The sequence below is a fragment of the Eptesicus fuscus genome, chromosome 3, assembly GCF_027574615.1.
Source record: "Eptesicus fuscus isolate TK198812 chromosome 3, DD_ASM_mEF_20220401, whole genome shotgun sequence".
NCBI classification, from domain to species: domain Eukaryota; kingdom Metazoa; phylum Chordata; class Mammalia; order Chiroptera; family Vespertilionidae; genus Eptesicus; species Eptesicus fuscus.
In genome coordinates this window covers 99555770-100709202 of record NC_072475.1, presented here as the reverse complement: position 1 = coordinate 100709202, position 1153433 = coordinate 99555770, and the positions used below count along the sequence as shown (strand labels likewise).

The 1153433-nt window shown below is 38.1% G+C and overlaps 2 protein-coding genes and 2 pseudogenes across 2 annotated transcripts; 3 read left to right on the top strand and 1 right to left on the bottom strand.

Moving 5' to 3' along the window:
- Nucleotides 1–356335: 356335 nt before the first annotated feature.
- LOC103295815 (40S ribosomal protein S17-like) lies at nt 356336–356743 on the bottom strand. Its single transcript, XM_054712334.1, has one exon. It carries the CDS (start codon nt 356741–356743, stop codon nt 356336–356338), a length of 408 nt encoding a protein of 135 aa, XP_054568309.1.
- A 45812-nt stretch (nt 356744–402555) lies between these two features.
- ROBO2 (roundabout guidance receptor 2) lies at nt 402556–1146785 on the top strand. Its single transcript, XM_054710136.1, has 32 exons — nt 402556–402965; nt 476342–476668; nt 903147–903304; nt 907542–907662; nt 919600–919738; nt 943340–943467; nt 947955–947966; nt 969790–969914; nt 975123–975294; nt 981502–981707; nt 986797–986878; nt 987305–987467; nt 989088–989254; nt 993113–993234; nt 1001085–1001316; nt 1003823–1003947; nt 1008800–1008971; nt 1023169–1023351; nt 1030998–1031040; nt 1032479–1032606; nt 1039947–1040228; nt 1040650–1040775; nt 1046396–1046552; nt 1062946–1063206; nt 1067840–1068045; nt 1083478–1083660; nt 1085876–1086049; nt 1092328–1092600; nt 1094680–1094880; nt 1110819–1111112; nt 1146181–1146366; nt 1146475–1146785. Exons 1-32 carry the CDS (start codon nt 402905–402907, stop codon nt 1146783–1146785), a joined length of 5520 nt encoding a protein of 1839 aa, XP_054566111.1. The 5' UTR covers nt 402556–402904.
- Nucleotides 612910–614088, top strand: LOC103295813 (60S ribosomal protein L30-like; annotated as a pseudogene).
- Nucleotides 1146786–1147377: 592 nt separating the features above from the next.
- On the top strand, nt 1147378–1148217 carry LOC129147579 (syncytin-2-like; annotated as a pseudogene).
- Nucleotides 1148218–1153433: the final 5216 nt, after the last annotated feature.

The window sequence follows — 1153433 nt, the reverse complement described above, 5'->3', positions numbered from 1 at the left end:
TTACACTTCAGATTTTAGACACACATTATTGATTTCTAATGATTTGATTACATAGCCCTATTTTTAGTTTTACTTTGTGAATTTTGTGTTTTCCCCTGTCCTTTAACAACTTTTTTAAATTGAAGTTTTGGGATCCATTTGGCAAAACATTTTGGTAAATGAAACTAGTCCTTTATTATATAAAAAAAAAAAAAATCACTCAGGTTTTTCTTAGAAATAGAAGGTTCATTCTAAGTTTAAATTTGTAACTCGAGCCTAAATAGTTCCTTTATAAAATCCTTGGACAAGGTAAATGAATACTAATATATAGTAATACTAAGTAATGAAGTATTATTTTATTTAAGTAGTTTAGATAGATATAACTTGTAATTTAACATTTGTCTTTCCTGGATTACAAGTTTTAGCAGGCAATATCCATCCTTTTGTAGTCTTGTTTACCTTTGAGTGCAAGGTAGACAAATGGCCTTGAGAGAGTAAGCTAAAGGTTAATGAGAAACTGGGGCTACAAAGAACATCCTCCGCCTCCCAAAGAAAGTCTGGGTTTTCATTTCCTTATCTCTGGAAGCCTGTGATAATAGTCTAAATTGGGGGGAAAGGACCATTCCTTTGATGTTTACTCTAGTAAGGAGATATAGTCATAACCTATTTGACATAGAAGTTTCCTATTAGTTTTTTGGTTGAATCAGTCAGTTTTGAAGAGAAAAGAAACTCACAAAGAGCGAGGTTCTTATAGGGACTTTACAACCCACTAATACTTAAGTGTATTTTTCTAATAAAATAATATTTGACTGTATCATTTAAAAAGCTCAATGTTTGGTGTGAATCTTCAAATCTCTAGTCTATTCTTTCAATAAATAAAGTAATCTTGCTTACCAGATACATTTCATCAGATAATATTTTACTTACAAAGAATCCAGTAAAATACAGTAAAACTAAAGTTCCATAGACCAATGATTCTAACATTTTCCTGGTCAGAGATCCTGCTGAGTCTCTTACATAAGCCACATTGCCTCTCCTTCAAAAAAAGCAGGAATACTAAAATTTGCTTACGATTTCATGGTCTTCATAAATTCCATAACATCTATAAAGAGATTTGTAAAACCCTATTTGTTCTAGAAATCATACTGATATCAAAATACTAATTGTTTGACAAGGAAATAAATTTCCAAACCAAAAACTATTTTACAATAAACATTGTAATATAAAAGCTACAGTTTTGCAATACCCCCAAGGTATTATTAGGAATAAGATAAACTCCCCTCAAATGATTATCTGAGAGAACAGTACAATTAACTAGTATGAAATTGAAAATGTATAATTTGGAGTAGTAGATTTTTAAGTTAGTTTGCACTCAACTTTGTGCTTTTCTCTGGGTGGCCTTAAGAATCCATGCCTTGTTATTATAGTCCTTTTCCTCAACTTTAAGTCACACTGGTTAGCCTAAAAGCATTCTAGCTATTCAGGTTAATCTGAAAAAACTTAAAAATTTTTATTTCAATTTTAATTTCTAGCTCTTTGTAGATTTAACCAAAGTAACTAAAGAGTAAGGAGTTTTTAAGTCTTATAATTGCTAATACATTTCTAAAGAAAATTATAGTTCTTAAAATATAAGCATATTTGAGGTAAGTGTATAAAATAGAATTACTTTTCCTGAGGATAGAGAGAGATCTTTAACTTTATAATACAAAATGTTAACCATAGCTATTGCAGGAATAGGATAGATCCTCCTACTAGACTCATTTCTATCTCACCCATTAGACCATTGGTTCCCTGAGGGCAGGAAAATGTCTGCATTACTCCCACTTCATTTCAAGATTCCTGATATATACTAGCTGCACTGTAAATATGACTTAAATCCATGCATCTTGATTTTAACTCTCTTCTTTTTACACATCCTTTGACTTCTAAAATTTTAATACACCTCTTATTTATTTACTATACACATTCATAATATAGTTTAAAATTTGAATACATATTTACCTAGGCATCATAGTACAAAGGATGAAACCACAGACTCTGAAGCCAGACCAACTAGGGTCAAATTCCTACTAGTCTTATGATATTGGGCAAATATTTTAACCTCTCTCTTCCTCCATTTAATCATATGTAAAATGTTCATGATTTTATGTGAGGAATAAATGAGTTAATACACATAGAGAGCTTAGAAAAATATCTTATACACAGTTTATATTACACAAGTCTGCATCATTATTATGCCTTGGCAGCCTCAGCATCAGTAAAAATATAACTATTCCTTAAGCTTTACAAGATAACAGTTAAGTATCAAAAGCAAAGGTGTACAAATTAACAAAATGGACATTTAAAAAATTCAAGAAACAAACAAACTAAGGATAATATTCCTAATGGTCTCAATAACCTCTAAGGGTATTAATATCCTACCTAATAAAAGAGTAATAGGCAAATTGACCATCACTCCAACACACAAGATGGCTGTCCCCATGTGGACACAAGATGGCTTCCACAAGATGACCAGCAGGGGAGGGACCAGGCCTGCAAGGGAGGGCAGTTGGGGGTGACCAGGTCTGCAGAAGAGGGCAGTTAGGGGTGACCAGGCTGGCAGGGGAGGGCAGTTAGGGGTGACCAGGCCTGCAGGGGAGGGCAGTTAGGGGCAATCGGGCCGGCAGGGGAGCAGTTAGGCGTCGATCAGGCTGTCAGGGTAGTGGTTAGGGGGTGATCAGGCAGGCAGGCAGAAGTGGTTAGGGGCATTCAGGAAGGCAGGCAGGCGAGCAGTTGGGAGCCAGCAGTCCTGGATTGTGAGAGGGATGTCCGACTGCCCGTTTAGGCCCGATCCAGATAGGATCGGGCCTAAACGGGCAGTCGGACATCCCTCGAGGGGTCCCAGATTGGAGAGGGTGCAGTCTGGGCTGAGGGACACACACCCCCTTGCACAAATTTTGTGCACCGGGCCTCTAGTTTAACATAATATAACAATAATATGTTCACAATAAGACTGGTTCATTAAGAACCAGTGTTGAGTTTGATTCCTTGTGGTCAACTTTAAAAGGCAAGAAATTAAAAGAGAAGACAATTTTGGCAACATTCTAGTGATTTTATTTTCAAATTAGTAATTTTAAAAAGTTTTAGTTTTCTAAAAAAAAAAAAAAAAAAGAAAAATTCATGAAATGCCAAAAATGTCAAATCAATGCCAGATAAGAAAGAGCCTCATTGTTCTTCACCAGTATTAAGAGCAAAGGAGAGCCATGTGTCCTTTAAAATGGAATATTCTCAATTTCCTTAAACACTAGTTTTAAAAGGGGAACTTATGCCGAAACCAGTTTGGCTCAGTGGATAGAGCGTCGGCCTGCAGACTCAAGGGTCCCAGGTTCGATTCCGGTCAAGGGCATGTACCTTGCTTGTGGGCACATCCCCAGTAGGGGGTGTGCAGGAGGCAGCTGATCGATGTTTCTCTCTCATCGATGTTTCTAACTCTCTATCCCTCTCTCTTCCTCTCTGTAAAAAATCAATAAAATATATTAAAAATAAGTAAATAAATAAATAAATAAAAGGGGAACTTATACTATGGGCTTTTACATATTTTGGACTTATGCTACCTTCTATGAAACCATTTATTTATATCTCTACTAAATAGATGAAATGTTCAAAGTTAAGATTATAGTTCTTTTCTCCTTTTTAGCTTTTAAACACTTCATGAAGAAGGTTATAGGAGAACTATATCAATGACTGAAAATTGAATAGCCCTGCCAAAAAAGTATAAATCATATAAAGGAAACACCTTGCATAACATTTTATCGTGCATCCACATTTTCATATTCATTATGTTGACTTGGCAATCAAGGGTCTGCCACAGTACCCATTAAAGAAAAGGCAAGGCATGCTTCAGGAAATGGTAAAAAAGTTCATTGTAACAGAATAATTGGAGATAATTAATTTCAAATGCAATTATGGCTGAGACCATCTATATATATAAAACCTTAATATGCAAATAGACTGAATGGCGGAACGGCGGAACAACCAAACAACCGAACAACTGGTCACTATGATGTGCACTGACCAGAGGGGGCACGCATGGAACATGGCGGGTGTAGGCAGCAGGTGGCAGAGTGCAGAACATGGTGGGCATTGGCCGTGCAGGATGGTGGAGCAGGTGAGCGGGGGTGCCAGAACAAGGTGGGGCGTTGGTCGTTTTGATCAGGGCAAGCCTCTGGTGGTTACTGAAAATTCTTTGCTCCTGTGCGCCGTGGTCCCATCTGGTGCTCGCACCCACTGCTGGTGCCTGACGCCAGCCCTGATTGCCCCTGAGGGCTTCTCTACCTCCCCCTGCTCCTGAGGGGCAATCAGGGCAATAGCCGCTGCTCATACCTACTGATGGCACTGGCCCTGCTCTCACCTGCTGCTGGTGTAGGCCCCAATTGCTCTGCACCATCAGTGAGTGCTAGCGGGGCAGGCACCATCAGCACAGGGGAGAGTGGCGGTGGGAACGGGGTTGCCAGCAGGCAAGGGACCAGGGGCCATGACAGGAGGGACCAGGAGGGGGTGCAGAGGATGGACCGAGACCCGCCCCTATGCCCACGGCAGCCTAGTGGTCCACAGTTCCTTTCAAGGTGCAAGAATTTGTACACTGGGCTCCTAGTCCTATATAATAAAAGAGAAACATGTAAATTGACTGTACTTCCGCTACGCTCACCAGCCAATCAGGAGGTGTATGCAAATTAACCTCATCGCCTCTGATAGCAGGGAGGAGGCAGTTCCCAGTACAGCCTGCTTGGCCATTGCCACGGTGACCCAGGATCAGGCAAGCCCGGCTCACAGGCAGCTCCCAGAAAGGCCAAGCAGGCCATCACAGCAGAGATCCAGAAGCAGGCAAGTGCAGCCCACAGGCAGCACCCAATATGGCCTGCTTGGCAGTAGCCATGGTGTGGAGCAGGCAGGCCCCGCAGAGAGCAGAGAACCACAGGGAGTGGGCCTAAGCCGTCAGTAGGACATCCTCTGAGGGCTCCTGGATCGGAGAGGGTGCAGGTCAGGCTGAGGGCACCCCCCTGTGCATGAATTTTGTGCACCGGGTCTCTGGTCCTATATAATAAAAGTTCAGCAACCTAAAGGCAGAATGATCGGTCGACCAGTCGCTATGACATGCACTGACCACCAGGGGGCAGATGTGCAAGTTGGAGGTGTCCCCTGGTGGTCAGTGCACTTCCACAGTGGGAGTGCTGATTGGCTGACCAGGATGAGTGGTGCTCCAACAGTGGGAGCAGCCACTCAGACAGCAGGTCCACAGCCACTCAGCTGACCGGGATGAGCAGCACTCCCACAGCGGGCCAATTCCCGCAGGCCACGCCCCCCACCAGTGCAGAATCCTCTGCATTGGGTCTCTAGTCCTATATCATAAAAGCCTAATATGCTAAGTGTCCAATCATCTGGTTGTCCGTTCAACCAATCAAAGCATAATGTGCTAATGACATGCTGAGGCCACTCAACCACTCACTATGACGTGCACTGACCACCAGGGGGCAGACGCACCAAATGGTAGGTTAGCTTGCTGCTGGGGTTCGTTTGGTCAATTGGGACTGAGCGAGATGGGCCAGACATGCCCTGGAGCCCTCATGCGGTCCCTCCCCGGCTGGCCAACCTCCGGCGTCCCTCCCTGGCCCTGATAGTGCACTGGTGGGGTCCCTTGGCCTGGCCTGTGTCCTCTCACAATCCAGGACCCCTCAGGGGATGATCAGAGAGCTGTTTCGGCCCAATCCCACAGGCCAGGCCGAGGGACCCACGCACCAGGACTGTAGTTCTTAGATAAGATTTTGTTAAGTCACACAAGTCATGCAAAGGAGTTCAGAACTGAATCAGGTGATGGTAAAGAATTAAAAGACTAGGCAAGGAAGCATGGTGTTGTATTTATTATTTAAAAAGAAAGGTTCTGGGCTATTTTCTCTCAAGGGAAATCAAGTCAAATATTGAAAATATTTAATAACATTAAAATTTGAAATAACTAATCATTATTTTACAAGGGAAAACAGGAAGATGAGAAAGGCAATAGTCTTTATTATAGACGAAAAGGTGAGCTTTAACTGGTGTGTGTGTCTATCTGTATCTATGTTTGTGTCCCCATGTGCACACATGTGTGTAAAAGAAGCCAAGAATCAGGCAGTCCTAATGCTTTGAAGTTATTTCTTAAATAAAGTAATTATGTAAATAAACCTAAGCCATTAGTTTCCTACTAATGACCTATTTTACTTCTGGTAAACATCTTTTCAATTATTTTTTAATAACTTCACATGCTTTTCATATAATTTGAAATTGTCACTAGTTTTGTATTCTCTCTTCAATATCTAATCTCTTTCTCTTTATTCCCCATCCCCTTTTAAAAATGTGATGCAAAAAAATAAATCAATCTATTGACTACTACTTTTGTTTAAATTAATATTTATTTTTATTTCAGAGAGGAAGGGAGAGGGAGAGAAAGATAGAAACATCAATGATGAGAGAGAATCATTGATTGGCTGCCTCCTGCATGCCCCCAGGAGGGATCAAGCCCACAACCTGGTCATGTGCCCTCACTGGGAATCGAACCTCAACCTCTTGGTCATAGGTCAAAGCTCAAACACTGAGCCACGACAGACGGGCTTTTGACTAACTTTTGGTCTATTATACACACACACTAGAGGCCCAGTGCACGAAATTCGTGCACAGAGGGGGGTTGTTCCTAGGTCCACCCTGTACCCTCTCCAATCTGGGACCCCTCTCACAATCCAGGACTGCTCGCTTGTGACATCCCTCTCACAATCCAGGACTGCTGGCTCCCAACTGCTTGCCTGCCTGCCTTCCTGATTGCCCCTAACCGCTTCTGCCTGCCAGCCTGATCACCCCCTAACCACTCTGCTGCCAGCCTGTTTGCCCCCAACTTCCCTCCTCTGCCGGCCTGGTCACCCCTAACTGCCCTCTTCTGCAGGGTTGATCATCTCCAACTGCCCTCCCTTGCAGGCTTGGTCCCTCTCAACTGCCCTCCCTTTCAGGCCAGGTGCCTCCCAACTGCCCTCTCCTGCTGGCCATCTTGTGGTGGCCATCTTGTGTCCACATGGGGGCAGGATCTTTGACCACATGGGGGCAGCTAGATTGTGTGTTGGAGTGATGGTCAATCTGCATAGTACTTTTTTATTAGATATGATAGAGGCCTGGTACAGGGGTGGGGGCCAGCTGGTTTGCCCTGAAGGGTGTCTCTGATCAGGGTGGGGTTCCCTTGGGGTGTGGGGCGGCCTGAGCAAGGGGCCTGTGGTGGTTTGCAGGCCGGCCACGCCCCTTGGCAACCCAAGCAGAGGCCCTGGTATCTGGAATTTATTTTCCTTCTACAATTGAAACTTTGTAGCCTGGAGTGGAGCCAAGCCTGGGGCTCCCTCTGAGGCCGGTAGGCATTTGTGTTGGGGTTATAATTGAAACTTTGTTGCCTTAAGTGGGTGGGCCCGGCCAGGGTGTGTGGAAAGCTTTGCTTCTCCTGTTGCCGGCGGCAATCCTGGCCTGCTCTCTCAAGCTCCATTCTGCCGCCATTTGTTTGAATTTGTTTACCTTCTATAATTGAAACTTTGTAGCTTGAGTGGAGGCTTAGGCCTGCAACTGCTGGCAGAAAGCTTGACTTCCTCTGTTACCTAGGAAACCTTGCTCTCTGTGGCTGTAGCCATCTTGGTTTGGGTTAATTTGCATACTCGCTCTGATTGGATGATGGGCGTGGCTTGTGGGCATGTCAGAGGTATGGTCAATTTGCATATTTGTCTATTATTAGATAGGATGATCACATAAACATTAAGAAGTGATAAAATATAATTTGTCTTGGTTTTAATATAATCCAAGGATAGATCTTTTCATAATCAAATCAAATAATTATAAAATAATATGTAATTTTAAATGTTTGTTTTCTAATTACATATTGTTGAAAGTATTGCATATGTCTCCTTTGCCCATTGACCTCTCCCAACCTGCTCCCACTCCCCAGCAGAGGCCCTCACCCCTCTATTGTCTGTGTCCATTGGTTATGCTTAAATGTTTGTGTTTCTTCCTAAAGGAGAATTAAAATTATTTGCAATTACTGTACTCCTACTAGCTGTTAAACTTTGCATTGCTAGCCTCTGGCATCTTCTTGAAAAATTCAATTATGTCATAATATATAACATATTCATTCCATACATTTATTCATTAATTTTTAGATTTACTTAACAAACACTTTTTGATCACTGCTCTATAATTGGCACTGTGCTAACCAAGCTAATTATGATTTCTGCTTACAAGGAACTTAAAATTTATTTGGGGAAACTGACAGTTAAACTAACAATTGCAATGCAATGTACTAAGCACCAAATAATGAAAATGTAGCTCACATTCATCCAACCTGTGTCTGCACATAAATTTCTCCCCCTCTCATATTCCCTAAGAGAAAATGTATGAAACATTATTTAACTTACCAGAAGGCTTTAAGAAACAGATAAGGGACAATTATACAGATATCATACAGAAAGCTTCCCAGTTGTTCTGTCTAGGCATCGCTCCTTTTCTCTAAATGCTCTCTTTGGGAGCAGGTATTAAATTTCTCTTATCTTTTTTGTGTAGCCAGTCTCCCCCTCTCTGTGTGTGTAGTCAGTCCTCTGTGTGCCACATTCCTTTTTCAATTTCTAAACTTTCTCTACTTTTTATCATGTTTTTCAACATGTAAAATAACCTTCCTTTGGAAGTGTAGTTTATTTTCCATTTTACCACCTGTCTCTTGATATTAACCTGGTTAGTAAAATCTAATATCAACCAGGTAGGTGACATAGTAAGTGCCATACGAATACATTATGGCATCTACCTGGAACTGGAAGAAGACCAAACAGATAAATAGGAGTTATCCAGAACATTTTCTAAGCAAAAATAGCCCCCTGTAAAAACAACAGAGAAAGAGACCATGTCTCCATATGAACATAAAGTGGTGAGTAGGTGCTCCATCATAGAGTACTTATTGAGCCATATTAAGAAGTTTGCCCTTAACATGTTTGCATTTTAATATTTATTTGTGTTATTATTTAATCAATGCTTCTATTCCCCTCTAGATGGAAAGAGCTATGCACTAGAGCCTGTGAATGGTTTGTTCAATATTGTATCCCTAGTGTTTAATCAGTATGTAGAACCTAAAATTAATTTTAAAAAATATTATTTTGGTAATGAATGAATTTATAGTATATTTAAGCCCTAGATATAGTTGTGAAAACAGTAGTCTTATGCAGTATTGAGACTTCCCTGATAGATATGAGAGTGAGACAAGGAAGTTAAGTGCACATGAGAAAATAGATGAAATAATTTATGAGGTAACTTACATTAGAAAGGGATCAAGGATTGATGAAGGCTGAAAGGGAAAAATAAAAGGCAAAGGAACTAAAGATATCACTGGTTTTTGAGAAGAGATGGGCAGTAGAGCTAGAGGAAGAGACTTTTATGAGAGGATGGATGGATGTAAAAACAATGATTCAAATGTGAAACAGTTCTTGATGATGTTGATAAAACCCAGAATCTGGACCTAAGAGGGGATGGCTAACAGGAAGTGAACATCTTGGGATATGATGAGATCAATGAACAGGGAGAACACCATGACTTCAGGTCGACAGCATAATCTGGGGTGGAGACAGCTGTGAATAATGCATCAAAGAGGTGCTGACCAACTTCCAAATCCGGATTCTGATGGTAAGCAGCCACCAGTAGAGAAGACCATACATGTAATATCTTTCAGGGAGCTACTTGCAAGTTGAGAAAATGATGGAGGAGTTTAGAGAAGTAGCTGAGTTGCAGGAAAGTTTGATACGCCTTGTCCCAGAAGATACAATTAAAAAGTAGGGTGAGAAGGAAAAATTAGTAATTGGGAGAAGAAGAACAGAGATAGAGAATAAGAGTGAAAAAGAGACTAGGTGATTTTAACCTTGACCAAAAATAATGGGGTTGAGAAACATGGAGTTAGCCATTGGATAACCAGGGAAGAAAGGGAAGCACTTTAGATCTCAGAATGTTTGCTAGCCTGTAATTGCCAATTCCAAGCAGATTTCTAGGTTTCTACTCAAAGGGACTCTGGTTCCTCTGAAAGGAATCCAATTTGGGTGGATCAGTTGAACTCTACACTTGAAACCCTAGCACACAAGTCCCCCAGTGCTGGTCACAAGCCTGGTGTGTGTACACTGAGGAGTGACAAAGGCACTGACTGTCTCGGGCAAAAACAGGACATAAGCCAACTCAGCTTCTGAAGAATCATGTTTCCATTCATCATGAGTATTTGCCAGTTCTCCCATGTGGGACTGTGGTTTGACACAACAATTTTTACAATTACAGACTTCTGAGCTGGTCGATTCACTAATTTTTACTTATAAATACATGGACCAGGCAACTTAGACATCTAAGTGAGCTTGATAGGGCTCCTCCTATAGTCAAGATATTTGGGAATCCATGTTTTCAAGAGGAAGCATGCTAAACCAAGGCTTCAGATGTTGAGAAAAAACAAGTGGAATTTTCATCCCCTCTTAGGTCCAGATTCTGGGTTTTATCAACATGAATTTGTGCACCTTGAAAGGAACTGTGGGCCACGAGGCTGTGGTGGCACAGGAGTGGGTCTTGGCCCATCCTCCGTGCTCCCACCTGACCCCTCCCCCTGTGGCCCCAGTCCAGCCGCCGCTGCTCCCATGCTCTGACAGGGCTGGCCCCGCTTGCACCCGTTGATGGCGCGGAGTGATTGGGGCCAGCACCAGTAGCAGGTGTGAGCGGGTCTGGCCCCATCAGTGAGTGGGTACAAACGGCTCCTGTTGCCCCGATCGCCCCTCAGGAGCAGGGGGAGGTGGAGAAGCCCTCAGGGTTGATCGGGGCCAGCATCTGTCACTCGCACCCGCTGACAGCACTGAGGCATCAGGACCAGCGCTGGGTGCCAGCAGCGGGTGCAGGCGGCAGCTCCAGCACTGGCTGCGGGTGCGAGCGGAGCCTTCACCAGCAGTGGGTGCGAGCAGTGGGATGGGGCCGTGGCACACGGGAGCAAAGAATTTTCAGTAACCACCAGAGGCTCGCCTTGATGACACTGACCAGCACCCCACCTTGGTCTGGCGCCCCCGCTCACCTGCTCCACCATCCTACCGTGGCCCATGCCCACCATGTTCCGCACTCTGCTGCTTGCTGCCAATGCCTGCCATGTTCCATGCACATCCCTTAGTGGTCAGTGCATGTCATAGCGACCGGTTGTTTGGTTGTTCGGTTGTTCTGCAGTTCCGTCTATTTGCCTATTAGGGTTTAATATATATATCCTCTTTAATGGAGGAGAATTATGGAGGGCTCTCAACTTGCCAACATTTTCCATATGCCAATGTAATTTGTCTGAATATAAAAATTTCCAAAATATTTATCTGAAGAGAAAGGCTTACTGCCTGGACAGTAGCTTGCCCCTATGTCTCATTTATACAGATCATGCATTGCTGTCTCCTCACTTTGCTTGCACAACACTGAGTGTTACTATGATAAATTTAATGGGCGTTTTTCTTTTTTCTAAATTAGTGGCAGAGAAAAAAAAAGCTGCTAAAAGTTCTTTCCACAAGAATGCCTCCAAGAAAAGGATGAGTTATAGTTATTCTTGCCAAGAGATGTCTTCTGTTGTACTCTATTACTTTCTAGGATCCAATCACTTGAAATTGTGCCAAGCTAATTAGCTAGTTCAGTGACTGTTATATTAAGAGCCATATAAGCTAAAAGAGGTCATACTCTTAGTACTCAAATGCATCTTTATGACTTTTCTCACCAATCATAAAGCGTGTACAAAGTCTCTCAGCAACTAAACCCAATATATTATCTTTATGTAGACAACTCACAGTGTTTTTTAAAGAATTTTTGTAATTTGTTTACTAATAACTGAGGAACATTGTAAGTAAAGTATTCCAACCCTGTAAAGAAAAACACATTTGTTAGCTATTTCATTTTCAAATTTTCTTCTATAAACTCAGCAAATACAAGTGAGCTTCTAATCTATGCAAGGCATACAACGTTCCAGGGAATAACCCTTTATGAAGCAGTGCAATTTATGATTTCCTCCTTTCTTATTATGAGCATTGCCAGGTTGGCCTTTTGCAATTAACATGTGACTTCTTTAGTTTTAGCAATACTTATTTTTTAAATGTAGGTGAGTCTAATGTATCAAGACCCTAAGCCCTGAATTTTTGTTTTCACACAAGTTATAAACCCCAAACCTCCACAGTGATGAGTTATCCATTCATCTCTTTGGAGACCCCAGTATTCTGGAATCAGTGGGGAGATAGTATATAGAGAAGGTAAGTGATGCTAAGACCCAGAGACCTAAGGTTTTTTTTTGTTTTTTTTTTGTTTGTTTGTTTGTTTGTTTTTATGCTTATCTGGCATCTCTGCCAGGGAACTAGATTAAAGGGTTGTTTGTTTGTTTGCTCATTTATTTTTTAGTAGGCCATTTTTTGTTGTTGTTAATCCTAACAGAGGATCTTTCATTCGTTGATTTTTAGAGAGACTGGAAGGAAGGGGGGGAGACAGAGAGAAACATTGATGTGAGAGAGACACATCCATTCTGTAAGCTGATGCCCTAACCAGTGAGCAACTGGCTAGGGTTAGTAGGCCATTTTTTAAATTAATTGTACTTACTTTTAAAATTATCAGGATCATTTCTTCTTATTTAGAAAAAAAATATGAACTTTTTGAAAATTGTTTTACTATAGTATCTGCTGATAAGGAAGATGCATAATGAAAAAGGGCTACTATAAATAATAATGCTTTTAAATTAGTTTGTATTCTGTTGTATTTTACAACTGCTAATTGTCTTGAGTGTATACTAATGGTAGACATTTGTGTAGTATTTGCTATGTACCAAGTACTATTTCAAATTTTTAGCTTAAACTCATTTAGTTTTCATAAAAATTCTGGGGGAGTTTCTACTCATTTCCTCATTTAATATCCTAGGGAATTGAGTCTCAGAGAAGTTTATATAACTTGGGCAAGTCACATGGCTAGGCAGTGGAATTTGAACTCAGTTAGTCTGGGTTTAGTCCATGTGCCTATCCACTATGCTACAGCCTCTCTATGTGAGACATAGATTTCCATATGGTAGTGTACGTTGCTTTGCTGATCTATTGAAAGAATTGTAACTTCATTCTTTCTACATACTTAAAACTCCCTACTTCCTAGGTGGTCCACACTCCAGTTTGGGAACCATCTACCTAATAAAAGAGTAACATGCTAATTGACCGTACCTTTGCGATGCCCACCAGCCAATCAGGGGTGAGTATGCAAATTAACCCAACAAAGATAGCGGGTTAATTTGCATACACAGGCACCGAGCAGCCAGAGGCAGGGTGGGACACAGGCGTTCTGCACCACCCCAGCCCTTCCAGTCCTCTGGGCAGCTTGGGAAGGCGGAAAGGTGGCTCTGGCCAGAGCGAAGGTGGTGCCAGCAGCCAGGGAAAGAAAGGCCAATTCTTGCATGAATCTTCGTGCATCAGGCCTCTAGTAGTTACATAATTCACTAACAGCTAAATTGTAGTTTTTCCCTTATGATATCTTATCAAATTGCTTTCCTCTAGTTTCTCAGATTTTTAATTCTGAGCTTTAATTCTGACTTTGCCCTATGACCTAGGTATTAAAGGGTTGGATGGAGAAATATTAACCAATGTAGCCTTCCTGAAATTGTAGTGAAGACATTTTTTTTTTCTAGACATGCTGTATTATATAGATTTTTAACTACTAATCAATGAAGAGGCAATATCTGTTTATTCCTGGCTCTCCCTTTGTTCATCCTAGTTAGTTCTAGACATTTTCTGTCAAACTAAACACAGTTTTAATTGGATCCCTATCTTTAATGAACCATTAGAAATCATTAACACCTGCCCTGACTGGGTCAGTGCACTGAGCCACCTTCTTGGAATTCTCAGATAAAGTGACAATTTATATCCTGTTTGTCTTGGTTGAACTTGTTGCCCTTTATCTCGGCTCGGATACAAAGTGACAGAATAAAATGCCTTCTTGTTTGTGTGTCTCAAATCTAAAGTCAGAGTTAGGATAGGGATCTTCCAATTTAAGTCAACATTACCTGTTGCAATTTACACCTATTGATATGTTAACAGCTGATTCAAAATCATTGCTTGCCAATTTCCACTTGAGGACATGTTTTCTATTGTCACAAGGGAGAAATCATGATTCTTAATTGCCTTTCCTCTGTTACATGTTCTTCCACAGGGCTGCTACTCCTGTTACATTTATAAATGTTAAATAATTTTACTGTTTGTTTGCTTCTAGGTATCTTGTTCCTCTTTATCTTTACTTTGATAAAGTAAAAGTAGCAGAAAAAGTAGATTGATAGTATTGATAGTAAAAAAATAAACTACCAATTGTATAAATTTTTACTAATTTGTAGAACAGTAATGCTTGATTGGGATATTGTCATTAGGACTGGGATAAAGTCTCTTTGATATGATAATTCCAAGAATATAAATGAAATTATATTATTAAAGTGCCTCATGTACACATTTTCATATAGACTAAGTTATAGCTAGACTGTCATGGCATTTATGAAGGGCTGAGTGTTTACTAAGCAGAATAAATACACTTACCCATATGAATGCCCCGGACAGATTGTATTATTAGCATTGTCATAACCAGACCTGTCAAATGTGTTCAAATGCATAAGAAAGCAATTGAAGAACAGTAAAGCATTGTTTTATTTTTATCTGAAATATGTGAGTTCTTAAACTGTTTTTCGTTTAATCATATATTTTCTGATTCTCATTCACTTAATTAAATACTCAGATGTGAGCTATTTGTCCAAATAGAGGGTTAAATGATGAATAAGACATGGCTACAACTCTCAAAAACCTTACATTATAGTGGAGAACAAAAACATGAAACAATTAAATTTATTAGATTAAACTATATGAAATTGATGATATTCAAATCATTTTACTTAATGGTATTTTCTATGATTCCATTTGGTATTATGAACCAGAAAGAGATGACCATTGCAATGGAAATAAAAGCCACCTACAAAGAGCGAAGAGGAAAGAAACAATTTAAAGGACTGAATAAGTCTCCGTGGCGAGGGTGGAATTTGAATGGTGTCTTCAAAAATTTGAAGATCTAGAGTGCCTGTAGAAGCTCTGCTATCTTATTCCTCTGTTGGGCAGGGAGTCAGTTCTGTGGATAGGCGGGTGAGAATGGAGGCAGGCAGCTCCGAGGACTGCAGTTGTGGGCTATGGTCAGAAAAATAAAATCAACATTGACCATTGACTAATGTCTTATTGACAAGTTCCCTGGCAGAGTGTTAATGACTTACTGTGAAGTGATACTGTTCAGACAGATGACAAAAGTCAGAGCAAGGAGAGTGACAGTGGCATGTTGGTAAATGTTTAATAACTAGCTCTCTGAAAGTGGGGGGAGCGTGGTTTGTAGCTTTTGCCAATTTCCAAGGCCAATTTCAAGCTACCAACCTTGTCGATGTAAGAAACGTCCAAATCTGTAAAGAATTTTTATGAGTTTCCTTGAGCCCAAACTGATGATGACAGTTGCCAGGAAGAAAGATCTCAAATGCTCTGAAGAATGACAGTTTTGCAGCTTATGATTTTTATGCATTTGAAATTAAGAGTGAAGTAAGCGAGGTTACATGGAAGTGGGAGAAAGCAAGGCGGTATTGGATTACAGGCTAGCTAACAAGACGGTGTGCTCTCTTGAGGGTGGTTATGTTTATTTAAAAGGTGGGCTTGCTTAAGACAAAGATAAAACTTTTACTGAAAAAGTTATATGCCTGAGGTGCGACTACCCACCAGTAGGAATCTATGATCAGATTAGTCTGAGAGGTAACTTTCCATGAAACCCCTTTCCTGTGCACAGCCTGACTGCACCGTGGTGTAACTGCCGGGAGCCAAGCCGGTGTGAGCTGGCTCCTGCACACCTGTAGCGGCAGGTATTTTTCCTCGAAATAAAGTGACTGTTATGAAGCCCGGTTGAGAGTGGTATGTTCAAGTCCGCTGCCATCATTAAATCTGCCCTAGAAGGCCTGGCAGATTTACAATGTTTCCTAGGTCTATCTGGTATACTTGTGTGGAGACCACTCCAGAATTATTTTTAACCATGCTAGAAAACCATTTATTTTTCTCTTCATATGCTACAGAATTTATACCTCTTCCCTTCACCTCCCCTCCCCATAAAGGAAAAAATAAAAGAAACCACTACTCTTTTTTGATTATTAATGGATGCATTTTAAAAAATATTTTATATTTTATACTCATACTAAAAATAAAATGTATTCTAGATTTCATAACTGTTTTGATGTCCAGTGCTTGCTCTATTCTAGAAAGTAATTATTAACTTTTCTCAAAGTATAGAGTTTTTATTATTTTAGTGACAGTTAAAGGAATAAAATCCCTACGGATATCAGTCTAGCTCTTACATGACACAAATGACACCTACAGAAATTTAAATACAAATAAATCATAACAAATTTGCTAAGCACTCACTTTCTAGGTTGTCAATTTGAGCCACTCAGAAAAAAAAGAATAAAGACTGTAACAGTTGCTATTATCAGATGCCAGCTTCATCTCCGCTACCTTATTGAGGTCTTTTCAAACCCTTAGCAGGGGCGGCCATTGTGCTTCCTTTATGGAGCCACTAATTAGATCTGCTGTTTACCCAGGGATTCTTGAATAAACCAGCTTTCCAGGACAAGCTTTCTTCATCTGAGAAAAGTGCTTTATTCTTCAGTTATCGCTTACTAGGAGGTTAGTTTATGAGAAGGGAAGTTCCCTGAACTTATACTAGACTTCTCCCAGCCTTCACCACACCCAGAGGTTCTTCTCTTTTATTTGGACGTCTTGATAAACAGATTCCTTTGGTCCTTGTGAAGCCAGACTTGTGTGCGTATACAAAAGATCGCATAAGATATTAAATCTCCTCCTAACCCCTGACTTTTCTTTATTTAGATCAATGCCTGACCATAGCAGTGTAATCCCCATAGATGTAGTTTTCTTTTTTATCCCATCTGCTCCATCTGCAAATCCTATTTAATAAAGAGTGAATATGCAAATTGACCATCAAGCCATAACAAAATGGCTGCGCTCACAGAGGAGGCAGGAATTCCATAACAAAAATGGCTGTGCCCACAGTGGAGGCCAAGTTTCCGTAACGAGCCTTAATGAGCAATCAGCAGGGATCTGAGGCTACTTGGCCAGGGCAGGGGATGAGGCTGTGCACCCCCCCCCCACGGGTCTTGACGGGGCCCTGCCCGGCCCAGGCCAGGGGAACCTCAGGCCGCACACCTTGCCCCAGTGCCAGGCCAGGCAACCTGAGGCCACACCCCCCTACCTGGCAGAGCTTGATGGGGGTGAGGCTGGCTGAGTGTCGATCTAGCCCAATGGTGGTGGGGCCAGCTGGGTCTGGGTCTCACGTGATTTCGAGGTGCACACGGTTGGGCAGGGACTTGACTCTGGTTCCTTTGGCGCGCCCCAGACTCTGACAGGAGGAAGATTTTCATATACATTTTTACTAATTTTCTTTCCCATCTCTGACACTTCTATTATAGAGAAAGGGCAAATGGCAATATTAAAATATTTCTTCTAATTAATTCCCTTTTAATGTGCATGAATTTTGTGCACTGGGTCACTAGTGTTCAAATATGCTTCCAGGTTTCGTTTAAAACACACAGCCATTAACACAACACACACCATTTTCTATACCTGAACCACTGGCGCCTTTTAATGGCAGGACTTTGCAAGGCGGTGCTGATCACTTCCTAACGCAGGTACTCACTTTCCATAACTGTGTAGCTAGTTCCCACCTTTCTCTCTCTGTTTCTTTTTCCTTTGCTCTGTATGTAATTCTGTGCTTGATGATGTGCTGAGCTCGGCCTTGGGTTTCTCCACACCAAAGCCAAGGCTACAGGATGGACAACACTATGGATATTGCTGCTCTAGGGACTCAGGGCAGGTTGCTCCAACATATGCCAGTTTGGCATATTGATTATTTTGAATTAAAGTTCCTTAGAAAAAGAGTTGGTGCAAGAATACTCTGACCCTCCTTTGTTCTCCACCCCCAAAGCAGGAAATAAATCTCCCATGTAAAGATATCCTCCTTATGCCACCAGGAGCGAAGGCACCCTTATCCTCAGATATGGGAATGCAAGGCAAGAAAGCTGTACAAACAAACTTTGTTACTTCTTTATTAATTTGCTACCCAAAGCAAAAACCCCCTTGTTTTTTCAAATATTCACAAACAGTTGTTCCTTTGTCCAAAAGATACATAAACAGCTTGCTTTGTTCAGTTCTGGGATCCCATACTGATGGGGCCTCCAATTGTATGAAATTAAATTTGTTTGTTTTTCTCCTGTTAACCTGCCTCATGTCTAATTATTGGAGTAGCCAAGAGAATTTAGAAGGGTAGAGAATGTTTTCCCTCCCAGACATGGCTAAACTAATGCCCCCTCTAGAGGCACAGAGCTTGGTTAATGTATCTTCTGACCTCAGAGTGTGTCATATTCTGGAAGAATACGAAGAGGAAGAAAACCAAAGGGGAAATGACCTCAGGCACTACTTGATTTTAAAGCTGGATGCTCTGGAAATGCTTTCAAAGAAGAAATGATTTTCCTTCCCAACACTGTCATTCTATTTGGCTACCAAAATTTCCTTTCCTTCCTATTTTTTTTAAATCATTTTACTTTTGTCTTTTACACATCCTTTCATGTTGCTTATCTTCTTTAATATTTTTTCCTGGCTTAGTTTACACTTTGGACTCTATTTGACAGTGTTGTAGCTTTATAATCTCATTTCAAATTATTCAAATGAAGAAAGTTGGCTTATTAGACATTTGTTGTTTAACTCACCTCTTTCTCCTTTCTCCCTTCATTTTGAATCTTTGACCACAGATATCCTTTCTTTTGTTAAAACTTCAAGCGAAATGCCAGCTGAAAAATTGTCCAAATATTTACAAATATAGGTGTATTTGTTGGGAAAGAAAAATTTTAGCTGAGTACCATCTTTGTGTGTGTGTATATGTGTGTGTATGTGTATGTGTTTTGCTTTGTTTTTCTTAATCCCCAAGGGCAGACTGGGCTTCAGCAGCTTTGATGAGCTATTTTGACAGTGTGAAGACATGCAGTGTAGCATCCACTAAGATACTTGTCTCTTCCTAGAAGCCATATTGGAAACGGCTTCCTTTGAGGGCATCTTGACCATATTCTTGAATGAAATCTTGTTTTAGGATAATGTGATGTAATAAAGTCTCAGATCTATGTATAGCTCCTATAATACTTGCAAAGAAAAAAAAATCTCCTCTTAAGGAGGGATTAAAAATAACTGTCTTCTTGAAGGCCAATTATATCTCTATAGAAACAGACTCACAATTTTAGAATGTGCCATATCTGTAATATTATCCTTTTATAATCATTAATTCACTCAATAAATATCACTGTGCTGGACATTTACATTTGAAAGAATACTGAGTCATGATTCCTCTCAATTATTATACACAGGAAATTATTGCACAGTGTAATAAGGGCTGTGTTATAAATTGCTAAGGGAACCCATAAGAAAGAAACCTAGAGGCCAGATGGCAAATAATAGGATCCAATTGAAGGAAAATTATATTTATGTCTTGCATACCTGCATGGAATGAAAAATGCCTGTTTTTTGCAAAAGAAATGCCTTTGAAAGGGATAAACCATATTAATATGCTGATGCTTGCAAATATCTTTAGGTTTCATATATTTGTTGAATGGGTAAATGCAACCTATTATTTTAATTGTTTCATTTAGTTTAAGAGCATAATCAAAAGTAATTTTGTCCTCTACCTCATCCTAAGAATGCAACAAGCATTTATTTTGATTATACTTTGGTATGTTAGTGGCTTTTCAGAGATGAGTATGTAAAATGTTACAGTCAGATTTGTGTTTTGACTCTGGGTAAAAGGAGTCAAAGGCAATCTAATTTGATTATTAGCATTGTGGGTCAGGTGATTGGATGCCACTTGTTCAGAAGAGAGAAATTAAGTTGATTTGACAGCCCTCCAATTTTGCTTTTACTGTTATTGATTCATTGAATCCTGGCTTTCTATTCAATGCTTGCTCTTGAAAAAGGCTATGATGGGCACATGTAGTCTAATCACATTTTATTGTCCATTTTCTGCAGGTAATGATAAATTTCTCTACCCAGATCAATTTTGGTCCAATTTACTCTAATAGAATACAACCTAAAGAAGATCTTAGATTAAAAGCAGTTTCTTCTATAAGGTATATTAAAAGGACAAAATTAACTAGAAGTATTTTGCTTTATAATTTTGGTTTAGATTTTATTTGAGGTACACTACCAAAAAAGCCAGTGTGTGAGAGTTGAGGAAAAATCATTTTCATGATTAATTATAGAAGTTGTTCAGAGAACCATATGTATTTGGAAATGGAAGAGATTTTAGATGCTATTAAAGTTTGTCTTTTCATTCTTCAGACAAAAAGAGGCTCAAAGTCACATACACCAGAGTATGAAATTCAAGTTGTTCTAAGCCAATTTCTATATATTTTGTCAATTTATCATATAGTGCCCCTCCTCCTTAAAATTGCACTAGCAAACAAATGGTGTATTTTCTCCAGAATATGACCACATATCATAACATTTTAATGGAATTTATAGGTAGTATTTCAACATTTATATTTTGTCATGTCTTTCTCCTTTCAATTAACAAATTAGAAACATAATTGTTTGCCAATATGCCCAGTGAATTATTTTTAAATTAATATTGTGCATGTTCCCAGAAACCAATTATGTTTGTAGGATTTGGAGACTGTGATGAACTGAACTCAGATTGATGTATGCAATTAAGAACTTTCAGGAGACTTTTTCAGTATTGAAGAGTTAATGCTGGGAAATGAGTTTAATTTAATGTGCATAACTTCAGTGCTGTGAAAACATAGCAGGAAAAATAAACTGAGGGTCATGTACAAGGAAAAACACTTATTCTGAGATGTTATTTATTTTGTTGATTTGTGTGTGTGGGAGAGAAAGAGAGCAGAATTGGAAATGGAGTGTTGGGGAGAGGGGGAAAGAGATCAGCTGAAGGACTTGTATGCATGCATATAAGCACAACCAATGGACACAAGACACAGCGGGGCGGGATGAGGGCATGCGACAGGGGGCAGGGGAGACTGGGGGAAGGTCAATGGGGGAAAAAAGGAGATATATGTACTACTATGTGTAATACTTTAAACAATAAAATAAAATTTAAAAAATTCTGAATAGAGGTATCATGTAATGATAGATGTTGAATCAAAGTTTGCCAAATAATAGAATACATGTTAATTTTTTAAAAAAGAATAAAGATATGGATCCATTCCAAAACTAGTTAGGTGGAAAAGAGTCAAGGGAAGGAAGGAGGAGAGAAAGAAAGAGGAAGGAAAAATAAGACATGTAGGTAAGGAAATGAGAAAAGTCAGACTCCAAGACATGCTCAAGTGCAGAAGATGAAATGAAGCTTCAGATACCAGGCTTCCAGTCATTTGAATCCTGTGCTTTAGAATGTTACTGTTACTGAGATGATAATTAGCTTATTTAATCCTTTAGAGCCTATCTCTTGCTATTTTACTTTTAACCCTCACTATGCCTCTAAAATGGATAATGTCTATGACAGAGCACAGAGAAGTTAAAAGTCATATGAAAATCAACCAAAGGATTAACTGTAGTAAGAGGTTCTCCTCAACTCTTTCTACCTCCCAAATAACATATAATGCAGTATTTGTGTTGAAAATTCTTACAGCATTTAGTCAGTAAAATGTACGGAAACTAACACAGGCAATCTTTACCTTGAAAGATCATACCAGACTGTAAAATGGCCATGCAAGCTGAAATTGTGTAAAAATCTTAATGAGAAAAATTATGATTGTCTCATGACCCTTAAAAGTTTTAGTCAAAACATTAAAAATTCTCTTACTGTCTGTCATAAATGAACAGGGAAATTAAAATTATAGTAAAACTAATATTCATTTAGCACATCTTGTAATTTAAAACATCAGAAACACTGAGAATTAAAGTGCTTTATTACTTTATAAAAAATGATCGGGTAGTTTAAACAGTTCTTGCCTTTTTCTTGTTACACAAGTTATGCTACAGAGCTGGCATCTTTATATGCCTTTGTAAATTGTCATATTCTTTCCAAGTTCGGATCAGCTTCCAACAATTTATTCTTTGTGCTTTCAATGTAATGAAATATCTGTGAGAGTTCCTTTAATGGGAAGTATTTTGCCAGCATCACTTCCTCTGGGACATCTTCATCACTTTCTTCACAACCACTCTCCTCATTATGTCAGCAAGTTTGCCTTCACTAAAATACCTCTGGCTGCATGTATAGAGTCTCTGGAAGAGAGGCGGTGTCAACATTTGCACAAACAGCTATTGCTTCTCAAACTCGATTTATGTTCAATTTGAATTTCACTTCCAGCATCGTCACTTTCCAACTTTTTACTGAACTTTGACTTTAAAATTTTACTATTGTGGTAAAAACACTTAACATGAGATCTATTATCTTAACATATTTTAGTGTATAATAATACATTATTGTAAACTGTTGTACAAATCTCTAGAGCTTATTCATCTCACATAACTGAAACTTCATACTCATTGCACAACAATCCCCCATTTCCCCTCTCCTCAAACCGTGGCAACCACCATTCTATTCTTTGTTTCTATGAATTTAATTATTTTAGGTCCCTCACATGAGTAGAATCATATAGCATTTGTCTTTCTGTGACTGGCTTATTACACTTAGCCATAATGTCCTTAAGATTTATAGATGTTGCAAATGGCAGAATTTCTTTCATTTCTAAAGATTTAATAGTATTCCATGTTATGTATATGCCATATTTTCTTTATCCATTCATCTGTCAATGAACATTTAGGTTTTTCCACCTTTTGACTATTGTGAATAATGTTCCAATGAACATGGGAATGCTAATGTCTGATACTAGCATTCCCATTGAAATGCTGATTTCAACTTTTTTGAATATGTACCAGGAGGTGAGATTGTTGTATCATTATTTTTAACTTTTTAAGGAACCTCCATATTATTTTCCATAATGGTTGCACCATTTTGTATTCCCACCAATAGTGTAAATAGATTCTAATCTCTTCATCCTTGTCAACATTTGTTGTCTTTTGTTTTCTTGATAATAGCAGTACTGACTGGTATGAGGCATTTTTTTTGTTGATCAAAATCCTCTATCAATAATTTATTGGAAAGGAACTATTCAGGCTCTAGTTACAAGTTTCAACTTAATATAAGCCTTCTATTTTTAGGATAAACTTAAATGACATTCTTATAATAAAGAACTAGATTTATAAAAGACTCTTGGATTTATTAGTGGGAGATCAGGAGTCAACACAACTACAAGCTTGCTGTCTGTGTATGATCTGAATAACAGATGCACAGTGACCAATCAGACAGACTTGGAAGAAATGACCTAAATCATCATTAATTACTAGAGGCCTGGTGCATGAAATTTGTGCACGGGTGGGGTCCCGAGGCCTGGCTGGCGGTCAGGGCCCATCAGGGCCAGGCCGACTGGTGTCAGGCCAATCAGGGCCCGAAGGCCCTGGCAGAGTAGGGAGAGGAGGCAATGGTCACCGGGCAGGACGCAGAAGGAATGGACGCCAGACGCTGGACACCAGATCCTACCACTGCCATCATTGGCTTCCCACCACTGCATGGTTTCCTGTCTCCCCCTTCCTTCTTCCCTTGCCACTGGGCCACCAACATGGTGGGCAGGCAGTGGGCCGATCAGGCAGACTGGGGCCTGCTGGCTGGGGGGAGACATGGGACATGGGAGGTTGGCCACCAGTCCCAAGGAGGGAGCTGGCCCTCAGCCCCCCTGGGAAAGGGGCTGTGTCTGCTGCCACCCACCCCTGGTTTCCCATCCCAGCCCGGGGCCTAGCCTTGATCAGGTGATCGGGGCCTGCTGGCCAGAGAGAAGGACCATGGGAGGTTGGCTGGCCAGGGGAGGTTGGCTGTGGGAGCACACTGACCACCAGGGGGCAGCTCTTGCGTTGGTGGTCAGTGCATGTCATAGTGACCAGTTGTTACGGTCATTAAGGTCGCTTAGGATTTTATATATATATATATATATATATATATATATATATATATATATATATAGATGATGTACATCTTTTTTTCATGTAATGACTTATGGGCTGAAGAGCTAGCAGTGAAGTTTGCATTTTATGAATTTACTCATGACTAATATACCATGGTAACTGAGATGTTGACCATTTTGTTGTGAGACTGGAGTTATTTAACTAAGCCATGATAACTCAAATCTATGCATTCCAGAACTATGCACATCAAAGACTACTCATACATGAAATACCACTTTAAATATAGAATTCTAGTAAAACTTTTCATCTTTCCATTAAATTAGAGACTCAAAATAGGATTATTAAATAGCTATGACTTGAGCTACTGTGAGAAGATTGACTAAAGTATGGTAACATTTTTTTGTTGATAATGTCAATTAAGAAATTATATAACAAGAGAACAATAAATCTACAGATTAGATCATTAATGAAAGTCTTCTATCAATCATGAAATGTCATAGCTTGAAAGGACCTTTGAAATAACCTCATCTCATTTAACAGCTGAGTAATTCTCTTTCTTGTAGGTTCTAAATATTGTCCATGGTCATAAGCTAGTTAGATGTATAACTGAAATACATCCTTTTACATCTTCATTTAATTATTTTACATTATGTTTAAATATAAACATGCTTATATTTACTGCTAAATATAATCTCAAGTCAAAAAAGTCTCAAATAGTTAACATAAGTTAATACATTTTTTAAAATATGTTATAATTATGTATACATGAACAGAAAGCTAGACCTATGAAATCAAGGTCTCTTAAAATCTTTAATGGGGTTTTACTTATGTACCATAGAAATTCTACCTAAAAATATTATTTTGTTGAATAACATGAACAATTTAACTTGCACAAAGAAAGGTCATATGAGGACATAGTGAGAAGGCAGTTGACTACAAGCCAGGAAGAGTACCTTCACCAAGAACCTAATCTGTTGGCATCTTGATCTTGTACTTCCTGACTTCCAGAACTGGGAGAAATAAATGCCTGTTGTTTGTTGCCTACCTTTAGTAAGACTTCATATTTAATGTGCTAAACTTTTCTTTGGGTTATTTAATTTTTTCTGATATTCTTTCTTATGAAGTGCACCATGCAAGAGTCTGCTATCAGTTTCCTTGGTGTCAGTGTAAGTCCCTTTTATTCAAATACCTTTTGGTTCTAAGAGAGACAAACCTACTTAGACTAGCCCAAATAATGGTTGGATATGGGAGAGTTGGTTATTGTAAGTATAACAGAGGTATAATGGAATTCAAGAAGAAACTAGGGGCAACAACTTGAAGAAACTTCACTTTAGCAAGGTTTCTAGCATTCTTTTTCTTTGGAATAAAGTAGATCAACTTACTCACAACATGCAGACTCTCAAACAGAGACTGATGTATTAGGTTCATTAGTTATAAGAGAAGGAACCACATGTCACTCTGCATTCCTTTCCTTTCTCTCCACACTCAGATCCTAGAGGAAAGGTACCTTCCCCACATGGAGCTCTACCTGATTGTGTGTACTCTTGGAACCAGAACAGTGGATGAAATGACATGACGTCTTGGAGAATCATTGTAGGTAACCAGTTATACTGGGCCCACACATTTAGTCTTGAGGGAAGATGCCAAAATGAAAGTCATATTTAAATAAGCATCTCTATGCCCAGCCTGCGTGGCTCAGTGGTTGAGCATCAACCTCTGAACCAGTTCAATTCCCTGTCAGGGAACATGCCTGGATTTGGGGTTGCGAGCTTGATCCCCAGTGTGGGGCATGCAGGAAGTAGAAAATCAATGATTCTCTCTCATCAGTGATGTTTCTATCTCTTTCTCCCCATCCTTTCCTTTCTCTAAAATCAATAAAAATATATTTTTAAAATATAGACATCTTTAGAAAAATCTTATGACTCCAATCAGTCCCACATCATCTTCTCATCTTATCATAAAGCTTTCAATAGTGACACTTTTTCTTTTTATAAAAAAAAAAGAAAAAAAAAAAGATTGATGGTTCCCTTTTCAGTTCACTTAATTAATCCTGTAACCTAGGGGGTCTGTCAACTTTTTCTACCTAAAGGTAGAGAGTAAATATTTCAGACTTTGCCTGATATATGATCTTTATGGCAATTGCTCAACTTTTCCTGTGTAGCAAAAAAGCAGCCAATAGATAATATGTAACTGAATAGGCATGGCTATGTTCAAATAAAACTTTAGTTACAAAAAAAGGCACTAGACTGGATTTGGGCCATAGACATAATAGTAGTTTGCCAACCTCAGATCTAATGAATTACCTCTATGTATGTTTCTCTTTTAGTTTCGTTATAAATCCTCTATAATTGTTCATTTGAAAATGAGATATCCCAAATGCCTGAGTAATACAATTGCTAATTAACTTTTCATGAACTCTACCTAGTTCATGCTTATATTTACTGCTAAAAAGATTCCAAAAGGACAAAAATAGTACACACTGAAGAATATGCAGAGGATATACGGTCTTAAATTCACTTTATTCTGTGTCAGAGAAGGGACGTGAGTGGTATAAAATGATGCAGTAATGTCAAAAAAGATGAGGCAAAAATAGATCATTGGATTTAGCAATTAGGGGGTTATTGGTGACCTTCAAGAAAGTGATTTCAATGGAATCATTGAGGCAAAAACTGAAATGCAAAGTACTTAGGCCTGATAATAATAAGCTATTGAAGAATTTCTTATATGAAACATAGGTTAATTTAAAATGCACTCAAACAAAATATTATCTTCACTTAAACACATTTACAGAATAATTTTCAGCCAGTTTAAGTAACTATATTACTAAAATGGCTTTGCCTGCAGCATTTCTTTTCTGTGTGCATACATTTATTGATTAAATTCCCTGTACCACACTTGAATTTAAAGCTGTGACCTGTGATCTCAAATTGACTTCCTGACAATAATGATTAGGCTATTGGGTCAGCAGCACAAATTTACTGATAATCTTTCTGTAGTAAAGTCAATGACTTTCTCCCAAAGAGAGAATCCAGTTATTTAAAAGAAGGGGTGGGGGTAGGCTTTCATTGACATACTTTCTAAATCCACTTCATTTTTTAGTCACAGATATAAACATGTTAACTTTTTGTAATAATCCATAAAGTAATAATAATATTCATATTTATTACTTTGTCATGATGGTTGCATTTTATTTCAAGTATAAAAAAACTACCTCCAGACAGAATTAAAAAGTTTACTCTGATTTCTACTCTGCACAAAAACAAAATGGAATTTTTTAACTTAAATAGTGGAATATAAACAAGTGTAAAGAAATAAATATTTCTCGTGTTTTTACATGGTTTATAATTCCTTTGTTGCAGTGGAATATTTGATATTATTGAAGTTGGTTTAATCTTTCTACTTCAGTCACCCAAAATTCAAAAGTGTCACCCTATTTTGACACTTTTGAGGGGATGGGAATTGTTATTTCTCTGCCTCTTGCTGCTCATCCTGACTCTTCTCCAGCTCCCTAACCTCCATTTTAGCTCAATGTTGTAGAATGTCACATGGTTGATGGATTCCTTTTTTCCAAGTTTTACAAAGACATTGAACATAAATTCAATATAAGTTTTAGTTATAAATTTATTATAAATTTAATATAAAATTTGGCTTTCTATGGGAAAAAAATGATAGGCTATGAAGCTATATGATGACAATTTTATCTTTATTTGGAAACATTGTAGTATATTCCCAAGGAATTAAATTATACCTAAATATTTGTATCATTTTATTATTCAGTTATTTATGATTTCCAATGAAATAAGATACATACAAGTAACTTGTGACTCAAAAATAAGTAGATGACAGTTTCTATTATCTTGTAACTAACATTTACATGGTAACATATATTTAAAAAAATATATTGATAGCCGTAGCCAGTTTGGCTCAGTGTCAGCGTGCCAACTGAAGGGTCTCTGGTTTGATTCCAGTCAAGGGCTTGTATCTCAGTTTCAGGCTCCATCCCCCATACACACAGGAGGTAACCAATCAATGTGTCTCTCTCACATAGATGTTCCTCTCTCTATCTCTTTTCTTCCCTTCCACTCTAAAAATCAATGAAAAAAATATCCTCAGGTGAGGATTAACCAAAATATATCTATATTAATAAAAGCCTAGGTGGCATCGTGCCCTCATGTGATGCCCTCATGTTATCACAAGATGGCCACCACAAGATTGCTGCCCTCACGTTTTCACAAGATGGCCATCACAAGATGGCCGGCAGAGGAGGGTAGTTGGGGGCAATCAGGCTGGCAGGGGAGCAGTTAGGGGGCAATAAGGCTGGCAGGCAGAAGCAGTTAGGGACAATCAGGTAGGCTGGCAGGCGAACAGTTAGGAGCCAGCGGTCCCGGATTATGAGAGGGATATCCGACTGCCAGTTTAGGGATCGGGCCAAAATCGGCAGTCTGATATCCCCTGAGCGGTCTCAGATTGGAGAGGGTGAAGGCTGGGTTGAGGGACACCACCCCTGCATGAATTTTGTGCACCAGGCCTCTAGTATAAATATATTGATAAACCGATGTGTTAAGTTCATTATTAGAAGTATGCATAAGTGCTTATGAGAGAACTGAGTAGAATGCCTTAATTTGCTCAATTTGATACATTTCTAATATTTATAGCCTATCTAATAAAAGGGTAATATGCAAATTAACCATCACTCTGTCACAAAGATGGCACCCATAGCCACAAGATTTCGGTGCCCAGTCCTCTCAGCCCCACCGGAGTCCACCAGTCCTGGGATGTGACCGCTGAGAGCAGGCAGCATGAATGGACTGACAGAATGCTTGCTTCATCACCATAGCAACAAGGCAAGCATTCTGTGCCTGGCCGTGGATGGGCCTCTGGGCCACAGAGAGCCTCTGGGCAGCTGGCACGGAGCAGCCAGGCCCTGCAGAGAGCTACTGGTGCACAGATTCATGTGCAGGGCTACTAGTTTATCTATATTATCCTCAAAGTAAACATGCAGTTTCTAGTTTAAAATAGCAAATTTCCACCCTGGCTTATGTGGCTCAGTTGGTTGGAGCATTGACCACTGTACACCAAAAGGTTGCAGGTTAGATTCCCAGTCAAGGCACATACCAGGACATGTACAGGAGTCTCTCTCTCTCTTTCTCTCTCTCTCCCCTTCCTCTCGCTAAAATCAATTACATATATATATATACTTAAAAAACAGACTATTTCCCTAAACTCACCCCCCGCCATCTACAAAGAGATGAGAGCCTGTTGGTTATGCCTGTTTTATATGCCACAGGAGAGAAACTCTATAATTATGAATCTTAAGGTTTAGTATATGGGTCCTGCTATACAGCTGCCACCATCCTCTCTTTCAAGAGGGTGAGAAAGCTTACATGGCAAATGCTTCATTATTTGGAAATGTAATGTAAACTTGAATTTGAAATACTGTATAAGTGGATTGCTCTCAGATTTCATTTCTTCTTAAAATAGAAGCCTATATATAGCTCTGGGAAGGTAAATCTCTATCTATCTCTGAAGATTGCTATCTATCCATCCATCCTTTTACATTTAAGACATGTCCTTTAACCCAGTTTCCAGTTTTCTTTGCCTAGACTGGACTAAGCCTAGAGAAACGTGAGGGTATTTTCCCTACAGTTTCACACAGTTGAGGAAATAAATTCCTGAAGACATGACCTTACAGCCTGGACTGTTAGATCTATGTGGTTCACTACACAACAGGGGAAAGCCATTCCTCGCAGAAGAAACAGAAACGTAGCAATGGGGAGGGAAGATCAAACATGATGGAATCTACATTCAGTGTTTGACAGGGGTTATTTCTGGGAAATGGAATGTTAAGAGGAATTGAGAGTTTAGGAATATCTTTCTAATTTTACTCTATTTTAATACATTTATATATTATTTGCATAATAAATATAAAGTAAAAACAGAACAGCAGACTGTCAGCCAGAAATCATGTCATTTTCATCAGGTGTTAGCTAAAGATGTAGCAGAACGGAAAGCCAATCACAGATCATGGGAATTTGTATGCATACCAGGCAATTTTGACTTTATTTTATAGGTACAGAAATTTCCTGAAAGTTTACAAGGAGGAAAGTGGTGGGATTGTATACAAGTTTTAGAAAAATCACTCTGACAAAACAAATATAAGTGGGTGAAAATGAGGGGATTGGAAATAAGAGGGAAAAGTGGAGGTTTGATGTTCAACCAAAGGATTTAAATGACAGCAGAGGGGTAGAAGAAAGGCAAGCATCTAAGTGATATTGGCTATATCAAAGCAGCAAGCCTTAGGGAGCGATAGGATGTGTGAATTACAGGGACAGTGGCAATCAGGGTGACTCCTGGCTTTCTCATTTGAGCAGTTGGGTAAATGATGGTGCCATTAACTCAAAAGGAAAATATGGACATTTTGTTTTGAATTTTGAGCAGGTGAAGACAATGAATCTACATTTATACCTAAATTTCAGATTTCTATGAAAGAGCTTGATAGAAATATCTATTAGCACTTTGATAAGATGGGTATGAAAGAGTCATTGAAAATTAGACATGCATTCACCTAGGGATAATCTAGAAGGGGAGGAAATTAAAATGCCTAAGCACACAACTAGATGCCATATAAAACTTAAGATCTGGAATTTGTGACTATTGGCATTGGTTCAGCAGTTCAACAATGTCAGGTTCTACATCTCTATGATTTTCTAGATTATTCCCTCATAGTTGCCACTTCATGCTCATAAAATGGCAGTTGGAGCTCCAGCTATCACACCTGCTTTCACAGCAGGCAGAAAGGGCAGGGAGGTTTACCAGTCCCAACTGTTCCTTTCTATCAGGAAAGGAAACGCTTCTTCAGAATTCCCAGCTTTCCCCTTGTGTCTCCTGGACAGAACCTGGGCAAACAAGATTTTAACTGGCCAGATTACTGTTCCAACAAAATAAGGATTAGAACTGCATAAAGAGGGAGTGAAGGGGTGTTCCATAGTAACCTCAGTGTCGGACATTTAGTAGGACGGTGAGTCCAGCAATACTATGCTTGTAGTGTTCATTACATCAATTCTAAATTTTCCAGAGACAGAATAATTAATTTTCAGATTAATTATTTTTTAAATAAAGTATACTGGTGAAGATAAATTCATTATTAATTAGTAAAAACATCTCCATACCTACCCAAAAGGACCAACTACTTGAAATGACATAGTAACAAGCAGAGGCCACACTGTCTACTGTAATGTGAGGATGCCTGTCACCAAGCCAATGAGAGGACAGCCAGACCAGAAATATCACTTCCTTCTGAAACAGCACTTCTGAGGACACGGATTAGGAAAGCCAAAAGAGAGGGCTTTAGCTATGGATTTCAGCACAATTCTACAGGCAGGATTATGATGGTAAAGAAAATTGTAAGGTGGTAACATAAATTGAAGCAAATAGATAAGGGTCTGCTTAATCAGATTAAATCAGGATAGTTCTAAGGTTTTGAACTGTGAATTTTTAAAGTAAAAAAAATTAAGACTTCAGAAAAATATAGAAAACTATACTTTAGAAAAATCTACAGAAAACTGCATAATTAGTATATTAGAAAACAGGGTGATCTCCTTAAAGGAATGAAGTCATTTAATAATCACAAGTTTGCTTTTGTTTTATATCATGAAAAACAATGATCTTGTTTAGAAATTTGCAATATGTGCCCAAATTAGAAAGGAAACTTTGCCTCTACACTGTTTATGCCTTTTCCTTTTAGCAACTACATCAAGTTTTAAATATAGTAAGTGGTGCTTCTGCTTATGTTCATTGGGAGGAAATAGATGAGGTCTTTGCTGTAAGAGGTAATTGTTCAAAGGGTAAGGAAAAGTAGACTTAATCACAGTTCAGACATGGAATGATGGTTCTATGCCTAAAAGTAGCATTATGAAAAAACTAGAGGCCCAGTGCACGAAATTCATGCATGGGTGTGTGTGTGTGGGGGAGGGTTCCCTCAGCCCAGCCTGCACCATCTCCAATCCAGGACCCCTCAGGGGATGTCCAACTGCCAGTTTAGGCCCGATCCCTCTCACAATTCTGGACCACTGGCTCCTAACTACTCACCTGCCTGCCTGCCTGATCACCCCTAAACACCTCTGCCTGCTGGCCTTATCGCCCCCAACTGCCCACTCCTGCTGGCCTGGTTGCCCCCAATTGACCCCCCTGCTGGCCTGGTCGCCCACGCAGCTTGCTGCTACATCATTTGGTTGCCCCTCACTAACCCCTCTGCCAGCCTGGTCACCCCACGCAGCCTGTTTGGTCGTCCATTCAGTTGCGACAGTCGCTAGGCTTTTATATAGATAGATGGTTCAAACCCATTGAAAAACTAGCGACTTTGGTACTGGCTAGAACTGAAGAGGAAAGTTTTAAAAAATTTCATTTTGAGAGATGAAATTCTGAGAATATGTGCCCAAGAAAGCCAACCAAGTCATACATTAGTGTCCAGTGAATGGCATGTATCCAGCCAGTGTTCTCCTTTCACAAAGCAGAAATCTTTTTTTTTTTTTCATTTTTTAATTAAGGTATCATATGTGTACATATCTTACCATTGCCCCCCCCCTCCATCCCACTCCCATACATGCCCTCACCCCCCAGTGTTTTGCGTCCATTGGTTATGCTTATATGCATTCATACAATTCCTTTGGTTGATCTCTACATAGCAGAAATCTTAATGGCCAATCGCAGGGTAGTGCAGTACTGTCAGTTGTTGGAAACCGATATCTCAGAGTTTAGACAGTAGTTTCTGCTATAGCCACACAGTGCAGTTTTCCAAAGTTAACACTGGACTGCAGTAGAATATACATATACATTCAAATAATACCCAATTCTTTTGACAATGGCACTGACTTTGAGAACTCTTTAATAAATATTTTTCTTGCAATGGGCCAGCATCTGAGCTGAAATACGGATATTTATGGTTATGCCAAAGAATCTGTTAGCTCTTTTTTCCAGACTATGGTATAGTCTTTGTAGTGTCCACAAAGTGTGTGTTAGGCAAAAAAAAAAAAAAAAGAGAGAGATTTAACTCCTCATCTTGTAGACCTTATTTTGCAATAGGTGACACCCAAGCTTTTAAACACTATTTCTTTCTTCTGTTACCAGCCCTGGAACAGTTTAAGCTTTTGATCTGTTTATTTAGTAATTATTTTCTTTATTGTTGAAAGTATTACAGATGTCCCCTTTATTTGTTTGTTTTTTTCCCATTGACCCCTCCATCCTGCACCCACCCCCTCCCAGGCCTTCACCACTCTATTGCCTGTGTCCATATATGCATATAAGTTCCCAGTTAATTGGTTAATTACTCCCCACCCACCCACTCCCATCTTCCTTTTGAAATTCCTCAGTCTGTTTCTATGCTTCTATGTTTCTGGAACTGTATTGTTCATCAGTTTATTTTGTTCATTAGATTCCACAAATTAGTGAGATCATGTGATACTTATCTTTCTCTGACTGGCTTATTTTGCTTAGCATAATGCTCTCTAGGTCCATCCATGCTGTTGCAAATGATGAGTTCTTTCTTTTTTACAACTGCATAATATTCCATTGTGTAAATGTACTACCACTTTTTAATCCACTCATGATGCATGGGATGCTGGGAAATGTAGTCCCATCTGGGCAGCCACCTCCCTATGATAACCCACACTGTGGAAGGCGGGGAGTGAGTGTCTGGCCCAGGTATCTAACTCTACCCCAGCCCCAATGTGAGCCCTGGGTTTAGTGCAGTCACTGTTTCAGGTGCTGTCTCTTGCATTCACTCAGCCTGGGTATCACACTGATGCGTGTACCTGCTCTCATGCCAGATGCCTTGAGGGCCTCTCAAAGATGCAGACTTTGCCTTTGCAAAGGTTTTGTCTTCTGTGAACTCCTTGCAGAGATTTTGAGTCCTCCTTGCTGTGTGGGCCCTCCCCCCCACCCCTACTACTTGCTCAGAAGCAACTGGATTGGAAGAACTAGTGGCACTTGGCTATTTCCAAATCCTAGCTATTGTAAATTGTGCCGCTATGAACATAGGGGTGTATATATTCTTTCTGATTGGTGTTTCAGATTTCTTAGGATATATTAATAGAAGTAGGATCACTGGGTCAAATGGGAGTTCCATTTTTAATTTTTTTAGGAACCTCCATACTGTTTTCCACTGTGGCTGCACCAGTCTGCATTCCCACCAGCAGTGCACTAAGGTTCCCTTTCCTACATATCCTCACCAACACTTGTCATTTGTTGACTTGTTGATGATAGCCATTCTGACAGGTGTGAGGTGATAACTCATTATCATTTTAAATTTGCATCTCTTTGATGATTAGTGACATTGAGCATTTTTTTTTCATATATCTCTTGACCAATTTGGAGAAATGTCTATTCAGGTCTGCCCATTTGTTAATTGGATTGCTTGTCTTCTTTCGTTGAGTTGTATGAGTACTTTATATACTTTAGCTATTAAACCTTTATCAAATGTATCATTGGCAAATATGTTCTCCCATCCAGTGGGTTCCCTTTTCATTTTAATGGTGGTTTCTTTTGCTGTGCAGAAGCTTTTTATTTCGATGCAGTCCCATTTGTTTATTTTCTCCTTAGTTTCCTTTGTCCTAAGAGATGTATGGGTAAATATACTGCTATGAGAGATGTCTGACACTTTGCTGCCTATGGCTTCTTCTAAGATTTTTATGGTTTCACGCCTTACATTTAAGTCTTTTATCCATTTTGAGTTTATACTTGTGTATGATGTAAGTTGCTTGTCTAGTTTCATTTTTTGCATGTATCTGTCCAATTTTCCCAACACCATTCATTGAAGAGACTGTTTTGACTCCATTGTATGCTCTTGCCTCCTTTGTCTAATATCAATTGAGCATAATGGCTTGAGTTGATTTCTGGGTTCTCTGTTCTGTTCCATTGATCTATATGCCTGTTGTTGTGCCAGTGCCACACTGTTTTCAGTACAGTGGTTTTGTAGTATAACTTGATATCTGGTATTATAATCTGCCGATTTTGTTCTTCTTTCTCATGATTTAAATGATATGATAAAATGTTCTTTTTATTTGTACAAGAATTAATGATATAATGTATTTTTCAAAAGTATGATTAAACACAGAGAAAGAAAAGGTCCTTTCCCTCCATGTCTAATAAGTGACTAGAGACTCAGACCCAGATTATTAAGTTTTTTCATAGGATCTAATTTGAATCTCTGACAACTTTGCTGAAATTCTAGGTCAGGTAGATAATGCTATACTTTTGTTGAAAACAATACCACTACCACCACCACAAACAACAAAAATCTTGTATGCCTATAATAAAAATGCACATTTAGGAGAGAACCAAGATGGTGGCATAGGTAAATGCAGGTACTCAGCGCCTCCTACAACCACATCAAAATTACAACTAAAACAGAAGAACAATCATTCAGAACTACCTGAAAATTAGCTGAATGTAAGTCCTACAACTCCAGGAGTAAAGAAGAAAGTACACTGAGACTGGTAGGAGGGTCAAAGGCCTGGAAAGCACTGGTCAGACAAACACAAGTGGTATTTTTTTTTTTAAATGGGGAGGGATATCTTGGCTGTGGAGGCCTCCTATGAGGCCCATGAGGAGCAAGGTGTCCCAGTCCCACACCAGACCTCCAGTCCAGGGTTCCAGAGCTGGGAAGAGAACTTTGGGTTGTAAAAACCAGTGGGGATTGTGGTTGAGTGACACAGAGACTGCTGGAGTCCCACACAGTTCCTCTTAAAGGGCCAGCACACACACTTACATGGTCCTGCTTTCTCTAAGCTCCAGCACTGGGATAACAGTTTGGGGGAGTCAGGGACATGTGGGGAGGTACTGGATTGTCTGGCAATGGGGCCGAAACATCGGGGCAGCTTTCTCTAAGGTGGGGGTGCTCACAAGGGTCATTGTTCCTGTGCTGGGACCTTCCCCATCTCAGAGCTGACTGGTAGCCATATCTGAGTTTCCATCATCCTGGAGCACACTGTTCACTCAGTGCTAGTGATTCCCTGAGACCCTGCCACATCCAACTTATAGCCCCACCTAAACTAATTGAAGCAGCTTTTCCATATGAATGTCCTGTCCTGGCTCAGGCTTCAGGCTCTCCTAAAAATCTCTCAAACAAGCATCAGCTGGCATCAATGCACCCCATACCTATCAATGAAAGGCTTAAGACCCAGCATCAGTACCAGCCTGCCTTGCTCCACAACTTGGCCTTGCCTGGGCACTTCCAAAACCAATACAAGTAGCAGTCATCTGCTGATTATTCTGTATCTCCTGCTGGGTGGCCCCAGGCAGTGGCTGACTTGCACCTCCTGGGAGGTCCCAGAGCCAGTATACCTGGTGAACAGCTTTAGGCAATACCAGATTACAGCTCTATACATCCATGAGCAACACACTCAAGGGTCAGACTTAGTGAGCACCAAAGCCCCACTGAAGCAAGTCCTGCTCCATAAGGGTGTCTCCTGCACAGCAGCTCTTCCACCATAGTCACAGCTTGACCTCAGAGCCAATTGACCTGGAGGTCAACTCCTCCCAGTGATGTCAACAGCTTTGACTGGCTCAACTATAGCCAGACTGTATACACAGCCCACACAGGGGCACACCTAGAGTGCCCAGGTCAGGTGACTGGGGAGGCTGAGCCACTGGACCCTACAGAACAACTACTACCCAAGGCCACTCTACAAATTCCAGGAGACATAGCAGTACTACCTAATACATAGAAACAAACACTGGGAAGCCACTAACATTTGGAGACAAAGAAACATGTCACAAATGAAAGAACAAAAGAAATCTCCAGAAAAAAAAAAATGAAATGGAAACAAGCAAACTACTGGATACAGAGTTCAAAACAATGGTTATAAGGTTGCTCAAGGATATTAATGAGAGCTTCAAGGGACTCAATGAGAGCTCCAATGGACTTAGTGAAACTATCAAGGATCTTAGTTAACATTTCACAAACATAAAAAAGGACCAGTCAGAAATTAAGCATACACTAAACTGAAATAAATAATAATTTACAGGGATTTAACAGTAGAATAGAGGATTCCAAGAATCAAATGAATGAGTTGAAATATGAGGACACAAAAAACATCCAATCAGAAGAGCAAAAAGAAAAAAGAATCCAAAATATGACAAGAGTGTAAGGAACCTTTGGGACAACTTCGACTGTACCAACATTCACATTATAGGGGTGCCAGGAGAAGAGAAAGAGCAAGATATTAAAAACCTATTTGAAGTACTATTGTCAGAAAACTTCCCGTACCTGGTGAAAGAAATAAACTTACAAGTCCGGGAAGCCCAGAGAGTCCCAAAACAAGTGGAACCCAAAGAGGCTCACACTCAGGCATATCATAATTAAAATGACAAGGGTTAAAGACAAAGAGAGAATCTTAAAAGCAGAAAGAGAAAAGCACTTAGTTACCTACAAAGGAGCACCCATACAACTGTCAGCGATTTCTCAACAGAAACATTTGCAGTCCAGAAGAAAGTGGCAAGAAATATTCAAAGGGATGAATAGCAAGGACTTACAACCAAGCTATCCAGCAAAGCTATCATTTCAAATTGAGATTCACAGACAAGAACAAGCTAAAGGATTTCATCACCACCAAACCAGTATTACATGAAATGTTGGAGGGTATTCTTTAAGAAGAGGAAGAGGAAAAAGAAGAAGAAAAGATAAAAAATGTGAATGTGAACAATAAAATGGCAATAAATACATATCTATCAACAACTGAGTTTAAAAAGCAAATAAAAGAACAAGGAATCTAAATGAACAAAATAAACTGGTGAATAAAATAGAATCAGAGACATGGAAACATGAACCTAACTGGCAAATCTCAGAGGGAAGGGAAGTGGGGACAGGAAGAGATTAACCAAAGATCTGATATGTATATATGCATTTCCTATGGACTCAGACAATAGGGTGGTGAAGGCTTGAGGTGGGGTGGGAACTGGGTGGAGGGGGACAATCGGGCTGGGGGGGAGGGAGGCAGATATCTGTAATACTCTCAACAATAAAGATTTTTTTAAAAAAAATGCATATTCAATAAAGATTGACTCAATGGTCAACTTCAGAATTGTAGGGCATGTGAAAATGGAAGTTTTAAAGGCTGGCTTCTTTCAAGTGCAGCATGGGCAATGTAGCATTTGACAGCTCTCATGTTTCCTATGGTTCTCATTGCATCACTTACATTTAACTGAATAAGAACCAGAATCTTGCCCCGTGGTCTATAATGTGAGGATGATACATGTGCGTCATGTGGAAAATATCTGATTCTGCACTGTGTCTAGTAATAAGCTACTAAAGTTTAGAGCCATCAAAACCAAAGAAACCAAAATCTATAATTTTTGGCATTCGTGGGAATTGTTCTAAGAACATTTAGCCATTCTACTCTAATTTTCCTTCTTTATGGTCCTTAACAAAAGGGGAATATACACAGAGGGCTTCAATACATAGCTCCCTTTTATTCTCTGTTATTGAGGAATATAAGCCAGATCTATGGCTGACCTCATATATCAATCTTATTCAACCTACAACAAAGCAGACATAGATATACACAATTCATTTTTGTCAGATTCTGTCTTTTAAAGAGATTTAAGGTTGGCTTTAAAGTAATTTATGTGGACTTTTGGTTAGAAACTTTAAGAGGTTTATCACAATCATGTTCTTACAGAGGGCTAGTCTGTAAACAATAATTCTAATGACAGAATTTGTCATATTCAAATTATGTATTTTTTGGAATTACATTATTCTGGTTTTATCACAGTTTTACACACGAGATATGACAATAAACAAATGCAGTTGTTTATTTTATTGACATCTGTGTATTGTCAAAGTAGACACATTGATGGTGAATTCATTTAGCCAGTTCTGTCTTAGAGCCTGCTTTAATGTCTGTTTCTTGGAAATTGTTATTAAAGCTAGTTTATTGACTACAGGAAATCTGGCACTTGAACTTTACCCCCCAAAAGAGAAATACAAATTATAGCTCAGTTTACTTGTTTGTTTGTTTACTTATTTATAAATATTTTTAAATAGATATGTTTCCAGGCATGATTGATTTGACTAATTAAAAAGAAAATAAAATTGGATATATTCTATAGTGAGCTTATTCAACAAAGTAAAAGATGCTTTGGATTCTAAAGAAAATTGCAGTTTAAATGAGTTTAGATTAAAGTTATATATGTCAAAGAACAAATAAATACAACCTAGTGTGCCAAAACAGGAAACAAAATTAACAAATGATTACATTATCCCTTCAAACAATAAATTGGTTGTTTACCTAAAAGATTTAGCCTTGCCTACAGGCCTCTAGTGACTATTATAAAAGTGAAAGAGTTTAGCTATCATGTGGAATATGTTTCCATGTCTGACTTCCATGACTGAGCTCAGATATTATGTGTGCCTAAATTTGCCTGTAGGGGATCTTTGAATTGCTTAATGGGATGGCCAATGGCAAGCTCTGCCCCACATTGACTGACCATAGCAAATCCTCTGAGTAACTAACATCCTCCAGTAGTAACTTATGTCTATTCTCATTAAAATGTACCAACATCACATTGTACTTTATTTCAAGGCTATTATACATTAAAATCACTGCCACATTTAGAATTTTGTCCATCCATTTTATATATGCATTTTCACTTTTTTAAATGGTATTATGCTCAGTGAAATAAGCTAGTCAGAGAAAGACAAGTACCATATGATTTCACTTATATGTGTAATCTAATGAACCAAATAAAAAGTGGAAACAGACTCATGAGGACAGATTGACAGCTGTCAGAGGAGAGGATATTGGGGGATGGGTGAAAAGAATGAAGGAATTAAGCAAGGGGAAAAAAAGAAAGACTCATGAACATAGATAATAGCATGGTGATTACCAGAGTGAAAGGTGGGTGGGGGAAGATACAAGAGGATAAAGAGGGGATAAATGGTGATGGAAAGAGACTTGTCTTGGGGTGGTGAACACACAATATAAGATACAGATGATGTGCTGTAGAATTGTATACCTAAAACCTATATAATTTTATTAGCCAATATCACTCTAATAAATTCAATAAAAAATAAATGTGGGTTTAAAGCCATTCATCTTTGTTGATGTAAAGGTAATGTGTAAAGTAAGGGTTATAGCCACAGAACAGACTAATAAGCATGATAATGTTATATATTTATTTGGTTTTCATTTATAACCCTATAAATCTTCTACAAAGACCCTCTCCACAATTTATTCAGGTGGCCTAAATCCTGCACTGCCAACTAACAAGAGTGAATAGTGGCACATGACTATTGCATATTTGCATTATGGAGCATCAGATGAATTTGGTGCATTGAATAGGTTATTAAATTGATAAAAAGGTATGATCACATTTAATTGATAAAAAAGTATGATCTTTGATAGTCTTCTAGTAGAGGAATCAAAAGCAAAACCTTCTTCTGATATAAAGAGCTTTCCTAGCTATGTATGTTTTACTTGGTGACAACAGTCTGGTAAAGTAACACAGGATTATAAAACCACTCTTAATGTCCCAAGTAATTTTGAAATAGAAACTTTTTAGAAAATAAAATATTTGGTAGCTCCTATACTATTTTTTGACCACCAAGACTTAAATTTTAACTGAAGTAAGAATAAAATCCATTCGTTAGAATGGTTGTAATGGCCTATTAGTTTTACTAGAATTATATAATCTGCCCAAAAGAAATGGTAGTTCACCATTCCCTAAAGAAGTGAGCCTGGCCCATGCAGCTCAGTGGATTGAGCATCATCCCATGGACCAATGTCCCCAGTTCAATTCCCATTCAGGGTACATGCCTGGGTTGTGGGCTCAATCCCCAAAAGGGGGCATGCAGGATGCAGCTGATTGATGTTTCTCTCTCATTGATGTTTCTATCTCTCTCCCTCTCCCTTCCTCTCTCTGAAATCAATTAAAAAAAAGTGAGTGAATGAATGTTTGTAAGTATCTATGACAGACAGGATTATCTCTATAACCATCTAATATAATAAAAGCCTAATATGCTAAGTGTCTGACCGTCCATTCAACCATTCGACCAATAGCTATGATGTGCACTGACCATGAGGGGACAGACGCTCCAACTGGTAGGTTAGCTTGCTGCTGGGGTCCGGTGGATCAGGACTGGGTGAGACAGGCCGGACCCACCCTGGAGTCCTCCCTTGGTTCCGATCAATCGTGCACCAGTGGAGTCCCTAGGCCTGGCTAATAGTCTAGGACAGTGGTTGGCAAACTCATTAGTCAACAGAGCCAAATATCAACAGTACAACGATTGAAATTTCTTTTGAGAGCCAAATTTTTTAAACTTAAACTTCTTCTAACACCACTTCTTCAAAATAGACTCGCCCAGGCAGTGGTATTTTTGTGGAAGAGCCACACTCAAGGGGCCGAAGAGCCACGTGTGGCTCGTGAGCCGCAGTTTGCCGACCACGGGTCTAGGATTACTACCTTCCTACCTAATGAATGTTACACTTTTATTAGGTTATACTTAAATTTTGGTGGTCCAGATAACCATAGCTTAATGGAATTATATTCTTTTTACCAATGTTATTTTAATTCTCAAAATAACTGTAGTCACCCTTCCCTAGTTGAAAGGTAGACAGTGTTTTTTTGGACTTTTTATCTTGGAAAAATTTTATAAGGGAAAAGCTACCATGAATAGGCTTAAAAATCTTAATAATTTAACCATAAAGTTCATTAAATTAATACAGCCTCTATGATTACAATAGTTTCAGGGCATTAGAGATGTAAGGCTGAAGAGCTTTCATCATTTCAAGAAGTGTGACAAGAATATTTCCTGATTGCTCCAATTTGTGAGGAATTCTGTTTCATGGATGGAGTTATTGAGCCTTTACATGTACTGTTAGAGAACTGTGGATTGAAGATGACTTCCATACAAAAGTCACATAATAAGAGCTTTATTCATCTGACAACTCAAAACCACAGCTTGGAACATTTTAGTCACTTTTATTAATAAATATTTTATTGACTGTTTCCATGAACATAAGTGTTCTTTTAAATGACACAAAATACAATATTCAACTCAATACAGACATTCAATAAAGCATGAACAGATTTTCCAGCTTTTGCGTCTTTTTGCTTCATAACACTATCTGTCATTTCTTTAATTATACTTTTTAATCACTGTGCACCCTCTACATGCAAAACACAGGAAATTTTAGTGTGGTCATACTTTTTTTAATTTTAGAGATGTAACATTAAAGTTACATTTTATTTTTATATAGGTTACAGATATTTTGCTTAGCTTATATTATGTGTACTTACAATAAAACTGTGTACTTGAAACTTAATAGAAAATTCTAACTTATTGTTAACATAGATAACTGACAAAAGAAATAATTTATTTGAACATATAGACTTGGCTATTTTTTCAATTGCCCAGACATGATAATGATATTTCTATTGCTTCAGAAGACAATTTTAAAATATTTGTTAAGTGGAGTGTTTTATATACATTTTAATTTTAACTAACTTATTTTTTCAAATTTAACTGACTTTATTGTAATTGTCATTATTGCCTTCTAAAAAATACTGATTTTAGAGAGAGGAAAGGAAAGGGAGTGAGAAATAGAAACAACAATGATGAGTGAAAAGCATAGATCAGCTGCCTCCTGCCTACTGGGGATTTTCTTAACATGAAAGTTGATTATTCATTTCCTTTTGTTCACTATGTCAAAAAATATGATGTTTTGTGTCAAAAATATTTAAAAATAATATATATATATATATATTATATATATATATACATATATATATATATACATATATATATACACACACATATGTGTGTGTGTGTGTGTGTGTGTGTGTGTAGATGTATATAGTGAAACCCAGAATTTTCAAAACTCTGGCATAAATCATAAAACAGTTTGAGTCCCTCAACATGAATCAAGGTGCTTATTTATAACTAGGGGCCTGGTGCACAAAATTCGTGCACTGGGGGTCGGGGGTCCCTCAGCCCAACCTGCCCCCTCTTACATACTGGAAACCCTCAGGGGATGTCCTACTGATGGCTTAGGCCCGCGCCCCACATGGAGCGTACCTAAGCCGCAGTCTGGCCTCCCTTTGTGGGAAGCAACCGGACTGGTCAGGGGAAGGCACCAGCCCTATCACCCCACTGCTGCAGCCACTGTCAGTCACCACAGCCACCAAGGTGTTTTCATCAACACGGACTCCAGTCCCTTCACCAAGAAAAAGTGACAACTTTCTTTAGGCATTTTCAAGATGTGTCTTTCATAGGATATGGATTTCTTTTATTTTTTATCCTCACCTGAGGGTATGTTTCCATTGACTTTTAGAGAATGTGCAAGAGAAAGGGAAAACAGAGAGAAACACTTTGATTGGCTGCCTCCTGCATGAGCCCTGATCTGGGCCCCGGCCAGGGAGAATCCTGCAACCTATGTACATGCCTTTGATCAGAATCAAACCCAGACCCTGCTGTCTGCAGGCTGAGGCATTATCCACTGAGTCAAACCAGCTAGGGCAGGATATGACATTTCTTAGCCTTCCAGCAGCGGACCTTCATTTTTTTCTCCAGAAGTGTGGTGGAAAAACCCTAGATCACCTTTTTGGATTCTTATTACCCAAGATACTAAGAATATTACCAGTGGCATACAGGAAGCTTAGCCAATGTGCAGTCAGAAAAGGTGTTTCCTCTATAGTTCACACCAATGGAGGGCTGGGCCCTGCCCAGGCCTAAAGCCTCTGGCGGAAGCTTTAGGCCTGGGCAGGCCTCTCCAGCTCCCTCTGATCACCGGCTCAGCCCCTGCCCAGGCCTGCCCAGACCGAAAGCCTGTTGGGCAGGAGCGGACCCCCAGCTCCCTACAATCAATCACAGGGTGTCCGCTCCTGCCCAGGCCGAAAGCAGACCCCCAGCTCCCTGCCCAGGTGATCAATCGCAGGGAGTCTGCTGGTGTACCAGGCCAAAGAAACCCCCAGCTCCCTGCAATGGATGGCAGGGGGTCCGCTCGGGCACCAGAGGCTTTTGGCCTGGAGCCAGAGCGGACACCCAGCTCCACACTTTCGATGGCAGGAGGCTTTTGGCCTGGAGCCGGAATGGACACCCAGCTCCATCCAATCTGAGCGAGAAGCTGGGTGTCTGCCACGCCCACCATCCATTGAAAGCGGGGAGTTGGGTGTCCGCTCTGGATCCAGGCCAAAAGCCTCTGGCGGAGGTTTTCGGTCTGGTGCCAGAGCGGACCCCAGCTCCCTGCAATCTGTCGCAGGGGGTCAGCTCAGGGTGCCTATGTATGCAAATTAACCACCATATTGGTCGGGTTTATTTGCATACTCACTCTGATTGGTTGGTGAGCGTGGCTTGGCTGGTAGGCGTGGCTTGGGCATAGCAAAGGTGCGGTCAATTTGCATATCACTGTTTTATTAGGCAGGATTAAACAGGACAGCTCACATCTTCAATTTAGTACAAATTATCATCTTTCAAAAAATAATCAGCCCAGACTTTCAACTTGATATATGATATAAAAAAAATCTCTAATATTTCATCAGAAAAGTTAAAGTAACATTTTTATAAAGTTTCCCAACTTTTACATAAAACATTATTCTTCACTTTTAAGAATTCATATTTTATACATAACCTAGGCTTCTGTGATAAAAGAAATAAACACATTTCAATTTTCTTTATTCTACTATTTCTCATTAAGTATCAAGTACCATATTTCTGATGAGTCTTTTGACTGTTAAATTTTATTGTCTTCATAATATAATGCAAGGAACTATCATTATGATATATTTCTCCCCAGAAATGGTTTTCAGTTTATTAAGTTGATATCACAATTCTCTGAATCTAATTACTTCCTGAATTATTTACTTGTTTATTTCATCTTCTTTTGGCCAACTTTGGTCTGTGGTGCTGCTTTTCATCTTTCATCTTCAAAGCCCCATTCTTGCATCATATGGGACTGTCTAAATTTAGTTGCTGATAGAAACTTCAAATGCAAAACTTTAGTTTAAAAAAATTCCAGCTGAAGTTTATCGTTTCTGAAAATGTACAGCTGTTTTCTACCACATTTATTCTTTCTATCCTCAGGATCATAAGACTGAATGCTAGAAGCAGGCTGTTTTGATTTCAATCATGCTAACAATTCAGGAAAATCAGACTTTGATCTTTGGGAAGAAGATTTGGGACACCCAGCGTACTACAATTGGTTTTGGAGGTTTATTTTATAAGGAACTTGCATTTGTGTTCCAGAATGTGTTTTATATTCATTTCCAAGGGAAAGAGAAGGGGAAAGATGTCATTCCACTGTCAGCCATGAAGAAATGAAGTAATTGGAAAAGTAAAATTTAAGTGACAGGTGTGCAACTTGAATGGAGTAGATCTTGTTACAGGTAGTGCTTCTGGAAATGTTCATAGAAATTCAAGACAGGAAAGAGTCAGCCAATTTAAAGTAAGAGAGCAGAAGGGATGAGATAGGAGGAAATATTGTTGGAAACCTTTATATAGGATTGACCACAGGTTATCGTGGAGGGAGAACTTAGAAAGCTTTCAATTTTTAAAAGTTTTATTGAGAAACAGTTAACGTACCATTTGGTAAGCCAGTTTATAGTGTGCAATTCAATGGTTTTGATCAACCAATTTTAGAATATCACCCCTCTCCCCTCAAGACACCTTGTATCCACTAGCATTTGCTACTCACTTCCTTTGCTACAGCCTCAGAGTAGTGCCTGGCCCCTGGCAACTGCTAATCCACTCTCTGCCTTTATAGATTTTCCTTCTGGACATTTCCTAAAAATAGAATCATAAAATATGTGGAATTTGGTGAATGGCTTCTTTCTCTTAGCATATTTTTAAGATTTATCCATATCACAGCATATAAATCAGTATTTTATTCCTTTTTTTTACTGAATAGTATTCCATTGTAGAAATATACCACATTTTGGTTATCTATTCATTAGTTAATAGACATTTGTATTGCTTTTATCTTTTGCATAATATTAGTAATGCTGCCATAAGTATTAGACAGAATGCTTTTAAAATTTGAACTAAATATTTTGCTCATATATATTATTCCTATTGTTTTTTATGACTGAAATATGGAAAACTATAGACATATTTTACTAGAGAAGTACACCACATCAATTATATCTCAATAAAACAAAAACATACATAAGTTTAAAATTTTTATTACTTCTGATTATATACACTAAATTTGGAACATTATTAGCTTTGAAGGTAGAAGTTTATAAACATAGGTGTGTGAAAATATATTATTTTTTGTATTAAAATTTTTGCTATTTGATTAAAAAACAAATAATGTTTTATTACCAGAAATATTTCTTTAAGAGTATGTATTATAAAAATGTGCATTTATATAATACTGTTTTTAGTGAAATATACTATTAAAATAAGTTTTGATACACCAATTTAGTGCCACATTTGAAAGTAAAAAAAAAATATATATATTATTTTTTAAAATATTTAGTGAGGTTTTTTTATGTTCAAAAAGTGAGAGATAAACTATGAATAACACTATGTTTGGGGGATGGATCCATATACATAAGTGACAGGATTATTCCTTTATTTTATTTGAACCTTGACTCTTTCTTGAAGACAAAATTTCTTTGAAAAGACCCTTGTGTAGAGGCAACACATTTTCTTGTTCTTGTTTCACCAGGGATGGAGTTTCCTTCTCCTTGCCCCATTGTAATGCTAGCCTACTCCACCTTTGTCCCCATGGAAAACCATTTTGTCCTTTTTGTCAATGTCACCGAATACTTTTTAGCCCTATTGCTATTTATTTTATTGTTTACTGACTTTTTATCACTCCCCTCCCTTGAGGACTACTTGACATACTTTTTACTCTCTCATCCAAAATCTTGTTTTTTTCATGCTACTATCAACAATCTTTATGTTAAGTTATAATTCTAACCATTTAATGGTCATTTTTCAGTGTTATATGCCTGCACCTGCATCCAAATGCTCTTGGTTAGAGAGAAAATTTAAGGGTTCCACATCAGACCTATAGGATAGAAATTGTCAAAAGTAGAATCAGGGAATCTGCATTTTTCACAAGCTCTCCAGAAAATGCTTAGACACATTAGAGTTCAAGAATGACTACCCACTGCCTTTCTTATTCTATTCAACAATAATATTCAGCACCCATACTCTCTAATCATCCATTACCATGTAGACACTATTATCAATTATTCTACCTATAAAGAATAAATCTCTTTATTATTTTAAAAATAAACTTTGATCTCTTCATTCATATTAACTCTATTATGAACATTTTTCTCAAATGTTTCAGCATTCTCCTGACTTCATCCAACTGAACTCCCATTACCCCAGACTTTAACAGCTTTAACCAACACTCCTGACCTTCTCTTTACTAGTGCGTGTTTTCTTCAGTGACATATGCTCAACAAACTCTGGTAGCTTATTATTCCAACTACTTGTCATCTTGATTCCTACATCCAGCCACCCAAGGATGCCTGGGAAACATTTCTTAAATTTATTGTATTATTGTCACCACCGTATTTGCTACTGTCTTTCTCCTCTGTTCAGAACACTGTGCAGCAACTACTTCGGTCTCTGCTCTATTCTCCCCAACAGCTACTTTAGGAATTTAGAATGCCAAGAATTCAGTTTTACCAGCATTATCTTCTCTCAGCAAATGACTCTGCTTGCTATCTCATACCTGCAGACTCCGATTTTATAACCATTTAAAATTAATGTCGGGCCCAGCCAGCGTAACTCAATGTTTGAGCATCGACCCACGAACCAGGAGGTCACGGTTCAATTCCAAATCAGGGCACATGCCTTGGTTGCTGGCTTGATCCTCTGTAGGGGGCATGCAGGAGGCAGACGATCAATGATTCTCTCTCATCATTGATATTTCTCCCTTTCCCTTCCTCTCTCTGAAGTCAATAAAGGCATATAAAAATAACCTCTGAAATTAATATCTGTAGTAGGCTAAATAATGGCCTCAAAGATTATTAGATTCTAATCTCTGGAACCTGGATCTTGAGATGGGAGGATTATCTTGAATTATCCCGGTTGGTCCTAAATGTCCTGACAGTAGTGGGGTAGAGGAAGATTTGATAGACCCAGAAGAGAAGGCAATGTGACCATGGAGGCAGAAATTGGAATGATTTAGTTGCAAGTCAAGGAATATCAGCAGGCTTTTCCCTGAAGCCTCTGTGGGGAGGGTAACCTTACTGAAACCTGGTGTCAGCCCAATGTTCCTCATTTCAAACTTCTAGCTTCCAGAATTGTGAGAGAATGAATTTCTGTGTTGTTTTTAACCACCAACTTGGTGGTAATTTATTAAAGCACCCACAGAAAGCTAATAATGCAATACAATGCTCCCCAAGGCCTTTCTTTTAAAATATATTTTCCTCCCTTGTTCAAGTAACTAATACAAACTTTTCACTTTTTAAAAATGTGCATACTCAGTGTCTGTCATCAAGTTCTGCTGATTCTATTTAATATATATCTTTTTGAAATCATTTTTCTTCTATGAACCCACTGCCATTATCTTTGCTAAGTCATAAATGGTGTTTGATCTGGCCTTCTAGAATAGCCTCTGTTGCAAACTGTCCTAAGTTTTTGTTATTTCAGGAATTGTCACGCTCTTTGGTAAATATTGGTGACTTCTTGGGGCTAGGGGGTAAGAAGTGGCTCTTATTCTTGTCTCTAAATGCTCTCCCTGGTCTGCTACAACAAAAGCAGGTACCAGACCAAAATCTGCTCTGCACAGTTATTAGTAAACAAGAACAAAATCCATATGTGGTCCTGAAAACTCAGCAAGCTCCTCTTCTCCCTCCTGAGGCACTTTTGTGAGAACCACCCCCTTCAGCAATGCAGTGATACTGTGGCTTCAGGAGCAGTCAATGTCCTATCAAACAATGGGGTTCTTCCTCCAGGGAGTGGGAGAGCAAGCCTCAACAGGGTTCTAGACCTGGAGCACTGCTCTGAAGGTAGCAGGTTCTTGGACTTGGTTTCTCAAACAGTATTCAGAGGAGCAAAGGGCCGGTGGAATCTTGCTAGCCAACCATGTATCTGGAATATTACACATTCTCACTCCCTCCAATGGAGATATTCTCAGTCCCCCAAGTTAATATCTCAATCCTTTGTGCTAGTCAGTTAAACTTCTGCTGAAGATTAGGTGATATATGAAGTATATCTGCAGTGTGTGTTCCAGATTGGGTTCCTACAAATACTAATGAACCATCCTTAGTGTGCCAATGAAAGTTAATATCAGACACAAATACATCAATGTGATCTCCCTGAATTAATTAAAATAAATTACCTCACAGAAAATTTAAATACTTGCTTCTCTTTCCTTTTTATTCTTCTCTACACTGTTTCCAGGCTGATCTTTTAATCAAGACACCTGTAACTCATTGTCTTGGTCTCTTCTGGCCTCCAGGGAAGGTTTTAATCTCTTTTACAGTCCAGACTGTTTTCACTCAGCATACCATTCGTATTTCTTAAATATTTAATTAGTAGTAATTCTCAAAATTAAAAAAATACAGATTGTAATCTTTCTAGATATCATATTATCTCTTTGCTCTCTCTAACTTGCTTACTGCAATGCTTTTCCTCATTCTTCAGATTTGTTAAAAAGATAAATCCTTTGTGAAGCTACCGTATTATTCTGTGGCCCTTAGGTTCCCCTCTCACCTATCTTCTCTTTTTTGAATTTATAGACTTATGTTATGACTTTGTTAAATTAACATTTGTTAAGTGGATAGCAGGGTACTAGACGGTGAGCCCGTTCTACAACAGACAACCAGAGAAATTGAAGTAGGGAAGTTTATTACTCACAATTCATAGGTCCTGAAAGAGGTACAGGATACAGCTCCCAGAGGCCACTTGGGGAGGTCAAGACAGTGCAGGCAGAGAGAAAGGCAAGACCCGGGGCACATGCTTTTATCAGGGTCTGTGGATGGAGCACTTTTCAGTTCCCAGACTAAGGCAGGAGTGGTCAATTCAAACCTCAAGAGAAGGTTTTCTGTTAGCCCCATGTGGAATCTCACCTAAGGGGTACATAAGGCATACAGGTGCTGGGAAGCAGGAAGAACTATTGATCACAAAGGTTGTTGGAGAATCTTGACAGGAACTTACATTTGCCTATGACTCTGTGCTGTTATCTAGGGCATGTGCTTGCATAAGGGCCTAGTGTTGGTTTGAGGTCCCTGCAAGCCTTTTGATTTTTTTTTTTAAATGGATGCTGCATTACCAATACCATGGAGTAGCTTAGCTAAACTCATGATGCATTATCTTTTTGCTGACACTGAATTTTAGATAATTTTATGATTATTCCCACCAAGTTTGTAAACTTCCAAGAGTTGTTTCCATGCCTGTTTCATATGCAAGAGAGTCATTCCTATCACAGGAAATAATTGGCTCTCCATAAATATCTGACTAAGAGTGAATGAATGAATGAATGAATGAATGAAATCCAAAGCCAAAGACAATTCTTTATTAATTCAGAGGCAAAGGATGTCTCTTGCAGCTGCTTTTTGTTTTTAAGTAAAGGTGCTCAGATGTGGCTTATTATAAAATGAACTAGAGCAGTGATCGGCAAACTGCGGCTCGCAAGCCACATGTGGCTCTTTGGCCTCTTGAGTGTTCTAACGCCACTTCTTCAAAATAGATTCACCCAGGCCAAAAACCAACTTCTGCACATGGGCCACAAAGTTTCAATCGCACTGTACATGCGCGCCCGCATGTGGTATTTTGTGGAAGAGCCACACTCAAGGGGCCAAAGAGCCGCATGTGGCTAGCAAGCCGTGGTTTCCCAACCACTGAACTAGAGGCCCGGTGCACAAAATTCATGCATGGTGTGTGTATGTGTGTGTGTGTGTGTGTCTCTCAGCCCAGCCTGCACCCTCCCCAATCTGGGACCCCTTGAGGGATGTCCCTCTCACAATCCATGACTGCTGGCTCCCAACTGCTCGCCTGCCTGCCTGATTGCCCCTAACCGCTTCTGCCTGCCAGCCTGATCACCCCCTAACCACTCCCCTGCTGGCCTGATTGCCCTTAACTGCCCTCCCCTGCAGGCCTGGTCAGCCCCCAACGGCCCTCCCCTGCTGGCCCGGGCACCCCCAACTGCCCTTCCCTGCTGGCCTGGTGGCCGCTAACTGTCCTCCCCTGCAGGCCTGGTCAGCCCCAACTGCCCTCCCCTGCTGGCCTGGTCACCCCTAACAGCCCTCCCCTGCAGGCCTGTTCACCCCTAACTGCCCTCCCCTGCAGGCCTGGTCACCACCAACTGCTCTCCCCTGCAGGCCTGGTCACCCCCAACTTTCCTCCCCTGCAGGCCCAGTCGCCCCCAACAGCCCTCCCCTGCTGGCCCGGGTGCCCCTAACTGCCCTCCCCTGCCGGTCTGGTTGTCCCCAACTGCCCTCCACTGCAGATATGATCCCCCTCAACTGCCCTCCTCTGCCATCCTGGTCACCCCTAACTGCCCTCCCCTGCCGGCCATCTTGTGGTGGCCATCTTTGACCACATGGCAGTGGCCATCTTGTGTGTTGGAGTGATGGTCAATTTGCATATTATCTCTTTATTATATAGGATTATTTATGACTGGCATGTCTAACTTGAACAAATATATCTCAATGGTTGAGTCATTTCATTCTTTGAGCATGTCTTTGGTATATGTAATTTTAAAAGTAAAATAATGTCAGAATTAGTTATTTTTTTATGTTGTATATACCACATATTCATAGTCTGAAAGAATGTAAAATGCCAGTATTTTTAATGTATAAAAAGCAAATGCACTGTATATTTCTCTATCCATGATATTTTAGATGCTAGACTCTATGAATAAAGTTATTGAAATTGGAAGAACTAGCGTCAGGTCTGGGTAGTTTTAGACTATGATGTAATACTTAAAAGACATTAAGAAAATATAAGGGACACAAAAAGGGGGGCGGGGGAACAAACGTAAGACAAAAGCATCAAAATGGAAATATTGCCCCGGCTTGCTCTGCTCAGTGGTTAGAATGTCAGCCTGCAGACCACAAGGTCATGGATTTGATTCCCAGTCAAAGGCATGTACCTGTGTTACAGGTTCTTCCTCTGTTCCATTCGGGGTGCATGTGGGAGGCAAGCAACCAATGTGTCTCTCCCATATCAATGTTTGTCTCTCTCTCTCTCTCTCTCTTCCCTTCCTTTCCACTCTCTCTAAAAATCAATGGAAAAATATCCTTGGGTGAGGATTAACACACACAAAAAAAGGAAGTATAGAGTACTGATTTCTGACCTGCTACTCTGAATTACTATTTTCATCTTTATTTGGCTGATTTATTCTAATCAGTGTACTTACATTTATTTTTCAACCATTCAACAAGTTTTTATTGTTCCCTACTATTTATTGGACTATAATGAGCTAAAAATAAAAATTGAAAGACACATGGTGACTGCTGGAAACAGGCACTAATAGAAAGCTGCCTAATTGTAGGCATGGCTCTTATGACTCAGGATATATTAAAAATTAATCAGTTTTGTGTAAATAATTTTTCTTTTTTTTCTAATAGAATAGTAAGTGTCTGTATCTTCTATTACTGTGCCAAAAATGAGTGTTCCCAGTATTGATACATTTCATGTTTAGGAAATCAAACAAGACTTGATTTATGATTAATTTAAAAATTAAAATAAGTGTATTAAATTTCCTGAACATTGATTTATATTCTTTCCTAAAGTTAATTCTTATTATACTGAATGCAATTGCAAATTGTGTCTTGTCAAATCTTGCTTATTTATTTGTTTTTAAACATTACCAAATCAAAAAATTGAGGTCTTCTTTTGCTGTCAGTGTATCTTTTCTTTTAACATATTTTTATTTATTTTAGAGAGGGAGGGGGGATAGAAACATCAATGATGAGAGAGAATCATTGATCAGTTGCCTCCTGCATGCCCTACACTGGGGATCGAGCCCCAGAATGTGCCCAGACCAGGAATGGAACCATGACCTCCTGGTTCGCAGGCTTTCAGTGTATATTTTATTTAGTTCTGTCATCTCTATAAAGCACCCTTTTCACTGAAAACCACGATGCTAGAAGTGCATATATTTCCATTATTTCCCCCTAGAGGCCAGTAATTTTGGAAGAACAGTTAATGGCTTTACGGTAAACCTTTGTCTAGAAGTTCATCTCTGACACCTACAATTCTTTCATATTCTCTCTAAATTGTAAATGGAAAGATGAAATGGTAACTCGACAGTATGATATGCTTATGCAGAATTCATTATTTACTTATAAAACTGAACCAAAAGGCATTTGTTAAAAACATTTTCCCTTTCATTTAAAAAATAATAATTTTGGTTTACAGAGTAGCATTGTTAAAAGTATTATATTCAATACAAAATAATATTTTTTTCCTCCTCCTTTATTTTTGTTCCTCTTTTCTCTCTCTTCTCCCTTTCTTTTTCTTTTTGGTACTTAGACATTTTAAAAAAAAATCATTATTTGTTAATGTTGCCTCTTCTAAGGATTCAGTGATGTTTTCTGACTTGCTCATCAGTATTGACCTTCTTTTACTAAAATTATAGCATTCCCTATCAGAGATTTGCAAATTACTTTGTCCATTATCCAGAAGGATTTTCAGTTCCTAATAAACAAATTGAACTCTGTAAGCGGATTCTGATTATAATATCAGGGTATCTATCTCTTTCACCACAAATAAGCGAAACAATTATCAACATTTTCTGATTATTTTCAAACATAGCCAAATTCTAGGATATAATAATAAAAATTATCTTAGAAATTGACTCTGAAAGCAATATGAGAGTACTCTTTCCTCTTTGTGACACCTCATTGATATAATATTTATAGTTTATTAAAACAAAATCATCCTGAAAATCTATGCCAGTGGAGGTATAATACAGCCATAGTTGTATGACTATGGTAAGCTTAAGCCACAAAATAAAGCAATGGAAAGAACAAGTATGTTTGGTGTATTTTTAGGCTTATTTTCTGTGTTAATGCTCATGTTTACACATTCTAAATGGGCTAATATTTTTCTGAGTACATAAGTATTTCTAAAACATTTCCATTATAATCTTGAGATGTTTATTACCTGGTATCTGACTTATTTTCATAGTCTGGTTTTAGAAAACAAATATTTGAAAAGATCAAAGTTTGTTTTCAATAAAGATAAGAAGGGTTAAATGTGAAAAAATAAAAATATGAATAAAATATTATGTTGGTTAAAATATTCATTAATATGACTTAATGAAGTCATCTGCATTTTCTTAGATTGTTTTTCTATTTTAATGAGAATTAAGGTAGCCCTGAGGAAAACAATGTTGTGTTAGTTTCCTAAGCAGGGATAAGTGGGCAGGAGGAGGGAATGGAATGGGAGGTGGAATACATATGGAAGGAGAGTAAGGAAATAAGAGAAGACGCTGCAAAGGGAGTGATCTCAGCAAGTAGACAGCAATCCACACCTGCCCTGGAGGCCATAGGATCCTCAACATTGAGCTACAGTTGTCATGTTACTAGGCTTGCACATGACACCACTTTCTGATATTCATATAAATTTATCTAATTCTTTGTGAACAACTCTTAGGAGAGAAGAATGAGTGATGTTTTATGAGTTCATGGAGATTCTGTATCAAAAAGGAGCAACCAAAGGACTTGTATGCATGCATATAAGCATAACCAATGGACACAGACACTAGGGGGGGTGAGAACATGAGCAAGGGGGTGGGGGCAATGGGGGGGATAAGGACACATATGTAATACCTTAATCAATAAAGAAAACAATGGTTTAAAAAAGGAGCAGATGGGATTAGGTAAAGACTTAATAGAAAATGTAACATATGGCTGATGTTTGAAGTTTGAGTACAATTCATTAACTTACTTGACATGTATTATTGAGCATCTACTATCTACCCATATTGCAACAGAAATGAAGAAATTCAACAATTTCATCATAGCAAGGCATGATTGTTAGTTTTTCAGTGTCCTATCTATTAGAGTTTATATCACTCAGAAATTATAATGTTGTTTTAAATAACATAATGAAATTATGTGCTGTCAGTGAAAACTAGGAATAAAGAATGATTTGTTGTGGCTGGCCAGTATTGCTCAGTAATTAGAGCATCAGCCCACACTCCAAAGGGCCTTAGGTTTGATTCCTGATCAAGGGCACATACCTGGGTTGCAGGTTTGACCCCTGGCCCCATTTGCAGGTGGGAGGCCACCAATTGATGTGTCTCACATGGATGTTTCTCTCTCTCTCTCTTCCTCCCCCTTCCTTACTCTCTTCTACTCTCTCTAAAAATCAATGGAAAAAATATCCTCAAATGAGGACTAAAAAACAAACAAACAAAAAATCATTTGAAGATCTTCACTTGTAGCTTTTATTTGAACTTGAAAGATATAATTTGTGTAGTGAATCTATAAAAAATTTTTATAAAGTATAAGGCAAAATCATTACTATTTACTATTATTCTCAGTAAGAATTTAAAATTTACTGTTTAAATAAAATGCCTTTCTATGTTGTTGACAGTAAATGGTAATCTAAAATATGTGAAGCAGAAAGGAATAGTAATACTTCATTGTTACAACATACCACATCCTGCTTTTATGGGCATTCCCAGATGTGCATATGTGAACTCTTTCTAAGGAGTTGGCTCTGAATGGTTATTGAAAATTACAGATAATGAAGCTAATACAGATTTAAAATTTTGATGTATGAGTTGAAAATTTTTACATAATTATTGTCATATTTTATATATTAGTAACTTCTTTCTCTTTGAAATATACAGGGGGGGAAAGAAGGTTTACAGATGTAATGCAAATAAATAATAGAGTAATTAATAAATAATAATAAAAGAATAAACTCTATTTCTTGTACTCACAACTATAAACCTACCTTTGTCCTAACCTGTAATTAATTCACTTCTTTGAGATAAAATTTACATATGAGAAGTTTTATCTATATTGGTATTATTTTGTAGTAAGAAGGAAATTAACATCATTTTTATCATTTAGAACAGTGTGTATCAATGTTGACTTTGTCATTATTCAGTGATTTCTTTTTCTGCTTATTCCTATTGTGACTTCTATGATAGATATTTCTCAATATTCAAAAGACTGGTTTTCTCAATTTCATTTGGAAGTGTTTTGTTTTGTTTTTGAGACTTATAACCCATGTCCTCATAGGAAACAAAAATCAATTCAAAATGTTGAATGATGGTTGAGATTCTTGATGAGCTCAAAAAGGCTTATTTAACTAAAGTGCTATAATACCTACAATGTTCATAAATATTAATAACAGACCAGAACCCAAGTTCCCCTGAGCTCTGGTGGGGAGAGGGATGCTGTGGGGGGTGTGGGGGGTGTACATATAAGAAAATAAAAGAGAGAAAACTCATGGACATGGGCAATAGTGTGGTGATTGTGGGTGGGGGGATGGATGCAGGTGGAAGAGGGCATTGAGGGGATAAATGGTAATGGCAAAAAATTAGAGCTACATTGGAAATTGTCACAGATAAGTCACAAGAAGGATCCAAGTTTGTGAAAGGATTTGGTGGAATTGGATGTATATTGAGGTATCTAGTAGATTTCTAAGGAATGGAATACCAAGGAGAAGATAATGAATTTTTTACCTTGATGACCAGGAGGCAGTCAACAAGGCTTCAGCAAAATGTGTCTCACCCTCCAGAATCCAATCCAAGGAGCATACCCATGGTGGGATTTTAACAGATCCCTGCCTGACATGTAGGCATCAAATGGGTATGTTTCAGCAAGATCACATTCTGAAAGAAGACAAGGGTAGGTTGTGGATGCAATAACAGTTCAACTTTATTGACTTTGTGTTCACTACTTCATCCCTGATCTCTGCCCATTAGTCATTGTCCCTTGATGAATAGGAGACAAAATTGTCCCTAATGAGAACAACTGAGCTAAGTGAAGAGAGAAAAGTGACCTTTAAATATAGTAAAATACAGATCATTAATGGCTTTGTTAAACTCAGTTTGAATTGGAATGCTGACAATGAATACTAGAATGATGTAGGTGAGTAAATGAAAGGGGAAGGAATGCAGATGACTCTCTAGAGAAGGATTGTCTGTGAAGGAGAAGAAATAAGTGGTGAAAAGCTAGATTTGGACATGGCATCAAATGGGTATTTTTCAGCAAGATCACGTTGTGAAAAAAGACATGGGTAGGCTGTAGATGTAATAACAGTTGAACTTTATTATCTTCGTGTTCACTGCTTAAAAAATAGATAGAATCCAGAAGTTCTTTCTCAAACTCTCTGATATTGATCTTGAAATAATACCTTAAATAAAGCATGCTCCAAAGTCTTATTGCTAGAACAATACACTTTATGTAAAACTGAATAAAATTCCCATTTTAAAAATTTTTCCTACCAAAATTATTTTTATTAGTAAGGCCCTTGTAGCACATAAGGAAAATACAATGTAAGTCTTCCATTTCAAAATTAAAAAACAAACAAAAAGCATTGTTGTGGATCTTTTTGCCTATCCAAAACTGCATTTCAAACAATACCAATAGGAAAACAACAATAAGGAAAATTATTGTTGAGGAACAACTTTATAATTAAATCAATACAGTCTCTGACTTGAAGTCAGTTTGCTGGGAGTTTTATGTGGCTTTATTGATTTGAATCATAAAAGATGCAAAAGAAGATACATTGGTGCAAATTCAATGACATAAAAGGGAGAAAAAGTACTCAATGAGAAAAATCTCAAATTATATCTCAGAGTGTTGATGAGTGCAAGAATTTGGGAACAAAGTAAATTCTTTCCTTTTCTATCTTATATGGAAAAAAATTTGTCGTCTATCTGTTATGTGTCCTTACCCTCTCTTCTGACATAGATATTCTCTGATAGATATAACTCACACCCCAGAGACTTCAATAAAATTGAGGAAATGTTCACTTTGACCTTTGTTTTAAGAGCTTGACCAATACTTTGAATTCGCTTACCCTGATTTAATCTTTAGTTGCTTTATTTCCTGACCTGGAAGAGTGAAACTTATTTAGATTTATAAAGAGCTTTGACTTTCATGACTAATAGCTGTTAATTGCTATGACAGTGACATTTTGTATCTTACCTATATTTCTAGGTTACCTTTTATAGGAAAATCTTTGAGAACTAAATTATCAGGGCTTTTAAAAAATCTAAAATATACTGCTTTCTAAAAATACCAACTTATTGTAACATTATGTTTAATGTCAATCACATGAGATTCCAAGACTTTTATAAATTTTTTGAATTACATTTTACTTTAATAATTCTGAATTTTTTAAAAAGGTAACTTGGTAATTGTATAGACAAAAAGTATGATTCTGTTTTGGATGTTTGTAGAATCTATATTTTATCCATATTCTTGCCTTATCTTATCCTAGTCATTCTGAGGATATAATAACCCTTTGAACTCTCAAACAGTTGAAAAACCAATGGCTTCCTTCTAATATTTTATAAATGCTCGGGTATTTGTTATAATCATTTCTAGCTGGTTCTATTTAGCCAGTTCTTCTCTGTAGGACATTCCTAATCTCATGACTTTGGTTTGGATTCAGTCTATAAGCTAAAACAATTAAGGAAATATCTGAAATGCACTTTGGTACAATACCTTTTTTATTGTTTCCAAATGTATTTAATAGCTCAAATCCAGAGAGAAATTTTCAATTTTAAAGTTATTAAGAGAAGCTAAAATAAATTAAACATGTTTAACTGAATGATTAAGTCATAATTAATGAAAAGCAGCTAATGGGACTTCCAAATGTTTTAATTGTACATGCTCAGTTTTAAAATATTTATGTCCCTAATAAACTCTATACATTTTTGACCATGAGGAAAAATTCCCTTGCCAGAAATTGTGTCTGATATTGACTACAATAGAACTGATTAGGTATTATATTTTTATTTACTTATAAGAGTATAAACCTTTCTCTAGTTTTAAAATTTTCGTTCAGAGCATGACTGCTTAGGCATCAAGATTAAATAACAACTTCATAAGAAAAAATGATTTGTAGAGGAAGAAGTTTGTAATTTAAGAATTACAGGTTAGAATTACATGTTTCTTAGAGTGATGTGCTACTTAATGAAGGGGGTACATTCTGAGAAATGTGTCATTAGGCTATTTTATTGTTATCTGAACATCATAGAGCATACTGACATAAACCTGGTGGTATACCTACTACACACCTAGGCGATATGGTACAGCAAGTTCATATATGTGGACTGTCCTTTGTCAAAATATCATTGTGCAACTCATGATTGTATTTTCTTTTTAGTAATGTTCGAATTTTATTTTTCAGGGTGCTGCAAGGTTGTTGAGAGAATGCAAATGACATTCTTTTTATGACTCCGTATAACATTGTAAGACTTATATAAGACTTATAGACATAGTTATTTATAAGTGGTGGATTATGTATCAGTATTTTATGCCCCCATTCATAAAAGATGTAGTTCGTTTTTGAAATAAAATATTTATTTTATTGTTATTCTTGTATCAGGTACCAAATGGTAACTGAATAAATAATTTCATTACATGTGGAGATTTAAATGACTCTATGACAGTTGATACAGGCCTATCTATCTAGAGTTGCCAAGTGATCAAATTCTTCAGGCCAAAATATATCAAATTCTTCAGGCCAATGGAAAATGAGGTAATGAATAGAGAAAATTTTGATAATTTAAACACGTTAACTTTTAATGTGATCTTCAATTAAACTTAAACTCAAAGAAGTATGTTAATAAAATAATTTGTTGTCCTATTTTTTCTTGAAGAAGTATTTTTATTTAGCTTGAATTAAATTTGTGCTATGAAAATGATGCACATATTAATTCTGGCCTACCCAAAGGGTGCTATTTTCCCCCTGAATATTAAACTTTATTCATGATTTATTTTGTACTTTTAGCTTTCCTCGCCAGAAGAAAAAGGATTCAGATCAATGTCCTTTTCTAATTCTCTGAATGTTCTATAAAATGGTCCCTTGCCTTTCAAATTACATTAGAAATGAAAAGTACAGTTGAGTTTGAAAAGATTTATCTTTCCTTAAGTATATTTGAGGATTAATTGTTGTACTACTCATCTTATTCAGCTTCTAACAAGTTAAAACTGCACTGTGTTTTGAGGGGAAATAGGTATTTACCATTACAATCTTCCTCTCAATAACTCTATCCATCTGTATGAACATAGTTTTTGCTATATAAATGTACAGATTGATTTCTCACTACCTAGATATAGATAGATATAAAATAAATCACTGAAAATCCAATTTATCATCCATGTGTCTCTATTTCTTCAGGTTTTCAGTGATTAATTTGAATCCCAGGTTCTTTGATTTCAACATTCAGCATGCATTCAGTACTCCATCTCTTCAGCTAATGTATAAGAGCTATTAAAGACACATTGTCTAAAATATAATGCAAATACTTAAAAAAATACATGTTGTCATAAAATTCTAGGTAAGATTCTTATTCTAGATCATCCTAGAATGATGTTGTTTTAGATCATTCCATATTTTCCTCCATGGGGGAAGGGGAAGAAACCCTGTGTGTGCATGTGTGTGTGTGTGTTTATCTTCTGAGCAGTTAAAAATATAATATGGCAATAAATATCAAAGTGCTCCTATTTCCATTTACTATGTTTCCTAGCTCCACTCCTGATCATAACTTTGGTGCTGAAGCAACTAAAACAAGTGTATCACTTTACAACTCCAAGGACATTCTTTTATTTTATTTATTTATTTACTTTTCTTCTGGCAATTTTTAAAATAATTCTTTATTATTGAAAGTATTACCTCTGTCCCCTTTTTCCCCCCATTAACTCCCTCCAGCCCACCCCTGCCCCAGGCCTTCACCACCCTATTGTCTGAGTCCCAGGGTTATGCATGTATGCACACAAGGTCTTTGGTTGATTACCTCCCACCCACCCACCCACCCACCCTCCAAGATTCCACACTCTTCCATGCTTCTATGTCTCTGGATCCACTCTGTTCATCAGTTTATTTTTTAGTTAGATTCCACATATGAGTGAGATCACATGATACTTGTCTTTCTCTGACTGACTTATTTCACTTAACATGATACTCTCCAGGTCCCTTCATGCTCTCTCAAAGGATAAGAGATTCTTTTGTACAGCTGCATAGTATTCCACAGTATAAATGTACCACAGCTTTTTTATCTATTCTTCTACTAATGGGCTCTTGGGTTTTTTCTAGATCTTAGCTATTGTAAATTGTGTGCTGCTATGAACATAGGGGTGCATAGATTCTTTCTGATTGATGTTTTGGGTTTCTTAGGATGTATTACAACTCCAAGGACATCTATAAAATAAAAGTATAATATGCTAATTAGACTGGACAGTCGAACGACCTTCCAGACGTCATTCTGAATATCCTTCCAGATGAAGCGTGGTGGCGGGGGCCAAGGCAGAGGTGGTTAGAGGCAATCAGTCAAGCAGGCAAGTGGTTAAGGGTGATTAGGCAGGCAGGCAGAGTGGTTAGGGGAGATCAGTCAGGCAGGTAGAGTGGTTAGGGGCAATCAGGCAGGCAGGCGAGTGGTTAGGGGTGATCAAGCAGGCAGACGAGTGTTTAGGAGCGATCAGGTAGGCAGGCAGAGGGGTTAGGGGCAATCAGGCAGGCAGGCAGAGTGGTTAGGGGTGATCAGGCAAGCAGGCAGGCAAGCGGTTAGGAGCTAGTAGTCCCGGATTGCAATAGGGATGTCCAACACCTGCTCATTTATTTAAGCAATGAAATTATTTGCAGAATTGTGTAAGGAATAATTTTATATTGTAGTATTAGTGACACTGAGAAAACTTATGAGAATTTTCTTGAAGGTTTATTTTTCTTAAATATGGCATTGTTTGAGCATGTATTTTTTTCTTACTGATATCTATATCTACTTTTCATAGCATTTTAAAGTATTTTTTTAATTGTAACATACTAAGACACAGTTATAGCAAAAGAAAATGGAATTTGTGTTAATATTATGACTTAGAGAAAACTACTTTTACATCTTTTCATGAATAGGTGAATTTGAATAGTTATTAATTACATACAAAATTTAAATTTTGTTAAAAATTTAAAATAAAAAGGATCATAGATTTTATTTCTTTAAATGTTGCCCTTTATAATTAATCTCTGCTATTATAATTTTACTATCAAGGAGACTTTCTAAAACATAATTAAAACTTAGCAACTTTTAAGTATTACAGAAAATATAATTTCAGTCCTAGACAATAGCTTGTATAAATAGCATATCAATGTTCATTTTAAAAATATGTGTATGCAATTGGAATACTCAAATACCTTTATATGTAGCTTAAATAAATTAAACATATATTTTCCCCTTTGAAAGTAGTTTGCAGGTTTTAATTTAACCAAGGTGTCAATTCAATTTAATTGATTTTTGGATGGGAGAATGAAAAACATTCTATAGATTTAGGGGGTTGTTTAGGAAACTCCATTCCATTTGAAAACAGGAGAGAATTAATGATCACAACAAGATGTCCTAAGCTCTGTTTACATAGGCTGCTAAGAGGTCATCATACAGCATCTTGACTGATATTTAACCACATTTAAAATTTTTGAAATCTGGGATACCCTTCTTTTTATATAAATTTAATTTGGACATATATTTACTCCAAAATTTATTAATAAAACTAGTAGCCCTGCGCACGAATCCATACGCGAGTAGCTTGCTGCCACTTGCCTCAGCTGGCCACCCGCCCACCGCCACTGGTAGCTCTCCACTGCCCATAGCTCACTGCCCTGCCCTCCTATAGCTCTCCACCACTTGTAGATTGGTCCTGACATTATGGCATAACAGATAATTAGCATATTCCTCTCTTATTATATAGGATAAGAGAAGTTCCTAAAATTAAAAATCAAGATATTGAGTTTTTATCTCTTCCTCACTCCAGTGGCTTTATTGCCAAGTAATATGTATTAAAAATTATTTGTATAAAAATAAAGAATCCAAAATAGTAGATAAAAATATAAGTGATGATTAAGATTGATGTTGATCAAGTTATTTCTAAGCATAAAACTAAACCTAAGAATCACAAAGGGAAATATTACTTAATTTACCTTCTGCATAAAAAAATAAAAAATATTTTTAACAAGATTGTGTATTTATTTTTAACATATAACATGCTTATCATATAAAACATTTTAAAGTCAATAAAAATATGGTTACAACATTAAAAGTAAGAGCAACATGCATTCCAGTCAAGATGGTACATAAACATCGTACTTGCATCCTCCCTCACCACATCAAAATTACAACTAAACTACAAAAGAACCATTCAGAACCGCCTGAAGTGTAGATGAATAGAAGTCCTACAACTAAGACTACAAAGAAGAAGCCACATCAAGACTTATAGAAGGGGCAAAGACACCGAATGGGGTGGTTCTACACTCACATGTGTCAGATGAAAATCAGGAGCGGTATCTCAGCTGTGAATACCCCCCTGAGGAGCCAGTAGTCCCACCCACACAGGCTCTCCCATCCAGTATTCCAGTGCCTGCAAGAGAAGTCCTCATAACTTGTGGCTGTGGAAACAGAAGGAATTGTGGCTGGGTGAGATAAAGGGCTTCTGCAGTCCCAGCCATTCCTCTTAAAGGGCCAATGCATGGACTGACTCAGATTCACTGGCTCTGAGCTCCAGTGCTGTGACAGCAGATGTAAAGACACCAAGGACATATGGGGAGGAAATAAATTGTTTGGCATAAGGACAAGGGCTGGAGGGACAGTTTTATCCCAGAGAGAAGTGTTGGTAGAGGCAATTGTTCCTTTGTTGAGCTATCCCTCAACAAAGCCAGCAGGGAGGTGCCATATCTGAGTCTCCACCAACCTGGCTCATACAGTTCATCTCACTCAGAGATCCCCACTCACCCAACTTGTGAGCCCACCCAAGCTGTTTCCAGTGGCTTTCCCATACAAATGACCTCTCTTGGCTCATGCTAAAGACTTTCCTAAAATCCCTCTAACAAGCAACATCTGCATAGCCCATTGCTCTTGCTAAGTGGCCACAGGCCTGATACTAGGGGCAGCCAGCATTGGCTTAAAGCTTGGCCTCTTCTTGGTACCTCTAAGCCTAGCACAAGTAGCAGCCATCTGCAGATCACTCTATAGCTTATGTCATGTAGCCCCAGGCAGGTGGCTGGCCTTGTACCTCCTGGGAGCCCGTGCACTCAGTGGACAACTTCAGATCATGTTGGATTACAACCCAAACACCTCCACTCAGGGGGAAGACTGTGGGCACCAAAGCCCAATCAAAATTAGTCCTGCTCTGTGGTGGTAACACCTGCACAATACCTCCTCATCTGTAATTGCAGCCAGTTGTGATAGTCCATTGACTTGGGAGTCAATTCTTTCCATTGATATGCCAACACAGCCTACACAGGGAACACACCAGGAGCTCCAAGCTTGGGTGACCAGGTAAGTCTGGGCCACTGGGCCCTACAGGATACCTACTATATAAGGACACTCTACTACATCCAGGAGATATAGCAGCTCTACCTAATACATAGAAACAAGCAAGGGGAAGCAGCCAAAATGAGAAGACCAAGAAACACATCCCAAATGAAACAACAGGAGGGATCTCCAGAAAAAGACCTAAATGAAATGGAGGAAAACAAACGACCAGATACAGAGTTCAAAACAATGGTTATACGGATGCCAAAGGAACTTAGTGAGAACTTCAACAGGATAAAAGAGGACATGGAAACCGATTTAAAAAAAATCAGAAATGAAGGATTCACTAACTTAATAGAAGAATAAATTAAAGGAAATCAACAGTACAGTAGATGAAGTACATAATAAAATCAGTGATTTGGAATGTAAGGAAGCAAAAAAACAACACTCAATCAGGACAGCAATTTTTTTTTTAAAGTAAAATACAAATGAGTATAGTGTAAGGAGCCTCCTGAATAGTTTCAAGTGTACCAACATTCACATCATGGGGGTGCTGGAAGGAGTAGAGAGAGAGAGCAAGAAATTGAAAACATAATTGAAAAATAATGACAGAATATTTCCTAACCTGGTTAAGGAAATAGACACAAAAGTCTATGAAGCTCAGAGAGTCCCAAACAAGATAAACTCAAAAAGACCAACACCAAGACACATCATAATTAAAATGTCAAAAGGTAAAGACAAAGACAGTATCTTAAAAGCAACAAAATAAAAGCAATTAGTTACATATAAGATAGTTCCCCCATAACACTGTCAGCTGATTTCTCACCAGAAACTTTGCAGGCAAGAAGGAATTGGCATAAAATATTCAAAGTTATAAACAATAAGGACCTACAACCAAGATTATTCTCCCGCAAAGCTATCATTTAGAATTCAAAGATAAACAGCTTCCCAGATAAGAGACAGCTAAAGGAGTTAATCACCACTAAACCAGCATTATAAGAATATGAAATGCATTCAAGAAGCAGAAGCAGAAGGAGGAGGAAGAAGAGGGGGAGGAGAAGGAGGAGGAGGAGGAGGAGGAGGAGGAGGAGGAGGAGAAGGAGAAGAAGAAGAAGAAGAAGAAGAAGAAGAAGAAGAAGAAGAAGAAGAAGAAGAAGAAGAAGAAGAAGAAGAGATAAAAATACTACTAATAAAATGGTATTAAAGACACATCTATCAACAATTACTCTAAATGCAAATGAATTAAATCCTCCAATCAAAAGGCAGCAGTGATTTAATGGATAATAAAACAAGACCCTTACATTTGCTGACTACAAGAGACTCACACATATTGAAAGACACAATCAGAGTGAAAGCAAAGAGATGGAAATGATATTTCATAAAAATGGAAACAAAACAAAACAAAAACACTAGCAATAATTATACCAGACAAAATAGACTTAAAAAAAAAAAGGCTATAACAAGATACAAAGAAGGTCCCAGAAACTCTACTTTGGGTATTTATCTGAAGAAACCAAAACACTAAATCATAAAGACTTTTGTATCCATAAATTTATTGCAGCATTATTTACAATAGCCAAGATATGGAAACAACCTAAGTGTCCATCAGTAGATGAATAGATAAAAAGAATGGTGCATATGTAAGATGGAATATAAAAAAGAATGAAACCTTTTCATCTGCAACAACATGGTGAACCTAGAGAATATTGTGCTGAGTGAAATAAATCAAAGAAAGATAAATGTCATATAATTTCATTAATATGTGGAATCTAAAAAACATATTACATAAGCAGAACAGAAATAGACTAACAGAGAACATTTTGACAGTTTCTAGATGAGAAAGAAGTTTGGAGTATGGGTAAAAGAAGTAAAGGGATTATAAGTACAAATTGGTAGTTACAAAATAGTCATGGGAGTATAAAGTACAGAATAGGGAATCCTATATAATAGGTAATATGTAAATTAACTGCCCACTGTCACAAGATGGCTGTGCCCACAGTGGAGGCAGGGTTCCCATAATGAATCATCAGCAGGGACCTGAGGCTTTGTGGAGCCCAGCCGGGGTGGGGGACCTGAGGCTGTGCCCCCCGACCAGCAGGGTTTGACTGGGGACCTTAGGCCATGCACTCTGCCAGGCGGGGCTTGATGGGGTACCTCAAGGTGCACCCTCCGCCCCGACCTGGGTCAGGGAACCTCAAGCCACATGCCCTGCCTGGCAGGGCATGACGGGGAACTTTAGGCAAAGCCCCCTTCCCAGCGGGGCTTGACAGGGGTGGGGCCGGCCAGGTCTGGATCTCGCCCAATGGGGGTGGGGCCAGCCAGTTCTGGGTCTTGCACAATTTCAAGGCACACGTGGGTGGGCAGGGACTTGCCTCTGGGTCTGCGGCCAGCCCCAGACTCTGACAAGAGGAAGATTTTCATATATATTTTACTGATTTTCTTTCATCTCTGACACTTCTATCATAGAGAAAGGACAAATAGCAATATTAAAATATTTCCTCTAATTAGTTCCCTTTTAATGTGCACAAACATTGTGCACTGGGCCACTAGAATAGTTAATAATATTGTAATAACTATATATGGTGTCAGATGGGCACTAGATTTTTTTAAATTAATCTTTATTGTTGATATTATTACAGATGTCCCTCTTTTTTCCCCCCATAGCTCCCCTCCACCGAGTTCCCACCCCACCCCAGGCCCTCACCACCCTATTGTCTATGTCCATAGTTAATGCATACGTGCATATAAGATCTTTGTCTGATCTCTTTCCACACCCCCTTATCCCCTTCCTTCTGAGAAATGTCAGTCTGTTGCATTTCCATGTCCCTGAACCAGTTTATTCTGTTCATCAGATTTCTTATTCATTTGATTTTTTTATTCATTAGATTCAATTGTTGATAGCTATGTATTTGTTGCCACTTTGTTGTTCATATTTTTTTATCTTTACCTTTTTCTTCTTCTTCCTCTTCTTAAAGAATACCCTTCAGCATTTCATATAATATTGGTTTGGTGGTCATGAACTTTAGCTTTTTCTTGTCTGTGAATCTCTTTATCTGACCTTCAATTCTAAATGATAGCTTTGCTGAGTAGAGTAATCTTGGTTGTAGGTTCTTACTACTCATCACTTTGAATATTTCTTGCCACTCCCGTCTGGCCTGCATAGTTTCTATTGAGAAATCAGCTGACAATCATATGGGTGCTCCCTTGTAGGTAACTAACTGTTTTTCTCTTGCTGATTTCAAGATTCTTTCTTTGTCTTGTGCCCTTGGCATTTTAATTATGATGTGTCTTGGTGTGGTCTCTTTGGGTTCCTCTTGTTTGGCATTCTCTGTGCTTCCTGGACTTGTAAGTCTATTTCTTTCACCAGGTAGGGGAAGTTTTCTGTCATTGTTTCTTCAAATAGGTTTTCAATATCTTGCTCTCTCTCTTCTTCTGGCACCCCCATAATTCGGATGATGCTATGCTTGAAGTTGTCCCAGAGGCTCCTTACACTATCTTCATATTTTTGGATTCTTTCTTCTTTTTCTCTTTGCTCTTCTGGTTGGGTGTTTTTGCTTCCTCATATTTCAAATCATTGATTTGATTCTCAGGATCCTCTAGTCTACTGTTGAAACCCTGTATATTATTCTTTATTTCAGTCAGTGTATGCTTAATTTCTGACTGGTCCTTTTCCATTTTTTTTTTTTTTTTGGCATTCTCACTAGGATCCTTGAAGGTCTCACTAAGCTTCTTGGAGATTTCTAAAAGATTCTTGAGTAACCTTATAACTGTGGTTTTGAACTCTACATCCAGTAGTTTGCTTTCTTCCATTTCTTTCATTTGTGTCATGTTTATTTATCTTCACATTTTGGCTGCTTTCCTGTGCTTGTTTCTATGTACTGGGTAGCTACTAAGTCTTCTTGAGTTGGTAATGTGGCCTGTGTAGTAGGAGTCCTATAGGACCCAGTTGCTTAACCTCCTCAGTCACCTGAGCTGGGCACTCTTGGTGAACCACTTTGTGGGCTGTGTACACAGCCTTGTTGTAGTTGAGCCTTGATTGCTGTTGGTGTCACTGGGAGGAATTGACCTCTAGGCCAATTAGCTACCGTGGGAGAGCTGCTGTCTAGGAGACACTATTATGAAGCAGGACTTGCTTCAGTGGGGCTTTGGTGCTCACTGAGTCTGCCCCTTGAGTGTGTCACTTATGGATATGTAGAGTTGTAATCTGGTATGGTCTGACACTGACCACTGGGTACACTGGCTCTTGGGTCTCCAGGGAGGTGCAAAGTCAGCCACTGCCTGGGGCCATAGAGCAGGAGCTACAGAGAGATCCGCAGATTCTTCCTCTTTGTATGGGGTTTGGAAGTGTCCAGATGAGGCCCAGCTGTGAAGCAAGGCAGGCTGGTGCTGGTGCCAATCTTGGGCCTTTTATTGATAGGTTTGGGGCTCCCTGACCCAGCTGCAGCTTGTTTGACAGGTTTTTAACCTGAGAAAGGACAGGGCTTTTATATGCAAAAGCTGTTGCACACAACTTGGGTGGGGTTGTAAATTGGGTTGGTCAGGGTCTCAGGGAATCACCAGGGCAGAGCAAACAGAAATGGCTGTCAGTCAGCTCTGCACCAGGGAGATTCCAGCACAGGAACAATGGGGGAACCTCTGTCTGGAAGACAGCTGCCCCGAGTTCCTGCCCCAATTCCATACAGTTCAGTTTCTCCCCATATGCCTGGGTCCTCCAGAGCCTCATCCTTCACTGGAGCTCAGAGGAAGCAGAAGCTGCCCAGGACTTGCCAAAGGCGCAGGCAAGCCTCAGATGGTGGCTGCCCAGCCACCCAGGGCTGTCTGAGGCTCAGGTAACCAGGGCCGGCCGAGGCTTGCGCTGCCAGCAGTGGCAGCAGCAGAGGTGTGATGAAGCATCGCCTTCCCCTGATCACCGGGTCACCTCCCGCCCCTGAGGGCTCCTGGACTGTGAGAGGGGGCAGGCCAGGCTGAGTGCCCCCCATTCCAGTGCATGAATTTTCATGCACCAGGCCTCTAGTATCTTTATAAAAAGAAAAAAAGATAGTGAAACTACTCTATGATATTATAATGGTGGATAGATGTCCTCACAGATTGTTCCAAACATATAAATGTGCAATATAAAGTGTGAACCCTAATGCAAACTATGGATTATTGTGATTATGATATGTCAATGTAGGTTCATCAATTGTAACAAATGTACCACTCTGGCAGGGGGTGTTGATAATGGGGAAGACTATGCATGTGTGTGGGTAAATGATTTAATGGGTAGTCTCTTTACACTGTGAAACTATTTCTGCTCTTAAAAATAATCTATTGAAGAAGAAAAAAGAAATGAAATGTTTCTTTTCTTTTCCAATTTTATGCATACAGCTACAATAAAATTGTACATTAGAAACTACCCAACTCAAAGTTTAAATAGGTGAGATTCAATATTATTATTCTTAAACTTCAATTTGCAACTTACTAATGTGCCGTGAAATAAGTTTATTTTAAAACAAAATTGGATAGACTAAGAGAGAATAAATAGAAGATATCAGAACATATCTTTTGCTGTCCCTGCCCTCAGTTGTTCATAGCATAGTGGATGAGATAAACATACGTTCACAAATTCTGACTTGAGTAGGATTTATCCATAAGGGAAGTAGATGATGGATGTTTCAGGCAGAAGGCCCAGCATGAGCAAGGAGATGGAAATAAATTAAAAGAATATATATATCATTATGTGTACAAGTATTGATGTCCGTCTGTAGGCCAAGCTACGTGCCATGGAAAGATGATTGGACTTATCCTGTAGACAAAGGTGGAGCATCAAAAAAAAAGGAGATATATGTACTACTATGTGTAATACTTTAAACAATAAAATAAAATTAAAAATAAATAAATAAATAAATAAAGTTAAATTTTACAAGAGCTAATATTGAGGCTGTGGGTGACTGGCAGTCACCGGATAGTGGCTTGGCCCTGGGGATGTGGCCACGACAGTTAGTGGTGATACATGTTTTCCCTGGATCGATCTTGGATGTCCTAAGGTGCCTAAGGATGAGGAGCTGTTAGGTAAAGACTGCAATTAAAGGACACTTAGTAGCCGCTTTAGAGACTTAGAATCATTTTATGCAAAGTGTGTTCCCCAGAGAGATGTTCTGCAACATCTTGCTAGGTTTGATGTGAAAACAGGGTTCCGTGTCACTAAGAAAACCTGATGAAACCTGGATTAAAGGAAGTTAAACATGTTTCTCTACTAAACAATATAACAAGGAGTTTAATATACTGATTTGTATTCTGAATCTTTAAGATAACATAGTGTGCAGACTTTTTTAAAACTTCTAAGGCATAAGGGACTTTGTGATTATTTGTTTTTCAGCAATATCCTATAGGACTAAGATTCACAGAGCAAAACGTTTAGAAGGCAAAGACAATGAAAGTTTGAAAATCCAGTGTTGGTAATTAATGAATTCATAATGGCATTAAATTAAACAAGTACACCAATGTTATGGTTTGATTATTAATTCAAAAGAGTTATGCAAAACATCTGTGATTTTTAAGAGGTAGATTTAACCTGTATACACACACAAATCATTTTATATTTTTATTAAATGCACAGCCAAGGACTTACATAAGCAGAGAACTACAGTGCTGGAGTTAGTTCAACCTATTTGGGAGAACAAATCAAGGGAGGAGAGAAAAAATAAAAAGCACAGAATTATTTCAGTCTCTTATAATTCATTTTGTTATTATTTTCCCTTTACCTCTAAGAAAAAGTGGTGGTGAGAGCAAGAAGGAATATAATTCTTAAATTATTTAAATCAATGTTTGTTTATGTCCTGTTTCATTTATAAAGCCATAATTGGAAGCTTATATGCTACTGGAGGCCCGATGCACAAAATTTGTGCAAGGGGCTCGGCCCCCCGCCGTCTCCACGGCTGCCTCGGCCCACACCGCCACGGCGGCCACCTCGGTCCTCGCAGCCCTGGCTTCATCTCGAAGGATGTCTGGAAGAACATCCAGTCTAATTAGCATATTACACTTTTATTATTATAGATTTTATTATTTTTAATATGCCTCTATTTGCCATTTAAAAAATAATGATCTAATAATGTATGATTCAGTAAAGTTTTACTTTTTTGTTGTTAATCCTCACTGGAGAATATTTTTTCCATTGATTTTTTAGAGTGACTAGAAGGTTGGGAGGGAGAGGGAGAGAGAGAGAGATGTGAGGGAGACACATCCACATGGATTGGTTGTGTCCCGCACGCTCCCCAAACAGGCCTCAGATGGAACCTGCAACTCAGATATGTGCCCTTTTCTGTGCACAGGTTGACATTGTAACCACTGAGCAACACTGGCTAGGGCCCATACTTTTTTTTTCCTTTTAAATATGTTTTTTACTGATTTCAGAGAGAAGAAGGGAGAGGGAGAGAGAGATAGAAACATCAATGAAAGAGAAACATCAATCAGCTGCCTCCTGCACTCCTACTGGGGATCGAGCCTATAACCCTGGCATGTACTCTGACTGGGAACTGAACCTGGTGCAAGGGATGACGCTCAACCAGCTGGGCAGTAACATTGTACTTTTAATTCAAACTACAAATCTATACCTACCATAATGCTTCCTTAGTATTCCTCTGATAAATAATGAGTTTTGAGGGGGGGGGGGGGACTGATTTGAGCTAAATTTCTGTCAATTGAGTGGTTATTTTTTTAAATGATTACTTCAAAGAAAAGGAACTTTGAAATTTAGATAGAACTTCATATGTGACTGTGGCAAACACTTTAGGTAACAAGCTGAAAAGGTGTGAAAGGAGATAGCATGCATTATTGAAAAAGAAAGAACTCTCTGGTATATTCTGCTTTATTATTTCAACATTTTTCATTAAAATTTACCTTGTCTCAATTATATGACAGTAACCAGCAGGGGCTGCTCTTAGCATTACAGGCAAACTAAATTTCTCTGTAGTGGAATTATTTTCAGTCCTCATTCTGAAGATAACTGAAACTCATTTAGCTTGATGAACATTTTTCAGTAAGAACTATTGGAGTTTTTCCTCCAGTGGAAAAAAAAAAATGGTGTTGTTTGTGTGTTTTTTGGGGGGGAGGATTGCCTTTATCTTTAAGCTTCAATATATAAGGCCTATATAAATGAATAAAAATAGTATCACTTCTTACAAACCTGTTGTGTAAAAACTTTTATTGGTATAGGTAAAAATAAAAGTAAGACAAATTAAGGACTATATGTACTAAAGATAAACAGTTCATCTTTTACAAGGCTAGCCAGAAAGAGAAAGAAAATGTTCTTTCATTAATAGCTGTGATCTCAAACAGAAGATGGCTTTTCTTAAGGCAGTTCACAATAATACACAAAACAAAGTTCTCTCTCTAGGTCATTGGAGAAATTAGAATATAAGATGGGTTCCCTCAAAAGGCTTTCGAGAGTGTCCTTGGAAAGATATGGAAATGACCTGCAAGGAATCGGTGTTATTTGTCAAAGTGTAACTGCACCGAATGCATTAGAATTGCTATATTCACGCTGGGGGGAAATGTAACCCCTTTACAATTCCTAAAGTGTACTGTGATTTCTCTAGTCTTGCTGTTCTTTTTTGTTTTATTTATGGTCTAGCTCTTCTGGAGAAGCTCCAAATAGTTGAATAAATCATCTGTCTTAAGATGCTTAAGTATCATAACTAGAAAGCCTGATGACTTGTGATAATGCTGCTTTTTAAAATTAATTTCAATTAAGAAACACACTGCTGATCAGATATTATGACTTTCCAAGTGCCCACATCATATTTTTGGATGAGACCTCCCTTATAATAACACACTCATTGACACCTCAAGGTTATTGCTAATAAGATGTTTGAAATAGTCCAAATTGAAACTCAGCACTAATTAGGAAGTTTGGTACTTTTTCATTACACAAATGCATTTGGGTATTAGTTTGTGGCTATACTGTGTAAGAGATGAGGCAAGTGGGGGAGGAATTGAAAAGGAAGTTCAGGAATTTTGAAATCTAATGAAGAAACACTTAAGCATGGATGTATCCAGAGTGGATTCTATACAATGTATCACCTTTAAATGAAAAAAACAAAAACAAAAACAAATGCTATTCAAGTATTTTACATTACAAAGAATGTATCTCTAGTGTCTCTGTACATTGTATACTTTTTCTATACCCTTGTCAAATTCACACATGAAGTAATTAAATAAATTTTATGATTAGTTAAGTTAATTTTATGTTTCTTGGAAATAAATATTCAGATTATTAATGAAATTAGTTTATCAATAAAATCAATTTTAAGAATTATCAAAATCTATTTATTTTGATTCCTATTGTTTATTCATTTGTCTACTGAATATTTGTTAAACCGTTTTCACAGGACAGGAGCTTTCTAGGTGCTAGAAGTGGTCATTCAAATAAAACTCATTCTTCACCTTTGAGGAGTTTATTAGTCCTTGTGTTAATCTGGAACCATAAGTAATGTAACAGATGTACGCATCAAGAGTTATGAGGGTCTAGCCAAGAAACAACTACCTTAGAGTAAGAATAAGTAACATGGGGACTTGTAGAGCTATGTCACAAGTTCATTTTCAAACTTTATACTGAGAAAAGGCATGCATGAAGATTTGTGCTAACAATATTAGATTAAGAGACAAAGATACTTCAAGTATCGATAAAATGGTATTAGAAAACTAGCTAGACTTCAAGACACAGTCCTACTTCTGCTTGTTTTTGCTCAAATTCCACTCTCATTTTATCTTCCCTAGGTCCAAAGATTTGCTTTCTCATGAACATAGATGGATGAGTTTTTTAATGCTCTTTCTAAGAGAGATGATTGCTTTCTAAGCCATCGAGAAATTCCACTCAGCAGGGGTGATGAGGCAAGAAGACAGCATAGAAATTGAGTTACCATTATCTCTAGGCTGTCACCAGCTTTTTTCCTAGTAAGGCTTTAGAAACAAAATTGTCTCCAAAAGACACAATTTGTAAAGGAAGAATAATAAGTTGCTCCTGAGAGAGAACCAGCATTATAGAAGCAAACAGAATTAGAGAAGAATAGTCTCTCTTAAATCTTCTTTCTCTTTGCCCATTTAGCCTCCTGCCCCACTTACTTTTCCCTATCTCCTTGTCATGTTCACTAGACTCATCTGACACTATTACCCAAGCTGGGCCCAATGGCAGATTAAGCTATTTCTGTCAAACTTACTTGTCTTCTACTTCTTCTCTGTTTGCCTCTTGTAAGTTTTCTAGAGGGCATTGTGTTCCCAACATTTTACATACTGCCTGGCTCAGATTAATTGGTTAATAGATGATTGTTAAAATAATAAATAGATACTTTAATATTTTTTTAAAAGCAGATTAGAAAAGGAGACTTCAATATAACTTGATACAAAAGCACATAAACAGCTTCTTAAAGCATCTGTCATGAAGGCACCTACATTGATGTTGATAAAGAAAATTGCATAAATAATATTATTTCAATGAGAAAAATAATATGTAATTCTATAGCACTCTAAACATTGAATACCTCTGTTCCAAAGTTATTATAAGGAATCTCTTCTAATTAATAAAGATACAGGCAGGTGACCTTCAGGACTAGATAAGTAAGGACTAGATACCCCCCACACCACTTTCCCCCCGAGAATTGTCAGCCCACTCCCTTTCTATGCCCCTGATTCTATTATATTCACCAGTTTATTCTGTTCATCAGATTTTTTATTCACTTGATTTTTAGACTCACTTGTTGATAGATATGTATTTGTTGTTCATAATTTTTATCTTGACCTTTTTCTTCTTCTTTCTCTTCTTAAAGAATACCTTTCAGCATTTCATATAATACTGGTTTGGTGGTGATGAACTCCTTTAGATATTATAATCCTATCTAATAAATCCTGAAACAGGAATTTTCCTCAGGGTTAAGGATGCTGACTAGTCAGGTGAGGGTTCTGGCTCCATTTAGCTTCATGGACATGGCATGAGGCATACAGAAGTATTCTTCAGGTTTTATCCTTGACCACCATATCAACTCTCTTCAGGCAAGTGCCTTTGCAATCTCTAGTGTTTTGAGAGATCAAGGAATACCCTTGATCTTATAGAAATTTTCTAAATAGCTGAAACTTTACAACCTAGTTCTTGAGGATTGCAAAAGCCCATTACCTTCTCATTAGTTCCAACCTCTCTGTTGGAAAAATGAAATGTCCATGGTCAAAGCTGATATACAGACATTTGATTGACATAAGCTTAAAAACAATATACCATCATGTCTGCTGGCAACAGATGTCTAGTTTTAATTATTAAGAAATGAAGATAACACATTAAGAAATTAAAGTGATAAAGGCTTTGATGATATGAATGCATGTTCTTTGTTTCTATAGGGATATACAGTGTGTGTGTGTGTGTGTGTGTGTGTGTGTGTGTGTGTGTATACATGCACACACACACACACACCACCACACAGGACTTCTGCTCCCGCCTTTTGTTATGTGTACTAAGGACAAAGCACACATATTGTTTTAAAATGCATGTAAACTGGGTGTCAAAACAGCTCAGTATCTCATGAGCTATCTTTTGTGTAAGGCAACTATTGATTATCAGGGGTGGGGAAACTTTTTCTGCCAAGGGCCATTAGATATTTATAACATAATTCGCCAGCCATACAAAATTATCAATTTAAAAATTACACTGCTATATTTGGTCAAACATTTAATTAACTCACCCTTAATGCCTTGGCAGGGCCAAACCAAATGATTTCTTGGTCCTTATATGGTCCATGGGCCGGACGTACCCCAGCCCCCTGGATTAAATAGATCACAGCTTGAAATGATATTTACTTTTTCAAATCTCAATCATGTTAGAGCTAGAAGCAATATTAAATGATGAGTCAAATTTTCTCATGCTGTCGATAAAAAAAAAGCAGAGAGGCTAAGTGGTTTGTAACAGTCAAAGCTAGTAAATAGAGAAGTTAAAATTAGGAGTTATGTTCTAATACTTAGTTCTGTGTTGGTTTTTTTTCTAATGATGCTTTTTCCCCTTCAGTCTATACTAAACATTATCCAGTCCCTAAAGTCTAATCAAGAGTATAGCTCTTATGTTTGTTGACATGATTTGATTAAATGTTAGAATTTAACAATGAAGGACCCAAATCTTTTTTTGACAGCAATTTTAGTGCATTTTTCCTTATACCACTACTTCTCTTTAATAATGACTTACTGTTGTGAAGTGGAATTTTTGATGCATGCTATTAAAATTTAAGCATGCTAGACATAAGCATACATTAATGCATATTTGAGTTTGACAATTCAATAGGTGATAAAAGTGATAGATGCAATAGTGGGTTAGGGTTATCTTTAAAACTTTAAAGTGTGTCAGCGTGCTTAGCACATAGTTGGAGCTCTGCAAAAGCCCATTACATAAATATATTCATTAAATGGATGCAGAAACATAAGAAGCAATCATGTATTTTTTCCCTTTAATAAATCGGAAATTGTTCAGATTATTACAATTGTTCCTCTTTTTTCCCCCATAGTTCCCCTCCACCCGGTTCCCACCCCACCCTCTGCCCTTAAGACCCCCACATGTCCAGTCCCTTCCCGCACCCCCCACACCACTTTTCCCCTGAGAATTGTCAGCCCACTCCCTTTCTATGCCCCTGATTCTATTATATTCACCAGTTTATTCTCTTCATCAGATTTTTTATTCACTTGATTTTTAGATTCACTTGTTGATAGATAGGTATTTGTTGTTCATAATTTTATCTTTACCTTTTTCTTCTTCTTTCTCTTCTTAAAGAATACCTTTCAGCATTTCATATAATACTGGTTTGGTGGTGATGAACTCCTTTAGCTTTTTCTTATCTGTGAAGCTCTTTATCTGGCCTTCAATTCTGAATGATAACTTTGCTGGGTAGAGTAATCTTGGGTGTAGGTTCTTACTATTCATCACTTTGAGTATTTCTTGCCACTCCCATCTGGCCTGCATAGTTTCTGTTGAGAGATCAGCTGACAATCGTATGGGTGCTCCCTTGTAGGTAACAACTGTTTTTCTCTTGCTGCTTTTAATATTCTCTCTTTGTCTTTTGCTCTTGGCATTTTAATTATGATGTGTCTTGGTGTGGTCCTCTTTGGATTCCTTTTGTTTAGGGTTCTCTGAGCTTCCTGGACTTGTAAGTCTATTTCTTTTACCAGGTGGGGGAAGTTTTCTGTCATTATTTCTTCAAATAGGTTTTCAGTATCTTGTTCTCTTTCTTCTTCTGGCACCTCCATAATTAGGATGTTGGTATGCTTGTGTTATGCCCAGAGTTTGGGGTCCCCAATAATCAACCACAGGGAGCCTTTTCTCCGATGCAAAAGCAAAGAGTCTTTATTCAAACCTGGGTTTGGCTCCCAGCCTCTTTCTGGCGCAGCAGCGAGACGAGAGAGTGAACTCCGGGGGAATGATGGGTTATAAATGGTTGGTCATTTGGGTGGACTTAGGGAAGTGATGTGGATTACAGAGATCTCCTTATTAGGTCAGGGTTTTTCAGCAGGGTCTTACAGCGCAAAGGTCAGGAAGTGACCAGTACATTCTGAGGCTGGAGCCATCCCCCATTGTTTCCTGACTGGTCAACAGTGATGACCTGTGGTTATGCCTTATTAGGACCTAAGCTGCGTCTTTGGAGCTTCATTGGTCCACTCAGGCAGTGGTTGGGGAAGTTAGGACATTCCTGACGCTCCTGTGGCCACTCCCAGCAGGGGAGGAGGGGGGATCAGACTGACTAGCTCCGCAAGATGGAGGATAGCCAGTTCTGCTTTGTCCTTTCACTTGAAGTTGTCCCAGAGGCTCCTTACACTATCTTCATGTTTTTGGATTCTTTTTTTCTTTTTGCTTTTCCGGTTGGGTGTTTTTTGTTTCTTTGTATTTGAAATCTTTGACTTGATTCTTGTGATCCTCTAGTCTGCTGTTGGATCTCTGTATATTATTTTTTATTTCAGTCAGTGTATGCTTAATTTATAGTTGGTCCTTTTTCATATCTTTGAGGGTCTTGCTAAATTTATTGACCTTTTCTAGAAAATTCTTGAAAAACCTTGTAACTGTGGTTTTGAACTCTATATCCAGTAGTTTGCTTTCCTCCATTTCTTTCATTTGTGACCTGTTTCTTTGTCTCTGCATTTTGGCTGCTTCCCTGAGTTGATAGAGTGGCTTTGTGTGCTAGGTGTCTTATGGGGCCCAGTGACTCAGCCTCCCCAATAACCTGAGGTGGACACTCTTAGTGCATCCCTTTGTGGGCTGTGTGCACAATCTTGTTGTAGTTAAGTCTTGACTGTTGTTGATATCACTGGGAGGAATTGACCTCCAGGCCAACTGGCTGTGAGGATCAGCTGTGTCTACGATGGGAGAACTTCTGTGCTGGAGACACCCTTATGAGACAAGACTTGTTTCAATGGGGCTTTGGTGCTCACTGAGTCTGCCCCCTGAGTGTGTCCCTTATGGATCTGAGGAGTTGTAATCTGGATGGTCCCACTCTGACCCCTGGGTACACTGGCTCTTGGATCTCCAAGGAGGTGCTAATCTAGCCTCTGCCTGAGGCCACCCAGCAGGAGCTACGGAGAGATCTGCAGATTCCTCTTCTTTGTTTGGGTTTTGAAGGTGCCCAGATGAGGCCCAGCTGTGAAGCAATGCAAGCTGCTGTGGGGCCTTGGGCCTTCTTTTGGATGTTCTGGGTCTCACTGACTCAGCTGCAGTTTGTTAGGTAAGTTTAGAATTCAAAGGACCAGGGCATTTATATGCAAAAGCCTCTGTGCACAGCTTGGATGGGGTGGAGTCTCAGGGTGGAGCAAACTACAATAGCTTCATGGGGCAGGATCTCAGGGCAGAGCAAACAGCAATGGCTTCCCATCAGCCCTGACCTAAGAGGCCCCTGGGTCTCAGTGTCCTGCAGTAATCGCTGCAAGCACCTCTGAGAGAAAGCCACCCTTGAGTTTTGCCCACTGCCAGATAGTCCAGTTTCTCCCCGAATGAGTCTGGGTTCCCAGAGTCTCGCCCCAAACTGGAGTTCAGAGCAATCAGGAGCTTTTGTCTCCCTCCCGATTGAGAAAGCCAGCCGCATACTCAGTTGCCAGCCCTCTCTGTGTGTGCACCTCTGTACCTCTGCCTTCCGCAGCTCCTCTGAGTCTCAGTGTGCTTTTCTCTTTCCTTCTAGTTATAGAATTTCCACTCAGCCAGCCTTCCTGTGGTTCTGGATGATGTCCGTTTCGTCTTTTAGTTGTAGTTTTTAAATTGTTGTGTGAGGCAGCAGTTCAGGTGTTTACCTATGCCACCATCTTAGTTTCTCAGAAGCAATCATGTATTATACCAAATCATAAGTAGTAAAGGATGTTTCTAAAGTGTCTACCTCCTGCAACCAAGGATTTCTATGGGATGCTTTTGTGTTTGGGCTTGTATATATGAGACATAGCATGGGGTACTGGAACATGATCTGAGAGTTTGGAAACTTGGGTCCAGTCTACCTTTATTGTAAATACCCAGAAAGTTTGCCTCTCTTTCTGGGGACATAACTTCATAAACAGTCAAATAAAGACTTTAGAATCAATGTTGTGAAAAGAGACTTGTTATTATCTTTATATTAATTAACTATAGTGTTGCTATTCTTTTGTATGAGTTTGCTATAGGGTTGCCATAATAAAGTACCATACCTTAGTTTCAGCACTGCCACCTTCAAGCTGTGTGATTTTTTTTTTCTTTTTCAGAGACAGAGGGGAATGGGGAGAGAAAGGGAGAGAGGAAGGGAGGGAGAGAGAGAGAGAGGTAAAGAGAGAGAGAGAGAGAGGGAGAGAGAGAGACAATGATTTCTTGTTCCACTTATTTACACATTTATTGGTTGATTCTTGTATGTGCCCTAACTATGGATGGAACTCACAACCTTGGTGTATAAGGAAGACACTCTATCCAACTGAACTACCCAGCCAGGGCAAGCTGTGTGATTTGAAAAAGCCACTTCCCCTGATGGATATCAAAATATCTTTTATAAAATGACCAAGTTGAACCAGATTTTAAAAAATCCATTCCAACTCTGACATGTGGAAGGAAGGAAATAAGTGAATACAGGTTCCAAGGAAGCATTAGATGAAGCAAGAGTAGAGAAGACCAAAGGAATAAAGAATGAAGCTAACTGTGGTATTCATAATGAGATACCAATGATTGGATACAATATCATGATATATATAAAGAGCTAGGTGGCGTCACGACCGAACGGGCGACCGGTCACCATGAAGTGCATGGAGCACCTCTCAGTCCCCCCTCTCTCCCAGCCCCCGAGCTGCTCACCATGAGTGGGGGCTGGCAGCGGGGTGGGACTGGGGACTGTTGAGCGGTGGTGGTGGGCTGCTTCGCGGGGTGGTCATGAGCTTAGCGGAGCAGTCACTCAGGAGGCAGTGAGTTTTGCCAAGCAGTCACAGGTTGGGGGAGTTTCACGGAGCATCCAGGAGCAAGCTTCGTGGGGTGACAGCAAGCTTTGCAGAGCAGTCGAGGGGCAGGGGGAGCTTCACGGAGCAGTTGAGGGGCCGCGAGCATCGCAGAGCATTCTGGGGTGGGGAGCTTCACGTAGCGTCACAGAGCGGCAAAGGCCATGCAATGGAGGCCAGGCTAGGCCTAGGGACCCTAACTGTGCATGATTTCATGCATGCTGGGCCTCTAGTGATTCTAATAATAAAATAGTATTGAAAACTGTAAGTTTCAGGTGAATCTTTTAAAAACTTTATTACTTTTATAAGTATACTAAAATAGACTGTTTCCAAATTACTGAAAATATTATCCTCTCTCTTTCCCCTTGTAAAATAGTTCCCTATTACCTGCAGGCAAACTTAGCCTCTGAATTGTTTTTTTTTTTAAATAAGCACACCATGACTAAAAATAAATATCTGGCTTTACAAAAATGTGGTTTTTAAAGGAAAGTACAACAAAATGGCAAGAATACTTCTATAGCCAACTTCATGCTTTGCCTGCTTCAGGAAAAGGCTGGTAGGAAACAGGTGTCACTAATCACAATGCAATCTGCCATCTCCAGTTGGAGGGGGAGAGAACCTCAACCAGCTGCTTTCTCCTCTGATTAAAAATTCCTTCACATTAAACTCCTAACCTTTTGTACTTCTGCTCACATACATTTTGTACCTTTTCTGGGGGGTGGGGATTGGGCTTGTGGAAATGAATGGATTAACAGCATCTTACCTCTGAGTCAGTAAGTTAATTACAGAGTGTGTATATAAAATGGAATAATGAATTATTTAGCTGATAACAAACATGATATAAAATTCCATTTATTGGATAGTCAACTCAATTTTATTAGTTTTAGAGTTATGTAAATTATTTTAACACAATGCAAAAATATTTAGTATTTGAAAATTTATTTTTCATATGGTATGTTTGTTGTTCTACAGCCATATTTTTGTACTTTATGGAATGTTTTAAATATCTGATTGAAGAACAGTGTAGTCTGATTAAGAAGGAAAGACATATACGGTGGAATAAATCCTGCATTTTGCCTTCCATTTCTTTTCTAATCTGGGACAGTCTGTAACCAGTTTAGGAGGGTTTTTGTTTTCAAAATTAATTTATTATGTAAGATCATTCTAACAAGGGAATAATTTGTTAAACACAAATAGCATTGGAAAAAATATTTCTAATCCTCATTTTGCATACCTCTTGCAGATGAAAAATTCTATAAGGAATAGTACACTATTACTTCATTTAAGCCTTAGAGAATAAGCACAAAGTAAGAGTTTAGGTTAGTCTCAGCTCTGTTTCTCTCATTCACCATTCAACTTTATGTGCTCAGGATGATCATACATTCCAATTTACCAGGACAGTCTCAGTCTCAACATGCAGTCCCTCCATCTTCCTGGTGATTATCCCCTTTCACTCGCAAAAATGTACTGTTTTGGAAAATGTTATATGGTCCCTTTACCAACATACATATGCCATATGACCATTCCACAAACTGGTTGCCCTTGCTAACCTTAAAATGAGAAAATTTTCTAACATTTCTTTCAAATGTATATATTATATACTATCTTTTCTTAATGAACTAGACTTTGTTATTTATTTGTATAACTATTTTGTAATAGTGTGTTATTATTTCTCCTTACCTAATGGAGTATTTTTATGTGGTTTTCAGAAATGCAAAGCTGTGATCTTCTAAAAAAGCAAATGCTATGGTGTTGAAGTTGTGAGTTTTATAATGCAGTAAACAGTCAGCAGGGCATGGTAGGAAGAATACAGAATATAACCTGCTGAGTTGTGACCCTGGGCAAATGTAACTTCTTTAAGCCTCCATTTCCATTTTTATAATTTGAAGATAATAACATTTTTGAATGACATTTGTAAAAATTGAGGTGTTATATATAAAGTGACCAGGACAGGGCCTGGTGTATCACCAGTATAAAAAATATGGTAGCAGGTAGCAATTATAATTATTATTTTTATAGAATAAGGTTATTGGACACTTATAGGCATTAATGGAGTAAAATAGCTGCTTTGCATCTCCATAGAAAATTCTATAAACCAAGTAGAACTTTATAATGTGGTAGACTCTGTTTTTTTAAATAAACTTTTTATTATTGACTAGAGGCCCGGTGCACAAAATTCATGCACGGAGGGGGGTTCTTCAGCCTGGCCTGCACCCTCTCCAATATGGGACCCCTCGGGGGTATCGGACTTCGCTCTCACAATCTGGGACTACTGGCTCCTAACCATTTCCCTGCCTGCCTACCTGATTGCCCCTAACCTCTCTGCCTGCCTGCCTGATTGCCGGCCTGATCACCCCTAACTGCCTCTGCCTGCCTGCCTGATCACCCCTAACTGTCCTCCCCTGCCAGCCTAATTTCATCCCTAACTGCTCTCCCCTGCCAGCCTGATTGCCCCTAACTGCCTCTGCCTTGGCCCCCACCACCAAGGCTTTGTCTGGAAAGAAGTCAGAAGTCTGGGAGATGGCCGGTTGACCTGGTCTAATTAGCATATTACTCTTTCATTAGTATAGATAGATTATATAGGATAGAATTGCTTAAATGGGGGGAAAGCCTTTTCAGCAGGAGGACATGCTCTTGGCAGACAAAAACACAAAATCCCTATATCTAGACTGATAGCCAGCCATATGCACTATACTACCAAACTGGTCATTAAAAAATTGAATCACTTTCTTACACCTTACACCAAACAGCTGTTGCCCTTAAAACCCCTCCTCAGCCCCCACCTTAGGTTCTGCCTTTGCAGTTCACCCAGAGTAGGTTCTGATTGGTCGGTTTCATTGCCAGTCAGCATCAAAAGCTCCACCTCCTAAACAGCCATTGGCTCCCCACACTTCACCTAGATTTGGTTCTGATTGGTTGGTTTCTATGCCATTTAGCATCTCTGAGCCTATCTCTGGGCCTGATCATAGAGGTAGGGCTGATCAGCAGCCACCCCAGGCTGCTGGTGAGTGAGCTGAACTGCTGACCTCTGTGAGAGAGAGAGAGAGAGGCTTGGCTGCTGGTGAGGCCGAGAGAGGGAAGCAAGGTTTGATCACCCTGCTTCTGTCTCCGGGCCTCGCCAGCAGCCGCTGCCGCTGCTGATCAGCCCCTCCTCTCTCTCTCTCTGAGAAGTCAGCAGTTCAGCGCACTCGCCTGCTGCGTGCAGCCTGGCATTCAGTCGAGCCTCTGGTCATTGTGGATGTTATGAACCTGGCTCTTTATATATATAGATGGTATTACAGATATCTTCCCTTCTCCACCCCTACTTTTACCCCATCATCCCAGGCCCTACCCACCTGCCCATGTCTTCACTATCCTATTGCTTGTGTCTATGGGCTATGCATATAACTATATAAGTTCTTTGATTTATCTCTTCTCATCCCCCAACCTCACATTGATGTATGTCAGTCTGTTCCATGCCTCCATGCATCCGGTCTTATTTTGTAGGTCAAATCATTCTGCTCATTGGATTCCACAAATAAGTAAGATTATGTTATATTTGTCTTTTTTCAGGTTGGCTTTTTAACTTAGCATAATATTTTCCAGGTCCATCCATGATGTCCCAAAGGTTAAGAGATCCTTCTTTTTTACAGCTGCATAGTATTCTATTATGTAAATGTCCCACAGGTTTTTTTACCCATTTATTTCCTGATGGGCACTTGGGTTGTCTCCAAATCTTAGTTATTCTAAATAATACTGCTATGAATATAGGGGTGTGTAGGTTCTTTCTGATTGGAGTATTGGGGTTTTTAGGATATATTCCCAGAAGTGGGATCACTGGGTCAAAAGGAAGTTCTATTTTTAAGTTTTTGAGGAAACTCCACACTGTTTTCCATAGTGACTACACCAATCTGCATTCCCAGTGAATTAGTGTTCCCTTTTCCCACATACACCTCAGCATTTGTTGTTTGTTGATTTTTTGATGATAGGCATTCTGACAAGTGTGAGGTGATATCCCATTGTGGTTTTAATTTGCATTTATCTGATGATAAGTGACTTTGAGCATTTTTTCATAAGTCTCTTGGCCATTTGTATGTCCTTTTTGGAGAAATCTCTATTCAGGTCTTCTGCCCATTGTTTGTCTTCCTTTTGTTGAGTTGTATGAGCACTTTATATATTTTGGAAATTAACCCCTTATCAGATGCACTCCTATTCAGTGGACTCTCTTTTCATTTTGTTGATGGTTTCTTTGGCTATGCAGAAGCTTTTTATTTTGAAGTAGTCCCACTTGTTTATTTTCTCCTTAGTTCCTTTGCTCTCCTGGATGTATTTATAAACAGATTGCTACATGAGATGTCTGAGATTTTACTGTTTATGTTCTTCTCTAAGACTTTTATGGTTTCATGCCTTACATTTAAGTTTTTTATCCATCTTGAGTTTATTCTTGTGTATGGTGTAAGTTGGTGGTCTAGTTTCAGCTGTTTGCATGTCTATCCACTTCTCCCAACACAATTTGTTGAAGAGACTGTCTTGACTCCATTGTATATTCTTGCCTCCTTTGTCAAATATTAATTAACTTTAATGGTCTGGGTCAATTTATGGGGTCTCTGTTCTGATCCACTGGTCTATATGCCTGTTCTTGTGCCAGTATCAGGCTGTTTTGGTTACAATGTCTTTGTAGTATAGTTTGATATCCAATATTGTGATCCCTCCTACTTCATTCTTCTTTCTGAAGATTGCTGCAGCTATTTGGGGTCTTTTATAGTTCCATATAAATTTTAGGATTATTTGTTCTTGCTCTGTGAAATATGCCTTTGGTGTTTTAATAGGGATTGCGTTGAATCTATAGATTGCTTTGAGTAGTATAGACATTTTAATATGTTAATTCTTTCAATCCATGAACATGGTATACTTTTCCATTTGTTTGCATCTTCCTCTATTTCTTTCTTTAACTTCCTATAGTTTTCCAAGTATAGGTCTTTTTCCTCCTTGGTTAAATTTATTCCTATGTATCTTATTTTTGTTGTTGTTGCAATGGTGAATGGGATTGCTTTTATAGTTTCTCTTTCTGAGAATTCATTATTGGTGTACAAAAATGCCAATTGGTGGATGTTGATTTTGTATCCTGCTACCTTGCAGAATTCATTTATTAAGTCTAGTAGTTTCTTGGTAGAGTCTTTAGGGTTTTCTATGTACAATATCACATCATCTGCGAATTGTTTTTTATGTACAATATCATGTTATGGAATACATATATTTTTACATCCCTTCACTCTCAGTCTTTGTGTATCTTTTGTTCTCAGGTGGGTCTCTTGTAGACAGACAATTTTACTTCCTGCTTTCCAATTTGAATGCCTTTTATCTCTTGTTTTGTCTGATTGCTGAGGCTAGGTCTTCCAGTGCTATGTTGAATAAGAGTGGTGAAAGTGAGCATCCTTGTCTTTTTCCTGTGCTTGAGGGAATTGCTTTTAGTTTTTGCCCATTGAGTACTATGTTGGATGTAGGGTTCTTATTTAGGGCCTTTATTATGCTGAGGTATGATCCTTCTATTCCCACTTTACTGAATGTTTTTATTAAAATAGGTGCTGCATTTTGTTGAATGTTTTTTCTACATCTATTGACATGATGATGTGGTTTTTATCTTTCAACCAGAGGCTCGATGCACAAAATTCATGCAAGGGGCTCAGCCCTCGCAGCCCCGGTTTTGTCCAGAAGGATGTCTGGAAGTTGTTCAACTGTCTGGTCTAATTAGCATATTATGCTTTTATTATTATAGATTTGTTTATGTTATATACCACATTTATAGATTGGCAAATTGTACCAGCATTGCATTCCTGAAATAAATCCCACTTGATTTTGGTGTATGATCTATTTAATATATTGCTGGATCCAATTTGCTAATACTTTGTTGGGGATTTTTGCATCTGTATTTATCAGGGATATTGGCCTGTACTTTTCTTTCTGTGTAGTGCCTTTATCTGGTTTTAGAATTAGAATCAGACTGGTTTTGTAAAAAGAGCTTGGAAGTGTTCCTTCATCTTGAATTTTTTGGAATAATTTGAGGAGGTTAGTTGTTAGATCTTCTTGAATATTTGGTAAAATTCTCCTGTAAATCCATCTGGTCCAGGACTTTTGTTTGCTGGAAGTTTTATAATTACTGATTACATTTCATTAGTTGTTATCAGCCTACCGGGTTTTCTGATTCTTCCTGATTGAGTTTCTAGGAATTTGTCCATTTTGCCCAAGTTGTCCAGTTTGTTGGTTTATAGTTGTTCGTAGTATCCTATATAATAAAAGCCTAATATGCTAATAGTCCAGTCAGCCATTCAACCAATCAAAGGGTAATATGCTAATGATATGCTAAGGCTGCTCAACTGCTTGCCACCAGGGGGCAGACAGTCAACCAGTCAACAAGTTGCTATGATGTGCACTGACCATTAGGGGGCAGATGCTCTGACTGGTAGGTTAGCTTACTGCGGGGTCTGGCTGATTGGGACTGAGAGAGATGGACTGGACACATCCTGGAGCCCTCTGTTGTCCCTCCCAGGCTGGCCAACCTCCTGTGTCCCTCCCCAGCCCCGATCATGCACCAGGCCTCTAGGTTGCTTATAATCTTTTGTATTTCTGTGGTGCCCTTTGTTATATTGTCTCTTTCATTTCTGATTTTATTTCTTTGGCTCCTCTCTCTTTCCTTCTTGGTGAGTCTGGCTAGGGGTTCATCAATCTTTTTTACCTTTTCAAAGAACCAGCTCTTAGATTTATTGATCTTTTGTACTGTTTTTTTAGTCTCTATATCATTTATTTCTGCTCTGATCTTTATTATTTCCTTCTTTGGGCTTTTTTTTTTTTTTTTTTTTTTTTTGCTGTTGTCTTTCTAATTCATTTACTTGCAGGGTTGGATATTTTATTAGTCCCTTTTCTTTTTTCTTATGTAGAACTGTAGTGCTATGAACTTCCCTTTCAGGACTGCTTTTCACCATGTCCCATAGGTTTTGAGTGTTTGTGTGTTCATTTTCATTTGTTTCCAAGACTTTTTGTTTCTTGCTTGATCTCATTGGTAACCCATTCATTGTTTAATAACATGCTACTTAGCCTCATGAATTTGAGTGTTTTTGAATTTTTTTATTGTGATTGATTTCAAACTTCATGCCATTGTGATCCAAGAAGCTGGTTGGTATTGTATCAGTCTTCCTGAATTTGTATAGATATGTTTTGTGCCATAACATGTGTTTACCTTGAGAATGTTCCAGGTGCACTTGAAAAGAATGTATATTCTCTTGCTTTGTGCTGAAATGTTCTGTAAATATCCTAGTTAGTTCCATCTGATCTAGTGTGTCATTTCAGACCTCTGTTTCCTTGCTAATTTTTTTATCTGGGGGATCTTTCAGTTATGTTAGTGGGATGTTAAATTCCTCCACTATGACTGTATTGTATGTATGTGGGTTCTCTTATATTAGGTGCATATATATTTACAGGGTTGTATTTTCTTGTGGAATCATTCCCTTTAGTATTATGAAGTGGCCTTCTTTGTCTCTTGTTATGGCCTTTGTTTTGAAGTCTATTTTCTCTGACTTGAGTATTGCTACCCCAGCTTTATTTTCCTTTCCATGTGCATGGAATACATATATTTTTACATCCCTTCACTCTCAGTCTTTGTGTGTCTTTTGTTCTCAGGTGGGTCTCTTGTAGACAGCATATATGTGGGTCATCTTTTCTTATCCATTCAGTCACCCTAGGTCTTTTGACTGGAGCATTTAATATATTTACATTTAAGGTTATTATTGATAAGTATTTATTTATTGACATTTTTATTTATTTATTTATTTTTATTCCTATGATCCTCTCTCCTTTTCTTCTTCTTAGAGCAGTTCCTTTAACATTTCTTGCATTGCTGGTGGTAATGTACTCCTTTAACCCTTTTTGTCTGGAAAGCTTTTTATTTCAACTTCAATTTTAAATGATAGCTTCGCTGGATACAGCAGTCTTGGATTTAGGCCCTTCCTTTTTATTTCTTTGAGCACTTCATGCCACTCCCTTCTGACCTGAAGTGTTTGTATTGATAAGTCAGCTGACATTCTAATAGGAACTCCTTTGTAGGTAATTTTCTGTCTCTCTCTTGTTGCCTTTAATATTCTTTCTTTGTCTTTAATATTTGCCATTTTAATTATGATTTGTCTAGGTGTGGATATTCTTGAGTTCATCTTGATTGGGACCTTCTTTGCCTCCTGAACTTGTGTTACATTTTCCTTCACCAGGTTTCTGTCATTATTTCTTTAAATAGGTTCTCTGTTCCTTGCTCATCCTCTGCCCCTTCTGGTATTCCTGTAATGTGGATGTTATTATGTTTCATGTTGTCCCAGAGCTCTCTTCCTGCTTTTTAATTTTTTTCTCATTTGCTACTCTAATTGGGTATTTCTTTCTACCTTGTCTTCAAAATCACTGATTCAATTTGCTGCTTCATCCATTCTACTTTTAATATCTTTCAGTATGTTCTTGATGTCAGATATATTGTTCTTAATTTCTGTCTGGTTCTTGTTTATGACCCTTTTCATGCTGTTGTAATTTGCACTAAGTTCCTTAAACATCTTTATAACCATTGCTTTGAACTCTATGTCTGATAAGTTGCTTGCCTCCATTTCATTTAGTTCTTTTTCTGGAGATTCCTTCTTTTCTCTCATTTGGGGGTTGCTTCTTTGTCTCCCCCTTTTAGCTGTCTCTTGTATTTACTTCTATGTATTAGATAGAGCTGCTATTCCTCCCAGTCTTTGGAAATGGCCTTATGTAGAAAGTGTCTTGAAGGGTCCAGTGGTGCAGTCTCTTTGTTCACCTGAGCTGTATGCTCTAGGAATACCCCTTGTGTGCATTATTTAGGTGCTCCAGTTGTAATTGGGACTTGATTGCTGATGTCTTATTTGTGGAAAGGATCTCCCCTCCAACTTGCTGCCAGTGAGGTTGGGGATTGCTGGATTTTGCTCTGATGTTGTTGAATCTGGTCCCTTGGTGTATCTATCCTATTTCTCCTTAAAGCTGCTCTATTGCAAGTGAATGTGAGTCACTGTTCCTTTCTGGCCCTGGGTAACCTAATTGAGGTCCAAGAAGTTGAAACCCCTAGTAGTCCTGTGGTCAGGGACTCCTTAGCCCAGAGGCTGGGTCTGCCTTGAGTCTCATACCTTGATTGTCTCTGTTCTGAGTCATACTCCCTTCCCCCACAGAGCTGGTCCCACAGGTGTCAGCTGCAGGCACTTGGGTTCAGTGAGGGCACATGCACAGTCCCCCTGGCACTCCACTCACTGCACAGTCCCTGAACCTGCTGCAGGGTCGCACATGAGGTCCCTCTGGTGTGCAACTCCTTGTCAGTACCTAGAGCTTGCTGTGGGGTTGCATGCAGAGTTCCACTTGCTTGCGACTCACTGAGGGTCTGGAGTGGTATCCAAGGCTAGTTTGGATGGTGGTGAGGCTGTGCTCCTAGCCCCTGCCTATCCCCCCTCCAAGATGGCGCTGGTTTCAGAGCCAGAGCTGCACCCGCCTGGAATGTGCCTGTGGCAGTAATAGGGCTCTTTGTCCAGGAGAGCCTGCTCTACCAGCCCCCGAGACTCCTGAGAGATCTCACTGTCCCTCCCTCACTCACACACATGCCGTACATGTCCACACACTCTCCTCTCCCTCCCTCACTCACACTCTCTCCTTCACTGCTGTCCTGCCAGCTTCCATATTCCCTTTATGGTTGACTTTATTTTATTCCAGGGATTAAGTATCTAGTTCAGATGATAAACAAATATGGATTGTTAAGCCTTTAGGCAATTAGAACTAATGATAGAACAAAAAACCTAAATTATCTTTTAATATGATGTTATGTATGTGTTTTTGCTTATGTGGTAAATTTGAACACACTCAGAATGAACAATAGTATATAGGAAGAATGAGACTATGAATTACATAAAAACAATCTTTGATTTGTCAAATAACAAATTTCTGTCCTCAAGAATAGAAAAATACAAGTCCCAATAGCTTAATAAAAATTGTTCATTTAATGAAATATATAATCAAATATACCTTTCTATAAGTCAAACATTTATACAATTAAGTAAAGCAATCATATGTTCTTTAATTACTTTTGTTCTTTCTCTATAATGAGAATTCCAGCTTTTATATGCTCCTTTAATAGGAGCAAGCTGTTTTGAGAGGCAAGTTATGTTGAAAATATGTTCCAGATTTACATGGATGGTCAGTAACAACTTCAAACAACCACCTTTTGGTCAAATCACACAATGAACACTGTGATCCAAATTTGGAATTATAACTGAGGTTCACCACTGTGGAACATTTTCTCAATTTTTAGTCAGAAAGTGTGACTTCAAATCCTGGTCTCACCTGTAATTTTGAAAGTTGCTACCACTTCAACATTCTTAGTACCCTGTTTTTATGCATCTACTGTTAAAGCACACACTTCTACAAGAAGGTTGTATGGGACTTAAGTAGCTAAATGCTCTGCATTAAAGAGAGTCATCTATGGCATCAGGTTATTTTCATTTCTGTTTCAACAACAAAGTGTGGTGAGTCTCCAACCAATGTCCCTCAAAGATTTTCAATTGCATTTTTCATAATGCCTATTTAAGTCCTTAAAGTTACAAGGCAGGGTAATTTGGTAAGTTAATTAAACTGAATAAATTAACTATCCAAAGTTAGTTAGCATGTATATAGCAGTTAACTTTACTAGCCATTCTTAAACAAAGGCAGTCACATGCAAAAATTATGCCCCTTCGAGGACAATTGAAGATGCTATATTTTATGAATGAGTATTCTGAGCATCAATCATGCACTAAAAGGTTTTGCCACCTGTTGAATTTAAGTTATTACAAAGAAGACAAGTTGAAAGCATTTGTCTAATGATACCAACTACATATTCTACCTACTTCACAGTGATGTTGAGAGACTCAAAGTGGAATAATGTGTGCAAAATTATTTCATGTGATAAAGTGATATATGTAAAGCTTACTTACTCAATTAATATGGATATCTAATGTCTACCATGTGCCAGCCACTGCCTCAGGCATTTAATAGCACACTATGGTTATTTCTAACTGTCTATTACTTATTTCAATTCTCCATATATATATATATATATATATATATATATTTATTTATTTATATATACTGAGTGGCCAGATTATTATGATCTCTGAACGCATAATAATCTGGCCACTCAGTGTATATCCTCCTACCTAATAATAGACAAATATGCAAATTGACCATACCTCTGCTACACCCAAGCCACGCCCACCAGCCCAAGCCATGCCCACTAGCCAATCAGGGCGAGTATGCAAATAAACCGAACCAAGATGGCTACAGCCACTGAGAGCAAGGTTTCCCAGGCAACAGAGGGAAACAAGCTTTCCGCCTGCCCTTGACAGGCCTAAGCCTCCACTCAAGCTACGAAGTTTCAATTATAGAAGGTAAACAAATTCAAACAGAATGGCAGCAGCCATGGAGCTGGAGAGACCAGGCCAGGGTTGCCTGCGGTAACGGAGAAAGCAAAGCTTTCTGCACACCCTGGCCAGGCTCAGGCCTCTGCCTAAGGCTACAAAGTTTCAATTATAGAAGGTGAATTAACTCAAACAGAAATGGCTGATGGTGGAGCATGCAGGAGGCTGGGCTCCGCTCCAGGCTACAAAGTTTCAATTGTAGAAGGTAAAAAAATCCCAGATACCATGGCCTCCATTTGAGTCGCCAGAGGGCGTGGCTGGCCTGAAAACCACCACAGGCCCCTCGCTCAGGCCACCCCATGCCCCAAGGGAACCCCCACCCTTATCTGGGACAACCTTCAGGGCAAACCAGCTGGCCCCCACCCATGCAACCAGGCCTCTATCCTATCTAATAAAAGAGTAATATGCAGATTGACCACCACTCCAACACACAATATGTCTGCCCCCATGAGGTCAAAGATCCTGCCCCCATGTGGACACAAGATGGCCACCACAAGATGGCCATCAGGGGAGGGCAGTTGGAGGCAATCAACCCTGCAGGGGAGGGCAGTTAGGGGTGACCGGGCTGGCAGAGGAGGGAAGTTGAGGGCAAACAGGCTGGCAGGGGAGCAATTAGGCACCAATCAAGCTGGCAGTGGAGTGGTTAGGGGGTGATCAGGCTGGCAGGCAGAAGCGGTTAGGGGCAATTAGGAAGGCAGGCAGGCAAGCAGTTGGGAGCCAGCAGTCCTGGATTGTGAGAGGGATGCCCATTTAGGCCCGATCCCAGTGGGATCGGGCCTAAATGGGCAGTCGGACATCCCTCGAGGGGTCCCATATTGGAGAGGGTACAGGCTGGGCTGAGGGACAACCCCCCTCCGTGCACAAATTTCGTGCACCGGGACCCTCTCTCTCTCTCTCTCTCTCTCTCTCTCTCTCTCTATATATATATATATATATATATATATATATATGAATAACATATGAATTTCTGCCCCTTCCTAATTACTTGTTTAAACCCCCACACACACTGGGTTTTGAATTTTTCTCTTTTTGTTTTCATTTCTTTATGTGTTTTTCTTTTCCTCTAGTTCCTCATTCATGTTCTTTAAACAAACTCATGAAAACAAATGCAAAGGCCTGTACTACAGCTTTCAAGAATATCCTAAACCTACAGTGTCTTGTACCCATGATCTGTCCTTCCCAGATTTTAATGTTCATAGGATTCACCTAGGAATCTGGTTAGAAGGTGGGTTGTGATTTGGTGGACCTGATATTTAGCAGTTCTTACAGTTTCCCAACTGATGCCCATGCCAGTGCTCTGCAGATACTTCAGGGAGCAAGGCTCCATTGTATTGATCCCCACTTGGTCCTATTAAATTACTTTCCTGCATACCATTTATTTTCAAGAGACATTCTTCTTATAAATAATTAAATCTTTGCGCTGTAAATAGCATCCCATATATGTATCCTAACTTTAACACACTTCATGTGCAGAAAATGTTAACCACAAAGATCTTTGTTTTACTCGTATACCTGATCTAGTAAACTCTCATTCACTTTAATTAGCCAGATCGCATGCAGTAAAATCACAGGAGCCGACTGATGTGAGCCCCATGTGTTTCGTCCCTTGAGAATTAAAATGGAAAATCTATTCTTCCTGTTGCTGCTCTATCTTGATTACTGTGTGTAAATGCAAATACTGGATGATTTGAACATAACCCAACCCATGCCATGGCAAAGTTTAATTAAGTCAACATCTGATTTTAATCCAGCTTCATTTATGTTTCATATAGTCTTTGAATTAAGTATCCCTGGTTTGTTTAAATCTGCTTCCTCTCTGCTTCAAATTGTATTGTAACATTATGTAGTTTGACTACTTAGAAATATTTTAATTAAACTGTTTCCTGTATTCTAAAGTATAACACAGAAATCCTGTAATACCAACTTCTGCTTTTCAATTGTTTGAGTTACATCATTAAGATAAAATGACACATATATATATATAAATATATTTTTATTTCTTTCAGAGAGGAAGGGAAAGGGAAAGAGAGATAGAATCATCAATGATGAGAATCATTAATTGGCTGCCTCCTGCACCCACCCTTGGGGATTGAACCTGCAACCTAGACACGTGCCCTGACTGGGAATTGAGCTGTGACCTCCTGGTTCATAGGTCAATGCTCAACCACTGAGCCATGCTGGCTGGGCATGACCATATAAGTTTTAATATAGAAACTCCTAACCATAGTAGAAGAGACTTCAATTTCTGACTCGTACTTAATTTTCCAGACTCATTTTTATTGCCACATTTATATCTTACACCATATCCTTATCAAATTTAACTCAAACTTTTTGTTCATGTCTTTTTGCCTTCTCAAATGTATGTGTGTTTGGAATGTCATGTCAGGGAGAGATCTGGCCACTTTTCTGGTCAGATTCCCTCCAGATGCCTCTCTGACCTCAATCCTCGGCAGCCATTTCTTCAACCTCCTGTTTCATCACCCCTTGCACAGGGGACTCTGCGATTACATCTGTCATAGCAACTTAACATTATTTTTAATTTCATGTGGACTTCTCTGCCTTTCATGCTTGAGGGCCACTTTTTTCTTTAGTAGTTGCATTTCCAGTTGTGGTTTTCACAAACAGTAGTCGGTGAGATATTGTTGATTTTTTATTGAATGGTATATAACTAAATTTTAAATATTGAATATGTAACACTTTTTTTGTTTCTAAGTCCATTATAGTATCAGCAGGAGAACTATATTTCTGGCTATCCAGAGGGACAGGGCAAATTATAACTTTTCATAAAATTTTTCAGTAGGAGTAAAACAATATAACCAGATACTTCATTCTCTACCTACAGCATGGGGTGTTTTTTAAATGGTTGCGAAGTCTTTGACACTCTAGCCATTGAGATGTGGGGTTTATGTTGCCTCCCTTTGAATCTGGGATAGATTGTGAATGCTTTGACCAATAATGTATGGTGGCAATGTTACTGGATGCTTCTAAGACTAGTTCATACAAAGCCATATAGCTTCCATCTGGTTCAATTGACACACTCATTCCAGGGGAAACTATACACTATGTCAAAAATGTTACTACCCTGAGACCTTCATGTTGGAGATGCCACATGTAGATGTTCCAGTCAAGAGCCCCAGGTGAGCTCCTAGCCAGGAGCCAGCATCACCTGCTGGCCAGATTTGTGGGCTATCTCAGATGTCCAGTTCAGGCAAAATTTCAGATGACTGCAGCATCTGACGCCCAGCTGACATCTGGTTACAATTGCATAAGAGATTCCACATGAAAACTACCCAACTAAGCTCTTTTCCAATTCCTGAGCCACAAAATAGAAAAATAAAATTGTTTTAAGTCAGTCAGTTTGGGTAATTTGTCACACCGCAATAGTAACTGGAACCAATTAGAGTCACGACCAGGACTCTGGTCTCAACTCTATGTGTACATTTCCAGGAGAGTCATTCTTCCTTTTAGGTCCAATTAATCTCTTGGTAGCTATCAGTTGCAATAACTTTTATCTGCATTGTCATGTTTCAAAAATCACGGATAGAAGGACTATCATTATTATCTCTACAACTGTGGCCTGAAGTCTTAGGGGTAGGCTTTTGCCACATAAAAACTTGAATCCAAGCTTTACTCCAATTTCTGTGTAAGCCAACAGAAACTCTGAGCTACACATTTGCATAGACCCCTACCTCTGATCCACTCTAGTAACAATTGAGAATTACCGATTTGATAGTTGGTCTCCAGCATCTGATCTAACTCGATGTTTCCAAGATTCTATAATCTAATAATAAACTCTATTTTAACCTATGAACTCAGAGGAGAAGGTAACAATGTTAGCATGGAGGCTAGCAGCCTTTAACATGGAGTGTTGCTGTAAAGTATGGGGAAGAAAATAGAAAGAAAACTTCAGTAATAACTTTACTTGATATAAAGATAAGCAATGATTCAAATGGGAGCACCATTAAAAAGGTGAGCAAGGCAAAGCTCTAGCATTTTCCCTGTTGTTATTTTCATAATGGAAAATATGACACACATACCTCTGCTTGGGGTAATGTGTTTTCCAAAACTCCCAAATCATCTTGATTTTGCTGATATCCTCAATGGATATTTTCCTTAAAAACAAAGTGGAGGTGGAGGTGCAGTTATTTCTAAACAGGGAAAGCTCTCAATGGAATAAATGAATAATGGAACAATAGCTAATGATTTACCATAAATCACTGTTAATATTTGTCATTGCTCTCTGGTGGGTAATTGAATACTCTGAGGGCATACCCAGGACTAGGGAACTATAGACATTGTGTGTTGACTCTAATGTAAATTTGCTGAATGACTAGGTGAGCAACTGAGTCCACATAGCTTGAGAAATGGAAGGATTTCTACAAAGTGAGAATATTCACATTTCATATTGTTTATAAAATTTATAAGATTAATGAATCAATAAAAAAAGATGAGTTACCCATTTGATAAATATAGAAAAATAAATTGCATTAATGAAACCTCAAAACAAAAGTGCTTTAAGAAGCCAAAAATACTTGGCATCATTAGACATTTGCTGTCAGCTTATCTTCTTTGTATTAAATCTTATCAATCAACAAGCATGACAAAAACCTTTTAGCAAGTGATTAAAGTTCAGGATATTCATGCATTAAAGGTATTTTCAATTATCTCCTAAGAATGAATGACTTTACACTTTATTGCCTTTGTTAGTTTTTGAAAACCGGAAATATGTAACTTCTAGATACTTATTGAAGTTTATAGATTAGTGAGGCAAGCCAGTCAGAATGCATAAAATAATTAGTAAGAACTTAATTTACTTAATCAAACATCTTGTTGTTTCAAAAATAATTTAAAGTAGGCATCATGAACACTGTAATTTAAAATATGAGTAACAGATTCACAGGATATTAAACATTATATTTAAAGATATACAAATGGAAATAAAATTTTGCTTTAAGTGACACAAAAAATAAACATATCCTATATCTGTCTTCTGTGTACCACTTTAGACCATTTTAGTCCAGATAAACCTCTGTAAAGAAAAATATATACAAAGTTGACTTAAAAAATACTTTTCAAGGTAAAATGCTGTAGGTTTTCTTTAAGTTAAACTTCTTGTTCTTCCAAATTGAAGCAATGCATCATATTGGCATGCATGTATGATGTGTATAGAAAAGCACATCACATTATATTTTAGCTTTCACTTTGATATGTACATATGTACAATTATATATACAGAATGCAACTGAAGTATTTAAATTATCAAATATTGAATTTTAATTCCAATCACTATTTTGTGCTTATTAACTTTTGATGAATGTGGAACCTATTTTTTTTAGATTTTCACTGAAGATAGGGAAATGATGATATTTTGGGAGTAGAAAATAAATATCTATTTTAATTAGTACACTAATACAACATAAATTTTATCCCAAAAGAAACTAATATAATAGGCACTAATAACTTCTTATAACAACCTAAAAAGTGTGCTATAAAATATCAGTATGTTATACAATAAAATAGGAAATAACATATTAATCAACCAGATTTGAAAAATGCTGATAAAATGTTAGTTACATGTGTATTTATTTTTAATTAGAGACCTTCTCAAAAGTTTAATATGCTAATTTTCATTTGACTCCCTCAGAGCACCCCAAACTTACTTTGCCACTGGCAACTTCTTATAACAACCCAAAAAGTGGACAGTGCACACTTTTTCAGAGACCTTGGTGAGGTCAGAGTTCTGCAGAACACAATTTGAAATAATTTTCCCTGTGCAGTATTTTTGATGCAAACGTTCTCATTCTCCCATTCTGTCATTGACATTTGAATCCTGCTGTCTTTTTTCCATTTTTTTTTGTTGCTTTCAGTTTCTAGAATTTCACTTTCTTGTTTTACTTTCTTGATTTAAATTAAGTTGAAGATGAATTTTGAATATTTCCTTTGTTCTAGAAGTATCCTATATAATAAAGAGGTAATATGCAAATTAACCCTCACGCCCTCCCAAGATGGCTGCCTGCAACCAGGCCAGCAAGGGGGTTAGTGAGGGAAGACCAAACAACTGAACAAGCAGGCTGCGTGGGGCGACCAGGCCAGCGGGGGGCCGTGAGAGGCGACCAGGCCAGTGTGTGTGGGGGAGTTGGGGGGCGACCAGGCCAGCAGGAAGGGGCAGTTAGGGGCGACCAGGCTGGCAGGGAGGGGGCAGTTGGGGGCGACCTGGCCAGCAGTGGGGGGCAGTTAGGGGCAACCAGGCAGGCAGGCAGGTGAGAGATTAGGAGCCAGCGGTCCAGGATTGTGAGAGGGGTGTCCGACTGCCGGACATCCCCCGAGGGGTTCTGGCTTGGAGAGGGTGCAGGCTGGGCTGAGGGGATCCCCCCTTCCCCCGGTGCATGAATTTCATGCACCGGGCCTCTAGTTTATTAGATAAAAAGTAATCTGGAATTTAAGCATATATGTTTGTAAATGATAGAGGAACATATTACAAAACTATAGACAACATAGTTTATAGTAAAAATCACTTTCTATTTGAGATGAAAGTTTTCTAAATAAATGCCTTGCCAAGATTTAACATAATAAAAATTTAGTTGAAATTAATAATTGTATTAAATTATAACTAACAGAATCATACTTTATAAATTTTAGGAAGTTATTTTAAATATAATAATATTATTTTCCTTTTTAAAAAAGCATCTGTCAAACGATTCATTTCAGTGTTTAACAACACAGACACAGTCATTTTTTCATGGCTAAACAATTCATGTCTTGATCAGATGAAATTTTCTGTATGAACCCTTTATGTTCTTATTAAATAAAAATACAATTTGCTAATTTAAATCTTTATCCTATTACTTATTTTGAAATTCTGTGGATTAAGTGAAAATATATCAGCAAAGACATATTGAGATTAAAAGCACATCATAGTTTCCTCCTGACCCCCCAATATATGACTTTCTACCATGGCCATATGGACTGCTACATGACAACACTCAACAACCATAAAAGTTTTGTTGACAGACATAATTGTACATCTGACTTTGGTACATGTTATGATCAACATATAGATAGATTTGGTTACACTTGGTGAAATGCAAGTAAAAACCCAATGTATAAAGAACATCACTTCTTAGCATTTAATATATATTCAGATCATTTAAAAATCTTGTTAAATTCGGATCCTGATTCAGTAGGTCTGGACTAGGGCATCGTATCTGCAATTCTAACTAACTCCAAGATGATGATGACAATTATGATGATGACAATGATACCATGTACTTCATGGACCACTCTTTGGGTAGTGAGAACATATAGGTCTGTTGATTGATCTAATTGGTCAGCTGTACAACTTAGGCTCTATCAATAAACAACATTGGCCTATTCTGTAAATATGATATAGATTTTTATCTTTAAATCATAACTCAAAAAAAGGCCAAAAATACAGTGTAAGACAAAAAAAATAAAAACAATGGTTATTTCTTGTTAGTCAGCAATTTGTTATTGCTAAGCTTGAAATCTACTTTTAATATTTTCTTTTTATTTTTTAGAATGTAGCCTTCACAATGAGCTCTCTATCTGTAATTCCTTTGTTGTTGCTTACCATATAGCTCAGACTCTGCTAAAATTCACCACTTACATAAATGAGTCTCCCCTAATGTCCATTGCAGACACGTGTTTGTTTTGTTTTTTAAGTGATCTGGCTTTAAAAAACATCTACTTGGAAATTTATGTTTTTTTATGAAGTTTATTGAGTGATATTGGTCAGTAAGATTACAAAGGTTTCAAGTACCCATTTCTATGATACATGATGTGTATATTGCATTGTGTGCCCACCACCCAAGGTCAAGTCATCTTACATCACCATGTATTTGATCCCCTTTACCTTTTCCTACTCTCCACTCCTTTCCCTCTGGTAACCACCATACTGTTGTCTGTGTCTATGAGTTTTTGTTTATCTTATTCATTCATTTGTTGTTTTCAGTTTTATATCCCACATCTGAGTAAAATCATATGGTTCTTAACTTTTTCTGTCCGACTTCTTTTGCAGAGCATTATATTCTCAATGTCCATCCATGTTGTTGCAAATGGCAGTATTTCATGTTTTCTTAAGGCCAAGTAGTATTCCATTGTGTATGTGTACCACATCTTTATCCACCCATCTATCAAAGGGCACTTTGGTTGTGTCCATGTCTTGGCCACTGTCAATAATGCTGCAATGAATACAGGGGTGTATATATATTTGCAAATAAATGTCTTCACATTTTTCAGGTAGATACCCAGAAAACGGGTTTCTGGGTCATAAGGAAACATTATTCTTAATTTTTTGAGTAACCTCCATACTGTTTTCCATAGTGGCTGTACCATTTTACATTCCCTCCAACAGTAAATGAGGGTTCCTTTTTCTCTATAACCTCTCCAACACTTGTTATTACTTGTCTTGTTGATAATAGCCATTCTAACAGGTGGGAGGTGGTATCTCATTGTAGTTTGGATTTGCATTTCCATAATAGCCAGTGAAGTTGAGCATCTTTTCATATATTGGTTGGCCATTTGTATGTCTTCATAGAAGTGTCTGTTCAGGCCCTCTGCCCATTTTTTAATTAAATTGTTGTTGTTGAGTTGTATGAATTCTTTATATATTTTTTATATTAACCCATGGTCAAAGCTGTTGTTTTCAAATTTCTTCTCCCATTTGGTTGGGTGCCTTTTTGTTTTGTTGCCAGTTTCTTTGGATTTTCAGAAGCTTTTTATTTTGATATCACCTCAATCATTTATTTTTGCCTTTACTTCCCTTGCCTTTGGGGTCGAATTCATAAAATTTTCCCATTTTGCATTATTTTTTATATGAAGATAAAATATAGTCTAGTTTTATTCTTTTGCATGTGGCTTTCCCATTTTCCCAGCACCATTTATTGAAGAGTCCTTCTTTTCTCCATTGCATACTTTTGACTTCTTTGCTAAAAATTGTTTGTGCATATAGATGTTGGTTTGTTTCTAGGGTCACAATACTGTTCTATTGGTCTTTGTGTCTGTTTTACTACCAATACCATGCTGTTTTGATTATCATAGATTTGTAGTATAATTTGAAGTCAGGGAGTGTGATACCTCCAGCTTCATTCTTGTTTCTCAGCATTGCTTTGGCTATTCAGGATCTTTTGTGGTTTGATACAAATCTGATAATTTTTTTTGTTCTATTTCTTTAAAAAATGTCATTGATGATACCTCTGGATTTATTCTTTTTCCTCAGGATTGTTTTGGCGATTCAGGGACTTTTGTGCTATTTCTATTAAAAATGTCATTGGGATTTTGATGGGGATTGCATTAAATCTGTATATTGCTTTAGGTAATATTGCCATTTTAACTATGTTGATTCTTCCAATCCATGAACACGCAATATCTTTTCATTTCATTGTGTCCTTTTCAATCTCTTTGAAAAGTGCTTTGTAATTTCCGGTATTTAGGTTCTCCCCATCCTTTGTTAAGTTTATTACTAGGAATTTTATTGTTTTTGTTGCAATTGCAAAAGGAATTGTTCTTTTCATTTCTTTTTTTTTTTGAAATGTATTTGTTAGTATATAGGAATGCAGTGGATTTTTGTAAATTGATTTTGTATCCTGCAATTTTGCTGTATTTTTCATTTTTAATGGTTTTATTTGTTTGTCTCTTCCATGGTTTAGGTTAGTGTCTCAATAGCTATATTTTTCTCTCCATTTCTTCCATCTCTCTTAAATGACAATTTTCCATTTTTTGACACTGGAAGTTTCCAAGGAAGAATTATTGCCATTTACAAAATTATTTTTTACTTAGTATCAACTCTCTATTTTATTGACAAATAATTTAAATAAATAATATTATCTGATATTATTATTCAAGTATAGCAGTTTATTTTTTAGAAATGACAATCACGCAACGATTTACTTCATTCCTTTACCATGAATATTATTCTGAAAAATAACTAAATCAGGCATAATTTTGGAATAAAATACTCACAGATTCTATTAATTCACAGGGTTTTACACAATAGATGTAAAATGTAAATGGTTTGGGGCTTCTAAATGATGAATTTATAAATCCACTTGTCTAATTTTGTGCTCATATTTTCTCTCTCCCTCCTTATATTTTTATAATTTCTCACTCAAAATATTCTATTTAATGTACAGATAGAAAAGATAGACTCTCATTATGGTGTTACCCTTTTTTCCTAGATGATGATAGTTAATCAATTACGATTTATGAAAAAGAAACACCTGGCACACTTCCATAAACAAATAGATTTCCTGTGGTTCTAAGAAGAGCTGAGGGTATTTCTAAGGGTCGGGGCCTCTGAGAGTAAAGCTCTCTACACAGTGTGACTTCCCCACGTGCCTGTGTCTCATAATTATGCACCCTTACACCCAGCATACATGCATTTACTTATTTATTTAGCAAGCACATGTTGCAAAGGCTACAGGGGAACAAAGAATGTAAGAGAGATAAGGATTAACTTTAAAACACATGGGTATTTTATTCCTAATAGCCATAAGTTTAAATCAAACAAAATAAAAATAGAAGTTATATAAGTTAGAACTTTGCAGCTCAATGCCTCCAATTGCTGTGATTTTGTCTTACAAGTTAATGGCAACATTTGGTGTTGGATACTAGGCACCAATGAAAGCAGCTGCTCTGCTACTTCCTTCAGCGGTTCTTCCAGACCTACTTGTTGCCCTTGACCACATGTCTGTTCCATAAATGCAGATTTTTAAAATAAAAGGTAGAGTTCAAGAGGGTTGCTACCCCGTTCTTTAAGACTGTGTTTTGTATAGTAGCTACTACTCACATGTCCAATTGAGATGTGCTCTTAGCATAAAGATTAGAATGCAAAAAAGATTGGAAAATATGTGATTGATAATTTTTAGATTGATATGTTGAAATGATAATATTTTGGATATATTAGTTTAAGTAAGATATACTGTTAAAATTTATTTTATCTGTTCCTTTTTGCTTTTTCATATGACTACCAGAAAAATTTAAATGACTGACATTGTGTGACTCACGCTATATTTCTTTAGCATAGCACTGCTATAAAGTGTGTTTTTTCTATTTCTTTTATTCTGTAATGCACAATATTGTTTTATCCTTTTAATATCTTCATTCCCAATGAATATGTCCTAAAATAACTCCTCAATATGGAGCATCATAAAACCTTAAGATACTGGTCATTTGCCCAAAACTATATATTTAAGTTAAATTTTAAGTTATCATCTACTTTTTAAGAAATCTATTTAAGTATGACAAAATGTTCAAATTTAGAGAAGTGATTTCTTTTCATTCTTGATCTTAAACAGTAATCAACAAAATTGAACAAAATAAATATATAATTTTTCTAATATTTTAAAAGTTTGAATATAAGTTTAAAATTGAGGAGAAAAATACCATAAAAATAAAATACATTAAAGATGGGGAAATTGCTATTTTTAAAGCTTAAGACATTTTCCTGTTTATTATTATTATTATTATTATTTTATTAATTATTTTTTTTTTTTGGATAAGCAAGGCAAATTTAGTCCTGTGCAGAAGAGTGCATGCCAGCTGGAAATCATGGGCAAAGCACACTAAAATGAGAAGTCCGTTTGGGTTTTATTTACTGACGTGGGTTGCCCTGCCCCTCACTCTAAACTCTGACTTGATTGGTCAAGGCTCAGAGTTCGGGTTCCCATTATTGCTCAATTGACTAATTCAGGGGGAGGGGAGGGGTAAGACAGAGCCTAATATGACAGCTCCTTGAGAGTCTGAAGGTCAGATAAAAAATGGCGGTACCAAGGATGGCAGGGAGCTCCTTTCTTTGACAGAAAAGATCTTTGGCTCACTCTCAATTCCTCCCTTCTTTTTTTTTTTTTTATTTGACTCTTTTCTTCAAATTCGGCTAGCAGTCTTTGACTTTCGTGTTCTGCAGTGTCTAGGAGAAGGAGATTATTCTGCTGATATGTTACTGGGGTTTGTTTGGTTAATGCAGTCTCGGTTAACCTTTGGATAAGGCCTCTCATACTTGGAATAATGCAACATTCTTTATATATAAGTATTTTCTTGTTTCTGATATAAAATGCTTAATATAACACTAATACATACTTTGGAAAAAAATTTTCCTGGTTTTAAAATTACAGTATGGAAATGTTGAAGATATTACAATCATTACAGATTGCCACCAGCATATGAATACATGCCCCAATCCTCATAGTAGAGCAAAGGGCTTTTCCAATGTATTTAGTAACAACAGAAATCAGCATCAGGCAGCCTGTTCCCAGCTCTCTCTGAGCGTGTTGAGTGTTGGAGACAGCAAATGTGCCTCAGATAATATGGCCTTTTTTTAAAATAAGGAAGTCGTATTTAGTGATTTCAAATTATATTTTAAGAGTTCTTTGTATTTAACTTAAAATATTGTTCTCTGGAATCCATGATAGTCTTATTTAATGAGGTATGTACTTTGAGAAGGGCAGGATTCTTTCTCAAGATTATTTTTTTTATTAATCACTAAACAATCATGAACAGTAAGAAAACGACGTATTTATATACATTTATACTCACATGTGAGTGCACACATGTATATATTTAAAAAACCTATTAGGTAAAATTTTCTGTGATTAGTGTAGTCCCCCCACCCCTGACATTACAACTTGTAGTTTTTAAAGTTATATTTGGAGATCCATGTTAAGGAAATAGAATTTGATTTTTCTTTTTTTTAATATATTTGTATTGATTTCAGAGAGGAAGGGAGAGAGAGAAAGAAGCATCAATGATGAGAAAGAATCATTGATCAGCTGCCTCCTGCATGCCCCCTACTGGGGATTGAGCCCGAAACCTGGGTGTGTGACCTTTACTGGAATCGAACCAGGGACCCTTCAGTTCGCAGGCCAATGCTCTATCCACTGAACCAAACTGGCTAAGGCTGATTTTTCTATGTACTCTTATTTTTGTCAATATTTATCCTAAGTTTACCTTGTTATTAGTAGACTTATTGAGCAGAGAAGTAAAGTGAGCACAGAGTGGTCAGTGCATTGCAGTTTACTACGTTTTAAGGGGCACTATAATCATCATGTCATGGTGATTCACCAGAGTGAACTATTACTGAATCATGTGAATGCTCTGTACCAGTTCCATAGAATTTAATTGGTTTCCATTTTCATTAGTGGGAATCTATGTCCTTAACAGTCAACGATTTATACCTATATCAACAACTGACAAAAAAGAAATTTGAATTAATATAGTACTGGGATGAGGTTGAAATTTCTCTGTGTGCACAGTTTCATACTAGTTTTCTTAAAATCTTTGTGATAGGAAGAAATTCTGAAGGACTGTGATGATGACAGCCTGCAATTCTGGTAACAATAATAATAATAAATACTATAAACATCACAAGTTAAGGCAAAAAGAGATTTCAAAAAAAAAACCAGAAATGTGAGAAACCACAAATATCCTTGATAAATGTGCATTGTTTTCATGTAATGAGCAATGGAATCTGATTAATGAAATGTCATGGTCAAACTGCTTTAATCAATAATAAAATGCAACATTATTCACATCATGATTATATCTGTCTTGAGGTTCTCTTTTAGTTTGAGGGAAGCTTTTATTCTTTTCTTAGAATTTGTACATCTGGTTAGATTATTAAACTATTAATTATATTTGAATGTTTTAAAAATAACATAATTTTATGAAGAATCTTATTTTTTAAAAACTTCATACATTAGATCAAACAATCATATTCAAAAGATACATTTTATTATTTCTTCACATACATTAGCTTTTATCTGGACAGAATGTCAAGATTTCTGTATGTCTGACTTTTCTGCATTGATCTGTACTGGTTTTTTTTCATTAACATATGCCATTCTTGAGTCATTATTTGGTTTTTATCATCTGTGAAGTCTTAGAATTTGAGAATTTTTTCAAGATTAATGGTTATTTAAATCTTGTAGCACAGTGAACTTTCATCTATGAACTAAATATTGCCATGTACACATATGTTTATCTATATCTATTTGTAAAGTCTCTCTCTATAGAGAGGGCCATATTCTCATGTGTATATCATGTTTAGCCTTAGTTTAGATATTTGTAGAATGAGATAACATTTAGACTCTTTGGTTAAAAAGAGATATTTTAAGAATAATCAAAAAGGAATGGTGGGTATAACACTGTTTTTCCAAAACAACCCTGATGAGGACACAAAGATACTATATTTATTTTGTCTTAAAACAAGTCAAAGATGAGAAGCATAGTGATATAAGTTATGAATTACCAATTAAGGCAGTGAAGCTGTGAAATTTGTTCCATTGGATATTTTTATGGAATATACTAGAGGTCTGTTGCACTAATTCGTGCATGAGTGGGGTCCCTTGGCATGACCTGTGGAGATTGGGCCTAAACTGGCAGTCCAACACTACCTGCCACTCCCACTCATCCTGGCCCTGCCGCGCCTGCTGCAGGCTTGCACCCAGTCAGTTCTGATCAGGAGAGGCTTGTGCTGCCACAGCAGTGCTCCCCAGCCATGAGCCCTGCATCTGGCACCTGTCCCAAGGGGGATTGAGAGGTGCCAGGATGTGATTGGCCCTCTGTGTGGGTGGTGGGATGCCCTTGCCGGCCTGGGATCCAGATCCATCCTGCTGATGTTCATGCTGGTTGTCAGGAGCCACCTGGCAGCCACTTTTATATCATTTCTTCCTTGTAGAGCTTCTAGGGAGGGAAAGCGGCCGAGGTGCCCAAGGCCAACTTCCAGAGGCCAGCGGCACTGTTGGGATTGTGCCGGCAGCGCTGGTCCGTCAGTGCCTGGCCCGTTCTCCAGAGATTGGAGCTGCAGGACTACTGAGGGAGGGAGTGGCTGCCGCTGGGCTGGTGGGCCACTGGGACAGGTCAGTCAGCTGAGCAGTGCTCCTGCTGTGGGAGCTCACTGACCACCATGGGGCAGCTCCTGCACTGAGCATCTTCCTGTGGGTGGTCAGTGCACGTCATAGCGAGCGGTCATTTGGTCGTTCAGTCGTTCATTCACTTAGGCTTTTATATATATAGACTAGAGGCCCAGTGCAGAAAATTCATGCACGCGGGGCGGGGGGGGGGGGGGGTCCCTCAGCCCAGCCTGTGCCCTCTCACAGTCCAGGAGCCCTCTGGGGATGTCCGACTGTCAGCTTAGGCCCATTCCCCAGGGAGTGGGCCTAAGCTGACAGTCATTCTTAGCGCTACCGGGAAAGGCTCCCAGCACTGCCGCTACACTCGCCAGCCATGAGCCTGGTTCTGGCTGAGCAGGGGTGTGGGGGAGCACCGCTCAACCAGAAGCCGGCTCACTGCTCCTTAGCGCTGTGCCCACCCCCGCCCACTGGTGTGTGTGGCGGGGAGATTGGGGGTCGGGCCGGCAGGAGGAGGAGCTGTGGGAGGTTGAGGCACCGCAGTGGCACCCAGTCCTGCGTCTGCAAAGGAGCCGGGACCAGGACCGGGCCCGCACCACCGCCTCTCCTGCCACCTCTGTGGAAGGGGGTGGGGTGCCAGGATCGCCACAGCTGGCCTGTTGGCATAGGCTCACTGGCCTCACCCCCACCCACTGGTCGTTCTGGAAGGTCATTCTGCCATCTGCTCTAATTAGCATATTAGCTCTTTATTATATAGGATGGACAAATATTTTTTCTAGGCTTGTACAAATGTATTCCTTTCTAGAGAAAAATTATCTATGTACTTGTTCTTTCAGTGGGACTTCTGAATAAGTGAGACTTAAATAATTGCAGAAGTGTAAATATGTCCAGATGCTAAAACATAAGTATAATACATATTATTATATCTTCTTTGAAATGAATAAGCCTTCATCTAGTGGATATGTTAGGTAGCTCATGTTGTGATTCTGAAATTCATGAGTCAACTTTGTATTTCAAAGGTATTTGTGAACAATTAATTAAAAATTGTAAGTTAACTCTAATGCTCTAAATTGCAAGATCTGATTCCCTAGTCCTGCCATAACAGCTAAATTATTGTTTTCTGCTTTTTAACTGCAAACAAGATTTTGGAATCCTAGAAATCAGTGTTGGAGAGAGTCCATCAGATAACCTTGCTTATTGGTTTAAAAGAGACATTACTCTTTAGAGAAATTATTTCATATCTTTATTTAATTCATGGTATATCTTGGCTTAAATCTTCTATCTGCTGCTAAATCACATTTTTAAAAGATAAGATTAACATAAACCATGATTTTTATTAACTCCTTTAAATTGGTACATATAGCCCCTCTAACAGTCAGGCTGTAAAACTGCCAGACACCTTTAGTTAGTAGAAATAAGGGAAAGGAGAAGGAAGATTGAGACCAGAAATGGATAGAAAGTAGGTTTTATTTCCAGTTATGAAGTATGGGTATAATTATTTTGATTTGAAGAACTCATGTTCTTGATAGTATTTTCAGCAGCTGCTTGAATTTCATACTTTTTACATTAAATGAGAAATCAAAAGATATTGGGATTATAACAATATTTTTCTATGAGAGGTAGTAATTATGAAAATGAATATTTTATTAATAGTTAAAAAATATAGTAAAGTAATTAAAAGATATTATAATGTAAAGTTGGCATGAAGACTCAATGCAAATAATCATGTAATTCATCCAAAGGAATTTTGTGATATATTGGATTCACTTTGGTCTTGTTGCTCTATCAAGATCAAATTATGGAACAAATGGAATTGGCATAAAACTATCTGGAAGAAAACTACAAAAGGATCCAAAGTGTTCAAAAACAATCTTATCTAAAGTGAAAAAACACACAAAACACCTTAAATCTTATTATGCTTGTTACACTAGGAAAACATTTCCTCATTTCTGCATATAGCTATGTATATAATTCTATTTGTTACTACTACTTAATTACATATATGAAAATAGAATAGGTTTTATTATTTTATCCAAGTTTATTACTGTTTGCATGTGGAAGGTATATATAAGTATTTGTTCATAAATACTGCAAGAAAACATTTATTTTTAAACTCTTCAAGAAAATGTCCTTAATTTATAGAACATGATACATAAATTACAAATAAACATGCAGCTTTGAGTTTTGAAGAAGATATTATACCAGTATATTAAATTTATTTTATAAAAGAGTTAAGTAATTGACAAAATATGGTGGACAGATAAAAACTTGAATAAAATTTTTAAAATTAATATTTATGTATTTCAGTTCTTTGATTTTATTGGAAACTTATACTTAGCAATGAATAGTTGATTTTTACCACAGTTGCACAGAAAATACTAAATATAGAACTTATTAATATTGTAGGTTTTCTCTTTAGAATAAATTGAGTTTAATTCCATCCATAGTATTAACACCTTTTCAGAAAGAGGTATTGATGAAAATATTGATCTTTTGAAAAAGTCCATTTCATGGAGTACATTGATGCTACTTAATTATTCCGTCATATTAACTAAGCCTTCAAATACATTTTTATAGCTTAAGAATCTAAACCTTAGAGAAATGTAAAATTAGAATGGGATTTTGGTTATGATTATGGTGCATTAAATAGAAAAATACATTTATCTCCTAAATACCCAGAAAATTGAGGTATAGGATGTATTATCTATAATAATAAAAGCATAATATGCTAATTAGACCGGACAGACAAAAGACCTTCAAATGTCTTTCCGGACAAAGCTGCCGTGGTGGAAGATGAGGTAGAGGTGGTTAGGGGCCATCAGGCAGGCAGGCAGAGTGGTTAGGGGTGATCATGCAGGCAGGCAGGTGAGCAGTTAGGAGCCAGCGGTCCCAGATTGCGAGAGGGATGTCCGACTGCCAGTGTCGGCCTGATCCTGCAGGAATTATGCATGTATAATAGGAGCATGGCAGTCGGACATCCCCTGAGGGGTCCCAGATTGCGAGAGGGTGCAGGCAAGGCTGAGGGACCCCCTCTCCCCTCCCCCCAGTGCATGAATTTCGTGCACCAGGCCTCTAGTCTATTTATAATTTGAAGCAAGTCTTATAATGCAGCTCTTCTCTACACTCTCAATGCACAGTATCACTGTCTGTTCTGAACTTTTGCCCTCAGTCTCTGTATAACTTATATAATTCAACTTAATATTTAGTGCAAACTCTTTGTATACAATCTTTTCTCTCTATCCAGAAGAATTTTCTCAACCTTAATAGAACATATTTTTCAAGATTCTGAGCTAAGCTATGGCTCATGTCCTTTAAAAAAAAGTATGCACATTTACACACATGTGCAAAATTTTGGACTCTCTCCAATTATCAATTATATGAATAAACTAATAATTGAAACCATAATAATTTCATACTAGTGTTAGCCCCAATTACTAATATAAGATCTTACTCAATAGTAGGTTTTAATATAATGCTTAATGATTATGAACTATTAATTAATAAAAAATAAACCTGTGGCATAAAACATACATGTGAAGCCTTTGCATCAATGTTTTTTATTTGAAATTTTCTTATGTAAGAACTAACATTTAGTTATTATAAATTATAATTCTGATTATATTATATAAATAAGCATTGTTTTTGATCATCAGGCCAAGTAAAAGGAAGACTGGTACTGGTCACACATACAAAAAAATTAAAGTATACAAAGGAAACAGTTTTGGTTGCTTCACCCCCTCTGGGAGCCGATGAAGATATGCCATTTAACATTTTCATGGCTCATTCCCCATGTGAATAAATGATCTATTTATCATCACATAGTGGTAATGCTTTATAGGAGGTGGGTATACAATAAGTAACATTTATTGGCCCAAAGAAGGGCTGTGAAATGGCATGATAAAGTATTAGTACATGGCATATTTAAAGGAGCATATAGCAGAGGCAGAAATCTCAAGGAGGATAATAATATTAAATTTGGCTATACTGTTCCTTCCAACATTTTCAAAGACTGTAGTGAAACTTTGATTTTCAATGGCAGATTATACAATTATCATAAAATTACAACACATAGGGCAGACTCCTAATTGCTTTTTCCCAATGGATTTAAGTATTCTGTTGGTGTATTACAAGGTAACTGTTTTGCACTTAACTCATGTCCTGAATATCCTGTTAAAAATGAGTAACTTAGTCAGTGCTGGAGAGCCACATTAGCATCCCCTTAGTTCCGCAATATAATCCTTAATTTGAAATGAAGTTTGGTTGTTTTAACTACAAAACATAAAGGAGCCTGCACTACATCAAGACCTTTAATGGGAACTAATGGAATTTTTGGCATAAAATAGTAGAATTAATTAGATCCAGCAACACACACTGTTTAAATGTTAGCCTGCCATTTTACACTAATTTTACTAGTAAGTCATGCATACTTAACAAAAGACATTGGGTTGATTGAACAAAGGAGTTGAACACTTTTTTCACATTCACTGTGTAAGTTATTATCCACTGTGAAAAGATTATTGACTTTTTTAAAGGAGATATTATGGAGAGAAATGATTGCTACCAGGATGACTGGTAGAATTATGTATAAGTAATAACTCTAATTTCTCATCTGCTGAATAAATGGCTTTAATTTTAAAATACTAGTTAGTGCATATGAGATTTCTGCTGAATTGAGCAGAATTATCAAAGCTCGTTTTGAAATATAATGGACACTGAAAGTGAAGCATAAAACAAAACCTTTCTTGGTTTAAACCTCTACCCTGTTTAATAGTTATATATCCTAGATTGTTAGTCATGTCTCTTGTATTTCTTCTTAAAAGTTTATCTGGGGGAAAAAAACACCTACAAGTATGAGACTTATCCTGGATTAATACAGATAGGGTGTAGAAAATGCCCATGCCTCTGGTTCTTATATAAAGGTCAATCATACCTACTGATAGTAGATGACAGTTTAGTTGGTCAGGAGGAAAAGATCGATTGTATCCATATAAATGGAAGTTAAGAGTCTTGAAGACTTGTGTTTTCCCTCTGGTATTTTCCTCTTTATTGAGATTTTCTGTACTACTGTGCCTCAACCTTGCCTGATCATTGTAAATACCTGAAAAACTTGTTATAAAATAGAGACTTCCAGGTTCCTCTGATGGACTTTCGATCCAAGCAAATTTGGGATCCACCATTCTACTGTGTCTGTTTTTCCCTCCATGTACCTGCCTCCATTGCACTTAGTAACTTCGGTAACTGGTTCTGGCCAAGGGACTGAGAAGAGGTGATCTGAGTTCTGTCAGGATGACACAATTGAGAAATATACTGATGTTGTATTATAGAATTGTACACTTGAAACATATATGATTTTATTCACCAATGTCACCTCTATAAATTTAATTACACATTTTTTAAGTGGTGAGGCTCTGCCATCCCTTGCTTTCCCTGTGAAAACCATGGAGGCCATATGCTTCTGATGCGTATCTATAAGGTGTAGGGGGCTGAGGGAGGAAGGGAGGGAAGTCACTTCACATAAATGTAGTTGTCAATGCTGTTCGCCAAGTGCTTCCTATTCTTCTTCATCCTGAGCACTCGGTTTATACAAAAGATGATTTCTACTTCTAGTAGCCATGAGACTAGTTCTAGTGTCTACGCCATGTGCAGAGGTTATATGTTTTAGTTCTGGATGACAGCATTTAGTTCTAAATGTGAGACTCTTTTTGCTCCTTTGTTAGATGACAGGTATCTGTTAGCTTGGATCTCTGAGTAATTTAAAGAGAAGACATGATGCATGTATAATAGGAGCAGAAATAAACATTGTTTTAAAAGTCTGAGAGTAGAATGATTTATTATGGAAGTATAATTTATCCTATATTGGCTGATACAGTAATGATAATTATTATTATAATTATTAAGCTGTTGAAATTTGGCCATATTTTTAGTTTTGTCTACTATTCTTTTTTTAAAATATATTTATTGATTTTTTTACAGAGAGGAAGAGACAGGGATAGAGAGTTAGAAAACATCGATGAGAGAGAAACGTCGATCAGCTGCCTCTTGCACACCCCCTACTGGGGATGTGCCCACAACCAAGATACATGCCCTTGACCGGAATCGAACCTGGGACCCTTGAGTCTGCAGACCGACGCTCTATCCACCGAGCCAAACTGGTTTCGGCAACTATTCTTAATTATCCAAATTATTATAGAGTTCTCTCTTTGTATAGTTCTGCTATGCACAATTTTTAGTTACCATAAATAACATCAGTCTCAATATCACTGTTCAAATTTTGTCACCATTAACTGAATAATTGCATAAATTACAAACTTTGCTTCTAGCTCTTCAGTGTACAAATCACTCTCACTATATCAATAACAGATGCACATCATGATCAGTGACCAAGTAATTTCTTCCAAAGCCTGTAAGTGAGTAGTCACCATATGCCTGTTATTCGTTAAGTGAGAACAGCAATAACAATGCGTGCATTTGTGTTGACATTTTTGTTGTTTGTTTGAAGACCTTTTTTTTTGTCTTAAGTTACATATGTCTCTTTTTCCCCAATTGACCCCTCCACTAACCATTCCCACCCCAGCAAGCCCCCACCACCTCAGTGTCTGTGTCCATTGGTTATGCTAATATGCATGCATACAAGTCCTTTGGTTGCTCTCTAACAACCCCCACCTCCCCTGCCATTTGTCTCTGGATCAATTTTTGTTCATCAAATTATGTTGGTCATTATATCCCAGATATGAGTGCGATCATGTGATATTTATCTTTCTCCAACTGGCTTATTTCACTTAGCATAATGCTCTCCAGTTCCATCCATGCTGTGGCAAATGGTAAAAGTTCCTTCTTTTTTATAGCGGCATAGTATTCTATTGGGTATATGTACCACAGTTTTTTAATCCACTCATCTGCTGATGGGCACTTAGGCTGTTTTCAAATCTTAGCTATTGTAAATTGTGCTGCTATGAACATAGGAGTGCATATATCCTTTCTGATTGGTGTTTCTGGTTTCTTGGGATATATTCCTAGAAGTGGGATTACTGGGTCAAATGGGAGTTCCATTTTTAACTTTCTGAGGAAACTCCATACTGTCTTCCACAGTGGCTGCACCAGTCTGCATTCCCACCAGCAGTTCAGGAGAGTTCCTTTTTCTCCAAATCCTCGCCAGCACTTGTCATTTGATTTGATGATAGCCATTCTGACAGGTGTGAGATGGTACCTCATTGTTGTTTTGATTTGCATCTCTCAGATAATTATTGACTTTGAGCATGTTTTCATATTTTTCTAGGCCTTCTGCATGTCCTCTTTCGAAAAGTGTCTACTTAGGTCCTTTGCCCATTTTTTAAAAATATATTTTATTGATTTTTTACAGAGAGGAAGGGAGAGGGATAGAATTAGAAACATCGATCAGCTGCTTCCTGCACACCCCCTACTGAGGATGTGCCCAGCAACCAAGGTACATGCCCTTGACCAGAATCAAACCTGGGACCTTTCAGTCCACAGGCCAACGCTCTATTCACTGAGCCAAACCGGTTAGGGCCCTTTGCCCATTTTTTTTTTTACTGGATTGTTTATCTTCCTTTTGTTAAGTTGTATGAGTTCTCTGTAAATTTTGGAGATTAAACCCTTATCTAAATAGTATTGGCAAATATGTTCTCCCATGCAGTGGGCTTTCTTGTTGTTTTGTTGATGGCTTCTTTTGCTGTGCAGAAGCTTTTTATTTTGATGTAGTCCCATTTGTTTATTTTCTCCTTAGTCTCCATTACTCTAGGAGCTGTGTGGGTTAAGATATTGCTACAACATATGTCTGGTATGTTGGTGCCTATGGAGTCTTGTAGTATTTTTATGGTTTCCATGTTACATTTAAATACTTTAGCCATTTTGAGTTTGTTTTTGTGGGTGGTGTAAGTTGGTGATGTAGTTTCATTTTTTTTTTTTTGCATGTATCTGACCAAATTTCCCAGCACCATTTATTGAAGAGACTGTCTTGACTCTATTGTATGCTCTTGCCTCCTTTGTCAAATATTAATTGAGCATAATGGCTTGGGTCGATTTCTGGGTTCTCTGTTCTGTTCCATTGATTTATATGTCTGTTTTTGTGCCAGTACCAGGCAGTTTTGAGAACAGTAGCTTTGTAATATAGCTTTATATCTGGTATTGTGATTCCTCCTACTTTGTTCTTTCTCAGGATTGCTGTGGCTATTCGGGGTCTTTTTTTTATTCCAAATGAATTTTTGGAGATTTTGTTCTAGATCTTTGAAATATGCCATTGGTATTTTAATGGGGATTGCATTGAATCTGTAGATTGCTTTGGGAAGTATGGACATTTTAATGATGTTGATTCTACCAATCCATGAACATGGTATTTTCTTCCATTTGTTTATGTCTTCCTCTAACTTTTTTTTCAATGCCCTGTAGTTTTCTGAATACATGTCTTTTACCTCCTTAGTTAAATTTATTCCTAGGTATCCTAATTTTTTTTTTTTTTTTTTGGTGCAATGGTAAATTGGATTTTTTTTTTTTTTTGTAGTTTCTCTTTCTGTGACTTCATTATTGGTGTATAAAAAGGACATAGATTTCTGGGTGTTAATTTTGTATCCTGCTACATTGCCAAATTCATTTATTAGGTCTAGTAGTTTTTTTGATGGAGTCCTTGGGGTTTTCTATGTACATTATCATGTCATCTGCGAATAAGGACAGTTTTACTTCTTCTTTTTCAATTTGGATGCCTTTTATTTCTTCTTCTTGTCTGATTGCTATGGCTAGCACTTCTAGTACTATATCAAACAGGTGAGGTGAAAGTGGGCATCCCTTTCTTGTTCTCGTTCTTAGGGGAAATGAGTTTTGTTTTTGCCCATTGAGTATGATGTTGGCTGTAGGTTTGTCATATAAGGGTTTTATTATGTTGAGGTGTGATCCCTCTATTCCCACTTTGCTGAGAGTTTTATCAAGAAAAGGTGTTGTGTCCTGCCCGGTTTGGCTCAGTGGATAGAGCATCGGCTTGTGGACTGAAAGGTCCTGGGTTCGATTCCGGTCAAGGACACATGCCCTGGTTGTGGGCTCAATCCCCGGTGCAGGAGGCAGCCAATCAATGATTCTCTTTCATCATTGATGTTTCTATCTCTCTCTCCCCTTCCTCTCTGAAATCAATAAAAACATTTAAAAAAAATAAGAAAGGGTGTTGGATTTTGTCAAATGCTTTTTCTGCATCGATTGATATGATTATGTGATTTTTGTCTCAATTTGTTTATGTGATGTGTCACATTTATTGATTTGCAGATATTGTACCATCCTTGCATCCCTGGAATAAATCCCACTTGGTCATGGTGTATGATCTTTCTAATGTAATGCTGGATCTGATTTGCTAAAATTTTTTTGAGGATTTTAGCATCTATGTTCATCAAGGATATTGACCTGTAATTCTCTTTTTCTGTGGTTCTTTATCTGGTTTTGGAATTAGGGTAATGCTGGCTTCATAGAAAGAGCTTGGAAGTGTGCCTTCCTTTTGAATTTTTTGGAATAGTCTGAGGAGGATAAGTTTTAGTTCTTTTTTGAATGCTTGCTAGAACTCCCCTGTAAGCCATCTGGACCAGGGCTTTTGTTCGCTGGAAGATTTTTGATCACTACTTCAATTTCTTCAGTGGTTATTGGCCTATTAAGGTTTTTATATTCTCCCTGATTGAATTTTGGGAGCTTGTATTTTTCTAAAAATATGTCCATTTCATCTAGGTTGTCCATTTTGTTGGAATAGAGTTGTTCATTGTATTTTTTCATAATCATTTGTATTTCTGTGGGATCGGTTGTTACTTCACTTCTTTCATTTCTGATTTTGTTTATTTGGGTCCTCTTTCTTTGTTTCTTGGTGAGCCTGACTAGAGGTTCATCAATCTTGCTTATCCTTTCAAAGAACCAGCTTTTGGTTTTGTTTATCTTTTGTATTTTTTCTTTTGGTCTCTATGTCATTTATTTCTCCTCTGATTTTTATTATTTCTTTCCTTTGGCTTACACTGAACTTTACCTGTTGCTCTCTTTCTAACTCTTTGAGTTGTAGGGTTAAATAATGTATTATCATTTTTTCTTGTTTTTTGAGATAGGCCTGTAGAGCTATGAACTTCTCTCTCAAGACTGCTTTCACTGTGTCCCATTCATTTTGGATTGTTTTGTTTTCATTGTCATTTGTTGCCATGATGCTTTTTTATTTCTTCTTTGGTATCTTTGGTAACCCAATCATTGTTTAATAGCATGCTATTTATCCTTCAGGTGTTTGATATTTTTTCATTGTTTTATTGTAGTTGATTTCTAATTTTATGCCATTGTGATCTGAGAAAATGCTGGATATGATTTCTATCTTCTTGAATTTGAAGAGACTTTGCCTGTGTCCCAATATGTGGTCTATCTTTGAAAATGCCCCATGTGCACTTCAGAAGAATGTATATTCTGTGGCTTTGGGGTGAAATGTTCTGAAGATGTTAATTCATGACATCTGATCTAGTGAGTCATTTAGGATTGATGTTTCTTTGCTAATTTTTTGTTTAGAGGATTTGTCCAGTGGTGTCAGTGGGGTATTAAAGTCCCCTACTAAGTCTGTATTGCTGTCCATCTCTCCCTTGATATCTTCCAGAAGTTTTTTTGTGTATTTGGGTGCTCTTGTATTGGTTGCATATATGTTTACCAGAGTTATATCTTCTTTTTGAATTGTTCCCTTTAGTATTATGAAGTGGCCTTCCTTATCTCTTGTTATGGCCTTCACTTTGAGGTCTAATTTGTCAGATATAAGTATTGCTACCCCAGGTTTTTTTTTTTTTTCATTTGCCTAAAAAATATTTTTCCATCTCTTCACCATCAGTCTGTGTGAGTCCTTTGTTCTGAGGTGGGTCTCTTGTAGACAGAAGATATATGGGTCATGTTTTCTTATCCATTCAGCTACTCTATGTCTTTTGATTGGGGAATTTAATCCATTTATATTTAAAGTTATTATTGACTAGAGGCCTGGTGCAAGAAATTCGTGTATTGGGGGGGGGGGGGTGTCCCTCAGCCCAGCCTGTACCCTCTCCAATCTGGGATCCCTCTCACAATCCAGGACTTCTGGCTCCCAACTGTTCACTTGCCTGCCTTCCTGATTGCCCCTAACCGCTTGTGCCTGCCAGACTGATCACCCCATAACCACTCCCCTGCCAGCCTGTTTGCCCCCAACTTCCCTCCTCTGCTGGCCTGGTCACCCCTAACTGCCCTGCCCTGCAGGTTTGGTCACCCCCAACTGCCCTCCCTTGCAGACCTGGTCCCTCCCAACTGCCCTCCCCTGCTGGCCATCTTGTGGTGGCCATCTTGTTTCCACATGGGGGCAGGATCTTTGACCACATGGGGACAGCCTTCTTGTGTGTTGGAGTGATGGTCAATCTGCATATTACTCTTCTATTAGATAGGATAGAGGCCTGGTGCATGGGTGGGGGCCAGCTGGTTTGCCCTGAAGGGTGTCCCAGATCAGGGTGGAGGTTCCCTTGGGGCCTGGGGCGGCCTGGGCGAGGGGCCTGTGGTGGTTTGCAGACCAGACACGACCCCGGTGACCCAAGCGGAGGCCCTTGGTATCTGGGATTTATTTATCTTCTACAATTGAAACTTTGCAGCCTTGAGCAGAGCCAAGCCTTCTGCTCACTCCATGATGGCAACCATTTCTGTTGAGATTTATTTATCTTCTATCATTGAAACTTTGTAGCCTGGAGTGGAGGCCTAGGCCGGCCAGGGCTGCAGAAGCTTGGCTTCCTCCATCTCCGGGGGCAACCCTAGCCTCCTGCTCTCTCCAGCTCCATGGCTGCTGCCATTTTTGTTGGGATTTATTTATCTTCTATCATTGAAACTTTGTAGCCTTAAGCGGAAGCCTGGGCCATCCAGGGTGTGCGGAAAGCTTGGCTTCCTCCATCACCAGGGAAACCCAAGCCTCCCTCCTGCTCTCTGTGTCCGCAGCCATCTTGGTTGGGTTAATCTGCATACTCTCTCCTGATTGGCTTGTGGGCGTGGCTTTGTGGGCGTGGCTTTTGGGTGTAGCAGAGTGGTGGTTAATTTGCATATTTCTATTTTATTAGATAGGATAGGTACTTGTTTGTCACTATTTTTATTCTTTACCCCTGTGTTCCTTCTTCCCTTCCTATTTTTTCTTTTTATAGCAGACCCTTTAGAATTTCTTGCATTGCTGTTTTGGTGGTAATAAACTTCCTTAGTCTTTTTTTTTTTTCTGTGAAGCTCCTGATTTCACCCTCAACTTTAATTGATAGCCTTGCTGTGTACAGTATTCTTGGATTCAGACCCTTTTTTGGCATGACTTTGTATATTTCATTCCATTTCCTTCTGGCCTGATGTGTTTCTGTTGAGAAATCAGTTAATAGTCTGATAGGAGATCCCTTTTAGGTAACTTTCTGTGTCTCTCTGGCAGCCTTTAAGATTCTTGCTTTGTCGTTGGTGTTTGCCAGTATAAGTATAATGTGTCTTTATGTTGGTCTTTTTGGGTTCATCTGTTTGGGACTCTGTGAGCTGCTTGGACTTGTGTGAGTTTTTTCTTCCCAATATCAGGGAAGTTTTCTGTCATTATTTCTTCAAACAGGTTTTCTATTACTTGCTCAATTTCCTCTTTTTCTGGTACCCCTATTATGCAGATATTGTTTTGTCTCATGTTGTCCCAAAATTTCCCTTAGGTTCTCTTCCTGTTTTTTAAGTTTTTTTTTGTTGTTGTTTTTCCCAGTTGCTGCTCTGCTTGAGTATTTTTTTCTACTTTGTCTTCTAGCTCACAGATGTGGTCTTCCACTTCTTCTAGTCTACTGTTGATGGTTTCTATTGTGTTCTTTATTGTAGCGATGTAATTCTTTATTTCTTCTTGGTTCTTCTTCATTTCCTCTTGATTCTTTCACATATTGTTGAATTTGTCTTCCCTCCTTTTCAGCATCCTTATGACCATTGCTCTGGATTCTTTCTCTGACAAATTTCTTGCCTCCATTTCATTTACTTCATTTTCTGGTGATTCCTCCTTTTCTTTCATATGGGGGCTGTTTATTTGTCTCCCCATATCCACTCCTTTCAGGTGTCTGATTATGTAGCTCTCTCTCTCCTGCATTGACTTGAAGGCACAAAATAAAACACAACAAAACACAACACACAGGGCACCAAATACTAATGTATTCACGATACCAATAACCCCAAATAAAGGTGACCACCAGAGAAAAGAGAATTAGGGGAGAGAAAAGAGTAAAAAAATGATATTGAGAAAAGGAAAAATGTAAGAGAGAAGAGAAAGAGAAGAAAAAAGACAGGGGAAAATATATGTATATTGGGAGAAAACTCCAAAAAACCAACAACTAATCCCAAAAAATGCAAACAACAAACACCCAAACAACAAATACCCAGATGAATCTGAAGAGGCAGAGTTTATTTCTAGAAGGTAAGGTCAAGGAATTGAATGAATGGGGAAATGGCCATGATTCAGTATAAAGGAGGTAGAAAGAGAATGAGTGTATAAGAAGAAAAGTAAAAAACAAAATACAAAATGAAGGGAAATATATATATATATATATAAATAAATATATATATATGTGTGTATATATATATATATATATATATATATATATACCCTTTCTTTATTCTATCTATTTATGTATTTATCTATTTTTGGAAAAGGATAATAGAGAGTAGATAAACCTGAGTTGGTGATTGAAACTAATTAAGCTATTAGTAGAAGAAGAGAACAAGCAAGGAGAAGAAAAATAGAAGCAAAAAAAAATCACAATAAAACAAACTAACAAGCAACAACAAGACAGAAAGAAGGAAAAAGAAAAAAAGAAAGAAAGAAAATTTGGCTAGTGAAGAAAGAGAAGAGAGAAGTATGCATGGACTTGGAGCAGGGGAGAGAAAATTAGATATATGAGTAAGATCAATTTTTAACAGGGAGTCAAAAGAAAAGATAGAGATAAACTAAAGGAGAAAAGGGTAAGAAACAGGATGAAAAAGGGGAAAAATGAGGAAGAGAGTGTTGGCATAAAGGAAAAATTAAGATAGAGTAAAATAATGCTAAAATAAAAATAGAATGTAGAACACTAATCCAAAACTAAAATAAAGAAAAAATAAAATAAAACTTTAAAAAAGGTAAATAGTAATATCACAAAAATATAAATATAATAATAAAAAAGGAAAATAAAATGAGAAAAAAGAAAATAATTTAGTTTCTTAAGTAAAAGATAAAAAATAAAAAAGTGAAGTTAATGAAGGTCGTTCACTCCAGCAGGGCTTCAATGACCCATGAGGGTTGTTTTACGACCCCTCTCTACTGTTCTGCCTGGCATGTCTGTTTCCTGTCAGGTAGTCAGCACAGTGTTGAAGTTCCCTGCGATCTACCACTCCTCTGTGTTATAAGCCACAACCTTGTTTTCAAACAGGTGAGATCTCTCTGTCAGATATAAGTATTGCTACCCAGCTTTTTTTTTCATTTTCATTTGCCTGAAAAATATTTTTCCATCCCTTTACCATCAGTCTGTGTGAGTCCTTTGTTCTTTTTACACAAGAGTCAGTTTCTGACACAACCCCTGGGTGGCAGTGTTTCTGGATTAGTTTCTGGGACCAAATGGCCCTCAACCCAGTGTTTAGACTCTTCTTTCCCTGCTGCACTTAATACTGGGTTGGAGGGATGGACTGACCCAGAGCTGGTTTCCTGCTCATCTTGCCTTATTCTGATCCCCAGTTTCCACAAAAACAACTTTCCCCTTCAGTCTCAGTGACTGTTTTTAATTGGAAGATCCTATGTACTGGGCTTAGCAAGCAAGGAAATAAAAAAGACAAAGAAACCACACTGACTCGTGTCTTTCTACTCCTCCACCACCCTCCTCGCCCCATCCGCCCCCCTCAACACACACACACACACCAGCACTGCAAGGCTGGTATAGAACTTCAGGCTGCCTTTATGGGCTTAGATATAGAGTTCCCCTCTGCCAGCAGTCCTATGAATCCCCGTCCACATTCAAGGGCTACACTGATCCCAAGGGCCACGGATTTGGTGGGGCGCAGTATCCCTCTGAGACTCTAGTCCCCACTGCACGCATTTCTCCCTCCAGCCTGGATTCCAGATCTCACCTCTGTCCATGAGATCTCTGACCTTTCCATCCATGGATTGCCTCACCAGCTGTGTTTAATTCGCCAATTCCAGGTTGGTATTATTCGATTCAGCTGTTCCTTTTATCTGCTCTGTGAGAAGGTGCAGGACCGTACCATGTATTCATCTGCCACCTTGTCTCCCCCTGGACAAACTTTTTAAGTGCCTGTGGCCGGGGAAGCTGGAGTCTTGGTGTTCGTGGGTTCACAGCTGAGGCAGCTGATCCCTGGGCATTGTGGTTGTAGGGTTCCGGGAGGTATCCAAGGTCTCCCTGGTTGAAAGTAAGGCTGGGCTTCTGATCACAGCCGCTCCCCTTCAAGATGACACAGTCTCTGCGGCAGAGCCTGCCAGTCTGGGAGAAATTTCAGCAGTAGTAGGGGAGCCAGGTCCACCAGTCCCCAACAGTCCTGTGGAATATAATTATCCCTCACTCACAAATACAAACACTCCTCGCACGTCCACACACTCTCCGTTCGCTCTCTCACTCACACTATCTTGCAGCCTGCTGTTCCATTGGTCACCATCTTTAAAGCTATATTGACTTTTAGCTCCTAGTGACAACCTGTGGCATTTTTAATAGATCATTAAAAGAGGTAATTGACCAACAAGATTAAAGTGCAGTAGAAAAATGAAAAGTGATAACACTAGGAGTGAAACGAATTAAATGTAAGTGGACTTACATAAAAATAGCTCACTCTGGAAACAGTGACACTGTTGCTATTGAAGGGATTCCAGATATGCAGCTAGAACAACTTCAAAAGTGAAATTATCAACATAAATTAGGAAAATGGCTGTGACAAAAAGGATGAAGATATCCCAGAGGAGGTTCTCTGACAAAGTACTTGACTTTAAAGGAATTCACAGAGATATTTTATGATTTTGAAAGTGTAAAGGTTAAACTGTTAGAAGCTGATGGAAACTTAGAAAGGAGTATGACAATTCACCAAGGTATAGCAAAGTTGCTCACTCCATATCAAGTTATGTGATGAGAATAAGGCATCCACTGGTTAAACTACTTTGATAAGTGTTTTGTTATTATTATTTTTTTTACAAAGAGATAGTACACTTAAATTTTCAGTGTTTCTAATATTTTAAATAAAAAGTTATTGTTACTATTTTTATTTTTCTCTAATGTATAGCTGAGAGTAAGAGAGTTTTTAATGTTTGGACCAAAATTTTAAAGTCACAGAAATAGAATGTATCCCATTGGTATTAAAATTGCTTTGCATGGATTCAACTTGCATGGCCATTTTTTAAAATTCTTTATTATTGAAAATATTACATATGTCTTCTTTTTCCCTCATTGACCTCTCCCTGCCCACTTCCACCCCCAGCAAGGTCCTCATCCCCCTACTGTCTGTGTTCATTTGTCATGCTTATATGACTGCATACAAGTTCTTATGTTGATCTGGTATCCTCCCTTCCCACCCTCTCCTTCCCTTCCTCTGAGGTTTGATGGTCTGTTCAATGCTTCTGTGTCTCTGGATCTATTTTTGTTCATCAGTTCATGTTGTTCATTATATTCCACAAATGAGTGAGATCATGTGATACCTATCTTTCTCAGACAAGCTTATTTCACTTAGCATAATGTTCTCTAGGTCCATCCATGCTGTTGCAAATGGTAAGAGTTCTTTCTTTTTCACAGCAGAGTAGTATTCCATTGTGTAGATGTACCACAGTTTTTTAATCCATTCATCAGCTGATGAGCATTTAGGTTGTTTCCAAATCTTAGCTATGGTGAATTGTGCCGCTATGAACATAGGGGTGCATATATCCCTTCTGATTGGTGTTTCTGATTTCCTTAGATATATTCCTAGAAGTGGGATTACAGGGTCAAATGGGAGTTCCATTTTTAATTTTTTGAGGAAACTCCATACTGTTCTCCACAGTGGCTGCACCAGTCTGCATTCCCACCAGCAGTGCAAGAGGGTTCCTTTTTCTCTGCATCCTCACCAGCCCTTGTCATTTGTTGATTTATTGATGATAGCCATTCTGACAGGTGTGAGATGGTACCTCATTTTTGTTTTGATTTTCATCTCTTGGATAATTAGTGACTTTGAGCATGTTTTCATATGTCTCTTGGCCTTCTGTATCTCCTCTTTGGAAAAGAGCCTCACTGTTAATGAATCATAATGTAAATATCTGTATTTTCGTAATGTAAAAATCTGTATTTTCGTAATGTAAATATCTGTATTTTCGTAATGTAAATATCTGTAATGAACCTCACTGTTAATGAATCGTAATGTAAATATCTGTGTTTTCGATGGTCTTAGGCTCTACAGCAGCGGTTCTCAACCTGTGGGTCTCGACCCACAGGTTGAGAACCGCTAGCAGGGTCGCCTAAGACCATCCGAAAACACAGATATTTACATTACGATTCATTAACAGTAGCAAAATTACAGTTATGAAGTAGCAACAAAAATAATTTTATGGTTGGGGGTCACCACAACATGAGGAACTGTATTAAAGGGTCGTGGCATTAGAAAGGTTGAGAACCACTGATGTACGTTTTCACCCCATAATCTTCTCTGTGCTTTTGTTTCTCTGCCTCTTTTCACCTACTGAATCCTCTTTACCTTCATATAGCTGAGGTCTCATCCTTCTGGATGATCCTCTTTCAACCCCTTCTCTTTTACAGCCTCACATATAATTTTTTATTTGCATATTCATTAGTTGACTAAAGCCTGTCTTGGCCACTCTGTTGTAAGTTTCTTTATGGCAAACTTCATGTCCTATGTTCAAAGTAGTCATTCACTAAATATCTGTTGATTTTAAAGGGTAAATTAATGTAAGGGCAAGGTTGCCGTCTCTCCAAAATGTATTTTTTTAATCCTAAGTAACTAATAATTCTAAGAGTTATATACTTTTGGCTTGGAAAGAAACCTTATGAGTCATGCTGTCTAAATGTCCATGTTATATAGGAATTACTTATACCCAGTTAATGGCCATTATTCTTTTGGTAAGGATAGTGGAATATATGTTACTAATCAAGATTTTTCCTTTTATCTCTTTGAATGGCTGGATTTAGGCAATAAAGAGAAAGGGCAATTTGGGGTGTGAATATAGAAATGTTAGTAAATAGGAGAGTTGGATTAAAAATGCAGAGAACCCACACAGAAAAGGCAAGCTATTAGTCTTTGTTGTTTCTCCTAATTCTTTAGAACTGCACTTGAAACTTCATACATTATTTTTTTAGTATTTATCCTGCTAGGTGTTTTTCCCAATATACTTTTGCAGCAAAGGGGATTTAGAGAGTTTAACTAATTAGCTCAAGGGTATAGGGCTAGTAGGTGCTTTATAAAGGATTTGGACCCAGGTCTCTGTGCCTTTCCTATCATTCCAGGCTGAGTCCTTTCCTATCATTCCAGGGAGCCCAGTGTTAGTAAAGTTTCTTTATTAGCACATATTCTTTTTTTTATCCTTTTTATTCTGGCTGATTTTAGTTTCAATCCCTTGTAAAGTTCCAGCTCTTGCTTTTGTCTTCTATTACTTGTTTAGTCTTATGAGGAAATTAAACTGAGCTTAAAGTTTGGCATGGCGTTGTGTAATAAGTAGGCTATATTTTCATTGTGTATATGCTAGGAATTCTCAGGATCTGAAAACCAATCAACTAGAGGTTTCACTGACTCAGACGGTCTTGTTAAGCTGTTAGGAAAGCTTAGCCCAAGTTCACCTGTGAACATGTCCTCCTAAAGCACAGTGTTATGCTAATAGCATCTATCTGTTTAATGCTACATGCCTGGTGTTCTTCTCATAGTTGATATGAAAATGGAGAGTTTGATAGTACTTTTTAAAAAGAAAAATGAATACGAATAAAATTAAATGAACATCAAGTCAATACTTATTTCATACTGCATATCACTAAAAATTGAAGTAAACTAGACATGGAGCCAAATGTTAGAAAGAGAAGGAAGAATTATGTGTTGGTAGTCTATCAGCACATGACATTACACATACTCTTAAAACTAGACTCCTCCCTCTGCCACCATCAGAAACATACTAGAGTGCCTACTAACCCAGCCCTACTTGCCTAGTGATTAAGAGTAGAGAAGAATATTTCATCAAAACATTCCCCTCCACACATACACAAAAATTCCTGTACTTTAGATACTGTCCAGAGATCAATAAAATTTGTAACCTTTTCTTAGCAATAATAATACCATTAGGTCCTGCTTAATAAGATGGTTGCAATGCTTAATGGAAATTATATATATAAAGAACTGGGCACAGTCTAGAACTACAGAAGTGCTTAGTGAACATTATTATTATTTAAGCTCAATTTAATTTCCTCTTGTGACTAAAAGAGTAATAAAAGATAAAAGCAAGAGCTGGGAGCTTTAAAAGGGATTGAAACTAAAGTCAGCCAAGAATAAAGAGGATAAAGAAAATAATATGTGATAATGAAGAAACATTATTTATTAAGATGATGTTGTTTTCTTTCTCTTGGGTCTTTCCTCACATTTACACTACTCGTCTACCTCACTGTTTCTAGATGTCTCCTGTTAATATGAACAATTGGTTTTAATGGAAACAGGCCGCCAAGATGGCTGCAAAGTGGATTTCTCAAGATGATGAAACTTAAGTGCTTGAGTGTCAAGACATGTAGTCAACTGGGCAGAATCTTTTGGTGAGGCACAATTATACTTTTGCTTCTAAGTGACCACCTATAGACCAGTGCTACATATCGATGAAAGTTATATGAGGAGGCGTGATGCCTTATGTTAAAAAAAATTGTTGGTCTTAACATACATATTAATATGGATATATTACAAGTAGCTTCATAAATAATACTTGAATTTTGTTCCAAGTTTCTACTTCCGTAAGAGTCAGGTTTAGAGAAGGTATGGAGAATTCTTTAACAAGATTTTTGTGAATCTTCATGCAGAAAATCCTCCACTGTGGTCCTAGAGGGAGGCAGCACCCCTAGGGATTTGTAACCTGGCAACTGGCCTTTGGGTTTGGTGTAAATCCTCACAAGTTTCAGATAATCCCAGATCTCTTCCAAAAGGTCACCAAAATTCCAGTGGTGATGGGCCGGTGATTTGTAAAAAGTGAATCCTAATCAAGTTCCTGATGTAACATTTACCTTTTTAAACGCGCGTGTGTGTGTGTGTGTGTGTGTGTGTGTGTGTGTGTATCAGAACTGTGAAATCCATATATCTTATAGGTAGACCTTAACTCTGTCCATTTATTTTTTTCATAATTTTCCAGGAAACAAAGCTTTCAATATTTTAGTCTCCTGTATTCTCATATCTAATGTACATTTTTCCAGTTTATCTCTCTGATCAATGTATACATAATGACTGAGTTATATTCTACTCTTATTTGACATAAGACAATACTAAATTGTCTTAACGTATTTTTGTTTTTTATATTTTATTGATTTTTTACAGAGAAGAAGAGAGAGAGAGAGAGAGAGAGAGAGAGTCAGAAACATCGATGAGAGAGAAACATAGATCAGCTACCTCCTGCACACCTCCCACTGGGGATGTGCCCGCAACCAAGGTACAAGCCCTTGACCGGAATCAAACCTGGGACCTTTCAGTCCGCAGACCGATGCTCTATCCACTGAGCTAAACCGGTTAGGGCTGTCTTAAAGTTTTAAATGATGCCTTTGTCCAGGAATAAGTTTGGCATGGTGTTGTATAATAAGTAGGCTATATTTTCATTGTTTATATGATGGGAATTCTCAGGATCTGAAAACCAATCAACTAGAGGCTTCACTGAACTCAGACCCTCTTGTTAAGCTGTTAGGAAAGCGTTCACCTGTGAATATATCCTCCTAAAGCACAGTGTAATGCTAACAGCACCTATCTGTTAAATCTTACATGCCTGGTGTTCTGTAAAGGACTATGTTGTAATTATTTAGGCTTTGTGGACCATGGGGATCTCTTCACAATTACTCAACTCTACCATTATTGCATAAAATCAACCACAGTCAACATGTAAATAAACAAATATAGGAGGGTGCTAATAAAGTCTTACTTATGGACACTAAAATTTGAGTTTTGCATAATTTTCACATGTCACAAAACAGCAGCTTTTGTTTGGATTTTCCAGTAATTTTAAAGGTAAAAAACATTATTATCTTGTGGGTGATATGAAAACAGATGGCTGACTGAAATTGGCCTATGGGCCATAGTTGGCCAAACCCACCATAATATTCTTAGTTCTTTTCAACAGAGGGTAAGGTTTAAATTTGTTTTATGAACGACAAAAACCTCATAGAAAGAGATACCACACAATCCCCAAATTATATAAGGCATATGATGTCCAAAATATAATTAGAAATTTCCCTTTTGATGTTGAAAAATACTCTAAATGAATTTTATATATATTCAAAAGAGTAAAGGGGATGCCCTGGCTGGGTGGCTCAGTTGGTTGGCGCATTGTCCCGTACACAAAAAGGTTGCAGACTTGATTGCCATTCAGGGCATATACTGGTAGCTAGGTTCTGGGTTCGATCCTGGAATGGGGCTTATAAGGGAAGCAATCAATTGATGTTTCTCTCTCACACTGATGTATCTCTCTCTCTCTCTCTCTCTCTCTCTCTCTCTCTCTCTCTCTCCCATCTCTCTCTAAAATCAATAAAAACATATCCTTGGATGAGGATTAAAAAATAAGGTTAATGGGATACACATTTACTCTCTTTCAGAAGCAATTAAGCTGGTGACTCACCTACTAGTCAATGGTAATTATGCCATATATTTAGCTAATATGTGATATAAATATATTTTAAAAGTCCAAAAATGTCCCAAAACACTAGTGATCAATGTTAGATAATAAGAATAATTAACATATATTTTGTTGTTTATATTGTTAGCAAAATATTTTCACAAATGACATCTCATTTGTTTTTTATAAAAACAGTAATGGCCTGGTGCATGAAATTTGTGCACATTAAAGGGGAATTAATTAGAGGAAATATTTTAATATTGCTATTTGCCCTTTCTCTATAATAGGAGTGTCAGAGATGAAAGAAAATTAGTAAAATGTATATGAAAATCTTCCTCCTGTCAGAGTCTGGGGTATGCCTTGAAATTGCACGAGACCCAGACCCGGCCGGCCCCACCCCTGTCAAGCCCCGCCGGGCAGGGGGCGCAGCCTCAGGTCCCCCGTCAAGCCCTGCTGGGTGGGGGTGTGCAGCCTCAGATCCCCCGTCAAGCCCTGCTGGGCAGGGGGTGCACCCTCAGGTCCCTCGGCCCGGCACCAGGGTGGGGGGTGCACCTTGAGGTCCCCCATCAAGCCCCGCCGGGTGGGGGGGTGCAGCCTGAGGTCAACTGTCAAGCCCCGCCAGGCGGGGGGGCACAGCCTGAGGTCCCCTGGCCTGGGCCAGGGCAGGGGGCATGCCTTGAGGTCCCCCATCAAGCCCCACCAGGCAGGGTGCATGGCCTGATGTCCCCAGTCAAGCCCCACTGGGCAGGGGCCACAGCCTCAGGTCCCTGCTGATCGCTCGTTATGGGAACCCTGCCTCTGCTGTGGGCACAACCATCTTGTGTTATGGGAACCCCACTTCCGCTGTGGGTGCAGCCATCTTGTGATGGCATGATGGTTAATTTGCATAATACCTCTTTATTATATAGGATATCATCATATTAGTATGGCATATATATGTATGTATATAGGCAAAAGTAGATTTACATTTGTGAGTACATGAAACACAGAGTTAATGACCCTATTGTAATAATCATAACCTGTATATCTTTTTCCATACAAACAATTATAAACCTACTTTTGCCAACCCCTGTGTGTGTGTGTGTGTGTATATTGTAACTATGATCCTATATATATTATAACTATGCACCCAGAGAGTCATTCTGAATTGCAATAAAAAAGGTAAAAAATAAATCTAATGTTAACAACCTAGAACAAACTTGAGAAATGGATTATCAGGCTGCTGTTTTAAATCTGTCCAAATAGAGGAAAGGATTAAAGGAACAGTATTTACTTTTATCTCACCAAACCTCTTCCCTCCTTATTTCCAGAAGATTCCAATTATATTATTAATAAAACAGAAGGGAAGGGATAAAAAAAAAAGAAAGTTTTGGTGAAAGTGGAGCTCATGTCCATAGAGTGCCTAGATTATACCAAGAAAATAATAATAATAACAAAAATAGATGGGACAAAATATTTGAGAAAAAACAGATCATTTTCAGGATCTACTTCCACTTGACATCGCACATTCCCTTATAAATTCCACCCCTCCCTGTTTCAACCTGAGGTGGTGTAGAGTGCAACCTGAGGCTGCCCTGCTTAGCTCTTACTATAACTAGTGTATGGTTTCAAATGCTTTTTATCTCTCTTAACAAACCAATTATAACTATGTACCAGGTGGGGGAAACTGAGGCTCAGAGACATTAACTTGTCTAATTAATGTATCTAATAAAGATTCAGTGACAGGACTTGGACTAAAAAAAAACCTTTACTGCCACCTAATGCAGATATCACCAATTTAGTATTAATTTTATGATAAGAAATTAAACTATGGATTTACTTTATAGAAGTTTGACATGAGAGTTAGTTCTTTATATTATATCCATTTTATGTATAATTTTATAATAACTATAGAAATGATATAGCTCATCTATACAGTGAAATATTTTTATCTTAACTTTTTAAGAAGAAAAAACATCTATTATTGAGAACACAGAAAGGTCCACTAATATTTCAATAGTAGGACCTTTGATATAGCACAGTTCAGTATGTGTTTTTCATCTAGCAAGCTTGGGGACCTAAGAGAAACCTTAGCAGTGATAATCAAAAGAACATGAGATTTGAACACTGATCCTATTATAGAAAATGATTAGTACAGGTGGACCTTTCTCCAAGTTCAGTGACTGTTGGTAATCCTTAAATAATCAGGCAGCTGCTAGAGAGCAAGAAAATGTCAAGTCAAGCACCTGGGTGTTAAACATTTATACATGCTTGTTGGCCACTTTTCATCTATCTGCCCAACATGCCAAATGTCAGTGGCTTCACATAGGTTAGCAGAAAAGCGCCTCATTAGAGCAAGGCTAAAGATTGCTTAGTGTCAAAAGACACAAAGAATCTTGTACCCTTAGATGCAAGGTGGTTATTTCCCTGTGCACAGAGCTTACTGTTATTTTTGAGTAGCCCAGGTCCTCTATTGTATCTATCTTACTGTTATTTTGAGTAGCCCAGGTCCTCTATTGAATCTATGTATATAGATAGATAGATAGATAGATAGATAGATAGATAGATGATAGATAGATAGATAGATAGATAGATAGATAGATAGATAGATAGATAGATAGATAAATTACTCTTTTTTAAAAAAGCATTATAATGGCTCCCCCACCCCAAGCAAAACATTAAAAATGCTGTTTAATGGGCTAAGATGCCATTATATGAAGGAGCAGCCTGCAGAGGCAACATCGAATTACCCTTGGAGTGCTCTGAGGAGTTAATGACTGGTGCCCACACAGTGTACACAGGGGTAATCAGGACAAGAGAGGGCAGCATCCTGGCTCCCAAGACGTTGTGCAGGCAGAAGCATGCTGTCTGATTGCCGTCCCTAACCTCTGTTCAGTTCTGTCCCCTTGCTATTGTACTGCTGTTGCAGTAATTAGTTTGCCATGGGCTTGGGGACAATGGGCTCATGAACAAAATCATTTTCCTTCTTTTAAAGAAGCTGCCCAAGTTCATAGCTGTGGTGAGTACCTTACTGGAATCAATGTAGAGATTATAAGTGAAAAAGGACAAAGAGCATAACACAAAATGGAACGAGTTTTCTATCCAATTTAGAGAACAGCAAATTTGATTTAAGAAATAGAATGTCAAGGAAAAGGACTGCCATGTATAATCAAGAGCTCACAAGAAAATAGCAAGACCATAAGGAATCTTTTGATTTTACATAGTTCCCCATGCTGTACAACTCTCCTAGCTACATAAATTGAAAAGGTAATTTCGAACACAGTGTTCTAATTGTAAATAGATCCTTCTTTGGCCACATACAAACTATTGATAATTCTCTATCTTATATGATTATAATAAAGTTCAAACTGGAATTGAATTTCGATATACATGTTCAGCCAGAATCCAGGATTGGCTTCAAACTGCTGAATCAAAATATCACTAATTGTGAAGATAGCTCGGTCAGAGAGGAAGGTGGCTCCTAAAGTAGTTTCCCCTAAGCCTCCTCAGTATCCTGGGGCTATTCTTAGTAACCTGGATTTCCAAGGAGGTGGGAAATTATAGCTAATCCTGAGCCTTTAGGAGAATTACAGGAATATGCCACCAAGACAAAGGAATTGAGGAGGATGCTGCAAGGTACATTTTTAGAGTCTTAATGGTGTGCAGTGCAGTTCCAAACACTACTACTGCCATGGCATTGCCTACTAGTGTTTCTAATTGAACTACATTTATTCCTAGCATTTGAATAACATGTCTCCCAAAGCAGTCATAAAATCAATTTCCAATAAATTCCTCCTCACTTTTTCCTACTATGAATCCTTTCTCCCTTACTACACTTGGGATTACAAATTTTGATGGCATCATCTTTGACCACAACATGAGTTAAGAGCATTGGGCCTTGGTAAACTGACTCGTATATTTTGTTTATTTAGAAAGGGCTTTCACTAGTATTTCTATTCTGGTTATCTAATAACTTTTGGTAAGGTAATCATTCTTTTGAAGACACAATTTGTAAAATAGAAATAACAACTACCTCACAGGGTTATTTGTAAGCTTTTTTTTTTTTCAATACAAATATATTGTAGAAAATACTTATTCTGATTATACAGTATTTTAATTGTCTTACAAATATACTTACCAAATCTATTATTCTTAATATCTGGCCTCCAGCATATTGAGGCTCCTGGGGGTAGATTTAAGACATCACCTTTAGAAAGTTTCTCGTGACAAAAAAAAAAAAAATGTTCTTTGGGGTGATGAGTGCTGATGGTAAAGCAAATACGCTTAATAGTAATGTGGACACTATTTATCTTATCTTAGCAGAATAAATATTTAGCCATATGCCACATGGGTGAAGGACAAGGACAAATGATATCTGAGGCTAGTAGAGAAACAAAACGTGGGAGTCTGTGATATGCAGAAAATTATCTGGATAGCTGTTTGCTTTATCATCTGTAGAAAATAAACTTGAAGATCATGAATAAATACTCAAATTTGGACAGAACAGAAACAAGGACATAGAGTATTCTACTAAGATGATTTTGATAAAACCTTGAAAAATAGAACTAACAATAATCAATATTAGTGATAATTGTATAATTGTCCCCTGTTTGATAAAAGAGAGCAGTAATAATTAGGTTAGTCACTTTTCTGCTTTTTTTCAAGGAATTCAGTTTAGCTTTCATCCGATAAACCTGACCACACTTTCTGAAACAAAGGAGATTCCTCCAGATAGCAAAATATCCCTTCTTCCCTTTCTTTCTACCTAATCAAAAAAGATAAGGATGCAAAGAAGGAAGAAAAGGAGGAGAAAGGGAGGGAGGGTGAGAGTGAAGGGAAAAACACACAAAACAAAACAAAAAAAAAACCCTTATCTTTCTCTACTTTTCATAAATTATTATAACATTTTTGCTTAGTATTCTAGGTTTACTTAATTGTTAAAATTTTGTGTGTTTCCAAATAAATTATGTATTTGGTCAGGATCATATATTGTATTGTTTTAATAGGCTTCACTCCTATCTGGACACCTAAAACAAATTTCATAAGCACTTGTACAGCCTGCAGGAAAAGTTAGAGTGACTAGAGGGATTATGGTAAGCAGAGAAAGTGGAGTCGCTTTCAGCTACGTCATTTGAGTATGATCCTTGATATTCGTAAATGACAATAATTTAAGAGAGCTAAAATATGAAGCTGTAAGAAAGTTATGTATATACTTGAAGTGGCAGATCTTTCTGTTCAAAGTCATACAGGTGGGCAAGCAGAGGGGTGACCTAACATTTATGGGAAGCATTCTAGGAAATGTCCTTGTCATTTTATTCATTCAACAAATATTTACTGAGCTCCTATGTTGTGTGAATACAGACATGAACAAAAGCGGTGGTCACAATCTCTTAAGGAGGCAGCACAATAAACAATGTGAGAGTGATGAGGATTAAGAGCTGTTCTGGCTAATGAGAAGGGGTCAACAGGAGGTGAGTCTGTGTGGCATTAGATGGGGTGCTGAAGGTAAGCTTCTCTGAGGGGACAATTTGAGTTTAGATGTAAATCTCCTAAATCTCAGATGAGAGTCAGTTATGTGAAGAGCTGAAGGAGAAAAGCAATCTTGGCAGAAGGAAGTGCAAATGCAAAGCTTTTTAGGCAGAAATGAACCTCTGTTTATGGTACAGAAAGACACGGTGGTTTATAGTGGTCTGTTATCTAACAATGATAGGGGCACAGTCTGAGAAATGATGTCACAAACATCTAAACAGGATCCTTATATTAGTAGTAGTAATAGTGATATTTATTGAGGACTTTGTGCCTCAAAGTCAAACTTTTGAATAGATTATGCTGAAAAACAACTATAGTATGAAGTTAAAGTTCTGGTTTTGAGGGCAGACAACACTTGGATTTGAATCATAGTTCTACCAATAATTAGCTTTGCAATTACTATTTAAATCTATTTAAATTCCTTTATATCTCTCTTCAACTTTTCTTCTCTTTCTTTAAAATTATAGTGCCTATCTCCTCTGTTTGTTCTGAGAATTAACTAACATACTAATAGATAACATTTACTAAGTAAATGCTATGAGCCAGTGCTTTAACATGTTTCTTTAACCCTGACAGGATTAAACCTCATTAGTACAACATCAGGGCATATGCTCATTTTAATAAGCACACTATAAAACATTTGTATGAATTCTTTATATGTATTCACTAGTAAAGTGCAATAGAGGAAACATTATAACAGTATAAGACTTGATTCACTCCAATAAAGATCAATGATGATAAATATTGCATTATAATTATTGTTTTTCTTGAGATAATTCCAAAATATTATGAGCATTTGAGAGTTGGAAATGTGGTTTATTAATATCAAAACTCCATATCAGTGATTTTTAATTGTTTTATCTCATGATAGAACTAAACTAATGGCTAAAATTCTGCAGCACATCAAAAAATATATTTTTGCCAATCTGACAAAAAAAATTGGAAGAATTTTGATTCATTCACATCTGAAAGCTATTGTGGTGTTGGCTGCTGTCATTTTTTTTATTTGACAATTTAAGGAAAAAGAGGTCAATGCCCCTGACTAAATAGTCAGGTAGTACATGTTTTAAAATTTTTTTCAGCACACCAGTGTACCACAGCATACTGGTTGAAAATTGCTGCTCCATATCATAATGTCTGACACATGGTAGGGTTATAATAAATTATTGTTGAATGAGTAAATAAACTTTAGAGTTTCCTTATTTTAAGCTGACATATCATAATTTCTCCTCTTGACTTTGTCAGTATAAACACCTTCCCTTTGCTCTTTCATTTTAGCTGTTTCTGCTCCACTGAACATTTTTTTCCCAACTACTGTACATGTTCCACTGAATACTTCCACAGCTGGGGATATCTTCTTTTGTCTTTAAAGCTTTTGGTCTTACTCCTTCCCTTGAGTGCTTTCTTTATATCATTGTAAATGTATCCTGCCACCAGGATATCTTGAAAAGAGAGCTAAGCATTTTTTATTTGGACCAATGCCTTTACTTTGATTTATCTTTGTTTATATATACACTGAGTGGCCAGATTATTATGACCACCTGACGTTTGTAGGCAAATTATCCGTACACTGCATCGTATGGGATATGGAAGCCGAAGGCCTGTTCAAACAGCTTTTCTGTCTGCAGTTACCAAAATAAAACATCTCCAATTTGCACAGGAACACAAGGATTGGACAGTCGAGCATTGGAAAAAAGTCATGTGGTCCGATGAATCACACTTCCAGTTGCATCATGCAGATGGCAGAGTGAGAATTTTGTGGAAACAGCATGAAAGCATGCACCCCACATGCATGAGTACAACCCTTCAAGATGGTGGGGGCAGTGTTATGGTTTGGGGCATGTTTTCCTGGCATGATTTGGGCCCTTTAATTCATGTGGAACAATGTCTGAATAGCACAACATACCTAAGTATCATTGCTGATTACGTTCATCCTATCATGTTGATGGCGTATCTCAATGGAGATGGCTTCTTCCAACAAGACAATGCGCCATGCCACGGTGCTCGTATTGTGCAGGAGTGGTTTCAAGAACATGAGGGAGACTTTACCTTGCTTAGGTGGCCCCCACAATCACCAGATCTCAATCCAATTGAGCATTTGTGGGACGAAGTTAAAAGAGCCATCAGGCAGCTGGTTCCACAACCATTAGATCTCACAGAACTGGACAGTGCTATTCATCAGGCATGGTGTCAGATTTCTCGCATCACCTTTCAACATCTCGTGGAGTCAATGTCAAGAAGAATTGCTGCAGTATTGAAGGCAAAAGGTGACCCAATGAAGTACTGATGGGGTGGTCACAATAATCTGGTCACTCAGTGTGTGTGTGTATATATATATATACCCAATGAAGTACTGATGGGGTGGTCACAATAATCTGGTCACTCCGTGTGTGTGTATACATATATATATATATATATATATATATATATATATATATATACACACATACATACACACACACACACACACATTGTATTTTTATTGTATTATATATATCCTATATAATAAAAGGCTAATATGCAAATCAACCAAACAGCAGAATGACCGGTCGATCGCTATGATGCACACTGACCGCTCAATGCAGGAGTTGCCCCCTGATGGTCAGTGTGCCCCCACAGGGGGAGCGCTGCTCAGTCGGCTCATGGCTGGCAAGTGCAGCAACAGTGGTTGGAGCTCTCCTGCCTCCGCTGCAGGCAAGGGGTAAGAGCGAGGGGTCCTGGACAGTGAGAGCCCCAGACTATGAGAGGGATGTCTGACTGCTGGTGGGGATCAGGCCTAAGTCGGCAGACTGACATCCCTTGAGGGGTCCCAGACTGCAAGAGGGCGAGAGGGCGCAAGCTGTGCTGAGGGACCCCCCCCCCCCCAGGGCATGTATGTTATGCACCAGGCCTCTAGTATATATATATCCTATCTAATAAAAGAGTAATGTGCAAATTGACCATACCTCTGCCACACCCACAAGCCACATCCACCAGCCAATCAGGAGCAAATATGCAAATAAACCCAACCAAGATGGCTGTGGCCACAAAGAGCAGGAGGGAGGCTTGGGTTTCCCTGGCAATGGAGGAAGTCAAGCTTTCCACCTGCCCTTGCTGGCCTAGGCCTCCACTCAAGGCTACAAAGTTTCAACGATAGAAGATAAATAAATCCAAACAGAAATGGTGGCAGCCACGGAGCTAGAAAGAGAAGGAGGCTAGGGTTGCCCCAGGTGATGGAGGAAGCCAAGCTTCTTAAGCCCTGGCCTGCCTTGGCCTCTGCTCCAGGCTACAAAGTTTCAATTATAGAAGATACATAAATCCCAACAGAAATGGCTGCCTCCATGGAGCAAGCAGGAGGCTTGGCTCCACTCCAGGCTACAAAGTTTCAATTGTAGAAGATAAATAAATCCCAGATACCAGGGCCTCCATTTGGGTCACCAGGGAGCGTGGCCAGCCTGCAAACCACCACAGGCCCCTCGCCCAAGCCACCCCATGCCCCAAGGGAACCTCCACCCTGATCTGGGACACCCTTCAGGGCAAACCAGCTGGCCCCCACCCATGCACCAGGCCTCTATCCTATCTAATAAAAGAGTAATATGCAGATTGACCATCACTCCAACATACAAGATGGCTGCCCCCATGTGATCAAAGATCCTGCCCCCATGTGGACACAAGATGGCCACCACAAGGTGGCCAGCAGGGGAGGGCAGTTGGAAGGGACCAGGCGTGCAAGGGAAAACAGTTAGGGGCGATCAAGCCTGCAGGGGAGGGCAGTTAGGGGTGACCAGTTCGGCAGAGGAGGGAAGTTGGGGGTGACAGGGCCTGCAGGGAAGGGCAGTTGGGGGTGGACCCAGTCCTGCAGTGGAGAGCAGTTGGTGGGGACCAGGCCTGCAGGGGAGGGCAGTTAGGGGTGACCAGGCCTTCAGGGGACAGCAGTTAGGGGCAAACAGGCTGGCAGGGGAGCAGTTAGGCATCAATCAGGCTGGCAGGGGAGTGGTTAGGGGGTGATCAGGCTGGCAGGCAGAAGCAGTTAGGGGCAATCAGGAAGGCAGGAAGGCGAGCAGTTGGGAGCCAGCAGTCCTGGATTGTGAGAAGGATGTCTGACTGTCTGTTTAGGCCCTAACCTGGTAGTCGGACATCCCTCGAGGGGTCCCAGATTGGAGAGGGTGCAGGCTGGGCTGAGGGACACCCACCCCTCCATGCACGAATTTTGTGCACCAGGCCTCTATAAATATATATATATATACATATACATACAGATATTGATATAGTTCAAAACTTTTGAGATATTAATTTTTGCTGTTATTGTAGCATGGATCAGGACAGCAGTAATATTTAAAGCTCTATTATTACTCACTCATAAAGCTTCTTAATTCTACTGGCCTACTTTCATATTTCTGTATATTTCTGTTTGTGTGTGTGTGAAGTGTATTTCAAACTGTTGGCTTTTATATCTAAATAAGCATCCTTCACATCTTACAGACTGAAACTAAATATTTGGCCTGTGTGTCATTTGCTGTTCTCTGCAATACTCTCTTTGTTTCCTAAGTCACAGTGAAAGTCTGCCCTAACATACACACGCGCTGAAATGCTGTAAGAAGGAAAAATCATTTTTCTACTTCATATTTCTTTAGAGGTGGTGAGTGTTACACATGCAAAAATCTAATATTTTCTGAATTTACTTCTTGGTCAAACATCTTCAAACTTTCATCTTGTATATCTCCAAACATGGTCATTGGTGTCCTAAATTAAAGTGCCCTCTATATTTGTTTCCATTTACAGACCAAAGAAAGAGCCCCAGTCCCTCCCTTGATGTGAAATCAATTTCCTTCTTTGTATTGAGCCTTGTTTCTCTTGTACTAAGATTACATCTAGTCTTCTTCCTCTAGCTGTCTGTGTTCTTAATGCATTACATGGTTCTGCTTGAAGGTCTGCTTTCTCCGTATCTAGGTGGTTTTAATTAGTCTTTTGAAGTTTCTTTTGAAATCCATTTTCTGTTTTCCTTTTGAATATTTACTGTCTACAATTTCCCTTATCTCAGTCTCTATGTTAAATTATTTTCTACATTATTATTTTTCCTGGAATTTTAATTCCAGTTATCAGGATATTGGTCTGCTTATTTTCTCGTGTGTGTATGTGTACATACACTCATGTGTATAGGTACACACATGCAAAAATATATAATTTAAAAAATTTTGTCACATTTCTCTTGAACACCAAATGAAACAGAAATGAGTCCTGATTCTTATACTAGGACTCAAGATATCTAGATGAGTAAACAAATGTTTTCCAAACAATGAAGTAAATTTAGTGACATAGAGGTCTATATAAGAAGTATATTTTTAAATTATTTTTTTATTGTTAAATTTATTGAAATGACATCTATAATATTAAAAGCATAATATGTTAATTAGACCAGACATCCTTCCGGACAACCTTCCAGATGAAGCTGGGGCTGTGAGGGAAGCCCGGGTTCCAGGTGCCAGAGGGAAGCTGGTGCCAGCAGCCGGGGGAAGGAAGGCCTACTCTTGCATGAATTTCATGCATTGGGCCTCTAGTTGGTTAATAAAATTATATATGTTTCAAGTATACAATTTTATAATACATCATCTGTATATTGAATTATTCATTCAATGCCCAAAGTCAAATCTCCTTCCATCATCATATAGGAGTTCATCTATCTTTACAAATAAATGTTTTCTCATTTTTCAGTTAATTACACAAAAGAGGGGTTGCTGGGTCACATGGCAACTCTATTCTTAATTTTTTGAGAAACTTCCATAGAGTTTTCCATGGAAAGGACCTTAACAGACATTTGTCCCAAGAAGATACACACACACACACACACACACACCCACACACACACACACACACACAAAGAAGACATACAAATAGCCAACAGATATATGAAACGATGTTCAACTTTACTAGCTCTAAGGGAAATGCAAGTCAAAACCACAATGAGATACCTCCTCACACTGGTTAGAATGGTGATTATCAATCATACAAGTAACAATAAGTGCTGAAAACATTGTGGAGAAAAAGGAACCCTCATTCATTGCTGATGGAAATGTAAACGAAGTATATTTTAGCAGTCTTTCTAGTCAACTTTTTAAAAGATGTTTCCTTGGATTTTGCTTTAAAAGTTGAATAAGAGTTTACCAGAAACCATGAATGAAAGTCAAACATTTCAGAAATCACAACTTCAAAAGTAGCTGAATTTTTTGAAAGAAAGTACCTCAGGTTTTCAGAGATGCCACCCAAATTAATTGGCACATTCAACATTTAAAATTACAAAGTAGGTAAAAATCGACATGTAAAAAATGAGTAGATTTTCTGACAGCATTTAGTAGGAAAGAACTTTAGTCTACATCTAATGAACAAAATGAATTGACCAACAAAATAGGACTCGAAGCATGGAGGCATGGAATAGGCTGACATACCTCAATATGGGGTTGGGGGGAGGAGAAGAGATAAACCAAAGAACTTACATACTTATATGCATAGCCCATAGACACCGGCAATAAGGTAGTGAAGACCTGGAACAGTGGGAGGGGCCGAGCGCAGGGGGTTTAAGGTGTCGGGGGGAGGGGGGATGGGAGATATCTGTAATACTATCAACAATAAACAATGTATAAAAAAATAGAAAACAGAAAGTTGTGGTTAAGTTACCACATCTTGTACTCAAATGATAACTTTTGTTTGGCGCTTACCTCTCTAAGTTCATTATATATAAACATTTGTCCAATCTACTAAGTTATTATATCTTTTATATATTTATATATAATTTATATAACATATAATTATATAATTACCTACTTCACATTATAAATTTGTGATTTGTACATAATATGAGAAAACATATCACTATCTCTCTTATCTCAGTGTCTCACTTTGGACTCAAATTGTGAGCTGCTCTCTGACACATAATTGAATAGTTACTGACTTGTAATTTATGGATGAGTTTTCAGATGGATTCATTAGAAATTAGAATCAATATATTTAAACTACAGCTCTGTAAAATAAAAATTGGGGAAGAAGGTTTTTAAGCTCCTAGTTACAAAGTAATTTCAAGGATTTATTTTAATTATTGCAGTTTTAAATGTTAGTCTTGTCAATGATGTATTTGAAATAGCTGTATCTGCTGTCATTCAGATTTATTTTAGAATGATACATACAAGTTCTTTGAAAATGGTTATTTATTAAGTTATTTTTATTAGGATGTCAGGAATGGAATTCTTTATATCAAACTGAGCTAGCAAAGTTTTGCTTGTAATTGAGGTCTTGCAGTTGAGGTCTTAAAACAAATTAGTTCTCGGGTTCAGTATTTTTTATTTCCTACTGTGTTCATTTCTGAAAATAATCTATATAAACATCCTTTTTTAATGTCTATTTTTCATCTCTTCATTTATTGACAGACCATGATGTGGCAGACTCCCTACAGATATGTTCATTGATAAGAACACCTACTATTGGGTTTTATTAGCCACCTACTTTGAAACTTATTAACTAATTAAAAATTGAAAATCCCCTTATCATCTTTTAGGTTCTAACTATTAGCTCCTGGGAGGCAGAGTTAGTTCTCTCTGTGTTTATGCTCTTTCAATGAGTATCACAATGAGGAATGTTAACCCATTGCACTCCATAAGCCTTTGTAGACCCAAGCAGCGGACCTTCCCCACATGCCACGTGTGTCTATTTAAAAAAAAAAAATGTTTTCCCTAAGTGGCAGCCCTGACCAACTTTAAAATATTTTTTTGTGAGAATTTTCAGCTGGAAATATTCAAGAACACCCGAACTGTGAGCAATATATTTATTTTTATAATATTCATTGCAAATTGATTTTTTAAATTAAACTCAAAATATCGTGGCATGTGGGGATGGTTTCCATTTTGGATGCATGGCAGTTAACTGGTTAATAACAAACAAGTAGTGTGCCTTAAGTCCTAGTGAAAAGAAGTGTGCATGATATTTTTTAAAATCTCTGATTAGGTTTAGAATAATATAAGTGTAAAAATTATGTGCATCCTGAAAAGATGTTGCCCCTTTAAGATAATCCAATATGTAAGACATATCCAAATAATTGGGCACATAAGTTATGATGAGGTTCTGATCAGTAAAAAACACTTTTATTTCAACACATTCACTTACAAAAATTTAAGACAATTAATACCTAAATTATATTATTATTATTTTTCAGATGACTTTCCATTACCTTATGAAAAAAAAAAAAAGAAAAGAAATCTATATGGTTAAGTTATCAAAGTAAAAATGTTGCCCTGACCGGTTTGGCTTAGTGGATAGAGCATCGGCCTGCGGACTCAAGGGTCCCAAGTTCAATTCCGGTCAAGGGCATGTACCTTGGTTGCGGGCACATCCCTAGTGGGGGGTGTGCAGGAGGCAGCTGATTGGATGTTTCTCTCTCATCAATGTTTCTGGCTCTCTCTCCCTCTCCCTTCCTCTCTGTAAAATATCAATAAAATATATTTTTTTAAAAAGTAAAAATGTTAAAATTTCCTTATAGACAATCAATAAAATGCAGCATTATATTTAAAACATAATCCGAGTCATCAAAAATATAATTTATTTGAATGGAAATTTGCAGGATATGCTGAATGAATGACACTACTTATAATACCAAAGCACAATGACCAGCTTTTATCTTCTTTTCAGTCAAAATGTTTTTGTTACACTATTATGATGTGCTAGCCTCATTCTGGGAATGCCCTGTAATAAAAACAGAATCCAGCCCTCCTTCCAGTTGAGGAAATACTGTGTACAACCATAACTAAAACTGTAATAGGCTCTCATATGAGATTTGATATGGCTTTATAATCTCAATCCTAATATATAAAAACCCTGGGTCCGTCACATCCACAATGACCAGAGGCTCTACCAACCAGAAGTCAGTTCTGCAGTCAGCGCTGGGTTGCCATGGTGAACCAGCACTGACTGCTGCGGCTGCAGGTGAGGTGACCCAGCACTGACTGCTGAGGGGCCTGCGAATCAGGCCCAGAGAGAGTCCTGAAGAGAGAAGCAGGGTCTGATTGGTAGCCTCTGTAGCAGTTGTTGATCAACACTTGCCTCTCTCTTTCGCTCCAGGCCTGGCCAGCAGCTCTGCTTTCATTTCTCTCCAGGCCTCCCCTGGGGCTGCTGATCAGCCCGTCTTTCTGATCAAGCACAGAGAGGCTGACTGACATAGAAACTGACCAATCAGAACCAAACCTGGGTGAAGTGTGAGGAGCCAATGGCTGCCTAGGAGGCGGAGCTTTTGACACTGACTAGCATAGAAACCGACCAATCAGAACTAAATTGGCCAGCAGTGGAGGGAAGTTGGGGGTGAGATCAGCCTGCAGGGGAGGGCAGTTAGGGGTAATCAGGCAGGCAGAGGCAGTTAGGGGTGATTAGGCCAGCAGGGGAAGGCAGTTGGGGGGACCAGGCCTGCAGGGGAGGATAGTTGGGGTGGGGGCAACCAGACCGGTAGAGGAGGGCAGTTGGGGGCCATCAGGTCAGCAGGGAAGGGCAGTTGGGGGAGATCAGGCCAGCAGAGCAGCAGTTAGGTATTAATCAGGCTGGCAGGGGAGCAGTTAGGGGGTGATCAGGCTGGCAGGCAGAAGCAGTTAGGGGCAATCAGGCAGGCAGGCAGACAAATGGTTAGGAGCCAGCATCCCGATTGTGAGAGGGATGTCCGACAGCCGGTTTAGGGATGTCCGACAGATGGATGTCCGACAGCCTGTGGGATCGGGCCTAAACTGGGAGTCAGACATCCCCCAAGGGGTCCCAAATTGGAGAGGGTGCAGGCTGGGCTGAGGGACAACCCCCCCCCCCCCACAGTGCACAAATTTCATGCACTGGGCCTCTAGTACTAAATAAGTGATAATGACAATGTGTTGCTAGTTTATTCAGCAAGTATGTTTGAGCACCCCCACTATGCCAAGCACTAAATTAGGTGCCTGGGTCACACCAGTGAACCCCTGTCATTCATACACTTATAAGGAGAAGACAGGTAAGAGGTAAGTATATAAAATATATAGTGCATTTGATGGTGAGGTGTATTACTAACATAGTGAAAAAAGATCACTGAGTTTTAAACTTATTCTAAGAATTATCAGAATTATAAAGAATGGGAAGAATCATTCTAATAATAATGATTAAGAATGTCTATCGGGTACAATGAGAGGTAGCTTGAATATGCACATTAGAATTGTATATGCAGAAGACAGTAAATAGATGATTATGATGAGAGACATTGTATTTGAAAGGAATGAGTAATGAGTCTGGGTATAGATGTTAGAACTAAAGTAGCCAGGTATGGTCATGTTGCCTAAGATTAGTGATGAGTGCTGCGGGCAGATTAATAAGGAAGTGATGGTACAGGAAAGCAGCTGTGTTTGGAACAAGGGGAATAATCTCAGTCACATTTACCAGGTGGATCCTGGTTCTCCCAATTATCACCTTGTGAGAGTAGACACTAATCCCTCCAAAGTACAATTTGTTTACAGAAAGTAAAATATGTGTTCAGTGAAGTAAGACATAAATGGAATGCTTTATTAGTTTCCCATGGTGCTTAATAAATGGTCACATACTTAGCAACTTAAATCATCTATTTATTATTTCAAACATCATTTGTGACCCTTTTTTTAATGATTCCACTTTTACTTATTCTTTCTACCTTTTAAAAACTTGAGGAAGTGGGTTCTTTTCACATCAAAATATATCCTTTTTGGAGCAAGGTAATGAGACAGAGAAGAATTAAGGAAATTTGGGAAAAAACTAATTAAGGATAGGAAAGAAATAGGCGAATTTAAAAAAAAAAGGCCAGTGAAAAGTTAGGTTAAGTATTAATATTAGAAAGGAAGTAATAAAAATCTAGATCATGGAGGATTCATTTAAATAGGAAGGAAGGGATGCACTTCAGGGATATTATTATACAAGAATCAAAATAAAGTGTGAACTGTCAAAACATTTGACTGGCAGGATTTAAAGTTCAAAATATCAGAAGATTTTTAAGATGACTACAAGAGTCTGGACAAATAAAAGAATGAGGATATAAGTAATAGAAATGGAAAATTCATGAAGAGTAGAAAGGGCAGAAAAAAGATAACTATTTAATTTTAGTCATTAAATAATGTCATATTGGAGAGTAGAGGAATTACAAAGTTCTATTCTAATGTCCTTGTTTAGATATAAGGAAGGTATTCAATGACAAAGCAAAGGACACACAATCAATTAGGGCACACTCAGGATCCAAATCCAACTTTTTTGATTATTTGTAGTTTAGCTTGGCTTCTGCTAACCTAATAAATATGACGGATTTTAAGATAATGAAAATCCTTTTGAAAATAATTTATGTGTACTTATTGTCATGAAACACTATTGAAACCAAAATGTGGGGTATTGAGTCTGAGTTCATAGTCTCCTGGAATCAAAGATTGAAGTTGTAAACAAAAATGGTAAATGAAGGCAGTTTTTTGAGAAAAATAGTTTATAGACATAGTACATGATAAACATAGAGATAACACAAACACAGGTGATATTTGGAAAGATAAGTGCATTAAGGGAAAGATTTCAATGTTACTGAATGGAGAAAAAGCATCCTACCCAATAAAAGAGTAATATGCAAATTGACCGTACCTTCACTACACCCATAAGCCATGCCCACCAGCCAATCAGAGCGAGTATGCAAATAAACCCAACCAAGATGGCTACAGCCACAGAGAGCAAGGTTTCCCAGGCAACAGAGGAAAGCAAGCTTTCCTCCTGGCCTTGCCGGCCTAAGCCTCCACTCAAGCTACAAAGTTTCAATTATAGAAGGTAAACAAATCCAAACAGAAATGGCAGCAGCCATGGAGCTGGAGAGCGCAGGCCAGGGTTGCCCCCGGCAATGGAGGAAGCCAAGGTTTCCACCTGCCCTGGCCAGCCTAGGCCTCCACTCCAGGCTACAAAGTTTCAATTATAGAAGGTGAATTAACCCAAACAGAAATGGCTGCCGGCCACGGAGTGAGCAGGGGGCTTGGCTCTGCTCCAGGCTACAAAATTTCAATTGTAGAAGGTAAATAAATTCCGGATACCAAGCCCTCCATTTGGGTCGCTAGGGGGCATGGCTGGCCTGCAAACCATCACAGGCCCCTTGCTCAGGCTGCCCCATGCCCCAAGGGAACCCCCATTCTGACCCAGGACACCCTTCAGGGCAAACCAGCTGGCCCCCACCCCTGCACAAGGCCTCTATCCTATCCATTAAAGAGTAATATGCAGATTGACCATCACTCCAACACACAATATGGCTGCCCCCATGTGGTCAAAGATCCTGCCCCCATGTGGACACAAGATGGCCACCACAAGATGGCCAGCAGGGGAGGGCAGTTGGGAGGCACCAGGCCTGCAAGGGAGGGCAGTTGAGAGGGACCAGGCCTGCAAGGGAGGGCAGTTGGAAGCAATCAAGCCTGCAGGGGAGGGCAGTTAGGGGTGGCAGAGGAGGGAAGTTGGGGGCAAACAGGCTGGCAGGGGAGCAGTTAGGCATCAATCAGGCTGGCAGCGGAGTGGTTAGGGGGTGATCAGTCTGGCAGGCAGAAGCAGTTAGGGGCAATCAGGAAGGCAGGCAGGCGAGCAGTTGGGAGCCAGCAGTCCTGGATTGTGAGAGGGATGTCTGACTGCCTGTTTAGGCCTGATCCCGGTGGAGACATCCCTCAAGGGGTCCCAGATTGGAGAGGGTGCAGGCTGGGCTAAGGGACACCACCCCTCCATGCACGAATTTCTTGCACCGGGCCTCTAGTTTATTAGATAATATCTCCTAGAGAATAGTAAAGACAGAAAGATAACCAATTTAAGATGTATCTTAGTCACCGTCTAACCACTATACTGTACAATTGAAACTAAAACAAAATAATATTGAATGTATACTGAAATTTAAAAATACAATTTTAAAAATGAAGCTTAGGCGGCATTCATATTTTGAGGTAGAGGAAGAAGAATGAATACCATAACAGACAAAATTTAATGTGATTGAAGATTATTGGATATTATCATTTATGTGAGAATTTATTATGCAGATTTTAGGGACAGTGTTTTATGCAGTTTTCCCCAAGAATGGTGAAAAATTCATTTGAGGATAAAAATAATCTAATTTGTCTTTTAAAATTTCACTTTCTAAGTGTACTAAGAGACTAGCATTCTGAAATTAAGGGAGGTATTAAGAAATAAATCATTACTATTTGGAGAAGACAGAGAAATTCCTTCTAATACTAAACTATTTAATAACAGTTTGTGAAAAACAGATAATTTGGTTGTTTATTAATAAGATGCAAGTTACTTCCCTAATGAACCATTTTAATCAGTGATCTATCAGTTAATCAGTGTTAATCAGCATTTCATTACTAAATAAGGATTTCATGATGAGGTGGACAAACTCATAGTGTTGCATGACTAATAAGTAGACATCAATTATTTTCATTATCTTAAAGTCTGTAATATTCAAAGTATGGAAAAACACTGCCTTTAGGTTAGCAGATTCTAGTGGCTTCATGAGAAGAATTAAGGATTTGTGAGCAGATATTTCTGAGGTGTACATAGTCATTGGAAAATGTGAAGCTGTCCCAAGTAAAAGAACATGGGAAAAAATGGCGATACTGCTTATTTTAGGTGAAAAAGAAAGAACAGTATCAGCATTTTTGCCTTTTGTATTCTTTCATGCTCCATTTTCTTATCAATAAAATAATATTATTGTGTATGTAAGATCTTAAAACGTTTTCTTCAGAATGTTGAGATAAAATCAAAGAGCTCTTGTAATAAAATCCTTCAGCCCTTCTCCATTTCCCGGAGCATGTCAGCAACATGGGATTTGTTTTTGAGCCTAATGTTCATCATGTTGTAAATGTTTGTTAGGTTACATCTTACCTAAATTCCTTCTGACCTTCCTGCCCACACCTACCAGTTTGGTGAATTGTCATCCTATGGATACTTTCAATTCCAGTCCGTGGGCTCCTCAGACCTGGAAAACCAGATATTAATCCTTGTCATATCAAGGTGGAATCAAGAGACAGGTAGTCCTTTAATTTAAAGACTTCTATATATCTATTCTCCAGACTACTCATCTGGCTTTTTGTGTAGTTACTTGTGTTTTACTTTTTTGCTCAGGAATCCTGACACAATTCCAGGTAGTATTCAGAGCATTCCTAAACTATCTAATTTATTTTATGTTAAGTGATTTACAAGATTATTTCTTATGCTGAAACAAACAGATATATTACAAACTAATTTTTAAAAATCATATTAATCTAAAGCTAAAATATCTACACTAATAAAAGAGAACCATGCAAATTGACCATCCCTCCGCTACGCCCACCAGCCAATCAGGAGTGAGTATGCAAATTAACCCAACAAAGATGGTGGCGGCCACGGAGCTGGAGAGAGCAGGAGGCTTAGGTTACCCCTGGCGATGGAGGAAGCCAAGCTTTCTCCCTGGCCTCCACTCAAGGAATGGCTGGAGGCCTGGGTCACTGGGGCAACCCAGGCTTCTAGCCCACCCTGGTCTCCACTCAAGGAGTGGCAAAAAAAAAAAAAAAAAAAGGAGGCCTGGGAGCCCTGGCCTCTGCTCAAGGAGTAGCTGGGGGCCTGGGTTGCTGGGAGCATGGCCAGCCTGAAAATGGCCCTCAGCCCCTTACTCAGGCTGGCCACACCCCCATGGGGTGAGGGTCCCCACTGGGGGCTTGGCCAGCCTGCAAATAGCCATCAGCCCCTCACCCAGGCTGGCCAGGCATCCCAGTGGGGACCCCCACCCTGAAGGTGGTATAACCAGCTTGAAAACAGCCCTCAGCCCCTCACCCAGGCTGGCCAGGCACCCCAGTGGGGACCCCCCACCCTGAAGGGGGTATGGCCAGCTTGAAAACAGCCCTCATCCCCTCACCCAGGCTGGCCACAGCCCCCCAGCAGGGACCCTCACCCCATGGGGGCGTGGCCGGCCTGCAAACCACCACAGGCCCATTGCCCAGGCCTCCCACACCCCAAGGGAACCCCCACCCTGATCTGGGACACCCTTCAGGGCAAATCAGCTGGCCCCCACCAGTGCACCAGGCCTCTATCTATACTAATAGAAGGGTAATATGCTAAATAGACTGGGAGACCTTCCAGACGTTCTTCTGGACAAAGCTATGGTGGCGGGGCTGAGGTAGATGCAGTTAGAGGCCAAGAGGGGAGGGCAGTTGTGGGTGGTCAGGCCGGTGGGGGGGGGCAGTTGGGGGTGAGCAGACCAGCAGGGGGGCCAGGTGGGGGTGAACAGGCCATCAGTGGGGGTGATCAGGACAGCGGGGGGACAGTTTGGAATGAGCAGGCCAGCAGGGGGGCAGTTGGGGGCAAGCAGGCCAGTGGGGAAGGAAAGTGGGGGCGAGCAGGCCAGCAGGGGGTGAAGGTGGGGGCCAGCACACTGGCACAAGGGCAGTTGGAGGTGATCAGGCTGGCAGGGGGGCATTTTAGGGTGAGCAGGCTGGTGGTGGGGGGCAGTTGGGGGCCAGCATGCAGAGTGGTTAGGGACAATCAGGCAGGCAGGCAGGTGAGTGGTTAGGAGTCAGCAGTCCCGGATTGCGAGAGGGATGTCCAACTGCCAGTTTAGGCCCGATCCCTATAAACCGGCAGTAGGACATCCTTCAAGGGGTCCCAGATTGGAGAGGGTTCAGGCCGGGCTGAGGGACACACTCCCCTTGCATGAATTTTGTGCACTGGGCCACTAGTCTTCAAATAAATAATATGCTTCCAGTAGGTCATTTCATGCCCCCAAATCATGAGTAGTTGAGCATTTCAGTCCTTAGTTAATAGACAGATTTCTAAATCTGAAAAAGAATTTGGGGGAATTAGAGTAAAGGAGAAGGCTTTGCCTAAATTTATAAAAAGAAAACTTGAAATAAAAAAATAGCAAAAAGGAACTAATAATATTTAACCTTTTTCTACTTTTACATGTTAACAAATTGTTTATAATGAAATAATTTTTTCCTCTCTCTCAGAAAATTTCAATTGCCCATACAAACAAAGTACTAGTTCTAAAATGATGATATTTATAATTAAAATAAACAGTAGAACTTTCTAAAATATATTTATGTAATAGTAATAATACCCAGTCAATATTTTTTAAGCATAAGAAATCTAACTATAAAACATGTATAACAAAATTATTAAGGGAAGAAAGCATCCCACAATATTACTAGTGGCATGATAATGATCAGGAATTCAATTAAATATTATCTTTTGCCCACAGTGAAAGGGTCCTACTATCAAAATATACTTTTTCTAATACCATATATTACACAAATCAAAAAGACACTTTCTTAGAAGACTCTTCAAAGAGGAAAATAAATAAATATATCTCATTGTTTTTACTGGCACTCTTACTGGGTGAATTTTAGAACTTGGAGGAATATTAAAACAATTTCTATCAGGAAATTTGAATTAGCATAACAAAGAGACTCTTTTAAGCATAGTCATAGCTCATTAAGAAAATTGTGCCTGCAGCTCCTCTTTCCAAGTATGTATATATATGCAAGACTAAAATAATTACATTTTAAGATATTTCTCATGTTTAAATAACATTACTTTTTTGTAACTTTAACTTTGACTTATCTTTAGCCAAAAAAACCCTGAAATTAAAGTACTACAAAAATATACTAACCTTTAGATAATATAAACCTGAGACATATTTCTTTGTTTGTATTGGGTTCCTTAAATTGAAATGTTGATAATTTTTATGTCATTGATTTCTTCATCTATTTTTGTCAAAACATTTTTTTAAACTTTATTTAAAAATAATTTTGTTTACAAACAAGAATAATTTCCTCTACTATTAAAATATATTATCTTCTTGCTTTAAGAAAACTTAAAAATTTTGGATAATGACAAATGATGCCTTATTTTATAATTCATTTGTACTTGTTAAGTGATATTGTGAGGTTACCATTTACAAACTTGTGAGATTAAGATAAGAAAAAGCATGTAAATATTCTAAATAATTCCTATTAAATGCTACAATAATAGTGTTCATTGTTTGTTGTGGCCAATCTGGTAACCCTCAAAAAAAATTCACCATTATACATATAAATGTATTTCTTAGACTCTATTTTTGGCATTTTCTATACTGAAAATAATTGAAGATGAAAATTAGGGAATGTGTTCTCTTCAAGGAAAATCTGATTGTACTGATTTAAGAACAATAAAATGTAACATGAACATATTTAAAGAAAAAAGAGAAGTAGAAAATTATAATTTATTAATCTTCCCAATAAATCAATTTCAAATGACCATATGATAGCAATGTGAGCAAAGTATAAGAAATTCATTTGCAAAATATATACAAATGTTTGGTAAACAAAAATAATATTCAATCTAATTGGTAATCAGAAAATAAACATAGTAGTAAAATAATATTATATTTTTCCAAAATATATTGGCAAATTTAAATAATGTATCAACCTAGTTAGTACATTCAAAAATGAGCATTTTCATGCAATGCTGATAAGAGTATAAACTCATTTAAATACAAAGGATTGATTCAACTCTGGGCAACATATATGCTAATACAAAGACTAAATGATTATGATGATAACATTATGAATTCTGTTTGTGTCCAGAGATAAGTGTAGAGTAAGTGTGGTAGAAGTGGAATATTTAAATGAAACTAGGAGTTTGAAGGCTCTATTCCTTCTTCCTCTTACTTCTTTCTTATCTCCACCCCAGCCAAAAAAACCCAAAACAAAACAAAAAAAAACACTGTGTAAGGTCTGATGCCAAAGAGTCAGCAGCTGTCATTGTGAAGAGTAAATCTAGTACATGTCAATTTCATTGTATTGGAAATATCCATTACTGTGATGAGTGAAAATCAACCTCTTTGATGATTAGTAAGCCACTAAACTTAGATTGGGCAAAATAAAGATATTCTTTTAGTTAAATTAGCTAAAGCAATAGAATACATAAAAAGATAAATTATTTTCCCATTAATTAATTAAATATGTATTGTGCAAAATATGCATTCATCATGTCTTCATATATTTTAGAATAAAGTTCCCAATGAAAGGTCGGTCTGCAAATCATGTGCCGTAGGCACCTTTTTCTGTAAGTTCACTTTCTGCAGTTTCAGTTACCCATGGTCAACTGCAGTCTGAAAATATTAAATTCCACCTCATTTCCTCTCAACACACAGGCATGGTATCATCTCACATCATCACATGAAGATGTGTGAGTAGAGTACAAGATTTTTTGACAGAGAGAGACCATATTCACATAAATGTGTTTAATATATTTTCTTGTAAATTATATTTTAATATATTAAATTATATATTAAAATGTATCATAGTTATGCATGTGTAGGAAAAAACACAGTAGATATAGGTTTGATACTATCCATGCTTTCAGGCATCCACTGAGATCTTAGAATGTATTCCCCCACGGATACTATCATTTGAGAAGTAAAGAAGATGCTTTGCATATTTCGCCTGGTAGCTATCCTCACAGAGGACTTACTTAACATTGTTCAAACATGGATTACAGGTAGAAGTGACATGGAAAATTTTCTAGAAAAAAGTATAAGAACTTTGTAATAGTGAAGTTTACTATTTTCTGAACCAGACCACTAAGCAAAAATGATAAACAAAATCCTCATTTGCTGAGAGTCTGCTAGTACTGAGGGATTCAGAGAGGAGGACACACAATACCTGCACTTGAATTTATTGCCCTGCTTTTTCTTCACTTATGATTTTCACACATGAGTTGTAGGAAAATTAGGAAGAGAAAAATGGGCCGCTTATTAAATTCCATTCACTTGATAGAGTAATAAAGCTACCGATCCTATTGCCTAACAATAATGTTTATGCTGAAGAACTTTTGTGCTAAAAAAATTTTGTCGAATTTTTTGTAAAGGATCAGACAAGAATTGCTTTTTAATATCCAATGTATTAAAAGTCAGTCAACAAAGAACCAGTTAGCAAATATTCCCTCTTCTCTAGGAGATAACGTGAAAGTCATCAACACTTATCTCTGTGGAATTTATATAAGTTATGGTGGAGATTTGTTGAGCTCATTAAGTAGACCTATTTTAAACTTAAATTTGCACAAATATTTAAATGTTTGCATTCTTTCCCTAGTCAATAGCAATAGACAGTGACCAATGAAATTGAAAAAAGTGTTAATGAAGTCAATAATTAAAAATCAACTATTAAAAAAAATTAGAGCCTTGGACAGTGTGGCTCAGTTGGTTAAACATCATTCCATGCACTGAAAGGTTTCTGGTTCCATTCCAGGGCACATGCCCTGGTTGCCAGCTCCATCCCCTGTAGGGGGCGTGCAGAGGCAGATGATTGATATTCTGCTCTCACATGGATGTTTCTCTCTCTCTCTCCTTCTCCTTCCCTCTTTCTCTAAAAATCAATTTTAAAAATCTTTTAAAAAATTAGAGGTGATTCATGATAGTCCAAATAATAAACATTGTGTTTTCAACCATTCTCTGTAAATTTCTAAAATTGTAATCCTCTTCTTTTTCTTCCTTTTTTTTTTTTTCCTAATTTAAGCAGAATCATTTTGTAAGGGCTAAAGAAAATGGCCTATTTTCTGGGTAGTTAAATTACATGTCAAACATTTCAGAGTTTAGAAAACAGCTAATGAGGATTTAATATTTAAATGTCAAATATATGCATACCATTTTCTTCCTCTTCCTGACTCTGAAACCTTTGGTAACAACTATAATGACCTATTTAGGCTTCAGCCCTTTGTTCCCTTTCCTCACTCGTATTTAGTAACTACTTTCTCCTCAAGGTTGCACTTTTCTTGAGGAAAGTAAATTTTCAAAGCGGTGTTCAGATTTTAATTCAATCCTGCTTATATGACAGAAAAGACACATTATGGGAATGAGTTGGCCAGCTTATAGCTTTTCCAATTTACTTCCAGCCCTACAAAATACTCAAGTATATTTTCTGTGTTAGGGAGAGTTTCTTCTCCAAAACTCTCTGACTGACTGCTTATGGATAACAGCGGAGAAGATTGTAACTTGCCTGAAGATTGTAACAGCGGAGAAGATTGTGTTAATCTCTTTGCTACTCAAACAGGGAGTTGGAAGGGAAATGGAAAAGATGCAAGCGGATGCTGAGTAATTAAAAACAAAGTCCCTAATGCAATGTGACGGCATTGATATTTGAAGACCAAAGGTGGACTGGGAATTTTGTTATCAGTTGCACTCTAAACAGAATGTAATATGTTTACAAAAACACATTCTTTCCAATTCTAGTTTATATTCAAAGTGAATTTACATGAGAAATGTTAGTGACTGTAATTGCTTTGCTATTGTTTGTAAGTGCAATGTTAGTCTAATGTATGAAATAGTTATGACATTAACAATACTCTTGAAATGATCTTTGTCATGCCCAAATACATGTGCTTTATTCTAATGTCAACTTTCAGACTGTTAGAAACAATGCAGAGTGACTGTCAACACTTGGAATCTCTAAGCACATAAACAAAGAATAGGTCGAAGATTCAAATGGCTGCCCCATGGCCCATGATTAAGCTGAGGAAAATAATTAGTGGCGTTGTAGATTGTATTTTACAAAGTTAAATATGTTTGTGTTTCTCAAGGCCTCATTGGAGTTGTGATATTCTTTATGCTAAAACGAATTGAGCACTGTGGCTTCAAACCAGAGGAAGAAAGGCATTAAGAAGTGATACAGAAAGCTGGTCCAGTATTGACTCAAACTGTTCATCTTAGATTTTCTCCCTGGAAGCCCAAGATAATATGTAACTGCCTTTACTGATCTTGCTTACTCATTCATTATTTAACAACTATTTTTGCGTGTCTCCTATGGGCAAGGCACTGGAGATTTAAGGTGAAATTAGATAAACACAGCTCTATAAATAAACAAGTAACAGTGATCATACAAAGCAGAAGTGGAGAGTGCTATGAGTGTATAACAAGGCACTTAACTTAGGGGGATCAGGGAGAACTTCTCTGTTCAAATGATATTTAACTTGAGATCTGAAGAATGAGTAAGAGTGAGTGAACACAAGTGGGGGTTGGGGGTAGGTAATTAAACTGTGAATGATTCCCTTTTCTCCTCCCCTTGTCTCCTGGAATCCCCTCTTGTAGGCAAATATTGTCTTTCTGATCCCTTGGTGAGTTGAATCTTCTGTTAAGCTACTGGACTTTTCCTGGAAGTTGTACTCCCCTACAGGGTGTCAGACTCCCTGGAAAACTTCTTCCTTGTCCCAAACCCCTGAAACATCATTTTAAAAAAAGTGTAACTTGAAGAAGAAAATGGAGAGCATTGTAATGATCTCTAGGAAACCACCAAGGAAGAAAACATAGTCTTTTGTTGAGAGCCATTTATGTTGGTATTTGTGGGATTCTTTTTTTTTTTTCCTTCCTTTTTTGTTTTGTTAATCCTCACCTGAGGATATTTTTCCATTGATTTTTTTTAGAGAGAGTGGAAGGAAGGGGAAGAGACACAGACAGAAAAACATTGATATGAGAGAGACACATCAGTTAGTTGCCTCCTGCAAATGCCCAGAGGCCTGCAACCAAGGTACATGGCTTTAACTGGAATTGAACATGGCTTTAGTCCATAGGCCAACATTCTAACCACTGAGCAAACTGGCCAGAGCTGTGGGATTCTTTCTGATCTTCTAGGCTAGTAGATCAAATTCTGTCCTAGAGGAAATAGTAATATAGATTATTTAACTGATCATTAATTTTATGAATAAGCATCTAGTATAGCAAATTGTTATAATTCAATATGCTTGTTTTCTTGCAATTTAAAATATATTTGCAGCAAAAACAAATGCTTTGCTATTATATTTATACTACAGCTTCAACTGGGACCTGTGTCATGTGAGCCTACTTTGGAAGAATAAGGATAAATACTGGCTTTGGTTCAATAGAAGTTTTTAAACAAGTCAACCTCTATTCTGTCTGTTTGATCACTCTGTTTTTCTGCATGTTCTAATAAGATATATAACTCACCTTCACTCAAGCAAAATGCTCCGCCCAGTAAATCATGAGTAACAGCCTGACATGAACTCAATCCTGGTTCAATTTTGCACTGCTAATATGTCAGCTATTATGGAGGGCCTATTGATCTATTGGTTTCATGTACACATTATTTTGATCCACAATGATTTTAAGCATCAGAATTTCAAGTTCAATTACATTCCAACTAAATCAACACCTCTAGCATTCTCAGTCACTCACTCTTTTTTCATTGCCACAAATGTGGGCATGCATGTTCTTTATCATAAGAAAGGACTTTACTTATAAAACTTTCCTTGGCATACATTAGTTTCAACAGAAAATAATGTCTACATCTGAATCAATATAAAATATAATGTCCTTTTACATCCATAAATGTCCATATAGAGAAGTGGAAATCTGCTCTTTTCTCTTATAGTTTGAATTAAGTAATTAAAATATAACACAATCTTATATTCTTATGATTATAGTTAATATATGGCCATTATGATAAGGCCATAATAAATAGGAAGGATAGTATTGTTACATATTCAATTTGCCTTTAAAAATCTAAAAGTGGGAAATTTAGCCATGACCAAATGATAGTACTCGATTGACCTGAACTAGTTTATATCAGAAAATTCCAATGAGTAGTAGCATAATTCACAGCATTAATGTACTTTGAAAGTAGGGTTCATTGAATTGATAAAAGTATGAGAGTCTGAAAATATGCAGTTATTGTTTACAATGTGTAGCATAGTGTGGATTTTTGTGTTTCTGTTCCTGTATGAATCATTACCATCAACTAGATCTGCTGAAAATTATGCAATAAACATTCCTACTATCTAACAATGTTTTTCTAAATTAACACTATAATAAATATGTCGATAGAGATATGTAAAGAGTAAATTATTTACAAGAAGAAACATCTGGAAACAGATGAAAATGTTAAGAAATTAAACTCATAGAAATCAATCTGAAATCACTTGTTTATTAGAAGGTGTAATCATATTAACATAGTCTTCTATAATTTTTCAATTCAGGAAATAGCCTTCTGTGTATTATCAAAACAACCCAAGTAACAAACACTACTATATAGTTAAGTGTAATATGCTGTCTAAGTATTGGTATTATTTTGTTTTTTTCTTACATGTGGGGCAGAAATTACACCAGAATAAAAGTGTTTCTTTTCAATGATTTAGTTTTAAAAAAATGCCTTTTATCATTTCATTGAGTCTATGGACTTTATATTTCCTTTACATAGCTCAGCAATGCAAATATTGGGTTTGTAGATAACAATTCAATTAGCATTTCAAAGAGGTCCAATTAATTCCCACTCAGACAGCAGCTGTTATTTCAGCCTACAAAGTAAAACTCAATTCCATAGTACAAAATAATTTAAAAATCTTACCAATAATTTTGTTCATAGAAAAATCACACTCATTCTTTTTAACTTGGTAGTTTTTGAATTAAAATGCTTAATTTTAAAAATATATTTTTTTTATCATATTTAAAAGGTTGCCATAAGGGATTTTGGAGCTAACATTTGTGAAGGACTTGGAACCATGCCTGGTGTATAACAAATACTCTATAAACATAATAAGAGGCAGTAAAATACCCAAATTCAATGAATCATCATTGTGTATAATATTATTGCTTTCATCATTCTGCAGTCAGTGCAGGAAGTTGGTTTCATGACAAGGGGTAAGGATAGTAGGAGTATTCTTCTCTGCTGCCCTGATATTGGGAGGTGAACAGGGAATTTTAAAACAGTAGTAAAACTGACTAAATATAAACAGGCAATTCTAAACAATGTCAGAGTGATGAAATACTCCCCTCTGTAGGGGTCAACCACTTCCATAGCCTTATCCCCTTTGGTATGCAGCTACAGATAATAACAATACAGAAGCAAATATTTTTTTTTAATTATTAAATAGTAAAACTCTGATTTTAAGTTTCCAATTTAGACAACACATGCACTTATTCAATGTTTGGTGACATTTATCAGAAACATTATTTCCTAAACATGTTTAAAGACTTTATGGCTAGTATCACAAAGGTATTCATCAATAAATTAGAATTAATAATGCAGCATTAATTGGATAACCACTGGGTGTTCTTTTTCAAAATAACCCTTCTAATTATTTATTTTATATGTCTTTCTCATAGACTGTACAATCCACATGTTCCGCTCTATTTAATAAAATTTTGATGAGTACTTAGTATTTCTTGGCAGTATTTTTTTGCCCTATACATTTCTAAACTAATTTAATCTTTATACCTACTACTCTCCCCAATTTACAGAAAATATATTTTTAATGGATGATCATATTTACTGATGAAATATAACAAATAATATAATAGAAAAATTGAACAATATCAATGCAAAGGTAAAAATTGTGGTAGAATATGGGTTAAAGTAAAAAAGAAACGAGTATTGACAACCAAGATGGCAGCATACGTAAACACCTGTACTTGCTGCCTCTCACAACCACATCAAAACTACAACTAAAAGACAGAACAAATATCATCCAGAACCATGGGAAAGCTAGCTGAGTGGAAGTTCTACAACTAGAAGGAAAGAAAAAAGCGCATTGACACTGGTAGGAGGTGCAGAGACGTGCATGAAACGGGGTGGCAACTGGGTGCGCTGTTGTTTCTTTCAATCAGGAGGGAGATACAAGCTCCCGATTGCTCTGAGCTCCAGTTCTGGGCAAGACTCTGGGGACCCAGACTCATACGGGGAGAAACTGGACTGTCTGATATCGGCCGAAACGTGAGGGCGGATTTCTTTCAGAGGTGCTTGCAACGATCACTGTTCCTGCATGGGGCCGCAGGACACAGAGACCCAGGGACCTCTCCAGTGCAGGGCTGACTAGCAGCCACTGCTATTTGCTCTGCCCTGGTGATTCCCTGAGATCCCACCCAACCCAATTTACAACCCCACCCAAGCTGTGAGCAGCGGCTTTTGCATATGAATGCCCTGTCCTTTTGCAGCCTAAAACCTAACAAAATGCATCTGGATGAGAGAGCTCCAAAGCTTCCAAAAGAAGGCCCAAGGCCCGGCAGCAGCAGTCTGCCTTTCTTCACAGCTGGGCCTCATCTGGGCACTTCCAAACCCCAAACTAAAAGGAGGAATCTGCAGATCTCTCTGTAGCTCGGGCTGGGTGACCTCAGGCAGTGGCTGGCTTTGCACCTCCTTGGAGATCCAGAGCCAGTGTACCCAGTGTGTGAGACCATACCAGATTACAACTCTTCACATCCATAAGCGACACACTCAAGAGGCAGACTCAGTGAGCACCAAAGCCCCACTGAAGCAAGTCCTGTCCCATAAGGGTGTCTCCAGCACAACAGTTCTTCCATTGTAGACACAGCTGGTCCTCACAGCCAATTGGCCTGGAGGTCAATTCCTCCCAGTGATACTAACAGCAATCAAGACTTAACTACAACAAGACTGTGCACACAGCCCACAAAAGAGTGTACCAAGATTGTCCACCTCAGGTAACTGGGGAGGCTGAGCCACTGGGCCCTATAGGACACCTAGCACACAAGGCCACTCTATCAACACAGGGAAGCAGCCAAAATGAGAAGACAAAGAAACATGTCACAAATGAATGAAATGGAGGAAAGCAAACTACTATATATAGAGTTCAAAACCACAGTTATAAGGTTTTTAAAGAATCTTCTAGAAACTTCCAAGAAATTTAGTGAGACCCTCAAGGATATGAAAAAGGACCAATCAGAAATTAAGCATACACTGACTGAAATAAAGAATAATATACAGAGATCCAACAGCACACTAGAGGATCCCAAGAATCAAGTCAAAGATTTGAAATACGAAGAAGCAAAACTCAACCGGAAAAACAAAAAGAAATAAGAATCCAAAAACATGAAGATAGTGTAAGGAGCCTCTGGGAAAACTTGAAGCGTACCAACATCTGAATTATGGGGGTGGCCAGAAGAAGAGAGAGAGAAAGATATTGAAAACCTATTTGAAGAAATAATGACAGAAAACTGTCCCTACCAGGTGAAAGAAATAGACTTACAAGTCCAGGAAGCACAGAGAATGCCAAACAAGAGAAATCCAAAGAGGACCACACCAAGACACATCATAATTATAATGCCAAGGACAAAAGACAAAGAGAGAAAATTAAAAGCAGCAATAAAAAAAAACAGTTAGTTACCTACAAGGGAGTACCCATATGATTGTCAGCTGATTTCTCAACAGAAACTATGCAGGCCAGAAGGGAGTGGCAAGAAATAGTCAAAGTGATGAATAGCAAGGACCTACAACCAAGATTATTCTACCCAGCAAAGCTATCATTTGGAATTGAAGGTCAGACAAAGAGTTTCACAGATAAGAAAAAGCTAAAGGAGTTCATGACCACCAAACCAATATTATATGAAATGTTGAAGGGTATTTTTTAAGAAGAGGAAGAAGAAGAAAAAGGTAAAGATAAAAATTATGAACAACAAAGTAACAACAAATACATATCTATCAACAAGTGAATCTAAAATTCAAGTGAATAAAAAACCTGATGAACTGAATAAACTGGTGAATATAATAGAATCAGGGGCATAGAAAGGGAGTGGACTGACAATTCTCGGAGGGAGGGGGTGTGGGGGTCTGCGGGAAGAGATTGGACAAAAATCTTACACCTATGGACGAGGAAAATGGGGGGGGGAGGGTAAGGGCATAGGATGGGATGGGAACCAGGTGGAGGGGAGCTATGGGGGGAAAAAAGAGGAACAACTGTAATAATCTGAACAATAAAGATTTATTTTTTAAAAAAAGAAATGAGTAGGGGTTGAAAGGTCAAAGAAGGAACCTATGCAAATATTCATAGGCCCTTACTGATTAAGAAGATAGTTAATTTTCTTTATAACTTCAGGTCTTTTATTTTTCTATTTCTTTGTACTTTCTTTATTTTTCCACTAAGTAACAGTGATATTATTTCTTAGAACAAATAGAGGTAAATTAAGTCTCTGCACTGATTCTATAAAACTATGGAGAATGGTGTTTAAATGGGAACTTACAAACTGCAAGACCCTGGACAACATATCTACCTCTTCTGTGCCTATCTCAACTTTATCTATTGACTGGGGGGGTTGTGGGGACTCGGGGGTAAAATAAGCAAGTTTCAGGCTCATCCTTTATGTTTCTTGACCCACATAATAAATGCATTTCTTCACTGAAACCTGTTTCCTGTTAGTTGAGAATAGAAGTTAGAACAGTAAGCTTTTCACTATTTCCTTTTTTTAGGCCATTCACTTGGACTTTGTAAAGGTTACAAAGTTCCTCTGTTTTAAAATAATTTACAATTTACATGATGAGATTAAAATTAAATACAAAAAAGATTCTATTATAAAACAAATGCATATTTTAATTGTTCTAGACAGTGGGGGAATTGATACCTGGCCTTGTGAGTTGTTTAGAAAATAATTATAGTCATAGTTTGAAAAAGTAGAGGTTACTTCAAATTAGACTGGTCTCAAAGAGGTATAAATGAGATGAGATAGTTCTCAAAGTATGGGAGGTATTAGAAATGAAAGTAATAGAAAGTGTATAAATACTCCAGGCTTATAGAATGGCAGAAAAGACCAAAACCATGTTCTAGCGTTAGGAACTAATTTTATTTTGGTCTGAATAGTCATTTTGATATGAAATTAAGGGCATAATACTTTAATATATATTAACAAGACTAAATAATAACATCTAGTTTGAAGAGAATCATAAGGAGGGAAATAGTGATCTTTCATGATTGCCAGTTATATTAGTTAGGGTAAAACTAAGCTGCTATAACAAAGACACCTCAAATTATAGTGGCTTAAAAACTGAAAGTTTGCTTATTCCTGTAGAGGTGAGTGGTCCAGGTTTCTGGGGCACCTTTGCTCCTTTCATCATTTAGGAACCAGGTTTCTTCTAAGTTGTTCTCCACCACCCTGTAGGACACAGTTATCATCTGAATGGTCAGAGCTGAATCACTGCACATCTGGGTTCTAATCAGAAAGGAGGAAAAGAATGTAGTGGAGACATTCATGATCTCTCATGTTCCAGAGAAGCATATGGCATGTGTCACTTCAACTCATACTCTGTTGGTGGGAATGTGGTCATATGATCATACACAATTGAAAAGCAGCAGGTAAATATAGTGCAGCTTAGCAGTCACATGCCTGGCTATAATTCTATGTTAAAGTTAATAACAGGATATTATATAATAGCAGGATATTACCTACTAAGGAGTAAAGAGAACTACAAAGAATTCAGAAATCACAAATATAGAGAGCAGTTACTAATTCTAGAATTGAGATAGAGTATGCAAGGAAGACACAAACTTGGAAGATCCCCACTACCTACCTCCTATTTTGTCACCCAATGGTGAGGTTGGGGAGAGTACTGCAGTGACCACTGGATGGTACTGTGTGTTGAGGTGAGACATGGGTAGCTAGCATGAAACCATCTGTTGGACTCCTGCTGAAACTCACGGGGAAGGTGCCTGCCCAGGAGCTCACAAAACTCACTAGGCAGCTTCCCTCCGGGGCACTGGTGAAACTTGCTGGAATGTGAGTACCATGGAGGTCCTCCACAATAGCGGTAGTTGTGCCCTAGAAGAAAGAATTATCAATTGTTCCACAAAAAAGTAAAGCACCTGTTCCTCCTAGGAGGTTGCCAATACCCTCTACTAAAAAGATATAACCTCCTGCCAGCTGGCAAAGGAGATATATTTATACTAGAGGCCCAATGCACAAAGATTCGTGCAAGAATAGGCCTTCCTTCCCCTGACTGCTGGCACCGCCTTTGCTCCGGCTGAAGCCGCCTTTTTGCACCAGCCCGGAGCCCCCTTTCCTCCTTCCCACACTGCCCAGAGGCCCAGAGTAGCTGAGGTGGTGCAGAACACCTGCATCGTCGCCATGGTGATGACACAAGCATCCTGCCCCGCCCCCAGCCACTGGGCACCTGCATATGCAAATTAACCCACCATCTTTGTTGGGTTAATTTGCATACTCACTCCTGATTGGCTGGTGGGTGTCGCAAAGGTATGGTCAATTTTCATCTTACTCTTTTATTAGTGTAGATGATCCAGCTCCAGTATCATGAAACAGGGCAGAGAAATGTGGGTTTCAAGTGAAGGGCAAAACCAATTGATGACTGGCACAGCAGGCACGTCATGGGATTGTTGCATCATGTGCTTGTTTTCTTAGCCCAATGAGGTGCCTCATTTTAAAAGGAGATGAAAGTGTCAGTTTTTCCTCTCAATATAAACAACACCCTCTCCTAATAATGTTGTTTTTAATTCATGGATAATCTTCATTTTTATCTGTGTTTTAAAGTCCCTCAACAAGTTTCTCACCCCTACCATGAAGGAAAACTTTGTCAATTGACTAAACATTAATGGAAGTCAATCTTTGTACAGTCTTAGTGAAAAGAAAAAGTTCATTTTTTTTCTATGTTCATACAAGACAGTGTCTGTTTCATAGGACTGTTTGTGACCATCTCTTCAATGACCCTGTCATTATCAATGCGAGTAGTGAGAAAAGAAAACCAAAGCTGCAGATGTGCATCTAGAGCCATCTGGCTCCTTGGGAAGGTAATTTAGTTACCTAAAAATAATCACCTGGGCAGGGACTCCCCCTTCCTAACTGTAACATATTCCTAAAACTGTTAACATTCATTCCATTGGATACAAAACAGCATTTCTCCTGTGCATGCTGTTCTTTTGTTGATATTCATATGTGGTATCTGAGGAAAAGAAGCAACTCTCACAGATCCTAGGAAGCAGGAAAAATCTGCTGATGAGATTTTTTTTTAAACAAAAATGTGCTTTTAGGCACAATCAGCGAGTTTGTGTTTTTTCTTGTAAGTAGCTGTAGGAGTGCCACATTTTGAAGTAGCAATTTAGAATTTGATTCCAAACTAATTCTTTATACACAGAGTTCTGAAAGTTAAATTTCCAATAGGCTATGATCATCTTTGAAAATTTCAGGCTGTGCGTAAGTCTTGTCAGCACTGGAAATTTGAATTCTTCAAGCATGGCATTACAATTGCCATGTAGATCCAATAATGAAAGGCACATCCTATATGTCACCCTTTGTTGTTTTGTTGAATGAAAAGAAAGACAGTTTAAGATTGTGGGTGCAGGTCTGTCCACTGCTTAAGTGATATGATTGGAGTAGCTATACCATCTGGCATTTCCCTCTGGCCATGAGAAGATGAGTTAACTCATTATTATAACATTTATGCTATGAAAAGCTGATGGGAAGTGCTCAGGTAATGCTGAGGCACATCACCTGAGTGGCCTTCAACTAATGGTGGCTTGAGTAGCAGGGCCCCAGGGTTATATAAGCATGCTTCATAGGGCTAGAGGGATGTAAGACCACCCATGGGTAAGGTTCGATTGTTGTATAGGCTCATTCTTGAATCCCCTAAGAATGAAGATGTATGACCCATTAAATACCTAGCACATTGCCTGTATTCCAAAGTATAAGCTGGCTCTGTTAGTAAAATTGGTTTAAAAAAGATACTATTGATTTTATTCTAGTTTCCATAATTTTACCTGACATACTCCTACCCTAAATTATGAACATGATGTTCTTTTACATTTTTAACTTGTCAAAATGTTTTCAAATAGCCTAGAAGTAAGAGCAAACTGGAGAAACAGCTGTCCCTTGTTATTCTGTTTCCTGAATACAAATAGTCTTAAATTGCTGTAATGGAAAGGTTGGAAGGAATTCAAACACTGCTTGTTTAAATACACTTGGCCTGATGTTTGTGTGTTGAAACCTTTGGAGAGGGCAGCATTAGAAAATGCTACACATTAACTTGTCCCACATGACAATATACGGTCATGGCTTCTCATTTGTTTGTTAGGTAGAATTGCTTTGGTATCATTAAAAAAAAAAGTGACAGTAAATCACATGAGATTTGAACTAAGATATCTGAACAGAAACATTAACTGCTTAGGCATTGAGTGTGGTTTTTATTTTAACATCTCTTAAGAAAATAAAACCCTTTGGGACTTACATAGTTAACAGAGTTCCAGAGTGTATTTCAGATTTTTATAATATGTCAGAAAAGGAATGAATGAGTATATCTCATCTTTTCTCCTTCCTTCTGGCTTCTGATCACTGCCATTTGAGAAGTTAATTTACATGTAAAGGCCAAAAGAAGTGATTCGTTTCTTATATACAACTTTATACCACAGCTTTTTTGACTATGTGGAATCTGGAAAGTTGATTAATGACTCTTTCTTCTACATTTAAAGAAACAGTAGCACAGAATTTTTAAGAAACTTGACCAGGGCCACATGTAATGTTACAGTCATGAATAAATTCTTGGTCAGATTGCTAGGCCAGTAGTTTCATCATAAAACCATTTTCACGACTCAATTAAAGGAGACTGCCTAGTTAGGGTACTCCTCTACAGAGTAAGAGTAATGTACTTCCTCTACAGAGTAAGTCCTGCAGTGACTTCCTTCAAGTTCATTATTGCACTATTGTATAACGTTGCAGATTATTTTCCTGTTGGCCTCATGGACAAACTTGCTACCTAGAGCATAATGTTGGAGCTTAAGAAAAAACTTATGCTCAGCCTTTTGACTAACTCACATATTACTTAAAGATGATATAGTGGAAATACCAATCAAGCAGAAGAGAAGTAAATGGCTGAGGACCATTAAGAAATTAGACTTATTTATTGGAGAAAATAATATTAAACTGTGAGTTAAGGGTCTTAAAGAGTTTTGGACAGGAGGTAAGAATCAGCTATTGAATACTCCCACATAGATCTAGACTAGGAAGTAAATTAAAATTATGTCATTAGACATGGTCACAGCTTATATTTAAAGCAACACCCTGCATGCAATATTGAGAGATCTGAGTTCATGTCTTGGCTTTGTTTGGAGCCTTTTGACAAATTGATGAACTTTTCTGTGAATCTCAGTTTCTACTTTACTGTGTGTCTATGAAGATTAAATAAAATGATTATGTAAAGTCCCTATCTTCCAAAAGGCTGGCACGTGGTAGATGCTCAATAAATGATTGCTAATTTTGTTTTATTTCATTTATATAATATAATTTATAGTATATAATTATAACCTAAAATAAATTAATACTGAGTTAATATAATATTTTAATTAATTTAATAATTTTAATTCATATTATTCTCCCAACGAGACACTATACAGGGTGGGGTAAAGATAAGTTTACAGTTGTTCCCATGGAAAATAGTAATTAATGGTATTAGAATAAGTGGAAGCTATACTGACATGCTCCCTAGACCAAATTGGAATTATAACTAAAATACAGAAAAACCATCCTGAAAAATCAACTAACACTAGTTGGAGAGAAACCTAAAACCAAGGAAGGAAAGTGGAGACTTCACAGAGACTGGTAGTAAGTGCAGAGGCATGAAAGGGCTGACCAGGTTCCCACACACAGCAGCTAAAGTTCCACAAGGATACCTCAGGTGTGGGGGCTTGTCACTGAGCACTCTGGGGTCTAAACCCCAAACTGGGCTCCTCAGCCCAGAGCACCAGAACTGAAAAAGGTACCCACATAAGACCTAGCTGTGAAAAGCAGGAGGGTGGCTGTCTGCCAGCCAGAGATGGCTAGAAATGCAGGTACCCTCTTAAAGGGCCAATGCACAAAATTGGCAGAGGGAGGCCAGAGTGGACTGGTCTGTGTGATGAGAGTCCAGTATTGGGGGCTCTGAGTGTGCAGCCACCCTGGTTTCCTGTGGTGAGTCATTCCCTCACACTGTGAAGGACATCTTTCTCCTATGGACCTTTGCTGTCCAGGCAGTTTTTGCCCGTGGGTAAGGCAGCTGCCCCACTGTATTGAAAAACCTCTTATCCCAACCTGTGGAGTTTCTGAGGCCCATTAAGAAACTGAGATCCCTGACTGGTTTAGCTCAGTGGATAGAGTGTCGGCCTGTGGACTGAAGGGTCCCAGGTTCAATTCCGGTCAAGGGCATGTACCTTGGTTGCAGGCACATCCCCAGTGGGTGGTGTACAGGAGGCAGTTGATCAATGTTTCTCTCTCATCGATGTTTCTAACTCTCTATCCCTCTCCCTTCCTCTCTGTCAAAAATCAATAAAATATATATTAAAAATTTAAAAAAAAAGAAACTGAGAATATCAATCAGCCTGCACCCAGAAGCAACTGTCCCACCTTGTTGGAAAACCTCTCCCCTCATCCTGTGGTAAATCACCTAAGGCTAATCAAGATTGAATACAATAAGACTGCAGGTATAGGTGAGTGTCTGGAGGCTTTGAGTCTTTGTCTGCTATAATTCAGGGCCTGGGGCTAGAAAAAGGAGACCTTGATGCACATCTTGGTCCTTTCCAAAGACACCGGCCTCAACAGAGGGAGCCACAAGCTGTGGATTGCTGATAGCTCCAAACAGGGTAGTTGGGGTCAGTCACAAACAGCATCTGACATTGTCCTACATTAGAGATTGGGAGTCATAGCAGATCTACCTAACATAAACACAAACACAAGCAAAAATACAAACACAAACAGGCAGTCAAAATTGGGAGACAAAAAAGAAAAACAAACAAACAAAAATACACACACACACACACAAAAAAACAAAAAAAAAAAAAAACAAGCCCCAAATGAAAGAACAAGAGAATTCTCCAGATAAAGAGATAAATAAAATTGAGATAAGAAATTTTTCTGATATAGAGTTCAGAATAATGGCAAAGAAGCTCAACAGCATGAGAAATGATATACTAACTCTGAAGAATGACATAGCAATAATAAAGAACACAGTGGAAGGAATACACAGCAGATTAGGGGAAGCTGAGAATCAGATCAGTGAATTAGAAGACAGGGTAGAAAAATAACTTAATCAGAAAAAAAAAAACCACAATTAAAAAACAGGACAGCTTAAGGGACTGCTGGCACAACATGAAGCATAACAATAGTCACATCATAGGAGTACCAGAAGGTGAACAAAGGAAGTTAGGAGTAGAGAATATGTTTGGAGAAATAATGACAGAAAACTTCCCTAATCTGATGAAGGAAGAAGTCACAGAAGTTCAGGAGGCACAGAGAATCCTAAGCAAGGTGAACGCAAACAGGGCCATACCCAGACACATCATAATTAAAATGCCAAAAATTAAAGCCAAAGGGAGAATCTTAAAGCAGCAAGAGAAAAGCAACCTGTTACCTACAAAGGAGCTCCCATAAGGCTGTCATCTTACTTCTCATCAGAAACTCTACATACCAGAAGGGAATGGCATGAAGTACTCAAGGTAATGAAAAGCAGGGATCTGAACCAACATTACTATATATTCAGCAAGATTGTCATTCAAAATAGATGGTGAAATGAAGAGCTTCCTAGACAAAAAAGCTAAAGGAGTTTACTACCACCAAACCATCACTGCAAGAACTGCTAAAGGGACTGCTGTAATGAGAAGAAATATATAGAAAGAGAAACATAGTCAGACAGAATTAAAATGGCAATAAATAAGTACCTATCAATAATAACCTTAAATGTAAATGGATTAAAATGCTCCAATCAAAAGACACAGGGTTGCTGAATGAATACAAAAATAAGACCCAATTATATGCTATCTACAAGAGACCTACCTCAGAACAAAATACTCAAGATAAAAGTGAAGGGATGGGGAAAAAAAATCTCCGACTAAATGAAAAAAAAAAAAAAAAAAAGCTGGGGTAGCAATACTCTTATCTGACAAAATATACTTCAAAATGAAGGCAATTATAAGAGACAATAAAGGTCACTATATAATGCTAAAAGGATCAATCCAACAAGAGGATATAACCCTGGTAAACATATATGTACCCAATATAGCAGCACCTACATAAATAAAATAACTTCTAGAGAACTTTAAGTAGAGAATTGACAGCAATACAGTCATAGTAGGAGATTTTAACACCTTGTTGACTTCAATGGATAGATCTTCCAGATAAAATGTTAACAATGAAAGAGTGAATCTAAATGATACACTGGATCAAATGGATTTATTTGACATTTATAGAACATTTCACCCCAAACCTGCAGAATATACATTCTTCTCATGTTCACATGAGTAATTCGCAAAGATAGACCATATGTTAGGATACAAAAGTCTCCACAAGATCAAGAAGATTGAAATTATATCTAGCATCTTCTCAGATCATAATGGAATGAAATTAGAAATCGACAACAGTAAAAAAACCAAAAAACATTCAAAAACATGGAAGCTAAAAAAAGGTTATTAAACAATGAATGGATTGCCAATAAGATCAATAAAGAAGTAAAAAAGTTCCTGGAAACAAATAAAAATGAACACACAACAACCCCAAATCTCTGGGACACAGCAAAAGCAATCTGAGAGGTAAGTTCATAGCACTGCAGGCATACGTAAAAAAAATAAGAAAAATTTATAATAAATTCTTTAACCCTACAACTTAAAGAATTAGGAAGAGAACAGCAAGAAAATCCCAGAGTAAGTAGAAGGAAGGAAATAATAAAGATTAGAGCAGCAATAAGTGACATAGAGATAAAAAGAAATACAAACATCAATGAAACCTAGAGCTGGTACTTTGAAAAAATAAATAAGATTGATGAACCCTTAGCCAGACTCATCAAGAAACAAAGAGGGAGGACCCCAATAAATAAAATCTGAAATGAAAGGAGAGAAGTAACAACTGACATCATAGATATAAAAAGAACTGTAAGAAAATATTATGAGCAACTATATGCCATCAAGCTGGACAATGTGGATGAAATGAACAAATTCCTAGAAAAATAAAATTTCCCAAAACGGAATCAGGAAGAATTAGAAAACCTGAATAAGCCAATAACAATTGATGAAATTGAAGCAGAAAAAAACAAACAAAAAACAACAAACAACAACAACAAAAAAACTCCCAGCAAACAAAAGCCTTAGTCCAGACAGCTTCACAGGGAAGACTTACCAAACATTCAAAGAATGAACACTTATACTTCTCAAACTATTACAAAAAATCTAAGAGGAAGAAACACCTCCAAGCTCTTTTTATGAGGCCAGCATTATCCTAATTCCAAAACCAGATAAAGACACTACAAAGAAAGAGAATTACAGGCCAATGACCCTAACAAACATATAGGCTAAAATCCTCAATAAAATGTTAGCAAATTGGATCCAGCAATATATTAAAAAGATCATACACTGTGATCAAGTGGGATTTATTCCAGAGATGAAAGTCTGGTGCAATATTCACAAATCAAATGTGATACATCACATTAACAAATTGGAAGACAAAAATCACATAATTTCACCAATAGATGCAGAAAGAGCATTTGACAAAACCAAACACCCATTATTATTATTATTATTATTACTATTATTTTAATTAATTTATGTATTGTTTAAGGTATTACAAATAGTAGTACATATGTCTCCTTTTCTTTTCCCCATTGACCTCCCCCCAGCCTCTCCTACCCCCGGCACTTGCCCTCCCCCCCCACCCCCTCCCCCCCGCAGTGTCTTGTATCTATTGGTTGTGCTTATATGCATTCATATAAGTCATTCGGTTGATCTATTACCCCTCCTCCACCCTCCCCTACCTTCCCCCTATAGTTTGACAGTCTGTTCAATGCTTCTTTGCCTCTATTTTTGTTCAACAGTTTGTAATGTTCTTTATTACCCATAAATGAGTGAGATCATGTGGTATTTATCTTTCACTGACTGGCTTATTTCACTTAGCATAATGCTCTCCAGTTCCATCCATGCTGTTGCAAATGGTAAGAATTCCTTCTTTTTTATAGCAGCATAGTATTCCATTGTGTAGATGTACCACAGTTTTCTAATCCATTTATCTGCTGATGGGTGTTTAAGCTGTTTCCAAATCTTAGCTATTGTAAATTCTGCTGCTATGAACATAGGGGTGCATATATCCTTTCTGATTGTTGTTTATGTTTTCTTGGGATATAAAACTCTCAGCAAAGTGGGGATAGAGGGATCATACCTCAACATAATAAAGGACATATATGACAAACCTACAGTGAACATAATACTCAATGGGAAAAACTAAAATCATTTTGCCTAAGAACAGGAACAAGACCGAGATGTCCACTTTCACCACTCTTATTCAACATCATAATGGATCAGACAAGAAGAAGAAATAAAAGGCATCGAAATTGTGAAGAAGGAAGTAAAACTCTCACTATTCACAGATGACATGATATTGTACATAGAAAACCCTAAAGATTCCACCAAAAATTACTAGATTTAATAAATGAATTTGACGATGTAGCAGGATACAAAATTAACACCCAGAAATAAATGGCATTTTTATACACCAATAATGCATTTCAGAAAGATAAACTAAACAAGCAACCCCATTTACCATTGCAACAGAAAAATTTAAGATACCTAGGAATAAACTTAACCAAGGAGATAAAAGTGTTGTACTCAGAAAACTACAGGATGTTAACAAAGAGATAGAGGAATATATAAATAAGTGGAAGAATATACTGTGTTCATGGATTGGTAGAATTAATATTATTAAAATGTCCATACTACCCAAAGCATCTATAGACTCAATGCAATTCCTATTAAAATACAATGGCATATTTCACAGATCTAGAACAAATACTCCAAAATTTTACATGGAACCAGAAAAGGATCCCAAATAACTACAGCAATCTGGAGAAAGAACAAATTTGGAGGGATCACAATACCAGACATCAAGTTATACTACAAAGCCACTGTAACCAAAACAGCCAGGTATTGGCACAAGAACAGACATATATATCAGTGGAACAGAACAGAGAACCCAGAAATTGATCCAAGTATTTATGCTCAATTAATTAATATTTGACAAAGGAGGCAAGAACATAAAATGGATTAAAAATAGTCTCTTCAATAAGTTGAGAAGTAGGAGAAGTCAATAGTTTTCATTTAAGCCTTGATTGTTGTTCTATAAATATCTATATTATAAAAGGCCTATGTCTGTCATGCCCTAATGCAGAACAACCAAACAACCAGTCACCAGGAGGTGCTGGAGCAACTCTCGGTCCCTCCCCCTGGCCAGGGAGCTGCTTGTGGCAGCATGACGGGGCATGCGGCTCACATGGCGCAAAAGGACTTGCAGGGCTCATGTGAGGCTGGCGGGGCTCACACAGGGCTGGAGGGGCTCATGCAGGACTGGTGGCTCGCACAGTGAGAGGTGGGGCCTGCGGCTCATGCAGGACAGTTCTGGGGTCCCACAGCTCGCACAGGGCGGGTCTGGGTCTTGTGTGATTTCGCATGCTGGGCCTCTAGTTTATAATGAAGATCTCAACTATGCTTTGACATGGGACTATACCAGAAGTGAACTCACAAGGAATTTTATGTGTTCCACAACTGCACATAAACACTTCCAAACACTCACTTTCTGTCCTCTTTCCTCATTCCTCATCCAGTTTTTTCCTTCTCCCTGTGTTCCCTTCTCCTCCCTGCTTTCCTTCCTTTTAGCCCTTTTAGGGGTGAATTCTTTCTTTTAACTGCTCATTATTTTTAAACTGTGTGTTAATTTGGTAGTTTGCTTGTGTTTTAAAATTCTAAAAACTATTAGGATGGAGAAACAATAGATTTTTTAAAATAGCTTTATTTTTAAACTTGTTTGTTTCTATGTTGTTTTCATTTTTATTTACTTCACACACTTTGGAATTTCCCTTAGAGTGTCCAAACACTTTAGATTTCCCCTTTGATTTAATTTGACTCATTAGTTGCTTAGAAGTGTATTATTTAAGTTCCAATCTTTTATTGATTTCAAATTTAATTCCATTTTGGTCAGAAAAAAAAAGGTGCAACTCTTGAATCATTTCCAGTTTATTTATATACTAGAGGCCCAGTACATGATTAAATCATGCACGTGTAGGGTCCCCTAGGCCTAACCTGCCATCCAGGCCATATCCACTGCCCCGCAAAGCCTAGCACGCTCCGCGGACACTGCTGGCAGCCTGCTCCCCACTTTTGATGGCAGGGGGTCCGCTGGTGCTGGAGCGGACACACAGCTCCCCGCTTTCGATCTCGGGGGAGCTGGCTGTCTGTCCGCCACACCAGAGGCTTTTGAAAGGCCTGGTGCCTGAGCGAACAGACAGCTACCTACCCCGCTTTCGCTCCCCGCTTTTGATGGTCCACAGCAGGATGTGGGCTCGCTGCCCCAGAGGCCCTTTCTGTGCTGCAGCACAGCCATGGCGCAGACGCTGAGCTCGCAGCGTTGCTGACGACATGAACTCAGCGTCCCGTCGGTCCAATCAGCCACCCAGGCCACCCCGAGTCCTGCCCCCTGCGCCTCCCGCTGGCCCAATCGTGGGCGTAGCAGAGTGATGGTAATTTACATATTACCCTTTTATTATGTAGAATGCTTTATAAACCCGAGAATGATCTTTCTCAATAAATATTTCTTCTACACTTTCATGAATATTCATTCTGCTGTGGGTTAAATGTTCTACACTTATCAATTAGATCAACTTGGTTGATGGTGTTATTCAAATCATGTATCCTTAGAAATTTTTTGTCCACATTATCAATTGTTAAGAGCAGAATGTTGACATATCCTATCTAATAAAAGAGTAATATGCAAGTTAACATCACTCTGCTACACCCACAAGCCACACTCACTAGCCAATCAGGAGCGAGTATGCAAATTAACCCCAACCAAGATGGCTGCAGCCACTGAGAGCAGGAGGGAGGCTTGGGTTTCCCTGGCAATGGAGGAAGCCAAGCTTTACACACACCCTGGCCAGCCCAGGCCTCCGCTTAAGGATACAAAGTTTCAATTATAGAAGATAAATAAATCCCAACAGAAATGGCTGCCATCACGGAGGGAGCAGAAGGCTTGGCTCTGCTCCAGGCTACAAAGTTTCAATTGTAAAAGATAAATAAACCCCAGATACCAGGGCCTCCACTTGGGTTGCCAGGGGGCGTGCCCAGCCTGCAAACCACCACAGGCCCCTTGCCCAGGCTGCCTCACGCCCCAAGGGAACCCCCACCCTGATCCAGGACACCCTTCAAGGCAAACCAGCTAGCCCCCACCCATGCACCTGGCCTCTATCCTATCTAATAAAAGAACAAAATGCAGATTGACCATCACTCCAACACACAAGATGGCTGCCCCCATGTGGTCAAAGATCTGGCCCCCATGTGGACACAAGATGGCCACCACAATATGGCCAGCAGGGGAGGGCAGTTGGGAGGGACCAGGACTGCAAGGGAGGGAAGTTGGGGGTGATCAAGCCTGTAGGGGAGGGCAGTTAGAGTTGACCAGGCCAGCAGAAGAGGGACGTTGGGGGCAAACAGGCTGGCAGGGGAGCAGTTAGACATCAATCAGGCTGGCAGGGGAGTGGTTAGGGGATGATCAGGCTGGCAGGCAGAAGCAGTTAGGGGCAATCAGGAAGGCAGGCAGGTGAGCAGTTGGGAGCCAGCAGTCCTGAATTGTGAGAGGGATGTCTGACTGCCCATTTAGGCCCAATCCTACCGGGATCGGGCCTGAACGGGCAGTAAGATATCCCTCGAGGGGTCCCAGATTGGAGAGGGTGCAGGCTGGGCTGAGGCACACCCCCCTCCCCGTGCACGAATTTCATGCACCGGGCCTCTAGTCTGACTATAATTGGGAATTTGTTTATTATATTATACTAGGGGCCCAGTGCACGAATTCATGCACCTTGAGAGAAACTATGGGCAGGGAAGCTGTGGTGGGCACAGGGGTGGGTCTCATCCCATCCTCAGCCCATCCTCCACACCCCACCCCACCCCTCCCACTCTGGACCCTGGTCCCCATCTGCTGGCAGCCCCACTCCTGCTGCTGCTGCTCCAACATGCTGAGGGCACTGGCCACATTCACACCTGCTGACAGCACAGAGAGATTGGGGCTGGTGCCAGCAGCAGGTGCAAGTGGGGCCAGCACCGGCAGCAGGTGCAAGCGCTGGGCTGGACCGTGGCACGCAGGAGCAAATAATTTTGAAAAACCACCAGAGGCTTGCCCTGATGACAGAGACCGGTGCCCCACCTTGGTCTGGCGCCCCCGCACACCTGCTCTACTGTCCCGCCGTGGGCAATGCCCACCATGTTCTGTGCTCTGCCACCTGCTGCCGATGCTCTCCATGTTCCACATGTGCCCACATGTGTCAGCGCACATCATAGCGGCTGGTTGTTTGGTTGTTTCGCCGTTTGATCTATTCGCATATTAAAGTTATATATATATACAGTAGATGATATATAGATGATATTAATATGTTTTATTATGTAACAAAATGTTTTTTCCCATATCATGATGTTACCAAGTTAATGTTACCAGCTACATGTAATGTATTTGGAGAGAGTATTTTTATTACGATGTTGTCCTGTAGTTTGCCATGTTGTAGTTTTCTATGCAAGCAACTTTATAAAACCAAGAAACAGTGAGTAGAAGCTGAATTTTATTTTACCCCAAATATTGCAGTTAATACATAGTCCAAACACTTTTGATTTATAGAATATTTAAGGCATTACATAATGGATATATTAAAAATCATTCACTAATATAATAAGTGATTTAAAATTAATTATTAAGAATTCATAAGAAAATGCTTCAGTAAGAATCAACTGCCTTTATAGGTATTTGATTCATATAAACAAAAGTATTTATATTAACCCTTTGCACTCACTTGCTTTTTCTCGATTCCTTTATTCTAATGCTAACCGTGTCGAGTCACACTCGACATCTGAGTGCAAAAGGTTAAAGGAGATGAGATCTTAAAGAATGCCTCTTAAACACCAGAATTAAATTTAAACTGGATTCTTACCATATTATATAATTACTAGAGGCCCAGTGCACGAATTTGTGCATGGGTGGGGCCCCTCGGCCTGGCCAGCGATCAGTGCCAACCAGGACTGTCTCGCCCAGTCCTGATTAGGGCCGATCGAGGCCAGCCTGGAGGGGGGGTGGAGGGGAGGGACCACGGGAGGTTGGCTGTGGGAGTGCACTGACCATCTGGGGGCAGCTCTTGCGTTGAGCATCTACCCCTGGTTGTCAGTGTACGTCATAACTACCGGCCTGTCATCTGGTTGTAATGGTCACTTAAGCTTTTATATATATAAATTTCTTAACTTTTTTCCATGTCTTAAAAGTCCCAAACTTGCAGAAAATTTGCAATCATACAGTTAGCTCCCATACAACTTTCACCTGGATTTTCAAATTAACATTTTATTGTACTTACTTTAGCATCTTGTATTTAATATTTATTAATTTTGTTATTATTCATTGACTCATTTGATAGCATATTGCAGACAGCATATTGCAGACAGCATATCACCTTACTCTAAGCATTTTAATATTTATCTCCTAACATCATGTGTAATATGTTTCATAGCCACAGTGTAGTTATCAAATTCAGGATATTTAACTATTTTGCCATTCTAATATACAGCCCATACAAAGTTTATCCAATTGACATAATTAATCTTATGGCATTTTTCCATATTGTCTTCTTAACGTTCTTTAATTTAGAGCATTCACCAGACTATATATGCAGTGTTCTTAAAGCGAGAGAGGCAATGCTATTTTATGTGTGAAATGTTTCATTATACTACAAAATATTCAATAAATTTCTTAGGTCAAATTTGGCATAAAAATGCCACATACTTTCTTGAATATAAAAACATCTAGCATTTAAGTAGTTACTCTGTTTTGAGAAGGAAGAGTTCCAGTGAGAGAGTTTTAAAGCATTTGACAATGGTCCTGCCCTTGTGTCTGATGATTAGTCAATCCTTTAAACTCCTGATAAAAATCACATAGTAAAGATGATCACATAAACTAAGTTGTTTTATAATTACTGATTGTATCTTTAAATCTTTGTATATTTTTAATTTTATTTTCATTTTTTTAATTTTTAAATTATAGTTGACATACAATATTATATTAGTTTCAGGTGTACAATGCTATGATTAGACATTTATATAAATTATGAAGTGAATACCCTGACAAATCTATCTGACACAATATATAGTTATTATAATACTAGGGGCCCGATGCACGGAATTCATGCAAGAGGCTCAGCCCTCGCAGCCGCAGCAGCTTGCCTTGGGCCTTGGAGCCATGGCTTCATTTAGAAGGTCATCTGGAAGGATGTCCAGAAGGATGTCTGGAAGGTCGTTCGGCTGTCCAGTCTAATTAGCATATTACACTTTTATTATTATAGATTATTGACTATATTCTCTATTTTATACTTTACATCCCTATGACTATTCTGTAACTACAAATTTGTACTTCTAAATCACTTCACCTTTTCACCCATCACCATTGCCCAACCTCTTTCCCATCTGGCTATTGTAAATAATGCTACAATAAATATATGAATGTATTTGTCTTTTCAATTTAGTGTTTTGGATTTCTTCAGATAAATACCCAGTGAAATTGCTGGGTTCTTCTTTATCTTGTTGTAGTTTTTAAAGTCTATTTTGTTTGGTATAAATATTACTACTCTAGGTTTTCTGTTTTGTTTTGTTTCCATTTTCATGAAATGTCTTTTCCCATTGCTTTGCTTTCTACTATTTGTCTTTTGATCTGAAGTGAGTCTCTTGTAGAAAGCATATGTAAGGGTCGTATTTTGTTTTTCATTCAATCACCATATGTCTTTTGAATGGAGCGTTTGATCAATTTGCATTTAAATTAATTATTGATAGATAGATATTTATTGCCATTTTATTATTCATATTTTTTATCTTAATTTTTTCCTTCTTTTTAGAGAAAACCCTTTAACATTTCTTGTAATATTGGTTTAGTGGTAATGAACTCCTTTAGATTTTTCTATTCTGGGAAGCTCTTTATATGTTCTTTAATTATAAATATATATATTTTCTTTTTAAATTGATTTTTAGAGAGATAAGATGTAAGAGAGAGAGAGAGAGAAACATCGATGAGAGAGAAACATCAATTGCCTGCCACCTGCATAGCCCTCCTAAAGATTGAGCCTGCAATCCAGGCATGTGCCCTGACTGGGAATCGAACCAGTGACTTCTTGGTGTATGGGTCAATCCTCAACCACTATGCCACACTGGTTGGTCATGTCCTTTAAATCTAAATAATAGTTTTGTTGGGTGGAGTAGCCTTGGTTGTAGGTCCTTGCTTTTCATCATTTTGAATATTTTTGTGCCGATCACTCTGATTTGCAACATTTCTGTTTAGAAATTAGCTGACAGTCTATGGGAGCTTCCTTGTAGAATTAGTTTAATATATCTTGCTATTTTTAAGATTTTCTCTGTCTTTATCCATTGGCATTTTAATTCTGATGTATTTTGGTGTGGGCCTCTCTGGGTTCATCTTGTTTGGGACTCTCTGTGCTTCTTGGACTTATATGTCTATTTCCTTCACCACGTTAGGGAAGTTTTCTGTCATTATTTTTTCAAATAGGTTTTCAATTTCTTGTTCTCTCTCTCTCTCTTCTTTTTTCAGCACCCCCATGATGTGAATGTTGGTAACATTTAAAGTTGTCCCAGAGGTTCCTTACACTATCCTTCTTTTGGTATTCTTTTTCTTTTTACTGTTCTGATTGGGTGTTTTCTGTTTTTTTATATTCCAAATATAAAAATTGTATTGGATTCTCTATCTCATCTACTCTACTAATTGTTTCCTGTAATTCATTTTTTATTTCAGTTACTGTAGTCTTCATTTCTGACTGGTTCTTTTTTATGGTTTTCATTTCCTTTTCTATGCTCTTGAAGTTCTCACTAAGTACCTTGAACATCTTTATAACCATTTTTTTTTAATTCTATATCTGGTAAATGGCTTATCTCCATTTCATTTAGTCCTTTCTTTTATTTGGGACATCTTTTTTTTTTTTTTTTTCCTGCTCGTTTTTGTTGCTTCTCTCTGTGTTTATATATATTTGGTAGAGCTGCTACACCTCTTGGACTTAGTAGAGTGTCCTTATGTAGTGGGTGTCCTTTAGGGCCCAGTGTTACAGCCTTCTTAGACACATAAGCTGGGTGTTCCAGGAGTACCCCATTTGTGGACTTTGTGCACTGTTGTCTTGTACTTGAGCCTTGATTGCTGATGGCACATCACTCAGAGGGATTGAACCCTAGTCTGATTGACTGCGAGGACCTGCTGTGACTACAGTAGAGGAGCTGCTGTGCAGTATCTGATGCCAAGAATCTCACTAACTTCAGTGGGGCTTTGGTGCCTACCAAGATTTTCCCTTGAGTATATAGTTATTGAAGGTGGCTAGGTTATAATCAGACATGGTCTAAAAGTATCCACCAACTCTGGGGGGTGAGGGCATGTATGGGTGTGGGGTGGGGGGGTAATGGTAAGATATGTACACATATAATACCTCAATAAAAAAATGTCAAAAAAATAAAAAATAAAAGTATCCACCAGCTGCACTGGCTCTGGAGCCTTTTTGGAAATGCAAGGTCAGCCACCATCTATGCCAGTGGTTCTCAACCTTTCTAATGCCGTGACCCTTTAATACAGTTCCTCATGTTGTGGTGACCCCCAACCATAAAATTATTTTCGTTGCTACTTCATAACTGTAATTCTGCTACTGTTAATGAATCATAATGTAAATATCTGTGTTTTTGGATGGTCTTAGGCTCTACAGCAGGGGCTCTCAACCTGTGGGTCACAACCCACAGGCTGAGAACCACTAGCAGGGTCACCTAAGACCATCGAAAAACACAGATATTTACATTATGATTCATTAACAGTAGCAAAATTACAGTTATGAAGTAGCAACGAAAATAATTTTATGGTTGGGGGTCACCACAACATGAGGAACTGTATTAAAGGGTCACGGCATTAGAAAGGTTGAGAACCATTTATCTATGCCCTAGTTGGGGCCACCTGGCATGAGCTTCAGAGTGATCTGCAGATGTCTGCTACTTGTGCAGGGCTTGGATGTGCCCAGGAGAGGCCAAACTGCAAACTGAGGCTATCTGCCACTAGTGCCATGCCTGGGGCCACTTAGCAAGATGTACAGGGTATACAGAAACCAAATGCTACTTATAAGAGAGATTTTAGACAAGTCCAAAGCATGAGCCAAAGAGGACCTTTATTTGGGAAAGCCACTGGAAACATCTTGGGTTGACCTGAAAGTAGGGTGGGGTGGGATCTCAGGGAATCATCAGGGCAGGGCTAGCAGTGTTAGCTGGGTTGATTGAGACTTAGATATGCCACCTACCAGCAGGCTATGTGGGGAGGGGGGGCGGGGAGGCTCATGAAAGAAACAATGGCCTCTGCCAGCATTTCTGTCTTGGAGAAAACTGCCCCTCAAGCCATCATCCTGAAGCCACATAATTATGTTCCTCTCCTTATGTTCTTGGTACCTTTGGAGCTGCTACCCCAATGCTGGAGCTCTGAGCAAGTAAGTCCAAGTAAGTGGGTGTGTGGGGCCATTAAGAGGAATGCCTGGGACTCCAGAAGACCTCTGTCTTACTCAGCCCCAATCTCCTATGGTTTTTTACAGCCACAAGTTATAGTTCTCTTTCCAGTACCAGAAACTGGGCTGGGATTTTTTATGTGGGGCCTGACTCTTGCCCCCTAAGATATTTCTCCCAATTTTTAACTTCCATATGTGGGTGGAGACCACCTCATTCAAGATCTCTGCCCCTCCTACCAGTCTCAATGTAACTACTTCTTTATATCCTTAGTTATAGACTTCTCTTCTGCTAGATTTCAGGCACTCTGAATGATGGTTGTTCTATAATTTCGCCATTGTAGGAGGATTCGAGTAGTACATTTACCTACCATTTTGATTGGAACTACCCTATGTATATTTTTAAAAGGTTTTCTTTGCTGATCTGTATCTAGAAATTGTTCAGTGTTAGCATTTTGAATGCAGAATTCTTTTTCACTCTTACTCTGCCCCTTATCAGCTGGGAAATGCTGAATAGGGTCTTTAATCTTATTACATTCAGTTTCCTCATTTTGAAAATATGGTGGCTAAAAATGGTACCTCCCAATAGTATCTTTGTGAAAATTTGCTTCATATTTGGTTCATATAAAACACATGTTATCTACTGGCATTTGTTATGTACTCAATAGCCATTAGCTATTATTAGTGTATTTATTTATTATTATTGTTGTTGTTGTTTTTAATCCTCTCCTGAGGATATTTTTCCATTGATCTTTTAGAGGAGTGGAAAACAGAGGGAAAGACAGAGAGAAACATTGATGTGGGAGAAACACATTGATTGGTTGTCTCCTGCACATGCTCTGACCCTGGCCTGGGTCAGGGAGGTCCCTGCAACCAAGGTACCTGCCCTTGACAAGAATCAAACACAGGACCCTTTGGTCTGCAGGCCAACGTTCCATCCACTGCTCCAAACTGTCTAGGGCTAGCTATTATTAGCTTATTAAACTACCAAACAAAAGTCATTTCTTAAGTGTTTGAACACTATGCTTTATGTGACTAGGAGCCACCATGTACACAATCCATATTTTCCTTCATGTAAAACACTTTACAAAAACAAATGACATCATTAGTACACATGTATTGCAGAGCATAGGAAAGTAGTCACTCAAACCATTACTTTCAAAAACAGAAAAAAGAGCCCCAGCTGATGTAGCTCAGTTGGTTGGAGTGTTGTCCCATGCACCAGAGGGTAGTGGGTTTGATTCTGGTTGGGGCACATGTCCAGGTTACAGGTTCAGTTCCTGGTCTGGGCCCATGTGAGAGGCAGCTGATTGATGTTTCTTACATCGATGTTTCTCTATATATAAAGTCAGTCAATAATAATAAAAATAAAAAAAAAACAGAAAAAGGAAAAAGAACACAGCAAAAATTCTAAAAAAGCAAAGAGGAATTAAATTATAAATTAAACAATATAATTATTTCATGAGACAATATGCTTAGCCTACAAATTCAGTGAGATAAGCTTTTGACCTGTCCATGATAGTTTAAAGTCAAGTTGGTAATATAAGGTACACAAGAAAATATAAATAAGAATTTATAAGTAACAATTCAGTCAATAGTGCTCAGGAACCTTATTGAATATTAGCACTGCACAGTAATAATTGTGATAAAATTTTAACCAAGGAGATGCCATTATGGATTTAAACAACAGCTCTGTAGAGAACTTGGGCAATTGATTTGAAGTTTGAAAATAGGTAAGAGTCAAATAAGAGGGACAGGGAGGAAGTTAGGAAGGAATAGGTACTACGTATTCTGTTGAAGGGAATGAAAGTAGATAAACCCCCACACACAAACATACACACAAGCATCTATATATATAAAAGCCCAGCGACCATATGGCGGAATAACCAGTCGACCAGTCATGATGATGTGCACTGACCACCAGGGGGCAGACGCTCAATGCAGGAGCTGCCCCCTGGTGGTCAGTGCGCTCCCACAGTTGGAGCACCACTCAGCTGACCAGGATGAGCAGCTGCTCCTGCAGCAGGAGCAGCCGCTAGCAGGCCCAGGGTGAGGCCGAGTCTCTGCACCTATAAAATACCTGAGACAATCCAGACCCTGGCCTGACCCCACCAGCTGATGCAGCCCTCTATGGTGTGTTCTAGAAAGAGTGCAGGGAGCTGGCATAGGTGGATGGCAAGAGGGAGCATAACTGTGGACCCCCTGGGGAGGCTGTCCTGATGACTGATGATCCTGGAGCACAGCTGCCCTGAACATCCCCAATGGTGTCACCGACCTGGCATCACACATCAAGGACATTCACTGAGTGTATTTGGGGTGCAAAGCTCTCTGCCAGGTTCCTCCAGGACACAGAACATGCCTTTACCCAAGACATTACCCAGAAATATCAGCTCAGACTAATTTCCTCATTCAGCAGCCGCTCAGAGGGTGGGTCCACAGCTGCTCAGCTGACTGGGATGAGTGGCTGCTCCAGCAGTGGGAGCAGCTGCTTGTATGATCGGGATGAGTGGTGCTCCCACAGTGAGCCGATCCCCACAGGCCATGCTCCCCACTTCACGAGTCCATGCACTGGGCCTCTAGTATATGAATACATCATTTAGGTAAAAGTAACTGACAATGTGGAGAGTAGAATTCATCCAGATTCTAAGGGATTGATACTTCATTCTATCTACTAACCACGCAGTTTGAAGAAGGAAAGTGTCATCATGCACAGTTTCTGAGCTGTATGATCCTGAATTCTTTAATTAAAGCCATACTAAAATAAGCAACAGAAAATATTGTGATTATAGTCAGAGTTAAATGTTCCAAGCAAACTTAGGAGACAAGGGAAGCCCAAGATAAAAGAGGGGTAGAAATTATAGGGGAGTACTCATAATGGATAAGTTCTTTGGGCCCCTCCTTTTGTTGTGGGCCTCTATAATTAAGAAAGCAGATTCTAACTATTTCTTCTAACTTTATCACACTTCCTCAAGATTCTAAGTCTCTGAAGGGAATGGGCTAAATATAATCCACATGTCTACTTCCTGGCTACAGGTGAGTGGTGAGTAATAAGCTCTAAACCTTTCTGGTACAGTAGTAAAAAGAAGACACCTAAATTTCAATAGTATTGTGACTGCACACAGCGAGGAAAAGAAAAGTCTCCAAACAGAAATAGGAGCTGAGGAGGGGTAAAGTAATGTACACTATGTGGCCAAAATAAATAATAATAATGTCTACAATATAACACAAACAACATTTTAGAGAACTGAAATCGTGTAGTAGTGTGCAAGAGCCATTGGATCAGAGGAAAACCAGATAGAAACAATTACAAACCTGATCTAGCCCAGATGTGTGGTGATAGCATTCTGGACTCATGTGGACACATGTGGACACAGCTGACTGACAGAGCTTCTGATTTTAATACACAGAGTTCTAACACTCCATTGTGCACCTGAACAGAATTCCCCGGCATTTTTAAATGTCCTTAAAATGTGGCCTTTGTCATTCATATAAGCTAAAATGACAAATGCAAAACGGGAAGCAAGATGGAAGACATGGAGCACAAAGTTGTAGAAACACAGTGCACTAATCTGGCCAGTGTTTCTGTACTTTGTTTGGGTGAGGGCTGGTAAATTGTTTTTCTTCATTTTGAGAGATAGACATTAACAATTCTGCCATCCCTGTCTTCTCCCTATACTTTACATGCAATAAATCCAATTTAATCAGCCTTAAAATTGCTAATGAAAGATAAATGGTAGCTTTATGAAAGACACCACTATTAGTAACATATACCAAAAAAGGCCACTGGTATTTTTATATGTCACCTAATTCAGTGCATATGAGAAAAGGAAGAATTTATTAGACATTTGTAAATACTCAAGAAGGAAGGACATATTTCATACACAAATCTAAAAATATTTCCTTGAGGAGAATTAAAAGTAAAATTTAATACAAATGTTTGTCTGGCAGCTATAGCTGAAACAGAAGTTGTCTATTTGCTGCAGCTGATGCCTATCAGACTCCAAGGCACAGTATGTACCAGCTGAAGTCTGTCAACAGGGTTACCAGCATAAGGGCAATGTGATAGTCAAAACAGGATGAAACCACAGTCTAAACAAGATGACATGAGCATTTGTGCAATTAACAGCATCAGCAAAAGGAAAGTCATGTTTGGAATATTCTGCCAGGAATCCAAAAAAGGCAGAATGCTTATTTTGCCATAATAATGTTATGTTGTATCTGACTAAATGGAACCAATGGCATGATGGGAAATACCTCATAGACCGTTGCTAGAGGACAGAACAGAAACTGATGCCAATGCCAAAAGAGTGAAAACCTTACTCTGGCTATTGCTATTGCAGGCAGAGCCCACCTCAGACCTATAATCTATTCCACTACTGGTCTGTGACTGCATGCAGAGACTATCAACTGCTAACTTTGTGCGAGTCATCTGTCTGGCTTTTCAATATGCATTATTTGTTTTAATTTTTAAATCAAGTATGTATGGTCTACACTATTTTATTTTATTTTATTTTATTTTATTTTTTTGTTAATACTCATCTGAGGATATTTTTCCATTTATTTTTAGAGAGAGTGGAAGGGAGGGGGAGAGACAGAGAGAGAGAAACATCAGTGTAAGAGAGACACATGGTTAGGTTGCCTTCCGCATGGGCCTGACTGGGGCTGGGATGGAGCCTGCCACTGAGGTATGTGCCCTTCACTGGAATCAAACTCAAGACCCTTCAATCTGCGTGCTGATGCTCTATCCACTAAGCCACACTGGTTAGGGCTGGTCTACATTATTCATCCTACTTCACCGATGACAAAACCACAAGAAACAGTTTTAAATATCAGTATAGTGGAATGTCAACAACTGTGAGGTTAAATAAATCTATGTTGAAATACCTGCTGCTCTGCACTTCATATACTTGGGACTGTGGGAAAACACTTCATTTTTCTGGACTTGGTTATTCTTAAATACAATATAAATTTTGGAAATGTAGGAGGATATAATAAGATTACTGATTTCACACAATACTTGACATAAAGTACAAGGTATTCGATCAATGGTGGAATTAATATTATTGTTATTAAGGTTAACATGGTAGCCCTGACAAGTTTGGCTCAGTGGATAGAGCGTCGGCCTGCAGACTGAAGGGTCCCAGGTTCGATTCTGGTCAAGGGCATGTACCTTGGTTGCGGGCACATCCCTAGTGGGAGGTGTGCAGGAGGCAGCTGATTGATGTTTCTCTCTCATCGATGTTTCTGACTCTCTGTCCCTCTCCCTTCCTCTCTGTAAAAAAATCAATAAAATATATATATTTTTTTAAAAAAGGTTAACATGGTAAAAGGTGCTTTGTAAATATTTTCTCATTTCTGTAATTTGCACAGAAACTCAGATTATTAAAAGAAATAATAATTTAAGCTAGTAATTGTAGGTTGGTAACCACAGGCAGAAAGCGCTAAGGATCTTCCGTGCATCACCCCATTCCTTTGTCCCAGCTCCCCATCAGTGAGTTATTATCCCCATGTAACTCCTCAAAGCACAGAGGCTCAGAGAGGTTTTGATTGCACAGGTCATACTTTTGCTTCAGAACTTCTAATTCTTCAATTCAATGTCTATTGTACCAGTTCATCCTTTCATAGGTTTAAAAATATCAGAAATAAACAGCAATAGTTTACCACTAATCCAATTAGCCAGAATGTGAATCCTTCTTTATGACATTTCCATTGGAGCCATATAGAAGTATCTTCTAATTAGTTATATTTATTTTTAAATGTCATCAACCACAACCTTTGCTTAAAATTTTGGCTTTAGTGATGATTTGTTAACAATTATATTTTTTAAAATATAAAGTATTTAATAAAATCAGATGCTATTTAAAATCTGAATTCAGAAGAAGCTTTGAGAGGTTCCATATGACTCAGAATACCAGAACCTCTATAGTGCACTATGTTGTTGATGAATATTTATGAATATGAATGAAAAAGTTAAAGCATTAGCACCTCTTGACAAGAATACAGGGATGCTGGCTACTTCTTGAGGACACAGTAATAATTCCCTCCACGTTATATCTGTATTCTTTTTTTTTTTTAAATATATTTTATTGATTTTTTACAGAGAGGAAGAGAGAGGGATAGAGAGCCAGAAACATCGATGAGAGAGAAACATCGATCGGCTGCCTCTTGCACACCCCCTACTGGGGATGTGCCCGCAACCAAGGTACATGCCCTTGACCGGAATCGAACCCGGGACCCTTAAGTCCGGAGGCCGACACTCTATCCACTGAGCCAAACCGGTTTCGGCTCTGTATTCTTATTGAGCTATTCAGATTTGCAATATTTTTACGGGGAAATTTTGTGATAGTTTAAAGGTTTAGTGAACTATTCCTCCTCTATAGATTCCAGACATCATAGGTGGCTTATTTCAAATGTAGACTCTGGGGTCCCATCCAGACCTGCTGAATTTAAATCTGCAGTTTTACAAGGTCTCCAGGTGATGTGTGTACATCAATGTTATAGCAGTACTGTTCTAGAAACCACAAGTAATAAATAGCTATGATTTTGCTGGCCATCCCTGTCCTTTGCAGTGAGAATTGGAGAAAATTTAGGTTTCCTTTATCTTATTACAAGACAAGTTGGATTGTAGGAGAAAAAATAAAAATAAAAGATATCCCTTCAGATTCAGGAAATAATGTGGAATTATTGAATTGTATCATCCTTAAATATTGCGCTTTTAAAGTTAATGTGTTTAGTGCATTTTAGTGACTTAGTGATATTAATCTCTTTAGAAGCATTCTGGTTCCTGGTTGCAAGAGGACTTTAACATTGTTTCACCAACACATATTATTTGAAAAAATAGTCTGTTTATTTGGAGTTAAAATGCTCTCATGCAACATTGTTTTCAATTGAATAACTATAAATCAGTTTTAATGCAACTGTTATGAGTGATAGTATAATCTATTGGGAATGTAAGGGTTTACATTTTCCTGAACACATTTCACATTGTGAAGTAATAGTGATAAAAATTCCTTTGATTCAGTGAGAGTTTCAACACCACTAATGCAAAGTAAGCCACTTAATCAGGACAAACCGTTTCTCATCTCAAGCTTGTGGCTTGCAGACCATGGAGCAGTAGTAAGTGAAACCATGAATAGTTTGTAAAGAAAGATGCATATCTTATCAAATTATCTAATTTAACATTACCTACTTAAGACCTTGACTTTTTCTCAATGATTTTTCTCTGAGCCTCATGTTTACCCTGACCCATTAAAACTTATTTCCATAGGATTGTATTCAAAATAGAATTTTAGGGTACCATTTGCATATCCTATCTAATAAAAGAGATATATGCAAATTTACCATACCTCCACTACACCCACAAGCCACACACACCAGCCAATCAGGAGTGAGTATGCAAATTAACCCAACCAAGATGGCTGTGGCCACAGACAGAGCAGGAGGCTTGGGTTTCCCTGGCAATGGAAGAAGCCAAGCTTTCCGCCTGCCCTGGCCTGCCTTGGCCTCTGCTTAAGACTACAAAGTTTCAATTATAGAAGATAAATAAATTCCAACAAAAGTGGTGGCAGCCACGGAGCTAGAGAGAGCGGGAGGCTTGAGTTGCCCCTGGCGATGGAGGAAGCCAAGTTCCCACAGCCCTGGCCTGCCTTGGCCTCCACTTAAGGCTACAATGTTTCAATTATAGAAGATATATAGCCCTAACTGGTTTGGCTCAGTGGATAGAATGTTGGCCTGCGGACTCAAGGGTCCCAGGTTTGACTCTGGTCAAGGGCATGTACCTTGGTTGCGGGCACATACCCAGTAGGGAGTGTGCAGGAGGCAGCTGATCGATGTTTCTAGCTCTCTATCCCTCTCCCTTCCTCTCTGTAAAAAATCAATAAAATATATATAAAAAAAAAAAAGAAGATAAATAAATCCCAACAAAAATGGCTGAGGCCACGGAGCAAGTAGGAGGCTTGGCTCAAGGCTACAAAGTTTCAATTATAGAAGATAAATAAACCCCAGATACCAGGGCCTCCACTTGGGTCACCGGGGGGCGTGGCCAGCCTGCAAACCACCACAGGCCTCTCACCCAGGCTGCCCCATGCCCCAAGGGAACCCCCACCCTGATCCGGGATATCCTTCAGGGCAAACCAGCTGGCCCCCACCCGTGCACCAGGCATCTATCCTATCTAATAAAATAGTAATATGCAAATTGACCATCACTCCAAGACACAAGATGGCTGCCCCCATGTGTTCAAAGATGGCTGCCCCCATGTGGACACAAGATGGCCACCACAAGATGGCCAACAGGGGAGGGCAGTTGGGAGGGACCAGGTCTGCAAAGGAGGGAGGTTGTGGGCGATCAGGCCAGCAGGGGAGGGCAGTTGGGAAGGACCAGGCCTGCAAGGGAGGGCAGTTGGGGGCGATCAAGCCTGCAGGGGAGGGCAGTTCGGGGTGACCAGATTGGCAGAAGAAGGAAGTTAGGGGCAACTGGGCCTGCAGGGGAGAGCAGTTGGGAGGGGGAACCAGGCCTGCAGGGGAGGGCAGTTAGGGGTGACCAGGCCTGCAGGGGAGGGCTGTTAGGGGCAAACAGGCTGGCCGGGGAGTGGTTAGGGGGTGATCAGGCTGGCAGGCAGAAGCGGTTAGGGGCAATCAGGAAGGCAGGTAGGCGAGCAGTTGGGAGCCAGCTGTCCTGGATTGTGAGAGGGATGTCCGACTGCCTATTTAGGCCCGAAGTAGGATTGGTCCTAAACGGGCAGTCGGACATCCCTCGAGGGGTCCCAGATTGGAGAGGTTGCAGGCTGGGCTGAGGGACACACACCCCCGTGCACGAATTTCGTGCACCAGGCCTCTAGTACTTAATAATTCCAACGTTATCTGTGTTTCTGAAAAGCAGAAAGCAGAAGATGCCATCAATAAGATTCTATGCTCCTTGCTCAGCATTCAATCTAGAGGTTTGCCTTTCTGCCTAAGACTAAAGGAGAATTAAAAACCCAAGTCTCTGCACCCTAGCAAAATAAAGATTTATTTATGGCATTAGAAAAATCAAGAATAGTGACTTCAAGTTAGTAAAAACAGTGCCTTTGGAATAGCAAATTTAAAGTGATAAGGAAAAAAAGACCAACTACTAAACCAGGAAGTCCCTCTGAACTGTCTTTTATACAATATCCCAGCTGTTTTTAGGGTGGGCGTTATAAGAACATTCTCATATGGATGACAATGCAGTCATCTTTCTTTTTTCAAACTTTCAAAACCAATGATTCCATAGCCTGCCAGCACCTAATAACCTTAGTTTGAAATAAGAGTTAAATCTCTAATGCTATAGGTAACAAAATATAACTTTGGATTAATTAAAAATTTAAAAATACTTCTTTCTCATGTGTGTTCTAAAAATATTAATATTATTACTTTTGGGTTATTTTTTTAAATTAAAATGCAATTGAACATCTTCTAATAGAGTATAATATCTATGTTCTTAAAAATGTCAAACTCTCCCAAAATTCTATAAAATCTGAATAAACTATGTGTAATTTGAGAAATTATTGCTTTTTATAAAAACTATTTTTAACAATTAACATTAGTGTAGTGATTTAAAATTCACTATGTATTTTTATAGAAATTATACCATTTTTAAATTTTAATTGAACAAGATACTGATAACATCACCTTACAGTGAGATTCAGAGATTTGGCATGGATTAGCCCAAGGGCAAAAAATTAGTAAGTGTGAAACTGGGATCAACTTTGGTCTTCAGTTCCCAGTCCTTTGTCCATAGCACCATACTGTTACTACCTCAATCAGGTAAGTACAATTGTTTCCTTTAAACCTTTCAGCACATTGTGTACCCAGGTTTGGCTTTTTAATCACTTTCTTTAAGGTGTTTTGAACTTTCTTTAACCATGTTTATGCATAGACAGCTTTTCCTCACTTTTATATTCCTTAATTTTTTTTTAATCAGTACAATAACCTTTATTTGTTCCTTTTGAATTTTATCACAATTAATTCTGAAAACTTGTGGAATGTCCTAAGGTTATTTTCTATCCTCATTATTTTCCTCTGCAGTGCTTAGAGATGTCACTCTCCACAACTTATCTGCAAAATTAATGATCATGTTCACGATTCAATCATCAAAGTCACTGATTAAAATGCTCAGCAATAGGTCTGAAACCAATCACTGCAGAACATTACTTATGTCACCTGAACTTGGCAATGGCCCATTGAATACAACTCATTGACTATAATCCTATAGCTCAGTGCTGTGCTCTAATGGTGGTTGAAACAAGACAATATATCCCGATTTATTGATGACTTTTGGCATGAGGTACAGATCTAAAACCTTTGTGAAATAAAATTGTATTGGATCTATTGCTTTCCTCCAATTGAACACATTTGTCATTCTATCATAGATGCAATAAATCTTAAAGGACATAGCATATACACCTTATTGGGAATTTGGGAATTAACAAAATAGCTATTCTACAGAATATTCTTTTTGCACATTGTTAGTCCTTGAAACAAATATTTTACATTGATTTTTCATAGTTTATTGCAATAAATATCATATTCTGCCCAGATGTCACTATGCAGACATTGTTACCAATTGTACTAGCTGAATTGTGTTTATAATGTGCATAAGGTAAGCACCTTAACATACTTAGAAATCTAAAAACCTGAAAGATGAACAGATTTTCTGTGTTTCCTGTGTATCACTTTTGTATCTCTAAATAACAGTTTGAAGAGTCAATTCTTTAATTTACTATTAATACTGATACCTTGTTATTCTCAATACTCAATACTTGCAGTATCCTGTGTACCGATGTTTGGGCCAGGAGTGGTTTTGGAAAAACTTTTCTCTTTATATGTACACTTATTCACCGGTTCTTCTGAGATCATATAAGCAGAAATGTCCTACATGCTTAAACTCACTAAACTATTCCTGGTTCCTTTTTTTTAACATTTTAATTCAAAAGTTCAAAATGAGTTTTCTATATTTTCACTTGTCAATACACTAGCTGAGAAAGAGAATCAATCTATATCCTCTCTCAGTGATCACTGAAGTGGGCTTCTGGACCAATACTAGCCTGTTTTTATAAATCAGTTCAGATGTTGGCTGACCTTGTGATTCACATCTTTCCTGGAACTTAATTAGATAATTGAACAATAGTCAACTTATTGACCCTCAGTGACCCCTCAAGCTGGAAATGTCAATATTAATTCTTCTTTACAGAAGCAAATTCAGGGTTAATTTAGAGCTATTAGTCTGCTGTGTTAAATATGCCAAATGCACACTTGGTTGTGCCTCCTTGGTTGATTTGCTAATGTACAAGGTTTGTTTGTTTGTATTTTTGTTTTCTCATATATTATCTGTTGATAAGAAGAGTTCACATAACACACAGGGCTCCTTTTACATTTTCCAAAGTAAAAAAATAACATTTAAATACATTGGTAAAATTTTTCTAGAAGTAATTACATAAAGAATAATAATATCTAATCTCTCTTGAATCTCAGTCAACATTCTTAAAATAGATTGAAATAATAGTTATCATAGTTTGAAGAGCACAATATTGACCCTGGGGTTTGCCAGACCAGTTATCAGAACAAATCAATCAGGGCAGGCTCGAATCAGTTTACTTTGCCACTAGGTACAGTCTTCATTTTGCTCATTCTAAAACTGCATGTTATCAATAACCTAAAATTATCAAGCTCAGTGAGATGTACAGGAGACTAATCGATAAATCAGAGTGACTGACTATTAATTATAATGAGAGAGAACTGGTAAGGAGACCACAAACTTGTGTTTGGAGATCAACACATTTCTATGTACAAAAGTAATAATGAAAAAAATTTTTTTTCTAAGGAATCTACATATATGAGCAAAGACAAGGAAGCCAGGTATTTAGATAATCTGAAAAGTCATCCTCAGATAAAAGAGCTATAGACACTGTCTGGCCTTTGCCATTCTGTCTAGCAACTTCAGTGGTTTGTTCAAAGCTGGATATTATCTTTTTTTCAGAATATTCTTCTTAGATCTGATGACTTCTTCATTAAGAAAAATTGACATAATTATATGTGCAGGGGTACTAAGTGCCCTGTCCACGTGGGCCAAAGATTTCTTTGATTCATAGTAAGATGGTGGTATAAGAACACAATTTTTTCTTTCCTAGAAATAATTGAACTTTACTCTGAGATTTAATTTTTTAAAACTTTTAAAATATTAAATATTCTTTCAGTCATAAAATTAAGATCAAAAGATATGGCAAGGAATTTTTAATAATTTCATTAACAAATAATTGAAAGACTTTCAATAGTCCCAGAATTAAAGAAAAACATTTTAATTGCAATAAAAATCTCAGTCTAGAGACTACCACCAGTCTACACTGTTGTTTTCCCACTAGAGGCCCGATGCACGAAAATCATGCAAGAGTAGGCCCTCGCAGCGCCCCGGCTGCCTCGTGGCTCTGCAGCCTTGCCCCCCACCCCCCGCCTGCTCACTGGTCCTTCTGGAAGGTCGTTCCACAATCTGGTCTAATCAGCATATTAGCTCTTTATTATATAGGACTAGAGGCCCAGTGCACAAAATTCGTACACGGGGGGGGGGTGTTCCCTCAGCCCAGCCTGCACCCTCTCCAATCTGGGACCCCTCGAGGGATGTCCGAATGCTCATTTGGTGGGATCGGGCCTAAACGGGCAGTCGGACATCCCTCTCACAATCCAGGACTGCTGGCTCCCAACTGCTCGCCTGCCTGCCTGCCTGATTGCCCCTAACCGCTTCTGCCACCCAGCCTGATCACCCCCTAACCACGCCCCTGCCAGCCTGATCGATGCCTAACTGTTCCTCTGCTGAACCATTTGCCCCTAACTGTCCTCCCCTGAAGGCCTGGTCACCCCTAACTGCTCTCTCCTGCTGGCCTGGTCACCCCCAACTGCCCTTCCCTGGTTCCCACCAACTGCCCTCCCCTGCTGGCCTGGTTCCCCCAAACTGCTCTCCCCTGAAGACCTGGTCCCCTCCAACTGCCCTCCCCTGCAGGCCTGGTCTCCCACAACTGCCCTCCTCTGCCAGCCCAGTCAGCCCTAACTGCCCTCCCCTGCGGGCCTGATTGCCCACAACTGCCTCCCCTGATGGCCATCTTGTGTCCACATGGGGGCAGCCATCTTTGACCACATGGGGGTGGCCATCTTGTGTGTTGGAGTGATGGTCAATTTGCATATTACTCTTTTATTAGATAGGATGCTATAGAGCCATTCATTGTTTAAAACAGGTCCTCATCTCTTTTATTTTTTAAATATATTTTTATTAATTTCATAGAGGAAGGAAGAGGGGAAGAGAATAGAAACATCAATGATGAGAGGGAATCATTGATCAGCTCCTCCTTGCATGCTCCACACCGAGGATCAAGCCTGCAACTCAGGCATGTGCCCTAACCGGGAATCGAACTGTGACCTCCTGGTTCATAGGTTGATGCTCAACCACTGAGCCACGCTGGCTGGGTAAAAAGAGGGCCTCATCTCTTGATCCATGCTTTTTGTTCAAGAAGCAGTTTGGTCACCTAATTCTGACATATTGTACAGGTGAAGTGCTTCAACAAATGCATCTTATGTTGAATTAAATTAGTTATGTATTCTGGGATGCCTCATACTCTTTGCTATGTGGAGGCACACTGGTAAATGATGCTGCTAAATGTTTAAGAACAGGATGGAAGGAGGGACCACTGATTTATAATTTTTATGATTTCTGTGTGTAAATAATTTCACCATGATGAATTTCCCGCTACCAAGGTGAAGTATGTTCACTGAACATGGAATTGAGAAGAGAGCACACCATCCAGTGAGCAAGCTGAGCTGCTACAGGCTTCAGCAAACCAGTGTCCCAGGGGACCTCACTGTTGCAGCATTGTTAGAAGCATGTCAACATTCTCCATTATGTAACAAGGATTGATATTGTACTTAAAATAATGAAAGGGATCCAATGTAAACAATTAAAGAAAAATTATAAAAAGTTATTAATGTAACATTGAACCACATTTTTGTCCAATTTTCAAGCCATTTCCTAAATGACTATGCCTAAGGCAGTAGAATTTGGACAAAGATATTTACTGTTTTATTATTTTCTGGTTAGGAAAATTAAACTGCAATGTAGACATTAGATATGCTCTGCAGACATTAATCCCTTGCAGGGAAATAATTTAGGAACCTGTTCTAATGTCAAAGAAACGACTTGTCTTATGCATCATGTCTGATATACCTGTTGGGTGCTCAGTGTGCATCGTGGGTGGTAATAGTGAGTCTTGGCATCTCTTATTTGAAGAAAGAAATTTAGGAGGAGAAGTAGTTTATTTTCCTTTCCAGATATATGTGTTTTCCTAAAATCTGATTTTTTTCGTGGCCACATCTTTGTAAGCTACAGAACACCACTAGCTAACATTTTTAACTCTCTTTCTATTTATAGATATGAAAAAAAGTTAAAGTGAGAAAGGTCACTCAAAATCAACTAGTAGATAGTGTGTAAGAGGAACCAAAATCCTTATGCTGCCATACCCAACTTTCAAAAGCCAAAGTGATTTCAATATAAAAGATCTCCCAAATTAGAAATAATAACAATGCATTAAATAATAAATGCTCATTTGAAAATATCAATTTATGTTATCTCTTTCAAAAGAAAACACACAAGAACCTATTTACGCTTCCTTGTATTATGATTTTATGGTAATAAATAGTACATGCAGCAGAGTATTATGGTGCGGAATAATGAGCTAATGTATGGAAATTATTTAGAAGCTGGTAGTTGACCCTCTAGTATTTACTGTTAAATGCAGTACGTGCATAAAAAACAAACAAACAAAAATAGTAGGGGTAATATATCAAAATATTATGTTGTTTTTGTTCTTTTATGTTGACAAGATTAAGTTATGCAATAATTTGGAAGCTGTTTATTCTGTGCTGTGCTAGCTCCTAAGATACAAAGATAAGTATAGTTAGTCCTCCATATCATGGGTTTTGCATCTGCAGTTTGAACCAATTGCAGAATAAAAATATTTTAAAAATGTAAAAAAGTTACATTGTTACTGATGTGTACTGTGCACATAGACCTACAACATTGCTCCTGTACTGAATGTCTTCAAACTTTTTCTCTTGTCCTTATTCTCTAAATAATACACTATGACAACTATTTACATAGCATTTGCATTGTGCATTATAAGTAATCTAGAGATGATTTAAAGTATATGGGAGGATGTGCATAGGTTATATGCAAATACTATGTCTTTTTAAAATATATATTTTTATTGATTTCAGAGAGGAAGGGAGAGGGAGAGATAGAAACATCAAATGAGAATCATTGATCAGCTTCCTCCTGCATGCCCCCACTCAGGACTGAGCCCTGACTGGAATATAAAGGTGACCTCTGGGTTCATAGGTCAATGTTCAACAACTGAGTCATGCCAGCAGGGCAATACTACCTCATCCTATCTAATAAAAGAGTAATATGCAAATTGACCATACCTCCGACACACCCACAAGCCACACCCACAAGCCATGCCCACCACCCAATCAGAGCGAGCATGCAAATTAACCCAAACCAAGATGGCTACAGCCACAGAGAGCAAGGTTTCCTAGGTAACAGAGGAAGCCAAGCTTTCTGCCAGCCATTGCAGGCCTAAGCCTCCACTCAAGCTACAAAGTTTCAATTATAGAAGGTAAACAAATTCAAACAAATGGCGGCAGGATGGAGCTTGAGAGAGCAGGCCAGGGTTGCTGCCGGCAACAGGGAAAGCAAAGCTTTCTGCACACCCTGGCCGGGCCCACCCGCTTAAGGCAACAAAGTTTCAATTATAAACCCAACACAAATGGCTTTGGGCCTCGGAGGGAGCCCCAGGCTTGGCTCTGCTCCAGGCTACAAAGTTTCAATTGTAGAAGGAAAATAAATTCCAGATACCAGGGCCTCCACTTGGGTTGCCAGGGTGCATGGCCAGCCTGCAAACCACCACAGGCCCCTCGCTCAGGCCGCCCCACGCCCCAAGGGTACCCCACCCTGATCAGGGACACCCTTCAGGGCAAACCAGCTGGCCCCCACCCCTGTACCAGGACTCTATCCTATCTAATAAAAGAGTAATATGCAGATTGATCATCACTGCAACACACAATATAGCTGCCCCCATGTGGTCAAAGATCCTGCCCCCATGTGGACACAGGATAGCCATCACAAGATGGCCAGCAGGAGAGGGCAGTTGGGAGGCACCTGGCCTGCAAGGGAGGGCAGTTGAGAGGGACCAAGCCTGCAAGGGAGGGCAGTTGGAGGTGATCAACCCTGCAGGAGAGGGCAGTTAGGGGTGACCAGGCTGGCAGAGGAGGGAAGTTGGGGGCAAACAGGCTGGCAGCAGAGTAGTTAGGGGGTGATCAGGTTGGCAGGCAGAAGCGGTTAGGGGCAATCAGGAAGGTAGGCAGGCAAGCAGTTGGGAGCCAGCAATCCTGGATTGTGAGAGGCAGGCAGAAGCGGTTAGGGGAAATCAGGAAGGCAGGCAGGCAAGCAGTTAGGAGCCAGCAGTCCTGGATTGTGAGAGGGATGTCTGACTGCCCATTTAGGCCCGATCCCACCTAAACGGGCAGTCGGACATCCCTTGAGGGGTCCCATATTGGAGAGGGTACAGGCTGGGCTGAGGGACAATCCCCCTCCGTGCACGAATTTCATGCACCGGGCCTCTAGTCCTATCTAATAAAAGAGTAATATGCAAATTGACCATCATTCTAACACACAAGATGGCCGCCCCCATGTGGTCAAAGATGGCAGCTCCCATGTGGACACAAGATGGCCACCACAAGATAGCCAGCAGGGGAGGACAGTTGGGGGGGGACCCAGGCCTGCAGGAGAGGGCAGTTAGGGGGGGACCAGGCCAGCAGGGGAGGGCAGTTAGGGGTGACCAGGCTGGCAAGGGAGGGCAGTTAGGGGCAACCAGGTCTACAGAAGAGGGCAGTTAGGGGTGACCAGGCCAGCAGGGGAGGGCAGTTGGGAGGGAGAAGGCCTGCAGGGGAGGCCAGTTGGGGGGGACCAGGCCAGCAAGAGAGGGCAGTTAGGGGTGACCGGGCCAGCAGGGGAGGGCAGTTGGGGGCAACCAGTCAGGTAGTGGAGGGCAGTTAGGGGTGACCAGGCTGGCAAGGGAGGGCAGTTAGGGGTGACCGGGCCAGCAGGGGAAGGATGGTATCTTCACTGACAAGGTCAACCTATACCTTAACTGAGACTATCTGTCTTTTTGCATCTATAATAACACTAGAGGCCCAGTGCACAAAATTCGTGCATGGGGGGGACCTCAGCCCAGCCTGCACCCTCTCCAATCTGGGACACCTTGGGAGATGTCTGACTGGCAGTCGGACATCCCTCTCACAATCCTGGACCGCTGGCTCCTAATTGGTCACCTGCCTGCCTTACTGGTCACCCCCAATTGCCCCACCTGCCAGCCTGGATGCCCCTAACTGCCTTCCCCTGCCGACCTGGTCACCCCCAACTGCCCCCTCCCTGCTGGCCTAGTCACCACCCACTGGCCTATTCGCCCCTCACTGCCCCCCCTGCCAGTCTAATCGCTCCAACTGCCCCCCCCTCCTGGCCTGGTCACCCCAAACTGCACCCCCCACTGGCCTGGTCACTCCTAACTGCCCCCCCCCCCCGCTGACCTAGTCGCCTCTTACTGCCCCCCTGCTGGCCTGGTCACCCCCAACTACCCCCTCTGCTGGCCTGGTTGCCCCTAACTGCCCCCCCTGCTGGCCTGGTCGCCCCCTACTGCCCCTCCCTGCTGGCCTGGTCACCCCACGCAGCCTGCTTGTTCAGTCATTATACCCTTGAAATGTCTGGGTAACTTGTAACTTCCCTTTTTCTGAACCCCTTGGGGCACAACCTAATGTGCCTGGGCACCAGGACAAATACCACAAATTCCTTCATTGTTATCATGTTAATTATTCCTGCACCCACCTAAGTATGTGTCTATCATTTTACTTTTTATCCAGTCCCAGAGGTTTCCCCACTTTGCTTTCTCCTGCCTCTCTGGTCTATCACCAATGAATTTCATGTAACCCACCTACATCTCTTCCTTTGATTACAATGTATAAATATAGATGTAACCCGCCATTCTCCGGAGCATTATCTCAATTCGTTGAGGTCCTGCTTCCTGGCAATTGACAGTTTGGCTAAAATAAACCCACAAAAATTCTTTACAGGTTTGAATGTTTTTATGTTAACAAATTTTTAATCTCCCATTCAGCACAATTTATTAAACATCTGCTCTGCATACAGTACTATAGATTTACATTGTCTAATAGGCAGCCAGTAGCCACATGATACTAACTTTAAAGTTGAATTAATTAAACTTAAATGAAAGTAAAAAATCAATTGTTTAGTGCCTCTAGCAATATTTCAAGTTCTCAACAATAGCCATATGTGTCTAGTGGCTACAATACTGGATGGTACAATTATAAAATATTCCTATCATTGCATAAAGTTATATTGAATAGAGCTGCTCTGATTGGTAAAAAATTAAATTAGACAACTATCCTTCAAAAAATAATATCTAAAAAAAATTACTAAAGTATCAATACAAGTAAGTGATTGGATATAATTATATCAAGTCAATATTTTCAACCACATACTTTAAAGTAGTTAGATATATGTTCTTAGGGAAGAATTTAGGGTAGATAGAGAATCTGAAGTTTAGAAGAGTAGATTGTTATCCTATCTAACAACAAGGAATATTCAAATTGACCATCACGCTGTAACAAGATGGCTGCACCCACAGCAGAGGCTGAGTTCCTATAACGAGCCTTAACAAGCAATCAGCAGGGACCTGAGGCTGCACCTCCCACCTGGTAGGGCTTGACAGTGGACCTCATGCCATGCCCCCTGCCCCAGCACCAGGCTGGGGGACCTCAGGTCATGCCCCTGACCCCAGCACCGGTCTGGGTGACCTAAGGCTACTCCACCCCTGCCTGGCGGGGCTTGACGGGGGACCTCAGGCCATGCCCCCTGGCCCAGGCCAAGGGACCTCAAGGCACGCCCTCCAGCCCAGGCCAGGTGACCTCAGGCCATGCTCCCCACCCCAGTGCTGAGCTGGGAGACCTAAGGCTGCGCCCCCCCCCCCACACCTGGCAGGGCTTGATGGGGGACCTCAGGCTGCACCTCCCGCCCGGGGGCAGGGGACCTGAGGCTGCGCCCCCTGCCCCAGTACCAGGCCAGGGGACCTGAGGCTGTGTCCCCCGCTCTGGCACTGAGCCAGGGGACCTGAGGGTGCACTGGGGGACCTGAGGCTGTGCTCCCCACCTGGCAGGGCTTGATTGGGGTGCGGCCGGCCAGGTCTGGATCTAGCCCAGTGGGGGTGGGGCTGGTTGGGTCTGGGTCTTGCATGATTTCTAGGCACATGCGGATGGGCGGGGACTTGACTCTGGGTCCCACGATGCGCCCCAGACTCTGACAGGAGGAAGATTTTCATATACATTTTACTAATTTTCTTTCATCTCTGCCACTTCTATTATAGACAAAGGGCAAATAGCAATATTAAAATATTTCCTCTAATTAATTCCCTTTTAATGTGCACAAATTTCATGCACCGGGCCACTAGTAGTATTATAAGCTTTGAATAGAAACAGGTCAGGGAAGTTCAGAGTATTTATTAGACTTAAATTAACAGAAAGAAAGAGAAAAACTATATACATAGAATCAAGTTACAGAACAGACAAATAACTAACTTTAAAATATATCCTTACAAACACTATATTTAAAGCTCTTTATATATAGTGGTTATAAAATTATATAGATGTGAATTTCAGAAACAATCAAAAGTTTGACATATTAATTTTTCTACTTGATGCAAACTATCCTATAGAATAAAAGCCTAATATGCTAATTTCCAGTCATCCAGTCAGCCATTCAACCAATCAAAGTGTAATATGCTAATGATATGCTAAGGCCACTCAATCACTCGCTATGATATGCGCTGACCACCAGGGGGCAGATGCTCTGACCGGTAGGTGAGCTTGCTGCTGGGGTCTGGCTGATTGGGACTGAGGGAGAGAGATGGGTGGTCCCTCCCCGGCTGCCAACCTCCTGCATCCCGCAGGCCAGGCCAAGGGACCCCACTGGTGCACGAATTCGTGCACCTGACCTCTAGTTTAGAATAATAAAGTAAATCAATTTTTAAAATGCTTATCTTTGTATTAAGCTCTATATTGTTTGTCATCCATACATTCCTTATTTTCATCAACCATACCTATCAGTAACTAATAAATACCTAATAAATAAATTCAAGGCTAATCATCATTTTGAAATCTTAATTTAAAAAAAAAATAGTGCTTTAAATCATTTCTTTAATGTCCAATGCAGTTTAATAATGTTTACATGGGTTACTTCCCTTGGTTAGAATTCAAGATGCCCACCAGTTCTATGACCTGAGCAAAATAAGTGAATCCCTCTTCACCTCAATTTCCTCATCTGTAAATGAGTTAATAATAGTATCTATATCGTGAGATGGCTGTACTAAATGAACTTAATAATCTAAAAATACTTAGAAGAGTGCTTGGCACATATTAAATTCTCTATAAGGGTTTGCAAATAGCATTGTTGTTCTTATTGTTTTCAGATACTCATTAGGGCATCTGAGATCCACTAAAAATAAAATGAGAGATAACATATCCTGCAATGTAATTAGATGAGCCAGCAAAACTATTACTGATAATGAGTGAACACATCTCTTTGTCTCCCCAAATAGGACATATTAAAAGTGCTTTGCTTTACTTATTAGCTAACTTTTTCTCTGTAGAAAAACTAAAAACACATTTTAGTAAATGCTTTGATATTCTAAATAGATGTTATAGAATATTCTTCCCCATCCCACCCTATGAATATGAATTTGACAGCTTCATCTTTCTGCATTTATTAATTAAAGGTAAAGTGTATTTGTCACCCAGATATTAAGTAAAGCCCTGAATCTGAGACTCTGAGCCACTTAAACCTAAATCCTGTTCTCTTAATAGGAGAGGTCCTCCTACTTTGTCCAACAAGGATCTCTGTATGTTCTAGCTGTGTGGTAATTATGTTGATTTGCTTTTGACTGTTGTTGAGATCATGATGTCATCTCAAGAGTAATGGATGCTTGAGAGTTGTTGAATATTTAATTTGTCAGAAGAGGTCAAGGAAAACTTGTTATGCTACTTTTCAAGGATTTTAAGATAGATAAGATGAGAAGTTCAAACAAAGCCATAAAAATAACTGCTGGAAAACTCCAAATACACAACCCTAATCTGAAAGAACAGTGATATTGCTCTGCTATAAGAACATAAAAATGAGGTAGTTAAATATATTTCATTATTTTGTAGTAATTACAAAATTTACATTAGCAAATACATATTCTGTGTATTTTGCCTATGTACTTAGCAGTTTGTGTTGTATCTACTATTATTTTAAAATAGTGTTATGATTATTATAAATAAAACACTAAAAGAAAATCTATATACCTATCCATAAATGCATTGTTAGGTGTTTCCTGGGAAATATATACTCAAACAACTTAGAGTAATTATTAGGGAATTGTGTGCATTCAAAGAGGTAGTATATTGGTGACTACTTTTTTAGGCAATATATTTTTTATTTTTGAATTGATGCCTGTATTAAAATTTATATCTTAAATAGCCTCAGATCTCATCATAACCTTGAAACAGCATGAATTAATTTATTTTTAAACACATAACCCCCTATTATTACTCATTAACTCTTGGAACATAATATATTTTGTTTTACTTTTTTCCCTCCTTAGGCTAATATTTTGTAATATTTTCCATGATGTTGAAAATGTTGCAAAGATTAAACAAATGACTGAAAAAGAGTTGATAAGATGTCCACATGGGACTCTAAATGCATTGCTTTTCTTTTTTTGTTTTTTTGTTAATTTAAATACTTTATTGTTTAAAGTATTACATATGTCTCCCTTTTCCCCCATTGACCTCTCCCGGCCGCTCCCACCCCCCAGCTCATGCCCTCACCCACCTACTGTCTGTGTCCATTGATTATATGTATGCATACAAGTCTTTTGGTTGATCTCTAAACCAACCCCACCCCCCCCCCACCACACACACACACACACACACACACACACACACACACACACCCTCCCCTGCCTTCCCTCTGAGGTATGACGGTCTGTTCAATGCTTCTATGTCTCTGGATCTATTTTTGTTCATCAGTTTATGTTGTTCATTATATTCCACAAATGAGTGAGATCATGTGATAATTATCTTTCTCTGACTGGCTTATATCTTGCATTTTTTTTTCAAGAGTTACTTGGGCTTATATTAAAATCATAAACTTCAATCTAACATATGTATTTATGTTTAAAGTCTTGTTAAAAGTGATTATTAGAGTATTTCTTTCTGAATTATTTGAGAATGAGAATACACAGTATTTAATTTATACAGTTATGTAATTATTCAAATAAGGGATTGCTGTCCCAAGATTCATGGAGCATTAGGGATCCATGGAGAGCCTGGGAGTGAATGCAAAATATAAGTCCCCTGGCTTTGTGGGTGTGTGCACATGTGCTACTTCGTGAGGAGAGGGCCTATCACACAAGTCAAATTTAAAAAGTATAGCATTGGCCACAAAATTTTAAGATATGCATAAAGTGAAGCCAACTGGCTAAAAATCTAAATAATCAAAGGCCATTGAAAGAAAATTCCCTGACTGAGCTTAGTGCATAACAAGCTAACTTTCAGGATATGGTCATTTATTCTATATCTGCATTAACTCATACTTTTCATAATATAACATACATTTGGAAATGAATTATTTGCAATTAAAATTTTATTTAAATTTATTTACTTGATATATTCACATGATAAATGTCTTTTTTTTATTTGTTGACGCTATTACAGATGTCCCCCATTGTTCCCTCTTTGCCCCCTCTACGTGACTCCACCCCCACCTTCACCACAATGTTGTCTGTGTCCATTTATTAAATAAAGTACATATATGTTCTTTGGCTAATCTTTTCTAGTACCCACCACTCCCTCCCCTCTGAGATCTGTCAGTCTGTTCCATGTATCCATGCCTCTGCTCCTATTATGTCTGTCAGTTTAAATGTCTTTTTAAAATGCAAACAAAATTTAGAACTAAAAGGGTGGTACTCCCATCCAGTCACTGTGAAGGCAGTCACTGATTTGAGTGTCTGAGTGTCCTTTTCTCTTTCTCTCTCTCTCATTAAAATTATAACACATTATACACAGAAATCTGTGCCTTGCTTTTTAAATTTAGAAATATGCTTTAAATCTCAGTCCACATCAGTACATAGAGAACTAACCTCTGCCTTTTAAGGTCTGCAAGTAATCCACTGCAGGTGTGGAACATGGTTTATTTAACCTGTGCAGTATTAACAATCATTTAGATTGCTTTCAACCATTTCTGCTGCAAGGTATGATGCAAAGAATACATTTGACCTTGGTAAACTTTTATAGATTCAATTCCTTGAAGTGGCATTGCTGCTTTAAATGGTGCATACATATTTAATTTTCATATGTTAAAAGAATTATCCTCCATAGCAAATTATCCTCTTTAGATGACACTAACTTACACTTCCTATGAGTATAATAATGCAAACTTTTGGAACTCAGCACCATCTACCATTTACTTTGGTTTTGTCAAGCAAACCCAGTGGTTTATGTTACATGCAGCTGAAACTTCTAGTGAACTTCTTGGTGTAGTTGAAGAACTGAGGGCTTCCTGTTTCAGGTCTCTGCAAGTCCCTTCAAATACCTCATACTTTAGAAAATGCAGTGGTTGCTGTGCCAAATAGTTCGTTGAAATCTTATGATTGTTGGGTACAATGCAATCTAATTCTTCTTAGCCTAATAGTTCTATTACTATTTTAATCAATTAATTACTAAAAATGGCCATTGATGGCCCTGGCCGGTTTGGCTCAGTGGTTAGACTGTCAGCCCATGGACTGAAGGGTTGCAAGTTCATTCCTGGTCCAGGGCATATACCTTGGTTGCAGGCTTGATTCCCCAGCCCCAGAGTGTGGTGCTTGCAAAAGGCAAGCAATTGATGTGTCTCTTTCACATTGATTTCTCTCTCTCTCTCTCTCTCTCTCTCTCTCTCTCTCTCTCTCTCTCTCTCCCCCCCCTCCGCCCTCCTCTCCACTCTCTCAAAAAAACAAATATGTATGTACTTAAACTATAAACTAGAAGGGGAAAATCTCTATACCTATTTTTAAAATTTTTATCAAAGATAATAGCCATTTGGCGTTTTAAAGTTAAGCTAAAAATAGCTGCAATGAATAAGAACCAAATTGTGTAGAAAAGAATCAAATATTTTTATGGCTTCAGTGTGTTCTTCCTTTGCCTATAAATGAAAGTGCCAAACTAATCCAGGAAATGTTGTGTTTTTGCAGAATTACAACCCTGGTCCTACTCAGGTAGCACTAATAATGCTCATGAAAACTGTATTCCACAAATTAACCGAAATTCACACTTGGTTAAATAAGTAATCTAACATGCCTAAGCAAACATTTTACACGGCTTCTCATTATCAAACCTTCCAAACAAATCCATTGAAGTAGTTTGTTATCACCCATATAAATGATGATCCACTTAAATGATAGTCCCTGGTAAACTACAAGAGAGGGGCTGCCTGCGGACACTGAGCTCATAGACCTTTGCAATCGGCACATATAAATCAAATGTTTTCACAATATCAAAGAAATAGGTCTCTTTTGATAAGAATGCATAATTGCAAGATCAGCATCCATCTGTGTATATATTTTTTTCTTTTAGCTTATGTTAATAGCTTTATTTGGCAACTTAATGTTTTCCTTTTTCCCCCTAACAGCAGGTGAAAGAATTCATAAATCTGCCACGAACAGTTGCCAATGAATATTCATATCTAGGATGTCTGATTGCAGCAGTTTGACATTTTTATTTTATTTCCATCAAGAAAAAGAAATGCTTTGTTTTTTAATACATAATGCATTCCAATCGGTTCCTGCACATTATACCACTGGTTAAGTCGTTGTAATTGTCAATATCAAACAACTAACTTATAAAATAAGACTATAAAATATGATCCAGAAAAGTGACTAAAAATTAATCTCACAAACTCATCTGTGTTTTTATTTATAATTTATTTTTAAAAATTGTCCACACTGAACGCCTTCATTTTCTAATCCAGAATGTGTGTTCCATGGTGGTGCTGATATCCCCTACTGGATGAGCTGACCAGGTCTCTGTTGACATAGGAGCCCTATAAGCTAATAACATAAGCTTAATGGTATATGTTTCCTAAAAAATCATTGTTATGTGAATAAGAAAACATAATTGGTTCAACCAGAGACAATACAGGTTTGATACAATTTTAGCAGGTATTTGTGGTTATCTGCCAAAATCAAAACATTCACAGCAGCAAGATGACTTTTTTAATTAGTTGAAATGTGCCTTTAGAATTCAGTGATGGCGAACCTATGACACGTGTTTCAGCACTGAAAGGTCCCAGGTTCAATTCTGAGGCGGCCACATGCCAAGGATGAAACATTTGCTACTCCTGAGGATGAAACATTTGCGAAATAATGTTTTTTCCTCAAAGTGACACACTACCCGAGTTATGCTCAGTTTTTTGGCGAAGTTTGACACACCAAGCTCAAAAGGTTGCCCATCACTGCTTTAGATAGTTCTGTCTTTAGGTTGATTTTTTACCCCAATCCTTCTTAGTTAAGGTTACCCAAGAACTACCTGAAAAGCTTGCTAAAATATAGGTTCCTAAGCCATATCCCTAGTGATTCTTATTCAGTATATTTGGGGTGTTGCCTAATAATTTTTATTTTTTAAATATATTTTTATTAATTTCAGCGAGGAAGGGAGAGGGAGAGAGAGATAGAAACATCAATGATGAGAGAGAATCATTGATCAGCTGCCTCGTTCATGCCCCTTACTGTGGATCGAGCCCACAACTTGGGTATGTGCCCTTGACTGGAATCGAACCATATAAATGATAATGGTTCGATTCCAGTGAAGTGTTGATGCTCTGTAGTCTGATACTCTATCCACTGAGCAAAACCAGCGAGGGTAATAATTTTTATTTTTAACAACTTTTTAGGCAGTTCTGACACTCCTCTACCACACTATTTTTAAATATTTTATAGTGCTCACTACCTATTGGTCATCCATAAAATATGCATAAATCTTCCAGATGAAAACGGTGCGGTAAATCATTAAGAAGCCTGTACTGGCAGACAGATTGCAGGAATTATATGGGATGGAGGGGTCAGAACAACATACACATTCAATAAGCCAACAGAGCAAGTGTTTTGTCCAACCATAGTTCTGCATAGTTGACATATGGTATATATTATATGCAAGGAGTTGAAAACTAAGCAAGAATTTATGTGTTTTAATCCTCTTATGAAGTAGAATCTGCATTCCCCAGCTCTACTTTTCTATTGAAAAACTAAGCATAATGTAACATTAAATTAATGCATAACTATTCTTAATTATCTAGAAATAAAATACAAGTGGAAAGTATATAACAGAGTAGAAGAGAAAACCATGGAAATTAGAAGGCATTTACCTAGTCTGCTATTGAACTCAAAGGATTTATTTTCACTTGCATTTTATGAAATGCTGATCTCTGTGTTTTGTAAAGAGGGCACATATTTTATGGAATTTTTTTTATTTTAGTACATCTTCACTACCAAAAACAATTTTGTTGGCCCTTTGGATCAGTTCTGAAAGTGAACAAAAATTTTAATTTTTTTGTGTGGTGGTTTTTAAAAGCAGTAATTATTTTCCCAAGGCTTTGTGAAAGACCCCAACTTCCTAACATGTTTTCTCTACTTCATTATCATTCCCTTCAAGACATTTTCAACTTTGCTGCCAGGCCTCTTTCTAAAACACAAATATGATCGTGCAACTCATTATCTTAATTAAAATCTTTTGACAGCTTCCCCTAGCTTTCAGCATAAAATCAACATTCCTCAGCCTTGTTCACAAAACCCCTCATAATCTGACCCAGCCTACCTCTTTAGTTCTATATTTAACCTTTCACTCTAGCCATAAAAAATAACTTACAAATTATTTAAAACCCCATGTGTTCTTAATCTAATGATCTGTGTGCCTAAAACGTCTTCATCCCTTATCTCTCCCACTTAATTCCTATTCAACTTTTTGAATAATTATTTTTATTTTTCAATTACAGTTGATGTACAGTATTGTATTAGTTTCAGGTGTACAGCCTTCTATTTGTCTTTTAAAACTCAATTCATTCTTCCACTCCTTTTGGAAATTTTCATTTGTGGCTCCGTTCTCTAAATTCCTGTTGTCAAGATCCCCATTATGCGCCTCATATACTTCTAGCACGGCACTAGCTGCACTGTTCATCTGCTTCACCGTAGGTCTTAGCTCCTGGAGAAAGGACTGTGCCATTCATATTAATGTTTATCATGGTGCTTACATATAACAGCAGTTCAATAAATGGGTTTTTAATCATGAGTAATAAGAAGTAAGATTTGATATGTAAGGCCAAATTATAGAGGGCCTTCTAAGAACTATTACAGTGCTTTGAATGGGAAATTGGCACAGTACAAACAATGATTTAGAAAAATGAAGAGAGTGTATTTAAGCTGTTTCAATAGTACAGATGTGGAATGAGAAAGATCCACATATGTGTTGTTAGGATTGATGAAGTAGTGAGATATGTTGAATGCAGGGCTTAATAATACCAAGATTTCTGTCTTGGAAGATAAATCATGATGGCAGTGTTATTGGAAATACAGTAATGAGAAGGAAAGCCATGCAATCTCATAGAAGATGATGGAATTTTTAGAAATATCATGTTTAGCTAGAGGTCAATAAAAAGTAAGGAAAATCCATAAGCAATGACAAATAAGAATCATTGATGTAAATGAGGAGGCCCACATTTTGAATATGGGTATCAGTTTGAAAACATTGGTGGGTTGACTCCATGAGCCCTAAGCATCTATCTACTGTGTCAGATGGAGAGCAAAAGGAGAAGTCAGAGGGTGAAGGACTGTGTTAGAGAATCCAGAGAAAAGAGATGTTGACCAAAAGGTATATGACTTTCAAAAGAGGAAGTCCAATATTACCAAGATAGACTATCCAAAACTTATAGTTTTGTGTGCAACACATTTTTAATCATGTATGTTAGAAATTTTAAGTACATGCAAGTGTGAAATTTCATTGTGAATAGCTCTCATGGTTGTTCTTAGATGCAGGGGTTCTGAATGATTTTTCTACTGTACTGCTGGGGGTTACCCCACATATCCTAGTCCAGGTAGAGTATGTGAAGCATCACCCTCTGATGCTTCTTGCCTCTCTAGAACACTTTTCTCCCCCCTATCTCAACCTATTCTGCTTGCTTGATATCTCTTCATTTTCCATCTCCATTGTGTCTGCCTTCCTGCCCTCGCATATTATTTTACTTGTCTCCAGAGTGCTCCACCATGGGGGTCCTTGAGGATGTGTGAGACCACATGGGGAAATAAAAAAAAAATCCCATAACTGAACTGAAACTTCCTCAGCCACAACCTCCAGCAATATCTTTTCCCCACCCTGCCAATGGTGGCCACACATCGTCTTGATATTCTGCTGAGTAGCACATGACACATAACTTTACAGCAGAGACATGATCCCCTAGACCACTTCCTCTGTTCACAGTGCTGCCTAGAAGTTTAACATTAAGTGTGACTCATCAGAAAACTAAGGAAACCAGATGTGACATCTGTGGTAAGTCTACCTCTCACTACCCCTGAGATATGTGAACATGATTGATATTCATCATTTCATAGTGCTATTTTTATTTTGTTACAAATGATATTTCATGGTTCCCAAAGGAATCGCTTGCCTTTGTGTAGTGACATATATTATAAAGTGATTTCATATAAATTATTTACTCCAATCAGTAAAGAAGTCTTTGAGCTAAGGACAATCATCCTCATTTTAAAAAGGAAGTTATCAAGTTTCAATGTTGGCATAATTTGCTTGAAGTGACACCCATAAGTGTGGCAGAGTTGACCTGTGGAGTGGCTGGTGCTATTCCCACTACACAGCCTGATGGCTTTCTCCAATAATGACAAATTCATGGATCATATTCTTTCCTCAAAAGCTTTTATTTTATTTTTTAAAAAAGAATATGGTTCCAGTTGTTCCATTTTAGATATCAGAAAATTAAGCTGTCATAATTCTAAAGAAGACGAATTATTTCAGTGAATTTGGGGCAGAACTAATTCTAGAGAAAGGAGCCGGGCTTCATGGTAATTATCCCATACTGTTTTTATGGTGGATGTTGTCTGCTGGGTCTTTTTTTGGTTTTGTTTCTTTTATTTAGTCTCGGAAGATACTTAAGAATGAATTACTTTCAGGTTTTCTTTATTTTGCACTAACTCCTATACAACACGAGGAAATTCACATTCATCTCCTCAATACTAATTGTGTTGCATAGCCCATTCATGTCATTGTCAGCCACCCTTTCTTGAAACTTGGCCTATTAGTTTTCCATCTTTCTCCTGCGTTTTTAAGCAATCTGCTGACCTCTTCACTACATGTGATAAACTTTATGTCAGTCTCTATGATCTAACAACAAACTGAGAACTCCTTTGTCCCTAGTTTCTCCTCACATTCTCTCACTTTTAGTTCACAAATGAATGATATGCCCTCTCTCTACTTCCTTATATCCATCCTTCACTTTTTAAAACTGCACTTTGTGTGTGTGTGTGTATGTGTGTGTGTGTGTGTGTGTAAGGAAGGCATGGCTTTTCTCTTTAGCCCATCCATATCAAACTTTGACCCACATTCCACAAAGGGGGCTCTCAGCAATGTCATTGGTAATCTCTAAAATGTCAAATCTAGACACCTCTACTTGGCCCTCTTCTTCTAACTTCTCTGCAATTAGTAATAGCCAACAACTTCATCATTTTTAAATCCTCACATTTTCTATGCCATTACAACATTCTGAGTTTCTTCATAACCTTTTCAACTTCACTATCTATTTTGAGGAAAAAGGGAGGCGTAGTGAAGAGCAAGGACACGGAGCAGGCGACTGGGCACCACCACTAAGGGAGTAATATTGGGCAACTTACTTAACTTCTTTGTGCCTGTGTCCTTTAAAATGGGAATAATAATAATAGTATCTATCTTATGAATTAGGTACTACCTTATAGGGCTGTTTTAAGGATTAAAAATGTTAATACTTTCATGCACTTATGGCAATGCATGGCATATAGTAATTGCTTAGTAAATTATTCTGTCACTACTATTATTGCTACTGTCACCACCACCGCCAACAACACCATGACTTTTTTTCCTCTTGCTCCTCCTCTCTTCCTGCACCCACAGCTTAGATATTGATGCTCCCTACAGTCCTTTTCTCAGCTCTCTTATCTTCTCTGAGGGCTATCCTTGGGCCATCATATCTATTATCAAGTCTTCACATATGCACATATACTTTTATGCCTCTAAAATCTCTATATCCAAGTGCTCCAGTCTAGCAAACATAACCGCCTACTGGACTATATCTTTTTGTTGTCACTCTAGTATGTTAAAGTCAAAATATCTAAACGTTAGTGTCTAGTGATAGTATTTTTCCTTAAAACTTTATTTAAAATTTTCTTTTTATTAAGGTCGGTAATCATCCAAACCAGGAATCTCAACTTGATTTTTCCCTTGGTTCCACTTCTAATTGCTGTATTGTTAGATAGAGATTTTACTGTGAGTAGCAGAGACCTCAAGTAGAAATGTCTCAAATGTGATAATTTATTTTGTTTTATTTACATTCTCTGAGACTCGGTTCTTGTAATGCACTGCTCTTCATCCAGAAAATGGAGACTTTAAGAAAGCAGATGGAGGTTCAGCAATCACACCTGTACTCTGGCAGCAATTAAAAGGAAAAAAAATTATATTTTTTAAAAGAACATCCTTCATGTTGTAGGTAGGAATTGTTTCCTAAAGTTGTTACACCTGTACTCTGGCAGCAATTAAAAGGGGAAAAAATTATATTTTTTAAAGGAACATCCTTCATGTTGTAGGTAGGAGTTGATTCCTAAAGTGTTTACCTCCCATTACCCAGGAGTTAGTCACATGGTACATGTAACTGCAAACAAGGCCGGGAAATGGCATCTTTATTCTTGATGGGCGGGCTCTATCTAAAAATCAATATACACCAGTATAACAAAGAAAATAAAAAATTATATTTTTAAAATTGTAGTTTTGTTGAAGTATAATGGACATAAAAATTATATATTTTAAGTGTACATTATGTGGATTGATATATGTATACTAGAGGCCCGGTGCACGAATTCATGCACAGGTGGGGTCCCTTGGGGTGACCTGTGGGGATTGGGCCCCAGCTTGTGCCCCCAGGCTCACAGCCCCAGCTCGCACCCCAGCCTTGCAGCCCCGCAGCCCCTCCTGGCACCCCACTGTGGCCTGGCACCGCCCCCTCACTTGCTCCACCATCCCGCCTGTGGGGTGATCAATCAGGGCCAGGTCCCCTGCCTGTTTCCCTCAGTTCCTGGGAGCCGGGTGGCAACCTTGCCCCCTGCTGCCACCACTGGCCACTGTCTATGGGGCAATCGGTGGGGCAATTGGGCCCCCACTCACACCCACCTTGGCCTGGCACTGCCCACTCACCTGCTCCACCATCCCACCATGGTCCCACTCTCATTGGGGCCCATCAGGGCTGGCAGCGTCTCCACTGCTTCCTGCTGCCGGCACCGCGTCACCAACGTCCGCCATCTTCCGCACCACCCCCTGGTGGTCAGCACACATCATAACAAGTGGTTGAACTCCTGGTCGAACTCCCAGTCGAACAATTTGCATATTAGGATTTTATTATATAGGATATTGTGAAAGGATTCCCCTCACTTAGCTAATTAATAAATTTATCACCTCAACTATTCATCTTTTCTGTGATTTAATGAGTGGTCTCTAATAACTGTTATCTTATAAGTATCTTATAACTTTAAAAATTTCTCATATTTTTTCTCTTCTCCATTGCTATTATCTAGTTTAATGTCATCATTCCAAAAATATAAATGCTATGAAACTTGGTCTCTATGTTGCCAATGAAGTCAACTTTCTAGAACATACATATTATTAGCCCAAAATTATTTCTTAACTGTTTCATATTATAACATCTAACTTTTTTTTGTTAGAAAAATGTATAAGTTATATTATGTAATGTTGATTAACCTAATTACATAAACTTTGCTCCAAACATTGTTTGTACCTTATCATTCAGACACATCAAATTATTTGCAATCTCTTGCTTTTCATTTATTTCTCTTTGTGGGTGTGTACATGCTGTTTCTTTTGTGTGAAACATTCCTCTTTACTTTCAGTCTTGTGAATGTCAATGTGTCCTTCAAGATCCAGTTCTGACATTACTCTTCCTACAAAGTTTGTTTTTCTTAAATTAGGATGAGTTTCCCACTTGTACTTTCACACTGCGATAGAACACTGTTAATTATATGCATCATACATTCTAGTATACAACTTATTCTCTTGTATTGTAAGAAGAATCCTATAAAAAAATGGTAATATGCAAATCGACCAAACAGAAGAATGACTGGTCCTTGAGCATCTGCCCCCTGGTGGTCAGTGCACTCCCACAGGGAGAGTACTGCTTAGGCAGAAGCCCAGAAGCCAGGCTCATGGCTGGCAATCTCAGCGGCTGTGGTGGGAGTTTCTCCCGCCTCCATGGCAGCACTAAGGATGTTCCACTGTTGGCTTAGGCCCGCTCTCCACAGGGAGCGGGCCTAAGCCATCAGTTGGACATCCCTCTAAGGCTCCTGGACTGTGAGAGGGCTCAGGCTGGGCTGAGGGACACCCCCCCTCCCCCGCAAGTGAACAAATTTCATGCACTGGGCCTCTAGTTTATATAATCTCTCTTTCCTTTTAGACTGTGAATACTATGGAATATTGTTAGGCTTATCTGTTTATTTTCAGTATAGATACAAAATTGTAGATAGTCAAGTATTGTTTAATTGTTAAATATATGAAATTAAATATATTAGTATGTATAATAATTATAAAAATGCATGTTAGGACTGAAAGGATAGTAACTACCCATATCTATCAATGACTCAAGTGATAAAAATGGAGAGTGACATCAGAGGAGTTGTGCCATAAGGGTGTTTCTTTTCCTCTGCCCTTGACATTTCAACAAATTAACCATCTAGACTTCAAGAAAGAAGTCACCATTATAGTGAGGGCAAAGCAAACCCATCCCCAAACAGAGTGGTTGTACTGCCTTATGGAAGCCACAGAGGTTCAATACTGGGGAGGTCCCAGAGGAAAAAAATATTGCGAGTCAGCACCATCTACTGGAATATAGTAGAAAGACCTCTTCAGAAATAAATGTGAAACCAGGAGGACAGCAAATACCATGAAGAACCACAGTAACGAAGATGACCAGAAAGAAAATGAAAAATCCCCAGAAAGTAGGCTGGAACACATGGAAATATGTGATATAGTGACAGAGATTTCAAGATTACAGTTCTGAAAATGCTCAATGAGATGCAAGAAAATACTGACAGGCAATTCAGTGCACTCAGAAAACAAATCAATGAACAAAGTGAGTATTTCTCCAAGGAATTAAAACTCTAAAAAATAATCAATCAGAAATTCTGGAAATGAAGCATGCAATTAAGGAGAATAAGAGTAAACTGTTGAGCATAGAAAACAGAACCAACCAATTAAAAGGAAGAACTAGTGATATCGAATATCAGAATCAATAAATGACACAGAGGGAAGAAGAGAGAGACTTGAGAATAAAGAAGAATGAAAGAACTCTACAAGACCTATCTGACTCCATCAGAAAAAAACAATATTAGAATTATAGACATTGTGGAAGAGGAAGAGAGGGAGAATGGAAAGGAGAGTGTATTAAAACAAATAGTGGATGAGAATTTCCCATATCTATGGAAAGCACTAGATCCTCAAACCCAAAAAGCAAACAGAACATCTAGTTACCTCAATCCAAAGAAGTCCTCTCCAAGTCACTTGGTATTGAAGCTGTCAAAAATTAATGACAAAGAAAAATTTCTTAAAGTAGCCAGGAAAAAGAAGGAAGTGACCTACAAAGTAAAACCCATCAGAATTTCATTCAAATTCTCAGCAAAAACAACAAGCCAGAAGAGAGTGGAACCAAATATTCAATTGTCTGAAAGAGAGAAATTACCAGCCACGAATAATATATCCAGCAAAATTATCCTTTAAATATGAAGGAGAAATAAAGACATTTCCAGACATACAAAGCTGAAGGGTTTTATCACCTGAAAACCTCCATTGTAGGAAATACTCAAGGGATTTATTCTACTTGAAACAAAGAACACAGAAACATCGAATAGACTGTCAAACATCAGAGGGAAGGTAGGGTAGGGTGGAGGAGAGGGGGGAAGAGATCAATGAACTCATATGTGTATATGCATAACCCATAAATACAGACAATAGGGTAGTGAAGGCTTGGGTGGAGGGAAGAAGGTAATGGGGGGAAAAAAGGAGGCATATGTAATACTTTCAACAATAAATATTTATTTTTAAAAAAGAACATAAGGTCACAACACTACAAATATGACCACCAAAAAATTTACAGCATAAGCAGGGATAATTTGTGACAACAAAAACATACAAGGGGAGGGGGGAAAGGTCTGAACTGGCAAAGGAAGATGAAGATGAACTCAAAAGGAAAAAAGCATACAGCATAAATGCAACTTCATTTTTTATAAACCTAATGGTAACCAATAACAAAAATCCCCAAACAAGAATATATAGATTTTAAAAAGAGAAAACAGAGAAAAAATATGGAATACCACCAAACAAAAACAACAGATATAAACATAGAGGAAAAGAATCAATGGAGGTAGAGAGCTACCAGAAACAAAAGATAAAATGGCTATAGGAAATCCTAATCCATATATATAAAAAGCCAGGGGCCGTGATGAACAAAACAACCAAACGACCGGTCACCATGAGGAGGTATTGACTGGTGAGTGGGCTGAACTGCTGACCTCTCAGTCCCTCCCCCCAGCTCCTGCAGGCAGCAGCAGCTTGCTCCTGCCTCCCACGGGTGCAGGTGCCAGCAGCTCCCACCTGACTCTAGCAAACCGCAGTCACCCACTGTAGCCAGCGAACCAGCCCGATCAGGGGGTGGAGCTGGCCAACCTCGCAGCCCCTCCCTCCTGCCGGCCTGCCCCTGATTGAACTCTCCCATCCCAATCAAGTGCGGGCTGCACAGAGCCTGGACCCTTCCTGGCAGCCCCGAGTCCCTGAGATTGAAAATTCTGATGGCCCTGCCCAGAGAGTAGAGGCGCCTGATGGGCAGGGACTGGGACCACAGGCCTCCAGGGAGCACCGCAGAGTTGGCAAGGAGAGGAGATGAAGCCAGCACATCAGCCCAGAATCCAGCCCTTCCCCCCAGAGGCAGCTGGCCCTCAACCCAGAACCCCAGCCGGAATAGGAAGAGCCCGAGGGAGGCTTCAGGAAGCTCACAGAGCTGTGCTTTGAGAATGAGGGACTTCATGAGGCCCTGACTGAGACCACGCTGTGGCTGGTGCAGCTCAAGGTGGAGCTGGAGGGCATTATGCAGAGGCAGGAGCGCTTTGCAGAGAGGCGGGCCCTCCTGGAGCTGGAGAGATTTGAGTGCAGGGCCCTGGAGTGCAAGGCCACTGTGCTGGAAGAGGAGCTGAAAGGGGTGGGGCTGACAACCAGTGCCTCAAGGACGAGAACGTGGTCCTGATCCGCCTCATCAGCGAACTGTCCAAGTGACCCCAGAGGACTTGCCCCTGCACCCGCATTTATACATTCTGCCACACGCACCCCTTCCCCTGTGTGAACATGAGTGACAGGGCTGCTGGGGAGTCTCTGAGAAGCCATAACCTCCCCTCGGGACCTCCAGGCTTGGAGGGGAGGACAGAGCCCCCCCAGGAGTGAAGGGGGCCATCTGAGGCCAGGATGGAGATAGGAGGCTGAGCCAGATAGGGGGGACCAGGGCTGCAGGAAGGACCAGGAAGGAACCGAGGACCAGTAGCCAGGACCACTTACTCTGAGTCAGTTATTTAGGTTCAAGCACAGTCTAGGGTAGTTTAAGAGTGAGGATCTAATCTCCAAAACCATACTTAGATTTGTTACACTGACCTTACCATGTTATTCCAGACTAGAGGGCTGGTGCACAAAATTCATGCACGGGTAGAGTCCCTAGGCCTGGATGGCAATCAGGGCCAATCTGTGAGGTGACTGGTGGGGTGCTCAGGGGCCCCCACTTGCAATGGCCTTGGCCGGGTGCCAGCCCCGCCCCCTGCTGCCACCGCTGGTTGCCTCCCTCTGCAGGGCAACCGGCAGGGAGATCGGGGGCCCCGCTCATACCTGCCTTGGCTGGCCTGGAGCCACCCGCTCGACAGCCCCACCCCACACTGCTGCCACCTGTTGCCTCCCTCTGTGGGGCGACCAGCAGGGTGATTGGGGGTCCCGCTCATACCCGCCTTGGCTGACCTGGTGTGGCCTGCTTGCCAGCCCCACCCCTTGCCACCACTGCCGCCGCTGGTTGGGGCCTGTGGTCTGGGGGCAGCTCCTGCGTTGAGCGTCTGCCCTCTGGTGGTTAGTGTATGTCATAGCAACCGGTCATTCAGCCATTTGGTTGATTTGCATATTAGGAATTTACGTAGATTACCAAATAGGAGTACCAATACTTTTGTTACTAATATTGATTGGACTTGGCCCATTAGAGGGAAAGAAAATTTTGTTTAATTACAGGGATTAAATGGAAAATTTTAAAGCTATAAGAAATATCCTGCTATACCCACAAACTTATTTCAAATGGGGCTGATCTAATTCATTCCTTGTAGAAATGCTATATTACATTTTGAATTAAGAAGCATTTTTTTCTTGTAGGTAGAGTTTTCGGATTAATTATAGCTACCTTGTATTTACTAGTTACTTCAGCATGATTATATTAATTTAAACATAAAAATTGGCTACTTATGCAGGATTTGAAGCATGAAATATCTTCTCAATAGGCTTCTTATTTTAAGCCTTACCAGACAAATTATGGTGTGATTGCTTTTATTTGATCTTTCCCTATCTTGAGGATGCATGTTTCACTCCATTTAATTTGATCAAAGGAAGTGAAATCCATGAGTTTTCCAAAGAACTTCCAGATTCAAAGTGGTAAAGAATATTTTGCATAATTTTACTACTCCGTATGGAAAAGTAATTTAAACTTTTTTTAAGGAAGAAACAAAATGGATGCACATATTGCTTAGCTTTGCTATAAAGTTATATAACTTCATATTTTGAACACTAGTTTATTTTTACTACGTGTAATAGTGTTATTATTATAAAACATACTTGTCAAACTTTAATGACATGATAAAAAGTTGGTTTTATTAATTTATATTAAAATAAAATTAAGCTATTTAGGAGCTAATAATAATAAATTTAGCACTATCCAGAACTCCAAGTTGAAGAAATATTGGTGAATCTGTTAATCATTTTAAGTATCTCACCTCTGTTTCTTCTTTGCATTTAATTCTCAAATTGTTTTTAAGTGTTTAAAACCTCAAACAAGCATTTGTGCTATAAATCTTTTCTGCTATAAATCTGGCAGTTATTTTATTTTATTTGGTATTTTATTTTTGGCAAGTAAAAAAACAAATGAAAAATGAAATAATTGTTTACACTTAATCAGGTTGAATAAGAGAAAAGTAGGATAATTTTCATAATCCACACTAGCGATAAGTAGATGCACCTGCACATCTCAACAGCTCCTTCCCAGGACCCTGGGGTCTTCTCAAGGGTGTGATCTTACTCATTTAATGAACCATATGTTAATTGTTGAGCCATTTCTAGTGACTTACCAGGTTGATGTCACTAAGTGACTGGGAATATAATAGACTGTCTCATAGCTAGATAGTGGGCACATTTTAAATGAAATTGGTGACTACACTTATTTTTAAGCAAGGAAAGGGGAAGGGCATTGGTGCAATTCAACAGACATTTATTAAGTGTTCACAAATTGGAGAGGATTAACACTAGCCTAGATTATTGTTATTTTGTAAGACAGGAAGAAATGGAATATAACGGACTATCAGCTTGACCTTTGTTCTCCAGGGAAGTCTAACTCAGTGAAAAACTTGTAATTGGACTGTCATAAGGCTTCCATTTCTTATTTCAGTAAGGGAATGTAGGTTAATCGGCCATTTACCCACTATATGCACGAGTCTTACTCTAGTGCTCTGAAGCATACATGCTCAGAGATCATCTTCCATAGGAAACAATTTTCTAAGAAATTCATGTACAGTAGGATATAGTGCATTATTTTTGCTTTCTTTGTTTTAATTTCAGCTTGGATTTAAGAAAAACTTAGCCTGTAGAAATGTGAACTTTAAAAGGCCACACTGTTCCTGAAGCTGTTGTGGGGGCACTTTTATTTAATGCTGCTCCCAGGATAGAAAAGCATCAGGGATAAACTTGAGCATCCGTTTTCTTTATAATAGAAAATGTTGGCATCAGTTTCCAATGGAATGTATTAGTAGCTTCATTCTTTACTGCAACTGCTTCAAATAGGAAGGGATTTCTAAAAATAACGAAAATATTTATTTAGGGGAAAACATTTGCTGATTCTGTCCTCAAAAATGCTTGGGATTGGGGATTTAACTCATTACATGAGAAAAGTAAAAGTAAAAGTGCTTCCAAACAGAGGGAACATTGTGTTCTCCATGGAGTTTTAGACACGAAGCTGCCAGCAATACTTGAAGCACATGATCAGAGTATCAGATATGTATTTCATGCAAGGGACTCTGCTGCACGCACTCTGCCCTCCCAGGCACCACCCAAAGGTGTATGTTTCTCATCGTACCAGAGGCATGACTGTATCATCCCCTTCTCTCACCATACAAACTATCGTTCTTCATTGTAAATCAGATGCTATGCATTCAACCCCATTTTAGGAGTGTCCTATGCAAATATAGTATACATTGTTATAGGCCGTAGTGTAAATGTAGATTCAATCAATTTTCACATAAAAAATAAATACATATTTCTACTTTGTAAGTTATGATTGTTTTTACTCAATATGCATTCTTTTTTTAAAAATATATTTTATTGACTTTTTTTTACAGAGAGGAAGGGAGAGGGATAGAGAGTTAGAAACATCGATAAGAGAGAAACATCGTTCAGCTGCCTCCTGCACACCCCCTCACTGGGGATGTGCCCACAACCAAGATACATGCCCTTGACCGGAATCGAACCTGGGACCCTTCAGTCCACAGGCTGATGCTCTATCCACTGAGCCAAACCAGTTAGGGTGCAACATGATTTTTTAAATGTTTTTATTTATTTTTAAAGAAAGAGGAAGGGAGAGGGAGAGAGAGATAGAAACATCTATTAAAGAAAGATAAGCATTGATAGGATACCTCCTGCATGCACACCCCTCACCCCCGCCCACACACACACACTGGGGATCAATCCTTAGTTCAGCATGTGCCCTGACTGGGGATTGAACCTATGAGCTATTGGTGCATGGGCCGATGCTCAACCAACTGAGCCACACCGGCTGGGCTCAATATGCTTCCTTTTTTGGCAACCTCTCTACTATCTGATCTTTGTTTCCCCTAAACATCTGTGGTTCTTCTTGGGTTTCATACCACAAATCTATAATATGTCAACCCAAGGACTATGCTCTTCTAAATAATTTTTCTTATCCTCTTATCTTCCACTTTGTTCATTATATCGCATGTTTGTTTTGATTCACTGCTTCTTAGTGAACAAGACAAATTGCATTGTTTCTGATAGCATCTTATCAAACTCTATCCAGGTAGTTATTAGATGGTACTCCAAGTTGCCTCTGTTGTTAAAGTCACTAAGTAAATTGAATATAAAAACCTCAGCTAAAATCTCAATAAGAAATCACTGGAACCAGATTATGTTTTATAACAAAAATAGATAAACAATGATGACAATACAGAAATAAAGAAAAAGTATCCAAATACTATATAAATGTCATATTATGCTTATGAAACATTTATAATCACCCTTTGCTTTTGCAGCATAAAGTAGTAGGGACTAAAAAATCATTTGTTAGATGAAGAGCATGTATGTGCTAATGTATATTTTCTCTCTTAGTTCTATCACAAAGTAAATTTAGGAATAATCACCTCTATCAGTAATATTTTGACTATGTGAAAACTTTAATTTCTAACCAGAATATCTTAGTTCAGCATAGATAGATAGATATGCCCTCAAAAAGAAGTAACAGAAAAGAGATAGTAACACTTAATAAGCACTTATTCTGTACGAGGGGTTTTCTTGGCTCAGTTCGTTGCATTCCTTAACTTAGTGCTTAATCCTCTCTAAGCCTTAAGAAATATAAATCACTATGCTGTTTTTATAGATGAAGAAACTGAGGCATAAAGAGCTCACATTCCTAGCTGAAAGTGACATTAGTGATAGAATTCGGAATGAAAACCACATACTTAACCACTGGGTACACTGAATCTCCATTAATGGGGATGTACATTAATGTAGATTAATAGCATTTGCATTGCTAGTAATTTAAACAACATTTTTGTAGCAAATGAATGTTTATAGCATTTGGGGAATATTTTGTGTGATTAGTAGATATTGACCATTTTTAATATCATGAATTTTATCATTGAAACTGAGAATATCAGAGTTAGAAGAATCATGAAAAATAATATATTCCACTGCCTTCATGTGTATTGAAAAATTAGGGCTGTTTCATAGCCAAATTTGCCTCTTGCTAGGGCTATTTATATCTTCTGACTATATGCTGGGAGCAAAAAAGTGCAATGAAATTACCTGGGATTGGTTTTAGTTTAGTTGGGTCTAATTTAGATGTGTTCTTTAACAAGTTTTATTCTATTCCTCCCACTCAGTCTTCATGCCCAGTGCCAAATAATTGAGTCACATTAATGATTTCCTCATAATTCATTAAACTCTCAAAGGCATTAAAACACACACACACACACACACACACACACACACACACACACACACACACCTTCAAATATCACACAACCTACCGAATCTCTGAGGACCTCTTGGATTAGAGCAAACCTGGAAGGAATTCAGACCTACTTAGGTTAGGATGTTAGTCTCATGATCACAGGCGGAAGCACTGGGATGCCCAACATCCCAGGGAACATGGGTTTCTACTAGAATTTGCAAATTGCTGCAGCATCAACAGGCATTTGGCTTGTTATAATGTTTTAAGTGACAGGTGACTTTGGCCTTCTAGTACCAAAAGATCAGGTGTAAAAATGTTCCTAAAATGTACCAATAAGCTGTTATCTACAAAAAAAATCCTACTTGTTTAAGTTTTTTAGAGACATTTAGAGAGACATATGTGTTTAAAAACATTATCAAGTACACATTCATTAGTGTATGTAGCAACAAAAATATTTTGTTTAGGGTTTTACTAAAGAATGTGACAGGTACTAATAAATATAATTATGAAAAAAGAAGATATTAATTTTTAATGCACTCAAAATGGTAATTTTAATGATGCTTTGATTGAAATTCTTTGTAACTGAACAAATGCATGGAGCTTGTGCTGGCTAAGCAGTGAGCAGTATTTGAAATAGATTATGTCACTAAACTGAAGGCAAAGGCAAACACAACTTTCCCATCCTAGCTTATACAGAAACTTGTGTCTGATGTATAAAAGATGATAGAAGACAATAAATAAAACTTCATTTGCATACCCAGCAAGACATAGTAGAGAAACAAAGACTAAACATAGTCCTTAAATACCATAATAATGCTTATGAAAAAATCTAAAATATGCATCAATTTTGCATCATAGAATAACAGGAATTCCAAAATTATTCAGAAGAATAATATGTATTCTGATAATATCTATTTCTTCTCTTTTATGCATCACTGACTAATATTAAGAATAATTTTCTATATCAGCAATATTACAACTGTGTGAAAACAGCAATAATAGTTGTGAGGCCTTGGGGAATTACTGACCTCTTTGGATATACCCCCCAAAAGGAAGATTTTGAATCTTACAATCACTCACAAACCTGGATTTCATCAGAATCAAATAGGGGCATTTTTTAAAATTATAAATGGACACCACACCTCTAGAGTGATGTAATAGACATGATGTAGTCCTCAGAGATCTCTACTTTTTTTTTTTTTTTTAATCCTCACCAAGGATATTTTTCCATTGACTTTCAGAGAGAGTGGAAGAGATAGGGAAAGACGGAAAGAAATATTGATGTGAGAGAAATACATCGATTGGTTGCCTCCTGCACTCAGCCCCGGGGAGGAACCTGCAATCGAGGTACATGCCCTTGACCGGAATCAAACCCAGGACCCTTCCACTGAGCCAAACTGGCGAGGGTGAGATCTCTACTTACGTAAGTTACCCAAATGATTCTCCTACAGCCAATCAAGAGACTCTTATTTAGAACCATGTGTTCAGATGATCTTCCAGTTTTTGGGAAGCCCAAGTTTAATAAAGTGTGTGAGCTTATCTTTAAAGGTGAGCTTACCAGGTTTCAAATCCAGGGGAGTTCTCTGCACTAGACCACAGTTTCTCACTAGACTGAACTACTGGAGAACACATCTCAGTCATCCACGTCACCCAGGGTCTAGGACAGTGTCTGGCATTCAGTAAATATTAATCTAATAAATATATCAATGGATCAATATAACTCCTTATATTAGGTAAAGTGTTCTCTCCATATCCCCAAATTAAAGGAAATGCATAAGTAAAATGCTTTAAGTAGCAGAAAATGACTCCTGCCTAGCTTATAAAGTGTCAGTTATCTAAAGGATAAGGCAAATTAACATACATACATGAGATCTTAAGTGTCCATATACTGAGTCAAAACCTTTAGCTTAGTTATATAACCCAGTTTTCCTTCTGCTACTTCTTGCCACATCCTCCCATCATCTGCCTTTTAAATTGCTGTTTCTTTTTTTCCTATTTTCGAGACATAATATAAAAAAAATACATTTATTTGCCATTTTAATATTGAAATATTAAAGGAACTCTTCTCATTGTTCCCTCACTTACCAAACAAAGAAATAAAATTGGACTATGAAATGTATTTAGTTATTTATAGTTTTCATTTTATTAAGTACAGGAATTGTGAAGTTAACTAAGGGAAAGTTTCTAGAGTAGAACAGAATATATAGACATCTCTAAATAACAAATTGACATCCTCAAACTATGTAGCCTTGTATCCATGAAGACAAGCAGCAATTATGAAGGCATTAAGCCCATTCAACAGTTTGGGTTTGAAATGATATGTGACTTTGTGATTCTATTTTAGGTGATGACATGCTCTTCTCAGGAGCTGGGAATGTTTTCTCTAACATCTTTGGTTCTCACCCACTATTTAAAAAATCTCTAAATAACTATATACTTTAGTTTTGTTTTGAATTCTTCTGTACTTTGTGGAGTTTTATCTTATTTCAGGATTTCATATTTAAAAAAATATTTATTTAGCTACGAAGATACATTTTTCATGGAAATGGACAAAATTGGGAGCTGAGCAACATATCCATGGTTATAACCTACTAGAGGCCCGGTGCACGAAATTCGTGCACGGGGGTCCCTCAGCCCAACCTGCACCCTCTACAATCCAGGAGCTCTCAGGGGATGTCCTACTGATGGCTTAGGCCCACTCCCCATGGTTCTCTGCTCTCTGCAGGGCCTGGGGGTTTCCCTGCAGCCATGGAGATGAAGCCCCCATGCTGTGCTGTCTGCTCTCTGCCTGCTGCTGCCATGCGCCATGCAAAGGAAGCCCCAATGCCCTGCAGTGTGCTCTGTATGCCAGGCCTGGGGGCTTCCCAGACAGGGACACACTAAGGAAGTCCCCAAGCCCTGCTGTCTGGGCTCTGTCTGCAGGGCCTGGGGATGTTCCCACCACCACTGCCCACTAAGGAAGCCCCCAAACCCTGCTGTCTGGGCTCTGTCTGCGGGGCCTGGGGGTGTTCCCGCTGCCTCTGCTCTAAGGAAGCCGCCATGCCCAGCTTTCCGGGCTCTGTTTGCAGGGCCTGGGGCTTCCCCACTGTCGTGCTGAGGAAGCCGCCATGCCCTGCTCTCCGGGCTCTGTTTGTTGGTCGGACAAGCCAGACACTCCAGCAGCGGGGCTGAGGTGACTGGGCACCACCATCTTATGGCTATGGGGGCCGCCGTTTTTATCGTGGATGTATGGTTAATTTGTATATTACTCTATTATTAGATAGGATTATCAGCAAATCGGAAAGAGACCTGCTCTTGGTTACATCACAACTAAGCTGATATTGAGTGGAGTTAGCATTGAAGGGAAGTGACTGCAGATGGCTATAGGGGTGTAAACCTGGCAGAAGTAATGGCAGGGCTGCAACTCAGCAGTCAGTCTTCATAATTTCTTTTCTAAATTTTCTTTCATCCTTTTTTAAATGAAAGCTCTAAACTTGGAAAATTGTTACAATGGCAGATTTGTCATAAATGTCACTGAAATATCAATTGAGGTACCAACAGAGAATAACATCTTTTGATATTCTTGTATTGTGCAAAGATCTTAGCTCTTAAATTTTAGGAACAAAATCCAAAAATGATATTTATAAATTAAGCAATAAAGTCTATGCAACTAAAGTGTTCCTGTGATGTTTTTCTGATTTATCTTGCAGACCAAAAGCTAATGTGTGCTTAGTGGAAACACAGAAAATATGATTCAAATAGGATGTTTGTATAACTCAAAAATTTAATTACAAAATCAATTCAGACTTGTTTTAGAAAACTAAAAATACAGACAAAACTGAAAACAGTGAAACTAAAAATTATTCAAAACCCTAACAACTCAGAAAAAAAATTGGTTCTTTGCAGTTATATCTATGAATTAAAACCTTTTTTATTTTCATTTTGGTCTTTAGAAATTAAGGAATTCCACATATTAGAAAGAGATATGTAAACTAACTCAAGACCAATACTTTTTAAATTCTTATAATATTTTCAAATTATTTATTGAATTCCAAGAAGATAATTCAATAGCCAAACTCTTTCTGTGTTTATAAAAACTTGACATCAATAAGACAACAATCTGTGTAAGCTTTAGTGAGAAATAAGTCCTATGACATTGGAAAACATTTTCCATATGTTTCCTACAAGTTTAAAATTAGAACGAAGGTCCTTTCCGGGTAGCTTGGTTGGAGCATCATTCCGATAAGCCACGGTTTCAGGTTGGATCTCCATTCAGTGCACATACAAGCAACAACCAATGAATGCATAAATAAGTAGAACAACAAATTGATCTCTCTCTCTCTCTCTCTCTCTCTCTCTCTCTCTCTCTTCTCTCTCTCTCTAAAATCAATAAAAAGTAAAAGTAAAAAAAATTAATTAGAACCAAGTGCATCTTTAATACCAAGTTTGGTTATATTAACAATATCCATATTTGTACATTTAAGGCAGCAGTTTTCAACCTTTTCCATCTCATGGCATACCTAAGCCTATTACTAAAATTCTTGGGCACACCAAAAAATAAATTATATTTTTTCCATCTGACAGTAATAGGTATACTTTTGATTAGTTCACATCAGACAGCTATTGTGTTAACTGTTGTCATTTTTTTAAATTTTATTTGACAATCTAAGGGTCAGTACCCCTAACTAAATAATCAGGTATTGCATGTTTCAAAAATTCTTGTAGCACACCACTAAACTCATTGATCTAAGGTTGGGAATATATTTCTGCTTTTATAAAATAAATAAATTTACTATTAAGTCTTTCTGTATGATTTCTTCTGTTACCTTCCTTTGCATCTATCAAGTATTTTATGTATTTACTAGAGGCCCGGTGCACGGATTTGTGGACATTGAAAGTAAATTAATTAGAAGGTGGCCAGTGGGCAGGACTGGGCAAGATGGGGCTGGACATACCTTGAGCCAATCTCCTACGGTCCCAGTCTCTCCCTGGTCAGCAGCACCTGGAGCGGCGCCCGGGCTTGAAGAGTGTCTGCAGAGTGAGTGGGATCCCTCTGGCAAGTGGGGTCCCTCAGCTTGGCCTGCAGGGATCGGGCCTAAACCGACAGTCTGACATCCCCTGAGGGTTCCCGGAGTGTGAGAGGGCACTCTGCAAAGTTGCTGTCACTCAGCAGGTCCTGCGTTGAGCATCTGCCCCCTAGTGGTCAGTGTGCGGTTGGTCGCTTAGGCTTCTATATATATATACTAGAGGCCCGGTGCACAAAATTTGTGCACAGGGGTTGTGGGGGGTGTCCCTCAGCCCAGTCTTGGCCTGCAAAGACGCCAGCATCCCTCACCCCGGCCTCTAGCCAGAGGTTCCTTCCCTCCTTCTGCACAGCCTCTGGGAAGATGTTTGTCCTGGGGCCTCCTCAGGGCCCTGGCCCACGGGTACTCGGAGCCTTGGGCTTTTAGGTCTGGCTTCCTCACCTGGCATGGTGAGCATCAGCTGCCATGGGAGCCTTGCCTCAGGAGTTGCCCCCTTGGACCATACTACTTGCAAGTGTGGGGGGGGGGGGCGGCCTCGGCGGCAGTGATTTGATGTCTGTAGCATGCCCGCTGACACCCCCCCCTCACCCCCACCACGGCACCACACTGGTCCCATCTGGACTGCTGGCAGGGGCTTCCAGTCTGCGACTGGGGCTGCTGGGCTGCGACTGGGGGCTGCAGGTGGAGGACCCTGGCACCCTTAGGGCTCTGTCTGCATCAGGAACTGGAAAGATCCATTTTTCTGGTTCCTCCCCTGCCGGGTGGACGTTGGGCTCGCAGCTCCACAGGCTTCTTCCCTCCCGCTGCAAGGCAGGCCGGGGAGCGGACTCTGGGCACACAGATGCTGGGCTCGCAGCCCCAGAGACCTCTTCCTTCCCGCCGCACGCCCCCACAGGCCCCTTCACTCACGCTGCACCGCACGGCAGGCCGGGGTGTGGACTCTGGGCTCGCGGCCCCATAGGACCCTTCCCTCCCTCTGCACAGCCATGGCTCGGACGCTCCCAGTCCTCTGGCCAGAGACCCCTCCCCTCCCTCCGCAGCCAAGGAGCAGATGCTGGGCTCCCGTTGCCGGGGCGATGTCGCCAGGGTCTGCTATGGGCGCCGCCATTTTGTCGTGGAGTGATGGCTAATTTACATATTACTATTTTATTATATAGGATATAGATGTAGGCCAGAGTCATCAATGTGGCTGGGTTACAAAATAATTCATTATATCCAAATGAGCAATAGCAGTATGAAAGTTCTAAATATTAGATGATAACAATTTCAAGAATGTAATGTGTCAGCAGTGTTCTGCTATGTCCATTCAAAGAATGAACATAAATTTTGATGTGTTTTACAAGATAAACTAGTCTTGTATTTTTAACTCTTACTTGACTAAAAAATACCCAGAAACTTTTTATTCTTCAGAAAAATAATGCTAAACTGAGATTACTTTTATTGCACATTAAACATTACAAAGGTTAATAAATGTCACATTACCATGAATCAGTCAATATTTAAGCCTCTTCTAAGGCAAAGTTCATGTGTTCTATGTTAAGGGAAAAAAAACAAAACTTCATACATACTTTCATTATTTCAGAACTGGAATAAGGGTGTATTGAATGGCTTGTGATCATAGAAATTATTTTATTTTTCATGTAGTGTCTGAAGTTAATACTGACTCCTGAGGACATTCAGCATTTTAGAAACAGCAAATCTTCTATAATCAGGAAAAACAATTTTGTTACCAATTTATTTTATAAAATGTTCTTTGAATTAGGGGATAACTTGAACAATTTGCTTTCTGAAAACTTGTGGCTCTTTCTCACTTCCGTAGACTGCCTTGTGCTGAAACAACAGTGGCAGCAGCAGACACTGAAAACACACTTTGTTCTGAAAGCTTTCCCACAGCATTTCTCATCTGGCCAAGAGCTGCCATTGCAAGAAGAGTTTATCTTTCTACTCCTTCTTTCCAATTGCTAGAGGCAGACACGGTGTTCTGAAGTTTACTACCCAGAAACAAGGCTTAGATCTCCTCCTAATTTGATTATTGACCCTGGTGGCCTTGAAATAGAGAATGGCACTAGTTAAGATAAATAGAATGGAGAAAGAACCAAACAGAAGCCTGACCGAAGTAAGCTAAAGAATGTCAATTTCCCCGAGACCCCAAATTAGAGAGGAGAGCAGGTTAGCGGTCCAGCCAAGGTTGATTGACTGAGGAGATAAGTCACCCTGGGAATTTGAGAAAAGGAATTTAAGTGCCATTAGGTTAAACAAAGACTTTAAGTTAAACATTTTATGTAAAAGTTGGTTGTTTGTTTTCAGACCAATAAAAAAAAAAGTGTCTTTGACTTCCAAGAGACATTAACTCTGTTTTTGTCAGCTCATGCATACTTTAACCCATTATGAATCTTCAAAAGCCCAACTGAAAACAAGTCATTTCACCTTCAAGCTGCCATCAAGTTTCTTGACTCATTTCCCCATTTAATTATTATTCATTTAGTTAATTTAATGAATTAATTATTCCCATTTGATTTATCGTTCTTGTCCAGAAATCTGCTCAAGAAATTCGTAAGGTGCTCCTTATTTATTCTCAAACAGTTTGAGGTTGGGTTGGTATGATTTTGTTTTCAATTATATTTTTTAGGCCAGCAGGGTCCTATGATATGATTCTCAAGCCAATGGAGAGGCCATGGTGCCTCCACTTCCACCGCAGCCCATCACAGAAGTTCATATCAAAGGCTCACGGTGGGGAGAAAATGATGGTTATTTGAAAAGCCATCATTAATGAGCTTATTTTATCCATAATTCAAGCAACTGGAATTAAAGTTCATTAAAATCTACATAGAAGATGAATGGGAAAATCCTTGAAAGGGGCGTGGAATTAGTAAAGGAAATCTGACAAGATGATGTTGTTTAATTCCTTCACATTGATTCGAGAAGAGGCATGTGGTCCAGACAGGTGAAGAGACTTCCTAAAATAATCCAGTTCGTCAGTGACAGAGCTAAGATAAGAGCACAGATAACATAGCCCAGTGGAAATCCTTGATGGAGATGCTGCATATGTAAGAGAATTTAATCTCTCTGTGATTTGTTTAATGATTTAACATGAGAATCTTTTCCTTACTATGTGTAGTGTGATAGGTTCCTATTGCTGCTATAACAAATTATTAAAATGTTGGTGGTTTAAAACAAAAGACATTTAGCATATTGCCATTACGGAGTTCTGAAGTCCAAAATGGGTTTTAAAGTGCTAAAATCAAGTTATCAGCAAAGCTGCATTCCTTCTAGAAACTCTTAGCAGATGGTCCATTACTTGCTTTTCTTTCAGTGTCTAGACGTTGCCCACATTTTTTACTTATGGCCATCTCACTCTAAACTCTGCAAAAAATAAATGCCCAGGTGTTCAATGGAATAAGACCCTGATCATAATAATTTCATGTAAGAAGTAAAATTCATGAAACTCTTGCTAATTCACTGCAATTAGAAGTTGCTAACACTTTCTTTCAGAACACTATATATGGCAGCCAAAGTACAAATAATTGCTGTTTGTATCCTAAAATGTAAATAAATGGATTTGTACCAGACACTATCATTTTTAAAATATTCAAATTTAGAAAACAAATCCAAATTCTATGAAGATATTCTATATTTTCCATAAAATTAAAAAACACTGAATATTTTTATGTTTTCCAAGAATATCAATTTTAGACATAAACATGTAATGTAACTTAGAATACTTTACCAGTTGAAAGTTAGAACTTCTAACTTTTTAAAATTTAAATTATTTATTGTTGAAAGTATTACATATGTCTCTTTTTTCCTCCATTTGAACTCTCCTCAGTTGCTCCCGCCCCCCCCCAGCACATGCCCTCGCCCCCTAGTGTCTGTGTCCATTGATTATGCTTACATGCATGCATATAAGTCCTTTGGTTAATCACTTAACACCCCCCCCCCACCACCACCACCACCAATCCCACCCTCTCCTGTCTTTCCTCTGAGGTTTGACAGTCTGTTCGATGCTTCTCTGTCTCTGGATCTACTTACGTTCATCAGTTTTTCTTGTTCATTATATTCCACAAATGAGTGAGATCATGTGATATTTATCTTTCTCTGACTGGCTTATTTTGCTTAGCATAATGCTTTACAAGTCCATCCATGCTGTTGCAAATGGAAAGAGTTCTTTTTTTTTTTTTTTTACAGTAGCGTAGTATTCCATTGTGTAGATGTACCACAGTTTTTTGATCCACTCATCTGCTGATGGGCACTTAGGCTGTTTCCAAATCTTAGTTATTGTAAATTGTGCTGCTATGAGCACAGGGGTGCATATATCCTTTCTGATTGGTGTTTCTGATTTCTTGGGATATATTCCTAGAAGTGGGATTACTGGGTCAAATGGGAATTCCATTTTTAATTTTTTTGAGGAAACTCCATACTGTTCTCCACAGTGGCTGCACCAGTCTGCATTCCCACCAGCAGTGCATGTGGGTTCCTTTTTCTCCACATCCTCACCAGCACTTGTCATTTGTTGATGTTAGTCATTCTGACCAGTGTGAGATGATACCTCCTTGTTATTTTGATTAGCATCTCCCAGATGATTAGTGGCTTTGAGCATTTTTTCATATGCCTCTTGGCTTTTTGTATATCCACTTTTGAAAAATGTCTATTTAAGTCCTTTGCCCATTTTTTGATTGATTGTTTATCTTCTTTTTGTTAAATTATAAGAGTTACCTATACATTTTGGAGATTAAACCCTTATTGGATGTCACATTGACAAATATGTTCTCCCATGCAGTGGGTTCTCTTGTTCTTTTGTTGGTGGTTTCCTTTGCTGTGCAGAAGCTTTTTAGTTTCATGTAGTCACATTTGCTTATTTTCTCCTTAGTTTCCATTGTCCTAGCAGATGTATCAGTAAAGATATTGCTGCGACATGTCTGCTATGTTGGTGCCATGGAGTCTTGTAGGATTTTTATGGTTTTCCATGTTACATTTTAGTCCTTTATCCATTTTGAGTTTGTTTTTGTGTGTGGTGTAAGTTGGTGATCTAGTTTTATTTTTTTGCATGTGTCTGACCAAATTTCCCAGCACCATTTTATTGAAGAGACTATCTTAACTCCATTGTATGCTCTTGCCTCCTTTGTCAAATATTAATTGAGCATAATGGCTTGGATCAATTTCTGGGTTCTCTGTTCTGTTCCATTAATTTATATGTCTGTTTTTTTCTGTCCCAGTACCAGGCAGTTTTGAGAACAGTGGCTTTGTAATATAGCTTGATATCTGGTATTGTGATCCCTCCAACTTTCTTCTTCTTTCTCAGGATTGTTGCAGCTATTTAGATCTTTTTTTATTCCATGTGAATTTTTGGAGAGTTTGTTCTTGGTTGGTGAAATATGCCACTGATATTTTAATGGGGATTGCATTGAATCTATAGATTGCTTTGGTTAGTATGGACATTATCCCTGAACACGGTATATTCTTCCATTTGTTTATGTCTTCCTCTATCACTTTTTTCAATGTCCTATAGTTTTCTGAGTTCAGGTTTTTACTTCCTTAGTTAAGTTTATTCCTCAGCATCTTAATTTTTTTCATGCAATGGTAAATGGGATTGTTTTTCAGTTTCTCTTTCTGAGTGTTCATTATTGGTGTACAAAAATGCCATAGATTTCTGTGTGTTCATTTTGTATTGTGCTTCGTTGCCAAATGCATTTATTAAATCTAGTAATTTTTGAAGGAGTCTTTAGGGTTTTCTATGTACAATATCATGTCATCTGAGAATAAAGACAGTTTTACTTCTTCTTTTCCAATTTGGATGCCTTTTATTTCTTCTTCTTGTCTAATCGCAGTGGCTAATACTTCCAGTAGTATGTCAAATAGAAGTGGTGAGCATGGGCATCCCTGTCTTGTTCCAGTTCTTAGGGGAAATGGTTTTAGTTTTTGCCCATTGAGTATGATGTTGGCTGTAAATTTTTTATATAAGGCTTTTATTATGTTGAGGTATGATCCCTCTATTCCCACTTTGCTGAGAGTTTCTATCAAGAAAGGTGTTGGATTTTGTCAAATGCATTTTCTGCATCAATTGATATGATTATGTGATTTTTGTCTCTCAATTTGTTTATGTGATCTATCAAGTTTATTGATTTGTGGATATTGTACCAGCCTTGCATCCCCAAAATAAATCCCACGTGGTCATGGTGTATGATCTTTCTAATGTAATGCTGGATCTGATTTACTAGAATTTTGTTGATAATTTTAGCATCTAAGTTCATCAGGGATATTGTCTGTAATTCTTGTTCTTTGCAGTGTCTTTATCTGGTTTTGGGATTAGGGTAATGCAGAATTCAAGAAAGAGATTGGAAGGGTGCCTTCCTCTTGAGTTTTTTGGAATAGTTTGAGGAGGGTAGGTTTTAGTTCTTCTTCTTTTTATTATTTTTCATTTCTATTTGCATGAAAAATTTTTGTCCATTCCTTCACTTTCAGTCTGTGTGAGCCCTTTGTTCTGAGGAGGGTCTCCGGTAGACAGCTTATATATGGGCCATGTTTTCTTATCCCTTCAGTTAACCTATGTCTTTTGATTGGAGCATTTAATCCATTTTGTTTCAGGTTATTATGGATAGGTACTTGTTTGTTGCCATTTTTATTCTTTATGCCTGTGTTCCTTGTTCCCTTTCTATTTCTTCTTTTACACTAGTCTCTTTAGCATTTCTTGCATTGCTGGCTTAGTCGTAATAAACTCCCTTAGCCTTTTTTTTTTTTTTTTTTTTTTTTGTGTCTGTAAAGCTCCTGATTTCACCTTCAAGTTTGAATGAAAACCTTGCTGGATAGAGTATTCTTGGATTCAGTCTCTTGCTTTGAGTCACTTCATATATTTTATTCCATTCCTTTCTGGCCTAATGTGTTTCTGATGGGAAATCAGTTGGGAGATCCCTTGTAGATAACTTTCTATCTCGCTCTGGCAGCCTTTAAGATTCTTACTTATCATTGATGTCTGCCAATTTAGTTACAATGTGTGTTGCTGTTGGTCTTTTTGGGTTTATCTTATTTGGGACTTTGTGTGCTTCATGGACTTGTATCACTTTTTTCTTTCCCAAATCAAGAAATTTTTCTCTTGTTATTTCTTCAAACAGGTTTTCTGTTCCTTGATCTGTTTCCTCTCCTTCTGTCACCCCTATTTTGCAGATGTTGTTTCATTTTGTGTTGTCCTAAAATTCCCTTACACTCTCCTTCTGCTTTTTCAGTTTTGTTTTTTCCTGTTTATTTTTCTACTTTATCTCTCTGATTCGATTTCAGCTTCTTCTAGTCTACTGTGGAAACCTTCCATTGTGTTCTTTATTGCACTTATGTCATTATGTCATTCTTCATTTCCTCTTGATTCTTACACATGTTGGTGAATTTCTTTTTCAGCCTCTGACAGATTGCTTTCTTCCATTTCATTTATTTCCTTTTCTGGTGATTCCTCCTTTTCTTTCATATGGGGGTTGTTTCTTTGTCTTACCATTTGGTGTTCCTCTGTGATTGTTTCTATGTATTAGGACAAACTATTATGCCATCCAGATTTATTGAATTTGTCTTATGTAATAGATGTAGAGGCTGAACTTAAATATAGAAAATAAGGTTAAGGTTAAGGAATTTTATGAATAGGGGAAGGACCACAGTTTAGTGTAGAGGATGTAGAAAGAGAATGAATGAATAAGGAGGGGAAAAAATTTAAAAAGTTATTATTTATTTATTTATTTATTTACTTACTTACTAAAAGAGAATAGAGGAGAGATCAGATAGGCTTGAATTTAGGAAGTGAAATTAATTTAAAAATTAGGAGAAGAAAAGAGCAAGAGAGGAGGGGCAAAAAAAATACTGACTAGTGAAGAAAGAGAAAAGAGAATGGAATGGAGTGAGAGCAGAGAAGAGGAAATTAGATATATGAATAAGTCAACAGAGTCTACAATAATAATAACACATCAATATGGCAGATAAAGAAGATCAATTTTTAACAAGGGGTAAAAAGAAAGAAAGAAAAAAAACTAAAGCTGGGACAGAAGAAAAAGAAAAGGATGAAAAGGGAGAAGTGAGGAAGAAAAAGGTAGAAATAAGAAGAAAATAAGGTAAAATAATAATAAAAAATAGAATAAAGAAAAAATAATACTAATTTTTTTAATAAGTAAAAATTAATAAAAAAAAATGAAGTATTGTTCACTTTAGCCGAGTTTTAATGCCGCATGGGGACTGGTTTCCGACCCCTCTCTTCTGTTCTGTCTGCTAATTCTGGGCTTCCTGAAGGTAGTTAGGTGCTGACCACAGTCAGAACTGTCTTCGGCCGTTCGCACCAAAGTGATCCACTGCTCCTCTGATGGTGTCTGTCTCTATGGGCCTTGGCTGCAAGCAGGCAGGACCAATCAACCTGCTTTGCCTTTCTGCTAGCTGTCAATCTTAATCATTCAAGTGTCTGTTTCCCACAGGACTTTAAGTGGGGGTGGTGCTGTTTTGCTTTCAGGGGATCAGATGGATATTCTTTCCCTGACCCAGAGACACTCATCTGTGAGTGGCCCAAAATATAAGTCTGGCCTTGGTCAGGGATCCTTGTATGGAGACCAGTGGCTTTGGCTGGCAACCTGGAGTTTTTAACCAGTCTGGGTCCCAGATTAGTGGGGCAGACCAGCCCCTCTTCCAACCCAGCCACTGAGGGCTCTTTGGGGCTATTCAGAGCCTTTGTTCCCTTTGCACAGCTCAAAATGGAGGCAGGATGTGGCAGGCTGTATTACCTGCCTTGAGGCTACTGGGAGGGGCTGGCTCTTCCCGAGAGAAATAGCTGCTTGGGTTTAGGAATGTCCCAATGTCAGATTCCCGGTCACATCTCCCTGCCTTGCTTCCCTCCAGAGCCTCTCTTCAGGCTCCACAAATCTGTGCCTCTACCTACACAAATCTGTGCCACAGCCTCAGGTGATTGCAATTGAAAGGTCCTATGAACTGAGTTTAGTGAATAAAAGCAAAGACAAAACAACCACGAAACTGCAGGTTTCTCTTCCACTAGCACGTGCTGCTGGGTCACTTTTCAGGCTGTCTTTCTGGATGCAGCCTTTCACACCATGGTCTTCAATGTAGACTCCCCAGCTGCCAGCAGCCCTGTGACTTCTCCCTAAGTGACGTGGCTTTGGTGCAGGGCAGCTTCCTCCTCACACTCTTGGCCCAGTGGTTGTGTGTCCCTCTTCAGCCCAGATCCCCTCTCCCACTGTTCTCCGCGTCCTCTGCCCTTCCTGGTTGTGAATTGTCTCCTCAGCTGTGTCTAATTTGTTAATTCTGGGTGGATGTTCTCTGACTTAGTTGTTTTTCCAGTCTGCCCAGGAGTAGGTGCATGACACATCTGTCTATTCAGCCACTGCTTTTCGTTTTCTGAAAGTTAGAACTTCTAATAGCAGCAGCACTGAACAGGAAATGTGATAATAAACTTTCTCTGTACAAACTAGCTTCATGTTAGGTTAAAGGTTTCTTTAGAAATACTTTGGTTCTGGTCAAAGGATGGTATTCTGAATCATATGCAAAGAATAGACACCTGAACTCATTTTTCTTTCAGTATAATATGCGGTCAGGCCAGAAATCAAGCCTAATTAATTTTATATCCTGTGCTTTAAGGCCATGTAGTTCTGGAACACTAACCAGTCAAGCGCGAAAGAAAACCATGTTCAGTACTGTGAGGTGGGGAAAAGGGGAGATGGTGGAGAAGGCTGACAAATAGAAACCTCGTATAGTTAATACACAACTCTGTAGAGCATGTTTACTTATGATTTTCTTAATAACATTTTGTTTTCTATATCTTGCTGTATGATAAGAATATAATATATACTGCATATAACATAAACATATGCCAATCAACTGTCATGTTATTGGTAAGGCTTCTGGTCTACAGCAGGGTATTAACAGTTAAGTATGAAGTAAGTTATGAGGCAGGTTTATTTCTTGTTTTGTTTTTAACCACTTTTTTCTGCTTTGTATTTTCAAAAGTTCTATGACACAGTAGACATTCTATAAATATCATCTGCCTTAGTCAGCTCCAGCTGCCATAACAAAATACCATAACTTGCTTGGTTTAAACAACAGAATTTATTTCATAATGGTTCTGGAGGCTCAAGTCTGAGATCAGAGTGTTAGCATGATGATCTTCTGGTGAGATCTCTCTTCCTGACCTTTCTCTCTCTCTCTCTCTCTCTCTCTCTCTCTCTCTCTCTCTCTCTCTCCCCCTCTTCTTAAAAGGACAAGAGGCTCTTTATCTAGTGGTAGTTCAATCATACTCTTGGTATTTTCTTCACAACCTGCTTTCTCATTTTGTTGACAGAAAACATTACCGAAAACATAAACAGTCAATTAACACATTTATATATGTTATCTAAATATATAAAATCCTAATATGCAAATAGCCCGTACAGCAGAACAACCAAACAACCTGTTGCTATGACGTGCGCTGACCACCAGGGGGCACGCCCGAAACATGGCGGGCATCGGCAGCAGGCAGCAGAGCTCAGAACATGGTGGGCACCAGCCGCGGCGGGATGGTGGAGCACGTGAGCAGGGGTGCCAGACCAAGGCAGGTTGTTGTCCTCTGGTGAGCCTCTGGTGGTTCCTGAAAATTCTTTGCTCCCATGTGCTGTGGCCCCGCCGGCACTTGCACCTGTTGCTGGCGCCAGCCCCACTCACACCCACTGCTGGCACCAGAGCTGCTGCTCACATCTCAGGGCTTCTCCACCTCCCCCTGCTCCTGAGGGGCAATTGGGGCCAGGAGCCGCCTCTCGCACCAGCTGCCAGTGATGGCTCCGCTCGCACCTGCTGATGGTGTTGGCCCCAAGTGCTGTGTGCCGTCAGCGGGTGTGAGTGGGGCTGGCGCCATCAGCACATGGGAGTGGCAGTGGTGGGAGCGGCGGTGGTGGGAGCGGGCTACTGGCAGACAGGGGACCGGGGGCCATGGTGGGAGGGACCGGGTGGGGGCGTGGAGGATGGGACAAGACCTGCCCCTGTGCCCACCACAGCCTTGCGGCCCACAGTTCCTTTCAAGGTACATGAATTCATGCACTGGGCCCCTAGTATGTATTATATTTTATTTTTACAGTAAGGTAAGTTATAGAAAATAAAATGTTATTAAGAAACACATAAGGAAGAGAAATACATTTATAATATTTATTGAAAAAAATCCATGTGTAAGTGGACTGGCATAGTTCAATCCTGTGTTATTCAAGGGTCAACTCTATTCATTTTTAAACCAACTCTATTTGGTGGCTTCTGCATTGCTTCTAAAACTTTAATGTGCATTTGGATCACCTGGGATCTTGTTCAAGTAAAACTTCTGATTCAGCAGATCCAGGGTGGAAGTTTAAGAATCCGCATTTTAACAAGCATATAGGTAAGGTCCAAAGGCATCACTTTGAGTATCAAAGTGCTAGAAAACAACAGTGGGGAAATCTGAACAAACCTAGTAAGCATAACATCTTTCATAGAAAAAGTAAGAAGGGGAAAATATTAAAATTTAAAGGCCAATAAAAAGACATAGTAATAGCCTTAGCCAGTCTGGCTCAGTGGATAGAGTGTTGGCCCGTAGACTGAAAAGTCCTGGGTTTGATTCCCAGTCAAGGGCACATGCCTGGGTTGCAGGCTCAATCCCTAGTAGGGGGCATGCAGGAGGCATCCAATCAATGAGCCTCTCTCATCACTGATGTTTCTATCTCTCTCTCCTTCTCCCTTCCTCTCTGAGATCAATAAAATTATATTAAAACAAAGACATACCAATGAAATAAACACAAAAAGAATGTATCATTATAGGCTCTAAGGTTATTTCAACTCTAGAAGACCATGGCTAACAAATAAGATCAATAAGCTGGAGCTAGGGTAACGGAACAAACCTAATAAGAGCTATATCTGAAGTGAAATATTCTGAAGCATTAATTTAATAATGATAATAGCAATAAAACCAATATTTTATTGCACCTTTTTTTTTGTCTTGGATTGTAATTATCAAAAAATATGAACCATTGTATTCTAACTGTTCAACATATGTCCTTATGAACAAGGTATACTATTAAAAAGATGAAAGCAAAAATAAATTGGAAATAGGATATAATATCGTTCATATTTGATCAAGTCAATTTTTATGTAGAATATAAATGCATTGGGATTCTGATGCAAATTATTCATTATAAGACAAAGAAAAATAATAGAAGTAGTTCTCAAAGTAATGATTTAGAGCTCAAATTTTACATGTTTACCAAGGGCCTTTATGACTATAAATAATTCATGAATCTGTAATGTTTGAGGTTCCCCCCCACCTCCCCCAGAAATGTCTTTTAATGATTAGGTCACATGGCCGGAGCAGTCCTTTAATGTCTCTCTTTTTACTGGTTTATCATTTTTCCATTTTGCTTAGGAATACATTAGGCTTTGCTACATACCCTCAAAACATTTACTTTTGCAATCAGCTTGGAACAGAAAATGAGCAGTGGGACCTAATTGAATATTATGTATTTAAGATGTCTAAAATGGATATAATTTTGAAATGAGAAATTCATATACATATACACAATAAAGATTAAAAGATGATCAGCACAAAATAGCATGCCAGCTGAACATATTTCAGTGTGTAGCCAAAAGGACTCATTGACTATAAAAAATAACGCTGTCCTGAAATGATGGCAAGGTTTCTACATGAAAACCAAAACAGTTTCACTATTTAATAATCAGAACATTTTCACTTATAAATAGTTCATCAGGCATGCTAACATGGTGTTTTATTAGGAAAAGGGGTTTGGGGGCCTTCTTTTTTAAAAGTCTAGAAATTTAGACATAAATGCAATGTTGGTGATCTTTGTTTTACCTAGAAAATCATTACTTCTGGTTCCTATACAGCTTCAAATTGTTTGATACTACTTGGGAAATAGAGAAAAGCATCCTTTCTGATTATACTGAATGAAAACATTTAGGAGTACAGTTAATGTTTTAAAATATGCTACAGAACAAACTAAATATAGGCATATTAATGTATTCTTAAGAGTTTGGACTCAGTGACACTTCATTAACACAGACTTTTAAAAATAGGACTTTTGAAACAATCATTTTAGCTTATTGCTCAGCCTTTCCTCTCCTGGGAGTTTTCCTCTATTAATTGCTTCTGTGCTCAGATGCTTCTAATTATTAACCTGCAGGTGTCTCTAATCACTGTGTCTTCCAGCAGAGTTTTGTGGGAGGGCCATTAGGTGTGATGCTTAATTGCAACACACTGTACCTAGTTTTGTGTATGTTTGATCTTTCAGTTGGCTTCCCAGACCTCGGGAATTAGTCATTGGCAATCACTTTCTACAATTAACCACCATTTCTGTATCTTTCTCTATTGTTAAATTGGATCAGAGTGTACAGAATTACACATGCCCTAAGCCTTAAAGCTAGATATCAGTTCTAATGATGTTTAGCTTCTAGAATATTCAAAGCAAAGAATGTAGATTTATTCCTTTATTTTAAAATCTGAAACCTGAAGTATGTATAAAAATATATAAAGTCACTGAATCTTAAATGTGCAGGGTCCTAAGAAATACTTGAGTTATTGAATTTTAAAATGAGAGAAGCATGGTTGCCATAGACTTCAGCATAAGACTTTATTTCTGAGTCTCATATGCTACATTGCACTGTTTGACCAATTCATTTCCGACACCATTTTCAAAAGTTTCAGTTATATGTCAAGTTGGAATAATGCAAATAGTGTCCATATTAGGACATAGTCCTGCTACAAAATTATTCTAGAACTACAAACTATGTATCTTCTATTTCACATCAGAATACATTACATGTTGAATAAAAATGAACATGCAAATAAAGATGATCAGAGGTCAATGGTTTCCTTCTACGTAGAGTACATATTTGGATCTCTGAATATGTCTTTTGACCCAGACATGCCATCTAAGTGGGGCACTGTGATTATGGCCCTGACTATAGCAGAAAGCATGGGGCAGGGCCTGATGTGTGATCAATCATAGCTCTGCCTAATGTTTCCATGTTCACCCTCATAATAACTGTTTGGTTGGACTTGTCAGGATCACCAGGGACTTTTTTGCAGGGTAGGTTGGTTTTCTTTGTGGGTTTGTGTTTTGTTTATTTTTTTTACATTTTTGATTTGTTGGTTGTAGGTTTGAGTTTTGTTGCTTTTACTGTTGGAATTGTGATTTCAGCAGTACAAATTCCTATAGAGGTGAAGGCAGTATGCTATCAGTCTGTTATAGTCACATTCAAAATTAGAAATATTTAATATGTTACATGCTTCATTCACTAGCTTGGATCTCACCTCTGGATATAAAGTGAATCTTCAGCATATTTGAAAATACAACATCATCACTTCTCTCTATAAATAATTTAATTTTCCCTCTGCCCATTTTTTCCCTCTGAAATCTGTAATAATTTTAGAGCATCAAAATAGATTTTAAAAACACTTCGTGTTTTTTTTCATGAAAATAGCATTAGTATTTTTGGCACTTTCAGCATCTGTTACCTGTAGCATGCTAAGCAAAAAGTACCTTCACATAACAAAAAATAAAATTAGCAAAAACACACAGTTCTGATATAAATAAATAAAATAGAATATGAGTATATTATTTTCAAAATCTATCAAGCTCTTTCTTGGAAAAGAAGGTAATTATATTTATTCATTTATAGTTATTTATTGTATTTGTTTATTGTTCACTTTTTCTGCCCATGTATGAAATTGTAGGAAACTTATTCTTGTGCTTATATTATACTGGAAACTCAAGGTATTTATAGAAACTCTAAGCTGCTCTGTCTGTAATGAAGAATTTTGAGGATTAATAACTCTTAAACATGATCCTTGAAATGGTGTTGGGTTCATAGTCTTAATTAGTTTCCATTATCAATTTGTTTTGTCCCTGTGAGGAACACTCCTATCTGTAAAAGGACATTAACCCGGCGTTCTGCTCACAGGAAGGAGAATGGCCTTCTCTGCTTACATGATCCCAAACAAAAATATTATCATCATCCATTAGATTACTTATTTCATAAAGCATTTATCAGCCATATTAGAACTAGTTAAATGGAAACTTAATTGCTTTTCCTGAAATAATTGCCTAGAACCATGAAAGATTACCACACATATAATTTGCTCCATAATACATGTAAGTATAAATGGCTGAATTAAAATCTTCATTAAAATTTCTTATATATTTTTCTTTTACTCTAGTTCCATAGGCTACCACATCAAATTTATTACTTCATGAGCTCACAAGAGGAAAAGCATGTAAGAAATCTTAAAATATTATTGAAACATATTCCTATTCACTTAACACTACTATCATGTTCACAGTTTGTGACTTATATAAATGATCCTAAACTCTGCAGTCATTAGCAAAGCCATCTAATATGCTGGGAAAACAATCTACAGACCTGTTATCTCAGTTCTTTAGTCTAATCTTCCTGAATAATGAGGCGACTTCAGTATATTAATAGTGTCATTTTCTGGTTTTTATCCTCAACAGAGGCATATGATGGAAATCATTTATCTCAAACCAATTAAGCATCACACTGTGGAAGACAGTAAATGGAAGAAGTCTTGTAGTATGATTTATTTCATGCCATATGATCTAAGGTTGCTAACTATCCATTTTATCTGGTATACAATACAAGATTGCCTAATTAAGTTCTGATGTCCAAGGAGAAGCTGTTATTAAGCCAATGTTTTCCCAAGATTGTTAAAAATAGTTAGTGTAGAATTTGTGCTGGAACTTGCTGTTCAACAATGTTCTCTTTCAAATTTCATTAAAAATTTTTCATAAGAGAATCCTTAATTTAATTATTCAAGTTGAATCTCTATTGTGGCTACAGAACAAGGCAATGAGAAAAATTCAATTCTTGAACTAGACACTGGCTGACTTTAAATGACCCATTATGTATTATCTTTGTTATCTATAGCACATCCATAATAATTAATAAACATTTATCAAGCTTCTGTGTGAGCACACTAGGGGGTTTAATTATGTCTTCTTGCTTAGTATGAGTATAAACAATATTATGAATCATTTAAGTGGCACATCTTCACTGTGTTTTCATGACAGACAAAAATCTTCTTATTAGAAATGAAGTTTAAATTCAGAATAATTCTGTTTTATAATATAACAATTACAAATATGAAATAAGCACAAATAATACCATTGCCAGTTAATGGAGTTTAATCTTATATAATATATTTTGAGAGAATTGTAACAATTGATAAGATTTCATGTAGAAACATGCATAATTTAAAAATTGTTTGTCATTATTTCTTTAAACATTTATTGAGGACTATTATCCACTAAATTGTGCTGCACATTGGCTATGAAGATGAGAGAGACCCTGTTCCCATGGAGCTCCCTCCCTAGTGTTGGAACCATAGAGAAACATGGCAGAGGAGCCTTTCGAGGACGGCCAGTTTGTCAAATCAGGTCTCACCACGCAGGGCTCCCCTACCACCATGACCACCGTTTAAGGTCTACAAACAAACATTTTTCAGTAACTGAAAGGTCAAATCAAGGAAACAGACTTTTACTTAGCAAATTACAAAATAACTGTTTCATTTATTTATTGTTTATTTCATGCCATTGTTCCTCATACCATCCTATTAGATTATATTTTAACCTCTATTTTTAATTATAATGCTTGTGTCTCTCTAAAGGGACAAAGCATTATATCCAAATGGGAGACAGCTTTAGGGAATGCCTCATTGTCACATCTCCCCAAACTGAAATGACAAATATGAAAAACTGCCTGCCAATAGCATAAAGAGGGTGAAGTCAAAGGGCACAGGAGAGATGGTTCATCTTTTTAGAAGGTCAGTCAAGCTGAGCCACATATCTAACTTAACTCTATTAAATAAAAAAAAAAATTGCAAGTAAGCAAGAAAGTTAAGAGAAAAACTGACAAAATAAATGGGCAAATTATTTTTAAGGCTTTCTTAAGTTTGGAACCACATAGGAAATGCTGACAAGCCAAGAGCTAGACTATTTTATATGGGTTTGTATAAACAAACTATGTATATGTAAAATTATTTCTAGTTTATGATATAAATTATTTTCATAGGTGATTTTGACTGTCCTCAATGTTAGCCCTACAAAGGGACTCAATAACCTAAACTTGAGTAAGAGCCAACTATACAATACCATCTTTAAAGAAAAGGTGACTTTTGAATTGAGCCTTGAGGACACATAAAATCTTGTTGAATGGAAAAGGCAAAAGGACACTTCAGATTAATGGAATGCAAGTTATCTAACAAATATAAAAAAGAGTTCCTTAGAGAGTCTAAGATTTCAAGTAAAGAGTAAGCTGTACAAAAATAAAGTTTGTATTAAAATCATCACAATTCATTAATATTAGAGTTATTAAGTAAGTCAGAACAGTATTCCTACTCAAACTATCCCAGGATATGTATTATCTAAAATAGATCATTACTCGCACATTCACTATCCATATTTACCCCATTGCAAAAATAGAACTAAAATTACAGGCCATTTGTAAACCTCCCCTGAGTGTGAAAGTCAGAGAAGACAGAAGGAAGTGGATGGTACTTGTGAACTATGTCAGATGCCTCCTAGTGACATCTAGGAACCTCTTACAATTCAGGATTCTGGCTCCCAACTGCTCGCCTGCCTGCCTTCCTGATTGCCCCTAATTGCTTCTGCCTGCCAGCCTGATCACCCCCTAACCACTCCCCTGCCAATCTGATTGATGCCTAACTGCTCCCCTGCCGGCCTGGTCACCCCTAACTGCCCTCTCCTGCTGGCCTGGTCCCCCCCAACTGCCCTCCCCTGCAGGCCTGGTTGCCCCCAACTGCCCTTCCTTGCAGGCCCAGTCATCCCTAACTTCCTTCCTCTGCCAGCCTGGTCACCCCTAACTGCCCTCCCCTGCAGGCTTGATCTCCCACAACTGCCCTCCTTTGTAGGCCTGTTCGCCCCCAACTGCTTTCCCCTGCAGCCTGGGTCCCCCACAACTGTCCTTCCCTGCAAGCCCAGTCACCCCCAAATTTGCTCCCCTGCAGGCCTGGTCACCCCCAACTGCCCTCCCCTGTAGGCTTGGTCGGGCCCAACTTCCCTCCTCTGCTGGCCTGGTCACTCCCAACTACCCTCCCCTGCTGGCCTGATCACCCACAACTGCCCTCCCTTGCAGGCCTGGTCCCTCCCAACTGCCCTCTCTTGCTGCCCATTTTGTGGCAGCCATCTTGTGTCCACGTGGGGGCAGCCATCTTTGACCACATGGGAGCAGCCATCTTGTGTGTTGGAGTGACAGTCAACTTGCATATTATTAGATAGGATTATTTAAATTGGATTCTCATACCCATTTTCTGATTATCTGTATTATGCACTTTAGGAAATTATTAACTCTGGTTCTACTGATGTGCCTAACCACAAAAGTTAACTCAGTGATCAGCAAACTCATTAGTCAACAGAGCCAAATATCAACAGTACAATGATTGAAATTTCTTTTGAGAGCTGAAAACCGACTTCTGCGCATGGGCCACGAAGTTTCAATCACACTGTACGTGTGTGCCCGCACATGGTATTTTGTGGAAGAGCCACACTCAAGGGGCCAAAGAGCCGCATGTGGCTCGCGAGCCGCAGTTTGCTGACCACTGAGTTAACTCAATTCATTTTGTATCAATTAACAATGCTATTTTAACTTAAACATAAGTAAAGACGCCAAATATTTCAAATCCTTAATGTTAGATGAAGATAAATCTTTAGTTAAAAATATTTAGAGGTAGTTATATATTAATACTCCCCACACTCAGGGTTTGTTCTAACCCTTAGGTAATAAATGTTACCCTTCAAACCATTCCCTAGTTGCATTTTATGCAGATAGTAATCAGAGGGGGTTTATGACAAGACTCTCAGCCTGTAATTATACACCTCAAATAGACTCCTGAGGTTTGACAAATAAATGTGTATCGTAGAAAACATGAACTTGAGTCCCAAATAATGTGATGACTGGAGATTATCGGTGCTGCAATCCAGGTTTCACTGAACTAGAGAATCTCAGAAAAGACTTTAGAGAGAAAAAAAAAATTAACAGTTTTAGTAGTAAAACATTTTTTAATGAAGCAACAGTAGGAATCTCAATGTAATGACCTTGACTGCTTTGATTAAAGTGTGAAGATAGATGGAGAAGGCAACGGGTACAGACCATCACACTCCCTTCCAACCCCCTGTGCCCCTGTGCTGCCTTCCACAGCCCCCTGCACCTTATGGTTCAGTTAAAGATGCTTTAAAAAGTTCTAACCTATTATAAATTTATTTTTAACTTTATCTTTTTTATTACCTAAAGTGTGGAATAAGTAGACATGGAAATTTGATGTCCCTGTTTAAAAGTAAAAAAAAACAACAACATAAAACAAACAAACACAGAGAAAACAATGAATCAGTTGACTTCCTTAATATGACATGGACAATTTTAAAAGCTCATTTAGGCCATTGTAAGGGTTTTGCTTTCACTCTGCATGTAATAGGAATTGAAGGATTCTGAGCCAAATATTGTTTTCTGATTTAATTTTTAACAGGATCACTTTGTTAAGCAATAGACTAACGCGAGCCAAGGGGAGCAATAGGGAGAACAGTTATAAAGATATTGTACTACTCTGTGAAATATAAAAATGCTTGTGGAATTCTGAAAAATTACTTTGCACCAGATGTTGCACTAAGAAATTTATTTGTCATATCTCACTCTATTCTAACAATAGTACAATACAGATAGATATTATTATCATTATTTTGTTAAGAATTGAGACTGTGTATCAGGAGAGTAAAATTAATAAACCTGCCTGGTAGAGTGTACAGTCAGGACTTGGACATAGTTCATATGTTTCCAGAGTCCACATGACTCGCCACTCTACTTCATTACCCAAAATCAAGTGAAAGCCACTACCAGACAAAGTCTGAAAGTGGGAATATCCAGGATGTTCTGCCCCAACCTCAAGTACCTCTACTTAAGGACTTGCCCTTCCTCTGTTTAGACGAGCCTCTCCCAAGATTGTGATTGAGAGCTTAAAAATTCTTAGGTTGGTTTCTAGGTATTTCATATATTTTTTTGTTCCTAGGATAAATTAAATATTTTCTCTAATATTTTATTTCATTGATCATTTTATAATACTACTGTTTCTATGTAGATCTTATAACTCTGCCACTTGCTGCCGCTCCAACCAGTTTTAATAAAATAATACTTGTATTTAATTATTTTTCTTACCTAAGCAGGAATTATCATTAAATAATTCCTTTATTTTATTTTATTTTATTTTTATCACTAGCTACTCTTATTTATCCTTCTTGCCTATTGCACTATGTCAGGGATAATAACATCTTTATCTCATTGCTCACCTTAGTGGTAATGTTTCTAATACTTCACCATGATGTCTGTTTAAGGTTTCTGGGAGATGCTTTTTATCAAATCAAAACAACACTTTATTCTCCAAGCTTGCTAAACAATTTAAAAACTCTGGAATGTTTTTTGAATGTTACCAAATGCATGTTCAATGTCAGTCAAAGTCTCATAGTTTATTAATTCACTTTTTATTCAATATGATTGCTGACATTTATATAATTCCTAATATTTAGCCACCTCTGTGTCTCTGTGTGTATGTGTGTGTGTGTGTGTGTATATATATATATATATATATTCATATTTTGGAGTGTATTTGCCTGTGTTGTTTACAATTTTATACTTATAATTCACATGAATTTTCTTCATAATATTGAATAATAGTTTTCATTTACACTATTATTCTCCAGTTTGGGTATTAAAAATATACTACTTTATAGGATAAGTAACAGAGATTTCTATATTTTTCTACACTCTGGATAGGTTTGAATAACTTTAGGAATTGTTAGTTTTGATTTTTATTAAAAATCAATATAAAACCATTAAAACTTGATGACGTTTAGGAGTGGATATCTGACTACTTTTCCAGTGTTTTCTGTGGATTTCTTGGTTCTCCCACCTCTTTTTTGGTTGATATGGATATTGAAATGCAAGAATTTTGACAGGGTGGTGTTGGAGGAAAAGAGAGTTTGGGGACAAGTTCCAGTTGATAATATTACAAGACAAAAAAGAGAATGACAGAAAAGTCCTAGAATGACCAAAACAAGAACTATTGGTAGATAGTTGGGTTGAATGGCATAAGCTTCATAAAACTGAAAACAAAATATGGGGGAGAGAGAAGAAATAATAATCTAGATCTCAATGAGGAGGAAGGAAGACATCTAAACCTCCTGAGCTCAAGAAAGAAGGTTATAGGAGAAGAAAATTTTTCCACTTAGCAAGAGATCAGCAGAAGCAATATTTTCACCATAAGAAAAAAAAAAAAAGCATTTTAGTTCCCTAATAGTCAGAGAAGAAGATGATAGCCCTGGAGGATTTTGGTGATGGGGTGGCATGAGTTCCAGAGACTGCAGTAGAAAGATGTGGGGGTCAGGAGAGGAGAAAGATTAGGTGAATTTAGGGAGTGTGCATATAAAGATGTAAGTCTTTGTGTTGACAGATGGCCTGGCAGTTGAGTTTCTGGTGGGGATTGATGTAATATAGAAATATAGAACATTGATGACATTGACCTGATGAAATTTTAGGAATACTGTGACAGTACAACTATGAATATTGGCATTTTTTCAAGAGATGGGAAGGTGGGAAATGTATTGCAGGACCAGGCGGCATTCTGTTGCAGCTTTTGGTTCAGTTCCCCAGTCCCTGTGTGGAGACCTCACAAGAAAGGAGTATCACAAAAATCTGTACTCCTAAGCAACTTCATCAAGAGCACTAAGGATGCTTTAAATCTCTGTGATTATGATATACACCAGCACAGTACATCTAGAGCACTGTAGCATTCTGGTTTCCTGGGCTCTGACTCCAGCTATTTTTATCTTTCATCTCTTCTGCCCACAGTCATTTAAGGTAATCTCAAATCAAGCATTCCACTCTTTTTTTAAAAATATATTTTATTGATTTTTTTACAGAGAGGAAGAGAGAGGGATAGAGAGTTAGAAACATCGATGAGAGAGAAACATCAATCAGCTGCCTCCTGCACACCTCCTACTGGGGATGTGCCCACAACCAAGGTACATGCCCTTGACCGGAATCGAACCTGGGACCCTTCAGTTCGCAGGCCGACACTCTATCCACTGAGCCAAACCGGTCTCGGCAAGCATTCCACTCTTACCGTCATTTCCTCTCTGTCCTTTTCATCTGATCCAGTGACCAGATGCCATCAATTCCAATCCTTTCAGATTTCTAATTCAGACTCATTGTCTGACACTCTCACACTACCTGTAATTCTCTCCTTATTTGACTGAAATTTCCTGGTCTAACATAATAATCACTCCCTCAAATACATCCTGCCCCAGTTTGTCACATTTCATTTCATCTGTTCTACTCATGTGGCCAAAATGCAGCTCTTGTTAAATTCTTCACTTGCATATTGAAGAGAAACACACAACCAAACTGGCTTTATTCATTTTAAATTGCGCAATGCCCTCCAATGGAGCCAGGAACTCCTTCATTTTTTTAGTCAATTCATTTCTCTCTTCCCAAGATGGATATTTCACACTTTTACACTCTTCTTGGATCCATAAGATCCTCTCCACTCTGTTTCTAAGCATATTATTTTGCTTCTTTTTTTTAAATTTATTTATTGATTAAGGTATCACATATTTGTCCCCATCCCCCCATTCCCATCCCACCCCCCTCCCCACACATGCCCCCACCCCCCTTTTGTCCTTGACAGCCGGTTAGGCTCATATGCCTGCACACAAGTCCTTTGGTTGATCTCCCCCTTTACCCCCACCCTTCCCTACCCTCCCCCCGAGGCCCGACAGTCTGATCTATGCCTCCTTGTTTGGAAATTTCTATATGATCCAACAGAGCTTTCACCTGTACTTCTCCCTTTACGTGTATTTTGTAATCAACCTCCTACCTCAAAAGATAAATAACTATTCTGGTTTCTGCCTAAGGCCAACTCTTTGATTCAAATACTGAATTCTATCCCATCCCCAGGTATATCTGACATTTTCTTAATTAATTAAAATTAAAATTTTAGTGGTCTTTTTGAAAATAATAATAAACACTATTCTTTGAGTTATTTTTGCAATATTATTATCATCCCTTCACCCTTGACAAGTTACTTGCATGCAGGAAATAATTTCTATATCATTTGAGAGGCGCAGGATAGTCAAGGTTAACCTTAGGGATGGGAAAGAAGAAATCCTTCAAAATTATAATATCTAATTGAACATACTGATTGTTTTCTCCTGAGCTAGTTCAACTAGTTCATTTTTATTTTTATAAAGCAAAAATTAAATATTTATTTCAGTATATAAAGCCTACAAGTTGACAGAAAGTTCTAACTAATATAGAAGTTTAATTTTTTTATAGTGAGAATAAATACAGAATTAACTAGAGCAGTGCTATTTCTTTTAGAGATCTTAGTCTATATTTAATTTTTTAGGTAGTAGTGCCCATTATCTCTAGGAGGAAAAAAAATCCCTTTTTCTTGTTTTACTAAATCTATTACTATTATTTGCATAACAACTTGTTAATTCAATGCATTTTAGATTCCACGAGGCTTTTGTATACAAATGTACTTAGTGAATGTTTTGATATTTCAAAATTTTATTTCTGTAGGTCAAAAGTATGATAACTGAATTACCTATCCTATCAATATTGCTATGGATCAGGCTGTTGACTTCTAAAATTGGTAAATGCCTATTTCTAATTCCTATGATTTTGTATATTTTACTATCTTGAATTGGTATGTCAAAATATGTAAGAATTCCATTGCTTTGATATATTTTTATAGGTAAAATATCTTCAGTTATTATATATATATTTCATTAAAGAATGATATAAAAACAGATTGATGAAAAAAATGAATGAAAAACAGATCTGCCTGCCATTAGCAGTGTTGTCTTATGAAAGAAATCGCTGAGAACAAAATATCTTATGACATGCTGAAGTAGTCATAGTAAATTATCATGGTTCTCACTGAAATCATTCTAGGCTTCTGAATTACTTCCTAACTAAAATGAGCTTCTAGTCAATTTAATCTTGCTCAGACACATGAAAACGTATTTTCTCTGTACATCAGAGTCTGAGTTCCTGGAGAACACATGACTGTGTAACTCTAGTCATTTTATTTTTCTCTGAATAATTTTCCCAGTTTGACTTAGTTAAACTATATTAACTAGGAGAAACACCCCTCCTTTCTTTTGTTTGTTTTTGTTTTTTAGTTCAACTGAAACAAATGGAATTGTATTTATAGGGAAGAACTAGGATAGTTTTCTTTTAGATAACTTAGCTTGGATTTTGCCCTTTAGAACTATATGAAAAATTATTCTGTTAATTCCTCCATAGACAGCATGTTAGTAAAAATTAAAACTCTAAAAGCAAAATATAGAATTTTGGCTTTGAGTTGCAGTGTTTCTGCCATGGAAAATATTTTTATTGTTTCTCCTTCTGCTCTTTTCTTCTACTTCCTACTCTTTATCAGATTTATCTTTCTTCTCTTTTCTATATTCTCTTCTTGAAGTATCTTGGTGAGCAATTAAACTTTTTAATGTTTTTATTCTAACACTATCTGGTTCTAAAAAGTAAACATAAAAAATAAATTTACCAAATAATTATCTCAAGTCAAATAAATATGTGCTATTGGTAGTATGCAAAGAATCCATTTGATATTTTCTGTACTCGAAATGTATTGTACCCAAATCATTATAATTTTTCAAGTAATTTAAAATGTGTAATAGTTCAAACAGAGGCCAGAGCATCACAGGTTTGGTGCCATAAACATATATTTCCATTTCACTTTCAATTATAAAATTAAATTATCATATATTCTTTATTTATTAATATTTGTAACAATATATTTATTAAAATGCTATATAATTTTTTAGTGATTATTGGGTAAAATCTATCTAATTGAGACCAATTCCATGTTCTTATAATTTTTTTTTTAAATAGCTTTGAGAATAGTAGGAAACTCCTCTTTGAATTCATAAGTAGGTGAGCTGAGTTCTTGGGAGTCTGTAAGAGTAAGCTCAGAATAGCTAACTAAATAACTTCAAAATATGGATGCTTACATCTTAGAGCAACTAAAGAAAATGTTTCATGTGTCTGTTTAAGAAGTTTAATTTACTCGAACTTGGTTATTTTATGGTTATTTTATTTTCTAATTTGGAATAAGACTTTTTTAAGTGATTTCATTTTGGTATCTCAATTTCTCCCAACATTTCCTTGGTATTGCTTCACTTTGGCCAAACTTCACTTCTTGTTTACTTCACCTTTTGCACTTGGGAAGGAGGGGAATGTTTCCATTTGCTTTTTGGGCAGCTTGGCATGCCTTCCAATCCGTCCTGACCCTGGGTGAGGGGGTCTTCCGCACTGCTTGGCATCCTGTGCCTGCCCTGCCCCCGGGCACAGTGCTTTAAATGCGGTGTCACTGCCAATTTGGTGTATTTAGATAGTGAACTGCCTCCTCTATCTCTAGTAGACAGAAAGCCCCATTCCTAACCTTTTCCTTCATACAAACTTCTTATTCCTACAGTTAACATTACGTATACTATCAATACCTGAGGGTGAGACATAAAATTTCTGTTTAGAGAATGAGGTTATGTCCTGTAGTCTTAAGTCAAATTTTAAATATAAAGAATTAAACTACTGTATCTGCCTGCAAAACTGAATAAATGATCTTTTCAGTCAAAATAGTAAAAGCAAGCACAAACTTTGAGTTTTTTATTCTACTACTTGATTTTAGAATTTTAGAACTTTTTGTTTATTGAAATGTTGAAGGTATATTCATCAACTGAATTTCACATTGCATGTAAAAATATACAAATACTCACAAGACAAAAAATAATAAAAAGAGACACCTTTATATTTAAATAAATGCTGTAAGTGAATAGATTTGATATAGATAATGATGCTCCTTCATGTATTTAAATTTTTTCTTTATATTGAATTTATTGGGGTGACACTGGTTAACCAGCATTATACAAGTTTCTGGTGCACAATTCTACAACACATCATCTGTACACTGTATTGTGTGTTCACTAACCCAAGTCAAGTTTCCTTCCATCACCATTTATCCCCCCATACCTTTCTTCAACTCCATTCACCCTCCTGCCCCCCAGCAATCACTACACTGTTTTCAGTGTCCATGAGCTTTTTCTCTTTTGTTTAATCCCTTCATCCCCCTCCTCACCCATCCCCTAACAGATCAGCCTGCTCTCTATTAATTTGTCACTATTTTGCTTGTTAGTTCATTGTGTTCATTAGATTCCACATATAAGTGAGATCATATGATACTTACCTTTCTCTGACTGGCTTATTTCACTTAGCATATTATACAGGTTCATCCATGCTGTTGTAAAGGGTATGATTTCCTTCTTTTTTACAGCCACATAGTATTCCACTGTGTAAATGTACCAGGGCTTTTTTATCCACTTATCTACTGATGGACACTTGGGCTGCTTCCAAATCTTGGCTATTACAGATAACACCACTATGAACATAGGGGTGCATAGAGTCTTTTGAATTAGCGTTTTGGGTTTCTTCGGACAAGTTTCCAGAAGTGGAATTGCCAGGTTCATGTATTTAAATTTAAATACTTTTATTTTTAATTCTTAAATCTTAGAATACCTCCTATTTAATTGATAAAATTAGTAATTAGAATTTTATCAAGTCTATGGATTAAAATTATAATGTTGAAATTATGGTTTTATATAACTTGATATAGTTTTTTTTTATTCTGATAATATTGTTGATTGGGAATTTTTCATATCTCCATTAGACCATCTTAACTGTTAAGATTTAAATTTTTCTGGGGCTTGAGCCCAGTGATTTTAATGACAAATAACTTGGAACTTTTAGGAGAAATTTGAAGCTTTGGGGGAATTTATGGGTACTTTTAAAATATGATTTCTTAAGCTTTAAAATTTGGAATATACAGAAATCAAATTTTTACCTCTCTTGATGTAAATTCCTGTATCATTGATAATTGAAGCAAGGGATGCTAAATTACACTTAGGATTTAGTTCACAGTGTAGAAAGCTGTCACTACTGTGTGTGATAAGTAAGTATTCTACCCCTACAATCCTTTCAGATCTTTTAGTTATAGATGGATCTAAAAATATGATGGGCTATGTGTCCGAAATATGAATACCTAGTTTGCATATGGTACATAAACAATATGCAAAGCTGTTTTTACTTCCATTTCACATTTATGATGGATCTATCAGTAGTTGGAATAGGATTAAAATTTAGATACACATTAAAAATGCTAATTATATTCTTGTCTAACTGCGTAACATCAGAAAACAGCTGCCTTTGCAAAAAGTGCTGTCTTTAACTTACATTAAAGGGAGTTTCAGCAGTTTTGTAGAACTTTGGAACATCTAGCACATTTTTTTGATGAGTTGTTTGAGGCTTGGAAATTCTATACATGAAATTGTCTAAGACACAGGAGACTCATCTTCTTTAAAAAAGCAAAACAGAGGGTATGGTACTGACATCAATACCAAGCACATAGAAAAATCACGCCCCGCTACAAGTGCAGATGTCCATCTAAAGTGCAGACACAGTAAACCAACGTACATGACTTAAGTCTAAACAGCTAAGTGCCAGGAAAATAAAAATACCAGTTAGAGCCAGAGAACCTGAAGATCAAATCAACCTTGTGCACAGATGTCCTAGTTTCCTGGTTACACTGACAGGCCTTCAAGAACAAAGTAGTCACTCATCTGTCTTTTTAATTTTTAAGAGTTGAATTTGAAAAACTGAGTTAAAATATTGTTGAGCAAATTAATGAATAACATAAAACCTTTCACTTCAATTGATGTCCAATAGAGATATTCACTATTGACACCATGTTGTCATATTTTATCTACAGTTAATTAAACAATGATGATAAACAACAAAAACTGCTCATAACTGACTCACTATAACATTTTTCAGTATAGTTTTTATACCTTTGTAGTTATTTTATTTTGGTTCCTTTTCTGAGAATGTTGTCACATCAGCACGCTCCTGATGGAGATGACTACTTCATCATGAAGGGGTCTGAGTAGAATTGGGTGCATTGTCTCCCTAAAAGGACATGAAGGCTCATTTGTCTCTCCCATGGAATGACAGCAGCAGGTATCACATATTGCTGGGTATTTTGATATACTTTATTATTTAATTTAAATTATTTTATCTCATGGAGAAAACATGGGATAAAACACCTATAAAATAAATATATGTTATGAAAATTACATGTATGTCTTATTTATATAAAGGGTGTGTTTTAAAAGCATTATTTTATCATTTGAGCTGTTTTTATAGTTTTAGTCGAACTTTAACACCATTAAATCACATAAGTCATCCCAAATAATAAGACAAATGAACAATGCCAACAGGTCTAATTCAATAAATTAATATAAAAACAAATACTAAATTATAATTTTAAAACACCTATACTTAAGAATATACATAGAATTTATAGGTAAGGAACATAGTGAAAAATTTAATACACATAAAGTCTAATTCATTATATAAATGTCAATTGCTATGTTCTGAAAAATAATTGTGAAATAATAATGATTTACATGCTAAGACCCTATATTTAATGATTTTATGATTTTTACTAATGAACATTAACAATTTTACATTTAAGTTTAGAAATATATATATACATATATATATGTGTGTGTATATATATATATATATATATATATATATATATATATGAATCAATAGATACCCCCCACAAAATTTAGCTCTAGGGGGAATTTTAGTTAGTCTTAATCAATTTAGTTATTCTCTTACATTTGTTTGAGCACAGCATGTTTTATTCCCGCTGTACATATGGTGGTGTGAAGAACCATTAATTTAAATTTCTCTGTATATTTAGGGTTACCTAAGTTCTATAGTACTATAACTATTTCTTAGAAATATATACTCTACTATATACAGTTTAGAAAGGTGGAGAGTTTTTCTAGCTGGCATTGATTCTATTACAATGATGGAGGGGTGGGGCAGATTCCATGCTAGGAGCAGGGACATTTAAGAACAGGGCCCTCTCTTTCATGAGAGAGAAGAATGGATTAAATGGCAACCCTCCGATGTGGAAGAAGGGGAAGTGGACGCCCATATAATGTGTTTCCAAAATCACTGATGCCAAATTCAAGATGGGTGCCACCATTCCTCTGATTTACTCAAAAGGAAAATCTCTTTTCTATAGCTAATCTAATGTAGCACTATAAATGAAACCAGATTATTTTCAGGGCAGGAGTGGAGAATTTTTGATAAAGCTCTTGATCCATCATTTATAAGTCTGTACACATTTTTTTCTCAATTGTTATCTGTTAAAAAAAATTAGGAGGCATGAAGAAAGCAACACCTAATCTAATTATTATGTAAAAAAACATGCAAGCTCATATATGTGGAGACGATTGTTGAGTAAATGAAGACAAACTCAAAGTATAATAACAAAGCCAATGTAAAATAAATTTGAATTTAAATACCTCCTGCTTAGGATCTGGAAATTAAATTATTTGTTAGACTTAGGCCTATTTCACAAGCGTTTGATGATGCCCTAAATTATGCTTTTTAAATTATTCAATTTCTTTGATAACATTTTTTTTTCCCATAGGAAAAATGATCATTTAAATCACGAGTGTATGACCTTGACATCTACATAGATTTATTTGAATGGGCAGGTACTGTGTTTCATCTATTAATCAAACTTTTACTGTACACCTCTTGAGTGTGAGGCAGTTTTCAAGGTGAACTACTTGGAAAAGCCGCCACCCTCGTCAAGCTTGCATTCTCTTCCTTTCTCTAGGGTGTGGTTAATTTCACATCTTTTCATTTTATAGTCATACATAATTATTTAGAATTGGATAAATGTTAATTATTATAATTATTACTAAATTTTATGCAATAATACATATTATAAGGGAAGATTTATTCCTCTGGAGCTATATTAATAGCAGATTGCATCAATCTCTAAATGGAAATCTTCCCAAAGTCTGTCTGATTTTCAGTTGATTAGTTGGAGGAGGTTCTTCTGTCATTTTTCACTAGAAGGTATATCACTTCAGATGGTGTCATAATGTGACAATGTGCATCATAAGGAAGTTGGGCCAAATCATTAAAATTATTATCGATGTAAATAAATCCTGGATTGTCATAATTTCCTCAAGACTCTCAAAGGTTTTTTTTTTGTGTGTGTGTGTGTGTGTGTGTGTGTGTGTGTTTGTTTTTTTATAGCCCTTGACAAGAGTTAGAGAAATAATTAACATTGGTAATTTTAAAATTCCCATAGAGAAAGTGACCTGAGGCTAGGGCTGGAATTTGGGACCAATACTGCTGGCCCATATGTAAAAACAAAACAGCCCATGACAAGAGATGCTGCTGCTGATTATTAGGAAATAAACATTCCTGTGGTTCATTTGAAAGCAAATCTGTGGTAGTCAGCATAGGACACATGTGACTCCATCTGAGGCCTGGAAATTTCCAGTTTCTGTGTGCACGGAGAAATGACCACATGGCGATCAGATGGTGGTGCCGAGCTGTTTCCCTTCCATCTGGTGTTTTACAGAAGCTACGCTCACATGTACTCTTAAAGGAAAATAGAATGAAGATAAATACATTTGCAGTTTTGTGTTGCTTAGTCTGAATACTTTATGCCACATTATTGCTTAAGAATAAATTAATATTGAATAAAACAGAATCCAAACATAAGTAAGATACACTCAAGGCAAACTTCTCACTGTAGGAGCTCCTGAGCTCATTTGACTTGCCAGGAGCAACAAGCTAAGGATACCATGCCTAAGTATGAGCATTAACATGCATTTTGCCCTTTTCACCCTGTATTAAATTGCAGTGCCCCCAGTATTCTTTACCACTTTCCCTAATTTATTTTTATCTGTAAAATGTATCCCTAGATAACATATTATATGTTTAACTTTTTTATTTTTGCTTATATTCTTCTCTCTGGCACTGGAATATAAGCTTCACAAGGGCAAAACTTTGAAATGTTTTCTTCCATTTTAAATCCTTGTCTTATAGTAAACACTCAACATTTAACTGATGAAGTAATAAGAAATTAACTATCTATATTTAAATATAATACAGGGATATGATACAATGTACAATGCAAAAAATATTTATTCCAGATATATTCTACATAAAGAAGACACTTTCAAGGACTAAAAGAGGGTTGTTAATTACCCCTTTTTTAAATCCAAGTGCTTGAGACATATGATTGTTTTCTTTTAATTCACTTTTTAAATACAATTTGACTCCTTAATAAAATGTTCAGATATATAACTTACATATATGCATACATTTGACCACATGTAAGTTTCTAGTACAGATTATTTTTTTTTCCTTTTTTCCTATTTCATTTGGTTCAACCTTAAATTTTTTCTTCCTCTTCCCACCTAAGGACACCATAAAATTTATCTTTTCTATAGAGAAGAATCATGTACTTTTTGTTATATTTTAAGCTTTTTAAAGGGTTAGCTTCTAAATGACCTTGCTGAAAAAAACTTTATTTCATTCTTAAAGATATATGCATAGTTATGCTAGGGTAAAGATATGATCCAGCCCTCGCCGGTTTGGCTAATTGGATAGAACATCAGCCTGAGGACTGAAGGGTCCCAGGTTTAATTCTGGTCAAAGGCACATGCCTGGGTTGTAGGCTCCATCCCCAGTTGGGGGCATGCAAGAAGCAGCCAATCAATGAGTCTCTCTCATCATTGATGTTTCTATCTCTCTGAAATCAATACAAATATATTTTTTAAAAAGATATGATCTAATAATGGAATTACAGAAATTTCTCATCACATAGAGACTGCAGCAAAATGTGTGGGCTATGAAAAAAACTATTCTCCAAATTTGTTTTAATGCATTTTCTCATACTAATATTGCTAAATATAGGTATTAGATTTCTAGGTAAGCTGGCAAAATCTATTAACCAAGGTATAATTGAGATATTTTCTCATCTAATAATGTTTAATACTAAAAATCTAGCTAAAGGGATGATTCTATAAAATATTTTTCCCCCCACAGTTATGGTTGGTACCTATCTCTTTAGTCATGGAACCTGACAATTCCAAGCTTTTCTCACTGCCTCCACCTGCTGGCAAAAGAGGTTGCAATTCTCCATCCCTGCTTAGCTCATAGAGTCTAGGATTTAAGAACTGGCTCCTATAACCCATTTAGGCTAAGGATGCATCTTAGTTTGGTCCTGAATATTTGATCTGCCTGATCATTTATCTGCATTTTCCCATAAGCATGAGCCTTCAAGGGCAGAAAAAATCGTATCTTTTGTTTCATCAGAACATACTGTTGCTCAGTGTGTTTGTGACTGAATTTTCTATGGCCTTTCTGCTGCCACCAGCTGTTATTTCTGCCTCTTGTTTTCCCTGCCCATGACTAGATGGTAGAGGTGCCCTAATAGCTCTTTATTTTTTTCTCCCAAGTAAATAGTTTTTTTAAGAGTATTGAAATATATCCTCTCTAAGTAATGAAAAAATATTTCTTTAGAAAACATACAAGCTACCTCCAAAGATTTTTTATTCTTTTTTTTTTTTTTAGAGAGAGAAAAATGAAATATCAGAGTTTTACTTAATTTCAGCCTATCCTGGACAATAATTTACGAGCATTTGGGTACGATAACTGGAGTGGAAATGTATTGAAGAAATCAATGTTGCAGCCAGTACTGTGTAGAAGACAATAGAGCAGGAAGCCATGATTTTCTGCTTCGTTCTTTAGTTGCTCCTACATACCGGAAAAAGAAGGCATTATAGTTGGGATAAAGAGGGTAATGAGAAGAGAGAGGGCAAGGCAGCTATGTATTGGGGCACATGAAAGAGAGGGCACAGGAAAATGCCAGTTAAGACTGTATGCTCTCTCATCTCTATGGATATCTCTCAGTTCGACTGCAAGTGTATTAAATGATTAATTTTAGATTTTTAAGCCTATTTGGTTAAGATTCTGTTAGACTTCAGAGTAATTTTGATTTTATTAAAAATGTTAGTATTTAAGTTAATTCCATGCCTTTCCTACATGAAAACAATAGTTTCCTTCAATAAAATAAATATTTTAGATTGTTACTGTATAATAAGGTTACATTTCTGATGTTTTTTACTTCTTTTATCTTTTGTCCTTCCTCTCTCTTTTTCAGTTTCATTTTGTAGCCAATAACAGATAAATTTAACCAAGTTAATGAGTGTAAGAGATGTAGTTTTCCACCATAGATAGACAATATAGACAAAATTAAAATTTTGACTTCTCAAAGATTCATTTAATACTTTAATAATATTATTGAATGGCTACTATGTTCTGAGGAGTCTATTAGATACTGAAGCTAGAGTAAGGAGCAGAAATTTGCATAATTACCACCATAATGGAGCAGTCTAATGGAGGACAAAATCATTAATTAAATTGTTAAATGATCCTCACAGATACTGGTAGATAGCCTTCACATTTCTTAAAAATATTTTTTTATTGGTTTCAGAGAGGAAGGAAGAAGGAGAGAGAGATAGAAACATCAGTGATGAGAGACAGTCATTGATTGGCTGCCTCCTGCATGTCCTACATTGGGAATCGGGCCTATAACCTGGGCATGTGCCCTGACCTGGAATCAAACTGTGACCTCCTGGTTCATAGGCTGATGCTCAATCACTGAGCCATACCCAGTGGGGCTGGCCTTTGCATTTTAACACTGTTTTTCAAATAATTTAAAAGTCATAGATAAGTTGTCATCCCTAAATTTTTTAAAATATGTCCCTAATATTTTCTTTTGTAACATTAATTTGTTTCTTTTGGATAATGTTTTATGGGTAAAAATTAGCATTGAAATTTTAATATGTAGCTACAACTTGGCAACCCAAACATTCTGGTACTATTCCAAGTTTAATTCTTGACTAAAATGATAAAATGTAGTTCACCTCCAAAGCAGCATTCTTAGCATAGACCCAGATATATCAGTCATTGATGTGACAGCATCTTATAGGAAAAGAACTAGATGATCAGTTTGACTAAATGTCAGAGTAGAGTGATTACCAAAACCACAGACCTGCCAAGTTTGTCAACTTATACTCAAGTGGTGCATTAAGCAATTTACTTAGATTATGTTTTTATGTGTAGCTTCGACTCAAGAAGCACAGAGAAATCGATACTAGAGGTAAAAGATTAATTTTGGAAAAAGAATTAGATAAATTACAAATATATGTGAAAGGTATAATTAAACTTTCTCAGGACTTTTAGTTATTCTACTCTTCCTGTTTCATATATACTTGTTTCTGAGGAACCTGTTTACAAGGAAAGTTGAAGGGAGTTATACTTTCCAGCAGAGGAGTCAATGTTCAAATAAAGGATTTGGTAAATAAAATCAAGATAACTGATTTATCTCTTCCCCTGGATAAAGTGAAATTATATCTTATTAATTTTCAAAACTGTATTACTTTTATTCTTTAAATTATTAAAGTCTTATTAATATTTATTTTTTCTAGTTTAATTAAAACAATTTTTGAACTTATAACTTTTGAGTATTGACTGACTATAGCCCTATCTAAGCAGATAGAAAGGATTCCAACAAGATTTTTATTTGTTGAAATATACACACTCACACACACAGTAACAATGATATGCTGGGACAACGGAAATGAGGATATAAAGATCAATGGAATGTGAACTCAACTAAATTTGGTCTCATTGTAATGCCCTTACCTATTTAGTTATTCCCTATACCTTTTTTTAAATTGACATTTTTAAATTAACATCTTTTGAAACCCTTTTAATACTTGGGTCTCCTAGTTCAAAATTATAGTCTCATAAATCTAGATTATTAAATTCAAAATTTAAGGCAAATTTTACCTTACATAAAATGTTCATTTAGTCTTTGAAAGAGACAAGATGTAAAGATTTAAGGAGAAAATAAAATGTATTTTTACATTGTCTTCTTATTGTCATACAATTTACCTGGAAGCTTTGGACTTGAAATCGGGGGGCAGAGGGGATTCCTAGATTATTCTCTCAAGAGCTGTGTACACTTAAGCAAGTTACTTAATTTCTCCAAGCTCTCTTTTCTTCCTACTATTTTTGTGAAGACCTAAAATCATTATGGAATCAAGTTATTGAACACCAGTACAAAACTAATACCTGACTATTAATATTAATAGTATAATATATGTAAGAATAGGTCAAAGTGGTTATAAATTTTCATCATCGCATGTACTCACTGGTCACATTAGAAAAGCATTTTTTCAATGCCCTCTTCAAGGTGTTTTGATAATCTGGATGGAACAATGTTCTAAAGGTTTGTAGCACTTATTAACTCATTAGCTGCTATAAAAATCATTAAACGTAAAGAAACTGACACAATCTGAACAACCTGTGGATGAGTCTGTTGAACATTAATAAACATGAGTCTATTAAATTATTTTTTCTCTATATACTTATGAAATGATAGAAAACAGAAAAACTTTGGTTTGAATCAAGGCTAACAAAAAGGGAGCTTTTAGAAATCATACACATTGTTATAATAAATGAATATACATATCAGAGCATTTATAATTAAAAAATGTTTTCATAGCATTTCCTCTAAAGAAGGGACAAGTATCATGTACTTATTTCAAAAAGAGGTCCTTGGAGTACAAGTTTGCTGTTGATGTTTATTGCTTCCTAGTCCTTTAAGTAGTATACTTAAATTTGCTTCACAAAATTGTTCCCTAAATGATCCCAAGAAAAATGCATGGTTTTAATAATGTGTGTGTGTTGGCAGGCATTTGGAAAGGACCTATGAAATACCACCTGCACTCCTAAGATAAACAAGTAAGAGAAATTAGTTTAGCAACTAAGCTGGAACTTACTTTAAGAAATGAGAAAGTGTAGTGCTTGCTGGTAATTTTATTTTCTGGATCAAAAACACAGTTGTGACAGACAACAAGGACCTTTCTGAGTAAATGGAAATTAATGTCAACAAGTAGTATGCTATCTATTTCTAACACAAGACATGGAAACTTCTCTTTTTATCTGTAATAATGTGTTTGCATCTTTGTGAAATTCTTTACCACTTTGTATTTGCAAGGAGAAATGAAACCCCTTTCCTGAATATATATTTTACTCCCTTTAGATCATAGGGAAAATATGGCAGTGAATTTCAAATTTGGATCAAAAACACACCAAAAAAGTTAGAGTTGAATCTATTTAAAGAATAACAAATTGGTGAGAAGTGTCTCAAGCAAACCTAACTATGATTAAGTGATGAAAACACAAGGTGAATCAGCCAGGTGAGGAAAACTGTTATTTTATATAAGGGTTACCTTTTTACACTTTGTAAAATAAAGCTTTACAATGACTTGTACCCAATTATGCAACGCAATGGAGTCACCAGTGTCTGTCACTATAGATGTGCTTTTTGCTAAAAATGGTGGTTCTCCCAGATCCTCAAATTATGTGCTATTACATTTTCCAAATTTGAAAACTTTTAAATTTTTTTCGTGAACATTTAAATAGAAAATATTTTAACCGGGTACATATACAATGTATATGTTAGAATGTTGTATAAGTTTTTCATAAAGGCAATAAAGAACTAAACACTCTTCTAATTAATATTTAAGAAGATTTCCCAAGCACAGATAAAATGTCATGCACATTTTCTGATTATTATACCACTAGCCAATTCTGAATGCACAGAGAATAAGACAGTGAACACTAGACATAAGATTCAAGTTTCTTGTGCTGATTGAGTTATGAGCTCTGTACCTTGACCAGATTACTTCTCTGTATTTGTTTTCTTCTCTGTGATGAGAAATAATAGAATTAGATGATCCCCCAAATTCCTTAAATTATTAAAGAACTCCTATCCCAAAATCATAACTGAGAGGCTTTTAGTTCTGCTGATACAATAAGGCTTATATTTATTTATTTATTTATTTATTTTTACATTATTTTTTACAGAGGAAGAGAGAGGGATAGAGAGTTAGAAACTGATGAGAGAGAAACATCGATCAGCTGCCTCTTGCACACCCCCTCTGGGGATGTGCTAACCAAGGTACATGCCCTTGACCGGAATCGAACCTGGGACCTTAGTCCGCAGGCTGACGCTCCATCCACTGAGCCAAACCGGTTTTGGCACAAGAAAAAATATAGAGAGATAAGAAAACGATGTTAATTTTCTTTCAAAAGTAATGATCCTCTTTCTTGTAATTTTAAAAAATAATAAAAATCACTGGAAAAAAACAACATAAGTTGCCCAAGAATATCTGTCAAGACACATAAGTTGTTTAGAAGACTAAAATGTAATTTGATAGATAAAATAATTAACAAACCTGTCTACTTTATCAGCACAAGAAAACAGTAGTCAATTAACTCCCTAGATGTTATTGTAATTCTCAATCAGTAACAGCCACTTGCTCTATTTTCCAATTAATGATTCTCCAATTAATGACCCAAATAAAACTTCAAAAATAAGTAGAAGTGAAACTATATTAAAAACAGCCTCGTAATTATTTTATTAGAGGATACGTTATAGATAAAACTCCTGTTTGACTGAACTAAAGTTAATTAGGCAGTTTGTATTCAACCTTAGGTAATAAAGCCTTTCAAACTAGAAGTGTAGTTTTTCGGTTTTTGTTCTGAATTGGGAGGAGAAGGCTATTATGATGAATTACTTTCACTCTTTACTCTGAGATTTCTCAGTGAAAGAGAGAAATACAATGATATAGTCCAGAATCCAGTCAGCTAAGGTTACATTCTTTGTACAGAGGGAGTTTTAAAAAAATAGGTCCTATATGTCCACGGATACACAGATAACTTCTGAGTAACTCAAATATAAACAGGAAAGAAATTTGATAGAAAACCTTGGTGGTGGTCCAGAGCAGGTCTAATTACTGCTGCTTCTTGCGCAGAATTTTGAATTAATAGGGTAGGAGTGCAAAGGCAAAGTGAAGCACGTGAGCCTTTCAACTTTATAATCTGAAACCTTGACCCTCTTTCAAAATGGGCCTCTCCTCATGAAACTGCCTGAGTTGATGTATGAATGAGTATTTTATGTGGTGGGAGAGGTCTTAAAGAGATATTGCTCTGATCATTTTACCTGTGTTGAAGAGCATCATTATGTACACAGCCAGGCTCCCCCTACTCATGGAAAGCATGCAGAGTTCTAAGGGCATAGCTTTCAATCACTCACAGGTGCTAATTTAAGTGAAAAATTATTTGTGTCTGTTTAGCATCAGTTAAATACATGTATCTACCTACATTCTGTATATTGTATATATTTTATGTATGCAGACTTCTTAAAACATTATTTCTAGGTATTTTCAGTGCTATAATACAGCTAAGAAATCTATTATTAAACATTTTAAGAGAATTTTTATTACAGAGATAGTTAAACTCTCTAATAAGATTTTTTAAACTATTCAACCTGGTGAATAAACAAGTCAATGCACTGTATACATTTGAAAGATTTATTTTATTCTGCTCAGAAATACTATGGCGATTATTTCAAATCAGCGATTCGTTTCTTGGGCCATTACAACCTCTGGCTAGTGAATAGTTCCCCTTGAGATTAGTAAGTATAAAACAAATTGAAATTCAATTGGGTTCCTCATGTAATTTTATGGATTAAAATAACTTTAAAAAAGTCATAACTTTTATCAAAGCATTTTATGTTGGGAGTTGGTAACAATTACACTTAAATAGTACATATCAGCCAGCATAACACAGATTCCCTTGCTAAGAGCCTCCTGAATTTACCATCAAGAGTAAAATCTTTCCATGTTGACTAACCTTTTAGAATTAAAATGCAAAGATAGGACATAATCTCAGAACTTTCCTGCTTACATATACATAAGAGAAAGTAGCAGAGAAAGAGGAAAACTTTGCCTCTGTTTAATATATTAACATTTATTAGTACTTTATCTTATTATTAATATTGTGAGTAACTGTTACTTATGTGTACTATGAGTAAATGCTCACTTTTTTGAAGAACCACAAAGAGAAATAATTTTTAAATCTTGGTGCTAAGAAAATCTGTGACACTTCTCAATTGTTAATATAGGGTGCCCCCTCAAAAATGTATCCACACACTTCAAATAATTATAAAGGCAGTGCCTATTAAAATACATTTCATTTTCAAAATTGAGCTATCAGCTGTTAAAATATGTATACATTTTTTGGGGCCACCCTGTATGTTTGGTACTCAATTTTTGGTTAATATTGTATCTTTCTCTTTCAGAGTTGCTAGGTTAAGGGCCTTAATTGGGGCAAAGTTATACAATGGTGCAGTGCATTTTGGTATACATTTCAGTATATACTAGTAAACTGATATTACATTGACACCATCAAGTTCAAGAAAAATAATATTGCATGTAGTTTAGTAAGCTTTCTCAATTTGGTTATAGAACAAGGTAAAAGGTGCATGTGTTGGAAAAAAAGAAAGCAAAGAGTAAGAATTCCAACACATGAAAAACAGGAGAGTTGTGTTCTGAGAAAAGAGGAAGGCAGGAGCATTCTCACGGAGAAGAAAGTGCTCTTGTATCCACTGGGTCTTTTCACTGCCAAACTGAGATACTTATAAGTGGAAAATAAGAAAACTATTCCCTCTAAACTTCAATATCACTTTTCAGAAAAACCTTCCCTTCCTCTTTTAAAAGATCTATCCGTAATTCTGTTGTTGTGGCACTTTATTCTTTCATAATATTCGCCGCAGCTTGCAACTTCATTTTTGTTTATTTCTTGTTGGTCTCTCTCACCCACTGGACAGTAGGGTCTGAGACAGCAGGGATGATGCTTGCTTTACTCACCACTTTATTCCCGGTGCTCAGCCATGTCTAGTAAGTAATTAGACATATATGTGTTAAATACATGAATTCTGTGTCTTCTGTGTACTGAGAAACCCACCATGAAAACATAAGGACAGAATATGAAATCATTCTAGCTGTAGTACCGTTATGGGCAAGGGCATTAAGAATGAAGAGAAGGCCCAGCCGGTGTGACTTAATTGGTTCGATTCCTGGTCAGGGTACATGTCATTGTTTCTGCTGAATCCCCAGTAGGGGGTGTGCAGGAAGCAGCCAACCAATATTTCTATCCCTTGCCCTCTCCCTTCCTCTCTCTCTGAAATCAATTAAGAAAAAGAAAACATATAAAAAATAAAATAAAAAGAAGGACTCTGGAGGCAGCTCTGTGACTTCCTTGTCCTTTCCTGCTTACAGTAAAGGTACTACTGTCTTAGTCACTGTGGGATGTTTTAGTAAAATACAATAGACTGAGTGGTTTAAACAACAGACATTTATTTCTCACAGTTTTGGAGGATGGAAAGTCTAAGATCAAGATGCCAGTTAGTTTGTGTCTGGAAAGGGTTCTCTTTCCAGCTTGCAGACAGCTATTGTCTCATATCCTCACGTGGCAGAGAACAAAGACAGAGAACAAACTCTCTCATGTCTTCATATCAGGGCACTAATCCCATTCATGAGAGTCCCACCCTCATGTCCTAGTTACTGCCCAATACCTCCTAATACCATCACATCAAAGGTTAGAATTTTAACATATGAGTTTTAAGGGGACACAAACATTTAGTGCATACCAGGTATGGGAAAGGTTGTAAAATATAACGGTGGCTGGTAGTTCTTTTGAATAAAGACTGGGTTGCTTTAATAGAGCCATCTTTTACTTGACCTTTTCATATGAATTACACAGATACTTTCACCTGAATGAGGCATGTGTTTGCAGCAATCTTTACTTTGGTGATCAAAATCTGATCAAAGCAAGTAAAATTATTAAAAAATGGAAATAAAAGAGACTTTACAGACAGATCCATTTTTGTACATTAAATACAATTTCGTAAGATTGATTACATTACCAAATATATGTGTCTAGTAGTAGTAGTAGCCAGAATGAGTTTTTAATAGACATTTGAAATTAAATAAAAATAGCAAATTATCTAACATCATAACATTTCTTTCTAATGATGATTCAAAAGGAAAGTAAAGGAGAATAAATCCAAAGGAATTATGTGTTTTAATATAGGTGTGTGAGAGCAAGAGGTCTTGACTCTCACTGTTATTTTGAGCTACTATCTATGTAAATTATTTTCAATTAATAGGGGTTTATAATAAAATCCTAATACATTTGAGAAATAGATTCTAGATTGTTTTTATTAACTTTGTAGTTAATTGTCAGGTCATCCTTTTCCAAAAACAACATATTGGCTAGGAAAGCAGATATGAGTGATCTCAAAGAGGGACCTTTACATTTTAGTGGCTGGTAAAGACAGACATTCGTAATGATAGCTGACAAAGCAAGGCTGGGGTCCATGGACAATATGGTACCCATACCGAGAGGAAAAAGCTCTGCAGCTTTGCATCAGTGCTGTAATGTTTCTGCTTCATTTTTATGTCCTCCCGATGGTAATCAAGAGTGCCATTAAAGCAAAGAATGAAGTCTGGTAGTCTGTTGCTTATTATACATAGGATCATTGCTATTTGTTTTTTCCATAATGGTGATTTCTTTGCTGTCAAGAATTATAGACTTTTCCAAGGAAATTCTTACCTTGATAGGATTCAAAAATTGCAGTACCTTCAGGCAACACTTAACATGGATATAAAAAAAATGAGGTTCTTACTGACAAGAAAAATGATTGATAAGTGTCTGCTGAGAAAACCACGAAAACATTAGGAAACACAAGAAAACTATTCAGTGGAATCAGCTATATGTAAATGATATCAAAATTTGCATATTTCCTTTTCCTGCTTCATACATTAAGAGGCCCCAGGTGGTGCTGAAAGAGGAGTGCAGTTTGCTTTAGGATTCTGTAACAATTTATTTTGCTCATTCACCAGCTGTGTCAAATATGGCGAATGATGATGACTCATTAGGACCTTCTCAATGAGAGAGGAAAAAGAGTTATTTTTAAAATCTGCTCAGGACAGTCATGTAAGTGGATAATATCTGGTGATCTAGGAAACCATGACTTAGATCTTAAACCTAGGGTTCTACTCTTTAAAAACAAAGAAAAGAAATTCGCCCAGCCAGCATGGCTCAGTAGTTCAGTGTCCACCTATGAACCAGGAGGGCAGGGCACATGCCTCCATTGGGGGCTGATCTCCAGTGGGGGATGTACAGGAGGAAGCTGATCAATGATTCTCTCTCATCATTGATGTTTCTATCTCTCTCTCCCTCTCCCTTCCTCTCTGAAATATATATATATCGCAATATAGAAATAGCATAATAAGAAAACAGCACTATATTATCCTTTCTAAATATTAAGTTGAATACAAATGAAACCATCATACTTACCTGTTTATTTTAATTAAGAACACCGGGCATAAAAGAGTAATCAGGAAAGATTACATAATTTGTAGAACATGATGCAAAATGAGAATATGGAGAACCTTGTCCAAAAATCAGGAAAAAAAGTATAGTTAAAGGTACAAAGATATGAATCAATTTTTAAAAATGTTTTATCACTTATAAAACATGAAGGGGTAATATGAGTAAACTTATAAATTTCAAAAAAATGATACTTTGATGTCATAATTTTATATGATACAGTGCCCTTTGTTAATATATCTTGATTCATCATGATTTTTGGCTAATTTTTCTATGAATTTATTTGTCATCAACATTTATACTTTTAACAATCCCATTTTCAATCAATATTATTGAAAGTGATGTCAGCTACTCTAGGCAAATGTTTGATATCAATTTTTGATAATATTCATTTTAAAACTATCATTCTTAAGATACAATTGTTAAGAATATTTTATAGACTGACAGTATTGGGATAAGTTTCTGATACCTTATTTCAAAGTGAAAGTTTTAGTACATATGGAACTGTTGATTTTTATGGATAATTTTTTCTAAAAAGATTTATCTCTTTATACATCAAATTCACATTCGTTGGAATTAAATTTTATTTGTAAATTTATATAACGCAGTTGTTTTCAAACTACTCTTTTTCATATATAATGCATTTTTAGGTTTCCTCTGACATCTCCTGTACAAGAAACCAAAAATGGACTCATGATTTGTGTGTAATTCAAAGCACTTATTTATACAGCTTATCCCTATAGCTCAGATTGCAAGAAAAACAAATTAATTATCCTCTCCTTGATAAGTGTTCATTCAAAATTCATATTGACAATACTGTCATTCTTTGTAATTCTTAAACTTTTACATTTAATCTATAGTTTTAAGTCTTGGCTATCCCCCTTGCATTGTTGCAGCAGTTTTCAGAACCAGAGATTCTAAAGTCTCTGAAGAATTCTAAATCCTGTAACTCCAAGGCAGACTTCAGTGAAGTGTCACATGTGTACTTCTATTTTGTATTAATTTACTGGCAAAGTTTACTTTCAAATAATAAGATGAATAAAAAATAACTTCCCACTTACCTGTTTTTTTCTAATCAAGAAAATTGAACATACAGACTTTGATTAGAGAAGGCTATGTTATTCATTAAGAACAAAACAAAACTGTGTTAAAAAATCAGGATAAAATAGTGCAGAAATCCAAAACCCAGTAAATCCAGGGAACTCTTGCCAAGGAATCCATCATTTGGTTTTCAGTTATTTCATTTTCCGCCCCCTGTGATTTAAGAATACTTTTTCTTCTTGAGAAGACATAAAACAGCTTAGCCAAAACTCTCAATATTGTAATAGAAAATACAGATCTACAGAATTTATCCATCTTGCATTGTAAAAAAGCAAATTTATAGTCATTGAGCAACAATTTCCAATTCCCTTCGGGCTATACCCCCTGACAATCACCATTCTATTCACTGTTTCTATGAGTTCTACTATTATATTCTTTAAATTGAATTTATTGATCTCACTTATATGTGGAATCTAATGAACAACATAAGCTAACAAACAAAATACAAACAGAGGTATGGATACATGGAGTTCTTAGATACTTCATACACGTGGAATCTTGCCGTGTTGATTGCACTGTAAGTGGATTATCTCACTTAACATAATGTCCTCTAGGTTCATCCATGTTATCTCAAATGGCAGAATTTTTTCTTTTTTTTTAACCTTTATTCAATTACATATTTTTACTGATTTTAGGGAGAGAGGAAATGAGAGGGAGATGTAAGAGAGAAACATTGATCAGCAGCCTCCCATATGGGTCCTGACCAGGGATCAAACCTGCAACCTACGTATGTGCCCTATCTGGGAATCAAACCCGCAATCTTTTTGGTGTACAGGACAAGGTTCCAACTGAGCCACACCAGCCAGTGCAGAATTTCCTTCTTTTTTGATGCTGAATAATATTCCATTGTATGTATACACCACATTTTTTTTATCCAACAATCTGATGATGGACATTTGGGTTGTTTCCACATCTTTTCTGTGTAATAGTACCTATTGTACCTGTAGTTAACAATACAGTAATATGCACTTTAAAATATATTAAAATAATAGATCTCATTTAAGTGTCCTTAAAACACACGCACACACACACACACACACACACACACACACGGATACCAAAGGACACAAGGATATTTTGGGACATAAAGGTATAGGAATGTTTAGTACCTTGATTATAATTATGGTATCATCAATGTATTCATATGTCCAAACTTATCAAGATATATATCAATATATATTAAATATATGTAAATTTTATTATCAATTATACCTCAATAAAGCTGAAAATAAGAAAAAATGCTAACATTTATTAGAAAGAGACATTTAGAGATATCAAAATTCACTTCTTTTAGCTTATTTATAAAACATTCTCAAATGGAGAGAGTTTAGAAACAATATTATTAATAAGTATGCTACCATCAACTATATCATATTTCATCTAGGAAGAAATTTGGGGTTAATTATTCTATAATTTGTGGTCTATAGAAACAACTAAGTTTTTATTGTATACAGAAATGGAGTTTAAAAGTTCACCTGTTCTGGTCTCAGTTTGAACTTTTATTGTTTTTTTTTTATTTTATAAACCAGAAAAATCTTAAGTTCATATATTTATAGTAATCTAAAAATTTGTTCATTTGGTGCTGTGGCTACTGAGCCAAGCTAATAATTTTGAAACTTAAATCAGTGTCCAAAGTGCTTTGTCAATTAAAACTCTATCTTACTTACAAACATTGTATGTTACAGTAACATGCTCTTTGACATTAATGTGAATTCTGTTTTTAAAGATTATATATTGCATATGTTCAAAATCAGTATGAATTAATTAAACTACTTGGGTTCAAATCTTTTGAAAAGAAGACCCAATACTCATTAAGCTTTGATTTAAAAAATAGACAAATTTTCATAAAATGAATTTTAAATAAAAATGCAATAGATGATTGACAAAATCCAAAACCCTTTCTTAATAAAAACCTTCAGCAGATTGGGAATAGAGGGATCATACCTCTACATAACTAAAAGTCTTATATGACAAACCTACAACCAACATCATACTCAATGGGCAAAAACTAAAACCATTTCACCTAAGAACAGAAAATAAAACAGGGATGCTCACTTTCACCAATCCTATTCAACATAGTACTGGAAGTGCTAGCCATAGCAATTAAACAAGAAGAAGAAATAAAAGGTATCCAAATTGGAAAAGGAGACATAAAACTGTCCTTATTTGCAGATGACATGATACTGTACATAGAAAAGCCTAAAGACTTCATCAAAAAATTATTAGACTTCATAAGTGAATTTGGCAATGTAGCAGGATACAAATTTAATGCCAAGAAATCTATGGCATTTTTATACACCAATAGTGAACTTACAGAAAGATATTTTTTTAAAAATCCTATTTTCCATTGCACCAAAAAAATTAAGATACCTAGGAATAAGGCTGAAATGCCGGGCCTTATGGGCAAGAGAGTGGGTTCCCTCTGCCCCTCCTGTCCTGGGCAGAAAGCAGGGAGGAGGTGCTATGCCCGGTGTCCTGACACCCACTGGCCAAACCCACAGACACAGTCCGTCAACCCCAAAGGGTCTGGCAGATGGGCACAAGAGGAAAAAGACATTCTGCAGGTCTTCCAAGGGGCTGCCAAACCAGGCAGTCTTAGACAGCGGAGCCCCACGCACAAAGCGGACACTTCTCGGCAGCTGGTGCGGACGCGGAGACCACGCCATTTTGAGAAACAGAGCTGCTTGAGACTAGGATCCTGGCTTCAGACACAAACCAGGACCCTGCAGCCACTGAGGACAGAGAACTGCTATCACAGCTTCAGACCAACAAACAACAAGAACCCAGACTTCCCGGCAGCAGATTTCCATGAGTCAAAGAGCCTATCCCCCTCCCCGCAGGCTCGCAGATAGCGCCATAGTAACTGATAGACCCGCCCCTCGCCCAAGCTGCAGGGCGCACACACAGGGACTCGCTCCCCTTCAGGGAATTTGGCGTGCAGGACAGAAGCAGCTCCCCTTTGGGGAATCTGAGAGTGCACACAGAGGGCTCCCCTTCGGGGAATTTGGCGCGTGGAACGCAGTTCCCCTTCGGGGAATCTGAGAGTGTGCAAAGCCCTAGCCAGTTTGGCTCAGTAGGAAGATAAACAACCCAATCAAAAAATGGGCAATGGACCTAAATAGAAACTTTTCAAAAGAGGACATAGAGAAGGCCAAGAGTAAGGTGACCAGATTTTACATTGGTAAAGCGGGACACCATTGACTGGGGGGGGGGGGGTCTTTTTTTTTTTTAAATATATTTTATTGATTTTTACAGAGAGGAAGAAGAGGGATAGAGAGTTAGAAACATTGATGAGAGAGAAACATCGACCAGCTGCCTCTTGCACACCCACTACTGGGGATGTGTCCGCAACCAAGGTACATGCCCTTGACCGGAATTGAACCTGGGACTCTTGAGTCCTCAGGCCGATGCTCTATCCACTGAACCAAACTGATTTCGGCCTTGGGGGGGGGGGGGGGTTCTTGATTAAAAATTTGGTTTATATTGTAATCACTTTTGTTTTTTTTTAATAAAAGGAAATTCACTTCTTAGAGCATCGTTGAATTTGCATCCTCTTTTCTCACTCATTATGTTAAAAATCTAAAAAAAATAATTAAAAATTATATTATAAATTATTATATACATATGGCTTAAAAACACAGTAAGTAGGTACATAATTACATGAACATATTTTATTGTTAGTTTATACATTAAATTAATTTGATTGTTATAAAGTAACTATATTTTAAAAATTACTTTAATCCTATATTTCTTTCTAAATAATAACAATACTAACGTGTTATTTTTCCTCTGAATTTGCCGTAACGTAAGTCATAAGTGTCACTTTCAAGGCCGGTGCTAGACTTTTTGCTGCCACTATAAAATGTAAATAATACGAGTACTGTCTGCTAAATTCAAGAAAATTTATGTATTTATGAAATAAATAAATTAGTTACTTACCTAAATTATCTGAATAGCTGATTTGTAATGACATCACTTGTTTAACTAGCTTACTAGCACACAGTACGATGTGTATCATCTGAGAGACAGTTACAAATTGTTTTCGTTGTTGCCAATCCCCAAAAAATGCCATTGTTCATTAAGTCCAAAGAATGGTGGTCGAATTCTAACAACTGATCAACAATGCCAACTTTGATAAGCAGTTCTCGATAATCAGTTCTCAACAATTATTTGTTATTATTAAAGTTTAACATTATAAAATTAACAAAAATAATGTAAAACTCATATCCTGGCTAAATAGCCACATGGCCGCCGAAAACCGTATATTCCCTTCCCGTTCTCCCACTGTTCCCTAGCTTGTCGTGCATTCTTTCCAAAAATCGGGGCTTTTTCAAAACGCTGCAGGATGCGGGACAAATTGTTAAAAATCGGGACTGTCCCGCCAAAAGCGAGACATCTGGTCACCTTAGCCAAGAGACATATGAAAACATGCTCAAAGTCACTAATCATCTGAGAGATGCAAATCAAAATGACAATAAGGTACCATCTCACACCTGTCAGAATGGCTATCATCAACAAATCAACAAATGACAAGTGCTGGCGAGGATGTGGAGAAAAAGAAACCCTCATGCACTGCTGGTGGGAATGCAGACTGGTGCAGCCACTGTGGAAGACAGTATGGAGTTTCCTCAAAAAATTAAAAATGGAACTCCCATTTGACCCAGTAATCCTACTTCTAGGAATGTATACCAAGAATCAGAAAGGATATATGCACCCCTATGTTCATAGCAGCACAATTTACAATTGTTAAGATTTGGAAACAGCCTAAGTGCCCATCAGCAGATGAGTGGATTAAAAAACTGTGGTACATCTACACAATGGAATACTATGCTGCTATAAAAGGAAGGAACTCTTACCATTTGCAACAGCATGGATGGACCTGGAGAGCATTATACTAAGCAAAATAAGTCAGTCAGAGAAAGATAAATATCACATGATCTCACTCATTTGTGGAATATAATGAACAACATAAACCAATGAACAAAAACAGATTCAGAGACAGAGAAGCATCGATCAGACCATCAAACCTCAAAAGGAGGGTGGGGGTATGGGGGAGAGATCAACCAAAGGATTTGTATGCCTGCATATAAGCCTAATCCAGTGGTTGGCAAACTGCGGCTCGTGAGCCACATGCGGCTCTTTGGCCCCTTGAGTGTGGCTCTTCCACAAAATACCACGTGTGGGTGTGCACATACAGTGTGATTGAAACTTCGTGGCCCATGGGCAGAAGTCAGTTTTCAGCTCTCAAAAGAAATTTCAATCGTTGTACTGTTGATATTTGGCTCTGTTGACTAATGAGTTTGCCGACCACTGGCCTAATCAATGGACACAGACACCATGGGGATGAGGGCATGAATGGGTGGTGGTGGGGCAATGAGGGGATAAGGACACATATGTAATACCTTAATAAATAAAGAAAAATTTAATTAATTAATTAACTTAAATGCAGTAGATGAAATGAAAGCTAACACACAGCAATGGTTTTAATAAAGGCTCATTAAAAACTGTAATTCTTGGCAAGCATGACCTTTACTACGTTAAACTGTAAAATCTACATGTTCAGAGGGCAAACAGTATTCTCTTTGTTGAGATAGAGAAAGGGGAAAAAGCTATTTTAAGCTACACTAATAAATTTTTAGTGAGTCTTCTCAGGTATCTTGCCAAAACATTTAGACAGGTTTAGGGGAACGCTTGGCTGCAAATGGATCCATAATAAATGGATTGATGTCATCACTTGAATATACGTTTCTATGGTTGGTGATTTAAGATATATTACAGTTAGATATGTATTTGACCTGTCAAGAATTTTTCTTGTGAATTTAGTTAAAATACAAAAAGTAAATAAAGATTACTGTAAGTGATAAATAGCCATAATAAGAATACCCAATTTTGCTATGTACAACCTCAAATATTTATAGTGATAATTTTTAATGTTTTTTAAATTAATTTCAGAGAGAGAAAGGGAGAGGGAGAGAGAGACAAAACATCAATGATGAGAGAGAATCATTGATCAGCTGCCTCCTACACCCTCTAATGGGGATGGAGCCCACAATCCGGGCATGTGCCCTGACAGAGAATTGAACCATGACTTCCTGATTCATAATTCGATGGTCAACCACTGAGCCACAGCAGCTGGGTTTGTAGTGATAATTTTTTAAAGCATTGACTGATGTTTGTGTATCAAGCACCATTTTCGGCACTTGAAATACTCCAGTGAACAAAGTAGACCATAAATCAATCCTGAGATAGTCATATTGCTGCTGTAATTCTAAAATAAATGAGAGTTATAATAGAACTAGAGGCCCGATGCACGAAAATCGTGCAAGGGGCTTGGCCCTTGCAGCTGTGGTTTCGTCTGAACGGTCATCCGGAAGGTTGTTTGGCTATCAGGTCTAATTAGCATATTATGCTTTTATTATTATAGATTATTATAATCATATCTCACTTTGGGGGATCATGTGAGTTTGGGTAAATATCCAGTTGTTTTTGTTTTAAATTGTGTTGATATTTGAGCATACATACTAGATGAATCAGATAATCTTGTGGTTTCCTATAAAACAGACTAAAATAAAGATCAAAATACTTTTCTATGAACAAATAAAAATATAAATAGGACAGAGTCACAACAAATTATTTACTACAAAAAGTGTGCTATGAAGTTATTTTGATGAAACTAGGAAATATAAAGCTGAAAGAGACACTCTTGCATTTAGGTAGTTGAAAACCCATTCTTCTATTAACCAAAAGCCTAAAAAAGACAAGGAGGATGATGATAATTGTAGCTTTAGGCACTATCTTGGCATAAATAGTAAAGCTCAAGCCTGGTTCAAAGTATTCAACAGAAACAACTTCCCACCTTTGTTCTTGAAGCATGAGAATAGTGAGGAGAAGGCATTTTTTGAGATGAGAGATGCCATGTTTCAGGGCATTGGGCCAGGAAGGCCTTCCTTCAAATGAAAAGTACAAATGTATGTTGTCCTTTGAAGCTTGCTGGATCCGAATGTTTCCTCTTGTCAGCATCACACAGACTTTGAGAGTTAGAAGCTAGAGCTTAGTCCTCATTACTTCTCTCATCACCAGATTTCAATGGACAGGCTTTTGGACAGTAGTCTTCCAGGGACCCATGACTCAACATAGAGCTTTTGGTTCCACTGCAGCCATGTTGGGTCAACATTGCACATTGAGATGTTATTATTTTATTTAGTCACTGAAACGAGGCTTTCCAGGTTTCCTGACAGAATGCAAAACTAACATGTCTTCAGTCTTCTCATAATCAGGAACTCATTTTTGTCTTCTTGATGAAAAAAGCTTTGTTTGGTAATGGTGGGGATGTTTACATGTATTTCTGTTTCTGGCTGTTGCCTGGTTGCTTCTGGCTCACAGGGCAGATTCTATGTGCTCCATTCCTTCTGGTGCCCCAGGATTTATAACTTCATCCAAGTATAACATGGCAGAGACAAAGCTTAACTCACTCAGAGCTATCAAAAATATGAATGACTGCTGGAAGCTCAGAGAGAGCTGCTCCCTGCCATTTAGTTTCTGAATGCCATTATTGTTTTTTTCTGAAAATAGTGGATAATTTTACCTCATAAAATTCTACATTGGAAAGTCAATCTTTCTGTTTTAAATTTTATATGATTTACTCTAAAGGATATACATGTATGCAAACAGACATGTATTGTAACTACAAGTATAGTATAGTTATAATGGCATATGAGTGTGTATATATATATATGCATATGTATATATAGGATATACACATACATATACATATATATGCATATATATACATATGTGTGTATATATATGTAAATATATATATATATGATTATTAGCAATAATATAGTCCATATTTCATCAAATGGGCTCCATTCAAGCTCAGTGAACAGAAGGAAATGGCCATACAGAGAAGAGTAAAATGCTAATGGATTTTGCCCCTTTTTGGTTTTCAATCACAGTTCTTCTGGCTCATTGGCCGAACTCATTGGCCAGGAATGAGAAAAAAAGAGCAGTAACTACTGGAAATCATTCTGTTCTGCAAAGTATTATTGGTACATCAGAAAGATTAATTGCAGAAACACTATGTCCTGTCTACTACTGTGCTGACAGCCTGAAACTGAGCAGTCATGCTACTGAATCACACTGCAAGGGTTTCTGGCAGCCTGACCCTTCCTCCTGTGCTGCTCCCACATTCAGAGCTGAGAGATGAATGAGAAAATACAACAGTATGAAGAACTGAAAAATGTGAACATGAGTTTGTGCAACCTGGAAGGGGACCGTTTCTTCTTAATGCATTCTCCAGAAACCAAAACTGAGAGAAACTAGAAACTATACACACACACACACACACACACACACACACACACACATATATAATATATATACACACACAGACATATGTACATATATATATGTGTGTGTATGTGTGTGTGTGTGTGTGTGTGTATATATATATATATATATATATATATATATATATGTAATATGAAAATTAGTTGGGATGCCATAACAGTCATGACTGGCTCAGGAGAAGGTTGCTCATGCAGATGGGTGGGAGGGGACTGCATGCGCGGTGAGGCAAGCTACGGGTGGCACAGGCCCGGAGCAGACACACACACAAGGCCTGCCCCAGCCACCGTGGTGCAGCTGGGGCAGGCCCGGAATGAACACACCACAGTGCGCAAGCAGTCCTGCCTCTGCACGTGAGCTGCAGAGGAAACACCTTTTCTGACAGCTCATTGGCTAAGCTCCCGGGATGCCACTCACAGTATTCTTGGTAACTTGGGTAATAGAATCCAAGAAGGTGATCTAGGGTTTTTCCACCTCACTCCTGGAGGAAAAAATGAAGGTCCGCTGCTGGAGGGGCTAAGAAATGTCATATCCTGCCCTAGCCAGTTTGGCTGAGTGGAGAGAGCCTCAGCCTGCCGAACGCAGGGTCCGGGTTTGATTCTGATCAAGAGCATGTACCTAGGTTGCAGGCTCCTCCCTGGCTGGGGCACAGGCCAGGGCTCATGCAGGAGGCAACCAATCAAATTGTCCCTCTCACATTGATGTTTCTCTCTGTCTTTCCCTCTCTCTTCCACACTCTCTAAAAATCAATGGAAAAATATCCTCAGGTGAGGATAAAAAAAAAGAAAGAAATGTCATATCCTATGAAAGAGACATCTTGAAAATGCCTAAAGAAAGTTGTCATTTTTTTCGTGATGAAGGGACTGTAGTCCGTGTTGATGAAAACACCTTGGCAGCTGCGGCAGCTGGCAGTGGCAGCAGCAGTGGGGTGATGGAGGTGGTGCCTTCCCCTGATCAGCCCAGTCAATTCCCACAGCAGGCAGGCCAGACTGCGGCTCAGGCCCGCTCCCCATGGCAAGGGGTCCTAAGCCTCAGTTGGACATCCCCTGAGGGCTCCCAGACTGTGAGAGGGGGCAGGCTGGGTGAGGGACCCCCCTCCGTGCACGAATTTTTGTGCACTGGGCCTCTAGTAGGTTATAATTGCATTTGACTTTGGATAACCATTTGTTGATCTATTTTAGGTTCAATCTTCTTTTTCCATTTCTAAATGGACAAAACATTTAAGAAATTGTACAAAGGTATGAAGACTTCCAAGTTATAATTTCACCTAAATAAGATTTTATATAATCTACTAGAGCAGTGGTCGGCAAACTCATTAGTCAACAGAGCCAAATATCAACAGTACAACGATTGAAATTTCTTTTGAGAGCCAAAAACTGACTTCTGCACATGGGCCATGAAGTTTCAATCAATCGCACTGTATGTTTCAATCACACAGATATTTTGTGGAAGAGCCACACTCAAGGAGCAAAAGAGCCGCATGTGGCTTGTGAGTCGCAGTTTGCCAACCACTGTATTAGAGGCCTGGTGCACAAAAATGTGTGCACTCTGGGGGGGCGGGGGGGTGGCCTTCAGCCCTCTTGCAGTCCGGAACCCCTCAGAGGATGTCCTTCTACCAGCTTAGGCCCACTCCTAAGGGGATCAGGCCTAAGCTGGCAGTCAGACATTCCTCTGGCAGCCTGGGAACCCTTGGGGGATGTCCAACTGACAGCCCCAGGGAGCGGGCCTAAGCTGTCAGTCAGACATCCCCAGCACTGCCAAGGAGGCAGGAGAGGCTCCCACCACCACTGCTGAGCTAACAGCCATCAGCCCACTTGTGGCTGAGCAGAGCTCCCCTTGTGGGAGTGCACTGACCACTAGGGGGCAGCTCCTGTGTTGAGCATCTGCCCCCTGGCGGTCAGTGTGTGTCATAGCAACTGGTCATTCCTGGTCGTTCCACTGTTAGGGTCAATTTGCATATTACCCTTTTATTATATAGGATTATTATATAGGGTGATGGATTTATATTTATTTTGTTTCATAACATTCTTTGTATTACTATATATTTCTTTATATATCTACATTATCACTTTTACAAACTAAAAGCTAACTAAGGCAGAATCCACATTAGATTTATATATCCCATAATGCACATACACCTGTGCTTTGCACAAACTCAGTACATAAGATTGAGGCATCATTGTAGTACTTACATTCAAGAACTTTCGCTTTTAGAAGGCCATAAATTGGAATACCTTTGACAGTTGATTCCCATCTGACACTTAGACTCTCAGAGCTTAATATCTTCATCTGCAAATTATGGATGGTAAGTCAAACTCAGAATTATTAAAATTATGAAGTGAGTTTACATGTGTGAAATGCAAAATATAGTAATACACACACATACACACAATTCTAGTTCACTTCTGGTCCAAGCATCAGTTAATACTTGTTGTTTAGATAAATAAATGAAAGACTATAAAGACCCTACAGATTCTGATTTGTCTTTTAGCTGCTTTTTATATTTGCCTAATAATAGTTATTCATGAATATTGAAACTTTGGAAGATATTGTTCCAAATTTTACATTTGAATATATGAAACATTAAAAATATTTTTAAAATCAGTTTCACTAAAACACCAGTATTTAAATGTCTTCCATATCAAAATGTTAACCATACTAAAATATTAAAATTAGCTCACATGTATTTTTTGAAAGGATTCTTAAACAACATAGTAGACGTCTCTTTAATGGACTAAAAGGCATAGAATCACATGTGCTATTAAATGCATAATTTATGGGAGGGAACACAGATGGTGAGGGAGGGGCCTGCTGGGAGTACTACTTGAGCTAGAGCAAATCCAGCCTCAGAATATTGAATCACCTCAGAAAGAGAACTAGCTGAAATGACAAAGATCTCATGACTGAGACATGTATCACCAAGTCATAGTGAATTCATTCATTCATCAAAAAGAAAATTTGAGTAAGTGACAGTTATGTTTCATATGTAAAGGCAGATCAGAAAAAAAAAAAAAGAGTATAATCCTCTGGACAAAGTAAAGATCAATTTGTCCTTCATAGGTGGGGTCAGTAGAATGATAACATGGACTGGTCTGTCTTAAATGGCTATACATTCCTCTTCTATAATGATTACCTTAAAAACTGCCATGCTGCCAACTGGTTGCAAGACAGTGTCTTTTGATTTCTATTTTAACTAAATCTAGTTACTGAAGTTCCACTTTTAAGAATTTCACATTTTTCCAATTTGATTCAAATTGCTTTCCTCTCTCTAGAGATTCAAAGTTGCTGTCTCATAGAAGTGTGATGATGTCTAAATGATATGAAATTCACAATCAATTGTGGCTGCATTTCTTGGACTCCAGTTTTGAATTCCCTTTGATTGTATTAACATTTTAGCTTCTTGTTGGGGATGAAGATATTTAAGCAAAGGGGTTAATACAAAGGGTGATGGAATTTCAATGGTGTGTGAAGAATCAGAGGAAACTGATGCTAGGCGCTAATTATGGAAATGTCTCCTCAGGATCCTTCACTGGACAGAAGCCACTAGACCAGTGATGGCGAACCTATGACACGCGTGTCAGCACTGACACGTGTAGCCATTTCTGATGACATGCGGCCGCATGCCGAGGATGACACATTTGCTGCTCCTGAGGATGAAACATTTGCAACTAGAGTCTTGGAGTTAGTTTTTTCCTCAAAGTGACACACTACCCGAGTTATGCTCATTTTTTTGGCGAAGTTTGACACACCAAGTTCAAAAGGTTGCCCATCACTGCACTAGACTCTTCTATAAATTTCTTTGGGTTTCCATGGAGAATGTTTATCTTTGTGTTAATTTTTCTTTAGAAATGTCATCAAAATAATGCATTTTAAATATCTTAAAAGTATTTGTCACTAGCAGCTTCACTATGTATTTTATAGAGCTCAGTATTTCTTTCTCATATCCATAAGTAAATCCCTTCACTGGAGTGACTGTATATCTAACAGTCTTAATGAGAGAGAATTAGAGTAGTTTCTTGAAGAAACAAGGTTAAAACCTGTACTTCAAAATACTGGAAGTTTGATTAGTTTGAAATTGTCAACAGTATGAACTGAGCTAAATCTAGAAGGGAATTAAATAACTAACTCATCAATAAAAACTACCACAAATAATCAATTGTTGACAGTGTAATTCAAAGAAATGCTGTTGTAATCTATTAGCTAATTCATTTTTATTTAAACACCAAAGGAGATGAATCATTTTCAAACTTTTAAAATCCAGCTGAAAATAATTAAAAATTATTATTCTATCCTAAATAATTTGCTGTAGTAAAATTTGTTGGCCTCTTCTTAGACTGAATCTTTGCAGAACTTAAATTACTGAGAATGCAGCAGCATTTTGGGGGGCATTTCTGGGCTCTGGGTTGTTATTTCTTTTTATTTTTCTTATTCTTCTCCCATGGTATAGAACAACACTTAAGAGATGACTAAATAATTATAATTGGACTTAAATAGACAGAACTCATATCTTCACAGAACTGCATATTAAATACATCTCCATAATGTTTGTTAGAAAACTGTCCTCTCCCAAACAACAACAATAAAAATATACTTGGCCTAGATTTTTCCCAATAAGTTCTTCCAAATTTCTAAGCAACTTTTAATGTAATTTCCATAAAATACAAAGTATGCTGAATTACATATAGTTATCTTCCAGTTTTCCATTATTACCAACAACACAGCAATGGACATATCCTATATAATAAAAGCCTAATATGCTAAGTGTCCAGTCATCTGGTTGTCTGTTCAACCAAAGTGTAGTATGCTAATGATATGCTAAGGCTGCTCAACTGCTTGCTATGACGTGCACTGACCACCAGGGGGCAGACAGTAGACTGCTTGACCAGTTGCTATGACGTGCACTGACCACCAGGGGGCAGATGCTCCAACAAGTAGGTTAGCTTGTTGCTGGGGTCCGGCCAATCGGGACTCAGCAAGATGGGCCGGACACACCCTGGAGCCCTTCTGTAGTCCCTCCCAGCTGGCCAACCTCCTGTGTCCCTCCCTGGCCTCGATTATGCACTGGTGGGTCCCTTGGTGTGGCCTGCACCCTCTCACAATCCAGGAACCCTCAGGGTACGTTGGAAAGCCGCTTTTGGCCAGATCCTGCAGGCCAGGCTGAGGGACTTCACTGGTGCATGAATTCGTGCACCAGGCCTCTAGTTTATATATAAATCATTAACAACTCTGGTATTTTTCTATTACTAGATTCCTAGAAGTGAGATGATTAGGATAATGACTAAATAATATTTAATGTTCTTGCTACATATTATTAAGTTATTGTACAGAAGGGAAATACCATCCTATCGAATAAAAGAGTAATATGCAAATTGACCATACCTCCACTACACCCACAAGCCACACCCACCAGCCAATCAGGAGCGAATATGCAAATAAACCCAACCAAGATGGCTGTGGCCACAGAGAGCAAGAGGGAGGCTTGGGTTTCCCTGGCAATGGAGGAAGCCAAGCTTTCCGCCTGCCCTTGCCAGCCTAGGCCTCCACTCAAGGCTACAAAGTTTCAATGATAGAAGATAAATAAATCCAAACAGAAATGGCGGCAGCCACGGAGCTGGAAAGAGAAGGAGGCTAGGGTTGCACCCGGTGATAAAGGGAGCCAAGCTTCTGAAGCCCTGGCCTGCCTTGGCCTCTGCTCCAGGCTACAAAGTTTCAATTATAGAAGATACATAAATCCTAACAGAAATGGCTGCCGCCACAGAGCAAGCAGGAGGCTTGGCTCTACTCCAGGCTACAAAGTTTCAATTGTACAAGATAAACAAATCCCAGATACCAGGGCCTCCACTTGGGTCGCTGGGGGGCGTGGCTGGCCTGCAAACCACCACAGGCCCCTGGCCCAGGCCACCCCATGCCCCAAGGGAACCCCCACCCTGATCTGGGACACCCTTCAGGGCAAACCAGCTGGCCCCCACCCATGCACCAGGCCTCTATCCTATCAAATAAAAGAGTAATATGCAGATGGACCATCACTCCAATACACAAGATGGCCTCCCCCATGTGGTCAAAGATTCTGCCTCCATGTGGACACAAGATGGCCACCACAAGATGGCCAGCAGGAGAGGGCAGTTGGGAGGGACCAGGCCTGCAAGGGAGGGCAGTTGGGGGTTACCAGGCTGGCAGGGGAGGGAAGTTGGGGGTGACCAGGCCTGCAGGGAAGGGCAGTTGGGGGGGACCCAGGCCTAGAGTGGAGAGCAGTTGGGGGGGACCAGGCCTGTAGGGGACAGCAGTTAGGGGCAAACAGGCTGGCAGGGGAGCAGTTAGGCATCAATCAGGCTGGCAGAGGAGTGGTTAAGAGGTGATCAGGCTGGCAGGCAGAAGCAGTTAGGGGCAATCAGGAAGGCAGGCAGGCGAGCAGTTGGGAGCCAGCAGTCCTGGGTTGTGAGAGGGATGTCTGACTGCCCATTTAGGCCCAATTCTACCGGTATCAGGCCTAAATGGGCAGTTGGACATCCCTCGAGGTGTCCCAGATTGGAGAGTGTTCAGGTTGGGCTGAGGGACAAGCCCCCTCTGTGCACGAATTTCATGCACCGGGCCTCTAGTTCTATATAATGAAAGGCTAATATGCAAATAGACTGAACAGTGGAATGACCAGTCGCTATGACGTGCACTGACCACCAGGGGGCCGATGCTCAACATATGAGCTGCTCCCTGGTTGTCAGTGAGCTCTCACTGGGGGAGCACCCCTCAGCCAGAAGCCGGGATCATGGCCAGTGAGCACAGCAGTGGTCGCGGGAGCCTCTCTTGCCTCCCCAGCAGCGCTAAGGATCCCTCGGGGTATGTCCACCTGCCAACTTAGGCCTGCTCCCAAGTGCAAAAGGGTGCAGGCCAGCTGAGGGACTGCCCCGAGTGCACAAATTTCATGCACTGGGCCTCTATCTATACTAATAAAAGCATAATATGCTAATTAGACTGGATGACCTTCCAGACAAAGCCAGGGCTGCAAGGGAAGCCAGGGTACCTGGTGCCAGAGGGAAGCCGGTGCCGGCAGCCAGGGAAGGAAGGCCTACTCTTGCATGAATTTCATGTATCGAGCCTCTAGTTTTATATATGTTATGTGTAGGAATACTTTTTCATCTAAATCTCTTCAACTTTTTCAATATAAAGGGTATAACTTGTTTTTTAAAATATACATTTTTTTCAAAAATATAGAAAAATAATAAAGCCAAAAATGAAAAAGTTGCTGTGATCATCTTTGCGTTATGGAATTGCATAAACTTTATTTTTCTATTTTTGAATCTTTGAAGGGAACAAACTCATTATGTACTTCATCCTCTCCCTCTGTAACCACTTCATTTCCCCCTATCAGCACCCACAACTATTCTCCTGTTTCCAAAATTGCTTCTTCCTCCTTCAAAACAACAGTCAAGATAACCCCTCAAAAATGAACCCACAATGTGAAGCACTGTTCAGAACATACCAGTGGCTTCAGATCTCACATAGAGTCGAAGCTGAAATGCTTATAGTGGTCTCCATGTTTCTGACTCTACCTCTTACTGTTCTTTTTCTCACTCACTATACATGGGCCTGTTTGCTGTTCTTTAAACATGTCAGACACACTGCCATCTCAGAGAATATTTATGTCTGGACTACGCTTCACCCCTCCTTGTGCATGGTTCTCTCTCTCAATAACCTCAAACCTCTTCTCAAATGTTGATTGTGAAGTTTTAGCTGACCACCATATCCCAATGTACAACTACTGTCTCCCCAGACACGTCCTACCCACCCTCCTTGCTAATTATTTCTTATCACTGTCTGACACCAGATATTTTGCTTAGTTATCAAGATATTATCTTACTTTTTTCCACTAAAATGTAAGCTCTGTGAGTGTTGAGATTTTTGGTGTTTTTTTTTTTTTTACTGTTGTATCCCTGGTCTTGACAACAGGGCCTGGCAAAAAAAGTAGGAGCTTAATGAATGAATGAATAAAAGCAGGGGCAAGGGCAAAAAAGGGAGGGAAGCCTTTTATTAGTATCTTGCAAAGCTCACAAATTTCTACTTTTGAACCTGTGTATGATCCTTTCTTTTATTTAAGGTTAAAATGATGTTTACAATTTAAACTCACTGATGTATTCATGGGTTAAAGGTTTAAAAGAACTTTAAGCCAATTAAGGAAAAAACTTTGAGATTATTGAAATAAGCAGAACTAAATCAATTTGTATTTTATATTGAGAAATACATTGTCATTTTAGTTTTTACTTTATTTTACTTTAGAAAGTAAAATAGTGAAAGCTATTGCATTTCATTTAATTTCCATTCAACATAAGTTTACTGCAGGTCAAGAAAACATACAACTTTTGATTCTTTTATTAACTAATATAATTTACTTAAATATTTCTATTGCATTTAAAAATGTTATACTACCATGTCTTTGAATGATTTATAAAACAAACACACACATAAGAGCTTTTAGCATTGAGCTTATTATATTGTCAGTGTCATCAGCAATATTTTCAAATATATTTTATTGCTTAGTACTGTATTTACAAGGATGTTAAACACATATTTTAAGCTATGTATAAATGCCAAGATCTCCATTGAGAATCATCATGCAAAAGCTTTAAAGTGGTTTATATTGGTTGTAACAACTCTCAACACAAAGTTGTTTTTCAACTTTTCCCAGGACTTCTAAACATAGAACACAAATAAAAACTTTATTGCGTGTAAAAAAATATGAAGTCAGGTAGCACTCTTGCTTTGGAATTAGTATTCTACTAGAAGACATGAAAAGTAATATTAAATTTTTATAAGAAAAGACAAAAAACTGAAAAAGATGTCATACATTCATTTAATATGTTTAATAGCTCAGTATCTTCATATTAATTTAAAATAAACATTTAGTCTATGCCATAAAAATTGCAAGGGTTAAATAGAAATAACATCCTATAACCACAAAGAGGAAATGATCCTATCTCCTATGTTTTTATGCACATGTTTAGAAACACAAACACATGCCCTGAAAAGAAATGTCAATCACAAGTTCATGTTGCAACTGTAATCCCCACTGCATCATGGAATACCTCCATTCTTCACTCTTCATATGCTATAGCTATTTTTTTCCTCTTCACTTGCACTACAAAGAATCTTCTGGCAAAAAAACCTCCAGCAATTTATTTCTGATTATGGCCAAAAAGTGCACCACAAAAATATCAATTTCAAAGAAAACAGACCTTCATTGTAATATTTCATATTTGTTTAAGAAGACTACCTAAGCAAAAATTGCTAAACTGTCAAGAAAGTCAGTACTTATATGTCATAGCGTGAAGAGGACATGGAAAAATTCATCTTTCACATTTCACTTTCAATGTAAAATTGTAACCTAGGCATATCCCTGAAAGCAATTTTCTAGGTTCTCTAAGCTTTGAATCTTATCTACTCTCTGATGTTCGCAGGAAGTGGGCACAGGGGTAAAGGTAATGAATTCACCTCCCTGAAAAATCTGTTACCCTTAGTATTCAAGGCTGAATTGAGGGATCCTAGACAAACAAATTTTGTGTTTCTGATTACACTCATTTTGATAGGATGGAGATATTCTTTTTAAAGCTCTGCAACTGAAACTAGATTTGAGGAAGTGACTAGGAAATGAAACAAAATAATATTCATAAAAATGAAAAATGCTAAATAGTCAAAATGTCATAGTATTAACATAATCACCAAGTGTGTTATAATCCTTCAATTCTCTTTAATTTTTCTATATTTTATATACTATATAGCCCTCAAAAGTATGAACATAAAGTGGGAAATATTTAGTTCTACTTAACTCACTGTGTGTGTTTTTTTATTTACTACCACAGCAAACCTACTACTTATCCTGTCATCCCAAGTAATGAGTTGTGTTCCTTAAATGAACTAGTTCCAATGACTTCAGCACATTGTTAGGATTTAATTGTTTGTCTTTTTGGAAAGCAATGCTCTATGAAAAATTTCAGTAACTTCATAGAGTTATCTATATAATTTGCTGGTGTCAATTGCTTTAATGATGAATATTAGATTCTAAATATTAATGAAACATCTCTGTTCAAAATAAAAATATGAGCAATGCTGAAATTGATTGATAGTCATTTGTGATCATGGTTTGCTTTGGATTAAATTTCAGAAGTCAGCTTGTAGCAATGATTTCACACTTGGCTAAAAAGACTTTCCCCTCTAAGTTTGGATTGTTGAACTCATGCATTATGTATTATCTTTAATGACCCACATAGCTAAGGGATGGCACTTTAAATTGATGAGGGTTGTATATTCATATGTAGAACAAATTAGGTTAGTAACAAATGAAGAATAGATGTGCAGTTGAGCTGGCATGAACTGTTACAATTACAGTGATTATTATAACCACAGTCTAATACCTTCCAGACATTAGCTATCATTATATTGTCTCTATCATAAAGAAATAATCCTATCTCTCCTAAAATTATATTACAGGAATATTATTTATATAAAATACTTTGATGCCACCAGTATTTCATGTCAATCCACTACTTTCAGGAGTTTAATATTCAGTAGCATAAAATTTGCTTTAAGGCATATTAAGGATGACAATTTATCCATTTAAAAGCTTTTACTGTCTTATGATCTAGAAACTTTGTTTTGAGAAAGATTCTTGAACATAATAATTTCATTTTAGTCAACATAAATTACTACCTCACCACCATGTTTTCATATACTTAGCAATTGACTCATATTTGACAAAAATGTCAGATTTCTACTGCACATGTGCCAGATTTGTGGAGCATAATTTTACATATTAAAGTAAATGTTATGAGAAAAGTTACACAAGAAATTAAAAACACCCCCAAAAAATCCCTAATCTGCCATCATAAAAATTTACTAAAGTCATATCAAAATATATACTTCAAAAGATTTTAACTTTAAAAAAAAATCATAGGTACAATCATAGTCTATTGTATTCAGTTCTTGACTTTGATTTATAAGTATATTTTATTTTTCTTGCTTAGTTTATTATTCTGATTAGAAAATAATGCATGCTTCATTTAGATAATTTAAAAATAAAGAAAAGCTGGGGAAATAAAATAATAACCTCTAATTCCATCAAACAAAACCACCTTTACATATTTGATATCATAATAAATATATGATCGTGTATTTTTAGCCTTTATTTCAAACTCAATGTGTGTATGCAAAATGAGTTTGTAATATTCAGTGTTGCTGCTGTAACAGTATTTATTCTGGCTTCAATTCTTCAATATTATGCATAAGGCTCTATGGCCATCTTTGTACATACTTTGTTGTCCTAACCTCTACCCATGCATACACATTTGGGAATATTCAGTTAACACCATTTCTTGGTTTATTTGAAAAACTATATTCAAACTAGCTCAAGTAAAAGTCAGGGTGAAACTGGATGCTCTTGGTCAATAGGTGGATAAAGAAAGTATCTTGGAACCTATAAGTGTTAAGCACTAACAGATCTCATACAATGGGCACCTGAAAACTAGTCAGCTATCGAGGCAGCTTTTTTACCTTGAGGCAACACACTATTTTCTTCACTGTATTTCTTTACTCTTTTATGGATCTGCTTCCCTACTTAACTGACTCTGCTTCTTTTCTTAGGTTATGAACCTAAATGGACTACCCGCTTTCACTAGGCTCCTCTCAGCTGATTCCTCATGTTTGAACTTTCACAGCTCTAGAAACTGGTAGACGGTCAGCTCATATGAATGAGACCGTATGTACCACAGGTGGCTCACCAACTAATCCTCCATTCTTTCTGAGGACTGTTGGCCACAAGGAAATCAATCAATAGCCATCCCTGTGCACACACAGACACATCAACAACAACAAACAAGCTTGTATGTTTTTTTCTGAATAGAAAGCAATGTACAGAACTGTTTAAGTCAGAGGAGAAGTGGCTAAGGCAGAACATTGAGAGATGGGATCTGTGATTGATTTGGTATAATCAGTTAAAGGTGCATGATTCTGTTTTATATATTTTATGATAACAAGTACGTAGAAGAAGAGAAAAAATTGCCCTATACTTAGCACTAATTAGGTTTTCAAAATATGTTTATTTTCCACTAACTTTTCTTGAGGTTGTAGAGATTTCTTGATAAATCTTCATGGTAACATATGTGAAAACAGATATGTTTATTCTGTGATTTGGTGGAATGAATTTTCAAAATTCTAGTTTTTCCAATTTGGTAAAACTTAGAATGAGTAAAAACATCTAATAAATAAAGAATCAATACCCGTGATGAGCCATATGATTTCTTTCTTGTAATATTTTTTCTCCAAAATATGAACACTTGGGAACATATGGCAGAGTGTTCAATACCCGCATTTTCTCATCATTATGCATAATAAGCCACACCTCAACTAGTTCTGTAGTTGACTGAATCTTTTATAGGGACTAATTTTAACACTGTAAGTTTCTAGACCAATTTGTGTATCAGCATTTTATTTTTATTTCATTTATTTTTTTTTTTTTGCTTTCATAAATTTAATTTATTTTTTAATATCAAATGACAGTATACAAGTGAGTCTATTTCTGGGCTCCCCACTCCCTAGTTCCATTAGGGTATTTGTCAGTCTTTATGCCAATAACACATTGTCTGTATACTCTAGCTTTATAATAATTCTGAAAGTCAAATAGCCAAAGTCTTTCAACTTTGTTTGTTTTCAAAATTCTTAGATTTTCTAGGTTTTTTACCATTCTATATAAATTATAGAATATACTTGTCAATTTCTACATAAAAATCTGGTAGTATTATGATAGGGATTGTGTCAACTCTAAATATCAGTTTGGGGAAAATTCACATCTAAACAATATTGGACCTTTTAATCCATGAATATCAGTCATTTCTCCATTCATTTATTTTTATTATTTACTAGAGGCCCAGTGCACAAAATTCTTGCATGGGGGGGGCAGGTCCCTCAGCCCAGCCTGCACCCTCTCCAATCCAGAACCCCTCAGGGGATGTCCGACTGCCTCTCACAATCCGGGACCACTGGCTTCTAACCATTCTCCTGCCTGCCTGCCTGCCTGATTGCCCCTAACTGCTCCCTTACCAGCCTGATCACCCCTAACCACCTCTGCCTGGCCCCACACCCGGGACCCAGGATTCCCTCCTCCAGCCAGTTGCTGGCACCCAGGAACCAGGCTTTCCTCCTTCTGGCTGGCCGCAGTTACCCAGAACCCGGGCCAGCTTCGCCCGGGCCAGCTTCAGCTACAGGGTACTACAGGGCAGGTGGCTTGTCCCTCTCTCAGGTGACAGGCCCAGGCGCAGCTGCTGGTGCCTGGGACTGCAGGGCATGCGGCTTGTCCCTCTCCTGGGCCGCAGCCTGGCTGGTCCCCATTCCTCTCTCACGAGCTCATTTGTTCCTGGCTGGTCCCCATTCCTCTCTCCCCAGTGTTGAGTGTCTGAGGCGTTAAGGCATGATGGTATGAGGGCGTGATGACCATTTGCATATTAGCTCTTTATTCTATAGATTTTTTTCAGCATTTTATTTAGGGGCAGAGTGACAGATGAGGAATTCTGAAACTGCCAGATATAACTGCAGATTTAAAAAGGCTCTTTATTTAGCAAAATGGATGGTTGAATGGCTTTTACCAAGTTAATAAGTGTTATTCTCAAACATTTTCTCAATCCAGGGCCAACAATAATTTGGTCAAGTTAGGGCAGCTATTAACATTATCTATAAAACGAAACTTAATTTATCTGTTTGTTTCATGAATGTGTTATAATAAATCTTGTTTTTCTTTGATGGTATTCAGTATAGTAGAATGACCCTTTCTTTGTCATTCATACTGACTCTAATTATCCTCAGATTACTACAATAGCCATCAATCTACAGAGTTCTTGCTACTCAGATTTGAAAGGAGATTGAATACCCTTAGTAACATTTGAACAAAATAGGCATCAATCTTAGGTATAGCAGATCTCACTAACTAGGTTCTTATTTCCCTTTTCACTCTCTTCCCGGTGACCCCACCATTCCAATGGCTTTAACTCCATTTATAGGCTGATGATTCCTAAATTCGAAGATTTCTTCCAAATCCCTTTTCTGAGTTTCAGATTTTTATATACAACCACCTGCTTGGCCCTTAATTGCCCCCCAAAATATTTCCTATCCTTAATTTTTTTTTTTTTTTTTTTACTTTTTAGGAAATGATTCCTCAGCCATGCTTTTCCTGAAGTCTAAATTTTAGGAGTCACTCCAGTATGTCCCTCAGCCCCATCACTAAATGCTGTCAATTTAATTCTCCAAACGGTCTGAACTGAGTGCAATCTTCTTGATCTATTTTACTGCCATCTTTTTCAAGACAAAATTTCAGTATAATTTGGGTCCTTGCTTTCACTTTTACCTTTCTTTACTACTTTTTCTTCACAACTTGTGAAGGGAGAATTTTAAAATAATTAAGTCATTCTATGTCATTTAAAATTTTTATGTTACTAGTTTATAGTAAATGTTTAAAATGTACCCTATTATAATATTAACAAGAGGCCCGGAGCACGAAATACATGCACGGGTGGTGTGTCCCTCAGCCCAGCCTACACCCTCTCCAATCTGGGACCCCTCGAGGGATGTCTGACTGCCCGTTTAGGCCCAATCCTACCGGGACTGCTGGCTCCCAACTGCTCACCTGCCTGCCTTCCTGATTGCCCCTAACCGCTTCTGCCTGCCAGCCTGATCACCCCCTAACCACTCCCCTGCCAGCCTGATTGATGCCTAACTGCTCCCCTGCCAGCCTGATTGCCCCTAACTGCCCTCCCCTGCCAGCCTGGTCACCCCTAACTACCCTCCTCTGCTGGCCTGGTCTCCCCCAACTGCCCTCCCCTGCAGGCCTGGTCCCCCCCAACTTACCTCCTCTGCTGACCTGGTCACCCCTAACTGCCTTCCCCTGCCAGCCCCATCACCCCTAACTGCTCTCCCCTGCTGGTCTGGTCCCCCCCAGCTGCCCTCCCCTGCAGGCCTGGTCACCCCTAACTGTCCTATCCTGAAGGCCTGGTCCCCCCAACTGCCTTCCCCTGCAGGCCTGGGCCCCCCCCCAACTGCCCTGCAGGCTTGATTGCCTCCAACTGCCCTCCCTTGCAGGCCTGGTCCCTCCCAACTGCCCTCCCCTTGCTGGCCATCTTGTGGTGGCCATCTTGTGTCCACATGAGGGCAGCCATCTTGTGTGTTGGAGTGACAGTTAATTTGCATATTACTCTTTTATTAGAGAGGATTCTTCATCTAGACTCACAAGGTTCTTTATAATCTGACCTTTACCTTCCTATCCAGGGCAATATTATGCCAGGATCTCCCTGACTCTCCAAGCTTCAACTACACAGCCATTTTTTAAAGCCTGGATTAATCCGAGTTCTTGTAAAACTGAGTTCTCACACATGCTGCGCTCTCCACTTGGGAGATTGCTCTTTTACCTGGTTAATTCTTGAATTGTGCTATAATCTGTAGTTATATAAATAATAATCTCTTAGATCCAGTAAACTTCCCCTTCATAGAACTTAACCCTTTGTGATTATCTCTCTTCCTCATGTGTCTATAGTTTTTGAGAGGGCATTGCTATAGCACTGGAGTTGATCTCTGCTGTACTATTGGAGCTTAATGTGATGTTTGATCCATAATAATTGGCTAACAACCTTCTTTTGATTGACCAAGAAAATTTAAAAATACATGGTACTTTAAAAATAGAGAATAATATCTCTTCCACTTTAGGAAAGGGACTATCTCTCTTTGAATATAATCTGTAGATTATTAATAAGTTTTAAATGAATGATATTATTACTAAAAGTTATCTGAAAGAAAACATATTTCTTTGACTTATTTATAATAAATGTTGTGGTTCAATTTTCTAGAAAGATCCTGCTACCTACTTTATTTCTGAAAGTTATACTAAATCATTGTGGTATGAAAGAAACACATGCATATGAAGAATTATTTAAATTATAATATAGGAAATTTATAATTATTTAGAAATCAAAGATTTAAATGATTTAGTAGTTCCTACTTTAAACTTTTTCCTGTTGGAACTCATTGATTTGTTTTCCTTCTCATCTTTCAACCCAGCAGCTCTAAGTTTGACACTTTTATCACCCCAGTGGAATGCCTGGTTTTCATTTGCAAAGCACACCTCATTTTTACAAGTGAAACGTTTCACTTTTACAAGTGAAACATCATGGCCTAAGAAGCACAAGCAAATCTAACAACCAGCTCTGCTTTATTGCTCTGCTCTCTGTTAACACAGACTGAAATTTCTCATAAGATAAGATTGTGTTACAGAAGCAAAATGCTTTCCGATTTAGAAACGGAAGGCTGTCCACTGAACTTGCTTCTGTATCTTTTCATGGGAAGCGCCATGGTTTTAGAGTGTCCACCTCACTTATCTCCATGCTGATGATAGCTCTTGTGAAGTGCAGAGGCTCATGTGTGCCTCAGTATTTTTCTACACTCAGTTTTATTGGCTATACAAACCCATTTCCCTGGCTCCAGGGGACAGACAAAATAGAAACACATCAATTGGCTCAGAAAAATCACGGGCCCCTGGGAGACCAGAAGTCTAGTTTTAGTTCTAATTACAACTCCAATGGCCTCTTTGACACTGAGCAGTTCTGTTAATTCTCCATTTCAGTCTCTAATCTATAAAATACGGAATTGATTGGATGCACTCTAAGAAGTCTTTAACTCTCACTTTCTGTTACTCTATTTTTCCGTTTCTTAACTGAAAACACAATAACTTTATTAAAATACTAACCTTTATTTTCTTAACTTACGTTGAACACCAAACTGTGGCAAAGTCATACTCCTCTTCATTTAAACTCCTAAGATGCATACTTTTATTATCTTATACAGGGCGTCCCCCAAAAATGTATATGCACCTCAACAGCTGATAGCTCAATTTTGAAAATTAAATGTAGATTAATAAAAGTGCTTTTATAATTATTCAAAGGGTGTGTATATGTTTTGGGGGAACACCCTATATATTTTTGTGACATTATTTTCTTTTTATCTATCAAAAATATTTTGTGGAGACTTAGACTTTAAGGCAATGCTCCTCTTTCAATGTCTACCTAACCTCAGATGAGTATTTCAGCTGCGTGTGTAGAAGTAGAGGATATATTTTAATATAGTAACAAAATGTGCTTTCAAATTTATGTTATCATTTCTTCAGTAGATTGGCTTTGAGTTTTTTCTTTCTCAGGAATCCATATCATGGCCTACTGGAAGGGCTACCTCAGAGGACTGGCATTTGTGTTTGGGAAATTCCCTTCCATGTCCTCTGACCTCTTTTATCTGGAGCTTCACATACCACTCATTGCTCTTTGTTAGTAGCTGTGTCTGCAGACCTGGGAAGAACCCTTAATTATTGCTAATGTTGTCATTCAACTATTATGGTTTTTCTCCTCTTTCCTTAGTGATGCCAAACTTCCCATAGGATGGAATTTTGAGTTAGATCGTTAAGGAGGTCAGAAAAATGTATAGCACATTTCTGTAAAACATATTGGAGGATACCGTTTAAAGTTACTGCTTCTTTATAGTTGAACTCAATTATTAAACTAAAAGCAATGACCATATTTTATAACTCGGTTTTACACAATGAATTTTGATAATTAAAATACATATTTACAGCTAAAATACAGTTATCACAATCATTAAAAAGAGACAGAACACTTTTTGTTACACTGTTTTTTTCTACTGGTTCCTTAAAATGTTGGAAAAGTTTTCTAACATTTAGGGTACTTTTTCTTTCGCTTATCTTTACAGAATATATTGTCCTATTGTGTGCTGAATGTCATTAGTTTATGTCTATGCTGTGTCATTTGATCCTCAAAGGAAAACAGGGGATGGAGAGTGTAGTTCCCACTTTAGAAAAAAAGAGAAAACTGAAGCCATGATAACACAGCTAATAAAATGGGAGACAATAATTCAAACTGGGCTTAGTTGTCTAACTCAAAGTTGTTTATTTTTTGTTTTAAAATAGTAGTTTGACTAATTGAAGAAAAACTTTGGTAAATTTATAGGAAGTCAAAAGTATTTTTAAACTCTTAGTTTTAAAGTTTCAAATACATACAATTAGAATGAACACAGCAGTTAAAGAACTTTCCCAATAAAAAGCTCTGTTTATGTTAAACTCCCATTTGTCTCATTATAAATACTTACTTCTACAGTCAGTGAGTCATTGAAAACATAATACTTTTCTAGGCACTTTGTGTACATACTGCAGATTACTATTTTGCTTTATTGAGCAATTATATTTTATAGATGGTAAAAAGATAAATGCTAGAATTACCCTGAATAAATCACCACAAATTTTAAAAGTCAAAATTAACAAAGTTAATTGCAGGTTAATTACAGTCCAAACAAAATTAAATAAATTGTATTTTCTTGATCAACAAAAAGAAATATTTGTTATTTTCAAATAATAAACTTTTCTCAAACAATAGTGTGGGAGCCCAGGTCTTAAGAAATCATAAATTTCTTACATATTACATTAATTAATTAATATTGATTATTAATTTTTCTTAATGTTATCACTATCTACATCAAAATGAAGAAAAACTAAAGATTAAGCTTTTCATCTTTCTGATGCTCCTTATAAAATTAATGCTGTTACAAATGATTGGATTTATTAGGCTGTGAATATATGCTAGGGTACTTTGAGCTCCTTGGTTCTGTGAATTTTTACTTTTCATCAAATTTGGGGGGAAAATTGCTAATTTTTCCTTTAAATATGTATTTTGCCCCACCGAAACATATCTTCTTTTTTTTTGAGAGACAATTATATGCAAAACATCTATGGAAGTTCCTCCATAGCTAAAATGGTCTGTTAATCATTCTTTGGCCTTTTCCCCTTTTGTGCTTCATTTTGAAGATTTTTTTATTGTTATGTCTTCAAAAGCATTAATCATTTTTTTCTAAAATGTCATATTGACTATTATTCCCATATCACACATTTTATTTTCACCTCTACAAGTTCAATTTGATCTATTTATTTTATATCTTTTATATTTATACTTACTGTATTCAGTCTTTCCTCAGCCTTTGGACATGCGGAATCCTATATAATAAAAGGGTAATATGCAAATTGACCCTAACGACAGAACAACCGGGAACGACTGGGAATGAACAGTCACTATGATGCGCATTGACCACCAGGGGGCAGACGCTCAATGAAGGAGCTGCTCCCTGGTGGTCAGTGCGCTCCCACAAGCCAGAAGCCAGGCTCACAGCTGGCGAGTGCAGAGGCGGTGGCAGGAGCCTCTCCTGCCTCCGCAGCAACGCTAAGGAGCAGTGAGCTGAGCAGTGAGGAGCGAGCAGGCAGGCAGTAAGGAGCGAAGGATCCCAGATTGCAAGAAGGATGTCTGACTGCTGGGAAGATCGGGCCTAAGCCAGCAGTCAGACATCCCCCAAGGGATTCTGGACTGCAAGAGGGTGCAGGCTGGGCTGAGGGACCCCCCCCCCAAGTGCATGAATTCTGTGCACTGGGCCTCTAGTAGTTATTATAACTGCTTTAATATCATTATCGACTAAGTATAACATTAATGTAATTTCTGGGTTGATGTTAGTGATTGATGTTTTTGTTTGTTTTATACATTATGAGTCCTATCCTCTTTCTTCTTTGCATGCCTGATAATTTTTTTATTGGATGTCAGATATTGATAATTTTACCTTTAAGTTGCTAGGTATTTTTATATTCCTATAAATATTCTTTTTTTCCCCCAATGATATATGGGGAAGGGCGTCCTGTGTGATCTAGCCCCTATTACTCCTCTGACCACATCTCCTCCTGCTACTTTTTTTTTTTTAGTAAGAAGAGTGGCATTTCATGCTTTTAATCTTTATTGTTGAAAATATTACACATATCCTCTATTCTCTTAATCTGTTCTGAGATGTGGCTAAGTCACTTGATCCTATCTAGTCTTGGTTTTAATCTTTGTTAGACAGGACCAGAACAGTGTTTAGTCTAGGGCTAATTATTTCCCTAGTGAAGCAAAACCCTCTGAGTACTCTACCAACTATCTTTTTATTTATAAGGTTTTCTATTCAGGCTGGCGGGATCAAAAACTATTTCTAACCCTTTGTGATTCTCAAGGACTTTTTCCTCTAAATTTTTTGAAGATTCTTTATCTAATGGTGGGAATTTGCTCATATACATACACTGATTACTACTTAACTGAGTGCTTGAAGAGGACCCACTCCAGATCTCCCAAATTCTCCGTGCAGCTCTTTTTCTCTGCAACCTTTTCCTGTGAACATTAGCCCCAAGCCTCCCCAAGCTCCCAGTCCATCTCATCTTAGAAGACTACTGGGTTCTAACTGGATTCCTCTACCTGTACCTGCCTGCAAATTCTCTCCAGTTGTAAACTGGGACAAATATAGAGATCAATTTATTTTTTCCCCACTACTCAGGAATTAATGTTTTTATTTGCCTGATGTTAAATGTCTTGAAAATAATTGTTTCATATATTTAGTATGATGTTTTAGTTGTTTCAGATGGAAAAGATATATACAGTTTCTATTATTCCACCTTACTATGAAGTAGAATTTGAAAGCTATTATTCTCATCATTCAAAAATCACTGCATGATAAAATTTTCTTATCTTTTATATTGATATATTTAACCCCTTTATCATAAATCAAGAAAAAAATATATTATAATCATTGACTCAGATAGTATTATTCAGAAGAAATATTATATTGTACATAACTTATCCATTTAGTAGCTAAATGCTTTTGATGAGAAAACATATAAACAGCCATCCAACCTATGCATTATACCTGTAGAGACCAGAAAATTATTTTCTAAGAGGAAGTCCATTCTCTTTTAGAATAATAGGCTTGATAGAACAAAATTTTTTCTTTACATTTTTGTGAAATCTGTACTTCATTGTTCCTTGATCTACTCCTACTGGGATTTAAAATTAAATATAAGTGGTCTAGTACGTGACAACATTTAAAGTTATTTATAGTATATTTCATTTTCTCAAAGTTGTGTCTTTTCTTGGATAACAGTTTCAAGTTCCTTAAATCAATTGCATATGATGTAGCTTTTTGCTCTGTCATCATTCTCATCTGTAAACAATACTTTTTACTTCAAGTCATGTCATTATGTTGTTTCACTAGGGTTTTTAACCTCCTAAGATAAGAAAATATTATATTGTTTCATAGTCAATGTTGGTTTTTATTTTCCTACATGTTTTTTAATATCCGCAATCATCATTACTGCATCTCATAGGATATTTTTCTTTTGTTTTTGACAGACAATCATTAGAATTTCTTTTCTTCAAAGTTTATGGATGGTCAACTCTCAGTGTTAAATTATCTAATAGATTTTTTTATTTGTCATTCTCGAATGATTGTTTAACAAAACATTTTAGTGGACACTTAATTTTATTCATGTTGAAAAGTGAATAAACAGTTTAATTTTCATTCTTGATAGAAAACCTATTTTTTCTCTCTGCCTACAAAGCTGTTCTGCAATTTGACTTTGTTGTTTGTAGGTTTAGATTTGTTTTTACTTTTCCTTCTTATGATTTGTTTTGTTTTGTAAATCTAAAGGTTTATTATTTTCTTGAACTCTGGAATTTCTCTAATATATTTTTCTTCTTCATTAGTTTTTTTCTGAAATTATAATAAAGTATATATTAAACCTTTTCCCTATTTTTGTCTTAACTATTCATACTTTATAATCTTCATCTTTCAGTGCTACATTCTGATCCTTTAAATCATCTAAATCATGAACTATCTTTTCCGTTTTTATTTTTCTATCATTTGAGCTCTCCATTGACAATTTTATGATTATAACTTAAATTTTTATTTCCCCATATTTACTTTTGACTTTATTGAGAACAATTTTTTATTTTCCTTTTTTTAATCTTTATTGTTGAGATTATTAGAGATATTCCTCTTCCCCCCCCCCCATAGCTCCCCTCCACCCAGTTCTCCTCCCACCCCAGGCCCTCACCACCCCACTGCCTGCATCCATCGATACTGCATACCTGCATATAAGATTTTTGTCTAATCTCTTCCCACACCCCCCAAACCCCTTTTCCTCTGAGAATCATCAGTCTGTTCCATTTCCATGCCCCTGATTCTATTCCATTCACCAGTTTATTCTGTTCATCAGAGTTTTTACTAATTTGATTTTTAGATTCACTTGTTGATAGATATGTATTTGTTGTCACTTTGTTGTTCATAATATTTTTTATATATATTTTATTGATTTTTTCAGAGAGGAAGGGAGAGGGACAGAGAGTTAGAAACATCGATGAGAGAGAAACATCGATCAGCTGCCTCCTGCACACCCCCTACTGGGGATGTGCCTGCAACCAAGGTACGTGCCCTTGACCGGAATTGAACCCGGGACCCTTCAGTCCTCAGGCCAATGCTCTATCCACTGAGCCAAACCGATTTTGGCTGTTGTTCATAATATTTTATCTTTACCTTTTTCTTCTTCTTCCTCTTCTTAAAGAATACCCTTCAGCATTTCATATAATACTGGTTTGGTGGTGAGGAACTCCTTTAGCTTTTTCTTGTCTGTGAAGCTCTTTATCTGACCTTCAATTCTAAATGATAGCTTTGCTGGGTAGAGTCTTCTTGGTTGTAGGTTCTTGCTATTCATCACTTTGAATATTTCTTGCCACTCTCTTCTTCGGGCCTGCATAGTTTCTGTTGAGAAATCAGCTGACAATCTTATGGGTACTCACTTGTAGGTAACTAACTGTTTTTCTCTTGCTGCTTTCAAGATTCTCTCTTTGTCTTTTGCCTTTGGCATTTTAATTATGATGTGTCTTGGTGTGGTCCTCTTTGGATTCCTTTTGTTTGGGGTTCTCTGTGCTTCCTGGACTTATAAGTCTATTTCTTTCACCAGGTAGGGGAAGTTTTCTGTCATTATTTCTTCAAATAGGTTTTCAATATCTTGCTCTTTCTCTTCTGAGAAAATAATTTGGATGTTGGTATGCTTAAAGTTGTCCCAGAGGCTCCCTACACTATCTTCATATTTTTGGATTATTTTTCTTTTAGCTTTTCTGATTGCGTGTTTTTTGCTTCCTTCTATTTCAAATCATTGACTTGAATCTTGGGATCCTCTAGTCTACTGTTGAATCTCTGTATATTATTCTTTATTTCAGACAGTGTATGCTTAATTTCTGACTGGTCCTTTTCCATTTTTTTGGCATTCTCACTAAGATCCTTGAAGGTCTCACTAAGTTCCTCAGAGATTTCTAGAAGATTCTTGAGTAACCTTATAACTGTGGTTTTGAACTCTATATTCAGTAGTTTGCTTTCTTCCATTTCTTTCATTTGTGACATGTTTCTTTGTCTCTGCATTTTGGCTGCTTCTCTGTGTTTGTTTCTATGTATTGGGTAGCTGCTAAGTCTCCTTGAGTTGATAGAGTGGTCTTATGTAGTAGGTGTGCTATAGGGCCCAGTGGCTCAGCCTCCCCAATCACCTGAGGTGGACACTCTTGGTGCACCCCTTTGTGGGCTGTGTGCACAGTTTTGTTGTAGTTGAGCCTTGATTGCTGTTGGTATCACTGGGAATTGACCTCCAGGCCAATTGGCTGTGATGACCAGCTGTGTCTACACTGGAAGATCTGTTGCGCAGGAGACACCTTTATTGGGCAGGATTTGCTTCAGTGGGGCTTTGGTGCTCACTGAGTCTTCCCCTTGAGTGTGTCACTTATGGATGTGAAGAGTTGTAATCTGGTATGGTCTCACACTGACCACTAGGTATATTGGCTCTTGGATTTCCAAGGAGGTGCAAAATCAGCCACTGCCAGGGGCCACCCAGCAGGAGCTACAGAGAGATCTGAAGATTCCTCTTCTTTGTATCAAGTTTGGAAGTGTCCAGACGAGACCCAACTGTGAAGCAAGGCAGGCTGGTGCTGGTGCAGGCCTTGGGCCTTTTATTGATAGCTTTGGGGCTCCCTGACCCAGCTGCAGCTTGTTTGATAAGTTTTTAGTCTGAGAAAGGACAGGCCATTCATATGCAAAAGCTGTTGCACACAGCTTGGGTGGGGTTGTAAATTGGGTGGGGCAGGGTCTCAGGGAATCTCTAGGGCAGGGCGAAGAGAAATGTCTGCCAATGACTGCTGCGAGCACCTCTGTCTGGAATAAAGCCACCCCCGTGTTCCTGCCCCAATGTCAGACAGTCCAGTTTCTCCCCGTATCTGTGTGGGTCCCTGTAAATTCAGTTAGAGGTGCCAGCCTTTTAAGATGAGCAGCTGGGTCTCTAGCAGCCTGTGAGTCACCCAGCCCCAATCTGCACTGGTTTTCACAGTCCGTAGTTCTCACTGCCTCTAGGGACTTCTTTCCTCAGCTCTGGAACCCTGGGCTGGGGGTCTGGTGTGGGACTGGGACTCCTTGCTCCTCCAGGCGGCCTACAAAGAGGCGCTCTCCCTCCCAATTAAAATAGTGGCACACCCAGGTGCCATTCCAGCCCATTCCACGCCTCCACACCGCTTACCAGTCTCAGTATGCTTTCTTCTTTACCTCTTTAGTTGTACTTCCACTCAGCCAGCTTTACTGCAGTTCTGGATGATAGTTGTTCTGTATTTCAGTTGTAATTTTGATGTGGTTGTGGGAGGCAGCAAGTACAGGTGTGTACCTATGACACCATCTTGGTTCCTCTTCCCAGAGCAATTTTTTCTTGTTTCATTTTTTAAAAACCTTTCTGTACTCCCCTAAATACAGGTATCTCTTGCTTTCTGAAAGTTTGTGTTCTGCCACTTCACTTTTATAAAATATTTACATCAGTTTGATAACAGTTGTTTTTTTGTTTGTTTGTTTTTTAAACCAATAATTCTGTTCAGATTTCTTTCAGTTAATGAAAACAGTACTAGTGTAGGTCTTTCATAAAAGTGAAGAAATGCTAACTTTCAGAAAATGGGATACTCTTCACTTTATGCCATTTTGACTTATGAAAGTTCTCATAAGAATGCTCTACTCTCAGATAGTGGGGGAAACCGTTCTTATAAATAAACATAATTTATGGTCCTATCAGATAATTTCAAAACCTAAAGTCCTTGAGGAGCCAATCCTGCTTTTGTTGTAGCTGCTTGTACTCATATTGGTTTTTGTCTCCTCCTGCGTTTTGCAATATTGGATAAACCATGTTGTGTTTTATCAGAATCCTGAAGGTTCCACATTGCTGATGAGTTGTTCCAGAGAATTCAATTTGTTTTTCATCTACCCCCACATTATCCCCAACTCAGTGTTAATAGTGAGGAGCACTTTGAGTTAATTTATTGATTTGAAATTTTCTGGATGAAGCAGAAAGAATATATTTAAATTCCAAACTAAAGGAAAGGTAGAAATACAATTATGAATCATCAGAAAGCCTTTTTTTTTTTTTTTTCCCCCAATCCAGAGGTTAGGTGGAGTCTGGCAGGCTTCCCATCTGTTTCTAATTGTTAGTAGATGGATATTGCTTCTGAGTACATTTACTTTTTCACTGAGTGTATAGTCCTTCAAGGACCCTGAATTTAATGGAACCAGCTTGTTTATCTTGTGGGGCCCAGTATATTGCCTCTTGTCCTCAAGATGGTCCTTAAAACATGACACTTTAGGGTGCTGAGATTGTTAAACATTCACAGGGCAGCTGTAGTTCTCGTGAAGAGATTCTTAATCAGCTTTTTTGCTGCTACTTTGTTTGATTATTGAGGATTCCCTTTACTATCTTACAAGTATTTTAAAATCATGATTATATTATTTTAGCAAATATTTCCAAGGTTTGTAATGAGAAAGTCTTTCAGGTTTACTATTCCAAATACTGCCTTATCTTTCACTAGAGGCCCAGTGCATGGATTCGTGCACTGGTGGGGTCCTTCAGCCTGGCACCTCTATGAAACAGGATTCACAATCTGAGATCACAATCAGGGGTCACAATCCAGGACCCCTCAGGGGATGTTGGAGAGACAGTTTCAGCCCGATTTCCACAGGCCAGGCCAAGGGACCCCACCAGTGCACAAATCCGTGTACCAGGCCTCTAGCATGCATATAAGATCTTTGGTTAATCTCTTCCCACCCTCCTCACTTTCCTCTGAGATTCATCAATCTGTTCCATGTGTCCATACATGTGTAGTGAGTGTCTGCCCCCTGGTGGTCAGTGCATATCATAGCTAAAGGTCGAATGGTCGGACACTTAGCATATTAGCCTTTTATATATAGTATAGATAATTTCTCCCAAGTCATTTGGAAACATGCTTACTGTGACAAAGGTAAACACAACTATACTGCATTTAATTGAGAACTCTGTGCTAATTAACCATAATTACAAAGCTTAATTATGGCCACTGTATTATTTGAATATACATTAGTTCCATATTTCTTTATCTTGTACCCAAGTAAAAGCAAATAGGCCACCAATGTTTAGATGTACTGCATATAAAGTCAGGATTCTTTCCCTTTAATGATGGAATCTCAAATCAAACCTTCTTAAGCCAGAAATCAGACTTAATTGGGTAATACTTGACAAGTCCAATAGTTAAACTAGCTAATTTACCATGAGCTAATAATATCACCAAGATCTTCTTCATGTTTCAAATCTATTCTTCTAATATTGATTTTGTTCTTCCCTGAGAAGTGGTAGAATATCAAATAGCTTACTCTTACCAATTTGGCAAGCCCAGCAGAAGTAGATCTTCTCTTTTCTAATAGTTCCACCCAAAATCTCATGTATCACCCCTATTTGTTTGTATATAAAATGTCAATTCTTGTATCAAGAGTACAGGGTTAGCTCCATTAAAGAACATGAATTAGAAGAGGAGGCAGGCCAGATTCCCAAAGGAAGCGTAGACTCTAATACTACCATAGGGAAGTCTCTGCGAGAAAAATCGCCAGATTACAATGCATTGTGTTCTCTCATTTTTGCTCTAGCTGTCTAAACACATTGAAAGAAAGAGAAGAGATTATTCTAAAATCACTTCTTCTTAGTTTATCATATTGGGACATAGTAAGTATTGCTTTTCTCAGTAAGTTAATTAACCATCTTAGTGTGATTACCAAAACCTATTATCTCCCACTTTATAAAATCAGAGTGACACATATATTTTTAGTATCCCTCTTTTTGTCATGAATTCTCCCAAATCTCCCAAATTGGTTTGATGATCATCTTTTCAGTGACCTGGAATGCAATTCACAGAGGCTAGTTTTCCTTGGTTTTCTTCTTTCTCTAATAGAATCAAAATCGCCTTTATGTTGCTTAGTATTGTGTAAGTCTCAATTCCCATGTGAGTAACATATTTGCACATGAACCCTCATTTTCTAGGGCAGTGATTCTCATTCTGAAGACATATGTGATGAAACAAATTTTATTATTATTTTTCCAACCCTCGTGGATTTTGTAAAACACATCAAAAGTGAATTATTAGAAAAATGATTACATGCTAGGAGATCACAGCCTGAACTGTGCCATGAAGGTATCTAAACGGTTACTTATAATACTTATACTCATCTGATGGCAGTAGCTCATGGACTGCACTTTGAGCAGCAACAATCAGGGTATACAACTGACCATGCTCAACTTATAACAAACCTCAATATAAATTTTATTTCTTTTCATTGTTACTTTCTTAAGATTATAAATTGAAACATAGATTCATTTACTACAACATACTTATCATTAAGGTAATGAAAGTCAAGCACTTATCAGCTTTTAGAGGCACCTGTAAAGTTTAAACCACCATCAATACTACACTTGGCCTTAGTTCTCTAGTGTGACCTTAATCTGAATCCCATTAACTATCCTCTCTCCATTTTAAGGACTAAGGTTTATTTCTACCACTTGTATTCTCTTTATGATGAATTTTCACTTTCCTTTTTGCAAACTAACACTCTGGTTATATCATCTTCCATCCTAACAGATCCTTATTTCTTTCATAGCGGTACAAACTTCAATTATCCTAGTCTAGTTTTTTGATTTATTCAATACAATCTCATGATACATTTAAAATTAGATTGACTTTTCTGTTTAAGTTTGCATGTATATAAAAATAGAAGCCAAAATACTGTTTTTAATTTTTTTCTTGACATTTTAAAGTGAAATATTTTTTTATTTCCATATCATTATTCTTGCCATTCCATATAAAACAGAATGTTCTGTTTAATGGTTTTCTTTTCTTTGTACTTCCTTAATTAAAACTTTTCTTTGTAAACCCTGATAACCTGTTTAAAAACATGTTCTTCTATCTCTACATAAGATTTGAGCCATTCCTAGCCATATATAAACCATAATTTTAAAAAATCTCCATTCTCACACTTTTGCATAGTTAACTTCTATAACTTCAGATTTTTTTTCTCATTCCAAAGGCCCAAACAGTACATATCAACCACCATTGATACCATGAAACTCTTGACCTCTCTAATTGTCGTATCAAGTTTTCAGTGGCAGTCTTTCCCCAATTTTGTTCTGCAAGACATAAAATGCCTTCTTTAGTACACACGGCCCATGATTACATAACTTTGGTAAATTGAATCTAGCAGTTTATTTTGGCAAGTAATGTATCCTTCTGAATCAGCATAAGTCAATAGCATGTGAGATTAATGACTTTAAGTTGGCCTTCCGTCAGATACATAGTCGATATATTCTGTGTGAACATAGCCTATATTCTGATTGACTATGTGTACTAATATTTTTTAAGTGACTGGTACTGTAGTTGATTGTCAACACACATAAATAATTTCTTCATCAGGGCATGGCAAAGCAATTCTATTATAGGCTACTTTTATATCTAAACTGAAAAACATTTTTATAGAGTCATACAATTATCACATACAGCATAATTTCATCCTCAATATAATATACTAGGGGCCCAGTGCACAAATCCGTGCACCTTGAAAGGAACTGTGGGCCATGAGGCTGCGATAGGCACAGGGGCGGGTGTTGGCCATCCTCCATGCCTCCGCCCGGCCTCTCCCACCACGGCTCCCGGTCCCTGTCTACTGGCAGCCCTGCTCCCACACGCTGATGACGCCAGTCCCACTTTCACCTGCTGATGGCACAGAGTGATTGGGGCCGGCAACAGCAGTGGGTGCGAGCAGTGGTTTCTGCCCAATCGCCCCTCAGGAGCAGGGGGAGGTGGAGAAGCCCTCAGGGGCGATCAGGGCCAGCAGCCACTGCTCACGCCCGCTGATGGTGCTGAGCAATTGGGACCAGCGCTGAGCACCAGCAGTGGGTGCAAGCAGTGGCTCTGGCACTGGCATTGGGTGTGAGCAGGGCCGTCACCGGCAGCAGGTGCAAGTGCCGGTCAGGACCATGGTGCGTGGGAGCAAAGAATTTTCAGTAACGACCAGAGGCTCACCCTGATGACAGCCACCAGTGCCCTGCCTTGGTCTGGCGCCCCCGTTCACCTGCTCCACCATCCGGCTGCGGCCGACACCTGCCATGTTCTGCACACACACCCTGGTGGTCAGCGTACATCATAGCGACCAGTTGGTTGTTCTGGTTGTTCCACCATTCGGTCTATTTGCATTTTAGCCTTTTATTATACAGGATTAGTATACATCTGTAGGTGTTTATGTATACACTGAGTGGCCAGATTATTATGATCTCTGAATGCATAATAATCTGGCCACTCAGTGTGTGTGTGTGTGTGTGTGTGTGTGTGTGTGTGTGTGTGTGTGTGTGTATTAGAGGCCTGGTGCATGAATTCGTGTATGGGTGGGGTCTGGCCAGCCTGGTTAGGGAGAGGGGACATGGGTGGTTGGCCAGCCTGCCTGCTGGTCGAACTCCTGGTCGAGGGGACAATTTGCATATTAGCCTTTTATTATATAGGATATACACTGAGTGGCTAGATTATCATGTGTTCAGAGATCATAATAATCTGGCCACTCAGTGTATATTTACATACAAAATATTCAATCATTATATTTGTAATAATAAATAACACAATTTAAATCTTATCTTTTGCTAAAGCATGGATTGACCTGAGAATATTACATGAAGTGAAATAAGCCAGTCAGAGAAAGTACCATATAACTTCATTTATATGTGGAATTTAATTAACAAAATAAATTAACAAGCAAAATAGAATCAGACTCATAGATACAGAGAACAGACTGACAGACATCAGAGGAGAAAGGGGTTAAGAACTGGGTGAAAAAGGTGAAGAGATTAAGCAAAGGAAAAAAACTCATAGACACAGACAATATGGTGATTACAAGAAGAAAATGAGGGTGAGGAGAGAAGAGAGTAAAGGAAGAATAAATGGTAATGGAAGAAGACTTGACTTTGGGTGTTCAAAACACAACACAATATACAGATAATGTATTATAGTATTGTATACCACAAACCTATATAATTTTATTAACCAATATCACCCCAATAGATTCAATTAAAAAATAATCCATTAAAAATAAGCTATATTTGCTTCTATCCAGGCATGTTCAGCAAGAAGAATTTTCATCAAATTACATTTTCAGATTCTATTTTAATTTGTACAGATGTTATTTAAAAATTTTTTTTTGACTAAAATGTGCACACATTACACAAACTTCTGCAAAATGGTAGTTAGTAATGCTATCCTTTTAATGTAATCCAAAACCAGGGACTTTTGACAATATTCACCACAAAATCTGTAGAAAATTTTTCCATCTGTAACCATTCTTACAAAAAATTAGGGCAAAATACTAATGCTAAAATTTTAATAATTTCTAGTTAGGATAGAAAAATAAATACAAATCTTAGCCTTTTAAAAGAACCAATTTAAATTAACTTTTCTTCACCCCTGAAAAAATACATCTATATTTGAATATATATATATATATATATATATATATATATATATATATATATATATATATATCAGGCTAATATGCAAAGTGTTCCCTCTGGAGTTCAACTGGGAGACTGGGAGTTTGATTGCTCACTATGACATGCACTAACCACCAGGGGGTGGTGCAGAATGAAGGGAGGCCCCGCTAGGAAGGCTCTGTTTGGCCCTGATCGCTGGCCAGGCCTAGGGACCCTACCCATGCATGAATTTCGTGCACCAGACCTCAAGTCCTATATAATAAAACCCTAATATGCAAATCAACCTCATGGTGGAATAACTGCTCATTATGATGCACACTGACCACCAGGGGGCAGACACTCAATGCAGGAGCTTCCCCCTGGTGGTCAGTGCGCTCCCACAGGGGGAGCGATGCTCAGCCAGAATCCAACGCATGGCTGGAGAGCACAGCAGTAGTGACAAGAGCCTCTCCTACCTCTGCAGCAACATTAAGGACCTCTCAGGGGATATCCGCCAAGGGGTCCCAGACTATGAGAGGGCGCAGGCCAGGCTGAGGGACGCCCCTCCCCCCAGTGCATGAATGTCGTGCGCTGGGCCTCTAGTCTTACTATAATAGACAAGTTTGTAGAAGATGATGCTGCAAACTTCAGCTGCCTGCCGCTTGTGAAGGCCACCTATCTTGAGAGTCAAAAACCTTTTGGGAATTGAGCATTTTAGTTTGAGAACAAATAGATGATGGCTGTTACCAACTTGATGTAATCTAAATAATTACACTAAGCCAGACATATGTGCAACAGCTGAATCAAGGGCTGCATGCTTAGTGATGGCAAGAATAGAACAGAATGTGCAAACGCTATGGTAGCTTACCCAGGCAGCTTCAAGGTGCAAACAGGACTTGAGGACATTTAACTCAATTTTATCCTGAATGACAAGGATCAGACCTAAAAAGCTGAAAATCTATTCTATATACTCAAGGATACCAATGTCCTGCTGGTATTGATCTAATTCAACATTCTTTCGATTCAGCAAACACTCTGCCCTGATAGAATGTTGAATTTCACTTTGGAGATTAACTTTTACAACTAAATGGTCCTTTCAACCTATATTTCTGGTTGAGCACATACAGGATATACCAAGCATCATTTTTGAATTATGTTCCGTAGGGGATCTGGTTAACTGTGAGGAAACTGTCCTACATGTGTGCATGTGTACCTGCACTGGAGTGTGTGAACACTTGGGTGCGCACACACACCTCCCTTCCTCACACCTGAATCTCAGTAGGTCAGCATAAAAGACTGTACGCTCCTTTCTTGATATGTGAGAGCATGTATGTATATTACCATTTCAGATTTAGAGGCTGGCAGCTTCTGTTCCACTAAAGTAAGTCTGTACTCAAGCGTTCCTTTGCTGCAGGGAATTTTTAAATGCCTATAGCTGCGGTCTTAACCTTGACTGTCTTTTATGCTCAAATATCTATTCAGTTCTATATGCTGAGCGACTTACAATGAAGGGAGGGGGAATTCAGTAACTTGACATTTTCAGGTCCCAACTGGTTGGTTTGTTTACTCAACAGAGTAAATATGTAGGCACCAGAATTAAATTGGAAAGTGTTTCTCAAATGTAAAACCACCTAACTTTCAATTTATAAATCATAAACCCAGAGGCCTTGGCATAGGGAAATTTATCTACAATTGTGCCCCATAGAGAAAGATGCATTGAAATGCCCCAATAGGTTTATATCAGCCATTAGCTTGTTTGAAAAACTTCCACCATTATTTTAGGACAGTGCTATTGAAATCGCACTTAATAAGACATAACTTACGTACACTTATTAATCATTTAATACAGTCTTTCAATGCAAGCAGTCCTCCAAATGTATTTTCTCACTCTACTTCAGTCTAGTTAGCTGTTACACCTGAAGGGCCTATTTTTCTCTCATCACATGTAACACCGTATCTGTCTCTACACACTTAGGAGGAGCAGATTAGCTCAAAAACTATGACCACAATCAGACGGCAGACTCCTAAAAGCAGAGTCTCAGCACAAAAGCAGGGTGAAAATAAACAAAGTTTGGTGTTTCTGCTTCTAATTAAGTAGTATGGGTAAGCTAACTAAAGAATATTACCCAGAAAAATAAAATTTCCAGAGGTTTACTGTCATTAATCACATTATGCAAATGATCTTTAAAATCTGTACATACAGTGATATTACATTATCATGATGGACAAAATTACAAACCTAACTTTTGCATCAAAGTCAGAAAGTTATCACAATTTCTATGGACATATTAAAAATTATATATATACTAGTGGCCCATCACGTGATATCACGCGCAGTAGGCCGCCCGCCACTTCTACGGGAGCCGCGCTGCTTCCACGGGATCCGTGTGGCTTCTGCAGGATCTGTGTGCCTTACGTGGGATCCGTGTGGCTTCCATGGGATCCGTGTGGCTTCCACGGGATCCGTGTGGCTTCCGTGGGATTTGTGTGGCTTCCGCGGGATCCGTGTGGCTTCCACGGGATCCGTGTGGCTTCTGCGGGAGGCGGAAGCGAGCATGGGTGCCGGGAGGGAGCTGCGCTGTTTCCGTGGGGGGCAGGCCTGCTGTCTTGTCTCTGTGCCTGCACTCAGCCAGCTGCCCTGTCCCCCAGAGGCCCTCCATGGCCAGGGCATCGCCGCAGCGACGAAGCAAGTGTCCCACCCCGTCCGCTCCGCACTGGCTTCCCAGAGGCCCTCCATCTCCATGGCGACAAAGCAAGCCTTCCACCAAGCCGCTAACACTGCCTGCTCTCAGCAGCAGCCCCCCCAGGACTGGGCACTGCCATCTTGTGGCTATGGGCGCCGCCACCTTTGTGACAGAGTGATGGTTCATTTGCATATTGCCCTTTTATTAGCTAGGATAAAACAAAATTTATTATTTTAATTTTTTTAAGTGTATGATTCAATGGCATTAATAACATTCACAATGTTATGCAACCATCATCACTCTCTGTTTCCAAACATTTTTCTTACCCCAAGCAGAAACTGTGACTCGACACGGTTAGCATGTTAGCATCGGTAGCAGGAATTGAGAAAAAGCAAGCGAGTGAAAAGGGTTAAACAATAATTCCCTATATTCCAACCCCAGAACCATTGAAATAAAATGTCCAGGGGAACATGAAAAAAATTTACATTTTTACCAACATAACAAAAGGATTTATGATTAGGCAAGTTTAGGAAATGGGAGGGGGGCAGATTGTGAAGTGTTGTTCTAAGCTAATCTCAACAACTAACATTTATATGATTCCAAGGTCACAAATTTAAAAAACATGATTCCAACTGATAACCTATTGTGCCCTAAAAATAGAATCTAAACATTTGTTTCAAATTCCATATTTAAGAATATGTATGTTTAATATCTGAATTTAAATATAACATTGGCTTACAATATATCAATATTTTTGTGAAAAAAAACTATTGAAATGTTTTAGTCTGTTACTGGGGTTTTTTGTTTCCAGTAGTAAGAAAAAATCTCTACTAGATAAATGGTAGGAGAATCTATTTGTATTATGAATTTTATTTGCTAATTATTATTTTATAATTTTATTTATTATTTCCATTTTGCTTCCAATTTTCTCATGTTCAGAAAACCCAGTTTAAGTCCTTGTATAAACTTTTCTTATCACTCCTGTCAACATAAGAAACATTCAAACCTGTGAGGAATTTTTGTGAGTTTATTTTAGCCCAAACTGTGGACAATTGCTGGGAAGGAAACTCTCAACATATTGAGATAATGCTCTTGAGAATGGCAGTTTTTCACCTTATTTTATATGTTAAATCAAAAGAGGAGACATAATTGGGCTACACGAAAACCTTTTGTGATGGATAAGGGAGGCAGGAGAAAGCAAATGGGGGAAACCTCTGGGATTGGATAAAAACTAAAATGATAGACACAAGCTTCTTTTAGGTGGGTGCAGGATCATTAACAGTCAACAATGAACTCAATGACAATGAGGGGATGTGTGGTCTCCCCAGAGCAGCTGCCTGTGCTTTGAGGGGTGCAGAAAAAGGAAAGTTACTTTGACATTCCAACAATATGTGTTTTTTTGTTTTGTTTTCTTTTCTTTTGATTTTTTACAGAGAGGAAGAGAGAGGGATAGAGAGTTAGAAACATCGATGAGAGAGAAACATTGATCAGCTGCCTCCTGCACACCCCCTACTGGGGATGTGCCCGCAACCAAGGTACATGCCCTTGACCAGAATCGAACCTGGGACCCTTGATTCCGCAGGCCGACGCTCTATCCACTGAGCCAAACCGGCTTCGGCAATAATATGTTATCCTAAATGCAAAAAGACAATAGATAGGCTCAGCTAAGGTAACAATGGACCTTTGTCAGGAAAGACACCAGCCTAGGACATGACTACTCACCATAAACTACTTTTGGTTAAAAATGTTTTAATTTCAGACCATCCTTTGTGGTTACTTTAGGTCTCTGAGTTTGCAAGACCGGTATGCAGGCCTTCCCTGAGCTTGTCACGTCAGCATGTGGCCCCTTTCATCATACTCCATTCTCAAAAATGTGCTTTGCCACTGCTTCATCAACATTATGTTTCCAATATTAAAAGTAATTAAATATTAAAATACATCTAAGGTATTTTACTGGACTTGGAATGTTTCTGTGATATTTGGATAAAAGTTATCTTTTTTTTTTCCAGCTAATTCACAAAGAATCAAAAATAGCTTTAATATATACAGGTATCTACTGCCTCTGATAAAATTAACCATTTTTGGTTAAAAAAAAAAAAAAGTAAAATTTAGCTCTGGATGAACTTGAATTGAACCTGAGTACATTATCTCAGGAACACAGATTAGAAAGAAATAGTGGGGCCCTCGATGGCATGGCTCTGTGCTTTGCGCATCAGCCTGCACACTGAAGGGTCACAGATTCCATTCCCTGTCAAGGGCACATACCTGGTGTGTAGGTTTGATCCCCTACCCCAGTGGGGTGTGTGCAGGAGGCAACCAAGTCATGTGTCTCTCTCACATCGATGTCTCTCTCTCTCTCTCTCTCTCTCTCTCTCTCTCTCTCTCTCTCTCTCTCTCTCTCTCTCTCTTCCTCTCACTTTCTAAAAATCAATGGAAAAAAATATCCTCAGGTGAGGATTAACTAAGAAACAAGAAAGAAAAGAAAAAGAAAAACTAGCAGGGCTTTTCCACAGTGAAGTCCTCTGTGGGGCATCGAAACCCAAGGAGCTCCCTCAGCTTTTCATGTCTCCTCCCTCTCTCTTTTTCACCTTCTTCCTGAGAGCTTTCCTTCAAAAGTGGACTTGTGGGTGGAATGTTTCCCTTTGGAATATGAACACACAAAAGAATATATATTAGTTTCTTCACTGCAGCAAATTAAACACTCTAGACTAAGAGTTTTGTCCCAGCACTGCCATCATTGTATACTCCTCAGCTCTTAAGAGTCTCTGATGAATAAATGAAGGTGGCCTGAGGTTTTAAATCACCATCTGATTTCTAAGTGTTTACCTCCCAACGCACAGTAAAACAAGTAATCTCTGCTGGGAACATAGTTTATGATTTTTTTTTTCTATCTGCACTTCCTCTGTCAGTTCAAGTGTAGGCATCAAGTTGAACTGAGTATACACATTGGAAACACAGTCCGGCTCTGCTGTAGCAATTCAGTCTGGAGTGTTGTGTTATCAAGCTTCCCACCCTCCGTTTGTAGATTAACTTTGCTTGTGGAACCTCAATTGTCTCAGAATTTTAAGAAGGGCATATTTTACTACAGATTTCTGAAGGTGCATTTTATCACAGCCCTAACATGGACCCTGGAGCAATTGCCAAACTATAGCTTATGCATTTATAATGATTTTTAAAGCTATGTGTTGAATTTAGTGCCAGTTTGCATTACAATCGAGTGGTCAGGATTTATCCATATAATCAGTTGATGCAGCTAAATATAAAGCCAATACAAGATGCTAAAACAACACCCGCTTTGTGCCTGGTGTATTCACATATGTTTTCCGGAAGTGGTTGTGGGTAAGATGTTTACCTTTTCGCTACCGTTTCAATTATTGACATAATTGATATTCTCCTTTTCTTCAATACAATTCCCTCCCCACCTTTTCTAGGTCAGACATACATTATTTCCATAGCAACATTCCCATCTAATAGAAAGATACATCTTCTGAATGGCTAGCAATACAACATTTACTGTTAAAACATAACATTTTTCATGCTGGAAACATCTGATTTCACAACCAACCAAAATGTACAAAAAATGTCCGGGGCTCTTTAACAGTCACCCAAGGCTGAGTTTTCTTGCTTTATTAAAATTCATTTACAAACAACTCTTATTAACCAGCTATGTGGCATAATAAAACTAAGCTTTATTTCAACATCAAAAAAAAAGTTTGATTTACAAGTAAAGTTGCTTATAAAGACTCAAATTGCCCTTTGTGGAAAAGAGTTTACGATAGATTTGGGCTATATTACCAACCTATTACTAGTGCACTAATACCTCTATTTACTGGCTGATTATGTCCTCCGGCAAAATTCGGAACTGTCTACTACTCTGGTGCAAACTAATCAGTTTTCAAAATTAGTTATTGATTTCAGACCCATTGTGGAGGACCAATTTACTGGCTGGTTCATTGAGTAGTGAAGTGACACTGTTTGTCTGAGTAAGAGAAAAGTCAGAGCACATACAGTGTTCAAAGACAGTGCTCAAAGGTGGTTTTCTATAGCAGGGAATTGACAAATACTTCAAGGATGTTAAATTTCTCTCATTAAAGATGAATGGCACAGGTGCCTCCTTGCCAGTGAATGTATGCTTCTCGTGTGTACATTTGTTAGTCACATCCCGAACTTAAGTAAGGAATTGGTGGTAAGTCATTTAAAAAATTCCTAAGGAAAATATTTCCTTCTGTTACTTCAAACTTAATTTTTTTTATTTTAATTTATGTGAAAGTGACTAAAAGGAATGATTATTTTATAAGTGATTCTTTGCTGATAGCTTATGAAGGAAAATGCTAGAAAAAGAAAGCCAGAAACAATGAGTTTGAAATACATCAGTGCATAAATTCCACTTCATAATGAATCAATTCCTTTTGTTTTGCTGACTATTTTTCACATTTCTTTTAGAAATAATGTCTTAATGATTTGCTTTCTATACTTCATTTCAATAAATATTTCAGAAACTCAAGATTTTACATAGTTTTCTGACTATCTCAGAGAAACAAAATTATGAATTATATCACGTGGCTGGTTAAGTAGATTAAATTACATATAAACTTGTTCTTGAGTGTTCTTACGAATTTGATCTTCCTGAGGATAGGTTAATCTTAGCAGTTAAGATGCAAAATTTATACACAAAACCTCAAATAAGAATGGCTTATTTTTAGCTATAATTATTTTTTAAAATACATTCCATGAGGGCAATATAAGAATGGACACCCACACAGTAACATAGCTCAAAACTGAGAAGTAACTTAGAAGTGGTTACAACAGAAATATATTTATATTTCTTATTAGCACGGATTGTTAATAATTTTCTAATTACTTAGAATTCCAGCAATATGCTGATTTTTTTATTCTCCTTATCTCTTTAATTATATATGTGTATTTTTATATATAGCTAATAAATTTAAAATCTAAATTTCAATAACTGTTTTAATTTAAAATTTTCACATTATGTATCATTTTTTTAAGTCTCTAGTTTCAAGAGTTAATATTATTTTAAGTGAGACAAATAAAAAAAATTGTTTAAATATATACTGAAGGTGAAACCTCACACCTAATGGAAGTAGACCTTAAATAGAGTTCCTGTAAATTAAGAAGGCATGAGCAGTTCTTTGAGGTGTAAAAGTGACACAAATTCTTTTGGTTTATACATTGTCACTGAATCCCATAATTTAAGCAATTCACTTATAGTACTTTCATTATAATTACCTCTAATACCTAAAAATCAACAAAATGTAAAGTTAAAAATGTTTTAAATAGTGTAGAACTATTTACATTGTAAAAATATAAAATAATGTAATCTTGAAAGCAAGAGAAGAAAACTAAGAAAACAAATTGTTGTAAACTTTTTCAGCTCTTCATATTATTAAAATCTAATACCTTCTACATGATGAAAGGTGTATCACATTGTCAATCAACCAGTAGTTTGTTAAAAGAAACAAACCCTACTGAATCAGAATTTCCATGGATAATTCTAAACATTTATATTTTATAAGCTAATGTGCCACAGAGAAAAACCATTCATTTAGATTTTCTGAGAACCTCAAATAAATCCAAATATAGCTAACAAGATACACATAACATTTTTTTTTTTTTTAGGAATGCTTCACAGCAACTTTTTGGTCTGTGGATAGTAGATATCACTATCTAAAAACCTGTCAGCTATCAACTTACAAATTAACAAAGCAAGCTCATATGTTTTCCTTCACATTAATCTAGGAGGATGAAGGGAAGAAGAAGAAAAAAAATTAAAATGTTAATCTCTTATATTGAGGATTATTCTCAATAATGATCATAAAATATAAAAGAAAATTATTATGAAGCAGGGTTATTCAGAGTAGTTGTCTTAATTTACATATTTCATCTTCAAAATATTTGGTTTAGTCAATTTTATACTTTCTGCTACCATTTTAAAGAGTTCATATAAATTCTTTATATATTTTGGAAATTAATCCCTTACTAGATGTATCATTGGCAAATATGTTCTCCCATTCAGTGTGTTCCCTTTTCATTTTGTTAATGGTTGTTTTTTTGTGTTTTTTTTTTTTTGCTCTCAAAAGTTCTTTAGTTAGATATCTGGTATTGTGATTTCTTCCAATTTTGTTCTTCTTTCTCAAGATTGCTGAGGCTATTTGAGGTCTTTTTTGGTTCCAAATAATTTTTTGGGGATATTTGTTCTAATTTGTGATATATGCCTTTGTTAGTTTAATAGGAATTTCATTGAATCTATAGACTGCTTAGGATTATATGGACATTTTAATGTTAATTCTTCCAATCCATGAACATGGCATATGCTTCCACTTACTTGTATCTTCCTCAATTTCTTTCTTCAGTATCTTATAATTTTCCAAGTACAGGTCTTTTACCTCCTGGGTAAAATTTATTCCTAGGTACTTGATTTGTTTGTTTGTTTTTTTGTTGTTTGTTTTTTTTTTTTTTTGGGGGGGGGGGTTGCAGCAATAATAAATGGAATTATTTTCCTAATTGGATTTCTCTTTCTGATAGTTCATTATTAGTGTATAAGAATGCAACCAATTTCTGAATATTAATTTTGTATACTGCTACTTTGCTGAATTCATTTATTAGACTTAGTAGTTTTTTAGTGGAGTCTTTAGGGATTTATACATACAATATCATGTTATCTGTGAATGACAGTTTTACTTTCGCCTTTCCAGTTTGGATGCCTTTTATGTTTTCTTCTTTTCTAATTGCTATGACTAGGACTTCCAGTACTATGTTGAATAATAGTGGTGAAAGCAGACATCCTGTCTTGTTCCTGATTATAGGAGAAACACTTTTAGATTTTGCCCATTGAGTATGATGTTGGCTGTAGGTGTGTCAGATATGGCCTTTATTATGTTGAGATATGATCAACATAATAATATTCCCACTTTGCTGAGAGTTTTTTTTTTATATATATCATAAATGGGTGCTGAATTTTACCAGATTTTTCTGCATCTATTGATATGATCATTTGATTTTTACCCTTCATTTTGTTTATGTGATGTGTTACTTACAATAGCCAAGCTTTGGAAACAGCCCAAGTGCCCATCAGTAGATAAGTGATAAACAAACAACAACAACAACAAAAAAAACCTGTGGTACATTTACACAATGGAATACAGAATACTACTCTGCCATAACAAAGGGAATAGTAACTATTGGAACAGTATGAATGGATCTGGAGATTATTATGCCAAGTGAAATAAGGCAGTTATAGAAAAACAAATAACATATGTTCTCACTTATATATAGAATCTAATGAACAAAATAAACTGATGAACAAAATAGAAACAAAGGGGCATAGATACATGAAACAGACTGATAGCTGTCAGAGGGGAAGGCAATTGGAGTACTGGATGAAAGAAGGTGAAGGGATTAAGAAATAAAACATATATATATATATTTTAGAGGCCTGATGCATGAAATTCGTGCACGGGGCGGGGGGGGGGGTGTCCATCAGCCCAGCCTGAACCCTCTCCAATCTGGGACCCCTTGAGGTATGTCTGACTGCTGGTTTAGACCCAATCCCGCCTGTGGGATCGGGCCTAAACCAGCAGTCGGATATCCCTCTCACAATCCAGGACTGCTGGCTCCCAACCACTCACCTTCCTGACAGCCTGATCACCCCCTAACCACTCCACTGCCAGCCTGGTCACCCCCAACTGCCCTCTCCTGCTGGCCTGGTCGCCCCCAACTTCCCTAACCGGCAGACATCTTGTGGTGGCCATATTTGACTAAATGAGGGCAGCCATCTTATGCAAGGGCATGAGGGTCAATTTGCATATTACCTCTTTACTAGATAGGATATATTCACACACACACACACACACACACACACACACACACACACACATATATATATATTTTTTTTTTTTTTCCACATAGAGACAAATGTGGCGATAGCCAGAGGGAAAGGGTATAGGGATTAGATGGAGGTGCGCAAAGTGATGGGGGGGAATTGGGACAGAAAGACATTTTGCTTGGTGTAATAGGCGCACAATGCAGTGTACAAACGATGTTTTGTTGAGTTGTAAACTTGACCCTGTATTCCAATAAATTTAATCTATACTAATAATAGAGAAATATGCAAATTATCTGTTATAGTGTCACCTCATGACCAGATCAGCAGGCTGTGTCCTCGCCCTCTGCTCAAGCAGCTGCAAGGCCCAGGGTAGGATAGGATACGATAGGAGGGGATAAGAAAGGAGAGGGAGAGGAAGGCAGGCCTGCATGCAGACAGGCCGAGAGGAGAAACAGAAATACAGAGACAGAACAAGAAAAAGATGCAGGAATGGAAAAAGGAAGGAAATGCGGGACTGCACGCGGGAGGGGGTGGTGACCGTGGGGGGGTGGAGGGGGAGAGGAGCAAGTGCACCTGGCGAGGGCGGAAGCCCCGCCCAAACCCGGAGGAGGGCGGTGGCCCCCAGCACAGGCCGTTGGCCAGGAGGTGCCCACGGGTCCGGGACAGAGTGGTGGATGGTCCGAGGCCTTCTGGGGGGAGGCGCTCCTGCTTTGTGGCAGCAGCAGCAACCAGGCCACATGGGCCTCGGCCACTGTCGCTGGGCCGGGCAACCCCGGCAGGGAATGGGAGCAGGACGGTGGTGGGGAGGCCGGGGAAGGGGGGCGGTGAACACCTGGCCAGGACTGAGCCCTGGGCTGGGGGTTAACTCCTCCCCCCAATGGAAGCTTTAAGAAGGGAGGGAAGGAGGGAAGAACTTCATAAAGGAGTCAGTAGAGAGCAGAGTTAAAGAAGGAAAGAGGATGTGTGAGTGAACTGTAGGAGCTATAATGAAAATCAAGTATAGTTGTGTACTGGGGACAGATTTTAAAAGTAGGAGTCAGAAAAGAAAAATGATAAATGATGGTGAATAATTAGGCAGGTAGATAGATATTAAAACAGTGGAAGTAAGTAGAGAAGAATGTATTTGAAAGGTAGGATGAGAGAGAAAGAGGGAGGGAAGAAAAGTTTTAAAGGGGAGACAGTAGAGCTTAAAAGAAGAATGGGAAGAAGGAAGAAATGGGGGAGGGAGCAAAGCAGGTCCGAGGGAAGAAGTGAAGAAAAAAATTAAGGTGGGAAGGAAGAAAAAGGGGAGGGAGGGAAAGGGGAAAGATAAAGGAAAGAAGAAATATGGGGAGGGAGGGAGGGAGGGAGGGTAGGAGAAAGACGGGAAGAAAGATGATGGAACAAAAGTAGGAAATAAGGAGGAAAGAAAAGTTTATAAATGATGAGTCAGTAGGAAAAAGTGTTACATAAAGGAGAGAGAAAAATTGTGTGAGAGGGAAAAGCCAATAAGGAAGTCAAATACAATTGTGTGTGAAGGGGATAAGATTAAAAAAGAAAGTTAATAGGGGCGACCAGGCTGGCAGGGGAGGGCAGTTAAAGGGATCAGGCAGGCAGGCAGAGTGGTTAGGGCAGGCAGGCAGGTGAGCAGTTAGGAACCAGAGGTCCCAGATTGTGATCAGGCCTAAACTGGTAGTTGGACATACCCTGAGGGCTCCCAGATTAGAGAGGGTGCAGGTCTGTCTGAGGGACCCCCCTGCCCGTGAATGAATTTCATGCACCGGGCCTCTAGTAAAAATAAATAAGTAAATAATTCATATGTAAAATAAATGCAGAAATAGTTCTATATAAAAATTTCAGAAAGAACACAGAACCAAAATTGTGCACATGATGAAAAATACCTTTACCACAAATGAAACTTAGCATTGATGAAACTCCAAGTGATTCTAATAAAGAAAAGTTCTTTAAAATATGTAAGCCTCTTCTGTGGACCAGTTGCTATTAAATATTTCACAGAAAATTTGACAAATTTGCTCATTGGACTTTTCATCTCTGCTCATATAAAAACTACTTAAATTTTTATAGACAATAAACAATAGATAATATAATAATAGACAGCAAGAAAATTGTCCAAATAACTTTTTTCTGTTCATCTTTGTTTTCCTTTGTTTTTCCAAGTAGTCCTTAGAGCAAAAGTCTATGAAGCAAAAATACCTGAATTATCAAAGTGCCACAAAAAGCTACAGAGATATATGAAGATTTAAAACTAGAAACTTAAAGTTTTAAGCATAAAATCTATGAAGACCAGTCAAATATACAAAAAGTCACACTGGTTTAAGATTCTTTATTCTCTCCTTGCCTCCAGGACCAACTGAACTCAAGTCTAATTATAGTACAGAGACAAAGGATGATATACTTCACTCAGAGCAAAAAAAAAGAAAAGAAAAGAAAAAGAACAAAAATATGGTTTAGAGTTCAACTTTAAGGGTGAATATCAGATTAAGGAAGTTTTCAATAAAATAAAAAGTTAAACAGTGAACTATGACATTGTGAATATTATTAATGTTCTTTGGAAATGTTGAAAAAATGGATAGCACTGAAGTTGGCATTGGTTTTAATTTACATTTAGGTTTAAATGATTGATCAAATTATTTGATGACCTTTTGAATTTCATCCAGCTCTTAATATACTCCAAATATATCATCTTCATTGCCCTAGTTGTCAGCTAAGTAAAATAATATGGTTTGACTAGATGACTGATATAGGTACTATCATATTCTGTTATTCCCTTTGCAATGATAGTAATTTTTTTTCTATACTGTATAATGGCACTTTTTCTAATATCTCAAGTTTTTGGGGTGTTTATGTTGTTGGTATTTCTGGTGCTCTAAGGAACTGGGTATCACCTAAAATAATGGGCTTAAAGTACTTTAGACTTACTGTGGGTGATTTGTAGTTATTATAACAACTAGAAACTAATAGTGGCTTACCTCTTTAATGACTGGAAAATATTTCCATGGGCCACTTTGTAATTAATAATTATTAACCCTTTGCACTCGCTTGTTTTTTTCGATTCCTTTATTCTACTGCTAACCGTGTCGAGTCACACTTGACATCCGAGTGCAAAGGGTTAAGATATTAGAGGCCCGGTGCATGAAATTCGTGCACTGGGGTGTGTGTCCCTCAGCCCAGCCTGCACACTCTCCAACCTGGGACCCCTCAAGGGATGTCTGACTGCCCGTTTAGGCCCAATCCCAGTAGAATCAGGCCTAAATGGGCAGTCGGACATCCTTCTCACAATCCAGGACTGCTGGCTCCCAACTGCTCACCTGCCTGCCTTCCTGATTGCTCCTAACTGCTTCTGCCTGCCAGCCTGATCACCCCCTAACCATTCCCCTGCCAGCCTGATTGCTGCCTAACTGCTCCCCTGCCGGACTTATTGTCCTTAACTGCCCTCCCCTGCTGGCCTGGTCACCCCTAACTGCCTTCCCCTGCAGGCCTGGTCAGCCCTAACTGCCCTCCCCTGCAGGCCTGGGTCCCCCCAACTGCTCTCCCCTGCAAGCCTGGGTCCCCCCAACTGCCCTTCCCTGCAGGCCTGGTTGCCCCCAACTTCCCTCCTCTGCTGGCCTGGTCACCCCTAACTGCCCTCCCCTGCAGGCTTATCACCCCCAACTGCCCTCCCTTGCAGGCCTGGTCCCTCCCAACTGCCCTCCCCTGTTGGCCATCTTGTGGCCATCTTGTGTCCACATGGGGGCATCCATCTTTGACCACATGGTGGCAGCCATCTTGTGTGTTGGAGTGATGGTCAATTTGCATATTACTCTTTTATTAGATAGGATCATCTCTACATTTATTTGATTAAGCTCCTTTCTTTTGGTATTTTCAAAAGTGCTTCTACTGTTCTGCATAGCATAAGTGGTGCAGGAGGAAGGGGATACAAGAGAAAGAAGTAGACATAAGCACTGAGTCAGCAAAAGGCTTGAGCCAACAGTGTGCTTTAATGAGAGTGGTGAAACGGGAATGCAAAGGAGGGTCTCCTGCTTATCAACCTGAAGCTACCACTCATCTTCTGTGTTATAGTTGAGGTCTCCCTCAGACTTACTTCCAAGAGAATCCAGACAGCCTGGGTATCATTGCCATGGACAAAGGTAACCCGTGCTCTGGCAAGATGACCTCTGGAATTGAAATAAGACTGTGGGTATCTAAGGCTATATCTGGGAGGGTAGTGGCCTCAGCATTCCCTGTTCTCCTTGCCTTTTTGTTTGCTTTGTTTTCATATTCACCTGCAAATGTTCCCACTACCAGTCCTCAGTCATTGCAAAGCTACATTGCAGAATTAGTTTCCCAACAAGGGGAAGTTGTGCATTCTTAGACTTGTGTGGGGAGAAAGATTAGAACAATATGTCTCAAAATTCAAATTCTTTCTTTGACAATTAATAGTTGTATAAGCTTAGGCAATAAGTTAAATTCTCTTTTATGTCTACAAAAATGAAATATGAAATGTCTTACTTCATTGGGTTGTTGTACATTTACAGAATGAAATACTATGCAGCTATAAAAAAGAAGAATCTATTTCCCTTTGAAATAGCATGGAGGGACCTGGAAGTGAAAATGCTAAATGAAATAAACCATTCAGAGAAAGACAAATATCACATGATCTCACTTATATGTGGAATCTAATAAAAATAATAAACTGATGAATAAAATAGAGCCAGAAGCATGGAAATATGGAAAAGACTGACGAATCTCAGAGGGAAAGGAGGAGAGGAGGCAGCAAGAGATTTAACAAATAATTTATATGCATATATGCATATATTCATTACCTATGGAAACAAACAATAGGGTGGTGAACACTTGGGTCGAGGCAAGGGGAAAAAAGGGGGGGAACATCTGTAGTTCTCTCAACATTAAGAATTAAATAAATAATTATGACTCTATCATCAAAGAAAATGAATTAAAAATGTCTGTAAATAAACTTCCACAATGTCAAACAATATTGGTTATATTTACCATGGGTGCATAAAAAGGAGGTTTAAGTGGTAGAGGAAAATATTCATCTACACGTCACTAATTTGTTTGAGACACCTTGGTAATGAGACTGCATTAAGTGCAGGCCATGGCAACATCAATCAACATTCACTTATATAGCAAGCACAGAGAATATGTAACATTAAATCTATTATTGATTAAGTGTTCATCACAACCCAGACCTTTTGCTGGGCACTTCGTAAAACACAACCCCTCTAATCCTCACAGTAGAATAGTAAGGTACCTACTATTGTACTCATCTTACAGACAGAGATACTGATGAATGTAAAGGTAAAGGGACATATCAGAATTACACATACACACATATTATATTACCTAGAAAAACATTGAATTTAGATTTATTTTATAATAACTTTTTCCACTTCTGAAGATTGCTTATTTCCACTTTAGATACTGACAAGGGTAGATGAGTCTCAAGGGTCTTACATTGTTGGTGGTGCTAGAAATGTGGCCAAGATTCTTCCATGTCTTGACTTTGGAAGTTTACATATTGTTTTGTTTTTGTTGTTGTTTGCTTGTTTATATTTATGTTTTTCTGATATTTGAAGTGAATTCAAAGGTGCCTGACAGAATTTCTCATTGCACTCAAACATTATGTGTTATTTTAAATTATTTCTAGTAATTTTTAAATATTTCTAAAACTCATTCAACAATTATTAAGAGAGAACTTACTAATGGCAAATTAGGTTAAGGTAAATTTCTCCAAAACATATATAAGGCATAGTGTTTTTCAGATTGGCCTTGTAGATGTGTCTTATATTTATGAATTCTAACATCATTATATGTAACTATGCCATCTATAATATTGTAATTAAAGCAGAATGTATATTAATAACATATATTATTAACATACAGAGTGGGGAAAAAGTAGGTTTTAACTTCTTAGTATGAAAAATAATACAATAATTAATAAATAACAATATTATAATAAACTGTGTTTCACGTACTCACCAACTGTAAACCTAATTTTGCCCCAACCTGTATATAACATATTAACATGTTACAGAACTCTCAAAATGATCTAATCTATATCTCCTTTCAGGAAATTTATTTGAATATAATATGCATAAAAACAACAGTTAAATTATTATTTCTCATTTTATAAGTCATATATATGTTTATGTGAAATTAAAATAAAATATCTGATGTTCTAGTTAACAGTCAATGATCCAGGCAATGGTTCAAAGATATTATTTTTTCTAGAAATGTTTGATAAGTTGTTCTACTAGCTTCCAGTGGAGAATCAATTTTGAATATTTCAATTTTTAAAATTGAGGATGGGATACTATTGTAATCAAGTTTTCATCAGGTTTATATTGTGTGCCTTGAAACCATATAAATATTATAATTTCAGCACTTCTTGATGGATACTATCAGCTTAATGTGTGACATTCTCTGGTAGTAGGTAGGTTATCCTTTTTACAGCAAGGTTTATATTTTAGAATGCTGTTTTGGTAATTTACATTTTTCAAGAGTTTATATTTCCAATTTAATCATTTTTAAAAGTTAATTTATTGACAGCTGCATAACTGTGTGATCAGTCTCTGTTTGATTCTGCCCAGCATGAAAAGCTTTTCATTAATTTATGTTTTTATCTAGGTAATGTGTGTCTTGATACTATAGCATTTGGAGATTTATACATTTATTAAACAAAGACAAGAAGCAAGTTAAGGACATTTCCTTCACTATAAGGTGAAGCTATCAACTGGTTAAATGAGATTTGAAAATAAGTGGAAATAGCAGAATTCAATAAGGCGGGTAGGAAATTTGACCTTACCTATTGCAGATTTTTAGAATCAATACAAAAACATGTAAATATAGAAAAAATGTTAAAGTATTCCTTCTGGAAAACAATGATGCTTTGAAATTTAAAGATTAACTGAAATACCAGTCCTCTTTGGTGTAACTACAGCTTCTCTCATTATACTAAACCAGAAATTGAACTAGACTGCAAGGCACAGAGAGAGGGTCTTTGCGAGACCGATCTTTTTGCAGGAGACTCTCTAAGCTCCAACAAATTGTTTCAATAGCTTAATTTTATTAGTTTAGAAAATGTGATGTTCTCTGTCTCTCAGTACCAAAAAGAAAAAAAAAACACAGCTTATTTGCTGAATCATATATCAGAGAAAATATTTGTTAAAAGTAATTCTTTTGAAGAATATATTCAGCTTCAATTGTATATCCTCAACTGGCCACATGCTGGTTTTCTCTCTGATTTCTACCCTTTTAGCTTGCCCTTTGTCTTCTTCCTAGTTATAAAGAGAGCATTGCTTGCTGCCTCACATAATAACTTACATGCTTTATAATAAATTATTGGAAACCTTGGAGATATAACAAAGAGGACTGTTTTTTCTTAAACTGTCATAGGACCAATCATATCAGAAAGATGTGTGTGTGTGTGTGTGTGTGTGTGTGTGTGTGTATGTTTGCTAATTGTAGAATTTTTTGAAACAAGACATTTTTTCTTTGAAAATTATTATATCATTAATTTTTAAGAACATAATTATAGCAAGTATTATAAGAGTACCTTGCAAATCTCTCCAAAGGGACAAGATAAAGCCAAGATAGTTCAAAAGTTCAGATTCAAAGCTTCAAAGAGTAAGCCTGGAAGAAAGGAAATTCCTCTGGGAACACTATCATTTTCTTACATTCCCACCAGTGCTTTGCTGGTTTGTTCTGAAGAACCATTTTCTACAGACCCCTCATTACAATTTCTGCTGCGACTAGCCACAGTAGCTTAAATCATGGTGTTAAAAGACAAGGTATTTATCCATGTTGTCATTTTGCTTCTCTGTGGCCAGGGGATTAATCACTTTCTCAAGGGGCCAACTCTACCATTTCCTTTACTTTCGGGAAGGGAGATTTTAAGAAAATGCCACTGTATGACCACAACTTATTCTTTAAAAAGAATGTAATATATCCTTTAAAGAAAGAAAATTACCCAGAGATAATTTTAGCCAGAATTCAGTTATTTAATTCATATTTGAGAGGTGACCTCACTTCAGAGCCAAATCAGGACTAGCAGTACCCTTCTAAACATGATGAAACACTAATGTCTTCATACAAGTGAGCCTTGTGGCCTGGCTGGGTGACAAGCATTTGGTTGGCTTCTATTTTCACCAGCTTAAATCTATAAGAGGCTTTTCAGGAAACAAAATTGGTTAGGATGCATGAGGACTGATGCTTGGCTCAGGCAAGAAATCAGTGTAGTGAACTCAATATTAGTATTTCAAATGTCTGCATTAGAATGCTTAATTAAACCAATAACATTGCACTAAAATATAGAAATACCAAATAAATATTTAGGATCAGATAATTTCTAAAGAAGAAATTTATCACATATTAACACCTTACACATAAGTTACTTTAGATTAATTTATTTTTATTGAGTCTCGCTAACCACATAATATCACATATATTACCTCATTATTTTTCAGAGCAAACTTATAAAATATATTGAGTTATTTTTATGTTATGGACAAGAAAAACTGAGTCAAAATAGAATTAAAAAATGTTGGTTGTTATTATATATTTAATGAATTTATTACCCAGAATTAAGTTCTTATCTGTCTTATTCTCAATCCATATTTTTCTCATTACACTATGAAGTTTGTGTCTTTGACATCTATATATAAATTAATGTATATTGATTTATTTGTATATACTTACCAACAGTAATAAATCACTCATGAAAAATTGCACTGAGAAATATTGTTTTATGCCTTTAAAAAAGGGAAAAGACCCTTTATATTCTAAATGAATCTATTATTTATTGTCCACAATTTTTTCTTGATATCTTTACCTCTCAAACTATAATTGACATGGATGAGTTGCTTCCATTAATATGAAAATCATTGTAACAGGGTTAAAAATCCTTATATAAAAGAAAAAATAATCCAAATATTCCAGAATGTTGTTTTTTTTTATATTGTTATTGTTATTGATTACAGAGAGGAAGGGAGAGGAAGAGAGAGGTAAAAACATCAATGATGAGAAAGACACATTGATTAACTCCCTCCTGCACACCCACTACTAAGGATCCAGCCCACAACCTGAGCATGTACCCTGACCAGGAATCGAACTGTGACATCCTAGTTCATAGGTCAATGCTCAACCCCTGAGCCACACTGGCTGGGCAGAATGTTTGGATCTAAATATATTGAATCTAAAAACAGCAGTTTAGATCCCCACCACAGACACCATTCCAGACTGGTCAGCGAGACAAAATCCAGTGGGACTCCAAGCACCTGCAGATGACACCTGTGGGACCAGCTCTGTGGGGGAAGAAAGTACATCTCAGAACGGAGTCAACCAAGATGAGAGACTCAAGGCAGACCCAGCTTCTGGGCTAAGGAGTCCCTGGCCACTGAACAATTGGCACAATGACATTGAGGTGGAGCCTCACTGGCAGCAAGTCAGAGGAAAGATCCCTCCCACAAATAGGACATCAACAATCAATTATAATGGAGAGCCCAAATCATGCACACAGAGGGCATTCCTAGAGCATCTAGCTCAGATGGACAAAGAGACCACACCACTGGACCCTTCAAGACACTCTCTAAATAAGGTCAACCCACAAATACTGGCAAGCATAGCAGTTCTATTTAATACAGAGAAGCAAATACAAGGAGTCAGCTAAAATGAGGAGACAAAGAAACAACACCTAAATGAGGGAAAAGAAGGAATCTCCAGGAAAAAGAACTAAATGAAATGGAGGTAAGCAACCTATCAGACATAGAGTTCAAAGCAATGGTTATAAAGATGTTTAAGGAAATTAGTGCAGATTACAACAAGGGAAATAGAGGCCATTAACAAGAACCAGACAGAAACGAAGAAAGGTATATCTGACATGAAGAACACACTGGAAGGGATTAAAAGTCGATTGGATGAAGGAGAGGACCAAATCAGCGATTTGGAAGACCAGGTAGAAATAAATACCCATTTAGAGCAGCAAATGGAAAAAAAATATTAAAAAATAGGAAGATATCTTAAGGGAGCTCTGGAACAACATAAAATGTAACAACATCCACATTACAGAATTACCAGAAGGGGCAGAGGATGAGCAAGAAACAGAGAACCTATTTAAAGAAATAATGACCGAAAACTTCCTAAACTAGGTGAAGGAAAATGTCACACAAGTTCAGGAGGCACAGAGAGTCTCAATCAAGACAAACCCACAGAGACCCAAACCTAGACACATAATTAAAATGACAAACATTAAAGACAAAGAAAGAATCTTAAAAGCAACAAAACAGAGAAAGAAAATTACATACAAAAGAGTTACCATTAGAATATCAACTGACTTCTCAAGAGAAACACTTCAGGCCAGAAGGGTGTGGTATGAAGTACTTAAAGTAATGAAAAGCAAGGACCTAAGTCCAAGACTACTGTATCCAGTGAGGCTATCATTTAAAACTGAAGTGAAAGAAAAAAATTTTCCAGGTAAGAAAAAGTTAAAGGAATACATTACCACCAAATCAGGAAAGCAAGAAATGTTAAAGGGACTGCTTTAAGAAGAAGAAAAGGACAGAGAGAAGATCATAGCCATAAAGGAAATAAAAATAGCAATAAATAAATACCTATAAATAATAACCTTAAATGTAAATGGCTTAAATGCTGCAGTCAAAAGACACAGAGTGACTGAATGAATAAAAAGACATGACCTATATATATGCTGTCTACAAGAGAACCACCTCAGAACATAAGATACACAGAGACTGAGAGTGAAGGGATGGAAAAATATAGTGTATACAAATGGAAATTTTTTAAAAAGCTGGAGTAGCAATACTCATATCAGACAAAATAAACTTCAAAACAAAGGTGATAACAAGAGACAAAGAAAAGGCCACTTCCTAATACTAAAGGGAATGATTCAACAGGAAAATATACGCATCCAATATAGGGGCACCCAAGTACATTAAAAAGTCTGGATGGACTTTAAGGGAGATATTGACAGTAATATAGTCGTAGTGTAGGACTTTAACATCCAACTGACATAACTGGATAGATCTTCCAGGCAAAAAATTAACAAGGAAACAGAGGCCTTAAATGACACACTAGGTAAGATGAATCTAATTGATATTTACAGAATATTTCACCCCAATGCAACAGAATATACATTCTTCTCAAGTGCACATGGAACATTATCAAAGATAGACCACATGTAAGGGCACAAAGCAAGTCAATACAAATTCAAGAAGATTGTTGAAATACCAAGCATCTTCTCGGATCACAGTGGCATGAAGTTAGAAATTAACTACAATAAAAAAAACTTAAAAACACTCAAATACATGGAAGCTAAATAGCATGTTATTAGACAATTATTGGGTTACCATTGAGATCAAGCAAGAAATTAAAAACTTTCTGGAAACAAATTAAAATGAACACACAACCACCCAAAACCTAGAGGACACAGCAAAAGCAGTCCTGATAGTAAAGTTCATAGCATTATAATTCTACTACAAGAAATAAGAAAAAGGACTAATAAAATATCTAAGGAAGTAAATGATAAAGATCAGAGAGGAAATGAATGACATAGAATCTAAAAAAGAAGTACAAAAGATCAATAAATCCAAGAGCTGGTTCTTTGAAAAGATAAAAAAAGATTGATTAACCTCTAGCCAGACTCATCAAGAAACAAAAAGAGAGGACTCAAATCAGTAAAATCAGAAATGAAAGATGTGATGTACCAATGGACACCACAGAAATACAAAGGATTGTAAGCAAATACTATGAACAACTATATGTCAACAAACTAGACAACCTGGGTGAAATGTCCAAATTCCTAGAAACATATAATCTTCCAAAACTCAATCAGGAAGAATCAGAAAACCTGAGTAGGCCAATAACAGTAGATGAAATTGAAGCAGTAATTTAAAAACTTCCAGCAAACACAAGTCCTAGACCAGATGGATTTACAGGTGAATTTTATGAAACATTCAGAGAACTAACACTTAACTTCCTCAAACTATTCCAAAAAAATGCAAGAGGGAACATTTCCAAGCTCTTTTTATGAGGCTAGCATTATCCTAATTGCAAAGCCAGATAAAGACACTACAAAAAAAGAAAATTATAGGCCAATATTCCTAATGAAAACATACACTAAAATCAACAACAAAATATTATCAAATCGGATCCAGCAATATATTAAAAAGATCATATATCATGATCAGATGGGATTTATTCCATGGATGCAGGCTGGTACAATATACATAAATCAATAAATGTGATACATCACATAAACAAATTGAAAAATAAAAACCAAATGATCATATCAACAGATGAGGAAAAGCAATTAACAAAATTCAGCACCTTTTTTGGATAAAAACTCTCAGTAAAGTGGGAATAGAGACATCATACTTCAACATAAGCATATTGTGATTGGAAATGAACCATATTTCACTACCTGCCATTCAAAAAGAATCTTTATCTGGTGATTTTCTTTATGTAAATTGGTTGTTGAAAAATACATTTTTAAAGTCTATTCATTAACCTGGAAAGTACTCTGGTTTCTAGGAATTTCTGATTTCCAAGTGGTTTTGAATATATATAGAAGTGTTAATTGTATTTCGTTAATAGTAAGGATCATGACTGAGGCTCTTTCTATGTACATATTCATGAACATATGTTCATATATGCACATATCTTATGTACATAAATGTAAGTGATGCTTCTTACATTAAGAATGACTAATAGCAAAATAGCATACTCAACTACTAACACATCAGATAAAAAAAAACTTGCTATTCATGGTTTGTTTGTTTTTTTTCTTATCCTTAAAGTTTTATTAATAGTTCTTTAGTTGTGTAATTGGTTGTGTTTATATTTCACAAGTTACAGAACAAATGTTCAGCTAACCTATCCTTCGCCTGTTGACCTGAGAGGTCTCTGGGAACAGAGTTTATTTCCCTCCTTTTACAAGAAGGCAAGCTGAAACCCAAGTTCCACTTTGTCAATGCCTAAATTTGTATTTCTTCAAGCCAGAGCTTTCTTCCTCCCTTTATTCTTCCATTCATACCTAAACTCTACCTATTCCCAGTGACAAAATCTTAGACCAAGTACTACCAATTCAATTGGCAACATGCTTTAGTAGTCCACTGAAAATTATATCCTAAGCTATTTCCTGCCTGGGGGGGATTATTTACACAATTTTTGCCTATATCTCACCACAAAGGATGAAAATAAGCATTAAAAAATCCTTTGGAAAAAAATCATTGCAGAATTCAAATCAGTACATGTAACATTACATTAAGAAGAACACCACAAAAAGAATATTTATAACTAGAGGCCCGGTGCACGAAAATTCGTGCACTCAGGGGTGGGGGTCCCTCAGCCCGGCCTGCACACTCTCACAATCCAGGACCCCTCGGGTAGGGTCCCTAGGCCTGGCCTGAGATCAGGGCCTATAGGGGCTTTCCTTCCCCCAGCTGCAGGCAACTGGCCCCACCCCCGCTGCTGCCACTGCTTGCCATCTGTGCAGCACTTGCCACCAGTGGCCTCCTTCTGCAGGCAACAGGCTGGGATGGATGTGATGGCTTGGCTGGCCTGGGCCTCCCTCTTTCTTTGCTGGGGGACGTTGACAGCCCTGAAGGGGCCATCTGCCTACCTGATTGCCCCTAACCGTTGGTCTACCTACCTGATCACACCTAACTACTCTCCCTGCCTGCTTGATTGTCCTAACCGCTCACTTGCTTGGGGGCGGGGCTAGCCTGCGAGGGGCCGTGGTGGTCTGGTCTCTGGTTGTTTCCGTCATGACACCTCTGGCCTTTTATTATATAGGATATATTAATAGTATTATTCAATGTAATGATTGACATACAGCCTATAACTACAACTTCAGTAAAGAAAAAAAAAGTCATATCTTATTTTCATATGCATTGGGCACCATATTTGAACATGCCCAATAATTAATACCTTGTCTATTTAACTACAGCTATAAAAGACATGACATGACATTTTCTAAATATTAGATTTCACAAAATTTAATGTAATAATAAACATTTACTGAGTTCTAACTATGATGAGATCTTTTGCTAGGAACACAAGAAAACACATAAAAGATGAATTTGACATTGCCCCACCCCTACACACCCCAGAGGGCTCCCAGTTTAGCTCAAGATTTAATATACAATATTATCTGGTAACTAGAGGCCTGGTGCATGAAATTTGTGCACAGGGGAGGGGGGTGTATCCCTCAGCTCAGCCTGCACCCTCTCCAATCTGGGACCCCTCAAGGGCGTCCGACTGCCCATTGGACAGTCGGACATTCCTCTCACAATCCAGGACTACTGGCTCCCAATCACTGCTTGCCTGCCTGCCTGCCTGATTGCCCCTAACCAGTTCTGCCTGCCAGCCTGATTAGCCCCTAACCACTCCATTGCCAGCCTGATCGACGCTTAATTGCTCCCCTGCCTGCCTGGTTGCCCCCAACTGCCCTCCCCTGCTGGTCTGGTCACTTCTAACTTCCCTCCCTTGCCAGCCTGGTTGCCCCCAACTGCCATCCCCTGCAGGGCTGGTCACCCCCAACTGCCCTCCCCTGCCAGCCCGGTCACCCCTAACAGCCCTCCCCTGCCAGCCATCTTGTGGTGACCATCTTGTGTCCACGTGGGGGCAGTCATCTTTGACCACATGGGGGCAGCCATCTAGTGTGCTGGAGAGATGGCCAATTTGCATATTATGTCTTTATTAGATAGGATGAGGCATTCACTGCATTTGTTAAGCTGCAGCTCAGAGTAGATTGGGGGAAAGGGTATGGCAAAACCAAGAGAAAGCACATGCCAAAACAATAAATTTGGGATGAGTAGTGGTAGTACAAGAAGTTTTAAGGCTCTCTCGAGCAGATAACAAATAAAATTCCATAATACTTTTATTTTTAAATGTTGATGATTCTGTTAATACGTATCATAATTTCCCTTTCTAGAAAAGTCTTTCTTGCATGGATTATCCTTTTCATAATCATATAGCAAAAAAAGTTTAAACAATTAGTAGCAATATTGAAAAAACAAAAACTATAATAAACTGCCCCTTTTTGGATACATTAATACTGGTTGCAAAGATTTTGAAATTATTTTGAAGCCTTTCAAGATTGTTTTTATTATTGTTTTGTTTTGTTTTTTGTATTCTATTATTTGGGGAAGGAGGAATATTTGGTGCACAGCTGACCAGAAACAATTATAATATTCTCACCAATTAACTAATTTGAACTTCACAAAACAGGTATTATATTTAACCTGGGATTGCAGATTAGAGAGTTAACTTGCCCTTAGTTAAGTGGAGGAGCCCGAAGGATTATAACACAGGTGATCTGGTGACTGAGCTCATGTTTCTTAAAAGCTTTGTTGTTTATTTAATTTCCTGACAAGTCCTCTGTAATGTTTCAGGGACCTCCTTGACATTGCATTTGCTTTTTATGACTTTCATTGTACATTTCATTTTCTATATACCTACAAATCTGTTGCTTGAAATACGCCTTTTTTATTTAGTTTTTGGAAATATCTATTCTTAGAAATGTTTTTGGCCTCTCTCCCCCAGCTATTGGTAACACTTCAAGAGCTTTGTGGGATGGTAATGGTTTACTAAAGTTGGCTACATTAACACCATCCAGAACACAAAAGTAGTGCATAGACTAAGGCAGCTAACATATGTCTTCATCTTCCCACATTTCAAAACAGTCTGTCCTCATTCTGTATGAGGATTTTTTTTGTTTGTTTAAATATATTTTATTAATTTTTTACGGAGAGGAAGCGAGAGGGATAGAGAGCTAGAAACATTGATGAGAGAGAAACATCAATCAGCTGCCTCCTGCACACCCCCTACTGGGGATGTGCCTGCAACTGAGGTACATGCCCTTAACCTGAATCAAACCTGAGACCCTTCACTGAGCCAAACCGGTTAGGGCTGTATGAGGATTTTTTAATGTATGGGGATGACTGGTGTAACCATTGTTACTTCATCTCTTTTTATCATCTAGTCTCACTTTGACGTTTCATATAACAGTGACAATGATGTCAAAGTTGTTCTATTTTCCCCAAGCTTTCTTTCCTCATTTACTTTTGCTGGAAACCATTACTCTTTGTCTTAAAAAATATCTTCTGATTTATATTATTTTTAAATTATGCCCTTTAACCACAGTCATTTTATCACTCTGATTATAAAATTATCAATAATTTGTGAAATTGACATATGTAGGGTGTTCCCCAAAAATGTATACACAACTTTAAATAATTGCAAAGGCAATGCTTATTAAAATACATATTGTTTTCAAAATTGAGCTATAAGCTGTTAAAGTGTGTATACATTTTTTTGGACATTCTTTATTTTAAATCAATTTTCTTAATATTTAAAATAGAAAATTAATGTTTCCAAACTGTACCTCCAATACTGTCTTTATAGGCATGCTTTAAATTATATACATATATTGATTATGCAAGTTAAGGCATGATTTAACTATGAAATAGATGTAACTACAATTCAAATATGTTAGATTAATGATTACGTAAAACACATTCCTAAAGTGGGCAGGTAGGAAATGGGCATATAAGTGTCTTGTCTGCCACTGAATTTAAATTTTGAAAAGAAACTAAACCCACTGTTAGGGTCAAAGTATGTTATTTTTTCATAGTATTTTGATGAGAACCTCATAGAGAATACAAACTGGCAATATGTCATCAATATCTAAACTGAAGGCTCACCTCATAAAACCTGAAAGAAAGGAGTAGAAATTTGAAAATGCAATTAGTCAACGTGACAGCATGCAGAACAGACATTTTCCAGGCAGATGAAATGCGGAACTATATTGAACTGGAGGACTATCTACATGTTATTTTAGAGATTATATTCCAATATCCCATACTGTGAGGTCATTATTACTTTACAATAATAAAAAGTATTCTTCATCAGACTGAATATCATTTTCACATAGCACACAGATGTCCATTCCTATTAACATAAGATTTGTTAGTTTGTTTTAATCATGTGATGGTGAGTGGGGAACTTTCTCTAAATCATATAAAAATGACAGTATTTTATATTTAATAATTAGATTGTATTTTTAGAATCTCACTGAAAATGTCATTTTAGAATGGCTAGTAAGTGAGTCTATGTGACATGAATGGTGGCATTTTATAACAGTAACCTTGTCTACACAACTGAACACCTCCACCTGCCTGCCACGGGCCCAGACAGGACACATGATGGCTCTCTATTGATTGTCATTGAGTCACATGTACTTGCAAGCTGATTAAATGAGTGATTTGTCTGAGAATATGGTGGGATGTTTAGTAAAGTTAATACATGAAAACAAGCATAAACATTTTTATTTTGTTTTATAAATCTCATTGCTAAGAGGAATTTCATATCAGGCAATGCAAAATACGTGAACGTCATACTGAACCTGAGTGAATGTGATTAGTGACTTTGCCTTATGGTATTGCTGAAAACCAAATCTAACAAGTAATTACATCAGAATATAAATTCAATGTTCACTTTAATAATATATGACTCTTTTTTGCTACTGAACATCTGCTTCTGAAAAACACAATTTCTTTTCCAGACTTTGCTGTACATTTGGATGGCTTTGTTTGCTGTTCATGCTAGAAATGACATCTCTATGCAAATATTTTTATGCAAACTTGAAACTGAAGCCAAATATCAGAGGGGGAGTGAGCAATGAGTGGATTAATAAGGGGTAAACTCTCCTAGCTAGAAGCCCTGTGTAGCTCAACAATTTTGGCAGTTCACTATGTATATACTGTTTCCCCACCAGTGTCAAGTTCACTATTCATTATGAATTGCATTATAACCAACATTTTAAATAAAATCTTTACAGAGAAGGTGATTCAATAAGGAGTACAAGTCAACTTTGGTTATGATTTCTGAAAATTCCAATTGATCTTGTGGGAAGTTGATGGTAAATGTTTTTTATAACATCTAAAAAGGTTACTCAATAAATTGTAGAGAATTTGGGTATTTTTATATGTAAATTTAAATAAGAAAATTATTTTATGCGAGGCTATACTAAACCTGATGCTAATGCACAGAAAAGTTTGTAATGGATTAAGCAGTATTCTTTGGGAGTATTTAAAAATGAAAATAGTGCTCACTGGGAGCAAGCTTTGATTTACTTGAGAAGTCAAAACAACATATTCTTTTAATTCATTATCAAACTTCTAATGAGAGGAAAGCTATAATGTGACTAGATTTCTGCTAAACACTTGATACTTTCTGCTTTGCTGAAAACTATAGTCAAATTGATTCATATCTAATGTGTCTGTTTTGATGTAAAGTATTTCACAGTCATGAAGAACTAGGATCAAATTTAGCACATGTTTAACAATAGTACTTTGTAAAGATAGGAAAATACTCTGTAAATTTCACATAATAATAATAGAGCTACATCAAAGAATAAATATACATGCAATAATGAATATGTTTATCATAAATCAGTTTATATTTACAAGTTTTCCTAAGAGATTCTTTGGTGATATTCTAAAATATATGAAGTTTTGTGCACCCATTCAGAACTCACATTCCAAACCTCAGCATTATTCCATTTAATTATGAACTATATATGGCCCAGAAACTGTTCTTGGTGATATGTATGGCAATTTTTTAAGCTTTGTTAAAAATAAATGACTCTAGTAAAGTAATTGAAAATCCTAACCTAAATAAAACAGGTAATCTAGCTCAAGATAGTGAGAATACATACATGTTTAAGACTCTGATCAGGTTTTTATTTTACATTATAAGCCTATTTTTGTTGAATAAGCCATAACTGCAATATATGAAAGATTACTTTATGCATTTGTCTTATGGTCAGTATCAGAATAAAAATACTCATCTTATGCAATACACAGCACTCTTTTCTACAATTTCCTGTCAAAATACATATTGACATCTTTTTATTTTATTTTAAAGAAAGAATATCAAGAGTTCTCTTAATAACCTGAGATCTATAGGAGTGTATTTGAGTATCTTTCAACAATGAATAAATGCTATGAAATCTTATAAATTGCCCAATTTAGTTCTCTGTTGCCAGGTGGAAACTATATTGCTCACAAAATAAAAATGAATAACCAGAGAAATCAATACTTCTTGGACTTAAATGAAAGAGAGGATATTTTCAAGGTTCTTTAAAAAATGAGTTGTTTATGCCTCAGAAAAATAAAATAGGTAACCAGATGCCTGACTAGTTTTGAGAAGAGAAACTGCTGCCATATAATTAACAGTGGGATTAAAGTATGTTATCACCCTGCTGAGGTTCCACACACAAACATACCAAATGCGCGCTCCTGCTTTTTAAAGGAAGTTGTTCAAGCAAAGACTTGGGAGGGTATTTCAGAGTTCTGAGGGCTCTGTTTAGTTTCTGCTTTGTTTTCATTTTTTTAAGTATGCTGGAAAAGGGAACAACTTCCTCCAATTGCTTTTCTTAGAGATGCAAACACACACACATTTTAAAATCTTCATTTCCCCGTGTATTTTGTATTATCTTCCTGGTGTTCTCTTTTATTCAGGGAAAGCTCACTGCATGACGATTTGAGGAGTTTCTTGTAAACAAGGCTTTTCATAAGGTCAAGGACTGAACAAGAATCAATTATAGTCGTGGACAAATAAAGAACTCCCTGCTCTGAACGCTGACCCAGAGACCCAGTGGAAATTTTTTGCTGCTGAATTGTTCCCTGAGGTCATAAAGGAAGTAAGTTTTGCAATATTTAGGGATGATGCCAGAAGGACACACATCTGGCCTCATACTCCAAGAAATAACTTACTTTGATTCATGAGAAGGTGGTGAAGTTCAAGAAATATGATACATAAAACTCAGCAAGAGGAGAGATGTTTTCCATTGTTAGCTCATGCCTACCTTTTGGCTTTCAAAGTTGTTTTATATGAAGTACACATATCTTGCTTCAAGGGCTTTCCTTGAGCATTGGTGGCTAAATCACATTGTGCCTACGTAGGTATAAATAGCACTGCCTCTCTCCTTAGTCTATGGAAGCCATGCTGGCTTTCTAAATCTATCAAAACAGTCTAAACGTTGTCACTTAGAAAGCATCAGCTACTGTATAACATTAAGGGTATGCTAGAAACAAGGTAGCTGGAAGATGAACTTTCGTTCCTCTGCTTTCATGCTGGAAGATTCTAAGTAGAATGGCAAAGATCACGTTAATGTGATAGCATAAGTAGCAAAAACAAAAACATTGTTTCTTATGGGTGGAAAATAAAATGCCTGTCTACCAAGATTTCAAACAGTTTCAACTAGCCATTTTTGGAAGTAGATTGAACATTGTCATTAAAGTGTTTTTCATTTGGCACAACTTTGAGATATAATTTACATTCCACAAAATTCTCCCATTTAAAATGTACAGTGCAATGTGTTTGTGTGTTTTTGTTTTTTTTTTAGTATATCCACAGAGTTGTGCAAAAATCACCCCAATCAATTTTAGACCATTTTCATCACACTCAAAAGAAAGCCCCTCCAATTCCCATTCCCAATCCACTCTTCCTCCCCCAGGCCTAGGCAACCACTAACGTACTTTCTAAATATATATAGAATTGCCTACTCTCAGGCATTTTCTATAAAAGGGTGTCTTCCTTTGTACTGTATTCTCTCACTTAGCTTCATTTCTCCAGAGTCATCCATGCTGTAGTACATATCAGTGTTTCATTCCTTGTTACTAACTGGTAACATCCCATTGCATATATAATTTGTCTGTTTGCCGATTGGTGAACATTTGGGTTGTTTCCCCATTTTTTTGTTATTATAAATTATGATGTTATGAACATTTATGTATAAAGTGTAAATGTTATTGGTGGGGAGTTCTCCTCATCCCCACCATTTGCCAGGGGACGTGGGCTTCTTAGCCACAAGAAAAAGATTTTTCTGAGGTTTGCATGGGAGAAAGAGGTATTGCAGAAAGCTTTATTTCTGTGAAATCAAACACCTGAGTTTCCAAGGCCCTATTTCCCTTTGTCCAACCAAGGAGAAAGTCCAGCTATTCCTTGAGCACGGCTAGGATTAAAGTTATTACCCAGAGTTCCCACTGCATGTCTGCACACCCCAGTCAAGCCTCAGGCTAGATTACTTTGTGGTCCCAGCTTTAGTCCACCAGCCCATTGTGTGTGGGGTCCACATGGCTATGGAGGGAACACGGGAGAATGCAAGAAAGCCACAAGAGCCAACAGAACCACGAGCACCAAGAGAGTGAGCCCCTTTTTGGGGGGGAATCATGTATTCCCAAATTTTTGTGGGCTTTCATTGACCCCACCCCCTCTCGTCAATGACCTCTGTTCCCAGGTTTGACTGGCAGCAAGAGTCCTACGTTATCCTGAATCCCTGCACATGCTCCCATCTTCCCCTTTGTCCAGTCCTTCCCCCCAGTGATTTGCAGGAAATGGATGGGTGGTTTCCTGGGGAGTTTTTGACATTTTGAAGCCACCTAGATGGCCGCGCTTATAATGTCTGGCCTCTCATTCACTCCTTTTCCTCTAATTAATAACTAGCTAATTACAAAGGGAAAGAATTGCTGGGTAAAACGGTAACTCTGTGTTTAATCTTTTTTCTAAGACCCAATATAATAGGAGATCAAACCGTTTAAACATAGAGAATTTAGGAGAGATTGGAAAAAATACCAAAGAAGCAAAGTCAGGTCCATGACCCATGCTAAACCTACAGTCCTCCAAGGACCCAACCACAAAGATATCTATGTTTTGTCAGACTCATGTGTGGCTTGGCTCCAGGGAAGATAGAATCCTTTACCGTAATCCAAAGAGGGTTTGGACCCTTTTACGTTAAGTTAAACATTCTGCTAAAATAAGTTTAAAAAATGCATGGAAATGTTGTGGGAAATGCAGTACCTAAATACAACAATGATATTCATAAAATATAAAAAGAAAAAGAAAATTGACTTACATAGAACAGATTATATTTGGCTCCGGGTAATACAGGAAGGATACAAAAAGAAAATTGAGGGAGTGAAGTAATAGAATAGTAGAATGAAGGGAAAAAAAAAATAAAATAAAAATTAGAAAAACTATTTTACAGTACTATTATTTAATACAAAATTTATTTAACAAAATTACATATATGCCCTAGTTGCTTTGGCTCGGTGGATAGAGCATCAACCTGCAGACTGAAGAGTCCCAGGTTCGATTCATTCAGGTCAAGGGCACATGCCTGGGTTTCAGGCTCGATCCCCAGTAGGGGGCATGCAAGAGGTAGCCGATCAATGATTCTCTCTCATCATTGATCTTTCTAGCTCTCTCTCCCTTCCTCTCTGAAATCAATAAAAATATATTTTTGTAAAATTACATATATTCTCTCATTTTTAATTTTTCAATTTCACACAAAAAAATGTTATGTTGAAAACAGTTTATTGCAATAAAAACTAATTTATAATTTATTTCCAACTAAAATAATGCATTAAGAATTATTAATGTAGAATTGATACAAGTTAAATAATTGTTAATCAATATAGAATTATGTGAGTAGTCTTAGTTTATGTTGAAACTTACCTTTCTCCTGCCCTGATTTTATTTATCTCTTGTTCAAGTTCAGTCTCTGTCAAAGGACCTAGTACACTGAATTACTGGGCTCAGCATTTTCAATGTAAGACTTTTAACTAGTATTTGTAATTCATCTGAATTTTATTAAACATTAGAAATAATCTAAAATTGATATGCATTATACTGAATGACTTTAAAATAGCTGTTTTAAGAAAAACTTGGCTAGGAAAAATTGTAAAAAGAAGATAATCTACATTTGCTTAGAAATTATAGCAGTTCATTTCTCTGTAAGGAGACATAATCAATTTGATAATTATTGCTAATAATAGCTAATATCCTTCAGAATTTTTTCCACTCAACTTTAGCTCAACAGGTGGGCTATAACTCAAGCAACCGTAAAGGAAGAGAGTGGAACTTTTGGCTGTGTGTAGTTTTAACAGTAACATACATGCCAGGATTTCCTGAGGATTAATGACCCACTGGAGGAGCCTGTGGTCCTGGGGCCATTAACTCCATGTGGCCATTAATGCTGCTGAAATATCTTACAATAAGGACATTTGTAACAATTACTTCCATTCTTTTAATACAATTCTTGGTGAGGGCGTTTTAATCTTTTCATTTTTTGAAGATGCTCTTTTATTACCACCCTGAAAAAAATGTCAGTGACTTTGTGATAGGCGTTTAAACAGATTCAAACTGTGCTATTTTATGCGTTGTGTATATATTGGCGTTGTTGTGTATATACAAAGGCAAAGCTGTGTTGTATCTTCATTAATCTAATGGTTCCCTACAATTTAAAGCCAATACACATATTTAAAAAGTTTGTTGTATAGTGCGCATTGGCTAGTGATGAAATTTATAAAAATCCAAGCTGCAAAATGTAGAGAGTATCTTCAGGGTGTTTCCTATAGATTAAACTTCTGAGGAGTTGCCACTGCTTTAAAGATGGGTTACTGCTTTCAAGATGCCGGTCAAATTCAAGGTGAAGTTCTGGTACCTTGCTTTATTTGGGTTCTATAAACCATGATTTCTACCAAAAATACAATTTTAGTTTTTTTAATAGCAGAAAACAGAGTGTTAATCTCCTATAACTCATTGCCATAATGCCCATGAAAATACTAATGTTCTATAAATTAAATGCCTTAATTCTCAGAGATATAGAATAAATAATTTTAATTATTACAAAAAATGAACATATCAGAAATTTTTTAAAGGGAGATTCTATCTAAATAACACTGTAAAATGACATGGACGTGTATGAAAATATTAATCAACACCACTAGAAAAGATAATATTAAAGGTTATATACTTGCAGTTGGTTATGCTATTTGTATAATAGTACGGAATTCAGTATGTTATTAGCAATTTTTATATTAAACATTTGTAGAGAAGTAACCTACTGTTGGAAGCCGCCCATTGTCTTCACTAGCAGAGAGGTGTGGACAAGGAACCCGGAAGGCTGGTCAACCTGGAAGGCTCTGGCAAGGGTCAGAGCCAAGCACCCACTGTCTAGTTGAGACAAAGGGAGCTGAAGCAGCTTCCACCTTTTAGTCTTATGTAAATCCTTGCTGATGGGCTGTCATTGGAATTGCCTGCCTAAGGGCCATGGGTGTACCCCAAAACCTGAATAAAAGGGACCACAAGGCCGGAGCAAAGCGGAGTCCTTCCTCTTGAGCTGGGCTCCTGCCTGGCCCCCAGTTCCCAAATTCATATTTTCTTGTCTCTTTCATTTGTGTGCGGCCTCCTCCAGAACCCGAACCCTGAACCTGAACCCTGAACCACGTGGGACGTGAGGGGGACACTCACAACTGGCAGCCCATCGTGGGGTACTCACAACCTACATATTTAACTGATATATATTATTGAAACCAAGAGATAAAATAGTAAGAAAACCCCTAGCTGGTATAAGATGAAACAAGCAATTGAAAAGACCATGTTAAATTAAGGCAAATTAAATCTTACACTACTTAAAATGAACATGATGTTATAAAAACTGATGTCACATCTTATTGACAATACAAGTGCCAAAAGCATGCATGTTATTTTAGAGCTAACCTAATTGGGGATGTGTTTGAAGTACAGTAATAGAAGCAGGCGCTAATCTCTGTCATGATACGCTAGGTCACCACTACTTGAAATTCCATTGGGTAATATTAATTGAAGCAGAGATCCGAGTCACTAATAAATGAGGCAAATTTAGTCAATTACTAATTTCATGCTTTTATGATTAGGGATTTAGCTAGATAATATCTGAAATTTAATACACTGCCCTCTAGAGATTTTGACCATTTACAAAGAGCATGTTTTCACAGACTTATTTGCACTCTTCATTTGAAGTTCCATATTTCCATGAAGGGGCAGGGAGAGTCTAGGTCACAATGTTATTTTCTTTCTCAATGCTATAGTCTATGTGTGACTTCCCTTTGATGGAAATCTTCATCAGGGTTTATAGCTGAATTCCTGCCTTCTAGTAGTATTAACTTGGCTCTATTTCTCTTTTGGGAAAAGTCATAAAAGACAAAACAAAACCTATGTATTAATAAATTTTACAGTAATGCTGAAAAGGCTTTATGCCATCAATAATTTATGCACTTTTAAAAAATTAGTTTGGTCTTCCACGTTCTTATAAAGCCAGTTATATTTTAAGTTCAAATCAGTAATTCTAAATTCCTTTCTTCTACATCTCACCCCAAAATGGTGTACTAATTCTCATATATTTTTGTATCACTGCTGATTACCAGTTTAATTTGTCATAAATAGGTATCTGGGAATAGTTTAAGGTTCCCTCAAATATGCATCCTATTTAGAATTATTTTTTTGCATGGTAAACATCAAATGAATTAAAAGTGTACTTATTAATATCTAAAAGATTTAACCCTGCCACCTATAGATAATACAGAAACAAAGCAGTATCATAATATCTATGAAAATTATTTGTCAGCATATATGCTTTTATTTTTCAAAAGTATACATCTCTTACTTTAAGAATGCATGTATATAGGCTATGCTTTATTTGGTTGAATGGAAATTATAAGACAAACTAAAATTCATGCAACTTATTTACTGATATGATCATTACAGATGCTCATTTCACTTCCTATTAGAAAAACAGAGTTTTGAATTAATCATATGAAGTATTCATTTGTACCGAATCTGAAGGTAGGACTGTAAGCCTGTTTTTCCCATTTGCAACAAGGACCAAATAAAAATATAGTTTAAATCAAGTCTTTCCATCTGTGGTTACCCTGATTAGAAAGAGGTCAGTAGCAGAATGGATGGTTGCCAAAAATCCTCTTTGCCCAAGTCCCCACCCCCAAAGTGAAGTAGTAAATTGAGAATTGAGTCAATTATGTGAATAAGTCCTGCTAAAAAGCACTTCCACAGAACTCTATCAATAATTTACCTAAGTTGTGGTGTGGGAGTTTGGTCCGTGATCAAGGTCAGAAACCTAGAAGAGGAGAGACTATTTTTATTTTCCATTTCCTTCCTCCCTCCCTCCCACCCTCCCTCCCTCCCTCCCTCCCTCCCTCCCTCCCTCCCTCCCTTCCTCCTTCCCTCCCTTCCTCCCTTCCTTCCTTCCTTCCTTCCTTCCTTCCTTCCTTCCTTCCTTCCTTCCTTCCTTCCTTCCTTCCTTCTACCTTTTCCTTTTTCTTCCTTCTTTCCACCCTCCCTCCCTTCTTCCTTCCATCCTGCCTTCCTTCCTTCCTGCCTTCCTGACTCCTGCCCTCCTCCTTTTTTTTTTTTTTTTTATTAAGTTACCGTATTTTCTGGCATATAAAACGACTGGGCATATAAGATGATCCCCATCTTTTCCAGTTAAAATATAGAGTTTGGGATATACCGGCCCTATAAGATGACACCCGGCATATAAGACGACCCCTGACTTTTGAGAAGATTTTCCTGGGTTAAAAAGTCGTCTTATATGCCCGAAAATACGGTATCTTAATAAGTCTTCATTTTCCACTTCACTCTGCTGGTATAGCCCTTACTTCTAATACCCTGTTATTCTCAGTGGAGTAATTTTCTATGTTGCTATAAAACTGAGACTTGCATGCCTCAGATTCTTTGTTCTGATAACAAAGCCCAAAACAACTTCCCTTCTGAACTGCAATTTGTGCTCTGTGATCAAGAAGTGAATAATATTAGCAAAACTGAGCCTCATGCTACATTTTAATACACTTATTCTAGAAAAGAAGTGGTTACTCCCCATCTTGCCCTGATGCTACACATCTAGAGACTCACTGTAATAAGAAGCTTCAAATGTTCCCACTCTGCAATTTAGAAAATTTAAGAACATAAAATATGATGCCATAATTCAGGATTTGTAGAAGGGATGGCAGTCCCATCGCTTCCTATTTATTATATCCCTACTGTCCTTATTAATATGATAAATAAGCATTTGCTAAATATCAACACTTTTCCATTCTTCACTGACCAAAAAAAAGGATAGTCCGCCCTGGCCAGTTTGGCTCAGTGGAAAGAGCGTAGGCCTATGGACTGAAAGGTCCCAGGTTCGATTCCAGTCAAGGGCACATGTCCAGGTTGTGGGCTTGATCCCCAATAGAGGGCGTGCACGAGGCAGCCAATCAATGATTCTCTCTCTCTCCCTCTCTCTTCCTCTCTGAAATCAATAAAAATATGTCCTTTTTAAAAAAAATAGTTTAATAATAAAAAGAAAGTTATTTAATGCGAAATTGCTGAAATATTAGGAACATCAGTTCACAGAGTGAAAATAGTTGGTAATATTCATTGAACACATTATAATTGACATAGTTTAAGTGTTTTACATGAAATATTGTATCCATTTTATGGATCAGGAAACTGAGGCACAAAAAGTTATGTAAATTAATCAATGAAACCGAATAAATATTTTTTCTGCATTTATTTATTTATTTATTGTCTAAAGTTTACATATGTCTCCTTTTCCCCCAATTGATTCCCACCCCAGCCATTCCCACCCCGTGCAAGTCCCCACTGTCCCAGTGTCTGTGTCCATTGGTTATGCTAATATGCATGCATATAAGTCCTTTGGTTGCTCTCTCACCTGCCCCTCCTCCCCCCCCCCCCCACCCCAACCATTTGTCTCTGGGTCTATTTTTGTTCATCGGTTTATGTTGTTCATTATATCCCACATATGAGAGAGATCATGTGACATTTATCTTTCTCTGACTGACTTATTTTGCTTAGCATAATGCTCTCCAGGTCCATCCATGCTGTTGCAAATGGTAGGAGTTCCTTTCTTATTACAGCAGTATAGTATTCCATTGTGTAGATGTACCACTGTTTTTCAATCCACTCATCTGTTGATGGGCACTTAGGCTGTTTCCAAATCTTAGCTATTATAAATTGTGCTGCTATGAACATAGGGGTGCATATATCCTTTCTGATTGGTGTTTCTAGTTTCTTGGGATATATTCCTAGGAGTGGGACCACTGGGTCAAATGGGAGTTCCATTTTTAGTTTTTTGAGGAAACTCCATACTGTTCTCCACAGTGGCTGCACCAGTCTGCATTCCCACCAGCAGTGCACGAGGGTTCCTTTTTCTCCACATCCTCATCAGCACTTGTCCTTTGTTGATGATAGACATTCTGACAGGTGTGAGATGGTACCTCATTGTTGTTTTCATTTGCATCTCTCAGATGATTAATGACTTTGAGCATGTTTTCATATGTCTCTGGGCCTTCTGTATGTCCTCTTTCAAAAACTGTCTATTTAGGTCCTTTGCCCATTTTTTGATTGGATCGTTTATCTTCCTTTTTTTAAGTTGTATGAGTTCTCTGTAAATTTTGGAGATTAAACGCTTATTGGAAATAACATTAGCAAATATGTTCTCCCATGCAGTGGGCTTTCTTGTTGCTTTATTGATGGTTTCTTTTGCTGTGCAGAAGCTTTTTATTTTGATGTAGTCCTATCTGTTTATTTGCTCCTTAGTGTCCATTTCCCTAGGAGCTATATCTGTAAAGATATTGCTATGACATATGTCTGCAATTTTGCTGCCTATGGAGTCTTGTAGGATTTTTATGGTTTCCCACCTTACATTTAAGTCCTTTAGCCATTTTGAGTTTACTTTTGAGTATGGTGTAAGTTGGTGATCTAGTTTCATTTTTTTGCATACATCTGACCAAATTTCCCAGCAGCATTTATTGAAGAGACTGTCTTGACTCCATTGTATGCTCTTGCCTCCTTTGTCAAATATTAATTGAGCATAATGGCTTAAGTCAATTTCTGGGTTCTCTGTTCTGTTCCATTGGTCAATATGTCTGTTCTTGTGCCAGTACCAGGCAGTTTTGAGAACCGTGGCTTGGTAATATTCAAATAGCTTTTGAATCTATAAAGACTGATTCCACTTTTCACCACTCTGCTATGATCTAGTGAATATGATACATTATGATAAGACAAAAAATACCATTTTTATTTCCCATTAGCAAGTTAATAAGTAGTTTGGGAGTCATTTAGTTTTAAAGTTGATCCATATTTTAGGCAACATTTAGAAGGTTTGTTATTAATGTCATTTTTTAGGATAATATTTGAAAATAAAGATAATCACTACATTGAGTGTTATGCTATTTTAATTTTCAATTTAATTTTTAAATTATTCTTTGTTGGGAGAATGTTTCCTTCTAAGTGCTCTGATTTTTCACCTTGCTACAATCCCCATATATAAGGCAGCTACCATAACAGCCATAATGACATAACAACCTGTTGCTATGACTCCCACTGTGGCCAGAGAACTGGCCTGATCAGGGAGTGGAGCTATTGGCCAACCTCTGGGCCCCTCCACCCTGCCAGCCTGCCGCTGATAATCAAGAAGGAAGGTAGAGGAGGGTGGGGGTAAGGGGAAGAGATCAACCAAAGGACTTGTATGCAACCAATGGACACAGACAACAGGGGGTGAAGGCATGAGTGGGGGTGGGTGGGGGGGTAATGGGGGAATAAGAACACATATGTAACACCTTAATCAAAAAGAATTTAAAAAAAAAAGAGTGGGGCCCGCCAGCCAAATCCCCCCTCCCAGCCCCCCAGCCAGCTGCACCCCTATCAGCCTGACCCACCACGATAGACCTGCAGCCCCTCCCCTTGGCCAGCCCATGCCTGATCGCATCTCCCCACCCCTATAGGGGGCAGGACTGGCCAGCCAATGTCTTGCAGCCCCTCCCCCCACCCAGCCACACCCCTGATGGGCCCTCACCACCCTAATGGGCCTGCAGCCCCTCCCCCCAACTGACCCCACCCCTGATCAGCCCCCCCACCCCAATAGGGAGCTGGGCTGGCAGGCCAATCTTCTGCAGCCCCTCCCCCCACCTGGCCCCACCCCAGATCAGCCCCCCCTCAATCAGGGGCAGGGCCGGCCGGCCAACCACCCATGGCCCCACCCCCAGGCTGCTGGCCCCTGACTGGCACCCCCACCCACCCCATTCGGGGGTTGTGCCAGCCTGCCCACCACCCACATCCCCTCCCCATGGCCGCCTCACCCCCAATTGGCCCCCCAACCCCAATCGGGGGTGGGACCTGCCAGACAATTACCCATGGCCCCTTCCCCTAGCTGGCCTGGCTCTGATCAGGGGCCCAACGGACCAGCCAACCTCCCGCCATCTCCTCTTCCCAACAAGCCCAGTCCCTGATTGGGGCTGGGCTGACTGGACCCCACCTGTGCACAAATTCGTGCACTGGGCCTCTAGTATTTCAATAAGACTCAGCACTTGGTACTAGAACACTGATACAAGACTGTGGAGAGAAATCTGGCAGGATATTTGAGACAAAGCATTACAAGGAGTTATAATGCAGATGAAAAAAGTTTCTTAACATGGTGCATGAGTATTTGTTTACAAATGCCCATAGGCATGTGGGCCTGCATGAACAAAAAAGGACATGCTTGTGTTTCTTTCACACCTAAAAGACTTACTATTCATCTTTCTTCATCCTGAATCATATTATTAGTATTAAGCTTACAGATTTAAATTAATGAATGGTTTAAATTTATATTTTTAAATGTTTTCAGATCTAATAAATATAAGAATGGAAGGCTATTTTATCCTTCCCAACCCCAGTAACTTATTTTATGAGACTAATTGAAAAATACTTTTATGTTAACTTCCCTCACTCTCCCTGCTTATTTAAAAAAGTAAATAAAATGTAAAATGGTAATAAGGAAGTTTAGGCTAACTATTATCAACTGCATGTAGTTTATCTTGATTCATTTTATTCTTTATCTTTCTTAAAAGTATTGTTCTGAAAGTCTTGCCAGAGGCTTTCTTTCTTCAACTTAACCAGGTAGCTTTTCTGCCCATATGTGGTCACAAGAATATGCCACACATGCAAAATTATTAATAATAGAAAAATGAAACATGTAAAGTAACAAAGGTATTTGATATCCAAGTTTTCCATGACTGTAACAAACAGGAAATCAACATAGTAAAGTTAATAAATGCTTGCTCTACCCAATGTTGGCAATTTTTTAAAAACCCTGCAATTCAGCATATTACTCAATGCTATTAACATCCTACCTAATAATAGACAAATATGCAAATTGACCATACCTTCGCTATGCTCATGATTGGCCAGGAGGCGCGGGGGGGGCAGGACTCGGGGTGGCCGAGGTAGCTGATTGGGCGGGCGGAACGCTGAGCTGCGTCGCCAGCAGTGGCACGAGCTCAGCGTCTGCGCCATGGCTGTGCTGCGGCACAGAAAGGGCCTCTGGGGCAGCGAGCTGACATCCCGCCGCGCAGACCATCAAAAGCGGGGGAGCTGGGTGCCTGTCCGCTCAGGCACCAGGCCTTTCAGAAGCCTCCGGCGCCTGGTGCACCAGCGGACAGGCACCCAGCTCCCCATGATCAAAAGCGAAAGCGTGTAGGGGACCCTACACGTGCATGATTCAATCATGCACTGGGCCTCTAGTTACCAAATAATAGCCATTGAAACTTAAGGTTATTTTTTTCCTATGGGAGATGATGGCTAATGGAATGTAGCTCATATTTTAAAAACCACTGTCAGCTAAAATCTCTGTGTTTGTTCAAGGGTGCTGTATAAAACTTGGTTCCACAATGTTGTTTCCTTGTTTTATCATGAAATTTGTTGAATTTTGAGAATTTTGACGAGAAAATAAATTGGCAATGCAAGAAAAAGAATTTTCTTTAACCATAGAAAATATAGATAAAGCCCTAATGTTAGATTAACATACAATGCTTTTAGTATATTAATATACAGAGCATAAATATCCTGACATTTATTGATTTGCAATAAGAATCCAAGTGAATAGATCATTAGTGGGAGTAGAAAGGCTTTAACTATCAGAGAAAATAGAGTATGGCAGAGTTCAAAAAGCTCTGAATTTGTGTTTTTCATTCCAGTAAGGCTATTGACCCCGGCTTAGAGACATATATCCTCAAAAGCAGGGTTATTTGAAAAGCTTTTAATCAGATATTCACTCTGCTTTACATAGGGAAAACTATATAAATTTAAAGGGGTTGCCCCTTATAAATTTCAATGGCCAAAAAGAACTTCCAGTCCTTCAAAACTGAGGCTTGCTTTTAGTATGAGTGTGAAATTTATGCCATGCAGAACATGGAACTTCTTGTTTTTCTTGTTTTAAGAAAAAATATTTACTATCCTACAGTGTAAGCAAAAAACATTTTTAGAAATAGATTTACCCTCCCACAAAATTATTCATTCTATGCTAAAAGTCAGTCCGATAAGGACTTATAAGACAGAGAAGGCATGGGACCAGTGGAAATAATGGCTTTTCACTTCTAAGATAACGGTCTTCATATACTCTTGCATGCCATGTCAACCATTCTAAAAAAGTGGCCTATATCCCCAAGTTAGTAAATGTATATTCAATTTAACATTAGTAAAAAAAAAAAATGTAAACAAATTTAAAACTCTGTTCCCCTACATTTTTCATTAACAAATAATAAATTCTAAATTTAACTTCAGTATTTCAGATTTAACTTTAGTAAAAATCATTTGTAAACAATGATTTGTAAACAACGAAAGCTTTGCTTCCTTAAATGACAGCTACATGTCACCATTGCTGAGACACATCAGTGAAGAAGACAATAGAACTCTGGTAAAAATAGCAACTCGCATTGAAAATCATACATTCTGAGACACTTGGTGAGAGAAAGCAATATGCTTGTACCAATTTTTTTTTTATGAGAAACATATTCATGAGAAAATAATTTTTTGAGAGAGAATTATATGAAATTTTGGCATTTTATATATCACATTTTTCCTTAAAATACGGAAAATATTTTTTTATACACAGCCAGATATGTCTGTCACTGAACCCCGCTGTCCCCTGCCAGGAGTAATATCTGAGCCACAAAATATGATATAGGCTATGTATGGGTTTTTAAAGAGAAAAAAAAATACTGTCATTACCATTCAAACAAACAAGAATTAAAAGATTATTTTGGCTACAAAAGCAAAGTTTTGAGAAAAATCAAAGCATTTCTTGATTTCAAAATGTCTGACTTTCAGTCAACATCCTGTTAATCAATTTCTGTTCTACCCATCTTCTAAGAAGAGATACCAATATAATTTCACTGAGAAATATTATTTTTTCAAAATAAGTTCAGGTAAAATGAATAATAACAACGTGGTGCTCTTAGCAACTGTCTTGAAAAATAAAGAAGTAAAGAATTTGTGAAATAAAATGATAGCTCAGAGGAAACAATACCCCAAGTCATTCAAAATAAACGTTTATTATTCTAGCTAACTGCTCCAAAATGTCTTTTCTCACATCATCTTTATTTTTACCTTACTTTGAAATAGTGCTTAAAATTATTTCAACTAAAGTTCAGTTTGGTTAATGATCTCCTTTAAAAAGACAAATGGAAATATCTCTCTTGAACCTTGTTAAAAAGCCTTCAGTTATTCCTACCTCAGTGTGAATTGCTTTAATTAGCATGTTTCCTTCTAATTGCTCTATTTAAACATGAAGAGGAAAGAAGGTAAGTTATATCTCATACTTTAATACACAGGGCTCCTGAGACTTCTTGGGACCCTAAGGAAGGAGAAATTTTTAAAAATTAAAAAGCAGAAAAGCAAGCCCAAAGACCATCATTACCTTGGAAAACCCTATTATAAAAAAAGAGAGAGAAAGTCTTGTTCTTGCTATATTGTGTGCCCTGCAACTCTGTGAACTTGGAATTTAGACTTGTTCCATTAGTAGTATAATTTAGCTATGTAATGATCAAATAGGAATTTGTGTTCCACACCAGCAATCTAATTATTTCTAATGTTGTTTCTATGGTAAAGCACATATCAATTTCCCAAATACAAACTTTAAACTTTTGAAGTCATTGTGTAAGTGGGAAACTTTGCATATTAGGCTTTTATATATATAGATAGAAAAGGAGCAAAGGGAAGGCCAGACCTAATAGGCATGCCCTTTGGGCAGCTTCACCAGTATAATTTCACACTTCCCCATACCCTACAGATTATTGGGGGAAGGGACTGGACAAAAGGGAGTTGGGCACATAAGCAGTGAAGCTGGAGTGGCATAGGGGAAATGCCTGTTAGTCAAACCCAGGAACAGAGATCATTGGCCAGAGCAGGCAGGGTCAAAGCAAGCCTGCAAAGTATTGGGAATAGACAATCCCCCAATCCAAGGATCTAGTTCTCTGGGTGCTCTGGGTTCTTCTGGTTCTCTTGTACTCACCCATGTTCCCTCCATAGCCATGTGACCCTGCAAACCCTACACGTAATGGACTGATGCATTACAGCTGGGAACATAAATTTACCTAGCCTGATGCTGTATTAAACTGTGCAATCGCCAAAACCGGTTTGGCTCAGTGGATGGAGCGTCGGCCTGCGGACTGAAAGGTCCCAGGGTTCGATTCCGGTCAAGGGCATGTACCTTGGTTGCGGGAACATCCCCAGTGTGGGGTGTGCAGGAGGCAGCTGATCAGATGTTTCTCTCTCATCGATGTTTCTAACTCTCTGTCCCTCTCCCTTCCTCTCTGTGAAAAATCAATAAAATATATTTTAAAAAATAAAATAAAATAAACTGTGCAATCATGGAATGGAAGCTCTGGACACTGGCTTTGATTCTAGCCCTACTGAAGCCACAGCTACACTTCTTCCTTAGTGGAACAAAAGGAAATGAGACCTTGGAAACTCGGGGATTTAATTCCATGCAAATGTAAATCACTTGTTCTTTCATGTGAGCCTCAGAAAATTATTTTTCTTGTGATATCTCAAGAAGACCACCCCCAAGAGCAACAAGTGGACCCGATAACATTTTTGATTAAAAAATAGTGCTTATTGAATAATGTAATATGTGAGTTCAGTTTGGGGAAAAACTTGTGCTCTTTAGTATTTTTATCAATGACTTGTCCTTTAATTGAGAGCATGCTCACTCCAGATATCACCAAATCAAAAGGGTTTCCTAGAGAATTCAAACTGCTCTTCAAAGATCAAAGAACTGTTTCATGAAAACAATGTAATTATAATGGGACAAGTGAAAGGTATTCTGATAGTGTGAATAAAAACAGAATCAAGAATAACATGAGAGCCTGACTGGAGTGTCTCAATGGTTGAGCATCAACCTTTGAACCAGGTAATGATTCTATTCCCCTTCAGGGCAAATGCCCAGATTATGGGCTTGATCTCCAGTAGGGGGAGTATAGGAGACAGCCGATTAATGATTCTTTCTCATCATTGATGTTTTTATCTCTCTCTCCTTCTCCCTTTCTCTATGAAATAAATAAAAATATATTTAAAAAGCAAACAAAACGAATGACATGAAAGAGATTATATGAGTTGAGCCTTTGATGCATCAGTTCTGTATTACTACCATTGGTAGGCGTATCAATTAGGTTTTTGTCTCATAGCTATTTTTGTTTATTTGTTTACTAGAGGCCCAGTGCACAACATTCGTGCACTGGAGGTGTGTCCCTCAGCCCAGCCTGCATCCTCTCCAATCTGGGACCCCTCAAGGGATGTCCTACCTGGATCAGGCCTAAACGGGCAGTCGGACATCCCTCTCACAATCCAGGACTGCTGGCTCCCAACTGCTTACCTGCTTGCCTTCCTGATTGCCCCTAACCACTTCTGCCTGCCAGCCTGATCACCTCCTAACCACTCCCCTGAGAGCCTGATTGATGCCTAACTGCTCCCCTGCCAGCCTGATTGCCCCTAACTGCTCTCCCCTGCAGGCCTGGTCCCCAGCAGCTGCCCTCTCCTGCCGGCCTGGTCACCCCTAACTGCCCTCCCCTGCAGGCTTGATTGCCCCCAACTGCCCTCCCTTGCAGGCCTGGTCCCTCCCAACTGTCCTCCCCTGCTGGCCATCATGTTGCAGCCATCTTGTGCCCACATGGGGGCAGCCATCTTTGACCACATGGGAGCAACCATCTTGTGTTGGAGTGATGGTCAATTTGCATATTTATCTTTTATTAGATAGGATAGAGGCCTGGTGCACGGGTGGGGGCCAGCTGGTTTGCCCTGAAGGGTGTCCCAGCTCAGGGTGGGGGTTCCCTTGGGGCATGGGGTGGCCTGGGCGAGGGGCCTGTGGTGGTTTGCAGGCCAGCCACGCCCCCCAGTGACTCAAGCAGAGGTCCTGGTATCTGTGGTTTATTTATCTTCTATAATTGAAACTTTGTAGCCTTGAGCGGAGCCAAGCCTCCTGCTCACTCCATGGCTGCAGCCATTTTTGTTGGAATTTATTTATCTTCTATAATTGAAACTTTGTAGCCTTGAGTGTAGGCCTGGGCCAGCCAGGGCGGCAGAGAAGCTTGGCTTCCTCCATTGCCTGGGAAACCCAAGCCTCCTGCTTGCTGCAGCTCCATGGCTGCAGCCATCTTGGTTGGGTTAAGTTGCATACTCGCTCCTGATAGGTGGTTTGTGGGTGTAGCGGAGGTATGGTCAATTTGCATATTGTGCTTTTATTAGATAGGTTTTGTCTATAGTTTATTGATAATATTTCAGCACAACAAAAGATTCAAATGGCTCCACGAGGTGTTTTGAAATTCATCCCAAATGTAGGCTGAGTGACATGCAGATTGGATAGACTGCCAAAGTCCAAGAGCTTCAGCATTTCCTTAGTGTCAGGATCAACTTTAATGATCTCTGGATCCAGGGCTGAGACCTCAGGGACATAGTTATCTCTCCTCTCCCTCTTCTCTTCCTGCAACTTGATGGAGTTGCCTCTCACGGGGCCTCTCTGAATCCGCTTCATCAGATGTGTGACATAGCTCGTGATCTTGTTTCTGAGCTTCTTGCTGGGGATAATGGCAATCTCCTCGCACACACGCTTGTTGGTATGGAAGTCGTTGCCCAGGCGCCTGTCGTACTTCTTGATGATGATCCGGGCCTCCTTCTTCGTGGTCTTGGTGCCCATGCGGCCCATGTCATAACTATTGAAAATAAAACTTAGTGGCTCAAAACAATCGCCATTTTATTTTATATACAGCAATTTAAGATTAGCTCAATTGGGTGGTTTTTCTGAACTAGGTAGGGCTTTCTCATCCACTGTAGGCAGCTGCATTGTCAGCTGGGAAATTGCTTAAAATGACTCCAGCTGGAGGGCTTATGTCTGCCCCAATGTGGTTTCTCATCATCCAGGGTGTTAGACAGGAATTATTCATATTTTGGTTCAGGGTTCCAAGAGGAAGCACAAGAATGTAAAACCTCTTGAGTCCAGGGCTCAGAATGGCTTCAATATTACTTCCATTGCATTCTATTGGTCAAAGCAAGTCATACAAGACCTGCTCAAACTCAAGGCCAGAGCACCTCCATCTCTTTATAGGAGATTCCACAAAATAAATGTGGTCAGTTTTACAATCTGGCAGAGAAAACTTAATCTATACTAGCCTAGATATCATGAAGTGTTGAGAGTTGCTTATTTTAAATGGAGGAGAAAAAAGAAATTGAGGGTACTGTTCAAGAAATCTGTACTGCAAATATAAAGACAAATTTTCCATTCTTGCATGCTATTAACAATGCTTAGCATACACAAAATATTGTTTAGAGTCTGGATAGAAACTTTCACATATATATTATGTGCACTTGAGCAAGAAAATGTATATGTGATCCCCACAATAATCAGTAAGACAAATATCTCTCAAAACTTATAGAATGAAAATTGAAGCTCATAATACACTGTGCATAGTGATTATTTTAAATATATTTTAGGGGAAAAGTTATACAGATAATTGAATACAATTGAATACAAAAACATTTCACATCTTGTTATTCTCAACTGAGTGTATAACTAGCGTACACTAGTTTTCATGCATAGGTGAGTTGGTGTTTAATGAAGCCAGCCTGCTGGCAGTTCTCTGGGAGGGTTGAGTTGAGTTCCCTACTCACACACACTGTACGATTTGCCAAGTATATTGAGAATGTAAGCCTCATTGTAGGAAGCATTTTTATTTGCCCAAGAAAACAGGTTTTAAAATATCTTCATAAACTTATCTACGTATTGAAGCAGTTGCAGCAAGTTTTCAACTTATAAATATTTAATTAGTTCAAATTAATGTTTACATTAAAGATCAATGAAACAATATTAAAATTCATACTGACCTTTCTCCAAATTAGCCCAAATCCACAAGGTTTTCTGAATGTTGCTTATATAGTAAATTTTCAATTGCCTATTGATGAAAAGAAGAAAAGTTTTTAATGCAAAATGGGCAACAATCTCAAACACCTGTTCTTTGTTATGATATGTACTGTTTCTTCACTCAGATTCAGGATTAACACTGTTGCCTACAGCCTAGGGGGCTCTCAATATGACCATGTGTGAGTATCAGAGTACACTCACGGTTATCAAAAGAAAGGCAATTACCCTCTTTAGATAATTGGGAGTACCTAGAAGACCCTTTCACCAGTTAACAGTGCCCTTTGACTAAACGCAAAAAAATGTCCACTGTGTCCACTGTTAATTACATATATTTTGCAACCTATGTCCTTACAATTCAACAAAGCCAAATGCTTTTGTTGAGTAACTCCTTGTTAAAATAACATTACACAATCTAAAACTGTCATTCTTGTTTTATCCCCTGGAGACATCATCTTCTAGTTAATGGTTTTCCTTCTAGTAATTATTACAGGAATTCTAAACAGAAAAGACCCCCATTTACCAAGAAATGTGTACCAAGACTGATAACATACATGAGAGGCCCCTAGAATTTGTGTAAAAGATGTCTTTTAAGAGTTGTGTGCTTTCTGCCAGTGTTCAGGCTCCTAGTGCAGGATTTAATTCACAGCCATGACCTTCGGTATTTAAGTATGTGCTTTCCCAATTCAGAATCAAACCATTTGTCTTCCTGTTCTCTGTTTCATATTTTGTGTTCTTTATGAATCAATAAATTTGAAGATACAGATAAATTTCAGTGATTTTTTTATTTTTCATTGTAGTAAACACAATGTAACTAATACACAATAGATGTTCAACATATACTTCCTGGTAATTTCTGACTATCTATTCCCTGTAACTCCCAACATTTCCAGACTTCTCTCATTACTCCTTTATATTATACTTCTTCCTGGGACAAGATGGCCTAATTAATATCCACTGAGAGAGAAAAAATGAGTCAATATTTGATTTTGGCTAACAATACTGCCCCAGACCTTTAAGAAACTTCCCATTAGAAATAGACCACTGAGGAAGAATTACAGGAACTATGGTCAGATGTGAATGAAATCTCTGAACATCAGTGACTCACTTCATTGATACTAGGCATGACGTGATACCAACATGTTCCCGAAGTCTTTGGGTCCTATAAGAATTATTAAAACAGCACATGTTAAATACCAAAAACCTATCATATACACACCCTACCTCTAGAATTCACTCAAGCTCTCAATCTGAACACCTATTTCTCTATTTCTCTACTTATTCAAGATTCTGATTCTCTTGTTAGGTTCCACCTAAGCTATAACTTTGTTGCTCATTTCAGGCCAGAGTGATCATTTCTTCTCCTGAACCCTTTCTATATTTATGTTTGCAAACACTCTTTAGGAATATATTTATGGAAGGCTGCTATTTTTCCCTCTGCCTATATCTTCAAATATCTCAAAACTTCCTGAGGTGTTTGGGAAGGGGGAGAAGGAATGGGATGAGCTCAATCAATTTTAAGAGCAGTTAAAATAGTCTGTATAATACTATCATGGAGAATTCGTGTCATTATACATTTGTCAAAACCATAGAATGTACAACACTAAGAGTAAACCCCAATATAAACTCTGAACTTTGGGTGACTGATAGAAAAGAAAAAATCATCAAGGACAGGAAACATATCTTTTATCTTTGAAGTACACAATTCCTGAAACAAATTTTTTTCTAAATTGCAGATAACTGATAAACATTTGTTAATGATAATACTAATCTATTGGAGGAAGTATCTTGAATGAGAGGAAGTAAAATGGGGGGAGGGAACTGCATATACAAAGTGATGTTATAAATTAATAAAATATTATCATTTACATCTAAAATGCTTTTTAGTTTAAAAGTATATTTGAAGATACCATCTGATTTGTTATATACATTTATAAAATATGAATAATGAATTGTTTTTCATACAGAGACACTCTCCAAAACCTGACATGCCATGCTAGAAATGTTAATCTATCCAATTTAGAACCATATATTGAAAAGAAAGGACAAGGTTTGACAAGTGTACTCAACAGACATGTTCTGGTGCCTGCTAAATTTCTGGAAATGAGCACAAAGTCTAAAACAGAGAATGCTGGCTTCACCTAAGAACAAAGAAGCAACAGTGCAGCCCCATTTCTTTTTCCTCCTAAAATTATGTTCCATAAATGAAATATGATCCTACTTTGAGCAAAATTAGGGCAAAAAGAGAGCTATAACTTTAGAACAGACTCATTTTCAAGCAGAAATCCAAATTGGAAAGTCAACTAATGCCAGTAGTAACAGAGTTTTGGCTACAAAACAACCAGTTTACATACTTATTAACAGTTCATAAAATGTATGGTATTGTTCTGGTTCTTGTCACCGGCGAACATATGCTCTCAATTTGAAACAGACTGAAGCACCATTCCATAAATTTTAAAATAGTTGTGAGCATCACAATGGAAATATCTCAAACATTATAAATAAAGTTCTTAATCTAAAAGCAGTAGATCCTTTCAGACATGATCAGTGATTGATAACACTTCAGGTACATGCAGAGGGTGTTTTGAGAGGGGATTTTGAATGGGGATATTTGAGGTCTCCTAAATGATGAAAATTGTAACTTCTCAATTTCATAAGTACATGATAAACCCTAGCCTGTTTCAAATTTCCAATTCTTCTAGACCAGAGTTCTGAATTGGCTACTGGTGCCCAGATTCTTTATGCATGGGCAAAGTTGTCCTCAGAATTTCAAACAATGATATCACTTATGAACATCTTTCTAATCCTGAATGAGCTAACAGTTTTATTACTATGAAGTTACTCCTGTTTTTTTTTTCTCCAAAAACACTTGTAGTTAATGCACGTGTGTGACTATCATCCTACTTGTAACATGAGCTACTGAATGTTAGAGATCCTGTCTTTTTTGTGTGCTTTCTCTCCACCTGCTATCTCCACAATACACCAAAACTAATCAGTATTCGTAAATGATCAAAAGTATATCAAATCTATTATATCATTGGAGAGACTATTGGAAATATATTTGTGGATATGTGTATATGAATCTTCTACTACTAATTATCATGCATGAATTTATCTTTTAAAATGAGCTTTACCTTTTATCCACACTAACATTATGATTTTTACATTTCTTAGTGTTCAAAGTAATGCTTTATTTTATTTATGCTTAGATTATCACTTTCAAGCTCTTGAAATGACTTTCATATCCCATATTATGGGATTGATGACAAATTAATTATAACTTTATTAATGCAATTAGTATTACATAATTTATACATCAAATAAAATGTGTGCTTTTTCTCTGAACATTTTATCCTAATGCTTATATATTTCCAAGATGTAAATCTTAAGGAGCTTGACTTTATTTAAAGGCATGAATTATATTGATAATGTATTATTTTACATCAAAATGTCATATTCTGGCATTGTCTATTTTATAATTATGGATAATTATTTTTTAATTTTTTTATTGATTAAGGTATTACATGTGTCCATATTCCCCCATTACTCCCCCCACTCCCATACATGCCCTCACCCCCCAGTGTCTTGCGTCCATTGGTTGTGCTTATATGCATGCATACAAGTCCTTCGGTTGATCTCTTACCTCCCTCCCCGCTCCCTAGCCTTCCCGCTATAATTTGACAGTCTGTTCGATGCTTCTCTGCCTCTGTATTTATCTTTTTGTTCATCAGGTTATAATGGTCTTTATTTTCCATAAATGAGTGAGATCATGTGGTATTTCTCTTTCACTGACTTGCCTTATTTCGCTTAGCATAATGCTCCCAAACTGGAGAGCATTATGGGTAATTATTTAAGATTCTAAAAGTGATGCTTTATTAACCCTTTGCACTCGCTTGCTTTTTTCTCGATTCCTTTATTCTACTCGGGATTTAATTTTTCAAATACCCCAGATTTTACAAAGCGCGGCAGTAGAATAAAAAACTGGAGTTTCTTTTCACACAAACTTATTTATTTGGATTTTTTTAAATTTCAAATTATTGATACATTAAAAGAGTATAAAAAGAGCTGCTACCGATGCTAACCGTGTCGAGTCACACTCGACATCCGAGTGCAAAAGGTTTAAGGCAGCTCAAAAATTTTCAAATGTCCAAATAATACTAGAATAATAAGAAAGTCATGATTTTACTTATAACCTAGTGTTGAAAGGGGGCATCTCTAATTACTAAGAACACTTAACACACAAATATAAGAACGCTTTCAGCTTTGAAGTTTCTAGTCTTATTAAACACTAACAAAGGATTTCAACTTGGATTTCAGCCCTTAATGTTATTTTTTGTCTTAGTCTCTGAATCCAACCCATAGATAATTATTAATTTAATTGTGGTTTATGTTACCTTTTAATGTTTTTCTTTTTGATCTGACACACCCATGAAAGCCAGAGAAATATTACAATTATGTTTACTTAGTAGATGTCCAGGATATATATTAAATAAAGATGGAAATACCTCCTCAAACATTCATGTATAATGGCAAGATCAAAGCGCTCTGCAGGTTGACCATACATCCAGAAATACATTACAATTAAGTGGAGGAACAGAAACATCCCCTAAGAATCTTTATTGTGTAACCACAAGGGGAAATAAAAGAAAGAAGTAAGCTATCTTTTGAGTTTGTTAACTGTGTCATTCTCTACTTTTCATAGAGTTTGTCTCATGTTTTTCTCTATGGACCTGTGAATATGATAGGTGCTTAGTAAGTGTTCTTTGTTGTGCAGCACTTGTATAATTTCTTAACAAGCAATAACCTCTATGACACAATAATCAGCACATCACTTTTATAGATTCAGAAGGACATGAATCCCATGATAACTATTGTCTCTATAGCTGGAGAAATGGGAGAGCAAGAGATATCCACATACAGGAGTAACCCAGGGGGACAATGTAACAATACATTTCTTTCAGGGGAACACTTTAATGATGTTACCTAACTCATAGTGCTGTGAGGATAAGTGCAACAGTACTGGTTAATTATTAAAGTACATTGTACATAATAAATGCTCACAAAAAGAAAACATCATCACCATCGTTTTTGTTCCTTTTCAAGCCACTTCTCTACCCAGCTTGACTAACTGCAGAACAGGCTTCCTAGAGATGGAGATCCTTTCATCAGATCATGGGGCTTCTTCCTGAGAAAGGTGTAAAATGCATCTTTTCTCTCTCAGCATGGAATTGATCTAGCTGGCTGGTTCAGTAGCTTCTCTTTATGAACTTGGCAGCCTCGGACTATACAGCCAAACTTAAAAAAGGTGTTTTTACATAGAAATTCATGTTTACTTATTTAATTGAGTTTAGTGGATAAAACAGTTTTTTTAAAAAGCTTTGAAAATTATAATTTAAATTCTTTTTTTAAAATAAATTTTTATTGATTTCAGAGAGGAAGGGAGAGGGAGAGAGATAGAAACATCAGTGATGAGAGAGGATAATTGATCGGCTGCCTCCTGCACGCCCCCTACTGGGGATGGAGCCCACAACAGAGGCATGTGCCCTTGACCAGAATCGAACCTGGGACCATTTAGTCTGCAGGTCGATGCTCTATCCACTTCAGGATTTAATGGCTATTGACATTAATACAATTTTCATAGTTTTTTATTTTACTTTTTAAAATATATTTTTTATTGATTTCATAGAGGGAGAGAGAGAGAGAACATCAATGATGAGAGAGAATCATCGATTGGCTGCCTTCTGTGCACCCCCTAATGGGGATCAGAGCCCACTACCTGGGCATGTGCCCTGACATGGAATTGAACCATGACCTCCTGCTTCATGGGAGCCACTGAGCCACACTGGCCAGGACAATCTCCATAGCTTTTTAGATTGGCTTCTCAAATACAGAAACAAAGCTCTGCAAATGGTGTGAATAAAGATACAGAGAAAATCTATAGGCAATGATGGTTTCAGCGTTTAGATCTTTGTTTCTGCTGGCAACTAAGTGAGTAATAGTTCAGGATTGAAAGCAGAGAAGAGACTGTAATTGAGCTACACCTACTCCCACATTTTACTCCCTCTGAAAATAGGAACCATGTTAAGTCAATCACTTGCCTGAAGCTATACAATATCCGTGGTATTTCTAACTTATCCAGGGAAGCAGTCTAAACCAAATGTCTACATTCATTTGAAAGCTGCTAATCATCAAAGTTGTCCTTAATGCTTTGGAGAGCAGACTGATTATTGAGAGAACAGAGTCAGAAGAAAGCCCCATTTATAGACTTTGCCTTCAGTAAAATGTTTTGACACGTATTTGTTTCTTCAGATATTTTGCAGATGATTATCTGTAGTAATATCATGGTGATGGTATCACCTTTTATTTTTATGAAGTTAGACTCTATATACCTTAACAGCTTTACCAGCATTCTCCCCATGCAATCCAAATCTTGTACATTTCAGAGTCAACAGTCGCCTAAAACACCATGCCTTTTGCATAGGCTTTGCACGTTGTTGACTGCAACTTCCTTCTCACTGCCCAGATCTTGCAAACCTCTCTCCATTAAACGCCACCAACATTGGAAAGTGTTTCCTAACTCCCTTGGCTAGTTGTTCTTCTTTGCTGCCTGGGCACTGCCTTTCAAATATCTGATAACATAGTTTGCTTCCAACTTCCCTGGGAGCTTCTTAAGGCCAGAGCTCACATCTCCTTTACATTTTTAGTGACAGCAGGAAGCATAGTTTCTGGATCAGATTTAATGCACCCCACTATCCTGTTAACTGATAGGAGTTTATTCTTTATTTGCCATATAATTTCTTATATTTGTCTTTCAACATATTTTAGAAGTAAAATTGACTTATGCTATAAAGGCAGGTATAATTCAGCACTGATGAACTAATTTCATTTGTGGTTCAAGTGGACTTAACATTTAATAATGTTGATGAGCTAGGTGGAAAGGAAAGGTGCTTTGTTGAAGGAATTAGTGCACGTATGTATCCACTGTGAGGATTAAGAAAAATGTATTTAATAGAGTAAAGGAAACAAGCATGATGTAAATGAGAGCAGAAGACTGAAAGGAGACTAGACTAGCAACTATTGAATTGGAAGATGGATGATGATTCTGTCATGATAATGGTTTATTTATGGTTTTTGTACGTGACTCAGAGGAAAATTGACCAAGAATGTGAATTGGTTTTCTGTAACTGTCCTACTCTAATTTTAAAAAAGATTATTCCATAAAAAATGATGGACTCATTTCTCTTCTAAGTGGATCCTTGTTTACAGCAGAACTTGAATATTGCAAATATATTGTTTCTTTGTCTTTCAAAAAATTGATTGGTTTTCTGAATTTTTATTTTTAATGAGTTGTTTATTAGACTACATGCTTTTAAAGAACTAATTTAGTGATAATCTACTATATATTATGTAAGAAAATCTGGATAGTTTTACTTGGGCTGTAAATATACTTGCTTGCAAACTTTTCTCCGATTCCTTTGACCAGGGGTCCTCAAACTTTTTAAACAGGGGGCCAGTTCACTGTCCCTCAGACAGTTGGAGGGCCAGACTATAGTTTAAAAAAAGAACTATGAACAAATTCCTATGCACACTGCACATATCTTATTTTGAAGTAAAAAAACAAAACGGCAAAAACACCCGCATGTGGCCTGCGGGCTGTAGTTTGAGGACGCCTGCCTTTGACTGTCAGTTAATCCTTACCTCATAAAGGGTGAGGATAGTCACTTCTGTAGTAAGCCAGACATGGACAGGTGGTGAATGGTTATTACCAACGATCAACCAAGAATATTTCTAGGCAAGAAGTTATAGTAATTAATAAAAAAGACAAAATATCTGTTCACAATCTTTAAGGATATAAATCATAAGAATGCCTATTCTGGAAAGTAAGGACAACAGAAGATTTTAAATAACACAAACTGAAGAAAGTTGCACATGGCTTCAGAAAAGCACTAGCTGCAGCTCAGACACCATATCCTGTCATGATTTTATTGGTCAGTATAGACAGTTGGGTCCACATCAGCCTACTAGGAAAAACATCATCAAAACTCCCAGACAGCTACCCCCTGCAAACAAAGGTGAACTAGAAAGACTACATAATCAGTCACAATGGGCCTGTCCCTAAAATACAGGAGGCAGTTCCTCTTAGTTGAAAAGGAGGAGTGAGTTGGAGGGGAGACTGATGGAAGAATTAAGATACGAATATAAATGAGTTTGTCAAGATATTTTCTCTTTTTGATGAAAACCACTTGCCATGAGGTGATGTATGGTTCATAGGAAAACACACTTAAGAAGAGTCCAGACATCCCAAGGCTGGAACATGGTTAGTGGTGATCAGCACCTGTCCTGACTATTAGGTTGGTTATGGATTCGTGATACTTTTAGGTTTCAAACATTATCCAACCAGGACTCTGTACAAAATTAATACAAATATAAAAATCAAAAATAAATACATGTGATATATATTTATTGGCAAATGTTGGTGATGAAAATTTAATAATAGAATGTGTGCGTTGGTGGTGGGAGTGGTCCAGAAAGCTGTATAGTTTAACAATTTCCCTGAAAAGTTCTGATATGCATCAAAATTTGAGGAAAATTAAAGGAAAGATAAAAGAAGTAGGAGGAATGCTACGGCAAAGTAAGACTTTTTAAGTTATTTTAGAAAAATACCTGTGAAAGTGAAAAAGGAAATCAGGAAGTAGCCATGCAGTGTGATGAGGGGAACAAGAGAATAAATGATTTAGGTTCAAATAATCTGAGATTTACATCGACTGACAGTAATTAAGTACAAGTCTCTTGATTTCTGTTAGTTTCCTTTTTGTAAAATGTATGTAACAAGAGCTATTTGATAAAATTCATAAAAGTGTTCCAAGGAAGAATGTCTAAGATTGTACCTTATAAATGATAAAGCACTCTTAAAATATTTATAATCATTGCTTTACAGTGAGAGGAAAAAATGAAATTTAGACAAATGACTTTGGAGATCTAAATCCTAGGCATAAGAGAATGAAATCTGTAAAGGAAGAATAAAGAAGTTTCAACTAAGATCATAAAACTGAAAAAAGATGGCGGCTGGCAGGACGGAGGTGAGGAAGAGGATGTGAGTGAGTGAGGGGATGAAAGGAGAGTGTGTGGATGTGTGTGTGTGTGTGAGTGAGTGAGGGACAGTTAAATCCGGCAGGAGCAGCAGGGGCTGGCAGACCACTGCGGGCACCCCCTGGACTGCAGGACTCAGGCACAGAGCCCATGCCATCTTGAAGGGGAGAGCGGCCTCTTCTAGGAACTCATCAGCACCACCACCCAGACAGGCCTTGGACACTGCCCGTGACCCTGCAGCCACTCCAGCCAAAATCCTACTGCCCCACCCACAGACCCACAGACCCTGGGACCTCCACCTCCAAAGGTGCACGCTCGGGCAGCAGTAAGTGTGACATCCCCTCCCCAGCGGCAGACCTCCGGACACCACGTTCGCGCATTTCCAGTGCACAGACTTCCAGGGCACACCACTCCATAGGCAGCTTTTGGGAGCTGCTGTGAGCCCCTGCTGGGTGTGACTCTGTACAGACAAGGGCACACTGCCCCACAGTAGAAATTCTGAATACCCTCTTCCTGAATAACTGCCCACAGACAACCCAGCTGCACAACTTCAGTGCCAGGGCCCCTCAGAGTGCGTCAGAGCTCTGCGCCGATGGAAAGGCACTGCCAGAGTCGCACATTTCCAAGGAGCAGGCCCCCTGAGCCCATCTATCCACAGGACACTCTGAGGAACCACTGTGAGCCCAGGCTGGGTGCGATCTTGGACAAATAGGGACACACTCCCCTGGCAGTAGAAATTCTGAATTCATTCATCCTGGACACCTGCCCACAGATGTCTCAATTACGCAGCTTCAGTGCCAGGGCCCTTCAGAGTGCTTCAGTGTGCCTCCGCACTGGCAAACGCACCTTGGGTGCCCCTGTGAGCTGCCGCTGGGAGCACGCACCTAGCCAACCACAGGTGCAGCAGCAAAAAAAAAACTGAGTCTTCCCACCCAACAGCTGTAGAACTCTGGACACTATAGACACACGCTTTCCCAGTGTGAGGCCGCCTAAGCCCACCTCTCCAGAGGCAGCCCTCGGGTGCCAATGTGAGCCCCTGCTGGGCACACACTTATACAAACAGGGGTGCACTGCTGGGCTGTAGAAACACTGAACTCCCTCTTCTGGGATACCTGCCCACAGACACCACAATCCCATGACTTCAGCGCCAGGGCCCTTCAGAGTTTGTCAGTACACCCTGCTGGCAAATGCACTATGGGTTCCCCTGTGAGCCGCCACTGGGGGCGCATGTATCCAACCACGGAGGCAGCAGCAAAAGCTGAGTCTGCCCACCCCACAGCTACAGAACTCTGGACACCACAGTCATGTCTTTACAGAGTGCAGGCCCCCTGAGCTCCACCACCCCAACAGATGGTTCCTGGGTGTCACTGTGAATCCCCGCTGGGCATGCGTGATTTCAACCAAGGGCACAAGACAGCAAAAATTGGGACACCGCCCCCCTCATGGCTACTGACTTCTAGACACAGCAGTTGCGCCTTTTCAGCTCGCAGGCCTACATCAAAAGAACCCAAATAGCTCAAGTAGGGAGCTATGCTAGAATACCAACAACAGGAGATCTGAGAGATCACACCTATAACTTGCTTTGAAAAAGGTTTTGAAATGTTTTCATGACATTCTATATAAATCTACTACATTTTTAAGTAGTTGCATAGTGTTCCATATCATGGATATATCTTAAGTTACCCATCTCTGTAACTCTGGATTGTTAAGTTTGATCCAATTTTCTATATTGGAACAAATCCTGCAGCACATTTGTATGTACATCTTTACACATATCTGTGGGATACATTTAGGTAGCATATTCCTAGAGGGAAATCATTGAGTCTAAGTACATAAACTATTTTTACAATGTTAGTCAGTACTAAAACTACTCTCCAAAAGGATTTTACAAATTTACATTAGAATATTAATGTTTACCAGCTAAGAATTATGTAAAACATCATTATTTTTAATAGATTTTTATTGATTTCAGGGAGGAAGGGAGAGGGAAAGAGAGATAGAAACATCAATGGTTAGAGAGAATCATTGATAGGGCACCTCTTGCACACCCCCCACTGGGGATCTAGCCTGCAACCTGGGCATGTGCCCTAACTGGGAATCGAATCATGACCTTCTGGTTCATAGGTCAATGCTCAACCACTGAGCCATGACATCATTATTGCAAATGGATTTCAACATTGGGTGATTTATTCAATCTGATATATATTATTGTCATAATACATGGTTTATGCTAAGATTATCTATTTTTACATTTTTGTATATCATACAAAAATTTATTTCCCATCAAGAAATTTCAGAAACTATCGGAAAACTTAAGGCCAAGTTCCTGGTACTTCAACACACTATTAAAATTATAGCATAATTTTGTTTTAAGAAGATCCCCCAGAAAAAAAGAATAGTAGGAAAGTTTAGTTTCTTGAATTTATAATCGAAAACAAGTATAGTTTTTTCACAATCATTGTTACAAAAAATTCAACTGATACTGGCTATTGTAAATAACACTGTAATAGCGTCGACAATAAAATTAAGAAAAAATTACCTATGGACACAGACAATAGAGTGGTGAAGGGCTGGGATAGGGTGAGAACTGGATTGAGAGGATCAATGGGAGAAAAAGGAGGACATCTAACATATATTTATGTTAATTATAAATAAAGATTTAAAAATAAATAAATAAAAAGAAAAATTCAATTGAGACCACTAATAGGGGAAAGAGAGAGTAGTATCTTTTTATTATTTTCTTAATTACTTTATTGATTAAGGTATCACATATTAGTCATCAACCCCCCCCCCATTCCCTCCCCAAACCCCCCCCACACGCATGCCCCCATCCCCCTGTTGTCCGTGATCACTGGTTAGGCTCATATACAAGCACACAAGTCCTTTGGTTGATCTATCTCCCTTGTCCCCACCCTCCCCTACCTTCCCTCTGAGGTCTGACAGTCTGATCAATGCTGTTCTTGTTCTTCAGTCTATGTTGTTCATCTTTTCCCCTAGATGAGTGAGCTCATGTGATACTAGGAATACACTTATAGGAACCGAAAATGAGACAAACAATAATAGTTATGCTGAGAGGCAAATGAATCAGTCTGTAGTGAGTTTCTTTCTGGGCCAACAGTTCTTTTGAGTCCCGGTTTCTATGTCCAACAGTTGTTAATGTGTTCATAACAGCAATGATACTTCAGTTCTGGATGGTGGACAAACGGCGGTATTGCAGGTCCGACCCTCTCTGGTTTGGTCCTAGGGCAATCTGCAGTGACGCACATCTGCTGACTGCTAGTATGGCAAGGCATCGTCAGCGTCTTCCATCTCTGGACTGTTCTCTCCCTGACTTCATGGCTGGAGCACTCCTGTCAATTCCCCTCTATCGCAGGAATCCACATGTCTCGGAGCTGTTCTCTGAAAATATACAAACACACTCTCGACCAAAAGTTAATAAAGGAACATTTTCTATGAATTTGACTTGCGATCCTTTTTCATTTTTTTGCCCAAATGATTTTCCTTTGGCTTGTTTTGACACCATGTATGTTTTACCTGGGTGACTTGCTGTTAGCATTAAAAATGAAAGTTAATTTTCTAAAGTAAAAATTTTCTAGATGTAATTTATTTGCAGGATATTTTTCCTTACATGATATTCTTCTACTATCCCCCCTTTTTTGGTTTAAATATTGGGAGGCTTTTGGAAATTTTATGCTGTAATCTTGATAGCTTTTAAATTTTACTTTTTTGCACTAAAATGTGATTGCTTTAGGTTCATTATATGTTATGCAATTTTACCATGAGATGAACTACCAATAAAAATTTTAGTTAACAATTTAGGAACAGCTTTTGAGAGTAGTATCTTTTTATTTGAGAACAAGTGTTTGTTTATAGGAAGTGATTCTCTACGTGAAATAAATCATCTGTGTATGATTATTCTCGTTGTGTGTGTGTGTGTGTGTGTGTGTGTGTGTGTGTGTGTGTGACAGATGTATATTCCTAAGGTATTATAGATAAAGATGGTAAAATCTACAGTTTGTGACCAATTAGATAGGTAAGGTGAGGGAAAAATATATGTGAATGTTAACTTCAACTTTTTTCCTTTGTAATTGAAAGAACAGTGATACTATTGATTGAGACACATTTTATAAAGGAGAAATAATATATTTTATTGAGACTTTCCAGTGATGGCGAACCTATGACACGTGTGTCAGCACTGACACGCATAGCCATTTCTGATGACACGCAGCCGCTGAGGCGGCTGCATTCCGAGGATGAAACATTTGCTGCTCCTGAGGATGAAACATTTGCGAAATAATGTTTTTTCCTCAAAGTGACACACTACCTGAGTTATGCTCAGTTTTTTGGCGAAGTTTGACACACCAAGCTCAAAAGGTTGCCCATCACTGCTTTAGACACTTTGCATCTGAGAAGATGATGCATCATATATGTAGATAATACAGAGGGTGTATACAAACAGTCGTAGCAGTTATTACCAAATATCAGTCAAGACCATTTCTAGAAACTGAAGTTATAGTAATTAATAAAACAGAAGAAATCTCTTTCCATGATCTCTAGGCGTATAAACCACTGGAAAGCCAATTCTGAAAAGTAATCACAACAGAACAGCCTATAAAACATAAACCATATAAAGTTATTCATGGTTTCAAAAAAACACTTGTTACTTTTAATTTTCAGGTCTGTCACATCTAGGCTCTAGATACAGAACTAGAAAACATCAGTCCAGATATGAATATTAGGGACTTATTTCAGACTTGCATGAAATCAGCTGAAGGAAAATAGAATAGAAACTAAGCAGACAGTTTAAAGGAGCTGATTGGGGAAGCTCCACAAAGTTTGAAGGTTTGGGTGGTGTGATTTTTTTTTTCCTTTGGGGGGGTCTTGCTTTCTTCATTACTTTTTCCCTGGCATCAGAAAATATGTATGACACAAGACAGAAATGCAATAAAGATCTGCTGAGTCGGTGTATAAACTATTGTTAAGCCTTTGAAAAGAAATGATAAATGCATTATAACAAAATCAGCAATAGGGTCACTTAAGCATACTGGTTGTGCGATCAATTTCTTCATCGGTCCAATGAAGATAAATTGACGCATTTCAAAAAAGGAAGATTAAACAAGATAATCTATTTAAAAGACTTAGCCCAGTAATGTTTTATAATAAGCACAATAACGGTAGCTTTTTATAGTATCATTAATGTTAAACTGTGGACGAAGAATTCAGAGTTTGTGAATACTTGTCCTCCCTCTACAATAATTTACCACTGAGAAAATTCATTGAGGGTTTCAATTGCTTTACTCTTTCAGTAAATCACATTAATCAGACTAACTTATTTAAAAGTCAGGATAAAATTTTAACAATAAATCAAACCAAATTTTCAAACAATTTAGAAAAAGAAAAAAACTCTGATCCAATGTTGTTTATATTCTTCATAATTGCATCAGCCAAAGGAACCTAGGAGGGTAAAGGACCATTTTTTGCCCTTTACTCTCTCTATAACTTGATCCTTAAACAACATGGGGATTAGGGGCATTGACACCCCCCAACCAGTCAAAAAGTCATATGTAACTTTGACTCCCTCAAAACTTGACTATTAATAGCCTACTGTTGACTGGAAGCCTTACAAGTAACTTAAGTGGTCAATTAACACATTGGTATGCTATATAGACTATATCCTGTATTCTTACAATAAAGTCAGCTAGAGAGAAAAATCATAAGGAACAGAAAATACATTTTCAAAATTTATTTTAAAAAAATCAATGCATAACTGGACCTGTGTAATTCAAACCCCTCTTGTTCAAGGGACAACTGTGTGACTGTGTCTGTAGGTGTGTGTATATGAATGACTATGTGAAGAAAATATGAATACATGAATACATAAAATGTTTATTACATAATATATATTTGTGTTAATTAAAATAGAAATAAATTTGTGTTAAAATATAAATAAATAAAATAAATTTGATACTTCAGGGACATGCACAGTTTATCCTGCAGTTTTACAAACCTCTGGGCTACTACTTCATATCCTAAAATTACTCATGGTCCATTTTGAGATTTATGACTTCAAAGCAAAGAGACACCAAATAATGGAAATTTGTAAGTTTGTGTTTTGAGATCTTACCTCTTTTATTGGCTTTCTGTTTCAAAGTTTCATAATTACAAAAGTTGATTGACTATCAGAATTACCCAATTGACTTTAAAATACAGGTTTTCAGGACATGGTCCAGAAGTACCAAGTTCAAATTGCTTACAGAGAAATGGATTTCTCCATCACTAGTGTGAGTGGGGTTCTTATGATAGAATATGAATTTTCTAAGACTCGCATGGAAGAGTGAATGGTTTTTACTGGTGTGGAATTATATTCCTCAGGTTGCAAGGTCCCGTTGTCCTTAACCCAGTCCTGGAAAATATGTAGCTGGGGCTCGAGGAGAGCCAAAGTAGGGCCAGTGTCCAGAGCTTCCGTTCCATGGTGGAGCTCAGTCCAATGTACCATAATTAAATCCACCAGCCCACTGTGTGTGTTCCACATGACCATGAGACACACGGGTGAATGCAGCGGAGCATGCCCCTGCAACAGGAGTCCCAGGAGTGGAGGCAAGCAGGAGAGGCAAGAGAGAGAACTCCCTTTGTTCAGGAATTTAATATTCAATCTTCCCAAGTTTGCAATGGCCATGCCTATTCTGGCCACTGACTTGTTCCTAGGTATGACTGGCAGATAAGCACCTTCTCATGTCACCCAACCTTACTGGGCATGCATCTATATTTATTCCTTTCCAGTTAAATAATAACCAGTTTTATTATAACGGTATTAAAATGTCTAGGAGTTGGCCTGGTAATCTTTATTGCAATCAACTTGGGTTCTCCTGATAATCAGCTATTCAGGATTACTTTCTGAGGAGCCTTCCTAAATACTTCAGTTCTGTATTCCTTTGCACGAGCAGCTTCCTATTAATTCCACTTTTGCATTTGCAGATTTCAGTTACTAATTCCATTTTACTGCTTGATTTCAGTTTCTTTAATAGAACAACTTTTTTTTTAGAGAGAAAGTGTTTCTATTTTGATCTCAGATGTTAAAATAAGAATTAGAAAATATCCTTGACTGAAGATATATTCATTTAAGAAATTTAAGTTTATAGAAAAATCCTTTTAACTTTAAGCATTAGCCCATATTAGTGTTTTAATACAATTTGCAATCACTAGACATCATATCACTAATCTAATAAGGATTAATATATTTTAAAAGGAAAGTAGAAAAATAATGATAAAATAAATTCAATTATAGATGAGCCTTAATTTATATGATAAATGTGTTTCTGAAAGATTATCTGTTGAGATAATTTCTATTAATCAGTTGCATTTTCTCATTGACATGGGCTGATCATTGCAAAAGCATGATTCTCTCTAGTGTCAAGAAAATGTAGTCTTGATGCTAAAAAAGAAAACAAGCATAACTCGGATGTAAAAATATATTTTTAAAATCATATATTTAAAGGTATATTACAAATGTTGGTACAATAATAATACTTAAGCATGTCAAGAAGTAGTGTACCTCTATTCCCATGTTGCTTCTTTCCTGTTGGGTTAATGTAGTATCTCTGTATCTCTAGAAATGATGGCCTTCTTAAATACTCTAAACTTAAAACAAATTTTAATTGGCACTGATGTCTCAATTATTTTCTTGTACTAAGAAATGTAAGACTATGAAGATTAAGGAGATGTAGTAGGAAAAGTGTTTATAAAAGCTGATTTTTAAAAATGCATTTCCAGTAACCTAGAACATGTTGTAATATCAGTTACCCAGATTTAGTATTTTGATAAGTATTAGTTTCTCAATGGTTACTTTTTTTTAAGTGAGGTCTGCCCAAATAATTCAAGATCTGAGTTGTGGAAATCTCATTTTCTTTAGTTTTGAGCCTGAATTTTACAGTGCATAAACATTTGGTCTCACAGACTCTAAACTTATAATGCATTCAAGCTATTTAATGGCTGCAAAAATCACCTTGTATCTGATTCAACATTCTTCACACAAACACTTAATGGATTGCTTTTTCATTTGACATTCCTCTCTCCCAAGAAACTTAGGTAATTTGTTCACTGGAAGAGTTTGTAAAACTCTGTTTAAGAATAGCAAACAGTGGAATCCAGTCCTTCCCCAGCTAGAGCTGTGCATGAACAGGGAGCTGAGGAGACACAAGGTGAACTGCATTAAGTGTGTGACTCCAATGGGGCTGCAACCCTGTGATACAGATCACAGCAGTTTTCACACTTCCTAAAATGTGAAATCCCTGAGAACCGTGAAGTTGGGTTAAAATTCCTCATCATCAGTCTCCTACATCTCTATTTAAACTGTGAAGTTGCCTGTTCAATTAAAATGTGAGGTGCTGTATCAGAAAAAACACACAACTGGTTTTATTAAGGGAGTGAACAATCAGGGACAGCTGGAGACTGAGGGTGGTCAAAGACCACCTAAGTTTACTCTATTGTCACAGAGAAGCAAAGAAGTTGTGGGCTGATGGGCCATTGGAGGGAGAGAGAGAGAGAGAGAGAGAGAGAGAGAGAGAGAGAGAGAGAGAAGCCTAAATGAATGAGCACAGCCTCATTCAATATATTTATTCCTGCTTTCTTAGACATTGGCTGAATAATGAATCTTTTACTCTATTATCTTTTCTATATTAAATTTGTCATGTTTATATTATCAAAATCATAATTTACAGTCATAAATTTATAATGATTCTAATGAACTTATTGTTAAAGATAGATAATTTACTTTCTGAATTGTATCCTTTCTACATATTAAGTTTAGCCTTTAAAAAGTACCTTAAAAAGAAAGTATTCATTTAAGAGAAGAAGGAAACATGTTTCTAGCCAGTATATCAGGAGAAATCTTGTCATTTCTCTCCCTTGTAACTCATCATAAAAGCTCTAAGGAAATAGTGTTTAAAATCACTTAACCAAAAAGGCCAAAATCAACTTAACAAGAGTTAGCTAATGTTTTACTAAAGTGAACTCTCTTTTCTTTAAACATGATTAATGTCATTTAGGATTTGTTATTAGTGGTGTCATTTCTAAAAAGTGTGACCAATTTGTAATGAAAGAACTTTTGTGTACACATATGGGATTTATGGGCATCACAGAAATTTAACATGATATTAGTGATTACATCTTTTCCTTGCCTTTTATATTTTAAGAGAACACTCCATTTTTACTCTGTCTCCTTGGAATGTCTCCTGAAAGGTCACTGAAGGATAAAAAATACTTAACTTATAAGCAGCCATGATTTAAAAAAAAACAACAACACAAAAACTCTATGCAAATTATATTCTAGGATGACATTTAAGAATGTTAATAGTGCGTAAAATCATAAAAATCAATAAATTTTAGAGTTAGAAGGGGCTAAACAATATAGACCAGTAATTTTCAAACCACTTTTAACAGTTTGTTTCTGATAAGAACCTCAATATATACAAATGTTTAACATATACCTTCTATGACTGAGGGGACCTGGTATGTAAGCTGGTTTTCTCCAGCATCACAGTCCCCACCCTCAGCCCAAACACACAATTGAAAACCAGACCTGTTAACTTACATGGTCTCTTACTTTAGCATAGAAGCATATTCATACATTTGAAATGTAACTTGATCCAATCTGGTATTAATACTATTATTTATTTATTCACTTATTTATTTATTTATTTTGCTTCTCACTATCCACATACTAATATGTTCTTTTCACCTACAGAGTTGCACTTTATATCAATTTGCTTTGCCAGATCATGGTGCTACTGTGAATAAGATCCACACATAAATATATGTCTGTTCTTAAAAAAAAATGTTTTATTGTTGGTTGTGGCTAAAACACTTTCTTTTTAAAAATTTTTTTAAATTGATTTCAGAGAGGAAGGGAGAAAGAGAGAGAGAGATAGAAACATCAATGATGAGAGAGAATCATTGATGAGCTACTTCCTGCACACCACCCACTGGGGACTGAGCCCACAACCTGGACATGTGCCCTGGACCAGAATCAAACCTGGGATGCTTTAGTCTGCAGGCCAACACTCTATCCAGCTAGGGCACACTTTATTTTTATATGCATAGAAGATTCCCAGCTACCAAAAACTGTATCATGTTTATGTTTGTAAGTCCAATTCCTGTGAATAGTCATGTTAATACCAATAGTCATGGAACTGAGATAGTACCTTCAGATACATTAGATTGAATCATTTGAAATAGGCAGTATTTAAAGTTTTTAATCTGCAGAAACATGTTCCTGTGACTTAACCTAATACCACTTAATAGCTTTGTAATGCAATCATTATCTCCTTTCTCTTGAGGTAAGGAAAATGGGTTTATAGAGAAGAGTTTGCCCAAGGTCACACTGCTAGTATTATAAAGTGGGGATTTGGCTAAACACATCTGTCTAAGTCTCATGACTTTTCTCTTGTACCAAGCTGCCTTATATGTTCAGATCATTTGATTGTATAGGGAGCAAGTTTATTAGAAGTAGAACATACTTCCAAGAATGCCTGAGAGTAGGAAACATTAATCTCAGAATATATTTGTGTATGAACTAAGCTAATCTTCATATATTAAAAAGAAATTACTAAAATTATGATCATATATCAGTGGTATAAAATATCTGAGACTTTTAGGCTACCTCTTAAGCCATTATCAGCTGTGAATCTTGCTTATATATAATAATTTTATCCCATGTTATCAAACCAGGAGATCTTTACTTTGTCTAGAATTTTGAACTAAAATAAAAACATATTAGAATAAACACAACGAAAGAGGACAATTAAAATGTGAGAATGTTTCCTTGGAAATTGTATCTAATTTCAGAAACTGTTAGGTGGAAAAATATCAGACTTCGTATCAATGTCCAATCATCTTTTCAATTAAAAGAAAAAGAGTTTAAAGCAAAACAAACACAACAGAAAACTTTCTAATATAAAAGGAAGATGAAATAAATAGATGGAGACATAATACTGATTTATGAAGAGATTATTTGACCCCATCAGCAATAACATCAAATGGCTCTCAGGACCCAAGAAATTTTTAAATAATCATTCCATGGTATTAGTTCAATTAAAGTATACAATAGCTGTTTAAGCTGAAACAAAATGATAAAATTTTGACATTTTATTACATTTGGTTCTATCCTTAAAAAAAAAAAAAAGACTTTTAGGCATCATATGTAAATCATTTTTACATTTTTCAAAAAAAGGCAAAATAAAAAATAAGATATAAGAAAGAAACATAAATCCATGAAGATTCTCATAGCACTTATTATACAATTTGCATGCTTTTATTTATTTAATTAATTTTGTGCAGATATGTATCTGAGATGCAGACAAATTTGGATTTAAACCTCAACTCTACCACTTCTAACTGATAGATTTGGTGATAGAGATTAATGTTAATGGGGACGTGGTATAGAGAATTTAAAGGACCTTCATCAAGTTCATGTATGTAAAATGTTTATCACAGCAAATGTAAAGCACAATCATTAATTCTGGTCATTATGATTTTCAATATATCGTTAGAATTATTTAAAAGGACCTTGCTGTTTTCAAACAGTAAAAAGAGGAATAATTATAAATAAATAAAAATTAAATAGGTTTTGAAAAATCAAATTTAGAAGTTTACCTCACTCTATATTAAAATAGAAAACACATCTTGATTTTTCTAGCTAAATGTAAAAATAAAACCAGAAAAAAAAAATGCAGTACACCTGAGAACTGAATAATGTAACCCATATCTGGATGGGGAAATTTTTCTATATTTAAAAGCAGTTAAATACACAGTCCTATTCATGGCTTGTGAGAGTGTAAGTGTTTTCTGTTTTCTCAGAAATATTTTTGCAGTGCATACTAAAAACCTTAAAAATGTCCATGCCCTTTGAGTCAGTAAGTCAGTCCATTTAAGCAAACACTTAAATTCTAATGAAGAAATAACAAATGTGGGCAAGGCTTATAGAAAAATGTGATCAAGTTAGTGTTGTTCCTAAAAGAAGACAAAGAATAATCCTGAAAAAAGCCTAAATAGCCTAACTGTCCAATAATAAAGTAATATTAAATAAATGTGGTATTCCATACTATATAATATCATAAGCCATAGAAAATAGTGTTTATAAGTTTAATGACATGGGAAAGTTTTATTTTTCAACATTAAGTGGAAAAAAAGCAGCTTATAGAATCATAAATATTAAACTTTCAACTATAAAGAATATGCAGAGAACAATGCAAATACATGAAAATATTAAGTGTTTTTGTTTCTTGAATGATTAGATTATGAATCGTATGAATATTTTTCTTTATACTTCTCAGTATTTAAATATTTTCTATAATTAACAGTAGGAAAAGCTACTTACCAAAGATAACTTTTAAATTAATATTTTTAATTGTGGCAAAGTATACCATAAAATAAAATTAAATCATTGTAGCATAACATAAAATTTACCACTTTAAGCATTTTAAAAGATATAGCCCAGTGTATTTAGTACATTCACATTGTTGTGCAACCATCATCACCATTCATCTCCAGAACTTTTTCATATCCAAACAGAAACTCTGCACCCATTCTCTCCTCCCTTCTCTCCCTGGCAACCACCATCCTACTTATTGTCTTTATGAATTTGCTACTGTAGGAACCTGATAGAGTGGAATTATACCATGTTTGTCCTTTTATGACTATCTGGAGAATTAATATTTTTGTAAATCCTTTTTTGTTTTGTTTTGTTTTCCTCTCCAGAATGTCATAGAAGTAAACCAAATGGTGGATAAGGGAATAAAATCATAAAAGGTCAAACAGGCTCTAAAAGATTTAAAAATGTAGTAATATACAATAATTTTAATAACTATTTGTATGTCAAAGGTTTTAGTATTTTTAGAGTTCAAGGAATTCAGACACTGTTGAAAGGATACAGCCTCTTATAGTGACAAGCATGAAAAGGAACCTAATTACCCTCTTATCAACAAAGAATGATTTTAAAACACTTCTTTCAAACATAAAACTAGACAGAAACAATAAAAATCTGCCTATACTAGTGAAACTCTCATGACAAAAAGCGCCTTCTCATTTTAATGAGTCTCTTTGTCTAAGATATCTACAGCCAAAACCATTTTTAGAAATATTCTGATTGTACTTAAATTACAAAATATATATAAAATGATTCAATACAAGAATCGTATCTATGTTTGAAAATTGAGTATCTATAGTATGTTTATAGTTACAGTTAGCCACTTAATTCTGCTGTTTGAAATATAAAAATGTGATATTTAATATGACATTCTCTTCAACTCTAATAATTCAAATTCTCTGTCATGTACATTTATTACAAATACTAGAAGCCCAATGCATGAAATTCGCGCAAGAGTAGGCCTTTCTTCCCCCAGCTGCTGGCACCGGCTTCCCTCTGGCACCGGGGATTCAGGCTTCCCTCTGGCCATCCGCTGGCATCCGGGATCTGGGCTGGCTTCCTTCTGGCCCAGGGTTCGTCAGAAAGGATGTCCGGAATGATGTCTGGAAGGACATCCGGTTAATTGGCATATTACCATTTTATTATTATAGATACCACATAGAAGGTCAGTTTTACATAGAGGGAACATGCAGCTGACATGGATTCATGTGGTTGTCATAAGTTCTCAACATTGACCCAAAGTATTGCTTTATAGTTTGGCTTAGTGTGTCCGTACCCAGTTAAACTTTTGACTTTGAGCTAGGCAGAAAATTGTGTCAACTCTTCAGCATAGATTGAATTCTTATCTCAGAAATCCTTAAGAGCGGATCAGATGAAAGACTCAGAAGGGTAAGTTTGAGTGTCAGGGACATCAGCTAGAAAGACCTTAAGCCCTCTATGTTTATTGTGTGTTTTTTTTTAAATAAATCTTTATTGTTCAGATTATTACAGTTGTTCCTCTTTTTTCCCCCCATTGCTCCCCTCCACCCAGTTCCCACCCCACCCCATGCCCTTACCGCTCCCCACACAGTCCTCATCCATAGGTGTATGATTTTTGTCCAGTCTCTTCCCGCACCCCCCACACCCTTTCCCCCCACCGAGGATTGTCAGTCCACTCCCTTTCTATGCCCCTGACTCTATTATATTCACCAGTTTATTCTGTTCATCAGATTTTTTATTCACTTGATTTTTAGATTCACTTGTTGATAGATATGTATTTGTTGTTCATAATTTTTATCTTTACCTTTTTCTTCTTCTTCCTCTTCTTAAAGAATTATTTTCAGCATTTCATATAATACTGGTTTGGTGGTGATGAACTCCTTTAGCTTTTTCTTATCTGTGAAGCTCTTTATCTGACCTTCAATTCTAAATGATAGCTTTGCTGGATAGAGTAATCTTGGCTGTAGGTTCTTGCTATTCATCACTTTGAATATTTCTTGCCACTCCCTTCTGGCCTGCATAGTTTCTGTTGAGAAATCAGCTGACAATCATATGGGTACGCCCTTATAGGTAACTAACTGTTTTTCTCTTGCTGTTTTTAATATTCTCTCTTTGTCTTTTGCTTTTGGCATTTTAATTATGATGTGTCTTGGTGTGGTCCTCTTTGGATTCCTTTTGTTTGGGGTTCTCTGCGCTTCCTGGACTTGTAAGTCTATTTCTTCCACCAGGTGGGGGAAGTTTTCTGTCATTATTTCTTCAAATAGGTTTTCAATATCTTGCTCTCTCTCTTCTTCTGGCACCCCCATAATTTAGATGTTGGTATGCTTGAAGTTGTCCCAGAGGCTCCTTACACTATCTTCATATTTTTGGATTCTTTTTTCTTTTTTCTTTTCCAGTTGGGTGTTTTTTGCTTCTTTGTATTTCAAATCTTTGACTTGATTCTTGTGATCCTCTAGTCCAGTGGTCGGCAAACTCATTACCAACAGAGCCAAATATCAACAGTACAACGATTGAAATTTCTTTTGAGAGCTAAATTTTTTAAACTTAAACTTCTTCTAACGCCACTTCTTCAAAATAGACTCTCCCAGGCCATGGTATTTTGTGGAAGAGCCACACTCAAGGGGCCAAAGAGCCGCATGTGGCTCACGAGCCGCAGTTTGCCGACCACGGCTCTAGTCTGCTGTTGGATCTCTGTATATTATTTTTTATTTCAGTCAGTGTATGCTTAATTTTTAGTTGGTCCTTTTTCATATCCTCGAGGGTCTTACTAAATTTATCAGCCTTTTCTAGAAAATTCTTGAAAAACCTTATCACCGTGGTTTTGAACTCTATATCCTCCATTTCTTTCATTTGTGACATGTTTCTTTGTCTCCGCATTTTGGCTGCTTCCCTGTGTTGATAGAGTGGCTTTGTGTGCTAGGTGTCCTTTAGGGCCCAGTGGCTCAGTCTCCCCAGTTACCTGAGGTGGACACTCTTGGTACACCCCTTTGTGGGCTGTGTGCACAGTCTTGTTGTAGTTAAGCCTTGGTTGTTGTTGGTATCACTGGGAGGAATTGACCTCCAGGCCAACTGGCTGTGAGGATCAGCTGTGTCTACGATGGGAGAACTTCTGTACTGGAGACACTCTTATGAGGCAAGACTTGCTTCAGTGGGGCTTTGGTGCTCACTGAGTCTGCCCCCTGAGTGTGTCCCTAATCTGAAGAGTTGTATCTGAATGGTCCCACTCTGACCACTGGGTACACTAGCTCTTGGATCTCCAAGGAGGTGCTAATTTAGCCTCTGCCTGGGGCCACCCAGCAGGAGCTACGGAGAGATCTGAAGATTCCTCTTCTTTGTTTGGGTTTTGAAGGTGCCCAGATGAGGCCCAGCTGTGAAGCAATGCAAGCTGCTGTGGGGCCTTGGGCCTTCTTTTGGATGTTCTGGGTCCCTCTGACTCAGCTGCAGTTTGTTAGGTAATTTTAGATTTCAAAGGACCAGGCTATTCATATGCAAATCCTCTGCACACAGCTTGGGTGGGGCAGGGTCTCAGGGTGGAGCAAACTGCAATGGCTTCCTGTCAGCCCTGCTCTAAGAGGCCCCAGGGTCTCAGTGTCCTGCAGTAATCGCTGCAAGCACCTCTTAGAGAAAGCTGCCCTAGATATCTGCCCAATGCCAGACACTCCAGTTTCTCCCCGTATGAGTCTGGGTCCCCAGAGTCTTGCCCAGAACTGGAGTTCAGAGCAGTCAGGAGCTTGTGTCTCCCTCCCGATTGAGAAAGACAACTGCATCCTCAGTTACCAGCCCTTTCTGTGCGCATGCCTCCATACCTCTGCACTTTACTCTTGCAGCTCCTCTGGGTCTCAGTGTGCTTTTCTCTTTCCTTCTAGTTGTAGAATTTCCACTCAGCCAGCCTTCCTGTGGTAGTTTTGAAGTGGTTGTGCGAGGCAGCAAGTTCAGGTGTTTACCTATGCCGCCATTTTGGTTTCTCCTGTTTATTGTTTTGAATATTAGTTTCAATGCAGAAACTGGTCTAGCATTGAGTGCAACAATGCAAAGTGTCACAATGAAATAGGTACCTTGATGGAGCAGGACAGGAACCAGCAAAATAGAAGGAGATAAAGGATTTGTCAGTGCATTCCATTAACATAAATGTATATAGTACTATGACTCACAGTATAGAGAAACTGATATACTTAGAGTAAAAGCTCAAGTTGGATTTGTAGACTCTAACTATACTGAGGGATGGAAATGAAACTGAAATATGGGTGTTTGAGTGTGAGTTTGTTGTCTTGCAAAATTGAAGAATGTCTTGCGGACAAAAATAGTGAAACCAAAGTTTATTGAGAGCATCCATGCCAATTAAAGTAGAGTCCCACATGGCCACAAGCTACGTGGGCCCAGGAATGTGCTCCCCTGCCACAGGGTCAGGAACCTTGCATGCCAGGAAGAAGGGGAAGTGTGAGGAAGTAGCTACTTTTTAACTTAGGGGGTGGTGAGAGCCTTGCTAGCTCCTAATTGGTCTTTTCAAAGAATTCTGCCTTAATAACATCCTTGGAATTGGTTATATACACCTCACTGCCTTGTGATTGGTTATCTGCAAGCTGCCTGTCTTAGCAACATTCATAAATTTTATCTTTATTTTTTAATATATTTTTATTGATTTCAGAGAGGAAGGGAGAGGGAGAGATGAAAACATCAATGATGAGAGAGAATCATTGATGGGCTGCCTCCTGAATGCCTCCTACTGGGGATTGAGCCCACAACCCTGGCATGTGCCCTGACTAGAATCAAACCTGGGACCCTTTAGTCTGCAGGCTGATGCTCTATCCACTGAGCCAAACCAGCTAGGGCAACATTCATACATTCTAAAGCTCATGCCTCTCAGGTGCGCCCTTCCTTCCCCACCTAGTTGGGGTGTCTTAGTAAGTAGGCCTAGTTGGGTTCCTGGTTTTACTTCCTCCTTCCACCCCTTCTCCTGCTCCCCCCTCCCCATCTTGGTCCCAGTCCCTGTCTACCTAACTTCATTCTGTCTCCTCTTTAACTCTGAACTCCTTACTTAGAAAAATAACTAACAGTTGTGGAGACTCTGTTCCTACCAGTTGTTATGAATCACATTTTAAATAAGAATGAAATGAAAAAAAAGAAAAAGTAAGAAATTTGAAATTTACTTTTATAACATGAATCTTAGTACCACCATTTTGGAACATTTTCATATAACTAACTATTGCTCAAAAAATTCACATCTTTCTTTTGGACTGGTGACTTAACACCATGCTGGGAGAGGGGAAGACATGATTCGGAATAGAATACCTTAAAGTGAAGACATTGAAACATTAGTAAAGTGACCACTGGTTTGACCTTTTCTTGTTTTGTTTTTTTCCTCTTGGACTTTTTTGAAAAGACAGAATATTAATTTAGTGTGCTTTCTTTAAAAGGCAGGAGACAGGGTGGCTAGATTGTCTCTTGAGAATGTTTGACTGTCATGTTGAAAAGAAGTGGCCATAAACCTCTTCACAAAACATTTTACTCTAATGAAAAAAATTCTTTCAATTTTTGTTATTAGATGTATTAGGTTAATTAATGTCATTTTTATTCCAACTCTTAGTTATTATTTTGGGCTAGTCTTACTAATGACTGCTTAAATCTTCCATCAGCTCATAAGACTGCTCCAAAATTGTGCTTTTTTTATTTAAAGTTCTGTTATGATGTTGCACCTTAAAAACAAAATATAATCAAATGTGTCCCAAATAACATCAATAATTAAATTTGTAAAAGTTTTCCAGTTCACTTGGGGTAACAAATTCAAATATAGATTTATTTCTAAGGTCAAAACCAAATTAATGTCCTGCAGGGACTTGGAAATTTAGTTAACATGATAACTAACAAAAGTTTCTGAAAGAATAGACAAATTGCTCCCAACTGAACATAAAAGGGGATGACATAAGGTTAGACAAAAGATTCATGATTTAAGTGAATTTCTTTTGAAATGCAAACAACCTCAAGAATCTTTACAGCTGTCTTAGAGGAAATCTCCTGGGTGGTATCATTTGTGCTAAGGGGTCTTAGAATGGGTTAGTGGTGTGCTAATGGCAAGCACTGTGCTCTAAGCCTTTAGGGATTAGAACCTAGGAATCCCCAGAGCATTTACTGAAGATGCCCTCATACATCTCTGCATCCCTCATTGAGAAGCATTTTCTTTGTTGTTGCTTTTAGCTTGATGTTTCATGAAGTTTTATTTTTTAAGAGGCATCTGATAAGTAAATAGCCTCAACAGTATCTACATGCAGACACAATCCTGCTTTTAGCACCTCAGTGTTTCAATTTATTTATTTAAAAAATTGGCTTCATCATGATTGCCACAACCACTGTCAACTCAACAGTGAAAATAAATGTTCATCATAAAGAGATAACTCTAGCGACAGAAGTATATGTGCTCATACTTGGATTTAAGTCTCTGTTCCTTGTTTTAATCATGAGATTCTCATGTAGTTTTCTTCAGTCATACTGACATATAATACAACTCTGTGGAATCCCTTAATATCCAGGGATAAATTCCAACCTTTATGATATCCAAATCTGTGTCATTATAAGCGGTGTTATATCAGGGATGCTAGAATCCTATTTTATTTTAATAGAATGTGGTGATATTAGAAGAAGGTAGGTACATTATTCACTTGCAATGGAACAGATTAACCAGCTACCAGGAATGACCACAACCTTTCAGTCTACACTTGGCCCTGAATAAAATTGGTAAGACATGCCAGTGAATGACCAGCAAAATAAACACCACATTATATCACATCTTTCAAAGGAACTTTATTTCACAGAATCTCAAACGTAAAGTAATGATTCTTTATCTGCAAAGGGCTCAGGCCTGATTATTGATGCAAGAGCTAAAATCCTTGGGCATGACTTGGACATAAGCGAAGTGCATAATAGAATGTCTGTTCTTAGAGGGACTAGTATTTAGAAGTCACTCGTCCAGCTCTTTCACTTTACCGGTGAAGGAACTAAAATCCAGAGAGGCAATGTGTATTTAGGAGGCAGATGTTTTTCCTGTGGTAGCCAGGCATGTAACAGCACTCAATAAAAGGTTGTTGAGTGAATTGAACAAATGAATCACAGTGCTTGCCATATGCACACCCCAATCTTTATTCCAACCACTGAAGTTTTTTTTTGCCTAAGAGACCTCTCCAGAAATAAGTGCAGGTGTTTTGACAGACAATATATTCCGGTGTTTGTCTGGCACAAAAGCTACTGTTATAAAGCATCTTTTTAGGGAGGAGGCTAATGGCCTTGTAACTAAGAGAATACAGTCCTACTGCTACTTACCAAACATTCAGATACAAAACTAAATCACATCAGCAGTGAAAAGTCATGGAGCTCAAACATCAATCCTAATTTAAAAGCATTTCTGGAGACAAGGCAAAATAGAATTCTATTCTCCGGTTTAGACAATACCATTTCAAGGAAAATTAATATAGAAGTCTGACAAACAATAATGTTAACAATCCCCTTATATGTCTTTCTGATGACAATAGTGATGACAGCATCTTATTACAAAAGGAAATTTCAGTCTGAGGGAACAGGTCGGAAGAATCTCCCTGAAGCCCCCAGTGCAGTTAGGCCAATTGTCAGGCTGATGGTCTGAACACTTAGAAAGTGACATCTCCAGTGGGACTGACACTGTGTATGTGAGAGAGGCCGATACTGAATTGTTGAATGAACTATTGCTTCCAACGTTCAGACAAAAATGCACAGACATTACCAATTTGATATTCAAGAGGGCATATAGTGCAGCAAAATAAATTGGACAATAAATGTAAAACAGAATTCTGAGTAGGAAATGGTACATGGCACTCATTAAGTTGCTTTTACTCTTAATATCATATGATAGGAACTGTTAAAAAATTCTTTGCCACATTTATATCAATAAGGTAATTTACTTAACTACAACAGTTAGTGGAGCCCTTCAAGAATTGAGCACCATGGAGGGCCAATTTCAGAATTCTGGTAAGGGTATTAGTCAAGTACTACTCTCTGACCCACTTAGCATATTTAATTAAGTGGGGGAGGGAGGAAATAACAGCCAAACTGGCTCTAAAGTCTGTGGTGTGAACAAATGAGGCCACATCTCAGTTTTCTTACAAGACAAAAGTGAAATGGGTAGAAAGAAACCAGAAAGAATACTTGATAAGAGCTACAAAGAGAAATGAGAAGCCCAAAGCATATGGGACCCCCTCTCTTTCTCTAGCTTTTGTTTCCGTGAAACGGAACTGATCTAACTTCTCTGTACTTCCCCACTCCCCTGCTTCCTGTCCTCCCACCTCTGTTTTCCTTTTCTTCCCTTTCATTTCCTCACTCCTTTTCATGTCTGAGGCAAAACAGACAAAACTGCTTCTGAAAGCTTCTAGTTCATTAATTGCCAATGATTTTTCTCAAGTTAAAATGTCCCACACACCCTCTCCACAGCCAGAAAACAATGATTAACATTTAAATTAGTGAACAGAGTTTTGGGGAAATAAAATGGATTCTGATGTCAATGGGGTCTCAGCACTCATTTTTGTCCTCTTTTGCTGAAGTAACTTTACTTCTTAGAACCTCAATGTTTTGTCATTCATAATAGATATTTCTTCTTCTCTAATCTGTTTTAAGTCTTCTAAAAGCTGTATTCCACTATCTGACACCCTGCTCTACTTTTTCCCCTGGTTCTGTACATCTGAGGCTTCTCACTGTCTTCCAACTTTGGCTCCATGCTACTATGCACAGGGCTGAATGTTTGCGAATGTGATCCGCCCTTTCAAAATGTTCTAACATCTGACTGCTATGCTTTCTTGCTTTGGTGAGCATAAGACAACGCATCATTTCTTTCTTCTTTCCAGCGCCTCCCTTTCACACCAAGGTTTTGGTGCAGCACAAAGCACTGAGTTCTGTGGGAAGTAAGGCACCTCTGATTACCATAGCTATTTACTGTAAGAATGTGGTTCAAGTTGCTGGCCTTGATTTCCTGTATGTTTCTCTGTATAAATATAGCTTCGAATACATTTAGATCATTGTTATAGATGTTGCTTTTGATTGGAAGTAATAGGCTGATGGGATTATGCATCTTTTAACTTGATGTAAGAGGCCCAACATTGTGTGTGTGCATGCATACATGTGTTTGTGTGTGTTACTATTTGTTAATGATTATGATTAGGACTAATGTATATGTGAACAAGTTGTCAAGGTAGGTCAAATGTTCAGTAATTTGGGGAGCTTCTAAGTTTAGAGTGTATTTTGTTTTTTAGATTTTTAATTGAATGAAGAAAACTTACGTGGAAAATGGGCTTATAAATAGGATAGAAATTGAGATTTGGCTAATTCTATTTTTTATTTTTAAAATAGGAAAACTGTTGTAAAGATGAGTGTTAAGCCTTCTTGATCTCTAAGGCTACATTAAATAAATCAACAGAGAAAAACGACTTAAGACCTCTATTTACTGCCATCAGCAATTGTGTAAATCTGGTTCTGTGATAACCCTTACTAGATTTTGCAAGAGGCATTCTGTAAAAAACATCAAAAAACCCCAGAAGTGAATATTTAATATTTATTAATATTTAATATAGCATAGTATTATTTAGTATTTCTTCTAATATTTTTATTTTAAATTTTATTTATTTATTTTATTTTTATTTATTTATTTATTTATTTTAAATTTCTTTATTGATTAAGGTGTCACATATTTGTCCTCATCCCCCCATTCCCATCCCCCACCCCTCCCCACGGATGCCCCCACACCCCTGTTGTCCTTAACCATTGTTTAGGCTCATATGTATGCACACAAGTCCCTTGGTTGATCTCTCCCCCCGACCCCCACCCTCTCCTACCCTCCCTCTGAGGCCTGACATGAGCGAGATCATGTGTCACTAGAAATACACTTATAAGAACCGGATGTGAGACGAGCAATAATAGTTATGCTGACAGGCAAATGAATCAGTCTGTAGTAAGTTTCTTTCTGGACCAACAGTTCTTTTGAGATCCAATTTCAATGTCTACCAGTTCCTTATGGGTACATGTCGGCACTGACTTTTCAGCTCTGGATGGTGGACAAATGGTGGTAATGCAGGTCCGACTCCCTCTGATTTGGTCTTGCCCGGATGCAGGGGCGTGGCTTCACCCGGACCTGGGACCCAGCATCACCCAGGCCCCGGGGCGCGTGGCCTCACCCGGACCCAGGTGTGTGCGGCCTCACCCAGTCCAGGGATCCAGCCTTATCCGGACCCAGGGGGGTGTGGCCTCACCCGGACCCAGGGGTGCGTGGCCTCTCCCGGACCCAGGGGCGTGGCCTCACCCAGACCCGGGACCCAGCCTCACCCGGATCCAGGGGTGCACGGCCTCACCCGGACCCGGGATCCAGCTTCACCCGGATCCAGGGGCGCAAGGCCTCACCCGGACCCGGGACCCAGCCTCACCCGGATCCAGGGGCGCACAGCCTCACCCGGACCCAGGATCCAGCTTCACCCAGACCCAGGGGCGCGTGGCCTCACCCGGACTCAGGGGCGCGTGGCCTCTCCCGGACCCGGGACTTATTTTAAAAAATTTGATTTTAGAGAGAGGAAGGGGGAGAGAGAAACATTGGTTGCCTCCCACACATGCCTTGATGGGTATCAAACCCAAAACCTGGATATATGCCCTGACCTGGAATCAAACACACCACCTTTTGGTGTTTAGGACCATGCTCCAACCAACTGAGACACACCAGCCAGGTCTCTAGTATTTTCATGGTATAGAGTTACTTTTATATATTTATATGATTCTAATTATGTAAAAAAATTTTAAACGTGCTAATCCTAATATATAAAAACCCTGGGTCGTAAAGACCAGTAACCACCAAGGCTCGACCAACCGGAAGTCAGTCCTGCAGTCAGCGCTGGGTTGCCGTGGCAACCCAGCTGACTGCTTCCCCTGCAGGCGTGGTGCTCCAGCACTGCCTGCTGAGGGGGCTGTGAATCAGGGCCAGAGAGAGGCCTGAAGAGAGAAGCAGAGACTGATCCATTGCCTCTGTGGAAGCTTTTGATCAGCACTTGCCTCTCTCTTTCTCTCCTAGTCTGGCCAGCAGCTGGCCTCCATTTCTCGCCAGGCCTCCACTGGGGCTGTTGATCAGCCCTGCCTTTCTGATCAGGCCCCGTTGATAAGCCCAGAGACACTGACTGGCATAAAAACCGACCAATCGCAACCAAATGTGGGTGCTGTGAAGAACCAATGGCTGCCTAGGAGGCGGAGCTTCTGACGCTGACTGGCATAGACACTGACCAATCAGAACCAAATGTGGGTGCTATGAAGAACCAATGGCTGCCTAGGAGGTGGAGTATTTGATGCTGACTGGCATAGAAACTTAGCAATCAGAACCAAATCTGGGTGCTCTAGGGAGCCAATGGCTACGTAGAAGGTAGAGCTTTTCATGCCGACTGGCATAGAAACTGACCAATCAAAATCTGGGTGCTGTGGGGAGCCAATGGCTGCGTAGGAGGTGGAGCTTTTGACATTTACTGGCATTGAAACTGACCAATCAGAACCAAATTGGCCAGCAGAGGAGGGAAGTTGGGGGCAAGATCAGGCCTGCAGGGGAGGGCAGTTGGGGGTAACCAGGCCGGTAGAGGAGGGCAGTTAGGGGTGATCAGGCAGGCAGGCAGAGGCAGTTAGGAGCAACCAGGCCAGCAGGGGAAGGCAGCTAGGGGTGATCAGGCAGGCATGCAGCTGAGCAGTTAGGACCCAGCAGTCCCAGATTGTGAGGACTGCAGGGATCGGGCCTAAACCGGCAGTCAGACATCCCCCAAGGGGTCCTCAATTGGAGAGGCTGCAGGCTGGGCTGAGGGAACCCCACTTTCGTGCATGAATTTTGTGCACCTGGCCTGTAGTATGTACATAGTTAAATTTTAATAAGAAACCAGTGGCAGTAGCAATAACAAGTAACAGAAGGTGTTATCTAAATTCTAAAATTGTCTAGGTGAAATTACTATAAATTTTAAAAGACTGATTTATATAAGATAAGGTGTCTATTATTAATTTAAAGTGACCTCATATCTTTGAGCTATACAATCCTATATAATAAAAGCCTAATATACAAATTGTCCCCTCAACTGGGAGTTCTGCTGGAAGTTTGACTGCTTGACCAGTCGCAATGATGTGTACTGACCACCAGGGGGCAGATGCTTCAACTGATAGGTTATCTTGCTCTTACAATCCTATCTAATAATAGACAAATATGCAAATTGACCACACCTTCGCTACACCCAAGCCACGCCCACCAGCCAAGCCACGCCCACCAACCAATCAGGACGAGTATGCAAATTACCCCAACAAAGATGGCGGCAAATTTGCATATCACGACAGCGTCGAAAGAAGCCAAGAGCTGCAGAAGGGAGTAAAGCTTCGAAGAAGCAAGCAAGCCGGCAGGGGGGAGGAGAAGGGAGGAGCGAAGGCAGGGCCGGGGGCGAAGGGAAAAGCAGGCGGGCTGGAGGAGAAGGTGGGGCGGGTGACAAGGGAGGTACGGAGGCGGGGTAGAGTGCAGCAGTAAATCCTATTGCAGGATTTTTCCTGCAACGGGAACACTAGTCTATATATATAAAAGCCTAATAAGCTAAGAGTCCAACCAAGCAGTGGACTGACTGGTTGCTATGATGTGTACTGACCACCAGGGGGCAGATGCTCTGACAGGTAGGTTAGCTTGCTGCTGGGTTCTGGCCGATCAGGACTGGGAGAGATGGGGTCGGACATGCCCTGAATCCCTCCTGCAGTCCCTCCCTGGCCACTGGCCCCGAACAGTCCCGATCAGGTACTGGGCGAGATGGCCCTGATAGGCCCCGATCGCTGGCCAGACGAAGGGACCCCACCCATGCATGAATTTTGTGCTCTGGGCCTCTAGTTAGATTATAATAAATGATCTTAATACCATTCCATTCTGAAATTTTAAAATACTACATCTTTTAAAGTAAACTTTTTAAATTTAAATTTTTCCTCTTTTTTTGTTTTCTTTGTATTTAGATATGCTTGTGTCTATTTGTGTGTGTGCACATGTATAATAAACTTTTTATTTAAATGGATTTAAAATGTGTATTACCATTTTTTTCCAAGGCTTTTACTAGTTTATCATTCATTTACTTGGCTTTCAATAAATAAAAAAGTTATTAGCCCTAACTGGTTTAGCTCAGTGGATAGAGCGTCGGCCTGCGGACTCAAGGGTCCCAGGTTCGATTCCAGTCAAGGGCATGTACCTTGGTTGCGGGCACATCCCCAGTAGGGGGTGTGCAGGAGGCAGCTGATCAATGTTTCTTTCTCATCGATGTTTCTAACTCTCTATCCTTCTCCCTTCCTCTCTGTAAAAAATCAATAAAATATGTATTTTTAAAAAGTTATTAGTTATTTTCCCTTTTTATTTAAAACAGGTAATGACTGTATTAATTTTCTAGGGCTGCCATGACAAACTACCACAAACTTAGTGGCTTAAACAGCAGGAATATATTCCCTCACCATGCTAGAGGCTGGAAGGTCAAGGTGTTGACAGGGCTGTGCTCCTCCAGAAAGCTCTCGGGAAGAACTCTTTCAGGGTCTGGTGGCCCCAGGTATTCCTTGGATTTTGCAGCAGGACTCCACAATCTCTACTATTGTCTTCACATAGCTGTCTTTTCCCTTTGGCTTCAGTGTCTGTGTCCACACTTCACTCTTCTTACAAGGACAGTAGTCATTAGATTAGGGCCCAACCTAATCCAGTATGAACTCACTTTAACTTAATTACATTTGCAAAACCCTAATTCCAAATCAGGTCACATTCTGAGGTTCTTGGTAGACATGATTTTGAGGGAAACTACTCGCCCATTATAGGAACATATAATAATCAGATTTTCTATTCAGCCTAAAATAACCCATATTGCCATGATACATTTGAGTAATTCCTTCCAAAAGAAAAGAATTTTACAGGAAGTGAACATGTAGGATAGTAAATATGGCTGGTCAACAATATTTCCAGCTTTCTCCCATGCATGAAGGGGTATCGGGGTGGGCTTGTGTCTTGTTTTGGTAATTAAATATAAGAAATAGTATAATTTGTTTCCAGCCAAAGGATGTTGCAGCCATATTCCACTTTTTCATTTGTTCAGAAAATGAGTGCACCATCAATGTTAGTTGATGATGTAGAGCAGAGTGCCCAGGAGACTCACAGTATAATAAGAATAACCATTTTTGCTCGATATTTTGGACTTGTTTGTATTTGTAGAATATGCATCCTCAATTGGATATTGGGGGCAAAAAGAAATTTTAATATTTGTGGTATTAAAATTACATGGGGAGGTGATTAGGACAAAAATGTCCAAAAATGTTCCTAAGGGAGTAATTAAAATAAAAATGCTGCAGTAGAATAACCTAGCCTATCCTGGGTGATAGCATAAGCTTTGCTGACACAGGATATGAATCTCAGCTTCAGTTATGACACTTTCCAAGTTTTGTCATCAATTTGAGTTTTTATGGACTACCCTGAATTATGGGGCTAAAAATAATACCTCCCTCATATGCTTCTGGTAATTAAATAGACCATTAATGTAAAAGTTTTATTGCAATGCTTTCCACATAATAATTGTTTTTAAAAGTTAGGTATTATTGTAATATTAATCATGATTTAATGTCCTGTGAAGAAATAACATTTCCATTCAATCCTTAGGCAATATTCAAAGTAACTGATTATATTTGTCAGGATGGGCTAAGTACTAAAACAAAGAATACTAAGACTTCTATAATTTAACACATTACGAGTTATTTGTTGTTCAACTCATATTCTAAAGCATTTGAGAGAGAGTGAGATAATCTGCTCTACACGCTCATCCTGGGACTCATTTATTCCATCTAGCGACTTGGTGCTTTCTACACGAGTTGGCGTTCTAATGAATGACAGAACAGTCAGAGCGCTGGGATGACATGGGAGGCATCCTAGAGACCAACCTAAGTGCCTGCATTTCATTGACCAGATTCCAAGATAGTCTATTGTAATACTACAAGGGGGGCTAGGAAGTTTTGCCAAACTCTTTGTGGAAGAAAAAAAAAAAAGACTCTAGGTTAACATATAGCTTGTCACTGTCATCATGGTGGAGACTCACTAGTACACTGCAATGACCCAAGTGTTGGAAACCAATTAAAATGCACAGTGTGTCAAGTTCTTTAAATGCATCATCCAAAAAACCCTTCTGAGTAGGCATTGTTACCTTTGCTTTATGGTGGTTAAGACAGTTGTTTTGATCACACTGTAAGTAGCAGAACCAAGATTAGAATCCAGATCTACTTGAGGCAGAGCTCTAGCTCTTCGCTAATATGCTCTAGGATTTCCCCATTTAGTCTAATATGCTCTAGGATTTCCCATTTAGTCACTCATTTATTTTCCCTTCTTTGGGCAGAGATAATGAAATGGAAATGCTACCTCCCAGTTAGATTGGAGAAGACCAAAAATTTCCTGATGCCAAGTGAACGGTTTACTTAAGAATGTCAGATAGTTCCTAGAAATCTTTAAAATAAGTTTTCATCTTTTTTATATATAATTTAAACATGATTTAGACTGAAGGCTGAAAAATAGGTCTCCTATAGCTTTGAGTTATAATGTCTTTTTAATGTGTGTGTTTGGTGAGGAGAAGGGAGAAACAAAATAATAGGTAAGTAATTACCTGGATTTAAGCCAGCTGTAGAGACAAAATTAAATAACACGCACACACACACACACACACACACACACACACACCCCAAAAAACACACGAAACAAAACCCTCAGTGCTCATCATGCTACATAATTTTAATTGACCGTGTTTATAGCAATCAGTACTTCAAACAATCATGTTTGCCAAACTGCTGATGAGTAGTCTTAGGAAAAAGAGAAATTAAAAGATAGAGATTTGGTGAAACTTTTTTCTCATTGCTAAAAACCATAATTTAATTTAGCTCCTCAATATATCGTATATTAGATACTATGTAAATGTATTTACATTTCATATTCCTACTGAATATAAGGAACTAGTCATTAAAATAAAGAAAGTATATTAAACATAAAAACAAGCAATGAATGCAATACAGAGTCTGTACAATTTGTATCATATTGTCAAAAACTGCACTAGCATTTTTCAGTCTTAACCATTTGGTGGTCTCTTTATTTTTTACATTACTACTAGTATTTAATGAAAAGGCCAAAATTACCCAGAGAACAAAGATGACTTATTCCTATTTTCCTTTTTGTTGAGTAAAATATTATTCAGCAGAAACTGCTTAATATTCAGATATCACCCAAATGAAATATTTTGATATGAAATATTTTATATGTTATATTATCCCTTCATTTGCAGTTTGTCTATGAACTTGGACTATAATGATTTCTTCCATATATTTAATTTTATCACTTAAGGTAGAAAATGTGTATTTACATTTCTCATTTTTTTAAAAAAAATCATATTACTTAGATGTCCTGCTGGTATGAACAACTAAAAAATTAGTATTTGTTATACAAAGAACTTCAAGTACTCCACAGGCAGTCCAAAGTAATTTTATCAGGCAGAAATAAGATCATTTGGATATTGGAAAAGAATAAGAATCTGTGCCCAAACACATTAGTTCTTCTGTATAATAGAACCATAGGCAGTTCAATCAGATTACATGTGTCCTTGGATTAATTCCATAATATTACTGTAAGGAGGCATAAGCAAGTTTTTTTTAATGTGAAGAATCCATTTTTAAATATATCTAAAATGAGTCAGTGAGCAGATAAACTTCAAAATCTGGGACCTATTGATATAATGAGCCTTTTCCTGAAACTTGACAATTCCCATTTTTAAGAACAACAAAAGTTCTGTTTTGGATTTTAAATAATAAATCTTCCTATTAGGATTATAGCTATCTGTTGCTAAAATTCAATTATACAAAGCCCAGATTGGAGCAGATGGACTTGGAATAGTTTGGAAAAGAATCAAAAAGATTTTCTTGGGTTTATGAAATGTGTTGTAAAAATAGCAAGAAGCATATTATTTAACATCATTGAAATTAGGCTATATACTAAAATAAGAACACGAGAGCTTTAAATAGAGATGACAAAATAATGAGCAGAAAAAGACCACTGGCACATGTGAAGCCTAGCCTGTTATGGTTCAAGGCCACATGGATAGAGTTGCACTTGTAGAATATCTGTGTTTTTGTGAGGTTGACAACTTTGCTTATTTTTAAAAACACTTTCCCAATCTGGATGAGAGATTATCTTCCCTACCAAAGGGCTACTTTTTAACTCTGCCAGAGGTTGAGGTTTCTTTCATAAACAAGATGGACGGAGGGGGGAATGGACTTTCTCAGAATGAGGAGTACTGATGAAGAGAACAATCTCGTCAATGAATTCTGAGCTATCTTTATGTGTTTTTTAAAAATTTCAAGGTTTGCCCTAGCTGATTTGGCTCAGTGGATAGAGCGTTGGCCTGCAAACTCAAAGGTCTCAGGTTCGATTCCGGTCAAGGGCACATGCCCGGGTTGTGGGCTCGATCCCCAGTAGGGGACTTGCAAGTAGGAACCGATCCATGATTCTCTCTCATCATGGGTGTTTCTATCTCCCTCTCCCTCTTTCTTCCTCTCTGAAATCAATAAAAACATACAAAAAATAATTTCAAGTTTTAATGTATACACACTTGAAAAAATTATGCCTAGATATTATGACTTATTATACTTTGTTATTTATTCAAAAGCTGTGTTAACTTTGAAAGTATCACTGAACTTCTCAATCAAGTTAGAAAATGATTTTCCAAACTAATTTTAAGAAAAAAGAAATCCTTTGACCACAAGTGATGGAATTTGGCAGAAAATATTTTTTGTGAAAGATTGCTACATTTTAGTCAACTTAAATCTCACATCTCTAAAACTAAAGTATTTTAATAACTCCATGTAATGTACAAAAATTACTAATCATAGATAGGTACATTTATAGGCATACTTACTACACAGAGAAAAGTATTAAATGAATACTTGGAAATGAGTTGATTGAAAGCAGATATTTAGAACATATTTCAAAAGAACAATATGCAGTTTATCTTGGCTCACTCAAATAATTTTTGGAACAAGGTGGAGTGTAATTAAAAAATTAAAAAAAAAACGCCTAAGAGGGAATGAGTCATCCTGCTCTGATCTGAATTTTTAACGCTTCACTTATTTTTATTGTCCTGTGTCCTTTTGTAGATAATGACCCATACATTTCATCTAAATATGGTGCTATTATGGTGTTTCTATATAGTACAGTAAGGCTGTCTTACTGGAAAATTCAAACTGAACAGATAATAAGTGGTCATTTGGGGGCTTTAAAAGATTCTTCAATTTTGAAGAAAAAAACTGATCACATATTTCAGTATATTCTGTTTTTTCAGGAGTTCTCTTAAATTGATCAATCAAAGCGATTCATTAAAGTGTTACAGTACTTCTACAATGTGGAAGATAGCCTGACATTCAGGAACATGGATTATGTAGTCAGATTTGGATTCAAAGGAAGATTGCACATTTTATTAACTTAGGTTAGATAGCTAACCTCCAGTTTTCTCATCTGTACAAGAGGGATGTTATCAATCACATAAGGCTCTTACAGGAATCAAATGATATAATGAACTTTTTAAAAACCAAAACAACCCCTGAAATATAGTAAGTGATAGTAGATATTAAATTATCATGGACCAAACCTTTGATTTGCCTATATATAACAACTTCAGTTAAGAGAGCATGTTAGAAAGAACAAAAATGGTGGACGGGGTTGCTTGATTTATACTTTATCCTTGGGGAATCTGGTATGGAAAAGAAATACCCAATATTGTGAAGATTATCTTCAGATGGTATTTTTTTGGTTCTCTACAAATGCCAACTCAGAAGTGTTATGATAAAGAAGGCCATTTGACCACCTTCCCCAAATTAGGGTTAATTACACACATTATCTTACACATCTCTTACACACATTATCTTCAGATGAATTAAAATATATATTTATGTGGTATTCACATTTTGAGCACATAATACCATTCCAAGTTTTACATAAAGAAGCTTAGATTTCCATGTACATTTCCCTATTTGGTGACTTGTTTAAAGAAGAAAACATAATTTATAGTATGAAAAATAATGAAGCCAACTGCCCATTTAGTTTTCTCTTTCTTAAACCATGTGATTAGGCCATGGTGGGGCTTCACTTTTCTAAGCCATTTCTGGCTTTTTGTCTTAATGAAAACCTAAAAAAAGATGTTTAAGCTAAAGCACTGCTAAAATTGAATTTTGAACTTCTATTAGAATGTTCAGATTTTAAGGATTCTTTTAAAAAGAAGAACTTAAGAGTGAGAAATTCATTTCTTCCATAAACAATGCTCCAAAAAATTTGTTCAATTTAGTTAAAAAATACATATTTCTCTATACGGATCTTATGAAATCTCCAAGAAATAGTTTCCCTTTGACTTAATGTCCATAGTACATTTCTGTTGACTCTTACTAGTACAGTACTGTTATTGTTGCTGACTTAGAGTTTGGTTAGAATCTTAAACTATCACTTGTTATGAGATTCTTATAAAATCATCAGTTTTCCTTGAACTGATATGACATTTCATATCAAATGAGACACTTACCAATTATTTTTTGTTTATTTGTTTGTTTTGTTAATCCTCACCCAATGATATTCTTCCCATTACTTTTTTACAGAGAGTGGAAAGGAGGGAGGGAGAGGGAGGAAGAGAGAAACATCCATGTGAGAGAGACACATGAATTGGAGGCCTTCAGTATGTACCCCAGCTGGGCTGGGAATGGAACCTGCAACCCAGGTACATGCCCTTGACTGGGAATCGAACCTGAGACCCTCCAGGTTGTGGTCCGATGCTCTAACCACTTAGAAATACCATCTAGGGCCAAAGTATTATTTTTAAACATCATTTATAAACTTATTTTCAAGAAAAGCAGAGAACATAAACTCCAAATTATATTTGCTATAGATATCCTGTGTAATAAAAACCTAATATGCAAATCGACCGAACAGCAGAAGGATTGATGGAACGACCAGTCGCTATGACACGCACTGACCACCAGGGGGCAGACACTGAATGCAGGAGCTGCCCCCAGCCTGCAGGCCCCAGATCAGCCAAGGCAGGTGCCAGCGGGAGGTGGGGCGGGGGGAGGGGGGGAGGCCGATTGCCCTGCCGGTTGCCCCACAGATCGGCCCTGATCACCAGCAAGGCCAAGGACCCTACCCGTGCGCACCGGGCCTCTAGTTGTTCCATAATGTAGGTGACACATGGGGAAACGGTGGCACCAGACTGAAATCAGTGGTGTCCTTTGTTACTTTTAGTAGGTAAAGTAGGAAACTGATGATGCTTGGTCCCAAATACCACGTAAATAATATAACCAAAAAGATGTCTCTTTAAAGAAACTTTTTTGGGGGGTCACTTGTCATTACTCTACATAAGAACAGCTGTAGTACATGAGACAGCATTTTCCTGCCCTGGGGCAACTTTTGGTAGGTCACTCTCCTCCAACCTAGTGCCCTACTTCCCACACATAACCCTTTCCGTCTCCAAGTGACTTTATAGTCTATGATTTGTTAATTTCTGCATTATTTTATTAGGAAGACTATTTTCAGAATATTTTTAATGCACACCTCTAAGGAAATTTGACAGATAGAGACTTGGGTGTGGTGGTACATTATTTAAAGGAATAAGGTAGACTTTGTTATCCCTGGACCTAATCAGAATGTTTAAAATGAACGTTTTAACGAATTACCAGTTATTTTCCAGTATTACAGATAGATAAGAAAAATTTTAATCCAATGAATTTGGGGTTTTTTTGAGACCAAGGTATTACCTTAAACTTGGTCCTTTGAAGGGAAAATGAAGCATATGAACTTCTGTTGTTTTTTCATAGTGACAAAACAATACATTCAGGAATATTGCTGTGGAAATCCAAGTGATTTAACTTCATTCAGCACACTAATGCACTATTGTTTTTTTCCATAACTAAATAATCAAAAGTGTGCTGAGATTACTCTTAATGCTTCACAAGAAGAATGGCTTGTCTGATTCTTTTGCAGGATGTTTCATTACCATAATTTTCAAGCATGCTGAGGTGCCGTAAGAACTCTCCTAACTGCTCCAAGGTAGCTGGCCATTTTTTTTTATTTTATTTCTTTTTCAGTACACAATATCAGGTGCACAATAGGCAAGGGAGAGCTAAACTAAGTGGCAACACCGAAATGTACCCACCAAACAAAAGGTTCTTCCTCCAAGACCTCAAAGGGCCTCATCAAAGAGAGAGCGTCTTTCCCAGTATTTTCCAGTAGGGGGAACTAAAGATTCACCTTCCAGCATTCAGCTCAGCTCCGGGAATGGCAGGAGTTCCTACCACCCGTCTCCTAATCGCCAGAACGGCTTCCAACAACTGCCGGGAGCCTGTGATCGCACGTGGGCCGGCCGCCCCGGCCACCCCGGCGGCCCGCGGACTCCGGCATTCCTCTGACCCAACGTGTCTTTCCTTAACCATCCCGGTCCCCACCGGCGGACACCGGGCGGGTGGGTGGGGGGAGGGCTGCCTTAATTTTCAGGGTTTTGTCATCTTTGGGCTGGAATACGGTCTTTTGGAGCTTCTCTTAGCTCGGCCGGGTTTTCAGCTCTCCCCATCCTTCCTTTCCGGATTCTTCTTTCAGGAGGTACCCTCCTCACTCTGGAGGGTAAGAGGTTGGGGTACCCCCCCCTCCCCCAACCGCCAAGCTGATCCCTGCTCCCATCTTAAGCGTCTTCGGTGCAACTCCCTTGCACCCCACCTTTCAGGGGTCAGAAGGCCCCCGATAATAGAAGAGGAGATGCCATCCTTCCTCCTGTGCCCCCCCCCAGGTCCCCCCGGGGTTCCTGGAGGGGCCGGAGGTCTTGGCTAACACAGGCCGCCGCGGCCAGAGTTGCTGTGCACCACCCTCCCTTCCTCCTGTACCTCCTTAACGACAGGGGAAGAGCCCACACACCACCTGGCCGCCCCAAAAGGTGGTTACGTTTTGTTTCCTTGCATCCTCTCCCTGTCGTTTCCCCGTTTTGCTAGAAGGTGGAGTGTACTTGGGTGATGTGAACCGGTGCCGAGGCAGGGCCTGGGTCCCGGAGGAGGGCATGTTTCCAGGGCGCGCGTGCCTCTCCGGCAGGAGGAGGGATGGGTCCTTAGGAAGGGCTCCCCTGGACTCGCCCACCGAGAAAACCACCTGCCCATTCCCCGGGGCGCGCCGAGGGGCCCCCCATCCCTCCCGCGGCGGGAAGGAGGCGACAGGGAGGCCCAGCGGAGGGGAAGGAGTGGGCCGGGGTCTGCGGCCCCGAATTTGCTAATTTCCGCCCCCCCAGGGCTCCGGGCTCTCGCGCCGGCCTCCAGCTCGGCACAGCCCAGCCGGCTGGCGCCCCTGCCCCGGCCCCGGAGGGTGGCGGAGTGCGGAGGTGGAGGGCTCACCGCCCCCGCCCCCCGCCCCCTCCCGGGCGGACTCCTAGCAGCTTCCCTTCCTTCCTTCCCTCCCCTCCCGCCTCCTCGCCTCCCCTCCGCTAAGGCTTTCCTCCGCCCGCAGCTGCAGGAGGAGGCGGACGCTCCGCTGCGGCGGCGGCAGGAGCGGGGCGCCGGCCGCGGGACCGGGCGGGCGGCTGGACCGCGCTCCCTCCCTCCGGGCCCGCTCCCGGCTCCCGGGCTCCCCGGCCGCGCTGCGCGCTCCCCCGCCGCCGCCCGGCTGCCCAGCCGCTCCGAGGCGGCACCGCGGGGGCGGCCGCAGCCGCAGCCTCAGCCCGGCCCCTCCCTTCTCCCCTCCCTCCCTCCCTCCCTCCCGGCAGCCCCACCACGTCGGAGTTCACCTTCTCCGCGGAGCCGTCTAGATTTCCCCGGCTTCTCCGGGAACCAGAGGTGGAGGGCGGCCACGCCGAGCCGCCCGCCCGCGGAGCGCGGCGTTGACACCTCCCGGGCGCGGAAGTTCGGGGGAAACTCTGCACTGGGAGCTGCTGCCCGGACCCCGGGGAGGAACCCAGGGGGCAGGCCAGGGGTTTTCCGGCGGCGCGCGGGCAAGTTTGTGGAACACTTTCTAGGAATTGGGTCTTTTTCCTCTCCCTGCCTCCCCCCGACTCCCGAAGAAAGAACTTGGTTTTGGATTGCCCTGGAGCCCGGAGCGCGAGGGGCAGACACACTCCAATAAGCCCTCCCTCCGCCCGGGCGGCGCTCGTGGGGGGTCAGGCGGCCGGAGTGGAAACAGCCGCCTGGGGTGCACCCTCCGCTCATCTTGATGAAGCGAAAGGCGCCCCGCCAGGACCTCTCCGCCCAGCCCTTCTCACCTGGCGATGTGCTCTCCTGGACTTCGATTAGCACCTAGGAGAGTCTGAACTTTGGACCTACCTCTTCTTTTGATACTTATTTTTGTACTTTTGCTCTCTGGGATTGGTTTCTTAAAAAAAAACAATCTGGATCCTTTTTAATGTGTCAAAATGAGTCGGCTGATGTTTACACAACTACTGCTTTGTGGATTTTTATACGTTCCCGTTGATGGTAAGTTAAAAATACTTTTATCCTCCCCCACCAAAAAACACACACATTTCTTCCTGAGGGGGGTGTGGGCTCTAAATAAAATGACATTGTATGTGTAAGTCCCTTTTGGCCAGGTGTGGGGTCTTTTTTTTGGGGGGGGGGGGGTCAGGGATTTTAAGTCTTTTGTTTCTAAACAGCTGCAAGTGGAACACATTAGTAGTCGCCTACTGTTGTTTTTTTTTTTAATTCATTGAGGAGTTGGACAATAAATGATGGGATCTTAGTTTTGTTAGAAGAGAATTATTAAAGGAAACCTCTTGAAAGAGTCTGATACTGTGGGACTGCTCTGTTGGGTGTTTGTTCTTGTATCTGAACTTTGACTGAGACACTCAAGTGAAGAAAATTAGTGATGGATGTTGCACTGAAGGTTCATTGAGTTAGGAATGTGGGACCAGGTCTCTCAGGGAAAAGTGTGTATCGCCTTCATGCTGGCCAGTGCCCTCCTCGTGTGAAATCAGAATGAAGAATTTGGATCATAGTGAGAACACTGTCAAAAGGGGCCTGGACCAGACTCCAAGCAGGGGAAACAGAAGCTCCGGGCCTGCTGGGGGCAGCGCTGTCCCCTGTGGCAGACACAATGGGGATCGGAAACAGGTGCCGGCTGTGTCTCCCTCTAGGTTGAGTCAGTGTGTCAGGCAGCCAGCATTCTGCCTCTGATTCTCCTGTCTTTTGTTCAGATTTGGTTTCCTGGTATATTTTCTTTGGATGTCAGTTTCTTGTGAGAGAATTGCAAAATCCTTTTTTTTTTTTTTTGGAGCCGTTTTGAATGACAAGTGGAAGTAATCGTTAATATGTTTTATTGTTTGTTCAAAGAAGGAAATCCAGAGGACATTTGGTAGTAACCTTCTAGGGACTTTAATTTTTTACATCACTGGAAAGAATTGGTCTAAGGAGAAGACTGGAGCTTGCCACCTCCCCCTCCCGAAAATGGGGATTGTAGTACTTTAGTTTTTTTAAATACTGTACTTGTAAAGATTTGGAGGTGTATTGGTCCAAATATTTGAGCCATCAGAGTTGCTTGTTGCTACATAAACTTTGCTCCAGCATATGCATTGTGGACACATTCATTATTTGGGACACTGCCTGCTTTTTGCCCGCCTGTAGGAGCTAACTTTGTTCTTGGCAGCTGCGATGCACAGAACCCGATATATTGGACTCAGAAAGGAAGCTTTTCTATAAACATGAGGCAATACAGATGAATTTGCCTACTGTCAAGTGGCTGTTTTCAATCCTGGACTACATAAGTACCTTTGCCGCCCAGCGATAGAAGGCAAGGCATTCATGTGGGCACACTGCCTCTCTCTTCCCCGTCCTAAGTGGTAGATGTTTAGGAATTAATCACTGTGAATTATAGTGTGGCAATATCTATAGTCACATCTAATAATTCACTATGCATTTTCTTTAATACATTTCCCTCTACAATACATTTACATCTCCATTACAAAAAGTTTTACATATTTTTTTTCCCAAATGTGTTTGAGTATTAGGATGAGAAGACTTGGATATAAGTTTTTGGGTAATGTGTTCTCATAAGACATGAATTTACATTTTTCAATACCAGAAATACATGTAAAAGCTATATATGAGACTACAGAATTATTGCCAAGTTTTGTTGTTATTGTTGTTTTTTTATTTTTATTTTTTGAATCAGTGTGTAGCTAGGAGGAATACAATTAAATTGCTCAGTGGAAGTGACAGAGGGAATCAGAAGAGCTTGGTGTTACAGAATGTAATTAATGTACCAGAGTGTTTGGAGATATATGAAACAAATGCAATTAACCAGCTTGCTGGAACAGCAGTAGGAAGACATCATTTCTCTCCTGTCCTCCCTCCCTCCTAGCCTGCCTCCCTCACTTCTTCCCCTCTCTCCCTTCTTTCCTTCTCCCCCATCCCCACCTTCCTCCTTCCCTAGGGACACACGTAGGACTTTTGTTCTGATATAATTTTATAGGATAAGGGCGGGGGGATTTGTGTCTGGGTCACCATCATGCAGCCAAATGTAGAAAAGAAAAAAAAAGCCTAGGGTTGAGAAATTGAAAAGGCAACATTATTTTTTTTTTCTGTGTTAAACTAATTTTTGTATTTAGTATCTAATATGTCAAAAGCAAATAAAACTGTGGACACTTAGTGAGTTCCTATGTAAATCATACTGTTGACATTGGATTGCCTTTGGTTTACTCCAGAATGATGACAGCCTCTCCATGGGGACTGTTGAAAATTTGGGATGTAGACAACACTGCCCTCTAGGCTATTTCAACGCCGGGACTGAGTGTTCACATGTATAATGAGGGAGTTGGCTGGTAGGCTCTTGAAGCTCTCTTACTCTTCCAGGATTCCAGGATTTCTATCTACTTATTATCCTTCTTATAAGTGTGTGCTCATTCTCCCCATGAATTTCAAATTTAGAGAGGCTTGTACCATTTCAAAGATATACTGACTATCCTTGTGCTAGACACAAAAATTAATTTTATTCAGTGACAAATGATACATAGATTTGCATTGAAATTTGCTTGGTGGGTTATTTATATGTGCATTTTTATGGCATATGAAGAATGTTAGCATTTTTCCTTCTCATAGAAGGTACATGCTAATATTTATGATTGTTCAGTATTGTGTGTCTGTAGGAATCCACAGAAAATAAATGTTAAGTTAGTTGATAACTATAGGCAAACTTTTCTATTTGGGATGTCAATGCAGATTTTCTCTTTTGATAGAGATTAATCAAATGCAGATTTTTCTTTTCTATTAATAGGAAATTATGTAATGAACTTAGCCTTTGTTCTCCAGATTTTCTTTATTTTTAAATAAGGATATGGTTTCACAGTCATTTACAGGGAACTAATATAAACCATCACAAGACTTTTAATTACATCTATATCCCATACGTTCTGTCAGTTCAATAATTTTATGATACTTTAATACTTGTAAAAGGATACTTTTAAAATGAGAATAGTTTTCTTATCTAAGCCTTAACTATTTTTTTTTCCAGTGTTGTTTCCTTTAATGAACCCCATCTCCCTGAAGGATGATGCGGGTAGCTAGGTGGTAGCAAGAGGTGTTCACTTGAAGATTCTACCCTGATTGAAGGCTTTGCCCATATGCAGCCTTAACTATTCTTAAATGGAAATGACACACATGGTATTTGGGGAGATAAAGATAATGTGTGTGCACAGTGCAGATATATAATCTCATACAGTTTTATACATTTTGCTAAAGTGCTTCTTTTAGTAATAGGCTCATTATTGTAGCCATATGTAGTCCATTTCAGAACTTAAATTGCATATAAGTAACCTGAAATTTGTTCTTGGGACTATGCAGTAATATGAGGTTTGAATTGGCTTTGTTTGAATAACCTTTGAGTCTAGGCAACATGTGGACCATAAACCAAAAGGATTTCTTAGAACATCAAAAAAGACTATCTTAAAGGGGGGAAAAAGTCACGGTTATACGAAAAGAACAATTCTGGCCATCTCATCCCTGAGCAGCCTGCATAAAATAGCATTTTGATAATGAAAATATGGATATGCAAGCACATTGAATACATTTGGATGCATATATAATAATGAAGGGAGCTCATGTATGTGGGATGAGTGTCCAGTAAAATCTGCTTCAGTAGTTCCTGCATTCTGTAAGAGATAAATTTACTTCCTATTTGCAATTTGGTTTTGAAGAGTATTAGGAAGAAAATTTTCCTTTTACTTATTTCTTCTCCTACTCATCCTCTTCTCCTCCTCCTTCTTTTTTGAACCTGATATAAGGAATTAAAGAAGTATTTGAAGAGTAAAAAAAATAAGTGAGGCTGTTTCTTGAATAATCATTTAGAACATCTGCATTTAAAGGAGATATGTTAATAATGTTTTACTTTTGGGTATATCCAGTTGGGTCCCCAACTTTATCATTTTTCTTTTCTAATACTATGTAGCTTTATGGAAACTTATTTTGTATAGATCCTATCTTTTTTTTTTTTCAGTTTAGACAGACAGAAGTCTACAAATCGGAGTTCAAGCAGACAATGGAAACTTATAGAGTATCATTTTATAGATTAATTTTTAAAGAAAATATTGTTATGTTTTTTATAGTATCTCCAGGTATGGACCTATCAACCTAAATCAAATACATTAATATTGATTTTTTTCTTCTTTTTAATTATTGACTAAAACATAAAGCCTTTTAGGGGAAATTCCCATATATTTTTTAAAATGTGTCAACAGTGTGATATATTGTAATAGAGATCTAATATAGCATTTAAAGTGTGTTAGTCTCAAAATAAATAAAGTGTAGCAATCTCACCCAAAATATATATCTGTAACTCAAAACAGTATTACTCCTAGAGGGAGGCGTAATCTAGGCCTCAAACCTTAGTGTTTTCTTCTGCATTTGCATCTAATACTTAAGACCATTCATCTCATTGCTGATACTTCTTAACATTGCCCAGTCACTGTGTGGAAGACTGTAAGTTCCATGAGTTTATAGTGTGGCTCTTATACCATTGTAGTTCCAGGGCCTGGCACAGTGCTGGACATGTCTAGCTGACTGTTTGACATCTTTCCATGACAGCTAATAATATATCAAACTGAAGCCTGCGATAGAATCTGCTCCTTTTCCTTGTCATCTCCAGCTCAGTAAATGGCATCACTAGTCACAGAGTTTTTCATGATCCCAAACTAGGATTCATTCTTGGCTGGTACTCACAGCCCATATCCAAATTGTTAGTGAACTCTGTTGACTGTAAACAAACTCAGCCAGATATTTCTTCAGCAAAATGGGTTTATTTGAGAGCAGCAAGAAATTTCAATCTGGTACATGCAACCACGGTGAGGCATGTGAAAGTTTGCTAAAACAAAGAAGGGGGAAATCTTTTATAGAGGGGAAGAAGAAGTTAGAAAGGCCTATTACAAACAGTTTCCCTTGCTGTGCCTCATGATGGAGGTAGGGTGGGAGAGCTTCCCATCCTGTCCTCCCTACTTCACTTTAAATGAGGTTTCTGTTAATTAATTTTCACAACCTTTTGAAATATATCCTGGTACCAACAATTTTATTTGTGTGTTTGTGATTTTCAAATATATAGCAACATTGAAAGAGTTGTACAATGAACACTAAGATATCCCCACTTGCCCAGCTGGTGTGGCTTAGTAGTTGAGTGTCACGGTTTGATTCCAGTCAGGGATCATGCCTGGGTTGCAGGCTTGATCCTCTGTGTGGTGTGTGCGAGAGGCAGCCAAACAATGATTTTCTCTCATCATTGATGTTTCTATCTCTCTCTCCATCTCTCTTCCTCTCTGATATCAATAAAAATATATTGTACATATATTTTTAGTAAAAAAGATATCCCCACCTAGATTCTACCATTATTTCACTTTACTTGATTACCGTATATTTATCCATTTATCCATCTGCTCTTTTATTGTTTTGGTGCATTTTAATTCATCTTATTGTTTTGATGCATTTTCAAATAATTAGGTACCAAATGTTTCTTGCTAACACAACCACTACAATCCTGGACAAAACCTGGACTATTACATTAGCCTGATAAATTATCATTTGTTTAATTCCTGCTTGTCCTATCCCTGCACCTTACCCCATCCCAGTTTCTTCTCTACACAGTAGCCAGAAGGACCTTGTAAAAGCATGTGAGATCATGGCAGCTCCTTGCTCTCAACCTTCTAAGGGCTTCCATGCAGAACCCTTCACAGCAGTTTACAAGGCAGTTCAAGTCCAAGCCCCTCTCTACCTACCTAACCTCATCTCTTCACACTCCCTACCTAGAGCCCAGATTTAGAGCATTGTTTTTGATGTTCTGTTTTTGACTCGGGGCTTTTGTATTTGTTCTTTTATCTACTTGAAATGCACTTCCCCAGATCTCTGCATGGGTATGTTCTTTAATTGATTTAATAAGTCCCTATCCAAAATCGTCTCTTCAGAAATATGGGCCATCCTGTCTAAAATTGCTCCCCTTACAACACTGTTGGCCTGCCCCTATTACCTGTCTTAATTTTTTATAGCACTTGTCACTTCCTAGAAGTGTTAGAGTACTTGTGTGTATGTGTTTTTGTGTATTGTGTGTGCATCACCAACTGTGAAGGGATTGACATCTTATCCTACTTGCAAGCTAAGAAGTTAGACTGCCACAACTTGATGAGTGCAGGCAGGAGACATGAGATTCCTAGGTGAGAGATGATGGACTTCATTAGTCATGCCACAGCAAGCAGCATGACTTTATGTCTGTATCGATTTACCTTGACCCTGAAGTCCATTGGGGGCAATATACTGGGTCCCAAGTAGACATAGTGGGTTAGCCTCACAGCTGAGGAACCATGAGTGTGGGAACCCAGATATTTTATAATGGGAAATGAAGAAACTTGCCCAATCTTTACCCTGGAGGAAAACATTATCTTGACTGTATTGGACAGTAAAAAGTCTGCCTTCTGCTCTCAAAGGAGACTACCTCTGTTACCCAGGACTGCTTGCTATATACATATCTTTGAAAAGGTAGTTTGGAATGAAAGACTAGTGAGTGCCTCTGCCAGCAAATCATGCAGAAACATGAGCATCCCATGGAGAATTTCACTCAGATATAGACAGAGATGTTTGTTGACTGTCTGACTCTAACACTGAGCTTCTATAGCAGGGACTTAGCTTTGTTTGTCATGTTTACCAATGTCCCAACAGTGCCTGGAGCACACGGTGACACATAATAGATATTCAAATATTTGTTAAGTGTATGAAGACGTGCTTATGGAGTACTTTTGAGATGTTTGTTTTCATGCCCTACCCCAACACAGGAAACACTGTTCATTTGAACTAGGTTAATTTATATTTTGGGGTGTGTGCATATATAGGTAGGCAGGCAGAAAGACAGACAAATAGAGAGGGTTATCAAACATGCATATTTTGACACAAAGGACATCATGATTTCTGGTGATTTAATATTCTGCCTTTCACCTGTCAGGAGGTATAGAATTGACCATTTACTTTAATATGCCTCTCTTATTCTAACCAAGAATATTTTCTATAATTGTGGTTTTCATGGTCACTCTCTCCCAATACCCACAAACACTGCTGTGCTGTGTTTTTTATCACACTGTTGTGTGGGGTGTATATTCAGGCAGGGTTCTCCTTCAGATGATGCTGATGTGCCATAACAGGACCATTGCACTAAGGAATGTTGACTTATATGATGATATCTAGTCCAGAAACGGATACTTTTTCTACATTTAGGACAGCTTTCCCTTTCAGCTTTAGCAACAGGTAGAAATGATTATTCTGGTACCAAGATAGAATTAATCTAAAATTAACCTCCAAATGTATGGATCTCTAATAATTGACAATTATTAGAGGAGGATTGAAAGTGGTAACGTTGCAGACCCTACCTGCTGTTACAAACAGCGTGGCCAGGGCCCTGTTTACTATCACTGACAATAAACTGTTATAAACTCAGGAATTTGGCAGGTAGGACCATCTTTATAGACCTTTTGATTTTAAGAAAATAGCTTAAAGGAATCAACTGAAATATATATCTATATTTTTAAAAACATTGAGATAAAGGTCAACATATACATTCTCTAAATTTTGCTACTGAAATATTTTCTCCCAATTACTTTATTGAGATATAATTCACACACCATACAATTTGCCCACGTAAAATTTACAAAGAAGCTTTTTTCGTTGTTGTTGTTAATCCTCTCCAGAGGATATTTTTCCATTGATGTGCAGAGAATGGAAGGGAGGCTGAGAGACAAAGAGAGAAACACCATCGATTGGTTGCCTCTGGCACTGTCCCAACCAGGGCTGGGGATCAAATCTTCAACCAAGGTACGTGCCCTTGACCGGAATTGAACCTGGGACCCTTCAGTCCTCTAGCCAATGCTCCATCCACTGAGCCAAACCTGTGAGGGTACAAAGCAGTGGTTTAATTCATGGAGTTGTGCAGCCATCACTAGAATCTAATTTTAGAACTTTTTAATATAAAAATAAATATATAAAAACCCTGTATCATGTTCCTTATCTACTACCCCTTCCCAGCCCTAAGAAACCACTAGTCTATTTTCTCTATAGATTTGTTTATTCTGGACATTCTATATAATAAAGCCCTAATATGTAAATCGACTGAACAGCGGAATGACCGGCAGAACAACTGGATGTGCACTGACCACCAGGGGGCAGACGCTCAATTTGGAAGCTGCCTCCTGGTGGTCAGTGTGCTCCCACAGGGGGAGCACCGCTCAGCCAGAAGCCGGGCTCATGGCTGGAGAGCGCAGCAGTGGTGGCAGGCGGTAAGAAGGGAAGGGTCCCGGACTGGGAGAGGGCACAGGCTGGGCTGAGGGATGCCACCCTCCAGTTCATGAATTTCATGTACCGGGCCTCTAGTTTCATATAAAGAGAATCATACAATTTTTGGTCTTTTTGACTAGTTTCTTTCCCTTAGTCCAGTGGTTCTCAACCTTTCTAATGCCACGAACCTTTAATACAGTTCCTTATGTTGTGGTGACCCCAACCATAAAATTATTTTCGTTTCTACTTCATAACTGTAATTTTGCTACTGTTAATGAATTGTAATGTAAATATCTGTGGTTTCCGATGGTCTTAGGCTCTACAGCAGTGGTTCTCAACCTGTGGGTCTGACCTACAGATTAAGAACTGCTAGCAGGGTCGCTTAAGACCATAGGAAAACACAGATATTTACATTACAATTCATTGACAGTAGCAAAATTACAGTTATGAAGTAGCAACGAAAATAATTTTATGGTTGGGGGTCACCACAACATGAGGAACTGTATTAAAGGTTCGCGGCATTAGAAAGGTTGAGAACCACTTAGTCTAATGTTTTTAAGGGTCATTTATATTCTACCATATATCAGTGCTTCATTCCTTTTCATTGCTGAATAGTATTCCATATCACTTATCCCTTGAATTATCAGTTTATGGGTAGTTAGGTTGTTCTTACTTTTGGCTATTATAAGTTTTTCTGCTATGAAGATTCATGTATTGATTTTTGTGTGCACATATGTTTTTATTTCTCTTGAGTGGAATTGCTAGGTCATATGGTAACAGTATGTTTAACCTTCTGTGGAACTGCAAAACTGTGATACAAAGCAGATGAATCATTTTATATTCTCACTGACCAGGTATGTGGTAAATTTATTCTTTTAGTTCAACTTGAAAAGAAAACATTGAATAACCTTTATGAGTTCGATATGATGTTTTGTAGAGAAGCCATTTTATATAATAATTATATGCCTTAAATTTCTAATAGTCTTTTTTTTAAAATATATTTTATTGATTTTCCACAGAGAGAAAGGGAGAGGGATAGAGAGCCAGAAACATCGATGAGAGAGAAACATCGACCAGCTGCCTCCTGCACACCCCCCACCGGGGATGTGCCCGCAACCAATGTACATGCCCTTGACCGGAATCAAACCCGGGACCCTTCAGTCCGCAGACCGACGCTCTATCCACTGAGCCAAACCGGTTTCGGCAATTTCTAATAGTCTTAATTTCTAATCCCTTCAGTGATTATCTACTATGTCTTCTTAATTGCCCTGTGATGTTTTACAAATGAAATTAACCCAAATTGAACTTGTTACTTGTAGCAGAGACCTCAATAATACTATATATTAATTGTAGAATACAAAGCTAGAAGTTTTACAATTATTGTGATACAACTCTCTCATTGGTTGGACACATGGAAAACTGAAGCTTAGAGAATTTTTGTCCTTTGTCACAGATAACCATTGCTACTTAGTTGCGGAGCTAAAATGAGAGTCCTGGGCTGTTTTATCTCTGCTCCATGTTTCTCTTGAGACACTGTTTCCAGCTTCTCAGACCTGGAACTTTTTTCTGAACATGTCACCAAGAAAGTTAACTTGGGATACTTTGATTCAACACATGGGTATTGAGCACCTACTTATAAATGACACCAAACATGCTGAGGACTCTGTAAGGAGCACAATGACCTGTTAAATAGTCCCCACCCTCGAGGAGATCAGTCTTTAGTAGAGAAGATAACAGATGTTCAATTCACTAACATAGAAGTAGTATCTGGTAAGTGGAGGTTGAAGGCACACACACATAGTCTGCAGACTCAGAGAAGGAATTGATGTATTTTCAGCTGGCGCAAACTGGGAAGGGTTAATTCTGAATGGGTCATTTAACCTGGGCCTTCAAAGATGAATGGAGTTTTATTAGCCAGCGAGAGTGAAAATTCCCTTTCTAGTAAAAGGAATAACAGGATAAATGGCATGGAGATGATAGGTATGCTAGGGGAAAGGCAAGAAGGCTAGTTTAACAGTAAAAGAGTTTGTTCATAGGGGAAGAAGTGTGAGATGATTATTGAAAGGCAGTCAGTCAATGAACATTGCTGAGTAAGTTTGAGCAAATAATTTAATGTTTCCATGCCTCACTGTCCTTATCTGTAAAATGGGCATGATAACATTGTCTATCTCATACAGTTGCTACAAGGGATAAATGAATCCTACCTAATAATAGACAGATATGCAAATTGACCATACCTCTGCTACACCCAAGCCACGCCCACCAGCCAATCAGGGCGAGTATGCAAATAAACAGAACCAAGATGGCTACAGCCACCGAGAGCAAGGTTTCCCAGGCAACAGAGGGAAACAAGCTTTCCGCCTGCCCTTGACAGGCCTAAGCCTCCACTCAAGCTACAAAGTTTCAATTATAGAAGGTAAACAAATTCAAACAGAATGGCAGCAGCCACGGAGCTGGAGAGACCAGGCCAGGGTTGCCCGTGGTAACGGAGAAAGCAAAGCTTTCCGCACACCCTGGCTGGGCTCAGGCCTCTGCCTAAGGCTACAAAGTTTCAATTATAGAAGGTGAATTAACTCAAACAGAAATGGCTGCTGATGGAGCATGCAGGAGGCTTGGCTCCGCTCCAGGCTACAAAGTTTCAATTGTAGAAGGTAAATAAATTCCAGATACCAGTTCCTCTGCTTTTGTCGCCAGGGGGCGTGGCTGGCCTGCAAACCACCACAGGCCCCTTGCTCAGGCTGCCCCATGCCCCAAGGGAACCCCCACCCTTATCTGGGACACCCTTCAGGGCAAACCAGCTGGCCCCCACTCCTGCACCAGGCCTCTATCCTATCTAATAAAAGAGTAATATGCAGATTGACCACCACTCCAACACACAATATGTCTGCCCCCATGTGGTCAAAGATCCTGCCCCCATGTGGACACAAGATGGCCACCACAAGATGGCCAGCAGGGGAGGGCAGTTGGGAGGCACCGGGCCTGCAAGGGAGGGAAGTTGGAGGCGATCAACCCTGCAGGGGAGGGCAGTTAGGGGTGACTGGGCTAGCAGAGGAGGGAAGTTGGGGCGAACAGGCTGGCAGGGGAGCAATTTGGCATCAATCAGGCTGGCAGCGGAGTGGTTAGGGGGTGATCAGGCTGGCAGGCAGAAGTGGTTAGGGGCAATCAGGAAGGCAGGCAGGCAAGCAGTTGGGAGCCAGCAGTCCTGGATTGTGAGAGGGATAATCAACTGCCCATTTAGGGCAGTTGGACATCCCTCCAGGGGTCCTAGATTGGAGAGGGTACAGGCTGGGCTGAGGGACACCCCCCTCTCCATGCACGAATTTTGTGCACCGGGCCTCTAGTATACAAATAAAAATATATGTATATGTGTATTACACATATATAGAAGTATATGCTTATATGTAATATAATGTTCTATATGTAAATTATATATAAAACACTCTGAATAGTACCAGGTACTTAATAAGCACAACTTAAATATTATTTGTCTCTATATTATTAGTAGTAATTTTACTATTATTTCCTTCTGAGTATAGAAGTAAAGTTTAGAGGGCTTTGGAAATCAGGTTACTTATGTATTACATGATAATCTAAAATAATAAAACAGTAATATGCAAATTGACCGCACCTTCGCTACGCCCAAACCACGCCCACCAGCCAAAGCCATGCCCACCAGCCAATCAGGGTGAGTATGCAAATCACCCAACAAAGATGGCAGGTTAATTTGCATATGCTGAGGGAGGGAGGAGTGAAGACTGAAGACAACTTAGAAGGAAGAGGGAGGAAAAGTGGAAAGCAAGGTGGCTGCCAGAGGGAAAGCCCAGGTGGGGTGGGGTGGGGTGGGGCGGAGCAGGGCGGGGTGGGCGGCAGCGGCCTGCGAGTGCAGGCACAGCGGCCGCAACGGCGGCGGCGGCAGCAGCGTATGCGGCGGCAGTGGCCGCTTGCAGGATTTTTCCTGCAAATGGGCTACTAGTTTAATTATAATTTTCATATAATCTTTCAAGCATGAGACTTCAGGTGATTGATTAAGAACTTTTGCCTCGCCCTAGCTGGTTTTGTTCAGTCGATAGAGTGTCGGCCTGTGGACTGAAGGGTACTAGGTTTGATTCCAGTCAGGGGCACATGCCCAGGTTTCGAGCTCGATCCCCAGTAGCAGGTGTGCAGGAGGCAGCCAATCAATGATTCTCTCTCATCATTGATGTTTCTATCTCTCTCTCCCTCTTCCTTCCTCTCTGAAATCAATAGAAATATATTTTTAAAAAAGTACTTTTGCCTCTTAAGGGGACTCATCTGTGGCCACACCTATGCAATTGTGACAAACGTTCTATGACATGTATGTTTCCATTGCATCATATGCTGATTACAGAACAAATGGGAGTCCCAAGTGAGTGGTATTATGAGTTAAAAGAGTAAACAAGAGAGTCATACTACAAATAGCAATTTATCAACAAATAAAACAGGCTTGTTAAGCTGCATTCTGGTTCATGTTGACTGATTTACATTTTATCAAGAATATAATTTATTTGGTGCTCTTGATATAAAGTGCCATGAAGATAAATCTTGTATAAGACAAACTTAATGGGCTTTAAGTAAATATTCCTAATTTTCTAAAAACTGTATAGACTCCACTCACATTTTTTTTCTAGATAGTCCACTTAACTTTCTTTCATTCAGTATAGACATTGAGTTTAATAATTTTTACAATTACCCTTTAATAATATTTGCATGAGTGGTTGTGTATATCAGAAAAGATAACCCAAATACAACAATATCACTGCTACTGTAGAAGGAATACCCATTAGGTGGTCAGAAGCTCTAGACTCCAATTTTAGCTTTTCTTTTTAATTAATTATATAATTTTAATCCTTACAAAAACAAAAAAACAAACAAACATAAAACACTAAAATGTAAGATTTGACTGTAATCTCCAATGTCTCAGTCAGCCTTAAATTCTATTGTTGTAAGTTATTTAATTAAATGTCCTATCATTGATTATTATGTTTGAGTATAGTTGAAGGAGAAAGTTTAACCTGGAAAAAAATTATAGAAAACCCTAAATGTCCATCTCTGAAAACAACCATTCTTCATTGTCCAATCTGCATGGGTTATATTTCTGTATTTTCTGTGGGCTTAATGATGTAAATATGGCTGACAGGCAACATTCACTAGTCTCATGATTCACATCCACTTTCATTCATTAATTACCAATGGTGCTTATTGTTACTTTATGAATAAAAGGAATTTTAAAAAATTAATACTAAGAAAACACTAGTCTTAAGCCAATGTACTTAGTTTATGGCCACTGTAACTAGAACCATATGCAACATAGCAATTTTAGCTCAGGAGAGGGGGTTAATAGCCACTTTTTAATTTCTGTTGTAAAGATTGATGTGGGATCTCTTTCCCTGGTTTTTGGTCCCATGCCTTTTTGGACATGAGCTGGAGGACATGGAATATAACTCAACTGTTCCATTACACTGTTTTTTAAGTTTAAACAAGGAACACCCAGTTGAAACCATTTGGAATTTAAAGGATTTGTCCAAAGCCTGTTTGGCAGTTATAACCAACTAACATATTCATAAGATCAAAAAAGGGAGAACTTTTGATTTGGGTTTTCTTTATAAAGAAAAGATTGTAAATCAAGGTTATAGCAGACTTTGAAAGTTTTACAACATTTATTTATAAATATTAGCAAATGCTATAATATAGTTAACTTGTTTAGGTATATCTGATAATTATAGAATATAGTTTTCAGGGTTATATTAAACTAGAGGCCCGGTGCACGAAATTTGTGCATGGAGGGGGGGTGTGTGTCCCTCAGCCCAGCCTGCACCCTCTCCAATCTGAGACCCCTCGAGGGATGTTTGACTGCCCTTTTAGTGGGATCGGGCCTAAACGGGCAGTCGGACCATCCCTCTCACAATCCAGGATTGCTGGCCCCCAACTGCTTGCCTGCCTGCCTGCCTGATTGCCCCTAACTGTTTCTGCCTGCTAGCCTGATCACCCCCTAACCACTCCCCTGCCAGCCTGATCGACGCCTAACTGCTCCCCTGCCAACCCGATTGCCCCTAACTGCCCTCCCCTGCAGGCCTGGTCGCCCCCAACTGCCCTTCCCTGCAGGCCTGGTCATCTCTAACTGCCTTCCTTTGCCAGCCTGGTTGCCCCTAACTGCCCTCCCTTATTGGCCTGGTCCCTCCCAACTGTCCTCCCCTGCAGCCTGGTTGCCCCGAACTGCTCTCCCCTGCAGGCCTCGTCCCTCCCAACTGCCCTCCCCTGCTGGACTGTTCCCCCAACTGCCCTCCCCTGCTGGCCATCTTGTGGTGTCCATCTTGTGTCCACATGGGGCGGCCATCGTTGACCACATGGGGGCAGCCATCTTGTGTGTTGGAGTGATGGTCAATTTGCATATTACCTCTTTATTTTATAGGATTAATGGAAATTCAGGATGAACCTAGCCAAAGGCATTCTAATTTGTGTTTTATATCTTAAAACTAACTTTAATGTATTGACAAATAACAGTGTAGTTATTGAAAGCGAAGTCCTTTGTTGATTTGTTAAACTAGAGAAGGCATTTTACTTTCCCCTTCTTAAATGAGCAACAGCTGTCTGTTCTAACATATCTTTGCATAGCAACAACTTCGGGAAGAAGCCATCACCCCAATAGCAATTATGTGAACCTCTACACAAGTGTGTCACTGACTGTAGGAGAAACTGAGTAAGAAGAAAATGCCTGCTAACTTAACACTCCTCAGCAACCCCCACCCATGCAAAATGGACAGTGAGGAGTTATAGTTGCGATTTTTAATCTTTGTAATTTCATGACACACTTAAACTAATTACTAAAATTTTGAGGCACACCAAAAAAACAAAACAAACAAACAAAAAAAAACACATATTTTTTGCTGATCTGACAAAAAATTGGTATAATTTTGATTCATTCATACTAGACGGTTATTGTTGTGTTGGCTGTTGTCATTTTCTTTTTTTTTTTTTTTTTTTTAATCTAAGGGAAAAGAGGTCAGTGCCCCTGACTAACTAGTCAGGTATTGCATGAGTTAAAAATTCTTATGGCACACTAGTTGAAAATCACTGAGTTAGAACACTGAATTTGATGGTGTCAGAATGACTTTTTTCACTGCAGTGATAATGACAAGAGTTAAAAACTAATAGTATCTGATTCTTGTACTTTCAAATCTTCAAGCTGTCATTTAGTTGAGATTTACAGCCTCTTTTCTTCTCACAAATGCTGTTTAATAACTTCACCATAAAAGAAGTGCTAACACATTTAACTGGCCAGTTCCTCACTGGCTATCATGAAAACATGTAGATGATTTTGTAGCTAAGTATGTTTTTAAGTATTTCAATCCGCCTTTGTGATTGAGAGCCTGGATAATGTCAACTTGTAATACAAAATGAAAGAAAAAAGAATGGGAAAATATGTACAACATGCAGATACAGATTTGGGGCAAAGATATCTCTTACCCCCCCACCCCATACACACATGGCTGTAAGATATAAATAAACTTCTGAGTGGTTTGATGCCTGCCCTCTACTCCCAATCCAACGGACAACTTTTATTTTAAGAAGAACATTTTCCAGGCTATGAATTATTGTACTTTTATGTTAAACTGTAACACCTGTGCTGTTCACCAGTTGGGTCTTATGAAATGCTCTCCAGATTTCTGAAACACTCAGTAAAAGTGTGTCATCGTGTTAAATTTAAATTCTGAGTTTGTTCAACTTTTCAGAAAGCGTTTTTTTCTCTCTACGCAGCAGCAAAACATGGCATGCAAATAAGGCAGCTAGAGGATTGCTTTTATAGTCTTAGAATGTAATTCTAAGCTTTTTCAACATAGATGCTATAGGAGTTTATGCATAACCTTTGCATTCAAAATAGTCCAGGAGGTGCAAAGTTCTGCCTGCGAGGGACATTCTCTATGAACAATAAGCAGGGTGATGTTGGAAAAGTGAAAAAACTGAACGTTTGAATGAAATGAATTGGACCAGCATTTGAAATTACTATATATATACCAAGTGGACAAGCTAATATTTAGTTCTATGGATTGTTAACATTCACATAAAACAGAATTATTTAGCATTTACTGAATCCCTTCAATCCTAATCAATTTGGGATCAAATGCAAAAGACATGTGTCTGGCTTTGTATGACCCCAAATTCTTCCATTTTCCCTTTGAGCAGATGACATGCCTTTTTTGCTGACTGATATTGGTTGCTAGGAGAAGTGCACTGGTCTGCTCTCCTCTTGTCCAGCAGTAAAACTAAAGAGTGTATTGAGTAAGAGAAAGAGAGGCAGGACACAGTACAGGCCATGAATCATGACTTGTCTCCAGTAAGTCCACCTTCCTCCCATTGCTTTTCCCTTTAAAAACTTTTGTTTTTACCAATGATGCCTTCTTTCAGCTGCTATCTATAATCCTTTTGAAGCCTGAGGGGATGAGGGCTGCTAAAGGGAGGCTGTGCTGCTAAGAGTCCACTCAGAGCAATAATAAAAGCCTTGAGAGTTATTCATGGAGCCACATTAGTGAGAATGCCCTACCCAGTGAATAGCATCAGTCAGCTGCCTTTGAAATCGGGTGATTAATACCTTCTGTTTTTAATGGGGGGAAAAGGCAGACAAGAAAGGTCTTCATACTACTTTGGCTCTTTTGCAAATTAGCTCTTATACATTGTCAAAGCTTTTGACAAAGAACTTGCTAAATTTTCAATACCTGCAGAAGTCTTTTTTTTTTTTAAATAGTGTTTCATGAACTGTTCTCTGTGGTTACTGTCAGATAAAATTGAAATGGTAAAAAATATCCCAAATGAACACATACAAATATTAGTTAGCCATTCTTATATTTTGGCAATGTTTGTGATGACTAGAAAGCTAAAACCATGATGTTAGGGAGTATATTCAAAATGTGTCTAAGCTGATCTATTTCACAGCATCCAGATCACATTTTTGTGTGTGTGTTTTTAATAAAGAAACCAATTACAATACTCTTGAGATTTTAGAAAAGCACCTAATGAGAAAGTGTTAAGGGTGGCAGGTGTTTATTTCCCATGAGCACTTCGATGTAAAGGACAGTCTGTAATTTACAAATAAGGTGTCATATATATACAGGTTTATATCTGTAGTCTACTTTAGCATAAGGGGTTAGAGATGCTACCTTTATAATCCCCATTACCTCTTGTCATATCTTTTTTTCTTGTTGTTAATTCTCACCCGAGGATATTTTTCCATTGATTTTAGAGAGAGTGAAAGAGAGAGGAAAAGACAGAAAGAAACATCAATGTGAAAGAAACATATCAATTGGTTGCCTCCTGAAGGAGACCCGACCAGGGCCCAGGCTAAGGAGGAGCCTGCAACCAAGGTATGGATGGGCCCTTGACCAGAATTGAATCCGGGACCCTTTGGTCCTCAGGCTGACACTCTATCCACTGAGCCAAACCGTCTATGGCTCCTTATATCTCTTGATTACATTAGGTACTTGGCATAGTTCAAAGAAAATTTCTTTAGGTTTCAGAACCTTAACAATCATCTGAGATGCATAGATAGAAAAACTTCCTGTTTGAAAGCTTTAAAAAATACAAGATGATGCTTTTCCATACAGTTTGTCAACATGATCCTAATGTCATCCAGACATATTTAGATGGTAAATTAAGCAAAACCTTGGTGTTCTTTAAAATTATTCTTATTCTGCAGCTCATTTTACATTTATTTTTTATATAGCTGCCTAGTTGTCCCTCTATCTGTACTCAGGTTCACTGAAAAGGCTTCACTGTAGTCAGAATATGAGAGCAAACATTTAAAGGACTCTGCATGAGGCCTCCTAGAACCTGTTTTTCACTATATGGAAGTGAAATATCTTGTTAAGAGGTGGTAATACCCAAGGGCAATCAGAGATGAAAATGTAACGATTTGGTAGGTGATGTCTAGAGATCAGCTTCAAGTGAGGTCTGATTTAACATCTTTATTAGTGATAAAACAGAGGGAACAAAATGATGAAGAAATGACATATCCCAAACTTAGAAATCTATCAAAATTTTTTTCTTTGTACGCCCCCCCCCACCTCCCATGAACATAGACATGATTTATAAAAAAAAAAATTAGGCAGCAGAAAATCTTAGCAGAGTATGAACACATGCTTTATTTGGTATATAAATGTTAACTAATTCTTCAGGGAAATAATCTGAAATCTAGATATCTAACTAGAGGGAGAAGACAGCAAAGCAATAAAAATGAAAGGGCCCAAGGGATAAATGTGTGAGTGGGGCAAGGAGAGAATGAGATTCAGATTAGGAGTGTTATGTCCAGTTTAAAGGTCAGGAGATTTTAGTACTCATTTAGGGAGTATTGCACCGTGACTAGAGAGATCCTCTTCCAGTGAACCTGGCTTAAGCACAATTGATTTTGCACTTCATTGTCAGAACATGAGAATGGGGCCAAGATTTTGGCAGAATAGAAGCAGGAGTGAGTACAGAAATCCATTTGGAAGATGCTTGTCAATTTAATGCTAGGGAAGGATGCACTTACTGTCTCTGTATACCTTGGCCTATGCAGATGAGAAACAATATTAAGATATACCCTATTAAACCTTTTTAAATAGTAAAGGAAACAATTAACAAAAATGCAGCCATGTTTACAATACTTCACCAGCCAGTTTTCATGACTGAGTCAGAACAGCCAGTTTTCATGACTGAGTCAGAAAAACTTGAAGTAATGAGTTGTATTTAGGTGTTCTTATTTTAAAAGAATTGTTGCCTTAAATTATAGGAGCTGCTTAAGATAAAGTTGCATTATATTTCAAAGGAAAGGTAGTAAACAATATGAGTCTGCTAGGTAAGTAGACAAGAATTATAACAGACTCAATGGCTGAACAGGGTCCAGAACATAATCCTCTTACTACTTTCAACATTAGTGAGGTCTTACTAGACATGTGTCTTTTGGGGCTATACAACTTAAGAGAAATGTGAAAAATTTGATAGTCTTTGTTCTGTAGAAAGCTCCAAAATCATAACAGGAGTAGAAAATAATACCTAAAACTGACTACATTAGTTGGAGTACTTTTTGGTGTGTTTTTCTTCTAATTTTATTATTTGAAATAAAATATTAGTAGAGGGCAGAACAATATCCTATCATTGAATTTAAAAAATCACACTTCTTGATCTAAAACATTTTCAATTGTTTAATAGGAATCACATGCAACTGAGAATCTGAAATTTGGTGATTATTTTATTTCCTTAATAGCAAGCTCATGAAAACAGAAAGAATGCAGAGCTGACTGCCAAGGCTCATCAATGCCATCATCATCCTGCAGGCTCCTGGGACCTCTCCGTTAGTTAGTAAAGGAAGTGTAATGCTATAGACTGGGTGTCCCAAAACTTTAAGGGCCAGATAGTAACTATTGCCAGATTTACTGCTCATAGGCCTCCTGCTTCACAACTACTCAACCTGGCATTTGTAGGAAGAAAGTGGCCATAAACAATATGTAAATAAATGAGCAGAGCTGTGTTTCAATAATATTTTATTTATGTATAAAGAAATTTTTATTTTTATAATTTTTGTCATAAAATAGTTTTCTTTTGAATGCTTTTTCTATGATTTAAAAGTGAAAAAAAGTCCGTAGGTTATAAAAAGCAAGGAGTGGGCCTGATTTTGCCTGAGGGTTATAGTTGCTACAGAATATAAAATATTGCCTTTTTGTTAGAGTAGCAGAACAAAGAATATGCTAGGAGGGGCAAGCAACAGATGGAGCAGAAGATAGATACTTTACACTACCCCCCAAATATTATTTCTCTATCAGTCTTCCTCTATTCGTTCAGTATACATTTAGAGTGCACCTACCCCATGCAGTTAATTGAGCTCTTTATATAAGGTCATGTAAACAAGGTCATTGTCCTCAGCGCTGCTACCATGGAGGTATTTGTGTACAGTTTGTTGAGAACATGAAAGGCTCTCTAGATAGAGCCTTGTCAGAAAACTTTGTGCCTGGCAGGTAACTTGAGCAGAGTCTTAAGTAGAGAAGGAATGTTGTGACTGCCATTTGGACAAGTGGTTGTCATGCTAGGCATAAGATGAAAAGGGTATTTAAGGCATGAATTTAATAGATACGGTGTTTCTGGTTGAAGTATAGGAACAGGGAGGAGACTCCTTTCTGGAAAATGGGGTTAGTGTGTCTTGAGAAAGATTCAGTCACAGAAGGAAGGCAATACAAACCCATCTAGAGGTTTTAAAGTGGGTTAATGTTATTAATAATACAATATGTGGCATCTATGAGGGTATCATTAAAGGCAAAAAGACTAAAGGCAGAGAAAGGCAGTTTAGGGATAAAATGGGGGTATAAACAAGGGAATTGTCAGTAGATGTGAAGAGAGATAGACTAATTAAAAAACTGTAATGGAGGTAGGTTTGCCAGAATTGGACTTGAATTGGGAATTTCAGTTGAGTCCAGTTAAAGTACTGTCAAATGTATTTGTCTTAATAATTTTTCAGAGTGTCCAAGGGAAGATTTTTCTTCATGTCCTTCCTTTCTGTGTCTCTAAAGTTAAAGATATTGGCAGTTCTTTTGCTATGTGTGATTTCTTGTTTGGTGGGTATATATTTGAATTCAGCTCAAGATTTGTAAGTAATTTTGAAGTATGATATCAGCTTCTATATACATGTTTTCCATTGAAAAGTTCAACTAGTACCATTTGTATGGAAATATAGCATCTTCAAAATCAAAACCAAATTCACAGAGCTTTCCAAGAGAAATCTCTACCTGTCAGCATACAGCGAGGCCCATCTTTATATCTTGGTCACTTTATATCTGCTAAAAGAAAACATATGGCTCAATTAATGTTGGATGAATTAAACTTATCCTTTGTAGACAGCTTCTTAAATTCAGAAGCCAACACAATTTTTGTTATCTGACCCCAAATATGTTGAAGAGTAAAACCTCTTGTTGAAATCAAGGATCTTGCTTCCTTCAGTAGAAGAAGAAATTGTTGCATGAAGGGAGGAAGCCTGAACAATGGCTCCTTAAACTAAACATGTCCTCTGCAGCAACTCGGTGGGAAGTAAGCCAATTGGCCTGTGGATTAAGTTGCAGGGGAGACTGTATAAGTGAGATTCTCTGTCTTCTATACAAGTATGTGTTTACTTCATTCCCTAGTCCTTGGACTTCTGATGTGAGAGAGTGATAGACAGAAATAGACCCAGTATCTCAGTAATATGAAAGTAAAGAATAAGTTAAGATAGACAGTGAGGTGATAGAGGCCAGTTCCTAGAGTTTCTAATTGGTTGTATTTTGTTAATTTTATTTTACTGTCATGCTTTAGGGGCACATGATTGCTAATATTTGAAAGCATATGGGCACTGTGCCATAACTCACTGCAACTGGAGACTAAGTAGTCTAACTCTGCAAAATTTGGTCAAAACTATCTATCCTAATATAGAAAAACCCAGATTCCATAACGACCGACTGAAGGCTCCACTGAACACCAGAAGTCAGTCCTGCAGTCAGTGCTGTGTTGCCGTGGCGACCCAGCACTGACTGCTGCTGGTGTGGGCACAGCGACCCAGCACTGACTGTCGAGGGGACTGCGGATCAGGCCCGGAAAGAGGCCAGAAGAGAGAGGCAGGGTCTGATCTGCAGTCTCCATGACAGCTGTTGATCAGCCGTTGCCTTTCTCTTTCTCTCCGGGCTTGGCCAGCAGCATACCTCAGTTTCTCTCCCAGGCCCAGAGATAGGCCCGGAGACACTGACTGGCATAGAAACTGACCAATCATAACCAAATCTGGGTGAACTATGAGGAGCCAGTGGCTGCCTAGGAGGCGGAGCTTTTGATGCTGACTGGCATAGAAACCGACCAATCAGAACCAAATCTGGGTCAACTGTGAGGAGCCAATGGCTGCCTAGGAGGCAGAGGTTTTGATGCTGACTGGCATAGAAACCAACCAATCAGAACCAAATCTGGATGAACTGTGAAGAGCCAATGGCTGCCTAGGAGGCAAAGCTTTTGATGCTGACTGGCATAGAAACCGACCAATCAGAACTAAATTGTCCAGCAGGGGAAGGCAGTTAGGGGTGATCAGGCAGGCAGAGGCAGTTAGGGGCGATCAGGCTGGCAGAGGAGAGCAGTTGGGGGTGAGATCCGGACAGCAGGGGAGGGCCGTTGGGGGTAACCAGGCTGGCAGGGAAGGGCAGTTTGGGGCGAGATCAGGCTGGCAGGGGAGAGCAGTTAGGGGCAAGATCAGGCTGGCAGGGGAGGGCAGTTGGGGGCAACCAGGCCAGCAGGGGAGGGTAGTTGAGGGCGAGATCAGGCCAGCAAGGGAGGGCCATTTGGGCAAGATCAGGCCATCAGGGGAGGGCAGTAGGGGGTAACCCGGCTGGCAGGGAAGGGCAGTTGGGGGCGAGATCAGGCTGGCAGGGGAGGGCAGTTAGGGGCAATCAGGCAGGCAGGCAGAGGCAGTTAGGGGTGATCAGGCAGGCAGGCAGAGAGGTTAGGGGAGATAAGGCAGGCAGGCAGAAGGGTTAGGGACAATCAGGCAGGTAGACAGAGGCAGTTACGGGTGACCAGGTAGGCAGGCAGGTGAGCGGCTAGGAGCCAGTGGTTCCAGATTGCGAGAGGGATGTCCAACTGCTGGTTTAGGCCCGATCCCAAACCAGCAGTCGGACATCCCCCAAAGGGTCCCTGATTGGAGAGGCTGGGCTGAGGGAACTCCTGGGCTGAGGGAACTGGGCTGGGCTGAGGGAACTCCTCTCTGTGCACAAATTTCATGCACTGGGCCACTAGTATATATATAAAAAGCCAGTGACTGGAATGCCTTAACAAGCAGAAGGACCGGTTGCTATGATGCCCACTGTGGTCAGCGAACCAGCCCGATCAGGAGGTGGGACTGGCCGGCCAACCTCCTGCAGCCCCTCCCCCTGCCAGGCCCTACCCCCAATGGGCCCCCACTACCCCAATCGGCCCACAGCCCCTCCCCACAGCCGGTCCCACCCCAGGTCAGCCCCGCACCCCAATCAGGGGCAGGGCCAGCTGGCCAACTGCCTGCGGCCCCTCCCCCAGGTTGGCTTCACCCTGATGGGCTCCCACCACCCCAATCAGCCCACAGCCCCTCCCTCCAGTCAGCTCTGCCCCCATTTGGCCCCCCCACGCTGATCAGAGGCAGGGCCAGTCAGCCAACCATCCATGGCCCCTCCCCCAGGCCACTGGCCTACGATCAGCCCCCCCAACCCATTCAAGGGTGGGGCTGGCCATATCACCACCCATAGCCCCTACCCATGGCCATCCCCATACCCAATCAGCCCTCACAACCCCGCTCTCCCCGTGGGCCCTCCCCCAGCCAGCTCTGCCCCTGGAGGGCGATTGCCCCCACACACACACCAATCCGGGGTGAGGCTGGCCAGCCAACCTCCAACAGTCCCTCCTCTGGCCACTGACCCCCAATTGCCCCCCCCCACCTCAATCAGGGGCGGGGCCCACCGGCTAATCACCCTCAGCCCCTCTCCCCAGCCAGCCCAGCCCTGATTGGGCCCCAATTGGGATGGGCTGTCCAGCAAACCTCCTGCCATCTCCTCTTCCTGATAGGCCCAGCCCCAATCTGTCCAGATTGGGGCCAGGCCGGCCAGACCCCACCCCTGCATGAATTTGTACACTGGGCCTCATATATATATATAGATAGATATAGATATAGATATAGATATAGATATAGATATACATATACATATACATGTAATAATAATAATAAAAGCATAATATGCAAATTGACTGAACTGCTGAACAGCAGAATGACTATCTGGACCACCATGCTATGACACACACTGGCACCAGGCCAGCCAAGGTGGGTACGAAGCGATTGGACAGGGGGCCCCGACATCACCCCACGATCTCCCCACAGAGGGAAGCCCAGGCCACCGACCGGCGGGCTGTGGTGGGTGGGTGGGGCCCCTATCTACAGAGAGAGTGATCACAGAGCTCCACAATCATATCATCCCACAGAAGGAGGCCCAGGGTACCTGGCCAACGGCACTGCAGTGGGTGTGTGGGGCCTCCTGGACTGCAAGAGGGCACAGACTGGGCTGAGAGACCCTCCAAGTGCATGAATTTTGTGCACTGGGACTCTAGTCCTATATAATAAAACGGTAATATACAAATTGACCCTAATGGCAGAACAACCAGAACGACTGGTTGCTATGATGCGCACTGACCGTCAGGGGGAAGACACTCAGTGCAGGAGCTGCTCCCTGGTGGTCAGTGCGCTTCCACATGGGGAGTGCCACTCAGCCAGAAGCCAGCTTATAGGTGGCTAGCGCAACAGCAGTGGCGGGAGCCTCTCCCAGAGGGATGTCTGACTGCCAGCTTTGGCCCATTCTCCTAGGGAGCAGGTCCTAAGCTGGCAGGTGGACATCCCCTGAAGGGTCCCGGACTGTGAGAGGGTTTAGGCCAGGCAAGGGACTCCCCTGAGTGCATGGATTTTTGTGCACCAGGCCTCTAGTATACATATATTTATTTAAAGTATACTAATAATATTTTAGTAATGAGATAAGTGTTCCAATAATTGAGTGCATACACATTAAGTTAGAAGTTATGGAACAGAAATAACTAGATAGGCATTTGTTCTCTTTCAGAAATAACATATGTAAGATTATTTACCTGGAATTCACCCTTCTATAACTTTAATACACTACTGTTATAGTTTACTTTTTTTAGATTTTCTTTTATTCAATTTCCACTGCTTCTTTTCACTAACATTAAACCCTTTTGCATGTAGTAACACAGAGCACATAATATTGAAAGGGATGACCCTGAAATTAGGAGTCTTTGCATAAAATTAATTATCCATGTTTTGTTATTGGGTCAATATATCATGCATAATATTAAGGAATGGGCTTTCAATCTTATAATAGTCTTTAAACTCAGGAAGGACTAGTTTCCTATATAAATGGAAGTACTAGAGGCATATTTAAATCACTAGATGTATAGAAAATTCTCAAAATGAATCTAGAATAAAAATATAAATACAAAAGAAAATACAAAAGCCAAAGAAAATATGGTAGATTTATTCTACATTTTTCCCCTCTGCATCATGATTTCCTAACATACTATCCTAGTGTGATATTTCTGAATACCTTTAATACCCATTCCATGTGAAGTTATACTGAGTTGAAGAAAAAGTATATTTTGAGGAAGTATTTAAAAACAATATATACATGTATAAACTGATAAAAAGTAGGATTGGACTGTAACTTATATGATATAAATATAAGTAAACTACATTTTTGTACTCTAAATAGCTTATCAAAACCAGTGGGTAACTTTATGGCACCCAATCCCAATCAGTTTATTTCTGTAAATTTGTATAACTGCCAGATCTTTTTATATGTTTTCTTCTCTAATTTCAAGTTTTAAATTAATCAAAATAATGTTTATAACATGAACTTCATTTGGCAAAATGGTGATGGTTATAAAACACAACTTTTAAGAAGTATGAATGCATTAAATTAAAAAGGTAAATAGAGCAGTTGAACTGTCTTTATAACTGAGTAAATGTCACTAATAATGCCTTTAGGGAGAGGATTAGGACATATTTTGTAGGTATTAATCTCACACAAAGAGGAAAGTTTCCTTCTGTGGGAAAGCATTAGATCACAGGAAGGCCTTAAATATGTGGGTAACAACTTTGGGAAGCCACCCTCAGTCTAAACAAGTTCCAGCAAGACAGAGTCCTAGACAAAGGAAAAAGGATGATAGCCACAAAGACCTACTCCAGTACTTTGTTTCCCAGTATTTTTCTGTAATGTAACTAAGATTGTCTCGATTGTCTTTGTAGATCCATCTATGCAAAAACTTATTCTCCCTATCTCCTTTTCACAAAGGAGGTGGTATTTAGCAAATTTGGTAGAGCTTATAATGACCCAATTTTGTTTGATGAGATTCATTAGGATTAGGCAACAAAAATGAAGATGTGTATTTGTAAATTAAAGTTCCTACTGTGTATTATTAATAGGTTAATTGATGATGTGCTTTTATTCATAAGATGTGAATGCTGTGTAACATTTTAGTTAGAAGTAGGAGACACTAATAGTCTCATTTCTTGAAATTACATGGGCAATTTAAAAAATTAAGGACTGGGAATAGAACATGGAAAAAATATGGTATATTTGGTGAAATTTTCACAGCTCTAAATATGCAAGTAACTCAAAACTTAAAAGACATAATATCTCTGGCAATTGTGTTTTGTTGTAGCTATAATAACATAAAAATAACTAGTTACTTTTTTCAAATGTATTTCCTACTATCCTAACTTGAAACATAAAATAGTTGAATTAAGGCCATAATTGTAATCAATAATATATGCAACATGTTTTGTAGGTTAAGAAATATACATGTACCCTTATGTTTATAATATATGTATGTAGACATATACTGTATATGTATGTATATAAACACACACACATACACATAAATGCATGTATGCACACATAAACATAAATGCTTATAATTTAGTTAAAAATGTACACAGCCAAGTTAAAAGGTTTTGGCACTTCTATCATTTTTTAAAATATTTCTATGAGTTAGTTAATAACATGCAAGCCATCCTTTTTTTCTTTGTATTTTATAATTTTTTTAAAAAGATATATACTTGGATTGGAATTATAATTGAATTTTTGTCATTAGATTTGTCTGTGCATGTGTGTCTGTCTATGTGTGTTGTTTTTACTACCAGAAAAATTAATACTTACATTTCTTCCTAACTTGATATTAAGAAAATTCTATTACAAAATTTGGAACAAGGAATATCTTCAATATCTTTTATTAAACTTTCAAATATCACCTAAATAGAATATGTGCATAAAAAAATTTAGGCATAGATGATTTTAGCTTTATAGTAGTCTATCTTTATTCATTTCCTTGAGGCAAAACTCATATAAAAATTAAAGCTACAATGCTCTAATGTTTAATTACCTGGAAAATTTCTACTGAATGTAAGTAATACAATAGATTTGTTATTGTGATTTTAAAAAAAATATATTGTATTTATCTTTTATAGCCTGCTCCATAACATCCCCAAGAATAAGTTTGCAAGTCCTCTCAGGGTTAGTGAAGACCTCAAATGCATAGTTAGTACTCTTGAAAAAGTAAAGGAAAAAAATGAATCTGTGGAATATGGCACTAAAGGATAAATTGTTGTGGTTTTTCTTTAAATTCATCTTATTTTGCTATTTCCAAGTTTATGACTTATGATTAATTCAGGTTGTAGCACAGATGCACATTCATTCATTAATTCCTCCAAAAATATTTGCTGGACATCTGCCTTGTGCTTGTAATAGTGTGGTGAACTTTCAGTTTAGTGGGAAAGATCTCTATATATAAAAGACTAATATGCAAAGTGTCCGCTTGGGAGTTTGACCAGGAGACCCAGAGTTCGATAGCTTGCAATGATGTGCCCTGACCACCAGGGGGTGGTGCGGAATGAAGGAAGGCCCTGGCAGGCTGCCGGGAGATGGCAGCCAGGGAAGGCCTTGCCCAGCAGCCAGAAGGCCCCAATCGGCCCTGATCGCCAGCCAGGTCTAGGGACCCTACCTGTTCATGAATTTCATGCACTGGGCCTCTGGTAGATAATAATCACACTGAATATATTAGTGCTCATAACTGAATTTCAGTCTTATAAAGCAAAAGTAAAGGATGCCATGAATAGATTTAAAGATCTACAAAATTTAGATTGTTGGACCTGGAGGCCTGCAGGGGAAGTAATATCTAAGCTGAGGCCTGTGATATTAGAGATAGTTATCTAAGTGTGTGTGGCGGGGAGGAATCTTGGAAGAGCATTCCTGGCTGAGAGAAGTTCCTAGAAGGGGTGAGTAGGGGAGAACCTGGGGATATCTTGGGCTGAGTCCAGGGTAATCACAGACAGTTACATTAAAATAGCTGGGAGCTGATCCTGGATGTGTGTTTTATCATGTGGTTTTGATGTGCATGCAGGGTGATAGTGAGAATTTAAGGAATTAATACAGGAAGAAGGGGCCAAGGAACTGGAGACTGGAGCAAACTGGGTAAAGACAGGATGAGTAGAGATAAACCTAGGAGTTTGGCAAAAATTAATGAATGAAGGAAAAACATGTTTCAAATACATGCTGCAGTTAGGGAAGCAAATGAAAGCTATCTTTAAACACTTCTATTTCATTAAATCCCATAACTGTTCCTTCCTCTCCCTGGATTATATTTTACTTTAATTGAATTGCAATAATTCATGTATGTGCTTTATGAATTGCACTTATGTGAGGCTACTTTATGTCAGAAACAGTTTCCTCCTTCCTTGTTATTTCGTGTTGTGGGTAGCAGAGAACCTCACACATAAAAAGTGTTCAATAACTAAATTCAAATGGGCCACTTAATTCAGCTCTTCTTTACTTTTTGTAGACTCAGCAAAATCTACTTTTTATCCTCCTTGGTTTATCCGAATTTGTCAATATGTGTGCAGATTCAAAATGATATATTCATCACTTCTGGAATGTTTATAATTCATATAATGTATACTGAATTTGATTGGATTAACTCTTATCTATATTTGTGTGATTAAATTCAAGTTCTCAGGAATATTCATAATATACACTTTGTATTGTAATTGTTAATTTACTTACCTATATAGAAGTCAGACCTGTTTTTATGTTAATTTTAAAGCCTTCAGAAAAATTAATATGCTGACGATACTGTTATTAAGCTTTCTATTATGTAATGTCATAAAGGCAAGTGCCTGAGTTCACTGTTTTCATTAATTATCATTTTTAAAAAATAAGTAGTTTATTTTATTTAAAAAATTACCTTAAAAAGAGAACTATGTCAGTTTACTCCTTTCAAAGAAAGGAGATTAAGGTATAAAGATTAGTTTATATAGTTCATAGGTTAGTTTATAAAGAGTTGACTATATTTTAAATATTACCTTTAAAGGACAATATATTAGAACTTCACCTAAGAAATAAGGTTAAAGTATAAAGATTAGTTTATAAGAGTTTGTAAAATAAAAGTCAAGCATATGACACATTAGTAGTGAAATATATTTTATATAAATTTCAATTTCATATAATACAAGTTTAATCAATTAAGTAGTTGAATGCTAATGATATTTCAAAATATAATAAAATATACTTTATTCCAGAATAAAAGTACAACATTTGTAACAATTTAAAAATTTGTGACATAATGACTTGAATCAGAAGCCAATTTATATAATAATAATTTGTGGTTTCTCAAACAAATATTTTCCCTGAGGAAAAAGGAAGGATGAATTGTTTTCTCTGATCAAATATTTGCAATAATGATTCTCCAATGTTCTCATTTTCTATTTTTCCATAAGGTCAAAGACCACTTGACAAATATGGAGGGCTTGATAGCATTAATACTCAGCTGAAGGAAAGAAATGGGTTTTCTGGAAAGCGACCAGAATTGTGTGTCTCCCCATTTGGAGTGCAGGGGTGCTTACAATGTATTTTTTTTTTTTTTTCAGTGATTTAAATGCAAGGTGGATCTGTCTTAATCAAAGTCATTGAATTCATTTAGGAAAGTAACATTCAAGGTAACTACATGTAAAAGAATAATTATCCAAATAATGTTTAGTAATATTATCCCACTCTTACCCTAAGGAACTTACAGTGCTTGGCAATCATCTCATTAATTCTCAGAAGCTCTCTGGGAAGTAGTGGAGCAATAAGTCACATGTTGAAGAGAGCTGTTTAAAATAGGTTATGTAGGAATAGTTGCATTCTTAATACATATAGGTTGGTCAACAAAGGTTGCAACTCTTTGTATGGAATAAACACTATTTTTCATTACAAGAAATGAAAGCCCAACCAAAAACTTTCTCCAAAATTAATTGTAAAAAAAATAGCTCATAATTTCCCTATGTATTTTCATTTAAACCTAATTAGCTGTCATTCCTATGACCTATTTTCAAAATTCCATTAAAGTCAGCAAGTAACAAGACTCCTAGCAATCTTTAGTCAGGTGTCATTTGACTATTGGTGATCAAGATTGAGAGCAACTTAAATGAGGAGCTTCAATCAATGGCCATCACCCATACTATTGATTAAACACTTTCTTACCTTAGCAATGGCCTATATTTTAAACATTTATTAGAATTTGTTAATCTTAAGGCACAAGTAAAATAGTAAAATAATATCACTGTTTGCAAAATTAATTGAAAAATTAATGAATATGAAAGTAAATATATGTTTCTCTTTGAAAGTAGTGCCTTATGCTATTATTGCATATACAGATAACCTTTCTACTCTGAGGTCAGAGTTCAAATTAAGCCTTAGGTCCTAAGTAAATTGAGATGAATGGGTTGGCCTTTGTCCCTGGTGGAAAATAGTCCATATCACAGAATCTCCATACATCTGTTTTTGCAAAATTGGCATAATTGGCATTCTCCAGGGATTTTGTTGGCATTGAAGCTGAAGCTATTTTGTACTACATAGGAAGATTCTTGTTCAGGTCATGGGCTTTTTTTAATGTTTGTAAAAAGTGGCCTAGAATTTGACCATTCACTTTTGAAAAGGGAAAATTATGTCTTATTATAATCTATTTGGTAATTGATAATGGTAACAATCCAGTAAGCTAAGAACACCTCTGGGAAATGACAAGATAAAAAGTTGGAATAATTTTGAAGAGGCTACCTTTTTTATCTTTTTAGTAGTTTTATAACTACTTTCACTCAATTATCCCAAGAAAAATAAATATTACCTTTATATTTTAATAAATGTTACATTTATCATCAAATGTAAATGCATAGGTATGATTTTATATGTCAAAAGATACTGGGCAATAATATAAAAATACAAACTGACAATATTAATTGCAGGAGGGGAAAATGCTGGTTTCAAAATCAACTTTTTGTTCCGTAGGTTGCTGTGTTAATAATAAATAGTCTGTATAATTTCTCAAAACTTTCATTATGCATATTAACATATATCAATTTAGAAAAGTTCCTTAGCCAGAAAAACTCCGTGTCTATAGACATTTGTATATAGTGTCACACTGTAAATCATACAACAATGTGTATACAATAAATTAAAGGACTAAGAAAAGGGAAAATAAGCAGATGTATAGAGGTGTATACATAAATGTTAAAGATACTCATATTTTCATTATATAGTTGAATTAATTGTGTTAATCTAGATTTTTTTGGGGGAATGGTTGTTTTATTTTTGTTTTTAAACAGTTTTTGATGGTACAAGCAGGCGATCTAAATAATTTGTGAGGAATGATTGCTTAGTGGTACATATTGAAAAGTTATAATAAAACATACAACAGTTACCCCCATTTTCCATCCATTTATTCAAAATAAAACAAACAAATTATTGATGTCCTTTCAGTAATTTAAGATATTAACACTCACGTTTGGGTTAGCAAATTTTTTAAAATTTTATTTAAAAAATATTTTTATTGTTGATAGTATTACAGATATCTCCCGTTTTCCCCCAGCCTCTACTCCCGCCAAGGTTAGTATTTTAAACTCTTCATTTGTTTTAGGTTTCAATATCATTTTACGAAAAATCTCTTCCCTCCCCCCCCTCATAACACACACACACACACACACACACACACACACACACACACACGCACCAAAGCAAAATCACAAAACAGCTTGCATTTCTGGTATGCAAAGATTTCAAGTATTATCTCTGCTTTCTTATTAGTGATTACCAAGGTTGTAGTATTGGATTAATCAAGCATCATTCCCTTTGCAAATCATACTGACTGAGCCAGGATCCTTCTAAACATATACAACTAATAGGAGAATTTCTAGCATCGTGGGCACTAGTTCTCTCATAAGTTGAGTTACATACTCAGTAAAGGTTTTGTTTATTCTCAAACTTTTTTTCTATTTCTAATCAATATTTTATCAACCTTTTAAAACAAAGTAAAGCCAATGAAAAACTGTGAGTAGAAAAAGGAAAAGTTTTATCCATAGATACTAAATTTAAAATAATTGATATATGAATCTCTAAAATAAGCTACTTTTGAGTTGAATAGGAGTTATAGACTACAAATATATGAGATGTCATGGGATTTTTGTGAGAATGTTAACCAAGGTAACACACGACAAGTAGAAGAATGTTTGGTGTAGACTCAGTGCTGAATTGAATATTTGTTTCTTCTTTTCATAAATTATTTGAGGAAGGTCATCTGTTCTTTACTGAGATAGTATCTTTAACCTAAGTATACAAACCTTTAGGTAGTAGGTAGAAAAACGAGACTTCTGTTAATATGAAATTTCTGGGAATTAATCCTACATGTCATGTTTTCATTCACAATTGCCAGATTATCTCAATTTTTAATGAGGTAGAAGATGCTGCAGAACTTTTCTTTTTTTCATTTTATTGATAATGACTTCACATATTTATTTAAGTTATCATTACTAACTTCTTACAAGTACACCTGTTGAAGATATAGTCTTCAACTCTATAAATAAATCTAAATCTTTGATTTATTTGTGTTTCTCTTTGTGTTAATTTTTATTATGTTTTATCTTGAAACTTTTAGTTCTCAAAATAATGATGTGTGCAATTGCTAAATTTTCCACAAAGACACCATTAGCTTTATTGTTGATGTTATAGTGTCTTAACTAGAGAGATAAAGCGGTCCTGTATTGGAGTTCTATTTTTTCTTTCTCAGCCTTGGGAAGACACAGGCTTCTTGGTTAGTATTTATATTAAGGGTGTGAACTTGATTTATATGAGAAAACATTTTTATAATGAAAGAAAGCTGTCAGTATTATGTGTTGGAAACCAAGAGTGAAATTAAGATAGCATTGGCAAAGATGTTTCCTTCTGTTGTGCCATTATTTCCCAAGGGAAGGATAGAAGCCATTTGGTTTTGACTCTTTAAAATGAGAATGAACAAATCACCCTATTGAGAGTAACCTTTATTTATATGAACATTGTATAGAATAAAGCATAATTGTTTCTTCCACTGCTAATTTCTGAAACCTGTTACCATCCATCACTTAATAGTCAAGTTTAATATTCACTCTAAAGAGAAATGTATGCTGAAAGTATGATTTAAGTACATTATTCATTTGTGAGAGATAGTGAATGGCATCAAAACAGCATGAGAGAAGGTAGAATTGGAAGTTGACTATGCAAATAAAGCCTTTAATGTTTTTGTGAACATTAAATTCAATATAATTCCACAGTATGATACACAACCCATTTCCACACGCTTTTGTGTTCCTCGGTTTATCGACCACATTATCTGATGTATATGTGGGCACATTGCTACCTGGTCAAAGCCAAAAATATTCACTGTCTAGCTCTTTAAAAAAACTTTGCTGATCTCTGATTTAAAATAAAGGAGGTGATACTTGTGCTCTATTGTGTACTGTTAGACTATATACAAAAGTGATGAATTTTAAGACAGTAATAGACGAAATGTAATTTATTTAAGGAGATTGCTTACGGGAGAAGAGGAAGGCTGAAATGGGCTTTAAACATGGTATGCACAATGATTGAAAGAATGATGACACTGTCAGAAAAAGAGGTTGATTCAGATAACAGTAATCTTCAAATATTCACTGTCATGTGGGACAATTATTAGACTTATTGTATTTAACGCAAAGGTATAAAGTTGGAGTTAGAGATCACCATAACCAGTATGACCATATCTCCATCCATACCTTAATTATTTCTGCAAAGACCTTTTTTTCCAAATAAGGTCACATTTGGAATTCTGGGTGGCCATGATTTTTTTTTGTGTGGGGAGGGACACTAGTCCATCTATAGAGAGCTGATATGCCCATAGAGTTGCCAGCAAGGGGATGGGGTGGTACAAAAAGAAGGTAGAGAAGGCAAGGGATGGCATAGACAGGGTGTTGTAGATTCTGGTGAGAAGTTTAGAATATATAGCAAATCCTTGGAGGGTTTTAAGCACACAAGCATCATGATTAGACCTACATTTTAAAGGAGTATCTCTGGATAGTGTGTAGAAGATGAGCTGCAATGGGACAAAAGTAGAAATAAGAGGAAGCTTGTTTGGCCTGTGGATAGGGATGCCAAGGTGCTCAGCACTAATGGGACGTGGGGCCTATTTTGGAAGACATGTTGACGGATTGGATATAAATCAAGATATTCATGAATGGTGTGTTACAGAGTGAGGAGAAATCATGGCTGGTTGCCTTATTGTTTGTTTGCTAGGGGCCCAGTGCACGATTTCGTGCACCTTGAAAGAAACTCTGGGCTGCAAGGCTGCGGTGGGCACAGGGGTGGGTCTCGGCCCATCCTCCACGCACCTGTCCAGCCCCTCCCGCCACAGCCCCTGGTCCCCTCTCTGCTGGCAGCCCCGCTCCCACTGCCACCGCTGACAGTGCTGGCCCTGCTCGCACCCGCTGACAGCGTGGAGCAATTGGGGCTGGCACTGTCAACTGGTGCGAGCAGCGGCTGCTGCCCCGATCACCTCTCTGGAGCAGGGGGAGGTGGAGAAGCCCCTCAGGGGTGATTTGGGCCGGCAGCCGCTGCTCGCACCTGCTGATGGTGCCGAGTGATCGGGATTGGCGCTAGGCAGCTCTGGTACTGGCAGCAGGTGCGAGTGGAGCCATCGCTAGTAGTGGATGTGAGAGGCGGCTGCCAGCCCCAATCGCCCCTCAGGAGCAGGGGGAGGTGGAGAAGCCCTGAAGGGCGATCGGGGCCGGCAGCCATCGCTCACACCCACTGATGGTGCAGGCCCAGGCATCAGGTGCGGGCAGGGCTGGCGCCAGCAGTGGGTGCAAGCACCAGGCGGGACCGCAGCGCGCACAGGAGCAAAGAGTTTTCAGTAACCACCAGAGGCTCGCCCCGATGACGGCAACTGGTGCCCCACCCTGGTCTGGTGCCTCCGCTCACCTGCTCTACCATCCCACCGTGGCTGATGGCCGCCATGTTCTGCATGCACCCCCTGGTGGTCAGTACACATCATAGCGACTGGTTGTTTGGTTGTTCTGCCATTTGGTCTATTTGCATATTAAGGTTTTATATATATAGATAATAGTACTAGCAGACTATAGATTCTTTGGAAGCTATAGACGGTTATACTGAAAAGAAACACTCCCACCCCACGCTGTGTCCCAGTCTCTATTCTAGGAAAAAAACACTGTTAGCAGTTTTATCTACATCCTTCTGAGAATGTATTTCTATGTATTTTTCTTCTAAAATAACATGTATCTCCTACTAAACTATAGCTATTCCTTTTCCATAAACTCCAGTTAGTGGTTAGGTTTCCAGATCAGAAAATATTTACTTTCCAGAATCACCTGTTCACTCAGTAACTATATGTCAGTATACTCTAAAATAGGAAGCAGTTTGCCCTAGTTGGTTTGGCTCAGTGGATAGAGCATCAGCCTGTGGACTGAAGGGTCCTGGGTTTGATTCCAGTCAAGGGCACCTGCCCAGTTTGTGGGCTTGATTCCCAATAGGGGGCATGTAGGAGGCAGCCAATCAATGATTCTTTCTCATCATTGATGTTTCTATCTCTCTTTCCCTCTCCCTTCCTCTCTCTGAAATCAATAGAAAAATATACATATTAAAAACATAGGATGCAATTAAAATGAAGTAGTTTTTGTATAAAGGTCCTTTGTATTTTTGCATAATGAACATATGCGAAGCTACCTAAAACTTCATAGCCAAGGCTTTCCCCCAGAAATAAGTACACGTCCTCCCCCGCTTGCTAAATTCATAAATGAAAAATGAAATGGATTCTCTGACGCATTGTTCCTCCTCTCACTGTGAAATGAGTGATGGTGTTGTGGAAAGCATGGTCATTAAGCAGCTTGCCCAAGGGACAAAATGAGGCCCCAGCAGAGTCCATTTGAGGTGACAGCGAGGATCGGTGGTGTGTGTACAGGCTCCCTCCTGAGAGCTACTGTTGTCTTTGTGCCCGTTTCAGGGTCTTTCCAGGCCATTTAAAAGATAATTAGGAAATCATTGACTTCCTGTGGCAAAGGGATTGAAATAAAATTTATTTCCTACCCTGAAACTGAGATCTTTGAAAATGTGAACCAGATTATGTTAGTTTCCATAGATGTTTAAAATGCCTCAATGGTTTTTCTGAAACTTATGATAAACTTCTAATAATTAATATGTTCCTACATAGTCGTGGCTCTACTTACCTACTTTTTAAACATTCATTTATTCTTTTTGTTGCCCTAACTCTACCTATGTTGATATTATTTCAGTTTTTAGGACTGTCAACCAGTGGTTGTTGGCACCAATTCAACTCCAATAGGAATCCCCGATTCAGGGTGCAGTGAAGGAAACTATTAGAGCAAATCGCTAAATTTTGATACAGCAGAGCTCTGAGGAGTCCCTGGGGTAAGCTCCCTCTCCAGCTAGACAGCTCTGCTCTGCTCTGGTCTGTCTGGTCTTCTCCTCTCTGCTTTGTGCCCATCTGCTCCACCTGCTTTTCTCTGCTCTGGTCCAGTGAGACATCATTGGTGTTTCAGCTCCAGCCAGGGAAACAACCTTTAGAGGAAAGGGAAAGTGCTTCCTGAGCCAGAGAGGAGCTGACTTACATAGAGAGAAGTCCCTGTCCCTGGTCTATAATTGGTTGGTCCTCATGCATCTTGATTGGTCCAAAAGGCATTCTGATTGGTTGGTGAAGATGCTAATGAGGATATAGCTGCACAGCTCCAATTGAATGGAGAAAGTCTCAGTTCTATTGGTTGAAGTACAATTCCAGGAACTCCTTTATAAGGACTGGCCCACATTTCAGATACACAGTGCAGGAAGACAGTTCAGTTCAGGCTCTTCTCTAAAGTATGGTTTGTATGAGAGCAGAGCCCCTGTTTAGAAACAGCTACATACCAAGCCCTTTCCCATTTAAGGGGATGCCTGTGTTGGATCCTCTGCCAGGAATGTTCTTTTCCAGTTCTTACTTTGGTGAGCTCCATTCATTTTTCAGGATTCTGCTTGAGAGTTATATACTTAGAGAAGACTTTCTTGCCCAATACTCCAAATTAGGTATTCCTGTTACATTCTTCTCTATGACATTTACATAATTGTAAACATATTTGTATATACTACATACATTTTATACCACCAATGAAATTGTAATTTCCAGTGTCTCTGATTTGTTCACCAGTATATACCCAGTGCCAATCTGTGAGTAAGTGCTCAAAGCATATATTTGTGAACAAATATATTTGATGCTTAATGTGTACTAGAGATTATAAACATTGATAGTCCCTAAAGTTTGTGTACTTTGAGGCTGTGTCCCACATTACTCTGTTATTATTTAAATTCAGGATTGAATTTATATTTATTTACTATAAATAACACACAGTGAGGTTGTTTTTATTTTATTTTGTTTTCATGGAAGAGCTGTTAGGCCATCATGATTTAATTAAATGCAATGATTACCAGAAGTCAAAAGGGAAATCATTTTTAAAAACATGATCAGGAAATGAATCTGCTAAGCCTTTATTATGTGTGTAATATTGTAGCTTTTGAGTGGTTTTGTAGATAGGTTTGGAGAAAAATGCTTAATAGATATGAAAACAATTGCCCTTTAAAATTACTTGAACAATATTTAATCCAATGGGGGTTAATAAATTGCTCAAGGGAAAAGGGTTGTAATTATATTTAATCACTATCATTAAAGGTAGTCTTTAATAGGTTGGGTGCTTTTAACTCAGCATTCTGAATACCAGGTAAGCATCGACCATTATTTTTCTAATGTTTACTTTGTCATGAATAAATGAGCAGAGTGAGAGGAACACATTTTTATTTGCTAAGAGAAAAAAAAAAACAAAAACATGCTGTTTCTGAAATTGCCTAAAGGGTGAAGTAAATATGAGAGGATATATTCTTTATAATTGTTTAAAATTCATTGAAAATATTGTTTTTCTATACAAAAGTGGGGAAAAGGTTCTAAGAGTCACATTACAGAAAACAAAGATCAATGGGGTAATATGATTAATTTGAAGTTAAAGTAAGGGAGGTCTCTCATTTGTCACCCAGTGCCACTTTGCAGTAGACCTTAGCATTTCATCAAAGCCTTGCTGGGGAACTACTTTACAGCAATCAGCTTTCCTGGAACTGGGACCTAGGGCCTTCCTGAGTCCTCTTGGAGAGCAGAGGCCCCATGATTAATCTTTTCTTCTGTCAACATGAATATTAAGTGATTTCCTCCCTAATGCATTATTAAGTTGTCTTATTTAATGCTACTTTCTGAGGACTACACCGCTTGACCCTCACACTGAGGGTGAACAGAGAGGATTGTCCTGTGGGCATGGTGTTCTGTTTTTTAAATGTGAAATTATGCAGTCATGCACCTTATGCTTACTTGGAGATGATGGTCTGAAAAGATACACAGAGAAAGGGAGAAAATGAAGTTTGTTAACTAGCTCATACATTTTAACTTATTTAAAACGAGTTATTTTTATAACCATTTTTGATACACTGTACAGTATATTGCTTAATGCAAATGTAAGTGTATAACATTTACATTACAAATTGAAATCCTGTGTTGTACAAATGAATATATTCTCATTAAATAGCTAATGTTAATGTTTCATCTTTTCATTGTTCACAATTTATGAACATTTATGACATTGTAAAAACAGATTTAAGTGTAGCTGTAGCATAAAATTCACGTATGTTCTTTTTTTCTACAAATATTATTTTGAATGTAAAAAAAATACCTTTTTTGTTCTCCACAACTGTGAGGACTACTTTTAAAATGTTACAGTATCATCCTAACTTACATTCTCTCATTTTCCTTTTCTTTGATGCTCATTTTTAAAATAGGTCCCATCCACCTGTGCTATAACTGTAGGATATATTAGAAGTAGTTAGGAACACATGAGGTGTTTTTTTTTTTTTTAATGTATCTTGTTTCCTTGCAAGTGTCTACTAAAGCAATTAGTTCCATTTCTGAGAGGGTTTTTGTATCTATTATATATGGAACAAATCAAGCCATACTCTTTTCTAACATATTAAGGTGTTTATTAGTTCAGCTGCTGCACTGACAGATGTTTCTTTTAGGATGAAAGAAGAACTAATAGAGCTAGTTCACTAAAAAAAGAACACCAAAACAAAGTTATTCCCTGGGTAAGTTGGTGGCTTTGTCTTTCTCTCTAATTTTTAGAGTAATCCTTCCTAGAGAAAGCATCACTTTTATTGTTTTTGTTCTTTCTGTGATGTATATTAGTCACTGGAACATTACCCAGGAGTAAATATAGGATGAATGAATGAATAAATACAATCCTTTGAAGAAATAGTGTTATTTTGGCACACGATAAATGTCCCTAAGGACTGGATGAGATGATGGTGTAGCAAGCTTAACTCCAAAGGAAGTACTCCTTACGAGTATTTAAACTGCTGTATTTTTCTTTACTCGGTCTTAAGAAGAAACACCTAAAATAGTCAAACTTTGCATTTTCATCGTTTTCAAACAAAGGTTGTTGTTATGTTTCCATTATACCACTTAAATTTTCATAATTGGAAAGTTGAATACATGAAAGTCTGGCTTATGGAAAACAAGCCACAAGTAGAAGGGAGAAGTCATTTTGCTTGTGGTCAGTGAAAAATACACAGGCATACAAGTAAAAATGCATCTCTTTATATGGTAGCATTATAATTTATATGTTAGCATTCTATATTAGCATTATAGAATGACCAGCCAGGTTTATTAGCAGTCTTTTCTTTTCTTTATAATTTCACCTGAGATTTTTTCTGGTGGGGGTTCATGAAGGTACAGTATATGGAGTGCTGTGTAGAAATAGGAACACCTCAGATGAGCATACCGATGTATTTCAGAAATAAAGGAAACTGGGAACATCAGTAAGATTGTAAAGTTGATGGCATAGTTTTCCCTCTCTCACCAAGGATGGCACTACCTGTTGAGATAATTTGAGATTCCTACTCATGTGTTAGGAGACTTTGACCTGGAGGTGAGTGGGAGGGGTGCTCTGAGATGGTCACTGTGTCAGGGTTGGGACTTATTCTGTTTCTTTTTTTATGAGTAACATCCTTATGAAAATAACTAACAGAAAAAGTAACTTCCTTTTGCAATGCTATGGTAAAATATGTACCATATATTTTCTATAAGAGGAATGCTTTAATTATGTATATTATTTTTTTCTGGAAAACTAATGGAATTTAAAATTACTTTGCTTTGTGGAGGTTAGAAAATGGCAATGGTTTAACAGCAGTTTGAAAACTCAAACAGATTTTGTTATTTTGCAGTTTTATTTATGAGCTCATTTTATTTTTATAATTTATTTCCTGACTATATCATAAGATACAATATATAAATTCTATATTACTTTCTTATACTATGGTTATTGTACCTATTTTATTGTGTTTTCTTCTGAATCTTGTCCTGCTTTGTTTTATGAATACTATAATTTTTAGAGATTAAATTAGACTTAAATATAGCATAGCATATTTTAAGTTCTTAAATATTTAATATTTATTTGGGGGAATGGAGACATTTTAGTATATATAGTAAAAAAGCATCTAACAATAATTTGTGTATATTTTTGCTTAAAGTTTGTTTTTCTAGCCCTAGCTGGTTTGGTACAGTGGATAGAACATTGGCCTGTGGATTGAAGGGTCCCAGGTTCGATTCCAGTCAAGGGCACATGCCTGGGTTGCAGACTGGATCCCAGTAGGGGGTGTGCAGGAGGCAGCCGATCAATGATTCTCTCTCATCATTGATGCTTATCTCTCTCCCTCTCCCTTCTTCTCTGAAATTAATTAATTTTTTTTATTTTTTCTTTATTGATTAAGGTATTACATATGTATCCTTATACCCCCATTGCCCCTCCCCCCCCCACTCATACCCTCACCCCCCTGTTGTCTGTGTCCATTGGTTAGGCTTATATGCATGCATACAAGTCCTTTGGTTGATCTCTCCCCTTACCCCCACCCTCCCCTACCTTCCCTCTGAGGTTTGACCATCTGATAGATGCTTCTCTGTCTCTGGGTCTGTTTTTGTTCATCAGTTTATGTTGTTCATTATATTCCACAGATGAGTGAGATCATGTGATATTTATCTTTCTCTGACTGGCTTATTTCGCTTAGCATTTTTAAAGTTTGCTTTTCTAAGTGATTAGAGATTTAAACCTTAAAGAAAACAAGTACAACTAGAAGGACCACCTATAATTTTTTTCAAAATGTAGCTATGTAAAATCTTTACAAATGATTGCCTTAAAAATTAAACTTCAGCTGAAACCGGTTTGGCTCAGTGGATAGAGCGTCAGCCTGCGGACTCAAGGGTCCCAGGTTCGATTCCGGTCAAGGGCATGTACCTTGGTTGCGGGCACATCCCCAGTGGGGGGTGTGCAAGAGGCAGCTGATCGATGTTTCTCTCTCATCGATGTTTCTAACTCTCTGTCCCTCTCTCTTCCTCTCTGTAAAAAATCAATAAAATATATTAAAAAAAATTAAACTTCAAAAATTAGTTATTATTTCTATTATAAATAATGTAGCAATTTGAATCATGTATACCTCATTATCATGTACAGATAAATCTACATGAAGCATTAATAATTTGCCTTAATTAAAGCTATAGGTTTGGCATTTTATAGAGAATTTTGAGTTTTGAATGCATTTCTTCTCTAAAAAAGAATTCAAAATTCTGAGCTTTTAATATTGGCTTAAAGAGTTCTGCAAGCTCATAGTTATAAATACAGATTTTGTGTCAACAATCTAGGAGAGGAAAATATTTTTTCCATCTACCCTTCCTAATTCTTGGCTGGGGCTCCTTTAACAGGAGTCGATTGAAACAGGCTGTAAAGGACAAGGTGGAGAAATTCAGGAAGCTAGTGTGGAAGTGGAGATAAGTTCTTCCAGAATATGGAGGCAGCAGAGGAGTTTTAGACAACAAGGATTATTTCTTATTTGGAGATGGTGACATTCTTGGAAAGTAGGCTGAAATAAATCCCCATTGAAATGGCATCCTATGAAGCTGCCCATTCCACTGAAGTTCTGCAACCTTTCATCATGTAAATAATGCATACGTCTCTCTTTTATAATAAACCAATGATACCAAAGTAGTGACACTCAGTGTCTCTCTTTTTTTCTTTTTTTTCCCCATCACCATTTATCTTCCCTATGCCCTCTTCAACCTTCCCCCACCCCCTCAATCACCACCCTATTGTCTGTGACCATGAGTTCTTTCTCTTTCTTTTTCTTTTTTTCTCGACCACCCCCACCCCATGTCTACACCCTTCCACCAGAGCTGTCGGCCTGTTCTCTATGAGTCTGTCTCTATTTTGCTTTTTAGTTTGTTCATTAGATTCCACGTATGAGTGAAATCATGTACTATCTCTGACTGGCTTATTTCACTTAGGATAATTTTCTCCAGGTCTATCCATGTTGTAGCAGAGGGTAAAATTTTCTTCCTTTTTACAGCTGAGTAGTATTCCTTTGTTTAAATGTACCACAACTTTTTTTATCCATTCATCTACTGATTGGAGTTATTCTAAATCTTGGCTATTGTAAATAATGCTGCGATGAACACAGGGTGCCTATATTCACTAAAGAAATAAATTGAAGAAGATACAAATATAAGTGTAAACATATACCATGTTCATGGATAGGAAGAATTAACATAATTAAAATATCCATATTACACAAAGCAATCTACAGATTTAATATGATTAATATCAAGATGCCAATGGTGTATTTCACAGAACTAGAACAAATATTCCAAAAATGTATATGGAATCACAGATGTCCCTGAATAGCAACAGTGATCTTGAGAAAGAAGAACAAATTTGGAGGTATGATGATACCTGATATCAAACTATACCACAAGGCCATAGTGAGGAAAACAGTATGGTTCTGACATAAAAACAGACATATAGATCAATGGAACAGAATAGAGAGCCTATAAATAAACCGATACCTTTATAGTCAATTAATACTTGACAAAGAAGGTAAAAACATACCATGAGTTAAGATAGTCTATTCAATAAATGGTATTGGAAAAATTGGACAGATACCTGCAAAAAAAAAAAAAAAAAAGAAACTAGACCATCTTCTTACACCATACACAAGAATAAACTCAAAATGGATTGAAGACTTAATGCTAGACTTGAAACCATAAAAATACAAGAAGAAAAAATAGGCAGTAAAATCTCAGACATTTCTTTTAGCAATATTTTTTCTGATATATTTCCTCGTGCAAGGAAAACAAAAGAACAAAATGAACAAATTGGACTATATAAAACTAAAAAGTTTTTGCACAGAAAAAGAAATCATCAGCAAAATGAAAAGACAACTCACTGAATGGGAGAACAAATTTGCCAATAAAAAGAACTTATAAAACTCAAAACAAACAAACAATCCAATTAAACAATGGGCAAAGACTTGAATAGATACTTTTCCAAGAGGACATACAGATGGCCAATAGACATATGAAAAGATGCTCAACTTACTAATTATCAGAGAGATGCAAGTTAAAACCACAATGAGATATCACCTCACACCTGTCAGAGTGGTTATCATAAAAAAATCAACAAACAGCCAGTGCTGGGAAGATGTGGAGGAAAGGGAACCCTGTACACTGCTGATGGGAATGCAGATTGGTGCAGCCGCTGTGGAAAGCAGTATGGAGTTACCTCAATAATTAACAATGGAACTGCCATATGACTCATTCAGTGCATTGTAAAATTTTGTTTCATTGTACTGATACAAACCTTTTCAAATACAAATATGTTAAATAAAAAAACAAGGGAAAAGATACAGATTTATTTGATATAGTTTTATGCGACACGGGGAACTTCATAAGGAAATGAAGACTCAAAAAAGCAGTTTAGCTTCAGTATTTCCATGCTAGATATGATGAACAGTGGAAAGTCATAGGACAAAGGGTATGAAGTAAGTGCAAGAAACCGGAAAACTTGGCACGGCCTGTTTGTTCAGATTCCTCTCTCTTTGTCCCTTAGTTGAGATAAGGATGCTTCTTTCCTCCAGGAGGGCCTCTCCCACAGGAGGGTTTTATGACCTGCTTCATGGGAGAAGGGAAAGGTGAGAAAGTCCTTCCTCACCTACCATTTCTAAAATTTCTTCAGTTTGAAATCGTCAGTATGCCAAGGTGTACCTATTTTCAGAACATCCTGAACCCCATCAACTCTTTAGAGTTGTCCGTGCTCAGGTTTTTAAGGAAGGAACTTAATATTGGGGAGCTTCAAAGATGGTCCTGCAATAGCTCACTTAAACAAACCAGGGTTCTCTACTGACAAACATATGTCTCCAAAGCAAAAATCTTCAGCAAAAATGCCACACACAATGATCACACAGCACATGTGAAACATATACCCCTGCTTTTGGAAAAACAGAGCACAGAAATTTTCTATTATGTTTGGCAACTTTAAGTACCATGGATATTAATTACATACAAGCAGTGAAATTCTTACAATCCAAAAATATAACAGGAGTTATAATGAGGATGAAATGAAATCATTTTTGTAAAGCACCCAGTGCCTACAAATTCAACAAAATATAGCTATATTGCTTATTTCTGTTATTATTAAATATAGTATTATTGAAAATGAGTTAATGTTAGACATGCACATATACCAGGGTACTATTCTAGGCACCAGAAATACTTAAATCTTGCAATAGAAACAAGACCTATAGAGAGGAAACCAAAATTCCAGAATATAATTGATAAAATACCTCTTGTACTCATATATGCAAATTACCAGCAAGTCTGGTCAATTCTGGTTTCAATTAGAGCAGATGATTGCTAGGGTGGGGCTTGGCACCAAGATGTCACTGGTAAAATGTTAGAAATGATTGCATCAGCTGGGACTTGGATAACACGAAAGCTGGGCCTGTTGTTTTTCCTCAAGTAGACCTTCCAATCTTATCTAGATTGTCAAAGATTTTATTCCTCAGAGTAGCAGATGCTCCTCTAGTTATTATTACGTATTATATGATTACATTGAGGTCTGATGCATGAAAATTCATGCACTGGAGGGGGTGTCCCTCAGCCCGGCCTGCCCCTTCTCACAGCCCAGGAGCCGTCAGGCATGGGAGGCAACCCGGAAATCAGGGGAAGGTGATGCCCCATCACACCTCTGCTGCTGCCACTGCCGGCAGCGCAAGCCTTGGCTGGCCCTGGTTACCTGAGCCTCGGGTGGCCCTGGGCAGCTGGGTAGCGCCATCCGAGGCTTGCCTGCACCTTGGGCCGGCCTTAGGTGACTGGGGAGCTGAGGGGACTGGGTGCCGCCATCTTGTGGTTGTGGGCGCCGCCATATTTGAGGGCATGGTAGTCAATTAGCATATTCCCTCCTTATTAAATAGGATAATATAGACAGGGGTGGGCAAAGTAGGTTTGTAGTTCACATGTAAATAATTTAAATAAATAATACAATAATAAGTAATAATACAAGAATAAAATCTTTCACATATTCACAACTGTAATCTACTTTTGCCCATCCTGTATTATGCTGTTATATATTTGATGCCAGTATATATCAGGGGCCATGTAATATATACTATATATTAGGGCCCATCATATATGAAGGGCCATTATTTGCTTTAGTAGAGATGTAGCACAGATAGAGTATTCTTTGAGTTTACAGGTGGTCAGCCAAGTGTAGAATTATTCCTCAATGTTCTAGAATCTCCACCAGTTTCTCTTTCTCCTTGAAGCCAGGATTAGGAGAGTGGGCTTTTGATCAATACTTTTACAATTCTGAGACAGTTATATGAGTCTCCTCGGCAGTCAAGAAAGCACATGGCTTGTCTGCTTCGGAAATTTTACTGCCCAGAAGGGAATAGCTGTTTAACCAAAGTGCCAGGGCACAAGACTCTGAAGTCCTTGTGGTTGGGACTCCCTCCCTCTAATACAGTGCCTGGCACATGGTACCCAGGTGTGTATTTCAGTAATTACCAATATGATTAGGTCACGGTGTTTTCATATGAGAGTCAATTAAAAGTACTTTATAAACCATATTTTCTTTCTACTCTATAGATGCACCTTATTGCAGCACTTGAAATAATTGTATTGCAACTTAGTTTACCTTTTTATTTTTATACTAGAGGCCTGGTGCATGAAATTTGTGCACGGGGGTGTGTGTCCCTCAGCCCAACCTGCACCCTCTCCAATCTGGGACCCCTCGAGGGATGTGCGACTGCCTGTTTAGGCCCGATCCTATCTGGCCTAAACGGGCAGTCAGACATCCCTCTCACAATCCAGGACTGCTAGCTCCCAAATGCTCGCCTGCCTGCCTTCCTGATTGCCCCTAACCGCTTCTGCCTGCCAGCCTGATCACCCCCTAACCACTCCCCTGCCAGCCTGATTGATGCCTAACTGCTCCCCTGCCAGCCTGATTGATGCCTAACTGCTCCCCTGCCAGCCTGATTGCCCCTAATTGCCCTCCCCTGCAGGCCTGGTCACTCACAACTGCCCTCCCCTGCTGACCTGATCCCTCCCAACTACCCTCCCCTGCTGGCCATCTTGTGGTGGCCATCTTGTGTCCACATGGGGGCAGCCATCTTTGACCACATGGGGGCAGCCATCTTGTGTGTTGGAGTGATGGTCAATTTGCATATTACTCTTTTATTAGATAGGATTTATTAATTAATTAATTTTTTATTTTTATTTTTTGAAAATTAAGAGAATTTATTGTCAACAGTCCTGCTCTACAAGAAATGTTAAAGGAAATTATTCAAGTAGAAATTTGAATCTATATCAAAAAAATAAAAAAAATAAGAACACTGGAAATGAATAGATGAAAGTAAATATAAAATCATTTCTTCTTATTTTTAATTATTCTAAACATAACTGACTGAAGCAAAGATAGTGCAATTTATTCTATGTTTATACCATTTGTAAAAGTAAATATGTATGACCACATTAGCACAATCAATGGGAGAAAGGCATTGGGAGTATACTTTTATATTGCAGATAACTGATATAATATTATTTGAGGGCAGAATATGATTAGTTAAATATGTATACTATAAATGCTATAGTATCCATTAAAATTTTAAAAGAATACTTTATATATTTTGGATATTAACCCTTTATCAGATGTATCATTTAAAAATAAAATGAACACCATTGAGATATATTTGAGAACTTCCAATACAAAGACAACTTGGTTAACTTTTATCTTTTAGCTGACACATGTTTTCAGGGCACACTGTATCCCAGCAATACATGTAAGCATATTATACATACTAACTCATTTTCTTCTTGTAACATGGGGTAGGAGACATCACCCTTTTACACTGACATACTGAGAGGGTTAGTAATTTGCTCACGGTTATCCACCTCCTAAGTCCAGATCTCAAATAGAGTTCATGTTTCTAATGGCCCTGCTGCACTGCCTGTGGTTTACATGTACGATATCTTTCATCCTTAACACAGTGTGTAGAAGCAGATGTAATTTTAAATGCATTTCACAGAGGAAATAACTGAGGCTCAGAGCGTCAAATGTGGCTGAGTTGAGTTCATAGATGGTGAATTTTATCCAGGGGGCAGCTGTGTGTCACTCCCTCTCTTCTTGATAGAGCAGTGTCTCCAGCCACTCCTGGGTTCACCAGTTCTACCAGTTTCCCAGGAGGCCCAGTGGCATTGCCCTCTGACTTCCACTGGGTTTCTCTGTCTAATTTAGATACCCAGAGCCTCATCTTATATATCTTACTCTACTCAGAATGATAGAAATAGAGTCTACATTCAGTTATTTAATCCAACTGTTTACACTGTATGTTATGCTTTATGAAGGCATTTTGACATGTTCCCATTTCATAATGTTAATAAGAGTTACTTATTAAGCTTTCTTCATACCAGGATAGACCATGTTCTACATGAAATGTTTTTCTAGGCTAATTTTTTCCAGTTTTCCTAATAGCAAAAGTCTTCCTGAGGCCAATTCCTTATGTGGCTACCTTGAACACTTTAATATTTCTATTTATAATGCCTTGAAATTTGGGGATAAATTAAATATATTATCAAGACACACTGTGTAGGAAGTATGGCTATAAATTAATAAAAAACAATTTCACATGACAATCAACATCATCTCAAAGTAGTTCTATATAGTGTTTGTCTATTTGTCCTGGTCCTTTATTTATTTACATTCTTGCTAACTACTGTATCCAGTCTGTTCATAGGAGAACAGGTAAATCGTGACATTAATTAGGCATCACAGTGGAACTTCTACAGGAGTGAGTGCTAGTGCAGGCCAGCGGTTGTGCTGTGTATGGCACAAATTATGCTCCAGTGGATACATCAGAGCATAGTTCCCAAATTCAAAAGGTTTTTTTATGAATATATTTGTTAACCAAAGTTTGGTCTCAGTATCACTTTAATGATTATACAAAAGGGTTCTAATCCCCTCGCTTTCAGAGGGTAGCTTTTTAGAACAAACAATATTAAATAATATTCTCACCCTGTTTGTTAACCTAAACAGGAGACAGATGGAGTAGGAAAGCCCACTTGACAAATGAGCACATTTTATTCTCTTCCTGTAGTTTTCTTCTCTAGGCTTCTGGGCCCAGTGTTTCTTCCCAAGCAGTGTTATGCAAATGAACCAATTAGTGACAGATAAAATGGTCTTCCTCCCTGGCTGAGTTTGTAACTGGAAGGGCAACACCCTGAGTCACGTACCTATTCAGCAGATCCTGTAGGCCACTGCGAGGCCTGATTAGCTTGACTGGGGAAGACAATCACAGAGGCATCTGCTCCGTTAATTCTGAGAGAAAATTTACCAGATGGAGGCTGAAGATTTAAGTGATTAGAAGGTAGTAGATTGGAATACAAATTGGATTAAAAGAAATTAGATTGATATAAATCGAATTGAGTCACAACAGTTTGTGTTGTTCGTACCAAGGGGCAGTGGATTATGGGAGAAGCAGATGCTCCAATGAGATAGGAATTAATGTGGCTTTGACAGTCCATCTGCGAAGGTCTGAATATCGAGTACATCCCTAATCTCTCTCTCCATTTATCAATGCCATAATATTAATTAGTACTTCATTCATTAAGTTACTTACAGAAGAAAAAATTCTCACCCCTGTCCCCTCTCTGCTTGAGAATTTGTTATTCTGCCAAGAACTGGGAAGCTCCCTTTAGCTGAGCTAGCTGCAGTTGACTGTGAGCCTAGACCCGGGTCCCTTTCCTCATGCGCCCAACTGCCTTTGACACAAGTGCGGTAAGCTTGAAACTCTGCTCATATACTTCTCTTCATTAACATATAGGTATTTGAAGTCTTGCATTACTGACTCAGCACAGTTCCAATAAAATGAGTCACTATATTACTCCAATAATTATGGTTTTTATAAGATATTTACTGGAGTTATATGCTTTGTTTAATGACTCAAATATTTGGCATTAATGTAGAGTGGTAGATTCCTCCTTAAAGAGAAAAATGTGAAATATTTTTGTACTTATAATTCTGTGACTGTGCTTGTCTCTGTATGTGTGTGTGTGTGTGTGTGTGTGTGTGTGTGCGCGCGTGCGCGCACGTGCGTGTCACGGTGGGGTTGGGGGTGTGTGTACTAGTTCATGAAAAATTGCAGGTTACTGACTCTATGGTCCATTCAGCTGGTATACAGTGTTTGGACCTGAGTGTTAAAGAAAAAAAGTTGAATAAAAAAAAATTAAGAGAAATGCATCATTTTAAATGCTTGTGCTTAGACTGGGAATATGACCCTTTGAAATCCAAGGGGTATTGCTTCGGGAGCCTCATTATTGCAGCATTGGCCACAACAGTGAAATTCAGCATAAGGCAGCTCTGTCTTGGACCCCATCCAAGGGAACTGAGCCAGTGGAGATCCAAAGGTGATTTCACCTCCAAGGCAGCCCACGGGTGTGGACCCTAAGGACAGCCATGCAGGAATGCCCCTGTGTATTAATAATGATCAGGCAAAGGCAACTTCTGGAGACTAAATGATGAGGTAGGCAAAAATGGAACATCGAATCCTGTGATGCAAGAAGCATATCATTAAAGGTTGTGCCAAGTCATTCAGAAATAATCATAGTACAGGAAAATGTGGGCTGCCTGCCAGTATGCAAGGAGGAAGAATTTCTATTTTTATTATGTGGTGGAAGGCAGTGGCTTGTGCAAAAGTGTATTAAGTGTTTTTAAAAGTTTGGTTTATTAATAAAAATTCTATGGGCAATGAGTTCTTTAGGCACTGTTCTTAATATAGGAATACAATATCTTATATAATAAAAGCCTAATATACAAATATGCAAATTGTCCCCTCGGGTGGGAGTTCAACCGACCGGGAGTTCGACCACTTGCTATTACGTGCACTGACCACCAGGGGGCGGCGTGGAACATGGTGAGCATCAGCGACATGGCGCTGTCAGTGGGTGGTAGTGGAGGTGCTGCCAGCCCTGATGGGCCCCGATGAGAGTGGGACTGTGGTGGGATGGTGGAGCAGGTGAGTGGGTGGTGTCAGGCCAAGGTGGGTGTGAGCTGGGGCCCGATCACCCCGCTGGTCGCCCTGCAGATGGCGACCAGCAGCAGTGGCGGGGGACGGGGCAAGTGGGAGGTGCCAGGTGGAGCTGCGGGGCTGGAGGCATGAGCTAGGGCCCAATATCCACAGGCCACCCTGAGGGACACCCCCCGCTCGTGCATGAATTTCAGATATATATATAATATATACACACTAGAGGCCCGGTGCACAAAATTCATGTACAAGCGGGGTGTCCCTCAGCCTGACCTGTGCCTTCTTGCAATCTGGGACCCCTTGGGTAGGGTCCCTAGGCTTGGCTGGCAATCAGGGCCTATCGGGGCTTTCCTTCCCCTGCCTGCCAGCAGCTGGCCCCACCCCTGCCACTGCCACTGCTTGCCATCTGTGTGGCACTTCCCCCACCTGCCCCCAGTCACCTCCCTCTGCAGGCAACAGGCGTGGGGTGTGATTGCTTGGCTGGCCTGGGTCTCCCTCTCTGGGGTGATCGATCGCAGAGCCCCCCCATCGATCGCTCCGCAGAGGGTGGCCTGGGCCTCCCTCTGCAGGGCAATCGTGGGGTGATGGCAGGGCCCCCCGACCAATCGCATTGCACCCACCTTGGCTGGCCTGGTGCCAGTGCGTGTCATATCGTAGTTGTCCAGAAGATCATCCGTATGGTCTTTCTGCTGTTCGGTTGTTCGTTCGATTTGCATATTATGTTTTATTATTATATATAATATATATCCTGTACTAGTATCTAATCTAATAATAGACAAATATGCAAATTGACCGCACCTTCGCTACACCTAAGCCACGCCCACCAGCCAAGCCACGCCCACCAACCAATCAGGACGAGTATGCAAATTGCCCCAACAAAGATGGCGGCTGATTTGCATATCAAGACAGTGTCGAAAGAAGCCAAGAGCTGCAAAGGGGAGTAAAGCTTCGAAGAAGCAAGCAAGCCAGGGGGGAGGGGGGAGGAGAAGGGAGGAGCGAAGTCAGGGCCGTGGGCGAAGGGAAACGAAGGCGGGCTGGAGGAGAAGGCGGGGCCGGCGGCAAGGGCGGAGCGGAGGCGGGGCCGGGGGCGAAGGGAAACACGGGCGGTCTGGAGGAGAAGGCGGGGCCGGTGGCAAGGGCGGGGCGGAGGCGGGGCCGGGGGCGGAGGGAAAAGCAGGCGGGCCGGAGGAGAAGGTGAGGCGGGCGGCAAGGGCGGGGCGGGGCGGAGGCGGGCGACAATGGCGGAGCAAAGGGAAACGCGGGCGGGCTGGAGGAGAAGGCGAGGCGGGTGATAAAGGCGGAGCGGAGGCGGGGCCGGGGGCGAAGGGAAATGCGGGAGGGTCGGAGGAGAAGGCGAGGCGGGCGGCAAGGGAGGAACGGAGGCGGGGTAGAGTGCAGCAGGAAATCCCATTGCAGGAATTTTCCTGCAACGGGAAAGCTAGTATGGTATATTTACATAAATGGCCACTCTACCCCCAGGCTGACTGACCTGGGGCTTCTCCTACATCCTCTCCAGACTCCAATACTAGGATAACTTTTGTAGTTCCCTCTAATATTGGCTAAAGAATCTGATTCCCATATCTTCTACTGCAGACATAACCTGCCCTCTAGGAGCCAGGATTGAACCTGAGGTCTGTCTGAATCCAGAATCTATGAACTATCTGCTTAGGTCCCATGACACTGTGTGTGGCCTATAACTCTAGTATGCACTCTTCAATACAACTTGACCATAATGAGAGAGTATATCAAGCTGTATTCCAGTCAAATTTAGAAGAGGAAAAAAAGCTAAGATGTAAGCCTGGGACATAACGTGTAAAGCAGGATTTCTCATTGCAGTAAAGAGCAATCATTTGCCTTTTGCTCTTGTAAGAGTGGTTAAATGCCACCTAAAAATAATTTAGTATTCAGGGGTCAGTCTCTTGTACCTGTTTTGACAATTCAGCTCTCGAAATAATTGTCAGTTGTCTAATTGGTGGCTGTTGTCTTCATTAAGAGCCATCAGTACATCACGGTGGTACTTATTGAGCCTGCCAAAGTCAGACACTCCGCTCTTATTCATGCCTTTGTTTCTGTGACTTAATACCTTGTTGAGCCCCGAGGAGGGTAATTAAAGAAATCACTAGGTTGTAAACTAATGACAGCAGATATACAAACACCTTATTTCTTGTTTGTTGATAGACTTTAGACAATGGACGTAATTTTGCTGTGAATTGTGTTTACGTGTTCTTGTGCATTTAAGTTCAAATTGCACACACTAGACATATCAATACTGAGGTCGGTGAATGTGTTTTAACTACATCAATGCTACCACACTTTTTTTTTTTTTTGGCTAATCTCACAAGGAATGTTCAGATATTTATTGAACACCCCTATTTACTAGATAATATTTCTTTATTTTATATTTAAAGGCACTGATAAGCTAAATAGAAAAAAAATCAGCAAGATGATATTTATCAATGTCTGCATCATCATTTCAGGATTCATACAAGGCAGTTGTTGCACAGGTCTGTTTTCAATGTGGACACTTTAGATAAGTATATCAGGTATAAGCTACCTCAATGAAAGGGAGCATTCTGCATCTCATTTAATCCCTATGCTGTCAACATAGTTTTTCACATTTTCAGTGAACTCAGAAAATGGAGAAATACAGCAATTTTGAATGTAGGAAGAGATGTTCTGGCACCTTTGTCTGTAAATAAGTGTTACCAAGACATCACAGCAGCATGAGTAAATGAGGTCTAAGTAAATGCTGAGGCTTGGCATGATGGTTCAGGGTTTTGTGCTTCAACATAAGACTCACGTGGCAATTTGCTTAATCCTGGCCACATAAGCTGGATTTATAAATGTACAATTTGTAATTCAGCCGGCTGAATAAATGTATTTCTACTGGCCAAGGGAGTGAGAAGAAGTTAGAACACTCCATGGAAGTTTGAAAAATGTATTACTTACTTCTTTGTTGAAAGAAAAGTTGCACTTAGCTCTCTAACATCTTTGTATATTTTTTCCTAGGTATGGAGTGATGAGGGGAAGGAGTAGAAACTATATTTGGAACAGAGAAATGATGAAACTTTTGGCATAGTGTGAAATTGAGTCTAGAGAGGGATGGAACTGACAGGCAGACATAAAGTGAAAGAAGAAAGAATCCATAGGAATCTGTTCTAAAGGGATATGAACAAAATCAAAGAGTTAAACTGTGCAACTGCTAGGGACCTGAAGAAAGATGGAATTATGTTGGGAAGGAGAGAGGGATGAGTTATGGAACAAAGAGAGAGGTGAAGGATCTATTTTGAGGTTATGACTGAAGATTCAAGTGGGCACCTGATCAAGCCTAGAGCTTTCCATAACTGGAGCCACTAAAGTAGAGATTTGGCTCTTGTTTTCATAGAAATGATAACTGGCACATGAGAGGGGATGAGTTTCCTGCGGATAGCACTGAGGAGAGCAGCAGAAGTCTAAAAGCAGACTCCTTATGGAGTCAGACATTGTTAGACTCAATTCAAACTTCTAGTTCAATAGTTTACATATAACTCAGATATTTTTCCTTCCATGTGTTATTGAAACTTATAACAAAAATAGCAATGATTTTTATTTTTTTCATGTTAACAGCAAATTTATACCTCTTTATTTTTTATCATTTTTTTATTTTTTATTAAGGTATTACGTGTGTATATATCTTCCCATTGCCCGCCCACCCATTCCCATACATGCCCTCACCCCCCAGTGTCTTGTGTCCATTGGTTGTGCTTATATGCATGCATACAAGTCCTTCGGTTGATCTCTTATCCCCGCCCCCCCTCTCCCCAACCTTCCCACTGTAATTTGACAGTCTGTTTGATGCTTTACTGCCTCTGTATCTATCTTTTGTTCATCAGGTTATAATGTTCTTTATTATCCATAAATGAGTGAGATCATGTGGTATTTTTATTTCACTGACTGGCTTATTTCACTTAGCATAATGCTCTCCAGTTCCATCCATGCTGTTGCAAATGGTAAGAATCCCTTCTTTTGTATAGCAGCATAGTGTTCAATTGTGTAGATGTACCATAGTTTTCTGATCCACTCATCTGCTGACGGGCACCTAGGCTGTTTCCAAATCTTAGCTATGGTGAATTGTGCTGCTATGAACATAGGGGTGCATATATCCTTTCTGATTGGTGTTTCTAGTTTCTTGGGATATATTCTTAGAAGTGGGATTACTGGGTCAAATGGGAGTTCCATTGTTAGTTTTTTGAGGAAACTCCATACTGTTCTCCACAGTGGCTGCACCAGTCTGCATTCCCACCAGCAGTGCACGAGTGTTCCTTTTTCTCCACATACTCATCAGCACTTGTCCTTGGTTGATTTGTTGATGATAGCCATTCTGACAGGTGTGAGATGGTACTGCATTGTCGTTTTGATTTGCATCTCTTGGATAATTAGTGACTTTGAGCAGGTTTTCATATGTCTCTTGGCCTTCCTTCTGCCTTCTTTCAAAAAGATTCTACTTTGGTCTGTTGCCCATTTTTTTATTGGATCATTTATCTTCCTTTTATTTAGTTGTATAAGTTCCTTGTAGATGTTGGAGATTAAACCTTTATCAGTGATAACATTTGCAAATATGTTCTCCCATACAGTGGGCTTTCTTGTTGTTTTGTTGATGGTTTCTTTTGCTATGCAAAAGCTTTTTATTTTGATGTAGTCCCATTTGTTTATTTTCTCTTTAGTTTCCATTGCCCTAGGAGCGCTATTTTATACCTCTTTAAAAACAAAACACCGTTATTGTTTCCTTTGAAAGTAGTATACCTACAATATTAAACACACATCATTATACTTTTTAAAATTCATATATCTCTTATTTTCTTCCTTATTTTTAGTTGTAGCTTCTTTATAAAACCCAGCTTGTCAATTTCATGTTTTGTGTACTTGACTATAAAATCAACTTCCTACTTTAAAAAAAACACCACCCTATTCTAAGCTATCATTATGCTTGTCTATTAGGATTGCTCTAACTATATACATTTGAATTTCCCCACTTGTCAGCATTTTCTTTCCCTTTGGCATCATCAGAATAATTCTGTGAGGTCCACTCTTTTATCTTGGTGACAAGAAAGCACTGCATTTTGAGAGTGGCTGGATGGAAGTTAATTCCATGTCACCTGGTAGGAAGCTGGGAAAACCTGGGGATGATTGGTTCATTTGATCCCTCATCTGATAAGACTTCCAAGTAAATGAACTGAGTGGAAAATAACAGTTTTATAAGTTTTTAAAAAAAGCCTTCAGATTTTTTTTTTTGAGAGACCTAAGGAATCGAGTCTTTGACATATTTTAGTGAAATGTAATTCAAGCAGAAAAAGATCATTTAAAAACATTTATAGCACTCCCATTTGCTGCTTTTCTCCATTCAGCAGAAAGAAAGCTCTTTTTTCTCTTTGCACACAGAATCTTTTAACTGAAAACTACACTCAGTATTTGTTGCAGCAATGATGTTATCTGGGGGTCATTTTGCTCTGAAACAGAAGACATTCCTTGAAAGGAAACTTAAAGTTGTATTAAATCACTCACGTTTTAAAGGTAATAATAGAGCCAGATAGCATAAGTAGACAGAAATGAACGCAAAATAGATCCCCAAATGAAAAGTATCCTGATAATTAATGTAACTCATGTTCTTTATTCACTAGACTAAAGCAACTCTGATTTTCAGTCTAAATTTAACCAGCCATTTGCAGAGCCTGATGGCAGATGTCATATCAATCACAATCATTATGATTTATCAAATAAAGCTGGATGAAATGTATTTATTAAAGATACTAAATTATCAATTTTATTTTTATTTTAATGCCTTGCATAAAGTGAGGGCAAAATGCTAAAATTGAAATTTTTCTACAGTATCCTAAAAATTTGTAAACAGATTTAATTCCAAGCTTGAGAGCTATTTGCAGCTGATAAAACATGGCCTCTCTTTCAACCTATTCTGGATAAAAATCTTTTCTAAGGTGTTTTTCATGGAGTAAATATTTTAAAAATAAACTTAGATGTGTATCCTGGAAAGACCTCCACACGAATGTGATGCTGTCACTTCCGTTCAGTTTGGTCAACTGTGAAAGCCCGTTCATTCTGAGCATGAAAATCAAAGACAAAGCAACAAGTACAAGTTTTATTCAGCTACTTTATAAACCTCCTTTACTCTCCAAGGTACAGGCTTCAGAATAAGAATTCCAACATATCATTGTACAATACAGTATAAAGAAAACTAAATGCAATATTGCCGTCCCACTACTCAAGAGAAAATCTCGCTTTTCATCTTTGCGATCACTATACTCATCTTTGACTTGGGTCTTTATTATAAGAAATTTAGCCTTATTTAATTTTTTCCCAAATAATAGCCATTTTAATATATTTACTTTACAATTTATTCTTATCTATATCCTGCCAAACCCAACCAAAAATAAATTGGAGGAATATAAAGAACATATCATTTTACAACCTGCTTTTGTACTTAACAAAAATTATAAACATGTTTCATATACATAAGTGCTTTTTACACTATACATCCATAATTTAGAAATTTCAAAGAAAAACTTGTTGCTTTAAAAAAGGGAAAAAATAATTTTGTTATCACTGTCCCCTTAAACTACTAGTAAAAGTTAATCTCAGACAGTGTTCTTATAATGCTCCTGTTCCTGTCATGTCATTTAACTTGTTAGGATAATGTGCCCTCACAATATTTGTTCTTATATTCTTTAATCCTTTGTCAACTTAAAATGGAAAAGCAACAAAAAAACTGAAGCTTCCAATGTATTCATTATACATTGTTTTCAGGATTTTCAAAAGAAAAATCATCACTATTAGTATAATCTATTTCAATAAAATATTTAGGTGGACAGAAAGAGTTTTTAAGCATCAATATTTGATTAAGTTCCAGTGAATATAATTTATGAATAATTTCTTCTGCATGCATAGACAGTAGTGTCTGGTATTAAAGTCCCACACATTCAATTTGTCATGAAGCACAGTAGACTCAGTCTTTAGCTGTTATAGTGTGTGTTTTTTAAATAAAAAGGTTAGCTACTTATCACTTTATCAACAGAATAACAAAAGTTGTGTATATATTCATGAATTTTTATAATATACTAGCGGCCCGGTGCATGAAATTCGTGCATGGAGGGGGCGTTCCTCACACCAGTCTGCACCTTCTCTAATCTGGGACCCCTTTGGGGATGTCCAACTGCCAGTTTAGGCCTGATCCCATGGGCCCAAACCGGCAGTCAGACATCCTTCTCGCAATCTGGGACAACTGGCTCCTGCCTGCCTGCCTGTCTTATCATCCCTAACCCCTCTGCTTGCCTGCCTGATCACCCCTACCTTGCTTGCCTGATCACCCAATCTGGGACAACTGGCTCCTGCCTGCCTGCCTGTCTTATCACCCCTAACCCCTCTGCCTGCAGCCTGATCACCCCTAACCCCTCTGCCTGCCGGCCTGATCGCCCCTACCTTGCCCCCCTGCCTGCCTGATCACCCCTAACCTTTCTGCCTGCCTGACTGATATCCCCTAACTGCCTCTGCCTGCCTGATCACCCCTAACTGCCCTCCCCTGCCAACCTGATCACCTCTAATTGCCTCTGCCTCAGCCCCCACCACCGTGGCTTTGTCTGGAAAGAAGTTGGACGTCTAGAAGATGGCCAGTCGACCCAGTCTAATTAGCATATTACCCTTTTTAAAAAAATATATTTTATTGATTTTTTATAGAGAGGAAGAGAGAGGGATAGAGAGTTAGAAACATCGATGAGAGAGAAACATCGATCAGCTGCCTCTTGCACACCCCCTACTGGGGATATGCCCGCAACCAAGGTACATGCCCTTGACCGGAATCGAACCTGGGACCCTTGAGTCTGCAGGCCGACGCTCTATCCACTGAGCCAAACAGGTTTCAGTGCATATTACCCTTTTATTAGTGTAGATAGATTATATAGGACTAGAGGCCCGGTGCACGAAATTCGTGCACTGGGGAGGGTGTCCCTCAGTCCAGCTTGCACCCTCTCTAATATGGGACCCCTTGGGGGATGTCCTGTGGAATCGGGCCTAATCCTGCAGTTGGACATCCTTCTCACAATTCGGGACTGCTGGCTCCTAACTGCTCACCTACCTGCCTGATTGCCCCCTAACTGCTTCCTTGCTGGCCTGATTGACCCCTAACTGCTCCTCTGTGGGCCTGATTGCCCCCAAATACCCTCCCCTGCTGGCCTGATCACCCCCAAGGCTTTTATTAGTATAGATATGACCCTGCACAGAAAATTTTACTAACCCTGCTTTACAATAAGGGCTTGACTATTGAATCATTAGGACCAGACACCAAGATTTCCTTTCTTTGAATAGTGGAGGGAATACTTATCTTGTCTTTAAGTTGCCGGGAAATTAAAATGAGATAATGACTTAGAAAAGTATAAAAGCACCACATAAAGACAACTGTCTTTTTAATGAAGTGGCAAAATGAAAAACACTTTTTATTCTCCCCTTCCTTCCTTTACAGCTTTTATTTAAACTTTGAAATTTATAAAAATTTCACTCCAATTTTCATTTCTTTACATTCAACATTATTTTGTATTGGTTTCAGGTTTTATATTAGTTACAGAATAGTGGTTAGACAATCATATACTTTACAAAGTGTTCCCCGATATTTCTAGTACCCACCTGGCATCATACCATCATTACAACACTATTGACTATATTCCCTATTTAAGTGACAATGGGTTTACAGGTTCCTTTCAATCTTTCTTTTGTGTTTTTTGTCCTTCCTTTTCTTTCTCACTTCTTCCCTCATTTTCTTTATATAGTATCTCAATTGTCCATCAAAGCTCAGTGAAGGCACTGGGACACACTTCATCCATTTTACAGACCAGGAAACAGGCCAATTCCAGTTGGCTGTGGAACTTGACTCAGGAAGCCCTCAGAGCACACAGGAAGCCCTCAGAGCCATGCTCTTTGCACTTCCTAAGGGGCAGCGGCCCAGCAAACAGAACAAACCTTCCAGTCAGGCTTCCCAGCCTCTTTCTCAAGCACCTCTTCATTGCGGATGCTCCACATTCTTTCCTCTCCCCCCATTCTTTACTGCCCCCCCTTCTCCAAAGCAGGTGGAAGGCTTCCCACTCACTGCCTAGGCATGCTCTGCTATGGGGCAGGGTGTCCCGAGCTTGCTTTTGGGTCAAGGCAGGAGCAGTAGTCACTGCCTCTGAAGTGTGAAGGCCGCCTGAGCGAGGCCCATTAGCACTGGGAGCTTCTCTGAATCACGTCAGTCAGTCCAGTACCCTGCAGTGCAGCACCCCTTCACTGAGGTGGCTCCACCCCTCAACCCCCGCCTCAGGGGTGAGGGTCCTTGCCCCTCCGCCAGGAGTCCTTCCATGCCCCTTGATCCCTGGCTGGGCCCACCCACATCTTGGGGGCACTGCAGAACCTCTGTCTCTCTGCAGATGAGGCAGATCCCTGCCCTAGGTCTCCGCAAAGCTATGAATCTGTGGCCAGAGGCCTGGTCTGGGTCTCAGCAACCACATGCCTGCAATGTTCCCAGGGACCCTGGGAGGGGCTGGGCGAGTCCTGCCACGCCCCCCCCCAGGGTGGCAATCGCTGCCCGGGACCCCCGGAACTAAGAGGATTGGGCGCTGCCATCTTGGTCTTCTCAACGGCCCGATAGGCCACCCGGAGTCCCGCCCCCAGCCTCTCGCAGGCCCAATCATGGGCATAGCGGAGGTGCGGTCAATTTGCATGTTTCTCTATTATAAGGTAGGATAGGATTGTTTAAATGGGGCAGGGGAGTCTTTTTCAACAGGAGGAGATGCTCTTGGCAGACAAAAACACAAAATCCCTATATCTGGACTGATAGCCAGCCATATGCACTATACTACCAAACTGGTCATTAAAAAATTGAATCACTTTCTTACACCTTACACCAAACAGCTGTTGCCCTTAAAATGCCTCCTCAGCCCCCACCTTAGGTTCTGCCTTCACCGATCACCGAGAGTAGATTCTATTTGGTCGGTTTTTATGCTAGTCAGTGTCAAAAGCTCCACCTCCTAGACAGCCATTGGCTCCTCGCAATTCACTCAGATTTGGTTCTGATTGGTCGGTTTCTATGCCAGTCAACATCAAAAGCTCTACCTCCTAGGCAGCCATTGGCTCCTCACAATTCACCTAGATTTGGTTCTGATTGGTCGTTTTCTATGCCAGTCAGCATCTCCGGGTCTATCTCTGGGCCTGATCATAGAGGTGGGGCTGATCAGCAGCCACCCCAGGCTGCTGGCCAGCGGGCTGAACTGCTGACCTCTGGGAGAGAGAAAGAGAGGCTTGGCAGCAGCTGAGGCCCAGAGAGAGAAGCAGGGTCTGATCACCCTGCTTTTCTCTCTGGGCCTCGCCAGCAGCTGCTGCTGCTGCTGATCAGCCCTGCCTCTCTCTCTCTTTGAGAGATCAGCGGTTCAGCCCGTTCGCCTGCTACACACACAGCTTGACGTTCGGTCAAGTCTTTTGTCATTTTGGATGTTACTACCCTGGCTGCTTATATATATAGATTGGTTGAGCACCTAGTATTGTCATCTTTGGAACTTAGAGTATGTGGCAAATCTGACTAAGTTGCAGAGTTGTTGAAAACATGAAACCTTCAGAGAAATGTAAGTAAGGTATATCATACAGAATGACTTTTACTTTGGTAGGTAGGAGCAGGCAGTAATAGAATATCACAGTAGAGAAATAGGCAGAAGCTGTATTTTGCATGACCTACTATCGCATAAAAAGGCTATCTCACAGATGGTAGGTAGTCCTTTATCCTTACAGGGTCAGAGTTCCTGTGAGTGTAGTAATAGAGGTTACACAATAAAAGAATTGTACATTATAAAGCACTAGTAGTAGTGAACATTTACTGAGTGCTCAGCACATGGAAAAATTTCATTCAGTCATCACAGCAATATTATTAGCTTAGTACTGCTATGTTTTATAGGTAAGTAAACCAAGGTGTGAAGCGGGTAAGATATTTGCCAGCATTTGGATAATACCAATTTCAATTCACAGTGTTCTTGTTCACAAAGAATCTCTATTAACTGACAATGATGTAACTTATCATTCTTAAAAAGGCCCATGCATACATGGCCACAAAATATTACATTTAATTTTTGAGGTGTTATTACTTGCTTCCATTCCACATAAGCCAATCCATGGTTTAAGAATCACATTAAAAAAAAAAAAAAAAAAGATGGTGAAGTAATGTAATGAGATTCATATGTTAGGTCAACTTCTTAAGTAGTTGAATGTTGATAGTAAATAAGCCTAAAATCAGTCATTGTTTGCATTACTACTTAGACATGATTGAGCTAATGTATTTGGTTCATGGCAGTTGCTATTCTTTAGGTCATGTTTTAGCCATTATTCTCTTTAAAAAACTTTCTGGAGCCAAAACCGGTTTGGCTCGGTGGATAGAGCATCGCCCTGCGGACTGAAGGGTCCCAGGTTCGATTCCGGTCAAGGGCATGTATCTTGGTTGCGGGCACATCCCCAGTGGGGGGGGTGTGCAGGAGGTGGCTGATTGATGTTTCTCTCTCATCGATGTTTCTAGCTCTCTATCCCTCTCCCTTCCTCTCTGTAAAAAGTCAATAAAATATATTTTTAAAAAAATAAATAAAAACTTTCTGGATTGTACTAACATTTTCAATTCTTTAAAAAAAATCCTCAGTATACTATATAGTAAAAAAAGTTTGTCTACAATCGTAACTAGGGTCATTGAATCTCAATTTAACTTTATAAATAAACTAAAGGCCTGGTGCATGGATTTGTGCACTGGTGGGGTCCCTCTGCCTGGCCTGCACCCTCTCACAATCTGGGATCCCTGGGGGGATGTTGGACTGCCAGTTTCAGCCCGAATCTGTGCACTGGGTCTCTAGTATCTATATAAGATCTTTGGTTAATCTCTTCCCACCCTTCTCCCTCTCCCCTTCCCTCTGAGATTCATGAGTCTGTTCCATGTTCCATCTGTCCCCTGATGGTCATTGCGTGTCATAGCTACTGGTCAAACAGTTGAATGGTCACTTAGGCTTTTATATATATAGATATTTCAGGTTAGAGGAAAATACACTGAGTGGCCAGATTATTATGATCTCTGAACGCATAATAATCTGGCCACTCAATATATATATATATTAGAGACCTGGTGCATGAATTCGTGCATGGATGGGGTAATGTTTTAGCCATTATTCTCTTTGGCATGACCAGGGGGAGGGGACATGGGCGGTTGGCTGGCCTGCCTGCTGGTCGAGGGGACAATTTGCATATTAGCTTTTTATGATATAGGATATACACTGAGTGGCCAGATTATTATGCATTCAGAGATCATAATAACCTGACCACTCAGTGTATATCAAGAGTTCTAAGAAAATTTATCAAAAGCTAAATGTTTAGCAAAGCTTAGCACACATGGGTTAAATCCTAGTGCTGGTAGGAATGGTGTTTTGACAATGACACTGGAACCTTTGACATCTGCTGTTACTGAGATTAATGCTACTGTAGCATTTTCAGAATATATTCTTTAGGAAATAGAAGGTCTATATGTTTCCACTCCATTAGGAGTTTACCTAAGTAGAATGACATTTTCTAGAAATCCATTCATAATCTCCACCCAATAAATGCAGATGGTTTTTATAAAATTAAACATTGTAAATCAATTGAGTTTTAAGATTGTTTTGTTTCATCATCTTTTGTAAAGCCAAATGCAGTATATCAATATATTATTAATATGGCAATAAGAAGCTCAATTTCAAAGATACCTTCCTGGAATAGAGAGTGCTTTTGTCATTATAAGGCAGATCTGCATAACCCATGAAAACTTCTGATTTGGTGGGAAATCACTCTTAAAAGAATGACTTCAACCATGGGAAGATGTAGCAAATTGATTTGGAACAGTATTGGATGAATGTCCAGGTTAATACATTGGCTCCTCACTGAAGTGTTGAAAAATGAATTTATAAAGTGGGAAATTAATTATTTATTCAGGAGGAAAAGCACCTAAAAATTTACTGGAGACCTTTCAGATTTACAGTTTCAAAACCTCCCTTAGATGTTACATAGCTATTTCCATGCATCCATCCCTGATTTTGATTGCTTGTGGTTACTGGTTCTAACTTACCTAAAGCAGCACTGCCCTCCCGGTGGGTGCTGGTGTCTCCTGGGAGCACTGTGCAGGTAAGGTCAGTGTCTCCGTGCATTTGATGTAGGCATCCACAAAACGAAGTATTATACAAAGCAATTAAAGCTTAGCTAATTAAGGTACTGAATAAAATAGGGTGGTGAAGGAGAAAAAAAAAAAAGGGAAAGTGTGTTCTACTTTTAATATTTTCAGCAATTTCTGTTAGGCTAAAGAAATAAAGGCCTGAAGTACAATTGTGAAATTCTGAGGAAAAAAACAAAGAACTTTTATGAATCTGTTTTAATTACCTTTTCCTGAAGTAATAACCTGCTCACCCTGGAAAAGGAAAATTTAAATATCTTGATTAATGTTATATAATAGATAAAATATTTACTTTTAAGATCAATATCTATGCATTACTAGTTGACTGTAAAAATATTTTTTTATTGCCTTTTAGAGAGAGAATAAGGGAGAGGGAGAGAAAGTGAAAAAAGTCATTGTGAGAGCATAACATCGATCAGCTTCCTCCTGCACTCCCCCTACCAGGGATCAAGCCCACCACCCAGGCATGTGCCCTGACCTGGAATCAGTCAGTTACCTTTCGGTGCATGGAATGATGTTTAACCAACTGATCCACACCAGCCAGGGCTACCAGTTGGACTTTGGTTTAAGTGATTTATAGAACTATGTACTTTTTGGCAATATGAATAAATTATATAGAAAACTAAGAATAAATTCCAAGTATTACATGAGCTGTTTTTTAAACAAAAGCTTTTAAATGTTAACTTTTGGAGGGTTCTCCAGGAAGGCATTTGATAACCTTTGCTTTTGATAGTAGACACAAGACCTATCAAGGACAAACCCTTGTAATGAACATTAATTTAAAATATGTATCTTTAAAGATTTGCTCTTTTAAGTGAAATAAGTTGGACAGAAAAAGACAAATACTGTACTATCTCACATATATGTGCAATGTTAAAAAAAAACTCATAGAAAAATGATCAGACCACTTGTGGTTATTAGCTTTGGGGATGGTGGGGGCAGAAGGGCTTGGCGAGGGGGGATTGGAGGAGGAAGGTGGTCAAAGGTACATCCAGTTGTAAGATCAGTAAGTTTTTTTTTTTTTTTTGTTCTCTATTTGTTTTCTTCTCTTTATCTGTAAAATTGGGGTTTGGAACAAGAGGATTTCTGGTAGCTCAACCTTCTTTCTGTCTGTTGTGCCCAGAAGACTGGGCAATAGGGATGCTCCTAGATGCATATTACACAACTGAAACTTTTGGAATCAAAGCTGCCTATTGGATAAGACACATCTTTTATATTTGTCAATTCCCTTTCATAGCATTGACCCTTTAGTTTTTTACATTGAAAAGCCATGTAGAAAATTTGTAATAAGTAAGTAGTAATTCTAGGCCTCAATTTTGATGTCATTTCTAATTTAAACTTATTTTTAACATGGCACTGCCATGCTTCCAGAAAGAATGAGAATCTTATAAACTTTCTAGGCCATTGCAAAATTAGATAATCTGCTGAGAGAGTTTCACTAAGGTTCACAGGAATAAAATAGTTTTTGTGTTTTCCAAACTATAGCTTTCTCACCATATCGGATCATATAATAGGACCTCTAGGGGTGAAAAAAAAAAGTTGTCTCACAGCCTTTTTTCATTCTCCCTCCCTCAAAAGGAAAGTACACTAGATTGTAGTCATCAAGAAAAATTCAAGAATGGAAAGTTGTAAGGACAGACTTGATGGAGTGATTGATTAGTTTCATTTTATCACAAATTACGTTAGCTCAGTCATTTGCAACAGCACCGAGGAAAAAAAAATCATGCAGAGCATTTTGAGTAGGATTGATTTTGGTAAAATAAAAAGTGGTAACAACTTTCAAATGTAAGGGGAAAATTTTGGAAAGTATGTTTTTGATCGTTTGTAGGAGGGAAAAATAAGATATACTGAATGTTTACTGTATGTATATATGGTGATCTGTATATATGATTCCTTTTCATCATCCAAAAAAACTGGTGAGACATTGGTGTTAAAGTTTGTATCGGATAAAAGTGAGGCATAATATTTGCTAATGAATAACCTACATCCAGTATTCTACCACACTGCCTTCTTCTTATTCTGATGGGTCAAGCAGCCTACATTTTTCGTATTGCTCTGTGTGCCTCTCACCTGGGGGGAGTGGGGCGAGTGATAACTTAGGGAGCTATCTGGTCACATTCAGAATTAGTGCCATAGAGAATCTTCCTGGCTTAATTTTGCTAGGAGATTTTTTTTTGGAAAATATTTTGTTAAAACATACATAGTTATGATGAACTAATTCACAGTATTTATATACATTTTTAGAAAAAGAAAAACTGACACCATCTAGATATTTTGCTGTGGGGGGGAGGGTTGTATTGCACTCTGTCTCTAATTGGCCAAGAATTTCTTCTGCCCTTGAAAAAATTCAGATATGGTTATCTAGTATGTGAATAAAAAGTAAATCTTAGTTGAAAGAAATACTGCATTCTACTGAATAATGAGACAGAAAGAGTTTACTTTGAAATGAATTATATGACATTAACAAGTGTGTTCTTCTAGGTGCTTTATCCTCCTTTATTTAATTACTAGAGGCCCAGTGCATGAAATTCGTGCAAGGGGCTTGGCCTTCGCAGCTGCTGTGGCTTGCCTCAGCCCTCACAGCCCCGGCTTCATCTGGAAAGTCGTCCGGAAGGTCCTTTGGCTGTCTGGTCTAATTAGCATATTATGCTTTTATTATTATAGATGTAATTGAAATGACTTTCTGAAAACAAGTTTCTGTACCACTCACTGCTGATGGGAGGTTATTGCCTAATACAACTACATTCACAAATTATGATTTTAAACTTCACCTTCAAATCTTTAAAATTTGAAGAGCTAACATACTATTCAATTTGTTGTTTCATTAAATATTTTACCAAAAATCATTGTTTGGGAGCCTCTGAGAAGCAGAAGTAATCTATTATGTAAACATGGGTACTCAGAACATTAGTGGAAGATGCATCTGCATGCAGCTGAGGAATTTCATATTTCTGTAGGATGCTTACATCTCACCAGTCCAAGTGCATGGCATGCTCAAGGTGCAGCTTCTTAGACCCTCCCTCTTCTAACTTCCAATGCCTCTGGTTGGTTGTGGAGACCAAGAATCTGAATTTAAAGTAACATTCCAAGTGATTCTAAGACATGTAGTCTGAGGGTCATATTTTTACAAAGAAGGAAGATATTTTCTGTCTATATTATGACAGGAGGCATTCATTTGACTAATTTTATGGAAATTAACTTAGAAGAGGGTTTAGGAATTAGCATAATGATAATGTGCATTCTTTACTTACTCTTCCATCCATTTTTTTAAAATGCCTGCCACATTTTGGATTAAAGGTCTTGAGTTCTAATTCTGCTTCACCTAGCTATTCAGTTATGGACAAGTTACTTTACTATTTTATAGCTTAGTTTCTTGGACAGTAAAAATAAACATTTGGATGCTCACCTTTAGAACTGTGTGACTGATTTCCATAGTCTTTTTATAAAATAGCTAAGGGCACTTGAATAAAAACAGGGCAGTTTAAAATTAAAACTGGACCATCTTATGTCCCATTTAAGAATTGAAATATAAAAAGAGGTCTACACTGTCATCTGGGAGAAAGGATATAATTGCAGATAGTAATTTTCATACCTTGCTTAGCCTATGTGTTCATACAGGAATCATGAACATTTCTCATTACACAAACAATATTAAGATTGCTGTCAAAGATTTTTAAAAATATATATTTATTGATTTTTTACAGAGAGGAAGGGAAAGGGATAGAGAGTTAGAAACATTGATGAGAGAGAAACATGGATCAGCTGCCTCCTGTACACCCCCTACTGGGGATATGCCCGAAATTAAGGTACATGCCCTTGACCGGAATTGAGCCTGGGACCCTTCAGTCTGCAGGCTGACGCTCTATCCACTGAGCCAAACCGTTTAGGGCTCAAAGTTGTTTTTTTCTTTCTTTTTTTTCTTTTTCATCTGGAATTTGGAGAAAACAGTTTTGTCTTATAAGAGAGATATAAATTTGAAAACTGAAGTTATTAATGTAAAGTTATAAACAGGTACTCTACAGCAAGACTGGCGAACTTTTTCTGTAAAGGATTAGATAGTAGATATTACAAGCATTTTAGGCCACAAAGGGTCTCTTTATTTTTCCATTTTCTTACTCCCTTTCTTGTTCCTCAGTCTTCTAACATTTAAAAAATGTAAAAACATTCTTAGCTCCGGGCAAAACAAAAATTAGTCAGAGCAGTGCTTCTCAGACTATGCCAAGCACATGCATTCTTCAGGGGATCTTGTCAAAATGCTGATTCTGATTCTGCAGCTCTGGGGTAAGCCCTGCATCCTGTATTTCAAAATATGCCTTTGGGTATCCAAGCTCTTGAGGTTAGTGAAATTGTTTCAGGGCACTTCATGTGATGGACAGCCCCCTCTACTGTTGTGATTTGAATTCCCAATGAGTTTGGTTGAAAATTCAGCTGTCTTTTTTGTTTGTTTGTTTAACCAAATGATGGGGTTGTTTTGGTCCAATAATGTGGTAGTTTAATAGTTTAGTGGTCCTTCATATGGCCCAGAACCTCTTTGGAAATTTGATGAAAGCTACGGTGGCCCTCACCACTTCTTCATCTGGCTCACACATGAATACACATTTTTAGACATAATGTCAAAGAATTCAAGGACCTACCTAAGGCCTATCCATTCTAAGGGTCACTGCTCTGCTATAGTTGTGTAATGTCTAATTTTCCTATTTTATTTCATTTATCTTTATTGCTGAAAGTAATACAAATGCACCCTTTTTTCCCCCATTGACTTCTTCTAGCTTGCCTCCCTCTTCCACCCCAGGCCTTCCCCACACTATTGTCAGTGTTCATGGGTTATGCAAATATTCATACAAGTTCTTTGGTTAATCTCTTCCCACCCACCCACTTTCCCTCTGAGATGTCTGATTTTAAAGGAGCTCAGAATTAATCCCCTCACTTTGAATAACATCAAAACTTTTATATTATAGCTTTACTTTGCTCATCTATCATCTATCTATATCTATCTATCTATCTATCTATCTATCTATCTATCTATCTATCATCTATCTCTGTCTATCTATCAACAATAATCTGGCTAGTAAGACCTTTCAACTTCAGTTTATGCCCTATTAGCTACTGCTGGCCTTATGATTAAATCTAAAACCTAAAATTATAAATGAGGAAAATAACCGAACTGTTGGTTAGAGTGAACACAGATTGTTACAACGCCTTGTATTAAATTTGTTCACAGTGCTTCTTCTCATAACTTTTTAAAGACTTCTCTATTGAGATATAATTCATATACCACACAGCCCAGCCATTTAAAGTATGCAGTATAATACTTTTTAACTTCATAGCACTGTGCAACCATTACCATAATCTATTTTAGAATATTTTCATCACCCTGAGAAGATTCCCCAGTCTCTCTTCATCCCCGACCCCATCACCCACCAAAGAAAACCACAAATTTACTTCCTGCTCTAAGGATTTTCCTTCTCTGGACATTTCATAAGAATGGAATCATATAATATGTGGCCTTTGTGACTAGCTTCTTTGACTTAACATGTTTTCTAGGTCCATCTATGTTGTAGTGTTTATTAGTACTTCATTCCCATTTATTGTTGAATAATATCCCATTATGTAGATATGCATCATTTATCTATTCATAAGTTGATGGACATTTGTTTTTTTTCCACTTTTTTGTTATTATCAATAATGCTGCTATGAACATTACATTGCATTCATGTACAAGTTTTTGTGTGGAGATAAATAAGGTTCATTTCTCTTGGATATATACCTAGCAGTGAGATTTCTGGGTTATACATTAATTCTAAAACACTTTGAGGAATTCCAGATTATTTTCAAAAGTGGCTGCAAACATTTTATATTCCCACTAGCAATGTATGAGACTTTCAATTTTTCCACATCCTTGACAATATTCATTTTACATTTTTCTCATGATTGCCATCCTAAGAGTTATAAAGTATATCACATTGTGGTTTTGATTTGCATTTCTCTTATAGCTAATGATGTTGAGCATCTTTTGATGTGCTTATTGACCATTGTGTTAGCTTTTTAGGATAAATGTCTATTTACATCATTTGTCCAATTCTACATTTGGTTACTTGTATTTTTATTTAATTATATGAGGTTTTTAATGTAATCTAAATATAAGTCCCTTATCAGATATATGATTTATAAATATTTTTTTCTGATTCTATGGGTTGCCTTTTTATATTTTATGTGTTTTTTTTTCAAGCACAAACATACTTAAATTTGATGAAGTCCATTTTATCTGTTACTTTGTTTGCCACTTGTACTTTTGGTGTAATAACCACGAAGGTTTTCTCTAACTCAAGGTCATGAAAATTTGCTCCTATAATTTTTTCTATTGTTTGATAGTTTTACATTTTACATTTAGATTGTATATTTTTTTTGAAATTTTTATAATAGTAGAAATAAAGTTAATAGAAAATTACCTAAATGTGACAATACTAAAATAATTTATATATATTATAGATAAATAAGTAAAATTCTCTGAGTTGAATGTGCTAGATTCAGTTTGGCTATTTTGCCTATTTTTCTCTTATAAGTATACTAGAGGCCTGGTGCATGAATTTGTGCATGGGTGGGGTCCCTCGGCCTGGCCAGCCATTGGAGTCAATTGGAGCCATCTTGCCCATTCCAGGGGGAGGGACCATGGGATATTGTGCAGACTGGGGGCGGGACAGCAGAAGTTGGCTGGCTGAGGGAGGTTGGCTGTGGGAGTTCACTGACCACCAGGGGCAGCTCCTGCATTGAGCGGCTGCCCCCTTGTGGTCAGTGTAGTCATAGTAACTGGTCAATGGGTCGTAATGGTTGCTTAGGCTTTTATATATATAGACTATTTAAAATTTTATTTGATTAAGTATTAATAAACAGGGGGGCAAATGTAGATTTACAGTTGTGAGTATGCTAAACACTGAGTTTATTCTTGTATTTTTATAATTATTGTACTATTTTTCATATGAACAACTGAACCTACTTTTTCCAACCCCTGTACTTAAGGTCTTACCCAGGCCAAGTGTTTAATAAGGTAGGGAACTATTTGATATAGTAAATAACAGTCTGATAACATGGACGATTGACTTGCTTAGTTTTAAAAATAGGACAACTTTGACAGTTGTGAGAATGTAGATGACTGCATATGGGAGGTTAGAGAACAAGGAGGCTATCTGAACACGATGATTGCAGCCTACCATATGTCTATGACATGAAAAGCAACATAGAACTCTTGATGCATTTCAGGATTAGAGTCTATGGCTGTGTGTCCAGACATTTACATTTGGGAATATGCTACTATTTGCAAACTATGATTAGCCCTTTATATTTAAACTAGAGGTCCAGTGCATGAAATTCGTGCACTGGTAGGGTCCCTAGCAGCTGCTGGCCAGGAACTTCCTCCCTTCCCCCAGCCGGCCCACCCCCTGATCGAACTCTGGACAACTTCTGGTTGAGGGGACAATTTGCATACTATGGTTTCATTATATAGGATACTTTGAAATATTTTTTTGATTATTGTTTTTTAAAATAATTCTTATTTTTTTATAGACAGCAAATTAGTTTATTTGAGGATGTGCTTTAGGGCCTCAGTACTTACAATATGTGTCTTTCTATATTACTGTGATACAGAATGTACCTGTCCATGTTTAAATGCTTTGCGGTTCTTTAGTACTTTTTTTTGTATTTTAATTCTGACCTGTGTACTGTGAATTACTCTTTTGCTGTAGGTACCTAGCACTTGCAATGTGTAAGTTCCTTCTCAGATCTGATGAGATTACAAATGGTAATCAGCAACCTTTAAATGTTAAATCTCTTTAGAAAAGAAAATGTTTATTTACTTTTACCAAATTAAATTTCCTCTGTAAAAGTAAAATATTAAAATTTAATTAATATTGAATATAAATAAACACTATTGAGGAATAAATATTACTTCTGTGTATTGTGCATAAATGTGCTAATATTATGTGACTGGCTGGAAAATTTTATGAGCAAACTTTTAAAATCCCATATGTACATTATAATTGTCCTGAGATGTCATTATTTCTTCCAGTATCTCCTTTGGATTTATTTTGCATTTGCTAGTAGGACCTTTCCACACATAATGGCCATTGACACTTTATAAATTAAACATATTCAAAACAATAAGTTATGTAAAATGTTCATTTAAAAATACCAACAGGACTTCCTCTTGGTATGTCTTATTTTCCTTAGTAGCCCTACTTTCATTGCAGTCACAAGGAAGTCATTGGTACCTATCACTCTTCCTTACTGTATGGTGATATACCAAATTCTATCAAGCATTGTTTTGTAATATGCCTTATAGCTTTCTCTTTTTTATACTTTCAGCATTATTTCTCAAGGTCAGGATTTTTTTGTTTCTTTGTTAGTTCTCTGGGGTATTTAAACAACTCTTAACTGTCTTTTTGCTTTCATTGCTACCAATATTTTACACTACAGACCCTGAGTGTCTTTCTAATACACAGGTAGTCAAGGTACTGTTCCTTCAAAATCTGTTAGCCTTATAGACTAAAATTCACACTCCTTAGTATTTAAAGACCTTTTGTCTCAGGCTCCAAGACTACATTTTACCCTCACCTACCACATCAACTTTTCCCCTGATTATGAAATGTACAGTGCATGTCGTCTAATTTCTCTTCTTTTGCTTATGTTATTTCTTCAATCTGAATGCCTTTCTCCCATATTGACATATTTTTATTCTTTACAGCTCAATTTAAATGCCACTGTTTTTGGGAAGCGACTTCTTAATATGTTCTAGTTAGAGTTAACATTTTGCTTCTCCTTTTCTTCCTATAATGCATTTCTTGGACCTTTATGCAACACTTATTTCATTTTAACATAGTGATTTATGCTTAAGGTCCTCAGTCAGACATATCTGGATGTAAATCCTGCCTCTACTGCGTATCTCCTCTACATTCTTGGGCAATCAATTTAATTTCCTAAGCTTCTTCCTTATCTGTTACATTGAGCTAATATTTGTACCTAATGTGTGGGTCTCTTTTTATGTTAAGTCTAATAACAGCACACCAGTATGATAAACAGCATCCATGTATGTGTTCTAGGTACTTGGGCGCTTGGCTTTCTCCCCAGGGGAGAGTAAGCACTTCGAGGACAGGAATTTGTTTTACTTGCACCCAGTCCAACCTGCTCTCTTTTGGTTTTGTTGGTCATGACTCATGGGACATTAACTGTAACTTATTAGAATTAACAGTAATTTATTGTTATATTGTCTCATTACACAAAGGAATGGGGACGACTTAGGAGATACATAAAGAACAAAAGAGTAAAGCGAATAAAATAGCAATGAGTGCATTTTGAGTAAAGAGTTTCATTTCACTAATGTCCACCTGAATCGAACAAAAGCTGTCACCAAGAAAATGCCAAAGCTTGTCTTTATTCTGTCGTGTTTTTAGGATCCCGTCTTCGTCAGGAAGACTTCCCCCCACGGATTGTGGAGCACCCCTCAGATGTCATTGTTTCCAAGGGCGAGCCCACCACCCTGAACTGCAAGGCAGAGGGCCGGCCCACACCCACCATTGAGTGGTATAAGGATGGCGAGCGGGTGGAGACGGACAAGGACGACCCGCGCTCCCACAGGATGCTGCTGCCCAGCGGGTCCTTGTTCTTCTTGCGCATTGTGCACGGCCGCAGGAGTAAACCCGATGAAGGAAGCTACGTCTGCGTTGCAAGAAACTACCTTGGTGAAGCAGTGAGTCGAAATGCGTCTCTGGAAGTGGCATGTAAGTGAACACAATGAACCGCGTAACTGGCGTGCGCATTCACTTCGGTTTATTTGTAGTGAGCTTTGTCCCCATGGATGCCCAATACCTAAAGAATAAAACAAAACACTCTGCATAATTTTACTTTATCTTCTCTGGAGAAAGCTAGTCAAAATGATACCATCCCAGGGTGTTGCAGTAAATGTATTTAGATTACAGCACCGTGGTGATTGTTGGTATGTTACAGCAAGGTGGGATGCTACTCATATGTAAAATTTGAGTTGTTAATGAGAGATAGAATCAAGCATTAAAGTTGGCAGTGTTAAATGAAAAGTTTGTTTACCATGCCAGCAAATACAAGGGATGAATTCAATATTGTACCAATTTTTGTTACCTATTTGTAACTAATATATATATGTGTGTGTAAATCTAACTTTTATCAGACAATTTCTGATAAAGGAATCATTACTCTAGCTATGCTTGGAAGAACACAACAACAATAATGCCAACTATACTTTATTTATTTATTTAATAGAAAATTCATCATAGAAGATATCTTATTTCTGTAGAGACAGAATGTTCATACATCAGAGGGTCTAAGTCTTGGGAATCAGCAGTAACTAAGGATTTGCCCTGATTTTGACATTGAAAAAATATATTTATTAAGCAGATAACCCAAATAACACTAGTAAATCACGATATCAATGCTTTGTAGCAATTTTTACATTAATTCCAAAACTTCATGAATTATTTTCCAGAACAAAATAAAAAATATGATAGATTTTATTTTTCTGGTTTACAGCAAGGATTTGGTATGGTAATTTAAACAGTATGATATATTTTTTTTATATTTCTATTTTGAGGAAATATTTTATCTATAATTAATTGTGAAAAAGATGGAAACAGTTGAATCTTTAAAAAGTTTGTACTTTTCAACTTTCTGGTTGTACCATAGATAGAATTTAGGCAATGACATTTTGCCTGAAAAACAGGTAATTTGCTTTTTGTAAATAATTTTAAAAAGCAGTTAAATTAAATTTAGTGAGATTTGAAACATACACAAAACCTTAAGAATGCAAATATTCCTAACTTCCCTTTTTTTTGAAATATCTTATTTCTGGAACTTTTCAAAAATATTGAAATAATTCAATGTCAAATCCTATTGATCTTTTTTCTACCAGGCCCCTTTATAGTAAATATAACAGGCATTATTCTCCCTTTTATAGATAAAATGAAATAACTAACCGAGATTTCAACAGGTTAATGGGGAATTCAAGTTCAGATCCAGGTTATTTTAACTTTCAGTTTTAGAAAATTGTGCCATATTTGGTAAAACTAAAATAAAATCTGGACTATTTTATACAAATAAAAATTATGAATTTTGAGTTTTTAAATTTTATCTACTTAACAGCAAATAACTATTTTTATTGATGTTTAGAGAGAGAGAAAGGGGAGAGAGAGAGAAAGAAATATTGATGTGAGAGCAAAACCTTAATCAGCTGCCACCTGCACCCCCCCTACCAGGGATTGAGCTCCCCAACCCAGGCCTGTGCTCTGACTGCAAATCAAACCCGCAACCTTTCAATGCATGGGACGATGCCCAGCCAACTGAGCCACAGCAGCCCAGGCAGCAAATAACTATTTTTAAGCTTAACTAACCTTTCTTCTCAATATTAAAATTTATCAAAATTGGCCAGCCATTTTGTTGTTGGACAGATATAATTTCTTTTTCGAAGCCTTAGTTCTATTAAAATTGCTCTCAGTAAACATGCATCTTGTATTTTTATTTAGTAACCTGAAGGATTGCTTTCTTTCCTAATCCCATCATTAATAATGAATCAAACTGTTTTAAGAGGAAAATTTAAAATAATGACTTTTTTCCTGTAATATGACAGTAGCTTTTAAAAAAAATTTAAATCAATGAGCTTTGAGAAATGCTAAAAATATTTCTGAACTAGAGAGGAAAACACAAGTCCTCAAAATTGAATTTAGCTAGTGAATAAAATTCTTTCTTCTAATGCCATGTCAACAGTTCATGCCATTTGAGGCAATACAAGATCAAACAGTATTCATTTATATGCATCTTTTTCACATTAGCTCATAAGTATTCTGTCTTTCCTTGTGTTTCATAAAAAGTATTAATATGGAAATTAGGGTCAAAACATTGAGATTTTTCAATAATATTGTAATCATTGTATTTTTATAAAATGGTATAAATATGTGTTCCTCTACCATATTATAAAAATACTTGATCTTCATATTTATGAATGCTTAACATAAATGCTCAATTATAGAACATCATCTCTTTTATATACATTAAAGCAGTGGTCAGCAAACTCATTAGTCAACAGAGCCAAATATCAACAGTACAACGATTGAAATTTCTTTTGAGAGCCAAATTTTTTTAAACTTAAACTTCTTCTAACGCCACTTCTTCAAAATAGACTCGCCCAGGCCGTGGTATTTTGTGGAAGAGCCACACTCAAGGGGCCAAAGAGCCGCATGTGGCTCATGAGCCGCAGTTTGCCGACCACGGCATTAAAGGAATGAATGGAAACCTAAAAACATTGTGTATTTGGAGAAATGCAGGTGGTTTGATATGAGGTGGGTGGGCAGCATATGTTTGAAAGGTAGGCAAGTGCTGATTCATAAAATCTAGTCATTTTTGTTCTGTAAAATGAGAGATTTTGAAATGAAGGAGAAATAAAGATTGGTTTAAAGCAATGATGATTGAAATCAGAGAGGAATTATGAAGCTGCCAAACAACTCAGAAGAGAGTATATGTTAGATTTTAAACTGAAAGTAGCAGTGAAGATTAAAAGAAGCAAATAGTTTAAATCACATTAAGAAATTATAAATCTTATCACTTTATGGTCAATTTGTGAGATGATATATATGTTTGGCAGATTTACTGTATATATTGCTACCATCTCTAGGAATGACAGCTATAGGACAAATACCTAGCAGGAACCAGAGATTGAAGTTACTTTGGCTGTATTGTTTGCCAGAACAATGAGATGTGAAGCTGAAAATACCTCATGTTCTATATTTTTTAAAAGCTTCTGGAATTGAGAAGAAAGGTCTTCCCCAGATAGAGGCCAAAGCCGTGGGAGTAGATAGAAGTAGACATGGTTGCCCAGGCAGGCTGTGTGCCCAGTGGTTAATAAGGGCCAAGACCCCTCCCACTGCCTGGAATCCCGATATTTAATGGTGGGCAAAGGAAAGAAGTGCCGGTGAGGAGGCTCAGAAGAGGTGTCAGAGTTTAGGGGATATCATCAGGGAAGGGACAAGAAAAATAAGACGATAATTTTCAGAATGAGAAGTCGTTGGCGATGTACTAGTAAATGCCGCACGTGGGTCAAGTAAAAGGTGTCTCTGGGCTCCAGGAAAATGAGTAGGTGGTGGAGCTGGAGTGCTAAATGCTCCCTGTTCTTCCGAGAAATTAGCTCTGGAGTGTGTGAGGGAACAGGAGCCGGTCATCTTTGTTGTGGAGATTGGTGCTGTGCATTGCAGGGTATTTAGCAGCATCTCTGGTGTTTGCTCAGGACCCTCCAACCCCACAGTGACAACCAGAATTGTCTCCAGACGCTGCCAAATCCCTGGGCAGGAGGGTAAGGGGACTTGAATTCAGTTAAGAATTAGAGATTTAAATGCATCTGGCTTGTCAAACGTATATAGATAAGTGGGAAGTAAACTTGTTGCAACTTTTATTGTGAAATGATTAATGATAAAATTATGATTTTTTTTTTTTACACTCTTTGCGTCACCTTGGTTTTCATTCTTAATTTAAATCTTAGTTTCCGCTGTCTTGGCTGGTTGTATAGAAGTCCCCCTGTTCCTCAAAAAATTAAAAACAGAGCTTCCATTTGACCCAGTGATCCCACATCTAGGAATGTATCCCAAGAAACCAGAAACACCAATCAGAAAGGATATATGCACCCCTATGTTCATAGCAGCACAATTTACCATAGCTAAGATTTGGAAACAGCCCAAGTGCCCATCAGCAGATGAGTGGATTAGAAAAATGTGGTACATCTACACCATGGAATACTATGCTGCTGTAAAAAGGAAGGGACTCTTACCATTTGCAACAGCATGGATGGAACTGGAGAGCATTATGCTGAGTGAAATAAGCCAGTCAGAGAAAGATAAATATCACATGATCTAATCATTTGTGGAATATAATGAACAACATAAACTGATGAACAAAAACAGATCCAGAGACACAGAAGCATCAATAGACTGTACAACTTCAGAGGGAAGGCAGGGGAGCGGGGGTAAGAGATCAACCAAAGGACTTGTATGCATGCATAGGAGCAAAACCCATGGACACAGACAGTAAGGGGGGGAAAGGGGGGCACGGGTGGTGAGGGTATGTGCTGAAGCGGGGGAGTGGCCGGAGAGAGGCCAATGGGGGAAAAAAAGAGACATATGTAATACTTTTAAACAATACAGGATTTAAATTAAAACAAAACAAAACAAAACAAAACAGTCCCCCTGTTCTTTACCGTACTGTATTCTCATCCTTGTTTTTCTTTAGTACGTACTTCAATTTTATGTAAGGGAACAAGATAGTGGAGGGAAAAAATATATACAGACCCAATCATTGTAATGTAGATTTGAATCACTTACCTCATATTTGCTTTCCCTCTTTGGTTTTACTTTGGGGGGGGGTTGGGTTGAGGGGAGGCGGGAAGCAATCCAGAAAGTACTTTTCAATAACTTGATCTGAAGGAAGATCTTCTGGCAAACGTTTTACATTATTTAAAAAACAGAATCTCAGGGTCCATAGTAAGGCTTAAGGCACTGAAGAAGTTAATGCAGTTTTCCAATGGGATCACCGAGAGGGCCAAGCTTGGCTAGTGCGGACAGGATTCCAGTTTGAACACCAATGCGCCTGCCTGTGTTGGGAGCAGAGGGAGCACCGGGTCCGCACACAGATTGCGGCTGCCTGTGATGCAGCCTGGGTCAGGGGCAGCCCCCAGAGAGAGCAGCTGTAGCCCCAGGTGGTAAATATATGACAGCAGCTTGATCTATCGACCAGGGTAAAAGGGAGTTCTGGCCTAAATGAAAATTCATGAAAAATTGATGAAGTCCCAGATTATTTTTTCCGTTTTCTTTCCTCAGCGCTCTTCAGAGAGAAGAGATTAAGGTGCTGCCTGCTCAGTGGAAAGGAGGTTGTGGTGTTGTGGTTCAGAGTTCAGGGGTCACATAGAAAATGACCTTTTCTTTTTCTGCTTTCCTTACTTCTAAAGCAAAATACAAGAGCTTTTCATATTAGCTATGATTTACCTTTGCTTTGATAAAAATAAAATAAAAAAATAAGATAAAAATAAAATGGCTAAACATCTAAAAGTTGGCTTTTGATGCAACTACTAAAGAGAGGATAGATGGGATTCATAATGTAATTGGGAACTAGAAATATATTAAATTCCATGACTGCAGTGATTTCTTTCTTTTCTTCCCCCCCCCCTCTTTTTTTTTTTTTGGTTTCCATGTATCAAGACTCATGTTGCAAGAAAGTCATTTAGAGAAGGAAAAAGTCTTGCATTATTTATAGGTCACAGATTGCTAGAATAGCAAAGCTATGGGACACCCTACAAACATAATGATCTTGTTTGCTTTAAATCCCACACTAAATTGATGTTTTATCTATATAAGGAAGGGAGGTTACAAAAGTAGACTGACTTCAGTAAACAGAGGTTACAGGTGGCATTAAAAATGAACACAAAGTAAATAGTTTCTTTGATATTTCAACTTAATAAATATGTTTTTTTCTTTCTAATTTTTTAAAGCTATAAATGACTGTTATGCAGGGAAAAATACCTTTATGTTTCATAAAAATAAAAGGTCAATTAAATTGGAAAACAGACTAAGAGCCATGGAGAGCTTTTAAAAAATGCTTTATTGACATATAATTCATATGCCATATAATTTACCCATTTAAAGTATACAATTCAGTGTTTTACAGTATATTCAGAGTTGTTCAAATAACACCACAATCTAATTTAGAACATTTTCTCTACTCCTAAAAAAAATCCTATACTCATTATCATTCAATTCCCATTCCCTTGGAAACTGTCCCAGTCCTAGGCAAACACTAATCTACTTTCTGTCTTTATACATTTGCCTCTTTCAGACTTCTATACAAATGGAATCATATAATATATAGTCCTCTTTGACTAGTTCCTTCTCCTTAGTATGTTTCCAAAGATCATCCTTGTAGCATGTATCAGTACTTCATTTCTTCATATTGCTGAATAATAGTCCATTGTATATATCAGTGATGGCGAACCTCTGACACGCGTGTCAGCACTAAATATTTAGATTTTGGTTTATTAAATACAATTATATATAACAATTATACATTTATGTTATTTAAACTATAAATATCGCAAAATAATGTTTTTTCCTCAAAGTGACACACTACCCGAGTTATGCTCAGTTTTTTGGTGAAGTTTGACACACCAAGCTCAAAAGGTTGCCCATCACTGGTATATGTATATACCAATTTCATTCATGCATTCGTCAGTTGATAGATATTTGGGTTGTTTCCACTTTTTGTCTACTATGAATCATGCTGCTATGAAACTTCTTATACAAATTTTTGTGTAACTATGGTAAAATTTGCAACTTACCTTGGTTATAAATTTAAGAGTAGCTTTTCTTTGTCATAATATAATTTTATTTAACTTTTTGAGGAATTTATATGTAATTTTAAGTAGAGATTAAATAGTGTTTATTATTGCCATTGTATTAACTATATCTAACTTCTGTCAGTAAAAAGCACAGCTATGGAACATTGACAGTATTTGATAAATATATGTTACACCACCTGTGTCATATGCCCATATCCTCTATAATAAACGGCTAATATGCAAATCGACCAAATGGCGGAGCAACCGGTAGCTATGGCGTGCACTGACCACCAGGGGGCAGATGCGCAACATAGGAGCTGCCCCCTGATGGTCAGCATGCTCCCACAGGGGGAGCACCACTGAGCCAGAAGCTGGGCTCATGGCTGGTGAGCGCAGCAGTGGTGGTGGGAGTCTCTTCCACCTCTGCAGCAATGCTAATGATGTCCACCTGTGGGGAGCAGGCCTAAGCCGTCAGTCAGACATCCCCTGAGGGTTCCCAGATTGTGAGAGGGTGCAGGCCAGGCTGAGGGACCCCTCTGAGTGCACAAATTTTGTGCACCAGGCCTCTAGTTTAAAAATAAAATAAAATTACTAAAATATAAAATAAGTAACAATACGAAAATATAGAATTACCACAAAGTCTCTATTTTTTGGACCCAGTTATTTAATTCAAGTAGGTATGATTTGATAGAATAAATTCTGAAATCACTTCTACTAGAACATGCTGACTTTGGCCCCATTTAAGTTGAATAATCTTGCTGTTTGATTCTTTACTCCATAGCATATTTTTATGTAACAAGTTTGTTTTCTCCTTATCTATATACTTCTGTCATATTTCTATTTGTCCTAAAAGGAGGCAATGTTCTGACTTCTCAGGAGATGATAATACCTTTTCCTAGAATAACTAACATCACCTTTCCCTTCACAGTTGCTTATCCTTCCAAATGTCCTTAGTTGTTTTTGTTTTGTTTTCTTCTTCACTTGTAATGTTTACAATAAGAAATTAATGATGAATTATAATAGAAGTTCATTTAAGTAATTTCAGGAGTGAGGAAACAGACATTACACGACTTTCCTAAAACACATAAACATGCAAACAAATCTGTCCATTGAAATGCATACAAGGCCATGAGTTGAACTGGAATTCATGGTCATAGATTTTAACCATAAAGAATATTGAAGCAACTGGCTTTTTCATGATTCCTGTAGTTGCATTTCTAAAAATTTTAAGAGAAAATTCAGAGTTTTTGTTAGGGTGAGTCAGATATACAAACAATTGAAAAACACTTATAGCTCAAGGTACTTAGGCCACATTAGGGCTGAATTCTGCCCCTGTCAATTTCATATGTTGAAGCCCTAATCCCTAGTGCCTTAGAATGTGACTCTATTTGGATGTAGGTCCAAATGGTAAAATTAAAATGGTGCAATTCTAAATTTAGGTTTTAGGGTGGGCCCTTATTTAATCTGAACTGTGTTCTTATAAGAAGAGAAAATTTGGACACGTAAAGAGACAGTAAGGATGCACATGCATAAAGGAAAGACACAGGGAAAAGATGGCCATCTGCAAGCCTGAGAGAGAGGTATCAGAAGAAACTAAACCTGCCAACACTTTAAATGTGGACTTCCAGCCTCTAGAACTGAGAGAAAATAAATATCTTGTTTAAGCCACCTGGTCTGTGGTACTTTGTTATGGCAGCCCTAGCAAGCTAATGCAGGCCATTAATATTCCAATGTGAGTAACACAAAGTCAGAGATTGTGTTAAGAGGGAAGTAAGTGATGAGTATCATATACTGTTTGCACTCAGCAGATTTTGTACTTCCCTGCATCCACAATGTTGGTCTGAGGCTCTTTTAAATAAAATCTGTAAACTCAATTGAAAGCATTTTAAGCCATGAATCTGTCAGCATCAAGGAATCAATCTAAAACATATTTACCTGTAAGCAAAAGACCAAGTGGCAAATATTTTGGTATTAGAAAATAGATAATCTTAGAGGATATATATATATGTATTCTCATGCACACATCTGTGTTATTTGGGCTGTTTTGTGTGTATACCTTTTAATTTTGTGATACTTCATCACATTCTTTTAAATACAGGCTTCTCTTTTAGTCTTTACAACTGAAGATGCAAAGTTGCAGTGCCTGGGGAACATGTTTGAATTTATGATCTATCCTATATAATAAAAACCTAATACGCAAATCAACCGAATAGGGGACAACTGATGGAAAGACTGGTAGCTATGATGCACACTGACCACCAGGTGGCAGACACTCAAAGCAGGAGCTGCCTGCAGGCCCCAGGCCAGCCAAGGTGGGTGCGAGCGGGGGGGCGGGGGGGGGGCACCCGATCACCCCGCTGGTCGCCCCAAAGATTGGCCCTAATCACCGACCCGGCCTAGGGACCCTACCCATGCATGGATTTTGTGCATCGGGCCTCTAGTTTAAATATATATTAGGCTGAATTTTTATATTAGATTTCTGTTGATTGAATTAACTGTGTCCAATCCTTCTTAGCACAAGTCTCAAGTTGCTATTCACTCAAATTAGCCTGAACTAAGTCTGATTCCAAGGAAAATACATAATGAAGTGAAATCTTGATGTTCTCACCTTTTCAAAAGATTTTTTCCAAAGACAGTATTATCCTGATCTCTGCAGACATATAAATCCTATCCACGGAATGATACACAAAATGTTCATAGTGTTACAAGGTGTATCAATACAAGGGGTTTTGAGGTTAGCTCTTGTTTTCAACTCCAGAAATCTTTTTTAGATAAAGTGAAGAGTATTCAAGGTTTTGGAGGGTTTCTCATCTACAAACCTTCAATTCTATTTCAACTGGTGTATAAATAGAAATTGATTTTACTGAAAATGTATACAAGTTGACATTATTACTAGGAATTGTTATTTTGTGCTACAATGTGTATGTTTTTCTCAAAATGTGTGTTTCAGCAAAATGACAGGTCTCCTATTTTAGTTCTTTACTTTGAATTTGTTTCTGATAGTTATAATAAACATCCTTCAATTCTGAAGCAGCCCGCACAAGGTTTCTATAATTACATGAAGGAGTTTGTCATTATGTCATGCGTTAATCTGTGTATTTGGTAAGCTCTTTGCAGGAGTGTAGAAGTGAAAAAAAAAAAAGTGAAATTTTGTACAATTCTGGAAATTTCTTTTTGTATAGAAGTTTCTAACAGCCTGTGGCTTAACTGTTGAAGACTGAGGCTCAATCTTCTTTCCAATCTATATCATTGAAATTGGTTTTTGTTTTGTTTTGTTTTTACTTAGGAGATTTTTAAAAGCAAACCAACACTTTCAACCACCCATTTTTTAAAATTAGAAGATAGGCACATATTTCTGTCAAGAGGATACACATTTAATAGGAAAGAATCTGGGAAAGCAATATTGGGTACCTGCTTGGGGTGATTTCTGTAAACGCACTGAAGTTCTCTAGTAGTGCCCTCCTGGGGCTGCTCAGACATCAATAGTTTGGTGTCTCTGGCCCTTGGAAAGAAGTCAAGCAAGGATTGTAGGAGAAGCAGGTGTTTTCATGATGTGACAGATATACTCGTATAGCCACAGGCCTGGTGAATGCCAACAGGATATTTGTATATATATTTTTTCTTTTGATTTTTTGTTTTTGCTGAAAATCTACCACCCAAAATAGCCATTTCTTCCTTGGTTGGTCTAATCCTGTTATTCAATTGACCCTCCAAAGGCCAGCAAACAAGGCTGTCTGGCTGGATTACAGGCAGCAAGAAGAGTCTGGTCCATTGAATAACATAGCAAGTAGGGCCTGGAAATTGAGCTTAAATTGACATCTAAGAAGACAAAGACTCTTTTTTTCAATCACCTATATGTGTGTGTTTTTTTGTTTGTTTGTTTTTTTCTGAGCATTAAGGTATTTCCCAGTTATACAAGCACTTCTTAGTATTTAGAAAGGCAATCATTAAGTTTTTTTAAGTTGTCATCTAACATAGAAATCTATACCAAAAACATTTAGGACAGACTTTACAGTGTGTGTGTGTAAACATAATGTGACTATTTCCAAATATAAGTCATATTTAATATAGTTATTTTATATGTATCAAACTGACTCATTTTCCTCCTTATTTTCTTCTTCTTGGCTTATTTACATTGAATGAGGACATTCTATGTTTTGTTCTTTAAATTAATTTAAAGTCTTTATTGCGTTTCCTAGTTATTAGGAATAAAAAAGGGCTTAAGAGATTATGCTTTCAAAGTTGCTTGTGTCATAAGTGAAAAACCCTGCAGCCTCATCAAGCGACAGCTAACCTTGTACTGTGCTGTACGGTAAGGGTCTCAGATAGAACATGCAGCAGGAGTTAGAGTGGCACCAAATGCTTGTGGATAAATATGATTGAAACGTGGCCTTAGGAAATTGGAAATGAGTATAAAAGCAATGGCCTGAGACTATGTTTGGCCAGTTTTGGGGTAAATGAGTATATTCATTGAATGGAGACTGTAAGCAGAGGGGTAGAGATCGGAAGTGACTAGGTGGACTAAGGAACTTGCATGGTACCCTAGAAGGCTGAAGGGAACCCTTCAGTAATTTTTTATTTGGGAATGTTACTTATGAGGTATGAAAGGATACATGATAAACACAGTGTGAGGTGTATTGGAGCTTGGAAGAATGTGGAGGTAAGAGATCAATTACAAATTAAGGTATAGTAGGATGAAGGTTGAATTAATTTGATGAGTTCATCTGATATCAGAAAAAGAGGAAATGGCATTAAAATAAAATGTATAGGAATTTAAGAAATGAATTTGTGGTTCAAGAGATGATATAAATTTAGTTTGCTATATTTTTGTACAGTACCTTCTAACTGCAAGGTACTGACCTTCAACTTGGTGCTGAGGATACCGATACTTAGAACAAGAGTTGCTTAATGATATAGAGTTTGAGTTTTGCAGCATGAAAAAGTCCTTGACATCTGCTGTACAACATTGTGACTATACTAAATACTATCTAACCACACACTAAAATGTTAAGATGGTTTATTTTATGTTATATTTTTTACCTCAATTAAAAACAAAAAAATCCACCCATAAAACAGAGTAAGGCATGACTCATAACATCAAGTAGTGTTCAACAGGATGGAAAACATGTGGTATGTTCTAAGGCAAGGAACAACTTACCTGTTGTAGAAATTCAGAGGGATAAGAGGTTGATTCTGCCAAGGATATTGTGGAACAAGTAAAATGATTTCCTTAGATAGGAAATGAATAATGGTGGTGTTTACTAAATGCCAGGCTTTTTATATGTTTTCTACATATGGCTTATTACATTTTTTAAACAACCCTATTATTTTGCCTGTATTGTATCTGAGGCCCAAAAAGTGATTTTTACACAGCAAGAAGAGTTAGGATTTGAACCTGGTCAGCCTTCTTCTAGAACCTGCTTTCTTAACCACTATGCTAAGAGTCCTCATAGGTTCGTTTAAATAAACGAGAAAAATCATTTCACCCTTAGAAGAAATGATTAACATTTTTTTCTAGGTATTTTACCAAGAAATAGTTATCCAACCAAGAAGTAGTTATCCAACTGTATGTACACAGTGAGGATGCTGAACTAGAGGAAACCTAACACTTTGTTGTGGTGCTAAAATTCTGTGATTCATGGGGTATTAAAGAAAAGAAACAACAGAATCATCTTTTTTATTTTTTTTATTTAGTTATATATTGACATTTGAGAGCTCATTAGTTTATTCAAGTGATTTGATTTTCTCTGTACAGTTCCTAGTTGTCAAATATCAGTATCAGAAAAATCCATCACTTTCAGTTCTTATTGACATGTTTCTAGGCCAAAGCAGCTTGGAGATTAAGAATCCAATTTATAGGACAAGTCATCTATCATCTAATAGCTAAAGATAACTTGACTAAGTTTTATGGACAGGAGTATGATAATATCAATGATGCCTTTATAATAAGTTCTAGAGCTTTTTAATTAACATATTTATATGCATTATCTTATAACATATGTATTTGTAGACATTTGCTGACTTTGATAGTTTCTTTCAAAGTTCAGTACATGGTATACTTAACATGGATCAATTTGGCTTTGAAATAAGAATTTATTTTTAATTTATACATGAATTAAAAGAGGAAGAATAGTCTTTCAACAAATGATACTGGGGCAATTGGATATCCGTAGGCAAAATAAATAAATAAACAAACTTTAACTTAGACCTCACACATTATACAAATATGAATTCAAAATGGGTATAGATTTAAATGTAAAGCATAAAAATATACAATTTTAGAAGATAGGACAAATCATTGGTGCCTAAGGTTTGATGAAGAGTTCTCAGACATGATGCCAGAGCACAAACCAAAATGACAAAAATATAAATATAAATTCATCAAAAAGAGAAACTTTTATTCTCTTAAGGGCACATGAAGAGATGTCAAACATCAGTCATCTTGGGAGAATGCCCACTAAGACTGTGATGAGCTATCGCTACACATCTTTAGAATGACCAGGAAAAAAAAGTGACATTACCAAGTGCTGGTGAGGATGTGGAGAAACTGGAACTCTCATATATTACCTTTAGGAGTGTATAACTGTACAGGCACTCTGGAAAAAAATTGAGAGTTTCTTAAAAGGCTAACTATACACTTAACATACAGTTTCATCCCTGGCAACTTATTTCAGAGAAAGGATTACTTATATCAGCACAAAAACCTGTGTATAATTTTTAGTAGCAGTTTTATGTGTAATAGGAAAAAAAAAGTGGAAACAACTACTAAAATGTCCCTCAGTTGGTGAATAGCTAAACAAACCACGCTACATACATACTTGAAATGGTACTCAGCAATAAAAATGAATGAACTCCTTTGAATGGACCTCAAAGACATTATTCTGAGTGAAATAAAAACTATTTCAAATGGTCACATATTGTATGATTCCATTTATATAATCTTCTCAACATGACAGAATTATAGTGATGGAAAACAGATTTGTGGTTGCTAAGGGTTAAGGATGCTGGGAGAGAGAGGCCTGGTTGTGACTACAAAGGGAGAGCAAAGGGGTGAATTTCCTAGTGATGAAGTAGTTGTGTGTGTTTATTTGTGATGACCGTTACATAAATGTGCAAATGTGATAAAATGACATAGAACTACATACACACCTTGTATCAGTGTCAATGTCCTGCTTTGTGCAATGTACTATAATTGCATAAGATTGGGGGAAACCTGGGTAAAGGGTACATAAGTCATCTCTATATTAGCTTTGCAACTTCCTATAAATCTATAATTATTTCAAAATAAAAGTTCAAACAGGTGAGCTGTCTAAAAATTTGCATATTTGTCTATTATTAGATTAGATATATATAAAGAGCCACGATCCATAATGTCCAAAACAACCAAAGGCTCGACCAAACACCGGAAGTCAGTCCTGCAGTCAGTGCTGGGTTGCCACTGACTGACACACTGTGGGAGCCTCAGTGACCCAGCACTGACTGCCGAGGGGGCTGCGATCAGCCCCAGACAGAGGCCAGGAGAGAAAAGCAGGGTCTGATCTCAGCCCCCATCGTAGTCAGTGCTGGGTCGGCTGGAGGAAGTCAGTCCTGCAGTCAGTAAACATAGGGTCAATTGATATTAAGTGAACATAGGGTCAGTTAATATCTCTTTGAGAGGAGTTGAGAATATAAAGTACAGTGTAGAGCAATTACTTATATTATTTCACATAAAACTCTTTTCAACTAAGATATTTTCCATTATTTAAAATGTATCTTTATTGTTGAAAGTATTACAGGTGTCCCTTTGTTTAGTTTTATTTTTCCCCCCATTGATCTCCTCCACGCTATACCCGCCCCTTCCAGACCATTGCCAGACTATTGTCTGTGTCCAAGGGCTATTCCTATCTAATACATAAAAATCTAGAAAGATTTAGAGAAAATAAAATAAAAGATATGCCAGGTAAATATTGAACAGAAGAACTGAAGTTGCTGCATGAATACTGGATACAGTCTTGAAGCCAAAACATAACTCATGAGATAAAGTTAGTCATTGTAACATAACAAAATGTTTCTTTCACTAAAGAGATAAGATGGTTCCCAATACTTATACACATAATAGAACAGTGTGGGGGTTCAGAATGAGGCTCACCAAGATGTGTCTCAGTGGTATGCAGATTTTTTGAGCTAAGGGCAATTTCAGCTTCAGGCTCAAGTGAAAATTCTACCCCTCCCTTTAACTACCTAAAAAAAAAATTGAATTAGAGGCCTTGCCCATAATAAGACATTATCCTATATAATAAAAGGCTAATATGCAAATTGACCAAATAGCAGAACAACCGGTTGCTATGACAAGCACTGACCACCAGGGGGCATATGCTCAATGCAAGAGCTGTCCCCTGGTTGTCAGTGTGCTCCCACAGGGGGAGCGCCGCTCAGCCAGAAGCCGGGCTCATGGCTGGCTAGCGCAGCAGTGGTGGGAGCCTCTCCCGCCTCCGCAGCAGCACTAAGTATGTCCGACTGATGGCTCCTGGACTGTGAGAGGGTGCAGTCCGGGCTGAGGGACCCCCCCCCTCCGAGTGCATGAATTCCGTGCACTGGGCCTCTGATAACATATAATTCCCCAGGAACCATATGTCCATATTCAAGAGCAGCTTGATAGAAAGGCTGATTTATTTTTGTTTTCTTCCTGGATCTGCTTTGAATATTTTTTAAAGAGGGAGAAAAATGCTGTGTTTAATATTCATATAGGATTTTATTTTAAAAGCAGCTTCTCTCAAAAGCCTATTTTTAAACAGGACTATTTAGAAAGGGGTCAACTTGCAAAATCCTTCCTAAGTACTTGTTTGGTTCTTTTGAATTGATGGCTAAGCTGATAGAGTCTAATCTTCAAATGTGTGTGTCATTAATAGAGATGTAAGAATCTCAATTTACTTTGTCTTTTTCTTTCCTATCACATCGTAAGGAACATCTTTACTAATGAAGTGCCCAATGGTAATAACCCATTATATGCTAGAATCTCTCTTTATATCAGATGACATGCAAATGAACTATTCTATTTCTATGGAGATAGAGAGACAAGGAGTGGCCTAGTTAATCATACTTGAGGGCTGCCATCCTTGTCTTCTGGGAAATATTATCATTATTCATTCTTATTTAAGGGTCCTTATCCTGTGCATAAGAAAATCTCTCATTCATTCCATTTGGGTTTGATGTTAATTACAGGGGCATTAATGGAAGCTTTCTCATAAGAAATGAATGTAGGATTAAATAAGGGGAGGGGGAGCAAGGTTTGGCTGAATCAGGTCATCATAAAACTGAGCCTGTGGAAGCTGGCAGGTGGGAGGAAACTGAGAGATCCTCAGACCCCTTATTGTTCAGATGCAGAAACTGAGGCTCTGAGATATGAATTTACTTAATCAAAGCCTCCAGTTGATAATAGGGAGCTTGAGATGAGGAATGAAGGAGCCAATTTCATCAGACAGCAATGTAGGGAAAGATAATCCTGAGAATCTCCTTTCCCCGAGAGGACCAAGGTCTGGTCCTTCTCTACTGTTTAAACAGTTCTGTGATTTTGGGCAAACCTTTAAACTCAATGGGTCTGTTTTCTTGAATTTAAGGTGAGAGGAATAGACTCTAGATCACTTGTCCTTCAGAAAAGTGGGTCTCTAACTGAGCTAAAAGAGAGGGTCAGTGTGCGATTAGGGGATGAAGTACATTTCAATAAAGATTTTCCCAACATATATACATTGGAATCTGAAATATTTTTCACCAAAATATTTTCAGCCAACCTTGGATATCAAGTAAATTTAGTGGCAGTCTTTTTAACTGGCCTTTCCTCAGTCTGTGAATAATACACCTGTTTTGTTTTGTTTCTTTCAATTTTTAAATATGAATTCTAGTTAACAACAGGTAATTGATAATATTGCTGGTAAAATGAAATTTTTCTTTAATATTCTATGTCTTTTAAAAAATTAACTGATCAAATAACCATGTCTATGAAGTCCCTAGTTACCTTCTCAACATGAAATTATTTTTTCTATTTCCAGGGGATATTCCAGTCTAAGGAAAATGTTGTGTTTTTTTTAATTAGGTACATTTTAGGTCAGGATTATGGTATCTTGAAGTTTATTGTAAACAAGTATAAATTTCTAGTTCATAAAATGCATCTTCTTTTATTTCTCTAAAATATGCATGAAGTAAATAAGCTAATTTTTTACATATATTTGACTTAGTGTGTGTTTTATTAGGAAAAATGTATGTCTGCTACTTATCAAAATAAATTCACTCAAATTTTATAATTATGCACATAAGCAGGCATATATTAGACCAACATTACATTTCTCTTTTCTTTGTATTTAAACTACCATAAAGACTACAGCATATGTCTTTTAGTTTATTGTTTTACTTTTTAAATTTTGTCTTTTATTTCTATATACTTTTGGTTATATGTTATATATTATTATTTTAGGAATGTTTAAAGCTGTAGAAGAGCAAAACAGAAAAATTATTACCAGAAATAAACATCACTACTTCTCTGTTTTGTTTTGTTTTAATTGTCAACAGTATCACTTTAATAATAGACAGTCTGTGAAGTGGATTCAGTTTTGTTTAGAACTTAAAAATAAAATATCAAAATACTACATATGCAAATAAATAGTTCTATAATTTTGTCAAATTGGATAACCTCTAACATAATTTAAGTTTTTATTTCTTCAAAGAATATTTAGAAATCTCATAATAATGGCTTGCACATGTACTCAGGAAATAGAAATAACCTAAATTGCAAACATGATTAATAAGTCCTTCCAAATTCTTACATTGTGGTTTCTTGAAAGTTTTCATATAATAATCTTAGTGCCAAATATTTTATATTATTTCTATAAGATAAGTTAAAATCATTAATTTTTCTGCCACAAAAAATCTTGTTTTTCAGCTTCCTATTGTGGTGATACCTTTGTAAATACTAACTAGTCCTTTTTCCACTTTAAACCAACTAATGTATACAATAGGCCAGATTTTTCATGGTAAAAATCAGTAAAGTGATTTTGAATTTATGGATTAACTTGACTATTCTGGCCCCTTTTAAAATGTTTATTTTTTGCTTGTATGTTTAGAGGTAGTTTAGTCTTTATTTCTTAAAAGTATTTATTTGAATAAGTAGATGTATTTGGGATTAGAGAGCAAAATTACAATAGTTTTGTATTTATATGCGATGTCAGTTCTGAGAAAAATCAGTTTATTTCATCCAACTAGTTTTCCTTTACTTATACCACAGTCCTCAGTTGCAGTGACCTTTGGAGTGACTGGTGTCTTGAGTGATGTAGTTAATTAGATCTAGTGACATCATGACCCTGACCCCTTCATGGCCTGGCTCCTCTCATTCATCTTCTTAACCCCACAGGCTAAATCAGTGTGTAGAATCAAGATTAAACAAGTGTGAATAAACAAGTTCAAGAGTATTCTGTCATGGCTGCCAGCCACGTGGCAGTGGCAAATTTAGACACAGAGAACTTAATACCGTACCTCCATGAATCCTGTTGGAGAAATCACTACTGTTTGTGATCAGTGCAGGAGTGTGGTTGAATCTTCTCAGTTTGCTCTATTCCTTGACAGTGATGGCAGTTGGCCTTTAAAATCACATAGCTGTTGGCACATTCAATGGGAGGATGGCTGATCTATCACTTACCCAGTGTCACACGTTACTAAAGCTTTTATCTCATTAACAATGATTAATGTTTGTATGGAATGGGCTTGTCATGTAACTGTTCATATTCAGCAATTTTGACTCCCTTAGCTTAGTGGAATGCTGAAGGGTATTTCTCTTTTCGGAGGAGAGCCTTATCTTAGGGACTGAGAGGCCTTATTCACAAATCACTGTTGCCACATGGCTTTTCCCATTATTGGCGTTTCGTGTGTTCTCTGTCATTTAACTTGGGATCCTTATAGAACTGCATTTTAATTGAAACACATGAATAGTTTAGCTTACATAGAAAATAATAGAAGAAATGTAGTAAAACTTTAAGGAATCGTTTGTCTAGTTACTCTAGTACTTCTTAGCTTTAGCCTAAAAGTGCTTTCCTAATATGATTGCCACTTAAGTCCGTTTTCTCAAAGTGAGATATTAAAGGGTAGAGTAAAAGATGCAGTTACTCTTTTGCCCAGGGCTGTGGTTCTTGCTTTATCTGTTCTACATTTGACAAGTTCTTCATCTTATCCCAGGGCAGCATTGATAAGTTGACCAGTCAGTGATTAAACATATTTATTTAGTTCAGTGGGTCAGAGCTATTGCGACAGATAGAAAATTACTGATGGATTATCAATTTTAGCACCTCTGACATCTGGCCTCAGTGTAGTCCATCATCTGAGAATTCAGAACACATTTGCTTGAACAATAATATGCTCAGTTACCTGTGTGACCACAAACTGGATATTGGAAATATTTTGTTCAGAATTAATAACACAGAAATTGCTGAAACTAGAAGAGTTCTACACCCACACTTGAAAACCTAAAACACCCAGTAGTTTACACTGTTTCAGGCTGGGATGAGAATTGACTTGTATTTTAAATATGCTTTGCTGAATTTGGTTGTGTTTTTATAATTTCCTTAACAAGCACATTTTAAAACTGATGAAATAGGTATATGAAAATACTTTGGAAATAGTAGTACAGGTAAAAAGATTACTTGTGTCAAAATACTCTATTTAAAAAATTTAATGAATTAAAATAATGGCCCTAAATTTGTGATCTACTGAAGTTATGAAATTAACAAAATAATACCCCAACTCAACTATTTAATTTTCTACCAAGTTCTTTTTTAATTATAAATAAGATTTAAATATGATTTGTAAAAACCTTTTTTCTGTGTATTGTTACTGTCAAGTGGTTCTTTTATTCTAAGTGAATTCTAATGGTAAAGAATAAGGGTCTTGGAGCAAATGTTAATCTAACATGGAAACGTATTCTACTCCTCTGTTCATTTGACTAAAATTATTCCAATACAATTTTCTTTACCTCCTTATTTTAAATGTTTACATGAAATTTAATAATAATCTTGTGATTAGTTTTTCAAACAAAAATGATTTAAGTGAGCAGTTTGTTTTAAGTTATGTTCATACTAGAGGCCTGGTGCATGATTTCATGCATGGGTGGGGTCCCTTGGCCTGGCTGGTGATCTGGGACTATCAGCCGATTGGGGCCTGCCAGCTGGGGTGGGGGGTGACCAAGGGAGGTTAGCCAGCCGCAGGAGGTTGGCTGTGGGAGTTCACTGACCACCAGGGGGCAGCTCCTGCATTGATCGTCTGCCCCCTGGTGGTCAGTGCGTCATCATAGGGAACGGTCAACCTGTTGACCAGTCGAGTGGTCGACTGGTTGCAAAGGTCACTTAGGCTTTCATATATATAGACATTTTAAAAACTGGCCACATTTGTTGAAAAATTAATAGATCATCACATATATTAAACTTTAACTTTAATTTGCCTTTAATTGGTAAATATTTCATGTGATTATCCTTATATCTTTATATCCCATGTGCCTAATGCCCTACTTTACAGTGATCCCACATTTCATATTTATGTGTGCTGTCATAAAAATATTCATGAAGCTGAAAATGTTTCTGAATCTTCAAAGAGCTCATTTTTTTCACATTCTGTTGAATCTCCAAACTAGTAAGAAATTAGAAATGTTATCTCTCTTCACAAAATAAAGATTGAGCTCCTTGACATTATAGTTTATATTTTTTTGTTAAATCCACACCAGAGCTATTTGACATAAAACTGACAGGCCCTTTGGAATGTCCAGCTTTTTTATAATGTGAGATAACTTGGCAAATTTACAGGTAATAATGGGTCATTTTTATAGCTAAAGACTTCCTGATTTGTCTTAAAATTAAGTGATATTTCTTCTATAAATCCTGGGAGACCTTCTGTAGTTGACTGTAGCATTTAATTAACCCATCTCTCCTTAGACAACTCTGAGTTGGCTTGGAAAATTCTTGGATGAATCATTATGGCAGGATTCTGTCTGGAATGTATATGTGTGAATCAGAAAAACTATCATGGATATTCAGTTAAGGCACAATTGGGACATCTGAATGTGATCTGAAGAATTCCCAGCTACAGGGAACCTATTTTAATATTTCCTTAAAGAACATCCCCTCTAAATACCAGAACATCCCACATCTGTCATTTGCTTTAGTCCTTACATATGATGCCCAGCACTTAATGCTTCTTCAGATATATTATACGGTGCCTTTTAAAATTGGATGTACTCACTATGTGCCCTATATTTTTATTAAATGACTGTTTGCCTTTCTTTTATTCTACACAACCTACTTCTCTCTGAAATAACATAAAATTTTTAAGTTGTAATTTCTGGCATATAAACTGTATATAAGTTGCCAGAAGCACATCAACATATATTTCCTAATAAAACAAGAAAGCGACAATGGAACAGTGATTTTGGATTGAAGATCACATGGATCAATCTATTACATCAAAACTTGTAATTCTGTCTAAATGAAATGAATCAGTTTAGATGAAGATATTCATTAATATGAGGTGTGTGTTAAAGTTTCTTTGGATAAAGGACCATTTATATGTTAGATTTCTTTCAACTGCTATCTCACAGCAAGACTGAGAAATTAAGCCAAGAAATGCATGTGAATATGCCTTATAAGCTATAAAGAGATCTAATAATATGAAATGTTATTTTAATGTTGTGTGTGTTTATTGGAACAGAGATAGTAAGGGAGAAAATACACAATGATCCATTCTTAGATGCTTCTTTGACAACAGTCTAAGACTTATGGCTATACAGAATTCATATTGACATGTAATGATTTTTCATGTAAGGACATTAACATTGGCCAATTTTATGTACTAACATGTAATGCAAAAAGATGCTCAGAATCACAGTTTAATAATGCTGCCTTCTACATCGACCTTGTAATCATCTGAATCAGAAATTTGGAATGACTTTCATCCTGGACTATTATCCCCCCTAAATTCTTTTAAGAATCAGTAATATTTTTCACTTTTTTACATTGTTGGATTAGTACTTTGCATTAACAATCTTGTTTTCTGCATTTAAATTCCATTATTAAAGCATGGTGATGAAAAACTAAAGTAACACACGAATGAAAGAATGATTTATTTGAACTTGTGTCGTGCATTGGCACTTATTCTAATGAGTCCAGCATATACATTTCTTCTAAAAATGTGCAAGGTATTTTGGGAAAATATAGAAAAGAACTAAGTCAATGATGTTGATACAGTGATCTAATAACTGTACTTTGGTGATTTAAAAGGATGTAGGCACTGGGGAAATTTGGCAAAGAATAAATCTTCTAAAATGTATGCTGAAGGGATTCAAGCTAAATCACATTATATCCCTGATATGGATAAATTCATAGTTAATTATACTATGAGTTTAGTATTAACATATTAAATTGATAGTTGAAGGTTAATAGTAAAATTTTACATGTGGAATAACTACATAAAATATGGAAGGAAAGTTTGCCTTTATTCTGTGATTTTTTTAGCCAGGTATGATTATGCTTTCTATCAGTTATAAAGATAGAATTCACTGGAATAACTGGAATTACAGTGACAGCATTCGCTTTGAAAAAAAGCTAATTTTGTTAGCTAAGTATATTGTCCTCCTCTGCATGCAGAATATTATACAGTGAAAAATTCAGCCTTCACATAAGTTGAACACTAAATATATTCTGGAAATTTTATATACCATGTCATATTCACTTTAGGCCACTGATGTTTAGGATATTATTTTCTTTTTCTCTTTGTGAGGAAATTAAATGACAGAAATCCTTTTTTTTTTTTTTTTTTTACAACTGCATAGTATTCCAAGGTGTAGGAGGGGGTCAATGGGGAGAGAAAAGGACATCGGTAATATTTACAACAATAAAGATAAATTTAAAAATATAAGTGGCAAGTTGGATAAAAACCTTGCTCAAAGCCAGACAGCTAGCCAGAGGAGGTTTTTAAATTCCTGTGTGTCAGTTCAATGATCTGGATTATTTTCCACTTAAAACAATATTTAGAGTATCTGACTAAGGGAAAATTCTTAGGACTGATCTCTTTGTGAGTATGACATGCAACGAGCAATTCTGATTTGGTGAGAGTTTGAGGATTACAGTTTATTGAGATGTAATTCTTTCTGTGTTGACGAAGGAGGTAACCATTCCCAATGCTGGAGTGTGTGAGTGTATGCATGTGTTTGTGTGTCTGTGTATGTATGTGTTTATATGTGGGAAGCAAAAGCAAAAGTGGATTCAACTAAAACCTGCTTCCCAGGGCTATTTGCATTGTAGTTACAAATATAAGCACTTTTTGTTTGTTTTGAAATTTCAGACCAGTGCCTCTTGCCACTTAATGCTGGAGATATAAACTTAGTGGCCGTACATACCAATATACTAGTATAAATGAATAAGCATTAGGCCTGGCCCAGTAGCTCAGTTAGTTAGAGCATCATCCAGATATGCCAGAATTGCGGGTTTGATCTTCATTCAGGGCACATTTGAGAATTAACCAATGAATGCATAAGTAAGTAGAACAACAAATCAATGTTTCTCTCTAAATTATTTTAAAAATGAATAAGCACTACCTAGGCAAAGAGTTGAGGTTATAATTTAATTCTCACTGGCCCTTTCCTTTGGTGTGGATTAAAATAGCAAGCAACATAGACATTTTTATAGCTTTTGTATTCAAAGAATATGTACAAATCTACACGGTTTGGTAATTTAAGCTCAGGTTATTGCTACACCAGTACTGAACTCACAGAGAAGGACCACTGTGAAGGCTGAAGTCCAGTCAGATATCTGTTTTACAGCGATGACAACATAAAAAATGAGCCTATGATGCTTTACTCAGAGCTTCCTCCTCGGATCTATTCCACATGTGGTGTTGTGGTAATATTGTGAGCAGTGAAGTATTAAAACAGTTTTGTCTTGTGTTTTTTCATTCTGACAGGCCAATGACATAATGTTGACAAGCCATGTCTGATAGATTCAAAATTAAAAGTGTATGCCCTGTCTTTTTCCCTAGCTCGTGCCTAATGGCCTTTGAGGCAATGTGCCATTTCATTGCATCTAACATGCAGTCTTCCATAGCGAGTCTGGGAGCAGCATGTGAGGGTCTTTTCTCGGCTGCAAAGGATGGTTTGATCTAAGCCATAATACTTTGTTATTAAAGAAGAGGAATGGAGAGGAATCAGCAACAAAAACAAAGGCTAGTTCAGGATCTGAACTCTGAAAAGTGCTTGGTTGATGAAAATATAAGCTATCTATATACAGGTTAATACTTTAGTAAAATGTAAGTAACGCTGTAGGACAGTAGAGGTTGTTTCTTTCTTGAATCTTCAGAGTTCAAATGGGTAGAAACCATTTTCATAGGATACCATGGAGGCCTGAACTAAATGTGGGCTATGAGCTAGAGAAGTTGAAGCCTTCTTTGTTGGAGAGATCTTTTTTAGAACTTAAAAAAAAAAAAAAAAGAAAGAAAAATTGGAAGAAGGGACCATGGGGCACAGCAGAAAGGAAGAACCTTGTGATGGCAGACACTTGGAGCCAGGAAGAAATAGTCGTCTTTGAGGGGCTGTAAGAAGACCAGCCTGGCGGAAGTGGAGTTTATTGCGTTGATTGATGAGGGCCTAGGTCAGGTGGGGCCAAGTTAACAGGAGCCAGAAATGTTAGGCAGAGAGTTTTTGGTCTGTCCAGGAGGTAATATGAGTATTTTTAGAACCTTTGAGAATAGCCATGACACAATATGAGTATGTTTTAGAACCTTTGAAAATAGACATGACACAATGAAATCAGTTCATTGTTTATGTTCTATGATGTAACATTTGGTGGAGTTGCAGGAATGGGTTATTGTGCAAAATAAAATTGAAATAGAAGAAACTGGAGGTGCTTGCTTGATTCTTGTGCTCACTGTTGGTAAAAGGAATATGAACTCTGGGAATAGTAGTGCAGTTACCTTTCTTTCTGTGCTGTATGTTAGTCATAAAATAAGTGTACACCCAGCATACATCATATTGAAGCTACCGTTTTCATGGCAGTACCAAGTTGATTATCTATTATGAATACTTACGGCTTCTAAGGACTTACCTTTCTCCTTCCCTCCCTTCCTTCATCTTTTCTTTCTTTTTATTTTCTATTAGAAGCCCAGTGCACAAAATTCATGCACTCAGGGGGGTCCCTCAGCCTGGCCTGTGCCCTCTCACAGTCCAGGAGCCCTCTGCGGATGTCTGACGGACCCTGTGAGGAGCAAGCCTAAGCTGTCAGTCAGACATCCTTAGCACTGCTGCAGAGGCGGGAGAGGCTGCCATCACTGCTGCTGCACTCGCCAGTGGTGAGCCCGGCTCAGGGCTTCTGGCTGAGTGGGAGTGCACTGACCACCAGGGGGCAGCTCCTGAGTTGAGCATCTACCCCCTGGTGGTCAATGAGCGTCATAGCGACTGGTCCTTCTGCCATTCGCTCGATTTGCATATATTAGCCTTTTATTATATAGGATCATTATTCTCCATTCTCCATTATGCTCTCTGTTTTCCTCCTTTCTTTTCCTTCTTTTCTTCTTCCTGTATCTCTTTCTGCCATACAGGATATTGGCATTTAAATTATTATATTATAAATATTAAACTTATATGATAAGATATCCTCATGATACAGGAATATCAGTGTTGAAAATGGGAGAATCCAGGCACTTTTCAAATTTTTAATTTAAAGAAGGACAGGTCGCTGCTTTTATTCATTTTCCATTCAGTGGTTAGATACCACCTTTATTTGTTATGAAACCTGGGATTATAATAAAATTGAGGCCAGATATCCACACCTAGTGGAAAAGCCATCTTAACTGTAACAGCTATGGTCTGTCTGCAAAATGTCATAATTATGGTCACATGAGTTTTTCTGGTTTTCTAGCTCTCAGAGGGCTGTTTAGGTAGAAGATCCAGGGGATTATGTTGAAGGAATAGATGTGCCTTTGCCATGTAAATTACTACAACTTTAACATTTCCAGGAACTTAGATAATCTACTGGTGTTGGTTTCATTAATTACTTTGCATTTCATTCAGAAATTATGCTATTGTTTTAATATGTTAATATTAGAGGCCCTCAGCCTGGCCTGTGCCCTCTAACAATCTGGGACGCCCTCAGGGGATGTAGGACTGCAGGCTTTGGCCTAATCCCCAGTCAGTCCTACATCCCCCAAGGAATGTAGTAGTGCCCAAGTGGCAGGAGGCCAGAGAGGCGCCCGCCCACAGCGCCTGCTGCTGCTGCTAGGTAGCAATGCTGCCACAGAGGCAGGAGAGGCTTAGGTGCGAGAGGCTGCGCCACTGCAGCTGCGCTCACCAGCCAGCCTTGAGCCTGGCGTCCAGCGCCCTTGGATCAACTGAGTGGCGCTCCCACTGTGGGAGCGCACTGACCACCAGGGGGCAGCTCCTGCATTGAGCACCTGCCCCCTGGTGGTCAGTGCACATCATAGCAACCAGTTGACCTGTCTTTCAGACCTTTTGGTCGCTTAGGCTTTTATATATATAGATGCATGCTGATTTGGGGGCTCTATGTCTCTGTCCCTTGCTTTATTGATATCCATTTATTTCTCTCTTTAACAGACAAAAGATTGAGAAGGGAAAGAAAACAGATACTGTTCAAGCTGCATGTGTGTGCTTATGTCATCACATATAAGGGAAAGAAAACAGATACTGTTCAAGCTGCATGTGTGTGCTTATGTCATCACAGATACTGTTCAAGCTGCATGTGTGTGCTTATGTCATCACATATAAGGTGTGATGTGAATAAATCTAAACTTTTCATTACAAGGATATATGAAAAAATATTTTGGATATAGAAAGAATTTCCTTTGCCATAATTATAATTTTAATAAGCGAATTTACTAGTTATTTTGTGTATAATAATTTTATGAAGTTTTCTTTATGTGTAAAATTATTAAAAACTGATTTTACAGAGTGCAATTGTTAGAAACTGACATCACAGTATAAAATGTATACACTTGTCATAACAATATGCTTACATTTAGTTCATTTCTACTTCTGAAGTACCACTAGTTGTTTGGCTTTCATAAGTAAAGGAAAACAGGTAGCAAAGTCTATAGCCTACAAATTCAAAACAGGTTATTATTATTTATTCAGCTCCCAGTGATTGCACACATTTGACCCTAAATGACAAAGTAAATGAAAGCTCTTTTTCAAAGTAATATAATCAGTTCAAAAAATATTGTGCTAATAAAGTTATATATTCTAATTGAAAGATTGATGGCAATCCATTTAGTTGTTACTAGGTTATTTGTGACAGACAGATGCAGAGTAACCTCATTATAGTCAGAATTGTGATGACTTGTAGCTGAAGAGAGGAATAAAGCTTTGAACCACTGTCACAGTCCATTTCCAAAATGTAGTCAGAAGATGATTTAAAAGAAAATATTCGGCCATTAAATATAAGTTTGAATTAGTTACCTAGCAGTATTATTACAGAAGGAATGAAGTAATCATCTGTTTGATCTGTATTTGGCCTACTTAAAATTCACAAATCAGATTTACAAATTGCAATTTATGTAAGAGAAATGCAGAAGCAAACACTGGATTAAAAACATTATCCCTTGTGGTTTGATATTTCCAGTTCATATTTTTAGTTGTTTTGTTTTCATCATTAAGTCTCTATCAGTTTATTTTAGACATTTCTGTTCACAATTAACAGTCCATGATAAATATTTCAGCACTTTTAAAAATATATATTTTTATTGATTTCAGAGAGGTAGGGAGAGAGAGAGAGAGAGAGCAATAGAAATATCAATGACGAGAGAATCATTGATCAGCTGCCTCTTGCACACCCCCTACTGGGCATCGAGCCCACAACCTGGGCATGTGTCCTGACCAGGAATCGTACCATGACCTCCTGGTTCATAGGTTGATGATCAACCACTTGAGCCATGCTGGCTGGGCTATTAAGCACTTTCCATTTGTATGTTACCCAGTAGTTTAATGTCAGCCTTTCAGCCACAAGTACTCAAGGGAATTCTTATCAACATTTTAAAGTTACGTGGTGTGGAACCATGCCAGAGTTGCCAGACAGTCAAGGCCACTCAGAGTGTGAAAGGCCCTGTTGATAGTATGCCGAATGGCCAAGTCCACTCTGAACACAGCTGCCAGCCACAGCAATCTCATGGTACACTGTGCCCTTCTATAGCCCAATATGATTGATGCAACTATTGTCAGGAGGCCTTTGTCTAAGGAGTAATATACAGGTTACTGACCAGCTAGTCTGCTGGAGTGTGAAGAAGTATGCTGGAGAGAGGAGCAGAGAGTTGGTACTGCTACAATGTAAGGTTAAGAGCTCGTAGAGACCTCAGATATAGCTATCAGGTTAACCGGCTAGCGTATGCTGGGCAGGAGAGATAGGAGAAGCTGCTGAGCCAGAGTGCTCAGATACCGTTATAGTGTAAGGCAGTGAGTTTAGAGGCAGCATGCGGCTGCTCAGATAATAGCTGTGGGTACAGAGATTAATGCTGCTTTTGTAAAAAAGATATGTATGTACCAGCTGGTGTACAGCTGCCAGTATGGACTTTGCTGTAAAGAACTGTTTTGTCTTATGGCTGTATGGCCATTGGCTTCTGAATAAACATGCATTCTTATATGCCCACAACTTCTCATGGCTTCTTTGTCTAAAACCCGGCGTCCAAGAAGGTCCAGCCCCAGGCAGAGGGGCTCAGACTCAACACCTGTAACTAGTGAGCAGAGGATAAAGGAGGAACTTGGACTAAGTTCCCAACAGTTAGTACAGTGGGCAGATTCGAGAAGGAACCTGCCCTGAGGTAGTTGGAAAAAATTTAGAAGAATATATAAACTCAGAGTAACTCAGAGCAGCAGTGCTGTGCTGTGCTCAGGCAGAGCTTGAGTTGTCTCTGACACCTGGTTGAGAGGAAGATGGAATATAGATGCATGATAACTTTTTTTCTGTGCAAGATGTTGAAATCTTTGTGGGTATATTTCCTGTATATTTGGTTTGGAAACTTCTCTTTCTTGATTAATTAATATTAATATGAAAATTTTAACCTTAAAAAAGTTCTGTCTTCCTTCTGTAATATTAGCATGTATCTCCGGAATTCCTTATATTTAGAAGTATCCTCATAGATATATTTTTGTGTTACGTGCAGTAGTCTGGTGCTATGTCTTGCACATAAAACCCAATTTATTTGATCACATCTCATTTCTGTTACAATATCATTCACAGTTGTCCTTGCTTCTCTTACATCTCAGCATTTGCACTTTCTCTTATTCTTCTGCATCCTAAACTTTTTCTTGGGCTGCTTATAATCAATGTCATGTCTTTGTCACAGCTTATATTTCATTATTAATTCTAAAATTCTCTTATATTGACAGAAATTCTCTTTTGGAAAAACTGCACTTAGAAAGGTAATATTTTTTATTGTTTAGATAAATAAATAATGTGTTGGATATCTCTTATCTGCTAATACATTTAATATGCTATTCTATGTAAAATCATGTCTCTACATAAAGTTGACATTTTACCTGTCCTAAATAAATTCAAGGAAGCTGAGGATAGTGCTCCTTCTTAGGTTGTGTCATCAGTTTAGGCTAAAGTTTTGACTTGCCCAAACAAATGAATTTAAATATAAATATATAAATATAAAATCTGTACTAATAAAAGGGTAATATGCTAATTAGAGTGGACATCTTCTGGACGTCCTTCCGGACAAAGCCGCAGCAGCTGCTTGAAGCTCAGGCAAGCCGCGAATGGCGCTGCCACTGCGAGGGCTGGCCGAGGCTCAGGCAAGCTGTGGTGGCTGCGAGGGTTGAGGCGCAGGCAGCCATGGCGACCAGCCAAGGCTGCAGCAGAGGAGTGAAAGGGGTGTCTCCTTCCCCTGATCGGTCCTGTCACCTCCCACAGAGGGAGGCCAGAGGCAACAGCAGCTAGGGGGTGATGAGGGTGGTGCCTTCCCCTGATAAACAGGTGGCTTCCCACAGAGGGAGGCCAGACTGTGGCTTACGCCTGCTCCCTGCGGGCCTAAGCCTTTAGTAGGACATCCCCTGAGGGCTCTCGGACTGTGAGAGGGGACAGGCCAGTCTGAGGACTGCTCCCCCCCCCCGCCAGTGCATGAATTTTTGTGCACCAGACCTCAAATATAAATATAAATCTACCTAATAAAAGAGTAACATGCTAATTGACCGTACCTTCGTGACGCCCACCAGCCAATCAGGAGTGAGTATGCAAATTAACCCAACAAAGATGGGTTAATTTGCATACACAGGCACTGAGCGGCTGGGGGCGGGGCGGGACACTTGCGTCATCACCATGGCAACAATGGAGGCGTTCCGCACCACCCCAGCTATTCAGGGCCTCTGGGCAGTGTGGGAGGAGATAAGGCAGCTCCGGTCAGAGTGAAGGCGCTGCTGGCAGGCAGGGGAAGGAAGGGCCATTCTTGCATGAATCTTCGTGCATCGGACCTCTAGTATAAATACAATAAAATAATAACCAGCAGAACACCAGTCAGTTGAGATTGTGTTGTTCAGGTGATATGCTAAGGGTGAAGTGAAAATAAAGGTCCTTCCTTCCAATCCTAGGTATAGATCACTTTCATTGATTACCTATTAGCTATATAATCTCAGTCAAATTATTTAACTTCTGTGTCAGTTTTGGTTTTTGTTTTTTACCTATGCTGTTATACTTACACATATAATGTTATAGTTATATAAGATTGATCCATGTGTGACTCATAAAAATTGGAAATCCTTTAAAAATTATAGACATTTTTAATTCATTTAAGCAAATGATTATAGACTACTGAATGTGTAGCAGGTTCAGTGCCAGGTGTTAGGTATATGTCAGTGAATAAATCAGAAAAAAGTTATGGCTTCATAGAGGTTATACTCTCAGTGTTTTCATATTCAGTACAGAAGCTTGAAAAATATATGAATGTGAATATACAAATATGAAATACCCAGAAGTTCACTGTTATTGATTTGTAGATGACTATACTTTTTGCATATTTGTATGTATACATGTGTTTCACAGTTTTTTTCCATATTACTATTGTAGCCTGTGTCTTCTAGCATATATTTATCTCATAAATATTTTCCCATATCATATTCTTCATCACCATGTTGTTTAATGATGCACATTTTATTCCATGTTGTGTGCTAACTTTTTATTCTTTACCTTTGGATATTTAAGTTGTTTCCAGTTTTTCAGCATTGGTTATGAATATATGATCTAGAAAGAACAGACTATGATGAAAATACTTGTGCACATCCTGGGTTATTTCCCTCAAATAAATAATCATGTAGAATTTCTGAGTAAATGAGTGTAGATACTTTTAAGTTTTATAAGTTCTTCAATAAGATTGTTTCAATTTAAATTCCCATCAGTAATGCCCTGTGGGTTCAGGTAACTTATACTCTTCCTTTAGGACATTTTCCTTTGCCAGTATGATAGATGAATTGGTCATTTCATAACAATTGTACATTTTATTTCATTACTAGTGGCCTGGTGCACACAATCCATGCACATTAAAAGGAAATTAATTAGAGGAAATATTTTAATATTGCTATTTGCCCTTTCTCTACAATAGAAGTGCCAGAGATGAAAGAAAATAAGTAAAATGTATATGAAAATCTCCCTCCTGTCAAAGTCTGGGGCATGCTGCAGGACCCAGAGTCAAGTCCCCGCCCATTTACATGTGCCTTGAAATCGTGAGAGACCCAGACCCGGCTGGCCCCACCCCCATTGGGCGAGATCCAGACCCGGCCGGCCCCACCCCTGTCAAGCCCAGTAGGGTAGGGGGCACAGGTGCAGGTCCCCAAGCCCCAGCGCCAGGGCGGGGTGTGTGGCCTCAGATCCCCCGGCCCAGCATCAGGTCTCCTGGCCCTGATGTGCTGTCTTTATCTGGTTTTGGGATTAGGGTAATGCTGGCTTCATAAAAAGAGCTTGGAAGTGTGCCTTCCTCTAGAATTTTTTGGAATAGTCTGAGGAGGACAGGTTTTAGTTCTTCTTTGAATGCTTGGTAGAACTCCCCTGTAAAGCCATCCAGACCAGGGCTTTTGTTTGCTGGAAGATTTTTGATTGCTGCTTCAATTTCTTTGGTAGTTATCGGCCTATTCAGACTTTTTGATTCTTGCTGATTGAGTTTTGGGAGCTTGTATTTTTTTAAGAATATGTCCATTTCGTCTAGGTTTTCCATTTTGTTGGAATAGAGTTGTTCATAGTATTTTTTCATAATCGTTTATATTTCTGTGGGATCGGTTGTTACTTCACCTCTTTCATTTCTGATTTTGTTTATTTGGGTCCTCTCTCTTTGCTTCTTGGTGAGCCTGGCTAGAGGTTCATCAATCTGGCTTATTCTTTCAAAGAAGCAGCTCTTGGTTTTGTTGATCTTTTATATTATTATTATTATTTTTTTTTTGGTCTCTATGTCTTTTATTTCCGCTCTGATCTTTATTATTTCCTTCCTTCTGCTTACGCTGGGCTTTTCTTATTGCTCTCTTTCTAACTCTTGTGAGTTGTAAGTTTAGATAATTTATTACCTTTTTTTTTTTTTTGAGGTAGGCCTGTAGAGCTATGAACTTCCCTCTCAAGACTGCTTTCACTGTGTCCCATAGATTTTGCATTGTTGTGTTTTCATTGTCATTTGTTGCCATGATGCTTGTGCATTTTATTCCTAGTGAGGCTGAACCTTTTGTTATGTGAATATTAGCTTATTTTCCTATTTTTGTAAATTGCCTGTTCATGTTGTTTATGTGTTTTTCTTATTGGATTACTATTTTTATTGACATTTGAGAGCTTGTTATGAAGTGCATCACCCTCTTTTCATGTCCTGTGTCTATGTATATATGAGGGCTTTCCATTTTTAGGTAAAAAAACTATTAGTGTAACCTTTGTGATTTTCTAGTGATTGCTTCAAAATCTACACATAAATTGTTTTTCATTATCCTTTTATGAATATCACTTGTAGGTAAACTTCTTATATTACCTAGTTCTATAAGGAGACTTTTTTTTTTTCTTATTAGAGTACTGTTATTTCTTATTTCTTTTGATGCATATTATTGGAGAAGTTTTAGACACTGCTAGAAAAAAGAGAAGATTACATTAAAAGGGCTTAAATGAACAGATCCAATATATTCTTTACATGGGTATCATTTCTACCTTTCAATTCTATTGGCTTGGTGGAATGTTAGTCCTACATTGAGTTTTTTGGTGGTTTTTTTTCTTTAATATGTTTTTATTGATTTCAGAGAGGAAGGAAGAGGGAGAGAGAGATAGAAACATCAATGATAAGAATCACTGATTTTCTGCCTCTTGCATACCCCCTACTTGGGATCAAGCCTGCAACCCGGGCATATGCCCTAACTGGGAATCTAACTATAACCTCTTGGATCATAGGTCGACAGTCAACCACTGAGCAACACTGGCCGGGCTGAACTGAGTCTTTGAATAAAAGATATATCCTCCCAACACACACACACACACACACACACACACACACACACACACAATCTTTCCCCCTGAGATAGGTTACACGTATCTAAACTTTCTGTCTTATTTTTTGTATTTTAGAACAGGTGGCCAATAGCTTAATATAGACAAGGTCTGTTAGTCTTCACAGTGTTTTGCTATCCTATCTAATAAAAGAGTAATATGTAAATTGACCATCACTCCAAGACACAAGATGGCCACCCCCAGTGGTCAAAGATGGCTGCCCCCATGTGGACACAAGATGGCCACCACAAGATGGCCTGCAGGGGAGGGCAGTTGTGGGCAATTAGGGGTGACCAGGACAGTAGAGGAGGATAGTTGGAGGTGACCAGGTCGGCAGAGGAGGGCAGTTGGGGGAGACCAGTCCAGCAAGGGAGGGCAGTTGGGAGGACCAGGCCTGCAGGGGAGGGCAGTTGTAGGCAATCAGGCAAGCAGGGAGGGCAGTTAGGAATGACCAGGATGGCAGGGGAGGGCAGTTTGGGGAGACCAGAACTGCAAGGTAGGGTAATTGGAGGGGACCAGGCCTGCAGGGGAGGGCAGTTAGGGGTGATTAGGCTGGCAGGCAGAAGTGGTTAGGGGCAATCAGGCAGAAACAGGCAAGCAGTTGGGAGCCAGCAGTCCTGAATTGTGAGAGGGATGTCCAACTGTCCGCTTAGGCCCGATCCCACCAGTCGGTCAGACATCACTCAAGGGGTCCCAGATTTGAGAGGGTGCAGGCTGGGCTGAGGGACACCCTCCCCATGTGCATGGATTTCATGCACCGGGCCTCTAGTCCTATATTATAAAAGGCCAGATGCCAAAAGCATCATGACCAGAGCAACTGCTTGACCATTTGCCTAGAGGTGGCATTGACCACCTTTTGGTCCCTCCACCCCACTGAGCAGGGGTGCAGTGGGACTGGGGACTGGCAACTGGCAAGTGGGCTGAATGGCTGACCTCTTGGTCCCTACCCCCGGCCTGCAGGCTCTGATGAATCAGTGATGGTGAACGGTGGAATCAGGGTGGGTGGTGGAAGGACTGGGCTGGCTGTCAGGCCGTTGGGGTCACCAGCTCATCACCAGCTGCTTGGGGGCTCAGGCCTGCAGGAAAGCGGGCACCAGCGACTTCACCTCCATGCACGTGCCCTGAGCCAGCCACTAATGGAATGTGCTGCTCACTCGGGGCTGCTCACACAGGCGCGGGTAGGGCGCAGGTGCGCCCTGCAGCCTCCATCAGCACCTCAAGCCCCAGCAGCAGTGGTGGAGGCAGTGGCAGCGGTAGTGGTGGCGCCCACGTGAGTGACTGTCCCGGGGCACGCACATGGAGGTAAAGTTGCCGGCGCCCACTTTCCCACAGGCCTGAGCCCCCAAGCAGCCGAGGATGAGCTGGTGTTCCCAACAGTCTGATAGCCCGGCGGCGAATGGGCAGAAGATGGCCCTTATCGCAGAAGGCTAATCCTAGGGACCCTACTCGCACGATTTCGTGCCCAGGCCTCTAGTTGTGTTATAATTGTATTTATGCTTTTAGATGAGTCTTCTTCACTCCAGATCTCCACATGTTCTACAGCTGAAATTTATCCACACCTTAAATGCTTTACTCATATAGATTACTTTGTTGGAAACAGTTTGCATGTAAGTTTAAGAAAACTGCATTCATGATTATAGACAGGTAACAACAACAACAACAAAAGTCAATGGCTAAGAGATATAAAGTCTGGTGCTATTAAAACCATCAATAACAAGGGGAACCCTAGCCGTTTTGGCTCCATGGATAGAGTATTGGCCTGCAGACTAAAGGGGCCCAGGTTCAATTCTGGTCAAGGGCACATGCCCGGGTTGTATGCTTGGTCTCCAGTAGGGGGCATGCAGGAAACAGCCAATCAGTGATTCTCTCTCATCATTAATGTTTCTATTTCTCTTTCCCTCTCCCTTTCTCTCTGAAATCAATAACAATATTTTAAAAAGATAAGGGGAAATATATAATCTTCAGAATCAGTAATTATGAAAATTAATTTGTTGATAAGCTCTAAATTCAATAATGGCAGAGCTATATATTTCTTTAGGTTTTTTTATCTATAAAAGTTCCTAGAAGAATTGTAAATGATAATTAAAATTTGTTGAATGAATATAACTATTACCATTTATTCTGAGACTAAGGAATTTAAGAGCAATTCTTCAATCTCCTAAATTTCTATCAGATTTGACTATTTAGTAACAGAAATGTTAAATTAATTGGAAAATAGTTGCTACCACTTTTTTGGTAAAATATTTGTATATTTTTGTATGTGATTGTTTTTTAAAAGAATAATATTCTAACAATGGTCAGTAAAGATAGAGAAAAATATTAAATTATTAGATTATTCCCTTTGAAATCAGTTATTTAAAATAGATTATTTGAATGTATATTTTCCTTTAGAATAGACCTTATATTTCCATGGCTCATTCTAAGTATATTTTAATCATCACTTACAAAATACATATGACTTATTATAGGGTTGTGATTTTTATCCAATGTCTGAGTATTGAATGATGGTGTTTAATAATACTGTAATACTGTATATCAGAAGATTTATTGTAGTTTTAATTTCTCTGCACCAGGAGACAGAGTAATTGAATGTGTTTGGTGATTATTGACTGATAAGCAATAAAATGATCTTATGTAGAATTCAGTGGCAAATGTTTCTCCAACTCAACTCCTTCTGATTAAGATGGTCTTTTTGGTATAATGTGTTGATTTTATTAGATTCAAATTTATCATCAAACTAGCTATAGTACATTTGGCTCTTGAAAAGGGCTATTTCCCCCAAACTATCATCATATTCACAAATTAAATTGTGTATACCTCAGTGAAAGTTCTTATGAAAAAGTCAGTCTTGATAACTTCCTGAGCAGTCTAAGCTACCTTTGTAAACATCAGGTGAAATAAATGAGCTATGAATCTGTGGATTTTGAAAATTTTAATTATTCTTAATAAGCTAATGGAAGTTTCCTTCCAGTCATTAAATCTCTTGACCACTAAATTTTTAAGCACAGCAGTCTTTGTCCTCTTGAGTTGAAAATGGCTCTAATAATTGGAAGGGCTGGGAAAATGAGGAGTGCCAGTAAAAATGAAAATTCTAAACAGAGAAAATAATTCATGTAAACCATGTTAGATATGTTTATAGTATAGCTGAGTTTAATTCAGAAAATACCTTGAACATATTTTACTAGTATATATTAGGCTGTGTGCTAGGTTGCAGGGTTAAAAAATTGAATATATGCTAGGAGAGATGAAAGGATAGGAGATGTTTATTAATCCTTTATAGAACAGCCAGGAATGAAAGGTTGAAAGTCATGTGAAATAGCCAAGAATGGAAGTATATAAGTCATGTAACTTTCTATTTTATTTCATCTTGCAATGTACCATTGTATTTATGGCATTATACTGTAAAATGCATAATTGGGACTTTGTGTGGCAATTATGGTTTGTGTGTGCAACTTCAAAATTTTCTGAGTCCCTGAGACAACAAATTCATTTAAATGAAAGTTGAAAGATCAAGGAAGATTATAAATTTTCCATTTTTGTCAGATAATATTTGAGGAGATCGTGATGAAGCCACTTGAGAGAAAGAATTAAGAATGCATGTGTGATTTTCTAGGTAACAAAGAATTATGGAATCCAAAATGTCATATTTCTAAGCATTGCATCATTCCTTTGTTAAAATCCTAGACTGGCAATGCAATTTCATAGGAAATCAGAGAGCAAGTCTAAGATCTTTGAAACCATCAAAATAAATATTGCCCTTATATTTATTACATATTTGAAACATAATATGTATGAGCACAATTATATGATTAGTAAGGGAATTGTGTACATCTAATGGATTGCATGTTTTGCAAAAGTCAAAGAAGAAAGCATTTTTAGTGCTCTGCTAAACTAAACAGTATTGTGTCTTGGGATTTCTTTAGTGTTTATGCTTGCTCCTAACAAATATTCAACCAATAATTTTACTTGGCATATTTAAATGCAATTACTAAGGAAAAGTGTACATATTTGTTTGCACATATGAACAATTTCTAAAATGAAACTATTTTCAAAGGATAGTAATTTACTACTCAGCCGTATTTGACTGTTATATATGTTAGAAGAGATATAACTCTATTATTTCTTTATTTTATTCTGAGTGAAATTACTGTAAAATTCCAACCAAAGCTGTTCAGAAAAATGAAAAACAACTGAAATTTATTCCACTTTCTTTCCCCAAAGTTGCATTAGAAATACATAAAGAGGAGAAATGGTAGTTCTTGTGAGAAAATGCTTTAAAGTTATTTCCACAGTATCTTTTTCACTTTTTGTCCTTTGGAAAGCCTGGAGAGTTAAAAATATAGCACACATTTAACTTTTCATCTTTCTGCTACTGATTTTGGTTAAAGCATTCTTTAAAGATGAAAACATATATGTAACTTTTAACCTACTGATCTGTTTCTCTCAGGCAGCATAACAAGGTACCTTGCTCTCCAGGTGTCTGAGACTGTGGTCTCAAAAACAGCACAGGGACACTAAAGGATGAAGGTTAATTTATAATGGAGTTCTTTCAGGAAGGGTCCATTGTTGGCCCTGGCATATGCTCTCTCTACACCCTTTCGATTATAAAGCAACAGCTCTGCGGTGAGATATTATGAATGTTCCCATCTCTCCCTGTCAACACTTCTGAAACCTTTTCAGCACCCCATTTCCCAGTCTCTTCTTGATCAAAGCATGACCTGTTCACTAAGGCTTTCCTAAGATAATAATTAAATAACAAACTCTGAGCCAGAAGACAAAGGAAAAGACCGTGTAGGAGGACACTGCTAATTGTCCTCCCCACATAATCAAATCAGTACAGCTATCCAGCCAGGACTCATAACCCTTAATAAGTCACTCTACTCGATTAAGAGAAATTGATTTTCCTCTACCGTGGATCATAGTGATTATGATAAATATGGTTTCTGCCATTGCCTGCGCTCCCCCTTTGGCTGCCAGTGTCGATATGTTTGCAGGGCGGCAGGTAAACGAGCTGGAGGATGACGCGGTGTCATTAACTGCAGTTGGTATCAGCACTTTGACAGCTGTGGAATTGAGCGGTCCCATAGATCAGCTCGAAGCCCTGCGCGGCAATTACACACTCCCGGCCACACCACCAGCAGCCCTCAACGTGCGGCACTCCTGGGTCATGAGTCTTAATTGGAACTGTAAGAACAAAACAGAATTTCTTGCAATGATGGAGTTTAGCATGAAAACTTATGTGGGAGCCAGTCAGCATCCTGGCACTTTGCCAAGGTCCTACCTCGATCCTCGGGTTATTTGAAGTCTACTGTGGGCGTATCTTAGTTTTTGTGTCTCTGATCAAATCTAGATTTTTAGATAAAGCAGTATCTTAATGGTGGAAGAACGTGTGGCTTATCCACCCTATTCCTTTCTTATTACTCACAGAGAGAATCTTGTACTGGTGATTGTGTGTTGAATTTCCATCTCTTGACTTCCTGTGATAACTCTTGGTGCTCCATTTTAATATCAGTGGGGAAAAGGAGAGGACACTATTCTCTTAGAGCAGGCTTATTATAACTGCTGGGAGTTTTCAATATAAACTTTCTATGGTACATAGCATGTAGAATGTTTGTTTCTGTAGTTAAAAATCCATGAAGTTCTTAACTTGGTACCTGACATGTAGTTTATATAACACAATACATAGATATTAGCAACAATAATGATGTGCTTTTTTATTACTTTTCCTCTTTTTCAAATATGTTGGGTTTGGAACTTTGTGTACATCATTGACTTCCAACAGCTACCCCCATTTCTGTGTCCTACACAGGCCGTGGTATTGCAGAGTGAGAAATAACAGAAATATGTGAAAAATTAGTCTTACTTACAGAGGCATTTAACTGCAAGAGACATTGAAAAGAGACCTCAGAGTTCTTTTCATAAAACTAATAGATTTATTTCTTTTGATTAAAATTTTATCTTGATGAGTTAGAGTTAGGTTTTTTTAAAAATTAGCTTCATCATTAAACACTAAAGTCCTATTTTTCATTAGGTCTACACTAAATTGTTGCTACCAAATTGTTATTTCTTTTCAAAATAATATAGTCTAATTCTATTAAGAAAAATTAGTTTGTTTAATTCATATCTTGATATCTTTTATGATTTTATATAACCAAGAAAGGGCAGGAAAATATGCTTTTTTTTCTAATTTTAAAAGTTCACTAGTGCCCTGACTGGTTTGGCTCAGTGGATAGAGCTTCAGCCCATGGACTGAAGGGTCCCTGGTTCCATTCTGGTTAAGGGCATGTATCTTCCTTGTGGGCTCAATCCCCAGTAGGGGTCGTGCGAGAGGCAGCTGATCGGTGTTTCTCTCTAATCTATGTTTCTAATTCTCTATTCCTCTCCCTTCCTCTCTGTAAAAAATCAGTAAAAATATATTTTAAAAATGCACTGATGCGTTTCCCTTTATTCTGGACACCATTGCTACAGAGTCTACTGCTCTTTAAAGTAACTTTACAATTATATTACTTCTTAGCATTTCCCAAGAAAAGACAGCCATGACAATGGGACTTAATAGTAGGGTATTGTTAGGTTTGATCAAATAATTGAATTGATATCCCTCCCCTGGGAACTGACCTGTAAGCCACTTCACAATGGACATTCCCTTTCACTTAGACCACATTCCACTTTCTAAGACCATTATCTCTGCCCTCCGTACCTGCCCCAGGATCTGGACCTGCACAGAGAATTCTCTGCCCAGATAAAGCCCGCCTAGGGTCCTTTAAAATCTCTGACTCCCAGCCCTGGGGGCCGGTGCCTTTTTGGGGCTCAGCCCATCTGGTTTTCCAGATGACCTAATAAATTCAGAATTCTTTACCGCTTTTGGCCTTGTGTGTCCTCCTTCGGCGACCCTAACAGGTGTATGTAATATTGTAACTAGTTTAATGTTGCTTTTAAGCTTTTTGTTAATGAGAAATAACAAATTAAATAATAATTAAAGTTGTTAAAACTCTGGCTCTATTCCCACCAATTTTGAGGGGAATTTTTCCTCCTGTTATCCAGGGAATTCTAACTGTACAGTCCAGTGATCACAAACAAGTCTATGCCTGATAGAAACTTTCCGAATGGCTGTCTGTCCATAGTGTCGACCATCTAGTGAGGAAATATTGAGGAGATGGACTTTGCTCAGGAATATCTGTCTCAGTTGGAAATTTAATAAACGATATGCAGCCAATATATTCAGATTTCTTTCTTTCTTAGAGCTGAGCAGTCCATATACCTACAGTGATCTTGATAGAGAAGGTCCTTGTGCAGTACTTCCAAGCAAAAGCAATTGAATTTAACAAAAGTTATTTAACATTCACAATATTCCAGACACCATAAAGAACTTGGAATACAAAGATAGCTTAGATGCCAATTTGAATCTGACAAGCTTTCCTTATTATCACCCCAAAATTTCCCCTTGTAATGTATAGTTTCTTAACTTTTATAGCAATGATAGATTATTGAAAGATATTGTCCAGTTCTTCAGACCAATACTATAGGCAGTTTTAGTTTCTCTATTAGTTTTCATTGGCTCATTACTGTCACTTTTGACACTGAAATACACAGAATCTATTAAACTATCATAACCTCTTTTCATTGTGATTCTGCTTTTTGAAAATACCATTAATTACTCATACTATCAATGATATAGTACAGTGTATTGTATCCTAGTGTCTACTGCATACTCTGAATTCACCAAATTACTCAAATCTGGTTTATAGAATTTCTTCTCAATAATAATTTAGATACCATGATATTTTCAAGATGATGAGGGAATCATGAATGGAGAATTTCTTTCTGAATAAAAAAAGCAACTGCCTCAGAATCTCTTGTGTATCTAGCTTAGAATATTCAAGAACATATGTTCATATTAGAGATACAGCATGCACTATGATTAGCAGAAGACAGACCAATCATTATATAAAGCAACAGATAAAAATACATTTTAAAGCTTTTAAATGAATGATGTGGAGTTAGTTTTTAAGCTCTTTTTCATGATTATCCCTTAAAGTTCTGTTTTAGTTCTGAGTCAACAGTAGAACTTATAAGATACATGAAAAGACGTGGGATGGTTTGCTCTGTGTTCTGCTTTATGACAGAAATGGCCAGAAGCAAGCAGAATGTGAAATAACAGGAGGGATTTGGAGCCGACGGAGGCTCAGGCCAGTCAAAGGCTTCCTTCCACACTCAGTGAGGAGAAAAGCATAGGGATATCTAGGTAGGCCATGAGGTAGCAACTGAACTGTGCTTAGAAGTATTTGTCATATGAGACTTTATTTTATTAAAGGAAAAATGCATGGATCATCTTAGCAGTTCTAATTTCTCAGTCTATAAGAAAATATGATTGTGAGTAGAGAATAGACAAAAAGAGCAATAGAGGAAAATGTTAAAAGTCTACATTTAAAATAGTATTGGGAGTTAATCTGATCATTCTCAAGAGTATGGATTGGGGACAATTTGTTTCCCACTGGCCCAATACAACACACACACATTACATAGATTTATAAATATAGTATATATAAATAGTATATATAAATCAAATTTTCATATGAATAATTTCCTGATGTTGAAAACCTGGTTTAGACCAGAAAATCTTCTGAATATTTAATAAAATAAAAAAATCTCCTTCCCTGTATTATATTTCATTAACAATTTTATTCACATTTTAAAACTATTGAATTTTAAATCCACTAATGGATTGTACTTGGAACTGTATTAAAAACCAAAACTTACTACAGTACATTAATACTAAGCAGTCTTGCAAAAACATGTACCAACATTTTAGGAGTTTAACAATGAAAATATGATTTACCACCTAAAGTTTATTTTTGGATTCTACATTACTTGAGTGGTTTGGAAATGTGTTTTATAACACAGATATGGAACCAGCTCAATAACTAACGGTTCCTGGCTGCAGATCGCCGTCCTTGTGGAGGACTGCTTCCCGGTACATCAGTGTCAGTGCCACTCAGTACTTTCCAATGAAGCTTTGTGTTCTGGGCTGTGTCTTCTGACTCAGTCTAAAAAGACCTCTCTGCTACTCACTGTCTCTGAAGTTTGACAGCCGCTGAAGTAGCAACTACCTCCTCGTCACTTCCCCCCCGCCCCTTGTTTTGATAATTATGAGCAAAGGTCAATCACTTTCCCATCAAGGCAAACCCTAACAACCCCACATGTCAGCGCTTAAGTTAGAGATGACATGCTTGTCAACTGCAAAAAAAAAACACGGGAGTGTATCTTGACTTCCTTGTGACCAGCTGAAAATCAAAACCCTACTGAGACCCAAGGCGGGAGGGGCTGAGGAAGGGTGGCTGTATGGCCTGCCTTTATCAATAGAGGGCAATTTTTAAAAATGTAAGCTCCGCAAATGGACTATTACATTCCGCTTGTTAAGCATGAACTATGAGCACCCTGCCAGAATGCAAAAGCTTCTCTTAACAGCATGACCTGCAGTGCTTTAGATATAGAGGCCTTTTTTTGTTGTTGTTGTGGCATTTCTTTTGAAAACTAGCTTTATTTTTTAGATGACGATGAAATGATTTAAAGCAGGGCACGGAAGGGTCAAATGATGCTCTTTTTATAACCAGATTCTGGGTGAAGTAAAAATTCTAAGACCATTATACAGATAAAGACACGGCTCAGTTTGTAAACACTGAAGGGGTAAGGAGGGAGATATATGTCTTTATATTATGAAATTTGACGTTAAATTTCCACTGCTCAGATTGTCAGAGATTCATTTACATTTAATTATGCAATATCTCTCAGCCTTCTTGGAATCGATATGCATAGAAATATGCATTACTGAGTCTTTTGGTAATGGTCCCTGAATTCGTAAACAAAGCACATCACAAAACATCAGCGTTGAGAGCTTGTGCTTGAGTGGTCTTTGGGTATTAGGGTTCTTGCCAACATGTTAACATTGTGCACTTTTAATAGTCCCAGCACTTTGACTTAAGAGAATAGAGTGTGAAGTTAAAATTTCACCCAAGGTTCCAATTTAGTACCTGCTCATGGTGTGCATTCCTTTATACAATCTAACATTTTCCTAAAATTATGTGGATCCTTTTATTTAAATACTTTAAGGGCTTTCTGTTTGAAGGAAACCTGTAGAAACTCTTCTTTTTCTTCTTAGTAGAAGATAAATCCTGCTGTACAGTGAATCATTATTATCAAGTCATTATGCTGCGCACCTGAGACTTATACAGGCCTGTGTCAGTTATACCTCAGTAAAGCTGAACATGAGTCATTACCTCCTCGCTTCTCACTTGTTTAAATCAAAATTTTATTTACTGCATTCCACTAATGTTACGTAGTGAGTTTGCTACAGGTATGCTATGAGAGATTGTTAATGGCACTTTCAATCTCAGAATGAAAGAAACTCACATTTCAAGGAAGCTATGACCCAAAGTGGTAATTTGGGATTTTAAAATAAGTGATTTAAGTATTTTCTGAAATGAACAAATCTAACCTAACCTTACAGCAAGCAATATCCCAGATTCTTAAGAATTAAAGTTTCTGTACAAATATAATGAGTTGTGGGTATATAATTCCATGTTCTAGATAAATAGCACTTGCTCTTTTCTTTATACACTAAGATGCAATATATAAGCTTGTTTTATCATCAGTCATTGTCCTTAGACATACATGTCTTCAGACACAATGATATGTTTTGGGTGATACTCTTGGAGATCCTTGATTTTCTTTTCTTTCTTTCTTTTCCATTGCCTGGTAGTCTAGATTCCAGTTGTTCACCTTCCATGATGCCCCCCAGGAGGGAGTCAAAGACTGGCAAATACAGAGGTGTTTTGTCACCTTTTTTATCCCCTCCTCAGTTATTCATTATGGTAATGGCACTTGGTGATGTGCAGTTTCTGGATTTATGACCCATTCTCAATAAGTGTGAATTCAGACTGCGTGTGCATCTTTGATAAGGTTCTAATTGAATAGTGGTGACCTTTCTGATTGTAATTCAGGGAGGAAGATTAAAAAGCAGTCCAGGAACTGACAGGTTTGGGACAATAACATATGAATTCGGCTCTGCTGGCAGGCAAGAGATGTAAGCCCTGATAAATTAGAGGCAGACCAAACAGGCTTACTGAATGATTTTTCATTTTTGCTACATCCTTGGGTAAAACGCTATTGCAGAAACTGTGTTAACACTACTATCCATCCCCTACTTTTGTGTTGTACTACTTGTTTACTCATTGCAGAATCTAGCCAATCATTCAGGTAATATAGTATCAAAATAATTGAAGACCACATACTCAATTAAAAATGCAAGGCTCCTGTTAACACCCACGTGAATTATAAATTGAAGTTGGTGAGTATTTGAGAGAGCTACCAAAACTCAGGAAAAAAAAAAATCTGTCTTTCTCTCTCCTTCCATATTTCCCTTTCTCACATAGGAATGTAACGTGTATTGAAAATATCTATGTGTATAAACACACTCAGATCCTGAGAGCAGCTTTAAATTTTAAAGATTTAAATCAAAATTCAAATTTAAAATTAAAATTAAAGATGGATTCTAGAAGAGATTCAATCTAATTAGGATACACAATTAATATTCTTGTATTTGATAAAGTCTTAAACTCTTCATGTGTCTTCCACTTTGAATAGTGGAAATATACTTGCATAGACAAGTATATTTAATTATATATTTAAAGGATAAGAAGACATATCCTCACATGCAAACATATATATGTCTTCAGAGAAAGATAGACTGAGATTTTTTCCTAAAGAGTAAGAATCTCTTACCCTTTGAGACAACACCGATGGACCTGGAGAATATTATGCTAAGTGAAATAAGTCAGTCAGAGAAAGATAAGTATCACATGATTTCACTTATATATGGAATATAATGAGCAAAATAAACTGATGAACAAAATAGATCCAGAGACGTGGAAGCATGGAACAGACTGACAAATCTCAAAGGGAGGGGCAAGGGGGTAGAGATTTACCAAAGAACTTGTGTGCATACATGTATAACCCATGGACACAGACACTAGTGTGGTGAATGCCTAGGAGGGGTGGTGTGGGTAGATTGGATCAATGGGGGAAAATGGGGACATCTATAATACTTTCAACAATAAAGATACATTTTTAAAATAGTAATGCTTCTCCTGAGGTGTGCTAATATATGATAACCAAATCTTAAGTTTATAATAAACATGTTAATAAAATAGAATTAACTTTTTGAAAATGAAAAATTGTAAAAGTTACCATGTAGCTTTGTTATGTGATTGTACACACTGAGTGGCCAGATTATTATGATCTCTGAACGCATAATAATCTGGCCACTCACTGTGTGTGTGTGTGTGTATGTGTGTGTGCACATATTAGAGGCCCGGTGCATGGGTGGGGATCGGCCAGCCTGGCCAGGGGGAGGGGACATGGGCGGTTGGCTGGCCTGCCTGCTGGACGAACTCCTGGTCGTGGGGACAATTTGGATATTAGCCTTTTATTATATAGGATATACACTGAATGGCCAGATTATTATGTGTTCAGAGATCATAATAATCTGGCCACTCAGTGTAATATCTACTTTCTTTGCTATTGGAGCCTGCTGCTTATACACATGGAATGCAAAATACATCATCCAAATAGCAGGCGAGTCAGTTTTTGGGCCTCCCTACCAGGATTAATGGAAGAAGGAGCTCTGTCTCTTCACTTGCTCCTCACACATGGCTGCCATCAAGGAGCTCAGAGCCTATCAATTCTGCACTTGCCTTTACTAGTAAAAGGAGTCCTCTGGGTTACCACAGGAGGAAGGGGAGACAACTGCCTTTCCGAGGGCCTGACATGGCTTGAGTGCCATGTTAAGCTTATGTATGTGAAGAATTGTGCTCTGGCCTCACCATAACTCAGGTGTTGCTAGTGGCACTGTTTACACAGGTGAGATGTGTTTCCCAACTCTTCACACAGGGCGTGGCCCCAGCAGTCACTATGCAAGTGGAAAACAAGCTGAGGAAGTCCAGGAGAAATGAAGTAACTAATCTAATGTTACACTAATTGAAACTTGGCAAAACCAGATTTGAATTTGGGCTCTGAGTATCTCAACACAAGCAGGCAAACAGGCAACAGCAAACTCCTAGCTGTATTGCTTTATGACAATTTTGCAATTCACCTCCCAGACTCCATATTTTAAACAACAACCTTTTTGAAATATACTTCATATACCATGCAACTCATTCAAAGTGTCAGATAGCACTTTCTATTTTATACCTATTATAAAATTACCATAATACAGTGCCTCTTCTTCAGCTGAGGACTGAAGACTTATTTGATTTTAACTTAAGGAAAATAGGAGGTAAAGCATATTTTCCCCTCTTCAATCTATTAGTGAATATTTGTGATAAATTCTCCATACCTAAATATTGGTATTCTTCCAGAATTTCTTTGACATTTGACATTTCCTGTCCATTTTTTTAATACTTTTCTAATTTATTTATTTTTGTTCTTTTTTTATTGTTTAAAGTGTTACATTTAGTAGTACATATATCTCCTTTTTTCCCCCCATTGACCTTCCCCCAGTCTCCCCTACCCCCTGTTGAATGCCCTCATCCCACCTCCCCAGTGTCTTGTGTCCATTGATGTGCTTATATGCATGCATACAAGTCCTTCGGTTGATCTCTTTCTCCCCCTCCCCAACACTCTCCAGCCTTCCCACTGTAATTCGACAGTTTGTTCGGTGCTTTACTGCCTCTGTATCTATCTTTTTGTTCATCAGGTTATAATGTCCTTTATTTTCCATAAATGAGTGAGATCATGCGGTATTTTTCTTTCATTGCCTATCTTATTTCACTTAACATAATGCTCTCCAGGTCCATCCATGCTGCTGCAAATGGTAAAAGTTCCTTCTTTTTTATAGCAGCGTAGTATTCCATTGTGTAGATGTACCATAGTTTTCTAAACCACTCATCTGCTGATGGGCATTTAGGCTGTTTCCAAATCTTAGCTATGGTGAATTGTGCTGCTATGGACATAGGGGTGCATATATCCTTTCTAATTGGTGTTTCTAGTTTCTTAGGATATATTCCTAGAAGTGGGATTACTGGGTCAAATGGCAGTTCCCTTTTTAGTTTTTTGAGGAAACTCCATACTGTTCTCCACAGTGGCTGCACCAGTCTGCATTCCCACCAGCGGTGCACGAGGGTTCCTTTTTCTCTGCATCCTCACCAGCACTTGCCGTTGGTTGATTTGTTGATGATTGCCATTCTGACAGGTGTGAGATGGTACTGCATTTTCATTTGGATTTTCATCTCTCAGATGATTAGTGACTTTAAGCATGTTTTCATATGTCACTTGGCCTTCCTTCTGTCTTCTTTCGAAAAGATCCTATTTTGGTCCGTTGCCCATTTTTTTTATTGGATCATTTATCTTCCTTTTATTTAGTTGTATATTCTGTTTAGGTCTGTTGCCCATTTTTTTATTGGATCATTTATCTTCCTTTTATTAAGTTTATAAGCTGCCTGTAGATGTTGGAGATAGAAGGATCATACCTCAACATAATAAAAGCCATATATGATAAACCCACAGCCAACATCATACTCAATGGGCAAAAACTAAAACCATTTCCCCTAAGAACAGAAACAAGACAGGGATGCCCACTCTCACCACTCCTCTTCGACATTGTACTGGAAGTATCAGCCATTGCAATTAGACAAGAAGAAGAAATAAAAGGCATCCGAATTGGAAAAGAAGAAGTAAAGCTGTCCTTATTTTCAGATGACATGATATTGTACATAAAAAACCCGAAGACTCCATCAAAAAACTATTAGACTTAATAAATGAATTCGGCAATGTAGCAGGATACAAAATTAACTCCAAGAAATCTATGGCATTTCTATACACCAATAGTGAACTTACAGAAAGAGAGACTAAAAAAGCAATCCCATTTACCATCGCACCAAAAGAATTAAGATACCTGGGAATAAACTTAACTAAGGAGGTAAAAGATCTATATGCGGAAAACTACAGGACACTGAAAAAAGTGATAAAGGAAGACGTAAACAGATGGAAGAACATACCGTGTTCATGGATTGGTAGAATCAACATCATTAAAATGTCCATACTACCCAAAGCAATCTATAGATTCAATGCACTCCCCATTAAAATACCAATGGCATATTTCACAGACCTAGAAAGAACTCTCCAAAAATTCATCTGGAATAAAAAAAGACCCCAAATAGCCACAGCAATCCAGAGAAAGAAGAACAAAGTAGGTGGGATCTCAATACCAGATTTCAAGCTGTATTACAAAGCCACTGTTCTCAAAACAGCCTGGTACTTGCACAAGAACAGATATATAGACCAATGGAATAGAATAGAGAACCCAGATATGGACCCAAACCACTATGCTCAATTAATATTTGACAAAGGAGGCATGAACATACAATGGAGTCAAGACAGTCTCTTCAATAAATGGTGTTGGGAAAATTGGACAGATACATGCAAAAAAATGAAACTAGACCATCAACTTACACCATACACAAAAATAAACCCAAAAAGGATAAAGGACTTAAACATAAGACGGGAAATCATAAAAATACTAGAGCAATCCACAGGCAGAGAAGTCTCAGATATATGCCAAAGAAATTTATTCACTGATACCGCTCCTAGGGCAATGGAAACTAAAGAGAAAGTAAACAAATGGGACTACAGCAAAATAAAAAGCTTTTGCACAGCAAAAGAAACCGTCAACAAAACAACAAGAAAGCCCACTGTATGTGAGAACATATTTGCAAATGTTATCACTGATAAAGGTTTAATCTCCAACATTTTTTAAAAAATATTCATGGCCCTTGTGCCCTCCTATGACAAACATGTGGGCTATTCTTGAAAGCACTTATTCACATTCCTTCTACACATCTTGCAACTCCGTTTTACTCTCTATACTTACTGGCAATTAAATATATCTAAAAAATTTACTTTCTCCATGACACTGTCCTAAAAGCATGCTGTCTGTCAGATTAAGTTAAAAGAGGGACCAGCCTTTAGTGATTGACTTTTAATGTCCTTCATGATGTGAAATCACATTACTTATATAACCCTTACATTTCATAATTGCTACCAGGCAATACCTTCTCTAAGGAGACCAAACTGCTTCATCTCTTATGTTAATGTTTATTTCTGACTCAGTGGCTTTTCTTACTTGTTCAACCAGTTTACCTTTGTTACCGGAAAGGGGACCTGGCCCTTGGCAGGTCTGCCTAGGGCCAGCCAGTAGGGTTGGGCTCTTGACTTCATGCAGGAAAACATTTCACAACACAAGTCCAGGTGACTATGAGGGAACATTTATTAAAGCTGGGGATGCAAAACAAGAAAGGTCTTAGCATAGAAGAAATAACAGGAGAGGCCTAGGCTGGGCTGCCATAGCTCTCTGGGAAGTCAGAGTAAAAGGGGCCTTGGGATCAGGTTCAAGGGTTATCCTCGGATGAGCTGCTGCTGCCCATTGCTCCCCTGGTTGCAAATCATGGTGTCCTTTAGGGTTTAGGATAGGTATGCCTGGGGGAAAGGAGAGGGATAAGGGAGTGGATGGGGTTGCTCCCCAGAGGGAGAGCACATACTGGGCCCTTTGTCTTGAGGCTTTATCTCTTTCTCATGGGCTGGAATCTTAGGGGAAGTCTCAGGGGAGAGTTTCAGCAGAATATTCATCAGTTTTCTAGATGTGCTCCTTCAGGGCCATGGTCTCCACCAATTGGCCGGTGTCAGGGCAGGGGCTAGTTAGCCATTGCAGCTGAACCTGGTGTCACCCACCTGGTTTTGCAGCTTTTCTGGGTCTGGAGCTGAAATACACCTGAGGCCTAGATGTTATCTCTAGGGAGAGGCCTTCTGTATCTGCTGTAAATTGCTCTGTAGTTTGCTCAGCTATTGGTCTCAGTTTTCTTATTTTGCTTGTCCTAGCTTACTGGCCTGTCTTCCCTCCTTTTCCTTGACTTCATAAATATGACCAAAGATGAAAATTAAATTGTAATTCCTTTATCTAGCCATATTGTCCCACAAATCCAGATCATATTGATCCTTTCCTCCCTTGAAATCATATTAAATTTAGTTTTTCCCACATAATTTAACTCTTGATAATCAATTGTCCCACATATTTTTTCTCATATGTATTTTATATGTGGAAATCATGTCTTTCTAAATATTTTAGATTTCTTAAGAAGAGGTTTAATATATTATTTCTCTTATGGCAGCTTTCTCTCCAGCATGTTCTGCTTAAAACAATACATTTTAATTTTCTGTACTATATATAAATATGCATGTACATATACACAACATCTTCTTATTTAGCAAAAGAGTCTTAAAATAATGTATTTAAACTTTGTAAATTTTGAAGGAAATGCTTTTCTTTTTTTCTTTTGATAACTGATAAAATTTTTATATAATTTTTTCTTTATTGATTAAGGTATTAACATATGTGTCCTTATCCCACCATTGTCCCCTCACACCCCCCACTCATGCCCTCATGCCCCTGGTGTCTATGTTCATTGGTTAGGCTTATATGCATGCATATACGTCTTTTGGTTGATCTCTGCCCCTTACCCCCACCCTCCCCTACCTTCCCTCTGAGGTATGACGGTCTGATCGATGCTTCTCTGTCTCTGGATCTATTTTTGTTCATTACTTTGTGCTGTTCATTATGTCCCACAAATGAGTGAGATCATGTGATATTTATCTTTCTCTGACTGGCCTACTTCGCTCAGCACAATGCTCTCCAGTTCCATCCATGCTGTTGGAAATGGTTAAGAATTCCTTCTTTTTTACTGCAGCATAGTATTCCACTGTGTAAATGTACCACAGTTTTTTAATCCACTCATCTGCTGATGGGCACTTAGGCTGTTTCCAAATGTTAGCTATGGTAAATTTTGCTGCTATGAACATAGAAGTTCATATGTCCTTTCTGATTGGTGTTCCTCATTTCTTGTGATATATTTCTAGAAGTGGAATCACTGGGTCAAATGGGAGTTCCATTTTTAGTTTTTTGAGGAAACTCCATACTGTTCTCCACAGTGGCTGCACCTGTCTGCATTCCCACCAGCAGTGCACGAGGGTTCCTTTTTCTCCACATCTTTGCCAGCACTTGTCATTTATTGATTTGCTGATGATACCATTCTAACAGGTGTAAGATGATACCACATTGTCATTTTGATTTGCATTTCTCAAATGATTAGTGACTTTGAGCATGTTTTCATATGTGTCTTGGCTTTCCTTATGTCTTTTTTTTGAAAAATATCTATTTAGGTCCATTGCCCATTTTTTGATTGGGTTGTTTATCTTCCTTTTGTTAAATTTTGTGAGTTTCCTATAAATGTTGGAGATTAAACCCAAGAACATACAATGGAGTCAAGACAGTCTCTTCAATAAATGGTGCTGGGAAAATTGAACAGATACTTACAAAAAAATAAAATAAAACTAGACCACCAGCTTATACCATACACAAAAATAAACTCAAAATGGATAAAGAACTTAAACATAAGATGGGAAACCATATAAATATTAGAGGAATCCACAGGCAGAGAAGTCTCAGACATATGCCGAAGTAATTTCTTCATCGATATAGCTCCTAGGGCAATGGAAACTAAAGAGAAAATAAACAAATGGGACTACATTAAAATTAAAAGCTTTTGTACAGCAAAATAAACCAACAACAAAACAACAAGAAAGCCCACTGCATGGGAGAATATATTTGCCAATGTTATCCCTGAAGGAAATGTTTAATTTAATTTGTATTTGAATGGACTCTACAGATGAAAAATATGGCAAGATATGTGGCACTGGGGTCCTAATATGAAGTTGTATTACTAATATTTAGGCAGTATAAAAAGCTAAACTTATGCAAGATAGTGGAAGTAAGTAGAATTTTCATTAATTCCAATATGCATGCTTATATCATAAACTTAGATGTAATTTGGTTTTCAATTAGGGGCAGGCTTCAAATACCAGAGATAGTGTAAGCCTTTGGAGCAATTATTTATTAATGCCTTGCTCAATGAGGCATGATGATAAAAATGGCAGTAGAGACTTCTCTGAGAACTTGTTTTATCTTATTTTAATCTCTCTCAATGTAAATGTATGGACAATGATAGGATGCAGTCCGTCGCTCTGGTACATTATCTTTTGCATTTTGCTTTTAAATATTAAATGGTGATGGAAGGAGACTTGACTTGGTGTGGTGAACACACAATACAATATACAGATGATTATTGATAAAGAAATTGTCTCATAAAAAGAATAAATATCAATATCATATGTAATGAAGGTAGTTTGATTCAAACTGAATGAATAGGGAAGTTTCTCTACTAGAGTTCATAATCTTCACTGTACTTATCTGCAGAGCGATCTGGGTGAACATGGGCTACTTGAATAATACAGAGTCTTCATTTCTCTAGGGACTGTGGATTTCAAACAAAGAACTTCTAAGTAAAGGAGATTCATGATCTCAACATCTAGTGAAATAAAAGAACATGAATACTCACTCTAGGGAGACATGTTTGAAAATTGAACATTTTGGCTCTAACAATTATAAATGTTTGAATTTTGAAGGATATTACTATGATTCTTGTGGCTAATTTTCTACACTTGAAGTACTGTGTTTTAGGATATATATATTTATGTAACAGAAATTAAAAACTCTAAATCGCTTTTGTGCTAAAATAGTGAGACACTATTTTAAAATGTTAATAAATCATTGCTTACATTTTATGTTTCAAAATATTCCCACATGCTCCCAAACCATGTAAGTTATAGCAACATGATGGATTTTTAAAATTAAATATAACAAGGTGAAACTTTACATGGTTTAAGAATGCCATTTTCCTACTTTTTTCATCCATCAACTGAATTAGATAATTGATGAGGAGACTTGAAATAAATATGACATCAAGTTGTGTTAGCTTGAGTATTGATAGAAAAGCTGACTTCTACATGTACAGCAAGTGACCTGACAACATTCTTAATTTCTAATTCATAGTCTTTCACTATAAATATTTAAAAACCTAGTAGCATTCTTATCAATTTGTTAAGAATATAACAAATTATATTATATTATAAATATAATAGCATTCTTATCAATTTGTACACATCATTCTTATCAATGTGTACAGTGTGGCATTATTGATTTTTTTATGAACATTCCGAGAAAGGACAGTGGTTTGAGACTTTGGGTATCTTGAGTTTCTAAGGTAACACTTTTATGCACTTGTCTGATAACCATAGTGATTAGAAAGCCCAGACTACTGCTCTTCAAGCCATCTAAAAATGTGATTCCTGCTACTTAAATGTTACAGGGTAGAGAACATTAGCTCTTCTACAGGCTGCAAAGTCCCAGCCTGCGCCAACGTCAGGAAGCCAGGGAAATCAAAGGGCCACCTACTGACCCTCCCTATTGTCTGGGCTTGTCTTCTTCTGTCAGCAGCGTGCCACAATCAGCAAGATACACATGTACCTCCTGCTTGCTCTGGGTTTGGCAGCTCCCTGATCCCTGCACCTGTTTGCTTATACATGAGCTGTGCATGTTTGAATTTTAAACAGGTGCGGGGTGGGTGGAGAAAAGGGGAAGGGGGGCCATGGCTGTGTCAGAAGCAGTTCATTACTGCATGCAGTAGAGCCCAAACCAGCTTGCAAGAAATTGGGGAGGCATGATCAGAGAGTATTGGTTGTCAAAAGATGAGTTTTCTCTGTGGGAATAATTTTTATTTTCCTTCCAGAGTCAAAAGGGGGAGGGGTCCAGTTAACGTAAGATTAATTCTCACTTTGATTATCTTATCAATAAGTGATATCCTCAACTACTTAGAGAATTAGAAATACTATTATGAATTGGGTTACAGGGATCTTTTTTAACATTATCTTTCTCTAAAAACATCAAATGTTGTCATTGCAAAAAAGCATATATTAGGATATATATTAGTCTAATATATCCAAGAAATAACACAAAAATCAGGCATGCATACAGGTTAAATATTTAACTCATATCAATGCTTATTCAATATGTACCTGTTTATATTAGGATCTTATTTACCTGTCAAGAAACTTGCTGTTGGCTTTCTCTTTCACTGTTTGCTGAACCGGGCTTATTTGGATTTATTTCCACTCTCCTTCAAGGCATCCGGCGTCTTTTGTTTTTCAAATCAGAAGAACCAAAGCTAGGGGCTGCCTTTGGTGTTTCTTAGTTCTGTGGTCTCAGGTGGGTTATTTAGTCTGACTAAGGCTCAGTATTTTCATCTGGGAAAAGGAAGTTCTGGTGCCCACTTGAGAGAGCTCCAAATGGTAGAAATGTAATAATATTATAATCGTGTGTTTTTTCCCCAAACCATAATACATTAAATAACTTGTGTTAGGTAGTATTACTATTACTATTGATGTTGTATGTATAAGATTAGTCACTGTCTCCATAAGATAAAATGTTCAGTTCCATTACTAAATAAACTGTTTTTATAAGGACAAACTACCTTCAAAAACAAAGTTGTTACCATAATACTAAAAGTTTTATAGACATATTTTCTGTGTAAATCACAGTTTTGTATTTTAAAATACTTCTGTGATATACTTTCCTATATATATAATAGACAAAATAATGCCAGATAATAGAACTAAAATGGAAATTTAATATAATACAATTGTTGATATCGCACTTCATTCTAATTTTATTATGCCAAGAATTAGTGCAAACGTTATAGAGAACAATGTTCCTTTTCTCTATGTGTTTTCAGCATTTAGTGTAATAAAAAAAAAGTGAAAAACTTGGGGAGGGTATTCAATATTTATAAATACACAATCCTTCCCCCTACACACTTGCATGCCTAAAAGTTATGAAAGATGTTGAATTGGGGAGATTCCTTGAAAGACTTAAAGCTGTCAGCATTTTCTACCCCATGTGGTTTGAGCAAATGAGCAGCCTTGAACTTGGCCTGCAGAGTTCCAGGGCCTGGGCAGAAGGCAGTGCATCTGTGGGTCTTTGCATGACTAATTTCCTGTCAGCAAGTGATTTTATTATCATTTAAATAAGAATTTATAATAATAGCAGTAAACTTGCCAGATGGCTGAATTGGTAAATTTTAAAGAATATATATAGGTCTAAAGCACTTCTGTGCTTCCTCCTTTAATGCTTTCTCTCACTTCTCACCCCATTTGGGTTACTACTTTGGATTTAACCATTTTTATCATTTGTATTGATTAAAAGAATTTTAATAACGTTTTGCCTTTTTTAGCAGAGGACATGCTGTGATTCATCGCTAGCTGTTTACACTGGAGTGGGGAAACCCAGTGTTTCCCTGGGTTTTCTGATAATCTCTGCATGAAAATGTTGTTTCTATCTCTGCTTATCCAATGTTTAACAGAAAAGAAAAACGACTTCTTCGTTTTTACTCCTTGTACAAAGTTAAAATAATACATGAAAGCAACTCCTGTGTATTCTTTTCTCATATTCTCTGTCCTCATTGAACATATTTTTAATGCAATGAAAAGTGAGAATAATCTTAAGGAGAAGTGGTTATGGATATTTCAGCTTTCACAAGTTTTGCTCAAGAGTACAGACACAAAAATAATTCATATCAAATGAGATCTTAGAAAAATTAAACATCATTATGTCAAACAAGTCCCACTAAATATGAAACAAATGTTGACTCATAATATAGTTTATCATTGAATAAATTTAATATGGAATTTTAAACTACCGATTTAGCTTAATTAAAAGGTACAATTTCCTCAATCCTGATTAAATAAAAGTGAAAGCATGTGTCGCCTCCTCTCCCTCTAAGATTTTTTAAAGATGGAATATTTGAGAAACTTCAGTGCTGGAGTTAATAGTTACACAACAGCGATGCTACTGAATCCTTTTGATTTCAGGTATTCAGAGCACTACTAACCAAAGTACATTAATTAAAAACTTGGAGACAATAATTTCTATTGGTATTTTGCAAATATTGTTTAATAGTATCTAATGTAGACTAGCAATAGTGACTGGGGGAATTAGTTCACGCATGCTCTCACTAAGCCATCCTAGTAGCTATCTCCCTGCTCAGAAAACTCAACCTGCAACCTGGAAGAACATATTTGTCAAGAGTTCAGTACTTGTCGCAGAGGGGTTACATTGCCACAGGTCAGTAGCAATTTATAGATGTCTGTTGGCATTAGTCAGCTTCAAACATCCCTCTCATCCAACTCACATCTTAAACTTCCTTGTCTACCAATATTTGTGTTGAGTGCCCCAAAAGCAAACTGTAGAATGACCACTCTAAGGAGAATAGATTATTGACGGTTCCATTCACTCTTGTCCCAGATGTGATCTATGTTAAATGTTTTGGAGATTATGCCTTATTCTTATGTTGCTTTCTTTTTAATTTTGTGATCCCACTGTCAATTAGTGCTCTGGTTCTCACTTTCTTTTCCTCTAAATTCTGCACAGTTGATTCTTAATTGTAAAACAAAAGGGAAATTGTCCAAAAAAAGCAAAACGAAGTGCTTCCTCAGGAAAATGTCACAACTGAATAATTGTTTTATTTCATTTTTTTTCTGTTCAGTAGATATGTAATTATATATTTTTTCAGCAATGTGAAACGAGAATTATACATGGAGGTAAACTCTAAATAGGGGACCATAATAGTCTTTTAAAATGAAGAATTTAATGAAACCACTCTAAACTCCCCTGCTGGGCTCAGGCAAGCTGAAATTAATTCAAGAAGGCAGATAAAATTTTTAACCAGGCCAAGTGGAGATGACGGATATGACAGCTCTCAGTTAAAATGTCTTTTAGTGGCAAATGCATGCATATTAGTCAAGAGATGTGACACAACTCTCCAGTGTGAGGGAAAATGAACCAATGACCATTTGCATTGAGAACAAAAGAAAAATTCTCTATAGTAAAATGTGGAGGACAGATGTGTAACTCATTCAGGTTTGAGATCATGTTTTTTAATCTTTAAAAAACAAACCTATTGAGAGGTAAGAGGGATATTTTATCTCAAGTGGTAGCTTCTTTCTTTTCTGTGTATCTAAAAAAACAGAAGATTTTTTAATAGAATGTGTATGGCAAAGAAAGACCGGTTGTCCTTTCATTTCCCTTTCCTGCATAGAACAACAGAAAATTGTCTGTACATAATCATACTTCAAAGACAGGCTGGAAAAACCTTATAAATTATAAACCAAGATTTATCTACAGAAATGAAATTCTGAAATGAGACACTTTTTTTTTTTTCTTTCCCACTTCCCAAGGATAGTTTATTATGAAGCAATGCAAACAAACCAAAAATGGGTGTGTTTCTATTGCAGAGTGTTACAGGGAATGAACATTATTTGGAAACTAGGGTTGGGAAGATTTGACCATGTGAAAGGCAAGTTTAATTAACTTTAGGAACTGATGCTTTCAAGACATAGTGAAAGCTGCAAGTGTAATTAAGTTTGGAATAATATACATTTTATTTACCCAATTAAAATCAAGTTGCATTATCATAAATTTGTTATTAGAAGATAAGACAATCTGTGCTTTAAAAGGGACATTCAAGTGTGAACCTAGAACTCACCATCCTTTTATCAAAATGAAAGAATCAACCTAGATGTGTATTAAGTCTCAAAACAGAAAAATAATTTGCAATTTAGAAATTAGTTGTTATTTCCTTCGATAATATATTATCCTCAAAAGAGTTTATCCTATATAATAAAAGAGGTAATATGCAAATTGACCCTCATGCCCTCACACAAGATGGCTGCCCCAATATGGTCAAAGATGGCTGCCCCCATGTGGTCAAAGATGGCCACCACAAGATGGCCAGCAGGGGATGGCAGTTAGGGGCGACCAGGCCTGCAGGGGAGGGCAGTTAGGGGTGACCAGGCCAGCAGGGGAGGGCAGTTGGGGGTGACCAGGCGAGCAGGGGAGGGCAGTTGGGGTGATCAGGCCTGCAGGGGAGGGCAGTTAGGGGTGATTGGGCCGGCAGGGGAGCAGTTAGGTATTGATCAGGCTGGCAGGGGAGTGGTTAGGGGGTGGTCAGGCTAGCAGGCAGGTGAGTGGTTGGGAGTCAGCAGCCCCGGATTGTGAGAGGGATGTCCGACTGCCATTTAGGCCTGATCCCACAGGAGTCCCAGATTGGATAGGGTACAGGTTGGGCTGAGGGACACCCCCACAAATGCACGAATTTCATGCACTGGGCCTCTAGTAAGAACATAAAAATGTTATTACAATACTTTATGAGCCAAAGTAGAATTATGCATACAAAATATTCAGTGAAGCTGAATATGTTAAGAACAAACCACAGGTATAAAGTAATAATTTCTCTGGGCCTTCGGGAATAAGTGGGAATTCCCCAACAAAAGAAGATTTCAAGATTGCTCTTGTATATCAGGTTATTAAAATTTTGGATTTCTTAAGGATCAGTTCTTTCTCCTCACAACCCATACTTGCTCCCTAAGCTATTTCATCCCTACACATGGCTTTAATGGTAACCTGGCTGCCAATTAACACCAAATTTATGTCTCTGAGGCAGACTGTTCTGTGCAGTATTTCACACGTGTTCTTAAATGTGTCAGGGGCACTTCATGCTCAAAATGTCCAAAATCTTACTAATGAGGGTCCTCAATACCCAATAGGATCCTCTTAAGGTGCTGCTAGCCCAGGGAATGACATTCATTTAGTTATGCCTCCTTGATTCTTCCCTCTGTTAACTTCCACATCCAATCCAGAACCAAGTTTGCTTTTACCTTTAAAAAATATATTTTTCTAATTCCATTCGCACTTCCATCACACAGCCATCATATCTCACCTAGACTACTATAATTTCTAATTTATGTTTCCCATTATTACAATCTCAATTTACCAAAATGAAATCCAGCCATTGTTGGGATGAAATATCTTCAGTGGCTTCTCCTTGTTTAAAAGGACTTATACATTGGCTGATTTCTCCCTATTTTCTCATTAATACTTCATCTCCCCTTCTCTCTATGGTTTAGCCTTATATTTTAAGCTCTGGAAATTGATCAAGCTTTCTCCTACCCACAGCCTTTGCACATGCTGTATATTTTGCTTTAATACTTTTCAATTTCTTCCAAACCTATGTAACTACTCGTCTTTCAGATGTCAACTCCAAGTCACACCAGTGGAGCTGCCCACCCTGTCACCCCCATGTAAATTAAGTCACATATTATATACACTCAAGGCAGCATACATCTTCCTCACATTATCTGTTCTCATAGTGGGAAGTTTTCACATATTACTGTCAGTTGCATAATGACTAACTGCTTATTCAAATAACTTTTCCAAGTATATCAGTATAGCATAATACACCAGCGATTTGAATGGGCCATTCTTTTTGTAGTAAAATTGATTAGTGAATATGCCCTATACATGCTAATCATTGAATTAAAGTACACACGGACTTACAAGTCATTGTTTTCAGTTTGGCACTGAAAGTTATGAGGTGCTGACTTTAGCAGTAACAACATTTTATATTTATGTGTTTAGGTATAGTATCACTTGGTTCATTGTGTTCTCTTCAAAATGGTCTTAAGTCTCAGAGAAAAGGAAAAATAAAAGAGAGAGAGATGAATTAAAGTTCTAATTAACTTTGCCTGGTTTTCCACTTTTTTTCCTGGCCCATTTTGACCTTCACAAAAGTGCGATCAGTCACAGCCTCAGCTTGCATTCATTCCCTTTGCCAAAATGAATACTTTGTGAATCTTTTTTTTTTAGCATAATTTTATGTGGACAGCTACCTACCAACAAACACTATTTTTTAAACTACAACTTTGAACTGCTGTTCAGGTTGTCTTTGACTAAATATTTCTATTTTATGCTTATTTACTAATATAAGTAAATGTTTTATGCTTATTTACTAGTATAAGTAAATAAGAGAAAAAGACTCATTTACTTTATTTTCCATTCCCAGCTGAGCACAAAAAAATGCTATTTTTCTCTGTCATATAATGAAAGTTGCATTCGCAAACGACATGTTTAGATGACTTTGAAGGAATTAAGCAATAGCGATTGTACCTAATCATAGTGCATATATGTAAAATTTCTCCTTTGACATGAATATATTCTTGGTTACCATGGAACCTCTCCCACTTAAGTTCTATTTTTTTAGTACTCCAGTATACACTCTATACTAGTATAACATCAATATAACCCTCAGCTATATCACATTATTTAAAAATGTGCATTTTAAACAATTTCCTTCTGTTGTTCTGCTTTTGATAACGCTTCTTAAGGTCACTATACAACAATATTTTAGATATATTCCTGTTACCACTGTATTTATTCAGGAGACTGCATTTGTGCTGCAATTATGGCCTATTTTCAGTGGATGGCAATTAAGAACCTTTGAAACTGATCATGTCTTGTCCTTTGCAGTCCTGCAACAGGGTTTGCTGGTGATACTGATGAAATGCCCAGAATAGCAATGTCTCAGAAATGTAATGTAAGCAACATAAGTAATTTAATGTTTTCTAGGATCCATATTTAAAAAAGGTAAAAAGAAATAATTTAGTATTATGTGTAAAACTATATTCAAAAATTTATATTACTATAAATGTTAGTGAGATGTAATTCCTTTTTTTTTCATGCTAAGTCTTTGAAATCTAGTGCATATCCTACACTTGCAACACATTAAATCAAACTAGCCACATTTCAATGATCAATAGCTACATGTGGCTGATGGCAACTACATAGCACAGCGCTGCCTCCAGGAATTTGCTACTGAAAGTGTGCTTCTTCTTCTTTCTTTCTCTTTTTGCATTTATCTAAATTCCTTTTTTCTCTTTAATATTTTTATTTTTCAATTACAGTTGATGTACAATAGTATATTAGTTTCAGGTGTACTACCTAGTTATTAGACATTTATCTCTTATGAAGTGATACCCAATAAATCTGGTACTCATCTGATACCATACATAGTTATTGCAATATTATTGGCTATGTTCCTTATGCTGTACTTTACATACCCCATGACTATTAAAAGTGTGCCTCTTTAACAAGCAGAATCCACATGACCTCTATGAGCATATTAGAGGTCTAGCATATCATGCTCCACCTCAGGCATACTTGATCAGAATCTTCATTTTAACAAGATGCCCAGGTAATTTTATGCATGTTAAAGATTGAAAATCATTGTCTAGACTTATAACATTTCTAGTTTCCCAAATGTATAAGAAATTGATATAGGTATTATTCTCTGTACTGTGGAATATTTTTTGTAACAGCTTTATTAAGATATAATTCACATACAAAACATGGATCCTTTCAAAAGTTTTTTTAGTGGTTTTTGGTATATTCAAAGTTGTGTAGCCATTATTACTATCTAATTGTATAATATTTTTCTCATTCTGGAATGAATACTTAATACCCATTAGCAATCACTTCCCATTCCCTTCTGGCCTAGCAGCTGGCAACCACTAATCTACTTTCTGTATGTATGGATTTATCTATTCTGGACATTTCATGTAAATGGGATCATACAATATAAGGCTTTTTTTTTTTTTTTTTTTGGTCTGGCATCTTTTACTTAGCAAAATGTTTTTAAGGTTCATTCAGGTTGTAGTATGTGCCAGTACTTTATTCCTTTTTATGGCTAAATAGTATTCCCTTGCATGGATATACCACATTTTTTTTTATCCATTCATCAGTTAATGGAAATTTGAGTGTTTTACCTCTTGTTTATTGTAAATTATTCTCTATTAACATTCATGTACAGGTTTTGTTTGGACATATATTTTCAATTCTGTTTGGTAAATACCTAAGAGTTGAATTACTGAGTCATATAATAATTTTGTTTAATTTTTGGAAAAAAAAAAAGCCAAACTGTTTTACAAAGTGGCTGCACACTTTTACAAACCCACAAACAATTTATGAGGGTTTCAATTCTCCACATCTTTGCCAATGCATATTGTTGTCTTTCTTTTTTATTCTAGCCATTATACTGGGTGCATTTGGTTTTTATTTGCATTTATTAAGTACTAATGATAGTGAACATATTTTCATGTGCTTGTTGATCAATTGTTAATCTTCTTTGGGGAAATGTTCATTCAAATCCTTTGCCAAGTGTGTACTTGAATTGTTTTCTTATTGTTGAGTTCAAAGAGTTCTTCATAAATTCTCTATACAAACTTCTTATTAGATATATGATTTGTAACTTTTTTAGCTGTGCATTGTCTCTTGATGGAATTATTCAAAGGAGAAAGTTTTAAATTAGAAATGTATCTATTATCTATCTATCTATCATCTATCTATCTATCTATCTATCTATCTATCTATTATCTATCTATCTATCTATCTATATCTATCTATCATCTATCTATCTATTTTGGCTCTTCACAAAAGGACCCATTAAAATAAATTTTGAGTTAATTTTTGTATATACTGTGAGGTAGGGGCCCAACATCACTCTTATACATGTTGATATTCAGTTGTGCTGGCACTATTTGTTGAAAAACAATTCTGTCTCCCATTGAATTATCTTTGTACCAATATCTAACATCAAATCAACGTTAATCCTAAGTATTTATTTCTGTACGCTTTGTTATACATGTCTGTTCTTATGCCAGGCCACTGACTTGATTAGCGTACCCTTGTAATAAATTCTGAAATTAGGAAGTCTGAGTTCTCCTACTTAGTTTTTCCTTTTTAAGATTGTTTTCACTATTCCGGGTCCATTTCATTTCCATATGAATTTTCAGATTAGCTTGCCAATTTCTGTAAATAAGGCAGATGGAATTTTACATGAATTGTGTTATAACTACTAGTATAGGTCAATTTGGAGAGTGTTATCATTTTAAAATATTCTTTTCCAGTATTCTATGAATATGGAATACTTTCCCATTTATTGAACTTTTTAAAAATTTATTTCAGTGATGTTTTTAATTTTCATTGTACAGGTCTTACACTTCTTTTGTTAAATTTACACCTATATATTTTATTATTTCTGATGCCATTGTTAATGTAACTTTCTTAACATTACTGATTATTCAATTTAATTTGGATCCTTATTTAACTTGTTTGTTACTTCTAATAGCTTCTTTTAAATTTTCTATCTATAGGATAATGTTATCAGGGAGTAAGGATGACTTCACTTCTTTCTTTCAGTTTCTATACCTTTTCTTAATACCTTCTAATCTAATAATAGACAAATATGCAAATTGACCGCACCTTCACTACACCTAAGCCACGCCCACCAGCCAAGCCACGCCCACCAACCAATCAGGACAAGTATGCAAATTGCCCCAACAAAGATGGCGGCTAATTTGCATATCAAGGCAGTGTCGAAAGAAGCCAAGAGCTTTGAAGAAGCAAGCAAGCCAGGGGGGCGGGGGGAGGAGAAGGGAGGAGTGAAGTCAGGGCCGTGGGCGAAGGGAAACTCGGGCGGGCTGGAGGAGAAGGCGGGGCCGGCGGCAAGGGAGGAACGGAGGCGGGGTAGAGTGCAGCAGGAAATCCCATTGCAGGATTTTTCCTGCAACGGGAAAGCTAGTCTAATCTAATAATAGACAAATATGCAAATTGACCGCACCTTCGCTACACCTAGGCCACGCCCACCAGCCAAACCACGCCCACCAACCAATCAGGATGAGTATGCAAATTGCCCCAACAAAGATGGCGGCTAATTTGCATATCAAGACAGCGTCCAAAGCCAACAGCTGCAGAAGGGAGTAAAGCTTGGGGGGAAGGGCGGGGCGGAGGCGGGGCCAGGGGGAGGAGAAGGGCGAGGCGGAGGCGGGGCCGGGGGAGGGGAAGGGATATATATAAAAGGCTAATATGCAAAGTGTTCTCTCAGGAGTTCAACTGGGAGAATGGGAGTTCGATGGCTCGCTATGATGTGCGCTGATCACCAGGGGACGGTGTGGCACATGGTGGGTGACCAATGGTGGTGGCAGGGTGCTGAGGGAGCGAGGGAAGGAGAAGGCGGGGAGGAACTGCGTGATGGCAGCACACGGGTGGCAAGGGAAGGAGGAGGCAGGGAGGCGGGGAACCTGATCAGCTGGCCAGACCTAGGGATCCTACCTGTGCATGAATTTCGTGCACCAGGCCTCTAGTTCTTTTATAATTTCCCAGGGTAGAACCTCTAATACAAAGTTAAATAGAATCTAAGAGACCAGACATTCTTGTCTTGTTCCTGATCATAGGGATAAGATACTCAGGGTTTTTTTTACCATTAAGTATGATATTAGCTGTGGAATTTTCCCTACATGACCTTTATCAGGTTAGTAATTTCCTTATTTATTGAATGTTTTTAGCTTAAAGAGGTGTTGGAATTTGTCAAAAAAATGTGTGTTTTTTTGCATCTGTTATAATGATCACATGATTATTATTTTTGTTGTTTATTTTTCATTTTATTTTGCAAATAATTTTTTACTTCTCAATTACAATATTTTATTAGTTTCAGGTATACAACATAGTGATTATATATATATATAACTTATGAAGTGCTGACTCCAATAAATCTAGTACCCATGCATCATATATACTTATTACAATATTATTAATTTTATCCCATGTGATATACTTTACATCTCTATGACTATTTTGTAACTATCAATTTGTGCTTCTTAATTTCTTCTTTTTTGTCACCCATTTCCTCAAATTCACTCCCATCTGGCAACAATAATACTGTTCTTTGTGTCTATGAATTCATTTCTATTTTGTTACTTTGTTTATTTTGTTTTTTAATTACACACATAAGTGAAATTATGTGTTATGCCTTCCTCTGTCTGAGTTATTTCACTTAGCATAATACCCTCTAGATCCACCCATGTTGTTGCAGGTAGCAAGGTTTCACTCTTTTAATGGTGAATAATATTTTATTGTATATTTGCACTACTTCTCTTTTATTCATTCACCTTTTAATGAATAGTTGGCTATTGTAAATACTAGTAATGCTGCAATGAACATGTTTACAGTTGAATTGAAATGATACCATTGTAAAAAGCTAGTTATTAACAATAGGAAAAGAGGAAAGGGAAGGCAGACATTTTAGGCATGTCATTTAGGCAGCTTCACTGGGAAGCTGCAATTCCACACAACCCAGAGAGGGAAAAGGAGGGAAAAGAACTTCAACAAAGATAGGTGCACGCCCGGTAAAGATAGGTGACATAAGAAAGGTTCTTGTCTGTCAATCACAGCTCGGGACAGAGATGGTTGGCCAGAATGGGCATGGCCACTGCAAAGGTGCAAACATTTGGGAATACATAATCCCCTAAAGAAAGAAGTTTGCTCTCTTGGGCTCTTAGGACTCTTGCTGTTCATGGACTCTTGCTCCTACTCTCTTGCATTTGCCCACATGGCCCATGGCTACACAGACCGCACACACAGTGGACTGATGTACTGCAGCGGGGAAATACAAGCTAAGCTAGCCTGAGGCTGAACTGGACCCTGCTCCAACATGGGAAGGAACTCTGGACACTGGCTCTGATTTTAGCTCTACTGAAGCCACAACTACACCTCTTCTATGACTGGAGTAAGGGAAACGGGACTTTGGAAACCCAGGGGTGTAATTCCATGGATATAAAGCTTTCTACTATATCTCACCCTCCCCTGGGGTCCTCCAGAAATGTTTATTCCAGTGTTACTCTAAGAACCCCCACTTCCATGAACAACCGAGGAAAACAAACCCTTCTCCTGCACTGTAACAATGTCAATTTTATTTATGAAAATTTATATCAATTGAAAATTTAATTAAAGCCTAAATATTAGCTGGTTTTGCATTCCTTTTCTGGTTGAGTTGTTAGTGGATTGATGTACCTATGACATTGGAAATCCATTATTAGTTAAATCAATTGTCACAGATACCAGCAATTGGAAATTCAGTGGAAAGAACATTTTCCATCTGTTGCAGGTTGATGTGATATATTATAACAAGTTTTTCAAAAACTTTATCAATTCTTGTGCAATACATTCTTAACATTATTAAATTCCTATAATATTGCAGGCATTTTATTTGATAGCATCTCATTTAATCTTCACACATTAGTGCTGGTGTTAGGTATCCATTTTTATTGAGTCATTAGAATTCAGAAGGATTAAGCAAACTAGTCAATGAAACCTCTAGGATTTGAATAGAGTTCTGTTTCTTCAATAATAATGGTTCCCAAAGTGGTGTGATTGCCGCACCAGCAGTATCACTTGGGAAATCGTTAAAAATGCAAATTCTTGGGCCCTACTCCAGACCTCCTGACACAGAAACTCTGGGATGCAGCTCAGCAAAAGATGTTTTAATAAGCTCTCCCAGGTTATTCTGATGCACATTAAATACTGAAAACCCTGTTGTTATTCCTCTTCTAATTGATAGGTATAACAAGCTCTTAATATTTTTCTTATTCTTCTTTAACTCACGAATTTTTGGCCACTGAGGCAAAATAAGCAGTAATTCAATGTTCTATTTGAACTCACTAAGCAAGAGACAACAGACTTAATAATTAGTGCCCCCAGTTATATTTATAATAGCATATCATTAAAAGGTTCAGATGTCAAAAATTAATTGAATGTTTTCATTATAAACAATATTTAACTTCAATGTTCTGTGCTAAAAGTTTTACTTTATTTATGATGGAAGCTTAATGACTGTCCAGTTTCCAGATTAAATTGCCAATTACACTTGGAGGAGAATTATTTTGTTTTCTGTATGGGAGTAGAGCAGTTCTTTTCAGACATCTGCTCTACTCTCGCTGGAAAGGTAAAGGGAACCCTTAAGGCTGTTGGCGTGCATGGAGTGGGAACTTGTTAGCAATTAGTAATGGGTGAAGAAGCTGTGCATCCCTGGTCTTTGGCATGATGATCATGAATTGTTTTGAACGCCCTTACTGCACTATATTTAAGGTGGAGAGGAATTATTGCTTATGAAGATATTCATTCTATGTTCTGAAACCATAGAATGAGTTTTGGGATACAGTTTGTTTCTACATTAGACATTAACTGTATTTGATTATGGGAAATAAACATTGCTACTTAAATATTAAATTTCACTGAGGATATACCTATTAAAATTCTTATGTGAGTTGTGGGAGTTAGGTGATGACAGCACACAAAAGGAATCCTGAAATGTAGCTCTGATTGCCCTTGTCATAATACAGTTGTTTGATGTAAAAAAAAGCAAAAGTGGGGGAGAGAAACATATGAGTTACAATTCAAAATTCTCCTATGGAATTAAACTGATTCAAGTTACCTAGCCCCTAAATGCAGTCACTGAAAGTGTAGTTCTCCTGCAGGCTGACCCAAGGGTAAAAATAAGGTTAACAATGAAAACTTTGAAGGAGATGTAAGTTGACAATGTGTGGTGTGTGAGTTGTACACATGCCAGGACCCAGTAAATGCCTAGTTCCAACATGAGTAGAGCTTATTGCTAGCCAGCAGTGCTCAGTAGAACCTTTCTCAGTGAGTATTGGTCTATCCAGCTTACATGGCAATGGTCCCAGCTCTTGAAGTGTGAAGTCTATTACTTGCCCTTAAATAGCTATGATTTAGAGAGCTACCACTCAGACACTAGTGTAGTTCAGTGTGTAAAAAACAGAAGGCTTGCCATCCTATATAATAACAGTCTAATATGTTAAGTGTCCCATCCTCTGTTCAACCAATCAAAATGTAATAAGCTAATGATATGCTAAGGCTGCTCAGCCTTTTGCTATGACATGCACTGACCCCCAGGGGGCAGACGCTCTGACCAGTAGATTAGCTTGTTGCTGGGGTCCGGCTGATTGGACTGAGCAAGACAGGCTGGACATAGCCCTGGAGTCCTCCCGTGGTCCCACCCCAGCTGGCCAATCTCCCTTGTCCCTCCCCAGCACCGATCATGGATCATGCACCGGTGGGGTCCCTCGGCCTGGCCTGCACCCTCTCACAATCCGGGACCCCTTGGGGGATGTCAGAGAGCACGTTTCAGCCCAGTCCCACAGGCCAGGCCAAGGGACCCCATTGGTGCACGAATTCATGCACCGGGCCTCTAGTATGAGATAAATTAATGTAAGTAATTGGGGATACTGCAAGTTGAATTATTTGTTGGAAAATGGTTTACAAATTGAATACATTAATAATGAACATCATTACTAGTTTATTTTTTTACTAGTTTACTCACAGGAGTTTTTAAATTATTCTTTTTAGAGAGAGAGAGACACACACAGAGACAGAGACAGAAAGAGAGACATCCATGAGAGAGAGAAACATTGATTGGTTGCCTTCCATATGCACCATGACCAGGGATCTAAGCTGCAACCTATGCATGTGCCTGACAGGGAATCAAACCCACAACCTTTTTGGTATCTGGGATGGTGCTCCAACCAACTGATCCACACAGCAGGGCACCTGTTTACTCTTGATGTGAAGAATAAGGCTGAGGGATAAAAATGCATTTCTGGTTTTTGCAACCCAAGAGAGGTTTTCACATCTTAGATAATAAATACTTGTAGCAGGTATTAGCTTGTAACTAGAAGTATGTGCTCAGAGACTCCCCCAGAATAGTTTGTCTTCTGACATGCTGCATTGCCCTGGGGGGGTGGTGGCTTAATAAAATAATGTGCGTGTTCAGTGTGGAGCTGTTAAGTTATTTATTCCTCTTCTGATACTGCATGCATGAACTGCCACCGCTTGATGAATTGCTGAAGAGAATAGGAACTGACAAACAACTCTTCCTTTAGCGGTTGGTCACACTGACAGCATCAATAGAAAAACACATCATGGGTTCTAAAATGCCACATTTTCACCATTTACCCTGAATAAGACATGAAGCCCTTTACGGAAAGCTGTAGTATGTTATCATTAAGGGCCAGATGACAGAGAGAAGAGTGTGCTTTGAACTCTCTCAAGTCATCATTCTTAATTCCCGTGCTCCTTAGATGGAAGGCCCACCCACATGGGCTCTGAGCAAGGCAGGGACTATTGCACCTTTTAAAACTGCACTGATAGAGTGGCTTCGTCAACACCCATCCTGGCTTTTGCCCATTGGGAAAGGCTCCTGTTCTCATTAGGGTCCTGTAATGTCTGTGGCTGACATTGTTCTCATGCAAACAGAATGACAAAGAAGATAAGTGCCATGAAAATTCAATCCTCCATCCCCCACACCACCATCATTACCCTTTTCCTTTTAGTTATTCCCACTTCAATCTGCAGGAGGTAATGTGTGCAATCTATTGGTACTTTTGCAAGATGATTGCTACATTTTAGAAATGAATTTCCCAGCTATTGCACTAGGAGTTTTTAACAGGGTCCCTGGTTTTCCTGGGAACTTGGCAGCAATCTTTGCCTAGGTTTTCCACAGTAGATTTTCACAATGGAGAATTCCTGGTTAATATAACTTGTCCATTACTTTCTATTTCAGTGACCAACAACACTTGTGAAGTAGAGCTGGTGATTTGTTTAATGTTGTCTGGAAAATAAAAATAATGTGTTTACCTGTCCAAATTAAAGGAAAGTACTATCAAAAAATGCATAATAATGTCTCTCTGTAGTCTATGACCAAACTTGGACATTTTTTTTCACCCTCACCAGAGGATATTTTTTCCATTTATCTTTAGAAAGAGAGTGGAAGGGAGGGAAGGGGAGAAAGAAAGAGAAAGAGAGAGACATCAATGTGAGAAAGAGACATCACCTGGTTGCCTCCCATATGTGCTCCTATCAGGGGCCAGGGATTGAACCTGCAATGAAGGTATGTGCTCTTGACTGGGAATCGAACCTGAGACCCTTTGGTCTATGGGATGACACTCTAACCACTGAGCCAAACTGACCAGGACAAACTTGGTCAATTTAATAGAAATTTAAATTTCAGAGTAGCTAATATAAATATATTGAAAATATAAAAATGTATAAGTTAAATAAACCATGTTTTAGAGCTTTGGAGAACTCCTACTTGGACCCAGCTGAAAAGAGAGAGCCAATAGAGTATATTTCAACTTTTCATATTTAATCCAATGTTTTATACATATTTTAAGTGTCTTTAATAGTGTGATTAGATATATATATATATTTTATCACCAATGATATGTTGTAGTAATTTTTTATGTCTTCTACAATTATTCCCCCATCTTTATTAATCAAGAGTTATTGGTAAGAAAAAAAGAAAAGAGACAACATAGAGATTAAAAAGTAAAATGTAGATTTACCAGAGATGACAGATTTGTGAGTGTGAGTCTTTCACTTTGAATGTAGATGTGGATTATACTTTCTCTGGTGATTATTCTAATAGAAATTGTGAAATACATGTATTTCAATGTTTTTTATAGAAAACGTATTTCCTAAATAAGTAGGAATGTGCTTTCTCAGTGATTAGAAAAAGCCTTTCACTAATGGTAGCTTTTTATATATGAAGGGGACCAAAAATTTTAACACTTGTTTGAGAAAACATTGGCATGGTTATTGTCTATAAAGCTTGTCTTGGCACATTTCTTTTTTTACAAACTATGAAGCTATTGAGTGAATACATTTATGCTATTATATTTACACTAGAGGCCTGGTGCATGAATTTGTGCACCAGTGGGGTCCCTCGGCAAGAGGGCACAGGCCAGGCCGAGGGACCCCATTGATGCATGATTCACGATCAGTGCTGGGGAGGGATGTGGGAGGTTGGCCAGTTGGGGAGGGACTGTGGAAGAGCTCCAGGGCATGCCTGGCCTTTCTTGCTCAGTCCCAATCAGCCGGACCTCAGCAGCAAGCTTACTAACCAGTTGGAATGTCTGACCCCTGGTGGTCAGTGCATGTTATAGTGAGTGGTTGAGCAGCCTTAGCATATCATTAGCATATTATGCTTTGATTGGTTGAATGGACGACCGGACAACTGGACACTTAGAATAGTAGGCTGTTATTATATAGGATGCTCATGAGATATTTTTATTGGATTGATTGATTAGATGCTAGAAATTTATTTATTAATGAAACACATTCATTTCTTAAATATGTCCCAAAAAGCTGAAGATGTTGATACAATGAAAATAAAAGAAACATCAAGTTATTTCTTAAGCTTAGTTATCTCATTGTATAAACTGATATATGTAATATAGTTCAGTAATTAGAATAAAACTGTTCAGCATATCTTTGGGCCATGCTATGCAGTTTAGATGTGGACAGTTGCCAACACATGGCACAGAAAATTATATATGAACTACAGTTTTAGTACTGCTACTTCAAGTTGGATGCTGAGCATATAATTACTGCATTCTTGGCATGTAATTACACAAGAGTTACAGTTTATGTTAACTTTGAAAAATACTGATACTGTAATTTAAAACTAAAATGTAGAACTTGACTGTGAAATTGTATTTATATTTACACTATTTTGAATGACTTATAATGTGAGTTTGGGCTTCTGAAGAACAATTTGTTACTGTGATAACTTCCCCAATTTCCTATGGAATTAAAATATGTAAAGTGTTGTTGAAACATCCTATATGACTGAGTAGTTAACTGGCTACATAGATATGTAAAAGGAGGGGTATCAGTGAGTTGGAAGAAGCTGTTAATTGCAACCCTCTCTCCCTATAAGTTTCATGGCCTGCAATTCCCAGAAAGATACAGACAATGGAGCCTGACCGCATAGGACACCTCTGTCCCAGCAGCTCTCAGTTGTTTGTTTAGGTTTGAGCAAAACACATTATGACCCTAATAATGATTATGTATTTGGAATTAGATTTTTGCATTTGCAATACAAAGTTCCATCTTCCAGAAAATGCAACCTCAGCACAAGTTGTATTTTGCTTTATTTGCATATGGTACCAGGACTACTCAAATATAAGCTTCATTTGAAGATGGTGATACTGTTTTTATTTTTATTTATTTTATTATTATTTTCTTATCCTCACCCAAGGATACGTTTACTGATTTTAGACTGACAAGAAGGGAGAGAGAAAGAGAGAGAAGCATTGATTGGTTGATTGGTTGCCTCCCTTACATGCAACTTAGGTATGTGCCCTGACTGGGAATTAAACCTGCAACCTTTTGATGTACAGGACGATGCTCCAAACTACTGAGCCACCCGACCAGGGTAGTGACACTATTTTTAATATTTATATGTTTCCAGTGACTACTCTTCAGGCAATGTTTTAACTCTTTAGTTGATAATAAAAGTAAGGCTAAAATATTATACATTGTTTTCCATTTTAGAGTAGTGTATCATTTTCATTTACTTTTGCATGACATGATAAAAGCAATGTAACTGAACTTTTAAAATTTAGATAATGATTTCATAGCAGTTTGTTTTTGGAAATTTATCCCAAAGATTCTATTTTTTACTCCCCTTAAGAAATCAGATTTAGAAATTAAAAATTCAATTAGAACATTTAATAAGTTGGCTTTCATTTACTTCCATGTGTTTTTTGAAAATATGTTTTCTTCTCTTTGCCGCTCTATGGTGATCAGGAATATTTGTTTCCCTTATGCTGTTCTTCTTCCTTTCTCTTCTCTCTTGTGCTGTTCTCTGTGCAAGAGAATGTTTCTTTACTGAAACTTGCAGTTAGTTTCCTTTCAGGGCAAGAGTTTTCCATATAATTATCAAGTTAGTAACTTTATCCAAGTAACATGCAAGGTCATGGTCTGAAAATAATGCAGGGACAGAACCTGTCTATTACAAATTCAATAGCACCAATAATGTGTCTGAAAAGGAATCTTTTTTTCTAAAACAGATATAATTCAATACTCCTCGAATTCAGTGTGTAAAAATTTGAGAGTTAGACTCACCAAATTTTAGCTTGGGACATTTATAAACTTTCTTAAGTCATAGCTCCTTAGTATAATAAAAAATAGGACATATAGCAGAAAAGAAATCTCTGTAAAACATGATAGCTAAAAAGAAGAAAGAAAAACAGCTTGAAATAAATTTTATTTCCATACCAGTAATGATGACATGATATATATTTACACTATGCTTTATTTTCACCCTTTAAGTTTCAAAATAGTTGGAAACTTAAACATATATAATTCCAATAAGAAAATGTATATTAAAATAATACATAGTTTAACAATTATTGACCTTCACATTTAAATGTCCTCCATGCAATGGAGGAATATAAAAGAATTGTGTTAGGGGAAAAGCCACCATTGTCTTCTGCACTTAATTAAAATAACTTTCAAACAGATAAACAACAGTGTTTCCATAGGCAGGATCCAAGAACTTCCATCTTATAGATGCCAAGTTTAGTGTCTAATGAATTCTTGAAATATTGCTAATGGAAACAGTATACAATTGCCTGTGTGTCACTTTCTCCCTGATTAAAAGCCATATGGTATAGAACATTAAAACCAATCTTTTTCCTATATGAACTATATAACTTTTACTTTATAAACAGTGTGCATTACCCCTTTCCTCTATTAAACCTACAAGGGATTTAAAGCATTAAGCTAGAAGATGTGTGTGTGTGTGTGTGTGTGTGTGTGTGTGTGTGTGTGTGTGTGTGTTTGTGTTGGCACTAGAGGTGAGAGACACTCACAATCCTTCGAGTCAGGATTTAAGAGCATTAGCTTGGAGGTTCCAGTAAAGTTGGTGTTACAAATTTTGTTTCTTTTGAATCTATACAACAGTTTTACATTTCCCCATGTCAATGATCTCCATTAGCTTTGAAAAATATATAATTTAGATATTATTCTTGTCATGTAAACATGCTATAGGAATAAAGAACCCCTAGATAAATTTTAAAAATGTTACTTTACATTATATGAATCATTCACACATTTCTGTGAATGAGTGTTCATCACTGCGGTAAGATAAATACCTGGCTGATTCTGCCAATGGCCCTGCTAATTATTAAACTGTTAACTTATAGAGATTTGTATTATCCTGTGGTTTACATTGTGTTCTAGGTCACTCATTTCACAACTCTGTATGTTTTAAATTCCCGTAATCACAGCAATCAAATGTACTTGCTGGCATTTTTTTAGGGTTCGCCTGCTATTTTCTTTTCCAGTACTCTGCCATTTCATGTTATAGCACTTACTATATTTTGAAATCATATCTGCGTGTTCATTTGCTTATTGTCTGTCTTCTAATTTCATAACTTGACCGAAAATTTGCTTTTTTTCCACCAACTTACATCTAATACTTAGACATGGTCAGCATACATAATAAGAGCTCAAGAAACTTGTGTTGAATTTGCATGGTTTATAATAGTTTAACTACATACTTACTGTTATTTAAAATAAATCATCTATATTTTACACTTATTTCTGGCTTAGCCCCAAATAGTTTCTTTTGAAGGATGGACATATAGCTAGATGAATATATCCATATGCACAAGAGTTCTCTTCTCAGGATGTGGCATATTTGAATCAACCAGATACTTTGTCAATTCCACATTATACAGAAAAAGTCTGATGAAAAGGATCCCCTGTAATGCAGAAACATATATAGGTAAAATGGCATGTGGATGCCAATATCCTGGTTGCAATATTGTACTATACTTCAGCAAATTGTAATCATTGGTAGAAACTAGGTAAAATGTACATGGCATCTTTATAGAAAGCAGCTGGCCTGAACTTCTGAAAATCTCTGTGCTTTGAAAGATAAAAAATGTTGAAAAACTTTTAAATGAAAAAAAAAGGGAGGTTAAACGGACACAATAATTAAAAGCAATGCATGATACTGAATTGGATCTTCTGACAAAATAAAATTATAATGAATATGGATTGAATTTATAAAAATTCTATTGAACTTGTCTAATTTAAAATTCCAAGCTGAGAAACCAAGATGGCGGCATAGGTGAAACACCTAACCTGCAGCCGGGCACAACAATTTCAAAGGCACAACTAGAGGTCAGAACGGACATCGTCCAGAACCACAGGAGAGCTGGCGGACTGAAATGCCCACAGCTGGGGGGAAGGAGAGGGCCACGGGGACAATCGGGGGAGCCGTAAAAGCCTGAGGTATGGAGAAACTGGCGGAGACACGAGCGCGCGCGCCTGCGGGGAGGATGGAGCCGGAGAGGAGGGGGCGGCTGACGGCCTGGCCGGCGTTCACTGGCAGGAAGGAGATAAAGGCTCCGGAGTGCGCTAAGTGCTGGCTCCGACTGTACTGAGCGCCAGTTCCGGGCGAAACCCTGGGAAGCCAGGCGCAGGTTGGGGGAATGAATCTGGGCTGTGGGGCACAGGCACAGAGGAGCGGGGGAAGGCAGAGCTCCAAAGGCGCGCACGGGAAGGGGCGCAAAGGACGGACTGTTGCCTGCGCCACTGAACTGCCCTAGCGGGAAGGAGACATAAGCTCAGGACCGTGCTGAACCCCAGTTCCGACTGCACTGAACCCCAGTTCCGGGCGAAACCCTGGGAAGCCAGGCGCACGCTGGGGGAATGAATTTGGGCTGTGGTGGCGGAGGCACAGAGAAGCGGCGGCTCCAGACGCGCGCACTGGAAGGTACGCAGAGGACGGACTTTTGCCTGCGCCACTGGGTGGCCCTGCTGGGAAGGAGACAGGGACGCCAGACTGCGCTGAGACCCAGTTCCAACTGCACTGAAACCCAGTTCCAGGCGAGAATCTGGGAGTCCAGATTCATTAGGGGAGGGACTGGACTGTTTGGCAGTGGGCGAAATTCCAGGGCGCGTTTCTCTCAGAGGTGTTTGCAAGGAATACAGAGGGACACAGACACAGGAGCCTCATAGGGCGGGGCTGACAGGAAGCCAAGGTTGTAGGCTCCACCCTGTAGCTCCGCCCCAGCCAAGCTGAGCAGAAGCTTTTTCCTGCTGAGTGCCTCAGGTAGTGGCTGGCCCACACTGCATTGGAGACCCAGAAACGAGGGCATCTAGTGGTTGGTGGGAGATGACACCAGATTTCAATCACTTGCATAAGGGAGGCATTCTAGAGGCAGACTCAGTGAGCGCCAAGGCATTGCTGCATCAAGACCCGGCCCACAAACATGTCTCCTGCACAGCAACTCTTCCTATATGGTCAAAGAGGGTCCTCACGGCCAATTGGCCTGGAGGACAATTCCTCCCAGTGACACCAACAACAATCAAGACTTAACTGTACAAAGGAGGACCAAGATGGAGACATAGGGCGGCAGCCTGATCATTGCCTACCACAACAATATTGAGACTACGACGGGAGAGCAGAGCAGACACCAGCCAGAAAGACCGGGGGGCTGGCTGAGCAGATGCTCTACAACTAGAATAAAAGAGAGGGGTACGCAGGATGATGCTGATGCTGGTGACCCAAAGTCCACACTTTAAGAACTATGGCTCAGGCGACACAATGGTGGCCTGGAACATGCTCAGCGCAGTTCCCCCGGCAGTCTCCGGCTGAGGGGACGGCTCCACTCGCTGCCGAGCACGGACAGACGAGCCCCTGGGAGACATGGGGTGGGAGACTCCGTGCTTGCTGACCTCCGAGTCCTTCAAGAATCTCAATGCCCCGAAGTGGCCAGGTGCGCACGCTCAGCGACTGGCCACCGTTGCAGACCCAAGGGCCGACGCAGCGACACCGGACCAGCCCACCGCCGGGCACCGGGCACACCGGAGCCTTGCCGAGCCCGCCGCCCAACGAGTTCTGCGGCAGCCGCCCTGGAGCTCTGAGAAAATGACCGAAGGAATTGCTGAGAGGGAATTGACCAACAGGAATTGGGATCAAGAAGACGAAACCCCGCTGAGACCCGTGTCCAGGCGAGCCTGCGAGCCTCTGGGCTCAGATGTGGTCACACGCCTCTGGGTCTAGGTGAGGCCTCACGCCCCTGGGTTTGGGTGAGGCCACACGCCCCTGGGTCCAGGTGAAGCTGGATTCCGGGTTCGGGTGAGGCCATGTGCCCCTGGGTCCGGGCGAATCTGAACCCTGGGTCCGGGTGAGGCCGTGGGCCCCTGGATCCGGGTAAGGCTGGGTCCCGAGTACGGGTGAGGCCGTGAGCCCCTGGATCCGGGTGAGACCACGCGACCAGGGGTCTGAGAGAGGTAACGCGCCCCTGGGTCCGGGTGGCTTCGTGCACCTAGGTCCAGGTGAGGCCACGTGCCCCTGGGTCTGAGAGAGGCCACGCACCCCTAGGTCCGGGCGAAACCATATGTCCCTGGATCCGGGTGGGGCCTCGTGCACCTAGGCCCGGGTGGGGCCGCGTGCCCCTGGGTCTGGGGGAGGCCAGGCGTCCCTGGGTCCGGGTGAGACCGTGTGTCCCTGGATCCGGGTGAGGCCTCGTGCGCCTAGGCCCGGGTGAGGCCACGTGCCCCTGGGTCTGGGGGAGGCCAGGCGTCCCTGGGTCCGGGGGAGACCGTGTGCCCCTGGATCCGGGTGAGACCTCGTGCACCTAGGCATGGGTGAGGTCACGTGCCCCGGGGTCTGAGATGCCAAGCGTCCCTGGGTCCGGGTGAGACCATGTGTCCCTGGATCCGGGTGAGGCCGCGTGCACCTAGACCCGGGTGAGCCCACGTGGCCCTGGGTCTGGGAGAGGCCAAGCGTCCCTGGGTCCGGGTGCGACCATGTGTCCCTGGAGCCGGATGAGGCCTCGTGCACCTAGGCCCGGGTGAGGCCACGTGCCCCTGGGTCTGGGAGAGGCCAAGCGTCCCTGGGTCCGGGTGAGACCACGCGTCCCTGGATCCGGATGAGGCCTCGTGCACCTAGGCCCGGGTGAGCCCAAGTGGCCCTGGGTCTGGGAGAGGCCAAGCGTCCCTGGATTCGGGTGAGACCATGTGTCCCAGGATCCGGGTGAGGCCTCGTGCACCTAGGCCCGGGTGAGCCCAAGTGGCCCTGGGTCTGGGAGAGGCCAAGCGTCCCTGGATCCGGGTGAGACCATGTGTCCCTGGATCCGGGTGAGGCCTCGTGCACCTAGGCCCGGGTGAGCCCAAGTGGCCCTGGGTCTGGGAGAGGCCAAGCGTCCCTGGGTCCGGGTGAGACCATGTGTCCCAGGATCCGGGTGAGGCCTCGTGCACCTAGGCCCGGGTGAGCCCAAGTGGCCCTGGGTCTGGGAGAGGCCAAGCGTCCCTCGGTCCGGGTGAGACCATGTGTCCCTGGATCCGGGTGAGGCCTCGTGCACCTAGGCCCAGGTGAGCTCAAGTGGCCCTGGGTCTGGGAGAGGCCAAGCGTCCCTGGGTCCGGGTGAGACCATGTGTCCCTGGATCCGGGTGAGGCCTCGTGCACCTAGGCCCGGGTGAGCCCAAGTGGCCCTGGGTCTGGGAGAGGCCAAGCGTCCCTGGGTCCGGGTGAGACCATGTGTCCCTGGATCCGGGTGAGGCCGCGTGCACCTAGGCCCGGGTGAGCCCAAGTGGCCCTGGGTCTGGGAGAGGCCAAGCGTCCCTGGGTCCGGGTGCGACCATGTGTCCCTGGAGCCGGATGAGGCCTCGTGCACCTAGGCCCGGGTGAGCCCAAGTGGCCCTGGGTCTGGGAGAGGCCAAGCGTCCCTCGGTCCGGGTGAGACCATGTGTCCCTGGATCCGGATGAGGCCTCGTGCACCTAGGCCCGGGTGAGCCCAAGTGGCCCTGGGTCTGGGAGAGGCCAAGCGTCCCTGGGTCCGGGTGCGACCATGCGTCCCTGGATCCGGATGAGGCCTCGTGCACCTAGGCCCGGGTGAGCCCAAGTGGCCCTGGGTCTGGGAGAGGCCAAGCGTCCCTGGGTCCGGGTGAGACCATGTGTCCCTGGATCCGGGTGAGGCCTCGTGCACCTAGGCCCGGGAGAGCCCAAGTGGCCCTGGGTCTGGGAGAGGCCAAGCGTCCCTGGGTCCGGGTGCGACCATGTGTCCCTGGATCCGGGTGAGGCCTCGTACACCTAGGCCCGGGTGAGCCCAAGTGGCCCTGGGTCTGGGAGAGGCCAAGCGTCCCTGGGTACGGGTGAAGCCAGATCCTGGGTCCGGGTGAGGCCGTGCGCCCCTGGATCCATCCGGGTGAGGCTGGGTCCCAGGCCCGGGTGAGACCACGCGCCCCTTGGGTATGGGTGAGGCCACGTGCCCCTTAGTCCGGGTGACGCCGTGCCCCTGGGTTCAGCCGAGACCAAACCAGAGGGAGTCGGACCTCCATTACCACCATTTGTCCACCATCCAGAACTGAGGGGTCAGTGCTGACATGTACACATAAGGAACTACTGGACATTGAAATTGGGTCTCAAAAGAACTGTTGGTCCAGGGGGAAGCTCGCTACAGATTGATTCATTTGCCTGTCAGCATAACTATTATTGCTCGTCTCACATTCAGTTCTTATTAGTATATATCTAGTGACATATGATCTCGCTCATCTAGGGGAAATGATGAACAACATAGACTGAGGAACAAGAACAGAACCAGAAGCAAGGAGGCATCGATCGGACTATCGGGCCTCAGAGGGAGGATAGGGGAGGGTAGGGGGAGGGTGGGGGGAGGGGGAGAGTTCAACCAAAGGACCTGTATGCATGCATATAAGCCTATCCAACGGTTAAGTTCAATAGGGGATTGGGGCATGCGTGGGGAGAGGGGTGGGATGGGAATGGGGGGATGAGGACAAATATGTGACACCTTAATCAATAAAGAAATTAAAAAATAAATAAATAAATAAATAATAAAAATAAAAAAAAAATAAAAAAAATAAAATTCCAAGCTACTAAAGCCATTTTTGAAGAACTAGCTGTCCTCACTGCCAAGCATACTCTTTGGCATACTCTTCACAGCCTAGTTGGGAACTTTTCTTTTTTGCCCTAAATCCCAATCAGAGTAAGGGCTATTGGAGTGGCAGTTAAATCTATACATGTATTATTTTGCTCTGTACTTAGTTTCATAAATATATAAATGTTTTGGTATACTCTTCAAAAGTCATTTAAGTTTCTGTGTAATATTAAGCCTTAGGAAAGTATAATAGAATAGATCAAATTAAAAATACACATTTTCTCTTGTGAAGTACATTATCATTGTTACAATAGTGGATACTTAAAAAAAATGACATATTAGCCCTTGGAACTTGGAACTTCACTCATGTCATATTTTTATGGAAGGCCCTAGGCCACTTGCATCAGAATTATGGGAATACTAGAGGCCTGGTGCACGAAATTCGTGCATGGGGGAGGGGGGTTTCCCTCAGCCCAGCCTGCACCCTCTCCAATCTGGGACCCCTCGAGGGATGTCCGACTGCCATTTAGGCCCGATCCCACTGGGCAGTTGGACATCCCTCTCACAATCCAGGACTGCTGGCTCCCAACTGCTCGCCTGCCTGCCTTCCTGATTGCCCCTAACCACTTCTGCCTGCCAGCCTGTTCACCCCCTAACCACTCCCATGTCAACCTGATTGATGTCTAACTGCTCCCTTGCCAGCCTGTTTGCCCTCAACTTCCCTCCTCTATCGGCCTGGTCACCCCTAACTGCCCTCCCCTGCAGGGTTGATGGCCTCCAACTGCCCTCCCTTGCAGGCCTGGTGCCTCCCAACTGCCCTCCCCTGCTGGCCATCTTGTGGTGGCCATCTTGTGTCCACATAGGGGCAGGATCTTTGACTACATGGGGGCAGCCATATTGTGTGTTGGAGTGATGGTCAATCTGCATATTACTCTTTTATTAGATAGGATGGAGGCCTGGTGCATGGGTGGGGGCTGATTGGTTTGCCCTGAAGGGTGTCCGGGATCAGGGTGGGGGTTCCCTTGGGGCATAGGGCGGCCTGAGTGAGGGGCCTGTGGTGGTTTGCAGGCCAGCCACACCCCCTGGCAACCCAAGTGGAGGCCCTGGTATCTGGAATTTATTTACCTTCTACAATTGAAACTTTGTAGCCTGGAGCGGAGCCAAGCCTCCTGCTTGCTCTGTGGCCAGCAGCCATTTCTCTTGGGACTTATGTATCTTCTATAATTGAAACATTGTAGCCTTAAGTGGAGGCCTGGGCCAGCCAGGGTGTGCAGAAAGCTTTGCTTCTTCCATTGCCAGGGGCAACTCTAGCCTCCTGCTCTTTCCAGCTCCCTGGCTGCCGACATTTCTGTTTGGATTTGTTTACCTTCTATAATTGAAACTTTGTAGCCTTGAGTGGAGTCTTAGGCTGGCAAGGGCAGGCGGAAAGCTTGGCTTCCTGCATTGCCTGGGAAACCCAAGCCTCCCTCCTGCTCTCTGTGGCTGTAGCCATCTTGGTTGGGTTTATTTGCATACTCGCTCTAATTGGCTGGTGGGTGTGGCTGGTGGGTGTGGCTGGTGGGTGTAGTGGAGTGATGGTTAATTTGCATATTACTCTTTTATTAGGTAGGATGGGGCATTCTCTCTAATTGTCTGCCAGTAGGGACGGCACAATGCTTCTCTGCATTAACTTAATTGTTCCCTGCAAAACATTAACATGGCAAAACTCTTAGCTTGTAAATGTGGGACTTGTCTTCATCTTGATCAGAGAAATGAATTTTTTTTTTAATTCAAATGAGAAAAGGTAATGAGATTAAAACAGTCTGGAAAAGTGTAAGGTGCCAGTTTGGTACTCATAGGGTTAATTACAAACATCCCCACTAAGGTATTGATTGTATCTATGTAGTGAAGCTGAGGGTGCAGCAAACCTCCTATGGCTGGCACCCCATCATCATAATAGGTCTCCCCAACAACCAACCTTCCAGCATTTTACTTAACATACCTCCTGCCCCTACTACACAATAAATTTAGTGGCAGAATGGCCTTGTAACAAGAGTGGGTTTTGCTTTGTCTTGTTAGTCTTGGTCTTAATAAATCTTATTATAAAGGAGAACATCATGGCTGTGTACAGTTAAAAGAAATATCTCTATATAACCTTTTTTTAATGGAATTTTCTGATGTCCATGGGGAGTATTCATCTACTTAATTACATTTGTACAGTTACAAACTTAAAATCTAGCAGGGAAAATAGGAAATATTAAGTATGATTTTAAATTTTCTCAGTTTTTTTTTTTCATATATTTTACTCTGGAAACCCCAACAATGGAGCTATTGGACTGGCTACATCCTTCCCACTTATGCCCATAGTAATATATTCATGTTACATTATATTATTTAATTTTCCTTGTTTGTTCTCTAATTGGATTGTTACATCTTTATAGAAGATACCATCAGTTTTATTTTTGTCCAAGCACCATGGTAGGGAATATAAAACAGACAACATGTCCGCTCAATCAGGCAATGCCTTAATGTTCGAATGAACAAATCAGTGTGATTTCCCCCTTGCAGTGTCCCCTTTACTTCCTGCCATGGAGCGCACTGACACCCCAGGAAAGGACCAAACTAGTGCTGGATGGGACAACCTGCTTGTCTTCTCCTGCTCTCACCCATGGGGATGTTTCCTGACCAGTTCGGGTCACTGTGTTTTTGTGCCAAGGCTGTTTGGCCTTTACGTGCCAACAGGAAGATGGGGAGTGCAGGGCTTCCGTTCCCAGTGCTCACAGGAGAAAACGGACACAGAAAAAAGATTTTCTTCCTCCATTTGTACAAAGATTTGTTGGTGTCTATGCATATGCAGATGGAAAACATTTAGATTCCAGCTTTTAAGAAACGTGAATATATAAAATATGTGTTTGCTGAGCTTACGAATGATTCTTTAGGCTATGTTACAGGTAAAGTTTATTTAACATTTTGTTAGTTTAAAAACTACACTTGGATTTTTTAAAAAATATTCCTAATGGTTGTTTTAAATACCTATGACTAAAATAGCCCCCTGTGTCATTTTTTGTCTTCAGATTTGTCAAGCTTTAATAAACCTTTATCATTAGTTATCATATATAAGCTCTAAGTTAAAATAAATTAAAACGAAATAATACGACTCTGACTTGCCAACTTCATATAAATTAATTTTGCTAAGTGCAGAACTAGATTTAAACTACCCAAAAGAATGTTTCCGTCAATGTTAATAAACATTTCGTATGATAAATAGAATTCAAGTATGTAGAACTGGAATTTTGTGAATATTTTATCTGATAATTACTTTGCTCTCTAAGTCAATCCTCCTTAGTTGTATTATTTCAGTGAAAACTTTCCTCTGTATCTATGACTAAGTGCTTGAACTAGAAACTTGCTTTAGTAATAGCTGCCTTGATGTTCGTCTTTTTTTATTTATTTTAAAGATAAAGGTCACTCTAGGAAGGAGGTTCAGGAGTTAACAGTGTTCCAAAAGGTTAGAGATCAAAGTGGAAACAGACAAGGTCCCCACAAAAGGAGAGGAGTTGAGCGGGAGCCTTCCCACTGAGGTCCTCCTGGAGGCTCTGGGGGTGGGATGGGATCTGACAGTGATGGGCTTCCCCTGACCTGTTCCTTCCTTTGTACCTAACTCCGGCCCAGAAATAGAGCAGACAACCTGCTCCCAGACTGACACCAGGGAAGCGTCATAAATCAGCAAGCGAGTGTTTCAGAATGGCCCTGCAGCCACTGCCTTCCCTCCAGAGCTGACACCTGTCACCTTTTAGAGAGTGTGCATTCTCTGTCACTGTCGCTGAATCCTGCTGTGTCTTTATCCATGCTCATATTCGGCCTACTAGGTATTATTGGAGTGGCTGCTCATATACTAATAAATCACTTGTCATTATAAACTAGATCATGTTTTATGTATATCTAAAAACTTGGAATTTACATGTAGTCATTGCGTAATGACAAAAAACAATCTGTTTCTTTTGTAAAAGAAAGTAAGCATGTAAACGTATGAACATAGACCAAATTACATGCATTTGTAATCACTGATAAAATATTGCACTTAATGGTCTTATATTATAGCTAATACTTTAGAACATTTTACATGATAAGAATCCTTAAGAATCTGTGAGTTAGGAAAATGGGCTTTGAACATAGCCAGTGACCATTGCCATTAAGTAAGTAACCATTAGTTCTTATTTTAAAAATATGTTTTCTCTGTGATACACGTATCACTTTAGTAGAAAGGCATGCCTGAATCACCTGTATGTTAACTGGTGTTATTTTGTTTTAATATGATTAATATGTAAGTACTATTGTAGAATCCCTTAGCTTCTAGAGAAGAGTTATGGAAAATGTTTGTAAAAACTATCCAATCAAAAGGTTGTTCATCAGTGCATCATTTGGATTGATTTATGACCAAACGAGGGAAATGTGGATAAAAAAGGGGCCACATACTAAACCGGGCAGCTCAGGGAAGACCTGCATGGTGGGCCTTACAAACTTAGAGACCTACAGTAACCACAAAGGATGGAAATTAAAACTTTCTAACTTTTAATCCCCAAGGATAGACTGAGTGAGACAGGTGCATAGCCATGTCCTAGTCTAGAATCTTCCTTGACAAAAGTCAACCTTTACCTTAACTGAGCCTGTGTATTCTCTTTTTGCATCTACAATAACATGGAATGTCAGGGTTATTTTATTTTTTCAAACCCCTCAGGGCACAATCACTGCGCCAGAAACCCTTGTTATTGTTATTGTGTTAATTATTGATGTTAACTATCCTATACCCACCTATGCAAAAGAAGTAATCGTTTATCCTTTTACTTTTTATCCAATCCCAGAGGTTTCCCCACTTTGCTTTCTCCCACCTCCCTAATCTATCACCAATGGATTTCATATAGCCCCTTTAGGTCTCCTCCTTTGATTGTAATGTATAAAATAAGGTGCAAAACTGCCATTCTCTGGAGCATTTTCTCAATCTATTGAGATTTTGCTTCCTAGCAATTGTCATCAGTTTGGCTCAGATAAACTCATAAAATTAGTTTAAAAAAATTGCAAGACACAAATCTACATAAGCTGAAATTTATGTCTCTTCAATATTTGCTTATTGATGACATTAGAAATAAAATATCCAATTCACAATGGGGATTTTTCTATTCCCTCTCACATGAATGTTTTAAATTTTATTTTGAATTCTAGTGAAGCAAACAAGGACCACAAGATGTCTGTAATTGGAGGTATTAAGTGCGAATTATAAGTGGAGGGTGGTGAAAAGGGACAGAAAAAGTCACTTTCCTATTGATTGGACTGTGGTGGGATAAATGTGTGGCTTCTGCCCTTAATGGAAGCTGATTGTTCGGGGATGTGCCAGCGAGACTGGTCGATCCTTGAGCTGTTGTTTACTGGGAAGGACAATATCAATTTTCCAGAGGCGTGATTGGTGGGATGTCAAGGCTGTCACCCTTTCCTCCTCCTCATCACTGACAGACAGCCCAGGGACAATTACCAGTGATGGGGCATTGCCTGCATTGGCATGTACACTAGAGGATATAACTGGCAAAAAAAAAAAAAAAGGGAAAGAACTCCTGTAAAAAAGATATAATCAGCAGTTGTCAGGACTGGTTACCTACTGGTATATGATGTCTGAATAGTGGCCCCAGTGCATTGCCTTTACTGGTGATCTAATGTGGAACCTGGGCTTTTGTGCTCAGAAAATTCATCTTGGGATAATTTTAGGGGGTAGCCTTTATTGTTGGCATTTTTTTTTTCCTATTGGAGATTTAATATCAGAACAAAAATATTTTATCTCACCTATTTTGTCCTAATTAAAATAGGCTTTGGAGAATTCAAATGGGCTTGAAAGTATTTTTTTTTTTTAAGAGAAATGATTACACTTGTAGTAAGTTTCCTCAGGAGTTAAGATAACTTTTGTGACTTTTACTTCCTGGGCTCATATTACTGGCCAAAATCCAAGTACACAACTAATGAACTGCATCAAATGCCTTTCAGAATGAGACACTAAATTACATCATTTTGACAGAAATGCATCATTTAAATTGTGATATATGTTCTGGGCAGGGTTTGTAGTACCTGTACATATCTACCAGATTTTATATGAAGGCTTATCTTCCAATCTCATGGTTTCCACTTCTTTCTATTCCATTGTTTAATAATTTCAAATAAGTTTAGTGAAAAAGAGCAGAATTTCCAATGCTGACCTTCTGTTATAGAGAAACTAATGCCTAAATTAGTCAAACCACCTGGAGTCTCAGACTTGTCAGTTAGCTGTATTTCTTTCTCAGCAAGATACTTTTCTTTATGTTAATTCATAAATATCATTTTAAAATTAATCACATTCAGCTTAATCATTTCATAGATTCACTATACAACATCCTGCTGGGATTTTCTTGGAAAACTCCATAGTGAACATAGTTTTATATAGTCAAACTTAACATGTATTTGTTTTGTAGAAATTAGATATCTTCCTTTCCTTCAGATTTTCTTAACCTCTAAGTGAAATATATATGTGCATGCATAGATAAAAAGATTTTTGTCTGATTCTCAACAAGGATAGACTGGAAATGCATTCTAGGCTTTTACTCAATTATCTCATGATGGTTGCTATCCACAGATTTGGTCACTCTAGAGATGAAAATAATTGGTATATGATATCTAGTTTTATACCATCTATGTTCCATTCATGACTTACATCAAATGTACATTTTTGCAATAAATATTTTCTTAAATACCATTTATAAAGGAATAGATGATTTTAAAGGAATATAAATTATTACAGAATTTGACAAACATTAAAAATTGCAAATAATGAAATAAAAATCACCTACTATTTAGAGGAAAATGTTAACATTTTCATGTCTGTCTGTTTGAGCTTTTGTCTTAAGATTTTAAGTCTTTGTGTTCTTTTACATTTTCAATGAGGCTGTTTTTGAGTTTGGTAAATATATAAGCAAGTCTATGATTTTGGTGGTGTCCTTTTAATTTAAATTCATAGGTTATTATAATGCCAAGTGATTACATATGGAGGTTATTTCTGACTGGGCTTGTAAGATGCCATACAAAAGTAATCATCAATTTCCTACCATAATTGATTTTCCATTGCATTCATTAAAAATAGATACTTAGCTTTTCAGAAGATTGTTTCAGAAAACCAGGGCAGGCCCAGGTCCTCTGGGATGCCATCCACTGACCATTCCATCAGGCCTAGAATAGTGTCCCTCCTACTTGTCAGACCTGAAGTATTTATCCCAGTTCCCAGCAGATAAACATTTGCAAGGCAAATAATAAATTAGCCATTAATCAGAAGAATGTTTGTATTGATGAACTCTGAATAGAGTGGAGATGTCAGGTAGATAGACAAGGCAAGTCAACAAGGCAGAATTGATCCTTAGGAAGAGCCACCTATAATTTAGAAAATATTGGTCTATGCCAGTGGTTCTCAACCTTCCTAATGCCGCGACCCTTTAATACAGTTCCTCATGTTGTGGTGACCCCCAACCATAAAATTATTCTCGTTGCTACTTCATAACTGTAAGTTTGCTACTGTTAATGAATCGTAATGTAAATATTTGTGTTTTCCGATGGTCTTAGGCTCTACAGCAGCGGTTCTCAACCTGTGAGTCGCGACCCACAGGTTGAGAACCGCTAGCAGGGTCGCCTAAGACCATCGGAAAACACAGATATTTACATTACGATTCATAACAATAGCAAAATTACAGTTAGGAGGTAGCAACGAAAATAATTTTATGGTTGGGGGTCACCACAACATGAGGAACTGTATTAAAGGGTCGCGGCATTAGAAAGGTTGAGAACCACTGGTCTATGCATTTAAAGATGGTAGAAGTTTAGAAATTTTTGTAAAGGAAAAAAAGCTATTTAGAAAAAGGTATAGGTAGATTTTAAAAATAGATAACAAATTAACAATTTCTATATATTTAAGTCTCCAATGTAATGATACATCATTTAGAAGTTTGATTTTAAAAATGACTGTTTGATATTTATTTTGCAAAGCAATATGTACCCTAACATTTTTACAACCCCAGAAGAGTACTCATGTTTCATAAAAAGTTCCTATGCCTTATTCTTTTTTCCAGATTAACAATTTGGCAAGAAGTAACCTTGGTATTTTAGTGTTCTCCCCCCTCCAACCCCAAATTATTTGCCTCTTCACATGCACACATGTGTTGTAAAGACTCAAATTTGGAGTCTGAGAAACTTTGGCCACGTAATAATCATATGATCTTGGGTAAGTTACTTAACCTTTTATGATCTTAAATTTCCTTATTTGTAAAATAGGGATAATCATTTAATGACCATCCCAAAGAGTCTTCTTAAGCAGTGAAATAATGAAACATACATTTCTATATCTATGTATTGAAACTAACATAGGCTTAGCACTGTTTTTATGTAGAAGACATGTGTATGTTATATACACTTATTTTAAAGCATTATTTATATTTAATAATTGAAAACTTTTATTTTGTTATGAATACAGAGTTTATTTCTGAAGTTATTATGTCTAAAGGGGTTAAAAGGCCCTAAATGGGCAATACTATCTCCCCTAATTCTCTTGAGGTTAGAAACTACAATTTTTGTTTTCTTAGAATTGACCATAAGGGAAATTGCTCTTGATTTCAAACACCTACCTTATGGCCCAGTGTCTTCCCACTGTGATACCAATGCCTTAGGCATCCTAAAAGTTAACATGTGTGATATATCTTGGACTTTCCACATGTCTATCTGTTCAAGTAAAAGAAAATAATGAGACTAAATGGAATAACTATAATCCTCAGCACTGCTTTTCTAACTCTTCACTTCTCAGGTTGCTCACTTTTTTTATGAGTAGAATTCTGTTCCCAAGTTAGGTTTCCTAGACTAGGTGGTTTATAAAGTAGCAACACCCTTCAGCAAGATAGTAACTGGATCATGGGTGTCCCATCCCAATGGCTTAGTTTGACCAAGAAAATCCTAATCATAATTTTAAATCATAATTTAAAGTCATAAGACTTGCATTGTTGTTGATTAGAATTGCTTCAAATATAGGGAACAATTAAAATGTTTTAAGGAAAACTATTTCTTTATACAATCCTGAAACTGTTAGGTTAACCCCCACTAATAGATTTAAATTGTAAAGCATAAGGCCTTCACATTTCAACTTGATCTTCAATATTATTTCCTGGGGTTTTTCATTTTATATATTTTTATTTACTCTTGTGGATCTTCCCTCCTCCCATTCCACTTTTATCTTTCAGTCTCAGAGAAAAAAAATGTTAACCTGAATTTCATAAAGAAATATGGAGTTACCATATATTAATTATTTCTGTTTCCCTCTTGTTTAACTCAAGATTGCTCCAAACTTTTCTTCATCCTTTTCTTTTTGGTTTCTGTTTTGATACTCATTCTAACACTATCATATCAAGTTACGTTTTCATTGACTCCCATTCTGTACTTGACAAATATCCATTCCTTTTGCTTCATTTTTATAGACTCTCTTAAAATAGAAACATACCCAGCTCTCCTCCATTCCAAACACAGAGCAGTAGAGATAAGAATAAAATTTCTATAGAATTTCATAAAGAAAAGAAATTCATTAAGTTTTGGGGATTAAGAAGGCTTCATAAGGACAAAGGCATTTCAATATATCCTTAAATACTAGTATTTTAAACCCTATCATAACATAGGTAACCTGTCATTATGAAGTCATTTTTCATTAATACACTGTCATTATGAAGTCATTTTTAAAATAGAACTCACTTTTAATAGCTAACTTAAAATGAGTCACATAATTTTCTTGATTTGAATTTATAATATATATTTTTCATAGCAACCCTGTGAGCTAAGTGCTATTACTATTCCCATTCTACAGGTATTAAAACTGAGCCAATGAAAGATTAAATAACTTGCCTGAGGTCACACACTTAGTAAAAATTGTTAAAGTCATTAGTTAGTCAGAGCCAACTAATTTGTAATTGTTAGTGGTCCCTGGAGTCTGTTCCTTACTACTGTACTTACTAGTACTGACTCTCCACATAGTACTGATGCCTGCTGGCACCTTGGAAGGTCATGGGAGACCTCAACCCCATTCAGGTTCTTGTCAAGGCCAAAAGGGAATTTGAGAGTGTGACAGAAAGATTGAGCAAAGCAGAGTACATTTATTAAAGTGAAAGCATGCACTGGAGAAGTGAAAGAAGGCGACCTTGGAGAAGAAGATGCACGGATGGGATCTGAGTGAAAGTTTTTATTAAATGTGGGCAAGGGTTGTGGCGGGGGGGAAGGGTGGTCCTTAGCTTCTGTCACTGTTGGGGTGACTGCCTTCCCAGCTGGTTCTTGTCCTTCCTCTCCAGATAGCAATTTCTTTTCCTCTCAATTATAGGAAATTGGGGAAGAGTTAGTGGGAGGAGCAGGTGGTCAGTGAAGGTCATGTCTTAGATGCTCCAGCCAAGAGAGAAAAGGGGAGGGTAGAGCTTGAAGTCTTTGTTCCCTATTCTAACTTTCCTGCCTCAGTACTTGCACATATTATTAACTCTAAAGGTGTTAGCTTTGTAAGACTTCCAAATCTATTTTCAGAATTAGTTGTTTCTTTGTGGAGCATCTAAAGGGAAGTAACATGAGATAGGAACAGAAATGTAGATTGTAACTATATTGTAGAAGTTCTTAAATTTATAGACTGAAGAGTTCTGACTTTCTTTAATTAATGTGCAATGAGTAATAATCAAAGGTTTTTAACATGAAGTGACAGTATTGGATCTACATGTTAGCAAACAAAGGATAGATTGAAGTAGAAAACATTGATTAAATTGATCATCACTTGGCGCTATTGCAGCGATGTGGGTGAAACCCTGATACTTAAACAAGGAGGATTGCTATGGTATGGAAAAAAGATAAATTTGTGAGAGTTGTCAAGTAGAGTTTGTAGGATTTGCAAGATGGAATAGTCACGAACCTTAGAATTAAAGGGAAGAGGAGAGAGATGACCCAAGATTTTAAATCCATGACTGATAAGTTAGAGAAACCATTAATGAAAACTGGAAAAACAGGAGGAAATTCTGATTTGGATTGTACCCGACTTGGTACATATTAAGTTTGACATTTTAATGGAAAATCCAGAGTAAGTTTTAGAAATGTCATTCTAAAAGTAGGAAGAAAACTGAGTCAGACATATAATTTTCAACTAGTTAAAGGATGTTTAAAACATTTGAGTAGGTGGAATCATTAAAAAATGAAATACAGAAAAAATAAGAGAGAAGAAGGCTGAGAAATTAGGCTGGTGGTACATACATTAAGGTAACAAGTAGCAGGAACAGGAAGAGGAACTAGGAAATGAAAACTCCAAAACGTTGAATGAGACCTAGAATTTGGGGAATCAAACAACAACAACAAAAGAGAGTTTCAAAATGCAGGAAGTGGTCAAATTTCATACACTTCAGAGCTAACTGAGAAAAAGGGTTTTTACTTCAATCCAGGTCTGTAAAGTAGGCTTTCTGGTGGTGATCACTAGACCTAGAACAATGGCAGACATGGATTCCCTTCTTAAATATGGATGAGCCAGTGAAAATACCCAATAAATACCCATGTGGATGAATTGTCCATTTGGGTACTTTCAGGTTTATATGGAAGGCATAATGATTTTTAGACTGTTCATAAACACACAATCTCTAAAATAATATATATATTTTAAACACATATTTTTATTGATTTCAGACAGGAAGGGAAGAGGGAGTGAGAGATAGAAACATCAATGATAAGTGAGAATCATTGATCAGCTGCCTCCTGCACGCCCCACACTGGGAATTGAGCCCGAAACCCGGGCATGTGCCCTGACAGGGAATCAAACCATGACCTCCTAGTTCTTAGGTTGATCCTCAACCAATGAACCACGCCTGCCAGGCAGTGGTTTTATATTTTTTAGGGATAACTTGCATTATTTTAAAATATATCCATCAGGTCTGCTCCATAGGTCAGACAGAATTTTGGTCCAGGTTTTATATGATATCTAATTTTGTTGAACTGTTGTTTAATTTTATTGTGTAAAACTTTTGAGTTCAAGAATGAGAAGCTAACCAAAGCCAGGAAGCAAAAATGCAAATGTGTTATGCTCCATGTATAGGACAAAAACAAGAAAAATATTAGACTCTTTACTCACAAAACATAACTTTAAAATTTATTTAAATAATTCATTTATTCACCATATATATTGAGTATCTATAATGTACCTAGTGCTCTAGGCTTAGGGAGAGAAGTAGATAATAGGGACAAAGTTTTATCTTCATGGAGTTTCCATGTAAAATAGGTAGACATAATATAAACCTGTAAGTCACATAAGATTTAACATTAGGTAGGGAGTAGAGACAACACAAAAGAAGACAGAAAATGCTGTTAGGGTCAGGGCAGTATATAAGGTTGGACCCACAGAGACAGCAGTGGGGGAAGGCCAGCCTTGTGATATGTGCTGCTTCCCCTTGCAGTAATGTGGAATCCATTTGTATCTTTCCTCTCCATTGATCATTTTGTCTTGTAAAGCTGGAGTTCCCAGCATACAGATTAGGATGTGATTGCATAAAACCTCAGAGCTCTGCTATGTAGAAATATATGTTGATACCTACATGGTTGGTTTTGATTTTTTTTTTTTTTGAGAAAAAGTTGCTTTTCAATAAGTTTTCCCTCAAGTCATGCTCATTATCATTGATCTAAAAACTACAGACAACATGGCACAAAATGCATACTTACAAACTGACTTCAGTGCTTCAGGTTCATTTAAAGGCACCCCACTTTATTAAACCATGGAGGGTGTATGCTCAAGAGAGCCAGTGGACAGAAGTTTAAATTATCTAAGGCACTAATATTTCAAATAAGTATTGTTTTTATTCTTTGGAAAAAATCTTATAATCTCAATGTATATACAATTATTTGTGGCCATGTATATATAAAAACCCAGTTTACATAGGTTTGGTTTTTTTTTTTGTTCATAATTGTATTTAAATGTTTTCCTAGATATGCTTTTTAATATGCAGCTATCTATTCTCTTTTATTTGGTACTTTGAGGCTACTTAGAATAACAGCAAATTTAATCTTTTTTCAAAATGTCAAATTTGAGTTTGTACAGAATTACTTTTGTTCTCTCCATTCCTGCTCTTGTTTACTAGTAGACACCACACTGATGCTAGGCTGGCTTGAATGCTGATGTCAACGCAGATGACTTGGGTATCTACCAGTGGTTCCGAAACAATTCATTACGATGCCCTTAATGTACTTTAGGTACATACTGACATGTCACAATGTGTGGCTACTTACTATATGCACTCCTTTTATTCTTAAATTAGTTATTTTCATTATTACTAGCTACACAATATTCCTTAGAAACATGGAACATGACAGTCTTTATTTATGTATTATTTTGTTAATTCTCACCCCAGGATATATTTTTTTTTTCCTGTTGATTTTTTTTTTTTTAGAGAGAGTGGAAGGGAGGCAGGGCAAAGAGAGAAAGAGAGAGAGAGAAAGAGAGAGAAATAACAATGTGAGAGAGACACATTGATTGGTTGCCTCCCTATCAGCCTGGGGATTGAACCTACAACCCAGATATTTGCCTTTGATGGGGAATGGAACCCAAGAATCCCAGACCCTCCTGTGTGGCAGATGTTCTAACCATTGAGCGGGCCAGGTTGAAAGACTTTTTTAAAAAAAACAAAAACTATCTTTTGTATAATGCAACCTCAGAGAGCTTTAATAGCTGGTAACAGCCGTTAGGAGCAGTTTGTCAGTGTCCTTTCTGTCCCTCACATTAGGCTTCAAAACTCCAGGTTACTTGCTAAGAAATCTTCACTTCTCAGGAGATTGAATTCCTATAGGCAAGTTTACTTAATTAATTTGCAAAGAACAAATTAAATTCAGTAGAAGATTCATATATGTATTTCCTTTTCAGTTATTTTTTCTACATTGCCATGAAAATATTTTGTTCTTTCACATGATGTTTGAATGTATGTAAATACATACATATGTGTGTTTAATAAGATTTTGTTTGGGAAAATACAATGTGCTAGATTTTTAAAATTATAAATATTTTATGTGAAGATATTAGGAGCAAGGGGAATATCTAGTCAAAAGTACGGACCAGGAAAAAAGTCACACATTTGTGCAGAATCAAGATAAAAATAAAAACGAATAGCATTAAAAAGAATAGGTTGTCATTCTTTTCTGTTGCTATCCATACCCTGTCTATTTTTATCTTGTACGTAAACATATAATCTTAAATCTCCCATAAACCAAGTTCATGTGGCTTTCTGTAAACACATAAATGAGCAAACATAAACAAAACAGAAAAAAATGATTGCAGTTAATCAGGAAATATGTATGTATGTGACTATGAGAAAATATCTTAACCACTAAGTTGGTTAAATTGTCTCTTAACAAGTTGCTGAGCTGGGTGTACTCTGTTAAGGAGATACTTTCCATGAACTGGAGCCCATTAGTAATTAGATAAGGAAAACTGACAGTCACTGTGAGTTAGTGCTCCCGTGGAATGGCAGGTATTGACAGAATACTGGGCTGTGTTTGAGCTGGTGAGGGAGTCGATAAAAGCCTCAGAGCTTGTTTGAAGGACCACTGCCAGCAGGGCTTTAATGTGCAGCCTGGAAAAGAGCCACAGACATTCTTCCTCCATGTTTAGTGTTGATGAGATCTAACACTTCTATTTAATCTTCTGTTTGTCACTAAAAACACTTGTAAGTGGTAGATGCACCATAGAGAGGAAATAAAACAGGGAAGCATATTTTGTATGAACTCCATGGTGCAGCCCAAGTTTAGAAAAGTAAACTTCATTTGAATCAATAATCCAAGTGTGGAAGGAAAAGTTTAACAAATAAAAAAAATCAATTGAGAACAAAAGTTTTCAATGATTTTTGGGAAGAGATAAAAAGTAAAATGTGTTTCTAAATTATCTACAGGAATCCTTTATACATTTTGTCATATACCATCTCAGTTGATTAAAAGAAAATGTATTTAAACAGAAATTCTATGAAATTTATAAACATTTAAGGATGTATTATCTTCATGTAATTAGAGATTTCATTTCATGTTTTGGTATAAAAGCAAAGTCTTCAATGATTCCCAGTATTTTTTAAGCTTGTTAGACAAAAACTATATGAATATGTTATGAAGAGATAAAGAGAAATTTTAAGATAAAATATTAATGTATACTTTAATATGTAGTATCTATTTTGGCCCATAATATCTACATTTAAAATTTCACAGAAACAGCCTGGCCGGTGCGACTCAGTGGTTGAGCAGTGACCTGTGAACCAGGAGGTCACTGTTCAGTTCCCAGTCCAAGCAGGTGACCAGGTTCAGGCTAGATCCCCAGTAGTGCAGGAGGCAATCGATGGACTAATGATTCCCTCTCATCATTACTATTTCTATCACTCTCTCCCTTTCCTTTCCTCTCTGAAATCAATAAAATATATTTTTAAAACATTCACAAAAACACCTATATTTTGAAACTGACCTTTATAGAGCTCTCAAGTAAAATGATTATTGAAAAAGTGTCTCTTCTGGTTCACCTTCTACTGACTTGCATTTAACTTGCCACCAGAACTCAATAGACACCATTATAAAATTTGCACATACTGGCTCTGGCTGGGTAGCTCAGCTGGCTGGAGCATCCTCCTGATACTCCAAGGTTAAAGGTTCATTCCTCTGTCAGGGCACATATAAGAATCAACCAAAGAATACATAAATAAGTGGAAAATGGATCTCTCTCTCTCTCTCTCTCTCTCTCTCTCTCCCCCATTTCTCTTTCTAAAATCAATCAATAAACTTTTTAAAAGAATTTGCACATAATTATTACTACAAATTCAAATAATCCCCTACATGTGACCTTCAGTGTCTAATTAAATAAGGGTAGCATTTAAAAATACTAGATTATTTAAATCTTATTTGGTTGCCAGCTTTGATTTTGCCCACTTGTGATAGAGGAAATGTCAGAGATAAGCTGAAATGCCTTTTGGTTGTTCCAGGAAGTTTTAACAGCTTAGGATTTGGAACAAATCCACATGAAACTCCTGTTAGGCTGGATTTGATGACCGACCAAGATTACCCGACATGCTGTGGAGATAACAACTGTTTAGAGCTGAGATAGAGTCCATGATCCAGGAGAAGCACACAAGGAGTCTCTCTCCTAATTTCCATGTGTATTTGTTCAAGGCTGTGTGCCCCTCCAGGGAATAAATCCACCATGATTGAGAGAGTAGGTCTGAATTTATTGAATTAGGATTTATTATGCCTCATTAAGCATTTTATCTCAGCATATATTTTTAAATATATGAAATTTTTAAAAATCAAAAATAACGTAATATTTTCTCACATAGGCCTGGGATCCCTAAATTGTGTAAAGTGTATCCTACTTTCTAAAATCTTTTCAGAAATTAACCAGGAAAAGAAATATGACTTAACCAAATCACTTATAACACACAATGTTTAGGTTGAAAATGCATTTCTGAGTACTGTCATTTATAAGAATAATGCACAAACATGCTGGCTTATTATTTTTTTTCAGAATGTATTAATGTTTTTCTCAACAGTTGAATATATATAAATTTTGAAATATTTGACTACACTGAAAACATTTTAAAATGCAAAGTCCTGTGCATATTAATAACACAGTTTTTTAGTAAGCCCAATGAAGTTGATTAAATATTTCTTAAATAGAAACAATTATTAACATCCTCTTTTTGGTACAATGATTTTTTTTTAAGAGAGCCTTGAGTATTTCATGAACCACAACAATCAGTGCAGCGTTATTCATATGTATCTGACTATTATGAACACTTTCATTCACCTTCTGATCTTTATAGATGGTTATTTAACCCATAGAGGTTTATTAAATTTCTCTAAAATGACAATTTATATTTGGCAACTTTTGTAACTATCCTTTATAAGACTAATTAAGATTAAAGTTCTGCCTATCAAGAAATTTTCAACAGCTGGGACAGAATATGTGGGCGATTGATATTGGTATCTTTTACAGTACCAACAATTTATATTCATGATGATGGAAAAAGCCAGATCATTCATTCATTCATTTATTCATTCAACAAAGAACATTTGAGGGCTGACAGAGAATAGGCCTTGTGCTTGGGGTTGGGTCAACAAAGATATATACAGTCCCTACTTAACGTAGACCCTGGTCCAGGAGGGAGAAAGGCATGCAAATAAATGATTGAAATACAGTATAGTACAATGTGATCAGCACAGTATTAGAGGTGTATACCAGCCAGAACAGGAATTCTGAAGGAGGGTGTGAATTCTGTTTGAGGCTGGATATAGGATGGATTGAATCCAAGCCCATTCATTTGAATAAAACATGAGGGAGCAATAGTACATCTTTCTAAACTGAGTAGTTTAGCCCAAAAGAACTGCCAAACAATCAACCAACTGATGAGCCAACAGAACTTAGACTGGGCAGGCCTACATTGATAGTGAGCTGACAGAAGCAGGGCTTGGTGCCATTTGTACCTTTCTCTCTGAAATTATAGTGGGTAGGTTTGCTTCACAATCTCTCCATAAAGATGAGGTGGCCTCTAGGCTGAAGGAACTTTAAAAGTGGCTGTTAGTGAAGAATGTCTAGAGATGCGCATAACTAAGCTGGAGAGGACACTATCTGAAATGTACCCAATACAGCACTTTTTGTAAAATGTCACCAAATTCACCATATCTGCCCTTGAGTGAAAATGTTACCTAAGCATTTCTGAATGTTCTGTAAGATATTCTTTCTATTCTAGGAGGTAGACAAGATAAATAAAATAAAACAAAAAGTTAAAAAAACAACACAGTTTTTCTTGATCCTGCTTCCCCCCCCCCCACACACCAAGTTATTATCATCTACCTAATCAGATTTCTGTAACTCTGTGTGCCATCAATACCAATTCATTTCTTTCGATACTAACCTAAGTGTTCTCAAAACTAAAAAGCAAATGAAAAACTAAAAACCTTATTAATTCTATTTAACCTCCAAAGTTAGAATGTTCTCTTCTTTCTTTGCTTCCCTATCACCTTTAAAAATTCCTGGAGACTAAGAGTCCCTTCCCTCCATCATTACCATAGAGATTATTTCTTCAGCTGAACACATAACCAGGTAGTGTATATTGTTACAGAATGCATTGTCTTCACAAAAATTCTTATGTAAAGGACTAACCCCCAGTACCTCAGAAGGGAACTGTATTTGGAGACAGAGTCTTTAAAGAGGTCACTGATAAGGCCATTAGGTTGGGCCTCAATCTGATATCAGGATATCTGTTTAAAAAGAGGTGATTAGAACACTGGCATGTAGAGAGGGAAGACCATATGAGGATAGAGAGAGAAGACACCCATCCTCAAGTCAAGAAGAGACACCTAAGAAGGAACCAATTCTGCCCTCACATTGATCTCAGACTTCTAGCCTCCAGAATTGTGAGATAATACATTTAGGTTGTGTAAGCCCCCAAAATATGATATGTTGTTATGGCAGTCCTACAAAACAACTCAGTAGTAATGAAAGGTATTATTTGTGTATGTTGTCACTTCAATTGCCTTGATATTTCATATAGACTAGATCTTCTTGATCACTGCAAAAACGTGATGTAGATCATCATTCACATCATAAACACTTAAGTCATTGTTCAATTGATTAACTTTTTTATTTTTACAAGTGATATGCCATGATTCATAAAATGTTCTATTGTTATTGCTAATTTTTATTATGCTTTTATCACATTAGCACACAGTGTTAAATTTTTCTCTTTGCTTCACTTATCATATATTTCTCATTAGGTTGAATTTGAGATTTTCTCTCTATTCCCTTATGGCCTTGGACATCATTAGATCCCATTAAACTCCAACCAAACTCACAGGATAAAAATATTTATAGATATGTTTACTGAATGATGAGGAGCATGTTTATAAGATCGGGATAATGAATGAAGGCTCTGGAGATTTTTCTCACTGCTGGACAACACAACCTGAGTATCCAGAGATGCTTTTGTCTCATTATGAAGTGTATGTGTTTTATTTTTATAGGTCTTGCATCAGCTTCATTTTTAAATTTTGAAACTCATGAAATGTTTTATCTTTTGAACAGAACTTCAAAACTCAAAATTCAGCCATTCGACTGATAAAACTAAGAAGCATTGTCTATGTATCAGGCACTATGGGAGACAGGAAGAAGGATCAGATGTAGACTTTTCCATTAATGAGCTTGCTTTCTAACAAAGAGGATATCATGTGAACCTAAGGAGCTACTATGGAGTGGGGAAATATGTGATCTAGAAGTGATATACTTAAAATATTAAGAGTTCAAAGGATCACTTCTGTCTATAGGAACCAAATAGTGATTGATGAAACTTGGCACTTGTAGGGTGTATGAAAAGGATGGTGGGGTTTGGGTTTGCACATGAAGAAGTTGAAAGGGAAAGGACATTTCAAGCCAGTAGCAGAATGTGAATGAAAACACAAGTATAAAAATACATGTATTTTCTTAGATACATTTCTTGGGAATAAAGACAATGTTGAAATAAGTGTGCTAAACATTAGGTAACACTTTAATGTCAACATGAAGAAATTATATCATTGTATAGAAAATATAGCCAAAACCGGTTTGGCTCAGTGGATAGAGCGTCGGCCTGCGGACTCAAGGGTCCCAGGTTCGATTCCGGTCAAGGGCATGTACCTTGGTTGCGGGCACATCCCCGGTGGGGGGCGTGCAGGAGGCAGCTGGTCGATGCTTCTCTCTCATCGATGTTTCTAGCTCTCTATCCCTCTTCCTTCCTCTCTGTAAAAAATCAATAAAATATATATTAAAAAAAAAAGAAAATATAAACACTTCTCCGATTTCTGAGTATGGGTTTGTCATGAAAATATTCATTTTATATATACAATGAACTTGGAGAGAGAAGCTATAAAGGGTATTTCAGAATCTGCAAACAGGCAACTAAGACTGAGATAATACAATGTTCATTTTTATATCCTTAGATTCTAGTATAATGCCTGGCACTTAGTAATTTACATAACTTATTGGTTAATTAATTATAGTCATAACTATAGTTAATTGAAATAGACATGGAAAGAAACCATAATGAGTGGAGGAGAAATTTTAAAACATACCTTACAAAACATAACAGGTTTTTTGGTGAGTTCAAGACTGCCATGGATATAGGTCTCATAAAAAAGAATGGGGGCAGGAATAAGTCTATGTAGAAGAGCATGTGTTTATTTGGGGACCTACCCTTGGAAATATACAATAGGCACCTGCGATTTAGATGTAGATAAAATGGAATATTTATCTGTTTAGAATGGTAATGACAGATTACTAAAGAGAAAATTATAAGGAGACTATTTACTATAGTAAATTATAGTAAAATGAATTCTGTAATTTTTTAAGTTCTAAATTGTTTCAAGAATAAAAAAATAAAGTATGTTATGTTTATATTAATTTATACATTTGTAATTTATATATATATATATATATATATATATATATATATATATATACTCTTTTAGCATAAAACATAGATTTATGTATGACTGGACTTCTTCATTTTAGAACCTAGTAAAGGATGAAGTCAGTGGATTATAAAAATTTAAACATATTTTCTCTGATCCAACTATAAGAGTACTGATCACATCACAGGAATGCTATAAATAAAGTGACCTCCAACTTCTATATTACCATAAAATAGAGGAATAATATGGTCAAATGGAGTAAATGAGTAAGAGCAGAATTTTTACAATGTTATGCATGAGAAGTTTCAGGTCTACTGTGCTTTGTTTAGCTATAAATTCTCTTTGACATTATGTGAATTCTTCCTTTGAATTATCAGTGTTGTGTGAGAGAGAGAGAGACAGAGAAGACACAGATTGATTAAAGGCTTATTCACTTAGATATGATTTACTCTGAAGGGGAAAAGCCACCTGAGTGGGCTTGCAAATATGGGAAATTAGTGTATAGGATATTTTTCCAACAAAAAGATTAATAATATGAAGGGAAGCACAAATATTTGAAAAAAAGAGCTACCTTTACCCTAGAGAAGTGGTCGGCAAACTGCAGCTCACGAACCACATGTGGCTCTTTGGCCCCTTGAGTGTGGCTCTTCCACAAAATACCACGTGCGGGCGCGCACGGACAGTGTGGTTGAAACTTCGTGGCCCATGCATAAAAGTCGGTTTTCGGCTCTCATAAGAAATTTCAATTGTTGTACTGTTGATATTTGGCTCTGTTGACTAATGAGTTTGCCGACCACTGCCCTAGAGGATTTTAAAAGTCCATTTGCATTTTATATGCAAAATGTCCTGTCAGGATTATGAAAAAAAACATTCTGACACCTGCTTTTTTATCAGTGCCCTAAAACAAAGATGAAGAACTGGGTTTCTGGACATATGATTACATCGATTATGTGGCTTGTCAAGAATACATATGTTTCATGTGGCATTGTCACACTTATCTAGGAGTCCTTCATTAGTTGAAGACATAAAAGGGCCACTAAAAATATAATGTGTAGTACTCAAACAAAGTATACTCTCTTTAGAATAAAACTGGAAATAGCATTTTGTTATGTTGTAAGAGAACTTTTTTATTATGTAGTTTTTAGTCCAGAATACCTTTACTTGTAATTTATATTCATAAAATTAAAAAAATATATATTAGTTCTGACATTGCAAAATGCTTTTAGATCTATAGTGTTAACGGAGCCAAAAAGCAATCTAGAAGAAAATTATTATTTTCATCTATTTTACACAGTGCTTAAATGATAACATTTCTAGTTTAAGTACAAATATTTAAAAATTGAAGCCAGAATACTTGTGTAATCTTTGTGTATATGTGTTTGTGTGAGAGAGAAGAAGAGAGGGAGAGAGGCACTAGCTTTCTGGTTCAAAATATAGAAATTTTCCTTATATAAAACACAATTTTAAAGTAAACATATTCTATCAGACACTTTTTCAAAGTGACTTGTATTATTCTAGTTGAATTATAATACTTTCATGGATCCTCACAATCATTTGATCTTCTAATGAAATTTCTGAGAATATCATTTTCCTGGCGTGACAAATTTTGAAAATGCTTCCTCTACTGATTTACTTTGATTTGATATTATGAACTCTTGTAACTAGATATAATAGGGTTAAAATGTGGGACATCTTGAAGATTATAAGGAAACTGAAGAAGCTACAGGTTTGATGAAACAAGAACACTGAAGATAAGATTGGTAACAAACCTTCTGAGAAGTGACCATGAAGAATGATAAATGGTATTTACTCATGTGTCATGATAACTGTTTTTTCAAGAAGATATCAGTGCCCTCTTTTATCGAGGGGATGGGAAATGTATCACTTACAAGCACTCCATCACTATGACATAAAGAAATACCAAACCTTGAGTATGTCAAAACAGTGCCCGTCCTTTTTTTCTTGAATACTGCATTTATTCTCTATGTCATATCTCCAAATAAGCAGTCTTTAAAATAGATGTTTATTTTATGGAAAGATTTTAAAAACCTATTAATATGTATGTGAAGATACACAATATATAACAATATGATAATAAATAAACTTTAGATTAAAAAATATTTGGCTAGGACAGCAATATCTGTAGTTGTATCATAAGCAGAACATAAAGGCATTTGTTTAAAACAAGCTAGTTGAGTTTTGTGATACTGAAATCAGTTTGAGTTATTGATGTTATCACTCTTGTCTATGTTCGTTACAACTCCATGAAAAAGACGGAGTAGTTTAGGCTGATTTAGCATTTAATTTGAAACTATATGTCTGTTCTTCTGTGGTCATGAAGTATTTTACTGTGGAAAATTTACCTTTATTTTTCTGGAGAATGAATGAAATGTTTGCATAGAAGGTTCATATCTCCATTAAAATGAATTATATTCCAAATGTTTATGAAAGATTAAAATACAATTAAACTGGACAATTAACTAAGACTTATTGGAAAATTCTAGCTATGCTAGAAAATACTCTTAGTTTCTAGTAACTTGGAATTGTTTTCTGGATGGCATAATGTATGTTTAAAAATAGTAATCATGAATTCTGCTCTGCAGATGTTTCTCAAAATAACAAATATTGTCTCTGAGAGCTAAGTAAATATATCCTGACCAAAATGCCTCCTTTAGCATTTCTTCCAATTTATCAGATAAAAAGGACTGTGTTTTTTTTTTCAGACAATACATATATAACTTATTTTTAGAGAAAATAGTAAAGTACTGCTATAATCTGTGAAACACAAACAGGATATTGGCTGGAAGCATCCACCAAGGAAACATTATGTTTTGCCTGAATATGCTTTGCACTTTTTCTTGGCTAAAGCCCTTGTAAAAAAAAGCCTTGAAATAAAATTTGGTGCTGCTCTTCTATAATAGATCTTGAAAAGATGAGATTTTAAAAAATATATATATTTTATTGATTTTTTTTTACAGAGAGGAAGGGAGAGGGATAGAGAGCTAGAAACATCAATGAGAGAGAAACACTGATCAGCTGCCTCTTGCACACCTCCTACTGGGGATGTGCCCACAACCAAGGTACATGCCCTTGACTGGAATCGAACCTGGGACCTTTCAGTCTGCAGGCCAACACTCTATCCACTGAGCCAAACCAGTTAGGGCGAAAAGACGAGATATATTCATCAGTTAGACTCTTGGATCATAAGGAATGTGAAGTCTATACACAAAATCATTTTAGTGATGTAACTTTAAGAAACTTCTGAAATGGTAATAAGTCTGTTTTTTTATATAATTTATAGTGGTATACAAAAAGGCTAAGTTAGCCCATCTTAAAGGTGAATGGCCCTGTTGGCAAGAAACATACACATAACCCTCAGAAAAATGTTTATATCTCAGAAGTACATTTGATTTAGTTGCCTCTGGAAATATTTTAAACATAAACATTTTTAAAATTTATAAGCAAAAAATATCAAACAGCCCGGTCCAGTGTGGCTCAGTGGTTGAGCTTCAACCTATGAACCAGAGGTCATGGTTCGAATCCAGGTAGGGGCACATGCCCAGGTTGCCCGCTCTTTCCCCAGTAGGGGGCATGCAGGAGGCAATGGATTGATGATTCTTTCTCATCATTGATGTTTCTATCTTTCTTTCCCTCTCTGAAATCAATAAAATATATTTTTAAAAATATCAAAACAAAGACAACTTCAGGATTATAAAAATAAATTAACAACTTTGCCTTTCAAATATAGACTGTTACTAGAGGCTATACTATCACATTATACATGTCTTGGATATATGACTAAGTTTTTATGGTCAGTTAATAGTAATATGAAGTTAAAAAAGGTAATGGAAAGTACTGTAATATGAGATGCCATGTATTAATGACTACTGGCTGACAGGTATTGTGCTTGGAGTATATTATTTCACTTAGTCCTGAAACAACCCTAACGGGCCTTGTAAGACTACTGTGAGAACAAGTCAGTGTGAGCACCTGGATTTTTGGACCTGCTGTGCCACCAGCTAGACCAGTTGAGAGCCATAAATTGAGCACAGAGACTTAAATGTTCAGGGACTCTGCAATAGGGCTAAATACTCAGGAGGGATTTCTGTAAATCATTCAACTCTTTATAAGTGTGACCTAAGACAGATAGGAACCACGATCTCTAGGGCTATGAGGTTAATGCATTAAAAGTACACACTACCCTGCTTTTGGTATTTACCATTTGCCCTTGCTTTTCCTTTTTACCTAATAAAATTTAAGGCAGCAGGATTTTTTTTAATCCAAATATTCTTGAAAGCTTAATCCAATTGGGCACAGACTACAATTTATGATTTGGTTGTTAATTAGACTTAAAGAACACAGCTAATGCTGTTCCATTTAGTGAGAAAGGCCTCTGAGGACAGTAGAACTGACCAGTATTGCTCTCCTGCTGGGAAAACACTGTACATAAACAAGTCCCCTGGGCTTCATTACGGAGCCTTTTAGACAAACACAAAATGCTTCTTAGTTTATTTGAAAATCCTTACAATGAAGCTTTATTGTATACCTATAAATGTTTTGCATTGACATGTGAAAAACTTGTAAAACTATGCTGGAAACAACAATAAACATTAAAAATAGCACATTTCCTTTAAATGCAAGATGATTATAGATAGTGCACAGAATGGTCATAAAGTGAGTACGATTCTATTTGGGGCAGCAATTTTGGGAATGAGTTGTAATATCTTAATGGAGTGGTAAACTATGCATTGAAAATGTAAGCAACTTAACATTATTTTAAAAAGTTGGGTATCTAGTTTTTGATGTTAGCATAGAAGATGTGTCATTTGGGTGTATCATTTCTTTATTCTTTTTTTAACGATAGCTTGAAAATACAATTTAAATGCTATTATATCCTCAATGCAGTTATGCAGTTATTCTATCTTCAAAAGTTTATAAAAAGTATTCTGCTTTATAAGATATCTATATTAATAAAAGGGTAATATACTAATTAGACCGGGTCGACCAGACACCTTCTGGATGTCCGACTTCCTTCCAGACAAAGTCATGGTGGCGGAGGCCGAGGCAGAGGCAGTTAGGGGCAATCAGACTGTCAAAGCAGCAAGCAGTTAGGGGCGATCCGGCTGTTGGGGGAGCAAGCAGTTACAGGGTGATCAGGCCGGCAGGGGAGAGCAGTTGGGAGCAATCAGGCCATCAGGGGAGGGCAGTTGGGGGTGATCAGGCCAGCAGGGGAGCAGTTAGGAGGTGATCAGGCCAGCAGGGGAGTGGTTAGGGGGTGATCAGGCCAGCAGGCAGAGGTGGTTAGGGGTGATCAGGCAGTCAGGCAGAGGCAATTAGGGGTGATCAGGCAGGCAAGCAGGCAGGCGAGAGGTTAGGAGCCAGTGGTCCCAGATTGTGAGAGGGGTGTCCAACTGCCTGTTTAGGCCCGATCCCACAGGGGTTGGAAATCCCTCAAAGGGGTTCCAGATTGGAGAGCGTTCAGGCTGGGCTGAGGGACACCCCCCTCCATGTATGAATTTTGTGCAATGGGCCTCTAGTTTTAATATGTTTCCCTTTTTTAAAAGGGAAAGTGTATTGTCCTAAAAATTTAAAATGAAAATCCTCCAACTTGTAAAGTCAGTGGGTTCACAGATTTCTCTACTTTGCTGAGTTATCTTTACATATTTATTGGAACCAATTTCTATATAGAATAAGTAGGACTTTAAATTTTGACTGCAGCTATTTATGTTTTATTACAATTGTAATGTTAGCAATATAATTTATCTGCCCATCAATTTGAATCACTGGGTAACTCTCTTAGTTAATAATTTTTTCAAGTATTTCTACTGGTCATATAGATAACAAACGTGGCACTCTAAAGCCAATTGTTTCTCAGTACATTTGAAGGATCTCTTCCTTCTTGATTTCCATTTTGAGTACTGCCTGTGTTCATGGCAGGCCAACCTTAAAAGGGAAGCATTCTTTTAATAAAGTTTTGAATTTTCGCTTTTGTAGAGTAACCAAAGCTAGAAGGAGCAGAAAATGTCTCTCAGAACAAAATTTGTGATGTTATCGTTACTTCTTGGCTTCAGAGAAGATGTCAGTTCCCAGGGCAGAGTCCCACCAGCTCTATGAGAAAATTGCACAGAAATGATACTTCATGGCCCTAGCTGGTTTGGCTCAGTGGATAGAGCATTGGCCGATGGACTGAAGGGTCCCGGGTTCAATTCAGGCCAAGGGCACATGCCCAGGTTGCTGGCTCAATCCCCAGTGGGGGCGTGCAGGAGGCAGACAGTCAATGATTCTCTCTCATCATTGATGTTTCTATCTCTCCCTCTCCCTTCCTCTCAGAAATCAATAATCAATCAATCTATCAATCAATCAATAAATAATACTTCATGGCATGATGGAGGGCTTATGAAGATTACCAATAGGGAAATTTTGATGAATGTGTGGACCTTTGGATCTCAATGTATGTAAGCCAACAAAAAAAATTAATAAGCTAATTTCATTCATTTTGCTAATTGGATCATGACCTTGGGGTAGCAGAAGGTGAAACCAGGTCATGACCTTATCAAGGGTATATAAAATTATATTATCACCCTGGTAGTCATCCTAAAGCCTATCCTTTGAAAGATATCTTGTTTTAAGTGATTCAAAACACACACACACACACACACACACACACACACACACACACACACACTGAGTGACCAGATTATTATGATCTCTGAATGTACAATAATCTGGCCACTCAGTGTGTATTCTATATAATAAAAGGCTAATATGCAAATTGTCCCCTCGACCAAGAGTTGACCAGCAGGCAGGCTGGCCAACTGCCCATGTCCCCTCCCACTGGCCAGGCTGGCCGTACCCCACCCATTCACAAATTAATGAATTCATGCACCAGGCTTCTAATACACACACACTGAGTGGCCAGATTATTATACGTTCAGAGATCATAATAATCAGACAACTTAGTGTACATATGTGTGTGTGTGTGTGTGTGTATATATATATACATATATATATATATATGTATATATATATACACATATATATGTATTTTGTTTATTTTTTTAATTTAGAATTAAGGAGAAGTGAAGTGTTAAATGTTTAGGGGTAAAGAAGATTGAATGTTCTAAGCAAAGCTGTGGAGGTGGATATGAACTGGATATGGTTGGAAGGGGAAGACAGGTAGCCTGCTTTGAGTTATTGAGCAGACACCTGTATGCCGTTTAAAAATATATAAGGCTGGAAAAATACAAGAATAAAAGTAAAGCTCACCTGCCCCACTTTTTTTAAAAAGTTCTAGTTTTTAGTATAACTGTGCTCAGATTTATTTATTTTATAAATGTTTACTAGTATGTGTCTGTTTTTGTTGTTTTAATGTGGACATTAGGAACCTACATTTTCAGACATTTGTTTAGTTTTGTATTGTGTGTGTGTGTGTGTGTGTGTGTGTGTGTGTGTGTGTTCCCAAACAGTTGTCCAAAGCCAAAGCAAAAAAAAAAAAAAAAAGCAAAGACTAACTTAAGTTATGTGAGATGAAGTCTTTTTTTCTTTGTTCTTTTTTTAATATATTTTATTGATTTTTACAGAGAGGAAGGGAGAGGGATAGAAAGTTAGAAACATCGATGACAGAGAAACATCAATCAGCTGCCTCCTGCACACCCCCCACTGGGAATGTGCCCGCAACCAAGGTACATGCCCTTGACCGGAATCGAACCCAGGACCCTTGAGTCCGCAGGCCGACGCTCTACCCACTGAGCCAAACTGGTTAGGGCGAGATAAAGTCTTATAACAAATATCAGTGGGCATGGAATACTGATTCAAGGACTTTGTTTATATTACTTCACATCCAACCCAGAAAAAAATCATAACTGTCATAGCTAGTTCTTATTGTTATAATTGACTAGTGGCCCGGTGCGTGAAATTTGTGCACCTGGGGGGGGTCCCCCAGCATGGCCTGTTCCCTGTCACAGTGTGGGAGCCCCGCGATCCATCGCCCCAAAGATGTAGGCCCCACCCACCCATCTCGGACTCCTTGATGGATTGCCCCAAAGAGGAGGGTCAGAGCTGGGGGTCCCCCCTCCGCCCCGCACAGAGCGCAGGAACCACAGGCCTCGCCCTGGGAAGGCCTCCACAGGGCCCCAGGCCACCTGGTGAAGGATTCTGACTGTATGGCGCAAGTCTCCGACGCTTCAAGTCGCCACCCACCCGTGCCTGCTGCCCACGCAGCCTGCTGCCCCGTTGTTACATGTCAGGGCGTCCCAACCATTTGCATATTACCCTTTTATTAGTATCGATAGTAAGATTAGTGGTGGCTCAATCCAGTAGATCAGTTTACAGCCTTCTTCCAGATTCTCTGGGTAGACTCTCCATTTAAGATCTTTTCTTGTCATTGGCCCCATTCCCTGCTTATATCTAATTGTGCTGTGTGGTTGGACCTGGGACTCTCCATGTAAGTTCACTTGTGCCAAGCTTAACATGGTTATTATTTAACTTGAGTAATTCCTTTTTCAGGATTTTATTTAGTCTCTCATATTCTCTGATTCCTCCCCACTCTAGACTCCTTCATACATTAACATCTTCTGATTGGATGCCTTAGGGTCATATTTAAGATTTCTTTCACTGACTACAGAAAATTGGGTTAATTTGTTTAACTAAATAAGGTTTTACTGAGAACTTGTTAATTGCCCAGATTATATGCTCAGAGGATAAATCATGTTTTCCTTTTTATTACTAATCTGAAAAAACAAAACAAAACAAAAAAACATTCCCCCAATTTTTGGAATCAACATCAGGTTAACTTACAGTATCTCTGACTTGAGTTACTTAGAAGTTCCCATAAAATGAATTTTATACCAAAATTGAAAAAACATAAGATAGTATTATTGAGTTAGAAACATGGCATGGAAAAAAAGGAGTAATTATTGTGTGAAGCTTGATTTGTAATGTTTTATTTACATCAAAAACTCATTTTTATAGTAGTAATTATAATTTCTTAGAAATTGAGTATCAGTTAGATCTTAGAAGAAAGAATTTCAGAATAAAGCAGCAATATTTTTAGATTTTCCATGTTGGAAATGACATTAAAATTCTTCACCATCTCCCCCTTCCTAAATCTTAACCTATGGCATAAATGTGTGGTTTATTTCAATGACAATGTTTTTAAGTAAGTTTTTTTTCACTGCATTAAATTCAGATAAACTAGGTACTATGAAAATTATCCATGGCATGTCTTTTTTCCCCTGTTACTTTTGCCAAATTAGCAATTTATCCTTTAACTTTTTATGTTATACATATTTGATTTTTTCATGTAACAGAATAATTATTTTAATTTCCACAAGTACATTACTTTGGTGAGTTGGAGAAATACAGGAATTTGATCAATGAAATGTTAAGTAAGCATTCATGAATACAGAATGAATGTAAACTTTTAAAAAAAGACTTAAAATTGGCTCCATACAGTTTTTTCTATCTTCCAAATGAAAGGTACTGATGATTAAATTCAAGAAAAAAATATACGCTGACAATAATGTTATAAAGAAAAAAAAAGTAGATAAGATAAAATCATTTTCAAGATTATATCCACTTCCTTTTGAGAATTAGTAAGGGAGGCATTTAAGGTTTTTGGAAAAGTATAGTTAAGAGTAACCATTTTAAATGTCACATCTATATTAATAAACTATTCTAGGCTTATTTTATCAGAAAGCATTTTGGAATGAAACAGCAGCAATTATGCTAGCAAACTTCCAGATACAGCTTTTAATAATTGGACACACTTGCCTTGCAAATTTCCAAAACAAACACACTTGTTATAGAAGTGCTGAAATGGATACAACCTGAATCTGTCAAGTTAACTGTCTCCCATGACTCTCTCCCCACCTACCAGGCCTCATTAAATTAATCTGAAAATAACACTATCTCTTTAAGGCTGGGGAAGCATTGTACTGATGAGCCAGGGGCGGCCCATCAATTGGCAGACCCATTGGGTGATAAATGTCCAAGGACCTCTAGGCTGACGACACATTTTTCATCATTAATCCAGCCCACTATTACCAGGGCCACTCACATTGATTTGAACTAGGGGGCATCATCTGCTGTTAAGAGGGTGATGACTCGCTAAAAATGAAGGCCTGAACTAATCAAATATATTTAGAGCCTTCCCGGCACCTTGTCGGAGAGCAGCAGTAGCAAGCTAATAGGGAACAAAGGACAGGTAGTGCCATGATCGGCTTGTTTTTTTATGGGAATGGGAGAAATGCATTTGAAAGTCTGTTATATACTTTCAGCTGCTACACCTTGTGGTACAAATGTGCAGGTGGATTAGTCCAATACTATCTGTACTTAAGTGTTTTATTAAAAATGTGATCATGAAACATCAGGCTATCTGTAAAAGCTGATAAACTTAATTACATAGAATCAGAATTCTCAAACACATGTATCTTTGGGATTGTTACTAAATAGTTTTTATATGTTTGTAAGTTGGTAACAGATGGTTAATATTTATTTGACTGAATTAGCAAAACTTGGTGAGGAAAAGAGCATCTCTTTTTCCCCTTGCAGAATATAATACATTTGTTTAAATTTGACTCCATTTTTATTATTTTTACCTAATAAATTAATTTAGTATGCTCTGTGATGGTTCAAGAGTATACATGCATGTTGTACATAGGTATTTTATTATTCATATGTGCATCATATTCATTTTAGGTCAATCTTTTAAAATTTTAATTTATATTGATGAAAATGTCTCTCACTAAGTCATAGCAAGAGATTCAAAAGGCAATGGTTAAGCAAACTTATGTGCCTCAGGCAAACATAGAAAAACATGGTTTTTATTTTCTGCTTGTACCTGATAAAGCTAAATCAGGAGCAAGTAGGAAATAAATTTAAATGATTAAAGTTATTAATTGAAAATTTTAAATTATATACTGAGACTAAGAACTATATATCTATAATAAAAGCATGATATGCTAATTAAACCGAATGTCCTTCTGGACTACCTTCTGGGGCTATAAGGGAAGCCCGGATCCTGGGTGCTGGAGGGAAGCTGGTGCCGGCAGCTGGGGGAAGGAAGGACTACTCTTGCATGAAGTTTGTGCATCTGGCCTCTAGTAATAGAATAAAAAAGATGAAGGGCAAAATTTGGAAAGAATTTGGTTCAATTAAAAAAGAAGCAATAGCCCTGGCCAGTTTGGCTCAGTGGTTGAAGTGTCAGCCCTTGGACTGAAGGGTGGAGGGTTCGATTCTAGTCAAGGGTTTGTACCTTGGTTACAGTCTTGACCCTGGCCCCAGTCAGGGTGTGTTCAGCGGGCAACCAATTGATGTGCCTCCCACATTGCTGTTTCTCTCTCTCTACCTCTCCCCCTCTCCTCCATTATCTCTAAAAAATCAATGGAAAGAATATTCTTGGGTAAGGATTAACAAAACAACAACAAAAAAGAAACAATAAAATTCCTTGTTATAAAGAAGAAAATAGGGGATAAGAAAGGAAAATGACAGAAAAATTAATAATTCAAAATATCCAACTGTTCAAATAGTTCCAGTTTTCACCTACATGAAACCACTGGCTATCTCTTAAAATATTTCATGGTATCATGGGGAAAAAAAATACGTGGGACAGGAAAGCTTCTACATGATTTCTCTGGAGGAAGGTCATCAATTCCATTTAAAAATCGCATTTCCTCCAAGTTTCCAAGCTGAAATTTCACACTTTTCATGTTTGCCTGTTTTCATGAGGACTATATATGTAGTCATCAACTGCTTCTAGTGTTTTTGGCTGAACTTAGGTAGAAAGCTTCATTACTGAGCAGCAAATGACCTGACTTTTTCTACTTTGTGATGAGTAAGCTGAAGTTCCCCTTAACTGGGTCGGTATGGCACAGTGCCTAAAAGCAGCTGGCTATTGAAGCCTCATGTGGGAGCAGAAAGAGGCTGGTTAAATAATTACGTTCTTTACAAACCAGGTTTCACTGTGAGCCAGTAAAGACAAGATGAACCCAGTGAAGACAAGTTGGAAGCTAATTAGAAAATTTGCCTGGAAAAAAAGACAATTGATTTGAACACCTATTTCTGCCATCAGAAAGAGATTTGAGGGTAAATCAAACATCCAAACATCCAAATGCAAAGGAAGATGAGAAGTCATTCATTTAGTTGTTTCCTGGTATGCAAAATAATGGACCCCCAAAGAGAACATTTCCCTACAGTACTCAGAGGAGATGTGGCTATGGAAGGTGGGTCCGAGAGATGCAACATTACTAGCTTTGAAGATGGAGAAAGGGGCCACCAGCCAAATATCTCAGTTTGTTTATCTTCCAGCTTCCTGGCTAGAATGCAAGCTTCCCAAGGGCCAGAAGCTTGTCCTGTTCACAGTTGTACTCCTGGCACCCAGCACAGTGCCCGCCATATAGCAAGTAGTCAATAAATATGTGAGTGAATGAATGAATGAATGAACTAGTGAACAAATGCATCAATGCTATAGAACATGTGTTTTTTTTTTTAATTTTGATAACCCATAAATGTAAAAGAAATCTCATGATCTCCTAGTTATATCAATTATTTAGAAATAATGTATATTCATTGTACATTAAAACAAAGGGGAAAAGCCATTTATTTTTAGTCCATAAAAGCTTTCCACAAGCTAGTCAAGAAGTCCCTCTTGACTTTGACCTGCAAGGGTCTGCCATTTGTTGCATTCAAAAGTCCAACTAAGAGGGGAGGTGACACATAGAAAGAGAGATGTACATTGTGCGCCTGGAGAGTTAGTATTCTATCCTTAGTGTGAGTTAAGGCCTCAAAGTTGAACGTGCCTCCTATCATCCACTAAGGTTCATTTGCTCATTCTAACAGGGGAGATATAGAACAAGTACAATCCATCTTCAAAAGAATTAAAGGTTCGAGTAAGTACTGGGAAGAAATTAACAGTGTGCTGCAATAGAAAATAGCAGGGACGCCTAGTTGGTGCGGCCAGCCCTGGGGAGCAAACAAGCAAACTAAAACCTGAGGATGAGATAAGGAATCATTGTCATGAAAAACCAAGGAAGAAAATTCTAGGGAGAGGGAACCACCTGCCTAATGATCCTGTGCTGAAACAGCAGCTTGGCTGATGGATGAACGGAAAGACCAGTGAACAAACTCTCGAGTTATCAAACGGGAGGGTAGAAAGGCTGCTGTGTGTGCTTTTGAGGACCAAGGTGAAACGTTTTTAGATTGCTTCTTTTGGTCAGGTCCCAAAAATGTTTCTTAGAAAGGCATTTCATTCTAAGTATTTTATTAAAATGCACTCTACGTTCAAGTGCTTGCTCTTCAATGATCAACTTTAAATGGTCCCTACCCTCCAAAAACCCAGACTCCTGGGAGACAGATGTGTAAACAGATAATCACAATACAGTGTGCTACATGTAAATGACTTAGTAATCAATAGTAATGATTCCCAGAAGGATACTATTTGGTGTTGGATAAAGTGAAGTGTGAGCTCTGCTGGTGAAAGATACCTTGTAATCTCTTACCGGATTCTTTCCTAGGTTTTCCCTCCTTGTGGTAGTACTTCCTCCTTGACTCTTTCTTTAACGCATTGCTTTTCCTCTTATTTGTGTTAGGTATGCGAGTTTTTTATTCTACAGTGGCTTGAATCATAATCTGTTTGCCTATCTCTCTTGGAAACTGAGGTAGAGAATCAGTTGATCGCTAGTTGGGATCCAGTGACATCCAATGAACTAGCTGAAGGTCTGAGTGGGTGCAGTAAATCACCAGTCTCTAAATGGTGGTGTCCGGGGAGCAGACACAAGGGTATTCAGAAGAAAATCACAAAGGCTAATTCAGCTGTTTTCATTATAGGTTAAATGTCAGTGATTTCTTAGTCAAAACGGTTGACCTCTTGTTCCTCAGCTGATTCATCTCCTCGCAGTGAGCTGTCAGTGATGCAGGCTATTCTTATCCTGATGGCCTCAGTCATTCTTTACATCACACATAAATAGTGCACTTATAGACATTTATGAACTGAATGGAATATTCCATTACATATTGTTGAATATAAAAAGTGGAAAAAGAGCATGATTTCATTTATATAAAATTTTTTTAAATTTCTATATATTTACATGTATGTGTATGTATAAGAAATGGAATGGAAAGATTCACATAGAGCTACCTACTCTCAGAAAGGGAATTTCATTTAATTGTTATAGATTGCTTTCATTTGAACAACATTATTTCAGTGATTTACAAGGAGATAGTAGTAATGAAACATATACCAATAATTTTGTATATTTGTGTGTGTGTCTGTATGACCTATGTAATCTATTACAAATAATCTAATTGCTGTAAGTTAAGGGCATAAAATGGAAAACATTTCAAAGATTCCAAACATGGTTACTTTGGCAGATGTCCTTGGTATTAGATCACTTTCAGAGCCACAAGAGCAACACAATAATTGCAACTTAAAAAAGAAAGATTAAATCAGTATGGCCCCTCATTGGTCATATAAAAGTTTTTGAAAATGGTGATTATATTGTGCTGTGTTCCCACAAAATTGTCTGCTTGTGTGGTGTGTAGATGCTCCCAGTCTGCATGCAGACCGGATGTTCCTTCATTTGAAGATTTTATCAGAAGAGCTATAGTTTGCTCCTTTCTTAGTTGCAAACTGACCGTGGCTTAAGAAAAAAACACACAATCACAATAAGAGCCTTCTTAAAAGCAAAAATACCTGAAAGCCAGTTAATTTTCTAAAAATGTATATGGTATGTTTGACATGAAGAAAAGGAAAAAAAAAAATTATCTTCCCATCTTAGGATCTTGTCTGGGCCACTGTAACAAAAGACAAATTAACAAGAGAAAAGCATACAAACTTAATGTTTTACAAGACATGGGATCCTTCATAGGAAATGAAAACCCAAAGATGTGGCCAAACCTAAGTGCTTATATGTGAAGTTAAACAAAGAGAGGAAATTATAGAAAAGTAATTCAACATATGGGGAGACCAAAACATGATAAAAGTTATTTTAACAACGTCTGTTTGTACAGAATTCTCTTGGCCGAGACTCCCTGTCTCTGGTGATTAAGAATGTTGGTTTCCTCCTGGTGATCTTCCCTATGGGAGTTTTATCTCCTGCTTTCAAGAAGAAAAGGGAGGTCAGCGTGCCCTTCTTGTACCTGCTGTTTTTCAAGTGCCTTTAGCTAAAAACAATCCTTATGCCAAACTGGCATATTTTGGGGTGACATTTTCTGCTACCCTTCAGATACCAGAAACTGGAGGGCCCATATGATTGAAGCATATTGTCTCTAAATAACATGTCAGCTGGCAAATGAGGGTCATCCCAGCTACTACAGGCTGAGCACTCCCTTCCTCCACCGAGACCTCAGATGCCAGGCAATCCGTAATTGCAGTTCAAGTCTCTCTTTGCTGTAATGAGTATGTATAATATGAATGCAATTATTACACATGCTGCTTTTGTCATTGCTCCTGTTCTCCTTGTTATCTTTTCTCAAGCACCTACTAGGTGCTTGCCATAACAAATGTTATGTCACTTACCTAATTATTCCTATAATAATCTTGAAGGGTGTAGTAATATCCTCATGCAAACTGTGGGATACCAAAGCTATAAAGATTTTAAGTAACCTACTCAAACACTTCTCATAAAATGGAACAACCTGGAGTTGAGCCCAGGTCTTTCTGGACTCTGTGCTCTTTCTATTACTTCATATTCTCTTTCTTTGTTTGGCAAGGTAATACCTCACCATTTTTCTTCTTCGCCATTTTACTATTAGAAGTTTTATGAATATCTGTACTTAACTTGAAATTTGAGCAATGACAATCACAATTAAATTTTTCTTATTTTTAAATTATATTTATTTTGTTGCTCTTTGTGCTTCTGACATTGATTTAAATTTAATAATAAGACCTCTGAAATTTGAATAGACCAAGGAACAGGATATTAAAAGTATTTTGGAAACTCATTTTTTTAATAGCTGAGGCTATAATCCCAATTTTTCCATCTTTAAATTCTACTTAAAACTAGCGTGGTTTACCTTGTTTCATCTGTAAATGGCATCAGAACAGAGTATTTATTTCTGCATATCTTGGAATATTCATATTGAAATGAGCTCATGAACATCCACTGCATTTTTTATATCTATACTAATAAAAGCCAATTATGGATGGCCTAAGGGGTTACTAACTTAAAATTGTATATCTAGATTACTCTCAATTCTTAGGATTTAAACAAATTATAAATGCAAACTATGTATAGCTAATTGAGGAATGTGTCTGATTCCCCACTTAAACTCAATTTTAATTAAAGGAGTAGCCTTGATCTTGGCATGCCCAGATAGGTATGCACATATTTGGAAGTCCAAAGAGAATCAAGAATATCAAAGATTAGCGAGAAGCTCGCTGACTATGAAATTACTGGTGGCTGGGGCTTTTTCCCTGAGTTTGATCCATGTGTTTCTAATGGCTTCAGACACATTTTATACAGTGTAGAGGACTTCTGCCTTGTGGCACTTCACTCTCATCGGCTCCATCTGATTATATGTCTATCTTCTGGAATAGGGGAATGTTGTCTGGCTTAAAGAAAAACAAGTTAGTGCTATTTTGAGAGGAATGATAGAGTTAGCAACTACTAATGTTTTAATGTATGCCTATCATATTGTCTTATCATTAAAATTCAGGGAAATGAGTTGGGTGTTGGGGTTACTCTGAAATATAGTTATTCCTGTCCTTCTGACTCCATTACTACTTTAAAAATTATTCTCCAGGGGCTATTTGTTTTTTCTTAGTATGAGTAATGGAATCAATCATTAAGTAAGAAAAACCTCAACTTATTTCTTGACTTCCTTTCTCCCTCACTTCCTCCCTTTTTCTCTTTCTTCCTTCCCTCTCTCCTTTGCTTCCTTTCCTTCTCCATCCTCCCTCAAATCTCCTTGTCTCTTTCTGTTTATCTCACTCTTTCTTCCTTCCTTTCTTGCATTCATCAAACATTTATTGTGTATCTATCAGGTATTTCCTTGGGTGATTGTAGCAGCCCTATGAAGTCAAATTACTCACTTTCTCAGATTCCTCTGACTGTATTTAACTACAGAGCCTCACGGCAGGCAACTCTCAGGATGGTTTCTAGCAGAGTTCCCATTCAGAGTTTCTGCAAGGCAAGAGTGATGCCTTCAGCCTTTTAGCATGTAGGAAAATAGAATCCCAGCCCTTCATAGGCATGCAGCTGTGTTAGCTGGCAGAGGAGGGTTGTGAATGCCCAGTCATGCTGCAAAGTCAGTGGGGATTTGAAAGAAGACTCATCTTCCTTTCTTGGCATTGCATAGTGTAAGGTTGTGTCCTACTGTGTCCGAAGAATCAAATGAAGCAAGTAATTTGTTTCTCTGGTTCCACATGTGCTGACAGACAGAGCATTGCACAGAGAGGTGCTGCCCTAGCTGTGTGAAGGGCTTATGCAATTTGTAGAACAATTTTACTAGAAGGTCACCTCACCCACTTTCTGATTGTGTTGATTAACAAGGTTAAGCAATCCTTAGTGCAAATATGCCATGGGAATGATAGATCACGCTCAATTCTTGGCGGTGGGATACAAACTGCTTATGGCATTTTGAGAGTTTGCAAATAATTTAGGTTAAGAATTTATTTTTCCTAGAATGCTTATAATATAAAAATAAATCAGGTTTCACATTTCCTTGGGAGGGAGAAGGAGGGTAAATAAGATTGATGTGTCACTAAGGCATCAGAAGGCAATGATAGTGCTGACACTTAAAATGTCAGCTTCAGAGTGTTTTAACATACTTGCTGTGTAAAAGTTACTGAATCCAACTTGTCTATATTTTTCAAAATGTCAAATGACAATTTATTATTTGCATGTATTTAATGTTTCTCTCTTGTTGCTTTATGTTTTTATTGGAAGAGGCTTTGCGACTTGTTTATGAGATATTTTGGTGATGATTGTGTTGATAGTGACAGCTGAACCTGACACTTGGCATTGATTTCCCTGCATTTTCTCATTCTCTCCCTACTGTAGCTCTGTGAGATAGGAAATACTAGTATAATCAGCCCTATTTTGTAGATGAGCAAACTAAAGTACAGATGAATTAGCAATTCCTTCAAGGCTATATAGCTAATAGATGAAAGAGCAGGTTCAAGCCCTGTTCTTAACCACAATTCCCAACTGCTTCTGCATGAAAAAGGCAACTTCAATGAGAGAAAGGTCTCTCTCTTTCAGCTACAGACTCTCTTCGGACAAAATATGACTGCTAATTTTAACCTGGCCTTAACCTTACCCCAAAAATGTAAATAGGAGGTGAATCTCCATTACAGTAGAAAGTAAGAATAACTAACTATATTATTTTAAAATATTTGGGGTCTTTGATTCAGAGCACCCAGATTAATCCTCAGGATCTCAATGGAGCACCTACAGATGTAGGAACAGCAACCAAGCTTAGTGATTACTCTGTTGGTTACCAATCAGTTACTCTGTACTCTACCTCTACACCTGCTTCATAACCATTAAATAATAATGAACAGCATTTTCCTACAGCCACACTGATCTTCCCAGTGCATTCAGTGCATATAATTTAAGATATCATACTTTTTAGTATAATATTTATGTACATTATCAAAATTGCAAGAATCTTTTACTTTAGATAAATGATCTTTGAGGAAAACTATAAGATAGCCTAGAATTAAGGAGCAATTTTCCCCCCAACAAATATATGCATTAATTTTAGAAGGTATTCACAATAATATCTTTGTATATTTAGGTGCCATGTTTTCTCTTATGGAATTTATAATTTTAAAAGATACTTATATTTAAATCTGTATTTTAAAACATTTTAGACTGGTAGACTTCCCTTCAATTCTAATAAAAGTGGGAAAATGTTTCTATTTTCCTGGAGTGTGCAATTTTCTTTTTCTTTTAAAAAATCTTATTGATGATTCAATGGTCTACCTGATAGCACTTTTCATAATTTAGTATTTTCCCCCCTCTGTAAATATGTAAATAAAAACCAAAATAATCTCCAAGGCAGATTATATTTTTCTTCCTAGAGAAAATATCTAATATCGACCTGTCTAAATAGATCTTAGGTAGGGAAGCGGGAATGTGTCAAAATTCATACCAGTAGTTCAGTTGCATGTAGCCTTAACATAGCTTAATAGTAAAGGCCCGGTGCACGAATTTGTGCATGGGTGGGGTCTGGCCGGCCTGCCCTGATGGGAGCTAATTGGGCAAGGCTGGTGGGGTAAAGGGACTGCGGGAGGTTGGCCAGCAGGCCCCACCCCCGATCAGGGTTGGGGGGGCCAGTCAGGGGGAGGCCCCTGCCAATCAGGCTGGTTGGCCAGCCACAGTGCACGTTATAGTGACCAGTTGTTCTGGTTGTTCCAGTCATTCCGGTCATTCCGGCGTTCTGGTCCCTTGGCTTTTATATACATAGATTATGTGCTATTGGAGGTATTATCATACTTTTTTTAATGTATAAGCAAAAAAATTACTACGATTTTACTTCAAAGATGGGTTTTAAGAGATAATAACCTCAAATTGACTGATGAGAAGGAAAGTATTAAAATACTATGTAATGTTGCATTGAAGGTCCACCTTACTGCTCTAGGACCTCATTTTATTTTGATTATTTCTGCAAAGACCATATTCCATATAAGGTCACATTTATAGATTACTGGGGTTTAGAACTTCAGCATATCTTTTAGCAGAACATAATATAACACATAATGATGAGAATATAGATTTATAGTTTTTTTTTTCTTAAATCTAGATATTATTTCATTTTTGGAATAAAGTAATTCTGATGTGGGGCCTGCTTTGATGAAAAGTAATTACTGTAGCAGATACTCACTTATAAGAAAATAGAGGCCCGGTGCATGAAAATCTTGCAAAGGGGAGGAGGTCCCTCAGCCTGGCCTGTGCCTTCTCGCAATCCAGGACCCCTCAGGGGATGTCTGACTGCCTGTTTACGGGATTGGGCCTAACTGGCAGTTGGACATCCCTCTCGCAATCCGGGACACTGCATCCACCAGTGACCATACTTTTCATACAGGTGAGAGGCATCTTGCTGTTGTATGGGCAGCTACATTTTTTCCCCCCTGATTATAAAATGCAGTGCATAACATGATCTTTCTGAGGCAGTACCATTTTCCCCATCTTATGGGTGGAAAAACTGAAGCAAAGAGAAGTTAAGTAATTGGCTTGTCACACAGTTATAAGTGTCAGAATCAGGGCTGACCACAAAATGTGCAAGCCAGAGTCCATCCATGTCATCGCTGCATCATTCAGTTTTTCCAGTGTTAGAGTAGCCTTGCCAGGTTTTAATTTTTAAATCTAAGAGACTGTTCCCAATATATAGGAATGCATGTTCATCCCCATGTAAAATAAACAGGATGTGGACAGTTTGGAGATTCTTCTGATGAATTAGGATTGAGCAGCCACAGATCTCTTTTTTAAATACTGCAGAAGCTGCCTTCCTTGTTTAATTGTGTGTGGGATGTAGCAGTTTATAAGCTATGCCATAGTCACTTGCAATCCAGGACCCCTTGGGGGATATAACAGTACGCCAAGCAGCAGGAGGCCAGGGAGGAACCCGAACCTGGCCGGGTGCCACACTGCTCGTGTTCATCGCGGCCACTGCGCTTGCTGCCGCCACTTGGTAGTGCTGCCGCAGAGTCAGGAGAGGCTCCTGCTGCCGCAGCTGCGCTCTCCAGCCATGAGCCTGGCTTCTGGCTGAGCGGCCCTCACCCTGTGGAAGTGCACTGACCACCAGGGGGCAGCTCCTGCATTGAGTGTCTGCCCCCTGGTGGTCAGTGCACATCATAGCGACTGGTCGACTGGTTGTTTTGGTCATTCTGCCGTAATGGTCACTGGGCTTTTATATATATAGATATTTAAATAATTTTTATAGTATTTTTTGACATGGGCAATCCAAATACATAAAAATATTTTTGAATTGTTACATGATTGGGCATTATTCACTAACTGGTCCCACATAAAGCATATCACTTGTTTATTGTTTATTTTTCCTTCTTTCATTAATGGATTAGTAATTTAAGGTACCTATTTTCTACATAACAAACTATAAACTATAAAATAGAATATAGTGTAAAAAATTTTATTTAAATATGAACATTATATTGAATTACTTGATTAAGTAATACAAACTATAGTTATAGAGAACATAAGGAATGTCATTATCTATGTGTGATTTTTGTCATTAGTTAAGTCCTGGTTCCTCCCATCAGAAATCTAAGATTTAGAATGATTACAAGGTATGAAAGGATTTAATGTGAGAGTTATTACTTTATTTCACTTTATTTAGTCAGGGTCATTCTAAAATATAAACTTTATAAAACATAAAATCCATTTGACAGTCACAATGTTCATATTAAGAATCAGTTTTTATCCCAATTTCGTATTAAATAAATCAGAGTTATAGTTTTTATATATTTAGAATTGCATATATGTTTATATATTATGACTTTTATATTTAGGTATTTATTTATTTTTGAATAACATTTTTATTTTTATATTTTACTTTATTTTTGTTGTTGAAAGTATTACAGACATCCCCTTTTTTATATTTAGGTATTTAAATACAACACCCCTTCATTAATTTTGAGTTTTGCTATTGTTTATCGCTTTATTTCATCGTGGCCATCATTTTCTTTTTAAAGGATTCTTAGAAATATGCATTAGCACAGTGTAATCTAAACATCATTTTTAGATAAAGGTAAAGTTAAAAAATGAGAGTGTTATTCATATTTGACATTTTTTTATGTTGTGCCCATATGAAATCCCAAATTATTTTCACTGTCCAGTGAGGAGCATGTATAGCTCCCAAGTGGAAATAGAAATAAAAGTTCCAGTGATCACAAAAGGACTGCTCTTGACTTTTAGTCTGCAGCAGTTTTAAAGTGTATCCTTGGTTAACGTGAGGCAATAGCAGTCATTGGCCATGTGTTTAAACCTCTGAACACTTTGAGTGAAGTCTATTAATCATGTGCCTTACATGGAGCTGGCATGTTAAGATTTGTGCTGCTTTTCAAAAAGTGTGGGCACTAAAGATGTCTTCTCACTCCTGAGAGTTTATTTCATACACAACAGGAGCTTATGATGGATTCTCTCCCACTGCGGGAATTGTCTGAATATCTGAGGGCAGCAATTGGCTCAGATGAAGAATCCATCATGAGCTCTCTCCTGTGAAGAATAAGAATTGTGTATTTGAACTAGGTGAAGCTGAGTTTAATTCCTGGTTTCCTTTGTGATTCTAAACCGTTTGACAAGGGTCTACCTAAGGGGAACAGACTGCTTAGGGAATGTATTCAACCCCCGACTTTGTCCACTCATTTCTATCTCTTAAAAAATGTATCGCACCTGGAACACTAGGCTCACTAAGAATTCACAAGTTGTGATTATATTACGCTCTTAACCTATAGAACTACATTTTGCTTTAGATTTTGTGTTGATATGAGTGATCAAGCTCTACATTTTATCACAGATACACTCATCAATTGCTATCATAAATTTATATTTTCTTTTGTTTTAATGGGCATGGAGACTGAATGAAACCAACAAATACAGTTTCACAAGCTGGCCTGACAGATAGCATGTTGATAGCCAATAATGAACAGTGTTAGAATTGTGTATGTGTTTTCATTGATTTCTGACTTGTTAAAATTTAGCTTCTTGGGATCTATTAGGCTGGACAAAGCTAATACTAATAAGCAGAAACACTGTTATTATACAGCCATGAATGAGAAATCAGACCCATATTTGTTTGAAGATGGACAATGGCTTTTGGCCATTTGACTTATGACAAAAGAATTCACTGACTTAGTTATTTGTGCAATCTAAAATTTGAGTTTGGTTTAAGAAAACCATTCTCGCTATCACAAGTTAAAATAAACACTTTCACATAATCAAAAATATCTTTAAAAATAGAATGTTGTCTACAATACGTTTTTCCAACCTCTAATCTTGCATATTCATTCATTCATTCATTCATTCATTCTTACAACACCTATTTATGGAAAACCAACTGTGAACAAGAAAAATATAACCTCTACTCTCCTGACAGTTATATTCTGGGGCCAAGGTAAATAAAAAAAAAATAAGTAAACAAATACACAAACAAGAAAGTAAGGAAAAAACACTAGATAATCACAACTGTTGCAGAGAATTGAAATCTGCTGCAATAGATGCTCATCAGTGGCCATTTTAGACATGCCTGTCAGGCGAGGTCTCTCTAAAGAGGAGGTATTTACCTGAGAGAGCCATGCTGATCTCTAGAGGAAGAGCACGGTACTCCAGAGGACAATGCTGGTTTCTGGGCTCACACATGTGGAAGAGTTTGGCAGACTCGAAGAAGTGTGGTTGGTTATAGTAAGTGGAGAGAAAAATTACAGAAAACAAGTTTAGAGAGAAAGGCGTGTTCAGATGGCATTGGGATGTGTAAGCTATAATTAGGCAATGCAGCAAGAAGCCATGTAATTTTGAGAGTCTATTTTGACTCATATATTGTTATAAAAAATTCAAATCTATTTTTGGTAAAATATATATATATTCTAAGAAATTGATCTCACATCTTATATATATATGTATTTTTAATATTTTTATTGATTTTAGAGAGGAAGAGAGAGGGAGAGAGAGATAGAAACATAAATGATAAGAGATAATGATTAATAGGCTGCCTCCTGTGTGTCTCATACTGGGGATCGAGCCTGCAACCCGGGCACGTGCCCTCAACTGGGAATCAAACTGTGACCTCTCTGGTTCATAGGTCCATGTTCAACCACTGAGCCACACTAGCTGGGCTCACATCTTATTTTTTGAGAGGTAGCATGGTATTATAAAGTTACCGAAGATTTGCATGAAGCTATATTAATCCATTATTTATAAACAACTTTTTTCAAAACATCATTTGGTATGTTAGTTTTATGCAGCAAATATGAATACTGTAGTAGTAATGAAAAAAAGAACTTTACATTTTTATTTTATGTTCAATAAATCTAAAACCAGATAATATATAGAAAGCATAATTATATATTTATTTGCCTTGGACAATTTAAAAAGCATTCTCTATAGTTCATTATCAAAATGTTCATATTTTAGTGGATTGCTGCTGCATAAAGACATATTAACTGAAGGCAAAATTGTGTAAGAGTCTCTTACTTTGGTAGTTTCATCTAATTTTCAGTAAGTTCAAGGTTTAAATAAGCAATATGATCAAAATAGCAAAAAAAAAGTAGTCTTCATAAGGCATGCACTTTCCTTTGTGAGATTATCACATAATCCATTTATTTTCTGATTGATCTTTTAATAGTAGATCCAGTGGGCTGATAATGCCATATTGACAACAACTGAAGCAAATTAATATAGTGGAGAGACCACTAGTTTGAGATTTAGAGGTCTCTCTATCTGCTGATGACTAGAAAGTTGGACAACCAACATAATGTTTTTGGAGTCAGTTTCCTAATCTACAAAGTGAGAGGATTAGAATAGGCCATTACATTCAAAATGTTGGTCCAAGGACAAATGTCAGCCTGGCCACATCAAAATCATTAAGGAAACATTTAAATACCACTGATTTCCAGATTCCACATTTATAAATGATTATTATATCTAGATTTATTATATTTTATTATTTATTATATAATAATGTTATTGTTATTATATCAGGATTTTTACATAGCATACCAGGTGATTCAGATGTTTTAGAACAGTTTTTATAAATGTGTACCCATGTTTTAGAACAGTTGAAATATATGACTCCTAAAAGATCTCCCTTTTAAAAAATAAAATATTTAAATTCTATGTTTCTCAAAGCTATTTCCAAGAGTTTTTACAATATAAATTAGGCAGCACTTATGGATTTGGTGCTCAGGCCCTCAGGAGTTTTGCTTTGGAAAGAAGTCATTCTCTGTTTCACCTTCCCCCTGCAATTTAGAAAATGGCCTTAACTTTCACAGTGCTTTAACAGCAATTTTGACATAGGAATTGATCTTAAATTATGTTCAAATATTTATGTACATGGATATTTAGCATAAATTATTTTAAAATACCACAGATATTCAAAAACAATAAATTGTTCAAAATGATTTTGGTATAACAATATCATATTAGGCTCTATAGAGATGAAAAATTCAGTTCTAGAACTCTATGTTATTGACATGGGAAAAATCACTATGTATTATTTAGTAAAATTTACCAAATGACATGTTTTTATGTTTGGAAGCAAAGAAGAGATCAAAAATAAAATTTCACATATGCAAGGAAAAAAAGGCTATAATGTAAAATACCCAAATATTGAGTTGCTATTTCTATCATAAAGAGATGGAATTATTAAATATTATTTTTGTTTTGTTTAAGAACATCATATTTTTTCTCCAAATACATTTTTGTTACTCTATTATTTTTAAAATCCCTCATGACAAGTGGGGAAACCAGTACCAACAAAAGCTAAAGGTCCATTTGAGACACTGTGTAACTGATATCAGACCTTCAAAGACATACTCGTGTCAAGGGAAAACTAGAGTATGTAGGGCTCAGAATCAGAAGTAAACATGTGCATAGGCCCCTTTCTTACATGTAATCGACTGTTTGAACCAGAGTAAGCCATGCATCACTGCATGGTGAGGCTTTCTGATTCCTCCTCGTCTTTTGTCAATAATTCCTTATTTTGCCCAATTTCATGATTTGATTTTAATGGAATTATACTTGAATAGTTCAAAATTAAATGCTTAATTATGTTGAGCTTCAATTATAGTTATTAATTGATCCAAGCTTATTAGCATTACACCTAAAGGGAACCAATTACATAAAGATTATAGGAGATAGTGCTTGGGATATTACACTCACATGAGCTAGCAATCTGGATGAATTTTCTTTTATTAATTGGATTAAGTTTCACAACTTTGGGGTTCATATTGGAAACCCAGGGTCTAGGCCTAACCCTCCTTTGTAAAGAAGGACAGAAGACAAAAAGTAAATTAATGTTACTGGCAAGAGTAGTTTCCCATAAAAATGAGTTAATGTCTCATTATTTTGCAATTAATTATCTTGTCCATTTTGGATACATTGTCAGTTCCTGATTATCAATGCCAATCATAGTTTTTAATTGCAAAAAAAATCTTTTGCAAAAAACATATACTGTCCAGATCTCAAGAAAATTATGAGTCAGACTTAAAAGTATAGATATCTCTGGTTAAATTGATTTGTAAGGTCCAATCATTATTATGAATGCATTAATTCCCTTTATCCTTAATAGTTTGCCACTGGCCTGGCATTAAAAATCAAGTTATTTAAACAAGGCCTTTCATGATCCATACCTCTACCATCCTCTTCCGTGCTTTTTTTTTTTTTATTGTTGACACTATTACAAATTTCCCCATTTTCCTCGTCTTTGCCCACCTCCATCCAGCCCTGGGCCACCTTCCCTTTGGCCATCACCACACTGTTATCTGTGTCTATGAGCTATGCAGGTTTGTTTTTTGGCTAATCCCTTCACCTCCTTTCATCCAGTCCTCCCCTACCCGTTCCCCTCTGACAGCTGTCAGTCTGTTCCACGTGTACTTGCTTTTTTAACATACCAAACTCGTTCTAACACAAAAATAGTTTATATGCATTTTCATTATGCTTGAAATTTTCTCATCTCTAGTCTTTTCTTATCTAATTTTTATTTATCTTTTAGACCTCAGCTGAAACTTTACATCTCTACAGACATTCTCCCAATTTTCATACTACCCTATTCTTGTCCTTGATAATTCCCCTGCAATTTGTAGTGAAACATTTATTTGGGTTTGATTAATATCTGACCTCATACAGATTATAAGCTCTATGACATCAAGATCAATAAATTTTTATTTAATACTCCAACACAGAATATGGCACATGAAACGTATTTTTAAAATAATTTTTATTTAAAATTTTGAAAGCAATTGCTTATGAATGAACTAAGTTTCACCTTCGTTATATCATTAGCATTACATACAACTTCTTTTTGTATATAGGGCCCATTATTATTGCTTTTCATTTATCTTGCAGCTTTTCTTTTCTTCCCCCAATTTGGTTAAATAATTATAAGCAAGCTCACTAGTCTTTATTTTATAACTAAAATTTTGGGGAACCATATTGACTGTCTAAGAGCATACAGGGTAGGGAAAAAGTAGGTTTTCAGTTGTTATATGGAAAATGATACAATAAATAATAATACAAGAATAAACTCTGTGTTTCCTGTACTCACAACTGTAAATCTACTTTTGTCCACCACAAGTATATACATATATATATGTATATACATATATACATACATACACACACACACACACACACATATCCTACCTAATAATAGAGTAATATGCAAATTGACTGTACCTTCGCTATGCCCACGATTGGCCAGGAGGCACGGGGGTGTCGGGACTCGGGGTGGCCGGGGTGGCCGATTGGGCCGGTGGGACGCTGAGCTCGCGTCACCAGCGGCAGCGCGAGCTCAGTGTCTGCGCCATGGCTGTGCTGCAGCACAGAAGGGGCCTCTGGGGCAGCGAGCCCACATCCCGCCGCTGACCATCAAAAGCGGGGAGCTGGGTGTCCGCTCCGGCACCAGCGGACCCCCTGCCATCAAAGGCGGGGAGCAGGCTGCCAGCAGTGTCCGCGGAGCATGCTAGGCTTTGCAGGGCAGTGGATATGGCCTGGATGGCAGGTTAGGCCTAGGGGACCCTACATGTGCATGATTTAATTTAATCATGCACTGGGCCTCTAGTGTATATATATATATATATATTATATTTTTTTTTTTTCACAGTGGGTGCTTTCATTTAGGGGTAACAGATTTGGATAGAACCAGTTTTGAATTGTGGTTCTGCGATTGACCATTGATCATGGACGTTGAGGAAGTCATTTAGCTACTGTTATCAGTTTGCAGATTTATAAAATGGTTAAATAGTAACACTTGCCCTCATGTAATCACAGAGCTATTGTAAAGATCAAATTAATGTAACATTCTAAAATTCCTTATAAATATGAAAGACCTTTACTAATTTCAATTCATATTAAAAGTCCAAATTGTGTAGGAATTTTTTAGATCTTTAAAACTTACTTTAAAATATTTGTGAAATGTTAAGGAGTTTTAGGTTTCAATTACTTTGAGGCAAAATCCTTTAGTAGTATGAGAACAATGATATATCTGATCAGAAGTATAGATGGCAATTGAAAATATTCAGAACATGGCTGCAGAATGTGCTTGTATTTCTTCACAAACTGACATCTTCTCCACAAACACCAAAAAATGAAGTTCAAACCTCAACTGAAAATATATAATTTCTCCTAGAAATTTTACTGTGAAAGAGTTTGCCATGTTATTATTTAATTCATATTATTCATTTTAACTCAGTGTTTTATGTACATTACAATATGTTCATTTATATGTGCCATTTCTCCATAAACCTAAAATACTGGAATAGTATCATCTCTACAATTGTAATGTAGTGCAATTAGATTCTTTATAGAAATTATAAAAGATTCTTTAAAAAAATAAAGGCACAGATCTGCCAAGATGATTAAAGAGACATTTTTTCCTAATGTTCCAGTTGGACCATGGAATCTTGCAGTGATGTATACTTAAAGTCATGTAAGTTCTGAACACACTTTCATGGTAGGAGTAACTAACCTCACCTGACTAATGAAGAAAGATTAGTATCTCTTTTATCATTTAGACATTAATGAACTTTGATTCTTACACAACACAGTTACTCATTCATCTTTTTGAAAAAGATTAATTATTGTTTAACTTGCATCCTAAGTATTATTATGTAATATAATAGGAGAAATCACACACTTTCTATTACAAAAATAATTAGGTGAAGTCGTTTCATAGAAAATATAATCCAAAAGGTAGCATTTACTATTAAATACAATTTTTAGTAGCCTTTATGTAGGCAATGATAAAGCTTTCCTATGCCTTGGATTTTATGGGATCTAAAACATCAATTACATGAAACTGCATACTGAGCTGTCTTCCCATGGCCCGGGTTCCCACTTCTCAGCACACTGGTTCTGGACTTGCTCGCTCTGCCAGTGTGGCACATGCTTCCCAGTGTTCTGCCGTGCAGCACTGTATGGCTCTATAAACTGGAATACAGGCACCCAGACCAGCGTCAAGGCAGATAGAAGGTGTTTACTCTTTTGAAGTGACTGTTATAGGGTCATTGTATGACTTTTAGTGATTTGTTGTATAGCCAGTAGCTTGTCACTGATCCAATGCACTAGGAGGAAGCTGAGCCTAACACTGGGATTCAGACCCTGTGCATCTTTTTGTGTGTCTGTCATATCTACTTCCAGTGTCTGTCTGTCTTTTTGTCTGTCTGTCTCTCCCTCTGTCTTCTTCCAGACTGATCTTCTTACACATCTTCTTATAATGCATTCTACAGAATGACCCTATAATAGAAATGAAGACTGACTAATCAAGTGCCTATTCATTCACCAACCCACTCAGACATGTAAAAATATGGCTGTTTGGACACGAATTATAGCCTAGGAGTTACCAAAAGAAGGATATTCCTGTGAAGATAGACTATAGTTGTCCACCATTCTCATTTAAAAAATAAAAAAGGATAGTATTCAGAATATTAATGTGCTATCTTACTTTAACCTCCTGTTGTAAACACCAAGTGGAAAAAGTTATGTTGATTTAAATATATATGTTGATTTAAGTATATCTATCTACATATAGATAGATATACTTACTAGTAAGTCAATTAAAATACATATATATATATACATATATATATATATATATTCTTATACAAAACTGGTAAAGAAATATTCTCAATATGAACATACTGTCAGAATTTTAACATTACAGAGGATTTTCGAAGTGGGTAACACTGGGTAAGAAAGAGATGAAAGATTTTTCTAATGGGTTTTCAAAATATTTTTTAACATTTTTCAATATAAAGGAAAGTAAGAACTTTCAAGTAAGAGTGAATTAGTTTGCAAAGTAGATTTCTTTTTTCTTTCAGGTGATCTTTATTAGTTCATTCTCCTCAAAATTTTTAAGGTCCTTGAAAACAGCTACTTTTAGAAACTTTAATTTTTATATAAGTGACTTACAAGTTAATATTTTTCTGTTTTATTTATACATAATTTCCCCACTTAAAAATATTTTTTCTTTATTTTAAACTGATGATGAGACAGCATGATGAGAGATCCATTTGCTCCATGCAATATGCACATTTATTCTATGGGAAAATGTGGTCTACTCCTAAGTTCATTTTCATCTTCTAAATAAGAAGATCCATTAAAACAGCAGACATCTGGTGTCGAAAGCACTTAAAGCTGTAGTTCCCAAGGAGTGCTTTTCTTCCTCTTTAAATATGTATGAACTGTTGTTGTGGTAATACACTTCGCCCTGTCAAAATAGAATCAAATAGAATGTATGTGTGACCTCTTCCCCTTCTATCCTGGGAAAATTATTTCGAAGATCACTGAGGTATACAATACACAGAGCCTTCTGTTTTATTCACCGTCAAAGCTCTTACTTTTACACAAGCTGAAAGTTTAGGTGAACCTACTTTACTAATAGCTATGCTGTTGCACTTACAAAGATGATTCTGTGACCTTTAATAGTTGAACTATAAAGAATGAATTTTTAAGCTTTCCAAAAATGGGCCTTGAAAAGAATTTCAGAATAACTCTACCTTCATTGATATTTCATATTAGAAAGGGCTTGACTTTTTTATAACAGTTACCTCAATGATTCTAGGTACAAAATATTTATATTTAATGGATACTGAGTCTAACTATTGTTAACTTGCTTTCCTAGGGGAAGGGGTTAACTAACCTAGGCATTGAGCTAACTAACCATTGTTTTCAAGTGATGTACAGTTGATGTTAATTTGTTTATTTAAAAAAAAGTGTATATATATATATATATATATATATATATATATATATATATATATTTCAGAGAGAAGAAGGGAGAGGGAGAGAAAGACAGAAACATCGATGATGAGAGGGAGACATTAATCAGCTGCCTCCTGAGTGCACCCTACTGGGGACTGAGCCCACAACCTGTGCATGTGCCCTGACCAGGAATCAAACTGAGATCCTGGTTCCTGGGTTGACGCTCAACCACTGAGCAACACCAGCCAGGCATTAATTTGTGTCTTTTGGGTTTAGACCCACTTTCTCCAATATTGTGTCCTGTAGAATACTAGTGTCCATACCTGCCTATTCTGTTCTCCGTTCCTTGACAAAAGGACTACTGGGATACATGCCACTGACTCTGCCTTCTCCTATAAATTCATGATGGAAATTTGCTTGTTACACACTCTGCAAAGCTTATAGGAAGGATAGCTGTGCTGTCTTGTTTCAACAGAGTTGAACAGTACATTTAACCCTTGAACATGTGAAAGAATCACTTTGGGAAACTGAGATTTAGAATTTGTTTATATTCAGATTGTATTAGGAGTCAGTATAGTATTTCATGAAGGCCACAGAAGAGAAAAACCTCATTGTGTCTTCCTTCTAGTTTTGTTTGCTTATTTGTTTACTTCAATGTGTTTATATCAAACTGATTCGGTTGTGTTGGAATTTCATGAATGGCTGCATTTCCCATAACAGTCCATATGTGCCATGTTTATATGTGGCATAGTCACTGCTGTTCAAATAATTTAAAGGAGTTATAGTAAATGTATACTTTTGCTATTGGAATTGGTTTACAAGTGTATCCTTCTAAATTTGTATAAATGAGGCTGCGCTGCTTCTGTGTTTGAAGATGGTCGGTTATATTTACAGTACTTTTAACCTAACATCTTCAAAGTAGCTGCACTCTGCTTGACTACTAATTGTAAACCGTATCCTCTAACACTGGTTGTTAATGTGTTTTCAACCAAAGTGGTGCCTGTGAGGAGCCAGCTCCTTCACTGGAAGAAAGTTAAAGGAGTTTTGATTCTGACACTAATTTCTGAATTTACTGCCCATGCAGTCCAAATCCAAAGACAGTGGACATGGTTTTCCCAAACCACAAATGTTTGAAAATCAGAGCTGGAAGATAGCCTAATTAAGTAAAATATAGATTTTATAGGATACGTGGGGAAAAGATACTTGGGTAATTTAAGTCTATGCCGAATGGAATTCTAGGCTTACCCATTTGCTAAGAAATCTTCATTGCTTTAGAAAATGCACTAAAATATAGAGAAAAACATTTGATGTTCTTTGGATGATAGCCTTGTAATGCTTCAATGCTATCACTATGGATACTAATGATCATTGCACCTATTCTTTTTAAAAAATATATATTTTTATTGATTTCAAAGAGGAAGGGAAAGGGAGAGATAGAAACATCAATGGTGAGAGAGAATCATTGATCAGCTGCCTCCTGCACACCCACTACTGGGGATCCAGCCTGCAACCTGGGCATGTGCCCTTGACCGGAATCTAAGCCAGGACCTTTCAGTCTGTAGGTCAGCACTCTATCCACTGAACCAAACCAGCTAGGGCCATTGCACCTACTCTGTTGTTGAATTAGATGTGTGTGACTTCTAAAGCTTATTCTAAAATTTCTTTTTATCATTTGACTGATTTTTGTGGAAAGTATTTTATAAAGCTAAACTCCTCATGAGTTTATTTACTCATTTTAGGTGTTTTTTTCTACTGAAATAATGTAAAGGATCTTAGTTCAAGAAAATGAAGGAGAATCCATTTGAAATTCTTGACCATCTGGATTCTAGATAACATACACTTTATATTATTAGACACTTATTTTTCCCTAGGGAAGATTCCTATGATAGTGGCCTACAAGATTAATAAATAGCATTCGGTTCCTCAAGTTTCCATAAATATAGAAAAGGTTCAAATTTATGAACAGATTTAACATAAATAGCCTAATTAATCATTAAAGTGTCTCTTTCTTGCTTTTTATTATGATAATTTTTAAATATATACAAAATTAGAGAAAATAGCATAATGATATGACATATAACCATGACCTAGATTCTACTGTAAATAATAATTTGCTATAATTTTTATCTATCCCTCTTTTATTCACTTTGAATTATATTAAAGCATTTCACTTCAGTACTAGAGATTTCAGTAGGCATCTGACAAAATATATATAGTCTTTTACTTACAAAATTAATGAATTTTATTGTGGGCATGTTATTTTTTTAATGGAACATATAGAATTATTGGGGCTACTAGGCCCATATTATTTTATTCTATTGAAAACAAAGAATGGATTTTTTTCAAGAATATTTCCCAAGTTTTGCTTTCATTAATTTATTCTAATTCAGTAAATTTTGCATAATATATAATCTTTACACGGTCTTATTCTATTCTTTTGACAGCTTTTGGATTCTTTTGCTCAGAGGAAACTCATCTCAGTATTTGCTCTGGCTATGTGAATTCTTCCTAGTTTCTTTTTCCTTTTTGTTCTTCAAAGTGCAATTTCGTTAGTATATGTGCAGCCATGGCAACTATTTTTTTTATAAATGCTATAATAATTTAAATAAAGCTCTGTGTGGGTCATTTTTTATTAACCCTTTAATTTAAAAAATTGATTTACTGAAAACATAGAGAGCCAGGAATATTATGTGCATCTAAATCAATTATGAGCATGTTCACCATCAGACGATTGTGTGTAATAGTGTATTAAAATGCACTTAATGGTATAAAATATTACTTTTTCATTGAAACAAAATTAAGAGTTATATACTTATAATAATATTTAGAAAACTATAAACATTTCAAACATTCCTTCACTTTCAACAAAAATATAATGTCTGTATGTGGTTTTATGCTAGGAAAATTTCTTCATCAGATGTTCATGATATTTAATTTAGGCCAGCATTTTTTGGGAAGTTCATATTTTATGGATAATCATTTTATTAGAATAGAGTAATGCATTATAAGACTCTGTTAAGCAGGTGACACCACACATTATTGTCTTCATCGCCTGGAAAATTACTGAAATGAAAATTTGGAGACACAATTCTGTTTCAATACTTGCAAGAAATAACATAATATGAATTCTTTTAAAATGCAGTGTTATACTCATGAAAACATTGAGATATGTCTAAATAAACTGCAAATTCAATTAAGATGATTTTGACTGGAATAATCATTTATTTTTGTTAACAAATAAACAAACAGGAAGTAATTACTATTCTAGTAAAACAGAGTGACTCTATCACAGTGATTTTCAGCCCAATGTGCCAGGGCACCCTGGTGTGCCACAATAATTTTTAAAACTTGCAATACCTGATTATTTAGTCAAGGTATTTAGTCAAGGTATTTAGTCAAGGGTACTGACCTCTTTTTCCTTAGGTTGCCAAATAAAAAATGATAACAGCCAACACAACAAGCCATCTGGTGTCAATGAATCAAAATTATTCCTTTTTTTTTTCAAATTGGCAAAAATACATTGTACTTTTGGTGTGCTGCATAATTTTAGTAATTAGTTTATGTGTGCCATGGGATGAACAAGGTTGAAAATCATGCCCTATCAGGACTGTTCTAATGAGCATTTTCTTCCTCTTGGTCATTGTCCTCCTCTACCTCCTCCTCTTTTTTTAATTAGTTTCATGTTTTTTCTTCAATTTTCACATGAGCACACAGTGTTACTTTTCGTTTCATAGCAGTATTTCTCACTCCCCCTATTTTCTTCTCCTGCTCCTCCTCACCTTGTCTTTCTCACACACAGCTCAGAGCTGCTGTCGACTCTGGTGCTGGTGCCTGCACTAAAACGTCCCCCAGAGGAACAGTGTAAGGGTCGGCTGAAGTAAATCTGCCTCCACGCATGCTCTTTTGTCTCCTGTACTGCCTTGATTGACAAGGACAAGGTTACTCACTTAAAAATGAGTGGTGCTGACCAAGTTGATTTTGCTTAAATAGCTTGAATTGTGATGCCAGCGTAATTTTATTCAACAAACTCTTGAACATTTTATGCAATGAAAACATTTTCACTTTAAAAACAAATTTATTTTCTATTAAAAAGCTTTAGCCTTATAATTTTCTTTTTGTAGTAACGGAAAACATAGGACATGGGTTTCTTTTTGTCTTTTGTAGTGAACAAAGGAACTTTCTTATCAATTATGTTTATTTTTTAAAAATAAATTTATTTGGGTAACATTGGTTGATACAAGTCAGTTTCAGGTCTACAGTTTTGTAATAATCAATGTAATTTAATTAAACATAATAAAATTAAAGAAATATTGACTAAAATAACAATATTTTATATATTAAGGTGGTCATAATCTTCAGTTAAAATTTCTTTAAAATATTCATATAAGATTCAAACATACAACTTTGTCTGTGTGCCTTATACCTCTGATTCCACTTAAGACAGTCAAGAAAAATTATGCTAAGCAAAATAAGCCAGTCAGAGAAAGACAAGTATCACATGATCTCACTCATATGTGGAATCTAATGAACAAAATAAATCTGATGAACAAAATAGATCCAGAGACATAGAAGAATGGAACCGACTGTTGAATCTCAGAGGGAAGGCAGGGTGGGTGGGAAGAGATCAACCAAAGAACTTGTATGCATATATGCAAAACCTATGGACACAGACAATAAGGCCTGGGGCAGGGGGGGTTAGAAGGGGCCAATGGCCAATGGGGGGTGGTGGAAGGGAGCATATGTAATACTTTCAATAATGAAGATTTTTTTTAAAAAAGAAAAAAAAAATTGCTTCCAGTAAGCAATCACTCTAAGTAATCATTCTGTTTATGGCTAATCTTTTTGAAATGTGTGATCTCCCTATTGAGAGCTGGCAATATTAAATGACTTCCATATATGTATTAAATGACTATATATATATATAAGTTCAAAAAAAAAAAAGCCCAGCTGGCATGGCTCAGTGGTTGAGCGTTGACCTATGAACCAGGAGGTCACGGTTCAATTCCTGGTCAGGGCACATGCCTGGGTTGCAGGCTCTATCCCCAGTATGGGCATACAGAAGGCAACCAATCAGTGATTCTCTCTCATCATTGATGTTTCTATCTCTCTCTCCCTCTCCTTTTCTCTCTGAAATCAATAAAAATATATTTCAAAAAGTAAGTTAAAAAAAGAAAAATACTTTCAAATAGATTTCACTGGCATAAATGAACATGATTTTCAAAAAGATAATTATTGAAAAACTTTATTGTGTATACATTTGAACTTTTAAAATAAGATTCGTGTAAAAAAGCTATATATTTGATCCCCTTCTGGAGTTAATGGACAGTCCAGCACAGCACATTCCTAAAGAAAGGGTAAGTTAAAGATAATATGTAACAAAGAGTTGAAGATTTGTGATAATGGTATTCTTCTTTTTAAAAAATGGTGCTCAATAATTCTGCCACAGCTAAAGTCTACATGTACAAACTAGTTTGAATCTGATGTGTTTGACTGACAGGTTGGATCAAGTTGAGGTGGCATGTAGGGGTAGAAGAGGGAGAGGAAACAGGTTATATCATCCACACAAGTCAATCAAATAACCTGATTGTCCTTTCAACTTCCTCACCCTGTCATTGACTGTCAAGTCAGTCAAAATAGTGAAACTAGTTTTGCATGTATGCAGAGCTTTTTTTTTTATGAGCTATATTACCTCACTCTTGCAAACACAGACATAACAAATATGTTATGTCACACGTTGAGAACTGTACACAAATGTTAATGGGTGTGTGTAGGAGAGAAACCAGACTGAAGTTAAATCCAACACTGTATTTTGAATACTTGACAATTATTTGACAAAGACTGAAATAATTGATAAAGCATACAACTAAAATGCTTCTTTACAGAAATATCCAGCAATATTTTCTCTGTGTTGTTAGATTTAAACTAGCAATAATTCCAAGATTTTATTGATAGTTTGCATTAAATAACTTGGAGAGCAGATACTGTAATTCACCAACATTTATTTATATATTTTTTAATTTTAAAATGTTACTTGCAAGATTAAAACTAAAATCTTAATAAAATGCAGAGAGGGAAAAAAATGACTTAAACCAATAATAGACTTTGTGGCTGGGAGCCCTCACTCACCTATGGCAGGAAGATGGTAGCCACAAAAAAAGATGAAAAAGTTGCTGGAGTCGATCAAGTTTAGGCTTGAAATGTAGAAAGTACATGTTATGAAATGTAGTAAGTACATGCTGGGGTACAGGCAGTCTGAAGATGATCAGACAAGGCAAGGCAAAGCCGGTTATCCTCATCAACAACTGTCCAGCCTTGAGGAGATCTGAAATAGAGTACTACGTCCTGTTCACCAAGACTGGTGCCCATTACCATAGTGGCAATAACATTGAATTGTGTATGGAGTGTGGAAAACACTATGGAGCATGCACGTGGGCTATCATTAATCAGGTGATCCTGGTATCATTAAAAGCATGCCAGAGCAGAATGGTGAAAAGTAAATCATGCAAAAAATCTTTAATAAAACTGGCTAGAGCTTGTTTAAAAATAAAACAAAACAAAAAAACCTAATTATTTCTGTTCTTTTGAACAGGTTACTTGGTTGACATTCTCAGGTACAGGTTAAACCTGTCAATCCAACACTAGCTGATGGGAAACAACTTTTAAAATAGTTGGACTTCTCATTTTTACTCTTCATGCAATTTGTCCAGCTGACTCAATATAAATCGCATGTGCTAGGTTCATCTAGCATGCTTTGTTGATAAGCTGTATGCTAAAACAATAAAATTAATAGAAGAAGCTGTTTTCACATTTTGAGAACATTTTGTACTGACTAAATATTCACCATGGTTTCTGTAATATATTACTCTCAAATGACACATAACAATGCAAACACACCTATCAGTTAATATGTGAGTGTGTGTGTGTGTGTGTGTGTGTGTGTGTGTGTGTGTTATGATATTAATCCATATTATATAACAGTGTATTGTTTGGGATTTTTTTATGAACATTATCAAATTGCTTTTCAGAAGCATCCCAGAGAAAAGCATCATAAGTATTATCAAAACGATTGAATAAATAAATAAACTGAGACTTGGGAACATAAATGAATTGGCCAAGTTGGAGAATTAGTGCATGAGTAATTAGGTAGTGGAGTCCAGTGCTTGCTGTTCCAGGCACTCCCATCCTTACCTAGAGCTGTATATCTTTGTGCTTTTCAAGTGGTGTATATTTCAAACAATTAAAATCAGGTTACTATCTTTCCTAACAATTTGTACTGATAATTCCCTGTGTAATAAAAGTTAGATTTTCTTTTGGCTTCAGTGCTATTGCACAATAATAAAGAAATGTAATTCTGGTCTTAGTTTTAGTGGTGAAAGTATAAGATATCTATATATATAAAGAGCCAGCTACCATATTGGCCATAATGACCTAATGACCAGTCGCTATGATGCCCACTGTAGCCAGCAAACCAGCTGATCAGGGGTGGGGCCGGCAACCAACCTCGAGGCCCCTCCCCTCTGTCGGCCTGCCCCTGATCAGACTCTCCCATCCCCATCAAGAGCGGGGCCACACAGAGCCTGGACCCTTCCTGGCAGCCCCGAGTCCCTGGGGTGGAGAATTCTGATGGCCCTGCCCAGAGAGTAGAGGCGCCTGATGGGCAGGGACAGGGACCACAGGCCTCCAGGGAGCACTGCAGAGTTGGCAAGGAGAGGAGATGGGCCTGCGGAGGGGGAGGAGGTGAAGGCAGCAGACATCAGCCCAGAATCCAGCCCTTCCCCCCAGAGGCAGCTGGCCCTCAACCCAGAACCCCAGCCGGAATAGGAAGAGCCCGAGGGAGGCTTCAGGAAGCTCACAGAGCTGTGTGTTGAGAATGAGAGACTTCATGAGGCCCTGACTGAGACCGAGCTGTGGCTGGCGCAGCTCAAGGTGGAGCTGGAGGGCATTACGCAGAGGCAGGATTGCTTTGCAGAGAGGCGGGCCCTCCTGGAGCTGGAGAGATTTGAGTGCAGGGCCCTGGAGCACAAGGCCGCTGAGCTGGAAGAGGAGCTGAAGGGCCTGTCCAACCTCCAGGCTGACAACCAGCACCTCAAGGACGAGAACGTGGCCCTGATCCACATCATCAGCAAACTATCCAAGTGCCCCCTGAGGACTTACCCCTGCACCCGCATTTATACATTCTGCCACACGCACCCCTTCCCCTGTGTGAACATGAGTGACAGGGCTGCTGGGGAGTCTCTGAGAAGCCATAACCTCCCCTTGGGTCCTGCGGACTGGGAGGGGAGAACAAAGTCCCCAGGAGCCAAGGGCCATCTGAGGCCAGGATGGAGACGGGAGGCTGAGCCAGGTAGGGGGACCAGGGCTGCAGGCAGGACCAGGAAGGAACCCAGGACCAGGAAGTGCCAGGACCAGTAGCCAGGACCAGAGTGGCCACCCGGATGTCCCCTCTCACATGTGCTGCCACCAGTCACCCCTCCACCCCTGAGCAGGGATATGAGAATGGGCCAAGCATCCCACCTGCCTGGGCCAGGTGGGCCTGTATATAGGGTCCATGTGCAATAGGGAGGGATGTCTTCTACTTTTTGCTGCCCCCTCCCTGACACTGTCCTGGGCAGGGGGAGAAGGTATTTTTGAAACATAGCACAGGCACCACAAATAAAAATTGTGAAGTTGCAAAAAAAAAATAGAGTGGAGCCAGCAGGCCAGACACTCCCTCCCTCACCCCACCCCTCCCGCCAGTTCCACCTTCAATCAACCCATCCCACCTCAGCCCCTCCCCTCAGCCAGCCCAACCCTGATGGCACCTCCCAACCCCAATAGGGGGCAGGGCTGGTTGGCCAACCTCCCGCAGCCCCTCCCCCAGGCTGTCCCCACCCCTGATCACCCCCCCCCCCTACCTCAATAGGGGGCGAGGCTGACTAGCCAATCTCCTGAAGTCCCTCCCCCCACCCAGCCCCACCCCAGATCAGCCCCCCCCATCCCATCAGGGACAGGGCTGGCTGGCCAACCACCCATGGCCCCTCCCCAAGGCTGCTGGACCCCCATTGGCACTCCCACCCCATTCGGAGGCATGGCCACCAGCCAATCGCCCATGGCCACCTCCCGCCATCTCCTTTTCCCTTGTACCTCATTTTTTGTTGTTTTTTGTTTGTTTTATTTCTGGGCTTTTCAAGCTATTTTTAACTACTCTTACTCTTATCCTCCCAAGTGCTGGCCCCTCCTAGTTGAAAGGATTTTCATCATTTTCATCTGATACAGTAGAGTATTATTTCACTACACATTATATTCTTCCTTGCATTTTAGATAATTATTTACAGATATTTTCTTTCCAATTCATTCCTTGAGGGTAGAGCCTAAGTAATATTTATCATTATATACCCTAAATAGTAAACAAAATGACTAAATTAAGTATTTGTTGATTGACTAGACCATTTTAATCATGCTCTTTACCTCCAGTGTCTGTACCATGGACCTCTTTATAAATATGTAAATTTTCAATTGGCTATCCCCACATACATATACTACAACTATTTAATCAGCAGGTAAAGACTCAATGTATGATTCTTTGACACACCCAATCCTACCTTTCCTAACTGTTCCTTGTAAAGGTCTCAGTGTAATTAGTGGCATTGCCATCTCTCCACAGCCTAAACTAGAACATTCAGAGACACTTTAATTGATTCAGTTGCTATTTGATTGATTTTTTGCAAGTTTCTGGAATCTGCTCCTTTCTTTGTCTTCTCTCTATTATTGCCAAGCTCAGGACTCACAGAACAGTAAGGGTTTCATCATCTGGCACCCACAACTACCCATAAGTTTTCTATTAACTACTTTTTGTGGACCTGGAGAAGAAAGATTCATTTGAAGTGAATCCCAAGAAGGAATCTATCTGCTGAGATGGACACCCATGGTCAACTGAAGGCCAACATTTCATGAATAATAGGAGTCTGGTGGCCATTTGCTGAGAGGGGCTCCTCTCATACTCTCTGTTCTGGGAAGAACCTCTGAACTCTTGGCTTTCCACACAGTGATGGGTTGTTTATACCATCTGAGTCAATCACTGCAGGTAAATCTTGGTTACTTCTTTGTAACAATGGACTGAGACCTGCCCCATCCAACTTAAATTGCACAATTTGGATACCTCATTTGTATAAAATGGACCTAATTGAGGACTTGGGTGGGTACTTTCACTGTAAAAGTGGCCTCCCCTTTTACGTGGGGGGGACACAATTTAGGTTGCTACTTGAATCTGTGTCTCCCAGCTGCAGCTCCTTTTACTCAAAAAATGCCTTATACTCTTTATGACAGTCTAACATTAATTTTGGCTTACATGTTATAGCCTGGTCTTTGTATTTATTTTTCTCAGCTGTAAGTGTAGTCATATAGTGTCCCTACATTTCCTCCAGAGAGTTCTCATACCTGTATTTGTCTGTCTCACTATCTTTGTGTTTATTCTCTACTTTTGTTTTCTCATAAAAAGCCTCCTTCAGCAATCATATTTATAATCAGATTTATAATCAGATTTATTTAGTCCTTCTTGACTTTGGAAGGGTATTTTTTGTAAATAATATGTATGTAGATGACATTCAGTAGATTAGAAACTCAAAATATTTCTTACCATTCTTTGTTTGACTTATGATCCCCTTTCCCAGCATCTACTGCAATGCTCAACAATGTTTGTTGATTTGAATGGCCTTATAATTTCCAATATACTTTTGGACTTATGCTAGAACAATATGTAATTTTTAAATTGCATATTATTTATTTTAATTTAAACAATACTTTTTTATTTGTCAGCTCCAATTGCATCTGACACCTTCCAAATCTTAGTCATTATGTTTGAGACTGGTGCTTGTAATATAAAGAAATAGAATGTGTTTCCTCCACTTTTATGGAAAAATTAAAGGATAAAAATATGTACTTCAAGGTCATATAATAGCTTTTACCTATCTTCATGGTCAGTTTTGATCTCTGCATAAGCTAATCTGACTGATTGCTACCTCATCAATTAATTTGTCTGAAAATTCGAAGTCAGTAATACCAGGTACAGTTCAGTAATATCAATGAGGTGAAGCCTATTTGTATTGTGCTTGGGATGTGATTTAAGTAACACGAAAACAAAAACTCCCTGTATTTTTGTCTCAGGCAGTTCTGTGTAGTTATAGGTACCGCATCTGAAGTAGTGCTGCCTTGGCAAAGGCAGTGTGATTTACAAAAGTGCCCTCTCCGGCCCTGGTGTCAGAGACAAAGGTGACATCTGCCTCACAGGCTTTCTGTGTTACAGAAGGCGAGAAACCCTGCCTGCCATTATATGCAAAATAACATTTCCCAGTGCATGGAATGACCATATTAGGGTCTAAAAGTTAATGGGGATTTACTGTATTTCAATTTTAATATAATATTAGAATAATACTTTTGAATCACTATCCCATGTTAAGTATATATGTGCATCACTATTTTTAATAATATTTAAGAATTAAAACCAAGTCTTAAACAAGTTGTTTATATGAATTTTTGTTTTAAATTATTATAAATGACCAGGAATTTACATTTTTATAGAAAAATTTGAGCAATTAGATCTTATTACTTAACTGTTTTTGTTTAAGAAAAACAATACTTAAATGAAACTAAAATTCATTTGCCTCTTAATATCTATATAGAAGACAAGATATAGCTTAGTGAATCCTCAGCATATAAACACATATGTGAGTTAACATTTGCACAGTTTAAAAATATGCATACTATTCTTGTGTTTCTGTTTTAAAAATAATTTAAAAAACACCTTGGAATTTATAAACATTGCCGAAGAAATTCCTTTTATTTTATAGTCACATTAGCTCGGAGTTTGTCATCTGCTCCTTACAGCCGAACGGGCGAGAGGGCCATTGCCTTTCCCGGAGCTCTGGGACCTCGGGCTTTGCCTTTGGAATTAAATATTTAATATCGCCTTGTCTGGGCCGCTTTGAACAGGACCCTTCCTGTATTCCAGTGCAATGTCAAACTTCACCGCGGAGCAACAACTCATATTGTCTACTGAAGTCAAACTGGACTCCTCTCCCCTCCCTTGTCTCACTTCTGCCCTTGGGATTGTGGCATGACCGTCACAGCACCCCTAGGGTTGTTGTTCATGTTAAAATGAAGTGGGATTCCGGTTCCAGAAGAGAGCAGTCAAATATTTGAGTACTAATCATGCCTAAATATCCGTTATTAGTTTTCAGGCAGTGGAATTCTTCTAGTTTCAATATTATACCCGAGTCATTTAATGTGAATGGGGACAGAGAAGAATATAATTAGATGAATCACAGAGACAATCTGCTTTTTAGAGCAGTCTTTTAAAGGAAAGACACATCTATTTAAAGGTTATCGGGCCTATGAAAGGCACAATTATCCTCCAAGCAGAGAAGGGAACGTAAAGGAATAAGATTTTTATTAATATTTTTCAATTAAATGTTGCAATCTCTTTATTCTTTTTCTTTTTGTAATTTTCATGTTGACCTATGTAAGTCCTTTGTCTGTGTAATGTTCACTCTTTCTGGGCAAGTCATCAGATGGGACAAGTTTATTGAAAAAGAAACAGAATTAAAAATTCAATGACAAAGGTTCAAATAGTGTCTATTTAGAGCTTATCTTCTTAATGTCAGGGCTGTCATGGTTATTGGTTGGGGACTTTTGGGATGGTTCCCTGATGCTTAGGTGGTGGATGATGTCAGCTTCAAGGGAAGAGGTGACCTTCTTTAATTCTGGGTGTTTTTGTTGATAGCATGTATTTAAGCATTGTGGATACTTTTTTTCACTGAAGCATTCAAAAGTGCTGCATTTTTGTGATTGAGGTATTTTAATTAGAAAACACAAAATAGCTCAATCAAATAAAGCAGAAGGGGCTGTTTTTATGTCTTCTATCCAAAAAAAAAAAAAAAAAAAGACTATCATATTTGGATAGATTATGCAATCTATTATAGTAAATAATGTTTAAATAATCTTTATTAAAACATACAACATATCAAGGAGAAAAATATCTTACATAAAGTGATGACTATACATGAAAAAGAGAATAATATAATTACTAATTTTTAATCTCTAAAACTGAAGAAATATTATAATATCTGTAAGTTCAGCTTTAAACTCTTATAAATTCAATAATAGAAATATTAGAAAAAGACATTCATGATGTGTGTAGAATTTACCTCAATATAAAATAAGAACTTGAATTAATGAAACTTTAAAATATTTTAATGTAGTACCAAAAACTTGTGATATTATATACCAGCAAAAGAATCAATTCAATATATATGAAACAGCAAATCTCAGAGACTTAAGAATATTTATTTTTAAATATTTCTATCACGTTTTCTGCCAAAAATAAAATGTAATTCAGAAGCATTCATTTGGATAATTAAACTTTTTTTCTGTTAGAATAATCTGGTATTAGCATTCGGTCTTTCTGATAACATTTGCCCTGAAAACAAAGTCCATTTCACTATTACTACTTCCCCTTTTTGCTATTTTAATTAAGAATAATTGTAGCCTAAATTTTTCTTAGTAATTTTCTTGTAAAATTAACATATATTTTAATGAAAAATATTCAAGTGAAGAATATTTACTGTATTTTGAAATATTTGTTTTTAATTTTAATTTTAGCCATATTTTCTAATTTTCTTTTTTAGAAATATATTTCATTAGTAGACTAAGCTACTTTTCTATTATTGATTATAATCATAATTTTTATTTCTTTCTAAAGAAAATCTGTTTTGCTTTGGTGCTTTTCAGGCAAACAGGTCATCTTTGTCAGCAACAGGTACTTTCTGCCTGTGTTCAGTATCCACTATGTGCGATGCAGAAGTATCCCAGTGACGCAGACTTTTACACTAGAATAATCCCATTTTCCCTTCTCCCTGCAGATAGAGGAGGTTGTTCAATATCTGAGAAGGTCCATAACTTCCCTAGTGTCTCTAAAAATATATAGTTTTAAATTAAATTTTTATATTTCAGTATTGACTTTAATATGTCTATCTGTCTATAGAAGATGTGCTACTAATCTCTACCCAGATAGAACAGGGAAAATGAGAACTGAATGGATGTGTTTAGGGAGACTATCTATACTAATAAAAGGATGATATGCAAATTGGTCATGACGCCCTCACAGTAACAACCGAACAGCAGGCTGCATGGGGCGACCAGGCCAGCAGGGGGGTTAGTGAAGGACGACCAAATGACTGACCAGCAGGCTGCGTGGGGCGACCAGGCCAGAAGAAGGGCAGTGAGGGGCAACCACGCCAGCAGAGGGGGGCAGTGAGGGGTGACCAGGCCAGCAGGGGCGGGGGCAGTTGGAGGCCACCAGGCCCACAAGGCGAGCAGTTGGGGGCGACCAGGCCTGCGGGAGGGAGGCAGTGAGGGGCAACCAGGCCAGCAGGGGTGACAGTGAGGGGCAACCAGGCCGGCAGGGGCGACAGTGAGGGGCGACCAGGCAGGCAGTGGGGCAGTGAGGGGAAACCATGTCGGCAGGGTGGTGCAGTTAGGGGAAACCAAGCCAGCAGAAGGGGGTAGTGAGAGTGAGGGGTGACCAGGCCGGCATGGGGGTAGTTGGGGGTGATCAGGGCAGCAGGGGGGGCAGTTGGGGGTGGACAGACCAGTGGGGGGGCAGTTGTGGACCACCAGGACAGCAGGGGGGGCAGTTGTGGGCGACCAGGCTGGCATGGGGGGCAGTTGGGGGTGACCAGGTCGGTGGGAGAGGGGAAGTTAGGGGCGATCAGGCTGGCAGGCAGAGGTGGTTAGGAGCCAGCAGTCCTGGATTGTGAGAGGGATATGCAACTGACAGTTTCAGAAACCGGCAGTCAGACATCCCCCAAAGGGTCCCGGATTGGAGAGGGTCCAGGCTGGGCTGAGGGACACCCCCCCCCCGCCACCCCTGTGCACGCATTTCATGCATTGGACATCTAGTGGAATATAACTTTACACAGCTGCCCAGGCCTGAAATGAAATTGTAAGCAAACAAACACAACCAAAAATTATCACCAGACTGTAATTTTAAATTTCAACTGTGTCCCTATTTACAAATGCTCTTTGATTTTTCTTGTGTCTGATTATTAGCTGAGAGGTCAGATATACTGACAGGTCTAAAAATTCAAATGAAAATATTTCACAAACTCCATATAAGCATATCTTGTTAAACAGTTTTAATAAGTAATTAAAGTGCTTCTATTTTTATACATATATCTCTGTAGTTTATACATATTTGATCATTTGTGTACCAACCAGCATTTTATAGACAGATGCATTCACCAAGGTCTTTACTGGTTGTCACAGATAGTAACAATACAATGTCAAAGACTCGATGAGATGAATTACTCAAAAAGTCCTGTGTACTTACTTATGAGTCAGATTTTAACTGTGCAACACCCTCTAAGTCTGGTGAAATAAAAGCACTGTGAAAAGTTTTCTTCTTTTTTAATGGTACTAGCAAAATAATTATCTCATTTTTCTAATTTTGACTCAAACCATAATGCATAAATCAAAACATATAATTAAAATAAGAAAATAGCCACATTTTATTTTGATTTTCTTGTTCCATTCAAATTCAGTTTTTGCTGCTTACTGATAACACTGCTTTCATTAAAATTTGCATTTTAGGTGCCTTTATATAGTGTGTTGGCAGAAATGGTGATAATAAACAAAAATAATAAGCACTATCCATTTGACTTTCATCAGAGTAGAGGTAAATTGTTACAGGTCCCAATTTACAGAGGAGAAAATTGGGGTACAGACTAGTTAAGTCAGGTGACAGGCTCACACAGGAAATAAATAGTGGTTGAGCTAGTATAAAAACATCAATCTTCTGACCTCTAATTCAGGGCATTCCACAACTGCAGTATGATTAATCAATACCAGGAAGCAAACTAAGTATCAAGAAAAGATCATCCATTTGTATCAGTCTTTTCTGCATGTGGTTGGAATCCAGAATCCCAAGTGCATAAAGAGTCAGTCTGCAGCGTGGCCTAGTTTAGTAACTATTGAACAGTCTTTTCTTTGTTATTGTCAGGATATTTGATGATAAACACAGGCATTTACCAAGCCCAGAATGGTGAACTACTTTGTAGATATTTTGCTAGCAGGTAGAAAATAGGCACTTTCTTTCATCAGCTTATTTTGATTTTCCTTCATTTTTAAATTAAGAGAGCCCTCAGATCCATGCTGAAATATATATTGCCTTATGGATTGCAGTTGGCAGGCCCTGTTAGTGTTAAAGATTCACACATTTCAAGCAAGATTGGATACATTTATATTTGTGTCAGAGAAAAAAAAATAGAATCTAAGAACTTAAAATGTAACCAAAAGACAAAATCATGGCATTTGATCGAAGAGATAGCAGCATCCTTCCACCTCGAGGTTCTTTTTTGCTAAAGCTTAGTTTTCTAACCAAAGTTTTGGCAAACAGAAATAAAAATCGTGGGATATATTCTATTTTAAAATATTTGAAAAAGAAAGATAATTATGTGGATAAAGCAGTTTTAATCTCAGGTATGGGAAGGTATTTAGTTGAGGAGGGAACATCCCCTTATTAATGAGGCTATCTTCTCTTCGGCAGTTTACTGAAATAAGTTCTCCAGTGAGTGGGAATTTCCTTTTCATCAGCTTTGCTGTGGATATGACATCATATCAACAGTGATGTGGCTTATTTATAAGAGGGTGGCATAAACAGCAAATGTTCTTTTTTGAAACAGCTTTCTAGTTGAACTTTAACAGAAAAGGGAACATACATGTAGAAGGAAGAATAGAAGAGAGTGTTTAACATGCAGAGTAAAATCTAAGGCAGAGGAGAGAGTAGCTGATGGGATCTTTGCTTTTAAAAAATTATTAAGTTTATTACCTTCTTTTTCATAAGTAATGAAGTACCTTCAAATTGCATGTGGTCCTCAATATGGAAGGATATATAGGGGTTATTATAATAAGCCTTAATATTTCAAGATGTTATGTGTTTTGAAATTAATTTAATGGGATAAAGATCATCATATGAGGCAAGAGAAAGACAGGGAACCTGCTCCAACCTGTCTTAAGATATTTTTGATCAACAGACACTGAAAGAATTCTAGTTATAGCAAAGCCCCTCCCATCTTCTTTATTTGTGTTAACCTTATTTCTATTTACAGATAATAGTCTGTATAACACATTTCAGATTACATCTGACCATATGCAAAATATTAATTTTTTTCTTATATGAGAGATATTATTTAGAACAATAGAACCATGAAAAAGTAAAACAAGCCAAGTTTTCACCCTTGAAGTCGTTATTTGGATTATGATAGTTAGCTGTACCCTGGTGCTGATTAAAGACCTATTATGATCATTATTCTTGAGACTTGGGAAGCCTTAGGAGTATCTGTCAGAGCAGCTGGTCTGGGAGAAGAGAGCCCCGCGAGAACTCCCTGGAGCTGGACATGGAGAGTGGTGGTTTAGTTCCTCAGACCTGAGTGCATGAAAGAGTCACCTGGCTAAACAGAGTGAGTGTGATGGATACAGTATCATGGCTTTGCCAGTTCAGTCTCTTCAGGTTCCTTGGCAGATGCATTTGTGCTTTGTGAAACTGTGGAGTAACTGAAGGTGCACCATTCATGGTTTTTGTCATTAACATACTTGAACTTGAACCCCACATTATCACTTATTGTCAAACTTGCAGTCTTGAACAACTGATGCAACCTCTCTGAATATCTATTTTCTGATCTATAACACTAGGGCTAGTATTGCTTCTTTTATAGGAATATTTTAATATTAAACGATCCATTAAAAGTTCAGGGTGTCCCAAAAAATGTATACATACTTTAACAGCTGATAGCTGTTAAATGAAAATTAAATGTACTTTAATAAACACTGTCTTTATAACTATTCAAAGTGTGTGTATACATTTTTGAGATACCCTGTGTGTTTTTAACACCAAGGTGAATGTCAGTTTTCATTGTCATGTGGAATGGGTCATGGAGGTCTCCCCAGCATTTTCCTCAAAGCCTGTTTCCTACACTACAGGTGAAAGCTCCTTGAAGTTAAGAACCAGATTCTGAAATTCTGCTGTGTTTCCTTAAAGTACAGAATATATTCATATCAGGTATTAAAGTTTGGATTGCTTCTTGTTATCAAGTCTCTAAATTACTTGGAACCATAGTAGTAAAACACTGAAGAAACAATAGTGATTGCATCCTTATGAAATGTGTAACTGGTCATGTCTTCTTTGTTTTTAATATTTTATTGAGTCCATAATATGTACTAGATACTATAAGTTGTGTAAGGATAAATAAGGGCTTCTTTTCTTCATAAAAGCAACCTGGTAGAATAAAAATGTTTCCGGTTGAGGAAATTAATTAACAGATGAGGCAGAATTTTTAAGAAATGAAATGTTAAATAGATAACAAGACACATATTGTAAGAAATTAGAAAGAGGAGTGATAACTTATGATGGTATGTGGAAGTGGGTCAATATCAGGAAACAATGGTAAAAATCAAACCGTTGGACCTATGTAGGATTGTAATAATTTGAGAGACAAAGGTTTGGATATGAAAATGTATAGCATTCACAAAGGCAGGGATCCATAAATGTCACTGGGTTTGCATAAGGAACTGTCAGTAGATGGATGGGGGATGCTAAAATATAGAGTGAGTAATCTTCCATGAATCCTTTCTTTTTTTTTCTTTTTCTTTTTTTTTTCTTATTCTTATTATCAGATATCGATGGAGATGTTTTTGAAAATTTTAACTTACATACATGAGAACAAATGAATAGCTAATTTTTATCAAAGAAATAAAAGACCATTGGACTCATTTTACTTAATTTATGGAACAAATATTATGTTTCCATTTTTACTTAAAATGATGAGGATGGTGGCTAACAATAAAATGAGCCAAGTTTTATGCATGTTACATTTTAACAAGTTGGATGTCTCATTGGAATGCACTTCCTTTTTGCTCCACATTTATTTTTGGAATTTAATAAGGCGCCTGTCATATCTGCCTCAAGGCTAAAAAACATCATGGGGGAGAAATCCAAAGTACTGTCATGTCTGAGTGACATGGAGCCAATCTTATTTTATTTCCTTTTCATGGGGAGGTGGCTGAAATTAGCTGGCCTCACTTCTGAAAAGGCATAGCTATCCCATCTGTTCTAAAGGCCTAATGCTGGTTAACTGGTAATGACATTGCCCAGTGACATTTGTCAGGTATACTTGACTGAGGAAACCAGTGGAGGATTTTCATTAAAAAATTAATTCTGTGCATTTCACTGCAAAGCTCATTCTCATGATAGATTCTGGTAGAAGGCCGCACATCTCCAGAAATGGGTCTCATTACCTGAGAAACTTGGGAAGGTAATAACTTCTTTATTTCTTCTTTGTGCTCCCAGAGCACATAATTAACATACTGACTTATTTAGCTCAACTCTCAGAGGATGAGGCTGTGTCAATACTATGGAGATACCAGAGAAACTGTGAAACAAGTATGGTTTCTGATTTTCATGCAGTGTGAAGGAAAAACTGCCATTTGCTATTTCTTTCTTGTAAGCTGATACTCAGTACAATGTAACTTAAAAAAAAATAGAACCATAATATGATAGGATATAAGTGGAACCATAATATTTTAAAAATTTATTTAAGACCTGGTATCACAGAATTATCCTATTGCTAAGTTATTTATTAAATTGCAAATTTTGCTTTAGCTGAAGGACCTGTCTGAAGCATAAAAATAAATAGTATACCATTGAATAGTATGTTGTAATAAATAAAATCAGCACTGTGAATTTTTTGCTAATTAAATCAAAGTTAAGGCCCATGTTCTAGTAGTAACTATGGGTAGTAAGTTAACATGAACTTAAAACATGTAGCTATAGTAATGATATGTCAAACACTATGGACAGTGAACAAAGTCAATGATTTCTAGCTAGACAGCTCTTCCCTCCCTTTATTATTTGGAATGTCCTGCCTCTTGGGTAAACAGAGAAGGAGTAGTGACTCTGAACCACGTTTTAAGGAGTGTGTGCCTTCTTGGGCACAAAGAGAGATCCACGAACTCATCCCTGAATCCCAGAAGACACCCGAGGAAGGATTGAGAATTGAGTTTGGCTTCCAACTACCAAGTGTATACAGGTGGATGTTGGGTCGCTAAGAAAAGGGGGAGGGAGCCACTGCAGAAAAATTTAACCCTGAGATTCTGTGGCTACACTTACTCTAATCCCAACTATATGGGCTGGATCACTCCTCAGCTGCATAGAAGATAATTCAGTGGTAAGACCAGTGCAAACCATTAGCTATTGAGCCACAATGTAAGAAATAAATATGAAATAGAATTATAAGCTCTGCCCCCAAGTCAAAGATGCTCCACACTTTAGCATTTTCAAGGACATGTGAATCATGAGAGGTCAACCGTTTTTGCCGTGTTGGCACCCAACATTTTGTTTTATTTCCTGATGAAATACCAACGCAATATTGTATAGATTCCCTAAAATATCCTAAAAGCTATCATGAAAGCCATTTAGCAATTTTTTAGTAAATGATGAATTTATTTAAATAAATGGCATTTTTTGGAGAGAACATACCTCTTGATTATAGATGGACTTCATCTTATTTTACACAAGCTATCCCTTGGGGGCATATTTTTTCAGTCAAAGACACAGGAAGATTTATTGGCTGTTTGAAGTAGATGTTTATTTGGTTCCCCAAACACTTTATTGCTTAACTGGTCATTGACAAATGTGTTGAACGTTTAAAGAGGGCGGGGTGTCCCTGGATCCGGATGAGGCCTCGTGCACCTAGGCCCGGGTGAGCCCAAGTGGCCCTGGGTCTGGGAGAGGCCAAGCGTCCCTGGGTCCGGGTGCGACCATGTGTCCCTGGATCCGGATGAGGCCTCGTGCACCTAGGCCCGGGTGAGCCAAAGTGGCCCTGGGTCTGGGAGAGGCCAAGCGTCCCTCGGTCCGGGTGCAACCATGTGTCCCTGGATCCGGATGAGGCCTCGTGCACCTAGGCCCGGGTGAGCCCAAGTGGCCCTGGGTCTGGGAGAGGCCAAGCATCCCTGGGTCCGGGTGAGACCATGTGTCCCTGGATCCGGGTGAGGCCGCGTGCACCTAGGCCCGGGTGAGCCCAAGTGGCCCTGGGTCTGGGAGAAGCCAAGCGTCCCTGGGTCCGGGTGCGACCATGTGTCCCTGGATCCGGATGAGGCCTTGTGCACCTAGGCCCGGGTGAGCCCAAGTGGCCCTGGGTCTGGGAGAGGCCAAGCGTCCCTCGGTCCGGGTGAGACCATGTGTCCCTGGATCCGGGTGAGGCCTCGTGCACCTAGGCCCGGGTGAGCCCAAGTGGCCCTGGGTCTGGGAGAGGCCAAGCGTCCCTGGGTCCGGGTGAGACCATGTGTCCCTGGATCCGGTTGAGGCCTTGTGCACCTAGGCCCGGGTGAGCCCAAGTGGCCCTGGGTCTGGGAGAGGCCAAGCGTCCCTGGGTCCGGGTGCGACCATGTGTCCCTGGATCCGGATGAGGCCTCGTGCACCTAGGCCCGGGTGAGCCCAAGTGGCCCTGGGTCTGGGAGAGGCCAAGCGACCCTGGGTCCGGGTGCGACCATGTGTCCCTGGATCCGGATGAGGCCTCGTGCACCTAGGCCCGGGTGAGCCAAAGTGGCCCTGGGTCTGGGAGAGGCCAAGCGTCCCTCGGTCCGGGTGCAACCATGTGTCCCTGGATCCGGATGAGGCCTCGTGCACCTAGGCCCGGGTGAGCCCAAGTTGCCCTGGGTCTGGGAGAGGCCAAGCGTCCCTCGGTCCGGGTGAGACCATGTGTCCCTGGATCCGGGTGAGGCCTCGTGCACCTAGGCCCGGGTGAGCCCAAGTGGCCCTGGGTCTGGGAGAGGCCAAGCGCCCCTGGGTCCGGGTGCGACCATGTGTCCCTGGATCCGGATGAGGCCTCGTGCACCTAGGCCTGGGTGAGCGCAAGTGGCCCTGGGTCTGGGAGAGGCCAAGCGTCCCTGGGTCCGGGTGAGACCATGTGTCCCTGGATCCAGGTGAGGCCTCGTACACCTACGCCCTGGTGAGCCCAAGTGCCCCTGGGTCTGGGAGAGGCCACGCACCCCTCGGTCCGGGCGAGACCATGTGTCCCTGGATCCGGATGAGGCCTCGTGCACCTAGGCCCGGGTGAGGCCACGTGCCCCTGGGTCTGGGAGAGGCCAAGCGTCCCTGGGTACGGGTGAAGCCAGATCCTGGGTCCGGGTGAGGCTGTGCGCCCCTGGATCCATCCGGGTGAGGCTGGGTCCCAGGCCCGGGTGAGACCACGCGCCCCTTGGGTAGGGGTGAGGCCACGTGCCCCTTAGTCTGGGTGACGCCGTGCCCCTGGGTTCGGCCGAGACCAAACCAGAGGGAGTCGGACCTCCATTACCACCATTTGTCCACCATCCAGAGCTAAGGGGTCAGTGCTGACATGTACACATAAGGAACTACTGGACATTGAAATTGGGTCTCAAAAGAACTGTTGGTCCAGGGGGAAGCTCGCTACAGATTGATTCATTTGCCTGTCAGCATAACTATTATTGCTCGTCTCACATTCAGTTCTTATTAGTATATATCTAGTGACATATGATCTCGCTCATCTAGGGGAAATGATGAACAACATAGACTGAGGAACAAGAACAGAACCAGAAGCAAGGAGGCATCGATCGGACTATCGGGCCTCAGAGGGAGGATAGGGGAGGGTAGGGGGAGGGTGGGGGGAGGGGGAGAGTTCAACCAAAGGACCTGTATGCATGCATATAAGCCTATCCAAAGGTTAAGTTCAACAGGGGATTGGGGCATGCGTGGGGAGAGGGGTGGGATGGGAATGGGGGGATGAGGACAAATATGTGACACCTTAATCAATAAAGAAATTAAAAAAAAAAAAAAAAAGAAATCAAAAAAAAAAAAAATAAAGAGGGCGGGGTGAACTATGTTCAATTTAATGAAAGATTTAAAGGAAACTCTTCTGAAGAAAAGAAAAATGGGGCAACTTTATAAAATTTTACTTTTAGTAAACAATTGCATTTATTATTTTAGGGGTTATCTACCAAGATACGAATCATTCTAAGCAGATTGAAGGCTTTAGTCCTTGTCTCCAGTTACAGATTCCATGCTTAGAACTGCTTTATTTAACTAAAATGTACCACTATCTATATTGCTGTGGAATTGTGTAATGCTATTCCCAAGAGCAGCTTAGAATAGCTCCCCAGCTTCGAGTCTAGCCTTTATTCCTGGAGCTAGCAAGAATAGGTTGTCATGGAGCTAAGGAAGAAATCAGGAGACTATTTATGTTTTAGGTGAGAAGGCACTGTCTTTCTTTTGTAAAATTTTTGAATCCGGCTGTGTTACAGCTACATTAGGTTGAGTGTTTAACAGACAGAAAATAAATACTCTGTATGTGGGGGGGCGGGAGGGGGGGACGACTAGATCAGGTTTGTTGATGAGAGAGATTCTATACTTATATCTTGAATATGATACCAGTTATCACCTTCAATTATTCTCTCACAAATGCAAGGGCTTATCTTTGTCTCTTTGGTAAGAGTAATTTTGCTACTTATAGAATACTAGGGGCCCAGTGCACGAATTCGTGCACCTTGAAAGAAACTGTGGGCCGTGAGGCTGTGGTGGGCATAGGGGTGGGGCTCGGTCCATCCTCTGTGCCCCTGTTTGGCCCCTCCCACTGCAGCCCCCGGTCCCCTGTCTGCCTGCAGCCCTGCTCCCACCGCCACCATTCCCACCTGCTGACAGTGCGGAGCGATCGGGGCCAACACCATCAGCAGGTGTGAGCACCGTCTGCTGTCCCGATTGCCCCTCAGGAGCAGAGGGAGGTGGTGAAGCCCTCAGGGGTGACAGGGCCAGCAGCTGCCACTTGCACCTGCTGACAGCACCGAGAGATTGGGGCTGGCACTGGGTGCTGGCTGCGGGTGCAAGAGGCAGCTCTGGTGCCAACAGCAGGTGTGAGCACCAGGCAGGACTGTGGCGCATGGGAGCCAAGAATTTTCAGTAAATACCAGAGACTCGCCCCAATGACAGCGACCAGTGCCCTACCTTGGTCTGGTGCCCCCACTCACCTGCTCTACCATCCTGCCATGGTCAAAGCCTACCATGTTCCGCGCACGCCCCCTAGTGGTCAGTGCACATCATAGCATCCGGTTGTTTGGTTGTTCGGTTGTTCTACTATTCAGTCTATTTGCATATTAGGGTTTAATACTAGTATATATAGATTTACCCTACGACCAGGAATTCTAAGTAATAGGCTCATCTTCTGGGACAAAAGGCACTAGGCTGACTTAGCAAATGTTATGTGCTCACTCTTTTTCCTTTGGGTTGAATTTCTTTTCACCATTTTCTCTAGTGTTTTAAAGCATCCAACTGATCTTGATTTGAATCGAGATCTGTTACTTATTAACTATTTTATGTAAAGCAAGTAAAATTATGTTGTTAAATTACTAATAATACTTCCTCAAATTCTTGTGAAAGAAAAATTACTCAATAAAGTGAGTGTGGAATATCATTTGAATATAAGTTTTTCTGGAAGGTAAGTCCATTAATTTTATTCTCATAAGTATAAATGTTCTTTTTTACACTTTATTCTTATAAGGGTAAACATTTTAAAGATTTTTTTTTTAAATTTGGATTTTTATTTCATTAAGCACTGAAAAAAAAAGTGCTTTTTCGGGGTTCCTTCAAACTCACTAAAGGTGAAGTATTCTGCTGTGACTTCTCTGTCATTTTTTATAATTGGTACGCAGGGGAATGGCAAGCTCTGGGACTCTGATTGTGGGTTCTTATCCTATGACATTTGAAGAATAAAACTCGTGGACTAAAAGATGCTAAGCAAAGTGTAGAAGTTTATTGCAAGCATGTACAACCCCCCACCCCATGGAGGGATCCCCAAAGGGGAACCTACCCTGGAAAGGGGTCCCCAATTGGGAAAAAGCTGCTCTCTCTCTAAAATGGGGAAAAAAACACTAGTCCTCTGGTCTCTTTATCTATGGGTTTATAAATGTTGGCAGCTCTTTGTCTGTTCATGACACTCTCTAATTGGACCCTTCCTTATTTTATTTCCCCCATGCTTTCCTAATTGGTCACTTTTCCCCTTATTCCTTACATGGTATCAGTTTCAAAGCTCACCCAGGGCCCCCCTCTTCTTCTTCCCCTTATCTTGTACCATTCCTCTGTCCTCTGTGTATGTGAGATAAACATTCTGGGGGCTTGGAGCTGTCTCTGCCCCTCACGTCTGTCTTCCTCTCCCATGGATGACTCCTTCCCTAAAAATGTCTTTCCTGGTTCTAACCTCCTTTCACAATTGTTTTTGCTTCAGATGATATTTCTTTAATGTTTCTGATCTAGAGAAGAATAAGAAAAGTTTTCACAAGTTTTTACCAGAAAAGGATGTTTGGTCTTCACATGGTATCTGACAGTGAGCTTTATGTTCGAATTACAAGTGATATTTAGTTTCAGCTGAATAATGTCATCTATCACATAAAAGTGAGGTTGTTAATCTAAGTGTTAGAAATCTCATTGTTTTATATTTTTAAACTTTATAATTGCTCATGAACATAAACATATGAAACCTAATTTTATACTTATGAATTCATAGCTACTTAAGTAATATAAAACAAAAATTATTAATATTAGGAGTCAGAGAAAGTACTTTGTTAGATTTTATGCTAATTAAATTTCACAATAGATAATATAGATGTTGATGATGAGGAGGAGGAGGAGGAGGAGGACAGTGGTGATAGTGATGATGGTGTCATCTAGAACCTATTTTCACAACATAAAACTAAGAGCTGCCTGTAAAGTTTCTAAGTGCTAGATTTACTATTTTTTTCGTGGTTTTCTATGTATAAGTTTTACTTTAGGAAACCTGACTTTATGGAAGCATTTCAAATAATTTGTATAAAAAGAGAAAAAAAAAACAGTTGTTATATAATAGCACACTAATATTATGCATGCAAGAAGTCAGATTATAAACCTTAAATATAGCTATTTTAATTAAAAAGTCATAAGTAAAATGACTAGTCCACTTCAAAGTCACTATAATGTAGAATACCATATTAATTTTAGATGTAGAAAGGACTATAACTGAATTCTGTCTTGTTTTTGGTTGCTTTACTTTGTAATCTTGGTCAAATTATCTTATGTGTCATTTTAAGTCTTCTCATCTGTATAACAGAGGCCTTCACACTAGTGTAGAAGATCATTCTGAAGATTTCATCTGGTAATTGTCAAAGATGCCTGGACTGGACTGTCCCATATTAGGTTTTCAATACAATTGCAGTCTCCTCCTCTTCTGTCTCTATCTTTCTGCAGGTGGAAATGCCTCCTCTTTTCCCCTTCAGTATCTGGTCCTCCTAATATCTCCTGCAGGAGGCATGGCGGAACTGGGTGCTATATGCCTAAATGCAGTGCAGCTGAGAGAAATCTATCATAATCTTAGTGGATTGTTGGTTTTAATCTTCAGGTTTAAACCTTTTTAAAAATCTTTCCTTAAAAGTCAAACTAATCATAGTACAGTTTTGGGCAATATTACTGAGCTATGAACATAAAATAGTAGCTGAGGCAGACACAAGTGTTTTTCTTCAGAATCAAACATTAAAGTAATAACTGACTGGATCAGACACTCTCTTTGATATGATCCACTGTGTAATCAATAGGTGATTGGATAGGGATGTGATACATATATTCAGTGGACATTACTCAGCTGTAAAAGAAATTAAATCTTGTCATTTGCAACAACTTGGATAGACTTAGAAAGTATTACGCTAAATGAAATAAGTCAGACAGAGAAAGAGAAATGTATGATTTAACTTATAAATGGATTATAAAAAACAAAATAAATGAACAAATGAACTAGACAAACTATTTATGGTTTGTGTATACCAGGTGCTTTCTATATACCAAGCTATGTTTATAGCAGTCTATTTTAAGTTGATGGTTGCTTCAGTTTGAACACATTCTAAAATCACTATACTTTTACCCACTCTCCCAATATTTATGTTTTAGACATTATTTTCTTTACTTTTGTGTGTGTGATTGTGTGTATTCCTTAATTTATTGTTGTAACTATACATGATCTTTGTTCTTTTTTAAAAAATATATTTTATTGATTTTTTTACAGAGAGGAAGGGAGAGGGATAGAGAGTTAGAAACATCGATGAGAGAGAAACATCAATCAGCTGCCTCATGCACACTCCCTACTGGAGATGTGCCTGTAACCAAGGTACATGCCCTTGACCGGAATCGAACCTGGGACCCTTCAGTCCACAGGCCGACGCTCTATCCACTGAGCCAAACCGGTTAGGGCTGATCTTTGTTCTTTTACTTTTTAACCTTTGTACTAGTTTTATAGTTGGTTGTGTTTCTTTTTTTGTCACTGAGAATTTTTCATTGTATTTATATATATGTGTGTGTGTGTGTGTGTGTGTGTGTGTGTGTGTGTGTGTGTATGTGTGTGTGTGTGTGTGTGTATTTTAAAATATGTTCTTATTGATTTTAGAGAAAGAGAAAGGAAGAGGAAGAGAGAGGTAGAAACATCGATGAGAGAGAAACGTCAACATTGATTGGCTGCCTCCTGCATGCCCCTGCTGGGGATCAAGCCTGCAACCCAAGCACATGCCCTGGCCAGGAATCAAACTGGTGACCTCCTGGTGCATGGGTCGATGCTGCTCAACCACTGAGCCACAAGGACCGGGCATATATTTTTTTTATTCATGATTTTTTTCTTTTCTTTTCTTCGTAAATAATTGCTTTTAATATTTCTTGTAATACTGGTTTAGTAGTGATGAACTTTTTAAACTTTTTCTTATCTGGGAAACTCTTTATCTCTTCTTTGATTCTAAAAGTAATCTTAGTTGTAGGTCCTTGCTTTTTATCACTTTGTATATTTTGTGCTAATCCATTATGGCCTGCAGTTTCTGTTAAGAAATCAGCAAAAAGTTTATGGGAGGTCACTTGTAGGTAACTAACTGCTTTTTTTCTTGCTCTTATTAAGATTCTCTCCTTGTCTTTAATCTTTCACATTTTATTTATTTATTTATGTATTTATTTATTTTATTGATTTTAGAGAGAGGAAGGGAGAGAGATAGAGAGAGAGAGAGAGAGAGAGAGAGAGAGAGAGAGAGAGAGACATCCATTTGTTGTTCCACCAATTTATGCACTCATTGGTTGATTCTGTATGCACTCTGACCAGTTACCAAACCCTCAACCTTGTTATGTCGGGACAATGTTCTAACTAACCAAGCTACCTACCCAGGGCAACCTTTGACATTCTAATTATGATGTGTCTTGGTTTGGGCCTCTTTTGGCTCATCTTGTTTAGGAAAGTTTTCCGACATCATTACTTCAAATAGGTTTTCAGCTCTTTGCTCTCTCTCTTCTCCTTCTGGCACCCCTATGATGCCAATATTGGTATGTTTCATGTTGCCCCAGAGATGTCTTAGACCCGTGGTCGGCAAACTGCGGCTCGAGAGCCACATGTGGCTCTTTGGCCCCTTGAGTGTGGCTCTTCCACAAAATACCACGGCCTGGGCGAGTCTATTTTGAAGAAGTGGAGTTAGAAGAAGTTTAAGTTTAAAAAATTTGGCTCTTAAAATAAATTTCAATCGTTGTACTGTTGATATTTGGCTCTGTTGACTAATGAGTTTGCCGACCACTGCCTTAGACTATTCTCATTTTTTAAAATTCTTCTTTCTTTTTGCTGTTCCTATTGTATTTCCCTTTACCTTATCTTTTAAATCACTAATTGGATCATTTGCTTTCATCTAATCTACTGTTATTTTCTCAAATGTATTCTTTATTTTAGTTACTGTATTTTTCACTTCTGACTGGTTCATTTTTATGTTTTCTATTTTAATTTTTTTGTTTTGTATCTCTCTGTTGAAGTTCTCACTGAGTTCATGAATTCTGTCTTCAAGTTCATTGAACATCCTTATAACCAATGTTTCAAACTCCATATCTAGTAGATTGCTTATCATAATTTTGTTTAGTCCTTTTCCTGGTATTTTTGTTTTGTTTTGTTTTCATTTGGGACATGTTTTTTGTCTCCTCATGTTGGCTGCCTCCCTGTGTTTGTTTCTATATATTAAGTAGATCTGCTACGTCTCCTGGTTTTGACAGAGTGATCTTATGTAGTAGTTGTTCTGTGAGGCCCAGTGATGCAGTCTCCCTGGTCACCTACCAGGCGTGTCAGGAGTTTCCCTTATGTGAGCTGTGTGTGACCTCTCATTATAGTTGAGCTTTGATTGCTGTTGGCACATCACTGGGTCGGACTGACTCTTTGGCTGATTGGCTGTGAGGAATAACTGTAACTATAGTAGATGAGCTTTTTGCAGAAGCTGACCCTATGGAGTGGGATTTGCTTTAGCAGGCCTCTGCTGCCTGCCAAGTCCACCCTTTGGATATGTCACTTGTGGAGCTGGTTGGGTGGTACTCTGCTGTGTTCTGATGCCTGCACCATGTGTTTTGGTTCTGGGGCCTCATGGGAGGGGCTCCTGGGCAGGCCAAGTTCAGCTGTTTGCCTGTGCCCAGCTTGAGGCCACCTGGTAGAAACTACAAAATGATCTGCTGTTAGTTGTCAGCAATGCTGGGCTTGGAGGCACCTGGGAGAGTCTTGGCTGCAAACTGAGGTTGGCTGCCACTGGTGCCTGGTTTGGGGCTGCTTAGCATTACCATGGGGCACACTGAGGCCAGCCAGTAATTGTTTGGGGTTTACGGACCTTTGAGAGAGTTTAGGAAAGCCCACAATGTCATCTGCAACAGGTCATTTGCACAAAAAGCTACTGGAAGAGGTTCTGACAGGATTCCTGAGTTAGGGTGGGGCATTGTCTCCGGAAATCTGCAGGGCAGGGTGAATGGTGTTAGCTAAATTAATGGAGAGCTCAGATTTGCTGCTTGCCTGTGCCTGACAACTGGGTGGGAGAAGGCTCAACAAAGAAACCATGGTGTCTGCCAGTACTATTGTCCCTGGAGAGAGCTGCCCTTTAATCAGTCCCTCCAGCCTTTCCCTGAAGCTAGTCAATTCAATCCTTCCATATGTCCCTTGTGGTTTTTGAGCCACTGCCCTAGCATTGGAGCTCAGAGAGAGTTAGTTTGTGAGCAAATGGTTGTGTGTGTGGTCTCTTTTAAAGAGCCTGGGTCTTCAACAGGCCTTGGTTTCACTTATCCACTATCCCCCCTAGTTTTCACAGCCAGATGTTATGCTGCTTTTGTTCCCTGGCACTGGAATCCAGGACTGGGGGGCCTGGTGTGGGTCTGAGACCCTCCCCTCTTCCTGAGATATCCCTCCCATTTGTTTCTTAATCTCTGCACTGTGGGTCTGGGACCTGCCTCTTCTTTGTCTCTGCCCCTCCTACCTGTTTTGATGGGCAGCTAATCTTCAGGTGGTTCTCATGATGGTTGTTCAAAAACTTAGTTGTAATTTTGATGTGGTTTGGGAAGGAGGAGAGCACACCATTTACACACTCTACTCTCTTAAGTGGAAGTCTTCAACTTTTTATTTTAATCAGAATATTAGGCAGATAATTGTGGTTCCTAGGAGATATTTTTAAAACACATATTTAGAAATTAACAGTAGAAGTTTATACAAGCAAAGGAAGTATCCCTACAATAAATCAAGTACTTAAATCTACTTATGTGGAAATAGTATTTTAAAACAAACTGAGTAGAGAAAAATGATTTATCTAAAAGTCATTCACATAAATAGCTACATAAGATAAACTGCAGATATGTTTAATATTCATTGTATAGCTCTATTAAAAAATCTCCTTACGTTTTATTTATTTAAAAAAATTAAAATCTAGTATCAAGGTATTGTGAGATGTGTGTTCTGAAATGAAACAAAGATTTCCCTGAGTAGACAGAATCAAAATCTAGTTGGGATATGAAAATCATACAATGAGATCAGTGGGTCTGGATAAGCTTAAAATGATAGAATATTGATTTTTTTTTTTGCCACTGATAAATAGTATTATATATGAGAAGCAGGACAATGGCATATTCTTCCATTCTAAATATTTGAGTTTTAAGAAGATTATAGTTTTTTATAGATACAGATGTGGATTGTAAGCTCTAGATACTGATACATTAAAGCAGAAATAATGGTAATGAAATAACCTAGAACCATGGACATAAGTTGACATTTTAAAAGAACCCTTATCTGCAATAGTTGAAATATATTTTTAAAATAAAAAGGACATATATAGGGCATAATTATTCTTTTGTGAATATGGGTTTTATTTATTTATTTTTGCTTTATCACTATATTTAAGGAGAATGTAGCTAAGTAGTTACTTTTGATTTTGTTTGAGAGATAATTAAAATATTGCTTTGTTTTTTCTTAAAGACAATTTTCTGCTATTCTAATGAATAATGATTGCTATATCACATCAATGTATTTATGTTTTAATTGGATCAATACAGAGGTTAATTTGTCTAATGTGGTAGGTGTTTTCCAGGTAGTAAAGAGAAGATCAAACCTTTGAAGTATTTTTACAATGTAGTAAGTAATGAAAGCATTTGTTTTTTGCATTCTTGAGAGAATGATGATTTGGACCCCTTTCTCTAATCTGGGAACCTAAAATCTGAAAACTAAACCATCAAAGATTCTTATAGTCTTACTAGGGGCCCAGTGCACAAATTCATGCACTTTGAAAGGAACAGTGGGCCAGGAGGCAGGTCTCGGCCCATTCTCCACGCTCCCACCCCACCCCTCCTGCCACAGCCCCTGGTCCTTGTCTGCTGGCAGCCCCGCTCCCACCACCACCACTCACACCTGCTGATGGTGCCAAGTGATTGGGGCCAGTGCCGGGCACCGGCAGCAGGTGTGAGCAGCGGCTCCGGCACCAGTAGAGGGTGCAAAGAATTTTCAGTAACCACCAGAGGCTCACCCCAATGACAGCGACCAGCGCCCACCATTTTTCTGGTGCCCTAGCTCACCTGCTCCATACCCCGCCACGGCCGACGCCCACCATGTTCTATGCTCTGCCACCTGCTGCTGACACCCGCCATGTTCTGCACATGCCCCCTGGTGGTCAGTGCATGTCATAGTGACTGGTTGTTTGGTTGTTCTGCTGTTTGGTCTCTTTGCATATTAGGGTTTTATATATATAGATATGATGTTAAGGTTCAACGCTTTTCAGAACTCTGAGAAAACAGAAATTTCTTCTATTTTTTAAAGTTTCCTTTTATTATTAATCTTTTTGTTGGTTTTCAAATTAGAAAAATTAAAACAGTTCTGGAATAATATTCCTTAAAGGCCTTAGTCTGTTTTAGGCACTGATTCCATTTGCTTTTATTTAACTCTTATTGCTTTATTGAACCACCATGTCCACTTTACAAAGAGGAAAACCAGGGTCATAGGGGTTAAGTGTCATGTTCAAAGTTACCCAGCAACAAAGTGCCAAAATAAGAACAAGGTCCCAGATCTTCTGACCTGAGATCTAATGGCCTTTCCATTAAACCTCAATTGTCAATTTTGAGTGTAATAGGGAAAGGCTATATCTTTTCCTAGACAGAGAAATATATTGAAATGTAAACTTTATACTTTACTGATAAAGCTTAAACTAGAGAAGGTTAAGAGTTTTCACTAAGATCCAAACTATTTAGGGAGGTAGAATTTTGATGAACACTGGGGAGATTGGACTTTATTTTAGTAAAAGAAACATACAAATGTGATATTACCTTGTGGAATATGAATTGGGGAACCAAAATATTTTTAGAGGTTTTCAATTCAAATTACTTTGTATGAGTCTAAAAGTAGAGAAAGCCTTTCTTAAATGCACATATAAACTTAAAGACAAGTGTTGGCAAATTTGTAAGAATTCATAAAACAAGTCCAGCGTAAAGCATTCCATGTTTTAAAAACAATCAACTAGTAGTTGTATAGACAATGAATATGGTTAAGACTTATTCTTTGGAGTTCCTAACCATGTGACCACAAATCTATACTGCCACCATGTGGTTGTATGCATATTGCAGATGCAGGCTCCAGTGGGTAACCTCTGAAGTACTGAGAAGTAATAAATTATATCCAGCGGTAGCTAAATTCTTAATTTCTGAATTAGGAATTTAATAGTTTGGGGGAATACACTATACTTCTAGATTTGCTTTTACTAAAGCAAACCAGGAACCCTATAGATTTGAAGAGCAAAGCTATTTTATAGACATCACAGGCTATAAGCCAGGACTAAGAGAAGGCACTAAATTTCATTTCAGATTCTTTTGTGTTCATGGTGGAACAAGCCAGTCTGTTTTTAAGCAGATCTTAAACACCAACACAATTTTCATCTGGAAAATACATTTAATCAATTCCGTAGAAAGCAATGAGAAAACAGGCTTGCCAAAGGAAATCCAGTGGGTATGTGAGAATAGAAATCTTCCACTTCTTCACATTTAGCCGAATTCATCAAACTGACCGGCAGTGTTCCTGTCTGGAGATTGATTACTTACTGCAGTATGCAAGCCCAGTGTTGTCAGTCTTGAGGACGATTTTAAGTTATCACATAATAATATATTTGATTCTGAAATGATCCACTATTGAAGCTCAGTATGTGAGAGCTAATGTGTCTCTGTCATTAACCCAAAGAGGCCACCTGATTGTAACAGTTGATCTAAATTTTGTTTGTATTTAGATAATTTGTCTTTTGGTGCCAATCATCGACACTCCTGTTTGAAGTGCACCACCAGGAATGGGAAATAGTAGAGATGACAATAAAAGACAAATGTAAAATTCTTTCTATCTTAAAATCCTAGAAATATTAAAAACTTCAATACTTAAGTATTATCCACTTAGATTACATTTTATAATGTTTAAGAAAGTGTGTAATATATCTTTGTACTAAAAGCAAGTCTGTACTAATTATAAGGTATGTAATTTGGGGAAATTATTTAATATCTTTCTCTGTGTGCATAATGAGAATGATATCAGCATCATAAAAATTTCACAGAGGTTATAGGATTAAAATGATAGTGTGTTTCTCAATAAGAATGGTGTGTGTGTGTTGCGTGTGTGTACGTCTTTGTGTTAAAACTATAAGCAAAACTATTTTATTCAGCATAAACATCTTGACATCTCATATTTTTTTAACTTAATGGCGGGAGGCTTCAATATTAGCTAAAAAAAAAAACTGTTGTCAAGTACTTTGTACTTTATTTGTGGAGAATACTTATGGAGAATAAAAAGGAATAAGCTAGTTTCATAAGAGCCTTTTGCTAAGAGCAGGGTATGAAACCAGGACTCTCAAGGAACACCAAAACAAACAAGTCTGAGCGAGCCAGCCAGCTCTGCCTCAGTAATTTTCATTGTGCACTAGTGATTTCTCATGCAATTTTTTTGAAAGTGGTCTCCAAATTATGTATTAATATGGCACTGCTAATGAAAGCCCTCCTAGAATACAACCTCATTAGATCTCACAGTGGTTTTTTGTTGTTGGTTGTTGGTTTTTGTTTTTTTTTTTTTTTTGCTAATCCACAAATTCTGTCTTTCTTGGTGGACACCTGGTGGTCCCCCTCCCCTTCCTGTATCTCAGCAGAGATGTAATTGCCAAGGGGTGGCACAAGGTTTCATATTACCTAGATGTGTGGCTTATGCAAACTCTTCCACTGGCTGTCATCAGTAATTAGGAGCTATCAAAACACTTGGCTCATTTACACTTGATAATCTGAAATGAGGGTCCCTGTGATCCCCAGCTTCTGTTTTATTATTTAAATACACAGAATGCCCAAAGTAGACTGGGCCCTAAGCAATTTCATATCAGGGGAGAGATTGGCTTTTCATCGAACAGGATGTAGCCCAAAGGTTATGACAAGGCAGAACAAACACAGCCCAGTGAATGGTCTTTATTGCTGAGGAGCTTGAGAGAGCAGGTGGGATTTTAGGAGCTCTTGAATACAGAGATGACTGGACCAAGCAAAATTTAATTGGCAAGCTGTTGTGGGCAAATGCAGAGACCATGAAAATGGGCATGCATTTTGGAGTTCAGTGGGGGGGGGGGGATAAAGTGTATCAAACAGAATAATTGCTAGAAATAATAGGAAATTGCTATATATTGATTTAAATAAATAAAAAGTGTTAATTTTTAGAAAAGCAAACTCAGCAAAATTAAGGACAATTAAGTCTGTGTGTAAACACCAAAAACACTTGGTAAAACATGGTTGAACTTATGTTTTAGTATTGTTTTTTTCTTTATTGATTAAGGTATTACATATGTGTCCTTATACCCCCATTACTCCCCCACCCTGCTTGTGCCCTCACCCCCCTAGTGTCTTTGTCCATTGGTTAGGCTTATATGCATGCATACAAGTCCTTTGGTTGATCTTTCCCCCTTCCCCCCACCCTCCCTTATCTTCCCTCTGAGGTTAGACAATCTGATCGATGCTTCTCTGTCTCTGGATCTGTTTTTGTTCATCAGTTTATGTTGTTCATTATATTCCACAAATGAGTGAGATCACGTGATATTTATTTTTCTCTGACTGGCTTATTTTGCTTTGCATAATGCTCTCCAGGTCCATCCATGCTGTTTCAAATGGTAGGAGTTCCTTCCTTCTTACAGCAGCATAGTATTCCATTGTGTAGATGTACCACAGTTTTCTAATCCACTCACCTGCTGATGGGCACTTAGGCTATTTCCAAATCTTAGCTATTGTAAATTGTGCTACTATGAACATAGGGGTGCATATATCCTTTCTGATTTGTGTTTCTAGTTTCTTGGGATATATTCATAGAAGTGGGATCACTGGGTCAAATTGGAGTTCCATTTTTAATTTTTTTGAGAACATACTGTTCTCCCCAGCAGCAATTCTGAGAAAGAAGAACAAAATAGGTGGGATCTCAATACCAGATATCAAGTTGTATTACAAAGCCACTGTTCCCAAAACTGCCTGGTACTGGCACAAGAACAGACATATAGACCAATGGAATAGGACAGAGAACCCAGAAATCTACCCAAACCACTATGCTCAATTAATATTTGACAAAGGAAGCAAGAACATACAATGGAGACAAGACAGTCTCTTCAATAAACGGTGTTGGGAAAATTGGTCAGATACATGCAAAAAATAATGAAACTAGACCACCAACTTACACCATACACAAAAATAAACTCAAAATGGATAAAGGACTTAAACGTAAGATGGGAAACCATAAAAATCTTAGAGGAATCCACAGGCAGCAAAATCGCAGACATATGCCGAAGCAATATCTTCATCGATGTAGCTCCTAGGGCAATGGAAACTAAAGACAAAATAAACAAATGGGACTACATCAAAATAAAAAGCTTCTGCACAGCAAAAGAACCCATCAACAAAACAAGAAGAAAGCCCACTGCAAGGGAGAACATAGTTGCCAATGTTATCTCCGATAAGGGTTTAATCTCCAACACTTACAGGGAACTCATACAACTTAACAAAAAGAAGATAAACAATCCAATTAAAAAATGGGCAAAGGACCTAAATAGATACTTTTCGAAAGAGACATACAGAAGGCCAAGAGACATATGAAAACATGCTCAAAGTCACTAATCATCCAAGAGATGCAAATCAAAATGACAAGGAGGTACCATCTCACACCTGTCAGAATGGCTATCATCAACAAATCAACAAAGGACAAGTGCTGGGGAGGATGCAGAGGAATGAACTTAAGTTTTCAGCAGCATGAGCTTACCATAGGATTGACTACATAACTACTGTGACTATTTGGACACATTCAGGGCTCTTAAGGCTTTATAATTCCAATTTAGGACATGAGAAATCAGTAGTATAACTGAAGATATTACCAGTATTTTCAGATTATATTATTGGTTAAGACACAATGGCGCATCTTGAGGAGAAATCAAGTATAATAAGGAACAATGCCATAATAATTGTTTGACAATAATAATAATATGGATAGATTATTTGAATCTCTTTACAATAAAATGCTTTGTTATAATGCCATTTAAGCATTTCTTTAGCTAACATGTCTTGAGTTGAATCTGAGTCAAAGTAACTTGTATTAAGCTCTTGACAGTAAATTTATGACAAATGTCAGAAATTTTATAACTTATTGATGAGACACAGTCCATGAGTTTGAAACAATGTGCTAGCACGTCAGAGGGGGCATTATTCCCTGATAAGTATGTATGAGAGGTCCCAAGGGCAGATCTCATTCAAATTCACTGTACAGATTTCAGGTGAAAATAATGCTGGAAATTTTAGGTTAACTCTTAAGTTAGAAGCAGGATCATGGCTCTTTTAAGTTATAACCTAACTAATTAGAAAATATACTTAATAACATAATGGGAGAACATGGCTACTAATGAAGTTCAAGTCTGTGTTACATTTTACCTAATCATATATTCTTCCTCAATTTTCTTAACTTTAGAAGTTGAAAAGTATACGGATTTTCCTCAGAGGACCAGATGATTTTAAAAGACAAAGTAAAAGTTTCCAGTATTTCAATATTCTCCTTGCTGAATTAATTGCCCATGATCCTCTTCTCTAAAATTCTACCTCTGCATCAATGTCTAGCATAAATACCTCCTCAGTGACCTTCTGGTGGTAAATAAGCTAGATTTCACTTCTCAATTTCCTAAATGTCATTCTTTGGGAATCTTCCCTTTTATCCATATGCAGATATTTATGTATCTAGACATTTCCCCATTCAGGTTGACTTGAGGACAAAATGTCTTTCAGTTTACAGGTACTTTACAAAAGCCCTTCATGACTGGCCTTTGCTGCCCACTCCACATTTACCTCTTCCATATTCTCCTCCCATTTTATATTCCAGTTCTTTAAACAACTGGCTGAGCTCTACACACTCCATTTTCCTTTCTTGGTTTGTTTTTTTCTCTGCCTATTCCCTTGGCTAATTCCTTCTAAGCCTTCAGTTCCCAGGTGAGGTCTCCTATGCTTTGTGGAGACCTCCTGATACTTTTCTCATATTCATGTCCAATTGAATCATCCTTCTCTGTATTCTCATGAAATGATCTTCTGCTCTTATAGTTAGCATTTCACACACTGGTTATTACCTGTTTCTTGTCTGTCTCTTTGAACAGAATTTCCTCTCTCCTGGAGATGAGAATCACAGGGCATATGTCAGTGTTCCATAAATAGCAGGGAATAAACATATAAATTAGCTTTAGTGGAATGTAGCCACCATGAGAGTTAGGAGTTTGTTTTGTATATTCTTTTTTTAAATTTATCTTTATTGTTGAAAGTATCACAGATGTCCCTTTTTTTGCCCCAATAACCCTTTCTAGCCTACACCCAACTCCCTCCCCAGGCCTTCACCATACTAATTGTGTATATTCTTATATCTCTGATGCTTGGAACAGTGCCTGACCCATAGTAAATCATCAATAAAATAGTTGCTACATGAAGAAACTAATAAATTAATGAAAATATTGTACATTTTTAAAAAAGAAAACCATTGGTTGCTAAGAGGTTGTCTCATATGTGATCATTATAGCTGAAGGGAAGAACTAAGAATTTAAATGACTAACAGATTGGTGAGAGTAAGGAGAGCTTAATATTTGGAAGGAGGTAAAATAAAGAGCAGGAACAAAAAAAGGATGATTGCATATGAGCTGCCATCCTTTGACAAATAAACCTTTATTCGCCGAAATTTCACCTTAGCATTTCAGCAGCTGGCAATAATAAAAGGAGTAAGATATATGAAAAACCACATGCCATTTCACAATCACTCCCGTGCTTTGACTGTTTGCTCCATTGTGATGGTTCAGATGGCTCCATTTGACCCTAACCCCTAGCTGTTCCAGCCTCAGAACCAATATTTATTGCCACATATGGGATGTGCATGGCAGCTGCAAACTCCAGATGCCAAGCTTTGGAATGCATTTTTACGGCGGCACCATCTGGGGCTCTGGCCAGCCTTCTTCATTGTCTCTTGCATGGTGATACTAACAGCTTTGCTGGGCCCTGGTGCTACCTGTGGGACATGCTGAGGGCCAGGCCATTTATGAGATTTTCTTGTAATTCTGGTTAGAATTTCCCTTTGAATGACTCTCACGTACTATCACCCTGTTCCTTTTTAATGTATCTGCAATGTCTTACAGAAGTAATAAAACAGGTGGTCACTGAGACTAGGAAAGAAGGGGACTGTTGTCACAACACTAAGTTAGGATGTGCCTTACAGATCCCCAGCAGCCATTGTGGATTTGGGAAAATATGAATATGAATATGTAATTTATTACATATATGTATTTAACACATTTATCATTGAAATGAAATACATACCTTAATATAGCCTTTTATCCAACTTATTAAAATACCATATTGATCTCTATTGACTTAAAAATGGTCCACAGCACAACTAACCAGCATTTTAATTTCTGTGTAATTGGGGGAAAAAAAGTGTTATTTCTGGGCAATCACTAGACTGAGTGGTTTGAAGATTCATCTGCAAGTAAGGACCATTTGTAATCCTCAAATCTGTGATTAAAGAAATTTCTCAGAGATGAAGCAGATTGATTCACTGTTTTAAATTGCAATAAATCCATCATTTTAAATTTAGCAATATAGCACAAAGAAGATTCAGCTCAAACAGTAAATTAATGTGTTATATCCAGCAAAAGGAATGGGATCTGGGAGTTTAATGACTTACCCAAGGTCACACAGGCCATAGAGACAGAGTGGAAGTGAAGATGAGGTTGGTACAATTATTTGAAGACAGCATGACTGTCAGTGGGATCAATCACAATAATCGAGTCTCTGAAACGATGCAATGACCTAATAATTGTGCCATGTCCCCTCCACTTCCACAGCACTGACGTTTGTGCTGCCCCATTGGGTAACCTCACCTTGGGTGGTGGCTTTGGGGGTAGGGGCTGTGGAGCAAGGCTGCAGAGCATGGCTGCAGACAGGCTGGGACGCGAGGAAACTGCATCTGTTTGACCTCTGAAACCTTGTTCTGGTATCTGGGCTTCCTGGGAATGTCCCTGACAGGCTGCCACCCAGATGAAATGAGGCCCAAGGTCCTAACTGGCCTGTTACATATCTGAAGAGATATTTCAGGGTGAAGGGATTGTAAGGGAAAGTAATTGATTTGGAGCTCTGCCTCTGCTCTCTATGTCTGGAATTGAAACGGGTGCTTCATTTTCAGTAAGGCCAGGGAGGGAGATAGAGACAGAACTTTCATACGTGCCAGGGCCGAAGTGGCAAATGTGTGCTTGCTGAACACACAGGAGGTTGGAAGAAGCGGAATTACAAGTTATGTAACCATGTAAGAAAATGGCTACAGTTACATCCAAGGGAAGGCTGATATTGTCTCCAAAGACACTTTAGATAGAAATGAGTTTGTGTAGCTTTTCTCTAGACTGAGAAGAGACCTTTTTAAATGATGTTTGGTCTTGGAAAGAACAAGACATTGCTACACTGTGTTGTCAGTTCTCTAAGGAAATGGCATAAAAGGGAGCTTTTATTGTGGCTTCATCTTTTGTTCTGGGGAATCTGCTTTTATCTACAATGATATATTTTAATAAAAAATAACACTATTACTATTCATATATTGGCAGTGAAATGCTAAGACAGCAGACATAGGTGGCAATAGGTGTGTGTGTGTGTGTGTGTGTGTGTGTGTGTGTGTGTGTGTATAGTTGTAAAAAAATTGGTTTATTGTCTCAGATGGAAGAAAGTTAGTGCATCTATGGCAAAACTTCTGGCTGTTTTGTTGCCTAAGGAAGACATTTCAGATTTTCACCTTTGGTGTGAATGATACGGGAACAAAGTTATACTACTCTGAAATATCCTTGTACTGATTGACACATTCTCGATCCCCTGAAAAACAGTGTCTTAAAGGACCCACCTAGTACACCACTTCACTCTTGTACATGCTTTTTCTTGTTGGAAAGTAAATATTTTACCACGCTATTCTGTAAATAGTTTTGTAAAACAAACATATCACCAACTAAATTATGTCATTTAGTAGCTAGAGAATATCTTTGAAGTGAAGCTCAAACAGATACTGCCAAGTGAAGCAATGGGTTATATGTAGTAGATAATGTTTAGTGAACTAAAAGCACAGCAGTGGCTGCCAGTAGTTTTTGTTTTGAAATCTATGTTTTGAAAATTGAAAAATGGCAACATTGTATTGTTTATATTTCTAAAGATCTGAAAGAGGTGAAAAAAGTAGTGTCCAATGATCCATTGGAACCCGGTTTTTATTGCACAAAGTACTCACAAAAGAGTACTGATAGGTGTACAGAGTGTATGTTCACAACGACAAAGCTTTGTCTCCATAAAAGTCTTCGGGTGGACCTTGGTTAGACATTTTTGTAAGTAACAGATTACTGGAGGGACAAGCTTCAAGTTGAACCTGGAAATAAGCTTACCTCACTTGCACACACACATGTACAAAAATCCAAAAATATATAACAAAACCTGCCTAGATAAAGTAATTAAAAATATCCTGAAAGTCTCTAGGAAGCCATGAATTTGTTAGCATTGTCATTTTGCATTATAAATCAGTGTTGGAATATTATAAAATAGGCAAGTGATTACAGTCAATCTTTGAGACAGCCAATGAGGTGGTGGATTATGATGATGATGAAGAATGTGATGAATGTGATGATGATGATAGCTAACTTTTCTGTGAACCAAGTGCTACTCGAAATATTTTAGTTATTACATTGAATCATCACAATAATCCTATGTTATCTTCACTTTACACATGAGAACACAAGACTCAATGCTTAAATGTATTATCCAACGTCACACAGTTGCTAAATGGAAGATTCTGTTTCTTGTGTTGTCGTGGGTCTCAGTGGAAACAGTTGCAAAATGATTTGTAGGGCCATCTGATCAGGTATAGGAACGTAAAATAATGAATTATGGTAGAAGTTGAATAAAAGGCCCATTCCAACCAGAGGCATGGCTTAAAAGCCAAGTTTTAAGTCATTTATCTGCCATTATAAAATTAGAATTTCTATGGAAACTATAGTCATAAATTTTTTCTAAAATATTTTTACTGAAATTATATAAGTAGTAATAATAACAGAGGATATCTGTTTACTTATTTATGGATCCTGGTATGGGTCTAAATTGAAAATTAAAAGGTTCAGGAGCAAATTTCAGTTTGCAGCTTTATTCTCTGAATCACTAACATTGACTCTTTGTTCATTTCTGGTCAAATTTATTATCAGCTTCTTTTCACAACAAACTGATTTTGTAGTAACTGCCATGTCACATGCATTTCTAGATTATCTTTTCTCTCTGCATCTGTACATTTGGAGAAAGGTTGTAATTTCTATCCTGATTTATTCTGCTTTACTCAAATTTATTCTCAGCCACCAGAGGAATGTTAACTTTATATTTTTATGATTTCCCCCCTCCATTTTGAAAAAGGCCTATATCATCTGGGAAGAATATGCTTTAGTTTCTCAACTAGGTCCTTCTAGAGCAGTGGTTCTCAACCTTTCTAATGCCATGACCCTTTAATACAGTTCCTCATGTTGTGGTGACCCCAACCTTAAAATTATCTTTGTTGCTACTTCATAACTGTAATTTTTCGTAATGTAATTATAATTACTTCATAATTTAATCGTAATGTAAATATCTGTGTTTTCCGATGGTCTTAGGCTCTACAGCAGTGGTTCTCAGCCTGTGGGTCATGACCCACAGGTTGAGAACCGCTAGCAGGGTCGCCTAAGACCATAGGAAAACACAGATATTTACATTACGATTCATAACAGTAGCAAAATTACAGTTATGAAGTAGCAACGAAAATAATTTTATGGTTGGGGGTCACCACAACATGAGGAACTGTATTAAAGGGTCGTGGCATTAGAAATGTTGAGAACCACTGTTCTAGAGGATCCCATGCTTTTTTGTTTCTGCCATGATTGTCCAGAATCATAGTTCTACACTAGGGTTATTTCTAGTATTATAGTAAGAAGAAGGCTTTTCTCTCTTTGTTCCTTTAATATTCTCCATTTCTTTTATACTTTTATTAGTCACGGTAATATTTCTGACAAGGCTGAATAGGGAGCTGTTAAATAAATGGAGAGTGTAGTTAAGATATTATATTTTAGTATTTAAAAATTTAAATGGCAGATAAGACTGACTAACTACTACTTCAGGTATACCACTGCATAAAATTTTCTTATTCCTTTTCCTTAAGAAATACCTGAAAAATTAGAAAATTGTCTGGATTGACACTTGCCTATTAAATATTGAATGTGGCCACTTAATCTGATGGAATAAGGCATCAGTTAATAATTGTTACATCTACACAATGGAATATTACGCTGCGGTAAAAAAGAAGGAATTCTTACCATTTGCAACAGCGTGGATGGAACTGGAGAGCATTACGCTAAGTGAAATAAGCCAGCCAGAGAAAGATCAATATCACATGATCTCACTCATTTGTGGAATATAATGAACAGCATAAACTGATGAACAAAAACAGATCCAGAGACAGAGAAGCATCAATCAGACCGTCAAACCTCAGAGGGAAGGTAGGGGAGGGTGGGGGTAAGGGAGAGAGATCAACCAAAGGACTTGTATGCATGCATATAAGCCTAACCAATGGACACAGACACTAGGGGGGTGAGGGCATGAGTGGGGGGATGGGGACAATGGGGAGATAAGGTCACATGTAATACCTTAATCAATAAAGAAAAAATAAAATAAAAAGATAATATTTTTTAACTCAAAAACCAATGTTTTCTTATGTGCTCCAAAAACTTCATTTATATTATCTGATCTTTACATCCCTATGATATAAAAGAAGGGCAGGCATCAAGTTATCTTCATTTTCCAATTGCAGATTCAGACCGAGTATAGCGGAGGCATGAGTAGCAAAAGATGCTATGTTTGCTCACTGCCAATCCACTGTTTTTCCATTAGTCCCAATCCTCCTTATTCCTTAAGGTATAGGCCATTAGGGAATTGTTCTTGTAGGGGGAAATCATCTGTTTTAAAATTGGATGCCTTTTACAAGTTTATGTGCTTTGATATAATTTTAATAAGTGTATCAATGCCTGCTTTTCTTTATGAGAGATGATGTAAAGTGAAAAAATACACTTACAGAAATGAAATGAAAATAATAAATAAAGCTCTCTTCCATTTCCATTATTCTAAGTCATGCTCCTTGAAACTTCAATCTCAATATGATGTTAATAGAACCATTAGATATGATTCATACCATACATAAGACACTTCTATTGACAATTCCATCTTGACCAGGGGTCAATGGATCCATTACAATGCAAATCTTACTACATACTTTCCATCTAAATCAAAAGAATTTGGTCTTGTGTCCACTCTAATATGTTTCATGAACTAGAGTCTAATCTCAGATGTGAAGTACCACATCTGGGTTTCTCATACTAAATCACGCCTGTGTTTATTTGCTCTCGATTTAAGAGGTAATTAATTAAGTTTTACATTGATAGACTACTTTGGAGTATTTGAAGAAATACATAGGGCTTATGGGATTCCAAATTTGCCTTTTTAGTGCATATAAAAATATTTTAAAAAAAGTATTTCATGGAAATGTATCTCAATATTTTTTGTATATATAAAGGTATTTTTCATATTATGTAAGATATATAGAATCAGGAAATATTCCAGAAAGATACACAGAGCCAACTTTGTAAAGTGTAAGAACAAACTGAGGTTTCAACTAGTTTTTCAGATAAGCTAGAGAATAACTCCAGCCCAGCCTGTGTTGCTCAGTGGTTGAGCTTTTACCTATGAACAAGGATGTCATGGTTCAATTCCTGGTCAGGGCACATGCCTGGGTTGTGGGTATGTAGGAGGCAGTCAATCGATGTTTCTCTCTAGTAGATGTTTCTATCTCTCTCTTCCTCTCCAGTCCTCTCTCTAAAGTTAATAAAAATATATTAAAAAAAAAAGAATAACTCTGAACAGGCATTTCTTTAAAATTCCTCTTTTTCTTCATGCTATTTATTTCTAAGTTGTTCTAGCTTTGTATCTTTTTCCCAATAACCTTGGGTATCAGTGCTCCAGAAAGCGATTAGACTCTTTCCTTGATCTGCATAATCACCAAGCCTGTTACTGACTATATCTCAGCTACAGAGCTGGGCTGATCTCCAGGTCACCCTTCTCTCTTCTTTTCTTTTTTATAAATGTATTTGTTTATTATTTTTCATTGATGCATAACATAATATTACCTTTGTGTCAGGTATACTGCATAACAATTTGATATTTGTATATATTAGCAAATGATCACAATAAGTCTAGCTAACATCTGTCACCGTACATAGTGGCATGTTTTTTCTTATGATTACAACTTCTAAGATCTATACTCTTAGCAACTTTTAAATATACAACACCGTATTGTTAACTGTAGTCACCATGCTATACATTATATCCCAGGACTTATTTATCTTATAACTGGAAGTTTGTACTTTTTGACCTCCTTCACCCATTTCACCAACCTTCCTCTCCACCCACCTGCATTGATAACCATCACTCTGTTTTCTGTATCTATGAATTTGTTTAATTTTATTTTCACTTGTAAGTTAGGTTATATGGTATTTGTCTTTATCTGCCTGATTTATTGCACATAGCATAATGACCTCAAAGTTCAACCATGTTATCATAAATGGCAAGATTTCCTTCTTTCTTATGGCGGAATAGTTTTTTTTTTTTTTTTAATCTCTGTATCCACTGATAGAAACTGAGGTTCTTTCCATTTCTTGGCTTTTGTACATAATGCTTCAATGAATATGGGGTGAGGTAGAGATATATCCTTTTTAGTTAGTGTTTCCTGTCTTCAGATAAATACCCAGAAGTGCAATTCTGGATCACATGGTAATTTTTAAGTTTTTGAGGAAATTCCATACTGTTTTTCCATAGTGGCTGCACCAATTTGCATCCAACATCTGTGTTACTTTTCTTCTTGAACTCAAATAAGAAAACTTACTGTTTCTCCCCATCTGTGTTACTTTTCTTCTTGAACTCGAATAAGAAAACTTACTGTTTCTCATCTGTGTTACTTTTCTTCTTGAACTCAAATAAGAAAACTTACTGTTTCTCCCCATTTCTACCTGTGAGGGCTTTTTTGTGAGATTACAGTAGCAGAGAAGTGGTTGAACAAGATCCTACGTAGGGTTCTCTTTCTCCTAGGTCCATGACTACACAGCCCCACTATGGAAATCCCAGCTCCTCTCCATCTTCCTTTCTCCATCTTTGGAAGATTAGGTCGGGGTGGGGGGCGGTTAATTTCGGACCAGGCTGAGCTGTCTATAAATCCCTGTTCTACCTCTTCTCACTGTGTGATCCTGAGCAAATCCCTTAACATTGCCTAGTCCTAATTTTGTCATCTATAAAATAGTGATAATAATTACCCACATCAGAGGGTTGTTGCAAGGATTAAATAAAGTGATTTATGTAACACTCACAATGCCTGGCTCAGATTAGGCACTTCTTTCTCTTTGCCTTCTTTTCTTTTTCATCCCTCCTTCCCAAAATATCTTGCTTATGTGAAAAAAGTTTGGATTTTTAAGTGTACCATCAGCCAATCACCCGGTTATAAACTGTTGAACTTTTCAAACATTTATTCTTTTTCAGAAATGTTGACTTTTTATTTGGTGCCAAGTAATTAATATATATATATATATATATATATATATATATATATATACACACACACACACATATATATATATATATATATATATATATATATATATGTTGTTTTTTCAGATATGAAAGGTATTCTCAAATGTAAAACACTTTAATTTTTGTGCAAAATCACTGAAACATAAGTTTTTAAAAATATGCATTGAAACTAACAATTGAATTTACACAAAATGCATCGTAATTGAGATCTATTTTACATACCAGCATCAAAAGTTCTCTCTACATGTAAGTGGTAGTAAAACACATACACACACACACACACAACTAGTTGCTTTAGTGCTGACAGTCTTATTTGTAAATGGACCATGTCTAAAAATGCAAAGTATTTATTACAGAAAATTTTCATTAGCAAGCAGCTATTGGGCATCACAGGGAAACTCAACAGAAAAGGAAATAAAATAAATGACTCTCTTGAAATGTTTCGTCTTCACAGGTTGTTCCTCGTAGGCGTTCAAACCTGCTTTCCCTGCACCTTAGTTACTCTATGGGACATGCCCCATCACTCTGGAGAAGACAAATGCACATTGTAAAGAATTAAGGCATTTATCAGTTGGTTGTCCTGATTATGGGAGGAAATTCTAGTGTAGAAATGATAGGTCGCAGTATGGCACTAAAATGAACAAGAATAAATAAAACAGTTTATTTGTAAGTGGGGCTGATCCCTCTTGCTCATGCATTAGTGCCTGGCTACAGAAGAGTAGTAATTTATTGATGCAGATGGCTATGTAAAGTGCATGCAATTTGTGAGGGGGCTTGACCCTTGACTGATGGGCCATATGTTGTAAAGCCCTAGGGATGTCATTTGCCTCAGCTCTCTTCCTCTCTCCCTGTCTCTGCACCTATGGTCCTTGTTCAATCACCACATATTGAACTATAGACTTACTAACTCCCCCAACAAATCTCCAACTAATGGCTCACAAAGGACATGCTTTAACCCTTTCTCTACAACAAGGCACATTATTTTGCATCATGATCACATTCAGTGAAATGAAAGATAAATATTATATGACCTGCATAGAATAAGAGAGCAAGTTGTAAAATGCCATTCTCTTCTGGGTATTCACTGTATTTGGATGCAGAAGAATTGCTTTGAGCTTGCTGAAATATATTATTATTCTACATGCTATAATTACAGCTTACTGTTATAACATTTTTTTCTTTCCTTTTTAAAAAATAGTTCATTGATTTATAGAGAGGTTGAGAGAGAAACATTTATGTGAGAGTGAAACACTGATCAGCTGCCTCTTGTATGCCCCTTCTGGAGCTTAAGCCCTCAATCCAGGCATGTGCCCTGACCAGGAATCCGATCAGCAACCTTTAGGTGCATAGGGTAACAGCCAACCAACTGAGCCACACTGGCCAGGGCCATAATTCTTAAATACTATTAATATACCACACTAGAGAAACATTTAGTGTATTTTAATTGATTCTTTTGTCTGGGTCTTCTTTTCTTCTAATAAAATATGGAACCCTATGATAAATTAAAATGCATATATATTAATTCCCACATAGAAATAAGTTTAAAAATAGATTAGGACATTTATATGGAATCATGGGGCGGCGGGGGGAGGGGGGAGTACACTGAATGTTTTAAATACTTAGTGTACTCCAGTTTTTTTATTAGAATCAATTCCGGCAGAAAGACTTCACATAACAAAATTATCGATTCTCAACCTCAGCCCTGGGAACTTATAATGCCGGCTTCCTAAATTCTATATTCTACCTGGAAAAATGATAACACTAAGAATAGAAAAAGATTCTGCTTACAAATTGAGTTAATTTATTTCCCCATAAAACAGAGAGAAACAGAGAAATATTATTTAATGATGCTGCTTATCAGTACAATTTTCCTAATTTTAGGAAAGCCAGTCAGTTGACCATGCTCATGCCCCTCACTTGGATAAAGAAGGAGAAAATGTCTTCTTTAGAATTCTGAAAGATCATAATTTCAGGCAACAAGGATGCGTCCTTTGCTAATGCAGAGCCATGCATCCTTAGCTGGACCTCCCGATATCCCCAGGCATCACCTGTCCATACAAATAGTAGTAAGAGAAGCGTGTATCTGGTTATATTCTGTGCTTGTAATAATAGATTTCCCATATAACAATTCATCTTCTAGCTAACTTGCCACTACAGAGTTCATGGTGTGTGCAAAATGTATTTTATGTAATAGTTCTATCATAAATGAGATAGGAATATAATATTTTCGTTTTCACCATATTTGTTTTCACTTTCTTTATTGGTATAAAAAGAATAGTTTTCTCACATGACAGTGAAAATCCAGATCTTAGAGTCAACTAAAAGACAGATGAGAGGAAAGTTGCCTTATACATACAATATATGAACATTTTTTAATTTTGAGTCACTGATGTATCAACATGGACAAGTGATGTAGAAAAATATTAAAATATACAGAAAAGAAGTCATTGTGTTCTGTCCTAAACCCAGTAGACTTACAGTATACAGTGTAGCCAGAAAGCAAATCAGCATAAATAAACCATGCATCCACAATTGAGTTTCAATCATTTAAACCTAAATCCTTTAGGCTTTGATACATTCTTGTTCCACATGGGTTTCTTTCGGATTTTCATACTCCTAGCATTCACTTAGAATTCATTTGCAAGTCACAAATATATAGGAGTCCTAGAAACCTCAAATAAATAATCCCCTTTCAGGTTATTGTACCATAATTTAAGGAATTCTAATGAAACATGGTTGGCAAGGGATTTTCCAAGATAGGGGGTTCAATCTATCTGCCTGTAAAAAGGACCTACATTTTAAAGCATAAATCGCCAACTTTCCTACATGTGGCAATGCACAAGGGAGGATCATCTGTAATATATATGAAATTAATAACAAGCAAGGATGAAGCACTGCTCTTCTGGTTCTCATGCATTAAGAAAAAGTCAATAGTTTTCAGAAGATGTCTTGGCAGAATAGCTTTTCGCTGGTCTGTGTGATTTCTCCTCAATTAAAATTTGGCAGATAGAATTCATCTGTGTGTTTCAAAAAAATTCAAAAATTACATTGCAAATTATATTATTTTTTTTGTTTTTAAAAGCCATCTCATTAAAATTTAAACACAACAACAAATGGCACATGAAACTTTTCAAAATGTAAAATTATGATTTAGTTGAACGTCAGGCTTTAGGAAGTTGAAGTACCAACTATAGAGTGGATACAAATAAAGATTGAGATAGTAGTTATCTTCATTTATTCCATGTTTTATATCACCTTTCTTCTCCAGATTCCTTACTTATTTAAATAATGTAGCTGTAATAAGTTTGTACTTGCTAGAAAAAAAGCAACAGGATACAGAAATCAATACCATTTTCTAAATTAAACTTTCTTGGCTCAGATTGAAAAGACCTGTGACTGCTGACTTCTCATTATGCTGGCCCATGAAATACCAAGTACTCTTGCTCCCACCAGAGCAACACCCACCATATTCTGGTGTCATCATAGTCAGTAAGACAATGGAGTCAATTCTTCCTGTGTATATATATACATTCAGATAGAGTTTGCTTCTTAGAATTGTATGATTATCTGTTATTATATGAAGTTATAGCATTGAGCTTATTAATGAAAATACCTCAATATCGAACTCAATGTTTCAAATTATTTGGCTAATAAATATAAATAAGAATCCCTAATTTTTTATGTTTGAACATTGCTGCTGTATATTTATCAGGACAAAAACTGCATAAAAGATATAAGGATAGTGACTTATGATTGAAATGGCATGCAAATTATTTAAGAAACATTTGGGGTTTTATTTTCTTTTTAAAAATAGAGCTTCTATATCTTAGAAGTGATAAAAATTTTTATTTTTTACTTTTTATATAAGAAATATTATTTTATTAAGGCACATATAGAATACATTTTTACATTTTCAACATCCAGAATTTTACAGTCTTGGTGTAAAAAAATAGCATTATGACAATTATTTAATACTAGCATTCCCGTTGCAGGAAAAATCCTGCAATAGGATTTCCTGCTGCACTCTACCCAGCCTCCGTTCCTCCCTTGTCACCCGCCCCGCCCCACCTTCTCCACCAGCCCGCCCGCGTTTCCCTTCGCACACGGCCCTGACTTCGCTCCTCCCTTCTCCTCCCCCCACCCTGCTTGCTTGCTTCTTCAAAGCTTTACTCCCTTCTGCAGCTCTTGGCTTCTTTCGACGCTGTCTTGATATGCAAATTAGTTGCCATCTTTGTTGGGGTAATTTGCATACTCGTCCTGATTGGTTGGTGGGCGTGGCTTGGCTGGTGGGCATGGCTTAGGTGTAGCGAAGGTGCGGTCAATTTGCATATTTGTCTATTATTAGATTAGACTAGAGACCTGATGCATGAAATTTGTGCAAGAGTAGGCCTTCCTTCCCTAGTCCAGAGCTTCCCTCTGGCACCCAGGACCTGGGTTTCCCTCCAACCACCGGCAGGCACCTGGGGCCCAGGCTTCCCTCACAGCCCTGGCTTTGTTCGGAAGCTGGTCCAGAAGGACGTTCAGAAGGATTTCCAGTCTTATTAGCATATTACACTTTTATTATTATAGATCTTCTATTTAATATAGACAGTGACTCAACAAATATTTATTGAGGGTTTACTCTGCACTAGGTATTAGGAGATACTGTTGAATAAGATTTCCTCCTCTGTCTATAAAAACTTGCAATGGAGCCCTAACCGGTTTGGCTCAGTGGATAGAACGTGGGTCTGCGGACTGAAAGGTCCCAGCTTCAATTCTGGTCAAGGGCATGTCCCTTGGTTGCTGGCACATCCCCAGTAGGAGGTGTGCAGGAGGCAGCTTATTGATGTTTCTATCTCATCAATGTTTCTAACTCTCTATCTTTCTCCCTTCCTCTCTGTAAAAAATAAAATATATTAAAAAAAAAAACTTGCAATGGAAATTACAATGATACTTACCTGAATAATTTCAACATTTCTTTGATAATTAGTAACAATAACAAGTTTCTATAGTTGGAGGGTTTCCATAAGCAGAGGGAAATGTACTGGTAAAATTATAATAAGGTATATGTAATTTGGAGGGTGAAATATTTAATTTGTTTTTTTTTTTTTTGTTTTTTTTTTATGCTATATTTTAAAAACATGGCATTACCCATGACAGAAGTGAATGTGTCAAACATTAACCTAAAGTGTATTTAAAAATAACAGCTGAAGTATGGAGGAAACATCAGCATTGAGTGAGGAAGTAAGTATAAACTGTGATGAGATCCTTTGTGGCGCGCTATTCTTAGCCAGTCTTTAGCTACAAAAGCACATCAGTAATTTTTATAACATTTTTTATTGTTCCTGTATAAGAGATAATAAGTAGAAGAAAGAAAATAGAATCAGAAGTGAAAAAAATCCATGTACCACTCTGACTATTCTCTGACTGTTCGTTTCGAGTGCCCTATATTACATATTAACAACTGCCTTGCAGCAAATTTAGATACCCCCATGAGTCCTGACTTTACCTTTTTCATGTTGTTTCATCATTTCAAGTTTTTTTCCTTATGGCTAACCAGCAACAACAAGAGGGTTTGAGAGCTATTCCTAAGCCTGCCTCTGTGAGTGGTGGAGAGCAGCTTCTTTGCCTGCTGTATGTTACACTGTCGTGCACAAAAGGAAGTGCTTAATTTTGAGCTTTTCATTTGGGTTAGTAACACTGCAAACATAGCACAGGTGGCTAAAATATTACACCATGTGAGTGAAAACATTCATTTTCTTTTCCTGTCAACCTGCTTGTTTTGCTGTCTCAAACTCAAAGATAGGGTATTAGAGCAGTTGATATTTTAAATTAATGAACTAATTTGAAAGACTCTTTGAAAAGGAATTCAAACTTTCTAATCAAAATGTAATGTCATTACTAATGGGAGGTTCTTCCTCTTTATGGCTCCTATTCTTGTCCAGACTTTCAGTTTCTTATCTGCCATATTGGTATTTCTATTTACTCTTATTCATCTTGTTTCAAATGTTTAAATATTTGTAAGCCTGAATTTCTATTTATTTGGTATGTTTGCTCTTTTTTAATCTTCAATGTGGCCATAAGAGGTACTTTCTCTTATGCATTATATTTGTTTTCTTCCTAAATATGCATGGGGATAATGGAAATTTTAAAGACATGCTTGATAAGAAGCAAAATAAATTACAGTTTGTAAAAATAATAATGACCGCAAGTTATGAGAGTCACTGCTTAAATATTAAGAAAGAATAATTTTTAAATGACTGTTAGAACACAAAACTAGTGAGTAAAATGATCAAATTATGTAATGTACACAAGATGTAATACCATTAGTGCTATATAAAGATTAATTTCACCAGCTATGGTGGAGTAATGGTTCAAATTTATCCTGTCACCATAGACAACCAGATAAAATAAAGGAAGTGGTGGTTTTCAAATCCTATCTAATAAAAGAGGAATATGCAAATTGACTGTCACTCCAACACACAAGATGGCTGCCCCCATGTGGTCAAAGATCCTGCCCCCATGTGGACACAAGATGGCCACCACAAGATGGCCAGCAGGGGAGGGCAGTTGGGAGGGACCAGCCTGCAAGGTAGGACAATTAGGGGCAACCAGGCTGGCAGGGGAGAGCAGTTAGGGGTGACCAGGCCAGCAGAGGAGGGCAGTTAGGGGAAATTGGGCTGGCAGGGGAGTGTTTAGGAGACAATCAGGCTGGCAGGCAGAAGCGGTTAGGGGCAATCAGGTAGGCAGGCAGGCAGGCAGGCGAGTGGTTGGGAGCCAGCAGATCTGGATTGTAAGAAGGATATCCAACTGCCCCATGGGATCAGGCCTAAATGGGCAGTCGGACATCCCTTGAGGGGTCCCAGATTGGAGAGGGTGCAGGCTGGGCTGAGGGACACACACACACACACACACCCTCCCCCATGCACGAATTTTGTGCAGCTGGCCTCTAGTATTGAATAACAGTCATTTCAAGACAGTGATGTCTGAGACAGGGGAAGCAAACAGGTGAGTCTCACATTTGTTCTAGCTCTTCTTAGGGGCACCTTCTAGGCCCGTGGTCCGCAAACTGCGGCTCGCGAGCCATATGTGGCTCTTTGGCCCCTTGAGTGTGGCTCTTCCACAAAATACCAAGGCCTGGGCGAGTCTATTTTGAAGAAGTGGCTTTAAAAAAAGTTTAAGTTTAAAAAATTTGGCTCTCAAAAGAAATTTCAATCGTTGTACTGTTGATATTTGGCTCTGTTGACTAGTGAGTTTGCCGACCACTGTTCTAGGCTAATAAACAGAGCTTGGTGGTCTCACTGAGATGAAAATACAGAGAGTCTGACATATCTAGAATTTGCAGGGCAAAGTGCTGGAGGAGAAGGAGAGGGAGGGTGAGGGGAAGGAGGAGAAAGAGGAGGAGGAGGAGGAAGAAAAGAGGGGTGGGAGAGAGAGAGGGCGGGAGAGAGAGAGAGAGAGAGAGAGAGAGAGAGAGAGAGAGAGAGAGAGAGAAAAGAGCGCATGAGCACTAGAGAATTGCAGAAATGTCCCCTCACATCCTCACATCTTTGACTATTGATCAGTTTATAAATGAAAGGAAAGGACTCAGTACCAGACATCTTGGCAATCACAGAGCAGGACTGGTTTATGTTCTGCCAATGGTAGGGCTTCAGAATAGTGCCACATTATTAGTGGGGATAAATTAGCCTTACACTAATTTTATCTGAACTCTGAACTTTTCCAATCAAAGTTTAGAAACAAAATTCAGAAGGGTTCAACTGACTTACAGTAACTTAACTGCACACTGCATCAAAATCTAACATTTTAAAGGAATACAACAAAAATTTAGCAAGGATTAATGTAAAATTTAGAATGTTTATTATTCAATAAAAAATTTCCTGGCATGCAAAAAAGCAGGAAAATATGACCCATATTTAATAAATATCAATCATTAGAAGCAATCCTAGATATAGCAGAGATGGTAGAACTAGCAGACAGTGAAGTTAAAACAGTTATAAACAGGTTCCATATGTTCTGCAATGTAGACAAAATATGAGCATAAGGACAGACATGGAAGGTATAAAAAATATCTGTCTTTTAGAGAAGGAAATATGATGACTAAAATGAAAAACACACAGAATGGGATTAGAATATATTAGACAAAGCAAAAGTAAAGGTCATCACACTTGAAGACTATTAAATGAAAACATTAAGCACAGAAAGAAACCAAAACTGGGGCAGAAATGAATAGAGCATCATTTCATAAGGGGACAGCCCAAACTAAGCAGTCTAGTATATGTGTAATTAGAGTTCCAGAAGCAGAGAAGGGAAAGAATGATTGAACAAATATTTGAAAAAATAATAGCTAGACAATTTTCTAATTGACAAATTGTGGGGAGCTGAACAAACCTAAAGAAGAATAACCATAAAGAAAACCATGCAAAGGCATATCATAATCCAATAATTTACAACCAGTGATCAAGAATAATCTAAATTGGACAATTTTCTGATTTTTTCAATAAATTAAAGCTTTACTAAGAGTGTATTAATGAAGTTACTTATGACATGATTTATAGCCGTAATATATTCTTAGCTATATATTGGAAAATACCTCTAGTTTCTATGTCAGTGTTTGAGTAGAATAAATTGAGGTATAAAATTTTAACCCAAATTAAACACTTTTTCCAAGAAACATTTATCACACAAGTGCATATAAAATACATGCATTTCATATCCAAATTTGCATATAAAGTGTTGTGGGAAAATTAGGAAGCATATGGTCTTTTTTTATTGTCTAAGAAGCACTAAAGCCAAATAACTTGGCATGATTCTTCTAGTTTCACTCTTTAAATGGCTTTACTGTCAGGCAGATGGGGAGTGCTAGCCACTTATTAAAATTACACTGGTATATATTGTTAGAATGTTTTATATTTATTCATGAAAATAAAATTTTTAGAACTGGCATTTGAAAGTAGGAAAACCTATCTGTCATAGGGTTGAATAACAACTGTACCTGTCATTCTCAACTACTTTGAAATATGTTGCAGTATGGATGGATGCCTAATGAATATTCTGAGATCCAGATTCATTTTAATGATGTTTTCAAAAGCTCTCTATGTTGGAACAAAAACGAATATTAAAGGCTAGGAATTGGAAAAGATGGAGAGTATGAATTTCAAGACATAGCATCTCTTCCAAATTGTTTGGGGAAAATAGAGGTGGGAAAACATTATCATTATTTTCTTAATAGATACTTTCACCCTCTCTATAAACAATTTAAAAATTAGTACTCAAAATGGAGAGACCGCAAGAATCATTTTGTGCATGGATTTTCAAACTTTTTCATCTCATTGCACATATAAACTAATTACTAAAGTTTTGTAGCACACCAAAAAATATATTTTTGCTGACCTGACAAAAAATAGGTATAATTTTTATTTATTCACACGAGACATCTATTGTGTTGGCTGTTCTCACTTTTCTTGATAATCTAAGGGAAAAGAAGCCACTGCCCCTGACTAAATAGTCAGGTGTTGTGTGTATTAAAAATTCTTGCAGCACACCACTCTGCCTTTAGTGGCATACTAGTGTGCTTTGGTACACCAGTTGAAAATCGCTGATTTTGTGGATTAATAAACTGAGTCAGATAGATGATATTAAAGTCACATGTGACACAATCCATAAGCAGTAGACAGCTAAAATATTCTTCTGTTTAGATTAGAACAAAAGAGAGGATTAATTTAAAATTGCAGTTGGATATCTGTATTCATCCCCAAGGATTTGGTGGTATGAATTTGAAGAAGTGATGGTTAATATTATTTTATATAATTGCATTGCATTGAGACAAATGTTTTTTCAATTAATTATCTAAATTACTAATACTTCGCTTAGATTCATATTGCAGTTAGAGAAGTTACAAAATCATTTGAGAAAGAACATTTTTTTAAATGTAGGATTTCCTATTTTGAAACATGAAAATATATCTCATAATTCAATAAATACATACCTATAACATAAATACAATAATATACATACATATCAGCCAACTCATATGTAATTGACTTTGAAAACTTGATTTGTTTTAAAGACAAAACTTTTCAACAGTTTTGAGGAGACATTGTATATGATGAGGCAAATTTGATAAATGAAATAGAAATTAAACTTTCTTTCATTCAAAACCATCATATGTCAATGCCTTTTTAGATAAAACTTTAGATCCAGTGTTAACATCTCATAATATCAGGAGCTTGAGTGTATGCAGAGAACTTACCAAAATATAATGAATACATTGACTCCATAATCACTACTTTTGTGGCTAAAGTTATTCCTCCCCTATTTATCTCTCCAGTAGTGTAGCTTGCATCTAGAGTTTATCTTTGTAATGTGCACAACTAATGAAGAAATAGCAAGCTTGAAAATAATTGAAATATCTTCATATTTTTATACACGTCTTTTTTTGTCCTAGTTAATTCTTGTATTAAATAATACAAGAGGTTTTCTCCCCATACTTGCAGTATTGGCTTTATAATTTTTATTCATATATCATAATAATAAAGTTTTATAGTATGAATCCCCACCCCCTTAAAATGGTGCAAGAGGTTGCCAAGTCCAGAGATTGGTGTATGGTACTGTACAAAATATGTCCTAAAATTTACTTTCTCTTATTTGAGTTGTTGATGAAACACCAGAAGTGATGTGGTATTTGGGAGGGTTGTGTAAAAATCACATTTTTTTTTTTTGGGACTTGACTTAGTCTACATAATTCTGTTTAAGCAAACTGAAGCATTCATTCCCTAAATGGTAGCACCCAATGGTTTACCCCTTATATATGGTGCTAGGAAATACTCTATGAGTTGTGCACACATACTACCTGCTAATGATTTACTTTTTAATTTGGATGGATTTCACAATTGATTGAGAGATCACAAAAATCCCTAAGCATGCCTTATAAAAGTTATGAATGCTCCCCTCCATTCTTTCTGTACATTAAACAATACATACTTTTCTAGGTATGTCCTTCCATATTAATAGTTAATAGATAATATAAAAAACACTGTGATATATATATAGCATAGCGTTTATCTCTCTCTTTTCCATTATTGCCCCTTAAAGGAGTTTTTTCAACATTTTTTCTTAATTACTATCTCATGAACTTTTATGCTACAGATAAACTCCATATCTGTTTGCACTTTTATACATAAAACAACTTTGATTTTTGTGTACTCCCCAAGAATCCATTTTCCTATATTTGTCCCTTGGGATCGATTTTACCTATGCTCAGAATTCATGCTGTGTCAATATTAGGATATCAGCTAGACTTAGGACACATTCTCACGAATGGGGATTTTTTGGCTTTTTAAAATTTTTCTCTTCTGACCTCCACCTGGAAATGCTTCAATAATTTCATCATTCAGAGGAATGCAATTTCTTTGTCTGTTTCATGGAGAATGGGAAGAAATCAGGACAAGTTAGCCTCTTCCCCACTAAACAAAGAGCTTAGATTCTGGTTCTCATAAATGGCATGTTTAGAATAATATTTATTCCATGAGTGAAATACCATGTGAATCTATTGAAAAGGACATGGTAATGGACTGAGGTCACCTGTCATTATCAATTTCACTAGCTCATGTAGACTCCCACTCTGTTAATGATGATATTAGTTTGCTACATACAACCTCAACTCTAGCCCCCTAATACTGTAACCAATATCTTTCCAAACGCTGTAAATTGTTGTGAGTTCAGGGATTATATCCTGGGCTGAGGGACAGTTTTATTAAGAAATACGTATGATGAAAATATACATATACAAATTTTATAGATTAGGCCAATTTATGCAAGATGTTAATACAGGGATGATTAGAATTTATGAATTATTATTATATATGTTGAGTTCTTACTAGAAGTCAAGTACATTGATTTTCTAATTTTATTGTCTCAAAAACCTATAAGATAAATGCTTGTATTGCCCTTATTTCATATATAAGTAAAACTAGAGGCCCAGTGCACGAAAACTGTGCACTGGTAGGGCCCCGAGGAGCTGCTGGCTGCCAGCCAGGTACTCCGTTCCTTCCCCTAGCTGCCTGCCAGTGCCAGGGCCTCCTTTCCTTCCCCTGGCTGGCCCTCCCCCTGGTTGAACTCCCAGGAGAACTCCGGTCAAGGGGACAATGTGCATACTATGCTTTTATTATATAGGATAATATCTGAACTGCATTTTAAATATCGGCTTTGTAACCAGACAACCAAAGGGTCCAGGCTGCCTGACACTACTTAAGCCAATTAAGCAGAGACAGGGTTGAATCATATATGAGTGTTTACTCCAATACTGCTGGCAGTATGGGAGAGCAGCAGGTCATCCACAAAAATCTGCTCTGTAGTCCCCCGTAAGCCAGCTGCTGATATTGGGTAGAAGGACAAAGATAACATGAGGAAGTAGGAATTATAGGCATGGGGAATAGGCAAGGTGGGGGGGGAGGGCGCGGTCTGAGAGGGGAGTTTGGACAGGATTGCGTTTTTTTTGTGGACAAAAGGGGCCACATGCTAACCTGACAAGCTTAGGGAAGGCCTGCATGGTGGTCTTGCAAACTCAGAGACCTAAAGTAACCACAAAGGATGGTCTGAAATTAAACTTTAACTAAACGCAGTTATGGTGGGCAGTTACATCCTAGGCTGTATCTTCACTGACAAGATCAACCTTTGCCTTAACTGAGCCTATCTGTCTTTTTGCATCTATAATAACATATCCTTGAAATGTCCGGGTAACTTGTAACTTCCCTTTTCCTGGACCCCTGCGGCACAACCTAATGTGTCTAGGCACCAGAGCACATACCACAAATTCCTTCATTGTTATCATGTTAATTGTTCCTGCACCCACCTAAGTATGTGTCTATCATTGTACCTTTTATCCAATCCCAGAGGTTTCCCCGAGTTGCTTTCTCCTACCTCTCTAATCTATCACCAATGGATTTCATGTAACCCACCTACATTCCTTCCTTTGATTGCAATGTATAAAAATAGATGAGAAACAGCCATTCTCTGGAGCATTATCCCAATCTGTTGAGATATTGCTTCCTGGCAATTGTCGACATTTTTGCTCAAATAAACTAAAAAAATTCTTTACAGGTTTTAATGTTTTTACTTTAACACTTTGGACAACAAGGTTGTTAATCTTTCCCTGATAGTAGGCAGTTCTTGAATGAGGATGGACCACATTCCAAGGTCCCAGGGGTGTACAACTCCAGGTTAGAATGTACTTTCTTTAATCAGAATAAAACAATCATAGTTAACAGAGCATGATTAATATTTCTTATTTTATTTCTTATAAACTAGTGGCCTGGTGCACGAATCTGTGCACATTGAAAGGAAATTAATTAGAAGAAATATTTTAATATCCCTATTCGCCCTTTCTCTATAATAGAAGTGTCAACCAAATTCACAATTGACAATGACAGATGGAAACACATGCATGCGATTAGCACCAACAAGAGCTTTATATGTATCGTGCATGTGTGAGTCAACTTAGCCTTTATATATATAGAATAAACTTGCTTAATTAGACTTTCTTTATGATATTGCTAAACTTTTTCCAGCCCAGTGAAGCACCCAAATTCTCTTTCAGGTAATTGTCAACATCACAACAGTAAATATCAACATGAAGCAGATTATTATTGTAGATCATGCAGGGAGAACAAAGAGTAAAATATTTAACTGCAGCAGTGTTTGACTATATTCTGCGTAGTGAGAAAACCTGAAGTATTTTCAAGGTCCACCATTTCTTACTTCTTTTCAGTCGGGTCAAGTTTCTAAGCTTTCTAAATCTCTGTTTTCCAGCTAATGAAAAGAAAATAGGATTCCACTAAGTCTCCTATCTACCTTCTCCAGGACTTCTGTGAGGATCAAATTAAATGAGGCACAGGAAAACACTTCATAAACATTTGGTTAAAGTGTAAAATGTTTCCACCTGGCTATAAAGCAAGCCGTGTTCCTGGGCTGAAAAAACTCCAAGGAGGCTAGTAGCTAGGGAGAGGAAGCCGGGCATTACCACATGACGTCATTACCTGGCGCACACAGTGACAATTTCCAGGCTGGGCTGGGCTGTGGGCTGCATTTTGTGCCATGGGGTCTTGGCAACATTGGCTGCGATTTGGTGGGGTATCGCTCCAGGATGGTGGCGGGGCCTGTGTCCCACTTGGGGGAAGCTAAGTGTTGCTTTGTGGGCACCAGGTCCATGGTGTCATTTCTCTGTAAATGGCCAGTGCGTGTCACAGCAGCTACTGCGTTGAGCTTCTGCCCCCTGCTGGTCAGTGCATGTCATAGTGACTGGTCGGATGGTTGGACACTTAGCATATTAGCCTTTTATGTATATAGATAATAGCCAGTCCCCAGTTTTCTATTTCTGCGCCTAACAATTTTAGCAGCTAATTTTATTGACAGTTAAAATAGAGGTTATAAAATAAAAGTTGAGTAATTTATGTTGTACTTTCTATATAGTGCTCATTTCCCTTCCCAGATTTGGAGATGCTAGCAATACATAAGAACAAAATAAACACCAGTACTAAAAAAGGCAAACAAGGACCCTGGCAAACTCAAACTCAGTGCTTCAGAACTGGCTGACTTGGAATTAACAACTGTCATAGTCATAACGATGATAACAGCCGGCATTAGTTAACTACTTACTAAATCATCATTACCCTCACAGCAACACTTCTATTTCACTGAGGAACAGACAAAAGGTTAGAGAAGCTAATCATATTCGTTAGTGGAGTCTAGAGTGACCCCATTATTTTATTCTAGTGATGCTCTTGTTAACATAAGAAAACACTGAAACCTGTAAAGACTATGATGAGCTTATTTGAGCCAAACTGTGGACAGTTGCTGGGGAAGCAGAATCTCAACATATTGGGATAATGCTTGGGAGAATGGCAGCTTTTCGCCTTGTTTTATATATACAATCGAAGGAGGAGATGTAAGTGGGTTACATGAAATCTATTAGTGGTAGATTAGGGAGGTGGGAGAAAGCAAAATGGGGAAACCTCTTGGATTGGAGAAAAAGTAAAATGATAGACACATACTTCTTTTACATAGATGGGTACAGGATAGTTACCAGTCAACAATTAATAAGATAACTATAACAATGAGGGAATTTGTGGTCTCCATCCTGCAACTCTGATGCATTGGTTGTGTGCCCTGAGGAATCTGGAAAAAGGAAAGTTGCAAGTTACCCTGAGATTCCACAGGTATGTTATCTTAGATGCAAGATAATAGGCTCAGTAAAGATGGAAGTTGATCTTTGTCAGGGAAGATACTGGCCTAAAACATGACTACTCATATAAACTGCTTTTTAATTAAAAGGTTTTAATTTCAGACCATCCTTTGGGGTAACTTTAGGTCTCTGAGTTTGCAAGACCACCAAGCAGGTCTTCCCTGATTTAGTCAGGTTAGTATGTGGCCCCTTTTCATCCACACTCTGGATTGTTTGTCGGTGTGAGTTGTGAAGGATAAGTAAATAGTACTCTGTGAAACCTAACACATCTTACACATAGAACTAATTATCACAATATAAATTTTTAAACGCTTAATGTTTCAGAGCCTTATATATATGTTCTGAATATAATTACCCTCAACAACAAACTTAATTCTTTTGGATTTAGTAAAATGTATCTTTTCGTTTGAAAATTTTCAGCAACTTGATGGCATTGCTTACACAGGAGACATTATGCAAATGGTTGCAGTGAAGTCTATGAGTTTAGTTAAGCTTGATAAAAAGTTTGTAATTAACAAATTAGCATCCGAAAAAGACATTTTGAATATGCATAGTAGAAAACTCTGCTTAACTTGGGGTATGTGTTCATAATGATTATTTCAGAATTCATTCATATGCATTTTTTAACATGCATAAATAGTTGAAACTTTAGTGGACTAGTCCAGAGCTGGCTAGTTGTTTTTCCTTTTTTCTTTTTCAATTAAATAACTAACATTATAAGTAAGCCATCAGAAATACACATTCTAAAATTTGGAGTCTTCTTTACTTACAATTTTATGTAGTATTTTCTTAAATATTAAGAACACAAAATTAAATACTTTTTTATGTATTATGACTTCAATGTGTATGAAAATAACATTCAGAAAAAATCTTGGAATTTGCCTTTTTCCACCAAGTATAGGCTATGCACTAGAACTGTGGTTAGGGCTTAATTTATTTTGTATGGTGAATTGTGCTTAGGGGGTTGTTTAGATTTTCATGTGTCACACACAGACATTCAATTCCTAATGGAGAGTGAAAGAATATCCTGTATATTTGCTTCAGTGTAAAATATATTTTCTTAAGTACTTCTTTATGTAGGTCATGACCTTCCTCTGTTTAAGAGATTCTACTAATTCTTGATCAACTCTTACATATGATCTCAAATTTTTAGCATTAAAGACTTTTCTCCAGTGTAACACATCTCTCTTACTGCTCTCCAGATTTTCTATTCTCATTTGGTTTCTATATTGTTTCAAATGCTTTCCATAAATGCATGATCATTAAACTACTTTTGCCACCACCCAAATGCTTGGATGAACAGTCTGCCATAAAACTTTACCCAAACTGTTTAGTCCACAATGGTATTTTCCATTGCTGAACTCATATAGTATCTATGATTATTTCATTATATTTACTACAAAATGGCTATATTATCAGTTATAACCAATTTAAATCTATAGCTGATAAATATGTGAATATTTTGTCTTTGCAGCTAGTGGAGAAAAAATTGTGTCTTCTATTTATATGGTCAACCCCATAAAATCTAGTACACAGCTAAGTACAAATTTGGGTTGACTTGGCTTACTAAAAGGATTAATTTACAGGGTCATTAACATTTGTAATCAAAAGGAATGGTCAGACCTATGGACTCATAAAATGAGTGAAATATTTTTTTCTACACTAGTATGATCATAACCCTAAACTAGAAAATAAAATAATTAAGAAATCTTATGAAAGCTTCCCAATAATGATTCCATGCATTTTAGGTTCTTTCATTTGCTTTATAAGTTTGTTTTGATGACGCTTCTTTTTCATTTTATTGATAATCTACCTAGTCCTAGGCACTCTTTTGTGCACTGATGACATAAAACCAATCAAAATCTATCTTGGAAAAACAGAGTAATTAAGAATCAAACAAAGGAGTAACTAACACTAGCTCCAAAGACTAGGCAGGTGACACCTGAACATAGAAGGAATATAACCATGGGCAGTATCGTAGGCATAGGAAACAACATGCAGAGGTATAGAACAGTAAATGTCTGCAGAGAAGTCAAGTGAATATACAGCTGCGTGGATCATCAGGTGGCAGGTTAGGAAGGGCATCATGGTTCGTACTTACACTTTCCAGTGTAACCCACCACAGAAGCAGCCGTTCAGTGGTGGCATACTCAACCTCACTGAAGATGCTTGCAGTTTCTCATTTTTCTACAAGCATGACCTCAGTGGACAGTGGCTGAGTTCCAAACCTGCACTTTGTAGCTTCAATTGTCCAAATTAGACTGGCGCTTCAGTTTTATTTCTTGAGAAAAATTTCAATTTCTATTTCTTCTGTTAAATCCCATACTTTGACTTTTTTTTAAAAAATATTTTCACAAAAACAAAAGAGCAAAAGGTTTTCTTATAGACAGTTTTAGTACATTTTTTTCTGACTTCAATATAACAAATTTCCAGTTGGATAATCCCTCTTCTATATCTCTGTACCTGGATTGCACGTTGCTTAAATATATTTAAAAAATAACGTAAAAAGTACTAGAACTATTTTTAGAAGTGTATGTATTTTGTGAACTGTTAAAATCAACTATTGAAGTCCTCATATTTCTATTGTTTTCCCCCTATTTTTATGGATGAATTTATTTTTAAGTAACTGAATTAAAACATGAAATATAATTATTTTCATATTACGTATAAACATGTATAGTCTGGAATATAGTTATTACTGGCATTATGGATGAAATTTGACTGAGTGGTCAGAACGACATGATTTACTCCATAGGCTGCTTCCTTTAGAGACTGTACTCTTTGTCCTTTAATACTCACCGTGCTTTCATAATTATAACTAGAAGTAGAGAATAGATCTAAATGAAGAGCGCAGATTTCTCTCTGTAAAGTAGATATACACACTTTGTAGTAAAGGTTAAGAAAAAGAAATATGATATTCACAAAGCTATCGAAAACCATTCAGCCCTTATAAAATGTAAGTTTTCTATCAGATAATTGAATTATTGATGCACTTAGCAAAATACTGTAAGTATATCTATACAGATAAGGTCATAAGTTAAATAAACTCTAGTATGTTTTATTATAATCATAATTGGATCTGAATCATGGGATCTAATCAATTTATAAATCTGTTATAAAGTTATTTAACTAGAGCAAATGCTTTACTAGCATATGAAAAACAGTTTTTTATATATGAAATCTAATATAAATATCTAATTATTTGGATTTTTTTCATTAAATTATCGATGGCATTGTAAAAAGCTATCTACTTAAAAATTAATTGTTGTGAAGTTGAGAATCTACTAGTAAATGACAATTATGGTGAATCAAAATATTTCCTTTATAATATTTGTAAAAGCATTATCAATGCAACTTCTGTATCTTAATATTTCCATCCATCCTGCAAATCATTGGTGAGTTTATTTTGGTCTGCATCTAGTACAACCAGAAAAAAAGTGTGTAATATATGTATCTAAAAGAGAAATGAAAATTCATGAAAATATCTAATTGTGTATACTATTAGGCTGGAGAATTAAACATGATAACCCCTTTTTACCATTCAGCAGAGCATGAAAGAGCAAAAGAGATTCTAAACTTCATTAATTGCTCTCACACAACGTTACAGGCCACCTGCACTTGGAAAAATTTACATTGGAGCAGATGGATTACTAAATGCCATATCAAAGGTTTTCAGAATGTTTGTTTTAAAAATAAACTGAACTCTAAGACAAGGACAAGCAAAGCATACAATTTATAAAGATGATAGATCTTTATTATTAGGACATTTTAAATATGAATAAGGGCACATTTGTATCTCTAAGATAAAAATATACACACAAATCACTCTTTAAAATTATGAAACCTATGTTATTTAAATTTATAGATGAAAATACATTCATGCATTTTAATTTTGCTGTGTTTATTTGGGGCTGTTGAACCTCCTTGACTGGTTTTCTTAACTAATGCCTAGATCAGTGAAATCCTTTACCCAATAAAACAACTCTGTTTATTGGAGCCCTTGAATTAGGATTGTTCCATAATGTCAAATAAGTGAGGAAAGGTTAAGGTTAACTTTTTGTTGAGAAAACTCATTTTCACTTGTCATTTGATTCTGGCTTACACGCTGCAATTGTATTGATAGGTCTAAGTCACCTCCTGTGAAATAAGTTAAGATGGCATGAAGCTAACTAATGCTTCTGTGTTCAGATAAATTATGCATTACTTTTTAAACATATTTTCTTCATTATTGCAAGTGTTTCTAAGTCTCACTTAGAATTTGCATTATGGCTCTAGCCGGTTTGGCTCAATGGATAGAATGTTGCCTGCGGACCGAAGGGTCCTGAGTTGATTCCAGTCAAGGGCACATACCTTTGTTGCAGGCTCCTCCCTGGACTGGGACTTGGTCAGGGCTTGTGCAGGAGGCAACCAATTGCTGTGTTTCTCTCACATCAATATTACTCTCAGTCTTTCCCTCTCTCTTCCACTGCATGAGTAGGGGTGTGTGTGTGTGGTTGGGGGGGAGGACAATGGGACGATAAGGACACATATGTAATACCTTAATCAATAAAGAAAAAAAAGAAAAAAAAACGATGGAAAAATATCCTTGGGTGAGGATTAAAAAAAAAGAATTTGCATTATGGTTTCAACTATTCTATAAATATTCATAGGCTAAGAGTCAACAAATTATAGCTACTGGGCTGAATCTGACCTGTGTCTGTTTTTGGAAACACATTTTATTGTAATGTAGCCATGTCCAATAATTTCCTTGAAGTCTATGGCTACTTTTGTGCTATGATGATAGAGCCAAGGAGTCATAATAGAGATCATATGGCCAAGCCAAAAATATTTACTATCTGCCCTTTATGGGAGAAATTTACCAACCCACATATGCCAACACATGGTGTGACATTGCGCATGCTTTCTTAACCTATCTGGGAATTAGTTTTACTCATCAGGAAAACAGGGATAATGATGGTACCTACTTCATATGCTTTTTATGATGATAATAAGCTTTTAGGGAAAGCTTAGTATAGTAGAGCTAATGCAAATACTACCCAGCATCAGCATCAGCGTCACATTTTCTGAGGAGTAATGCTAGGCCAGGAAAGCTGAGAAATCGATGTGAAACTATATTACTGTGGTGTTTACATTTCCTCTATTCAAATAATAATGTAGCTAATCTGGTTTTGTATAATGATCATGGGTTTGAACGTGGGTGCCCTGAGTGTGAATGATAATGAACTCCTTACTTGGTGTTTAAATAAGGCCTTCAGTAAGTAATGGAAACTCTTGAATTCTCACTTGCTTATCTGTAAAGTAAATGATAGCAATAATAATAATCACATCTACTTACAGCCTACATTATTATAAAGGACAAATGAAAAAAGGAACATATAGCAGGGTAAATTGCAAAGTGAAATAGAAAACAAAGGTTTTCATGCCTAATTGACCTTCCCATACTTCCATGCTTTGCACATTGGGGTAATAAGTATGTGAAAGTGTTTAGTAAAGGGGATTCAAGATTAACTCCTTGTGTTACATGTTGCCACATGTGTGAACATGGATGAACCACATAAATGTAATGAGTGAAAGAAACCAAATCCAAAAGAGCACATACATCATGATCTCCTTTATTCAAAGTTTCTTAAAAATAAAAATTAATCTTTGGTGATGGAAAAGACTATTGATTATTTGTATGTGTGTGGGGGGGGTGTGGGGAGAGTATTAATGATAAAGACATTGTGGGGCTGGTAGTGTTATACACTTTATCTAGGTACAAATTTCTTGGGTATGTCCACTTTGTACATTTTCACTGACCCGAATAACACTTCACTGTAGATACATTTATAACTTAAATTTAAAAATGATTACCTGAAGAATAAATGAGAGAGAGAGAGAGAGAGAGAGAGAGAGGAAGAAGGTGTGCTTCTTTGACTAGGGGTAGATACATGCTTTACTGGTTCCTGATTGGTCATTTCAAAGAATCCTGCCATAGCAACATCCTTGGGATTGGTTATATGCCTCACTGCCTTGTGATTGGTTATCTGTAATCTATCTGTCTTAGTAACATCCAAATATTTTAAAGCTCAAGTCTCCGGCCCTTCTTCCCCACCCAGCTGGGTTACCTTAGAAATTCCACCCAGCTGGGTTCAGTTCTAGGTCCTTTTGTTTCTCTCTGTGGTGCAGTCTGCAAGCTACATTCTGTCCACCTCTTCAATGCTCCACTTCCCCTCCCTCCCAGCCCCCCGACCTCCAGGGTCCTGTCCTGGACTGCCTAGCCCTTATTTCTCCTCAGTACATCTTGAAGATCTTCCATATTGACAAATAAAGTTAATTTAAAACATCGATGAAGTTATAGAAGCACAGGAACATGAACTGATGGGACTAAGTATTTTTTTAAACTAAATAACTTTGCAACGTTATAAATTGCTTTCTTGATATCATCAGTGCAGTCTATTCTGATAATCATTTTTGTAACTTTGAAAATAATTTTAAACATATTTTTTATTGATTTCAGAGAGGAAGGAGAGGGAGAGAGAGATAGAAACATCGATGATGAGAGAGAATCATTGATGGGCTCCACACTGGAGATTGAGCCTGCAACCTCGGCATGTGCCCTGACCAGAACTGAACTGTGACCTCCTGGTTCATAGGCTGAGAGGAATTAAAACATACACACACACACAAACAAAACGAAACAAAAAAAGCAATATTTACATACTGAACTGTGCCGAATATTATTTTTCCACTTTGTCCATGTGGTTTTCTCTTATCCTTCATATAATTGTACTGAATAAATATTTAGTCTATTGTTCGTAAAGTCTACTTTGAAAAATTCCTAATTTTTTTCTTATTTGTTTGTTGCATTCTAGCCAGGAATTTGTTTAAATTATATTTCAGAACTTTGGACCTTAGCAGATGTTGAGTAATATGCTGCTAAGACATAAGAGCAAATGGTTTCACTCTTGATTTCTTTGTAACAGTGAGAGACAACTTGGAATTCTAAACAAATTAAAAATAGAGGTTGCTGTTTATTTGTGCTCTCTTAGAAAAGAAGACTCTCTTTGACAAATCCCTCTGCTTATTAGACAAAGTGCAAAAGCATTACATCTGGAGCTCATATGCCATTGTTTTATAGAATTAATTTATCATGTAAACCCTCTACTCTTGAAATAAACCCATAATACTTTGTTAAGTAAGATGCTATATGCACACTTGCACACACATTCCCTCGTACACATGAACACCCACAAATCCCTCTATGCACACATGCTTCCTTTGGAGACTTGTGCCCACTATCTATCTATCTATCTATCTATCTATCTATCTGGAACTGCAATATGCTTTTTCCAACTGGCAGAGAATGTTTTAACATTATATTTTAATGGATTTCTGAATCAAGCTGCAGGAATTATTCTTATTCATTCAAACTGATAACTATTTTTGAAATTCAAAATACTGTTATGATACATTTTCTTTTGATGGGAAAAAAATTAAAGCTGGAACTATTTTTGAATCACACTATTGCCAGATACTGCAGACTTTATTTACCTTCATCAAATCTTGAAGCACATGTTATTTTTTCACATTTTTAGACTGTCAGATTTTAAATTGTTCAATCTGTGAGAATAAAATTTAAGGAGGCATTTAGCACATGACTGTGTTTGTGGGACATGGGTTCTTGTAGGGTCTTAGCTAATTGAGAAAAGCTGCTCATACTCTGCTGCCTTCAAAAGTGCTCAGGATGCCATTCTAAGAGATGACTGCAATTCAGATCCTGAAGTGCTTTGATGTCGTGTTTCTTCTTTTGCAGATTGTAATCCACATATTCAGGAGGCCTCTCCCTAGAGTATAATTTAATGTAATTGGCATTCATTGTTCTTTGAAAAGTTTGAATTAAATTAACATAAGTATGAATGAAATTGGTCAAATATCCACAGACAGACTTTATTATTATTTTTTCCTTTAGTCAGTGCCAATATTATGTACAAAACTGGCATTTGGCTATTAGATCTCCACTGAATCATTTCAAATTTGATTAAAAGTGAATATCTTGGTGTATAGTAATTTAGGTTCAAGACGAACTGTTAGGCTTCCCATATAGTTCTAGGGTTTGTTGAAGAACAGGGTATTTTATGTGTGTAGTGATGAATTTTGTTCTTTCTCTTTTTATACTAGGATCAAATATAGACTGCAAAACTGATCAAGCATGTAATTGTTTTTAGAAATTGTGGGAGGTAGTTTAGATGGGAAGAATCAAACAAACAGTTGTTAGTAAAAATGTGTGTGTGGAAAGGATGCTGGTAATGGATAGGTAAGGATAAAACTAGAGAGTTATTAGCGCAGAACAAAAACATTCAAGTGGCAAACATCTCAGTAGAGTATTTGTGTGTTAAACCAGCATCCTTAAAAGCATACAAGTTTTTGGAAAAAAATATAATTGACATTGTTCTGAAATTTCCTTCCTGGGAGGAAGACTGGTATGAGTTTTGGGTCTTATGGTAACCGCCACCACAAGGCAATTAGACTTCATTTAAGCTGTGCTTATGCAATACTAATTAACATGCCTGTTGTGCTGCATTTTTTTTATTTGACCGTGTGACAGCCCACAGGTCTGACACCCTCTGTGAACCAACAGCTGAGGAAATTTTCTCGTGGCAGCTTTTTTACAAAATACACCCAAACAAAAATGTAATCACACTTTTCCCGAACAACTGCATTAACAGACTGTGTTACAGCAGGTCTACAATTAGTGGATTGCATTCATTTGTACTGGGGAAAAATTAAAGGGGAGTAGAGACTATTGAAGCCCATGCATACAAATTATTATGCCTCGGGTCCAGAATTGAAAAGTGTAATAACACTGTATTTTAATGTCATGGAGAATAGAATATCATTTTACCAGTAAAATCAGATCTAGTGAAGTTATTATTAAAAGTTAGAGGCAAAGTTGTCAATATATTTATAGCATCATTATGGATCTCTGATAATCAGCTGCTTTATTAAATGTGTGCACATTATGAATTCTGGACATTGGCAAATTTTGTTCTCGTTCTTTGTTTTTGTTGTGGGACTAGTGATACTCTGATTAAGAAAATCATATACAATCACTGGCTACATAGATTGTACAGGATGGAGACTCTAACCCCAACTAATAAATATAAAATTAGCTATGCTAAGAGGGAAGCTACTTGATGCTGTGAGACTATAAATAGAGGGATTTGGCCAGATTGTGAATATAGAAAAGTATTCCTTGGGAAGTGAAAATTAGCAGAGAACTGAAGTCAAATTGGAGTTTAAGCAGATGGGCTGAGGAGGTTAGAGCAGTGGGTTACACAATTTGCTGCACATCCGACGCACCTGAGAAGTTTTTGTTTTTGTTTTAAATTACTGATGCTGGAGTCCCATGTTTGGAAAACCTTCTTTAATTGCTAGGGGTATGGCCAAGGCGTTGAGAGTTTTAGAATACTGTTAGGTGATTTTAATTTTCAGCAGAGTTTGAGAACCACTGGGGAGACATTCCAGGCAGATGGAAGAGGCCTGTGGTAAGGTGAAATGTGCCAAAACCTTAGCAAGGCTGGAAATGTTACTGGTCCTGGAGGGCAGAGAGAGGGGGGCAGGGAAGAGGCTTGTGCAACATGAGGTTAAAGAGCTGAGGAATAAGCAACCAAGCTACGCAGGGCTTTGTAGGCACTGATACAGAGTTAAGTCTCCACTGAATAGTAGTAAGAACCCATCCAAGTCTTTTAGTAGACATGTTACCCACCCACTTTTAGCTGTTTTTCCCAGGAAAATCATAAATAAGGTTGACTTTGGTTTTCTCACATATTTTGACTTGTTGTCTGGTCTGAACCTTTAAATGAACAGGAGTATGTTTTTGGGTCAATGATCAATGGAAAAACTGAAAGTTTTGTTTTCTAGTCTTAAATTATCACAAAGCTGGAAATGTATAAAAGATCAAGCTGGTTTTGAAATAGTCATTTGTAAACCTCTAACCCTTCTGCTGTGACTGGAACTGGACTAAGGGATCTGACTGGAACTGGACAGCGGGCTATGGCACAGGTGTAGGGAAATTCTCAGCATGAATTGAACAACATTCATGGAAAGTTAGAGCTTAGAATGAGTACTAGAACCTTAACAAGTAGCACCAGGGAAAACAGAGGGCCTTAAATAACCCTTATTAGCTCAAGCATGCAAAACTATTTCCTAAAGGTCAGAGTTTGTAGATTATGCCTTTCTCCTCTACGAAATTTCAGAGCTGCGAATTTTAGGCCTGGGTGACACAAAGAAGAAATAATTATGAAAATAAATATGGAATGCAAATATTTCCATAGCACTCATCATATTCTCATACTTTGAAAAAATACCTCATTCTTTCTCCCATAAATATATATCCGCCATACACATTATATACTGAATATATACAACATGGACACCAATGTATGTGTTGTAACTTTAATCACTTGCAAAATTAGCATAGATTCAGAGCCAAAGAAAAATTGATACATGATTACATATATTATTCAGTAAGAAAATCACATTTTGTTATTGCTCTTATTCAAGCTATCCACTCTTCCTAGAGTTTATTTGCAAAGCTCCCTTTCATATTCCAAAACGTATTCTAAGAAAGTTATTTAGAGAATTAATTTAGTCCATAGAACAGCCACTCAAAATTGAAGATAATCAATAGTAGTTTAACATTCAGGCTCTAACTAGATGTTTAGGCAGAGACCCAAAGAAATGGTTATTTATTCTAACTTAATTCAGTACAATATGGGGAGCATGAATGTAGCAGCCCAACACATCTGTTCTTTTTTCTAATTTTAAAGAGGTTATTTTTACATTAGTTTTTGGAATTTTTAATTTTCTCTCTACTATGATAGTAAAAATACTGATGCTAACAGGCCAAAAGAAAAAAATTGTTAATAAGAGGAACTAGAAAGTGTGGTACTTTAAGCCTAGCTATTTTCTTATTGGATGGCATTCATTAATTTTTAAGTTAACCAAATAACCTTTTATTTTTCTCTTTCTCTCCTCCTCATTTGTTTTCATTAAAATCTCAACATTTTGGATAATGGGTACCTCAAAAATTTTTATTGCAGAGTTTGACCATTGTGGGTAATATAATCAATTAAATTGGCAAAATGCAGTTTATGAAATGATATTCAATAGTGGCTCTTGCGTACTTGCGTATAGTCCGAATTCAGTCTTCTGTATGTACATTTTGCATGTATTGCTCTAGAATGATAGGATAATATAAATATATTTTGCACAGAGATTCATGTATTTATTTATCAATTTATTCACTCATCAAATACTTAATGAGTTCCTATCATGCAACAGATTTGCATATCTAAATTTACATGTGAACAAAACAAAACTGAAGTCTAGTAGACCAGTCATTTACAAAATAAGCATAAATAGTAAACTGAAAATTTCTTTTTTGTAGCCCTTCTTGTTCTCAAAGTAATAATTAAAACTATTTCTTTTAGTATAGAAGCCAACCTTCAAGTACTAGAATTCTCTTACTAGAGATAAAGTTAATGTACTGGTTAAACATGACTCTGGAGCTACACTGCCCTGTAATGTCACGTATAGCTGTATCCCTACATGCTCCTCGGACAAGTTACTTAAACTCTCTGAGCCTCAATTTCCTCATTAGTAAAATGAGGGTATTAACGGTACCTAATCAGGGTGGTTGTAAAGATTGATTGAACTAATACATGTAAATTACTTAGGACAGTGCCTTGTTCATAGTGAACACTTAATTTAAGTTTTAATTATTATTAATCTGATTAAAGCTTTGCTTCTCTTTATTAGGCATACATAGGTATTAGGCTCAACTTCCCCACTTTCCAGAGTCACTTCTAAATACTTGTGAGTTGTACTAGATAAGAAAATAAAACCAATAATTGCATCTGTGTATTTGTATATATTTAAGTTGCATCCTTGGACTAGAGATTCTTAAAAATTATGGTGATGTAGATACCAAATCTAGGTGATAACACTATATTCCTAAATCTCTTCTCCACCATGCCCAGCCCACTCTATTATTTTGAAAGTTTAAAATTAACTGTGATTTCAAATACCTATTGGAAAACATACTAAATATCCTGTAAATGATAAAAATAGAAGAATGCATTAATATAGCTAAAACATATACTTGGAAGGCAGCAATAGCAGCTAGCTATGACCTTTTTATTGAGAACATGACCCAGAAAATGGCCGAGGAAATTTCATCATTTATTTCCCACCTCTGAACAGAAGTCTCAGATGCCTGTAAATCGCCATAAAATAAAGTCAGCTTTACATTGTACATAAAATCCAAATTGAGTAAGGGAGTATTTTATCTTTTCTGTTAAGACTTTTTTTCACCAGATATAATAGAAAACGGCAGTAATATTTATATTTTATAATGAATATAAAACTTCTAATTGTAATCCCTCCATGGCTGAGATTCATGGGACTTAATATGCTACCAAATTTAAAGATAGATCTTGCTAATTTCATCAGACTATATATTTGTTTTAGGCATTAATGGGCAACAGTACCTCCATGCCATGTTTTTAATGTTGCTACAAAGCAGAATAGGTTAAATTGCATGTACAGAGTGTCACGTCAATTTGAAATTTTGAACCCTAGAATATGTTTGAATTTAGATTGCATACAGTGGGCACTCAGTGAATGAGCTATCAAATGCATAACAAAAGAGAAGACAAATGAAGCTTTTTGATAAACTGTGGAAGGCAAATTAACCAATCCATATGTTTGATTTCAGGATAAAGTAGAAAGATTGTTTTAACATCATAGTTATGCTTATGGGAAATGTAAAGATTCTGTATTTGTAACAGAGAAAAATATATACATTTATTCACACAATTAATATTAGAAAGCACCTATTGTGTGGACAGATGAAATAATCCACATTTCTTGCCTTCACAATGCTTACAGTTGAGTAGGAATGATTAATATGAAGGCAATTCAAATATAGGGGCAAGAGCTAGGGATAACCTGAGGTTTCCCTGAGGGCAGTGAAGGTGGCATTTTAAGATCTTTAAATGTTTTGAGAAGAATTAAATCTCAGCTCCACCATTTTCAGGAGATGTAGTATTGGGTTTTCTTTCCAAATGAAATGATGAGTGAGAGGAATTTGATGGGGATCTCTTCAGTGGAAGGGCTTCCCTTCGCAACACCAAGTAACATGTCTTCTAGGTGTCCTTAATGTGAAACCTATAAACATCCTACCTCATTAAGCATAAGGACCTGGCATGGACATATGTTAGTAGTGTCCACTTTCCTTCAGAGATTTAGGGTGATGAGAAGATAAAGGGTCTGCTTACCAGATGGAGCTTGTCAGATTAGCTACTTGAGCAGAGTAAATATCACTGTCATGTTGTTTTGTGAAGGACAAAGAACCCCATTTGTAAAATGCATGTGCATATTTAATAGTTTAAAACAAAACAGCTCAGCAGAAGGTTGGCTGGTGGTTGTACCTCTAGCTGAATGGCCATTGCCTGAAGGCACGTTTCTACTTTCCTCATAATAAGGATTAGCAACCAGTGGTTCAAGGAAGGCCCAGTCAAATAAATCTCCTGGGGCCTAGTGGGCCACGTGAAGTGAGAGCCTTGAGACAGAGCAATGACATTACTGCCCCAGAAAGGGTTTACCGCGTTTATTACCACATGGGCTTTACAAGGCTGCCAGCTCTCTCAACTTACAAAAGTCAAACACGATTTAAAAGGTTATGAGGAAAGGAGGAGGATTTTCCATCATGGAGATTTCTATTTCATTTGGTTGCACAGACTGCATCTCACGAAGTCCAATATTGTTAAATAACCTGCTTTTATCTTTAATAAGTGTTTTATGAACCTTAAATTGGAAGAACCATTTTTACTTTATTTGTATTAGAAAATTCAATCTTTTCTGGTCCAATAAGGTGATAAATTTGGTATGTGCGTCTATGTATTGTGCTTAGAAGATTATTCTTACAAGGGGAGTAAGTTTGTTTATTATGTGCTAGGGAGAGGATAGTAGGCAAAATTGTAGTATTTTGCAAATGCTTCCAAGTGTACAGTATTTCATACTGAAATGATCTGATGTAGTTCTCTATATTGTATTATGTGTTTCTCTTTGGGTTTTATTAAAATTGGTCTTCAAAGAGTTTACTTTCCCAGCTTTTTGTGTCTTTGAGGGATATTTATTTACTCCATAAGAACTCTATTAGTTGCCCTCAAGGAGTTAATTTAAGCACAGTTGTATTTAAAAAGTTGCTCAATAAAAGTAAATAGCTGTATTTCTTTGATTTTAAGGAGATTTTTATCTCTTATTTTACAACATTTGAAAAATAATGTTCAAATGCAGCTATTCAAATATACAACATCAAATTGTCAATGTGCAATTTTTAAGCACATTTATAAGAGAGGTAAAGCAAGGGACTTCAGCTGCCCTGCGGAAGCATTCTTCACTTGATTTCATAAAAAATCACCCTGACTTCTTTTTTCTGAGCATGGGGCCATAAAGCTATAGGTTGCCTACATACATATCCAGTCCCAGAATGCTTCAGGCACAGCAATACGTCAGCACTACAAGCTGACATATTTGGGGATGGTATTCTCAGGTGGGTTATAAAAGGGATAGAAGAATATATAGTCTGGTGTTGAGTTTATGTCGGTTTCCCCCTTTATCTTCAACTCCGAAACAGTAATTTAAAACCTTTAAATGCACTCATGGTCACATGGACATTGTCAAAATTAAATTAAAGCCTATGGTACTCTTAGCCTCAAGGATAAACATTTGTTCTGAGTACAGTACCTATTCAAAAACGATCACTTGCCATAAGTGCAAAAAAGGCTCACAAAAAGGAAAAGAATAAGAAAATACTTTGAGATTTGAAAAAAAATTACTGTATTTCATATAAAAAATAATCAAAAATTGAAAATTTCCAAATTTTTCTACATGGAATATGAAATTATCTTTATAATTTGGATGAGATGAACCTTAATATATACCTAAGGATATATATATATATATATATATATATATATATATATCCTTTATTCAGCATCAGAAACCAAAAAAATTGAATATTTTATGTAGTATATTTTTATTTCAAGTAAAATCTTTATTTAAATAAATCAATAAGATATGGAAACATTTCAGGTTTAGGAAACAATGAGAACATCTCATTTTCCCCTCTTCTTTCACATAGTAAAAATAGAAATCCAAGAATCATTGCCATCCTATATAATCCTATATAATAAAAGCATAATATGCAAATCGACCAAACAGCAGAACAATGGAACGACCATCTGGGACCACGCTATGACACCCACTGGTGCAAGGCCAGCCAAGGCGGGTGTGATGTGATTGGTTGGGGGCCCGGCCATCACCCCATGATCACCCCACAGAGGGAGGCCCAGGCCACCAGATGGCAGGGCGATCAATCGGGTGGGGACGGGGGGCTCCATGATTGTCCCAAAGAGGGAGGCCCAGGCATCAGACTGGAGGGCTGTGGTGGGTGGGCGGGGCCTCCCTCTGTGAGGGAAGCTTAGGTCCTGGGTGCTGGAGGGAAGCCTGTGCCGGCAGCATGGGGAAGGAAGGCCTACTCTTGCATGAATTCCGTGCATCAGGCCTCTAGTTGTAAATAAGATTCATCAAATCACGAGTTCTTGAGAAATCAAGAGAAAAGCGTTTCAGGTATTCACGCATAGGAGGGTTTGATGTATCTTGACATGATTTATTCAGGCAAAAACAAAGCAAGGGCTTAGGTGCACTGACTTATCTGACAGAGGTGGCTCAGTTCCTTCCGTCTTACTGTGAAAGAAGTCAGCCTCTGGAGCTGCAGGCCTGCACCCAGGACCATCAGGCCCAGGAGGGCCAGGACCCAGAGATGCAGAACCTTTTTGTGTCTTATTTCCCCATCTGCACTTCTGTTGTCAAGGCTTGATGGCACCTGGGCCACTCCCGGTCCTGCCCTTGGGCCAGAGTTTCCCCTTTACTATTTTATCTTCCTCCCTGAACCCCCCTCCCCCACCCCCATCAGGTAATCCATGAGAAGGGGCTTGTTGTTCCCTTGGGAGGTTGGAAAGCCAGTCCTTTTTCCCAGTTTGGTTGTGGGGTGGAGAGGGTGGGGGGCGTCAATCCCTTTGGTGGAGAAATGCAGCTAAGCCCTGGGGTGCCTGTGTAGCTACCCCTTCCTAGTTAATCAGGCTTAATGTTTAATTTAATTTGCTTCCTTCCTTTGTTAATAAGTAACTAGCTACCTGCACTAAGAATCACCTAAATAGTAATTGAAAATAAATGTTTTTTCATTTCAATTTTGAAGTTTGCTCAAATATATTTACTACAACATTGCATTCATATATCAGTGGCCAATGGTATATTTATGTTAGTATTGGATTTTAAAAGGCTCCTGTTTAAAAATTTCAAACATTATTATATTCTAATTGGATAAAAACTCACAAATTTTTCACATGATTTATTTTTATTTTATATGTGGAATATAATTTTATTAATAAAATATAAACCCATATACACCTTTTATATTGATTGATTTTAGAGAGAGAGAAGAAGGGAGCGAGAAAAGAGAGCAACAGAGAGAGCAACATTGATTTCTTGTTCCACTTATTCATGCGTTCATTGGTTGCTTCTTGTATGTGTCTCTAGCCTTGGCTAATGGGGAGGACACTCTAACCAACTGAGGTACCCAACCAGGGCCCATATACACTTTTCAAATCATCCAGTGATTGAGGCAAAAGCAAACTATATGTGTTAACTCAAAGTTATAAAGTGTGATTATTAATATGATGAGAAATATATCACATTAAAGTATAAAATACAATAAAATTGTTCCTTTTATAGAAAAATCGTAACTTCTGCTTCTATTAAAAATAAATACACTTGCCTTGGCCACGTGGCTCAGTTAATTGGAGCGTCATCCCATACACCAGAAAGTTTGTGTATTCGATCTGTAGTCAGACAGGTACAGGAGGCAACCAATTGATGGTTTTCTCTCACATCTCTCTCCCTTCCTCTCTCTAAAATTAATTTAAAAAATACATTTTAGAAGTGCAATGTGACACTATGTGAGGAGGTAAGTTCACTAATAGACCAATGAACTATTTATGAAAGCCAAATTGGGTCTTTAAAATAATTCATTATTTTAAGAAGATGAAAACATAAACCAAAATTTGTTTATGTTAGTCTGTATGTTGGAGAAATTTATCTTCTTGCTATTGTTCTGTAGGAAATAGGCCTCTGTGATCCATCTTCAGTATAGTCAACTTTTAGTAAAAAATACTAACAGAATGTTGCCAGTTGGTTACTGAATTTTCCCAGGGCAAACAGGATGTAGAGGACAGGGGAAAGGGTAGAAGAACAAAGAACTGTGTACATGACCAGCAGCACATTTTCCAGGAAGATCCACCCACCAAAACTAGACAGAGCAGGGTGGAAACAACTAGAAAAGGCCTCAGCCCATATTTTTTAAATAACCCAACAGGAGACAATAAGTCCTCAGCAACATAGGGAGAAAACTGTTAATCCCATAGCACTCAGCCAATGAGGAACTGGGGTAGGGATTCTCCAGCACTAGGAATAAATTGCCCATGATCCCTGCTCCCGGTGTGCCTGCCCGCCAGACACCTGATCTCGTTTTGGCCATACTTTGTGTCTTCAAGTCCATTATTTGAATTTGAACAGGTGAGCATTTCTCACAGTTCTGTAATAACAAAGATTATTAATTGACTAGAAGCCCAATGCATGAAGATTCGTGCTAGAATGGGCTTCCCTTTCCCTGGCTGCTGGCACTGCCTTTCCACTCCGGCCCAGCTCCTTTCTGCTCAGGCCCCGGAGCCGCCTCTTTCCACTCCAGCCCCGCCTTCCCACATTGCCCAGAGGCGCTGAGAGATGGGGGTGGGGCAGAACGCCTGCATCGTTGCCATGGCGACGAGGCAAGCATCCCATCCACCCCTGTCACTCCGCACCTGTGTATGCAAATTAATCACCATCTTTGTTGGGTTAATTTGCATATCACTCCTCATTGGCTGGTGGCATAGTGGAGGTTCGGTCAATTTACATGTTTGTCTATTATTAGGTAAGCTATCTCAGAGTTTAGTATGAGAATTGCAGCAAAGTTTTTAGTTACCCTAAAAACTTTATTTTCAAATGCCGTTGCAATAGTTATTTAGAAACCTTTGCTTGAAAATCAAACATCATACTGATGTTGACTTGCTCCTGTCAGGAGCAAAGGCATCCTGTGTGAAAGACATTATCTCTGCATTTGATGATATAGAATGTAACTTTCCATTCTAGTAATTCTCAAAAAAATGCTCAGTAATGCATCCTTTCCACCTCTTCTCCAACTTCAAAATGGATACTTATTACCTTAAAATGTAACCTAACACTAGTATTATTCCTTAATATTAGAAAATTATAGATTAGAAAATAATGTCTGGAATTTAAGCCAACTATTTCAAAATAGAGTTTATTATCCTGGCTGATGGGTAGAAAACTCAAAAGCTTACATGGACATCCTAATAGACTGAACTGAAGAGCACCTGCCTGGGAAGAGAAACAGAGAAGTCTAAATAACTAGAGTATCTGCTGGGGAGTTTAAATAGTGCTGCTCCTGACCATTCTCATGACATCAGAACTGTATGGAGTATGAGAGACTAGTAAAGATGATCAATGAATGCCTGCCAACTTTGGTGACATGGGTGGAACCAGGGAATTGTATAATTTTGATAATATTTAAAATGCCTATATTTGGATTCAAATGCATTATTTTATTCCATGCTGTTCAAAATTTGTAGGTAATTTGGAAATACTGTATTCTTCTCAGATTAAGAAACTCATACCTGGAGAAGTGAAAATAGCTGACCATATGGCCACAGACAGCAAATGGATGATTTGGGATGGGATCCAAGGTCTTTTATCCACCATAAATCAGGAGGATAAGTGAAAACTGGATCCCAAAAATGACTCTATTAATGCAGCCCATAGACATACCTCAAAAGTAGGCAGGCATTACTGTATTTTCTGCAATAGTTGTTCTTAATCTTCATTGCAGGTTATAATTACCTGGGGAGCTTTTAAAAAAAAATCACTAGTGCCCCTCCCCTTCTAAGACTAATTAAATCAGGGTTTTTTGAGGCTGGGAACAGGCCTTCACTTTTTTTTTTTTTTTTTTAATCTCAATTTCTAGAGGGGATTAAAAAACCAGAGTTAACAATTTGAAAATCAAAATTTGTTTTCCTTCTATTTTATTTTTATTTGTATTCTAATGTATGTTGATTGCTTTTTAAGCCTTTCCTATGTATTGGCAACATGTAAATATATGCATGCATCATTCATATAAATACTGTTTCTGTGCTAATTATCTTTGCTAAATACAGATTTAGGAGAAATGCAAAATATGAAACCAATTAAAAGGAAAAGTAGGAAGGACGCTTCTGTGTGTTTTTCAATTTTGCTTTATTTTGTTTCATTTTATTTTTTGCTAGAGTCCAGTGTTTGAATCTAGAGAGAGAGAAAAAAAAGCTCCTGTTGATTGTCTACAATGTGCCTCGTGCTTCGTGCTCATTTAGGGAGACACCTGCATCCAACTCCCCTGCAAGAAGCCACTGGATGAAAGACTCAAAATTAGGCATGCAAAATTTAGCAAATGAAAACTCAGAGTGGGACAAGAGGAGGTTGGCAGTTGTTCATAAGGAAAACAATACAATAATGAATAAATAATAATACAAGAATAAACTCTGTTTTGCATACTCACAACTGTAAACTAATGTTTGCCCCATCCTGTATTTGTATTGCATGCAAGTACTAGTATGCTGAAAACAACTGGCAACCCTACTCCTAAGAGCTTGGCTATCAAATTAGTCTCTAGACCAGTTGTTTTAGCTTCCTACCCAGCTGAGTGAAGGCAATCGCCCTGTCTGCAAAAGACAAACTGTCATCCTTTTCATCTCCAGAGACAGAAATAGTGACCTCCCTCTGGACAATCTAGGAAGAATCAAACATTTGTATCAGCAAGAACATGTGTGCCTGCAGTTCTGTTGAAGGGTCCATAGAGAGATGATTCTGATATTTAAAGCAGTGATACTTGAAAAATAGCAAGGGTAAGGCTTAGAAGTTAATGCTAAAAGTGATTTCCCTCATTCCTTAATGCAAACTCTTCCACTAGACAACTCATAGTAAATGAAAATAGGGAAAGGTGGCATCAGATATTGTTTATCTCTTCATCCTATTAAAAAAGTTTGAGGACATGTTTATTTTCTATGTACTATCTATAATGGCCATTAGCTGGTTCTTCATTCAGAGTAAGCTGGCTTGTCCTGTGATTTTGATGACTAATAGAAAAAAAATATTTCAAAGTTCTTTAATGTATTACATACCAATTTTTAAATACACGTAAGCCCAACAGCTGGCCACTGTTCTTTTTAGGAAGCTAAATCTAAACATTAATAAAATTTAGTCCCTATTTAAAGCCTGATAATCTCTGGAAAAAGTTTCAGGTTAAGTTATATTCTCTGCATCTCTAAATAGGGCATTGCAGCCAGTTGAAAATCTGTGAGAAATTAAATCGAGAAAAATATTGTTGGAGACCCTTTACAAGAGAAATGGATTTCTTTTTTGTATCTTGAAAACACTAAAGCACATAGGATAACAAGACAAAAGTTCTAGTTCTGTTTGGAGTATAAAACCTCTGCAGTTGAGGATTATGGCCGGGGGAGGGGAAGTATTGGTCACTGGCTATTCATTGTACTGTTCAGTTCAAATCTTGTTCTAGAGAAAGAAAAAATATGAATTTCCAGAGTAAGCCATTGTGTTTTTCAGAAAAAAAGAACACTGCATTTCTTTCCATTTGAGACATTTCAAAATTAAATGGTATTGCAAAAATTTATATAATCTTGTTTCACCTAAAACTCATGCTCTGTTATCAGAACAATATTCAATATCCTGAAAGATAAAATAATTTAGAACAATCCTGTATTATATGAGCAAGTTTTACTGTTTAAATGTCTTAACATTTAAATGTAGAATTCAATGTGGATAGTACTGATGAGCTTTAATGGGTAGGGGAAAAAAGGCCCATAATGGATTAGGTCTGATACAGCCTTTTTGTCATGAGTGAAGAGGCTAATGTAATATAAGCACTCATGAGTAATCAGATGTCTTCTGATGACTGAATTGAAATGTCATAGCAGAAGTAATCCACCATACATTTTATTATGAATTTTTGTGGGTAGATTTAAATTCATTTTCTGACTCATTTAATTTATTTAATCAAAACAAAATCTAAGATGCATGCAAAAATCAATTTTAGTAATATGAGATTTACCCCAATGTATGTATTCATTTCTAATTTTTTTCTTTCTGTCATCAGTTGACTGGGCTGTAATTTGCGCAATTATTCTTTGCAGCTTTGTTTCTGTGTTTTTGCCAAAGGTCACACAACTATAGACAGCAAACATTTCAAACAATATTGTATAATTGTGTGTGCCTAGAAATGTCCTAGTGTTTTCAATAACCCTGATCAAATGTATCGTCGACATGAATTCTCAGATTCCACAGATGAGCCATATTTTTGCACAACTGGATTTTACAAGATACAATTAGAAATACATGTGTCTATTTAATTGACTTCTGTTTTCCTCTTAACTCATCTGGCCAAAATCATCATCATCTTTGGTGAGAATGTAATTGCAGGAAATATTTTGAAGTCAGTAGGTCAATGACTAAGAACAAAATGGAAACTTGTTTAATGAAAGTCCTCATGCAGGGGTCATTGTGTCTATCATTGCTCCCCACAGGATGTTGGGATTTAACTGGCTTTTTGAATAAAACCAAACTCCTTAACTTCTCAAGGTTCTTGTTCTATATTAGATGATAGGATATACTTTAATTTATATTACAATTCTTTTCCATATTAATTGTTCTCTAAAACTATCTCCCTTTCTCATCTCTCAAATGATTCAGAAAATGTTTATAGATTTCAAATGTTTACCTACCTTTAGCAGTTATTCAAATATATGAAAGCCAGTTGAAATCCAGCTATTGTTCAGATTATTTCTATAAAATTTGATACTATATAAATAAAACCAGGTACAGAAATGTTTTATTTATTGAATACATATGTAGGCTTTTTTTCAATTTTTAAATTTATTTTTATTGAGATATAATTGACATATAATATTATATTTAGTTTCAAGTGTACAACATAATGATTTCCTATTTGTATACACTGAGAAATGATAAGTCTAGTTCACATATCAGTCATCACACATAGTTACAAAACTTTGTTTTTCTTGTGATTAGGACTTTTAAGATCTACTTTCAAACATGCAGTAGTCACTATGCAGTACAGTACATCCCAGTGAATTATTTATTTTATAGCTGGAAGTTTGTACCTTTTGATCCCTTTCAACTATTTTGCCTTCGCCCCATACTTAGGTTATTTTTAAAACAACTTGATAGTGGCTTCAGTTATGTTTTGATCCCCATTGTGTATCATATCATTCATGTATTATTTGCAAATGGTAAGACTTAATCTGCATTATCTGGAAGCATTTTATGAAGCCAAATTTATAAATGCCCTTGGAGAAATAGAAAAACTCACATTCCTGTATCTAACTCAAAACTCAAGAGAAAGTAGATTCACTATTTTTGTCTTACCGTTCAATTTAAATATAAACCATTATGGAATTCATAAAATATAAAACTATACTTCTTTTAAAATTTTGAGCGAGTGTGCCTAGAAAAGTTAGATAATTCATTATTTTTGTTCTCCAGCCATAAAGTATAAGATAGGTTTTTTTCACAAGCTGGAGAGTTTGATGACTATGTTTTTTTACGTTAAACTATAATTGTCTTAAGTGACAAATACACAGTTTTTGTATTATTTGTGAGTGAAAATGTCTAAAGTGATCAAATAGAGGAAACAACCCTTCCTCTATCATGAGAGTAAAATAGAAAACTGCACTTCAGATTTCAATGTCAACGACTCATGGAAATGATTCAGCACACAGCTTTTTAAAATTCAGAAATCTTCATTACTACCAAATCTGTAGTCTATGACCTTGATTCATCTTGCCTGATGGCCTTTAGAGTCGTGCTTAATTTCACAGCTGACAGTATGAAGCTTATCTTCATTTAAAAAAAAAAAAAAGAAGTCTAATTGGAACCTAGCATTCTGTTTTCAATAAAAGAAAATGCCTTTTATGTGAAAATGGAATAGCCTACTCCACCCACATCAAGGAAAGATTAAAGGAACAAGATAAAACATAAGGTCTGTGCATGACTTCAAGTACCAATTTTTACTGCATCAGTCAGGAAGGGCTAGCAATTCTGTAGTAACAAGCAGTCCGAACTTTTCAGTGATTTTTAAAGCAAAATAAAGTTTATCACGCCTTTGGGCTATATGCCTAATGCAGGTTGTCTGGGGCCTTGCTCTGGCATAGCGATTAACTTTCCTCCACCACCCAGAGTGAAGAAATATTGACACTGTGGTGACAGTGGCATAGGCTGTTGCATCAGCATAGATGTTCTGCCTAGTAACACATGTCATATTCTCTCACAGCTCATAGGCTGCAGCAGGTCACTTGGCCACAAAAAACTACGAGGAAGTCAGTAGGTAACCATTCACATAACTGGATGGAGGGAACAACCAGAAACATTTGGCAAACAGTTTATACTGATTATACAGGTATTAACTATGTCTCCAACCACAGTTTGGACCCACTGATACCAGCTGTATTTAGTCTAGATGCTGATTAAACTTCATATTTGAGGTATTGACCTTTTAAAAGCTGCATTTTGTATTGGCCTCTTTTCCTTTACCAGGGTTCTCCTCTAAGTACTAGTATTATTAATGTGGTGGGGTTTTTTTAAGGCATTTTCTTTTGTCTCAGGTCAAAACAAACACTAGTGAGTATGACATTAGTAACTAAGCCCAACAATTATGGCATCGATTCAACAGGATTGATTTAGGTTTATACATGAGAGTCTGCTATCAAAAAGTTCAGGGATATTTTCTTACTATTTCCTGAGATTTAACAGTTTTTGTATTTCGAATGTCATTTTACAAATATTAGAGAGAATGGACTGTGAATCATAGAATCCTAGCATCATAGGGCTGACAGGGAATTGTTAAAAATATATCATCTATTTCTTTTATTTCAACAAGATTACACAGAAAGCATCATATATGAGCCCACTTAGGGTGGGAGGGCAGACAGAGAAACTACCTTGAAGTTGTTTTATTTAATTTATTGGAGAATAAGGCTAGCACATGACATTGCTGTAGGAAATATGGCTGCATGTTGTTTTGCTAAAAATAAGCTTATATTTTAATTTTTTTGGCTATGTTTCAGTAGCATATTTTCTCTTTCAGAATATATTTCGAATCAATCTACTTGGAAATTATATATTTATATGCTTAGCTCAATCATTACATTATTTTGTAAGCTCATATATATTCTGAAAAGTAATAATAACTCTATATAATAAAAGCCCTATATAATAAAATAACCCTACATAATACTAAGTGTCTGGTCGTCCAGTCGTCCGTTCAACCAATCAAAGCATAATATGCTAATGATATGCTAAGGCTGCTCAACTGCTCACTATGATGCACTGACCACCAGGGGGCAGACAGTTGACTGGTCCACCAGTTGCTATGACATGCACTGACCACTGGGGGGCAGATGCTCCAACCAGTAGGTTAGCTTGCTGCTGGGATCCAGCCGATTGGGACTGAGCAAGACGGGCACTGGAGCCCTCCTGCAGTCCCTCCCTGGCTGGCCAACCTCTCGTGTCCCTCCCCAACCCCGATCGTGCACTGGTAGGGACCCTTGGCCTGGCCTGCACCCTCTCGCAATCCGGGATGCCTCGGGGGATGTCAGAGAGCCAGTTTTGGCCCGATCCCACTCAATGCAGGAGCTGCCCCTGGTGGTTAGTTCACTCCCACAAGGGGAGAGCCGCTCATCCAGAAGCTGGGCTCATGGCTGGTGAGTGCAGTGGTGATGGCAGGAGCCTCTCCCGCCTCCTTGGCAGCACAAAGGATGTCCGCCTGACGGCTTAGGCTCCCCGAAGGGAGCAGGCCTGAGCCAGCAGTCAGACATCCCCCGAGGGCTCCTGGACTGCAAGAGGGTGCACTCTGGGCTGAGGGACTCCCCCTCCCCCCAGTGCACGAATTTCATACACCAGGCCTCTAGTAATAATAATAATAACAGTGAAGAATGTGATACAAGGAGAAAAGTGCTAGCCCAGATTATTGTGACTCATAAAGGTTACTGAGTGTCTCCAAAGCTTCAGTTTCCTTTTTTTGTAAACTGGAGAAAGCAATATGGATCTTTTACAAAGTAATAGTATGAAATTTGAATTACACAAAGGTCTTATTTGCAGAACAGTCTTACCATAACTGCATAAATAAAAGCATTGTAAGTGTGATTCTATATAAACAAGCATGCAATTTTAAATGAAAATTAAATTTCATTATTCAGACCACATTGATTTTATCTGATTAAATTGCCCTCACATATTTTATTTGCAAGGTCTGAGGGCGAATGTCATTCTGTGATGAATTCCAACAAGCGTGGGCTTTCCTTAATCAAATTCTGCAGTGTTGAGCCAAACAGTAAATGCTTGTGAAGTTAACTTGTTTCTCTCTCCTTATCTTTGGGATGTTTAATCTAATAAAATAGTAAAATGTAAGAACTAGAAGTGGGTTTGAGTTTATGTCCTTCAATCCCTTCAGTTACATTTAAGGAAATCAGGCTATTAACAATTTGAGATTTTATTCCACTGCTAGTAAAAGATTTCTAAAAGTTAATGTCATATAGAAATTGTGGATTTATTCACTGAAGGTGTTTTCAAGTTTCTTGACCTTCCTCTCATAATTGTCTGCATAGTATACGTCTTATTTATAGAGAAATGAGAAAGTGGCTAGTGAGTCTGTTCTCTTAAAAAGAGCCAGTATTTGTTGCTTACAAATATTTGTTCAGCATTTTATCATCAGACCCCACATTGCAACAAAGTCTGGGCAGCGTAGTTTGTCACTGATCACTATGCCTCCCCCCAAAACTAGAAAAACTAGGGTACTACTAATGTAAAAGTAAAGGAGAATAAAGACATTGCACCAGAAACTGGTGGTCTCTCCCATTGAAGCCTATTTTACCATTCTCGATATAATGATATAATACTTCTCTACCTAATATTTTAAATTATGTCTGGACTGGAATCTTTGCATCCAGAGTTACAATTAATAAGAGCTAGTATGAATTAAATTTATAAATTATAAAGTGTAAGTAACTTAAGTTCAAACCAGGGCCCTATCACTTGCACAAGTTACTTAATATCTTAGAACCTCAGTTTTCTGTAAAATAAGATGTCACCTATTTCACAAAGTTGAGTCCTAAGTTAAGTAATAACATGTTAAGTACAATGCTTAAACACAATGCCTGGGCTATAGTAATCATTCTGCAAGAAGTTGGTGCTGCCACCACTAACTAATATCCTTTTCTACATTTTATGACTGAGAAATTAATGATTGATGTTTTATTGAAATCGATGTCAAGGTAATAATAGTTATCAAATTATTGTACTTCTGATGATTGGAATTACTTTTTGTGCATTTTACGTTCTTCTGTACATGACAGTGGTTATTCACCTATCAATCCCTATCTTTTTCTATTTATATCTGTGATCCATCTTCTCCAGAGAGGACCAAGTTGATGATTCTGATTAGCCTGTGCTCCTTATCCAATATTTTAATTAATGGAAAGTAATTAGGTGTCTAATTTTCATTTTACTCTGGTCTTACCACATTGACAATGTGGGCATTGGCCAAGATCATTGTGAGCTTAATTGTTCATGTGCTAGGCATTCGTAAGTTCATCCTTTGAGTCTAAAGAAAGCAAAAGATGAAGCCGCAGGACTCTAATACATTTTATACATACATTTTCTAATTCTGGGTAGATTAATAACTATTATTTTATATTATACTAGTGGCCCAGTGAACAAATTCATGCACATTGAAAGGAAATTAATTAGAAGAAATATTTTAATATCGCTATTTGCCCTTTCTCTTTAATGATCAACAATGACAGATTGAAACACACGCGTGCAATTGGCACCAGCAAGAGCTTTATATATATAGACTAGAAGCCCAGTGTGCCTGCCTTGCAGCTCACACCCACCTGCTGCCCCACCTACCCACCAGCTGCCAGGCACCCGGGACCCGGGCTGCTTTGCTCCGGCCACTGCCGCCACCCACCTGGTTCACCGTGGTTCCCTGTCCGGTTGTTGGTCATTACGGCATTATGGCCACTGGCCTTTTATTATTAAGATAAGCTTGCTTAATTAGACCTGCTTACTGATTTAGCTAAACTTCTTCCAGCTCAGTGAAGCACCCCAACTTCTCTTTCAGGTAATTGTCAGCAACACAACAGTAAATATCAACACTAGCTGATCATTATTGTAGATCACGCAGGTAGAACAAAGGGTGAAATATTTAACTGCAGCAGTGTTTGACTATATTCTGTGCAGTGAGAAAACCTGAAGTCATTTTCAAGGTCCACCATTTCTAACTTCTTTTCAGTTGGGTCAAGTTTCTAAGTTTTCTAAATCTCCATTTTCTGGCTAATGAAAACAAAATAGGATTCCACTGAGTCTCCTATTTACCTATTCCAAGACTTCTGTGAGGATCAAATGAGATGAGGCATGGGAAAACGCTTCCCAGACACTGGGTTAAAGTGTGAAATGTTTGCACCTGGCTATAAAGCAAGTCGTGTTCCTGGGCTGAAGGAACTCCAAGGAGGCTAGTCGTCACTAGGGAGAGGAAGCTGGACATTACTATGTGACATCATTACCAGGTACACACAGCCACCGTTTCTGGGCTGGGCTGGGCTGTGAGCCGCATTTTGTGCCATGGGGTCTTGGCAGCATAGACTGCGATTTGGTGGGGTGTCACTCCAGGGTGATGGCAGGGCCTGTGTCCCATTTGGGGGAAGACGAGTGTTGCTTTGTGGGCACCAGTGCCGTTTCTCCGTAAATGGCCACTGCGCGTCATGGCAGCTCCTGCATTGAGCGTCTGCCCCCAAGTGTTCAGTGCATGTCATAGCGACTGGTCAGATGGTCAGACACTTAGCATATTAGCCTTTTATATAGATATAGATATTTTAAACTTGTATGCCTGGAAATATGGATTTTTATTTGAATCACTTCAGTCGTTGATCGGTTGTACCTACAGAAATGTCCTAATTTAAGTAAGAGAAAGGTTTATCTTTGGACCTTCATAAAATTGCTGTAAAGGGATAACCTAATTGCCCATGCCTAGTGATAGAACAAGCATCGAATATCTATGTTGTCTAGGACTTCAGTCATTGGGATTTATCTAGTTGAGGTCTGTCCATAGGCTGGCAAGTTGATACTACAACTGACTATTCTGTCAGTAAGACAGCTTTAATTTAAGCCTCTAAAGAGTAAAGGAAAGCAGGGGGTGGGGGAAACGCTCTAGCATCTTTACCCACTATCAATAATGCCTGGGGTTGACAGTTGTCATGAATGGCAATATTGAACATGACTTTTCTTTTATGTCAAGTTTCAATATGAAATTATTCATATTATACTCTAGCTATGACATACTGTCTGCATTCTCCAGGTGTATATGACACAGATTCAAATGGAAGTGTAGTGGCTTTTATTCACCCACTCATATTTTCAAAAGACCTTAGAAAATCTATTGAGAATGTTGCTTCTCCTCCTCTTCCTGTTGCTACTCAGTCTACCCCCACGTGGTGGAGAACCTAAGAACCTGAAATGATAAAAACTTGGTCAATCCATGACTTATGGCTGCAATTGTGTGCCTGATTGATTGTTGTTGGTATATAACAGCTGAACAATTTGAAATTTATTTTACATGTAATATGACTTTACCTGCTCAAATCATAGTAGTATAATAATTGAAAGTGTGGCTATACATTTAATTCAATGCACTGAGTAAATAAACTTCAAGGCATATGCATACAGCTATCCTTTATGAAATGTATTTCTAAAGGTTTTATTTCAGGATCATGCTCTTCTCTTCCTTCCCTGTTTTAAAACCCCTCTTTCCTCTATGGGCTTATACTGGAAGATATTTTTCATTTTGATTTTTAGCAGTTGCTAGCTGGTAATATTGAGTTTTAACATTCAATATGATTCAGAACTCTTACCTTTTCTTAGGAGTTTTCTCTTGTCTCATTTTTAAACATGGCCTTTGGGGACTGACAGTGATTGTGACAGATGGTAAAGGAATAGTGCACTTTGGTGCTGTTTCCGTCTTTGCCTCTTGATCTCTCTACACTTTCTTAAGGCACATTATAGATTTCCTTTTGCCTCTAGAGGGTTGCAAATAGCAATTGCCAGTCATATGGTTCTTTGTTTCCAGCTCTTAGAATAAAAGGGCTCTTATTTAATGAGACATTGTTATTATATTTACTGTTAATGAAGGATTCGTATTTTGACCAACTACCTGACTAGACAGGAAGGTGACTTGTTGAATCACATGGAAAAAAAAAATATTTGTCTTTGGTGAGTTTGAAGGTATCTTCCCTCTAGTGGCCAAAAATGGTATTTTGCATACAGACTATTATCTAAACATTTTTTGAAAATGTGTTTCCATTATTTTATTTTTTTAATGTTACCTCATAGGTGCTCTCCCTCCTGGGAGCAAGCCCATGCCTTCCCCATCTTCTTCTCCCTCCCCAGGCACTTAACCATTAGCTTCCTCACTCCCAAGCTCTTAGGGCCCTTCCTGTACCTTCATAACTTGTTTCCTAAGCCCATTTCTTCTAGGAATTACTTCTTCTACCTCTGAAAAAAAGAAAGGAGGAAGGAAGGAAGGAAGGAAGGAAGGAAGGAAGGAAGGAAGGGAGGGAGGGGAGGGAGGGAGGGAGGAAGGAAAAAAGGAAGAAAGGAGGAAGGAAGGAAGGAAGGAAGGAAGGAAGGAAGGAAGGAAGGAAGGAAAGGAGGAAAGGAAGGAAGGAAGGAGGAAAGAAGGAAGGAAGGAAGGAAGGAAGGAAGGAAGGAAGGAAGGAAGGAAGGAAGGAAGGAAGAAAGAAGTTATTTGTGTAATTTATATATTCCATATATTAATGAATATGGCTTGCAAGTAAAATTGAGCTCCCTAAAAGAACATAGAAATCTTTTCAATTATTAAACTCATGATTTTAAGTAGACAAAGGTAATTTTTTATGACTTATAGATGTGTTTGAAGGAATTAAAAAGTATAAGTATAAAGTTGGGTGATAAGTATATTTGGTATTAAGGTATATTTGAAATATCTCATAGTGAGAAAATTTTAGAGAGAGTTAGTATAATTGTAGATAGTCAAATTTTAAGCATTAGAATTTTTTTTTAAATTATTTTTCAATTAAAGTTTACATTTAATATAATTTTGTATTAGCTTCAGATATACAGCACAGGGGTTAGACTATTATATACTTTACAAAACATTTCCCCCAATATTTTGAGTATCCACCTATCATACATAATTATTACAATAAGCATTCAAATATAAATGGCATTAGAGGTAACTTGAGGATTGTAGTTATAACGAGGTTATTTGCATTCATTTAGCTACTTGGAAAGTATTTATGCAATACTAAGAAAGTGCTACACTCCAGAGGATGTGGAGAAAATACAAAAACAAACAAGATAGAAGAGATGCCAGTGAACAGATTACTAAGCAATGAGACAGTGCTTGTAGAACTATGAATAAAGAACTAGGCGAGTATGTTAAGGACAGAGCAGCCACTGTTCTGAGGGCTGGGCAGGACAATGAAACATGAGTGGATGAAATGATTAAGATATTGGGCACAGTACAACCCTGGCCCGTGTGGCTCAGTTGGTTGGAGCAGCACTGCCTGGTGTGCTGGAAGGACATGGGTTCCATTCCCAGTATGGGCACATGGCGAGGTTGCGAAGTTGATCTCCCTTTGGCAGTGTATGATCTATGTACCTCTCTCACATCACATTTTTCCTTCCTCTCTCTCTCTCAAAAAAAAAAAATCAATAAAAAGTTTTTGGTGGCAAAGTTCACACTGACTTAAAGGAACATGAAACTCTGAAGATAAGATCAGAAGAAAATGTAGCAAATTGATGACCAAGTGCTAGGCAAACATAAAAGTAAGGAAAGGGGGAGGTCAGAAGATATATGAACACATATTTCAACCATATTTTAATTGGTTAGATTAACTATATTTTGTGCATATGCTATAGATATTTTCAAGCTTGAATATTATAGAATCTCTAATATCTTTATTATGAAACTGGTATAATTGCAGCTATAAAGTAAAATATGAATTATATAGTGTATATATATATACATATATATACATATAAATTATATAAACAAAAGTATGTATATATATATATTTTAATTTTATTTTCTTCTTTATTAATTAAGGTATTACATATGTGTCCTTATCCTCCCATTGTCCCCACACTCCCCAACTCTTGCCCTCAACCCCCTGGTGTCTGTGTCCATTGGTTAGGCTTATATGCATGCATACAAGTCCTTTGGTTGTTCTCTCTCCCTTACCCTCACCCTCCCCTACCTTCCCTCTGAGGTTAGACAATCTGATCGATGCTTCTCTGTCTCTGAATCTGTTTTTGTTCATCAGTTTATGTTTTTCATTATATTCCACAAATGAGTGAGATCATGTGAAATTTACCTTTCTCTGACTGGCTTATTTAGCTTGGCATAATTCTCCCCAGTTCTATCCATGCTGTTGCAAATGGTAAGAATTCCTTATTTTTTACCACAGCATAGTATTCCATTGTGTAGATGTGCCACTGTTTTTTAATCCACTCATCTGCTTATGGGCACTTAGGCTATTTCCAAATCTTAGCTATGGTAAATTGGGCTACTATGAACATAGGGATGCATATATCCTTTCTAATTGGTGTTTCTGGTTTCTTGGTATATATTCCTAGAAGTGGGATCACTGGGTCAAATGGGAATTCCATTTTTAGTTTTTTGAGGAAACTCCATACTGTTCTCTACAGTGGCTGCATCAGTCTGCATTCCCACCAGCAGTGCACGAGGGTTCCTTTTTCTCCGCATCCTCGCCAGCACTTGTTGTTTGTTGATTTGGTGATGATAGCCATTCTGATAGGTGTGAGATGGTACCACATTGTCATTTTGATTTGCATCTCTCGGATGACTAGTGACTTTGAGCATGTTTTCCTATGTCTCTTGGCCTTCTGTATGTCTGTATTTCTCTTTGAAAAGTCTCTATTTAGGTCCGTTGCCCATTTTTTTATTGGGTTATTTATCTTCCTTTTGTTAAGTTTATGAGTTCCCTGTAAATGTTGGAGATATAACCCTTATCTGTGATAACATTGGCAAATATGTTCTCCCATGCAGTGGGCTTTCTTATTGTGTTTATGACGGTTTCTTTTGCTGTACAGAAGCTTTTTATTTTGATGTAATCCCATTTGTTTCTCTTTAGTTTCCATTGCCCTAGGAACTGTATCAGTGAAGATATTGCTATGACTTATGTCTGAGATTTTGCTGCCTGTGGATTTCTCTAATATTTTTATGGTTTCCTATCTTATGTTTAAGTTCTTTATCCATTTTGAGTTTATTTTTGTGTATGGTGTAAGTTGGTGGTCTAGTTTCATTTTTTTCTATGTATCTGTCCAATTTTCACAACACCATTTATTGAAGAGACTGTCTTGACTTCATTGTATGCTCTTGCCTCCTTTGTCAAATATTAATTGAGCATAGTGGTTTGGGTCGATTTTGGGGTTCTCTATTCTATTCCATTGGTCTATATGTCTGTTCTTGTGCAAGTACCAGGCAGTTTTGAGAACAGTGGCCTTGTAATACAGCTTGAAATCTGGTATTGAGATCCCTCCTTCTTCGTTCTTCATTCTCAAGATTGCTGCAGTTATTTGGGGTCTTTTTTTACTCCATATGAATTTTGGGAGAGTTTGTTCTAGGTCTGTGAGATATGCCGTTGGTATTTTAATGGGGAGTGCATTGAATCTATAGATTGCTTTGGGTAGCATGGACATTTTAATGATGTTGATTCTACTAATCCATGAACAAGGTATGTTCTTTCATCTGTTTATGTCTTCCTCTATCTCTTTCCTCCAGTGTCCTGTAGTTTTCCGAGTACAGGTCTTTTTCCTCTTTAGTTAAGTTTATTACTAGTATCTTAATTTTTTTTGGTGAGATGGTAAATGGGATTGTTTTTTCATCTCTCTTTCTGTAAGTTCACTATTTGTGTATAAAAATGCCATAGGTTTCTTGGCATTAATATTGTATCCTGCTACATTGCCAAATTCATTTGTTAAATTTAACAATTTTTGATGGAGTCTTTAGTACAGTATCATGTCATCTGCAAATAATGACAGTTTTACATCTTCTTTTCCAATTTGGATGCCTTTTATTTCTTCTTCTTGTCTAATTGCTATGGATGGCACTTCCAGAACTACGTCGAAAAGGAGTGGTGAAAGTGGGCATCCCTGTCTTTTTCCTGTTCTTAGGTAAAATGGTTTTAGTTTTGCCCATTGAGTATGATGTTGCCTGTAGGTTTCTCATATAAGGCTTTTATTATGTTGAGATATGATCCCTCTATTCCCATTTTGCTGAGGGTTTTTATCAAGAAACGGTGTTGGATTTTGTCAAATGCTTTTTCTGCATCAATTGATATGACTATGTGATTTTTATCTCTCAATTTGTTTATGTGATGTATCACGTTTATTGATTTACAGATATTGTACCATCCTTGCATTCCTGGGATAAATCCTACTTGGTCATGGTGTATGATCTTTCTGATGTAATGCTGGATCCAATTTGCTAGAATTTTGCTGAGGATTTTGGCACCTATGTTCAAGAAGGATATTGTCCTGTAATTCTCTTTCATTGTGTTGTCTTTATCTGGTTTTGGTATTAGGGTGATGCTGGCTTCATACAATGAGCTTGGAAGTGTTCCTTCCTCTTGAATTTTTTGGAATAGTTGAGGAGATAGGTTTTAGTTCTTTTTTGAATGTTTACTAAAACTCCCCTGTGAAGCTGTCTGGTCCCGGGCTTTTGTTTGCTGGAAGCTTTTTGATGACTGCTTCAATTTCCTCCATAGTTATCAGCCTATTGAGATTTTTAGATTCTTCCTGATTGAGTTTTGGAAGGTTGTATTTTTCTAGGTATATATCCATTTCCTCTAGGTTGTCTAATTTGTTGGAATAGAGTTATTCATAGTGTTTTTTAACAATCCTTTGTATTTCTGCGGGGTCTGTTATTTCGCCTCTTTCATTTATGATTTTGTTTATTTGGGTCCTCTCTCTTTGCTTCATGGTGAGCCTGGCTAGAGGTTCATAAATCTTGATCATCCTTTCAAAGAACCAGCTCTTGGTTTTGTTGATCTTTTGTATTGTTTTTTGGTCTCTATGCCATTTATTTCTGCTCTGATATTTGTTATGTCCTTCCTTCTGCTCACTCTGGGCTTTTCTTGTTGCTCTCTTTCTAATTCTTTAGTTGTAGAGTTAGATGATTTATTACCAATTTTTATTGTTTTTTGAGGTAGGCCTGTAGAGCTATAAACTTCCCTCTCTGGACTGCTATCGCTGTGTCCCATAGGTTTTGGATTGTTGTGTATTCATTGTCATTCATTTCCAGGATGTTTTTAATTTCTTCTTTGATCTCTTTGGTAACTCAATCATTGTTTAATAGCATGCTATTCAGCTTCCAAGTGTTTGAATTTTTTTGATTGTTTTTATTGTAGTTTATTTCTAATATTATACCATTGTGGTCTAAGAAGATGCTTGATTTGATGATATCAATCTTCTTGAATTTGGAGATACTTTGCCTGTGACCCAATATGTGGTCTATCTTTGAAAATGTCCCATGTGCACTTGAGAAGAATGTATATTCTGTGGCTTTGGGTGAAAGGTTCTGAAGATATCAATTAAGTCCATCTGATCTAGTGAGTTATTTAGGGTTGCTGTTTCTTTGCTTTTTTTTTTTTTTTTTTGTTTGTCTAGAGGATTTATCCAGTGATGTCAGTGGGGTATTAAATTCTCCTACTATAATTATATTGTTGTCAATCTCTCCCTTGATATCTTCCAGGAGTTTTTTTTCTTTTTTTTCTTTTTTCTTTTTTTATGTATTTGGGCACTCCTGCATTGGATGCATATATGTTTACCAGGGTTATATCCTCTTGTTGTATTCATCCCTTTAGTATTATGAAGTGGCCTTCCTTATCTCTTGTTATGGCCTTCACTTTGAGGTCTAATTTGTCAGATATAAGTGTTGCTACCCCAGCTTTTTTTTCATCTCCATTTGCCTGAAAGATATTTTTCCATCCCTTCACTTTCAGACTGTGTGAGTCCCTTGTTCTGAGGTTTGTCTCTTGTAGACAGCATATATATGGGTCATGTTTTTTTTTAATCTATTCATCCACTCAATGTCTTTTGATTGGAGCATTTAGCCCATTTACATTTAAAGTTATTATTGATATCTACTTGTTTGTAGCCATTTTTATTTTTTGTGCCTGTGTTCTTTCTTCCCTTTTTATTTCTTCTTTTTACACTTGTCCCTTTAGCATTTCTTACATTGCTGGCTTGGTAGTGATAAACTCCCTTAGCATTTTTTGTCTGGGAAGCTCCTTATTTCCACTTAAATTTTGAATGATACCCTTGCTGAACAGAGTATTCTTGGATTCAGTTCCTTGATTTGCATTACTTTGTAAGTTTCTTTCCATTACTTTCTGGCCTGATATGTTTCTGTTGAGAAATTATTTGATAATCTAATGGGAGGTCCCTTGTACATAACTTTCTGTCTCTTTCTTGCAGCCTTTAATATTCTCTCTTTGTCCTGAATGTTTGACATTGTAATTATGATGTGTCTTGGTGTGGGATTTTTAGGTTCATCTTGTTTGGGACTCTCTGTGCTTGTGTAATTTTTTTTCTTCTCCACATCAGGGAAGTTTTCTGACAGTATTTCTTCAAATAGGTTTTCTAACCCTTCTTCCTCTTCCTGCCATTCTGGCACCCCTATTATTCATATGTTGCTTCGTTTCACATTCCCCAAAAGCTCCCCTAGGCTCTCCTCCTGTCTTTTAATTTTTTTCTCCAATTGCAGTTCAGTTTGTTTGTGTTTTGCTTCCCTGTGTTCTAATTTGCTAATTCAGTCCTCTGCTTATCCTATTCTACTGTTGAAACTTTCCATAGTGTTTTTTAATGCAGCTATATCACTCTTTATTTCTTCTTGATTCTTACATAAGTTGTTGATTTTTTCGTTCACCCAGTTTATGAACTGTATGACCCTTATTCTGACTTTTTTCTGACATATTGCATGCCTCCATTTCACTTAGCTGTTTTTCTGGTGATTCCTCCTTTTCTTTCCTCTGGGGGTTTCTTTGTCTACCAAGTTTTTATCTCACTGAAGGATCTAGCTGTCAAATCATGCAGGGACTGCTCCTCAGGTGGCAGCAGCTTCAAGGGCAGCAGCTGCTCCCCTATCAGTCGTGGTAATGGCTGATCATCAGTTGGTGGCAGCTCCTCTGGTGGGCACTACTTGCAGCAGTATTGGCTCCTCTGGCTGGCGGGGGCAGGCTGCTCGTGCAGCCGCTGCTCCTCAGACGGGGGCCAGCTGCTCGTGGGGCTGCTGCTCTGCAGACAGGGGCAAGTTGCTCACAGAGCTGCTATTACTCAGACAGGGGCGGGCTGCTGGCAGGGCTGCTGCTCCTCAGATGGGAGCAGTCTGCTCACATGGCTGCTGCTCCTTGGATGGGGGTGGGCTGCTCATGAGGCTGCCGCCCCTCTTTGAAATGTCAGAGTAATCTTTCCCAGGTCCCTCAGGACACAATCATACCTTTGCATGGCCTGTGGCTCCCCTGCACCTTCCACCATTTTCCCCGAAGTATGTATTTTATATGTATGCATATGTGTATATAAATAATAATTACAGGTATAATTACTTTCATGAAACAAAGCTTCATCCCTACATCTATAAACATATTCCTTATTCTGGAAACCACACATGCTTACCACCACATTCACATATCCAAGATCTCCAACTTCCCAGGACCATGGCCTTCATTCCCCAACATTTCAACCCTTCCTTACAATGTCCTCATGCTCTTGACTTTTATTACCTGTTCTTCTGAGCTGAGACTTAATTGTCTCTTACAACTGTTATCTCAAGCTCCTGATATCAAGTATCTGATGAGATAAAATATTAGATCTGAGGAGCTACCACCATGCTAATTGAGTAACACATTTGCATTTTAATCTGTGTCTTCTTACCAAATTAACTGAAAGGAATAGTTTTTTTGTAGAAATGTACCATTCAATTGAGAAAATGTCAAATACTAGTAAATTTGGGATCTCTTAATCACACCAAGAACATACTATTGAACTCTACTTGTTTATAGAACTAAACCTGTACCTGATAAATATTTGAAATACTGATAACACATTTTCTAGATAATTGAACAATGCTATACTTTAGTCTGTTTTTGTAGATGAAATTCCTGAAAGTGTTTAAAAGCCCATTGTTTGTTTCATCACACACAAACACACACACACACACACACACACACACACACACACACACACTTTCATTCTTTGTAAGGCTCACGTGTTAGAAAAAGGATGTTGTGAGAAGACTTGGAAGTCACTTGGTATTTTTAAGATTTGCCAAACAGCTTGAGATATTTTAAAATATTTTTGTTCCATCAAACCCCAAACATGTTTTTCCAAGTACTTTTTTTAGGTCAATTTTTATAACCATGTGTAATTTCAAGGAAATTTAACCCATATGTTTGTTTCTGTTACCATATATTCAAATTGATTTATAGCACATATGTAAGTATTTCTTCTGACACTGGTGTATGAAGAGGGTGAAAGAGACTTGTGATTTGCTGTGCAGGAAAGTGCACAGTGAGACTTTAGATTAATGACCATAGGCTATAACCCAGTTCTAACCCCAACACTCTCTTCATGATAAAAGTCACAGGGGACTGTCTTAAGTGTCAGCAAAGGATGAGATGCAGGTACTGCAGCATGTTGATGAATGTGTGTTCCTGGCATGGACTCGAAAGATGGAACTCTGAGCGGTGATTGTGAAGCACTATGGGATTGAAGCCCTCAGGTCTTCACCCACTGTGATGAAAAACTGAATCTATGAGCAGTCATATTTATTGGCAAAATAAGACTGGGAACAGCCAGCACATTTTACTATTTTTTTGTGTGAGATAGAGCCTAGAAATTGGCTTGTTGATGGGAAGTTGAAACACAAAGTGCTACCATACTTTATAAGAATAGGAAAAAATTGAATCTTTTGAACCAGCATATGTATTACCTGTAAACTCTTCTTAAAATTAAATAGAAATACAAAATCTCTAATAAGACCTTTGGATTCAACCAATGTATCTTAAGTAAGATGTATTTGCCACAGCAAAGATGCTGAGAGAGAGAATGGATAATAGCAGACATCAGAGTCAGTGACAAAGGGAAGAAAATTACAGTACAGTTATAATGTAAGAGGGCAGACATAACTATTTTGAAAACCAAAGTGTTCAAGAAGTAAAAAGTGATTCATAGGCATTGAAAAGCATAAGTCAGTTATCACACGCATACTGATGTCTAGCTCTATACAAATTCTTATAACATTTGCAGGGGGCAATGCTCTCTGATCCTAATGTTGGGCCTACAAATAGAGAGAAAATGTCCCTGTCTCTTGAGGGGAGGATGCCCAGTGATTGAAAAGATAAACAACTTCTTGAACTCTGAGAGCTACCTTGGCTATTCTGCTTCAGGGTTGTTGGCAACATAACAGCATCTTTATGAGTGTTACCTTATAGAAGGTTAGTTATACCAGGGCAGACGCAGTCAGGGATTTGACAACTCCAGCACGCTTTGACTGGACTGACATTTCCTTAGCAGTAACAAGCTGCCACTGTCTGGTGCCATGGGGCCCGTGGGCTTGATTTAAGAGTGCTGACACTGACTGCTTGTTATACCATATCTTAGAGCTGTCAGGAGACAACTGATGTCAGCATAAAATTATTTGATAGCTTTATGTCTTGGGCAAAATGTGAACCTATTGATGTCTATAAAGTAGCCATCAAAGTCTTGGAATTGTGAGTGATGATAATTGAGGATACAAATTCACCTGGTTGATTATTACACAATCCTTAGTTTTAAATTTGGTCCCCATAAATACCAGTTGTAACCCTCTATGGGGTCCATAGTGCTTGCATTCATTAACCATGTGCTTATGTAATCCTCACACAATTTTACAAAATAAAGAGATCCTCATTTGACAGGACAGATGACACTCATTGAAGGCAGTGGAACCAGGAATCAAATGCAGACAGTCTAGTTCTAAGGTCCATTCTTTTACCTTGAGTGATATTGTTTCTCCCATGGAACTGAAGTCTCCAGATTGATGGAGTTCTTTCATTGAGCCCCAAGTGATTTTTCTTCATTGGTTTTATGACAAGAAAATAATTGTTCATTTTATCAAAGAAAAATAACTATTGATAATCAGTGTCACCTGACAAATACTCAATGAAAGAAAGTTAGGTGATTTTATCATCCTCATAGCTTTTCTGGAGTAGCATGCATTTAATGGAATGATTCTAATGATAAATAGAATTGTTCAATGACAATATACAGATTCATATGTTCTTTCTTTTCCCTTTTTTTGAAAACACTAAAAACTTCTAGAGTAGTAAATAATTGTGTGAAAAATTTTGTGTTTGACCCCGAATCTTAATAATGGACAAAGTAAACAATACATAATTATCTAATTTATTAATGGTAGCTCAGTTTGCCATTGTTTTTCAGGTCACTTATTTTTAACCAAAGTGATCTTCAAATTTAGCTATTTTCTAAAGAATGTGTTTACTTGCTTCTGGAAATCACCTCTAAACTCTAAATCATTTCCATGTATAATATTTTATATGTTTGTTGATCTTTTTTTATGTTGTTTAAAAATAGAACTGTTTTATATTTTCTGATTAACCTGAACAATGACAGATGACAATTCAGTTTCTAGTACATGTGAGTGTGTGTGTGTGTGTGTGTGTGTGTGTGTGTTTCTTTTTTCAACCAAGTTGCAGAGATCTGGGGGAATTCTGATCCTCTAGTTCTAGCTCAGTATATAGCAATTCAAAGCATTTAGTTGTGATTGAAACAGATTGAAGGAGATAATCCCTCTGAGAAAGAAGCTTCATTAGTTTAACAGTGCTTCTCCAGAGAGAAGAACACAACACAAGCTAATTCCTGCTCCTTGGTGGTGCTGGAGACATACGCATCATTTGCTGTTTTTCCTTCTTACTGGGTTCTATTCGAATTCCTCAACATTAATTCTGCTTTGAAGACTAACTTATTCTGTTTTCTAAGAGCCAACAATTAGCCTTTTGCTTTAACTGATACAGTGAAATATACCTGACATCATACAGGAACAGAGTATAGAAGTTCCCAATTTACAACTGAATCATATTTCAAAAGTCATGGGTAAGTTACAGACAATTTGGAACTTAGGATGCCATGTACCATAGAAGCTTTGTTTTATAGGAAGATTACATTTCTTGGTCAGGCCTCCAAAGTCTATTCCACCCATAATGTAGCTGAATATATTTATAATGAGCACTGTAAAAGTCTAATCTCTTTATGTAATAGCAGTTCAATGAGAGTACTTCTGCCCCTGGTTGCGGATCCACTGTTGGAGGGAAAGACACCTTCTTTATTTGGGAGGGCTCTCAGATTAATTTCAGTCACAATGTGTTATTCTTAAGATCAGAGAGACAGACAGATTTGTGCCTTGTGAGTGGTGTGCTGGAGATAGGAGAAAGAGAGAGAAGTGGGTTGGGGATGATTTGTAGATTGAGGTTTTCTTTAATTCCTTACTCCTTCCCGTTGCTGTAACCTCATTGTGCAAATTAAGACCAGCCCCTTGAGAACGGGAGTGATGCCTTGAGAACAGGAAGGAAGATGGGGGCTTGTTCCTGGACTTTGGCTGCACATGGGTCAATACTTCTGAAACTGCTGAGTAGCTACCCTTATACTTTGTATTAAAATGTAAAAAATCAAAAATGTTCCTGTTATTCCCACCTCTTTCTGCTTCTCTTCCTCCTTCTCTACACATCCCTTACTCCCACACCTCCCCTCCCCAAAGGCCAAAACTGACATAAGCCTTTCCTCTCTGTTGTACCATAATGCCACAGTGATGAGACACATAGAAGGCCACTTATAAGGACTCATTGAATTGAGTAACTAACTATATGCTTCCATTGATTTTTATTAATAAAATTTTGGCCACATTTTGAAGGGAATTAATCTTTGAAAACACAGAACACAGTTTGCTGTGTACATTTTATAAGCTGTAGCAACAATTTACCAACTCTTGTCCTCTAGGGCCACACTATTAAGCTGGAGTGTATTGACAGACAGCACTTAACCATATCTAAAGTTTTAATCTAAGTTTTCTATATGAATCGCCTGCCAGCATGTCATCATTTTTCTGTATACCCTTTGCTATGCTATTATATGGCAGTTGATCTGCTGTTTAATTTACAGTAATGATGATGGGCTGCCATTAATAATAATGGCATATGCTAAAAATGTAATGGGGCACCTCAATGCAATAAAAGAGATAGATATATAGTTTAAAACCTTTTAACACTGCATTGCTCCTCCTAATGTTTCACAGCACTTTATATTCTGGGGAAAAAATGGCATAAAAATAGCATGTAAAGTGTTATTCCCACATGCTGTTCTTGGTCTTTGGCATGCCTGTTTTCTCTCTGTTTTCCAAAAATGACAAGAATGCATCCCATTTGATACATCCTGTGAAAAATTTAAGAGCATATTTGAAAACACAGAATACTGTTTTCATAAACTGCTGAAATCTGTGATAGTTTGGCAGTCATCTCAGGAACAATGCCGGAACTCAGCTCTTTATTTTTCCTTTCCCTTGAATTCTTCTGTCAAACCCACTGAATTCCTGTCTGCTGTATTGCTTTCTGATGTGTTGATCCGAATCTCCCTAAAACCATGTGTGTTAGTGCTAAACAATGTTTGGCAGTTGGATTTCCCCCATTAATTAATGACCTAATGTTGATATTGATGTAGTCTTTCTTTTAAGAATAAAAAATAGTCTGAAGCTAATTTAGCATTGAGTAAATTAGAAACAGAGCTTTTAGGAAAAAGAAGAATGATGGAATGGGTAATACCAGATGTAAGACTTCTCAGACTGACACATGTGCATAAAATTCTATTGAGAGGAGAACAGACAAAATTCTGGGAACTTCTCTTCCTATTTTTATTCTCCTCCTACTCCTTGAGAATTTAAGATTCACTCCTTAGCGCATGGCAAAATAGAACAAATGTTTAGGTTCTGACTAATAGAATAACATATTAACTTTTATTTGTGTTAAGAGTGATCCCATATCATTATGAAATATAGGGTGTCCCTAAAATGTATACACACTTTGAATAGTTATTAATTCCAGTGGGTTAAATGTGAAAAGAAACACCAATTAAGCTATCAGAAAAAAATATATATGTGTACATTTTTTGGGACGCCCTGCATAAATATCTGACCAGGCTGCTTTTTGCCAACAAACATTTCCAAAAGGAAGCTTCACAGTCTGGAGAAAGTCATGTTATAGTGAGTTGTGGGGTTTTGTTTTTGTTTTTGTGTGTGTTTTTTTGTTTGTTTTTTAGCTATTTTCTCCAGGGTATTTAACCTTACTTCAGAATTTCCAGTGCCCTATGCCTTTCATTGGATCTACACTTTTCACAGTGCTTAAAAGATGTGCATTCATCCAGTTTGTACAGTCACTTTAAGAGACCCCAAATTTGTTCCTATACACTGACTGTGTTAACAAGAATATAATCTACCTATTCTTTTCGTGTCATGTGAGGGGAAGCACAATGACATAGAAATGGCAGCTAGTACTTACATATTTTTTATTGTGTTTGAATATATTATCCCATTTAAGTCTCATAGCTCTGGACTTTGAGTTATGAAGGAAGGATTGATAGAGATGATGGATGACCAGGAAGTGTCAGGACCAATAGCCAGGACCAGAGTGGCCACCTGGAGGTCCCCTCTCAAGTGTGCTGCCACCAGTCACTCCTCCCGCCCCTGAGCAGGGATCCAATAATGTGCCAAGCATCCCGGCGACCTGGGCCGGGTGGGCCTGCGTATAGGGTCCATGTGCAATAGGGAGGGATGTCTTCTATTTTTTGCTGCCCCCTCCCCGATGCTGGGGGAGAAGGTATTTTTAAGCAGTTGGGGGCAATCAGGCCAGCAGGGTAGGGCAGTAGGGGGCGATCAGGTCTGCAGGGTAGGGCAGTAGGGGGCCATCGGGCTGGCAGGGGGGGGTCAGTTGGAGGTGACTGGGCTGGCAGGGGAGTGGTTAGGCATCAATTAGGCTGGCAGGGGAGTGGTAAGAGGGCAATCAGGCTGGCAGGCAGAAGCGGTTAGGGGCAATCAGGCAGGCAGGCAGGCAGCAAGCAGTTGGGAGCCAGCAATTCCAGATTGTGAGAGGGATGTCCGACTGCCTAAACCAGCAGTCAGACATCCCCCGAGGTGTCCCAGATTGGAGAGGGTGCAGGCCAGGATGAGTGACCACCCTTCCCCCCCACCGCCCAGTGCATAAATTTCATGCACCAGGCCTCTGGTGTCTAATAATTACTCAGCACACTGTTAAGGATCATATTTAGACTTGAGTGGCAGTCAGTTATGATTGAGCTCAGGATTTGCAGAAAAAAGCACATCTACACAAATGAATCAAAGTGGACATTTATGGAATGTGTTTAGGGCAGTGATCGTCAAACTCATTAGTCAACAGAGCCAAATATCAACAGTACAACGATTGAAATTTCTTTTGAGAGCCAAATTTTTTAAATTTAAACTTCTTCTAAAGCCACTTCTTCAAAATAGACTCGCCCAGGCCGTGGTATTTTGTGGAAAAGCCACACTCAAGAGGCCAAAGAGCCGCATGTGGCTCGTGAGCCGCAGTTTGCCGACCACGGGTTTAAGGGGTTATTAGAGCATCAGTTTGAAGTATTTGAAGTACAGGAATGAAAATGAAAAATTTGGTGGGAGGTCTTAGAAGGCCTTAGAAATTGTAAACTTGCTGATTTTTTATTAAGATATATTTACTGAATATTGTCTCATTCCTCTTCAGTAATTTTTTTTCGTTTATTTTAAAAAATATTAGTGGTTTGTTGTGTTAATGATTCTAAATTCTGACATGAAATAAGTAGCTATATGACATTGTTTCTCAATATTTGATAGACTTAATCCATTTAAAAAAGATAAATTGTATAGTATTTTATATGATGTGAACTCTATCACTCAGGCTGAAAATATTAGCTGTGTCTCTGTCATTGGAGTGTGTGCAGTTGAATCTGACAAGAGCCCCAGGATATCTGAAATACACTTTCTCTCATCTAAATTTCAAAGTGTGTGGTCAATGTTTGGAGTCTGACAGAAAAAATATTAAGCCCGTTAACATGGCAATTATCTAGAGTGTTTCTTTGCTTCCATGTACACTGCACTGATTGCTACATAAACAGGATTTGAAGTAGAAACTTTTGTGTTTAGTGAAAGTGCCAGTGTCTGTGTCTGAATTCATAAACACCATCTTAGGAACCAGGCAATTTCTGTGTACAGCCCAGTGCCTCAGGGAGGCTGTTTAATGAGGAGATGTGAAGCCTCTTGCAGTTTATTGTGGATGACATTTTGAGGACACTTGCAGTTGCAGTTGGGGAGACTGAAAACCAATAAAGCTGGTCATTTTCTTAGATGTGGTTTATGTGCCCCAGAGGTTTATATCATATTTTACCAGCAATCAAATTTCTACTTGATAGCAATAAAAATTCCTTTTAGCAACTAAATTTCAAATATTTTAGGCAAAGGTAAAAAAACACACTATTGCAAACCTGACATCTAGATTTTCTGAGATTCAAAGGATCCCAATGCTACTAGTTATTCAACTGAATTGAAGGTTACTTTTACAAGCTTGAAATGGCTGCTTTTCTGAATAGATATGGTATTGTTATAACTGTTGATATTTTTGTACTCTGTATTTAAAAACACAGATTGCTTGAGACATTCCTACAATACAAATTGAATTGGCATTGCTATTCAGAGACAACTCTGGAGTTGAATGAACCTCTTTATGTTGTATTCATAGACATAGAATAATGTATATTCACATTTGTTGCTTCATACTTTTAACAAATAAGGTAATATATTTGTTGTTGATTTTGCTTCCATTTGATGTTTTTGTGGGCAACTTGTATTTGTTAAAATGATGGACTATCACACAAAGGTACGGTGGAAGTTGAGCCGCTGAGTCTGTCCAGGTGGGAAGTGGAGATGTGGCTTCATCATTTAGCCTGGTCCTCAGCTATGAGGGTGGCTGTTTCAGGGATGGTGTGATAGGATGGAGTGTGCGGCTAAAAGTTCTGGAATTGAACTCTGTGGCCTTGAAGCATGACCCCATCAGTTTCTTACTATGTATCCTTGACCTTGTTTTGTGCCCTTATTGGCCTTAACTATAAAATAAGGAGTTCCTCCCTACTCATACCTTCTTGGGTTATTGTGATGATAAAAAGAAATAATATATGATTGAACCAAAAAAAATCTAAAGCTATCACTCTTCTAAGCTAAGGGTATTTGCAATGTGAGTACCTTAGCTCCCAAGTATAGCGCAAAATTAACCATCAGTATTAGGGGCTATAATTGATATGGGCATTAGTATAGTTTCATCATCAGAAACGCGCTTGTGGAATACTAAGTCAAAACAAAGGGGGAGTCTTAATGCACATTTCACCCGGACCATGAAAACGTCCTTGCTTTAAGCAGGAAATGTGTCTGATGCTTTGCTCTTCCCCATTTCTATGTGGTGTTCGGTGAAATCTACTAAACTTGTTCTCTTGGGCTCCTCATTTCCAACTGTGTATAGACTCTCTTTCCAAAAAGATAATTATTTGACAGGATACAAAGCGTGTGATTAGGGTTCTGCTAGCTTAAGCCAGTTTATTATAATTTATTCAGCTGAATCTTATATTCAATTATATTCTAGCATAAGCCATTTTATTAGCCATGAAGAGGATATAGCTTTGGGTTTGTTGATTCAATCATGCATTCTTAAGATGGCATTTCAGACACCTTAATTAAACTTGGTGGTTCCTAAATCTGCTCAGCCTCTTCTTCCATTGAATTTCTAACTTTAGTCTGAGAAGGGAAGCTGTCTGCTTCCATACTATTGAAAAGGTAAAAACCCTAGCTGCTACTTTTATTACATTGATTGCTATGACAGAATCCAAGGATACAAGTGTTTAAGTGAAAAGATCAACATGAGAAAATAGCCTATCTAATAATAGACAAATATGCAAATTGACCGCACCTTCGCTATGCTCAAGCCACGCCCACCAGCCAAGCCATGCCCACCAACCAATCAGGACAAATATGCAAATTACACCAACAAAGATGGCGGCTAATATGCATATCAAGACAGCATAGAAAGAAGCCAAGAGCTGCAGAAGGGAGCAAAGCTGTGGAGAAGCAAGCAAGCCAGGGGGAGGAGAAGGGAGGAGCGGAGGCGGGGCTGGGGGAGAAGGAAGGAGAGCAGGCTGGTGGAGAAGGCGAGGTGGGGGAGAAGGGAGGAGCAGAGGTGGGGCCGGGGGAGAAGGGAAAAGCAGGCAGGCTGGTGGAGAAGGCAGGGCCGGGGGAGAAGGAAGGAGAGCCGTCGGGGGACAAGGGAGGAGAGCAGGCAGGGCAGGGTAGAGTGCAGCAGGAAACCCTATTGCAGGATTTTTCCTGCAACGGGAACGCTAGTATACCTATATTTTTATTAAAAATTGATTATTTTAATTTTAGTGCATCTTTTCATTAAAATAATTATATTTGTTATTATAATAAACAGTGACAAGCCATTGTCCACATGGATCTTGAAAATAAACCTGACCATGAGTTTTGTCTCACATGTTCAAGTCCCATCATCACAGATGCTTAAAATGTTACGAATGTGTGTCCACTAGGTTGTTATTATCATCTGCAATCAAATATGTTATGCAAATCAAAGATTAATTTGTATAATGATTTTCCTTGCTTCAATAATGAAAACTATCGTATTATTTTTTTAGAGTAATTACCTGTAATTTGGGACGAGGTGGACACTTTTCAGAAGTGTATACATTGGGGACGATTTCTTCTAAAGTATATATAGAAAGCATATTAATCCAGCATAGGCAATAGGAACCAGCAGGCCTCTGTCCCTTTCTACTCATGAATTCATTAAGCGTTTGCAATCTCTTAAAAAAAACAACACTCAGAATCTAACATCCATTCTCCTGCCCACGCCTACACCTTAGGGTGAATGATCTTGGTAAAAACTAAACTACTTCTTTCCTAATACCTAGATGAACTCAGTTACCCTGGAAGAATGAACGTTTTGATCGATAGGTAGAAAGCGATAATCTCAGAACTTTTTATTGTGCTTACGAGTAGATTCTACAGGCAGCAAAAGAGAAAAATAAGAATATTGGAATCAAAGTGTGAAAGAATTATGACTGAAGAAGACCCTGGAAGGACAGAGGTGGGACAGACAGTGTGAGGAGGCCAAAGACACACTGCAGTTGCGGAACTCTGCCGTGGGTGCTGTTGACCCACATGAAGCAGAACATCATCTCCAGTGACATCTTTGGTGAACCTGTCCCGGATTGTCAGCGCTTAGCTTCGGGCACTAACTTTCTTTCCTCATACACTACCATCCTTTACATGTCTGCTCTCATTCTTCAGGCCTGAAGAGGGATTTTGTGAGGTTTGTTGTTGTTTTGTTTTCAATTTGACCCAAACCCAGGCAGGATAAGATGAAGCATTAACTACCCCATTCATTCAAACATCACAAATATGCTTCTCTCCCACCCTCCCTTCCTCATTCCCTAGCATACACAGGGCAGTGCTAAAACTTCACCTATTCCTTAGGATATATGATAGGCTTCCTGGCAGAAGAGGCAGTAGCTCTGTGGTAGTGCTCAAGGGGGTGACAGATACTTTTAAGCCTGGTGGGGAAAAACTGATAAAAGTGATTTTTCAGGAATTGCTTTTTGATGATGTATGTCTTAGTGAGACACAAACCTGCAGCAAAGGTAGCGATTATGAAGTCCTATAAATCATATTTACTTGTGGTTCTGAAAACTCTACACATCCCATAAGAGGATTTCCTGTAGGATAGTATGAGCAAGACACATATCTATTTTGTAAAGTTATCTCTGTCATTACATTTGGCACTTTCAAGTCTATGGCAGTAGGTGAGAAAGATGGACTTTGCAAAGATACTAATCAGACACAAAAAAGGAGTTAAAACTTGAAGAAATAATACAACCTTCTCATCATAGGTGTTTAACTACACATATGATTAATATTAACTTACCTTATGCTTTTAGTTGCTCATATTTTTCATGAAAATAATTATAAAATAAAGGCCAAAATATCTATGATTTCATCTCTTTCTATCTCTATCTATGTTCTTTAATTTAGTTGCAAAACAAACATAATGATATTTAGTTTTATACTGGGGTATGAAGATTTTTTATCTCTGTTCATTTGCTTAGATTAGCTTCTGTACTCCACATCCAAATCCCACTTATAACTCACCTGCCTCCTCACTGGGTCTACACTTACCGAGTTATTGTTACACATAAACATACTAAGTGCTAGGCCATTGTCTGTTTTAGAAAAGACACTGAGATGAAGGAAGAAACAAAGAAAAGGTTTCACAATCACTTCTTCAGTGGTAACTGAGCCTAACTGTATGCCTGATAAGACAATGTTGGCTTTAAAGTATTGACACTACAAGAGAGAGAGACACATACACAAAAGATAGACCGTGCAACATCTTAAGTGCTAAAATTCAGTTAATTAACACTCATGCTTTGATGGGGAAAATGGCCTCAAAAATTGTGGAAACTGTTTTAATTGAGCAGTGTGCAAGACACTGTGGAATCACAAAACAGAAGCTCTGTTAATAGTCTGTCAAGAATATGATTGAGTATAAAGAATGGGTGTTCTGATGCCTGATTGGGGGTTCAGAAAGACAAGAAAGGCCTCATGGTAATGGCATTTAAGATGGGTTAATGAATGAGTAGGAATACTCCTGGTGAAAAGAAGAGAGCCTGGCCGGTGTGCTTCAGTGGTTGAACATCGACATATGACCCAGGAGGCTGCGTTTCAATTCAAGGTCAGGGCACAAGCCCAGGTTGCAGGCTCGATCCTCAGTGGGGGACAAACAGGAGGCAGCTAATCGATGATTCTCCCTCATTATTGATGTTTCTATCTCTCTCTCTTTTCCCCTTCCTCTCTCTGAACTCAATAAAAATATATTCTAAAAAAAAAAAAAGAAGAAAAAGAAGAGAGGAAGGTAGACAGATCCTACTTGCACAAATGCAGAATTCTCTGAAGGGTCCCAGTGGGCTCTGTAGGTGAACAGAGAGCCAGTCTGTCAGGAACATGGTGTGCAGAGTGTGAGACTGAATAAAGGGCAAAGGACCTTTTAGGTTAAGCAAAAACTTGTGGGTTTTACTCTATGAGCAACAGGAGGTCAAGAGAGAATTATTGCCAACTATTTCTCTCTGTATCAACTTTCTTCTTCTCTTCCAAACTTCCTTATTCCCTTTCTTATTTCTTTCTCCTCCTCCTCTTACTTTTCCTCTTTTTTTTTTTTTTAATTTAAGATGAATTCCTCTAGTAGCAATATGGTGGATGGATGAGGATTGGGGAAGACAATCCTAGTATGTGAAACAATTAGAAAACTTAGCAGTAGTCCACCAGGAGACTAATAAGGGTTTTCCATCAGAACGTAGCTGATAGGGGACACGGGGCATTTATTTTGCAACCTTGGCTAACAAAAAACGTGATTTCCCTCCCTAAACCTGATATGTAATAGCACTGCCTTACACAATATGGGTAGTCTGTGAGGTTTATTGCTGGCAAAAAATAATAATGTATAAAAGCATACTTTCTATTTTGTGATAATGAAGGAGTTGGTGGTGCCTCTTAACAAGGTCAAACAAAAGGTGTGGAAAATGCTTATGAGGGGAAAAGGACAGACAAGTTCCACTTTTGTTTTGCTAAGTGTATGTAGCATGTCTCCAGGGCAAGATTATGTCTTTGTCCAATACATACTTGAAAATACAAGTTCTAGAAAAAGGGAAATGGTTCCCAAGAGATGAAGTTTCATCATAAGTTTATAAAGGACTTATAAATAAGTTAAAGGGTCGATTTTATGTCTGGAAGAAAATTTTCACTTTCAGAATGAACATCAGTAGTTTCTAGCTGTTAGAATGTCAAATGCTATTTCTAAAGAGGTTCTGTAACAAAAATAAATTTGAGAGCCTTACATGACTCTTTTTATTTCTTTCAAACATGGGCAGCTTACCTTTTGCATCCATAGGGCAGGCACAATTATCATAAGGTATATTACTTTATTTCTTGGAAGGAAAAGCTTTGCTATGAGAAAAATGATATCTCTTCCCCAAGAGTAGCCCCCAAAATATTAAGCTAGGAACGAGGAGCCAACTCTGTTCACGCTTATGACCAAAAAGGAAATTAGAGCACTTTAACAAATATATATAAAGACTCCTCATGTTCACATGTTTGTGAGTTTGAACCACAAAATTCATTTTTATGCTGAAATATATTGTTACCTGAACTTAAGTTGAGTTCACAGTACTTTTTCAAAAGACTATAACAACAAAATACCTTACTTGAGATGGATTATGCATTAATTATGTTTCCTGTCTTGTTACTTATTTTATTCAAACTTAACAATTAACTTGTAAAATTGCATAACCTTCCAAATAAGCTATCCCTGTAAGATCCACACAAAACATTAAATAAGGAAGAAAATTAAGCAAATTTATTCTGAGATCACATAAGCATTTACTAATTTTGGTGCTAACTTCATTTTGTTTGGAACATGTTGCAAAAATTAGGGGAAAACAATCTTTGTATAACTTTCCAGTATGAACTAGCAGAGTCTTTTACATGAATGCATAATCAGTAAAAGGTGTTTATCCCAAATGATTTTATTAGTTAAGTTCCCATTTCCTTGCCAGAAAAACCTTCTAATGTGACTCCACAAACCAATGTAATAAAATTTGTTTTACTAAATAATAAATCTATAAATATTGGTTGAGATTTAATTTCAGCGTCCTTGAAACATTCCACTGAACTTTCAGAATGCCAAAAAACAACTATGGTCAGTACTATTATCCTTGGTTAAAACAAATAAAATGCAATTATTTACAATTCTAAAGCTAAGTGTTAGAGAACAGGCATCAGAGACGGAGGAGGACCTATTTATCATGTTCAAACAAGCTAGAGCTCATATTTTATTTTGATCAGGAGGATTAAGAAAAATGTTTGGAGGAAGTATTTAACTTCAGCATTCCCACATTGGGTTTCTTCTAGTTCTCATTGTTGGGGATATTTTTTATGGAAATGTGCTTTAGTTTTTATCCACCATCTGCTCCTCCCTTGTTTTGGTCAGACCCCCACATCTGGTTGTTCTGGAATTGTTCATGAGATCTCAGACAGGATCATCATGACCTCACTCGAGTGGTTGAAAAAAGAGCAGATGAACATCAAGAAGATTAAGCTCATGTTGTTCAGATAAATGACTCCAAAGATAAAATGCAGAAAGCAAAACACATGAACATGGTTGATACAAAGCAGTGAGGCAATGTTGTGGTGATTATTTTTAAATAATTTATTATACTTTGTAAAATGAAAAGAGGGGAAAAATCAGATGAAGATTTTAAAGAACCACAGAACACAACTATTGAATTAAATTATTGATTTGAACATGCTTAAAATACCAACTATCTGCAATTATAAGTATTCAGTATTTTTAAATACTAATATATGTAATTATAGGTCAAGAAAATTAGTATGAGTAGGTGTTTGATACTAGAAAAATAATGCTGTTTTCTCTAAATTGTTGCTTTTCTATTTTAAATAATTTAAATAATTGTTTTATTCCATATTTCACTGATATGAGAGGCTAGAATAATGAAACTAGTGTATTGAAAGGATTTATTTTGGAATTGCATATCTAATAGATACAGCTCTAGAGGTGGGTCCTAGTACCATCGCAAAACATTCCTATAATTTTCCATTTTAGAAGAACACCAGGTTACTTAATTATTTATAATGTATTTACTTAATCATTTATTAGTTACTTCATCATTTATAACATATTTATTTTTCCTGAGGGGGATGAAGACACAGAGACAGTTTTTCTTTTCTTTGTTTTTCTGGCAAATGATTGGGGTGGGGGTGGGGGGCACTAACAAACAAAAATGAAAAATGTAATGCCATTTAAAACCATTCTTTATTTTAAACATGGGTGTGGCCCATATTCTTAAAGTAGACATACCCAGAATCAGGTTAGGGTTAGGAGATAATCTACAGTTTACCTGGTAAGTGTTGACTATGATTCAATGAGCACAGAAAATTTGACTGTGAGTGCATTATCCAGATAACTTTGGCTCCATAGCTCATTTTAGCTCAAAAGATGTTGAAATGTTCAGATAATGAAGAAAAATGTGGTAAACTTGAAGATTCCAGATGTGTTTCCCTGTCCTCCTCATGTGGAAACAATATTAAGTACTTGATCTCAAATTTATCAGAAATAGACCTATGGAACAGTGATAATGTTTGGAATAGGAATTGTTACTGAAAACTACATTTGTGGATAACATCAGAGTGCCTCAAAGTGCAAAAAATACTCTTGGTCAGTCTAGCATTAAATGAAATGAAAGAAAAAAAAAACACTTTTGAGTTTTCTTGTTTGTTTAGGTAGTCTTTTAACATCTGTGTAATTTTTAGGTCTGCAAAAAGAAACGTGTGTGTGTGTGTGTGTGTGTGTGTGTGTGTGTGTGTGTGTGTTTGTGTGATGACCTATTCCTGCATTGCTGGCTTTAGGCATTATATTATATATTAAAGAAAGAGGTGGAGAGGCAAGCAAGCAACATGCAAACATTTTCTAGGTTTATTTTTCTTTCCTCTTCCATGCATTTATTTGAAAACTGTTTATTTGTCTGAATTTGCCCTGCTGGCAAAAATTTTATACCAGATAGCTACTTCTTATTCTTGCTGCACATCATGAATAACAGCTTTATTTGATGGCAAATGAGGTACCGCAAGTTGCAAGCTTTCCATGAACATATCTGAATTGTTCAATTTCCTTCCCATTGTATAATTTCCACCCTGTCCTCTTTGCCTGCTGATATTCAGATAAAGATTTCATTCAAGTCATTTTCAAGACTGTCCTATGTTGCTTGCTACATAAGTGGTAAGATTGCTCGATTCATATTAGATTTACAAGGACTGTACAGCTTTTAATCAAATATTTCAAAAATCATTTATTTGTAAAGAGTGGTAATGAAAACAATAAAAGAATGCCTTTAGTTGTTTCTCTAAACAGTGGTATTTTATTAGCAATAGACTTAGTAATATGATGTCTGGAAGTTACTTTTCTGAAGACAATATCTTAATGAATTATTCTGTTTCCTTTTTTTCATGTCTTCTAACATGGATTTGGAAACTATGATTGCTGATTGATTCCAAATGACTTGGCTCTTTGTTTCCCAATTAGGTAAGTGAATTTAATCATTTGATACTAATAGTAGTCCAGGGTTGTATTTTTAAATCATTGTTTGTTGCCAATAGGGACTGTTGAGTTCTCTGGCACAATGAAGTAAAAACTGGACATAAAAAGACAAATCACCATTCTCAGAAATGTGTTTTAAGGTCTATTTCATTCACTGGCATAGGATACAAACCAATAAGAGTCTGTTGGGATTGTTCCTATTCACAGGGACCATATGTTCAAATTCATTTACATCCTCTTTTTTAGCTTTCTTTTTAAAAAACAAGCTATCACATCTTTCCCAGAAAGTTCCAGATCATACCAGACTAGTTACTAATCATATTACTAGTTACCTGGCTATAAGAATGCATTCTATCTGGCAGGTAATGACAGTTTGACATGCAATCAGTGGTTAAGTGTTTTGTTTATCCTAAAGGCGTCAGGGCTTTAAAAAAATCAGCTTTAGACTCTGGGTTATTATCCCTATTCAGTGCTAGAAGTGGGATCAGCAAACTGCAGACTGTTGGCCAAATTTGGCCAACCATGAGTTAAGAATGTTCTTTACATTTTTCAATGGATGACCAAAAAATATCAAATAAAGGATAAGATTTTGTAAAATATAAAAATGTTATGAAATTTAAATTTTGGTGTCCAAAAATAAAGGTTTGTTGAAACAGTGACACTCACTGCTTTACATGTTGTTTATGGCTGCTTTCCCATGCTATAGCCATAGGGCCTCCAAATCCTAAAATATTTACTATCTGATGCTTAACAGAAAGTTTGCTGACTTTTTTGCTTAAGTATCAGCATAGAAGAGGTAAATTCTCAAAGCCTCTCATTTGGAGGATATTTCTAAGAACAGAAATTATGACATATCTGGCCTTTCCTCCAGTCACAAGGGAATCATACCTAAAATGACCAGATCAGAACAAATGGAAGAACAGATCTTGATTGTAGATTTATATTTTTCTGAAACAGCCCTTTACATAGTTATATTTCTTATACCTTTTAAGCCCTAAAACATTCAACACATTAAGTCTAATTTATTTTTACTGCCAGTGGTCACTCAAAGCCCAGTGGCTGATGGGAACTTGGGAAGTGGCTTTTCCTGGCTGATGAAGCAGCAGTCCTTCATATAATGAAAAATAATTTCTTCCAACTTTCAAATATTTCTCAAGGACCTGATTCACCTAAGAGAGAACTAAAATGTTATGCGTTCTGAATTACATATGACAGTGTTGGAAAAGTGTAATATTGGTCATTGCAATCTAGCTTAGCACCTAAAACAATACAGGTAAGCATGAGTGTGACTTGTGAAAAACATTTAGCAGAATTTTTCAGATGCAATGTGGAATATAAGTGGTTATATGCTTATGCTGATTAAGACAATCTTAAAATAATTATAAATATATTTCTAGTTCTTTTCATTGTTACATTTATCAGAAACAGATGCATTTGTAGTTTGAGATAGAAAAAAATAAAAGAGAACAAAGAGAATATTCTTGGAATATTTCAAGAGAGCTCACTGTAGAAATTGCTGAATATTAAGAATATGCATTATCTGCTAGGTTTGGGCCACTGGGAAATAAAGCTTCTGTGCATGTATTTGATATATAAAGACAGGTGCAGAGAAAAAGGCAAACGCACTATGGGTATTCTGGTATGATACAATTATACAGTATTTTCTAACCCTTTTCATGAAAATTTGACATTACTACACCTCAGCTAGACGCAGCAGGAATCACCAGGGAAAGAACAGCTGGGTACTTTATTAGGTTTTATGTTGTACATAAGGAGACCATGTTTTCCATTGTCAGTGTGTAAAAGGAAATGAAAGCTCTGGGCATCATTAAAGTCTCGAAAGCGTAGGCTGTGTCAGGTCTGTGTGCTCAACACCTGGATTGAAAGCGCAGTGTGAGGTCACTGGAAAACAAAAGCAGACCATCAGCTCTAGTTGGAGTTTTTAGAGTTGATTTAAAAAATAAAATAGTGCATAAGTTTTAGAGGGAATTCTACCTTTGTAACTGGACAGTTACATGTGTGAGAGTGAGTTTATGTGCCTGCTTGATCGTGTCTTCTATGTTATTGCACCTGAATTCCTCTTTGCTACACCGGAAGGGGCACCAGGACGCTCTTTGGACTCTCCATTTGCTGCTTCTAATGCTGCTAACGGAGTCACACTCTTGATGAACGTTTCTCCTTGATTCAATGTTTGGCCCTTTTGTTGGATCATAATTGTTGACACCCACCCCACACACACTTTATTCTTATTATGTAGTCATTGTGTTCTTCTTGGTAAGTGCCTTTATGTCGGGGCACTTATCACATCTCTGCTCCAGAAAGCCCAGCGCTGTGTTCCTCAGACAGCGGGTACTGTGTTGGTCTGCTCAGACTGCCATGACAATGACCTTAGACCGGGTGGGCTAAACAACAGAAATTGATTGTCTCACAATTCTGGAGGCTGGAAGTCTGAGATCAGGGTCGGAGTCTGGTGACAGTTCTCTTTATAGCTTGCAGATGGCACCTTCTCCCTGTGTCCTCACGCAGTCCTATTCGAGGAGGACTCCCCCCATGACCTTATTTTAAATTAACTTCTTAAAGACCTTATATCCAGATGCAGTCATATTGGGGGTTATTGCTTCAACAAATGGATTTGGAAGGAGTACAATTCAGTCCATTACAAGTGCCTTTGACACAATTTGACTTATGTAAGCAAGAGGGAGGACTGGCATTTTCTTTTCACATGAAGCTATAAGAGATGTTTGTCTATATTCGTTGGCTGTGTGTATCTCATCCACCAGTTGGAATATTTTTAAATCTTCATCATATGCTCATATCAAACCTAGTAAATTACAAAATGTGTTTTAAATGTTAAAGGATGTTGTTATTTTATCATCTTAAAAAACTTATAACAGATTGAATCCTGATTTTATTCATCATTCATGAGTCCACCGGTTTACATATTTACTATTACATAAAGTGCCAACCATCTGCAGGAGGGGTACCAACCAAGGGACATGGGATTTAAGAATAGCCTGGCAATGCTCTGCTATTTAGGAGCTCATAGTTGGCAAGAAAGATGTTTTAGAAGCAACACTTTAGTGCTTATTATAATTGGCTATCAAAATAAAAATAAAACAGTGCCTAGAATCCTTGGTAAATTGATACTTTCAATGGTAGTAACATCTGATCATGAGGATGAATTTGCATTGAAGAGAAAAGGAGAAGACCCCAGGCAAAAAGGATAGCAAATACAAAGCAAATATATGAGTAAATAAGAGCATTAACACAGTCTGCAAACCATTGTGCTGAACGAGAAGAGGACCTTGACATGGCCCTAAGTTATTTTTCTATTGAGCTTCTCCTAGGTTTTCATGTTCCGGGTTACGTAGTTGTGTGTGGGGTGACAAACAAGAATAAAATCTGTTCTTGAGGGGAATGAAACAGCTAAGTGTATAAGTGATCCAGAGGTGTGAATGCAAAGAATATATAAATGACTGTGATAGAGGGATATAAGGATTCTCCCAGGTGGTCAGAGAGGTGCTTCTCAGAGCACACTGAGAAAGTGATGGTTGACTTAACATTGGAATGACAAGACAGAGTCAGCCATGTAAAGAACCAAGCAAACATAACTGTTTCTTCATGTATCAAAAATGTTCTTTCTTAAAAATAATATGACATGTGGGCCTTGCTTTAAAATACAAAAGAGCCCTAGCTGGTTTGGCTCAATGGATAGAGCGTCGGCCTGCAGACTGAAAGGTCCCAGGTTTGATTCCGGTCAAGGGCACATACCTGGGTTGCGGGCTTGATCCTCAGTGGGAGGCATGCAGGAGGCAGCCAATCAATGATTCTCTCTCATCGCTGATGGTTCTATCTCCCTCTCCCTTCCTCTCCTAAATCAATAAAAATGTATTAAAAAATACAAAAGAAAAAGAGGGGAATAAAAGAGACAAGATTAGTAAGTGTGACTGGGGAGAGGTGGTTCTAGACCAGAAAGAAATTGGGAGAGCTAAGGATGAGTGCTAGGAATCCCTTATATGATGCTGTCTAATTTCATGTACATTTGAAAATGTTTCCATTAAAATATTTAAGTACTTTACTAATATTCTGTTTAATATTATTTCTTACTCACTAAACTAACATGAAGAAATTATGATCATCTATTCTTGAGTGGGGATGCATTTGTTATTGATTGCATCTTGACAACCCCAAGCTTAGAGGCAAACATCAATAATCAAATATTCATTGTCCTTAACAGTTTATATGGATCAACAATTTGGGGTTTTAACTTGAGAATCTACCCCCCCACACACACACAACAAGCAAACAAACAAACAAAAAAACAAAAGCATTTGTGAGGCCCTGGCCATTGTGGCTCGGTTGGAGTGTTGTTCCATGCACAGAAAGGTTATAAGTTTGATTTCTGGTCAGGGCACATGCTCGGTGGGGGCATGCATAGGAGGCAACCAATCTATGTTTCATACATGGATGTTTCCCTCTCTCTCTCTCTCTCATCCCCTCTCTCTAAAATGAGTAAAACATCCTTAGGTGAGGATTTTAAAAATTATAAGGTTTTACTCCAGATATCATTCAAGGCTGTGGTCATCTAAATTGGCTTGGCTGGGTGGAGGATCAGTGTCCAAACTGATTTACTCACATGACTGGCAAGTTGACCTGGCTGTTGACAGGAGGCCTCAGTTTTTCCCTTGGGGGCCTCTTCATTGGCCGTTCCTCACAACATTGCATCTGGCTTTACCAGAGGTAATCCAAAATAAAGTTGAAACAACCATGTCATTTATAAGTTAGCACTGGAAATCACATACCCTCACTTCTATCTCATCTATTGGTCATTCAGGTCAGCAGATTTAATTTGGGAGGTGATATATAAGGATATGAATACCAAGATACAAAGATAATTGGTGGCCATCTTAGAGGCTGACTACCATAAGGAGAAAGAATTTTTAGTACTTAAACAAATAATCTTGATACTGTACTCACAGAATTGACCCCCTCCGCCCCCCAAAAAAAGTCCTACTTAATTTGTGGTTTTCAATCTGTAACTGACATGATTATCTTTGAACTGCAATATCCATTTTGGCCTCTAGAGTACACACTTATATAATCATGTCTTTCTTCTGATCAGGAACTTAAATTAGTTTTATTTATTGGAAAAATGGCATTAAGTAATTTTGTAAACCAAAAGGTCCAAATGTATGCCAAGAATAAATTATCAATACTTTGTCCAATGTAATTGATGGTAATTATTTTCCAGTATACTCATCAATTCATTACTGTAATAATCTTTTCAATCAGTTAACAGTAAATTTGCTCTGTTAAGTTAAAATGTTAGCCACATTATTTGCCTGTTAATGTAGATTAAAGGTTAATTATGCGGTTCTATAGTAGCTAACTTGGTACACCCTGAAAATGCACATATTATTGGTTTGTTCTTTGGTTGTCTTATATTAATGTGCCTCATTATTATTGTGCTAATTTTAGTACCAATCACATCATATTCTGTGTCATTGCATCAAAATCACCAGTCTTACAGGGCTTTCAACCAAACATGAAATACTTTTTTGTTTAGGAGTATTTTACATGACTAAACAATTAATGATCTTCTTTAAATCTTAGCTTTCATTTGATATATTTATAGTGTATTGCTCAACATATTTTAACTATTTATAGGTCAAAGTGAAACCTCTTTTACAACAAATGCAAGTCATAATTTTAAGGTAAATGTTCATTTTAGCTTTGTACTATAATTATATACATGATTGTGATTATTCCTTCAATTGTTCTAATAACAGAATGAAAAATCAAGTTACTTCTTGGGTCTGGTTTCATTACCTCTTATTTCACTTTTACAACATCAGCTATTTTTAAATGCCAGTGAGCAGCATTTGGAAACTATAGCTGCATAACAAATTAACACAAACTTAGTGACTTAAAACATCTATTTATTATTTCACAGTTCTGGAGGTCAGAAGTGCAGGCTCAGGGGGTTCTCTTCTCTGGTTTCACATGGCTGAAATCAAGGTACTGGCAAGATTGCATTTCTTTTTGGAGGCTCTAGGGATGAATCTACATTGTAGCTCATTCAGGTTCTTGGTAGATTACAAATTCAGTTCCTTGCAGTTGCATGACTGAGCTTCTCATTCTCTTGGTGGTGGTTATTAACTAGAGTTGGGGATGAGAGGGTGGTTTCCATCTAGAGGCTTCCAGCAGTCCTTATCTTGTGGCCCACTTCCTCCATTTTCAAAGCCAGCAACAAGGGGCTGAGTCCTTTCAAATTTAGAATCTCTCTGAATCCCCTTCTACTTTGTCTTTTCTGCCTTCAGGCAGAGAAAAGTCTCTCCTTTTAAAAGCTCTGTGATTACCTTGGAGCCACCTGTGTAATCCAGGGTAGTTGCCCTATTCTTAAGATCAGTTGATAAATAACCTTAACCACCTGCAGAGTCCCTCCACAGCACTGCCAGATTGATTAGCCAGTAGGATGAAATCTTTAAGGGCTACCCTTAGAATTCTGCCTAGTACAGCATCATTGGTTGGTTAGAAGCTTTGAGTGATACAAGTTGAGTGAGCCCCTCAGGAAAAGTTACATTTCAGTTGAATCCTCCGCAACAGAAAGAGTCAAGGAAGATTTGGAGAGAAAATCCAAGAAAAGATTGCCTTAATTCCAAGTGCACCACACAACCTTAAGTTTCATATTGAACTTATCTTATGGCCTGTCAAGAACAACAGACATAGGCAGAAGACCTAAATAGACATTTCTCCAAAGAAGACATACAAATGGCCAACAGACATATGAAAAAATGCTCAAAGTCACTAATTATCAGAGAAACGCACATTAAAACTACAAAGAGATATCGCCTGACACCTGTCAGAATGGCTATCATTAAAAAATCAACAAACAACAAGTGCTGGAGAGGATGTGGAGAAAAGGGAACCCTCATGCACTGCTGGTGAGGATGCAGACTGGTGCAGCCACTATGGAAAACAGTATGGAGTTTTCTCAAAAAATTATAAATGGAACTTCCATTTGATCCAGCAATCCCACTTCTGGGAATATATCCTAAAAACCCAAACACCAATCAGAAAGAATATATGCACCCCTATGTTCATAGTAGCATTATTTGCAATAGCTAAGATTTGAAAACAGCCCAAGTGCCCATCAGTAGATGAATGGATAAAAAAAGCTGTGGGACATTTACACTGTGGAATACTACACAACTGTAAAAAAAGAGGAATATCTTACCTTGTGGGACAGTGTGAATGGACCTGGAAAATATACTAAGTAAAATAAGCCAAACTGAGAAAAACAAATATCATATGATCTCACTTATTTGTGGAATCTAATAAACAAAATGAATTGACCAACAAAATAAGACCTGAAGCATGGAGGCATGGAACAGAATAACATACCTCGAGGTGGGGTTGGGAGGACAAGAAGAGATAAACCAAAGAAGTTATATACTTACTAGTGACCTGGTGCACGAAATTCGTGCACATTAAAAGGGAATTAATTAGAGGAAATCCTATCTAATAAAACAGTAATATGCAAATTGACCGTACCTTCGCTATGCCCACAGCCAATCAGAGCAAACAAGATGGTGGTTAATTTGCATATGCTAAGGGAGGGAGGAGTGAAGAAAGCAGAAACCATGGCGGCTGCATGGGTGGGCTGTGGCGCAGCTGTGGAGCATGCGGCCATGGTGGCCTCTGAGGCAGTGGCGGGCAGTGTGAGCAGCTGCAACTCGACCACAGCGGTGGTGGCGGCGGCGGTGGGTGGGGCGCGCAGTGGAGGCGGCAGGCGGGGCTTGGCAGGTGGTGTGTGAGGCCGTGGTGGCCTTGGAGGCGGTGATGGCTGCGGGTGGGGCGTGGCGAGGTGGGTGTCGCGTGGTGGGGCGCGCAGCAGCAGCAGCGCGAGGGGCTGAGGAGGCGGCGGCAGTGTGTGCGGTGGGTCCGGGTGATCAGAGGCAGTGACAGTGCACTGCCACAGAGGCAGCTGCGTCAGCAGGTGCAGAGGGTGGGGAGTGCGGGACGAGGTGGGCTGGGTTGGGTGGGTGGGACGGGCGGGCGGCGCCCCGCCCGTTCAGCCTGCCCCGCCCCGCCTGCCGCAGCAGTGGTAGAGGTGGGGGGGCAAGAGGGAAGCCTGCTGCCAGAAGTCTTGCAGGAAATATTCCTGCAACGGGTCCCTAGTATTTTAATATTGCTTTTGCCCTTTCTCTATAATAGAAGTGTCAGAGATGAAAGAAAATTAGAAAAATGTATATGAAAATCTTCCTCCTGTCAGAGTCTGGGGCACGCCACAGGAATCAGAGTCAAGTCCCCACCCACCCACGTGTGCCTCAAAGTCTCTCGAGACCCAGACCCAGCCGGGCCCCAACCCTGTCAAGCCCCACCGGGTGGGTGGTGTGGCCTCAGGTCGCCTGGCCTGGCGCCGGGGCGGGGGGCACAGCCTGAGGTCCCACGGCCTGAGCTGGAAGGTGCACCTTGAGGTCTCCATCAAGCCCTGCCAGGTGGGGGGCGTTACCTCAGGTCCCACGGCCTTGTGCCAGGGTGGGGGGCACAGCCTGAGGTCCCCTGTCAAGCCCCACCATGTGGGGGGCGTGGCCTCAGGTCCCCTGCCCCTGCCCAGTGCCATGCAGTCTCAGGTCCCTGCTGATTGCTTGTTAAGGCTCGTTACAGGAACTTGGCCTCCGCTGTGGGTGCAGCCATCTTGTGTTACGGGATTCCTGCTTCCGCTGTGGGCGTAGCCATCTTGTTATGGTGTGATGGTCAATGTGCATATTCCCTCTTTATTAGATAGATATGAATAGCCCATGGACACTGGCAATAAGGTAGTGAAGACCTGGGGGGAGGGTGAATAGGGTCTGGGAGGAGGGGGGTACAGGGAAAGAAAGTAGGAGATATCTGTAATACTATTAACAATAAAAATATATATTTAAAAAAAGAGCAACAGACATAAACTGCAGCAATTGCAATATAAAAATTTTATATTTCAGAACTTTTATTAATAAGAAAACAAACATAATTCCCCTTCCTTCTTCTTAAAAACATTGTTATAGCAAAATTGTTCCTATCAGCACATGATTATGATTATTTTTCTTATTTAAAACACACACACTCAAAAGAACCTCTGCTGTATTAATTTTCCATTGTCTCTCCTTCTTATCTGTCCTTCTGTCTGAAATGTATTTCTAAATTTTTCTTGAACCCACTCTAAAATCAAGCATTTCTTCTCTAGTCTTGCTACTCAAAATACTATGATGACTTCTACTTTACTAATCTCATGACCATGTCTAAGTATTCACCTTTTTAGACCCATAATCTATATTTGATCCAAATGATTCCTCCTGCATCCCTGATAGACACACTTTCTTGATGTCTTCCAGGAAATCATCCTTACATTGTTTTTCTCCTGTCTGTCCAGCTATGCCTTCTTTGATACATATGCTGCTTCCACCTTCTTGCCTAATCCTTATATTTTGTAGTGAACTTGCTCATGTCCTTGGATCTCCTTATATTCTATCAAAATATACTTCCTAAATGATCTCAACAATTTTAATGGCTTAACTACCCACTCTCTGTGCTGATAAGCACCAAAATGATTGCTGAAACCTAGACTTCTTCCCTGAACTTCCAAACTATCAACTCAATAATTCATTTGAATGTCCAACAGGAATCTCAAAATTAACATGCTTCAAACTGAACTCCTAATACAGTTGACTTATAACCAAAACAAGGGTTATAGGTACCAATCCATCTGTGCAGACAAAAATTTGCCTATAGTCTGGCTGGATTGGTTCAGTGGTTCAGTGTAGACCTATGAATCAGGAGGTCATAGTTTGATTCCTGGTCAGGGCACATGCCCAGGTTATGGGCTCAATCCCCAGTGTGGAGCATGCAGGAGACAACCAATCAATGATTCTCTCATCATTGATGCTTCTATCTTTCTCTCTCCCTTCCTCTCTGAAATCAATAAAAAAGGCTGCATATAATTTTGATTCCCACAAAACTTAATTAGAAGTAGCCTATTGTTCACCTAAAGCCTTACTCATAATATAAACAGTCAATTAACATGTATTTTATATGTTATATGTATTATGTATTGCATTCTTACAATAAAGTAAGCTAGGGAAAAGAAAATGTTATAAAGAAAATCATAAGGAAGAGAACACATTTACAATATTTATTGAAAGTCATCTACATATAAGTGGACTCCTGCAGTTCAACTCTGTGTTGTTCAAGAGTCAACTGTATTTCTATTTCCCTTCCTAAAACCTGTTCTATTTACAATTTTCTACTTAGGCCCAAGATATTTTCTTAATCTTTCACATATTTCTCTAATTTCTTATCCAACCCATGGTGAAATCTTGTCTTTTCTATTTTCAGAATACATCTAGACTATATTCATCTCCTTTCCCACTTCAAAAGGTCAAGCAACCACTTTCACCTGAATTACGGCAAAATCCTCCTAACAAGTCTCTCTATTCTGCCCTTGCCTTCATTTGGTATGTTCTCACATTAGCATCAGCACCCACCACAACTCTGACCTCTCTCCTAGTAGTTTTTCCCTTGCCAAGTCATCACACAATTCCTTAATTTTTCATGCACGTGATTCTGGCTTTTACCCAAGAGCCTATGCACTAGCTAATGGCTCTGCCTCATTAGCTTTCCAATGGATAGGCAGCTCCCCTTTTCACAAAACCTTTCTTCAAACAGCTTCTTCTCATGGAGACCTTCCAGTCTTTTCTCCTCTAAATTGAAGTTGCCCCATCCCCACTTGACAATTCCTGTTCCTTTTTCCTGTCTCTTTCTCCTCCTCCTCCTCCTCCTTCTTCTTTTCTTCCTCTACTTTTCTTTTTCTCCTTCTTCTTCTCCTCCTCCTCCTCCTCCTCCTCCTCCTCCTCCTCCTCCTCCTCCTCCTCTTCTTCTTCTTCTCCTTCTCCTTCTCCTTCTCCTTCTCCTTCTCCTTCTCCTTCTCCTTCTCCTTCTCCTTCTCCTTCTCCTTCTCCTTCTCCTTCTCCTTCTCCTTCTCCTTCTCCTTCTCCTTCTCCTTCTCCTTCTCCTTCTCCTTCTCCTTCAGTGCCTAGAGCAAAGCTTGGAATACAGAAGGTAGCCAGTAAATGTTTAACGGTGTGGAAGAAAAGATTAGATATGAAATTCCATTAATATATAGTATACTTTTGTGCTGGCTATAACCATTTGAGGTAGATAGAACAGGTCTTATTTTTTTTTTTTTTCCAAATGAAAGCAATTACATGTCTTGCCCAAGGTCACAAAACTAGTTAAGTGTCAGAGATTAAATCATGACTTAACTCTCTTGACTCCTAACCTGGTTTTCTTCCCACTACAATAGGTGCTAAAAATATAGTGTTGTCTGTTCTTGGGAGCTACAGTACAGTGTCCCACAAGAACCTGAAAATAAAGAAATAAGATTGTCTTCTGAGAGTTACACTATGAAATCAACATATAATGAATTAGTTATCTTAAAGAACTAGAATTGCTTTTAAACCAAAGGGACCCTTCTTGATTAAATGGCTTAACATCTCTAAAGAAATAAAGTTTTAATAAGAAAAGTCAGACTCAGAAGCACTTCAAAAGGATACTCAAAAGCAAATGTTAGTAAAATGTACCCAAGGGTAGGGAGCTTCATTCAGTCAGTGAACTATAATTCTGGACCTCTTTGTCCATGGATGAGTCAGACTCTCTTAGCTGATGCCAATGAACATTGTTTCATCTCAGTAACTCATTTTTATATCCATAAAATGATTCCATAATTCCCAAACAACCTTATGATTAATAATTGATTTTCCATGTCGCTCTGCCCTCCTACAGAAGAAAGACCCTGGCAAAATGTGCTCCCTGCAAACTTGTGTCAATGTTAACTATTACTTATTGAAAGTTAAAAGTTTGACATTTTGATTATGGTTTGACTTCTGTGAAGTTTGCTTTTGGGAGAAAAACATGCTGATTCTTTTAAAACACGCATTCTTATTTATCAGTCAATTATATTCTAAGCAGTTTTTAAAAAATCAGATTGTGATTTCACATCTCAGTTGCCTTACCCTGATTTGAGTTGCTGTTAACCTCTCAGCTGTGAAAAAAAATCAACCCGAGATTCCTTAGCCAACCTCTACTTGAAATGCTGAACAAGGAAAGACTCTGAAAGAAGGTCCTAATTCAAGAAGGAGGATGGCCTTTTTTGTAGGCCTTTAGCAGAAAGTGTCAGCTGCAATTCAGCTACTTCAGGACTAAGAAATGAAGGAGTTCTCTCTAGTTCCCCAAAGAGGGAAGAATTCCTCTTGAAGATTTAGCAGCCATTGTTTTGGCAATTTGGATGTTTATCAAAAGCATATGGAGGGGCAATTTGTGGCTAAGGTTACCTGCAAAATGGAGTGGGGAGGAAGAGCTGCAGAAAATTGAACACAAGAAAGGTCCAATTAAAAATTCTGTCTTTCTGTGCTTCTAACACGAGAGAGCCAGGTTTCTTAGTCAGGTTTAAGCTAAACTCACACTTGTCGATTTTTGATTTACCAGCACCATTGGCCACACAACATTTTTAATGATTACCTTTATACACTTTTATATGTTTCAATAAGTTAAGCTTTGGGAGTTTTTCCCATTAAAATGTTAAATAGTAGCTAACAAAACATTCAGGCAAAAGATTTTATTTTTAACAAGAAACTTTCCTTTCTCTTATTTGTTTGTTATGCTCCTTACATGCCCTTTTAATTTATTTTATTGTACAAGATAAATCTTAGGGAAGCTTATTGTGATAGCTTCACATTTCTATTATACCATAGTCAGATCTAGAATAAATAATTAATTTTAGGGAACAAAGAGTAGCATAAACATATCAAAACATACTGGCATTGTGATTCAGTAAGAACACCTGAATTTTAGTCTTAGAGCTAAAAATTTCTCTTTAAAGTTGAGGCACCATTCAGTTATCACAAAAGTGAAAAAATGAGTGGTGGAAAGTGAGGAGGAAAAGTGACATGACTTTGATGGAGGGGGCATGGAATGAATTATGATAGCAGGTGAAGGGATTAATGATGTGGAGAAGGAAGGTTATCTCCAGGCCCAGGAACTAAGGCTGGAGAGAATGGGGTGGGGTGAATTGAGGATGAATGTAGTTGAGAATATTAAGGCACTTCACTAGTCATCATGGATACTTTCCTCAACAAGGTTGTAGAGTCATCTGTGTTTGAAATACAAGGAGGCGGAATACATTAGGCATCAGGAAGGTTGCATTTATCTGCAAGTAAAAAGGAGGATCACTCTAATAATTAACCATTTTTCCTCATTAGACTAACGTCGTTAAGATTGAATAAGGAAGGATACGTTATGTCAATATTATAAGTAAAGAGCACAACATAATCTGGGGTCTCCAGCAGCAAAAATTGCAGATATCAGCATTCCACACTCGTTTTTAGAGGATCTTGTTTTAAACTAAGGCCAAAATACAACCAGGCTTCATAATGAAAGATCTAGACTTTTTAAAATATTGATCTGAACCTATGGACAAACATGATTATAGACACATTGTCAAACTTCTTGACTCAGGGGTAATGACAAGGGCTTCATTATAATTTTTGCACCATTCTGAATTGTAGAAGTTATTCTCAAATGGGCTGTTTGACATTTTGGGTCTATGCACAGCTATGTCACACAAATGAAAAACATCAATTACAGGAAACAATGCTATTTTCTCCCAGAATCTAAAGTGAATGACATCCTGATGGTAGAAATTATAAGGCTATACAATGCTTTGTTCATTCATTTAGTAAGCCTTTAAAGAAATAGGACATTATTTTTTAAACTGAAGAAAATTATGATATGGATTAAATAATACAGAAAAATTTAAAACTCCTTATTTTTTGTGGGTATAACATCAGTAGCATCAGTGTGGCAACCAAGAAGTTATCAGTGGGAATGAAGTCATTTTGTTGAGTTGATTGTAGTATACTGGTAGATATTGGCTGTTGTAAGTCATTTCTTTCCATGACAAGATGGCTACATTGGGAGGTCAGGGAATGAGGATGCAGAGTATCTGAATTTAGAGTGCTCATTGCATATGGTCCATCACAAATCCTTGTAAATAAAATAAATTGTGTTTTTCTCAACATATCTATTATTCTTTTGTGTCTTACATTACCTACATTTGATTAAACCTCCTTGTTTATAGGTTACCAACTGAATTCTCTTCAGAACTCCTCCTTTGAATTCTGTGATGAAGGGGAAAAATTCTTATTGGTTCAGGCTTTTTCACTGAGCATTATTAATGTTTATTTTTATTTAAAATAAAAAGACTATCTTCTAAAATCATTTTTGTGAACACCAGGCTCAAGTGCATATTGTAGCTTTGCAGTCTCCTCTCTAAGAAATTCCTTTGACAAGCTGATACAGTTCTGAAATGTGGGACACAGACACTTTTGGGGTTCTGTTAATGACATGAAATGCTTGAACAATGACTACTGATTCAGAGAATGTGGCTTTATCGCAAGTCCTCCTTTTAGGTAAAGCTTGATGGGAAGAGACCATATTTCTGGACACAGTCAAGAACCAGAAAGAGTATGGTACACTTCTGTTTTGTTTGATGTGGTGAGTATGAAGAGGGCAAAGGAGTAAAATATTTGGTGATGGAAGTGTTACTGATGGGGTGCCCTCTGTGTCCCATCTGTTAGGAGAGGAAGTGGAGTTCTTGCTATGTCTCAAGGAAGTTAATTTCCTTTGACTCACATGGGAGGATGAGTGATCTTTATTTGCATGGAATTAAGCACCTAAGTTTCCAATGTCTTATTTCCCTTGGTTCCATCATGAAAAAAGTCCAATTCAGCCGGGCTGGAATTAAGGCCACTGCCCAGAGTGTCTGCTCCATATTAAAGCACAGTCCAGTCCAGTACCTGGCTAGCTTAACTTACATCCCCATCTGGAGTCCATTGCGTGTGGGGTCTGCATAGCCATGGGCCATGCAGCTTCTAAGGCCACATGGCTAAGGAGTGAGAGGATGAAAGGATGAGTGCAGATCATGGAGCAAGAGCGCCAGAGACCAAGAGCAGAAAAAGAGCGAGAACACTCTTTGGGATTAAGTATTCCCAAATGTTTGTGGGTTTATGTTGGGGTCCACCCCCCAACCCCAGTCAATCCATTGTTCCCCAGGCTAGACTTATAGACAAGCAACTTCCCTACATCATCCCAACTTCATTGCACATTTGTTCATTTCCTCCTTTGTTTGATCCCTTTCTCTAGTGATCTGCGGGGATGGACTGGTGGTTCTCTAGGGCAAGTGAAGTGGCAGGTTCCTGGTGAGGCTGTCCAGATGACTATGCTTATAATATCTAGCCTCTTCTTTGCTTTCTTCCTATCTATCTATATATATAAAAGGCTAAGTGACCGACCGTCCATCCATCCAACCATCCGACCAGCCGGCTGGCCAGTACATATGACGTGCATTGGCAATTTAAAAATAAACGTTGACTCAAGCATGCATGATACATATAAAGCTCTCGCTGGTGCCAATTGCACACGTGTATTTCGACCTGTCATTGTTGATCATGAATTTGGTTGTTTTTGTTGCCATTCAATGTGAACCACATCACAATTTATTTGACCGTCTGACCAACTGGCTGGCCAGTACATATGACACGCACTGGCAATTTAAAAATAAATGTTGACTCAAGTATGCATGATACATATAAAGCTCTCGCTGGTGCCAATCGCATGCATATTTTAATTTTATAATACTATCTTATATATACTGTTTTGATATGTAACTTTTTGCATTAACGTAATTACCACATGGATCTTTCTTCTAATTAATTTCCTTTCAATGTACACAAATCTGTGCACTGGGCCACTGGTATATATAAAAAGCTAAGTGACAACCGTACATACGTCCAACCGACCGAACGGCCAGTACATATGATGCACACTGGCAATCCTCCTACCTTATAATAGAGAAACATGCAAATTGACCGCATCTCCGCTACGCCCATGGATGGGCCGGCGGGAGACTGGGGGTCGGGACTCTGGGTGGCCTATCCGGCCGTTGAGAAGATCAAGATGGCGGCGCCCAGTCCTCTTAGTTATGGGGGTCCCTGGGGAGATCGCTGCCCCAGGGTGGCGAGACCTGGCTGCCCAGACGCTCCAGAGGGTCCCTGGGGAGATCGGCAACCTGGGGGCGCGTGGCCGGGCCCATCCAGCCTCTCCCGGGGGTCCCTGGGGAGATCGCCAACCTGGGGGGGCATGGCCGGGCCCATCCAGCCGCTCCCGGGGGTCCCTGGGGAGATTGCCAACCTGGGGGGGCATGGCTGGGCCCATCCAGCCACTCCCGGGGGTACCTGGGGAGATCGCCAACCTGGGGGGGCATGGCCGGGCCAATCCAGCCTCTCCGGGGGTCCCTGGGGAGATCGGCAACCTGGGGGGGCGGGGCCGGGCCCATCCAGCCGCTCCCAGGTGTCCCTGGGGAGATCGGCAACCTGGGGGGGGCGTGGCCGGGCCCATCCAGCCTCTCACAGGGGTCCCTGTGGAGATCGGCAACTTGGTGGGGCGTTGCCAGGCCCATGCAGCTGCTCCCGGGGGTCCCTGGGGAGATAGGCAACCTGGGGGGGCCTGGCCGGGCCCATCCACCCTCTCCCTGGAGTCCCTGGGGAGATCGGCAACCTGGTGGGGCGTTGCCGGGCCCATGCAGCCGCTCCTGGGTGTCCCTGGGGAGATCGGCAACCTGGGGGGCGTGGCCGGGCCCATCCAGCCTCTCCCAGGGTCCCTGGGAACATTGCAGGCATGTGGTTGCTGAGACCCAGACCAGGCCTCTATCCACAGATTCATAGCTTCTGGAGACCTAGGGCAGGGATCTGCATCATCTGCAGAGAGACAGAGGTTCTGCAGTGCCCCCAAGACATGGGTGGGCCCAGCCAGGGATCAAGGGGCATGGAAGGACTCCTGGCAGAGGGGCAAGGACCCTCACCCCGGAGGCGGGGATTGAGGGGTGGTGCCACCTCAGTGGAGGGGTGCTGCACTGCAGGGTACTGGACTGACTGACATGATTCAGAGAAGCTCCCAGTGCTAATGGGCCTCGCTCAGGCGGCCTTCACACTTCAGAGGCAGTGACTCCTGCTCCTGCCTTGACCCAAAAGCAAGCTCGGGACACCCTGCCCCATAGCAGAGCATGCCTAGGCAGTGAGTGGGAAGCCTTCCACCTGCTTCGGAGAAGGGGGGGCAGTAAAGAATGGGGGGAGAGGAAAGAATGTGGAGCATCCGCAATGAAGAGGTTCTTGAGAAAGAGGCTCAGAAGTCTGACTGGAAGGTTTGTTCTGTTTGCTGGGCCACTGCCCCTTAGGAAGCACAAAGAGCATGGCTCTGAGGGCTTCCTGTGTGCTGAGTCAAGTTCCACAGCCAACTGGAATTGGCCTCAGTTTCCTGGTCTGTAAAATGGATTAAGCGTGTCCCAGTGCCTTCACTGAGCTTTGATGGCCAATTGAGATACTATATAAAGAAAATGAGGGAAGAAGTGAGAAAGTAAAGGAAGGACAAGCAACACAAAAGAAAGACTGAAAGGAACCTGTAAACCCATTGTCACTTAAATAGGGAATATAGTCAATAGTGTTGTAATGATGGTATGATGCCAGGTGGGTACTAGAAATATCGGGGAACACTTTGTAAAGTATATGATTGTCTAACCACTATTATGTAACTAATATAAAACCTGAAACCAATACAAAATAATGTTGAATGTAAAGAAATGAAAATTGGAGTGAAATTTTTATAAATTTCAAAGTTTAAATAAAAGCTGTAAAGGAAGGAAGGGGAGAATAAAAAGTGTTTTTCATTTTGCCACTTCATTAAAAAGACAGTTGTCTTTATATGGTGCTTTTATACTTTTCTAAGTCATTATCTCATTTTAATTTCCAGGCAACTTAAAGACAAGATAAGTATTCCCTCCACTATTCAAAGAAAGGAAATCTTGGTGTCTGGTCCTAATGATTCAATCGTCAAGCCCTTATTGTAAAGCAGGGTTAGTAAAATTTTCTGTGCAGGGTCATATCTATACTAATAAAAGCCTTGGGGGTGATCAGGCCAGCAGGGGAGGGTATTTGGGGGCAATCAGGCCCGCAGAGGAGCAGTTAGGGGGCAATCAGGCCAGCAAGGGAGCAGTTAGGGAGCAATCAGGCAGTTAGGTGAGCGGTTAGGAGCCAGCGGTCCCGGATTGTGAGAGGGATGTCCAACTGCAGGTTTAGGCCCGATTCCACAGGCCTAAACCTGGGAATCCCCCGAGGGGTCCCATATTAGAGAGGGCAAGCTGGGCTGAGGGACACCCTCCCCAGTGCACGAATTTTGTGCACCGGGCCTCTAGTATATAATAAAAGGGTAATATGCAAATCAACCAAGTGGTAGAATGACTGGAACACCCACAGCCCCTCTCCCCAGCTGGCCCTGCCCCCCAGCGGGCACCCCCACCCCGATTGGGGGTGGGGCTGGCCAGCAAAACACCCCGGCCCCTCTCCCAGTCAGGCCTTGCCCCCAATCGACCCCCCATCCCAGCCGGCCCACCCCCAATGGCCCCCATCAGGGGTGGCTGGCTGGACTCCACCAGTGCATGAATTCATGCACCAGGCCTCTAGTTTAAAAATAAATGTTGACTTGCATGTGTGCAATGCATATAAAGCTCTCACTGGCGCCAATTGCATGTGTGTGTTTTGATCTGTCATTATTGATCATGAATTTGGTTGATTTTGTTGATTTGTCCCTTCTTAACTGGGCTCCCATTTACATTAATTCGAAGACAGTTTCCTGTGATACCAGCATTTGCAATAACTATTAATAAATCACAAAGAAAAACTCTAGACAGAATAGGAATATTCCTACCTGAACCAATTTTTAGACATGGTCAGTTATATGTTGCTTTCTCTAGAGTTTGAAAAGGGTATGACATTAAAGTTGTAAATACTTCATCAAAAGGGAAATTAGTCAAGCACTCTGAAAGTATTTTTACTCTCTCTCTCTTTACACACACACACACACACACACACACACACATACACACACACATATATATATATATATATATATATATATATATATATATATATAATTTATTTTTTACAGAGAGGAAGGGAGAGGGATAGAGAGCTAGAAACATCGGTGAGAGAGAAATATCAATCAGCTGCCTCCCGCACACCCCTACTGGGGATGTGCCCACAACCAAGATACATGCCTTTGACCAGAATCGAACCTGAAACCCTTCAGTCCAGGGGCCAATGCTTTATCCACTGAGCCAAACTGATTAGGGCTGTTTTTTCTCTTAATGTGGTATACGGAGAGATATTAGAATAAGTTTAATCTATTTATCAGTCATTATTTTATTAATGTTTTTATATCATGTCTTTGCTGTTGTTATAGCATGTTGTTATTGTTTATTTATTAATCAACTTATATATTATTTTCATAAACATTTTACTAATTTTATTTCATCTCTGACACTTCTATTATAGAGAAAGGGTGAATAGAGATATTAAAATATTTCTTGTAATTAATTTCCTTTTAAGGTGCACAAATCTATGCACTGGACCACTAGTTATTGATATTAATAACTAGGTAATAATGACATTAACAGAAGGAGACAATACTTTGGGTGGTGAGCAAACAATGGGATATACAGATGTTGTATTATAAAGTTTACAACTGAAATTTATATAATGTAATTTATCTACCAATGTTACCCCAATACACTTAATTTTTAAGAAAGGATTGGGCCCTACCCAGTTTGGCTCAGTGTATAGAGTGTCATCCTATGGACCAAAGGGTCCCAGGTTTGATTCTGGTCACCAAGGGCACGTACTTTGGTGCCAACTCCTCCCTGGCCTGGGCCCTGGTGGGGCACCTGCAGGAGGCAACCAATCAATGTTCTCTCTGTTTTTCCCTCTCTCTTCCACTCTCTCTAAGAAAATCAATGGAAAAATATCCTTGGGTAAGGATTAACAACAACAACATAAAAGGATTTCCAGCATTGAAGCAAAAATAGGGAAAGTGTTTGGCATCAAATTCTTTAGTAAGCTTCAAAGTAATTATTTTATGTCTAGAGTAATTTATCATGCAAGCTTAAAAAAATTCAGTAACTGTTAACAGATTGCTGAGAACATACATTGGAAAATATTGCTCTAAATAATCTGAAATCTCTTCTTAGATTAAACCATAAGCATAGAAAAATGTGTAGATGAATTGCATTCCTATCTGTTACACTGTGTCTCTCCTGAAACTTCATGCCTGAATTGTTTTTACCGTATTGTATTTTGGAATTATGCCCTTGGGCCACATTGAGGATCCTTAGAAGAAACAGCCCTGAGAAACTCATTACTTTATTTACTGTAAGAATTTTTTTGAAGATGTTGTTCTCAGCATTGCCCAGTGGATACCTTGGGAGAACCCCCAGGAGAAATACATCTTTAGGGTCAGTACCAAGAATAGTTTCCTTTTTCCTGAGCAAGTGGTTATTTATCTCATGGACACTGAGGGTTACAAAAATGATTGCTTTCCCGTTTACACTGGGGACTAGAAAAATTAAAGGCACTAACAGAGAATATCACTGCTTTTTTGTTCTGGTCTCACGACAGGCTTTTTCTTATTTTTCTGTGTTAATTTTCCTTCTCCAAAATGCATTCATCTACTTAGTTCTGTTGGATTTGTAAACCATCTAAAATCCTCTTTAGAAAAAGGCAGAGTATAAATAAGCCAACAACCTTTATAATCTGAGTGAGATCAAGATGCATCTTAGAAACCAAAGGCCTGGTCTTAGAGGAGGAACTTGGTTGTCACTTAAAATAGCCATATCTCCAGGGAGTTTCTTAGTGTTGAATGAGGGTGTTATTTGAATCAGAATCCTTTGGGCCAATGCTTCAGCAGAGGTATTTTTTTAGAAGCTAGCAATTTTAACATGTATAATCACAAAGAAAGGCATTTCTTCATAGAAAAAAAAGCATGTTCAATGTCTTTAAAAGGGAACAAACTTGGCATGATTCCAAGAGAGTAAAATGCTGTGTATGCTTGGGTCAGAATGTGTTAAAAGGAAGGTGTGGAAAACGAAGTTGAGAAGTAGACAGGCTTGATTTCAGGCAGAGCCTTATAAATTACTAGAGGCCCAGTGCATGAAATTCGTGCACGGGTAGGGTCCCTAGGCCTGGCTGGCGATCAGGGCCAATCGAGGTCTCTGGCTGCCAGCCAGGGCCTTCCTTCATTTCGCACCACCCCCTGGTGAACAGTACACATCATAGCAAGCAATTAAACTTCTGGTCTCTAGGTAGAACTCCCAAGGGGAAACTTTGCATATTAGCCTTTTATATATATGGATCATGAGAAGTTATATTTTATTCTAATTAAAATAGAGGATCACCAGAGGGTTCCTTGTCTAGTCAAGTTTACTTGGATATAATTTACATGTGGTAAAATTTATTCTTTTTATTGTTTAGTTCTGTGAGGATTTTTAAGCCAATAACATTTTTATTGAGAAACATAGCAAATACACAAAAAAGAACATATTTCTAACCATAACACAAACCAAGAAATAGAACATTGACCACACTCCAGAAGCCTCTCTCATGCCCCCTCCCAAACACTACTATCTCCTTTCTCCTCTAAGGTACCACCTTCCTGACTTCTACCTCCATAGATTATACATTAGCTGTGTTTTTACTTTCTATGAATGAAATCATACAGTATGCATGCCTTTGTGGTTGGCTTCTTTGCTCAACATTGTTTGTGAAATTCAGTTATACTGTTGCATAGAGCTGCAGTTTCAATACTTTTCAGTATTGTATTGTGTTCCCTTTTCTGGCTAAACCACATTTATTTAGGCATTTTATTACTGATGGACACTGGGTTTTTTCAGTAAGTATTATCTATAATAATAAAAGGGTAATATGCTAATTAGGACCAGACATCCTTCTGGATGTCATTCCGGATGTCCTTCCTGGACGAAGCTGGGACCAGAGCAAAGCCCGGGTCCCAGGTGCCTGCCAGCAGCCACAGGGAAGCCACCTGGGTCCCGGGGGCCTGACGGTGACCAGAGGGAAACTGCCCAGGTCCCAGGTGCCTGCCGGCAACCGGAGGAGGGAAGCCCGGGTCCCAGGTGCCAGAGGGAAGCCGGTGCTGGCAGCCAGGGGAAGGAAGGCCTACTTTTGCACAAAATTTCATGCATCGGGGCTCAGTCTATATATAAAAGGCTAATATGCTAAGTGTCCCTCCAACCATCCGACCAGCCGCTATGGTGCATACTGACGACCAGGAGGCAGACACTCAAAACAAGAGCTGCCATGATGCACACTGGCCATTTACAGAGAAATGGCACTGCGGATCTGGCACCCACAAAGCAACACTCGGCTTCTCCCAAGTGGGACACAGGCCCTTCCACCACCCCGGAGCAATGCCCCAACAAATCGCAGCCAATGCTGCCAAGACCCCATGGTGCAAAATGTAGCCCACAGCCCAGCCCAGCCTGGAAACAGTTGCTGTGGGCGCCGGGTAATAACGTCTTGTAACAATGCCTGGCTTCCTCTCCCTAGTGACAACTAGCCTCCTTGCAGTTTCTTCCGCCCAGGAACACTACTTGCTTTATAGCCAGGTGCAAATATTTCACACTTTAATTAAATGTCTGTTAAGCGTTTTCCTGCGCCTCATCTCATTTGATCCTCACAGAAGTCCTGGAGTAGGTAGATAGGAGACTCAGTAGAATCCTATTTTCTTTTCATTAGCTAGAAAACGAAGATTTAGAAAGTTTAGAAACTTGACCCAACTGGAAAGAAGTAAGAAATGGTGGTAAAAGTAAAAACTTGAAAATGACTTCAGGTTTTGTCACTGCGCAGAATATATTCAAACACTGCTGCAGTTAAATATTTTACCCTTTGTTCTCCCTGTGTGATCTACAATAATAATCTGTTTTGTGTTGCTATTTACTGCTGTGTTGCTGACAATAACCTGAAAGAGAAGTTGGGGTGCTTCACTGAGCTGGAAAAACTTTAGCTACATCAAAAAGCAGGTCTAATTAAGCAAGTTTATTCTATCTATACTAATAAAAGAGTAATATGCTAATTAGACCAGAAGACCTTCCAGAGACCTTCTGGACATCCTTCCAGACAAAGCCGAGGGCTTGGCCGGCCTGCAAACTGCCCCCAGGCCCTTGCCCAGGCCGGCCACACACACCCTGTGGGGACCCCAACCCCAATGGGGTGGACCTTCATCCCAATGGGGGTGTGGCTAGCCTGCAAACAGCCCTCAGCCCCTCGCCCCGGCTGGCCACACCCCCCTGTGGGGACCCCAACCCCAATGGGGGTGTGGCCAGCCTCCAAACTGCCACAGGCCCCTTGCCTAGGCCTGCCCCAAGCACCAAGGTGACCCCCACCCTGATCCGTGACCTCCTTCAGGGCAGACTGGCAGGACCCCATCTATGCACCAGGCCTCTATCTATACTAATAAAAGGGTAATATGCTAATTAGACCAGACATCCTTCTGGACAAAGCCATGGTGGTGGGGCCAAGGCAGAGGCAGTTAGGAGTGATCAGGCTGGCAGGGGAGAGCAATTAAGGGGATCAGGCTGGCAGGGGAGAGCAATCAGGCTGGCAGGCAGGTGAGCGGTTTGGAGCTAGCAGTCCTGGATTATGAGAAGGCAGTCAGATATCACCCGAGGGGTCCCAGATTAGAGAGGGTGCAGGCTGGGCTGAGGGACACCCCCCCTCCCGTGCATGAATCTCATGCATCAGACTCTAGTCCTATCTAATAAAAGAGTAATATGCAAATTAACCATCACTCCACAACAAAAATGGCGGCCCCCAAAGCCACAAGATGGCGGCGCCCAGTCCCATCAGCCCCACTGCTGGAGTGTCCGGGCCTGTCTGCCGGAGCAGCAGATCCAGCCTCCCCGCTCTACCGGTGCTACAGCGCCTGGGCCCATCAGCCCCGTGGGGGTTCACGAGGACCAAGCGGCGAGGCTGGATCCACCCCCAGACACGGCAGACAGAGCCCGGACAGCAGGGCTTGGGGGCTTCCTTCACGCAGAGGTGGCAGGAACACCCCCAGGCCCAGCAGACAGAGCCAAGACAGCAGGGCTTGGGGGCTTCCTTAGCGCAGCAGCAGCGGGAGAAGCCCCAGGACCAGCAGACAAAGCCCAGACAGCAGGGCTTGGGGGCTTCGTTCGCAGGGTGATGGCAGGGAAGTCCCCAGACATGGCAGACAGAGCCCAGTCAGCAGGGCTTGGGGGCTTCCTTCACGCAGAGGTGGCAGGAACACCCCCAGGCCCAGCAGACAGAGCCCAGACAGCAGGGCTTGGGGGCTTCCTTCACGCAGAGGTGGCAGGAACACCCCCAGGCCCAGCAGACAGAGCCAAGACAGCAGGGCTTGGGGGCTTCCTTAGCGCAGCAGCAGCGGGAGAAGCCCCAGGACCAGCAGACAAAGCCCAGACAGCAGGGCTTGGGGGCTTCGTTCGCAGGGTGATGGCAGGGAAGTCCCCAGACATGGCAGACAGAGCCCAGTCAGCAGGGCTTGGGGGCTTCCTTAGTGTGACAGTGTCAGCGAAGCCCCCAGGCCCGGCAGACAGAGCACACTGCAGGGCATTGGGGCTTCCTTCGCATGGTGGCGGCAGGCAGAGAGCAGACAGCAGGGCATGGGGGCTTCATCTCCATGGCTGCAGCAAAACCCCCAGGCCCCGCAGAGAGCAGAGAACCACGGGAGTGGGCCTAAGCCATCAGTAGGACATCCCCTGAGAGCTCCTGGATGTAGAGGGTGCAGGTTGGGCTGAGGGACCCCCATGCATGAATTTTGTGCACTAGACCTCTAGTATATATATAAAAGGTTAAGTTGACTTGCTCATGTGCAGTACATATGAAGCTCTTGCTGGTGGCAATCACCCGTGTGTTTTGATGTGTCATTGTCGATTGTGAATTTGGTTGACACTTCTATTATAGAGAGAGGGCAAATAGCGATATTAAAATATTTATTCTAGTTAGTTTCCTTTTAATGTGCACAAATCCATGCACCAGGCCACTAGTTACAAATTATATGGTATGTATTTCTATGAGTTTTGATAAACACATAGAATTATGTAATCATCTTCATCATCCAATGAAAATTTCTGTCGCTTCAAAAATTTAATTATGTCTCTTTGGAGCCATCCCTTTCTCCCACTCCTACTTCCTGGCACCCTTGGCTGTGCTTTCTGTCCCTGTAGTTTTATCATTTTCAGAATATATTTTAAATTAGGTCATACCATATGTAGCCTGTAAAGTCTGACTTCTTCACTTGCTATTCATTCATACTGTTGCATATATTGAGCATAGAGGTAATACAAACTGCTTTATATTTTATGAAAATAACTGCTGTGGTGAGAATCATAGTATCATAGTTGTTAAGAGGTAATTGTAGCAGGTTAGGCAAAGCGGAAGATAGCTTTCATTGATGGCAGCAGCAGTAGAGGCCTTGAGAAATGGTTGATTTGGAAAATATTTTGAAGGTAGAACTGACAAGAGATTTAGTGATTTATATATGAATAGGAAGGAGAATTATCTACTGGGAAAAAATAGATAAGTTAAAAATTTAAATGTAAAAAACAAAGAAAGTACTAAAATAATTCTTAGGTGACCTATTTAATACTAGTGGCCTGGTGAACAAAATTTATACACTCAGGGGGGTCCTTCAGCCCAGCCTGCACCCTCTTGCAGTCCAGGAGCTCTCAGGGGATGTCCGACTGCCATGGAGGTGGGAGAGGCTCCCGCCATCGCCGCTGTGCTCACCAGCCGTGAGCCTGGCTTCTGGCTGAGCAGCCCTCCCACTGTAGGAGCGCACTGACCTCCAGGGGGCAGCTCCTACATTGAGTGTCTGCCCCCTAGAGGTCAGTGCATCATAGCAACCGGTCATTCTGTTTGATTTGCTATGTAATTAGCCTTTTATTATATAGGATATCTTAGGATGAATAATAACTTCTTAAGCATAACAAAAAATAAGAAAACTTAGGGAAAATTTTCAATATAAAAATTTAAAATTTGTATAAGTTAAAAGACACAAAGTTTTAAAACTAATGCCTGTCAAAAACTTTTATAGCATGTATAACTAAGTATTGATATGCATGATATATCCTATCTAATAAAAGAGCAATATGCAATTTGACAGTACCTCCACTACACCCATAAGCCACGCCCACACGCCAAACCCACAAGCCAATCAGGAGCGAATATAAAAATAAACCCAACCAAGATGGCTGCGGCCACAGAGAGAAGGAGGGAGGCTTGGGTTTCCCCAGCAATGGAGGAAGCCAAGCTTCCCACCTGCCCTTGCCGGCCCAGGCCTCCACTCAATGCTACAAAGTTTCAATGATAGAAGATAAATAAATCCCAACAGAAATGGCTGCCGCCACGGAGCAAGCAGAAAGCTTGGCTCTGCTCCAGGCTACAAAGTTTCAATTGTAGAAGATAAATAAATCCCAGATACCAGGGCCTCTGCTTGGGTCGCGGGGGGGGAGTGGGGGGGGCGTGGCCGGCCTGCAATTGGGAGGGACCAGGCCTGCAAGGGAGGGCAGTTGTGGGTAATCAGGCCAGCAGGGAAGGGCAGTTGGGAGGGACCAGGCCTGCAAGGGAAGGCAGTTGGGGGCGATCAAGCCTGCAGAGGAGGGAATTTAGGGGTGACCAGGCCAGCAGAAGAGGGAAGTTGGGGGTGACCGGGCCTGCAGGGAAGGGCAGTTGGGGGGGACCTGGCCTCAGGGGAGGGCAGTTAGGGGCAAACAGGCTGGCAGGGGAGCAGTTAGGCATGAATAAGCCTGGCAGGGGAGTGGTTAGGGGGTAATCAGGATGGCAGGCAGAAGCAGTTAGGGGCAATCAGGAAGGCAGGCAGGTGAGCAGTTGGGAGCCAGCAGTCCTGGATTGTGAGAGGGATGTCCGACTGCCTGTTTAGGCCCGATCCTACCGATATCGGACATCCCTCAATGGGTCCCAGATTGGAGAGGGTGCAGGATGGGCTGAGGGACACCCCCGCCCCCCGTGCACGAAATTCGTGCACCGGGCCTCTAGTCTATATATATAAAAGCCCAGTGACCAGAATGGTGGAATGACCAGAACAACCAGAACAACCGGTGGCTATGATGCGCACTGTGGTAGCCAACCAGATTGATGTGGGCCTCGATTGCCCACCCCGCCATGGCCAGCTTGGCCAGCCAACTGCCTGTGGCCCCTCTCCCAGGCTGGCCCGGCCCAATGGGCCCCTATCAGGGTGGACCGGCCGGACCCCACCTGTGCATGAATTTGTGTATATATATATATATATATATATATATATATATATATATAGAGAGAGAGAGAGAGAGAGAGAGAGAGAGAGAGTAGTATATATATAAAGAGTAGCTATCAATTTCTGAAGCAAATAACTCAAAAGAAAAATGGTCAAAGCAGAAAAATAAATTACTAAAAATACAGTGTCTAATATACATATAAAAAGATGTTTTCTCTCATTTCTTTTTGATTCAGCAATTCTACATTTGGGACCCCATTATATAGTAATATTTCTGTATATGGACATAAATTGTCTTTTTCATCAATAGGAAAATACATTTGTAAATTTTGGCTCATTGGTATAATAAAATATTATGCAGCCATTAAAAAGAAGGGGCTAAATCTCTATGGTGTCATGGAAATTCTATGTTAAATGAAGAACTTGCAAAACAGTTTGTTCAACATTATTCTATTGATAGCTTACTAACGAAAATTTTGCAATTGTGTGTGTGAGAGAAATATAGATCGATAGAAAAAGGGAGGGAGGGGAGACACAGAGAGCAAGAGAGACAAAAAGACAGAGAGACAGAGAGAAAGAGGTAGAGAGAATATGAAGAACAAATAGATGCATACCAAACTGTTAATAGCAGTTCAGTTCCACAGAAGATGTGGGATTGGGTATGATTATTAAAAAAAATCTCCCACCTCTTTCTTCATATGTAGTGTTTGACTATTTTCAAGATTTAAAATAATGCTCTTGCAAACACTGTTGCAATTATTATTCTCATTTATTTACACTTGCAAATATGTATCAAGAATTTGTCTCAGATATTTATCTGAAAGTGAAATTGTAGAATTTCAGATATATGTTTGTTCTCATTTACAGGATATTAACAGAGAAGAAATACATAAACAATTATAATAATCATACAATGGGATTCTTTACAACTGTTAACATAAACTAGAGGCATGTATCAATGTAGACAAAAAATCACAAAAACATGTTGAGTGAGAAAAGTCAAGCAGTCTCATAGGATATTATTTATGAACATTTTAAAGAAAACATAAATAATTTTATATAATATTTTGGGAAAATACATATTAATAAAGTGTTATAATTTGCAAGAAACAATAGCATTTGATCTCAAGTGTGTGATTAATCCTGGAAGAGAAGGTTATAGTTGAAGCTTTGTCTCTGTAATATTTCATTTCTTGATAAACATAAAGAATATATGACCTTATGTTTAATGTTTGCTAAGTCTGGATACAATAAATGTGGTGACCTGTTACATCATTCTCTATTTTCTGAATGTTTAAAAGTCTTCACTATTAAAGACAAAGATGCTCTGATTGATGCTTCTCTGTCTCTGGATCTGTTTTTGTTCATCAATTTATGTTGTTCATTATCTTCCACAAATGAGTGAGATCATGTGATATTTATCTGCAATGGGGGGATAAGGACACATATGTAATACCTTAATCAATAAAGAAAGAAAAAAATCCAAAATAAAGACAAAGATGATTTTTCATTTATTATTTCTTAATTGAGATAAAGTTCACATATAACATGATGTTAGTTTTAGGTATGCAACATAATGATTCAATATTTATATGTCTTGTGCAATTCTCACCACAATAAATCTTATAAACATACATAACCATACAGACTGACAAAATTTGTTATTTGTAATGAGAACTTTTAAGATCTACTCGTTTAGCAACTTTCACAAACACAATACAATATTAACTGAAGTCACCATACTGTGCATTACAGGACCTATATATTTTGTAACCGTAAGTGTATACCTTTTAACCATATTCATCCATTTTGCTCACCCCCACCGGTGATAGCCATCAATCTAAATTCTGTATAAGTTTGTTTGTTTTGTTTTTTTTTTGTGTTGTTGTTTTGTTTTTTTTTTTAGATTTTGCATATAAGTGGGATCATATTTGTCTTTCTCTGTCTGACTTATTCCACTTAGCATAATGCCCTGTAATTGTTGCAAATGACAGGATTTCCTTCTGCTTTGTGGTTTAATAATAGTTATACATATACATGTATAAATGCCATATTGTTTTTAAATTTTGCTTAGATGTGGACTAAAGAAATTGGGAATTAGTTTGAGGAAATATCATAAAGTCATTGGTGAAAATTGGAGGTGAGGAGAGACATGTTTAGTGTGGAATGGAGGAGGACCAGTCTGCGAACAGATTCTTGCGGTGTGGTGGGAAAAGCATTTCAGGGACACCCCAGAAGGAAGATTTGGGCAATAGTGGCAAGACTTATCAGTGTGCAAAAGTATAGCCTGATAGAAGAATGGACGCACAAAGTACGGATGCCCCGGTAAAGGCTGCCATGCTCAATGCGGTGCTTCCCTGGTTGGTTCAGCAGCAAAAGCTGGTCAACGTTGTCAGTCTACCCCCAGACACACCACACCCAATGTCTCGTCCATGACCATGTAGTTCACTTCTGTCTTGGTGCAGAAGTCTAGCTTTTGGGGTTGCAGGTCCTAGCCTGTGCCCACCAAGCCTCGGAGGACCAGGGCCCAGAGCTGCCGTGCCATCACCCCTGGCACCAAAGGCTCCAGTAGTGCCGCTCAGTCTCTACTCCCGGCTGGCATCACAATTCTGAGGTGTGTGACCTTGGGAAACTTACTGGACTTCTCCCAGCCTTATTTCCCTATCTGAATGTCCACTGCTCTGGCCATGTGGCTGCCACCTGGAGACGGCCTTCCTTGGGTTTGGGGAAAGAGCAGGCTTTCTTTCAAACTACCCAATCTCTTTCCTGGTTTTTCCCAGCTATCTCAGTACCCTCCCCTATGTCATCCCTTTCCTGGATATCCTGGAGTTTCATGATCTTATCCTATTCAGTCCTTTCCCCATATTTTCCCAGGGTAGTCTGCTCCCCTTTTGGTCTCCATTTTGGCTCCTACTTAATAGTCCTGCTTAGTCATTTGACATCTACTGCACATGTGCTTAGTAAAAGGGCTTCCCCCTGTGCCGTATCTCCCTTTCCCTAGTCATAATCCTGGGAGGCTGACTCCCCAGGATGACTGTAAAGCTGCCTCTTCCTACTTAATCAGGCTGGTTTCATTTGCTCCCTTCCCTTTGTTAATAACTAATCCCCACTGTAACAATACCATTGTGATTCCTCTTTCTCTATCAATACAAACCATAAATCACATTTATTGAGATATACTGTATACTAAACACTTTGCAAATGTCTCATGTGTATTTTATTATGTACATACTCACAGATCTATGAATCACATATGTAGAAACAGACCTAGATTGGTTAAGAAACTTATTTATGATCACCCAGTAATCAAGTGATGGAATCAAGATTTTAACCCACAGTATTCTGATTCCTTCCACAGCCCCAATTCTTAACCTCCATGTACTAGTACCAAATGCAATTTTTCAGTTGGCTGAGGAAATGTGGAGAAGGCTGGTGCTTGCCCTAAATCAGATGAGCTATTATGAGATGAGATAGGAACATGGAAAGCAAGAGAAAAGTAGAGAGAAGGTCTAAACTAAAAACTACCTTTCCTTATGAAAAGAAAATCACCATTGAATTAAACCTCTGGAAGGTATAAAATACTTGTATTTCCACTTTCGAACTTCTAGTTCAAGCATAAGAAAGAAACTGTATTCTCAAAAAGATCCCATTTCAGGTTTTATCCTCACTGGAAATTTTGAAGAGTGAACAGGAGTATTTGTTTTCAAAGGCTGTCATAACAAAGTGCAACAAAATGGTTGGTTTAAAATAGAAATTCATTTTCTTAAAAAATTCTGGAGTCTAGAAGACTGAAATCAAAGTTTTAGCATGGCTATGCTTCCTCTAAGACTTCTGGGTAGAATCCTTCCTTGCCTCTTTCTAGCTTCTGGTGGCAGCTTTCAGTGGTGGGGTCCTTGGTTCACAGCTGTGCACCATCCCTGCTTCCATCTTCACCTGGCAATCTTTCCTTGTATCTTCAAATCTTTTTATGACACTGACCATATTAGATTAAAAGCCCACCCTACTCCAGTATGACCTCATCACACTAACTACCTCTGCTACAAACCTATTTCCATATAAGGTCACATTTTGAAGTACTTGGATTTAGGGTACAATTCAACCCACAGCAACATGAAAAGAAAATAAGGCAATATTTATAAGTCTCAGGTTTCATATTTGGTCTTCATAGAAAGCAGCATTAAAAAGATTAAACTAATGTTAAAATATAAGTAATTAGGGGTATATATCCACATGCGTCTATATATGCTATGCTTTAAATCTGAATCGAACACAATTTAAATAATTAGAATTTATTATATACTGAAATTTTACATCTAGATAATAATCTCTTTAGAAAAGGGGAGCTTTAACATTTCACCCTAATGAAAAAAACTGTATTCCTGTCCTTCATTTTCCTTGTTCACAATAGCTTATAGTATTCAAGTCAAACAACTTAATTGCATAAATAACTTTTTTGTGAAGTAAATTCTTACAGTAAGCTCACAAGACATGCAAAATCATTGCAGGAAAAACTGTTGCTGACTATGTTTTGTGTTTCTTTTTATTTAGTTTTTCCATTTGTTTTATTTGTTTTTTGTTTGTTTTCTTCTCTAGCTGAAAGACTTATGGAAACAAATTGTTTTCCTCATGTTAAATGATTTAGTGGTCTTTCTCACCCTGACTTCCTGCCCCATCTTCTGTGGGAAAGCAATATACAAACATCTAAATAGAAATCAAATGTTTTTGAGAAAATATGCTAAAGAAACAAGAAGACAACTGGATTTTATTCTCTACTCAGGGTCAAGTTCATTGAACTGCAAAAGCTGAAGCACCTGGGAAAATCTGCCTAGGCAGGCAGGTAGGCAGGGCTGTGAACATAATAGAAAATGCATTTTTGTGTCAGCTTAGAGGGCTGGGAACTATTACACACTGGTTGGAGTGTGATCAAGTGAAATTCAAAATAGAGAGATTGTTGTAGAACCTTCTAGCATAACAATAAAATGTAGAAAACAGATGAATCCCTGTGTCTGTCCTTTCTGGCAGAAAGCATCTCTTTCAGAAAAACATAATTTACTGGTGCTGATTTAGAGACCTCAAATGTGCCTTTTCAGAGGACTCTGCAGTCATCTCTGTCCAGTGAGCCTTTAGAAATCAAGGATTGCCAAAGAATACCGTTACCTGTGAGAGTTCGCCTGTGTCATGGGTTGCCTATCAGAACTGAGAATGTGGAAAAGACTACTATAAACTACTCAGAAAAATAAAATGTTTTAAATACAGCTTTCCTAATTCAGTCCTTTATTCAGAAATCAGAAGATAGGTAGGTGCTAAGTGGAGAAATTGCTGCATCCGCAGCAGTGCTAGGGATGGAATCCCCCAGTTTCTATCTGAGGACTTATGTAATATTCACTAGAATCCAATGGCCAAACCAACTCTTCCTTAGTCATCAACTGTAGGGAATGGGGTGTTGGTGAAGGGGAAGTGGATCAGATATTCCAGTTGCAAATATACTAATTTGCAAGAAATAGAAAGTAAATAAACGCTATCAAAATTTAGAAGACCTAGAAGTATTTATTTTACATTTAAATAGCCATGAATTTGACACCTGCAGAATAGTAGTTTGGGTAAAACAAAAATTTATTGATCACATATTTTGAATTATTTTTAGATGAAGGGTGGAGAGGGAGGTAGTAAGTAGGTAAAAACATATCCATCTAGGTAATTTAAACCAATGGACTTTGTCAGAATGTGTTATCATTAAAGGCTAAATATGTGCCTTGGGCTTATACAGATAATGACAAATGTCTGTATTTTATCAGTAGATTCTTTTGAGATAAATTTAGTGCAAGCTTATATAATAAGCATTGAGAATACTAGGAGTGTTTTGTGTGTGTTTTTTAAGTAATAGACAGAAAACTCAGACCTGTGATCTGCTATTAGCTTTCATTCTTAGCTAAAAATACATGCTAAGTGATGTTTATAATCACCGAGCTTCAGGACCTCCTTCCCTAACTTGTTGCCTTATCTGTCTCCCATATTTACTTCTCAACTTAATTCTTTGCACTTTTATTTTGCCACCTTTTATATTTTTGGAAGGATCCAAAAGATGTTTATAGGGACTCAGAGCTAGTGGCTAAAATATTTTTTATCTGGTTGGTCCTGGCTGGTGTGGTTAAGTTGGTTAGTGTCATCTGTGCACCGAAGGGTTTCAGGTTCAATTCCAGGTCATGGCACATACCCAAGTTTCATTTTCCATCCCCAATTGGGGCACCTACGGGAGGCAACCAATCAGTGTTTCTCTCTCTCATTGATGTTTCTCTCCCTTCCTCTCTCTCTCTCTCTCTCTCTCTCTCTCTCTCTCTCGCTCTCTCGCTCTAGCTCTCTCTCTCTTCCCCTTCCTTTCTCTCTAAAATCAATGAGAAACATGTACTTGAGTGAGGATTAAAAAACATAATAATAAAAAATATATTTTTTTATCTTCATGTTGCTTGGCTTATATTTTTTCTGATTAAATTAGGCTATTAGTGGATTTTTTTTTTTTCTAATTCTGGTGACTTTGTTACTTCTAAAATGATAACCATTTAAATTCCATAGGAAAGCATTAATTTAAAATGCTGTATCCATTCATTTCTATCAGGCACATTCTTCTGATAATTTTATAATCTGTTTAATTTGTAGTTGAAACATCAATAGCCAAATTAAGATTATTTTTCACTAGAGACCTCTTTAAAATAGGACTGCCAGAGTAAATGCAGGATGCCCAGGTAATCTTGAATTTCAGATAAACAACAAATAGTATTCTCTTAGCATTGAGATACATTTTTTTTCCAACGCTACTTTAAAGGAAAGAAGTATTGGAAAGGTTATTAGTTTTAAAATGTTACACATAAAATCATCTTTTAAAATGAGTGTGACTGACCCAATTATCTGTAATCGTTGAGAGTAGAGGTAAACAGAAATTTAGGATCTTGTTAATGTTCATTCATTCATTCATTTTATAAATGTTCACTGAGTATCTAAAATGTCAGGCCCCAGGGGATGAACTAAATAAACACTCCTTGTCTTCAGCAAATTTATAGCTTAATGAAGAACATTAGTCAAATAATCTAACACATATATAGTAAATTGTAGTAAGTATGTAAAGGAGGAGGATACCCTTCCTTCATAGGATAATGCCCAACTAAAAATGTGTTGAAGAGGGAGGGGAGAGTCAGATTTCTCTGGAGAATGAAATTTGAGCTAAAACTAAAGCCTAAATGGGATTAATTTGGGCAAAGAGCAGGTGAGGAAAAGAACTGGATTTCCATGTAGGTGGGAGCCTCAGGGACAAAGAAGTGCAAGCTGGCACCTGTGGTTGAGATCCAGTGAGCAGTAAAAGAGCCTCTACCAAGGCTGCAGAGGAAGTCTTGCAGTGAGACCCAAACAGGCCTTTTGATATTTATTCTAAACTAGAGGCCCGATGCATGAAATTCGTGTAAGAGTAGGCCTTCCTTCTCCTGGCTGCCAGCACTGGCTTCCCTCTGGTACCAGGGACCTGGGCTTCCCTCTCAGCTTTGTCCAGAAGGTCATCTGGAAGGATGTCCAGAAGGACGTCTGGTCTAATTAGCATATTAAGCTTTTATTATCCTATATAATAAAGAGGTAATATGCAAATTGACCATCACACCCTCGCCCAAGATGGCCACGCCCATGTGGTCACAAGATGGTTGCCACAAGATGGCCAGCAGGGGAGGGCAGTTGTGGGCAATCAGGCCAGCAGGGGAGGGCAGTTAGGGGTGACCAGGCTGGCAGGAAAGGGCAGTTGGGGGCAACCAGGCCTGCAGGGGAGGGAGGGTAGTTGGGGGGGACCAGGCCTGCAGGGGAGGGCAGTTGGGGGGATCCAGGCCTGCAGGGGAGGCCAGTTGGGGGCGACAAGGCTGGCAGGGGAGGGCAGTGGGGGCAATCAGGCCGGCAGGGGAGCAGTAAGGCATCGATCAGGTTGGCAGGGGAGTGATTAGGGGGTTTTTACATATATTTTTTCAAATTTCCCAGGCAGAAGCAGTTAGGGGCAATCAGGCAGGCAGGCAGGCAAATGGTTGGGAGCCAGCAGTCCCGCATGGTCAGAGGGATGTCCAACTGCTGGTTTAGTCGGACATCCCCTGAGGGGTCCCAGATTGGAGATGGTGCAGGCTAGGCTGAGAGACACCCCCCCCCCCTGCCAGTGCACTAATTTTGTGCACTTGGCCTCTAGTTATAGATAACAGTGAGAAGACTTTCAAAGCTCTAAGAGAGTAATAAGACTTATATTTAAAGTTGAATCTAGCTGATTGAAGGAGAGATGATTAGAGTGGACTAGGTTTGTAAACCATTTTCTAGGTGTCTAGGAATTTAGCTCCTGTGAAAATATTATGATAGGCTAAGCTGGTGGTTTTTTTTTTTTTGTGTAGGGCAATATAGTAAATATTTTAGGATTTATGGCACATACAGTCTCTATTACAACTACTCAACACTTCCATTGTAGTGAAAAAGCAGTCATAGATGATATGTAAGTGAAGAAACATGGCTGTGTTCCAATAAAACCTGATTTATTAATACCAGTATTGGAATTTCATATAATGTCCATGTGTCCTGGTATAATAAGTAGCCTTTTGATATTTTAAAACCACATAAAGATGGAAAAAACATCATTGGTTTCCAGACAATACAAAAACAACACTCATCCATGTTTTAGCTGCTGGAGGTGTTTTTAGGGAGAGTTGCATGGTTTGGAGGGCTATTCTGCAGGGAAAATTAAGAAAAATGTTAATGGTTTAAGTATTGAGATTGAGAAAGAGGTAGATGTCCAAAGTTTCTGATCTATATAGGTAGGCAGATAAATGGTAGTGCCATTCCCTGAAATAGGCAAAGAAGTTTGAAGGGAGGAATCATAAATCAGGAGACATCTGGTTTGGGCTTTTTTCATGGTTTTGAAACATCCAGATGGAGATATGAAAATGCATGAGAAAATATTTTAGTTAGCACTAAAAATTATAATCACCAGATAATACTAGGCAAGAGAAGACTACAGGGACTGATTTCTTTTCTATAATACTTAAATTCTAAGTCTTTTCAATATCTCTTTATTCTGGATAAGTCCTGAATTTTCTTCACCTCTCTTTTCAGGTATCCTAGTCTCATCTTTTTAATATATATATATTAAAAAGGGATTATTCCGGTGTTTGTTTGTTTTTCTTTTTTTTTTTGCCACAAAACAGGGCTTTGTTATTTTATTTTTATTGAGTTTATTGGGGTGAAATCCTATATAATAAAAGCATAATATGCAAATTGACTGAACAGTGAAATGACCGGTCAGCAGGGGGCGGGGCCAAGCAGGTGGTGCCAGGCCAGCCAAAGCACATGCCAGCGGGCAGGAGGAGGGGATGGTGATGGGGGCCGGTGATGACCAGCAGCGGTAGAGGGGTGATCAGGGTGGGGGGGCAGGGCCGGCTCTGTTCCCTGATCAGCCCGCTTGGTCGCCTCCTGCAGAGGGAGGCCAGACCTTGGCTTAGGCCTTCTCCTTGCAGGGAGCAAGTCTAAGCCGTCAGTTAGATATTCCCTGAGGGCTCCCAGACTGCAAGAGAGTGCAGGCCAGGCTGAGGGACCCCCCCCACCAAAGTGCATGAATTTTTGTGTGCCTGGCCTCTAGTTGGTTAATAAAATTATATAGGTTTCTGGTGTACAATTCTATAATGCATCATCTGTATATTATATTGTGTGTTTACCACCCAAAGTCAAGTCTCCTGTCACCATTTATCCCCCCGTTACCCTATACTACCTCCCCCCAACCTCCTTTCCCTCTGATAATCACCATACTGTTGTTTATATCTATGTTTTTTGTTTGTTTGTTCTACTTAATCCCTTCACCTTTTTCACCCAGCCCCCAACCACCCTCCCTTCTAGCAACTGCCATTCTGTTTCCTGTATGTATAAGTCTGTTTCTGTTTTGGTCTTACTGCTACTCTCCAGGTTCATCCACGTTTTCACAAAAGGTAAGATTTCCTTTTTTAATTTTTTTTTTATTGTTTTGGATTTCTTAGGCTATATTCTCAAAAGTGGAATCACTGGGTCATAAGGTAGTTCCATTTCTAATTTTCTAAAGAAACTATACTCTTTTCCACAGTGGCTGTAACAATCTGTATTCCCACCAAGAGTGCACAAGGGTTCCCTTTTCTCCACATCATTGCCAGCACTTATTTGTTGATTTATTGATGATAGCCATTCAGACAAGTGTAGGTGACATCTCATTGTGGTTTTTAATTTTTTTATTTTTATTGATTTCAAAGAGGAAGGGAGAGGCAGAGAGAGAGAAACATCAATGATGAGAGAGAATCATTGATAGGCTGCCTCCTGCGTACCCCCTACTGAGGATCGAGCCCACAACCCTGACATGTGCCCTTGACCAGAATGAAACCTGGGACCCTTCAGTCCGCAGGCCAACACTCTATCCACTGGGCCAAACCAGCTAGGGCTATCTCATTGTGGTTTTAATTTACATTTCTCTGATGTTTAGTGACTTGAGCATGTTTTCAGATGTCTATTAGCATATGTATGTCCACTTTGGAGAAGTGTCTATTCAGGACCTTTGTCCGTTGTTTAATTGGATTGTTTCTTTTTTTGGAGTTGAGTATTATATGTCCTTTATAATTTTTGTATATTCACCCCTTATCAGATGTATCATTGGTGAATCTGTTCTCCCATTCAGTGGTTGTCTTCATTTTGTGGATTTCCTTTGCTGTGCAAAAACTTTTTAGTTTGATGTAGACCCATTTGTTTACTTTTTCTTTTGTTTCCCTTGCCTGAGAAGACATAACAGAAAAAAAAGTATTGCTACAAGAAATTTCCAAGATTTTACTGCTTATAATTTTTTTTAGAATTTTTTTGGTTTTGGGTCTTACATTTTAGTCTTTAATCTATTTTGACTTTATTTTTGTGTATGGTATAAGAAGGTGATCTAGCTTTGTTTTTTACATATATTTATTCAAATTTCCCAGCACCATTTATTGAGTAGTTTATCTTTTCCCCATTGTTTGTCCTTGCCTACTTTATTAAATATTAATTGACCATGAAGGTGTGTTTATTTCTGGGCTCTCTATTCTGGTCCATTGAGCTATATCTGTTTTTATATGCCAACACCATTCTATTTTGTTTACTATGGTTTGTAGTATAATTTGATGTCAGGTAGAGTGATTCCTCCAAATTTATCTTCTTTTTTAGGATTGCTGAGGCTAGCTCTGGCCTGTATGGTTCAATTTGTTGAGCATTGTCTCGTGCACCAAAAGGTCTCCAGTTCAATTCCTGGTCAAGACATTTACCAGGTTGCGAGTTTGATCCCTGGTTGAGATGTATATCAGAGGCCACCAATCTCTCTCTCTCTCTCTCTCTCTCTCTCTCTCTCTCTCTCTCTCTCTCTCTCTTCTTCTCTTTCTTTTTTTTCTTCTTCTTCTTCTTCTTCTTCTTCTTCTTCTTCTTCTTCTTCTTCTTCTTCTCTCTCTCAAATCAATAAAACATATTTAAAAAATTATTGATGAGGCTATTCAGGTTTATTTGTGGTTCCATATAAACTTTTAGAATATTTGTTCTAGTTTTGTGAGATACACCCACAGGTTGAGAACCGCTGCTGTAGAGCCTAAGACCATCAGAAAACACAGATATTTACATTACGATTCATTAATAGTAGCAAAATTACAGTTATTAAGTAGCTGCAAAAGTAATTTTATAGTTGGGGGTCACCACAACATGAGGAACTGTATTAAAGGGTCGCAGCATTAGAAAGGTTGAGAACCACTGCACTATAGTATCTTGATATCAATTGTGCTGAATCTATAGATTGCTTTGGGTTGTATGAACATTTTAATGATGTTAATTATTTCTATTTATGAACATGGTATATACTTCCACTTATTTGTATCTTCTTCAGTTTCTTTCTTCAGTGTCATATAATTTTCTGAGTACAGGCAGGCCTTTTACATCCTTGGCTAAATTTATTCCTAGGATTTGTTTGTGTTTTTGTTCTGTTTTGTTTTTGCAGCAATTGTGAATGGAATTGTTTTCTTAGTTTCCCTTTCTGATAGTCCATTATTGGTGTTTAAATGTGTACTCTGTATATTCCTATTTTCTGATTCTTCCTGATTCAGTTTTGGAAGATTGAATGTTTCTACCAATTTATCCATTTTATGCAGATTGTCCAATTAGTTGGCATACTACTTTCTTACAATTTCTTGCATTTCTGTTGAGTCAGTTGTTACTTCCCCCATTTCATTTCTGATTGTATTTATTTGAGTCATCTCTCTTTTTTCTAGATCAGTTTGTTAAAGGTTTGTCAATCTTGTTTATCTTTTCAAAGAAATAGTTCTTGGTTTCATGACCTTTTGTGTTTATTTTTAGATTCTATTTTACTTACTTCTGCTCTGATGTTTACTGTTTCCTTTCTTCTACTCACTTTGGGCTTTGTTGTTCATTTTCAAGTTCTTTTAGGTATAAGGTTAGATTGGTTACTTGAGATTTTTCTTGCTTCTTAAGGTAGGCCTGCAGTGCTATAAATGTCCCTATTAAGACTGCTTTTGCTGTGTTCCATAGATTTTGGGTTATTGTGTTCTCATTTCCATTTGCTTCAAGGTATGTTTTTATTTCTTCCTTGATCTCATTGTTAACCCAATCATTGTTTAGTAATATGTTATTTACTGCCATGTCCTTGTGTTTTTTAGTTTTCTTCTTGTGATTGATTTCTAGTTTGATACCATTGTGGTCAGCAAAGATGTTTGATATGATTCTAGGATTCTTAAATTTATTAAGACTTGTTTTGTGACCTTAACTATGGTCTATCCTAGAAAATGTTCCATGTGCAATTGAAAAGCATGTATAATCTGCTGCTTTGGGGTAAAATGCTCTTAAGATATCAGTCCATTCCATCTATTCTGGTTTGTCATTTAAGGCCACTGTTTCCTTGATGATTTTCTGTCTGGGAGTTCTATCTGTAGATGTCAATGTGGTGTGAAAATCCCCTCCTATTACTGTATTATTATCTACCTCTTCCTTTATGTCCATCAAGATTTGCTTTATATATTTAGGTGCTTCCATGTTGGGTGCATAAATGTTTACAAGGATTATATTCTCTTGTTGGGTTGTTCCCTTTATCACTATGCAGTGTATTTTTTTTTTTTGTTTCTGACTCTAGCCTTTGTTTTGAAGTCTGTTTTGTCAGATATATGTATTGCTACCTCAGCGTTTTTTCTTTTCCATTTACATGAAATACCTTTTTTTCATTCCTTTACTTTGAGTCTGTGTTTCTTTCTGAGGTGGTATCTTGTAGATAGCATATATATATATATTATGTCTGTGTTTTTATCTATTCACCTACTATATGTCTTTTTTTTTTTTCATTGATTTCAGAGAGAGGAAGGAAGAGGGAGAGACAGATAGAAACATCAATGATGAGAGAGAATCCTCAATTGGCTGTCTCTTTGCATGCCGCCTACTGGGGATTGAGCCCACATCCTGGGCCTGTGCCCTGATGGGGAATCGAACCTTGACCTCCTAGTTCATGGGTCGATGCTCAACCACTGAGCCACAGCATCCAGGCCTATGTCTTTTTAAAAAAATACACATATATTTTTTATTGAATCTTTAGGAAGGGAGAGGAAGGCAGAGGGAGAGAAAGAGAAACATAGATGAGAGAGGAACATCAATTGACTGCACACCCCCTACTGGGGATTGATCCCGAAAGCTGGGCATATGCCCTGACCGGTAATTGAACCAGCAACCTCTTGGCGCATGGGACAACACTCAACCAATTGAAACACATTGTCCAGGACGTACCCTATGTCTTTTGATTGGAGCTTTTAAGGCATTTACATTGAAATTGATTATTATAGGTATGCATTTATTGCCATTTGATTCACTTGACTCTCTCCCTCTTTTCTCTTTCCTCCTTCTCCTCCTCTTCCTCCTCCTCCTCCTACTCTTCCTCCTCCTTCTTCTTCTTCAAGCAGGCCCTATAACATTCATTGAAATACTGGTTTGGTGGTAACAGACTTCTTTATATTTTTTCTTGTCTAGGAAGCTCTTTTATTTATCTTTCAATTTTAAGTGATAGCCTTGCTGGGTATAGTAGTCTTGTCTACAGTTCCTTGCTTTTTATAAATTTGAATATTTCATGCTAATCCCTTCTGGCCTGAAATTTTTCTGTTGAGAAATGAGCTGACAGATTTTTGGAAACTCCCTGTAGGTAACTAAGTGTCTTTCTCTTGGTTTTTAAGAATTTCTCTTGTCTTCAATACTTGCCATTTTAATTATGATGTGTCTTGGTGTGGTCCTCTTTGGCCCATCTTATCTGGGACTCTGCATTTCATGGACTTGTGTGTCTTTTTCTTTCACCAGGTTATGGGAATTTTGGGTCATTATTTCTTCAAATAGGTTCTCGATCCCTTGCTCTCTCTCTTCTCCTTCTGTTAACCCTATGACACAGATGTGTTTACTCTTCATGTTGTCCCAAAGGTCCCTTAAACTATCCTTATCTTTTAAAATCCCTTTTTTTTTAATTGAATTGCTCTGATTGTTTGCTGTTACCTTTTCTACCGAATCGCTGATTCAATTATCTGCTTCATCCAATCTACTGTTTATTTCTCCTAGTGTATTCTTAATTTCAGATGTTTTTATACTTCATATCTGACTGGTTCTTTTTTATGGCTTCTACTTTTTTTTTAATGCTTGCTATCTCTTTGTGGACGTTTCTTGAGTTCTAAGCACTGTTCCTCAGCACCATTCATTGAAATATGTGCTCTATGATTCTTAATATTATCTAGTCCGGTGCTTCCTTTGTAGTGTGCTGATCTCATACGTGAGTTACATGTTATGTTAAACAGGTGATATTGGGACAGAGGTTTGGTCAGGTTTTGGGCAGGCTGGCCACAGTCATCACATATAGCTACAAGTGGCATTTTTTATTTTCCTTGGAATGGGCATTACCAATATATTATCATTTTCTATATGTGCTTTAAGTTGTTAAAGTTTGGAAAGCACTGATAAACTGTAAATGATAAAGTCATTAAGAATCATATCAGAAACTCTGGATAAGGTAGTAGATATTGGAAAGAGAATCATTTTCGTGTCAGAATACTGGTTCTACCACGTACCAGCTCATATAACCTTGGGCAAACAGTTTCTCTAACCTTCAATTTACTGAGTTGTAAGAAGGGAAAAATGATGTTAAAAATAATAATTTATTTATATTGAGATTAATGATATCCCCTTTAATTCTTCGCATAGTTTTAGGGGGGGGGAAACTTTTTCTCTAACAACTTAGGTCAGAGAGGACATGGACCTGCAAATTAACTGACAAATGATTATCAGGAGAAACATTTTAATTCACACATATGTGGGAATACTCAGTGGTGAGGAACTTGCTGAGCAGCCGTTTTATACACCAGAATACCCAGGGCTAACAGTTTATGTACCAGCTTAACAAAAATGATCCTGAGGCTAATGGGCAGTCTCCTTACTGCTCAAAGCTTCCACGGAGGGGTAAATTCATACTGCCCAGTGCCAAGAGAGTTTTCTCTCAAGTGGGGGACTTCCTTGGAGAAGAGTTAATGGCAGCTGTATTTTCAGAAGGCTTTGATTACGTGTAGGTAGGTTTTATTGGTTTGTTTTCTGTAGCTGTGGTATGGTCAGATGTTTTCAGTTTAAATAATATTTCTACTATTCTGATGGGTAGTTATTCCCTTCAGTGGCTACACTAAACCTTTGTCTATGTAGTGGTCTCATCCCTGCAACTAGACTGAAAGGATTGTCCTGTCTTCTTAGACTGATTCATTGCTTTGTGGGACATTCACTTTATGTAATACCTATGAGGTTTAGCAGAAAAGCTAGGCATGGAAAGGTATTCCAGACTTACCGGCTACATGCAAACGATTCACCTGAGCACAAACAATATTCATAGTGAATTGTGAATCCACTTTTGCATTTTTGTGATAATCTGAGGATGTTCTCATGCTATAGGCTGGACTCAATTAAAATGCTTTCAGTGAATTATTTTAATCAATCCAAGGACATGGATATCTGGGTAGGAGCTATGGACCAAATATTAGACAATACATTTCATTGGGGAGGAGAGAAATTAGCAAAATTAAAAGTATTTGAAATCCAAGGGAGTTGCAAGAACTAGAAAAATACTTCTGAGTGCAGAAAAATTATTGTTTATTTTATTTAAAATAACAGTTCAGCCTGAAACAGTCAGATAATGCAGCAGTCCATATAATTACATTCTGCTATTGTTATGATACCCAAAATGAGAGTACATCAAATATAATTTGTTTCTCTTGAGCTTGTGGAAATAAACATATAATAATTTCCCTCATCCACTCATGGAACTTTAGAAACAGTTTCAGGAACCTTGTACTATTTCTAGAATATACAAATTCATCTGGTGTGGGAATTTCTGCTCAGGGTCCTTCCTCATCTTGAAACCCTAGGACTTTTCTGATTAAAATTGTGTTGCCAGCTGTTGATTCCATGCATACATTGCACTTTGCAGTTCAAGGAACACTAGGGTGCTATATGATCATGTTTCTGTGACGATATGTACCTTACAAAATACAAGCAAGAAATCTGCACACAATACTTTATTGACATGGCAATTAAACAAAGTGAAAATTAATGATTCACATGTCCGTTTTCTAAGAAGATGACTAGTGTATTCCTTTTTATCTGTATCCTTGGAGTGTAGCTTTCCTCACCCTGACTTCTTCCCCCACTTCCCACTTAATAAGTGGGGGTTGGTTTCTAATATGCACTCTGAGAGTCATCTCCCAATTTGGAAATATTCATAACTCTTCATACTTTCCTTAGGTGAGTAATAAAAAAAGACATTCAACATAAAAATTAAAGGTGTTGTGAAGATGCCAAGAGACATTTTCTTCATTTTACTATGGAATTATCAGGAGGAGATGAAGTCTCAACCTTTACATGCAGCCATAATAATTTTCTGTGGTTCCGTGGGACACACTATGCTTAGTGATGAGACTATGTAATAAACTCGATGGTTGAAATATTACCTCCAGATTGCAGAACTTTATTCTGTTTATCCTCTCAAAGGGATTCTGCTCTCATGTTAACTCTTAAAGTGCTAAGATTTGCCAATATGTAACACTTCCAGTATATCACTTGTGTTTTTTATGTGAATATTTGACTAGTGAGCTTCATAATTTTATAAAAGTCTTTTGTAGAAATTTAAAATGAGTTTCATAATATAGTTTCATAGAAATTTAATATTTTCCAATTAAGAATATACTATATAATAAAAGTGCAGTATGCAAATTGTCCCCTCAAGCAGAGTTCTTCAGGGCGTTCGACCAGGGGGTGGAGGCAGGGTCAGCCAGGGGAAGGGAGGGAGGCCCTGGCCGGCAGCCAGAAGCTGCTAGGGACCCTACCAGTGCACGAATTTCATGCACTGGGCCTCTAGTTAACCTATGAAATTGTAAGATACAAAAAGTGTACATTTTAGGAAAAGCTTGGTGTTTCAGTGTAATCTGCTTTGTCTGATAGTTCTCTTAGGGCATTCTTGATACATGTATTATGTGTCATGTATCAGGAATCAACATATTCTAGTTATAAGTCTTTAAAGTGTATAACATAATACTCAAGTGCCTTGATTCTTTATTTATGTTTTGCTTATATTCATACTAAATTTCCACCATTATTTTTTAAGAGCAACCCCTTCTCTGTGAAATGAATTTTGTTCTTTATCATTTAAAAAAAAGAATACCAAAATTACCCATTTAAGAGCACATATAAAATGTATTATTCATTGAGATATGTTTATATGTGAATGTACATGTAAGTGCTCATGTGTTTGAAAACTTTGTTTGCATAATGACAGGCTTTGGAAATCTGAAGTGAGTTTTTCCCTGACATGAGGTTGAAACAAAATGCACAAAACATAAGCATTGAATCTACTCATCAGTGGCCAGCAGCTACATGGAATTCCAGGGATTGTTTGCCCATTAGCGGATTCTCTGGATATACTAGACTTACTCTTATATTTTGCCAAATATATTATGTTCAATAAAAGGATTACATCAAAATACTAGATAATATGCCCATTTGAGGTGCAAACACATTTTTATTTATTCCTGTGCATACATTCATAATTATGTGTGCATGTTTATGCTTTACTTATGTGTTATGTCCTGTAACATATGTGATCATCTTACTACATTCACCTACTTATATTTAAAATCAGAAGATCCTCCTTTCCTTCATGAACTGATCATTTAATATCACAAAAGGTTTTCAGTGCTCACTAGTGATATTAAAGACAGGTCTTTATCTTATAGTTAACAATATTTGTTTTTTGTGGATATATATAATCAATCTTCTGTCACAGAACACCCATGAAATCACCTTACATTTTTTTATTAATTCAAAAAATATGTATTTAGTACTTATGGGGTATTAAAATTTTATCTTACATTGGGTTTATAGATTCTGGCTACAAGTTTCCAAGACACTGGTGACATTATGGTTTAATATATAAAAGATACAGCATATTGTTCACTCAAGAAATGTAGTTAGAGCAATGTTGTCTAATGTTCCTCCTTGAGAATGACCATGGCAGGGCTGGGACCAGAGTGAGGCAATTGCAGTACCTGTGATGCTATTTTAAGCAGTCATATAAGTACCAACAGTATTGTATTCCTGGGCAATTCTGAGAGTGAGCGCCTTCTTAAAGTGAAGTGCCTATGGTGCAAAATATAACGAAAGGCTCACTCACATAGTCTCTGAAAGATCCTAGAATGAGTGGCTCTTTAAATTTTGCATATTAAGTCCTTACTCCAGGTCCTGGACTGCAGCAGGTTTTCACAAAATGTGTTCCCAGGGAAACGCTGCCTCACCCTGAGTCACTGGGCTGCCTCAGAGGTAGTTCTGGGAAATAAAAGAGAACCTTGAAAATCAAGAGATAGTAATGTAAAATCTTAGGTGAGTAGAATATGTGGATATAGGCCATAACTCAGGAAGTTGAATATTTTCCTGTAATTGTGAGCTCTTTTCTGTTACCTTTCAAGGGAAAGCTATGAACTATTTATAGATAGAAACAAAAGATTTTGCCAGAAGACACAGGGGACTAAGACATCACAGTACTAATAACTGCCACGAGGCAGTCACTTTTACAAGGCCATGCTCATCACTATAGGATCCCATAGAGCTGTGCTCACCTAGGGGAACTAGGAGATAATATGAATGCCCAATCCAGTTGTTAGGAGTTTTGATATTTATTCCATGCAAGAGGATGCTAGGCTGATTAGCATCGATAGCCTTAAGCCAAATGAAGTATGAAATCATCTAGTTAGCAAATAGTGTAGGGTTTTCTTCATTCAAAGGAGTTGTTCATTGACCTATTTATGTAGATGAAAAGATGGGCAACTGTAGTTAATAATTTGGGGTGAATGTTACATGAGACTAATATTTGAAAAGGGTAATCCACACATGGTGAAACCATTGATAATAGACATTTAATGAATGAATTCAGGCATTTGCAGAACTACCTAAAATTTTCTGTTTGAATTGGTTTTGCATATCCAGGAAATAGTGAGGGTTTTGGTAGTTTTAGATAATTGTTTTGTCATCTCTAGACAGTTTCAGCCTTTGTATAAGGAAAGGAATATTCATCCTGCATCACTCAGAAAACTGAATTCACATTTTTGTTGCATCTCACATTATAATAGAGTCTCTCCAGTGGTATGAATGGAGCCTGATCACCTTTCAGCACACTGATGAAAGGAATTGCTGTGTATGCAAAAATTAAGTTCTGAATTTGACCCACAAAGATATTGAAACACTTTCTTTTTTTTTTTAAGCACTTAAACACTTTTTTAATTGATTTCTTTTTTTAGAGAGAGAGAAGGGGAGGGAGAAAGAGAAAAACATCCATGTGAGAGTGAAATAATCAGTTTCCTCTGGCACACCCTTTCTTACTTGCCACCCTCTCCCTTGTTTTGTTTCTGTGGCTTTTTGTTGCTTCCTTCCTCTTATGGCTCATTGATGCTGGATTCCTTACAGTTTGATATATTGGACTGTATGGTAGGCACATTCCAACTGGGCTCCTATGGAAGTCTGTGACTTAGGAATGCCAAGTCCAGCTCACTGCCATTTTTTTTGCATGACCTATGAGTTAAGAATAGTTTTTAAATGGTTGAGTGAATTAAAATAAGAATGATATTTTGGAACATATACAGATTTAATGAAAGTCAAGAGTCAGTGTTCAGCCCTAACCGGTTTCGCTCAGTGGATAGAGCATCGGCCTGTGGACTGAAGGGTCCCAGGTTCGATTCTGGTCATGGGCATGTACCTTGGTTGCGTGCACATCCCCAGTGCGGGGTCTGCAGGAGGCAGCTGATCAATGTTTCTAGCTCTCTATTCCTCTCCCTTCCACTCTGTAAAAAAATCAATAAAAATATATATATATTTTAAAAAGAGTCAGTGTTCATAAAGTTTAATTGGAGCAAAGACACATTCATTTATTTCTGACTTTTTTTTTTCTACAACAGCAGAGTAGAGAAGAGACAGAACTGGTAACAAATTTTATGGCTCACAAATGCTTAAATACTTGCTATCTAGACTTTTAGGGGAAATTTTGTGGATCTCTGCCTTAATCAGTCCAGGAAAATGGGCTGGGATTGTCCTGAAAAGTTACAGCACATTTGTAGCTGCAGTGCAATTTCAGCCAGCAGGGCATTGACATGGCGTGGCAGCGACTCCTTCTATATGAGCAGACGTCCTGAGGAAGTAAAGGGAAAAAGGAGCATGTAGTGGGGTTTTGTTTTTGTTTTTGTTTTTTGCTTTATATTTATAATGGTAAAAGTAATCAAGAATTAAACTTCAGAATTCAAATGAATTTAATAGCTCTTAAAGGCAGTTTATGTTCCATGTTTTAAGCTTGGTGATTTCACATGCATGATGCCATATGAGGTTGATATTGATGATATTGATATTGATAGCACAAAGCCATTCATAAAAGTCAGCTAAAAATAGAACCATGTACTTTTCCAAATGATTATTTAACCATTTCGATAGTTGTCTTCTCTACAACTGCTTTTTTAGGTATTATAGGATAAAGCCTACATTCTTAATCCAAGTCCATCCTCTCAGTCTTCTCTTTTCTCTTTCTGTCTCTGTCTCTCTCTTCCCTAATGTGATAAAAATATTAAAACATAAGGCTTAAGAACATAGACATTGGAATCAGATGTTCTTGGTCTTCAATCCTGGCTTTCCTCATACTAAGTGTATAAGATTGATCCGATTATTTAACAATTGTGCAGTAGACCCACCTTTATCCATAGTTTCCCTTTTCACAGTTTCACTTATACTCTAGTTCCACCATGATCCAAAAATACTAAATTAAAGTTCTCAAAAGGAAACAACAACAATTCATAAGTTTTAAGTTGTGCATCATTCTGACAGCATGACAAAATCTTGAGCTGTCCAGGTCTGCCCCACCCTTAACATAAATAATCCCTTTGTTCAGCATATCCATGCTGTATACACTATACCCCGTTAGCTCCTCAGTAGCCATCTTGGTTATCATATTGCAGTGCTTGTGTTCAAGTAATCCTTATCATCAGAAGGTCAATAGTAGCCTAAGGCTGCTTCACAGTGCCAAATTCATTTACCTCACTTCATCTCATCATGTAGGCATTGTACCATCTCACAACATCACAAGTAGGGTGAGTACAGTACAGTAACATATTTGGAGAGAGAGAACACAATCAAATCACTTTTATTAAAGTATCTATATGTATAAAAGCCTAAGTGACTGGCCGGTAGCTATGATGAGCACTGACCACCAGGGGGCAGACTCCCAATGCAGGAGCTGCAGAGCAATAGCAACTTTGCAGAGTGCACTCTCGCACTCCAGGAACCCTGAGGGGATGTCGGGCTGCCAGTTTCGGCCTGATCCCCGCAGGCCAGGCTGAGGGACCCCATCAGTGCACAAATCTGTGCACCAGGCCTCTAGTATGGTTATAATTGTTCTATTTTATTTTCAGTCATTACTGTAATCTCTTACTCTGCTTACTTTGTAAATTATACTTTCTCATAGGTAAGCATGAATAGAAAAAAATGAAGTATATGTACGGTTTGATACTATCCTCGGGTTCAGGCATCCATTGGGAGTCATGGAATATATTGCTTTGTAGCTAAAGGGAGACTATTTCTAATTTGAAGTGATTGCCTGCTAACTTTTGGAAACATATATGAGATGATGATGCCATACTCAGCATGTACATATAGCAACACAGGCAAACTTTGGTTCTTAGGATGCGAGTCTTCTTAAGAAACAATCCAAGATAAAAATTATTCAGAAGTGAAACTTTAGTAAAGAAAGAAGTTCAAAATACAATTTATTTTTATAACTACATAATATTTTGTTCATGTAGAAATGGAATGATGAGTTGGTAACTATTTTATTTAACAAACCTAACATCTGTTTTCCTATTTGAGTCATAGTTATACCTTGGACTGCACATGATTTACTATCAGACACGTCCATTCATCAGTGACTGGCCAACTCACTTAAACTAGTTTAATGCAAAACCATCAAATTGCTCAGGGAGTCATCCTATATAATAAATGGCTAATATGCAAATTGTCCCCTCAGGAGTTTGACTGGAAGTTCGACTGCTCACTATGACATGCGCTGACCACCAGGGGGAGGCGCATAACGAAGGAAGGCCCCAGCTGGCCCTGATTGCCGGCCAGTCCTAGGGAACCTACCCATGCATGCATTTCATGCACCAGGCCTCTAGTTTGTAATAACAGAACATTACATTACTAACAATTACAGGTGATTAGTATTTCCTTGCCAGTTCCTATTTCAGGATCTTTGTTGGGTGTATAACTGGACCATTTCACTTTTTATGAATTGCAAACCTTTAATCCACATCACTGGCTCTGTATTTTCCTTCTGTACATACTGACAGCTATAGAAAAAGGTGTAGACAGTACAAACTATATTAAAGAAGATAGGAAGAAAGAGAGGGAGAGAAATAAAGAATGATAGAAATAGGGGTAGAGTAAATGAAAGAGAGAGAAGAAAGGATGGATGGAAAGAGGAAATAAGAAAGGAAAGGAGCATTATTAAAGTGTCAATTTGTGATCATCAATTACAACACGAGGAAGAAGATATTAAACAGGAAATAAATGCACAAGTCAGTATTGAAATTACTAAAAGAAGCCTCTTTCCAACTCTGAGTTTGATAAGATTCCTCCCCAACTATTACATTTTAACTACATTTCTGTCATTTATAGTTTGTAGGCAAGAAGGGAATAAGTGGTAGAGCCACATTCTAAAGCTGAAAAGTATTAATCTCTCGGACAACAGAAAATGTTCTCATTGTGCATAAAATATAACCATCAGTAGTAAATTTATAAAGCTAAATTGCTCACAACTATAGAATAATGGCTTCTTACAAGTTTGCAAAGGAACGGTATATTATTCTTACATAAAATGTAAGTTAAAGTTGAATTTTTATCTGCCGTGAATGGAAACATGCAATTCTCTCTCAGTGGAGGGAATCAGTGGAGCCTTATAGGAAAATCTTGCTGGTTGCTTGTAGTTTGGGTAAAAATTGTTATCATTGGATTTGCATTAAATGCAGCTCCTTCTTAAAAATAAGATGATTGGCAGGGATTAAAGCTTTATTACTAAAGGACTTCTGAACCAAGATTTTCATGAATATCTACTCCCTTGTTTATTAATGGTGTTTTTGAAGTGCATGTGCCAGTGTATTAACTATTAAAGTTCTCAGATTAGACAAATTGGACTTAGCATATACTTTTCCTGCTAAGCCAAACACTTTATGTTAAAATCATAGGTAAGAAATGAATTTGTTGTAATAAAGTCATAATTAAAATAAGGCATACTTATAATTTTAGATTCTTTTTTTTTTAATTTGGAACAGACAGGGCAGTATTCATTAGAGGAAAAATTTGCAGAGATTATCCAAACCATATTTAATTATACCTTTCTCAGTATTAGTCCATCTTAGTGATTTATGTATGTATTAATGATGAATCAACTAGATGAAAATAATCTTGCTTCTACAGGTCATTTTAACTTCTATTGAACTTAAATTGTTCTATATTAACTGTGTCTATATATCTTTCTATCTATTCATTTTTTAAAATTTTAAATGAATTTTTTTATTGTTGATAGTATTACAGATAATACCTTCTACCTATTTAATTGGCTTACATTTTTCTCATATAGAAAAAGCCTTGGCCTTTATTTTCTGTTTATTAATGCTGTATATTCATTGTAGTTGTTTCCTAGAATATATAGAAATTATACTCCTTAGAATAATAGTGTTAATAACAAAATAAAAAACGGGTAATGGAGCATCATGCCACGTGAATGACTCCTATCCAGAACAACTACCTCCTGGAGAAACTGGAAACTGAAAAAAAAAGTATGTTTTGATTGTGTGTATCAGAGAAATTATGGCCACCAGCAGTCCTTAATCCAGGGAGAAAATTCATAATGCGGGTTTGTCAAAAAGAAGAAGAAAGAGTCACCTCCTCTGTTTTGCTCTTGTCTGGGCTTGCACTTGGCATTCTCATTCTCTCTCTCAGGAATGGTTGTATCAGACTTAGCACCAAAGGTAAGGAAAAATTGGACTGAAAAAACAAACAATTTGAATACCTTCTTCAATATTATGAGGCCACTTGTATGTTCAACTGTTAGTTCTTTAGATGTTTTTTTGTTTTGCTTTGTTTTGTTTTTCTTGGCTGACTTTGGGGGCCAAATATATATTTTAATTGTTTAAAGTATTACATATAGTATTACATATGTCTCCTTCTCCCCCCATTGACCTCCCCCCATCCACCCCCACCCCCTAGCACATGCCTTCACCCCCTTAGTGTCTGTGTCTATTGGTTATGCTTATATGCATGCATACAAGTCCTTTGGTTGATCTCTTACACCGCTCCCCCACGCCCCCCGCCTTCCCACTGAAGTCTGACAGTCTGTTTGATGCTTCTCTGTCTCTGCATCTATTGTTGTTCATCAGTTCATTATATTCCACAAATGTTTTTGACAAAAATATTATAAGACTAGAAATTTGGGTTTGAATTAATAAGGAAATAATAAGTTAGAACAACTAAAATTACTTCCATGAAAGAAAGGAACTGATAGATTTTTCTTAGGAAATATTGTTCTCCAAAAAGAAATAGTTACTACAATTTGTGTGATTGTAATGTCAGGGATCCATTTTTAATTAAGGGTCTGTTTACATTTTTGGAGCCTTAAATAATTGTGTTGAATGGTAAATATTATCATTTAAACCACTCTATAGATTCCTGCTACATTCTCTATAAAGCACTGTGTTTCTCTGAGTTTATTTTCTGGAAGTTTTCTGTATGGCCTGATTCTCAATTTAGTCTGACTGCTATTTTCTGTTGCTATAATTGATTTTACTCTATTGTTTAAATGTACTTTGCTGCCAGTATACTAATATAGTAGCTGAGATGTACTGGCAATTAGTACTAATTTTATTACTTTGTACTGTAATTGTTGCTTATATCCTAACCACAGAATCTTTTAATCCAAAAATAATTCAGCAACATTTGATTCAGTGCTTTTTGTCTTCTTCTTTTAATCTTGATATTTCCTTATAAAAGAATATTTTTAAACATTTTTTGAAATAACCTTTGCTTTCAATATGTTAAGGTTTATGGATGGAACTAAAATGTCTTCATGGAGCCCCTTTTCATATATATATATATATATATATATATATATATATATATATATATATCCTCTTATCATTGATATATATATATATATATATATATATCCTATTTTCGGTTCCCAATAACAATAGAATGTCTTTCTTCTTTTCTCATGTTAGTTTTCCTTTCTGTCATATCAAGCAGCTGTCATATAAATAATTAAGGGCAAAACATGAAAAGGATGCACTTTTTTTAAATCCTGAAAGGTTATAATGTTAGCATTGAGTAGAACTTTATGTTTAGTTTTTTCCCAGATGGTGATCATGCTGATTTAAGTTTCTCTCTTCATGCTGATGACTTTACTTGTGATGACTAGCAATTTTTGGTTTAACTCTTTCTAGGCCTTTGGTATGAAGCTGTTTAAACTAGCAACATGCTTGGGTTTAATCTATGCTAATTATAATGAAGAGTCATCAGGTATTAAATATGCAAAACATAGGTTCTTAACTGTTTTCTTTAGGAACACACATTTATATAACAACAATTCCAGTGCATTAATGTAGAAACGTGGTATGGACTATACTGTGGCCACACCCTTTTCTTCAACTGCTCACACTCCCTCACCCATCAGCACACAGGAATAATCACACTGCAGTGCTCCGAGGTAGCACTCAGTGAAAACAGCTGTTATTACAGTTCTATCTTCTAGCCTGGGAAGCCAGTTTAGACAAAGAGATTCCTGTCTCAAGTAGGCTATCTTGTTTCTGAAGATCCCAAGGCTCTTTGACAGCCATTTTGAAGGATTTAGCCACAGTCTAGAAAATACTCCCTTAGAGTTATTACCTTATAGACACCAGTAGTGCATCCTGCTATAAATAGATACTACTGTAGAAAGCACATCAGCATTGAATAGGGATTATTTGTTTTACTTTATAACATTTATGCTCACAAACTACAATTCCTTCTGGTTTTGTATTAAGGTTAAAATATCACAACAAGAAGGGTCCGTGAAAAAGCCTAGGTGTGTGGTTCCTGAAGGCCACTCTAAAGTCCCTTTTCCAGGCTGGTTGCATATCCTTGTCTCCCTAGGCTGGTCGCACATCCTTGCTTTGTGTACCCAGAACACTCAACACTTAACTTGCCTTAGTACTGGTGAATTTTAATTACCTACATATTTATGCACCTCTTACTACCTCTCAGCTCCCCACCCACTGTAGACTGTAAATGCCTTGTAGACACATTCAGTGCTAGCATAGAGCTGGGCATAGAGCTGAATTGCTATAAACACATACTGAGTTTGGCTATCATAATATCCAAAGACCTCTCACTTTACAGCTCTACCATGCAATTAGTATGAAAATAACTAATAACATCCTCCTGAAAATAACTTTACCCATAAGAAAGTGTCACCCCAAGTTAATCCCTTATTCTCATTAAGCTGGGATTCCTAAACTTGGTTTACTCATTTATAAATTTAATGTATTTAGGATAAAAGTTCTTGTTTACTAAAATCATAATTTTATGTAGTGATTTATGAGCTTGACCAGATGCTGATTTTTGTATCTTATTTTTTAATTAATTATATCTTAAATCAATAACATTTTTATTTTTGAATATAAAATAAGTTGATGTGACTCAAAATTTAAAAGTATAAAACAGTAAAAATTATCTTGTGAGCCATTTAGTTGCTGTTTCCAGAATTCCTGGTTATTCCTCCTAAAATACTTGTGAATATATAAGTAAATACATGTATAAAAGATAAGTTAGTTTCTCCCCTTTGTTATACAAAAGTCAATGTACTATACGTGTCTTGTTGTTTTTTTACCCTTGAAATTTTTACTTACTTTATTATGGTGAATCTTCTATATCTGTACCAGAGAGCATCCTCATTCATTTCTACAACTAGATAAGCATTATAGGTCGCCTACAAGCTGAGTTTTGTTTGTTGCATTTCATTAATGGAATACAAATCTGGTAGGCATTTCCACATGTCACTTATTCCCCACGGCCATGTGAAAGATATGAGACTATGATCCATGGCAAGTGAGTCTGGCCATTGTACCATGTTGTTAAAGTGACTGACGGTTATTGACTTACTGTAATTGGAGTCACATATCTGATTTAGTTCTGTATATCCATTTCAAAAAGAAAACCCAAGATTTTGGTGTTTAATCCTTTGTGTACCTTGCCTTAAGCCTTTGCCATTAGGTTGAATGGAAACAATACTTAATATCAGTGACTAATGGCAGTAGTTCTTCAGCCTGATGGCAAAGCAAAGCAGTTCAGAACTAATGCTTATGATACAATCAGGTATGTGCCAGAGGTGAGGGATACTTTTTATTTTCTCTGCTCTGGCTCTCTGGAGTTTTCTCTCTGCAGCACTTTAGGTCATGTCTACATTTCCTGGAAGAAAGCTTTATCTGTTGCATTCTTTAAATGGTGGCGCCAACTAAATCTCCTTATTAGCAACAGGACTTTAGGAAGATTATTGCATCTTATGCTTTCTTTTTATGGCACACATAAGACGTCTTTCTTATTGGAAGTTAGAAGGGAAATAACAGTTTTGAAAATTACCGATCTTATTTCAAATTAATAGGTATTGAGAATTTTCTCTGTACTATGTGTTATTATAAGAGCCCTACATGTACTAACTTATTGAGCCCCTTTGAGGTAGATAATGTTATGATATTAATTTTACAGAACAAGAGAATAGGGGAGCATATAACTTAAGAACTTGCTCCAGAAAAGAGCAGAACTAGGATACAGTAGAGCCAAAATTAGAATAATAACAATAGCAAACAGGAACTGTAGCTCCAGTGCCAATACTTTTTTACCACTGAACTTGTGTAGCCTCTCCAATAAGGAATCTATTCCAAAAAGCTCACTCATGTATCTACTAAGTGGAAGACCAGGGTCAGAACCCAAGTCTGACACGGAAATCTATATATACTTATTCATTGAACAGTTACAGATAAATACAGGTGTAGATATAACAATAAATGCAGGTGTAGATATAACTATAAATATAGATATAGGTAAAGATAGTTGAAGTAGTTTGTGTGTTATTGAGGTGAATTAATTGTCTCTTTGCCCTCATGGAACCGATCCTAGATTTTTGAACTGTTTTATTATAATTCCACATCGTGCTCAACTATGCAGTTGCTTCTGCATAGATGCTTGTAAAAATCTCTACCTCCCTAAGATTAGTTTGATTATTGTTTCTTCTGCAAAGCCTTCTGGGTCATACCTCTCCCAACCCAGTATACAGAAGCAGTCCAGGTTATTCTCTCCTTGGTGTCACTTATGTGTCTTTTTTTATTGCTTAGTTAATGTATTTACCAAACCTTTGTCATTTGTGTGTAATTGCACATGTGCATCTTTTGGGTAATCTGTGGTACCTTTAAGTATAGTACGGTGACTTGATTCTGTATCTAAAACATGTAGCATGTTGTCTGGCCCCTGGTATGCCAGTCAATAAAAGAACTTAAAAGTTGATGACTCTTATGCTATCTTAAATGTCTCACTTAATATTTGCTTAACTGTAATGAATTTGAGGTATATAAATAACTTGAGCAAATGTGATATTGTTAAATAAAGAAAAATATGTAATATCTTTGTACATTCTAGATTTGGATAAAAGTTTAAAAATGATACCTTAGCTGGCTGTGGTGGCTCAGTGGTTGAGCGTCGACCTATGAACCAGGAGTTCATGGTTCGATTGACGGTTAGGGCACCTGCCTGGGCTGCAGGGTCCATCCCCAGTAGGGGTTGTGCAGGAGGCAGCCGATCAATGATTCTCTCTCAACATTGATGTTTCTATCTCTCTCTCCCTCTCCCTTCCTCTCTGAAATCAATAAATATATATATTTAAAAAAATAAAAATGATACCTTAAATGATTTTTATCTTTCACGACTTTACTTGAATAAAACCCATTATGCCTCTAAACTCTGGTAACTGAAACCTCCACTTGACCCACTACCTCTTTTCAATGCATTTCTTCATTCTGGTGCAGCCTGTGCTTTGCTTCATCAGGATCTCTCTCTCCCTGTCCTACCCAACAGCCCCTCTCTGGCCTTCTGCTCTCCAATCATGCCCTAAATGAGTCAGCTCCAGGTTCCCACTTGCTTTTCTAGGTCCCCTGAGAGGACCCCAATCTTGTGTTAGCTCAGTTGTTAGCTTTTACCCCGCCCTCCCCTGCTCCCCCACCTCTCAGCCAGGCAGATAGATCATCTGTCTCTTCATCCCCAGAGAGAAGCAGAGTTATTTGGATTGCCCTAAAACACTCAGAAGGACTTAATGGATGGGCTCTTGGAACTCACATTTTCTGTTCCATCAGTTTTACTTTGAGCATGTGTGTGGTGGAAAAGTGAGGTTACTGATATTCAATGTATTAAACAAGAAACATTAATCCAAATAAATGCCATCAGGGAACCACCTGAATTTGAACTGTTTTTCCTATATTCAAGAGCAAGCCCCCAAATCCTAATTTTTTAAATAAATAATCAAGTTAATGCAAATTTACTTCAGAAGCTGGAAATCTAGCAAAGTGGGCTGTTTAAATAAATTTATTTTTCTTAGTTACTTTCCTATTGGAAGTATGGCAGTGACTTCATGGGATGCATACCACTTATCTTTCCTCTCTGTCCATTATAGGGAAGGAGGGGAATGGAGAGATTGAGGAAAAGGTTAAAAGACAGAGGACCACAATGTAGTATCTTGTTAAATGTAGCATCTTCATAAAATTTTCAAAGTTATGAAGAAAAATTAATACAAAAGGAGAAAAATGGAAATAATCCTATATAATAAAGAGGTAATATGCAAATTGACCATCATTCCAACACACAAGATGGCCGCTTCCATGTGGTCAAAGATAGCCGCCCCCATGTGGACACAAGATGGCCACCACAAGATGGCCCAAAGGGGAGGGCAGTTGGGAAGGACCAGGCCTGTAAGGGAGGGCAGTTGGGGTGATCAGGCCTGCAGGGGAGGGCAGTTAGGGGTGACCAATCCTACAGGGGAGGACAATTGTGGGGGAACCCAGGCCGGCAGGGGAGGGCAGTTAGGGGCAATCGGTCCAGCAGGGGAGCAATTAGGCTTCAATCAGGCTGGCAGGTGAGTGGTTAGGGGGTAATCAGGCTGGCAGGCAGAAGCGGTTAGGGGCAATCAGGCAGGCAGACAGGCAAGTAGTTGGAAGCCAGCATTCCTGGATTGTGAGAGGGATCCCAGATTAGAGAGGGTACAGGCTGGACTGAGGGACACCCCCCACCCTGTGCACAAATTTCATGCACCAGGCCTCTAGTAGTGATAATAAAGATAAATTGCAGATAGTACCTTTTTTAGAATTTAATAATTAATAGAATTAGGAGTGCTTTATTTTCTTGTAAACACTTTCTTTGAATTCTTAGGCTAAAACACCCTATATCATCCCAATAAAAATAAATAATATAATAAATACATACATACATACATACATACATACATATAATAAATAAATAAATAAAATGCCCCTTTTCTTTTTCTTTCTCTTTTCCTCTCTCTGTTTTTTCTCATTACCTTTCTCCCTCCCTTCCTCCTCCTTTCCTCCCTCCCTTTCTCCCTCCCTCCCTCCCTTCCTCCCTCCCTCCCTTCCTCCCTCCCTCCCTCTCTCTACCTTTTTCTTTCTTTCTTTCTTTCTTTCTTTCTTTCTTTCTTTCTTTCTTTCTTTCTTTCTTTCTTTCATCAGAGCAGTGGGTATTACAGAGATTATTTCAGTGGTGAATCTTTGTGAAAATATATGTTTCTCTCATTCTCTCCACTGATTTGTATAATTTCAAATGGAAAGTGTGATAAGCTCCAATCTTTTGGTGCAATTCCTGTATCCCTGCCCCAGCCCCAAATTCAAAGAGAATAAGATAAGAGTGTTCCTTTTCCTTTTTCCCTTGAAAAAGAAACTGACATTTCTCCCCATTTCTTCTTACAGCTACATTTAGGATAATTAAGACAGAGTTCTTACATTTCCTGTATCCATGGAATCTGTAGGTCTAAAGTTTCCAGGTTGCTCTGTTAGTCCACAAAACCATCATCAGATTTCTAGTCTCTTGAGCTTAACTTAGATCTTCAGAAATATAATGCAGGGTTCTTTTCAACAGAGAAAGTCTGCATGAAGGGCCTTTTAAATGATTGCTTCTCAACTTTCGGCATGCCTTTGAGGATTTCACACTCTGACTATTTTTTGCATCTTACTGACATTTTCAGTTCCCTTGAGGCATATATTGCAGTACACACACTATTCCTGGTTAGATAATCACAAGTTTAGATATTTGTGAATGTTTAGGTTCTGAAGAAGGAAAGTGCCTTCAGGCAAACATACTTGTCAACATAATCATAGAAAATCTCAGAAAATTTCATTTGAGTATATTCACATATGTGAGTATTTACTTTTGTTCTCCCTCATATGATTCTTTATATTATATATTATTGCTATTGTTACTTAGTTTGGCTTGGGATGTCCCATTCTGTTGATTCATTTTTAAACTAGAGTTAATATATCAGTGAAATTTTCTGATTTGTTGGGGTGAGGAGGGTGTGGAGATTATATGAAACTTGATGCCATTTTGATGTTAAATTTATTTATTTCTAGAGAGAAATTCTATGTATTAAGAGACTTACTTTTAATTTTGTTTCCCCTTGAATAATATGCATTAAATGCCCAAGTTAAGTTTGTTCTTGATGCTTTGCCAAGAACTCAGAATTCCTGGTGGAGTCAGGTGCTTAGGGAGATACCAACAAATGAATTCATATTAAAGTGAAGATATTTTAGTTATATACCTTATTTTCTAAGTGGAAGAGTAAATGGCAAGGATGCTGATTGAATAGAAAGTTGCATGTGATAAGATTTAACTTGGAATGGATATAAAAAATTAGAATTTTAGGTTAAACACATTAGACATTTCTAACATTCATTCCCATTTTTACATTCTGATATAAATCTAAGATTATTTTTATTAACCTTCACTTGTGAAGTCTTCTTTACTTAATCTTAGATCTAACTTTATTGCATTTCAAGGCCTATTATTAGGACAGCTTAAAGTTGGGCTGAAAGTTAACTAGTTTTTTGTTTAGGTTTCTAAAGGTAGTTATATTGATTTTGACATAGAAGCTTTTAACTCAGGAACTCTCTTCTACATTCTGCCATGAAGGAAAAGATGCACCATCTATGTATGCTTAATTTAAGATTTGAGATACTTTCTTTGCCTTATTCTCACACATGCTTCTTTTCATGTATTATAGAATCTTAAATATATCATAGATGTTTATCATTTCAGTTCTTATAAACTTGCATAGACAAGCTCAAATAAAATCACTAAAAACTTTTATCTGTATGTGCTTAGGGAAGGAAGAGCTTATATTTAGAACTCTTATCTAAAAGGATTCTATCACAAATTTGAGAGGTATTCTAGAAAGAATTGGTCAATTGGCAAAAATAAAATATATTGTCCTGAGTGTTTTCACATGTAAAATGTCTGGGGGGAAAAAGAGTCAGGATTGGTGCTACTTTTTCATATACCCTCTTTATGCATGCAGTTATAACAAATCTATGTGCCATTTGAGTGGAGGTTAGTGTTAGATTATTTCCCAGAGTGCTAAAACATAAATGTATATCAAGTGAGATTCTTTAAGGTGTTTTTATGCCAAACAGAAATGTATTTATTAATATCTCCCGGACACTCTGATAATACTTGGTTCTCAGTGACTATGTAATGGCATACACTGCAGTTATCAACCTAAGAATCTTTCTAGCAAATTCATCTCTCTTCTGATGTCACAATCTGTGGAGCTTTCACTATTGTTTTATAAAAAAACTAGAGGCCCGGTGCACGAAATTCGTGCACAGGGAGGGTGTGTCCCTCAGCCCAGCCTGCACCTTCTCCAATCTGGGACCCCTCAAGGGATGTCCGACTACCCGGTTAGGCCTGATCCCAGCAGTTGGACATCCCTCTCACAATCCAGGACTGCTGGCTCCCAACTGCTCACCTGCCTGACTTCCTGATTGCCCCTAACCGCTTCTGCCTGCCAGCCTGATCATCCCCTAACTACTCCCCTGCCAGCCTGATTGATGCCTAAATGCTCCCCTACAGGCCTGGTCCCCCCAAACTGCTCTCCCCTGCAGGCCTGGCTCCCCCCAACTGCCCTTTCCTGCAGGCCCGGTCACCCCCAACTTCCCTCCTCTGCTGGCCTGATCCCTCCCAACTGCCCTCCCCTGCTGGTCATCTTGTGGTGGCCATCTTGTCTACACATGGGGGCAGCCATCTTTGACCACATGGGGGCAGCCATCTTGTGTGTTGGAGTGATGGTAAATTTGCATATTACTCTTTTATTAGATAGGATAGAGGCCTGGTGCATGGGTGGGGGCCAGCTGGTTTGCCCTGAAGGGTGTCCTGGATCAGGGTGGGGGTTCTCTTGGGGCATGGGACAGCCTGGGCAAGGGGCCTGTGGTGGTTTGCTGGCTGGCCACTCCCCCAGCGACCCAAACGGAGGCCCTGGTATCTGGGATTTATTTATCTTCTATAATTGAAACTTTGCAGCCTTGAGCAGAGGCCAGGGCAGGCCAGGAAGCTTGGCTTCCTCCATTGCCGGGGAAACCCAAGCCTCCTGCTCACTCTGTGGCTGCAGCCATTTTTGTTAGGATTTATTTATCTTCTATAATTGAAACTTTGTAGCCTTGAGCAAAGGCCAGGGTGGGCGGAAAGCTTGGCTTCCTCCATTGCCAGGGAAACCCAAGCCTCCTGCTCGCTCCATGGCCGCAGCCATCTGGGTTGGTTTAATTTGCATACTCTCTCCTGATTGGCTGGTGGGTGTGGCTTGTGGGCGTAGCAGAGGTACAGTCAATTTGCATATTACTCTTTTATTAGATAGGATTGTCCAAGGTTATATAAACTACTCCTGAGGCCCATTTTCCAGATAAATAAATTGATCTATTTAAACAAGAAAATAAATATCTCTTTTCAACTGTAGTCACCAATTACTCAGAAGATTATACATGTCTTAAAAGCAAAAATAGTATATGATTACTCTATATGGCCTTTTACCCAGTACTTTACCTGAAACAAGTGATAATAATGACATTTTAATACATAAACTAATAAATTAATGGACAAATATAGAACTTTTAAAAATCCACAGCATAATTTGCATGCTCCTTTCAGAATCAATTAAAATTTTAAGTGATGAGAATTTGAGATATTGAGATGTAGAATATGATTATAGATTCCATTTGTGGACATAGCTTAAATAGTATAAAACTTCCTTTTTCTACCTTTATCTCTCAGAACTTCCAACAATTTCAAAGATGTTGGGCTTATTTATTTTTATTTTTTTATTTTTTACTTTATTGATTTTTTACAGAGAGGAAGGGAGAGGGATAGAGAGCTAGAAACACCAATGATGAGAGAGAAACATCGACCAGCTGCCTCCTGCACACCCCCCACCAGGGATGTGCCCACAACCAATGTATATGCCCTTGACCTGGAATCGAACCTGGAACCCTTCAGTCCACAGACCGACGCTCTATCCACCGAGCCAAACCGGTTTAGGCTGTTGGGTTTATTGAATTGCTAACTTTTTCTAAGAGATAGCTTCCATTCTCTGACAAATAGAAGTGCCTACTATGTTTTGTTAGAATCCAGGCTCTATGGTTTCAAATATCAATTTTTAAAATTTGTTTTAACATTTATCAGATCATCTCAGTGATTTTATTAGTACTGTGTTTTAACATTCACAATTATTATAGTTTTAAATCTTTAGACTACCCATTGTAATGTCATCCATCTGGTCTTTTAGTAATAGTGTATAGTTCTAGAAAATGGCTTTGCAAACAAGTAACTGGGCAAACTTTAGCAATAATTAAAGGCTAGGTAAAACCTAACTATCTACCTTGGTATATCTGAGGAAGTTCTTCCTCCAGATATCTTTTACATTCATTACATTCTATGCTTCTATGAAAATTGAGTTATGAAAGTTTTCTATTCCAGGAGATCTTTGGGATGAATCCTCAAATGAAATAGAGCACCTCTAGTCACAATCCTATGAGTCAGCATGTGAAGTTCTTGCCATGTAATAGGACCTCGTTGTGTTCTCCTGTCTCAAGTAACAGTGAGGACACTTTGCTGCAGAGTTGAGAAGATTCACTCCCAACCCCCCCAAAAGTGACTAATAGAGCCTAGAACACAGGGATCCTCATTCTCAGCCCAGGGATATCCTATCAATCTTTCTACTCCTAACCTGAAAAGTAAAATCTAACAGCAGCACAGCAACAACAACATGTGAAAAAGAGAAACAAAAACATAAAATCCTGACCTATAAAGTAAATTTGCAATGCCATTTATATTTATTATTTTAAGGGTGATGCTTATCCAGTGCTTTATAACAATAAGCACCATGTACTATACTAAGCATTTTACTTGCACTTTATGATTTTATCTTAACAGACACTCAAAAGTGGACATTAACATTATCCTCATTTTATAAATAGAAAAATGACTTAGAAAAGTTAAATAACTTTTCCAACTTTGCACAACCAGTAGGTATCCTAACTGGAATTTATTCAAATTTTATCTGAATTCAGACCTTGGTTTCATAGCTGAAACAATAGTGAATGTTTACCAAAGAGCTGTCTCCTCCTCCTAAAAAAAAAAAAAAAGAAAAAAAAAAAAAGAAAAGAAAAAAAACTACCATGGAAGGCTTAATTTCCTGAAGCACAAATGGGATACTTTAATATATTCAATTATAATTTAGACTACAAAAAGTCTGTTATACAACTATTGGAGCAACATTTCTTTTAGTGTTACCTCAGATACTTTTTTAGTAGTACTTGAGGGTCACAAGATGTTTTCTTTATTTTTTCTAATAAATCTTTATTGTTCAGATTATTACAGTTGTTCCTCTTTTTTCCCCTCATAGCTCCCCTCCACCCAGTTCCCACCACACCCTCTGCCCTTAACCCCGCCCCCCCGCCACACTGTCCTCATCCATAGATGTACAATTTTTGTCCAGTCTCTTCCCACACCCCCACACCCCTTTCCCCTGAGAATTGTCAGTCCACTCCCTTTCTATGCCCTGATCCTATTATATTCACCAGTTTATTCTGTTCATCAGACTTTTTATTCACTTGATTTTTAGATTCATTTGTTGATAGATATGTATTTGTTGTCACTTTGTTGTTCATAGTTTTTGTCTTTACCTTTTTCTTCTTCTTCCTCTTCTTAAAGAATACCTTTCAGCATTTCATATAATACTGGTTTGGCAGTGATGAATTCCTTTAGCTTTTTCTGATCTGTGAAGCTCTTTATCTGACCTTCAATTCTAAATAATAGCTTTGCTGGGTAGAGTAATCTTGGTTGTAGGTTCTTGCTATTCATCACTTTGTATATTTCTTGCCACTCCCTTCTGGCCTGCATAGTTTCTGTTGAGAAATCATCTGACAGTCATATGGGTACTCCCTTGTAAGTAACTAACTGTTTTTCTCTTGCTGCTTTTAATTTTCTCTCTTTGTCTTTTGCCCTTGGCATTTTAATTATAATGTGTCTTGGTGTGGTCCTCTTTGGATTCCTTTTGTTTGGGGTTCTCTGTGCTTCCTGGACTTGTAAGTCTATTTCTTTCACCAGGTAGGGGAATTTACCTGTCAGTATTTCTTCAAATAGGTTTTCAATATCTTTCTCTCTCTATTCTTCTGTCACCCCCATAATTCAGATGTCGGTACGCTTGAAGTTGTCCCAGAGGCTCCTTACACAATCTTCATATTTTTGGATTCTTTTTGCTTTTCCAGTTGGGTGCTTTTGCTTCTTTGTATTTCAAATCTTTGACTTGATTCTTGGGATCCTCTGGTCTCCTGTTGAATCTCTGTATATTATTCTTTATTTCAGTCAGTGTATACTTAATTTCTAGTTGGTCCTTTTTCATATCCTCAAGGGTCTCACTATTTCAGTGGCTTCTAGAAGATTCTTGAGTAACCTTATAACCGTGGTTTTGAACTCTATATCCAGTAGTTTGCTTTCCTCCATTTCTTTCATTTGTGACCTCTTTCTTTGTCTCCACAGTTTGGCTGCTTCCCTGTGCTGATAGCGTGGCTTTGTGTGCTAGGTGTCCTATAGGGCCCAGTGGCTCCACCTCCCCAGTTACCTGAGCTGGACACTCTTGGTGCACCCTTTGTGGGCTGTGTGCACAGTCTTGTTGTAGTTAAGCCTTGATTGTTGTTGGTATCACTGGGAGAATTGACCTCCAGGCCAATTGGCTGTGAGGATCAGCTGTGTCTACGATGGGAGAACTTCTGTGCTGGAGACACCCTTATGGGGCAGGACTTGCTTCAGTGGGCCTTTGGCGCTCACTGAGTCTGCTCCCTGAGTGTCTCTTACAGATCTGAAGAGTTGTTGTCTGGATGGTCTCTCTCTTACCACTTGGTACATTGGCTCTTGGATCTCTAAGGAGAGAGGCCACCCAGCAGGAACTCCAGAGAGATCTGCAGATTCCTTCTCTTTGTTTGGAGTTTGGAGGTGCCCAGATGAGGCCCAGCTGTGCAGCAATGTAAGCTGCTGTGGAGCCTTGGGTCTTCTTTTGGAGGCTCTGGGGCTCTTTGACCCAGCTGCAGTATGTTAGATTTCAGATTGCAAACAGCCAGGCCATTCATATGCAAAAGCCTCTGTGCACAAATTGGGTGGGGCGGGGTCTTAGGGAATCACCTCTGCACTTCACTTCTGTACCTCCACTCCTCCTCCGAGTCTCAGTGTGCTTTTCTCTTTCCTTCTAGTTGTAGAATTTCCACTCAGCCAGCCTTCCCATAGTTCTGGATGATACCCATTTTGTCTTTTAGTTGTAGTTTTGAAGTGGTTGTGCAAGGCAGCAAGTTCAGGTGTTTACTTATGCTGCCATCTTGGTTTCTCCCCACAAGATGTTTTCTATAATACGGTTTCTTAACTGTTAAAACACACACATACACACACACACACACACACACACACACACACACACAATTTTCCTGTAAAGGTGCCATTCTACTGAAATGTAAAAAGATTTGGGGATGCATTCTCAATTTATGTTGAACAAATGAAAATGTTTTTGAGTTCCCTTCCACCACCATCCTCCACTTGCCTTTTCTCCTCCTCTTTCTCTTCTTCCTCTGACAGTTAATGCCAAATTTTAGTTTGGTCTGGGAAGAAGTGATATGTCTTGGGTACTTTATGACACCCTTCAATTTGTGGCCTTTTACTATCGTAGTTAATTTACTGTGAATCAGGGGGAACTTTAAAACACCAAAAAAATCTATAAATTTGTCTTGAAGAACAATGTTCTTTAAAAGCAATTATTAAATGGAAAGAGGATTTGGGATTTTTAAGTATATAATGTAGAGCAAACTCAGAGTTTGTTGCAGAGATCTTTTGTTTTTCTAAATTTATTTACCCACCTATCCTGGGACACAGGCTACCAGTTCAATAGCCACCATCTCCAGGTGCCTATTTACATGCAAAGTATTTAAAATTAAATAAAATTGAAAATTCAGATCCTCATTTGGACTAGCCACATTTTAACTGCTCAGTAGCCACATGTGTCTGGTGGCTATGCCTAGACAGCACCGATCACAGAAAGTTCTGTTGGACCACACTGCCCGAAATATTTGGACATTTAGCAAATCAAGTAAGTCAGAGAGAATTACAGCAATCATTCCAATATGAGAATATTATTTTTCCTTCCTTTCCTTTTTTCCTTTTTAATTTTTCTATTTGAATAATTTCAATCTTGACCTAAACCAGTAACATGTTTCGATATTTCAGCAAGCCCTCATTGGTTTAGCCAGTTTATATCCACTTTAGTGTGTGTTTATGATATCACTAGCAGAGATATGCTCCTTCAAGCCATAGAAGCACTGGGTTGTACTATTGCCTTGTACTTCATAATGTCAAACACTAGAAAGGAATAAGGAGAGGATTATAAAGTTAGAATTTTACCTAATAGTGTATACTAAATGCAATTTTCTATATCTAGGACAGAGGAGGTGGGCTTTCCCAACTATCTGCCTTGGGGCTGGGCCACCTGTAGGGTAGTGACTGTCAGTGGGATGACTAAGAGTCAGGTCCTCAGACCAGCCTCTGAGCCCCTTCTTCCACACCAATTATGTAGCTCAGAATGCATCCCAGATTTTCTATTTTACCTTATCTATAGGTAATTTGTAACTGGTCAATATCTTTCTAGAAAGTCTAAAATTATTGTATAAAATAATGTCCCAGTTAAGTACTTTGGTTTTTTTTCTTGGTTTATGATATATCTATTAAACTGTATTGTTGAAACAGTAAAATACTTTACCTAAAAGTAACACTTGAAGCATTTACATTTATAGACACATGGCCATCCAGACTATGCATTATTCCTGCAATCATTACATTTAAGGTACACAGTGTCTAAAAAGTTCTTACTGGGGTGATTGTCCTGGTGTCTCCAGTATCACAACCATTCAGGCTGCCTCTCTAATCTCAGTCTCTCATTAGAACCTTCTCCAATTTGGAAATAAGTCTCCTCCATTCCCAACACTCTCTGCATGGGTTCCAGTGCCTTTGGATTCCAAGTCTGCCTTCAGTTGGACACTGTCCTGAGTTCTGTGTCTCAGAGTTTCAAGTCCACTGTGTTTCCCCAAAAGATATTCATGCCACCTTCCAGAATCTTCCTTTTGCAGCCAAAAAGGAAGGAGTTTGTGCTGTTAGAGGAGAATATTATTATTTTCTTCTTTATTCAGAGTACCAGGTATTATACTAGCAGTTGAGGAAGAAGAAGGTATAAGACAAAACATCTTCCTAGCAAATTGCTCATAACCTCAACTACTTGTTCAAATCTGAGTTTCCATTATAATTCTCTGAATTTGTATTACAATATGACATATAAATATCAAAATGAAACACATTCCTTTTTATAAGGTGAAATGTATCTACACCTCAGTGTGTTTGGACCACCTCTGTTCCTTCTAAGATCTACTGCCCATATCTTTTCTAATCCCTTGAGACTTATTATTTCAAAAACTTAATTTTATCTAGGTCATGCATAATTAACATTTATATCTATGGAAGAAATTGCAATGTGAAATAAGAACTGTCAAAACAGTGAAAGCTAAAGAAGCTTTGATGTCAAGTTGAAGGTTGACACTTAGCTTAGAAGTATATTAATCTATTCTTTTATTTATAAACTATATATTAAAATATTCTGGAAATGAGATATTGCTAGACTGGCATAAGGTATATATGTTCAATAGATATTGTTTTTGAATTACTAAAATTTCCACTTCTGGAATATATATGAAAAAACCTGAAATACTAATTCAAAATAATATATGCACACCTATGTTCACACTACCATTATTTACAATAGCCAAATTTTTTTGGAAGCAGCAGCCCAAGTGCCCATTAGTAGATTAATGGGTAAAAGAAGCTGTGGAACATTTACACAGTGGAATACTACTGAGCTATAAAAAAAAGGAAAGGAAATCTTACCACTTGCAACAGAATAGATAGACCTGAAGAGTATTATGCAGAGTGAAAAGAGCCAGTCAGAGAAAGATAAATACCATGCAATGTCACTTACGTGTGGAATCTAATGAACAATATGAACTGGCAAACAAAATAGAAACAGAGGCATGGACACAGAGAACAGACTGGCAACTATCAGAGAGGAGAGGGGTTGGGGGGCTGGGTGAAAAAAAAAGGTGATGGGATTAAGCAAAAAAAAAAAATGCATGAAAAAAAAATAAACCTCATAGACACCGACAACAGTATGGTGATTACCAGAGGGAGAGGGAAAGGAGAGTTGGGGATGGTAGAAGAAGGTAAAATGGGATAAATGGTGATGGAAGGAGACTTGACTTTGGGTGGTGAACACACAATACAATATATAGATGCTATATTATAGATTTGTACATTTGAAACCCATATAATTTTATTAACTAATGTCACCCCAATAAATTCAATTGAAATAAATAAATAAACAAAAAGTAAACTAAAATTCAACATACCTGACTATCAGATGAGCTTTAACCTCCTTCATTGTGCAAACTTTGTTTCTGTCACCCTGAGAGATTTTAATAGGGATTAATTTAACTACTGGTGACAGAATAAGCTGTAGCTGTAACCCAGTATGTGTCATGGGTCCAAACTAGTTATGAGTTGTGCTTTTCCCTCTGCAGACAGAAACTTTGCTAAATGTACAGTGGACACAGAATACTTGCCTCTTCTGTCTGTCACTTGCTCATGTTTAGCATTACCTCTCGCTTTCTTGTGTGGCCCAATTTGAAATTACATATTATGGAGGTATTTGAAATTATAGTAATAAATATGTGTTCTACACATTTTTAATCACTTGCCAGTCTACATTAGCCTTTTAATTATTAATAAAGTGAGAGCTATTGATTTCCTCCAGTTGTTCTAACATGAATCTGACCTAATCCTGCCTGAGGCTTGAGGGATTCTGAGATGAACAGCAAATCCTTGAGCTAAACATTAATTTTGCGGGATTTAAACATAGTACTATATTTTTATTCCTAAAGGAGGCTACTCCTTTGTCTTCTCGCTCCTGAATTTGCGGAAGTATTAAGAACTTCGTCTATTTCATATTATACATACAAAGTAAATCTTGGACAAAACACGTTTGTGATGCCACTAAAATTTGACCTTTCTTATTGTTTTGTGCTGATACTAGTAATTTTACCAAGGATGCCCATAAGACAGGAGGTTCAGAAAACTTTAATACCATTTTTAATTTAAATTGAAGCCCATTTATTAGCAGAGCATTTTTTTTTTCTGTGTTAAGAAGAACACTTTTTTTTCTAGTTATATTTCAAAACTTGTTCAGTAACACATGTGGGTTTATTGCAAATGTTTTTTATGAAATTTCATTTTCAGTTTTTCTCTTTTCATTGACATAATGTCAGTTAACAAATTTTTATTTTGTCTACCTGTCGAATTTGAATGATATTTCAATTTTTCATATTAATCTCTTACTTGTAAGAGTGTGTTTAACCACTCTAATTAAAAGATTTGCTTTTAATTAGAAATGTATATTTGGTCTGGTTTGTCTATTTAAAAAACCACACACCACAGTTTAGAGCTTTAAAGCTGTTGCATAGCAAGAACTAAAACTTCTAGAAGACAGAGAATAAGTACAAATAATCTATCTTATTTTATATGCTCAAATTTCATTTCTCAAGGATAGAAGAAAAATTGCCTCTCACTAGAGTATCACACAATGACTTGCATGTGAGTAAATTGCTTACAAATACATGAATTAATTTGTGAATGAATTAACTATTATATTCAATGGCAAACTTATCAAACAATGATATTTGATGTTGACAGCTCTTTAGCCAAAACAGTTTCACATAGTTCAGAATATTTCTATTTGGAGAAAATTTATTATAGCTCATACTGATCAAAATGTCATAATATTATTATTAAATATATAGTCATTAATTTACTATCCTATATAATAAAAGCCTAATATGCTAAGTGCCCAACCATTCATTCAACCATTCAACCAGTCGCTATGACGTGCACTGACCACCAGGGGGCAGACACTCCAATCTATAAGTTAGCTCGCTGCTGATTGGGACTGGGTGAGATGGGCTGGACATGCCCTGGGGCCCTCCTGCGGTCCCTCCCTGGCCCTGATCATACACTGGTGGGGTCCCTTGGCCTGGCCTGCACCCTCTCACAACCCAGGACCCCTTGGGGGATGTTGGAGAGCCAGTTTCAGCCCGATCCCCTCAGGTCAGGCCGAGGGACCCCACTGGTGCACAAATCCGTGCACCAGGCTTCTAGTTTATATTTACATATAGCTGCTAAACATTTAAGTTGATCACTTTGGTTGTTCATTACAATCAAATTTAGAGTTTATCTTTTTATTTTTTTCAAATATATTTGTATTGATTTTGGAGAAGAAGGGAGAAGAAGAGAGAAAGAAACATCAATGATGAGAGAGAATGCCCCACACTGGGGATCAAGCCTGCAACCTGGGCATATGCCCTGACCGGGAATTGAACCATGATGTCATGGTTCATAGATTGATCCTCAACCACTGAGCCATGCAGGCTGGGCATGGAGTTTTTATGTTAATACTAGAGGCCTGGTGCATGAAATTCATGCATGGGGGGTCCCTCAGCCCAGACTGCACCCTCTCACAATCTGGGACCCCTCGGGGGATGTCTGATTGCTGGTTTAGGCCGATCCCTGTGGGATTGGACCTAAACTGTCAATCGGACATCCCTCTAGCAATCTTGGACTGCTGGCTCCTAACAGCTCGCCTGCCTGCCTAATTGCCCCTAACTGCCTCTGCCTTGGTCCCTGCCACTGTGACTTCATCCAGAGGAGGTCCAGAATGATGTCCGGAATGTTGTTTGGCTGTCTGGTCTAATTAGCATATTACACTTGTATTATTATAGATAGTAAGCCAATAGGATATAATTTTATGTTTATATTATATAGAATATAATTATATATAGTTCATTCTGCTTATTTATTAAAATCTACAGTAGACTTTACTAAACTCAGAGTTAATTTGAGTATTTACAATTAAAAGTTGAGAAATGGAAGGTTATGTTTATTTGACTCAAGTGGCAAAAAAATAAAATAACAAAATGTTTTAATGTGTGCAGTTTTCCCCTATATAGTGATCCCTATAACTACTTCTTATCCCAAATCTCAGGAAATTTGTTTTGAAGAACGTAATAGTTTTTCAAAAGCAACCATGGTTATAGTAACTTCAAAGAAGCAAGCATCTGTACTTTAAGATGGGCCAATAGATGCTAGCATCCATCTTCCATGAAAAAGCAATTGTGCTTTTCCTGCTGCCACTTAGAGGGGCTTCCTCAGGGACCTTGTTAGATGCTTTCATGTGAAGACCATTTGACCCACTTCTGATTAGTGTGCAAGTTTTCACAGCAATGGCTGCTGGGAGGGAGATGCCTTTGGCTGGTCACCTCTCTTTTCTTGAAGTGAAAGAAAAGTCTCAATGGAATATATTAAGGATAATAAAGGAAAGAAAAGACACCAGTTAAAAGGCGGTTGAAATATTGAACTACTAATAAAAAATTCTAACATAAACATACTTCTATACCAACTGTTAAGAGGATAACACAGTCAGTATCACAGTTTTCTATTTTGTGTTCAGAAGAGTTTTACTTCTGCATTTCTTTTTCTTGCAATATTATAGAAATGTGTGTTTTAAGAATGCAAAGAGTCAGTGCCTCTCTAGCTCATTTTACCTTGGGTCAATCAGTTTTCCTTTATCTAATTGAATATTCATGTCTACATTTGAATAACACTGAAATATTAAAGTGTTTTTAAAAGTAACCATGGAAATACCAAGAATGTTTGGATTGTTAACATTTCTAACAATTATCATTATACCTTTTATAGCTTTAGGTAAACTTATCACACAACCAAATTATCTGTTTGCATGAATATCAGCAACAGTTTTGACATCAAGAGATCAAAAAGATCATAACTATATTATACCATCTTTAAAATTCAATGCCAATTTTTTAGTAATTACTATTATTCATTTTAAAACTTAAGGCCCTGCTTACATAAATAGACCCAATATTCCTTTATTTCTTGTGTTAATAGGATGCTTACATGTACAAAAGCAAACTTTGGAGAAACTAATTTACTTAATGATTTCTCTTGGTATTTTAATTCATTTGTATATATATTAAATAGTTTACCACATAATCCAACATTTGCTCTCTTTACACTTTCTCCATCATATAAGATTGCCACAGGCTAATTTTTCATTAGGATAGGTTAATTTTAATGTAATTTAATACATATCACAGTACTTTCCACACATACTGTTGAAGTGCTCTCATTTTTTATTTCTACTGCTTTATCCCTTTCAAAACCACAGCTGTTACTAGGCTCACAAAAATGATGTTGAATAACTGCTTACTTTTTCATTTTCCCAGAGGGGTGGGAGAACAGCAGGTACCATAGTCTTATCCCAAAAAAGCAGATGTTACTTTATTAAAAATTGAATGTTTTGAAGGGAGTAGAAGGAAATTTATGCTTTAAGAGAGCAGCAAAATTAGGAGTAACAATATGAGATTATCTAATTCAGATATGCAATCTTTGCTTATATTTTATTATTACATTTGATTTTAATCATATATTAGATATGTGTGGACTAACAAAATGTCCAAGGTCTAACCTGATACTAATTGTTATCATAGTTTGTCAACCAACAAGTTTTTTTGGAGTCTTACCATAAAATGGCATCAGTATAAGTTCTGTAAAGAATTTAACTGTAACAGAATTTACATAATACAACACAGTTCTTCCCTTATGAGAGTTTGTTAATAACAAGTCACTAAATTATTTAATTAGTAGAATTTTCAAAAGAATTTCATGGGTGTTTTATGATATACTAATCTACCATTTACATTTGTTTCACTGTAATTTTGTAGGCTTATATTTTACATAGATTGATTTAACTTCTTTAAAGTATGAACTCTTTTTTTCTCTTCAATACATTTTGTAAGCTTGCTGAAAATTTCAACTACTAGAAAATCATTCTGCAATGTCTTAGACTTTGGACATCCAAATAAAATAAGAAAATTGTGTATTTTCAAATCTAGCAATAACGTTTAAAAATTACAATAGAAACTTTTAAAGAAAATGTTTTCCCATCCTTAATTTCATTTTCCCAAGTTAAAATTCTAAAGATTCTTGTCAGGTCTACTTTATGGGTTAGTGTTTACATTTTTACATCCTAAAGTATCATGATAGGTAATGCTTTCTCAAATACCATTCAACCATAAAATATTAATATTTGTAGAAGAATTATAGAGGAATGAATTAAAACTCTAAAGTGAGGTAGTATGTTATTTACTTTAGATAATATTTATTTTTTGTTATGTTTCTGAGTTGCTTTTTTTTAATCTTTGAAATAATTGCTAAGAGCCATCTGGCTGGTGTTGCTCAGTAGTTGAGCATGATGTTTGGACTAGGAGGTCACAGTTCATTTCCTGATCAGGGCACATGCCCAGGTTGCATGCTGGATTTCAGTAGGGGACATGCAGAAGGCAGCCAATCAATAATTCTCTCATCATTGATGTTTCTATCTCTCTCTTTCTCCCTCTCCCTTCCTCTCTGACATCAATACAAAATATTAAACAAAAATTACTAAGCCTACTCATCACCTTCCAATGACAATGTAGTGACAAGAGTAACTACATGAAACACTTTGACTTTTAATATCATGATGTATTACTATCATAGTTATTGTGGCCGGTAGAGACTAATTGAGAATGATTATGCAGAATTATTGATTTTTAATTTATTTTTAAACACTTGTATCTACTTACAGGTGTTGATATCTATTCAGTGCTTTTCCCTCTACAATGCAAAATATCTTCTGAACACCATTCTATTAGACTCTGCCATGATTAGATTGCTGTTGGTGAGTGTCTCAGTTACAAAAGTCTGTCAACTGCCAATGAGGATAGATAGTTTAAATCTTGCAATTAGTCAGTCAGCAAAAGTACACCATACCATTTGTCTTAATATTGTCAATTCCACTTTATATCATTAGGCAAACAAAGAAAAGGGACACACTTGTCTGGTCAAGTTATTCCATAATATTGTGGACCTACCATGTTTAGGAAATAGATGATTCTTTGAGATTTATAGTAAAAGTGAATTCATTGAGAAAGCTGTAACAAATTTAGATTAAATGTAAACATAAGTTAAAATGTCCTGGTTAAAATACTCAAAAGGCATTTGAAGGTAGGACATATCTGAAATTCAGAAAAGATCTGACTGTGTGAATAGTTCCCATTTTATTATAGTATATTTATAAAATATAACATATTATTATATTTCTTTTTTTAAAAATATATTTTATTGATTTTTTACAAAGAGGAAGGGAGAGGGATAGAGAGTTAGAAACATCAATGAGAGAGAAACATCGATTAGCTGCCTCCTGCACACCCCCTACTGGGGACATGCCCGCAACCAAGGTACATGCCCTTGACCGGAATTGAACCTGGGACCTTTCAGTCCGCAGGCCGACGCTCTATCCACTGAGCCAAACCAGTTCCAGCATTATTATATTTCTTTATCAAAGGAAATATTCGTAGTGTTAACTATAGATATAAATCATGTATCTGGAAAAAAATTATTGGTGTCTTCATCCAAAAGATAATCTATCTATGTTTAGTGGGGAACCTGTAGGTGACCAAAAGGCTTATTCGTGAGACTGATCATGACCTGCTTATCTGTTGCACCCTACCTACCAAGAGATTCTGTGAATATTTAATCTAAATGCATAAATATTTACACAATGGAAACTCTCTTTATGAAATGCATTTAAACAAGTCATATCTTAGAGTAATAATCAAAGAGTTTAGTTTTTATTGAGAAGTGGAAATATGTTCTCCATACCAATCAATCTTCAGGAGTTTCATCCCATTATCCATTTTTATCTAGAAGGTTCTGTCCATCTTCTGGCTGACAGCCCATGTTATAGGTGAGAATACAATCAGTGACTTTGTTTGTTGTTTTAATTTATTTTTATTAAATTTATTGGTAAACAGTCAGTTACTTTGACTAAAAAATCCCGAATAAGAAATCTCTTCATGTAACCCTGTGAATTTAGTAGCCACACCATTTGGAAAATATCTATGTGTTCCTTTAGTCAATGCATATATGCATAATATTTATCTATTAGTGAATGCTTATGAGTTGTTCTATATTGTTTTTAAAATGTTTGTTAGCAATAAATTGTGGTTTTAAATTGCATTTGTTTTTAAGACTTTTTTTAAACAATGCAATATATAAAATTGTAGGGCTCAAATTATCTTGAATGGAGAAAACTGTTTCACTGTTCTAATATAATCTCTTTGTCACTTACATGTGTTTTTAAATATCTTTTCCATTCTATGGCTTACCTTTTCAGTCTTTTAAGATGTCTTTTGATTCATATTAGTTTTAATTTTAAGTTTAATAACCTCTTGCTTAATAGTTATCACTTTCTGAATTTTGTTTAAAAAGTCTTTCCCTACTCTTTGGCTATCATCTGTGTCCATGAGTTATGCATCTATGCATATAAGTTATTTGGTTAATATCTTCCCACCCACCCAACCCCACCTTTCCTCTCCTTAACATTTCTTGTCTGTTCATGGTTTTCTTCTTTGTTTTTTTTTTTTTTTAGTTCTTTATGGCTTTAAAATATATTTTGTCTATTATTTCCAAGGAATTAGAGTAGAAATTATGACATAGTGTGTGTCCATAGTTTGTGATTTTGATCCAACCTTCTTGTTTATAATAAAAACTAGTGGCCCAGTGCACGAATTCATGTACATTGAAAGGAAATTAATTAGAATAGATATTTTAATATCGTATTCAGCCTTTCTCTATAATAGAAGTGTCAACCAAATTCATGATCGGCAATGACAGATCGAAACACATGTGCGATTGGTGCCAGCGAGAGCTTTATACTATGTATAGATAAACTTGCTTAATTAGACCTGCTTTCTGATTTAGCTAAACTTTTTCCAGCCCATTGAAGCACCCCAACTTCTCTTTCAGGTAATTGTCAGCAACACAGCAGTAAATATCAACACGAAGCAGATTATTATCATGGATCATGCAGGGAGAACAAAGGGTAAAATATGTAACTGCAGCAGTGTTAGACTATATTCTACACAGTGAGAAAACCTGAAGTCATTTTCAAGATCCACCATTTCTTCTTTTCAGTCAGGTCAAGTTTCTGAGCTTTCTAAATCTCCGTTTTCTGGCTAATGAAAAGAAAATAGGATTCCACCAAGTCTCCTATCTACCCACTCTAGGACTGAGAAGTTAAAGTCACAGTGACAGGGTGTTAGCCTGGGATGAGCTGCTACTGTCCTGGTTGCAAGTCTCCTGGGGACCCTTAGAGTGTAGGAGAAAGAGAGCAGAGATAGAAGGTGTAAGAGTTTTTTCTAGCTCTGTGTTGGGTTCTAAATTTACCTGCAAAACCCTTTAATTACTTAATTTCATTAATATATGCTATTTTTAGAAAATTTAGCAATAAGAACAAACAAGAAGAGAAAAACATACAGACATAGACAGAGAGAGAGAGAGAGAGAGAAATTTTAAAACATTTTAAAATCCTAGTACCAAAAGAATGTTTTTAACATTCTATATAATAAAAGGCAAATATGCAAATTGTCCCCCCACTGGAGTTCAACTGTACACGATAACGTGCACTGAACACCAGGGGGCAGCATGGAATAAAGGCTGCTGGGGGAAGGAAGGCTGCGATCGGCCCTGATCGCTGGCCAGGCCTATGGACCCTACCCATGCATGAATTTTATGCACCAGCCCTCTTGTTTAGGTGAATAGCTATCATTATATTTTCTAAACATGTAGAATTATACAGTACATTATAAGTATTTCACTTATATACTAGAGGCCCAATGCACAGAATTCGTGCACGGGAGGGGTGTGTCCCTCAGCTCAGCCTGCACCCTCTCCAATCTGGGATCCTTCTCACAATCCAGGACTTCTGGCTCCCAACTCCTCACCTGCCTGCCTACCTAATTTCCCCTAACTGCTTCTGCCTACCAGCCTGATCACCCCCTAATCACTCCCCTGCCAGCCTGATCCACGTCTAACTGCTCCCCTGCCAGCTTGATTGCCCCTAACTGCTCTCCCCTGCTGGCCTGTTTCCCCACAACTGCCCTCCCCTGCAGGCCTTGTCCCTCCCAACTGCCCTCCCCTGCTGGCTATCTTGAGGCAGCCATCTTTTGTCCACATGGGAGCAGCCATCTTTGACCACATGAGAGCGGCCATCTTGTGTGTTGGAGTGATGGTCAATTTGCATATTACTCTTTTATTAGATAGGATGTAATATATTTTATATATAAACTAGAGGGCAGGTGCATGAAATTCATGCATGGGAAGGGTCCCTAATCCTGGCTGGTGATCAGGGCTGGTCTGTGGGGTGACTGGTGTGGCGATTGGGAAACCTCGTTGGTACCCTCCTGCCCTGGCCGGCCTTGTGCCGCCTGCTTACCAGCCCTTTCCCCGCCACCACTGCTAGTCACCTCCCTCTGTGGGACAACCGGCAGGGCAATCGGGGGGCTCCCACTGGCACCTGCCTTGGCTGGCCTGGGGCCTGCGGTCGGGGGGCAGCTCCTGCATTGAGTGCCTTCCCCCTAGTGGTCAGTGCACATCATAGCAACCAGTTGTTCCACCAGTCATTCCGCAGTTTGGTCAATTTGCATATTAGGCTTTTATTATATACTAGAGGCCCAGTGCACAAATTCGTGCACAGGTGGGGTCCCTCCACCTGGCCGGCGATCAGGACCAATCAGGGCTGTCTCTCCCAGTCCTGATTGGGGTCAATCAGGACAGGTGGCCAGGGAGGGACTGTGGGAGGGACCATGGGAGGGCTCCAGGTTGTGTCCAGCCCCATCTTGCTCAGTCCTGATCGGCTGGACCCCAGCAGCAAGCTAACCTACTGTTCGGAGCATCTGCCCCCTGGTGGTCAGTGAACATCATAGTGAGCAGTTGAGCAGCCTTAGCATATAATTAGTATATTATGCTTTGATTGGCTAAATGGACAACCGGACGACTGGACACAGCATATTTGACTTTTATTATATACTAGAGGCCCGATGCATGAAATTCATGCAAGGGACTCAGTCCTCGCAGCTGCGACGGCTTGCCTCGGTCCTCACAACACTGACTTCATCCAGAAGGTCATCTGGAAGGACGTCCAGAAGGTCATTCTGCTGCCCAGTCTAATTAGCATATTACACTTTTATTATCATAGAAGAGGATTATATACATTAGTATTTATTTCAATAATGGGATGACAATTCATTTTTAAGTCAATTATATGACCTTCCCTTCACACTTAAATGGGTTTTAGACATATAAGCAATCTCTTTCAACTTGGGGAAATAAAAACACTGGATTTTCAGAGAAGATGCAGTTTGGCATGTAGGTAGGGAGACCAAGAAGATTGGTGTGGGAGGTTTTGATAGCAAATTGAAGAGCTTATCTTTAATTTTTTTAACTTTGCCAGTGACATTTTTCTATTGAAATTTTAAGAGAGAGATTAATTAAGTCTAGCTGTCTACATTTTGTTTGTATTTTGTACAATGTAAGATTATCTATGTAAAAAAATCCTTTACTTTGGTAAAGAACTTTTTCTGGGTCAAATTTATAGACAACAAGGATTTTTATTAGACCTCTTTCTGATGACTTTATTAAATCCAAATCTTGTAAAATATCCTAGAGTTAACAGTGATTTTTTTCTTCTTTCTGAAATTAATAAGACTCAAGCTCCTGTTTCAGAAACTATTAAAGATTGGATATTACATCTTAGTAGTTTGCTCTTATCAGGTGCCCTTGAGAGTGACTGGGAAAAGACAAGTTAAATTGCTAAATTTGTTTATTTTTCATATTTTCCTTCTTCTAGTTCTCATTAGATGTAGATTTCAAGAAACTACATAAATGAAGTGTAATGCATGATTTCAGGAAGCCACTTAGAACTGTCAATTGCTAGAATAAGCTAGTTAAATACTTGGAATGAATGATAAAGACAGTTATGTTTATTTTGGCATATTAATTCCCTTGATATCTAGAGTTCCAAAGAAAAGCTCAGCAGACAGGATGCCCTCATGAAAACATGCTTTCGTGAAAAGATACGTTTTTATTTTGGCTTTGTAATCAGGATATGTATTATAGAAATCTCTTAGTGATTTCTTTACAATGTGTGGCTTGACAAGCTAGTATTTATTTTTCCATTGAAATTCAATAATTTAGTTGATGAATTGAGGAATCTAAAACCCACACTGTTTGGCATAAATTTCAACTTGTTCCTTTTAAACCAAATTAAGTAACTATGCTCCTAAATTCACCCAGGATTAAACCATATCTTAATGAGAATTTGACCATTGTTGGGGACTGAACATTTGTGCCCCCTAAAATCATATGTAGAAATCCTAACCCCACAATGGGATGATATTTGGATGTGGGACCTTTGGGGGGCCAGTAGGTAGTGAGAGTGAATCCCTCATGATGGAATTAGTGCCCTTATAAGGTTAGAAAGGAGCATCTGGCTGGTGTGGCTCAGTGGTTGAGCATGGACCCATGAATCAAGAGGTCCCCAGCTCAATTCCTGGTCAGGGTTGTAGGCTCAATCCCCAGCAGGGGGCATGCAGGAGCCTGGTGATGGATGTTTCTCTTTCATTTATGTTTCCATCCTTCTATCCTTCTCCCTTTCTCTCTCTCTTTAAAAAAAAAAAGAAAAGAAAGACAGGGGAACTCTTTCTTCCTCTGTGTGAAGTTACAGCAAGAAGCATTGCCAGGAAGCTGGCACCCACCAGTAGATCTGCTGTTACCTTCATTATGGACTCCCCAGTATTTATTCAGAACTGTGAGAAATTAATATTTGTTTTTTAAGCCACCCAGTAATTTGTTTAGCAGCCCAAACTGACTGAGACAATCATATGCATATGTTCAAAAATAAATGTAGTTACTGGCCATGACAATGATTTACACTTATATGGCATTTAATGGTACTAAATATAGTTTATGCTTTTATGGGTATGAATACATATGATGTGTATGCGCATGGGTGCATTTGCATATCCATATCTATCCATGTATCCTTTAAATTCTTTACATCTGTCAAAAGTAGAAACATGTATTTTCTCCAGAAAACTGAGTCCTAAATAACCTGCCAAAATCACATAACTCTAGGAATCAAGGTGATAAAAATGACACCTAAGCAGCCTGACATCCATATAGTATACTTCCTAGGGCTGGGTTTTCCTGGGCTAGGTGGGATCAGATGGGAAAGAGAGGTAGTAGGGTGAGTGTGTGAAGAAAACAATGTAGGTTGTTTCTATGTTTTCACTATTATAAATAATGCTGCACTGAACATGGGGTGCAGATATTCTTTTGAGTTAGTGTTTTCTTTTCCTCCAGGATAAATTCCTAGAAGTAAGATTGCTGGGTCATATGGTAGCTATTTTTTAATTTTTTTAAGAGCCTCCATACTGTTTTCCATAGTAGCTGAACCAATTTACATTCCCACCAACAATACACAAGGGTTCACTTTTCTCTACATATTCATCAACACTTATTTCTTTTTTTATAATCCATCTGATACGTATGACGTGATAAATCATTTGGTTTTTAAATGCTTCTTGCATTATATTTTGCACTTCATTTTGAAGACTATCCTGTCTCTTTATACAAGGCAGGCAGAATTAAACCCATGGGACATATGAAAAGTGTGTGCCCTTAAAACTTGGTGGCCTGGTGTCCTTTAGAGAGCATTGATCTATTGCTACATGGGACATATTCTGAGGAATTAGTAAGCAAAAATATACCAAATAATTTAATGAAGTAACCAATCTAAGAGAACAGTAGAGTTTGAATCAGACCAAGGAAACAAGCTTTTGCAGTTGGCACTGGCATATCAGACCTCAATTGCCTGGAGCAGTTCAGTGTTCCCATTTGGCACAATGCTTAAAAATAGTTGGCTTTTCACTTTGACAATTGCTGGAATAAACAATATGAGCAAGTGGGTTAATCCAGCTGAAGATGCCCAAGTACCACAGTTTCTTTACAATTATGAAGAGAGAATTGGAGGATTATAACTTCTATGTACATTGAAACTGAAAAGATTTCATGTGACAGTCTCTGTATACAATATCATTACTCATGGGTCTTTGCTTTTAAAATAAACTTTGGGCATGGGGAAATCATTAACAGCGAGCAAAGCCTTATGAAATACAATAGCTGATGTGTAAGTGTATGCACATAGCGCCTCTATATAAACATTAACTCTGTGTATATGTATACGATGTACAGAGTCAAAACAGATTTTTAGTTGTGTTTATATAAAACAGATAATTTCATGATTACTTCTCTTATTCTGTGTGTCACTTACAGTATTTTTTCTCGCAGTTGTTGGACAACAAGCTTTGACATTTTAAGAGTCTACAGATGTCATAATTAAATTTAGTAATCAGTCTAGAAGTAAACACATAAATAACAAGTGATCATAAAGGTCAGCAATATGCCATGACATAAACATGGAATCCTATTGCTTACTTCTAATATAAAAAAAAAAAATTCTGCAGTTCAAAGCATGTCATTTTTGCATATGTTCAAATGAAATATGAAAGAAGACAAACTTTCTCTAAATGATTAATGTAACATTTTACAAGGACATAAGGATGTCCTTAGACTTTAATGGGGGAAGGGGAACTTACCTGGAATCAATTATGGGAAATTTGGCAAAATATAAGTAAAATATTTTTTTCACTTTTCTTGTTACAATTACTTGACATGTTATAAGAATTTTTTTTAAAGTCCCCAAAAATAAGATGAGAGTAATTTCAGGCAATGGGAACTAATTGCATTCAAATAATAGCATGACAAAAAGATATCCTCTGTTCGTGGAACCGATTTTGAAGGGCAGATTTAAATGTGTGTTGAGTAAAGCTTAAGCATGGGCATTGTTTCTGCCCTGCAGTTTTCTCAGACCCACCCCAAGCAACGTTGTTTCTCACAGATCTTGTGTTTCTTTAATCCACACACATCCACATACGTCTCTGAGAGCAAAATTTACAGAATTGTTTGTTTACCCATCTATTCCACCAGACTAAGAGTGTCTTGAAGCAATGTCCTTTGTTATAATACATCTTTGCTTCCCCAGCTATTTCTGACATCTCAGGTAATTCCTATTTCTTATACTGATAGGTCAGGACTGAGAGAACACAAAAAGTGATGGATAACATCTATAATTTAATTAAAAAAATACATGAACCAATGAATATGTTAGTGCAAAAATGTTGCACAGATATTTACTTATTTTCATTTAAGACTTTCCATTTTAATCACTAAAAATGTGGAAATTGTACATTTAATAGGAATAAAATAATATTTTAAAACATTTTTGTAAAGGAATGTAATTTATTTTAATATTACAGATGGAGTTAACAAAAAATTTAGATTGCTATAATACCTTTAATATTCTCATGTCATCCATACAATTAAGCTTTAAATAAAAGTTGAGCCTTTACAGTCAGTGTGTGGGAGTGTTCTGTCCTAACTAAAAGTTAAAATTGCAGGGAAAATTAGGCAATGGTTGGGAATGTGCAGACCAGGATTGAAATTACTCAGTTCAGGATAAATATTCATTTTTAAAAGTACTAACTTCTGCAAAATGTCATTTTCCCAAGTCTACTAAAGGATTAGAGATTTTTAGGAGTTTAAGAATTAAGAGGAAAGAGGGGGAAAACACAAATGCCGTTGGAACGCAACAAATACAACTTAATGGGGCTGAGGTCAGCAAAAAGGTCCCTTGGGCCAAATCCAGCCACATCTAAAGCTGAAAATATTTACAGAAAAAGTTTTTCAAATGGCAAAAATTAAAGGCCTCTATACTTGTTATTCAATATACTGACTTTTACCTTTGAAATTAAAATTAGAGTTAAAATGAGAGTCAAAATTTAATAAATCAACTATTTTTATTGGCTCTTATAGGAGAGGTATGAGGCAACATATTTATTTTATTATAAACATGGACTTATATTATTTCTGCAATAATATAATTTAGTATGAATAGGACATTGACTGGAAAAGTTATGAATAGTAATAATTAATTTGATGCTAAGCATAGGTCTTGTCTTATTTCATTTATTTTCCAGGATTTTAGAATAATATTTATGTATGAGTTGAAGAGAAAAAGTATGATTGCAAGTAGTTTATTTGGTATTTACACATGTTTTAAGTTCTAGGGTTCAATGTCACCCATTGTCCCTACTCCATGCTTTTCCATTTGTAAAGCCAAATCACAATTTGTAATTATTTTTTTTCCCTCTAGGTTATTTTATGCTTTGCAGCAGCTTGGGATCTCAGAGGGAAATGCACAGTACTGCATTTCTCAAAGTTGAAATTTTAAACTTAGCAAATATTGGAAACTTATTTCAAGTGTATGTTGCAAGGCGATGAGTTCTCAGTGATGATGCATCTTTATGAGGAAGTAGAGGAGAAAGGGCTTTATTGCTTTTAATACCTCCAAGTCTTTTTATCAACCCTAAGTGATGAAGGAACAGGAAAGGTTCACATCTCTGTAGCACAGCTAATCACAGTGCACTGCGTGTCCATTAGTTGATCTTTGGGAGGGATTAGGGGAAATTCAAAAGAAAGACTATCATGTGCAAACGAGAGCTTAGATATCTTGCCTACTGGCCTAAGGTCTGTCCATCATTCCTGCAGCGTTTACTTTTTGTAGGAGAAGTTAATTAAGGTGAAACATGAGGTAATTAGGGCTAATCCTCCTGGCCTCCTGCTGGCCTGTTGCCTCCTAGGCTATAGCCTAAACCAAACTATTTTCACAATTTAAGAGAGAAAAGCAGATTTTTGTTCAAGTGGTGTTCATGCTATTTTTACACATGAAACCTAATCTTTCAGGCTATTATTATTTTTAAATAAGACTTTTGCTTGGAAAAGGTGTAAAAATTATCATGTTCTATTAAATTTTGATTTTAAATAAAAAAAGAAGACTATTATATTCTTACATACCTGGTCACTGACAGGATTAGTGAGTTACATTTGTTCACTTTACTTGTTACTAACAGATTAAATGAATTTGTACTAGTTTAAATCCTTAGTCTTGATTATGCTGGAAAGTTATGCCCTTCCTTCCAAAATTTTATTCCATATACAGATTTGCCAATGAATTATGCATTTATGAATATATAAAAGTATTTGGGTGAGAGAGGGAGATAAATGGGGCGGGGGGAAGCAATTATCTTCTCAGAACTGCATGCAGGTGTTTTATCCTTGAACATTTTACCCCTTGATATGCAATAAATAAATCTGCTAGGTAGTAACTTACACTCCTTAGAATAAGTACACCTCTGTGTGTTTTAGTATGTTAGTTCCATAATAAGTTCTCATGCAAGTGTGTATGTTGTTTTTATTTTTACTTTTTCAATAAAGGAAATAATAAAAAGATTTAACACACTTGTTAAACCTCTCTAAGTTGAAAGTCTGCAGCACTTTATAGATACCCTAGCTTTCCAATTTAGCACCCAGAATAGAGTCTGTACTCTTGCCAGAAGACATTTTATTAGGATGTTAAGAGCTTAGAATTGACAAAGCCCTGTATTAATTAAACAGCAAATTGCTAGTAAGCGGTCATGACATTTATGAAGGAGGGCACTTATAGAAGGAGTAAAGTCTCTTCTGTCATATTTTGTTATATCCTCTCAAATCCCAGACTAAAACACATACTAAAAAATTGTTATTGCCAACTTTTTGTTTGTTTTTCCAATTGCTATCAGAGTTTAAGCTTCTATTTCAACTACACTGAATTCTCCTTTTCTGTGTTTTTGTGTGTTTTAGAAGAATTGTTTGTGCTATTATCATATATATATATATATATTCATGTCCTTTACTGAGATTAAGGTCACTTCTGTGGAATAAACCAGTAAGGATTGCAGAGCAGCTGTACTGCAACAAGGTGCTAATTCATATCATCTGGTTAAGACTATGCATCAGTTAATATTTATGTTGCCAGATATGTGACCAAATCATAAACTCTTATTTAGTAGTCAATTTCAAAACCTGCAATTGTCTGAATACTACTCTTTTTTAAATGAAGGAAAAGCATCATTTTTATTCTACAGGCTTTAAGACTACCCAAAACTCGGGGTAAGATTGTGTTTATTTAGTGAATTTTATGTCAGTCCCTTAAAGTGGAAATGGGTCTTTTCTTCTGCAAAACTGCAAAGAGAGCATTCACACTATGGCATTTAAGAATATATCAAATGAGATTTTCTATTGATCCCAGTGGCAGGGATGAGTGCCCAGAGAGAATAAATGAGCTGCCTTTATGAGGCTCCTTGTCATCAAGGATTTAGCTGTTTCATTTGCAGATTCCTGTAAATGTTCACCAGATTCATGACCAGTAATTTTCACTGGAGAAGGACTGGACTGTGGGTAAGCAAATGACTCTTCATCATTAATGGTTTCGAAGAGCATTAAAAATGTCTGGCAGCTCAATTGATTCTGATGAAGCTGTGGAGCCCAATTGCAATGTCTCCAGCTAATATTTCCAATCATCAGGCCAAGTAAAGGACATACACACCAATTCTGACCATACAGTTTTTCAGTATGAAGATTTAAATTGAAATCTACAGATGTTCAATTCTAGAGACTAGCACACAAAAAATACATGTAAACTGAAATGATTCCTTATGTAATTACATTTATATCTGTTAATTTTCACTTCCTTAATTAGGTTATCTTCTAAGTGATCAGTAAATTGCATGCATTAACTAATTTACATGCCCTGTTAGAAACAGTAGCTGCCTGATGATTTTAAGTATAAGTTCCTGCTAGTGTACCAAAATTGGTTTCGAATTAAATGGAAGGCAGAAATCTTCAAAAACTCTTGAGACATGAATTAGTGGATTAATGCATCTGTCTGTGGAATCTGTTTCTCTGTATCAAAGTTTTTAGTATATGTGCTAATATTTGAATTACCTACCCTTAATGTAAGGTTTTTATTTCTAAAATTAGTATTATTAGTCTTCAATTTCCATTTAGAAGTGCATTAGAAAAATTCATAGTTCATTTTCTTGGCCTGTATTTGGTCTGGTATGGGTTGACTCACAAAGATGAGTGTGCTACATACAATATATTAAGTGTTCAGTAATTTGTAGTTTCTCATATGCACAGAGCAGAAACAAAAATAGCACCACTTTTAGGGTTCTTCTAACTCCTGTTGCCCTTTTATCGCTGTCTCCCCAGGAAAGAAATACCCGCAGGGTATTTGCATACTTGTCCAAATCACTCCAGAGGCCCTCTGATACATTCCTGGTATGAATGCAAATTAATAAAACCTTTATTGAAAACAATTTAGCAACATGAGTTAAAATTATAAAATGCCTGTAGTCTTAGACCCAGCAAAAGATTCCATTTGTGTAAATGGGTATTTCAGATAAATTTGTGTCTGTGTCCAAAATAGGATTATACATTTACATTTATGCATTATAGCCTTGTTTTAAATAGCAAAAGATAGACATCAACTGAAATTGGATCAAGTCAATAGAAGACTTGCTAAATAAGTTATGGCATATCTTATTTTGAGCCATAAAAAAGAATAAGGAAGATTTCTGCGCCCCCATGCATTGGTATAGCAAGGCTTCCAAGATACTTTATTAAGCAAGAAAAATAAATGTGCTGACTTGCACTTTGCCACTTTAAACTATTGTTTAAAAATGGGGGAAATGAATGCATAGGTTTATATATATGCGTATCTATGCATATTAGCTCACATCTGCATAAACTGTATCTGGAAGGACACATAAGAAATTAACAATGATTGCTTATGGGGATGAGAGCTGGGTGAAACTGAAGGATAAGGCTAGGAATAAGACATCCTAAAAACATGTTTTATAAAGATGTGGTACATATATACAATAAAACACTAATAAGCCATAAGGAAAGATGAATTATTGTAATTTGTGACAATATGGATGGACCTTGAGAATATCATGCTAGATGAAATAAGTCAGACAGAAAAAGTTAAGAACCATGAAATTTCACACATATATGGGATATATAACTGAAAGCAAAAAATGAACAAACAAGAAAATCAAACAAACAAAAACTCAGACACAGACAACAGTATGGTGGTTACCAAAAGGAAGGGGAATGGAGGGATAGTAAAGGTAAAGGGGCTCAAGTATATGGTGACAGGCGATGAGTTGACTTTGGGTGGTGGGCACACAATGCAATATATAAACGATGTGTTGTAGAAATGTACATTTGAAGCCAATATAATCTCATAAACCAATGTCACCCCAATAAATTAGAAAAAATAAAATTAACCACAAATTTATTTTTTCCTTCATAACCTGATATATCAAGTTTGAATATTCAAATTATGTTGTCTTCCTCCCCACTTTAGTGATGTCAATTTTGATTGGCTATTAGAAAAATAATTCAGTTGTATATTAATATGTGGTTTACTGATAGCCTCATACCTCCTTCTGATTTTGAAGGAGACTCATCAACTCACATGTTTAAGTTTTAAGCAGTTCTAAAAAGACTTTCCAAGCAGTATGCACATGATCATTTGATTAAAGTGAATCCAGCAAGCCAAAGACAGATGTAGGTGCTTTAATCTACATCACTGACCAAAGGAGAAAGTGGCCACACCAGTCCCAGTAAGCTTCTCCATGGGATTGATGCTCGGGGAACTCTCTGGGAACTGCATGTTGGAAAAATGAAAAGGGACAATTCCAAGTACAGAAGGCACTGATTTGATTCTTGGGATCCTCTAGTCTCCTGTTGAATCTCTGTATATTATTCTTTATTTCAGTCAGTGTATGCTTAATTTCTGATTGGTCCTTTTTCATATCCTTGAGGGTCTCACTAAATTTCTCAGAGGTTTCCAGAAGATTATTGAGTAACCTTATAACCGTGTTTTTGAACTCTATATCCAGTATTTTGCTTTCATCCATTTCATTCATTTGTGACTTGATTCTTTGTCTCCGCATTTTGGCTGCTTTCCTGTGTTTGTTTCTATGTACTGGGTAGCTGCTAAGTCTCCTTGAGTTGATAGAGTGGCCTTGTGTTGTAGGTGTCCTATAGGGCCCAGTGGCTCAGCCTCCCCAGTCACCTGAGGTGGACTCTCTTGGTGCACCCCTTTGTAGGCTGTTTGCACAGTCTTGTTGTAGTGAACCCTTGATTGCTGTTGGTATCACTGGAGGAATTGACCTCAAGGCCAATTGGCGGTGATGACCAGCTGTATCTACACTGGAAGATCTGTTGCACAGGAGACACCCTAATGGGGCAGGACTTGCTTCAGTGGGGCTTTAGTGCTCACTGAGTCTGCCATTTGAGTGTGTCTTTTATGGATGTGAAGAGTTGTAATCCGGTATGATCTCACTCTGACGTCTGGGTACACTGGCTCTTGGATCTCCAAGGAGGTGCAAGGTCAGCCACTGTCTGGGATGCCCAGCAGGAGCTACAGAGACATCTGCAGATTCCTCCTCTCTATATGGTGTTTGGAAGTGCCTAGACAAGGCCCAGCTGTGAAGCAAGGCAGGCTGTTGCTGCCTGGCCTTGGGCCTTCTTTTGGAAGCTTTGGGGCTCTCTGACCCAGCTGCAGTTTGACAGGTTTTAGGTGGAAAAAGGACAGGCCATTCATATGCAAAAGCCAATGCCTGCACAGCTTGGGTGAGGATGTAAATTCGGTTGGGCAGGGTCTCTGGGAATCACCAGGGTGGAGCAAACAGCAATGGATGCCAGTCAGCCCTGCACTGGAGAGGTCCCTGGGTCTCCGAATCCTGCACCTCCGTGCAGGAACAGTGATCGCTGCAATCTCCTCTGAGAGAAAGCCACCCTCACATTCCTGTCCCAATGCCAGACAGTCCAGTTTCTCCCCTTATGTGACTGGGTCCCCAGAGTCTTGCCCAGAACTGGAGTTCAGAGCAAGCTGGAGATTGTATCTCCCTCCCGATTAAAAGAGCAGCACTTTCCGTGCCTCCACACCTCTTACCAGTCTCAATGCACTTTCTTCACCTCTCTAGTTGTAGAACTTCCATTCAGCCAGCTTTCCCACAGTTCTGGGTGGTAGTTCTTTTGCCTTTTAGTTGTAATTTTGATGGTTGTGAGAGGCAGCAAGTTTTGAAGTTGTGGTTGTGAGAGGCAGCAAGTATAGGTGAGTCACTTTATTTTTAAAGTATGAGAAGATGAGGAAGACCTTTGTTTTGTTTTGGGGGACAATATTATGTTCAGAGACTGAGTTTGTATTTGTCAGCAATTTATCTTTCATGGGTTCACTGCAGTGAGTGACACCCCCCCCCCAAGTGCATGAATTTCATGCACCAGGACTCTAGTAAACTAATAAAGACATATCATATCCCAAAGAAATGATAGATTAATTAAACTGTTACTCCAGACAAGGAGAGAAAGAAAGAATAAAGTCCAAATTTAGCTGAGGTGTACATTTTTTCTGAGGTTGATTCTCAGGAGAGTCATCTTCACCAACCAGGAGTTGACTTACAGCTGCCAGTAAAAAAACGGAAGTCCCTTTTTTACTAGGGCACATAGTTACACAATGAGAGCATTGGCCTTAGTGGGCAAGCTGATCTTCTTTCAAGGGCAGCTACAACATGTAACACCCCCACTGTCCCATAAGGGTAGTCTTCACCCTGCCAGGAGCTAATGCCCCATAGGTCTTTGGGGAGTTATCTAGATCAGCAGAGTGAAATTCTAAAGTAGTCTTTATAAACTCGGGTTTATACTCCAATTGTCCCTTATCTCTAGATGCTTCTCCAGATGTTTCTTTATTGATAAGATCCTTGTGGCATCCCCAACTGCTGAGTGCTTTACAACCACAACACATGAAATGATGACATCCTGACATATCTTACTTTGTTCTTATATCAAAATAACTTTACTCTTAAAAACAACTTCATTTTGTGTCATAAAGTAGAAATCATCTCAAACTGATATGCAACAACCTAGCCCAGCAGAAAACTGAGAAACGCTGTTAGATAATAGGCAGAAAATTGAATGTATATGTTATCCTAATGTTTAAACATAGAGAAAAAGTTCAATTGTATCAGATGCTATTAAAGGGTCCAGGAAGAAGAACAAGAAGAACTGACCATTGGATATGGCAATGTGGAGGTTATCATAGGTAACCACTGTAGGAGAAATTTTGCTGGAGTAGTAGTGTCAGGGGGAGTCTTTATTGAAAGGTTTAAGAGAGAATGGGAGAAGAGAAATTAGAGATAGCAAGTAAGGGTGGAACTCCCAAAGTCCTGTAGTACAGAGAAGAGAGAAATGGAGAGTATCTAGAGAGAGTTTTTGTTTGTTTGTTTGTTTGCTTGTTTGTTTTAAATGGGATTTAAAAACCATGTCTGCATACTATGGAAATCATCTAGTAAAAAGGGGGAAATTTATAATACACAAGGGAGAGGGGTAGAAGAGATAGGAGATAGGCACAAGAGAAGTTGCTCTAATCTAGACACATAGTTCATGCATTGTCATGAGAGAAGGTAAATAATGGGCCCAGATGCAGTCATATGGGTAAAGGAGGTGGATAATTACATATATTTGGTTTCCATTGAGTGTAATTCATGATGGAAGATCATTTTTTCACTTGTAGAGGAACAGTGCATTGTGTTGGAAGAGAATAGATTTCCAGACAGTGTTGAGATTTCAGGGAATCTATTACATATGGCTCCTTTTATAGTCAACTCTTATAAATAGAGAATTCCTTTTCCAGTTTGGTTTAATTAAACAATGATTACTAAGACCCCAACCCTGCCTTCAGGGAGCTGCCTATCTGGTAGGACAAGCCACAGGTATGATGACAATATTTCCTAAATAAAAATCAGGACTGATCACCCCACCCATGGGCTGACAAAAGGGAAAATATTTAACATGAGAGCCATCCAGGAATATTCAGGGCATATGTTAACTATTATTGTAATTAGTATCAGATGTTTACAACTGCTGAACCAGAGAAAAATAACACTGTTACAGGAAAACAGAAGAGTAAATGCTCAACTTTGCCAGGGAAGCGTTAGGGTTTTGAAAAGTTCTAAAACAAAGGGAGAAGCAGGAGTTAAGCCTGGGCAGGGAGATTAGAATCATAGGGAATGTATCTTATCCTAAAGAGTGTGGATAATATACACTAATAAAAGAAAAATATGCAAACTGACTATACCTCCATGACTCCCACCAGCCAGTCAGGAGTGAGTATGCAAATTAACCCAATAAAGATGGAGGGTTAATTTGCATACGCAGGTGCGGAGCGAAAACTGAAGACTGAAGATGACTGAAGACTGATGACTAAAGACTGAAGAAGCTTGGCTTCTCCGTTGCAGCCACAGCGAAGGCCTGGGTCCCAAGTGCCAGAGGAAAACCGGTGCCGGCAGCCAGGGGAAGGAAGGCCTATTGCACGAATCTTCATGCAATGGGCCTCTAGTATTCTATAAACATCAACAGTTTCATAATCATGTCTGAAATACAGAAAGCTAAATCTTATAGCTCTGTGGAGCAGGGATTGGCCAAGACTGGAGGTCATAAAACATTAGGTATCCTCTGCAACAGTTGAAGAAAACATAAGAAAGTGACAAGGGAATGGTACTAGAGATTGAGAGGAGGTGATAGATTCTAATATGTTTTCTTAGGGAAAGAAAAACAGAACTTTGAGACGTCCTTGGAAAGTAATAAAATGACTATGATATTCTGTTTTGGGTAAAAATTTTAAGTTGATGTTTCTTGTCAAGATAGAAGATACTGAGGACGAGAGGTTTCGGTAAGGAAAACGTGAGTTCACTTATGTGCATGTTGAGTGTTAGATCATTTCAAGCAGGTATAAAGTCTGGAATTTGTTTCTATAACAACTTTTTCTTTAGTGGACCTTGGATTTATCAATGGTGAAGAACAAATTCATTATTTAATAAGCAAAATCAAGGATTTCCAATATTTTAATGTAGGGTAACCACATTTTCTTGATCAAAGTATTTTTCTAAGTTATAAGATTTTCCAAAATATTTTACTTTCTACTTTGCTACATGTATTCACATTTAATCATCAACTATTTTTTTTAAAAAGCTGGAAAGATGGTTAAAAAGGAAGTGTGGGAGCAATATATCATAAAGATAAGACATAATCTACTTAAAGATAACATTTTCCTTCCTAGGTTATGTGTCTCGTGAAAAATGCTTTGGGGCATAGTTTTAAGATTTCCAAGAACTTCATTAAAACATACATTTATTGCATTACTCCCGATTGCATTGTCTAAGTCATTAATTATATACAAAGACCTTTTAATGACAGAATAAAGTGCTTATTTGACCAATCTACAAAGACCACATTGATTCTTTCTAGTCTCTGGATTTGATATGTTGTAAAACTTTAAAAGTTAGTGCATTCATTCTAACTAAAAAATGCCATGACATGCCATGTTTTTTTTCCTGTTTTCTAATTATACTAGAGGCCTCGTGCACAAAATTTGTTCACGGGTGGGGGAGGGGGTGGGGGAAATCCTTCAGCCCAGCCTGCACCCTCTCCAATCTGGGACCCCTCTTGGGATGTCCAACTGCAAATTTAGGCCCGATCCCACAGGGGCCTAAACTGGCAATCAGACATCCCTCTCACAATCCAGGACCACTGACTCCTAACCACTCACCTGCCTGCCTGCCTAATGCCCCTAACTGCTCCCCTGCCTGACTGATTGTCCGTAATCATCTCTGTCTGCCTGTTTGGTTGCCCCCAATGGCACTCTCCTGCCAGCCTGGTCGCTCCCAACTGCCCTCCCTTGCTGGCCTGGTCACCCCCAAGTGTCCTCCTCTGCTGGCCTAATTGCCCCTAACCCCCTGCCAGCCTGATCTCTCCCCTAAGCCTAATAAACCCGAACTACCTCTGCCTCGGCCCCTGCAACCGTGGCTTTGTCCAGAAGGAAGTTGGAAGTATGGAAGATGGCCAGTTGACTGGTCTAATTAGCATATTACCCTTTTATTAATATAGATAGATTATAAAGAATAGGATTGGTTAAATGCGGGGAAAAGACTTTTTCAGCAAGAGGAGATGCTCTTGGCAGACAAAAATACATAACTCCTATATCTGGACTGATAGCCAACCATATGCACTATACTGTCAAACCGGTTATTAAAAAATTGAAACATATTCTTCCACCTTACACCAAACAGTTGTTGCCCTTAAAACCCCTCCTCAGCCCCCACCTTAGATTCTGCCTTCGCAGTTCACCCAGATTAGGTTCTGATTGGTCAGTTTCTATCCCAGTCAGTATCAAAAGCTCTGCATTCTAGACAGCCATTGGCTCCTCTGGGAAGTCCAGAATAGCCCCGCCTTCACATCAGTGCCAGCCCGTCAGTCACGCCCCCAGTCCACTACTGGGTGTTTCCCTGGCTGCTCTGAGAAGCGGCACCTCAGGTCTGTGCTGGTGTCAATTTTGAATTCTCATTCCTGACCTAACCTTCTTACAGTGTGAGCTCCGTGAAGGAACTGCCTTTGCAGTTCACCCAGATTAGGTTCTGATTGTTCGGTTTCTGTGCTAGCACTGCATGGTGACCGGTCGTTTGGCCGTCTTGGTCGTCACAGACACAGGCTTTTTATATATATAGACTATTACTTGAGGCCCGGTGCACAAAATTTGTGCACTGGGTGGGGTGGTCCCTCAGCCCAGCCTGTACCCCCTCACAATCTGGGACCCCTTGATGGATGGCCACCTGCCAGCTTAGGCCCAATCCCCCTGGGACATCCCTCTCACAGTCTGGGGCTCTCACAGTCTGGGATCCCTTGCTCCTTACCACCCACCTACAGCAAAGGTGGGAGAGGCTCCCACCACTGCCGCTGCTCTCGCCATCTGTGAGCCTGGCTTCTGGCTTAGTGGTGCTCCTCCTGAGTTGATCATCTGCCCCCTGGTTGTCAGTGTGCATCATAGCAATCAGTCGTTCTGCTGTTCGGTAGATTTGCGTATTAGGGTTTTATTATATAGGATAATATTCTCATACTCAGAAAATAGTACCAACAGCAGGTTGATTATAACATGAATTTGTTATGATTAATTTTCATTGTGAAATAATATATACTCAATGCAATCCAACCCCCTTCTTACCCCTCAGAAAACTTAAAGCTAAATTTAGTGTGTAATCATGGTAAATACACTAATTGTCTTTACTGTTAGTGTATTTAATTTTTTTCACTTCACATTCTCTTATAAAATTATTCTTTTAATTAGTTTTAATATTTTAATCAATTAGATAACCAATATTTGCTTAAAGTGGAGGTTTTTTTTTTTTTTTTTTTTTTTGGCAGGATAAAATAAAGAATGAATGTACAAATTGAACTAACAAGTAATCCCTGTTGCTACCTCAAGTTTTTTTTAAAAAAATTATATTCTTACCTTGAACAATGTTACTAGTCCACTGAAATGAAAATCCTTATCTGAATTTCTCACCTATGTAGAGGTGTATGAAAAGTCACAGCAGCCTTTTGACAACTCGAGTGTCTCTGAAGCAATGCCACCTTGGTCTAGCATGGAATGGGTATAGTACTTGAACAGTTTTGTTGATAAAGTGTAATTTACAAGTACTAGTACTATTATAGAGAAAAACATTAAATAACAAAACAAAATAGAACATAATATTTTTCATTGTAGACCTTTTTGTTTAATTATAAGTTGTGAGAACACAAAGGAAAATGAGATAATAAACTCATTCAAGAAAGCTTCATGAAAGGTGGCTTATCACATATGCCATGAAGGATGAAAGAGGAGCTCTTTATAGTTGAAAAAAGGAGGGTTGGAGAAAGGAATAATGGGTTCACTTATTTCCTAGCACCGTCTGAACAAATGAGTGTAAACTGATGGCTTAAAAAAGAAGTTCAGCCCTAGCCGGTTTGCCTCAGTGAGAGAGGGTGGATCTGCAGACTGAAGGGTCCTGGGTTCAATTTCGGTCAAAGGCACATGCCCTGGTTGTGCACTCGATCCCCGGTAGGAGGCATGCAGGAGGCAGCCAATTAATGATTATCTCTCATCATTGATGCTTCTATCTCTCTCTCTTCCTCTCCCTTCCTCTCTGAAATCAATAAAAAAATATATTTTAAAAAAGGAAATTTATTTTCTCTCAGTTCAGGAGGTCAAAAGTCCAAGATTAAGATTTGATTCCTTCTGGAGGCTCTAAGGCTGAAATTGTTCTATACCTACTCTTGAGAAATGACAAGTTCTCACTATTTATTGTTTTTATTTATTTCTGAAAGGAAAGAGGTAGATACTGTAAGGGTCTTCTAAGGCAACATAAACTCATATGTGTGCTTTCAATAATATCCTATCATTGAAGACCTTAAATCACACTTTGCCAGCTTACAGAGCCACACTGACCTAACAAAATAATAGTAAATATTATTTACAATAGCTCTCATGTATTGAACACAAATAGGTATTTTATGTATATTATCTCATTTAATCCTCACATTAATGGTGGTACTAGCATGATCTTAGTAGAGATAAGAAAACTGAGACATAAAAAGGTGAATTAATGATGGTATCTGCAAACATGTACATGAGATAAGCAGAATAATAATAAAATAAATTTAACATAAGAACATATATTACTATGAAAATTGAAAAAGAAACCGAAATAATGCATAGGTATTAATACTATAATGATAGTGTGGTATGTGATAGAAGAAATAGAACTCTGTATATTATAAACAACCAAATTGTTGTACTTTCTGTGTACCCATTACACAATATAAAAATATTATGTGCCCATTTACGATGATAATTAAAGTAAAAGCTGTAGTATACATATCTTTGAAATCCTACTGTTGACATTGAAAACTTCCTTTGATAATGTAGAGTTTAATATGAAATGCCATTATAAGTAAATGAATATTTGTAAAAAGGAAAATACATCAAGTATTCCTCGAAAATAACTTTATTTCTATGCTGGGACTAAAGTTGTTGTGTTGCCTTGTCAGGCTGGTATTTCTTAAGCCTAATCTCCATAGGGCTTTCCTAAAAACAGTGGTTGGAGGAACAGTATAAAAGTAAAGAAGATCACTGTGCCCAGCCCCACATCTTCCAAATCTAAGTCTCAGGGAACAGGCTGAGGCAATCTTTATTTTAAACAAATATCCAGGAAAATTCTTTAATACTAAATACCTAAGAACTAGTGCTCTAAGTTAAATATGGGTATTCAAAATATCACTCTGCCTTAAAACACACACACAAAAAACAAACAAACAAAACACAAAATAAAGACTGATCTCAGTCTGCAGTGGCTTAATAAATTTGCAGTCTAAAGAATAGTATTAAGTAAATACTTAAGGTAATTACTTTATAGACTAGTTTACGTTAACTGAATCAATATGTTTGAAGAGTCCTTGTTTTAAAATGCTTTTTAATAAGTTTAAATATGTAAATGTATATGGTATTATTATGTGTCTCTCAAAATTAAATAAAATGGCCCTAACCGGTTTGTCTCAGTGGATAGAGCATCGGCCTGCGGACTGAAGGGTCCCAGGTTCGATTCCGGTCAAGGGCATGTACCTTGGTTGTGGGCACATCCCCAGTAGGGGGTGTGCAGGAGGCAGCTGGTCGATGTTTCTAACTCTCTATCCCTCTCTCTTCCTCTCTGTAAAAAATCAATAAAGTATATATATAAAAAAAATTAAATTAAATTAAATAAAATGGAAAGGTAGAATTTGGTCTGTCTCTTGTTATTCAGAAAGAAGCCTTCACATTTAATGGGACTGGATCTACCAATAGGGCCAAATTTCCTGGGCACACATCTTTCTAGGAGTGTCTGCTCTCATTGCTTCCCATTTAGCAGCTGTACAACTGGGAAACATCCAACAGAATGAAAGCCACCTGCTCCTCTAATGATTTCAGCCAAATGGGCGGGATTGAAGCTTTACCAAATGTGTTGTCTGTCACTGTGATTCCATCTTTAAAAGGAAATTAAACTGGTCAGATATTCATATAGAAAATATGTGCCATTAGTTAACTCCTGCTGTGCTTGAGGTTCCTTTTAAGCTACCAGATTCCACTGCTTTGAAGATGCCCTTCTAAAATGAAGAGTGGAGATAGTTTAGAGAGATAAGTTTGAAATTGAGGCATTCTAGATGATTTTCTTTGCTGCAGGCCACATTGCTGTACTCCAAGGCTACAGTACTGCCTTAGCCTACTCGAAGTAGATTTAGGTACATTTTCCCCCATTGGCAATTTACCTTTAATGTGTGATTATATGTGTCCCCAGTCCTACAAACTAAATGTCAAACTACTATTAGAATTTCCAAATCACCCCTTTCACACTCCAGTCTCTATAATTCTTTAAAATAGTCTATAAGACAAGACAGTATAATATAGAAAGAAAAAAATCACAGGCTTTCTAATTACATAGATGTAAGGCGGAAGATGGCCTCCTCCATAATTTGCCCTGTGGGCATGCTCTTTACCCCTCTGGAGTCTTAGTTTTGTCATCTGTAATACAGAGTTATTTTGTGGATTAGATATGTCTGGGAATATCATGGGGTATTTGTTTTTATGTAAATATTTAGTATTATCTGCTTTTTAAATGTATGTTATTTTTATATATTTGTGTTTTACACAATTAGCCATCTCATTGATATATACATTATGACAAACACAGAGAAGTTTCATTTTAAGTTTTCACCTAAAGCTGACTATATACTAGTATAGCATCTTTACTTTCTGTCACCATTTTCAACATGATGCTGTAATATTATTTGACAGAGACTAATGCAACACCAGTATGAATGTATATGTAAGAATATTTCTATAATAATAGGGATTAATGCTTTGTAAAAGTTTGCTCATATAATATTATAAGAATAAATGGGAGAAAAGTCCACAAAATTTTGCTTAATAGTTTCAAGGAAATGTTCTGTTTATGCACTTTTTTTTTTATTGGGACTTAGGTTTTACTCCTCAAAATGACAGAAAATGACTAGACTTCTTGTGATGAACACAAAATACAGTATACAGATGTGATTTTACACAGTTGTACACCTGAAATGTATATAATGTTATTAACCAATGTTACCCAAATCAATTTAAATAATAAAAAAATGAAATGATAAAAAAGCATTGAACTAGTGAGCACCTTCAGTGAGCATAATACTGTTAAAAACCTTATAGAAATAAGTTAATTAAAGTAGAAATAAAAGAGAAAAATGACAAGTAGAAATCTATAATAATAAAAACATAATATGCTAATTAGACTGGATGTCCTTCCAGAGGACCTTCTGGACGAAGCTGGTGCTGCAAGGGAAGCCTGGGTCCGGGGAAGCTGGTGTCAGCAGCCAGGGGAAGGAAGGCCTACTCTTGCAGAATTTCGTGCATCGTGCCTCTAGTAGAAAAATGAAAGTGGATCAGTAGGGATTAATAATAATCCATTGGTTGTCTTATTTTCGAAAGTTTAAGTAAAATTTTTATTATAATGAGCAAATATAGTATATAAACTTTAAATAGTTTTAAATTAGAAAATAATATCTCCTGATAAAAATATTATCTTTTCTATATATTAACTAGAGGCCCGGTGCACAAATTTGTGCACCAGTGGTGTCCCTCAGCCTGGCCTGTGAGATCGGGCCAAAACTGGCTCTCCAACATCCCCCGAGGGGTCCCAGATTTCAAGAGGGTGTAGACCAGGCTGAGGGACCCCATCAGTGCACAATCAAGGCCGAGGAGGGATCCAGGGAGGGCTCCAGGGCATGTCCAACCCGTCTCACTCAGTCCCGATCAGCCGGACCCCAGCAGCAAGCTAACCTACCGGTCGACTGTCTGCGCCCTGGTGGTCAGTGCACATCATAGTGAGCGGTTGAGCAGCCTTAGCATATCCTTAGCATATTACACTTAGATTGGTTGAAAGGCAGACAGGACGACCAGACATTTAGCATATTAGGCTTTTATTATATAGGATGACATTAATATAAACTTCTCTAATTTGAAGTTCATCAAAATTCATTTGAATGGATTAGAAATAGTATTATGAAAGATTACATTAATGTGCTGATTTGTTTTCTTGAATTTAATGGACACTTTGCTTTATATTCTTCTGGGAATTTTAAATGCTGAGGCAGCACCAGGGAAAGTGCCAACATTGGCTGATGAGTAGCAAAAGTCAAGAAGCCATTTACCTAATTGCAGCGTCAGTCTTAACCACACAGTAACTGCAGTTTCATGGTAGTGGTCTGAAAGTGAAATCAAGCTGGTATAGAATAAATAAGGGATTAGAAGGTGCTTACATTTGACATTTTACACCTTTCAATTCCCCACTATACCCACTATAACTTTTGGTGCCAAGACAACCTTTCCCAGAAATAGACATGAAGGCTAAGAAAGCATTTCTAGATAATACATACCTTTTTGCTATACAAGGTGATTATGTAGGTAGTGGTTAAATTGTTTCTGGCATAAATTGTTGCATATGGTGGGCATTCAGCACACATTTTTTACATGTCTTTGCCATGTCTTCCTAAGATAGAAGTTTGACTCTGGAATCAATCAGTTCCCAAACTGCTGTGTCAAAAATTATAGTCAGCTCAATGATATTGAACCACAGTATTATCTAAGTAGAACTGCATTTCAAGCATGGATTTAAAAATGATTATCTTAATATTTTCCCACAACCATAGCTAATATGTTTCTTTACATTTATCTGACCTCCTCTCATTGAATTACTCCGTATTTATTGCTGAAGCATGCAGCACGCTTGGCCACTCACAGTGATTTGGACCTATTTTTCATGGATGTGTCAGCCTATGATTATATAATTATATGACTTTTTATAGAAGTGTAGAAAGCTTAGGAAATAATGTGCTCTCATTTATGAATACTCAAGTACCTTTTGAATAAAACACTTTGTTCACTTTTAGAGATCTGGTATACCACTGGAAGGCAATCATTGGGTCTTTTATGTAAATTACTATTTTTCATTATTTACCAATTCCCAGTTGCACTATATATAGTGTAATTATATTCTCTGTGGCAGTCAGAATTTTACAGTCTGGAAGTTCAGTGATTAAAAAAGCATATTTCCTGGGATTAGTTGAAATATAATACTGTGCTGATGTAAATAACGTTTTTCTATTACTTATTAGGCAAAAATCATCAAAATGTATAGTAATTCAGAAATGAGAACCTAGCCTTTTTAACCAGTTTATTAAACAAGGTTTTTTTAACCTTACTGATGTAGTCTCTATAATGCTATTTAGATAAATTACTTGCAAAGTCTAAATCAGTTATATTATATATTTATTGAGTAGCTACTATATCCAATTCAATGACATTATTATATAAGAAATGGACCTTTCATGCTACAATCTTTCAAAGTAATAGCAGAATCAAGACATAAGTGATATATACAGAACAACAAATACTGTTAGTAAAATTTTAAATAATTACTAAGGTGCTACCAGTTTGAAATATATGAAATTGCCCATTTTAAACTGTTATTAACTTAATATAAGTACAAATATAATTTTACTTAATATCCTACTCTTCCTCTGTGCCTCTCTCCTTGTTTGTCCCTCTTCATGAAAGTCCTCCCTGACTTTGTCTGAAGAGAATACCTGTTTTTCATCTGAACAGTCTCAGCTAGAGCACTATATGCTCATATCATCCTTGAAATTCATAGAGTGAGTTAGACACTGCATGATTAATTACACACCATTTAAAATTTAAAATACTTCAATGTGTGGATACTTCCTATAGTATGTGATTTCATATATCCTTACCCTACCTTTCTCCTTACTGAAATGTAATTCTCCCAGAGTAGTATTATAACATACTTGAATCCTTGAGAGTTGATGCCATAACATACTTGCATCTATATAGTTAATTGACATGATTGCCATCTGACAAGAACTAAGCAAGTGTTGAATGAATGGGTGTATGAATCTGTTAATAATTCAGTAACAACATGTTTTGAACTGGATTAGATCTTGTGGATTTTCTACTTCTGCTCCTTATTTTACAGATGAGAAAACTGAGGCTCATAATAATAGCTGGTCAGTGTTCTTTAAGAGTTGACTTAGAGCTGAATAGTATAAGCAAAATATTAATCATTATCTAAAATTAGGCAGATATACTATATTTCTTTGCTTGAATATCTGTGCCCCCTAATCTCCTATCTTATTCTATACCAACTTGATTTCCCCATCATCCCTCCTTATCCTTGAAGAATACATTCCAAGACTCCCAGTGAAAGCCTCAACCCTTGGCCCTCAACCCTAGGCCATATATTATATGCATATAATTTATAGATATACATTGTTATATAAATAATATGTATATTTTATTTTTCTATACACACATACTATTTATGAAGTTTAATTTATAAATTAGGCACAGTAAGAGATAAACAACTAATAATAAAATAGAACAATTATAACAATACACTGTAATTAAAGTTAAAAAGTTTTATGAATGTAGTCTCTCTCTCTCTATTTCTCTTTCTCTCTGATAACCAAGTTAATAGCCATAGGCTACTGACTAATGGGCAAGGAGCATAGACAGTATGGAGTGCAATGGTGTGAGATTTCATCTTGTTACTCAGAAAGGCATGAAATTTAAAACTTACTAATTGCTTATTTCTGGAATTTTCTATTTAATGTTTTTGGAAATTATCATTTAACTGTAGGTAACTGAAACCACAAAAAGACAAACCATAAATAAGTGGGGACACCTGTAGTAACTCTGGGGTAACTCTAGGCAGTGATGATCAGTAAAGATTTTGTAGAACTGGGATTTAAAATGAATCTTGAGGGATGGGGAAGATTTCAGACAGGCAGAGGAAATGGGAGAATGCATGTGGAATGGCATGAGCAGAACATTGAGGAAATATGCCTAAAATGTGTGTAGAAGAGTGAGCAAAGAGAATATTAAATTAGTCAATGGTTGTTCTCATGTCCTTAAAAAGTATATGGTTTTAGCCCTCTGATATGTACTTCATGGCTTCTGATTTTGATATTAGATTAAAAGTAAGTACAGGGTAGAAAATTAATTGTAATCTCAGATGTGGTTTACACATAAATATATTCCTACTTTTACTAAAGCAACTGGCCTTGCACACTTGGTAATATAAAGGGTTTTTTTCTTCTTTTTCTTTTCATTTCTATTGTATTATTTCCGTCAACTTTAGAAAATACTGAGGAGGTGTAGAGAGCTCACTTCTCCTGTATATTTCTTAGAGATAAATATGAACACTATACATGTATGTGCTTTTGTGTGTGATGTCATTAGGAGGAGGCCTGGGGGGGAGTTGGTAGAAAGGAATATCCCCTTGACACTGTATTTTCGGGTTTGTGAGATCTTCCCATGTACTCAGCTTTGTGCACAGCATGACATACATAGCTAATAGAAGCTTAGAGCCATGGCTCTAACATTCTCCTAAGAAAAGTCACCAACAGATAGCCTTCAAATTACTTATATCTATACTAATAATAGAGGAATATGCCAATTGTCCGGGACGCCATCACAGTAACGACCAATCAGCAGGCAGCACGCGCAGCCTGCCCCAGTAAGGCTGCTGAGGCTTTCATCTGTCCCTTTCTGCATCAAAGACAACAGGGTTCAAGGAGGAAGGGCTCCAGTTTCATTTTCTTAGCACCCAGCTAGGAGGCCTGCCTGAGCCCTGTGCAGGACGGGGGCTCCGGCCCGGGAGCCCCGAAGGGAGGCGGAGCGAAGTGCTTTCCCTCCGGGACCCCACTCTCTCTGGGAGTCTGGCACGGAGGGCGCTCTCCCTGGGAACCTGGAAATCTGCCTCCCGGGCGACTGCACAGCAGCCAGGCCTGGCAAGCCACGGAGCGGGCGACCTACCCATGTGGATATGTACACTAGTGGAGGTCACGCAGCTGCCATAGTTGAAGTCGTCCTCGATGGAGGACCGGGGGTAGTGGGGATCAGAGTTGGCCATGTCGGCAATGGAACCCCAGCTCCCCACCGAATGACTAGAGCACATGGACCTCAATGGTCCTCGGTCACTTCCTGAGCAGCAGTCAGCCCTGACCAGGGATCAAACCCAAAACCTAAGTAGGTGCCCTGACAGAATGGAACCCAAACCTTTGCTGTGGCGGAGGAGCTCGGCCCACAGCAGGGCCAGGGCACCCAGAGGGGTTTTGTTGAGGGGCCCTGACAGGCAGCCCGCAGCGCAGTGAGTTAGAACCTCCTCCTGATACAGCAAGGCTGCGGGGGTGGATCCCTGGTCAGGGCACAGACAAGAGCAACCAAAGAGAGCATGATAAGTGGAACAACACACTGGTGTTTCTCTCGCTCCCTTCCTCTCTCTAAAATAATCAATCAATAAAAATTAAAATTAAAAATAAACCCTCTGGCTTGCAGAGTTGCTAAAACAGTTAGAAAGCGAAGTCCCATCCCTTCCCATTCATTCAACAAATACTTCATATGTTCCTTCAATAATCACACTGGGGATGGGTGTTTGTTTGTTTGTTTTGGTTAATCCTCACCTGAGGACATTTTTCCATTGATTTTTTTTTTTTTAAAAGAGAGTGGAAGGGAGGGAGAAATACAGAAACTAATGTGAGAGACATCAATTGGTTGCCTCTTGTTGAATACCCAACCAGGGCCCCGGATTGAGCCTGCAACCCAGTTACGTGCCCTTGATCGGAATCCAACCTGGTACCCATCAGTCCGCCTGCAGCACTACCCACTGAACCAAACCAGCATTTTTTTCTTTTTAAGTCCTCCTCTAAGGATATGTTCTTTTTCATTGATTCTAGAGAGAGAGGAAGGGAGAAGGAAAGAGAAAGAGAAACATCAATCAGTTGCCCAAGGGATGGAACCCACAGCTTGTGTATGTGCCCTCACCTGGAATCGAACCCATGACCCTTTGGTGCATGGGAGGACACTCTAACTACTGATCCACACCAACCAGGGCCTGGAGGTACACTTAAAAATTTTATTTTTTCAAATTGCTCTGGCCAGGTGGCTCAATTGGTTGGAGTTTCAACCTGTACACCAAAGAATTTCCTGTTGGATTCTAGGTTAGGGCACATACTTAGGTTCAGGTTAGATCCTGGTGGGTCAGCACGTGCAGAGGCAGCCGACTGGTATTTCTCTGTCACATGGACGTTTCTCTCTCTAAAAATCAATTTTAAAAAAATCCTCAGGTGAGAATTATATATATATATATATATATATATATATATATATATATATATATATACACACACATACACACACATATATATAAATTTTCAGATCTAAAATTTTATTTGGTTCTTTCTTAAATTTTATTTTTCATTTACTGTTCACATTCAATAACCTATCCTATATACTATAACCCTAATATGCAAATCGACTGAACAGTGAAATGACTGGTTGCTATGAACTGACCACCAGGAGGCAGATGCTCAATGCAGGAGCTGCCCCCTGGTGGTCAGTGTGCTCCCACAGGGGGAGCACTGCTCAGCCAGAAGCAGGGCTCATGGCTGGTGAGTACAGCGGCCTTGGCAGGAGCCTCAGCAGCAGCACTAAGGAGCATCAAGCTGAGCAGTAGGGATCAGCAAGCAGGCAGATGGTAAGGAGCGAGGGGTCCTGGACTGCAAGAGGGATGTCCACTTAGGCCCGACAGGGATCGGGCCTAAGCGAGCAAGCGGACATCCCTTGAGGGGTCCTGGCCTGCAAGAGGGCACAGGCCGGGTTGAGGGACCGAACCCACCTACACCCACCCGCAGTGCAGGAATTTCGTGCACTGGGCCTCTAGTGTGTGTGTGTGTGTGTGTGTGTGTGTATACATATACACTAAACTAATACGCATGGCTAATAGGCTAATATTTGAGCGAAGGGCAACAAGTTGGAAAATGATTCTTCTAATGAGTCATTTTTAATTCACTTAACCATTTATTGAGTTATTGAGTGCTCACCACATGTAGGGCAGCATGCTACCTGTCAGGGTTGTGATGACAAGAAAATAAATAATAAAAATAAACTCAAAATGGATAAAGGACTTAAACATAAGACAGGAAACCATAAAAATACTAGAGGAATCCATAGGTAGCAAAATCTCAGACATATGCTGAAGCAATTTCTTCACTGATACTGCTCCTAGGGCAATGGAAACTAAAGAGAAAATAAACAAATGGGACTACATCAAAATAAAAAGCTTCTGTACAGCAAAAGAAACAATCAACAAAACAACAAGAAATCCCACTGCATGGGAGAACATATTTGCCAATGTTATCACCGATAAGGGTTTAATCTCCAACATTTACAGGGAACTCATACAACTTAATAAAAGGAAGATAAACAACCCAATAAAAAAATGGGCAACGGACCTAAATATATACTTTTCAAAAGAAGACAGAAGGAAGGCCAAGAGACATATGAAAACCTGCTCAAAGTCACTAATCATCCCAGAGATGCAAATCAAAATGACAATGAGGTACCATATCACACCTGTCAGAATGGCTATCATCAACAAATCCACAAATGACAATTGCTGGCGAGGATGCAGAGAAAAGGAACCCTCATGCACTGGTGATGGGAATGCAGACTGGTGCAGCCACTGTGGAGAACAGTATGGAGTTTCCTCAGAAAACTAAAAATGGAACTCCCATTTGACCCAGTGATCCCACTTCTAGGAATATACCCCAAGAAACTAGAAACACCAATCAGAAAGGATATATGCACCCCTATGTTCATAGCAGCACAATTTACCATAGCTAAGATTTGGAAATAGCCTAAGTGCCCATCAGCAGATGAGTGGATTAAAACACTGTGGTACATCTACATAATGGAATACTATGCTGTGGTAAAAAAGAAGGTGTTCTTACCATTTGCAACAGCATGGATGGAACTGGAGAGCATTATGCTAAGTGAAATAAGTCAGGCAGAGAAAGATAAATATCACATGATCTCACTCATTTATATGGAATATAATAAACGACATAAACTGATGAACAAAAATAGATCCAGAGACAGAGAAACATTGATCAGACCATTAAACCTCAGAGGGAAAGTAGGGGAGGGTGAGGGTAAGGGGGAGAGATCAACCAAAGGACTTGTATGCATGCATATAAGCCTAACCAATGGACACAGACAACAGGGGGGTGAGGGCATGAGGAGGTTAGGGGGGATAATGGGGGAATCAGGACACATATGTAACACCATAATCAATAAAGAAATTTTAAAAAAAAGAATCATTGAATCAAAATGCCTCTGGAAAAAAAAGAAGAAAGAAAATAAATAAATAAAGCACAGGCATGGTCTTTGACCTTATGAAGCTTTGAATTAGGGGGGAAATAGATACCAACAATTATCCTACCTAATAATAGACAAATATACAAATTGACCATACCTCCGACACACCCACAAGCCACGCCCACCATCCAATCAGAAGCGAGTATGCAAATTCACCCAAACCAAGATGGCTACAGCCATAGAGAGCAAGGTTTCCTAGGTAACAGAGGAAGCCAAGCTTTCCACCTGCCCTTGCCAGGCCTAAGCCTCCACTCAAGCTACAAAGTTTCAATTATAGAAAGTAAACAAATTCAAACAAATGGCGGCAGAATGGAGCTTGAGAGAGCAGGCCAGGGTTGCCACCAGCAACAGGGGAAGCAAAGCTTTCCGCAAACCCTGGCCGGGCCCACCCGCTTAAGGCAACAAAGTTTCAATTATAACCCCAACACAAATGGCTGCCGGCCTCGCAGGGAGCCCCAGGCTTGGCTCCGCTCCAGGCTACAAAGTTTCAATTGTAGAAGGAAAATAAATTCCAGATACCTGGGCTTCCACTTGGGTTGCCAGGGGGTGTGGCCGGCCTACAAACCACCACAGGCCCCTCGCTCAGACCGCCCCACGCCCCAAGGGAACCCCCACCTGATCCAGGACATCCTTCAGGGCAAACCAGCTGGCCCCCACCCCTGTACCAGGCCTCTATCCTATCTAATAAAAGAGTAATATGCAGATTGATCATCACTGCAACACACAATATAACTGCCCCCATGTGGTAAAGATGGCTGCCCCCATGTGGACACAAAATGGCCACCACAAGATGGCCAGCTGGGGAGGGCAGTTGGGAGGCACCCGGCCTGCAAGGGAGGGCAGTTGGGAAGGACCAGGCCTGCAAGGGATGGAAGTTGGAGGTGATCAACCCTGAAGGAGAGGGCAGTTAGGGGTGACCAGGCCGGCAGAGGAGGGAAATTGGGGGCAAACAGGCTGGCAGCAGAGTGGTTAGGGGGTTATCAGGCTGGCAGGCAGAAGCGGTTAGGGGCAATCAGGAAGGCAGGCAGGCAAGCAGTTGGGAGCCAGCAGTCCTGGATTGTGAGAGGGATGTCCGACTGCCCGTTTAGGCCCGATCCCTGGGATCGGGCCTAAACGGGCAGTCGAACATCCCTCGAGGGGTCCCAGATTGGAGAGGGTAAAGGCTGGGCTGAGGGACAACCCCCCTCCATGCACAAATTTCGTGCACCGGGCCTCTAGTATAATAATGAATCTATACATTAAAGTTTGTTGAAATAATTTTTAGAAAACTAAACAGGTGTAATAAAACATTGTTTGTATTGTGGAGAAGGTGGGTAGAGATGTTCTGTCTGCATGGGTAACATATAAACTGAGACCAAGGTGAAAGATGGAGACACCCATACAGATAACAGGAAGAAAATGCTAGGCAGGAAGGTAGGATTGTATATGTAGTGGTCCTAGGTGAGAACTTTGTAAGCTAAAAGAACTTTTGTAGACCAGTGAGAGGAACTCATAATGCATGATGGATGAGGGAAGAGACTGATGAGAGGAAGATGGGGTGGACAGGTCATGCAGACCATGCTATGGATTAAAATGTTGGTTGTTTTTTTTTAGTATAAAAATATAAACAAACATGAAAGAGTTTTACCCAGGGGAATTCATGAATAGGTTTATATTTTTTGAAAAATATCTATGATTATCATATTGAGAATGGATTGGAGGGGAGAAAGAAAGGAGTAGAAATAGCAGTTAGAAGGCTATTTAGTTGTCCAGACAAAAAATAATGATGGATTGTTCTAGTATAAGGACAGTGGAAATGAAATGAGCAGATTCTAGAAAGAGATGGAAGAAAGAGCCTGATGAATTGCTGGCTTTGTGATGTAAGGGAAAGGGATTGATCTGGGCTTACGGGTTTCTAACTTTAGCAACAGAGGAGCCATCAGCAGATATGGGGATGATTATGGCAAGCAATTTGGGGGAGTAGAAGGAGACTCAGCTATGTATGCTTTATTTGAGGTGCCTGATCATCAGTTGTGTTGACAATGCACACTGTTTAGAAATCAGGAGTGTAAAGTAGATGGCGTATATAGATTTGAACAATGAGAATGTTCAGTTATAAAATTAAGTTATAAAATCCCTCTCCTTTTCTTGATTGTAAAAAGAAAAAAACAAACAAATATTAAATGTGTATATAATGTAATAAATATGTGTATATATAAAATGTAAGTGTATGCACACACACACATATGCACACACTCATAGAGAGTAAAAGAATAATTGATACTATTTGGATAGAATAAAGGAAGGGAGGAAAAGAAGGAGAGAGGAATATTTTGCTTTCCTGAAGAAAGCTGCATTCAAACCAACTTTAAAAATTCAAATAATTTACTAAATTAATACATTTTCCCCCAACAAAGCTGTGTATGAATGTAAAAAGAAGCTAAAAAAATATGAACATGAATAACTCAGCTTCCAAAATTCATATAAGGTAAGAGTTTGAATTGAAATTATGACAAACATATTTGAAATCTGTGCTCTCTTAAGAGTTCTATTCCTTTCATTATTTACTAACAAACTTCACATTTTAATTTAAACCTGATCTAAAACCTTTAGAAATGTCATTGGTACAAAGAAAGTGCATGGGATTACTGGACAGGTCAGACAGATTGTGTGGAATATGTGGGATGAATTTGAAAGTGTGTGGAGGCATTGGAACAGTAACAAAATTAATCCTAAAAAATTGTGGATTTGGAATTAGTTAGAGTGGCTAACTCCTGCCATTGTTCGTGAATGTGTATCTAATAGAAAAATTGTCAGACTACAGAAAGTTTCCTACTCAAAATACAGGGCCAAATGAATAATAAAAATACCTACTTCCAGTCAAGATGGTGGTGATAGGTAAACGTGGTACTGGCATCCTCCCACAACCACATCAAAATTACAACTAAACTATGGAACAACCATCATTCGAAACCGCCTAAAATCTAGCTGAACAGAAGTTCTACAACTACGGCTATGAAGAAGAGGCCACATGGAGACTGGTAGGAGTGGTGGAGACACAGAACAGGCTGCTTCCACACTCACCTGTGGCAGATAGAAATCAATCTTGGCTGTAGAGGTCCCCCTTGAGGAGCAAAGGTGTCCCAGCCCCAAAGCAGAACCCCCTGCCTGGGGTTCTAGTGCCAGGAAGAGAAGTTTCCATAACTTCTGGCTATGAAAAGGTTGTAAAAACCAGCAGTGATTGAGGCTGAGGAAGACAGGGCTTCTGGAGTCACAGATGTTCCCCTTAAGGGGGTCACACAGGATTTACTCAGATTCCCTCCCTCTAGAGTCCAGTGCTGGGCAGCAACTCAAAAAGCATCAAAGACCTTCAAGGAGGAACTGAACTCTCTGGCATCAGAGTGAGACTGGGGGGTGGGCAGGGGTGCAGATTTCTCTCAGACAGAAGTGCTGACAGAGGCCATTGTTCCTTATTTGAGCCTTCCCAGACAGAGTTGGCAGGCAGATGCCATATGAGTCTCCATTAACCTGGTTCACACTGTTTACCCTGCCCTTGTGGTTCCAACCCACCCAACTTTTGGGCCAATCCAAGATGACTTCTGTTTCTTTTTCATATGAACAACTTGTCTTGGCTCATGCTTCATACTTTCCTAAAATCTCTCAAACAAGCAGCATCTGGCCTCAGCATTCCTGTACCTCTCACTAAGAGGTCCCAGACTTGACACTAGTAGCAAACAGCCTTGGTTTACAGCTTGGCCTCTCCTAGGCACCTCCAAGGCCAGCACAAGTAGCAGCCATCTGCAGATTACTTTGTAGCTCATGCTGGGTGGCCCCCAGAAGAACACAGGTGGCAGCTGACCTTGTCCTGAACCTTCTAAGAGGCCCTAGAGGCCACACAAGGGGGTGGTGAGGCTAAAGGAGTTCATCACCATCAAACCAGTATTGCATGATATGTTAAAGGATCTTCTTCAAGAAGAAGAAAAAAAAAAAAAAAAAACATGAACACTGAACAATAAAAGGGCAATAGATACATATCTGTCAATTGAATTTAAAAAATAAAATAAACAAAGAAATAGAACAGAAACAGACTCATAGATACGGAGAAAATTTTGATGGTTGCCAGAAGAGAAGGGGGTTGAGAGGACGGGTGAAAAAAGTGAAGGAATTAAAAAGTGCAAATGGGTAGTTACAGAATAGTCATGGGAATGTAAAGTACAGCATAAGGAATATAGTCAACAATATTCTAATAACTATGTATGGTGTCTGATGCATATGAGATTTAACGGGATGATCACTTAGTAAGTTTTATAATGTCTAATCACTGGGGTGTACAACTGGAACAAATATAATAATGTATGTTGACCATAATTAAAAAATAAATTTAAAAAATAAATAAAAGAAAGTATTCATTAGAAAAAATCTAGTACATATGTATTTATCATGTGCTAGGTAGTATTGTAAGCACTTGATGTGTTATCTCTTTTAATCCTCACAATATCCCTGAGATGGGTGTAATTATCTCTGTTTTATCCATAAAGAAATTGAGGTGAGCTTAAATAATTTACTTAAATTCATGTAGCTTGTATGTGGTAGAGCTGCAGTTTGAACTCCTGTGTGCATGAATAAATGTTTGTTGATGGAGATAAGTGTGAGAGGGAAAAATGTTTTCAGTCTCAGAAGAAAGAAAGGCTGGCTATTGCCTGGAGAGGATGGCCTGCTGGCTCCCAGTGGCAAAAAATGGAAAGAGAAGGAAATAACAGCAAGTTGTTAATTCATAAACCATAATTTTCCCAACTGCAAGGCTTGCAGTTTCTGCACCTGGTACATTGCTGACTCATCTCACCTGAATCATTTAGTCAGCTTCATTGTGTTTGCAAGGATTGCTAATTACCTCACTGGAATAATTTCAACTATCAATAGAGAATGCAATAAATCATTAAAGATAATGGTTAATAAGGAGAAATAATTTTGACTATTCAGCTTGCATTGATCCTTGATATAAAAAGATTAATTTTATATTCTATTTTTAACCTTACAGGCAGCCATTAGCCAGTTCTTTTGGCAGTGTTGAGCTGAGCTGGTTTTTCATTAAAAACTTGGCATTTATCTTATCATTGAATTCTTGCTGTGATGTCTCATTCCAGGAAGAGAAAAATATTGTGACTTACCAAGAAAGCACAACAAGACAAATGTTACCTTTTTAATAAAAATAATCACAGCATAGCTTTGAAGCACATGCAGTTTTAATGCTATTACTGGGTTTTAATCTTTTTTAATCTAACCAGGTACACATACTAGTACTCCTCATTAATTTAGATCAATCTATTTTCCTCTGTAGGAAGTGTGTAAAATATAATGGGGATACAGTATCAAAATTATCTGATGTGTAATATATAACATTAGAAATATTTTATGTTTCAGGCATTCACATCACAGCTTAGATGATATTTTAGTGGTAATGTCCATTTGAATGTTCTCACAACAGTGCTCAGTTTTCATAGCTTTTAATTAAGTTGTATGTTTTTGTTATGGCTGGTGAAAGTTGTATAACAGGAAATACTTATGCTTTCTAGTCATGTTAGACAACTGTACATCAGGATTATATTGTATAAAGCATATATGCATGAAATCAAGAAATTTTAATGCAAAAATTTTCATATTAACAGTATAATAAGAACAATGCATTTTGTGTCAAATTGCATATCTGTGTAAGAGAAAATTAGAATCATACTATAGAATTGTGACTTATTTTAAGAATAGAGGCCCAATACATGACATTTGTTTATGGGTAGGGTCCCTAGGTCTGGCCAGCGATCAGGGCTAATCTGATTCCCTGCCTCCCCACCTCCTCTCTTCCTCCTTCCCTCACTCCCTCAGCGCCTCGCTGCCACAGATGTTAGCCCGCCATGTCCCGCTTCCCCCCCTGGTGGTCAGTGCATGTCATAGCGAGTGACAGAACCGTTCTCCTGGTTGAACTCCTGAGGGGACACTTTGTATATTAGCCTTTTATATATAGAGGTTGAAATAAAATGACAATAAATACTAATCTAAAGTTACATCAGCTAAGCAAATGTTATCTATGAGAATATTTTGATAATCTGAAAACATTAGAAACCTATATGACAAAACAACAAAGCAAATTTTTGAGTCCTATTCAATCATGAAGGAAATGGGCTATTTAAACCCAAAATATGAATTTAAAAGTGTTCTCTACTACTCTTGAGTTTGAGACAATGTAAAGTACAATGCAATCTCTTTCCTATGTTTTATTTCTTTATTCGCTGATTCTAGAAATAGGCCAGGAGCTACATTTATCACCACTTCATAAATGAACCTGGCTGCTTGACCAGGCTTTACCACATAATTTTTAGCTGTCATTGTGGTTCCACCTCCTACCTAAGTAGTCATAAAGCATAGAACGGAAGTGGAGAGTAGTGAACTAGTATTTCTCCCCTCTCTCAAAATTGATGAAAAATTATTTCTGTATTCAATCAAGCAATCAATAAAATTCTACTCTGCTGGAGTCTGAGGGGAATCTAATGAAGTACAGAGAACCAAATACATTACTATTTGTTTCTGTCCATGTATCTTTTGGTCTCAAGTAATTTTAAAAAAGCTCAAATTGTTTATAGAAGAAACTGGTTTATTGCAAAGTCGCTCCCATTATTTCATGAAATTCAAGGACAGAAAGTAGCAAAGTTGAAAAACAAGGTTGTCCATCTTCTCCAAGAAACAGTGTTCTCTTTGCACCCTGTTTTCTCTGCATGTTGGTGCCTCTTTCCTTCTTCTGTGTATACATCTTACCTGTGGTTTGAAATGGCCCCATCCAAGTCATAACTTTATGGCCTTCTACCCTACAGTGCCCAATAATAACTGCTAAGTTCCCACAGTTTCTGGATGGGGAGGGAGAGGGTAAGGGAGGAGGGAAGGAGGGATGGAGGGAGAGAGAGGGAGAGAGGAGAGAGAGAGAGAGAGAGAGAGAGAGAGAGAGAGAGAGAGAGAGAGAACACATCTGGACTAGCATAGCAGAGCCCATAAGTGAGAGCCTTCCATGCGTCATTTTGCTGTGACAATGGGGTTAGATCATGTATCCAGTGAGTCTTTTAGTGGAATAGGCAGTGATAGGCATATTTCATATAATCCAACCCTCTATGTCTGCAAGCATAACATAGACATTAAATGATAGCCAGATATCCAAGCTAGGGTTGATGAATAGTTCTGAATTAATTCTGAGAGAAAGAAGGACTTGAATCAATTCTTGAAGGATGAGTAGAAAGTGGCACGTGGGGAAGAGGACAGGTTAATTCAGACCAGGGAGCGTCAAGAGCAAAGGCTATAAGGGAACTGTGCTGAATGGTGACTAAAGGAGAAAGGAGTGGAAGGTCTATATGAAGATATTGTGGAACCTTGTAAAGGAAGATTCTGTGGAAAGCCTTGGATGATAAACTATGAAGTGTTATCTATTTGTGAGGACATCTTTGAAATTTCGTTTTTATTGCTTGTGCATATCAGCTGGGAGTGACTATTAATCAGAACTGTGCTGCAAAGGATGTAAAACACATAATTTACGAATAATAATAATACCATGCTTAATACTCTGCATTGGAAATCTCAGAATGTTTTCATTGATTTTTGCCATAGAACTGTATCTTTAACCATGGTTACAGTTCAACCATGATATGCCACATGGAGCTACATCCCAATATGCTAATTATTTCCCCAAAAACTTGTTGTCATTAAATCTAATATATGAACTACTGTTAAACTATTTCTTACTCTTATATCAATTACATTCTCCAAACTGAAACTTTTTCAGCTTCAGTACCCATTATAAATGTATATAATTTATTAACAAACTCACAAAATACCTGAACATCAGTTGGTTCTCATGACCCAGGATGAGCTGGCATCAGCAAATAGCTGCTTAGTCTATGAGTGGTGATGGTGATCTCAATGTCAATGGAAATTTGCATATGAGAAATATGCAAATGAATTAATGGAATTTGATTGGACATGCGAGCAAGATGGAGCTAAAGGAGATTTCCAAAATGTATGCTCGGCTAAAGGAGTTTTGATGATGACATGACAGAAAAGGGATGTAAAAATTGATTCATGGAGCTCCAATTGTATAACCAGTTTAGCATGTGGTACTTTTATTAAAATCCATTTATTCAACAAATATCTATGGAAGAAGTAAATGCTAATGGAGGAAAAGCTAAACAGTCTACATACTCTACAGGCTAATTTTCTAATAAATTGTTGGAAGTCACCTACAGTTCAAAAATAGATGTAAATAATTATTGATTCCTACTGAATTAAGCTTCTCTTCTCAGCTTTTAGTGATGACCTTACTTATACATTCCTCCTGAAATGGCACCCTCACTGGACTCTGAGCCATCCCGAAGAGGAATCTGTTTTGCTTTCATCCTGTGTTCCCAGCATCTAGCTCAGTATTTGGCTAATACTGTTCAATAAATGTGCGTTGCATTAAGGAATAAAGAATCTATAATTGGCTCCGTAAAAGAGAAAGGTGAGGAAAAGGGGCAGACTAGTTGACTTCAAGCCTTAGCCTGGCCAAGAGAAGATGGTGACCAGTGCTAAATCTACAGAGGCAATTTATTATTCCTGTTAAATCTGAGGAAAGTCTGCCATTCTATAAGGAAGTCTATAGGGAAACTTCAACAATAAAAGTATGTGGTTTGGCACTAATGTTTCACTGTCCTCCAAAGTGAAAACTCCAGCAGTCACTGGATATGGAGACATCCTTGAATTCCAAACCCTGGAACCAAGGATAAAGATTAAGAGACTTGTGTTGGACATTGATATAGCTACAAATATTTAGCATAAATTAGGCAGAACGATTCCCTCTGCAGCATATGATATACACACCATATGCTTCCTACTTTTTTAAAAACAACTTAGAATTAAATATTTGGAATTTGTTTTGACTCTTCTGTTTTTATTCATGAATATAGTCAGAAAAAGAACAAAGGGAATTATAAATATTCACCAGAGCTGTGGCATTTACAGAAATTTGTAAGAAATGTAAGGAATGACATTTTATATATAGGATATTTTTCATTTAATCATGTATAAAGTAAATTCTGTATGAGGAATGCAAGATGCCCTCTGTGAATTGATTGTGTCCCCAACATTCATTTGTAAATAATCTTTTGCATAGAAATCATATTAGATGTAGTTTTTAGTTACCCCACACCTGTCTGCAGGACCTAATTTACCTCAGTATCTGAGTCTATGAAGGCACTAATGATATTATACATCAGGGCATGACTCACTATGGTCTGTGGGCCAAGTCCAGTCCACCTCTCTGAATTTTGTAAATATAATTTTATTGGAACACAGCCATGCTCACTCATTAGCACATTATCTATGGCTGTTTTAGGGCCACAGTGGCAAAACTAAATATTTGCAACAGAGATCTTTTGGCCTGTAAAGCTTATCTTTTCAGAGAAAATGTTTGCTTATCCTTGGATAGTCCTTAATTAGTCCTTAACACACAGGGAATTTTGTGGGGAAATTCATTCAAAGTTTTGACTCTGAAGATCAGGAATGGATCTTCCTCTACCAGAGCAGTTTGCTGGCTTATTGTGGCTTGTAGCCCTCTCTTGTATTTTCCTCCTTCTGGTCTGCGATTGGTACAACTTCATGGGGCAGAAATTGATTCACAAGGTGTAAGGAGGGGACTCTCACAGGACATAGGTTATAGACTTAAGAGAGTCAGGCAGTGTTACATCTTCTGTTATTTCAAGTCCATTTGAGAAGTGAGGACATGTGGCTACATTTGGGGACATTGACTTCCATTGGGGGCTAGTGTTAAAGAGTAACTTACAGGACTGAATGTCCTTTATGTCCTTCCTTCCCTCTCACTCCTCCTCCTCCCACTGTTAGCCTCTCTGCATCTCAGATCCTGCTCATGACAGCTCTTGTGGTGAAGTCCCACGGAGCCGGTAGAGCAAAAATAGGAGAGAGAAAGAGGGTATGATAAGCAGTTGTGAGGAGAAGAAAGGAGTTCCTGAATCACTAGGGTATCTCAGTTTATTAGGTAGAAGAGATAAACATAATATAGGAATTCCTTGTCCTGTATTACACTTTCCTAAGGTATTCTGTATCATGTGTATTATTCTATGTTATACTGGAAGTATCACTCTACATCATGACACTTACATCTGGTTTGCCATCACCAGCTAGGGAGCGTGGCATTCTTGTGCACTGTCCTCTGCGGAGCGTCTCCCTCTCTGAAAGCTGCTCCTCCTTATCTTAAATATAACCCTCAAAATCTACTATTTAAATGATAGAGTTCCTCTAGACTTAGTTGTGTATCTTCTTTTACCTCCCATTTGATAAACTCTCTAGACAATTATATCTACCTCATGACTTCAACTGTCTTTTATTAATTCATAACTCAATGTCTAAGTCTTTGGACCTATCTTCTAAGCTTCATATCCAACTGCCTGCAGGAAAACATTCCCATTGGTCATCTCTTGTGTTTGGTTTTGTTTTTTACTCTACTCTTCCATCATAACCTCCCTTAGTGAACACATCCATCATGATGAAATTTCTCAGTCCAGGAAATCCTGTGTCAATCTTGACCCTTCCCTATCCCTTATCTGCTGTATCTAATCATGGAATCCAGCAGATTTCCTCTCTTAAATATCATTGTAAATCCATCTACATCTTTCTATTTACACTGCAACCATCCTAGTAAAAGTAGTGGCATTTCTCGCCAGGAAAATGCAACAGCTTATCACCTGGTCCACCTGAAGCCACTTTTAGCTCTAATAAGCTAGTTCTACTTGAAACTTTCTTTTTATTTCTTCAATATTTAATTATGAAAAAATTAAACACAAGAAGTTGAAAGAGATGAACAATAAAGAGATGAACAATATACCAACCATCTAGATTCAAAAATTATAATTTAGTAATTAATGTTTTTTTTTTAATCATATATCTCCCTATCCCTCACTCCTCTAGTCAAACATTATTTTTAATTGATTATTTTTGGTGACATTGGTTAATAAAATTTTATAGGTTTCAGGTATAAGATTCTACAACACATCATCTGTGTATTATATTGTGTGTTTCCACCCAAGTCAAGTCTCCTTCCATTACCATTTATCCCCCCTGTATCCTCTTCTACCTCCCCCAACCTCACTTCCCTCTGGCAATCACCATACTGCTCTCTGTGTCCATAACTCATGCTTTTATTTATTTATTTTTTCCTTTGTTTAATCCCTTCAAACTTTACAATGACCTCATTTTTGCAGTCAAGGAGGTGAATCCAATATCATTAATGATACTTACAAGGCCCTACATGATCCTTTTTCACATCCTCAAACATGTTGTTCTTCTATCTTTGCTTATGTTGTTTCTTCTACAAAGAAGGCTCTCATTCCCTTATCCTTGGCCTAGATAATCTCCAGACATTTTTCTTTTCAGAAATGAAGTCATATCTCCAATGTGAATGCTTCCAGAATGATTAGACTTAGTGAGGTACCCAAAACTTTTCTTATGCAGCTGTAATCACAATTGTGATTAGTACATACTTGTGTAAAAACCTGTCAGCTGCACTGAAACATAATTGCTAGGAGGACAAGGGCTATCTACTCCTGAATTAGAGGTATGTTTTTATATCCTAACACAACAACTCTATAAATATCGAAAGAAATTAATCTACTGACAGACTGATTGAATCAATGAGCTCATTTAACACATACAATCTATAATAATAAAAGCATAATATGCTAATTAGACTGGAAGTTCTTTTGGATGTCCTTCCAGACAACCTTCTGGACGAAACGGGAGCTGCGAGGGAAGCCCGGGTCCCAGTTGCCTGCTGGTGGCCAGAGGGAAGCCCAGGGTTCTGGTGCCAGAGGGAAGGTGGTGCCAGCAGCCAGGGGAAGGAAGGCCTACTTTTGCACGAATTTCATGTATCGGGCCTCTAGTCTTATATAAGATACTTATTGATATCACCATTTATGGTAACTAAGTGAACCTGAGTTTTAAATCTAAGCTACTAGACTAGTGGTTCCCAACCTAGGACACATGCCCCACAGGGGGGCTATTTGATTTTTAAGGGGGGAAATCTGAGAATGAGTTATTAACAGTGAATTTTTTGCATTTCTTATGGATCTAGGGGCTTCATATACAGTATATATATTGTGACATATTTATGCATTTTAATTCTCTATTTATGTTTTGAAACTTTATTTGCTATTTTTTCACATCACTTCATATTATTATTTTTTTAAACAATTTATTAGTGATTTCTTCCTCAGTACTTCAGCTGTCATTTCGTTCTTTGATTCTTCTGTTCTATGGATGCCATGTTCTTTGGAAGCTTGTTTAGACCAAGTGAATGGCCTTTTAGGCTTCCTCCACATGAATAGGAGTTCACTTTTTGAATAATAAGAATTCTATGTCACAGGGGGCATCAAAGTTTTAGAGCTGCTTAGGTGGGGCGTGGCCAAAAAAAGGTTGGGAACCGCTGTACGAGCCCTTAAGCCGTGCGCTGCAATACACTTCAAAGAAGGGTTAGAGTTCATTCCGTCTCCTCCTTGTTTCCCATTGCCACGTAACACGAAAACTTGTTGAGATCCAGCTACTGGGTCCAAGGTAAAGGAAGGACAAATCAATATGTAGCAGTGTTTTGGGCGTTAAGGGTCAAATTGAATAAATTGTGTACCTTATTAACCTTACACAGGTAATGACTTCACTGGATGTCATTCTTTTACTTTAAGGCCACTTCATCAGTGGTATTATTATTTTTAATGCACTCACACATAAAATGAAGAAATGGCCTAATAATGAATACTTGATCTCCAAATCATGAAATCAATTTTAATATGCTTGGAAGATTTAATATTTTCTTAGTACAGTGAAATTGATGAAGTCCTGCTAATGAATGTATTGATGAGATTGAAGGAAAATGGCCTCAATTGTCTTTTGTCACCAGTGAGATGAACCCTGCAATACAAACTACAAAGTAGGTTAAAGAGTTAACACTCTTTAAAAAGATAAGAAATGTGCACTTTTACATAAATAATAAAAAGCTATTTTTCTCAGAAAATTTAAAATTAATTTTTAACTACTCAAAAATACTCTATGAATCTGTTTATATTTTTCTAAATCAAAGATTATAGAAAAAAATAAACTCCTTTTCCTGATATATCAATGAGAAATATTTTATTTCAAATAATTTATTAGAAAGCTGACTAAAATGTCTTTTTAAACCAAGTAAATACTTAAAAATGTAAAAGATATCTGTTTTTTAAAGAAATTAATTTTTATAAAAACATTCATATTTAGAGGCAATTTTAAATACAGATGTAATAGTTTCAAAAGATGTTTTCCTCCTAAAGTCTACCTATAAAGCTGTATCCCCATGTTAACTAGCTTGAAGACAGATATTAATAGTATGCTCAATTTGTAATGCATCCGTTTAGCACTATTGATCTGCTAAAAAATGAAAGTAAACTAAGCAAAAGCCAGTTTCGATACCAAAGGAATGATGTATTGATTCCATCTGACAATGCTTTGTCCACAGATCAATGTAGATGTGCAGCACAAAACAGTTAAGAATGAAACAGGGCGAGCAAAGGTTATGGAAGCAATGGGGCATCCCAGATTACTGGAGACCATAAAATGAACATATCTTTAAGTTCATCTTAGAGGTATTTATAAAGGAATTCATTAGGTTTACAGAGCAAAAAATGCACAGCCTAAGCTAATGACTGAAACACCATACCAGGATCATAGGAGCCACTTATAAGAAGTCAAGACTCACTTCTTAATCAAGAATGACTTTGTAGTGAGTTTGTGAGATAAAGGCATTATGTGAACTGTCTTGGTTTCATTCCACCATATATTTTCTGTTAAAAACCTTTTACCAATTCCCCGTATCAAACACTTGTCATTTTCAAATGTCCTCAAGTATATAATCCTCTGGGAACCAAAGGGTTGTATATTTTTTGGTCACCTTCAGGTTTTATTAGACTAGTCATACATTCTTTCAAACTGACAACAAAATTTAATGTGGAACATATAATGGCCTATTATTCAATACATCTCAGGTCTTTTGTGATATTGGCTACCATCAGACTGACTCCCTTCCAAGCAGAACCATTTATTTAACTTATAATCTAATTAGCTCTTTATAGATCTTGAACTTTAAAGTAGTAATTCATCCATTTATTTATTTATTTATTTATTTATTTATTTATTTTATTTATTGTTAATCCTCACCAGAGGATATTTTTCCATTGATTTTTAGGGAGAGTGGAAGAAAGAGGGAAAGACAGAGAGAAATGTCAATATGAGAGAAACATTGACTGGTTGCCTCTTGCAAATGCCCCTACCAGGGCCCAGGCTGTGAAGGAGCCTGCAACCAAGGTATGTGCCCTTGACCAGAATCAAACCCTGGACTATTTATTCCCCAGGCCGACATTCTAATCACTGAGCGAAACAGGCTCGGGCTCAATTCTTTCTTTAAAATATTTTTTTTCTTTATTACTTTGAGCATATGCCTGTATTATGACTTTGGATTTAATTCTTCAATTAATGTGTATCCTACAGCTGTGCTTGGTTTTAGAGAGCCAAATGTGATTCATAACATAGTTGCTTCTTAAGTTTGCCAATCTATGTTTTTATATATTACCTTCAGATTTTCTTACGTTTCAGATTTTAAAAAATCAAATATATCATGCTGGGTTGATGAAAAGTTGAGAGATGGAAGAAATACTTCCTAGCATAATCATAAAGTAGTAATTCATCAGCTTGCCAACTCTTCCCCCTGTAGAATAAAATTTAATATGATGTAGTGAAATATATAAATAGGAAAAAAATTCTCATTACGTACTCTTAAACACTACATTACAGAACCAACGAAGGCTATCTGCAGCATTATAGCTTTGGAAAAAATACCTACCACAAAATTTCTTCCTGCCCCCTTCCCTAGATTTTATTTTCAAGGACGTGTTACATTTCAATAGCAAAACTAGGTGTCGCCTGTATCAATATTGCTACTTTAAGAATAAAAATCCTATATTTTATAAATTATTCAAATAAGCATGTCTTTGGGTTGTTTTGAAGTGTCTAATATGATCAAATGTGATCTTCTGAGGTGATTAAAAAGGAACATGGAAACTAATATATGTATAGAAATGCTGAATTTCAGAATAAAATCCTATATAATAAAACCCTAATATGCAAATCAACCTAACAGCAGAACAACCGGTCGCTATGATGTGCACTGACCACCAGGGGGCAGATGCTCAATGCAGGAGCTGCCCCAGGCTGGGAGATGACTGGTGGCAGCAGCAGGGGACAAGGACGCCAGCGAAGGCAGGTACCAGTGGGGACCCCCGATTGCCCCACCAGTTGCCCCACAGATCAGCCTGATTGCCTGCCAAGCCGAGGGACCCTATCCTATATATTGGGAGCAGTCTCTTAGATTTAAAAATTAAAACCTGGCAAGGCTACTCTAACACTGAAAAAACAGGATGATGCAGCAATGACATGGATGGACTCGGGCTTGCACATTTTGTGGTCAGCCCTCATTCTGACACTTATAACTGTGTGGCAAAGCCAATTACTTAACTTCTCTCTGCTTCAGTTTTTCCACCCATAAGATGGGGAAAACGGTACTACTGCCTCAGAAGGACCATGTTATGTACTACTTTTTATAATCAGGGCAAAAAAATGTAGCTGCCCATACAATAGCAAGATACCTTTCACCTGTATGAAAAGTATGGTCACTGGTGCATGCAGTCTCCCAGATTGTGAGAGGGATGTCCGACTGCCAGTTTAGGCCTAAACCAGCAGTCAGACATCTCCCAAGGGCATAGGCTGGGCTGAGGGACCCCCCTGCCCCATGCTTGAATTTCATGCACTGGGCCTCTAGTAATATATAAAATAATCAGAACATTGCCTCTAAAAACGTATATGCAATTTGGAGTTTCCTGAGATGTTATCTTTGTTTTTAAAGCCAATTGAATGTCTCTTTTGATTTAAAACCCAAGGAATAAGGGTGGGGAGGGGACTGATAGCTTCAATCCAAAATAAATATCTGCTAATGCTAATGTTCAGTAGCTAGACAGTAACCACGTTCACCTTTTTGGTTTATGAAACTTATTTTACTATTAAAAAGTGTGAGCTTTCTATACCAGCAATCCTTGGATGATTATATATATATGATTTTCTACTTTACATGCCTTCTGACTCAGGTCTAAGGAAATATTAATACATTGCAATTGTAATTTATGCAAGGAAATGTGTTCCTGTATGCCTTACATATTCCACATTTTCTGTCATTCACAATTCACAAAGGATGACAGATATTTATTTTTGACTGCTAAATTGGTTCACCTGTGGCAATAGCATAAAACAGTTCACCAGTAATTTCGCCTGTCAGCATTTGAATTACTTGAATAAATTGACAAATTATTATTATTTCAAATTTGTGATTTTTAATTTTTTTATAATGTGAGAATTTAGCTTTTATTTTATAATATTTTAAATAAGCTCAGAATGTTATCACCCCATATTTTCTTTTTTATAAATTTGTGTTTAAGAACTGAAATTATAGTTTGATAGGGTCATATATTTATTATTTTAAATAGTAGTCAAAGGGATAAGCCACTGAATTTAAATATATATATAGTGATTTTTATTAATTTATAAACAAAACTAGATAATATAATTGTTTGCTTTTTATAGGTTAGCAAAATAAATGCATAATTTTAATTACTTCCTATTAAAGCATTTAATTTTAGTTTATTTATTTGTTTCTTATACTTTCATTTAAAAGTATCTGGATCACACTGAAGTTTTCTAAGCTTTCAAGTGACATGGAACTAAAAATGTCCTTTATTAATTTTAATTATATTAATCTGTCACAACCTTATAGATAAGTGAAAGTATTTGAAATTGTTTTCCCAATCTAGCATAGAAAATGATTGAGTGTTTTTATTTATTGATCAAAGAAAAATCAAAGGAAATCTTCTTTGAAATTGTTTACAGTGAAATATGGCAGCCTTCTGTGAACACTCTGTCTTGATCTTTGTATTTGGATGCCAGAACTTGTATCAGTTGAAAGTCTAGACACTACAGTATGCAAATTAGGATAATAAATAAAATGTACTGGTAAGGAAATGAAAACCTATGTCTTATAGCAATTTAAAACATTTGCAAGGTTTAGGTTACCTTATATATGATGTATGGGAGATTAGCACTGTCTTAGAATACCCCCTCTCCTATATACACTCACTTTTAGATACAAACTTTTCATCTTTAATTGGGCTGAGAAATGCAAGCACACCCTCCCTATCTATCTCTCCTTGTCTATATCAGTGCTGGTCTCTGAAGGGGATGAGCAAGTGGCCACAATGACAAGATGGCCAAGTAGGATGAGCAATTATCTAAACCAATGCCTTGTCAGACTGATTTCCAAACATTTCAGATGTGTAATATATAATATATTCAGATGAATAATATCCTATATCATAAAAAGCTAATACGCAAATTGTCCCCTTGGGAGTTCAAGTGACTGGGAGTTTGACCACTCGCTATGATGTGTGCTTACCACCAGGGGGCAGTGCAGAATGAAGGGAGGCCCTGACTGGCAACTGGCAGCCAGGGTAAGGAAGGCTCTGATTGGCCCTGATCACCAGCCAGACCTACCTGTGCATGAATTTTGTGCACCGGCCTCTAGTATAATATATTATACATCTGTAAGAGAGCAACCTTACTTAAGACTTTTTAGTTTAAAAGGTGTGCATTTGAAAAAGAATGTATATACCAAAAGGAAGGACTATACCAAAAGGAAGGACACACACACAAAAATGTGATTGTGTATAGCCCAAGAGATTGTTCGACCTTTCGACCATTCGCCTGGCAGTTATGATGTGCAATGACCACCAGGGGCAGACTCTCTGACCAGTAGAGAAGGGAGCCCAATTCCTCACAGAATTTGCCATGGGTTAGATTGCTGCTGGGGTATTGTCAGCCCTGAATCTGCTTCACCCACACCCTGGACTCAGAAAGGAGGGAGCCTGATTCTGGGGTGCATCACCCGAGTACCGCCCACGCACATTCTGGACCCCTGGGGGAGGTTGGAGAGCTGGTTTCTGCCCAATCCCTGCAGTCCAGTCCCAAGGACCCCAGTGGTGCACAAATCCATACACTGGGCCTCTAGGATCCATATATATAAAAAGCCAGGAGCCATCATGACCGAAACAACTGGATGGATTACTGAACAGATTGTGTGTGGCGACCATGTCAGCCGGGGGGTTAGTGAGGGATGACCAAACAACTGAACAGCAGGCTGCGTGGGGCAACCAGGCTGACAGGGAGGTTATTGAGAGACTGCCAAACAACTGAACAGCAGGTTGAGTGGGGTGACCAGGCTGGCAGGGGAGGAGTAAGGGGCGACCAGGCCAGCAGGGAGGACAGTGAGGGGTGATCAGGCCAGCAGGCAGGTGAGTGGTTAAGAGCCAGCAGTCCAAGATAGTGATAGGGATATCCAACTGCCGGTTTAGGTCCGATCCCCGGGATTGGGCCTAAACCGGCAGTCGGACATCCCCTGAAGGTTCCCAATTGGAGAGGGTGCAGGTTGGGCTGAGGGGACCCTCCCCCCCTCGTGCACAAATTTTGTGTACCAGGCCTCTAGTATAACATATTACCTTAGCATTAATAGATAAGTCTATTATATATAAACTAGAGGGCTGATGCACAAAATTTGTGCACTTGAGGGGGGGTCCCTCAGCTTGGCCTGCACCCTCTTGCAGTCCAGGAGCCCTCAGAGGATGTCTCACTGCTGGTTTAGGCCCGCTCCCCGGCCTAAGCAGGCAGTCGGACATCCTTAGCGTTGTTGTGGAGGCGGGAGAGGCTCCCGCCACCACCGCTGTGCTCACCAGCCATGATCCTGGCTTCTGGCTGAGCGGCGCTCCCCATGTGGGAGTGCACTGATGACCAGGGTGCAGCTCTTGCATTGAGCGTCTGCCCCCTGGTGGTCAGTGTGCATCATAGTGACTGGTTGTTCTGCCATTTGGTCGATTTGCATGTTAGCCTTTTATTATATAGGATTGATTATATTATATATGTATTAATTCATTTAAACTGTAACCATTTAAAAATACCTTTTTAAAAATCCCACTAGACCTAAAAAAGAAAAAAAGCAAATGAACAATAGCAGAATTTCACTCACAGACTGTTATTTGCAGACATATGTGCTAAAATGTACTTTTAAAAAATACATATAAAAGGGAACATATTTATTTTTTGGAAGATGTCATACTATGTGACTATCATTGGAAATTAAATAAACTCTTATTGGTTTTATAAGAAAAATTGAAATAGTTTTTTAAGTACTATATGTAGAGATATTAAATTGGTAGTGTTCTCTATTGTTAAGGTTATTTAAAATAAAAGCAACCACTAGTTAATGAAATAGACAAAATAATAGACATAATTGGGGAGGATTAAAACATTAAAATACCAAAGAATATTATATATGTTTTTAATTCTTACATTACCATCAGCATTGGGTGCTAAGTTTTTAATGTTAACTAAATACAATTGAACCTTCTATTTATCATTATCCATTAGCCATTAAGTGCACAGCAAAAAATGAGAGATATCTTGTAAGTTATTAAGAAGCAATTAAGGTCTTAAAATTTCCAGAATCGGGACTCATCATTTTATTGAAACATTACTCTATTTTATCTTCTTTGCTCACGAATGAACATGATGATCAAGGAAAATATGTTAAAATATGAGGAATATATCATTTGTAAAAGAGAATAATCTGATGGTTTTTGCATTGCATTGAATCTGTGTTTTATCAAATTGCATAGATTTGTGGCCTCTTATATAAACTAGAGGCCTGGTGCACGAATTTGTGCACGGTTGGGGTCCCTCGGCCTGGCTGATGATCGGGGCAGATTGGGGCTGTCTGGCCCAGTCCTGATGGGGGTCGATGGGGGCCGGCCAGCCAGGGGGAGGGACTATGGGAGGTTGGCTGGCCACGGGAGGTTGGCTGTGGGAACACACTGACCACCAGGGGGCAGCTTCTGCATTGAGCGTCTGCCCCTGGTGGTCAGAGTACGTCATAGTGACTGATCGACTGGTTGTTTGGTCATTCAGTCATTCAGTCGCTTAGGCTTTTATATATATAGATTACTAATTTTGATATGCAAACTAGCTCTGAAAGAGATGGACTGCATCTTTTTCTTCCCTTATCCTCTGGTATATGCTTAAACAAATTCTTATAATGTTCATGGTAGAATAGAAGAAGATCCACAGAAGAATGTCTTCCTTAAGCATGAAGGGCCCCTTGCATTAATTAATGCAATTCCAAAAAAACATGGCATCTTTACCATCCCTATCCAGTAGTGGGAGGTAACCCTCTAGGGCAAGGATGTCAATCAGTTTGGGAAATCAATATTTTATGCTCCTTTCATCCCTTTCCTATTTTCCTCTCATATGCTTTCCTCTCCTCCTTTCCATGGACATTTTATGTTCCAACATGTATTAGATCTCTTCTAGACACTCTCACACATACTATCTTGTTCTCTAAATGGCTTTTCCCCCAGCTTTCTTGAAATATAATAGGCAAATAATATTGTAAGATATTTAAAGTGTACAATGTAATGATCTGATATACTCTAAATGGCTTTTACCTAAGTTAAACACACTTTGTCTAGTACTGGTCCAGTAGGTAGTTGGGTAATATTTTTGTTTGTTTTTTTTGTTTGCTTGTCTTTGATGAAATGATGTAGTAAAAGGATGTGTACATGGAAATAAAATTTTTACTTAATCTATACTTTTAAAGTCATAAAATAATTATTATATATGGGTTCAATGTGAGAAATGAAGAATATAAATGTAGCTAAAATGCACAAGTTGTTTCTATTTATGTATTTGCTGTAACAACTATGTGTTTGCTGTAATAATGAAATATAGTTGCATAAAATGACCGTAGCTAATACCGTTAACTTTCTTGTGATGTTTTACCTTGTCTTTACATATGATACATTTTTAAATCATGTGGTCCATAAAAGCCTAATTTTTCATAATGATGGCTCTACTATACCTATTAATCCATGGCTTTGTCCCTCTGATTAATTTTATATATCATTTTACATCTTTCTTTGTATTGAATACCAAATTCATTGAGATTGTCTAGATCTAAATAAAAGTTAGATACAAGCACTGCCTATTGACTATTCTTCAAATAAATATGACAATTTTGCATTTACAGTAAGAAAGATTTCTTTTTACAATGAGCTGTAGCATGATAAAGGGAAACTTTCTTTTTATTCTATTAGAAGTAAGATAAATGATAAAAGGATACATTCACTGAGCTAAAGTAATGTAAACATTTGGCCGTTTCCTGTGTTCTCTAATTGGATAAAACATCTTAAAATTTTCCTAAACCTTGTTGCCTATGTGAAATCCCAATTTTATTTTCCTCTATTTATTCTTTCCAGAGGAAGAAGCAAAGTGTCAGCCTCGTGTACAATCTGTACAATCTGATTCCGGTCAGTTTCTGTTGGTTCCATTATTTTACCTCCACTATTGTGAACTCTCCTGGAAACTCCCTCTTGAGAAATATTTGAGGTAGTGGGAGAAGTTGGGAGGGGAAGCGTTTGAATTGAGGTTCCCAGATCCAGGAAGAGCCCTAAATTTATCTTCTTTTCTTCCCATTTTTCCCTTTTCTTGCCATAAATCTTTTTACGTTTTTCAAAATCTGTGCAATTCTTTCTGGCAAAGATTTTTTTATGGAGTCTGGAAAGTCAGGGTTTACTGGAGAAGAGGCCAGTGAGCAGTGCAGAGAGGTGGATGGAGGGTTACTTGGCGTGTCATCCTATCTGTGAACATGTTCTCTTTCATTCTGGGGCTTGACCCATGTGACCTTCATTGTCCAACTAGTTTGATAATAGAGCAGCTCTTTTGCATTTATTTCTTTGGTTTGAGAATTGCATCCTTAAATTTAATTTAAGAAACATGTTTTGACTTCTGCTGTGCAAATCATAATGTTTTCAAGAGTGACAGGAACATGGGTGCATATGTGTGTGCGTGCCTGTATGTGGCATAAAGTGATACATAGGATAAAGTAAAAATAGGATGACAATTTTATTAAAGAATACCAATACTTTTCATTTAACACTGTTGTAAGGCAGACCTTACAAGCATTTTGGAGGAAATAAAAATAAGAAAAACTAAGAAAATATGTATCTTTATGTATGAATTTAAATAAGGAAAGGATTCCTATATAAAATGAGTTGCATTGCATAAGAAATCAGTATCCCAAGACATCTGTGTGAGCAAGGCCTTTGAGATCAAACTGAAGAGAAATGATCACCAGGAGTAAAAGTTTTAAGATAAATGTCTTTGGTAGAGGATTTCCAAGTGACTTTTTTGACTCTTGCAGAAAAGTAAATTCTAGTTTCTAAACTTTAAACATCAATTTTGGTGAATGAGGATTAAACATATTAAAAGAATGCTACTTTAAACTATCATACTGTTTATCAATTAAAAGAAAACACATTTTAGAATGATTATTTTTGCTGATGCTTATGAATATTTTGTTTATGAGTTAAGGAAAGCTTTAAAATATTTTAAATTTGAGATTTTTATTAAAGTTTAAACACAAAACATTTTATAATTAATTTATAACTATTAGTTAAAATATGAGAATAATATAAAATTTATAATCATGTACTGTTGCATTCTGCTATTTCCAGTTCAAATATAGAGTATGGTCATTATGCAAGACCATCCCATAAGAGATAACACTGTAATTTTTAAACTTTTTTTAAACTAATGAAAACTTTTTCAAAAGCAGAACTCAAACATAAAATATAATTAAACAGTATTTAAAAACATATGATTACAAATGTCTGAGAGCAAGAATCCAAAACTGATGGATATCCAAATAGTCTACAGTACAATTCATGTTGATATGAATGTTCTGTCATTTGGTTTAGGTAAAATAACTCTAGCACTGTAATGTGTTATTATCCCATGTAGCACATATTCCTAAGCTTAAACTGGCCTTACCAGAGTTTGGGTGGTAGCATTCTCATTTGTACCATTATACAAATGAACAAAGTTCACTTTTTTTTTTTTTTTACAAGTGAACAAGCTTTAAACAAACTAACAAACTAACAAAAGATCATAAAGGTAAATTACAAGCCCCTGATCCAAGATTCATGAGAATATAATGTGTATGAACATCTTGTATCCAATGTCTGAAGTAGTTTTGCTAACTTTACAATACTATACAAATATGAGCACTACTAAGCACTTTAATTTTATATTCAATGTTCGGGGAAAGTTTGAGACTAAGCTCTGGTGGAGGGCAGTTAAAGGAGCAGTACATAAAGTGATATGCCAATTGGGGATTAGGGCTGTACTTAGTGAATAATACTTCTAATATCCTTAAAAAGTTAAAAACAAATTTAAAATAAAATTCAAATCTAACATTGTTCAAACTGTTAGATGCTTCTGTGGAATGCTGGAGTTTGATTTGATAAAGTCAGAAGAAAAATAAATGTAAATTCAAAGGTCTCATTTTTGCTTTAATAATATTTTTATAGCTGAGAACTGTTTATAGAATCATTTTCACACATTATGTTTGATAATCTTCCAAAATTTTTATCAGATATATAGGATAGAGTGGTTATTATCATTCTTTTTGTCAGAAAAGGAAACAATTTCAGAAGAAAAATTAATTCAGCTTGACATAGATTTTTCCTCCATTGAAAACTCAGATTTTCAAAACCTCTTTCTACAAGGTCTTGGAAGAATATGGTACATCATTTGCATATTTTGGTCCATGAAATAGTCTAAGTCTCATTGTTAATGTCAAAGCAGTACAGTTCCACTCAATTTTGTAATGATTAAGCAGGTTCTCAGTATAATATTGGAAGACAAATGTCTGTTCTTTTGGAGTTCCTATGTTAGAGGTTGGGCAATTCTAATAAAATTACATTTTATGAAATAAAAGGGCATTTTAAGAAAAGTACAATTATTCTCTTCATTTTTCCTCCAAAACATTTTACAATGTTCTTATAAGACACTAATATAAATAATTTATAATTTAACATCTTAATAATTTTATATTAAAAAAATTAGGTCTTCTGACTTTATTTGGAGAATTCCTCTCTCTTTTGTCCATGCAGTTGTAGCCATGTCCCTGGCAGCAAACACAGCATTAAGATAGCATGTTGGACCAAAGGAGGAATGAAGGTAATATCATGAGTTATTTAAAACAGAGCTCCCCTCTCATACCAAACCTTAATTTCTTTCTTTAGTCCTATGTCACTGTTACCAACTTCTCAGACTTCTAAAATACTCTGTGTAATAGCATCCCAGGCTGTATTCTGCTCAAATCAAACCAATAATATTCTTAATTATTTTCACCTCTTTTCTCCTTCTGATTGTTTCTGTATTTGTTTGTAGTTATTATTGTCTATACCTTCATCTTCGATTTTAGGTCTTTTATTTACTCAACAGTTCCCTTTAAACTTGACATAAATTCAAGAATACAGCTGAGTAGAATTTTAATATTCCTATTTCCTTGTCCTATACATGTATTTGCATAAATTAGTTTCAGTTCATGTATTTGTAAACTTTATTAGAAAAACTAACCTCCTAATTAATACAGAAGATGAGGTTTTTAAGAGATTATGGGCTTTTTATGGAGCTTGATAGATCTGAGTATGTAATTATTCACTTGCTCTGATTAGGTGGATATGTGAGCATAAAACTTTCATGTTTCATGGATGTTCTGTATACATTAACTCATGTCTCCGTGCAAGCCATCCTTAATAACTCCTGAGTGTTATACAAGTTTCTGCCTGTTGGTGTTTATTAGTCTCCCCTTTGACAGAGAAATTATATTCTGTTATGTTCCGTTAATTGAAACTAACACTTTGATACCCAGAGAAGTTTTAAGGAGGAAGAAAAAGGTTCGAGTATTCACGGGAATTTTTATTTAGCAGCATTTTCTTTCCACAAACATTTGCTACTTATATAGTAAAGTCTCTGAGTGAATCAAATATAAAACCCTATTTTGGCAAGGGGTGGCAGTTACTCTTGAAAAGAGCACATCTCTTTATCTTGAGCTCTGGGAGTTAGGTAAGAGCTTGATTTCAGTTGTATAATGTATAGAGGAAGTGCGTGGGTTTCATATCTGATTCGCTAGTATCTCTAGTGAGGAGTTGTCAGCTGAACCACCACCTATGTCTGCAGTGTCAGGGGATCCTCACTAAGTGCTGTGACTGAATCAGGACAGGCCCTGTCTTCCGTGCAGTGCTTTTAGTTCCCCAAACTGAGCTGCTTTGGCATTCTCACGCTTTCAATGGCATATTGCCCTTTTTTTGGCAAATACAAATCAGTAAGTGATTGATGTGCCACACCAGTCTGATGACACCTCCTGCTGTACTGCTGGCATATTTTGCTTCTTCCTTAGATACAACCTTTTCAAGGACTCAAATAATTGAGTGTCTTAAGAGGACTGATGTGAAAACAGGAAGATGGGCACCTGGCTTCTGGCATCATTAGTCACTCTGCACTGATAGTGGAAAGATATCAAATTTTTTACATTTTCAAAATTATAATCCTTTTTTTATTTAAGAAAAATATTTTAAAATAAAAACTATTTCAAGACCACTAGCAACCAATTGAATGACCATAATATTCAATAATTATTTGGTTTAATGTGAGCATGTTAACTGCCCACAAAAGATTTCCCTCCCCCAATAATTACCGGTAAATGTGCTGTTTCATACTCCCAACCTTAATTGTTCATACAAAAATGTTCATATATGCTACCTAAATGTGATCTTTAACCAGAACTCATAAAAGAAAAAGAAGGCTCTTGTAATTGTAAATAATTTTTTAAAACAAGATTAGGTACTTCGTAAATTTGTCCGGGAAGTCTCTCAATAAAATGAATACACAATTTAAGTACACACATAAACTTAACTTGGTAACTGGGAAGTTTATATTTCCATGATAAGTTTCTTAGAAAAAATAAAGATAATTAAGTCATGTTTTTGTGTGATTAATTGCACTAGAATAGAAAGGTAACAATTGCTTTTCAACAATTTAAAAGCATGCTTTTGCAAATTTTAAAATACCAAAACTAGCTTTTCTTTGAAATACAAGCCATAGGAACACGTGAGACTATGGCTAATATACTGCACAGATAAAATAATTACTGAGGATGACATGTAGTAATTGGGTCTGTAACTCCAATTACCCCGAGGCATTGACTCATGTAGACTTATGCCTTTATTCATCAGGTATGTGAGTTAAGCTTTTCTGCAGAAATAAATCCAGGGTATCTTCCCTTGAATTCAAGGATTCCACAAACCCTCCCCTCTAGAGAACCAGCAAGAAATCAGTGAGTTATTTGCTAATTCCTAGCAAAATTTGTATTGATTTTTTTTCTGTCTCTCTAGTTGATGTAAATAGCATCATACTTCAGGCCACTAAATACTTTTAGCACCATCTAATTGTCAAAGAATCACTTACTAAGACAAAATTGTAGACGTCAAAATCATACACACACACACACACACACACACACACACACACACACACATGCAAACATACCCAAAGAAAATGGTGGCACAGGCATTTAATATTCTGTTTCTTCTCCACCTTATATAGTAACTAGAGGCCCAGTGCATGATTAAATCATGCACGTGTAGGGTCCCCTACACGCTTTTGCTTTCGATCACAGGGGAGCTGGATGCCTGTCCGCTGGTGCACCAGGCCTTTCAGAAGCCTCCGGCGTGGCGGAGGCTTCTGAAAGGCCTGGTGCCTGAGCGGACAGGCACCCAGCTCCCACGCTTTTGATGGTCCAAGGCGGGACGTGAGCTTGCTGCCCCAGAGGCCCCTTCTGTGCCGCAGCACAGCCATGGCACAGACACTGAGCTCGGGCCGCCGCTGGCGACGTGAGCTCAGCATCCTGCCGGCCCAATCGGCCACCCCAGCCACCCCGAGTCCCACCCCCGCCCCCCGCGCCTCCTGGCCAATTGTGAGCATAGCGAAGGTACGGTCAATTTGCATATTTGTCTATTATTAGATAGGATATTTTCCAATGTGTATTATAGGATTAGAAACCAATAATAGTTCTAAATGGTATTTATACCACTATATCACTCTCTTGCCTTGCCTGATTTAATTGCTGGGCAAATTTCAATTTCTCATTGCACCCCCGTGTCACTGCCACAAAAAAAGCATAACAAAAAACAAAGGCATGTCCAAATCTGTTCATTGTGTTGTAACATCTTTTGAAGTATAATGTAAGGAGCATAACTTTTGTGGAGTTTTTTTAAAAAACAGAATGTAAAAACAGGCATTGCATGTTTTTTCATGTGGTTTTTAGTAAAACAAAACAATTTCCATATATTTTCCTACTATTCATTAGCAGAGTGTTTTAAATTAAAGATGCATGTCAGTTCTCTGCACTGATACACACAATCATTGCTCAGTAAATTTGACTAAATTTAGTGCAATATAGTTGTGGAGGAAAATAGAAAACAATTCTTTGGATGCTCACGATAGGCTCTTACATGGGAAAAGCTAATCCTCTCATGGCCCCTAAATAGTTGTTAAAACCAATGTACCTCATCTTTGACATCTGTTTAAGCAGAATTAATCCATTTTAAATTCCAAATCATTTTCCCTGTGACAGAATGTACTAAATGAAGCAAAATGGTTTGGGGAAATGAGGAAGTGTAAACAAGCCAATTAGATGCCCTTTAAATTCATGGAGAGCAAGAGTTTTCTCAAAGAAAAGTGAGATCCAACTGAAAAAGGAAAACCTGCTCATCCATTGCTATATGAGGGAATTTCCTCTCAAGTATATTGGGGTTTAAATTGACACTATGCCCAGAAATGTTCCATAACAACAGCATGGTCACTTAGCAGTATTGCTAGACAGTCGATGAGTAGTATCTATACTTGTATATAATGGATGAAGGCACCATTAATATGTTTGACGAAGCTTGCGGTACTGAGAAACATGGTGTTCTGATTGCAATGTGTTGGAATAGTCAACATTTGTGCTTTTCTTTCTGCCCATAAATAATAATGAGGTTCTTAAGTATTATCGTGGGATTGTTAACATCTGTTAAATTCTAGGAACATAGAACAATAAACTCTTAAAACTTAATGGTTTATACACTAAACTTAAGTTTAACATGGTAGACTTTAGTTAGTTCTATTACTCTGCCATATAAACCAATATAGTCTGCGTATGGGATATCTGGAGAGACCATTAGATCACAAGTGGACCGTGTAAATTATATTTTTAAAGAGAAGCATCACACCTTGCTTGGGATGTGTTTGTATCATGGGCAGTATTCCTTTGAACTAATGAGCAGTTTTCTTTAAATTAAGAGTAAAATTGAGATCTGCTGGTTTCAAAATTAAATTTCACTAATTGAGAAGTTCTAGTGAGCAACAACACAATAAAGAAAGAGAGAACCCATTTGTTATACCTTTATGTATTGGCTGTCTTGTTTTTAATTATTTTTTAGTTTTTTCCATGGAAAATTGTAAGAGGTAGAGAAAAGTGCCTGTAATGCTGAACTATTTAAATCCAGTATGAAAGAAATATCTTGTTGAATATAAACTCTTGCTTATTGGACATAAATATTACAAAGTGTCACATTAATTTTTTAAGCTATGGTAGAGTGTTTGAGAAGATGGGTACAATAATCCTTCCATCCCCATATTTATACTCCTTACAATGTGACTTTGTCAGTTGTATCAAGAGGAGGAATTCATTTATCTTTTTTTGTAACAAATCTTTATGGTTCAGATTATTACAGATGTTCCTCTTTTTCCCCCCATAGCTCCCCTCCACCTGATTCCCCCCGCAACCCCATGCCCTTACCTCCCGCCACTGTCCTCAACCATAGGTGTAAGATTTTTGTCCAATCTCTTCCCATACCCATCGCGCCCCCTTCACCCTGAGAATTGTCAGTCCACTCCCTTTCTATGCCCCTGATTCTATTATATTCACCAGTTTATTCTGTTCATCAAATTTTTTATTCACTTGATTTTTTGATTCACTTGTTGATAGATATGCACTTGTCACTTTGTTGTTCATAATTTTTTAACTTTACCTTTTTCTTCTTCTTCCTCTTCTTAGAGAATACCCTTCAGCATTTCATATAATTCTGGTTTGGTGGTGATGAACTCCTTGAGCTTTTTATTGTCTGTGAAGCTCTTTATCTGACCTTCAATTCTAAATGATAGCTTTGCTGGGTAGAGTAATCTTGGTTGTACGTTCTTGCTGTTCATCACTTTGAATATTTCTTGCCACTCCCTTCTGGCCTGCATAGTTTCTGTTGAGAAATCAGCCTATAGTCGTATGGGTACTCCCTTGTAGGTAACTAACTGTTTTTCTCTTGCTGCTTTCAAGATTCTCTCTTTGTCTTTTGCCCTTGGCATTTTAATTATGATGTGTCTTAGTGTGGTCCTCTTTGGATTCCTCTTGTTTGGGGTTCTCTGTGCTTCCTGGACTTGTAAGTCTATTTCTTTCACCAGGTAGGGGAAGTTTTCTGTCATTATTTCTTCAAATAGGTTTTTAATATCTTGCTTTCACTCTTCTTCTGGCACCCCCATAATTCGGATATTGGTATGCTTGAAGTTGTCCCAGAGGCTCCTTACGCTATCTTCATATTTTTCGATTCTTTTTTCTTTTGGCTCTTCTCATTGAGTGTTTTATGCTTCCTCGTATTTCAAATCTTTGATTTGATTCTTGGGATCCTCTAGTCTACTGTTGAATCCCTGTATATTATTCTTTATTTCAGACAGTGTATGCTTAATTCCTGACTGGTCCTTTTCCATTTTTTTGGCATTCTCATTAAGATCCTTGAAGTTCCTCAGAGGTCTCACTAAGTTTCTTGGAGGTTTCTAGAAGATTCTTGAATAACATTATAACTGGTTTTGAACTCTATATCCAGTAGTTTTCTTTCCTCCATTTCTTTCTTTTGTGACCTCTTTCTTTGTCTCTACAGTTTGGCTGCTTCCCTGTGCTGATAGCATGGCTTTGTGTGCTAGGTGTTCTATAGGGCCCAGTGGCTCAGCCTCCCCAGTTACCTGAGGTGGACACTCTTGGTGCACCCCTTTGTGGGCTGTGTGCACAGTCTTGTTGTAGTTAAGCCTTGATTGCTATTGGTATCACTGGGAGTAATTGACCTCTAGGCCAATTGGCTGTGAGGAACTGATATGTCTATAATGGAAGAACTAATGTGCTAGAGATACCCTTATGGGGCAGGACTTGCTTCAGTGAGGCTTTGGAGCTCACTGAGTCTGCCTCTTGAGGGTCACATATGGATGTGAGGATCTCCAAGAGATGCAAAGTCAGCTACTGCTTGAGGCCACCTAGCAGTAGCTACAGCAAGATCTGCAGATTTCTCCTCTTTGTTTGGGGTTTGGAAGTTTTGGAGCTCTCTGACCCAGCTGCAATTTGTCAGGTTAGGCTGCGAAAGGACAGGCCATTCATATGCAAAAGCTGCTGTGCACAATTTGGGTGGGGTTGTAAATTGGGTGGGGCGGGGTCTCAGGGAATCACCCCAGTTTATCAAACAGCGATGGCTGCCAGTCAGCCCTCTCTGCATCTCCTCTTCTCCATGTCTCTGTGTCCCCGTGTCCCATGCCCCCACACAATAACAATGATTGCTGCCAGCACCTCTGGGAGAAATCCACCCTCGCTTTCCAACCCGATGCCAGACAGTCCACTTTCTCCCCATAGGAGTCTGGGTCCCCAGAGTCTCACCGAAAACTAGAGTTCAGAGCAGTCGGAAGCTTGTATCTCCCTTCTGATTGAAAAAAAACAGTGCACCCAGTTAACAGCCCGATTCTTGTGCCTCCGTACCTCCGCTCTTCTGCACGCCTCTGCACCTCTTATCTAGTTTCAATGCACTTTTTTCTTTCCTTCTAGTTGTAGAACTTCTACTCAGCCAGCTTTCCCGTGGTTCTGGATGATAGTCATTTTGTCTTTTAGTTGTAGTTTTGGTGTGATTGTGAGAGGCAGCAAGTACAGGTGTTTACCTCATGCTGCCATCTTGGTTTCTCTCGGAATTCATTTATCTTGAATATGGGCTGGTCTTGTACTTATTTTGACTGATAGAATGCACTAGATTGAACCAACACCTCTTGGGGGCCCTGCTATTTCAACATTTGACTTTTGGGAGCATTGATGCTACCTTGTGAAGTAGCTTGGCCTACACCACAATAATTTTAAAATATTCACTACTGAACTATTTAGTCAGGGACACTGACCTCTTTTCTCTTAGATTGTAAAAAAAAAAAAAAAATGACAACAGCCAACATGACAAATAGCTGCCCTGTGTGAAAAAATCAAAATGATAGCTTTTGGGGTGTCAGGTTCACAAAAAAATATATTTTTCGGTGTGCCATAGAATTTTAGTAATTCGTTTATGTGTGCCATGTGATAGAAAAGGTTGAAAATCGCTGGCCTAGACCCCTTGAAGTTAAGAAACCAAGTGGAGACAGTTACCCAATCCTACAGCTATACAGACTTCCAGTGACCACAGCCAGCACCAACTACCTAGAAATGTAGATGAGGCCATCTTTGACCATCTCGCCCTAGTAAAGCCCCCAAGCAAAGATTAGAAGAACCACTCAGTGAAGTTCAGTCCTCATTGTTGACTTCACAACTCTAATTGTTATAAACTATTAAGTCAGCTTTTTTTAAGGCATTCAATTTTAAGATGGTGAAGCAGCAATAGTTAATTGATGCATACAGCTCTTAAGGAAAAGGGCAGCTATTGGTGATGTTTATGTGCCTTACACTCAGTAGAGAGTAAGAAAAAAGTATTCAATCCAATGAAATAAAATTAGTTGAAAACTTTGATTCAAAAGAGTGGCAACTTCAATGGGCAATTGGGCAACAGAAACTTCATCACTTACTGAACTTTAAGTCACATCTATCCTCTGACTGAATTCTGGCCTTAAGACCAGCATTAAGTTTTTCTTCATAAAATCACTTAATAACTGTCAGGTTTTTACCTGTTTATATGCAGATGTATGTGAAAATAAATTATCTGAGGAAATGTGAATAAAATTCATCTATAATATATTTCATTTAATATGATTACATTGTTTTATTTAAAGTACCAAAGCATTTATGACTATTTAAAGATATCTACAAAATGTTTATAAATATCTTTAGCTCTCTAAAGTAAGTTTTGTGTTTTTATTGGTCATCAAATTAAATATAAATATTTCTAAGAATATGGGGCATTCAACCAGATATGTCAGTTGATTTAATAATAAAGATATAATAATAAACATACAAAGTGCAATTTATTTGATTGTTTTAGAATTAACATTGATTAAATATTCTATTCTGTAACTCAAAATTTATCAAGCTATACAAAAGAAAATTTGAGCTTGAAGTTCATAGCATGTAATCACTTTTAGTGACAAGCAAATAGTTAAGATTATAAAAACAAAATAGAGGTAAGAAGGAAGAAAGGGTATATATTTTTAATTTTCATCTTTGAATTAACAAAATGAAGGTGAATGAATTTTTATGTTGTTAGATATGGAATTAGATTGTCAAATACATTTTTAGAAAGGTGAAGGGATAATATATGTGCTGTAAAGTTTATAAGTATTTGAAATGTGTTGAAAAGGGTTTTTCCTTTATTTACCAAAGAAGTGTTAATTTTAATCATAGAGAGGATGGTTTTCATTGTTTTATTCAAAAAAGAAAGAAAGAAATCTGCATTTTTCATTAAAATCTCCATCAGCCACATTTCCATTAGAGTTCACTGAAAAATGACTCATAAAACCAACAATTTTATGCATCAGGTGACAGGTTTTGACAGAAACAGCACTGCAGTTTTTGCGATATGCTACATTCTGAATGCTTAAACTGTGTGATTAGGTGTGCTTTATATGACTTCCACGTGCTTAGCTAGCAAAATCTGAGTTTATTTGTACAAAATTATTCAAGTGAAAAGAGTGGTGTTTTCATGTAAGGGAAGTCAGACCTCGCAGAGACCAGAGGGGATTGCTGGCCTTTTGTTAGCAAGTGAGCATTTCTAGCTCTGCTCATAGCAAGGCCTGCACAGACCTTCTTGGTAAGCACAACGGGCTTTTCATTTTCAACTGACACAAAAATAAAAATAATGAATCCTACCATTTGAGTAATTTTTTATTTGTTTGTTTCAGCTTCGTTTAGTTCAGCTCTAGTGAAAGAAAAATCTTCAAGTCTCCTGTGACTATATTTTAAAAAAATGTTCTAAATCAGTGATGTGTGTGTCAGAGCTTTTGTCTCCTCATATGAGAAATATCTGGTTGCTAATTCTAGACACTTTTCTCGGGACATATTTTAGAATAATGGTATTGAAGAGTAAGCTAGTTTTTATTTAGAATTGAGAATCCAGTGGTTAATGTGTTCGAATCGACTTTTCCCACTTTGTTGTTGAATGAGACAATCCACTCCTTGTGGTGAACATGGAATATTAATCCTGTAACTTAAACTAAAATAAACCATTTTCTTGTAAGGGAAGTGAAGAGTACTTGCTCTTGCGAGAAAGAGCTTTTGATTTCCAACTCTAATCTTCATGACATTTGAAAAGTCAGTTTCTGAAACTCAGAAACATAAGTCTTTGAATTGGAGATAATCTCTTGAAAAGTGATGTGGGTTTTAGAGGTTAAATACCCAGTATGGTGTTTATTGGATAATAACTATCCCCCAAATTATTATTATTTTAGAACTGGTATATGTAATAAATTTTTATTTTTATTTCTTTGATCTCAGCAACTAACATGAAAACTTTAAATATTATTTGCGGATACTTACATATGTGATTTTTAGTTTTTCAATATCAAAGATAACAGAATATGTAGAATAAGTCTGAAGGCTTTATCTTTTAGAGGCATTAGAGATTTCCTTGTGATATTCATACATTAAAGCAAGGAACAGGTGAATATGATGATAGAAGGAAAATACCTTTGTATTTTTACATATTTAGAATCACTTTTGAGATAATATGGCATTCAAGCTGAGTAACTAGAGTATCTATTTTTGATTCTTGTTAATTAAAACAGAGAGTATTGGGAAACACGTTAATTGTTAAATTCACATTTGAAATTCTACAAAGTTAAAGAGGATGTTCCAAACCCCATAGGTTGTTTTTTTTTCTTCTTAATTATTACATTCAGCATTGAGTTTCAACAGTTATATTATTTAGTATAATTCTTTTTCAAAAATCCTAAAACATTTGAGAACAGTTCTGGGTCTCAGAGAACATTAGAACAGATGCCAGGGAAGTGGATTTCTAGATGTTATAATACCCAGTTATATCAACATTTTCTTCAATGGCTTGAAATTCAGTGTAGAACACTTTTACTAAGCAACATTTGTACTTTTTGATTCTCTCCATTGAGTTCCTTTGACTTTTGAAGTTTTGAAATGGTCCCTAGCTATAAAAATAGAAAATTTCAATTGGTATGTTAAAATGATCGTCCAAAGTTTACACACACACAATCTATCACTTCTGTTCCTACTTCTGTCCTAAATTATGATCTCATAGTGCTTTTCTCTGAACTCCTGTTTTTCACTCTCTAGGTCACATACTCTTGCCCTAATGTCCTCATGACAAGAGAGTAGAGCTGTTCCAATGAAAGCCTACGGGTCTATGTATGTTTTGGCTCAGCATTGCATTCCCCAATGCTAGCACAGTGCTTGCACACTGTTAGGTTTTATTTACTATTTGTTAAATGGATAAATGAGAAGATCATCATAATATCTCACTCTTTGAAATTTGAGAATTCCCTGATTATCAGTCAAGATGTGCTAAGTGTATTTGATTTTTTTCTTTCCTTCACCCTTATTTTGTGTCTTTCTTCCTTGTTCTCGCTTGCCTCCTTCTTCTTCCTACCTTCCATAACTTCCCCCTAGAAAAACAATAAGCAGCTTACTGAATTACGTTTTATGGGAAAATTTTTTAAGTGTTAGTTCATAGGCAAAACAGTGGAGAAATCATCCTTGAATATCCTTCAAATCATCCATAATGTATCATACTGATTAACACAGTCAGATAGTGAAATGTTCACATTACATGTGGAAATGGAGACTCAGAGAATAGATTTCTAAACCCCATTTCATAGGAATAGTGTTTGAAACTGACTGAATTGTGGAAATAGAGTCTCTCTTTCTAAGTATATATAGTTAAGTTCAGGTAATTTAAATGTGTTTATATTTTAATCTTCTAGAAGTGAATATAAAGCACACATCTTTGGGTAAAACAGACACTGATTCTAATATCCAGTTACTCTTTACTAACATGGAAACAGTGGGCAAATACTTAGCAAGTATATATTTGTATGGCTAGATAGTCTCATTTGTAAGGTGACAATTTAACAATATGTATTTTAGGACTGTTTTTAGATTAAAACAAATAATGCCTGCAAAGTATTTAAAACAGTAACCAGTATATAGTAAGTGCTTAATAAATGTTAGCTATTATTAGTAGATCCAGCTTATAGATGATAACATTAGTTTTAAAATGACTAATATGATAAACATAATTTTCTGTACCCTAGTACTATTACTGGGAAACCCCGGATGGGCTCGGGCTGTCTGTCACTGCGTCCAATAACTAAGGCAGGGTTGAATCATATAAAGGTGTTTATTGAGAAGGCAGCCAACCAAGAAGGCAGGGTACTTACAAGCATTCAAATTCTGTCTTACAGCAAGGTGCAGGGGACAGGATTATAAAGGGGAAGGGGTAGTATGAGGCTGAGAATGAAATGCAGCTATGTGCAGCCCTGAGGTCCACACATTTTAACTACTATCCTTAATCCTCAGGAGATGAGATGATGTTGATGAGATGATGTTTTGACTCCTGGTGGGTGGGTCTGACCATGCATATGGGTTCTGCTTGCTGGATTCACAGTTGAGTCACTTCCTTAATCACTTTGCATAGGCTTTGAAAAAGAAACTTAAGAAAAACTTAACCCCTTATTCACATGTAAGAAACTTAACTCCTTATTCACATATGTGTTCTAAGATTTAAAATAATATGATTATTTTTCAGATTCATTCAGGTGTTCTATCAGATTATAAGTCCCCCTATCAATACCAAAGCATGTTTTTCTATAAAAACATAAATTAATTGCAAAAATCAATTGAAAAATGAATTCATTTTGCAGAAATAGGTTTGAATATCAAGAACACATACAAGTCAATGTTAATCAAATTGCAGTATTCTATATTTTCCACTTTTTCAGCTTGCTCTGTGAAGTTGGTATTTCCTGAGCTTTCTTCCAGGGCCTCTTCCGTATCCTTGAGAGATGCCTTTTAATCTCATGTCATTAGTTACTACATGGTTGCTGACATTTCCCAAGTGTTTATCTACAACCTAGCTACACAGATCTATATATCCAAACCTACTTATATCTGACGGCTGACAGACACCTTATTTTGTGTTCTCATTTGTCCCAAACTAAATGTACCAACTTATTTGTTCAATTCTTTCCTCCAAAGTTTTGGAAAATACTTATTAGACAAAATAAAAATATTATATTTGCTTCATAAATTATCTCCTATGTCATCTTTTTAATTCTGTAACCATTATAGAGCAACCCCCTTGAACACTATATTAGAGTTTGGGAGTGCAGACTTTAATAAAGGATGGCTTCTCTCAAACACTCATCTATGTGATTGACTCTGATAAATTATAATTTTAAAGTCTGGCTCTTTTTCTTATATTTACTCTAAATTTCTACTTATATCCATTAATTGGAACTTATAATTTCACATTTGCTGACAATACTTGATTCTTTATTACAGTTTTATTTATGCTATTGGATGTTAGGGCTAAAAGGAAATGGGGATAATATAATTTGTAAAAAATGGAGGGTTTTTTCCCCCCTTGTCTAACAGCTGTGTAATGAGGCATGTAAAATTTAGTTAATATTCCTGATTATTTTTGAAAATTATTAAATTTTGTAACCACAGTTTTCATTAGACTCCAAGATCATTGAGGAGAGAAACTCTATCCTATTAACTGCTATTTTCCAAGCCTCATTTGAGCACATGGCATGGAGTTGTAATTTAACAAATATTTTATTAATTTACATCAATTAACTCTCTGGGGGGAAAAAAGGCAAATAACCAGTTGATCTTTTTAATGTGAGCTTCTGGGAAGAAAGAGAAGAGGAGTCACTGAGAAATGGGAAGGTTTGTGATTCATACCAGGCTTCATAATTCGGTACCTTTTTATTTGGTTACTTAAAGACAGGAGGATAGAAATGTTTATATTTATCTGCTGTGAAACAATTTATGCTATGACATCACTTTTTGTCTGTATTGGTATCATCTGTAGAGAAAATTATTAAATTCATAGTGTATCTGAGCTATAATATTTCACAACATAACATGTTGAAATGTTGCCCTTTGAATATTTCTTTGACATTCATCTAAGTTCATAAGAAACCATCATATACCCTTGAAAATTGTATTTGTCTATTCTATTTTTTCTTCTACTCTAAGTACTTACGCAATTTATAATATTTGTTTATATCCATTCATTTATGACAGAAGTTGACATACTACTAATTCAGTTTTTTGGGACAAGTTATGAATCATCATGATTTGGAAAAGTTAGTTTTGCCTTGTAGTGTAATCATTCCACTCAGGCTATACTTATAATTTAATCTACCATTTTCTAAGTGTGTAAAAGTGGCTTAATCCTAGGAAATGGCAAGAGAAATTGCTTGAGTAGTTTACTGTGGCTAATATAAAGAAGATTTTTATTTTATTTTATGACTTATTGCTTAAAAAGATAAAATTATCATGGGACAACAAGGAGCAGAATGAAACTAATGCTGACCACCCGAAAACAACCAATTTAATTACCTCTAAAGTGAATTGATCTTCTATTGTAATTATCAAAACTTACATATCGTTTGATTAAGGACAACATTTTTTACACCTTTGAGAATATCACTAAATAAAACTTGAAAAAATTTTGCATAGTTACATTCATTAAAACTTTTTTTTTTAAGTTATATTAACTAGGGGAAAGAATGTATAGAAAAGCATGACATAGCCCTGGCTGGTTTGGCGCAGTGGATAGAGCATAGGCCTGCGGACTGAAGGGTCCCAGGTTTGATAGCAGTCAAGGGCACATGCCCAGGTTGTGGACTTGGCCCCCCAGTGGAGGGAGTGCAGGAGGCAGCTGATGGATGATTCTCTCTCATCATTGATGTTTCTGTCTCTCTTTCCCTCTCCCTTCCTCTCTGAAATCAATAAAACTATATTTTTTAAAAAGTATGACATAAAAAGATTCTTATAGTAGCTGATATTAATTAAAACAAAAATGGTGAATATGAATGTAAGGGAGAGTAAAAATCCTTTTTTCTTTTAACAAAAATGTTGGTGATTATAGCCAATATGCCCTTTTTATTCATTTATTAACAAATGTCAAATACCATCATCATATACATGATCTCATTTGCAAAGAGATTTTCACATAATATTTCACTTTAATAGAAAGTCCTTTGAGGTAAATGGTAATGAAGGAACTTTGTCAATAAAGTGTCTCTAAATGTAGAAGGAATCGGCAGAATAAATGTAAATATTTATTTCATTTCCACTTATAAAAAAGATATTATCAAGGCTGTTCATGTGTTATAGTAGAGTGACAGATGGGTTGTTCATAAAATATTATTAGTATTTCTATATCAACTCTAATTCTGAATATAGTCTTCAGTACCCTGCTGTACATACTAGTATTTGGCATAATAGCAGAGTACATTCTATATAGAACTACAAATAAATAGAATTCAATTGCAGTTGCATACCAACCAGAAAATAAACAATAATGTTAAAGCTATTGTATATTACTCATACAGGGAACTTTTTCAGTTAGACACAGTAAGCAAATTAGTCCTTGAAGATCCAAAACTAAGAGTGAACAGGAGTTGCTCTCTGAGAACATGACATGTAACTACGCGTGTTTCATAATATTGCTGACAGGAGAAACCTCAAGGCTTGGCCCTGCTTCAAAGGAAAGAATCTTAGCTTGGGAGAGAGGGAGTAGGGGACAGTCTGGGCAGATGGGCAGACATTCATGTAAAAATATTTTAATAAAGGCTAAAAAATACACAACATGCTGAGTTTTGTGTACGAAACTTTCATTCTGTTCCAATTAAATATCAAGTTCTAATGTACAGAAGTGAGAAATTCAGTGGCAAAACTAAAATGGAAAGAAAACAAAGTTTTTATCCCGATGCCACACACCCAGGCAGCAATCCAGGCAGTGGATCTGAGGCACCATATGCGCTGTACTGCCCTCCCTGTGGGAACGGCGTCCTCACCTTTATTGAAATCACTGGGTTTGTCTGAATTCTGCCAGATCCTTGTTGCTTCATCTCAACATAAGATGGCTCTTCCCAAAAGCACATGTTCTCAGAAGACTCAACATTAATTGTCAAAAGGAAGGCTCAGTGTGGTCAGTGTCTTTTTCTGTCATTTAGTTCCTATCACTGAACAAAACTAAAAACTCCGGGTCACAATCTAACTGGTGATGTGAAGTACCTTTAGGAAGTCTGGTTTTAGGCACCAATTTCTCTGGCCCCCCATTACATCTTCCTTCTGCCTCCAGAGTGCCGAAGCCTTATTTGTTGCTTTTTAGATAACCCTTGATTCTCGCTGCCACTTGGAGTGGAGCTTATGCTCTCCCTCCAGCCCTTTAGAGTCCAGCACGCCCAGATTTGCAGTGTGTGAGCAGTCTGCAGGCACGATTAGCCCCACTTGAGTAGCTCTTGATAACACCCTCTAGGAAGTCAATTAAAGATGTCAGGGGGTGGGCTGGACTGCTTTTCTTTTACTAACAGGCATTTGGAGAGTGAAGATGGAGCTGTCAGCAATAGGTGATTTTTAGTTATCCAGGAACCAAGAGGCTCCTGACTTCCCTTGTTTCCTTCCTCCTGCTATTTCAACATTTTGTTTGTTTGTTTCCTTTATGTGATCTGGAAATAAATGACCTAGTCTCATCATTAATATTAACAATAGCTACATAATGTTGAGAATCAGGTACTCAATCTTGTAAATGATGAAAATATTTGTTCAACAACTAAAGAAAAAAAAAAGAGAGAAAATGTCTTACGAACTTGAGCCTAGTGAACACCTGATTTGAGGTGCTAATGCTTGTGTTTGAGTATCTGCAGTTAAACTAAAATTAAGGATTGCTCACTAAGAATTAGGCATAAAATTGCTTGGCATTACATCAGCCACTCTTCGCTCCTGCTTGCTACACATTGTGATTCTTTTTGCTAAAAATCTTGACCCACTATTTGTCTGTGTTTTTACTGTGAAAAACCACCCCAAAAGTAAATAATTGTTTTTTCTTAATTAATATAAAGCAAAATTAAAGTGTCGCAACTTTTTTATCCAAACTAATTAATATAAATATTTAAACAGAATAATTTCACAATAAATTTTATTTTCCTTAAGCAAAATATTATCCTATGTAATTAAATATTACAATATTAGATTACCAAAATGATAGAGAAATTTCTACTTTATTGTTTTTTCATCTGTGATTTTATTATATATGTACTTATTCAGGAGAATTATCATTGTAGGGAAGAATATACTTTATAAAGGAGAATAGATAACTTGAAACATCACTGTCTATGTGATTATGGATAACCATGATAGTAACTACTTTATCATTGTCATGTATGAGCTAAATGTTAAAAGTGCTTTTATTTAATCCTCATTACTACCTGGATAATAGGTACCGTTATTCCATTTTCAAGGTGAAGAAGCAGAAGCTTGGAGAGATTAGATAACTTGACCTGAACCCATAGCTAAGAAGCAGTAATGTCAGGAGTTAAACTAGTCTTTCACTCACCAAAACCTGTTAGCCTAACCTGCAGAGGGCAAAGAATAGCTGAAGATGCAAGGACCTCTCTAAATTTATAATTACAAAAATATATCCTCATAATAATTCTCTCTCTCTTAGAAATAACCCATCGCCAAAATAATTATATATTTTCTAATGTACTGTTTAAAATAAATGAGAATATCACAACTAGTATAGCTCAGTGGTTGAGTGTCAACCCTTGAACCAAGAGGTCACCAGTTCAATTCCCAGTCAGGGCATATGCTCAGATTGAGGGCTCAAATCCAATATGAGGCATGCAGGATACAGCAAACTGAAGATGTTTCTTTCTCATCGATGTTTCTGTCTCTCTATCCCCATCCCTTCCTGTCTCTCTCTAAAAATCAATAAAAACATCTCTATATATAAAAGCCTAAGGGACCGAATGACCGAACAATCAGTCGCTATGATGCACACTGACCACCAGGGGACAGACACTCAATACAGGAGCTGCCCCCTGGTGGTCAGTGTGTTCCCACAATGGGAGCACTGCTCAGCTCACTGGTGGGTACCAGACACCAGGCTCACGGCTGGCAAGTGCAGCTGCAGTGGCGGCAGGCTTGCTGCCACTGCAGTGCTACCGGAGGGCAGGAGAAGCAGGGCCAGGATGAGTGGGAGTGGCTTGGCGCCCCACCCGGGCTCTGGCTCCTACCTGGCTGCCTGCCAATTCATGCACTACTACATCCTGGATTGTGAGAGGGTGCAGGCCAGGCTGAGGGACACCACTGGTGCACAAATCCATGCACAGGGCCTCTAGTATTTAATATAGATGAGAATAAAAGAAACCAATGAGGAAAATTTTTCCAACCTTCTGAATACATCTTGCCACCTTTATTATTACCATCTTGCCCTGGTCACTGCCATCTGGAGCCTGAACTAAAACACTAGTCTTTCTGCTTTTTCCCTTTACTCCTTTGGTGGTCTTTTGCCCACCAAACTAATCCAATCTAATAATAGACAAATATGCAAATTGACCGCACCTTCGCTACACCTAAGCCACGTCCACCAGCCAAGCCACGCCCAACAACCAATCATGACGAGTATGCAAATTACCCCAACAAAGATGGTGGCTAATTTGCATATCAAGGCAGCCTCAAAAGAAGCCAAGAGCTGCAGAAGGGAGTAAAGCTTCAGAGAAGCAAGCAAGCCGGGGTGGGAGGAGAAGGGAGGAGCGAAGTCAGGGCCGGGGGCGAAGGGAAAAGCAGGTGGGCTGGCGGAGAAGGTGGGGCAGGTGACAAGGGCGGAGTGGAGGCAGGGCCAGGGGTGAAGGGAAAAGCAGGCGGGCTGGCGGAGAAGGCGGGGTGGGCGACAAGGGCGGAGTGGAGGCAGGGCCAGGGGCGAAGGGAAAAGCAGGCGGGCTGGAGGAGAAGGCGGGGCAGGCGACAAGGGCGGAGCAGAGGCAGGGTAGAGTGCAGGAAATCCTATTGCAGGATTTTTCCTGTAACGGGACCGCTAGTTCTGTTAAAATATAAGTCAAACCATGTTCCTCCTTCTCAGAATGACTTCCCTTCTCATCACAAATACAATCCATAGTCCTTATTATGGCTCTCACAACCCTGTGTGGTCTGACCCCTGCAGTCTCTCGGAGCACATCTCCTCTCCCTGAACTTTGCTTTCCAGTCCAGCACTGGTGGCCTCCTTATGGTTTGTCATATGTGCCAGGCGGGCACCTGCCTTAGGGCTTTTGCACTTGCTATTTCCTCTGCCTGGAACTTTCTTCCTGACTTCCATGTGGCTCACTAACTACTTTCTTCCTGACTTCCATGTGGCTCACTAACTACTTCAGTAATTGAGTATCTGTTTAAGGGTCACCTTAACAGAGAATGTTCACTAGTCATCCTATTGAGATGTAAGTCACATACCATAAGAATCACTATATTTTTTTAATCCTCACCTGAGGGTATGTTTTGATTGATTTTTTAGAGAGACAGGAAGGGAGGGAAAGAGAAGGAGGGAGGGAGAAAGGAAGAGGAAAAAAAAAACCAACATAGATATGAGAGAAAAACAATGATCAGTTATCTCCCATACATACCCTGACCGGGGACTGAACCCAATATCTAGGTAGGTGTCCTGACCAGGAATCAAGCCTGCAACCTTTGGTTTACCAGACGATGTTCCAGTCAACCGAGTCACCCGGCCAGGGTAGATTCACTATTTTAAAGAAATATATAATTCAGTGGTTTTTCCTCGGGCTTATTGAATTTTGGAGTGAAAATGTTTAGGAAGAACTTTTGCTAAGCCCCCTTTTGCTGAGGGCTGCAGACAGGTTAGTACCAGGCTGGCCTTGAATCCAACTTCTTTCAACTGTTAATTTCATTACGGAGGCAAGTATCTTTTATACATTGACAAGATGTTTACAGTTGTGTGAAAGACAAATAACATGTCAGATTAAAACAATTGTCAATAAAAATTGCAAACATCCTATATAATAAAAGCCTAATACGCAAATCAATCGAACAGTATAATGACCTGTGGAACAACCGGTCGCTATGATGCGCACTGACCACAAGGGGACAGACACTCAATGCAGGAGCTGCCCCAGCTCGCAGGTCCCACACCAGCCAAGGCGGGTGCCAGCAGGAGCCCCCCAATCGCCCTGCTGGTTGCCCCGCAGAGAGAAGCGACCAGCAGCGGTGGCGGGGGTGGGGGGAATGGGGCGGCAAGTGGGCGGCACCAGGCCAGCCAAGGTGGGTGCCAGCGGGGGACCCCCATTGCCCTACCAGTCACCCCACAGATCAGCCCTGATCTCTGGCCAGGCCTACAGACCCTACCCATGCAAGACTTTCATGCATCAGGCCTCTAGTCCTATATAATAAAAGGCTAATATGAAAATGGACCAAACAGTGGAATAACTGGTTGCTATGAGGCGCACTGACCACCAGGGGGCGGACACTCAATGCAGGCGCTGCCCCCTGGTGGTCAGTGCACTCCCACAGAGGGAGCACCACTCAGCCAGAAGCCGGGCTCACAGCTGGCAAGCACAGCGACGATGGCGGGAGCCCCTCCCACCTCTGTGGCAGTCAGACATCCCCCGAGGGCTGCATGAATTTCGTGCAGTGGGCCTCTAGTTAAAAAATAAATGAGAATCAAAAGAAGAATGAAGCTGACTAAAGGTTTACTTTTGCTGAAAGAAGAGATTGATTTATACATTAAAAAATAAAATAGAATAGTCTGGCCAGTGTGGCTTAGTGGTTGAGCATTGACCTATGAACCAGGAGGCCACAGTTCCATTCCTGGGCTGTAGGCTTGATACCCAGTGTGGGACTGTGCTGTGGGGCATGCAGGAAGCAGCCAATCAATGATTCTCTATCATCATTGATGTTCCTATTTTTCTCTCCCTCTCCCTTCCTCTCTGAAGTAAATAAAAATATCCTAATATATAAAAACCCAGGGTCCATAACATCCAAAGTGACCAAAGGCTTAACTGACTGCCACTGCTGCGGGCACCCCAACCCAACACTGACTGCCAAGGGGGCTATAGATCAGGCCTGAACAGAGGCTTAAAGAGAGAAGCAGGGTCTGATCCGTAGCCTCTGTGGCAGCTGTTGATGAGCCCTTACCTCTCTCTCGCTCTGGGCCTGGCCAACAGCCACACCTCTCTTTCTCTCGGGCCTCTGCTGGGGCTGCTGATCAGTCCTGCCTCTCTGATCAGGCCCGTTGATAGGCCCAGAGAAGCTGACTGGCATAGAAACCGACCAATCAGAACCAAATCTGGGTGAAGTGTGAGGAGCCAATGGCTGCCTAGGAGGCGGAGCTTTTGACACTGGCATAGAAACTGACCAATTAGAACCTAATCTGGGTGAACTGCGAAGGCAGAACCTATGGCGGGAGCTGAGGAGGGGTTTTAAGGGCAACAGCTGTTTGGTGTAAGGTGTAAGAAAGTGGTTCAATTTTTTAATGACCAGTTTGGCAGTATAGTGCATATGGCTGGCTATCAGTCCAGATATAGGGATTATGTATTTTTGTCTGACAAGACCATCTCCTCCTGCTGAAAAAGGCTCCCCCCCCCATTTAAGCAATCCTATTCTATGTAATCTGTCTATACTAATAAAAGTGTAATATGCTAATTAGACTGGGTTGACTGGCCATCTTTCAGACGTCCGACTTCCTTCCAGACAAAGCCATGGCGGTGCGGGCCGAGGCAGAGAGGGCAGTTGGGTGTGATCAGGCTGGTAGGGGAGAGCAGTTGGGGGCAAGATCAGTCCGGCAGGGGAGGGCAGTTAGGGGTGATCAGGCAGGCAGGCAGAGGCAGTTAGGGGCGATCAGGCAGGGAGGCAGGTGAGCGGTTAGGAGCCAACAGTCCCTGTTTGTGAAAGGGATGTCCAATGACTGGTTTAGGCCCAATTCCACAGGGATCAGGACTAAACTGGTGGTCAGACATCCCCTAAGGGGTCCCCGCTTGGAGAGGGTGCAGGCTGGGCTGAGGGAAACCCCTCCCCCCCATGCATGTATTTCATGCACCGGGCCACTAGTATTTAAATAAATAAATAATAAGTAAAATAAAGACTGAAATCCTGAGACTTAAGCATATCATTGGGAAAGCTGTAGTGGTTCATTATATAGACAACAGTGTAACTTATTGGCGATTCACCCACCATTAGCTTTTGTTCTCCAGTTATTTTTGGCTTTCTTTATTCATTTTCAATGAAAAAAGCAATTCTATGGAATCAAGCTCATATCAGAGAATTATCCAAAGAAGCAAGGTTCATTATGAATTTTGAATTAAATATAGATTTAGCCTAATGTTCGAACTCACCATCTCACAGCATGATACAATAACTGTTATGATGAAGACTTTAGTTACCAAGTTGAATTATTCTTAGTATACTTCATTAGGTGGGGTTTATAAAGTGTCTGATATGTCTAAATTTCTATCATAGCAATCTAAATTGTAGGCTCTAGATTTAAAAAAGAAAATATCTATTTTTAAATCCTGGCTCATCCTCTTATTAACTGGATGATTTTGGAATCTTGGAAAGGCTGTCTTTCTCTCATAAACCTACCTATCTCACAGTGTCATTGTGAGGTTCCCACTGACCTTACAAGCAAGAAACCTTGACCATTATTAGACAATGATTTATTCTATCCTACCAGACAACTGAGATATTTTAATTTACATTCAGAACATGATCTTGACATGAATTTGTAACTTTTAAAATAATGTGAAATTTGAGTTACTTTTTAAACTTTGATAATAAGAAACTATAGCCATGTGATGGAAGATTATTTCATAATAATGTCTTTATATTCTTTACTAATAATGCATACTATATTATTTACTAAAAAAAAAGGTGAGCAACTTCTTATATATTAAGTAAAATCATTAAACAGTTTTAGGGAGCATTCTACTAACAATTTATATGCAATAATCAACTATATCCTATTTAGGTGATGACAAGAATTGAAATTCTTCACTCATCTATTCATTCAACAAATATTTACTCTGTATTTATTATTTGCCAATAATACCATTTTAGACCCTGGGGAGACAACAATAAACAAAATAATCATATTTCCCGGTTTCATGGAGATGCTAGCTTACATTCTATTGAAGGCAGATAGATAAGGAACAAATAAGCAAATAAGAATAACTTCACAGACTGATATGTGATATGCAGGAGGAAAATTCCAGAGAAATGTGATATGTGCAGTCTTTAAATTGGGTAGTCATAGAGGGGAACCAAGAATAATGGACATGTGAATTGAAATTTGACAGACAAGGAGAGGAGAACCAAAAGGAAGTTTTAGGGAAAGGACATTTCACAGTGTATAGTGTAGTAATCGGACCTAAAGAAGTCACGGCCTTGCTAGAAGACGAGAAGGGCCAAGGGCCAGTGTGGCCAGGGGAGAACAGAGCAAGAGGAGTGGGTACTGAGTGAGGAGATGCCCTGTTGGCCATAGTAAGGATTTAGAGTTTTTTGTAAATGTGGTGAGTCCTTCTGAGAATTTTAAGCAGAAGGATGGCGAGATTTGTTTTATAATTTTAAAACAAATCTGCTGTCTGCTGTATAGAGAATTGATTATAAGAAGGGTATGAATAAAAGTAAGATTGTTAAGAGTCAGCTGTAATATCCCATGATAGTAAGACTTACCAAGTGACAGGAATGAAGAAGGTAAAGAAAAATAGACAAATAGGTTCTGGTTAAGTTTACAGTCATTGGACCTTACTTATGGACAACATAATGTGTGTGTGTGTGTCCATGGGTGAGAGGAATGGAGTAAAAATAATAACTCCTTGAGCAAGTTGTATACAATGGTTCCACATAGAAAGACACAGAAGATTGGGGAGATAAAGATTTGTGTAAAAAAAAAATAATTCAATTTTGGCCATATTAAGTTTAAGCTATTCTTAAACATTCAAGTGTTGATGTCACACCTTCAAGTAGATGATAGTCTGGAGTTCCAGGAACTTCAAGTCCATAGACATTCATTTTAGAGTCATCAGCTTGGATGCAGGACTGGCAGAGATTACATATGAAGATTGTGTCTGAGGCACTCCATTTTTAAGTGGTGTTGACTATGTTTTAAGAACAGGAGTTTTTGGCAAAGTACTTTCAAGTGTATTGGCTAATGGGATAAAAATTAGGAGATTATCCTGAACACAAGATAAGAAATACACATTTCAATGAGATATAGTTCAGGCAGTGTTTTAATGGTAATTGTTTCATGTAGGATTTGTGAGAGAATATAAAAAAAAGAACTATAGAAATTTACCACATCTTAACTCTCAGCAGTATTACTAAGCACTTACTATGGCTAAGCTACTAAGGGAGAGAAACATGAAATAATTACATCTTCATTGGCAATATAGCTAATTCTCTATATAATTTCCACCAGACTCTGTTCAAGGCACTGATATATCTTCATACAAAGTCTTAATATATTATCTAGTGAACACAATTAACTGTGATTTTATTAAGCCATCTACTGTTCTATGGAAATATTATTAAAAAGAAACCTTATAAATATTGAAAGATAAATAAAGATTAAGTTAGTATATTTTAGTATTATTGCAAATAATCTTCTAAAGCCACTTTTTAAATTGTAAAAACAAGACCAGGACTCTGCAGTAACAAAATTACTTTTATAAAATGTGTTTTTAATTATTGATCTGATTAATTTTTGAGGACTATTGAAAATATACAGTGACCCTTTCATTATGCAAATATATTCAGTTTTGAAAACAACTAAATGATAAACTTTCTATTTTTCTTTATATCATATTACAGTAATGAAACTGTTACCTCTCAGTATGCATTTTAATGAGTTTTAACTAACATTGTAATGAGCTGACATTATCATAAATCAAAGGAATAAATAAAATTTAATTTACTGGTCTAGAGAAAGGAAAGTTTCTTAAGAGTTAATTATATTGTTTAAGATGGAGTATAATTAATTTAAGGATATACCACCAATGATCATTCTATAAGAAAAACTATATTAACAGATTGAATAACATCAATGATTTTTCCTGTTCATACATGCATCCTTTTTCCTCACTTTTACAATAATAAAAATAACTAGTGATGTTTTATATATTCAAATCATGTGTAATATAGAAGTCATAGACATATCACAGAAAATAAACCAAAATTTTTGTAAAGTTAAACAAGGTTTTTTAGATTTGAAAACTCAATGAAGAAAACCTTTCAAATGAAGATACGTTTTATTGTTTTTTTGGTGTGTTTTTTTTTAGTAATAATTTATAATTTTCTTTGTTCACATATTTAAAGTTTGTCTATAGACTCACAATTTATAATGAGGGAAAGATGAAGAACTTATTAAAAATAAGTGACATTTTGACTATGTGTTGACAGTAAATACATATGATGGTTTAAGCCTCTGTCAACCAGAGAACAGTCCAGTTTTCTCCGTAACTGAGGGTCCTCACTCTTTACCCAGACATCCGCTGAGGTGCTTACAAGGCCCAGTCCAGATCACAAGGTTGTCATCTTACTCACCTTTATACCTCTTGCACCTAGCACATAGTAGGCCTTCAATTTATCTTAAATGAAGAGATCTTCTCAACACTAACATATTCTGCATTTTTTATTCTATCTTGGAAAGTAACTAGTTAATTAAGTTATATATTTTGATCTCTAAGGTTATCACCATCCTACAGATATGTTGTTGACATATTTCAAAGCACTGTTCACCTGTAAACTTGCAGTCTGTGGCACTGAGGGACTGACTCCAGTGAGAACATGGGTTTTCATACCCTCTTCATAACTCTATGTTGAATTCAGTTGGGATTGACAGTATAATCTGAAAACATGCTTAGCTAATATTATTTTCTTGATAATTATGCATATTAATAAGTAATTAATACATTTATAGGGTTTGAAAATCAAGTAGTATAAAGTGGATATAGTGCATTCTCCCTCTCCCATTGCTTAGTTCCCAGTTTTGTTTTTCTCTGCCAAGGCATCTGTTATTATTAGTTTCTTGTGTGTTTCTCCAGAGATTGTTTTATGTACATGCAAGCACATTCCAGCATGATTCTTTTATTCTTGACATTAATTACAGCATGCGATGCATATGCCACACCCAGCTCTTGAAGCTGGCTCCTCTAAAAAGCCTTCTTTGTGAAAAGAGCATTTCCCTTTTTTGTACCTTAGAGCATTGTCACTGGACCACTCTATGCTATTGTCTGATATGACATGTTCTTTTACTTTCAGGTTGTGGGTTTTGAATTATATCTGCTAACCTTACTAAATTTCTTTAGCACCCACAGGGCAAGATTTCTGCTTGCAATATCTTGTACTCCTGAGTGTATTATATAGTACCTTGCACCAACAAAAGATGCATTACATACTTGTTAAATAAAAAAGTGAATAATTTTTTAAAACCCTTCTGCTACTCACCCCCCCCCCTAAATTGTTGTAGAACTGATTGAAAAGGGAAAAATATTCTATTTATGTGGTATCACTTAAACAAAATGAAATTAAATGTCATGTTAAAATTACTTTTTCAAAATGAACTGGGGAAAACCAGGCAAACACATTTTTGGATTGGGAGGAACCAATGATATTTTATTGTCCTATTAATACTTTATTGCCAGAAACCAATTCCAGCATGTCATAATTACAAGTTTCACCAAAAGGTTGGTGAAGCTTGGGGAGCTCAACAAGGGTTGAGTCAAATGTAGTTTACCTGTTGGAAAGGCTAAACGGCACTTCCCCCAAACCTGAATAGGATTATTGCTTGCTGCCAGACAACTCAGAGCATTTTAAATCTACATATTATTGCCTCCTGTTGGCCAAACACCTGAACAGCTGTAGGCTATTCCCCAATCTGTAAAACCTACCCTTTGAAACCGTACCCTTTGAAGTATATATCTCCACCTTGCCTTAGGACAAATTGTGTTAATAAAAACAAGGGTCCTAGACAAAGAGGTAGTCTTCTAGCTCCTTTAGCTGAAGATCCTCTGATCCCCAATGCCTTTCAAAATTATCTTTCATCTTTGGACTCCTTCTTGAATCTACGCATCAGCCCCTTTCTCCAGATTGCTGAACACTTTGTAAGGCTGGGACAAGAACCCCGGCACTTTATAACATAAATATTAACATCTAAATGTATTTCACTTTAGGATAATACTATTAGATAAAAATCCCAACTCCTATAGCACTCACTCACTTATAGTAATTATTACCATCTAGAAGCAATTGCATAGTGTTTGACTGTCTGGCTCTCAAGATGTTAAAGAAAGAAACATTTTATGCACAAGATAGGTTTCTTGAAGGTTATTAACTATTTGAGTCAAAGGAATTAAAACTTAATCACAGTTAAACTCATTTAAAATCAAATACTAAAATGGAATAAGATCTTTCTTGTTTACTAGTATTCCTAATTCCTAACAATAATGATTCTCATTTATGAAGTGCTTTCTTTACTTGCCACTGATCACTTTGTTTATTATTGATAACAATTCACAGACATATGCTTTATTATCCCCATTTTATGGATGAAGATGCTAAGGCTCAAAATGTGACTGGCATGAAACCATCCAGTTAATAAAGTAGCAGAGCTGAGACCCACACTCAGGCCTTTGACTGAGCCCGTTAGCTTAACCACCTTGTCATATTGCTCTCTGCAAAATAGTAATACTCCCAGGAACATTTATTAAATGGAAGTTCCAGGTCCCATGAAAGGAACAGTGTAACTGGTGGAGAGGGGTTAGAGTGCATTTCAGGAATAGGAAACAGACTGTGTGAAGGCCCTAAGATGGAAAACAGCCGGCTCTGTTCAGGACCCAAGGAAGGGCTCATGTACGAACAGATCATGACTGCAGGACGAAGATGAGGCAGTTGAAATTTTAGAAGACAGACTACCTGGAAGGCTTTTTAGAGAAGCCAGAATTAAACAGGGGTTAGGGGAACATTCCCTCTGATATCCTGGGACTGTCCTGATATAATTATGAAGAGTTCTTCCTTTTGTAGCCCAAAGTGTATAATGTGCAGGATAAAATATATGGTATCCAATTCATACATGAGGTTGAACATTCTCGATTTTAAAAGGAGTGAATACATCCCCCACACATACTACTTGGGATATTACAAGAGAAATTGGAAGGCTTTTAGTCCCAACTACATACCCCAAACTCTTATCAAATGACAACATCCACAGGGATTTATTGAAGCCACTGAAGCAAGATCTTCCTTTTAAATAAATTTGGAAAACACATGTAAAAGGCAACATTAGCCACATGCTTTAGGCACTATTGGACAAATATATGTAGCATTTGGTTATTTGGGACCCACTAATTTATTTTTTAATTTATCCAGTTTGGAAAACCAAACTTCAGGTTTTCCTTTTGTTGTCCACATTTTAGACATTTCCTCCTATATTCAGTACAGATATAATTTGACTGTTCATTGCCAGTATTGAGAAAACAAAGTTTCTAATTGTTAACATTTGTAAACAGTTTTGGGGAAGAGTGGGTGATGTGGTTGATGAAAATGGCTGACATAAGAATTACAGTAATTAGTGATTTTAATAATCTGGCATCACAAATAGCCTTGACTAGGACAAAATAATGAAGATTGGTAGACTTTCTGATAAATCCTACAAGTTTTGGTACCTTCCCAGGTAGAGAAGCTAAGACAAATACATGCAGCTAAGTAGCTATCTCTATGTATGGAGTTGTTGCTTCTCCAAGCAAGAAAGAAGTGGCTCTGTCTGTTTATTTTTGTCTCTGACTGTTTGGGGCATAAAAACATACTGAGTCCTTGTCCTAGGAATAGCAGTTGAACACAGAAAATAAAAATATAGCCAGACACTCAGAAGGCAATTTTATTCCCTCATTACTGAGCATGTACCCTATGGATAGCCATGGGTGACTCCAGCGTATGCCAGATAAAGAGAATTATTTTTTTAAACCTCTATGTTTAAGATGACTTTTTTCTAGTTTTATACAAAATATGAAGGTCTTATTAAATATATATATGAATTTCAAAATATTTAATTAGTTTTGGGAAAACACACCAATGTAAATTTTCATCCTGAAAACTCAATATTTCTTAGAGCTAAACAAGATATTTGCCCTGGCTGGTGTGGCTCATTTGGTTGGGTGTTGACCTGTGTACCAGGAGCTTGCTGATTCAATTCCTGGTCAAGGGCACATGCTCAGGTTGTAAGCTGGATACCTGATAGGGGTATGAGGGAGGTAGCTGATTGATGTTGCACTCTCATATCTATGTTTCTCTCTCTCTCTTTTCCTCTCTCTCTCTAAGAATCAATAAACTATAAAAAAACACACATGTATCATTTGTTCTTTGGTATTAAGTTGTTTTCATAGAGTAGATGGCAAAGTTGGCTGGGTTGGGTAGGGGAGTATAGATTTAACATCAAGAATAAAGAAATTGTGCTTCTTTGGGATAACCAGGTGATAACCCAAAATTGTCAAACACATTGTTTTCCAGTTGTCAATAGTGCAATATGAGTTTTCTGAAATAATTTATCCGTTGTGTTTAACACATTTGCATTCACAAAAAGTGCTTGGATATGCTCCTTGTTTCCTATTCTCTTGCTTAGCTGTCAAAACCTGGTGATGCTTTTGAAGATTTGTGGTAGATGGGTAATGAGATTGTTGAATGTTAACTGCAGCATTCAGAATTCATTTGGTGGCAAAAAAAGTTACTGGGTCTTTGGAATAGAGAATTGATAGAGCTTTTTAAAAATCAACCAATTTAAAAATAAATATGCTATATTCTGGATTAGGAAAATCCAGCGGTATTTTAAGCTTCTTGTCACATAGCAATCAAATAGAACACTTACTGAAGAATACTGGTATAGCATGTCAGATTACATCTATTTCAACAAAATTTGTGACAGCTCAGAGTACTGCCCATATTTTGTCATGTGAACATATGCAAATCTTAGTATTGCATAGGAAAGACCAAAGAGTCCACAGGCATGTTGGACATGATTTTTTTTTTTAATAAGTCTGTTGTTGCATTAAAAATCTAAATAAAGTTTATGGAGTTAGGCTTTGGTCTATGTTCCTGGATAAAAGATGAAAAGGAACAATGTCCTTGCAAAGTGGTCATTTTTTAAACCTTATTATTTATTTCTTACTTTGACCATTGACCATAATTTAGTTGAAGCATAGGCATTTATATATCTAGAATTAAAGAAGCTTATAGAAAGATCCCTCCCAAATATCCTGGTTCTTTTTTTAAATTTTTAAGTTTTTTAATTTTTATTTTCTTTATTAAGATATTACATATGTGTCCTTATCCCCCCCAATCCCCTCAACCCCCTTGCTTGTGCCCTCACCCCCCTGGTGTCTGTATCCATTGGTTATGTTTATATGCGTGCATACAGGTCCTTTGGTTGATCTCTCCCCCTTACCCCCACCCTCCCCTACCTTCCCTCTGAGGTTTGATGGTCTGATTGATCATGGATTACAGTGTATTCATCGTTACCCTCTTAAATTGGACCTCTACTGATTATGGTTAAGAAATATATTGTTAAAATCGGTCAAATGATGGAAATTGTCAAATCAGCAGAATTAATGTGAAAACCTGTAGATGCATTATAATGTATATTCCCATTATTCATGGATTTGTTGAGTTTCAGGTAAAGGGGGAAAAAATAAGGCACCAGTAGTTTTCGAGTAACTGGCATTCTTGACAAGGAAGGTTGACCTTGACCTTCTTTGCCTTCCAACCATCATTTCATCAGCAGGGGTGAGATTACTTTGAGACCCTGCCAATAGACAATAAATAACACATAAATTCCAGGACACCCTTGCACTGTAGGGTGCCCTAATGTGTAATAATCCTTAGACTATTGAGTTTATAACTCATGACATCTGGCAGTTACTTGGCATTGTAATTCATGTTGATCATGCACATCAGAGTACACCATGGGAGAGAAATATCAGAGCAATAGCCTGGTGATACTTGGGGAGGGTAGCATGACAGGAAGATGCTGCTGAGACTGTGTACCTCTGTAAACTGTGCAGTGTTATAATGCTGTAAAAACCAATGTCTTCAGATAAGGACTAACAAGGCAGGGGGATAGGGGCAGTCTTTTGGGGTCCAGAATAAAGCAGCACATTAATATTTACTTGATAACACTCTTCATTCTTTATTCAAATTGACAGATGTAACTATAAGTAATTAATTCGGAAGTTTGAATTTAAATATATACTTATGTATACTTTAAGTGTGCACTTAAATATATAAATGTATTGAATTAAAATGTTTACAAATATATATAAATGATATTTGATCCTCTCCCATTTTTATCTTCTTTTGTGCAATAATGAGGGCTAAATGAGGAAGGAGAGAAAGGGAGGGGTGTGGGAGAAAAATGGGAAAGTGGGCAAAAAAGGCTCTCTGAACAGCACCTGTAACAAGCCTTCCTGATAACGCACAGACTCACTGTGTTGGCTGAAGACTTGAGGCTCATGGGAAATGAACCAGATTGAAAAGCTACAAGCAGACAGATGGCTATTTTGTAATCATCCTGTTAATGTAAATCTTATGAAGTTGTGATTATTTGTGTGTTTATTTATTTATAGCCAAACCCAGATCTAGAGAAAGGAGGGTATAGTATTACAAGCTTGAAATCATTGGTGTTTCCCCTTTGTAAACATTTGGAGAAACATTTAGTTTGTTTTTAAATGACAGTCTGTGCAATTCTGAATTTCAAATCCAATCTATCATTTATTTTAATATCCAGGGTAATAGGCACCTCTGTGACCACGATTGAAATTAGCTCTGAACTTTCAGGTGCTACAAGACTGTTTGGAGAGCAGAGTGGAGTGTTTGGAGGTTGTGGAGAACAGCTTTCTGCTCTGCAGGAGAGGATGGCATTGCCTTGATGTTCAGGCTAAAACCCGAATTCTAGCCACCACCCTCCTCCTCACATACTGTGTTTGGGCACAAACTCTGAGCTGTCCTCAATGCCTCTGGCTCTCTGTGATCCTGGGCACATCAATTCCACATGAACAATTCTGTCTGCAATGGCACTTTAAGAAAGAAAAAAGAGGAATGGATTAAACATTAATTAGCCTCAATTCCCAACTTCCTCCTAAACTAATGGATAGGGTATGCAGATCCCTGTCAAATATCAGATGCTAGGCTTTGCCTAAAATAGGACTTCCAAGTGTTGAAGGTATGCCAACTGCTGGCTCCTTAACATAAACCAAAGGAAATGATTGCCAGAGAAAGGCCTGGAGTCTGCTTGGTCAGATGTCACCAGTTTGCAGTGCCACATGTGATCCAAGAGTTTATGAATGATCTCAACACTTGCTCCCCAAGGAGAACATATGCATTACAGAGGTTACGGATATGAATTACAGAGAGCATGGATGTTTCCATGCGATTTCTAAGAACCCTTCAGCAAGTTTTAAACATTAATGGAAAACATTAAGGAAGACTTGGCACTCTTAGCAGGACTTCAAATTATATTGTGGGTGAGGACAGAGCAGGGCTAAAAAAAGGATTCCAGCAGAAAGGCTTGGCTAAGACTTGGAGCTGGCCGTTCCTCTTGCATGAATTGAGTGTTTGTGTGTTTTATTCCCTGCAGAATACCAGGCTTCACAAAACGCCACGACTTTAAAAAGAACAAGTCACAGGGCATCCTTGTTTATTCAACATGCTCTAATTTATACCGCTGGTTTATCTGGGTCATTTGCTGGGTGAATTTGCTTGCACAGGGAGTCTTAGTGGAGACGGTGAGTGAGAGCTTCTCATTTTTGGAATTGTCAGCACCAGGCAGAGGTGCCAGAGTGTCAGCTTGCACAGCAGTAGCAGGATGACTCCCTGCTGAGTTATATCTTTCCCATTCCCCTTCTGTGCTGAAGAAACCACTTAGGATGTGTTCCCAAAATATCGGATTTCATTGTCTATTTAGCTGGTGTCTGTCCTGCCCATTCTGACAATATTTTGTTGGATGTACCCAAGATAATACTCTGTTGTGAATGATGATTCCTCTTTGGATGTATTGGTCTTTCCAGCCATTGAAACTTCAGGAAAAATACAGCTCATCAGGGAGATTTCAGTTGAAAGGGGAAACTCATTTTAAACTGGCCTAATTGGGAAATAAAATGTATTTAGATCACCTAACTAGAAAGCCAGTTCAGCACAGTCTTCAGGGTTGATTTGTCCAGTTATGTCATCAGGAACTCGGATTTTTTCCTGGTGCTCATCTCAGGTTCATCCTGAAGCTGTAGCTCCCCCTGGGGTCACAGCAGGGCTGCTGACAGCCACTTAGAGCATCGGAAGACACTGCTGTCCTCAGCAGCAGAGTGGAGATCTGCACATCAGGTGGTTGGGATTACACCTGCTCACTCCTCGTGATGATAGCTGGTGATGGTGTTGGTGGTGGCAGGGTTAAGGAAAGAGCATGTACCAGTTATAGGAATGACTGTCCCTTTTTCTAGTCCATTGTAATATTTACTATGACATACTATAATTTGTGCTAATAGTTTTAGTGGTTGCACATAAATTTGTTTTTTCGAGTGACTGATTCCTGACCTTCTTGAACTGCCTGGCTTTTATTTTAGAGATCTATGAAGTTGTAGGTAGGCAAGTCAAATACACTGTCTCTTAAATCCAACCAAATTTTTTTTACAAATGGCATTTTAAAGTCGAATTAAAACATTGTAGCCTATTTTATATAATAAAAACCCTGTAACACACCTCTTGAAAAGGACTTCATCAGTTCATCATCACCCCATTAAGAGCACTTGATAAACTTTTCTGACGCCCTTCAAGACAGGTGTGCTGTGTGGGGAGAGGTGTTACTGAGTATAAGTGCATAAGGAAAAACTTTTCACGAAAGTCCGAAGTTGACACCAAAGGAGCAGTAGGTGTCAATGGAAGGAACAGAAAAAAGTAAGGGAAGAGCCCAGCCAGTGTGATTTGGTTAAGCCTCAGCCCATGAACCAGGAGGTCATAGTTTGATTCTCCATCAGGGCACATGCCAGGGTTGCAGGCTTAATCCCCAGTAGGGGCCGTACAGGAGACAGTGGATCAATGTTTCTCCCTCATTGATGTTACTATCTGTCTCTTCCTCTCTGAAATCAATAAAAATTGTTTTTAAAGTAAGGGAATACAGGGGTACCTAGTAGAGATTTTCAAGCAGAAATGTACATTGATAATTAGATGTTCCTATGTGTGTCTAGTGCAGATGGCTGCAGAAATGTCACTGACGACCCTGGAAATATAAGCAGGGACCTGATTCTGAACATTTGAAATCAGATTAAAAAGAGAATTTCATCTGAAGAGCCATTCAAAAAGTTGTAAAAAATGAATTGACATGATCAAATTTATATTTTAGCAAACTCATAATAGCTATAGTTGTGTTTAAAAGAGAAATCAGAGAAAACGTTCAAATAGGACATTCTTTCAGTAATTCAAGGAAGAGATAAGGACATTTTGAACCAGGACAATAGGGACAAAATAAATGGAAGCAAGTGATATTACAGGTCAGTGTAGCATAATGACTATGCAGAGTCTAGTATCAGACACACAGAGATCAAACTCCACATTTCAAATGACCTGTTATAGATCTATAGTGCTAGATTTTCCACATAGTGTGTACTCATTAAATATTAGCTGTCATTGTAGGGCAGCTACTTTTAAAAATAAGGAGATCAAACGTCTCATTGGGTGTACCTACTAACCATCCAAAAAAGCATTGAAAAAATCTTATTGTAAGTCAGAGTGGAATCTCATATATTCTCTACATGCATGACTAAAAGCTTCTGAGTATTCCTTTAAGTATCAAGAGTTCCTCAAATTTAGTATTCAGAAACAAAAATGTGCATCATATAAGCATCACTTAAGACTAGCGATCAGTTTTCTGCTGAGAAGTCCCATGCTTCACAGCTCTGTCAACTCAGGGCACATACAGAGAGAGGTTCTGTCATCATGAAAGCCTTTTGCTCAGAGGCCCTTTGAGTTGCTATAGCTAATTACAATTCCTGCTTTTAATTACAATTCCATTTTAGATACCTTCTCATGATCAGTTTAGTTTGCTATGGATGGTTTTCTTTATCCAATGGTACATGTGGACATTTGTCTCAGTAATATTGTTAAGCTCTACATTTTTTTTTTATTACTAGAGGCCCGGCGCATGAAATTCGTACATGGGTACGGTCCCTAGGCCTGGCCTGCAATCAGGGCCATCTTCCCCAGCTGCCCACAGCCAGCCCCATCCCTCTACCCACCCCTGGTTTCCTGTTTGCCATCAGGTTATCGGTGCCTGACGGCCGGAGGAAAGGACCAAGAGGTTGGCTATTCCTGCCTGCTCGCTGGCCCTGCCCCTGCCGCAGGTAGCCATCAGGCCATTGGAGCCTGCTGGTAGGGGAAAGGAACCAAGAGGTGGTCAGTGCGCCTCATAGTGACTGTTCCAGCAGTCATTCTGGTTGTTCTGCTGTTAGGGTCAATCTGCATATTACCTTTTTTTTATATAGGATAGAGACTTGGTGCATGGGTGGGGGCCAGCTGGCCTGCCCTGAAGTGGGCCCCAGATCGGGGTGGAGGGTCCCTGCTGGGGGTGGGGCCAACCTGGGCTAGGAGCTGTGGGTGGTTTGCAGGCTGGCCATGCCCCAGCTTTGTCAAGAATGATGTCCGGAAGACGTCTGGTCTATCTGGTCTAATTAGTATATTACCCTTTTATTAGTATAGACTAGTAGCCCGTTTGCACGAAGATTCGTGCAATAGACCTTCATTCACCTGGCTGCCTGCACCTGTTTTCTGCCGGCACCGGGGACCCAGGCCTTGGCTGTGGCCACTGCCCTCTACCTTCTTTCAGGGTCCGGGCTTGGCCCTGGGCGGTGGCCTTGGGCTCAGCTGCACCCAGCGTCCCTGCGACCCGATTGCAGGAGCAGGCACCCGGCTGGCGCCCAAGGCCCGGAAAGCCCCTGGCGGCTTTCTGGTCCATGGGCTCGGCCGCACCGCACCCCAGCCGGGTCCCTGCTCCGATCGCAGCAGGCACCCGGCTGGCGCCCAAGGCCCGGAAAGCCCCTGGCGGCTTTCTGGTCCATGGGCTCGGCCGCACCGCACCCCAGCCGGGTCCCTGCTCCGATCGCAGCAGGCACCCGGCTGGCGCCCAAGGCCCGGAAAGCCCCGGGCGGCTTTCCGGTCCTTGGGCTCCGCCGCACCGCACCCCAGCCGGGTCCCTGCTCCGATTGATTATTTTCTTATTGTTTAAAGTATTACATGTCTCCTTTTTCCTCAGTTGACCCCTCCCCGGTCACTCCCACACGCCCAGGACAAGCCCCACTGCACAGTGTCCCTGCCCATTGGTTATCCTATCTAATAAAGAGGGAATATGCAAATTGACCATCATGCCCTCACAAAGATGGCAGCCCCACAGCCAATAAGGAGGGAATATGCTAATTGACTGCCACACCCTCAAAGATGGCAGCACCCACAGACATAAGATGGCTGTGCCCAGTCCCCTAAGCCCCACCAGGGCCGCACCACATGCCTGCCTCCAGAGTCCCCCAGTCCCCTCAGCCCCCCAGCTGCTCAGGGCCAGCTCGAGGTGCAGGCAAGCCTTGGATGGCAGCTGCCCAGCTGCCCAGGGCCACCTGAAGCACAGGTAACCAGTGCCGGCTGAGGCTTGCGCTGCTGGCTGTGGCAGCAGCAAAGGTGTGATGGGGGTATCGCCTTTCCCTGATCGTCAGGTCGCCTCCAGCCCCTGAGGGCTCCCGGACTGTGAGAGGGGACAGTGCATGAATTTTCATGCACTGGGCCTCTAGTGCTAATGTACATGCATACAAGTCCTTTGTTTGACCTCTTATCCCCCCCCGCACACACACACACACATACACACCCTCCCCTGCCCCTGCCTTCCCTCTGAGGTCAGAAGGTCTGTTTGGTGTTTCCTTGTCTCTAGATCTATTTTTGTTCATCAGTTTATGTTGTTCATTATACCCCACATATGAGTGAAATCATGTGATATTTATGTTTCTCCGACTGGCTTATTTTGCTTAGCATAATGCTCTCCAGGACCATCCATGCTGTTGCAAATGGTAAAAGTTCCTTCTTTTTTTATACCAGCACAGGATTACATTGTGTAGATGTGCCAAAGTTTTTAATCCACTCATGTGCTGGTGGGCGCTTAGGCTGTTTCCAAATCTTAGCTATTGTAAATTGTGCTGCTATGAACATAGGGGTGCATATATCTTCTGATAGATGTTTCTGATTTCTTGGGATATATTCCTAGAAGTGGGATTACTGTGTTAAATGGGAGTTCCATTTTTAACTTTTTGAGGAAACTCCATGCTGTTTTCCACAGTGGCTGCACCAGTCTGCATTCACCATCAGTGTAGGACGGTTCCTTTTTCTCCGCATCCTCACCAGCACTTGTCGTTTGTTGTTTTGTTGCTGATAACCATTCTGACAAGTTTGAGATGGTAACTCATTGTTGATTTGATTTGCATCTCTCAGATGATTAGTGACTTTGAGCATGTTTTCATGTGTCTCTTGGCCTTCTGTATGTCCTCTTTCAAAAGGGATCTATTTAGGTCCTTTGCCTTTTTTTTTTATTGTATTGTTTATCTTTCTTTTGTTAAGTTGTATGAGTTCCCTGTAAATTTTAGAGATTAAACCCTTATCAGATGTATCCTAGCCAAATATGTTCTCCCATGCAGTGGTCTTTCTTGTTGTTTTATTTGCAGTTTCTTTTGCTAAGCAAAAGCTTTTTATTTGATGTAGTCCCATTTGTTTATTTTCTCCTTAGTTTCCATACTCTAGGATCTGTATCAGTAAAGATATTACTACGACATATGTCTGATATTTTGCTGCCTATGGAATCTTCTAAGATTTTATGGTTTCCTATCTTACTTTTAAATCCTTTATCAATTTTGAGTTTATTTTTGTGTATGGTGTAAGTTGGTGATCTAGTTTCATTTTTTTGCATGTATCTGACTAATTTTCTGCACACCATTTATTGAAGAGACTGTCTTGACTCCACTGTATGCTCTTGCCTCCTTTGTCAAATATTAATTGACCATAATGGATTGGGTTGATTTCTGAGTTCTCTGTTCTGTTCCATTGGTCTATATGTCTGCTCTTGTGCCAGGACCAGGCAGTTTTGAGAACAGTGGCTTTGTAATACAACTTGATATCTGATATTGTGATCCCTCCAACTATGTTCTTCTTCCTCAGGATCGCTGTGGCTATTTGGGATTTTTTTTTTTATTCCATATGAATTTTTGGAGTGTTTGTTCTAAGTCTGTGAAATATGCCTAGGTCTATGAAATATGTTGGTATTTTAATGGGGATTGCATTGAATCTATAGATTTCTTTGGGTAGTATGGACATTTTAATGATGTTGATTCTACCAATCCATGAACAAGGTATATTCTTCCATCTGTTTATGTCTTCCTCTCTCTTTTTTGTAATGTCCTATAGTTTTCAGAGTACAGGTCTTTTACCTCTTTAGTTATGTTTACTCCTAGGTATCTTGATTTTTTGTTGTTGTTGCAATTGTAAATGGGATTGTTTTTTTTGTTTGTTTTTTTTTAGTTTCTCTTTCGATGAGTTCATTATCTATCTATCTATCTATAATATATATATATGTATATAAATATATATATATATGTATATATATATATATGTATATATATATATATATATATATATACATATATATATATATATCCTATATAATAAAAGCCTAGATGGCATCACGCCCTTGCATGACATTGTCACAAGATGGCTGCCAAAAGATGGCTGTGTGCACAGTAGAGGTGGGGCCCGGCGGCTTCTCTGCGTGGTGAGGCCTGGGGGTCCCATGGCTCTGTGTGGCACGAAAGAGGCCAGTCCTGGAGTCTCTGCCACCTCACGTGGAGGAGGCGGGTCGCGGAAGGGGAAGGCAGTTGTGGGCAATCTGGCCGGCAGGGGAGGGCAGTTGTGGGTGATCAGGCCGGCAGGGGCATAGTTAGGGGGTGATCAGGCTGTCAGGCAGAAGCGGTTGGGTCAATCAGGCAGGAGAGCAGTTAGGAGCCAGCAGTCCCAGATTTTGAGAGGAATGTCCCAGATTGGAGAGGGTACAGGCCAGGCTGAGGGACACACTCCCTGTTGCATGAATTTTGTGCACTGGGCCTCTAGTATATATATATAAAAGTGACCATTACGACCAAACAACCAGAACAACCAGAACGACTGGCCACTATGACACGCACTGACTACCAGGGGTCAGACACTCAATGCAGGATCTTCCCCCTGGTGGTCAATGTGTTCCCACAGAGGGAGTGCCACTCACATGACAGACCCATCCTGGCAGCCCACCAGGTGGGCAGCAGCCTGTCTTGTTCCTATTCTTAGGTGAAATGGTTTTAGTTTTGCCCATTGAATATGATGTTGCCTGTAGGTTTGTCATATAAGGATTTTATTATGTTGAGGTATGATCCCTCTATTCCCACTTTGCTGACTGTTTTTATCAAGAAAGGGTGCTAGAGCCCTAACCAGTTTGGCTCAGTGGATAGAGTGTTGGCCTGCGGACTCAAGGGTCCCAGTTTCAATTCCTGGTCAAGGGTATGTACCTTGGTTGTGGGCATATCCCTAGTGGGGGATGTGCAGGAGGCAGCTGATTGATGTTTCTATCTCATCGATTTTTCTAACTCTCTCTCCCTCTACCTTCCTCTCTGTAAAAAATCAATAAAATATATTTTAAAAAAGAAAGGGTGCTAGATTTTATCAAATGCTTTTTCTGCATTGATTGATATGATTATGTGATTTTTGCCTCTCAATTTGTTTGTGTGATGTATCACATTTATTGATTTGTGGATATTGTACCATCCTTGCATCCCCAGAATAAATCCCAGTTGTTCATGGTGTATGATCTTTCTAATTTAATGATGGATCAAATTTGCTAGAATTTTGTTGAGAATTTTAGCATCTATGTTCATCAGGGACATTGGCCTGTAGTTCTCTTTCTTTGTGGTGTCTTTATCTGGTTTTAGAATTAGAGTAATGCTGACTTTATAGAAAGAGCTTGGAAGTGTGCCTTCCTCTTGAATTTTTTGGAATAGTCTGAGGAGGATAGGTTTTAGTTCTTCTTTGAATATTTGGTAGAACTCCCTTGTAGAGCCATCTGGACCAGGGGATTTGTTTGCTGGAAGATTTTGATTAGTGCTTCAACTTCATCGGTAGTTTTCAGCCTATTCAGGTTGTTTTATTCTTCTTGATTGAGTTTCAGAAGCTTGCAAATTTTTCTAAGAATATGTCCATTTCATCTAGGTTGCCCACTTTGTTGAATAGTATTCTTTTACAATCCTTTGTATTTCTGTGGGTTCTGTTGTTACTTCATTTTTTTTTTTTTTCTGATTTTGTTTATTTGAGTTTCCTGTCTTTGTTTCTTGGTGAGTGTGGCTAGAGTTTAATCAATCTTCTTTATCCTTTCAAAGGACAAGCTCTTGGTTTTATTGATCTTTTGTACTGTTTTTTGGGTCTCTATGTCATTTTTTTCTGCTCTGATCTTTATTATTTCCTTCCTTCTATTTACTCTTGGCTTTTCTTATTGCTCTCTTTCTAATTCTTTAAGTTGTAGGGTTAGATAATTATTACCATTTTATCTTTTTGTTTTGTTTTGTTTTTATTTTTTGAGGTAGGCCTGTAGAGCTATGAACCTCCCTCTCAGGACTGCTTTCACTTTGCCCCATTGATTTTCGATTGTTATGTATTCATTGTCATTTGTTACCAGGAATATTTTTATTTTTTCTTTGATCTCTTTGGTAATGCAATCATTGTTTAATAGCATGCTATTTAGCTTCCAAGTGTTTTATTTTTTTCATTGTTTTTATTGTAGTGATTTGTATAGATTGCTTTGGGTAGTATGGACTTTGTGATCTTTAGGTAGTATGAACTTTATGCCATTTTGATCTGAGAAGATGCTTTATATTATTTCTATCTTCTTGAATTTGAAGAGGCTTTGCCTGTGTCCCAATATGTGGTCTATCTTTGAAAATGTCATGTGCACTTGAGAAGAATGTATATTCTGTAGCTTTGTATATTCTGAAGATATCAATTAATTCCATCTGATCGGGTGAGTCATTTAGGATTGGTATTTCTTTGCTGATTTTTTGTTTAGAAGATTTATCCAGTGGTGTCAATGGGGTACTAAAGTCCCCTACTATGATTGTATTGCTCTCTATCTCTCCCTTGATATCTTCCAGAGGTTTTTTTTATGTATTTGGGTGCTCCTGTATTGGGTGCATATATGTTTATCACAGTCATATCCTCTTGTTTAATTGCTCCCTTTAGTATTATGAAGTGAACCTCCTTATCTCTTGTTATGGTCTTCACTTTGAGGTCTAATTTGTCAGATATAAGTATTGCTACTCCAGCTTTTTGTAATTTCCATTCACCTGAATTTTTTTTTTTTCCAATTTTTTCACTATCAGTCTGCATGAGTCCTTTGTTCTGAGGTGGGTCTCTTGTAGACAGCAAATATATGGGTCATGTTTTCTCATCCATTCAGCCTACCCTATGGCTTTTGATGGGAGCATTTAATCCATTTACATTTAAGGTTATTATTGATAGGTATTTGTTTATCGCCATTTTTATTCTTTATGCCTGTGTTTCTTCTACCCTTCCTATTTCTTCTTTTTTATAGCAGTCCCTTTAGCATTTCTTGCATTGTGGCTTGGTGGTAATAAATTCCCTTAGCCCTTTTTTTGTCTATGAAGCTCCTTATTTCACCATCAATTTTGAATGATAGCCTAGCTGGGTATAGTATTCTTGGATTCAGTCCCTTGCTTTGCATCCCTTTGCATCATTCCTTTCTGGCCTGATGTGTTTCTGTTGAGAAATCAGTTGATAGTCTAATAGGAGATCCCTTATAGGTAACTTTCTGTCTCTCTTTGGCAGCCTTTAAGATTCTTACTTTGTCGTTGGTGTTTGCCAATTTAATTATGGTGTGTCTTGGTGTGGGTCTTTTTGAGTTAATCTTGTTTGGGACTCTTATACTTCTTGGACTTGTGTGAATTTTTTCTTTACAATATCATTGAAGTTTTCTATCATTATTTCTCCAAACTGGTTTTCTATTCCTTGTTCTATTTCCTCTCCATCTGGCACTCTTATTATGTGGATGTTGTTTTGTTTTGTGTTGTCCCAAAGCTTCCTTAGGCTCTCCTCCTGTTTTTTTAATTTTTTTTTTCCAGTTGCTGCTCTGCTTGGGTATTTTTTCCTATCTTGTCTTCTAGCTCACTGATGTGGTTGTCAGCTTCTTCTAGTCTACTGTTGATAGTTTCCATTATGTTCTTTATTGAAGCTATGTCATTCATCATTTCCCACTGGTTCTTCTTCATTTCCTCTTGATTCTTACACATGTTGTTGAATTGGACTTCCATCCTTTTCAGCATCCTTATGACCATTGCTCTGAATCATTTTTCTGACAAATTACTTGCTTCTATTTCCTTTACTTCCTTTTCTTTCATACGGTGGCTGTTTATTTGTCTCCCCACTTTTTTGCTATTCCTCTGTGTTTTTTTCTATGTCACCCAGATTTTTTTGTTTGTCTTATATAGTAGATGTTTTGTGAGACCCAATGTTGCAATCTCTCAGGTCTCCTGGGCTGGGTATTCTAGGGATGCCCCTTCCTTGGGATATTTGGATTATCTTGGTGTAGTTGGGTCTTGACTGTTATTGTCCCATTTGTGTATGAAGTCTCCTCTCAGGGTGTCTGGTTATGTGGCTCACACTCTACCACATTGACTGAAAATCACAAAATACAACTCAATAAACCCAACACAGAAGGAACAAAACATGAATGTATTCACAACACCAATAACCCCAATAAAAGTGACCACCAGAGCAAAGAGCATTAGGAGAGAGAAAAGAGAGCAAAAATGATGTTGAGAAAAGGAAAAAAGGTAAGAGAGAAAAGAAAAAAGGTGGAGAAAAATATACATATATGTGGAGAAAACTCCACAAAACAAACAAATAAACCAAAAATTGCAAACAACAAATATCCATCAAAAAGGGGGAGACAGAATCTGTGGAATCAGAGCTTATTTCCAGAAAGTAAGGTAAAGGAATTGAATGAATAGGGGAATGGCCACAGTTCAGTATAGAGGAGGTGGAAAGATAATGAGTGGATAAGAATAAAAGTAAAAAACAAAATGATCAATAAATTAAAAAAAAATTAAAAGCCAAAAATAGAAAAAATATATTTTTCCTTTAATAATACCTATCTATATATTCATCCATTATTTTTGTAAAAGGAGAACAGAGGAGAGGGTAGACAGTCTTGAGTTTAGTGAGTGAAAATAATTAAGCAATTAGGAGAAGAGAGGAAGAGAGAAGGAAAAAAAACAAAAGCATAAACAGTTGGCTAGCAAAGAAAGAGAAAAGAGAAGAGCACATGGACTTGGACCAGGGAAGAGGAACTTATATGAGAAAGCCAACAGAGACCACAATAATAATAACGCATCAAGAAAGCAGATAAAGAAGATCAATTTTTACAAGGGGTAAAAAGAAGAGAGAAAAAGTAAAGTAGGAACAGAAGAGAAATAGGATAAAAAAAAAAAGGAGAAGTGAGAAAGAAAAGGGTTGCAAAAAAAAACTTGTTTTACCCATGGAGATATGAGCTCTTGTATTCTAAACTTAGATCTGCAAACAAATACTATATCAATAGTATACCTAGTATATATTTTACCTCTTTTTATAATTCCTCACCCAAGGATAGTTTTCCCCCATTGATTTCAGAGTGTGTCAGTGGAAAGGTAAGAGGGAGGGAGACAGAGAGAGAGAGACAGAGAGAGACAGAGAGACAGAGAGAGAGAGAGAGAGAGAGAGAGAGAGAGAGAGAGAGAGATGTGAAAGAGAAACATCAATCCGCTGCCTCCTGCATGCATCCCAAACAGGGCCAGGGATCGAACCTGCAACCCAGCTACATGACCTGACTAGAACTTGAACCCCTGACCTTTCAGCGCAGGGGGAAGATGTTCTAGCCCACTGAGCCACTCCTGCCAGACTTTTTGTTTGTTTGTTTGTTTTTTAATCTATAAATACCCTCCCAGCTGTTAACCATATTGTTTTTCAGTTCATCAGGTTTATTTTTCTTCCCCTTATTAAAGACCTGTTTGGAGCTTTAGGTAATACATCTACCACTGTATGCTCTTGCGTTAGCTTACTTGTCAAGCTATATTAAAAATGAAACCATAGCCTGGCCAGCATGACTCAGTGGTTGAGCAAAGAGCCAGGAGGTCATTGTTTGATTCTCAGTCAGGGCACATGACTGGGTTAAGGCTAGATCCCCAGTAGGGGGCATGCAGAAGGCAACTGATCAATGATTCTCTCTCATCATTGATGTTTCTCTCTCTCTCTCCCTTTCCCTTCCTTTCTCTGAAATCAATTTAAATTTATTTTAAAAAAAAGGAAAAAAATGAAACCATAGGCAGCAAAATCTCAAACATCTCTTCTAACAATATGTTTATGGATACATTTCTTAGGGCAAAGGGAACTAAGGAGAAAATAAACAAATGGGACTACATCAAAATTAAAAGCTTCTACACAGCAAAAGAAACTATCAAGAAAATGAAAAGGGAGCCCACTGCATGGGAGAACATATTTGATATATCTGACAAAGGTTTAGTATCCAAAATACATAAGGAACTTGTACAACTTAACAAAATGAAAACAAACAATCCAATTAAAAAATGGGCAAAGGACATAAATAGTCACTTCTCCAAAACTGACATACAGATGGTCAAGAAACATATGAAAAAAAGGTTCAAAGTAACTGATCATCAGAGAGATGCAAATTAAAATGACAATGAGGTATCACCTCACACCTGTCAGAATGGCTACCATCAACAGATCACAAATAACAAGTGCTAGCGAGGATGTAGAGAAAAGGGAACCCTAGTACACTGCTGTGGGAATGCAGACTGGTGCAGACACTATGAAAAACACTATGGTGTTTCCTCAAAATATTAAATATGGAACTGTCATTTGAACCAGTCATCCCACTTCTCGAATATATCCTAAGAAACCTGAAACACCAAGCAGAAAGAATACATGTACCCTTATGTTCATAGCAGCACAGTTTACAATAGCTAAGATTTGGAAACAGCACAAGTGCCCATCAGTAGATGAGTAGGCAAAAAAGCAGTGGTACATTTATACCATGGAATACTATGCAGCAGTAAAAAAAGAAGGCTCTCTTACTGTTTGAGACAGTATGGAGGGACCTGGAAATATTATGCTAAGTGAAATAAGCCAGTCAGAGAAAGACAAGTATCACATGATATTAGTTGTATATGGAATCCAATGAATAAAATAAACTGATGAACAAAATAGATCCCAAGATATAGAAGCATGTTATAAACTGTGGAATCTCAGAGGGCAGGTGGGGGAGGGTGGGTGGGTGGAAAGAGATCAACCAACAAACTTGTTCATATATGCATAAGCTATGGACACAGCCAATAGGATGGTGAAGGCTTAGGGTGTGGAGAGGGGTTAGAAGAGGTCAATGGAGGAAAAGGGGAAACATATGTACCTAGAGTCCCGGTGCATGAAATTCGTGCATGGGGGGGTGGTGTCCCTCAGCCCAGCCTGCACCCTCTCCAATCTGGGACCCCCTCAAGGGATGTCTGACTGAATGACTGAATGCCCGTTTATTGGATTTACTGTTATGTAAATCTAATAACATTCACCCAGAATTGGCAGTTGGGCATCCCTCTCATAATCCAGGACTGCTGGCTCCCAACCGCTCATCTGCCTGCCTGTCTGATTGCCCCTAACTGCTTCTGCCTGCCAGCCTGATCACCCCCTAACCATTCCCCTGCCAGCCTGATTGATGGCTAACTGCTCCCCTGCTGGCCCAATTGCCCCTAACTGCCCTCCCCTGCCGGCCTGATCAACCCTAACTGCCCTCCCCTGCAGGCCTTATCCCCCCCAACTGCCCTCCCCTGCAGGCCTGACACCCCAACTGCCCTCCCTTGCAGGCTTTGTCCCTCCAAACTGCCCTCCCCTTCTGGCCTGGTCACCCCTAACTGCCCTCCCCTGCTGGCCTGGTCTATAACTTCCCTCCCCTAACTGCCCTTCCTTGCTGGACCAGTCACCCCTAACTGCCCTCCCTTGCCAGCCTGGTCGCCCATAACTGCCCTCCCCTGCTGGCCTGATGGCCCCTAACTGCCCTCCCTTGAAGGCCTTGTCCCTCCCAACTGCCCTCCCCTGCAGACCTTGTCCCTCCCAACTGCCCTCCCCTGCAGACCTTGTCCCTCCCAACTGCCCTCCCCTGCTGGCCTGATCACCCACAACTGCCCTACCCTGCCAGCCATCTTGTGGTGGCCATCTTGTGTCCACATGGGGGTGGCCATCTTTGACCACATGGGGCCAGCCATCTTATCAATTTGCATATTAGGCTTTTATTATAGGAGATACTTTCAACAGTAAAGATTTTTTAAAATGTAGCTTTCAGCTCTTTCTACAATAAGAGCTTTAAGAGAAAAAATAGACATAATTTAGACTTGCTCCCTACATTTACAAAACCATTTTAGTTCCTTTCATCCATAGAATCCTTTACTATAGCTAATATTTTCTATGCCTTATTACCTGCAATTAAGCACAGGGAAAAATCCAGGACAGAAATGAATAATTAACTCAAAATTTGGAAATAATAAATATTATTTCATTTTATTTTGCTTACATTTATGAAGGGATATACAAACCTCAGAAAGATATAAATAAATATCAGAACACATATGTTCTTCATAAAAATTTGAAGAGAGTAAAAATGATTTTACTTTTTCCTAAGAGCAAGTTCTCTGTTTGCCATGATAGAACCTGCTGAAAAGGATGTTTTCTCGTCAATGTTTTATTTGCGAGAAAGAGAGAAGTAACATTTTATTATCCCAAAGACTTAGAGTAAAAGAAATATCACTAAGCAAAAAATGAATTAACTGATACTATGCAAACCCCAAAGAGCATTTTACAAGTAGAAGCAGGTACAGCACCAATTATCTTATTATCTCAACCTACTCTCTGGGTGAATAATCTAAAAGCCTAAAATTAGAGTTGATATGTGATTTCTTGGCTTCATTTGCAAAATGGAGTCATTTTCTTTTTTTGTGAATGCCATAAACCCATGTTATATTGTTTAAGAGGAACAGACCTTATTTTGTTATGGTATTTTTCTCTTTTTTGTCCCCCAGGTCAAAGGACCTTTTTTTTTCTTAATTAGTCTTGTTGAAAATTGATGTAACACACCGTGTGTCTGAATGATTTGCGAAGGTCCTAAGTACCATTTGAGTAGAGGCTTTTTGGCATGTCGTTTGTTAAGAGACCAGTTCTGGAGAAGGTCCTTCCACTGACCAGATGTGTCATATTGAAACAGATTGAGGGCCTGCCAAAACACCATTTGCTGCCAGCACTGTATATTGCAGGGGTGCTCACCACCCTGTTACCATATTTTTGCATGTCTTAACATTGCATAAGTAGGCAGCTGTTCTGTATTTAGAATATAAATGAGTCACAAGCTTGCTTTCCCTGGAGGATTTACCTGGAAGAGGGAACCACAAACCTCTTCTCATATCCCCTGCCAGAATGTCACATTGAAATGCACACTTCTCAGCTCATTCAAAAGCAAATCCTTAAGCAAATAAATCACACCTTTCCTGCCAGTTAGACTAGGGAACCTTGCTAAAATGGAACACATTTCCTTAGCAGTGAAAGCTGCAAATTAATCAGTTTATAAACTGAGAGCAAGCAATTTGTGCTGAACAGTTTCTTACTGCTCCTTCAATAGGAGACAAGGTTCTCTAATCTCATAAAGAGTCCTGACTTCATTAAGATGGAAAACCCTGTTAGAGGAGGTTTTGCAAGAGACAAGAAAAGCCCTAAAGTCACTCAGTTATCTCTCTGCAGTTATTCTCAGGACAGGGGACTTCTATTTATTTGGAGAGTGACAATGAGCCTGGATACATGGCCCAAGCAAGAAGCAGAGTGATGCCCAGCTGCAGTGGCTCAGTGGTTGAGCATTGACCTATGAACAGGGAGGTCACAGTTCAATTCCGGTCAGAGCACGTGCCTGAGTTGTGGGCTCCATCCCCAGTAGGGGGCATGCAGGAAGCAGTGGATCAATGATTCTCTCTCATCATTGATGCTTTTCTCTCTGTCTCTCTCTCTCTCCCTTCCTCTCTGAAATCATATATATATATATATATATATATATATATATATATATATATATGGCAAAGTGCTGAAGTGGGCCTCATTACAGGACACCAAAGCTGGTTGGTCTAATCCACATTTACAGCAGGTGATTTAAATAACAGGCTAGCACAAGCTGATTAATTTTTATTCCAAATAGCTTGGCCAATATATACGTATACACATACATGTGCATACCTCTACAGTATATGTGTGTATAATATGTATCCTATATAATAAAAGGGTAATATACAAATTGACCCTAATGGGGGAACGACCAGTTCCTATGATGCACAGTGACCACCAGGGAGCAGACGCTCAACACAGGAGCTGCCCCCTGGTGGTCAGTGCACTTCCACAGGGAAGCACCACTCAGCCAGAAACTGGCTCATGGCTGGCCAGCACAGCAGCGCTAAGGATGTCTGGCTAATGGCTTAGACCCACTCCCCGCCAGGGAGCGGGCTTAAGTGGGCAGGTGGACATCCCCTGAGGGGTCCCAGACTGTGAGAAGGCACAGGCCAAGCTGAGGGACTCCCCCCCCCCACCCGCCGGTTAGTACATGAATTTTCGTGCACCGGGCCTCTAGTATGTGTATATGTGTATATGTATGTATGCTATATATACATAAACACACATCTATATTTGTGTGAGTATATATATTTGTTTTACCCATAGGCCCACTTAGGAAGCACACTTGTCAGTGTTGGAATATCAAAGAATAAAAAAGTCAAGGAAGTTAGGGAAAAGAGAGGCAGCTGAGGTATGTGATATATTAACTGTTATCAACTATTTTTGTGAATGTTTGCCTTTATTTGCTAAATAAACTCAGCATCCTGCAATCGAATAGGACCAAGTTATTTCTCCAGGCTTTTCAGGTTGCCAGCAGAAGGAAAGTGCACACAGATAGATAGGTGACATTTGGAGAGCCAGACATGCCAGATTTTCAGAGGTTACAGCAGAGGTCCAACCTGCTGTTCTCCTAATGAAAGGAGGGGTATTCAGGCTGGCAAAACTGCTATAAGGGATATCTCTGCTCCGAATGCCACGCTGCCCAGATGTCGCTCGGCAGGTGGAGATGCAGAGAGAATGAAAATGTAGCCCTGTGTGTGTGGGTGCTAGTGTGTTGCAAGGGTGAACAATGAGTCTATCTTCTGAAGTGTAATGAAAACAATGTGGATCATGTCCATATTCATGTCAGGAGAAAGGCCTTTCTCAAAGATTTCTCACCCACGTCCCCACCCAGACAGATACGCCTTCATGTTCACAGACCATGTGCACACAGCTTGTTTCAGGGTTTTAAGTATAATTTGACCATTTATTTTAATATATTTATATACACATATGTATGTGTGCTTTTTAAATAGAAGATAGGATCATACTACATAAAGTTGTGTAGTTTGAGTTTTATTATGAATAATGTAATTATTTATGAACTATATCGTGAACATTTCTACCCTTTTTTCCTTAGACTTACCTTATTTTTAAGTCAGATTTTATAGCAAAGGTGCATTGTCACAGTTATTCATTTTCCTGTTGATGAACACTTAGGTTGACTCTAGGTTTTGTAAGTTGGGCATGATTACGTAGTCGTCACCCTGGTAACTTTTTTAGAACAAAGTAAGTGAGACTTTAAGTTACCTTTGTAAGACATGTGTCTGTTATTGAATTTTCTTTCACTACAATTGTTTTCCTTCAGTGTTACGAGATGACTTCCGGCAAAATCCCACCGACGTTGTGGTGGCAGCTGGAGAGCCTGCCATCCTGGAGTGCCAGCCCCCGCGAGGACACCCTGAACCCACCATCTACTGGAAGAAAGACAAAGTTCGAATTGATGACAAGGAAGAAAGAATAAGTGTGAGTGAAATTAAAATGAATGCCTAGAGAAACTGAATTTCAAGTCTTAAAATTGATATATTTTATTTTATTCTGTGAATAAAATTGTCAAACTGCATTTGAATACTAACTACCTTTTACACTGTATTGAAAGGACTGAAAAGGGGGAACCAAAAACAATAACTTTGGGATGAGGTTTCAAAGACAAAAATTAGGTAAATCAAGTGTACTTAATAGATCCAGAGACATAGAAGCATGTGGCAGACTGTGGAACCTCAGAGGCAAGGCTGGGGAGGGTAGGTGGGTGGGAAGAGATCAACCTAAGAACCTGTATGCATATACTAGTATGCATAACCCATGGTCACTGACAATAGGCTAGTAAAGGCTTGGGGGTACGCAGGTAGGGCTAGAAGGGTCAATGGGGGAAAAAGGGGAACATATGTAATACTTTCAACAATAAAGATTAAAAATAAATAAAGTAATAAAAATAAAAAATGAACAAAACAGTAAAAATAGAATTGCACCAACTTGACTATGTAAATATATATTTTCAGCTCAGTATTTTAGTCTCTGCTCTTTTTAAGATCTTCAAATGCATCTGTAGCTCATGTAGCATGTGATTGTTAAAGTATAAATGATGGCCATAAACCATATTAACTAGGGTATTTCTTTTTGCATCATTTTAAAAATTATAAAATGAAATAATTTGAGGTGATAAATATTCCAAGCACTATTGGTGATAAATAACCAAACTTTCATACATGAATTCATTTAAAAGTTTAGAGATATAAAGTAAAATGAAAATAATAATGACTGGCTGGTTCTGCAGTTTAGCCCTTATAGAAAAATAGTATATTTTTAAGGGAAACTAGTAATTAGGTGCATCAGTTTATTAATACTCAAAATAAAACACCCAGAAAATGGTAAAGTGGTAGATAAAGTAATAGCATACAATTATTTTATTTTTTCAGAGGGTCTACTCAAGATTTGTATATGAAGTTTGTGAAAACCAGTCTACTGAAATAATAGATAATGCCTCAACCTTCTGACATTATTTTAGTGTAATTTTTGAGAATTATACTGAGTATAATAATTGAGAATGAATATTTTAAAAATAATACCTCATTTAACTGAAAACAATGTTTCATTTCTATCAAAAGTCCCTATAGTCTGAGTGTCTATTATCTTAAAAAATATCTAATAAATACTTTTTTTTTCTTATGTGTACATTGTGATTACATCATAACACAGAACCAAATAAGCCATGTAGGAGATCACAACATGTATGTATGTTATTCTGTCTTGAACTCTGAAGATCTACATTGCCCTAGAGAACTTGTTTGCTAATGGTCTCTGCTAGAGTACCAAGTTATGAAATTGTGCTCCTGATGAAGGAATAAAATCAATGTTCAAGGGTTTCTAGCTCATGTTAGTATCATTTAGCTTTAGCTTTGTAACAAACCACCTCAAACACAGTGGCTTTTAGTAACCATTTTATTTAGACTACTAGAGGCCTGGTGCACAAAATTCGTGCATGGAGTGGGGGTTCCTCAGCCCAGTCTGCACCATCTCCCATCTGGGACCCCTTGGGGATTGTCCGACTGCTGGTTTAGGCCCGATCCCACATTGGGCCTAAACCGACAGTCGGACATCCCTCTCACAATCCGGGATGACTGGCACCTAACCACTTGCCTACCTGCCTGCCAGATTGCCCCTAAACCCTCTGCCTGCCAGCCTGATTGCCCCTATCTTGCCCCCTGCCAGCCTGATCACCCCTACCTTGCTCCCCTGCCTGCCTGATTGCCCCTAACCTCTCTGCCTGTTTGCCTAATCACCCCTAACTGCCTCTGCCTGCCTGCCTGCCTGATCACCCCTAACTACCCTCCCCTGGAGTCCTGATCTTGCTCCCAACTGTCCTCCTCTGCTGGCCTGATCTCATCCCCAACTACCCTCCCCTGCAAGCCTGATCTCGCCCCCAACCGCCCTCCCCAGCTGCCCTGATCACCCCTAACTGCCTCTGCCTTACCACCATGGCTTTGTCAGGAAGGAAGTTGGACATCTGGAAGATGGCCGGTCGACCCGGCCTAATTAGCATATTACCCTTTTATTAGTTTAGATAAATTATATAGGATAGGATTGCTTAAATGGGGTAGGGGGAAAGCCTTTTTCAGCAGGAGGAGATGATCTTGGCAGACAAAAACACATAACCCCTATATCTGGACTGATGGCCAGCCATATGCACTATACTGCCAAACCGGTCATTAAAAAATTGAATCACTTTCTTACACCTTACACCAAACAGTTGTTGCCCTTAAAACTCCTCCTCAAGTCCCCACCTTAGGTTCTGCCTTTGCAGTTCATCCAGAGTAGTTTCTTATTGGTCGGTTTCTATGCCAGTCAGCATCAAAAGCTCCGCCTCTTAGGCGGCAATTGGCTCCTCGCAATTACCCAGATTTGGTTCTGATTGGTTGGTTTCTATGCCAGTCAGCATCTCCAGGCCTGATCATTGAGTCGGGGCTGATCAGCAGCCATTGAGGCTGCTGGCGAGCGGGCTGAACTGCCGACCTCTGGGAGAGAGAGGCTTGGCTGCTGGCGAGGCCCGGAGAGAGAAGCAGGTTCTCTCTCCGGGCCTCGCCAGCAGCCATTACCACTGCTGATCAGCCCAGCCTCTCTCTCTCTCTCTGAGAGGTCAGCAATTCAGCCCGCTCGGCATGCTGCACATGCAGCCTGGCGTTTGGTCGAGCCTTTGGTCATTTTGGAGGTTATGGACATTGGCTCTTTATATATATATAGATAGATGATTCTGTGGGTAAACTGATAGCTCTTCACTCTGGCCCAGCATATTTGATGTTTGCTAGGCTTCCTCATGCTTCTGTGGCTTATTTAAAGATGTGCTGACAGCTGAATGATCTAGGATAACCTTACAACACATCTGGCAATTGACAGACTCTCAGCTGGGCATCTTCATCCCCTCATGGCCTCTAATTATCCATCAGGTTGATTCAGGCTGGTCCCCATGGTGGTCCCAAGGTTCCAGCTGCAGCAAGAGAAGGCAAGTCCCAATGTCCAAGCACTTTCCTTCTGGTGAAAAATTGTTTTAGTTTCATTGATCAAAACAGGCCATATTGCCAAATTCAGCCTCAAGGGGAGAAGAAATTGCCTCCATCATCATTTTTATAACATCGACTTCATTATGCTCTACTGTATATAACTGAGAACATGTTGAAAGTCTTCCCAGGTAAAAAGAAAATAAAGTAGGGGATTCCTTTCTATAACTTGACAGGTTTTAAAGCCAGAAATATCTCTAATGAGAACATAACTATATTAGTGTTGTTTGCCTATGAATTTAAAAATTAACAAAGAAAAAGAGCATGTTCTTATCTCATATCTCTTTAAAAACAGTCAGTCATTGTCAAGTGAAGACTGTTGGATTAGGGAAATAAAATAAAAAAATCACCAAAATTGTAAAAAAGAAACTATGAGTCAATGATAAACTTACTGAAAACCTAATTCTCCTTTAGCATCGTCTTTAACAAACACACATTTAAACAAGATTACATATGTTTATTAAGTCAATAAGTGCTTCTGACTTTAGACATCTAGAGAGAAGCTATTAAAAACGAATGTAACAACTCATAGGCATCATTCCAAAAATTTGAATTGTTTTTATCCATACCATTCTATTCTTCAAAAATTTTCTCATAATTAAAATTAAGATGAGACAAAGATAATACACACAATTTAAAAGTAAGCTCCAGGAAGGCAAGCATTTTTATATTTGGATTATTACTGAATCCCAAGTGCCTAGAAAACTGCCCAGCCTGTAGAGGTAGGTATTCAATAAATACTTGTGGAATCCCTCTGAGTCAGTTGGATTAATTTTATTATCCAAAGCAAATACCTGATGCTCCTTTATGATGACAAATGTCAATAGTGGTTCATCCGACCGAATCACAGAGTGAAGCCCAAACATTGGGATTTGATGGGGGCAGTCACAATACACAAAATAAGACCAGGCAGGAGATGAAGTCTTACCTTAAAGAACCATTCTATAGAAAGGGAATTAGGAGCTTATTTTGGAGGAGAATTTAAGAGAAAAAAGGACACATGCAGATGTCAAAATAGTGGGAGAGTTTTGAGTCCTAGCTCCAGAGCTATTTCCTTTAGGAAAGACAAACGTGCTTAATTATTCAAAATTATTTATTAGTGATGTTTCCTTTCCATTCTTTTTCTCTCTTTTTGATTGTTATTTTAACAGATCCGTGGTGGAAAACTGATGATCTCCAATACCAGGAAAAGTGATGCAGGGATGTATACCTGTGTTGGCACCAATATGGTGGGAGAAAGAGACAGTGATCCAGCAGAGCTGACTGTTTTTGGTAAAACTCTCTTTTAATTACAAATCACTATTTGTATCATTTTCCCCTTTGTTTTTAAGTGTTTTTTATTACTACTAAACACAGGCCATATAGAGACAGTTTTTTATGACTTATAGTAACCAGTGACAGGCTGGAATTGTCCATTTTTTTGTGTTTTGTTTCTGTCTCCAAGATGAATCTTTGATGAATCTTTGATGAAAAAGAAAACATTTGAAATGTTAATCCACCTACTCTATTCTCGTATTTATACAGGTTTGCCTTTCATCATAATATAAATAATTGTACTTTTTCAAAATCTATTTGAGATATTATATCCTAAAGTTTATCACTTATTCTACTATGATGCATTTAACAAGTTATGTGCAAGACAAAGGGTGTTTTTCTTTTAAGTTAGAGATTGTAATACAAAGACGTTTCACTTTTTTTCTACTTTAAAAATTTCAAATTGAGGTATTTGGAATTTTAGCTGATTATTGAAAGACTAGAAAGAAAATTAGAAAGAAAAAAACTATTTCGTTATGATATTTATGTTTCTTCAACTTTAAGGACCAAAGGACTCTTTAGCTGAAGTTTTAATTTATCAGTTAAAACCTGACAGATATGTATCACAGAAATAGTGGAGAAAGCATTAAGGAGAAAGTTGTGGATAATAAAGACGGCCAAGTAAACAAAAGTAAGAGAAATACTACAGGGCAGCTGTGGAATATTGTAAGAAAAAATGACGGAAAACAAGAATTCTAAAGATACTAGAAAATGAAACATTCCTTTAGAAGACAACAAAATCCCATTCAAATCTCCGTATGGGGATATATATTATGTATATACACACTCACAAATGCACACATGCACGCACATATGTATATGCACACATGTACTTAAACATATTTACATGTATGAATATCTGTATCTTAATAAAAAATTCACTATTGCAAATATATGTGATTTTCTTTCCAACATAAAAGAGATAATTGTGATTTTTTAAAGTACTTTTTGTGTACCAGTAAAAGAGACTCCTGGTTCTATGCACAATATGTCTTTTTTTTTTTTTTTTTGCCATTATTCCAGAACACCCTGAGGGTAGCAACTGAATCCTGAAGAAGTCCCTAAAGAGACTTCTCTTTAGTTTGGGAAGTGCCACCCCATGGGGTAACAGAGTGCCATAATGCCAAAACCGGCCCTGTTATGCTTGCAGTTCCATTTTTAGGATCAGGGTGTGCTCTGTCAATATGCACCAGAGTGCAAGCACCTCTCTTCAATCACTCTGAGTACAAGTAATCTCTGGTAATACTCCTTGCAGATATTAAGCAGCTTGAAGTCCAAAATGACAAAACCAGGAGAAATCTCATCATCCATGAAAGGAATTGAAGAGTAAAATAAAATTATTCAAAGTATGCAAGTAAATTGCTGTCCTGCAGAGCACAGACAAGCATCCGTTTTTTCGTTAAATTTCATGCAGTCACCTATGAGTCCCAAAACGTCTTCCTCTCTGTAATGAATAAAATGCAGTTTTGTTTGGCAATATACAAAATTAGTGGTCACTGAGCATGAGCAGTGAAAACCCACAAGAAACACTCATGCTATTTTTCCATAACTACCACAGCTTTGGATCACAAAAATGTTGCATTACAGCAGTATTTACTGCCTTCAGAAGGAATTTGAAAGTGTTTATTCTCATTACCTGAGCAATTAGACTTACCAAACTGTGATTGTGTTATAAAATATTTACCTAAAGATGTGATGAGAAGTATAGGAGATCCCTAAACATGTCAGGAGTTACAGGGTGACTTCTAAATTATTTTGAAAATAGCTATAAACCAAAGAGATTGAATTTGTCTAGAGGCAGTTTCGCTGGAAGAATTGATTTAGGAAGCTGAGAAACATTTATCTGATGGTGTAAACTAGTCAGAACTGACCTAAGGGGTTACAAGTACAATATTAAGTTGTGGGGGAAAACTAAAATTCCATTATTGATAAGAAAAAAACACACACATCCAAACCAAGAAATAAAAGATAAAAACAGTAATGATGGTCTAACCAAGGATGTGACAAGTACTGCCTGAGATTCCCCAATTCTTAGAGAAAATAAAATAACTAGTGTGCTCTGTATAATGAGACCTTCTTTATTTTATTTTGGTGCTTTTGCATCCAGGATAATTTTACTTTTAAACCTCTTTATATTTCATCATTGTTAGAATTATCATCTCTGATCTAAGTTTAGAAAAGCAAAACTGGTTACATTCTCTCCCTCCTCTCTCTCAACTTTATTTTCATGTATTAGAAATTCTTCTTTTAAAAAAATTCTGGCTCTTTCCCTGGCTGGTGTCTCTCAGTGGTTAGAGCATTGACCTGGTCCAGGGCATGTACCTGGGATGCAGGTTTGATCGCAGGCCCAGTCGGGGTGCATGCGAGAAACATTCCATCGATGTGTCTCTCACATCAATGTTTCTTTCTTCCTTCCTCTCTTTCTCTCTCTCTTTCTCCCTTCCATTCTCTCTCCTTAAAAAGAAAAAAAAAAAGTCAATGGAAAAAATATTCTCAGGGGAAGATTATCAAGAACAACCAAAAATCTGGCTAATATAACCACTGTAGTTATAAGGAAGTTTTTAAATATCCTTTGCAACCCCATATTTACTTTAAGATGTGTAATACAGAAAAAGTAACTGATAATATTTAATTGTTCCAAAATATGATTCACTTATAAATGGCAAGAAAAACAATTAAAAGAATAAAGGGGGGATGAGGACAAATATGTGATACCTTAATCAATAAAGAAATTTAAAAAAATAATAAAATACAATATTAAAAAATAATAAAATAAAATAAAGGGTCTTTGCTAATATAATACCCATCTGCAAATATTTTGATTCTCTATTAAGTGGTCTTGGACTTAGATCTTTTGTAGCTTGAAAATTGCAACTTATATTTTAAAGATCTTCCCTTTAGACAAAGATATGATCAATGTAATGTAATGTTCAAAATGTTACCATAGCATACTCCATGAATCATTTACTCTGTTTGTTCTCCTTTAATGTAAAATGATATCCTAGTTAAGTAGGAGGTACCAAGTCTGAAAATTATAAATAGGCATCATAGTGTAAATGCTAAAATAGATAGGAGGGTTTAGATATCTTCATAAAGAATACTCCCCCCATGACTGGTATGACTCCGTTGGTTGGACCATCATTTCATACATCAAAAGGTGGTGAGTTCAATTTCTGGTTAGGGCATATACTTAGATTGTGGGTTTCATCCCCCATCAGGGCACCTGCGGGCGGCAGGAGATTGTTGTCTCTCTCTCTCTCCCTTCCTATATCTAAAATGAATTTAAGAAATAGAATACTCCATAGCAATTTACATATGTCAATTAAATTCCCAAGATCCTGACCCTGCCAGTGTGGCTCAGTGATTGAGCATCGACCCGTGAACCAGGAGGTCATGGTTCATTTCCCCAGTCAGGGCACATTCTTAAGGTGTAGATTCAATTCCCAGTAGGGGGAGTGCAGAAGGCCTTTGATGGATGATTCTCTCTCATCATTGATGCTTCTCTCTCTCTATCCCTCTCTGAAATCAATTAAAAAACACACAAAAACATAAATTCACAAGATTCTGAAGACAGAGAAACTAGAGTTAAATTATATAATTAAGTTTATAACAATGGTTAGGTTTGGGATATCTGTTATCCAAAATTTAACCGGTATTAAAATACAACCAAAAATTTTTCCAAATGATTTTTAAATGTTTATCAAAGTAATACATGAAAAATATTTTATATGTCACATTTCTAACAGACCCCAGAAGTATTATAAAACTAATAATGAAAAAAAAGAAAAAATTTGCCCCACCTTACTTTCCAACACACACACACACACACACACACGCACACATACACACACATACACACACACACGCACACACCTCATCTTTAAACATTCTTGCAAGCCTCATTTTAAACATTTCTTCTGGGATTTATTCCCTTACTTTTAAATATGTACTTATTCCACGACTGTATACATTATTTTGATTTCCTATTTTGGAAAATGATGATTTGCCCTGCTTCTATCCCCTGACCCACCTTCTATCCTCCACTTTCCCTTCTGTTGGTCCTTCCAGTATAATGACTTCAGAAACATTGGTTATAGTAATATTCAGAATTTGAATTATTGTAACCATGCAAATATAGACTGTGAGCTGTGTTATGTTATGATGGCATTTTTTTCTGGTACAAATGTGTTCTCCTTTGAGTTAGTAATAATTTTTCTTTTACTTATGTTTGTCTACACCTATCATGAATTCTTTTTGCAATTTCTACAGAATGTTTAAATTCCTCTAAATTGTTATTTAGGTATGAAGTCCACCCTGACTGGGCTGGGTGCTCCTTAGGCCTCTCCACAAACGTCATCCTCATATCTCTCTTCCCTTTGCTCTGTCAATGGATGCGCGTCTTTCTGCATCCTGTGAGTTTTTCTTGGGTAACTTCTATATTCAGAAATGTTTCTCCTTCTTTCTACATAACTTGAGCCTAGAGCTCATTACACATCAAATGCCTTTATTCCATCCAAAATTTAATTGATACTTTGGCTGCTTATAGAATTCTAGTTTAAAAAACAGATATTTTTGCTCTTAATATTAAAGCGCACCTCCAATATTATTCAGCTTCCACTGCTGCTATTGAGAAGACTACTCTGCTTCTGATCCCCATGTGACCAGTTTTCCTTTTGTTCTTCTAGTACTGTCTTTTTATCCCAGCGTTCTAAATGCTTCAATACTGTGCCTTGCTTTGGCACTTTTTTTAATTTTAGTGGATAGACACCTGGTAAGCAATCTCAGTCACAAAACTCTTTATCCAAATAAGTCAAGGTAATATCCTATCCATTTTTTTCTATTCCATTTTTCTGTCAAATGTGTATTTACTAATTAGATGATAAACCTTCTAGGCCTTTCTTTTCTCTAATTCTCCCCTATTTATGTCATCTTGTTCTTGTTTCATGGATGTTTTAACCTCTCTTATTTCTCAGGATTTTAAAAACACTATTCTATTTTTTAAATAAAATTTACTTGTGAATCTTTCCTGCTTTTGTTTCTTCTGAGTTTCTTCTTCCCACCCCACCCTGCATTGTTCAGTCTTTCATACTGGAGGCTTTCTTCAAATGTCAAGTTATCTATTGTTCATTTGTGTTTCATTGCTGTTCACTAAGAACACTTGGAAATTTTGTCAGCCGATGACTATCAAGGTAGGATGATCATATTGGGAACTAGCCAAATTATTGGGGCTGAGGACACAGGTTTGGGCTGGTAGTGTTAATTTTCAGTTATTGTATAAGAAATAATAGTTGATGGCCTAAGTATAGTTGAGCTACCCAGAGACAAATCTGTGAGGGAAGATATCTCACAGCCAACCCTTAGGAAATATCTAAGTGTTATTTATAAACGATGGCCTTCATTTAAGAATTCTAAACATAGGCTGTTAAAACCCAGGTGATTGTTGGGAACAATATAGTTTAAACAGTGTTTACCTGCAACCTTTAAAACAGCAAAATATTTTATATCTAGTCACTTATTTAACAAATATCTCTTGAGCACCTACTATGTGTCAAAACCCTGTTTCAGTGTGATGAGATAAATAGACATGTACCTTGCTGTCAGTGGGCCTCTCCTGTTATCAGCAATAACTTAAAACTTTGCCTCTAAAACAAGCTGAGAGAAGCATTTTATTTTCTCTTGAGAACATTTACTTATGTTTATTTTTACTTCATAGGACGATTTCTCTTATAAAAAGAAAATTCTTGGCAAGAAAAGAAATTAATGCAGCCAGGACTTAGTTAATCACATTCAGACAGACTGATAATTATCATTCAGTTTGTTCCAGAAGGGCTCATAATTTCACACTAAATAGCTCTCATAACACATGTTCTTTTATATATGCCCAGTTAAATAAGAGGAGACATAGGAGGGCAGACCATCTGACTTCCCAAGTTACTAGGTACTGCAGGGTGGTAGTTCCTCCTGGGTCAGCTGAAGTTAAAACAAGGTTTACAAGCAGTGATCAGCTCTAATGTATTTTTATTGCATATCCTTGGTCTTATAGGACTTAAAGGACTCTACCTATGTAATTATTTCCATAACAATACTTTATAATGACGAGCAAAGTTTATTTTAAAATTGTAAAGGTTATTCTAGTATAGTTGTCACAGCACTGACATTGACAATTTTACAGCCAAATTCAATGACTGAATATGCTTAAAAGAGAAATCTGTCCACTGGGAACTTAATTTTTTCATTGTAGCATGTAAGTAAGAAACTTAAGAGATCATGCGACCACATTTTAGATTCATAGTATTGTGTATTATATTGAATATTTTTCTTTCTATTATTTATATAATTACAATGAAACTTAGTATTTGATTTTATAACAGCCACATACAAAGTAAGATTTGCCAGAATACCAATTTGGACCTAAATTGACCTGCCTACTTGAGAGCTGTGCTTTACATAGTACCACACTGCAAACAACACTGCTGTCTCTAGGGAGATTAACTTTGTAAGCAAGTTATGCAGGTGATTCAAAGCCAGTTAATCTCGCATAAAAAATGTTAATTGCATTGGCAAAGACATTGCCTCTGATCACTCCATGGCTATATAATTAGGGACCTGGCCATTCAGAGGGACTCTAATCTAATTGATAAGCAGTCAGCAAACAGCCCTTGAGATTTCTAGCCCTGTTTTTCAATGTGATCAGACATAAGGTGATAACATGGAAAAATCAGTGACCTTATGACCTTATTTTGACATGCCTTAAAATGTTCTGTTCATTATACAGTAGTTCAAGATGTTTCATATATATGTATTTTAATTGTGCAGAGCTTCCTGGGATACAAACTCCATTGGGCATTAGTGGGTATTAAATGTGATCATTTATCAATTTACTGTATGATTCTCATATGAACTTAAATTCTTATATGAACTTAAGTCTTCTAAGTTTACATTTGTTTGCAGATGATTTTGATACAAAGCAGTAAAACCCAAGATATTTCCTTGTAATTTTTATAAAGTGTCTGAAAGGGTCGTGGCTTGTGTTTTGTTTATTGTAATAGTAGCCACTACAAAGACAAAGCACTTAAAGTACATTTCTGCCTGTACAACTTTTTAAGTATTTAATATTTATGTTCCTGATTCTCAAAATTTCTGGAAATAAAATCTAGACAAAGGAACTGGAAAATAAATAATAGATCATGTTAGAGTTTTTAACATATAATTTCTGTAGGCAGTTAAAATTGCAAATTAGGTAAACGTAGTATGATTATCAGAAAACAATTGGAATAATGAGTAGTATGATTTAGAGATAATTGTTGTAATGGGTGGTATGGAAATTCTCAGACTAACACTTCAAAAGTTGTGACCAAAATCCAATGTGTTAGTAAATGTCACTGTTATTTTGTTGGAAGGCACAACCTAATATATTCAGGTATAAAACCCATCTGAATGTACGATGCATATGCAAATCACTTTCATCTGGGTTATTCTTTGTATTTTCTTTTTTTTTTAAATTAATTGAATTACATTTCTACCATGAGCCAATGTTAGGTTTCCAAAAATTCTATACCACAAACTCTCCTGTGGTTTTCCAGTTGCTAGGCAACTAGACTCTGCTTGAGGGCAGAAGAGAATAGAGCAGGTTCCTTGCAATGTCCTCCATCCCTGCTGAGTTCATCAGAACAGCATCAGGGAATCCTATATCTTGCTTCTTCCTGAAATTACAAATTAGGTGCTTCCACGTGTCTCCATAAAAACAATGTGACTTAGAACACGTATGATAACTAAAATGCCCTCAAGGATCCTGATGGTGTCCCCTGGATGAAGAGACAAGTTTAGGTTTGTGACAAGTCTAATGTGAAATTTGCCCTTCCGATTATATGAAACTGTTGTCATTTTGTGACTGATAGCATGTTAAAGGAAACATACAAAATCTTTGAATGAAAGTATGCATGTGTGTTGTTTTTTTCCAATATTTTGTATTGATTTTTTTACAGAGAGGAAGAGAAAGGGATAGAGGGAAAAATCGATGAGAGAGAAGCATCGATCAGCTGCCTCCTGCACACTCCCTAGTGGGGATGTGCCCGCAACCAAGGCACATGCCCTTGACCGGAATCGAACCCGGGACCCTTCAGTCCCCAGGCCGATGCTCTATCCACTGAGCAAAACCGGCTAGGGCTGCATGTGTGTTTTAATGGAACCAGTCTCACATGCCATTATGCAACTTACTTTATAGTCAGCATCATGCCATGAAAATTTTCCATGATGACATGATAAAGAGATAAATAGATAGCTTTTAACATTACAATGATTTACTAGTGTTTTTAATGTATGAATTTGCCACAATTTATCCTAAAATTTTCCATTTTCCAAGACTGTAATAATGATCATATGTAGTTCTTATTTTTTGTTGCATTTATCAATTATCAAGTTATTGTTCTGTATTTGTACTGTTGGCAAGAGATTATTTTGATTCTTCTCCAATATGCATACTTCCCTTCTTTTTTCTTATTAATTAGTAATGTCTATCTTGTTCCTGATTTTCATAGGCATAACTTTAGTATATTACTTTAAAAATAATTTTTGCATTTAATTTCTGATAAAATATCTTCATCATGCTTAAGAAGTTTCTTTAGATTTTATCTTTATTTAGATTTTGTAATCTAAGAACTTTTCTATACCTACAAAAATGATCATATTTTTCTTTCCCCTTGTATTATATAAGAAGTCTCCTTTATCCTATTAATTAAGACTGCATTTGATGTCAAGTACAAAAACCTGAGTAACAATGGCTTATGTGTAAAAGGTTTATTTTTGTCATATTTACCATTTCTGAAATGAAAGGATCTGCACATACATACATGCACATACACACATACCATATCCATACTTTACCTGAAAGTTTGTGCCAATTGCTAAATAGAAACTTGAGAATCTTTCTAGACCTTGCTTCTTCAGCATCTACTTCTGACTGATTACTCAGTTCTGTTATTTCTTTATTCTGTCCCCTTTTCCATATCCTTAGAAACACTGTCAGTTTAAGCTGAAACAAGTCTTACAATGATAGTTTGACCTAATTCACTGCTTCATGTTTCACTTCTAATTCATCTTTCTCAGATCTGTCAATAGGACCTTTTTTCATAGGCTTATTAAAAACTAGAGGCCTGGTGCACATAATTCATTCACGGGGAGGAGGTGTCCCTCAGCACCCTCTTGCAATCCGGGACCACTGGCTCCTAACTGCTAGCCTGCCTGCCTGCTTGATCACCCCTAACCACTCTGCCTGCCTGCCTCATTGCCCCTAACCACTCGTCTGCCTGCCTGATGCCCCTAACTGTTCCCCTGCCTGCCTGATTGCCCCTAACCACCTCTGCCTCGGCCCCCACCGCAACAGCTTTGTCTGGAAGGATGTCAAGAATGACACCCGGAAGGTTGTTCTTCTGTCCAGTCTAATTAGCATATTACACTTTTATTATTACAGATGTTGCTTCCTTACTTAAGATCCTTCAAGAGCTCTCTATTACCCTCTAGGGAAAACTCATTTTTCTTGACATGGCATACGAGGTTCTTCATGGTCTTGACTAACTTTATCTCCCACCACTTTTTTTTTTTTTTTTTAGACCAAAATGCTGGCTGTTCACTGGCTACCAAACTTGAAGCCTGGCATAGGAGAAGCTGTATTAATATGATCTGAATAAATAAGTAGATGAGGGAAAGACTTCTCCTAACTTACTCAGCCATATGCCAGGCTATAGTAAAATATCCCCATTAGAAACAACAGTGGCTTAGCTCTCTTTTAACTTGGATTATTGCAGCTTTTAGATTAATTGGATGGACATACCAAATGATGGGGAAGAAAAAGTCAATTCCACATTTTATACTAATGATTTATTTTCATTAACATTCCAAGCACTCATAGGGAGATACTGATCCTATTGCCTGTTTACTTCCAGGAACAATAGCTCAATATTAACTACGCCAGCATGAAAATAGTTGCTAGGAGCACATAATGTCCAGAGTTCAAAAGTATAACACTAATTCCTTCCATCCAGCATGCAGATTTGTTCTGTTGTGGAGGCAGCACACTTAGCTGTTAATTGATTCTACTACCTAAAATCATTAGAAGCAATCTTTGTTTCCCATTCTTTTTTGGATTCTTTCTAAATTATGCATTAAAAAAAAACTTCTTTGTGATAAAATCCTATTTACCTTGTTTTATGACTTGGGGTTTGGGGTATTGAAGAGCAAATAATTGAGCATATGTAGGTTTGTGTTTTAAAAAAAAAATTTGGTCCCAACTGTCACCATGGTGGAGCGATATAGTTGCCTTCCTTCTGAATACCAATGGTGGTTGAGTTTATTGCAATAAAATATGATCTTGCCCTGGCCAGTGTGGCTCAGTTCGTTGGGTGTCATCCCATGCACCAAGGGATGGCCTGTGGGATTCTAGTAGGTGCACATGCCTGGGTTGTGTGCTTGATCCCCAGTAGTAGATAGATGTTCCCTTCTCACATTGATGTTTCTCCCTTTCCTCTTCTCTCTAGAAGTCAATTTTAAAATATTTTAAAATATTGTCTTGTAATTATATATTTGTTTTATGAATATGGATCTTTAGTCAATAAAATCATGTATTTCCACTCTATTCTCTTAACATGTAATTTGAAGTGATTTATTTTCTTTGAAGTATTCTTGCTAAATATGTTTAAGTATTTTGGCAATATACTCACATTTTTAAATTGCATTTGAAACTGAAGTCCTAATTGACTAAATGTGGCCATATGACCAGATAAATTGTGTCAACTTCCTATGGATTTCACCTCTCTTTTCTTTGACTTCTCTTTCTACTTCAATAAGTAGCACTACTTTGGACTTTTCTATTATTTGGAGATGTGTGCTAATAAAATTTAAATGGTAATTTAAAGTATCATCATTTGACCATTATAAAAAAAAAGAAAGAAATTAGACAAGGAATTGAAGTGTGCAGAGAAGTTCAAAACTACTTTTTGTTTTATATTTCTCTTACATGGTAAGATTCTATGGACAGCTATTATTTTTTCCTAGCTTTATGTAGAAGAGTGATAGAATGTGTTAATGGAGTAAGTACATATTAAAAACCAAGGAATAAAGGACAGAAACACTAAAATAGAATGCTCAAATAAACATAAAAGTTAAGTAAAGAAAAAATGGGCACAGTTTGGGAACACTTAAGAGAAAATAATAAGAAGTGGCCTTAAAAATATATAGGGCAGTTAATAGTTTAAAATAATTAAAAACTAGTAATTTTTATTTTTAAAAATCAGATTGACAGACTTTTTATTTAAATAAAAACAGAAATCAGGCATTTAGCTTTCCATACATGAATTGAAAACATTCATGGAAGTATTGGGTTAATGATAAATGATGGCCTAAGTGGGGAAATTTAGACAATACTTACTTGCAAAAGTACAACTTCTTTTGTTTCCTCTAGCATTCCTGATGGGATATTAATATATATTTTCTTTTTTTTTTTAACATTAGTTTCAACTTTCAGTCTTGCATTCTGAGCCATCCTAATAAATTGAAAAATCATTTTTTTCTCTTTTCTCATTTATGTGGAATTCCGTGTCCAAATTTTTTATGACAGGATCTACCTGATTTATCTCAGGAATTCACTGAAGAATCAATGTAATATCTTTTCCAAAAGGCTCTATGCTTTTATATACAAAGCATAGCTCTTTCTGCATTTCAAAATATTTTATTTTATTCTATTACATTGTATTTGTAAGTATGAAGATATAGCTGAAATATAGTTAAGTACCTATGTACCAAAAATAAACCACAATTTTTCACAATTTTCTATGCTTTTTCCAGAATGTACTTATAGCATGCAGCATATTTATTTTATTTTACTTTTTTTTTTCTCCTAAGAACGACCCACATTTCTCAGGAGACCAATTAACCAAGTGGTGCTGGAAGAAGAATCAGTTGAATTTCGTTGTCAGGTCCAGGGAGATCCTCAACCAACTGTGCGGTGGAAGAAGGATGATGCAGACTTACCAAGAGGAAGGTAAAAACATCACATACGTGGAAAATTGTTAGATAATCAGTGAGTAATTAGAAAGAAAAAACACCCCAATTGCACCACCAAACACTCTTAGATCTTGGTGCATTATTTTCACACACCTGATTTTTACACATGCGAGCCACATAGCTGCTGTTTTGTACACTTAAGTCTTCCCGGCTGATCCTCCACTTCATCTATCACCCTTGGATATCAAGGATTCCTGAGATGCTTTCTTCTTCATGATCCCTGTTAGGTCTGCCATTCTACCACTGCTCAACACTTGACTACCATTCCAGTTGCTTTCTGCAGCTACTGCTCTGTTGCCCTGATGCTGCAGCCACACTGGACACTGGCTGCCTTCCTTTGTTGCCCAGAGCATCGCTAACAAAAGGCTACTGAATATAGCTGGCTGTAAGGTCTGGAGTAAAGGAGATATCTTGTTTAACACATTCTGAAGGGGCAGCAAGTAGTTGACATCACTGTCCACAGAGGGAATTTTTCACTTAGGGACTCTGTGTCACTTTCTCACTTGCCATATCTTCATGGAGAATTTCTTCTCCATTTCTTCTATCTTATTCTTATTACTACCAGTAAACCCCAAAACCCAATCTTTCAACACTCTAGGTTAAGTTAAAAATTCTTGTCATCCTATATAATAAAAGGCTAATATGCAAATTGACCGAATGGCAGAACGACTGGTTGCTGTGACGTGCACTGACCACCAGGAGGCAGACGCTCAGTACAGGAGCTGCTCCTGGTGGTCAGTGTGCTCCCACAGGGAGAACGCCACTTAGCCAAAAAACGGATTCACGGCTGGTGAGTGCAGTGGCAGTGGTGGAAGCCTCTTCCACCTCCGCGGCAGCGCTAAGGATGTCCTATTGCCAGCTTAGGGGAGCGGGCCTAAGCCATCAGTCGGACATCCTCTGAGGGTTCTCAAACAGCTAGAAGATGCAGGCCGGGCTGAGGGACCCCCCCCCCCACCAAGTGCACAAATTTTCTGCACTCGGCCTCTAGTATTTTATAAAATATTATTAAACTAGCAGCCCGTTTGCACGAAGATTCGTGCAATAGACCTTCATTCACCTGGCTGCCTGCACCAGTTTTCTGCCAGCACCGGGGACCCAGGCCTTGGCTGTGGCCACTGCCTTCTGCCTTCTTTCAGGGTCGGGGCTTGGCCCCGGGCGGCAGCCTTGGGCTTAGCTGCACCCCAGCCTTCCTGCTACGGATCGCAGGAGCCAACCCCCAGTGGTTGCCTGCAATCCGTGCAGGCTCCCCGCTGGTGCCCAAGGCCGGGAAAGCCTCCACCAGAGGCTTTCCCAGCCTTGGGCTCAGCCGCACCCCGCGTCCCTGCGATGGTTTCCTGGTAGGTGTGGCTGGTGAGTGTAGCGAAGGTACGGTCAATTTGCATATTACTCTATTATTAGGTAGGGTATTTTTGTCTCGACATTTCCAAGATTTTGCCTTTTATGATCAAACTAGAGGCCTAGTGCATGGATTCATGCACCAGTGGGGTCTCTCAGCCTGGCCTGCAGGGATCGGGCCAAAACCGGCTCTCCAACATCCCCCAAGGAGTCCCAGATTGCGAGAGAGCGGTTCTCGGGTGACACACCCTGGAATCAGGCTCCCTCCTCTCTGGTTTTAAGTGCGTCACCTGAGAACCGCAGGTGCCAAGTCACCACAGCTCGGCAATTCCTGCATTGAGTGTATGCGCCCTGGTGGTCAGTGCGTGTCATAGCTACTGTTTGGACGGTGAAAAGGTCGGCTGGTCGGCCAATCACTTAGGCTTTTATATACTATTATATAGATAAATCATTTAAGTGCTTTTTTCTATATAATGAGCAAGTCTAGCTTTAAGATTTGTTTTGTGTTTCTCTTAGTCCTACCTTCTAAAACTAAATCCATCACATCTTCTATAATCATAAAATTTCACTCCCTATTTTTTTTCTATTTTTTTCCTAAAACAATAAATTAGTTTTCATTCAATTAAATTAAACATGATTTCATGGAAGTCATTTGCCTTTTATGTGTTTTGACATTGCTATCAATACTGTCCTGAATTTATATACTCATTTCAGTATTTCAATGTTATATATCCCGAGGTCTATGATGTTATACTTTCTAAAGTCATATCATCAACAGCACTAGCTTCAAATCAACCAAACATTTTAAATAATGAGAGGTTCTTTGGAAACTATGAGAATAAGACAAGTGAAATATTTAATTCAGTTAATTTTTCAGCTAAATAGTAGGGAAAGTTGCTTCTATGTGTCTTTTGTCACTTTGCTGTCAGCTATCTAGTTTTAAAGGATTGCTGTCAGGTGAAGTCTGTGAATGTGAGGCTCCTCGAGCCTTATCAATGGAAGAGCAGGTTAAAAAGGATTAGGCATTTGTGGAGTTTAGTTGTTTGTCCGCCACGTGTAATCAGTACTTTTCCTCAAATTTGAGAGCACTTAATGTATAATTTTAAAATGTTGATGTGATATAAGATTTGGGATTAAGAGATTAATTATATAACAAAATTGAGCCGACTCTCAATGAAGGTCAATTTTTATTTACTGGAAATAAATAACCTTGTTCAAAATGACTTAACAAATAACAATAAAAATGCTTTCACTTTGGATTTGTAGAAAAGTTACAAAGATAGTACAGAGAATTCCCATATACCCTATACCTAGTTTCCCCTATTGTTAACATTATTAATTACTATGAAATTCTTCCAACTCCTAATTAACAAATGCTAATATATATTATGGTTGTTGTTTTTTTTACATTATTTTGACTTCACCAGTGTTTCATTAATGTCTTCCTTCTGTTCCAGGATTCACTCTAGATTTTGTTTAATTTTTCAGCTAAATAGTAGGGAAAGTTGCTTCTATGTGTCTTTTGTCACTTTGCTGTCAGATATCAAGTTTGTCACTTTGCTGTCAGATATCAAGGATGTCATAGGCTATGGCATTTAATTGGCGTGTTTTCCCAATTTCTTCTGGTCTGTGACAGGTTCTCAGTGTTTCCTTGTTTTTATGACCTTTACTGGCTTAAGGTGTACTGGCCAGGTATCCTGTAGAACATTCCAGAAACTTGGATTTGCCTAGTGTTTTCTCATGATTAAACTGGGTTTGTGGAATTTTAGGAAGAAAGTCACAGAGAATATCATCACTTGATATCAGGTTTATGTGATATAAAGGGTGACATGATATCAAAATGGTGATCCTGCCATTTTTAATTCTTAAACATTGTCCAGTTAGCAAAAGTTTTAAAAATAGAAATAATAGTGTAGAGCATTTTAATCAGTATATGTCTTTGCATTTTAATGGGTATATGTCTTTGCATTAAAATTTAAGCCCAGTTTGATTTGTTCCCTGATCAATATAGGGGTCAGCAATTTTCAACCCATATGCCCCAAGGATTTTTAAAACATGCAATACCTGACCATTTAGTCAGGGCCACTGACCTCTTTCCGCTTAGATTGTCAAATAAAAAAACGACAACTGCCAACACAACAATAGCTGGCTATGTGGAAAAATTCAAAATTATACATATTTTTTGTCATAGAGGCAAAAACATAATATCTACTTTGGTGTGCCACAGGATTTTAGTAATTAGTTTGTATGCCATGAGATGAAAAAAGGTTGAAAATCACTGTTCTAGATGTTAGGTCATAAATCTGACAACTTTAGTTGCTATTCAAAACCTTGCCAAGTTCATTTGCTACAAAGTTCAAATAATGCATACAAATCAACAACAGTATTAAAACTATGTCTAGAATATGTGATATATAGTCCTCTAAAGATAAGGTTGAAACTTTGAGAAATCTTACCTCTACTACTCCCTTTAAAACGTTTTCATAGGTTCAGCCTCTTGAATTTTGTGTTACTGGTAAGAGAGTATTACAGAGTTTTGTGTGACCAGATAAATATTTTTGAAGTAATAAGCAAATGGAAATGCTGTATAAGCTTTAAATTGTGTTTTAGAAGGGCTTAAAGCAGGTATCAGTGAGATATAGAAATTAAGGTTAGTATTTTTATCATGATAGATGGCATATACGTTTCCTAGAATTCTCAATCTTTAAATGCTATGTCAAAGGAGCGTATTCTTTCTTACATTTGGATGCATTAGCATAAGTTTCACTTATGCATAACGAAGGGAAAGAGACCTCTTTACTGGTGAGGAATAACAGTAATGACTTTTAACCAACCATAGCCTAAATGAGCAACATTGATTCTATTACATTATTTAGATTTCAGACTAGGGAGATGGCCATTGTTCTTGTGTAAGCAATTGTAGTGGAGTGGTGTGGAGGCTGACATTTCTTTGGCATAACATTTGAAGCAATTTGAATAAGGTTTGTGTAGTGGTTCATGCTTAACACATTTATAGTAAAGCTTTGTAGGGCAGCTGCATAGCCTGTAATTACTATGTAAGTAATATGTGACTATTTTTCTTTTGCAGACAAGAAAAGCTTTTCAATTCAAGTTTAAATATATGAAATGCTGTGATAGCTATTTAAACCTTCAATACAGAAGTTATTTGTGCCAACCTTTCAGTAACCAGAGTTGAATTAAGGGAATATATTTTTTTCCTTTTCACAAAAATATTTTTAAGTAGTACACATGTGCCTCTTTGATTTAACCTTAAGCTCTTAACTTTTCTCATTAACTATTTTTAATGAAATTATAACATACCTTAGATGATTAATATTGAAGACGGTTTTTTGATTAGATGAATATTTCGGTGAAGTGGGAAGAGTATTAGTTACCAAGGCTAACAATAATTCTGATGACCAACCAGGAAAATTTATTATTTATTTGGAAGTAATAAGCATATGGCAAAGGGACAAAATAGTAAGGAGCCTTCATTTCATGTATGTTATCATTAAAATATTAATTGTTTGCAGAAACTTTTAAAGGTATTACTATTTCACAGTTGAAGATTTCAGAAAGAAAAGCATATTTATTTTTATCACTGTGTCAAGTATCAGTATCTTTTTTCCAGATGTCTATATGTGTGCTCAAATAAACCGACACAGACTCATCTTAGTGACAAGCATTTTATAAACCAATATGAAAATAAAGAGGGTGCGTTGAACAAAATGAGGAGATAAGGGGATTTACATTTCAGAGTTCATAATGCTTATGCTTTTTAGAAGCATATTAACTTTCTTAAAGCATAGTTCAGATTGCAGAAGATGCATTTTTGCATTTACTTACATTCATTACTATGTTTGTAATGTTCATTGCTAGTCTGTAAAAAAAAGTCATTCCAAATAAAGGAAATATGCTGTTAATAATTCTATATTTTTATCATAGTTAATCAGATTGGGTGATGTAGAAAAATATTTACATACTGAATACATTACAGAAAGTCAAAACTGAAGTAATCCTAGTTTCTTCCTTGGGTACCACATCTTTCTTTTTCAAGCAAACTTAGTGCTTTTTGCTAATTAATACTCTTATGATGATCAAGCACATCTTTTCATATAGTGTTTCATTTTAAGAGAAGTTGCCAGAATTTTTAATAACTGGCTCAAATTACTATCTTATGCCATGTCCCATGATAGCATAGGGATCTTGTATAGTATTGTTATACCAAAATAAAAAATACATACTTATACATATACACAGATGTGCTGAAGCGGTATGGAAAATACCCTATTATATTGAGATAAAGGAAACAAAATGCAATAAACTTACAACCAAATAAATAAAATTGAAATATAACAATAATACAATATTCTGTTCAATCTAATATTAAGAAAGAGAATAATAATTTTCCTTCTCAGAATATAGGTGAGAAGTAGTGTGATCAATCTAATTGCAGTTTCTTATTTGGGCTTGTCAGTGCAGTTTGCATTTTAGTTAATTATTAGCAGTCTTTTAAAAGCCTGTAGACAGGAAATTTAACAATCTTCATCAATCATGTGATTTTCAGTATATCATGACTAGTTAGTTCCATGATATTTCTTATATCATTTTTATGTAAGTTCTAAACTAATTCTAAAGTGATACCAACTTCCTTAGTAAGGATTTCGAGTATAGAAAGGAATGTTCATAATAGCTTGTCAGAGAAAAAAGGAAATAAAATATGCCATTTACATTCCTACATATGCCTACAAATTCTAAATGCAGTAGATGGCTTACACACAGTGAATATAATTCATGAATATTTCATAAAAATATAAAAGAAACTGGAGAATAAGAATTTCAAGATATATAGTGTAAAATTCTATCAATTTTCCTGGACCAACTGATAATTTCCTTTTTATAAAGTACAAGTCTATTTTAAGAGAGACTTTTTAGAGTTCTTAGTTGAATGAAATGTGAGATTCACCTAAATACATGATCCTTAAGAAAAGGAACTGAATAGAACCACTTATAATTCCCTTTTTTACACTAAGTGGCTCTTCCCACTTTGCCCTGGAGAATGTTCTTGTGTTAATTGACTGGAAGCGCCATTGTTTAGAGCCTGTGCTGGGATGCAGAAATGCTGAACAGGTGCTCAGCCACCCTGCGGAGGCCATCAGCTTCCCCACACACAGGGTGGGCTTCAAGGACACGTGGTAATTTGGGCTCCTGATAAATAACCATGCTGATTAGGTTGGCTGGTCGAGATTGGTCAATTAAAATGGGTTTTGAAAAAGAAGGGGGAAAAAAATAACTGAAAGCAAGTGAAAAGTAATATATATATATATTGCATATATGACACCTGAAAAATGGATCAGTCCTTAAGATTCAGACATATAAAGAAAAGAGTTACTGAATATTCCATGATTTTTCCGTGATACCGATGTCTTAGCCATTTCTGTCTGAAAAAATACAGAACTGCCTGGACAATTGCTGTGAGATGTGTACATACAGCTATTACTAACATAAAGACTATTGAGGCCATTGCCAGGAATGTTAGACTTTAGCCTTGTTTTGACACTTTTTGATCATTTATCCTTTTAGTTACACTCCCATGTTCTGGAAATGATGTTTGACAGATTTCTCTACCGCTCTCTAGGAGTGTAACCTTGGAGAAGCTATTTAAGCCTTTCATGTTTTACATCCTGTTGATATGGACCAGCGATGCGACAGGACTAGTGATTAACCTATGTTCTGGCACATTTGTACTGGGTGAATAATTATGCCATCTATTCTAGCTCAAAGGGTTATTAAAATGATATAACTAATTCAAAGCACTATAAACACTTTAAGATGGATGCACATAACAGGTGTTCCAGTTTTATAAATTTAACTGACTGGTGGCATGTAATATATATATATATATATTTACAAGGAAAATATAGTTAAGACTGAAAAATATAGAGTATACAGTTTTTATGGATACTATTTTTTGCCAATTGATTTCCAAAGAAATTGATTTAGTAAATATAACTTTTTCTTTTAAACCACCTAGATTTATTTATAAATTTTACGAGACAGTTTGCCAAGCCTGGGAGTTAACACCTATTTTCCTACCTCTGGGAGATTGTCCATGATCCAGATATTGTATCCCAGCCCCAGTGCAAAAAGACGTCTGGGCTGGGACCCTCAAATTTCACACATTATAATGTATTGTTTGTCTGCTGGTAATAAGCAAACCACTGCTTTTATAAGAAGATTATGTAATGATAAAAGCAAGCAGTTTTTGCAGGATTTAGTTTGCCATGCACTCTTCTAAATGCTTTTTGCATACATTAATTCCTTTATTTTAAAGAATAGTGTTCTAGCATAATATTAGTCTCATTTAAGGGATATGGAAACAGAAGCTTAAAGAAGTTTCCATAGTCATGCATTAATACACTCTGGGTCAGGACTTTATTTAGGACCTGTCCAACATGAAACCTGCATTTGAAACTAATGGGCTTCCTAATTACATGATTATTACTTATGGACTTGAGCCACTTAGAAATTTTATATTTTAGACACAATTTTAAATAATCAGCCCTGGCCGGGTGGCTGGTTGATTGGAATGTCGACCCATATACCTAAGGTTGTGAGTTCGATTCTCCCCCAGGGTACATACCAGGTTGTGGGTTTGATCCCCAGGCGGTGCACGTTCAGGAGGCAACTGAATGATGCCTCTCTCTCTCTTCCCCTCCCCGCCCCCTCTCTCCCTGTCCCTTCCTCTCTCCAAACATCAATAAAAACATATTCTCAGATGAGGATTAAAAAAAAAAATTAGATAATCAGTCATGAATGAATAACTTTACAAACATACTATTATAGCATTAGTGTTAAGAGTAATTTTTAGACCAATTTCATAAGCCACACAAACTGCCTTGGCATTTTGAAAATCTAAACTTGAATCAGGTCAAAGTTACTGTGTTGGAGGCAGAAGATATAGATTTTGTTTACAGACAAGATTAATTAGCAACTTTTAGAAGGATGCCAAAGTGGTGCTTTTTCCTATGTTTTCATCAAATAGGTGCTAATAGTTGCTGTTAACACAAAACTAATTGCCACCTAGCATGGGGAGTGCAAGTTGCCTTGTCCTGTGACTACACTGGCCCATCTGTTGAGAATCTCAGCTCAGAAACAATGCAGGAACTGGCATCCAATTTGGGCTCTGGCCAGTGGTCAGCTAACAAGCTGGGACACACTTGGACTAGGAAATACCTTGAAGTCAAAGATGCTTTCCTGCCCATTAACTGGCAGCTCTTGTGTTGTGTGAGAGCAGAACCAAGACCAGGTGTCAGTTTGCAGAGCAAAAGGATCTGCCTAAGTGCCACCTGTCATTGGCATGTGGGTATTGTCCCACATAGGAGCCATGGCGTGTGGCATGTTACATGTGAGAAGTTGGGACCTGGCCATGTTACATGTTAGAGCATTCAGCGAGGTTGAGGTTGGTCTAGGGTAGCATTTTCCTTAACCCAAACTGTAGGAAAAGCCAAAGGCTTAAAAAGAGATAGTCACATGTCACACCATATCCCACAGGGGGCTATACTGTACATTTGCCATTGAAGACATTCTCTTACCTAGATGTTTACCTTTACTATAAACACATTTTAAAAAGGAAAATGTTTTTTAATTGACTATCTTAACACCGATCCTTCTTTTCACAAGAGAATTTGTGGTGAGAATCACTTAGATCATTTTTAATCACCCTTAAGATATATTTCTGATTCGTTTTGTTGTTATTCAGATTAAGTTGAATTGTAATGTGGGACTGCAAGGTAAATGGAATTTAGGAGATCAGCATTCTTATCCCAAATCTGCCAAAATTTGCCATGTTATTTTAAGCAATTTGCATGTTTGAGTACCAGAGTCCGTATCTGCAAAATGTGTGAGTTCAGTTGGATGGCTTCTATGGTGACTTTAAATTATGAAATTCTATGAATGGTATCAACTTATATTAAAAAGTATGATAATACATTTTATAGGAGTATAAAAAACACAGCAAATTGAAACAGATGGGCCTAAAAGGGAAAGTAAAATTACACATAAACCCATTACTAAAGAAAAATAATTTTTATGTTTTGTATACAGCTTGTCAGATATACAGAGAAATATTTTTAATTAAAAAAAAAAAATTGACCCTGAATGTTTATTTAGGTTTTTATAGAAAAAAGTCTAGTACTTATTCAAGAGTTGTTTTTATTGTATTTTCCTTTTTTATAAATATACTAGAGGCCCAATGCATGAAATTTTGTGCAGTGGTAGGGTCCCTAGATGCTGCCAGCTGCCAGCCGGGGCCTCCCTCCCTTCCCCAGGTCGGCCTGCCCCCAGGTCAAACTCCCGGTCAAGGTGACAATTTGCATACTACACTTTTATTATATAGGACTAGAGGCCTGGTGCATGAATTCATGCACAGGTGGGGTCCCGCCGCGATTGGGGCCAGGCCAGCAAGAGGGAGGGTCTGCAAGTGATTGGCCAGCCGGCCCTGCCCCCGATTGGGGTGAGGAGGGCCTATCGGGGGCCAGACCGGGCGGGGGGAGGGTCTGTGGAAGGTTGGGGAGTGGTGATCGGGGCCCTGATCGGGCTGGTTGGCCACTGCAGTGCACGTCATAGCGACTGGTTGGTCTGTCATTCCAGACGCTTGGCTTTTATATATATAGATTACATAGTACTTAGTCTATACCAGATACACTCTAGGCAATTTATAGTAATGTATTTATCCATAGGAAAACTTATGTAAATGCTATTATTCTCCTTGTATTATAAATGAGAAAAATAGAACACAAATATAGTAAGTATGGCAAAATCCGTACTTTAGAACACTACTAATGGCACTGGGTAGGGACAGTTCTTTTCCATTCTTCAGTTGGGATTAAAGTTTAGGAAAGAACAGCTTAGTAAATGCTTGCCTAGATGAGTTACATCTATCAGAGAGTACAAAATACATCTGTGTAATAAAGTATACATTAAAGATTTTATAATGTTTATCATAATGGCACTTAGCATGTATAAATTTATTATAGCATATAAATCAGTTTGCATGTTTTAAAAATTTAGTATTATTTTCCACTGCTTATTAAAACAAAGTTCAAAACAATTCTATATTTATCCTTATAGAATATTTTAACTTAATATGTTCATATGCTCTTCTCCTTAACATTGAATCTGGAAATAAAAATATTTCAGAGACTAAAAAAAATGCTTGCTGAGAGAATTTAACAGTATCTATATATATAAAAGCCAAGCGACCGGAATGCTGGAATGACCAGTTGCTATGAGGTGCACTGCAGCCGGCCAACCAGCCCGATTGGGGGGCTGCTCCTCCCCCCGGCTGGATCAGGGCCAGGGTCGGCCTGCCAACCTCCTGTAGTCCCTCCCCCTGGCTATCACCATCCCCAATCAGCCACCTCCACCCCAATTGGAGGAGGGGATGGCCAGCGAACCTCCTGTTTCTCCCCCGACCCCTGACCGGCCCAGCCTAAGACCATCAGAAAACAGAGATATTTACATTACGATTCATTAACAGTAGCAAAATTACAGTTATGAAGGAGCAACGAAAATAAGTTTATGGTTGGGGGTCACCACAACATGAGGAACTGTATTAAAGGGTTATGGCATTAGAAAGGTTGAGAACCACTGATCTAGAACTATGAAATCTTTTAGGGCATGATAATTTAATTTCTCTTTTTTATCTTTGTTGCCTAACAGTGCTCATAGGACAGTTGAATTTACTGAGAGTGTTGTTTTACATTTTCTTGATAGTATTTGATTATCAACAATTGTATGAACACTTATGAACTGGTAGGCAGGACTGAGTTCCAAGCTTCATATTTTCTACCAATGTGGTGGTATTATTATTATTATTATTATTATTATTTCTTTTTGCAAAGTTGCTGTTCAGCCCAGCTATTCTAGTCAACTGTTATGAAAAAAAAAAAAAAAAAACAACTCAGAGAATAATTTGAGACTCAGTATTACAATGGCATGATGGATGAGGTTTATATATTAGTTAATGTGTGAAGAAGATACAATTGTCAAAGATAAGAGTAAAGAGAACAAGTACTTTCAAAGTATCGTAAGAATGTACCACTCTCCATACAGTAGAATCAATTATTGGTGAACTCTACTTCTTTTGTTACATAATATTAACTCATTGGTGCTTCATTCTAAAAGGTCATATTTAGAGGTGGGAGTTGCCCTAGGGGCAGTTACCAAAAAATTAAAATACCAGAAGTCCCTTCTGAAAAGGTGAATCATCATGTGACAAGAACTCAGTGTAGAAATATTGCTGATCATTGTTATTAGCAAGACTGTTACAATCACAAAAATTACCATAATAGCTTTTCAACCCACAATTACTACATAATTTGTAGTAAGATGTCAATTATCTCAAATTATTATTATATTTCAAGAGTTACTTCAAAATAATTAGACATATTTACTAGGCATTTTTATGTATTGATATTGCAACACATAAAAAAGATTTTTTTTTTTTATGTTCTGGAGTATTTTAGTAGAGGGTATGAAATACATATTCCCTTAATTATTAAATAAGGCAAACTACATTGAAACTGTGATATACAAGACTCTTTTGGGTTTTAGGAAACAAAAGCAACTTTAGTCCCATGTGACCTGGAGATGGGTCTGGAAAGGAGAATTCCTGTAAGTGGAACTGCAGAGAAGACTGTTTAAAGAGACAGAGATGGAAGCAGGAGGAAAATGCTTCAGTGATGGAATATGTAAGCCAGTGATTAGTGGTTCAGTTTGCCTTCACCGTAGCGGAGTGGCACTTGAGGGCAGCAAGGATAGCTGAGGCTTTATTATGAAAGCCTCTAATTCCAAGCGTTTACACTGAACACACTATAGAATGGGAATTCAAGAAGCACATTGAATAGAAATGTATCTTTGCCTCTAGGTTTAGAAAATTGAATCTCATATTTACATACAGGGTAGGTTGGAGTTGAGAAAGTTTGGAGGTAGACATACATATTAGAAAATTACTTAAAAGGTAGTTAGGGAATGACATTGGGATATTTCCTGTGAATATACAATCATGCTTAATAATTCAAATGGCAGTGCAATGGAAAGCTTTATTTTGTAGGTGGAAATTGATTGCATATCAGGGTTTATGTGAAAAAAGAGGTTAAAAGTAATACTGAAGTTTATCATTTAAGTGCCTGGATGAAAGGTGTTGTATTTAATAAAGAGAGAAATACAAGATTTGTTTAGCCTAATTATTTTTAAACATATAATAATATCATGTCACTGAATCCAATTCAGAGTTCTTTGTGAGATCCTACAGTATGTTTTCTCATAGTTAAGGAGAAAAAAAATGGCAAATCAACTGTGATATGCCATCTATGAAGAATGATTTCTAATTTCAGAGATTTTGAAATATGAACCATGTGTATCTTAAAATTGATTAACTATGGAAGAAATAGCTAATACCTATAAGTGTTTCACATGCAACTTGATTTAATCTTCACAATTGCTTTTTTGAAAGTTTCTCTTACAATCCTTATTTTATAAATGAAGAATCTAAGGTGCAAATTTAAGTGGTAGAGAGAGATTTGAATCCAAGCATTTTAGCCCTGAAGTCCACTCTCTTAACTATTAGTACAATGAAATAATCATTTTAAAGGACATAATATTAACAGAATAACAAAACTTTAATTTTCTTGATGACCCCCTAGTTTCATGCTAGGGATTTACATGGCTTATAATTAATCTTTCCAACAACCTTAAAGTATGAATCCATTCTTTAACAGAGGAGGAATTAAAGCTTAGAAACAATAGCAACATACTTAAGATCACAGGATCCGAGGTTAGCAAAGCTGGATTCAAACCCCTGTTCATTCCCTGTTTTGAACCTGGGACACCCTTCATTCCCTCTACAACCAATGGCTATTTTATTTTTTGTATCTCCATGTAATTAAGAGAAAATAGTGCTAAAATTATTTATTTTATTTCTGTATCCTCAACAATTATTTATTTCTGTATCTTCAATAATTTTTTCCATATTTATCTTTAATCTCAAATATCCAGTACTCTATCTGGAATGTGGTGCTCAACAGATATACATTTAGGGCAGTGGTTCTTGTCAAGAGCTAATTTTGCTACTCCCACTCCCAGAGAGACTTATGGCAATAACTGGAGACATTGTCAGTTACCACATTTGGGGATCAGATGCTACTGTCATCTACTGGGGAGAGACTAAGTATACACAGGACAAGTTCCATAGCAAGTAATAATCTATTCCCAGCCCTAACTGGTTTGGCTCAGTGGATAGAGCATCAGCCTCCTAAGGCAAAGGAAACTAAGCAGAAAATAAACAAATGGGACTACTATATATCAAAATAAAAAGCTTCTGCACAGCAGAAGAAACTGTCAACAAAACAAAAAGAGAGCCAACTGTATGGGAGGACATATTTGGCAATGATACATCTGATAAAGGGTTAATATCTAAAATACATAATAAACTCATACAACTTAACAAAAGGAAGACAAAGAATCCAATTAAAAAATGGGCAAAGGACCTAAATAGACATGTCTTCAAAGAGGACATACAGATGGTCAAGAGACATATGAAAAAATGCTCAAAGTCACTAATCATATGAGAGATGCAAATCAAAAGGACAATGAGGTACCGTCTCTCACCTCAGAATGGCTATCATCAACAAATTGACAAATGACAAGTGCTGGCTAGGATGTGGAAAAAGGGGAACCCTAGTACACTGCTGGTCAGAATGCAGACTGGTGCAACTATTATGGAAAACGGTATGAAGTTTCCTCAAAAAATTAAATATGGATCTGCCATTTGATCCAGTGATCCCACTTCTGGGAATACTATATATCCTAAGACATCCAAAGCATCAATCAGAATGAATGTATGCTCCTTACGTTCATAGCAGCACAATTTACAATAGCTAAGATCTGAAAACTTCCCAAAGTGCCATCAGTAGATGGGTGGATAAAAAAGCCGTGGTACATTTATACCATTGAATACTATGCAGCAGTAAAAATGAAGAATCTCTTACCCTTTGAGACAGCATGGAAGGACCTAGAGAGTATCATGCTCAGTGAAATAAGTCAGAGAAAGACAAGTATCACATGATTGCACTCATATGTGGAATCTAATTAACAAAATAAACTGATGAACCTAGTGGATCCAGAGACTGGAAGCAGGGAACAGAATGCGGAATCTCAGAGGAAAGGCAGGGAAGGGTGGGTGGGTGGGAGGTGATCAACCATATTGCATGCATATATGCATAACCTATGGACACAGACACTAGGGTGCTGAAGGCCTTGTGTGGGGAGCGGGGGCAGGAGCAGTCTGGACAGGGTCAATGGGGGAAAAAGGGGACATATGTAATACTTTCAACAGTAAATAATCATTGTAAAATAATCATGTAAATGTATGAACAATTCTGAACTAATTGAAGCAATTATATATATCCTATCTAATAAAAGAGTAATATGCAAATTGACCATACCTCCGCTGCACCCACAAGCCACACCCACCAGCAAATAAGGAGCAAATATGCAAATAAACCCAACCAAGATGGCTGCGGCCACAGAGAGAGCAGGAGGGAGGCTTGGGTTTCCCCTGCAATGGAGGAAGCCAAGCTTTCCGCCTGCCCTTGCTGGCCTAGGCCTCCACTCAAGGCTACAAAGTTTCAATTATAGAAGATAAATAAATCCCAACACAAATGGCAGCAGCCACGGAGCTGGAGAGAGCAGGAGGTTAGGGTTGGCCCCGGTGATGGAGGAAGCCAAGCTTCTGCAGCCCTGGCCAGCCTAAGCCTCCACTCCAGGCTACAAAGTTTCAATTTTAGAAGATAAATAAATCCCAGATACCAGGGCTTGTGCTTGGGTTGCCAGGGGGAATGGCTGGCCTGCAAACCACCACAGGCCCCTTGCCCAGGCTGCCCCATGCCCCAAGGGAACCTCCACCCTGATCCGGGACACTCTTCAGGGCAAACCAGCTGGACCCCACCCATTCACCAGGCCTCTATCCTATCTAATAAAAGAGTAATATGCAGATTGACCATCACTCCAACTCACAAGATGGCTGCCCCATGTGGTCAAAAATGGCTGCCCCCATGTGGACACAAGATGGCCATGACAAGATGGTCCACAGGGGAGGGCAGTTGGGAGGGACCAGGCCTGCAAGGGAGGGCAGTTGGGGGCGATCAAGCCTGTAGGGGAGGTAAGTTAGGGGTGACCAGGCCGGCAGAAGAAGGAAGTTGGGGGTGACCGGGCCTGCAGGGAAGGGCAGTTGGGGGGACCCAGGCCTGCAGGGGAGAACAGATGGGGAAGACCAGGTCTGCAGGGGAGGGCAGTTAGGGGTAAACAGGCTGGCAGGGGAGCAGTTAGGCATCAATCAGGCTGGCAGGGGAGTGGTTAAGGTGTGATCAGGCTGGCAGGCAGAAGCAGTTAGGGGCAATCAGGAAGGCAGGCAGGCGAGCAGTTGGGAGCCAGCAATCCTGGATTGTGAGAGACCAGTCGGACATCCCTCGAGGGGTCCCAGATTGGAGAGCGTGCAGGCTGGGCTGAGGGACACACCCCCATGCACAAATTTCATGCACCGGGTCTCTAGTATATATACATATATATAGATATATCTATATATATCTATATCTATATATCTATATCTATATTTATATATAGATATATATATATATATGCACTAATAAAAGGGTAATGTGCTAATTAGACTGGATGTCTTCTGGACATCCTTTTGGATGTCTTTCCAGACAAAGCCATGGTGGCAGGAGCCAAAGCAGAGGCAGTTATGGGCAATCAGGCCAGCAGGGGAGAGCAGTTAGGGGTGACCAGGCCAGCAGCGGAAGGGCAGTTAGGGGTGACTGGGCTGGCATGCGGAGGCAATTAGGGGCAATCTCGCAGGCAAGGGAGCAGTTAGGGGCATCAGGCAGGCATGCAGAGTGATTAGGGGTGATCAGGAAGGCAGACAGGTGAGCAGTTAGGAGTCAGCGGTCCCAGATTGTTAGAGGGATGTCCGACTGCTGGTTTAGGCCCGATCCTGCAGGGATGGGGCCTAAACCGGCAGTCAGACATCCCCTGAGGGGTCCTGGATTGGAGAGGGTGCAGGCTGGGCTGAGGGACCCCCCTCCCCACAATGCACAGATTTCGTGCACTGAGCCTCTAATATATATATAAAGTTATAATTATAAAATTGTCATTTAAGCTTTTGATGTTAATGATCCATATTATTCAAGGATTATCAGTGATGAAATATATGTATATTTTCATTATACACAATTTATCTTGACATTAGGTTTTATCTACACTTTTGGGACCTCACTTTTGTTATTAATGCTGCTGCTCAAAATTGAATTTCTTCCTCTAGGCAACAAGTGTATTTGTGGTTTCTAGATTAAACCATACATGGGAAAAGGATAGATGTGAGCAAGGTTATTCTCTTTTAGTTAATACCTCTTTTGAAGTATAGATTGCTCCAGGACCGTGTGCAATGTGGTGTTAATTGTGGTAATAGCCATGATTGGAAGAGATTGAACATGAAGAAAATGCTTTGAAATGAAAAAGATGATGAGTAGAAGTAGTTAGGCTAAAGGGAGAAAGAGTTTGTTAGGTATGGAAAAAGGTCTAGATGTGAGGACACAGCATCTGCAGAGATGCAGAGGCAGTAGAGAGGCTGCAAATTCTGGAGTTCATTTGAGGGCTTGAGTGAAAGGTAGATGGTGGGGCAAGATGGGACTGCAAAGGTGAACAGAGTCCAGTACAGGAAGAACATACAGGCCAGGTTTGGAAGCTTGGACTTCTCTCTAGAGAGAGTCAAAGATGAATTGAACATTTATTAATCTACTCTTTATAAAATAAAGAAGATGGTAAAGTATTATATTAATACTTGGGGTTTTGCTAGGCAAATACAACAGAAAAGCAATGGCACAGTAATACAGGATATTGGCAAGCGACTTATGGATCATAGAATTTAAGTAGAATAGAGAAATAAGTAATGATGTAAGATTGATAGAAAAGGTGGAAGAATTCTGTTTGTAAACAAATTAAAACAGTAAGAAACATTCATGGTTATGGTAGTATCAGACACTTAAAATTCAGATTTTAAAGGTAGAGCCATTCCAGTTGAGTATAAAGTCTAGGATCCTGCTATGAGACAATTACCAAAGAGAGATGGAGATAATATCATTGGAGGATGAAAAACAATTGAAGTGAGGTGCAGTTATGGAAAATTTCAGTTGGCACTTATTGGTTATTTATTATTTTCCAGGTTCAAGTCTCAACACTATAAAATTGTTAACTCATTTAATGCTTTAAAAAGCCCTATGATGAAGGTCCTATTAATTATTATATTTTCTAAAGAAAAATAAATTGTAAAGAATCTATTTAAAACTGGATGGCATGATAGGAATTCAATTAAGTCTTTGTTTTGTTTTGCTTTGTTTTATTTTTTGTGAGAGAAGATAAGTAACTCAGTTAAAAATATCTATTTACTATGTCTCAGGCACTGGATAACTGTTTGTAATGGCTGGGAAGTTTCTTTCACCTCCCCTCGACCCCCACCCTTCCACAAACCTCAGGAAAGAGCCAGATTTCCATTAAGGCAGTGGTTCTCAACCTTTCTAATGCCGTGACCCTTTAATACAGATCCTCATGTTGTGGTGACCCCCAACCATAAACTTATTTTCATTGCTACTTCATAACTGTAATTTTGCTACTGTTAATGAATCGTAATGTAAATATCTGTGTTTTCTGATGGTCTTAGGCTCTACCACAGCAGTTCTCAACCTGTGGGTCGCAACCCACAGGTTGAGAACTGCTAGCAGGGTCACCTAAGACCATCAAAAACACACATATTTACATTACGATTCATAACAGTAGCAAAATTACAGTTATGAAGTGGCAATGAAAATAATTTTATGGTTGGGGGTCACCACAACATAAGAAACTGTATTAAAGGGTCGCAGCATTAGAAAGGTTGAGAACCACTGCATTAAGGCATGGAGGTGAGGTTGAAAATCTGAGAATATAGAGGATAAGGGAGGTTTACACATCTGTGAGCAGATAGCTCAAAAGGCAGAGTGAAAAGTTTTGTAGAAGTGACTACAAAAATTTTGTGAGCAATTATATGAGAGGTGATGAAGCTCACTGCAGAAAAGGTGAAAAATGAAAGATGACAGAAGATGAAAACAGGTAGCAACTAAGGACAACAGGCTGTGAAGTCCACAAGTTTGCCAAGATAATGAATCCCTGGAGTCTCTATTGCCTGTCATAGTTGTAGAAGATGGGAGAGACAGGGACACACAAAAGATAGCCACAGCCTACACTGATTAAAACTTGCAGGCACTTTTAGTATCTGGGTGAGCAGGATGCTTTGGCCTTTCTGGGAGGGCTCAGCTACGATTTGGTTTAATTTCTCAAACTCCAAAGACAGGCTCTGGTTGCAAGGTGGTGGGTGTCCTGCTGTCTAGCTGTTGTCATTGGGCCTAACTACCTAGTGATCTGAAATCTGCACGTCATTATATCAACTATTGTTATCTGATTGTGGATGTTTTAAAACATCTTTTTCACTTACTTGTTTTCTCTTAGCTTTTTAGTTGGAAAATGTCCTGCTCCCTCAGTTGTGCTAAAGGGAGATATAGTAGAGGAGTTTTCCACATATGGGTCAGGCTGGCAAGGGTTAGAGGTAGCAGGTTAGCATGTAAGGAAAGATATGAGAGCTAAAAGAAAGAAAAAGAGGAATCATTAGAAAAAGGAATTAAATGAAATGGAGGCAAGTAATTTGTCAGAGAAATAATTCAGAGTAATGGTTATAAGGATCTGGATGACAAATACACACAACTCAATGAGAATTATGAGGAGTTGTTTGGTTATTTAAGGCAGAGTCAGAGTATCATCAAGGTTCACTTTGGCTTACAGCAGAGGCTTCCAGAACATAATAGCAAGTTCTTTTCAGACACCACCTTGCCTGTTGTTATTTGCATACAAATCTCTCCCAAGATTTTTGTTAGCTTTTTTTCAATGAATATTACATTAATTTTCATTTTTAAAGGGATATCTCTATTTTTATATTGCTCTTAGTTGCAGTGCCCAGAAATGCTTGTGACCCAACTGAAAGGATAGGTAAAGATTTCTTTATCCAAATGGTAAACACTAACCTGCATTATAACCGTAAATTTAAAAAAGAATGTGACCCGGGTTGGCTACAATGTATAGTAAACATGACTCAGTATCCCTTTGCCAGCAAAATACTAATGGCTGGTTTTGCGTATTTGAAGATCCCAGACCTCAATTGATTTAAGAGCTTAACTTTAGGATATACCTTAAATATTAAAGATTAAGAAAATATCACCTGATATTTAGGTTGCCAAGCACTTACATGAGTTTTAGTAACAAGTATTGTTTGTGGAAAGATTTTGATTGAAAAACTGTGAGCAGAAAAATTGTTTCAGGAAAATTGACAACTTTTTCCTATTTTCAGTTGTCAAGACTGAAAGAGGAAAAAGGTTTAAATTTCTCCGAGAACATTTATGTTATGTAGAAGAGTACCTTGATTCAAACTTGTGAATTGTTAAAATGGACTTTTTTGACTAATAGAAATACATCATCACTGACTTCTAAATGGATGCATCTCCATATCTACTGTAATCCACACCATGGCCTCCATTAGTTTAAGGGTGGGTCTTTAATTATCAATGAATGATTTTATAAAATTAAGATATGATTTTTATCCTAAAAATTACTATTTATAAGATAGGCAATAAACATTGTGACCTTTTCATATAAAGCTCCATAGTTAACTTTTTATTGAATTATGGACCAGTGTAATGCCTATAACTGCAGGCATTTATTGTATGAAAGAGTCTGAAAGGTAGAAGGTGATCTTCAGCTGTTAGGATTGACTGCAAGTCTTTTGAAAATTGAAAACAAACTTCTCAAGTCTCCCTTAAAAAAAGACACATTTACTTGCATAGACATTAAATATTTCCTGGTTAAATTCATACTTTTTCCTATAGGCCAACTTAATGATTAATAGAGCAGATAGGCAATAACATTTTAAGTGCTAAGTTAAAACACTTGTTTTAGAATTGGAGTCAGGCATCTTATAGCAAGAAGTAGTAGGTGATTTCAAAAACTAATAATGTTGAGAAAATAAATTTACTTCCATGAAAAACAAAGGTGCTTTTGAGATGAAAATGGCCATTCATGGAGTTTTATTAGTGTAGAGCTCTCATGGAATCCAAACAAGGCAATGAGATACACAGGCTTGAACTGAGCATGGTAAAATTTCACTTTCTAACAGAATTTGTAGTCTATTTTTTGTCCTCCCCCCTCCCCCCAATTCTAAAGCCACTGTGGAAAACTTGGAGGGAGAAGTCCCCAAATTATATCCACAAAAAGCCAGGAAATCATGAGAAGTTTCTATCCTAGAAGTTGAATGTGCATTGGGGATTGCAAAGTGAGAGAAATGTATGAAATGTGGTTATGTTATAACATTTTACCATTTTTCAAATCTTGTTTGATATTTTCAAAATAAACTTAGATTGATAAGAAACATTCCCAAAAGAGAAAGCTTCTTTAGAAGGAAGAATTAAAATAGATTATTTAATTTCAATTTGGAAGTGATTTTAAAATGCAGTACTCTGTTTCTTTAACAAATGAGTAATATGTTCTTTTGAAACACTTTTAAGATCACGCACAAATAGAAACTTGCATACAAAGTGTTGTTTTAAGTATTAAAATAGATTTATTTTGAGTTATTTTGTTTTGTTTATTATTTAGCTGAACAACAGATGGTAATGGTTTTGACACAATTCAGTTTCTTTTTTCCATTGGGGGCGGGGGGTGGGGGGGCAACACAAAACCAGAGCTTCTTTTCCCACTTTGTCCCAGCTGGTTACCAATCAATCTCCATTTACGGTACAGTGATGATGGCACATGTTGTCCAGCGGCCAAATCTGATTGGGTTGCATTTTTCAGCAGTGTTTCATATCAGGAAAAAAAGGTATCTTTATGGTGGGGACTGTCAGCACATGATTGTACAACTGTCATTAATCAAACCTGGCAACAATGACTGCATTTATACAAGTCTGAGACTGGCAGATTTCACAATCAAAATCACCCCGTTTCTATTAGGGTTTCCTCACTAGTAATGATTTTTCATTTATTTCTTTTTTTCCCTATTTTTAATTAAAGTCAGATGATACCTCCTACACGTTGAACATATATAACATTATGCCATGTGTAGAAAGTAGCTGTTTTCTACCAAAATAGAATCCAGTTATTTAAAATTCATTCTCAACTATGTAAAAACAGTATAAGAGCAAATCAGGGCAAAGTTTAAGTACATTAGATTGCTCAATAACATCATAATTTTAAAGTGTGTCTGTGTTAGTTAACACATTATAAACCTCTAAGGATTACATTTGTTTTTAGATTCATATTGAGAAAAATATTGATACAGGGGTTTTTTCTGGAGTTTTTGAAACTCTGAACACAAAATAGAGAAATGCACACCTGCCCAGTGCACATGCAATTAGAACAGTAAACACACATGGCAGCTGGGAGGGGTGCATTGCTCTGTGTTAGAAAAATAAATGTCCTTGTCACAGAAATACTGTCACAGTTTTTTTGTGTTTTATTTTTGCAACTCAAGACAACAATCTTAGCATTCTGTAAAATGGTGTTTGGGAGTAGGCATTTTCTCTAAGTCATTTATTGTTGTGAAATAGTCTATTAAATTCTGTTGTGAAGTGTAAAGAACTCTTGAAGTGTAAGAAACTATTACTCATATTTATCATATTGCTAAGTCAATATTTACTCTCTGGGGAAAATGCATATTTCTCCAAATACCCAGAGCAATAGTGTAAAGCACCAATGAGATTATAATTGGGCATATAGCAATTTATCCAGAAAGAAATACAGGAAAAAAGGCCACATTTACTGGACCTGTGGAGAATCTAATTGCTTGTGAAATATGTAGTTTTAGGGAAAAAGTAATTGTTTCAGAGAAATTACGATCCATTTGAGAAAGAGCTGAGCATGTGTGTTTTCAGGATCACTCCAGACATGTTGATGTTTTAAGAGTTAATGTTGCTGATTTAATAAAAATTCTTAATTCTTTTAACCAATGCTTATTTTGTCAGTTTGCCAACAAATGAGAAAATAAATTTCCCTTTTAAATATTTGAGCTATCTTATACTCAAGATACCTAAAAAAATAAACCCTACATTTGAAAGCAGTGTAACCTATAAAATGATAGGATATAACTCACCAAGAAACTCAAATATGAACTACTTGTTGTCTAAGAGTAACCAAAAAAAGTGCTGGTAATGCATTTGATAATTTGTTGTTGTTATTTTAACATTTAATAGAAATTTTATTTCTTCTTATTAATTAAACATTTAATATTTTTGTGGATTTTTTATTTTTTAAAAAATTATTGGGATGCCATTGGTTAAAAGGATCATATCGGTTTCAAGTGCATATTTCGATAATATAAGATCTGTATATTGCATTGTGTACCCACTACCCAAAGTCAAATCATCTTTCATCACCATATATTTTGCCCCCTTTACCCTTTACTATCTCCCCACTCCCTTCTGTCTGGTAACCACCATACTGTTGTCTGTGTCTATGAGTTTCAGTTTTATACCCCCACTATGAGTGAAATCATTTGGTTCTTAGGTTTTCCTGACTGACTTACTTCCTTAGCATAATATTCTCAAGGTCCACACATGTTGTTGCAAATGGCAGTATTTCATCTTTTATTATGGCTGAATAGTATTCCGTAGTATATATGGACCACATCTATTTATCCAATCCTCTATTGAAGGACACTTTAGTTGTCTCCATGTCTTGGCCACTGTGAATGATGCTTCAGTGAACATATGTGTGCATTTATCTTTGTGAATAAATGTTTTCCAGTTTTTTGAACACATTGGATGTGGCAAAGAGTTGTGTACCTCTATAAAAATAGGTAATTAATAATAAAGCACCTGGAGATCAGATATGAAATTAATGATCATATTAGCAATACCTTTAATCTAAGCATTGCACTATATGGCTGAATGGTGTGTGTGTGTGTGTGCGTGCGTGTGTGTGTGTGTGTGTGTGTGTGTGTGTGTGTGTTGTTTTGTTTTGTTTCAGGCAAAATAGAGTAGAAAAATGAACTGTTATCTAAATATAACCAAAGCTATTTAATAAAACCAATTTATATTCTACACAGATATGACATCAAAGATGATTACACACTGAGAATTAAAAAGGCCTTGAGCGTAGATGAAGGCACTTACATGTGTATTGCTGAGAATCGGGTTGGAAAAGTGGAAGCCTCTGCCACCCTGACTGTTCGAGGTAAGAGTCCTAAGATGTGTGATATGATTGAAGCAGCAGGCTAACATTTGGTTACATGGGTGAGTGAACCCACCATCAAAATAATAGCTTACTTTGTTTTATTATTATACTAAAAGGCATAGATTTTGTGTACACTGTATTATTAATTGAGGTAAAATTACTTTCAAATTTGGGTTCAAAGGGATGATTATTTGAAGTAATTAATTTTTAAAAATAAATAATAGCTAACATGATTTTAAAATAAATCTTAAAAATAGATATTCATATTTTCAGTGCTTTGAACTATTTGTTGCATTTAAATGTCGCTAATTTCAAAAGTACTTTGTTTTTCAGTTTAGTAGTTTGTCACTTTATACTTGCAGAGTACTGTTTTGAAATTCTTTTTTATTTCAGCATTCAAAAAGCAATCTGGAAAAAAAAAAAAAACTAACACTGCTTCAAAAGGTGAAAAATGAATACAAAGGAGCTCCCGCGTTGAGAAAATCTGATTTAGAGAGTGATTTGTGAAGTTCACTGGCCTTAAATAATTGACATAGCCAGTGCTCCTCATGTAATAACTTTCACTTTCTGGGTGTCATGCACTTTCTCAGTCATGGGATAATGTTCGTTTATAGACTCCCTGGAATTGCTTATAGGTGAAGGAAAGCATCACTTAACCCTACGGTGAGCTAGAATGAATTAGCTCTCTTCCTGGTGGTGCACACTGATCCATATGAGTAAATTACATAGCCCAAGGTACCAAGTATTGCCATGCAGACAGCCACACTTACTCTGGCCAAATAGACATTGTCTGCGGTATTGTTTATGCTCAAAGAACTTTAGACAGAAACAGGCAAATGCATCCCTACTCATTCTTTTCATCTTTCTTCCACTCCCCTGACACCTTCTCCTCTCAGCCTTCCTGGTGAGGAGGCTGGATGCACACTCTCATGCAGGTCTCAGCTACTGCTCACCCTGTTTAGTCATACCTCTTACTCTTGTGCAGCTTTGCTCCCAGAATTTTTCGTAAGATTGTGAGAGAGGTTTACAGGAATTTGGGTTGGTTGTTCTCCACCTGGTAAGAAAAATTGTTTTTGTCAGATCTACAATTTGCACATCAAATCATAAAGAAAACCCTCACCTTCCTGCAGATAATTATCAGGAGACATACGCACTCTGGATACCTGCAAAAAAATTGGTAATTTCTATAATTTCCAATTGCTCCATTTCTATTCCATCTACTTTACTTCCTCCCCCCCCCCCCAGTTTGATGTGAACTGATATACAAAACACATTAGGCAAAATTGGCAAGCTAGTTGCTTACCAATATTTTCCTGTCTCATTAGGTAACACGTCATAAAAAGTTATGATCATATATATCAATTGAATATACATACTGATTACATATGGTCAAAACCTGAGCTTCTGTAAGCCTCTTTACTGTATTTAACCTGAATTCTCTGTAGGTGATTTTATATTTGTACATAGGTTTGTTTTTCTCTAGGCAGTCCTTTGCAAAAACAATTCACTGGACCAAATTCCCCCCAAAGTTTGTTTGTTTTTCTCTGAAGTGACTGGGGAAAAAGTAAACAAGCAACAAAGAAATGTTCCATTCAAAAACTATCTGCTGACTAAACAAATGGCGAGAAAATGTGGGGAGTTGTTTGTTTGTAGAAGCAGCAGGGTTCCTGCGTGAATGAGACTTGAAGTGTTCTGTTTGCTTTAAGATCTTTCCCAGCTAATTGCTTTCATAATTTGTAGAAAGTTTCAGGTTTAACATTTCATTTAACAGAGCATGGACATTTAAAGCTAGCTTACAAAACTCATAGAAAGAGTTGTTTATTTTTAATAGGATTTTTAAAAAAAATCAGCAAACCTTAAAAGTTATCTTCCCTATTCTGTGTCTTGTGGATGGAATAGACAGTTTAATCTGTGTGGTGTATATTTATTACTCATCCAACACTGAATCCTCAAACCCGCCACAGAAAATAATCTCCATAATACAATAGAAAGTAGAATAAAATATTGTTTAAAATATTTTTATCATTAGGAAAAGCAGTTGGGATTACTCATGCTAAGAGGTTAACAGGAAAAAAATAGTATCTATGACATTTTTTTTTTTTTTCTGTGCTCATTTTTCTAGGCACATAAATGAAATGTTCAGTCCCTCCTTTGCTTGTTTTATTAAAACAGGGTCAATTCTGATGCAATAGGCCACATCTATTTTCATCAATTTAATGCAGGGACACAGTTTACTTTAATTTGCTGATTTTGACAACATTCACCTGCTGGGGTTTTGCTTTGTTTTGTTTTGTTTTGTTTTGTTTTTCCGGGATTCAATGCTGCTATGTAATAAAGACAAGAGATTTTATTGTTATGTTTCTGTTAAAATTTCACCACATTGTTCACTTTAGCCAAATGGGGAAAAGGAAAATAAATTTTATAGTCAAAATCTGAAAAAGTGACTTACTCAGCGGTTGATTTTCCCTTTCAAAAATATGGTGAAAATAGTCTATACAATTTAGCTTAACAGCAAGAAGCGGCTTTTGCTGACTTGACAAACATAAAATTTGAAAGAAGTGATGATGGTGGACAACAAACCTCCTAGCATTTATATTCTAATCAAATAATTAATGATCTAACAATACTTTTAAAATTAGCTTCAAACTGTGTTAACTCAAACTGCATATTTGTAAACACAATGTTTCCCCATTTTTCAATTGCTCAAATTGGCTTTGCATAAATGAAGACTTCATTGGAATAACCATCTTGCTTTTAGGGCAATAATTCCTTAATTTTTTTGAAACTTGCCTAAACTAAGTAAAAAAGAAATGTTTTTTTTTTCTTTAAAAAAACGATTTCTCACCATGGTTTCTTCTTTATCACTGTTTAATAGCATAAAATCAAAATGCTGTTTTGTTTCTATGTATAGGAAACATTATGTTTGAGATTCAACTTAGGATGGCACCTGAAAAATGCAAATTTAAAAATGAAAGACAGTTATTTTTCTATTGGACATTGGCAAAATTAATAGAAATCTTGTCAGTGAGAATAAGCCACAACTTTATGATATTAGTCTGTTGTCTTATTCTTGATTATTATTTTCATGTGTCCCCTACAACAACAAAAAACAAAAAGACATTGTTGTACCTTGGGCAAATTCTTCTATTTCTGTTACTATAGTAAACCCATCATAGACAATGGAGCACACTAGAGTTTCACTAAGCTAGAATTTTCATGCTACTATAATTACTTTATTTTTCTTTGAATTGTCTTAATCTCCCCTTTTAATTGTGAATATTACAAAACGAGGGATCTCACATAAAAACAACTCTAGTATTGTTCAGAGATTGCACAATGTTAGTATTATGATGTGTGTGTTGAGTGAATGAGTGTCTATAAACATGGTTTGAAAGGCCATACATATCTCATCATGCCCCATGAAACATCATCATGATGAAACTAGCCATCAGTTCTAGAGTCACATTTCATATACATTAGAGCTTCATTCACTAGGATATGGGTGAAACGCTTATCTAATAAATTTATATTTTTAATGTAAGATTTTGTAGAAGTTTTAAATGCTACTACATATATTTCTTCTTCATTTAAAAAATGGTACTGTATGTTCTATATTTGCCTATTGCTTTTTATATAAAGTGGTTTACTATCTAAGTTGACTTAGCATTATTCATTATTAAAAATGTTATTAAGCTCATGTGTGGCTCTTATAATTTCTGTGCATTAATAATAGAGGCAACCTATTATCACTGATTTTAGTAATTGAAAGTTACAGTATAATAAAAATAACAATTTATTGAAGCACCAGTTTGAAAGCCATTTTCAGTGTGAACAGGAATCAACTTGTCAGTCATTGTTTCCTGCCCTCTGCCAAAATAAGAAAAAGCTTAACAGTAGTTAGGGAGCTACTCAGCTGAAATCTCTAAAGATGTTCCAACCTATTTGTTATATTTTCATCTGCCCTGTCCATGGATGAAAAGTGATGTGATCTTAACTTATTACTGGCTGAAAAGCAGTGTCCTGGGCTTTTCTGTAGTCCTGTAATGGCTCTGACTAACCATGCTTAAAATCCAATTGCTATTTAAATCAGACAGTGCGGCCTTCTTTTATTGACATGACATTTGCTAGTCTGTGACTTGAATAGTTATATTCATCAGATTCTTAACTTTACAGTACCACAAGGATTTTTAACTCTAAAAATATCATTGAAATTATAACTATAGTTAAGTGATGAAGATATGACTTTACATAAAATCTCTCTAATTGCTTATGGTTAATCCTGGCCTGTAACAAAAATTACTTTCTTAGAATTACATTATAACGTTCAGTTTTATCAAAATCAGATATTCCGTTCATACTTGAATAATGACTAGAAATCATTCTGCTGTCCATACTTAAATGTAACATTACACATCATGCATTCTGATAATTTTCTTTTCTTTTAATTTCTTTTTTATGTTCTCACCACACCATTGTAATGTCTACAGCTCGCCCTGTTGGTAAGTAGCCATCCTTCTATCCATTTAGCATGGCTTTGTACAGTTCTTCATAACTCATGCATAGTAGAAATTGACAGAATGAAATATATTCACCCCTGTTAAAATATTGCTTGAGGGACTATCTTCTGTAAAAGTTATTCCTGATCTTTTCATCACGTTGATAAACAATTTTGTAATGACTTCTGCTATTTTAAAAATGAATAGGTAACAATTTTTTTCTAAAAGAATATATGAATGATTAATATTATAAACTGCAAACTTTTCTTGAGAAAAATACAATACTCCCTTTTTCTGGTATGTATAAAATAATCAATTATTAGTTATGTTTGATATTCAAAAATTAGTTATGTATGAATAAATTAAGAAGTTCTATCATTTTGTGTACTTCCCTTATTTTAAGCTGCCTGGGGGTCTTTGCTTTTTAAGAGCATTTTAACTGCTGCATACTTCTTATCTGCATATCTGCTTAAGTAAATTTAGTAGACTGCTTCAAGTTATTATAAAATTAAATAGTTATTTAAACTAAGAGGAAAATAAGTAATGAGCTATGTTCTTTGGCATGAAAAGTTTGTGGTTTCAATATATTTCATCCTTCATTTGGCTTTGCAAAATTGAAGTTAACAGCTTTTGCTTGCAGTAATGTAAGTGGTTATCATTAGTAAATATTTGGAAGATAAATTATTTTTAAATTCATTGATTTAATAACCTATCTGCATTTTTTTAAAGTTTAGCTTAACCTACCAATAAATGTGTTTAGGTAAAAGAAACCTTGGTAATTGTGTTATAAGTAAATGAATAGACACATGCATAAATGGATGAATGGTTGAATGAATGAATGAATCTAATACACTGCTTCTTTATTACACCAAGATATACCTCAGTAATTTATTCAATTCAACATAGCTTTATAAATGGTCCATCTAACTTTAAAAGCTTTCTTAATATACTGGCTTGTCATTGTTTGATGCATATTGGTCCAAACTTATAATCTTCTTTCCCATTGGTTGAAACATGAACAAACTTTATTATTATATAGTATACTAGAGGACCGGTCCATGAAAATTCATGCACTGGAGGGGGGGATCCCTCAGCCCGGCTTGCCCCCTCTCACAGTCTGGGAGCCCTCAGGGGCAGGAAGCGACTTGGCGATCAGGGTAAAGTGATGCCCCCATCACACCTCTGCTGCTGCCACTGCCAGCAGCGCAAGCCTTGGCCGACCCTGATTACCTGAGCCTCAGGAAGCCGCCATCCAAGGCCTGCCTGCGCCTCGGGCCGGCCCTGTGTGGCTGGGGGTCTGAGGGGACTGGGGGACTCAGGAGGCAGGTGCACGGAGTGTCCAGGCCCACCTCGGGACAGGCCCAGCCTTTCCGCACACCTGCTGCCCCAGCAGAGCTGAAGGGACTGGGTGCCGCCATCTTGTGGCTGTGGGCGCCACCATCTTCGAGGGTGGGGCAGTCAATTAGCATATTCCCTCCTTATTGGCTGTGGGCACCACCATCTTTGCAATGGCATGAGGGTCAATTAGCATATTTCCTCTTTATTAGACAGGATACTTACATGGATAGAAAGTATAATAAAATCAAACTTTGGTTTCCAAATCTGAATTTTTGATTTAGTATTTCTGAGCAGTACCTTGTCAGTTATTTAATACTAGATGCCCAGTGCATGAAATTTGTGCATGGGAGGGGTCCCTCAGCCCGGCCTGCACCCTATCCAATCTGGGACCCCTCAGGGGATGTCTGACTGCCGGTGATCCCACAGGGATTGGGCCTAAACCAGCAGTCAGACATCCCTCTCTCAATCCGGGACCGCTGGCTCCTAACCGCTCACCTGCCTGCCTGTCAGATCACCCCTAACTACTCTGCCTGCCAGCCTGCACACCCCCATGTTCCCCCTCCCACTGGCCTGCTCACCCCCAACTGGCCCCCCCTGCCAACCTGCTCACCCCCAACTGCCCCCCACCAGTCTGATCACCCCCAACTGTCCTCCCCTTCTGGCCTGATCGCCCCTAACCACCTCTGCCTTGGCCCTGCCACCATGGCTTGGTCCAGGATATCCAGAAGGTCTTCTGGTCTAATTAGCATATTACCCTTTTATTAGTATAGAATAGAGGTCTGGTGCATGGGTGGGGGCTGGCTGGTCAGCCCTGAAGAGGGTCCCAGATGAGGGTGGGGGTCCCCTTGGGGGTGGGGCTGGCCTGGGTGAGGGGCCTGGGGTGGTTTGCAGGCTGGCCACACCCCCATCGGGGTGGGGTGCCCACTGGGGGCGGTGCCAGCATGGGCGAGAGGCTAGGGCAGTTTGCAGGCTGGACATGCCCCCACCTGTGTGGGGGTCCTTGCTGGGGGCGTGGCCAGCCTGGGCGAGGGGCTGAGGACTATTTTCAGGCTGGCCACACCCCCATTGGGGTGGGGGTCCCCTCTGGGAGGCATGGCCGGCCTGGGCGAGGGGCTGAGGGCCGTTTGGGGGCAGTTTGCAGACCAGCCAAGCTCCCGACTTTGTCTGGAAGGACGTCCAGAAGGTCTCCAGAAGGTCTCCCGGTCTAATTTGTATATCACTCTTTTATTATTATAGATCCTTGATTCTCAGATTCTTTGTATATAACATGGGGAGAGTAATACTGACTTATAAAGCTGCTGTAGAAATTAATTTAGCTCAAGATTGATAATTTATGTGAATTTTTTATGCCAACATTGGTTAACATATTCCTAGTTTCTGAGAAACATTTTTTCACATTTTAATATTTTTGAAATACAGTTAATTGACCATAAATGGCAGGCTTTTTCGAAACAAAATTGGTCATGCTTTTTACTATTGATGTTACTAGAAAACAGGAATATATTATAGTTTTTAAGCCTCATTTTTTGTATTTATAATAATTCATACTACTGTGGTAACTTTGCACATTATGATATGGATCAAAAATTAAGAAGTGAATGGGAAAGAATAAAATAATAACTGCAAATTAACAGGAAAAATCAAATTTAATTTATAGATCTTTATATAGAGTAACCTTATGCCGATGAACCCTGACCACTTGATTTATATTATTTCTAAAGTCCCCCCCCCAATAGAACAATGTGTTAATCATTTGCAATATATTTTAAACTCATAAATACAAAATATATTGATTAGAAACTGTTATGCCCATAGAGTACTGAGATGCATTTGTCATGTACAAGGCACTTCAAAAGTTATTTCTGTTTTTTATTCTTGTCTCAAATGATTTCTTAGATTCCCATTGGACTGGAACTAAAGAATAGCTTCTTGACACATTATACTTTATTCTGGGAAAGTCTGTCATTTAATAAATCTATCTCAAATGACGTATGACAATGTTCAGAAATATGAAGAACTATACTTTAAACTTGACAACTACTATTAATTTTGAAAACTGAATGATGGATATGCTGTTATGGATCACCAAAGGAGAAACTGATAATGAAGAAATTAGCCTTTTTTTCTTTACATCAACTTTGTACATCAATTTTAATTCAGGAACTCTAGATATGTCACCTTTTATTGAAAGGTCCAAAGATACAAATCAAGTAAAATGTAATTAAATATTGAAATAATAGAAAACTACATTAATATTAATACTTGTTAGTGACTATGTAAGTTTTTCAACTTTGAATCTCTTAGCAATAACTTTAAAGGTGAAAGCTGCAGAAAGGGGAGAAAACCCAGCTGAAGATATAGGTACCGAGAATATAAAATTTACAGAAAATTCTGTGAGTTGTTCCTATCTAAAGCTTTCAAATGAAAATTAGAAATGTATGCAGATTCCAGAATACTAGTAGATTCAGGAACCAATGGCTATATTATATGCCAGATGCAAATTGGTAGTCTGTGTGGAAGGTACATTTAGAAATCATTAGAAACCTCCAAATCGGGACTTTTGTCCAAATGCATGACTCCTGTGAGCTGTATCTGAGTTAAAGAATTGGCAAATCTATGTGCTTTACAACTGGAATAAACTCCTCTGGCCTGTGCTTTTGAGGGTGTAAGAATCCTAGTAAGTCTTGACGTAGCAGATGATCCTCAGTGTGGAAGATTTTACTGAAAGCAGACAATCACATGCTCGCCAATGGAGGATAGAATTCTCCAGATTTCACTTACTCGTCTGCAGTGTGTTCTACATCTCAAAATGAGCCCTTTAATCCAAGTCCTTATTCACTGATTACCACAAAGTCTAGACAAATGCCATTTAGGTCACTAAAAATTCACCAGCCCTTCCTGTGGTTTTGACTTTTTCCTGTCCCAGGGGCACTCTTTATATGAAGAGCAACAGTACATCCTAGGACATAGGTAACTGTGAGTGCTGAAATATTCATTTATTTATTTAACAAACACTTCTGATTAGGTAATTGATAGAAGAAAATGATCTAAATAGGGACAAATATCTCGCTTCCTATGCCCATCTGTCTTATTTTCAGTTGGAAGTCTTTCCCAAGCTTAAAAATAAAAAAAGAACATCTATTTTGGAGATGGGCAACACATTTTTTCCAGCAGCAATTCAAAACATGATGAGTAATTTGGAAAAGAACCGGCAAATCTACCAGCTGCCTTGCCTGTGAAGCTGAGCCCTGCTTCGTTCAGCATCTCAAGCACCATATGCTAGGTGCTGATTGCCTCCAGTGTGGGAACGAAAAGCTTCACTTGTTTCAAATACCAAAAGCAAACTGACAACACACAACTTTAGAGAAACTTCCAAGTATTTCCTAATTTTGTGACTCAAAAGTATGTTTCCTTTGGATAGAAGAATATAATTGTCCACACATACTTATAAACAAGAGTTTATAAATATTGAGAAAAATATGTTTTGGGCAAAATCCTCATCTTTTATTATTATTGTTTTAAAAAAGCAGCCACTATTCTAAATTGAAATCTACAAGAACATACATTTTTCAAATCCTTTAGCTGCTCAAATACAAAAATTAAATATATATTCATTTTGAAAGTTCTATTTGAAGTGCAGTTTTGTTTTAATATGCTCTGAAGCATTTTATTGAGGCCACCAAGAAGTTCAATGGAAAGAGAGTGATTAAAAAACTCATTTAGGGCAAATTATAAAACAGACATTACTTAAAGAGTAATGCAACTGATATTTTCGACACCACCGCACTGCACCCTGCCTTGAAAACTAAAAAAACGGGGAAACATGTAGATATCATGTAAGAACCCTTTCATGCCGAGACCCACTTTTCTGCAAAAGACATCCTGAGTCCTAGGTGGAAACCTATCTTTTTACTCCCTGCAGACTTTCTTCTTTGGACAAGCTGTTACCCCATGACCTGAGGTAATCATCTCCCTCCTACAAGTACTAATGTTTCCTGCATCTGGCACTAATTAGCTACTTTATGCAGAGTCCCATTTAATTATTTTAAGCATCACATTTTTCATTGCTCCTTATGTTTTGATTAAATAGCTGTTTAAAACAACAAGAACATTCTGTTTTGTCTTGTATATTCCAACAGAGTTTCCATAATGTGAAACATTCAACCTATCTTAAGTTGATGTTCATTTTTGAAGAAAAAACAAGTTTTGGTTACTTCACGTGCTTACCTGGTTTTAGTCACCGACGTGATTCTCTCGGAAGGGCTTTGTGTGTTTAACAATGTCTGTTCATTGCCTCTAAATTAAAGAATAGGTATGACATTATTGAGCCATACTTTCTTTTCCTCACACTTTAGTGAAAATGTTTCATTGTCTTGGTATTGACTAGTACTATAACGAAGTCTGAGGCTTAAAGAATATTTTTATTGTTGGCTGGGATGCTCACTACTATATAAATACCAATGTAGTTCCTTCTTCCACAACTTGTTGGGTTAGATCTTGGTCCTGGTCATCCTGGACCCAACAAGCCATTGGAATCTGCAGAACCATGCTTTAACTTACTCGCTTTTAAGAATATTTTCTTCTGTTTATTTCTGAATATGTTTGCTGTGTTTCTTCTTTTTTTCAAATACATGAGTTAAGTTGGCTTTCCTTTGTCTCAATTCTATATTTATTAACTTTTCTATAATAATGTTAATAATTTTGAAGTCATTATTTTTATTTTATATTGTATGATGTCTTGATGCCTATTTATCAGCTCCCTAACTTTTTAAAGGGCAACTACCATTTCTTCATGTTTCTAATGTAGAGTTTGTTTCTTTAATTTTATCTGATCTTTGTTCATTTCCTAGCTAAGTTTGTATACAACATTCTTACTCTCCACTTGTGTTTTAGTCCCTTTATCCATTTTTTAGTTCTTTGTTTCTTATTTTTGAGAGATCCGGTTATATATAATTTCATTTAGATTATGAACAACTATTTATTCTAAAGTATTTATGTGTTTCCCTGGGTAATTATTGGAAGATATAGATTCTTTATCTCCTGGGGGGGAGGGCACCTTATAATCTTATAGTAGGCTTGTCTTTTTCTTTCCTTGAATACCTTCTCCCCTGACTTTTAAATTTCAACTATTTATAAAGCTGTGTCTCAGATTTACCAAGTCTCTCTCTTGATTCCTGTTGTTTCTTTCTCATCAAAAGATTATGGAATGGGCTCTCACAATGATGACAGATAATTCTTGTAAAATCAGTATTGATAGAGGAGTGTGTATTGAGACTAGCTGGTGGTCACAATACTTCCTCATTTTCCTCCAGACTTGACTATGTTTGGAAGGGGTACTTCACAATTTGGGTTTGGAGGTTTGGGCTAAGGTAGTTTTCCCATTTTATTCATTTATTTTATTGTATTCAATAGAAGAAAGATGAGCAATAAGTCTTTACTCCATTATCTTAACCTAAATATATAAAAAAATTAAATATTCATTAATTTTGGAGCCTATTCAAGTCAAATAAAATAAACATAAAGCATGTTAACTTAGTAGTTAAAAATCAAAGTTTTATAGCTCTGGCTGGGCGGCTCAGTCGTTTGAAGCATCATTCCATACACCAAAATGTTGCAGGTTCAATTTCCAGTAAGGGCACATACCTAGGTTGTTGGTTCAGTCCCCGGTTGGGGCACATATGGGAAGCAACTAGTCAATATTTCTCCCTCACATTCCCTCACATTGATGTCTCTCTCCCTTCTCTCTCTCTAAAATCAATAAACATTCCTAGGGTGGGGATAAAAAATTCAAATTAAAATATTATAAATAGCAAGTATTAGAAAAATGTAAATTATCTGGCCAGAAACAATATTATGAAATTAGTTTTATGCAATTTTACTACCTATTTCCAAAAAGAAATAGCATTAACATCACACCTCTAACAAAGTAATTTTTTTTTTTACTTTTATGAGTAATTTGTAAACAGAAAGAACTACCATGATATATATAATAATATAATTTTATAGTATGTATGCCTGTGTATATAAATTACATATAAAATGCATATTATATGATATGTATTATATATACATTATGTGTATACATTATGTATATATGTACAGATATACATACTGTAAAATATGTTATGATGTGCATCACACCTGAGTATTATATCATGACATTTTAATTACTACATTACTTATTTAAACATATAAGTGTTACTCAAGGGAATAGTACATAATTAGATTCATTAGAAAATATAAAACAAATTAAATTAAAATTTGAGTTAAATATATCTTAATGCCTTTTTAAATCTCTCTCATGACATTGCTTCTCAGATTTATTCGGGATGTTATTTTCATCTGCCTTATAAAACTATTAGCTCTTTGTCAGTAAGTACATTGTTATATTTATCTTTCTGCTGCCTCTAGGTCTAGTATAACGCTATATGTGGTAGGGGCACGTCAAATGTTGGTGCAGTTAATTGATACACGCATATGCATACATAGGTAATACTTGCCTAGAAAATGTTTATGCAAGCAGCTTTAAATAGGGCTATAAAAAGATTAAGCAACGTTAATGGTAACAGGCCAATCACATAGTCCTCATTCTGCTAGTAAGAGATAAAATACAACAAAAAGAAGGCACTAATGAGTTAGGATGGTGCCTTACTAAGCGTGTAATTAATGTTATTAAGAAACATTGCAGTTGCATATTAAAATTCTGTTAACTAAGCAGGCCTCAGCATCAGTACATTTGTTTCTTGGTTGCAAGTTTTTTCCCCCTTTTTTTATGATTGGCATCTTCATGCAATCTTTTTCTAAAAATATGAGATAATGGGATGTGATCAGCCCTTGTGGTTTCTCTGGATGCTGACATGACAGTTCTGGCAAGTTGACAGGTTAAGTTAGTGGAAATGGATGTCATCTCTCACCATTTACTTGAAAACCCATTGTTAAGCTATAGATTTTTTCTCCTCACCTCCACACTTACATTCCCTTCTACCACGATATGAGTTTTCCCAATTAAGGATCAAGAAATAATGATTTTTACCACCCTTTGAACTATTCTTCTGCTGGTAAAAAAAAAAAAAAATGAGATTTTTAAAAAAAGGAATAATAAAAATATCACTTTAATAATTTATTAGATTTTAAGCAATACTATTTTTCTTTAGAATCAATAGTTCCTTAAAGAAAACAAAATTTTATTATTTTATAAGTTGTATTTCTTCTTATTTTAGTATTTTAGTCAGGAAAGTAAGTAGAAAAACAAAGCTACTATTATTAAAAGACAGAATAACATGAAAAAATGAGATTTACAACTCAGAATCTGTTTAAAATTCTGACAGATTTCCTAAGAAGTTCTTATAAATTTTGTATAATTCAGAACTTCTATGAAATTTACATGTTGCCTCTCAAGCTGGTTTCCTATATTTACATGATTTTTTTTGTATTTACCTATAATTAAAGTGAAATCAATTTTAGTCATTTGAAATCTAATACATTTCAAAATTATCTTTATATATATATATACAATGTACTTTATCAATTAACTTTCACACTTTTTGCAATTTAACTTTTAATGCTTAAATTGGACTTGCTAAAGCCAAGAAAGACCATTTTATGTGAAAAAATACATAGTTTCACTAACATAACCTTATATGGTTTCACTAACATGATACTTCAGTTTCAGAAACATGTTGACTTGCACCGACAAAGAGCAGGGAAGCCAGGTGAGGGTAAGTGTGCATTGGTGCACTGGAAAACTCATATCTCTAACATCTATACTAATAACAGAGGAACATGCAAATTGGTCAGGATTCCCTCACAAAATGACTGAATAGCAGGCTGTGTGGGGCAACCAGGCCAGCAGGGGGGCTGTGTGGGGCAACCAGGCTGGCAGGAGGCGCAGTGAGAGGCAACCAGGCTGGCAGAGGGGGCCAGTGAGGGGCGACCAGGCTGGCAGTGGGGGGAAGTTAGGGGTGACCAGGCCAGCGGGGGGGCAGTGAGGGGTGACCAGGCTGGTGGGGGGGGCAGTTAGGGGCTACCAGGCTGGCAAGGGGGGCAGTGAGGGGTGACCAGGCCAGCAGCGGGGGCCAGTTGGGGGCAACCAGGCCATCTGGGGGCGGGGGGCAGTTATGGGTGATCAGGCCGGCAGGGGAGAGCAATTACAGGCGATCAGGCCAGCAGGCAGAAGCAGTTAGGGGTGATCAGGCTGACAGGGGGGGAAGTTAGGGGTGATCAGGCAGGCAGGCAGGTGAGAGGATAGGAGCCAGCAGTCCCGGATTGTGAGAGGGATGTCCGACTGCCGGTTTAGGCCTGGCAGTCAGACATCCCCTGAGGGGTCCTGGATTGAAGAGGGTGGGCTTAGGGAACCCTCCCCCCATGCACAAATTTCATGCACCGGGCCTATAGTAACAGCCTCCCACCCTTCCTTCCTTACCAAGTCAATGTCTAGCTTTCTTTTTCTCTTTCTCAATGCCTTCCCTGACAGTTGGAGATAGACTGAGTCAGGTTACTCTCATAATGGTGGACATCCTAAATTTCAACACTTATCATGTTCATCCTGTTATGTCATGTTTGATTATTTTTATGTGAGTTTCCTCTGGTTGGCAGTGAGATTCAGAAGACATAGATCTAAGTACCATCAGAACCGGACACAAAATAAAATCAGTAAATTTCTGCATAAAATAATTGAGTAGTTATAAGTTAAAGTGCCAATCAATATCTGAATTTATTTCTACCACAATTTTATTATCATTATGTTTGCCAGTAATGTGTTGGTCAAAAGAAATTTAGGGCCAAGTACAAAATGGCTATGTGTGTATAGCTGTTTACTCTAACAGTGATTTTATATGCTTGCCTATGAGATCCAAAAGTGCAAGATATTTTGAACCTCATTTGACTTTACTCTTTTCAAAGGCATTCTTTCTGCTCTCTAGATCACAATAGAATAATGTCATTTTGATATTCTCACTGTACTTTTCAGAGAAGAGCATATTATATGTGAGTATAAATTAAATAAAATGACTTTAACTGCTATCACAAAATGCATGAGGATTGTTTTGTGTGTGTCACATGTACCACCAAAATTCAGTACTTGTGACCCCTCCTTGAAATTGTTTTCAGTTACTATACATGTCAATGCAGAAGGCCACTGATAGTATTTTATAGTACACTAATAAAAGAGAAATATGCAAATTGACTTTACCTCTGCAATGCCTACCAGCCAATCAGGAGTGGGTATGCAAATTAATCCAACAAAGATGGCGGGTTATTTTACATACACAGGCATGAAGCGAAGACTGAAGGCTCTGGCCGAGCGAAGACTGAAGACTGAAGACTGAAGAGGCTTGGCTTCTCCGCTGCGGCTGGTGCAAAGGCCTGGGTGCCGGAGGAAAACCAGTGCTGGCAGCCAGGGGAAGGAAGGCCTATTGCATGAATCTTCATGAAACGGGCCTCTACTGTAATATATTTGACTAATCTGATGGCCTACTTTAGTTATCAGATTTTGAATAACGAGGAATACTTTTGATTTAGCTATTATATAAACCCTCAAATTAGTCTCCCCAATAAATTTCATTAAAAGTGATTTAAAAATGTAGAGTAACAGCTTTATAGTTGCAAAACGTCTCTACTTACACAAGGATTGAGTGCAGTTTATATATGTGAGACTTCTCATGGTGAACAGTAGAATGAGAAGTTCAAATAGAGTGAAGAATCCAAGGGCTATGATTCACTGTAGTCATTCTACTTTCTTTGACCACTTATTTGACTTTCCATATTTATGAAAGCAGTAAACCATTTAGTACTTTTCTTTTTTCATTTCAACCTCAGAAAAACAATTGCTGAGAGAAAGTGAAATATATAGATATTGTTTTTATTATGGAACAAAAAGTTTTTAATAATAGCTAAATATGAGGTTCTGGCTAAGAAAGAAACATATCACTCATTTAGAGGAGTTATTGCTATGAACTCAGTAAGAAACTTGTTAACTGGAAATTAGGAACTTTAGTAACTTAATCATTCATATTCCTTGAAAATAGTGACAAGTGAATGAAATGTGATTAAATTGGCTTTATAAAAATAATAATTTTAAATCCTATATTCTTAAATTATATTTTCCATTATAAATGCATTGCTTCCTGTGAAGTGAATTACATGTTAATAAGTTTCAAATAAAATATTTTAGGACATTATGCATTTCCAATATTATTAACAGAAATACTTTTGAAATCAAGTGAAGTGTTAAATAATAAAAACTAAATAGAATTAAAGAAGTTGAAGGAACAAATAATCATTTATCAATTAGAAGCCACACTATTCTGATTATAAACTGAGTGGATATTCATCTCTCATCCTGCATTTTAATGAAATGACTTTTTGTTAGCCATTTCTTTTCCGTGGGATATGCCTATTAACTAATTTTTGGTAGGACTTTCTAGACTTGTTGTTACACAATGTCTGTATTATTTTTGTCACTCTGGAATGATGATTACTCACTTATAGTCTTTGTGGCATAAATTTTCAGTTTGGGGTGGGGGAAACTCTCTATAGATGGATATATCAGAATCAGAATATTTTTCCAAACAACATATTTTCTTTGACATCCCTCCCAAATTATTACAATAGTGAGTCACTATCACTGGTGGGAATGTGTCATATCCTTCTGAATGATGAGATGGGGAAAAAAATTGAATATTTGCTTTAGATCAATAATTATTTTTTTAAAACTCCTCTTCCAAGGCATTTGTTTAAGGTTCACTCTTTGGGGCTTTGTTCAGGCCAAATGAAGGCACAATTCAATGCAGAATGGTAGACGGCATCCCAAACCAGTAAGTGCTTACAACTTGAACTGGAAGTAAAACACATATGGGGAGGGAGGTAGGGAGAGAGAAACAAGACTATGCAAAGCAAGGGCAAGTACCTTTAAGTAGGAAGAACACAAGGAAGTACAAGATTAGAGTGTGTTCAGGTTAATCATTGTGGACAAGGTGGATCAAAGGATAATGGATATCAAGATGGGTTAATAGCAAGAGCAAACAAATACATATGTGAGTGATTGGAAGTAGACTGGCCTGCTGAAACACTGGAGTTAGTTTGGGGATGAGTGCCAGGATGGTAAAATCTTGGGCCAGTTGATGGAAGCCAAAATGCTACACTGAGGAGAATAATTTGCAAGCATTTCAATGACAAGCAATAGAAAAAGGACTGTTAGCTTTTGAACCAAGAATTACTGGTAATAAGTATACTTAAGGAAGGTTGTACTTATAGGTATTACAGAGGGAGTAAGATCATAGGTTTTATGCATTAGTAATGAAAGCAATTTCAGGAAAAACATAATGTTATAATTTTAACAATATTATACCACATTAAAAATCATACCATATAATTTTCATCCTTCTTTTCAGAACTAGACACAACAAATTCTTAGTCAGATCATGGTTTGAAATGAACAAAATTAATGTAGTAGCTCAGCGTTTAAGAGTTCCAACTATGGCATCAGATGGACCTGAAATCAAACCAGACTTCCAACCTATTGCTTTAATCTTTAAAAACACTCTGCACCCTTTATAGGACTCAGTTTACTAGTCTTCACAACAAAATGGTAGCAGTTAAGACATGGGGCTCTTTGAATATTAAATAAAATGATGTTTGGGGATGTTTTAACACACTTGCTGGCACTTAATAAACAATCAATTAATCTTAATTATTGTTATTGTATTAAGCAATTTGTGACTCAGCAAATCTTTCACACAAGCAAATGATGGAAGAGTGTACTTTCTAATTTTCCTTATAGAGTGTATCAGAATTTCACAATAAAAAATATTAAATAGCACAAGAAGTTATTTTCTACTTGAGTTTAAGATACAAAGTGCAAAATGTTTATTATTACAGAATAAGAAGCCATTCACTCAGGCACATTATAGCCAAAGAAAGAGAGCCGCTGAGTGTGTCTGCAACCATCCTGTCACACAGTAATGTATGCAACTGTGAATGACTGGCTCCGTGTTCATGCTTGCCATAGAGAGTCATATTTTCCCATCAAGAACAACTCTGAACATGATGTGATTAACCTTTAGGGCCCTCCATCCCCTCATCTCCAAGCCCACCTCATGCTTGGCCTATGCTTTCTACTCATGTTCAGCCAACTGATTTCCATATCGCCCACTCACTCTCACCAGTGGGCATTAGCATAACAGAGCTGTAGCGTGACTTTGATTGAAGCCAGCTTGGGCTGAATGCAGTATCAAAGCATAATTTAGCAGAAATCAAATCTAATTTACTGCACATTGTATTTAAATCTCAAAAACCATTTCAAGGAAATGATACCAGACCTCCGATCTTAATTGACCTTTTCATATTTGGGTCTACTTCTCTAGAAATCACACAGCATACTTTTTAATACAGCTATTGTTCTTAAGTTGTGGTGATTGAACACTGAATTGTGCTACTCTGTGTTCTTTATCTCATTTCTTGTTATGGCTGCAGCAATAAGATCTAATCATTTAACAGATTAAGCAAGTAGGTTATTACATCATCATAACAAAAGATTCTTCTCATGTTTTGGTGTTTTAGAGAGGATATAAATATGTATTTTATAGTCTTTTGTCTTAGGTGTACGTAAGAGAATTGCCATTTCTGTAACTGGCATATTCTTCTGGAGCTGTAACTCAACCTCTGTAATTCACATTGGGTCTAAATGTGTGTTTTGAATTGTCATCATGAGGACCTAATCGTGTTTCCTTATATTCAATGAGAGCCATTACAGAAACTCCATTTAATGTACAGCACACTTTGTGCCCTTGAGCTGTGTTGACAAAATGCCTCCTATCTGCCTATTCCCTCCCACTGGTGCTATCGGCCAAGTACTGCCTTTTTAACCATTTTCATTGCCACTTGGCAGAAATACTGGAACTGTGAAGTGTTATCAGAAGAATTACTGATGCAGTTTTCATTTCAAAACCTCAAAACTAAATTCCTCCAGCTGATATCCCATCACAAAAGATTGCAGAGAGAGCCTATAGAAGTAAAAGTGATTGATGCGATCCGTTTTTATGGTTGACTTCAAAAGTCAATAGGAATGAATGGACATTTTCTGAGGTTGAATACTCTGTAAATCTTTTGCTATGTTAAATTATTTAACATTTAATTTTTAAATGATTTGGAAAGCATTTCTTCTTGAAAAGCTGTTCGAATTTTGGGTGAGAATAGCAGGGATATGTGATCTTCTTGTCCCACTTGATTGGTAAGAAAGAAAGAAAGAAAGAAGAAAGAAAGAGAGAGAGAGAGAGAGAGAGAGAGAGAGAGAGAGAGAGAGAGAGAGAAGAAAGAAAGAAAGAAAGAAAGAAAGAAAGAAAGAAAGAAAGAAAGAAAGAGAAAGAAAGAGAGAGAGAGAGAGAGAGAGAGAGAGAGAGAGAGAGAGAAAGAAAGAAAGAAAGAAAGAAAGAAAGAAAGAAAGAAAGAAAGAAAGAAAGAAAGAAAGAAAGAAAGAAAGGAAGGAGGGAGGGAGGGAGGGAGGGAGGGAGGGAGGGAGGGAGGGAGGGAGGGAGGGAGGGAGGGAGGGAGGGAGAAAGGAAGGAAAAGAATTGCAGTTTTGCCAGTGCTGGGATGGCTGTATAACCAGAGGCTTTGCTGCTGGAGGAGTCGCTCAGTTCAGATGGTGCTTGAAGGGTGGAATGGGGAGCAAACACCCAGGGCTTTTCCAGCTAAAAGCCATGAAAGGGGAAAAGCCAGCAGCTCGCCAGCCTCAGATTGCAGTCTTCGATGTCCTGGGTAAGAGATGAAATACACTTCACACACACACCCCAGTGGCTCCAGATCTAGAGACTGGTGCAAGGGAGATCCCTGGAGATAAACCAAGGGAGATGTGAGAACTGGCTGTCAGTCTAAATGACTTTCGGATCCACCAGGGCAGGGAGAACCCGGCACAGTCTAGCACAAGCTCTGCATAAATCCCCGGCTGACCACTCAGCTCTGCAGGCAGAGGGATGATCCTTAGGAAGCCAGGATAAAAGTTAAAATAAGAAAAATAATTAAGCAGATAACCTTAGGGACTACACATCTTAGGAGAAATCATTTCTCCATGTACCCACCATTCAAGTCATCAACCTATTTAGAAAATACAGTGCTAGTGGGAATGAAAAAGGGTTACAATCATTTTATAAACTATTTGGCAGTTTCTTCAAAATTAGAACACAGAATTAAATGCAGTCAGCAATTCCACTCTGGAATATCCATAAAAAAGACATCAAAATATATATCGACCCCAACATTTATACACAAATGTTCATAGCAATGTTATTCACAATAGTTAAAAGCTGGAAACAATACAAATGGTGAGTGAATAAGTAAAATGTGGTATATCCACACAATGGAATACTATTTAGCAACAAAAAAGGAAAACCTCTATGGGATTGGGAGTTGAAATTGACTAAAAACAGACAAGAGGAAATTTTTGGAGGTGATGAAAGTGCCCCCAAATTGGATTGTAGCAATGGTTATCCAGTCATAAATTTACTAAAACACATCAACCTGTATATTTACAATAAATAAATTTTGTGGTATACAAATTATACTTCAATAAAACTTTTTTAAAAAATCATTCAAATAATAGGTCAAGTTACAGATTGGGAGAAGATGATTAAAAATTACACAATCATAGAAAAATTATAATACATAATATATATGTAAGGAAATATATGTGCATGTGTATGTGTGTGTGAACCCTTATAAATCAACTATAAATAGAAAACAGAATTTTAAAAAAGAGGAAGTGGCAAAAATTATAGTCAATTCACAAAGAAAACCTGAACAGACAAAAATAAACATCTAAGAGATAACCTATTTCATCATAATCAAGAAAATATAAATTAAAACCACAATAAAGTACCAAGTTATGCCAGAAAAAAAAATTTTTGATCACATCAAATGTTGGCAAGAATATGGACCAACAAGAATCCTTAACCACTGCTGGGGAGATCATAAATAAGTACACTCCTTAGAGAGCAGTTTGACAATGTTGAAGATACACATTCCTCATCACCCAGTTATTCCATTTCTAGACACCATGTAAATTCTCACACATATTTCATAATATCTTAATGTTTCAATTTTAAAAATTGTACAGTGATTCCAGTTCCAGGAAGGTTAATGTGGCTTCAGTTCTGGTGACAAGAAACCACATGGTACATTAGAAATACAGTGTATTTATAATAACTTGAAAAAAAAGTACAATATAAATAAATATAACATGAAAGGTTAAAAACTCAAGAAACTATAATTTCCTGGTGTTTTTAGATTATGTCATTAGAGGTAAATATTACATTATGATATTGCAGAATTTCTTTGTCCTTTAAGAGTTCTGATGAAATGTTATTATGAACTAGAGGCCTGATGCACAAAATTCATGCAAGGAGCTCGGCCCTTGCAGCCCCTCGCAGCCTTGACCATCCCTCGTAGCCCAGCTACGTCAGGGCAGTGGTCTGGAAGGTCCTCTGGACAGTTGTTCTGCTGTTCGGTCTAATTAACATATTAGCTCTTTATTATATAGGATGATGGTAATTTTCAATAGAATATTTTGCCCATCTGGATAAGGTTTTCTAACCTATACTCCTTTAAATAGCATTTTTTTCTGAAACATGTGTTGCTATATCTTTCTTGCATAAACATCTTTGAACAAATCTCCATACTTTTCAGGACAAAATTGAAGGTCTTTTAACAGAAATTGTCTGTTCCTACTTACATCACTTCTGCACCCCTGCTTTTATTCTTACTCTCCCCTAATGCATCCAGTTCCACTGGCCTTATGTTTATTTCTCTTTATCCCACACAATCTTACTTCTGTTCTTCTATAGTCAAATCAGTGAATTCAACAGGAGTGAAAAATTCAACAGGAGTGAATTTTCAAAAGTACATCAAAACACAACTCAAGTGTGGCCATCTCTCGACATCTTTCCTCTTCTTTCCTTATCACCTGTTCTAATTTGCTGCTCTTCTATGCTTTCCTCCCCAATGCCCTCTGCATTTTTCTATTATACAAATCATACTCTACTGTATTTGTTTTTACTTATTTATTTACTTAGAAGTCTCTGCCATTGGCCAGAACAGTATATGTTTTTTAATTGGCTTTTCATCCCCCGTATCAAGCAGACTTTCTCATAATTTGAATCAATTAATCTATTTTGAATGAATAAATGGGTGAATCCTATTCTTTAAAATAAGTAGATGCAGAGATGTGATCTTTCGCCAGTTAATATTTCGGGGGCTGTGTTTTAAGGACTGTGCTAAAATTGTAGGATCTGAATTCCAAGAGCATTTTGCAAAAGCACTCATCTACCATAAAATTTTTGAAAACTTCAAAAATCTAATTTAAGGAAGACTGTAGTTATATTTATAGTGCAGATGGTAATCTTACTATGATAGATGCAGAGTAAGCATGACATACTTAAAACTATAAAGTAGCCCTAGCTAGTTTGGCTCAATGGATAGAGCGTCTGCCTGCAGACTGAAGGGTCCCAAGTTCTATTTTGGCCAAAGGCACATGCTGGGGTTGCAGGCTCCATCCCTAGTAGAGGGCATGCAGGAGGCAGCCGATCAATAATTCCTTCTCATACTCTGGTTTCTCTTCAGATCGCATAAATCTTTCGCCTATCAATAATTCCTTCTCATCATTGATGTTTTTATCTCTCTCTCTCTCTCTCTCTCTCTCCCTTCCTCTCTGAAATCAATAAAAATATGTTTTTTTATAAAAACTATAAAAAATTCCTGGCTGTGGTGGCTAAATGGTTGAGCGTTGACCTATGAACCAGGAGGTCACGGTTTGATTCTCAGTCAGAGCACATGCCCAGGATTGAGGCTCAATCCCCTATCCTTCATGAGGCAATCAATCAATGATTCTTTTTTATTATTGATGTTTCTATCTCTCCCTCCTGATCCCTTCCTCTCGGAAATCAATGAAAATATATTTTATAAAACTATAATATCTGTTTGCATTGTTTTAATTTGCTATTTCATTTGATTATTTTAATGTGTATTACATTTTAAAAATTAAATAAAAAGAACTTTATAGCTCCTCTGGGCTCTAAGGTTTTAATGATGAGTCATATGAGACAATTTAAATTGTTTCTGGTTCAAAGCAATACAAATGAACTAATAAGCTGTGTATGTGATTGCTATTAAAAATTGTGAACTGATTTTGACTATACTGACTTTAATGTTTTATAATGAGATGGAAGACATATTACTCAATACTTTTTGCTGTCTGTATTGTCACTTAACTTGTTTCCCATAGGATTACTAAGAAGTAACTATACATTAACTTTTAACTTTTTTATCCTTGTCTGAGGATATGTGGTTTGTTTAAATTGATTTTAGAGAGAAAGAAGAGAGAGAGAGGAGAGAGAAACATTGATGTGAGAGAGAAAGTCGATCAGTTTGCTTCCTGTAAGCCCCCTAACCCAGGACCAACCGATTGGTGTATGGGACAACACTCTCAACACCTGAGCCACCCAGCCAGGCTTAACTTTTTCTTTATAGATGTAATCTTTTTGGATATTATAGATGAGAGAGACCCATCTTAAGTCTTTTTTGGTATAAATATCTGGTGGCTTCACACCTCTACTGAAAAAATGGGTACTGTAGTGTTTAAGAGTTATTCCTAACATAGTTTTGTAACACTGATTTAAGCTAACATTCTTGTTAGAAAGCAGAGAACAACAAAAAAATAAATGTATCTGCTAATTCAGTGGAATTGTAGAAATAGCAAGAAGATTGTAAGAAGCAAGTAATTTTCTGAAAATACAAGACAACATAAACCACACGTTCCAACAGACCCTAAGTCTGAGTTCTTCATTCTGTTAAACAGTGTCTTCTGTTATCTATAGTTACAGAAAATTTCACTTAGTAGATGTATTTCTTTTGTCCTTGGGTGCGAGTACCCCACGTTGGGCTGCCAGTTGTGGGTGTCCCCACGACATCCCACGTGGTTCAGGGTTCAGGTTCAGGGTTCGGGCTCTGGAGGAGGCCGCACACAAATGAAAGAGACTAGACAAGAAAATATTAATTTGGGAATCGGGGGCCAGGCGGAAGCCCAAGGAAGGACTCCGCTTTGCTCTGGCCTTGCCATCCTTTTTATTCTGGTCTGGGATTCACCCATAGCCCTTAGGCAGGCAATTCCAATAACAGCTCGATGATAGCCCATCAGCAAGGGTTTACATAAGACTAAAAGGTGGAAGTTGCTTCTGCTCCCTTTGTCTCAACTAGACAGTGGGTGCTTGGCTCTGACCCTTGCCAGAGCCTTCCAGGTTGACCAGCCTTCCGGGTTCCTTGTCCACACCTCTCTGCTATTGAAGGCAATGGGCGGCTTCCCACACTTGGGATATGTTGAATGTGGTGAATGAGGAGGCAGTAAATCGAACACCAAAAAATAAGTCACCACAGCTCTCAGTGACTTTTCTGAAAAAAACGCTGCTGCTGTTTCCATGTCAGTGTTCTTCTAGGAATGAGTAACCGGCTGTGTGTTGAGGCTGCCTTACATTTACTCTGTTCTTGAACCTGCAGATACGTACTCCTGAAGGACTGAAAGATTCTGAGTAAAGGCCTTCACTGAGTGAATGCCGATTATTGTTAGACTTCTTTAGAGTTCAGATTTCAGGTTTGTTGCCATGTACACCAGGTTCTAAAAACTAGAATTGATTTTAAAGTGTTTTCTTGCTCTTCAGTTTTCAAACATGAACACAGTTAAAGTGAAAACAGATGATTAGAAAAAAAAACATGGCATCAGCATGCTGTTTTTCTTCAATAGGAGTAGTTTTGGTGTGAAGAAGATGTCCTCATGGAAACTTCCAGTTCTACTGTCTACTTTATAATTAGCCCCCAATTTAAATCTGAATTTTCTTGGTAATTTTACCCCCACCCCCTTATTTTCTTTTCTATTGAAGTTACTTGTGTGTAGGTCTTCTTATCTTCACCTGCACCATTTTACTAGTCTTCCTACTTTATTGACCAATGTATTTCCCTCAAAAGCTATCCTATATTTATTAGAGGGTTAAAGCTCCCAAAGTTATGCTTTGCATTTGTTACTCCTCAGTTTAGAAAGAGTCAAAAGCTGGTTTGGCTTCTCAGGACATTCTTAGACTGGGTCCATATCTGTCTTTTGCAGCCCATGAGGTTTGCATATCTGGGCCCTCCGTTCCTGCTATACACTAGGTGCATTTTTGCTTGCACTTTGCTCAGTAATCTCTTAGCTTGGAACTGTTCATTTCTACACTTATCTAATGCAACCCTTTCCTCAAAACCCCCGTCAGGTTTACTTCTCACATAAAGCTTTCCACAGCCAGCCGAACAAAAGGGACCCCTCCCTCCTGAAGTCCTGTCCCGTTTATTGCGTTCTATAATGTAAGTTATAGAGAGCACCTCTGCCATAGAATTTACCGTAGTTTTAGGTAATTGTTGTTTTAGGGTTGCAGTTGTTGTTGACATTACGTTTTATGTTTTGTTTTATATTTTCCATTAAACTATGAGTTTCTTGATGGCTGCGTGACCAATGCTTTTTCTCTGTGCGTCTTTAGTGCTGAGAAGGGGAACATAGTAATTACCTGACTGATGCTTACTAGAAATGAATTAAGTAGAATCAACCACATGTATACATTTATTTGTAATATTTTTATCTTTGCATGTAAACTGCATCTCATCAATTTTTCAATGTCTTCAACACTTCAATTCTTCTGTAATATAAGCACTTTGAGAATAAATCTCATATTTAATCCCTCTGGTATCCCTGTGCCTAGTACCATGTCTTGCAAATATTACAAAAACAAGCAATGTTTTTCAATAGACTGGCTTCGCAGAGAAGAGATGTCAGAGTAATGAAGTGATTCGTTTCTATCTCTATCTATTCAAACACAAAAACAAATTGGGAAATCATATTTTTCTTTAAAAATGTTAGAATATCTCCAGGTGGATCAATTGGTTGAAGCGTCATCCTGTACACCAAGAGGTGGCGAGATCGATTCCTGGTCAGGGCACATACCCAGGTTTGGGGTATGATCTCCAGTCAAGGAACCTGCAGGAGACAACTGATCAATGTTATCTCTCTCGCTCTGTCTACCTTTCTCTCTCTTCCTATCTTTCTCTCTCTCTCTCTCTTTCTCTCTCTCTCTCTCTCTCTCTCTCTCTCTCTCTCTCTCTCTCCTCCCTCTCTCTCTCAAACAAATTTTGAAAAAAGTAAGACTATCATAAAAATCTATTTTTCCATGCAACCTTATGGCTTATGAATTTACAATGTACATTTCAAATGTGCTTGCTAATATGTTTACTTCTTTCCTCACGTGTGATAGAGCTCTCTCTTCCTCTTCCCATTGTTTATGGGAAATGCTTAAAAGTAAGTCAAAAACTGTAGCCTCTGTCTGGCACTGAGCCATCCACTTAGTACCACAATGTCCCTTTGGCTACATTTTTCTTTCTCAACAGTTTATATTTACACACTTTCTTTCCATTTACATTATAGCTCCTCCACAGTTTGTGGTCAGGCCGAGAGATCAGATTGTTGCACAAGGTCGAACAGTGACATTTCCCTGTGAGACTAAAGGAAATCCGCAGCCAGCTGTGTTTTGGCAGAAAGAAGGCAGCCAGGTGAGTGTGAGCATCGACTGCTTCCGTGAACCCCCTGTCTTCGGGGATCCTCAAAGTTTGCCTTGCCTTTCTTCTTATCAATGTTGAATTCACGTTGTTTCTAAAAAAGGAACCGACTCATTCTAAAATAAGTGGAAATTAGATGTTCCAGTGTTGATTTTCTAAACTTCTGTATCTTATATAGAATAAATGCAATTCCGTGTAACCAAACGATCTCTAAATTCTAACCAAAACCTGTCACTACTTAGACTTTCTGAACAGAAAAGTCATTTGGTTTTCTTGCACTGAACTTCCCTGGAATGATGAGACAACACACAGCACTTAGAATATCCTGTCAATATACATTTCCATTATTAAATGGCCAGGAAACAAATTTCAGTTACCTTTCCTAGGTAAATAGTATAAACTTTTTCTTTATCGTTAAGTTAAGCATGCTTCCATTTAAGTGTGGGGAAAATATTTTGTTCCATCATCCTTTCTGGATTCCTTCACAGTAGGGTTGGACAGACAATAATACATAACCAACTGGAAGCAACTAACACTTTGGTCTTTGCTGTGCGCTGGTTTATCCTCTCTGAGCAGCAGCCTTCTCGGATTCTCTGCTAACATTCAGAAGGATGCACAACTTTTCTCATTTAAGACTTGGTCCCAACTGTGAGGAACACTCAGCGGGTAGGTGCTGAGGTTAGGTTTGGAATTTCCAGCTTCAACCAGATCAGAAATTGGGTTCTTTGTCTAAGCCCATATCTGTTCATTCCTGAAGGACCGAGAGATATTTTTTCTAGATGTTCCAGGACCATCGCCAAGGAGGCATGTAGTTCTCAGGAAGATGCCCACCAGGGCTCCTCCTTGGCACCTTCTGCTGTTTGGCCAAGTTCTGGAAGAATTTTCTGAGGAATAATGGCAACCATGATTAAAAGTCTCAGGAAATCTAAAACTTTTGATTTTAGATATGGGGAACGGCTACAGCCTTTATTAAGAGAACCTGTTGCTCAGAACTCAAGGCATGATCATCTGGGTAGAGAGGCATCAGGAAGTTCCCTCAGTGGTCTTTTTAATTCTTGTGGGCTCCTACATATTCCTGTTCCACCCCAAACCAGCAGTTTTATCAACTTGACCTGGATGGACAAATTGTCTTTCCTCCCTTCCTGAATGCACCTGCACCTGATGCAGTCACTCCCCTATGATTTGTGGGGTGTAAAATTAGTGATGGGAAGATAATATAAAGTGCTGACCACTCCCTTATCTAACATTGGAATTGTTCCAGGCCTTATTTCCTATATTTTTAAAAATCACTTTGTAACTATAAAATTGATATCTGCACATAGAGTTCCTCAATTCTTCACTTAAAATTTGGTTTTGGATAAAAGCATCACACACTCTAGACTCAGTGTTAAACAACATGACCTTAGCTATAACACACACACACACACACACACACACACACACACACACACACACACGGGAAAAGGAAAGAATTCTAAAGCCATTTCCCTCTTGTGAATGCACAACCTTTGCAGCACTATTTATCTCTACTGAAATTTTCTTAACCTAAAATAGGAGGATAATACATTTTACTTCACATAAGTCATGGAGATGTCATAATTTAGTTAGTGTATATAGTAAAGTGCCTTACATATTATGAAGGTCAACAAGATGTCATTTCTAACATCTGGTTAGAAATGGGAAAATGCAGAGTGCACCTGCTTCCCACTGAGTCCTGGCTACAGTGGCAGGTGAAGGCTGCAGGGCCTGCGGGCTCCCTCGGCCTGGACACTGTGGCCCAAGACCAGGGAGAGGCTCAGCACCACTCTGGCCCCCTCTGCTCCCAGATCCACACAGAGCCTGAGAAGGCTGGGGCCGGGAGAGAAATACATTATTTATTTATAAACGATATAGGTAACGTGATGTAAAACTATTTGATTGTGGCAAATCTACACTTTAAACCCATGTATCATGTCAAACACCATTATAGCGTGTTTTGTTATTATATAGATACAGCTATATCATGTGTGAATCCCATGCCCTGAAATAGCTCCAAGTTATAAGATATTGCATAAAATGTGCTTTGTTCCCATGGCCAAATAAACATGATATTTAAATACGCTACATTGTGTTTTAATGGTGCTGAAAAAAAGTAATGATCAAATAATTTCAGAGTGTTTCTTTTTCTGTTATTTGACAAATTATTATATAATTCCAGAGATGTTAACTTTTCCAGTTATATTATCTGATTTGATTATTATCTTAGGTCTGTTTTTATTTTCCCTTCTCTACCTGTCTTCCTCACATCAGAGAGAGAGAGAGAGAGAGAGAGAGAGAGAGAGAGAGAGAGAGAGAAGAGACGTGTTGGAGCAGATTGTAAAATTTCAAATCATGATTGGGTATCAGGAAAAATAAATTGATTTTACTATCTCCAGTATCCAATTTTTGCAGTGATCTATGACAATCCTTCAGAAGAGAGAGAGTTAAGAGCCTGGACTTAATGGTCCGTATTCCTCAATATGTGCTGATAGTGCCAATTAGCACTAATAGGATACCCGGGCACTTCAAAGCAAGAAGAGCTCTGTAAAATTCCGGGTTTTGCTTGTAATCCATTATCTTTTGCCTAAGTCATGCGAGCAGGGAATAAAAGCTGATGGGTTAACCTCAATCATATGTCATTTTCCATGTCAACGAATCATTTAGAAGGTGGACTAATATGGCATTGAGAGGAAGAGATCCCAGAGAGAATGAACCCCATCTAATGTATTAGTACTATGTAAATCAGTATTCTAATGGCTAATTGTAGGAAAGTGCACACTTTGAGTTATTGTATCATTTTCAAGTGGCTTTAAAATTTAGACCCTTCTCTTTCAGATGGTTTATTTCAGTAATCTATCTGGATTCCACGAGAGAATTAGCTTGTTCTCAAGTGATGTTTCATATGATAAAAATGTCTATCCTTATATAGTAATACAAATTTTATAACAGGGCAATGGCATTTTGAAATTATGCTCCTGACATGCTAGCAAACATCACTTCTTTTAGAAAGGGTTTAACAACATGGTAATGTTTATGTAAAGTGGGCTTATGGTGTCACACTTGAATCTAATAAAGTGGACATCCATCATGTTGCAATAAAGAGAAGAGCTTCTAATTAAAGTAGGACATCATTTTCAGGATTAAAGTCATTTAGCGTAATTGAAAAGTGTTAATACCCTATTTTATCCTCTTCCGTTGGTATTACTTCAAGGGTAAAAACATTTTAAGGTGAAATGTGTCTTATGCCTTTAATTGAATGTTATTATCTTCTTATTTTAACATATTGAAACTATTTAATTACAAACCTGGAAAATTAATTACTATATTGAGAAACAGATCACATAGGGTTATAATGTCTGTTTTGTAAATAAATACAACATAAAATTGATATGTTCTTATTTATAATCCATCTTGGAACTATATCTCAATATAATTTATTACACCCAAATGTTTTTCTTAATTGTGTAACAGTAAAGCAACATAGGTCATGGCAGTTAATATCCCTGATCTCATATGAAAACATTTTAAAGCTTGTGATTAGGCTGCTTATATTTAATATGAGATATACAGTAAACTAACTTTTTAAAAGAAAGTATTATTATGAAATTTTTTAAGTTGCATACATACTTCAGAAATAGTCTTTATCTTCTTTTTACTTTCTTTGATTTGCCTATTAATCTTTCTTAGCATTTGTTCATAGTTCACTTTGAGGCTCTTACAATATGTAGAAACCTTACAGCACAAGAAGATTGGGCTCTGCATCAGTCTCAGTCACACATTTTTTGGTAACACCTTTAGAAGAAATGCTGATAATATCATCAAATATTAAAAACTAGAGGCCCGGTGCACGAAATTTGTGCACGTGGGAGGGGGGTGTCCCTCAGCCCAGCCTGTACCCTCTCCAATCTGGGATACCTCTCATAATCCAGGACTGCTGGCTCCCAACCACTCCTCGCCTGCCTCTGCCTGATTGCCCCTAACCGCTTCTGCCTGCTAGCCTGATCACCCCCTAACCACTCCCCTGCCAGCCTAATCGACACCTAACTGCTCCCTGGCTGACCCAATTGCCCCTAACTGCCCTCCCCTGCCAATCTGGTCACCCCTAACTGTCCTCCCCTGCAGCTGCCCTCCCCTGCTGGCCCGGTCACCCCTAACTGCCCTCCCTGCTGACCTGGTCTCCCCCAACTGCCCTCCTCTGCCGGCCTGGTCACCCCTAACTGCCCTTGTCTGTAAGCCTGGTCCCCCCCAACTGCCATCCCCTGCAGGTGTGGGTCCCCCACAACTGTCCTCCCCTGCAGGCCTGGTCCCCCCAAACTGCCCTCCCCTGCTGGCCCGGTCACCCCTAACTGCCCTCCCTGCTGGCCTGATTACCCACAATTGCCCTCCCCTGCAGGCCTGGTCCCCCCCAACTGTCCTCCACTGCAAGCCTAGTCCCCCCCAACTGCCCTCCACTACAGGCCTGGTCCCCCCCAACCGCTCTTCCCTGCAGGCCTGGCCCCCCCAACTGCCCTCCCCTGCAGTCCTGGTGTCCCCCAACTGCCCTCCCCTGCTGACCTGGTCACCCCAACTGCCCACAACTGCCCCCCCCTGCAGGCCATCTGGTGGCGGCCATCTTGTGTGCACATGGGGGCAGCCATCTTGTGTACACATGGGGGCAGCCATCTTGTGTCTTTGAGTGATGTCAATTTGCATATTACTCTTTTATAAGATAGGATGATCAACAGGAGATATATTTTGCATTCTTTAGTAATGTGCAGTGTATAAAATGTATGCATAGTTAATGTTTCATTCCAGATCCTCACTTTCTTATGAGTTGAGTTAGATAAGCATTATTATGCCCATTTTATAGATCAGCAAACCATGTTTCAAATACTAGTATATGAAGTAATTATCAGAAAGTTAGGAAAAGATGAAATTGCTAAGATACTTAGTTTTTAAAGATGATTGTGCCTTCAACTCTAGAGCATGCTGACTTCTTAGAACATATTATTTTTCCATCATTTGCACAAAGTTTCTCAGTGAAACTCACTATGTGCCATTAAATTATTTCAACACTATGTTTTATTATTAAACCTATGTATTTTCTTTTCCAACCATATTCTTGTAACTGCAATAACTATTGTCAGTGTAATTTTCCTTCCAAGTGGGAAAAGAATATTGATGAGATTGTGTTTGCTTCCACAGAACCTGCTTTTCCCAAACCAACCACAGCAGCCCAATAGTAGATGTTCTGTGTCACCAACCGGAGACCTCACGATCACCAACATTCAACGTTCAGATGCGGGTTACTACATTTGCCAGGCCCTAACTGTGGCAGGAAGCATTTTAGCAAAAGCTCAACTGGAAGTTACTGATGGTGCAGTATTATTAGATTTGTCTTATGGAAATAATGGTTTTAAAAAAAATTGTTATTCATTGATTTTTAGAAAGAGAGAGTAGGAACGGGGAGAAAGAGAGATCTATTTGTTGTTCCACTTATTTATGCATTTATTGGTTTATTTTTATACTAGAGGCCCAGTGCAGGAATTCATGCATGGGTGGGGTCCAGCTGGCCCAGCCCCAATCAGGGCAGATCAGGACTGGGCCTGTTGGGAGGAGGAGACAGTGGGAGGTTGGCCAGCCAGCCCCACCCTCAATTGGTGTGTGTGTGTGGGGGGGGGCGATCAGGAGTGGAGTTGGCTAGGGGGAGGGGTCTCAAGTGGTTGGCCGGCCTGCCCTGCCCCTGATCGGGTTGGGTGGGGGCGATGTTGGCATGGGGGGGTGCAATCAGGGGCAGGGCCAGCCAGAGGGAGGGGTTTCAGGAGGTTGGCTGGCCACCCTGCCCCATGTTGTGGTAGGGGGGCAATCAGGGGTGGGGCCAGCCGGGGGGAAGGGCTGCTGGCCGATAGGGGTGGGGTAGGCTGATCAGGGGAAGGGCCGGCTGGGGGTAGGGGCCTTGGGAGGTTGGCCAGCTGGCCCCACCCCCCAATCAGGGTGGTTCACTGGCTGCAGCGGGCATCATAGCGGTCTCTGTTTTTTTATATATATAGATATGCCCTGACAAAGGATTGAACCTGCAACCTTGGCATATTGGGATGATGTAACCTGACCAGGGCATACTTTTTATTTCAAGATTCACATTAACATGTGAAATGTTCTGATTTGTTAGTTAAGTTATTTTAATAAATTCTTATCATTTAGTTTGGATCTAGATAAAATAACGTTTTTAATAGTTTATAATTCTCCTTGATTTAATACCATTTATTTTCCCAGAGAACTTCCAAGATAATCTATTGTTAAACACATAGTGATGTATTATTTTAAAGAAATATCACAGTCAAATTGTATAGACATATTATCTGTATATTTTAATTAGTCTTGTGAAGACATACTTGCTTCTAGTAAATAATAATATTACTTTACTAGAGGAGAAATATAGCATCTTATATTTAGTGGAAATGGAGATGGGTTTTTAGTTAGCTAGTGACATCCTATGACTTTTTAATTATACATTCACTATCTTAAATTAATTAAACACCTCAAAACTACTGTTGGATGATAAAATTATTATTTCTTTATTTGAACATATGTACTAGGAATCTTCAACGAAGCACCTATACTCATAGCAAAAGGTGGAATAGAGTTAAGACAAGAGCTTTAACTGATGTTTCCCCAACAGCTTGTCACAAATGACAACTAGGGAGTTTTAGATACTTTTTTAACCTGTGAGCATGAATTTAAGCTCATTTTTCAATGCCTTAAATTTTTTTCTGCTCTCCTTTATTTGTGAATTTGTGGGTAGTTGTTTTGTGTGTGTGTGTGTGTGTGTGTGTGTGTGTGTGTGTGTGTTTGACACTATGATTCTGAGACTCAAGAGCTTCTTTCTGTCTGTGACCTCTCTGATTCTCTTCTTTCTCTTCTGGTGAAATGTGCTTTCATACAATTCACATTTACATGTAGATTAAAAGGTCATTTAAAATGAATAGGAAGGCAATATTTTTTAATGTCCGTGGTATTGCCTGATTCAGCACATTGGCAGGAATGGAACTAATGTAAATAGAACAGACAAACGTTGGCTGTGGGGTCCTGGGTCGTGAACGGTTGTGCTTGCTGCTGCTGCAGAGAATGGCTACTGCCCAATGGAAATAAGTCAGGTTCAGGAAGGAACAGCGCCGAGTTCTTCCTGTAGCTCGACATGACCTTTTACTCTTCATTCCTCCACATTTCCTTAACCTAAATAAAATATAATTGTTACTCTGTTAAGGTTTTAAGTTTTCTACTATGAACAAAAATGTCCAGGTACATATACTTGGAAACTCTGACATTCTGGCCAAAGCCAAGTTTTAGTCTACAGTATTACAAAACATTTGAAACAACACTTAAGATCTCTATTGTAATCCTTGGAAGATCTTAGATTATATTATTTTACAAAAGACAGACTCTAAAATATTATTAAATGAAGACATTTTTATGGAAAAACGTATTTGTAGAAAATAAAATTGAGGAATTAGAAAAGTTGGTTTATGGTATGACTGATGTGGTTCATGAAACAGGTGGATATTCAGAATTATGATTAATATAATGGAATACAAAACTTTTGTTTTGAGAATTTATGTTAGTTGAAAACATGATTACACAAAATGCAGTAGTTATTCTAGCTGTGTTTCTGAGGTCAAAATTAAGACAGTGATAAACAGTTTTAAATCTGGTGAATGAGATAGCTCTGGACATTTTCCTACAACTGGCTTGAACATTAATTACTACATTGATTTTTACTTATGTAAGCAATCACAAAATCAAGATCCTTTTTCAAAAACATTGAGTGAAGGTTATAGACTTATTGATTTTTAGAGTAAACAAATCTAACTTCAAGGCTCACACACACACATATTATTATTGTAAATAACTCTGTCTCCAAATTTTAACTTGCCATATTGGTTGATGGCTTCAGCTTTAGTGTTTTGAGTTTCTTAGTTTGGTTAGCAATTTAAAAATATGTGAGCCATCAAAATTTTTGTGTGTGCATGATTCAGGCCAATTTAGAGCCGAATTGAAATTCCAATGAAGAATGAAAGCATATGCCATGTTCTGAGAAACAAGCAAAACATCTACAGCAATGCTTCTGTTGTTATGTTTTTACACTTACACTTCTTTCTCAGAAATATTTTTAGCTCAAGTGTTCATATAAGATGAGATTGCTAATGGTAATGAAGGGAACTGTTAAATGATAATTTTACTGATTATAGATTGAGATAAGATGCTTCTATATACTTGAGTTTCAAAATATCCCATTAAAATACCTCATTAATTCATTGCTATTGTTCTTCATTTCTTCTTTTCTTCTACACCGTGTCTTTGAGAAAATTAAAATATTGTAATGAGAATTCTGTGAATAGAGTCAATAGAATCTAAAAGGACTGATGAGAAGACATGTACTTATATCTTATATTGACAAAAAATGTTACATCACGATCTTATGTGACTGATTTATTGGAGATTTACAATGCATAGTTACAGAAAACCATGGAGTTGTCCACAGATCACTGAAAACCCTAAGTGTTCATTTAACCATTGACCTCAATGTGATGGAAACCTGTGGTCATCTTCCACCCACAACATGATTGGACTGAAAATTCCTTCTAGCCAGGAGAGTTTTCATTACTTTATTGATCAAATTCATTTAAAATAGGATGAGCGACATATTTGGGAACTAAAAATTAAATAAATAAATAAATTAGATGCATTTTGGTTATATCTAATGATTTCAAGAATATGAAAATAAAAGTAGGTTATAAGAAGTTCCCTGAATTCTATATAGATATTTAATTTGAAACAGTTATTTACTAAATGATATCTACTCTGCTACTACAGCACTATTTTTCTTGTTGAATTTAAAAATGATAATATTTTGTGACTTGCCTTTCCTGTTTTGGTCCATGAAGTAAATAAATTCTATGGAACTTCCCATTTGAATATCTATTTGCACAATTATCGCCAGAGGTGTCATAATTGATATAATATTGTACTTTCACATACTCAGATGGTTATTTTATTTACTTTTAAAGTGAATATTTTGATTAAGGAAATCAGTAAAATAATAAGTCTAATTTGTTTTGTAAAGAATACATAAACAGTATTTTATTGTTTTTCTTGGGTCTTTATAAGATTTTCTACATACATACACACACACACATACATGCATGCACACAGATTTTAATGTATATTTTGCTGTAGTAGGTTTAGGTTGGTTGAAAGTATACTACATCTTTCCAGGCAAGGGACCTATACAATAACTTACATCTTTAATTAAAATTGGTTGGTTTTCTCATGATAGGCTCTGAAAAGACTGCTTAATGTATTGCTTTTTACTCAGAACTGTAAAGAATAAAAAAAAAAGATGATGCATATAGGCATTTATAGAAACTGATAGAATGATTAAAAGATTGATAAGCAATAAGACTATTTTATTATGAACATTGTAATATAACATGATCTTGAGAAAAACTCTCTTCACAATTGCTTAGTGGAAATAGAATCCACTATGGTTTGATATATAAACTAAATAATAGTTCATATTGTTCAAGGGTCAACTGTGTATGTGTGTATTTTGAAGAAATGGCTGATTTTTAGTGTCCGGTCAGAAATTATATAAGATCAGCCTGGAGCATCTTCTGGTATCAGAAAGTAAGGAAGTACTCAGAAAAACAAAATCAAAAACTCACACATTGTTGGGGGTTGGAGGTGGATGTCAAAGAAGCACAGGAGCCAAATGAATGAGCACCCAAAGGCCAATGTAGAAATTTGAGCAGCAAAACAAATAAAGTAGAATTGGAGTATAAGTCAAAATATAAAATAAATATGCATGAGTACATATTGATAAAAATATGGTTAAATAAACTAATAAGTGGAGAAGAGACAAATCTTCTGCACATGGTATTTCCAATTTTTTTGTAAATATTCTGCCCTCAATGAAATGTAGCATAACTCCCCACTCTTCAAGTGTGGACTACTTAGAGGCACTTCACCCTGAGGGTACAGCTATGAAAAGGGGTAAATTTAACTTTATGGTGGAGAAACCTAACAAACACTCCTCAGCCAGGTGATCACAGTGAATATCAACAGTGGTATGTCTTTTTTTATAAATTTAGAAAGTATGTCCCCCTCACCCATATTTCCCATACCCAAGCGCTTCCCTGCCTCTGGCAATTATCATCCTCTGTATCTATGGTCTTTTTTGTGTGCTTGCTTGCTTGTTGGTTCTAAATTCAGGTACAATTTAAAAAATTGATATATTTTTTCAATTTTAAAACATTTAATTTATTATATATTTTTAAAACATTTAAACACACACACACACACACACACACACACACACACACACACACACAGTTGACCCTTGAATAATGTGTAGGTTAGAGTACTGACCTTCTTTGCAGTTGAAGATCCACAAATAACTTTTGACTGCCCAAAATTTTAACTAATAATCTACTGTTGACCGATAGCCTTACGGATAAAATAAATAGTTGATTAACATATATTTTCCATGTTCTATGTATTATATATTGTATCCTTACAATGAAGTAATCTAGAAATAAGAAAATAACATATATGCATGAAATAAAAAGCATATTTTGGATAATTAACCAAAATCTCTGTTTAAATTTATAGAACTTTCTCTTAATTTTAAGAATGTTTTCTTTGACCTGGACATGTCAGTTTTATTGTGAGGTGGTCTTCTAATTAGACCTAGTTAAAAGCTTGCCTCCATTTGACTCCATATTTCCATTACCCATTTAAATAATACTATATATTCTGATATATTTCCTAACTCATTACAAAATACTTCTAAAGACACTGAAGATAAAATTTAATTAAAAACCCACTGAAATAAAAGTTTAAATTATGGAAAATTTATCGAACAAATACAGGAATTGATAGATATGTAAACACTGTTGAAAACCCAATGTTTGTCATACCATAAATAAAGTCTAATTATATTGATTATCTTTGCTTAATTGTAAGGACTAATTAAGTTATATCATCCAAATTATATTACTAAAATTTAAAGACTCAATATCATTTTTGGATATAATTTATTTATAATCAAATATTTTGACATCAACAGAAATATTATAGCCTATATACTTAAAGCATGCAACTAGTGATAGCAAGGGTAAAATTATGTATTATGCATATATTTATAATAAAATAAAAGTGAAAATTGATTCTACTCATGTATTCTCTACTGTCTTTCTTAAATATGCATATGAGAGATAATATAGACATTTTATGAATGGTTGTAATAAGCCATCCATATTTTCATTTTAATGTGATTAAGCCTTTCAATAACAGTAAGCCTTTCTAAAATGTTAGAATTTTATGCCATTAGCATCTTAATTATAGGTAATTCAAAGTTATAAATAATAATATGGCCTCAGTATAGTTTTTACAGATGATAAATATTTGATGGATAAAGAATAAGTTATAAATAATGTTGATTTGGGGGCTTTAACCTTACTTTCTATATCAAGACTACTGAATTTTATAGAAGTTAAAATGTTCTGAAAATATCTTTGTCCTTTAGTTTTAACAGATAGACCTCCACCCATAATTCTACAAGGCCCAGCCAACCAAACACTAGCAGTAGATGGCACAGCATTACTGAAATGTAAAGCAACTGGTGAACCTCTTCCTGTAATTAGCTGGTTAAAGGAGGGATTCACTTTTCTGGGTAGAGATCCAAGAGCAACTATACAAGAGCAAGGAACATTGCAAATTAAAAACTTGCGGGTAAGTAATGTTCAACTTGTATATATCTTTTTTTTTTTTTTTTTTTTTTTTTTTTTTTAAATATATTTTATTGATTTTTTTACAGAGAGGAAGAGAGAGGGATAGAGAGTTAGAAACATCGATGAGAGAGAAACATCGATCAGCTGCCTCTTGCACACCCCCTACTGGGGATGTGCCCGCAACCAAGGTACATGCCCTTGACCGGAATCGAACCCGGGACCTTTCAGTCCGCAGGCCGACGCTCTATCCACTGAGCCAAACCGGTTTCGGCTCAACTTGTATATATCTTTATCTCAATTTGTGTACTGACCTAGAGAAAACTGTGCCTGAACTTAAAACCTTATATCCCAGCACATCACTCTACATTTTATTATGGTCCTTGATAGTTCTTTTTGTACAAATGATGAATTCCAATTAGAGGGAATATCATTATCCTTATGTTACTCATAATTTTTAAACAGACTTAGAAAGTTTTTACCTCTTCATCGAAACCAATCCTAATATATAAAAACCCAGGGTCTGTAATGTCCAAAACAACCTGAAGTCAGTCCTGCAGTCAGTACTGGGGCTGCAGATCAGGCCCGGAGAAAGGCCCGAAGAGAGAGGCAGGGTCTGATCTGCAGCCTCCATGGCAGCTGTTGATCAGCCGTTGCCTTTCTCTTTCTCTCCAGGCTTCCTCAGCAGTCAAGCCTCTGTTTCTCTCAGGGCCTCAGCAGGGGGTTGCTGATCAGCCCCACATCTCTGATCAGGCCCAGAGATAGGCCCAGAGACGCTGACTGACATAGAAACTGACCAATCAGAACCAAATCTGGGTGAAGTGTGAGGAACCAATGGCTGTCTAGGAGGCAGAGCTTTTGATGCTGACTGGCATAGAAACAGACAAATCAGAACCAAATTGGCTGGCAGGGGAGGGCAGTTTGGGGCAAGATCAGGCCGGCAGGAGAGAGCAGTTGGGGGTGAGATCAGGCCGGCAGGGGAGGGCAATTGGGGGCAACCAGGCTGGCAGGGGAGGGCAGTTGGGGGCGAGATCAGGCTGGCAGGGGAGGGCAGTTAGGGGCAATCGGGCCAGCAGGGGAGCAGTTAGGTGTTGATCAGGTTGGCAGGGGAGTGACTAGGGGGTGATCAGGCTGGCAGACAGAAGCGGTTAGGGGCAATCAGGCAGGCAGGCAAGTGGTTGGAAGCCAGCAGTCCTGGATTGTGAGATGGATGTCCCAGATCGGAGAAGGTGCAGGGTGGGCTGAGGGACACACAACCGCGTGCACGAATTTCATGCACCCGGCCTCTAGTCTATATAATAAAAGCCTAAGCGACTATTACTGCAGGACGACCAGAATAACCTATCGCTATAATGCTCACTGACCACCAGGGGCAGACCCTCAACACAGGAGCTGCCCCCTGGTGGTCAGTGAGCTCCCACAGGGGGAGTGCCACTCAGCCAGAAGCCAGCCTCACGGATGGCAAGTGCAGCAGCAGTGGTGGGAGCCTCTCCCACCTCCGCAGTGGCACTAAAGAGCAGTGAGCCCAGCGGTAAGGAGCCTGCCACTAAGGAGCAGCGAGCTGAGGGGTAAGGAGTGATCAGGCAGGTGGTAAGGAGCGGAGGGTCCAGGACTGTGAGAGGGATCAGGCCTAAGCTGGCAGGGGGACATCCCCTGAGGGGTCCTAGACTGCGAGAGGGTACAGGCCAGCCTGAGGTCACCCCCCTCCAGTGCACAATTTTGTGCACTGAGCCTCTAGTATGTACATAAAAATCTTAATTACATAAAGTTAATGATATGAATAGAATATTTAAATAATTTTAAAATGACAAATGCATATGATTTAAACTCATGAACAAAGGAAGTTTATAAGGAAATGTGGATAAATTGGCTTGACCAAACAGTTGTGTGAAAAAAATAAAGAAATGAGACTACATAATAGGAGGCAGGTTTAACTAGTTCATAGAATATCTTACATTTTAGGTTAAGTTGCTATGGAATTTAAATGTAAACCTGTGGACAAGAATAAGCCTTGTTGGTCTTTTAACAGAGGATGACTGTTCCTGCCAACTTATATAAATTAGACCTGCTTCAGGATCAACTCAATCAAAATAAATGTTTACTTCTGAGTATTGTATTAGCTATGTACTACTGTGTAAAAAATCAGCAAAAACATAGAGGCTTAAAGCATAACACATTTACTACCTCACAATGCCTGTGGGTTAGAAGCCTGGGCATGACTTAGTTGGGTCTTCTGCTTTAGGGTCCAAAAGTCTAGAATCAGGTGAGTCATCTCATCTGAAGATTGACTTGGGATAGATTTGATTCCAAGCAACATAATAGTAGCAGCACTCAATTACTTGTGACTGATGACCTTAGCCTCTTGCTTACTGTTGGCTGCCTTTAGTTCCTTGCCATATGTATATTCCCAATGTGATTGCTTGCTTCCTCAAAGTCAACAAGAGAGAGAGTCTCCTAGCAAGAGAGGCATTGCAGTTCTAGCAGTATAATCAGAAATATGACATTCTGACACCCTTGCTCAATTCTGTTGGCAAGAAGTAAATCAACAGGCCTTCCACAGGCAAGCTGAGGAATTATACAAGGGGTAACTACCAAGAGGATATATCATGGGGGTGACCTGCCCTTCAAAAATATATTCAATTCATTCAACCAAATATAGAGAGCATCCCTTTATGCAGCAAGCACTATGCCAACACTTGAATATATATTATAGTAATCAAAAGATTGGGAATGAGAGCCAGCACTAAGATGGTAGATGTAATAGTGCACAAATAAAAAATCGACTGAAAATGGTTCAATGGAAGAAGAGTTAGTAGAATCTGGTCTCTGGAGAGAAATAGGAACCAAGATGAAGAAAAAACAAAGCAAAAAACTCAAAAAACAATGTTGAATTTTTCCCTTTTAAAATACTCATAATGTTCACTTACAATGCCAAATTATTTGCAATCACACACTTAGTTTGTATTTATCAGTATATCATACAGATACATATACAAAAAGAAAGAACTTCACTATTTTTACATTGTGTGTGTACACACAGAAACACAAATATTCAATATGTTAAATGCATTTTTATTTTGAGACACAAGCATATAATTATTGCTCGAAGTAGGAAAAAATGTTTTTTAATTCAGTTAAAAGAAAAATAAATTAATATAGATTTTAGCCTTGTCTTTTTATTGATTGTAAATTAATTGTTATTCTTCTATGAACAAAATGGGAGTTATTAAGAAATTAATGCCAACTCCCCTTAAGTAAACATTTTAACCTCTCTCTCTGGGCTAAAGGCAGACTTGGGCCATGGAGGTTAATGCAGTTTCACTGTACTGCTGAATTAGAGGTTGTGCTTGAATAGTCAGGATCCCAAGTAATGTTTGAAAAAAGCAATTAAAGGTGGGTGCTTGATGATGTCAAACTTTGAGCCCTCTGACAGGCTCCTGAGTAGTCTGTCTGAGATGCAGGCTCCTGGGGCTTGTCTGCAGCCAACTGCACAAGGAGAGCAGGAGGTGACGGAGGCTGACAGCACATGAATCTCTTTTTAAAGCACTTGCTTAAGGATAAAAAGAAAAGGGTGGGGAAGCCTTGAAATACTTGTGATCAGAAAAGACATTATTTAAAGTTGAAGGAATAAAAATGAATGTGATGATGATGATGGCATAGGAGTGACTTTTAGCAATGAGATTTAGGCTTTTGATAACACTTTTGCTAAACTCGAAAAAATGATTCTCTTTCTGTAATATGACTGTCTTTAAAGGGAGATAAAAATGGGTTTTACAGTACTTCACTCATATCAAAAGACTTTCTGTAGGTTATATTCCTTTGTGTCTCACTATTTCTTTTTTGGTACTTAATGCAAGGGGGGAAATAGAATGATGAACATTGTGTTCCTATAGTTCAGCTAATTGGTAGCTGAATCTGTATCTTTTGAGAAGTAGAATATTTGAACACTCATTAAAACATATCTACCACAGTTAATGGCAGACTTGTATCTCCCCACAATGACAAGGAGATCCGTTAAGAAGCTTTACCTACATGCCCTTCTTTTAGCATTTGCAGGTAATAACAAGTGCTACATTTTAGTTCAACAGCTATAATAAAATGCAAATTCTTTACTCTTTCAGAGACCGTATTCAAATGAACATCCCATTAAAATCCAACTCGGCTCATTATATTTAGTTTGTGAGTGATGCTTCTTAAATGAAAAGATTTCTAATGACTGTAATGTGCTCAGCCACATCTGAAAGAAGAGCTTTCCCACAAAGATCTCCCCCATCATCACTTCCATAATGGAAGATAGTTGTATGAAGATAATATGGCAAAGAATGACGTTCCAGGGCAATTTGAACCTTAGGTTAAAATACATAATGACATGTAAAATAAATTAAAATGGAATGACAGTAACATCCATGAACTAAAGATTTACTTGAGAATCAATTGTGAAAAGTTCAGTCATCCATAGACTTACATTTTGAACCCAGCAGGTAGTATATTCTATGAACTCCCATATTTCGTCAACAATTAGACTCATGTTCACCACAGAATTTCAATTCTATATCTAACTTGCTTTATTCTGTGTGGTCATCAGTTTCTCTTTCCAGTCTCACTCTTCCTTCAGCCCTAAATTGATACCAACTAATATTTGCAATGTAAGCCCACAGGGCTCAACCACACATCTTATTTGATCTTGGGGCTTTTGTCAATGCATGATCATAGAGTATTCTGCATTTTACATTTGTAAAATAGAACTTTTGATTATAATATTAATTATTACTAAAAGTCTTTTGTTATTCTTCAACAAATAACAGAAATATTTTAAGTGATTAATAAAATGGCTACTTTTATGTATACTTATAAATGAGTTATGTATTAGATTATTTCTGTGGTCTCTTTCAGCTCTAAATTGCAATTTTCCATTGGCATGATTTGTTTGTTTTTAATCATATAATTCCATTCCATTCACTGTTACACTGCTACAATTTAAATATAGCTGAATACTGATCTCTTTAAAGGGAAATATTTAGTATTTTTAATTTTTCAATATTTTCAAAAAATTATTTTAAACACTTTAATTCTCTCCCTGCCTTGCTCACTAGATTTCTGATACAGGAACTTATACTTGTGTGGCTACAAGTTCAAGTGGGGAGACCTCCTGGAGTGCTGTGCTGGACGTCACAGGTGAATTCTTTGTGAATTATCTTCCCAGAAATTATCTACTCAAGAAATCTTGAGTCCATTTTAGTGATTATCTCATTATCAAATACCAAGTTAAGAAGAGATCAATATTTTGAATTCATTAAATGTAAAAATTGTCATGCCACTTTTTAATTCCTGCACCTCTTGCACATAGCATCGCATATATGCAATTTGATACATTTTTCCTTGACAACCTTGTTATTTTATTTTCTCAATCTAAAGAGAAAGCAATCCTAATGATCATTTGAGAAAGCAAACATTTAGTAACATGTAGGAAAAGCAAATGTTCACTTATATACTTTTGTTCACTGACTAGGTCAACTTCTTTAATAGATAATTTTTATTTTTTAACCATAGTCATCAGCATATGCATTCAGGAATTAAGCTTTTTCTGTTTGTCCTCTATAGAATCTGGAGCAACAATCAGTAAAAATTATGATTTAAATGACCTGCCAGGACCACCATCCAAACCACAGGTCACTGATGTTACTAAGAACAGTGTCACCTTGTCCTGGCAACCAGGTACCCCTGGAACCCTCCCAGCAAGTTCATATATCATTGAGGCATTCAGGTATGGGATAGTTCCTATTTTCTCCATGGGGTTTTGCTTTAGCTCCTATGTCCTAAAATCTCCTGCATTTTTTATTTTAAGGATGTGATTAATCAGTACATTTTAAGAATTTACTTTAAATCTGACTTTATTCAAGAATAGACTTAGGTGTGTTTCTTTTTCATTTTAACCTTAATTATAAGATTAAATATGTATTATCCATGCCTAAGTTTATAGGGATCTAATTATGACATAATCACTTAGCTCCTTTGTTTACCCTGTACATTATAAGGATTTAAGATGAGAATTTCAGCATTAGAAGTAAGCAGAAAATAATTTAATTAGGCACAAGGAACTTTTAAGTTATGCAATGTTTATTGAGGCACAGAACCCTGGAATTTTGCTTCCTAATACTTAGAGAAGAACTTAAAATAATTCCATTGTTTTATGCTAAATATTTGAATATATCTATTGTTTATGCTTAAGAGGAAATTAAAAACTACAACTAAAAAATTATTGTATGTACCTCTGGTTGCTGAAAATAAAAGATATGTTTAATTGTTACTTGAATTAATTGTCATCAGTTTAAGGATATAAACTATAAGCTAGCAAATGCCATAATAAAATTGTCTTATGGGAATTTGATAAAATACTTATACAAATAGGAAAATATAGTTTTGTATTCAATTTCAATGTGCTTTCATTTGCCATTATAAGGATAGTGATGACCACTGTCTTTCCAAGCGTTAAGACAGATGCTTAAAAATGCTTTCATTTTAGTCTCTTGTAGTACATTTAATGGAATGATGAGCACATAGTTTTCAAATTTCAAAATATGTTTTTCTTTAATTTCCATGCTTCGATGCATAAGGACTTACTTTTGAAAAATTAATGGAAGGTGCTGAAAATTGCATTTTCTCTTCATTTTAAACAAAAGGAATATTTGATCTCAGACAAAGAGCTCTAAACAGTCATGCTGTCTGTAACTGGCTGTGAGGGGTTCGGAGATAGGTCCTCATTCCCAGATGGGAAATCACAATACTGTGTCATATATGATTTTATTAAAAATGTGACCAGGGGAAAATACTCAAACCAGGCTTCCTTTCTTCTTTTACAGATATGTAGTTTTAGACGGCTTTATTATAATATTGCATGTGGAAATGATCAAAAGGAAACACACCTTGTAACAGAAAAGTGTATTGGCATAATTTACTCTGTAGTCCATTTATTCTTTCTACAGGTTAATTATTTTCAAGGTACACACACACACACATATGTATATGTACACATTTATGAGGATCATATTTATTGTATAAACTTGATGTTGTGATCTTGGCCTCTGTTCCTCTCACAGGTATTCATTTAGTGGGCTGCTGTGCATTAGCAAAGGGCTGTCACATCTCCTGGGCTGAGTTTAATTTTGTTGTGCATGGCACTTTCGTTAGGTGGGCTCGGCTTTGTTGTTGAATAAACTGAAATCATCCAAATGTTTCATTTATTGGGCTGAACACTCCAAGTGTTTTGTGTGTGTGTATGTGGGTGTGTTTAATTTTCAACCATTAACCTTTGTCATTGATACCCAATTCCATTTCCAGTACTTTTATGACTGCACCTTAAATGAACTTTCTGTTCTTGTTTCAGCCAATCAGTGAGCAATAGCTGGCAGACAGTGGCAAACCATGTAAAGACCACCCTCTATACAGTGAAAGGATTGCGGCCCAATACAATCTACTTATTCATGGTCAGAGCGATCAACCCCCAAGGTCTCAGTGACCCAAGCCCTATGTCAGATCCTGTGCGCACACAAGGTAATTTCAAGAGCTGTGAATATGACTGGCTCTAGAAGGAGGCATTAGCACATGTTTAAGAACAGAGGGATTGCACTAGAAAGATAAATGTGTCTGTATTACTTGTTATAATGATTCATTAGAACTGACCCACTGACCCAGTTTGGAGGGAACATGCTGTTCACCTTGGTGAGTGTATCCTTTTTCTGGAGGTGTCAGGGTCTATTTAGTACAAAATAAACAAAATAATTGAATATATTCACATAGTAAGAGTGAATAAACTAATTTAAGACTTTACTATATTTCAAAGGGAGGAAAATATTTCTCCTTTTTTGAAATTAATTATACAGTGATCTGGAATGGATAAGATGCCCAGATAAAGACATAATTACTCCCTACTGTTTAGAAATTTTGTTTTTATAGTGCAGTGGGTCTCAAGGTGTGATTTCCATGGAAGCAACATCTCATCACCTGAGACCGTGTTACAAATGCAGGTGCTCAGGCCCCATCTCAGATGCTCTGGGAGTGGGCCCAGTAGTCTGTGTTCAGGTGTCTGGCAGATGTTACTGATGTTTTTGATAATTTTGGTAAGAATCGCTACAAGAATTTTATTAAACCAGAGATTTAAAGGAGCAATTTGTTTCAGAAAGGAGTAAATCAAGTTTTCTTCCAGAGGTATGTAATTCTTTTGACTAATTAAAAACAAAAAAAAACCTATCCAGAACATTATAACAAGATTAAATGGAAGACATCTCATTTCATTTTTAGGAGCCTGTCTCTTCAAAATGAGAAGTCATTGGAGTCTAAGGATTAATATAAAATGTGGCATTCTAATTTCTCTTCCTACTAGTAGACAAAGAGAATTAATAAAATAGAAATGGTTGCTTTATTATTTGTTAAAACCTATTCCCTACAGGTTCTTGAGAAAGGGTTAATCATTTCTTATTTGTTAAAGGCTTTGAACGAGATATAATTCAAAGTAGTATTTTTATACTATGAAAAGCACCATACAGCCATAAAATATTATTATAATTATAATGTAGTTCAGCAATAGTTACTAGCATGCTATTATAACAGAGAAGGGCACCTTAAAGAAATCAAGTGAAATAAAGTTACCACGTGATTTTTGTAATATTGCTGACATGATGACAGTCAAGGGAGGAGGGAATGCCACTTGCTATTGTTCTGTAAGCAGTAATGTGATTAATTTTCCGTAATGATAAAGGACCTGTAGGTAAAGAACCTGTCTCAAGAGAGAGAAAAAGCACAGCAAGGAATTTGAAGACCTGAAACTGGTTATATTTTACCTTGCCTGGATCCAATTGCTCTTAGTGTGTCCAAATTTAATGAGTAAATTAAATTAAATTATTGAACTTAAAGAGGAAAAGGTGCATGGTTTTAAATCAGTAAATAATAATACCTATATCATTTTACCTGGTTAGATAGAAAGCAGGCAGTGAAGGAAGATGGAGAGATACCAGAATGTGGAAGGCTTGTGGTGCGATTAAACCCCTCAAACCTGGATCATTCAATATCTGTGCCAGTCACTAATTCTTGACTCAAAATAATTTCTTGGTGAAAAAGTAAAACAAAATAAAACATTAATGAAAAGTTGTTTGTGATCTGACTTGTTCCAGCTGAGAGACTATATGAAGAAAAAATGCTTATATTCTCTTAACAGGTGTTTAATAGGAAAACACATGTTTTGTGCCTGAACATCAGGATGTTTTGATACCACTTTCAGCAGCTTTGCTATTTGAAAAGCTCTTCTTTTCAAAGAATGCTTTGCTGTATGCACTCTTATTTTTAAAAGATATTAAATACCATAGGATTTTAAAAAATAAAATAAATACCATAGAATTTAGAATTATTTTAGTAAGGCAGCAGATACTTGCACCATCAACATCACAAGAATAAACCATAGATATATCCATAAAGGTTAACATTATTCACCTAATATTAATATTTTTTTGTTTTAAGTAAAACTTGCAATGCTGTTTATGTTAAGGACGAAAAAAAATGGAAATGGAAAATAGTCACCAAAGTGTAGGTCCCAATTATTGATGCCCCAATTTAAGTTAGTGCACCCCATTTAAGTTATGGTTGAGATATGTACTTAAAATATTTTTCAAGAGTGTGGTATTGTGGCCTGAGAAAATAAAGGAAAAGAAGATAAAGAAAATAAATCAATTAAAGTTGGACTTTCTTTTTTAAATAAGGTAGCTGGAGAAAAAAATCAACTTAACATTATAGTGCACCAGTTAAAGAAGCTGATTTGAGTATGTGTGAAATTCAGTATTTCATATCAATTTGATGGACTTGGACGTCTATCATTTATATATTTCAGTGGACATGTAATATAAACCATCCTATATAATAAAAGCTTAATATGCTAAGTGTCCGGTCATCCAGTTGGCCATTCAACCAATCAAAGCATAATATGCTAATGATATGCTAAGGCCACTCAACCACTTGCTATGACGTGCACTGACCACCTGTAGACAGGCAATCGACCAGTCACTATGATGTGCACTGACCACCAGGGGGCAGATGCTCTGACCAGTAGATTAGCTTGCTGCTGTGGTCCAGCCAATCAGGAATGAGCGAGATGGGCCGGACATGCCCTGGAGCCCTCCCGTGGTCCCACCCTGGCTGGCCAACCTCCTGTGTCCCTCCCCAGCCCCAATTGTACTCCGGTGGGGTCTCTCAGCCTGGCCTGCACCCTGTCGCAATCTGGGACCCCTTGGGGGATGTCAGAGAGCCAGTTTCAGCCTGATGGTGGAAAACGACCACTTGCTATGATACACACTGACCACCAGGGGGCAGATGCTCAACCCAGGAGCTGCCCACTGGTGGTCAGTGCACTCCCACAGGGGGAGCGCCACTCAGCCAAAAGCCAGGCTCATGGCTGACGAGTGCAGCAGCGGTGGTGAGAGCCTCTCCCACCTCTGCAGCAGTGCTAAGAATGTCCTACTGATGGCCTAAGCTGTCAGTTGGACATCTCCCGAGGGCGCCCAAACGTAGGCCGGGCTGAGGGACCACCCCCTCAAGTGCACAAATTTTGTGCACCGGGCCTCTAGTTGTATATATGGGACAAGAAAAGAGTATTTAAGTGAATGGTAAGTAAGGGGCCAGAACAATGTATGGCTAAAGATATATCATTTTAAATATTGGAAATCTGTTTTTTCTTCTTTCTTTCCCTGAGCCCTATCCCCTGCAATAGTTTTAAAAACCTTTTGTTGGATATTGGAGCACTGCTTAAATTTTATTACTTTAGTACATTTTATCAGTATTTTAATTGTTTTGGTCAAAAGTATTGTTGTGAATATTGGGGGTTTCTTCCCCTTTCCCCTCACTTTGTTTACCTTTAATAATATACTTCAAGTTTCCAATCCCTCTGATTACTTTTCTTCCACGTTGCTAGTCTGAAGTAGGTCAAGGAGTAAAAACACACAATTTACTAATTGGAACAAAGTATTAAATAAATTCCCAGACAGCAGTTTTCAGATATTACCCCATTAACTACTCAAGAAAGTCTTTTAACATCTATATAAAACTGATGTTTCCATAGAAAACAGCACATTCTTTATTCTTTAATAAGAAAATGATGAGACTTTGCACAACAATGTATTTGAATGGGGTGAGGGATTGCATATACTCTTTTATTAATATTATTTTAGTGAAGATAAATATAATCTTTTAAATTATGTTTTAGCATGGTGGTAGTATATAAATACTCTTTAATGTTTTTGTCACAAAGATTTTTTTTCAACAATTTTCCCCTGTAATTATTTCTAATGGCATATTATTAGCTTATATAATATATATTGGAATTTTACTATGAATTTTTAAAATTTGGGAATGGTTGTCTACCTGTAGATATCAGCCCACCAGCACAAGGAGTGGACCACAGACAAGTACAGAAGGAACTAGGAGATGTCATTGTTCGTCTTCATACTCCGGTTGTTTTGACTCCCACGACTGTTCAAGTCACATGGACAGTAAGTTCTGAAAGGCCATGTTAATAACAGTCTCTTTTTTTCTTTTAAGAAAACAAACCAAAGAAGAAAAAATAAGTCAACAACCCAAAAAATGGTAATAAAACTCTGACCATTTAAAATCAATGTGTAACTAATCACAAAAAAAAGAAAAGCATTCAATAGATGAAAGAATAATTCTATTGAGATAGAATTCATATTCTAAAGTTAAAATGTACAACTTAATGGTTTTTAGTATACTTACAGAGTCATACAATCATCACCAAAATCTGATTTTAGAACATTTCATCATCCCAAAATTAAATCCTGTGCCCATTAGCAGTCCCTTCTCCATTCCCTTCACTTGAGCTTTTTGCATCCACTAATCTACTCTCTGTCTCTATAGATTTGCCTGTTGCTTTCATAGGAATGAAATGCAATATGTGGTCTTTTGAGCCTGGCTTCTTTCACTAAGCATAATATTTTTGAGGTCCATTCATGTTGTATCAGTATTTTGTTCCTTTTATTTCTTAATAACATTCCTTAATAGCATACAGATATAGCATATACATCTTTTTGTCCATTCATCAGCTGATACACCTTTGAGTTGTTTCTACTGTAGGCTATCATGAATAATGGTGTCATGAACATTTGTGTACAAGTAAATACATATTTTCATTTATCTTGATATTTACCTAGAAACTGAGTAATAACAATAATGCTGTGTTTAACATTGGATGAACTGCCAACATGTTTTACAAAGTGGTTATAACATCTTATGTTCCCACTAGCAATATTTTAAGATTCCAGTGTTTTTTCCCACATCCTTACTAATTTCTCATATTCTCACCAACACTTCTTATCTCCTGTTTTTTTTTATTATAGCTATTCTAGTGAATGATGAATGGTATATCATTGTGGTTTTCATTTGCATTTGTTTCATGACTACTGATGTTTTGAATCTTTTCATGTTTACTGAGAAATTATATATCTTCCTTAGAGAAATCTCTGTTTAAATGATTTGACCATTTTTAAATTGTGTTGTTTGTCTTCTTATTACAGTCATGTAATAATTCTTTATATATTAAATACAAGTTGTTTATCATTTATATAATTTGTAGCATTTTCTCCTAATCTGTAGTTTGTTTCTTACTTTCTTAATGGGGTAATTGAAACACAAGATATTTTAATTTTGATGAAAACTTCTTGTGAATTTAAATCAAACATCTTTATATTCTTTTAGTTGAATCTCATCCAGCAGCACCAAACATATACATATATAATTTTAATAAGTTGACATTTAAGTTTAAAAATTAATGAGTTTTAAGAAATAAATTAGTATTTTAATATATGCTAAACTGTTCCATTGCATCCTATATAATAAAAGGCTAATATGCAAATAGACTGAACAGTAGAACAACTGGTCACTATGACGCAAACTGACCACCAGGAGGCAGACACTCAATGCAGGAGCTGCCCCTTGGTGGTCAGTATGCTCTCACAGGGAGCGCTGCTCTGCCAGAAGCCAGGCTCACATCTGGTGAGCTCAACCGTGGCTGGAGAGTGCAGCAGCGGTGGTGGGAACCTCTCCTGCCTCTGCAGCAGCACTAAGGACCCTTTGGGGGATGTCCACCTGCCAGCTTAGCAGGTGGACATCCCCCAAAGGGTCCCAGACTGCAAGAGGGCACAGGCTGGGCTGAGGGACCCCCCCTCCTCAGTGCACAAGTGACGTGCACCCGGCCTCTAGTGCATTAATAAATGTCAACCTGCCCACTGTCATTTCAAAATACAAAATTTTTTGACCCACATAGTATCCACTTCAGTAGAAACAACAAATACTATAAAAATAGCCATATTAGTCACATTAGAAAATGCTAACACTTGTGCATGTGCTTGAGTCTACATGTGTGTCTGTGTTTTGTGAAGAGAGAGATAATCTTCCTTGAGCCTAATACAGTTAGTGCCAACTTCTCCTTTGTGTCAAAGATCTCTGTTATAATTTCTAAAAATCCATGAAGACATCTATCAGGATGACAGAAGGGCATGCATTCTTTCAGTCTTTTGTGTTTGTGATAGATTTTGCATGTTATATAAGTAATGGATATTTTAGTTAGACATACCTAGAAGAGTTTTCACTTTAATTATAATCTTAATTAAAAAGTATTTATAATTATGTCTCTGTTGTTTTTTGTTTGTTTTTATTGTAGAAGAATGACTGTAAGGAAAAAAATTTAAAAATATCAAAAAACTGAATTACCTTTCCTCCAAGTTTCTTTGGGGAAGTAACTGTCTCACCCATTCCCATTAATTTCATCAACAAAGAAAATTGAGGAGGAAAAAGGTTATTTTCATCAATCTTAATTAATTATATTTGAAATATAGAACACAATGAATAGAATTCTTCCAGTGTTCTCTCAATAATAAGCCCATTGAACAAATCCAGTCCAACAGCCTTTTTTGAGAAACAATTTTGTACCCAATGTGTGTCTGTACAGGGGCTATATAAAGAGACACAAATCATGCAAATTCCTTTTTAATATATTTTTATTGATTTCAGAGAGGAAGGGAGAGGGAGAGAGAGATAGAAACATCAATGATGAGAGAGAATCATCGATCGGCTGCCTTCTGTCATGCAAATTCTTAATGACAGTACACAGGAATACGTTCCATAACAAGTATATATGCTCCCTATAGACAGATTTCAATCAAAGAGGAAGTGATTAATTCCATCCTCAAAAAACAGAAAAGATATTACCTCTCATCTACTTCTCTTTGAGAAAATATGGAGGTCTTACTTATTAGAACGGGTGAAACTTAGAGATGTTAAGGCCCTTTACTCTAATTTCATAATTTTATGAAAGGATCCCTGACCGGTTTGGCTCAGTGGATAGAGCGTCAGCCTGTGGACTCAAGGGTCCCAGGTTCAATTCCGGTCAAGGACATGTACCTTGGTTGCGGGCACATACCCAGTGGGGAGTGTGCGGGAGGCAGCTGATCGATGTTTCTCTCTCATCGATGTTTCTAACTCTCTATACCTCTCCCTTCCTCTGTAAAAAATCAATAAAATATATTTTTTTTAAAAAGAAAGAAAGGAAACCAATACAGACAGATTGAATAATGTTCCTAAATCCCATGTATATTTATAGGTAAGAATAACATTAGAGTTTCCTTACTTCAAATCTGCTCGCAGTGATTTCACTGTAAAGACAAACTGTAGACAAATACGCAGTGGGATATTTAATGGAGGGATTTCAGCATGTGGTCCTGAGCGGGGCATTTTGTTGCTTCTTAAACCACACCATCTGATCAGCCATGTTTTGGGGCCCTAAGTACAAAACTGAGTAATACTTTAGCAAAAATAAAACTAAGTTTATAACACTTTAAGAGTAATTATGACGAGGATTACATTGTTTCTACTTTCATTTTTATATAATTTCACATAGACATTCTATATTCTGCATATAATGATCCCGATTCTTCTGTTCCTATGAAGGGAACATAATGACCTCATCTTTTCTCCAATGGCACAGTAGGGTGATTATCTGTCATGCCTCATCCATTTTCTGTAGCTTTGACTAGATACAAAACTAACAAGGACAAGGAAATAGTTGTATTTTAATAGCAGATTTTTACTCATTATCAATTGAAAAAGTCTTATCTGCTCTATTGAAGGGGCTTTTTAAAGCTGCTTCTAAATGTGGGAATTATTTGGATAAGAATAAAAGTCATTAGGTTCATGAAGTCAATCACTTTAAAAGTCATTGAGTTAAAAAGAATACATCAAATCAGATCAAAACTACAGGTCAGTAATCTGGGAGTTCTTTCAGGAAAGGGACCTTGTCATAGTCATCTTTACATCCCAACAAGATTGTCATTCCTGGTTTTCGTATCTCTCTCCCTCATGATCTTGACTTCTGAGAGTCTGGAATCTATATTTTTAATTTGTTTTTTTCAGAGCAAAGCATCATTTATGAAATACACTTTCAGTAACTGTCTGCTACATAATCAACTCAATTATTTCATACATTTTTTTTATTCTAAAAAAGAAAATGTTTAATATATCACAGAGTGTTGCTCCCCATGAGATATGCATGTAGTTGAGAGGCAAATGTAGTGAAATAAAGCCCTACTGGGGGTGAGGTTGGTTATCAAAGGAATTATGACCAACTATTTCATTTCAATGTCCTATTTTCAACTTCCTAAATGTGCATGTCCTTTTAAAATTATCACATGGTTTGAGTTACAGATGTGATAGGCTTAAGGGGGCAATTATATTTCCCAGCCCATGTGTTTAGATTTGGGGCCAAGTGAGAAGGTATCTATAATAGGTGGCAGGATTCATTTACCAAACATACATGGCATTTGTACTAAAAACAAACAAACAAAACAAAACACACATGCTCCACAAAGCTAATCTTGAAACCGCAATAGTTAGCAATGCTACATTCTAAAAATGACTATTTTTATAATGAGGGTTGGCATAACTGATAAGAAAATGGCTGCTTCACAAAGAAAAATGGCAATAATTAGTACATTTAAAAATATTTATTCTGGTGTGTGTGTGTGTGTGTGTGCGTGTGTGTGTGTGTTGGTTCAAGGACAAAAAGAATCACAAACTCATTGCCCTTAAATGTTACAGCTACGGGAGGTGAAAGAGTGCCCTGGCGAACCAGGCTCAGAATTAAGCTAAGTCCAGACCAGTCACTTAGCGGACCAAGCCCACCTAAGAAAATTTGTTTTGACTTTTGAGTTTGGGTGGATTGTTTTTTACATTGAAAAGATAGATATTACGCATCTTAAACATTTTAATGCAAATGATGATATGAGGGACACATGTGTACACCTGTTTTTTAGTATATCGTTTACTTAACAGTGATGCTTTATCATTGTGCATCTTTAAAACTTGCAAAGTGTTTTAACTTATAGTAGTCCTTTAACTGTGTCTGTGCCCTTGTAACATGGGTGTTATTTGAACAAATTAAGTAACCTGAGACTCAGAAAGTTTGAGGCTAAGCTGTAACTCAACTGAGACTAAACCTCTCTTCATCATGTCACTTTTTCCTTAAGACAACTCTTTTTTTACTCATATTTCAGAAAATACCAAATTTTAAAATTTTATAAACCCATGGAATTATGTCCAGACTCATAATCAGAATGGTAATAAAATTAGTAACAAGCATATGATTTTACTTGAAAATGACCACCTGTCAAAATGTGCTTCAGAACTCAATAGCGTAGAATGCATATCCAATAAAAATGCCACCTAGTTTTTTAAAGTCAGTATTCAGCATTTTCATTTTTGCTTCCACCTGTAACAACAACTTTTTTTTCCAGAAAAGAATGTATTGCAACTGCACAAAATCCAGTAGGACTATTTAGTTATTAAGTGGGTCATTAGAATATGCTGGTTGAAGGCATATACACCGAAGTGAGCAAGGCAATGTTGTATAGTAAACATTAACTTCATAAACTCCCTAAAACACTTAATTAATGAAAACCAAACATGGATAAAACCAACTTACCCTGATTTACAGGCTCCCTTCATCTGGAAACAGCTGCTTAATGTACTTCTTAAAAACACAGCTTGCTTCTTTCAGTATTAACAAGCTATTATTGTGAGTTATGTCTTTCTTTCAGTATATAAATTCACTTAAAGCGAATGCAGAGAATTTTATAAAATGCAAGTTTAATGTTGTTTTAACATATGCTAGGGTGATATTTTGGAACACTGACAGTTTTGATGAAGGGTATCTCCCTATGGCTCTCATAAATTTAACTTTTGGCTTTTTAGTTGCCTTGTTTTTAATGTCAGAACAACTTCTGCTTTTCAAAAATGTATGTTCATTGGTGTAAACACAGACTCGTGGCATGGACGAGGATTCAAAGACCATAGCTTTGGCATCAGAGCTGGGCTGACTTTTTCATGACATAGCCTCACACAAGAGAAGCCTAATATCAGAAAATCGTTGAGGGTTAGAAAGCTGTCAGGTGGATAAAGGAATTCTTACTCGATGAGACTCATCTGTGAAACTGGAATTAACTATACATAGAAACACACATGCCTACTTTCACCAACTTCATGGGTTTTTCTAACTTGGCCATTTTAAATACAGGGGGGAAAAACTGTTCCTTTGTTCTGTGATTCTGTAAAATTTTTTTGAATGCTGCAACTCAAGAAGTTAGATTTTAATACATGAAAGAATAACATTTGTTTATAACGTGTTCACAGTTGAATTAAGAAATTTTAAAAAGCTGAAATAACCATTTTTATCATTACATATTCTTTCCTTTCTCCTCAAACTTCATAAAATGAGGTCTTCCACCTCTTCTCCATTAAATTTTACACTTCCTTTGACTGTGAAATATGTCAAGTGAAAGGCCTTTTAGAATATGGCTAGCAAACTATAATATATGGAATGTTAATTGGAGAAGGTGCTATGGTATTTATATTTGTCAAGCATTTCTAGAAACATGGTAAGACATTTAAAAAAGCTAAATGTCCTTTTCTCCCTGAAAATGAAAAAAAAAAGGTAATTCTCCAGTAAAGATTGTTTCATAAATGTATAAAGAGAACATGTTTCATTTTTAGCTTACATTTTTATGTATTTGGTTTTATGTAATTATTATGAGTGAACTAATTTTTAAAATTTCTATTTGATATCAGTTTTGAGATTCAAAATATCAGATTTTCAAGAACAGCTATTTATCCTCTGTACCTTAAATGAATGAAAGGATCTAGAAAATGGTCAAATTGTGCCAGTAGTGGGACTATTGGTAAATTAATAAAAGTCTTTAATATCTGTTGAGGGGTATAAACTGTTTTATCCATTTAAAACAGATGATCTAGCTCCACAACTTTTGGACTTTCACATGCTTCCCCCATCAACAGGAATTGGACACACGCTGATTCTGCTCTTCCACTGGATAGATTCCACTGTCCTTGTAGATCTCAGCACTCCTTCAGGGAAACTTCATCTTCTCTTCCTGATCCAGCCAAATTCTTCTCCACTCCAGTCTTTCTTAGCCCCTTTTACATCTCAACCATAGCATTTGTTTATGTCTATATGTTATTACTATGACAACATTGTTTGGGTGATCATTAGACAATTCCCATCTTCCACTTGGGCTCAAAGCACTATGAAGGCAAGGACTGACTCCTTTTATTCTCTTTTTATCCCTATATTTTAATATGTTCTTTCTTTATTGATTAAGATATTACATATATGTCCTTATCCCCCCATTTCCCCCACCCCCTCACTCATGCCCTCACCCCCCACCCATGCCCTCACCCCCCACTCATGCCTTCACCCCCCTGGGGTCTGTGTCCATTGGTTAGGCATATATGCATGCATACAAGTCCCTACATTTTAGCAAAATTCCTGGTGCTTATTAGTAGGAACTCAAAAACTGTTTTTGATTGAGTGAAGGTGTTCGTGAATGGACAAGAGATGAGAATGGAAATCACTAACAACCACCACACTATATTTGCAACCACAAAAGCAGGAATTCTTGAATATAGAAAAAGAACAAACAGATAAGAAATGGAGCTAGAAAAATTGGCAGGTCTAGGTCTTGACAGGACTTTGTGCTAATCCAAAGAATTTTAATTAAGTAGGTATTTTGGATACCATGAAGTATTTTAAACAGGATAGAGAGATGTTCCACTCTTCATTTTTGAAATAATAACTTAGGAACAATGTGAAGTCAGATTTAGAAGAGGGTATAAGATGCTGGGGTGTGAGTTAGAAAGCTGTGGCATCGTCTGATGATGGTTGATGAGGACAGAAACAGGGACAAGAGAAATGAGGATGGAGCCACTGTGATGTCTAAAATACTTCCCTTTGGTTTCAAAAGCTTTTTGCTTTGTTTTTCAGGTGGACCGGCAGCCCCAGTTTATTCAAGGCTACCGTGTGATGTATCGCCAGACCTCAGGCCTGCAGGCCACACCAACATGGCAGAATTTAGATGCTAAAGTCGCAAATGAGCGAAATGCTGTCCTGGTCAATCTGAAAAAGGGGGTTACTTATGAAATTAAAGTACGACCTTACTTTAATGAGTTCCAAGGAATGGATAGTGAATCCAAAACAGTTCGTACTACCGAAGAAGGTCAGTATTCAGATCCCTAACATGAACCTAACTTAGACCATAATGAAACCAATTTCTGTTGAAGTTCTAGTTTATCATCTTTCTTAGAAGAATAGCAAGAGAGACTCTAAAAGTGAATCCAGGAAGTGCTATTTTTCTCTTTTTGTTCTGAGAATTCCATAAAATTTGACAACTCAAAAACAAAACAAAACAAGACATTCAAATAATTTGTAAACATTTGTCCCAATCTTCTTTGTCAGTACATTGGAACTTGATTATAATATTTTCCCATATTTTTTTCCATGGATTAGGCTCACTTGGCTTCGTCAAAACAGGCTACTAGAAACTCAAGAGCACAGGCTGTTCATTGTCACGCCTCTTTTTTTGGTGCAGTAAAGAATGACATTTTCTTCTTGAAGTTTTCTTCCCTGTGGCCTCTGCTGATCTGACTCATAATTTCTAATTCAGAAGGCTGCATGTTTGCAATAGTTTTCTTCTTATAGTTGTTTTCTTCCCTCCCCATTTTAGAACTTTTCTTCCTGTGCTTTAAAGTCAACCTGTGAGAGACATGAAATAAATGTAGGCCTCAACCAGTCCATTTACTAGTGTCTTCTTTACTTAACTACAGGCTTATAATAAAGTCTATCATAAAAGTAAAAAAATGTCAGATGCCAAGTAAAATAAATTTCCTCCCTTTTCTGTTTTTGTACTAATTTTATGTATATGCTCCATTAAAAAAAAAAAAGCCTTTTTTTTTCTAAACATACTTTATATAAATTAATATACTAAATTCAAGAAAATGTATATCAGTTGTTCATGCTAACATGTAAATGCTCGTTTGACTAAAGAGCTTTTCAAGTATGCATGTCCTATAATAAGCAACACATGAAAAGGTTATCTTGACATTGGTTTGCAGTGTGATACATTGACAGGCAGAAGTGCAGGTTTTTAAAGGCATCACTAATATATGCTTAGGATATGTAAAGAAAAAATTACTAAAAATTAATAATAGAGTCATCACCATTACATTTTACTTTAGGTTGAATAGGTGTAGTACTACCAAGTGGGATAATTCACTACAGAATCCTACATTGAAGTACCGGTATACATCCAAAATCAATTCCACTCACTTAGACTTTTCCCCTGGATTAGACATTTGTCACCCATCGCGGTATGTTCATCTCCGATTTCTGAGACCTTGTGAAGGTAACAAATGGAACTCAGCTGGCCTGTGCCCGGGAATGATGAGTGGTGATTTGGGTTCTTTCACATCCATAGAGAGAAGCTGGGCACAAGAATAATTGACCTGTAAGGAAGCAGGCGTGGTGTTCTCTCCAAGCCAGCAGAAAGGCCAATGAAAAACTAGCTCTCAGAAGTTATTTTTCAATACTACCTACTTAATAACTACAAAACTGGTAGACAGTGCTGGGATATATGTCATCGTGCCACATTTTGGAGCAATATTGTCACATAGAGGAATAATAAAGGGTGGTATTGTGGTATGTGTGTGTCCTGCATCTGAATGCAAATATGACCAAAATTTACCAAACATGGGAGACTTTATAGACAGGCTTTAAAATGTATTTTACAATTCAATTGTATATATTTTCAAAGGGCTAAACCATGTAGAGTTATGCAAGCATTGGCCCTTTTATATAATAATCCTTTGAATTTTGTTTTAACTGTAAGGATTTTGATATTGATTTTTCTTCCCTTGGTTTAAACTCAGAAATTCACTGAGAATTCATGTTTTCATCAGAATTAGTATTTGTTAGCTCTCAGATACACTGTATGGGAGGCACTGCAGTATGAAATCGAGAAATTCTTCTCACTCACCTTTTCTCAGTGGGATTACAGGAGAAACCATAAAGGAAGCAAATGTGTAAGAAGTTAAAATGTGTCCATGAGACATTTGACCCAATATGAACTGTTTTCAATTCTATCTTCAGAGTTCCTTGCCCATCAGTATAAAATAAGTCTGAAATCCTAAATTATGAGTCAATTTAGAGCCGTAAATTATTTTCCCCAATATGAAAACACAAGCATTTTCCATTTGTTGGTGAAATTTATAGCTATATCTCTGTTTTTATTAATAAAACTAAAATAAGTAGGTTGTCAATAATGCCATCACTCAGAGGTAATGATTAATAAAATGTTAGATCAAAGTTCTAGAATTAGACACACTTGTGTTCAAATTCTACCTTGTTGCTTTTACCTGCTGAGGTTATTGTGATAATTAAACCTGACACTTAGCTCTGTGCTAGGTATATAGAAAATATTCATCAGAATGTTAGCTGTTAAATTTATTGTCCAGTACATAGTACTACAGCTATTGTATTTGCTTTAAATCCATCCATTATATTTAAAATATATTTTATAAAAACTGTCACTCTTGAATACTATATGCACAGTTAGAATACTGGAAACCAGAATCTCCTGCTTCTTGTCCTAATATTCGTATCTGCAAGCACCATTAATGCACACCAAGACTTACAGTTTGTGTTTATTCTAATTGCCTCTTCTACAGCCCCTAGTGCTCCTCCACAGTCTGTCACTGTGCTGACAGTTGGAAGCCACAACAGCACAAGTATTAGTGTTTCCTGGGATCCTCCTCCTCCAGATCATCAGAATGGAATCATCCAAGAATACAAGGTAGGGCCTGTATGAAGAAGGAAGGTTCACAGAGCAGGCTCCCAGGGGGGTCTCAAGGTCACAAGAATGAGGCACATCTCCAGTGTCCCTCTTTTTGAATTTGAGTGTAAATTAATATTTACATATTTGTGTGACAGGTAAAAAAACAGAAGGATAAGCCTAAGGTCAGATAACACAAAGTGAGTTGCACAAGTAAACCTGAATGGTGGAGCGGGGTTGTTGTTGTTGTTTTTGTTTTTTTTATTAGATTGCTGTGTAACACACCTTATAGCAGCATTTTTAAATTGTGTTCTCAGAAAATGATGTTTCCAGGGTTTAGAGTCATGGGGTGTGAATAGGAGGGTGGGCAGCACCAACTCCCATTCTGCTTTTATCTGCTTTTATCAATGTACAGAAATTTTGCAAAATATTTCATTCAAAAATGGAAGCCATTAAATACATTTTGAAAAAACTGTGTTACCAAAAATGGCTGATTATCTAATTTTTCAGCTGAACTTGTTGCTATTTAGAAACAGTATAGGGGGGAGAACCAAGATGGCAGCATAGGTAAACACCTGTACTTGTTGCCTCTCACAACCACATCAAAACTACAACTAAACGAGAAAGCAGCTATCATCCAGAACCACAGGAAAACTGGCTGAGTGGAGTTCTACAACTAGAAGGGAAGAGAAAAGCACATTGAGACTAGTAGGAGGTGCAGAGCTGTGGAGGTACTGAGGAGCGTGCAAAATGGGCTGGCAACTGGGTGCCCTGTTGTTGTTGTTTTTTTCAATTGGGATGGAGATACAAGCTCCAGATTGCTCTGAACTTCAGTTCTGGGTGAGACTCTGGGGACCCAGATTCATACGGGGAGAAACTGGACTGTCTGGCACCAGGCTGGAATGCGAGGGCAGCTTTCTCTCAGAGGTGCCCTTAGCAATCATTGTTCCTGCGTGGGGGCATGGGACGCAGAGACTAAGAGACACGGAGATATGGAGACTTGGAGATGCGGAGATGGCTGACTAGCAGCCATTGCTGTTTGCTGGGCCCTGGTGATTCCGAGACCCTGCTCCACCCAATTTACAACCCCACCCGAGTTGTGTAGAGTGGCTTTTGCATATGAATGGCCTGGCCTTCCACAGCCTAACCTAACAAACTGCAGCTGGGTCAGAGAACTCAAAAGCTTCCAAAAGAAGGGCCAAGGCTCTTGGTGGCAGTAGCCTGCCTTGCTTCACAGCTGGACCTCATCAGGGCACTTGCAAACCCCAAACAAAGAAGAGGAATCTGCAGATCTCTCTGTAGCCCCTGCTGGATGGCCCCAGGCAGTGGCTGACTTTGCACCTCCTTGGAGATCCAAGAGCCAGTGTACCCAGTGTCAGTGTGAGACCATGTCAGATTACAAATCTTCACATCCATAAGACACACATTCAAGGGGCAGACTCAGTGAGCACCAAAGCCACACTGAAGCAAGTCTTGCCCCATAAGGGTGTCTCCAGCACAGAAGTTCTCCCATCATAGACACAACTGATCCTCACAGTCAATTGGCCTGGAGGTCAATTCCTCCCAGTGATACCAACAACAATCAAGGCTAAACTACAACAAGACTGTAAACACAGCCCACAAAGGGGTGCACCAAGAGTGTCTACCTCAGGTGATTGGAAAGGCTGAGCCATTGGGCACTATAGGACACTTAGCACAGAAGGCCACTCTATCAATACAGGGAAGCAGCCAAAATGCAGAGACAAAGAAACATGTCACAAATGAAAGAAATGGAGGAAAGAAAACTACTGGATATAGAGTTCAAAATCACAGTTTTAAGGTTACTCAAGAATTTTCTAGAAACCTCTGAGGAACTTAGTGAGACCTTCAAGGATCTTAGTGAGAATGCCAAAAAAAAAAATGGAAAAGGACCAGTCAGAAATTAAGCATACACTGACTGAAATAATGAAAAATATACAGAAATTCAACAGTAGACTAGAGGATCCCAAGAATCAAATCAACAATTTGAAATATGAGTAAGCAAAAAACACCCAACTGGAAGAGCAAAAAGAAAAAAGAATCCAAAAATATGAAGACAGTGTAAGGAGCCTCTGGGACACCTTCAAGCGTACCAACATCCGAATTATGGGGGTGCCAGAAGAAGAGAGAGAGCAAGATATTGAAAATCTATTTGAAGAAATAATGACAGAAAACTTCCCCTACCTGGTGAAAGAAATAGACTTACAAGTCCAGGAAGTGCAGAGAACCCCAAACAAGAGGAATCCAAAGAGGACCACACCAAGACACATCATTTTTAAAATGCCAAGGGCAAAAGACAAAGAGAGAATCTTAAAAGCAGCAAGAGAAAAACAGTTAGTTACCTATAAGGGAGTACCCAGATGACTGTCAGCTGATTCTCAGTTGGGGGTGACCAGCTGATTTCTCTGAAATTATGCAGGCCAGAAGGGAGTGGCAAGAAATATTCAAAGTGATGAATAGCAAGAACCTACAACCAAGATCACTCTACCCAGCAAAGCTATCATTCAGAATTGAAGGTCCGATAAAGAGCTTCACACACAAGAAAAAGCTAAAGGAGTTCATCACCACCAAACCAGTATTATATGAAATGCTGAAGGGTATTCTTTAAGAAGAGGAAGAAGAAGAAAAAGGTAAAGATAAAAATTATGAACAACAAAGTGACAACAAATACATATCTATCAAAAAGTGAATCTAAAAATCAAGTGAATAAAAAATCTGATGAACAGAATAAACTGGTGAATATAATAGAATCAGGGGCATAGAAAGGGAGTGGACTGACAATTCTCAGGGTGAAGAGGGTGTGGGGGTGCGGGAAGAGATTGGACAAAAATTGTACACCTATGGTTGAAGACAGTGGCGGGGGTTAATGGCGTGGGGTGGGGTGGGAACCAGGTTGAGGGGAGCAGCGGGGGAAAAAAAAAGGAACATCTGTAATAATCTGAACAATAAAGATTTATTTAAAAAAAGAAACAGTATATATCTATTGTTTCTTCATCATCATTTGATATTTAAGAGACACAAGATATATAACTGAGAAATAAGATTCTGATTAGGTGATGTAATTAGACCACATTAAACCTCATTAAAACTTGCAAAAATTGCTGAAACCGGTTTGGCTCAATGGATAGAGCGTCGGCCTTCGGACTCAAGGGTCCCAGGTTCGATTCCGGTCAAGGGCATGTACCTTGGTTGTGGGCACATCCCCAGTGGGGGGTGTGCAGGAGGCAGCTGATCGATGTTTCTCTCTCATCGATGTTTCTAACTCTCTATCCTCTCTCTTCCTCTCTGTAAAAAATCAATAAAATATATTTTAAAAAAAAACTTGCAAAAATTTTAAAACTATAATTTTTTATTAGTAAATATTTACATAATTCTGACAACAATAACTAGACAGTTCTATTAGATGGAAAACTAGACACCCTACTTGAGCCCAGAAATTAATATATGGTATGTGAAATTAAGATGAATTATTTCACACAAAACATTGCAGATTGAATTATAATATTTCTAAGAAAAAATGATAAATATAAAATATAATTTTTTAAAATGAATGGTTAACTTAATGAAACAAGTAGGGAGAATGTGCATAAGCACTTAAAATTATTCCCATCACATTATAAAAACATGGGCATAAGAAATATGAGAATAATGTGCTTTAAAATAGGAAAATTATATAGATTTTAAAGTTTTTAAGTATTAGGACACATTGTTTTAAGAGCAACAATAATCTGCTATGGTGTGTGGGTGTGTGTGAGTTTTGATAAGGTTATCATTTTACTATTGTATAACCTGAGACTAAATATCCTGAACTTCCATCTACTTAAAAATTGATTTTTTTTACATGACAAATTGTGTCACAAATTATAAGCTTTCTCAATTATATGAGATTGTCATATTTTGGTAACAATATATATTTAGGTCAGGACTAAATATTCCTCCAAAGTAACACAGGTATCATAGTGTAAATCAAAGAAATATATAATTCACAAATATTGTTTTAAAGAATTAGCTTCAGGAAGTTTACCTATGTCAAAAATAAACCCTTTATGTTCTTTATGTATCTAGATTATAAAATACTATAAAATAAGAATACAAATATATAGAGAGAGTACATTTCTTTTTATAACACTTTTCACAGTAACAGATTTCCATATCCCAGAAGAATGTATGCCTTAAAATTTTATTATTACTAGAAGTAAAAGTCCAGCTTTCATCACATTAGTATTTAAAGACTTCCCAATACTTTGTTCTCATGCATATGTACTTGTGTGTGGATATATTGATCAATATTAAGATTTATTACTATCAATGTAAATATTCACTTTAATTTCATCTCAGTCAATACCTATAACTTAAGTCAATTAATCTTGTTAGCTACTTCTGTGTAAGTTAATATTTTCTTAAATGAAATATAAATTACTTAGATGTACACCTATGTACTTTGAATATTACAAGTTACAATCATCATATTTTAATAGATGATATGTATAATAAATCTTGAAAAGTAAATTAAGAAGAGGAATTTATGTTTTAATCCCTATGCAAATGCTGTTTTCAACCAGACACCACTATATACAGGCATTAAGGGAATTATTGTGTTATGAGCATTCAGTGTTGATTATTAGATATAAAGGAATATGGCATAGTTTCAGCTTTCCTTATTGTTCTTTCCTTAATACACACACACACACACACACACTGCAGAAATTATGCTTTTAAAATGTCAATAACAAATACTTCTATAAGCCTAGGAAGTAGTTGATCACTACTAAATATATTTGATCTACTATATTGATCTAATTATGAGAAAGGATAATTCTATCTTTTTTTTGTTATTCACTTTACATTTCTGTAGATCTGGTGTCTGGGAAATGAAACACGATTTCATATCAACAAAAGTGTGGATGCAGCCATTCGGTCTGTAATAATTGGTGGATTATTCCCAGGTATTCAATACCGGGTAGAGGTTGCAGCAAGTACCAGTGCAGGGGTTGGAGTAAAAAGTGAACCACAACCAATAATAATCGGTGAGTACCAATCTATGTAGTCTGTGCATAATAAGTTAGCTGGTGGCAATTAGATTATTTTTTGAATCTCCATCCTGACAGTGGATATGCAGTAATGAATGAGAGGGTACACACATCATATAGGCAAACGGGTTAGCTGACTAGAGTTTCTTACAAAAATGATTAGCAATTGCTCATGCTGTTAAGATTCCCATAAACTTCTTAAAATTATAATTACTGAGTTTAACTGCTGAAAGGTTGTTTGAAAATTATGTTTAATCAATAGTTTCATTAGTAATGTTGATACCAATCTATATATATATATACATAAACCCTAAGCAACTGGTCAAGTATTCGACCGGTCACTATGACACGCACTGACCACCAGGGGGCAGTGCATTCCCACAGCAGGAGTGCCACTCATCTGACCAACCGAGTCACCAGACGCCGGGCTCACAGCTGGCTGGCGAGGGCAGCTGTGGTGGTGTGAGCCTCTCCCGCCTCTGCAGCAGCACTACTGAGCAGCAGCAGGCACAGCGGGGCTGGAATGAGCGGAACTGCATGGTGCCCAGCCCGGGCTCACATTCCTCTCTGGCGGCCTGCTGTTTCATGCACCACTATGTCCGCCAGGGGTCCCAGATTGCAAGAGGGCACAGGCCAGGCTAAGGGACCCCAGCGGTGCACAAATCCATTCACTGGGCCTCTAGTGAAATATAATAGGAAATGAGGCAATTATGGAAGAAAGTGCATTATACTTCAAATCTATATGCTTTCTCTTAGCCAAAAAAAAAAGGTCAAAATTTAACCAGAAACAGGCCAAAAGAAACTTTGTAATCCATATATACCATCCTGAAGAAGAAATCCCTATTAAATGTACTATCATCCTATCTAATAATAGAGTAACATGTAAATTACCATCACTCCACTACGCCCACGTTTGGGCGGCGGGAGGCTGGGTGGGGGGGACTTGGGGTAGCCTATCTAGCCATTGAGAGGCACGGATCCACTGCCACTGACGGGGCTACCCTGTTGTTGAGAGGCGCAGGGAGCGGGACTCCCGCCCCCTGCGCCTCTCAACAGCCAGATCCAAGGCTGCTGAGGGGGCCTGCCGCGGACACCCAGCTGTGCCTCTCAACGGCAGGGTAGCAAGGTGTCCGCAGCAGCCCCCCTCAGCGGCCGTTGAGAGGCACAGGGGGCAAGAGTCCCACCCCCTGCACCTCTCAACAGAAGGGTAGCCCCCCTCAGCGGCCGTGGACCATCAAAAGTGGGGGAGCTGGGTGCCTGTCTGCTCCAGCACCAGGCCTTTCAGAAGCCTCCGCCGAGCCGGAGGCTTCTGAAAGGCCTGGTGCACCAGCGGACAGGCACCCAGCTCCACCGTGAAAAGCGAAAGCGTGTAGGGGACCTACACGTGCATGATTCAATCATGCACTGGGCCTCTAGTTATTACAGAAAATTGTTCCTAATCACTATGGATTATGTTTGCCTGTTCTTAATATATATATATAAATAGAATGGTACAGAACATAATATTTTGCATCTGGCTTTTTTCACTAAACATAATGGTTTTGAAATATATATATATATATATATATATATATTTCTTTCACTAAACATAATGGTTTTGAAATATATATATATATATATATATATATATATAGAGAGAGAGAGAGAGAGAGAGAGAGAGAGAGCAATTAAAATGTTTTAATTCTGAGCAGTATTAATTTGTGTGAATATATCATATGTTATTTGTTTTCTCTTCAGAGAATGAACATTCTTGTGTAAGCCATGTTGAGGATATATATATATATATATATATATATATATATATATATATTTCTTTGAGAAAAATAACTAGAAGTTGAATATGTGGGAAACAGGATTAATATACTTTGATTTTATAAAAGACTTTACACATTTTTTTCCAAATTGCATACTTTTATAGAATCTCTAGCAAAGAATATTATTTCCAACTAGAAGCCTGGTGCTCAAAATTTGTGCATGCAGGAGGGTGTCCCTCAACCCAGCTTGCACTCTCTTCAATCTGGGACCTCTTGGGGGATGTCCAACTCCCACAGGGATCAGGCCTAAAGCAGCAGTCGGACATCCCTCTCACAATCCAGGACTGCTGGCTCCTAACCGCTCGCCTGCCTGCCTGCCTGATTGCCCCTAATCACTTCTGCCTGCCAGCCTGATTGCCCCCTAACCACTCCCCTACCAACATGATTGACACCTAACTACTCCCCTGCTGGCCTGATCGCCCCCAACTGCCCTACCCTGCCAGCATGATTGCCCTCAACTGCCCTCCCCTGCCAGCTTGATCACCCACAACTGCCCTCCCCTGCCAGCCTGATTGCCCCCAACTGCCATCCCCTGCTGTCCTGGTCACCCCCAACTGCCATCCCCTGCTGGCCTGATTTCTCCCTCAACTGCCCTCCCCTACTGGCCTGATCTCACCCCCAGCTGCCCTCCTCTGTTGGCCTGGTTGACCCTAATTGCCTTCCCCTGCCAGCCTGGCCACCCCCAACTACCCTCTCCTGATGGCCTGATATCACCCCCAACTGCCCTCGTCTGTTGGCCTGGTCGCCGCTAACTGCCCTCCCCTGCTGGCCTGGCCCCCCCCCACCTGCCCTCCCCTGCAGGCCTGGTTGCCCCCAACTGCCCTCCCCTGCTGGCCTGATCACCCACAACTGCCCTCACCAGCCTGCCATCTTGTGGTGGCCATCTTGTGATGACATTGCACGAGGGCATCATGCAAGGGCGTGACACCACCTAGGCTTTTATTATATAGGATATTTCCATATTGTACCAACATTTGATGTTGCCAGTCTGTAATTTTAGCCATTCTTGTGAGTGTAAAAAGTATTCACTTCAGTTTTCTTTGATGACTAAAGATGGTGAGCAAGTTTACATGTGCATATTAGACATTCACTTTTTTTTTTTTTAAATGTCTTAAGTCTTTAACTGTTTAAAAGTATGTTGTTTGCCTCCTGCTACTGATTAGGAGGAATTATATAACCACTCTGTATACAAATTCTTTGTCATGTATTTGCATTGCAAATACTATTTTTGTTTATGACTTCTCTATTCATTTTCTTAATAATCTTTTGATGAGCAATTTTTAAATTTTAGTGCATTACAGTTTATCAAACTATTTTTTTATGTTTAGTGCTTCCTAGGAAATTGTGTCCTACCTCTAGATAGTGAAGATATTTTCTTCTATGAGCTTTATAATTTTAACTTTTATGCTTAAGTATATAATTTGTCTTCAAGTAATTACATGTGGTGTGAGGGTTGAGGCTTATTTATTTCCAAGTGTATATTAAATTGCATTGGCATCATTTATTAACTTTCCTTTCCCCAGTTAACCATATATGTATGGATCCATTCCTGGATTCCCTGTGCTGTCCCATGTCATTATATGTCTGTCCATCTTTCAAACCACTGTTTTGATTACTGTAGCTTATAGAAAGTCATGAGACCAGGTAATGTGAATACTCCCTTATTTTCTTCTGCAAAATTGTTTTGGCAGAAGAACTGTTTCAAAGCAGCTTGTTAGTTTCTACAAAATATTGTTGGAATTGTTTCTTGAAAACACAGTGAATCTATACATCAAATTGGAGAGATTAAATTTTTTTATTGTTGAGAGATTAAGCATTTTAATAGTGAGTCATTCCCTCCAGAAATATGATGTATCTCTCCATTATTTACCTTTAATTTCTCTCAACAATATTTTGTCATTTTCAGAGTATGGTTGTGTTAAACATTTTTTTCTGAGTATTTGATTTTTACGCTAAGTGGGTTCATAAAATTTTATCAACTATTCTATATTATACACTGAGTGGCCAGATTATTATGATCTCTGAATGCATAATAATCTGGCCACTTGGTGTATATATTCTATCTAATAAAAGAGTAATATACAAATTGACCGTCACTCCAGTACACAAGATGGCCGCCCCCATGTGGTCAAAGATGGCTGCCACAAGATGGCTGACAGGGGAGGGCAGTTGTGGGAGATCATGCCTGCAGGGGAGGGCAGTTAGGGGGACCCAGGCCTGTAGGGAGGGCAGTTAGGGGGACACAGGCCTGCAGGGGAGGGCAGTTTTGGGGAACCAGGCATGCAGGGGAGGGCAGTTTGGAGGAACCAGGCCTGCAGAGGAGTGCAGTTGGAGGCGAGCAGGCCTGCAGGGGAGGGAAGTTGGGGGGGGGACCAGGCCTGGAAGTGAGAGCTGTTGGGGGAAGCAGGCCTGCAGGAGATGGCAATTGGGGGAGAGTAGGCTGGCAGGGGAGGGCAGTTAAGGGCAATCAGGCTGGCAGGGGAGCAGTTATGCGTCGATCTGGCTGGCAGGGGAGTGTTAGGGGGTGATCAGGCTGGCAGGCAGAAGCAGTTAGGGGCAATCAGGCAGGCAGGCGAGCAGTTAGGAGCCAGCAGTCCTGGATTGTGAGAGGGATGTCTGACTGCCCACTGGGATCGGGCTTAAAGGGGCAATCAGACATCCCTCGAGGGGGTCTCAGATTGGAGAGGGTGAAGGGATAGAGCCTAAATGGGCAATCGGACATCCCTCAAGGGGTCCCAGATAGGAAAGGGTGAAGGCTGGGCTGAGGGACACACACCCCTGTGCACGAATTTCGTGTACTGGGCCTCTAGTATATATATATATGTGTGTATATATATGTGTATATATATATATATACACACACACACAAGAGGCCTGGTGCATGGAATTTGTGCATGGGTGGTGTCTGGCCAGCCTGGCCAGGGGGAGGGGACATGGGTGGTTAGCCGGCCTGCCTGCTGGTGGAAGAGACAATTTGCATATTAGCCTTTTATTATATAGGATATACACTGAGTGGTCAGATTATTATGCATTCAGAGATCATAATAATCTGGCCACTCAGTATATATGAATTTAATTTCATATGTTGTTCTGTTATCTTATCACCTTATTATCTTCACTTATTTATTTAATAGTTATGAACTGCTTCTTATACGTATATTTGAAAAATCATCTGTTTTCTTTCTCCTTATTTGTGTTATTATAGTCAATTCTATTGACTGGTTTCAAAGATAAACTTTGCTTTCCTGGATTAAATCCCAGTTAGTCAGGATATATTATGCTTTTTACAGATATTACTTAATTTGATTTGCTAATATTTTATAAAGAATTTTGTATCTGGTAATGAGGGATATTGATTGGTAGTTTTCTTTCCTTCTTTTTAAGGATTTGGAATCTTATTTCTACCTTAAATACTTTCTAGAATTCAGCAATTCTCTCTGTCCCTGGAGTTTTCTTTATTTTTATAAATTTAAACTTATTTTGAATTTTTATTTCTTCTGCATTGGTTGTGGTAAATAGATTTTTGGTTTTTGCTCACCAATAAATTTGTCTTATCCATCTAAGTCAGTGATGGTGAACCTATGACACGTGTGTCAGCACTGACACGCGTAGCCATTTCTGATGACATGCAGCCGCTGAGGCGGCCGCATGCCGAGGATGAAACCTTTGCTGCTCCTGAGGATGAAACATTTGTGAAATAATGTTTTTTCCTCAAAGTGACGCACTACCCGAGTTATGCTCAATTTTTTGGTGAAGTTTGACACACCAAGCTCAAAAGGTTGCCCATCACTGATCAAAGTTTTGAAATTTATTAACATATGCTTATTTTCAACTAGAGGCCTGGTGCACGAATCCGTGGGGTCCCTCTGCCTGGACTGCGGGTATTGGCCAAAACCAGCAGTCCACTATCCCCCGAGGGTTGTAGTAGTGCACAAAGCGACAGGTGGCCTGGGAGGAGCCGAAGCCATGGCAGGGCACCCCGCCACTCCCACTCATCCTGGCCCCGCTGAGCCTGCCACCACCACCGCTGGGTAGGCTCGCTGCCATAGCTGCGCTCACCAGCTGTGAGCCTGGCGTCTGGCGACTGTCAGTCAGCTGAACGGTGCTCCCTCTGTGGGAGCACATGACCACCAGGGGGCAGACCCTGTGTTGAGCATCTGCCCCCGGTGTTCAGTGTGCATCATACCAACAGGTCAATCAGTTGACTGGTTGCTTAGGCTTTTATATATATACTAGAGGCCCAGTGCACGAAATTCATGCACAGGTAGGGTCCCTAGTGACTGCCAGCTGTCAGCCGGGGCCTCCCTTCCCCTGGCTGCCTGCTGCTGCTGCCTCCACTGGCCAGGGCCGGGGCAGGGCCGTGGGTGGTTAGCCACCTGTCCCCACCCCCTGGTCAAACTCCTGATTGAGGGGACAATTTGCATATTAGGCTTTTACTATATAGGATAGATATATCCTTATTTATAATAGTTTATTGTAATGTTTGCAAGATGTGTAATAATGCCTCCTTTTTTATTCTTATACTAGAGGCCCAGTGAACAAAATTCATGCACTGGTAGGGTCCCTAGCAGCTGCCAGCTGCCTTCTGGGGCCTCCCTCCAGCCCTGCCCCCTGGTCGAACTCCCAGACGAACTCCCGGTTGAGGGGACAATTTACATATTATGCTATTATTATATAGGATACTGGAGATTTATATTTTCTCTCATCTCCTTTTTTATTGTCCCCATCCTTCCCTTCTCTTTCCTATTTTAACCATCCTAGACAAGGTTTTATCAATTTTGTTATTCAAAATATAAACTTTTAACTTTTTTGTTTTATTTATTTGTTTTCTAGTTAATCAATTTCTGCTATTTTTTCCTTCTACTTACTTTTATGTTGCTTCTTAAGATAGAAATTAATACCAATTATTTGAACATTACTTCTTTCTAATATGAATATTTAAAGTGATAAAATTTCCCAAAAAAGTGGTTAATTTCTCTATAAGCACTTCTTCAGCTGAAACTGTTAATTTGGTATTTTACATTACTTAATAATTTTTAACATAACTTTTCATATTAGTATAGAGTTGAAAAATCCTTCCACTTCCTCTAAGGATTTCTGTTTTTTTACAGAGGTTATTTAGAAGTTCATTGTTGAATTTCCTAATGTTTTGGGATTTTCCAGATAGCTTTTAATTACTAATTTCTAAATAAATTCCACCAATGTCAGAGCATGTACATTGTAAGAATATGGCCTTTTAAATATGGAAATTTATTTTAATGGCCCAGCATTTGTTCTTAGTGACTGTTTCTGATGCACTTGAAAAGTATGTGGATTTTTCTCTTTTAGAGTAGGATGTTAAATAAATGTCAGGTCAAATTAGTTGGTAATATTATTCAGGTCCTTAATGTTTTTTTGTCTATTCTTTTAATTAATTAAAAAAAGAGTCTAGCAATTTATTATAATTGTAAGCTTGTTTATTCCTCCTTTCTGTATATAAGGTATTGTTTCATATATTTTGTTATTCTGTTTTAAGTGAATGCATTTTAGGATTGTTATATTTTATTAATTAACTTACCCTTTATCATTATGAAATGTCTTACTTATTTACTAGTAAGATTTTTGTCTGAAATTTACTTTATCTGATATTAGGATAGCCACATCATATTCTAAGTGTTTACTTGGTTGGTGTTTTTTCAATCCTTTTTATTTTAACTTCTGCTTCTCTGTATTTAAGGTATATTTATATTTAAAATATATATATATATTGTTAGCTCTTTCTTTTTTTTACCCAATATGATAATCATTGCCTCTTAATTGGCTTGTTTAGACTATTATCTTTGATGCAATTCATTTGATGCTTTGGGGCTTAATATTACAATCTCATTTATTTTCTAAGTTTATTCCTATTTACTTAATTTACTGATTTTTTGGATAAATTAAAAACCTTTCTATAGTATATTTTACGTCTAGTATAACTCTTTCAAAAAATATATATATTTTGATTGATTCCAAAGAGGAAGGGAGAAGGAGAGAGAGATAGAAACATCAGTGATGAGAATCATTGATGGAATCATTGGTCGGCTGCCTCTTGCACACCTCCTATTGGGGATTGAGTCCACAACCCAGGCATGTGCCCTGACAGGGAATTGAACCATGACCTTCTGGTTCATAGGTCGATGCTCAACCATTGAGCCACACAGGCTGGGCTAGTATACCTCTTTTTTAATAGTTACTCTAAGATTTGCTTATAGGATAAGGATCTAAATATATATATAATTCCATTTTCCTTCTGCTCACTCTTTCTGTTACGCCTTTTACTTGTATATGTGTAACAAATGCCAATATGCAAATTAAAGTGTTATTATTGATTGTGTTTTAAATTGTCTACAGATAGAAAGCTATGAAAATGGTAAGATCAACCTTGTTTATTTCCCTTTTTTTACAATCTTGCCCTTTGTATCACATATTTTGTCTAGTATTCTACTTGTTTATGGTGGGTTTGCGTGTCCATAGCTATTATTTCTTCATGGCAAGAAATAGAAGTATTCAGTGAATTATTTATTTCATATAGTGCACTCCTCTGCTTTAGAATTTCCAATTGTTATCTTTTACAGTTTCCACTTCCTCTGAAATTTCCTTTTTTGTTTATTGATTATAACTACTAGTGACCTGGTGCATGAAATTCATGCACATTAAAAGGGAGTTAATTAGAGGAAATATTTTATTATGCTATTTGCTCTTTCTCTATAATAGAAGTGTCAGAGATGAAAGAAAATTAGTAAAATTTATATGAAAATATTCCTCCTGTCAGAATCTGGGGCAGGCCACAGGAACCAGAGTCAAGACCCCGCCCAACCACATGTGCCTTGAAATTGCATGAGACCCAGACCTGGCCAGCACCACCCCTATTGGGCTAGATCCAGACCTGGCCAGCCCCACCCCCTTAAAGCCCAGCTGGGTGGGGGGCATGGCCTTAGGTCGTCTGGCCCGGCACCGGGGCAGGGGCACGGCCTGAGGTCCCCCGTCAAGCCCCACCGGGTGGGGGATGCAGCCTCAGGTCCCCTTGCCTGGTGCCTGGGCAGGGGACGCGGCCTGAAGTCCCCTGTCAAGCCCTACCAGGTGGGGGGATGAGGCCTGAGGTCCCCTGTCAAGCTCCACTGGGTGGGGGATGTGGCCTGAGGTCCCCCGTCAAGCCCTGCCAGGCGGGGGGTGAGGCCTGAGGTTCCCGGGCCTGGTGCCAGGGCAGGAGGCACAGCTTGAGGTCCCCTGTCAAGCCCCACCAGGCAGGGGGTGCAGCCTCAGGTCCCTGCTGATTTTTCATTAAGGCTCATTATGGGAACTCAGCCTCCGCTGTGGGCACAGCCATCTTGTGTTACTGTATCCTCACCTCTGCTGTGTTATGGAATCCTTGCCTCCGCTGTGGCCACAGCCATTTTGTTATGGTATGACGGTCAATTTGCATATCCACTCTTTATTAGATAGGATTAAGTTCATGAACATATTGTAGTAGCTACTTTGAAGTCCTTGCCCCTTGTTTCAACATTTGTATCACCTAATGGTATATGTCTACTGATTTATTTTTCTCTTGACCTTGGGTCTCCTTTTTTTAATATTTTGTCAATATTTTGCTTGCTTTTCTATACCCGCTAATTTTTTACTGTACACTGGACATTGCAGGTGACAAACTATAAAATTTTGTTATCTTCTAACAGTGGTGATTTTGTTCTAGTTACATTACTGGCTGACCATCTTTAGGAATCGGGCCTAAACTGGCAGTCAGACATCCCTCTCACAATCCTGGACTGCTGGCTCCTAATCACTCACCTGCCTGCCTGCCTGGTTGCCCCTAACTGCCCCCCCTGCCGGCCTGATCGCTCCTCACTGCCTCTGCGTGCCAGCCTTATTATCCCTAACTGACCCTCCTGCCAGCCTGGTCGCCCCTAACTGCCCCCTGCTGCTGGCCAGATCGCCCCCAACTGCCCCCTCCCTGCCAGCCTGGTCACTCTTAACTACTCCCCCCCCCCCGTTGGCCTGGTCACCCCTTACTGCCCCCCTGTTGGCCTGGTCTTCCTCAACTATCCCCCTGCCAGTCTGGTTGCCCCCAAATGCCCCCCCATGCTGGCCTGGTTGCCCCCAACTGCCCCCCCTGTCAGCCTGGTCACCCCATGCAGCCTGCTGTTCAGTCATTTGGTTGTCCCTCACTAAACCCCCTGCCAGCCTGGTCGCCCCATGCAGCCTGCTGTTCAGTTGTTTGGTTGTCCTTTACTAACCGCCCTGCCAGCCACTGTTGGTCATAGGCAGCCATTTGTGAGGGTGTGAGGGTCAATTTTCATATTACCTCTTTATTATATAGGATAATCTTTAGTTATAAATATAATTTTCAAGCATGGCAAAGTTTTGTTATTGTTTTATAGTGACTACCTGTTTGCTCCCCAATATTTTGGGGATATATAACACTGGGAGGCAAGTAAAGAATTGCAAGAACATTATTTTACCATGTTCATGTCATGAGAGTTAAGAAATGAACAATTGTATAGGAATTGAAAACAAAGTGAATTACGATTATTTTAAATCAAAGGGAAAGTTTTGCTTAACTCATATTATTTTTAAAAGACTAAGTCTTTAAATGTAAAATGAGTACCTTTTAATTTATAGTTTTGTGTATCATGCAAAGGTCTTAGAATCTTTCTATGAAATAAAAATAATCTCCTAAATGATAGTTTTATCTCTCATTCAATAGGTAGAATATACAATATTCAAATTGTAATCACAGAAAATGGAATATTTTTCCACTTGAAATGAATATACATGCACACACATATATTCACTCACACACAGCAAACAAAATTCAACTCAGAAAAGGCTATTTATCTCCAATAGACCTATTTCTTTTTAATAATTACTGTTGTACTAAAGAAGCCTTTAATTGTTTCTTTAATTACTGCTGCATATCTACCTTAACATCTTGCCAGACGATCTTATCTGCACAACTGTTATTCTTTGGCTGAAAAGTGATTCAGTGATGTCTGACTTCCTGTTCTGTTTCAGTTTATGCTTCCCCTGTTGTCCATGCAGCACTGGGAACAGCACTTGAAGTGACTCAAGCTCTAACTCATTTTCCATTTGCTTTAATTAAGTCATGTATTGACATTTGATGTAATTTATAGCTGATAAATTTAGATTTGTCTTATGCCAGACCATGTACTGTTTCATCTATTCCTTCTCAGTTTAGTTTTCATTCCAGAAAGTTCCATTAAGAGGCCATTAATTAAAATGTTGTGTAAACATAATAAACAGTCTTACACAGGCTTAAAAGTAAAATTGGTCTTTTGTTATGTAGCTTTCACTGGTAAGATGACTTTTACATCAATGTGTCCATAGTTCTATATATTGGTGCACTCACAAACACACAAATGCTACCAAACGCATGTACATGCATAAGCATTCGACAGTATGCCTAATAACAAATTGACATTGACTTAAAATTTTTAGTAATTGTGCTTTATAATGTAGCTAGTATTTCTTTAATCATTTGGTCATTTCACACTTACCTTACACGGTTGGTAATAATATATGAAACAGGTGTAAACTGTCACAATAATAGGTACTCTTGAATCTGATGTGTCTAATTAATTTTTAGTTAAACAAATTAGTTTTGTTTTTCATTACTCTCCAATAGAAGGAAGACATTATATTTCATATTTTTGTCTGCAAGAACAATGGAGCATTACAGGTCACACACAGCAATCTTGTCTATGCTATAATTAGTGCAACTGACAATATTGTTTCAAAAATATCAGCAGCATAAGAAAGAGTAATACACCTATGGTAACAAATATTGCACTATATTAAATATGACATTTTATTAACCTTTTATACAAATGAAGAAATGTTCTTTTCTCTTTGTTCTGTGAGGTATTATTTTCTCTTTAGTAGCTAAAAATATCACCAGATATATCTATGTCTCATATTAAAAATACGAACTCATTTTAAATACATTTTGACTATGTTTATATATAAAACAATTAAGGGCAGATAGATTGGGAAAATGAATCAGGTTTACTAACTACATAAGTGAATCTGTATTTTAAGTCTTAAATTAAACTCAAAAGACATTTTAGAAATGAAATATAAGGCTAGCTGATATAACAAAGAAGCCTGCATTCTGATTGGCTTAACAAAAGACAAGTTTCTTTCTTATTTATAGCCCAGTCTAAAACGGGGTAGCATATTTTATACAGTTATTCAGGAAATTCCAGTCTTTCCAGTCAATGGCTCCGCCATCTCTTAGGGAGGCGGTGTCCCCTAAGTATTGTCACAGCATATGGGTCAAGTCTGAAGGTAGTATGCATCACTTGTGCCCATGTACCATTGGCCAATACTCATTCACTTTGTTACACTCAACTATAAGGCAGTCTGGGTGATGTGGGCTGATTTTCTTACTTGGAATAAAAGAGAAACTGCAGTAAATGAGTCACCTGTGGTTTGCAGGACTCTCACGTCTAGACAGTTTACAACTTACATCCTTGAAGTTACCTGAGTGGCTCTTAAAATAAACCTTAACCTTAAGTAGGCCATAATTTTGAGTCACAAACTACTGTGTTTCTATTAACCTTTTTACGTACAACATCTAAACAACCCTCGCAAATAGAAGGCACTGTTGTCAATGAACAAAAACTGGTTCTCAAAAAGTTTAAGTGCCCTGCATAAGCTCACTGCTTACTTAGCTAGTAAGTAGCAGAGATGGTATTCAAATGCAGAACCTCAAAGTCCATGATCTTTCTAATATATTTCAGTGCCATGATAACTAATAAAAATTGCACATTCCTTTGATGATATCTGCTAAAATTTGCCATTTATATTTGGGTTATAATTTACTTATAAATAGTACTTGATTAGTCACTAATAAGGTATAATATTGACATTGGAATCAGTTTAGGCTATCACAAACAAAGCTATTACGAATATTCATGTGTTAGTCTTTATATGAACATTTGATTCCAAGTTGTAGTAATTACATACCACAAGTGGAATACCTCTTAGTAATAAAAAAGAATAATCTATACACAGCAACATATATGAATCTCAAAACAATTGTGCTGAGTGAAAGTCAGATGAAACAGGGTACATACTGTATAATTCCATGTATATAAAAATCTAAGAAATAAAGATAATCTACAGTGACAGATCAGTGGTTGCCTGGGAGTTAGCATGGAGAGGTTGAAGGGTTGAAAGGAGGGATAATAAATGGGAAGGAGGAAACTTTGGAGACTAAAGGATATACTCATTATCTTGATAGTAGTAATGGTTTCACACCTGTGTGCATATGTCAAAACAATTAAATTACTACTTTATATATGTCAGTTTATTATATGTTTATTATGCACCAATAAAGCTATTAAAATAAAACCTTAAAAAGGAAAAATCACTTAATTCTCAGTGTTTAAACTTCTTAATCTGTTAAGTACCTACATATTTGTTCTTCAGTGATATTATGATTATGCCTATTTAAAAATGTGGATTAAGACTTTTAAAATTACCTCTGAGAGGTCTAGATTATCAAAAACATGACTACTTCTAGAATAATCCTAGTCCAGGTTTAAGTGTATGCTTTAATTAAGCAGACCTTAGAATTAAATTTCAAGTTGTCCTTTGAGCTCAACTTTTAAGTGGATTTTCAAGTTAGTTTCATATACTTTACGGTAATATATACAAGTTTTATCTTTTCATAACATTTTAATTATAAATACTAATCTTTATGAAAGGATGTTTACATAATTGTCATTGTTTTATGCATTGCATTGATTTTAATACATTCCTGAAAATTAAGTAGTTTGACCAAAATAAGTTCCTTGGTATGATATTAAAGACAGTATTAAGTTCCATATTTTTGAATCATGAATATTTGAATTTGGACCATGCTGTAAAGGAAAGAGAATTTGCAAAGACCCTGTGCTGAATGTGGCAGCTGCATTTTTTATTGTATGAGACTACATTAAAATACTCTTTACCTAACTGAAGAAAAGTTGCCATTATTTCAACCCCTAGTAATTGTTTTAGTACTCATCTATAAGGTGGTAAATCGAGAAGCAGTTCTGAATTTATTCATAATAGTAAAACAATCATAAGAAAGCAATGTGGTTTTTTTTTGTTTAAATTAATTTTTTTCTTTACTGATTAGCAATGTTTTTATAATCACATTTCAAGCTCATGATTTGATTATTCTTCTGTAACATAAAATATTCTTATCAGTAATTGTGACAGGTTCAGGACACAACCAATATTACTTGCTTTCAAAGGAATTTTCTATTTTTTGTGTGTGTGGCTTTAGAGCACCATGTGTATTGCTGTGTTTGTTTTTGTATTAATATTTACTAAAACTATTGTTTCTTCCATAGGCGGACGTAATGAAGTTGTCATTACTGAAAACAATAACAGTATAACTGAGCAAATCACTGATGTTGTGAAGCAACCAGCCTTTATAGCTGGTATTGGTGGTGCCTGCTGGGTGATTTTGATGGGTTTTAGCATCTGGTTGTATTGGCGAAGAAAGAAGAGAAAGGGACTCAGTAATTATGCTGGTAAGAGACTATTTCCAGCTAAGAAAACCTCTTATCTTTAGGAATGTGTTGAAATGAAAAATAAAGAATGGAATGGGATGGAATACTAGAAGAGTGAATGAATGAATCTTTTTGGCTTGTTTTAAACATCTTTTCTGTAAAATGCAATTATAAACGACATGCTTTAATGCATTGCTATTCAGTATATCACATTATGACCATAAGGCAATCTTTTTGCTTGAATTTCCAATGAAGCATAACGAGAGTGCACACTGATAAATGCTTAACCATTTTTCTCAACTAGTTCATCAAAACACAGAAATACACAGACGTTGCATGCTATGAAGCCATTCCTTGAGATTGTCTTTAGGCAAGAGGATTACTAAAATGCTCAGGGAAAAAAGGCTTGACAGAATTAATAAGAGTGGTGATACATGAATTAAGGATTCACATTTAGTCAGGATTCACTGTTAAGGATTCACTGTTTAGTCACTTAAACAGATGTTTGGTTCAAGGTGACCAATCAGCATTGTAGAAGGAAGAGAAAGGAGAAGGGAAAGAAGCAGCAGAAGAAAAAGAAGTCCAATGTGTTCTACCTGCCTGAAAAGATGTTTTGTTTTAGAATCCAAAACAGAATTTCAAGGCTTTCAAAATTGTGGGCTTTAAAATATTTCCAAGATGAGAGAAAGAGAGAGAAAAAGAGAAAGAGAGAAAGAGAGCGAGCGAGACAGAGAGAGAGAGAGAGACAGAGAGAGAGAGAGAATTATCAAGTCAGTGACTAAAAGAATGAACTCAGTACTGAAGCTTGTTTAATAACAATTTTGTCTGCAATTCATTTTAAGTTTTTTATCTAACAAAAATAAAAAAAGAAATTATCTCACAATATTTTACACTTTTAGAGTTTATAAGCAAACAATTTTGATTTAACATCATTCTACAAACACTTTAGAATTTTTTTGAGAAATTTTATTCAATCTTTTATAACCTTGGTAAGAAGCATAAATACCTTAATAACTGATTTTAACAAGGGTTTCATTGCTTATTAAGTTTATAAACTGCTGTAGTTTGTAGACTTCTAAACTGCTGAGAATGTCTAAATAATGAAAATGAAAAAATAGCACCCACTTGTCTGGTCAGTTATTTTATAGAATTTAAACTTAATTATAACATTGTGGCCCATGGCCACATCTTATGAAAATAAGGTTTATTAGTTACTGGATAGAATAATCCCCAGCACTGGAGAAAGTATTACAGTGTCTCCATTGGAAAGGGGCTTCCATGCTTTGTGATCTGCTATCTTTCTGTCATTCTCTTTATTATTGATTGCTGACTCATTCTTGCTTATGCTTTGAGAGCTGACTCACCACACCAGTGAGGGATTCTCCCCAGAAAGGGATGGCAGGCAGTAACTGCTGAGTGTCAGTCTTGAACCTGGATGATGCTTTAATGTACCTTCTTGATTTGCAGTGCAGTGCTCCACCCTCATTCCTGGAAGGTACTATCAACCCCTGTGTTTAATCACTTACAATGTTACATTTTATCTCTGTGACACCTTCATATACTAGTAAATCTTATAAAACATATACAAGAACAGATTTCATTCAAAGACTACTTTGTGTTTATCCCTTTGCTTGGCTTTAGTGAAAACATTAAAATATTGACTATAGTAGTCACTTCAGTGCAGTGTGGCAGTTTTACTCTCCACACTTCTTCACTCACTAATGCCTCATAAATAGCAAAGCTCTAATAATTAGTAGGTTTGTGCTTTAGTAAAATTATGTCAGACATATTTTTCCTTCTTTTCCTTTTTCTTTTAACAGCAGGTTGTGTTTTGTTGTTGTTGTTGTTCGTTTGTTTTTGTTTTTGCAAAATCTATGTATTTGATTTGAAAATTTCTGTTAGTCTTTGAGCTTGACAAGAATAGTCCATTCACTATTATCATTTTTCATAGTGATTGATATCCATCTGCTTGTAGAAGAACTGCTAACTCAGAAGGTGTATGCCCTTCAAATATTTTGGAATAAGGCCAAACCAGAAAGCAGCCTTTCAGAACCTTTATACTTAATTGATAGATGGCTGTCTCTCAGAATGGATTCACCTTCAACTAGTAATTTGCCTTCCAGCAACTGCTGTTCCTTTCTTGTAGGTGAGAAGCAAATGAAAATTGAAACCACAGGTACCTAGCATTGCATATCTGACTTGCTGATATTTTCTACAAATTTCCCTCCAGAAATAGCCTATCCTCCACCTGTTAAAGTGTCCATTTCTTGCCCTTATACAATGTAAAGAATATGGAGATTTTAAATAGGAATGATTAATGGAGTATATATTTTTCATGGGTTTAAATTCTGATATTTCATGAATGAGCTAATGATCCGTTTTAAGAGCACAGAGATTTCACACTGGGCTATTTTTCTCTGAAGTGTGTTATAAAATTATATTGAATAAGTTCTGTATGGTTCTGTTTATATTTTTATTTTCATAAACATTTCTCTGGGAATCATAAATTTCACCAGAAGAAAATGAGATTTTACTTGCAAGATGAAAAGCCTTAACACTTCTACTTTTTCCCTACATTGTAATGTCTATATAATCTCAAAACTTTATTGTTGACTCATGATAAGAAAATAATTTTTCCAAATAAACAACATTTTGGATACTTATTTAAATTAATTTACAATATAAGATACTTTCTTTATTTCAAGCCCTATGTGTGATATGGTATTATATTTAAATATCTGATGTGTTACACATATTAAGAAACATGTATTTTATTGAAACTGGACCGATCTGAGTAGAATTGCACTGTAGGTAGAATTTGACTTCAGCACTCCCCTTTTCCTGCTCCTTTCTAAGTCTCTTCATCACCACTAGAGGTAGAATGGGGGGATTTTAACTAGTGGGGAGACATGTAAATACCTTTCAGGTTGGAAATTCTTACTCTCGCAGGATGTCTCCCACTCATCCTTTTTAGGCAAAAACTCATTCAGGGACTGTTATCGCTGCTCTTCTTTGACTCTCCATCATGTGAAAAACTGTATTTGAGTGCTTAGAAGGAAGGGAAAGAAAACCTGCCCCTCAGTATTGATATTTTTCTTACGTCAGCTTTAACATATTTATCAGAGAACACTCGCAGTTTAACACTTTAGATTGTAAAGACAACTATCAAGAATCAAATGCAAACCTGAGAGCATTTCACTGAACATGTTTTGCTTCTTTACATGGTGGAAATTAGAGATTTCCCCAGGGCAATGTAACACACTAACTTTCTATTAATTTTTTCCTCTTTATCCTTTATTTTAATTCTTCAAAAACAAATATGCGCTAGAGGTTTGCAAGTGGTGCAAAGAAGGGCATCTAGATTTGAAAAAGTATCCTCAGATTTCATGTTCTACATGAAGTCATTTTAGATTTTTCCAGGGCAGCATGCAATGTTATTTATCTTAATCTTCTTTTGAGCACTAATAGCCTTCTTGTCACTGCACCTGACATCCTTGACCGCTATAATAATTTACCAACTTAGTTGTTTCAGGGTGAAATAAGATTATAAAGAGATTTGGGCAGAAAATATTAGGTTATTTTTGAATCTAGAGTAAATGTTTGATCATATGTAAAACAGTGTTCATAAATAGAAAAATAAACAACATAAATTTAAATAAAATCCATGTAGCTTTCATGAGGATTCTATATATAGATATCATATGAAACATATATGTTCATGTATTTTATATATCTGTATTAGAATCCACATGAAGCTAACATGACTCCTTTCAAATTTATGTTGCTCACTTTCTTATTCATAATTTTAAAGCATCAAATTTTTAATGAAATAAATATATTTTTACTTTTAAAAAGGTGATTTTATTTTATGACTATTACCTCTGTAGATAACAGATTTTATGAAACTCAATAAGTATTAACAATTAATGAGTGAGCAAATTATGAAACATTAAACAATTCAAGTATAGCTTTTAAAACTGTTTCTGAAATATAAATTATTTGACAAAACTATCCAAGGACCAATAAAAGATTGGATGGAATTTTTATACTCTGATTATCTGGGCTGAGTTAATGCTTATTAAAAAGAGGATTAATCTACATTCATATTTGAGAAATAGCTTATCAGGAAAGGGACCACGGCTGGGCTGGCAACATTAAAGTTTCCATTTGGAGTAGGAAAACGTGGCCTCCTGGAGATAGGCGCTCTGAAAGCTTCCTTACCTCAAAATAGCAATTTACTGCATAGCCCTGCTTTCCTTCCCCTTCACTCCAGCAGGCATGAGATTAGGGTTAATCCTGTCAGATAGTAGTGCAGGAACTTTGTGTATGATATAAACTTGCAGAATCTTTCTACCATAAATCATTTGTAAATATTGTAATATATTCAAAGTATTTAATGGCATTCTAAATCATTTAAGATTGTGATTTCTGTAGAATTTTTTAGAAACCTTAGCATCATTTAGTTAGTTTTAGCTAAAAACGTCCATACATGGCTTGCTGAAAGTTCTCAGCTTAATATGCTAGCAGAAACTCCCGATAAAGATTCACACCTATTTCAAATTTATGTCTGATAAGCACAAAATTCCTACACTGGGAGTATCAAAATCATGACTAGAATGAGATGTCCAATCACCTTTGCTCTCCCCATCCTCTTTGCTTTCAGCTTCAAAGTGGTTCAACATCTCTTTGAAATGATAGCTACCTCAGAACAGCTTTCAATTTGCTGTGGAATTTATTTTTATGTTTCTTTCTCTTTGCACATACACAAAAAAATATTGATAAAAATACCAAATGACTTCCATTTTAGGAGTTCTAATTGTTCATTCTTATTTCTAGTCTGCTTTTAATCCCATGTTCTAATAGAATTCAGTTACTTTTCATTGCTATTCAAAGTAGAACAAATCTAAAAGTTTTAGAGCACTTTTTCTAGGTGTCCTCTTATTTCCCTTGCTTTAAAAAGACAAGTAAGTAATTTTATTAGGTAATAGTCTTTTCTTTCTTTCTTTCTTTCTTTCCTTCTTTCTTTCTTTCTTTCTTTCTTTCTTTCTTTCTTTCTTTCTTTCTTTCTTTCTTTCTTTCTTCTTTCTTTCTTTCTTTCTTTCTTTCTTTCTTTCTTTCTTTCTTTCTTTCTTTCTTTCTTTTTTTTATACACATATACAAAATGGAAGATTCTCATTATACTAAATGGTGTATATAGGCCACTTTGAGGTAGTTATGTACTTACACAACGTACTATGTATTTTTGCTTTTGTATAGTGGGTATGCAGAGGTGAATGTTATGAAGACTTTACCATTGGTTAGTATGTGCAAGTTGACTGCAACTGAATTCTGTGCCTCCTCAGTTTGTCCTCCTTTCTCTAATGGCATTTATTTTTCTGGCAGCAACAGAGACTTCAGGTGGGGAAAAAAAGAATCTAAATTAGGGAGAAATACTTAGCTTCTCCCTACATACCTCCTAACAGGTATTTTAAGGTGTAGCCCATCAGTGCCTGCTTATTTCCATATTCACAATGATATTCACGACACTTCTTTAACTCTGTTTTAGCAGAGTAAAACAGTCACTTAGAAATCATGTAACTAGAAAGTCACATCAGATGGAAAGCTAAATAGCTGTACAGTTTTCACATTTTGTTGGGGTTATTTCCCTTATCAGGCCTCCATTTAACACCTCCCATGCTCAGTTTTTTTCATTAAATGTTTCAGATTAGTTTTTCTTTTTTGTTGTTAAATGCAATTATTAGAGGGACCTAATGAGTGTTGGACACACTGCCTGATTCCCAGCACTTAAGTGAGCCACTAGAAAACAGAGTAGCAGTCAGTGCTCCTCGATCGAAGCAAAGATTAGGTTACGATTGTTTTATAATGCATTTGAGATGTTGCCCCAAAAATTCATAAGATGGTATGCTCCAGGTGCCAGCCGGCATCCCTGAAAGCACTGCTGCACGCTGTAGTACCTCAGGAAGGTCTGATGGACCTTTGGGGATGTGATCGAATCACCTTTCTGTCCTGAGACAGATGCCATTAGACGAACTTAGGGAAAGGACTGGAGAACTGTTTTTGGAAATTTAAAAAAAAGTATAGAGTGATCATATTTGATAGTGGAAATTTGAGGGACAGATGAATTACAGAGAGATTGTACAAAAGTATTTAGTATGTGTATACTTTAACAATAGTTTCCTCAGTTTACTAAAATATGAATCAGTTCATATATTTTCATTTTTACTCACTAAGTTAAAAAAACACACACATTGTAAATAAAATCAGTGTCTTCCAAAAATAAGATATGTTGGGTTCTCATATCTGAAATGCTATTTTTCCTTCATTCCAGTGACTGGTTTAGCTGATCCATCCTAATTTGGGGCATAATTTTAATTTTGCCATCCATAAGTTTCTAAATACCAAATATTTTGCATGATTTTCAAGTTAAGTCATTTCATCCTAAGTGAAATTATTTGCAGACTTTAGCCTACTAATCATGAATATTCACATTTCCCTGCAAAAATATTAAGTATTGTTGACTATAATTTGTTGTCTAGACCCTCTCCATACAGTGCAACTTAATATCTTTCTCAGATTTGATATATTTTGCAGTTCAAATATATTTGGCTGCAAAGGTTTTGAACAAGCAATGATGGGCCTGAACTGATATTGATATTCTTTGGCTCATCCCATGAAGCCCACTTTCATGCTGTTAGTTGTTGAATGGAACCTGGTGACTGGAGGGAGTGGCTTCTCCAGCTGTGATTCTATCGGATGCTTGTTGGTGTTGCTAATAAGTTCCACAGTTTTATAAAGAACTCGGGTTTGTAATCATTACATACAAGTGGAATATATTCAGTATTAATTATTTGAAAATATGTTTGTGAGTGTTGGATGATGAAACAAAGCACTGAGTACATCACTATCTATTAAATACAGTTCACATGTATTGTAACTATAGCTGCTCAACTCAGTGCTTATCAGTGCGCCTAAAGGCTCTGTGACGGTGAGGAATATGCTGTCAACCTATGTCACCTATGTCATTGGACTCTCTTGTTTCAGTTTCCATTATTTGCATTTTATGCATTCCTTCTAATTAGGTTACTCATATATTAATAATAAAAGTCATGATTTCAACCCTAACCGGTTTGGCTCAGTGGATAGAGCGTCGGCCTGCAGACTGAAGAGTCTCAGGTTCGATTCTGGTCAAGGGCATGTATCTTGGTTGCGGGCACAGCCCCAGTAGGGAGTGTGCAGGAAGCAGCTGATCGATGTTTCTAACTCTCTATCACTCTCCCTTCCTCTCTATAAAAAATCAATTAAAATATATTTTTTAAAAAAGTCATGATTTCATAATCCTCCAGTATAACTTGTCAGTTTTAAAGCCCCTAAATATATACTGGTACACCAATTGTAACATTTGACATCCAAATACAACTTGTCCCTTTGACTTAACCATACAATTGGCTTAAAGAATTTTTAAAAGTCTTATTAAAGTTGGAGCAAGTGATTGCTTTGCCCTGAGCCAAATCATTCCTTTCTACTCTCTGTACAATTACGTTAATTATATTTTATTAAAATTCCCAGAGGCCTCAGCTCTAAACTAAAGGCCAATATGTACTTTTTATTAGTTGTAATTAATATTGACTACGTGTGTGTGTGTGTGTCTTTTTTTTTTTTTTTTACAGTTACATTTCAAAGAGGAGATGGAGGATTAATGAGCAATGGAAGGTATGCTAAGGAGATTCTTTTTTTTATTGTTATTACCATTTGTAATCAGGACGAGGGAAACTCTATAGTAAGAGGCATTATTGTAATAAACGATCACTTACACGTCTGAGAATTCTAGGAGGAATTAAATGGCTTACCACAGGTTTAATGATCTATCTGTTGTGCACTTTAGAGAAATCAAGTCCAGATGTTTCATATCTCCCAGATGTCCCTGAAGAAATTAGTAGTAAATATCACAAGGAATGTGTTCATTTGTTAGCAGGATTTTTATTGCATTAATTAGACATTAGCAAATGAAGTTGCTGTTGTTTAAGACTCCTTATTGGCTCTCACTAAATTGCAGTGAGTGAACAATTACACATAATCGATCACAAAGTAAATGATTCATGTATGATGAATAGGCTGTAGATTGATAGGACTGGATTCCACAACTTTAGATACTCAATTGAAATTGATAAAAGCTGATAACAAACTCATATATCCTCATCTGTTTTCCCTTTGCCAATATGGAGATTGTAATTAGGCTCTGGTAATAACTTCCAATCTCCCATTTAATCAATATTTTTGCAAAAAGAGATTAGGTCTAATGAGGATTACTGTATGTAGCAAGAAAGCAGTTGGATCTTCTTATTGCAGTTTCCATAGAAACTCGTGCTTCTCTTAGGGATTGTACCAGAGAGTCTATAAAAAAAAAAAGAAGTAAAATGGTTATAAATGTTGCTATTTTTTGTAAATAATTTAATAATCTATACAGGAATTAGAATCTCCATCTTTAATATTAAAAATGTGAATTCTTTATTAGCTATGACAAGAAGAAAGTTTTCTTCATGGACTTTATGCACATGCCGGATGAGATCACAGTGGATCTTTTATTACCTTAGCAGAAAACTGTAATATACTCCTTATATTTTGCAATTTAGAGAACCTGGAAATGTGCTATTGATGGAACAGTATAAATACTATTCATTAATTTTCCTCAAGCTCTTTGCCCTAAATCAAGCATGAGGCTCATAACAAGGGTTACAGCATTCAGGGGACAGATAAATATGGGGCTTGCAGGAATCAAGAAAGCAATAGCCCCGAGTCCTGGAAATGGCTGATACTGAGCAGTCACTCTGAGCAATTGTTCCCTTGAGGTGCCAATTCATCATCAAACCTCATTTGGGGATCCTGCTATGTTACTGATTCCTACCAGTTTCAGGGTAGATGACAAAATTTATTTGATGTCAGCAGAATCCCAGGCAGGACCCTCTGCTGCCACTGACTTCTATATATAACCTAACGAACTGCTAAAGTTCCTTAATTTTAGAAAGCCTACACATTTTCATTTGAAGTAAATTAAAATCTTAAATTCTTAAATTAATTTCAGTGCATGAGACAGGTGTCCACATCTCCCACTGAGTTCCACCGATCGATTTCTTTTTAATTTCTTTTTTAGCCGTCCAGGTCTTCTAAATGCTGGGGACCCCAATTATCCGTGGCTTGCTGACTCATGGCCAGCCACAAGCTTGCCAGTCAACAATAGCAATAGTGGCCCAAATGAGATTGGGAATTTTGGGCGTGGAGGTAAGTTATCTTTTTCAAAATGTTGTTATTTGTTTTCTTGGCTTTTCTAGATTTTTTAAAAGATATACCAAAGAGTATTTTTCATATTTAAAATTAGTGAAACACATGTACTAATAACACAGTACATTTTCAGAATATTTTATTATAAATCTATTTTGCTATATTACCTTGAGTAAAACTAAATTTTAAGGAAGTCATTACTAACCAAGAAGATAAATATCCATAATACATTTTGTTTTTAAGACTTTTCACTATGCTGCTAAACAGGGCTTATAATTTTGGTCTAGTTATTTCACTGCTCTCATTCATTCATCATATATTTAATGGTCATGCCCTTTGTACCTGGCATTATGGCAGACAGTAAAAATATAATATTAATATTATAAAAAATGGTCTTTATGCTCATATAATATATTATATACTGAGTATACACTTGAAGTTAACATGTTGAGTGAGAACTTTTCTGTAGTTCTGTAATTGATATCTGGTACTCCAAATAAAAGACAAAAAGGTGCTAAGTAGCTGACATGCTGAAGTGTCCAAAATTCGGTGCCAGGGTTCTTTCCATAGGTCTTTATAGGGAGACAGGATTGGACTTACAATACTCAACACTTCCCCGCCTCCATCTTTCCATCCAGTCAATAAGAGATCGGTGGGTTTAGAGAAAGACTTGACTAGAGAAGTCTCTGGCCCCAGTGTTTAATTTGGCACATATATATGAGTTTGCTATTGGCAGAAATTTGTGCAGACAGCAAATGGACTTGAGCTGTGCTGCCAATATCCCACATGAAAGCAGCCCATTGGAAGAAAGACAGTTCTATGAATAGAGTGTTACTTAAGTTGATATCTGAAGGAGAGATAAGAATTAGTAAAAAAACGTGACAAAAGGTGTGTGGAGAATAAGCTAGCATAATTTAAGGCACAGATATAAGATAGATATTGACCTATTTGAGAAATTAATTATCTAGTGACTTGAGCATAAAATGCAAGACAGCAGAAGTGGTAAAAAATCACAGATTGCCTTCTAAGCCACACAGAGACCATAAACTTTCTTCAAAACATGACCAGAAGCCACTCAAAGATTTCTAAGAGGAGAATGCTAGGCTCCAAATACTGTTTTAAGTCATCCAGCCCATTGCTGGGTGGAGAATGGAGTTACAGTGAAAAAGGTGAGGTGATTAATTAGGAAAGTAGTGCTGTAATTCAAGAAAGTTTGGATAAATCCACTGGAAGATTTCTATATTTCTAGGTAGAATTACTGCAGGAAACCCAGGACTAGATTCAACTATTCTGAGTCTACTAGCCTCAGTGGTGGATTTCACATGTATGAGTATATAAAGATATTGACTTAAAAGAATAATCATGGATGCTGGCTTTTTCTCTTTAAAAATGGAATACCACCCAGCCGATGTGGCTTAATGGTTGAGTGTTGACCCATGAACCAGGAGGTAATGGCTCCATTCTCAGTCAGGACACATCCCTGGGTTGCTGGCTCAATCTCCAGTAGTGGGTGTGCAGAAGGCAGCTGATTAATGATTCTCTCCCATCATTGATGTTTCTGTCTCTCCCTCTCCCTTCCTCTCTCTAAAATCAACAAAATAAATAAAATTATTATTTTTTAAAAGAATGGAATACCAATGCCAGTTTGAATATCATTAAAATAGTATTTCAAATAATACTATTAAGTATTGTATAAGTATGCATTCTGTTAATACCAACTATAATAAGGTGAACTCCCTCCCATTCTCCAAATAAAATACAGAAAATAATCATTCTTAGCTCTTAGGTGTGTAATGAGAATTAAATGGATGATACACACACACACACACACACACACACACACACACACACACACACGGGTTTAGCACAAACCTTACCATACAATCAGTGGTCAAAATGCATCATTGGAGTGAATAAGAGAATAGAAAGCAAGTTTTAAGATCATTCCACTTCTAGTTTACTTTCTATAATTTAGTAGACCCTGTTTAGGATTCTTATATGGCCAGAGCCTCTGAAAGTGGCTGCCTTCTCTGCTTGACCAAACTCTGAGCCTGTACTATAGGTTATCACTCTACCATGGGTAAGTTCTGTACTTGAATATCTCCTCACCAGGTAGGCAGAACATGCCCCCTTGACCTACCCAGACTACCTGTGTCAAAAGAAATTCTGTTCCCAAGGCTCTTTTTAAAATTTACCTTTATTGTTCAAAGTATTAAACATGTCCAAATTTTCCCCCTCTCGACCTCCTCCACCCGCTTACACCCCCTCTCCAAGCCTTCCCCACACTATTGTCTGTCCATGGGTTATGCATATATAAGTTCATTGGTTAATTGCTTCCCACCCCACCTCTTCCCTCTGAGATATATCCATCTGTTGCATGCTTCTATGTCTATGGATCTATTGTGCACATCAGTTTATTTTGATAATTAGATTTCACATATAAATGAGATCATGTGATACTTGTCTTTCTCTGACTGGCTTAGTTTGCTTAGCATAGTACTCGCCAGGTCCCTTCATGCTATTTCAAAGGGTAAGAGATCCTTTTTACAGCTGCATAGTATTCCATTTTGTAAATGTACCACATTTTTTAATCCATCCATCTATTGATGGGCACTTGGGATACTTCGTGATCTTAGCTATTGTAAATAATGCTACTATGAACATAGGGGTACATATATTCTTTCTGATTGGTGTTTCTGGCTTCTTAGGATATATTCCTAGAATATAGGATCACTGAGTCAAATGGCAGTTGCATTTTTAATTTTTTGAGGAAACTCCACACTGTTTTCCATAGTGGCTATATCAGTCTGCATTCCTACCAGCAGTGCACTAGCATACCTTTTTCTTCAAATCCTAGCCAGCACTTGTTTGTTGATTTATTGATGCTAGCCATTCTGGCAGGTGTGAGGTGGCAACTCATTGTCACTTTAATTTCCTGTGCTAAAGTTTTTTATTTTGATGTAGTCCCATTTGTTTATTTTTACTTTTGTTTCCTTGCCCTAAGCGATGTATCAGTGAAAATTCTGCTAAGTGAGATGTCTGATATTTTGCTGCCTATGTTTTCTTCTGGGAGTTTTATGGTTTCATGACTTACATTTAAGTCTTTTATCCATTTTGAGTTTATTCTCGTGTAGAGTGTAAATTGGTCTAGTTTCATTTTATTTTTTGAATGTACCTGTCCAATTTTCTCAACACCACTTATTGAAGACGCTGTCTTGACGCCATTGTATGCTCTTGCCTCCTTTGTCAATTATTAATTGAGCATAATGACTTGGGTTGATTTCTGGGTTTTCTGTTCTGTTCTATTGATCAATATCTGTTCTTGTGCCAGTACCAGGCTGTTTTGATGATAGTGGCTTTGTAGTATAGCTTGATGCCTCCAATGTTGTTCTTCCTCTCAAGATTGCTGCAGCTATTTGAGGTCTTTTTTATTTATTTATTCCATATAAAATTTTTGAGTATTTGTCTAGATCTGTGAAATATGCCATTGGTATTTTGATAGGATTTTTAATCAGTCAAGGGATAGCTGCCTCTTCTACTTTTTGTGTTTGTATTGGAATTACACACCATTCAATTTTTATATAAAGGAATAAATTCCTAATGATGGAGGAAAATAATTATTTTTCAATTTCTAGCAGGCTACACTAACATCTAAATTTTCTCCGTCTAATTTAGCCAAAGGTTTCATTTGTGGGTTTTCAAGGTTTTGCTTATATTTCTACCTCATTTCCATGACATGAAATATATTACAGATGAACATCAAGGCCAAGCCAATGTTTTTGCAGGGTCTACAGAATCTATTTTCAGTGGTAGGCATTTTAGATATCTACTATGTACCAGAAATAGTGTTGAAAATTTTTGTATTTTTTTTCATTTTCTTCGCACAATAGATATTTGAGATAGATAAACATATTTCATTTTTAAAGGTGAAAAAAAACCTAAGGTTTTCAAAATGATTAATTTGGGATCTGGGTTTAGAATGCAGGTCTGCCAGATTCCAGAGCCAAGGTTCTAAAGACAGAGCTCACAGTTAGGATTGTAGTGCAGCCATATTCACTGAGAAGAAATATCATGTACACTGACATTCCTCTTTAAAAATGGAACACCAATACATTTTGAATGATAAAGTTTCTCATTGTCGCATAAGTCTGCATTTTGGCAATACAAATTATTAAAAATATATTTAACCATTAAGTGAGTGCTTACACTCTGTAAAATACTATGTGAGGAAAATATGGGAATACAGACCTAAATCTTTTATGTTTTTGTCCTCAAGTAACTATGATACAGTAATGGACACAGGCATTTATACAATTAATTATGCCAGGACAAAAAATAAATAAATTCATTTTTAAATAAGATATTAGAAAACTACAGAATGATTCATGAGTGATTCCAACTGGATAAAAGGTTTTCTGTCATTCATAGTTTTCAAACTCAAATGTTAACAAGTGCAGTCAGCCAACCTGTAGTGCTAAGGATGGTAGACGTGAACTGTGCAAAATGGAAGATAGGAAGCCTGCCTAAACATGGCAGCACCTATTCTGGTGCAAGCTTTTGTGGGGAAGGCTGGCCAGGTTCCAAAGCATCTGATGTTAGAGGATTTCCCCCACGCCCACATATTATGCATATGCTTCCAATTTTTCAATGGTAGGATAGAATTCAAGTTATTTTTTGAAAATGTAAGAATGATCAAATAACATTTGAAGGTAATATGCAGCCCCCCAAAAATCAATAGAGAGCACTTGGACTTGAAGGCTAATTTCATCCAGCAGAGAGAGAGATTTTGTTGTAGAGCCACAGCCTTAGCTGTTGCAGAATAACATTGAACATGCAACCACTTCCAAAGCTTGTTATTGGAGTGACTCACAATTTAAATCTCAAAGTTTTGGAGAAGCTCAAGTTCAAGGTATTGGGAAGTCGGGTCCCATGATAGTTAATATTTATCAGTGAAAGACATTGTGGAAGTGGCAGAAAATGAAAACTTCCCCAGAGTGAAGGATTTATTTCCACAATTTTTATATATTATTAAATATTAAAATTTTTGATAATAAAAATGGTAGTGGCACTTGAGAATGAAATATGCTGCTTCATCATCAAATTTTCAAATCAGTTTATAACTAAAAGCAAGAACGACAAGAAAGTAGTTGTGAAATTCTGAAATTACAAAATGATTTTATTTGCTTATACACCTTGATGAAATATTTAAATTTGAATATGTTTAACAATCTAACTGATATTCATTTAAAATATTTACTTCAATAAAGTATATATCCTCTTAAATGTAAAATAAGTTGGAATTTCAGACTTCAAAATTTTCAGAAAGACCTAAATTACACAGTGTACAAAATCTCTCTATATAAAAGCCCAGTGACCAAATGGCAGAATGACCAGAATGGCTGATGGACCAGTCGCTATGATGCGCACTGACCACCAGGGGGCAGAAGCTCAACGCAGGAAATGCCCCCTGGTGATCAGTGCACTCCCACCGTGGGAGCACTGCTCGGCTGACTGGGATGAGCAGCTGCTCCCACAGCGGGCTGATCCCCACAGGCAACAACCCCCATCAGTGCACAAATCCATGTACCAGGCCTCTAATGTATACTAAGGGTAATATGCAAATTGGTCACAATGCCCTCACAATAACAACCAAACAGCAGGCTCTGTGGGGCAACCAGGCCGGCAGGGGGGTTAGTGAGGGCCGACCAAACGACTGACCAGCAGGCTGCATGGGGTGACCAGGCTGGCAAAGAGGGCAGTGAGAGGCAACTAGGCCAGAGGGGGGGGCAGTTGGGGATAACTAGGATGGTGGGGGGGGGACAGTTGGGGGCAATCAGGCCAGCATGGGGTGCAGTTAGGGGTGATCAGGCCGGCAGAGGGAGGCAGTTAGGGGCAATCAGGCTGGCAGGCTGGCAGGCAGTGGCAGTTAGGTGTGATCAGGTAGGCAGGCAGGTAAGCAGTTAGGAGCCAGAGGTCCTGGATTGTGAGAAGAATGTCTGACTGCCAGTTTCGGCCCAATAAACCAGCAGTCAGACATCCCCCAAGGGGTCCCTGATTGGAGAGGGTCCAGGATGGGCTGAGGGGACCCCACCCCCATGCACAAATTTCATGCACCAGGCCTCTAGTACATTATAAATGTCTTGTTACTGTTGTAAAGAAGACAAATTTTTTAGCTTTTTTTAAAATATGAAAAGAATATAAATATTTTTATATTTCAAGTACTATTAGCTACCATTGAAAACTTTGAGGATATTTTGACTAAGTTCCTACTTAAACTTCCTCTTTGTGATGATAAATTGGTTTTTGGTACTAACATGATTTGGTTTATTATTTAATGTTACAGTACTATAACTAGTTGAAAATTTCCTATAATGAAGAAATAAAGTTGGTTGATGACCTCAAATTCTATAAAGTATGGCTTTTAGAATATAGATTATTAAGAAACATATTGTAAGTAGATTCACTTTTAACTTTCCATGATTAAAAATGGTGTTATTCAGTGATTCATTTATTTATGTATTTATTTTAGTAGTTCTGAATTATAAAGCATCACATAAAGCTAATTCAGCACACCAAAATAATAAATAAGAAGTGGACTGTTTGATATTCAGTGTAGTTCCTAAAGTTTAATTTTACTCTTGTTGTATTACAACTTGAAACTCTAATTCTCCACTTGTAAGAGTTGGTAGCATAAATTAAACTCTGATCACTCAGATTGCTTTTTATGGAGTTAAATCCTGCTATATTGTGAAAATGACATATTCATGAAAATTTTCTTTTGTTATCCAAGGAAAAGAAATTGCTACCATAACTTACACTCCACTTCTGAAGCTGTGAAGTCAAATCAGATAAACAGCAAATTGACACTTCAGAAAAATGTACCTCATAGTTCCATAGTATAATTTTGGAATTTTTTGCATATATTCAGCAGTTGTACTTTATGTCCTTTGGAAAAATATATTTTCATCCATTGTTTGTATATTCAAACTTATCATTGCTTCTGAAAAGCGGTAATACTTGTATTGGTTCTAAAACAGAGTGAACAACTGAAAGCATTTTTCAGTAGTGGAATATCCCAAAATTCTCATTCATAGTTGAAGAAAACGGGGAAAGACGTCTGGTAAGCAGCGAGACATGAAGGACGAGCGGTAGGCCTGCCTGTCACCGGGCTGACAGCTTGGCGAAGGTTGTACATCATCTATCCTTCATTGGCTCATGAAACCCATTTCAGCTGAAATGCAAACATGCAGGATGACACATATATTTTTCATCCTCAGTCCTGATAGTTCTGGGCTTTCTGTGCATCATTAAATTGTTTCATTTTCCTGTGTTCACCACAGATGTGCTGCCACCGGTTCCAGGCCAAGGGGATAAAACAGCAACGATGCTCTCAGATGGAGCCATTTATAGCAGCATTGACTTCACTACCAAAACTACTTACAACAGCTCTAGCCAAATAACACAGGCTACCCCATATGCCACGACACAGATCCTGCATTCCAACAGCATTCATGAGTTGGCTGTCGATCTGCCTGATCCACAGTGGAAAAGCTCAATTCAGCAAAAAACAGATCTGATGGGATTTGGTTATTCTCTGCCTGATCAGAACAAAGGTAACAATGGTGAGTCAGGTTCTTATTTCTTGAGGATTTCTTTTTATATCATTTGTGCATGAGATAGAAATTAGTATTCGCTGTTCAGTTCAGTGATTCATTACCAGGTTCACTAAACTAAAAGCATATATCAGCATGTATTCGGTACCTTGCACAATTCCTACCACCACCACTACCACCAACCCACCACCACTGTCACCACCGCCACCGTTGCTACTACCAAACACCGACACTGATCGTTTTCATCCTCTTAGCTCTTTATCAATAGTGATCAGTAATCCATCTCAACTTCCATTAGGCAGGATAGGCCAAACATTCCTCCACTGTCCTCCAACATCTGCTTCTGAATTGCTAACTGCATGTTCTGCATGGGCTTGTGCTGTGAACTAATCACATGATGCCACTGTGACCTCTGCCCTTTAACCCTTAGCCTTACTTTACATCCCTGACTACCGATTGGCTGAGGGATTGTCTAATAGAATGCCACACAACCAGTCACAGGATTTCAGCACCACCAGCTCTCACAACAGCTCAGAGCGGAGTGGCAGTCTCTCAGGTTGGTCTGATCGCAGTAAGGAGAAATATTTGTTTGTCACCAGCATATGACCTGTGTTCCTAACAACCATGAGGAAAACTGAATCACAAGTCATGATCAGGCATTTATCTTTCGTGACAATAGCAGTTTATCCTAATGAAATCATGCTTGCCTGTAGGGATAAAAATCACTGTCACCCCTTATGTACTAATTTTCGAGGATATATTTACTGAAAAATAGTGCCATTTTACTGAATACTGTTCATTAAAGAGTGGATGTATTTGATCTGCCTTGAACCCTACTTAAGCCTCAAGAGAACTTTACAGTAAAATGGTCATACAGGAAAGTCAACTACATGGTGTGGTTGTCCAAAAAATGAGTTCAACTGAAATGCAAATAATTTTGGAGATTTTTCATATTAGGATTTCAGTGATATTTTTGGACAATCTTTACAAAATGTTATGTAATAGTTTATTGTCTATTAAATGACATTATTTAAAGTAAGGTGCTAACACCATCTATATATATAAAAGCCTAAGCGACCATTCCACTGGTAGCTATGACATGCACTGACCACCAGGGGGCAGACACTTAATGCACAGGCATGGAAACATGGAAGCGACTGATGAATCTCAGAGGGAAAGGGGGAGGGGAAGGGGAGGAAGAGATTAACCAAAGATCTTATATGCATACTAGAGGCCCGGTGCACAGATTTGTGCACTGGTGGGGTCTCTCAGCCTGGTCTGCGGGGATCAGGCCAAAACCAGCTCTCCAACATCCCCCAAGGGGGTCCTGGATTATGAGAGGGCACAGGCCAGGCCGAGGGACCGTCCCCCTCTGGTGCACGAATCCATGCACCGAGCCTCTAGTACTAAATAAGAATGGTAATATGGGACATTCCCTTCACATTTAATTTCCCCCCCAAATATAGTCTCTCATATTGATAATTTTTCTATACTGTAAATTTTAATATATATTTGAGATGTATTAGCCAAACTAACAACTATAATGTACATATTGTATAGGGGAAAACACATTTCACTGGACAGGAATATATCTGTCATAAGGAATATCAGTGATATCCTCCAGGCCAAAGGATCCTCACCTCTAAAATTCAGAAGTTGTAGTAGGTACACTCTAACTTCCAACCATAACATGTATGCTATATGACTGACGACTTTATTTGCACATTTCTAATTAATTCCATGACCTTACTTGCTTAATTTTTCATATTCATGATATCCCATATTTTACAAAGTGGTTTTTTTAAAAAACTACAGGCTTTTTAGTAAAGGAATATAGTGTATTATATGTTATACAACTACCAGGCATCAAGACCATGAAGAGTTAATTCTTTACATCATTAGGGTAACATTTACTAAATGACTTTTTCTCAGGAGATAGAACCCTTTCAATTTGAAAATGTTAATGCTCTTTTTTTTTCCTCTAGAATGGGCCATTTGCTCTTCTCACCTCTTGGTAGAATTAAATACATTATAGAATCGAAAATTTTAAACATCTGTTATGAATTGAAACTGGCTTAATAAAATAGAAGACTTTTTTGAACATCTTTATATGTCATTTATACTGTCACTTATTTATAATGAGTCTCACAATAGCCCTGAATAATTAAAAAGTAATTTATGTTAAGCTTATTTTATTCAAGATATGTAGTCTCAAGCAATATACATATAAAAGCTATCTATATGCTATAACCCATAAGACCTTCTGTGAATCCTTCATAAAAATATTCTGTATATGTTGATTGCCACTGAGTTTTAGAAGTTATTTTTTGAGTAATTGTAAGCTGAACACAATTCACAATAGTGCTTATTTCTCTTTGAATACATTAATCTCCTGAGTGACATTTACATATATCTATGCATAGCAGTAACTACTTCATCTACATTTGAATATAAAGTCACTTAAATCAGTGATAGAAAGCATTCTTTAGGAGGTGGAAGTGAATTTAATATTCCCTTTTAGTTGAGTTCAATTGAGTTTAATATAGACTTTGTTTTATTCTTATAATAACGAGTATGTTTCCTAAGGCTCAAGTTTAGGATCAAACTGCCCTACGGATATCTAATCGTGTCATATTATAAGATTTTCTTAATTTGTGCACAGTCATGAAACCAATTTAAAGGAATTGCAGTAATAAAGAAAATTGGACATTTCAGAATTATTTGAGTGAATTTCTCATCCTCTTTGAAACTTTTATAATTTGTTCAATACATAAGTTATGAACACTTCTATAAACAATCCAACAATAAAAAAATATAAAAGAAAACTCAGATCTTTTAAAATAGCATCTGTATCATAATTTTATATATGTAGGGTTTCCCAAAAATGTATACACACACTTTGAATAATTATAAAGGCAGTGTTTATTAAAATACATTTAATTTTCAATATTGAAGTATGAGTTGTTAAAGTGTGTATACATTTTTGGGGGGTTTCCCTGTATACAAGTGTATGTGTAGTTCAATATCAGCATCAATAACTAAATCTTTTTATACAGCAGTATTTTAAAAATAGACTATAAGTTTAATTTGAAAATTAGCTGTATTTGTAGGTTTTTCTGCATAGAAGGCATGTGTTAAGCATACATAAATATAAATCCAAATATTTACATTTTGCATTGAAGAGAGATTGGTCAAATATATTTGCAAGCCATCAAAATATGTTCTCCTAAAATGTAACACAGGCACTTCACTTTGAAATGCTTAAGGATCTTTCTTTGCAATTAACAGCAACAAACTATGGCTCACTTAGTTCAAGTTTTAGATCTCAGATAGAGAATTTGATTTCCTTAGTTTATGTCATATGCCCACCACAAAGAACCCACCTGTCCTGGCTCATTGCTATAAGAAGACAAAGCATGTTGATTGATAGTACTATTAAGACTGTTCACAATAAGAGTACAGAAATTTCCCCAAAGAGGGGAATGTGGATATTGGGTGGAAAGTCCTTACAACTTCCCTCAATGAATCTGTTTCCACAATACATTTTTAAGTCTGTTGTTTGGATAATGGATTTCTTGCCCTTGGGTAAGGACTTCAACAGATTTGGGTTCAGAAATACTAAGTTCCACAAAAGCTGCTGCATTTTATTATTTTTTAAAAAATTTTTCTTTAACTGTGTGAATATGGGCCATACAACACTCAGAAAGCATCTATACCTTCTCATTTGAAATGGAGCTGTAAGAATGTGCCTATTTGTGTCACTCAGTTCTGGTGGTGAGCATGTTGCATTTCTAAAAGTGCTATGAAAAGTGAAAAAGCATTGTACACACATAAATATAAAGAATAAAGGAGGCACGACTAGGGGAAAAGCTATGGGCCTTGTGTCCCAGCCCATTCCTTTTTTAAGTGAGATATTGTTCTGATACTACAGAAAAATGTACAGTCCTTGTTTGGTTGGGTTATCAGGAAACAGAGGATTAAGGCTCACTATCTATACTAATAATAGACAAATATGTAAATTGACCATACCTCTGTGACACCCACAGCCAATCAGGAGTAAGTATGCAAATTAACCCAACAAAGACGGTGGGCCTGTGGCCAGCGTGCACGCAACAGGTGACGAGCAGCTGGGGGTGGGGTTGGATGCTTGCAGCGAGCAAACATTCAGCAGGGCCCTGCTTGCCCCTGGACGTGGCAGCAAGGGACAAGCAGTCCCCCGCAGAGAGCAAGTAGACAGCAGGGCCCTGCTTGCCCCTGGCCATGGCAGCAAGAGGCAAGCAGGCCCTCACAGTGAGCAAGCAAACAGCAGGGCCCCCACAGAGAGCAGACACCAGGGCCCTGCTTCCCCCTGACCCCAGCAGCAAAGGGCAAGCAGGCCTCCAGAGAGAGCAAACACCAGGGCCTGTGGTGGCATCAAGCAGGCAGTTCCGCAGAGAGCAGAGAACCATGGTGAGCAGGCCTAAGCCATCAGTAGGACATCCCCTGAGGGCTTCCAGATTGGAGAGGGTGCAGGTCGGGCTAAAGGACCCACCCCCCATGCACAAATTTTGTATACTGGGCCCCTAGTTTTAAATAAAAATAGTAGAGATGTGAATTCAAACAGGTTTATTATTCTTATCTGAAAATCAGACTATTCCTGGGATACTCTGGCTTGGAGGAGTTGGGTGTGGCAAAGGCAATCAGAAAATAGTAGGAATGATTGACATTTACTGGGCATTCTTTACATTCTGAGTCCTCTACATGCATTATCTCTTCAAACCCTCAAAATGCCTAAAGAAGTAGTAACTGTATATGTTTTACATGTGTGGATATCAAGGTGGTATCTATTGAGAAACTTATCGAGTAATTGAGAAACTAGTCTTCAAACCCAGAGATCAAGCTCTTATCCTTGAACCTGAAGATCGCTGCTCTCTGTGCTCCAAATATCTCTCATTCTGCCAAAGATAAAAGTGAAAGGAAAGGTGAAAGCACTTCATTTGCACGAATGCTTTTTTACATATATGTGTTTTATACACACTACCTAGAAAACATAGTAGTTTAATAGTTTCAGCACTTTGGGGCACTCAAATAAGTTATTATTAAATTACATAATTTTTTGAATTGGTGGATGCAGACTAGTAATTGAAAGAAAGCAATATCACTATTGCTAGACAATTATGTTGAAAATATTTGATTCTTACAACTTTCAGTTTCAGAAAGATAAAATCCAAGGAGTCAGTACCTTTTTTTTTTTTTCTGCATCACTACAGACGGTTGTGGGAGTGATAAAAGTTTCTTAGCTTCCCTTTAATCATTCTTGGTCATTCTACTCAAGAAGTAGTCATTCCAGCATCCACCCATAGTTCATTTAGGAAGAAACTTCATTTACTTAATTTTGAAAGAGTGAAAAGTCTGGCACTATAGAAATGATAAATTTTCTTTTATATTTTATTAAGCGCCTATAATTCCACATATGGCCTATATGCCGCCGTGTTACTTTCTGCTCATGTGTTGTGCATAAATTCATTTGTATTACAATAGTAGTGAAACTGATTACTGTATTTCCATTCATTTTCTTTCCTTTTTGGAATTTAGGAAATGGTTTGCTTAAAGCATCTGGGAACTATGCTCACTATATGCAAAAAAAAATTGTGTTGGTCATTAGTTAAAATTTCTATAAAACATGTTAGTGTGAAAAATTTACAACTTATCCTCTGGTATAGTTGATTGATTTTAAAACTGTTATTCTCCTCGATTAATTAAATTGAGTAAATTCTAATGTAAAAGTTTAGCCTGTATCCTTAGACACGGCATTTTCCACTGAGAGAGGTTATGCAAAAGAGCATTATAAATGCACTAAAATCTGACATTTGAAAAAAGTTGTTATGGCCCATTGTTTCCTCTAACAATGAAAATGTGGAGGCAGCACACATGCATAAATCAATAAATGTGCTTTTCCTACAGCAGCCATATTTTTTGTTTACTCAACTCTGTAGTTAATGCGAGGGGAAAGAGACAATACCATTTTGGGTGATTTATAAAAATGTTTCCTGATTATATAATGCCATTATTTATAGCTTTTAACACTGTGACATACTGATTCTGGTGTTTTAAAATCATAAATACATAGTCCCATCTGATGTCCTTTGTTTCTTCTGATATTTGGTATGTCTGAATAAGTGCATTATTACTTTTAGGTGGAAAAGGTGGAAAAAAGAAGAAAAATAAAAACTCATCTAAACCGCAGAAAAACAATGGATCGACTTGGGCCAATGTTCCTCTACCTCCTCCCCCTGCCCAGCCCCTTCCTGGTTCAGAGCTGGAACACTACGCGGTGGAACAGCAAGAAAATGGGTAAAAATGTTTTATAGACCAAGAGAATGTCCAGGCTGCACTCCCTCTCTGTTGTGCGTGCTTGTCTTTATCTTGTTTGCTCTTATTGCTTTCTCTGCCCCGTTCCCAGCCTGTTCACTGCTTCTCCCCTCTTTTATTGTTTACGCCATCTATATGCTTTTAGCCGACAAATACAACATAGCACATACTGAGGACCTAGAATCCTTGGCCTTCAAGTGCCTTAGATTGTCTGCAATCATGATAATGCAACCTCCATTTATAATATTGCTTGTTAGTTTGAAAGCAAGTACCCCCAGTTCTGTGAACTAAAGAGCCACTCCTGAGAAGAGCTGAAAAGGGAATTAAAATAACCTTCTTCATCATTCCTCACAGTTCTCTAATGACTTGATGTCTGGCCATAGCAGGGCGCCCACTGTTGAGCTCCCTCACAATGGGATAATTGCAGAGACCTGGCCAGTGGGTAGAACTTTAATCATCAGCTTTGATGGGAACTTAGGGGCCTGAACAATAAAAGAGGTTCAAGCCAATACACACTCTGTAACAAAACCTTTTTAAGTTAGAAAATGTCCTTTGAGGGCCTTTAAATATGGCCAGTTTCCTGATTTTTCCCTAAACATCTCACAAGAATTAGATTGTTTTCTTCTGTTACTTGTGTTAATAGATTTTAAAGCAGAAGGCATCAATACATTTTATTCACTAATCTGGAAACAAATAGCAAGGCAGAAAAGAACATACTCAGTCTGGTTTTCTCTTTTAATAATGGTAACTGCTCTGTCATCTATACAGTTTCTAAGGTCACCTTTGCTTTTGAATAGAACTGAAAAATACAGAATAAAGGCAGTTTTCCTTTTTCTAAGTGTTTCTTTACTTAGAAGTTTTTAGATATTCAAATACTAATAGTAAATATTTAATTAGATATTACAATTCAGTTATTTGAATAATGTCTATTTTCTGTCTTGTTTCACATTAAGATCACATGTACATGCTTATACATTTTCTCCATATTTTTTACATACCTGCTTTCTTTGAAGTCTCCAAATTAATTTTTTCTGTCACAATGTTTGTATCCAAAAAAAAGACCTATTTGCCTTTTCTTCCAGTTATGTAATATGCATACTTCTGTACTTTTTTCCATCCAAAGGGCTTCATTTGCTTCTATGGAATTACACTGAGTGGCCAGATTATTATGACCTCTGAACGCATAATAATCTGGCCACTCAGTGTATATCCTATATAATAAAAAGCTAATATGCAAATTGTCCCCTCAACCAGGAGTTTGACCAGCAGGCAGGCTGGCCAACTGCCCATGTCCCCTCCCCCTGGCCAGGCTGGCCGGACCCCACCCATGCACAAATTCATGCACCGGGCCTCTAATATATATATATACTGAGTGGCCACATTATTATGCGTTCAGAGATCATAATAATCAGGCCACTCAGTGTATAGTTCCCATACATGTACTTATCATTATTATTTTACTTTTAAAAACTGGGTTCACATTTGAAAAAAGAAATTGAGCATACCCCTTTTCTCTGACTTAAATAAAATAAAACTCTGCATATGATATTATGCAATTCATACTGGTAATATAAATGTATCAATGTTACAGGGGCAAAGGAAAAACAGAGATGTATTATTCCATGAGAAAAGATTACTACAGGGCTTAGAAATCTTCTTTTTAAAGACTGTACTCAGAAAATGAGGAAATGGAACATGTAAACTGAGAAAAGAGTGCTGTTAAACATTTATAAGCATGAAGTTCTGAATCATGAAAACTGTAGTTAATTTGGAATCTTTGTATTTTTTTCACACTAAATCTACTTTAAAAATGCATACACTATAAAAATACCTTTTACAAATTGAGAAAAAACTAATTCATTACAAATAAATGATAAACTTCTCATGTTATTTTTTTGCCAAGCAATAGAGTTAGAACTATCCATTTGGTGAATGAAATAATTCACATTCATGGATATTTTATTTTGTAATACAAGTTATTTTAGAATATTATGATATAAAATAAAAATTTATTTTACTACTTTGGGATTTTAAATTATTTTAATATTTAGCCAGAATGCATTATATTAGAAAATGTTTTCTAAAGATTGCTAAAAATATATTTGATATTTTATTTAATTGATTATTTTTTAGCTACCCAGCCCAGGCCAGGCAAGTTACTTCATTTTATTTTTTCTTTTCTTTTCTTTTTTTGTCATAAATACCTCATATTTCCTGAAAAAAACTCATCACTCTTAATAAAAGTAGTAGTTAAGTTTTAACCTATCAGTAAAGTGAGAGCAAAATTCAATTTCCTTATTTTTTGGACTCAATATTTTTAAAAAAGGAGTACTTGAAAGTTCTTATTTCAATTGTTTGTAATGAGAATGCATTTAAAATCAATATGACAAGAATAAATCAAAATGAGTATATTTGGGAAGGCTTTGTCTATTTACTATTATAGTCATTGCACTTTTGTTTTCTCCAATGTGAAAATTATAATACTGGAAAGGAAAGATGTTTGAACATTTTCTGGTTTATTTATGCTCTGGAATTCATGATGTTAACATTGACTATTTTGCAGAAGAGATCTATAAAATTGTTTAAATGCCTTGATTTGAAACTTATGCAAGTTTAAGGTTTTCTTGAAATTCAAACAAAAACTTTAGAACTAACCTTTTTTGTTTTTAATAGTTTTTATTTTTTAACAATCAAGGATTCTGCAATTATACTTCTTATGGTGATATATTGTTTTTGTTGTTTTAAACATATCATAATGAAGAACTTATTCAACATTTTTTTCAAGTACATAAAATTTGCTTGGCACAGTGTTAGAAAGAAAAGCCACATGATAAAAGAAACTACAAAATTAATAAGGAAGATCTTATCCCTGATCTAGGGAGCTCACAAGACTTGGGGGAGATAGAAACCAGAAGCCACACACACTTGAGCACATTATATTGTACTAGAGGCCTGGTGCATGAAATTCGTGCATGGGGGTGTGTGTCCCTCAGCCCAGCCTGTACCGTCTCCAATCCGGGACTCCTCGAGGGATGCTCGACTGTCCTCTCACAATCCAGGACTGCTGTTTCCCAACCGCTCCTCACCTGCCTCTGCCTGATTACCCCTAACTGCCCTCCCCTGCTGGCCTGATCACCCACAACTGCCCTCCCCTGCTGGCCATCTTGTGTCCACATGGGGGTGGCCATCTTTGACCACATGGGGGCGGCCATCTTGTGTGTTGGAGTGATGGTCAATTTGCATATTACCCTTTTATTAGATAGGATGACAAGCCCTAGATGAGCAATGCATATCTATATATATAAAACCCTAATATGCAAATAGACAGAACAAGGGAACAACCGAACAACCGGTCGCTATGATGCGTGCTGACCATCAGGGGCGCACGCGGAACATGGCGGGCGTTGGCAGCAGGAGGTAGAGCATGGAACATGGCGGGCTTCGGCTATTGAGATGGTGGAGCAGGTGAATGGGGGCGCCAGACCAAGGTGGGGCACTGGTCGCTGTCATTGGGGCGAGCCTCTGATGGTTGCTGAAAATTCTTTGCTCCTGCATGCCGCAGTCCTACCCAGAGCTTGCACCTGCCGCCAGCGCTGGCCCCGCTCATACCCACTGCCGGTACCAGAGCCACCACTTGCACCCGCTGCTGGCGCCCAGTGCCAGGCCTGATCATTTGGCACTATCAGCGGGTGCAAGCCGCAGCTGCCAGCCCTGATCGCCCCTGAGGGCTTCTCCATCTCACCTTGCTCCTGAGAGGCGATCGTGGCAGCAGCTGCCACTTGCACCCACTGACAGCACCGGCCCCGCTCACACCCACTGCTGGCACCGGCCCCAATAGCTCCATGCTATGCCGTCAGCACATGGGAGCGGGATCGGGCTGCCAGCAGACAGGGGACCAGGGGCCAGGCGGGGGTGAAGAGGATGTGCCAAGACCAGCCGCTTTGCCCACCACAGCCCCGGGGCCCACAGTTCTTTTTAAGATGCACAAATTTATGCACTGGGCCCCTAGTACAATAATAATTTGCATGCAGAAAGTGATAGTCAAGCATGCCAGGTAAGGCTGTTGCAATCCTATAAAAGTTGAGTTTTGAGGTGATTCTTGAATTATTTATTTACAAATAATAGTGCCCAGAATTGGGTGATGGTTGCATGCCAGACTCCAAGTCAGAAACAAATAGACAAAGGGGGTGAGAAATAGTCTCAAACATAAAGTAACCTGTGTGCCAGGATAGCTTGTTAATCAATGACTACAACAAGATGTTACTAATGTTGCCTTTTGTTGTGCAGATGAAAAGAAAGTTTTGTAGCCAAAGGCAAACATAGATATAAAATTAAAGAGGAGAAAATAAAAACAGGAATAGCACATTAGTCTTCCTTTGGTACTTTCCACTCTTCCCTTGGAAACCACACCCTATTATAGTTAAAGTTACTTGCCTTTCCTTTATTTTTCATTATTCTTTAAGCTTACTTTCCTACTGTAGTACTTATCACATTTCATTGTAATTGCTTGTCTGTAACCTTCCACAAGTGGTAGCTGCTCTACTGGTATGAGGTTTGTTGAATTTGAAACATGTGTAGTGTAGGAGATATCTGAGAAGGTGTCTGGAGGACAATTCTGAAACCTTGCATGTCATGTAAGGATTCTGACTTTGGTTACAGATGAAGCATTGGAGGACATGAGGCTGGGGAATAATAAATGGTATATTGCAGCAGAATGGCCACTATCATGAAAGTGATAAAGGAATAAAATAAGGCAATGGCAGTGGGATGGAGGGACAGGGATAGATTTTGGAGATATACCTAGCTGAGAATAATCACAATCTTGAAAAGAGAGTCTCCTGTTTTTTTATTACAATTTTTAATAATGTTTCTAAGAATTTAGATATTATCAATTTTTCCAAGCCTTTCTTGGTCAGACCTCCTCACTATAAAATACCAAAAGTATCAAATCGTTGTCCATATGGAAAATGTATTTAATTGTTAATTTAATGTCATAGCAACAATGGTAAATGTTCTTTCTCATCAATATGCCTCCCTCAACTTGACAAAAAATGTTTCCAATATATCCTTTTTTTTTTTTGCTATAAATATAATGTATTTTTAATATAATCATATGATGCTAGGAAGAATTTAGTAGTAGTTCAATAGAAAACATGCTCAGCTTTGTTACTGCAGTTGAGATTGGCAAGCTTCTGTGGGTGTTGAACCTTATTGTATTTTTAGTAGTAATCTGATATTTGTAATTGGCCTTTAACAAGTTAGTTCACATGCAACATTGATTTGTTGTCATCCTTCTCATGATTTGTGAGCAAGACAATACGTTGCCTCCCACTTCACTGCCGATGTCAAAGAACAAACACTTCTTCAGGAAAAGTTGCCCAAGAGAAATTTGGTTGGTAGTATAAGCGTTTTCACAGTCTTTCTGATGTTACTGTTGAAATTTCAGCACTCAAATAGGATATATCTGTAAATGTGAAGGAAACTCTAAAAACAGAGATACACTTTTCATAACGTTTATAGAGACATCTGTTACTTCCTTGCCCTTCCTCAGAAATTGCATTTAATTGTAACTTAAGTGTCCATTGTTCTGTAATGGATTAATACAGGGATACATAGAAATGATGAACAACGGTTAGTTATCCCCATCATACGACATGCACCATGTCCCATATTTTTTTCATTTAGCCTTTTATGTTCTTCTCCTAGTCTTTCACTTATTCTTTCTATCTCTATTTTCCACTTCTTGCACAAAACATTGACTGACATGAATCCATGAGCTTTCCTCAGCTCTGCTTACATTCTGCAGTGGACAGAGTTTGCTCCTCCTATTCTAGATTACCTTTGTAGAAAAGACTTGGAACAATTGATGAAAAAGACCCATTCTAGTTCAATGAAATAGCTATTGAAATGCTTTTTCAGTCATGTAATATATTGTGCAATGTGTGTATGTGTGTGTGTGTGTGTGTGTGTGTGTGTGTGGAGAGAGAGAGAGTCAATATCAAAGAACAATATATATACACACATATATGTGTGTGCATAGATATGTATATATATTATGTAATGTTAAAAATAATATTTATACAGATAGATCCTATGCCTTATGGTATTTGAATAATAAAAATGAGGACAACTAATTACACTAATGCATGTGACACTCCTTCTTCCTTCTCTTACATTTTCTATGCATTTTTATTCCACATGTATGGTCCCTTTAGATTATTGGAAATAAAGATAGTTTGCTACTTATAAAGTAGGGAAATTTTAAGAGGTAATTGACTTCCTCCATTTAAAAGATTAAATACTATATAAACATCTTCAAACATCTTCTTTCTTTATTCAAATGTAGGAGGATACCCCTAGAAATAAACTAATGTAAGCAAACAAAGTATAGGAACTAAGTTTATGGAAAAATTGTGCTATTCTATAAAACAGAATGAAGTAAATTTAATTATAACTAGTCATGAAGTATAACAGCACACACATTCCATACTGAAAATGGGTAGCTTTACTTAAAATTAGATTTACTATACATATTTCTGTTTGACTTACTAATATAGCATTTAAAGCCAAATAAATAAGTTAAGAAAAGCATCTTAACCAGCCCTAGCCAGGTGGCTCAGTTGGTTGGAGAGTCGTCCAGTCCATCAAAGGTTTTGGGTTCCATTCCCAGTCGGGTCTCATATGGGTGGCAACAGATCAATTGATGTTTCTCTTTCACATCAATGTTTCTCTCTGTCTCTCCCTTCCTCTCTCTAAACATATCCTTGGGCACCAGTACTGAGAAAGGTGCCAGCATAACATCTTTATGTGAAAAGAAGCAGGGTAGCTGTCTGTCAACCAGAGACAGCTGTAAATGCAAGCATCCTCTTAAAGGGCCAATGCAAAAAAATTCATGTGCAGACAATCACATGGGCTCCAGCAGGGGAGGATATAGTAGACTGGAGATGTGTGAGCAGAAGCCAGGGTTGGGGGCTCTGGGGTTAGAGTTCAGAAGGCAGACACCCCAGTTTCATGTGTCTAGTCATTCCCTCACACTGCAGAGGTCATCTTTCTCATGCAGACAATGCTATACAGGTGGTTTTGCCTGTGTGGGAAAGACAGTTGACCCAACCTATCGAAAAACACCTTGCCCCACTGTGTGGAGTTTCTGAGACCCATTAAGAGATTGAGAATAACAATTAGCCTCCAGGCAGAAGCAATTGCCAAACCCTGTTGAAAAACTCTTTCTACACCTATGGATGATTGCCTGAGGGCTACTCAAGACTGAATCCAATCAGTCTGCAGGCAGAGATGGTCTCTGGAGGCTTTGAGTTTTTGCCTGCTCTAATTAGTCAGGAATAGAGTTTGACACTAGAGATTAGAGAGGCACTGCAGATCTACATAATACATAGTCATAAACCCAAAACAGGAGACAAAGAAATCCCAAAATGAAAGAGCAAGATAATTCTCCAGAAGAAGAAATGAATGAAATGGAGATAAGAAATTTATCTGATATAGAGTTCAGAATAATGATGGTAAATATGTTCAACAGCATGAGAAAACATATGGTAACTATGAAAAAAAGAACATTTGAAAATAAAGAATGACATAGCACTAATAAAGAATGCATTGGAAGAAATACACAGAAGATTAGAGGAAGCTGAGGATTGGATCAGTGAATTAGAAGAAAGGGTAGAAAAAAATCACTCAATCAGAAAACCAAAAAGACAAAAACAATTAAAGGACAGGAAGACAGCTTTAGGGAGCTGTGGAATAACAAGAAATGTAACAATATTCACATAGTAGATATGCCAGAAGGAGAAGACAGGGAGCAAAGGATAGAGAACATGACTAAATAAATAATGGAAGAAAACTTCCCTAACCTGGTAAAGGAAAAAGTCATACAAGTTCAGGAGGCACAGAGAGATGCAAGGAAGAAGAACCCAAACAGGCCCACACCCAGACACATCATAATTTTTAAAATGCCAAAAATTAGAGACAAAGAGAGAATCTTAAAGGTGGCAATAGAAAAGCAAATTGTTATCTATAAAGTAGCTCCCATAAGGCTGTCTTCTGATTTCTCATCAGAAACTCTACAGACCAGAAGGGAATGACATGAAATATTCAAGGTAATGGGAAGCAAGGATCTGAAACCAATATTACTCTGTCCAGCAAGGCTATCATTCAAAATAGATGGTAAAATAAGAGCTTTCCAGACAAAAAAAAAAAAAAGGATAAAGGAGTTCATCACTACCAACCAGCATTACGAAAGATGCTAAAGGGACTTACATAATGAGAAGAAGAAATATAGAGAAAATCTAGCCATACAGAATTAAAATGGCAAAAAATAAGTACCTATCAATAATAACCTTAAATGTAAATGGATTAAATGCTCTAATCAAAAGACACAGGGTAGCTGAATGGATATAAAAACATGACCAAACTATATGTTGTCTATAAGAGACCCACCTCAGAACAAAAGACTCACACAGGATGAGAGTGAAAGGATGGAGAAATGTTCCATGCAAATGGAACCAAAAAGAAAGCTGGAGTAGCAATACTTATATCTGATAAAATAGACTTCAAAATGAAGGCCATCACAAGAGACAAAAAGGTCACTACATAATACTAAAGGGGTTGATCCAACAAGAAAATATAACCCTGGTAAACATATATGCACTCATTATAGGAACACCTAAATATATATTTAAAAATATTCTAGAGAACTTTAAGGGAGAGATTAACAACAATACAGTCATAGTAGTGGACTTTAACATCCCGTTGACTTCACTATATAGATCTTCCAGACAAAAACTTAACAATGAAACAGTTACTCTAAAGGGCACACTGTATCAGATTAATTTAATTGACATTTATAAAACTTTTCACTCCAAAGCTGCAGAATATACATTCTTCTCAAGTGCATATGGGTCATTCACAAAGATAGACCACATGTTAAGAAACAAAACAAGTTTTAGAGGTTCAAGAAGATTGAAATCATATCAAGTATCTTGTGTGATCAGAGTGGAATGAAATTAGAAATCAACTGCAATAAAAACACCCCAAAACATTCAAACATATGGAGGCTAAATAGCATGTTATTAAACAATGAATGGGTTGCCAATGAGATCAATAAAGAAACCAAAAACTCCCTGGAAACAAATGAAACTGAACACAAAACAACCCAAAATCTACTGGACACAACAAAAGCAGTCCTGAGAGGGATGTTCATAGTACTATAGGCCCACTTCACAAAACAAGAAAAATTAATAATAATTTATATAACCTACAAGTTAAAGAATTATAAAGAGAACAAAATGAAAAGCACAAAGTAAGTAGAAGGAAGGAAATAATAAAGATTAGACCATAAATAAATGAATAGATACTAAAAAACAATCCAAAAAATCAATGAAACCAAGAGCTGGTTCTTTGAAAGGATAAACAAGATTGATGAACCATTAGCCAGACTCATCTAATCTAATAATAGACAAATATGCAAATTGACCACACCTTCGCTACACCTAAGCCACGCCCACCAGCCAAGCCAGGCCCACCAACCAATCAGGACGCGTATGCAAATTACCCCAACAAAGATGGCGGCTAATTTGCATATCAAGACAGTGTCCAAAGAAGCCAAGAGCTGCAGAAGGGAGTAAAGCTTCAAAGAAGCAAGCAAGCCGGGGGGAGGAGAAGGGCGGGGCGGAGGCGGGGCTGGGGGCGAAGGGAAACGAGGGCGGACTGGAGGAGAAGGCGGGGCGGGCGGCAAGGGCGGAGCGGAGGCGGGGTAGAGTGCAGCAGGAAATTCTATTGCAAGATTTTTCCTGCAACGGGAAAGCTAGTTAGGAAATAAAGAGAGAGAACACAAAAAAATAAAATCATAAATGAAAGTGAAATAACCACTGACACCATAAAAATACAAATTATTTAAGAAAATACTATGAACAACTATATGCCAATAAACTGGACAATGTGGATGAAATGAAAAAATTCCTGAAAAAATACAACCTCTCCAAACTGAATCAGGAAGAATCAGAAAACCTGTACAGGCCAAAAAATCCAAGAGGAAGGAATACTTCCTAGCTCTTTTTACAAGGCCAGCATTATCCTAATTCCAAAACCAGATAAATACATTACAATGAAAGAGAATTAATTACAAGTCAATATCCCTGATGAACATAGATGCTAAAATCCTCAACAAAATATTAGCAAATTGGATATAGCAATATATTAAAAAGATCATACACCATGAACAAGTGGAATTTATTCCAGGGATGCAAGAATTGTACAAAATTTGCAAGTCAATAAACGTGATACATCACATAAATAAATTGAAAAACAAAATCACATGTTCGTATCAATAGACACAGAAAAAGCATTTGACAAAATCCAATACCGATTTTTTATAAAAACTCTCAGCAAAGTAGGAAGAGAGGGAGCATATCTCAACATAATAAAGGCTGTATATGACAAACCTACAGTGAACATCATACTCAATGGGCAAAAACTATCACCATTTCCCCTAAGAACAGATACAAGACAAGGGATGTCTGCTTTCACTGCTCTTATTCAACATAGTACTGGAAGTCCTAGCCACAGCTATCAGATAAGAAGAAGAAATCAAACACATCCAAATTGGAAAAGAGGAAGTAAATTGTCATTATTTGAAGATGACATAATATTGTACATAGAAAACCCTAAAGACTACATGAAAAAATTGCTAGATTTAATAAATGAATTTGGCAATGTAACAAAATACAAATCAACATGCGAAAATTGATGGCATTTTTATACACCAATAATGAATTATCAGAAAGAGAAACTAAACAAAAAATCCCATTTACCATTGTAAATAAATTAAGATATTTAGGAATAAATTTAACAAAGGAGGTAAAATACTTTTACTCGGAAAACTACAGGATGTTGAAAAAAGAGATAGAGGAAGATATAAACAAATGGAAAAATATATCATGTTCATGGATTGGTAGAATAATATCATTAAAATGTCCATATTACCCAAGGCAAAGTACAGATTCAGTGCACCCCCTATTAAGATATAAACAGCATATTTCACAGAACTAGAACAATACTCCAAAAAATTTATATAGAACCAAAATAAGACCCAGAAAATCTGCAGAAATCTTGAGAAAGAAGAACAAAGTTGGAGGAATCACAATTCCAGATACAAAGTTATACTAAAAAGCCACCGTATTCAAAACAGCCTGGTACTGGCACAAGAACATTCATAGAGATCAATGGAACAGAACATATCCAAAATATATAAAGAACTCCTACAAAGCAACAAAAGAAAGATAAGCAATCCAATTAAAAATGGGCAAAAGACCTAAATAGACACTTCTCCAAAGTGGACACAAAGATGGCCATGAGACATGAAAAAATGCTCAAAGTCACTGATCAGATAGATGCAAACTAAAATGACAATGAGGTATCACCTCACACCTGTCAGAATGGCTACCATCAACAAATCAACAACTGGCAAGTGCTGGCGAGGATGTGGAGACAAGGGAACCCTAGTATATTGCTGGTGGGAATGCAGACTGGTGCAGCCATTATGGAAAATAGTATGGAGTTTCCTCAAAATATCAAATATGGAATTTCCATTTGACCCAATGATCACACTTCTAGAGAGATATACTAAGAAACCTGGAACACCAATCAGAAAGAATGTATGCACCCCTATGTTCATAGCAGCACAATTTACAATAGCTAAGATCTGGAAACAGCCCAAGTGCCCATCAGTAGATGAGTGGATAAAAAAAAAATCTGTGAAACGTCTACACAATGGAATACTACGCTGCTGTAAAAAAAGAAAAAAAATCTCTTACCCTTTGAGACAGCATGGAGAGACCTGGAGAGTATTATGCTAAGTGAAATAAATCAGTCAGAGAAAGACAAGTATCACATAATCTCACTTGTATGTGAAATCTAGTTAACAAAATAAACTGATGAAGAGAGTGGATCCAGAGACATGGAAGCATGGAACAGCGTGCAGAATCTTGGAGGGAAATCGGGGGAGTGTGGCTGTGTGTGAAGTGATCAACCAAAGACCTTGTATGCATACATGCATAACCCATGGACACAGACAATAGGATGGTGAAGGCGTGGGGCTGGGGGTAGGGGCAGGCTAGAGGAGGTCAAAGGGGGAAAAAAGGGACATATGTAATACTTTTCAACAATAAAGATTTAAAAGAATAATAATAATAAACATATCCTTGGGTGGGGATTAAGAAAAACTGAAGAAAATAAAAGAAACCTAAGCATTTTTTTTATTTATTACTTTTTAAATTCTCACCCAAGGATATGTTTTTATTGATTATAGAGAGAGTGGAAGGGGAAGAGAGAGAGGAACATCAATGAAAGTGAGTATCATTCACTGGGTGCCTCCTATACACACTACTACCAGGACCATACCTGCCCCCCAGGCACATGCCCTGAGAAGGAATTGAACCAGTAGCCCTTTTGGTGTTCAGGGTGATGCTCCAACCAACTGAGCTACCCACTCAGGGTCTAAGCATTTTTATTAATGAAGCAATTTATGTATTTTTCAAATCAATAAGTATGCTTATCACCTACTATTAACATGTGAAAGGTTAAATACTAAAATATGTTAGACAATTAAAGAATCCAAATTTAAAATTGAGCCCTAGTGGTTTGGCTCAGTGTATAGAGTGTCAGCTTGGGAACTGAAGGGTCCTGGGTTCAATTTTGGTCAATGGCACGTACCTTCATTGCAGGCTCCCGGCTCTGGTCTGGGGCTTGTGGGAGGCAAGCAATTTATGTGTCTCTCTCACATCGGTGTTTCTCTCTGTCTCTCTCTCTCTCCCTTCTACTCTCTCTAAAAATCAATGGAAAAAAAATATCCTCGGGTGAGGAATAAAAATAAATAATGATGGCATAAGATAATATATAATAAATTTTCAGGTAAATGTGCAAAAATATTGTCAGTGCAAGTTTAAGACTATGGGGGAAAAGGAGATATATGTACTACTATGTGTAATACTTTAAGCAATAAAAAATAAAATAAAAAAATACAAGAGTAATGTATCAGTGTTTGTTGACCACATGAAGACAATCTTTGTAAAATATACAGGATTTAGCCTATAGCTTGGAGGATTTTTAAGATTAAGATAGGTGAAATAGGAAGAGTGCAGTTCATTTGAAATAAGATGAATTCTTTAAACACTGCACCAGCATGGAAAAGTACAAAAACAAACAACAACAAAACACAAATTCATTTTGAGCAGGAGATTCCTGTTGAGAAACTTTAAAAAAAAAATCATCTACCTATCTGAAAAGGTAGGCTGAGACTTAGACATTTAACAGACAGAAGGGTGAAGAGTATCAAATATTTTATTCAAACAATTCTAATGTTTTCATAGACCAACTTTTAAATGGAGTACAGGATTGATTAAAGGTTGAAAAAAACTACAAGCAAGAAATCCAAATGAAACACTGCGTTAGAGACTTTTTACTCAACAGAATATTTTCTTCAAATGAAATCTAACTGATTTCCAACATATAAAACAGGAGAAATGATATTGTTTTAGAGCAATAGATTTCCTCAGTCAAGTTGGTATTTATGTAGACATTTAATGGCAATACAACTTTAACCAATGGTATTTCCTAGTATATGAAAAAGTTTTAGTGACATATTAAAGTGTGCTTGTTTATACTAAATTATAGATGATATTTCTAAACAAATATTCCAGTCAGGGCTTCTGAAACAAGGTCTTCAGGTTGCAACACATTGAGATAGAAGATTATTTAGGTAGCTTTAACAAGAGCGGAAAATTGAACAGCCAAAGATAATATCATCCCTGTAACACCTCTCGGTAACTATCCATCACCCACAGGCAGAATTCCACACTCCTTGTCAGAGCTGATGAGGCCCTCTGTGAACTGGCATGTCCTCCCTCCCTTCTCCTGCTCTTCCGAGGCCAACCTTCTTCATGTGCCAGCTCTTGCCAGTCAGAGAACTATTTGAGTTCTCCAAATGTTTTCTCTTTTCTCTTTCTCCAGACCACCACATGTGGTACTTAGAGTACCCTCTTTCCAGTGGTCAGCAGATCCCTGCCCAACCTTAGGACTAGTTCTAGCCTCCCTGATCTCTGTTCCTACAGTATTTGATATTGTTGATTATTTGCTTAATATTGGTCTGCCCATTGGATTCATGCTCTGTGAAAAAAATCCTATCACCTGACACTTGATTGTTGAAAGAAAGGATGATAAATTCAGGTGTTGCTGTTTTTTAATAGACTTTATTTTTTTAGATCGGTTTTAGGTTAACAGTAAATTTGAACAAAAAACACAGATTTTTCCATATACTGCCTGCTCTGACCCCCATGCATAGCCTCTGCTACCATCAACATCTCCCACCAAAGTGGAACCTTTTTAAAAGTGATGAACCTACCTTGACACATCATAATCACCCAAAGTCCACGGCTCTTGGTGTTGCTTATTCTGTGGTTTTGAACAAATGTATAATGACATCTATTCATTATTATGGTGTCATACAGAGTAGTTTCACTGTCCTAAAAATCCTGTGCTCTGCTGTTCATCTCTTCTTCCCCTTAACTTCTGGCTGCCACTGAACTTCTTGCTGTTTCCACAGTACTGCTTTTTCCAGAATGTGTGATATAGTTGGAATCATAGTATGTAGCCTGTTCAGAATTGCTTCTTTCACTTAGTAATATACATGACTTGATGAATAAGGCTGCTATAAAAACCTATATGCGGGTGTTTTTGTTTTTTATGAGTTCAGTTTTAAACAGGATAAGTGAAAAGACACTCAAGTAAAAATATTCCAGAGTCACTGGACATTTTCAAGTTAGCATTTATAAGGAAGATAAAAACTAGATATATACATTTGTAGTATTCATCCTTTTTTCAGGTTCTTTAATGAAAACTGCCCATATGCTATTTATTGTACTTAGTGCTGGAAATGCAGAGTTGAGAATTACAGAGTTCTTTAGTTTAAAGATCTCACAGAATCTTGGGGAAAAAAGAGATATGAAACAAATAATCTCAATATGACATGGAGAATGCCACAAAGTACGTATTAGGGAGTTATGATCCACTCCATTTGATGGAGCAGAGGAAGCTTCGCAAAACTAACAGCACTTGAATTGGACCTTGAAGAAGCACCTGGAGGTTACAGGCCGATGATTTGAGCATAAGTATAAGTCATTATACTTAAAAAGGTGCAGCATAGGCTGGTGTTGTGGAAATAAACTATAAAGATAGGTTGATCAGCTGGAGAATTTTTTTTATGTCCTGCTAATGAGTTTGAACTTTTTTCTCATATTAGCGACAATCACTGAATGATGAAGTATAGGTGTGACGTGAATAAAGATTTTAGAAATATAATCTGTTTGCCTGTATGGAAGACAGTACAGAACACATAAATATGACATCTCAAGAGACTAGGAAAGCCAATGGGACAGTTCACATATAAAGGAGACTGATCTGTGATGTGGAAGTAGTAGTCAAGTGGAAAGTATTTAAAAAGTTGAACTCATAGGAAAATTACATCTAGTATTGCTTATCTTATGCTTATACCTCTTTTTAAAAGTACATTTAGATCTATTTGATTTATGAAAATAATGGTACTACAAAGGAAGTGTAAATAGATATACTACTGGTTTTGTGTCACAAGGAAAACTTTTAGAATTAATTTTCTATAGTCCCTAACCAGAGTCCTCAAAAACATGCTGTTTCAAAAAAAATGTTATTTTTCTTTTTTAATATATATTTGATAGGACTAGGTTTCTGTTTTATAGTTTTTACATGTCAAAATATAAGGAGGCATGAGTTTCTGCAAAAACAAAACAAAACATTAAGAGACTTTAAAGAGTCAAAGGGCTATTGAATAGTTTTGTAGCACAGTGTCTTAATGATTAACATGTCACATGTAATGAAAGGTTGGGATAGGTCTAGAATAAAGGTAAATAAATTTCTCAAGCACTTCTCAGATGATCAATATTGGCGTATTCTCTTGGTACACGAGGATGAACAGAAATAGTTAAATCTACAAGCACTAAACTAATTAATTGTCTTTAATTAGCAATTTGTTTTTTCCACATGAGTAACTTTGTTGGAAAGTTATTGCCTTTTGTAACTGTGGGGTAACAATTCCGTAATAAGATCCTTTAAGAATAAATTGAGATGTGGAGGTAATAGATGTAATTATGATCAGAAATTAAGACAACAGCCAGGTGATTTACTATGGTAGCGTTGATAACCTGAAAGCATGCGGAAATAAACTGAGAGAACAGTTCAGATACCATTGTTGCCATTGTGGTTGCTGCTTATTGCCAGAATAATTGTGTGTGCGCATGGGTGTATATACAAATGTGCTTTTTTTCTCTTTCAATTTCAGCTATGACAGTGATAGTTGGTGCCCGCCATTACCAGTACAAACATACTTGCACCAGGGCATGGAAGATGAACTGGAAGAAGACGATGATCGTGTCCCAACACCTCCTGTCCGAGGGGTGGCTTCGTCTCCTGCTATTTCCTTTGGACAGCAGTCCACGGCCACGCTCACTCCATCCCCCCGGGAAGAGATGCAACCCATGCTGCAAGCTCACCTGGACGAGCTGACAAGGGCCTATCAGTTTGACATAGCAAAGCAAACATGGTAAATGTCCTCAGTAGGTCAGGGGGACCCGGGCTTTCAAACCATGGAGAGAGGAAATGTTATTTCATATTAAATTCACAAGAGGTTTTCATGGAACTCTACTGCTGGGGTTAGGAATGCTTTTGTACAACTTTTCAATCATCTAGAAATCGACTGAGGAAATGTTAGATAATTTGACCAAAGTTTCATAACTACTTAGAGTGAATCGGAGCAAGAAGTTAGATCTGTTGAATTTCAGGTGAAGGTGCTTTTGGCTACACCAGAGTCTTTTCTAAGTTATAGTTTAAATTCAATTAGCTTATCCTTAAACTCACTTCCAATACCATAATAAAAGACTCCTTTTAGATTCTTTAAAGTGCCTATAATTAATTCTGTATGCGGTTGTGAATATATAAATGTAAACTTCTGCAAATCACATATGGTCAGTGTCTGTTATTAAAAGACCTTCTTTGGGCTGAATTAAATGAGACAGGAAAAATTACAATATTAGTAACAATAAGTGCATTAAAAAAACATAATAATTACAAATCCAAAATTGTTTTCTTTTTAATAAATCTATAAACTTGCATAAGGTATAAATGGAAATCTACTTAGATGCCCTGTGAAAATATGACAGGAATACAAGTGGGACCAATCCTCATTATTTTGTGCAGTTATTGTTCTCATTTGCCCTTTCTTCTCCCGGCTTTTAAAATTATATCTTAATAATATACCTTTGATTATCTTCTGTTAATTTATACCATGTGCTTGAAATTAGAGTAAATTTTTATGACAGGTTATTTGCTTCTTTTTCATAGTTCTGGCTACTGAAATAAGTTGATAATAAGATAAATCTTATTCACAGTGTTAATGAACTTTTTTTTAATACAACTAAACACACAAAGATACACTAAAACCAGGAATATCACTTAAAGCTTATTACAAACATAAGGTATTTTCTTAGAAATAGAGATTCTTGAACTTTTTTTCACAATTATCAGATTTTTTAAAAAATTTTAAAACAATCTACCTTTAAAGTGTTATATTACATCAGACTGCTTTATAAAATACCACTTTTTAAGTTGAAGCCAGAAAATTTCCTTCATTAACTTATGAAGCTGTGCAGTTTAGTTACTTAGCACAGATTCCAGCTCAGGGTTCCAAATATGACTGAGTTTGGAAATCACCTGGACAGCCTTAAACTATGTTGATACCCACCAAGCCCTACTCTGGAGATTCTAATGGCTTGGTGTGGGATTTGACTGGGCAGCCAGGACGGGGCCACCACCACTGCCACTACTTACGAGTTGCGTGACACTGGGCAGTTTATTTAACGTTTCTGTGCTTCAGTTCACTAGAGTCCCCACAAAACTCACAGGAAGCTGTTACACTCAGTTCCAGTGTATTATTGTGAAAAGGTGCACATTAAAGTCAGCCAAGAAAAGAGATGCATGGGGCAGAGTCGAGGACAGTTCCAAAGACAGACTTCCAGTTGTCCTCTCCAGTGGCAATGTGCAGCGGTTTGCAAGGAGCGTTGCCCACCAGGGAAGCTCACTTGAGCCCTGAGGTTCAGAGTCTTTATCGGGGCTGTCACACAGACATGGTTGACTACCTGCATGGCTGGCCTCGATCTCCAGCCCTTCCAGAAGGCAAGCAGTTACCTTGTGACTCAAGGATCCCACCACAAGTCTCAATGTTAGACTTTCTGGAGGAGCTGAAGGTCTCAAAAAACAAAAACAAACAAACAAAAAAACAACCACCAAAGACATTTTTATCAGACAGAACATAGAGCTTAGAGATTACCTTTCTGGAGCACAGGGCAAGGGCCTGACTTCTCTTTAGGTAAGGATAAGCTTATTACAGTGCATCATAGCTTTGTAGGAATTAAATGAGTTTGCACTTGTGTAGTCCTGGTAAAGAAACTAGCTATATTACAACTGCTATTATTCAGGTGGGCTTGGGTTTCCACCTGAATTGTTTGTTCACTGCTATCTTCTACGCTTAGAGGAGGGCCCACTTGGCGCATGCTCCACACACATTTCCTAAATGAGTGAACAAAGGAGTTCACCTCCACCTGCTCCAAGTACCCACAGAGCAGACCTTGCTTTCTCAGTGTTGCTCTTCTGTCCAACAATCCCAGAATGCCCTTGCTGACTCCCGCGCAGGGATATGAGAGACCTTGCCCTTCTGGAATGGAAATGCCTCTCGTCTGGGCTGCACATCAACCTCACAGGAAAAACATTTACAAAATAGTCACTCCCAGGCTTAAACTCCAGGGATTCTGTTCACATTGACCCCTGAACTGCACAGCAGAGTGCCTGCCACGAGGAGATATTTATAAATGTGTGTACCCTCTTTCTGCATTTCAGGGCGTCTCCTAATTCTGCCAAACTCAGAGTACATTTTTCACCCCTTAATGTAGCTCTGTCCCATCAAGAAGTGTCAGGAGTGATGTAGGACGAGTGTGTTGGCCTGTCTGGTCCTCCCCAGGAGCCATGTGTCCGCTCTTAGAGGAGAATGAATTGTGTACATAAATGGCACCTTACATCCACTTGCTCTTGACTGGGCTTACTTCTTTCTTGATTCACAAACAGGGTTCGAGGCCACGCTTCCAGGAAGGTGTAGCCATCCACACTCAAGACTTACTGTAGGAATAGTTAGGGAACCACCTGACTTTTCAAAGAAGGCTTTGTTATGAATTCCAAACAATAACGTGGGACCTCACATTCCTGGTCTGTTAAATTAAAGATGTGGGCCTCATGATATTCAGGTGGCTTCCAGAGCTAACATATTAGGTTTGCTTTTTTAACTGAAAGATCTAGAATCTTGTTAACATTGGAGTTGGCTACAAATTTAAGAATGCAGTTTCAAAAGGAATATTAAGCAATGAAATATTTCCCTCAAAGTGAAAGTATTAAATAAAATGATCTTATATCTTTAAATAAGTAAAAAACTAACAGTAAAAATGCATAGCACTTGTTTTACATCTCCTTATATAGCAGATGTCTTTTAAATACTTTGTATAAAAAAAAAAAACCCACAACACAATGTGTCCAAGCATGCAGTATATTCACTCCTTAATGACAAATGCAGCGTGAGTTCATTTAGTATTTTATGGTTTACAGGGGTACGGAACCCTTTTCCTGCCAAGAGCCATTTGGAATTTTATAACGGCAATAGCGGGACATACAAAATTATCAACTTAAAAATCAGCCTGCTATATTTGATCAATCATTTAATTGACTCACCCCTAATGCTTTGGCAGGGCCAGACCCAATGATTTCAAAGGCCTTATACAACCCAGTGGGCTGGATGTTCCGCACCCCTGGTTTAGAAGAAACTCTTAAATACTCAAAAAGTGAACCAACTGGACCCCAGCGTCCAGCTCTACATTTTACCAACCATGTGATTTGAAACAAGTCATTTAATTGGACTTCACTTTAATAATTTCGAAAAGAGACTTCTATCTGCTTCACAAGGTTGAGATTAAAGGTATTCATTTATTCCAGTGGTGGGCAAACCGCGGCTCACGAGCCACATGCGGCTCTTTGACCCCTTGAGTGTGGCTCTTCCACAAAATACCACGTGCGTGCGATTGAAACTTCATGGCCCATGAGCAGAAGTCGGTTTTCGGCTCTCAAAAGAAATTTCAATCGTTGTACTGTTGATATTTGGCTCTGTTGACTAATGAGTTTGCCGACCACTGATTTATTCAGAGGGATTATTGAGCACACCTGAGGGCCTAAACTCAGTGCTGAGAGGAGTCTCTTCTGCCTTCAGGTGCTTAAGACTTTGGTGGGTGGGACTGATGCACAAATAAGTAGCTCGAACACAAGGTGGTCATTCCTCCTCTAAATTGGTTTAAAGTGAAAACACCCATCAGCCTGATTCAGGGGTCATGCAGGAAGAAAACCTGTGGGGCAGGGACTGTGCTCAGGGTTGGGGACAGGGGGGTTGGTACTAGGCCTTTGTGTGACATCTCTTCTTCCTAAGGGCCAGCAGGTCACATAGGTTACACAGGTTGAGTCAAACTCTGACACTAAGCTGGGAACAAAATTATCATATTCTTTTTGGACCAAAATACAGTCAGCTTTATTTTTTTAAATATATTTTTATTGATTTCAGAGAGGAAGGGAGAGGAAGAGAAAGAAACATCAATGATAAGAGGGAATCATTGATTGGCTGCCTCCTGCATGCCCCCTTCTGGGGACCAAGCCCGCAACCTGAGCATGTGCCCTTGACCAGAATCGAACCCAGGACCCTTGAGTCTGCAGGCTGACGCTCTATAACTGAGCCGAACTGGCTAGGGCTACAGTCAGCTTTAAATAGTTACTAGTATTTGTGACAAATATGCCTATTCTCCTTTGGAAGATTTATTTATACTAAATAATGCTGAATCTGTATTCTTTTTCTCTGTGGATCATCCTATAAATACCAATTGAAGGGTATTATAATCTAGATTGTTGTTGTTGTGTTGGCAAGTTACATATATGTAGCCCATTGCCTCCGCTGAAATGTAAGAAAGGAGTGTGAGCTTCAAAATTAGTCAAAGGAAAACAGGAAGAGGAAATGAGTTACCATAGCATGCCGTTTAATTCTAATTACAATTTTGTGGAATGCTAACAAGTTTATTTTGCCCCCATTTAAATTATAGGCACATTCAAAGCAATAATCAACCTCCACAGCCCCCGGTTCCACCATTAGGTTACATGTCCGGAGCCTTGATTTCTGATTTGGAAACAGATGTTCCAGATGATGATGCTGATGACGAGGAGGAGGCTTTAGAAATCCCCAGGCCCCTGAGAGTGCTAGAGCAGACGCCCGGATCCAGTATGGACAATCTGGATAGCTCTGTGACAGGTAACAGAACAAATTTATTAGGAATAACTGACCTACTTATAACATTAAAATGCATCAAAAATCAAATTCTTTTTTATGTAAGATTTATTCCACTCCATTTATCTCAGTAACATTTTAAATAGGCCAATTTTAAACACAGAACTCAAAAAGGATTTGGAAATACTTTTGCTTTGCTGCAAAAATGATAAGAAAATTTCATGAATTTTAAAAAGCTTTAAATACATGAAAGAAAACTCAATTATATCCAAGGTTTTCATGAAAATTTCACTCTACTGGAGAACCAAGTCTATTATATAAAAACCTTGTCTTTTAGAAATGATATATTTTATGTAACAGGAACGACATACAAAGTGAATGCAATCTTAATATGATTTTTGATATTTTACTCTGTAAAATCATCATTGATGAAAAAAAGCAAGTGTTCAGAATAAGTATTTCTAAGGTTGCAGGGCTATTATTTTTAAAGTGAAGAAACTGTATAGAGAGATAACCACACATTTATGCGTTTCATATTGTTGGATCCAATAACTGCTTCTCTCCTAAGAAATGTATTGCTCTTTACTCCTCTGGCTTCCTCTTGCCTTGTTCACTGAGTGGGAGGCTGCAGGTGGTACTCTAATAGGATGGTCTCAGTACTGAAGTCTATTTCCCAGGATTAAAATTTATCAAATTTTGTCAGAAAAATTTAAATTCTAATATATACACAATGAATATGGAGAAAAGTAAAAATGTCTTTCTATTCAAGTAGGTACCATTTCTTACACACACACACACACACACACACACACACACACACATCTCTTGCATGACCATAAAGATGTAACTGCTAAAAATGTAAGTTTGCCTTTGCATGTCATTGGGTCTTCTTAGGCAACCTCATAGGCATGTGCATGCACATGGTGATGACCCTGAGGTAAATGTATGTAAGAACCAAATATTATAGAAATCAGCATGCTAATGAATATTATTCTAACATGTTTATGTTTCCTTCAAACACATGGCTAGTTTAATGGTGCTAAGTTATGTGGGCAATATGTTTTTAGGAGAGGATATTGATCTTACCAAAAGTTACTGTGAGTTCTAAATGTGTGTGTGGTGTGAGCAAATTAGTCATTACTTTCACCTGAATTCTCTGTTAGAGATTTTCATTTTCATGAAATTAATTACTATTTTTTACTAAATAGAAATAACAGTGATATTCCATTCCCTGAAATTCTAGAGTCAACCAAAATGATAATGCAATTATACCATAGAGGTGGGCTTCTAAGCCTGTACATAAAATTATTCAGGATTGTGGGTATATTATATTCCAACAGTTGCTACGTTAAAGAATACCAGCAGTTAACAAGGTATAGAGCCCATATTTATAAAGAAAATAAGTATATTAATTTCAAATATTTTCATAGCAACTAAGACATTTCTGAGGAATTTCTTAAATTTTGACATAAAGTTTCATAAATGGAAAAAGCAAAGAAAAATGGAAAATATCAGTAGTTCCATATTTCATGAACTCAGTGTCTTAGTCTGGTCAGGCTGCTATAACAAAATACCATAGACTGGTTGGCTTAAACAGCAAACATTAATTTCTCACCATTCTGGAGGCTGGAAAGTCCAAGATCAAAGTGACAGCAGATTTAGCTCCTAGTGAGAACTCTCTTCATGATTCCCAGACTGCTCTCTTCTCTCTGTACCCTCACATGGCAGTTAGAGAGAGAGCACGCTCTCTGGTCTCTTTGTGAGGTCACTAATCCCATCAGGAGGACCTCACACTCATGACTTCCTCTGAACCTAATTACCTCCAAAGGCCTCTCCTCAAAGTGCCATCACATTAAGTGTTAGGGCCTGAACGTATACATTTTCGGGGGATACCAACATTCAGTCTGTAAAACTCAGTAATGGAAAAATGTATTTGCAAAATTGTTATATTATTTATAAATTCTCACAACAAACACTTATTGAATGCCTAATTCTTCCAACCACTCAGCTAAGAATTGAGATTTAATAATATGATAATAATAATAATAATAACTTGCACATATATAACCCTTAGTAAGTGAAAGGCACTTTTCTAAGCAGTGGCCTGTGTTTTTGTGTGGGCCTTAGTGAGCTAACAATATTTCTTACATTTTTAAATGGTTATAAGAAAATAAGAAACAATAAAAAACAAAGACTGTATGGCAGAGAAGGCAAAGCCTAAAATATTTAGTGACTTATTTTATCTAAAAAGTTTGCTGACCCTTGTTCTAAATTTTAATATATATTAACTCATTTAATCATCACTTTATTTTTTATTTTCAGAATTGATAAACTACATACATATATATTTATTGAATTTATTGAGGTTACAATAGTTAATAATACAGGTTTCATGTGTACAATTCTATAATACATCATCTGTGTATTGTATTGTGAGTTCACTACCCAAAGTCTAGTCTCCTTCCATCACCATTTATCCTCCTTTTACCCTCTTTGACTTGTCCTCAACCTCCCTTCCCTGTTTATTCTCTTTTTATAGAAAAGGAATTGAGTCACAGATGGGTTTAAAGTCCTTTTCAATGTCACATAAGTGGTAGAAGAAGATTCAAAATCAGTCAGTCTTATGCTAAAGACTAGAGGCCCAGTGCACAAAAATTCAAGCACTGTGGCGGGGGGGTCCTTCAGCCCAGCCTGCCCCCTCTCAACAGCTTAGGGCCACTCCCCAGGGGGAGCAGGCCTAAGCCGCAGTCTGGCCTCCCTCTGCGGGAGGCGACCAGGCCAATCAGGGGAAGGCGCTGTCCCCATCACCCCACTGCTACTGCCACTGCTGGCTGCCATGGCTGCTGGCCCTTGGCCCTCGCTTCTTAGTGCTGACCCAGCCCCCCCACCTGGCTGGGGCCAGGCCGACTGGGGGAGGGACTGTCGGAGGTTGAGGCACAGCAGGACCCACCTGGTCCAGTCTCTGTGGTGGCATGGCGCTGGGACCTGGCCCATGCCGCTGCCTCTGTGGCTGCCCCTGTGGAAGGGGCAGCTCTGAGACCGGGACTGTGCAGCCCCCTCTCCCGCTGCCTCTGCAGAAGGGTCCACAGCACTGGATTGGCCTGCACCTCCGCCTCTCCCATGCCACCGCCTCTCCCATGCCACCGCCTCTCCCGCGCTGCCAGCCCTCGGCCCTTGCAGCCACTGCAGCTTTGTCTGGAAGGATGTCCGGAAGGATGTCCAGAAGGATGTCCAGAAGACGTCCAGTTTAACTAGCATATTACCTTTTTGTTAGTATACATAAGTTATCATAATCCCTGCTATGGAAATGCCCAACTTTTTCTAATGTCTGGATGTAGTATATTTAAGGGGAAAATGATTTTCCAGTCTATTACTTAACCTCTCTCTCTCTCTCTCTTCTCTCTCTCTCTCTCTGCCCCCTCTCTACATTTGAATAAATAGAATATGTAATTTCATCCCTGAAAACATTATTTCTTACCCTTATACACTAAACCAAGATCAAAAATAGTAATTTTTAGGGAAAAAAAAAAACTTTTTCTCATATTTATTTCTATATTCAAGAATAGTTACTCATTCTAATAAAATTCAACTCTATCAGCACTTTTTTAAGGAAATCTCATTTTTATAATTTTAATTTGTACTTGGAGTTTAAACCTGTTTGGTTGTAAAAAGTATAAGATGTGTTGATCACAGCACAGTGCACTCTATTTGGGGCTGGAAAGTGAACATGAAGGATTGTGTTAGTCTTCAGGAATATGCTTGAAATATTTCTTCGTAAACGCCAAACCCACATTTGGGTAACAGGATGGGAAGCCTTCAATACTTCTTTCTGTAACGTTTACGGTGGGAGTCCAGTGTAAGTGTTTCCTGAATTTAATGACTCCACCACAGGCGAAGAGAAACAGAAGGCAATGGGAGAGGAGGCAGGAGGAAAATGTCCTACAAGTGGAGCCAAGATCGGAACTGCCACATTGATCACAGAAAGTAACACTGAGAGCGAGTGCTGGGAAGGGAAATGGAAAAAAAAGTTTCCTTCTCTGCTGGACCCCACAGAAATACCGCAGCTGAAAGGAAATTGTGACTCTATATTTTCTGTACTTTATGTCTTTTGAGGTTTTACTTGAACTCCCAAACCAGATCATTTTGAAATCAATAAAACCTGGCAGCCTCAACATCTTATTGGACCACACAGCTTTTAGAAAATTGGCCACTTAAACGTGTGACCTGACTCCTTGCTTTTGTTGCAAAAAATGTAAGGAAAATATTTCAATATTAGGGAAATTTCAGAAATGTTGCTAAAAATAATTGTTGTTTTCTTAGACTACCTCCACAGCTTTGCTGTATTATAAAGGAAATTAAATATAATCTCCAAAATGTGACAGATAAAAGGGGAACATCATCTGTTCAATTTTTATCTGAGCAGAACAAGTTAACAGCTATGAAATATCCAAAGGAAGATATTTTATAACTAGTGGCCCGGTGCATGAAATGCGTGCACGGGGAGGGGGTGGTCCCTCAGCCTGGCCTGCATCCTCTCCAATCTGGGACCCCTGTGGGATCGGGCCTAAACCTGCAGTTGGACAAACCCTTCACAATGTGGGACTACTGGCTCCTAACTGCTCACCTGCCTGCCTGCTTGATCTCCCCTAACCACTCTGCCTGCTGGCCTACTTGCCCCCAACTACACCCCCCTGCCAGCCTGATCACCCCCAACTGCCCTCCCCTCCTGGTCTGATCACCCATAACCGCTTCTGCCTCAGCCCCGCCACCATGGCTTTGTCCAGAAGGACATCTGGAAGGTCTCATGGTCTAATTAGCATATTACCCTTTTATTAATATAGATAGGATATAACATACTGCCATAACTATAACATATCTACCAGTATTACTCTATGAGAATGCATACTTCATCCAATAGGAAGGCATCTAATACATTACATTGTATATGTTATAAGTAGTAGGAAATACTGTATTCGTAGCAATAATATATACCCTGTGACTTCCCTTCCTGATCTGGGAATAGTTCCCCAGTTCTTTGAACGTTTCCTGGCCCCTAATGTATTTTTTTTGTCATTCAGTGTAACTTTATTTACTGTTTATTGCACATGATTTGAGGTCTGTAATTTCTAACCACCAAAGATTCAAAGGATTATTTTTTCCATGAAATTTAACATTAACATTAGTGAATTCGTGTATTCATGTGTTTTTATCTGAATTATTCACATTGTCATAGATCCTGAACTCATAAGCGTGGACCATGCACAGGCTGGCAGCAAGCCAGGAAGCCACTCTGCAAGCAAACAGATACTCTGCATAAGGAGAAAAGTCATAGCATAACATTTAATGTCCAGCCTGAGTCACCTCAGAATGTTATATATATTGACTTCTTAATTCATATAGTATCGGGAACTCAACTGCTTGGTTGGTGGTGGGGTTGACCTGGTTTCAGGAGGATTATTCCTGAAATAATTAAGGAAAGGAGGGCTCAATCTTCTCTTGGTTGCTTGCTCCTCCCCAGCACCTTCATCTTTCTTCTCGTCCTCAGCTTCTTGGGCATCTTCTCCTTCACCTTGACCTCCTTCTTCCTCCTTTGCATCCTCAAATTCTTCCTTGGCACCTTCTTCCTCTTCCTCTCCTTCCTCTTCCTCAGCCTCTTCCTTCTCCTTTTCCTCCTCTTCAGCTTCTCCTTCAGAAGGGGGTTCATCCTTAGCTTCCTCAGCTTTTGCAGCCTTAATGGTCTCCTCCACCTTGATCTGCTCCTCCTGGTCGTGGCTGGTGTATTAAGAAGGGAAGGAGACATCAAGTAGGAGCTAGTCTGTAAACCACCGTAGGCAGATCACCAAAGACCTGGGAACTCTGGTAGTAGCTGCTGATTATGCTTCCCATGCTGGTGAAACTGAGCTGGTCTCCTCACCTTCCAAGAGTTTCCTGTGAGCTGCAATGTCAATATCCAAAACTATCTTCACATTGAAGAGGTCCTGGTATTCTTTTAAATATCCTGCCATTTCACTCTTTGTGGTTCTCAACTCATTTTCTAATTTGTTGATTGTGTCCTGCATAGCACTAACATCAGAGTTCTGCTTATCCTCCAGCTCTTGCAGCTGCTTTCCCAGCACTTTGTTCATGCCCCAGCTTGCTTCAATCTCCAGGGTCTTGGCCTTGAGCAGTTGCTGGCCCGCACCACGTAGGTGCTCTTGGCAGTGCTCTCTGTCAGCATGGTGAAGCGGCTCTTGTACCGTTCTTCGGCATTCTGCATGTTCTTGGCAGCCAGCTTCTCATACTGGGTGCGGATGTCCTTGAGCATAGTGGAGAGGTCGGACTTGGAGAACACGTCCATCTCCACGGAGATCTGAGCATACTGGACATGCACCTTCTTCAGAAAGGCGATTTTGTCCATCAGGCTTTTGATGCACTTTTCCAGCTCAGCGCTGGCAAGAGCCACCTCATCTGCACCTTTGCTCACCGCCATCAGCCAGCCCTCTGCATCCTCATGGTTCAGCACCTCTTCCTGGTAGCTCGCCTGCAGGTTGTTCCCAGCCACTTCAGAGCCCCGGTGCCTCCTAACTGCCCACTTCCCTCTCCTCTCCAGGGACAGGGCGCAGTGGGGCAGGGCACAGGCATCGCATTTTCATTAAAATGTTCAACCCTGGCCTGCTCCACCGGTGTCCTCAGGTGGCCCGGGGACAGACAGTGATCCCGGAGACCCTGGCCACCCCCGCCTACGGAGCCCACAGGCAAAGTCAGGCACTGACCATGCTACCTGCCCAGTCCCGATTGCACCCTGGACCCCGTGGGTGACATCAGGTGCTATCCATGCCGCCTGCCTGGTCCTGATCGCTGCCTGGACCCCGCGGGCAGTGTCAGGCGCTGTCCATGCCGCCTGCCTGGTCCCGATAGCTCCCTGGATCCCACAGACAGTATCAGGCGCTGCCTGCTAGAACTGCCTTGTCCCGATTGCCGCTTGCACCCCGCAGGTGATGTCAGGGGCTATCCATGCCACCTGCCAGGTCCCGATCGTCCCCTGGACCCCACAGACAGCGTCAGGTGGTGTCCATGCCGCCAGCCAGGTCCCGATTGCCGCAGGGACCCCGCGGGCAGTGTGAGGCGGTGTCCATGCCACCCGCCCGGTCCTGATCACCGCCTGGACCCCGTGGGTAGTATCAGCCACTGTCCATGCTGCCTGCCCAGTCCCTATCTCCCCCTGGACCCCGCGGGTGACATCAAGCACTGCTCATGCTGCCTGCCTGGTCCTAATGGCACCCTGGACCCCGCGGGCAGCATCAGGCACTGTCCATGCCACTTGCCAGGTCCCCATCGCCCCCTGGACCCCGCAAGCAGCGTCAGGCAATGCCTGCTGGAACTGCCCAGTCCCAATCGCCACCTGGACTCCGCTGGATGACGTCAGGCACTATTTGCCAGGCCAGCCCAGTCCCGATCGCCACCTGGACCCCGCGGGTGACATCAGGCGCTGTCCATGCCACCTGCCCATCCGGATCGCCCCCTGGACCCCGCGGACAGCTGCCATGCTTAGTCCCAATGGCTTCCCGGTCCCGCAGGTGATGTCAGGCGCTGTCCGCTGGGCCTGCCCGGTCCCGATTACCGCCTGGACCCCGCGGACAGCATCAGGTGCTGCCTGCCGAGTCTGCCCGGTCACTATCGTGGCCTGGACCCTGTGGGTGACATCAGGCGCTGCCCACCAGGCCTGCCGGGTCCATGGCGGCCTGGACCGTTCGGGCTAAGTCAGGCAGCACCGGCTTGCCTCCCTTCTCTGCCCACCCCGCCTGCTTGCCTCCCTTCTCCACCGCCCCACCTGCTTGCTTCTCTGCAGCTTCACTCCCTTCTGCAGTGCTTCGCTTCTTTCTACGCTGTCTTGATATGCAAATTAACCGCCATCTTGGTTGGGTTAATTTGCATACTCACCCTGATTGGCTGGTGGGTGTGGCTTGGGCATAGTGAAGGTGTTGTCAATTTGCATATCAAATTCCATGTGGGTGGAATTGTTTCATGTTCAAATTTTTTTTTGAGTGAAAGAGGGACCTCTAAAGATTAGACATGTTTTCCTACATCTAGGTAGAAATCAATATTTGGATTGATTTGTCCAAAGACACTTATAACTGAAGATTTTATTGAACAGACTAGAGGCCCCGTGTTTGAATTTGTGCATGGGTGGGTTCTGCCCAGCCCACCCCAATGGGGGCCCATCAGGCTGGGCAGCAGGGGGAGGGGCCACGGGAGGTTGGCCAGTAGGCCCCACCCCCGATCAGGGTGTTGGGGGCCGATGGGTGGCCGGGCCGGGGTGAGGGGGCTGATCAGGGTCTAGTCGTTCCGGTCATTCTGGTCGTTCTGCCATTCTGGGTGCTGGGCTTTTATATATATAGACAGTTAGACAGATTGTACTTAATAGGAAGATTTTCTGGATTAAACATTGACTGAAAAAAATGGGGGATAGCCAGTTTTTGTATCACATAAAAATGATAATGCAACAATTAGTATAAAGCACAGACTTTACTCTAGCTTATTAGGTCTAAGGATAAGGATTTATCGGCAAGGAAGGATTTAGCATAAAATGAAATGTAAATGAATTGATGACTGATCATAAATTAATTTTAGTGCTGAGCTGTAATAGAGACACAGCAAGATACCACATTATCACGGTATTTTACTGCTCAGTGACATTTGAGCAACAACTTAATGTCCTGTATACAGTTCTTTAACAGCTGGAATAAATATGGGGGGTTATTTTTTTTATTTTATTTTTTGCCTTTCAGCAATTTTGAACCTAAGATATTTAGAAAGATTGAAAATGTAAACATAGATAAATTTGGCTATGTGCCATAAATTAATTTTTCATTAAAAGTTTAAATATGTATTGATTATGTTTGGGGCTATAACATGTCAAGTTGCTATGGATTGGTTGTAATTTGTAAACATTCTCTACCTGAGCTGTTTTACTTAGAATCATTTTAATTTTTATATTTACATTAACATTTATAAAGAAAACCAATTATGCTTGTTTTCTAATTCATGAATCAATGTTTTTATTTTCTTCCAATAGCTGTCTTTTTTTTTTTTTTTTTTTTTTTTTGCTAGTTCATATAAATCTTCAGGCCATTCTTGATGTTTAAATATAAAAAATGTGACAGAATGGTAACCACAGGGAGATGAAATTGCCCAACATGGCCGAATCCCTGTGGCTCACATCTCTTCAACTCTGAAGTTATCTACTTCATTTCTTTGCTCTTACAGAGAGTAGGAAGGAAAGAATAGCTGGTGTTCTTTCTATTTTCACAAACACTCAAACCCAGGTCTTCCATGCTACTCTCTCTTCCCAGGGAAGGGAACAAAATCACGGAAAACTTCATGAGTAACTGGAATTTCTGAGCACATGACAAGGAGTATTAACATTGAGATAAATTCAGATCAAGAACACAGAGGCAGGAAAGCAGTTGCATAGTTTAGGGTTTAGCAAATTTGTACATGGAAATCCTCATATAGAGGGACTCACTGTTGCAAGGAGATGAACAGGGCTTCTTTGAAAAAGTCAAACTAAACTTTCTGTAAAGAGATCTAAGAGGGTGGCATTTCTTTAGTGACACTGCTGTGGTGTAGGATTTTTCCTAAGTTTTACATGTTCAGAGACTAAGTTTGTCCAAATGCTAAATCTTTGGAATAGAACCACACAGCAAGCCAACTTGAACAACAAAAAACACCAACCAACCAACAAACAAAAACAGACCCAACTATAGTGGAGAAAGAAACATTTTTAAAAAGAAGGGAGGGGGCTTTGTACATTTAGATGAGTGAGTATGAATAGAAAAGTCAGAAGAAAATGTAAATTGCTACCTAATGTAACATTGTTGTCTTAATTTGAATAAGATTCTGATAAATATCAATATTCAAGTTATCAAATCATAGTCAAGATTGATATATATATTAGGGGCCCAGTGCACAAATTTGTGTGCCTTGAAAGGAACTGTGGGCTGCGAGGCTGCAGTGGGCATAGGGGCGGGTCTCAGCCCATCCTCTGCGCCCCCGCCTGGTCCCTCCCACCACAGCTCCTGGTCCCCTGTCTGCCTGCAGCCCCGCTCCCGCCGCTGCTGCTCCCACACGCTGCTGGGCACCGGCCCCGCTCACACCCACTGATGGCGCAGAGCGATTGGGTCCAGCACCAGCAGCAGGTGCAAGCAGGGCCGGTACTGTCAGCGAGTGTGAGCAGCGGCTGCTGCCCCGATCACCCCTCAGGAGTAGGGGGAGGTGGAGAAGCCCTGAGGGGCGATCGGGGCTGGCAGCCACCACTCGCACCCACTGACAGCACCAAGCGATCGGGGCCAGCACTGGGTGCCGGCAGCGGGTGCAAGTGGGGCCAGCACCGGCAGCAGGTGTGAGCGCCAGGTGGGAACTCAGTGCGAGGGAAGAAAGAATTTTCAGTAACCACCAGAGGCTCACCCAGGTGACAGCGACTGGTGCACCACCTTGATCTGGCGTTCCCACTCACCTGCTCCACCATCCTGCTGCAGCTCACACCCACCATGTTCCGTGCGTGCCCACTGGTGGTCAGCACACATTAAGACAACCGGTTGTTCTGCAGTTCAGTCTATTTGCATATTAGCCTTTTATTATATAGGATATTTTTTCTTCTTTTAGGTAATTACATTGTCCAAGTAATTGACAAGAGTTGACTAATATTGTATTTCTTTTTATTTATTTGTTTATTTATTTATTTTTAATAAATCTTTATTGTTCAGATTATTACAATTGTTCTTCTTTCCCCCCCCCCCATAGCTCCCCTCCACCCGGTTCCCACCCCACCCTCTGCCCTTACTTCCCTCCCCCACTGTCCTCATCCATAGGTGTACAATTTTTGTCCAGTCACTTTCTGCACCCCCCACACCCCTTTCCCCTTGAGAATTGTCAGTCCACTCCCTTTCTATGCCCCTGATTCTATTATATTCACCAGTTTATTCTGTTCATCAGATTTTCTATTCACTTGATTTTTAGATTCACTTGTTGATAGATAAGTATTTGTTGTTCATAATTTTTATCTTTACCTTTTTCTTCTTCTTCCTCTTCTTAAAGAATACCTTTCAGCACTTCATATAATACTGGTTTGGTGGTGATGAACTCCTTTAGCTTTTTCTTATCTGTGAAGCTCTTTATCTGACCTTCAATTCTGAATGATAGCTTTGCTGGGTAGAGTAATCTTGGTTGTAGGTTCTTGCTATTTATCACTTTGAATATTTCTTGCCACTTCTTTCTGGCCTGCATAGTTTCTGTTGAGAAATCAGCTGACAATCGTACGGGTGCTCCCTTGTAGGTAACTTAACTATTTTTCTCTTGCTACTTTTAATATTCTCTCTTTGTCTTTTGCTCTTGGCATTTTAATTATGATGTGTCTTGGTGTGGTCCTCTTTGGATTCCTTTTGTTTGAGGTTCTGTGCACTTCCTGGACTTGTAAGTCTATTTCTTTCACCAGGTAGGGGAAGTTTTCTGTCATTATTTCTTCAAATAGGTTTTCAATATCTTGCTCTCTCTCTTCTTCAGGCACCCCCATAATTCAGATGTTGGTACGCTTGAAGTTCTCCCAGAGGCTCCTTACACTATCTTCATATTTTTGGATTCTTTTTTCTTTATGCTTTTCTGGTTGGGTGTTTTTTTGCTTCTTTGTATTTCAAATCTTTGACTTGATTCTTGTGATCCTCTAGTCTGCTGTTGGATCTCAGTATATTACATTTTATTTCAGTCAGTGTATGCTTAATTTCTAGTTGGTCCTTTTTCATATCCTCAAGGGTCTCACTAAATTTATTGACCTTATCTAGAAAATTCTTGAAAAACCTTATAACCGTGATTTTGAACTCTATATCCAGTCATTTGCTTTCCTCCATTTCTTTCTTTTGTGACCTATTTCTTTGTCTCCACATTTTGGCTGCTTCCCTGAGTTGATAGAGTGGCTTTGTGTGCTAGGTGTCCTATAGGGCCCAGTGGTTCAGCCTCCCCAGTTACCTGAGGTGGACACTCTTCGTGCACCCCTTTGTGGGCTGTGTGCACAGTCTTGTTGTAGTTAAGCCTTGATTGTTGTTGGTATCACTGGGAGGAATTGACCTCCAGGCCAATTGGCTGTGAGGATCAGCTGTGTCTACGATGGGAGAACTTCTGTGCTGGAGACACCCTTATGAGACAAGACTTGTTTCAATGGGGCTTTGGTGCTCACTGAGTCTGCCCCCTGAGTGTGTCCCTTATGGATCTGAAGAGTTGTAATCTGGATGGTCCTACTCTGACCCCTGGGTACACTGGCTCTTGGATCTTCAAGGAGGTGCTAATTTAGCCTCTGCCTGAGGCCACCCAGCAGGAGCTACAGAGAAATCTGCAGATTCCTCTTCTTTGTTTGGGTTTTAGAGGTGCCCAGATGAGGCCCAGCTGTGAAGCATTGCAAGCTGCTGTGGGGCCTTGTGCCTTCTTTTGGATGTTCTGGGTCTCACTGACGCAGCTGCAGTTTGTTAGTTAAGTTTAGAATTCAAAGGACCAGGCCATTCATATGCAAAAGCCTCTGTGCTCAGCTTGGCTGGGGCAGAGTCTCAGGGAGTAGCAAACAGCTATGGCTTCCCGTCAGCCCTGCCCTAAGAGGCCCCTGGGTCTCAGTGTCCCATGGTAATCTAGTAATCGCTGCGAGCACCTCTGAGAGAAAGCCGCCCTAGAGTTTTGCCCGCTGCCAGACAGTCCAGTTTCTCCCTGTATGAGTCTGGGTCCCCAGAGTCTCACCCAGAACTGGAGTTCCGAGCAGTCAGGAGCTTTTGTCTCCCTCCTGATCGAGAAAGCCACCCATGTACTCAGTTGCCAGCCCTCTCTGCGCGTGTGCCTCCGTACCTCTGCCTTTACTTCCGCAGCTCTTCTGAGTCTCAGTGTGCTTTTCTCTTTCCTTCTAGTTGTAGAATTTCCACTCAGCCAGCCTTCCTGTGGTTCTGGATGATGTTCGCTTTGTCTTTTAGTTGTAGTTTTGAAATTGTTGTGCAAGGCAGCAGTTCAGGTGTTTATCTATGCCGCCATCTTGGTTTCTCGAATCGAACATTGTATTTCTTATTTAGTGTTTTCTGGAGTTCTTATAAGCACATTCTGTAACTAAAATAAGGTAATTGCTAGGAAATTACACATGGAATAGAATCACAAATAGAATTTATAGTGAATAATGAAAATGTTTAAGATATTTAATTTAATATTCTTGATGTTTATTGAAATGTCTACTGTGCAATGTTCCTGTATAAGAGATATAAAAGTGAATGAGACATTTTCTAGAAGAGGAAACATATATGCAGCAAACTGTAGTTTGTAGAGACCTGATGTGCTACTGTGTGAATACTGTTTGAAAAACACAGGAGGCAGAGAGATTGATTCTCCTTTAGACAGGGTTGAAGGTGAGGCAGAATCAGGGTGATCAAAGAGATGATATTGATTTGGACTTTAAAGTTTCACAGTGGTTAATAGAGTCAGTCACAATTCAGAGGTGTGTGAGTAATGTTATATGGGTGAGGCAACAGGACTACACAGGCTGTAAGAGGAAATGAGGCTAGAAAGGTAGGCTAGGCTTGATATTGAAGAATCTCAAATACCTAGTTTGGTGTTTGAATGTGGCATTGGCAAACTAGGTAAGCTTGAATGTGAAAAGTGTTTCAGAAAATTAATTCAGTGACAATGAGGAACATAGAGGGACTAGAAGAAAATCAGTTGGGAATGAAATTGAGGCTGTTCTAAAGGAGATGCTTGTTTGGAGAGTGAGTTTCAGATAGCTGACACAGATGTGTTCACAGATGTTGAGTAGACATTTAGAAACATGGAAAACAGAACATAGGAGGGACTGGCCTGAGCTTTCACGGGTTTCAAAACTATCCTCGGTTCCAGGGTTTTGAGTTCTTTTGTGATTACTGACTGAATCACTTTGATATGTTTCTTATCTACTGTAACATTATATTGCAAAACCTAGTGCATCATTTCTCCTTTCATTTTGGACTGTTGGTCCTTGACTTGCGATTATTAAATCAGAAATGGTTCTCTCGGAGGAGGCTCAGTTGCTGGTGTTATCTCGGCTTCCTTTCAGTGGCCTGTGTCAAGGGAATTTGTTTTGAAAGTAAAAAGTGTATCTCTGTGCTTTTGGCAAATAGAATCAAAATTCTATCTTTTTCTGCTACACTTAACACCCTTTTAACTTCTCAAATCCTTCTAACCTCTTCGGTTTCTGTTTTCTCTCTCTCAAAAGTGCATGAACCCGTGTGATTGTATCCTGGCCCCTTTACTAAAAAAGTACAAATGCTTCATCATAGCAACACTCCTAACTATACTTTTGTTTCTTAAATATTGGAGAAAAGCAGAAAAAAAAATCTATGGCGCTTGACTTTGATGTCTTGTATATGAATATGTGTTTGGTTCATTTAGAAACCTTAAGTTAGTGTTCCATAAATATTTAATTCTTCCTTTTTAAAAAATTTTGAATAAGCAACATTTGGTACTTTATTGTGTTATAAATTAATGGTATACCAACTGAAATAAATATTGTAATATTAATTGTATAATTTAATAGATTCAGGTTTTGATGTGTTTAGTCTAAGAAAAATATATAAAATTGTAAATGACTTGATAAAAACTAAGAATAAAAGTTATTTCTCAGTATCTTCATATCTTGCAGCTCTTTACACATAAAGCTGATTTTTTCCTCTATTGCCATGTTGCATTTTGCAGAATGCCAGTGATATTCTTCATAATGGTTAACTTTCTAAAATAAAAATTAGCACTGAAGAGAAAACTGAAGTTCTTAATTAAAAAGCAAAAAAGCATAGTGAGTTTTGAAATTAATAGGACTTTCCAAAGATACATATTTCTTATTTTCTAAGTCTATTTGCTCTGGTATTATTTATAAATGTTTTTGTTTATGAATGTTCACTATTTTTTTCTGCATAATTAAGTTTTTACTTTAAAATCTTAAAATAATTCTAACCCTTCTACAGTGTACAAGGTTAGATTTCAGGCAAATTATTATTAGAGGTTGCATTAAATTAAAAATATATTCATACTATTTCTTCAACTGAGTTCTTGATATGTTTACTTTAAATACACTATAATTTAGTTCATCAAAAGTGTTCTTCTCTGAACTGTAGACTTAAAGTATACATAGCAATTCTTTCCTGGAAAATGATCATGTGTAATAATTTTAACAAGGTAAGAATGGAACCATGTGGAACATGTTTTATTCATGTGTTGCAAACAGATACAGGTTTTAAATGAGCCTCATTCTTCTGCAGTGGGAATACTTAAAACATGGGTGATGCTTGCATGTGGCTAAAGAAGTCAGATGATACCAGATTTATGTCAAGGAAGACTGAGGAGTTGAGGAAGCCAGCTTGTTCCATTCGCATAGTGTGTGCAGATGAGCTCTCCAGTATCTACAACTCACTAGACAACATTTGTTTTTAGGTTCAATGGTAAATGGATGGGGCTCTGCATCTGATGAGGATCGTAACTTTTCTAGTCATAGATCTAGCGTAGGTAGCTCCTCAGATGGCTCCATCTTTGCCAGCGGCAGTTTTGCACAAGCTCTGGTGGCAGCAGCAGATAAAGCTGGCTTTAGGCTGGATGGAACCAGCCTTACAAGAACAGGTTGGTAGACTCTGGATCAACACTCTTTGCATGAGAGAATCTTGTTCTTTGGACACTGAGCTATTCTTCTGTCCTTTCTCCTCAGTGAGTCTGATTGAAGGGATTTCTTTAGTATGCATGACCACAGTTTGGATGCTTAATTACCAGAGCTTTTCTGATGCTAGTTTTGCAGATCCAAGAATAGGCTCCTACTCAACACTTTCCAACCTTTATTTCCCTTTCCCTTCACGGTTCTGCTGATTAATTGGGATATGCTTCCTTTTTATATTACAGCAAAGCTGCAACTAAGATTGCCATTAAATTTTCAATAACTCACACTTTGCAAAATTCTCACAGAATCAATAATGTACCCAGTGATTAAAATTATTCAGCTTTTATCTTCATTACTTTCCTTTGCCCCATTTCTTTCTGCAAATGCATTTTCTGGGAAGGCTTTCTCAGCATGGGGTGAATTGGTCTAAGGCTGTCAGTCTAACAATTCAAATGGCTGGTGGTATTATTACTTATTTGGCTGTTAAAATGTTAATCCAATAACATTGTGTGTTTTTTAAGGATGCTAATAAAAGATACATCCACTGCATTTGCAAGTTGAAAAAAATTATGACTATATGTGTGTTGCTTTTTAATATAATCTACTTTTGGCTTATGATAATAATAAGTAATAATATAAAAGACCAATTATATAATCTTACATATAGCTGGTCATCCCCCAAATAAATGTGGGATTCACTTTAATAATAGATCAGTAATTTGTCATCATTTGTTTTACTGAAACAAAATAATTTTGGCATGATGCATGGTATTACATGACTATCTATACTTCTTAAATGCATATATAATAAGGTCCTAATATATAAATCAAACTTAGCTACCTTATAAAAAACTAAAGAAATTCTAAATCCATTTTTCAAATCTTAATAGTACCCAAATAATAAAGTAAAAATGATTTTGACCCTGCACTAAATTCTCAGGTTATACAAATGAGTCTTAGAAATTGTCTTTGAAATATATCAAGATTATTTCCTTTGAGTGTGCATTAGGTATCTTTGAATAAAATAAAAAGATTATCTAAGCATTGCAGAGGTTTATTTTTTATATAGCATCTGGACTAAAATATGTTGTAATGTAATGGTTATTTGAATTTTCTTGCTTTATAAGGCATTAAGTCAGAAACTTTATATTGCCTGGGTGATTTTTGTGGCAGAGCTATGAGCAGAGCAGTGAGAAAGTACAAGGAAACTAATAATTAGAGGGCTAAGTGGATTTCTTGCATGTATGCTAATAGCTAATAAAACATTAAGCAATATTCTCACACTGACATAAGAAAATATAACTACATTTTATGCAATAATTTTGTATGAAATGAAACATGCACAAGAGAATATATATTTGCACATAAGCCAACCCTATCTTGCCACAATATTAAAATTAAAAGATGTTGAAAATGGATTAGCTAACCTTTTCCCAAAGTAAATTTCCCTACATATGTACACTAAGCCACAAGAAAAGGGCATAGCACATTTCATTTTTCAATGAGAATTTGGAGTCTGCTCAGATACAATATTATCAATTAGAAACACCCATTGTACTGTAGATATACAAGGTGGTTTTAACCTGCTCCCTATCCTGTACTATACGCTAATGTTATTGAGCTTCTGCTCAAAGAAGTACAATTCATCATGTATGTGTATGAGCAGTAAGGTTAATTTAATATATGTGTCTGAGCAGATCTTTCATGTAAACTTTTAGATGTAATTACAATAGGACATTTTTCTGTACTCAGAGTTTGTGGGACTTAAGGGTGAAATTTGGTTAAGCAAATAAGACAGCACATAAATTTTTTTCAGAAATAGCTTCTTTCATTTTAAGAAGTAAAAGCTGCATGAATTTGCAAATACCTATGAAAATATTGCTAAGATTATCAGGGTTAAATAAAAACACAATCACATAAGATCATGTGGATTTGTTTTATATTTATTTGTTTTAATTTTTCAACGGGTAGACTGTTGGTTATTAAAAATTGGGCAAGACAAATGCAGCAAGGCATACATTTTTCTATGGTGATGCACCAGTGTCTGGAATCTCCAAATAGCATCTCCAGGCAGGTTTACAAGTTAGAAAGAGCAAAAAATACAAGACAGATAGAATCAGAATCTTAAAACAACATTCTCCATGTCCCCGTCCCATTGTTTTTTGTTTGTTTGTTTGTTTTTAGGCAAAGCCTTTACCTCCTCTCAAAGGCCTCGACCAACCAGCCCATTTTCTACTGACAGTAACACCAGTGCAGCCCTGAGTCAAAGTCAGAGGCCTAGGCCGACTAAAAAACACAAGGGAGGGCGAATGGACCAACAACCATCATTGCCTCATCGAAGGGAAGGAATGCCAGATGGTAGGTTTGATTCCTTCTCTCCTGTCTCCTCACTGAAGAGCTAAGCCATGTGCCATCACTGATTGAGGTTAAAGTAGCTATAGTAGATTAGGCATCCCTCATTATATATCAAGGCAGAAAACCTGGAAATGTGGTCTTGTTTAAATAAAACACCCTCTTTTTTAGCAATCTGGAATTATTTCTATATTACCAAGCCCAAAGAAGTGGATGCCATACTACCTTTCAATGTTGATTTTTCTACCATTTTGGCATTACCCATTAATGCTTTATAGTGAATATTCCCTTATAAGCTTAGGGGAAAAACATCAGTAGCATGTGCACTTGCCATGTCATGTTGTTGGAACATTTCTATATTAAAGTAAGCCATTTTAGATTATTTTACTTCTGAAAAAGACTGTGATTTGCAATTTAGGAGTTTTTTAGTTTTGTGAGTTTTAGGACTAAAAGCATGCTGCAGATTATCCAGTTGATGGGTCAGCAAACTTTTCCTGAAAAGTCCAGCTAACATATATATTTTGGCTTTAGCAGGCCATATAGTCTTCTGTTACAACTACTCACCCTGACATTGATGCCCTGGTACAGCCAAAGAAAAAAGTTACTGAATGGATGTGACTGATTTTCAATAAACTTTACTGACAAAACAGGAAGCAGCTGAATTTGTCCAATGGCCCACAGTTTGCTGATCTATTTCAACCCTCTTATTGTTGTATAGCATCCATCTTTGAGTATTTGCTTAACCACTGCTAGTTTCAAGAAACACAATGGAAAATGTCCTTGTTCTTTGATGAGTAATTCATGAGATCTGCAAAGCAGTAATTATTTACCATATATTCAACTTAATTTTCATATATTTAAAAAAGGAATAAAATATTCATTTTAAGTTTAATTCCAAGGAATATGTATGATTTATTATACTTAGTATAATGTTGAACCCAAAGGTAAATTTCTTCCTTCTTCTCAACACTACTCCCTAAAAGCACATAAACCTTATCATGAGATAATTTTACTAAACAAAAAGGGATAACTCTAGCTAGGCTGTACATCAGACCATCTGGGGAGCTCCTAAAATATATCCCAGAGATTTTGATTTAATTGTTCCGGGATGAAAAGCAGCTATGAGTATTTTTAAAGCTCCACAGGTAAATCCAGTATGCAGTAGGCTTTGAGAAGCTATGACCAAATCCTTAGCATTAATTACAGGACTGAATAAGGCTTAGTTGGGAAAAAAGTACTTGTTCTTTATTAGTTTTGGTAGAGGGAGGGGTATCTGACAGCAATTTTTGTGCTTTCTATTGTTATCATATAATGTTAAGATTTTAAAGCTAAACATAACTTGTTTTAAGAGCTTTCAGGTTTACCTATCTATCCCACTTACTTTGATTTCATTGGAAAATATTTCTATGGAATCTGAGGGTAGGGCTACAATTGAGATTTTATTCTCTATGAATGGATATCCTGTGGTGAGGAAAAATGCTCACTGACTGCCTTTCTACCTCAGATGTTCTGAAGATTAGTTGAGTGCTCAAAGCAGCCTCTAGTGTTGATCTTATTCCCTCTGAATAAGAAGGATTACTCTCACTGACATGCTAGTTATAAATCTTAGAATTTGTGTCATTTTTCTGCTATGAATGTTATGAAAATAGAAAAAAATCCAAGTATATGTTTTTTTCTGTGGCTTTTTCAAATTGTTTGAAGACCATATCCAGAATATGTGGAAGATACAATATAAATCAAGAAAATAGAGATCTCTCTTCTTCTTCCTAGAACACTTTTCTTGCAAGCTTTATTAGAACGTCTGGTTAAAGAAAACTATCTCCTAGTTAAAGCATGCTCAATATATTGCTTAGCTTTTTAAGAAGCAAATAGCTCCCTAACTTTTCAAATTTGTCAGCATTCCAAAAAGGGGTTATTGATTATGTGTTCTTAGTGAATGCCTTTTAGAAGTAGTGATATTGAAAAGGAAATATTGGCTCACATGTCTTCCCAAGTGTTTCACCCAACGACATTTTAGTTATGATACAAGGACATTTATTTTGTATGGCGCTCCACAGATTATCCTGAAGGATATTAGTATTTTACAGCAAATGTATATATAATAACATTTATATGCTATGAATCTATGTATTAGTAATGATTTTATAATATTTGTATATAAAACCCAACTGTCCTTTTTGGAAAGGTTAGTGTTTAGTAGCACTTAGCATATAGATATTTTACACTAAAATGTTTGCATTATTTACAATAGTATTTTAGGAGAATATTCATCAGAGTAATTATTGCTACCTACTATGCCAAACAACTTATATTCTTCAATGGCTTGGCACAGTAAATGTTTGTTTCTCCCAGACACAATGATTTTATAAAGGTCACATGGTTCTCCTCTAAGTAGTAATGTAAGGATAAATGCTCCTTCAATGTTGGGACACCATTATTTTTAAGATGGGACCTTTATGGTTTCTGAGTGAGGAGAAGACAGAACATGGGTTATTCACTTGGGATGTTCCATGGTCAGGCCAGCAAGTGGCACATATAACTTTTCTTATTTCTTTGGCAAGGACTTTGTCACATGGCATCAAACTAACTACTAGAGTGGTGAAGCAATATTTCTTTGTGTTCAGTAAGAGCAATCGGGAATGGTGGGAAATGTCAGTCTCCATTCCAAATGCTATGCAAACACCCACGCACATTAAGGAGTGTTCTTCTCCCTTGATTAAAGTCTCTCGTAAGCTGGCATTACTCAATTCAAATCTTCCATTTCATTTGCATAAGCCCGAGAATACCCTTTAAAGCCAATACCTGGATCACTGCTGAACAAAAAAGGTAGAGAAGGTAGTTCTCTCTTCATCAGCCTTTCTTCCTAGATCATCTCCTTCCAGCCTGTTCACCACTCATTCTAAATACCCCATTCAGATAAGGGGCTCTTTCACAAACTAGCTTTGACAATTGAGAAAATTTCTTTATTTATTAAACTATTCATTCAAATATTTATTAAGCTCATACTAAATGAGAGGCAATGGGAACCAAACAAACAAAATGCCCTGCCCTCCTAAAACTTGTATTCTGATGGGAGAAGATAGATAATTTCAAAATAAATACCCTTAGGTGAAATTAAAAATTTAAAAAAGGATGTAAAATGGTAGTAAGTGTCATTGAGAAAAAATATACAAAGATGGGGGGGGCAACTTTTAAGTAGAGGGCTCAGAAAAGCTGACATTTGAGAAAACACTGGAAGATTTTAAGGGAAAGAGCAATGCTTATATCTGGGAGGGGGGAGTGGGGGAGAGAGTCATTTCAGAATATGAAAACAGTAAGTGGAAGTCTGAAGCTTATTTGATTATAAGCAAGAGGAACAGTGTGACTAAAGCAGAGAGAGCAACAAAATAGAATACAAAGTCAGACAAGTCAACTAGGGCTAGAGTTTGTAGGACCCTTAAGCTTCTATAAGGATCTTGGCTCTTACTTTGAATGGGAAAACCCTGGAGGTGCATGAAGTGTGTGTGTGCATATGTATGTGCATATTAAGGCAAGCGAAGTGACATGATCTTACTTTTGTTTTTATAAAATAGTCACTCTGGCTGTTTTGTTAAATTATTAATTCAAATATTTAAGCTCATACCAAATGATAGGCAATGGGAACCAAACAAACTGGCTGAATGTGCTTCTATGTGGAAATGCAGAAACCACATAGGAGGTTGTAGGAGTTCTAGAGGGAGTAGATGATAGTGATTCACACCAAGGTAGAATCAGTGGAAGCAATGATAAAGGTTGAATTCTGGTTTGCAGATAGAGTCCACAGAATTTGTGAATAAAATTATCATAGGCTGTAAGGCAGGGAGGTCAAAGATTACATCAAAGTTTTGGTAAACTTATAGAATGGAAGAGCTACTAATTGAGATGAGGAACACTGCAGAGGGAGCATGTATTGTAGAGGAAGATCTAGAGCTCAGGTTGGGTATGTGAAATTTGAGAAGCCTTCTAAACATATAAGTCCAACTATTCAGTGTGGATTTGGTTATATGAGTTGGGAGTTCATGGGAAAAGAGATCCAGGCTGTAGATATGTAATTTTTCCATGTCTCCATTTTTTTCTAAGAGAGAGAGAGAGAGAGAGAGAGAGAGAGAGAGAGAGAGAGAGAGAGAGAGAGAGAGAAATACTGGCATATTTATCATTGGACTGCTGTATTTCTATGTGCCAGAAAATAGCAAATCTTTAGTAGGCCAGTAAGAGACTCTTTAGCAAATTGATTCTGTTAAAAAGAATCAAAATAGAAATGAATAATAAATTTAATTTAAGTAAATATATTTGATTACATACTTTTATTTTTTTCCACAGCCATTCTCACTTCTATCTTTCTTCCAATTTTTTTTTATTTCAATGTATATGCAATGCTCTTTCTTTTTAGGATATACAAGCTCCAAGGGTATTAATTATGTAGCTGTATAAATTCAGGTTAAATTAAATAGTGATCAGAATTTTAGCTAACATAAGCAGATTCCATTTGGGCCATTTAAAAAATTAAACTGCTCTGATAGAGAATAAAAATCAATGATAAAATATGTTGTTTTGGAAGAAATTACAATAATTTCTCTCCTACTGGCAGTCTTAAATCCAATAACTCAAATTATATAATGAATTTGAATTTATAATAATACATACTGAAGGAAGTCAGCTTTGAATACAAAGGAAACACCAAACTCTTTGGTGAATTATTTAACAAACAGATATCTCAATATTAGATTAGCTCTTCCTTTTTGGAAGCAAGATTCCAAATGCAACTTGATTCTCCCAGACAGAAACTCTGTCCCCTTCAATAATTAGTAATTCATCATCTAACAAGAGGACATACATGAGAAATAAAAGCTCTGCTCCAACGTGGGAACTTCCTGAGCAGATGCTGAGGAGACCATTGCTATCAGTTCAACAGAGGACAATATCACTTTCCTCATAAAGAAAGTATAACGTTTCTTAAGAAAATCTTTAAAAGGAGCAGCTTAGATTTCTTTAAGGAAGTTAACTATGGTCCAAAAAAAATATATACCTTTCCCTTTTAATTTTACAAACAATACTATTAGAAACAAGAGCACAATTATAAAAATTGTATGGAAATTAATTACCTATATTATGTACATTCTCCTCTATAATGAAATAAATATGCATATTGTATATGATATTTGGTATTTATGAACAAAGAATAAGATTATTGACATTCTAAGGATGAAAAAACAATTTAATGGGATGCCAGAAGAAAATAATCCAAAGAGTATTAAAAATGTTTAGATTTCAATTACTTCAATGAAGTAATTTCAGCACTGGTATGACTAGTATAACAGAACTAGTATAGTACTTAAAGAATATGAAAGAAGGTTCTATGATGTCACAACTGAAGACATTACAAATATAAAAGTAATGACAATCTAAAGAGCTAATAAAAAGACAATAAAAAATTAGCCAAGTCTTTGAACTTTAATTTTTTCATATCTGATATGTAATTTAAAAAACTTTTCTGAAAAATTAACTATGCCACTATATCTCAAATTTTCATGATACAGTGTCTATTCTAGCACCATGAAGCATATTCTATCTGTGCCCTGAACTCTGGTTATTACTTATTAAAATTAATACATTGGAAGTGTGTAACATATTAGTTGTAACTCATTAGTTAACTCATGAAATGAATAGCTAGCATTGGTTGTCAGGCAGAATGTTAATTGCATTTCATAAATGTTAGCTTAAACCTTTGTTGCTAAATGTGCCACATACATGAGTAAAGGCAGTCATATGTTGCATATGATACCGCATAGAGTTCTTAATTTCCCAAGGGCAAAATTTCCTATGGAGATTGGCAGGACAGCATTTATACTTCATAGAGCCTTTTATTAACACAGCTGCTAGAATTTCTAGTCATTTTGTGTCATGATATTTCTACTCTGGGAAGTGGGGGTGAACAATGGATTAAATATGGAGAAATCATAAACTGCCCTTTTGTACCTTAAATGTTAGCCTCAATGTGCAATTGAAAACATTTTCCACATAAACTGAATAAAGTCAGTTGATTTCATTTCAAAGACACTGTAAGCAAAAGATAGCAATGAGATCAATAATATGCATTTGGATGTAAATAATTTGCCTTTTCCCCCAAAAAAAATATTTTTTGCATGGGTGATACTTTTAACAGGGCAGGGTTTTTTGTTTTTTTTTTTTCTTCATCTTGAACTAAAACCTGTATTTTTTTTTTTCATTAAATTTAGTCCATTCTAAACGTTATTCAAAATTTTTAGATCTTCCACCACCACCAGACCCCCCTCCAGGTCAGGGTATAAGGCAACAGATAGGCCCGAGCCAGCATGTTGGTAACGTGGAAAACTCAACAGAGAGAAAAGGAAGCTCTCTGGAGAGACAACAAGCATCCAGCTTAGAAGACACGAAGAGCTCATTGGATTGTCCAGCTAGAACGTCCCTAGAGTGGCAGCGACAAACCCAGGAATGGATTAACTCCACAGAACGCCAAGAAGACATACGGAAAGCCCTACACAAACAAGGTGTTGGACCAGGTGTGTTCTGCACAGTCCCAACAAAGTGTGGACTTTTACCGTTTTTTTTCTACCAGGTATTTTAGAAATGGCAGTTGTTTAAGGGCTTCTGAAATGCATTTGCCTTGAGTCACTAATTGAATTTGGAATTCCGAAGCAGAGCGACCGGCACATCCGTGAAGGCTGATCCCAATAGGGATTGCTCCTCAAGTTAACCTCTGCATAGGATCTTTGAGCTTAGAGACTTCCAACCTCCATCTGTAGTGCTCATGAGACAATTTGAGGTTTTGTTTTTTTGCTTTTTAATGTTTATATTGAGTACTTTTAAGACCACAAAAATTTCACCTTTAATGTCAGTTTAAACTCTGCCTCTAACCAATTTGCTCATTTTGACTGAAGTAACTAGTCATTTTGAAAGAAGAACCCACTTCAGTCAAATTGCTGAATTAATTGAAATAATCAATAAAGTTACGAATCAATGCTCAATCACAGAATCCTCATGTTAGAAAAGGTTAAACTGGGTCTATACTTTCTCCAGCCGATTAAATTTAGTTAATTGTTAACAATTTAATGGGGGAATGTTCTTGTTTATAAATCAAGTTTCCTGGAAATATCACAAAATAAATTTGGTGGTTCATGGTTGGATTTTTTTTTTTTTTTTTTTTTTGGTGGGGGGTGGGGGTGAGGGAGGTTGGTGGTGAGCCTGTTTCAGAAATGCATTTTCTGGAATATCTCTTCTTATGTCAGGATTCCTTGGTTATTAAAACACACACACACACACACACACAATTTTGAAAGAGTTTCCTTGTACATTCATTTATTCATTTGGACTGAATCTATTCTAGATATGTCATCTCCCCATGCATTTTTAATATTATATTTTGTCACAACTTGGTGCTCAAGGTTTTAGAAATATAGTTTATGCAATGGCTAAAAAATGACAATATTAACATCTAGGTTTAGTGAAACATTTAAGAAGGTTCATCATTAAGAATGAGAGAAGAAAAAAAAAGAATGAGAGAAGAATCATGTGATCCTTGTTATTAAGATTTCTAAAGAAATAAATACTAAATTTAGTCAGCAATTTTTTTAGTCATGTAACCATAGTAATAATAATCGATACTAGAAAAAGAAAGGTAGTAGAGAGAGAAAAAAAAAAAATAGGAAGGAAGAAAGAAAGAAGCAAGAGCCCAGCCCAATGTGGCTCAGTGGTTGAACACCAACGCAGGAACCAAGAGGTTTCAGGTTCGATTCCCACAGGGCATATGACCCAGTTGTGGGCTCAATCCCTAGTAGGGGGCATGAAGGATGCAGCCAATCAATGATTCTCTCTCATTATTGATGTTTCTATCCCTTTCTCCTTCTCCTTCTTCTCTCTCTAAATGACAATAAAAACATATTTAAAAAAAAAAGAAAGAAGGAAGGAAGAAGAGAAGGAAATAGGGAAGTGAGGGAGAGAAAAAAGAAAGGAAGAAAAAACATTTCAAAGTATTAATAGTTATGTACATTATTTGTAGAGAGATGATGCATAAAGAGAATAGACACATTATTTATTAAACTGTATGAGTTTCTCTTTTTCTGTTAAGGAAGAATACAGGCTTTCAAATAATGTATTTCTTTCTCAAGAAACAATAGAAATTTAATAAGCTTATTTTTAATAGCTGATATATAGTTCTTTATATAATTTGAGAAAAAATGTTTCCATAATTTAAAATCAAAACCATGGTCTTTCAATCTTAATAGAAATATTAAATTGGAGCCTCCACTAAACTACAGAAATTATTCTCAGAAATGTTTTCGTTAAATAGTATGGTTCATTGTATGAGGTCTCTTTTATAATATCTTTAAATTTTGAAAATGATATGTAACATTGTATATGTATTCCAATACATCTTTTAATTTAATTCTGCTTTAGATCTTATTGTAGGAAATGTTGCTTGCACATGGAAATTTCTTTTAATTTTCAGGCCTTGTTAAATCTCATATTTTCAATTTTACTAAAAAGCAAAATATTCATCTTGAGCTAAATATTTAAAGTTAAGTTTGTTTGTCAACATGCTTCTGTTTAACTTGGCACTTTATGTTTCTTTTTTTCCCCAGAGGAGACCTTGGTGCCCTACAGCAAGCCCAACTTCCCGTCTCCAGGCGGTCACAGCTCATCAGGAACAGCATCTTCTAAAGGCTCCACTGGACCTAGGAAAGCTGAGGTGCTGAAGGGGGGCCACCAGCGCAATGTCAGCGACCTTCTTGACATAGGCTACATGGGCTCAAATAGTCAAGGACAGTCTACAAGTGAATTATGTAAGTGCCGTAGGAGATTTAAAAGGCTATGGTGACCTAGAAAGAATATCTGAGGCAAAAGTTTTATTCAAACCTCTTAGGTTCCCTGGCTGTATCTGAAATTTAAACTGACAAAGATTAACAGGAAAAAAATACATTTTATTAATTTTTTGCATATACATGGGAACCTTCTCAAGAGGATGAAGACCTAAAAAACTGACAAGAAGCAGAAACTTTTCTACCTTTTAGACAAAGAAACAATACGTATGTGAAGAATTGACAAATAGAAGGGTTTGAGCTAAGGGTAGTGAATGGTGAAGAAGGAACTAGGATGATAAGGGTTAGTTTAATAAGGTTTGTTTACACAGATTTCTCAGCCCCAACTCTTGTAATAAGAGTGTCCTCCTTCCTCCTGGCACTAGGGGCGGGGGTAACTGTCACAGGGCAGTTTTATAACCTGTGTGAGGAAAGAAGGGTGAACGGGGCAGGCCAGAGTGACCTTCCTGCTTCTGCTGTGTCCTCAAACTCCTTCACTTAAGATATAAAATATACTAAGGTGCTATATTTTGGGGTAGCATGTCCTGAACCTCATCAAAAACATTGCCACAATAAACAAATTTCACAATAGTAGAAAACTTGCTCTGCTATGAGATCAATTACAATTTTGAGCAGGTTTGTTTATAACTTAGAGCATTGCTATTTTCAACAGTCAATGTAATAAACATGTCATTTTCTTTAAAATTTTATTTCTATTTTACAAAAATAATCTTAACATAGGCAATTAATCTTAATACTTATAAGTTGATTAAATATGGTCCACTCTGTAGCTTTTTTGCCTTTTTAACTGAGTACACTAATGGGAAACATATTAGCTTTTTGGTACTTTTAAAAAACCTCCTTAGGAATTTTTTTTTTTTTAATTAATTTGGTGAATCAACCTTGAAAGTTGATCTTTGATTTTAGTTAACTTGAAATACTTTGATTATTACAGCATAACTTAGAAATAAATTTCTCTTTATGAATAGGGAACCAACATTGGTGCTTATTACAACTAATCTGTTTTCTAAATATAAAGTTCTAGGAAACAGAGAAATTTAGAATGTTACTGTATGTCACAGTAAAAAGCATTGAACTCCTGCTAATTTAATCAGGAAAGTTACCAATTTTGCTATTCTATTTCAGAATAATAGTTGCTGAATATGTTCAACTGCTTCTTTCAATACAGTTTAAAAACACTGCTAAGGAACAGCCCTGGGTTCCAACCTCCTTAACTGCTTACTGGTTATGTGAAAAGAGAAAGCAAACTAGCTGCCTTCCTAATCTTTTTTCTTATCTAAAAAATTACATTGCTGTTAAGCTCACGTGGCAGACTGGGGATGACATGAAATAATGAAAACTAAAAATACTTTCAAAACTTTAAATTATTTATTGATATGAGTTATTGTTACATATTACTAAACTGATTATTATTAAGCTATGTTTATAATTTTTATTTTGATTCATGAGTACTTGGATTTTTCTTTAACTTTTATTTTGGAATAATTATGGATTCACAAAAGTGAAAAATAGCTCTAGTTGAATTTTAAATATCCAAATTCCACAACGTTTCTTTTTTCCCCTCTTCCCATCTCATTTCAGTAAAATTTCTTAAATTCACAAACTCACAGACTCTATTTGATGATGTTACTTTCACTTATTATCTGTTCCCTTTGGTTTTTGGTATGCTGGATTAAAGGATACTGCACTTAAAAGCAAGCTTACTTCTGATTTGTTTTTCTCTTTCTAGAGTAACTGAGATGAGACATGCAAAGCTGCTCTGAAGGACCATCAGGTCTGAACTCATGGAAGTGATGACACTTAAACAGTGCAATGAACAATTTCTTTATTTATGTACTATTAAAAGAACTGTAAATGCAATGTAAAGACACACAGCCACACATATCCCACAGATATTTTCCTTTTGTTCTTCTGTTACGTACACCACCCACCTTAACTCTTTCTTGTCAGGAGTAAACAAAAAAGAAAGAAAACAAAGCTCGCCCTCCAGGAAGCAAAGGATTTCCTCTGTATATAATTTCTTTTGTGCATTGCTATGCAAGCTCACCCTTTTTAGCTCTGTTCATATTATTGTCTGTTCTTACTGGTCTGTTGTACTATATGTGAATTAATAGGCTGTGGTGCCATATATTAACTTTTAATTGTGTAACTTTTATGTTTAAATTTTGCACTGCAATTTTATTTGGTGATAAGCACAAATCTCTACTCCTCGTGACATGAAGAAAAAGACTGAATGTGAAGGGAGTTGCTGTACTGTAAGCTAGGTTGGATAATGCTGATTGTAACCAATCACGTTGGATGGTTTTTGGTTGGGATATAGAAATAGGAAGATGCGAAGGACAGTGGTGTTAGTGAAGTCTTCTTTGAACATCAGGGACCAAGTCAATAAAAAATAAAAAAAAGCAGAATGGTGGCTTTTACTGTTAATAAAAGTGTGGGTCAAAAGAAGGAAGTTTAAGACTTAAGACTGAATAGGCATTAAACTATACAGGTAGCAAAGATATACTAAACTTGCTTTAAGACATACTAAGGAAATTAAAGTTATATTTAGAATCAGCTTTATCTCTCGTTGTAATTGACCCATCTGAGAATTGCAACAAGCAAAAGGAAATTAAGGTGTTTCACAAGAGCTGTATTTATATTACAGTTGTTTTTGTTTTTTTAAAAAAAAGCATTTTCTGAATTAACATAATTAATCTCTCCAACTCATTAAGTCAGAATATAATATGATGTTCCCCAAGGAAACAAACCAAATGAACTCTAGAATATCCAGCAAATAGTTAAAGAGGCAATTTATTGTTAGGACATACTCGGGCTGTTTCGAAATACAAAAACTCTATTGCAATACCTTGTTTCATCTTTCTGGTACATGTACAGTACACACTAGAGGATAGAGCTGCATCACTTCACTTCATGACTTTTAAAACAATAATGCAATCTATATGCAACTTTGTGTTTCATTTGATGAAAAAAATGAAGTTTATGCCACCAAATGTACAGCCAAATTATAAGTGCTTAAAAAGCAGTGCTCAGAGTATGTTCAGTTCACAGTAAGTAGACTTATTGGAATAAATATTTTATGGTACACTTTCAGAAATGGGCTACCAACTAAAATATGTTTGACCCATTTTGAATGAGTAAATTGAAAAGGAGAAAAAATGCATGTTTATACACTTTTTAAATAAAACCGAACCTGGTAAATGGACATTAATAACAGTGTCCTGCCTCATTTGTTTTCACGACTTTGAGAACAAGCAGTTCTTGAATATCAGTCATGTATGGTCAAAATGAATATGACTTTGAAATATATGTTAGCTACTGTACATGTATAGTCAGTCAAGTAGAAGAGAACTTTCCACTTGTGACATTTTCCCCTGTGCTGCCTACACAATTGTAAATTCTCTCTCTAGTTATATTTTCTCATGTTTTTTTCTATGATGTGCTCAGTAGTTGATACTTTAAACTATATTCAATATAATGATAAGTAGGGATCAATTCTAAAATACGGGACCCATTGGAATGACAAGTCATTGGTGACTGAGCATTTTTGGCTCAGTCATCAATTGTATGTCATATTATTACAGTAGTGGCAAAATTAAATGCTTCCATCTTTTATGTCACCTGAGGCTGCATCGACACAGACACGCGTACAGGAACTCAGTGTTCTTTATGGGCCCTGACTACTGTCATGCACTTCATTTCTTCACGGAGGAGAAAATTCTGAGACACACATACTAAATACTTCATCAGCTTTCTCCCCTAAATGTCTGAATTTTAATGCAGTTTGAGTTCTTTTGAACAAAGAGACTGGGGAGGATGAGAAATTTCTTCTCAGAATGAGTGCATACTTATTCACAACTGTAGAATGTGAGGAATTTAAATTTTTAGTTATGCAGTTCCTTGCTTCACCTCTTTCTATTTAAAAGCAAAGTTTTGTTCACTTGTATTTCCTCTTTACATTCCTCTACAACCCAATATAGTCTAAAACCTTAGTTCATTACACATTTTACACATGGCCTTTTTGCCCCTGGTAACTGGCAGGTGTACGTGACTAATAAACCATGACTTCAAAAACAGAGGATATGCACACGGGTGACTTCTGGAATAAGATTGGGCATGCATCTTACCTCCCTAATTGTCTCCAGTGCATAAAACTCACTGTTATGGTTGTATTATGTCAGTGCGGACCTTATGGTGTCTTGGAATATCCTTTTAGAACAGTCCACCTTCCCTATTAAATCTAGTTTTAAATAAATTGGTTGGTCAAATATTGCACATAAAATACCATCCTCAAATAGATACAGAGCACAATAGAGCTGTGGCTATCCACATGAGTTCAGGAGCACTACCAAAACATCAAGCCTTTGCCAGCTTGCCATGGGTAAAAAGCTCTTAATTCTTATAGGTCAAAATATCATTAAAAATGCAAGTGTGAGAAGTATCGTGATTTTTCATTTTGTAGCCAATTGAATGACTGGTTAGAAATTCACTGAGCTCACTCTTCTGCAGACCTAGACAGATCCAGGCCCACATAAGCTGTTGGAAGGAACTCTGGGTGGGAGAGGATGTCATCTTACCTGCACAGAGACAGCACTGTGTGCAGTCGCGCCCCACAGCACAGCTCCATTCATAACAGGCAAAGTCTCCAGTGGGGAAGTAGTGGGATCAGTGCCCAGCTCAGGTATTCCTCAGTGTCTGCAGGCAGAGTCAAACAACCCCTCCTCCAAAAATGTTCCATGCCGTATTTAATGTAAGGTAGGAGAGTACAGGGACATGAAAACAATTGATTCTTTCACAGGATTAGAATCCAGCTCAAGAGAGAATATAGGAAAATCAAGATCAACATGTATGCAACCAAAGGAAGAAAAAACATCGCAGTTTACTTGCTTTAGGTAACAAAACAGATTAAATGGTTTTCTATGTCATGGTTTAATGCTCTGGGTATTTAGATATATTTTCAATGGGGTTTGAGTTGAAAATTTGTAAAAGCTTGATAGAAAACCTCCAAATTTCTATTGAACTAATTTATGTAATTGTCCACTGACAACATAGTGATAACAATACCAATGAACTCTAAACTGGTTTATTTTCTCCACTGGAAAGTGATTGTGTGTCAGTATTTAAAAATGAAAACCATGACATTCACTAATTTGTTCATCTGCTTCTGTATATTGTATTTATAGAATTACATGACAAGAATTGGTGTAATGCAACATGTCTTTCCACATTACCTTAGAGGTGAAATTACTTTTATTTTACTTCTCTATAATTGTACTTCAAATGAAACACCATACATTTTAAATGAAATTTAATTTGACTAAGTTTTCTTATCTCATAATTTTCAAAAGCATTTATTGTGACTTTAAAGTGTTGCAAGATAAGGGATTTTGTGGCCGTGGGTAGACTTTTTATATTTTGTTTTATAGATGGATTCTTTTTTTAAATGTACTTTGTTTACGTCACCAAACAGCATTCAAGATCTGAATGTTTCATTTGATGTTGTTAGATCAGAAAAGAAATTGGCGTAACATTGATTAATAGTATTGTCAAAGAATTGTGTATTGTGTACTCACTGGGAAAAATAAAATATATTCACATTTCAAATTTGTTAAAAAGCCATTTATGTAAAACAAACTTGCTTATAGACAAATTATGAACACATAATACTGTCACTTTTAGAACTCTGTATTAATATTTTGTGACCAAAAGCATAATCTCCTTTTCTCATTTGCTATGGGTTGGGCAATGATAACTAAAAATTGACATTGATATAAAGTAGTGACTAAAAGACATCAATGAAGAATGTAAAAAGCATTTGAAATTAAAGTTTTCACTCTATTAACACTAATTTCCAGATCTGACCTTCCTCACCCCAAAAGACGTTCATGTAGAAAGAACAAAAACTTCTTATCTACAAAATTACTTAATAATTTAAATATATGTGTGTGTGTGTGTGTATGTATATATATATATAAAACTAAGTGTGAGAATTTGACAGAAGTGGATATTAGCTCTAGAATAGCTAGCAATAGCTTTTAAAAAAAATGATGGTTATGTTGAAAAGTTATCATAGGGACTGGGTAGAAAAAAATTTCCTATTTTGTATTTCATAAATATTTCATTTTTTAAAATTTAAGTACAGTTATATGACCATTGTCTCTAAAAATAGTTTATGTGTCCTTTAAAATAGTAATCATAGTAATAGTATAAATAAAAAAGGAAACTAAATTTGAAGCATTCACTTAAAGTATTTTAAAAACACATGGTAAATGGGCAATACAGTTTTATTTAATTTAGATTAACAATATGAAAATAAAATAGTATTAGAATAATTAGAAATAATGTTGCACTAATAAAATACAATAGCAATACATATATATGGTTAAAGACAATATATTAATTGCCAATATGATAAGTGGAAGAGAAATTAAAAATTAATCATCGCTTTATAGATTTTAAGTGTATTATGGAAACACAAATGGCAAAAGTGCAAAATTGTCAGAAGCTTTATTAAAATAAGAATACACTATCTCTCTTGATTATTCTACCTTAGCTAGAAAAAAACATGCATCAATGTTGCAAGAAAGCATTTAAACAACAAATAATAATTAATGTCCTCAATTTGTGAAAATGGAATTTATCTCTTCCAAAGAAGAGCTTTGTAAAGTTCATGCTGAATTTCATGTAGAGATGTGAGTAGAGACTGTAATAACAGAAAGCCAATTTGTAAGATTTCAAAAGAAAAGGCGAGTAGAAATGCTAGCTAGAAGGGGAAGACACTATGCTATCTCCAGAAGGTTTCAAGAACTCTTTCACCTTGATGAATTTGGTGGTCTTGGTTTTGGTCTTCAGCCTCAGAAGGAATTTCCTCAGGCTCAGAGAAGGTGCACAACAGTATTAATAAACTGTCAAGAAACTCAGAGACAGAGGCAAGAAATCTGCATGGTTGTGTGTTTAATTTATAAAGAATTACAAAGTTGACCTGCTTTTGCATCGTTTAGTCAACACATTTTCTCTTTGCAGTAGTCAAGCTATAAGTAACTATCCAAGGAAGGTACTTCTGTGATTCAAATACAATGACCATGGGATCAGGCCAATGTCCAGGACAGGGAATTTGAAGGTAATTCTAACTTCCCTGGATCATAGCACCCTAGCATCCTTTCCAGTAAAATGCTTTGACAATGAATACAAGCTCTGGGTAGTAGACAACATTTTGCTTGACAATTTTTAGACAGTGTTTTTCTAGGTATTTGTGAATAATGTTTCTGACCAACTGGCTTTTGGGGTTTTTGTTTGTTTGTTTATTTATTTATGCCTTTTGCAAGCAGGTATTGAAACATTATGCTAAGTATTCAATTTTTAGAATAGTTAAAACAGAAATAGCTTTTTTTCTTCATAAATTTATTAGTATCTTCTGTTTAATCTGGCCTGGATCTCTAGTAACATATCTTTTTTGATGAATGTTTGTAAGCTAAGAGGAAAGAGGTAATGAGCAAAGCTTTCAAAAACACTTACAAACAATATAGTCTGCATTAGCTTCATTTACACCCCACCATCAATTATCATATTCTCACATTTCTCAAAATAGTCTATGGAATTTTTTTTATAATATTTTAACCCTCACCCAAGGATATGTTTTATTAATTTGAGAGAGAGAGAAAGGGAGAGAGAGAGAGAGAGAAACATCCATCATCAAAGGCACCCAGACCAGGAATCAAACCTGAAACCTGGGTATGTGCCCTGACAGGGAATTACAGTAAACCCATGACCTTTCAGTGTATGGGATGACACTCCAACCAACTGAGCCACACCGGCCAGGGCAACCCATAAATTTTTAATAGGTATTTTAAAAATAAAGGAGAATATAGATGAGTGGAAGTTCCATGGTTGGTTAAGAATGTAAAGAGATTTATTTACTACTTGACTCTTTTTCAACTCTGTTCATATCTTATATGGCATTATGCCTTTTGTGCTGGGCCTCTTGTGAGACTAGCACTCTGTGAAACCCACCTTTAGAAATACTCTCCTGGAAACTGTCATCCCTCATTATGCCCCTGGGCTCTACATTCGTGGTCCCAGAGACATTTCTGCCAGGCCTTCCTTGCTGAGGTTTTTTAAAGTCAATATTAAGTCGTGAGGAAAAGACATGTGAATCTCAATTGTTCTGATTAGATTATGGAGAAAAAATGTGCAATGAGGTAAAATTACATGTATTCTCCCCATTTCTGAGAGTTTCAAATGGTTAATTATGATCATGATCAGCACTTTAGCAACAGGTAAGATTGCATTTTGTTCTTTAGGTTGTCTACATTTTTTTGTTGTTGTTGTTAAATCTCTAAATCCTTAGTCATGGAAATATACTCATTATCTCTCCCCACCCAGTTCCCAGCTTTCACAAAATTCATTCATTTTTAAAAAGTACTATCTGATTATTACTAGGTTTTACTTCAAGTGGAGCAGTGCAAAAAGTAAGAGTAGATAGCACAGGATATACGGAACTAAGTTCCTTTGGGGTGGGAAATATAGCTAATTAGTAATAATGAAAATCAGTGTTCTCAGAAAGGGGTAAATATAAAAGTACAAAAGGGAAATGGGCAATTTCCATTACATGAACTTTCACTGGCATTAAGTGTAAAAGAATACGATAATGTTAAGAGGGAAATTAAAGTGAAATGAGGGAAGTAGCGATTTAGATTTACTTGATTAATTTTGAATGATGGTAGATAAATGCAATCAATAACTTAAATGCCCCATCAGAGCTGATTTGAGAGTAGTTACCTTTGGTTAACAGTTATTCTAATAAAAAAAAGATGAAAAAGACAAATGGAAGCAGCCTGAAAAAACAAAAAGAATACATAAGAAGAGTAAGCCTTCAGCTTAAGAAAAAGGATTAAAACATTTTTAATAAATGTGCAAGCATTTCTTAGGCAAGTAATTATCCACCAAATTTTAAATCCCTGTTTTCATAATGTCAGTGATGCTCATTTTTTCTAGCATTTCCCTGGTGGTTTAAGTATATTCCAATTATACCTAAAATGTATGGCTCCAACATATATACAAATGACAGCAAAGCATAAATTTAAAAGAATACATGTTAAATGCACAATATCATCTATTTTATTAACTGTTTTTATCATTAAATCTCAATTGGAAAGATATTTTTGGATCTATTCTAATAACATTCCAAATAAAAGCAATTATTATACTTAAAATGTATTATGTAGCCAAGAAATATTTTAGGAGATGCACACATACTCACACACACATATGCATACAAACATCTATATCTATACTAATAAAAGGGTAATATGCTAATTAGACTGAACATCTTCCAGACAAAGCCACAGGGGTGGGGGCCGAGGCAGAGGTGGTAAGGGGAAATTAGGCCAGCAGGGGAAGACAGTTAGGGGTGATCAGGTAAGCAGGGGAGCAGTTAGAGGCATCAGGCCAGCAGGAAGAGGTGGTTAGGGGCAATCAGGCAGGCAGGAGAGTGGTTAGGAGTCAGTGGTCCTGGATTGCAAGTGGAATCCCTGTGGAATTAGGCATAAACCAGCAGTCAGACATCCCCCAAGGGGTCCCAGATTGGAGAGGGTGCAGGCCAGGCTGATGGACCCCTCCCATGCACGAATTTCATGCACTGGGCCTCTAGTCCTACCTAATAATAGACAAATATGCAAATTGACCATACCTCCGACACACCCACAAGCCACACCCACAAGCCACGCCCACCACCCAATCAGAGCGAGTATTCAAATTAACCCAACCAAGATGGCTACAGCCACAGAGAGCAAGGTTTCCTAGGTAACAGAGGAAGCCAAGCTTTCTGCCTGCCCTTGCCAGGCCTAAGCCTCCACTCCAGCTACAAAGTTTCAATTATAGAAGGTAAACAAATTCAAACAGAAATGGTGGTAGAATGGAGCTTGAGAGAGCAGGCCAGGGTTGCCGCCGGCAACAGGGGAAGCAAAGCTTTCCACACACCCTGGCCAGGCCCACCTGCTTAAGGCAACAAAGTTTCAATTATAACCCCAACAGAAATGGCTGCCGGCCGCGGAGGGAGCCCCAGGCTTGGCTCCGCTCCAGGCTACAAAGTTTCAATTGTAGAAGGTAAAGAAATTCCAGATACCAGGGCCTCCGTTTGGGTTGCCAGGGGGCGTGGCCAGCCTGCAAACCACCACAGGCCCCTTGCTCAGGCTACCCCACGTCCCAAGGGAACCCCCACCCTGATCAGGGACACCCTTCAGGGCAAACCAGCTGGCCCCCACCCCTGTACCAGGCCTCTATCCTATCTAATAAAAGAGTAATATGCAGATTGATCATCACTGCAACACACAATATAGCTGCCCCCATGTGGTCAAAGATCCTGCCCCCATGTGGATACAGGATCGCCACCACAAGATGGCCAGCAGGAGAGGGCAGTTGGGAGGCACGTGGCCTGCAAGGGAGGGCAGTTGAGAAGGACCAGGTCTGCAAGGGAGGACAGTTGAGAGGGACCAGGCCTGCAAGGGAGGGCAGTTGGAGGTGATCAACCCTGCAGGAGAGGGCAGTTAAGTGTGACCAGGCCGGCAGAGGAGGAAAGTTGGGGGCAAACAGGCTGGCAGCGGCGTGGTTAGGGGGTGATCAGGCTGGCAGGCAGAAGCGGTTAGGGGCAATCAGGAAGGCAGGCAGGCTAGCAGTTGGGAGCCAGCAGTCCTGGATTGTGAGAGTGATGTCCGACTGCCCATTTAGGCCCGATCCCACTGGGCAGTCGGACATCCCTCGAGGGGTCCCAGATTGAAGAGGGTACAGGCTGGGCTGAGGGACAACCCCCTTCCGTGCACAAATTTCGTGCACCGGGCCTCTAGTCCTACCTAATAATAGAGTAATATGCAAATTGACCATACCTTCGTTACACCCACAAGCCACGCCCACCAGCCACGCCCACCAGGAAACCAGCACAGGGACGCTGGGGTGCGGCCGAGCCCAAGGCCGCCACCCAGGGCCAAGCCCCGACCCTGAAAGATGGCAGAAGGCTGTGGCCACAGCCAAGGCCTGGGTCCCCGGTGTCAGCAGAAAACTGGTGCAGGCAGCCAGGTGAATGAAGGTCTATTGCACGAATCTTCATGCAAACGGGCTGCTAGTATATATATAAAAGGCTAAGTGACTGTTCCCATCTATCTACACTAATAAAAGAGAAACATGCAAATTAACCATCACTCCGCTACACCAAGCCATGCCCACCAGCCAATCAGAGCAAGTATTTGTATACGCAGGCTGGGCAGGCAGTGCCAGGGGTAAATTTGCATATGCAGGCGGGGCAGGCAGTGCCATGGCCCGCCCCTGGGGGTTCAGGTCCATCGGGGGCGGGGGAGGCCTGGTGGGCAACGCCAGACACCGCTGGCAAGGTACCAGTCCATCGGAGCCCTGGGAGGCAGGGTAGGCAGTGCCAGATGCCACCCGTGGGGTCCAGGTCCATCGCAGGCCCCAGGAGGGGCAGTGGCCTGCCTAGCCACGCCTGCGGGGCCCTGGGAACATCGCTGCCCCAGGGAGGAGTGGCTGGGCCTGCTTAGCCACTCCCATGGGGCCCCGTGAACATCACCGCCTTGGGTGGGCATGGCCGGCCAGCCTAGCTACTCCCATGGGGCTCCGGGAACATCGCTGCCCCGGGGAAGCACGGCTGGGCCTGCTTAGCCACTCCCATGGGGCCAGTGAACATCGCAGTCATGGGGTTGCTGAGACCTAGACAGTGCCTCTGGCCACAGATTCACAGCTTTGTGGAGACTGACTCTACCAGGCTGCCTGGAGGCCATGTGGCTGGGCCGCAGGGTGCCCGTCCAAGATGTGACACAGAGAGGACGTGTGGGAGGAAATCCAAAGAATGGGATGTGGGGGTTCAAGACTCACTTCCTTTGGGCTTTGTCCTACTTGGTCTTGGTCCTTTTCTTTCGGGCCTGGAGTGCAAGCAGTGCAGAAGAGAGGGATGGATGAAGGCCGAATGTGGAAGAAGAGGAATGAGGCCCTACTGCGGGGCTGCCTGAGGGGTGTCTCCAGGGCGAGTGCCACAGCTTTGGCAAAGCGGCTGGCCAGGAGGCAGGCGTTCCAAGGGGCTCAGAGCAGTGCCTCACCATCCCTATATGAGGACACCCCACACAGGTGCTGCCTTCCCCAGCAGGCTCTGGGCGACATCTGCAAATGCTACTGCAACCTCTAACATTCTGGGCAAAGAACTGACCCTGTGCCCCTCTGGCTACCGGGCTTGCTAAGGAGTGTGCTGTCACCAATGCCATAGATCAAAGGCAAAAACCTGGCGAGGTGGGGTGCACCAGAGGGGGCTTGGGCTGGGGCATGGACCGGCGGGCAGGGATCTGCCTTACCTGCAGAGAGAGAGGTTCTGCAGTGGCCCCAAGATGCGGGTGGGCCCGGCCAGGGATCAAGGGGCATGGAAGGACACCGGGGCAGAGGGGCAAGGACCTGCAGCCTTGAGGCGGGGGTTGAGGGGCGGTGCCACCTAAGTGGAGGGGTGCTGCACTGCAGGGTACCTGACTGACTGACATGATTCAGAGAAGCTCCCAGTGCTAACCAGTGTGTCCCAGTGCCTTCACTGAGCTTTGATGGCCAATTGAGATACTATATAAGGAAAATGAGGGAAGAAGTGAGAAAGAAAAGGAAAGGCGAACAACACAAAAGAAAGACTGGAAGGAACCTGTAAACCCATTATCACTTAAATAAGGAATATAGTCAATAGTGTTGTAATGATGGTATGATGCCAGGTGGGTACTGGAAATATTGGGGAACACTTTGTAAAGTATATGATTGTCTAACCACTATTCTGTAACTAATATAAAACCTGAAACCAATACAAAATAATATTGAATGTAAAGAAATGAAAATTGGAGTGAAATTTATATAAATTTCAAAGTTTAAATAAAGGCTATAAAGGAAGGAAGGGGGAGAATAAAAATAGTGTTTTTCATTTTACCACTTTATTGTCTTTTCAGTACATGAAAGAGACAGTTGTCTTTATATGATGCTTTTATACTTTTCTAAGTCATTATCTCATTTGAATTTCAGGGCAACTTAAAGATAAGATAATTATTCCCTCCACTATTCAAAGACAGGAAATCTTGGTGTCTGGTCGCAATGATTCAATCGTGAAGCCCTTATTGTACAGCAGGGTTAGTAAAATTTTCTGTGAAGGGTCATATCTATACTAATAAAAGCCTTGGGGTGATCAGACCAGCAAGGGAGTGTAGTTGGGGGCAATCAGGCTGACAGAGGAGCAGTTAGGTGTCAATCAAGCTGGCAAGGGAGCAGTTAGGGAGCAATCAGGCAGACAGGCAAGCTGTTAAGAGCCAGAGGTTCTGGATTGTGAGAGGGATGTCCGACTGCGAGGGGACCCAGATTGAAGAGGGTGCAGGCTAGGCTGAGGGATACCCTCCCCAGTGCACGAATTTTGTGCACCAGGCCTCTAGTGTGTATATATAGGGATATATATATATCCCTTCCCCCAGCTGGCCGGTCCTGATCAGCCCCGAAAAGCCCCGATCGCTGGCCAGGCTGAGGGATCCCACCTGTGCACGAATTCGTGCACTGGGCCTCTAGTATAGAAATAATTTTCAATTCAGTAGAATCCAAGATGTGATGAATACACTTATGGAGTATAGAAAAAGGGCAGCAAAAACAAATATTATGAGGACCAAGATAAGTATCTCAGACTAAATAATGCTTCACAAAATCTCTATTTCTCTTTTAAAAATTATAATAATATAATTAAATATAAATAAATGATTTTATATTTATATGCATGAATCTATACACATGTGCATTTGTTTATGTGTGTTGTCTGAACACACTCATTTTTATATGTATTTATATTTATATGTATGTATGCATATACTTATATATAAATGTACATCATATACATCACATACATAATACTCATATATCTATACATGAAGGAATGGATATATTCTTGCTTGAATACCAAATGTTATTTTTAAATGAACAAATGTATACATAGTATTGTGCTTGGCACAATGTAGTGGCAGGCAGGCAATGATAAATAATAGGATCTCATTATAAACTAGTTGGCGGTGTTATATGGCATAGAACAAACATTAGACCAGAAGTAGAAAGTGAAGCAAACCATATAAGACTATTAATTTTGCAGACATCAATTTTAGAAGTTAACAGGTAGGAGAGAACATTAAGGGTTGGTATGGGCAGGTGAGATTTAGTGATAAAAGAGATTGAATTTGGTTGTGAATGGGAAGAAGTGATAGAAGATAACTGGGAGGAGAGGAAATAGGTAAGATACAGCCCCTAGCCTACAAGAAACAGCAGTCTACTGAGAGAGCCAGGCAACTGAACCAGTATTTCCAATTGGTACAATCCATGATAGGATAAACACACTCAGCAAAGTATAGTGGAGAATGGAAAGTGGGTACCTAACTCAGATTCTAGAATTCAAATTAGGCATCCTAGTCTGAATAATGCCTCTGAGGGTTTCTATTCCTCCTTGACAAAGGATTTAAATGAGGATTTCATGTTCCCTATGCAAAAGCACTGAGCCTTGAGATAACATGGCATAGTAAATACAGAATAGTAAATGGAATAGTCAATGAACAGAATGTTTGGAAAACTATAACAGAACAAAGATATAGTGGAGAAAGAGTGAATTAAATAAAAAGTGTTAGACTGTAAATGCCTAGTCTGATTGAAGATGGAAAGGAACACAGATAAAGAGTCATATGCTCGCTTCACATGCTTCTTTTTCCATTTTGGAGATGCAGGGACATCTCAAATAGATTTATGCTTTTGTAAACAGGAAAATCCAATTCTTCCTTCTAGTTCTATCAAAACTTACCAGGCATGTGGTAAGTTTCCAAATAAGAATTGTTATAAAAGTATAAATCTGTAACCTAAATAAATATCCTACCTAATAATAGGGTAATATGCAAATAACCATCATTCCGCTACGCCCACGATTGGGCAGCGGGAGGCTTGGGGGCGGGACTCAGGGTGGCCTATCTGGTCATTGAGAGGCACAGGGCGCAGGACTCGTGAGTCCCGCCCCCTGCGCCACCGCCTATCTGGCTGTTGAGAGGCATGGGGCGTGGGACCCTGCGGCTGATCTGGTCATTGAGAGGCGCCTCTCAACAGTCAGATCGGCGGTGGTGCAGGGGGCGGGACTCGCGAGTCCCCCCCTCCCCCCCCCCCCGCGCCTCTCAAAGACCGGATCAGTGGCCACTGAGGGGGGCTGCCGCAGATACCCGGCTCCCCTGCCATCAAAAGCGGGGAGACTGAGCGGACACCCGGCTTCCCTGCCATCTAAAGTGGGGAGGGGTGTCCGCTCCGGCTCCAAGGCCAAAAAGCGGGGAGCCGGTGTACTTGCCAGAGTCCATTAAGCAGGCCAAGGAGCTGGACCTTGCGGGGCTGGGCCTACAACCCCTCTTCAGCTTGAGCTTTGAGAAGGAGGAGCTGCAGCAGCTGAGGCTGGTGGGACAGCATCAAGCAGTATCGCTCACAGGCGACCATCTTTGAGATCAACGCCTCCAGTCGGGACCTGAGCAGCCAGGTGATGTGGGCCAAGCGGCAGAAGGACTTCAAGGCCATCGCCAGCTTCCGGCAGGGCCGGCAGGAGGGCCTGGCTGGTCCAGCCCCGAGCTGCCAGTGTGGCAGGCGGAGCAGCCTGGGAAAGAGGAGGAGGAGGAGGAGGAGGAGGAGGAGGAGGGGAAAGGAGGAGGAGGAGGAGGAGGAGGAGGGAGAGAGCATGGAGGATGTCTCATAGAGGTTGTGGGCTGAAAACGGCAACAGCCAGGACCTGAACGGGGAGCCAAGAGGTGGAAGGAGGAGGCCCGGCAGCTGGACCAGGATTTCTATGTCCCCTATCAGCTCAAAGATTTCAACAGTGAATGGGTCCTAAGCGTTGGTGGGGACCAGAGGTGCCTTTGAGCAGCAGGTGGCTGGTGCCGTCCTGGATCTGATGGGGGGCGAGGACCAGAACCTGACCAGGGCCCGGCAGCAGCTCAAGTGGGACTGGAAGAAGAAGCGGTTTGTGGGACAGTCAGGACAAGAGGACAAGAAGAAGATCAAGACAGAAAGTGGTTGCTACATCAGCAGCTCCTACAAGCGGGACCTCTACCAGATGTGGAAGCAGAAACAGAAAACTGCCATATGCTCAACATCTGAGCCACAGTGGGCTGCCAGCAGTCGGCTCTGTTGGCAGCGCTATTTCGGCCTGATCTGGTCGGGGCATGTGCAGGAGGCAACCAATTGATATGTCTTCCTCACATCCATGTTTCTCTCTCTGTCTCTCTCCTTCCCCTCTACTCTAAAAATCAATGAAAAATGTCCTTAGGTGAGGATTAACAAAAAACCAACAGTGCATACATACACACATATACAAAAATACATGAATATTGGAGGGTTGGGAAGCAGGGCCCCATAAGTGCACAAATTTTGTGCACCAGGCCTCTAGTCATAATATAATAGAGTGGAATATGCCCACTTAGAAAGTGTGCTGTTTCATGTAAACAACAATAGGAGATACCAGACAGAAGCAGAATGAAAGCAATTGTTACGAACACAATCCCAAATGGGGCAGAGAGACTTTCTACTCATATGCAATTGAATGCAGCAGAGCCAAACAAGACCCTGGGGCTCAAATAGGAATTTCACTAGGGAAAATTAAAAACCATACACAATGCTGATAAATCTTGCAACAATAATCTGCCTGAGGAACAACTACAAAAAAAGCACAAACAAAACTATGTTATGCAAAAAACAGATGAATGAAAACAAACATAATGATTTGCAACAAAACTTAGTAAAGAAATATGAAATTAAAAGCAAATTTTGGTCTTCCTTCTCCTACCTCCCATTTTACCTTCCCTCAGGATCCTAATAAGTTGATGAGTATCTCTTATTAAAGACCAACAGCAGAAAAACTTAGAAACACAATAAATAATTAGAGCATAAGACTAAGTGTGGATAATTATGAAATGGCAATATATAATTAATCATCCATTCCCTGAAAATGTCTCTTTTAAAGTGACTCCATAGTTTTAAAATGCATAAGAACTTCAATTTTGTAATACACACATTCATAAACACACATATGCACAAATGGCACACAAAGCAATTTGTGACTAAATAAACTTGCTATTAGACTTAGAGCAATATTCAATATATTTTTGAATATGGGTTTGCTAGATTAACTCTCCAGGCATAAACTATACATCTTCAATACTTTATTTGATGTATTCTCTTGTTATAGCCTATCCTCAGGGATTTTAAGTTTTCTGTGTTTGAGTGCTATTAAAATTATTTTTCCCTAGAAGACATGTATATTTTTTTCCAATTATTTAAGATTTGAGAGAAATTTTCTAAAGATTGTGAGTTATTTCAAAATGAGCAAGATTAAAACACCATGTCTTGCACTCCCTTTGCAACTGCCAATTTCTGACACAACAGTGAATTGAAGAGCTGTCTGAATATTGAATTGATTTGAATATCCTGGCACCCACTGAATTACTTCACAACATTAAGTCGAATGGCTTTGTGACTTTTCTTGTAAAAGCATTCATTCCACTTGGCTAAATACCCTACCTAAAAGCAAACATTCTAAACATATTGCAAAATAAGCTAATTAGTACTAGAAACCAAATAGAGACCAGCAAAAATGTATTTACAAGCCATTAACCACTTAGTTGTTGAACAGTAAGCTTGGGGTTTAAACCCCTATAAGAAGAGCAAAACATAATAAGGCATCATTTTGCCTTTTCATTTCAAAATAAATAATATGAAATTCCTCTGAAGAGACAAACATCTCAGGCAAGCAAAAATTTACCAGAAAAAAATTTTGTATGAACAGTGGGTAAGCCAGTAGCACTATCTTCAACTGCAGCTTTGCAAAAGTCCTGTCATTATTTTTCAAATAGATCATTTTTAACATAAACCTTTTATAAAAGCTGAGGATTGAAATCACAGTAAATATTACCTCATTCAAGGCAATTTTATTGGTGTTTTAAAGTCTAGGCAGAAGACTAGTATTTTTTTTACCTGGAGAGGTCAATCCAGTTAAACAACATGTACTTATAGAGCAAATAAAGTCAATATTTTCCTGTGAGAAGATCCTTGCATTACCTTTATATTTGTTATCTTTATATTATATGTAACAAGTACCTGAGCACTGCGTTATATGGGAGAAATCACCCTAGCACTGAAAATGATCTCTGCCTGTGCTCCCACACAAGCATTTATCCCTAAGGAAACTCAGCTATGCTGTGGAACATGTGCTTCAATCTGTTAGGCCCACCAGAAGGCACCCAATATACTCTTAGAGAACAAACACCTCATCAATTAAATGAGTGAATAAAGGTACTCCACACAGGTGTTGATGAATTTGCAATATAAACACTGGTTTACATTGCTCAGGGACAATTATCAGGAAAAAATAGGCATCAGAGAAATGCAAATTAAAACTACAATGAGATATCACCTCACACCTATAAAAATAGCTATCATCAGTAAATCAACAAGGATGTGGAGGAAAGGGAATCCTCCTGTACTATTGGTGGGAATACAAATTGCTGCAGCCAATCTGGAAAGCAGTATGGGGGGTTCTCAAAAAATTAAAAATAGAGCTACCTTATGACCCAGTAATTCCACTTTTGGGTACTTATCCAAAGAAACTCAAAACACTAATTAAAAAAAGATATATGCACCTCTGTGTTTATGACATCATTATTTATGATAGCCAAGATATATAAGCAACCTAAGTGTCCATCAATGGACAATTGGATAAAAAGGAGGTGGTACATATATACCTTGGAATATGTACATATATACATTGGAATATTACTTGGCCATAAAAAATGAAATCTTACCATTTGCGACATTGATGGACCTAGAGAGTGTTATACTAAGTAAAATAAGTCAGACAGAGAATGGCAAATACCACATGGTTTTACTCATATGTGGAATTTAAAGGACAAAATAAATGAACAAATCAAACAGGAACAGACTCAGAGATACAAAGAACAGGTTTCACTCATTAACATTTTGATTTTATTGTTTACTGTAATAAGATAATATAAATGCATTTGTTTTTCTAATTTTGATCCAAATTATTAAGGTTCATATTAAAAACAAGGAGTAAATTAAAAATATATATATATATGATTTTTATTAAAAACTTGGCTATCATCAACAAATCAAGAAACAACAAGTGCTGGTGAGGATGTGGAGAAAAAGGAACCCTTAGTGGGAATGCAGACTGGTGCAGCCACTGTGGAAAATAGTATGAAGTTTCCTCAAAAAATTAAAAATGGAACTTCCATTTGACACAGTAATTCCACTTCTAGGAATATATCCCAAGATATCAGAAGCACCAATCAGAAAGGACATATGCACCCCTATGTTCATAGCAGCACAATTTATTAATAAAATAACTAAGATTTGGAAACAGCCTAAGATGAGTGGATTAAAAACCTGTGTTACATTAATACTATACTGCTGTAAAAAAAGAAAGAACTCTTATCATTCGCAACAGCATGCATGGACATGGAGAGCATTATGCTAAGCGAAATAAGCCACTCAGAGAAAGATAAATATCACATGATCTCACTCATTTGTGGAATATAATGAACAACATAAACTGATGAACAAAAATAGATCCAGAGACAGAGAAGCATCGAACAGACCATCAAACTTCAGAGGGAAGGCAGAGGAGGGAGGTGGTGTAAGAGATCAACCAAAGGATTTATATGCATGCATATAAGCATAACCAATGGACACAGACACTAGGGGGGTGAGGGCAAGTGCTGGGGGTGGACATGGCTGGGGAGAGGTCAATGGGGGAAAAAGGAGACATATGCAATACTATATGTAATACTTTAAACAACAAAATTTTTTAAAAAAATTTGTCATTACAATACACTCTCTATATCTGTTAATGCTTTGGGATGCAAGAAATAGAATATGCCCCAAAGAAAATGGTTTAAAAATAATGACTTAATATAATTCATTAAGCTGCCAATGAGTAGAGTTCCAGAGTGGTTGCAATGAATGAGTCAGCAACAAAATAAACATAATTAGTTGTGGAAGTATTTTGCCCTAATCCTATCTACTCTTTCTAATTAAATTTGTTCAAGAAAATAGAACATTGAGTTTTAAAATTATTATTTTAAATATGTTCAAAATTATTATTTATTCATTTAGAAATATTGTGGAACAGAGAAGACTTAACTGTGATGTATTATTTTTCAAGAAATCGTGCTTTTATATACATTTTGAAAAATTCTGAGGGACATAGATATCATGAGATCTTTCCAATTTATGTGAATCATTAGACATTTTAGGAAATATGGAGTTAGTGGGCTCCCAGATTGGACAGGTGAGGAATAATAACAATAAAATAAAGTGTATAACATGGATAACCTAGTGGTTCTCAAACTATCTTTCAGTCCCCTACCTGTCTTTAAGATATTTTCAGATAAATTGTAAAGTCAATACTATTTTCATTAATAATGTCAATAATTTAATAGTAATAAATGTAATTCACCTTTTTCATGGGTTGATATTTGAAATGATAGTGCAAAAATGAAAGTGAGTCAAACTGCTACTCCTTCAGGACAAATCATGAGCGTAGCACCAAACCATTCTAGTAGTCCTTGTATTTGTTATTGTATTCATTGTACTAGTTTGCTGGGATTATCATATACTAGTAAAGCACCACAAACTGGGTGGATTAAAAATAAAAAATTCTGGAGCCTCCTGGTCCAAGATCAAAGTGTCACCACGGTTAGCTTCTTTTGGGGCTTCTCATCTTGGCGTGTGGAAGCTGTCTTCTTCATGTGCAGATACATGGTCTTCCTCGTGTCCTAATATCCTCTTCTTATAATGACACCAGGCATATTGAATTAGAGCTTATCCCAAAGTCCTCGTTTTAACTTAGTTACCTCTTTAAAGATTTTATCTACAAATTCAGTCACATCCTGAGGAACCAGAGTTGGGAAATCAACATACACATTTTAGGAGTACAAAATTACATTCATATCATTCACCATCAAACACTCCCCCCCCCCCTTTTTTTTAAAGAACATTCTGATCAAGTAGTAAAAATATTGACTTTAAAAATTTCAGCTACTGAGTACATGTATTTTTAATGTTCTGTGTAAAGAAGTGAGTAGGAAATTCCCATAAAGCACTTCTGCTCCACCCAACATGTGAATGGGAATCATAAGAAAAAACATGTGTGGGATAGAACTAACCACATTTTTTAACAGAACATATATACTTAGAATAACTACTAATAGACAAGTGATAGTTATTCAGATTTGGGCACTTGACAGATTTTTTTTTTTAAATAAAAAGAGTTGACACTTAAAGCAAAATACCTGAGTAAATTATTAATGATAAAATTTGAGCTTTTAAGCAAAAGTTAGAATTTTAAAAACTTACATGTGTCATCATTAGCTTGACAACTTCCTAATATGTAAAGGCTTTTTTTTTTTTCTGGTAAGACTGATGACGATATTGGCATATATGATTCTTTTTTATATTATACAGCGAAAGGAGCCAACAATGGAAAGCTCCGCATAACTCAGTGAATCAATATTCCCCAAATGGCCGATGCATGATCTTTAAAATATTGCATAGACAATGGATCTATTCAAAGTGCATGATAAGCTAATGGATTTTAAAGTACAGAGTTTTAAAAGTTTACTGATATAGTTTCCAATTTCACATTTGCAACTTCATGTTAGAAAATTCCACTTAAGTTTTACATAGTATCAAAAAAATATATATCTACCGTTATCAGAAAAGGCTAGTAAAATATTCCTTTTCCCAACTGCATATCTGTATAAGGCAGGATATACTTCAACCAAAAACAACATATCTCAACAGATAAAAGTAGAAGTATATATAAAAATCTAGCAGTCTTTCATTGAGTTAGATGAAGATATATAAAGTGTTTATTTACTATTGTTATTTTAAAACAGGTGAATGTTATTTTAATTTCTTAGGTAAATTTCTAACACAGTAAGTATCTATAGTTATAACCTGCATAATCAAAGTTTTGGCTCCTCTAAACTTTGAAGGGCATAAGGCAGCTATTTCTAATAGTACTTTCTGTAATGGTGAAAATGTTCTGTATCTTTTGTGTCCCATGTAGTCGTGGTTAGTCACAGGTAACTATTAAGCTCTTGAGTTGTGTTAGAGTGATTGCAAAGCTGATTTTTTCCATTCTATTTAATTTCTATGTAAACAGCACATGTGGCTAGTGGCTATCCTCTGACTAGCACGGTGGCAAGCCTTCAGAGCAGTAAGGTAAATGACTGAAATAAACCGTTACAGGAGTTTCTAGTTCATTCATTAATTCCATTAAGTTTGTTGTAAAGTCATGATGGTTGGTTTTATGTGACTACTTGACTGGGCAAAGGGATGCCCCATAGCTGGTAAAACATTCCTTCTGGGTGTGTCTGTGAGGGTGTTTCTGAATGAGATTAGCGTTTGACTCAGTAGGCGGAGTGAGGAAAATCACCTTCACTAGTGTTAGTAAGTATCATCCAATCTGCCAAGGACCTTAATGAAGCCTAAAGGTGGGAGGAGGGCAGATCCGCTCTCCCTGCGGGAGCGGATCCTCAGGCCTTGGGGACTCAGACTGAGACTGAGCCGTGGACTTGCAGAGTCTCAGCCTTCTGACTCAGATGGAATTACATCACTGTGTTTCTGTTTCGGTTGCAGATGGCAGATTCTGGTGCTTTATGGCTTTCATTTCTGTGTGAGCCAATTCCCATCATTAACGTATGACCAATACTTAAACAGAATGGCTGAATCTTTATCTACATCTACCTCCATCTGTAGATATGTATCCTATGGGTTCTGTTTTTCTAGAGCTCCCTGACTAATACAGCAACAGTATTTTCTCAGACCCCGACTGGGGTGCTCAAGGCAAAAATAGACCCTGTAGCTGCTCTTATGCTTCAAAACATCAGCTTCCAAACAATGGTTAAGGAAAATAATATGGTGTTTGGGAGTTTCTGATTGGGAAATTTGACATAATCACGGGGTGTGATAGAGATGGTCATGTTCATTAAACATCCATCAGCCTCCTCAGTTTCCCAGATGCCTTATCAGATGGGTTATCTGATAAATTCCAATGAATGAGAAATTACATTTATTACATCCACGCCAAAGCAGAAAAGAGCATGTGTGCCTGACTCTTGGAAGAGTCTTCCCCTGTGGAGGCAATAGAGGAAGCATGTGTTTCTGGGGGAGTAGTTACAAGATTCTGGTGGTTCCATAGGCCTGAATTTCTTCTTAAAAATATTTTTATTGATTTTTAGAGAGAGAGAAAGAGGGAGAGAAATATGTATGTGAGAGCGAAATATCTATGGGCTTCCTCATGCATGCACCCCTTAGAGGGGATTAAGCTCCAAACACAGGCATTTGCCCTCACCAGGAATTGAACTAGCAACCTTTCAGTGCACGGGACAATACCCAACCCACTGAGCAACACTGGCCAGGGCAGGCCTGTTTTTCTGAGTAAGTGGAGCATGAATAAATTCCTGTGAGGAGCATGTGCCATTAGTGAACAGGATGGGCTGCACAATTTGCAGGCTTAACGAAAATATGAGTGTATTGAATACCATTAAATACTCACTTTAAAATGGCAACGTTCATGTTAAGTATAGTTTACCACAACTTTAAAAAAATTACTGATTTGTTTAAAATTAGGCAGAGGCTTAAACCAAATGCTGGCCCTTTGAAGCCTGGGTCCCTCTGTGACTGTGCAAGTTGCATACTCATGAAGCTGGCTTGTCAGTAAGAGTAAACCATTATTGTATTAAGCTTGGGTTTTGGTGTTAATTATATCACAGCATAACCTGACATATCCTAACTAATACAGAGCTGAAGAAGGCTTAAATAAAGAAGTGATTTTCTAAGCTGATATCCAAAGACTAAATAGGAATTAGCAAAGTGAATAAAAGAGAAGGATTGCTCAAGGAGAAGGAATGGCATATGCTAACACCTTTTGTCAGAAGAGATCATTACAAACACAATATAGCAATACCCCACCCTATTTGCTGATTATTTCTGATTGCCCCTCTAAAATATGTTTCACAACTCAGCTTCTCCCCCCAGGAGCTGACCTGTATGGGCTACAACACTGGACTCCCTTCACTCTGCTTCAAAGATGGATTTGGTTACAAGGATACCCTTAAAAAAACAACAACAAACAAACAAAAAGCCCTGAAGGGACAATAAGAAGTCAGTATAGTTTGTATTTAGTTTCCTGGGCCTCCCTGTGGTGTTGCCTCATGTAATACCCTTTCAGTAAAAGCCACTGTTTCTTTCAGGTCCTCTCCAAAGGGATCTCTCTTTTCAGGATCCAGAATCACCCTCATCCTTCATCCCATAATCACTTTGGTCCTAAGGGTGATAGCACTTTTTGGTTGTGGTTTCATTCTGTCTTACTCACATCTTTTTTTTTTTTTTTATTGTCTAAAGTTTTACATATGTCTCCTTTTACCCAATTGACCCTCCCCCCCACCCCCCACCCCGCATTCTCACCCTGGGCAAGCCCCCACCGCCCCAGTGTCTGTGTCCATTGGTTATGCTAATATGCATGCATACAAGTCCTTTGGTTGTTCTCTAACCCCCCTCCCCTACCATTTGTCTCTAGATCGATCTATTCTTATTCATCAAATTATGTTATGAATAGTTTCTTTATTGAGTTCTCATTGAATTATCTTCTTCCTATTTGGGTCTAGTCTGATGATGCAAGGGTCAGAAAACACAAAAGTATGGGAAGTGGTTAGAGAACAATGGAGATACAGACAACCCAGGTTCATGTGGATATATATGTTAAGCAGTTTGACCATCATTTTTATTTTATTTTTTTTTATTGATTTCAGAGAGGAAGGGAGAGGGAGAGAGAGAGCTAGAAACATCCATGAGAGAGAATCATGGGTCAGCTGCCTCCTGCATGCCTCCTACTGGAGATTGAGCCCACAACCCAGGCTTGTGCCCTTGACCAGAATCGAACCCGGGACCCTTTGATCCAGAGGCTGATGTTCTATTCACTGAGACAAACCGGCTAGGGCTGTCCATCATTTTTAAAGAGAAGCCACTGAAGATTATTAACATGCAGAAGATTATTAACATGATCAGAGTTGTATTTCAAAAAAGAAGACTATGGCTACACAGTGGAGAATAAGTGGGAATAGACAAAAATAAAAAAGAGTACAGGTTGGGAGAACATTACAGTGTGATAATGCTATCTCAGAGCAATTTCTATTCATCTTTCAGATATTAACTTTTAAAATAACTTTCCTATTTAAGACTGTTTCTGCTTTTTATTAGTCAGGATATAAGGATATATCAATGATATACGGACATGCTTTGATACTAACACCAAAATCTCAATGGCTTAACACAACAAAGGTTTATTTCTCACAAGGCATTAAATAATGGTGGCTTAAATTAAATTATTAGGAATTTAGATTAAAAAAATAGGTAAAGTTATCAAGAATAACTGTTAGGTTTCCATCTTGCATCACATAATAAAAGACTAGAAGATAGCATGGGTTAATTGGGCCAGCACATTGGTATGTAGAATAAGTTAAGTTTTAGATTATGAGTGCTTTAGCACCTTAACCGCCATGTCAGTCACCAGTGACTGACACCATACTTTCTATCCAGACCGGTCAGTCACTGGTGCCGCCAGCATATCGGTGAAATCAGATATCTCGGGCTAACCAGAAAGGAAGACAAAACAGGCTTGTGCTCAGAGTGTTCTGAAACACAATGAATGATTTGGATTGTGAGTCACCTATATCCGGGGGATGATTGAAGTCAATGGGCTTATCCACACAGAATTTACTTTTTCATGGGATTACCATATGCTTAGAAGAAATTTAAGGAAGACGCTCTTTTTAATCAATCCCAATATTCTTACTAGCCTTTACAGGCATAATCATATCTCTTTCTTTCTAAAGAGAGCTATAAACTGCAGTACAAACTACCACAAATTGGGTGGTTTATGCACACAAAAAGTATTTTTTGTTTCTTCTCACAGTTCTGGTGGCTAAAAGCCTGAGATCAGGCTTTGATGGGCTTTAGTGAAGGCTCTCTTCCTGGCTTGTAGACTGCCACCTTATTGTTGTATCTTTCCTTGGCATGTGTGTGTGGAGAAAGGCTACCAATTCTATGAAATTAGGACCCCACCCTTACGAACTTATGACCTCATTTTATTCTAATTACCTTCTAAAAGCCGTATATCCAAATATAGTCACATGACGAGTGAAAGCTTCAGCATAAGAATTTGATGGGAAGGGAGGGAACAGACACAGTTCAGTCCACATCATAAGGAGAGAGAAAACACTCATGCAACTAACAACGTGACCGTAGTAAATACGTAACCAGACAATCAGTGGGTCCACGCTGCCTGTCACTACTTGAGCCAATTAAGCAGAGACAGGGTTGAATCACGTACGAGCGTTTATTCCAATACTGCCAGAGAACAGCAGATCATCCGCAAAAATCTGCTCTGAAGTCCCCCATAAACCACTTGCTTATCTAGGGAAGGAGAAGGATTACATGGGGAAGTAGGGATTACAGGTTTAGGGAAGTAGGAGGCTGGGGTGGGACTCCATTGTTTGGTCAACAAGGCTGTTAATCTTTTTATGATAACAGACAGTTCTTGAATGAGAATGGACTGCATTCCAAGGTTGACCCCCAGGTCCTGGGGGGACACAGCTCCCAGCCCGGTAAGGATGTCCTTTTTCAACCAACACAAGGCAATCACGGTTAACAGAGCATGATTAATATTTCCCATAACCAGAGCTAGTCCCCAATATTCTATTTTCCCCCTAAGAATATCTTCACATTAAGGCACATATCAATTATGCCTCTGGATACAAATGTGTGTGAACCCTAAGGGAAACTAGACTTGAGAAGCATTTGGATGAAGTCAGAAGCAAATCCTTATTTATAGATGGAAGTGGCGAATATGGGGCACAGAAAATTTGATGAGAGGAAAAGACAAGGATTCAGTTGAGATAATTCTCAAAAGTTTTGAGGTGAAGGGGGGAGGGGAGGGAGTTTCTCCTTGTAGAGATATTCCGAACTGGCATGTTAAAGGAAAGAAATAGGAACAATGAGTTTAAATTTAATATGAGCAACTTGGCTTGATTGTAATTTCTCTCAGACTAGAGCTTCTGATGCTTCTTCATTCACAGTGTCTGCTGGCCTTATAAGAAGAGTAGGAGAGGCATGCCACAGAGGAAAGACCCCATGAGGAAACAGCAGGAAGGAGGCTGCTACCAGCCAGGAAGAGACTCTCACTAGTAGATGATCCTTCTGGCAAATTATCAGGGACTTCCAGCTTCCACAATTGTGAGAAAATAAATGTGTAGAGTTTAAGCTATTGTTATGGTAGTTCTAGCAAAGGAATGCAGATCTTGGTATGAGAAGTGGGAGCTGCTATAACAAACAACTGAAAATGAGGAAGTGTCTTTGGAATTGAATAATGATGGGTGGAAGCTGGAAGAGTTTTGAGATGCTAAATAGAGCCATGATTGCAGTGTAGGAACTATTGGTAGAAATATGAACGTTAAAGGGATTCTTTTAAAATATCAGAAAAGAAAAGAGGAGAGCTGAGATAAAGCTACTATCTCCTTAGAGAATCCTACCTTATAATAGAGAAACATGCAAATTGACCGCACCTCCGCTATGCCCATGATTGGGCCTGCGAGAGGCTGGGGGCAGGACTCCGGGTGGCCTATCCGGCAGTTGAGAAGACCAAGATGGCGGCGCCCAATCCTCTTAGTTCCGGGGGTCCCCGGGGCCGATCGCCACCCGGGGGGGCGTGGCCGGGCCCAGCCAGCCGCTCCCGTGGCGGGGGTCCCCAGGCGATCGCCACCCTGGCCTAAATGGCTGGTGCTGAGAGGGATCAATGGGGCCGGCAGAAGGAGCGGGTGGTAGTTGACCACCAAGGGCATCTGCAGCAGCCGGATGCAGAGCTCGGGTCCGAGTTCTCCAGGTTGGCCTCAGTGGGGTCCGCGTTGCACCCATAGTGGCCGAGTGGGGACGCTGGCATCGTAGCCCCAGCATGAGGCCAGCTTCCCAAGCCAGGCTGCAGAGGGAGGGAGGGCCTCTGGGCTGGGAGCACTCCCCCACCCCAGTGGACAGGACACAGAGAGCGAGCAGCAGAGAGCTACTAGGGGTGGTGGGTGTGGTGGCCTGGCTTCCAAGAGGCTGGCTTCAGCTGCTGTGGCCTGCGCTGAGGTGGCTGGTGGTGGAGGCAACTGCGGGGGCGCATCTGAGGCTGGGGCACTGGGAGACGTGGGACTGCAGCCCAGAAAGCGAGGCTCCGGAGGATCTGGTCACCGACCCCCGGCATTGAAGCTGCCTCCTACAAGATGTATCCTAGCCTAGGTGTGTGGGAAGCAGGTTCAGGAACCTCTCCCTTTGTGGCGCCAGAGCCCAGGCCTGCCAGCGCCCCAGAGGAGACCCCCACCAGGATCGGGGGCGTGACCGGCCTCCAAACCGCCCGCAGCCCTAGCCCAGGCCTGCCAGCACCCCAGAGGAGACCCCTGCCAGGATTGGGGTCATGGCCAGCCTTCAAACTGTGGCGGCCCCTAGCCCAAGGAGGCCTCCTGGCCGAGGTCGCCTGAGTCTGTTCTTGACCTAGGGCCGGGCTCTCCCCGCAAGGGACTCAGAAGCCGCCAGAGTCTAACTGCCAGTCTCTGGGAGTGCATCCACTGTCCACCAAAAAGTAGGGCCATCAAACCATTCAGTCTCAGTGCAGGCACAGGTCCGTGGCTGACGGGGTGGAGGCCAGACCAAAACAAAACAGCAGAAACACCCTGCCCACCTGGGCGGGTACTGCTGTAGTCCACGTGGCCTGGGCAGTGTAGAAAGCGCTACCTTCTCCCAGGTCCTGTGCTGGCACCGCCGCCTCGCTCACCCTCAAGCCCCCCTGAGTCCTGACAGCAAAGTGTGTGGGGCATTCTGCAAGAGTTGTGCCATTCTGGGTGCTTTTACCAAAAGACACACTTTGGGATGAATTCAGAGCCACATCTCATTTCCCATGAGACTGGAAGAACCATGTAAAAGGATTTTGACAAAAGCTTTCCACATCTCTGTTTATTCTTTTGAATCCATAAAACGACCTTAAAAAAAGCATCCGGGCCACCTAAGAAAGAATGCACTTTCTGGCCAGAGCACGCAGGATTCTTTTGCCCAACAGGTTAAAGGGAGCAGAGCTGGCACAGTGGGAATGGCCCTGGTGCCCTATGAGGAGACCGGGGGAATGGGGTTGCCGAAATTCCATAAGCCTCTTGCCACCTTCTCCTTTGCAAACCACACCATCCAGATCCACCAGGACTGGAGGCAACTGGGAATCACAGCCGTGATTTGGGACATGGTAAGCAAATCTTGAGGGGCCTCTGAAAACATCTGCAACTGATTATAAGACTGGTCTTTATTTAAAAAGAAATAAAAGAACAGCTTTGTTGAGATATAACCCATATACTGTACATGTCACCTAAAGTGTACAATGAACTTGTTTTTTAATGTAAATTCAGAGTGGTACAACCATCACCATGCTCAATTTTTAAATATCTTCATGACCCATCCCCTCCAAAAAAAACTTCTACCCACTGGAATCACTTTCCTGATCATCTTCCCCAAAATAGATTGCACTTTAAAGGTGGGTAAAGGAAAGTTGAGGGAAGTTAAAACACTGCACAAAGGATATTGTAAGATGACAAAGCCCAAAGTGAAGATCATGTGTTTTCTTTAAAAAATATATATTTTTAAAATTTCAGAAAGGGAGAGGGAGAGAGAGATAGAAACATCAATGATAAGAATCACTGATCAGCCGAAATCAGTTTGGCTCAGTGGATAAAGCGTCGGTCTGTGGACTGGAAGGTCCCAGGTTTGATTCCGGTTAAGGGCATGTACATTGGTTGCGGGCACATACCCCGTGGGGGTTGTGCAGGAAGCAGCTGGTCGATGTTTCTCTCTCATCGATATTTCTAGCTCTCTATCCCTCTCCCTTCCCCTCTGTGAAAAATCAATAAAATATATTAAAAAAAAAAAAAAAAGAATCACTGATCAGCTGCCGCCCACAGGCCCCCTACTGGGGATTGAGCCTGAAACCCAGGGATGTGTGCCCCTAATCAGAATCAAACCTGGACTCTTCAGTCCACAGGCCAATGCTCTCTCCATTAAGCCAAACTGACCAGGGCCATGTGTTTTCTTCAAGTTCTGCGTGGTTGTAATGGTCCCCAAATCTATACTAATAAAAGGGTAATATGCTAATTACAGTGGTTGTCTTCCGGACATCTTTCCAGACAAAGCCGCAGTGGCTACAAAGGCCAAAGCTCAGGCAGCCATAACCAGCTGCAGTGGCAGCAGCATTGGGGTTATGGGGGTGGTGCCTCCAGAGGGAGGCCAGACTGGGGGCCAAGGCACAGGCAGTTTGGGGTGATCAGGCTGATAGGGGAGGGCAAGGTAGGGGCAATCAGGCTGGCAGGAGATCAAGGTAGGGGCAAGCAGGCAGGCAGGCAGTGGGGTTAGGAACAATCAGGCAGGCAGGCAGGTGAGTGGTTAGGAGCCAGTGGTTCCGGATTGTGAGAGGGATGTCCGACTGCTGGAAGTCGGACATCCCCTGAGGGGTCCCAGATTGAAGAGGGTGCAGATTGGGCTGAGGGGCACACCACCCCACCCCCCCCACCCCCCCACCCCCCCACCCCCCCCACCCCACCCCCTCCCCCCAGTGCATGAATTTTGTGCACCGAGCCTCTAGTATATAAATAAGCATGAACAGAATGTTGGTGGAAATGTGGATGTTAAAGACCATTCTGGTGATGTCTCACACAGAATTAGGAACAGATTATTAGAAACTGGAGAAAAGGCCATCCTTGTTATAAAATTGTAAAGACTTGGCGAGATTGGGTGCATGTTCTAGTATTTTGTGGAAAGAATTTGTGAGTGTGGAATTTCAGAACAAGTACCCCAATATGTGCCTCAGTGGTATGGGGATTATTTTGAGTTGAAGGCAGTTTTAGCTTCAGGCTCAAGAGAAACTTCTGCCCCTCTCTTTAACTACCTAGACGAACTCGAATTAGGGCCCTTGCCCATAAGACATTATCATTAATTAATCTCTTTTGGACCACCTACATGCAAGGCAAATTTTTACTTACTGAATATCAATTCTTCATATCATCCTTTGAAGCCACCAAGGTGCATTATGTCATCCCTAACTCAGACTGCCTTCTATCTTACTTATTTTTTTGGAATTATTGGGGAGACATCAGTTAACAAAATAACATATGTTTCAAGTGTACAATTCTATAATACATCATCTGTACATTGTATTGTGTGTTCATCACCCAACATCAAGTCTCCTGTTGTTATAATAATGTTATGGTCATAAGGAAACCCCTGTATGAAATAATTATTGTGTGAAATGTTTGCTATGTGGAAACCCCAATACTCTGTAACTTCCAAAATTAATGAACACCCCACTATCTTGATGTAAAAGCCCTGAGCCCTTAAAGTGTAAATGCGCTCCTAGCATAAGGCACACATACATATGTATGTATTAAATTTGGTTATTTTTGTTTGTTAATCTTTCTCTGTCTATTTGATTACTAGAGCAGCCAGAAGATCCTTGAATGTAGAGGAAAGTTTGTTCCTTCCTCAGATGAGCAATAAAATTGGATATTTACCTGAGAAAATTTTCAAGCAAAGTGTTAAAGGAGCAGTCTGGTTCCTCCTGACAATTTATAGAATTAAAAAAGAAATTGTTAAGCATAAAGGAAGCAAAACATGAAGATTTGGAAAATTCTCAGCATATTCATATTAAAAAATAACAAAGCTTGTTCTGAAGAAAACACTAAGGTTGTGGCTAAACAACCATTGATAAGAAATTAGTATGAATGTGAAGAATGATTTTAATTAGCTACCTCAGTACAAAGTAGAGATGGGATTATACCAACACTGGACAAAAAGAAACAGAGAAAAACATTAGAATGAAGGAAGGTTTATAAACATGTATTTCTTCCAGAAAAGGAAAGAATGACCCAAAGTTATTTCAAAGTTCATCTTGGATGCCATTCCCACCACTGGCTCAGAGGGTAAGTCTGCTTTCTCCTACTTTCCAGTGGACAAGGAAGCCACCACAGACAGCTACATGGGCTGTGCCCTCATAGGGAGCAGGATGGGTGGAGCCACACCACAGAACCAAAAGGGAGGGGCTGCCCTGCAAAGCCCTGGAGTGATGCTGCCCCAGTAGGCCTGAAAGAAACCGCATCAAAGCAAAAATAATTATTTTTGAGCTTTAAGATCTAATGGATTCCTGCAACAGAGAGGAATTGACAGGACTGCTCCAGCCATGAAGACAGAAGAGAAACAGTCCAGAGATGGAAGATGCTGATGATGCCTTGCCATACTAGCAGTCAGCAGCTGTGCTTCGCTGCAGGTTTCCCAGGACCAAAACAGAGAGGGTCGGACCTGCAATACCACCATTTGTCCACCATCCAGAACTGAAATATCATTGCTGACATGTACACAAAAGGAACTGTTTGACATTGAAATTGGGACTCAAAAGAACTGTTGGCCCAGAAGGAAACTCACTACAGACTGATTCATTTGCCTCTCAGCGTAACCATTATTGCTTGTCTCATTTTCAGTTCTTATAAGTATATTTCTAGTATCACATGATCTCACTCATCTAGGGGAAATAATGAACAACATAAACTGATGAACAAAAACAGACCTGGAGACAGGGAAGCATCGATCAGACTGTCAAACCTCAGAGGGAAGGTAGGAGAGGGTGGAGGTAAGGGGGACAGATCAACCAAAGGATTTGTATGCATGCATATAAGCCTAACCAGTTGTCACGGACAGCAGGGGGGTGGGGGCATGCATGGGGAGGGGTTTGGGATGGGAATGAGGGGATGAGGACAAATATGTGATACCTTAATCAATAAAGAAATTAAAAAAAAAGATCTAATGAAAATTTTTCCTATTAGATCTTAGACTATATTAGGGCCTGTCATATCCTTCTTTTTTCCAATTTCTCCCTTCTGGAATGAGAATGCCAATCCTATACCTATCCCACCATTGTATTTGGAAGCACATCATTTGTCTTATTCTCCAGGTTCACAGCTGGAGAGGTTTGCTTCAGGATGAATCTTACCTTCATTCTCATTTAAACCTGATTTAGATGATATTTAGAGAAAACTTTGGACTTTAGAGTTTGATGTAGTAATGAGCTAAGAATTCTGAGGCTGTTGAGGTAGAATTAATGTATTTCCCATCTGAGAAGACATGCATTTTAAGGTATGGCTGAATTATCACCCAAAATCATATACGGAAGCCTAACCTCCTATGTGACTGTATTAGGAGATAGGGACTTTAGAATGTAATTAAAGTTAAATTAGGTCATACGGGTAGGACCTAATCTGATAGGATTGTTGGCTTTCTCCGATATTTCCCACTCCCTCCCCAAGCCACAGATGAAGGGCCATGGGAGGACAGGGAAGAAGGCCTGCAAGCCTGGAAGAGAGCTCTCACCAGAAACCAAATTGGTTGGCACCTTGATTTGGGATTTCTCAACCTTATTTCTGACTTCTCAGAAAAAAGAAAAAAAAATTGTATTGTTTAAGCCACTTTGTCTAGGGTATTTTCTTATTACAGCCTGAGCTGGCTAACACAAACCTCATTTAAATGTTTACATAAGAGAAAGTAAAAATTTCCTGTTTCCCCTAACTTAGTACATAGTACTTAGCTTTGTTTTTCTGTTTGTTTGATTGTTTGTGTGTGTGTGTTTTTTAATGGAATCTGTATCCATTTAAGTCAGAATCCTAGGTTGGAAGGAGGATGTGGAGTAAAGCATGAATACAATAATCTAATGCCCTACTACTACCACTTTCCCCTGGATACAGGTGCTACTGCAGGACTTACTGAAGACTATTACTGTTAGGGGGATGGATTGTGATAGTAGGTGGCTGGAACACTATATAGATTTCTCATAGCTGGAGCAAGGGGTTGCAGCAGCATGATTTCCCCAAGAGACTGGTTGGAGAATGCACGAAAGCGGTCCTGTTGAGGGACTTGGGAGGTAAAAACTGGTCCTGAGACTGCCACAGCATCACTTCTCTGGTTTTTCTGCTTTTCTGGTCCTAGAGCTGAAATACATCTGAGGCCTAGATGTTATCTTTAGGGAGGAAAAGATCAGGACTCTAAGCTGCCTGCCTAGTGAAATGAAGGGGGAAGGTAGGTTACCCTGGGGGCAAGGTTCTATTTTCTCAGTTTTACTCATTGGTAGGCATCTGGAGCTTTTTGCCCTGCTGAGTTTCTGTACCTGGCCCATCATTCTTGCTATGGGGGTCAGAGGGACGATGAGGCCTGGACAGAAAAGGAGGTTGTGATGGTGTATAGAGGTGGTATTTCTAGAGTACAAGTAGGGCTTGTAACCTGGTGGAGACAAACTGTTTTATAAATTTTACTATTACTAAGGCAAAAGATAGATGAACAAGAATTATGACAAATGGTCTGGTGGAAGGAAAGAGACATTTGTTTGGAGGGTGTAGTCTCATATACTAAAATGAGTTTAATTCTCTTAACTTCATTTGTCCTTGGGTGTGGTTGACAAATGGCACTAATTGGATTCCTACTATCTGTCTCCCTGGGTAGGTTAATTTAAGCTATTTACCCTCTGGTTGGGGAGAAATAGTGCAAAGTGTCCATGGTTTAGGGAAGATAGGATTTACTAGATGGCTACAAACTGCTGTTTAACTATTTCAGTTTTCTTATTTTACTTGTCTTGGCTTACTGGCCTGTGTCATTTATATAACTTAACCTTCTTACAGCTTTAACTCTCTTTTTCCTTCAAAACGCATGTCCATGCCTCATGGCTTCTATTACCAAAACCATACAATTTCTTTCCAAATTAATTAGAATTCTTAACTCTTAGAAACCTTAATTTTCCAATGATAACCAAAAAGTAAACAGCCAGCATTTCTTAAATTGACATTTATGAACACTCTTACTTTCAAGAAACACACCTTCAACAAAGACATTACATTAATAGTTCTAAATCTACTTTATAAATTTTTTGTAAAAAAAACTAAAATCAGGTGAACTTAAAACTTGTTGAAATATTTAGATGTTTATCATTTAACCCAACAATGCTCCAAAGCCTTTAAGTTACCAAAGACTTTGGAAAATTATGTACATGCATGTGAGCTTGGGAAAAAGCGGAGGGTGGGCTGGGCGCAGGCCTGCAGCCTGTTCTAGGACTGCAGTTTCCAGGCCTCCAGCTGCTTGGATTTAAAACTGCCACATTTTTCCTTAAAGATAATGTGCTAAGGTTTGGGTGATAATGAGTTCAGCTTCTGATAGTAGCAGGACTGTTAAGTAAGCATTTGCAGTTTTACAGTAAATAAACTGTTCTTTGGGCAGGGGGAGGTGAGAAGTCTCTGAGGTCAGAGCAGTTTCCAGAGCATTAAAGGGGTGAGACTGCTGGCCTTGGGATCTAAAGGCTCAGTGAGGGGTCCCATCGCTCATCACAGAGAGGCTTTGTGAGAATACTAAAGTTGGGAGCCCAGAGGTGAAAGTACCCAGTGAGCCTGAGAAAGGAGAGTGTTTCTCATCTAGAGGAGGGGACAGTCATGGAGGAGATAATGTGTTTACCGGCTAAGGTAATGGCTTGACTTTGTGGGGTGAGAATGAAACCAAGGTAGGTAAATGTGGTTTGGGACAACTGGGCTTTATGAGGGGGATGAGAGGTAGCCCCAGTTGGGCATCGAGGTAGAATGAGAAAAGAGTGGATAAAGGGGGTGTCTAGTAGGATGCAGTGTAGAGGTGAGATGGCTAATGGCTGTGAGACTAGTCCATCAACCCCCTCAATAGAGACTGAGGAAGGGACAAGAGTCCCAGTGAATTCTGAAAGGGCAGAATAAGTGGCCCAGTGTCAATTAAATGATCAGCTTACCTTCCACCACAATCATTACCCGAGGCTCTGTCCTGGTGATGTAAGTCTGTTGGGACCTGTCAGGGCCTAGGCAGCTTCAGTCTTCTGTGGCCAGTCCCAGGAGGTCTGGGAGCTCCAAACTGATCCAGAGAGTGGCCTTGCTGCACTGGCTGTGGTCCGACCCGGAGGGGCCAGACTGCAGTCTGATTTCCAGTGGCCTTCCCTTCTGCACCTTGGGCAGGACCCAGGCAGGGGTGTCGGGTTTGCACAGGACTTGGCCCAGGGTCCTTCCTTGTTGCATTTGAAGCATGGGCCCGGAGGAGGCTTAGCCCTGACTTACCCTTGGTTGGAGGACCGGCACTTCGTTTGGGGTTCATGAGAGTGGTGGCTAGGAGCTGGAAGGCCTCCTTCTGGGCCTCAGCCTTGGCCTGATCTCACCTTTATTTTTGGATTTGGGTCTCCTGGTCTCTATTACTAAAGACCTTAAAGCCAGGTTAATGAGGTCTTTTTGAGGGGTTTGTGGACCTGTGTCTATTTTTCTAAGTTTGCAGCATATGTCGGAGGCTGATTGGGTTATAAAATGGGTGTTCAGAAGAAGGGTTCCCTCTAGGGAGGTGGAGAGTATAAGGAGGTAAATTTCTGTAAGGCCTCCATGAGGCAGAAGAAGAAAAGAGCTGGTTTTCATCAGGGCCCTGAATGATTTAATTAAGTTTGTCATAGTTGACCACCTTATGGGTAGCCTTTTTGAGTCTGGCAATGAGGTGATTATATGGCTACCGAGCTGTCTCCCTGAAGAAATTAGCCTCCCCATTTTGAAGCTCCCCCTCTCACCTTCTATCCCAAAGACTATATGTTCTAGTCATATGTAATTTTTTCCCTATCCCTGATTGGTTCGTTCTTTTATTCTAACAGATAAGAAATATGTTTCCTTTTTTGAAGAAACAAATTTGCCACTAATAGTGTCATTGAATCTGTTTGCTCTAAGCTCTCTCTAAGGTCATCCAGAGGAATAAGTGTGTGGGCTTGGAGGACAAAGACATTTCTAGGTCTGACTCTGTCACTAACTAGATGGAAAGTTAGGACATTGTCATTCAGCTTCTCTGGGCCTTACTGGTCCGTTAAACATTGTTTCAGGACCCATTATATGTCAGATGCTCCGTGTCCCACTGGAATTACAGTCTTGTAAAAGGTGCCTATGTGAACAGCAGTGTGTCAGGGTGTCCAGCTGACATCCACCTGGAATCACAGCCTACCTATATGCAAAATGTGTCATCAGTGATCAATGATCATGATGCCAGGTGTGCATTCTATAGCAGTGGTAAGGGAAGAGGCCAAAAGGTTCATGCCCAGGTCACACGGATAACCAGGAGAGAGGAGGGACACAGAGCAGTGGCTGGGCTGTAAGCTGCCACCTAAGGAGTGTGAGGAACTCCAGTGAGAAACTCACTTGGGAGCATCATGCAATCTTTGATGGTGGTTTTGCACCTTTTGGCTGCCCTAAATTTCTGTTCCCAGAGCAGAACATCATTTTCCTAGAAGGAAGGAGCCTTTGTAGCAGGCAGAACAGAGAGCTGAGATGTGCATCAGACTGGACAAATGTTCAGCAGATGGAAAGGGTCACTGATAGGGGCCTAAGGCTGGGGCAGCAGCACTCAGAGGCAGGTCTCCTCTTTGCATACACGGGAGGCCCACAATATTTGAGAGGTGGGTGGATTGCTTTTGCAGGAACTTCTTGTCTTTGTATTGTCATAAATGTGGAAGAAATGGAGGTAACAAAATTAATGACTATTAATGCTAATACAACTTGAGTCTTTGGAACCTGAATGGGGACAGGCAGGTTATAAAAAATATATATAATTAACATAAAACAAGTACCTAGTAAGTGTTGGTGCAAATAGCTATGAGGACACATAAAGGTGAGAAATTAATAACTTATGGAGGGATAATTCAATAGGAAAAAGGAGATGTTCATTTTAAAAGGACAGAATATGAAAAAAACATGGAAAAATAATGAGGGCACCTTGAGAGAATGTAGCAGTTGGAATGTAATCCATTGCAGGTAACAGAAAACCCAGTGACATTAGTTTAAACAAAGAAAAGTTTGGTTTTATCATATAAGAACACTCACAATAGATTATTGCTGGATATTTTTCAGGGAATCAATTATGTCTTTCCTTCAGTGTTGCAATGTGGCTGCTGTAGCTCCATATATCACACATATACTTTAGTCAGGAAGAAGAAAAAAGGCAAAATGTCCATGCCCGCCATCCTATTTTCCCTGGAAAGATAGACCTTTGCCAGAACCCTTCCTCCCATCCCCCATGACTTAGGCTAGATCTCAGCCTGGATGCTATCACATGGCCCCCTTTTACCACTACCCCTGCCCCCAGCAGCAGCAAGGTGGTGTGAAAGAAAATATTTAGCTGAGAACATTGCTGTACTAAAACAAAACAACAACAATAACAAATAGTTTTGTTAGAAAGAATAAAATAATGAACCAACCAGGAATAGGGAAAAAATTACATAAGACTAGAACATACAGTCTTTGGGATGGAAGCTGAGAGAGGGAGTGTCAAAAAGGGGGAGGTTTTGCAATTGAGTTCAGGGGAATAAAAGTGAAGTTGTGGTCTGATTTTAAAGGCCCTTTGACTATATTTATAAGTCTTTGCCTTTTGTTCCCTGAAACATGGAATAAATTAATTTCCTTTCCGCTTTAAGATTCTGTAAGATCCCTTGAAAATAATTCCTAACATTCTATAGAAAGTCTTTGTTTGAATATTAGCGATTTTCTATTAGTCATAACCTCTCTGCTGGCCCTGCTTTCCCTAAAGCTCAGTGGATGTAACACATAAACCCTTCTTCCAACTCTTCCTCCCTCATCACCATCAATGCAGGGACTTTGGCCACATAAAGACCAATGTAACCAAAAGTAGCCTCTGTTTAAGAGGTCAGCATCTGTGAGATAGCTGCATTAAAGAGGAGCAACAGGACATGCAAAGGACCCAGAGGCGGGAAATTCAGTTCAAGTCCTGCCTGTCACAGATGAGTTGTGGGCTTCGTGTGCCTCAGTCTGTGGTCTGGTTTCATGGCGAAAAAGCTAAAATAAAAGAATTTAACTAGTAAATTTCAAGAGTCCCTACTGGTTCTCTGATTCTTTGTTGATTTATTTTCTTCAGCTCCATTATACATGCACTATGGCTGTATTTTTTAAGGATTGATAGAGTGACATTTAATTGGGGAGGGGGGGGAAATCAAGGCAAAAAATTATTTCTTTATTCGGAGATATATGACTTAGCTAGATTTACAGTCTTGTGCAGCTAACAATTTTGCTATAAAGGAACCTTTTAAACAATATCCCATTATAGTTTGGAGTCCCATATTTCTATGAATTCACTGTCTCTTATTTCACTGTCAGAAGTTTTAAAGTCTTGGGGTTTCAGGTAATTCTCTTGTTTCCTTCGGAGCACATTTCTGACCATTAAGCTTAGTGCTGCAGCTTCATGTTCCTAGAAAGTCACAAATATCTTTAAATGTCTTTCAGGCATGACTGTGCTTATAAAAACAGGGAGGTTTTGCTATTGGGTTCAGGGGAATAATGACCTCTCTGTCATTTATCATCAATAACCCTTGACAATGGCACATGCAGTCACTCTGTTGGACACAGATGCCAAGCCGGGCCACTCCACAGCACCAGGCTCTGTTGTTTATATCTCTTCTTGCATCATTTCCTTTATTTAATCTGGGCAAGTTACCAGAGTAAAAGAAGATGTTTGCTGCTGTTGGTGCTGAGATCAGCCCACCTGTCAAACGAACCGATGTTGAGATTTTGAGAGAAACTTCTTAGTGCCAGAGACCAAAGACAACAATGTTCACTGATGGAGAAATCTTCATTACTGTGAGCACAGAGCATGCTGCTGTTACAGGAGAGTGGTGACATTTTTCTAACTGGATTGCATCTGTACTTTTAAAAGACAGACAACTAGAGTATCACTGGAGATAATAGGATCTGGGACTGGAAAGCCTTCATATTTTATTAGGGCTACATTGATCCCATTTCTTTAAGTCACCAGAGTGTTATTTCATATTCCAGTGTCTGCATAACTGCCTTCCTTTTGTTTCTCAGTTCCATTTAAAATTCCCTGACATATCAAGGCTAGTGAATGTCAGTGAAGATAACTATCAACATGTAATAACTTCCAACTACAGGAACGTGTAGCTTGAAAACACTTAAATGAGCAAGACTTTCTGTAGTAAGTGGGAGTCAAGGGAGGATAAATGAACTCCAACTACTCTGTGCATATGTCAGATTTCATTTGAGTTTGACTGTGCATAGACACAGACATTCATCACAGATGGTCAAGGAACTGGAGTGTGTTCCAGTGAGTAATAAGGCTACATAAACCAAATGAGAGACTAATGGTGTACATCACACAGAACCTTTATATCAACCAGCCTCAAAACCTTGTAGCAACTAGGAAAAGAATATAACTCAAATTGCAAGCATGAGGAAATCCTGCACTGAGAACTTAATTTAGTAACTTGCTTAGGATTATGTTCTGGTTTTCTATTGCTTCATAACAAACTGTGACACACTTAATGGTTTATTATTTCCTCTGCTGGTTCTGTGAGTTTCCCATGAGAGTGCAGCCAAATGGTGGAAGGGTCTGGACTCTCTGAAGGCTCATCTCGCTGGAACCACAAGGTACCGTTTTCAATCACAGGTGGTATCATCTGTCTGAGCTGGGAGAACAGGGCTTCCCAGGCACCTTGCTCTCCATGCCACCTCCTCACCTGGCTAGTTTGGGTGTCCACAGAGAATGGGAGTCTCAGGGAGTTGGTTTTCCCTGGAGCAAGTGTTTCAAGAGAACAAGATAGAAACTATAGCAGTTTTTATGACCTAGCTTCAGGAGTCAGACAGTGTTATGTTTGACACATGTTACTTGTTACAAGTGAATCACAAGAGTCAACTCAGATTCAAGGTAAGGGCATGAAAATGGGAGGGTTGTTCCTTTGAGGTCCATCTTAGACAATAGCTTCCAGAATTTTATTAGTTTACTGGTTAAATGGATTGTTGTAACACTATGTGCCAGCACTAGGGTAAGTATTTTTAAATGGGTTTTCTCTTTTAATTTTTATAACAATCCATTAAGTTAGGTGGTATTATCTTCATTTCATAGACAGAATTCTAAAATGACTTTTCTGATGTCTGTCCCTTGGGGTTACTCTCTTGACTATGTTATGTTATCAGGCAAAGGGGATTTTGCATATTTAATTTAGTTTCCTAATCAGACCTTATTATAAGGAGATATTAACTCTAACTACTCTGTGTGTATATTATATCCAATTTGAGTTTTGACTGTTCATGGTCATAGAAATGCATCACAGATGGTCAAGGAACTGGAGTGTGTTCCAATGAATAATAAGTCTATGTAAACCAAATGAGAGATGGATACAGAGAGACTTTCTATTAACCAGCCTCAAAATCACATAGGAACTAGAGCTAATTCCTGTATAACATGAATAGGTGAACCTACCCTAATCGCAGAAGCCTTTTAAAAACAGAGAATTTTCTCTGGGTGGTAGCAGAAGGGAAAGTCAGTGATATAAAACATATAAAAGATTCAAAGAGTCGTTGCTGGCCTTAGAGATAGAGAAGGTCACGTACAGAGGCCAAACAGCAGCCTTTAGGAGCTGTGAGTGACCCCTGGCCTATCACCAACAAGAAAACAGGAACTTCATTTCTGCAGAAAGACTGTATGCTGCCAAGGACCAGAACGACCTTTGAAGCAGGTTCTTCCCACAAAGTCTCCAGAGGAGAGCTCAGCTTGGTTGACACTTTGATTTTGGCCTTGTGAGCCCCTAAGCAGAGAACTCAGTTGAGCCTGCCAGGACGTCTCACCTACATAACTGAGGTAATAAATGGATGTTGTTTTAAGTTACTAAGTTGTGCTAATTTGCTATGTAGCAATAGAAAGCTAATTTGGTACCTGTGGGAATTTTCTTAATATCACACCCTTGCTTGACCTCCATATTTTCCAAATTTAATTTTCCCATGTCTGTACGTGTTTTTTTTCAGTGAATTCATTCTAATTGATTCATTTCACATAACCCTTGTCTCAGAATATGATTCTGGGGAATCTAATCTAAAGAGTTGTTAACAAAAATGGTTTAGGAAATACATTGTCAAAATCGAATTCTGGAGTGGGGTCACTTAACCAGATGGCAACAGGGATGCAATTATTGGTAGCAATTGGATGGATTGTCACTTCTGGCACAATAATGCCTTACAATTGCGAAGACCTTCCTCTGTGGTAAATTGGGAAGGGATATAGTTAGAAGAGCAAGTCTTGGCATATGCAATCTCTAGCATTCAAATAATGTAGGAGAAATGGCTACTTTTTAGCATTGTAGAGGTGATTATTTCTTGTGTCACTAATGAACTAAGAAAAAAATGGCAAACTTAGGTCAGTTGATCACCAATTAAAGATACGATAGGACAGTAAAAATCCTCCATGATGACACCAACAGACTCACATCATTTGTAACTAGAGAGGGGGCTGTGCTGAGGATCAGGCCCAGAATGCAAGGCTGAGTCTAGTGGAACTACAAAGAATGATGAGTTCATAGCTTTGGCAAGTGTCTAATGTTAGGAAGGGAGTGGGATCCTGTGATGAAGGTATCTGAATGAATGTGTTTGAATGCATTGAACCTAGGATTACCTTGAACCCTCTGTGTCTACAGAGGTGGCTAGTTACTATTGCTTGAGGAGAGCAACATCTCCTTTCCTAAAGACCAGGCAAAGACATCTCTTTGCCTGAGACCATGCTGCAATTTTCCCTGAGGAGTACTCTTTCTGGCCAGAACAGCAATAACTAGGGTCAGGTCTTAAAATGGCCCAACCAGGAAGTACTAACTCTATTTAAAAAGAAATAGAGCTTATTCAACAAAAGGAAAATAGGACCTGCATAGTTTGTAGCAGCTAGAGTAAAAAAACATTTAGCTGAGAGTGGAATTGAGGATACTGGACAAAGTGAGTTTTATATAATGCTGGATTGGGTAGATTGAATATTAGGGGGACTCTCTCCCATGATTCTGATTCAACAAACTAGCAAGAGCTTGATCTTAATACATTGTTGGGGTGACTCCTGAAAAGATGAAAATTGTGATGGTCCACATGAAAGTACCTGGAGATGACAGAACTACATTTGGCAGAATGTTGATGAAGGAACAAAAATACTCAGAGAGTTAAATATGCAAGAATAGATCTATTGTGTTAGTCCAAACAACCCACTTAATAGCTATGTTTCCTGGGAGTGCTTTTACTAAAAACATCTCTTAGTAAAAGAGGAATCAGCAATATGAAAGCTTGGTTGTGGAATGATGGCTATCCATAGGAGACCAATTCTATATAATAAAGGGTCAATATGCAAATTGACCCTCACCCTGTCACACAAGATGGCCACCCCCATGTGGTCAAAGATGGCTGGCAGGGGAGGGTGTTGTAGGCGAGATCAGGCTGGCAGGGGAGGGCAGTTAGGGGCAACCAGGTCAGCAGGGGAGGGCAGTTGGGGGCAAGATCAGGCTGTCAGGGGAGGGTAGTTGGGGGCGACCAGGCCTAGAGGGGATGGCAGTTGGGGATGACCACACTGGCAGGGGAGGGCAGTTAGGGGTGAGCAGGCTGGCAGGGGAGGGAAGTTGGGGGGAACCAGGCCTGCAGGGGAGGGTATTTGGGGGTGACTGGGCCAGCAGGGGAAGGAAGTTGGGGGTAATCGGGCCACAGGGGAGGAGTTAGGCATTAATCAGGCTGGCAGGGGAGTGGTTAGGGGGTGATCAGGCTGGCAGGCAGGCGAGCGGTTGGGAGCTAGCAGTCCTGGATTGGGCCTAAACCAGCAGTTGGACATCCTCCGAGGGGTCCCAGATTGGAGAGGGTGCAGACTGGGCTGAGGGACAACCTCCCCCCCCCCCCCAGTGCACAAATTGCATGCACCAGGCCTCTAGTATTAATAATAGTAAACATTGTTGTGAAACTGCACCCCTTTATGGGGATGATGGGATTACAGTATAGCAGAGGCCAGGTGGTAGCATTTAACTATAATACATAATATGAGTATATTTACCATTATGGTATGTAAGGTTATAATGGAAACCAGGGGGCTCTGACCATGACCCATAGGGATCTATGGTGATGGCTAATACACCATGGTATTTTTATGATCCAGATAAATGGGCAACCCACAAGGTGTAGCTTGATATACTAGTATATTATCAAAAAAAGATTGAAAGCATAGTGAACTGATATTAACAACCACAGTGGAAAATCATTATTTCTCATTCAGTTTCCAGTCCTGAGCTTGATTGAAGAAGATGCAAGTGCATTTGAGAAATGAACCTGCAATGTTATAACAATTCAATATTTTCCCCTAGCAATCTCTACATTGGACTATGGAGATTATTCAAAAAATTTCAAATAAATTTTTGGTTAAAGGTTCAAGCTAGTGTAGTGTGTGACCCCTCTCACCCCCCCATTATAGTAGAATACTAGGTGATAAATGGAGTCCTTGTTCAATTCCAGAAGAAACATAGACTCATGTTGTAATCATTTCCCAGCCCCTGAGTTTTTAACTAGAATGGAGATACTACAGATACATTTCAGTCTTGACCAGGGCATTTTAACTCTCTTGCTCTATGTCATATATAGTCCAAGGCGATCTTGATGGTCTGGTAATTCTTGCCACATCACATCCCTCTGCATAAGTGGTCCTAAAAGATTGTGGCAAAAAAAAACAACAACACACACACAAAAAAAAACAAAACAAAACAAAACAACAACACCACACACACACACACACACACACACACACACACACACACACACACACACAAACAACAAATCCTTCCAGCGCTTGTGTAGTGCTGAATTCTTCTATCTCACATGGAGAAAGAAGTTGTCTGTAATAAGAACATGCTCAGATTTCTGGATAGTGGCACATGGTTTGGCTGGTTGATTAATGGCTTGGAAAGAGCAATATTGGAAGAGAAAGTCTAGATAAATAGTATATGGGTGGGCTTATAGGAATAGAAAGAATGTGTACAGACCTTTGTAGTTCACATTAATGCCAATAAGAGAAAATGCATTGCATAGAGACACTACACAAGCAGGTAGACAGGAAGACTTACCTAGTATATGTCAGCTACCCTCTGTGCCTGTGCTCACAGAGGAGACACAAAAATGGACTAGCCCTGGTAAAAGAGATGATGGTTATACATGAGTCTATTAGCATGGGCTTATTCTAGCAAGTCTGATATAGTTACTATCATTCCTAAGTATCCGAATTGTTAACAACAGAATTTGATGCTGGGTCCTTAATATGTTACTGATTCTCAAGACCCATCAACCACTTGGTGGCAAGTTGATTACTCCAGACCACACTCATTCAGGAATGGGCAGTACTTGACAAATATGTCGGTATGTGTTTTCCTTCCTGCCCTTAATATCTTATTCAGTATTTAAAGGCCTACAGTATGTCTGATTTACTGACTTTTGTCCTGTATAACATTTCTTCAAACCAAAGGACACATTTTGCAGAAAAGGTATAACATTTGGCATGACCCAAAGGATCACTGGCCCTACTATTTTCTGTGCCACCCAGAGCCTGCCAGCCTGATATAATGCTATGGCCACTGAAAGGCATTTTAAAGAATTGTTTTTCAGATATGGTATACACCCTTAGCCAATGGTAATTTTGTCCTAAGTCCATGATAATTAGAATATTTAAGTCCAGAAATGATGGGATGGAAGCATAAATGATCCCTCTCACTACCACTCCCAGTGACACATTTAGAAAATTGTGCTTCTTGCTTGCAATTTTAAATTTGGCATGTCTAGAGTTCTAAAATTATGTCTCCCTCCTGGCCATTTTGAGCTCCTTATGCCAGCAGACCAGCAGAAAAAAATGCTATCACATTGGCAGTGATACTTGGCTTTGATCACTCTGAGGGGATAGAATGGATTCTATACAAAGGAGCAGAAATAATATGTCTTAACCTCTGGAGATATATTATTGCATCCTTGCTGATCTTGAGCCTTGTATTGACTGCAAACAGACCATAGCCAAACAAGGGCTCAGTCTCTTCAGGTATAAAGATCTGGGTCACCCCACCATTTAATTAACCTAGAGCATCAGAAGTGTTGGCTACGAGTGAGGAAGAGGATGCTGATGATGAATACCACCTAAGGCTCAGGACAAACTACAGCAGTGAAGGCTGTAGCTTAACCTGCTAATCCTTCTTTTGAGTCTTTCCCCCCACGCGCCCCCAGAAATGTTACCAGACAGCATCCTAAAGAAGAATCAGTAGAGAGGATGTAATGTGAGGGTTGAATTGATTTCACAACTGGAATGAGTGGATTATAGCTGACTTTGTGCTTTGCACACATTCTCTGAGATTACCAATTCTATTTATTCTGATTCAAACAGCCAATACACACAAGTTTTGTTCATAGAGCTGTCCTCAGCATGTTGAGCTTATTCTACTCACACAAGTAGAATGGAATTTCTCAGGACTTATGTCCTCCCAAGCACAGCCCTTAAATAGTAATTATGGTATAAAGATATGAATTCTCAACTTTTTTACATCTTGATCAAGACAACAGTAAGGTGTGATATACTGTCTATCAAGTAGCCTTTTGAGATTGAGCTAAGATTACAGTCTGTAGGACTTTGCTTACCACATATATGTAAGCTTGACCTCCTTCCATTATCTGTGCACCTTTTCCTATATTTTAGAGGTACTTACCCCTGCCCCAGTTAGGTAGAGCAATTCTATCTTCTCATGATGTTCAGGGTAAATAGCTTAGCCAAGATTTTTCTGCTGAAAACCTACTATGGTAAGTATTTAAGACTTTATTCTAAGTGAAACAGAATTACATTGCAGAGCTTTAAGCAGAAAATTGATATGATTTTACTTTACTGGATATTTTGTAGAGCAAAGTCCTACAGGACAAGAATGGAATCAAGGACACTAACAAGAAGACTATTGCCAGTAAGAGACAATGACAGTTTGGGTGAGAATGACAACATTGGAGGTTGCTAAACTGTGGTCAAACTCTGGATACATTTTGAAAGTAGAGCTCATATTTGTTAATTAATAGAATGTGTACCAGAAGGAAAAAAAAAAGATGTCAAGAATAACCCCCAAATATTGGCATACATAATTGGAAAAAAGACTTTGCCAGTTGAGGAAAAGACAGTAGAAACTGAGTTTTAGTGTGTTTTTTTCTTTAATGCATAGAAATGCAACTGGCACTAAGCTAAAAGCAGGTCAGTGAAAGGATCTAAGCTGTTTCTTTTCTCTTTTTCCTCTCTCATTTAGGGGAAAATCAGAACTAGAACATGTAGCTGCTATGCTTCCCCATACCTTTGCAGCCCATTCTTACTCTTGTTCAAAACAAAAATTCAAGCCGTTTTTAGGAAAGATCCCATCTCCATACTTAGCCCTCCTTGGGCTGTGTCTTGTTTAGAGTGGCAGACTCTGGAGTTAGACTGGGTTAAGAATGTGGCTCTATCATTCACTTGCTTGGGTCAGTCCCCAAAACTTTAAAGCAACTCATCTGTAAAAACAGATAATAATGTTACTGACGTCATGGGATTAAGTACCAAATGAAAAATAATAATATGTCATGTTTAAGTGGTTTAGACTGTGGTATTCTATAGAGTAAGTGTTTAACCATCAGATCTCCAAGTTTAAATAAAAAGGACCTGCTTTGTAGTGTGGTACAGACACTGAAAGGACAGTTGAAAGGCTATGTGCCAGGTTTACTCTTGCATGCAGATAAGAGCCAGCTCCAGCACACCACTGCATTTGGCACAGTGCTTCACATATAATGTGTTCATAACTATTAGCTGTTAGTGTTACTATCCATATATATATAATACTTAGGACCCTGTATTACATTGCATGCTTACCTGTCAGTCTTTCTTCATATATCATGCACTTCTAGAGGGCAGGGATCATGATTATATGGCTTGAAAAATCTAACAAGATACTCTGACCTTTTTTTTTTTTTTTTATATCCTTCTCACCCTGTTTCAGAAATAAAGATCCATATCTTTATTATTATGTTTGGATATAATCATCCTGTTTATCTCCATATCTTCCAGGGCTGAGCTAAGCTATCTTTGCTACTCCATTTGCCCCCTTTCTTCTTTGTAACCTAAGCCTCCTTTTGAAGAAATATTAACTAAATAAGTGAATTGTCGAACTAATGAGCAATGGTGGGGGGATATGAAAATAATATTAATCCTGAGAACTGGCGCATACACCACAACATTAGTTTGGGTGATACAGAGGCATCCATCATTAGGCCCTGAAAGACAATGCTTGAAAATAAATTAATAATAACAATTCTAGGAAGAAGATAAGCAATAAGTATAGATATCACTAATAAAAATAATAATTATAGATTTCTATAAGTGTAATTTGCTTAAGCATTTTCTCTTCATTAAAAAAATCAATTATCACAGTGGTCCCCTGGGGTATACAACATTATTTATATTATACAGAAATTATCAGCAAGGGACACTTGGGAGAGAAATAATGCCTGGACCCTTAATGATAAGTATAAAAACATAACAATTCAAAGTCCCATTAGATTAGGTTGGAATTAAGGAGAGAGTGGTATGACTGCTTTGGGAATGAATATATTCTGGCTCAACTGGGATTAATTCCAGAAACTTGGTTATGCTGATTCTGTATATGGAAAATCAGTGGATCTATCTATGAATAGTTAAAGAATATAGAGGAGAGGAGGTAACAGACAATGGTGCATATAAAGATTCTAAATCAACACAGATATAAAGAATGAGACTGGGATGGAGAAAAACTTCACCTACGCTTAACATACAGTTAGTGTAGTACTTTCTTTTTCCAAGACAATTTCCTGAATCTGAATTCCTTTTATATTCACAATATAACTGATAAGTAGATATTCTCCTTTCATCTCACTCTATGCTGTATGAATTTTACTACACTTTATTCCACTAAACTATATGAGTTCTATCTTCAGTGCTTGCTCCATGAGAGCTGCTATATCACTGAATCTGAACAAAAAGCAGGGCAAAATACCATAAAAATTGCTCTGCAAAGAGAGAATTCAATTTTTTCCATTTTTAATTTGCCATTTTTATTTTTACTTAGTTCTCATCCAACTAACTGTGTACTAATTTTATATAGAAAATCTACAAAGAATAAGGAGTAATGATTTAATAAATTATATCTGACATAATTACATTATGAAAGGATTAAAATTGTGTTTGAGCCTGGCTGGTGTGGCTCAGTGGTTGAGCACCAATCTATGAATTAGGTGGTCACAGTTCTACGTATTCCCAGCCAGGGCACTTGCCTGGGTTGTGGGCTTAATCTCCAGTGGGGAGCATACAAGAGGCAGTCAGTCAATGATTCTCTGTCATCACTGATATTTCTATCTCTCTCTTTCTCTCCCTTCCTCTCTGAAATTAATAAAAATACATTTGAAAAAAATGTGTTTGATAATTTGTGTCACACTAACTATTAAAAGCTTTTTAGCATTATCAAATTCTTGAAATATAATTTATATAAATGATTTTATTAAGAAAAAAATAAATTTTGGACCTGGCCAGTGTCAGGAGCCAAGAGTTGGTCAAAGGATTAACTCTGACCTTCAGTAAGTAACTGAAACTAGGCCCACTTCCTCTTGCCTGAGGACAAAGCATTTCTTCTGTAGCCGCCCTTCAACTGCCACACCCTTTATCTATAGTTACGACTTTAGCCGATTATCTAGGTCAGCCCCCACCCCTCCTAGGCATCCACCCTTCTAGAAATCACATATAAGGAATGCTGTAAAAAATAAAATTTCGAGGCTTGATCAGAAACCCCTTTGTCTTGCCTCCATTCTTTGCGTCCCTTGTCTGTCTCTCATTCTCTTAGGTGCGCAGCCTCGGTACCCCCGTTAGAAGACCCCGCTGGCCGGGGCATTACTGGTGCCCAGACGTGCGGCCCGAGAGTCGGCTCTCCGGGGAACATCTGCACATCGGTCCGGCCGGACACCCTCTTGAGTCGCCGCGGAACGCCGTGAGTGAAGACTCGTCCCTTGATCGCCGCGGAGCTGCCCGTCCGTGAGTATGATCGCAGTTGAGTTTTGCAGATGATTTTTTCAGACAAGATTTAAGAGTGAATTCCTTGTGAGAATGAGTTTTTGTGCCCTTTGACGGATTGAGCTTCTCGATTCAACCTCCAGTCCGCTAATAAGCACTCGTCTCGCCGATCTGGGAAGAGTTAAGGGTACCTCGATCTGGCTGAGCGAGAACTCTGAATCACCCTGAGGAGTAATTTGTCTCTGGTCGGTTCCTCGTCACGTCTCTCGCAAACCCTGAGCTTGCTTTGTCTTAGTGGTCGCTAACCTGGCATGGGGCTTATACATCCCGACCTATGATACGCGAGCAGGGGCCTTTGGGCAAACGGAGATCGTTGACGAGACAACTGTCCTAGGCAACGGAAACTCAGGGCTGACCTGGCACGGGGTTTATACGTCCCAGAGGCTTACGCGGAGGAGGCAAAAAATTGAGAAGCTCCCACATCAACATGGGCACCTCTCTCAGTTCTCACGAGGTATTCCTCAGTGGGCTCAAGGAGTCCCTCAGGACGCGAGGAGTAAGGGTAAAAAGAAAGGCATGAAACATGTCCCTGGTTTCCACTAGAGGGCACCATCGATTCAAAGCGATGGAAAAGAGTGGGCGACGCCCTTCAGGATTATTATGAGACTTTTGGCCCAGAGAAAATCCCTAAGACCCCCTTAGATGATAAACTCTCCCCAGAAGATCAAGAAACCCTTGATGAGCAGGCTGCTCATTGCCACGACGGTGAAGATCCCTGGGGTCTCACTGCTCCTGCTCTTCAAGAGCCTCCTAATAAAGCTTACAGCTCCAAATCTATCCTTTAATTCTGACCCCATCAGACAAGCTAAAGTCTCTCTTACCCGAGACATATCCTCTTTCCAAGCCCTCGAGGCAGAACTTCTACTACTAACCCAAACCCTTCCAAACCCGTCCCAAAAAACCTGAACCACGCTTTTCCCGTCACCCGCAGTCAGGGTTCCCGCCCTATGGTCGTTGAGGAAGAAGAAGAAGGCTCTGACTCTCAAACTCAAAATCCAGACTCAGACAATGAAGCTTCAGACACTGAAGACCCCAACCCTAGCCAGAGTAACACATCTGAACAAAAATACCGCCGCCTTAATCTTAAACATCTTAAAGATCTTAAAGCCGCGGTCAGTAATTATGGCCCTACGGCCCCATTTACCATCACCCTTCTCGAAAGCTTAAGTGACAAATGGCTCACACCTAATGACTGGCTATCCTTAGCTCAAGCCACGCTTTCAGGAGGTGATTATGTCCTTTGGCGTACAGACTTTGTTGAAAACTGCCGAGAAACAGCCCAACGTAATAATGAAAGTAAAAACTCCCGCTCGTGGACCAGAGATAAACTTCTTGGCAGACCCCCCTATGAAACCAATGAAGTCCAGGCCAAATTTCCCCCTGGTTTACTAGCCCAAATCCAAGTCGCCGGTCTTAAGGCTTGGCGCCGTCTCCCCCCTAAGGATTCTGCCACTACCTCACTAGCCAAAATTCGCCAAGGGGCTGACGAGCCTTACAGTGATTTTATCAGCCGCCTCACAGACGCCGCTGAAAGATTAGTTGGGGGAGGATTCAAGCAAGGATGGAGATGTGTTGGGAAGCCCAAGGTTATACCTACAATTGAGGGCAAACCAGGGCAGTGTCCCAGTAATTGCCAACACGTGGTAGAACTCCACTCGACCTGCTACAGCAGTGTACCCACACAGGTGGTAAAATATATCTAACAGCCATTCTCCAGAAAACTAAACTAGGAACCATGGGAGGTGAGCTTGATTTCTCCAGCTTAACAGGTCACACTAAATATGCCCAAGCCTCCTGCTCTGGCGATGTTGGAAAAGATACTTGTTGGCCGCCACAAGCACCTATTCATATATCTGATGGTGGTGGGCCAACAGACAGAGTAAGAGAATCCATAGTTCAAAAACAAATCAAAGAAATTATTAAACTCATGTATCCTCCCCTCCAATACCATCCATTGGCTCTCCCAAAGTCTCGGGATGTAGATCTTGACACCCAGACAAGTAACATCCTAGAAGCCACTCTCATAGCTTTAAATGCCTCCAACCCTCACCTTGCTGGAGACTGCTGGCTATGCATGACTATTGGAACTCCCATGCCTACAGCTATTCCGGCATCCAATTCCTCCATCACTGAAGGTACCAATTGTAGTCTTAATGTCCCCTTCAGGGTTCAACCCGTAGGTTTCAACCTTTCTATCTGCTATCAAAGAACATTCCAAAATGACAGTTATGATCTAGATGTGGGATTTATAACCTTTTCTAACTGCTCAAAAATCACTAACTACTCTGAGCCCCTATGTCCTGCCCCCGGGCAAGTTTCCTTTGTGGCAATAATCTAGCCTATACAGCCCTGCCAACAAATTGGACTGGACTTTGCTTACAAGCTAACATTCTCCCAGACATCTCCATTATTCCAGGGGATGAGCCTGTTCCCTTACCCAGTCTTGATTACATTGCTGGGCGTAGTAAACGGGCTGTCCAATTAACTCTGGAGCCGTAGCTTCCGGCACAGCAGGTCTAGGAGTAGCAATACACTCCTACACAAAACTCTCTAATCAATTAATTGATGATGTCCAAGCTCTTTCAGGGACCATTAGTGATCTTCAGGACCAAATTGATTCTTTAGCAGAAGTCGTATTACAAAATAGAAGAGGGTTAGATTTACTCACGGCAGAACAGGGAGGGATATGTTTGGCTCTACAGGAACGATGCTGCTTCTACGCCAACAAGTCTGGCATCGTCCGAGACAAGATCAAGAAGCTACAAGAAGATCTCGTCAAGAGACGAAAAGAGCTATTTGAGAACCCGCTCTGGAGTGGATTTAATGGACTCCTCCCCTACCTCCTCCCCATCCTTGGTCCCTTTGTTGGTTTTCTCCTTATTCTTACATTTGGCCCTTGGGCATTTAGAAAAATAACCGACCTCGTAAAACAGCAAATAGATTCAGCCTTAGCAAAACCCATTCAGATTCATTATCAACGCCTGGAAATGGCCGATAGGTGGGGCTCGGTTTACCAAGAGCACGAGCACCTCCGGACCCAGACTCGCTCCTTCCCTACGGGGACAGCATCTTAACCAGAGGGATGCTTACCTACGCTCTAGCCAGAGCCAGAGGTATGGGTATCGAACCGGGTGCAGAGCAAAGTATTGCAAGGGAAGGTTGGGATATTTTTCCAACCTCCTCTGGATTTCCCTGAGAGTATACCTGGTTTGCATAGAGGTTGACATCGATAAAAATAATGGCTCTGCCTCTCCTCCCCAAAAGATGTCAAGAGCCACACACGGTGGGTAGGCAAAGCCCACGGGAGGAACCAGGTCAATGTCTCCTCGGTCGATTAATGCCCACTCCCGTTTCTTAAACAGAGAGGGAGGAGATGTCAGGAGCCAAGAGTTGGTCAAAGGATTAACTCTGACCTTCAGTAAGTTACTGAAACTAGGCCCACTTCCTCTTGCCTGAGGACAAAGCATTTCTTCTGTAGCCGCCCTTCAACTGCCACACCCTTGATCTATAGTTACGACTTTAGCCGATTATCTAGGTCAGCCCCCACCCCTCCTAGGCATCCACCCTTCTAGAAATCACATATAAAGAACGCTGTAAAAAATAAAATTTTGAGGCTTGATCAGAAACCCCTTTGTCTTGCCTCCATTCTTTGCGTCCCTTGTCTGTCTCTCATTCTCTTAGGTGCGCAGCCTCGGTACCCCCGTTAGAAGACCCCGCTGGCCGGGGCATGGCCAGTGTTGCTCAGTGGTTGAGTATCAACCCATTAACCAAGAGGTCACTGGTTCCATTCCCAGGCAGGGCACATGCCCTGGTTGCAGCCTCAATTCCCAGTATGGCTGGCTGTGCAGGAGGCAGCTGATTGATGATGTTTCTCTCTCATCAATGTTTCTATCTCTCCATCCCTCTCCATTTCTCTCTAAAAATCAATTTAGAAAAAAAGAAAAGAAAAATAAATTTGGGTCCATTCTAGACACAAATCTGGTACCACAAGTTTTTATATACAGCATAGTTAATACATTTCAATCTTTTCCAGGAAATCTAAAAATCATGGACCTTGGAAATTATATTAGTGAGGACTCCTGGTTGCAAGTGACAAAATCCCAAGTTGAATAAATTAGACAAAACAAGGAATAGTTTAGCTCAAGAAATATAAGGCAGAGATGAATGTCCAATACATAAGAAAGTCGGGGATACAACTAAGGCTTAGAAACTCTTAGAAACAGGGCTTGAGGGATTCTACATATTTACTGAGCTGCCATTTATCTATTTATATAATTTTCTCATTAATATGGTTCAAAATGGACCTTGGGCGCCAATTCTCAGGCTGCAGTAGGTTCTTTTTATAGGTCAAATATATCCGGCCAAGCTCTCCTCCTGACATTTGTTATTCCTTCTCACAAAAGGAGCACTCTTAGTATTCACAGCACTTGATAAAATGAAATCATTTATTTACTCAACACCAAAGGCAGTGTTAGATACTAATTAACCCTTATTATTGCTATAGAAAAATAATAACAACAATAGTTCTCCATTCTTTCATTACTGAGGTTGTAATTTAGCAGTAGTTCCATTCGCAAGACTCTTTCTTTAATAGGCACTGACCTTTAACAAATATCTAAAAACAACATTAATATTTTCTTCTCAGTCTTTGCTCTCTTCACCCATTGTCTTCACTCTGTCTTTCAAATCACAGTGGGTCATACAGAGGACACAGGCTAGATGTTCGGATTCCAGATTTACAAGCTTCACAGACAATTCGTATTTGCATAAAATCAGACTCCTTTTTCATACATTAGACACACATACCAGCACTCAACCAGCCAAGTGTTTATTTCACCATCTTACAGTAGCCCTTGCTGAAAAGTGTAACATAAATCTCCACAGTGTAAAGGTAGTATCCCATAATCACTCATCAAAGAAATAAGATGTTATGTTATCCTATGAATCACATCAGTGATGAGGTACTTGCTAGACAAGTTATGATTTGGAAACAAAGATGATAAAATTTTATTCAATATTTGAACCAAACATCTTGAAAGATAAAAGTAGACCACAGGGGAAAAAAAAATATAGACCTTTCATTTTGGCAGGAAAGGCTATACCAGCAATACTATCAAGGTACCTGGGTTCAGGTGTGGCAGCATAATAAAAATGCTCAAATGAGAAGAGAGTAAGCTATATGTTTTAAAATGAGCAGATACAAAGACACACTCCATATATAATGTGTTTACATTTTAAGGCCCATCCTTTGATTTGCTGAACCAACTAATGTGTTACTTCATATTTGAAAATTCACGCTAAGCCTTTTTTCCCAATTTCCCCTTGTGAGCCAGAAGTTACTCATGCTGATTGAACTCAGTGGCTCAATAAACAACTTTGCTATCTCAAAAAATACACCCTTTTTGCCATCAAGATGTTTGGATTCATTCCAAGAAAAAAGAAAAAAAAAATTCTGATCAACAGAAAGAAGGGACCACATTGAAACATATGCATTCCTATTTTTACTGTGGTCATTAATCATGATCCAAACTGGCATTGATTAATTGGTCTTCAAATCCTCCAGAATTTTTATGAAAATCCAGCATAAAGGACAATGACAATATTAGCAGCAGACAGAAAGGGATACATTTCAAAACATCTGGAGATAACAGTGCATCGCCAAAAATGTGCCACATTTGAAGCAGCTTTTGGCTATTTACATTATTTAGTTGATTTAGTTTCTTTTGTTAAAGTCTTTATTCACCCCCTTTCTTTATCTCAGATCTATAATCAAAGCTGAGAAAGGTGAGGATGACATGCTCTACATATTCACTTGTCAGTAGGACACCAGGGCATCCTGGACCCATTGCAAATTTCTGTGTTATGAGGTCTAATTCTTCAGGGTTTATTGCTAATGATCAAGTTTGCATTAATACTTTAAGATTATAAGTGGGATAAAACAGTTTTCTGAATGTCACATACGGTCAGTATCGCAGAGATTAGAATTGTCATTCTAACAAGAGTTTCACTTTGAAAATTAATAAGCATTTCATTGGAGGACTAATGTTTGCTGGTTTCTGCTTTCTGATTATCCACTTTCTTCTTGCCCTACTTCATTCCTTGGTGACTGAATTTCTTTCACTTGTGTGTTTTTAAACACGCTTCTTCTTACTCTCTATAGCTTGGTGGTTACCATCCTAAGTAACACATATTGCTCAGTAAACAATGGCTATTACTATAAATTTATAAAACTGAAAAGTGTGGTAAGGCACAGGAAAAGAAAAAGAAATAGACCAATGAATCACATTCGAGAGCCCAAATATTGACCCAGAACATATGGGCTCTTGATATATGACAAAGATATGGACACTTTTGTATATGGATGGCTTAAAAGGTGGCATTGAGAAAATTGGCCATATATTAAGCAATCCATATAACCCAGCTCACCAATGTAGCCTTGTGGCAAAAATCCTTACATCTTTCTATGATTATAATATGTTTTTATTTCTACTTCTTTTAATATTTCTGATTAATTAATTTATAATTTAATAAAAATAGGAAAATAATTGTTACCTGACTCAAACATGTAAAATTATCATAAAGGAAAATAAAATAAGTATAAAAATTAAATAGAATGAAAATAGAATTGGAAGAATTTTGCTTGGATGAGATGAAGCATATAAGGGATCTTAACAAATATCAGAAGAATGAATCAGTGGGAACATAAATGTATGCTGTAGCTCTCAGTCTCTCAGATGGACAATTAAGAACTGAAATAATATAATACTTAAAATTATAAATATGTGTATAAATTAGCAGTCTGGGAAGTAGGAACCACAGAGAAGTATAAGTGATATGCTATAGGAAAGACCATTATTTATCATAAGTCAAATACATACCCTTTTCAAGTCATAGAATCATAACATAGTGTTGTTGGAAAGATCTTTGTAGATCATCCAGTCAAAAGACCCATTCAACCTTATACTCCCTGATGCTACACTCCTGACAAGTAGGAAGTCATGCTCTTTAAAAAGCTCTGGAGGTAAGGGAAGGGAGACTTCCCAAAGAAATGGAGTAGTGGAAACTGAAGTTGACTAAGAGTCAGGTTTCCTTGGTTCTAGTTCTGGGTGAGTCATTAATGAGTAGAGAAGCAAATCTTTTCACCTTTCTGAGTCCACATTTCCTCATCTGGAAAAAGAAAGAATTCAACATTATAACCTTAGGGCATGATTTTATCAATAATAAATATGCTCATTCTATGAGTATAGTTTTATATAGATTTTCATTTTTAAAGTTTTTCATATAGTCCACCAAACATATAGTGATAACCCTGTAAGAAACAATTGCTTTTCATTCCAAATATTTCTTGCTTTGTACCAAATCACCACAAAACTCAGTGGATTAAAATATAAACATGCCTAGCTGGTGTTGCTGAGTGGTTGAGACCAACCTATAAACCAGGAGGTCATGGTTTAATTCCTGGTCAGGGCACATGCCCTGGTTGTGAGCTCAATCCCAAGTAGGGAGCATGCAGTAGGCAGGTGATGGATGATTCGCTCTCATCAAGGATGCTTCTATTTCCCCTCTCCTTTCCTCTCTCTGAAATCAATAAAAATATATTTTTAAAAAATCAACATAATTTTTTATCATAGATTTGCATGTTGGTTAGAGCTGGGTTGATTATCAGCATGTCTCTACTCAGCTTTAGCTGAGACAGTCCAACTGGTTGCTAAAGTATTGTCCACTCAGACATCTGGTGGTTGAAGCTGCCTCTAAACTTGAACTTTTTTAACCTGTACCGGTGGCCAGGACATTTACCTGTTGCCTTTGCATGAGACCTGAGCTTCTTTTCTCACAAAATGGTGGTTAGGTCCTAGGAATGATTGTCCAGAAGGACAATCAGGCAAAATCTATCATCTTGTATGACTTAGCTGTGGAAGTCATTCAGTGTCACTTCTTCATAAATCTATTTATGAGTAACACGTCACTAAGTTTCCATTGAATTCAAAAGGAGAGGAATCAAACTCCACCTTTGTAGGATAGATGTGGGTCTATCATGTTAAGCCCTTTAAATATTTGATTATTATCACATTTCCTTAAACTTTCTCTTTTCTTCGCTAAATGTATTTATTTTCTTTAAATTTTTCTCAGACTACATTTTGGATTTCTTACATCATCTTTCTTATTTTACTTTTTAAAATCCCTTTTATTGGTTGTGTTAACTAAAATTACTCATCTAAAGATTGTAAAATAGTAGTTCTCAAAATATGGTTCTGAGATCCCTGGAGGGTGTCTCAAAGACCTTTTAAGGGGCTTGCAACATTAAAACTACTTTCTTAATAATACTATGGCATTATATTGGTTTTTCATGC

Coding starts and splice junctions, on each gene's coding strand:
- ROBO2 (XM_054710136.1), top strand. CDS start 402,905: ATGAGTCGGCTGATGTTTACACAACTACTGCTTTGTGGATTTTTATAC. Junction 1,068,046..1,083,477: donor TCTGGATAGCTCTGTGACAG/GTAACAGAACAA, acceptor ATTTGTTTTTAG/GTTCAATGGTAAATGGATGG. Junction 1,083,661..1,085,875: donor AACCAGCCTTACAAGAACAG/GTTGGTAGACTC, acceptor GTTTGTTTTTAG/GCAAAGCCTTTACCTCCTCT.
- LOC103295815 (XM_054712334.1), bottom strand. CDS start 356,743: ATGGGCCGCATGGGCACCAAGACCACGAAGAAGGAGGCCCGGATCATC.